The sequence below is a fragment of the Ochlerotatus camptorhynchus genome, unplaced genomic scaffold (genome assembly GCF_037179485.1).
Source record: "Ochlerotatus camptorhynchus isolate MF236.1 unplaced genomic scaffold, CSIRO-AGI_Acam_v1.1 ptg000093l, whole genome shotgun sequence".
Classification (NCBI taxonomy): Eukaryota; Metazoa; Arthropoda; class Insecta; order Diptera; family Culicidae; genus Ochlerotatus; species Ochlerotatus camptorhynchus.
The window spans coordinates 1-1069121 of record NW_027040583.1 but is presented as its reverse complement, the minus strand read 5'-3'; the positions used below and the strand labels follow the sequence as shown (position 1 = coordinate 1069121).

The 1069121-nt window shown below is 38.2% G+C and overlaps 28 protein-coding genes across 43 annotated transcripts; 15 read left to right on the top strand and 13 right to left on the bottom strand.

Annotated features, from left to right (window-relative positions):
• Nucleotides 1–53318: 53318 nt before the first annotated feature.
• Nucleotides 53319–104714, bottom strand: LOC135698674 (uncharacterized). The gene is made up of 3 exons (XM_065218752.1): nucleotides 104318–104714; nucleotides 62577–63548; nucleotides 53319–53398 (listed from the first exon to the last, which is right to left on the bottom strand). Exons 2-3 carry the CDS (start codon nucleotides 63529–63531, stop codon nucleotides 53319–53321), a joined length of 1035 nt encoding a protein of 344 aa, XP_065074824.1. The 5' UTR covers nucleotides 63532–63548; nucleotides 104318–104714.
• A 4958-nt stretch (nucleotides 104715–109672) lies between these two features.
• LOC135698651 (GPALPP motifs-containing protein 1) lies at nucleotides 109673–113111 on the top strand. Of its 2 annotated transcripts, none has more exons than XM_065218712.1 (3): nucleotides 109673–109777; nucleotides 111275–112509; nucleotides 112582–113111. In XM_065218712.1, exons 2-3 carry the CDS (start codon nucleotides 111283–111285, stop codon nucleotides 112735–112737), a joined length of 1383 nt encoding a protein of 460 aa, XP_065074784.1. In that variant the 5' UTR covers nucleotides 109673–109777; nucleotides 111275–111282; the 3' UTR covers nucleotides 112738–113111. The 2 variants fall into 2 exon arrangements, with proteins under 2 accessions (XP_065074784.1, XP_065074785.1); XM_065218713.1 differs by lacking the exon at nucleotides 109673–109777 and adding an exon at nucleotides 111059–111180.
• On the top strand, nucleotides 110053–111063 carry LOC135698673 (phosphatidate cytidylyltransferase, mitochondrial). The gene has a single exon (XM_065218751.1). It carries the CDS (start codon nucleotides 110053–110055, stop codon nucleotides 111061–111063), a length of 1011 nt encoding a protein of 336 aa, XP_065074823.1.
• Nucleotides 113112–120277: 7166 nt separating the features above from the next.
• Nucleotides 120278–133496, bottom strand: polo (Serine/threonine-protein kinase polo). Of its 2 annotated transcripts, none has more exons than XM_065218720.1 (6): nucleotides 132787–133496; nucleotides 122175–122399; nucleotides 121519–122113; nucleotides 121102–121429; nucleotides 120786–121032; nucleotides 120278–120720 (listed from the first exon to the last, which is right to left on the bottom strand). In XM_065218720.1, exons 1-6 carry the CDS (start codon nucleotides 132886–132888, stop codon nucleotides 120529–120531), a joined length of 1689 nt encoding a protein of 562 aa, XP_065074792.1. In that variant the 5' UTR covers nucleotides 132889–133496; the 3' UTR covers nucleotides 120278–120528. The 2 variants fall into 2 exon arrangements, with proteins under 2 accessions (XP_065074792.1, XP_065074791.1); XM_065218719.1 differs by having other exon boundaries at nucleotides 121492–122113; nucleotides 132787–133494.
• Nucleotides 133497–141516: 8020 nt separating this feature from the next.
• Nucleotides 141517–142476, top strand: CycC (cyclin C). Its single transcript, XM_065218743.1, has 2 exons — nucleotides 141517–142205; nucleotides 142267–142476. The coding sequence occupies exons 1-2, from the start codon at nucleotides 141618–141620 to the stop codon at nucleotides 142474–142476; spliced, it is 798 nt and encodes a 265-aa protein (XP_065074815.1). The 5' UTR covers nucleotides 141517–141617.
• Nucleotides 142477–157540: 15064 nt separating this feature from the next.
• LOC135698662 (protein RFT1 homolog) lies at nucleotides 157541–162644 on the top strand. The gene is made up of 4 exons (XM_065218734.1): nucleotides 157541–157820; nucleotides 157888–158096; nucleotides 158164–158659; nucleotides 161515–162644. The coding sequence occupies exons 1-4, from the start codon at nucleotides 157761–157763 to the stop codon at nucleotides 162451–162453; spliced, it is 1704 nt and encodes a 567-aa protein (XP_065074806.1). The 5' UTR covers nucleotides 157541–157760; the 3' UTR covers nucleotides 162454–162644.
• Nucleotides 162645–162692: 48 nt separating this feature from the next.
• LOC135698665 (DCN1-like protein 1) lies at nucleotides 162693–175292 on the bottom strand. The gene is made up of 3 exons (XM_065218742.1): nucleotides 175206–175292; nucleotides 174457–175041; nucleotides 162693–163580 (listed from the first exon to the last, which is right to left on the bottom strand). Exons 1-3 carry the CDS (start codon nucleotides 175206–175208, stop codon nucleotides 163260–163262), a joined length of 909 nt encoding a protein of 302 aa, XP_065074814.1. The 5' UTR covers nucleotides 175209–175292; the 3' UTR covers nucleotides 162693–163259.
• A 3282-nt stretch (nucleotides 175293–178574) lies between these two features.
• On the bottom strand, nucleotides 178575–189017 carry LOC135698650 (uncharacterized). The gene is made up of 7 exons (XM_065218711.1): nucleotides 188938–189017; nucleotides 182881–183023; nucleotides 182618–182826; nucleotides 180605–180698; nucleotides 180228–180545; nucleotides 179832–179943; nucleotides 178575–179058 (listed from the first exon to the last, which is right to left on the bottom strand). The coding sequence occupies exons 1-7, from the start codon at nucleotides 188987–188989 to the stop codon at nucleotides 178625–178627; spliced, it is 1362 nt and encodes a 453-aa protein (XP_065074783.1). The 5' UTR covers nucleotides 188990–189017; the 3' UTR covers nucleotides 178575–178624.
• A 7196-nt stretch (nucleotides 189018–196213) lies between these two features.
• LOC135698656 (uncharacterized) lies at nucleotides 196214–259573 on the top strand. 2 transcript variants are annotated; one of them, XM_065218721.1, is made up of 12 exons: nucleotides 196214–196866; nucleotides 247266–247643; nucleotides 247702–247954; nucleotides 248279–248350; nucleotides 253823–254058; nucleotides 254126–254211; nucleotides 254278–254717; nucleotides 254785–255031; nucleotides 255096–256187; nucleotides 256252–256602; nucleotides 256778–257091; nucleotides 257155–259573. In XM_065218721.1, the coding sequence occupies exons 2-12, from the start codon at nucleotides 247439–247441 to the stop codon at nucleotides 257981–257983; spliced, it is 4125 nt and encodes a 1374-aa protein (XP_065074793.1). In that variant the 5' UTR covers nucleotides 196214–196866; nucleotides 247266–247438; the 3' UTR covers nucleotides 257984–259573. The 2 variants fall into 2 exon arrangements, with proteins under 2 accessions (XP_065074793.1, XP_065074794.1); XM_065218722.1 differs by lacking the exon at nucleotides 248279–248350.
• A 6654-nt stretch (nucleotides 259574–266227) lies between these two features.
• Nucleotides 266228–322480, top strand: LOC135698658 (rabankyrin-5). The gene is made up of 7 exons (XM_065218723.1): nucleotides 266228–266390; nucleotides 266875–267192; nucleotides 267259–267674; nucleotides 312630–312764; nucleotides 312835–313073; nucleotides 313139–315304; nucleotides 322003–322480. Exons 1-7 carry the CDS (start codon nucleotides 266387–266389, stop codon nucleotides 322133–322135), a joined length of 3411 nt encoding a protein of 1136 aa, XP_065074795.1. The 5' UTR covers nucleotides 266228–266386; the 3' UTR covers nucleotides 322136–322480.
• LOC135698669 (uncharacterized) lies at nucleotides 281720–301803 on the bottom strand. Its single transcript, XM_065218747.1, has 3 exons — nucleotides 300827–301803; nucleotides 282894–283126; nucleotides 281720–282091 (listed from the first exon to the last, which is right to left on the bottom strand). Exons 1-3 carry the CDS (start codon nucleotides 300876–300878, stop codon nucleotides 281879–281881), a joined length of 498 nt encoding a protein of 165 aa, XP_065074819.1. The 5' UTR covers nucleotides 300879–301803; the 3' UTR covers nucleotides 281720–281878.
• On the top strand, nucleotides 303112–747764 carry LOC135698664 (GATA-binding factor A-like). 4 transcript variants are annotated; one of them, XM_065218740.1, is made up of 5 exons: nucleotides 303112–303122; nucleotides 738185–738289; nucleotides 738644–738822; nucleotides 738983–739238; nucleotides 746853–747764. In XM_065218740.1, exons 2-5 carry the CDS (start codon nucleotides 738232–738234, stop codon nucleotides 747533–747535), a joined length of 1176 nt encoding a protein of 391 aa, XP_065074812.1. In that variant the 5' UTR covers nucleotides 303112–303122; nucleotides 738185–738231; the 3' UTR covers nucleotides 747536–747764. The 4 variants fall into 4 exon arrangements, with proteins under 4 accessions (XP_065074812.1, XP_065074810.1, XP_065074809.1 ...); XM_065218738.1 differs by lacking the exon at nucleotides 303112–303122 and adding an exon at nucleotides 721381–721721 and having other exon boundaries at nucleotides 738644–738816; XM_065218737.1 differs by lacking the exon at nucleotides 303112–303122 and adding an exon at nucleotides 721381–721721.
• Nucleotides 322601–323406, bottom strand: LOC135698671 (cytochrome b-c1 complex subunit 6, mitochondrial). The gene is made up of 3 exons (XM_065218749.1): nucleotides 323310–323406; nucleotides 323083–323190; nucleotides 322601–322957 (listed from the first exon to the last, which is right to left on the bottom strand). The coding sequence occupies exons 2-3, from the start codon at nucleotides 323167–323169 to the stop codon at nucleotides 322784–322786; spliced, it is 261 nt and encodes an 86-aa protein (XP_065074821.1). The 5' UTR covers nucleotides 323170–323190; nucleotides 323310–323406; the 3' UTR covers nucleotides 322601–322783.
• Nucleotides 348433–355675, top strand: Set1 (SET domain containing 1). Of its 2 annotated transcripts, none has more exons than XM_065218717.1 (4): nucleotides 348433–349322; nucleotides 349548–349845; nucleotides 350016–355233; nucleotides 355311–355675. In XM_065218717.1, exons 2-4 carry the CDS (start codon nucleotides 349550–349552, stop codon nucleotides 355482–355484), a joined length of 5688 nt encoding a protein of 1895 aa, XP_065074789.1. In that variant the 5' UTR covers nucleotides 348433–349322; nucleotides 349548–349549; the 3' UTR covers nucleotides 355485–355675. The 2 variants fall into 2 exon arrangements, with proteins under 2 accessions (XP_065074789.1, XP_065074790.1); XM_065218718.1 differs by having other exon boundaries at nucleotides 349529–349845.
• MED21 (mediator complex subunit 21) lies at nucleotides 387325–388524 on the bottom strand. Its single transcript, XM_065218710.1, has 2 exons — nucleotides 388046–388524; nucleotides 387325–387968 (listed from the first exon to the last, which is right to left on the bottom strand). Exons 1-2 carry the CDS (start codon nucleotides 388085–388087, stop codon nucleotides 387585–387587), a joined length of 426 nt encoding a protein of 141 aa, XP_065074782.1. The 5' UTR covers nucleotides 388088–388524; the 3' UTR covers nucleotides 387325–387584.
• ncd (non-claret disjunctional) lies at nucleotides 392968–395531 on the top strand. The gene is made up of 3 exons (XM_065218709.1): nucleotides 392968–393083; nucleotides 393146–394704; nucleotides 394780–395531. The coding sequence occupies exons 2-3, from the start codon at nucleotides 393169–393171 to the stop codon at nucleotides 395422–395424; spliced, it is 2181 nt and encodes a 726-aa protein (XP_065074781.1). The 5' UTR covers nucleotides 392968–393083; nucleotides 393146–393168; the 3' UTR covers nucleotides 395425–395531.
• Nucleotides 395600–396123, bottom strand: LOC135698647 (uncharacterized). The gene is made up of 2 exons (XM_065218708.1): nucleotides 395869–396123; nucleotides 395600–395800 (listed from the first exon to the last, which is right to left on the bottom strand). The coding sequence occupies exons 1-2, from the start codon at nucleotides 396121–396123 to the stop codon at nucleotides 395600–395602; spliced, it is 456 nt and encodes a 151-aa protein (XP_065074780.1).
• Nucleotides 408221–412052, bottom strand: SIDL (SIDL trafficking protein particle complex subunit 10). The gene is made up of 4 exons (XM_065218716.1): nucleotides 411901–412052; nucleotides 410079–411844; nucleotides 408592–409984; nucleotides 408221–408529 (listed from the first exon to the last, which is right to left on the bottom strand). Exons 1-4 carry the CDS (start codon nucleotides 411926–411928, stop codon nucleotides 408297–408299), a joined length of 3420 nt encoding a protein of 1139 aa, XP_065074788.1. The 5' UTR covers nucleotides 411929–412052; the 3' UTR covers nucleotides 408221–408296.
• LOC135698663 (zinc finger protein 484-like) lies at nucleotides 413934–415785 on the top strand. The gene is made up of 5 exons (XM_065218736.1): nucleotides 413934–414805; nucleotides 414877–415078; nucleotides 415144–415301; nucleotides 415382–415440; nucleotides 415491–415785. Exons 1-5 carry the CDS (start codon nucleotides 413996–413998, stop codon nucleotides 415732–415734), a joined length of 1473 nt encoding a protein of 490 aa, XP_065074808.1. The 5' UTR covers nucleotides 413934–413995; the 3' UTR covers nucleotides 415735–415785.
• LOC135698670 (uncharacterized) lies at nucleotides 415781–416524 on the bottom strand. The gene is made up of 3 exons (XM_065218748.1): nucleotides 416380–416524; nucleotides 416120–416311; nucleotides 415781–416045 (listed from the first exon to the last, which is right to left on the bottom strand). Exons 1-3 carry the CDS (start codon nucleotides 416449–416451, stop codon nucleotides 415836–415838), a joined length of 474 nt encoding a protein of 157 aa, XP_065074820.1. The 5' UTR covers nucleotides 416452–416524; the 3' UTR covers nucleotides 415781–415835.
• On the bottom strand, nucleotides 431311–434729 carry LOC135698668 (thialysine N-epsilon-acetyltransferase). Its single transcript, XM_065218746.1, has 3 exons — nucleotides 434640–434729; nucleotides 434370–434572; nucleotides 431311–431641 (listed from the first exon to the last, which is right to left on the bottom strand). The coding sequence occupies exons 1-3, from the start codon at nucleotides 434712–434714 to the stop codon at nucleotides 431326–431328; spliced, it is 594 nt and encodes a 197-aa protein (XP_065074818.1). The 5' UTR covers nucleotides 434715–434729; the 3' UTR covers nucleotides 431311–431325.
• On the top strand, nucleotides 443269–508972 carry LOC135698659 (box A-binding factor-like). Of its 3 annotated transcripts, none has more exons than XM_065218727.1 (8): nucleotides 443269–443290; nucleotides 456411–457878; nucleotides 482869–483088; nucleotides 483180–483321; nucleotides 501176–501270; nucleotides 501428–501592; nucleotides 501684–501897; nucleotides 507474–508972. In XM_065218727.1, exons 1-8 carry the CDS (start codon nucleotides 443284–443286, stop codon nucleotides 508208–508210), a joined length of 3048 nt encoding a protein of 1015 aa, XP_065074799.1. In that variant the 5' UTR covers nucleotides 443269–443283; the 3' UTR covers nucleotides 508211–508972. The 3 variants fall into 3 exon arrangements, with proteins under 3 accessions (XP_065074799.1, XP_065074797.1, XP_065074796.1); XM_065218725.1 differs by lacking the exon at nucleotides 501176–501270 and adding an exon at nucleotides 500681–500853; XM_065218724.1 differs by lacking the exon at nucleotides 501176–501270 and adding an exon at nucleotides 500681–500865.
• On the top strand, nucleotides 537940–576276 carry LOC135698660 (GATA-binding factor 3-like). 4 transcript variants are annotated; one of them, XM_065218729.1, is made up of 6 exons: nucleotides 537940–538111; nucleotides 569599–570924; nucleotides 570986–571270; nucleotides 571334–571571; nucleotides 575704–575962; nucleotides 576025–576276. In XM_065218729.1, exons 2-6 carry the CDS (start codon nucleotides 569599–569601, stop codon nucleotides 576116–576118), a joined length of 2202 nt encoding a protein of 733 aa, XP_065074801.1. In that variant the 5' UTR covers nucleotides 537940–538111; the 3' UTR covers nucleotides 576119–576276. The 4 variants fall into 4 exon arrangements, with proteins under 4 accessions (XP_065074801.1, XP_065074803.1, XP_065074800.1 ...); XM_065218731.1 differs by lacking the exon at nucleotides 537940–538111 and adding an exon at nucleotides 548996–549070; XM_065218728.1 differs by lacking the exon at nucleotides 537940–538111 and adding an exon at nucleotides 549128–549757.
• Nucleotides 594300–596508, top strand: LOC135698652 (uncharacterized). The gene is made up of 3 exons (XM_065218715.1): nucleotides 594300–595335; nucleotides 595396–595456; nucleotides 596201–596508. The coding sequence occupies exons 1-3, from the start codon at nucleotides 594523–594525 to the stop codon at nucleotides 596506–596508; spliced, it is 1182 nt and encodes a 393-aa protein (XP_065074787.1). The 5' UTR covers nucleotides 594300–594522.
• Nucleotides 747765–748258: 494 nt separating the features above from the next.
• On the bottom strand, nucleotides 748259–763753 carry Pisd (phosphatidylserine decarboxylase). Of its 3 annotated transcripts, none has more exons than XM_065218706.1 (7): nucleotides 763594–763753; nucleotides 756103–756520; nucleotides 755755–755912; nucleotides 753817–753958; nucleotides 753409–753736; nucleotides 748988–749198; nucleotides 748259–748923 (listed from the first exon to the last, which is right to left on the bottom strand). In XM_065218706.1, the coding sequence occupies exons 1-7, from the start codon at nucleotides 763623–763625 to the stop codon at nucleotides 748806–748808; spliced, it is 1407 nt and encodes a 468-aa protein (XP_065074778.1). In that variant the 5' UTR covers nucleotides 763626–763753; the 3' UTR covers nucleotides 748259–748805. The 3 variants fall into 3 exon arrangements, with proteins under 3 accessions (XP_065074778.1, XP_065074779.1, XP_065074776.1); XM_065218707.1 differs by lacking the exon at nucleotides 763594–763753 and adding an exon at nucleotides 756636–756708; XM_065218704.1 differs by lacking the exon at nucleotides 763594–763753 and having other exon boundaries at nucleotides 756103–756576.
• Nucleotides 763754–779358: 15605 nt separating this feature from the next.
• LOC135698661 (facilitated trehalose transporter Tret1-like) lies at nucleotides 779359–816454 on the top strand. Of its 2 annotated transcripts, none has more exons than XM_065218733.1 (6): nucleotides 779359–779857; nucleotides 806679–806797; nucleotides 806868–807151; nucleotides 807215–807443; nucleotides 815106–815936; nucleotides 816005–816454. In XM_065218733.1, the coding sequence occupies exons 2-6, from the start codon at nucleotides 806793–806795 to the stop codon at nucleotides 816357–816359; spliced, it is 1704 nt and encodes a 567-aa protein (XP_065074805.1). In that variant the 5' UTR covers nucleotides 779359–779857; nucleotides 806679–806792; the 3' UTR covers nucleotides 816360–816454. The 2 variants fall into 2 exon arrangements, with proteins under 2 accessions (XP_065074805.1, XP_065074804.1); XM_065218732.1 differs by having other exon boundaries at nucleotides 779359–779913; nucleotides 806665–806797.
• Nucleotides 816455–816465: 11 nt separating this feature from the next.
• On the bottom strand, nucleotides 816466–821389 carry ix (intersex). The gene is made up of 3 exons (XM_065218744.1): nucleotides 821011–821389; nucleotides 820861–820951; nucleotides 816466–816734 (listed from the first exon to the last, which is right to left on the bottom strand). The coding sequence occupies exons 1-3, from the start codon at nucleotides 821355–821357 to the stop codon at nucleotides 816528–816530; spliced, it is 645 nt and encodes a 214-aa protein (XP_065074816.1). The 5' UTR covers nucleotides 821358–821389; the 3' UTR covers nucleotides 816466–816527.
• A 40339-nt stretch (nucleotides 821390–861728) lies between these two features.
• On the top strand, nucleotides 861729–1068504 carry LOC135698672 (ras-specific guanine nucleotide-releasing factor 2-like; the record flags this gene model as incomplete). The annotated part of the gene is made up of 21 exons (XM_065218750.1): nucleotides 861729–862453; nucleotides 922336–923470; nucleotides 938426–938494; nucleotides 941362–941532; nucleotides 955815–955921; nucleotides 956146–956293; nucleotides 957605–957919; nucleotides 963129–963306; nucleotides 963454–963876; nucleotides 963944–964067; nucleotides 964129–964472; nucleotides 964615–964968; nucleotides 972612–972938; nucleotides 973007–973779; nucleotides 984058–984188; nucleotides 989842–990027; nucleotides 1042023–1042043; nucleotides 1067482–1067836; nucleotides 1067952–1068049; nucleotides 1068123–1068242; nucleotides 1068342–1068504. Coding segments are annotated over exons 2-21 (4497 nt in total), but the record flags the coding sequence as incomplete, so codon positions are not given.
• Between the last annotated feature and the right edge of the window lie 617 nt (nucleotides 1068505–1069121).

The following is a 1069121-nucleotide window of genomic DNA, read 5'->3' as shown; positions in this document are numbered from 1 at the left end:
CACTCCTTCGATCATAAAAAAGTCTCATTCTTCTCGATTTGATTCAGATTTTTTTTTAATATAAAGTTCAGTTAATGAGTAGCAACTTTGCTGTAAATTGCATCATGAATTCAGGTAGTTTTTATTGAGATATTTGCTTTTGTATATGAAATTTTCAACCAAATCTCCTATAGGAAAAAGCGTCAGCCCGTGTAACGTCAAAAAGAGCTGAAACATTCAGAGAGTGGTTATTGCACCAAAAGACATGAGCCCTGGATGTTGGCCTGTGGAAAATATGAACTTTTATTTCTAGTGACAATCTAGTTGATACGGTTGCATAAGCTGCCTGTATTTTGTTACAATATACGAGTAAAATGCACATATAAGCAAAATAATTAATATCTCCTTAATACTAACTTGAATCGTGATGCTGTCTTCAGCAAAGTTGTTTCCTTATAGTTTAAGCTACGTGTGCTGAAATTCTGAGATTAATCGAGTTTGCTGAACCATTCTATGCACGAAGAGTGAAGAAATATAATTTCTCCATGCATTTCAAACCAATATCCCCATATGAATTTTAAATCAAAAGCGCCAGGTCGTATTACATACGAATGAGTTGAAATTTTCTGAGAGTGGTTTTCTCACCTAATGGCACAAATCTAGGGGTTAACCCGTTAAAAAATGATTAATTTCCCCCATATAAATCTGGGCCAGTCTATTACATCATGTTATGTTTTATGTTTGATGTATTTTTTTTTTAAATCACTTGGACGTAGAACACATGAGCTACTTTGTACTTCAATATGGAAAAAAATAACCATAGTGTCTTTGAATATTTTTGCACAGGCCTTCAAAACCTTGCAATTAACAATAATTGTCTACCAGTATAAACAAACCTACCAATATTTTTACAAAAGAAAATCATAAAATTTCTTTATGCCATGCTAGTCAGGCTCCAAAATTTGTATTTGACCTGAGGATAACACATGAAATGACTCTCACAGATAGGGGAAAAGGATGTAATGTCGGCCTAAATGCCCCTAATTTGGGCCCATACATATACATATACCCATACATATTAGCAATCAAATAATTTTCAATAGTGGCCAAAAATATTCATTAGTACCGTCCCAATGACGCGTTCATCTAGATAAAATTTGATAAATAGCACATTTTTAGCGATGGGCCCAATCTTAGATCCTTAGGCCAAAATTAGAGCCATTTCCCCTATATTGCGCATTTTGCACCAAAATAGACTCCTGCGCTGAAAATAATTCCTCAAAATTTGTTTCGCTCAGCAAAAAAAAATTCTCAAAGTTCTATCACCACTTGAATTGATAATGGTAAATTTTTATGTTTACTGGCATGAGCGAAACAATCTGAGGAATTATTTTTCAGCGCAAGAGCCTATTTTGGTGCAAAAGTTACAATACCAATACCTCACAAATTTAACTAACAAACACAAACAAATTCTGTAAACTAAGTTCATTTTAGCCTCAACCTTAGCATTTGGTGTTCGATTCAGCGTGCCATGGTCCAATTCGAGAGAAGAAGAAAAAAAAATCCATCCACCAACATGCTTTTTAAGGTCAAAGTCAATGGTGCGTGTAAATAAACTGAAGTGACATTGCGGTAGCAGTGGACCGCCCTGCTTCTGGAGGATTGCGGTGGTTGGATCGAAGTGGCTAATCAAGCGTGATTGCATGAAAACAGTAATTTGGAACAAAACTTTCAACGCTGAACTGAATGGCAGCTATGCATTCTTAGTAGACACGTCAACAAACACATGTTGCCTTGGCTTGACCCTCGACTATGGCCCCAATTTTGTGCCTGCCGAAAAGCACTTATAAACTTCTTACTGAATAAGGGCGCGCTGCAAAAGCAGGGGAATAAGATAATGATGATTATGCTGTTATTTAATCGATTCTGCCGCTAGTCACCGGCTGGGTCCTCGGAAGAGAGCATAGCGAAAACACAACCCACCAAAGAGCTGAGTTAATTGGTAGACAAAAACAAAACGATCTGCGTCAGTTTCGTCTGTGTGTCGTCCGAAAAAAGGAATCTGGTCGTCATGACTATTTTTGTATATACAGCAAGAACAGTCTTTTCGCTTTTGTTTGCTGCTACTGCGAATTCATGCCATCCATACGGTTAAAGTACCATCATTGAAGTCATTTAATTTTTCTCCAGCCATGCAGTTCGTACACGGTTGAGGTTCGTCCGGTCCGGTGTTGCAGCACTACCATTTATAGAAGACGAGACATCGACGAGTTGCGGTTGTACGACTACAACGACGACGACGACTATGGCGACGCCAGTGTGTAACCTCTATGGCTCCGCAAGACAAGGCGTGCAAAATCGGGTTTCGCGTGGTACAGCTCTAACTCGTCAATGCGCAGACGCTCCTCCAGCCACTCTCTGTAGACCAAAGTTGGTTGGCACTTGGTGCAATCGTGTTGGGAAGAAATGGATGAAAGTATGGAAAGAAGGCGGAGGATGACAGGAAACACTTCATTTACCATGCCGGGGTAAGCCTTAGAGACGGAGAGCGAAAATCCATTCCAGCCAGCCACAGGTCGGGCGTAAAATCGCTATGAAATTAAATCTTAAATAACTACCTTTTGGACAGAGAGTTTACAGCCAAGCAGTGCTATAGGGAGGAGGCATCATGTTTTGAATACTGGGAGAATTCAATAGGTTGCTACCGGGTGGTGGAGCGGTGGTTTTCAACAGCCGGTGGGTTTGACTTCGCTTTATGTTGCTGATAGAATGATGGAGAAAATTAAAGTTGCATGCACACAAGATAATGATCATGCTTCCCTCTTGTGTTTGCATACATATTTGCGTAGAGAGAGGCTTCAACTGTTGTGGTTGTTTGTTTTCTTTATGTGATGCTCCATCACAGCATGAACTAGAAGCGCCATAGATGTTAGGTTAGGTAAACCATTGTAAAACATTCCTGTGAATATATCTACAACTAGATACAATTCACTCATTTAAAATGGCTTGGTACACAGCAAAAAAATAATTTTGATATCACGTCAAAGTGGATGCACTACAATCATGTCGAAAATATGGTGTAATATTACTTGCTAAAAAGGACAAAATTATCATTAATACAATGCATGAACTGACATTACGCTGCTTTTACTGCATTTGTTTATTTATGTGGTCATAAAAATTACATGAAATTTTCGACATGATTGTAGTGCATCCACTTTGATGTGATATCAAAATTATTTTTTTTGCTGTGTAAGTTACTTCTTCCTAACAGAGATAAAGCTAGATTTTGCATCATATCGCTCGAAGTGGTTAACTGCATGCATACAAAGGTAAGAACAATTGGACCCCTATCCATGCCTGAACGCGGAGAGTTGTTAGCTGGAGTTTATTTATTTATTTATGTAGAATATAATCTTCATCTGACTAGCAGCCTAAATGTTTGAGATTGGGAAAAGCCTGAATTACCCGACTTTAAACATTTGCCGACCACACGCAGGCGCAAAAAGCCCATATCTTTTCACACAACATGTGTATGATAAGAAAGCGAAGCATACATAGAACAGAACTAGATTCACAACATAGAGTAAGGTGGAGTAATACGCGCCATGGAGTAATATGACCAACATCGCTTATTTACAAATTTAATAGGTTTTCAGAATCACCAGAAGAGCTGCTGAAAAATAATCTGCGAAACTGTTTTATATCTGCGTTGTTATTTTAATAAAAATATTGGGAAATAATTATTAATTTTGTGTTTTCTTAGATTGTTGAGAAAAATTACATGTAAAAATACATTTTCTTGAAAAAAATGGACTCTCAGCAAAACCGAAAGTTTGATGTTTTGTGGTTTTTCGAGTCCAACTTTGTACCATGATGACTTACAAAAAATATTTTTGAACGTGATTTTTTTTTATGAAAATAGGAAAAAAAGTGATCTTTTTCCATTTTTTTTTATAAACATCCAAACGTAATTATTTTTTTCGGAGCGGTGATATGTAGCAGTAGAAGTATTGAAGTCCAACAGCAAATACATCTGCGTGAACCTAGCTGACATGAAGCGGATGGGATCATCCTGACCATACATACTCGAGCATCAGAAATCACATTGGCGAAGGATTCGTTCTGGTGCGTAAACATTCAGCTACGCGAGGATCTCCGATGAATCCGTATCTGTCAACCGGATATTACCCACAAAAACAGCTTGGAAAGTGCTTCTCTTTTCTCCAGAGTTTCAATACCCAGCAGTCTACAACGGCCTTCGTAATGTGATAGATGAAAGGGATCTCACCACGGAAGATCACGAAGGGCATATATCACAAATTTTTGCATTCACGTTGACTGATACAAACACCAAACCGTATAGCGATTGAAGGCGAGGAAGTCGTGAAGATTATTCTCTTTGACTGAAGTCGTGTAGACTATTCTCTATAAGACAGCTAATTGATGAATATCGCAAACAACAGAGGACCTAAGTTGCTTCCCTGAGGCCTGATAACTTGGTGAACGGTACAGACAATTGATTTACAATCTTATGAGCTTCAGATCCGTGAGCAATCGATGAGCTTAAAATCCGTTAGATATGACCTGAACCAGCAGGTCAATGATGATAAAACACCGAGTCTGTCAAACCGTTCAAGCAAGATCCCATGATCAACACGATCAAAGGCAGATCTCAGTTCAGAATGCACAGTGTCAACTTGTTTGCTATGATCCAATGAGCGCAAGCAGATAGAAGTAAACTGGACGAGGTTTGTAGATGTAGATCTCTTGGTGTGGAAACTGTGTCTATGGGGAGAAATGTAATTCTTACAGGAAGTAAACATGATATCATTGATGAAGATCTCAAAAATCTTCAAGCAAGTGAACAGTGACGTAATTCCATAATAATTCTCGATGTTGAGTTTATCTCGTTTTTTTGTGCACTGGGACCATAACGGAAGTCTATCCAGCTGGAAGGAAATCGACGCTCTCGCAAATAAATCAAGCCAAACAATGCATTATGTCCTAAGTAACATTGACAGATTCTCTTCGTTGATTCTCTTTTTGCATGTCCACGGCCAACCAAAAAACACACTATTGAAACATGATTTTATCAACAATTTCTTTAGATGTTTGTAATTATTTTTAATTTAATGCATCACTAGAAGGAGGAAAAGTTGATCTTTTTTCCTTGATTTGTTTTCCGTCGATCTTGTTTTTCGTACTGAGTACCAATCCCTTCCAAAGAAAGGCATGATCCGAGTTTTTATGCATCAGAAAATCCTGGCGGCGCTGACTGGGATTGAACCTAGGCTCTCTGGGCGCTTACCACTGAACCACCGGCGCCGGTAAAGAGTTGATCTTGAAACAAAATTAAAACCTTTCGTTCGCTTGCAAAAATACCGTTCATTTTCGGTGATTTGACGCGACTGCTCTTGGGTTAATCAAAGGGAGGCTTTCAGCCTGAGGCTGGTTCGCCTTCGGAAATTAATCAAAGTAATGATTTCATCTGGAAGTCGAGACAAAACTCTATCTATTAGTAATGTTGATTTATATGATTGAATTGTTATTTGAGAGAGATGGACGATGACGGTCAAAAGTGACAGTTACGTTATATCGAGGTATACCTGTAGCAATCGTTTGAAACTAACGATTTTAAATTGGCTCACTAACCGCGCCGGTGGTGTAGTGGTAAGCGTGATTACCTCTCACCCCAGCAGGTAAAGCCGTTGGTCCCCGGTTCATGAGTTGATGGGTCGATAGGTTTGGTCCAGGTGTAGGAGCTGCCTTCCTGGCACGTCGGTAGCATTGGTGCTCAGCACGGAAAACAAGATCGACGGAAAAACAAACCAAAGGAAAAAAAAAATTGGCTCACTACTTGACTACCAAATACATCTATAAGCGTACCTCATTCTAGTCGAAATTCTAGTACCACACTATGTTTGTTTTGATGCGCTTTGAGAATTTGACAGATTAAATGAGGGGTTCGTAGATTTTCTTATGTTTCGAGGGGTGCATGGATTAGCTTGGGACCAAAGATAGTACCAGAGCTGAGCCAAAAAGCTGAGCACGTTTCTTCGGGCCCTTCTGGTCTTAGAGCTACCTCTTTCCCTGTAGTGGGATATAGTGAGAATGAAAGCCACCGTTTTTTTAAATATATAAAAATAACAATTAACCTTTTTACCCTTCTTACAAAGAAGGGTATAGATACACGGAGAACAAATTCGTTAAGTTAAGATAACAATCCTAATAGTTACTTTCACATGGAAAAATATTGTTGTTTGAAAGAAACCTATAGTTATTCCAACATTAATTTGTCCGTCAACTCAATCATATCTACCTAGTAGATTCAACTGTTCATCTTATACTCAATTCAATTATAGCTTTGATCAATTATAACAACCGTCAAATGTAATTTATTTATATAATTTGGTTTCAAGTGATCATCATAAATCCACATACTTTTAACTTGTGATGCGTAGAGCAGGCGATAAGATAGCTGGCTCTCACGCAGATGAACACGGTTCAAATCTAAGTTGAATGTTCTTGTTCACTTTTTTATGATTTTGCAGTTGTGTTTTTGAGATAGATAAAGAAGCAAAACAAACTTCCTTAATATGTCGATAATGAAGAGCAGTTCATTGAAAAATTTTGCTTTTCTAACAATAGTTTTCTTGAATCAACTAAAGCATAGTTGTATTTTGAAGTTTGACGTTTGTTCATCTACTGAAAAATAAAGTTGAGCCAACCGAGGAGCCAACTATGGACTAAAGTTGTTGCCCTATATATATAGTCAAATCAACTATAGTTTCGGGTTATCTCTAAAACAATTGAACAATATAGTTATTTTGACCGGAAAAATAATTGCGTATGCTATAATTTGTTCTCCGTGTATCACTTGAAAAACCGACTATCGATCCGAGGCCCGGAGGGCCGAGTGTCATATACCATTCGACTCAGCTCGACGAGATCGGAACATGTCTGTGTGTGTGTGTGTGTGTGTGTGTGTGTGTGTGTGTGTGTGTGTGTGTGTGTGTGTGTGTGTGTGTGTGTGTGTGTGTGTGTGTATGTGTGTATGTGTGTATGTGTGTATGTGTGTATGTGTGTATGTGTGTGTGTGTATGTAACGAAATAAATGCGCTCACGTTTCTCAGCAACCGCTCAACCGATTTGGACAAACAGGTCTTGGGGTCCCATTGAACGCTATTGAACGGTTTTGGAATCGGTGAACCGGTTCCGGAGATATGGCCGGAATAAGATCCGGTGAATATGGGCCTTCACGCTGGATTTAACGGAAAACGTATCAAAACCATCATGCGACACATCAAATTACTACAGAATTGAAAAATAAGATCAATGCAAGTCGTGTTAAGTGTTCCAGACCACATTGGACACACTTGGACATGTTCCGGGTACCCCGGGGAAGTTGCTTGAATATGAATTGAATTAAAACCCATTAGATCACATTAAAATACGATGATAAGGTGATTGGTAGCCTCACCAAATAGACTACACCCGGATATATTCCGGGTACCCCCAGGCAGTGGCGTAGCGTCACTGGATGACACGGGGGTGGGGGGCTTGGTGACTGATAATGACAATAAAATAAATAAACTTGAATAAGTAAGAAGGGTCTGATCACACCATAGGTGGATAAATTCGGGTTTTTCCATAAAAAAATTGGTTTATTTAGCCGGACTCTAATTATTCATGGATTATATATATAAGAAGCCACACTGTCTCATAGCGGTTTAATAAAAAAGAGGAGAGTTGCCAATCTTCCTGATATGATGTCTTCGAAAAAATAGTTTTGTCACGGTAAGTGTTCGAGTATTTCTTTTGTATATGGAAGTTGAAGTAAATCATGACACTGGTGCTGAGTACTTGGCACTGATGAAGTCTGCAAGTAGTAGACTAAATACGCGTATCTGTCAAAAGATAAGGAATTATAACGGAATTAAAAGGAAATAAATCAACACACTCAAAATGCTCTTCACTAGATTAATGTTACATACGGCACCTGTAAATAATTTGGCAGAAGCGTAAACACTGTACACACGACCTATTTTGTACCAAATTTTATAAATCTTCAATGTTTACAACTGTCCATCTTTGTGCTCAACATTTCCAGCAAATTGCTAATTTACGCAGACCCTTTTTTATAATTTTTTTTTTCGCAGGCTTTAACTCTTTTTTTTTTTAAATATTCCCGCAATTGGATTCTTCTTCAGCGAGCCCAAGTTAAGTATAAATGTTATCTTCTGCATATTGCATTGCATAAAACCAAGCTTGATCCACTTCACCCCAAAATTGAAGATTTTCATTCTTAATCTCATTTTATGTTTTTAAAATCAACAAAACAAACACTGGACAAATATTTAGAATTATAGAAAAAAAAAGTTAATGACCTCCCCCGCTGTTTACGGTACCTCTACAAAAAGTGTTACAGCACCAGAAATTATTACTTATAACCAGTATTCAACCGATTCAATATCAACTTCTGGTGCCAGTAATTATCACAAAAATAGCAATCATTCTCTAACCGTCTGACTTATCTGAGAACTTGTCGTAAACTATTGACTGCCGGGATGCAATCGTTCGTTGCATGCACAACACTGCAGTCCCCCTCCCCCTTGTTGTGCTAAATAACACGTCCAATGAAATGAAACTTCGTCACGCAATCTTGGATGATCTGCATAGAGACAGGAGACCATCATCCACGCCATGTAGCCAACCGCAGTAGATAGATAATCATTCCACTAACGGTGTCTAGAGCTCTGTAACACTAATCGATGCTCCAAGCTGGAACGAAATGTTAATATACCCATCGCCACTAGCGCAACGTTGCAAAAGATACCTTCAGACCTACCGTAGGTATTGGTTCGAAATTCAGGACAGCGGATCGATTGTTGCATCATGGTTATAGATTTCAGACTTCTCGATGCCTTCCGTGCAGTTGTAGCTGTGAACAAAAGATGCCGATCTTGCCGTCCATCGGGCGCTGATGAACTGTCCGCCTAGATCGGTCATCCAAATTATGAAAATTCAAATTGATTGATTGATCGCTCCAAGGGAATCTGATGGCAGCAGAGTGTTGCAGAGAAAGGTGCGTTCATCACGTCCTTTATCGCCGCACGGAATAATAATTTTTAACACCTTGTACAGCGTATGCGGCTGGTTTTCGGTTGGCGCCATATACTTTCCGTTTTAATTGTTGCTTGCAAGATGTTCCATATGCATGACCAATGCGTATGTTTTTCGATGACCGAGCACTCTGTCATTCAGTCCAGCCGTCCAGTCCAGTCGTATCAAATTTATCATTTAGTCAAATTACTGTAGGTCGCCTTTCTCATTTTGTTTTTGCACCCATAGCCATCAGCTAAGGTAGAGTACCAACACATGTATGATTGACATATAGTGGACCTGAACCTTGAAGAATGAACGAATTTTGCTTAGCTTTTGCATTCCACTATGTCGCAAACGAACAGCCACCGCGCTGTCATTCGAAAAGTACACACATATGTGAGCGATTGCAGCCACATGCCACTTTAAAAAAATGACAAGTATGTATCGATGAGCAAACAGCAGTAAGAAATTATGCTAATAGCAGCCGTTTTGTTCCTGGAATTCCTCAAAATTGATCTGCATATGTCTGGAGAATGACACCGGCCGTCGTTATATGACATGCGTTGTGTGTATGAGTGAGACCCGTTGCAAACTGCAGTACAAGAGAAATTCGAACAACCTGTGATGAGGGCATATGATTATCCGTTGTGAAAGCACCGTCGTGAGTGAATTGTTTTACACCACTGCAGAATGCAATTCAAATGAAAGTTTTATATGAGTAGTTGAGAAATTACATTTCAATTTAAATGTCATTTGGATTTGATACACCACTGTTGTTCCATTTTGGATTGTGAAAACCATGGCAAATTGCCGAATTGAAGCAACCCAAAAGCAGTTCCCGGAAATGTATCTTGACATACCCTTCAGTTCTCCAGTGTCTACAACCATATGCCAGAGCAAATTGGCCAGCAGCGGTAGTCAGTGGAAAGGGAGAAAATTGCCGAAGTCAACTTCCATTCCGACGTACCTTTACGTATATGCCACTTTTAGAGATACGTGAGGTCAACGGACAAATGCACCGCGCCGGGCCACAGAAAAAAATGTGTTATGTACGCGTCTCTGTTGGAAAGTGCCTGCTTTGCTGAGGTGATGCTGCGAGGAACAAACTGAAATGGTTAAACTCGATACCACTTCAGTGGAGAAATTTCCTTCTACCGTGTATCAAACCAAGCCAGTATTGTACGAACCCAGCCTCGGAGGAACGTTCTTCCTTTGTCAGGCTCTGTTTGCTCCGTCACCAACTGGATCGATCAAGTGGAGAAGGTGCTTTCTGTATGTTTGAAAAACACTCAACGCTCGTCAAATATTTGCTACCAAAGTCTATTACCATTGGTACGCGGTGGCTCAACCGGGTGCTGAAGAAGATTTTGCGACTCATCAAACAACAGACAGAACAGACAGAACAGACGGGTAGTCAGGCTGGCGCTTTAACGCTTCAATTGATCTACGCCATAAGTACGGCAAGCACTCCATTTGATGATCTGAATAAACTCCTAGAAGAGAAGAAGAACGCCATGTGCTTTGGTTGGTAAGCACATACGGCTTTCAGAGAAGAGTTCATAAGCAAGTTCAAATCGAAGAACCAAATCAATCACTTTCGCTGATCCGTTGGCGTTGTTGGCCGCGCTTGGAGCCAGTTACAGAAGACCCCACGAAAAGCCAGACGGACGTCAGCAGTTTGGTTTTCAAGAGCGAATCGAGTGTGTAGAGAAGAGACCATAAGTCAGGCTGCTGCTGGCTGGTGTTAAGAACAGAAGAAGAAGACTATCTAAATATTGACTGAGTCATTAAACGATAGTGGATTCAGACAGAAGTGGGCACACCAAAGAAGTAGCAGAGAGTTCATTCTGACTTGTTTCGGGTGCTGGGCAGACAAGATTGTTCTAAACTTTTCTCACTCAGACGCGTCTGCCGTAATTTGGATCATATGTGGCGGCGATCTAACATACATTCTAGCGAATGCGAGCAGATGAAGTTATTATTTGGTATGTATTCACAGACAATGAAAAGGCTTCATCCACTGTTTCTTTCAATAGGAAGCGATAGCACGATGAGATTCTTCTGATCTGCGTTTTATGCACATATCTTTATCCTTTGTTGTATTCTTCCGGCTTATGTAGGGCAGATTTTCGTTGAACTAGCATTAAAAATATCGGTCTTGTTTGAATCCAAGCGGATGAGTATTGTTCGTGTTAATATGTATACAGTAGGGTTGCTCATATTTCTTAAATGCTCTTAAATTTTAGCAAACACCACTTCTCTACACTACTGGATGGAACATGTGTTGGCCAAATTGGTTGCGTTTAAGGATATCGCAATGATGATGAAAATTCGTAGAAATTACTACAGTGTCTTTCCGTTTTCAACAACTACACCTCATCAGCTACAGGGTGATGCAGAGTAACTGTCACCGATTTCACATGTATGAAATTCTCAATCGGTAAAATGTAGTAGGGTTTTGTTCTAAAATATGCACAAATGTCAGCTTGTATTGATTGCAGTATTAGAAAATTAATTCGATTTTGATTTCAAGCAGCCATCGACGTGAAAATTGAGGATTTTCTAAATCTGTATAAATTTGCGTGGTATATTATAGAAGCTGAAATCTTTTTGAATTAATGAAACATTTATTTTTCACAACATTATAGATGTTCAAAAAAACAACGGCCTTGAAAATCCGCTCAATATCAGAGCTTAAACGCATCGCCAGGACTCCAAAAGTGCTGGAACTAAAACGTATCTGTGATTGATTTTCATGGTGGTAATTAAGGTAAAGCGAGAGAGATTTGAATTTAAGTATGCCAAGTTGAAAGTTATATGAGTAGTATGTACCGTAATCCGGGGCTAATTGATCACCGGGTGAAATTGATCAATATGGGTTGCGGTTTTAGTTGCCACGCAGAAATTTTTTGGTGATAGATATCAAGAGAAATATTGGAAGTATTTCATCAGGAGACTCCAATGATTGTATTGATAAGTTTCTCATAACAAAAGAGTAGATTTTACTACATAAATTATAATTATAACTAAAATTTTATTCAATTAATGTTCAATAGCATTCAATATCAACATTCAAACATTCGGTCATAGGGTTGTAACGATTATTGTCATTTGCTTGAAGGTGGTAGTTTTCATTGAAAGTAAGTTTAAAATTATTAAAAAAAAATACTTCAAAATATTTTCGATATTAAGAAATCAATAGTTTTCTGTGACATATACCGTGCTTTTTAAAGAAATTTCCTACATTTAGACACAACGATGCATTTCAAGGATATTGTTTTTTTTTAATTTCTCCAGAAAATACACTTCATACATTTTAACATCTATGTGAAGTAATCAGGGAACCCAAATTTAATAAGAACAGTCACAAGAACTTTACTCAAATGTCATGGGGGGTTGATCAATTTCACCCCATATCGATGTTTTCAAATTAGAGATTTCAAAATTGTCCTTAACATCAATGAAACTCTCAATATGACAAGTAATCATGCAGAACGATAGAGACTTCATTGCTACTGATTTAAATGCCAAAGGTTCGTCAATTCCGGGTAATGTAGTTTATTCCTTCCCCGGATTATGGTATTTACAAGTGACAGTTACTACGCCTCACCCTGTATTTATTTCCTCAAATTTGTGCTAGTGCTTTCTTACACCCAACCGGTGGATGTAAGATTCGCTTACAATTATGTGGGATTCATCATCAGAGGATGTAAGTGGAGACCGCATGAACCGAGGATGTGATATACCTAGCTGCGATCCAATGCAAGAGAATTGGAGACCGAAAAATGTAGAGTGTATTAGTGAGGTAAATTAATTATGTCGAAAAAAAATAGGAAAAAGGTTGCCGACTGGACTCGAACAATGAACGTTGCGATTATCAGACCTGTGCTTTCTCCACTGCTCTCTCCATGCTTCTGAATAAGGATAGCCTAAAAGCAAACAAGAAGCGCTCATTTCCTCTCACACTCGACTTCGTATGCTTTTTCTGCTGGAGAGATTCGAGGCAAGGGTGTGCGTTGTTCTACCATGTTATACATAATAATCAAGGCAAATGCTTGCTTGTGTAGGAGAAGCACAGACAGAACACGAAATAAAAAAGGCAAATAACCATTACATCGCCTGCAAGGTCAACTTCTACCATTCGCTGCGATGTTCATGAACAGAGGATGATAGGAAATGGAACTAACATTCATTGTAATAGATTTTTGGTTTGCGTGTAGGTATAGTTTTTCATTTATCACCAATTATCCCTAAAAATCCCTAGCAAATGGAATAAAGCGTCTGATAATTTTCAAGATAGCAAATCATGTGTTGCCAAGAACAGGAAGGCACTGTATGGGGAAAGGAAGTGTATCTTCAAAAGTTTCAATAACATTCATGGGCTTACCTTGCAGCTCAATTTTTAAAGCAGAGCAGAGCAGTTAAAGGCCACATAGCAAAAAAAAATGAATGGTTAACTCGACCTTCTAAGATTTGCATGAAATTTTGCATAGTTGTTGTTATGGGCAATCTAAAATTCGGTCATTTTGGATTTGTTTTTTTTTTTAATTATGGCGTTTTTGACATCTTTCAATAAATTGCAGCATGAACACCTCTCTTCTGATCGAAATGTCGTCTAAAACAAAGTTGTAAAGAAAAGGGCACCAGCAGAAATGTAGTTCTTCCTTGTTTGACACACCTTGGTGGACAGGTTATATTGGACACAAAACATCTCAAATATGAAATTTTTTATATCAAATCCAAGCAAAAAACGTTCATGGTACTGCATGGTGCATGATCAAAGATTGAGTCATTGCGGCACCCCTAAGTCAAAACCGGTATCTTTTTTTACTTATTCGATCACACGGGGTCATACCCATGTAACGATTCTGGTTTTATGAGACTTGTAGAATGCTTTTAAAACACAATAAAACTTGCAGTGGTACTTGGGATTCATTTAACAATCAGGCTAAAGGTTGGTTATGCACAATGAAAAAGACATAGCAATACAGTAAGCATTAGCAACACAAATATCGTATTGAATCATCCTGGAGTTCTAATAATGATGATCTACAGTCTCACCGAGGTATTTTTCAAAATCTTGACTAAATTTTTGATCACGCAGGGCTTCATGGAGTGAGTTTTAACGCCGAATTGAATCATCGAAGTCAGGCTAAAGAGTATTTTACAGTAGGTCCAATAATCGGTCTAAATTTTTAGACCCGGAGCTGGAGCTCCATAACATAATGTGGGATATTTATTTACAATGACAAAGTACTTACGGTTCTGCAAATTATCCTGAAATGTAGATCTTGATGTTCTACAGACTCAACGAGGTATTGTACTATGTCTCAACCAGTGCGTAAAACATTCAGGTGCAATGATTCATTTTCATGTGAATATGAACAGCCATCCCGAGCAAAGTCCAGCATCAAAATGACAGCTAATTGAAATCAAGTTTTGATATCAACATCAAACTGAAATCATAATTTGATTTCAGTTTACGCAATTGACAAATTTGATACCAGATTTTGTTTTCATTTTGCTGTACATTTGCTCTTCAAAAATATGTTGTTGCGGATTTATTTTCATTGCCTTAGCATAACATCAAATTGAATACTTGTTGTGTTATCAACAAGAAAAATGTATATCAAATTGAGTTTTCAGTTTGCTCTCACTGATAGCAGAAATAGTTTTCAATGTGATGTCACAGGAAGATTTTGTTGCTATCAATTTTGATATTTTAACCGCCAAAACGACCAAAACGACAGCAACCTGAGTAATCATTATCAGCGAAATCACAACATCAAATTTAGATTTCAATTTGATCTCAAACTTTGCTCGGGTATACAATACATCTTAAAATTATATTCAAAAGGTACAACACAATAAACACTTTATCTTCCACTATCCAATAAGCCTCTTCCATCAGAACGGGAGCCGCTTCCAGTGGTTTCATTGTATGGCAGTTTCGCCGACGGGGACAAGCGCTTCCATTGCAGCAATGGACGCAAAACGTGGTCAGCACTCACAAACTTATCACGAAACGGTTGCTTTCCAAACTCGACGACGCATAGACCGAAAGAACTACTGATGAAGAACAATGAGGAAGACCACACAATAGTTGCTGCTGAGTTAACAGACGATTGCGTGACACTTATCGAGCGTGGCCTGCTTCAATCGATGTTATCCGTCAAAGAACTGCTAATTTTTAAAATGTCTTGCATTTTCGGATTGCTAAAACGGCTGCTCATGTCTTTGAGAGAAATTTGAATGATTGCCCATAGCGAACAATAATGTAAAGTTTCTTTTTTTATTGCTATTTCGCCTGGAATTGCTCAATTGAATCAAATGAGCGTCTTAGTTCTAGATTTGTGAACGTATTAATGAAACTCGAGGGTGATGACCTTCGGAATAATGAACTATTCGGAGCAATTATGCGATTACCAAAGACCAAAGAATTATTTCCATAAGTCGTTTGTCTACTAAATGTTGTACCGTTTTTTCAACTTTCTTTATAACAAACCTCCGAAAACCTCATAAGAAACTGTTAATAACTGCGTGAAGAGTCTGGTGCAGTCTGGCTCAATGACGCTGTTAATTGCCACGCCAATATGGAAAGTACAGAATCTTTTCAAGAACTATATAAATTCAACTAAGACTGATTTTGTATACGACAAGTTTTATAGTGGTATTAAAACAGTAAGATGCACATTTTAATAAAATTTAAAGATAAAAGCAAACGAAAACTATTTTGGAAAATGTTTAAATCTAGGAAGTATGAAGACAACATCCATAAACCTCACCTAAAACGTGGGATATTTTCTGCATCACTTATAATACATTTATGCAACAAGCCGATCTAATTATTTTCCAAAAACATGTTTTATGTGTTACTTGGGAAATGATGTTTACTTTAACAGATTTCTGAAATATGATCAGTTTTTAAAGATAGATCGTCAACTCCATGTTTTGATTATTGAAACAATGCCACAACAACCATATGCCGAACAGTTATTGCAAATTCGATCTAATATCATTCAGCCTAATGGTGTCGAGTAGTGAAATTCACCCTAGTTGTATTTGATCATTTGATAACCAACCCCCGAAAAAAAATATTCGCTCTCCACTAAAAACATGTGGATCGTGGACGTGGAGAACACTCTGATAAACCCAGACCAAGCTGTGTTTCCCGAACCATGTTTAGAGTTGCATATCGTATGTTTGAATGGGGCCTCATAGCCTAGTCAGTAAAGGCACGGTATTACCAAGCCGGAGGCGGTGGGTTCGATTCCCGGTCCGGTCGAGGGAATCTTTCGGGTTGGAAATTTTCTCGACTTCCCTTGGGTATAGAGTATCATTGTACTTGCCACACAATATACAAATTCATGCATTGGTAATTGGCATCGAAAGCTCTCAATTAAGAACTGTGGAAGTGCATTTAAGAACACTAAGTTGAGAGCACGTCTAAAGCTAATATGCGCTAAGCAATAAGCTTGAAATGCGAAGAAGAAGATCGTATGTTTGAACAACAAAAATTTGAAAAGTAGACGTTATTCATAACGCTCATGATGCCTAATGGATGGACATTATGAAAAGGAAAATTTTGCGTTAGATAAATTAAAAAAGTTATTAAATTTCGGATCATTTTAACTCAGAGTTATTTCCTTAATTTTAACTCAACCTTAAATTTACGGATTTCTTATCAACTTTTGCTGAAATCCACGATTTGTCGAATTTAGTTGTCTCAAATTATAATTTTATTTCGAAGTCCGAGTGATGAATAATATTTTAAACTGGTCGAACGAAGTGATCTACTTTGTCAAGCAACATTTGTATGATTATGGCCATATACAGTCAACTCTCCATATCTGTATATCTATATCATTTATATCTATATCTCGATATGTGACCACTTTTTTCTGTATGTCGATGGTTATCCCGGTTCGTTCAATTGGTTTAGTAGGCTATTCATGTTCTATATCTTGATCTTTCCATGTCTCGATCGTCCCTTGAATGTCGAGATATGGAAAGTTGACTATATAAGCAAACAAACAACCAATATAACGGTTTTGCGTCAATGACCAAAATGTTAACAAGTTGAATCCTTGTTCTAGATCATACTAGTTGCACATTTACACAGTGTATCAACAAACTACCCGTACGCCGTACAGAAATAGAGATGAATTTTAAGCAATTCTAACAAAACCCTCGTGTTGTGACTTTTTTCGTACTGAGCAGATTTTACCTAGTTAATGTTTCCCCAACAAGTGGTAGTTTACGTGGGAGAGCTAGGAGTTTCGACAAATTGACGTATGAATCTTTTTTACAAAAGCAGATACGTCCTTTTGAAAAATTATCCTTGGAATATTACCGGAAACTTTGAATGTTTCGAAAGATAGATAGGTTTCTTTTAATCATGCGAAGCATTCGTTATAGAAAGTCAATCTTAAGCCACACAGACTATGGGGATACTGGGTGGGTTACAGTAAAATCCATCAAAAACCGGTATTTCGGTATTGCAGTGTTGCGGTTAAACCGGTTAAACAACCATATATTTAATATCATATCTTAACTTATAACGCGATCTGAGACCCATATTGGAAAATATCTATCGTCCACGTAAATTTTTAGAAAACTGTGTGGAAGACTGTCTAAAACCTACCATGGAACGAGTTTGAACGCACTCCATGTCACAGACAAACAGATCAGACTTAACTCCATAAATACTTGTAATTGTAAACAACACCATACGACACAGAAAACTAAATTATGTATCTGACATTTTTATGACTCCATTGTTAGTTGATAGCAAGTTGAAAACCATAGTTCAAAATGTATAACCAAAATGCATTTACCTAGTACGCTTAGACTCAATCCACTTCCCGGTCGAGCACTACGTCCACTCGAGCTCAGTCCGTTAGATGCAGCCCCATTTAGAGAGCTTCTCCCTGCCCCATCAGGTGCCGGTAATGCAGGCCTTGAGCTACCAGCAGCAACCAATGAGAACTCTTTTCCGTTTGATGCACTTGCACTGGCGGGTGATGATGTCTTCGTAGTCTTCGTAGTGATAGGCATTTCCAATAAATTTTCAGCCCATTAGCATTGAACGGACACACAATCAGTTATTAACTACACCGACACAACAACGCACTGCTGATAGTTAAATCGTCGACAACTACACAATTGGTTCGGTTCAGTGATTGTGACACTGAAGGATCGATTTGATAATGATTTATTAGTGGTCAAAGAAATTGTTGATCAATCTGTTTAAACAACACTGGGCTTCCACCGACTTTGAGCTACGATTAATTGCAATCATATGTTGTGCTATTTAAAAAGGCACTGATAAATAGCACTATTTTCTTCGCTTGCACACTTTTCACTCGCTGTTATGGGAATTGACCATTAGCCTAATCTCGTTACTCGAAATTATCATTATCATTTATTTCTGTTATTGCTCCTCCGATGGAAATAAATGTTTCACTGTTAGCTTATCTTCGTTCCGGTCTTCTCATGAGTATCGGTATCGAGGTCTTTTGTTTTGCCGTGTTCTTTCACTTTTTCGGAAAATTTATAGTTTCACTCACACCAGCGGTGGTGCTTTTGGCTGCAAGTATCATAAAATAGTGTTGTTTGAAATATGCACTTCTTCAGTATAATGTAAGATCACCCTTGCAGGAAACACCGGAGAAAAGGAGAATCACCAGAACATGAATAAGTACAAAGAGAAACTCTTTTTGTGAGTGCTTTCAGCCGTTTTCAAGATGTTTTTCCATTCCACAAGAATTGCAACGTAATTCTACAAGCTGTATGGGCACAGGTACATAAATTATGTTTTATAATTAAAGATGAACGGATCACACGGTGCTGCTACGTTCTCCGGATGACGATGGTCATGGTAAAGATGAACGATGATGATGATGGTCAACACGGCAAAAAGACCGCGATCACAACTTTCTCAGGCAACATCTCACATTTTAATTACACTAGGAGAGGCAGCATCCTTTGTTCGTTCGAGGTCCACATTCTCGAGATGAAGATGGGATCTTAGCTATACCGCACTGTTTGTATATCCACCTTATTGCTTTCACATCTTCTAACAAAACTGCTCAAAATTAATTGAATTCATAAACGTACTCACTTCCTACGTCTTACACTCATTTCTATGCATCTTTCATTCACGTATTAAAGCAGAACTCTGCAGTAGGGGATCCATTATTCAACTAATGTTGATGTTACCGACAGAGAGTATACATCCATCAACGCCATTGGCCCACGAGGGGCGGTACTTCTTTAAATTACTGTTAAATACGCATCACTCTGAAGGAACTAACAGCCGATGTATTCCTTCGACAAGATCTAGGATCACGATGGGAAATACATAGGTGCCACAGTCGGAAGAAGTGTTAGTTTGTTTACATAAATGAACCATGCCCATTTTGTTATGGCATGTTTGCTATAAGAAATGCGCCTCGTGTTTATTAGCGAATTTCACATCAAAGATTGATTAATTGAGTAGGAAATCAGTTTGGCACGGCATTTGTGACCAGCATACACCTTCCGGTAGTATGAAACAGGTCAAAAACTGTTCAAATCCGCAGATAAAAATTTTTGTTTTGAATTTCTGTATAGCAAAATAGTGAACTTTTCGTGAACATTAACGGCAAAGAACTCACCAACACTGGGAGACTGTGAGTTCCTGCCCACCTGTCATTTACCATCTTGATCTAGGATCACTCTATCGATTTCAGTTTCAACTTCAACGGTTCGTGCGCCACATTCCTCGTTATCAGATTTCGACACGTTTATCGATAACCAGCGATGAACAATTACTTCATACGCTCACATTGCATCGTTGTTGTTCTACCAACTAATACACCACACAACGGGTTTCGTGAGATCACCAAATTATGATTCACACAAAAACGTTTTCCACCAGCACACGCGACTTGATGGCACTCTTATCGTTCGGCAGCTTCACGGTACATCAATATAACAAGTTAGAACTCACAGGTTTTCGACAACGTTTTTTTGCACTTACAAAGCAAAATAAACAACGAAGACAACATAAGAGAGAAGCAAAAAACTGGGTATTCGTACAGAAATAGACTTCCAGAAAGCGTCCAAAACCGGTATATGGAGAGGCAGCAAAAAAAACAACAAAACTTGTAGTACACGTTCACTGTTCAGCACGTTGGAAAGCCTTTAACCACATCCGACTCGATCAATGGCTACAACCGAACTGAATCTCTCTTATGCTCAAGGTGGTTGGTGACTGCTGACTGGACATCGAATCGAATGGAGAAGTGTTCACTGCATGAAGGGGGATCGTAATAAAAAGCTGAGTAAAGAAGTTGAATAAAAATGAACGAGTAACATGTGCTGGGGTGGTTCACGATGGGAAATACATAGGTGCCACAGTCGGAAGAAGTGTTAGTTTGTTTACATAAATGAACCATGCCCATTTTGTTATGGCATGTTTGCTATAAGAAATGCGCCTCGTGTTTATTAGCGAATTTCACATCAAAGATTGATTAATTGAGTAGGAAATCAGTTTGGCACGGCATTTGTGACCAGCATACACCTTCCGGTAGTATGAAACAGGTCAAAAACTGTTCAAATCCGCAGATAAAAATTTTTGTTTTGAATTTCTGTATAGCAAAATAGTGAACTTTTCGTGAACATTAACGGCAAAGAACTCACCAACACTGGGAGACTGTGAGTTCCTGCCCACCTGTCATTTACCATCTTGGTTGGTGACTGCTGTCTGCTGACTGGACATCGAATCGAATGGAGAAGTGTTCACTGCATGAAGGGGGATCGTAATAAAAAGCTGAGTAAAGAAGTTGAATAAAAATGAACGAGTAACATGTGCTGGGGTGGTTGATGTTCATGTTCCATGGAAAATGAATAGTGCTCGATTGAGTATACTCGAACCGAAACAGAAGCGTTGAACGAGAGAGTTATTTGGATGAATGTGGAGAGAATGAATTTTCACTTAAGCTACGCAAAAAATCAACAGGTTGCTGTATGAATAAACTTGTTTACATTTTGTACTGAACGTGATAGCGAAACATATGAAAGGCTGGTAAGAATATTGAATTGAGACGCAATGTTAGACATGATAACAATAACCGTTCAACTCCTTCTTAGCATTAAATATGCCATTAACTTCCATCCCTGGTTGTACACTGTGTTATACAGGGTGTTTGGTTCCGGGTTTTACATATTTTTAGGGTAGATAGGGCTCCTAAAGTTATGAAAAAATCTCCATGAAACATAGGGTCGGAAATGACTGCTAAGTGAGTTATTCAACATTTTATGTTTTTTAGTATTGCCAACTTTGGTTAGCTATACTTTTTTAATCTTAATGTGATTTTCTGATTTCAACATACCAAATGAAAGATTAAAGTCTTAGCTATCAATGCTTTTTGAAAAAGAACTCGATTTAAGTTAATTATCATACATTAAAATTGAAAAGTATGTTGAAAGTACCAAAAAAACTGGTGAAATTTCATACATTTTAGTGTTTTTAAGTTGAAAATTTGCATTTCTGTTTAATAAGTTGTTCTACAAAACATTTTCCATGCAGTTCCCTAGATTTGTGCCTTTGGTAGTAACCTTGTAGGCTTTATGGTTTCTTCGTAATTATTGATTTAAAACAGCCATAAAAACTTGTGACGTTTTCATAAAATGCGCTATAGTCACCCTATTCGTTCGTACGTTCGGCTGTTGCAGTGGACTACGCACATGAAAATTTGGTAGAATGTTATTGTAAATGTTTAGCTACATTCTTAACTTTTGATTACCGCACATCTCCTGCGCCGAAAGAAAAGATAACTGCGGAGATGTTTCGCGGTATCGAACATTGCTCAGTCTCAGCAGAAAACACAACGAGAGACACCGAATCGGCGAATTCTGAGAGCGGAAGGGAGAGAAATAGGTAATGGTAATAAGTCGATGTCCTTTTTATTTCATAGCACTCGCAGCTCAGCTGCGGTGCTGATTCGAAGGAGGAGTATGCAACTCCGCTGCTTCTGTATACACACTTAGATTTTTTACAGGAGTTAGTATTTTTACTGGATTTTTGAATAACTGACTCGGTTAAAATTCAAATGACTGTTATTCGTAAAGATTGGATAAAATCGAAAATTTTTATTTTTCATCATTACACGGAGTTTACAGAAGTTAGTCTGTAAATTTTCGTAACACATTTTCTCAACTTTGAATTTTTCACAGATTTTTTAAATTTTACCGAAGAGGTCCGCAATTCAAAAACTCGGTAAAAATTACTGACTCGATAAGTGTGTACTGATGTATGGTTGGTGAAGAGACTAGCATCTGGAGGGTATTCTCGGGCTAGTGAATGCCACCCATCCCACTTATAATTCAGTAATACACTATTTATTCATTTATGTTTGATATGTTTACAAAGTTTGCAAACAGAAATGAGCATTGCAGTGTAGTTACCAATTTTCCAAGTCATAGACTTCAGATAACTGTTCAAAGTCCCAATTTTTTTATAACGGAATCATGAACAAAAAACCAAAGACCACTATGACAAACGCGATCGGTCTGAAGGGATCTTTACATAGAAATTGTTATACGATCAAGAACCTTGGGATCTTGTTCCACTTCGCTTTTTCCAGCAGGCCATTATCTGCTACCGGAAAACATAGAATAACAAAACTGTGATGACAATTTAGTGCCTCAAACCACAATAGTGCCCGAGATTTACTCCCTAGAAAACTCGAAGTGGCAGTGAAAGTGCCTATGATTTGTGGACGCTGAACCATACCTCCTTAAGAACTCAGTCACAGTAATTAATTGAAAGCTTTCTATGCCAACCAATGTATGAATCTGTATTATTAGAAGCACAGTGATACTCTATGCCCAGGAAATTTGAGAAAATTTTCAACCTTAAGGTGATACGATTCAGCGTCCACAGGCACTTTCACTGCCACTTCGAGTTTTCTAGGGAGTTAATTTCGGGCTCTATTGTGATTTGAGGCACTAAATAAATTGTCATCACAGTTTTGTTATTCTATGTTTTCCGGTAGTAGATAATGGCCTGCTGGAAAAGCGAAGTGGAACAAGAGCCCAAGGTTCTTGATCGTATAACAATTTCTATGTAAAGATCCCTTCAGACCGATCGCGTTTGTCATAGTGGTCTTTGGTTTTTTGTTCATGATTCCGTTATAAAAAAACTGGGACTTTGAACAGTTATCTGAAGTCTACACACCAAATTTCTTATATTCCATTCGGTACTTTTTTTGCTGAATTCGTTCGGTAAAATATAATTTTTACCGAAAGCTTTGTAAAATATATTGTTATACCAACTTTCAGCAATAAATAATACTGAATTTTCGTACTTTCCGAAAATTACTGAAAACTGTAAATAAAAATTACTAATCTAAACTGTAAATTACTGCAATTCTACAATACTGTGGCGAACGTACTGTAAAAATAGTCTTTTACAAAAACAAAATGTAGTAAAGTACCAGATTCTTGTAAAAAATTACGGAACAGATTTGTAAATGTCAAACTGTCAAAAACATCCTTTGCATCCTATTTCGAGGTTGAGTGTTCTTTGGTTCTCCTGTGTGAAAAGTAAGTACTTTAAATTTTTTCTTTAGTCCGCTGAATCGACGGAGTGGATAATTATTTTACTTTCAATTCAATTCTAGACCATCGCTGCCAGTCATCTTGGACTTGAGGCGACCTAATGTTACCCTCAGCTGCAAAAAGCCAATGTCATGTGTGTGCACGTTGCCCTTGCTGGACCTGGACCTGGAGAACACTTTTCTAGGCGTCACAAATATTTAAATTAATTGATTTTTTGGTGTTAAATAAAACGTTTGCTGTGTTGTAATCATTTAATTTAATGAAAACACAATAAGACATATCGATGGAACAAAACGTTCGGTAATTATTGCTGGTTAAATTGTAACTTATATAACCACAAAGGAAAATAATTTGCAGATATTTCGGTAAAAACATTACTGAACGTTATTGTAAGCTTAACCAATCATTCAGTATTATTTACAGTCCAGGTCAGTAATTTTTGACAGCTCAAGAGTGAAGAGAAATTAACCGAACGAATTGTAAATTAAAAAAAATACCGAATCGATTACCGAATGTTCAGCTGTTCCATATTCGGTAAAAAATTACAGTATACTGTAAAAAAATCTTAGTGTGTATGACTTGGAAAATTGGTAACTACACTGCAATGCTCATTTCTGTTTGCAAACTTTGTAAACATATCAAACATAAATGAATAAATAGTGTATTACTGAATTATAAGTGGGATGGGTGGCATTCACTAGCCCGAGAATACCCTCCAGATGCTAGTCTCTTCACCAACCATACATCAGTACACACTTATCGAGTCAGTAATTTTTACCGAGTTTTTGAATTGCGGACCTCTTCGGTAAAATTTAAAAAATCTGTGAAAAATTCAAAGTTGAGAAAATGTGTTACGAAAATTTACAGACTAACTTCTGTAAACTCCGTGTAATGATGAAAAATAAAAAATTTCGATTTTATCCAATCTTTACGAATAACAGTCATTTGAATTTTAACCGAGTCAGTTATTCAAAAATCCAGTAAAAATACTAACTCCTGTAAAAAATCTAAGTGTGTATACAGAAGCAGCGGAGTTGCATACTCCTCCTTCGAATCAGCACCGCAGCTGAGCTGCGAGTGCTATGAAATAAAAAGGACATCGACTTATTACCATTACCTATTTCTCTCCCTTCCGCTCTCAGAATTCGCCGATTCGGTGTCTCTCGTTGTGTTTTCTGCTGAGACTGAGCAATGTTCGATACCGCGAAACATCTCCGCAGTTATCTTTTCTTTCGGCGCAGGAGATGTGCGGTAATCAAAAGTTAAGAATGTAGCTAAACATTTACAATAACATTCTACCAAATTTTCATGTGCGTAGTCCACTGCAACAGCCGAACGTACGAACGAATAGGGTGACTATAGCGCATTTTATGAAAACGTCACAAGTTTTTATGGCTGTTTTAAATCAATAATTACGAAGAAACCATAAAGCCTACAAGGTTACTACCAAAGGCACAAATCTAGGGAACTGCATGGAAAATGTTTTGTAGAACAACTTATTAAACAGAAATGCAAATTTTCAACTTAAAAACACTAAAATGTATGAAATTTCACCAGTTTTTTTGGTACTTTCAACATACTTTTCAATTTTAATGTATGATAATTAACTTAAATCGAGTTCTTTTTCAAAAAGCATTGATAGCTAAGACTTTAATCTTTCATTTGGTATGTTGAAATCAGAAAATCACATTAAGATTAAAAAAGTATAGCTAACCAAAGTTGGCAATACTAAAAAACATAAAATGTTGAATAACTCACTTAGCAGTCATTTCCGACCCTATGTTTCATGGAGATTTTTTCATAACTTTAGGAGCCCTATCTACCCTAAAAATATGTAAAACCCGGAACCAAACACCCTGTATACTTGTTAAAGACAAAGTTCAAAGCAGTGAGTTTCAGAATAGAAAGTCAGTGGGATTAATTTTAATGCTGGTAAATGGTAATAAGTAACTAAACTGTCAGTAATTTCATATCAATCCCATTCACTGTTTGAGGCACTTATCGTCTGTGCGAATATGTTTTGCAGTTTGAATGCACATGGACTGATGCAGAATTTGAAATTAATTTAAGTTTAGCATCCCAAAATTTGATTTCATTTGGTATGAAACTGACTTGACACAAACCATTTGAAGTTTATATGGAAATCACTATGGGAAACCAATTTCATTGTTCTCTGATTTCTAGCCTTTTCCCATCTTGTTCTTTTAAAATATTCTATATCTAGGTACATATTCTTATGGACCAGTTCCAGACCAAATAGGATAAAAAATAAAAATTTTGACTCGACCTTCTCCGATGAAACTTTGCATAATTGTGTGTTATGGGCAATCATTCAAATTTTTACAAAAATTCAGCCATTTTGGATCTTGTAAAAACCGAGGGAGATGACTGTATCTATGATACAGGAAAAATTGTGTTTTGCTATGATTAGCTGCAAGCTGAGTAGATAGAAAAAAGATTGTTGATGATTCTAAAGATTTCCTGCAAAAGTAGATGCGAGAAATGAAACAAGGTTTTTCGAATATTGATTTGCTAGTGTGATTTAGATGTGATGTGATGATGTGATTCTTAGCGGCGCCGGTGGTGTAGTCGTAAGCGTGATTACCTCTCACCCCAGCAGGCCTCGGTTTAATCCCTGTCGGTGCCAATTTTCGTTTCCATGGATTTTGATATTCCAAAATTTTGAATTTTTATGAACTTTTATTTAAAAACAAATAACAAAAATCGAAAACATACTGAGATATTTGAATTTTTAATACTTATTTTCGAATTTATGCTAAAAAAAAATACCATGTATATTTCTCCTAAAAAGGCTTTATTGTTAACTACAACTTTGTCTCGGATGTTATTTCAAACATAAGTTATGTTTTCGTGCTACAATTCATTGAAAAATTACAACGATGTCATTTTAGAAAAAATACAGGATCCAAAATGGTTTTTGAGAAAAAAAAGTCAATGATTATCCCTACCACACAATTAAGCAAAGTTTTATGCAAATCGGATAAGGTCAAGTTCGAGTTGGATCGTTGCCGATTTTAATAGGTTCTTCTTCTTCTTCGCATTTCAAGCTTATTGTTCTAGATGCACTTCCGCAGTTATTAATTGAGAGCTTTCGATACCTGTACCATTTTTGCATTGGTATAATTGTGTGGCAAGTCTAATTATACTTCTATGCCCAGGAAAGTCGAGAAATTTTCCAACCCGAAAAATGCCTAGACTGGACCGGGAATCGAACCCAGCCACCTCCAGCATGGTCTTGCTTTGTAGCTGCGCCTTTACTGACTGTGCTAAAGGAGGCACCAGTTAAGATTTATCAGCTCTCTAAATTCCTGTGATCAACCACCTAAATGATTTCCCGAGGAACAATATTTGAAAATTATCATAGAAAAATCAGCATAGAAAAATTATTCATAAATGGGTCAGTAAAGTTAATCTTCTTAAGAATTAGATGCAAAAGAGTAACATATGATATGATTTCATTTACCTTAAACTCATTGTTTTACAGATCATCGGAAATGCAGCCATCCCGTCGTACGCTTTGATAAGCACTTTTTTAAGATTGATTGAATCAAAGTTTTCGTTGTTCGCATCTCTTATGATACATTTTATTATTATTATTATTATTATAGTCACTTGCGTCATTCGTGACTTGTCCGGGGGTGTGATTTGAACTTATGATTTTGGCGTGAAGGGTATGGATGCTAACCATCCCGCCAGGGTCGCCCCTTCTTATGATACAAATTAATAAAAGAATGAAGAAAATTGATGCTCAATTTTACGTATTCATCTTTTCATAGTATTGAAGTAATGAAATTGGGTTGTTAGCGGAATGCTTTAATAAAACATGATAAGTTCTTTAGTGGGAATGACACTGATGAAGACTGCACATTGTAGTCGAAATACGTATCTGTCATGGATACCAAAATTAATTAAGTGGAATTAAATGGAAGATAACCCTTTTTTTGCTGTTTTATTAAAGCATTCCGCTAACAACCCAATTTCATTACTTCATTATGATGGCTACCAAGCCTTTGGGATTTTCCTTATTAGAGAGTTGAATAGATTTTTCTCCTTTAGCTTACTTAAATCTTTGGTTTTAATTAGTTAGGTAGGTTCCGATTCAACACATTGTAGTTTCATTTATATACCTGTGATCTTGACTTTTATACCTAGGGGATGAGTACTTAAGGGGGTTAGATTTTGATAAGTTCTTTAGTGGGAATGACACTGATGAAGACTGCACATTGTAGTCGAAATACGTATCTGTCATGGATACCAAAATTAATTAAGTGGAATTAAATGGAAGATAACCCTTTTTTTGCTGTTTTATTTTCATAGTATGTTTAACAGTAAAATAAGTGATGCAAACCCAAATGATAACTTGAGATTTATCAGAAGTTTAATTGTACCGGTAAAGTTAATGTCACATTATTGTGAACCAAGGTAAACCAGTCTGGTCCAGAACAGAGATTGTCTGGATGTCAAGATGATTTATAAAAATCTGTAAGATTCCAAGTAAGTTTGGAAGGTTGGCAACGTTGGTGTGACATAGTAGCCTTGATTGTTACCTGCTGTGCAGTTTATTTAGCAAGATCATCAGATACCAACGTCGAAGATGATTTATATCTTTTATATCATACTTTGAATCTCATAGTAATTTCCATATAAAGTTCAAATGGTTTGTGCTATGCCAGTTTCTTACCAAATGAAATCAAATTTTGGAAGGCTTATCAGGATCCGGTTGTCTGTCTGTCTGTCTGTCTGTCTGTCTGTCTGTCTGTCTGTCTGTCTGTCTGTCTGTCTGTCTGTCTGTCTGTCTGTCTGTCTGTCTGTCTGTCTGTCTGTCTGTCTGTCTGTCTGTCTGTCTGTCTGTCTGTCTGTCTGTCTGTCTGTCTGTCTGTCTGTCTGTCTGTCTGTCTGTCTGTCTGTCTGTCTGTCTGTCTGTCTGTCTGTCTGTCTGTCTGTCTGTCTGTCTGTCTGTCTGTCTGTCTGTCTGTCTGTCTGTCTGTCTGTCTGTCTGTCTGTCTGTCTGTCTGTCTGTCTGTCTGTCTGTCTGTCTGTCTGTCTGTCTGTCTGTCTGTCTGTCTGTCTGTCTGTCTGTCTGTCTGTCTGTCTGTCTGTCTGTCTGTCTGTCTGTCTGTCTGTCTGTCTGTCTGTCTGTCTGTCTGTCTGTCTGTCTGTCTGTCTGTCTGTCTGTCTGTCTGTCTGTCTGTCTGTCTGTCTGTCTGTCTGTCTGTCTGTCTGTCTGTCTGTCTGTCTGTCTGTCTGTCTGTCTGTCTGTCTGTCTGTCTGTCTGTCTGTCTGTCTGTCTGTCTGTCTGTCTGTCTGTCTGTCTGTCTGTCTGTCTGTCTGTCTGTCTGTCTGTCTGTCTGTCTGTCTGTCTGTCTGTCTGTCTGTCTGTCTGTCTGTCTGTCTGTCTGTCTGTCTGTCTGTCTGTCTGTCTGTCTGTCTGTCTGTCTGTCTGTCTGTCTGTCTGTCTGTCTGTCTGTCTGTCTGTCTGTCTGTCTGTCTGTCTGTCTGTCTGTCTGTCTGTCTGTCTGTCTGTCTGTCTGTCTGTCTGTCTGTCTGTCTGTCTGTCTGTCTGTCTGTCTGTCTGTCTGTCTGTCTGTCTGTCTGTCTGTCTGTCTGTCTGTCTGTCTGTCTGTCTGTCTGTCTGTCTGTCTGTCTGTCTGTCTGTCTGTCTGTCTGTCTGTCTGTCTGTCTGTCTGTCTGTCTGTCTGTCTGTCTGTCTGTCTGTCTGTCTGTCTGTCTGTCTGTCTGTCTGTCTGTCTGTCTGTCTGTCTGTCTGTCTGTCTGTCTGTCTGTCTGTCTGTCTGTCTGTCTGTCTGTCTGTCTGTCTGTCTGTCTGTCTGTCTGTCTGTCTGTCTGTCTGTCTGTCTGTCTGTCTGTCTGTCTGTCTGTCTGTCTGTCTGTCTGTCTGTCTGTCTGTCTGTCTGTCTGTCTGTCTGTCTGTCTGTCTGTCTGTCTGTCTGTCTGTCTGTCTGTCTGTCTGTCTGTCTGTCTGTCTGTCTGTCTGTCTGTCTGTCTGTCTGTCTGTCTGTCTGTCTGTCTGTCTGTCTGTCTGTCTGTCTGTCTGTCTGTCTGTCTGTCTGTCTGTCTGTCTGTCTGTCTGTCTGTCTGTCTGTCTGTCTGTCTGTCTGTCTGTCTGTCTGTCTGTCTGTCTGTCTGTCTGTCTGTCTGTCTGTCTGTCTGTCTGTCTGTCTGTCTGTCTGTCTGTCTGTCTGTCTGTCTGTCTGTCTGTCTGTCTGTCTGTCTGTCTGTCTGTCTGTCTGTCTGTCTGTCTGTCTGTCTGTCTGTCTGTCTGTCTGTCTGTCTGTCTGTCTGTCTGTCTGTCTGTCTGTCTGTCTGTCTGTCTGTCTGTCTGTCTGTCTGTCTGTCTGTCTGTCTGTCTGTCTGTCTGTCTGTCTGTCTGTCTGTCTGTCTGTCTGTCTGTCTGTCTGTCTGTCTGTCTGTCTGTCTGTCTGTCTGTCTGTCTGTCTGTCTGTCTGTCTGTCTGTCTGTCTGTCTGTCTGTCTGTCTGTCTGTCTGTCTGTCTGTCTGTCTGTCTGTCTGTCTGTCTGTCTGTCTGTCTGTCTGTCTGTCTGTCTGTCTGTCTGTCTGTCTGTCTGTCTGTCTGTCTGTCTGTCTGTCTGTCTGTCTGTCTGTCTGTCTGTCTGTCTGTCTGTCTGTCTGTCTGTCTGTCTGTCTGTCTGTCTGTCTGTCTGTCTGTCTGTCTGTCTGTCTGTCTGTCTGTCTGTCTGTCTGTCTGTCTGTCTGTCTGTCTGTCTGTCTGTCTGTCTGTCTGTCTGTCTGTCTGTCTGTCTGTCTGTCTGTCTGTCTGTCTGTCTGTCTGTCTGTCTGTCTGTCTGTCTGTCTGTCTGTCTGTCTGTCTGTCTGTCTGTCTGTCTGTCTGTCTGTCTGTCTGTCTGTCTGTCTGTCTGTCTGTCTGTCTGTCTGTCTGTCTGTCTTATAGACTCGGAAACTACTGAACCGATTGGCGTGAAAATTTGTATACAGGGGTTTTTGGGGCCGTGGAAGGTTCTTATGATGGTTCGAGACCCCTCCCCCTTCTGTAAGGGGGGGCTCCCATACAAATGAAACAGAAATTTCTGCATAACTCGAGAACTAATCAAGCAAATGGAACCAAATTAGGCATGTGGGGGCGAGTGTGGGGGTATAAGGAGATAATCATAGGGGGTAGCCCCTTAGATAATAGGGGGGGGGGCTACGTACAATATAGCATGCTTTTTTTTTTAAATCGGCGCATAAACTGAAGCTAATATTGAATCCCGAGCAAGACCGGGCACACTCAGCTAGTTTGTTATAAAAAAAAACTGTAAATCTCCGGGGAATTTAAGACTATCTTACAGTTTTTTATTTAAAAAATAACTGAATCTGTAAGGATTCACGACGTAAGCAGATTCAGTAATGTGATCGTTGGAAAATATATCGAATATTTGTATAAAAAAGGGTGTCTACTCATTTGGCTCAATAAAATTCAATGAATTTTCTAGGTTTTTTTTCCAAGACTTCAACGGAAAGTTTCCAAGTTTATAAAGATTTTGTTAATATCTATGTTAAAAATATGCTATTTTGGATAAAACAATTAATAAAGTGCCACAAACATATGTTTACTAAACTTAAGTCCCATAAAAACATTTTAAAGAACAGCTTTCTATTCAAAACTATTAAAAATTGAACATTTGTTTAAAAAATTTTTAAAAAAAAACATGCACTATACACACTAAGATTATTTCAGTGATGCCCAGGGAAGCCGAAAATTCCTATACCAGACCGGGAATCGAACCCAGCCACCTCTTGTATAGTTTTGCTTATAGCTTAAGGCATCTGAGGATAGATAGGGTTCAGGTGTTGGAGCTGCCTTCCAGGCGTCGGTAGCATTGGTGCTCAGTACGGAAAACAAGATCGACATAAAACAAACCAAGGGAAAAAAAAGTATCAATTTCTGAATTTTAAATGCATTAATTTTTAACAGAAATGCTGCTAGCTAGCATCATTTTACAACAAAAAATCTACTCGGGTACATACATATTAGGAGTATTCACTACGCCCATCGTTAACATATACATTGGAGTGTAATGGAATTTTACGCATTTACGAGGGTGTATACGTTTATGATCCCCTATGTGATTACCCCTATTTTGTTTTTCCATATATAACTCATGGCAATATTTCATTTTAATAACAAACGTGAATAAACAAGAACATAGACTCGTAGGGGAATGCAAAATCTTGAATGAAATGGTAATATTTCAAACAAAAAGAAATCTAGTTTTAGCAGCCAATATTTTTTACTACGGTCGATTTACAGCTTTGTTAAAGTTTTTAAAAAATTCTAGCTTAAAATTATTAAAAAAAAGAGATTCAAAGTGCCTGAAATGTACAAAAATAAAGTTCCATTTGCTCCATAATGATCAAGAAATTATTTATAGAAAACTCTTTAATCACTCGGAAAATCTCTTAAAACTATTAATTGAGTTCGCTGAATTACCTAGGAATTCCCAAAAGAATTGTCTTGGAATAAATTTTACTCAGTATTCACTAGCTATGCTCCTTAATTTTCCAAAGAGTTATCTTCAGAATTTCCTCTAAATTCCACGCAGAGTCCTCTTGGAGTAGTCCCGTTAATTCTATGGAATGATCTTCAGAATTATCAATTAGTTTCTTGGAGATTAATAAAATTACATGAAGGGAATTTTCAAATATCACTTCAAGTTTTCGTAAAAATTCTTCCCTTGGAATTCTCCTCCGCATTCCCTTATCCCTTGGAGTACCTTGGAAATTCTCATCAAAATGATTCATTAATGTCCATAAGGTGTGATGCTTTTGCAAGTCCCTCATTTAAATTAAACAGTTTTTCGAAAATATTCAGTGTAATACGTCTTGAGTATATATTTTCATTCCAAATTCTTGAAAATTTCTCCAAGGGTTGTGTAATTTTTTTTCTAATCCATGTCTCATCCAAGACCTGATTTTATGACATACAGGGGTTACTCAAAATAACTAGGATAGGCAAATTTTTGGTCAACTTTGGAGTGTTGTAACTTTGTCAAATATGATCCGACATGTTTTGGTGTAAAAACGTAATTGACCCCTGCTACAGGATCCCTCGGGGGTATCCCGTGATTCCAAGAGCGGCCAATGTGGTCAATGATTCATTTAAAGTTTATGGAAAGCCTATTAATGAAAAACCATGAAGAATGGGCTGTCGCACGGCATGTTTTGGTGTAAAAATGCAATTGTCCCCTGCTCCAGGTTCTCCCGGGGGCATTCTGAAAGTTCCGAGAGTGGCCAATGTGGTCAATGATGCATTTAAAGTTTATCGAAAGTCTATTGACGAGAAACCATGACGAAAGAGCTGTCGCACGGCATGTTTTGTGTGATTAAATGATCTGCCCGCATTCAGAACCCTCCACCTGAACCGATTCCAGGGAAATGGCCATATCTCTGTTGATTATAGGCCGATTTTAGTTATTGGCTTATGATTCGCTTTAAAAATGGTTCTTCTTTCGTTGTATTAACTAAAAATATATATATTTAACCAGCATCATATATAAAATTTCACCAAAAATTTAGGAAGTTAGACAAGCCCTCCGGAAACCCGGAATATCTCCGGTATCCTGTGACCAGGATTATTTTCGTGGCTACACCGTAGAACAATATTAGTTTTCCAGTTATATGCTCTTGGAAGATTTAAAATCAGACCATATTTGACGAAGTTACAGCACTCCAAAGTTGACCAAAAATTGCCTATCCTAGTTATTTTGAGTAACCCCTGTATAACCGTATATTCGTCAGATTAAACAATAGGGACGTTCGTTTGATATCCCTAAATCTACATTTTAACTAAAAATAGTCCATACCGACCATGAAATCATTCCCGGGAAATTAACTCTATGTAGAACAATAAATAAATCAAGAGTTATTTAAACTGGAAGCTGATGAAAACATTTTAGAGAGGTTGCAAAGAACTTCCACGTAAGTCAAAAGAAACTTCCGGGAAAAGTTGGAAGAAACTTTCAGGGAAGCTGACAAAAGACAAAGTTGCAGGATATTTCCGGGAAAGTCTGAAACAGCTCTCAGGACAAGTCGACAGAAACATTTTGAAAAAGCTTATAAAATCTTCCAGCAAGAGTCGGAAGACACTTTCGGGGCAAGTCAGCAAGACTCCTGGGAAAGTAGCAAGACTCCTGGGAAAGTCAAAATGAACTTCCAAGTAAGAATCTTCTGGTGGCAGACAGAAGAAACCCAGATGGTGTCGTAAGAAGCTTCCGGATAACGCCAGAGGCACTTCTGGGGGATGTCGAAAGAAACCACCTGGAGAAGTTTGATGAACCTTTCGGTGGATGTCGTACAAAACACCCCATTAAAACTGGAACTAGCCAACGTGGAACAAACTTCCAGGAAAAGTCGGTCGAAACATCAATCAGTCTTAAATAAGTTTCGGGAGCTTTTAATGAAGAAACTTTCAAACAAATTCTGAAGTATTTTGAAGAAACTTCTGAAGGAAGACGGAAGACACCGGGGAATGGCAATATTTAATGCAGAAATATCGCAAATGTTTGAGTATATTATTTACAAGGGATTTGTTTTAAAATCTTTTGATATTCTGGGAAACTTATCGTACTGGCTAATTGTTCAGAAATCTACTTTCTAAAAGCTGCGCTAATTGTTACGCTTCCCACTACACAATTTCCGTGGTGCTTTAGGCTCGATATACAATAAAAAAAATAAAAAAAAAAACAAACTTTATTCCCCTATGGTACTATCTTACCTTTCTTAAAAAATATATAATATGATGTATCGCACCATCAGATGTGACTCAAATCGAAATGCATATCCAATTAGCACTCAATGTATGATTTTTTAATTGAATTCTCATGTGATTTGATATGTCACATAATGAGTTTTGGCATAATTTGGCTATTTCCACTTTCTTCGAGCAACCCCAAACATGTCCAAATGTAGCCATTATGGTCCTGGAAACACCATGGGCTCCTGTCCTGTCCATTTATTAAACATCTTTTTGAAGAAAAAAAATCATATCCAGAACAACATGTGAAAAGGGCATACAAGCTTTTTGTAAACAAACCTTTGTAGGCCCTTTTTTCACCAACCGAGGGTCACCCACGCAAACCAGCAATATCATCGGGAAGGGGAAAGTGTCCCCTACCCGGTGATGTTAAAGGTTTGCGTTGGTGTCATATGGGTGGCGAGAAAAGGGCATAAGAAGGTTTGTTTACAAAAAGCTTGTATGCCCTTTTCACATGTTGTTCTGGATATATGAAAAAATAATAAGCTAATATCCCTATGAAGATTAACATTCAAGAAAAATTAAACCCATTCGCAAATGACTTTGCATGTATCTTGTGTGTTCTGACACTCTACCAAACAGATGGAATTCCTGAGTGGAAGGCATGTCATGAACGTCGACAATCAATAATAAATCTCTGTCAGTCAAATTAATATAAAGCAACATTTTTGTCGCAATGTCACATTCACATAATTTTCCAACAATGTTAATAGCTCCTCGATCACCCTGTAGTGAGACAAATTATTTCTTATAGATAGGTATCTACTTCCAACACCGTTCATACAAAAGTGACATACTTGGCCATATTGCTTATAAAATTTTCCTTCTCTCGTTAGCTTTTACACTTAATGATCGGAAAAGTCAACCTGTTCAATCATGCCCTGCTCTGCATATAAACAATAATTAGTTTAAGACTGATCACCAGGCAGAAAACGTTTCTGCAATAAATCTTGTCCCGCTGCTAGTCACGATTAGCATCGGACCCCGCTGATCTAGTTCTGTAGGACATGCTGCCCAAGCCAGCGCACACAGCAGCCCAGCCAACTAACATCGTCGATGAGCGAAAGGTGTACAATTCCGCCCTATCGCGTTATAAATTAATAGTCCGTCGTCAACAAGTCTGAAGTGGTATTTACATCCAAACTCCAGGTAAATGGTGGTGTGAACTTTGCTAATATGTACGAGGCTTTAATCATAAGCTGCAGGCCGAATCTGACGTTACGACATTATATAATGCAACTGCGGGTCTGAATTCAGTGCCACGAGTGCCAACTGCTTCTCAACCTTATTGTATACGTATGTACCTACTATTCAAGTACTATAAGCACTCGGACTCATTCATCGACCAGGTTCAATCAGGCTGCGGAGAGTTTACTTCCACCGTTCATTAATATAAGTAAGGGGTTTTGATACGTTCTTTAGTTCTAGAGCATGAACGCACACACTTATTACTCAACACTCTTCTCGTCGATCGATGCAGCAAACGACGTTTTCCCGAGCTTATACGGGAAAGACAAGGTAGATACCTACGTATATAACAGCCGACTAATAAAATATTATTAAGGCAGAATTGGAATCTAGTTTGCCTACGCGCCTCCAGGTTATGAATCTTACGATTCTAGCTCTTTACGTAAAGTTGAAAAAATGCATCACCCGGTCTACGGACATTGCTTGCAGTAGAGCAGGCTCGTGAGATGCAAGAATCGCACTCAACCAAACGAAGAAGAAAGGATTTAATCGCATTTATAGCAGCAACAACATATCGTTGGTTACAACTTATTGAGCACATTCATGTCCGTGATTCAGAGAGCGTGGGATTAGTTCAGCAGAGAATATGGTTTCCGTTGTCGGAATAGCAAACGGAAGTTTCAATCAAAATTAATACGAACAAATTACCTCCATGCCTAAATTTGTATCGAATAACCAACTTCAGAAATTGTTTGAAATAAATATTAGATGAGCACATTGAAAAAATAATATTAGACAACTTATAATTCTTTTATTCTACAGAACAAAAATAAATAAATAAATACAACTCTGTTAGAAAAAAAAAACACAGCACCACGTACATTTATTCGTTGCAACATAAAAAAAATCGAATTTCTTTGTTAAAGTTGAACCAGATGATGCACAATATAGGGTAAATTATGGCTTCGGCACCCATTGACTGTTTTCGGCAACCGAAATTGAAACGTTAATTTCACTGTATTTTCCCATCAAAACTCTTCGCTGAATGTATTCAGCCGATTTCTTACCTTTTCAGCTTCAATCTGATTACATTTTTACGACTGTGCAATCCTGTTATGCCATATTTTTCTTTAAATTAAATATACACACTACAAAATACGGCTGATTTCGAGTTGCCGATAATAGAACAGCTGGTTAACACGCAGTTCAAATGGAAAGGGTGCCGAAGAAAAAGAGACTGCCGACAATAGTCACATTCACCTGAGAAGTTTGGAGCGTTGTAAAAACATGTTCAACCCGTTTTGATCAATTCTGTCGATTGGAATTGGTAGAACAGCAAGCAGCAGATAAATGTCAACAAACAAACCTGTCATGTATGTATGTGATGCTGAGAAATCGCTAATAAAAGTTCGGACGCTGCTTAGACTGACGAGAATACGTAAATTCCCCTAATTAATCTTTTGATATGGTTTTTTTCCTTGATTTGTTTCCGTCGATCTTGTTTTCCGTACTGAGTGTTAATGCTACCGACACCTGAACCCTACCTATCGACTCATTAACTCATGGTTAAGGGACCAACGGTTTTACACCCTCATCGCTTTTCTTTTGATATTGATGAGGAATCATTTTACAAAACTCAAGCGTAGACAACATTTTGCTGCGACCAGTAATTTGATCTATTGTAGTATATCCCGTGTCCTTAGTTTAGTGCATGTCTTATTACTCCATCACTATTGCGAAATGATGAAGTATTCGATTTTTTTTACAGTTGTCATTCTTGCATTTATCGCAAGGATCCGACTCTAATTGAAAGGTACCGCTATTTATACCCTTCGGAGTGTTGAAACACCCTCCAAAAGCGCGCCCCTTTGCCAGTCAAAATTGGATTGCTTAGCAATAAAATTAAGGAATGACACCGATAATGACCATGAATCAGAACCCTAGTCTTAACCACTTCAAACTAGAGAACAACGAATAGAAGATTAAACGGCGCCGGTGGTGTAGTGGTAAGCGTGATTACCTCTCACCCCAACCAACAGGCCTGGGTTCAATCCCAGTCGGCGCCGCCGGGATGTTCTGAGGCATAACATCTCTGATCACGCCTTCCTTCGGATGGGAAGTAAAGCCGTTGGTCCCCGGTTCATGAGTTGATGGGTCGATAGGTAGGGTCCAGGTGTGGGAGCTGCCTTCCTGGCACGTCGGTAGCATTGGTGCTCAGCACGGAAAACAAGATCGACGGAAAAAACAAACCAAACGAAAAAAAAAAAAAAAAAAGAATAGAAGATTAGGAATCACATAGATGAAGACTAACTAACTCATTTTTTCCTTGTTTCAAGATCATCCTCGGTGGACAAAGCCGAGTCTTGTCACTATGAACAAGGCATAAAAATTAACAAGGACTAAGATGTGTTCCTTTGATTACTGAAAAATCCTGTTCCCCTAGTTTGAAGTAGTCGGGACTAGGCATCGATGGTAGATCTTACATCCCGTAACGTACCACGAAAAGGTGATCTACCCACGTTACGGGGCTGTGCTAAATATTACCTGTAAATATTCTACCTTGTATGACTCTTATTCCTCTTCGATCCCTGTTGTGACCCTATCAGAGGTAATCCTGCTTGGACATCGACTTGGAAAATGCCTCTTCGATCCTTCGGATTCTCATAGTAATCTGCTTGGAATTTGATTTGTTTTAACTTTGTTTTGCCGCCATGGAACCTAAACGCAAAGAAAAGGGCAATCTATTGATCCCCCTTCTGATAAAATTTATTTGAGCAATCAATTTGATATGATCACGGGTGATGATAATCCAGGAAAAATTCTAATAAATTTCCCGGCTTAATACCTAGGTCCTGTGGTAACCACTTCAGATTTCCATGAACTTCACAAGGAACTTTTGAACTCCGTTGTCCAATGGGGTGAATGTCGTGTATTTGGTTTAAACCTTGGACGGATTCAAAAGTCTTCTCAAGTATCTTACTGCGAAGCAACACCAATTTTTCACTTACGACACCAAAATTGAACATCTAAGCAAGGTTGTCTTGAAAGGTCTTCGAGTTGAGTCAGTCCAAGTAATCAAGATGAAAATTAAATCCCGTCCTGGCGATTCACGCAACTGGATTTCTTCTTCACTTCAAGTCTAGTGAACTAAACAACCTTAAGGTTTTAGAAAAATCTAGCCTTATGCTCCATGTCCGAGTGAAGTGGGAACACTTCAGGAAGACTCGAGGAAATTTTCAAAACCTCACCCAGTGCCGTAAGTGCCATACAAATTTACATTATAGATCGTGTAAATTTATGAGACAATTAATTAAATATTCCAAATATTGTATGCAACCACAACATTTCTTGCACGTCGCTAGTTTACGTGAATTGGAGGTTAACATGCTTGTATTTTTGCATGCATTGATGTTTACGTCACCATTAAAATTCAGATTTTTTTCTGTGAAGCCAATAATAAATCAACCATCGATACGTACGCGCGCATTATTAGTTAGCATGATAAAGATATGCTTTTGAAAACTAAATAACGTAATCTCAACAATTTTTGACTTTTTTTAAAATCGAACGTATGCACAACTTTTAAAATCGGAACTAAGTTCTAGTTGAAACAGTTTAAGAAGCCAAATTGTAATTAGGAAATTTCAGCCAATGAAAGGGGAAATGGCTCTAATGTTGGTCTATTGATCTAAGATATCTGCTATTTATTAATTTTATCTAGATGAACGCGTCATTGGGATGGTAATAATGGATATTTTGATCGCTATTAAAAATTTAGTCGATTGCTTAATTTATGTATGGGGCCAAATTAGGGGCATTTAGACCGACATTACGTCCATTTCCCCTATATGAGGATTGTATAATAAAGCAACTTTTTCTAGAATTCATATTCACATACCTACCATCACAAGTTGATTTTCAATAAGGTTTAATGCATTTATCTTGAAAATCATCTTGTGAATGTACAAGCTATTATTTATTCTTTCAAATTCTGCACTACTCTATGTGTATTTTATGACGTCCTAAACATAATTCATAAGCCATAAGATTTAAGGATCGTTTTGTAGAAAGTACATAATTAAACATTACGTTCAACAGTTAGTACCTCATTTCACAATTAATCGCTAGCAGCCATTACCTTGGTCATTACAGTTCTTCAGCCTATTATCGGGATGGACCCAAGTATGCAGCAATTTTGCTTACCTGTAATGCAGAAATAAAACAAAATATAATAGGTAAATAAAACCACAAAAGCATATTATTGAAAACAGAACTTGATCATAAAAAATAACAACAATTCAATGCCAGCTTAGCCCTGCGGTTGGAACGAGGTGGGAAATTTGAAAGAAAGGAATAATCATTAATCATTTCGCCCCTCGCTGAAATCAGGATCATTAACATACATATTGCAAAGTGCATACCCTCTAAAAAAAAATAACCAAAACAAAACACCAGCATCCTTCGCCACGATTTATCTCAGTTTTCCTTTTCCCTTTCGGTAGCCGCTCCATACATTTAAATCTGATGTCCCCTCATAAACTGTACAACCAGCTCGAGGCCTCACATTCATTCTCGCGTTTCACACAGTACCTACAGGGACTGGAGATCAGTGAAAGACCTCAACCAACAGCAACTGCACGTCAATTAAAAACTGCGCTCCGATTTTCGATCAGACAGCGATAATGATAATTTTTTATCTTTGTTCGCGTTCTTCAATTAAAATCTCGTTATCTTACCTCCTCAAACAATGATCCTTATCCCCTCCTCTTCATAATAGCGAGGACTACACACATAAAAAAATCGCTTATTTTTATACGTCACAACAGCAACAACGGACATTTCGTAGCTGGCTTGCGAGCCGTATTGACCGTCAAAGAGTTGGTATCACAATGGAGCAGTTAACAATTTCACGGCCACAGCTCCTCGGGAGATCGTCACTTGGGCCAATCCACAGCACGTTCTTCAAAAGATACAAGGTAACAACTACTGATCAACGGAGAGATATGAGGTAACTGTGTTGGAAGTGCTGATACCCTTCTTTCCGATTTCGAAACTTCAATATTTGCATGGGAAACTAGGTTGTTAATGAGCTACAGCAATTAAGCAATGCACTATGCAGAAACCTGGTTCAAAAAAGCGTTGTCACTCAATGGGACTAGCATAATACTTTCCAATACTTTTTTTTATTTGTACTGCACAGATACCTACTACTAAGGAAGAAATAATTTAATTCAAAAAAGTTATTATTTATATAACATGTAGGGCAATTTTATGCATTTCACACTCGCTCTATATTGAGCCAAAATAAAAATATTTAAAAATTCGGTTGTTTCTGACCAGTTCCAGGCCAAATGGGATTTAAACATATAAAAATTAGGACTCGACTTTCTCCGATTTGCATGGAACTTTGCATAATTATGTATAATGGGCAATCAATCACTTTTTTGCAGAAAAATCTGCTGTTTTGGATCTTGCTTTTTTCCAAATGGCATAATCATTGACATTTTTCAATTCAATGTATCACTAAAACGTCACTCCTGATCGGATGGCGTCTGAGATTAGAAGTGCTAATGAAAGAATTGTAGGATAGATAGGATTATTTCATAGCCACTTGAAAATTAACAAAAATCGTAAAGCATCAACTGTTGATTATATTTTTAAACTTCTTGTTAACTTGCTTTTTTATGTAATTTTTGCACAGATAACAATTAAGAATGTCACAAATACTGTTTCCTGTGTAGAAATTACATAAAAAGCGTACTAGCAAAAAGTTCAAATAGTTGACCAAAAGTTTTTGTTCAACGATTTTTGTCAATTTTTAAGTGTCCATGGTTTAATATATTCCAAAAGTTTGCATTTTGTATAAGCTTTTTTTTTTCAAACAAAAATCAAAAAATGAAGATCTGCCAATTTTATGAGATTATTGATTTCTTAAAACTTTTTCAAAATAACTTTAGAAAAGTATCGTGTACATTCTTCCCAGAAAGATTTTATTTTGCTCTACAACTTTGTTTCAGACATCATTTACATTACAAAGATGCCATTTTGAAAAAAATATACATCATCTAAAATGCCCGAATTTTTGTAAAAATTTAATTGATTGCCCATAAAACACAATCATGCAAAGTTTTATCCAAATCAGAGAAGGTCGAGTTTTTTTCCGATTCGTCATTTGGCGTGCTCTTCAGATAAGATATGTATGGCAAGTTATAGTTGATTGAAATACTGTTCAATATTCTGCTCTCGACAATCATTGCTTGTGATAATGTTATAAATTAATTTCTCCATTATGTTAATTACACTCAATGTTATGTTTTTTTTTTCGCCTCTATTTTTTATCGTGTTATCTTAAACTGCCACTAAATTTAATATAACTAATTTTAAAAATATACTAAAATATTATAATATGATGGTATTAAAACTGCATCCTGCATCAATTGAGTGTATATTTTAAATTATTATCATCAGTTCATTTCTGCCGTTTTTCCTGAAATACGATGCATTCTAAAGTTCTAAATGTATGCTTTATCAGTCATGCAGTCAGCGTCACATTGAGGGCAGAGGGGTTGAAAACTGGGTGATAGCTAAAGGGACAAATTCAAAGTGTTTCCACTTAGCAACTTCTCCTCAGAATTCATTAAATTGACAATTAATCCATGGCGTAGTCAGAGGGAGCAGCAACGGATAAAAAAATACATTACATTCTGACGGGAATTTCAAAAGAACTTTAAAAAAATGTAAAAGAAATTCTGATGATGATTCCAAATAAATTTCATTTGCAATTCCTGAATTTCCCTGAGGCACCCTCGGAACATCCCTGAAGTTCCCTATGATCAAACATACAGCTTCATCGGAACTTGAAGAGCTTACCTTGATACTTTCTTAAAGTTTTCTCGGAATTTTTCTTCAAGCATTTCTCAAGTTCTCTCAGAACTTTCCTGATGTTCCATTGTTTTTTTTTCTGAAGCTCTCTTGAAACTTCTCTGAAGCTGTCTAAGAAGCTCTTATCGGAACATACCCTAATGTTTTCTCGTAACTTCCGAGCCACGGAACTTCTCAAAAGTACCTTTAAAGCTTTTTGGAAGTTCCCGCCGTAGCTTAAAATCTAAAGTTCTTCAGGATGATCTATAAAGTTCTTTCAGAACTTCCTTGAAGCTATCGGAAAATTCCATAAGTTTCCTCAGAACTTCTCTGAATTTCTCAGAAGTCCATTAAGAATTTCCCTTAAGTACCCTCAAAAACTATTCATAACTTCCCTCGAATATATCCAAAGTTCAAAGAAATATTCCAAAAGTTCCCTCGAAACAGCCCAAAACTTCTCTCCAAGCATTCCAATGGATATTTCCAGCAAAGCTTCTCTGGAAGTTACCTTGAGACTTGCCTGAAGTCCTATAGAGTTTTCTTCAACTGGTACTTCCTACTGGTACAGTTCCCTCAGGGTTTACTTAGAGTTCTCGCAACATTACAGGTAACCTTAATTTAATACCTTCCTTATCTTGAATCTACGATATTGCTATTAGTCATACGATATTTATACTATCCAATTTCATAAGAATACCACCTAAATTTAAGGGCGCTTAGCGGCGTCACCCGACGCTTAGGCGTATTGCGTGTGCTACGAAGAGAGAATTCGATTCCCGCTCCAGCCGGTGAAACCTACTGAAGTACTGGACTGTGTGTTGTCTGTTGTCTACTGTTAAGTGTTCAGTCTGTTCAACCTCGGGTTAAAGATGGCGTCAATTGTCTTTTTTAAATTAAAGAGATTCATTATAACCTTACGTTTGCAGAACTTATTTTACAAACTTCGTTAAAATACATGAATCATCGGAGAACATAGAAAAAATTCACGGATCCTAGGAGAAGTTCATATTGGTATATATGACCAATTCCACGCCAAATCGGTCAGTCACCAAACTTGACTATCTTCGATCTGGATGATACTTGGCACATATTTTCAGTATGATAGACCAAGTATTTTCCGCAGGAGAGGAGACCCTTTTGACTCAAGGGTAATTTTTGAAAAGGGCCTTTGGTTGTAGAAAAAAATTCACTAAAAACGAGTTGTAGGAAACTAATAAGGCTTTATAAAAAAAAATATACACCAAATTTTTTTTTTCGTTTTTTTACAAAAAAATAAAAATAAACCTCAAAAAATTTTTATTCAAAACTTGAATAGAAAGCAGAAGTTTTGAAAATAACTCCAGGATGGACAAACTTTTAATAAAAAAGTTTTTCTAAGAGCAACTTTTAAGGCATTTTTGAAACTTTCATTATTAACGGCAAAATGTTCAGTTTGATGTCAGTATATGATTATAAAAATCATTTCAAACGATAGTGCTCATATCGATAAACTTCCTAAATGTAACCGTTTTCGAGATATTTCAAATTTACTTTCATCATATTCATTTTTTTGTAGAAAATATGCTCTTTTCGTAAGTTATACGTGATTGTCATATATGTCATGTGAAAAGTTAATGGTACTTCGGAAAAATGCCTGGCAATTACTAAACGTACAAGGTACTTTTTTACCGTGGAATTTCTCACAGATTTCCTTGGTACTTCCGAGTTAAAGGAATTTAGAAGAAGCTAATGGAACTTAGGAAAAGATCACGGATCTTCAAAGAAATTCAGTCAATTACGGTTAAGTTCATGAAATATTGAAAAAAAAAATAACACTAGAAGTTCGTGAAGCTTCCCAAAAGTTACCTTGGAACTTCCAACAAGTTTCCTTAAAACATCCCACAAGTTCCCTTGGATCTTCTTACAAGTTCCATTGGAACTTCTCAAAAGTTCCGTTGGTACTGTCGACAAGTTCCCTTGGAACATTCTACAAGAATCAAATTCGCTTGGTGCTGCTCATTCTAACAAAACACATTTTGGTGAAAGAGGGTTAAGATGGCCATGGTAAGACGAACATAGTGTCTAAAACACAACTATTGACAGTTAATTTGGTAAAAATGTGTGTAATCCACTTCGCTAGCAAGTTCTCATGCTGCGCTCGGAGATAAGGATAAAGACCCGTTTAAAGCCTCCTGTGGCGGTGCTCTTAGCACGTGACTAGTTTCGTTGTATTTTGAAAAGTCGGTACGGTAGCATATGCTGCACTATGCTATACTTTAAGAGTAATAATAGGTTTATTTTGATGTTTCATTAATGTTCTATTGTGAGTCAATATTTTCCCTTGAAAAAGGCCACAATCCATAGCCGAAACGCCAATTCTACGAGATGAACTAGCCTACGGCTAAAAATCTCAAAAATAAAGTTAAAAACCCGAATTTATCCACCTATGGTGTGATCAGACCCTTCTTACTTATTCAAGTTTATTTATTTTATTGTCATTATCAGTGACCAAGCCCCCACCCCCGTGTCATCCAGTGACGCTACGCCACTGCCTGGGGGTACCCAGAATATATCCGGGTGTAGTCTATTTGGTGAGGCTACCAATCACCTTATCATCGTATTTTAATGTGATTTAATAGGTTTTAATTCAATTCATATTCAAGCAACTTCCCCGGGGTACCCGGAACATGTCCAAGTGTGTCCAATGTGGTCTGGAACACTTAACACGACTTGCATTGATCTTATTTTTCAATTCTGTAGTAATTTGATATGTCGCATGATGGTTTTGATACGTTTTCCGTTAAATCCAGCGTGAAGGCCCATATTCACCGGATCTTATTCCGACCATATCTCCGGAACCGGTTCTCCGATTCCAAAACCGTTCAATAGCGTTTAATGGGACCCCAAGACCTATCATTTGGCGCCGAGTTTGTCCAAATCGGTTGAGCGGTTGCTGAGAAACGTGAGCGCATTCATTTCGTTACATATACACACACATACACACATACACACGTACACACACACACACACACACACACACACACACACAGACATGTTCCGATCTCGTCGAGCTGAGTCGAATGGTATATGACACTCGGCCCTCCGGGCCTCGGATCGATAGTCGGTTTTTCAAGTGATATCTATACCCTTCTTTGTAAGAAGGGTAAAAACATAGCCGAAACGTTAAACTAAGCAATTTTGCTCAAATCGCAGTCGTTATCACCATTTTCTAGTAATATTATTGCTTTTCGGTACACCTAGCCGTTCGAGAAAGTCAAAAAGTGACGAAAAACACGCAATCTTATTAACACTGATTCAATATTTCACTTAGTTTTAGACGAATTATCACAAATAATGGATGACCATTAGAAAGCGTGTCAACCGTGCTAGGGGAAAAGGAAATATCATTAATTTTTGTCGTTTTAAACCGAAATTATGTCTATGAAAATGTGTATACTGTGTTCCGGCAGGCAATTAGAATGCAATGAACATATTCTCATGAAAGTAATTTTGGTTTTGAATTTTTGGAAATTAATGACGTCCCCTTTCACATTAAACAATAACACTAGACATGGCTTTCAGCTCTCGTTTTCTGCAAGATATGATACATCTTTTGGTCAAATTGATATCAAAATGAAACGATATTTCTGATCATGACAGTCCCCCAACAACATACTTGCAATTATCCTGAACTTCAACTAGACATCAGGGACATACAGTCAGTAAGAAAAAAAAGTATAATTAGGCTTCCCATAAATTATGTTTGCGATCTCATTCCAGTCTTATCGATTATTCCACATAAAAAAACGTGGTTATGGGTTCATAAAAAGCCTAGAGAATGCTATGTAGCAAGAGACTCATGGGCAGGGCGCTGCTGCTATTATACACGGGTGCCTGGCCATCGAAAGCACACTGCGCTGCACCAACGACACGGGTAACTTACTCTCTCTCTCTCCCTCGTGCGACCAAGGTCTGCTCGTGACCTTTAATCGCATTAATCAGAGTTTGGGGCAAAAATTAGCTATATTAATAACGTAATGCAAAAGGTCAGTGCTGGAGAGGTGCAAGAAAGGTTTATTGCCGTTGTATTTATCCGGCCAATTGGCACACGGGAGGTTCAGAGGACGCCAATGGCAAAATGAAATTTTTGAATACCTTCTGCTTTACGAATAATGAAAAGCTTTCTGTAAGATGTAGTCAATAAAATCCACCCACTACAGGAAATTTAATTAACCGTCATAACTACACAAGACATGGAGGAAAACGTTATTTATGGGAAGGTGTTGCAGACGATAGTGAATCATCGCAGTAAAAGTACTCGAACCGGCTAGACCAGTTTTGCATGGTTGCCACAGCCACAGGGCTCGGGAACAGAGTTGATCACAGCGAGAAGAAAATTCTAACGGAAATGAATTGTAATCTAAAGCCTCTAAAATAAACATTATTTATAGATAAGCTGAAGAATAACTTTAATTCTATAAACTGTAATTTGTCCTTCATAGTGTGCATGGAATGTGACAACCCTTCATAATTCTTCATTCCTTTATTTAACGTCGATCTCTGTTCCGCGATCTAGTGCCAATCACCAACGGACATCGATTGCCATCTATTGACGGTAATCGAATGTGCAGGAAGGCAATCTCCACACCTGCGTAAGATATCGCATTCATTCAACCATTGGGGTGAGAAAGCAGCACTAAACCACCGGCGCCGACCCCTTCATAATTCGACTATCAGTGTTATGTGTGTACCAAGCGACTCAACTCAACGAACAAAATTTGAGTAACTCTATATACCTGTCTGATAGCATATAACACGTACCGGTTGTATCAAATATTTTAAACTATTACAGCCTTGAAGGTAATACTTTAAAAATTGTATCAATCGGTATTGGACATGGACTATTTTTGTGCTTAATATTGTGGAAATGCTGATGCATAGTTGCCACTATGGGAAAAAGGCAATCGAGTGGTACGATGCGAACAACGTCGTTGTGGTACCCAAAGACCTCAACCCTCCCAATAGCAAAGAACTCCGCCCTATCGAATGGTATTGGGCCTTGGTCAAACGGAATCTCAAAAAAACTAATAAATCCATGGAAAACGAGCACTCTGCAAAATTTAATGGAAGGGGTTATGCAGAAGGTACGGCAGTTCGGATTTGGCAAACCAAAAGAATAAACGAACATTTTTTCCTTTAAATATCTGAAATTTAACTACCAAAAGAAAAATAAGAAGATTTTTGTGATATGAATTTTGACTGAAAGAAACGATTTTTCCATTTCCAGTTCCAGTTTTTACACAAAGCACGAGCTTCAATTTCCATGAAGATGTTATCCGTTTGCAAATAGTACAGAGGCGTTAAAATTCAGACGAAAAATTCAGTCCACATTTACAAAGATGAATATTGATTCCCCAAGGTGCAAATCTTATACCCATTGCATTCCAAGGTGGCACCTTATCGCGTCTCGAAACATAAATACAAATAATAAACACTGTCGCGAACGAGTTTCAAACCCAACCGTAGGGCCTAATAAACTACAATCTGTTCTCTTATCAACTGAGCAACAGGGTAATTGAAAACCTTTCCGGTTCATTACACGCTCTGTAAATCCGTCACACGAAATTGCATGTTTTGAGAACTTTTTTAGATGTTTTCCTTAACACGATTAATATAGATATGTACCAAATCGATTCACGTTACTACTGTTGCAATCTTTTGTTCCCATCCGAATTCGGCTGCTTCTTCCATGCATTTTGCGAAACTGTACACTCACAAATTTTGTTCACTATTAAGTTTACACACCAGTAGGTTAATGACTGCAGATTTACTATCGAACATCCATAAACAATCCCTTCGTATGCATTTCATTCATCTTTCACTAAAAAATTGACTCCAGTTTTCAACATTATCAATTGTCAAGCATCTACGAAACACGAGAGCGAGGGAAGCTATTCTAACGTTTTCAAACCCGAGTGTACTACTGAGACGTTCCACGATGTTGGCAAATCGACCGAGGCAACTTGATTTTCATAATTTTGCGATAACGATTCGTGAGCCAGAATCGAATCGACGACGGTTCAATTTATTTCGGTGTGTTTGCGCTTTTTGTTTTATTTGAATCATCGTCACGCGCAAATTGGGTGAGTAGAATCATTCGTAAAATTCCTGACTGTGTCTTCATTCATCCAATGGAATGCATTATTATTTTCATCGGTATTGAAATTATTAAGCAAAAAAGCAGGCCAATTTAAATGTTGTTTTACTTACTTTCTTGGTCTACTGATAAACTGAATTATGAATGATTGATCAGAGTTTGTAAAAACCATTCACATTTAAGCGATCAGCACACACACCTACTAACTTATTGGCGAATAAATACCATGCGTCAGGCGCGCGCGAGGTTGTGACAGTTTCGATGGATTAAGATTAGCAATTTAAATCGTGACATCATTACTGTTAACGCATTCTGACTCCCACATTTCGTTGTTTACACAACGCGCATGCTTGCATGGTGTGGTGTGGTGTGATAGTTTAAGATTAACCAGAAAGGACATTAACAGTAAAAAATAACTTTATCACCTGTTACGCTGCTCGCTACGAATAATCTGATGCAAGGATGAGGTGTTCGGTTATTTGTTCACTATTGAACAGTTTAGTCGAATCAAGAAATAATGCATACAATGCATTGCGGATTGAAAGTTAACAATCGACTCAAATAACCAGAATGAATCGGACACGGAAACAAATAATTAATGTTTTTGGTCAAAAATTCTCGCCTTGCACAGTTTTTCTTATATTAAATAAGCTAGCTATGCAAAACAACTTTGTTGAAGACCGCAAATCGTTCCAAATTCTGTGCAAACAGTTATAACCAATCTATTAAATTTGTCGAACCTCTTAACGATTCCCATTATGAAGAGCTTTTGAGTGTGTTGGTTTATATCCTTTTAATTCCGTTATAATTGCTTATTTTTTGACAGATACCTCAACACCACTGTGGAGTTTATTACTTGGCACTGATGAAGTCTATAAGTAATCGACAAAATACTCGTATCTGTCAAAAGGTAAGCAATTATAACGGAGTAAGTTATTTCTCTCTTGGAGTTGAATCCTTCTTTACATCATGAGCTATTCTTTGGCATATAAAAGCTGATGAAAAATCCATTTGAAACACTCACAAATCATTTATCACCTTTAGTTGACTCCTTCTTTGTATCATGAGCCGTTCTTTGACAGGTAAAAGTTTTAAAAGAATACTCAATAAGTATTCCTCTTGTAGTTAAATTCTTCTATGACAGGAGAAATCATTAAAAAAATCGAACTGAAATAATCAAACTATTTCGCTCTTGGAGTTAAATAATTCTTTATGTCATGACCTATTCTTTGACAGAGGTAACAGTTTACAAAAATCAATCCTAAATGCTCTCTCGGCATCTTCTTTATATGAGCTTCTTTTTTTTTCAAAAACTCCAACTGAAATGCACAAAAATCATTTATTACTTTGAGTTGACTTCTTTACTATTCATTGACAAGTAAAAGTTTCAAAAAACTCAAACCGTAAATGCTAAAAAACTGTTTCTCTTTTGGAGTATATTCTTCCTTTTTATAATAAGCTGTTCTTTAAAAGATATTTTTTTCTAAAACTTTTGGCAGGTTAAATTAAAAAAAAAAACAACCGTTTATGATCAGAAATTTATTTGTCACTGGAGTTGACTGTTGACTCCTTGTTTGTGTTATGAGCTGTTCTTTGACACAAAAATTTTTTTTTGATAAATCCAACTAAAATAATCACACCATTTCTATCTTGGAGTTGAAAAGTTCTACCATCCAACTGGGAATTTAGATACCGATGTAATGAACCTTTTGAAGTTATAACACAAACAGATAGACATAACACTAGAATATTTTTCATCGAACATGCATCAATTTATTTTTTCTAAGTTGGAAGTACCGCCGTTGTGGCACGCATAGTCAGTTCCCTTGCATTGATGTTTACACACTACACAGCAAAAACATAATTTTGATATCACATCAAAGTGGATGCACTTCAATCGTGTCAAAAATATTATGTAATATTACTACACGCAGAGAATGCTTTTTAAATTCAAATGGATATATTTTTGGCTCAGGGCCTAATATATTTTTGGTATTGATTCAAATATATTATTCGGTTAACTCAAAGAAAAATATTTTTGAATCAACAAACCGGTTGTAGAGTCAATACTCTGTTTGTTGATTCTAAAAACCAGTTTGTTGATTCAAAAATATGTTTTGTTGAAAAAGTGATACAATATGTTTGATTCAATAACAAAATACATTAGGCCCTGAAACAAAAATCCATTTTTCTGCGTGATAGTCAAAAAGGACAAAATTATCATTAATGCAGTGCATGAACTGACTTTGCGCTGCTTTTACTGCATTTGTTTATTTTTGTGGCCATAAAAATTACATGAGATTTTCAACATGATTGAAGTGCATGCTCTTGGATGTAATATTAAAATTTATTTTTTGCTGTGTACCCCATGTGTTGAACGTACTGCCCATGACAGTGTACTCAACAGATGGCTGTAGTGTTTTAGTAACGATGCTTTACAGTGATACGTAATCAATGCGTTATGTCTGTTTGTCTGTGGTTATAACATCTAAAGCCTGATACGCAGCTTAATCCTGGTACGCAGCTGAAAAGAAAACGGAAAAGTAATTTTTGTAAAGTAAATTTGACAGCTATAGGGAGGTGTCTTTTGCTAAATTTTGAGATCATAGGGAGGTGTCGTCTGATTTTAAAATCAACATTTATCAGTTTTTATGTTGTTAAAATGCATCAAAAACATAATTTTTACAACAAACGTTAAAATTACCTAACGGAATAATTGATCAGACCGTTATTCCGCAAGGAAAGTTAAATTGCATTCAGAATGCGCCACCTTCATGTCGATCACGATACTAATGTAATCGATCTTTCCTTTACCGATTTCTTTTGAACTGCACACTGGGTTAAGAAATGCTAAGGAAAAGTAATTTCTTTAGCATTCCGTGTCCTATCCCGTAGCACGTATAAACGTCATTATTTTTCAGCTGCGTACTAGGCTTAAAAACGTCATTACTTTTCAGCTGCATACCAGGCTTATGGCGGTAAGCTTCAACACAGATTAACTTTTAATACCGTCCCTGTTAGGATGATCTACTAAATGTTTGCTTAGAATCGTATCGATTATCTCTGATGTCGATGTCAAAGTAGCTGGACTTTCTTGGTTTTGATTTAATCCGAGGATAATACCGGTAGGAATTTACCACTACTAGAGTAATAGGTCAACCGGAGAAATGACATAGAAATGAATAAAAGTAATAGTGATTATCCATTAGTACACAAATTTGATTGATTACACGTATTGCTGGAAAATGGATTTATATGGGGTATCAGCAAATAATGGATTGCTAGTTCGTAATATTTGTTATTGATTTTTTTGGTTCTTTATTCCATTTATTGAAATGTTCTTCATTGCTCTAGGATCTAGAGTCTAGATGATGTATCCACTTCTTTCCTCATTTTTTCTTAAAACACACAAAATAAGGGTAAACCATGAAGTCCCACAGAGGAGTACCTAGAACAAAAAGCTGGCCAAATAAGAAAACACTTTTTTATATATCTATGTTATTTTATTTTTGTTATATAGCTACTTACATATATGCTGCTCAAGGAGACAATGGTTGAAATACGTTAAATGATGTTTGAACATTGACATACTTTAGAGCTACTTTTTTTTCAAAAACTTATTATTTAGTAACAGCTCTTACCAGCGTAAATAAAATGATCGATGGTCAATATTTTTCAGAAAATGAGTTCCTTCTATTCAATGCCAACTAGGATAATGGTCTCCAAAACCAATGCGCTAAGCCAGTTAAAGGCGATGAAGAATCCGTCTCCTGCATGGCTTTTTGCGACAGGATGAGTCACCTAAAGTGCGGCGGCACAAAGCTGAATAAGGCTTTTCTGAACATTGTCCACACTAGCCCGAACCTGTTTTGGATGTGTAACGAGTGCGCGAAGCTGATGAAATGTGCTCGGTTCAAAACTGCCGTTTCGTCGTTTGGCAGTGTGATTAATTCTATCACCGAGAGACAGGAAATCGCACACGCTGAGCTTAGGAAGGAAATGGCTAAGCAAGAACAGCAGATCGCTCAGCTATCGAAACGAATCGCATTGACAACTCCGACAAACTCTGATTTCATGCGTCAACCGCCATTAAAACGGTGCCGCGATGAAGGCTCGCTCACTAGCAAACCACTTGTTGGTGGTTCTAAAGCAGTAACAGACGACAATGCCTTTACCGAGGTCGTCACTGACCCTGAACCCACCGAGTTGTTTTGGCTGTACCTTTCTCGTATTCATCCTAGCGTGAAATCGGAATCAACCGAGAAGCTGGTGAAAGGTTGTGTACAGTGCGAAGATCCGATTAAGGTTGTGCCGCTAGTCAAAAAAGGATCCGACATCAGCCGTATGAGCTTCATCTCGTACAAAGTCGGAATGGATCCCAAACTACGCGAAGCTGCTCTTAGATCGGATACATGGCCGAAAGGAATTTTGTTCCGTGAATTTGAAGACGGTTCAAAAAACATGTTGTTGCCTCGTTTGAACACGCCTGCCATCACGATCTCTCCTATTACGGGACCTTCCGAGTTCTCAACTCCCATTTCCGGACTAGACCCAGTCTGCTGATTCAGAATTGGATTTTGCGTTGTGAATCGGAGCGCTGTAGACCAGAACGCAATGCCTGTCGCATTATGGGAGGTCTCGAACCACTCGATCCAGTCGCGCTGGCCCTACGGTCGAGTTCGGTGGTGGGGTCTCCCAAGCATCGTCTTCAGGCAAATATGCATACATTAGTTACAGTCATTTGCCTGATCAGTTTCCGTGTTCCAGTGCAACGCTTCAAGCACCTGCCGGCTGTTTCCAGTTGAGAAGCACTTCTGATACTGCTCATTCACAACATCCGCTTTACTGTTCGAACAATCCTAATTCATCTCCGGGACGCAAAATAGACCGCTATTTGGAAGCTCCTGGTTACTCCAGCCCAGTCGTGCCGATTCCCACCAGCGTTCAACATAGTCGTCCTGGACCTGTGGCTGGATATGAATCAGGAGTCTTCCACCTTGCCTCTACAAGCAAGTACAATCAATATATTGACTATTCACTGCCTGATGCCGATCAAATTTTCAGCAATTCTGACTATGTTAGTCATTGTGATGATGCCTCTGTAACTCCCAATCCTGGAAACCCGGAACGCACCGTAGAAAGCCTCATGGAGGCCCCCAATCCCTCCGTCTCAGTCCTGCACGCAAACCAAAAATCTATTACAATGAATGTTAGTTCCATTTCCTATCATCCTCTGTTCATGAACATCGCAGCGAATGTTAGAAGTTGACCTTGCAGGCGATGTAATGGTTTTTTGCCTTTTTTATTTCGTGTTCTGTCTGTGCTTTCACCTACACAAGCAAGCATTTGCATTGATTTTTATGTATGACATGGTAGAACGACGCACACCCTTGCCTCGAATCTCTCCAGCAGAAAAAGCATACGAAGTCGAGTGTGAGAGGAAATGAGCGCTTCTTGTTTGCTTTTAGGCTATCCTTCTTCAGAAGCATGGAGAGAGCAGTGGAGAAAGCATAGGTCTGATAATCGCAACGTTCGTTGTTCGAGTCCAGTCGGCAACCTTTTTCCTATTTTTTTTTTTTTTACATAATTAATTTACCTCACTAATACACTCCACATTTTTCGGTCTCCAATTCTCTTGCATTGGACCGCAGCTAGGTATATCGCTTCCTCGGTTCATGCATCCATGCACTTACACTTACATCCTCTGATGATGAATCCCACATAATTGTAAGCGAATCTTACATCCACCGGTTGGGTGTGCCATCAGCAGCCTTCGTTCATCATAGTCGTTCCGGACCTGCTGTCGGATGTGGAGAGGGGGTCTTCCAACCCACTCACTATGGCGAGTATCCAATTAGACTTGATGATGGTCAGTTATTGCCTGATGTATCTGTGATTTCTAGGGAGAGCAGTCGTTCGATTCCTTGCCGCAAGCAGGACGTCGTGATCTTCTACCAAAACGCCGGTGGAATGAATTCTGATGTTGAAGAGTACCGCCTAGCTGTATCGGATCGTTGCTACGATATTATTGTCCTGTGTGGAACGTGGTTCGATTATCTAACGCTTTCCAGTCAAGTCTTCGGTCCTGAATACGAGGTCTTTCGTTGCGATCGGAATCCTAACAACAGCCGTAAATCTACTGGTGGAGGTGTCCTTGTAGCTGTCCGTAGCGGGTTGGAGGCAAAGGCCATCGAGAACGATTCATGGAACTATGTGGAGCAGGTTTGGACAGCCATCAATCTGGGTGATCGCACACTATTTCTATGCGCTCTGTACATTCCACCTGATCAGAGCCCGCGACAATAAACTCATCGATACTCACTGTCTGTCAGTTTTCACAGTTGTCGAAAGTGCCACTCCAGTTGATGAGATATTCATTTTTGGTGACTTCAATCTGCCAGGCGTTTCGTGGAGTCCATCTCATAGCGGATTCCTGTACCCAGATCCTGATAGCTCTACATTTCACGCAGGAGCTATTAGCCTTCTCGACAACTACAGCGCAGCGACGCTTTCTCAAATTAACCATGTAGTTAACGAAAATGGTCGTAGTTTGGACCTCTGCTTCGTGAGCACACAGGACAGGGCTCCATCAATTTCCTGGGCTTCTTGTGCACTAACTAAGCTAGTTCCACATCACCCTCCTCTAATTGTCACTGTTGAGGACAAACTCGTGCGTGATTTCGACAACTATACTGCTACGGTTTCTTATGACTCCCGTAAAGCTGACCACCGTAGCATCATAGATGTATTGTCTAGCATGGTATGGGAGAACATCCTTGATCCAGATGACGTTGAGGCTGCAGCGCAAACCTTTTCACATGTCATTGACAGACACGTCCCGAAAAGAACTCACCACAAAGTGTCTCACCCTCCCTGGCAGACGAGAGAGCTACGTAGGTTGAAGTCAATCATGAGAGCAGCATTGAGAAGATTTACGAAGTATCGCACGCTTCCTCTAAAACTACTTTATGTGAGGCTGAATCACATGTACCAGCGAGTCAGTCGTGAATGCTTTTCAAGTTTCCAACGAGGCATCCAGCGCAAACTTAAGCTACACTCGAAATCCTTTTGGAACTACGTGAACGAGCAACGCAGGGAATCCGGCCTCCCATCGTCTATGGAATTCAACGGAGAAGTTGCTGCCACTGTTCAGGATATATGCCACCTTTTTTTCCGAAAAGTTTGCCAGTGTATTCACTAATGAGATACTAATTGACGACCATATTAACCAGGCTGCCAGGAACGTTCCAGTAAACGATAAAACGCTGGGTGCAATTGATGTTAATGCAGAAATGATTTCTAAGGCAACGACTCTGCTCAAGTCATCCTTTAATCCTGGACCTGATGGAGTTCCATCTGTATTTTTGAAGAGACATATTGCTATCTTGTTAATTCCGCTTCTTCGCCTGTTCCGAATGTCTCTCTCAGGTGGCATATTTCCATCTTGCTGGAAATTTGCGCACATGTTTCCCGTCCACAAAAAAGGAAGGAAACGAGCTGTGGATAACTATCGAGGAATTACATCGTTAAGTGCCGTTTCGAAGCTTTTCGAGCTAGTGATTATGGAACCGTTGCTGTCCCATAGCAAGCAGTATTTGAGTGCTGATCAACATGGGTTAACTGTTGGCCGCTCTACAACTACCAATCTGCTGTGTCTCACATCGTATATAACCGAAAACATGTCGGATCGGGTTCAAACGGACGTTATTTATTCAGACCTATCCGCAGCATTCGACAAGTTGAACCATGCTATTGCGATTGCTAAACTCGGCAGGCTCGGTGTATGCGGTAATCTTCTGAGTTGGTTTCGATCATATCTTACTGGTCGGCAACTGAAAGTTGCCTTAGAAGATTGCAGATCAGCTAGCTTCTTCGCCACATCAGGTATACCTCAGGGAAGCCACATGGGACCGTTAATTTGTATACTGTACTTCAACGACGTGCATCTGGTCATCGAAGCTCCTCGGTTATCATATACAGATGACGACAAAATCTTCCTACGAATCTGCTCCATTGCTGACTGTCACTTTCTTCAACGTCAACTGAATGTATTCGCTAGTTGGTGCAGGTTAAACAGAATGGTAGTGTACCCAGCCAAATGCTCCGCTATTACGTTCTCACTAAAACAACAATCAATAATATTTAGCTATGACCTGCTTGGCTCGACAATCGAACGCGTTAATCAAGTGAAAGACTTGGGTGTGATCTTGGATTCGCAGCTTTCATTCAAGCAACACATTGCATATGTTGATGATAAGGCGTCAAGAACTTTAGGGTTCATTTTTAGGATAGCTAAAAACTTCACTGATATCTACTGTCTAAAATCTCTCTATTGTTCGCTTGTTCGATCGACGCTTGAGTATTGTTCAGCGGTTTGGAACCCAAACTACAACAACGGTGCCGAGAGAATTGAATCTGTTCAACATCGCTTTCTTCGTTTTGCGTTGCGTAGATTGCCTTGAAATGATCCGTTTCGATTACCCAGTTACGAAAGCCGTAAGGAAGGACAGATTGTGAGGCTATCCTGAGGGAAATTGACCTGAATGTTCAACCCCGACCGCTTCGTAATAACCTTATGCTAAGACTGCCTCTACGTCGCACAAATTATAGGGAGCGTACGGTGAGATTTGCGGACTGCAGAGAACATTCAACAGAGTTGCATCTGTTTTCGACTTTCATATCTCCCGTGATGCGCTTCGTCGAAAGTTTTCTTCTGTTTTTCGCCGGCAGGAGTAACTGACTATAAGATATATGTTTTTAATGTTTTTTATGTTATGACCATGCTTGAATGTATTTTTTTTACCATAGTTGATAAGGTTAAAATCATTGGGGCTTCATCCAGCCTGTTGATGTAAAACAATAATAAACAATAAACAATAAACAATAAACAATAAACAATAAACAATAAACAATAAACAATATTTTATTTAGTTGAGCATAGAGTTGATAGTTCCGTTAGAGTACTGCAGTGTGAAGATTGTATATAGATATTAGAAGAGCGAGCTAGTGGTGGCGGGGGGGGGACACCCCTCACCATCCCTCTCCAAAGGGGGAGTTTGGTAAAGAGAGATGAAAAAACCGATTTGTACCTTCCTTAAAAGTTGTTCTAGCTCGCTCTTCTAATATCTATATTCAATCTTCACACTGCAGTACTCTAACGGAACTATCAACTCTATGCTTTCATCTACTCCATCTGTCGAATAAAAATTACCACTACAGTCTGTTATTTGAAATTAGCATCTTCAACTATGTAAATCGTTGACTTCACGTAGAAGTAATACTAAAAACATATAGTCAAAGAATATTTTATTGTTTTAACTTTAAAAAAGTTTGACAACATATGATGTTTAAGTATTTTTGTATTTTTTCATTGTAAACAAAGTATTCAAATTCTGCGTGATTCGATTATATAATCTATGAACAAATGAATCTTCAAGTTAGCATAAACTCATTAGTGGTGAGAACTCATCTGGACTCGCCCGGGTTGGCGTTTGCGAGCCTTTCGGAAACCGTATGTTCTACATCAGTTTAGAGGAAGTTTGTCAATTTTCTATAAATAAATTTGGTTTTTGTATTTTTACAATTTGACTCTAAATCAATAAAAGCTACTCTTTAACATTGTTTCCATGCCTAATATCCCTAAAAACAGCAGTTCATAATTTTGGCCAGGTTTTTGTCCTAATTACTCCTCTGTGTGCCGTGAGACAAACAGACAATCCGTATTCCAAATAAATTAGTTTATACGAATTTACAGGCTTATGGCAAACATCCATTATGACTTTCTTATAATATGGCTAACATTCATGTTCCCATGAGGACGTGGGCATTAAAACTCTCCAAAATGTTTGATATACATCATGAATAGCCCCTAAAATGAAAAGAAATAAGACATATTGCGAGAATTTAAAATCCATGAATATGACCTTTTTACAGGTAGACAATCTGGAAACCAGTGGTGCCTGTGGTGTAGTGGTAAGCATGCTTACCTCTCACCCTCGCAGGCCTGGGTTCAATCCCAGTCGGTGCCGCCGGGTTGTTCTGAGGCATAACATCTCTGATCACGCCTTTCTTCGGAAGGGAAGTAAAGCCGTTGGTCCCCGGTTCATGAGTTGATGGGTCGATAGGTAGGGTCCAGGTGTGGGAGCTGCCTCCCTGGCGTCGGTAGCACTGGTGCTCAGCACAGAAAACAATATAGACGGAAAATAAATCAAGGGAAAAAAATCTGCACAGCAAAAAAATAATTTTGATATCACGTCAAAGTGGATGCACTACAATCATGTCGAAAATATGGTGTAATATTACTTGCTAAAAAGGACAAAATTATCATTAATCCAATGCATGAACTGACATTACGCTGCTTTACTGCATTTGTTTATTTATGTGGTCATAAAAATTACATGAAATTTTCGACATGATTGTAGTGCATCCACTTTGATGTGATATCAAAATTATTTTTTTGCTGTGTGGGACCTAGTTCCAATGACCAAAATGTCACCAAAATGTGTGCTTATGCAAAATGAAAAGTGGCATAATGAAAATTTGTATCGCCATTATTCAGATAGGGTGGAGCACTACTTCAGCATATGGGACCTATTTCCGTCATACGCCTCAAAACACAATAAAGACAAACAGTTACGTCCAACATTTATGCATAAAATTCTTTGCTCACGAGTTAAATTACGAATGTTATAAAAACAAAATGACGGTGCTGTCGGAAGCCGGATTTAACAGGGATGTACAGAAGTGCAGTGAGGTATGCCGAAATGCTGCCGTACCCTATGTGAAAGAAATGTGAATCAATTCTACACACTTCGAAAACTTCATGTAATTTTAAGTCTCCTAATACCAACACATGTAAGAGACTCAAATTATATACAATTTGGTCCGTTAGTATTTTTACTTGACGTAAAATGAAGCAAAATTGTAATTTTACTCGTTCAAGTTTGTTGACATTTAAAATTGTAATGAGACGTCATTTTCAGCTGTCTACTGAATGTTCCGTCTAATCGCTAAAGGAAAAGGAATTTACATTACAGATTTAACCAAATCCACAATTTAGTGTACGCGAAGTCTGGCACAACATGTGAAAAAAATCAATGAACCAAACGTTAACAATGACCTTAAACGTCGATGACACGTGGATTAAAACTCATTCAGGCAAATCGACAGTAGAATCTGTTAAAGTAAATTTCGTTTACCAGATGCTGATGTTGGTTTACCTGAATGAGCTTTAATCCGTGAAAAATCGACGTTCATGACTGTTTTCACATGTTGCGTTTGAGTTCATTAGACTTAAACTAAAAGTTAATACAAACAGTAGCTTTAGAACATCTGAATTTGTATTCTAATGCATACACAGAATAAACACAGCATCAAAGGAGTAAAACATTTATCTAAATAACATAAACAAAACATTATAGATATTAGTTTAAGAATTCACAGATAAAAATTCTGAATTTTAATTGTGATGTAAACATTCATTCACGTAAACTTGTATTTCATTTCACGCAACCGAGCAACTTGTAAACAATGTTGTTTACAACAATGGGCTTTTGTGTACAATATTTGCTATATTGCAATAAATGTCTCAGAACTTTACATGATATATAATGTAAACTTATATGATATGTGACGCTCCATTTATGTGCATCATACTAAACAGAAATTTACACTACTTTTTTGAACTGTGTACATGGCGGCAAGTTGAAACGGTGGGGAATGTAATTCAAGCTGATGTATGAAATAATGATGTAATAGCAAAAAGCAGATACAATATTACATCCATGGATGTAATTTTGTTCGCAATATCGACAACGTTATATCACACAACCGATGGATTGACCTGGTTGCAACAGTTTGGATGTAATATTCAACAATTTTTTTCGGTGCATCTCTTAACAGAAGTGAATGATCACTGAGATTATTTCTAATATAATAGTTTGCGGTAGTACAAAGCCTCTCAAAAATATTTACAGTGAATATTAATTTCCGCTAAGCGATACACGTACCGTTTCAACTTACGTCGATGTACCTTAACTATAATGCTTACTATCAAAAAATTGAACAGGTGGAGAACCTGTATACGAGCTTTTGCTCTGACTTTGAAATTCAATAATTGAATCCCCCTAATTTTCAATTAATGTTGTACTAAGCACCTACTTATTGGAAACCCAACATTTGATTTGAGAAAAGTCACAGTATTCTATTTTGCATCAATCTACGAACGCTGTATTAACTACATGCATGATAATTTTATATTAGGGTTGTCCTCCAAATAGGAAAACAAGGATGTGCTTAAACCCCGCATATAACGAATACCCCTTCCTCCCCTACTTCGCTGACATATGAACCAACATTTTGTTCAATATTGAAAGTACCGTCTTCTGATAAGGAAAACAGCTGCCTGTGGCGTTATCATAAAATTCAACCTTCACTCTCTTCTCTGCTTCAGAGACCCAACTTAAAACTAATGATAAAGCTACTGAAAAAAATTAAGTTTTTTTTTTTTGGAATTGTTTTATCCCACAACATGCATGGCGTTTTTGTGTACTTTACTGAGGTGCAAATCAATGTTTGACAAACTAGTGTCGGTTCTTATTGTAGTCGATGTCGATGTCGCATTTAGTGCACATTGATCACAGCAAAATAGCTCAACATTAATCAACCCAATGTAGTTATGTAGGGAAAATTCAGTCATTATCTTATGCGTAAAATGAACGGTGGTCTGATTATGCTAACATGAATTGTCGCGAGATTTGAACCATAACCAAAACATTGAAATACATTTTATAGTCAATTTTGCGTAGTTCTACGTCATACTGCGGTCGTGTCTAGCACACTCCTTTCTTTTATTTATTTTTTTTACTTGGAACACCCTAATGAACAGACGCGCTGGTGTACGGAGCACGAAATTGAACTTGTATTAAAACACGAATTTACTTTCAACTTTTTATTAAATGGTTTTTTACTACCAAAAAGAGGAAGAGCAGATTTTGGAATACATCTAAAACCCGTATATAATGAAATTTACATTTCTTTATCGTATATTATCAAAACGTGTATTTTTCCGTAGTTTTTTTTAACTAGCGTGGCTTTTGGAAGGTCAATAACTGGAGTTAAGTATCTATGCACATGCAAACATTAATTTCCCACGTTCTTCGTTTCAACCCCTCTCAAACCAAACATTCCTTTTGAAGCATGGTTCTTCTACTGACCGCGATGGTAATGAATACGCTTTGTCTGCCAAAAAGCAAACCATCGATATTTTTAGACACTTGATTTCTCAAAATGCGCTGCATTGGCACCCATCTCGCTTGACATAGTTTATTGAACTCGTAAAACCGTCTGCTCGTTTACTCGATGCATTTGATCTACTCAAAGAAGAGGTTTTATACGAATTCATTTTTATTCCCTCTTAAAAAACCTCTGTAAGTGCATGTTGATCGTGACTTTGGACGACGCGCCTCTTGTAGCGCTGCATTTGCAATAGCTTCCCAATGGAACGATTGCTCAATTCAGACATAAATCAAGTGCCATCGCGCGCTATGGCATTTATTCCATTTACCCGCCCTTTCCGGGGTGCTTCTTCCCCATTTGCATAGGTCACAGGTTTCTAATTAGCAAACATGTTTTCCAATCTCATTTTGACACAAGAAGTTGGTTTCTTGTTAAAGTCATGCAAATCCGATTAAGCAACTAATGGCGCCAGCCTGGCATGTTTGAGAGAACCGATAATTGTATCGTGATGGACTCGTTTGGTCTTTTTTGGCTGCTGGTCGTAATCATAAAATTTCCATTATTCAAGAACTTAAGTCGGTTTATAGGAATTTGATTTCGCTAAAAGTTGGCAAATGTGTTTGCAAAATACTGCTCCAAAAAACTCACCTTTGTCAGCGATTTCCTTCAACTCGGCTTCTGTTTCTTCGGTAAACTCGTCCCACCACTTGACACGCGTTTTTTCATTAGTAGAATATTTCACCACTTCGATCGATGAATTCATTGAGTTGGGTTCGTAAATTGAACTGGCCATTGAGGAAAACCCATCCACAATGGAGTTGTTCATCGAATTATTATTACTAATCGAGAAAGGACGTGTATCCAATAAATTTTCATTGCTTTTTACTATCAAACTGGGATCATTCCACGTGCTACTCGTGTTCATTAAGGTCATCATATTCAATTCACCATAGCAAGAAGTTGTCATAATTTTAGGAAGTTTCTCCATCGGTCCGCCGGATGTAATCATCACTTGACAGTCTACCAAGTGATGTTGGTTCCCTGTTTTGTCACGGGGTTTCTTCTTCACTGTAGCGTAAATTCCAATATCCTCGTACTTCCTGTCATCTAGGGCCGCGCGATGATGTATATCAGCTGCGACTATCAATTTATGGTTCGGTTGTGCATAGCTCTGACTGATATCTTCGCAAGACACAATGTCCAGAATGGCAGACTCATCCAAAGTTGTGATGAAATCGTCGGCGTCCTCAGCCTCCCAGCAAACTTTCTGGGAGGATAACTCCGATTCGAAATCAATATCAATCATTTTCACCGGTTTTACACGCATTGCATCTACCGGAAGAGAGGAAAATGTATTGGTTTCAACCCATGGTTCGTACATGGATACGGGTCTAGTGGTTCTGGATACAGCCGGTCGACTGCATGCTCCGATGAGGAAATCAGGTACTACCCTATCCTTATTAATTGTAGCGTACTCTGGGTTGTCCGGATTGCTGGGTGTGTAGTTTAGATTATCCACCCCAGACGTTCCCAGCTCGTCGGTATTGGTCGACATGGTGGAAATCATTGAATCATTCAGGAGTTTTTCCATTGAGTCGTCCATGCTGATGTTTTTATTATCTGGAATTTGATAGAAATAAAGAATGGTTACAAATTTCAAGCTTCTTTAGTTTTGTTGCGGATGTGATTAAATGGAACATCTACAGATATGGATTTTAATACTCAAATTTAAAAAAATAGGGTGGGGTGGCTGTACTTGTCATGGCTGGTAAAAGATATTGGTAAAAGAAAGTACCGTAAAACGCGGTATCTTTGATAATGCGGTTAACTTTTATAGCTAATTTAAATTAACTCGCTGTGCTTTTTATAAATTAGAAACAACTGTTTGTAGTTTAGGCTGTTTCCGTTGATATCGTATATATCGTGTTACATATTTTACAAACATATTAAAAAACCATTTTCGTATTTTTCGTCTGTTTGAAAAAGCACTGAAACCATCACTTATGAAATGTATTTCTGATATAGTCATCACAAATTCAATGTTGTATTCGTATTGCCTATGATGTTTTCTGATTATTTAATCACTCAAAGTTTCATATTGAAAGAACTTAAATGTTTGAGTTTCACTCATTTTTTTTCTACATTCATCGAGCATTATCAAAGTAACCCCAAATCAAAATACTGGTGTTCGGTCACAAAACTAAAAAAAATAGTGCAAATGCTTTAATTCTCGCTAAACAAATTACTAACGAATTAACTCTTGGATCCTCCATACTTGTTTTAAAAATATAACATTTGAAAAATATTCATAGCTGCAAGACATATTTAGAATATACTTTAAAAAATCATCAATGTTACCCCGTTTTACGGTGGTACTTTCTTGAAAATCACGAAAAATAGAAAATTCTCTCCTGTACCAAGGAGTGCTTCGATCGGCACATAAATTTGGATTCATAAAAGTTAGACCAAAATAAACATCTCCTCAAATATGGTCCAAATCTGAAGAGGTAAATTTCACATGCCTCGGACACTTGGCGCGGAATGACTCTTAATTTTTTTTATTAAGCTTCGTGGTCGTCCTTTTAATTTGTCGAATCTCTTAACGGAATCCCTTTATGAAGAGCTTTGAGTGGGTTGGTTTATTTCCTTTAAATTCCGTTATTGCTTATCTTTTGACAGATACGCGTATTTCGTCTACTACTTGCAGACTTCATCAATGCCAAGTACTCAACACCACTGAAGAATCCATCTTTTATCTACAAGTTATATTGTTTCAATAGGTACTAAAAATCAGCAGGTATCCACTGCCATGTCAAAATTTACCTAACCAGGTACCTAAATTCAGTCTTCAGGCATGCTACGATGTGTTGTTTTAGGTAGCATGCTAAAAAGTCTCGAGTATCCGTTTCCTTGATCAATGTTGATGGATTATGTTTAAATATTTCTAAACTTTCAGCTACGTCTAGTTTCCAAGGCGAAGATACAGTCCGCAGGATATTAATGTTTTTCTTAGTCAAATTGTGCCCCTTTGTAACGATATGTTCTGCAACCTTGGATTTAAATTCATAATGAAGTCCTTTATCCATCTCTTTGTTAGCCTTTTTTACCTCTGCTATGTGTTCCTTAAACCTTGTTTCCAAAGTCCTTTTCGTCTGACCAATGTAGATTTTATTGCAATCTGGACAAGAGATTTTGTAGACTCCGGCTTTCCCTAAGACATTTATTGAATCTTTAGTTGATCCTAACAGTGACTTCAGCTGATTTGTCCTACTGCTGAATACTAAATCTAGGCCAAAACTTCTAAACTTTGAAATCAATGGTTTGGTAATGTTTTTATCGAAATTCACCTCAGTTACTGGTGTAAGAGTTGTCGAAATACGCCTAAAATGATCCCTTGTTCTTTTATCGATTACTGCTTGAATAGTTTTTTCTTGATACCCATTAAGTCTAGCGATTTCAAAAATGTGAGCTATTTCCTTTGATTCTTGTATCGCTAAGAGGAAGAGTTTGCATCCTGTGAACCATGTGGTGAAAAGCGGCCATTTTGTGTTGATGGGAATGGTTGGAAGTGCTTGGTATTACTCTCTTTGTGTTTGTTGGTTTCCTATAGATTTCGAAATTTAACGAAGACGTTTCCCTGATGATGAGAAGATCTAAGAAGGGGAGTTTGCCGTCTTTCTCTTCTTCGTGAGTAAATTTGATGTCCTTGTGAACGTTGCTTATGGCCTCCGTTTTGACAATGCTAAAGATGTCATCCACGTACCTATACCAACATTTGGGCAACAAATTCCTATCCTCCAGAGTATTTTCTAGGTTAGCCATGAACAATTCACATCAAAATGGAGAAAGCGGATTGCCCATAGGAGCGCCTTTAGTTTGTTTATAGAAATTTCCTCTGAAAATGAAATAATTTTCCTCCATACATAGACGAGTAAGCTTGAGACTGACTGACAAAGGGGCGCGCCTTTGGAGGGTGTTCCAACTCCGAAGGGTATAAATAGCGGAACCTTTCAGTTAGAATCGATTCCTTGCGATGAAGGCAAGAATGACAACTGTATCAAAACCGAATACTTCATCATTTCTCAATAGTGATGGAGTAATACGACATGCACTAAACTAAGGACACGGGATATACTACAATAGATCAAATTACTGGTCGCAGTGGTGTTATGTCCCGAACAGAGGAAAAAAAAAAAAGCTTGAGATATGACCGAACTTTGTTTTTCCAAGTAGAATTCTCACGTTGCTTCAGAAGCCAGTCCTCTAAAAGGCTGATGGCTTCCTTTACTGGTACACTCGGAAAAAGTGCTGTGACATCAAATGAAACCATGACTTCATCTTCCCGAATCTCTCCTGATGCCTGAAGCTGACTTGCGAATTCCTGTGTGCTGTTAACTGAGCGAGTGTAAAAGGGTTTAGGCATATTTTTAAATTCCTTTACTAGCCATTTGGCAAGCTTATGAGTGGGGGATCCTTCAGCCGAGATAATCTCCCTCATTTCTTTTCCTGGTTTGTGAATTTTTGGTAAACCTTTGATCCTAGTTAGAATAGGGTTGAAACTTTCAATTGATTCGTAGTTGATAGCTTCGTCACCCGTCGTTCAGTAATCAGCGATTCCCTCTCCAGCCGGTGAAGCTTTGAATCTTTGGTGAAAGTATCCATAAATCAGTATAACTTAACCTGTCTGCCTATTTGCCCATGTATTTTGATGACACACGATTTTTTATTTCCCTCTCACAAGCTTCAGAATAACGTACCTGGCACTGAAAAAGTTGTTGGAACCCTTATTTATGCACTTAGATTAATATCCGAAGTCCCTCCTTTTAACCTCCTATTATTTTTTCGGCACAAAAGATACTTTCTAAGCCCCACCCTATTAATAAAAACAGTTCACTTACTTTATTGACAGCCTCCTAGTATATTTACGATAGATTTGAATCTCACCGGAGGTGGATTATCAATTTAAGGATGTAAATTGCATGCTAAAAACTCTAGCCCAGTAATGATATACTTTTGTGCAGTAAACTAAGTTGATATTTTAAAATAATTAATTTACAGTCGTACATCGCGTAAGTACAAAGTCGAACACATGCATGAAGTTAAAATTAGTTTCATTCCTAAGTAACATTGCAATTGATGGTAGCAAACGCATCCCATAAGAGCTCATAAGTACATATACGTACGTTTGTACATATACAGAGCTCGAGGTTTTATTTTATTGCTCCAATGAAATAGTCAGAACCAACTGGCGTCGGATATTATAAGAAACGGAAAATGGCATGACGACGACAACGATGACGTAGGGAAATGCATCCGACGGACGGGGAAGAACCCCCAGCAAAGATGTTTCTCCACGAAACAGTTGTGGGAGAAATGAAAAAAAAAGATAAAAAGAGTGTGGCGCGAGTGACAAGATCTAGGTATAGTGAGTGGAAGCAGTTGTTTAAGGTGTGACACGACGTGCGCACGGCTGGAAGCGCAGTCCACTCAGGATGCTCAAACGGGAGCATGTCATTGCACTGTTCCTCCGAAATGGATAACGTAAGCAAGGGATGCTGTAGATATATGCAAACTAAGAAGCAGGAAAAAGGAATTAGATGAAACAGAATCATATGTACCTATCTACTTCCAACATCGACGCCGGCAGTCGGTTAAGAGTCTAATGAGATATGCATGGGGTGATTTTTTTTTCTCAGCGCGTCTTTTCGTTATTTCGCTATAGCGGATCTGATCACATAATATTTAATTATTTTCGTTGTCCACTGTAGCCTATTTTAAGCGTCACCTTATGAATAGCTAAGAATAAATATGACGACAGGGTTAGCTAACTGTGCATCTCGCATACACAATTTTGCATAACCAAATATTAATAAACTTATGCAGATTTCCAGCTCATTTTGTTTAGAATGTAGATGAGTTCGACAAAAGTTAGGTTTAGTTTTCTTTATTATCGAGACTTCCAGCCGTGGGCTGGTTCGTCTCTTAGTTCGACAAAAGTATCCAAAATAATTGCTATGGAATCCGTGCTACAGAATTTTCTTTAAGTTCTTTCCAGAGACCTTGGGATTTTTCTTAGAATTCTCGTAACGATTCCTTTGTCAAAATTCTACTCTGAACCATGATTATTCGTTTCAGAACTTCAATGAAGTTATCCTTTAAATTCAGCTGAAATTCTCCCCACAATACGTACCCTTGAAATTATCCTATCCCTAAATATTCAACCAATATTACTATCCCATGCAACTACACATCGAATTTATTTGAAATCCCCTCATAGTTCCCTAGGAACGCTCCCAGAAACTTCCTGAGATTCTACTCAATATTCACTTTTTGAATACTCCTCTGAATTATCAAAGAATTCTTCTCGAAATACCTTTGAAACTACCCACAGAATTTGCTTAGAATTTTCTTCAGAACTAGATTGGAATTATCCTCAGAAATTCCTTTGAATTAGCTTAAGAACCTCCTGCGAACTAACTAGGAACTATACTTAAGCTGACATCAATATATTTGACCACGGTGTAATGGCCAAATATATTTGACCAAACATTGCCATGGCAAATATTTGGTTTGTATTTGTCATTCCATTTATTTGGCATATTATCAAGTAATTTCACACGAATTTTATATGAAAAATCAACCTGTATTATTTAGGGTCCCTCCCGGATGCCCTGAAATCTGTTTGGGAACATATAAAATAGAAAAAAAAGGATTTATTACTAATTCAGAGAAAAATTAGCATTCGGCGTCAGATTATCAGCTTTAATAGCATAGGCTGTCAGTTGCGTCGAATAATTTTCTCTGAAACGATAATATTTAATGCAAATAAAATGAGCTCGGAGGAGTTCATAGCTTTTAATTTGTTTAATGTTTATATAAAATTAGAAATTATTTTAATGTAGGTGCTCCAGCTACTACGGCAACTTAACAGCCTTAATTGCTATGATGTATATCTAATTGTTTTTGCATTGTTCAGTGTTTGTTTACAGTGTTTTGAACAGGTTTTCTATACTTGCATGTCAGTATAACAAATGATGCATGTATGATGTATGATAATTGTCTTCCACTCATTGTAGCACGGAAATTAAGTCCGACAGCAGTGGGCGCTCCTCACTGTTTGATTTGATCAAGCTTAATAACCTCTGATTGTCCTCAACATGTCACTGTATGAAGGGCCAAAAACGGGTTTGGTGGTTCGATAGTGAATTTACCTATACGCCTCCACGGGATGGTAGAGAATCTCCTTCCAGCCACATGATCATATAATTGGTCAAAAAACGAGCCGTCCGACAGAAGGATAAGAGCCCGCCCTTTTTCCACGAAATGTTAGCAACAGGGAGTTAACAATTTCACTCTTCCCATCCAAATCGCTTCAATCGGGTGCTCTGATGGTCCCTCCCAATCCCAGTATTGTATGAGCAATAATAAAAATTAAAAATTTACAAGGATCTCACCAACTTCCACTGTTTCTTCACCCTTCTGCCCAATTTTCGTGCCTATTTGTGAACTCATTGTTCTTCTCTGCATCATTGCTAGTCGCTACAAGTCTCCCGAAAGTCTCCCATATTATTTCTGATGTGTTTTACAACATTTCGACGTCCATTATCTTTGTATAATGATCTTGAGTTCCTAGTTGCGTCTTATAAAACTGTAACACCAATGCGGAAAATGATGGCCGTTCAGAATGGTTCAACAGATGTGAAATGAGGGAACATTTAATTTTAACACGATTTAAAGTATTTCAATGCAACATTACATTTGTCACTAACAATTAACTCATTTTTCAATATGTTATCCTAACCTATTTTTGAATGAATTTACTTGTGCTGCATACAATTAGTATAAATGTTCCATGATACCGTATCTTCAAGTGATCTTCACAAGCGCCACATTTGTTCAGGCTCTTTGGAACTACATGTGATGAAATATGAAACGCACCAGTGAATTGCACGTAACAATGTTCATCACTTACTTACACATGAAATCTGCTTCGATCAACCTGGCAGAACGCGCCCTAACCCTCACTGAACCAAAAGGCAGGGCATGTCAGTATATCAATTGTCATCTTAAAATTAGAACTAAAAACTAAAACTAAAAACTAAAACTAAAAACTAAAACTAAAAACTAAAACTAAAAACTAAATCAAAAAACTAAAACTAAAAACTAAAACTAAAAACTAAAACTAAAAACTAAAACTAAAAACTAAAACTAAAAACTAAAACTAAAAACTAAAACTAAAAACTAAAACTAAAAACTAAAACTAAAAACTAAAACTAAAAACTAAAACTAAAAACTAAAACTAAAAACTAAAACTAAAAACTAAAACTAAAAACTAAAACTAAAAACTAAATTAAAAACTAAAACTAAAAACTAAAACTAAAAACTAAAACTAAAAACTAAAACTAAAAACTAAAACTAAAAACTAAAACTAAAAACTAAAACTAAAAACTAAAACTAAAAACTAAAACTAAAAACTAAAACTAAAAACTAAAACTAAAAACTAAAACTAAAAACTAAAACTAAAAACTAAAACTAAAAACTAAAACTAAAAACTAAAACTAAAAACTAAAACTAAAAACTAAAACTAAAAACTAAAACTAAAAACTAAAACTAAAAACTAAAACTAAAAACTAAAACTAAAAACTAAAACTAAAAACTAAAACTAAAAACTAAAACTAAAAACTAAAACTAAAAACTAAAACTAAAAACTAAAACTAAAAACTAAAACTAAAAACTAAAACTAAAAACTAAAACTAAAAACTAAAACTAAAAACTAAAACTAAAAACTAAAACTAAAAACTAAAACTAAAAACTAAAACTAAAAACTAAAACTAAAAACTAAAACTAAAAACTAAAACTAAAAACTAAAACTAAAAACTAAAACTAAAAACTAAAACTAAAAACTAAAACTAAAAACTAAAACTAAAAACTAAAACTAAAAACTAAAACTAAAAACTAAAACTAAAAACTAAAACTAAAAACTAAAACTAAAAACTAAAACTAAAAACTAAAACTAAAAACTAAAACTAAAAACTAAAACTAAAAACTAAAACTAAAAACTAAAACTAAAAACTAAAACTAAAAACTAAAACTAAAAACTAAAACTAAAAACTAAAACTAAAAACTAAAACTAAAAACTAAAACTAAAAACTAAAACTAAAAACTAAAACTAAAAACTAAAACTAAAAACTAAAACTAAAAACTAAAACTAAAAACTAAAACTAAAAACTAAAACTAAAAACTAAAACTAAAAACTAAAACTAAAAACTAAAACTAAAAACTAAAACTAAAAACTAAAACTAAAAACTAAAACTAAAAACTAAAACTAAAAACTAAAACTAAAAACTAAAACTAAAAACTAAAACTAAAAACTAAAACTAAAAACTAAAACTAAAAACTAAAACTAAAAACTAAAACTAAAACTAAAAACTAAAACTAAAAACTAAAACTAAAAACTAAAACTAAAAACTAAAACTAAAAACTACAACTAAAAACTAAAACTAAAAACTAAAACTAAAAACTAAAAACTGAAACTCAAAACTAAAACTAAAAACTAAAACTAAAAACTAAAACTAAAAACTAAAACTAAAAACTAAAACTAAAAACTAAAACTAAAAACTAAAACTAAAAACTAAAACTAAAAACTAAAACTAAAAACTAAAACTAAAAACTAAAACTAAAAACTAAAACTAAAAACTAAAACTAAAAACTAGAACTAAAAACTAAAACTAAAAACTAAAACTAAAAACTAAAACTAAAAACTAAAACTAAAAACTAAAACTAAAAACTAAAACTAAAAACTAAAACTAAAAACTAAAACTAAAATCTAAAACTAAAAACTAAAACTAAAAACTAAAACTAAAAACTAAAACTAAAAACTAAAACTAAAAACTAAAACTAAAAACTAAAACTAAAAACTAAAACTAAAACTAAAAACTAAAACTAAAAACTAAAACTAAAAACTAAAACTAAAAACTAAAACTAAAAACTAAAACTAAAAACTAAAACTAAAAACTAAAACTAAAAACTAAAACTAAAAACTAAAACTAAAAACTAAAACTAAAAACTAAAACTAAAAACTAAAACTAAAAACTAAAACTAAAAACTAAAACTAAAAACTAAAACTAAAAACTAAAACTAAAAACTAAAACTAAAAACTAAAACTAAAAACTAAAACTAAAAACTAAAACTAAAAACTAAAACTAAAAACTAAAACTAAAAACTAAAACTAAAAACTAAAACTAAAAACTAAAACTAAAAACTAAAACTAAAAACTAAAACTAAAAACTAAAACTAAAAACTAAAACTAAAAACTAAAACTAAAAACTAAAACTAAAAACTAAAACTAAAAACTAAAACTAAAAACTAAAACTAAAAACTAAAACTAAAAACTAAAACTAAAAACTAAAACTAAAAACTAAAACTAAAAACTAAAACTAAAAACTAAAACTAAAAACTAAAAACTAAAACTAAAAACTAAAACTAAAAACTAAAACTAAAAACTAAAACTAAAAACTAAAACTAAAAACTAAAACTAAAAACTAAAACTAAAAACTAAAACTAAAAACTAAAACTAAAAACTAAAACTAAAAACTAAAACTAAAAACTAAAACTAAAAACTAAAACTAAAAACTAAAACTAAAAACTAAAAACTAAAACTAAAAACTAAAACTAAAAACTAAAACTAAAAACTAAAACTAAAAACTAAAACTAAAAACTAAAACTAAAAACTAAAACTAAAAACTAAAACTAAAAACTAAAACTAAAAACTAAAACTAAAAACTAAAACTAAAAACTAAAACTAAAAACTAAAACTAAAAACTAAAACTAAAAACTAAAACTAAAAACTAAAACTAAAAACTAAAACTAAAAACTAAAACTAAAAACTAAAACTAAAAACTAAAACTAAAAACTAAAACTAAAAACTAAAACTAAAAACTAAAACTAAAAACTAAAACTAAAAACTAAAACTAAAAACTAAAACTAAAAACTAAAACTAAAAACTAAAACTAAAAACTAAAACTAAAAACTAAAACTAAAAACTAAAAACTAAAACTAAAAACTAAAACTAAAAACTAAAACTAAAAACTAAAAACTGAAACTCAAAACTAAAACTAAAAACTAAAACTAAAAACTAAAACTAAAAACTAAAACTAAAAACTAAAACTAAAAACTAAAACTAAAAACTAAAACTAAAAACTAAAACTAAAAACTAAAACTAAAAACTAAAACTAAAAACTAAAACTAAAAACTAAAACTAAAAACTAAAACTAAAAACTAAAACTAAAAACTAAAACTAAAAACTAAAACTAAAAACTAAAACTAAAAACTAAAAACTAAAACTAAAAACTAAAACTAAAAACTAAAACTAAAAACTAAAACTAAAAACTAAAACTAAAAACTAAAACTAAAAACTAAAACTAAAAACTAAAACTAAAAACTAAAACTAAAAACTAAAACTAAAAACTAAAACTAAAAACTAAAACTAAAAACTAAAACTAAAAACTAAAACTAAAAACTAAAACTAAAAACTAAAACTAAAAACTAAAACTAAAAACTAAAACTAAAAACTAAAACTAAAAACTAAAACTAAAAACTAAAACTAAAAACTAAAACTAAAAACTAAAACTAAAAACTAAAACTAAAAACTAAAACTAAAAACTAAAACTAAAAACTAAAACTAAAAACTAAAACTAAAAACTAAAACTAAAAACTAAAACTAAAAACTAAAACTAAAAACTAAAACTAAAAACTAAAACTAAAAACTAAAACTAAAAACTAAAACTAAAAACTAAAACTAAAAACTAAAACTAAAAACTAAAACTAAAAACTAAAACTAAAAACTAAAACTAAAAACTAAAACTAAAACTAAAAACTAAAACTAAAAACTAAAACTAAAAACTAAAACTAAAAACTAAAACTAAAAACTAAAACTAAAAACTAAAACTAAAAACTAAAACTAAAAACTAAAACTAAAAACTAAAACTAAAAACTAAAACTAAGCTTAGCTTAGCTTAGGCTTAGCTTAGTCTGACTGCACGTATCGATAGTTGCACTCCGTGATTGATCTGAACCAGTGAAATTGTACAAAGAATCAACTGAATGGGGCTTGGTAGTAACCTGCCATTCTCAGTGTACATGTTCCAGTGACTCCTACCTTTAAAGATCAATAACGTCACCGGCCACGTCCTTGCAATCAGGTGGGAGAGGGAAGGAATGTTAGTGTGTGACTTTTGTTGTTTTGGGACCGTGTTTACCTCTGCATCCCACAAAAGTCACAGGAAGGAGGTTTTGTTAGTGGGTTAGGTTCGTTGGATCAGGATTCACCTTGATAAGTGATGCGATCTTTTGTTTTGTGTAGTTATTTATAAGTGTTTTCGATTTATGCTCTAAACAGCCGGCTGTCTAGAGATGTAGATCATTATTAGATGTGTGTATACCGATTTAAACCAACAATAAGGATACTGTTGGGGCCCCTCACAAAGTGTGATGATGGTTTATTTTATTTTATCAATGACCAAAATAATTAATTATAAGCGGTTTGAACCGATTTAAACCAACAGCAAGGATGCTGTTGGGGCCACTCACAAAGTGTGATGGTAGTTTACTTGATTGAATATAAAATAATTATTAGAACCGATTTGACCCGATTTAGACCAACGGCAAGGATACTGTTGGGGCCACTCACAAAGTGTGATGGTGGTTTATTTAGTTCGGAAGAAAATGAATATGTATACTTCTTTTTTTTTTTTTTTATATATAATAGAACGAATTTGTACTGATTCAAACCAAAAGCAAGGGTTCTATTGGGGCAACTCACAAAGTGCGATGGTGGTTTATACTATAAGGGCATAAAACAAAATCAAGAGCCATTTCGGTTTCCATAGCTTCCTAAACACTCGGCCGCAAAATAATCTTATCCGACGGAAACGTCTCGATCATCGCTGCACAATGGTTTATTATAGCATTTATAAAGTAAATTTGAATACCTTATTGTTTATTTATTATCCATTTTGACTTGACTTGGTACCGTTCAGTTTTATGATGACAAAGTTGCCTGGAGAAAAGTGACAGTTCAAAATGTTTCGGAAGGGAGTCAGCTAGTGTCGTCCAAGTTCAAGTGCGGAAAAAATGCCATTTAAAGTGGTACAAACAATTGAAAGATGCGAAACATGCCTAACCGTAATTCTTTCTGGTTGGAAAGAAGCTGGAATCCTACACTGGCCGGAAAAAAAAACGCGGTAGCGAAACTCTCTCAAGACGAGTTCTCCATGCCAAACCCAATGTGGGAACGTATCAATTGAGTGAAAAAAAGAGAGTTCAAGACTCGCTTGGAGGCTGAAGCAGAATTGGAACAGATGTAGCCAGTTTCGGATACGGAGGCGAACGAAGGGAATAATCCACCACCGTCAAAGAAAGTTTGCCCCGAAGTCTACAAGTCCCCCAGTCGGAAGGGAAACACAATAAGAGACTTTAACGAAGTTTTCCTTATTCCAGGGCAGGAGGTTGACACCTGTGAAGCTGACTGTAAAATCCAGAATCAGATGAGATTATAATATATGCGACACAAATTCACTTTTTTATAGGGGAACATGTGATGTGAATAGAACCCACCATCAGTGCAAGGATTACATATGACTGCAGATACTTCACTGGTTGTAAAGTTCTGCCTGATGGTTTGTTGCAGCTGGGTGAATCAACTTCATTGAAGACCTTTGGAAGACAAACGACAAGATGTACGTCTATCAACACGTGACAAGGGACTGGCAAATCCACGAACACTTGTCCAGTCTACAAATCCATTGAAACCCTTAGGCTGCCCCCCCCCCCCCCAAACCCAACATATAATAATGTTTGATTGATGAAACGTATTCAAAAAAGGGATATTTAGAGAGAACAATCTTCAACTGGAACGTACTCACCAAATCAATACATCCGGGAGCGCATTCTCGATGCTTAATTTTCTCTAGTCATTTTTAAACAATTCCTCCTCCAGCGAATCCAAACACACAATAAATAAATATCACTTTTCTTCTTCATGTCACTCTGTGCACAAAAGCAATGCACACCGCAAAAACCTAATAATAGATCAGCGCGGTCGAGTCACACTGTCAACAAAGGGAGCGAGAGCACACCAGGCACCAAAGCAACAGGGGAAAAACATCAGCACAAATCATTCTAAATAGAATTATCGCGTCCGGGACATAAAACTATTCAAATGCGAGCACCGAAAAACTACACGGCAGCACAAAGATAGCCCGAGTTCTAAAAAAAAAGCACGCAGCGGAGCAAAAACACACAACCGTTCTCGGACGCTTCTCAAAGCGGACTCTCTCCTAAAACTAAAAACTAAAACTAAAAACTAAAACTAAAAACTAAAACTAAAAACTAAAACTAAAAACTAAAACTAAAAACTAAAACTAAAAACTAAAACTAAAAACTAAAACTAAAAACTAAAACTAAAAACTAAAACTAAAAACTAAAACTAAAAACTAAAACTAAAAACTAAAACTAAAAACTAAAACTAAAAACTAAAACTAAAAACTAAAACTAAAAACTAAAACTTAAAACTAAAACTAAAAACTAAAACTAAAAACTAAAACTAAAAACTAAAACTAAAAACTAAAACTAAAAACTAAAACTAAAAACTAAAACTAAAAACTAAAACTAAAAACTAAAACTAAAAACTAAAACTAAAAACTAAAACTAAAAACTAAAACTAAAAACTAAAACTAAAAACTAAAACTAAAAACTAAAACTAAAAACTAAAACTAAAAACTAAAAACTAAAACTAAAAACTAAAACTAAAAACTAAAACTTAAAACTAAAACTAAAAACTAAAACTAAAAACTAAAACTAAAAACTAAAACTAAAAACTAAAACTAAAAACTAAAACTAAAAACTAAAACTAAAAACTAAAAACTAAAACTAAAAACTAAAACTAAAAACTAAAACTAAAAACTAAAACTAAAAACTAAAACTAAAAACTAAAACTAAAAACTAAAACTAAAAACTAAAACTAAAAACTAAAACTAAAGACTAAAACTAAAAACTAAAACTAAAAACTAAAACTAAAAACTAAAACTAAAAACTAAAACTAAAAACTAAAACTAAAAACTAAAACTAAAAACTAAAACTAAAAACTAAAACTAAAAACTAAAACTAAAAACTAAAACTAAAAACTAAAACTAAAAACTAAAACTAAAAACTAAAACTAAAAACTAAAACTAAAAACTAAAACTAAAAACTAAAACTAAAAACTAAAACTAAAAACTAAAACTAAAAACTAAAACTAAAAACTAAAAACTAAAACTAAAAACTAAAACTAAAAACTAAAACTAAAAACTAAAAACTGAAACTCAAAACTAAAACTAAAAACTAAAACTAAAAACTAAAACTAAAAACTAAAACTAAAAACTAAAACTAAAAACTAAAACTAAAAACTAAAACTAAAAACTAAAACTAAAAACTAAAACTAAAAACTAAAACTAAAAACTAAAACTAAAAACTAAAACTAAAAACTAAAACTAAAAACTAAAACTAAAAACTAAAACTAAAAACTAAAACTAAAAACTAAAACTAAAAACTAAAACTAAAAACTAAAACTAAAAACTAAAACTAAAAACTAAAACTAAAAACTAAAACTAAAAACTAAAACTAAAAACTAAAACTAAAAACTAAAACTAAAAACTAAAACTAAAAACTAAAACTAAAAACTAAAACTAAAAACTAAAACTAAAAACTAAAACTAAAAACTAAAACTAAAAACTAAAACTAAAAACTAAAACTAAAAACTAAAACTAAAAACTAAAACTAAAAACTAAAACTAAAAACTAAAACTAAAAACTAAAACTAAAAACTAAAACTAAAAACTAAAACTAAAAACTAAAACTAAAAACTAAAACTAAAAACTAAAACTAAAAACTAAAACTAAAAACTAAAACTAAAAACTAAAACTAAAAACTAAAAACTGAAACTCAAAACTAAAACTAAAAACTAAAACTAAAACTAAATCTTATCTAAATATAAAGGGAATTTATCGTTGAAGTTGAGTATCGCAGCGATTTTTGCCTGAATTTATTAATTATTTTGTTGAACATTAGTTCTAAAGTCTCATCATTCGAAATTGTGTGTACCTCGGTAGTACTGTTTTGCGAAAAGTGGGCTTGCCATTTTTTTTCGGTTCTGCTGAGAAGACGTCTTAAAAGCAATCTAACTAAGCCAATAGTACACCGATCTTTGGTGTGTTTGTGTCGCTCAATGAGGAAACCTTTTGATCTTCAAGAAATATTTCATTTTTCATGAAAAAATATGTAAATTTTTCATCTTTCATTTTTCTAAATTATAACCTGGTGTGTGGGACATAGTTAAGAAAACTGGGTCCGGGGTATCCAATACCTTCCAAACATTCAATGTAAACAAACATACTTAGATATATCATAAAAATTATGGTTCGTAAGTTACTTTCGTAGCTGGATCACCTAAACATGGATGTGAAATGATTTAGATTTGGAACAAATCCTAAAGAGATAAAACATAAATTATAGTTTTACGAATGTTTCAGATCTTCTGGAGGACCGGTTTTATGCATGCCTATGTTTGGTCATTGGTGGGCAACTAGCTGCTCAATTTCAAGGAAACCACGATTCGAAATCAATGTAATTAGCTCTATTCCCCAAGTTTATTTATTCAGGAGGTCCTCATTAATAGCTTGAAAACATATTCAGAATTGCCGTGAAAGGAATGATTAGATTTTACTTGAAGCTATTATCAAAATTCTCTTGAATTTTCTTGGAGTTCTCTTCAAAATATCCTCGTTTTTTTTCAAATTGTCCTAGATCCTTAAAAATTTTTTATGGTCCATAATCTTGATCTTGTAAATTTTTCAAGACCAGTATCTTGAATATTTATCCTTGCTCTAGAATCTGCGAAATATTTCCATGAATTGATTTTTTATTATTTTTGTTTCAAAATCTGAAAAAAACTGATATTTTTTAATCCCAGATTTTTTATGATTTTTACTGTCCGAAATATCAAAACTGTGTTCCTGGATATCATTTTTTTTCTTGCGACCTCAACATGTCTAAAACAATTTCTATGTTTAATTTTTCATTTTCCAAAAGTCGGCTGACCAACGATAAATGGTCATGATATATATTTTTTTTAAACCTTCAAGAGTTCATTTGCTGTGATCTTAAAGATTCTAGGATATTTGTTGAGTTCTGTTTTATTAAAAGTTACATTAAACATGTTGGGATCTAAGTTGTTCGATAAACTATGTCTTGGAAAAGTAACCCATAAAAATAAATCCACGTCCAATACTAGAGCCGATATTTTCATCAGTTAATTATTTTCGTCAACATAAAATCCCTACGTTACTTTCAACCGTTAATGCAACCAAAATCAGCGTACAAGCAATGGCTGAAGGTAGAAAGTTCGTTTGTCATAAATGGCTGTTTCCATAAATCCATTTCAATCAACATTACCGGACATGTTTAGTAATTACACAACACCACTCGAGTCTGATGCCGAATAGCAAAAGAAAGGAAACCTCACTTAGTGTCGCCCTGGTGACAGACATGCATTTCACATAGAAAGAAATGGATTTCCATTCTAAAAATATCTCCCCTTCGGCAAAAATGTGGACTTTGGCTTGTATGCACATTTTTATTTACTTTCTCCATGACATAGCTTCGGAATGCTTATTGCAGTTCATTTACCATACGGTTAGATATGTTTGCAAATATTTTATCGTAAGAAGGACTTATATTTTGAGCGCTTTGAAAATACACAGTAGTTCATTTGATCTAAGCTGTACAGTACAAAAAATCATCAAAAAAAACTGGAGCGGTTGATCCACCGGAAGAACCAATCATTCTTCCTAAACCTACTCACATTTCATACAAACATCCAAACAGACAAAGTTCTTATATGAGTGTAGTAGCATTTCTTTGTTTCACGTCAATGAAAAAAAAACATCTAAATGAAAAGTAAAGGATGTTAAGACATAAATCACATCCAATTTACCAAATATTTATGCGTCTAGATGTGGATTCATTAAATCGGAAAACGGCACCCACGACCTGTCTAACGTTGCGAACATGAAACAAATTAGAACTCTGCAACGATGATCAGACAAGGGGTAGATCCATTTCATCTGGGTTCTCTTCCTAGTAAGTTTTGCTCGAGAATTCGGCTCGGTTCCTTCTTTCGTATTAATAGCTAGCCCCTCAAATCAGCCGAGTGCAGTCATTGACCCAGATGATTCATATGTAACCGTGGCCTTAGCGACTTCCTATAGTGATCACCCATAGTCTACCTAGCCAATGATGGCAGAAGGAAGTAATTGTACCCTTGATTTATACCCGTGCGATCGCAGCCGCCACCACCGGCTTTCCATCGTTGTTGTTATCAAGTAGAAGATTTTTTTCGCAAAGTATGATCTGAAAATAAATCGTCTTTACAAAATATAGCACAATGTTTAAAAATATTTCCACCGCGTCTGAAAGTGAAAATAAAGCAAGCAGCGCGAATTTCTGTCGGTCGAACGTCGCGGCGATCGTTGTTTGTATATAGGATAGGACTGTGTGTCTTCTCTTGCAGTCTTGCACCCATTCAAACCTCCCCACTGCATTCCGTCTTCTTCTGCACTCCTTCCTGTTCTGCATATGTAGGTAGGATTGCATGCTGATGCCAACCGATCGACAAAGTAGTGCGCCATACTGAACCCCGGCGTTCACTCATCAGCGACCACGCGACCGGCGGAGAGCGTATGGCTGATGACATTGATCTTAAACGTCAAGAGACTGTCTGGGCGTTTGCTGGTGCAATACGATGTGCGCATCACATAGCCAATCTGCCGCCAACGATCATGCAGCACACCATACTGAACGAAGCGAAGCTAAAAAATCGAATGTTTGAGACTTTGAAGTTTTAAGGAATCGGTCGGTACTTATCTGTTCCAGAATTTACTTCCTTTCTGAAGAAAGTTGAGACCAAAGATTTTTGTCTCAGAATATCTCAACGACATCGCCTGGGTTTGAAATGGACCCACTGGGATGAGAAAGCAGTCACGCTTAACACTAAACCACCGGCGAGATCAAACACTGGCAATTGATTTGTTCAGTTCAATTTGGAAAGTGCCGTCATTCAAAAAATGATTGCCAAGGGGTGAAGTAAACCCTCACTACGCCTTTGACAAAATGATCTTAAGAGCACCAAAATTGGTTCATTTTAATGTTTTCTGAAATATTAGAAAAATATACCAGAAATCCAAGAAAACCAAGATTCCTGCAAAAATTTAAATGTAAACATATTTTTTCTATCTCATCATGAAAAAAAGGTTTAACTCTGAACAAAATCAAAAATCAAAGGTCAATTTTTGCGGTGTATTCATACCAACTTTGTGCCATGATGACATAGAAAAAGTAAGAGGTTGTACCATAGATTTGACGTAGGATTACATGCTCGGTATCAATATTCGGCAACTGTGTTAGGGAAACCACTTTTTCCCATCACGAAAATGCCTTGTTTTCAGATGACAAAATTGCGCACGAGTTAGAGTCAATTTATGGCAAGCATAGGCCAAAACAGAAAAAGTTCAATAACTCACTAATCTTTTAGATTTCATCATATGTGTAGTACAGATTTTTTATCAAATATGATCTTCCATCACTTCTTTAAATATTTACACTAAGGAACCGAACACCCTATGTATATTAGGGTGGTTCATAATATGAATATTGCAGCACTCCAATCAATCAAGTCAATGAGATCCTGATCATACTCTCAAAATTTGAGCTCATTTGGTTGCGATATATGGGAAAAGTTAACTTTTCGTTCTCGTCACCCTAACCTTTTACCACAATAATTTATACATAAACTTGGAATCAGTACTTAAATGAAATTTTCTCAGGTACAATTTTGCTGACAACTACTTTTTAGTTGAACGTCACAGAGCAAAAAATAAATTTTAATATTACATCTAAGAGGATGCACTTCAATCATGTCGAAAATCTCATGTAATTTTTGTGGCCACAAAAATAAACAAATGCAGTACTTTTGTCCATATTTTTGACTTTATTGAAGTGCATCCACTTTGATGTGTATCTTTTTTTTTTCTCTGCAGGATAATTAGTTAATGATTAATTAAAAAGATGATATTCTTCTGACATGCTCTATCAACTACTCAGCAGGCAACATTTGTGTACTTGGCGCGAAGAATACACTCTAAAAATTATGCACGTCCATGCTGTGTGAAAAATCACGTAGCCCCTGAAACATTCAGCTTCTATCATTGCCACATAACTATCAATAGAAATTCAGATAAAAGTTTCGTGATTTTCATGTCCGACGATATTAGGTGAAAGGATCGCCGCCGGTTGTGTAGTGGTAAGCGTGATTATCTCTCACCCCAGCAGGCCTGGGTTCAATCCCAGTCAGCGCCGCTGGGATGTTCTAAGGCATAGCATCTCTGATCAGGGAAGTAAAGCCGTTGGTCCCCGGTTCATGAGTTGATGGGTCGATAGGTAGGGTCCAGGTGTGGCAGCTGCCTCCCTGGCGTCGGTAGCATGCACGGAAAACAAATCAAGGAAAAAAATTGTATGAATTATCATGAAAAATCACTCAGTTCAATGTTTATGCACATTCTCAGTTGAGCGTTCAGCCATAGAGAACAAATATCCAAGCTTAAAGAAATTTTTCGAAAACTTATGTGTAAGAATTCAAATAAACGTACGTTAGAAACACTAGCGCCGCCGTACGGAATGTTGCGACTCGAGTTATCACTTTTTGCGTTTTGCAAGACAAAACAACGGAAATCAATCAAGTTTCTGCAGAACCATTATTTTTGAATAAAAAACTAAGCGGTGAAATGAGGGTGTGAATCGCACTGGCGTCATGCGAGCAGAATTAGTCTGTGAAATCTATCGAATCAACAGCGGGGCAAGTAATCGTCGTAAGCGGCGCATTTTCCGTGTGTGTGTGTCCTGTGCGAGCGCAGTTGGTATTCTGAAATGAAAAGTGACCTGAAAACATATCAAGTTAAATTGTGGCTGTTTCCATACCAGCCGTTGCCTTCCGCAATATCATCTGCAGGATCAGTAAATGCTCTCGATTGTTCGGGTTGCTTATCATTTGCTGCATGCTGCTTTAGAGTTGCTTCCAGCCATTCCCAGAAATCCGTGTCATTTTCGATGAATTCCATTTAATCCGAAAGAGCACTATCCGAATTGGTTCTTTAATTTTGAAAAATATATCGGTTTTTATATATCATCTGAAAGAGCTTCGTTTTCTGAGCACAGCTATATTTTTTTCGAATCCACACACTTTCATCTCGATTTTTAAATCAAGATTTAAAGAAAAATAATAACTTCACTGTTTGACACTAAACTGACAAACTGACAGCAAAGTGACACCAAGGGGCGGTGATAAGGTGATTTTTGCAAATATAATCGTACTTATTTTAAATAGTTCCAGTGTACCAAAATTGATGAAATTTTGGGTTTGGGTTCCATTTTTAATACAGATTACGAATATGCATTTACCTCAATACCCTTAAAGAACCCAATTGTGCTTGGCATCAGGATATACTTATTTCTAAAGAGTTGTTGTTTTGCTTGCCGTTGTTGTCATAGGGAACACAACTTGGTAGAAGCCTATTGGAATACAGATTGAACTCCGCAATTAACTCTCATTTAAATTCAGAAAAATGTGGTATGCATCAGTTCATCAGTTCTTCAGTTGCATCATGTATGCATCAGTTGCATCAGTTCTTCCAGGAATTCGAAAATCCTCCAGGGGGAAGTGATTGGAACATAACTTTTTCGTTGCAAGCGCTGCCGGTCGTCGACGTCGATGGGCAGCGACACTAGCGCCACCACGATATTGCTAGTTTAAATTATATATTCAAAATAGCAGTTAAATTTCTTACACACTTTAGGAGTTTGACTTGGATATCTGTTATCTGTGGTTCAGCCAAAGCAGTTCAATTTGTTTCACTCCCTTCACAGTAATCCGTTTAAAGAGTGCTCAATTTCAAAATGATGAAGTGTTGGTGCTTCATGCAGCCAGCGACGCTCTTGAAGGGAAGCAGCCGTTCACAACTGCATCGCATCTCTTTGTTTCCATCATTACTTACATCGTCACCACCATCCACACATCAAGATAGTCGTCACCTGTATGCTACTGTGTTACCTGACTTATAACGAATACATAGTACATTGTATACGAGTATCGTATGACTCGTCTAATTTTGCATAGCATTTGCAACGTAAAATTAGACGAACTATACGTTGTATTCGGGGAACTCGTATACAACGTATATTCGTTTTAAGTCAGGTAACACTTACCTCTCACCCCAGCAGGCCTGGGTTCAATCCCAGTCGGCGCCGCCGGGATGTTCTGAGGCATAACATCTCTGATCACGCCTTCCTTCGGATGGGAAGTAAAGCTGTTGGTCCCCGGTTCATGAGTTGATGGGTCGATAGGTAGGGTCCAGGTGTGGGAGCTGCCTTCCTGGCACGTCGGTAGCATTGGTGCTCAGCACGGAAAACAAGATCGACGGAAAAAACAAACCAAAGGAAAAAAAAAAAGGTCAGGTAACACAGTAGCGTGCCCAGATAAGTTGAAGATAGAAATGTCGGTTTTTGTGTTTGTTTATCTTTTTTCTCGACCCCTTCTTCCTGTGTGACTGGTTTCTCTGTGTTGAGCTAAGTCTGTTGCGGTGGTACATGAGTGCCCGCAATGGATATTTTGATAGTGGGGGATCTCACTCTCCGACGATGATTTTCCAATGTATCTTCCTTCTTCTGAGGCGATGGATGCATCTGATGGAGATGGTTCAGCCACCCATAAGTATACACCGGAGCGTATCCAAAGGTTAAACGATATCCACAGCCTCCTTCTCCACCAGTTCCTCCATTGCCCTCTGCTTCACCCATTCCCGCGAGATCATCATCTGCCCCACCACGCTCTAAGGCTTACCCAAAAGACTCAAAAGGTCCGTGGGTTGTCTTTTTCCAACGCAAACAAAAGGCTTTGAATGTTCATCAGATTTCAAATGATCAGATTAAACATTTTTCAGCCGAAGGTAAGACCAAATAAACTGCGCCTTTTCGTTAGCGATTGTGTGCAGGCAAACTAGATTGTTGTCATTGAGCTTTTTATCAAGTTTTTTTTTAATTATAGTCACTTTAACGCTCTTCGTGACTTGTTCGCGGGTAAGATTTGAACTCGTGACTTTGGTGTGAGAGGTATGGATGTTAACCACTACGCCGGGGTCGCCCCGCGGAATATCGAGTGTATATTCCAAGTAACAACGTTGAAATCGAGAGAGTGGTTACCGAAGCGAGTATGACTAGCGATGATTTCCTGAAAGGCGGGGTTGGTGTCTTGAAGAACCCACACCTTCCGAAAATTAAAATACTACACACCAAAAAATTCTGAATTTTACTGGCGATGTAAACATCCATGCATGCAAACATTCATACATGTAAACTTCCTTTTCACGTAAACTAGCAGCTTGCAAGAAATGTTGCAAACGAAAGTGGACAGTTCAATACAATATATGGAATATTGCATGACATGTCTCATAAATTTACACGATCTATAATTTAAACTTGTATCATATATGACGCTCCATTTATGTGCATCATAGTAACGGAAATGTACACTACTTTTTTTAGCTGTGTAGACTGCATTCAAATGCATTCGGTGTCCCTCGTTGGAACGAAGAACACCTACTTACTTTCGGACTCGTTTCGTATGACCTTAGCCGGGTCCAAAGGTCCTTCACAAAATTTAAGCAACTAGGGCACACTGCGGCCTTCTGTGGTAACAAGCCACGCTGTGATCAACGTGGGGAGAAACATACGGAGGGTTCTTGTCGTGTCTCCCCAAAATGTCTTTCAAAGTAGAAACAGCAGGGAGAAAAACTCCAGCGGTCTTTGAAGGCTCACGCGCAGCGTTCCTTCGCGGAAATCAGTTACTCCATCTTCCCGAGTTCCCCCGTGTAGTAACCCCTTCGACCTTCTCACAGTTGATGACCAGAGCTCTGACCCTAATGTTGGTGAGGGAAATCATTTCGTTTTCAAAGCGCCACCTAGGAAGCGATCCATAATAATCACGAAACAGCCTCAGGAGGCCTTTTGTATTGAACCTCGAGTCATCTTGAAGAAACCAGGAAGTAGTGGTAATATTCTGAAGGTCCCTCCACCGGGTTTCAAATCGTTTGATTTTGATAGGAACTTTCCGGGACTTCCAGGTTCTTACAAGGCTCCAGATATTCCAGTTCCACAGCCAGGACGACATGAAACCATGTTCACGTTTTCTGGAATTGTGGATGGTATTTTCGAAATATTGAATGTTATTGTTTTGATGATTCCAAACTTCTAAACAGCCATTGCCTTCGTTGATCATCAACTTTGACGTTTAAAATTATTAACGTTTGAGAGTGTGTTAATGTTTTGTCTGTTCGTGAATCGTGTGTTTCTGTTCTCTCATCGCTGTCTCTTCCCAAGCCCCTCCTTTTATGCATCAGTCATCTGGAGAGAGATTAAGAGCACTTTTCCGTCACCGCACTGCATCTCCCATGGTCAATCGTCGAAAACCAGGCATTCAACGGTGGTGGAGATAAATATATCCCTGTGTACCTTTTCCTTGATCCCTTCCCTATCTGTTAACAGATTGTAGCCCGTAACCTGGAGTATACCATAAATATTTTTTATTGTTTTTCAGGCAGACATGTTTTTAGTTCAGACAATCGTTGCCATATACAAATCAAATAAATATAGTAGTTTGAATAAAAAAATTTAATTATTCTCTTTGATTCTACATTAAAACCATTAAATTGTGGATCAAAAATACATAGAACTTGTTTGGTTGCGGAATAATCTCAAATCAAAATTAGATTTTCTAAAAACCCCAAAAAATCCAGCCAGGTTATTGCCCAGAGGGAACCAACCACTTAAGAGCAAAATAATTTTCTTGGCATATTTCTGGTTATCTCTTGGTTGGAACACATTAATTTAACACCCCCTAAAACAATGTATCTAGCCCTAAAACGACCGAACATAAACGTAAAGTTTTAAAGTTTTTAGTTAATCAAATTGATGTCACTGTAATCTACTACTATGATTTCCATATGAACAGGGGAGGGAGGTGTCTCACCTTGCGTTTGTCATACCCCTTCGGGAAATGTTGTATCATATGAAAAGAAGCTCACACTAGTCCATCAATCGACAGCTCAACTTCCGGCTCAATTATCAACGTTCATCAAAAACACACTGTACATTAGTAAGAAAAATATTTTTCTTCAAATAACTGCAATACCGTAAAACGGGGTGAAGTTGATCATTGAGGTGAAATTGATCACTTAATCGTTCAAGTTTTGCTTCTCACCAATCCTTTTTCATGACATTTATCATGAAATAGTTTGTTCAGTATTTCATTAAGTAGTTTTAAATAGTACTTTTGAAACGGTTTTCATTGACAAACGATACATTCTACCACTCTAAATATACAATTTTGTGGAAGTAAATAAATGTGCAACTTTTTACTGTTCCTCAAAATCCAATTATAATCAGCATTTATTCTTGTGCTGTATTCGGCGAAATTACTTATTTTATTTATTTTTTGGTCGCTGAATCTGAAAAAGAAACTAGATTTCGTTTAAATGAACGACTTTATTAAAATGATGATTTTATGTGATAAACTGATGTTAATTGCTTACATTTAGACGTATTTTTAACTATTTTACGATAAAATATGCAAGTTTTAACGCAAACCACAACATTTGTTGGCATTTTAGCACCAGATTTTTCTTCAGCGAACACAAATCAAGTATAAATGCTAACTTCTGAATATTGCTTAGCATGAAAACCTGCATGATCAACTTCACTACAGAATTGATAATTTGTGTTTTTAATCTAATTTTAATTCTAAAAAATAAACTATACATGCAATTTGAAAACTAAATTCGTACATTAGCAAATCATTCGTAGTACGGGTTTGTGTGAAACATATGGTTGGAAAAATATTCAGGTTTTTTCGGTAAAAAGTGATCAACTTCCCCCGTTTTACGGTGCCATAATAAAATCATTCTCGCATTTACGACGACAGATTTACCCTCCCCTATTTTGGAACGAATCGATTCTTAGTGAAGAGTTAGCTGCTAACGGTAAGACCTGCTCTTTTCTTGATTTCATCGATTTTTGATTCCTATAATGATTAGGAGCTGCTTGTTGAAACGGTGTTACGATCACAAACACAAATTTAGTAAATTTTCCGATAACTCTTTCCCATAACCTAGTTAAATAAATGCACATAATGATGATCCGGTAAGCATGGGGAGCTAAATTCGAACACCGGAAGCTTCGAGTCATCCTTCTGAAGCATGCTCGATTGCAATAATCTAAAACGTGGTTTATTGTTACCTATAAAAACCGATACTGAAAACACGTTCCATGTGGAGTTCTCGAAAATCGGATCCCCTCAAGAGGGAGTGCCCGAAACTTTGGCGCCCTTTCTCGGCAGTGACGCGAACAAGCTGGAACATTTTAAACCTTCAAAACAATTTTGACTTACCCATAAAGTAACGCCCGCCAATTCACACTCCGAGGTGCCGCAGTGCCGAAGCGACAACCAACCCCAGACTGAAACTTCTGTATTGATAGTAGTATTTTTTTCACCACGTGGACGTGAGTGAGTGGCTTACATTTCAATACATCAAGGAAGCGCTTCATCCAAATCTTTTAGATGGTTGTTGACCTCCTTCGCTCACTCACCGAAAGAATCAAAGTCAGTGACTCCTGAGTAATAACAACACGCAGCCACAAACCAAACGAACCGCTAGATACCGAGAAAACTCCTACAACTTCCTATACTCGCACTGTGGTACCTAATCCTGATGATGCGAGTAGCGAGGGTTCAAAGATCTCTGCGTTTTCCTTGTTTAGAATAAGGTAAAGATTGTCTCCCTAAAGACACGTGTTGTCTCTGCTCATCTCTCCGGAGTTACTTTTCTGCTTCGTTTCTGTTCTGACCCGCGTGCGCTCCTAAATCAACTATCGGTTAGGGGTGTGATGCGCAGTGAGAAAAGGTGCTACAAAAGTTTTCAACATGTGTGTATGTATACATTAGAAATGAAAACAAAATCGCTCAATGTTGCCCGTTTCAGTGAACATCATGCCTATTAGTGTAGGTATATTCAATTCAGATTTCACGCGATTTTTTTCGCCTCTATTGTTGATATTTAATTTCAATCAAATTAAATGCAACTTATTCTAAAAAATCCCAAAAAACATAAACAATCTGGTAGTTAAATTGCGCATTTGACAACACTTTATTTTCTTGCGCAAGAAATAATTACATAGTAATATTTTTGCTCAAGCCAGAAAATTTAAAAATCGACTTATTTGAAAGCAGTAGCAGCTTTAGAGCAGTACAGAATTCGAGCTTTAGCAAACTTGAAGAAGCTCAATATTTAATTGTTATGACCAGTACTAATCTACTATGTACTTATTTTTAGCGCAGGAGTCTAATCAGGTGTTAAATCTGAAAATAAATGTGTTATACCCAACCTGGGAAAATAGAGAAAAAAAAGTAAAAATGTGGGGAATCGACGATGGAAGTCTAAAGTGACAGTTACGTTATATCGATGTATACCTGCACGAAGTGCGAATCATACATTCAATCACGGTATTTTTTCTAGATTATTCCCAGCACAAAAAAAAACTCATAAGTTTTAAAGAATGATCGCTTTGAGAACCCTGTTTATCTTGATGCTACATATACCATGATGATAAAAACCTGAACCTATGGTGAGATCTGACCCTTCTTAGTAAGTCGAATTTCAAGCAACTTTCCAGGTGTTATCCGGAACATGTCGAGGTGTTGACCAATGTGGTTCTGGATTCTTAATATGACTAGGAATGAGCTTGTTTTAGAGTTCTCATGTAATTTTATGTGTTGTATGATGGGTTTTACCTTTAGTTTTAAACTGGCCACTGTCTCGGGGGTATATACAGAATGTGTGAACATTCAGGAAGGTTCCTATTACTTGAACTTATACTCAGTTTCCTTTGGAATCTCGAAGAGGTTTACGGCAAGGGGACTGGCTTTCGTGTCTTGTGTTTAATATCGCTTTGGAAGGTGTGATCCGAAGAGTGGGGATAGCCACAAGTGGTACGATTTTCAGGAACTCTATCCAGCTTCTTGGCTACGCCGATGACATTGACATCATGACACGAATCTATGAAACCATGATGGAAACGTACATCAGACTAAAAGCTGAAGCCAACCGGATTGAACTCGTCAATAATGTATCGAATACAAAACACATGAGAGGAAGAGGGTCAATAAGAGATAATGATAGCCTTCCACCACGAGTACAGATTGACGGTGTTGAAATGTGATAGACGAGTTCGTGTATCTGGGCTCACTGGTGACTGCCGATAATGACACCAGCAGATAAATCCAAAGACACATTATGGCAGGGAATCGTGCTTACTATAAACTCCGAACGAGGCTCTGGTCGAATAAAGTTCACCGCACCACGAAGTTCTACACTATCTACAAATCGCTGATTAGGCCGGTAGTCCTCTACGACATATATAATGCTCGTGGAGGACCAACGTGCCCTTGATGTTTTGAACGAAAGGTGTCGATAATTGCACCACCTTCTGGGAGAACTACCCATCGTTCACACTGCAAAAATCGGGCGACTACGGTGAAGCCCGGTGAACATGATTCGTGATAACAAACCGACTGAAACGAGATGAAAATGCGCGCGCGGGTAAGTTGGAACGACTAGGTGGAAGGCGACCTGCGGAGCCTTCGCAGACTGCGAAGCTGGCGACGTGCAGCCATTGATTGAGTGGGATGGAGACGACTTTTGTGTACAGCAGCAAAGGGCACCCAGGCTTTAGCTTGACGGGTAAGGTAAGTAACTTCAATTCTAATATTCCTCTACAACCCAAAGATAACATACAGTGTATATCAAAGTTGAGCGTACAGATGACCTTAAATTTTAGAAAAACATCTGTTCGACCACAATTTTAAAAGATAGCTGTCTGAATTTTTACTGCTGGATCATCGAACATTTATCGGTTATCGATATTGGTCTATTAGGCTTATTTGGTAGAGTGTGTGCGAAGTTAGAGCTTTAAAAAAACGCCTTTTTACAAAAAAAAAAACACATTTTCTTGAAATAACAAGAACCAAACTTTTAGAAATTTTTTCTCATTTGAAGTCATATGCCACTAATGTTACTGAAATCTTTTCACTACGAAAAAAGTTTAAACCGACCGTTTTACTAAAATGAGTCAATCACCATATCGGCGCTCTGCCAATAAAGTCCAAAACTATACCAATAAATCAATAAACAGTTGTTCAACCACCAACCAATATTTCAACAATCTATATATTTAGAGTGTTAAAAAAAAAATTCCTTTCAAGTGTATGCTCAATTTGGCGACCCACTGAAGATCTGCTTCTTTGACTTTATTACGTTCCTACTGCGACCCCAACAAACAATAGAGAGCACTTATAAAACACATGAGTTGATCAAACGTTGAATAATATCTTCCAGACTAGAACAAGAATGTAGTTGTATTGCCATTTGGTTAAAAGTTTTATAAATGGCATGGAGCGCTATTGAATGATTGTTTGCGTTCGGTTTAACTATATGCTTAATAATACCCACGATAACTTGTATAGCACCTCAGTTAAATCGGTTAACAAGAGCTTAATAGAAAGTGGAATAAAAGCATTATACTAAAAAAAAACTTTTTTAATGCAACAATATGTATTGAGTTTAAAACGATCATGAAAAACAGTTTCAATAACTATTATTGCCCACTAGACTGATGCAAAATTTGAAGAAACTGACATGGCACAAACCATTTGAAGTTTATATGGCAATTACTATGGGAAAACAAATGTACGAATAATAACCATCTAACAATTCGCCATATAGCTTTGCTTTATAAAATGATAATTGTTCTAGCAGGAATTTTTCTCAGCTACAACTTTGTTGAAACCACTTCTCAATAGAATGTAAGCATCAAAAATGATTAATGATTCAATCCACTGATGTCTTATGATTATGCTGAACAGTTGAGCAGGCAACATTTGTGTTTCTGGTGCGTAGAATAGAGCACAAAAATCATGGCTACTATGTCACTCTACGAAATACAGTGTTGCCCACAAATAAGCTGCTCAATCACTTAAACAAAAAAATAACTACACACTTAGGCTCTGAACCATTTGGTGAACTATTTTAATTTTTTGTTAAAATTTGACAGATGGAAAGTTATCGATTAACCCTGCTATCCGAGCGTGGTTATTTCTGACAGACAAGAAGTTAAATGTTGGCAACCGTGGCTGAGTTCTTCTCGAAAACCTGTCGATCGACAGCACAGGGATTTTTGAACATCAAGAATAACTTTCGAAATGTCACTTTTAACCACGAGTTAAATTTAACTCGACAAATGGTTCACAGCCTAAGTGCCCCGAGACTGAAAAGTTCGTTACTGGACGAAAAATATGTTTGATTGAGCTGAATTTCGCGACTATTATATTATATATATGACTCAATTTTATGTCAAAATTGACGCTCGTATATCTCAGTTGCAGAGCACCTAAATGTACATGAATTTTTCTAAGTGTGTATTTTAATTAATTATTGGCCTAAAAACTATATTTTACAAAGTTCTAGCTGAGAAAATTTTCCATAATAATAGCTTTAGAACTTTTTAACAGTGCAATATGGAAAAATATTAGAAGACAATGAACAAAAAGTTTGGATTTTCCATATAAACTTTAAATGGTTTGTGCCAAGTCAATTTCTTACCAAATGAGTTCAAATTTTGAAAGCTAATCAGGACCCGATTTGGAACCGTTTAAGCATTGTGGAGCGTAAATGCCAAATTTTGCATCAGTCTACTGCACACATTATTCAATTGCACTAAAAGTTGCTTTTTTAATCTTTATTTGAGAGATTTTTAGCCGAAGGCTAGTTCATCTCTTACTAAAAGTTGCTGACAAGCAGGTTGTACTGAAACTTATACAAGTTATCTCAGCAACTCTTATTAGAACAGTGCTTCCAGATATGTTTTGTTAAGCATTTATTCAATCATTGTAAAGCCGTTTTACAACACCTAATAAATTCTGATGAGCTGATGACTTATAAAACTGAATCACTTATAAAACTTTGTTTCAGTACTTGCACGACTTGTTGCTAAAAATAGCACAAGTGCTAGGTACGTTTATATGGCCGTAAAGATTATTTGACTTCAAGAGAAGTCACTCAAGATGAGCTTCATTTACTTATCTCATATGATCAAAATATGTAATCAAGAATAGAGCAGATGTAAACAGAAGGGGCCAGCAATCCAGGATCATGAGTTGGTGCTTAATTTTAATTTTATTCACAAATACGAAAAAAGCTCAGTAGCTTGCTAACCAATTTGAGAGTGCCCTTAATTTCAGTTTGGATCTAACTAGTCCTATTGAGAATCATTTTACTCGGGATTATTTGAATGTTTTCTTGGGAACTGATTTGGATGAAGTAAGAACTATAACTAGGAGCAATTCAATTATGACGTCCACTCTTGAGGGTGGGGAGGGGATCCTAGAATTTGTGACAGTGTGTGTAAAAGATATGAGAAAACGTGACACATGGGTTAGGGGAAAACAAAACGAAAAACTTGTGGCTGTCGTATTTGAATCGCCCCTTACACGCAAACCAAAAATATATTACAATGAATGTTAGTTGCATTTCCTATCATCCTCCGCAACCAATGATATAAGTTGACTTTGCAGACGATGCAATGATTTTTTATCTTTTTTTTTGTCGTTGTCGTACACTGAACCAAATCACCCACCATTTATAGAATGAAACATCATTCAGTTGCATCCAATTTCAATGTTTCTGAAAACCGTATGATAAAATCAGTCGGATGATTTGCTATTCAGAAACATGTGATGCTCTTTTGATTGGTGAATGAGTATTAGAGTGATGCAAAATTTGAAATTTTCGCTCCACAGTACTTAAACGATTCCAAATCGGATCCTGACTAACCTCTCAAAATTTGAACCCATTTGGTGAGAAACTGAGAGCACAAACCATTTGAAATTTGTATGGGAATTACTATGGTAAAACCAAGATTTTTGTTCATGTCTATCTAATAATTCACCATATCGGTCTGCTTCAAAAACTTTCAACTGTGCTTGTAGGAAATTCTTCCAGCTACAACATTGCTGAAGACCACTTTTTGATTAAATGCAAGGATCGAAAGTTATCAATGGTTCAATGCGCTGATGTCTTATGATCATGCTCAATCAACTGCTCAGCAGGCAACATTGGTGTTTCTGGGGCGTTGAATAGGACATAAAAATCAAGGCTACTATGTCACACTGCAAAATACAGTGTTGCCTACAGAGCAGCTGCTTGATCATGTCATAAGTTTACCAATCTCTTAAATAATTAATAACTTTTTCCTGTCTCGTTTTACATAGAAACGATCTTCAGCAAAGTTGTAGCTGAGAAAATTTTCTATAAGGATGGCTATCGAACTGTTTCGCAGCTCAATATGGAAAAAGACTAGAAGGCAATGAACAAAAAGTTGAGGTTTCCCATAGTAATTTACATGTAAACTTCAAATGGCTTGTGCGAAGTCTGTTTCTAACCAAATGAGTTGTAACTTTGGGAGGCTAATCAGGACCCGATTTGAAACTATTTAAGCACTGTGGAGCGAAAAAGTCAAATTTTGCATCAGTCTAATGAGTATTTACATGTGTTTGTATGTATTCCGTTAGCAATCAATATGTTAGATATAATGAAAAACATTCAGTATGGAAACGAATGGAATATCATTTGCGATAGTCCCATAACTAAAATCATTTGATTTCAACTATAAAATCTTTTATAACCGATGAAAAATGGCAACACACGTTATGTGAAAGCTTGAGTGCAAATTTCAGATGTAAGTATTCTTATCATTATGCTAATCCACATACATTTAATGTCCAAAAATGTCAGCATTCAGAACTGTCAGCGCTACTAGATCATCCAGATAGTCGTGGTCGTCCAATTTACTAACGAGGCCAGAAGATAAGTTTCCTTCCAGATACGCCTGCACGATGAGATTATGAAGTTTTCCCAATATTTCCCAGGCCACATAGAAACCTACGGATACGTTTCCCAAGAGCCAGATCAATCGCTCCTGTAATGACATCGTTGACAACTCCTGAGAGGTCTATGAAGTCAACATATCAGCTGTATAAGGGGCTGTTCATTAACTACGTAGATGGTTTTTTTGGGATTCTTGAACCCCCCCCCTCCCCTGCGTAGACAATTGTCCATACAAAAAAAAAATTTGAAAGGTCTGTGGATAATAGCAACCCTCGCCATAAACTGTCTACGTAGTTTATGAACAGCCCCTAACAACATCTTTGCCCTTCAGTTGCCCCTACCTCTCCATCATCATTCGTCTCACAAGGACCCAGCTTAGTTTAGATCACAACTTGTAAATAATATATTCATAACTAAATTGTAAAATATGAATTGATGTTGTGCACCTGATTTTCATCCGAAATTCGGTCATATAATTTCTTGTTATAATTAGTTGAAAATAATACGATTATCCTATGATTTTATGTTTGATTTATGTCTACTTTGGTTTTCGCAAATCGATCTAAAATCATTCATTATAAGGATCATTGTCATTTGATTTGTTCATATTCCAACAGATGATAAATCGAATGACGATCATCTCAAAACCATCTGATAATAGTTATAGCATAGAGGTAACTCTAATAGTACGTTCAGACTACAGAGTTATAACATGTTATAGCGCTATCTTGATGGTGGTTTCTGTGTTGCAATTATTTGACAACCGTTATAACATGTTATAACTCTCCAGTCTGGACAGCGTATAAGACTAGTAGGTCCCGAAATAACGTGCTCAACTTTTTGGCTCAGCTCTGGTACTCTCTTCGAACCCAAGCTAATCGATTCACCCCTCGAAACATCCACTAACCCCTCATTTTATCTGTCAAACTTTCATAGCGAATCAAAACAAACATTGTGTAGTAGTAGAATTTCGACAAGAATGGGGTACGTTAATCGTTTGCTTGGGACCAATAGGCTAGTCAAGTAGTGAGCCAATTAAAAATCGTTAGTTTCGTATTGATTGTTGGTTGTAGGGCTTGAGTGAGGCAATAATCATTCAATGTCAGGATGATGTTTTGGTTGAGTGTAGAATCAACGTCAACATTTTCGGTCAGCATTTTATTGCATTTGACCGCAGCTGGGTATATTTATCACATTCTCCGTTCATGCGGTCTCCACTAACATCCTGCGATGGTGAATCCCTCTTTATTGTAAGCAAGTCTGCGTTTTTATCAAAACTGAGTTTATCTATGGAAATGGTAGCTAATAACCCACATTATTGTGTTCGCGAGTCCTCCGTTTAGGCTGGATTTACTGATTTAAATCTTTAAGTTTATTTTCAGTTCTTCGATTATGGAACATTTTTCGAATAATATTATAATGGTTCACTTTTTTCAGCCTTCGTTCAGGAAAATACAAAAACATTGTAATGCATGATAACAAGTGCATGAAAACTGCTAACTGTCCAAATAACCTCGATTTTTCTGACTATTGATTCATTCTTAAAGTTTACCAATATTTTTTAAAATTATAGTTATAATGATATAATGGGATTTTAAATATGTAAAATAAAAATAATTTAGTAATCATGCAATATATAGAAAATAATGAATAAGAAATAAACAAGTATTACAAAATACGAATAAACTCGATTTTAGTTAACATCAGTACATTTAACTGATTTCAACTTTTAATATTTTATTGAAATTGACACAAACACTATATTATGCACCATGGAATTATTTAACGCTCATTCCATATTCGTATTTTGTAATACTTGTTTATTTCTTATTCATTATTTTCTATATATTGCATGATTACTAAATTATTTTTATTTCACATATTTAAAATCGCCTTATATCATTATAACTATAATTTTTATTTACAGAAAATAGTTGTCCTGCAGATCCTGAAGGACCAGCAAATAGCAAATCATTGTTATTAACATTTTATTTTATTATAATATAATATGATCTATGGTTTTCAGAATTTGGATTACCCAGAGAATCAATTGAATATCATCATACATTAGGCCAATGTTTTTAAATTTTTTTACCTTTGCAGAATTATTAATGGATACTTGTTTTTATAACTCTTGTATGCTCAAATAACCTCGATTATTTAGCAAATTGATTCTTTACTTAAATTGTGAATTTATTAAATGGGCAAAGTTGAGTTCAATCATACCATGCAATTAAAATATTCATATATAGCTTGAGTTGAGAGAAATTGAGTGACTAAAATCGAGGTTGTTTGTATTTTGTTATATTTTATTAATTATATATCGACGAGATGGATCCAGAATTTTGACGTCTGTGTTTTAAGAAGATACCTGCGATGGGTCGAAAAAAGTCCACGAAGAGACCGGTTGCTGTTGGTGCAGCTCCACTTGGTTATTGGAGTGAGATCATTCCTTTTTATTTATTTATACAGTAACCCCTCCCTTTTGTTAGGACGTCAATTCAGCTTATCGTTTACCAAAACGAACCCTGCTGCAAACCCTACCCTCTTATCCAAAATCCCAGTGATTCCTCATGGAAGTGTAGAAGATTTCTCGGCTTCCATCAAAGCGAGTGTCACGTCAACATATCCTACCCATTCCTTTCTTGACCTGCGTTCGAGCGCGTCCGGCGCTGATATTGTCTAGTCTGAGAGCACAAGTTTTTACACATTGAGGATGATTGCTAGTCCCAAGCATCGTCTATTGGTTCTCTGTGTAAGTACAGCTGATCTGGCAATAACAGAGTAGCAACCGTGGGCGGTTAATCATGCTCATGCTCAAGGAAATGGTAGCTAATAACCCACATTTTCATAATACTGGATGAACTCAACAACAGAAACTGAAAAAGTTTAGAAAAACAGTAGAACGGATTGTCCCATTACATAAGAAGCAATGGTACGAAGCTAACTTAAACGCGTTTTTCTCTCACAGTCCGCATCGTGCTCTCTTGCCGTGCGGATCTATTTGCTTTTTGCTTAAGGAAGTGTTACTACTACCTAAAGCTACAACAAATTTAAACAGCACTTTTCAGTGCTCAACCTGTAAAAATTTTCTACCTTGTTCAACTCCTCTTATTCCTCTTCGATCCTTGTTTGGACCCTACCCGAGGTAATCCTTCTTGGATATCGATTTGGAAAATTCCTCTTCGATCCTTCAGATTCTTATAGTAATCTGCTTGGAAGTCGATTTGGATAAAACATTTACTGCCGCCATGGCGCCTAAACGCAAAAGAAAGGGGCAAACTCTTGACCCCCCTTCTGAAGAAATTAATTTGAGTAATCAATTTGATTTGCTCACGGATGATGAGAATGATCCATCATCCAAGAAAAATTCTAGTAAACTTTCCCGGCTTAATGCCAAGAAGGAAAAGATTCCCCCTATTGTGATAACCACTACCGATTTCCATGCTCTTCGCATGGAACTTTTGAATTTCGTGAAAGTTAAGTTTTCACTACAAATTGGACGTCGGGGTGAATGCCGTGTATTGGCTGAAACCTTGGACGGATTTAAATGTCTTCTCAAGTATCTTACTGAGAAGAAGCACAAATTTTTTACTTACGACACCAAAACTGAACGTGTGTTCAAGGTTGTCATGAAAGGACTGCCCAGTGGTGAATCCCTGGATCAGATCAAAGATGAACTGGCAAAATTACTTGGAGTTGTGCCACTCCAAGTAATCAAAATGAAAATGAAATCCCGTCCTGGCGATTCGCGCAACGGGATTTCTAATGATTTTTATTTAGTTCACTTCAAGTCTAGTGAACTAAACAACCTTAAGGCCTTAGAAAAAGCTAGCCTTATGCTCCATGTCCGAGTGAAGTGGGAACACTTCAGGAAGACTGGAGGAAATTTCCAAAACCTCACCCAGTGCCGTAAGTGCCAGGGATGGGGTCACGGAACTAAAAATTGCTACATGCCAGCTAAATGCATGAATTGTGGTGATTCCTCTCACGCAAAGGACGACTGTCCTGTGAAGGAAGATCCTAAGAAATTTAAATGTTCAAATTGTGGTGAAAACCACAAATCCAATTTTTGGGAATGTAAGACTCGCAAAGCGATCCTACAATCTCGTTCTAACCGACAGGTAGGAAACGCTCCACGTTTCCGAACAGGTACAAATTCCTCTGCTGTTAACAACGGTCAGCGAGGAACAAATTCTACATTCGTACCCGTAGGTACAAATATCACCCCTGCTTCAAATGTTTCATCTGTACCTACTCCCCTCGCTGCTAACAATGTTCAGCGAGTTAATGGAGCTACCTATGCTGCTATTGCAGCGGGTAGAAATCAAAATACTAACCAACGTTCTAATGGAAATTTTGACAATTTTGACTTAGGAAGCATTACTGCCCCCAAAATGGAATTTTTACAGAATTCATTAATTGACATGATTTCTGATATGCTTAAATCTAACTCCATGTTTGATGCTATTCAAACTGGAGTAAAATTTGCAAATAATATTGTCATGACTTTAAAATTCAGTAATGGATTTTAAAGCATTAAATATTGTAAATTGGAATGCTCGATCTCTTAAAGATAATGAAGACGAGCTATTTAACTTTTTAAGAGTTCATAACGTGCATATTGCCGTTATAACTGAAACGTTCCTTAAACCTGACCATAAGGTTAAAAAGGACGCAAATTACTTGATTTATAGAAATGATCGTCTTGATGGACCCTGTGGTGGCGTTGCCATCATTATTCATAGACGAATCAAACATAAAATACTTTCTTCATTTGAAACCAAAGTTTTTGAAACTTTGGGAGTTTCTGTTGAAACAAAATTTGGACAACTTACGTTTATAGCTGCCTATTTGCCATTCCAATGCGTAGGCCAGCAAAAGAATTTTCTCAAGGGTGACCTCCAGAAACTTACCCGTCATAGGTCTAAATTCTTCATTATTGGTGATTTTAATGCAAAACACCGCTCATGGAATAATGCTCAAAGCAATTCCAATGGTAATATTCTGTTTGATGATTGTTCTGCAGGTTATTACACTATTCAATATCCAAACAGCCCAACATGCTTTTCTTCTGCAAGAAATCCCTCCACTATTGATTTGGTCTTAACTGATTCATGTCAACTTTGTAGCCAATTGGTTACCCATGCTGACTTCGGTTCTGATCACCTTCCAGTAACTTTTGAAATATCCCAAGAAATAATTTGTAATCCCAACAGCTCTACTTTCAATTACCATAGATCTGATTGGGAGCAGTATCGAACATTTATGGAATATAACTTCGATCCAAACATTCCTTTGCAAACCAAAGATGAAATTAATTATGCTCTTGAATCTCTGACTACTTCTATAGTTGAAGCAAGAGCTGCCTCAGTACCAAAATGCGAGGTTAAATTCGATTCAATTATAATAGACGATGATCTTCAGCTCTTGATCCGTCTTAAAAATGTCCGTAGGAGACAATATCAAAGAACACGCGATCCTGCCATGAAAGTTATCTGGCGGGATTTGCAAAAACAAATTAAAAAGCGATTCTCTGCCCTGAGGAACAAAACTTTTGAAAATAATATTTCTAAATTAGACCCGAGTTCCAAACCCTTTTGGAAACTCACAAAAATTTTGAAAAAACCTCAAAAGCCTATTCCAGCGCTTAAAGAAGGTGGTAAAATTTTGATCACAAATTTGGAAAAAGCTCAGAAACTTGCTAAGCAATTCGAGAGTTCCCATAATTTCAGTTTGGGTCTTACTAGTCCTATTGAGAATCAGGTTGCTCGGGATTTTCTGAATATTTTCTCTCGGGAAAATATTTTGGATGATTCCTGGGGGACTGATTTGGACGAAGTAAGGTCTATAACTAAAAATTTTCAAAATATGAAAGCTCCAGGTGATGATGGAATTTTCTATATCCTCATCAAAAAACTCCCAGAGAGTACCTTGTCTTTCTTGGTAAAATTATTTAACAGATGTTTCCATTTGGCATACTTTCCTGATAAATGGAAAAATGCAAAAGTTGTTCCAATTTTGAAGCCGGATAAAAATCCAGCTGAAGCTTCTAGCTACCGTCCAATAAGTTTGCTTTCTTCAATAAGTAAACTTTTTGAAAAGATAATTTTGAATAGAATGATGCTTCACATCAATACGAACTCAATTTTTGCAGATGAGCAGTTTGGATTTCGCCATGGGCATTCAACTACTCATCAACTCTTAAGAGTTAACAATTTAATTCGTTCAAACAAATCTGAAGGCCACTCAACTGGAGTTGCTCTTCTAGACATAGAAAAAGCATTCGACAGTGTTTGGCATGAAGGTTTGATTGCTAAATTGAAAAAGTTTAATTTTCCACTTTATATTATGAAATTAGTTCAAAATTATTTAACTGACAGAACTCTTCAAGTAAATTATCAAAATTCCAAATCTAATCGACTACCTGTTAGGGCAGGAGTTCCTCAGGGTAGCATTCTTGGGCCTATATTGTATAACATTTTCACTTCGGACCTCCCTGATTTGCCTCAGGGTTGCCACAAATCTTTGTTCGCTGATGACACAGGCATTTCCGCTAAAGGAAGAAGTCTTCGTGTTATTTGCAGCAGACTGCAGAAAAGTTTAGATATTTTCTCTTCTTATTTACAAAAATGGAAGATTTCTCCCAACGCTTCCAAAACTCAACTTATAATATTTCCACATAAGCCTAGAGCTTCGTTTTTGAAACCTAGTAGTAGTCACATAGTCACTATGAACGGAGTTCCAATTTCCTGGTCAAACCAAGTGAAATATCTTGGATTAATACTTGACCAAAAATTAACTTTTAAAGATCACATTGAGGGCATTCAAGCCAAATGTAACAAATATATTAAATGTTTGTATCCTCTTATAAACAGGAAATCCAAACTTTGCCTGACGAATAAACTTCTAATATTTAAACAAGTTTTTAGACCGGCCATGCTTTACGCTGTGCCAATATGGTCTAGTTGTTGCACTACCAGGAAAAAAGCACTTCAAAGGATTCAGAACAAAATTCTGAAAATGATTTTGAAGTTGCCTCCCTGGTACAGTACAACCGAAGTACATAGAATTTCGAATGTTGAGACTTTAGCACAAATGTCCAACAAAATAATTAATAATTTCAGGCAAAAATCGTTGCAATCCTCAATTGCAACGATTAATTCCCTTTATACTTAGATAAGATTTAGTTTTAGTGTTTAGTTTTAAGATATCAATTGTTATACTGACATGCAGGTTAAAAAACCTGTTTAAAATACTGAATTGCCAAGACATGAACAATGTAAAAACACTTAGATATATATCATAACAATTAAGGCTGGTAAGTTACTGCAGTAACTGGAGCACCTAGGTTAAAATGAAATGTAATTTATTTTGAATTTGGAACAAATAAAGAGTTAAAAAAAAAAAAAAAAAAAAAAAAAAAAAAAAAAAAAAAAAAAACGCGTTTTTCTCTTATCGAGAATAGGAAAGTTGATTGTAGTACAACCTAGTGCTACACATTTTTGAACTAAACTATCAGCAAACTGAAAGGACTCAACTGAGAGCAACTCAAATTTGAATCGAATTGGATTCAAAATTGTAACATGTGTGATTACTGTGTAGATTAGTAAAATTTTCTCGATTTTCCTCAAAAATCGGCTCGAATGTATGAAAAAGAATGCATGTCCATGATTATATTTCATTCGTTTTCCTGATTTATGAGTCCACTGAGTAACCCCACTTCTTACCCCGTAACGTGGGTAGATCACCTGTTTGTGGTACGTTACGGGATGTAAGATCTACCACCGATTCCTAGTCCCGACTACTTCAAACTAGGGGAACAGGATTTTTCAGTAATCAAAGGAACACATCTTAGTCCTTGTTACTTTTTATGCCTTGTTGATAGTGACAAGACAAAACCGAGGATGATCTTTAAACAAGGAAAAAATGAGTTAGTTAGTCTTCATCTATGTGATTCCTAATCTTCTATTCGTTGTTCGCTAGTTTGAAGTGGTTAAGACTAGGGTTCTGATGCATGGTCATTATCGATGTCATTGTTTAATTTTGTTGCTATGAAATCCAATTTTGACTGACAAAGGGGCGTACCTTTGGAGGGTATTGCAACACTCCGAAGGGTATAAATAGCGGGACCTTTCAATTAGAGTTGGATCCTTGCGATAAATGCAAGAATGACAACTGTAAAAAAAATCGAATACTTCATCATTTCTCAATAGTGATGTAGTAATACGACATGCATTAAACTAAGGACACGGGATATACTATAATAGAACAATTTACTGGTGTTAGCTCCCGAACAGGGGGAAAAACCCCCACTTCTTGGAATTATGAGTTGATTTAGATTCAATTTAATGTTCAGTTACTCTCATCGGCCGTTTAAGAGATATTATGTAAAACAGAGTTTATTAACTCATGAGATTTATCATGTGAGAAACCAAAATGACATCCATCAAAATTTATCATAAAAGTTAACCTCTTTGCCAAAAATAGATTCATTCTATATTTTTAGAATCATAAAAGTATTAGCACCCCCTAGCGACTAAATTCCCAAGCACAATGTCCATCATAGCTGAAGCACAAGTCCACTGAACAACTTTACCGATGACATGAACAATTTATCTTGTATCAATATCAAAATATGAACCGTAGAAGTACTATCCTATTTATAGGACGCTGGGGGTTTGGCGCATGTATCCTATTTTTAGAACGCTAAGCGGATATGAGTTAATGATCCGTTCGGAATTCGTTGCATTACAAATAAATTTTAAACATTTTGAATTTTACTCAAGAATTTATGAAAAATAACACATAGAAGATAAAACTGTACAATGCTTGACACTATAATTATTCAAACTCGTTCAACAAAATGATGCAATCATGCAACATAATTCATGAGATAACGACACACATAGACAGAACAAGTTGTAATACCTGCCATATTTTTGCACTTTCAAAAAGAAAATATTTGTGACAGTAAAAACGAACTGGAATGCTGGTATTACGTAATAAATGAGCACAAGCGCTAAGCTCTTCTGAAACCAACTCCACGTGTTTTCATTGTTAGTAATGTAACTTATGCAGAGACTAATGATAAAAATTGTAAATCTGCTTTGCCAGCATGCTTCCTTAAATCATCATTCTCGGCAGTATTTCACGCACGAATAGCGCAAAGTAACATGAAACATTACTAATGTGATTAATTAACCAAAGTGAAGTTTAACACAGCTCAACCTTTTTTTTTTTTACATCAACTGACCTTTACGTACTCCTTGTTAAATTTTCAACAGCACCTTCGATATTATAGGATGTTTTTGCACGTATTCCAACTTATTCTCGTTGCATTTCGCCTCGTTCCAGCACTTCAATCGGTTGCATTTTATTCCAACGGTTCGTTAATATTTCCTACACTTATAAATTGCTGATTTACGTTAAACTTAATATATTTACAATATTCTAAACAAAACAATCACGCAATAAATAGTCGAATAAATATTTATCGAATGCAACATCACTGAATACCAGAGGAATATTTTCGCGACATCAAATTCCTCTATATCCCGTTGGACGACAGAGCACTACATTTTGATATAAATAAAACCGGCACAACCCGAGACGCCAGGGACCGATGTTGCGTCTACGAATCGAAAGTGAAAACTAATCCTCGAGGAAAAGCTAGGAGACACGCTCACGCAGAAACGCACCTCATCTTCATAGCTTTTCCAACTCGAAGCGCGAGGAGAGCACAGACAGAAGAAAAGGAAAACGGATGATGGCTCGTGTGTGAAAAATGCATTTCCACCGATCTATGTACAACCGTTATATACAGATTCTTACTAACCCATCGTGCACGGCTTTGGATGAGATGGAATGGAAAAAGGAAGCTGTAGAGTTATTGTTGAAATAAACGATCGTGCATTGCATCGTAAGCTGGGGTGCACTATTGTAGACTGGAGTGAAAAAATGTCTACACTGAAATGGGAAGAAAAAACGATCGTATAAATACTAGGACAAAATGCCATTAGCTGCATTTGTACTGCTTATATGAGACATTTAAAAAAAAATTCGCTATGTCGCAAACAAGCATCGAGCTTCAAATGTGAAAAAACTCAAACATCTGATTTAAAATAAATTGATTTACATATTTGTTAAAGATTAATGTAAATCCTCAAACTCCGTCATCGTTAAAGACTTGACACATTATCTGTGACATCAGGAAAGATTGTAGAAATTATATAATAATAGGGGAAATGGCTCTAATGTTGGCCTATCACGCAGAAAAATTTATCGTTGAACCAAAAATATTTGAGGTAAATTTAAACGTAAACTCAGTTTGTTCTGGCCACAAAAATAAACAAGGTTTATTTCAAACGTATTCCATGTTTGAAGTCATGTGATATTAATGTTTAAAACAACAATAATGTTACGTTTATTTTAAAAATATTCGTGTTGAAAATAAACGTGAATATTTTTGTTTGGTTTGACAAGTATGTGAACAAAAATAAATATGTTTATTTTAAACATGCTTCTTATATGTTTGAAAGAAACATACTTAATTTTAAATTATATTAGCAGGATAAAGCAAAAAAATGGATTGCAAAGAGATGAAAAAACGATCTGCATCTAAGCTTCTGCTCTTTTTCGGGTGCGATTATGGGTAAGCTGTGGATGTTGGGTCCTGGTCCGAGATGCGGGGACCCGTCGGGGTGAGTGTCCGGAAGTTTCAGTTCAGTAAAACCAGTGAAACTTTGTGATATCAGCGTCGTTTTATCGTTTCTAACGCTGGTCCTCAGGCCGGTCTCTTTCTACGTTCGGTGTTCAAGGAGGGGGGATTGGAGGATCCGGAATAGATTCAAAATCTATTTAGGATTTTCGTTTTTCTTTCAACGTCAGTTGTGGAGGAGGATGATAAAGGATCGGCATCAGAAACGAGAGAGCGACGTCGATACCGCTGGGGTTCCTCCGGTTTTATCGAGCCGGAACTTTATTAAGACACTTACCTAGGTGGGTTTCCGAATCCATGATTTCGGTTTTGTTGCGGGCCGTTTTCAGTTGATTGGGGCATTTTTTCCGAATGAAAACAAGAAGGAAAAAAAAGGCAGGGCACGCTAAAAATCGTTTACCCAAATTCTATATTGTTGAAATAAACATGCTTTTGACTTTAATTCAAACATATATATTTTTGTTGCAAACATGTTTTTAATTTATTTTGAATTAATCATATGTTTATAGAATGAACATTTATATTTTTGATTTGAATGAACAAAATTCGGTTCCGTGATGGATCTAAGATTGGGCCCATCGCTAAAAATCTGCTGTTTATCCATTTTATCTAGATGAACGCGTCATTGGGACGGTACTAATGGATATTTTTAGTTGCTATTGAAAATATAGTCGATTGCTGAATTTATGTATGGGCCCAAATTAGAGGCATTTAGGCCGAAATCACATCCATTTCCCCTAAATGATCACAAATATTTTTTTTATCAGTATCAAGGCCCTTTTCAACTTTTTTGGGTCACACTGCAAACTAAGGTGGGCTGCCACGTCGTAAGAATGCCGGATGACGACCCAGTGAAAATGGTTCTCGAAAGCGAGTGGATCGACCAAGTATGGACCCTTCGTAGAGTACGAGGTGGTGACGTGTGGGCATAGATCGAGTAAAGTGGAGAAGACTTCTTCGGACAGTAAGTAAGGTAAGGTATGATTATTATAGTGGCCTTCATATTCCAAACCACTTTGAACATATCGTTTTCAACCGTTAATATGAAGGACACTCCGTGCATATACGCACATATATCAACCGGTGGAAACTAAGGATTTTAAATTGACTCACTTGCATAGAGGTAACTCTAAGACTAGTCGGTCCCGAAGAAACGTGTTCAACTTTTTGGTTCAGCTCTGGTACTAGAGTTACCTCTATGGTACCAGAGCTGAGCCAAAAAGTTGAGCACGTTTCTTCGGGACTTTCTGGTCTTAGAGTTACCTTCGGATTTTTCTCTATGATATGACCACCCCTTGAATGGATTTATGTTCGATTGTCAAATCCAATTTGACATGAGATTTTAACATCCAGTTGCTTTTTATTTGGGTCATGGCCCAAGTGGCCCAACCACCGACAAACCGACATGAAACTTAAACTTAACTCTTGATCGAGAATTCATAACGGCAGATTCAAATGTGCAGCGATCCCATCTGTCAAAACCATAGAAATTTGTTATCTATACCTAAGAGAAGAGGTGACAATACGGGGGCGAAAATGAACCACTTTTCTGTCAAACGTGAACCAACTCCTGATTGGCCGATTTCATGTGCGTAAGATAGAGATCGAGATAGATAAAGATAGAGATAGAAATAAAAGAGGAATATGCCAATTGTCACCTCTTCCTCTTAAATCTAGACAAAAAGCAGCCCAAGTATTAAAAGCATAGAGGTAACTCTAAGACCACTGGGTCCCGAAGAAAATCATTATTATTTTTGGCTCACTCAGTACCAGAACAACGGTCCCAAGCAGTCCCAAGCTATTTCACTCACCCCTGCATGTTCTGCATGAATCCACACACCCCTGATGTTATCTGTCAAACTTTCATAGCTAATCAAAACAAACATACACGCAGAAAAATTTATCGTTGAACCAAAAATATTTGAGGTAAATTTAAACGTAAACTCAGTTTGTTCTGGCCACAAAAATAAACAAGGTTTATTTCAAACGTATTCCATGTTTGAAGTCATGTGATATTAATGTTTAAAACAACAATAATGTTACGTTTATTTTAAAAATATTCGTGTTGAAAATAAACGTGAATATTTTTGTTTGGTTTGACAAGTATGTGAACAAAAATAAATATGTTTATTTTAAACATGCTTCTTATATGTTTGAAAGAAACATACTTAATTTTAAATTATATTAGCAGGATAAAGCAAAAAAATGGATTGCAAAGAGATGAAAAAACGATCTGCATCTAAGCTTCTGCTCTTTTTCGGGTGCGATTATGGGTAAGCTGTGGATGTTGGGTCCTGGTCCGAGATGCGGGGACCCGTCGGGGTGAGTGTCCGGAAGTTTCAGTTCAGTAAAACCAGTGAAACTTTGTGATATCAGCGTCGTTTTATCGTTTCTAACGCTGGTCCTCAGGCCGGTCTCTTTCTACGTTCGGTGTTCAAGGAGGGGGGATTGGAGGATCCGGAATAGATTCAAAATCTATTTAGGATTTTCGTTTTTCTTTCAACGTCAGTTGTGGAGGAGGATGATAAAGGATCGGCATCAGAAACGAGAGAGCGACGTCGATACCGCTGGGGTTCCTCCGGTTTTATCGAGCCGGAACTTTATTAAGACACTTACCTAGGTGGGTTTCCGAATCCATGATTTCGGTTTTGTTGCGGGCCGTTTTCAGTTGATTGGGGCATTTTTTCCGAATGAAAACAAGAAGGAAAAAAAAGGCAGGGCACGCTAAAAATCGTTTACCCAAATTCTATATTGTTGAAATAAACATGCTTTTGACTTTAATTCAAACATATATATTTTTGTTGCAAACATGTTTTTAATTTATTTTGAATTAATCATATGTTTATAGAATGAACATTTATATTTTTGATTTGAATGAACAAAATTCGGTTCCGTGTAGTGTAGTAATAGAATTTCAACTAGAATAGGGTACGTTAATCGTTTGCTTGGGACCAATAGGCTACTAAAGTGGTGAGCCAATTTAAAATTGTTAGTTTCGTATTGATTGTTGTTAAAAGTCCAACCAGCGAATTGGGTTGTTTGCCTTCGAAAAATATACCGATTTCTATACATCATCTGCACGAAACGAAAATCAATTATTTTATTCATGTGTTTCACTTATACATTTTTGCCAAAACATCAGCCTTATACATTCCATAAGACAAACCACATGGGTCTTCAAAGGATGCATAAAAGGTATGTGTGACCGCTTATACATTTCATTTGACACATGATCTTCATTAACGTTTTGCAAGGCGCCTGCTTATTAGTTGACTTATACATTTTATGAATAATCAGCAATAGAAATTTTCCAAAAGGTATAAGGAGATTTCTATCCGTGTGGTAAAGCATCGTTTCTTGAGCACAACGATAGTTTTATCGGGTATTGAGGTAAATACATATTCGTTATCTGCATTAAAAATGGAACCGAAATCCAAAATTTCATCAACTACTACTGGTACACTGGAACTATTTTAAATAGGTACGATTACATTAGCAAAAAACACCATTTTAGCGCCCCTTGGTGGGACTTCGTATGGGAGCGAGCTGTCAACGATCAAAAATTTAAATCTTGATTTAGAAATCGAGATGAATGTCTGTGGGATTGATAGAAATATCATTGTGCTCAGAAAGCGAAACTCTATCACATGATGTATAAAAATTGGTGTATTTTTCGAAGTTAAACAACCCAATTTAGTTAGTTCAACAATTTATTTTCAAATTTTAGTGTATTGTTTAAATGCAATTCTCACCGTCTTCATTTATCTTGAGCTAGCAATGGTGCACCCCTCGTGTTGTTTAATTTTATTCTTTTCGTCGATTCCGATATAATCGCTTTGACAGCTAACTCGATGTAACCTCAAAACGTCCTAAACAAAACATTTTGCGCTTTGGGTTCGTTACCATTTTTGTATTTGCTATTGGAAAAGCTTCCTAAAGGTGAAAAATATTTTTTAAATTGGGCCTACAACATAAAATAAGGCAGTCGTGAACTCGGTAAGTAGATAAAACAGTTACTGGAAACTGCGACAGTCTTTTATTTGGTTATATCATCTGCATTATTTTGTCACAGCGGATTGTAACTTTTGACAGTTCGATTTTCTGACGGCGCCGCTCGCTATGGAACGCGTGTATATTATACGGTGATCAATATTCCGATAGAAAATTGATAAACTCAGTAAAGTTTTGTGTTGATTGCGTCGCCGAAGTATTCAGGAAGAGTTTTCTAACTGTAGTGATGAATAAAAGTGAAAAATAAGCTTACTAGTGAGATGCTTTCCAAGGGCAACACAGCTCCGATGTTCTATCGGATTTTATCTCGGTTTCCCCCAAATGTTACATTCTGCTTCGCTTATGGATCCGGTGTAAAGCAGCAGCTAGGGTATGATGCGTCCCAGAAAAAGAAGAACATGATTGACTTGATCTACACTGTCGATAATGCTCACAGATGGCACGCTAGTAATCTGGAACGGAATCCCGAGCATTATTCCGGATTGAAACATTTGGGTAGCAATTTTATTGCCAAATATCAGGAATCGTTTGGGGCCAAGGTGTTTTTCAATACGTTGATACCAATTCCGGAGGAGGACGTCATCATAAAGTACGGAGTTGTTTGTACAAAGGATCTTTTAGATGATTTAAACACCTGGTCGAATTTATATTTAGCAGGAAGGCTCCATAAGCCTGTGGAAATAATTCGAACTGCTAGCGGTTCCAAAATACAGAATGCCATCAACAGTAACCTACGAGCAGCGGTTCACGCAGCGTTACTTATGCTACCTGAAAAGTTCACCGAGTTTGAACTTTTCCGGGAAATATCTAATCTGAGCTACGCTGGAGACTTTCGGATGATTTTTGGTGAAAATAAGGACAAAGTCAACAACATCGTACGACCGCAGTTGGAAGGCTTCCGTAATCTTTACGCACCGACTCTGTCTCAGCTCCAACATGTTCTTAGTCTACCGTTGGAGAACAGCGATAATTCCGTTTGCATTCAGGATCAATCAGAGAAAACCGTTCTATATCATCTAAATCATCTACCGAAGTGGCCAGTTCGTCGGATTGTGTACAAACAGACTAAAGGGCGCTATAGACAGGACACGGAAGATATACTGACAGCCGTTTCTAAATCTTCAAACTACCGAGAATTAGTATCCCAGAGTCTTCGTGCTATTGTGTGGCAGAGTAGCGTGAAACAGTCGATAAAGAATATACCGTCGGCAGGTGTGACCAAATCTATTAAATACAGCTGGACAAAGGCTTTGAAAACTTTCAACATGTGAAATAACCAGGACGTCTCACTTGGCATTTAATTTGAACCAAACACTAGTCATCTTTTGTGCTGGTATTGTTGCAGTTAGAATAAACCGATAGTAGAGAGCAAAACATTTGTTTGAATGGTATATATCACATCCAGACTTACTTTAAGCAAGCTTAAATTTTTGCTAAATCCATTCGAAAACTTACGTTAATTGATGTTATTATTTTTTTCAGGATTAGAAATGTCCGATTCAGATACGTCGGATTCTGATTCAGGGATACGCTTCAAAACGACATCGACCCGTTACAAACCGGAAAGGATCGAGAAACATTCATCGTCGTCCAAATCCAGTCGCTCGACTAGTTCCACTAACAGACGGAGTCGTGACCGAGACCGTGATCGGGGCCGAGACAAGCGGAGAAGTAGCGTGGACCGAAAATACAGCCATCGCAGCAGGAGCAGAAGTCGCAGTCGAAGCAGAGACCGCCGAAAACGCAGAGAAAGAGACCGACGAAGGCATCGCAGCAGAAGTAGATCTCGATCGAGGTCGAAGCAATCTCCGCGCGGAAAACAAGAGCGGGAAAAATCAAGTGTGGAAAATAGAAACAATAGCCGGGAATCTTCCAAACCATATTCAAAGCCATGTAGCTCGTCTGGAGTGGAACCATCCAAAATAGAATCTGGGAAAATTTTGGACATTTCTGTGTCTTCTCTATCTTCCCAGGAAGAAGCTGTTGAAAAAGATGAAGCCCCAGTGAATTATTTTGGCCCAGTCCCTCCCCCTGTGCTGCATCAGCAAGCAAAAGATGATACAAATCTAGCTACTGAAGAGATGACTGACACAATTGGACCCGCTCTTCCACCTCATCTGATCATGAGTAATCAGGAAGAAGATAATAATGCACGCGTAATCGGTCCTACACTGCCAGCTAATTTGAAGCTAACGACAAAGGTAAACGAAAGCTCCGAATCGGAGCTTTCACCGTTTTCGGAAGAAGAACCATCAGGTGCAGAGGAAGATGACGATTTCATCGGTCCCATGCCGGGTGCCTCCAGTTCACGATCTCAACTAGAGCTAGAACAACGGGCTCTTGAACTGAAACTGCGGCAGTTCGACGCTGATCGGTACGATTCAAAAGCTGCCGGTGTAAAATCTCGAGAGGATTGGATGATAGAATTGCCCGACATACGAAAGGTAAGTGATATGGGCCTAGGAGCTAGACAATTTCGAACGCGTGAAAAGCAAGAAATTGGCGATCGTTCCGTGTGGACTGATACACCGTCCGATCGAGAACGTAAAAAGACTACCGGTCATTCGTCGAAAGATATGACTCGTGATCGCGAACTAGAAGAAGAACGCAGAACAGCAGCCGAACGAGACAAACAGCAGGAGGAAATGATCAAACGACACAAGAAAAAGCATAAACGTGACAAATCCCTACTCGAATTGCATCAGAAAAAGGAAAAGGTACCCGTTCGCATGCGCTTCAGGTGATTCATCACTGATCAATTGTGTTTTACTTTGAATTCTATATTCCAGGAGAAGGCCGAATCCGACGAACCCACTCGCCGACCGTTCGATCGCAACGTTGATCTGCAAGCCAATCGATTCGATGAGGCCCAGAAGAAAGCCATCGTCAAAAAGGCACAGCTTTTGGATACGCGGTTTTCAAGCGGGGCATCCAAGTATTTATAGGCCAGTGAGCAGAGGACGGTTGCTACCACTATACCACACGATCGACTGATTACTAATTAACCAATCGTAATCGGCAAACTTTATGTTCATTTTAGCTGTATAAAATTAAGTGTTTTCTTATTGCAAACATTTCCGCTAGTATAAGATAGTTAAGAATCAGTTATCGAGTTGTCCAAGTTGAATGGAGGTGCATCATTTTTTAATCGTTGTGTTTATAACAATACCATATGTTCACCTTGGAACCGCTATGATTAAATATCTGATGCCCCTTTTTACATATTTGATGATTGGCAACTTATCCATACTATTATTAGTAGTAGGTACCTACGACATTGAGAAACAGAGTAAAATTTCATACAAGCTTCAATGAGTAGCACTTCTATTTTGAGAAAACCTACTATGAGTAACGTTGAGTTGATCATACTTACCGTTCATCTGGTCAAATTGATCAACAGAGTCTTCTTTCTTCTTTTGGCTTCATTACGTCCCCACTGGGATCGCCGTCTTTCAAATTAGTGTTCTTTGAGCTTTTCCACATGCGCGGAGGGCTAAGTTTCATGCGCCATTGGACTCGGCTCCACGAGATCAGAAAATGCCTGTGAGTGTGTGTGTTTGTGTGTTATAAAATTTGAGAGGCGTGTTTCTTGCCAACCACTAAACCAAACTGGAAACAACTTGGCCTATTCTGCGCGGCGTGTGAGGTGAGGTGACACGCTGTCACTTGTGAAGTGACAATTGTCACCTCGGGTGAGGCGACTCTCCGTGCAAATCAAATGGAGAGTCACCTCACCCGAGGTGAAAATTGTCACTTCACTGTCACCTCACCTCACACGCCGCGCAGAATAGGCCTAAACAACTGCCATACGAAAGGAAATATGGTTCCATAGAACGCAATTGAATATTTTTGGAATCGGTCTACTGGTTCCGGAGATATGGCTGGAACAAGTTCCGCTGAATACGGGCCCTAAGACTAGGGAACATGAAAATTCGAGAACAAGAACAACGGTGGCCATATTGAGTACTCAAGACCCCGTTGGCCTTACCCGGACATGTTAAGGGGACCCACGGGGAAAGAACTTGCACCAAGACTTATAATGCGATACCTCAAATCACAAGGGAATGCAAAATTTAGTTCAACTGTAGTAATAGCAAGTGCCCAAGACCAGAGTTGCTTCCACTCACTTGCTATAAAACAATGATTTTATAAATTATGAGATCATCAGATGATATAATGATATGCTGTACTTGTAAGTAACAAGAAAAGGGTGTAAAGGATGTGTTTGACTCATAAAACCTGTCAATTTCGCTTTCAGAACGTCACAATCGGAGATCTTATGATTCGCGAGTATTCACTCTGAGTGAGCGCTCACGAATCGTTAAATAGCTGATTGTGACGCACTGAAAGCAAGTTTGACAGGTTTAATAATGTATCAAACACATACTTCACGACCTCTTCTTGTAACATACAAGTACTAATTATCATTATCACATCTAATGTGTTCATAATTCGGAAACACAATTTTTTATAGCAAGTGAGTGGACACCGTTGCCAGATTGTTTTCAAGCTTATCGGTATCAAATGTTTAAAAAATCGGTATTTATCGGTATTCGCTATTTTAATTATTTTATATTTTTGCCTATTTGTAGGCAAAAATTCGAACTTTTGGACTAATAACGAAGAAGTAAAGTTGGAAGAAATTTCCGGGAATATTTGAATTAGTCTCTTAATGATACCGAAAAAACTTCCAGCGAAAGAATAAAGAAGATCTTGTTGAGGAAGTGTGCAAGACATTCTAAAAATATGTCGGAAAAATATCCGATGAGGATTTTTCAAGACAAATATTGAGAAACTTTTGGTGAAAACTTTAGAAAATTTTGGCGAGGAAATGGAAGCATTATTCGAAAGTGTATCAAGCATAGCACTTTTTTTTTCTTAGTGCTGGCTCAAAAAATTGAGTGTTTAAAAAGATAAAACCTCTCATAATAGTTTCAGCGTGGGCGAGCAGTGATCATTTTGATTATTAAAAAAAAATCGGTATAAATCGGTACTGAAGCTCAAAAATCGGTATTCTGAGAAACCTTATCTGTACATCGGTATCAAGTTTGAAAATCGGTATAAATACCGATAAATCGGTATATCTGGCAACGCTGAGTGGAAGTAAACCTGTCCAAGACCACATTGGTCACACCCGGACATATTCCATATACCCAGGGGGAAGAGGTAAGTTTCTAATTTGAACCAAAACCCATCATTTGACAGCTCAAATCACATGAAAACTCAAAACCAAGTTCTATAGGGTAGATAACTACTTCGGCCTAATCGCCCATTTTGGGCCTATCGATCAGAAAACTTCAAATAAATTCATGATTTCAGAGTTAACAAGTCAATTATACGTTTGCTACGATACTTTAGTTAATAAGCTACGGAACGAAGTCAATGAGAACGCGTGATATGAAGGTTTGCACCCATTATTCCCAAAAACAAATGAAGCGCTCCGGCCGAATCAATTTTTATCTCCATCCGATAGGCCGAAGTGAATTCATTGGCTTTTCATAGAGTCGGTGTATAATGAGTCACGCCAAGAGAAAAACAGTTGAACTCGCATCACGGTTTTCGAAAGATTCCCTTTCTTTTAACTTGGCAACAGAGGACTTCTACATCAACTTCAAATGACTTCTAGCGAGGAAAAAATTAACGGCTGTAGTAAATCATTATATCAGTGATTTTGTCGAATTATCTTAAAGAAAAATAGTAGAAATTGTCATTACTGATCATAACAAAACGTATCGCATGACAAATGTAATGCTCACTGCGTGTATATGATCATTTCTTCGATTATATTTTATATTTAATTGCAATACCTTTCGTGGACCTTTCATAGCATCGTAATGCTTGTTTACTTTGCACGATAGGTAGCCGGTTTGACAGTTCAATAGGTAGACTTGGCTTCACTCTTGGCGTGACTCATTATAACACCGACTCTAGCTAGCTTTTCAATGGTGTTTCAATGAATTAGGCCGAGTTTAGAATCCGTAGGCCGAGTTTGGCGTCAAGAAGCAGTGTTAGAATTTTGACAATATCTCAACGATTGGTTTCTCTTTATCAAAAATCTTACGGTACACACGGAAAGGTAAATAAATTTGGAAGCCATCAGTTATAATAACATTCCGTTTGGTGCTAAACTGCGCTAGATTAAGAAAGACTAAGTGTGGGTTGTGCTTAATAGGCCGGAAATGGGGTAGTTAACCCTATTAGTCATATCGAGTACTCAATACTATGTTGGCCAAATCAGGACATGCTCCGGGTACCACAACCAAGAGGTCAGTTTCTTACTTCGACCAAAATCTATCATGTGACACCTTAAATCACAAGAGAATTCAAAACCAAGTTCAACGGTAACTATTTCAATGCCCAGGACCACATTATCTGGATATGTTCATTCACCTGAATTCCACTCCCCCAAATGTCCCATAAACCCGACAGATATTCACCCGAATGTCATTATATATGAACTGCATTTTCCCTAAAGATCATCGTCGGTATTATACCAGCACAGACAAACAGACGAAACTCTTTCTCCTGAATCGTCGTACACTCATTTAACGCTCATTTTAAATATTATTAGTTTCGCGAATCTCTCACCACAGCGCACAAACTATACCAAATAATCATTCCTCTACCTGATAGTGTTAGGGCCTGTTCATAAACTACTTCGAAAGTTTAGAGAGAGGTGACAATCAGTTCTGTTAATTTTCATGTCATTCTATTGAAGATGAACCAATCCAACCATTCAATCAGTTCTGTGAAAACGAATTCTCACATAACCAAAATTTGAAGAGTCCGTTTCTCATTCGAGCTCATCGTCACTGTCAATTGAATCACTGACTATCATTTGATATACGACAGTGGAGTATGGATGAAACCCAGTAAAATTGTCCCGAACAGACAAGTCGACCCGATGTCGGATCAATCTAAGGCAAATTTATGGACTATGTCGACACAATGTCGTGTTGTTGTCGGGTCAATTTTGGGTTTATATCGGGTCAATTTGGACTCAACATCTTGTTGGGGTCATGTTGGTGTCGGGTAAAACTTTTCCCTTTTGCATTTAACGTTTTGGACGCTAGGTACGAACCTTCTTTATCAAAAAGATGTGCGTGAAATCTGTTTGCATAGCAGCGAGCATAGCAGTGGATATCAAAAGAGAAAGTCGATAAAGGGTATCGATTAAAGCATATAGGACCTTTTGAAATGTTCATCGAGAAATTAGCAGTAATATCACAAACGAAGTGACAGACGACTAACTGGCGAAAAAATCCATTAAAATAATGTGGTTCACTGTTATATAATTTTCTTGGAAGCTTGTGCCATCATCCACCAGATGGGTTAGTTTTTTTTTTGGTTTGATTTGAAAAAAAGTTGATTTTGTGTACAATGATTCTTTGACAGCACAAACGAAGTGACAGACGTTTGCTGTCACTCGATGGTGACCCAAATAACATTACTTTCGTCTCGTCTGACCAGATCACCTTATTCCAGTCATCACTGGTCCATGAAATGTGGTCCTGAGCCCACTTCAATCTTTTTTTAAATTTTTTTTACGGACAACCATGGCTTCTTAAGAGCTACTCTGCCCTTAAGACTTTTCTTATGAAGATGATTTCGTACGGATTGTGATGTCAGTTCAATGGAAAACTCGCTTTCAATCTGTTTCGTAATTTTCGAAGCTGATAGTCCCCGGTCCAGCTCCGCCTTCTTCACGATAGCTTTGTCAATTCGGCCAGTTGTCTTTGAATGACACCCGATCGCTTAGCTGGTGAGATAGAACCACACTTTTTGTACATCTGCACAATTCTAGCGACCATATCTTTGTGAAGCTGGACAATATCGGCAATATCACGGTAGCTTTTGCCAGTTTTGTGATGTTCAATAGTAGCGGTACGTTAGAAGCGTTAGGTTCCTATAGTTGTGTATTAAGTCTCCATGCACAGCTATAGGAACCTAACGCTTCTAACGTACCGCAACTATAGGAGCGTTTCCCCTAATCAAATTTCGGATACTGATCGAAATTTGAACTTTTTTGGGCATTTTGAAACAAATAACTTCCAATTTTGAACACAAAACTGTAATTTTGAGCACGAAAACTTCAAGAACACTAAATGACAGATAGACACAATGTTTACATTCGATAAAGTTGCAGAATACACACTAAAACTTTGTAAAACACACTTAAATCATAGTATCCGTTTGGGGGTGGATACTTTTTTTGCGTAATTTTTTACCATTTTTCATAAGAACTGAAATAAACGCCGTATTTTCAAAGGCAATGTGATAAATAAACATAAACTGATAAATCATGGAGGAACACTCATAAAATTAAACTGATTTTCACCAGAAAAACAAAATAAAATGTTAATTGGTAGGGGAGTGGATAAACTTGTTTTGCATACTGTATATCTTTTCCGGTACCATGGAATCAACAAAGTAAAAGTGAATGAAGAGCTGCAAAATGGAGCACATGCGATACGACAATGGAGTGATGCTCGTTAAGAAAATATCCGGAGACACTGTCCATTTTCCGCATTGGTGTTACGGTTTGATAAGACGCAACTAGGAACTCAAGATCACCATACAAAGATAATGGACGCCGAAATGTCGTAGAACACCTCAAAAATAACACTGGAGACTACTAAGCGACTAGCAGTGATGCAGAAAAGGACAACGAGTTCACAAATAGGCACGAAAATTAGACAGAAAGGTGAAGAAACAGTGAAAGTTAGTGAGATCGTTTTAAATTTATAATTTTCAATATTGCTCATATATACAAAACAATGCTGGGATTGGAAGGGACCATTAGGGCACCCGATAGAAGCAATTTGGATGGGGAAAGTGAAGTTGTTAACATCTCGTGGAAAAAGTGCGGGCTAGTCTCCACACTCATTGGAGTCTCCTTCTTTCGGACGGCTCATTTTTTGACCAATTGTATGATCATGTGGCTGGAAGGAGATTATTAAGCTTGATCAAATCAATCAGCGCCCACTGCTATCGGACTTGAATAAGTGGTAGACAATGCTTGATCCTTTTTATAGAACGTAATTTCATTTGAATAGCTTTTTTAACAGGGCTTAAACAATCGTCACGCCGGTCAAGCTCACCATTGCTACGTTACGTCTCGCATCCAAAAGCTCTACACTCAAAAAATTTGTCACAAAAATTTCACTGGAAAAAAACACGTTACCTTCAGATATTTAAACTTGTCTGTAAAGTACATGACGTTACTAAAATTTATTACAAATCGAATAAAAAGCAATGTAATACGCTTTGAAACTCAGATGAATATATATAAGTTTCATATGAATTTCATGTAAGATAATTTCACTTAGATTCAACATGAATTTATAGTGTGAAAATTTCTGAGTGGTGATGGCACAAACAAAACCTAACATGGCGTCCAAACGGTGCATTGCTGACAAGTTGTTGCTGTATTCACAAATACCATTGGATTTGTTGAATTTTCTGATAAGAATGATTAGCAACACGGCATTATATAACCTCAAGAAAATCAACAAACAAGCTTTGTTAAACGCTAGCAGAAGTCCCGGGGAACGTTTGTCGTTTAGCAAAGAAAGAACACAAACTAAAAGAGAGAAAAATATGTAGGTACAACAAGCAGATATCCTAAAAACTCTTATTTATTCCAGTTTATATCTACAACATTGAACTTATCTGCCTAAAATATCCTATTCGTAGCTATTTCATCTGTACTTAGTTAAGCATAGATGGAGACCTTCTTCACTTGTTGTTGTTTTACATAACAATGTAGGTACGCTCGCTGCTTCAAAGAGGCTCAATGTAACGCATCTGGCTCATGGTTTCTTTCCCCAACTTGGAAAGCGTCTTATTTTGATTTGTTACCTAAGAGTAAAGGTGCTCATCCATCTTTCTCTCTCTCTCTCTATCTCTTTTTTTCTCTCTAGCCAATGCCGTCTTCAAATTAAGGCACAGTGCACTCCTTGTTGATTTCCACTTTGAATATAAAATATCTAGCTTTTCAACCTTTTCCAACAGAATAAAATATAAAGTTTTTCAGTTCACAGTACAAACAGATCAACTATTAAGGTTCTCTTTTCTTATTTTCCCCTCTCTTCTCGATATTTCTCATCTTACCGTCTATACCATGAACAGGTTTTGTCCGTAACACCGCTTGTGAATATTCAGGTTATTACTACTTTTTATTCTGTTAAGTGAACATTTTCGAATGCAAAGTTTGGAGATGGAAAATTAATTCATGCTATTATACTGATTCTGAATATTCAGGTTATTACAGAATACTGAAAACTTCTGATGCAGCCTTGTCTTTCTGTCTCAGTCAAACAAAATTACTTGTTCAATTCCTTCTAGTTTAATAAATGGCGCTTGTTCACGTGCTTCTTATGCTGAAACTGTTTTTTTTTTATTTCTAAGGAAACGACATCAATGAGCTTAAACAAAGAACAAGATAATAAAGATAATGTCATCCGTCAATAATGAGAAAACTAATACGTTGCTCGCATTTCTTCCTGCAGTATGTTTTTAATACGATTACCGTCAAGGATTGTTGGTGCAGAAGTCATTTTGCTGTGAAGGACAATTTTACTCTAGTTTCAATGTAAAAATACTTATCCAAAAGATAAACGGTGCGCACAAAACTGCGCCAAAAACTAACGCGATATTCAATACGAAAGGAGCGACGGGCAATGAGTAAGTTTCGCTATTTAACTACCGAAATCAAGGGAATGTGTTCGCATATTCTACGCCAGCTTCTCCAGCAGTTTCTTAAGCTTTTCGTGCGCATATCGAATCTTCTGGTATAAATCGGTCGAACATCCTTGTTCCTGAATCGTGGAGAACCGATACGTTCGGAAATTTTTGTTGTTGTCCATAAGCGTAACAGCTCGCATCAGCGGACAAAGAATAATTTTCTGATGGTCAGAGAAGTTGAGCTATTGAGAAAAAAAAATAGATTAGAGCAAGTGAGTTTGAGCAAAAAATAATGTGACCAACTTACTTGCACGGTACCGTTGGTCAGATGCATAACAACAGCGCACATTGTGCGGAACCAGGTGTGCAGATGGGGAATACGCGAAATCTGATCGCTTTCGACGTTAACTGCCCCCGCACCAGCCTTAACCAAGTGTTCCGTCATGTAACGCTTGAAGTAGGATAACAGTTTCATCTTTTTCTCCATCTGTGGTGGATAGTTATGAGTATCCATGTACGTTTCGACGCCTTCCTTGTCAATGAAGTGCACATTGCTGTGAAATAAAAAGCGACGCTTGTTAGCCAAACTCCAAAAGTTGTAACTCTGACAAGAGGAAACTCACAGTCCATTGGCAAGCATGATCAATTTGGTGGTATCGTTGAACATCACTCCCATGCCCTCATCACAGAGCTGATACCCAAACCCGTATTTATCGCTGTAATCTACCCATTTCGAGACCCAGAAGAGCGGTTGAACCGCTGGATCGGTGTTTTCATCGTCCAAATTAGTCGCCAGTTTCGGTGGCTTTGAGGCAATTAGAGAGCTCAGCTGTTTGTACAGGTTTTCAATATCAGTCCGGTAGCCTTCATTGTGCCGTGACATGGTACCCGAAGCCGTGATGGCATCGTGAAGATTATTCTTAAGGAAGGACGATTCCAAGCGTGTATCATCTGGAAGGAGAAATAAGATTCGTTATTAGTGAGGCCAATTGGAACTTCCACCGTATGCCTACCGTTAACTTCTGAAAGTGGTTTCCTACCCATACGTTCGGCGTTCTCCAACTGGTCAGCACGGGGAGCCATCGTGAGACAAGAGATCGGGAGCGAAGCTGGAATGTGAGCGTTGCACATAAAGTCGAAATCGAACAGTGCCGTTACATTGGGACGCTTGATGGGATCCGACTGCAGCATGGCGCAGATCATTTCGGCAGCATTAGTCCTAATCGTAGACGGGAGTCGGTAATCACATTTTCTAATCTTGGAATAAGTATCTTTCAAACTTTTCGTTTCGAATGGAGGTTGTCCTACGAGCAACGTAAACATCACGCATCCAATGGACCAGACGTCAACCTCATAGCTATGGCCTTTTTTGTTCAGGATCTCCGGAGCGATATAGTTCGGTGTACCGCAAAGTGTTTTCTTTCGTTCGCCTTCATACTCTATCCTGGTAGCTAAACCGAAATCACCGATTTTAACGTGCAACTCATCGTTCAAGAACAGGTTTCCCAGCTTCAAATCACGATGGATAATGTGCCTGTCATGCAGATATTTCACTCCAGTAAGCACCTGATAGATATAATAACGGCACTCGTAATCGGTGATAACCTTTCGTCGTTTGTGCAGTTCCATCATAGACTAAAGGGGATAGCATAATGAATTAAAATCCAAACAAACATATCGCCCGCTTCCAACTTACCCGTTTCTTACAAAGTTCCAGCACAATGTAGATGTTCAGTGGATCATCGAAAAAGCTGTGAAATCCAACAATGTTCTGATGTTTCAGCGATTTGTGGATCGTGATTTCCTGAGTCATCTTCTCCTTCTGGTTATGCTTCATCATTAGCTTTTTGGAGACAATCTTGCCAGCGTACACTTCGCTCGTAACGATGTCCATGATTTCGTAACATTTTGCGAATCCACCCTATGTAGGTAATACAAAATGTTGTGATGATCAATACTGGGTTGTACAAATTGTTGTTGAGATAATCTCGCTTATCTGATGCACCTAAACCATTTCAAATCTGGGCTCCTTTAAATAGGGGGCTTTAGGGTTACCGATTAGTAATACCTCGATACAACATAACTGTCACTTTTCACTTCCATAGTCGATTTCTTGTAAATAACAACTCAATCACAGAAATCGATATTACCAATAGCAGGGTGTCTACTCATTTTGCTAAATAAAATTCCCTGAGTTTTCCAGTTTGTTTTCCAGGACTTCAACGCAAAATGGCCAGGTTTTTGAAGAAACATTTTTTGTTTAAACGTGAATCAATTAAAATCATCCTAAGAATTCCCTACGATCTCTTCTTCTTTAAGTTTTCTATCAGGAAAAACCTTGAAATTCTCCATAGTATTCGTTTGAAATTTACCTTAAAACCTCGTTGAAAATTTATTTAAAACCTTCCTCAAATCTTCTAATATGTAGTATACACACTCAGAAAAACGCATTTAAATTAAGGTGTTGTGAGACCGGAAATTCCGCTCAATCAAACGTACTTTTCGTCAGGTAACGAACTTTTCAGTCTCGGAGAACTTAATGTTAAAAGCGGCACCGGTGGTATAGTGGTTAGCGTGACTGCCTCTCACCCCAATGGGCCTGGGTTCAATCCCAGTGCGCGCCGTCGGGATTTTCTGAGGCATAAAATCTCTGATCACGCCTCTGACCGCCAAGGGAAGTAAAGCCGTTAGTCCCCGCTCCATGAGTTCATGAGGCGATAGGTAGGGTCCAGGTGTCGCAGCTGCCTCCCTGGCGTCGATAGTAGCATGGTACTCAGTACGGAAAACAAGATCGACGGAAAACAAATCAAGGAAAAAAAAACCTTAATGTTACATGACATAGGTATTTGTTTATGTCTCATCAATTATGTCGAAGATGGATTCCATCACAAGTAAAGTTAGTTATTTCTAAGTGTGTGCTGTTCGAATCATCATCAGAATTTCCATTGGATTCTCCTTCTTTTCTTTGAATTCTAATTAAAAGTACCTTGAAGTTCTCCTTAAAATTCACTTATTGTGCTGAATCTGCAGTAGAGCTATCGCTTTCTAATTCCCGGACTAAACTTGCTTTAAATTATAACATCAAGGATTGTTGTAAGCAAATTTCTTCTATAATACCACTGCCGGCCAGTGGGGGTTAGATTGAATACACATACACACACATATACAAATTATTTAAAAATAAATCTGGTTATTGCTACGTTAGTAGAAAATCCAAGATTCGATAAAAATCTAGGGTAGATGGGGGCAAGACGGTCATACAGTTACGTATTATTACACTTTCAATATTTTAGAAACTTGTTGAAAATGCTTCTGATATACATATCCATTAAAATCGAATCAAAATTCAATTATATGTCTAAGATAATGATGAAAACGCAAAATTGGCTCGTTATTTCTAAAATATTACAAGATTTGCAATCCTCAAAATAAGCTTGGCATTGACTATAGAGCATTACTATTACTGAACATTTGCTCTGAATGATTGCACTGGTTTTTGCGTTTTTTCTTGGTAATGAAATAGTTTTGTTCGAGAATTATCCCTACTGTGTTACCCACGAAACAAAAATCAATTATTTTATTCATGTGTTTCAATTATACATTTTTGCCAAACATCAGCCTTATACATTCCATAAGACAAACCACATAGGTCCTATAAGAATGCATAAAAGGTATGTGTGACCGCTTATACATTTCATTTGACACATGATCTTCATTAACTTTTTGCAAGGCGTCTGCTTATTAGTTGACTTATACATTTTATAAATAATCAAAAATAGAAATTTGCCAAAAGGTATAAGGAGATTTCTATCCGTGTGACTTATAACGAATATACGTTGCATACGAGTACCCCGAATACAAGGTATAGTTCGTCTAATTTTACATTACAAATGCTATGCAAAATTAGACGAGTCATACGTTGTATTCGGGATACTCGTATACAATGTATATTCGTTATAAGACAGGTAACACAGTAGGGGCGGAATGGGCAAACCCTGGGAGGGAAAAGCAGACTCGAAAAATATGAACGTTAAAAGGAGTCAGAATCAAGCTGTCACGAACTGTCATTGGGACCCAAGCAGTTTGATGATGCTTTTCTTACAGTTCAACAAGAATACACAAGGCGGTATTGAAATTTTGCGTAAAGTAATTTATGACAAACTGTCGTTTCCAGACTATCTTATTTAATGGGACACCACTTTTTAAATTCATTCATTGAATCAGTGATGCAAAATATCATGACACTCACTCGACACTCGTCAACGCATCAACCGACTATCGCTGACAGAACGTTTTGTCGCGCAATAAGAGGTAGAGCCATGGCAAACAATAATCACCAGTAATGGTCGCTGCTCATAGACAAAGCGTAAAACTCGCTGCTGATGATGTAAAGCACAACGAAAACAGTGAATACTTCTGCAGTACGACGATGGGAAAAAGTGAAACGACAGAAGAAAATTAAAACAATGCCTACGTATTCCAAGTTTGTCTCGGTACGCGCGACTGTGGGTTACAAACAAAGCTGGCCAAATTAAACGGAAGCTGTTGGGCTCACTCACCAACACACTCACATAAGCAAGCAAAACAGCAACTACTTCATAACGAGCACATATGAGTGTCGTGATTGTCGGGAATGACCAGATCGGTGATAGATCACCACCGAAGACGACATTCAATCACCAGTTGCTTTTTACTTCTTTCGTCAACTTGATGGATGGTCATGGAGATAGCTTCGACGAGCACATTGATAGGAATGTAGCAAGCGTTACTACCATCAGTTGTTTGACGATCGTTATTGTGATAGACCACAACTCTGCATTGAATATATGTACATACTCAAATCATGATGAAAGATACCATTTTTACCAGGTTTTTGTAAAATAGAGGCATAATAAAATACAAAACAGAAAAGTACATTTTCTCAATGCAAACTGAGCAATCTCAAACAATCACTACACGCTCAAAGCAAAACCAGCTATTCTACTACGCCTATTTTGATTTGATTTCAGTGGCACAAATTTTCATGAGAAGAACAACAAGTATAAAATGAATTCCGTGTGTGCAATCTGCTTCTCCCTCCCAGGGCATATCCTATCTGGGGCAATACGAGCAGTTTTTTCTTAACATAAACTATAAATGCTGCTGGCTAAACTATTGGCGGAAATTATGGTGCGGAATTAAACGCGTAAATCGAACCGGAAACAGTGGCCACAAAGCAGCATGATTGCGGCCTTCGAAGTTGTGGAGAGTGGTACTTTAGTGCGATGGGCAGCCTTAGTACATCGAATCCCCCATTGAAACGTTATTTACGCCACGCGGATCCATCATTTTTTTTTCCGGTAGAACAAGAAAGCGAACTTATGAATCCTCACTATGGAGCATTGTTTCTATGGGTTACTATCACAGAAATCCGGAAGTTTGCGTTCGATCTGGCGATCAGGAATGGTATCCCTAATCCGTTCAAAAAATAAACTGGTGAATTCGAATAAAATGCAATTGCTAAAATACCTTATGTTTCCATTTCGCATGATTTCTAACGTTTTTTTTCCAACGACAATCTGTCAACACGTTTACTTTTACTATTATTTTGACCAATTTTACCTGGTGTCCCACTTTCCGACAGGTGCTTCCAAAAATTTAATATTTTGTGATCGTAAAATTGAACATATTTGTAATTCTTTGACGAACGTTTCAGCTCAATTGATCATAAGTTACATCATGTCAAAGTTGACCATCGAACACAACTGTATCATACTCCAAATTGTCCTGGAGATATTTTACCAGGTTAACCGAAATCTTGTTCGATGTCCACTCAGAATTTTTGAGCATTTTGTACTTCATGGAGACTCATAACATCATTAAAAATATTAATTTTGTTTAAAAATCACATTGTTGAATTATACAAATCACCCCGGATTTGGATAATTCAACACAGTGAAAGACATAATATGAAAGTTGAAATAACATTGCAAAAATTGTTACTTGTGGGATTTAGGATGAGTATAAATGATCTGGTGCGATTTGGTTTTTCCCGGCAAATTCCAGTTTGTCCCCTGATTTCCCGGTTGGATACACTCTGCAAGTCAGTTGAATGGCTCAGTTTACACGTTCAATTCGAGTTCAAGTGAGCTGAATTCAACTGAATTGATCAATTGACTTACCCTGTCTAAACCCAGCTTAATGCTCAAGCGAAGCACTAGTGAGCGACGCGCTAGTGACCTTACCACCGACGACGACCATTCGTCGGTGAACTTACTCCGAACGAGCTTCATAAAGCCAAGACGCAACTGTTGCAAGCTGTTCAACAAGAGGTGTACAGCCAAGAGTGCGGAAGGGTAAGTCTATCCAACCTAAGCATATCCTTTCTGATTCCATCCTTTTTTGGATACGCAGGAAATCTTGCGTGTGGGCGGTCTTCTGCATAATTCAGCCCGGCCATACGACGTAGAACATCCAATCATCCTTCCACAAAATCTTCGAGCGAAGGAACTACTAGTGCATTTGGGATCGTCCCTCCTGACTGCAGTCGTCCATCAGCACTATTGGATAGTTGACTGCCAGACGGTAGTTCAAAAGGTAGTGCAGGAATGAAAACTATATGTGCGATGCAAGGGCAAGACTGCTGGCCAACTGCTCTCAACTCGTGCAATTCAAATAGTAAGTATGCCAAGAAGCGTCTTGTGGCAGAGTTGCGCTTACGTTTCAGGATTTGTCTACAATGTTGTGCCGGATTGAGCCATGCCTCAAGTCGTACCCTTTGTGTTCCTTGTCCAGCGATCCTAGCAGCGCCGAACCAGTGACACCTGGTATTTTTTTGATAAAAACCTGGTTCCTGAACCCAACTTGAAACATCTACTCAACAAGGCATACTCCTGAGCTGAACATCAACGTAGGTGAAAATTTGTTCAGTGTGAAAAAAATAGTTGACTTGTCTCGTAGTTTGTAAGAAGTTTTCCTCAATAAAATCAAAATAGTTAATCTCGTTGAAATTATTGTCCAAAAAAGTGGTCACTTCGTGTCGTCTTTTGCTGAGGGAACCTCTGGCGAATAAACTGAAATTCCTTCCCCAACAAATAGCCTGGACACGAACTTCTCTCGACAGGTGAGCAAACACCCAGCCGTCAACGACCAGGACGATTATTACAGTTGGTAAAAAAATTATAACGCACAAAAAGCGCAAGAGTGAAGAAGATTCATCCAGAAGCATTGGGATCGACTAGGGTGATAACCTTACGCCGTGGTTCAACTGTGTACCGGCGACCTATATATAAGCTGTGTGTGCTGCCGTCTGATTGAAGCCACGTGGCCTCAAGGCGGAGAGGATGTTTCAGCATTGACGAACCCCCCGACAAGTTGAGCACAGTAGGTTACCTTCTAGTTTCATTAATTTTACAGTGAGCATGCATAAGGGCGTATACGCGATGATCGATTCTCTTCATTGATTTTCCCTTTGCATTGATACAACTAAACGAAACACGTTCAATTTTCCAGAATTTGTTCCATGTAGAGATGTAACAGGTTGTATTGGCTATCAAAAGCAAGAGCAAACGCACCGAGAAACGTTTATTCAAGATGAACATTGCATTAGGTCCTAAGTAACATTGATAGATTCTCTTCGTCGACTTTCTCCTCTGAGTATTTCTAGTTGCCACTGCCACCGATTTAGCATTGCGATTTCAAACCAAAACATTCAAGATGTCAGAAATACCAGGTTGCTGGGTTGGGTATTTTACAAACAATCGCAGCTTGCTCTATGGCCGGCACACCTGCAGCAGCACACTGATAAAACCTGACCTATGATTGGTGTGCGGAGTGACCTACCCCTTGACCAAACACAAGCTTCAAAATCGACATCACCAGCTGGTTCCACTCTAGCACTGTTTTAGAATTAGATATAAGAATTAGGTATCCGGTGCATGAACTCCAACAAGGCTGCCCGGGGTCGATTACATACTAGCTGAGATGCTCAAAACTGACCCCATGCCAGGGGCAAGGACACTCATTTAAATGCATTTTATTTAAAAAAAAAACAGCGCTGCTATGGCATGCGAGCGCGATAGAAAGAATAGATCAAAATAGACAGAAGGATAAACAGTAGTTGAAGGGTCCATTACCGGCGGCGTTGTCAGGTTTGGTGGAGGTGAAATCCGGTGAAATAGGCCTGTCTCTCGTAGGAAGCTCAGTAGAGCAGCTGGGGTGCGCCACGCCTTCCAGAAGACTCGGATGATCCAGCTTATTAGGTCCATGCGACGGTAGTGGCGGGTGGGGCGGATAGAATTTTTGTTGGCAATTATCCACGGCCCATACAAATTTAAAAAATTGTGTATGGACAATTGTCTACGCAGGGGGATCCAATTCTAAACTCAATTTTTTCACTCTTCACTTTTTTGTCCATCTCGTTTTTAAATATACAATTTACTAAATTGATATTAGATGCAGATGAGTTGGTAATTAGAACGAACGGATTTAGAAGAATCGAACAAGTCAAACTTCTATAACACTTCAACATAGTTAAATTTCATAACTACTCTGGAACCTAGACAACTTTTCTAGATCGCAACCTAAGAAAACATCTCATTATTCATGAACGAGGATAATTTTCCAAGATGTAAAGAGCACGGAAATAAAAAAATGCATTCGTCTAGGACTAAAAATATCGAAGGATAAATTTTAGAGTCTTTTAGAGAAAAACTAGTGCTTTAAAATTTTCCTGGAACATTTTTAAACGCTTAAGCTTGGAAAACTTTCTTTATTTTTACTTCGTGATATTAGGTCCATAATTTTTTTTCGGAAACTCTGAAAATTTGTGATAGATCTAATTTGGAGATCACAGGAAATGAAAGAAATGTGAAATTTTATAATCTGGACAAATTTTGAAGGCTTCTATATGATAACGGAATTGAAAAGTTATCATCAATTTTCGATTACTTTTTCGAAGGGAAGTATCAGCTTTTGTAAACAATGCATTTGATCGTCGATTTGGCATAACTGGTAGCTCGCCCACGCATGCCACTACCATCAGATAGGGGAAATTTTCCCCTACCTGATAGTGGTATTAGTATGCGTGGGCGAACTATCAGTTACGCCAAACCGACGATCAAAAATGTATTGTTTACAAAAGCTGATACGTCCCTTCTAAAAAAGTAGTCGAGAATTAGACAGTTTGTTAACGTTTCCTTTCGTTCGCAACTCTTCTTGTAAAAATTTACACACTGAATTTTCATTAATCTTTCTAACAAACATTTTTTAACGAATCAAATTATGATTTGATGTATGTTTTTAAAGGAAAATGCTTTACAACATTGGTCGTAAAAAAGTGACTTTAGTGATTAAATTTTAAGAAATTGTGACTTTCTTTATTATAACATTTTTCGGGATATGGCACTCGGGGAAATGGGGTATCCGGGGTAATGACGTACTGGACATATTCATAAGTTTTCTAGGTTACTGCAATTATTCAAGAAGTTATTTGGACTTCCAAATAAAACGAACTTAATGGTCTGCTACTTTTACCTGGATAATCTTTGCAGTTTATGTAACTTCAGAAGGTTCGTTCGAATTTGCACCTAGGATTTATATGTCTTCTGATGAGTTATAAGTCCTGAACATCTATCATTCATCTATTGTACTATGTACTCTATTTCCTTCGCCTTGCACTGCAAATCTTCTGAAATGCTGAAATATGTGTCCCCGAAATAATCTTCAGAAAAAAAGAACATAGGGGAAATGGCATATAGATCCAAGATTGGGCCCATCGCTAAAAATCTGCTATTTATCAATTTTATCTAGATGAACGCGTCATTGGGACGGTACTAATGGATATTTTTGGCATCTATTGAAAATTTAGTTGATTGCTGAATTTATGTGAAAGTACTCAAAGAACACTAAGTTGAGGACAGCCGTAAATCTCCAACCGAAGTACATATTTGTGTTCGTCTACGCCGACGACATCCTCATCGTCACCACCGGACGCACGCCAGTACGCACAAGGATGAGAACCCAAGCGACAGTCTCCGACGTCGCCAGGTGGGCCCACTCAGTAGGCTTTGAATTATCAGCCTCTAAAAACATCAGGTGCCATGTCTGCCCTTCTCGACACAGAATTAGCGGACCACCGATCAAAATCGACGACCAGTCCATACCGCTGAAGAAGACCGTCCGAGTTCTGGGAGTTCTCGTTGACCGATTCCTCAACTTTGAACAGCATTTCAGTGCAGTCAAGAAAAAAAAAGTGCCGCAGCCGAGTGAATCTCATCCGAACCATTTCCCGACAGAATAGATCGAATAACCGCAGCATCCGTTTTCACGTGGCGAGTGCAATTATCGACAGTCGCCTTCTATACGGGTTGGAGATGACCTGCATCGCCACGGATAAGCTTTTAGCTACGTTAGCACCAGTCTACAACACCTACGCCCGGATTGTCTCTGGCCTGGTGCCATCCACGCCCGCTGATGCTGCATGCATCGACGCAGACATCCTGCATTTCCGATTCCGTATAACCGCAGCTATCGCAACCAAAGCCGCTGCTTTCATCTCGAAGACATCCGGAAATCAAGGGATCTTCCTCCTCGACGAGGGGAACAGACTCCTCCGCACGGCTGCCAACGAAGATCTCCCCCCAGTGGCCAGGATCCACTGGCATGGAGACAAATGCTGGAAAACACCATTACCGAAAATCGAAAACCGGAATAAGGACAGGTTCAAAGCCGGAGACAATCCCGTGACCATGAAAAGGACTGTAGCTGAAATGTTAGGAGAAAAATACCCCACGCACACTCACCGATACACGGACGGATCTCGCTCTCGGGCCGGGGTCGGCATCGGTCTAGCCGGAAACATCACACTAACCAGCTGCAGCTTACCGCCGCAATGTTCTGTCTTCTCTGCTGAAGCTGCTGCCATCTTCATCGCTGCTACAACGCTCTCCAATCGACCGATCCTGGTCCCCACGGATTCGCACAGCGTCATACAAGCCCTGACATCCGAGGCCCCGACTCATCCCTGGGTACAGGCGACGATGAAGTCCGCGCCACCAAACACGGTATTCTGCTGGGTTCCGGGGCACTGCGGAATACCAGGCAACTCTGAAGCTGACTTTCTGGCTGGGGCAGGACCATCTGCCCCCCACTATACTAACAAAGTACCATTACACGATGTCAAGTGCTGGATCGTGAGCAAAGTACGGGAAGCTTGGGACGCAGAGTGGGCTTAAAACCGCTCCGTCTTCATCAGACGGATCAAAGGGACGACGAGGAAATGGACAGAACAGTTGAACCAGCGGGATCGGTCACACCAAGATCTCGCATAATTTCGGTGGAACGCCGTTCCACAGGACTTGCGTCGGTTGTAGAACTCCAGCCTGAATCGAGCACATTCTATGCGTATGCCCTCAGTATCAAAACCTACGGGAATTCCAAGGGCTTCCAAATAGCATACGCGACATGCTGGGTGATGATCCCTCAACACTGGCAGCAGTAATGCGTTTTTTAAAGGATGCTGCATTGTATTTTAAAGTTTAGTATTTTAAAATTCCTTTCGGCTGTTGGGACATCTCTGCCTGGTGGGGGCCCTCCCGGTTCTCCCGGTGTGGAGCTCTGTCTTATTCAGATTTTAATGTTGTGTCTTTAATATGTTGTGTAAATGTAAGATCGAGCCAGGAACCAATTTTCGGTTGAAGTAAACACTGTAAAAACTACCCTGTTGGGGGTCCTCCTTCTACGGGCCAACCTTTCATGGACGAGATGAACTAGCCACGGCTAAAAATCTCAAAAATAAAGTTAAAAAAAAACGTAAATCTCCAGTTGGGACGTAATAAACAAGAAGAAAAAGAAGTTTGTTCAAGGTTTAGGTCGTCCTGAAAACTGATTTGGCTACAAAACATTACGTTTTCAGGGTCGAAAATATGTTTCAAGTTTTGTTTGAATCTTCCTGGTGTTGAAGGGTACACTTTCCAATCCAAGTAACTAGAAAACTAGCCATCAGTCTAATTTTGGTTTGGATATCATTCCTATTGAAACCGCAAAAGCGGATAATACCACTTCCCGCATAGTATAAACAGCATCCTTCCAGATCAACAGAGAACGGATGATGGAGATGCATTGAAATTGAGGTTAGAAGTAATAAACAAGGTTTTCGTTGTATTCCTTAAAATAACCGATTAGCTATAGTTATATCAGTTAACTAATCATATATTTTCGTTAGTTTATTTCATATTATAATGCTCATTATGGATACTAGCGGTACTACGTAGATCCGCAAAATTAAAACAAGCCACCAACTCCACCATCGCAAAACATGCAACTCTTACCTTGCCGAAAAACCGCAGCCTTTTGTAGGTCCTTCTTGTCGTTGCATCGTACAACCGCTCCGGAATGTCGGAGGTTTTATCATCAGGCTTGGCAGAACTCATCTTTTCCTGTATTTTCACAACGCAGTTCCGGTCCAAGTCGCAAAGAGAACAATAAAATGAATAGAACAACCACCGAGCTGAAGAGGAAACCAACCGACTCCAGTTGGCTCTCTTGTTCTTCACTGCCTCCTGTCCTTATTCCTGTTTGTCGCGACACTAAACACTAGTCTCTTTTTCTTCCTCGATTCTTGCTCTTGGTGGCAATTTTAAAATTGACAGAAGCCTCCGATAAACGGTCGAAAATGTATTGTAAACGTAAACTAACTCAATTTTCTCCGGCTAATCTAGCAATCTCAGAAGAAAGCTATTTTCATTGAACGGCCGAAGGCAAAAATTGTACCGGTGACCGTTGAACTTTGAAATAATGCTTGAACAATAGAATATCCGAGCTCTCCGGGAGACGATGTGGAAAGCCGTAACTCGCGAAACACCTTCCAAAATCCGAACAATTTAGACCGTTTATCTTTTGCTCATGGTCCACCAAAGAACTTCCCGGTTAATAAAGTAGAAAGTTTTGTAAATAGCGGAAGAGATTACAAGCAACAACCGACACCACACCAGAGATTTTCCAGATCTTCGAGCAATGATGGAGGAAAAGCACAACGAGCACAACTTTTGCGGGCTTTACAACTGAAACTGACGAGACGACGGAATGGTAAATGTGTATTAGTGCGGGCGAAAGCGAAAACGAACGGACGAAAATCTTTTCAAATGATCGAGTCGTTTTTTAAAAGGGCTACTGAAAACAAAAAATAGAAAGACGTTTAAATAAAATCACTGATAAATAATGAATAAAGATCTCCAAACACAATTTCACGAACACAAAGTCAAATGTCGATGTATGAAAAAGAAGATGAGTAATATAAATACAACAAAAATAATCCGCTTTTAATGTTAACACCCCAAATAAACGGGTACCATACATTCACGACCATACCATATAAAGTTGGGATGATAACCCGAATTAGAGGTTAGGCACTTCTTATGGTTATTGTTTATGTGGGATTGCCATGCTTTTCATTTGATAGTAGTACAATTAATGTCAAAAGTTTCAACTTTTAAAAGTAGCCATTGGCAACATTTGATTTTAAAATTGGCTGACTTTCGTTTTGAAAGCTAGCCGCTTTCAACCAAAAAGAACCAATGCAAGCTTTTAATTCTACCATTTTTTAGCAACGATTTTTCTTTGTGTGCTAGAAGAGCTTAACGACGTATTCGAGGTATCATTGAAATTTGTTTTGAGATAGCTCTACCATCCGGGTTACCATTCGTTTATGGTATTTGTTTATTAGGGAAGTGCATTCAATACTTTTTAACGTCAAATCGATCGCGCACTAATCAGCGCATTGGCATACTTAACGAATTTTTGTGCGCATTGTCATTTTTTGAGTGTATGTTTTAAACACTGTCGTGTATTTTTCAACGCATTAATTCTTTTGCATTTTTCAATACATAATTCACAAAACGCATTTTGCATTCAGTTATTATCGAGGTTATTATTTACTGATTTGTCTCAGGAATGGAACCGAAATTCAAAGTTTCATAAATGTTGGTGCACTGGAACTATTTTAAATAACTGTGATTATATAGCAAAAATCACCCTCTTAGCGCGTCTCGGTGTGACTTTGGTGTATAAAAGTGAAATTATTATTTTGCTTTATATCTTGATTTAAAATCGAGATAAAAAACTTATATATTCCATATAAATATATGGGATGAAAAAATGTGCTTTGAAAACGGAGCTCTTTAACGGATTTTTATATATATGAACGTTTATGGGATAAAGTTTTAACCTTATGTATTATTTTTTTGTAGCTGGACCATAGAAATGAAGGCTTGTTCAGAACTAGAGAGAGTCTAGCGTGCTTTCTCTATTCAGAACGATTAGTATTCAAAATTTTGCTTATCGGATTTATGGTTTGAGAACTTGAACGGTAATTGCCATGGTAATCAAAGTTAAAAATATGTTAAAATTTTGTAATATTAGTGAACTCGAAGGTCAAATTTAGGTGGAATATATCGAGGAATATACCACGAATGGGTAAAATTGGTAAAACAAATAGAAAGGGCTTCCCTAATAAAAAAATAACCATTATCGTACGATAGCCCAAATCATTGAACTATTCCAAAAATGGTTTGGATGATACCCAGAACACGTCGTTAAGCAAATTAACCATACCATTTTTATTAGGGTTACAAAGCTTTGTTTACAAAAACCGATAGGCCCTTTTCAATTATTGGTCAAGAATTATTCTCGTATAGCATTTGGAAAGCCGATTTCCTCTTTTTTTCTTTCTTTCTACCGTATACGTGAAACACAACGTGACCCACGCAAGGAATAATATTAAGGCTCTGAACCATTTGGTGGATTATTTTAACTTTTGGTTAAAATTTGACAGATGAAAAGTTATCGATTAACCCTGTTATCCGAGCATGGTTATTTCTGACAGACAAGAAGTTAACTTTTGACAACCGTGGCTCGAAAACCGGTCGATCAACAGCACGGGGATTTTCGAACATAGAAAATAACTTTCGAAATGTCACTTTTAACCACGAGTTAAATTTAACTCGGCAAATGGTTCACAGCCTAAGTAGTAATTTGATTATTTTGAATTGGTCGCGTGTCGCATCTACACAGCAAAAATAAATGTAATATCGATCAACGTAATTCAAGCTGATGTATGAAATATCGATGTAATAGCAAAAAGCAGATACAATATTACATCAATGGGTGTAATTTTGTTCGCAAAATCGATGTACATCGTACAATGTGATATTACTCAACCGATGGATTGACCTGGTTGCAGCAGTTTCGATGTAATATTCAACAACTTTTTTTGCTGTGTACTCTGGGCACTCTATCGCGACCAGCATAACAAGATTTGTCTGTGCAAGAATCTTTGACATGTCTGTCAAAAACATGCCGGGTTTCGCCTGCCGAAAATTCGCTCGAAACCAAAAGTCGGACAGCTCTGCAGGGGTGCCAAAGTTTTTTATCTGAACCCACATACAGCGGGCTAGTCGCCCACGGCTCGCCCCCGGACCGCTCGGCGGACGGGGCGGACTTGGGCGACTCGAACCTCGCGGCGCCACTTGGTGCAAATTAGGTCGCCGGCGCGCCGGGGGCGACCATATTTGCAACATTTGGGCGCCTGAGGCGAAAACGATACCTGTCAAAAAACTGATCGTTTTAGCCGCTTTGGTCGCCTTTTGTCCGCCCCGGCGCGCTACCCGGCGGCTGTAGTTTGTGCACCACCATTTTCTTTCTTTTTGCGATTTTAATAATAAAAAGTAAATAATGTTGAACCCTTCAAATGACTTTATTTAAAACTCCTTTAAACATACATACAAAAATAATTCTTATAACTTGTTACCGATTCACAGAATCCGGAACAATAAACCGTCATCTGTCCGAATTTATAGTTACATTTTGTTTATTAAGTATTCTTGAATTTTGATTTTAATTAAAACTTTTCCTTTTGGGCTGGTTCTTGTAAATAATAGAAAACTGCGAGTAAAACATAAATATAAAAACATTAAATATGATACCTAGTATTGTTAAAATAAATTCAAAATAAATTCTACTATGGAGCCACCGCCAGAGATGAAGTGGTATAAAACCGTTGTTGGAGTAATGCGGATCAAAAAGGGAATTGGAGTCATCACATCAGCACTGGATCCGGGAGTGAAAAGAAGAGGATAGGATGGAAGAGAAAAGGAATAAGATATGGACCGCTATACTTGCCTGCTCGAATCAAAGCTCGCATAGGCACTTCGTCTTATGAAATAGAAGATCTGGACGGCAAGAACCTGGGAATTTGGCCGGCTGCTTGCCTTAAGCCAGGATAAACTCTTGAGGGTCGTATTAAGCCGCTAGTTCGTTCTAAGTTCGAATTCGATGATACTTCGTCGAGAATATTGTGTGGTAATCGATTGTTTGGCTGGCTATCCTCTCTCGCAAAGGTTATGAATTTTCCCGTTGGTGTGTAAAGTTGTCCGTATGAAGAACTTTCCACTACTCCCACGCTTGTTATCTAGCTAGTATTTATAATTTCTCTAAAACGAAAAAAGATATATTTTGAGAAATTTATTTTGTAGAATAATAAATTAAACCACAACGAAGTTGTGCGTTTGTCGTCTCGTCGGGGTAAATGACAGTTGCTTGCATAGTCTTTTCCAGCACCTCCTGCTCTGACATTATTCGATTTCGGCTTACATCCCATACCGCTTTCTCTTGGGAGCGTTTAGTAAAACAATTTTAACCGGTAGAGATCGTAGAGATGTATGAGTTCCTCTACAAGGTAGGCAATTAATAACTCATTTCAGGATCGGTTTGTAATTGAAATGATTTGTTCACTGGAGAGTAGTAAATGATCAATCTTATGTCGCTGGAGACCGGAGTCAATGAGACGCTGATGGTCAGTAGCAGGCCAATCAAACATGATGTGTCCTGAAAACTGCGCGGAGTTGAATCAATCAACGTTGATGCCCTATGACCCCGAATAGATTCAGATCACAAGCACTCTCCAGAAAAAGTTCCTGGCAAGGCAGTATAGCCTTCAATAATAACATATACATTAGATCCAAGCTGACAGTAGAAAAGTTTTGTCACTGGCTTAGCATTACGTTAATTTAAGTGAGAGGAATGATTGTGGTATATATGATGAGAAGTGATTGAAATGGAGGACGCGTCCAATGAACGGGAAGAATGAATGTATCCGTGTGAAAGGTAAATGAGAAATAGGTGTCCCAATCTTGAGACAAGAGCTGGGAGTATGATAACTCGATAGGGTGAGGAAAGTTTGAGTATTCTCCCCGATACGGCCAAGGTGAAGTGTGGGTAGAAAGAATGATATTCTATACGAGAGATAACGGTCTGTTTACAACGGGGAATCGTGGTTAAATGAAGAGATCCAGTCATCCAATATATGTTAATTTCTTACAGGTTATATATTTGGTAGATCATGATTGAGAGAATTGACGAAAAATTGATTGTACAATTTTCCGATTCGCCCGAGGGGAAAATTGTTACCGATTCACAGAATCCGGAACAATAAACCGTCATCTGTCCGAATTTATAGTTACATTTTGTTTATTAAGTATTCTTGAATTTTGATTTTAATTAAAACTTTTCCTTTTGGGCTGGTTCTTGTAAATAATAGAAAACTGCGAGTAAAACATAAATATAAAAACATTAAATATGATACCTAGTATTGTTAAAATAAATTCAAAATAAATTCTACTATGGAGCCACCGCCAGAGATGAAGTGGTATAAAACCGTTGTTGGAGTAATGCGGATCAAAAAGGGAATTGGAGTCATCACATCAGCACTGGATCCGGGAGTGAAAAGAAGAGGATAGGATGGAAGAGAAAAGGAATAGGAGATGGATGGCTTGGAGAGGAGTGGATTGGCAAGGCCTCGATCACTCTTGTCGGGACCAGGAAACAATTAAGTCTATATATACAAATTCCTTACAAAAAAGTGAAAAGTTCGGTCGATTTGGTGCAAGTGACGCTCCGAGGAGCTAAATCGTGAGTTATTGGATCGTCATGTCCGCAATTGTGAGGTCTACTATACACCACGCTATACGGTGTCATAGCAGAAGATCCACCGATACTCACGCGCCCGTTCTGCTGCACGCCACGCCGTTTCCTAGCGTGTAGGCATATTAACCGTAACCCGACCACCTCCGCTGGGGACCTGCCGTTAACGGTCTCAGAGCGGATTCGACCGACTCCACTGTACGTGGAACCCACGTGGCAAAAATACGGACGGCACACATCTCCGCCGTAGCATCCCTGCGGCCGCCGCTGCTGAAAGTACCGCCGCCGTCGCCGCAGGTATCACCCGTCGAAGCTCGCCAGCACTATTCGGCTAACCCTGCGAAAGGTACGTTTTATCATCCATCCATCCTTCCGACTCCCACCACCAACGAGACCCAGCGCTGCAACGGTTATACAGAACGGCTCAAATAAACATTTGAAATCAAATTCTCCCTCTATTGATTAGTATTCCCTTTTTCGAAAGAGCCAGCCTGTTCGGCAGATGAGGGTTTTGTAGTCCGTTCGGTGGTTAGTTGTTGATGTGTAAGGTAAGTGATCGGTTGATTCTGAGTCCTCCCGAGGTCGGTGGCCGACCCTGAGAATTAAAAGGTGAGCTAACCCATAAAAGAGGCGGATGAAGCCCACCCCAGACGACCTCCGTGGCTTGACCAGGGGTTAGGGGTTTTTGAACGTAGCCCGTCTGGCTCGTTACTTTCAAACTAAAATATTTGATTTTTTTGCATATACATATCTTAAACTAACAATAATAACAAACAAACTTACAATCTACCCAAAATCAGACGATATTCCCAGGGATGCCTCATCATTCAGGTTCAGTTACGCTGTATACTGAAAATTAAAACTATTCAGAGTTTAAACTTATTCACCCTTTTTCATGGGGCCTCATGAGAAAGTCAAAACCGAGGTCAAAACGAAGCGTTTTTCGTATGGAAACAGGCATGAAAAAATCGTTTTGTTTTAGTTACGTAATGTGGCCCTTGCATTTGCACGGATCTCTAATAAAATATGCATGGTTACTTTGCTTAACGACTTGTTCAGGGTATCATCCAAACTTTTTGTGGAATAGTTCTAACATTTAGGTTATCGTCCATTTATGATGTTTGTTTATTAGGGATGCCATACCATTTTTTTTTTTGAAAACCCTAATAATATTTGTTTGATTATTTTGCTTGACGACGTGTTAGGATACCATCCAAACCATTTGTGGAATATTTCAACCGTTTGGGCTATCGTTCATGTGTGGTTTTTGTTTATTAGGGAAATGCCACTTACAGACTTCTCTGACGTTTTTATTTATGCTGAAGTGGTCCCAAGCAAATCGATCAACGTACCCCATTTTAGCCGAAATTCTAATACTACACTATGTTTGTTTTTATTCGCTATGAAAGTTTGACAGATAAAAAGTGGGGTTCTTGGATTTTCCTATGTTTCGAGGGGTGCATCGATTAGCTTGGGACCGAAGAGAGTAACAGAGCTGAGCCAAAAATTTGAGTACGAAAAAAACCTCCTTTATCAAACTATGTGGTAAAAATAGCACGAAATCGGTTTGCATATCAGTTGTTATAAAAAGAGAAAGTCGATGAAGAGAATCGATCAAAGCAAATAGGACCATTTGAAATGTTCATCGAGATTTAACACTCCGAACACGATGTCTTGTGTAAAATGTGTATCGGCAAATTGGAATTGATACATTGCTCAGCAATTTATTGAAAGATTTTAAACCTGTTGATACCAAATAAATATTTTTAAAGTATGAAGTCTCGAATGACATCAAAAGATTAAAAATTCGTCAATAAATGGCTGAGGTATGATTTTTCCAATATTGAAAGTTTGCCGTTACACATTTTACTGGCCGCATGGTGAAGCGGTTCTTATTGAGTTGTATAGTAACATATTTCACAGTGCATATAGGAGCTACATTGTAAATTTAACCCTTAATACAGTGCTTAGTGGTTTCCTGGGTACCCTAATACACAGCAAAAAAAAATGTAATATCGATCAATATAATTCAAGCAGATGTGTGAAATAATGACGTAATAGCAAAAAGCAGATACAATATTACATCAATGGATGTAATTTTGTTCGCAATATCGATGTACATCGTACAACGTTGTATTACACGACCGATGGATTGACCTGGTTGTAGCAGTTTGGATGTAATATTCAACAACTTTTTTTCTGTGTAAAAAGTACCATAAGCAAATGATAACCCAAATCATATAACTATTTTACAAATGGTTTGTATGATACCTGGAACACGACGTTAAGCAAAATTGGTAAAATATTCATAACAATTGTATTGTGGTACATTTAGGTGTTCTAATGTGCAAATTCATGATTCAGCCATGTTGGATTTTTGTATGGGACAGCGACCGAGTTTGTGTACAATTTGCTCTAAAACAGAACTCCCCCCCCCCCCCATCACGACCTCCTCGCCTATATAGTGACAAAGCTGTATCACTATTTATATACCCACCATGGTGGTACCTATCACTCAAAGATAAATTAAATCAAAAAAGCTTAAAAAAGTATGCAGTTTCCCGCTTCACCTTATTGAGTCCGAGCCATGATTACTTCGGCACTAGTCATGCATGATTAAATTCGAAATAATCTTTCCGGTATTAAATTTAATTCTTTTTCAATACTGATATATAAGCAAAAAAGATTAAAATTCAATAAAAAATTATTAAAATAGAATCAAAAATGATTAAAATTTATTCAAGAAAAGATAATCTACAATCTAATCAACCATGATTAAACTGGGATTAATATCAGATGCTTATTTTTTAGAAAGAGAGGATTAATGTTTAATCATTCGATATGATTAAACTGAGTTTAATGTCAAATTGATTAAATTTCAAGCAAAATGGGAATACTTCAATTTATCAGTGTATAGTTTCCCCCAAAAATGGTTGTTTTGTAGTCATTATTGGGTATTTTGCGGTTACCGTGTTTGAAAAAAAAATAGAAAGTGAGTAAACCAGAGTAAACGGAGTAAACCGAGTAAACTTGACATTTTTACGTCCGTGCAGCAACAAAACAAAACAAAAGCAGTGTTTCCGACAGTTTTGTGCGGACATTAAATTTGTCTGCAAATAATATTATCATTACTGTGTTACCAAGAATTATAGATAAAATCTAGAAAAAAATTGCCTAAATTAGTATGGCCGGAAACTTTTGGCACAGTTCTCATCATCAACAATGGATATTGGATAAGCAGGATCTCATACGCGAGAGGCAACACGATCTAAAAAACCTCACCGAGGAAGAGTATCAGAAAATCTTTATGTTCTTCGCAAATGTGATTCAATCTCTCGGCGAACAGCTCAAGCTACGCCAGCAAGTAATTGCCACTGCCACCGTGTATTTCAAACGTTTTTATGCCCGCAATTCTCTCAAATGCATCGATCCCCTATTGCTGGCACCGACGTGTATCTTGCTGGCGTCCAAAGTCGAAGAATTCGGAGTCATTTCCAACTCCCGGCTTATCACCACTTGCCAAACGGTGATCAAGAACAAATTCAGCTATGCATATCAGCAAGAATTCCCTTATCGAACAAATCACATCCTGGAATGTGAATTTTATTTACTGGAAAATCTCGACTGCTGCTTGATCGTGTATCAACCGTATCGTCCTCTGCTGCAGCTGATACAAGATATCGGTCAGGAAGATCAGCTTCTCACGCTTACGTGGCGTCTAATCAACGATTCCCTAAGAACGGATGTTAGCTTACTGTATCCACCGTACCAGGTACGGTTGCTCCTATGGCGTCTGAAAGAATCTATGTAACTAACTGTGTCCTCCTTTGTAGATAGCAATTGGTTGCCTGCAGATCGCCTGTGTCATCTTGCAAAAAGAACTCAAGGCATGGTTCGCTGAATTGAATGTGGACATGGAGAAGGTACAAGAAATTGCCAGGGCTATCTTGAACCTTTTCGAATTGTGGAAAAGTTATGATGAAAAGGAAATACAAGGCCTGCTGGAAAAGATGCCAAAGCCAAAACCGGCATCACAGCGGTGATTCAGTAAGTTCTCTGTCGATGTAGTTTTAGATACCTATCTTACTATTCTAGTGACGGCGTTTGGTTAAAGGGTAAACTAAATACAATTCATTTGATTTTATTGCTAATCTAAAACATAACTTTTGACATAGATGAACAAGAATTTTTACAAATAGAATAATGAAGATTTGACTTTTATGATTTGGTCGTACCTTATCTAAAAACATTACATAGATTGATCGATTTATTGTCCCTTGTATTCGATCTTTACTCAACACGTCGCTAATTTAGGTTTCGTCCACGGCTTTCGTTGCTCGAATGTATTGCTAAATGTTGAAGTATAAGCGGAATAACGTCGCAGTTGGATGAATAATAAACATTTTACACTCATTCAAAACTGGTATAATCACGATCAACTCTCTCTTATCTTGGTATTGAAGGAACCATCGATTTAGGAAGGATAACGAATTATGGAGGAAAAGGAAATTTGTGTGACAAAATTGATCTAGGTATGTAGTCTGGATCTCGTCGAGTTAAGAGAATATCAAGTAGGGAGAGTTGCCTGTACTTAGACGATTAATTCGTATTCTTCGAAACCTCCATTATAATTTAAATCGTGAACTGTCTATGTTAAACGCTGCTTAGGCCAAATTATATACATACAAGGTATCTCAAAATTGAGCGTACACCTGAATGGGCATTTTTTTTTTTTGAAAGACAGTAAATAGATTTTTGAAATCTTGGCTAGTGGTTGAACCACTATTTATTGATTTATCAGTATAGCTTTGGACTTTATTGGCAGAGTATGTAGAAAGTTTGAGTAATTTCAGTAATCGGTCGATTTTCAACTTTTTTAATAGTAGGCGGATTTTAGTAAAATTAGCAGCATTTTAAAGATCTTTAAGGCCCAAGCGCAATGACAGTGGAAGCGGAACGGCAGCGGCAGCGGAAAAGCCCGATCTGAGTAAGCCTACTTGTCGGATTGAAAACTAGTTAAATCAAATCGACTTCGGTTAGGCATCTTGATGCCATTTGTGACAACTGTCAAACTTTCCGTTTCCGTTCCGCTTCCGCCCACATTGCGCTTGGGCCTTTATTGTGAATACAGGTTAGCAATATGGTTGGCTCATTGTATTTCAAGAAAAGGTGTTTTTTTTTAGGAAATCTAGTTTTTTTTTTCTAAAATAGCTCTAACCTCTTACACACTCATCTAAATAAGCCCAATACTATACCGATAACCAATAAATGCATGATGAGTCAGCAGCCTAAAATTTAGAAATCTATATTTTTAATTTGTGCTCGTACAGCTGTTTTTCTGAAATGGGCGGACAGCTGTACACTCAATTTTGAGATACACGGTATATTTCAAAACTAACTCAAGAAAATGGAATCTTATATCAAATCTGATTTGAAAACGTACTTATATTGAATTTTAACCATTTTGCGCGGTTTTATTTTTCCTATTTTTTTTTTCTTTGTTTACCTTAGAATATTGTTGACGGTTCTTTTTCTTTGGCTTTGCTATGTCCATACTGGGATTTTCACCGGTCCTCAACATATTGTTCATTGAGCACTTCCACAGTTGTAAATTGAAAGCTTTCTAAGCCTGTACCATTTTTGCATTAGTATTGTCCCTATACCACGTGGACACTTTGGGGGTTGGCAAATGTCCACGGTCCATGCATATTTTCAAAAAATATTTGGATGATTATCCACGGAGGGGAATCTAAAACCGCTCTAAAACTGTCCATGGTATATGGACAGCTAGCAGAGTAGAAGCTTGCAACTTATAACTTCTTCTTCTCCTTCTTATTTATTCATTTATTTAACGTCGGTCTCTGTTCCGCAATCTAGTGCCAATCATCCATTGACGGCAATCGACTGTGCAGGGAGGCAGCTTCCACACCTGCGTCGGATATCGCACCCATCCAAACACACATGGGCCGGGACCAACGGCTTTACTTCCCTTCCAAAGGAAGACGTGACCAGAGATATTTATACCTCAGAAAAATCCCACCGACCTTGGTTGGGATTGAACCCAGACCCATTGGGGTGAGAAAGCACCACGCTTAACACTACACCACTAGAAGTTCTGACAAGAGCGGCGCCGGTGGTGTAGTGGTAAGCGTGATTACCTCTCACCCCAGCAGGCCTAGGTTCAATCCCAGTCGGCGTCGCCGGGATGTTCTGAGGCATAACATCTCTGATCACGTCTTCCTTCGGAAGGGAAGTAAAGCCGTTGGTCCCCGGTTCATGAGTAGTTGATGGGTCGATAGGTAGGGTCAAGGTGTGGGAGCTGCCTCCCTGGCGGCGGTAGCATTGGTGCTCAGCACGGAAAACAAGATCGACTGAAAACAAACCAAAGGAAAAAAAAATAGAAGTTCTAACCAACATTATCTTCGAATATATGAAATTCTCTTCAGGCTTTTTTTTTGAACACTCATCCAAGTTCTCTTGAAATTCTTCTCGGAATTGTCTCTTGAAACTCTCATAAGAATAGTCTTAGAATTTCTTTTGAACTATGCTTAGAAGCCCCTTAGAATACTCCTTTGAATTATCTCCTGAAATTCCTTGAAACTCCTAAAAATTTCTTTCCATTTCAGAATTTCTTCAGAGTTCAATTCTGTTAGATTTCTGCATAGTTTTCATTTAGATAATACTCAGGATTGGATAATTATTCGCTCAAGAATTCCTTATACATTATATTCAGAATACCATTGATTTCTCCTTAAAATTCACCTGGAATTCTAATCACAATCAAATTTTTTCAGCATATTGAAATGTCCAAGATTCAGTATCTATCCAAACCTCAGCACATATCTTAAAAATTTTCGAAAATCCTAAAATCTTAAAAATTTAAGTATTGCTCATATTCCAATTTCAATTTTTTTTTTGCACTTTCCACATTTGGTAACAATTTGTAAAATCTGTAAGTGTTGGAAGTGTCCATAATCATGCACGGATAGAAATTCCCTATACGTTTTGAATAACTAAAATAACTTTAGAAATCAAAGTGCACCTGACATCACAAATCTTTATGTTGCAGACCTATGACAAACAATTGGCATTCAACAAAAAACTTTTTTAAGCTAACTTAAATTCAGTTTTTCTTTACTTTACCTTCGCTCAATTAAAAATCTTTAAAATAGCAAACGTTGTAATTGAATAAATGAAATGTCAATTTGATTGTTCCATGGAAGCATATTATACACCCAATAGAATGGATTTAACGCCATATATACAACATGCAGTTCATAACTTTCATTATTCTTTGTTCTCTTTTTTTCATATATTTTATATCATAATATATCGTAAGATTTTCACCCAAATTCTTGTTTTTGTTCGAACAAAAAAAATGTGTTTGGTTCGAATGGTTCGAACGAAAACAAGAATATGGGTAATCGACAAAAAAAAGGGGGCTTTCTGGAGTGCTTTTTGAATAGGTCGTATGTAGCAAACGTAAAAAATTGACATTTAATGCTACCTAACACTACTCTGGTTATTCTTCCTAAAGGCAAAATTTGGGCCCGCTACCTCATTTCTGTTTCATTTTCTCATCAAAAAACTATTTGTCTATGTGCCAACTAATCAAAACATAGCTCAATGTTACATACGACACCTAACTTCTATGGGGGTGTCAATCGTCGTATGTAACAAATTTGTCAGTAGCGTAAAAACTGTACATAAGACCTGTTGTGTTTTTCCTAAAAAATGTGCAAATTTTGCAAATCTTCAATGTAAAACGATTGTGGGTGGTCTATTAAATGATAACTACGCTTTCCGTGAGATATTACTCATTATAATAAACGTTTCTTTTTCAACATGAATGCTATCAATACCTTGCTCAGTCGATAGCATCACTCCTGAGATGTTGGTTAATGGAATTTTTGAAAGTATTATCTATCTCATTGAAAATAGAAATAACAAAAACACTTCGTTTCTCTAATTGACTCTAATTGACAACCAATTCAAAAAGTACTCCAGCTTTGTGTAATCACCATTTCCCAAGTAACGGCAAATAAAATGAAAGTCCAAGACAGACGTATCTGAACAACTTTTCCAAAGACAGCAACTTTCTAAGTAGCAGCCCGAGCAAAGTCCAGCATCAAAATGACAGCAAATTGAAATCAAGTTTTGATATCAACATCAAACTGCTATCATAATTTGATTTCAGTTTACGCAATTGACAAATTTTATACCTAATTTTGTTTTCATTTTGCTGTACATTTGCTCTTCAGAAATATGTTGTTGCGGGTTTGTTTTCATGGCCTTAGCATAACATCAAATTGAATAGTTGTTTTGTTATCAACAGGAAAAATCAAATGTGATATTTTAACCGTTAAAGCGACCAAAAAGACAGCAACCTGGGTAATCATTATCAGCGAAATCACAACATCAAATTTAGATTTCAATTTGATCTCAGACTTTGCTCGGGAGAGCAGCCAAGTTAAAGCAAGCAATCAAAAGTCAAAAGGTACATAAGTGCCGACATATGTGATAATTTTGATCTGAGTTATTCAGTATACAACCCAACAACCAATTCAGAGTCACAAATAAGCATATATATATTGAATGAATGCGGTATTACAATGTACAATGCTGAATAAAACGAGTTGTCGAATTATGTGCTGAAAAAAGCTCATTAAGATCGACAGAGCCACATTTATTCCACTGTTTGCTCTGAGCTGATTAATTTTATTATTAAAAGCTGTATAAACGTTGACTGTCTTCCCAATTCATCGCCAGAAGTTTGATCTAATAACAAACTGAATAAGTGTAATTTGCACATACATTGACGCTTTAATTCGACTGTTTTCAATTGATTTAATAGCATCTAATAATTGTTTTCTAGCTCCATTATTAGATTTCATTGCATTGCTTTACAATATTGCTGAATAAAGATGGATACAGTCAGCATAATAGCTCTTATACCACTATGCACCCATATTTTAATCGCATGCCTTGTAAATGCTTTATAAACGACGTATTAGATTCATTACTCCACAACACTGGTTCAGTCTAACAACAAGACGAAATCAGTAGAGTGGTGGTTACCGTTTCCGCTTTCCAAGTAGAAGGTCGTGAGTTCAATCCCAAGTTCAACCTTTTTTTATTTGTGCTCTATGCCTAATTAATTTAAATAGTAATCATCGATCACATGACTCACGACAATGCATGCATTGATCTAGTTTATCTAACCGAACCAAATAATCCTTTCCTTGGAATTGGAGAGGTGAAGAGGTAACATTGGTTTCATGTAAAACAACGATGAATGAATTAATCATTTCTACCGGGCCTTTAAGGAGCTAGAGCTATAGAGTTGCGATCGGGAGTGCTGATAGGTATTCACTTTCAAGCAAGCTTTTATTGATTATTGAGCTGCCCTTATAATGAATTCTAGGATAGCTCAGATGACAAGGCAAGCGGCTGGTGATCAAGAAGGTCCATGGTTCGAATCCTATGCAACGACATGTATATGTATGGAGTTCATATTCTAATATCTGTGTGTTGTACGTGCACGTAAGAAATAATGAAAACAATCACTTTTATAAATAAAGAATAACTAACCATCCCTGTCCGGGGATCTCTCTTATTTTTGTTTTGTTGCTGTTTTAATTAATGGGGAGGAAGTGTTGTGGTTGAATAAATTCTCCAGATTTGTGTGAACAAAGCCTGAACAGAAGTTATTATTAAAAATAATGCAAGTATTATTAAGCATGCAGTTGAATAAAATCGTCAAGAAGTCGTTTCTTCTATAGACGATTGTTTGTTGGGAATAGGTCTTATCCATCTGAATAACTTTACTAAACACAGCAACCTCCTATCTACAGTCGACACACTGAAAACGAAACTAACTCAGAAAGTGAGTCACTTATACTAATTCGTATGGAAAAATTTCTAAAAGCGTAGATATTTGCATGCAAAAATTCAGTAAAAAATAAAATTTTCAAATAGGTTGATAACATAAGACATTTGACAATTTGTTAAATTCCTATGGCCTATGGATCTAGGATTGGGCCCATCGCTAAAAATGTGCTATTTATCAATTGTATCTAGATGAACGCGTCATTGGGACGGTACTTATGGATATTTTTGGTTGCTATTGAAAATTTAGTCGATTGCTGAATTTATGTATTGGCCCAAATTAGGGACACTTAGGCCGACATTAAAAAAATTAGAAAAAATGTTTCAACTTCTTTCACTTTTACTCATTCGTAAGGAAACATTTCCCATATTGCAGTTGGTATCATAAGTAATGTATGTATGTATTGCTTCATTTCCGAAAAGGGTGAATGCTTCAGTTATGGCTATGTGTCCTGTTGTGAGTTCGGTTGTGGCATTTGGGAATACCATTTACCATGACAGGGTGCGTTGGGAGGGGCGAGTCAGGTGGCCGTGAAGACAAGAATAATTTTGCAGGACAATGAAAGCTATCATAATCATATGTTAGAGAGAAATTTTACTTTATTTACATTCACATACCTGTATGTATTAAAGCTTTTCTTAGGTTGAACTAATGTTATATTTTTTTAATATTAATTATTTCATAAATAGAGCTTTGTAATATTTTATTCCTTTTTCATCGAAACAGTTAAATATAGTTAAACTTTAATATTTCTCTAATATGTATCCTATACACTTAACATAGCTTGGTAAAATCTCCAACATAGATTACTTCGGCATTTACTTTTGCTGATATCTCTGCAAAATATCTGTTTGTTAGCTGATATCTCAGCAAAATCATATTTGCTTGCTGAGTCTCGGCAATTGTTTTTTTCTGAATCCCAGAAAAATAAATTGCAGAACAACTCGGCTGTTGGAATCTCGGTGAAAAAATTTAAGTGTGTAGTATTTGAAGCATATACGATCGTAGTCAAAATTGTTGAATGTTGGCGGCAAACAGGAATTTTCATTCAAATAATTTTTAGCAACCCTTATTTTATTGTTGCTTAGCATTTGCAATTGATTGTAAAGGAAGCCATCAGCCTTTTAGAGGACTGGCTTCTGAAGCAACGTGAGGATTCTACTTGGAAAAACAAAGTTCGGTCATATCTCAAGCTTACTCGTCTTTGTATGGAGGAAAATTGTTTCATTTTCAGAGGAAATTTCTATAAACAAACTAAAGGCGCTCCTATGGGCAATCCGCTTTCTCCATTTTTATGTGAATTGTTCATGGCTAACCTAGAAAATACTCTGGAGGATAGGAATTTGTTGCCCAAATTTTGGTATAGGTACGTGGATGACATCTTTAGCATTGTCAAAAGGGAAGATTTATCAAAAACTTTGGAGGCCATAAGCAACGTTCACAAGGACATCAAATTTACTCACGAAGAAGAGAGAGACGGCAAACTCCCCTTCTTAGATCTTCTCATCATCAGGGAAACGTCTTCGTTCAATTTCGAAATCTATAGGAAACCAACAAACACAAAGAGAGTAATACCAAGCACTTCAAACCATTCCCATCAACATAAAATGGCCGATTTTCACCACATGGTTCACAGGATGCAAACCCTTCCTCTTAGCGATACAGGCAAATCAAAGGAAATAGCTCACATTTTTGAAATCGCTAGACTTAATGGGTATCAAGAAAAAACAATTCAAGCAGTAATCGATAAAAGAACAAGGGATCATTTTAGGCGTATTTCGACAACTCTTACACCAGTAACTGAAGGTTTAAAACGGGTAGCGGTGAATTTCGACAAAAACATTACCAAACCATTGATTTCAAAGTTTAGAAGTTTTGGCCTAGATTTAGTATTCAGCAGTAGGATAAATCAGCTGAAGTCACTGTTAGGATCAACTAAAGATTCAATAAATGTCTTAGGGAAAGCTGGAGTCTACAAAATCTCTTGTCCAGATTGCAATAAAATCTACATTGGTCAGACGAAAAGGACTTTGGAAACAAGGTTTAAATAACACACCGCAGAGGTAAAAAAGGCTAACAAAGAGATGGATAAAGGATTTCATTATGAATTTAAATCCAAGGTTGCAGAACATATCGTAAAAAAGGGGCACAATTTGACTAAGGAAAACATTAATATCCTGCGGACTGTATCTTCACCTTGGAAACTAGACGTAGCCGAAAGTCTAGAAATATTTAAACATAATCCATCAACATTGCTTAATAGAGATCAAGGAAACGGATACTCGAGACTCTTTAGCATGCTACCTAAAACAACACATCGTAGCATGCCTCTACCTGTTGGAGACTGAATTTAGGTACCTGTTTAGGTAAATTTTGACATGGCAGTAGATACCTGCTGATTTTTAGTACCTATTGATTAGTATATAACTCGTAGATTAAAGATGGATTCTTCAGTGGTGTTGAGTACTTGGCACTGATGAAGTCTGCAAGTAGTAGACGAAATACGCGTATCTGTCAAAAGATAAGCAATTATAACGGAATTTAAAGGAAATAAACCAACCCACTCAAAGCGCTTCATTTGCAATTGGTTTATGTTTTTTCCTACTAATACTCCTTTCTTTTTCTCTTTTCTTTTATGTATTTTTTGCATGACTGTATGCTTCTTAACCTTTACGTATACCTATTGTGTATGAGATTCAACAATACCAACAACATACTAAACTAAGGACACGGGATATACTACAATAGATCAAATTACTGGTTGCAGTGGTGTTAAGTTACCAACAACATGAGCTGCAATAATATCAACGAGAGGATAAATGATGAAAACTCTTCGAACAATACAGGAATCGCAGCAACTCTAACAGATAAGTATATCAAATTAAGGTAAGTATCATATTAATATCGACCGAATAATACTGATTTAACATTAAAATGTTGAGGCAAAACTGTTTAGTTAATTAGCGACATGGAAAACAGGATTAAATAAACTAAATTTTAAATAACTTACAGTAACCCTTGTTTTTTTGTTGCTTAGCATTTACAAGCTGGTTTACAAGTCTTCGTAGAATTTTTTTGTTCATTTTCATTTCAGTTTAAAATTTATGGTGCATCCATATTTTTTTTTTATCTGATCTTTATGAAATGCACGTAGTTCGTTGCTATTTTTCTTTTTGTTATTATAGTGTAGGGGTACTTCAAAGGGGGAGGTAGCTCATCGATTCTTCCGGTTCGCCTCCTAGCATCGTGCTATAACCAGGGTAGTTGATCGATAGCTCGATGACGATGACGTCATTTCGTTGGCGTCTGCAATGGGAAATTCTCATAGCAGGCGTTGACGATGGGACGTTGTCGAGTTGTTGAATAGCAACTATCGTGGTAACTCACCGATTACCTGTCGATCTGCCAAATTTGGAAAGACGTCTGCATTGAATTGTCTCATATAATAATATTCCGCCCACTATATCACAAGATTTTTGTATTGCGAGTAGCTGAGTGGAAAGGAGATAAGTTAAGCATTGGGTACAGGACCAAGTCTCCCCTGGGTGGTGCAAGAAGATGAGCGCAATAGAATCATCAAGTTGCCATAAGGCACGGAATGAGACTACTGCATGGCTGGGTAGTCAAAGTCTTCCATTCGTTAGTCATTTCAGGTGGATTAGAACAGGTTTAGGTTTAGGGTGGGCGTTGGCCAGATTTGGATTTTTCAGATATAATCCTAAATAGGACCTAGATTATTTAATACACTAGTAACCTCAACTTCTGTCACAATGTTTCATTGTGACTAATCAACACTCAATGGGTAAAATATCAAATTTGCGGTAAATTTGAAAAAAAAGCTAACTTGGAGTGTAGAGCGTACTGCCCACTGGACGATTCTGAAACCTGACCAAGTGAGTGGGTTACGGGTTTATTTGATTGTACGTCATTTCCAAGTTATATATAGATACATTCATACCATTGGCATTTTGTATTTAAGATAAGACAGAGACAGGATGCGGAGGGCCCGCTTAGGGGGAGCGTAACCCATGTTATGGCTTCCATTTATTAAATAGTTCAGATAGGCTGGAAATGATAGGTTCATGGTGAGCAAATGTACCATATGGTGCCCGTTCACTGATCAAAATTAGATTCAAATCGTCAGGCCCTGCCCTGTAATAAGGGGATTGACGATGATTTGTCAAGTTTCATTTTGCATTTGCATATAATTGTAAGTTAAGGTTTGCTTTTGTAATTGTAAGATAGATAGTTTGGCTCAATTGAAACATTGAGTTGTATAAACTTGACGAATCATACCTCTAAAATAGTAGTAGTTACAGTGCCGCATTATCTAACAACCACTGCCTGCAACTAATGTTGGAGGGGTCAGCAGGGCTGATTATGGATCAAAACTAACATAACTCTAACACTGAAATGATCCCGAAACTAACGCTCATTCATTGCACTTTGAGTCATAAAGTAGTTTTATTTATTTTCCTACTAATCTATCTACACACTTAGTTTTTTCTACCGAGCTCGGCTGTGCGAGTCTCGGCGGGGAGGGGGTTTCGCTGAGATCTCGGCGGGAGTGACATTTGATTGCTGAGTCTCGGATAATGCCTTTTCTAATAATCTGCCTACGTTTCTTTTCTTTGTTATCTACTTCATCCCTTTTTTATTTTTCTGCTCTTCTTTCCTCTTCTCTTCGTTTGTTTTGTTTGTTTACATATAACTAATACTAATACCTCCTTGTTTTCTCTCTAATTTGTCTACTATGTCCCACCATCACGATGAGAGATGAGCTACCGTACATGGTACACGCTCATATACACTCCCAAAATAGTATGCCGCAAGTAAGTATATCACAGAGGCAACTAAAGATCCAGAAACGAAAACCGATAACGCTGAAGATAATGAGCTGTGGTGATTTATATGACTAAATAGTATTATTTATTTATACTAACCTAAACACAACGTGGGGTGACCCAAATCCAAACGATCACTAACCAAAATAATAGACTGATCTTTTTTCAGCAGCACTACACCAGCCAGCAAAGTTCAACAATCCATCGTTGCTTATGCCTTTGTTGTCGTTTGGAACCAGTTTTGCGAGGTAGGCGACGATTGTGCGTATTTCTCGTGTAACTTTTGAAAAGAGCCTATTTATAGCCTGAACAAAACGTAAAGAGCAAATTGAAACATTGAACGTCGCGTGAAAGTGGAACTTAATGAAGGCCTAAGTACTTTTTCGTAGTTTTTAGTTTTCGGATTTGAAAGATCGTCGGTTACAGTGGCCTGCTTACTGAGCAGAAAAACGCGGTCCTTACATATCAAAGAGATTTATGGTAAAATCGCTTGTGTATCGTATATTTTGCGAAACTCGTTGTTGTCGTTGGTTCCGGGTTTGAATGGATAAAATTTGAGCAACGGTATTATGTGATATGAGGGGCTCGGTGGCCTTAGAGCAACCGTTTTTGCTTACTGAGCAGAACATCATGAGTCTAATCTCAGGCCCATCCACATTCAAGATTCGTCAATCGTTTTATTTGTTAATATGACTACATGGTAATAACAGCAACTCGGTGATTAAAAAGGTGCTCGTCTGCCTAGTGGCAAGCGTTTTTGCTTACTGAGCAGAAGACCGTGGGTTTAGTCCCAAGCTCCTTCGCGTTATATGCTCGTTAGGACATCAATTCAGCTTATCGTTTACCAAAACGAACCCTGCTGCAAACCCAACCCTCTTATCCAACATCCCAGTGATTCCTCGTGGAAGTGCAGAGGTGTTCTCGGCTTCCATCAAAGCGAGTGTCATGTCAACACAATCCTTCCCATTCCTTTCTTGACCTGTGGTCGGGTGCGGCCGGGGCTGGTATTGCCTAGTTTTATATCACCAGTTTTTACACATTGAGGATGATTGCTAGTCCCAAGCATCGTCTATTGGTTCTCTGTGTAATTACAGCTGATCTGGTAATAACAGAGTAGCAACCGTGGGCGGTCAATCAAGCTCAAGCTTATAGTGTAGGGGTACTTCAAATTATCACTCATCTTTTTTTTTCTCTATTGTATTCGGATTCTGTTCTTATTTTTTTTTTTTTTGTAATTTTCTAAGTTTGTGTGGGTGTTTTAATTCACTCATAATCTTATCCGCTATATTTTTTTTCACGCGTATTTCGGAGTTTTTTGTGGTTTTATTAAATATGAATGTTTTTTTTGCGCAGTGCGCGTCGTTGAGTAGGAATCCAATTCGGATTACTTTCAATATTATTGATATTTTTCTTGATATGTGATGTCTCGTATCTACATGTTCGTGATTACGTAATCGCAATACAAGCTGGAAAGCTACAGTAACCTAGTGAGCACTATAGCGCGAGTCGTCTTTTATTATTTTGTATTATATGGAGAGCCATGGTAGGAAGAAGCACATAGCACGCACGGAATTCATTGTATACTAGTTTTTCTTGCCATGAAAATTTGTGCCATTGAAATCAAACAGGCGTAGCAAAATATGTATCGTGTTTTGCTTTGACCGTGTAGTGATTGTTTGAGATCGTTCAGTGTGCAGTGAAAAACTGTACTTTTCTGTTTGGTATTTTATTAGATGTTTTGACAAAACCTTGGTTAATGATATCTTTCAATATTGATTTGTGTGTATTTTGAATGAATTGAAAAGAAACGGTGTCCCATTGAATAAAATAGCTGGAAACGACAGTTTGTCATAAATTACTTTACGCAAGATTTCAATACTGCCTTGTGTATTCTTGCTCAACTGATAAGAAAAGCATTATAAAAGTAATTGGCTCCCAATGATAGTTCGTGACAGCAGCCGGCTGGCTGCATTTGACGTTCCATTTTTTCTCTCTTCGCGACTCTCCCTCAGGCAGAGCCCAACCGAGCTACCGTGGACTCCCAACCTAATTTTCGAAGGGCAAACAACAACAAACTGTTTTTGAACAGACTCAATGCGGCTTATATATGTATGTATCCTGATACTGAGCCCACACTACGCTACAGTATTCAAGAAGAGTTCTCACATAGGCCACATAAAATGTTTTGATAGTGTAAGGATCATTGAAGTGCTAATAATATAACCCTAGCATGTTACTTGCTTTATATATATTATGTTATTGTAGTGATCAACAAATGATAACATAGAGTCGAGAATAATGCTTAAGTCCCTTACTTGATTACACCTTTCACCTGTTTTCTCACCAAGGGAAATTGTGTCATTTACTACGGCATGCTTTCTTGTAAACGATATAGAATTACATTTACGAACGTTAAGCTCTAACAAATTCTTCTTACACCAAGTGTAAAAAATGTCTACTTATTGCTGAAATAGCTGTAGATCAGATGCTTTAGATATTATATTCCCATGAAAAGTTTCATATCGTCTGCATAATGTACTCTATTCATTGACAAATAAGATGAATAGCAGTGGACCAAGATGCGAACCACATGTCACATGAACGACATACGACAATTTTCGTTCTCCTTGACAAGTATGACTCGATCCATTGCAGTGGCCTGGTATTAAAACCTAACTTGGATAAGTTGAAAATCAACAGTGGTATATCCACTCTATCGAACGCTTCACTAAAATCAGTTTCTACATAACTTCCCTTATCCATTACATTTAAAGCATATGTTTCAAAATATATAAAATTAGAAGCTGTAGATCGACCTTTATCAAATCCATGTTGTTTACTAGTAATGATAGATTTACCTTGGGAAAATAGGTTGGCATTAATGATGGATTCGAAAAGTTTAGGAATGGTAGATAATATAGCATTCCCAGAATAAACCATTTCCCAGAAAACTATTCCCTAGAATACACCATTCCCCAGAAAAGCATTCCCCAGAATAAACCATTTCCCAGAAAAGATGATGATATTAGTAATGGACCACTTTGTCAAGCAGTTTTACCGTGATTTTCTACCAACGATTTCACAAAATTGGGCCAACAAATGACTATTTTACTATGAAACGCACTACTTTTGGCTACTTTTCTCGTGGTTCTAGAAGAAAAAAACCGTAAAAATATTGTGTTATTTCGAAGTTCGAGTGGTAGGAAACGTAATTTTTAACTGCTCGAATTAAATGGTTAATTTATCATTTTTTTTGTCATTTGATATTATATTTCAGTTTTATATTACAGAACAGCTTAATATCCATATTTTATTTATTACAAAGCGCCAATGCAAGGCCCTGAATATGACTGAACCGATCGATAAATTTTACACATTTGATTTAATATATTTTTCAGGATAAAACTCTCTGATTAGTTTCACTTTACCTTTGATGATACACTACGTTTACTTTTATGAAACTATGTATTTATCAATTCCAAGCCATTTTATAGCTCTTTAGAAAATGACAACCTCCAAGTTTTCGAGCACTTCGTTCATCATTTAAAAAGTCAAAGGGTCTATTATGCAAAAGAATTGTTCGAACTGAGTTGAAGAATTTCTCGTGATGGATTAAAAAATCGGTGCATGGAACGTTGAACTACCGATTACAAATTTATAACATTATTCCACACGTTATTATCTCAAATGGTCATTACCTCGAATCCCTCGCGAAAAGTTATTGATTATATTTTTCCTTATATATTAAAAGAAGATAATATGTATTCCTTTCTTTACATCCAAAGAATTAATTATTTCCTTTTGTTATATTTTCAAAGAAGGGAAAACCCCTTAACCCATTGAAAAGTTTTTCTATTCTTTTTATATACGCGAAAGAAGATTCCAGGAGTAACTATAATAAACAAAAATAGTCAATCTAATATATGGCATACTTTTCTGGGAAATGAAATTCATTTATTTTAGAACATTGATTTTATTTGTTTTATTTTTATGTACCGATACATACCTATGTTTTATTTGTGAAATCTAATTGCAAAAAAAATATGGTTTCACAAATAAATGGTATACAGAAATTCTCCTCGGGGAATGGTTTTCTGGAAAATGGTTCATTCTGGGGAATGGTGCATTCTGGGGAATGAGATTCTGAAGAATGGTTTTCTGGGGAATGTTATAGAATCATCAGACCGTTTCTATTGTTGGTCGTGATATAAGTTTTACTAAATTTAAGGATTCCGTTCCAAAACTAATCTATTTTGGCATCACTTTATTCACCGATACGTTTAAATCGCTGACGTTGTCATATTTGACACTATTTGCCTCCTTCTTCTGCTCTGTACACAAGTACAGTGTTCAGCTGTATTGCACAAAAAAACAAATCGATGAACACGTCAAACATGAAGTAAAAATAAATAGTATAGAAAGAGTACAATTTTCGCTTTACACAAGATTTACCTTGTGATTGCAAATGAAAACGAATCTCTAGTTTAGGAGAGAGCACTACACAATGTAATACTTAGGACTGTACCGAAAACTAATTGCAAACACAACTTCAAGTAACTCTAGGCTTTGAGGTGTCTTAAAGTAATAGCAAAAGATGGGACGAAATATTCTCGCGAGTAGTTTGCAAAATGCATCCTTCAGTATCATATTTCAGGTAAGGATAGAGAACAAGGTCATCGCTATTTACGGAGCTCAATAATCTTACGCTTCACTACTTCCAGATTTTTTGCAGATGCATTACCTTTGCAATCAATGCCTTCATTGTGAGGAGTGTTGGGCGAGAGGTACTGGGGATAACCAATGTTCGATTGCTTTTACTGGAAAGTACATTGTTGTTCCTATCCAAAGAGGCTATTATCCGTGCCGCATTAAGTTCACGGCACAACAAACAATGCACTTGGGCACAATTGATTAATCAACTCTGGATCACGTAATGTTAATTTTGGACAGATTTACGAATGCAAGATAATCTACAAATTGAAAATCTCATTTTGCAGGGTTCCGATATGCTTCGTCCTAGCGATGCCATGCTTGTATATTTGGTTGAATTGGCTATCGACTGTGGATGAACACTATTACGTGCAGTATCGTTTCGGTTGTTTTGCAATAGCATTTGCTTGCGTTATCGAACTTACGGCCGAATCACCGATCTTCGTTTCTCAAGTCTTCTGCTTCGTGAAGCTTAAGGTTGTGATGGACACCGGACATATCTTCATCCGTTCGCTTGTTTTTATAGTGCTGGTTTTGTGGAACAAAAGCATTACGATTTACGCATTCGGGATAGCACAAATTATAAGCGCAATAACAATTATAGTTGGGAACTATGCGTTCTTCCACTTGTACATACCACGTCTGATGCAATATCGGAAGGAGATGAAACGGGTCGATGATAAGTATGAGTTGCGGAAAACGTTCGGAAACTACTACGAAAATATGGAAGACTTCCCATTTACATCTATAAGAGAAATGATGCCTGGAGTTTTGCCGAATTCGGTAAGTGATGATCGCAGTTGAGTAGAAATTGTGCAGGTTTTTACGGTTATAAAATAGAATTCGGGTAGTCGAGTAATCATTAATCTACAAGCCACACTCCGTGTTTTCACTAAAGATTCACTAAGGTGCGCACTCGGGTACAAAAACAAAAACAGCGTGTGGCTGTATATTGCGAAAATTGTAAAGTTTGATCACTAGCATAATAGCATTAATCTATCCATTTTAAGATAGATTACTTGAAAATTCAATTGGACTTTCCATTAGATTTCTATATTAAATAGTTATGAACAATTTGAAATAGAGGATTGTGGAGCAAGATGGCATTTCGTGTGTCTGAGGTGTTTTTGATTGTATTTCATTGTGTGTTTCTAAGGTGTTCTGCGGGATTGTTAGTGTTTTGCATTGTTATTAATCATCCCTTATACTAGGAATATTTTTGTAAGGCGGGTTCATGACCATAGACCAGGGTGGCCGTCTTGCCTCACTTTCCCCTACGTCTTGATTGTACGGTTTGAAAAATGTACTCGCTAACAAAGACGTTGCTAGGGAATATGCGTTGTTACCCGCGACCAGAATAATCTCAAGCCCTACAGTATAAGTATGGACGTCTGTCAAAAGTTGTTCCAATCGAACCGTCAAAATGCACCGCTTTGCTCGATTGGAACAGCTTTTTTCAGTTTTGTGGTGACAGTCGTCCATACTTTTACTGTAGGGCTTTAGAATAACCCCGAGACGAATAACCGATTGTTACTTGGATAACACCCCCTGTCAATCCGCTATTCCGATGCGTTATACAAGTTTTTTAATGACAAAATGATGCTTCACATTAATGTGCTTCGAACATTTAACTCGCCATTTTTGGCCATTCCAATGCAGCCTTGGTTGTCCTCATAAATTGTAACCGGGACACAAGTTTTCAGCTTCAAATCATAGATGATATCAGACAGCCAAACTGCTTGCTTGACCAGCTGACCAGGTTTGCCGCACTCAGGGTGGCCACTAAACCGGGAGAACCGGGAATCGAAAACAACCGGGAAAAACTGATAAATAACCTGGAATTTGGTTGAAACCTTACAATACATATTATGTTGTACCGTACAACGGGGTGAAGTTAATCATTGAGGTGAAATTGATCAATTTCGTTTCTAAATAATTCAATTAATTTAATGATATTATCAAAAGATAATTTGTTCAGTATTTCAGTGAGTAGTATTAAATAGTACTTTTAATACGTTTTCTCTAGCAAACGATGCATTCTATAGTCCTAAATGTACAATTTTGAGGAAGTGATGAAATATGGAGCTTTGGGTTGCTGAATTCGAATCTGAAATCAGATGTCGTTGAAATGACCAATTTAACATCATACAAATGACATTAATCGCCAGCAAACGCACCGAGAAACGTTAAATATAGCGAGTTATTAACAAAAGAGAAAATCGATGAAGAGAATTGATCATCGCGTATACGCCCTTATGCATGCTCACTGTCGAATTGATTCCCTAAGCTCACACGGGTTTTGCTTCTGGCGAAATAATGAAAATTGCGCATGGTCGTCTGTCGAGCAGGAAGCAAATTACCCGGCTGTTGGCCCTAGGCAAAAGTGTAGCCTTTATATTAGACACTTTACGATGAACAACCCCAATAAACGGGTACCATACACTAACGATATCATAGATGGTACGACCATACCACATCAAGTTGGGATTATATCCCGAATTGGTGATTAGGTGCTGCTTATGGTTATTGTTTATGCGAAAACAAGCACTATATCGTGACCAGCGGCAGGTTTGATGCAATATACCGGGTTATTCGATCTTTGTGTAGTTGGGGAATTCTGCGATCTGTAAGCACTTTCGCCACGGATACGTGTGCTAGTTTGATGTTCTTCGGCATGACGATGACGCGCTTGATGAAGATGACCCACAGTGGTGTTTCTCACGATTAGCAACTGTACCCGAACAGTGGCGGTGTGGCTTCTTCACTACTTCTCGCTAGAGTGCTCTTGCAGGCAGCCTTGGTAGCAAGCTGTTTGCGGGGAGCCTGTCCACCGGTCCACATGGCGTGTGTTAGGCGATCGATATGAACACGTCCGAAGTTCCAAAGGAAGTGCGGCTTCGGCTTGTTTCGTTTGGGACCTACTATGTGATGGCTGTGTTAGGAGAACACCTTGTGGTCTAAGCATATGTATGGAAAATTTTGATGCTACAAATTTTAGTTAATTTTTTTAGCTGTTTAACTATTTTCATTATTTGTACTAGGGGAACCCTAATTTGGGCCCATACATAAATTCAGCAATCGACTAAATTTTCAATAGCGACCAAAAATATCCATTAGTACCGTCCCAATGACGCGTTCCTCTAGATAAAATTGATAAATAGCAGATTTTTAGCGATGGGCTCAATCTTAGATCCATAGGCCAATATTAGAGCCATTTCCCCTATATGCCACAAAATTGCTGAATGAAGCCCCCGTCAAATGGCATATTGCATGACATATTTCACATTAATTCTTTGGAGAAATATGCGTTCAAAACCTGACCCTTTTCGTTACATGTTCATTTTTCGTACTTTCAAAGTGTATCCCATATAGAAGACAAAGACGTAGTCCTACGTCAAAATTCTCACATGCATTTTTTTGACAGTACAAAGTTACTTTCAAAATTTTAATCATTGACTGAAGGGAGTTCAGCGATAGCCTTAGGTCTTAGAAACTTGAGGCCAATCGATGTTTTCTTCAAACCGCCATATGTATCATAAAACCTGCCTTTTTGTGACTGTGCACATTTTACCCATTTTACCGAAACATACTATCGCTTCCAAATTTCACATTTATTGATGTTATCTCCTTCTTTGCAGAATTCCGCCTTCAATACAGATCTACAAAAGCTAGTTCTAAGCTTTGCCAAGCAAGGCGTCCTGAAGCAGGTTCTGACCGAAGGTGAAAAATATGTGATGTCGGTTAGTCCCGTATTGACCTTTAGTGAGCAGGCAACCTACGATGTTGTAAACAATATGGGCAGCCTGGCTGCTCGATTTATCTTCCGGCCGATAGAGGATAGCAGTTACTTCTATTTCACTCAAACAATAGCCCGGGATGTGAAGCTGCTGGACCAGAACCGCGCGAAAGTAAACGAAGCCTGCCAAGTGCTATCGTATGTATGCAAAACGGTAACCTCGATCGGATTAGTTGGGTTTGTTTTCGGCCAAAGCTATTCTGGCACCCTGCTGTTGCTTTACGGTGGATCTGAATTTGTGGAAGGAGGCCTACCGGAGCTGTTGTTGCAATGGCACTGTTTGGCAATTGTGCTACTGGCTGTGAACGGCGTTACCGAGGGATACATGTTTGCAACAAATACTTCCAAGCAGATTGACACCTACAACTACTACATGGCATTCTTCTCAGTAGCGTTTCTTCTACTTTCCTATCAGCTAACGAACTGGTTTGGTCCTGTCGGATTCGTGTTGGCTAACATTTGCAACATGAGCTTCCGGATAAGTTACAGCTTGTATTATATTCAAAACCATTATAGGGTCATAGGACGTGATCCATTGTTTAGCTTTCTACCGGGACCACTTTTCCTCACTGTATTAGCAATAGGCGGTTTTATTTGTAAGCTTTCTGAGTCTTATTTTTTCGGCCGATCGATCTTCTACCATATCCTGATCGGAATGTTGTGCACCAGTGTAACTTTGCTAACGTGGAGTTTTGAAAATCGAGAGCTTCTACGAACCGGCCTGGCTAAATACAAGGAAAGAAAACTGAGTTTGACGAACGATTCGAATTTAATTAACTGACGCAGTTAATTTGACCACCTTAGTTGAAATACCTAGAAAAGCGTTTGTGTGATATACCAAAGAAGACAACTGCACCATTCTTATTTTGGTTTGATCCAATTTGCGTGCAATGCAGCATTTTTTTAAGTTATTGTTTAAAAAGTCTCTCCAATCCAGTGCTGGAAATAAAGCAAGCTAGTTCGTGTACCTAACTGATTTTCTTTCCATCCTATTCCGAATGATCCCACTAGGTACCACGCTTTTATTACATCATTATTTAATGGTACTAATTGTAATAATAGCATAGTATATACGTTTTCAACATTTAATGAATTCAAATAGTTTTCGTTATTTGCATCACTACCAAAGATTTGTTTCTTTCTTTATTTTTTAATAATCGAAATGTATTTTACACTACTATTCTAATGTTCAAACTGAGTTTGCTGCATGATGTCTACTGTAAATTAGAATAAAATTCCATGTTTCTCTATGTATCCACTTAGATCTCTTCAATGTCTATGGCTTGACTTCTTACACGGCGGACAAATCCACCGCAAAAGTTCTAGTTCTAGTTTGAGTGCCACGAACAAAAGTCATTGACATAGAACGCTTTGCCATATTTCCCAGTAATGGGTAAGAGGCAAGAGTGCGTGTTGGAAATTTTTCTGAAACCACTCACATTTAAGATCTTAAGCGATAATAGTGATTGCAGCAAAACTTGTCCGGTGCATGAGAGCGATAAAAGGAAAACAAGTTATCCATTAAAATTAGCAGGAGATAGTTTTTTTTATCAAGCAGCGAAAATTAGGTAACGAGAACGAACCGATTCAGTAGTACATATTAGTCGTCGTACTACTGTATGGGTTACCTTTGCTAGCGCTGTACGGATTGGCGACCGTAGATGATGGCGAAGAAGCGGTGGATGAAGACGCGGACGGCAAATGAACTCCAACTGCTGCACTACTGGTGGAAGTGATTACCGAAGGATGGCTAACCTTGTTCTGTTGCTGGCACCATTCCACAAAGTCATCAATCAGCACCGGCCAAGCTCCTTCTGCATCGTAGTTGGACATACTGTCATCGATGTAGGTTGCAAAGTCTAGCAGCAGGTTCCATGTGTCTTTCGGAATCGATCGTTTGTGGTTTTCCTACACATGGATGAGAGGATAAGAGCAATGGGTTTCGTTTGTAAAAAGCTATTGAAGAATTAAGGGCAATATTAAGTAATGGTGTAAACAGAGTAATCTCTAGAATTCAAGGTACAGACCTACAGACATAAAGCACTGTCCAGACTGAGCAGTATTAACATGTTATAACGGTTTTTAAATAATATTGCAACACAGAAACCACCATAACTCTGTAGTCTGATCAAGGCATAAGACTGAATGTTTCACATTAATTGTAGAACAACATCCACAAAACACTATCGCCTTGATATGGGCATAAGACTGGAGTGCCTTTTGAATAGGTCGGCACCTAATTTCTACGGGGTGCTGATCGTCGTATGTAACAAATTCAACAGATACGTAAAACTGGACTAATAATAGTGAAAATTTCGATGCAAATCTGGTTTTAACATAAAAGCTATCAATACTCTTCTCAGTCAATAGCAGCACTCCTGAGATGTTAATTCACGGGAAATTTTAAAGAGTTATCTATCTCATTGAAAATATAAATTTATTTTTGATCACCAAAACAAAACATCTCGTTCTCAATTTTCCAAATATTCACATACGACTGTATCAAAAAGTACTCCATACAGTGTTCTTTTACTGAACGGTTCTGAGTCGTTCAGTTCCCTGAAAGGAACTACCTAGCTCAGTTCAACAGTTCTTCCGTCCTTTCAGAAAATAAATATGCACTTTAAGGTGGCTGCATTGTCTCGGAGAAATGGGCAGGTTGCAGATTTTGGTGGAAATTAAAGCTGGGACTTCAACTATCGGGATACTTTTTTTTTCAATAAAATTACTTTCGGGCTAAAGGAATATAGTTGAATTCATATTCAGTAATCAGTATACCGTGAACCCCCGTTAATCTGAACGAAACTTCGTGCATTATGGGGTTCATTTTTAATTTGAACTTCTAGTAACCCTACGACCATAAAAAAGCGAGTTTCTGGTGGGAGTATTACGAAAGGCCGAATCACAGAAGGCCGAATCATAAAAGGCTGAATACACAAAATGCCGAATCACAAAAGGCCGAAAAAGCTCGGGAAAGCGACAAAGTGGACCGGTCTACTTTGTTGCTTTCCCGATTCGGGTTTTTGTTAATTTGTTTTTAATAAATTAAATTACATTATTAAAGCAAAGTTACAATAGTTATTATTCTGCATCTTTCAAATAAAATATAATGGAAGCTACTTAATAGCGATTCGATTTCCGCAATGAAAAAAAAAAAAACATGGGTAGCTTTATTTTTATGTTTGTTTGAGTGTTAAACGACGATTTAATGACAAGATGGCTTCGTTTTTTGTGAATGCGGACCATTCAACGAGGTGACTCAGTTGTAAGAGCAGAAAGGCTTCAGATGCTGAATGAGAGAGAAAGTGATAGTTAGCTTTATTGTTTCCAGATGTTTGAGTATTCAATAACGATGATGGCTTCGTTCAAGATGAGATTCAATATGGGAAGTATTCTCAAATCGTAAATCGTCATTAGCAGCGATATTGCTCTTGGTCCGTTTTGCTGAACGTTCTAGTTACACACATTCAACTGCTTGCGCAACTCGCTACCCAATCAGAATGTTGTGTATGCGTAAATAAACCGTTCACCTCTATCGCATCTCTCATTTCCTTACCCTTCTCTTACCCGCAGCTTCCCACTTACTATAATTTTTCCCAAAAAATCAGCAAGTGAGAACACCTCTATATCTAATTTCGTCTTGGCTTAATTTTTTGTGAATGCAAACACGGCGCATGATAACAACCCAAATTTGAGTTTAGTTCACTCATAATCGCCAAAAGTGCAGGAACTCAGCGATGAGTAAAATTTGTCTCATGGTTTCTTGTGGAAAACCTAAAAAATCTGCCGGAAAATGAGGAAATTGACGAAAATTTTATTCAGTCTCGGAGTAGTACAAATAGACTGAGTGAATCCAATCTTTACTTTTCTCAAATTCGGGATTTTTTCCCTGGAAAATCCTGGAAAAACCTGGGAAAACATGAGGCAAATTTACTCATCGCTGAGTTCCTGCACTTTTGGCGATAATGAGTGAACTAAACTCAAATTTGGGTTGTTCTCATTCGCCGTGAACCATTTAACGAGCCGAGTCAGTTGTGCGAGCAGAAAGGCTAAAGGCCGGCGCTCAATGGATAAGTTTTCAGGTTTTTTGACAGTTAGCCCATGCATTATCTGTCAAAAAACCCGGAAACTTATGTCGTTTTCGTTTTTGCGGTGTAGCACTGGTGTAGTGTAAGCAGGAATAAGCGCGAGTCTTTGACAGCTCAACATCATTTGTTTGTAAACAAAGGTGCATTCTATATCTACACCCTAAAATATTTCGGTGTACGGCAGTGTAGCACCGGTGTAGCTACACCGCAAAAACGAAAACGACATTACACATTGTGCGCCAGCCTTAACAGATTATTGATGCGGTTTTCAACAAATTCAGTTTTTTGGTTTTCGGCCTTTTGTGATACCTTAGAATATTTTCGGTCTTTTGTGTTTCATCCTTTTGTGATTCGGCCTTCTGTACGATTCCCTTTCTGGTAGCTTTATTTGCTGTTTTGTTTTGATTCTACGTTCCGTTTCGGATAATTCCATGGCTCCATTCCTTAAGATGCAGATTAGTGGGGTTCAAACTAAAAAGTATTCACATTAAGAACGGTCAGATTACCGGTGGTCCACGGTATAAAAAATCTTGCTTTTCAGTGCCCAATATAATATAAATTGAGAAAACGTTGAGATGGTGGTTTAGTAAAGCTCCGGATATTAAAATTTTTAATTTGTTCTCCCTTTTACAGTTTTCATTTCTATTGTTCCAAATATTTGTCTAATAGTTGATTTTTAGGACCTGATATGGAATGGCGATCTGATAATTGCCTAAATTTAATAATCAAAATATCCAAATATATCGAGGTCTAAATCTGTAAAATTTTACCGAAATCTCAACAGCGAAAGATCTGTAATTATCTAAAAATATATTGTCACAAAACTATCGAACCGTTCGGTAAGTTTTTACAAATCGATCTGTAAATTATTTGATGAATTTATTTCGTTTACCGAACATTCGGTGTTATTTCCGGATAATCGCAGCTACAAAGCAAGACCATGGTGGCTGGGTTCGATTCCCGGTCCAGTCTAGGATTTTTTAGGTTTGGAAAATTTCTCGACTTCCCTGGGCATAGATTATGATTGGACTTGACACACAATTATACTAAGAAGAAGAAGAAGAACTGTGAATTTATTTATGGGCATTACCGAATTTGTTCGGTAATTTCGGATTTTTTTCGGATTAATTATAAAATTAGATTTTTCAATTTTGGTTTTATATTCTTTTTGTAGACTTGTATAAACTAAAAAAGTATTTTAATTATAGTTGCAAGCAATGCAAACCTACTTGGATCCCTCCATGCTTGTTCCAGTCCCTGTGCGATGAACCAGATAATTAATGGTTAACAGAATCATTTATGAGTAAATCCTGTAACAAGTGTTTTGTAATACTCACGGAAGAATATGACTATCATTTTTTATCGATCATGTAAATTATGCATGAAATTCCTAATTTTGTCCAGGCATTTCATCCTCACGCACGGAAACTGTTTGTTTGATTTTCAGTTTTGACAAGTTGCCTTCTAAAGCTGTTTACAGAAGTTCGGTGACCGACACCAGGGAGACAGCTCCCACACTTGGACCCTATCTACCCGTAAAAAAATCCAATAAAAATACAATGATTTTCATTGTCATTGTAACCATGATATTTACTGTCAAAACATTGGACATTTTTGTTGATTACCATAAAATTACAACGAAATTCATGATTCACAACAATGAAAATCATGGCATATGAGAAATTTACAGTAAAAAAAATGGGGTTGTTAAGCATCTTAACAATAAAAAAAAACTGATTTTTCTCGAACAAAATTGATCTCATCACACTAATTTTCATTGTTAGAACATTGTCGTTAAAAATCGATATTTATTTTTTAACCCGTACAATAATTTAACAATAAATTTTATTGTACTCGAAATTCGACAGTAAAAATCATTACAATTTTGTTGTTTTATTATAATTTTTTTTCGGGTGTCGACCCATCAACTCATGGACCGGCTTTAAAGGGTGATACGGTCAAAATTTGGTCAATATCAACTTGACGTATTTCTTTCAATTTTGCATTTAAAAAACCTGAACACCCCTCATTTTGAAGGTGTGTGTGTGTAGAATGTTGCTCCTATTTTGATTTTGGAATTCACTCTTCAGTTGTCAAAATGCCGTCCAAGCAAGAAGAGCAGCGTATCAAAATTTTGCTCGCGCATCGCGAAAATCCGAGCAAAATCGCTAAAAGTTGCCAAATCAACCGTTACAAATGTAATTAAAGTGTTTGGGGAACGTTTGTCGACAGCCAGGAAGTCTGGATCGGGGGGAAATCGAAAACCGGAAGCCGCTGAGACGACAAAGAGAGTTGCCGGTAGTTTCAAGCGAAACCCTAACCTCTCTCTCCGAGATGCCGCAAATAAGCTGGGTGTATCGTCTACAACCGTGCATCGAGCCAAAAAACGAGCCGGACTATCGACTTACAAGAAGGTAGTGACTCCAAATCGCGATGATAAACAAAATACGACGGCCAAAGCGCGATCCCGGACGACGATGCTGACGAAGTTTGACTGCGTGGTAATGGACGACGAAACCTACGTCAAAGCCGACTACAAGCAGCTTCCGGGACAGGAGTTTTATACGGCAAAAGGAAGGGGAAAGGTAGCAGATGTTTTCAAGCACATGAAACTGTCAAAGTTCGCAAAGAAATATCTGGTTTGGCAAGCCATCTGTACCTGTGGCTTGAAAAGCAGCATTTTCATAGCTTCCGGGACTGTCAACCAAGAAATTTACGTGAAAGAGTGTTTGAATAAACGTCTGCTGCCTTTCCTGAAGAAACACGGTTGTTCCGTACTGTTTTGGCCGGATTTGGCATCTTGCCATTACGGTAAAAAGGCCATGGAGTGGTACGCCGCCAACAACGTGCAGGTGGTTCCCAAGGACAAGAACCCTCCCAACACGCCAGAGCTCCGCCCAATTGAGAAATACTGGGCTATTGTCAAGCGGAACCTAAAAAAGACCAAAAAAACTGCTAAGGGCGAGCAGTAGTTCAAGGCAAACTGGCTTTCTGCGGCGAAGAAGGTGGACAAGGTGGCTGTACAAAATCTGATGGCAGGGGTCAAGCGTAAGGCCCGGCAATTCGGATTTGGAAAAGCGGAAGCCTAACTGAATATTTTTCCTGAATTTTATACTAATTGAACTTGAAAAAGAAATTTAATTTGATTTTTTAAATAAACGATTGACCAAATTTTGACCGTATCACCCTTTACTTCCCGTTGATCAGAGATTTTATGCCTCAGAAAATCCCAACGGCACCGACTGGACGACACTTTTGGAGTGAGAGGCAGTCACGCTTACCACTACACCACCGGCGCCGCCAACCCTGATTTACCAAAAATTCGGAATCGCAATTGTGCTGCTGCAGGGCAATTGAATATCAAATGATAAGACGTCCCGTCCCATAGTCGGATTCCCAACCATCGCACAAAGAAGATTCAACGTTCGCCATGTGATAGTGTCACAATGTCTATCAGAACTGCTTGAAAATACATTAGGTTCATCAGATGATGTCAAATCCACTCATCCTGGGCGGCGTGTTTCAAATAAATGTTTCAGCACTTCTTCATCAGTAGTATTTCCATAGAGGTAATACTCGTTACTTGGAAACCTTTTTATTTAGTAAGAATTTTGTTTAATCGACTAGCCTTACTCAATCCCCGTAACGTGGGTAGATCACGTTTTCGTGGTCGGGATGTAAGATCTACTACTGTATCTTAGTCTTGACTGCTTCAAACTAGGGGACCAGTATTTTTCAGTAATCAAAGGAACACATCTTAGTGCTTGTTACTTTTTATGCCTTGTTGATAGTGGCAATACTCGGCTTTATCCACCGGGGATGAACTGAACAAGGAAAAAAAGTAGAAGGGTCTGTGCCTAGGGGCACGAACGGAAGCTTGACGTAGGACCGCTAGTGGACGGAGCAAATATGTTGAGCCTTTAGTTCTTTTAATTGATCGATAATCTACTATCTTAACTCTTTCCGTTTTTGAATTGGTGGCCCTGTTGTTTTTTCCTGGTGTCCATCGAAAGGGTAGTTGGAATTGGAGGGTACGGAACGAATAGGTACTAATCGCTGTTTCCTTTTGGCGCTATTTGTTTATTGCTGTTGTATTTGCTTCAGTGGATGGAGAACTAACACGAAATGCATGAACGTGCTTGCCGCAGATCCCGCCTCTCAAACTGGCTGTCTACAAACAAATCATAGCACCTGCGATCTCACAGGAACAAAATCCAGGTCGCTCAGAATAGAGTGCTGAGGATGGTACTTGATCGTCCTTTCGATACAAGAATTTCCTATCTCCATCTAGAGGCCAGCGTTCCTAAATTAGACATCAAAATTGCTGACATTAAGACTAGGTTGTACAAAAATGCAATATAGTACATAAGAACATGCTTTAATAAGCAATTTGTATATAGTAGATTACGTGTATATAGTAGTTGTAGGTTAGTTGTAGTTGTAAATAGTAGTCTCCTTTTTCAAATTTATAACAAACCAATCCCACCAAGGTGGTCATTTTCTAAACCGTGTTCCAAGCAGAAATTCAAGCAATTCTTGAATGCTCTGTAATATGCTTGCGCAGAAATTATAAGCATTCGAATATCTGCATTAGAGAACTGCCGTTCTACGCATATCTGTCCCATGTTACTTTTGGGCGTTTTTCACTTTTGTTCATAAAACAGTACCTTTTTAGGTAGACTTTGGATTGAAAATAGAAAAACATATTGTTTGTTCTGGGTTTGTATAAAAACAACATCAAGCCTAATTGTCCCATGTTGAAATTCTACGCATAACTGTCTCACAAAGATTTTCTCGACTGAATTTATCATTAACGAATCGATTGGTGTACACAAATTATTGAAACAGGATTTATACAATTAAAGGAAACAGTATGAACCATTTTCGGAAGTGACAGTTTTATTTAATGTTGATAAAGGGTGTCCACGATGAAATTGCCACACACAAAATTGATTCGCAAAATTCGAGTTTTCATCCGATTGCCATCAAATTTTCAGGGATTGAGAAATAACTATTAAACTTCATTTTACCATTTTACTCGTATTTTATTTACAGTCCATACGCAAATGCCCGCACCTTGGCCTTAACCCCGGCCATAAGATTCTGCACAACCTGTGAATCAACCGTTTTTTGCATGTAAACCCATACTTTCTTCAGTTCCTCGACTGTCTTCACTACCTTAGGTCGTTTAAGAAGGTGCTGCTTCATAATCGCCCAGTACTTCTCGATGGGGCGGAGCTCCGGAGTGTTGGGAGGGTTGAACATTTTCGGCACGAAATTGACCTTATTGTCCGCATACCACTTCAGCACGTCCTTGGAGTAGTGGCATGAGGCCAAATCCGGCCAGAAGATTGTTGGGACGTTGTGGGCCTTCAGGAGAGGAAGCAGCCGCTTCTGGAGGCACTCTTTTATGTACACCTATCCGTTCATTGTGTCCTGGGTCACGAAAGGTGCACTCCGCTTCCCGCACGTGCAGATGGCTTGCCAAACCAGGAATTTCTTCGCAAATTTGGACATCTTCTGAGTGCGGACATGCTCCGGAACGCTGAACTTATCCTTGGCCGTGAAAAACAGGTTGCCGGGGATCTGTTTCAAGTCGGCCTTCACATATGTTTCGTCGTCCATGATGCAGCATTCAACTTTCGTCAGCATGTTGAGGTACAACTTCCTGGCACGGGTTTTAGCGGACTTGTTCTGCTTCTCGTCGCGATTAGGGGCCTTTTGTACCTTGAACGTTCGAAGCCCAGCCTTAGTTTTGGCCTTCTGGACAAAACTTTGGCTTAGGTGCAGCTTCTTAGCCACATCCCTAACGGAGGCGTTCGGATTTCGGTTGAAGGCCCCAACTACGCAGTTGTGATTTTTGGTGTTGTACAAAATACTTTTTCCTTCACTTCTGGGCTTCCGATCGGTGGTCAACCGTTCCTCGAACCGCTTAATCACTCGCGACACCGTGGAATTCGCGATTCCCAACGTTTTAGCGATGGAACGATGCGAGAGATCCTTGTTCTCGTGATGAATGCGCAAGATTTTATCACGCACGAGCTGTTCTTTCGACTCCATTTCCGCGAGTTTTGATCACAGGACTTTAAAACTTGCAGGATGTAAATAATGCACTATGAACTAAATCCACCCAAATTTTCATTAAATTCTACCCAACGGTTAAAAAGTTAGAGCAATTTCATAGTGTGGCAATTTCATCGTGGACACCCTTTACATATTAAGAAAAACTGGATTTCATATTAAAACGCAAGTTTCTAATTTCAAACAATGCAATATTAGACACTAACGTAGGAACTCGCCACCCCCCACACTCCCCCTATAGTGTCTACTAGAGAGGGTCTAGTATAAAAGAGGAGCGGATTCAAAACAAACTGCCTTGGCAACCTATGCGTGGGTAGTTTCTAGCAACACTGCCAATGCAATCCAGATAGGCGCTGCTTGATTGACTCTGGCTTTGACAGTTCGTTTGGTTCAAACCCAGCTAGTCCGCTCCTCTCTTATACTAGACCCTCTCTAATGTCTACGTGTTTCATGAAATAATACGTAGCATAAAGGTCAACCATAGAGGTAACTCTAAGACCACTGGGTCCCGAAGAAAATCATTATTATTTTTGGCTCACTCAGTACCAGAACAACGGTCCCAAGCAGTCCCAAGCTATTTCACTCACCCCTGCATGTTCTGCATGAATCAACACCCCTGATGTTATCTGTCAAACTTTCATAGCGAATCAAAACAAACATAGTGTAGTAATATAATTTCAACTAGAATAGGGTACGTTAATCGTTTGCTTGGGACCAATAGGCTACTAAAGTGGTGAGCCAATTTAAAATCGTTAGTTTCGTATTGATTGTTGGGTCAACTCCGTACGGAAGAAATTTGCAAAGTATTTCTTGAAATCATCGAAGCCCACGTTCAACGATCGTGTGACATATTGATCTTTTATCTACAGCATGTCAGCCTTAAATCTATGGTCGGACTCAAAATGATTAAGCACAATCTCCTTTAGACCTACGTTCATCTTGCTAAGGAGTAGAAAAAGATGCTAAGAAGTTTATGTTCTAAATCATTAGTTTCTTGAGATGCCCATACTTTTAATGGTTTTATAGAAGTGTCAAAAAATTTATTGTTGGTATAATTTAATGATGGAAAGCTATACAAACTATCCAGGATCTTCCAAAACTGCGAAGAACGCAAGCACGCTCATGTAATCACAAGAGCAAATGCGACAAACGCAACGTGACCATCAAAGGAACACTGTCAGTAACAGTTCCTAGTGGGACTAACATGCGTAGAATTTCCTACTTCAGTGCAAATTTCTAGGCATAACAGTCCCATTACATATTGTTCGTATAAAAATAGGCTTAACTGATTTCATTGAAGGTAATTTCTGTAGTTTTCACTAAAACATATTGATTCTGTTGAAATGTGAACAATGCGCTAACTTATTTTAACGCATATTTCTTCCAATGAGCAGAAATGATTCGAAACATTATTCGCGATTTTCTCAGAAGCAACTTTTGAAACATGGGACTGATATGCGTAGAACGGCAGAGAAGGTCCATTAATTATGTCACGCAAATTCGGCCCATTTTCTACCCCTCCCCCCCCCCCCTTTGTCACATTTTTTGTATGGACCTTATTTTTTTTTGTATGGCTCGTCACAGATTCTAACGATTCGTGCAGAGCGTAAACTATAAAACTTCTGTTCTAGATGGTACGGCAGATCTAGATTGGAGCTGAATCAAAAACAAATACGGTATGAGTTGACAGCAGTATGGTAAAATCAAACTGTTAATGCACTTTGAGTATTTCAGATGTTTATTACAAACTGTTTATTTCTGGTTTAAATATATGAGCAGATCCTATGAATTTTGGCTTTAGTGAGCATTACGACAAACAAATGAAACATACAATGTTCGAATTGAATAAGTTATACGCTATACTGCCCTGTGCGGCATAACATTCCCATTAGCATTTTTGGCGAAATGAGGTATACATTGGAATCAATTGTTAAGTACCATCACTTTACAATGTACACGAAAATTTTCATATTTTGTTCAGAAAATGTCGCGAAAAAAACCAAAACTATGTTGTCCCATCCATAAGAGCCCATGGAAAGAAAAATCTTCAAAAGCGTTTTTCGCAGCTTGCTGTTTTAACGAATGGGACAGCTATGCTTAAAAGAGCAGTATAATGCTTGAAAGCTTTCAAAATGCCAATCTAGAAATGGATACCAACATAATAATATCGTGCTATTTTGATGTAATTTATCTTGTCAATTATTATTTCAAATTTTAACTTGTTATAAAGACTCTAGTCTGAACAACACTTCATCTTCTAGGCTTTTACGCTTCTGTAGCATGCTTTTTGCCGGCTCTCAACTTAGTGTTCTAGATGCACTTTCACGGTTACTAATGGAGAGCTTTCAAATAATGCATGAAATTGTTTGATAGTCTATGTCCAGGAAAGTAGAGAAAGTTTCCAACCCAAAAGATTTCCTCGACCGGACCGGGAATCGAACCATGCCTATTACCATGTTTTTACTGACTAGGCTATCTGAGGACCCAGTTTGAACAAGAATGAGCATCAAGTCTAAAAGAAGGTGTTCATGATCTGAAAATCTTTCTGTTCCACAATAGCATTTTTTAAGATCAAAGCACGGAATATTTTATGCAGCTTACAATGCGGTACTTACCACCAGAAACTTGCACCAGAGATCCAAAAATTTAAACCTGTCCTTAAGTACTATATTCCAGTAAGCAATTGCCATCTCCAAATCCAACCCTTTCTGGCCCGGATCCTTTGCGTAGTTGAAAGTGAACTGGTAAAAGTCTTTAAATTTCATTGGATCCTTCAGTTCTATCTCTAGCACAGGCAGCTTGGCTTTCAGTTTATCTACGCTATCTACGCCCAGGTCACCGAAGCCATTTACAAACTCCTCCTTGCTGAACTCGCACTGTGCTTCTGCTTTGAACCTCCAGGCGATAATGAGCACTAGCTTGGATTCCGGGCTAAGGTATAAGTCGTCCAGGAATTTGACTACGCCGTCCGAATTTATCTTATTGGGATCAGCAGGGTCGCGATAGCGAATGAAAAGCTGCTCGATTTTCTTTCGATCCAGCTCCCGATAGTAAATGTCAGGATTCTGGAAATAATTGTCACACGACAGATCCAACTTCCAATCATTGTTTTGCAAACAGTATATTGCTGTCTGCTCTCCTGTCTGTGTGAGGGATATGAACTTCTTCACCTTGTCCTTCTGGTTTAATTTTAACTTGTTCTGCAAATATCAAGAAATAAAGTTTTTATTTTTGTTGTTTTACAATTTTTCTTTAGCAAAATATTTTCGAAGGAGATCCCAAAATAGGGTACGTTTATTTCCATGTCCCTTATCTTAACATGCATATGATTCACGTCTACGGATGCGAAATGATATCGACTCACCATTATTTTGATCAAAATTGTTCGTTTTTACTAGTATATTCGTAAAATTTCTCTGGAACAATATTTCACGAACTTTCAATCGACATATTAAAATTTGTGACAGACGATGAGTGAAAAATGCAAAACATCCCTTAGAAAAAAATATGGCGAATGCATGAAAGTGACATTTGTTGTTCAAGGTTCATCATAAAACGGAGGTACCCTGCATGGCCAATGAGAATAATATAGCAACCGGTGGATACTAGAAATACTCAGAGGGAGAGATAGACGGAGAAAACAAAATACAATTCGGCAGCAGGGATTTGTTCCTAAATTATCTTGCAACCCTTGCTAGAAGCTACCCTAATAAAAAATTACCATAAACGAACGATAACCCAAATCATTGAACTATTCCACAAATGGTTTGGATGATACCTTGAACACGTCGTTAAGCAAATTAACCAAAACATTTTTATTAGGGTAGCATTTCAAATGACTTTTATTTTTGATTCGATTTACGTGCAAAATAATAATTGATTGCATCGCAATATTTTGCACATTTCTTGGTGCCATTCATTAACCAACGAAGATCAATTTATCAATAGAGTTAGAATATTATTTTTGGTTACAAAAACTAGTTGAATTCGAGAAGCACACAAAACATAAAGGTGATTGAATTTCTGTTCGATTGCAATAATCTCAAATTTATCTTAGTAAGAATAAGAAATCCTCGGAAAAATTCTAATTGGAATGTTCGATTGGCTCAGATTTTGACAGTTCATTTGGTTCAAAACATTCTCTCCGCCCATCTCTCCCTCTGAGTATTTCTAGTGGATACTATTGACAAATCCAAGTTTCAATCGGCCACCGTGGCGCTGCAATCGCAGCGGTGATAAGTCCGAAATAATGTGTCAAACTGAATACATTTTTGAAATTTCAACCAAAAAACTATTATTTTGTATTTATTCTAGCGAGTTTCTGTGGGAGTCAAAACATGATCCGAGCAAAAAAGTAGTACTCGTAATAATGGTATATAATTCTGAATTTTATCGTGCTTTGTTTCGAAAATATCTTCCAAATAAACAAACATCATCCAGATCACCCGATTCGTCCACCGACTAAATCTATTGCCACTTAAAAATTAATTTCAGTCGGTGTATTAATCAGCAGATTAAATCGTTTTTCGTCTGGTGCTACACCGAGCAATCGGCCTATTTAATAGTTTTTCGTCGATGGATTTAGTCGGCCAACTTTGTCTGCTGTTTAATCGGCAGATGACTTCAAACCTTAACATGTTTTCTGTAATTTAACTGTCTTGAAGTAGCTTTTTATTTAGGAACAATGCATTACAAAATAATTTTATGCATTTTGTACAAGGTTCATCCATGCTGACAAGAAATTTGCATGAAATTACATTGAAATTAAACAATTTTGCAAACAATCAATGAAATTGTCAAGGGCTGTCACAGACTTATCACCGTCGGTTAGTGCTTATTCCTGCCACCAGGCGCGCAGGAGTTTAAGTTGGATTTCTCAATTGGCAAATCAAAGTTGGCGCTCGTGGAGAATAGAAGAACTATAAAAGTGATGATGGTTTCAAAATTTACCACGGGGAAGTATACGAGTGCAATCTTAAAATGCTTTTATTTTGCAAATGGAACATTTTATTTAAATCTGGTTGCTGCTACAGTGGTAGAAAAGCTCAAATCTATGTGTACAGCTAAAAATCTGAAAAGAAATGAATTTTTCTATATTATTTGTCTATTGAGTAGTCCTTAAGTTTTCTACTAACATAGCACCAACCAGATTTAAATAAAATGTTCCATTTGCAAAATAAAAGCATTTTAAGATTCCACTCGTATACTTCCCCGTGGAAAATTTTGAAACCATCATCACTTTTATAGTTCTTCTATTCTCCACGAGTACCAACTTTGATTTGCCAATAGTTATAACGATTTTAAATTGGCTCACTATAGTGAGCCATTTAAGCAAGGTTGAACATATTTTGAATAAAGAGCCTGAATTTATAAAGAGACGACGTGTCAAAATTGGAACAATGGATCATCTGTCAAAGTCATAGGAAAAGTTATTCCAATCGAGCAGACGACCTGTCAAATGGATAAGATGTCGCCTCTTCAGTCTCTTTAGTTTTGAAATTATTTTCAAGTTCAATAGCCTTTAAAATGAAGGTCAAAGTTTTACCGAACGTTCAGCTGTTCTGATTTCGGTAAAATTTACCGAACACGAAAACAAAGTCTTAGGGTACGGCCAGGGTAGACACGATTCGCGACGCGACGCGACCAATTCAAAAGAATCTAATTATTTATTATTATTCCTTGCGTGAGTCGCATCGCATCGCGTCGCGTGTCGCGTCTACCCTGGCCGTTCCCTTAGTGTGTACTTGACTAGCCTATAGGTCCCAAGTACATCTATAAGCGTACCCTAATAAAGAAATACCATAAACGAACTATATCCCGGATGGATAAACTATCCCACAAATGGTTCGGATGATACCCCGAACACGTCGTTAAACTCTCTTTTATGGTTATTTTTATTAGGGTATCCCATTCTAGTCGAAAGTACTACACTACACTCAAATATAAATTAAATCAAAAATGCTTAAAAACTAAGCATTTTCCCGCTTTGCCTTATTGAGTCAGAGCCAAGATTAGTTTGCCAGTAATCATGCATGAATAAAATCGAAATAATCATGCAATGCTTACTTTTTAATGTTGCAGTGATTAAATCGCAAATAATAGCTAATGACTAATATTTAATCATTTCTTGATTAAATTTCAAGATTTCATTTAGAAATTCAGTTTTAATCATTTTACATTGAATTTGTTGCTGTGCAATACTGCTCGTTCGAATCATGTCGGAAGCTGATTCAAGTGATGTTCATAACCAGAACTGTGTTTTCTCTTTATATATCTATTTTTAATACCTTTTTACGTTGTTACTAAAAAACTCATCAATCAATTTATTTATATGTTTAAGTTTTAAGTTCTTGTATGTATTTGATATTGGTGATGCGATTATCTGTTAACAATCTCAAGTTTTATTTTTGTGCGTTTTCTCTCTCTTTTTGATTTTAGTAAAGAAAATATAATTGTCTCTCTTGAGAGCTGTTCGTATACGCTGTATACCATTCTGAAGTTCTTAAACAGAACTGTGTTTTCTCTTTGTATATCTATTTTTAAAACCTTTTAATGTTGTTTTCTCCTCTGAATTATAGTACTAGGTAGTTTCAATTCAAAGGAGAAAACAACGTAAAAAGTTGTACAATTATTCTACTAAAATGCTCATCAATTAATTTAAATCTATTTTTAAGTTTTAAGTTCTTGTATGTGTTTGATTTTGGTGATGCGATTATCTGTTTACAATCTAAATTTTTATTTTTGTGCGTTGTTTTCTCTCTTTTTGATTTCAGTAATGAAGATTTAATTGTCTCTCTTGAGAGCTGTTCGTATACGCTCTACCATTCTGTTAACGGTAGCAATTCGGCTGAATTTATACGCCTGATAAACAAGTATATCAAAAAACTCAAAAACTTTTTTCGCTTTATGTGGCGTCGGGAAATTGTACGTTTTATACGTCTTATACAATATATCATACGCTTTAAAAAAGTTGTCCCCGCAATCAATGCTTTTTCCTTCCACGATGACAAAATAATTCCCAATTGCGAAAGCTAGTGCATTGCAATAAATGAACGGACTTGGCATCATGAAATCAATATCATGCTCTTCATCCCGTTTCCATCGGATGAAAACACAAGCATAGTCTTCTAGAGGCGGTAACCCCGATGGATCAGCTTGGACTGTGCGCCCTTGTTGAGATAATTGTTTCATCAGCTTTAATAGAGCACGTACTCCACCTAGAATTATAAAAGATATATATTAAACGGGGTCAGCAGGTATATATATACAAAATAAGCTTGTAACGCTGTTCCAAAATAAAGTCATTTTTCGAAACGTACGTTCTGAAAACGGCATTGTATTAAATAGTGGTTCAGCTTTCATGGCGATTGACACAAGAATCTTCTATGTGATCGCAAACGACTGACGATCTTTATACATAAAGTGCTTTGTATGATTTTTGTTTCAAAAAGATACGTTAACGATTTACTATCATTGAAAAAGGCGAATGAGCGGAAATGGTAGCTTTGTTGTTGCCGCTCATTTTTTTTTTGATCATGAATGGAAAATAGTAGGGGGTTATCCGGGGCAAACTGGGTCAGTTCCGTTTTCAAGATAATGATGTATGAATTACAGTTACTTTTTTTTGGCTTCAATAATGACAATGCGCTAGTATCCTACAGTTTTAAGATATTTCATTTCTGCATGTAATTTTGCATGAAAACTTTGAGACGAAAATTTTCCATTTCTTATTCGATACACGAAGTATGCAAAAAGCGTTACTGACATAATAAGAGTTGAATTCAGCAGAACAATGCTTTGTTGCAAAACTATAGCAACACCTTCTTAAGTGACCCGCTTTGCTGCAAGTAACCCCTATCAAGAACTAGCCACATCGTAAAAAATAGCTCTGTTCTCGTTCCTACAGAATTTACAGTAGAGTACAGGTTTTGCTCTGTCGATTCTGCCGGTATGGGAACAGAGATGCGGATAGTATTAAAAAAAGACTCACAACAAGCGACATCATCATATTCCGTGTTTAGCATGGAACATAATGGCACAATGTTTTCAAAAGTGATGACCGTTTCTCCCGCTGGATTCAAGTGGTTGTATTCATCCAGAATCTGAAATAAAGAAAACTGCATTTAGCAAAAACTTTCAATCATATAATTTCGTTCAACGCATTACTGGCCCATGTTACTTTAAAACATATTCACGTTTGTTAAAAAAAAAATCAGTATTTTTCAACGTTGACTTTTGAAAATAAACTGAATAATTTTTGTTCTGATGACAGTGTTTTAAACTTCGTTAACAAATACAATACTATGAATAAAGATAAAGATGTTAAAAAATATAATAAGACAGTATTGCGTGAAACGGCAGCTTTGTATATATTTTTTTAAATCACCAAATCTCCTTGGAACCCTGCCAGCAACGGAAATTCAGTCATTATTAATGTTGATGAGTCTTCCATTTTGCGCAGGGCGTTGCGATATGGGTAGGTTATTTGATATAGTTGAAAAACACGTTGCCGGTATGCTTCGTCATCAGTGAAAGCTTCGAGTTCTGTTAGGGCGTCTACAATCTCCTGAGTGATTTCCTGGACTGCAGGGCGTTTGCGGGATAATTTTGCTGGAGATTTGTTCTGCTCATTTCTTACCCAGTTGTAGATCATCCCAGTATGAGAACCAGACTGGTCTCCATTATGTTCCCAGTACCAGTCAGCCTAAAACCAATCAAATTTATGCAATTTATTGTTTATATTTTATTTACAAGAAATGTTACCTCCGCGGGTTTGCCATTTACATCGCTCTTAAGGCAATCATAGGCGTTCACTAAACAGATAGCTAATTTTTGTTTTGTTGCACTTTTGATTGTTCTGGGGAAGATAAAAATAGTAATGCACTATGAGTCAAAAAATAAATAAATGAATGGTAAAACGGTAAAATACTATGAGTCAACTCATGATTTCAAATTTAATAATTTCATTAAAAGTAAAAAAATAATCATTTCAAGTGTTATCGCACCGGTCCAATTTTCATTACGGTTACCCAGGGCGACATGGGTCACTTCCACGACGTATGAATTTCAGTTGCATATATTTTTTATTCAACTAGGACAATAGAATACACATATATTACACAGTTTATGCATTTCGTAATACTTGCTTGCATTTTACATAAATGTACTTGCTACGATTCTGAGCAAATATTGGTTTGGGCCTGTTCATAAACTACGTAGACAGTTTTTTTTGGGATTCTTGAGCCCCCCTCCCCCTGCGTAGACAAATTGTCCATACACAATTTTTGAAATTTGTATGGACCGTGGACAATTGCCAACCCCCCCCCCCCTATACTGTCTACGTAGTTTATGAACAGCCCCTTTGATATTATGCGGAGCCAGGCATGGCAAATCATTTACATTCATTTCGTGCATTCATTTGCGTCTAACTTTTTTCATCAACAGAAATCCGTAAAACGATGTATGAAGCTTTTGTAGGTTTTGATAATAGCTTCAACTTTTGTCAATATTTCAAATCTGTATCTCTTATGCATAATGAACTAGAGAGGGCAGAACTTGTTATTGTTTTTCAGTGAATGTAATTTACATTCACTGAAAAACAATGGTGGGTTCTGTTCGCTCTGGTTCATCATGCATAAAAGATACGGATTTGAGTATTTTACAAAAATTGTAGCTAATCTCAATACCTACAAAAACTTCATACATAATTTTACAGAATTTTGTTGATGAAAAAAGTTAGAGGCAAATGAATGTAAATGAATGCACAAAATGAATGTAAATGATTTGCTTCTAAACTACAACAAAACCTTCTTGTTCTTACGTGACCCAATTTTCCCCAGGTAACCCAAATATCTAGCTTGAGCTTTTGAAAGGACGTAAAAGCATTGATGGATGCCTGGATCTACCAACGTTTTGAAGTAGAACATAACAAAGCTCGGTTTATCGCGTAATATTAAAAGTAAGCTAGTACGTTCAGAATACAGAGTTCTCGATTAATTTTAGAATAGGTCGTCCTATCTTCATTTGTCGATCAAATAATCGATTAACTTTATTCGCTTTCTACCGTGAGCTGAGCGATGGATTTGCAATACTGATACATGCAATCAACAGTTCAAGGTTTGAGCTTTTGATTGCATGTGTCAATACTGCAAATCCATCGCTCAGGTTGCGGTATAAACCGAATAAATTTAATCGATTCTTTGACCGAAAAATGGAGATAGGACGTATTCTAAAATCAATCTAGAGTTACAACATGTTATAGTGCTATCTTGATGGTGGTTTCTGTGCTGCAATTATTTGACAACCGTTATAACATTTTATAACACAGCAGTCTGGCCAGCGTTCTACAATGTTATCAAAATGATTCGAGAGATGTGTCGTAATTTATATATAGAGTCTAATATGAACGTCGGTTTCGTACAAACCAATCCCACCAAGGTGGGAATTCTTTAAACAGGCCTGATAGGTCTAGAAACTTTAAACAATTATATAAAATTTAATTTTAACTAGAGTTGAAAAGACGCATCTGTGTCACTTGAAAAATTCATACATGTAAACCACACAAGTACAATAAATAAAGATCATTTAAAGTAAAAAGTTAAAAAGTACGTCGGTTTCGTCGATATCATGAATCGATCAATGCTTATAAGTCTTTTTGAAAACTCAAGCTAGATAGATACTGCATGTGTAACAAAAATAAATAATGTGTCTAATTAGTGTGATCATGCAAAATCTTTCACACTGATGACCACATGAATGATTACTTTTAATTCTTACAATCCTTTGTTTATCGCCGTAGCAAACAATTCTGCACATAGTATTCTGCAAATCAAATTTTTCTCATTACGGTCCAAACATGTTCCCTGTGCCAATTTTCCATACAGCAATCGTTGACAGGTCGGAGCACGTTGTAGGATTTCAATAATTTTCTGTTCGTTGATGAAAATTTCGTTATCGTTGTGACAGTTTTCTGACGTAGGTTCAACCTTAAATAATGAACTCGTTGAAGTATGATAAATGTAATTGAAAATTAAGATTACCTTATTTGGCAAGATTTCCTGCTCTTGGAGTTGTTTTTGTGCCCGTTCAATCCGTAACCATGCACCGAGTTTCAGTTTTAACTGTATCATCACAATTTCTTGAGTCAGCACGAGGAAAATGGGGACTGTATTTATGTCATGCTCTGTAAAAAACAAGAATAGATCATTAATTCAATATTAATCATATCGACCCTAGTATCGACCCCAAATAACAAAACAAAATCCCAGGTAACATGCGATATAATGTGCAAATCATAAGATTATTAGGAGATTAGATAAAAAGTGAAGTATCGCAGTTTAAATTAATTGTGAATATATAATTGAAATAGATAAAACTAACTTTTATAATAAAACAAATAAGGATTATATTAAAAAAGTATCCCTCCCTCGCCAAAGAATTTCTTTGACCTGACGGAAACACACATCAAAATTTTTTAGATTGTTTATGTTGTTGGATACGTTTTTGTATATAGGGTCAGGTGCTTATTGACTAATTTTTATTCTTGATGAATCATGCCAATTACTGAATTAAAAATTACACTTACACATTACTGCATGGTTCTGAAAAATAGAACATTTTTAGGCCTCTTGAAACAACATGGGAGAAAGTGTGTCAGTGCATGAAAAAAATATATTTTGTTTGAGTATTGATTATTTTAGTTTATAGAAAGCTAGTTGAGTGTTTGCTGCATATAAAAAGTGAGGTTTTCAATAGTCAAGGTGCCATTTTATTTTATGTCAGATTTACGGTATGAACTTGTTACCCGCATAAATCACAACCATACGGTTACCACATTGAAAATGGTTTATCTTCCTGTGAAAACCATTATGAGAATGGTTCAGTCAACTTTAATCGAACCATACCTAGGTGAAGTTTTGACCATATTGATTAAGGTTTTCAAAGACCTAACCATAGCAATAATGGGTGGTTAAGAACGTTCACCATACGAAATCTCACTTTTTCCTATACATTTTTTGCAAAGAAACTATAGCCTAACCACATCAGAAAAGGTTCAAGCTAGAAATGTAAAACCTATTTCCATTAACGTTCGAATAAGGTTGTACGTTTTAGAACCAACCATTGTTGTTAACTTCAATATATACTATGAACGGGTAGAAATGACCATACTTATTGACGTTATAATACTGTCGTAGTTTATGTGGAATTCAGCAGATATAGTTTGTTCTTTAATTTTAATGTGATTTACAAGATTGCTTTTTGTGAATACCTCTCCCTTCACTTGGGAATTGTTTTTATTGTTCTTAATATAAACACAGCACTAAAAAAATACACCCTGCAAAACGAACCTTCATTCTATTTGAACGTGCTTCGATTTCCTGTTTGGGTTAATGTGAGCCAGAAGAATCAAAATTTCTAACCCATGTAGACCGCTGTTTTTTATTCATGATGGCTGGGATTGTCAAAGGCCCTAGATATTTTTGTAGGAAATACATGGTTTTTTAGAAATAATTTATACTTTAAGCTGGTATTACTTACGTTTTTCATTTTTCTCAACGATAAAACAGGTTTTCCATTTGGTGTAAAGTTTTAAAAATAAAACAATAAAGCAAAAAAAAAACACCGTGAACTCATGGCAGCCGTTCCAAAGAAAAGCATTTTCCTCTGTTGGTGCCAGTTGTAAAAACATAAAGCAACCATAAGCGAAACACGTAAGCATTGTACTAGTTGTATACAACTTTTATTCGTAATGTTTTGCAAAAGTTCAATATAGTTTCGTATAGTTGATCAACCGTAACAAAATGTAGCTGGAACATACCAGAAACTATAACAGTAGAAAGTAATGTTTCTTTTCGGTTTATTACATTCCATAAACCATAACAAAACTATTTTGTATAAAGTTAACACAGCTAGTAAGGTTTCAGTGAAGTTTGAACTGTTCTAGAAATGGTTCTTTTCTATGCGGGTAGTATTGTTGAAACAACGCCCAACTTTTTTTACTTTTGAAAATTGAAACTTGTATCCGCTGGTTTACAAATTTATTCACTCTTTAGTTTTCCGTAAGAATTATTTTGTTTCCCAGGGATATCCCAAAATTGTTATTTGAGTTGCATGACAACAACCAGAGGAGTCTGAAAACGGAGTTAACTAATGAACTCAAATTTATTGTTTCCCCGCACCCCGCTTACGTCCAATGACTGCCACCAATACGCAGCGCAAAATACTAGATAGGAATACAATTTGCATTATTTTAATTTTTGATTTACTCACCTAAACTTTTATTTAAAATCATCGTAATATTGAAGCGCAATGAAGGAATCATTTATAGACGACACATCCCACAAATTATACGTTTTTCTTTTATAAACAAGATCTTCTACCAGTAGAAGATGTTCTGCTGAGGGCTGTACTCGAAAACTGTTAAATTTTTCTTCAAAGCAGATCGATATGAGGCGTTCAACAACAAAATAAAACGTATCATTTACATAGTATATATTTTGTATCCGTGCAAACTGTTGTTTATCGGTGGTTTTATCGTCGTATTTAATAACCACTTCGTTGCGAAAGTGTATTCCATCTATTTTTACATGCTTGACAAGGCAAAGATTAGCTGGGAAGGCTTCTAATAATTCATTGTCTGGCATATTCTCTTTAGCTACGACAGCATCTGATATTATATCAACTCGTTGGAAAAAATCTCGATTTGCTATTGCCGTTACCTGTTTTAAATTCAAACGCGTTGCTAAACTATAGGGAACGTTTTTAAAGTTTTGGGCGGTTTTCATTTGATTTTTTGGCAATTTGTTAAGGGCTTCGAATCGCATGCAGCTAAATTCATTGGTCACTGATGTAGCTTTAACATTGTGTGCATAATGTGCCAAATGATGCATCTTGTTTATCGGTGATGAGTGGGGAAACCATTTCTTAAACTGAACATGGAGATTTTGCACATTTAGATCCATTTCTTCCACCATTTTCTTTGTGAGCATACTAGAAAACGACCAATAGCATATTCTTTGCAGAATATTAACAATATCCAGAAGTGGGTGATTATTAGGGATTAAACCGTCTAATAAAAATGGAAACGAGCGTAGCAAAAGCCATGTTTGTGCTGCTGTTTGTTTGATTTTATTTCCTGTTACGGACAGTTTTTTCAATGTGAAATTGGATGATGGTTTATCCTTCACTTCTACAGTTCCGTACGCAAAATTGTTGATGCGATCATTCAACACATCAGTAGTGAAATATTTGTTTTCTTTTATGTACACTTTTAAGATAAGTTTCAAGATTTGTTGTACAACTCCTTCCAGCAGATCATGCATGGGATCGAATCCCAGGTTTGTAGCAACTTTGAAATAATTCAGCTGTTCCAACGCACATGGCCCAGCCACACCTCGTTCACTGATGACCTGTATTCGCAAAAAAAAAGTCAGTATTAAATGCAAATCATGCCAAAAATCACATCGAAAAAGCTAAACAATCATGTTGAACAACAAAATCAAGGACAACTTTTATTATATTATTGTACGTCCAAGTCCAAGTCCAGGTCCAGGTCCAAGTTCAGGTCAATGTCTATGTCCAAGTTCAAGTTCAAGCAACCATTAATCGAATTAGCTATCTTTCTGGAACTTTCATTTCAATTAGGCTAGATAATCTTAATTCTTTTTTTGTTAAAATGGAAGGTCAATAGCATTCTAATTATATTTTTCGTGTTTATCCATGCATAAAAATTCAACCCATTGCTAAAACAATGGTTGTGATCTATCGGTTAATCATTGATGATATCCGCGATCAGATTTCGACTATTAGACGATTGGTACATAATCCTTATCCCTTCCACGGCCACAACAGGGTGAGTGATGAGGATTATGTACCATCCGTCTGTTTCATGCTACGTAATACATTTTCACTTAAATAAATTATACCTGACCGTGTCGTCTTCTACGAATTGCTCTTGAATTCAGTTGTCCTTGGTTATTCTCTGCTTCTAACTTTTTTATTCGATTGACGTTTTCCACATCTCGTTGGTGTGACTGCACGGATCTTTGTTCGAAAAGGGCACCGATGAATCCATTCTTCATATCATTTCTGGTTATATAACACTGTCGACAAAAGTAGGAGGCACTCGGACCAAGAAGCCCAAAAAGTTCATGTGCAGCCAACGTGTCGCCAGCAAAACTGCACAATACTGCTCTCAATGTAAATGTGGTTATACCAAATTTCATTACTACACCTTCATCGGATTCCAACCGCTTCAAATCTTCCAATAAAGGTCGTAAAACTTTGTCAAATCCATGTTTTTTTAGGATTACAGCATTTATGGACATTACTAAGTAGCTGGTATTGTATGAAGAATTTCTACAGTGCTCAAAATTTTGGATTTTTATATAGAATTGGGTTATCTTATGCTTCCCTGATCTTGGGCTCAAATTGTTGACGATTTCTATATCATCAGCGTTCAATGTAAGACGCAATGCTGTCGGATATTTTCGAAAGTATGGATTATGTTTATAAGACGAACCATCTTTGTACGAGTTAAATGACCCATCCGGAGAACTAGTCTCTTTTTCAACAATATCCATAGCCTCTGGGTTTCTCATAACTAACGACAAAATTTCAAGCACGGAAATATACTGGAACGTCTCCCTGATGTTTCTAACTGAGTTCTTAAAAACAAATCCTTCGTTTGTGTAAACCTTCCTTACAGTTTTGTTCGACTTAGATTCCAAAACAACCTCAATTGGTTCAGGAATTTTTGTGTTCGATTGTATGTACAAATGTGCGATCTGTGTTCGCATATCTTTTACATCCTTGAACACGTTGCCGGCTGTAAAATCATTTATGAGACGTACAATTTCCTCCGTAGAACAAGTGTTTTTTTGTTTTTCGACTATATCTTTAACTTTGCTCCAAAGATAACTCTCAACCTTAGAAATCAGTTGTTGTGTGCAAGTCATTACGTTTTGAATGTATGATTCAGGGATAGCAACATTGCAGCGCAACGTAGATATATATTCGCTCGCATGTCCAGAAATGTTGTCAATTGTTGGTGGTGATTTGAAAATAACCATATTTTCAATCCCAAGGAGACTTTCGAAGAAATCGGGTTGTTTTTCAATATTTTGGAAGATATTTTCAGCAGTATGATTATAACTATCTTCCACTTGGCACAGAGGATTGGGATGTTTGGTGAGTAAATGTTTTTGAAAGTTTTGATACTTCGTATATTGAGCATTACAACGATGTCCATCCGTTCCAAGCTCTTTGCACGTAAAAGGCGTTGCATTACCCACCGATGATTTCAAATTATGTGCCACAAGAAAATGATTTTTCAGCATCTTCACATCACCAGAGATTACATTATTATCAGCATCGCACATAAAACAGGTATAGCCTAGGGATAAGAAGCGCGAGATTCTGGTAAAATAGATATTAAATAAGAAATCCAGTGTACGAATGGTCCAAAGGGAAAGATGACGAAATTTAGTTGTTAACATTCAACATAGGGTAGGGTGAGGCAGTATGGGTCACGGAGCATGTGCATAGGCCAGTGATGTGCTCTGTGTAATGTTTGAAAATTGAAGGTAAAATCTAGTGTTCACATAATTTAGTAAAAAAAAAATATTGAGTCCTAGACCCGACCGTAATATGCCGTAGAACGAAGTGATTGGTCGATTGTGGCCCTTAAATAAGATCACTCTTGAAGAAATACAAATTTTACACTGAGCATAGCGTAGTGTTAGAATGTCAATTGAATCTTAAATTAACGGTTCTGGTGCATAGAGGTTGACGACAGTCACGCCATCTCCTCTTCGCTTCCACCCACCCTTGTCACTGGGCACTCCGAGGCAGGTTCATTCACCACTGCTGTTTGCCGGACGTCTGTTTCTCACCCTCCTCCCCAACCACTCACTCCACGCTTCTGGAATCGATTTCCCGCAAGCTTTAGATATCATTCATCGTATCAATCATCCATTAAAATATGGAAATCCGGACAACTTCCGGATTTTTTTTTCCTCAACGAAGGATTGAATGATGCCGACAGAATTGTCGAGCACTCTTATGGAGAAATGGCTTCTTTTTTAATTCTATCTTACCTTTAAGCACTTCCGCGGTATCTTCTCCGATGGCACCGAAAATATCCTCCATCGCAGCAATTAATGCAATTAATGTCCGGAATCACCGCGAAAAACACCTTGTATAATACTCGCACATCAGAATAAACACCGCCAAAACAAACGCAAACGAGGTTACGAACAAGTTTGACGTTTGGTTTTACACTGTTAATCATATCTAACACTTTTATGGAAATAACCATGAACATGATTAAATTTTACCCAGAAAAGACTAAAATTCAATCAAGTTTGATTAGTTTTTAGAAAGTCAGCATGATTAAACTGGGTATAATATTGAAATGATTACTTTTCAATCAAAATGTGATTTTTCCAATTTTTCAGTGTATGTTTGATACTCTATGAAAGTTTGACAGATAAAATGAGGGGTTCGTGGATTTTCCTATGTTCCGAATGGTGAATCGATTAGCTTGGGACCGAAGATAGCAGGCGTAACATTTGATAACGGCACAAAAGCATTTGTAAACACTCTTTCTAAGGCCCTTTACACGCGATCCAAAGTATGCATACGCAAACCAATACCACTTTCGGAAAGGCGAGAGTTTCCCATATCCGATGATAATGCGTACTTCGGTTCTCGTGTAAAGGGCCTTAAAAAGTTTGATTACAAAAGTTTTTGTGCCTTTATCAAATGTCACGCCTGATAGTACCAGAGTTGAGCCAAAAAGTTGAGCACGTTTCTTCGGGACCTTCTTGTCTTATAGTACGTTCAGACTACAGAGTTATAACATGTTATAGCGCTATCTTGATGGTGGTTTCTGTGTTGCACTTATTTGACAACCGTTATAACATGTTATAACTCTCCAGTCTGTACTGCGTTTTATAGTACGTTCAGACTACAGAGTTATAACATGTTATAGCGCTATCTTGATGGTGGTTTCTGTGTTGCAATTATTTGACAACCGTTATAACATGTTAATACCACAGACAAACAGACATAACACATTGTATATTTCCCACTGTAAAACATCGTCGCTAAAACATTACCGCCATCTGTTGAGTACACTGTGGTGGGTAGTACGCTGAACAGATGGCGGTAGTGTGTAAACGTCAAACGCAAGGGAATTGACTATGCGCGCCACAGGTGGCGGTACTACTAACAACGATACTTTTAAATTGATCGTTAAATGCTTGTTCGATGAACAACTTGCGAGAGTTATGTCTGTTTGTCTGTGTTAATACCATAGAGGTAACTCTAAAACGCTGTCCAGACTGGAGAGTTATAACATGTTATAACGGTTGTCAACTAATTGCAACACATAAACCACCATCAAGATAGCGCTATAACATGTTATAACTCTGTAATCTGAACAAGGCATAATGCCTTGTTCAGACTGGAGAGTTATAACATGTTATAACGGTTGTCAAATAATTGCAACACAGAAACCACCATCAAGATAGCGCTATAACATGTTATAACCATAGAGGTAACTCTAAGACCACTGGGTCCCGAAGAAAATCATTATTATTTTTGGCTCACTCAGTACCAGAACAATGGTCCCAAGCAGTCCCAAGCTATTTCACTCACCCCTGCATGTTCTGCATGAATCCACACACCCCTGATGTTATCTGTCAAACTTTCATAGCGAATCAAAACAAACATAGTGTAGTAATAGAATTTCGACTAGAATAGGGTACGTTAATCGTTTGCTTGGGACCAATAGGCTACTAAAGTGGTGAGCCAATTTAAAATCGTTAGTTTCGTATTGATTGTTGTTAATACTGCTCAGTCTGACCAGCGCTTTAAGCGCTGTACAGACTGGAGGACACCTACACACAAGAACAAAAATTGTTGCTATAAAAATAATGCATGATCAAATTAAAAGTTTCCCAAATTTCGTAGTTTCAACTATGAAAATTTTCAAAATTATAAAACATATTTTTTTGGTTTAAACGTGTTTCTTTCACTTTCGGCTTGTAATTTTAAAAGTGTATTTTCTAGAATAAAAGTCGTCAAAAACCTCTTCATTGCAAAGTTGTTGACAGTACTGGACCACCGTTTCCCGCCAAATTGTACATGCGAAAAAAAAAAAACGAAAGCAGCTGTGAGCGAGGCTGTGAGTGACTGTGAGAACTAGCAGGAGCAGCAGCAGTTTCTTCAAGTTTCGCACATTTTCATCCGCCGGCGCGCTTGTTTCTCTTCTGACGCTATCGAGTTGAAAATCGGAAGGATATTCTAGTTACGGATTTGGAGGTAGGTTGATGAATTTTTCAAAAAATTTCGATCTTGCTTCCGATTTTACTAATTATTACAGCCTCGTCAGTCTTGCCGGAAAGGAAAGCTACTCCCACTATCACCATCACCAACTGTATCATTTGCGTAAAATGCTTCCCATGGAAGATTCCACAATGCAGTGCCCTTTCAGTCATCATCAAAAATATAAATAAACGAAAATATATTAATTTAACTATTTCTATTGTTATTTTTTTTTTCAAAGCATATAGCAATCGAATTAAAAATAATTCTTATTTGAGATGAAACCATACATCGTTGCCATAAAAATGCCCATCTTTTAAATTAAATCCTTTCGTGAGTCTATTTAAAAAACATGGGGTTTTATATTGACAGTTCTACAATTCGTTTCAACTTTTAAACGTAAAAAAACGAGTTACTTTTGAATTGACAGTTGGCTGACTTTTGTTATGAATGCTAAAGACTTTCTAGCAAAAAGAACCAACGCAAACTTTTTATTCTAGCAATGGTTTTTTTTTTCAATTTAATTAACCATAATTTTTGTGTGTATTATTACAAAATATTAAATTTTTGTGAAGCACCTGCCGGAAAGTGAGACATCAGGTAAAGTTGTTCAAAATAATAGCAGTACTAATAATTTTCATATCAGCTTAATTTTCAGATTTTAAATTTTACATTTCTCAAAATTCTAACAATCTCCACCCAATTAACAAATGTACATAATAGTTAAAAATGTTTAAAATATTTGCAGCACGTAAATTTTCAAATAAAAAACTGCTATTATTTAGAAAATTTTTAACTGCTGTCTCACTTTCCGGCAGGTGCTTCCATAAATTTAATATTTTGTAATCATAGAATTGAACATATTTGTAGTTCTTTGGCGAACGTTTCAGCTCAATTGATCATAAGTTAACAAAGTTACATCATGTCAAAATTGACCATTTTGTATGAACATCGGCATGCGCTGCTATTTTATCGAACACAGCTGTAAAATACATTCAATAAACACTTAAACAGAGACCCTGAGTTCGGTAAAAAAAAAATACCGTCTTAGATCGGTAATGCTAAAAATTACAGATGTTTCGGTATTTTCTCGCTTTATTGCTGAAAACTGTAAATGAAATGACCGAATTTCGGTAATTTTATATTAATTTACCGAAAACGGTAAACATTTTTACTGGCAGGTCTGTAAATCAGCTTCATCACTGACTTCGGTGAAATATTTTACTGAAGTTTCGGTAAACAAAGCGTTCCATTACTGAGTTCGGTAACGGTCTAGGTAAACGTCAAATCCACCATATATTGTTATTATCGTTCGACAATAAAAGCGTTCGTGCTGGTGAAAAATAAAAAAGGTGAAATTATGGAGGCTATTATGCAACGCCAAGATGAGCGAATCGTACATATTTCCCGTAAAAAATTAATTTTCGTTATCTAAATAAATTTTTGCATGGGTTGCAGTGACCGCCACCTTGAAACAATATTAAAGCCAATTACAGTTGAGTCAGTGACCTTTTTAAAAAATTACAGATCCTCAAAATTACAGTTCTCCGGTAAAGTCGACTACAAATCAAGCAATGCACATCGGTAAACGTTACCGATCGTTCGGTAAATTTGACAGCTAATTTTGCTGATCCAGTTTACAGATATTTCGGTAATGTTCTCGATTACCGAAAACATTACCGACCGTTCAGCCACAGACAAACAGACATAACATATTGAAAATTTATCGCTGTAAAACATCGTCACTAAAACATTACCGCCATCTGTTGAATACACTGTGGTGGGTAGTACGCTGAACAGATGGCGGTAGTGTGCAAACGTCAAACGCAAGGGAATTGACTATGCGCGCCACATGTGGTGGTACTACCAACTACGATACTTTTAAAATGACCGTTAAATGCTTGTTCGATGAACAACTTGCGAGTGTTATGTCTGTTTGTCTGTGGTTCAGCTGTTGAGAATTCGGTAAATGAATTACCGAAGTCGGTGATTTTTTCTAAGTGTGTATACCACACAAAATAGTATCATTTTAGGATTCCGTCAATTTGATACACCGCGCGGCATTTCAATTTTTCTCAAACGCGCATTTTCACAAAATTCCCCGTGGCCTTTATTTTGTGAAAGGAACGGCCGCGTCGAGTGAAACGCTGCAATGTTATCTCCCATAAGGATTGAGTAAACCTGCCGCCTGAAGCAAACGCCGCGTGCCATTTTGTGCAAACAACTTAATAATTGCATTAATTATCGCAAAATATTTGTTAATTATTGTCTATACTGTTTTAAATATTTTGTTTACTATTTCAATACCGCTTGAAATATTTTAATTATTAATTAATATTTGAACGATATTTTCATTATCACGCAGTCAACTCGATGAGTGCACGTCCCTCAACCATAGAGATAACTCTAATACCCCGTTCACACTACAACCAACAATCAATACGAAACTAACGATTTGAAATTGGCTCACTACTTGACTAGCCTATTGGTCCCAAGCAAATTGATTAACGTACCCCATTCTAGTCTAAATTCTAGTACTCTGCAATGTTTGTTTTGATTCGCTATGAAAGTTTGACAGATAAAATGAGGGGTTAGTGGATTTTCCTATGTTTCGAGGGGTGAATCGATTAGCTTGGGACCGAAGAGAGTACCAGAGCTGAGCCAAAAAGTTGAGCACGTTATTTCAGGACCTTCTAGTCTTATACCCCGTTCACATTACAGCCTATATCACGTAATATAGGCTGTCTTGCAATAAGCACTCATACATAGGATTTCCAGTGAAAACTAGATGTATGAGTGCTCATTGCAAGACAGCGTATATCACGTGATATACGCTGTAATGTGAACGGGGTATTAGAGTTACCTCTATGCTACAACCAACAATCAATACGAAACTAACGATTTTAAATTGGCTCACCACTTTAGTAGCCTATTGGTCCCAAGCAAACGATTAACGTACCCTATTCTAGTCGAAATTCTAGTACTACGCAATGTTTGTTTTGATTCGCTATGAAAGTTTGACAGATAAAATGAGGGGTTATTGGTTTTTCCTATGTTTCGAGGGGTGAATCGATTAGCTTGGGACCGAAGAGAGTACCAGAGCTGAGCCAAAAAGTTGAGCACGTTATTTCGGGACTTTCTAGTCTTAGAGTTACCTCTATGCTACAACCTATATCATGTAATATAGGCTGTCTTGCAATGAGCACTCATACATCTAGTATTCACTGGAAATCCTATCTATGGGTGCTCGTTGCAAGACAGCCTATATTACATGATATAGGTTGTAGTGTAAACGGGGTATAAAACTAGCAGGTCCCGAAGAAAAGTGCTCAACTTTTTGGCTCAGCTCTGGTACTATCATAGAGGTAACTCTAAGACCAGAAGGTCCCGAAGAAACGTGCTCAACTTTTTGGCTTAGCTCTGGTACTCTCTTTGGTCCCAAGCAAATCGTTTCACCCCTCGAAACATAGGAACATCAAATAACCCCTCATTTTATCTGTCAAACTTTCATAGCGAATCAAAACAAACATAGTGTGGTACTAGAATTTCGACTGGAATGGGGTACGTTAATCGTTTGCTTGGGACCAATAGGCTAGTCAAGAAGTGAGCCACTTTATAATCGATAGTTTCATATTGATTGTTGCCTCAACCTCCTATAACCAACAATCAATACGAAACTAACGATTTTAAATTGGCTCACCACTTTAGTAGCCTATTGGTCCCAAGCAAACGATTAACGTACCCTATTCTAGTTGAAATTCTATTACTACACTATGTTTGTTTTGATTCGCTATGAAAGTTTGACAGATAACATCAGGGGTGTGTGGAATTATGCAGAACATGCAGGGGTGAGTGAAATAGCTTGGGACTGCTTGGGACCGTTGTTCTGGTACTGAGTGAGCCAAAAATAATAATGATTTTCTTCGGGACCCAGTAGTCTTAGAGTTACCTCTATGCTATAACTCAATAAAGGCAGCTTGCTGGTGTTAGAAGCAAAATATTGTAAATATTGCTGAGCATTCAAGTGACGACGTCACTCTACCATAACATTCGATACTGCGAACAGTAAGATTTACGTCACTGCCAACAGCTGTTTCATGTAAAAGGATAAACATTGCAATGAAATACGAAACATTCAGGCATAACATTTGATAACGGCACAAAAGAATTTGTAAACAAACTTTCTAAGGCCCTTTACACGCGAACCAAAGTACGCCCACGCAAACCAACAACATAATCGGATAGCGGCAACTATCACCTTTCCGAAAGTGGTATTGGTTTGCGTGGGCCTACTTTGGTTCACGTGTAAAGGGCCTTAGAAAGTTTGTTTACAAATGCTTTTGTGCCGTTATCAAATGTTACGCCTGACATCTAAACATTTGCACATACTAACACCAATAAGTCTGTTTGCTTGGACCTTATATAAAGAACATTGCCTATAACTAACACAATTCCAATTCTGATAAGCATGCCCTCTATCTTGAAATTCTCTTGGTTCTATAATGTTTAGTGTACACGGTGTACAACGACATTTATATAAGGTCTGGGCCAACAAGCAGCTTGCTGGTGTTAGAAGCAAAAATGTTGTAAACATTGCTGAACATCTGCGAACAGATAGAAATACGTCACTGCCAACATACTGAGAACAGATAGAAATACGTCACTGCCAACAGCTGTTTCGTGTAAAAAGATAAACATTTCAATTAAATACGAACACCACTAAACATTTGCACATTTACTAACACCAATAAGCCCTTTGGCCCAGACCTTATATAAACGTCATTGCACGGTGTACACAGACTTCTCACCGCAAAATTTCACCAACACTAACGTGAATGGCTAGACGAAAACAAAATCCATGCGATTTGCCGTGTCAGCTGTTTATTTTCAACCACGCTTTTTATGATCGTGTTAGTGGCATGATGCGTACGTACACGCCAACACCACCCCACCACGAAATGTCAACACTACCGTTCGCTCGCTGTCGCTCATCTCACTCAACTCATTCAGACCAGTCGACAGTCAGTCCATTTCTCTCCGTCGTCGAATCGTGTTGCGTGTGAAATGAATGGATGATTGCGTTCGTATCAAGCTGTGCTCCTACTCCAACTTCATCCATTAAAACTGCTAGAAAAATCCTCTTCATAAGTGCAGAAAAGTGTTGTCCTCCTGGAAGTTTGTGTTGTATTGTCTAATTACAAGTTCGTTTCACATGTTGCGATAGTTTTCCGGGATGCAAAGCAGTGTTGAGATGTGTATTTCATGATTTTTTAATTTTCCATGAACGAGAAAAATCCAAAGTATGCTGCTGCTGGCGATGTGAAATGTTGAAGCGTGAAAAAGAGAAAGCACTAACGAAGCAAGGCACTGCCTATTGTTTGCCAGAAGAGGAAGAAAATTCGAGCATCTATACATAGAAGGTGAAAGAGTTAGTGAAACAAGTGTGTTAGTGACAGCTGGCTTCCATTGGTTATGTATGGGTGTATAGAATTTGTGATAGCTGCTGCTTGTGTTCCATTGTGCATTGCGTTTTCTCAAAAGAAAATTCGATTTTTATGAAAATTTGCTTATGCTTGATTGAGGAAAGCGACGATAGTTATTTAAATCAACTTTCTGTGCAAAAAGTGACGGATTTGCAGTTCAATTCGACAAGATTGGATTACAGCGACTGGCGGATAATGGAAATCAATTAATAGGTCAGTGGAACATAGGCAACATAAAAGTCAGAATAAATACAACTCCCTGATTTCGTTTAATAGAAATTGATTTAGCTGAATAATGAAACACAAACATTTATTTATCACTTCAGGAAGTCAGAACAGTTAGGTGTATAAGTATTACACCAGATGTTGAAGACCAAAAGCCTGGATATATATATACTCCATAAGATGTTATCTGACAAGAGGTCCCTCTTGCCGTAAAATTTAATGTTAATAAGCGGTCACTCTTAAATCACTTGATGCTGGACTACAGCATTGATTAGGTTGTAAATTTGTCGAATTATAAATTTTCTCGTTTTCTCTGGGCTTATCGTATAACAGCGCATATTATATGTATGAAGAAAACACTTCCTTGAATGTTGCCCTTAAGTGCTTGATTTCGTCTAGGGTGAGGGTGCAGTTTTTGTTGTTGTTCTTGACATAAAAGTGTAGAATCTGATATACTTATTTCGTGTAATTTGGTTATTGCACGCAGAGACTTGGCTTTTAATTTCAAAAATAAATCACATTGAATTCAAAAAAAAAAAATTGTAGCCTCGGGCAATGCAGATTTTTTTTAATCAAAAATATTGTTTTTTTAGATTTAAAAAAATTGCAATAAGAATCAAATCTCCATGTCACTTTGGGTAAATTCAACAATATTTTTCGTTGATTCTGTCATGACGTCTCTTGAATCATAACAAATATATTTTTTTCCAATCACGCGCTTCTTTTTGAAATAAAATATATACTTTTTGTTTCAAAGAAAAAATTTTGTTGATTCTCCCTTCCCTTGGCTAGTTTTTGCATCTTGCTGTTGGTGGGCGGGCTTAATTTCATGCTTTATAGTGGAGTGTTGGAGACGCGATAGAATGGCGTCATGGGCAGGCAATGGGGATTACTAAGCTTCCCCTCTCTGATAAACCACTGCATGAGAGAACCAAAGATCTAGTCTAGCAGTGATAGTATCACACTTGTTACTCCTTTAATTGAGAGCCGCGTCGTAGTACGCTTACGTATAGGCACTGACGTTGGGTGTGATACTGGCGGGTTTTGCCGCAAATCACTCTTATTTTATTTATTTTTACGCAGATAGATTTATTTGGGTTTGCTAGGGAATTATACTATTGAAATATTTCAGAAAGTGCCCAACGGTGCTCCTTCTATTTGCGTGACAAGCTTTCATTGTTGTTTTCATTGAAGTATTACTCAGGAAACAATGTTAAACATCATTTTTGTACATGGTATTGTAACTAATCTTATATGTGCTTCATTTTGATTTGGGATAAGTGTTTGAACTATGGCTCGAGATTTCCACTGTGGTTTGCTTCTATTGTGACATACCCATATGTATTTTTGTGGTGCGACATAGTGGAAACGTGAGAGCGTAATTGGAGCATATACCCTATATAATTTAAAAATCAGCTAGGAAACTAACTTCAAAATGAAGCATTTTAGCCACATGAAGGTGTTACCTGGGTCGAACTAATAAATAGGTATAGGTCAAAATCAAAAGTACTTGAAACACGTTTAATTTTAGATTACAAGCACAAGTGCAGGTACTTAATAAAGCATGGGTTATGATTGATTAGGTGAATTAGAGCTTTTAATTAGACTAATGAGATATCATAATCATCAAATGAACTTAAATAAGAAACTTCAGAAAGTCTAATGACATTAAGTAGATTAACAAAAGAATTAGGATGCGGGGGGTCCGCTTAGGAAGGCAACTAACCTTTAAAGTTGTAGAATAAATCTTCTTATTTAGTCTTGAACTTTAAAAAGAAAACGCAGACAGACCAATAGCATTTAGCAGATTAACAAGTAGAGGAATAGTTTAGGAAATAAGCAAAAGTAGAGGTATGTGACAATTAATAGCTTTTAAACTTTTGGAGGTATTGTATTCCCTGAGTTTGTTGTACTCGATTACTATATAATTCTCTCAATACGCGAAATCTCATTTGAGTTAACTTATTACTTAGTGTTCAAGTACTTACATTTGTAAACAGCAGTCAATGTTAAGCTATGAACTAAACCATACGTAAAATCGATCTTTCCTTATGTGGTATTGATACATGTTTAACTTTTCGCGGCTGTCGGAATCAACGCGCCTACGTCTACGGAGCTTACGCAGAAGTGATTCGTAATGCGGTAGAGCTCACCAAAAGTTTTTTTGAGCTTCTGTAGTATAGAATTTGTTCGGCACGGTCGCGAAATCTTGAAATAATTGATACGTGCGGTAGAATAACTAAATTGAAACAAAGCTCAACAGTAAAATAAGTAGAATATTTAGGGAGGAAACCAAAATTAATCAACTTGCCAACATAGGCTATCACATTTATTCTGGTGGCACTCTTTAAATGATAATAAGCCTTTTTTCTCGCTTCGGTTGTCTCGCACGGCTTTCGGAATTCGCGCGGTTTTCGTAACTTACATAATTTAGATATTTCGTTCGAAACGGATTTACTTATTCAATCGGTTTACTACGCGGATGTATCTACGCGCACACGTCACAGCATTTTTTCTATAACTATCTTGAAACAATACATACGGAATCCAGTGTTCAAGCGGCCAACATAGGCTAGTCCTTCTGCTGTATTTTCAAAGATAGAAGCAAAATTTATTCAAATGGGTCAAGTCTTGAAAATTAAGCTGTCACGCAGCTCCAGCTTGATAACCAATAAAAAAAAAAAATATTTTGTTGATTCTAAAAAAAATATATTTGATGTGAATAAACTGATTTTGCTTTATTTTTCATATTAATTGTTTTTTTTTTAATTGAAGATGAAATCAAATAATTAAAATCATTCTTGGATGTCAAACAATATTTATTATACATAAAAAAATTCAGTATCTAAATAACAATTTTTCATTTGCTTTGTATAATGATGATTTTCAAGATTTCAACTGTGTATCGATTCACTAAAATAATTACAATTATTTAAAGGGCAAAATGTATTAAAATAGAATTTTCCTACCTATGAAAGCACCGACTACTTCTTGGTTAAAACCAAATGATTTCAATAATTTTAATAATTACAAATCTTCTGTATCGAGCGTTTCTATCTCCAGCTCTTCAATTACTTCTTACTCTGACGAATCCATTTTTTTCTGTTTGCGTGATGTAATAAAATGGCGGTCCACACATAGACAAAATATCAGATCATTCCCAAAAGATCTTTTTTTCTAATCAAAAAGCAAGGTCTTTGTTTCTAATAACAACTTTGTAGAATGAACGCTGCTGGCATTAGACCAAAGATTTTTTTTTATGCAACAAAAAACATGAGTTTAAATTAAAAATTCAATGTAGGGGAAATGACGGCTTCGGCATGACAGACTATTTTCGGCAACCCAAATTGAAACACTATTTTCACTGGATTTGCTTACGAAAACACTTCGCTGAATGCATGCAAACGATTCTTTATGCTTTCAGCTTCAATTTGACTATATTTTTACCACTGATAAAAAGCAATCTAGCAAGGTTTTCTTGAAATGAAACACACGCACTACAAATTGTAGCTGATTTCGAGTTGCCGATAATAGAACAGCAGATTTACATGCAGTTCAAATGGAACGGTTGCCGAAGAAAAACTGGTTGCCGACAATACTCGCTCTCACTAGAGAAGATTGGAGCTTTGTAAAAGCGTTTCAAAACAGTTTTTGACAATTCTTTCGACTGAAATTGTTAGAGCAGTTGGCAGCAAAAGATTGTAAACAAACCAATACTGCATATGTGTGCGTTCCATAGAGAAAAAGGCTATAGAAAGAAGGTCGCTGCTTAGGTTGCCGAGAATACGTAAATTCCCCTATTTGATTCTAATACGCCTTGTTCCTCTGCGTGTGTTTAATGTAACTACGCCGTTTTTTTATATTCAGGACTTAAGCAAAGTTTGTTAAAATCGGTGAGGTGACATTGATCTCCGGTGCATGCTGTTAATGTAATTAATATCCAAATCTATTTTGGCAATCGATGGGACATGAAAAGCCCTCAATTAATAAATGTGGATGTGGTAAATGAACACTTCTTCTTTCCTTTATTTAACGTCGGTCTCTGTTCCGCAATCTAGTGCCAATCACCGACGGACCATTGATGGCAATCGTATGTGCAGGAAGGCAGCTTCCACACCTGCGTAGGATATCGCACCCATTTAACACACATGGGCCGGGACCAACGGCTTTACTTCCCTTCCGAAGGAAGACGTGACCAGAGATTTTTATGTATCAGAAAAATCCCACCGACCTCGGCTGGGATTGAACCCAGACCCATTGGGGTGAGAAAGCAGTCACGCTTACCACTACACCACCGGCGCCGGCTAGAAAATGATCACATAAATCCCTTGATTTTGATTATTATTGGGAGTTGAATTTCTTTCTCACTGGACTTGGGGGTGGACGTTACTAATTTATTATGGTATTATAATTGATATTTCCTTGTAATTTGTAATTTTATTCGTTACGATAGCCTTAGTGAAACATATCTGCTATATAACGTTTTAGTAAGCCTCAAATGATTAATTCAAGACCAATAAATGAAAAACCTCATCAGTTTTTGTAAATAAAACTTTTTACGGCCTTCTATTGTGAATCGGAGCACTTTTGGACTTTTTCCTTTTATCGGTTAAAAGCAAACTAAACCCAAATAGTACCGCTATAATACACCTTATTTTTGAACGTCGAGTGAGTGGTGTGTATCTTACTGTGGATTGACAGAATATTGCTATAAAAACCAAAAACAAATTTCGGCGATGACTCATTGATACGCGCTCACGTCATAGCAATTTTTCCAAACAATTTTCCACAATACACACAAACCAGTGTTCAAACTGCCAACATAGGCTAGTCCGTATGTGGTATTGTCGAAGGATAGAAGCAAAATTTACTCAAATGGGCCAAGCTTTGACAAAAAAGCTGTAACGCTTGATACAAAAAAAAAGAAATAAAATATTTCGATGATATTTACCATTGAGATCAATACGACAGAGAGCATGCATGAGGGCGTAAACGCGATGATCGATTCTCTTCGTCGATTTTCTCTTTTGTTAATAACTCGCTAGATTTAACGTTTCTCGGTGCGTTTGCTGTTGCTTTTGATAGCCAATACAATCTGTTAGAACTCTGCAACAAATTCTGAAAAATTGTTTCGCTTAGCTGTAGCAATGCAAAAAGAAAATCGATGAAGAAAATCGATCATCGCGTATACGCCCTTATCCATACTCACTGTCGAATATTCCATTGACAACAGTCGTCCGCAAGAAAGAGAGCAATGATTGTAAATTAACTGTCTGAGATTTGAATTAATAATCAATTTGTTACGAATTTAATCTACCCTGCCTCTCAATGAGAGAATCACTTCTACTCAGAGGTATGGTGAAATTTGTGTCAAAGTTTCTTTTTATAATCAGGTCAAAACTAACCATTTTGTTCAAGCTAAATCTTTCACACAACTAAACATTGATGAACAAAATTTACCATGAGAATTTAGTAAATATATTTTGTATTTATTTTTAATTTAATTTTTTTCTCGAATCATGATTTGTGTTTACTTGATAGCAGACTTAAGCAGTGCCGACGCGCCGACTTTGTAGTACCTGATCAACATGTTCAATAAAAAAGTCCTCATTCATATCACACTTCGCAATTTTACCTTGAGATAAAAAGATATCTCAGCTTTTCTTCGTCATACACCCCTAAAATCGCTCATTTTACGGGTTATCACAAATGTTTCAGTGTCAATCGTAATTAATCTTGTAAGCAAAGATATTTTTGCAAAAACATGAGTGAAAACGCTTTGCTATTATAGATTTCGCACATAGAACGGAAATAGGCGCCATGATACGACGAAGTAGCGCGGCTCCCTACTAGCTTCTTTACAGCAAACAATCAGATAAAGATTTCACGGGGCATTCACAAGAACCTTAATACCTATTTTGGTTTGTGACATTCCGCATTGCGCGCAGAATGATGGTACAAGGATTCACTTTTTTTTTATTAAAAATTGTTTTTTTTTTAAATAGGGGAATTTACGTATTCTCGGCAACCTAAGCAGCGACCTTCTTTCTATAGCTTTTTTCTCTAAGGAACGCACACATATGCAGTATTGGTTTGTTTACAATCTTTTGCTGCCAGCTGCTCTAACAATTTCAGTCGAAAAATTGTCAAAAACTGTTTTGAAACGCTTTTACAAAGCTCCAATCTTCTCTAGTGAGAGCGAGTTTTGTCGGCAACCAGTTTTTTTTCGGCAACCGTTCCATTTGAACTGCATGTAAATCTGCTGTTCTATTATCGGCAACTCGAAATCAGCTACAATTTGTAGTGCGTGTGTTTCATTTCAAGAAAACCTTGCTAGATTACTTTTTCTCAGTGGTAAAAATATAGTCAAATTGAAGCTGAAAGCATAAAGAATCGTTTGCATGCATTCAGCGAAGTGTTTTCGTAAAAAATCCAGTGAAAATAGTGTTTCAATTTGGGTTGCCGAAAATAGTCTGGCATGCCGAAGCCGTCATTTCCCCTACATGGTTTTTAAAACCAGGAAATTTTTAAATCATTGACCAGGAAAACCAGGAAAAAACCAGGAATTTCAAAATGGAAATTCACTTGCCACCCTGCTGCATACTAGTCGCCGTTAAATCCGGAGAGTCTGCTGAACTCGACGAACTGGATCTAGGTGTTAATTAAGGCGTCGGTACATCCGACAGAGACGGTGAGCCAACTGGAGCAGTGGCCCTAGTACATCAAGCGACAGCTTCCTTTGGTGAACTGGATCACTACCTGCAGATACCCCACTATCACGCAATTGATTCACGTGCGATCTTGTCACCCGTCGGTCGTTTACCCAGTACATCCCTCGGCCAATCTTTTCGCTGCTTGCTGTGCTGGAGGTGGACGTACTGGAGGGCGAAGAAGATCAAGGCTAGTACTGATGCGATGCCCAAACATGGCTTCTGCTTGAGACAGGCCATACTGGCGGTTTGGCGTAGATCGATACGTCAGCAGAAAAATGTCCAACGCTGCTTCCATTGTCTTCTTCCCCGCTTGGATTTTCCGCAACGCCCGCTTAAATGTATCCACAAACCGTTCTACCTGCCCATTAGATTGTGGGTGGAACAGTGCGGTAGTTATTTGCTGGATGCCACTGCACACTGGGCCAGCAATGCAATCTAGCGGAGCAAAATTAATAACTCCGAAACGAAGGATTTCCGCGCCTTGGTGTCTTGGGTAAAGTTTCTCATCATAATAAGGACCATCTATTGACATAAACAAATAGTTCAAAACTCTTCCGCAACGATGGCGCCACAATCTAACTTATTTCTCTGACGTTTTGGAGACTTGATGTTTAGGGCAAAGTTGTTTGCCTTGACAAAATAAACAACTCTTTTCAAGACGTAAAATTTCCACAGCCTACTGTTTCCGAGTTATATGGAGTTAAAGAAAAAAATGTCGAAAATATGGTATTTTCTTTCTGATTCGGTTTTTTGCTGACAATCATATAATGTTATATTTTTCTCTTATGCAAATGCCTTAAATAAATAACTTTTGTGAATAAACATACTGGTTTCAAATTTTAAAGATATTGTTGAAAAACCGATAAGAACAACAATTTTTGAACTTTAGTTATCGCTCAGCTTCTGAGACGCGCGGACGTGTTTTTCTTGACGTTTTAGCGCTATTTCAATAGTCAATAGTTGAAGATATTTTTTAGCTTTGCTATCCGTATCGTGCCGCGTCGCGTGTGCAGTGTCCGCGATGAGGCGTGAAAACACTTTCAAGATTGACTATTCGAGTTTCCCCGTGAAGCCGTCGTTCGAGAAAGTGCACGGCTTCTGCCGTTCAGTGCTCGGCCTGAATAAAGAAGACGTGCAGAGACTACAGTGCCACCGCGGTGGAGCATGTGCTTTCGTCAAGGTCAATGACCTGGCGTTAGCACAAAAAATCGTTGACAATCATGACGAGAAGCACGAAGTTGAACTGGCCGGAAAGAAGCACAAGCTTCGTATTACCATGGAGGATGGTAGTGTGGAAGTGAAGGTGCATGACCTGCCCGAAGACGTGTCCGAAGAGAAAGTGGTAGAGTTCCTGAGCGCGTTCGGTGAGGTGCTATCGATTCGCGAGCTAATGTGGGGTGAAGGCTACGATTTCGGTGGTATTTCGCTCGGCACATGGTCTGCTCGAATGCTCGTGAAGAAAAATATTGACTCGTGGGTCACCATCGACGGCGAACGAGCGCTTGTCGTTTACAAGGGACAGCTTCAATCCTGTCGCCACTGTCACGAGCAAGCGCACACTGGCATATCATGTGTCCAGAACAAAAAGCTTCTGGTCCAGAAGAGCTACGCTAACGTGACGAAGCAAACGGGTCCACGACCGCAACCAAAACCAGCTGGTCCGAAACCAGTCAAGCCGAAACCTACCGCACCACCAACGGCAACGTTGGGTGCATTTCCCGAATTGCCAAAGCAGACGGACACGAATGCGCAGAGTAGTAGCCAGGCCGCAACAGCTGTAGCGTCCCTGTGTCCCTGAGTAGCAGGCGGGACAGGGCCGACCGCCGAGCAAAGAAACCGCGCCGGACCAGCGAGGACGAAGAGCGGGGTGGAGAGAAGCTCCCATAAATGGCTCTCACATCCTACAACGTTGCTTCCATCAACATCGGCACCATCACGAACCCTACAAAACTAAATGCGCTCCGAACCTTCATCAGTAGCCAAAACCTCGATATTGTGTGTCTGCAAGAGGTTGAAAATGAGCAGCTCTCCTTGCCTGGCTTCATCGTTTTCGCCAATGTAGACCACATGAGAAGAGGTACAGCTATTGCTCTGAAGGACCACATCCATGCCACTCACGTCGAACGAAGTATGGACGGCCGACTGCTTGCGCTGAGAGTGCAAGATACAACTATCTGCAACGTTTACGCTCCCTCCGGCTCTTCGCAGCGCGCAGCTCGGGAGGATTTCTTTAATGGGACGCTTGCCTACTACCTCCGTCATCGGACACAGCATGTGATTCTGGCTGGTGACTTTAATTGTGTGCTGCGAGCATGCGATTCAAGTAGCCCCAACACAAGCCCCTCACTCAAAACAGCTGTGCAGCAGCTCCAGCTGCACGATGTGTGGGAAAAGCTTTGTCCACGCGATACAGGCTTCACCTACGTCAGCAGAAATGCTCAATCGCGCCTCGACCGCATTTATGTCAGCAGCGTTTTGCGCGATAATCTGCGAGCAGCACACACGCATGTCTGCTCGTTCACCGACCACAAAGCGCTGACACTCCGAATATGCCTCCCCCAACTTGGACACGAACACGGCCGTGGATTCTGGTCACTTCGGCCCCACCTTCTAACTGACGAAAACGTTGGGGAGTTCCAATATAAGTGGCAATATTGGACCCGCCAACGCAGGAACTACGGGTCATGGATGGAATGGTGGCTCTCGTACGCTAAGCCTAAAATAAAATCGTTCTTCAAGTGGAAATCTCGAGAAGTTTTCGACGAATTCTACAGCGCACACCAGCGCCTCTATGCGGAGCTACGGTTAGCGTACGACGGGTATTACCAGCACCCAGAACTGATAACCACGATCAATCGATTGAAAGGGGAAATGTTGGCACTGCAGCGTAATTTCTCCCATACGTTCATGCGGATCAACGAAACGCACGTGGCGGGGGAACCACTGTCGATATTCCAGTTGGGGGAGAGGCGGAGAAAGAGAACCGTCATCACACAACTGGCCACGGAGCAAAATGCAAACATCGAGGAACCGCAAGCGATCGAGGCGCACTTGCTGGGCTATTTCTCCGAGCTCTACTCGGAAGAAGCAAACGGTGGAGACGACAACAGCTTCGTTTGTGAGAGAGCCGTTCCGCCGAACGACCCACTGAATGAAGCCTGCACGAGTGAAATCACCACGGCAGAAATTCTGTCGGCAATAACAACAAGTGCTCCCAGAAAGTCTCCCGGCTGCGACGGCATCCCGCGAGAGTTTTATTACCGCATGTTCGACGTTATCCACCGAGAGCTGAACCTGCTGCTCAACGAAGCGCTCAACGGCAATCTTCCCGCCGCATTTGTGGAAGGCATTATCGTGCTGGTTAAAAAGAGAGGAGGAGACAACACGGCACGATCCTACCGTCCGATCTCGCTGCTCAACAGCGATTACAAACTGTTCTCCCGCATTATCAAGACCAGGCTAGAGCGGGTGATGAGAGCCCACCACGTGCTGAGCGATGGACAGAAATGCTCTAACTCCGAGCGAAACATCTTCCAAGCCACCCTTGCTCTGAAAGATCGGATCGCCAGTCTCCGTCACCATCGCCGTGCCGGGAAGCTCATAAGCTACGATCTCGATCATGCGTTCGATCGGGTCCGGCACTCATTTCTCTTCTCGACCATGCGCTCCCTCGGATTCAACGAGAATCTCATCGCTCTGCTGGCACAGATTGCCAATCGCTCAACCTCACGGCTGCTCATCAATGGGCATCTCTCTCGCTCTTTCGAAATCCAACGCTCCGTACGGCAAGGGGACCCGTTGTCCATGCACCTCTTCGTGCTGTACCTCCACCCAGACTCGAGCAAGCGTGCGGAAATGATTTGCTAGTGGCCTACGCGGATGATATCAGCGTCATCGTCACATCGGTCGGGCAAATCGAGGCGATGAATGGTCTGTTCACTCGCTTCGAGCTAGCCGCCGGCGCCAAACTGAACTTGCGGAAAACTATTGCCATTGACGTTGGGTTTTGCGAAGGCAACGCGATCATCACCCCATGGCTGCAAACAGCGAATGTAGTCAAAATTCTGGGTGTTGTCTTCGCAAACTCAATCCGCTTGATGACGACGTTGAACTGGGATGCACAGGTAGGGAAGTTCGCGCAGCAAATGTGGTTGCACTCTCTACGTACACTAACGTTGCACCAAAGACTCATCATGCTGAACACGTTCGGCACCTCCAGAATATGGTACCTGTCGTCGATACTGCCGCCCCTTGCCAAGCACACTGCGAAAATTACATCAACGATGGGTACCTTCCTATGGAGAGGAATGGTGGCCCACGTCCCAATGATGCAGCTAGCACGGAGCAGAGAAGACGGAGGACTGAAGTTGCATCTACCAGCACTAAAATGTAAGTCGTTGGCCATTAACCGGCACCTTCGTGAAATCGATTCCCTTCCTTATTATAGATCCCTTCTGCTCCACGTAAATCCCCGCCCAGCAATCTCTATAGATCTTCCTGACCTCAAAATAATCCTATCTAGTTTATCCCAAATTCCCCACCAAATCCAACAAAACCCCTCCGCCGATCAAATCCACCAACATTTCGTTCTCCAAACCGACCTGCCAAGGGTGGAACGTAATAGCCCGACAACCAACTGGCCGCGCACGTGGCGCAACATTGCGGCGAAGCAGCTCACTTCAGCGCAGCGGACGAGACTGTACCTCCTGGTCAATGAGAAGATCGAGCATCGCAAGCTATTTTTTGTGATGCAGCGTGTGGCGGACGAGAACTGCACACATTGTGACAACCAAACGGCGGAAACTCTCCTCCATAAATTCTGCACCTGCACTCGTGTTGGCCCGGCTTGGACGGTCCTGCAGCAGAGGATAACAGGCATTTTGGATGGATGGAGACGACTCACATTTGAAGACCTGGTGAGACCTGCCTTAATAGGAATAGGAAATACGAAACGTGTGGAAATTCTTAAACTTTTTATTAATTACATCTGCTTTGTTAATGGAAGTAACGGTAGAATTGATGTAGCTGAGTTGAATTTTCATCTAGATATAGAAAACTAATTGTAAAAACACTGACAATAAAAACTAAACTTTTATAAAAAAAACTTTAATATCTCCCAGAGCGCAAAAAATCGCAGCCTGACATTTTCAGCAAAAGTTAAGCAATACTCGACAAACAAAATATCAAAATTTGAGAGAGATATATTTTGGTGTTTTTGAGATGTAGACTGCAGGGCCGGATGAAAAGTTACTGTTGAGCACAGTCTGTACCGTCGACAAGGTCATGATGGGGGGAAGACCTGGCGTAGTGGTTAGCATCGATGCCTCTCATGCTAAAGGTCACGAGTTGAAATCTCATCCCTGGATAAGTCACGAATGACCTTTAAACTATGTTAAAGTGATTATGATACAAAAAAAAACTCATAATATTGTGGATCTTAAGAAAAATTTCCGTCCGGCAGCTACCGTAGAGTTCTACCGCAGCTGTCAAAGTTCTACTGCTAGTATGAAAATAAGCCGAATACTTCTTGGAACTTGTTCTTAGAATTAATCCGTAAAACGGAAATAAATCTCTAGAAGAGCAATATCCGGGAATTTAAAAAGTAACCGAGAAAATCGGGAAATTTGATGAAAGATACGGGAAGAATCAATAAACCATAACATAAGGTCACTTAAATTATAGTTTGTGTTCTTATTTTTTATTGATGTACAAGTAATGGATAATGCTGTTTTTTTCCATACATTTTTATTATAAGATTTACAAAAACCATGCTTAAGAATTCGTCATGATTTCTGATATGCGTTTATGTGCCGTTAACGCGTTTTAAGGTCTTTTTGGTATTTTTAAAGGTAGTTTACTGTTTATCGCATTTTGGTGTTTTAAGATAATTTTGACATTTTTAGGACCAATTCGGCTGACCATGGTGTTATAACGGCTGTTTCTGTTTGATTTTTACAATTTCATGAGCGATATCGCAACAGTTTCTGAGACTTGTGCTCTAGAAAACTTGAACCTCGCTTATATTGCAACTCGCTTACATTTCAATGACAAACGAATCTCCAACCGATAATACTTTTATGTGTTATAAAAGTACAAAAAAGGCCCCGCAGATATTTTTCGACCGTTTGTACGTTGTACCCGTACCCAATGTACATATATGGCAGCTATACCTTCCTACTTGGAAATCGAATGAAATGACCCTTTCACTTTCGATTTCACTACCGCTGGAAGTGGGTATTTTGTTTTGTTGTTGCTACCTTGCATCGATCAGTCGAAGTTTCAGATGAACTAAATATGATGATGCCCTGATGATACACGTGTTAACATACTACATGGATGAAAGAGAGTGTGATCATATATATTTCAAATCAGGTCCTGGTAATTCTCCCAAAATTTGAGCTTATTTGGATGCGAACTCATACTGCACTGGCCATTTGAAGTTTATATGGAAATTACTATGGGAAAAGTGAACTTTTTGTTCTCGTCGTTCTAGCCCTTCACTGTAATGATCTGCGGAAAAGCTTACTATCTGTACTAGCAATCTGTAGCAACAACTTTGCTGAAGACCGCATTTGGATTGAATGTCAGGATAATTAATTATTAATAAATTAGGAAGATGGTATTCTTCTGACATCCTCCATAAATGCGCAGCAGGCATCATGGGTATACTTGACGCGAAGAATGCAAACAATCCAGGCTACTATGTCATAAGTGCAAAATGCAGTGTTGCCCTGAAATCAGTCGATTAATCATATCAGAAAGTTATCGGTTTCGAAATAAATTGATCACTTTAGATGGTCAAGTTTTGAACCCACCACAGCATGCTTTTGGCGCTACTGTATATGGACGATCAAATGTAAAAAACTGTGGTAGCCACAGCATAGTTCTGTCAAAACCTCAACATTTTCATTGATACATTAATAACTAATTGCCTTGAAGTCTAATCAATCTAATAGTCTTCAGCAAAGTTGCAGCTGATAAAATTTCTTACATGAGCAGACAGCAAGCTTTTCCATAAATTATTATGGCGAATGGTTAAAGTGCACTTTTCCCATAGTCATTCCTATAGAGGGTCTAGTATATGAGAAGAGCGGACTGGCTGGTTTTGTGCCAAACGAACTGTCAAAGCCAGAGCCAATCGAGCAGCCCCTATCTTGATTGCATTGGCAGTGTTGCTAGAATCCACCCAGGCATAGATTGCCAAGTCAGTTTGTTTTGAATCCGCTCTTCTCTTATACTAGACCCTCTCTAGTAATTCCCATATAAACTTCAAAGGTCCAGTGTAGGCCGTATGGGTTCGCATCCAAATGAGCTCAAATTATGGGGGAAATACCAGGAATCGATTAAGCTTAGAATGGTAATGACGCGCAATTTTTGGAATACCTGACAATTGCTACCACCTCACAGGTGGAAATGTAAGATTTGACAAGGGTGATGTCTTCGGAAATATAAAAAAGTTTTTCTTTTAATGCCAATTTTGTGTTATGATGATAATGTATCCATGTATTACGGTGATGCAAAATTTAGTTTTATTTGATTGTGCATAAAACAAGTTAGAGTCTTCACGAAATATGTAGAACACTCTAAAACAAGCAACTTTGACCTACACGTTGAGGAGATATCAAGCATTGTTTGTGGAAAGGCATTTAAATCAGTTTTTCTCGTTACATCGGCCATATGTCAGCTCTATATTACAAAAAGGCGAATAGCGGGCTTGTTGGTATCTTCCAAATTTTGTAAAATCTGGAGGTGGTCATAACAAGGTGGATAGTTTTAAAAGAGGAAGGATATGCTGATTATTTTTTTCTTCCAATAGTTTATTTGTTAGGCTCAAATAACCAAAAGGATTCCACGGAGTCGAGAATCATTGAATAATTTAATTATTACAATAAAGTATTAAAAGGGACATAGTTTATGAGTTCTACTTACTCTTCCTTGGAGGCGACTTTTGCTTTAGTTTAGCGTCCGCTTTCATTCGTGCCACCCTTGTTTCTTTCAATTGTTTTTCCTTCAGCAGCGCCAGCCACTTGGTCATCTTTTCGTCCTTTATCCGCTCCTTCTCGGCATAGTCCTCTATCCCGAATTTGTAGTAATAATACGCATCGTTTCTCAGCAGCACTTGCTTCATCTCCACTATTCTTCTCGTTGCCCGGGGACGTCACTCTCACATCCATCACCACCACCTCTTCTTCCAGGACCTCTATCGCTTCCTTGTTTGGCGATGCACCTCCAGTAACTAGACCAGCGTACGTACTGGTCTCTTCCTCATTCCGTTGTTGGTTCTTCCATTCGTTGTTGTACTGGCTGCTTTCGAACCTTCCGCTTGGGGCAGGAATTCATCCGATGCCCCTTCGTCTTGCAAAGGAAACACACATGTTTGTTCCCTTGGTAGAATATGTTTCCCTTTCGATTGAGGAAATGCAGCGAGCTGATTATCTGTGGGGCCTCATAGCCGGTGGCGGGTTTGATTCCCGGTCCGGTCGAGGGAATATTTTCGGGTTGAAAATTTTCTCGACTTGCCTGGGCATTGTGCTTGCCACACAATATACAAATTCATGCATTGGTATTGGCATCGAAAGCTCTCAATTAATAACTGTGGAAGTGTATACGCAATAAGCTAATATGCACTGAGCAATAAGCTTGAAATGCGAATAAGAATAAGAAGATGGTAATCTCGCTATGTAGCGATCATCTCCCAAGTAGCATTTCTTGTTTTATTGCACTCTATTAGTGGTTATTGAGATCAATTTCATAAAACCGCAAATAAAATTAATAGCTCCAGCACAACCTTTTGATAACCGCTATAAGATCGTCATACAGCTTAGTGGACCACTCTTGATAAGGTTTATAAAGCATGTTTGAGAATCACAATAAAGCTGTCTTAAAACCTTTTGTCAGGAAGCCTCATACTCTACAAAAGGTTCTCATAGCCTCTATAAGAGTAATATTGTATCCAAGCAGTTTTATTACGCTTTGGTGAAAATCAGTTATAAAGCCAATTAAATTTGTATTGGCTTCAAAGCAACCGCCATAAATTAGCTTGTTATTGTTCTGTTCTTCTGAAACTTTTTTTTCCAAATGGAAATTTTTAGCGGTAAAAATAGGTTTGAGTGTTGGTGTCAAGATCACCATGCAATCAATTTTGTTTCATGGCGACATTAGTGAAAATCTTAAAGAAAATATATTACTTTTTAGAAGATCCAAAACATATGCGCTTGAAATTTTATCGTGTATATTGAGATAATATGAGCGTTAAATAAATGCGCCTCCAAAATAATTCAAGTTAACAAAAAAGATTGTTTTAGAAATCAAATGAATTTGATGGAATCACCTTAATTTTACAGAAAATAGATCTCAATACATAAATTCATACCAATGCACACTGGAAATCATTTCGGATCTCTTATTTAGCCATTATTTTATTGAAATTTCTTGTATTTTATTCCAAGGCAAATGGCATTTTCATAATGACAATATGGCGACAGAGGACAGCAGGCAAGAAAAACACCCAGCGCAATTTCTTAAAATGTCTAATGCTTACATTGCACACTGGGTCAGGAATGCAACCTAGTGGAGCAAAATTAATAACTCCGAAACGAAGCATTTCCGCGACTTGGTGTCTTCGGCAAAATTTCTCGTCATAATAAGGACCATCTATTGACATAAACAAATAGTTCAAAACTCTTCTGCAAAGACGGTGCCACAATCTAACTTCTTTCTCTGACGTTTTGGAGACTTGATGTCTTGGGCAAAGTTGTTTATCTTGACAAAATGAACAGCTCTTTCAAAGACGTTAAATTTCCACTGTCTACTGGTTCCAAGTTATATGGAGTTAAAGAAAAAAATGTCGAAAATATGTTTTTTTTTTCTGTTTCGGTTTTTTTGCTTACAGCTTTATAATGTTATATTTTTCTCTTATGCCAATACATTAAATAAAAAGCTTTTGTGAAGAAACATACTGGATTAAGCTTCAAATTTCAAAGACATTGTTGAAAAAACGAGAAAAAAACACAATTTTGACATTTTCAGCAAAAATTAAGGAATACTCGATAAACAAAATATCAAAATTTGAGAGAGGTATATTTTGGTTTTTTTTTTTAGATTTCTTCATTTTAGTGGAACATGATTTTTTTCTATAACTTTTTTTAATGCATTGAATTTGTGTTTCGAAGACTTCACGACTTTGTCAAAGTTGGTTATCTTGATAAAATAAACAACTTTTCTTATTACGTTAAAACTTCACAGCCTACTGTTTTCGAGTTATGTGAAATAACAGAAAAAATGTGAAAATAAGTGTTTTAATTTTAAATATATTGTTTAAATGAATATATCAAGATAAACAATTTTGCCAAAGTCGTCAAGTTTTCAAAATGCCATTTCAATGCATTAAAAAAGTTATAGAAAAAATAACGTTCCATTTAAATGAAGAAATCTACAAAACACCAAAATATACCTCTCTCAAATTTTGATATTTTGTTTATCGAGTATTGCTTAATTTTTGCTGAAAATGTCAAAATTGTGTTTTTTTCTCCTTTTTTCAACAATGTCTTTGAAATTTGAAGCTTAATCCAGTATGTTTCTTCACAAAAGCTTTTTATTTAATGTATTTGCATAAGAGAAAAATATAACATTATAAAGCTGTAAGCAAAAAAACCGAAACAGAAAAAAAAACATATTTTCGACATTTTTTTCTTTAACTCCATATAACTTGGAACCAGTAGACAGTGGAAATTTAACGTCTTTGAAAGAGCTGTTCATTTTGTCAAGATAAACAACATTGCCCAAGACATCAAGTCTCCAAAACGTCAGAGAAAGAAGTTAGATTGTGGCACCATCTTTGCGGAAGAGTTTTGAACTATTTGTTTATGTCAATAGATGGTCCTTATTATGACGTGAAATTTTGCCGAAGACAACAAGTCGCGGAAATGCTTCGTTTCGGAGTTATTAATTTTGCTCCGCTAGGTTGCATTCCTGGTCCAGTGTGCATGGGATGAAAGCAGAACAGAAAAGCATGATGCATGATTTTATTACGAGAACTATTTTCTTTTTACAAGAGCAATTCAAGCTGAACTTTGCATTAGGTCCTAAGTAACATTGATCGATTCTCTTCGTCGACTTTCTCTTTCGTTAATAACTTATTCACAGAACCGTTTCTTGATGTGTTTGTCGTATTGTATGCTAGATAAAAGCTTCTTTTATCAATGTATGTGCTGAAAATACCTGGGAATGTCTTTACATGACCGTGGGGATGCAAAGAGAAAGTTGACGAAGCGAATCTGTCAATATTACTTAGGACCTAATGCAATGTTCAGCTTGAATTCATTTTTTTATTGAGGGCAAATGTATATTCCTATTCTACGGGTGCAACCGATGAATTTTACAAACATTTAGAAAAGTTTTGAATGGTACATTAACCTTTATGAAAAGTTATGCGTGATTTCAACCTTTTTGCCCTAGGACTGTCACCATTCCATGTATTTCGACCAAGATTCGACCGTGTCACCCCATGTATATGTGAGCGAGAACGGAAGAATCATGGAGATTGCTGACGTTTTTCTTACGCAAACTACGTCGCGTATACGTATACGCGACGTGTTTTCATGCTCATGCTAACAATTTTGTTGATTTTCTTTGCGCTCCGCTTGGAAGTACCGGAAAGTTTTGATTCTTTTCTATGTTGTAAAAATAAACCACCTATTTACATTTCTGACAAGTTGCAACTGAATGCATATAATTGTTTTAAAATAACTGTTTCATGGCCAACTAGTTTTATTGCGCTTACTTATAAAGCAACGAAAGGATTTATTTTTTGGTTTTATAAGGGCAATTTATATTACTTTTTTGTATACTTCAAAGCAATCATAAAACCTTTCATAAGAGAAAATAGCATAAGCATCAGTTGGTTTTTTAATTAGCTTTATAAGGGTTTTGTAGATAGCTATAAGAATGTTTCATGACTTGCATTGTATATGACCGTGATAAAGCTGTAGGTAATGGTTGCAGCTGCAATAAAACCATTATAAATTTTGAATATAGCCAAGCAGCTCTAGATTTGTTACTTGGGAGCTGAGTGGGATCCGCGAACCAGCGATTTCACAAAATTCGCAATTTCTACCATTGATGGTTTCGGCGAGCCATGTGGGCAGCTGAATCTTATCGTCAATTTTATTTCAGAGGCGTCCGCATGTCCAACCTGTTCTTGGAAAAGGTAATCAATTTTATCTAATATTATGTATGTACATTTTTGTACCGTTTGTGAAGGGGGAGGTAGCTCATCGATTCTTCCGGTTCGCCTCCTAGCATCGTGCTATAAGGTACCAGGCGATAACCAGGGTAGTTGATCGATAGCTCGATGACGTCATTTCGTTGGCGTCTGCAATGTGAAATTCTCATAGCAGGCGTTGACGATGGGACGTTGTCGAGTTGTTGAATAGCAACTATCGTGGTAACTCACCGATTACCTGTCGATCCGCCAAATTTGGAAAGACGTCTGCATTGAATTATCTCATATAATAATATTCCGCCCACTATATCACAAGAAATTGCGAGTAGCTGAGTGGAATGGAGATAAGTTAAGCATTGGGTACAGGACCAAGTCTCCCCTGGGTGGTGCCAAAAGATGAGCGCAATAGAATCATCAAGTTGCCATAAGGCACGGAATGAGACTATTGCATGGCTGGGTAGTCAAAGTCTTCCATTCGTTAGTCATTTCAGGTGGATTAGAACAGGTTTAGGTTTAGGGTGGGCGTTGGCCAGATTTGGATAGGATAGGATAATCCTAAATAGGACCTAGATTATTTAATACACTAGTAACCTCAACTTTTGTCACAATGTTTCATTGTGACTAATCAACACGCAATGGGTAAAATATCAAAATTGCGGTAAATTTGAAAAAAGGGAACTTGGAGTGTAGAGCGCACTGCCCACTGGACGATTCTGAAGCCTGACCAAGTGAGTGGGTTACGGGTTTATTTGATTGTACGTCATTTCCAAGTTATATATAGATACATTCATACCATTGGCATTTTGTATTTGAGATAAGACAGAGACAGATCGTTATTACATTTTTTTGCTGTGCACTACACCACCGGAGCCAGCAAAGTTCAACAATCCATCGTTGCTTATGCCTTTGTTGTCGTTTGGAACCAGTTTTGCGAGGTAGGCGACGATTGTGCGTATTTCTCGCGTAACTTTTGAAAAGGGCCTATTTATAGTCTGAACAATACGTAAAGAGCAAATTGAAACATTGAACGTCGCGTGAAAGTGGAACTTAATGAAGGCCTAAGTACTTTTTCGTAGTTTTTAGTTTTCGGATTTGAAAGATCGTTGGTTACAGTGGCCTGCTTACTGAGCAGAAAAACGCGGTCCCAGGTCAGATTTATGGTAAAATCGCTTGTGTATCGTGTATTTTGCGAAACTCGTTGTTGTCGTTGGTTCCGGATTTGAATGGATACACAAATTTGAGCAACGGTATTATGTGATATGAGGGGCTCGGTGGCCTTAGAACAACCGTTTTTGCTTACTGAGCAGAACATCATGAGTCTAATCTCAGGGTCATCCACATTCAAGATTCGTCAATCGTTTTATTTGTTAATATGACTAAATGGTAATAACAGCAACTCGGTTGTTCGGATCACGTAAAACAATCTTCGTATCAAACTCTTGTTGAGCAGATCAAAGCTACAAATAGTTTTTATTAGTTAATTCTGATTAGAAAATAACATAATTTTTCACTTACAGATAGTTTTCCTCCTGTAGACAAATTTCCCTCGTACTACTTGTTTTTATGTGTGATTTTAACCTCTGTAGCCGTCGAATTTTATCTGTTTGCTGTTCGTACAATAGTATTTATTTTAGTTTTAATTAATTCATGTTCAAAGACCGTACTTACATTTTCACTAGAATAACAAATTTAGAACTAGGAATTTCAAATAACTGTGATAATTTTAATATTAAACCTTCGACCTGAACCGCGTGACTTGCAATTTGATGATGAACTTGATCTCGATGACTGACAGTCCAAATTTTTATTTTCCTTATCTGTATGAGTCAAATCGGTCCGTCACTCTCTCGATCGCACTTTTCTCCAGGGGCAATAGGTAAGCCCAGCGGTGTTGCTCCCAACAGATCCCCGACCCGTAATCCTGGTCCGATCCCTTCATCCGGTCCAGCGTTACCACCATTAATTTCCAAAACCGCTAGCTTAACTGTTGCCCTCCTGAAGACGCCGCTGTTGGTTCGGACCCAAGCTTGCCGAATCCTGCCATCCTTGGATGTTATCAGCTCCTCAACGATTCCGCGAACCCACAGCTTCCGGTTCTTGCCATCCACAACGTAAACCACGTCGCCTACCTTCAATGGTTGAGCCTCGCTAAACCACTTGCTACGTCGATTGATCATTGGCACATACTCTTGAATCCATCGTCTCCATAACTCTTCGGCCAGCTGCTGTGACCGATGGTAGGCATTGCGAAGAGCCTCAGCAGAATGTGGCGGCGGGGGAACCATGAGTGGTTCGTTCGGTGACACACCTTTCAAGAAATGGTTAGGGCTTAGCGCGTCGATCGAACCCTCGGCAACATATGTAAGGGGACGAGAGTTGACTAGATCCTCCGCTTCCGCAATAGACGTTTGTAGGATCTCATCAGTCAATCTTTTTCCATCGTCAAACGCTCTTAGAGCGTCTTTCACGGTCCTGACGAGGCGCTCCCAAGAGCCTCCCATGTGGGGAGTGGCAGGAGGGATGAATTTCCACCTAGTGCGGGCATCGGTAACTGCTTCGGCGCATTCTTCCTCGATGAAACGAATCTTCTCGATGATTTCTTTGCTGGCTGCTTTCAGATTGGTGCCATTGTCGGAAATGAATTCCAGTGGAGGTCCACGGCGGCACACGAGTCTTCGGATGGCCATAAGGCATGAGGCTGCCGACAGATCGTACGCAATCTCGAGATGTACTGCACGAACTACCAAGCAGGTGAACAAAACAACCCACCTTTTCTGCCGACTGCGTCCAACAATCACCTCAATGGGTCCAAAATAATCGACTCCGACATAGCTGAACGGGCGAAGATGGGGAGAAAGCCTTTCGATCGGTAACGGTGCCATCCTAGGAATTCTAGGTTGATTCCGGTGCACCTTGCGCCAAATGCAACTGGCTGACACCTTCTTCACGACTGCATTAACGTTCTCAATGTAGTAGCGTTGACGTAGGTGATTTTTTACAGTTTCGCGAAAGGTATGTCCACACCTTTCGTGGTAATGCTGAACCAACTTTCTTGTCACTTCATGACCCTTTGGAAGAATGATGGGGAAGCGTAGATCAAACGGCAATGCCTCGGCGTCCTTTGCTCTTCCTTCCATGCGAATGATTCCATCACTATCGATCATCGGCGTAATCTTGTAAAGTGGGCTGGATTTCTCCAACGCGTACCATCGATCCGAAGGCTGTCCTTGATTTTTCAGCAACACTTTAAGCTCGTCCGCGTATGCCTCCGCCTGAGCAGTTTTTATCAGGAAACACTCTGCTTTACGGAATTCGTCCTGTTTCAACGGTGTCCGAATCGCTGTTCCGCAATTGAGCAATACCTTTTCTTGTTGTTTTGTCGGTTTGAGAGTCTCAATCGGCAACCCTTCTTTCTTTATTTTACAATTTGAAATGAAGCGAAACACGCATGCCATCACGCGCACCAACACGGTCCACTTATCGATTCGCTGAACATCTACTAGGGGTTGCGGTATAGCAATGTCATGGAATAGGTAGACGGCTCTCAGATCTTCCTCGACGATTGTTGGTATCGCAGGTTGCTGTGGCCATTCCGCTTCATCCTGGTACAAGAACTTTGGACCGTTAAACCAGGTGCTGCCCACCTCGAAATCCCATTCACGGCTCTTCTTCGTTAGCTTATCTGCAACGTTGTGATTTGTCGGCACCCATCGCCAATCCGACAACCTTGTGAGTTCCAAAATTTCGCCAATTCGAAATCCCACAAAAGGCTTATACCTACGCTGATCGGAACGTATCCAGGAAAGTACTGTCTGTGAATCGCACCAGAAAATTTGCTTCGTGATTACGATTCTGTGATTGCTGCATACCATCTTCGCTAGTCTCGCTCCCAACACCGCGGCTTGGAGCTCCAATCGTGGAACTGTTAATTGCTTAAGCGGCGCCACTTTCGTGCGGCTCATCACCAAAACACATCGAACCTCTCCACGCACCACGACCCGAAAGTATGCAGCGCAACCGTAAGCGGCTTCGCTAGCGTCGGTAAACACATGTAATTGTATTTCGCGCAGCTGATCTGTTGTTGCATCTCCGAAATATGCTCTTGGAATTCTCACCGCTTCGATCATCGACATCTGCTGGACCCAGTTCTGCCACTTAACGAGCGAAATTTTGTCAATAGGTGCATCCCATTCACACCCAGTTCTCCACAAATCCTGTATGAGCATTTTACCGAGCACTGTGAACGGTGACAAGAGGCCCATTGGATCAAACACCGACATGACACAGCTCAGGATGCCACGTTTGGTCGGATGCTCGTCATCGTTCTTCCGGGATGGAGCGACGAACGAAAAGGTATCGTCTTTCGTGTTCCAGATGATTCCGAGAACTCGATCAGTACCAGCAGCTTTATCTTTCAAATGGACGGTATGGACAATGTCTTCTTCACCCATTTCTTGAACGAATGCTTCCGAATTGCTCACCCAATTCCGAATATGGAATCCTCCTCTCGAGTGCACATATTTAACTTCCTTGGCCAGCTTCACTGCTTCTGACGGAGTGTCCGCGCTATCGTAGTAATCATCTACGTAACGACGGTTTGTTATAGCGTCGAAAGCATCCGGAAATTGTCCGGAAAACTCCTCCGCGTTTAAGTTCTTTATAAACTGAGCGGAGCACGGCGAGCAAGTTGATCCAAATGTCGCAACATCCATAACATAAACCTGCGGCTCAGAGTCTCCCGGTTCGGTAAAGAAAAGAAAGCGTTGAGCCTGTTTGTCTTCCTTCCGTATCCTTAATTGGTGGTACATTTCTTTCACGTCACCACCAAATCCAACACGGCGCTCTCGGAAAGGACTGAGTACGGACGGAAGCGGAGACAGCATGTCAGGACCCTTGAGCAACTCCGAGTTCAGCGAAACACCTTGGACTCTCGCTGCAGCGTCCCACACGAGGCGTACCTTTTCAGGCTTGTGGGGATGTTTAACCACATTTAGTGGTAGATACCATACTGTGGCTGGATCGGATTTGGCCAGCTCCTCTTGCGTAGCTATGTGCGCATACTTCTTCATTTGATATTCCTTAATTTGGCGCCTTACAACCTCCTGCAGCTGAGGATCCTTTGCCAACTTTCGCTCTAAACCTATCAATCGTCGTTTCGCCATTCCGTAGCTGTCAGGAAAGCTTCTTGCATCACGTCGCCAGAGCAAACCTGTCTCAAACTGGTCACCGACACGAGTTGTAGTCGTTCGTAGGATTTCTCGCGCCCGACGATCTTCGTTGGATTCTGGAACAGCGGAGGCCGGGACACCCATTTCTTCGAGACTGTACTGCACACGAATTATATCATGCAGCTCTTGGTTGGTCACGGAACAGGTAGTGTGAAAGTTTACACGAGCATCCTCCATCCTAATCAGCTTTTCAGGACCGTAAATTGTCCACCCCAACTTTGTCCTGACTCCGATCGGTTCTCCAGGTTGACCTATCCTCGACTCCAGTGGTGCAAAGATGTGCAGATTATCCAAACCAATCATGATTTTCGGCTCGTCGGGTCCCGATTCCATTATGGGCAAATCACGCAGGTGGGGATAGCGCTCGGTGATATCCTGGAATCGCACATCTTGTTTTGGCAGAACTAATTCGGACACTGTACGTGCCCCTTGTATCAGCAACTTCTGACTAGAACCTCTCGCCGCTAGCATCAAATTAACCCGCCTGGAGCCGTCTTCATACCGTTTCATATTCCCGGTCCACGATACTATCAACGGTTCCGGAACGCCTTTCACCTGGAGATGGTTTACGACGATGTCCTCCACTAATGTCACGGATGAGCCTTCATCGAGGAACGCCAGTGTATCTAGTGACAAATCCCCCACCGAGAGCGTTACTGGTACCATTCTAAAGATGACCGACCGATTTAAACGGTTATGTGCATTGCATTCTACCACTTGAACCGATTCCCGAGCACGATGCAAAAGGGGGTGGTGGTACTCCTGACAATCACCCACATTGCAGCGCAACTTGAAGCTGCATCGGCTTTTCCCATGGGCGTTTAAACACAATACGCACAGCTTCAGGTTCTCTACCAGCCTCAATCGTTCCGTAACATTCAGTTTTTTAAAATCGTCGCAAAACCTTACCTTATGATCCAACCTCTTACACATCCAGCAAGGCTTGGCCACCTTATTACCCTGTGGTGTCTCACCCTTGGAGGAAGTGTTGTGCATGTGAACAAACTCCTTCCTTTTATCGTTGCGGTTTCTTGCAAGTACTGCTTCACGAAGATTCGCCCCCGTGTAGTCTGCCACTTCCGACACATCCGAAACAACATCGCTGATGAAATCAGTGAACATTCGCAGTGGGGTACCACGACTGTACCTCTTGTAGCGTACCCAATCCAACTTGTAACTTGGCGGAAGCTTATCCACCAGTTCCTGGACCAGCATGGGGTTATTCAAATGGTCTGCTAGCCCAGCTGCCTCCAAATGGTCGCATAACTGTTTCACGGTTATTCCGAAATGGATGAAGGTTCCAAGTTGCTCGATTTTCGGCGACGGAGCTTTTCGAACCTTAGTTAATAGCGCTTTAAGAAGCTTTTCTGGCTTCCCGAAAAGGTTTCGGAGATCGTTGAGTACGTCCGGAACGGATTCTGGCATAACCAGACGACTTCTGACAGCTTCTAGTGCCTCACCTTGCAAACAGTCTTGTAGTCTTTTCAGATTGTCCAGGTTCGAAAAACCACACGCATTGGTGGTGTTCTCAAAGCTGCTTATAAATAACGGCCAGACTTCAGGCTCTCCTTTGAAGATTGGGAGCTGCTTGGACATATACTGCCGTGCAGCGAGTTGTTCTTGACTCAACCGCTGCCCCGACCCGTTGCCTCTGTGCCGTTTATCCTTTCTCTGCGTAACCGATGTCTTGTGTGATTCCTCGTCATCGGAGCTACACATCGTTTTGCTATCCTCCTCTTCTTGAGAATCCTCTTGTTCCAGCAGCGCCTTGAGTTGCTCCAGTTTCGACAGCTTCTTCTTCGAATGCACCGTATTTTCTTGCACCACCGTTCCTTTGGGATACGCTCCTAGAGGATATTTCGTGTGAGCCGTACCATTGTTCTGCAGCCAATTTTGCACCATGTGTTCAACCTCAGACTTGGTTAAACCTACCGACGGCTCCAGGTCAGTATTCTGTTGAGCGGTACGGTGTCCACCAACGGCACCATCCGTTTCTTTCCATCCACCCGAAACCTTCTCCTTCGCATTTTGGAACCGCTCGCGCAACGTATGTTGTTTCTTAAGGAAATCTTCCTCGGCAGCCAGCCTCCTTTCAAGCATTTCTCGCTCCTGTAGAAGTTCTTTCTCCTGCAGCTCGCGTTCCTGCTTCAATTCCTTCTCTCGCATTTCCCTTTCGAACTTCATACGCTTTTCCTTTAGGACTTTTTCCATCTCCATCCGCTTCTCACGCACGACTCTTTCTTCCTCTAAAGCCTTCTCTTTAGCAAACTGTTCCTTCTCCAGCTCCTCTATCACCGAAACCAGGCTTTTCACGGATCCAGCATCGCTCTTAGATCCAGATCCAGACTTCTTGGTAGATTTCTTCTGCTTCGTTTGCTCCGGAACACGTAGCCGATTCATGCACTGTGGACAGCTCCATGGTTTATCCCGTATGCTCTCATCAACTTCGGCACAACGAAAATGCACCCACAGCTTGCAGTCGTCGCACTGCACCATGTTTTCGTCAGCCCCATCCGGTGCATCACACAGCAAACAATCTCTGTTCGACAAAGCATCCATCTTTTGAGGTTATCCGAATCGTATCTCTTTGATAATGTTCGGATCACGTAAAACAATCTTCGTATCAAACTCTTGTTGAGCAGATCAAAGCTACAAATAGTTTTTATTAGTTAATTCTGATTAGAAAATAACATAATTTTTCACTTACAGATAGTTTTCCTCCTGTAGACAAATTTCCCTCGTACTACTTGTTTTTATGTGTGATTTTAACCTCTGTAGCCGTCGAATTTTATCTGTTTGCTGTTCGTACAATAGTATTTATTTTAGTTTTAATTAATTCATGTTCAAAGACCGTACTTACATTTTCACTAGAATAACAAATTTAGAACTAGGAATTTCAAATAACTGTGATAATTTTAATATTAAACCTTCGACCTGAACCGCGTGACTTGCAATTTGATGATGAACTTGATCTCGATGACTGACAGTCCAAATTTTTATTTTCCTTATCTGTATGAGTCAAATCGGTCCGTCACTCTCTCGATCGCACTTTTCTCCAGGGGCAATAGGTAAGCCCAGCGGTGTTGCTCCCAACACGGTGATTAAAAAGGTGCTCGTCTGCCTAGTGGCAAACGTTTTTGCTTACTGAGCAGAAGACCGTGGGTTTAGTCCCAAGCTCCTTCGCGTTATATGATCGGTAGGACATCAATTCAGCTTATCGTTTACCAAAACGAACCCTGCTGCAAACCCAACCCTCTTATCCAACATCCCAGTGATTCCTCGTGGAAGTGCAGAGGTGTTCTTGGCTTCCATCAAAGCGAGTGTCATGTCAACACAATCCTTCCCATTCCTTTCTTGACCTGTGTTCGGGCGCGGCCGGCGCTGGTATTGCCTAATTTAAGATCACCAGTTTTTACACATTGAGGATGATTGCTAGTCCCAAGCATCGTCTATTGGTTCTCTGTGTAATTACAGCTGATCTGGCAGTAACAGAGTAGCAACCGTGGGCGGTCAATCAAGCTCAAGCTCAAGCTCAAGCTTAAATTGTGGATTCATTAAATAGGCAAAGTTGAGTTCAATCATACCATCCAATTAAAATATTCATATATACCTTGAGTGTAAAGAATTTGAGTGACTAAAATCGAGGTTTTCTGTATTTTCCAGTGGCGTTTCCTTAACCTCGATCTACCTGTGCACCAACTCTCAAAACATAAATAATAATCAATATATTGCTTGCAATAGATAGATATCGAGTAAACTAGAAGATTGAGTGTATTTTCAACCGATTCGAATATGAATATGGCATTAAATCTGGTTTTGAAAGTTGGTGCACAGGTAAATAGTGAGGTTACGGGACGCCACTGGTATTTTGTTATATTTCTGTGTTTTAAGGAAATACCTGCATACATACATACATTTTGCATTTCACTACATATATTATATAAATTATACATTGCATGATATACTATTACCTTTAGCTTAATATTTCAGTTTACCCAAGCAAGTCATCGAAATTAATATGAAGCTGATGAAGCAGAAACATTAAATAATATTATATGTTTATAATTATTAAGCAGGTTATTTCTCGTCATGTTAGTTATTCATCACAATTTTTAGCATTATTGTTAGTATCATTCGAGCAAAATATATTTAATTGCTTCCTATGTATATCCTATACATTTCAGTGTTGCATCCACCTGTTGTGAGCTGAGGAGGTGTAGAGCTGCATCTTATTATATGTAAAATACTTCTTCATTGCAGTAGCAAGTATATTATCCATATCAATGTGTTTCATTATGTCATATTTTAATTTTCTTATATATTTCATTTCTCCATTGCATATATTTTCATTATATAAATAAATACTGGGTTGGGAGGGAGCATCAGGGTATCATTCAAACTGAAACTGGAGATGGTATGATTGACAGCCGGAGTCTAGGAGGGAATAAACACTATCATTTTCTTTATCCCAACGATTCGATTGTGATGGTGTGAATTCTACTCCAACAGTTTCAGGGCGATTGACGCGCCCTTCTTAACAAACCATCCAGTAGGAAGCTTAATAAGTATTGCGAATTGTGTTATTCGATTTGTTGGAGCGTATCGTTGGAAGGAGATTCTTAAATTCCCGTGGATTTCGCGTAAGTGTCTCTGCTTACGGGTCCACCCCTCCGTTTTTGGCCCTTCATACAGCGATATAGTGAATTCAGATCGGTAGCTCAAATTGATCTTGCTATTAAGTGGAGCTGCATACAAGACAAGTCTTGAAGGGATGGTGGCTACCTTACATACATACATATACATTTTTGTACCGTTTGTGAAAGATAAGAAAACATCATCTTCAGCAAACAGCCACAGCGTTTTCACTTTCGCGAATGGAACTGGTAGAACAGGTAGAACTTTCAGTTACGAGACGCCTCTGAGTACCGTAACGTGGGTAGATCACCTTTTCGTGGTACGTTACGGGATGTAAGATCTACCACCGATTCCTAGTCTTGACTACTTCAAACTAGGGGAACAGAATTTTCAGTAATCCAAGGAACGCATCTTAGTCCTTGTTACTTTTCATGCCTTGTTGATAGTGACAAGACTCGGCTTTGTCTACCGAGGATGATCTTGAAACAAGGGAAAAAAATGAGTTAGTTTTCTTCATCTATGTGATTCCTAATCTTCTATTCGTTGTTCCCTAGTTTGAAGTGGTTAAGACTAGGGTTCTGATGCATGATCATTATCGGTGTCATACCTTAATTTTGTTGCTAAGGAATCCAATTTTGACTGACAAAGGGGCGTGCCTTTGGAGGGTATTGCAATACTCCGAAGGGTATAAATAGCGGGGCCTTTCAATTAGAGTCGGATCCTTGCGATAAAGGCAAGAGTGGCAACTGTAAAAAAATCGAATACTTCATCATTTCTCATGCACTAAACTAAGGACACGGGATATACTACAATAGATCAATTTACTGGTCGCAGTAGTGTTAAGTCCCGAACAGAGGAAAAAAAAAACATACATTTGATACGCTGTATCGTGACAATCATTGTGTAGTTTTGAACCGCGTAAGCACTGTCTTATTTGTTTACTTATCAAAACCTTAAGTACAATTTATCCCATTTCATTTTGTAAATTGCCCTCACATATTGAGTTTGACTATCAATAAAAAATCTGCACAGTTGGTAACTCCAAAAGAGTAAAATCTTAAACTAAATTGCAAACATATATCATAAATAGTTAAAGTATTACACTTAACTGGTTGGGTTGAGTATAAGTAGTTCAGGCACGACTGTTGAGATAGAAAAAATCGGCCAAAATCTTTTTATCCAGCAATTTTTTTTTTTGTTTTTTTTTTTTTAATGGTCACTTTAACGCTCTTGGGTCATTCGTGACTTGTCCGGGGGTGAGATTTGAACTCGTTACTTTGGCGTGAGAGGTATGGATGCTGCTAACCACTACGCCAGGGTCACCCCCATCCAGCAAATTGAACATATAACTGATGCTCTTACATTTTTTCGCAAATAGGCGTTAAATGAACAAATTAATGAAGAATAGTTTGCTAACACTAGCGTTAGCGTTAGCGTTGTTTTGATGTAGATTGGATACTAGCGACACTCACGACTCTTTTGAAATTCTCAGTCAGACTAATTTAAGGAATAATGCTGGTAAGGATTGATTACAATCTAACTAGGGATAGGGAAGGAAATGTTGATGTAGTACTTACTTAACGAGAGGCCATCGACTTAGCGACACCATTATAAGTACTACGGAGTTGTAGGGTTCTGTTAGGATTCGCCTCAAGTTGGCGATGCAACCAATGTGTGTGTGTGTGTGTGTGTCATCCTCTATCCCTCACCCAGCCGGGGGCGTTGGACAAGTAGAACTGCGAATAATTTGATCAAATCTCATGCTCCGTAATGGTGCCCTTTATGTTGTGAAGACTAGTACTTCAAAAAGGGTAACTTTTGAGGCAAGACAGGGTGTCCTCAACAAGTTAAGGGAACAGGATGCACTAGATGTCCACAACAGGTACAGCAAAACATCACATAGACGCCCTTATTCACACTAACTACTCAGAGGATAGAAGGTCAAGAAGAGCCACCGCCGCCAACTAAAGCTTGAACCGGGTACCTGGGACTCCCACGATATACCCGCGGCAATGGTCAGCAGACGATGCCCTGTGCGTATTTAGTATGTAATATGTTTTATTTGGATACACAAAATGTTTGAAGCCATGCGTCATCTAAACCATAATTTGCATCACCACAAATACACTTGTCAACAATCTTCAACTGGAACGTGCTCATCAAATCACTTCACCCGGGAGCGCATTCCCGATGCTTCCACGCATTTTTTTTTTTTTTTTTTTTTTTTTTTTTAACTCTTTATTTGTTCCAAATTTAAAATAAATTACATTTCATTTTAACCTAGGTGCTCCAGTTACTGCAGTAACGTACCAGCCTTAATTGTTATGATATATATCTAAGTGTTTTTACATTGTTCATGTCGTGGCAATTCAGTATTTTAAACAGGTTTTTTAACCTGCATGTCAGTATAACAATTGATATCTTAAAACTAAAAACTAAAACTAAATCTTATCTAAGTATAAAGGGAATTAATCGTTGCAATTGAGGATTGCAACGATTTTTGCCTGAAATTATTCATTATTTTGTTGGACATTTGTGCTAAAGTCTCAACATTCGAAATTCTATGTACTTCGGTAGTACTGTACCAGGGAGGCAACTTCAAAATCATTTTCAGAATTTTGTTCTGAATCCTTTGAAGTGCTTTTTTCCTGGTAGTGCAGCAACTAGACCATATTGGCACAGCGTAAAGCATGGCCGGTCTAAAAACTTGTTTAAATATTAGAAGTTTATTCGTCAGGCAAAGTTTGGATTTCCTGTTAATAAGAGGATACAAACATTTTACATATTTGTTACATTTGGCTTGAATGCCCTCAATGTGATCTTTAAAAGTTAATTTTTGGTCAAGTATTAATCCAAGATATTTCACTTGGTTTGACCAGGAAATTGGAACTCCGTTCATAGTGACTATGTGACTACTACTAGGTTTCAAAAACGAAGCTCTAGGCTTATGTGGAAATATTATAAGTTGAGTTTTGGAAGCGTTGGGAGAAATCTTCCATTTTTGTAAATAAGAAGAGAAAATATCTAAACTTTTCTGCAGTCTGCTGCAAATAACACGAAGACTTCTTCCTTTAGCGGAAATGCCTGTGTCATCAGCGAACAAAGATTTGTGGCAACCCTGAGGCAAATCAGGGAGGTCCGAAGTGAAAATGTTATACAATATAGGCCCAAGAATGCTACCCTGAGGAACTCCTGCCCTAACAGGTAGACGATTAGATTTGGAATTTTGATAATTTACTTGAAGAGTTCTGTCAGTTAAATAATTTTGAACTAATTTCATAATATAAAGTGGAAAATTAAACTTTTTCAATTTAGCAATCAAACCTTCATGCCAAACACTGTCGAATGCTTTTTCTATGTCTAGAAGAGCAACTCCAGTTGAGTGGCCTTCCAATTTGTTTGAACGAATTAAATTGGTAACTCTTAAAAGTTGATGAGTAGTTGAATGCCCATGGCGAAATCCAAACTGCTCATCTGCAAAAATTGAGTTCGTATTGATGTGAAGCATCATTCTATTCAAAATTATCTTTTCAAAAAGTTTACTTATTGAAGAAAGCAAACTTATTGGACGGTAGCTAGAAGCTTCAGCTGGATTTTTATCCGGCTTCAAAATTGGAACAACTTTTGCATTTTTCCATTTATCAGGAAAGTATGCCAAATGGAAACATCTGTTAAATAATTTTACCAAGAAAGACAAGGTACTCTCTGGGAGTTTTTTGATGAGGATATAGAAAATTCCATCATCACCTGGAGCTTTCATATTTTGAAATTTTTTAGTTATAGACCTTACTTCGTCCAAATCAGTCCCCCAGGAATCATCAAAAATATTTTCCCGAGAGAAAATATTCAGAAAATCCCGAGCAACCTGATTCTCAATAGGACTAGTAAGACCCAAACTGAAATTATGGGAACTCTCGAATTGCTTAGCAAGTTTCTGAGCTTTTTCCAAATTTGTGATCAAAATTTTACCACCTTCTTTAAGCGCTGGAATAGGCTTTTGAGGTTTTTTCAAAATTTTTGTGAGTTTCCAAAAGGGTTTGGAACTCGGGTCTAATTTAGAAATATTATTTTCAAAAGTTTTGTTCCTCAGGGCAGAGAATCGCTTTTTAATTTGTTTTTGCAAATCCCGCCAGATAACTTTCATGGCAGGATCGCGTGTTCTTTGATATTGTCTCCTACGGACATTTTTAAGACGGATCAAGAGCTGAAGATCATCGTCTATTATAATTGAATCGAATTTAACCTCGCATTTTGGTACTGAGGCAGCTCTTGCTTCAACTATAGAAGTAGTCAGAGATTCAAGAGCATAATTAATTTCATCTTTGGTTTGCAAAGGAATGTTTGGATCGAAGTTATATTCCATAAATGTTCGATACTGCTCCCAATCAGCTCTATGGTAATTGAAAGTAGAGCTGTTGGGATTACAAATTATTTCTTGGGATATTTCAAAAGTTACTGGAAGGTGATCAGAACCGAAGTCAGCATGGGTAACCAATTGGCTACAAAGTTGACATGAATCAGTTAAGACCAAATCAATAGTGGAGGGATTTCTTGCAGAAGAAAAGCATGTTGGGCTGTTTGGATATTGAATAGTGTAATAACCTGCAGAACAATCATCAAACAGAATATTACCATTGGAATTGCTTTGAGCATTATTCCATGAGCGGTGTTTTGCATTAAAATCACCAATAATGAAGAATTTAGACCTATGACGGGTAAGTTTCTGTAGGTCACCCTTGAGAAAATTCTTTTGCTGGCCTACGCATTGGAATGGCAAATAGGCAGCTATAAACGTAAGTTGTCCAAATTTTGTTTCAACAGAAACCCCCAAAGTTTCAAAAACTTTGGTTTCAAATGAAGAAAGAATTTTATGTTTGATTCGTCTATGAATAATGATGGCAACGCCACCACAGGGTCCATCAAGACGATCATTTCTATAAATCAAGTAATTTGCGTCCTTCTTAACCTTATGTGCAGGTTTAAGGAACGTTTCAGTTATAACGGCAATATGCACGTTATGAACTCTCAAAAAGTTAAATAGCTCGTCTTCATTATCTTTAAGAGATCGAGCATTCCAATTTACAATATTTAATGCTTTAAAATCCATTACTGAATTTTAAAGTCATGACAATATTATTTGCAAATTTTACTCCAGTTTGAATAGCATCAAACATGGAGTTAGATTTAAGCATATCAGAAATCATGTCAATTAATGAATTCTGTAAAAATTCCATTTTGGGGGCAGTAATGCTTCCTAAGTCAAAATTGTCAAAATTTCCGTTAGAACGTTGGTTAGTATTTTGATTTCTACCCGCTGCAATAGCAGCATAGGTAGCTCCATTAACTCGCTGAACATTGTTAGCAGCGAGGGGAGTAGGTACAGATGAAACATTTGAAGCAGGGGAGATATTTGTACCTACGGGTACGAATGTAGAATTTGTTCCTCGCTGACCGTTGTTAACAGCAGAGGAATTTGTACCTGGTCGGAAACGTGGAGCGTTTCCTACCTGACGGTTAGAACGAGATTGTAGGATCGCTTTGCGAGTCTTACATTCCCAAAAATTGGATTTGTGGTTTTCACCACAATTTGAACATTTAAATTTCTTAGGATCTTCCTTCACAGGACAGTCGTCCTTTGCGTGAGAGGGATCACCACAATTCATGCATTTAGCTGGCATGTAGCAATTTTTAGTTCCGTGACCCCATCCCTGGCACTTACGGCACTGGGTGAGGTTTTGGAAATTTCCTCCAGTCTTCCTGAAGTGTTCCCACTTCACTCGGACATGGAGCATAAGGCTAGCTTTTTCTAAGGCCTTAAGGTTGTTTAGTTCACTAGACTTGAAGTGAACTAAATAAAAATCATTAGAAATCCCGTTGCGCGAATCGCCAGGACGGGATTTCATTTTCATTTTGATTACTTGGAGTGGCACAACTCCAAGTAATTTTGCCAGTTCATCTTTGATCTGATCCAGGGATTCACCACTGGGCAGTCCTTTCATGACAACCTTGAACACACGTTCTGTTTTGGTGTCGTAAGTAAAAAATTTGTGCTTCTTCTCAGTAAGATACTTGAGAAGACATTTAAATCCGTCCAAGGTTTCAGCCAATACACGGCATTCACCCCGACGTCCAATTTGTAGTGAAAACTTAACTTTCACGAAATTCAAAAGTTCCATGCGAAGAGCATGGAAATCGGTAGTGGTTATCACAATAGGGGGAATCTTTTCCTTCTTGGCATTAAGCCGGGAAAGTTTACTAGAATTTTTCTTGGATGATGGATCATTCTCATCATCCGTGAGCAAATCAAATTGATTACTCAAATTAATTTCATCAGAAGGGGGGTCAAGAGTTTGCCCCTTTCTTTTGCGTTTAGGCGCCATGGCGGCAGTAAATTTTTATCCAAATCGACTTCCAAGCAGATTACTATAAGAATCTGAAGGATCGAAGAGGAATTTTCCAAATCGATATCCAAGAAGGATTACCTCGGGTAGGGTCCAAACAAGGATCGAAGAGGAATAAGAGTTGAACAAGGTAGAAAATGTTTTCAGGTTGAGCACTGAAAAGTGCTGTTTAAATTTGTTGTAGCTTTAGGTAGTAGTAACACTTCCTTCAGCAAAAAGCAAATAGATCCGCACGGCAAGAGAGCACGATGCGGACTGATGCTTCCACGCATATTTTTCTCTCCACTCCAACCACACAACAACCAAATATCACTTTTCTTCACTTTTCTTTTTCAAGACACTCCGTGCACAAAAGCAATGCACATCGCAAAAACCTAACAATAGATCAGCGCCGTGCTCATCACCGCGTAAATAAAAAGAAATTAAAATTTTCACTCGCGATGCCACAAATTTTTGGTCCGGGAAAAACAATAAAACCACGCAGCGCCAAATCTTCTGATGCTTGCAATTTTGCAAACATGATGAATCATGTTTTCTTTCTTGATTCTAAAACTTCTCGGAAAGCGAGAAAACCACCACTCACACACGTATAACCGTCCGGGAGGCAGAGTGCCAGCGCTAATCCGGCAAATGCAGCAGAAAACTATGAAAGAGAATGCACGCACAAAACAGAGAGCAAATTTAGATACAACCGTATCCAAAGGCGTTCAAAACTCCTTGGCGATGCAACCAATGTGTTGCTCATTTAATCTCTCGATATCCGACTATCGAAAGAAAATATTCATTTGTTTAGTGATCATGCATTTTAATAGCCATGATGGAGAACTTGTGATTAAACCCATGATTTTCTGCTCAGTAAGCAAAAACGATCCCTCCATGGTCATCGAACATCTCAGAACCATAACGTTTCGCGACTAAACGCTACTACGTTTTCGCTTGGTATGTAAGGAACGACTGAAATACACGGAAATGCAAATAGTATCCGAGGTTAATGGTTCATCTTAAATATACAAATTACTGCTGTGGAAGAGCTTTCGGTTAAATCTATCAAAGTTCTCTTTTGGTATGTAACGAATGATTAAAATACGCGATAATTCATGTATTTTCTACGGTCGATGGTTAATTTAAAATATATGAATAGTACTGCCAACGACGACGATAATACCGAGTTTCGAGATTACCTTTTACCTAGGATAAAAACAGCTTGGCACCTCCTCTGGATCCTCATGTGCATCTAGTTCCAATTCTTGTTCTTTGCTTTCTTACTCTGTTGGTTTCTGTCCTCCGTGGTGGACGCGTTGGTTGGCGAAGTATTTCCTCTAACGCCGTGCTTCGGTTATCGTGCTAGTGTTCGCGCCGCACCTTCTCATTTTGCTATTGTCGGATTGACAACATTGCCCAGGCTACGCCACGCTGTAGTCGTTTGTAATCATATGACACGTGGAGGCGTGAGGTAGGGACTTGTGAGGACCGGAGTTAGGTACCACGCTCCTTCCAGGATTTCAAATCACCATTTTGTAGCCCTGAAGAATAGTTTGCTACCACTTTATCAAAAGTACGAGCTCACACTTTTGTTCTGGTATTTCTTTCATCGGTATATTAAACCTGATTTATATCCCAGAGGATTTAAGCAAGCAACGTTATGTTTGATGATCAAAATACTGCCGACATCAATCCCAAAAACTGTCCCTAACTGTGACGTATTGAATGTTACTAGTCAATTATCAAGTAAACTGTCGAAAACATGCCTTACTTTATGTGCAATTAGTCATTGATTTCCAGGTTACACAAAGGCCATTTTAAAGCACTGTGCATAGTTGGGAAGTTGTTAAATCTTTAGAGCGATTATTCTGCGGCATAAAACAAAATTTAATTTTTCTTTATCGACATTATTAGGGGAAATAGCTCTAATGTTGGCCTATTGATCTAAACATTAGGCCCATCGATAAAAATCTCCTGTTCTTCAATTGTTCTCAGAGCATTTCGTCATCTGAACAATACAAATGGATATTTTTGACTTATAGTAAAAAAAATGCTTTTCTTCGAAATTTATGTATGGGCCCAATATTAAGGGCACTAAGGCCGACAACTTGGCCCTCCATTAGCGTAGCCAGTAAAGGCGCACCTACAAAGCAAGACCATGCTGGAGGCGGTTGGGTTTGCTTCCCGGTCCGGTCTAGGAATTTTTTGGGTTGGAAAATTTCTCGACTTCCCTGGGCATAGAGTATGATTGTACTTGCCACGTTAGAAATACTAATGCATAAATAGTACGACATCGGCATCGAAAGCTCTCAATTAATAACTGTGGAAGTGCATCTAGAACATTAAGTTTAGAGCACGCTATAAGCTTATATGCGATAAGCAAAAAGCTTGAAATGCAAAGAAGAAGAAGAAGAAGCAGAAGTTTTATTATTTCAATGGTTGAAGTAAATTTTTGATTATTAGAAAATCAGTATTTACGCTTTGATTTAGATGTTTGTGTTGAGAAAGTTTGCTTGAAAGATAATTTTGCGGGAGTTAAATCTGGTAGTGCTTCACGGTAATTGTATTGTAGGATAAAATCAAAAATTGTGTGTCCAAGTTTTTGGTTTTTTAATCTAATGGATTTATTTTTTTCCTTTGATTTGTTTTTCGTACTGAGTACCAATGCTACCAACCCACAACTCATGGACCAGGGACCAACGGCTTTACTAACCTTCCAAAGGAGGACGTAATCAGAGATTTTATGCCTCAGAAAATCCCGGCGGCGCCGACTGGGATTGAACCCATGCCTTTTGGGGTGAGAGCAATCACGCTTACCACTACACCACCGGCGCCGCTTAATCCAATGGATTAAAATGTGTCAGATTTATGTAAATTACACATTATATGTAGGTTTGATGTGACTTATATATCCCTCCCTATTTGTTCCAGTTACATGTTTTAACCTACATTGTGCAAAACAAAAAAAAAGGATGAACAAACAGTTCCCCACATGTAGTATTGTTGGTCATTTGTCGAAAGCTTTCCGGTGCTAGGTAGAAACAAGCAGGAAAGCATTGCCGGTGTCAGAAACGCTATCATTTTGTCACCTCTACCAACCAGTGACATCAATGTGTTCTCGTTAGCTGAGGTGGCGTTGGCCTACCGACAGCGAAACAAAAAATCTCAAGGAAAATAAGAGGGATGACGCTTTGCTACCGTAAATGGGGGTCACTTTGTAACTTTTCAATCCAGTAGTGTCTTCAGAGTTCGTTTAGGTTATGATCAAAAGCGAAATTCAATGCATTGAAATGATGAGATCTTCTAAAATTGGATTGTTACATATTTGTATCATACATATTACTAGTTCTCGTTTTCAACCGTTTTGAATTTTCAACCCTCTATCAGTACATCCTACCATTAGAACATACTTATATATTAATACATTGATAATATCAGTGGCGTTTCCTTAACCTCAATCTACCAGTGCACCAACTCTCAACACATAAACAATTATCAAAATATTGCTTACAATGGATAGATATCGAGTAAACTAGAAGATTAGTGCATTTTCAACCGATTTGAGTATGAATATGGCATTAAACCTGGTTTTGAAAGTTGGTGCACAGGTAAAAAGTGAGGTTACGGAACGCCACTGGATAATATATTAGTGCATCTCAGTATTTCTATCGTGAACTGTTATTAGATTTATGCCACTTCATACGCCAATTTAACATTGTTACACAAAAACATTTTTACATATATCAAAATTACCCTCATGCATACACGAAACCCTAACTTACGGTATCCTATATGTAGGTAGGCATATGCGTTCAGAATAAATGATATGTCGGTTGATTCGCTATGCATGCAAAATGCCGGCATACATCTGTGGGTCATGCATGTCGGGCTCTTCTGAGCGAGTGTTTATGATTTCGTATGTAAATAACTACCTCCGGACACGGAAAGGACAATATTGATTTTAGAATCTGACGCATAAGTTCGGTTTCATTCATTAACTTTCTATTTATCATTATGTGAACAGAGGTGGTACCATAAAGACCATTCCGAAAAAAGAAGAACTGAGACTTTCAACATAATGTCCTTGTCCACCACAAATTAATGTGATACAAATTACTTTGTTTGGAAAACGCAAGAATTTCCTACTATGTTACCTGACTTATAACGAATATACATTGTATCCGTGACCCGAACGTACACCTGGTCTAATTTAAGATAGCATAACATAGCCAGGTTGCACAATGTCGTAGGTGGTACGAGCTCCAAACTGTTAAGAAGGAGACCCACCTTCATCCGTTGCTGTTAGATAGTAATTTATGATTAATTACTACCTCTTAGATAAAGGATGTGTCTCCCTCCAACAGACCAGAGCTGTCCTGGCCACGTCCTTGCATCTGGTGGGGAAAGGGGAGGAATGTTAAGCCGACACTTACTTAAGAGAGATGCAGAGAACTCTACGACCCCTCATAAGTGTCACAGGAAGGGTGGATTTTTGTTAGTAGGGAGGGTTAGCCATAGGATACGCCCCGCCGGCGTTGCTGGCAATCGTTATATCGAGCATTTAATAAATAGAAGCTGTAAGTAGTTTATCTGTCCGTTGTTGCTGCCCATTACCTAAACATATTATTCAAAACAGTCTTCATATTTTGGAATTAAGAAACGTTATCAGCTCGATCCTGTTGCTCCTATGCGCTTGAAAATGTTTGTTGATCTTAAACATATGCACAATTCATTCTGATCGAGGTTTTCATGTGTAAGAGGTTATTAATATTATGTGTACAGTCCGCATCGTGCTCTCTTGCCGTGCGGATCTATTTGCTTTTTGCTGAAGGAAGTGTTACTACTACCTAAAGCTACAACAAATTTAAACAGCACTTTTCAGTGCTCAACCTGTAAAAAATTTTCTACCTTGTTCAACTCTTATTCCTCTTCGATCCTTGTTTGGACCCTACCCGAGGTAATCCTTCTTGGATATCGATTTGGAAAATTCCTCTTCGATCCTTCAGATTCTTATAGTAATCTGCTTGGAAGTCGATTTGGATAAAAATTTACTGCCGCCATGGCGCCTAAACGCAAAAGAAAGGGGCAAACTCTTGACCCCCCTTCTGGTGAAATTAATTTGAGTAATCAATTTGATTTGCTCACGGATGATGAGAATGATCCATCATCCAAGAAAAATTCTAGTAAACTTTCTCGGCTTAATGCCAAGAAGGAAAAGATTCCCCCTATTGTGATAACCACTACCGATTTCCATGCTCTTCGCATGGAACTTTTGAATTTCGTGAAAGTTAAGTTTTCACTACAAATTGGACGTCGGGGTGAATGCCGTGTATTGGCTGAAACCTTGGACGGATTTAAATGTCTTCTCAAGTATCTTACTGAGAAGAAGCACAAATTTTTTACCTACGACACCAAAACTGAACGTGTGTTCAAGGTTGTCATGAAAGGACTGCCCAGTGGTGAATCCCTGGATCAGATCAAAGATGAACTGGCAAAATTACTTGGAGTTGTGCCACTCCAAGTAATCAAAATGAAAATGAAATCCCGTCCTGGCGATTCGCGCAACGGGATTTCTAATGATTTTTATTTAGTTCACTTCAAGTCTAGTGAACTAAACAACCTTAAGGCCTTAGAAAAAGCTAGCCTTATGCTCCATGTCCGAGTGAAGTGGGAACACTTCAGGAAGACTGGAGGAAATTTCCAAAACCTCACCCAGTGCCGTAAGTGCCAGGGATGGGGTCACGGAACTAAAAATTGCTACATGCCAGCTAAATGCATGAATTGTGGTGATTCCTCTCACGCAAAGGACGACTGTCCTGTGAAGGAAGATCCTAAGAAATTTAAATGTTCAAATTGTGGTGAAAACCACAAATCCAATTTTTGGGAATGTAAGACTCGCAAAGCGATCCTACAATCTCGTTCTAACCGTCAGGTAGGAAACGCTCCACGTTTCCGACCAGGTACAAATTCCTCTGCTGTTAACAACGGTCAGGGAGGAACAAATTCTACATTCGTACCCGTAGGTACAAATATCTCCCCTGCTTCAAATGTTTCATCTGTACCTACTCCCCTCGCTGCTAACAATGTTCAGCGAGTTAATGGAGCTACCTATGCTGCTATTGCAGCGGGTAGAAATCAAAATACTAACCAACGTTCTAATGGAAATTTTGACAATTTTGACTTAGGAAGCATTACTGCCCCCAAAATGGAATTTTTACAGAATTCATTAATTGACATGATTTCTGATATGCTTAAATCTAACTCCATGTTTGATGCTATTCAAACTGGAGTAAAATTTGCAAATAATATTGTCATGACTTTAAAATTCAGTAATGGATTTTAAAGCATTAAATATTGTAAATTGGAATGCTCGATCTCTTAAAGATAATGAAGACGAGCTATTTAACTTTTTAAGAGTTCATAACGTGCATATTGCCGTTATAACTGAAACGTTCCTTAAACCTGCCCATAAGGTTAAGAAGGACGCAAATTACTTGATTTATAGAAATGATCGTCTTGATGGACCCTGTGGTGGCGTTGCCATCATTATTCATAGACGAATCAAACATAAAATTCTTTCTTCATTTGAAACCAAAGTTTTTGAAACTTTGGGGGTTTCTGTTGAAACAAAATTTGGACAACTTACGTTTATAGCTGCCTATTTGCCATTCCAATGCGTAGGCCAGCAAAAGAATTTTCTCAAGGGTGACCTCCAGAAACTTACCCGTCATAGGTCTAAATTCTTCATTATTGGTGATTTTAATGCAAAACACCGCTCATGGAATAATGCTCAAAGCAATTCCAATGGTAATATTCTGTTTGATGATTGTTCTGCAGGTTATTACACTATTCAATATCCAAATAGCCCAACATGCTTTTCTTCTGCAAGAAATCCCTCCACTATTGATTTGGTCTTAACTGATTCATGTCAACTTTGTAGCCAATTGGTTACCCATGCTGACTTCGGTTCTGATCACCTTCCAGTAACTTTTGAAATATCCCAAGAAATAATTTGTAATCCCAACAGCTCTACTTTCAATTACCATAGAGCTGATTGGGAGCAGTATCGAACATTTATGGAATATAACTTCGATCCAAACATTCCTTTGCAAACCAAAGATGAAATTAATTATGCTCTTGAATCTCTGACTACTTCTATAGTTGAAGCAAGAGCTGCCTCAGTACCAAAATGCGAGGTTAAATTCGATTCAATTATAATAGACGATGATCTTCAGCTCTTGATCCGTCTTAAAAATGTCCGTAGGAGACAATTTCAAAGAACACGCGATCCTGCCATGAAAGTTATCTGGCGGGATTTGCAAAAACAAATTAAAAAGCGATTCTCTGCCCTGAGGAACAAAACTTTTGAAAATAATATTTCTAAATTAGACCCGAGTTCCAAACCCTTTTGGAAACTCACAAAAATTTTGAAAAAACCTCAAAAGCCTATTCCAGCGCTTAAAGAAGGTGGTAAAATTTTGATCACAAATTTGGAAAAAGCTCAGAAACTTGCTAAGCAATTCGAAAGTTCCCATAATTTCAGTTTGGGTCTTACTAGTCCTATTGAGAATCAGGTTGCTCGGGATTTTCTGAATATTTTCTCTCGGGAAAATATTTTTGATGATTCCTGGGGGACTGATTTGGACGAAGTAAGGTCTATAACTAAAAATTTTCAAAATATGAAAGCTCCAGGTGATGATGGAATTTTCTATATCCTCATCAAAAAACTCCCAGAGAGTACCTTGTCTTTCTTGGTAAAATTATTTAACAGATGTTTCCATTTGGCATACTTTCCTGATAAATGGAAAAATGCAAAAGTTGTTCCAATTTTGAAGCCGGATAAAAATCCAGCTGAAGCTTCTAGCTACCGTCCAATAAGTTTGCTTTCTTCAATAAGTAAACTTTTTGAAAAGATAATTTTGAATAGAATGATGCTTCACATCAATACGAACTCAATTTTTGCAGATGAGCAGTTTGGATTTCGCCATGGGCATTCAACTACTCATCAACTCTTAAGAGTTAACAATTTAATTCGTTCAAACAAATCTGAAGGCCACTCAACTGGAGTTGCTCTTCTAGACATAGAAAAAGCATTCGACAGTGTTTGGCATGAAGGTTTGATTGCTAAATTGAAAAAGTTTAATTTTCCACTTTATATTATGAAATTAGTTCAAAATTATTTAACTGACAGAACTCTTCAAGTAAATTATCAAAATTCCAAATCTAATCGACTACCTGTTAGGGCAGGAGTTCCTCAGGGTAGCATTCTTGGGCCTATATTGTATAACATTTTCACTTCGGACCTCCCTGATTTGCCTCAGGGTTGCCACAAATCTTTGTTCGCTGATGACACAGGCATTTCCGCTAAAGGAAGAAGTCTTCGTGTTATTTGCAGCAGACTTCAGAAAAGTTTAGATATTTTCTCTTCTTATTTACAAAATTGGAAGATTTCTCCCAACGCTTCCAAAACTCAACTTATAATATTTCCACATAAGCCTAGATCTTCGTTTTTGAAACCTAGTAGTAGTCACATAGTCACTATGAACGGAGTTCCAATTTCCTGGTCAAACCAAGTGAAAAATCTTGGATTAATACTTGACCAAAAATTAACTTTTAAAGATCACATTGAGGGCATTCAAGCCAAATGTAACAAATATATTAAATGTTTGTATCCTCTTATAAACAGGAAATCCAAACTTTGCCTGACGAATAAACTTCTAATATTTAAACAAGTTTTTAGACCGGCCATGCTTTACGCTGTACCAATATGGTCTAGTTGCTGCACTACCAGGAAAAAAGCACTTCAAAGGATTCAGAACAAAATTCTTAAAATGATTTTGAAGTTGCCTCCCTGGTACAGTACAACCGAAGTACATAGAATTTCGAATGTTGAGACTTTAGCACAAATGTCCAACAAAATAATTAATAATTTCAGGCAAAAATCGTTGCAATCCTCAATTGCAACGATTAATTCCCTTTATACTTAGATAAGATTTAGTTTTAGTTTTTATTTTTAAGATATCAATTGTTATACTGACATGCAGGTTAAAAAACCTGTTTAAAATACTGAATTGCCAAGACATGAACAATGTAAAAACACTTAGATATATATCATAACAATTAAGGCTGGTACGTTACTGCAGTAACTGGAGCACCTAGGTTAAAATGAAATGTAATTTATTTTGAATTTGGAACAAATAAAGAGTTAAAAAAAAAAAAAAAAAAAAAAAAAAAAAAAAAAAAAAATATTATGTGTAATCGTAGATTAGAATGAAGATTCGCCATTGGCCTAACTCCCACTGTCTGGCAGTGGTATTATGGATAAAATCTGCCTGCCATCATTTCTTATGAATGCAAGAAGCTTGAACCCGGGAGTTAGAATGTGACAGCTCTACACCGCAGCTACAATAGCTCATTTCAAGAACGCAAGCATTCCGAAGCTATTTTCACACATGATAAGCCACGCTCCAATACATTATCGATGCAAATATACACCATTGATAATGTACTGACACTTTCAATCAAGCAGTAGTGCAATACTTGATTGACGCGTATTTAGTAAGTTTTGAAATGATCGTTTTAGATGGATATTTCCTATCGAGGACAGAGGAACGAAAAGGTAAATAAACTTAGCTGAGCGTAACTACAGTAACAGTGACAGTCGGCACCACTTGCAATGGATAAGAATTTAAAAATTTTCACTTATTGCACTTTTCAACAACACACTTTAAAAAAATAAAATTGTAAATTTATAATTTTTTCACTAGAACGAAAACGACGCAGCAAAACAATAACACGTCATTTTCGCAGTGCGGCCTACTTCGATCATCACCTGATCTAATTTAAGATAGCATAGCAAAATAAGACGAGTTCATATTCTCCCCGGATACAACGTATATCCGTTAAATTCAGGTAGCGTTTTTTGCTTTCATAAATCTTGTAAGCTCCAGTCCTTGTAAGCTCCAGTCCAGGCTTGCTTTTCAGAATATAAACGGGGCACTTTAGGCATACATGGATCAACAATTGTGCAAAATTTGAGTGAATTTGGTGATAATCTCGATTTGCGGGAGAATTTTAAAATTTTGTATGGGAAAATGGAAAATGTATGGGAAATGGAACTATCCATTAATTTGCTTACCAAAAATCCAAATATTGATCAAACATCACCAAATCTCAGACTTAGATTGAGAATACTATTCAAAACAACTTTGTCGCTTGATTTGATCTTTCTACACAAAGTTATTAATCTTTCACTTTAGACCAAGTGTTCCGAACGTACCTACAAACTCATATGCCTGTAGGTATGCGCAACAAATGAGCAATAGGTCTAAACTAACATAATAATATATTTTTCCCGGAAGTCTAATCGATTTGCAATCTTCGACAAAGATTTGGTGAAATTTGAGCAATATTTGAATTTTTGGAAAGCAAATGAATAGGTTCGTTTCGTTTGCCATACATTTTCCAACACAAAATTTTAAATTCTCCCGCTAATCCAAATTCGTTTAAATTTGGCACCGTCAATATACGTCGGAAGATCAGTCAGGAACAGGGGGTTGTGATGCACCATACAAGCTCTACTCACCCTAATTCACATATAATAAAGAGTATTCAATTGACTGATGCCCTTATGTAATCGGGTCGGGAATTTAATTATTTTAGCATAGAGCGAAATTTTTTGACTTATTTATGCCCTTTGTTTTCTTGTTATGCTTTAAATGAAGTTTTGCAATTTAAAAAATATATATTTCTTGAGATGCTTGTTACTCATACAACAAATGGCATGAACATCAACTGTAAGTCTGGATTTCTTACTTACTCTGCTGATTTGCTTATAACAAATCTAATGTAATTATTTAAAAATCTTCCGACGACCACTTTACAGAATCTGTTCATGCGGTGAACATCGCAAAGTATGCATACTTTTTAGGCAAATCTATAATAGAATCTTACATTTTTGCTGTTTATTACCACAGACAAACATACGTTAGCCTTCATTCTTGGTCATCACATACTAATACTAACATAATAAAATTCAATACGATTATTGTCAATAAAAGCAATCGTGCATGGTTCATAGAAATTGGTAAGGATTCTCACTGCTGGGGTTACGATCTTGGACAATTTTTTCTTGTATCCCGTACTATGGAAAAGTTATGAATTCCGAGCTTAAGGAAAATTCAAGATTCTTAGATAAATATTTGACAAACTGGGCGTAGAATTTTAAATACTGTTATTAGCAACTATTTCAAGGTTCCACTAAAATTTCCGGTTATTTCTTGGCTTTACCCGGTTGTTTTCAATTCCTCGGTTTTCCAGTTCAGTAGCCATTCTGCATTTGTTATGAAAATTGAAAAATGAATGCAACCAGTTCGTTCGATTTCGGTCCAGTCGAAAAGTTTTTTGTTTGTTTATAAACTCCTTGGACCGTTAATTTCCTCCCCATGGGCAGGCGTTGTGGATTAGTGAGCCTTCCGTCTCTGATGAACCATGAATTGTTTAAAAATGACTAGAGAAAAATATGCGTGGAAGCATCGGGAATGCGCTCCCGGATGTAATGATTTGGTGAGTACGTTCCAGTTGAAGATTGTTGAAAAGTGTATTTGTGGTGATGCAAATTATGGGTTTACATGATGCATGGCTTCAATCATTTTGTGTATCCAAATAAAACATATTACATACTAAATACGCACAGGGCATCGTCTGCTGACCATTGCCGCGGGTATATAGTGGGAGTCCCAGGTACCCGGTTCAAGCTTTAGTTGGCGGCGGTGGCTCTTCTTGACCTTCGTCCCCCTGAGTAGTTAATGTAAATAAGGGCGTCTATGTGATGTTTTGCTGTATCTGTTGTGGGCACCTAGTGCATCCTGTTCCCTTAACTTGTTGAGGACACCCTGTCTTGCCTCAAAAGTTATCCTTTTTGAAGTACTAGTCTTCACAACATAAAGGGCACCATTACGGAGCAATGGATTTGATGAAATTATTCGCAGTTCTACTTGTCCAACGCCCCCAGCTGGATGAGGGATAGAGGATGACATACACACACACACACACACACACACGCACTTCCGTATCTGATGAACCATGGCTTGAGAGAACCAACGTTCTAGTCGCTAGTGACAGTATCACACCTGTATATATTATATTCTATAGCCATGTAGCAGCACGCTTATCTAAAGGCACTGACTTTGGGTTTGGGTGTGGTACTAGCGGGATAGGCCGCAAGTCACTCTTATGTTATTTTGACACATATAGTTTGAATTAGTTTTGGAAGGAAAATTTACTCTTCAAACTAATCAAGAGAAGTCTTTTTTTCTTAATTGAATAATTTGGGGAGCAAAGTTAATCTTGCTGAGATTCTATATTCACATAAAGGGTGTCCACGATGAAATTGCCACACTATGAAATTGCTCTAACTTTTTAACCGTTGGGTAGAATTTAATGAAAATTTGGGTGGATTTAGTTCATAGTGCATTATTTACATCCTGCAAGTTTCAAAGTCCTGTGATCAAAACTCGCGGAAATGGAGTCGAAAGAACAGCTCGTGCGTGATAAAATCTTGCGCATTCATCACGAGAACAAGGATCTCTCGCATCGTTCCATCGCTAAAACGTTGGGAATCGCGAATTCCACGGTGTCGCGAGTGATTAAGCGGTTTGAGGAACGGTTGACCACCGATCGGAAGCCCAGAAGTGAAGGAAAAAGTATTCCGTACAACACCAAAAATCACAACCGCGTAGTTGGGGCCTTCAACCGAAATCCGAACGCCTCCGTTAGGGATGTGGCTAAGAAGCTGCACCTAAGCCGAAATTTTGTCCAGAAGGCCAAAACTAAGGCTGGGCTTCGAACGTTCAAGGTACAAAAGGCCCCTAATCGCGACGAGAAGCAGAACAAGTCCGCCAAAACCCGTGCCAGGAAGTTGTACCTCAACATGCTGACGAAAGTTGAATGCTGCATCATGGACGACGAAACATATGTGAAGGCCGACTTCAAACAGATCCCCGGCAACCTGTTTTTCACGGCCAAGGATAAGTTCAGCGTTCCGGAGCATGTCCGCACTCAGAAGATGTCCAAATTTGCGAAGAAATTCCTGGTTTGGCAAGCCATCTGCACGTGCGGGAAGCGGAGTGCACCTTTCGTGACCCAGGACACGATGAACGGACAGGTGTACATAAAAGAGTACCTCCAGAAGCGGCTGCTTCCTCTCCTGAAGGCCCACAATGTCCCAACAATCTTCTGGCCGGATTTGGCCTCATGCCACTACTCCAAGGACGTGCTGAAGTGGTATGCGGACAATAAGGTCAATTTCGTGCCGAAAATGTTCAACCCTCCCAACACTCCGGAGCTCCGCCCCATCGAGAAGTACTGGGCGATTATGAAGCAGCACCTTCTTAAACGACCTAAGGTAGTGAAGACAGTCGAGGAACTGAAGAAAGTATGGGTTTACATGCAAAACACGGTTGATTCACAGGTTGTGCAGAATCTTATGACCGGGGTTAAGGCCATGGTGCGGGCATTTGCGTATGGACTGTAAATAAAATACGAGTAAAATGGTAAAATGAAGTTTAATAGTTATTTCTCAATCCCTGAAAATTTGATGGCAATCGGATGAAAACTCGAATTTTGCGAATCAATTTTGTGTGTGGCAATTTCATCGTGGACACCCTTTATCGATTCAATTTAAATTTGTATGTGACTCCTTTAGTAGGTAACTAAGTTTTTTTTTATATCAAGTGCATTTTGAACTTTTCGCGGTTTTCGGGGCTCAACGCGACCTATGAAGCTTTCGTAATGCGCAATTCGATAGAGCTTGTCAAACGCGTTTTGGGCTTATGTATTTTGTTTTAATTTAGTCGGTACGAACGTGAAATTTAAGAATTAGTATAATTAGTCGAATATTTAAGGAGGAATCCAAAATCTATCAACTTGCCAACATAGGCTATCACATTTATTTTGGTGGCACTATTTAAGTAATTAGCTGTTTTTTCTGCTGATTCGCGCGGCGTTCGGAACTCACCTGGTTTTCGAAACTCACTTAGTTTAGATATTTTATACTTAAACAGATTTACTTATTCAATCGGAGTACTACGCGGAAGTATCGTTAATATGTTTATTCTATTTTATCAAGTTGATTTAATACTGATTCAATAGGATTACTACTCGGATGTATCTTTTGCCTCGTTAATACGCACTAACGTCACAATATTTTTTCCATAACTATCTTGAAACAATACACAAGAACTAGTGTTCAAGCTCCAACATAGGCTAGTCCATCTGTAGTATTCCCGAAAGACAGAAGCATATTTTACTCACATGGGTTGAAATCTAAGCTATCGCGCAGCTCCAGCTTGATACCATAAAAAATAAAATTATAAAATAAACTCCTTTGACCTTTGATTGCTTGCCATATAATATAATGCAACAAACCTCTACTTTAGACAGAAAAAAAACGGCAAAACACTATAATGAGGGCACGTGCAATATTCTAATTGGGATGGAATATTTGAGAAAAGAATAAGATGGAGGATAGGTGCATACGTGTATTTAAAGTTTTTTATTTTCAATCTTGATAATTATCGCAAACGGTCACGTATCCGTTTGTCGCCAAAAAATGAAATTCAGCCCTCTTGCCTTGGTCGCCGTGAGCAAAATAAAAGTGTATAATCCCGTTAATTAATGCAAACTATCTGCTAACTAACACTGATACGAACTGAGAAAAGAATGCGATAAACGTTCCTGCGAGCAACAACGTTGTTGGACTTTGGATGAAAGCGCTTAATATCGGAGGTGTTCTCAAAACACTCCACGGGGGGGAGCTAGTCGGTTTCTTCCATCTCTAACTCTTGCACGTTGCTATGTCTGTTATATGGATGGTTTATTATTATTTTTATTTTCCCATTCCGTGCTTCTAAACAGCGACAGGCGATTTACAATTCATCGTGCATTCTGAATGTGAATGTGGATGCTTAGTGGTATTCTACTTTCCAAGAGGGATTAACGAATTTTAAAGATTTTGGAATGCATAGAGGATTGTGGGGAATCTCGGACTGATAGGTTGCTCAAAGTCGTCTCATGGGTGAATATTCAACATGTTACTATTTGATTTTTTTGAGCAAGTTGTATTGTTTATTCGTAATTGAAAACTACGCCTCGAAAGATTGATAGTATTTTAAATCAAACTATTTTCTTTTTTTTTATCTTGCAGCATTCCATATGGCACGAGAAGGGCAAACGTCTGCTGGCAGACATATAGGTACACATTAGTCAACATAAGTCATTAGGACTACTAATGTGATCTAGCATCACAGGATAGTACGCATCGAATATTGGTTTCTCAGTGGCTATGTAATACAAACACCTGCCAATTAGACCGTAACGATGGAGACTGGTGACACGGCAACCCTTCCTATGGGTACTTCAATACCTGCCCTTGTTCGTCCAAACACGTTGCTGCCGCCCGAGAAAGAACCGGTACACTTCCAAATCAACCTTATTGGAGCACCACCCGAAGTAGAACAGCTGATCGAGCATATCAAGGCCGTTGCGGAACAATTTCTTTACCATTGGAAAACTTTCCCTATCAGTAAGCAGTCAAAATACCTCTGATCTTAATTGATTAATTAAATTTACTGCTCTTCCAGATTTGCCTACTCCTCTTTCAATCAGTCCAGGAGGAGGTGTAGGTAATGGCGGTGGAGGTGGAATGGAGAGCAGAGGTGCAATCGTTGCTAGTAACAATAACACGGCCAGCACCAATCGGAAGTCACGCCCGATCAATTTGCGTGATCTTTTCATTGCACCACCGTTCGACGAACTGGATGCAGTTGCGGCAGATGGCACGGGTGAACCTCGGCTGCTCAACAATGCTCAACTGCGTTCGCTGCGTGAGAGAGGGTACGTTTCACAAAATAACTATATTATACGATGCGTTTTATTCAAGATCTCAGTTACGTTCATTGTTCGGTCCATAGACCCGTTGAATCGATTGGCAAGATTTTAGCACTCATTTAATTTTGTGTAAATATCACATCGATAACGAAGTGAGATTAATTTTCTTTCTCGAACTAGATTTTCTTCCGTTGGACCTTAACCTTCTTTTTTTTCTATTGTTTAGACTTCAACTCATTTGTTTGTTTTTTTTTTTCAACACAAAGCTACATTCCACTGCGTCAAGTATAACACTTATTATATCAATTCTGTGTAAATATTTCTGTAAAGCTTGCAAAAGGACAAATTTGGCAAACCGAAGAAATTAAATTTGGAACAATTGGATTCGATACAGTTGACAGGGTAAATGATTAAGATTAGCACTGACTTTGTTTGCGCTCTTATCGTTTGAAGTTTGATATTCAGTTTGCTGTTTGAATTCGTATTTGGATAAGGAAAAGTGTTTCAGAAAACAATCTTCTCTACTGGATATTCTTCTTTTGCTTAAGACTTTAGTTGTTTTTTTCCCCTTAATTTTAGCATGAAAACGGTGTATACTTAAACTTTCTATTTTTGTATTTTACAAATGTTTTTTCTCGTTGTACCTATACGTTAAGTCGCGAAAAATTATTTGTTCATGATTAACTTTAGCGTTTTCTGGTTACTCAACTTTTTCCTGCCACAGGTGATCCACGGCTTTTTGACATTTTATGCAAAACTTTCTAGGACTCCAACGGATTTTCATAATACTTTTGCTGTTCAAAATTTGAGATGGCCTATATCTTAATACATTCCGCAGATATCAGGTTTAATGTTTGTTATGCCAAAACCCATTGGAAAGTAGAATGGTAGAAATGTAATTGCTGTCCTAAATAATTCATTTACGACGAGTGTTAACTCTCATATATATTTTGTCATATTGTGCGGAGGGTGCCGAATATCAAGCATTGCAGACACAAACTTTCGCTCAAACACCTTGTCGACCACTTGTCTGGTAGGAAAATCCCGTTATCAGTTAAAATTTTGGTGTAAACGCCCAATACCTGGCCGAATTATAATGAGCACCTTAAGTATTGTACATATTTTTTGGTGATTGCACAAAATTTAAAATTTGGGGCTTCTATACTTCAATATAATACTTTTCGTTTATAATCTGATAATGAAAAGTGTAGAATTAGCTGATTTGGTCCTTTAAAAATACAGTTTTCAGACAACGGTATCATATTTTAGATATACGGGGAGGTACGGGGCAAGTTGAGCATGGGGGTGTTATAATCATATCTACAAAAAACGGTTAGTGAGCACTAGGGGTGGTTTTTATAAAACAGGTAATTCGGTAATGATGGGCGTTGGCCAAATATGTTTTTCTTCTTTATTAAAGAGATTTTTAGCCGAAGGCTAGTTCATCTCTTAGTTGGCCAAATATGGATTTTTCAGATACAATCCTAAAAGTCATTAATCAACACTCAATGGGCAAAGCATTGAAATTAGAGTGATCATAGAATATAGATCGTCCCACACGAATTGCCGGCGAAAAAGTGACGTCATTTGACATTGGGCGCTTGAAAACTGATTGTTCACCCTTCGTACGGGATGCGGACCGCTCCATTATAGTAATTTCATCCGCCGGGCTACCAAATGGCGGATGGAACTTAGCAATTTTTTTTTGTGATTTTTTTCGCGGCGGCTAATTGCGAGGTCAGCCATGTTTTAAGCATCCTTACTGATGCAACGCATCAATTTTTACTCAGCCAGATTCCTCCAGCGGATCAATTTTGAAAAATAATTACAAATTCTATAAGAATTATGATCCTCTAGGTTCGCAGACAGTTCCCGATGTTAATGTTTAATGTAAAGTTAAGTTAAAGTTAAGTTGAGGGAGGTTGTTCATTAAAACTTCCGGTCCGCTTCGTAGCATAGTGCTTGCTAAGAGGTGCCAGGTGGTAACCCACTGATTGCCTGACGATCGGCCAAATTTGGAAGACGTCTGCATTGAATTGTCTCACATTGTAATATTCCGCCCACTAATATCACAATCAATTGCGAGTAGCTGAGCGGAATGGAGACAAGGAAAGCATTTGGTACAGGACCAAGTCTCTCCCGGCTGGCGCCAAAATAATGAACCTGGAAGCAACTGGATCAAGTTGTCATGGGGCACGAAATGATCCTGTTGCATGGCTTGGAGCTGTTGCAATCGAGGAAGGGGGGGGGGGGGGGGGTTTGGTACTAATGTTTAATTTGTTTTTGTATAATTTCAGGTGTTAAGGTGGTTCGCTGCCTCTGGATAGTGGGTTTGCCGGTGGTTCAGCAAGAATAATATTGAGACATAAGGGAATGCAACAAACGTGTCAAATTAACTGCATTGGTAACGAAAACACAGAGGAGCGTACACCTGATGTCACACACTAAGGTGATGGTAATAAGGTCGGTGATAATATGACATTTACACAAAAGCGGAGATCAAATCAGATTGGTCAACGTACCAAAATTCGAAACTTCGATTAAAACGTGGAATCTGTGCAGCACCAGTGGAGAACACTCAAAAGCTGCAGGTCTCATCAACCGCTGCCTGCGGTATATTACTTGTGGCTGGTGGCCTCACAAATGGATCTCAGATGTAAATGTCATCAGAAGCCGATTGCAATAGAAACGAAGTCTGTAGGCAAGCGTTTGATAGGAATTTGACCTGGGCCCAGGTCAAGCAGCTGCCCAGAATAGAAGTCTTTCACGTTGGCCCTGTGCACCTCTTGAGGTTCCCAGGTATTTGAGTACGACGACGATGGACGTTGCCCCTTGGAACGGAATGAAAGCGAACAAACCTGATGTTGCACAACAAGCCGGCGTGTTTTTTTTTTTTTTTTTTTCTTTTTTTTTTCAGCAAAACAACAAAATTCTCTATCTCTTTTCTTTATTCTTTTAATCTCTTACTATCCCCTAATCGGACGCTAGTGGGACCAAAAAGCCTGCATTTTGTCATTTTTTTTAATGCATTTCAGTTTTGAGTAGAGTGAAAGAGATAGAACCAAAACATTCTAATACATTTGGTGAAAATAACGGCGCCGGTGGTGTAGTGGTAAGCGTGATTACCTCTCACCCCAGCAGGCCTGGGTTTAATCCCAGTCGGCGCCGCCGGGATGTTCTGAGGCATAACATATCTTTTTTTTTTTGTTTATTAATTTATTTGATAAGGCTCAACCGAATTAACTTTACAGAGCCGAGGATTCTTGGTCACTATACAATACATCTTAAAACTATAGTCAAAAGGTACAACACGATAAACACTTTATCTTCCGCTATCCAAAAAGCCTCCTCCATCAGAACTGGAGCCGCTTCCAGTGGTTTCATTGTATGGCAAATTGTTGTACGCCAACGAGGGTCAGAGCGCGTCCATTGCAGCAATGGACGCAAAACGTGGTCTGCACTCACACACTCATCACGAAACGGTTGCTTTCCAAAGTCGACGACGCATCGACCGAAAGAACTGCTGATGAAGAACAATGAGGAGGACCACACAATGGTTGCTGCCGAGAAAACAGACGATCGCGTAGCACACATCGAGAGTGGCCTGCTTTTGTCGACAGCCGAGTGAACACTGGCATAACATATCTGATCACGCCTTCCTTCGGATGGGAAGTAAAGCCGTTGGTCCCCGGTTCATGAGTTGATGGGTCGATAGGTAGGGTTCAGGTGTGGGAGCTGCCTTTCTGGCACGTCGGTAGCATTGGTGCTCAGCACGGAAAACAAGATCGACGGAAAAAAACAAACCAAATTTGGTGAAAATGCTAGTACAATCCAGAAGTAGTGTTGCCATGTGGTACAATCCAGTAGTAAAAAAAAAAAAATTGAAATAGCAAGTTAGTCACCAAAGTTTTCGAGCCGCTCCGTCTGTCACTTCGTTTGTGCCTATACTACTACCACCGAGCGTTTACACAGCAACAATTAAGGTGATTCCTTGTAGAGTCCACAAATGGCCGTCACGAAAGCTGTACATGCACGAACACAAATCACAGAAATTAGTGCCTCAATTCATCTGAAATTGCTACTTTATGTATGTTGCAGTGCAGCGAATGTGGAGTAACAGTTTCATTATGGTACGTGTCCTGGAAGCTGATATTTGTGCACTTGAATTTTCGAAGTGATTACTGGAATAAGAATCTCACAGTGAAACACCTTAACGGAGCGCGAAACAAGTCGACTGTACTTCTTGCTAGGACGCAGTGGTGTGTGTCTTGTTGATAGTGACAAGACTCGGGTTTGTCCACCGAGGATGATCTTGAAATAAGGAAAAAATGAGTTAGTTCGACAGTGAAGTGAGCATGCATAAGGGCCTATACGCGATGATCGATTATCTTCGTCGATTTTCTCTTTTGTTAATAACTCGCTAGATTTAACGTTTCTCGGTGCGTTTGCTGTTGCTTTTGATACAAAATACAACCTGTTACTACTCTGCATTGAACAAATTCTAGAAAATTGTTTCGCTTAGCTGTAGCAATGCAAAGAGAAAATCGATGAAGAGAATCGATCATCGCGTATTCGCCTTTATGTATGCTCACTGTCGAGTTAGTCTTCATCTATGTGATTCCTAATCTTCGTTGTTCCCTAGTTTGAAGTGCTTAAGACTAGGGTTCTGATGCATGGTCATTATCGATGTCATTGTTGGATTTTGTTGCTAAGGAATCCTAAGGTGTTTCAACACTCCGAAGGGTATAAATAGCGTGACCTTTCAATTGGAGTCGGATCCTTGCGGTAAATGCAAGAATGACAACTGTAAAAAATCGAATATTTCATCATTTCTCAATAATGATGGAGTAATACGACATGTACTAAACTAAGGACACGGGATATACTACAATAGATCAAATTGCTGGTCGCAGTGGTGTTAGGTCCCGAACAGAGGTGGTCCCGCAGTGGTGTTAGGTCCCGAACAGAGGAAAAAAAGTGAAATGTTCGAACTTTTTTTCACGTAATATTTATAGGAAACGATTTTCAGAAAAAAATCTGTATAAGAAACAATAAAAATTGTTTGTGAAAAAAATAGTTAAACATTTTTACTAGCAGTTGACATTTTACAATTTTTTTTTTGGTGTGTATCTTTTTCTGAAATGGAAATTCAGTTTCCTACAACTTTGTCTCAGATTTATTGAAAAAGATTTTATACGCCATTTTGAAAAATTAAGCGTGCGGCCGAATTCCAGCACAAACTTGATTTTTTGTCCCCTGCGAACAATTTATTGTGCATAGTTTCATAGAATTCGGAGAGTATAAAGTAAAATCGATTCGTCAGGTGGCGTGAATTTGCTCAACTTCTACAAATTTCCCTAAACTTCTGAAAGGTTCCCTGAACGTTTGTAATGACTCAGTTTGATGTATATTTAAATTGAAAAGTAGCGGTGACATGTGAAGACACTTTTTCAATCTCGTTGAAGTATTTTTTTTAATTCGTCTGGGATTCCTGCTTTCCATTGTATCCCGGTACATCCACGACTTGTGTTGCAAATTCATGTTACACATATAATTTGCTAGGTGTCGTTGATAGGTTTAGTGACAATGCTGGGTTGAACTGATTTTTTTGTGTAAACATATAATCACAAACCACATAAATCTGTGCTGTAAATAAATATAAAACAAACACTCGAACACTACAGATGAACTATCATTTCATCATGATACATCGTGAATGTCTTGGATAGTTTGTTCCAGTAGCTATTAATAGTCAACTTTAGTATATATTTTATGTAGCGAAATGGTCTCGGTGTAGCGTTGATTCTTTGTAGAATGCTATTTTTGTGAGGTTGGTTGTCAATAAAGAAAGAGTTAATCATTTTTCCTTTCCAGTGAGTTCGAGGTACCCAGCTTGAACTTCCCTGGTCAGATGCACCGCTGGAGATTGTCACAGATTCTGCAGAAAGGATCGGAACGGACTCGTGATTCGTTGCTCGGTGATCTTGCCATGTCGGCTCGATTCCTAGTCATTAGCGCCATGGGAAGGCTGTTTGGTCATTTCTTCTCAGTTGCTCATGCCGCTCATGCCCTGTTGCAAGGGTTAATCAAACTGGTCGATATGGTGATCGGTATGTTGATGAGCAGGTTATTAGAGGTAATGGAAGATCTTTAATGATTCGTGTTTTTTTTTTGCAGGCGTTCCGTCTCTATTGGCGCAAAATCTAGATAATAAGATTAAGGAGGAAAGATGTCGTTTTTTGGTAGCTGAACTAGTTTGTAGAGTAAGAATTGCGAACAACTTGTATTATAGGTGACATTTCAATGATTGTGGATATTTTTGTTTATAGAACGAGTACGAAGACTGTTTGGATGCGCTTTGCAGTTACGTACGGCATCAACTTCGGCGAGCCAACATGGAGAAATTTGACGTCAATTGTCAACAAGCACAGCCCGTACCATACTTGTACGTAACACCCAAAGGGCAGGATATTGATTTACGGCTATTTTCCAAAGATATTATGCGCAAAGCACTGCCCATATTGGTTGGAATACTGGAGAAGGAAACACGTGGATGGTTTCTTCATTTTCGCGAGCGTTTGATTTCTGAGCTGCGGGAACGAAAAATGACCGATGCTGAAATCGAAGAGGAAGTCAACGATGCGGTGATGAAGGAATACTTGCAACGGGTCTATACGTCTATACTATCGAATAGTGATTTAGCAGGGTTAGGGGAAAATGTACCTCAGCTGCTGGTGCAACAAGCTCAATCGGTCGTTATTATGCACAAGTAAGTTGAGTTTTAAGCATTTGAACTTGTATCTGATACTTAAAATAAATTTCGCACAATTTTCAAGGGCTGTCGATAAAATACAGAAAGAGCTAAAAAAATCCAGTGATGAACATCGTAAACTTCTGCAGGAACAACATCCTGTTCTATCACGCATTTCTCCCTGGTTACGTGCGAAACTTGAAGCCGGAGAGCAAACGAAGCTATCGAAAATTACCTGGGGAGCCCACGAGGAAGCACTAAAGATTGCACAAAAGCACAATCTGCACCAGTCGGTGTATTTTCTTACACGGGATATGGCATTCATGAAGGAGGTAATTGGTTGACTTCTTAATAGGTTACATGTGTTGTTATATACAATGGTCTTTTTCTCTGCAGCGGGAGCCGGTTCTCCTAAAAGAATTGAAAAACGCCAAAACCCCTACACGCAACTTCCAGTGGGCTTGTCGGATATGGTCTCCGAAGTCGTGGATCATCCGACGTAGCTTCCAGGGACATTCGGAAGTAATACCAACGGTCATAACTCAACAGGCCACATCGATAGTTACCCCCCGCTCGGATCCTAGTCAACCAGTGTTCCTTGTCGAAAAAGAACTCGTACGCTCTACGAGCACCCGATGGCCAATGTGGCGTCTGTTGAACCTTTTCCAGCGTACCTGGACTTGGACATGGAATATGATGTTTTTACTCGGTGTGATCGTACCCTGGGATAGTCCATTGGGGCTGCGTGCTCTCTTTTGTGTTAAGCCTTTTATGGCCGATTTGGAACTATCTCAGGTGAACGGCACACTGTTCCCTCGGAAAACTAGCATCACTCAAACGATGTGCTCACGATTGGTAGAATTGTGGAGGCATATTTCAAAGGCCCGTACGCACTTCGAAACGGAACCAGATACCGGATTCATTGGTAAAGGCATGACGCGGCATTTAAACCGATTGTTTAACTACTTTATTAAAGGCTTTCTTGGCTCACTGGTCATACTGACCCTGTTTCCGCTGCTATGTGTTAGTGTTAGTGTCAGTAGCATTGCATTTGCGATCGCAGCACCGCTATGGATGCCTTTCATTACCGTTACCTTGCATGTGTATATGATGATGGTCTACGATCTGGACTGTCCGGACGAGAGTCGTCGGAATCGGCACTGCATCTTCTTGGAGGCTGTCGGATGGAACATAATAATGCAGGGACTTGTCCAGCCTGTTGTCGCACTGATGGTAGCATCAGTAATCTGTCCTGCTGTGTCGATCATTGTTCTGTTTGTGGGAGTGGCACGATACTGGCTACGACTTTTCTGGGATGCCCTAACATTTCATTTATTCATTAAGAAATGTGGGCGCGTTCCGGCTAGTGATAGCTTTGCTGTTAAGCGTATTACAGGACCTGGTTTGGCTTTGGATTACTACTTCTCCATAAAACCTGAACAAGCCCTGGCTGCATTCGAGGCCAAGATGGAGCTCGATGAGTTACAGGTAATAGATTCAAAACCTTTTTTAGCAGACCATCAGGGCCTAACATTATTAGTTTTTTTTCTAGGCCTACCAACACTCAATGGAAACCGTCATCTGTCAGCCGCAGAAAGACTTCAGTCAATTTGTGGAAGCCTGTTTCGGTCCATTTTCGGCGCAACTTTCTAAAACGGTCGGTCCCTACCGGCAGTTGGAACGTGAAGGCCAAGATCTTATGACGTCCTTGCACGAAAAGCTAGAGAAACGGCGCCGAGATCTTCAAACCGGACTTACGACCGCCGTCAAGTCGAGAATCAAACTGAACACGATGGAACTAAAAATCGTTATTCAGCAGTCGGCTTACATGTTGGAGAAGTTTTGTCCGGCCCATGTCATAGCACGGCTGTCGATAAGCGAGGATGAGTTCTGGGATGCTAAGGTTTGTTTATTTTTCATAAAAAAGCTTTTTTATTATAGTGATGGATGTTGTTGTCCTTCGGATTAGTATTTCTTCTCCGAATTAGTTGAATAGATTTCGTTCCCTTATACGATTCATTATAAAGCGACATTTCTGTTTGGTGGGCTCCACACAAATAAACGTTGTTATTTTACAGGGTCTCTCAGTGGGTGATTGGGCAGGTCTAGCCGGGATGCTGTATGCCGACATATTTAGTTTGGACTTTCTGACGCCACTTTCGGAAAGTGATACACAATTCAAGCTGGAACCACACACACAGTTGGACTTGTCTCGTTACACTGAAATGGTACAAAACACTAGTGATATAATGGGCATCAACGGGCCAGACCTCCTGGGCAATGTGTACGCTCCACGTGGCAATATCCAAGTTCATTCGCCATACCTGGAAGTTTCTGCTTTCAATCCCCGTTCACGGGTCATGATCAACTCCAGAAGAGCTGAGAAGAGAAAGTAAGTGGACCTAAAAACGATTGTTTCAGTTCATAAAAGCTAAATATACTTATTTTATTGCAGTGACACTTCTTCTGGTCTAACAACACCTCGTGTAAGAGCTCGTCGTTCGCCGATTCCGACGCAGAAGTCACGAAAAAGTTGGAAACCGTGGAAGCGAAAACAAGTGGAAACTCACGCTTCAGATAAACTGCTGATTCCACTTCCGATACCACATCCCGTACATATAGCCATATCAATCTACAACCGTGATTCGGATCATCCTATCCCGATCGAGTCGGACATTTGCTGGGATATTCTACGGTCGATAGAGGAATGTCAGGGTGATTTGGAAGCACTAATCCGTTTTAAAGAATCCGGAGGCGATGGGAATCGTTCGGTTGGGATTAGCGTAGATGGATTGGCCGCGATTGATTCCAGTATCGATTCACTGGATTCAAACTCTTCCAATTCTGGGACCAAGGATAGTATGGATATGATAGCCGGTGCCAGTGAAACGTTACCTTGTACGAATCGTGAAGTTACGATTATAATGCCATCTACTACGCTAGGTGATGCGGGCAATACCGATAAGGCTGCGGAACATGAAAGTGAGGAAGCGACTGGTAATCAAACTCCGTCTGCTCCCACCCATTTCCATTGGACACTTAGATACTGGGGAGGCGCTAATGGAAATCAAACGGCAGCAGCTAATCGCCGCAGAAATACCAGTTACACATATAGCAGCAGCACTAGTGGTGGACCGGGTAATATAAACAGCGCTAGCACCAATTCTCAGAATGATGCCCAGCTGGAGCAAATTCGAGTCGATTTGGCCAGCCCGGAAGATATCTCACTTGATACCGATAGCTCTCGTGCCGTTTTCAGTGCGGCGTATGGAACAACTGTTTGAAAGTATGGCAGTTTAAGCAACACACTTGGGAGCTGAAATTTGTATTTGTGATATAAGTTACAGATCTACTTTTTAAATGTTCTGTTCAAATCGTAAAGCAAATTGCGTGAAAAATGCACACATCCATTTTAAATAATTTTATTTTCTTTTATATATTTAATGTTGTATATAGGATGTTTATTTTAATATGGAAAGGACAAAGTCATTTTTATCTTATTTTAATGTCTGCAAATTAGTTCATCTAGTCTAACTTATAATCACAAACGAAAACATTTCCTTAAATCTGTTGCTCTTGTTTCTTATTGTTTATTTTAACAAATTTCTCGTACCTACCATGATTCCGTACGTATCGCTAGTGTACGTGTTCTTATTTTTCAATATATTTAAACTATTTATGCTGCTATATTCGTCGTAAATCGATAGACACAATATATTTACAGATTACTTTGAGAAGTTTCTCAAAAGCTCGATGTTCTGGGAAATGGATTCGAACAAGAATGGCATTTACTAATTGATGTAAACCAAATCACGTACCGATAAATCAAGTAAAGTAACGCTAGGCTAAATTGAAGCTCGTCTAATTACTAATGTATGAGAAGAAACATAGATTTTTTTATATACTTAGCGAATAAAACACAGTTGATCTGCCCGTAACATTAAGTAGACTTTAATGGAAAAGTATCATTGAGATTTTCTCACTACGTCACCTTTTGTCGAATCTCTTGTTTAATTGTATTTCACAGGGAATGAACCTGGCACATGTTGTTTTCTCCCTAATTTTAAATTATTTGAAACGTCTTCAGAATTCCAGGCCATATCATTCCTCTTTATTAGTCAGAATTCAATAAATAACTATTGGTTTTCTCTATAAACATTCTCAGTAAAACTAGCAAAGAAGATAAAAATGAAACAATAACCTCAATAGTTAAGATCTACTTAATACCGGAATCTACAATTTGAATTAGCGTAACTTGGAAGTGAACTCGTTATACTTCATCTACAAATCTAGATCTATAAGACACGGTAACTGACAAAGTAATTATTAAAGCAAAATCGCAACAATTGACAATTTGTAATCGCTGATCCGCTTCAATGGTAAAGAACCGTCGTCGTAAAATTGCTGAAAAAATGAATGCGAACGTGTGCTCTCTCTATTCATTCTCTAAATCGTGTATGTTTTAATTGTTAAGCGTTTTGGTTTGTAGCTGCATGACTCCCTTGAATCTACAGAATAAAAATCTTGTTTTAATTTTTCTTTTTGAAAATCTGGCCAACGCCAAAGATACTAGGAATAGAAAGCCAGATATCGAGCAAGTTTCCTTTCAAGAAAATAAAAATATTTATTTACATAGCCTTTCACAGAAATCTCCGTTTTATCCGGCTTGAATGTAGCTTTTACCGCGCAGCAATACACGTCTAGCAGCTATTATTATAGGCATATCGTTACTTCTGCATGCCTGTTAGTGTACATACAAAGGAATTATACCTACTAACCACCCACAGAAGAGTACTTTCTTTATGGATCTGATTTCATCGAGAAATAAATAAAGTCATCATATCGATGAACAGTTTGCGACTAAACAAATGTAATCCAAGAGTAGTAGTTAATCATGTGAAAGAAATCCCTAAATCCAATTTGTGAATCACGTTGTACCTACCTGCTTGCAAGGACGTTCCGTAAAGATTGCTCGGAGAAGGTCTGAACAGTTTCATAGCTATTAAAATCCATGGTGTGCGAAGTTTGCCCAGGATTCGACGGCCTTGTCCGGGTTTTCTTCGATTGTCGCTCTTCTGGCATGTAGTCTTCCGTGTTTCATTATCACCTCTATGTCACCTCCACAGAGGCAGCAGAGGGAAGGGTTTTAGGATTCAAGAAGCCTTGAGGCAAATATAAAATAGTCCTTGTGATTGCTATGGACTAATTTTCGTTCAACCGTCTCAAATTGCAGGGAAAGTATTGTCGTCCAAATTGTGAAGATTTTATAATGCCAATTTTTTGCCTGACTGTTTGTATTTAGTTGATTGTAAGATGATTTATGTCGAAAGGAAAGAAGGTTGAGTAGGTATCCGATTTTACTTTGACTAGGGGAAAAGTTGGCTTTGGCAATACCTTAACCTATTATCGTCAGGGGGTAAACAACGTCCTTGAGAGCTCAATTTTGGCATGTGGATACATTGTGTTTCAGAGCAACTATTGGCCAAAATTGAGTGCCCTAGGACTGTGTTATACCCCCTGACGATAATAGGTTAAGGTATTGCCGAAGCCAACATTTCCCCTATATGTTTAGTATTACTTCTGCGTGAAGTCAACGATTTACATAGGGTAGAGCGCTACTTCGTCGTAATCGCCCATTTCCGTTCTATCGATCAGAAAAGATCAATAATATCAATGATTTCACCGTGCTCAAATCAAAAATAGATTTGTTCCGATGCGTTAGTACATTAGCTACAACATAAATCACGTTAGAGCGCATTGTATGAATATTTACGCTCATTGTTCTCAAAACAAAAGAAGCGCTCCTAGCGAATCCCCCTTTTTACGTTTATCCGTAGGATGAAGAAAATCTAATGGTGTTTCAATGCGTTTGGACGAAATTGAAACTCGTAGAACGAATTTATAATCAAGAAGCAGTGTTAGATTTTAAACAATATCTCAACAATTTATGACTCTTTATCGAATCTAGATGCTCAAAAAATCTCACACTAGCGTATCAATCTTCGAAAAATCATTTTCATTTCTCGCATCTACTTGCATCGTGCTTCATCTTTTTGCAGGAAATCTTCAAAATCGACATAAATCTTCCTTCTATCTACTCAGTGTGCGTGTGCAGTTAGCCACAGCAAAACACAATCTTTTCTGCATCGTAGATAGAGTCGTCCCGCTCGGCTTCGAGGCAACTCTCTTCTCAGGATCCCACTAAGGAGAACTAACTATGCGGCGAACTCCGGGCTAATCGCCCTGCAACGGACGTTCAACCAAGTCTCCTCAGTTTTTGATTTTTACATGTCACGCGAATTGTCTTCTAAAGTTAGCTTTGAGATAACTGTTTTTATCAGTTGGACACCAAACTAGTCTGTTGATAACATTATTGTAATAAATAAATAAATTAGGGCTGCTGTTCATAAACTACGTAGACCGTTGAGTGGTTTTGGACCCCCTCGTAGACAATCATCCATACAATTTTCAGTAGATGTATATGACCCTCATAGACACTAATGCACCCCCTGAACGAAACTATTAAAAATTAAAAAAAAGCTCAATTTTAACCAAACTTTAGACTTAGATTGGGATCTAGCGATGTCACCGGTAAGTGCGGTGCCGGTGGATCGCGTGGTCATCGTCGTCGTCGTCGTCGATGTTGCTAAGTGCCGGTCGCTGGGCGCGGATAATGTTGATGGAATGCTGATACTGCTGCTCTCCTTTGCCATCGTTGGTGATGCTAAGTGTTTGTTGGTTGGTGATGATTCGATCCGTTCGGTAGCTCCTCCTCCTGAAGAACGGACCGTCTCGGTTCGTTTTGGTTATGTGGTTTTGGAATGACTTCTGGACATGTAGAGTATTAAAATGATGGCAACGGTAATTATTGTTAATGATGTTCCGACGGTTGAATGTTTCTACTGTCTGTGTAAATTTTGTAGTTTTTGTCTGGTTTCAAAATTGACATCTTTCAATTTCTGTGCTGTAAATAATACTCTGTTCTGTTTTGAAAACAGTGTTTTCATGCATTCCCCCGTGATTTGGTATGTTGATTGATCATTGTTAAGTGCCTCGATGAAATGAAGATTATCGATCGGTTTCAGTAGCTGATGCTCGAAGATATCTTGATGAACATTTCAAATGGTCCTATCTGCTTTGATCGATTCTCTTCATCGACTTTCTCTTTCGTTAATAACTCAGCTGCAAAACCTTTCCCTGTTGTATTTGACGTTTTGGACGCTAGATAAGAACCTCCTTTATCAAACTATGTGGTAGAATTAGCGCGAAATCTGTTTGCATAGCAGTGGTTATGAAAAGAGAAAGTCGATGAAGAGAATCGATCAAAGCAGATAGGACCATTTGAAATGTTCATCGAGATATCCTCCGTCAACGTTGATATCAAACGATGAATACAATTTGGATTGTTTATTTAAATATTACAATTAGGTCGAGATATTCTAGAGTTTGATCAAAACTGTTGATAGTTACATTCTCGTTTAGTAGTATTGAGCTCTTGAGGATTTGTCTTTAGAAATAATTTTAACATGAGACATTTGTATGGCTTAAAAAAATGTCGTTTATAAGATTGGCCAAAAGATCAATATTTAGGTTTATATTGATTTTTTTTTACAATTTTAATTTTGTTTAAGCCATTCCTTCCATTTATAATGTTTCGCCTGAATCTAATGAAGTTGTTTTTAATAACATTTTGTTGGTCATTAAACGTGTATATAATTGGGTTGTTTAACTTCGAAAAATGTACCGATTTTCATACATTATCTGATAAAGCTTTGTTTTATGAGCACAACGATATTTTTATCGATCCCGTAGACATTGATCTCGATTTTTAAATCGAGATTTAAATTTTTGATCGTTGACACTAAATCTATTCGTTGACAGCTCGCTCACATACAAAGTCCCACCAAGGGGCGCTAAGATGGTGATTTTTGCTAATGTAATCGTACTTATTTGAAATAGTTCCAGTGTACCAAAATTGATGAAATTTTGGATTTAGGTTCCAATTTTAATGCAGATAACGAATATGTATTTACCTCAATACCCCTAAACAACCCAATTCTATTCAATCTGTCTTGAACCGCTTGAACCTTATGGTTTATTCTAAACTGTTCGTTGTTTTCAGTAACCAGAGCTTTATTTTGTTTTAGTAAATTGTTTAATTGGTCGTTAATTTAGTTCTAGTAATTGGTAAAAGATTTTTCAATCATGTCTAATTTATTGTTTATGAGGACAACGGAATCTTCTACATTGAACTAGAGTCGGTGTATAATGAGTCACGCCAAGAGTAATGCCAAGTCTACCTATCGAACTGTCAAACCAGCTACCTATCATGCAAAGTAAACAAACATTACGATGCTATGAAAGTTCCACGAAAGGTATTGCAATAAAATATAAAATATAATCGAAGAAATCTAGATAAACATTTCAAAAGGTCCTATCTGCATTGATCGATTCTCTTCATCGACTTTCTCTTTCGTCAATAACTCAGCTGCAAAACCTTTCCCTGTTGTATTTGACGTTTTGGACGTTATATGAGAACCTCATTTATCAAACTATGTGGTAGAATTAGCGCGAAATCTGTTTGCATAGCAGTGGTTATGAAAAGAGAAAGTCGATGAAGAGAATCGATCAGAGCAGTTCATCGAGAAATGATAATAAACACGCAGAGAGCATTCAATCACAGACAAACAGACATAACACATTGACTATTTCTCATTGTAAAACATCGTCGCTAAAACATTACCGCCACCTGTTGAGTACACTGTGGTGGGTAGTACGCTGCATAGATGGCGGTAGTGTGTAAACGTCAAACGCAAGGAAATTTTCTATGCACGCCACAGGTGGCAGTACTACCAACTGAGATACTTTCAAATTGACCGTTAAATGCTTGTTCGATGAACAACTTATGAGAGTTATGTCTGTTTGTCTGTGATTCAATTGTCATGGGATACGTTTGGTAATGATCGGTAATGAGAATTTCTACTATTTTTTGTTAAGATAATTTGACAAAATCACTGATATAATGATTTACTACAGCCGTTATTATTTTTTCTCGCTAGAAGTCATTTGAAGTTGATGTAGAAGTCCTCTGTTGCCAAGTTAAAAGAAAGGGAATCTTTCGAAAACCGTGATGCGAGTTCAACTGTTTTTCTCTTGGCGTGACTCATTATACACCGACTCTACATTGAACATCTTCAATGGATCAATGAAAATGCAAGAGAGAGCAGTGGAGAAAGCACAGGTCTGATAATCGCAACGTACGTGGTTCGAGTTCAGTCCGGTCACGACATTGGCGCAGGTGCTTCCAAAAGTAAGTGAAATTTTCTGAAAAAAAGGATATTGATTCCGGTTAGCAATAATGCAATGTTCCATGTGACTCCAATAAATGTGCTCAATTTATGTTTTAATGTTTTAATGGAATGTTCCGTTATGATTGACTGTAAAACATTTTTCGATTTAACTAAAATTAAAAACAAAAAACACGGTTTTGGCATTGCAATTGCAACCCTTAACATTTTTTCTCAACGTAAAAAAGTTATTTAGCATTTTTTCTCTTGTGCAGTAACTTCAAAAAAAGCGAATGAAATTTTATGAAAACGGATCTTGATTCACGTTAATAAGAAATAACATGTTTGCAATGCAAGGTTACGTGCCATTATGATTAACTGTGAAAATTAGCTAAACCATTAGCTACTCCATTCTAGTCGAAATTCTATTACTACACTATGTTTGTTTTGATTCGCTATGAAAGTTTGACAGATAAAATGAGCACCCCTCATTTTATCTGTCAAACTTTCATAGCGAATCAAAACAAACATTGCGTAGTACTAGAATTTCGACTAGAATGGGATACGTTAATCGTTTGCTTGGGACCAATAGGCTAGTCCTCCCGCATAAACGCGAACCATAAATTGACCTTACCTAAAATGGTTAAAAATTGTTTATAATCCCTGCTAAACTTTAACTGAAATGGTTATGGAACTTTACATGAACGTTTAATGATAAAGTTTCAACCTTATGTATTATGGTTTTTTGGAACTGGACCTTACAAATAATGGGTTGTTAAGAACCATTACCATTCCAAATTCTTGTTTTCTCCATACATTTTCTGAAAGAGAACTATATTAGAACCTTTTAACTTATGGTTTGAGAACTTTAATGGTAATGGTTATGGTAGTCAGTAAGGTCCACGAATGGTTTTGTAACATCGATCAACTTTATGTGGAATATATCGCGAATTGGTTGCCTGTAATTTACTGATTACCAATTCACGATATATTCCACGTAAAGTTGAGCGATAATACAAAACCATTAATGAACCTTACTGACTACCATAACCATTACCATTAAAGTTCTCAAACCATAAGTTAAAAGGTTCTAATATAGTTCTCTTTCCGAAAATGTATGGAGAAAACAAGAATTTGGAATGGTAATGGTTCTTAACAACCCATTATTTGTAAGGTCCAGTTCCAAAAAACCATAATACATAAGGTTGAAACTTTATCATTAAACGTTCATGTAAAGTTCCATAACCATTTCAGTTAAAGTTTAGCAGGGATTATAAACAATTTTTAACCATTTTAGGTAAGGTCAATTTATGGTTCGCGTTTATGCGGGCTGGCTAGTCAAGTAGTGAGCCAATTTAAAATCGTTAGTTTCGTATTGATTGTTGGCATTACTCTTGGCGTGACTCATTATACACCGACTCTAGCTTAACTCATTGATGATTAAACAATTTTACCCATTAATGAGTATCTGTTACCCATTAATGATTAACAATTACTCATTAATGGGTAAAAAAATTACTCACTTAATGAGTTAAGCCACTTTTCTTCAAAATGGGTCTTTTTCAACCATTAATGGGTACTTTCAAGTTAGCGTGAGGGATTCTTGGATTTTCCTGTGTTTCGAGGGGTGCATCGATTAGCTTGGGACCGAAGATAGTACAGTTTGTTTATAGTTGTTAGATAGCGCTCATGAATGAATGAAAATGCTGCGGTTTTGACAGAACTTTTTTTTCTTCGGGACCTCTATGGAACTATGTTGTGGCTTCCACAGTATTTTAAATTGATCATTTTAGATGGTCCAGTTTTGAACCCACCACAGCATGCTCACATTTCGGCAAAAGTGGGTTTACTCGACTCAATTTTTGAGTTGATCTGAACGACCGTGAACCTGTTGCGGACTCGTCGCAATTTGATGTCGACATATTTGGTTTGAGGAGACGCTATGATCTGTCATTTTTTGTGACAGTTTCAAATTTCTCATCATCATTTCAGTGCCAACATTTCAAAGGGGCGTAATTGCTTTTGTAAACAATGGCTTTAGTCGTCGATTTCTCGCGAATGAAAGCACACTCATGAAAATGAATGACACCAGCACGCAGAGGAATGTTTCCTGTATTAGCTAGCATTTGTAATTTGAAGGGGTGGGTTTTCATTTGCGAGAAATCTACGTCTAAAGCCATTGTTTACAAAAGCAATTACGCCCCTTTGAAATGTTGGCACTGATTTTTCGCCTTCCTCCTCGCTCGCAGTGTTTGAACAACAGAGGACAATATTAAGTGCAAAAAGTGTATTCCGCTACAGGAAAGTTATGTTTTTCTTTTGATAATAGCTTTTTCCAGTGGTAAAAGTGCGCGATTACGATTAAGTGACTGTTCTTGGGTTGGAATCAGCTCAATAATCATGGGTACGTATGATGATTTGGACATTAAATCAAATTACTCGTGAAACAGCAGCGTTACCCTTGTCCTAGTGACTAAGTTTTGTTATGTTTTCATGCTTTATTCTGCGCTCGTTTTACTCTTTCGCCGCTTGAGAGGTGGAATATTAGTCGTGGATTTATGTGAAGTTTGGTGACAATGCGAATTATTCTATTGAAAGAACTAAATTCTAGTTCCCACCCATCACCATACGCACGGTACGCACATTCCTTTCCAATGGAAACCGAATGACGGCGAGAGGCGTTTATGCTGATGTGTTAATGAATGAGCAACCTATCCTCTCTTTTGCTCTCTTCGTGTTATCTTATCATTCGCATTCGAAATATGTAAACATTCGCCGGTTCAGAACCACGCCAAAATTGTACAACGTCGGGATTAGGAACTACAGTCGTACAGATTAAGTTGCTTGAAATGTTTAACAAGAAAATTAAGCTAGTATTTTATTTCCAGGTTCAACTAACGATTCTGTTAAGCTTGAGAAGCATCTAAAACTTCTCAAAGAAGAATACACCAAGCTGCAGAAAAACTATGCAGAGCTGGAGCGGAAATATAGTAAAGCTGTCGCTTCCAGCGATGATCACGACCTAGGCGAATTCAGCAGCTTTGTTTCGCGTCTCGTCATGACCGTTGCCACATTGTACGGACGTAAGACATATTCGGATATAACAGTCAAGCTGAAAGACAAAATCATGCCGGGTCACAAGTTTGTATTGAACGCCCGTAGCGAAGAATGGCGCGAAGAGGTCATAGGGGACAAATCGGAACTTGGTATGGATTAATATTTATCACGACTTAAAACCACAATCCATCATTGAATAATATTTCTCATTTTAGATTGGTCTGACCTAGATGCCGACGTCGGTTATGCCTTACTTCGCTGGATTTATACCGACGTCGTAGATCTGCAGCATGACTCGCTTGCTCTAGATCTACTCAAAACATCCCACCGTTTCAAATTGCCCGGTCTAATGGGACTTTGTGAGCGGGCACTGGTGTCGTCTGTTTCCGTACGGTCCTGTGTTCGGTTTTACTGTGTAGCCGAAGATGTCGGTGCAGCTAACCTGTTGGAATACTGTTCGGGATTGATTTCGACCCACTGGGACGATCTGACGCCTCAGGACTTTGAACACATGTCCGGTCCGCTGTTGTACAAGATGTTGAAAAGTAAAACGAAGCATCCGTTGCATGCTGCAGTTCGTCTGCTTCGAGAGGACGTTGTTTTTCTATGCCTGGTGGAAAACGACGGTTCGGTAAGTTCAATCATAGTACCTACCCTATATATCTAAATAACGGTTCTCTGCAGTGCTCATAATAGCATATCTGTCTACGGTAGTTTTGACCCACAATTCATTCCGTCGTACGATTGTCGACTATTCAGCAATTTTTGAGTTCATTATATTCTGAAAAACATTTAAAAATTAAAATCAACAGCAACCCTTTTTAATGAATTCGGTAAATGCTGTAGTTCAAAAACATTCATTTATTCAAAGTTTGCTGAAAAAGTTCGAAAATAAGTTTTAAACATACTTCTTCTTTTTCTTCTTTGAATTTAGCTTATCGCGTACTCTCAGTGTTCTAGATGCTCTTCCACAGTTATTAATTGAGAGTTAAACATACATTTTAACGGCTAATTCACTCATTTTAGATGAGTTGCAACGTTCTACAAATTGCACTTATTATTGTCGAACACAATAACTTTTGTTTACATCCACATGAGCAGTGAATGTAGACGCAACCTCAATCGAGGGTTTTATTTACCGCCCACTCTAAAAATCACAAAATTCAGTCGAATCGACTTATAATTGCAAAAATCATTTATGAGTAAGTGAAGAAAAATGTTTTTTTTTTACTTTATTTAGGAGATTCTTAGCCATGGACTAGGTAGCTTATCTCCGAAGGAAAAAAAAAAGACAGATTGATTGATTTGAGTTATACAGCGGTAAAAGAGATCAAAAATTGAGTGTACTATGTGGTACTATACTCACTTTTGTTTACATTCCGTTTACTCACTTACTGAGTCAAAAATACTCACTGTCATAAAAAAGTGTCAAAAATTTGTATGGAAGGTTGGCCACGCGGGAGAAGGGGGTTTAAAAATTCCAAAACCGGTATACGTAGTTCTCAACAATTTACAAACCATTTTTTTTTTAACTAGTTCGTTTATTTGGAAGGCTCAATCGCGTTAGCTTTACGGAGTCGATAGTTCATTTTACTTTGTTTGTAACAAAATTCACTTAATTCTATGTCTAGTAGGAGTTGGGCCGAATACTCGCGGCTTACCCGAGGTTAGAGAGGTACATTGTCGCAGGATAGGATCAGGGGAGGAGCTTGGGGGTAAGGTTTCGTTGTCTCATCAGAGCGTTGTCGCCAGTATGAACGGTAGTGCGGTTCTAGTTTCGTCTGGAGTTCGACCGACTATGGTGACCAGTGGGCGACGATGAGACTCGTCGAGACGGAGGGACAAGACAAATAAAAACTATTAAAGAGAGACAAAAGACAAAGGAATTAAATTCTTATACTAGACATTTGAAGAAACACATAAACCGACTGCATATAGCAGTTATCGCGAGTTCCCAACACGTCTCTGGTAGGAACATAGGGTTGTCTTCCTTGGGCCTCGAGGGTATTCCAAAGTCGCTCTCTGGCAGCGTCATTATCCTTACATTGCCAAACTGCGTGATCGATGTCATCGTAACCGTTTCCACACCGACAAATGTTGCTGTCCACGATGTTTATTCTATTGAGATGAGCATCTAGCGAGTAGTGGTTGGACATAAATCTACTCATCGCGCGAATGAAGTCACGACTCCAAGCCTTTAAACCACGCTTTAGAAGAAACATTAGGAATAATTGAATGTAACCACCGTCCAAGATTTCCATTGTCCCAATCGGTTTGTCAACTCGAAAGGGCTCTGACGCACTAAGTGGTAAAATCCATCGTGTGAAATTTGTCTGTCATAAAATTCGCCTTCCTGGGCGCCCACCTTTGCGAGAGAGTCCACCTTCTCATTGCCTGGGATTGAGCAATATGAAAGGGACCCATACAAAGGAAATCATACATGATCTTTCGACCAGCACACTCATCATCAGTGCCATCACCAAGCCTCGATTGAACTGATACTATCCGAGAAGATGAAGTAATGGTCTGCGGGCATGTTGAAAATCATCCTCAATGCGAAGTTGATTACTGCCAGCGCAGCAACAAAAACGGAACAAGGTTCCTGGAGCTTGCGGAAGGCGCTTGAATTTTCATTGAAGACACCGAAGCCAGTGAATCCACTGAGACGAGACCCGTCTGTAAAATATCTGTTCACAATTTCAGAAAGTCCACATCTGTGCAGATTATCTCAGGTTTTTGAATGGTTATTATTTCGACCTATCTACATTCAGTCGGTACAATGTTATTTTTGTAAGAAATTGAATAAGTCTAGCAAGCGTCGTTTTGCGATATCTGGGAGATTGAACTTAATCAAAACATTTCCCGTTGAGGAGTTGTTCGATGAAAGAATAGCCATATAGAATTCCAGCAACGTGAATGGTCTATCTAAAGAGCCGCCGCTTGGAGACGTTTCCCGAAAAATATGTTGTACTGGAACTGAGTCCGGACATACCTTTTTAGCGAAATCGAATATCCATCGGTTGGAGTATTCTTCACTCTCATTAGAAGATGAGCGTTTACGCATGTTGCGAGCCACCCTCCACCCTTTAAATATTCTTCGAAGTAAGGGAGGTTTTGTGTCCACGAAAAGCTTTGAAAGCATCCGATTTTCCTATATACAATTTAGTGCATTCTTCGTTCCTATCCTGATGTGGCTGGTCTCCTTTTGAAGGGTGCACTTGGAACTTTTCTTTTTTGTGCTTCCAGTGAGCTTTTGTAAATCAAATCGGCGAGGAATTGATATTCTTCCAACGGTAAAAGTGTATCTATTGATTCGACACCGATTGTCACCGCCGTTGCATATTTCTGCCAATCGATGTTCCTTGTAAGAATAAATAGAACTCGAGATGGTTCTGCAGAGTGAAAGCCACACTTAATTGAAATGATGATTGGCAAATTATCACTACCATGGGTATCATTGATAACCTTCCTCATACAGTCCAATGATAGCAATCCTTAACACAAAGATAGCTCGAGTCGGCTTTCTCGATCTGGAGGTTTTGCTATTCGTGTCGTTTCACCAGTGTCCATAGTCAAGTTGAAATCGTCACATAAATCGTAAAAAATAGCCGCTCTATTGTCATCATATACATAGGTAGCCCCACCCAATACCATGGGAGTTCATATCACCCAGGATTAATACTGGGGATGGCAGAATCTAAACTAGTTTCCAGAGTTGACTACGGCTAATGGTAGAACGTATACTAAAGTTATGCAAAGATCTTTGTTCTTCACATTTATTTGGCAAGCGACGATTTCGACGCCTGATAGAGCCGCAAGAGAAGTTGAGTTCTCTATCGGAAAGAAGTCATATTTCACAGAGAGCAAATATATCACAATCAGAATTGTGAGGTAAAAATTTGAACGAGTCTAGACTACGGCAGTTCTGTTGTAACACAGTGATCATACCTTCGATCTCGTTCGATAAATTTAGTTGTTTATTAATTTATTTGATAAGGCTCAATCGAATTAACTTTACAGAGCCGAGGATTCTTGGTCACTATACAATACATCTTAAAACTATAGTCAAACGGTACAACACAATAAACACTTTATCTTCCGCTGTCCGAAAAGCCTCCTCCATCAGAACGGTAGCCGCTTCCAGTGGTTTCATTGTATGGCAGTATTGTTAACGGGGGTCAAAGCACTTCCATTGCAGCAATGGACACAAAACGTAGTCAGCACTCACGCACTCATCACTAAACGGTTGCTTTCCAAAGTCGACGACGCATCGATCGAAAGAACTGCTGATGAAGAACAATGAGGAGGACCACACAATGGTTGCTACCGAGATAACAGACGACCGCGTGGCACACATTGAGAGTGGCCTGCTTTTGTCGACAGCCGAGTGCACATGAATTATCCATCGAAATATATGATAATATATGATTGATGCAAGGAGGGGCCACGAAACAGTCAATTGATTAAGATATGATTCTAATGTTGGAAGCAAGGCAGAAACTAAGCTTGTAAGCGGGTCTTGTGTTTCGTCTTTAAGCTAATAGTACGTTCAGACTATAGCTCATACCACGTAGTATAGGTTTTCTTGATATCATATTATATTACGTGATATCAACTTTAGTCTGAACCTGGTATAATGTCATGACGTCAGGGTAGGCGTGTAAGAATGCATGAGAAAGCGAATACTATCTACCACACCTTTTATTTTGTTAAACTTATGACCGGTGTATTACTGTTGCGTTCAGAAACATATGGGAATTCGGGAAGTGGGCTATATTGTTAAATTACAATATTTGATAACACTCTAAGAATTCTCTACAAATAACTCTTTCAGTATGAAATTATCTCTGAATTTCTAATAATTTCGCAAAATTTCGTTGGAATTCTCCGTTAGAATCTCCTGAAAAATTATTTTTGTATTTTCCTAAGCATTATAGAAGCGTTCTCTCTAAACTTTAATATAATTGTTCCAAGAATTTCTAATGATTTCTGCTCAGGAATTCTTTAAAAAAATCCAAAGAATTCGTTTGGAATTATCATTGGAGTTCCATTGAAATTCTCTTGAAAGTTTTCTTAGTATCCCATTATTTTTCAATTACCCACCTAATTTCCATCGAGTTCTTTTAGTATTCTATTTAGAACTACATTGAAATTCTCCTTAGAATATACTTGGAGTTCTTCCAATTAATTGTAATTAGATTTCTCCTCCATTATCGTGGAATTCTAGTCAGACCATCTTTGGAGTTCTTTTCAGAATACCTTTAAAATTATCCTCATAAGTTTATTCAATCTTCCTTAGCATTTCGTTAGTACATCATACTTCAAAGTTTCGTGGATTTTCTCCTTAGAATTTCCATGGCATATCCCTAGCATTCTCTTCAGGATTAGTTTTGGGATTCTCCTGGAAACTTGCAATTCCCCTTATAAAGTACTCCTCCTAATTTGATGATTAAAATATATATTATAGAATAGAACAGAGTACAGTCAACTACCTCGGTATCGTGTTATAGAACCATAGTAAAAATGTATTTAATGTTCTATAACTCAATGTTCCCTTAAATATCGAGTTATAGAGAGTTTCCATTTTAGTTCAATTCCGATCGAAAAAGGGAGGTTGTCCCAAGTAACATTTTACGTTTTATGAAGTACTATAAGGCTACTATAAAACAACATTCATAAAACCCTGTTCAAGATAGATTTGCCTTTATTACATCCACCAACACCTCATTAAGACTAGAATATTTCTAGTTGACCCACCCTGAACAAGGTTCTGAGGAGTGTATTTTCGAGACACTTCAAGATAGACTTGCTGCAAAAAGGTTATATGACGAATGCATTGAGAACCATTTGAAAATCACATTTTAATTACAGTCAAAGCAATTTGGCATACATAAAAACCAAAATTGGGCCATTTGCCTTTGGCGCTTGCTTAGTTCACTAAAAGACATCAATCATGATGAAAAGGAATACATAAGAATCAACCGATAAACAAAAACATTATAAATTCATTGCAACAACAAAAAAACTGATCGAAAATGAAACTGCAAAAAATCCTCATAACCTCATCAAATATTTACCAAAATTATTAAATTAATTCTCATATTGTGGCCAGGTGCCAGATTGAATCTAATGTGATATTTTGTTGGTTTTTGTAATCTCTATTACTGCTCATTGATGAACTTATAAGAATAAAGTTATTTTCAAGAAAGGATTGTATGCAAATGGGATAATAACAATATCCTTCAGCATTTCCTTATGATTCTGCGTTTGAAAGCCTCACTAGAGTTATGTTTTCTATGTCTCCAGGCGGATCCATCTTTTTTGTTTAAATTGTAAAAAATGGGGGGATTTGTGATACACTTTATTGAAGCCAAAAAAAAAAACAATATATACTTATTGATCCCGGTTGAAACGAAACGGTTTTATAATTGCTTTTATAATGATAAAACACCTTTATGGAGTAATTTGTCGTGACATCAATAAATCATTACCGAGCAGGTTTATGAATGATTTACTGAACTGTTTTATTAAGGGATAGTGTTCTAAATGTTGTATTTAAACTAAAACGATTGCTTATTGCCATTTTAAAACCACAATATAGGGGAAATGGATGTAATGTCGGCCTAAGTGTTCCTAATTTGGGCCCATACATAAATTCAACAATCGACTAAATTTTCAATAGCGACCAAAAGTATCCATTAATACCGTCCCAATGACGCGTTCATCTAGATAAAATTGATAAATAGCAGCTTTTTAGCGATGGGCTCTGAGATCCATAGGCAAACATTAGAGCCATTTACCCTATCAGAGTGAAAGCTAAAAGGCTGTTAAATTGTTACTTGGGGTGCTAAGTATGACAGAAATTAGATCTAAGTCCTACGTATCCAAAAGATAAGATCGTACTTTAGGGGGATTAGCATTTTTTTTATCATTTTTTGTCGTCAAAAATGAACTCAGCGCCCAAAAATAAATATATGAGATTTTTAACCAGATTCAGAAACATTTTAGATTTTGTACGCCTTTAGTTCGGACTGTCGCCACTGTGAGTCGCAGTTGCAGTGAGAGACATTCGTGTATCATTTTAGTTTGGTATTGTATTTTGAAGGCTTGAGTCGGACGATCGCTTACCCTTAGAATCCCAAATAACATTTTACACTCCTATAAGACATTCATTCATAAAACATTGACAGGTTTGCCTTTATTACATTCACAAAAAACCTCATTAACACTTGGAGAAGGTTTTGAAGGATATATTTTGGAGGCATGACTAAAGCATTGAGAACCAGATGAAAACCATGTTTAGACTACAATAAAAGCAACTTGGCATCAATAAAAACCAACATTGTACTATTTGTCTTAGCCGCTTGTTAAGCCTACCAAAAACAGCATAAATATCATCCGATCTTGATAAATCCAATTGAAGCACAAAATCTGATCGAAAATGAGAATGTAAAAATCATCTTAAAGTTCCCCGTTATTAAAGTGAAATATTTAACAAAATTATCAAATCACTTCTAATATTGTGGCCTAGTTTTAGATGCCAAATTCAACCTAATGTAAAATGCGCTTTGGAAAATAAAAAAAAAAAATACAGAAAACGTTGATTAAAATAATTATTTTTAATTTATTAAAAAGAATATAATTATTTTTTGAATAAATTATTGAGCTCAGCCGAAGTAATTCGATAATTTTCGTAATCTCAATAACTGCTCAGTGATTAATTGATGAGAACAAAATTATAATCAAGGCGAAATATCATGAAAAACGAAGATTGTTAAAACCAAATAGAATAAGAGCAATATGGCGGTGGCATTAAAATAATTTAAATGTGTAAAAGCTGTTTTACTTTCATGAAATCACTAACAAATGAATAACGTTTTTTACGGCTGTTATGAAGATAATTTGAAGATTAATTTTTTCAAATCTGTAGCCATTTTGCTTAATACGGTTTAGTTTTATGACAGCAATAATGGAGGCAAAAAGTTTTAATCGTCAAAATTTGTTTACCTTTCGATAATTTCGTTGTAATAATTTCAACGTTGCCAGATATAAAGATAAGGCCCCTCAGGATAAGGATTTTTTAATAATCACAATTATTAATGTCTGCCTGCGCTCAAATGTCAGAGAAAACTATTGTGATAGACTTTTATCGTTCTGAATATGCTCAAATAATAATTCATCTAAAAAAAATTCTTAGACATCATCCATCAAGTCCGCCACGGTTGTAACAGGTAGGGTCCTCCCTGCCCAGCACTAATGAGACCCCCCTCTACACTGCCTCAGGGTCGGCATACACGTGTGACTATCGCGGCCAAGGAAACACTCAAATACTCTTACTTTTACAGGTCTCTTTTATTTCCCTAACTTTCCCACTTTCTTATCGGTTATCTCCTACCTTAGCCTTCACTAGTTCTTCCTTCGTCTTCCGTTGTCGATGAGGGCCCCCTTCTCCTCCGTTCTGCTACACCTTCACCTTCACTTTCTCATTTCTTTTGCTTCTGTCCTTCGTCCCTCGGTTTCGACTGTGGGCTGCCCAGTAGAGTGATGCAAAATTTGAACCCATTTGGTGAGAAAATTCTCAAAATTTAAACCCATTTGGTGAGAAACTGTGATGGCACAAACCATTTGAAGTTTGTATGGGAATTACTATGGTAAACCCAAGATTTTGGTTCATGTCTATCTAATAATTCACCATATCGGTCTGCTTCAAAAGCTTTCAACTGTGCCTGTAGGAAATTTTCCCAGCTACAACTTTGCTGAAGACCACTTTTTGATTAAGTGCAAGGATCGAAAGTTATCAATGGTTCAATGCGCTGATGTCTTTTGGTCATGCTCAATCAACTGCTCAACAGGCAACATTGGTGTTTCTGGGGCGTTGAATAGGACACAAAAATCATGGCTACTATGTCACACTGCAAAATACAGTGTTGCCTACAGAGTAGCTGCTTGATCATGTCATAAGTTTACCAATCTCTTAAATAATTAATAACTTTTTCCTGTCTCTTTTTTTTTTTTTTTTTTTTCCTTTGGTTTGTTTTTTCCGTCGATCTTGTTTTCCGTGCTGAGCACCAATGCTACCGACGTGCCAAGGAAGGCAGCTCCCACACCTGGACCCTACCTATCGACCCATCAACTCATGAACCGGGGACCAACGGCTTTACTTCCCATCCGAAGGAAGGCGTGATCAGAGATGTTATGCCTCAGAACATCCCGGCGGCGCCGACTGGGATTGAACCCAGGCCTGCTGGGGTGAGAGGTAATCACGCTTACCACTACACCACCGGCGCCGTTTACTTTTTTTTTTTTTTTTTTTTTTTTTTTTTCCTGTCTCGTTTTACATAGAAACGATTCTCAGCAAAGTTGTAGCTGAGAAAATTTTCTATAAGAATGGCTATCGAACTGTTTCGCAGCTCAATATGGAAAAAGACTAGAAGGCAATGAACAAAAAATTGAGATTTCCCATAGTAATTTACATGTAAACTTCAAATGGCTTGTGCGAAGCCTGTTTCTAACCAATTGAATTGTAACTTTGGGAGGCTAATCAGGACCCGATTTGAAACCATTTAAGCACAGTGGAGCGCCAGGCAATTGGCTAGCAACGATGGTGGGTGATTTCCTTGCGCTCTCGATCGTTGATCCATTTTCCTTCAGCCCAATTTCGCCCCATCATGGCCCCCTTACATCGCCTCCCAATCCTGCTGTCAGCGGCATCTGGCTGTGAATAGCGGAACTTCGTGGAGTGGTTGCGTGCTGTCCAGTGGGTGGTGGACGGTGTTGGCACTAATATTTGAATCATTTCCTGGTATTCATAACATTTAAATCGAAACACTAAACTCGCGACAATCTCAACAATCTTAGGCAGATAGACACACCACTGGTTACACGGTCTAAGGGGAGAGCGTGTTACAAATGTGTGACAAGCAACCCAACTAACTGTGTAAGCTGAATAAGGACTTATTCAGGCAAACATGTGCTGCTTCAGCAAAAAAAAACAGCTTATTCAGCCTAACACGGCGAGGAAATAGAAACACTAGTCGAAAGAGTATCAAGCATAAGCGAGCATGTATTAAATACGTCACGTTATTTTAGGGAAACTCAACTCCTCCCACGTTTTTCCTATTCCCGATTTTAACCGGAAATTTCTTTCGACATCTCCCAAAAATCTCTTTCGTCCGCAATTTTTATCACAACGTCTCTTAGAAGTTTATTTAGACTATTCCGAAAACCTTCTAGCTTTCGCCGGAAGTAGCATTCGAATTTCTTCAGAAGTTTCTTTAAAACTACCTCAAGAAGTTTTTTCCAGCGTTTCCAAAAAGTTTCTTCCATCTTTTCCAGGAAATCCCTTTAAACTTCTACCGGACGTATCATCGAATTCTCCCAGAAGTTTATTTCGTCTTCCGTTTCTCCATAAGCTTCTTCGGGAGGTTTTTTCCGACTTCTATTGGAAGGTTTTTCCAAGCTTCTTCTAGCTTTCCCTGGAAATGGCCACTCCTGGAATTTTCTTCCGATTTCCGAAACCTTTCTGGCTTCCTCTGGATGTGTCATTCACTTTTTTCCGAATGTTTTTTTGAATTTTCCCTAGAAGTTTCTCATGATTTTACTAGGAAGTTCCCCGGATATTTTTCCGACTTTTTTTAGAACTTTCCTTAAAATTCCTCCAGTAGAGCTTCTTTCTCTAGAAGTTTTTTCGGTTTCCTCCAGAAGCTAATTCAAACATTCCCCGGAAATTTATTCCGACTTTCCTGGAAAAGGGGTGTTCAAAATGGATATTTCGTTTTTTATTGGTTAGGACTGGATTTTTCAACCTCGAAAATCTTAGAGTCATATCCCTAACTTCTTAGTAAAATGTTTAAATTTTCGCCTTGGAAAAGGCAAAAATAAAGAATTAATTAAAATAGTAAATACCGATAAATACCGAGTTTTAAACCTATGATACCGATAAGCTTGAAAACAATCTGACAACGCTGTGTGCGGTCATTGTAAAGCTGTTCTACTCCACCGTTGGGTCAACGAGTTGCATGGCATCCTCGATATGGGTGAATTTCTCACATTGGAAGCAGTTACTAAGAGTGTTCATAGGCTTGGAACAGGTGGGAGCTTAATCGTTCCCGAAAAGTTTACATTCTCCCGGATGATGCGATGAAGTTTATGGGAGCTTGCTTGGAATTTTTGGAAGAGCTAACCCCTTCGCCGAATAAAATCGCTGCTATGGTTCAGAAGGCAGCCAATTTTCAGCTGACTGACAGCATCTGTAGTTTTCTGTCGGCAGTTTTCCGCAATCCCAGTTTGGCACTGATACAGGTTTATTTAGATAATCATCGAAACGCAGTTTCCGGAGTAGGCTTGTCTATTTCTAATCGCAACATGACGCAAACGCCATTGACAATATTGTATGTATTACCATCAATTTAAAGAGTCTGGATCGTGGATCACAGTCCCTTCTCTCTTCTGTCAGATGTCATAGTGTGAGCGAAGAGACGAGCGAAGCGTTGAAACGAACTTAAGGAATAATATCATCAATGGAAATTCCCATTATTGACATTATTCCTTACAAGCGTTGAACGCTCGCACTATGGTATCGGCCTCAGTCGGCTGATCTGTTGTTGTGTATGTATATCGTTTCAGGCGTACCTTCTAGCATTTTTTTTCTGGAGTTTCTCTTCCGTCGTCAGATTCGCATATATTACATTTCATTTTAACCTAGGTGCTCCAGCTACTACAGTAACTTACCAGTCTTAATTGTTATGATATATATCTAAGTGTTTTTACATTGTTCCTGCCTTGGAAATTAAGTATTTTAAACAGATTTTTTTTTGTTTGTTCTAAAGTCTCAACATTTGAAATTCTATGTACTTCGATAGTACTGTATCAGGGAGACAACTTCAAAATCATCTTCAGAACTTTGTTCTTTGTTTTTGTTTCCTTTGCAGTGCTTTTTTTCCTGGTAGTGTAACAACTAGACCATATTGGCATGGCCGGTTTATTCGTCAGGCAAAGTTTGGATTTCCTGTTTATAAGACGATACAAACATTTTAAATATTCCTAGATAGAGCAGGAATTAGGGCGTAACAGCTTTAGTAAATAATGACTTCTATCGATGATTTCTAGGAATTCAAGGCACGTCCACGCAGACCAACCTAACCATCGGATAGGGGAAGTCTTTGCAACCCGATGAAGATGTTGGTTTGCGAGGGCCAGCCTTAAATTTCTAGAAATCATCAAGAGAAGTCATTGTTTACAAAAGCTGTTAGGCCCTAATTCCAGCTCTATCAAGATTTATTACATTTGGCTTGAATGCCCTCAATGTGTTCTTTAAAAGTTAATTTTTGGTCTAGTACTAATCCAAGATATTCAACTTGGTTTGACCAGGAAATCGGAACTCCGTTCATAGTGACTTCGTGACTACTACTAGGTTTCAAAAAGGAAGCTCTTGGCTTATGTGGGAATATTATAAGTTGAGTTTTGGAAGCGTTGGGATAAATCTTCCATTTTTGTAAATAAGAAGTGAAAATATCTCAACTTTTCTGCAGTCTACTGCAAATAACACGAAAACTACTTCCTTTAGCGGAAATGCTTGTGTCATCAGTGAACAAAGATTTGTGGCAAATCAGGGAGGTCCGAAGTGAAAATGTTATACAATATAGGCCCAAGAATGCGACCCTAAGGAACTCCAGCTCTAACAGGTAGTCATTCAGATTTTGAATTTTGAAAATCTACCTGCAGAGTTCTGTCAGTTAAATAATTTTGAACTAATTTCACAATATAGAGTGGAAAATCAAACTTTTTCAATTTAGCAATCAAAGCTTCATGCCACACTGTCGAATGCTTTTTCTATGTTTAGAAGAGCAACTCCAGTTGAGTAGCCCTCAGATTTGTTGGAACGAATTGAATTGGTAGCTCTTAAGAGTTGATGAGTAGTCGAAAGCCCATGGCGACACCCAAACTGTTCATCTGCAAAAATTGAGTTCGTATTGATATAAAGCATCATTCTATTTAAAATTATCTTTTCAAAAAGTTTACACGCAAACCAAAAATCTATTACAATGAATGTTAGTTCCGTTTCCTATCATCCTCTGTTCATGAACATCGCAGCGAATGTTAGAAGTTGACCTTACAGGCGATGTAATGGTTTTTTTGTCTTTTTCATTTCGTGTTCTTTCTACGCTTTCGACTATACCAGTAAGCTTGTAGAACGACGCACATTGTAGAACATTGTAGAACGACGCACACACTTATCTCGAATCTCTCCAGCAGAAAAAGCATACGAAGTCGAGCATGCGAGAAAATGAGCGCTTCATGTTTGCTTTTAGGCTATCCATATTCAGAAGCATGGAAAGAGAAGTGGAGAAAGCACAGGTCTAATAGTCGCAACGTCCGTGGTTCGTGTCCAGTCGGCAACCTTTTTTCTATTTTTTCCACATAATTAATTTCACTCACTAATACACTCCACATTTTTCGGTCTCCAATTTTCTTACATCGGACCGCAGCTAAGTATATCGCATCCTCGGTTCATGCGGTCTCCACTTACATCCTCTGATGATGAATCCCACATAATTGTAAGCGAATCTTACATCCACCGGTTGGGTGTACTTATTGAAGAAAACAAACATATTGGACGGTAATTCCTTGTGATTTTACGTTTGAAAGCACTATCCGTTTTTTCTCTGTTTGTTTTTATGCGGATTCATCTTTTTAATTTTATGTGTGAACAGCGGGGAATTTTGTGATACATTTTTTAACACAAAAAGCAATAATATATGGGTCATAACCTATTTTTGCTGTTTTATTTAAGCATTCCGCTAACAACCCCAATGTCATTACTTCATCGATAATGATTTTTTTTAATTTCCTTTAATTAGAAGAATTTTTTTAATTTTGATTTTTATTTCCTTGGCCGGCTTAGCCAGTTTTGCGCTTTTTTTGCCTGTATACGAATTATAAATTTACTGAAAAACGACACCTTCTATGTAGAGTGCGTACCCGAGCAAAGTTGGAGATCAAATTGAAATCAAAATTTGCTGTTATGATGTAACTTATATTGAATATTCCAGTTGATCTCATTTTGGTTGACTTAACGGTTAACATAGCAAAAATGAGAGCAACCTTTTACACTGTTGAATCAAACGGAAAACTAATCTTGCTTTCAATGAAATCAATTTGATTTCTGATTTTGCATTCATAATGTTTTACATTTGCCTGTGGCAAATGGTTAGCACCCATATGCTTCTCACGCTGAAAGACTTGAGCTCAAATCTCAACCGGGCAAGTTACAAATGACCAAAAACATGTTAAGCAAATCAAATAGACAATAATCGTTAGTTCAACAACAGATGTACTTAAATTAAATTTTAAACAAGACGTTAACAGCAGAAATTCAAATTAAGTTACTTTCATTTAAAAAGTCTTGACTGCATAATATGATATCAGACTAACGTCGTAACAATTGAAATCAAAATAAGTTTTCATTATGATAGGAACTGCAAACTATAATATCGATTTGCTTTCATTTTGTTAAACGACTTTGCTTGGGTAGTGGGATGGCAAGGGCTGGCAAATTCGGTGTAGGTGTCGATGACACTATATGACAATTTTGTCCCCAGATCCCCTCCAGTTCTTCGTCAATGAGTTTTCCCCAAAGTTTATTGCTTTCGGATTTAAAAGACAGCACCACTCACAAAAAATACCTACTTATTTATTATATCACATGAATTTCGAACATAAAACAAAAGTTCAACAAAACATTTTCGTCATTGACTCGATTTTCAGTCAGAAAAGCAGTTAAGTTAATCTATCAATTATTAGCACAAAACGTGAAATAGAAACATAACCATCGTGTCAGTAGTCTATATTCCTGATGTACTTCATCACGTTGAACACAAATATGACTGCCATTGCGTCAGTATGATAACTGTTTTTTTCGACCTTGGTTGCCGTATTGCACATCGACCCCCGACAGTAGCAGTACGTGGAATCATCTATCGTTTGGCAGCCTTCCTCGTACGGCTCCTCTATGTGGTGCTCTTTGGTCCAGTTGCCGTTTTTATAGACCTGGAATAAAACAAAAACTCTAAGCTTTAGTGCAAAATTTATTACCCCTCCCATAATGTTTGAAGGTATATGGGTATTAGGGTGGTTCAAAATATCGATTTTGCTCCACCCCACCCAATCGAATCTAAATCTGGTCCCGATCATTCTCCCAAACTCATTTTGTTCATATGGGAATTACTATGTGTAAAGTGAACTTTTTGTTCACCTCATCCTGGATTTGCGCCTCAATGATTTATGGATAAACTTGCTATTTTTACTTATAGGAAATTTTCTCAGCTACAACTACGGATCCAAATGCTTACTCTATCTATCAATCCCACTCACTTTAACTCACATTTAGGTGTTTAAGTGTTTTTAGATTTGATTTTTAAATAAATATACGAAAAGTAGCGAAATTGCCGGATGAAACCCCTAGTGTTGCCCTGAAAACAGTCAGTAAGTTGAGATAGTACAGAAAGTTATCGATTTCGAATACAATTAATAATTAATAAAAATCAATCATACAAACAGATAGAAAATCAATATGAAAAAAGACTAGGACAATGAGAATAAAAAGTACTTTTCCCATATAAACTTCAAAGGGCCAGTGCAGTATGAGGTCGCAACCAAATGAGACCAAATTTTGGAAGAATGATCAGGGCCTGATTTAGAATTTATTGAGCGGGGTGGGGCAAAATTGATATTTTGAACCACCCTAATGGGTATAGTGCGGTGTATGTCCTCTTCTCCACAAGTCAGGAACCATTAACTAATTAATTGGCGCCCTTTATTCTGTGCGTGGCGTGTCACGCCATATATCTACCTGTTCGGTTTTCTTCTGTTGGGCACAGTCGCGGCTTATGGTCTCCTGTTCGCGGTTCATCAATTGTATCTTGAAGATACGCTTCGAGCACATCGTTGACCACGGGCAGTCGACGGTGTAATAATCGGAGTGATCAAATTTTGAACACAGTTGGGTTTTGGTATTGTTGGCGTACCGGTTCGGTGGTGCCACCGTACACCGAAAGCACTTTATTCCGAAGGCGGTGTTGATTTCTGGAAATGAAGGATACGGGGAATGCTATGTAATTCGTTATAATGTAAGTCATTCTGTATCATATAATAGCACCCACGAGTGACAAATAAATCGATAATCTCACTGTCTGCACGTGCAATGCGTGTTAAAGCTTAAAATTTGCATATAGCCAAAAATGTGCTGATGAATCACTTCTTCTGAAGGGCCCTTCCTCTACGCCGTCCGTTTAATAGTATAAACGATTCTTCCTTCCTCTTCGTTTATGCCTTTCTTTTATGTGGTTGTCAGAAACCCCGTACAGCATCATATCCCTAGCAGCACGATTGTCGCAAATTGACTGCAGAAACTTCTATACTACTTATTTCAGTCACAAACATGTTGCTGCAACTTTTCGAGTTGTTGGGATGTATGTTAATAAGTTCACATGGAGTAGTACACAGACAGGGAGTAAATCTTTTCCTCTTTCTTTCCGGCAACCAATTTGCCATGCGGTTTCTGCTGTTCCTAGTATGTGCCAAGTGTCATTGTCGTCTGCCGCCATCATCGACTGTGTTGAGTTGATAAGAGTCCATCGAAAACAGAAAAAATGGAAGCGGAACAATTCCAGCCACATCATAGCCAGACGAGCATAACATACATACCCACATGACTAAGAAATACGGAAAACACTATTAACCAACAACGCTGTTAGTCGGAAACGTGACTCATAGCGAAGGCGAAAAGAGTTTCAATTGTGATTTGATTTGTCGCTTTTCAATGGAATGGTTTAACAAGCCCGATGATGTAACAAACTATGCATAAGTTCTATATTTTAAATAAGCAATGCTTTGCATCTTCCTAAAAACAGTCAGGGGGGGGGGGGGGGGTCGTACATCATGATATTTCTTCGGGTGTTAGTTAACCGAACACTATCGGACTTAATGGACTTAATGCGCAGAGAAAAGTGAGAGATTAAACTTAGATGTCGTATCTTCTAATTTGTGATTTGTCATGAACGGAGTTTGTGTCCGAGATACGACGATATTATTTTTGTTGTTCCATTCAATCAAAATAAAAAAAAAGGTGTGACATAAATATAATTCTCAAATCCCCCAATTCATATTCTAAATTATCGAAATAAAACGACATTCATCCTTCCTAACATGAAGATTCAACTTTTAAAATTCACAATTCAGTTAAAATCATATAGGGGAAATGTATGTAATGTCGGCCTAAGTGTCCCTAATTTGGGCCCATACATAAATTCAGCAATCGACTAAATTTTCAATAGCACCACAAATATCCATTAGTACCGTCCCAATGACGCGATCATCTAGATACAATTGATAAATAGCAGATGTTTAGCGGTGGGCTCAATCTTAGATCCATAGGTCAACATTAGAGCCATTTCCCCTACCTCACTCAGGGATGGATCGCACTTGTGGGACTTTTATTATTTTTCTTATATAGGATGCTATATTTAAATCCAATTAAATGTTCAGGTACCTCATCTTAAAATAGATAGTTTAGTGCTATTAATCTCCCTATCAAAAATAAAAATTTCCGCACCGTAGAGCCACACTCTGTGTTTTCACTGAAGGTACTCTTGAGAGCGCTCTCGAGAATTTCTGAGCAATGCAGATTTCAACTTTATGAACTTATGTGTTACTTTTCCAATTAGTGTATTATTAAATTAATCAATTTATTTTTTTTAGAATTAATCTGATTTGGTAATGACAATCAGTTTTATATGATACCAGAATAATTGTGATACATTATTCTTGTATTTCTCTAGTCTAAACATCACATAAATGTAATCCAATTTTGATCATAAATTTAAGGTTTATGTTTTATATGTTCTGTTCTTCAACATTGCGAGGAGAAACCAAACCATGCCAAAAAGGAATCAATATATCATATTCAAAATTATCATGAAATTCCCCTTAAACTTACCAGTAAATTCCCTAATTAAACTTACCAGTAAATTCCCTAATTATTCTCAATTCCCTAGAAATTCTACTTAGAATTACCTTAAAATCCACATTAAAATTCCTTTGCAACTACATATTTAAATAATAAAATTCCTTTGTAATTCTTCACATTTTTTAATTCAAAACGCTCCTCACAAATCTCTAGGAATTTGCTTCCGAATTTTCCTGAAACTTTCCTTAGAATTTCATTTTTTCATTTTTTTAATTATTTTTTTTTTTTTGCGTCTGCATACTTTGGAAACTTTCCTTTGAAAGTAGAAACGGTTGATTCTTCTTCTTTTCTGAAATACCCCTTGTCAAACGCAAACATAACGTGTCAGTTCGAGCTGCTCAAGTACAAGTAACTGATGTTCTTCCAGCATCAATCCCAGTGGAGGTCGTTGGAGTTTTCTGAGTCGAAAGGTCTCTGATTACGTCTTCCTTCAGAGAGGAAATAAAGCCATTGGTCATGGTTATGTGTTTGATATTGGTTCGATATGTAGGGTCTAGGGTTATTGTGCCTTCGGTGATTGAAATTTATGTGGTGGAAGCTAATATCAGTGGTGGTGAATTTTCACTTAAAATCGACACTTCGGAAATAAATTACAATAATGTTCAAAAACGCCGTTGTTGATCGAGCGATTTTCGACTACCGTGTAGATACCATATATGTAGAAGGTCCAAACTTGACGCACTTTTGTACTATGCCTGCGCACAGCTCCTAATGTTCAAACACTAGTGTTTTATTAACACTCAACCATTACATTTTACATGAAAAACTATGTGTGGATAGACTTTTCAGGCCAATATATGAGCGAAAAAAATAATTGCATCTGTCAAATGCGTCAAAATTCGTCTGTCTTAACGTAGAAGCCAAGAAGTTGGATAATCTCATTGTATCGGTTTTCGTGTTAAAAATCAATTTTTAATAGTAAAATCGTCTTTAACTGGAGGAACATAAGCTTCAACGATGTTCCAGTACTATTATTGCAATTTTGTCATTTTTTTGCAAGGTTCAATTAGATATGATATTTGCATCAAATGGGAACCTATTCCTAAAAGTTGTTTTATTTATTCGGACAGCTATCTCATTCACTGAAAGGTCGAAAGGAACCTAAATCGACAATGACCCTATGTCCCCACCTCGAAATCTCGAAATGTGTACTGATTCAGCATTCATAACAACACATTACTAAAGAATCAATAGAATAACTGAATTGATGAAATAGTTCTTTCATAGACAATGCAAACTTTCTGACAAATTCGCGAAAAACCAGAATGTAAGTGTAACATGACTATTCTTAGTTGATAAATCTATGTTGGTAAATCTATGTTCCGGAGAGGGGAAAGTCATTAATTAAATATTATGATGTTATGTACTCGCTACGTATTTAACGAAATCTTCAAAAATCCATCAAGTGCGTCAAATTAGGAATATAGCGAAGACTACATATTGATTGGATGTCTTCGAATATAGCCAAATTAGTGCGTCATTATTAGGCACACGATGTACGATATCAAAGTCATCTTTTTCCAACAATATTTAAAATAGTGGCACGCAACACTTCAAAGAAATTCATCGCATGTTGATTTTTTGAACAAATATAGAGCCTTCACAGTAGTTTTTTTTTTAATTAAAGATCAGCCTAGAAAAAAGTGCACACACATAAACATCTGTAACTTTCTCAACCATGATACCAAATTACTAATAGAAATTCTTTAATCTATATTGCACACGTGTAATTTTTATAGAGGTCTGAGGTGAGCTTCATCTCGAAAGAACAACATGTTCTCAACCCAAACAACACACGACCATCATAATAAGCTGCTACAACTTGATTGTGACTGAAATAAGGTACATACAAGTGTGCTGCTAGGGTAAACAAAAATGAGAAAGCAAAAATGACTTGGAAATCACTCAATTAACAACTGGGGTTGGAACGTAATAGCCATGGCAATGAAGAAGAACAATGAACATGGAAAATGAGGATGCCGAAAGATTTTGGTGATAGACTCAGATGTCTTCAATAGCAAGTTTTGGTTAATCTCTTCTACAAGTCAACATGTGTACTTCGGGAAAACACCTCGGTAAAAAGTACAGTGAAGCTCGAGGACAGGTTTTATGAACATCAGGGGCTTCTTCATCTTCTGCTATTACGGCTCAACTGGAACTTATGCCTACACGCTTACAATTAGGGTTCTTTTTGCTCTTCCACATGTGTTAATTGCAACCTAGGTATACCAGTTTTGATGTTTGTAAAAATCTGGATCAAAGCAGCAATCGAACCTGCTACCTGCTTCTATGATGCCCCATATAGCGTACTTGTACCAAAAGTCCAGAAGACTGCTAGGTCAATGAACTTATGGTGCTGATAGCGAGCTACCTGTCCGACAAGTTTCTTTAACAAGAGACAACTCAAAATTCTACTTTGTTCAAGTCAAGCTGTTTATAAACCACGTAGACATTTAATGAGGCGATTGTCCACGGTTCATAAAAAAATTCAAAAATGTGTATGGACGATTGTCTACGTGGGGGTCTAAAACCTCTCAAAAACGGTCTACGTAGTTTATGAACAGCCCCCTAGAAACGACTTTTATCTAAAGAAAACTGGTCAATCATCTATATAGGGGAAATGCAGGTAATGTCGGCCTAAGTGTCCCTAATTTGGGCCCATACACAGATAAAAATTCTGAATTTTAATAGTGATGTAAACATTCGAGCAACTTGTAGACAATCTTGTTTACAACAATGGGCTTTTGTATACAATAAATATTTGCTACATTGCATGAAATGTCTCAGAACTTTACATGATATATAATGTAAACTTATATGATATGTGACGCTCCATTTATGTGCATCATACTGAACAGAAATTTACACTACTTTTTCGAACTGTGTACATAAATTCAGCAATCGACTAAATTTTCAATAGCAGCCAAAAATATCCATAAGTAACGTCCCAATAACGCGTTCATCTAGATAAAATTGATAAATAGCAGATTTTTAGCGATGGGCCCAATCTTAGATCCATAGGCCAATATTAGAGACATTTCCCCTACATCATGGGTTAATTGTCCACCGCTAAACAAAGTCTTACTTCACACAAAGTAGTGTTTGACAAATGGTGTTTGATGCTGGTGCATATTGCATACTCAAGCCAGTGTTGTCAAAGCACTAGCCAAAAAGGAATAGTTCATGTCTCACCTTTACTACATCAAGGCCTGTGTACCGGTGTGCATTTGAGTGCCAATGGTATTTAAGCCATAATACTCAGTACTGCATATTACCACTTCTTCCTGCTTCTCCGTTATCACCTGTATTCATCAAGAGAGCAGATCGTACACCACTACCTATGTCTGTCGCATTTACCAGTTGTAAATCAATAATCGCATATACCCCGCAAGCAATCGTAAAACCTGGTGACCCATCAATCTTCTAATGAGTCGTGGATGCTTACGGTTGTTTTTTATTTCAATGCCAACTTCACCATAACCACATGTTTTATCTCCCACATGCTCACCAACGATCGTCTTCTAACCAAAATGGCAACAGCGAAAGCAAATCGGCCTAACATTTCTATGTGTTGCCCAACAGTGGACTTATGTATGTTTTGTAACACAGTTTTTTCGTCGGTTTGTTATAACATGATATAAACGGTGACGCCGGGATTTCGCTCACAAACATAGTGAACGACAAAAGATAAAACAGCGCTCTTTGCATCAAGTCATCTCCGTCGTTACGCGGTTGCCGTTGGCTGATTTCGTGTCTGACTCAGGCAATAAGAAATGCAAAAAACCGGTCTTTCGACGGAGACTGGGTTCACTCGAATTTTGATGTGGTTTTTGAGATAGTACCTACGTCGATGGAAACAAAAAAGACAGAAGCGACACAGGAAAAGTGAAAGCACTCTGCAGATAGGGTGTTGACCTTTGGAGATTGTCTGGCAGTTGCCAAATTCTGGTTAATGTTTCCTTTCATTTTGTGTAGTCTGATACATGCCATTTATGGTAAACAGGACAATAACAAGCCGAATCGAGAGAAAGCGACTACAGAAATCTACCGAATAGAGCGGTGGGTGCAGTCCACCCACCGGATTTTCTCAACTGGACTCCTGATTTTTTGTAAGTGCCTAGTATATCAGGAGCCTTAAAAGCTTACTGATTTTTAAAAAGCAATGATCGTTTGTTCATGCTTTTGTAATGAAATCACATAGCGTCCGGATTTCATAAATTTAGGCATCTCAAACGTAAGAAAATTCTCAGAGATAGCTAATTCCATAAATTTTGTGACTAGCTTTTTTTTTAGATTTTGATTATTGCATAATCAGGAACCAAAATTAAATTCTAGGAGTTTGAATTTTATAATTTTATAAAATGCTGGCTTGAAACATAGTAAAGTGCACAAAGAATAAATTACATTACATTTAGAACTTAGGAAAATGTTCAAGATATATGTCCATGCACAATTTTGTTTTGAGATCCCAAACCCATATGTTTTCAATATTTTGTAACTTTTAAAAATAGGTATCTCTGATACAGATTGTAAGTTTAAATTATTCGAATGTTAATAAAATTCAACGAAATTAAATCAATTGTCATAATCTTAAGACTAAGATAATATTGCAAGATCCTTCCTTGTCAATCATTTCACAAAAATTCTAGTACATGAATATTAAAATCAAATGAAAAAAATATTTGAATAATTATAATACGTTTGACCTAATCAAAAGTTTCATAGAAACTCCACAAAATAAATATGCATGAAAAAAAAAATTCGACGAAATTTTGTTCAAAATAAATTTTAAGGTTAAAAAAAAGTTTCAATATCATAGGCTTAGACAAGTTTTGAATCTCTTGGACTTCTAAAATTCCTAATTCAAGATCTGGGGAAACTTACCCATATTCTGAGACTGATAGCATTTTGCTAGATAATTCTTCGAGATAAGAAAGTAAGAAAAAATTAAGATTTAGAAAATTCTATAAATATTAACATCGGACAAAAACTATGGTTATAATTTAATTTCATCCGATTTTTATAATACCGGATCTCGAATGTCATGATTCTGATATTTAAATAGAAAAGAAAGTAATAAAGAATTTATCCAGAACATTTTTTTTATTCGATGCATCGGACTAACTAACATTCAGAGTTATGAATAAAATCAAGATTTAACTTTAATTCCAATCAAAAGGAATGAACTTGAAACTTGAATATTGTGTAACTAGATAATAATTGAATAATTATTTATATCATTCGTTACCAAACTTAAAAGAGTTTTTTCAGTGTTTTTTTTTTATTAATTTAATAAAAAAACACATACAAAAATCACGGTTTTTTATGTGCTAAGCCATTCAAACTATCCTGCAGCTGAATTCTGGGCATAAATCTGGAAAAGAGAAAAAATAATATTCATGCAAATTTCTTGACCATCTGTAAAAATCCTTGAAATTTAATGAAGTTCCCAGAAGTTCATGGAGCTTTTTTAGATCTCTGACAAACTGCAACGAAATACCCTAAACTAAAGCGAGGATCCCTGAAGTTCTTAGAAGTTGATTGAACTATTTTTAGATGTTCTAAAAACCTCCCTGAACCTTTTAAAAATTCCTTAAACTTATATGAAGTTCTACGCAGCTCCTCAAAATGCTACGAAATTGTCAAAACTTCTACAAAGTTTGCTGCACTGCTACGTTTCTCGTTGATTTTCCGTGAAGTTCCACGAACGAAATTTCTTGAATTTGTACGAAATTTCCACAACTATTCCAAGTTCATGAAGTTTAAAAAAAAGTGCCCTGAAATTATATAGAGGTTCCTATAATAAACTTCCCGGAAATAACATAATGTTCCCTTACTTCAAACTTAAATAAATGTTCTACTTCTACGTAGTTTTCAGAATTTTTCCATGTTCCTTGTGTCTAGCATTTTTTCTGAGCTCTATAAAGTTCCAAGAATTTCAACTAAATTTCTTCAATTTCTACGATGTTTTCTGAGCTTCTTAACAGTACTTGAAGGTTACGAAGTGCCCAGAAGTTAAAGAAGAATCTCTGGATTGCCAATTTGTAGAGCCTGGAGACGTCTTATTTAGCCACCGATTAAATATCGGTATAATATAATTTCTCAAAATCGTTGTTTGTTGTCAAATTTGATAAATCGCTGTTAAATAGTAACATCGAAAATGACAAGCTTGACAAAATACCGGTGGGTAAAAAAACACCAAAAATTCTGGGGGTGGGCTTGATAATTCTGGAGGGGGCTGGTTCCTTTGGCACCCCCATTAACTACGCCGATGATTGTCGTGATGATCTAAAAACGCGTAAAAAAATACGTACATTCCCAAATCCGCGTAAAAAACGCGTCAATTCCGAAATCCGTGTAAAAAAAAACCGCATGAAAAGCGACTCCACTGTACTCCCTTCCGAAACATGGCTATAAACAATTTAAAAACATACGGTTATCGAGGCAAAAGGTGATCTTGGTGCACAATATAGCTTACACGGAAAATGTTGCAGATATCTCTTCCGGATGGGCAAACAGGTTTCCGTATAATATTGCATCGTGGAGTTCGCACTCGATGCACAGATTCCACTTCGAGTGTGATTGTGATTCGAACTCCTTTCACTTTTAGCTGTTTCCACCACAGATGCCGATGGTGGTGTTTTTAAGCAGGGCAGTGGTGCTCAATATTCAACTTATCTCGTTGTAGAATTCTCGTAAAAAAGACATGAAAACTCATGTCAGATCGTAAAAAATAACAGATGCTGATATTGGAGGCATTTACCCTATCAACCTACTGAACTTTTTTACATCGCAGGCAACAGCCTCTGAGCAGAGAACAGTACAGGAGTGTATTTGGAACAGGAATAAAACGACCAGCTTGCTGCTGCTGATCTGTCCTATTCCAATCGATGAACCCGGTTGATGCTGCCCTTATGCGGAACATTGAACTTGAATTGTGTCGGGAGCGGGACCGCCTGCCCTTGACTGGAGAATCGTCATTATACCAGTGCTGCGTGCTGTCAACAATGTCAATTGACGTGTAAGATATTGGTCTAGCACTGAATTTCACTGCCGGTACTGATATTCGTAGATAGGACCTGGGTTGAAATACTATTGCGTTGAGATGAGTTTGAGTCTATAAATAAAATCTCAAAACCACGCGCTCCAAATCATGAAACAAGCGCAGATTCACAAAGCGCGCTGCAAAATATGCAGTGTGCATTTGATTCTTTAATTAGATTTATGACCTACTTCACGTCCGTATGGGTACGTATCTACGGAGATTGTAATGCATGGTCATATCGAAGAAAATTGTGCTCTCCTATTTCTCAGAAATAACCTTGTGTTGTAAATAAATCCCAATATTCAGAGGAATATAAAAAATTCCCACGTCAATGTTACGTGAAAAATCACTTTTGTCATTACGACTCTGATAAAATCTATGTGCTGTCACATACGCCTTTTTAAAAAATAGTCTTGAATCAAAATGGTCTCTCTTTTTGTAGATAAAAAATTTAAGTTGGAGTCTTAAAATTAAGGAAAAAGTTCCTTCATTCGGATGATGATGGTTTTGGTTATGCCGATTTTTTAGTTCTAGGTAATATTATTCTCGTAAACACATCGTGATGGCTTCTTAAATTCTACTCAATTTTGGAGGGTAGCAAGTACATGAAAAAATCTGGAAAATCAGGGAATTTATTTCAAATTCTGGGAAATATTTCTTAATCACAAAAACTTATTAATAAGTATGACTGATTCGGCTAGTTTCGAAGAACTTAATTACTCGTTGGATTTTGAGGATGGTTGTTCATTTAAAATTTTAGGACAGCAGTCTCTTAAGAAAAGTTGCGAACCTATGGTTGCTCAATGCTTGATTTTGCATTTTTGCAAGTTGGGGAATTTTGATGATTCTGGGCCTAATATAAATTAAGCTCCCACTGGATGTTGGCACATTCCTGAGTTGAACTGAGATCCTGAGGTTTTTTTTTATCTAGTTCGTTTATTTGGAAGGCTCAATAGCGGATCCCATAATTAATTGTGCATTGTTTGTAACAAAAGTCACTTCATTCTATGCCTAGTAGGAGTTGAACCGAATATTCGCGGCTTATCCGAGATTAGAGGGGGTACATTGTCGAAAGATAGAAGCAGGAGAGCAGCTTGGGGTGGAGTTTCGTTGTCTCATCAGAGCGTTGTCCCAAGTATAAACGGTAGAGCTGTTCTATATTCGTCTGGAGTTCGACCGGCTATGGTGACCAGTGGGCGACGATGAGACGCTAGACGTTGTTAGTTCTTGTTAATAGGTATGTGCGTCTGTTAGTAGATGTCAATGGCGTTGCATAACCTCACTTTTTACTTGTCAACAACTTTGAAAACCTTATTTAGGGTCATGTTTCGTTCAAATCAATTTTCAAAGGCCAGGGTCTACTAGTTTCACAGATTTGTAGTCATTGGAACCAATATTGTTTTATTTGTTTACGTTTTGAGAGTTGTTGAACAGGTAGATTGGGGTTAAGGCGACGCCACTGGTAGATGTTACACCTAAATGCGTCTGACAAAATTTTACTGTCGAGTAGATTGGTACGACTGCTCGATTCAGCTGTGCCCAACAAATATCAATCCTTTGAGTAAATGCAACAATGGTAAAGATTTAAGAGAAGAGGAGGATTTTTTTTTCTGAATACTTGTAGTCAGTGTTGTAAAAGTTCACAAAATCGTGAATTCGAATCCCGATATGCGTTTGGCTCATCTCACCAGCGAAAATGAATCATCAATACCGGCGACAGAAAAGTTCGCGAGTCAGAAATACATGCACAAATTTCTCTTTTGCAATTAATGTTTGTGTATGTTTATAAGTACCTACCGATAACAGACCAACGCTTTAAATATATTCATAATGTTAAACTGCATAAGACTGATTATAGTATGTATTTCACTGAAATGAACTTTTCGCGATACGATGCGAGTGAAACGAAATCACACTTATTTTTCACTTGTACATTTCGCAAGCGAGTTTTCTCTCCCGTGAGAGCTAATTGAAACATTCATAAGAATGATTTTTTCAACACTGCTTGCTGTTCTTGTTCCTTATTGTGTTCTTAACAGTCTGATAAGCTCAGAGAATCAACCAAATGAGAATTTAGGAGAATGGTCTTACTTGGGTGGAATTTTTATTTATTGCTTAGAGTAACACTTTTATGATTGAATGATGATTCAAATAAACGTAGACAAGCATTGCCCTAATAGAGTGGCTTTATTGAGTGTTCTAGGTCTTCATTGTAAACCTGGTTAGCTCGGAAAATTAGCTTCTCAGTGAAGTTTTAGTATTGTGATGTTGTTGCTATCAGATGGAATTAACTTACAGAACTTTGGAGGTGAATGCGCTGTTTTTACGATTTCCCTCCGGAGGAATCCGGCCGCGAATTAGCGTTTGGTTAAGCATATTATCCGGAATAATTTTCTTGCGGAACTGGGTCTCAAAATGTTCGCAAGGCAAACAAAATATAATCGGATTAAAAAGTGTTTCATATACAAGATGGGTGAATTTCTGCCCCTAGGGTTTGGAATAGTCAGGAAAGAACTTCTAAGCGTGAGAAGATTAGGAGGACAAGAACCTCTTCTCGTATCATGAGGGCAAATCGGATCATGAACTTGCTGAAAACTTTAAGCGATTAAACAAGCCTTTTTTGTAGATTTGTATCGAGATGGTTGCAGTTTCCTTCACACATCGTTACCAATCATAGTAACATCGCGCTCACTGCTTGAACTGATTACCTGCTGCTTACCACGTTTAAAAGTTGTGAATTTAAAAAAAAATGCAGTGCCTTCCCGTTTTTTTTTTAACACGCGATTTCTATCTTTTTTCATTCTATAAAATGTAGCGAACGCTTTATTCAATTTGAAATTGTACTGGACGACTCTTCATTTGTTAGAGGTCCATGTGGTATTTAATGAAAAAAAAATCCTGAAAGTACTGGTACATATCTGAGGAAAATAATAGCTGATGAGGTCGCGTTGCCAAAAACTGGTTGGCACTGTACCTGGATTTTTTTATATTACTGGAATATCAGGGAATTTGGTTTTGTTCATTGAGTTGACGCCCTGAATTTTGAGCTTCTTCAAAGATCATCCGTAGATTTTTAAAGACCCCTCACCTAAGAACTTTCACTATCCTATCGAGTTCTTGTGGCTCCCATTCGTTGCTTCCTCAATTGGTAAAACTTCAATGTATAACAAGATATCCAAGAAAATGACATACTCTCTTTACAATTCCAACCCAGGCTTCACTGATAATTTTGAGATGGATTTTGCGTTTCAGTGTCTAAATTGTTCGTTCATATACAAAATTTGTGGTTTCTTGCCAATTTATGTTGCTGGAACCACTGGAACGGAATAGAACAGTTTTTTGTGTGTGTTTTTAAGTCAATATTTCAGATGCCGACTAACATTTGCAAAAATGCAAAATTTTGATTTCTCCTTATAATTCTACTACTATTTACTATTCACTTTCACTATTAATTTTCACCTTTAAAAAACTTATAACAGATACGTATTTCGTTTACTATTTGCAAGCTTCTTCAGTGTCTAGTCATAAACTATAACCTATAACATATACGTATTTAATACTATGACTAGACACTGAAAAAGTTGTTTTTAAAGTGATAGTGAAAGTGATAGAATAGTAGTATAATTAATAGGGAAAAACAACGTAATAAGGTATACAATTATTCTACTAAGACGCTCAAAATTATTCTATCTAGAATTTTCTACGTTTTCTGGCCATATGAAGGCTATTTTTCACTATTTAAAATCATTTCTGAAGCTAAAGCTATTTAAAGGTATTTTTGTAGTCAATGCTTTTGGCATTTTCTTAATTTAGAAACCCTTTTTAAATGTTTTTTTAATCCCGGATGTAAGAGATCCGTCATAGATTATACTATATTTTACAAAAGACATTATATGTTAGAGACTTCTCTTGAAAAAAACAAACTGATCGTTTCATATTCATTGGTCTACTGAATGGAGGTTATTTTGGACAAGTCACGTTACTTAAGTAACCATTTAAAACATACCAGTCACGTCGATTCGCAGAATAAACCCTATTGGCTAAAACAAAGTTTCATCATTTTATAGATAAAACACCCGAACATAACAGCGTAACTTGTAAACAGTCATCTCTTTTTTCATCTAACCGAGATTGTCCTTTAACAACTAAACGTTTTTACTTTATCACCAAGTCTTAACAGCTGGCTCCGTTGAAAGTGAAGCATTCGCTTCTCAAAGCAAAGGCATGGAGAGCACGAGATAATGTTATTCCGTGATCGGTATTATTGTTATTATTCTGCACTTTTTTTTCTTTCACGCTAGAATAATCGCAGCGCTTCTCGCGTAAAGAGCAAAAGCCATCAGCGTAATATATGTATGCCGCAGTCAGCCAACCAGCTAGCCAGCCGTCCAGTGACCCGCGAACAATCCGCTTTCTTGTGGTAACTGACTGCATCGGAAAAGAAAGAAACTCATTTTTACTGAGGCTACCCATACCTATACTCTCTGTTGCTACCGCTGGAAAGGAGCAAATCTGTTACGATTTCGCCGCGACAGTTGAGCAAGTTCAACATCGATAGAAAATCACGTTGGCCTATTGGAGAGTCATTTGAATACTCTGAACTTTGGTCAAAAAAAGAGTTGTCCATCAGTCAAGCTGTTATGAAATTATGGATAGTAATCTTGAGTAATACATTTGTAATAGGTTATGGATGCGTAAACGTGGCTCCAAATAAAAATAGAAAACAACTCCGGTTAATCTGCCTATCGCCAAATGTCACTAATGTGGTCAGAAATCGGTTAAAAACCATCATCAAGCAGATTAAAAAAAACAAAACCGTTATTGTTGTTGCATAATTGACTATGTCACACATATAAACAATTATTTTATAGCAAATTTCTCAAGAACTAAACTTTTTCCTAAAGATTCCCTCTACTCGATAAAATTGTTGAAAGATCAATGCTGATTTGACCCTATGGGCCTCAGATCAAAAAAATGTTATATCGAACGATGTTGTATCATTTCGGAACACCTCTAGATGTAAAGATTTGCCAAATATTTATGTGGAACAGGTTTTTTTTTTATAACCAACGAAGTATTATGCAAATGTTTGGATGGCACGTTTATGTCATTGAGTACGGTTGAACTCTTCCACAAGCACGTCTGCTTCTAATCTTACATTTCAACCGCATAAGCCCTCCAACAATTCAAAATATATCCGCGTGGTTGCGATTAATGTAGGTACAAGGTACAGTACTAAGTGTTGAGCAAATGTTGATCTCACGATATGACGCATATGCAGTGAGTTCGATAGCTACGCTTTCTTTTATACGCTGCTGCTGTCGTATTTATTGTCATTCCGTCGCCTATTTGGGAGCACGGTCCGACCTTAATTTTCTCATGTGTCTATACAACAAGTCTAAACGGAATGGTATCGCGTAATGGAAAGCGAAAGTGCAATTAATGATAAATTAGGATTAGTATATCAATGCGTATTGTCCTTAAGCTTTCCTCATTGTTGTCATACTCGATCTTTATTATCGAATAATAACCGTACTGCAAACAAAAATGTTCCCTGTTCTGCATTCATAATATGCGTGCAGTAGCTTATGGAAAATAAAATTGACGTCATCATTTCACAATTTGGGCGCCATCTGGCGAATAAAAGTGTCTGATTTGCTCCTAATTTGCTTAACCACTGACAATAAGATCGCTTCCGAGTAGATCGCATTGTCCGGAGATCGTAACGGATGACATCTCACACGGGACGAGACAATAAATAATTCAATTTAATCACATATAACGTATGCCAACTCCAAGCTGACATTCATTCGTGATGCTCGTGGCGGCTTGGCTTGTTTGAATCGGGCGGCCAAATTGATATGATAACGGTATGGATATGTATTCAATTGTGACCCACTTCACCGCGCGAGTCGAGACAGATAGGAAAAATTGGATCATTCATGAAACTTAATCGATGATTCTCCCGATTCAAAGACTGTGCGTCAATGACTTTTAACAATAGATTGACACCGGGAGACAGACGCGGCCGGTGATCGCACAAGTTCTCAGTACTTTACATCATCATCTTCCTTAGAGTTGCATCTAATTGGGTATTATCAATACTTCCGGGATGGGTGCGCTTGCGGCTGAAAATGCTATTTTTAATCATGTCGTTCGCCGCACTTTGTGCGTTAGTAGGTTGCTTTCATATCGATGCGGTAATCTTAGTTCAGCAGGAAAGCTGTATGCAGATGACGTGCTTAGCGTATTACAGTGAGAATATGACAGCAATAGTTGGAAAACTGTGATCATGTACAATGCGATTCCTAAATTGTGGATGAAGAAATTAAATGAACATTTAAATTTACTTTCAATGAGTTCTGCTCATGCTATTCACAGTTGTATAAATCTTCCCAAGTAAAAATTTAGGTTTTATGAGGGTTTTGTAGACCATGATTTAGACTTGGAGAATAGTAAAACCTCGATAACACTTACAATGTTACTTGAGTTGCAAATACCATTCTTCTACAAGTACGTATGTGATTCTATCTTTTCTAACCACAGTGCGATTAATATTGTTTGCTTTCCTTGTAATATTCATAAAGTCAATCCATAACTATGACTTAAAAGCTAATACAGCTAAAATACGATATTTCGTCGTTTATTAATTTAAGAAAATGTAAGATTTTGACACTTTTTTACCGTCATCTGCCTGGCGGGGTATTTGGGTACCCAGCTCCCATTTGAATAACATGGTGTAGAAAAAAAAATCTCACGCGCATACCTGGGAACCCTAGGAGAATTTTATTTTTCTTGGAAAAAAAACTGGAACTCTCAGCAGATATTACCATTACTGAGGGAATTTTCAAATTCTCTTTCCAAGCAAATTTTTAAGAAAGCAATGTATTGAAATACGTCAAACAATCATTTGGCAAAATTTTCAAGGCTCATGAATGAATTTGATGAGAATTGCTAAGGATCTAGGCATAACTTCGGTGGAAAAAATTTTCAAGGCTCATGAATGAATTTGATGAGAATTGCTAAGGATCTAGGCATAACTTCGGTGGAGAATCCCAAACAGTTCTGGAGAGAAAAGTAAAATCCGAAGTATCCATGGGAATTTTCGGAGAATACTTAGGGTATGCTAATGAGGAGGAGCAGTATCCAAGGAGAACTTCAAAAGAATTCGAAGAAAAATTTAACGATAGAACTCTGTAAAATTTTAAACTAGTTTTAAGGAAATTTCGAAAGGAAGGGCACTGACTAGGCTATCTGAGGTCGGCTTAATGATGCTCGGACTGATTCCCTAATACCGTTTGTCTTCCGAATGCAGTGCTTCGCCGATGGTTGGTTAACCGATTGAAGAATCCCGAAAACCTGTGCTCTAGGAAATTCACATATTTATTGGAAAATCATATCAATCAAGATCTTGTCAAAATCAAGATGTACTATTTTGTAAAATCACTTAAAAAAAAAATCATTTGAAAACATTGTGTCTTCTGAGAAGTTTGAAGACATAAAAAATCACTTTTGAAACCATTAGGGTGATGATGTATCCACGTATTAGGGTAATGCAAAACGTCCTTGTAACATCAAACATTTCCACGCAAATAAAAAACACACGATTTTAAAAGGTTCGTTCCACTGTGCAATCGCGAGAAAACTTCGAGTCCACAAAATAACTTGATTGCATCGGGAGTCGAACCCGCGCTGCCTTCGCCATGCTGCATCATTACAGACTAGGCTACCCGGAAGGCCATGGTAAAAATAAATATCATCAAATCATCATCCATCTATCGCAAGGTGGACCTGTGCCTGATTATTATACTGATAGCGTGATAGCACTGATAGCTAACCTATTTTTATGCTATCTGCAGTCGCAGTGATACGGGAAACGGGCGGCGTTGGAATTCCGGCGTAAATATTTACAAACTGCGAAGAAACAAACATGTTACACCTAGTCTTCTACAGTTTGGATATGTATACAAATAAATACAGTCTCGATAACTGTTCTGTGGGTTTGTTCTACGCAGGGTACAGGGAAAATGCGCTTTTTCGCTATAACCACTTGATGAAGTTATGGAGCTATGTTGTAATTTATTGATCGATTATACATTACTACAAACCGCCTACATTTTAAACTGAACATCTCGATACAAACAGGTTCATCGAAGACTGTACTTCTCTACATCTTGAGCTGCTTGGAGCTAATAAGTTCAAATCTCTTGAGTAGTTTGCTGTCCATAATCACATATCATATATCAGTCCCATCTTTGCTTGATTCCCTATCCACATGGGACAGCAATGCGATTTTAGGTAGTATAATTGCTGTAACACGATTCGTTCTGAGCGGGAACAATGAATCGCGTGCTAGTATTCATAACTGTCTTATATACCAACCCAATCACACGAAATCATAAACTCCCACAATGTTTACCCCACTCCGGATATAATTGATCGATGATACGGATTTTGCACTCCGAGCAATGAACAAAACAAAGTAAATCATGTCGATTAATAATACTGTTTACTGCAATCAGGACTAGATTGTTCAATCCCGCAATTAACAGTTAGTTGAAATAAACAAAGAGTATCGCCATTTGCGCAGGAAAAATATGTTATCGGTCGAATTCACTGAAACGATAAAATCAGGGACAAACACGCAATTCATGATTTATTTCCAATATCCTCCACCAAATGATTCGAGAGGCAGGGAAATTGGAATAATTACCTAAAACCAACAGCAGAAATACTGTGGTAAGTACTACTGTTTGCTTATCCATCGTGGATATCTAATATCTGAAGCTCTTCGGATGTGGTTGGTGTTGGTTTTCTTACTCGTTGCACCAAGTCAACGGGAATGAGATGTCCGCTGCAGTCGAAGCGTAATTTCCCGGTTTTATTCCCGTTAGTCACCGCCAACAACTGGTGCGGTGTTACGTCTCTCCTAAATTATTAATCGGACGGTCTGGTTCCAACAATCAGTTGCTTTATAAAGTTGTGCACTTCTTCTCTTTCTTGCAGAGCGAATATTTGGAATTTTTAATTAAGAGCACCCAGTTTTGTGTATTCACTTTTCTTTAAACACCACGACGACCGCACCAATCATAATTCACAACCGCTGCCAAAAGACCGGCACCGCAACTTGCTCGGAAACAATAAAAACAAAAACAAGCCGATGACGAAAGTCGCGACGACGTCGAAAATGTTTCGCCTATCCACGCCGACTAATCGCCCATTCGATCCGACGGCCGAAACGATTATCAAGGTCAGGCACTTTGTACGCTTTGCTACTCCTTCTCGGTTTATTTTCCTACAATTTTATTTTCATTCGCCCAAAACCGTTGCTTTCTCTCTGTGCCCATCACCCGTTTGGTATTCCGTTCGGTTGCGAGAGAAAGCTTATCCCTCTATGCACTCGATTTCTTCTCACTCTTTGTTGACTTCTTCGGGTTGCACCTTAATGTATGCTGCATTCAGAGTTCCACACTCATGCCTCTTCAATGAGATCTATTTTGCTCGCAGGAAGTACCATATATACAAACATCACTCCATTAATTACATCCCAGTAGCGCTTAGACTTGGTATTAGGTGCCTGTAGCGTATTTATCTTCGATGAACTAATCGTGTCGCTCGGGATTAATCATAACGGATTTTAGCAAACATAGCTGGCGCTAAACTGTTCTCCGTAACTCATCATCGGTAACGGTATACAACAAAGGCAAGCGTGTGTATGGCTGAGAGATGAGAAAAAATCACCAGAATTCTCCGAGCATGAGTTGCCGTCCGTCTGTGATTGAATGCACGTGGGTGTTCCTATGACACAGAAAGTTTTCGCGGAAGGACTGTTGCTCTACTATGATCGAAACGCGTACGCAACTTTTGTTATGTTCGCTGCTGTTATCGTTTCGGATGCTAGGTTCGTACTGAAACGCGTGTTTCTATGCCGGCTCAAGTCTCGCTCGTCCCGTTCGTCTCAGCATTGCTATACCTACTACATTGTGAATGTGGAAAAATATATGTACAGGGCAAAGGCGGTGGACGGCGAATCAAATATAAAAAGCACTATGCGAGAAACCAGTTGAGAGAAAACGGAAGAGTGAAAAACAAGATTACACACTGACTGTTTCCATTATGGCGTGTGGTGATAATAAAGTACTCTACCCTGGATGAAACACCCGAGCAAAAAAATGGCACTGATTCACAAAAGATTACTGCATCAAAGGGGAAAACCTAAAAAAATAATTTTAATTAGGTATGATCAAAAGTAAAATTACAACTAAAAAGATTGATCCACCTATTGGTGACGTTGATGTAAACACCAGAGTACTTAAAATGAGGTTTCGTTTTCGATTGTTTCTTAAAATTTGATATGTGCCAGGCAATTTAAATCTTAGGTATTTTTACCAATAAAAATCTAATTTTTGCACCTATGGTGAGACTGAACCATTCTTAAAAATACAAGAATTGATAGTCCTAATAAAAATACCATACCGGAACGAACCCAAATGATAGAACTATATATTTCATAAATGGTTACTACAAAGTCTCCTTTTTTAAAGTCAAATAACTGAAATCACTTTTACCCGTAATCAGTCAATATTTTCATTTTTTTTCAATGTGATTTTATTTCAAGATTAATCATTCTCACGATCTGATAGTCCAATCGATGCCTACATTTTGTACTAATTTTCGAACAAATTGATGTTTTCCAGAACTTTGACGGATAATTTGCAAGCTTATTATACAGGGCTGGTAGCAGGTCACTTTTTAGTGACTTGGTCACTATTTCCACGTCAGGCACTAAAAAGTCATTATTTTAATCAAAAAGTTACTAAAGTCACTATTCCTTAAAATTTAGTCACTAAAGTCATTTTTTACAACGAATGTTGGGAGTAAAGAATTGGACTTTAAAAATTCACATCAAATCACAGCTTGATTTGGTATCAAATTTGTTTTAGAAAGATTCATTAAAAATCCGTGTGTATATTCTGACTGTCAGGAAGAGTTGCCAACAGACGGAAACAGTAACTGTCCAATTTATGTGATATTTTAATTTTTTTGTTCTCAAAATTGTCATAGGCCTACGACAAATTGTCAGAGGTTCCGAAAAAAAAAATCTAGACCAAATATTTTCGCTATTTTACTTCGAGACTTTGAATGTTTTCGAAGCCTTAAATGTCAAAAAAAGGTCTAGGAAATTTTTTAAGCTCTCGACATTTTTCAAAGGCATGTAATTTGTAAAATCGTTGATACCGGGTAGCTTTAGTATTTGTACAAATATCGAAAAAAAATCATGTCACAAAATCTTGAGTTCCTTTTTATGTAAATTAAATTGTATTTTTTCCGGACTAATAAACCGGTAATGCGGAGAAAAAAATTCCAGGTCCACGTTTTAGAAAAAAGTGATGTCCATGATCATAAAATGTTTTCTATTTTTCAAGAGCATTAACTTTGTTCAAGGACTGTGAACTTACATTCTAAATGTTCAAAATATAGAAAATTATTTCAGACCGAACAATTTTCTCAATTTGTTTGTCTTAGATGTCTCGAATTTTGAAGTCCCAGCAATAAAAAAATGTGTTCCAAAACTCTAAAATGTATCCCTAAATCTCTAATTTTTCACGAACGAGATTTTAAGTTCTAGACGCATTTAAATTTAGAATCTGGGATAATTTTCCTCGTTCCATAATAATGAGATTTTTTCTTAGACTACGATCTAGAAAAGTTGTCTAGGTTCTAGAGTTATGATTTTTTTCTATGGTTTCAGAGTGAGTTAGAAGAGGAAGTTAGAATTGGACCATGCTCTTGATTATTCAATTCATACTTATTTTTCAAGAACAATTTCACGGGATCCTCACACCATTTGTTTATTTTTTAGTTAATAAAATTTCTCGAAGTGACAATCGCAATCAACGGAAGATTGGAACCATATCTTCTCGATCAATAAATGTTAAAGGGTGTCCACGATGAAATTGCCACACTATGAAATTGCTCTAACTTTTTAACCGTTGGGTAGAATTTAATGAAAATTTAGGTGGATTTAGTTCATAATGCATTATTTACATCCTGCAAGTTTTAAAGTCCTGTGATCAAAACTCGCGGAAATGGAGTCGAAAGAACAGCTCGTGCGTGATAAAATCTTGCGCATTCATCACGAGAACAAGGATCTCTCGCATCGTTCCATCGCTAAAACGTTGGGAATCGTGAATTCCACGGTGTCGCGAGTGATTAAGCGGTTCGAGGAACGGTTGACCACCGATCGGAAGCCCAGAAGTGAAGGAAAAAGTATTCCGTACAACACCAAAAATCACAACCGCGTAGTTGGGGCCTTCAACCGAAATCCGAACGCCTCCGTTAGGGATGTGGCTAAGAAGCTGCACCTAAGCCGAAGTTTTGTCCAGAAGGCCAAAACTAAGGCTGGGCTTCGAACGTTCAAGGTACAAAAGGCCCCTAATCGCGACGAGAAGCAAAACAAGTCCGCCAAAACCCGTGCCAGGAAGTTGTACCTCAACATGCTGACGAAAGTTGAATGCGGCATCATGGACGACGAAACATATGTGAAGGCCGACTTCAAACAGATCCCCGGTAACCTGTTTTTCACGGCCAAGGATAAGTTCAGCGTTCCGGAGCATGTCCGCACTCAGAAGATGTCCAAATTTGCGAAGAAATTCCTGGTTTGGCAAGCCATCTGCACGTGCGGGAAGCGGAGTGCACCTTTCGTGACCCATGACACGATGAACGGACAGGTGTACATAAAAGAGTGCCTCCAGAAGCGGCTGCTTCCTCTCCTGAAGGCCCACAACGTCCCAACAATCTTCTGGCCGGATTTGGCCTCATGCCACTACTCCAAGGACGTGCTGAAGTGGTATGCGGACAATAAGGTCAATTTTGTGCCGAAAATGTTCAACCCTCCCAACACTCCGGAGCTCCGCCCCATCGAGAAGTACTGGGCGATTATGAAGCAGCACCTTCTTAAACGACCTAAGGTAGTGAAGACAGTCGAGGAACTGAAGAAAGTATGGGTTTACATGCAAAAAACGGTTGATTCACAGGTTGTGCAGAATCTTATGGCCGGGGTTAAGGCCAAGGTGCGGGCATTTGCGTATGGACTGTAAATAAAATACGAGTAAAATGGTAAAATGAAGTTTAATAGTTATTTCTCAATCCCTGAAAATTTGATGGCAATCGGATGAAAACTCGAATTTTGCGAATCAATTTTGTGTGTGGCAATTTCATCGTGGACACCCTTTACTATTGGTCACATTTTAATTGTGTAAAAATCACTATTTAGTCACTATTTTCGTAATTTTAGTCACTAAAGTCACTACAAAGATCTCAAAAAATTAAATGTCTTGAAGTTTCATATTCCATATACAAGTTCAAGATATTTAAAATTTTCGAAGTGCCAGAATTAAGGAAATAAATTAAATGAAAGGGAACTTTACAGAAGTGAATGGAAGGAAATTTTGAGAATTTCAGTGAAGCTTCATAAACAAACTGCGGGAATATAATTGAAGTTCCTAGAATTTCAGAGAACTTCATCGGTGTCAAGAGCAGGGATTGAAACGGTTGACGTTTTTTACTTCAGTCGCTCCGTTGTCGTGCGCGACAGTCTGTTTGTATTCGTACAATCATGCTCTACCGTCGTCTCTCTCACACAACACAAACGGTAGAATAACATTCGAGCAAAAAGAAAATTATTAAATAACTATCATATGACATGTGTGATTTCTTTCTAATTCCTCAATTTGGTGTAAATTAAACCATTTCTGATCAGAAATGTTATTACTACGACATCATTGCTTGCTATTTTCAGAATTCACACAAGCACAACATCAGCAGCTCTTATTATTTATGAGGAAAACTAACATACTTCGTCTTCGAGGACAGAGTCGTATGACAGAGCCTGTAATATGACATTTTAGTTTGGTACTCTACTATGATAGCTTGTTTTGCAAGTGTCGGATGCAAAGGCAGTCGACTATCACGTTTCCTAATTCTAAGTTCCTCAGACAAACTAGATCTACATTGCCCCATAAAATCATATCAGTCCCATCTATAAAAACAGCAAGCAGAGAAAAACGCGTTTGAAAATTTATTTCTCTGTTCGCTCTTATGAATGCCACAACGTAGTTTTGGTATTTTTCGCGAAATTTTCTGAACAAAACATATAACTTTTAGTGCACAGTGTAAAATACAGGTAGTTAACAATCGATTCACTATTGCTATTATAAATCTGCCAGCAACGTTTACCGAACGTTTCATATGCTTTACCTTCCCCACTAACAAACCTCCAAACTCCTGGAACACTTATCTGCATCTCTCTTAAGTAAGTGTCCAACTAACAATCCTTCCCATCCTCAGCAGTTGCAAGGACTTGGGAGGACAATTCTCGATTGTTGGATTGTTCTATCTAACAGGCCGAGCTCAATCCCAAAATCTTGGTCAATACGGTAACGGACGGAAATGGCAATACTCTCAAACAATCGTCTAGGACTTGTACCACCTACGCATTTGTGCAACTTGCTGGATACCAATGCGAAAATCAATCGATCACATACACCATTACAATCACTTTTTTACACATCTGTTTACAACGATCAAATTATGTCTGTGGTAAACTATCAAAAATCCTCACAGCGACAAAAACTCGATTCTTATTTTTCTCAGTTCGCGCACAGGGTGAATGACCGTTGTTCCTGCCTAGCAAAGTTAAGTTTTAGAATTTTCTATGGCTGTCATTGGAGAAGTGAGTTCTTTTGCTACAGCTTTCCGAGTGAAGTAGTTCCAGTATCAAGCTGTTACGAAGCTAATTGAAGATAGAAAAGCAGATTCATGCCAATCAAAAATGTCTGATCTCAAACTCCATGCATGCCCGATCATGCTTGGCATGCAAGTGTCCGAGTCCGAACAAAATCAACGAACTAAACAAATAACATAAGATGAATGGTCCCGAGATTAATTAAAATTCTGCACTTTGTGCTAACTGTATTAACAAGATTAATCAGGACATCGTAGAATACCTTGTTGAGTCTGCAGAAGTTTAAGAATATTTCAAATGGTCCTATGAGGATCCGCGATGTTCAAAAGGCTCAAAAAATCAGGGTGGACGTCGAACAAGATTTCGATCAACCTGAAAAAAATCGCAATTTGGAGAATGTTTGAATGTGTCCCACAAAATGTTATTTAGCTTGTAGAAATGCAAGATCATAACTCCAGAATGATTTGAAGAACTTTTAATACTGCTTTTCTCCTACTCAATTCTCTTGTATTGATATATGCTTTTTCCAACATACATAGACAGGCTCATTATTTGCAGGAAACTCTTTGATTTTATACTTCCATGAAATTGAGGAGATCTACACGGCGAATGAGCACAAGAATCTACGTCCTGAACTGCTTGGATAACAATAATGTGACACAGAATGCACGAAATTACACTTTTTGTTAGCAGGTGAATTTTTGTTAGCAGGTGAATCTTTGAACATGTTAAATTGACAAAAAGAGTGGTTTAATTGCTATTCCTAGACTTTATACACGCTGAAAAATGGATTTTAAATTCAACAACAATATTTAACGATTATTTAAACAATATTTAGGACTGAAATAATATTCACAGAATACTTTTGAATCAATAATAAAATATTGTTAGTTATAATTCAACTATATTTTTAAAGAATTTAGTGTTGGTCCTTGAAAAATTTGGATATCCTAGAGAATTTTGCTTGGCTAATGCAAGGTTTGAAGCGCTCCAGCTACCGGCCTCAGTAGCTCTACAATCTTGTAGTCAATATGTTCTAGATTTTTACTCGTCTACTCCCGGACCATCACTTCAAGTATCCCGCTTTTGAAGTCCTTCGGGTTCGGACATTTCTCGAATTTCACCGGGCCTAATAACAGTGCACGTTGTGCATTTAAAACTTCTCGGACTCGTTCCCAAAATCATGTACACTACTGTAATTTTTTTTTTTTTATTATAAAAGTTTAGTTTTTATTGTCAGTGTTTTTACAATTAGTTTTCTATATCTAGATGAAAATTCAACTCAGCTACATCAATTCTACCGTTACTTCCATTAACAAAGCAGATGTAATTAATAAAAAGTTTAAGAATTTCCACACGTTTCGTATTTCCTATTCCTATTAAGGCAGGTCTCACCAGGTCTTCAAATGTGAGTCGTCTCCATCCATCCAAAATGCCTGTTATCCTCTGCTGCAGGACCGTCCAAGCCGGGCCAACACGAGTGCAGGTGCAGAATTTATGGAGGAGAGTTTCCGCCGTTTGGTTGTCACAATGTGTGCAGTTCTCGTCCGCCACACGCTGCATCACAAAAAATAGCTTGCGATGCTCGATCTTCTCATTGACCAGGAGGTACAGTCTCGTCCGCTGCGCTGAAGTGAGCTGCTTCGCCGCAATGTTGCGCCACGTGCGCGGCCAGTTGGTTGTCGGGCTATTACGTTCCACCCTTGGCAGGTCGGTTTGGAGAACGAAATGTTGGTGGATTTGATCGGCGGAGGGGTTTTGTTGGATTTGGTGGGGAATTTGGGATAAACTAGATAGGATTATTTTGAGGTCAGGAAGATCTATAGAGATTGCTGGGCGGGGATTTACGTGGAGCAGAAGGGATCTATAATAAGGAAGGGAATCGATCTCACGAAGGTGCCGGTTAATGGCCAACGACTTACATTTTAGTGCTGGTAGATGCAACTTCAGTCCTCCGTCTTCTCTGCTCCGTGCAAGCTGCATCATTGGGACGTGGGCCACCATTCCTCTCCACAGGAAGGTACCCATCGTTGATGTAATTTTCGCAGTGTGCTTGGCAAGGGGCGGCAGTATCGACGACAGGTACCATATTCTGGAGGTGCCGAACGTGTTCAGCATGATGACTCTTTGGTGCAACGTTAGTGTCCGTAGAGAGTGCAACCACATTTGCTGCGCGAACTTCCCTACCTGTGCATCCCAGTTCAACGTCGTCATCAAGCGGATTGAGTTTGCGAAGACAACACCCAGAATTTTGACTACATTCGCTGTTTGCAGCCATGGGGTGATGATCGCGTTGCCTTCGCAAAACCCAACGTCAATGGCAATAGTCTTCCGCAAGTTCAGTTTGGCGCCGGCGGCTAGCTCGAAGCGAGTGAACAGACCATTCATCGCCTCGATTTGCCCGACCGATGTGACGATGACGCTGATATCATCCGCGTAGGCCACTAGCAAATCATTTCCGCACGCTTGCTCGAGTCTGACCACCAGTGGGTGGAGGTACAGCACGAAGAGGTGCATGGACAACGGGTCCCCTTGCCGTACGGAGCGTTGGATTTCGAAAGAGCGAGAGAGATGCCCATTGATGAGCAGCCGTGAGGTTGAGCGATTGGCAATCTGTGCCAGCAGAGCGATGAGATTCTCGTTGAATCCGAGGGAGCGCATGGTCGAGAAGAGAAATGAGTGCCGGACCCGATCGAACGCATGATCGAGATCGTAGCTTATGAGCTTCCCGGCACGGCGATGGTGACGGAGACTGGCGATCCGATCTTTCAGAGCAAGGGTGGCTTGGAAGATGTTTCGCTCGGAGTTAGAGCATTTCTGTCCATCGCTCAGCACGTGGTGGGCTCTCATCACCCGCTCTAGCCTGGTCTTGATAATGCGGGAGAACAGTTTGTAATCGCTGTTGAGCAGCGAGATCGGACGGTAGGATCGTGCCGTGTTGTCTCCTCCTCTCTTTTTAACCAGCACGATAATGCCTTCCACAAATGCGGCGGGAAGATTGCCGTTGAGCGCTTCGTTGAGCAGCAGGTTCAGCTCTCGGTGGATAACGTCGAACATGCGGTAATAAAACTCTCGCGGGATGCCGTCGCAGCCGGGAGACTTTCTGGGAGCACTTGTTGTTATTGCCGACAGAATTTCTGCCGTGGTGATTTCACTCGTGCAGGCTTCATTCAGTGGGTCGTTCGGCGGAACGGCTCTCTCACAAACGAAGCTGTTGTCGTCTCCACCGTTTGCTTCTTCCGAGTAGAGCTCGGAGAAATAGCCCAGCAAGTGCGTCTCGATCGCTTGCGGTTCCTCGATGTTTGCATTTTGCTCCGTGGCCAGTTGTGTGATGACGGTTCTCTTTCTCCGCCTCTCCCCCAACTGGAATATCGACAGTGGTTCCCCCGCCACGTGCGTTTCGTTGATCCGCATGAACGTATGGGAGAAATTACGCTGCAGTGCCAACATTTCCCCTTTCAATCGATTGATCGTGGTTATCAGTTCTGGGTGCTGGTAATACCCGTCGTACGCTAACCCTAGCTCCGCATAGAGGCGCTGGTGTGCGCTGTAGAATTCGTCGAAAACTTCTCGAGATTTCCACTTGAAGAACGATTTTATTTTAGGCTTAGCGTACGAGAGCCACCATTCCATCCATGACCCGTAGTTCCTGCGTTGGCGGGTCCAATATTGCCACTTATATTGGAATTCCCCAACGTTTTCGTCAGTTAGAAGGTGGGGCCGAAGTGACCAGAATCCACGGCCGTGTTCGTGTCCAAGTTGGGGGAGGCATATTCGGAGTGTCAGCGCTTTGTGGTCGGTGAACGAGCAGACATGCGTGTGTGCTGCTCGCAGATTATCGCGCAAAACGCTGCTGACATAAATGCGGTCGAGGCGCGATTGAGCATTTCTGCTGACGTAGGTGAAGCCTGTATCGCGTGGACAAAGCTTTTCCCACACATCGTGCAGCTGGAGCTGCTGCACAGCTGTTTTGAGTGAGGGGCTTGTGTTGGGGCTACTTGAATCGCATGCTCGCAGCACACAATTAAAGTCACCAGCCAGAATCACATGCTGTGTCCGATGACGGAGGTAGTAGGCAAGCGTCCCATTAAAGAAATCCTCCCGAGCTGCGCGCTGCGAAGAGCCGGAGGGAGCGTAAACGTTGCAGATAGTTGTATCTTGCACTCTCAGCGCAAGCAGTCGGCCGTCCAGACTTCGTTCGACGTGAGTGGCATGGATGTGGTCCTTCAGAGCAATAGCTGTACCTCTTCTCATGTGGTCTACATTGGCGAAAACGACGAAGCCAGGCAAGGAGAGCTGCTCATTTTCAACCTTTTGCAGACACACAATATCGAGGTTTTGGCTACTGATGAAGGTTCGGAGCGCATTTAGTTTTGTAGGGTTCGTGATGGTGCCGATGTTGATGGAAGCAACGTTGTAGGATGTGAGAGCCATTTATGGGAGCTTCTCTCCACCCCGCTCTTCGTCCTCGCTGGTCCGGCGCGGTTTCTTTGCTCGGCGGTCGGCCCTGTCCCGCCTGCTACTCGTGGATGTTGAAGATTCGTCGGTTTCGTTGCCATTCCCGCTCTTGCTCTGCGATCGCAGCGCGTGTGGGGGCTTCTTGAACAGGTCAACCGTAGCCGTGCTGGTGTTGGCTGGTTGGGCAGTTACCGATGGCACTCGTTGCGACGACGACATTTGCGCTAGTAGTGGTTGCGGACACAGGGACGCTACAGCTGTTGCGGCCTGGCTACTACTCTGCGCATTCGTGTCCGTCTGCTTCGGCAATTCGGGAAATGCACCCAACGTTGCCGTTGGTGGTGCGGTAGGTTTCGGCTTGACTGGTTTCGGACCAGCTGGTTTTGGTTGCGGTCGTGGACCCGTTTGCTTCGTCACGTTAGCGTAGCTCTTCTGGACCAGAAGCTTTTTGTTCTGGACACATGATATGCCAGTGTGCGCTTGCTCGTGACAGTGGCGACAGGATTGAAGCTGTCCCTTGTAAACGACAAGCGCTCGTTCGCCGTCGATGGTGACCCACGAGTCAATATTTTTCTTCACGAGCATTCGAGCAGACCATATGCCGAGCGAAATACCACCGAAATCGTAGCCTTCACCCCACATTAGCTCGCGAATCGATAGCACCTCACCGAACGCGCTCAGGAACTCTACCACTTTCTCTTCGGACACGTCTTCGGGCAGGTCATGCACCTTCACTTCCACACTACCATCCTCCATGGTAATACGAAGCTTGTGCTTCTTTCCGTCCAGTTCAACTTCGTGCTTCTCGTCATGATTGTCAACGATTTTTTGTGCTAACGCCAGGTCATTGACCTTGACGAAAGCACATGCTCCACCGCGGTGGCACTGTAGTCTCTGCACGTCTTCTTTCTTCAGGCCGAGCACTGAACGGCAGAAGCCGTGCACTTTCTCAAACGACGGCTTCACGGGGAAACTCGAATAGTCAATCTTGAAAGTGTTTTCACGCCTCATCGCGGACACTGCACACGCGACGCGGCACGATACGGATAGCAAAGCTAAAAAATATCTTCAACTATTGACTATTGAAATAGCGCTAAAACGTCAAGAAAAACACGTCCGCGCGTCTCAGAAGCTGAGCGATAACTGTTCCCAAAATCATGTACACTACTGTAATAGTATGATTGATCACGAGTATCACGACCCTACGTATCGATCCCCCATGGAGTACGATCATTGCAGAATCTCCTAGAAAAATAGATAACTAAGATATTCAAATTTTTCATTCATCGTCTTTTATTTCTGTACTTTTCAGTTATCCGAAATAGTGAACAGTTTATCACCGCAAGGGCAGCTGCCGTTAGGTTTAGCTCTGATGGGTCGAAGCACGGCAATCGCTCAGACCTTGTTGGAGACCGGCGGAGCAGATATCAACGCTTTTACTTCAGAGGTAAACAAACTTCACTCTATACTTTTACGCGTTCTATGTTAATAACACAAAAAATATCTAAATTCGCTAGGGCTGTACACTGCTGATCGACTCCATCAAACGAGGCGATGGATTCACTGCGCAGTTCCTCCTGGACAAGGGTTGCAATATCGACCTGGTAACTCGTGACACCTCGGACACGGCTCTGCATTTGGTGTGCACCTACGCCGAGAAGAGCACTGATTCCGAAACGTTCCGCGATATGCTGAGCGTCGGAAGACAATTGCTGAAACACCGCGCCGATCCGAACGTTCAGAACATTAGAGGATAGTATGTTTTTAATTTTTTTAAGAATGAGAATTGAATTATGACATGGAGCCCGTTATCTTTTTCAGTTCACCACTTCACATTGCAATCACCTCTCAGCATGTGGATATGATCGATGAACTGCTCAGCGACAATGTGCTCACCCTGGACACCAACATCCGAACACTGGAGGAAAAATGTGCCTTGCAGTTTGCTCTTATGCCGCCCCACATAGATGGACCACCATTCGATCTAGCTGCACGTTTACTGGAAAAGGGAGCGCGACCTAATCCCATCAATTCGGGAACAGGTGACAGTCTTATCCACACACTTGCCAAAAGCAGACTAGAAGAAGCCGCGGTGTTTCTGGCAGAGTTTGCCAATTTGAACCATGTGAACAAAGCTGGTCTAACACCGTTGCATGTGGCTGCCTCGCAGGGACTGTCGAATTTGGCTCGTGCTTTACTAGAAAAGGGTGCCTCGCCAAATTTGCAATCCGTTGTAGCCGAGCTCAAAACTGCCCTTCACTATGCAGTGGAATCGAATAGTGCCGAAGTGATTACGGCTTTTATTGAGTGCATAGAATCTTTGGCTGACCATGCGGAAGCGATGGACTTCAATTTGAAAAATGCCCTTGGGGATTCGCCTTTAAGCTTGGCTTTGTCCATGGGATACAACAAGTTGGTTCCTTTGTTGATAAAGGGAGGTGCGGACATGAATGCCCGTAATGGACAAGATATGACTCTATTGCATCAAGCTATTCTCAAAGAGGACTCCAAGACGGCAGTCTTTCTGCTGAATCATGGAGCCGACATGAATGCTTTAACTGCAGATCAGGAATCCCCTCTGCAGCTTGCAATTCATTGTCGTTTGCCGGATGTGGTAGATGCACTATGTACTCGTGGCGTTTCCTTCAGTGCACCAGATAACAAAGGAGATTGTCCTCTGTGGTCTGCCTTGGAATCTGAACAATTTGAAATTGCTTCAGTTCTAGTTAAACATGGCGTCGATACTGATTGCTGGGGTCCTGGTCCTGATGGTTGCCTCCAAACTCTGCTGCATCGTGCCATCGATGAAAATAAGGAAGTAGCCGCTCAATTTCTAATCAAAAGTGGATGCGACCTGGACTCTCCACGACAGCCCGGACCACAAGGACAAGGAGGAGATGAAACTAAAGATAAGGCCTCTCCACTACATTTGTGTTGTCAGTGGGGCCTGAGGAACGTTCTCCACACTCTAATCGATCATGGAGCAAATGTAAACGCCGTTGATTGCGATCTGAAGACGCCGCTGCATGTTGCAATCGAAAATCAACATGAGGAAATAATTGGTATTCTTCTGTGCCACCCAGGAATAGATCTAAACATTCGGGACAAATCTGGCAATACACCGTTTGCAGCGGCCTTACAAGTTAGAAATAATAAGGCCGCACAAAACATCCTTGAAAGACTGCCGAACGCTGCAGAGCAAATGGACCAAAGAGGCCGCAATTTCCTGCACTTGGCCATTATGCGAGATGATCTGGAATCAGTTCTGTTCCTTCTGTCAATCCACGTAGACGTCAATTCTCGCGTACATGACGTCAACCAAACACCTCCGCTCCATCTAGCGGCAGGGTCCGAAAATGAAATGCTGATACGAAATCTCATTCTGGCTGGAGCCCGGCTAAACGATCGAGATGCTACTCAGAAAACTGCCTTACACGTTGCTGCTGAACGTGGTACCATTGGATCCGCATCGGCTCTGCTTCAGAACGGTGCCGACTTTGATGCAGTCGATGGTGATGGCAACAATGCCCTCCACCTAGCCGTCCGGGAAGGTCATATCACAGTGGTCCGCGAACTGCTTACCGAGTCCGAACTGAACGCCGAAGTCGTAAATCTGAAAGGTAGAAACCCCCTGCATGAACTCTGTCGCTGTGGAAAAGACAACACAGCCGCCGGAATACTGGAGCTGTTCCTGGAGTGCATGCCGAGGTATCCGATTAATACGCCCGACCTGCAGGGCAATACACCGCTGCTTCTGGCCTACATGAGAGGCCAAGCGCAGCTGTGCCGGATTTTGGTGAAAAACGGTGCCTGCCTGGGGGCGGAGAACAAGGAAGGCTTGACGATTTTCAATTTCAAACTAGCTACCAATCAGCTGCTGCATAGACTGTTGGATGAACTACCACAGGAATCACCGTGGGCTTCGTCCGAACTGTGTCAGGAATGCGGAACCAAATTTACTGCCATCACGTTGCGAAAGCATCATTGGTGAGTATTAATCGTAAAAAATAGTTGAATATTTGGCGCATTCAACCCTTTCCCGCCATGCAGAAGGTTCTTCTTTGTTTTGAGATGCAAAAAAATGCGTCTTTGAAAAAAAGTGCTATAACAAAAGATGTTCCATGCAACCTCTTCTTATTCTTCTTCCTTGACGTTTGAGCACGAGCTTTCGTCTGCTCTCAACGTAGTATTCCACACTTCAACAGTTATTAATTCAAGCTGAACTATGCATTAGGTCATGTAACATTGATCGATTCTCTTCATAGACTGTCTCTTTCGTTAATAACTTGGGTACAGAACCTTGTCTTGTCGTCTTTGTTGTATTAGCAGCTAGATAATAGCTTCATTCGTCGATTTGTGTGCTGAAGATAGCTGGAAATGTCTTAACATGGCCAGGATGCAAAGATAAAGTCGGCGAAGAGTATCTGTAAATGTTACTTAGGACCTAATGCATTGTTCAGCTTGAATTGAGAGCTTTCTATGCCAACCATCGGGATTTTTTTTTTAGCTTCGTTATATCAAAAGTTTTTCTATGTAAAATATTGGTATTTTGTAAACTTGTCAAGTTACAAAATCTAGAAAAATTGTCTGCATCTCTGCGTAATTGAATTCACGTAATAGTAGACGGGAGACGAGAAATTTTTCGACCCAAAAAATTCCTAGATCAGACCGAATATTCGTCAGAAAACTATTGGTATGCCCTTTCGAATTTAGAAAGTATCTTCCCAACATTTTCATGTATTTCTCCTCAAAATGCTCTTGAGAGCATCTAGCATCTCATATACTCCGCTACTTAGTTTTTTTTTGACGTAAGATTACGTCTTTCGGCAACATATTGGGAGTGCAATTTAAAAAAAAACAAAAAATTACCGCATTACTAAATGTTTTGACATTTATAACTCTGTCAATAGCGGATGGATTTTAATTCTAAACAAGCCAATCGATTGAAATTTTTCAACGAATCTGCTAAAATGAACAATTTATTAATTTTCTATACGTCACTATTGAAATTTACACAAATGTCTAACTGTTGCAATGGTGATCAGAATTATCACCGATTGCCTGCAAAATGCGCTTTCTCTAACACAGATTTCAAAGTCGAATTCCATCCGGTCTCACTGAATGGTGCTTATTCAATCACCGTGTGTGGTGGTGTCCAGTCGGTCGTCAGCAGCAGCAGCAGTAGTGCTTTCGGCGGGTGGTGCTAAACATTGTTCTCCAGTACACAACGAAAGGCTGCCCGCAAGCATCGAGCTGCAGCCCACATGAGCGTCCATTCACCGAAGAAGCCGCACCGCTACTGATCGGAATCAGTAGCTCTTCGTGAGTCGCTGTGGGCCATCTATGCCAAGCGCGTCACCCTCATTCCAGCAACAAACAGCTCACCAGCCTCATCTGTGTTGAACACCCTAATAGCTCAGCATTACTCAACCATCACGACAAAACGGTCCTCCACCATAAATTTGTTAAAAGTACAAAGAGAGAGAGAAAAGGATTACTAATTTCCATTTAATTCCACTACCTTATTTGCTTATCCTTGACAGATACGCGTATTTCGTCTACAATGTATAGACTGTCGAGTATTAGTACAAGACACTGAAGAAATCTGCACATTGTAGACGAAATACGCGTATCTGTCAAGGATAAGCAAATAAGGTGCTGAATTAAATGGAAATTACTAATCCTTATCTCTCTCTCTCTTTATACAGGTATTCCACTAAGACGCCCACATTCATCAGGATTTTGTTAAAGAGTATTTTCTGGACATTTGTCTAGGTCGTCAATCGGATGTCAGTTCCCATATGTTTAAATCTAACATACCATGTCTTTTTAAAGCATTTTCAGAAACCAAAGTCGGTCGCGGCATGAAAGTGGTCTGATTTTGATCCAGAGATGATGGATTTTAATTCTTAATACGCAAATCTATTAGAAATTTTACTACAAATCTGTTAAAATTGAGGATTTATCATTTTTCAAAATGTCACTATTGAAAATGTACTAATGTGTAAGCGTTGCTATGATAATTAAAATTATCATCGATTGCCTGCGAAAAGCGCCTTTCCTAACAAAGATTTCAAAATAGAGTTCCACCCGGTCTCACCGAACGGTGTTTATTCAATCACCGCGTGTGGTGAGTGGTGGTGTTCTCTAGTACACAACGAAAGGCTCCCCGCTAGCAGTTAGCCATCACGGCTGCCCTCAACCGCTGATCGGATTCAGTTGCTCGTCGTGAGCCGCTGTGGACCATCTATGCCAAGCGCTTCACCCTTGTTCCAAACAACAGCCTCATCCGTGTTGAACACCCTAATAGCTCAGCATTACTCAACCCAAACGGACCACCATAAATTATTGTTGTTTGAGAGTTAATCTTCATTGAACGTTCGCTCGCCTTGCTGCCAGCTACCAGCTCTTTGATAATGTACCCAGCAACAAAACGTTTGTGGCCAAATGCTTCAAGTATTGAAGTGGTACATAAAAATTCTCGCATTGACCGAATACCACATGACCATGTCAATTAACCAGAAAAATTTCGTAAGGTTTTCTCCAGGATGCTAGAAAAAAGCAAAAGAAAAAAATTTCGGATTTATAGCCCAAAAAAAATCTTGCCGTATTCTCTTAATAGAAGGGGCTTGCATCAAAAAGCATAAACGTAGGTACCGTCCGGTATGCAAAGATTCAGCGATTGATGTGTTTTCCCTAATACACCGCTATCATCTCCAAGAACATCGAGGAAAAATGTCCACAGCATTGTTCTAAACTGGCTTCCATGCTTCCAACCCATCGGTCCTTTTCAGGACCACAAATGACTGATAAACGAGTTAACTAAAGAGTAAGAGCTTGAACCCAAGACATATCGTCCAGGATTGGCTTGTACTACATGGACATCGACAGAGCACCTCAAAAACAGAACTCTCAAATTGCTTCCGAATTTCAACCTATCGAACTTTTTCACTGATAATGAGTTATATTTACTATACTTTTGATGTGACATCAAAACAACCTTTCGTAATCCTGCGTCAATTCAATTCACTAGCTAATCATATTCCCTTAGAATTATTATTGATCGACTTGGAGCTCTCTTCAGAATTCTCTTTTACTGATTGATGTTAATTTTTTTTTTGAGCGAAAACATTATATCAAGAAGACTGGCAATATTGCCAGAATCCACGACACAGATACAGTAGCATCAGTAGCACTGCCCAAGAAAGAAGGTGGAAGCAACGCATTGAAAACTGATCAAATACGCAAACCTTTATTTTGAGGTTGGAATCTTTGCTATCAAATTCATTCGGAGCATTTACCTTTGAGCGTCGTGCCTATCTTATGTTCGTTTGTGAAAACGAGAGCGTTTCCAGCCTTCTTGATATGTTGCCCGAGATGTTATCTTCGTTAAGATTTACGAGATTTTCAGCATTATGCTATCATTGGAGGATAGTGTCTAGTATCAGGATTGTAGCCGTAGGTTAATTTATTTTAAATTTTACTCCGAACTCACTTAAAATTCCTTCAGATTTGCTTTATTATTCGCTGGAATTCTACTAATACCCCCATAATAGTTAGTTATCCTTTATTTATTTTTTATTCTTCTTAAAATGTACCTAAATTTCTTTGCAGTTCCCATTACAATATCCCTATCATTGAATTCCTCTATATATCTCAAACGTTCTCTATAGAAAATTATAAGATACAGAATTGATTTTATTTTATAAGAAAATCTTTTGTAAACAACTAAAAACAAATGTGATACTGGAATCCACCAGTGAATGCCATCGACAAATTCATGTAACTTCTACGTGATTAAATGAGTACCCCTATATGACAATCACGAAGCTCTTACGTGAAAAGTATGATGGAAAAAAATCTACGTATGTTTTCACGTATCATTGACGTGAACATTATTTTGAGTGTAGCGAATCTAAACAAACATACACAGAAACAAAATCCATTGGCAAAAATACTATATTGATAGTTTAAATTAAATACTCCCACCAATAGATTTTTGCAGAAACGAAATTCATTTAATTTTACTATTTTTTCTATCAAAACTACTATGCCGTTTGAGTAAGCATAGTAGTTTTGACAGAATGGTAGTAAATTTGATTATATTTATAGTCAACTATATTGAAATCATGGTAGATTTAACGGTTTTAAACGTAGTTATACTGAAAATAAGTGTTTTCTGCAAAATAGTATTCCTAACTATTATCTTTGTTTCAGTGTAGTGCAGTACTACACGGAGAAAAAAATACCCAAAATTTGAGTTCTTTTTACTTAATATTGAGTTCAGCCTCTCACTTGCACTCTTTATTGTTGTCAAAAATGGAACGAGAGATATAATTCAGTCCAATAAGTTACTTTTGATTAAATTGCATATTCTGAAATTTACGTGAATTAAGATTCCTGATGGAAATCATAAATTTAGCTTATGAAAACTTAAAAAAAAGTAATATAAAATGTAGTAGACCGAAATCGAATCCTGATCGTTTAGATTATTGATTCCGTGATTTGTTGAATCGTCTATCAACGCAACGAAATAGAATAGGTTAAAGGTGTATAAGAACCACTCGGAGTACCTCATGTATTATGATAACCATTCATAAGTCGTGCTTATGAAATGCATAACTCCTGCCTATAAAATTCATAAGTATCTTAAGAAATAAAAATTGTCCAAGTTCATAAGTCATGTCTTATGGCAGTCGCGCACGGAACCCCTTTGGATAAGGTTGTGTTTGTTCTCTGTTTTGTGCGTGCGTTCGCCTTCATAGTTTTCGGCTGCATTTGCCGGATTAGCGCTGGCACTCTGCCTCCCGGACGGTTATACGTGTGTGAGTGGTAGTTTTCTCGCTTTCCGAGAAGTTTTAGAATCGAGAAAGAAAACATGATTCATGATGTTTGCAAAATAACAAGCATCAGAAGGTGTGGCGCTGCGTGGTTTGATTGTTTCTCCCGGACCAGAAATTTGTGGCATCGCGAGTGAAAATTTTAATTCCAGTTTATGTACGCGCTGCAAGGTGCGTGTAAAGCTTGGCACGATTGGTGTTGATGTTGGTACACTTGCAACTATTTTAGCAAAAAATAAAAAAATAAATCAAAAGAAATTGATATCGAAAGTGTACCAAAAGTGCTTCTGAACGTGTTTCGCAGTTGGATGTGGTGAAATTCGTGGTTGTTTTCAGTGAAAATTCCGTATCACTAATTTGCTCAATGAGTTCCCTTTTTTTTCCGTTCGACGACATCGGGAATGCGCTCCCGGATATATTGATTTGGTGAGTACGTTCCAGTTGAGGATTGTTCTTGTACATTTCTCGATTGCATTTTCGTGCGTTTGATGGTCGGTTTGGTAGTATCCTTTTAAATATAATGTCTCATGTCCAAATAACCTCGATTTTCGGTCTATTGATTCAATACTTTAGTATTATATTTTCAAAACATACAATGATGCATTATGTCATTTCATGGCACATAAAACAAAAAGTGTGTGTATATGACCCAATAATCTAGGTCATTTGTATTTTGTTATACATCTTTATTTTTTTATTATATTTTTCATTTTACTACATATTTTATATACATTATATATTACATGATTATATATAAATTCATAATGTAAATTACAATAAATACTGGGACGGGAGGGAGCATCAGGGCATCATTGAAGTTGTAACTGGACAATGGAGTGGAGTGCCAACCGGAGTCTAGGAGGGAATGTGTACTGTCATTTTAGATAGTTACATTCCACTCCAACAGTTGCAATGAATTTGACGCGCTCTTTTTAAACAAACCATCCCGTGGAAAGCTTAACATGTATTGCGAATTTCGTTATTCATTTTGTTGGATCATATTGTTGGAAGGAGATTCTCTTATTCCCGCGGGTTTCGCGTAAGTGCCTCTGCTTACGGGCCCGTCCAACCCTTTTTGGCCCTTCATACAGCAGTATGTTGAATTCAGAATGATGACGGAATTTGATCTTGCTGTTGAGTGGAGCCGCATGCAGGGCAAGACCCAAGCTAGGATGGTGGCTACTTACATACATACATACATACATATCTCAAACGTTCTCTATAGATCTGTCGACGGTTCTTCAAATTTTGCCCAAAATTTCGCCATATTTGAGATGTGAAAATTATCGAAGTATGAAATCTCTGGCCTAGCCTCAATTTATTAGTCCGGAATCTCAAGTGAGATTTCGTTAATTTCATTGTTTGCTAAAATAGTTTTTAATTTCAATCAATCACTTTATACAATTCGATCCACTGACTCACTCGGCCCAATAGCGTTTGGCTTAGTATATTTTTAAAAATTTACATGAAAATGTACATCTTGGAAAAATTAAAAATTCTGAGACATAAACAAAATTTCAAATTCTGGACTTCGAAATATCATCTAAATTATTTAACATAGGTATTTAATTTGAAACAACGTTAGTCCCAAATAAATTTAAAAAATTCTGAAAACTTGTTTCGTTTCTCAATTTAGGGAGCTTGTTTTTCCGGTGTTCTGCATTTAAAATAAAATGCTGTACCTTTTTTCCACTCACATTTATTGTTATTGGATGTTATAGATTCAACATATATAAAAGCGGGAAAATATGTTGAATATCCGGAGTTTAATTCCTCAAATCCAGTGGCCACCTACTTTTGAACAGTGAAGTTGTTAACCACCATCATCTACTTCTCGCCCAACAGCCGCCACTGTGGCCGAATTCTGTGCAGCCGCTGTTCCAACAACGATGTCCCGATCATCAAGTTCGGAATTAACAAACCGGTTCGAGTATGCTGCGTTTGCTTCGAAGTGCTACAAGTCGGTAGCGGAGCGTAATTTTCCCGTTTCTATTTTTAATCTTCTTTTATCAATCCTACTTTATTCGATGTTAAGTTAAAGTGGATTCAAACACATTTTGCCAAACATGTTTAGTTCTTCTGTGTGTACTGATTAAAGACAAATTTGTTTGATGCGAACGAAATCAATAGACGAACAGCAAGCAAAAGATATTTCTATTCATCATTTTCATAGCAACTACGTGGTAAAAGAAAACGTAGTCGCATAGTTATTAGTGTAAGCTAACTGTACGTGCATATTATGATCACCTATACTCGAGTATTTATAAATAATTGTAAAACAATTTCCAAACATTCGCATATTATACTGAAATTCTGAATGCAATTAATCAGAACTTGTTTTCGCTGGTGTAGTGGATTATCACAGCCGTTACTTCATAAATAACTGAATCTAAATTACTAATCCGACCTGCTAAGTGTACAGTGAAAAAAAAAACACCGCAAATCCTGTCCGATAGGAGGCTTTATTAACCGAGATGTTTGAACATGTTCTCAATTGGGGTATTCCTATGACCTCACCAATTTGTTGGACATTGCTATGCTGCTCCGATTAACTTCCGATAAGGTAATGATAAAACTATATGAACAATCCTCAGCATCTCGCTTCTTTAGGTGAAGTCTGCTGGATTTACTTCAGCTTGGAGAACACGGTCTTAGTAACGCAGTGGTCCAATTCGTGCAAATAATCGAACAGTTCTTCAACGCAGGTCTCGGTGGTGTTCGATCGGCTGTTGACGCGATCGTTGCATGCCTGGTACTTTTCCCACAATCGTGGGGCCTGACCGTGTTCGGCACATTTCTCCTGTAATCGGAGAAATAATCACAACAAGGAAACGATTAGGTATAGGTTATGTTTGAATGGAATCAAAAATTTGTGCAAACTATGAATCAATATTGCAATAAGTAACTGAAGTATGTTGTACCCACCCGAAGAACACCCTGTGGGTCGACAATGTCCTCTTCCTGAGCCTTCACGGTCGGGAAAAGTGATGACAGAAATCGTCTAGCAGCCATCGTTCTGTTGACCTGCCGAGTCTGAGAGATAAAATCCATTATTACGTGACAATTTGCAAGACATTTTTAGTTGTTCATGTACTTGGATGTAAAGAGTATAAACTGAAAGTGGTTATTAATAAAAAGAGCTGGTAATTTACCTAAAATTCACCTAAAATAGTTGATACCAAGTGATGATATAACTCTGGACAAATTTTAACTCAGTTCTCGGTCGTGCCTGACACTGTGATGACAGAATGAGTGACAGAAATTTTTCACTGACCAAAATCAATGATCGTCATCAATCTCATCAACGGACAAGGAACATAGTAAAAATCAAGGTTATACGAAACCCGGTGATTATAAAATGCAGATTATGTGACGTGTCTGAAGTCCTTTTTGAATAGTCCATTCTATGCGCACGAGTATTGATGGTGCGAAAGTGAGGATAACAATATCAAACCAACTTTTTTGGCTGGAGCGAAAGTGAGGATAACAAACTTTCTCGCAAACTTTGCACTTGAAAATGGGGCTACGCAAGTGTGCTTGTTATAAACGTCAGAAACGTCAATAATTTACCCAAAATTCTGCACTAGCACTTGAGCATTCAAAAACGCCAGAGAAGACGTCTATGTCCATTTGCCGATCAAAAAATCGATTAACTTGATTCGCTTTCTACCAACATTGATGCATACAGTCAAAAGTTCAAAGATTAAATTACAAATTGTACTTGGGCAAATACCGCACTGTTAGCGGTAGAAAGCGAATCAAGTTAATCGATTTTTGATCGGCAAATGGACATAGACGTCTTCTCTGGCGTTTTTGAATGCTCAAGTGCTAGTGCAGAATTTTGGGTAAATTATAAGTATAAGTGCAAGAAAATCGTGTAAATATATACTCTGAATTTCCACGTATTAGCTTAAAACTGGTAACTCGACTGGTAATATATTTTTAATATTGAACTTCCTACACTAGTAAAAATCCACACATAACTAATAGAAAATTTCTATAAAATATTAAGCATAATATTCATTTGGCCACACATAATTAGATATCATGGAACAAAACACATACAGATTATGTGTCATATAAACAGCATGTGTGATCACATATAGAGACGATATGTGCAAGTGAGATTTATGTGTCTGGCATATAGAAACTATATCATAAATCTAATTGCAAAAATCTATGTGTGGAACACATAGAAACAATCATTGACTTTTTCTCAGTGTAAAGATTTGTAGAGCATGAATTCATTAGTGTAGCATATCAATACTGTTCTAAGGCTGCTACTGCTTTCAAATAAATCGATTTTTCAATTTTAAGGACTGAGTGATAAAATTACTGTGCACAGGAGTCTGTAAAATACGCAATACCCACCGCATAGTGTGCCAAAACAGAGTTGCGTACACTCATCGGCACTGTTTGGCACTTATTTACAGCCACTGCAGCTTATAAGCTTCTACTGATGTTTCAATATCTTGAACGAGCTCACACTATCGATTCGAACCATCCGTCGGTGCATGTTGGAAAGCAAGATTTTTGGCATGAAATTGACGGAAGCGTGAAGCTGGTCTTCGATCAGGCATGGGAGAAGCTCTTCCGTGGATCTAAATCGGCTGTGGAGAAGATTGTTACTTGAAAACGGACCGGGATAACGTGGAGGCACGGTTCGAGGTGGTAAAATCCTGTACCAATGCAACGAAAGTGTTCCTGTTGCTAAGGCTGGCTACTACAGCGGTGTCAGCAGATAAATGCATTCAAAAAGTAGTGCCAAAAGCGATTTCCGATGCGATTGTGTTCGCCAAGGTTATAAGAATCCAACAATGGGATTGTGTGAGACCTTGTAAAGACTTACAAAGTACACTGTTGTACCATAGAGGTAACTCTAAGACCAGAAGGTCCCAAGAAACAATTTTGATTTTATGACGGTTCTGTGATTTAAACTTGTAGCATGCTTTAAAACCTCGATAAAACTTTCAATGTTACTTGGGGTCCCGAAGAAACGTGCTCAACTTTTTGGCTCGGCTCTATTACCAACCGGTGGAAACCAACGATTTTAAAATGGCTCACTACTTGACTACCCAACAAACAATTACCTATTGAAGAAACGACTTCTTGACGATTTTATTCAACTGCATGCTTAATAATACTTGTACTATTTTGAATAATAACTTCTGTTCAGGCTTTGTTCACACAAATCTGGAGAATTTATTCAACCACAACATCGAAATATTTGGTGTTGAATAAAGTATGACGAGAAGCTTTTATTCGACTTACAAGAGTTGTAAACAGAGCTTATTCGATCAAATTTTCGATTATTCAGCGTTTATTAGACATCATTACTTTTCCTTAGCGATGGTATAAACATAGACAAACAGACATAACACTCACAATTAAATTCATCGCAAATAATGTTTTAGTTGGGAATGTGCTTGCATTTGTCATGGTGGCGCCACTGATGCATTGAGCAAGCCACCACATTTCGAACTTATCAGTGATGCTAGTTCTTTTTCACGTCTAGTTAGTAGATGTCAGCTCTTGAAAATGATAAGTGGTCAAGGCATCCCACTGGAGACACTTACCACATCTGACGAATACAAAAAAAAAAGTTGTTGCATATTACATCAAAACTGCTGCACATTAGTCATTCCGTTCCTAATATTACATTGTTCGATGTACACAGAATTCGAGAACAAATCATGTTGATAACTGTAATATTCTATCAACATTTTCCAGATATTGATGTTCAATACTTCACCATGAATATCATTGATTGAAACATATCAGTGCTAACATTTGAAAACGGCACAAAAGCCATTTGTAAACAAATGGTTTGTGGGCCCTTTACTCACTACTTGAAGTACACCCACGCGACACAACAGCAACATCGGGTAGGGGAAATTTTCCCCTTCCTGACGATGCTGTTGGTTTGCGTGGGCGTTCTTCGGGTAGCGAGTAAAGGGCCCACAAACCATTTGTTTACAAATCGCTTTTGCGCCGTTTTCAAATGTTAGCACTGAATATTACATTGATACAGCTACATTTAGAAAGGGCACTAATAAGTGATGCACTACCTTGTTTAAAAACTTGTTTCCAGCAAAAGAAAAAGCACAATAAACAAACAAAACAAATCCCTAAAAAAAGTCTTAGCTTCTGTGAATTTTTCCAACGGATCCGTATTTCTGCAGAACTCAATCAATTCTATAGATCTACGGAAAATTTCGTAGAACCGACATCACTGACTTCCATCTGTTTTGTTTTTATTCAACACAGCTGACGTGTTGACAGAACGAGGGAAAAGCAACTAGTGAAAAAATTGCATGAACGAGGGATGCTCCGGTTGCAAAACAATGCTTGGGAATGTGGATGATAGATGGTGCTAGTGCGCATGCAAAATACGCTTGACGATATTTTTTGAAGAATTTTCTTCTAAGAGTTATGTCTGTTTGTCTGTGGTATAAAGGTGTATATAGACGCTTGATTCTCATGTGAAATCTCGTGTGCAATAATGTTTAATTAAACACTATTATACTTTATTAAACGATTATTCAACTATGGGATAATTAATCCGAAAATAAGAACGGGATAGAGCAGGATTTGTTCTTGTTAGTGATTGGTTGGTCATTATTCTGTCGAAGCACGCACTCACCACCACACAGATATTAGAAAACTTATTACATACATACATACACACATGTCGTTGGATGAGATTCGAACTATGACCTTCCGATCACCAGCCGCTTGCCTTGCCATCTGAGCTATCCTATAATACATCATATTGGCAGCTAAATAAGTAATAAAAGCTTGAATCTGAAAACCTATCAGCACTCCCAGCCGTAACTCTAGCTAATTCAAGGAGATGTGAGAATGATTAATTCTTTCATAGTTGTTTTATATGCGGCCAATGTTACCTCTCCATCTCTCTAATTTCAATGGAAAGGATGCTGGGCTATTCTTTTCGATAAATCGATGAATTGGGTGTCGTAAGTGATATTATGATTACGATTTAAATTAATTAAGCGTAGAAAAAAAAATAAAAAATGGGTTGAGGTTGGGATTGAACTCGCGACCTTCTACTTGGTATGCGGAAACGGTAACCACTATGCTACCAATTTCGTTTTGTTGTTAGCCTGAAGCAGTGTTGTGGAATAATGAATGAATACGCCGTTTGTAAAGCATGAAATTAAAACATGGACGCATAGTGGTATAAGAGCTATTCTGCTGACTGTATTCACCATTATTCAGCAATATTGTTCAGCAATGCAATGGAATCTAATAATGGAGCTAGAAAACAATTATTAGGCGTATAATAAAGCATGTTATTAAATCAATTTAAAACAGTCGAATTAAAGCGTCAATGTATGTGAAAATTACACTTATTCAGTGTGTTATTTGATCAAACTTCTGGTGTTGGATCAGGAAGACAGTCATCGTTTGTATAGATTTTAATAAGTATATTAATCAAATCAGAGCAATCAGCGGAATAAAGGCGCATCATCGATCTCAATGAGGTTTTCTGAGCACATAATTTGACAACCCGTTTTATTCAGCATTTTACACTATTATAAAGCATTTATTCAATCTATATGCTTATTTGTGACTCTGAATTGTTTGTTGGGCAGTGTTGTGGAATAATGAATCTAATACGTCGTTTATAAAGCATTTACAAAGCATTCAATTAAAACATGGACGCATAATGGTATAAGAGCTATTTTGCTGACTGTATTCATCTTTATTCAGCAATGTTGTAAAGCAATGCAATGAAATCTAATAATGGAGCTAGGAAACATTTATAAGACGTCTAATAAAGCATTTTATTAAAGCAATTGAAAACAGTCGAATTAAAGCGACAATGTATGTGCAAATTACACTGAAGTCTTTTTTTACACGGTTTTTTTTTACGCGGTTTTTTTTACACGGTTATTTTTACACGGTTTTTCGCGATTTACACGGTACGTTTTTAACGATTTCTCGACAACGATACAACATATCAACTTGATTCCAATCACATTATCCGTTTCAAGCTATAGGTAATCGAATGACATACTTAGAAAAAAATCACAATTTTTGGTGTAAATACAGAAATGTTTAAAATATGTCTATATGGACCATAGCATGCTATAATTACAAATGGCATCAAAATCTGATTTTTTAAAAACATTTAAGCATGTGAAAAATCAAAATCTCGTAGGTTTTTTTTACACGTTTTTTTTTTTACACGGTACGTATCCCCCGTGTAAAAAAAGACCTGAGTGTACACTTATTCTGTTTGATATTAGTTCAAACTTCTGGTTCTGAATCAGGAAGACAGTCAACGTTTATAAAGCTTTTAATGAGTAAATTATTTATATCAGAGCAAATGGCGGAATAAAGGCGCATCTATCGATCTCAATGAGCTTTTTTCAGCACATAATTCGACATCCTGTTTTATTCAGCATTGTACACTGTTATACAGCATTTATTCAATGTGTATGATTATTTGTGACTGTGAATTGTTTGTTGGGATGTGCGGTAATCGAAAGTTAAGAATGTAGCTCAACATTTACAATAGCATTCTACCAAATTTTTATGTGCGTAGCCCACTGCAACAGCCGAACGTACGAACGAATAGGGTAACCATAGTGCATTTTAAGAAAACACCACAAGTTTTTATGGCTGTTTTAAATTAATAATTACGAAGAAACCATAAAGCCTACAAGGTTACTATCAAAAGCACAAATCTAGGGAACTGTATGGAGAATATTTTGTAGAAGAATTAAATTAACAGTAATGAAAATTTTAAACTTAAAAACACTTAAATGTATGTAATTTTACCAGTTTTTTTTTTGGTACTTTCAACATACTTTTCAATTTTAGTGTTTGATAGTTAACTTTAATCGAGTTCTTCACTAAAGAGCGTTGATAGCTAAGACTGTAACGTTCTTGTCTCGTCTAAAGAAAACGGCTTATGCGCCACCTCCAGATAGAAGGACCGTTATCTCTGACCAATAGCCCGGCATGAGACTGCCTTCTCAAGGCAGGTCAATACAGTTTTTAAGCGAACCGAACAACTACAAATTGACCCAACCGATGAAGCAAACTTAACCGTATTACTCGAGTGATTACTGTACCAAAAGAACCAATTTAGCTATTGCAATAATATCGAGCAGTAGTGGTGTGTGTCTTAGCGAAATAGACCAACCAATTCACCAATAATCATACAATTCGCCGCGAACAGGTGAAGTGTGTACTAAAATAGAAGTATTCAGTCTTGTTTCATAATTTCAACGCAAAAATGGAAGAAAAGAAAAAGATAAGATTATCAGGTTTGTTTCAAGCTTTACAACTAAGCAAAAGAATTTAAAATTTATTATTATTTACTTTATCAGGTTTAATATCCAAAGGAAAACCCTATCTTCTAGTGGGTGACGTCACGTCTAGCTCTGAATAATACTTTTCATTCGTAGGAAAATTCAAACAACTTTCTTCGGTCAATTTATTCTTCGGAAACAGTACACTTCTTCTGCGCGGTGACGGTCCCACGTGGTCCGGCGACGAAGACCGACGACGTCTGGAAAGTTCCAACTACGATAGCTACGGGCCCGTTTTTAGAAGCGGATTATTTATCTTGACCGTTATCGAATGGACTCGGCTAAACCCGTGGGTATCGACTGGTTCAGGGTGAATGCGTCCCTGTATTCAGCGGAGTGACGAGCACGTTGACGAGGCTCGATGTCGTACCACTTGGCAAAACGGGCAAAAATTGGGAACTCGAGCAGTGCTACACGCTCGAGTAAGCCTGAACGCAAACCGTAGTTTCGTTCACCGACCGAGGTCCAATTAAAATCTCGAGTATCAATTTATATTGCGCGCGCAAACGGTCGTTGGACGGGTATAAACCTTCCGTCACACAGGGTCTACTAAACAGTGACTTACCGCTTCTGTTCCGACTTGGGTTGCAGACAAACCTTGATTCGCCTGGGAAGGTGACCCGAGGTACTTCGGTCAAACCTTCACTCGACTGGGAGGTGACCAGATACGGCGGTCAAACCTTCGAATATCCGGTCTCGATGCACTCCGGACGAACTTTCGAGTTTCCGGATTCGCTGACTCCAGACAAACCGCCCTCGTTGGATGGGCAGGGCCTATTCAACGCAGGTAATTAATTTTCTTCCCTTAAGGTCGAACTAGTTATAGTTTTTTTTGGCTTACCTGAACCAATTTCAATAATTTTGCACAATTGGTTTTGAACTGTCGATTTAACAAAATAACTTAAAAAAAACCTGTAATTAAATAAATCGCACTGAATCACTGAATCAAATTTAAATTTACTGTCCCGGAAATTACTTCGATTTTAGACTTCGACTAAAAGAACTTTAAAATATTTTCCAATAAGAATCACTTTTGATCTTTTCGATTCGAGCACTCCACTAAGATTAAATGTTCGATCGCGTCACGAATTGGTTTAGACTTCAAAAGTAAGACGCAATTTACTACGCTCGATGTGCAGGAGCTTTACTACGCGGTTCCTGATTGGAATTTCCGAAAACGATGGAATTTTCCGTTGATCCTGAAGTTTGATTGGTGGTGAGAAATTGCGCAGTAATTAATTAATTTAGATCAGGTCAATCCGCCAACAGGTATGCTACTTTAAGAACTTGAACCTTAATCGTCTTTTTATCAAAGCTTTTCATGCCGAAATATTTCTCAGGTTACTAATTTCAAAGATAGGTGGCGCAGCGCGTAAAAATAGAGCTTTACGTAATAGTTTGGATACAGCGGCACACCCATAGAAGTAAGCAATTTTTGGTAAGTGGTATCCGTGCTTTAATTGAATTTAATTACTTTATTTAGAAATACAACTTTTAAAGATTAATTGATGTCAAAATGTCGTTACATTCTCGACCATGCTAAAAATATAAAAATTTTGAAATTTATTTAAAATTTCAAAATTTTTATTTTGAAAAATTACTAATACGCATCACAAAACAAATATAAATTTAGTAAGAATTTAACTAACCGATTTCATTTGATTCTGTTTATGTGATTTGGTGAACTAACTGGAATTGAATTCAAATTGGGTTATCTTTAATAAACAATATGCAAAGTAAACTATGTTGGACTGTTCCTACACTATGCCAAACTCACAACCGACTTAATTCTTTCTTCTGACTGACTATTTCCTATTCTAAATACCGATTACTTCAGAAATATCTGAAAATTTTTTTGCCTTAACCTAAACCGATTTACTCCTGACATATCAGGAAAATTCTTAAACCGAACCGAATTACTCCAATTAACGAATTGGAAAACATCATTTCTTACCGAACTAACTTAATTACCGAAAAGCATACCAAAATCATGCACGCCCAATTCTGATCCTAACAGTCAACATAGTCACCCTATTCAGACGTTACAAAACGTTTCGCGGAATGTCAAAAAATCTACTGTGAAAACTCTACTGTGGGAGGTCAATACTCAAAAGAAATCAAAAATGAAAAGCTAAAATATGCGGAGGTAAGTATAATGGAATATTTTACTAATTTTGCAAGTATTTTCAGCAGAATACGCTATATACGGTGAAAATTTTGGCTGGAACTATTGTGCTACGAATGTATCATATGAAAAATTAACGAGAACTAAGGCTAATGAGTGGAAAAGTGCTAAAACTAAGATTGTGAAGAACAAACAAAATACTGTGGGATGATCTCTACTGTTCTGTTGAGAACAAAAGGATACCGTTATATTGCGAGAAGAAGGGCTTCGATTTCACGGTCAAGGTCGTTTGGTCTGATCGAACAGACTAGACTGACACAGTCGAAGCAGAATTTGTCAACAACGTGAGGCAACCAAATGGACTTCTCGAACGTTGGACGATTTGCCGTAGCACCTCCAAGAGTATTTTTGGGCAGTTCAGCTGATTTGTATTTGTGCATCAGGCGGATGCACCGTCATAGCTGGACATTAAGGTCTCTTTCTGATTGAGCAAAGACTAACGACAAAGTGTTGCCTTTGCTTGTGAGGCCGATTTGTCCACAACGTGAGGGAACACAAGGACTTCTCGAACGTTGGACTTGTTGCCGTAGCACCTTCAAGAGTGTTTTATTTTAGGCAGTGGTGTCTTCTTTGTTTATGTGCATCAGGCAGATGCACCGTCATAGCTGTGGTTTCTTTTTTTTTTTTCATTTTAGGCCTTTTTTAGAAAAGACCCATGAAACGTACCAGGGATTCTTTGTCCTTCCTCATTTTCGAGGACATAGGTGTTGGTTCCGAGAGCAGACAGTATTCGTGCGCGAGTATATTTGGTTCCAAATTTGCCAACAAAGTGCTTTGCTTTATCGGACAAATGCACGTCACGTTTATAGACGAGGTCACCGGGTTTAAAGGTGTGTTTTTCGTTCGATCTTAAATTATACGGTCGTGAGTAACGATTATACGCATCCTGGATATTTTTACGAACTAGTTCGTATAACTTTCGAGCCTCTTCACTTCGGTGGGACGAAGCATTGTCGCTTTCCGAGTCAAACTCTCGCAAATGATCATATTCGCTGCCTGTGCTTATCATATTTCGGCCAAAATTGATAAAGTACGGTGTAAAACCAGTACTTTCGTGCACACTGGTACGGATTGCGGCGGCGATTTTGGGCACAGATTCATCCCAGTTACGGTGATCTGCTTGCTGATTCAACGCGCAACGTATGGCCGTTACAATAACACGGTTTACTCTTTCGGCCGGATTCGGGCTTGGGTGATACACCGCAAGATTCCATTGCGTCACACCGTAGGTTTTCAAAAGTTTCCTGAACATTTCACACTGGAAGACCTTTGCATTATCGGTTATACAGATCGATGGCGCTCCAAATAGAGTAAACACAAGGTTCTCCATGACGGCACAGACTCCTGGAGCCGTAGCTGTTCTCATGCATTGAGCCAGCACAAATTTTGAGAAAAAATCACAGATCACAAGGATCCATACATTTCCTTTCCGTGACTTCGGGTAAGGACCTAGGAAATCGATGGATATTAGTTCCCATGGACGACTACAAAGTTTTGGCTTGCCACAAGGCGGACGTACGTTCATATTTGGAACCTTGGACTCCTTACAGACTTGGCAACTACTGCAAAATCGTCTGACTTCACTTGCCATCCTGGGCCAATAGTAGCGTTCACGAACTTTTTCGAGAGTTTTGAGGAATCCCATGTGAGCCAAGTCATGAATTTCTTTAATAGTTGGTTTTCTCTCATAAAAAGGCAGGACTTCTTTCCATCGGAACGCTGGGTCTTCCGGTAGTGTCGAATTGGATACAAACTTGAAAATTCGACTATTGAGGATTTTGAAATCCGGATATTTATCGGGGTGCTGTTCAACTTGTTGCTTCAAACCTTCGATGTATGGATCAGGGAGTTGACAGTCTACGACGAAAATGCTGCGGCTGAGAGCATCGGCCGGTATGTTTTCCGAGCCTTTTTTGTATTGAAGTTCCACGTCGTATTTCGACAGTTTCAATGCCCATCGAGCGATGCGTGGGCTTTTTGATTCAATGCTCATCGTTTGCAGGAAGGTTAGGGACATCGCATCTGTTTGAACCACGAAGCGATTCCCTTCGACAAAATGTCGAAAGTTTTCTACGCTCAGTAGTACCGCCAGACATTCCCTTTCGGTGGCACTATATTTCCGTTGGGTACTCGATAACTTTTTCGAGTAGTACGCGATGCACTTACGTTCTCCGTTTTGAATCTGGACCAAGACAGAACCGATGGCCAAGTCCGAGCTGTCGGTCTCAATTATGAAGGGTAATGAAAAATCGGGGTTAGCTAAAATCGGTGAGGATACTAGAGCTTCTTTTAATCGCTGAAGGGCATTATCGGCTTCCATCGTCCACTCGAACTTTCGACGCCCTTTCTTAAGCAAATCGCTGATGGGTACGGTGATTTCGGAATAGTTTCTTATGAACTTTTGATAAAAGCCAGCAAGACCGAGCAATCGCCGAACGTCTTTTACTGTTCGAGGTACAGGGTAGTCCAAAACGGGCTGGATTTTTGAGACATCCATCGACAACCCATCTTCGGACAATACATACCCGAGATATTTGATACTTTTCTGGCAGAACTTTGACTTTAGGATGTTTATAGTCAAGCCTGCTTGTGCTAAGCGTTCGCCAACGCATTGGATCAGTCGAAGATGTTCCTCGAACGATTCTGAAACGATTATTATATCGTCCAAGTAGACGTAAACGAATGGCTCTAGATCGTGACCAAGTACCTTCACCATTAAACGAGCCATAGTGGCCGGCGCGTTCGTTAAACCAAAGGGCATAACCTTGAAGCGGTATAGGCCCTTGTTAGTCCTAAAGGCCGTTTTGTTCTTGGCGTCGTCGTCGAGCTCGACCTGATAGTAAGACTCGGTCAAGTCTATAACCGAAAAGTAGCGTGAGCGTTTGATCCGCTGCAGGATTACGGTCATATTCGGGATTGGGAACTCGTCCCGTTTAGTTAGAGAATTCAACCGCCGAGAATCTAGGCAAATGCGCCATTTGCCGGTTGGTTTTTTTATCGGCAATAGTGGATTGACGAAGTCTGCTGATCCTTCACACTCCTCTATCACATCAAGGCTAAGTAGTCTGTTCATTTCGTCATCAATGACCGCTTCTACTGCTGGAGACCATCGATACGCTGGAATTCGTCTCGCTGTGGCCCCGGGTACAAGTTCTATGGAGTGTTTCAATAACGGTGTCCTACCCAATTTTCCTTCTTGAGTCATCGGAAGATGTTGGATAGCCTGAAACAGTTCCGTACTCTGCGTGGGAGATAATTGGTGTTCCGTTTCAATTTCACAAGCGTTTTCGATTCGTGTTGTGGGGATTTCCACTGTCGGCATCTCGAGACTTTCATCCTCTTCTCGAGGCTCGCTGACCGGCGTAGGATTAGCTGCTGGAAACATGGAAACAGATGCGACCCTCGTCGTCACCAAAATAGTCCTCGATGTAATTCAGGCTTTGATCTTCGGAGAGGGTTGGACCTGATGGATCATTTGGACAAGCAACCAGTTGGAAATGGAAAGCTGATAAGAAGTCAATTCCTAGGATCAAGACCTTAGAGATCTCTGGTACTACTAGAGTAGGGATTACTCTCGTGTCACCTTGATATCTGTACGGGACATTCACATATCCTAAACAGGTATACGGTGTCCGATCTGCGGTAAATATTTTTAAATTACAGTTCTGGATTTTTAATCCAAGACGGCTGATAAGGCTAGGTGAGCTGATGATTGACACACTTGCTCCAGTGTCTGCTAGTCCTTCTACCTGAGTATCGAGAATTGAAACAGTCAGATGAGGACAACGTCGGAAGCTGGTCTGTATGACGAAGGTCTGGTTAACTCGAGAAAACGGGGAATTGGGAACCTTTGCGATAACGTTGGTAGGAGCTCGGTTCCCACGAATCTCCTCCTCTAATCGTTTTTTGATTTCGGATTGAAAGCTGGCCTGATGTCATGTTGTTGCGGACATCGAAAAGCGGTTGTCTCCGGGTGTCCACACATATGACAAAATATGGCCTTCTTTTGATCACATTCCCTCCAGAGATGTCCCGATTTACGGCAATTCCAGCAGAGTGGTTTCGCTCGCTCATCCTTACTGGTAGCTTGTGCAGATTGGTCGTTTGTGTTGCTGTTGGCTCCCTTACGTACCTGCAGAGCTGCTACTTCTAAGTTGTCGGTTATTTCCTCAGCATAGACTGGTTCTGCTTCCTCGGTATAGATCTCGTTGACCAATGGCATCTTCGTTGGACCTCTGGGATGATACAAGTTCCCTTCCAAAGCATCGAACCGGTAACACAGTTGTGCTAGGTGTTCCAACGAGGTGACTTCCTCCAAAGCTAACCGTCGTTTATATGACATTTTCATGTTCTCGACTACAATGTCAAACTTTTCCTCGTCGGAGATCCTTTTATTCATCCGCTGGGACAAATTTTCAATGTCTGTGAGGAACGCACTAAACAGTTCGTTAGGACGCTGTTTCCTGTTGCGAAGATCTTCCTTTATGAAACGATCCCGATTAGGATTGTCGTACCTCATGCAAAGATAGTACAACAGAGTGTCCCACGAATTGAATTTCGGTTCGTAAGCAGAATACCACACGTACGCATCTTCTTTGAAGAGGAGATGTGCATGGGTTCTCAACTCTTCTTTGGAGATTTGATACGACCGACTTAACAGATTGATCTGTCGCAGAAAGTCAACCACAGGAGTTGGATTAGCATCCCCCGCGAACTTAGGCCATTTCTCCATAATGTTACACGTTTGATGTGGCAATCTCCCGCGGCTCAGTTGGTTTGGTGCTCCATTATTCATCGCTTGAGGATTCGGGTTAAATATTGAAGGGTAGTTCATCTGTACGAAGGGTTCATTACGTTGATCTCTAACGGTTGGTCCGCCGGGTCTTCTAGGAGCTCCAGAGTTATGAAAACTCGGCCAAGAGTTTCGTAGAACGTTCCTAAACGCTTGAGGGGTCTCGTTATTGATTTGCTCTGATCTATTCTCAGGTTGATTGGATCTTCCCGCGCACGGCAATTGCAGCGGTGCTGGCACTCTCGGTGGAACCGGAGCAGATTCTTCTCCCACGGATCCACGAGAAATACGAGACACTTCCGGATCATGTATGCCTACATCAGCTATTTGCTGAGCAAGATTGTTAACAACAGTATCCCGATCGATTTGCCGGTTAGGTGTATTGCTCAAAAGCTGACGAACGTAAGTTTGCACATAATTTTGTATTTCAGATACGTGTATATAGTTAAGTGACGTTTCACTCGCATTTACAGGTCCGACTGCTGGTGAAATTCCTCCTGGCTGGTGAACGGACCCATTTTGCAAAGTCTCGTTGGATTCACCGGAGGGTGTACGAACACCATCATTCCTATGCCCCAAAACATTTGACTGCATCGTCCGGAACGAACCTGGGTTTGAAACAGATGGCTGAAACACTCGATGCAGGTTAGCAGTAGAATGTGCCACTGGCGCTGAATCAACCGTCACATCTGGTCTAGATCCTCCCGTAGAAAAAGTCGGCTGGACAGTGGAATTCAACAACGGAGCCAGGTCATCACATGTCAAACGGAAAGCTCCATTTGGAGGCTGATTCTGCGATGCATGAACACTAGCGTTGTTCTCCATTTGGTCTGGTCCGTCGAGGTCATCATCCCAAAACGGATTCGAACTGTTTTGTCGATTAGCCGTTGCCACAGGCTCAGAGAAACCCGTAGAATACAAGGTCTGCACCCGGGATGTCGCAAACGGATTCTGCACTCCTCTCTCCACCCGCGTGCTGGATGGAACACCCCGAAAAGGCAATTGAAATCCTTCGGCCGAAAGTTGGAATCTCGCAGCCTGGTGAAATTCAGCCTGCAAGTTATTTGGTGCCGGGAAGCGGCTATCCAGTGAGAACCTAGTTTCCCGTCTTGGACTCCCGGTTGAGGCCATCATTTGATCCGCCCAGACAAGACGCTGCGTACGCTCCGTATTGATACCTCCTACAGCCCCCTCCATGGAATCGGCAGATTCCGAACCAGGCGGCGTTACCAGAGTCCGCTGAGAATTCGCAGTACGGTTTTGATTTAGATGATCATCCACACTGTACTGTACATTAGCCATTTTCAAAACTCCACAATCAAGATAGTTCAAATTATAGAACGAGAAAAAAAAAACTTAACTTTTAAGGGTATTGACTATTATTAAAACCGAATTCAATTTTTTTCCGAACTTAACTAAATTTTACCAAACTAACCAAATCCAAATTGACCTAGCTTATCAAAACTGCAGAAAGTTTGTAATCTTAAATTCAATTCCAATTAGTCTTCTAATCCTACTGTACGAAATCCAATTCACTTCTCAAAATCACAACTAATTCAAGCAAAAATTTCCGACTAAGTCACCAAATCGTTAAAGCCCTGTTTTTAGGGCCCCACGTTGGGCGCCAAATGTAACGTTCTTGTCTCGTCTAAAGAAAACGGCTTATGCGCCACCTCCAGATAGAAGGACCGTTATCTCTGACCAATAGCCCGGCATGAGACTGCCTTCTCAAGGCAGGTCAATACAGTTTTTAAGCGAACCGAACAACTACAAATTGACCCAACCGATGAAGCAAACTTAACCGTATTACTCGAGTGATTACTGTACCAAAAGAACCAATTTAGCTATTGCAATAATATCGAGCAGTAGTGGTGTGTGTCTTAGCGAAATAGACCAACCAATTCACCAATAATCATACAATTCGCCGCGAACAGGTGAAGTGTGTACTAAAATAGAAGTATTCAGTCTGGTTTCATAATTTCAACGCAAAAATGGAAGAAAAGAAAAAGATAAGATTATCAGGTTTGTTTCAAGCTTTACAACTAAGCAAAAGAATTTAAAATTTATTATTATTTACTTTATCAGGTTTAATATCCAAAGGAAAACCCTATCTTCTAGTGGGTGACGTCACGTCTAGCTCTGAATAATACTTTTCATTCGTAGGAAAATTCAAACAACTTTCTTCGGTCAATTTATTCTTCGGAAACAGTACACTTCTTCTGCGCGGTGACGGTCCCACGTGGTCCGGCGACGAAGACCGACGACGTCTGGAAAGTTCCAACTACGATAGCTACGGGCCCGTTTTTAGAAGCGGATTATTTATCTTGACCGTTATCGAATGGACTCGGCTAAACCCGTGGGTATCGACTGGTTCAGGGTGAATGCGTCCCTGTATTCAGCGGAGTGACGAGCACGTTGACGAGGCTCGATGTCGTACCACTTGGCAAAACGGGCAAAAATTGGGAACTCGAGCAGTGCTACACGCTCGAGTAAGCCTGAACGCAAACCGTAGTTTCGTTCACCGACCGAGGTCCAATTAAAATCTCGAGTATCAATTTATATTGCGCGCGCAAACGGTCGTTGGACGGGTATAAACCTTCCGTCACACAGGGTCTACTAAACAGTGACTTACCGCTTCTGTTCCGACTTGGGTTGCAGACAAACCTTGATTCGCCTGGGAAGGTGACCCGAGGTACTTCGGTCAAACCTTCACTCGACTGGGAGGTGACCAGATACGGCGGTCAAACCTTCGAATATCCGGTCTCGATGCACTCCGGACGAACTTTCGAGTTTCCGGATTCGCTGACTCCAGACAAACCGCCCTCGTTGGATGGGCAGGGCCTATTCAACGCAGGTAATTAATTTTCTTCCCTTAAGGTCGAACTAGTTATAGTTTTTTTTGGCTTACCTGAACCAATTTCAATAATTTTGCACAATTGGTTTTGAACTGTCGATTTAACAAAATAACTTAAAAAAAACCTGTAATTAAATAAATCGCACTGAATCACTGAATCAAATTTAAATTTACTGTCCCGGAAATTACTTCGATTTTAGACTTCGACTAAAAGAACTTTAAAATATTTTCCAATAAGAATCACTTTTGATCTTTTCGATTCGAGCACTCCACTAAGATTAAATGTTCGATCGCGTCACGAATTGGTTTAGACTTCAAAAGTAAGACGCAATTTACTACGCTCGATGTGCAGGAGCTTTACTACGCGGTTCCTGATTGGAATTTCCGAAAACGATGGAATTTTCCGTTGATCCTGAAGTTTGATTGGTGGTGAGAAATTGCGCAGTAATTAATTAATTTAGATCAGGTCAATCCGCCAACAGGTATGCTACTTTAAGAACTTGAACCTTAATCGTCTTTTTATCAAAGCTTTTCATGCCGAAATATTTCTCAGGTTACTAATTTCAAAGATAGGTGGCGCAGCGCGTAAAAATAGAGCTTTACGTAATAGTTTGGATACAGCGGCACACCCATAGAAGTAAGCAATTTTTGGTAAGTGGTATCCGTGCTTTAATTGAATTTAATTACTTTATTTAGAAATACAACTTTTAAAGATTAATTGATGTCAAAATGTCGTTACAAGACTTTATTTTTTCATTTGGTATGTTGAAATCAGAAAACCACATAAAGACTGAACAAATATAGCTAACCAAAGTTGGCAATTAAAAACAACATAGAATGTTGAATAACTCTCTTAGCAGTCATTTCCGACCCTACACTGATAAATTGAGCTATTCCCATTTTGCTTGAAATTTAATCAATTTGACATTAAACTCAGTTTAATCATATCGAATGATTAAAAATTAATCCTCTCTTTCTAAAAAATAAGCATCTGATATTAATCCCAGTTTAATCATGGTTGATTAGATTGTACATTATCTTTTTTTGAATATTTTTCAATCATTTTTGATTCTATTTAAAAAAAATTTGATTGAATTTTAATCTTTTTTGATTATATAGGGGAATTTACGTATTCTCGGCAACCTAAGCAGCGACCTTGTTTCTATAGCCTTTTTCTCTAAGGAACGCACACATATGCAGTATTGGTTTGTTTACAATCTTTTGCTGCCAGCTGCTCTAACAATTTCAGTCGAAAGAATTGTCAAAAACTGTTTTGAAACGCTTTTACAAAGCTCCAATCTTCTCTAGTGAGAGCGAGTATTGTCGGCAACCAGTTTTTCTTCGGCAACCGTTCCATTTGAACTGCATGTAAATCTGCTGTTCTATTATCGGCAACTCGAAATCAGCTACAATTTGTAGTGCGTGTGTTTCATTTCAAGAAAACCTTGCTAGATTGTTTTTTCTCAGTGGTAAAAATATAGTCAAATTGAAGCTGAAAGCATAAAGAATCGTTTGCATGCATAAGCGAAGTGTTTTCGTAAGAAAATCTGTTGAAAATAGTGTTTCAATTTGGGTTGCCGAAAATAGTCTGGCATGCCGAAGCCGTCATTTCCCCTATCAGTACTGAAAAAGAATAAAATTTAATACTGGAAAGATTATTTCGATTTTAATCATGCATGACTACTGCCGAAGTAATCATGGCCGGACTCAATTGACAAATCCATGTTTCAATCGACCACCGTGACGCTGCAATCGCAGCGGTGATAAGTCCGAAATAATGTGTCAAACTGAATACATTTTTGAAATTTCAACCAAAAAACTATTATTTTCTATTTATTCTAGCGAGTTTCTGTGGAAGTTAAAACATGATCTGAGCAAAAAAGTAGTACTCGTAATAATGGTATATAATGCTGAATTTTATCGTGCTTTGTTTCGAAAATATCTTCCAAATAAACAAACATCATCCAAATCACCCGATTCGTCCACCGACTAAATCTATTGCCACTTAAAAACTAATTTCAGCCGGTGTATTAATCAGCAGATTAAATCGTTTTTCGTCTGGTGCTACACAGAGCAATCGGCCTATTTAATAGTTTTTTGTCGATTGATTTAGTCGGCCAACTTTGTCTGCTGTTTAATCGGCAGATGATTTCAAACCTTAACATGTTTTGTGTAATTTAACTGTCTTGAAGTAGCTTTTTATATAAGAACAATGCATTACAAAATAGTTTTATGCATTTTGTACAAGATTCATCCATGCTGACAACAAATGTTCATGAAATTACATTGAAATTAAATAATTTGGCAAACAATCAATGAAATTTTCAAGGGCTGTCACAGACTTATCACCGTCGGTTAGTGCTTATTCCTGCCACCAGGCGCGCAGGAGTTTAAGTTGGATTTCTCAATAAGGTGAAGCGGGAAACTGCATACTTTTTAAGCTTTTTTGATTTAATTTATCTTTGAGTGTATGTTTCATGGGGATTTTTTCATAACTACCTACCCTGACGACACTTCAGGATTATCCCATTTTTACCCAAATCACTCCTAAAATTTTCAACGTGCACAAAATTTAAATCCATCTTATCTATTCTTTCTATTCCCAACTTATCCCTTCTGCATGCACACAAATCATCAAGCAAGCCTCGCAGTTTTCAGGTTGATCGCGGAGCACTGTCAGTTTTCAACGATCTCCATAATAAACATGGTGTTAAAAAATTTGATATGCGTTGAGTCGTTCAAGGTGGCGATTGTCCTGGCGAAGCTGGTGGAAATGAATTAGGGAATGAGTAGTACGAAGGTAACCACCACCAAGGATGGCTAAGGATGAAGTGATTTCTCGATTGGATTCCCGGGGGAGCTTAAATTAAAATAGATGACGGACCACTCGTCTATAATTGGTCGCGTCATAAAGGAGACAAAAAAAATGACAAATGAGAACATCTGAAATAAGAAGTAGTAAAAAACGTTAAACTATTTATTTTTTAATCTCAATTTGAAAGAATTAATGAAACACACTCGATTCAGTCCAATGAAAATGAAAAGAATCATAAAATTGAAACTGAACCCCAAATTTTCAAACGTTGAATGTTAAAATTCACAGATTTTTAGTGGTGCCAGTATTGCACGATACCGACGATATGTCTCGCTCTCTCATTTGTGGAGAGTCGATCCAATTTTATAGGGCAGGTGTGGGATGAGCAGGATGACAAGTGAACCGGGAAATTGGGAAAAGCCGGGAATTTAAATGACAAATCGGGGAAAAAATTACTTCATCTATTCTTCAGAAAAAAAGATTTTAGCGCTTTGAAAAGTTTTAAAATTCTTGGACTAGACTAAACTTTTTTGGAATTTTAAGTAGATTTTAGAATGAATGTCAGGGATAACAAGTCATACATTCCGAAAAATTCTGTGTACAGCAGAAATTGTTATTCTAGTGTCTAACGATCGAGATTGAGGGAAATCTTCAATGAATACCTGGAGAGAAAATTGGGTTCATTCAGCAAGAGAAGGAGAAATTATCTAGAAGGGAGAAAAGATAGGACCGGGTATGTAGAGTTTTAGCTTAAGCATCATACGCATTTACAGTAGAGAGAGTATGGGAGAGTGTTGTGTATTGGTTTGATATGTAGAAGCAGGGCATATAGTAAGTGTGCGTGTGAATGTGGATGGTTAGTGTGGGATAGGGAATGAAAAATAGAGTTCTACAAACCAGATCTCACGAACACCAACGTATACTGTACAATTCTGAATTCCAATTGGCAAGTCAGGGTTGGCACTCGTGGAGGGTGGAGGAGCTGTGGAGGTGATGATGGTTTCGAGAATTAACCGATTTAACACGGTGAGGTGTGCGGGTGCAGTCTTGGAATGTATGGCATTGTAAGCAAATTATTTTAATAAAATATGGTTGATGATACGTTAGTAGAAAAAAATCAGGGCTACTCAAAAGACATATGATATAGAAAAAATATTTCTTATCAGATTTTAGTTGTTTACATAGATGTAAGCTTTTCTGCAACCAGATTTAAATAGAATGCTCCATCTGAAAAATAAAAGCGATTTAGGAAAGCACTCGAGTACCTCCCCGTGGGAGGTTTTGAGGCCGTCATCACTTTCATGGTTCTTCTTTTCTCCACGGGTGCCGGCTTTGATTTGCCAATTATCAGTGCAATTCTCGTTTTAGCCATGAGTGAGTGTTTGGTTCGTACCGTGCATACGTAGGGTTTTATTTAGTTTGTGTTTAATTTTGTCTCAATAGACGGTTCTAGAAGCAAACAGAAAATTATCGCGTAACTTTTCAGAAGGACCAATGTAACATATCCGCCATTTTCCACCATGAATCCATACATTTTGCAACACTATTTTACCGTAGACAGTGAGTAATAACGTTGGAAATTCGGTAGAAACGGTAAAATCACAATTTTATTTTGAAATTAATGCTAAAATATATATGAAAAAAAATCACATAGGACGTTTTGACTAATCAAGTTGTACATCGGACATGTTACATTGGTCGATTTCTCTAAATGACGTTTTGTTATAAATGATACTAGATTTCCTACCACATATTTCGGAGTGGAGTGCCTGACTCTAGGCCTGACTTTAGATTGGTTTTCCATGCCCCGCCTCTTGAAAGTGAGCAACCTGTCATAATAGGCAGCCTAAATTCCGAATTATCAATCAAGCGCCCATCAATTCAAACTGTAAATTTTGATCTATGATTATGTTGATTAAATAAGAGTAAATTTGGATGGGTGTTTTTTTTATATCACATAGCAATTTAGTTACAAGTAATTGAAAACTAGTGATTGAACAGATGAGAAAAGAACAGCAGTATTTTTTCATGCGTTTATATTAATTTATTTTAATGATGGCACGATGCTTGACGGTGCCAAGTAGCTATGCCTTTGGCGGTTGATCTAAGGGAGGCACAAATTGAAATTATTTATTTTCATTTTATTGTTCACTTCAACAGCATACTTCTTCATGGACCAAAAAAATGTTGAAATTCAAAGATAATCTATCCATTCAAAAGAAATCCAAAACATATCTGAAATACTGGATTCATCGATATAAATTATTCAGGTTTATTTCAGCTCTTCGAGGATAAATCACAAAAAGACAAACATTAAAATAATCAACCTGCTGCAGACTACTAGATCTACATAACCAACATTAGCTGGAACAATTATATATTTATACCGTGTTGCATTACTCATCGAAATTATTATTAAGCGGATGACGTAGTGGAAGCAACAACAATACATAACATTATATGCATATATTTTTTATACAGGTTATAATATATAATATATTTTTCGTTGTGCATGGCATCATTTAGAGGAGATTGTTAGTCCTGTCAGTCATCAGTCACACTTTACACCTTACATTTACATCCTTACATTATTGTAAAGAGATAATATCAAGTATAATTACAGATAAAAATATATGATTGCTTAATATAACCTTGAAATTTCAGTGTTACATCCACTTGATATTGGGAGCTGAGGAAACATAGAGCTGCATCTTATTATATGTAAAATATTTATTATTTTCAGTGCAGAATATCAACTATTTTATCTTTATAAAATTATATTTATTATTTCATAATTAATGTTCTGATATATTCCATTGCACATTACATATATTTTCATTATACAAATAAATACTGGGTTGGGAGGGAGCATCAGGGTATCAATTGACCTGAAATTGGACGATGGAGTGGTATGACAACCGGAGTCTAGAAGGGAATAAACACTATCATTTTCTTTATCCTACCGATTCGATTGTGGTGGTGTGAATTCTATTTCAACAGTTTCAGTGAGATTGACGCACCCTTCTTAACAAACCATCCTGTAGGAAGCTTAATAAGTATTGCGAATTGCGTTATTCGATTTGTTGGATCGTATCGTTGGAAGGAGATTCTTAAATTCCCGTGGATTTCGCGTAAGTGTCTCTGCTTACGGGTCCACCCCTCCGTTTTTGGCCCTTCATACAGCGATATTGTGAATTCAGATCGATAGCTCAAATTGATCTTGCTATTAAGTGGAGCTGCATACAAGACAAGATCTTTGAAGGGATGGTGGCTACCTTACATACATACATACATACATACAATGTCAGGGATAACAAGTCATTTCAGATGATATTAAAGGTAGATTTAGAAAGTGCTCTAAGAGATTTTAGACTTTCACTCCAAGTCACTTTTGTGAGTTCAAATTCAGGGTAGAATTTTTAAGTTAATCTGTGGAGATTTGCAAATCGGTTGTGAAGATCACAGTATCTTGACCGGACCGAGGTTTCCAGCCTCGGTAAAGGCTACACGAATCCGCGATGCTGCTATTCCTGCAGCTGCTACCGCTTCTGCTGGCTTTCACAAATGTCGTTTGCGTGTTTAGAATTAAAGGTTTTTGCAGTTTCTTCGTGGAATCGATACATTCTATCAGTAGGGGGCTTTTGTAGTCCAGCTGTCACCATCCAAACATTATTTTTCACTGAACATTGACTAAAATGGCTACTTCGATGTTTTTCTTTCGTACTGTTTCATTTCAGTTGCACGCATCCCCATGACAATTGAAAGCACTCTCGCATCCAATGCAATCCCATTAGGAATCCTATATTTATTTTATCCTTACTCAATTTTCGTCAAGACGACAAACTCAAAAAACTCTCTTCAATTACATTATTTTTACAGGCAAGCATGGTAAAATAGAATTCATCTGAATGAGTGTCGTTCCCCCTGTGTAAAACCCGGAATCAAACACCCTGTATGCAAACGACATATACACTAGCTCCAGTGTCGATCCAGCTCTTGATCTTATCGGCCACTAAAAAAATTTCTGATTCAGCGAAAGAACTACCGTCTACTGCGCCTTTGGTACCGTTCCCGCTTGACCATGTACCACCGGGCAATGAATCCATTCTTATTCGTCAGGTACAGAAACCGATCATCGTCAGTAGTTAAACACAGAAACGTTGGTGACAGATGCTGTCAAATAGGATTGATTAATATTTTTTTTCTATATTGTAGAAATAAACATGCTTTTGAAATTAATTCAAATATAAATAGGTATTTTAGTTATAAACATGTTTTCAATTTTCAATTACTTTGAATAATTCATTTGTTTAGAATATAAACATTTATATTTTTGATTGAACAAAATTCGTATCCGTGTAGCAGAGCAGCTGTATAAATATGAGGAGTCTTTCAAAAACTAAAAAGGATGATCAAATTCTTCGATGCAAACAGTGTAAATATATACGTTATTTGACAAATCCCTGGTAATAATGACTTAATTATTTAAATAATAATGAATTAATAAAAGAGAGTCATTATTAGCTGTTTTTTTTTTGTCAAATCAGGCATAACATTTGATAACGGCACAAAAGCATTTGTAAACCAACTTTCTAAGGCCCTTTACACTCGAACCAGAAAGGTGATAGAGGCAACTATCACCTTTCCGAAAGTGGTATTAGTTTGCGTAGGCGCACTTTGGTTCGCGTGTAAAGGGCCTTAGAAAGTTTGTTTACAAATGCTTTTGTGCCGTTATCAAATGTTATCTGAAATAACGTAGTTATTATTGACCTGTGCATGAAGAATTTTGGACAATTTATTTCAAATGGGTACCAGCGGTAGCCAGCGTAAACACATTAATGTGTAAAATTTCACACATTTCGTGAAAAAAAGGGGCTTACTCATAAAATGTGTAAACCCAGCAAACGTCAAAAGAAGTGTATTTTTTTACATATTTTTCAAGAACGGTTTTTACAGCAAAATGTGTACAAAGTAATCATTTCTAGAACTTAAATATAATGGGTGCGCATGGTTTTTTATTAACTTCGGAATTTTGTTATTTGTGTCAATGGTAAAATAAAGATTGCTCAAGATAATATTTTATTAAAACAAGAAATGCCATCAACAAAAAGAAGTAGCGGCACTGGAGGTGTAGTGGTAAGCGTGATTACCTCTCACCCCAGCAGGCCTGGGTTCAATCCCAGTTGACGCTGCCGGGATGTTCTGAGGCATAACATCTCTGATCGCGCCGAGGATCAGGGAAGGGAAGTGAAGCCACTGGTCCCGGTTCATGAGTTGATGGGTCGATAGGTAGGGTACAGGTATGGGAGCTTACGCCCTGGCGTCGGTAGCATTGGTGCTCAGGACGGAAAACAAATCAAGGGAAGAAAAACAAAAATCAGTATATGAAGTATATAAACTAAACTAAAACTAAAAGCTATGAAAAAAGTATAAATCACCTACCTTCTAGCATGTCCATCCCCTAATAAAAAATAACCATAAACGAACGGTAACCCAAATGATTGAACAATTCCACAAATGGTTTGGATGATACCCCGAACACGTCGTTAAGCAAATAACCATAACATTTTTATTAAGGTCGTTGCGCACTGTCCAGTTTTGACCATAGTTCCTTCATTTTCCTGCTGTTCTTCACTGAAAATTTAGCAAATGGCGTGCGTTAACAAAGCAGGATGCAGTAAAGTTTGAATTTTTATTTAACCCATTAATGAGTATGAAAATACACAGTTTTTGACTGGTACTACATTCTTAAAGTGTGTATTTTTTTACACATGTTAGGATCTCCAAATTTACACATTTTTTGACAGCTGCATATAAATATAAAAAATGTGTATTTTTTACTCATTTATGTGTTTACGCTGGTTACCGTGTTGTGCATATTGTTTGATTCCCAGTGAAAAAAGAGCTGATAAATCTTCTCGCTCATCATCGTCATCGTCATCATCCATCGCTTTCTTTCACTTCTGTGCCAACATTTCAAAGGGGCGTAATTGCTTTTGTAAACAATGACTTTAGCCGTCAATTTCTCGCGAATGAAATCTTACCTCTCCAAAATTACAATGCTAGCTGGTAAAGGAAACATTCCTCTACCTGGTGGTGTAATTATTTTTCATGAGTGAGCTTTTATTCGCGACAAATCGACGGAAAAAGCTATTGTTTACAAATGCAATTACGCCCCTTTGAAATGTTGGCACTGACTTGTATTTTCAATTTTTTTTTCGATCGACTCTTCCAAGTTGAATATCAGCAGTTCAGGAAATGTGATGTTAGCTGCCTTTTTCTTTCCTGTCCCTGTGTTCTTTAAAGAACACCAGGGTTTGAGGTCACATTCGCTACTAGACGAAGCATAGTGTTCAAATGAAAGAGATGACAAAATCATACTGCCATACCGTGTACGCGACATTAGGTAAACTCAGCTGCTCGAGTCCACACACGACCCGAAACGCGCACTGCCTAGGAACATCTTAAAATCCTCCAACAGAAAGCAAATCAATCCCCAAAGTTAGCTAAAATAATAGAAACATGGAAGGTAAAATCTTGAAAGCAGATAAACTGTAATAGAAAAGGCAAGCGAAGTGGCGTCGGAAGGTTACGTATTAAGGAAATTTCGTGATTTTTTTATGCATGACGCAGATAATATTGAATGTTGGATAAAGGTAATGAAGGTGGATGATAAATAGAGTGGGAGGTGTTTGCAACCCTATGAAAAAAGTCAAACCATCATGGCTGTCATCATCGATCATCAACCGTCATCAAATGGAGTCTGTGGAAGGAAGAAGAAACAGCAGCGAGAGGAAAGTAGCGCGTTGCTACACATAAGATGGCACCAATACCAACGACCATACGATATTGTTCAGAAAATTTCGAGACGAGGTTTTTCCTTCCAGTTTACAAGATTTTTCATCCTAAAATTATCCATTCAAAGTGACACCAAACCAGCCAAAACTATCAAAAAATCGTTCCTGAGCACGGCCAGAAGCGATTAACCGTGAAGGATACCGCTTTCGGGCGAAGCCAAAGCGAAAAACTTGAATTCTTTCTTGGGCTGTCCTAGAACAGGGCCGAGTACGATGTTTGCCGTCTGAAACGGGATTGCAAATTCTGAAGAAATTTGGCTATGCAAGTCTGTTTTTCAACCGGTTTACACCAGAACGGAAGGAGCTGAACATTTTGAGGTAATATTTTCTTGGTTTTTGCGAATTATTTTCCATTGGTAAGGGTTGATGTTTTTTCTTCGCATTCTGTTTGTGATGGGGAAGTCCTATAGTTTGACACCTTTTGTCAAAAAGATAAAAAGTAGCTTTTGGAGGTTAGGTTGTTCTCGAGAATCGAATGTTTGTGTTTGGGTTGTCGAGATTGGAGTTTTAAGGGTTTTCCAAAGTTATTTGTCTCAATCACAGCTATGAACGGAACATTCGATGGAAAATCTACAAGTTCGTCATCGTCGTCTTCTTCCGGTGGGGGAGGAGGTGGTAACGGAAGCGGAACTGTAAGCAGCATCCACCACCAGCATAAGGCGCCCCGGAATTACAAACTGATAGCGGACCCGTTTCTGCACAAGGGCGTCCCGAAGATATACCGCTACGATGGTATCGTTCCGGGGGATCCAACCTATCCACCGGTTATTCCGCGAGATCCTCGCAATCCGCTGGCAAGAATCAGATCCCGCATTGAACCATTCGACATAACTGTTCCCAGGTAAATAAATATTTCTTCCGGATTACATATCTGCAAATCAACAACAAAAACTGTTGCATCAAGCTTAAGATCTATGAAATATTTTAACGTTGCAATTGATTTTTGGAAATGAATTGCAGATAAAGTCACGTTTGATGGGATGTTAAATCGTAAGCTTTCTCTCAAAACAGGTTTAAAATCGACCAAAACTACATCGGAGAGCCACCGGCGATTGAAATTACTATCACAAACCTAAACGATAACATCGACAAACCGTTTCTTTCTGATCTGCTAGCCAAGTGTGGTACGTACACGGAGCTCTACATTTACTACCACCCGATAACGAACAAACATCTCGGAATCTCACGGATCGTGTTCGAGAATGTCCGCTCGGCACGTCTGTGTGTCGAGAGACTGAATGGAACTTCAGTGATGGGGAAAGTGTTGACCGTTTTCAAGGATCCCTTCGGAGAGGAATGTAAACGTTTGCTGGAAGACAAAACAACTGAGAAGAAGAAACCAGCTCCTCCACCGCCGCCGGCACCTTTGCACAATGCAACACCTCCGGTTCCGTCGAAGCCTCCACCGCCTCCGGTGCCATCGTCTTCGGCGTCGTCGTCATCCCATTATGGTAATCGCAGCAGCGTTGTAAGCACTGAGGTGCTGAATGACGATGACAATTGGGACTGTGATAGTTCTTCTACCACAAAGAAACCGCCTTCGTCGTCCAAGGCTGTTGTCAATACACTGGCCAACGAGAATGACATGTGGGATGTTGGTGATTTCTCCGGAAGTGCCGGTAATAGTCGGGATTCGTTGTCCTACGGGAAGGATAAATATTCCTCGACAAGTAAAACTATATCTCTGTACGATGATGCGCGAGACGACGACAGAGATAAGTCCAGGGATAAGTACTACGATCGTAAGGATAGAGATAAGAAGTACACTAAGGATGACAGACGGGATAGAGATCGTGATCGAGACTGGGATCGGGGAAGAGATCGGTTGGATCGAGATCGAGACCGTGAGCGGGAGAGAGAACGAGAGAGGGACCGGGACCGCGATCGGGATAGAGATCGTGAATGGGATCGAGATAAAGGCCGAGATTGGGACAGAGATCGGGATCGTTACGGAAGGGATCGTGGCGACAATCGACGAAGGAGTCGAAGTGGAGGATATTGGTATGGTGAGTCAGGAAGTTACTCAAGTGATATTGGTTATGGAAACAGCCGTTACTCGCAGTACGATTATAGTTATGGCTATGGAGCTTCTGATTATGGAACTTATGGATATCCTCCTCCACCACCACCACTACCACCACCACCACCATCATCATCATCAGCATCAGCATCAGCTACGACATCTGCAGCCAGTTATGCGACCCCTGCAAGCTCGTGGGTTCCTCCTCCACCTCCGGAAGAAAAACCAAAAGCTCCTCCACCGCCTCCGTCGGGGAAATCAGTCCTGGGTGGAAAAACGGTCCTGGACGATTCCGATATGTGGGATGTTGATGAAGTGCCTTCGGTGCATCCAAAAGCTCCTTCTACTCCTCCTCCTCCTATTCCACCTGAACCAAAGAGTGAAACCATCGCAGACGACGAAAATAGTGGATCTGCTCTGGATTTGGACACAAGAATAGCGCTTATGTTCAAAGATAAAACCTTCGGTGGTGCACCGTTTCTCCAGCTTAGCGACGCGGAAGAAGAAGAGAAAAAGGAAGAAGGCGAAACAGGCGACGAAAGTCAGGAAGTTCCAATCAAGCAGGAAATCAAAGAGGAACGACCGCCCAGTCCCCCCTCCGAGGAAGTGCAAGTCAAAAAGGAAATCAAGTTGGAACCACCGAAAGAGGAAGGGGCCAGTGACATTTCATCCAGTGACGATGAGATTCTTGCGAAGGAAAGTCCAACGCCGCCACCCCTACTGCCGAGTAAACCATACATGGAAGATATCATCAAACGAGATAACGATCAAATGTCGTTATCAAGCCTGTCCTCGACGGACGGTAAAAATGAAGATTCCAAAGCACCACCACTTCCATCGGATCCCGCTCCAGATGTACCTCCGCCTCCGGAACCTAGCGACTCATTCGCCTACGTTTATCCTCCTGGCATTGCACCCGGTATGGGATACCCGCCAGCCCCACCTGGTACCGACCCGTCGTATTATTACTCTCAAACGTACTCTCAAAGCTCGTACCAGCAATATCAACAATCAGGCTATTACCAACACAGTTACATGAATCCATATATGCCGGGCTTCACCGGAGCAACATATCCATACCAGGTACCATCATCCCAATCATACTCTTACTCGCCGAACAAGAAGGAATCCTATGATGACGATCGTCATCGCTCGTACGCCAGCTCGGGACGAGAACGGGAGCGAGAACGCAAGAAGCGAGATCGTTACGAGGACGCTATTACAGCTGTAATAGAACGCGTTACGGCTGAACTGAAGCAAATCCTCAAGAAAGATTTCAATAAAAAGATGATCGAAAATACCGCGTATAAAAAGTATGAAGCTTGGTGGGACGAAGAAGAACTAAAGAGCAAAGGCAAGGACAAGGACGTGCTGAACGACATAACTCCGCTAACCGTTGCGAAGGTAGACAAAGCTCCGGACATCAATCAGCTTCTCAATCAAACCTATGATAATCTGGACACTAATAATAGCTACATAGGATTAGGCTTAAGAGCTACCATCCCGAAGATGCCTAGTTTCAGGAGGATACGAAAGCAACCGAGCCCTGTTCCTCAGGACGAAGACTCAAGGCGAAGTGATCAGGAAGATATGGTGCACGGTTCAGATTCGGAAAAAGAAACCGACTTTCCGAGTGGGTCACAAACAAAGGCAAAAACTCCACCTCCATCGGGGTCTTCTACGGCGGCTGTCCCCGTTTCGCGAACGTCTTCCACTTCCGCAGTGTCTCGCAGTGCGGAGAAACGAAAGCCCAGTCCAGTTTCGTCATTCTTTACGTCATCGAGCGAAGAGGAAAGCAGTGCTAGTGAGTCGGAAGAAAGTAGCGATTCTGCTTCGCTCTCCGATGTGGAAATGTCGTACACGAGCCGGAAACAGCAACCGTCATCTTCCCGCGACAAACGCGAAAAGCGAATATATTCCGATTCCGACAGTGATGATGATTTGGATCATCCGAGTGGGAAATTTTCGCTTCCATCCAGCAGCGCCGGATCACGTAACAAAGCCAAAATATATTCCGACTCAGATACGGATGAACCAAGCAAACCACCCCGAAAGGAAATTCTTCCGCCTGTATCGACCGAGAAGGCGCGAAGCAGAAGTCCAGATGGTCCAATGCTTAGCAATGTACAGGATCGGAAAGCGACGTTACCACAAACTCCGCCGGAACCCGTCTCGATGCTGCCACTGGACCAGCTGCACGAGGACCTATCACCGGACGTGGACGAAAGTCCTCCGTCCCAGCAGCCACCGCGGACACCTGGACGAGAATCTCCCAAAAAATCTCTCTACGAACTCGATCGAATTTACAGCGATTCCGATGAGGAACGCGAATATCAGCAAAAGCAAAGGCGGAAGGCAGAATACCTGGAACAAATCGAACGTGAGTTCCAGGAAGAGCAAGCTCGATTGGCGCAGGAACAAGCAGAGGCAGAAAAAGCCGCAGCAGAAGCTCCTCCGCCCCCTCCTGCCACTAAATCCCCGACCAAGGGAGCCCGAAATAATAAGAAAAACGCCTCGACCATTGCATTACTGGAAAAGGCTCCAAGTCCTGGCGATCCGATTACCCCGCTTACCAGCCAACCGCCCCCAACGCCCGGTGCTGGATTACTCGATCTATGTAAAGATCCTTTCAGTTCCACTCCAATAGCTCCAGCCACGACGGCAACTGGAAAGAAAGCAAAGAAGCCTCCAAAATCCAGAGCGAAAGGCGGTAAGAAAGCAAAGGATACGAATGGAGTACCACCAAGTGTTGTTCCCACACGGGAAATTCCACCGGCACCAGTGGAATTACCTCCAAGTCTACCTCTCAACGTTGCCCAACCTACCACAATGGTGTTGCCTCCTCGTGTTGCTGCTCTCGGTGGCTCAGCGCCTCTCAGTTCATCGGAAGACTTCTTCTCCGCTGAGGAGGAAGCAGCACGAAGAGCTGCCAAAGCATCGCCCGCTTCATCCGATGGTGGCTCCAGCCAAGCTAGTCAAGTGGCTCTCGATCACTGTTATTCGCTTCCACCGTCTGCATCCCCTTCATCTTCCTCGCCCCATCCTCAGTCAGATTCATATGCGCCGGTCGCAAAATCTGCCAACAAATATGCTCCATCGTCCGATGTGCTAGCACATGACCACGGTTACACCAACAATGACGATGTAATAGGCGGTGCAATCCCAGGAACCCCCGGCGCATCCATTCCGATGCAAGAGCAAACTGATATGCCGTCCGTGTCGATGATACCCAGTGCCAGTGCTACTGCCCCTGTTTCTATTCCATCCCCGTCGACGCCAGTGACCCGACCCGTTGGACGACCGAAAAAAGATCCCAATGCTCCCAAGGCGAAGCACAAAAAGCAAACCGAAAAACAGGAGAAAGCCGCAGCTGCACAACTGGCCACGGCTGCAGCCGCAGCTGCAGCTGCTTCTCAAATTTTGGTTCCCCATGGACAACGGCAATCCTTCGTACCAGTTGCCAAATACCACGAGCGGGACATTCGTTCCGAAATGGCAATTTTGTACGATTTCCTTACGCGTGGAATCGACGCCGAGGATATCCAGTATATAAAACAAAGCTACGAGCTCCTGCTCAGTGATGACGCCAATAACTATTGGCTAAATGCGACGCATTGGGTTGACCACTGCACGACGGAACGAAGCTATGTCCCGCCACCGGCAAAGAAACGCAAAAAAGACAAAGAATCCGTATCGGACATCAAGCAGCACTCGACGGGATCGGCACGGACGCAAGGTTTCTACAAAATCGATCCTCGTGAGAAGGCGAAATACAAATATCATCACCTGAAGGGAACACCCGCTGCCAACCACCTGAATAACATTGAAACCGCCAAAGCTGCCACCAAAATGCAAGGTCTCTCTCGGGAGGCTCGTTCCAATCAACGGCGGTTACTGACGGCATTTGGCGCCAGTACCGAATCTGAACTGCTCAAGTTCAATCAACTGAAGTTCCGCAAAAAGCAGCTAAAGTTTGCCAAGTCGGCCATCCACGATTGGGGTCTATTTGCGATGGAACCGATTGCAGCAGACGAGATGGTGATCGAGTACGTCGGACAGATGGTGCGGCCCTCGGTGGCGGATCTTCGGGAGACCAAGTACGAAGCCATCGGTATCGGTAGTTCATATCTGTTCCGTATCGATATGGAAACGATCATCGATGCGACTAAGTGCGGTAATCTGGCACGGTTCATCAATCACAGTTGTAATGTAAGTATTACAGCCCAAAATCACCGCATACAAATATTCTATCAATTTGTAATCTCATCCTTCAATTTTACTTACAGCCCAACTGCTACGCTAAAGTCATTACGATCGAGTCGGAAAAGAAGATCGTCATCTACTCGAAGCAACCGATCGGGGTAAACGAGGAGATCACGTACGACTACAAGTTTCCCCTGGAGGACGAGAAGATTCCTTGTCTTTGCGGTGCAACGGGTTGTCGTGGAACGCTCAACTAGATGAGCGGCTACAACGACGAGAGGTGGTGCCCAGGTACGATTATGTATTTTATTTTCTTCGTAGAACGAGAATGCTCATTGATAGAAATTTAATGCTGGACGAGAAGGAGCAGTGAACAGTTTAGGATTGTTAAGTTAAATAAGAACCTGTAAAACAGAAACTAGGAACAATTTATACTTAGTTAAACAAACATCAACTGGTGGAATTTGGCTGTAGAATTCTTCGAAACTCCTTTTAGAATCTGTTGAAGTCGATCTCAGTGCCTGACTATAGTGGGAGCTGTCATATCTCCCGCGTCCGATAAATTCATTCCTTCTGCTGTCTTGGTTTGATGTCCGTTATATTTCGGACATCGGTCTTGGTCCTCGGTCTCTGTGCCTTCAAGCCGAACAGTGGATTAGCTACTAAGTAACATTGAGTGTTTCTCTTCATCGGCTTTCTCTTTCATTAACAACTTGACTACAAAACCGTTTCTTGCCGTGTTAGCCATAATATTAGATCCTAGATAATAGCTTCTTTTATCGAACTGTGTGTTAAAAATATCTGGAAATGTCTATACATGCATGGCCGTAGGGATGCGAGGAGAAAATCTACGAAGAGAATCTGTCAATGTTACTTAGGACCTAACCCATTGTTCGGCTTGAATTGTTCATCTAAACGGACTCATTAGCACTCGCCGCGCTGTTGATGGCTGCTTCATGCGGTATTGTGGGAACATTATGGTACATTGGTATTATTTTTTGGTATTTTACCTCTTATGTCAGGCTCATCCATACGAATTTAGTGTATCGAGATATTCATTCCTGCTCAGGAATAGAACTTCCTTGATGAAATCGGCTGCTTCATGCAGACTGAGCAATTCTGATTATAGTATCAGATTTGTTCTGTATACAGAGGAACTGGGAGGGCTTATTAGAAACTTCTCACCAATAAAGTAATGATCTTCTAGTAAATTTTGCATATCATTTTATTAAAATTTTATTTTATTTTAGCATATTATTTTTGTTACAGTCAATTGGCATTAGCATACGATACAAAATATTTAATATTATTTGCTCGTTTTTGCGTAAAATAATCAATAATACCTTTGAAAGTTTTTTTCAAATTTTTTTTTTTGTGGTCTGATAGATTTCCCAGTTTGGTTAGAAGTTTCGAAGCTAACACATGTCCACAGGCCTAATAGAAAGACAGGTAGAAAATGTGTATCATAAAGAATGGTTGCATGCAGGGTTGCTGTCACTCACTTGCTATAGATGAGTGATTTTCGGAGTTTTGGATTCGTTAGTAATGGGGATTTGTATTTGTCGGATACGGGAGGAGATTGGAGGGCGGGTGTTTGACGCATAGAGCCTGTTAATTTCGCTTTCAGAGTGTTGCAGTCAGCGGTTTTATGATTCGTGAGCGCTCGCGATTCGTAGAATCGTTGATTGTGGCTGCAAGTGGATCTGACAGGTTTTGTGTGTCAGACCCTTGCCTTTTGGCCTCTTCTTGTCTCTAGCATGTGCAAAGTATCATTATAGCGTCTAATGGTTTTCAGATTCCTGGTTGCTTGAAATACATTTGTGAGAATATCTGTTTGAGATTTTAGTAGTCACGTTTTGTTTGTAGTTTATATTTTATTTCTTTCATGAAATTATCGTAAATAATAGTTATTCAATAATAGATAATTCATCCATATATTCAATAATAAATTTACGGATGACTTTGGATACCTAACAATTGGACAGAATCACTATCAAGAATAGGTTGCGGAGTGTTCGCCTTCGAAAATATCGATACGTTTTTCAGGGTTGTAGTTTTGGTTTTCATCAGTGGTCCAGCTCTGGTTGTGACCGTTTTAGGTAGTATTTGTAGGTAAATATTTAGATTACAGCACAACTTTGCTTCTACGAATCCACAAAAGACATTAAATTGGAGGCGGATTCTTGTACGGAATTACAGGCTGCTATTCTGAGCAACTTAGCGCCATAAAATTAAAAAATTATGTTTAGGTATTAGTTAACAAATGTGGATAGTAAGTTGGATATGTTATGGTATGAACTTCTGCAACGTTCTCTTTTTAGTTCATTATTCTTGAACGCAGTTAAAACTAGGAGATGAGGAAGAAATATAATCATTTGGTGCAAACACACAAAAAACACACACACATACACATACACAGATACACAAATACATCATGACATTAGACAAGAAAACATCCAGACATTAAAACTGACGAACGAATGAGAAGAAGACATAGACAAAGACAGATCAGCGATTACCGAACCATAAAGATTTTCAAGAAGATTGTGATTAATAAAGATCGTGAATCCGGTGTTTAATTGGTCACCATAGACTAATCCGTCAGGCATCGTAGTCACTTGAAAAATTTTCTCATCAACCCCGATCATTGCAATCCTATGGAAATATTTCTATGGGTATGCACGTTTGGAAAGTATCATCACAAAGATTCTGCACTCGGTCTACAGCTTGTGGGCGTGAAGCGTTGTTTTTGTTTTTTTTATCTATTTATAGAGTCACTTCTTAGGAATACGAAGCGAAAGACAAATCAAGAATTAAGCACAAGATCTTCAAGAAAACTAACAACACGAAGTCTGGAAATGGCAATGTTAAAAATGGCAAAACGTTAAGTATTTCAAGAATATTGGGTGAGACCAATCTAATTGTATTTAATCTTATTTTTGTGTAGTAGGATATTCAATTGAACCGGTCCGGGTTATTATGATACTGTATGATCTTTTAAGCATTTTTCCTAAATTTTGGGATACTAGGGTTTAAAAATTATGAAATTATAAAACAAGATTTACAGGTATTGCAAAACATGGTCCTCTGTACGTTTTCTTTCCAACTTTTACTAATACTACTGTAACTCCGACTATCCCAACTTGAAACACTATTCCTCCCTATCCGGCATCTTAAGCAGGATTCAATTGATCCCTATGATTATTATTCTGTGGTGCCAAATCTTTACCTCTACCCTTGTGCTGTATGGACAGTGATGTTTTACTGGAGACCTGGTTTTTTTTTTTTTTTTTTAATCTTTATTTTAGAGATTTTTAGCCTGAGGCTAGTTCATCTCTTACTGGAGACCTGGCTCTATGACTATAGTCGCTATATTCATAGTGTTGGATTTTTTGGGTTCGGACCTCCTCAAAGAAACGCACTGGATTCCGTTGTGCCGTGATTCTTGAAGCTAGATAATATATTTCATTAATTAGAGAAAGTAAAATAGAATTCATCCCACTTACAATTTGGTCTACCTTATATTGGCACAAATCCAACAAATTCTGCTCTGTATGTGCGCGGTTTAGTGTCGATCTAGTAGTTATTTAAATCAAATTTAATTATAGCTATTCGATAAACAATTTACGAACTTACAATCAGATTACAGCAGTGTAACCTATCCGAAAGTGCACTCAACCTCAGTGAAATCCAGGAAGAGTCAAAGACTCAAGATTATTCTAACCCTAAATTACAAATAGGTTAGGTAAATTAAGCAAATCTTTAACAATTTTAAACTTACGTATACGAATGACCAGATTTATCTAGGTCTAGATCGGTCCCTCCGTGGGTGAAATAATCAGTTCGAAATAAACTTAAAAATCTATACTAGAAGTATAACGAAATAACCACATTTCAATCTTCCTTCTTCGGTATGGCTGAATTGTTTCCTTTTTCCTCTACCTTTTGTTCATATTGCTGTTGCTTGACGTTTATGATCACGCTGACGTTTACTGATCGTGGACACAGGCGGACTCCGATTGGGGGCATCGCAAGAGGCCTTACTTTCAGTGCTGCTAGAATTGGCAACATCCCCCGACTCGTAACGCACTTCCGTTTTCGCTACCAAATCAACGTTACCATCAGATTGCACCTTCAGCACTGCCAGCTTTGAGACTGGACGCCGGAACACTCCACCCGTAGTTTGTACCAACGCTTGGTGTATACGTCCATCGCTTCCCTTTATAACCGATAGGACACGTCCCCTGGTCCATCCGTTGCGCTGGCTCTCGTTTACTATTACCACCAGATCGTTCACCTTTACCGCTTCCGCTTCACTGAACCACTTGGTTCGTTTGGCAATCGATGGAAGGTATTCTATGACCCATCGCCTCCAGAACTGGTCCACGAGTTGTCTAGTCATGGTCCAGTTCGTACGGGTTATCTTCGTAGGTTCATCCAGTGCTCTTGGAGGTTGCAATACACCGTTCGAACTCAGCAAGATGAAGTGGTTCGGTGTTAGTGCTTCCTGGTTGGAGTTCTCCAGCGGGATGAATGTGAGTGGTCTGGAGTTCACAATTGCTTCTGCTTCCGTGACCACGGTTAGCAGCGTTTCATCGTCCGGATTCCTATCACTACATAAAGATCCCATTGCAATCTTGACCGATCTTACAAGACGTTCCCAAGCACCACCAAAATAGGGAGCGGATGGTGGATTGAAGATCCACTTGGTAGCCGAGTTCGTGAACGTCTCTTGTAGTTGTTTCCCTATGGCTTCGATCTCCTCTCGTAGTTCACGGCTGGCTCCCAGAAAGTTGGTTCCATTATCGGAGTGAATTTCGACAGGTGATCCCCGGCGTGCTACGAACCGACGTACGGCCATCTTACATGACTCCGTAGATAACGAGTGGACGACTTCCAGGTGGACTGCTCTCACCGTTGTAACGGATTGATACGCATTGCATCATGACCGGGTAAATAGTAGAGTGGGATTAGTGTTCAGTACCGGGTATGAATTAGGAAACGTGATAGCACGATGTATGAGTGAACCTATGAGCGAGTGGGATAGCGAGATAGCGATACTGGTTGGTGTTGAGTGAGTAGCAACAGGCGAGTCAGTCAGTGTTCGACAGTGCCATCAAACAGACGTGGATACGAGTGCGGGTCAGTGTACAGTACGAATCGGCGTGTTACAATGGCGGCGAGGATTAAAATTGGTAAGTTTCAGTTTTGGAACAAGAAAACAAAAAAAAAATATGAACAAATGTTTCATGCGTACATTTCGAGGTACATTTACGTACCAACAGTACTGGCAATTTAGTGAAAAAACAATAATTCGGGAGATAGAGTGAATCTGATTTTTTTTTCTCAAGACTAACGTGAACGCTGGAAAAAAAAATATATGGCGGCTTATTGGAAAAATTTGCAGCTGCTTAGGCCAGAATGCACAGAAGATGAGAAAACATGGCGGCGGTGTTGAACTTACTTTTATATGAAATACTCGATGTTTGTGGTTATGATACTGTTTCATGATGTTGGGGTTGTACAAAAATGTGCTATGCAAGTAAAAGAAGGCTCCGTTGAAAACAGAGAAAATACAAAATGCCTCCGCGCTGTGGAAAAAATGCTCCCAGGAAAAGTGGTCCGTGTTGCTAAATTTGAGGTTAAATTTGCTTCGTGATGCGAAATTATGCTTCGTGCTAAAAAAACAATTCGCGATAGAGATTGCTTTGTGCATGGGTATTATGCTTGGTGCTGAGGAATTTTCTACGTGAACGGGGATTATGCTACGTGCTGAGGAGTTTTGCTTCGTGAAAAAGATTGCTTTGTACATGGGTGTTGATGAGTTTTGCTTTTCGTTGAGAACTTATACTTCGTGCTGAAGATAGGGCTCTGGGAGAATTAGTGAACCGATTGTTTTTGTGCATGGTAATAATGCACAAGAGAAATTGAGAAATGTTACTTCGTGTTATGGATTTATGCTTCGTGCTGCAATTAAACCGATTGCTTGTGTGTAGGAATTATGCTTTGTGGATGTAAAATGAAGCGGTTGCTTTGAGTAGAGAAAAAAATAACATTGGACAACAAAGTTGTGCCAACAATTCCAGGAGGTTAAGTTGGTATAAAATAATGAACACGATGCAAGCTCAGATGCAAGCAGAGAATGTTTCAAGGAATGAAACAGTTTAGCGTCATTGGATGTTATCGACATACGTATTAAGGTATACAATGTGTCTCTGTTTTTTATAGATGCAGCTGCAATGCCACCTTTCAAGGTGGGCACAGATCCAAGGAACGATTGGATCAAGTGGAAGTGAGCTTTGGATCGGTTTTTGCAGGCAAACAAAATAGAAGAGGATGAAGAAAAATGCAATTTATTGCTAGTTTTGGGTGGTATAGATCTTCAATCATACTACGACAAAGTCGCTAAATGGGAAGTTCATAAAACTGTGGACGATAACGAGGAAATAGTTGTCCTCAAGTACGAATCGGCTATTCTATCTCTTGATGAATATTTCGCCCCGCAATTAAGGAAACGATTCGAACGTCATTCTCTACGGTCGATGAGGCAGAATAACCAAGAGCCTTTTGAGGAGTATGTATTTCGGTTACGTGAGCAAGCAAATCGATGCTGTTTTATCGATGTCGACGATATGATCGTCGATCAAATTATCGAAGGATGCCGGTCGGCTGACTTAAGGAAGAAGCTATTGACAGAGGAGTTGACACTTTCTGAAGTAGTTAATCTGGGAAAAACGCTAGAAGAAGTCCAGAAACAAACGAGGGAATACGAGAAACCCTCAACGTCGTTTGACGATGGCTCATTGGTTCAAAAAGTTGTTGCGAGGACCTCATCTAGTACCAGATCTTGGGAAGGTTCAAGGAAATGCTATAATTGCAACAGACCGGGACATTTGGCCAAAGAAATAGACAAATGCCCGGCGAAGAATGTGGAATGCTATGGATGTCGAACGAAAGGTCATTTTAAAGTTTGCTGCCGGAAAAGGAAACACAATGAACCGGGAAACAGAAACTCAGCTGGAGCCACACGAATTCATGCAATCATCAGTGACGAGACGGAGACAGATAAGGGTATTTTTTTCGTCAAGGCCTCGGAGGAACTGAATGAGATACTTGAGTTGAATATTGGTGGAGTGATTACGAAGATGGTCATCGACTCCGGATCGCCAGCTAACATTATCGATAGCAAGACATTCAAGAGGTTGAAAAATCAAGGAGCACAGATCCTGAATAAAAGGAAGCCTGAAAGCGACGAAATCAAATTCAAGGCGTTTGCATCTGATCAGGACATATTCTTCAGTACAGCATTCGAAACGGAGGTGAAAATTCCTGGTGAAGAGACTGGAATCTGGTCCCATATCTTGGTCGCTCCGGAAGGTCAAGTTAGCTTGTTGAGCAAGGGAACTGCATTTGCGTTGGGAATATTGAAAATCGGATATCATGTGAACCAGATTTCGGCGGAAGAGCGTACAAAGGACGCAAACGAAGGACGGGAAGCGTTTCCTAAGATACCGGATGTTCGTTTGTCAATCCAAGTTGATGAAACAATAACACCAGTCGTCCAAGCAGCTCGGAGGTTTCCCATGTCCATGGAAGCGGACGTGGAACAAACGATTCAAGAGCTGTTGGAGAAACAAATCATCGAACGGGCGGAAGCTTCCATAACATGGGTGTCACCACTCGTCCCAGTGAGGAAATCCGATGGAAGAATCAGATTGTGCGTAGATATGCGAGCTGCTAACAAGGCAGTTAAGCGGGAGAACTATCCAATGCCGAATATCGATGATGCAATGTCAAGAATAAAGAAGGTACGTAAATAAACTTTGATATTTGTTTGAGAACTATGTTAGAGTTTTTTTTATTATATGTGTTGATAGGTTGCGAAATTATCCAAAATTGACCTTGAAGCCGCTTATTACCACTTCGAGCTCAATAAGGATAGCAGGAACATCACTACATTCGTTGCAAGAAGCGGGGTTTACCGTTTCTGTCGGTTGATGTTCGGGATAAAGTCCGCTCCGCTTTTCCAACGAGAAATGGAAAATTTATTTCGAGGGATTAAAGGTCTGATAGTTTACATGGATGACCTTCTTATCCATGGGGAAACTGTGGAAGAACATGATCAGTCCTTGCGAGAAGTTCTTGATCGGATTAAGAAAATGAACATGAAGATTAACATGCAAAAGTCAGTTTTCGGGGTAGTATCTGTGACGTTCTTAGGACACATTGTGGCCATCGAAGGCATTCGGCCTACGGATGACAAAATCAAAGCTATTCTTGGGCTGCAGGCACCCTCATCTGTTACTGAACTAAGATCACTTTTAGGGCTTATCAATTTTGTTGGAAAGTTCGTCCCAAATCTGTCGACAATGACTGTTAATATGAGAACTTTGCTGAATAAGGAATGCAAATTCGTTTGGACAGAAACACATTCCCGGGAACTAGAAGCTCTAAAAGGAATACTGGGTAGAGTAGAATATCTAGGATTTTTCGATCCAAAAGATGAGACTTTACTAGTTACTGACGCCAGCCCTTATGGCTTGGGCGCTATTTTGATCCAAATTAAAAACAATGTCCCGCGAACCATATCCTGCATATCGAAAAGCTTAGCTGACTTCGAGAAGAAATACTGTCAAACGGAAAAAGAATGTTACGCAATTATCTGGGCCATGGAAAAACTGTACGTGTATCTCTATGGGATGCATTTCACGCTTATAACAGATTGCAAGCCACTGGAATATCTTTTCAACAGGGTCAAGTCAAAACCATCAGCTCGGATAGAAAGATGGATTCTGCGCTTGCAAAGTTTTGATTTTACGGTTAGATATGAACCGGGAGATGGAAATCTCGCTGATTCACTCTCTCGTCTTTCTCAAGGGATAAAAGACTGTAGTACAGGTTCAGACGTTATCAGTTGGCTAGCAGATGAAATAAAACCTACTGTGTTGTCTATTGACGAGCTTGAAAAGGAAACATTGCGTGATGATGATTTACAAAAAGTCAAGGAAGCGATATATACAGGGATCTGGGACGAAGTACCGAGTGAATTTAAGACAGCTACGATTAAAGATGACTTAACGCTCTATGGAGAATTGATACTGCGAGGTGACAGAATCGTTATTCCTAAATTGTTGAGAGAAAAAGTTATTCATTTGGCTCATTTGGGACATCAAGGTGGAACATCCATGAAAGCGATGCTTAGGGCCAAAGTATGGTTCCCTTTCATGGATAGACAGGTGGATACAATTCTCCGGAATTGCAAACCGTGTAAGATGACGGCGCTGCCCGATAAGCACAATCCAATGATCCGTCGACTTCCGACAATGCCCTGGCAAGATTTAGCGATCGATTTTAAGGAAGGTCTTCCCGGGGACGTGTCATTACTAGTTGTCGTATGCTACACAACAAGGTTTGTACAGATAGAACCAATGAAGCCGGCAACAACACAAAAAGTAATCGGTGCACTATTGCGAATGTTTAGTTCGTTCGGCATACCACGATCGATTACTTCAGATAATGGACCGCAATTCAAGGCGATTGAATTTCATTCCTCGTTCTGCTTGCGAATGAGCAACATCAAGGCCTGTTGTCTCGTCACATGGCATAGCTTTAAAAGTGTTTTCACCGCGAAAAGTTTTTTTTTCTGAAAGCAGTTTTTGTGCCTCAGGTGACTCGCGCATTACATAAGGAAGCAGCCGATCCTGGCGAAGCCTACGATCGGACTGTCCATCTTTAACCCGCTCGAAGATATCAAACTGATTTTATCGGAGCCATAGTCAGCAGCAAGAGCCGTGTAATACACATCGGCAAACGACAACCACACGGACGGTGTGTACGACTGGAAACAATAACCAGCAGAAAGCAGTGAGCCGCCGCACGGACGGTGTGTACGACCGGCATCTATTGTGGCAGAGTAGCAACAGTATAGCAGTAGAAACGGTAAGGGCAAATAGTAGCACGTATCTGTTTTTGTATTCCCATTCCTCTGACTGTTTGCTTGTGGATCGTCTGTCTCTCCCCCAGTAGAATCGTTCCACATAGGGTGGTTCGTTAATAAAAAAAAAGTAAAATAATAATTACTTTTTGACGACAATTTTTAATTTCTAATGGATGGTTCAAAGGGGGGCAGTAAGCCTCCCAATGATAAACTTAGAAAGCGCCATTATCAGGCGTCCTCTGCATCGCCTTGGGTTGTCTATTTTCGGCAGAAAGAGAAAGCCCTTAACTTCTTAGGGATTAAAAGAATATTGACGCGTCGTTTCCCGGGGACCGAATTTCATCAGGTCAATCGGAACAAACTGCGTATAACTGCGCCTACATATAATATCGCAAATGATATTGCTGACGACGAGGCTTATAACAAAGAGTATTACGTCTACATCCCATCTCGAGATGTGGAGATAGACGGCGTGGTCTCTGCAGTGAGCCTGACGTGTGATGACGTCATGGAAGGTATGGGGCGCCTTCAAAATGCTGCTACATCTACCGTAGACGTTCTGGGTTGCAGGATATTGTATTCAGCGACCACGGTAGATGGGCAAAAGACTTACTCCCCTTCAGGCTCACTACAGGTGTCTTTCGCTGGATCGGTTCTCCCAAAGTTCTTAGAAATTGAAAATGTTTTTTTCCCGGTGCGACTTTTTGTACCAAGGGTATATAATTGTACCAACTGCAAAAAGTTGGGACACACAGCTGCTTTTTGTGACAACAAGCCCCGTTGTGGCAAATGTAGCCAAGACCACATGGAGGGTGCTTGCCAACAGGAAGCAACTAAATGTGCTTACTGTGGCAAAGAACCTCTTCATGCTTTGCAGGACTGCCCCGCGTACAAGAAGCGTACCAACAATGTGAAGCGTTCAATAAAAGAACGCTCCAAGCTGACGTTTGCAGAAATGGTTAAGTTGCAAAATGGATCCTCTGCTTCGTTGGCATCAGCCGCTCAAAATGAAAACACTTTTGAGATTTTGTCTTCCGATGAACTGGACTCTGACATAGCAGATGAGAGTGAGTCTCCGGAGGTACACGCCCCCGGTAAAAGGAAGCCGACTAGCTCCCCGGGAGTGCGCCGGAAAAAAAATAAAACCACTCTCAAAAGCATGCAAAAATCTGAAGGTAGCGGGGATTCATTGAAAAACCCGAACAAATCGGTAATTGCTGCTCCATCTGATCCTTGCTGCAGCTTTTCCACCCCGCCGCTACCTAATAAAGGTAATCGTAAGAGGTTACCAAAAATAAACACCACGTCTACTCGCAATTCAAAGAAAACTCTCCCGTCCAAGCGAGGAAAGATTAAATTTAAGGACATTGTGGATAATATTTTGAATGCCCTCGGCTTTCCCGACGAATCGCCACTTCGAGGGCTTATTGACCTGCTTGTTCCTATAGTCGGAAACTACTTCAAGCAATTGACTGCATCATGGCCCCTCATTGGTGAATTCATATCTTTCGATGGATAATTCGTCGAGTGAGGATCAAGATATGATCACTTTATTACAATGGAACTGTCGTAGTTTAATACCTAAATTAGACTCGTTCAAGTATTTGATTCACAATTCTGATTGTGATATATTTGCACTCTGTGAAACTTGGCTTTCTTCTGAAGATGAACTAAACTTCCACGATTTTAACATTATCCGCCTGGACCGAGATGATTCATATGGTGGCGTACTTTTGGGGATCAAAAAGTGCTACCCCTTCTATAAAATCTCAATCCCAATAATCTCAGGCATTGAAATTGTCGCTTGCCAAATAAATGTGAAGAACAAAGATCTTTGCATAGCTTCTGTATATGTCCCTCCAAGGACTTCCATAAACCGCCGTCAGCTTTGGAGTTCAGTTAATATCCTTCCATCTCCAGTACTAATACTGGGCGATATGAACTCACACGGTACTGGTTGGGGCGAATCATACGATGACAATAGAGCGGGTATTTTCTATGATTTGTGCGACGATTTCAACTTGACTATCTTGAACACTGGTGAAGCAACACGTATAGCAAACCCTCCTGCTCGAGAGAGCCGTCTTGACATTTCTTTGTGCTCTAACTCACTATCATTAGATTGTCTGTGGAAGGTTATCAATGATCCCCATGGTAGTGATCACTTGCCAATTATTATTTCAATCAAAAGTGGTCGTCTAAAAACAGATCAGTCAATTCAAGTACCTTTTGACCTCACGAGGAACATTGATTGGCAAAAATTTGTATCGGCGGTAACTCTTGGTATTGATTCTACCGATCCTCTACCACCACTGGAAGAGTATCGTTTCTTTACCGAGCTAATCTTCAAAAGCGCATTAGAAGCTCAGAAACGACGTGTTCCAAGTGCATCGCTCAAAAGAAGACCCGCCACCCCTGGATGGGATGACGAATGCACAAAGTTGTATCTTGAGAAATCCGATGCCTTTAAAGATTATCGTAGACATGAAAGATCTGAGCTTTTTGAAAAGTATCTAAAGCTTGAAAAAAAGCTTAAAAACTTACTAAAAGCAAAGAAACGAAATTACTGGCGTACTTTTATCGAGGGACTTTCTAGAGAAACCTCGATGACAACGCTTTGGAAAAAGGCTCGCTATATGCGAAACCGCTCATCTTCCAATGAGAGTGAAGAATACTCCTCCCAATGGATATTCGACTTCGCTAAAAAGGTTTGTCCAGATTCTGTTCCAGCACAACCAACTTTACGGGATACAGCCCGAAGTAACGGTTCTCTGGATGAACCATTCACAATGCTGGAATTTTCAATGGCACTTCTTTCATCAAATAACTCTGCTCCGGGAAGCGATATGATCAAATTTGACCTTCTAAAAAACCTCCCCGATATCGCTAAAAGACGATTACTTAACCTATATAATTCATTTATGGAATTCAATATAGTTCCACCAGCATGGAGACAGGTTAAAGTAATAGCTATTCAAAAGCCTGGGAAACCAGCGTCTGATCACAACTCTTACCGTCCGATCTCTATGTTATCATGCCTGAGGAAATTATTAGAAAAAATGATCCTATTAAGACTTGACCATTGGGTTGAATCAAACAATCTACTTTCAAATACGCAATTTGGTTTCCGGAAGAGTAAAGGAACAAACGATTGTCTAGCGATGCTTTCATCTGATATTCAACTGGCCTTTGCGCACAAGGAGCAATTGGCTTCAGTCTTTTTGGACATTAAGGGCGCATTTGATTCGGTTTCCATAGACATACTGTCAGACAATTTGCACAGTAGTGGATTACCCGGTATTTTGAATAATTTTTTGTATAATTTGCTGTCAGAAAAACAAATGACCTTCAATCTAGGTCAACTGACAACTTCTAGAATTAGCTACATGGGCTTACCCCAAGGTTCATGTTTAAGTCCCTTACTTTATAATTTCTATGTCAAAGATATTGATAACTGCTTAGATAATCAATGCACGCTTAGACAGCTTGCAGATGATGCCGTGGTTTCCATGAGAGGTCCACGTGCAGAAATCTTGCAAAGACCATTGCAAAATTCCCTAAATAATCTGTCTCTCTGGGCAAGAAATTTAGGGATCGAGTTTTCACCGCAAAAAACTGAATTGGTAGTGTTTACAAGGAAGCGGTTTCCAGCCCAACTGCGTCTAAATATTTTGGGCAGAGACATTACCCAATCTTTAACCTTCAAATACCTTGGAGTCTGGTTTGATTCAAAATGCACTTGGGGTACCCACATTACGTATTTGAAACAAAAGTGTCAACAAAGGATCAACTTTCTACGATCAATTTCCGGGACATGGTGGGGTGCTCACCCGGAAGACCTCATTAAACTATATAAAACGACTATTCTTTCAGTTCTTGAGTACGGCTCTTTTTGCTTCCACTCGGCAAGAAAAAGCCACCTAATCAAATTGGAACGTATTCAATATCGTTGTTTACGTATTGCCCTTGGCTGTATGCATTCAACACACAATATGAGCCTAGAGGTCCTAGCGGGCGTAAAACCCCTGCAGAACCGATTCTGGGAGCTCTCATTAAGAATATTGATTAAATGTAGTGTCAGTAACAACCTTGTGATTGAAAACTTCGAAGAAATGCTCGAATTGAGCATCCAGTCTAGATTCGTGCGAATCTATCTTAATTATATGTCATCGGATATTAGCCTTCCTTGCTATACCCCCTCTCGTGTATGCTTTACTAACTACAGTTCCCCCATTGACAACGATCTCTCCATGAAACAGGCTATTCAAGGAGTTCCAGATCAACTTCGACCTATCTCAATTCCCCACATTTTTGCTGAAAAGTACCAACAAGTCAATTGCAATAGAAGATTTTTCACTGATGGATCACGCATTGATGGATCCACTGGCTTCGGCGTCTTCAATGAATACTCAACCGCCTTTCGGAAACTTCAGGAACCTTGTTCCGTTTATGTTGCTGAGCTAGCAGCAATTAACTTCGCATTGGGGATGATTTCCGATATGCCCATAGACCATTACTTCATCTTCTCGGATAGTCTCAGTTCGATTGAGGCTATTCGGTCGATGAAACAAGGTAGGCACTCATCTTATTTCCTTTCAAAGGTAAGGGAGCAGATGAGTTTGCTGGTCGAAAGATCATATATGATTACCTTTGTATGGGTCCCCTCACATTGCTCAATCCCAGGCAATGAGAAGGCAGACTCTCTCGCAAAGGTGGGCGCACAACAAGGCGAGATTTATGATAGAAGAATTGCACATGATGAATTTTTCCCATTAGTGCGTCAGAGTTCTCTTTTAAGTTGGCAAAACGATTGGACAAATAATTCTCTTGGGCGGTGGTTACATTCCATTATTCCAAATGTTTCTTCGAGAGCGTGGTTCAAAGGTCTGGATGTAAGTCGGGGATTCATTCGAGTGATGTCAAGACTTATGTCCAACCACTACTCGCTAGACGCACATCTCTATAGAATAAACCTCGTTGACAGCAATATATGTAGGTGCAGAACCGGTTATGATGACATCGATCACGCAGTTTGGTATTGCCCGGGTAATGACGCCTCCAGAGCACGACTATTGGATACTCTAGTGGCCCGAGGTAGACAACCCTTCCGTGAAGTAAGAGATGTATTGGGAACACGTGATCTTCCCTACATGCAAGCGATCTACGAATTCCTTTGTTTGTCTGATGTTAGAGTTTGATGTGACTATCCCCTCCTTTCCAAACAATTTCCCGCCATTGTGTCCCAGTCTTATTATCCTCCTGTTCCTGTGCTACTTGCCCCTGCCCAGTCAGGATTTGGTCAACCGTCCGAGAGTAGTATCTGAAGGAGGCTTCAGAAACTAGTTTCCTACCTAGATCCTTCCAATTGAAATTGTTACCCATTAACCTCGAGCCCGCCACGAGTAATTGGTACCCAATACTAACCTAGAAATACTGCTATTTAAAATGTAAATCAAACATTACTGATTTTGGCTCCGCAAAGTGTCACACACGACTGAGCCTAGTAAATAAACGAACTAGTTAAAAAAAAAAAAGGCGATTGAATTTCGGAATTTCTGTATAAGTTACGGGATCCATCTGAACCTCTCTACACCGTATTGGCCGGAACAAAATGGAGCTGTGGAGAGGCAGATGCGTAATATTGGAAAACGAATCAAAATTAGTTGTATTCAGGAAACAGATTGGAAGGCTGATCTCTTGACGTTATACCATTCGACTCCACAAGAAACGACTGGTGTTTCCCCGGGACAGATGATGTTTGGCCGGGAGATACGGAATCGTATACCATCTATTCATCAACCACCGAGTTTGAAATGGGAATCATGCAGAGATCACGACATGGAAAAGAAGGAACAACACAAAACAAGGGCTGACGGAGCGCGGCAGGCGAAAAATCACAAATTGGAGAAGGGAGACGTGGTGTTGATGCGGAACATCAGAAACGGATCATATCAGCCAAATTTCGGATCTGAAGAATTTGAGGTTACAGACATCATGGGAGGGGAGATCACTGTAAGGTCAATGGGAACTGGCAAGACGTATAAGCGGAACAGTTCACATCTGAAGAAGTTAAGAGACGCTGTAACACCTTTGACGGAGATCGACACTACAGATTCGGAAACTGAAGTTGCCGAAGATGCGAGCGGAGATGTGATCCAAGGCGGTACCACGACCTCTACAGAAGATCCTCTGAAACCAGGTACGAAGCGGGTTTGCAGACGACCGACTAAATTTGATGATTTTGTAGTGTAAAATTCAAATAATAAACTCAAGATGGTAGATTAAATACGAAACATAACGTACAATAAAAGTTAGAAACAATAGCTAAATAAACATCACTAAAAAAAGAATACGCTTAGTAAACAACTAAAAATTAGGAAGGATGTAACGGATTGATACGCATTGCATCATGACCGGGTAAATAGTAGAGTGGGATTAGTGTTCAGTACCGGGTATGAATTAGGAAACGTGATAGCACGATGTATGAGTGAACCTATGAGCGAGTGGGATAGCGAGATAGCGATACTGGTTGGTGTTGAGTGAGTAGCAACAGGCGAGTGAGTCAGTGTTCGACAGTGCCATCAAACAGACGTGGATACGAGTGTACAGTACGAATCGGCGTGTTACAACCGTCATACACGTAAATAAAGCAACCCACCGTTTGACGCAGCTGCGGCCGACTCTGACTTGTATGGGACCGAAATAATCCAACCCAACATAGGAGAATGGACGAACTGTGGCCGCAAGCCGAGCAGCTGGTAGAGGAGCCATCCTTGGTGTAGTTGGCGCCGCCTTGGTGATTTTGCACGCTTGACATTCTTTCGCTACTCGACGAACTACTGCACGCAGGCTGGAAACATGAAAACGCTGGCGAACTTCGTTGTGAACGGTCTCCTGGTTGGCGTGTAGATACTTGCGGTGCAATCGACAAGCAGCGTGGTCAACCGATGGTTGCGTGGAAGGATAATAGGGAACTTGAAGTCATGCGTGACATAAGGGACCGCTCCGATGCGACTATCAACCCGCATTACGCCCAGATGGTCCAAGAAAAGAGACAGTTTGTAAATCGGGCTTGTTTTCTCGATATGCTTCTTTGGATTCCCCTGTCTCAGCTTCAACACCGCTATTTCGTCCGGATACGATGTCGCCTGTGCTACAATCCAGAGACTGTTCTCCGCTTTCTGTAGTTCTTCCTTCGACAAACAACCGGTGATTGGCAGCTGCTTCTTGGATTTTCGGCGGCAGTTTGATACGAAACGGTGAGCATACGCGATCGCTCTTAGCAAGCGTTCCCATTTGGAGAAGTTCGTCCAGCTGATGACGTCCTCGACGACTCACTCATGATGTACCAGGCAGGGCCGCAACTCTATGTCGGTCTCAAGTTGTTTCGTAGACATCTTCTTCGGCCATTCTGACTCCGGTAGATACAAGAAATCTGGGCCTTTGAACCAACGGGACTGGACGTCGGTGCTAGGACCTCTTCCCCACTTAGTAGCTTCGTCAGCCACGTTTTGTTGCGTAGCAATCCATCTCCACTCTGCTGCTTCCGTCTTGTCCAGGATCTCTCCCACTCTGAAGGCCACGAATTGTCGGTACCGGTGATGTGGTGACTGGATCCAAGCCAACGTTGCCTCTGAATCTGTCCAGAAGATACGACGTCGGATAGGAAACGTGTGATACTCTCCAACTGCCTTTGCCAACCTTGCTCCCAATAGCGCACCCATAAGCTCCAGACGAGGTACCGATACCGCCTTCAGTGGTGCCACTTTCGCTTTAGCCATCACTAATGTGCAGTACACCTTGTCATGTATGACAGCTCTGAAGAAAGCGGTGGTTGCGTATGCCTCCTCACTCGCATCCGTGAAAACGTGTAGCTCCACCGAACCTGCATCATCGGCAGGGAATCCTGGAAAGTAGGCTCTGGGAAGTCGGATTTGGCCTACCCTTTTGAAAAGCGTGATCCACCTACGCCAGCGTGTTTGAATTGTTTCAGTCACCTCTTCGTCCCATTTGGTTTGGCTGCGCCACGTGTCTTGGATAATCATTCGTCCCTGGATCGTAACGTGCGACAAAATACCTTGAGAATCAAAAAGACTCACGACACATCGCAATATGTTCCGCTTCGTTGGAGTAATGTTATCAAGCTGCACATCAGTGGCGAAAGCAAGAAGATCCTGTTCAGGTAACCAAAGAAGGCCAAGAATTCGCTCAGCGTGGTTTTCCGTGTCGATGGTTATCGCTTCCGATTGCTGCTGTTTTAGTTCCCCGACCCGTTCCAAAAGTGTAGATGAGTTCGAGTGCCAATTCCGAATCTCGAATCCACCACGGGCGTGCACCTCCTTCACCTCAAGTGCAACCTTGATCGCTTCCTCTTCCGTGTCGAAGCTATCTAAATAGTCGTCCACGTAGTGCTTCTTCAAGATTGCTTTCACTGCCTGGGGATAATCTAATTCGTGCTCTTTCGCGTTCAGGTTCTTGATAAACTGTGCTTGACACGGAGAGCACGTTGCACCAAAACTTCCGACGTCCATCACGAACGTCTTAACAGGCTGAGTCGGATCCTTGCGGAAGAAGAATCTCTGACTGTGTACATCTTGTGGCCGAATCTTGAACTGATGAAACATTTGCCTTAAATCTCCGTTAACTGCCACCGGGCGTTCCCGGAATCCACAGAGCACCGCCGGTAGGGGAACCAACATGTCTGGTCCTTTGAGTAGCATGGCATTTAATGATACACCTCCTACCTTGGCCGCAGCATCCCGAACAAGCCTGATTTTACCCGGCTTCTTAGGATTTCTCACTGCACCCAGTGGAAGGTACCAAACCTTGTCAGGATCGGCCGACTTAATTTCTTCCGGTGTTAGCTCGTGAATGTCATCTATTTCCAAATACTCTTCGATCTGTCGATGTACACTATCTCGTAGTACAGAATCCGTACTCATTCTTCGTTCGAAGCATTCCAAGCGGCGCATGGCCATCGGGAAACTGTTAGGAAATTCCACCCGGTCGTGTCGCCACAGAAGTCCTATCTGGAACCCCTTCGAAGTTCGTTTTGTGGTTTCCTCCAATATACGACGGGCGCGTCCAACGCTTTCGACCGTGAAGTGTCGTTCCACGAGTTCATGTAGCTCTCGGTCAGTTGTCTCCTCTCGGCACTCGCAGACGTGGAAGGTGAAATTCGCTGTCTTCTTTTGGTCCGCTGCATAACCGTAAATTGACCAGCCCAGTCGCGTCTTAGTGGCCAGAGGATCGCCTAGTTGACCCTCCCGCAGCTTCAGCGTCGCAATCAGGCTAGCGTTGTTCGAGTCGATCAATATGCCGGGTGAAACTGCATCGTAGCTGTTGATAGGTAATCCTCGAAGGTGTGTGTACTGCCGCGCCAAATCGGCATACCTCAGCGTCTGCTTCGGAAGATTCAGACTTGCGACCGTTCTCGTATCGTTTAAGGAAAACTGTTCGTTTTTACCAGAACCAGAAACCGCTAGACAAACACGCTGAGAATTCGGTTCCTGCCTAGTTACATTGCTGGTCCAGGTTAGACACAGAGGAAGTGGTTTTCCAACCGCTCTACGATGGACTGCTCGACCAATGTCATCGACGATCCGTCGTCAAGGAATGCAAATGTGTCTACCGATTTCCAATTCCAGGAAAGTTGCACTGGCAGGATTCGAAACAACGTCGACTTCTCGGTAGTATGGTGTGCATTCACCCCTTCTCCAGTTCCTTTGTTGTGATTCGTTGGTTTCTGCTCGTTTTCAGCCAGGGTTTACTGTTTCTGTAATTCTGAGTGAAGCAGTTGATGATGTCGCAGTTGACAACTTTCGAGTCCGCAGCGAGCTTGAACTTTGCACGGGCGCCGTCCATGTTTCCCAAGACACGTTCGACAGAGGTGGTGATCCTGGACAATCTTCCAACGGCTCTCAGGATTCCACTTCTTGAAGGCACCACAGTCTTTGACCTTGTGGTTGGCACCGTTGCATGCCAAGCATAACACTGCTGGTGGGGTCTCCTCCTTGCTTTCTTCCTTCGGTGCTTCACTTGTTGAATGAGCGTTTAGAAAGTTCTTGTCCCTGACACGCTCGCTTCTGCCCGATTGCGATTGCTTACATTCCGAAATTACCGTGACATCAGATGCCGCAGCCACCAGTGTTGACATGTAGGCCGCAAATGTACGCAGATCAACTGCCACAAACTGACGTTTGTACAAAGCCCAGTCCAGGCGTAGCTGCGCCGGGATTTTTTCAACCAGCTCCTGCAGTAAAACTGGGTTGCACATATGTGCCACTTGTCCAGCCGCTTCGAGATGATCGCAAAAGTTTTGAACCGCCATCCCGAACGAAATCAGCGTATCCAATTTGTCCAACTTCGGTGCTGGAACGTCTCGAATCTTGTTTAGCAGCGTATGGATGATCAACTCCGGGCGACCATAAAGCATGTACAGCGTGGAGAGGACCTGAGGTACACATGCTGGAAGGAGCAATCGGCTTTTGACCGCATCGAATGCCTTACCCTGGAGCGCTCGCTGAAGTCTGGCCAAATTTTCCACGTCTGTATAACCACACGCTGCTGTCGAGTTCATGTACGCACTGTAAAATAGAGGCCAATCTTCTGGCTCCCCTCTGAATGGTGGAAGATCTCGTGGCATAATCTGTCTTGCCAACATCTGCTGCTGCGTGGGTGTCACTTGATACTGTCCTACCGAATCATACATCCTTGGAAGCACCGGAATGGGATTCATTACGGGTGGGAATCCACATCCTGCCGTTGAATTCACTCCATACTGGGGAAAGGGTAGTGGTTACTGTCCTCCACCTGTTGCCACGTGTGCAACTTACCTTGTGAAGAGCTGGTCCGAAAGTGAGTGGAGAGTTGCCCGTGTGTGTTTATGAAGCGTTGCCATAGATACCTCTGTTTACCAGCATTGAACTGCTGCGCTTACAACGGAGGGCTGCACACATGGCTTGCTGACTAGTTAAGCGTCAAGTTAAGACCTGCGTACACTAGCGCTAATATATGCCACACATGTCCCTCTCTCCTCATAAAAAAAGAATTTTACCCGGTTTTCCTTTTCAGCCGTGAATGCACTATTGCTCTGACATCATTATCATCATCATGAAGATCAATGGGAGCGCTGGTAGGGAGCTTAGGAATCTCTCGTTCGAAAATCGAAATGGATGATTTTTCAATTAATCTCATAGTTGCTCGGAGAAAAACTGACCCGATTGGATTTTGGGACTTCTGGGGCGCAATGTGGGATGTTTGCCGTATAACAAAATGTTGGTAGACTGTGTACTGGTGAACTGAAGCCGTTGTGTCACGAAAATGACAAGTGGACGCAGGCCCAGTTTTCTCTGCTGAGATCCCTCTAGTTGGAGCAGCTAGAGTGTGTTTCGTGGTTGATGGGGGTTTACGCTGCTGTGAGGAACGAAAGGCGAGAGTGCTGTTTTTAACCCCTGTTGAAGATATAGTGGCAGCATATCTGTGGAGCTCTTAGAAATCTTCGTGATTAACGTGATATCATGGATTTCTTGGTAACATACCGGGTGATATCATTCCTTTATTTTTTCTTAACTTTCATTCCATTATTATATGAAACATTAAATGTTGTGGACAGGACAGACCACCAGGGCACCAGATTGAAGTTAAATGGATGGGGAGAGTCGAAATGCCAACTCACTGTCGTTTACATGTCGTGAGAAGAAGGTGGGCTCTTCTCCCCCACTCATTGGGACATCCTCCTGTTGGATGGCCTGTTTTTTTGACCGGTTGTATGATCCTGTTGTTGGAAGGAGATTCTCATTTATTTCGTGGATGCAAGTGGGCGATGTTGCTCACGGATTCACCCAAACCGTTTTTGGCCCTTCATACAATGGCAGATTGAATACAATTAGAAGCTTCGGCATTCTTCAGCTGCTAGATGGACGAAGGCAGTGCAACGCGGCTGCTTTTCAACTTCGTCAGCTGACCAGCTTCACGGCGTATCTTCTGCGAGGACACCGGTGTGGAGAACACTAAGTTGGCCAGATGGTCGTTCACCAGCATTTTGTCGTTGGATAGCGAACGGACCTTCAGGGTACCCTTGATGGGGGAGATTGCCTTCCTTTTTTTTTTTAGTGCTACTGTCCATGACGTCGATTTCCTATGTCAAACGGTCCTGTTGGTGCATCCGTACTGATATGCTTTAGATAATGCTGGTAAAATGTAAAGTATGCGTTATTTTTTGTTTTGTAATAGGGATCGTGGCGTCATTTTCAAGCAATTGAGGCCAATTGATTTTTTTTGCAAAAGTGTCGCTTTGAAACGATTAAGGCTTTTTTTATTTTATGGCGTCGTTTTGAAACGATTGAGGCAGATTTAGCAGTTTATTTATTTTAGTTTTTTTTTTTCGCGGTGGCATCGTTTTGAAACGATCTGAGCAGATTTTGTGTTTTCTGTAATGGCGTCGTTTTGAAACGATTGAGGCATATTTAGCATTTTTTTTTAGGCATTTGCATCGTTTTGAAACGATTTAGGCAGATTTTGCGTTTTCTGTAATGGCTTCGTTTTGAAACGATTAAGGCAGGCTTGGTAGTTTTTGTTTTCTCGCAATGGCGTCGTCTGGAGACGAATAAGGCAGATTTGGCGTCGTTTATAAACGAATCAACCGGATCTAGCAGTTTCTATTATTTTTTTTTGCGGTGCGTGAAGGCTACGGTTATTCTAAACCGATTGATATTAGCGTGGCCTCTTTATGATAGAAAACCAAATGAGCTTATGGAAGATTCCATATGGCTTAGTTAAATCTGGCAGGATCGCCAATGTGCAACTTACCTTGTGAAGAGCTGGTCCGAAAGTGAGTGGAGAGTTGCCCGTGTGTGTTTATGAAGCGTTGCCATAGATACCTCTGTTTACCAGCATTGAACTGCTGCGCTTACAACGGAGGGCTGCACACATGGCTTGCTGACTAGTTAAGCGTCAAGTTAAGACCTGCGTACACTAGCGCTAATATATGCCACACACCACGCTACCGGGATTCATTACGGGTGGGAATCCAGCTCCTGTCGTGGTATTTATAGCATATCCAGAAGGTACCCCTGGTTGACCCATGTTTGTTGCCATCCCGAGATAAGGTTGTATTTGTGGGATCATAGTCGTTGGCTGGCTAACTACCCCCATGTTGATTGGTAACCCCGGGTAAGGGGAAGAAAAACTCACCGTTGGAAGTGTAGGACAGGCCGTCACAACATTTGTTTGAGTGGAGCTACCTTGTCCCGATATTACTGGCACTCGGCTTACCAGACCTTTTGGTATTGCCCCAGCTAGACGAAGGCGATCGATTTCAGCTTGTAAATCCGTGAGCGTTTGAGAAGTAGTATGTTGAACTGATGAAATAGTCACTGGATGCATGTTAACCGACCCACCTACCGCACTTTGCAGGGTTGATGACAGAGTCGGGTCGAACGTATTCGGTATGGCACCTGCAGTCGTCGAAGTGGAACTGATGTCATATACGGGCATGACCGACGATGTCACCTCTGCTACCACGCTCCTTTGAGCGATCGAAAGGTTCCTCATCTCCCCGACCATCCCTTGCATCCAATTTCGCACATTACCGGCTCCTGTCGCGACTGATTGTTCGTTCAAGCTGTTCATCGTATCCTCTGCATTCTTCATGCTTTCGGTTAAGATCCGTAACATGGCCTGGGTTGACAGCTTCTTCAACACTAATCTCTTGCGTTCCACCTCTGCTCGGTGATTCTCCTCCATCTCACGTTCCAGTAATTCTCGTTGATCCTTAAACCACTGTAGATCCGCCTTGGCTTGTTCCGTCAATATAGACTGGCTGGAACCGCTCGCAGCGGCTGTCGTCACCACCGGTGGTAAACTGGAAGCCACCGTGGACACAGGAGTACTTGTCGGTTCAAGTGGAGTTGTAAGAGCTGAGCACGTAGCACACATCCAGCTTTCATCCGCTACGGTTTCGTCAACTCCAGCACATTGATAGTGGAACCATTCCTCACACCTGGGACAGAACACCATGTTGTCCAGGTTGTTCGATCGACGACAGACCTTACAGTCGTTCAACTCCGTTTCCGGCATCTTTCCGTCAGAGTTTTATGCAAATTCTTCAAGCTTTTGTTGGATTTTTTGGGTTCGGACCTCCTCAAAGAAACGCACTGGATTCCGTTGTGCCGTGATTCTTGAAGCTAGATAATATATTTCATTAATTAGAGAAAGTAAAATAGAATTCATCCCACTTACAATTTGGTCTACCTTATATTGGCACAAATCCAACAAATTCTGCTCTGTATGTGCGCGGTTTAGTGTCGATCTAGTAGTTATTTAAATCAAATTTAATTATAGCTATTCGATAAACAATTTACGAACTTACAATCAGATTACAGCAGTGTAACCTATCCGAAAGTGCACTCAACCTCAGTGAAATTCAGGAAGAGTCAAAGACTCAAGAATATTCTAACCCTAAATTACAAATAGGTTAGGTAAATTAAGCAAATCTTTAACAATTTTAAACTTACGTATACGAATGACCAGATTTATCTAGGTCTAGATCGGTCCCTCCGTGGGTGAAATAATCAGTTCGAAATAAACTTAAAAATCTATACTAGAAGTATAACGAAATAACCACATTTCAATCTTCCTTCTTCGGTATGGCTGAATTGTTTCCTTTTTCCTCTACCTTTTGTTCATATTGCTGTTGCTTGACGTTTATGATCACGCTGACGTTTACTGATCGTGGACACAGGCGGACTCCGATTGGGGGCATCGCAAGAGGCCTTACTTTCAGTGCTGCTAGAATTGGCAACACATAGTCTGGCGGATAGAATTTCGATTTATCATAAAGCGGAACCAATTCAATGTATTTTAGACCAATAATTGAAAAGGTACTATGAACTTTTATAAGCAAAACGTTGATTATTCTTTCCTCGCCAATCGAACGCAAATTACCGGCATCATCGGATAGGGGAAACTTTCATCAACCCAAAGATGGTGTTAGTTTGCGTAGGCGAGCCTTGAGTCACGAGAAAGGGGTTGCCGAAGTTTTGTTCACAATAGCTGATGTGCGCTTTTCGTTGTTGGTCGTGATTTGCTCGATTGGTTCCGCTATTTGACAGCTCAATTGGTTCCCGAGATTCTATCCCCCAGACTATGAATATAGCGACTATACCTATGACCCCCTTCTGTGCTTGAATATGAAAATGATAAGTGTTTGAACAATGGCTCGGGATTTCCACTGTGGCGTGCTTCTATTGTGACTTGTGCCATACCCATACGTATTTTTGTGGTGCGACATACTGGAAGCGTGTGAGCATAGTTGAAGCATATACCCTATATAATTTAAAAATCCGCTAGGAAACTAACTTCAAAGTGAAGCATTTTAGTGACTTGAAGGTGTCACCTGGGTCGAACTAAGATATAATAAATATAGGTCAAAGTCAAAAGTAATTGAAACACATTTAATTTTAGATTACAAGAACAAGTGCAGGTACTTAATAAAGCATGGGTTTAGATTGATTAGGTGAATTAGATATTTCAATTATTTATTTAATTAGACTAATGAGATATCATAATCATCAAATGAACTTCAATAAAAAACTGCAGAAGTTCTAATAACATTAAGTAGATTAACACAAGAATTAGGATGCGGGGGGTCGGCTTAGGGAGGCAACTAACCTTTAAAGTTGTAGAATAAATCTTCCAATTTAGTCTTGAACATCAATAAGAAAACGCAAGCAGACCAATAGCATTAAGCAGATAAACAAGGAGAGGAATAGTTTAGGAAATAAGGAAAATTACATGTATGTGTTAGTTAAAAACTTTTAATCTGATGTAGGTAATGGCAATTTTGCCTAAATCTAAGCGACAGACAGTAGTGCTGCGCTCGAGCAAAGGTGGAAGCAACGCATAGAAAAATGAGCAAATATGCAAACCTCCCTTCTGAGGATGTAATCTTTGCTATCAAATTTGATTTGTTGTCTTCGATTAAAATCACAAATAATGAAGAATTTAGTCCTATGACGGATAAGTTTCTGAAGGTTACCCTTGAGAATTTTTTTTTGCTGGCCTACACATTGGAATGGCAAATAGGCAGCTATAAACGTAAGTTGTCCAAATTTTGTTTCAACAGAAATTTCCAAAGTTTCAAACACTTTGCTGCCGATACCCGCATAATTGTCCCATCTTTGCTTGATTTCCTATTCACATGGGACAGTTATGCTTTTATGGGAAAGTTTGGTTTCAAATGAAGAAAGAATTTTATGTTTGATTCGTCTATGAACAATGATGGCAACGCCACCACAGGATCCATCAAGACGATCTTTTCTATAAATGAAATAATTTGCGTCCCTCTTAACCTTATGGTCAGGTTTAAGGAACGTTTCAGTTATAACGGCAATATGCACGTTATGAACTCTCAAAAAGTTAAATAGCTCGTCTTCATTATCTTTAAGAGATTGAGCATTCCAATTCAAAATATTTAATAATTTTAAATCCATAACTGAATGTCAAAGTCATGACAATGTTATTAGCAAATTTAACTCCAGTTTTAAGAGTTAGTTTTCAACATAAAGATTTCTGTAAAAAATCCATCCTTCCTAAGTCAAAACTATCAAATTTTCCGTTAGAATTATGTTGGCTAGAATTTTGATTTCTACCAGTTGCAGCATAGGTATATCCATTTACTCGCTGAACATTGTTAGCAGCGAGGGAAGCAGGTAGGGGAGAATGGTATACAACGCACCCCCTGGGCAGAACGCACCAGCTGACTTTCATTTGTGTTTTTCATGGCTTTTAAGTAACTTTTTTGTTGTCTTATCAAGCAGCACTTCTAGCATAACATCTGTACTCAAAATCCTGCATGATAAATCCTAGAATTGGATTTAAAATTCCAAGAAAAACTCAAAATAAAATGAAAAAGTGCGTCTTACCCCGGGGGTGCGTTATGTACTGTTCTCCCCTATAGATGAAGAATTTGAACCAGGGGTTATGTTTGTACCTACGGGTCCGAATGTACAATTTGTTCCTCGTGGACCGTTGTTAACAGCAGAGGAATTCGTACCTAGTCGGGAATGTGGAGCGTTTCCTATCTGTCACTTAGAACACGCTTACATTCCCAAAAAATATATTTGTGGTTTTCACCACAATTTGAACATTAAATTTTTTTAGGATCTTCCTTCACAGGACAGTCGCCCTTTGTGTGAGAGGAATCACCACAATTTATGCATTTAGCTGGCATGTAGCAACTTTTTCTTCCATGACCCCATTCCTGGCATTTTCGGCACTGGGTGAGGTTTTGGAAATTTCCTCCAGTCTTCCTGAAGTGTTCCCACTTCACTCGGACATAGAGCATAAGGGTAGCTTTTTCTAAGGCTTAAGGTTGTTTAGTTCACTAGACTTGAAGTGAACTAAATATCAAATCATTAGAAATCCCATTGCGTGAATCGCGGGACGGGATATCATTTTCATTTTGATTACTTGGACAAGCTCAAGTAATTTTCTCAATTCATCTTTGATCTGATCCAGGGGTTTAAAGGGGCAGTCTTTTCATGACAACCTTGAACACCTTCAGTTCAGTGGTGTCGTAAGTATAAAAAATTATGCTGCTTCTCAGTAAATGTCGTGATTTTCGGCGGGCATGTCGGGTGCCTTCACAAAATGGTGGTGCTCCATGGTGTCAGGTGTGGGATGTCTCAAGTCCGAGGGAGCCTTACTGGGTGTCCCGCTGTCCAGTACTGTCCGGATGACCACTGGGTTGTGATTGCAAATTGCTTTGGGGCCAGGAGGTAAACTCAAGGAAACCCTCAGCTGGCCGAAGCGTATTGCTCACTGTTCGTCGGCCACGGAATATGGGCACGGCTGCTGTTTTCCTCAGGGGCCTAATAGCCTAGTCAGCAAAGGCACGGTATTACCAAGCCGGAGGCGGCGGTTTCGATTCCCGGTCCGGTCGAGGGAATCTTTCGGGTTGGAAATTTTCTCGACTTCCCTGGGCATAGAGAATCATTGTGCTTGCCACACAATATACAAATTCATGCATTGGTATTGGCATCGAAAGCTCTCAATTAATAACTGTGGAAGTGCATTTAGAACACTAAGTTGAGAGCACGCAATAAGCTAATATGCGCTTAGCAATAAGCTTAAAAATGCGAAAAAGAAGAAGCTGCTTTCCTCACCGTCCGTCGAGCAGATCCGCCACGGAATATGACACCGTCCGGGTATACTGGGAGTTCGCTGGATGGGGATTGCAGATCGCTTAAAGCCGCAGTGAGGTAAACTCAGAGAAACCCTCAGCTGGCTATAGCGGTTGCTGCCTACCGATTGAATGAACCCGGGTGGGGCACTGCTGCTGCTTTTAGGGAGATGTGCTCTCCTCGCCGTCCGCCAATCGAATGCCGGGAAAAATGATAATGCTTGCCCTTATAGCACAGGTCGGACTCGATTATCCGGAGACTCGATTATCCGGAATTTTAGACTCGATTATACGGAGTATTTTTTGCGTTTTTTTTTAGTATTTTGCCTGGATGATGGATCATTCTCATTATACGTGAACATATCAAATGAATTGCTCAAATTAATTTCATCAGAAGGATGATCAAGAGATTGTCCTTTTCTTTTGCGTTTATGCGCCATGGCGGCAGTAAAACGTTACTCCGAATCGATTTCCAAGCAGATTACTATAAGAATCCGAAGGATCGAAGAGGAATTTTCCAAGTCGATGGCCAAGAAGGATTACCATATGGTCGAAGACAACAAATCAAGAAGACTGGCAACTCTTCCACTGTCTCATACGAAACGGAGGAGGATGACGCAAGCAAGTTGTCTTACTGGTGAGATCAGCAATTTTGGAATTTCGTTTGATGACTACGTAAAGCATAATGAATCCTGAAAACTCGGTACTCTATTTTACTGAGTTTTAGTCATTCACCGTAAATCTGTAATTTTACGGAAAAATTCAGTACTTGCAATTACCGTATTCAGTAGTTTGTCGCAAAGCTGTTCGGTATTTTTTTTTTTGTGATTTACAGTTCTAAAACTGTCAAAAAAAAATTACCGAACAGGGCAGCCGTGATTAAGTGTGTAACTATTGTAACTGTTATAGTCCCTCCCCTTGGCTAGTTTTTGCACCTTGCTGTTGGTGGGCGGGCTTAATTTCATGCTTTATAGTGGAGTGTTGGAGACGATAGGTTTAAGGTGTATTCAGATCTGAGCGATGTTTCACGTGCGGAGAGAGGTTTTGCGAGAGTACGAGAGGGAGAAAAGTACTAGTTGTTTCTCTCATTCCAACGCAAATTTTGCTCCGCTCCGCTAATGTACGCTCAGATCTAAATACACCTTTATGGTCGGCGTTGCTGGCTCATGCCGCGATAGAATGGCGTCATAGGCAGGCAATGGGGATTACTAAGCTTCCCCTCTCTGATAAACCACTGCATGAGAGAACCAAAGATCTAGTCTAGCAGTGATAGTATCACACTTGTTACTCCTTTAATTGAGAGCCGCGTCGTAGTACGCTTACGTATAGGCACTGACGTTGGGTGTGATACTGGCGGGTTTTGCCGCAAATCATTCTTATTTTATTTATTTTTATGCAGATAGATTTATTTGATTTATTAGAAATTATATTGAAATATTTCAGAAAGTGCCCAACGGTGCTCCTTCTATTTGCGTGACAAGCTTTCATTGTTGTTTTTATTGAAGTATTACTCAGGAAACAATGTTAAACATCATTTTTGTACATGGTATTGTAACTAATCTTATATGTGCTTCAATTTGATTTGGGATAAGTGTTTGAACTATGGCTCGGGATTTCCACTGTGGCGTGCTTCTATTGTGACATACCCATACGTATTTTTGTGGTGCGACATAGTGGAAGCGTGTGAGCATAGTTGGAGCATATACCCTATATAATTTAAAAATCAGCTAGGAAACTAACTTCAAAATGAAGCATTTTAGTCACATGAAGGTGTTACCTGGGTCGAACTAAGATATAATAAATAGGTATAGGTCCAAATCAAAAGTACTTGAAACACGTTCAATTTTAGATTACAAGCACAAGTGCAGATAATAATTAATAAAGCATGGTTTATGATTGATTAGGTGAATTAGAGATTTAAGTAATTGATTAAATTAGACTAATGAGATATCATAATCATCAAATGAACTTAAATAAGAAACTTCAGAAAGTCTAATGACATTGTAGATTAACAAAAGAATTAGGATGCGGGGGGTCTGCATAGGGAGGCAACTGGGGGGTCTGCATAGGGAGGCAACTAACCTTTAAAGTTGTAGAATAAATCTTCTTATTTAGTCTTGAACTTTAAAATTAACAAGGAGACGACTAAACAGATTAACAAGGAGAGGAATAGTTTAGGAAATAAGTAAAAGTAGAGGTATGTGACAATTAATAGCTTTTAAACTTTTGGAGGTATTGTATTCCCCTGAGTTTGTTGTACTCGATTACTATATTATTCTCTCAATACGCGAAATCTCTTATATATGCGATTAAAGCATTTGAGTTAACTTATTTCTTAGTGTTCAAGTACTTACATTTGTAAACAGCAGTCAATGTTAATCTATGAACTAAACCCTACGTGACTGTAAAATCGATCTTTCCTTATGTGGTATTGACGCATCGATGCACGTTTAATTTTTCGCGGCTGTCGGATTCAACGCGCCTACGTTTACGGATCTTACGCAGAAGTGATACGCAATTCGGTAGAGCTTGTCAAACGCTTTTGAGCTTATGTAGTATAGAATTTGTTCGGTGCGGTCGCGAAATCTTGAAATGATTGATACGTTCTTTAAATTAACTAATTTGATACAAAGCTCAGTGGTAAATAAGTAGAAATTCTAGGGAGGAAACCAAAATTAATCAACTTGCCAACATAAGCTATCACATTTATTTTGGTGGCACTCTTTAAATGATAATAAGCCTTTTTTCTCACTTCGGTTGTCTCGCACGGCTTTCTGAATTCGCGCGGTTTTCGTAACTTACATAATTTAGATATTTCGTTCGAAACGGATTTACTTATTCAATCGGTTTACTACGCGGATGTATCTACGCGCACACGTCACAGCATTTTTTCTATAACTATCTTGAAACAATACATACGGAATCCAGTGTTCAAGCGGCCAACATAGGCTAGTCCTTCTGCTGTATTGTCAAAGATAGAAGCAAAATTTATTCAAATGGGTCAAGTCTTGAAAAAAAAAACTATTGTAACCGTTATAGTAATATTCAAGTAGTAGATTTCATGTTGTTTTTTTCCCTGGATTTGTTTTCCGTCGATTTTGTTTTCCGAGCTGAGCATGAGCACCAATGCTACCGACGCAAGAAAGGCAGCTTCCACATCTGGACCCTACCTATCGACCCATCAACTCATGAACCGGGATCAGAGATGTTATGCCTCAGAACATCCCATGCAATGTTGTTCAATTATAGATAGGTAAATAATTTCGTCCACAAATTTATTGTAGATTTTCATTTTCAGGTCTTTGTTGTTGTGAAACGAGTTTATGATTTGTATTTTCTGTATAAAATAATGGAAACTGGAAATTAACTATAGGTGTATTTGCCTCGGTATTTGCATCATCAAATATTGATACACACACATTTATTTTTCTAACCTCCATTTGATTGAATATAATGTGCAGCAAGTAATTCTTACTGTATTACTATATTTGAGAAGTTACCTGGGAAAATTTACGTTTCTCGTTGGTTCAGTGCATTTTTGAGGCTTGAGTAAAGGATTCTAGTAAAAGGATGGACGACTGTGACCACACAACTGAAAAAAGTTGTTCCAATCGAGCAAAGCAGTGCATTTTGACGGTTTGATTAGAACAACTATTGACAGACGACCATACTTTTACTTAGAGGACTATTCTGCGCCGCGAGTGAGGTGAGGTGACTCGTCACTAGTGATAGGGTACATCTTGAGATTAATGTCTGACAGTCTGAACTTTGTCACTAGTGACATAGAGTCGAGGTGACTCCTTACTCGTGGCGCGAAACATGCCTTTTTATTGTGCATACTAGCCAAGATCTCTGTCATCGGCAGCACATGAGGTCTCTGATAAATTCTGAAATACATGTCCGGGAACTTCCGACCTTCAACTTATCTGAGTAATTTGATAAAATACAACCATATTCAACTTCAAAACATGTAGCATTTTGATCGATATATGTTTTATTATTAACTTATCGTTAAGCTGTAGTTATTTTAATTGTAAATATTATCACTAGTGTTCAATTGATACATACGAAACATAATGATACAAAACAAAAAAAAAAAACTGAACATAACTAACACATTTTGTCGTTTTCCTGCGCGGCGCAACCTCCCTCATTGAGTGTACCGGTACCAGCAGCTGCAGCTGAACGAACGATTGGGTCCGTCCTCGCGCTGTTGGGAATTGTTTTGGCTGTCAGTCATTGCTTTTTAGGCGACGACGAATACTGCATATCAAGCTGGGACTGTGCGATATCGCTCAGGGCAGCCTGTATCTTCTCCAGCAATAGTTCACCTTTCCGCACAACTTCCTCGAGTTTTTCAGCGGATTCTTGGTTTTCGATCTCGAGCCTTTTCAGCGCTTGCACTTGCAGTTCGATTGAGCTTTCCTCGCTGGGCAGAGATTCGATAAGCGTGTCGATGTCCTTGGCACATCTTGAGATCAAGGTGGAAAATAGTTGCGCGTAGTCTTCCTGCTGGTTTTGCTGAGGTGTATGTGATCCAGTTCGTTCGAAGCCGGGGAACTTGCTCGGAACCGAGCACTGTTGCAGTATGCCGATGCTGTTACAGAAGTGTTCCGCTTGCTAGCAAATCAAGAAAACAATTTAGTGCTTCCCTACAGAAGACTAGTTCCTATATTCATTAGCAACGCACTACCTACCTGATTTACCGTGTCCTGAAGCTGGGTTAGTCTGTCAGCCATCGCTTCGAAGACAATGGAATAGTCCAGCGTTTCCTCGTCAATTTTGGCAGAAATTAAAATAGCAACTCAAAAAAGAAAATAAAAATAGAAAAAAACTAAAAGTAAAACGATGCCACCGTGCCAACGGTGCTGTCGAGTGTGGTTCCAATTTCAACTGATTCTGAAGTTATTCCAAAACGAATCCGAAAATGTTTACGGAAGAAAGAACAGGCAATCTTGCAACTAGTGCCAGCTGGAACGATTACGGGATCACGCACGGGTCTGAGTATTGTTATCGCGACAAAAGCGTGGCTTAGTAAGCTTCCTTCTGGTCACTAATCATTCCCTCAGGAAGTTCGGAACCTTATCTTCCGGAAGACAATAAGGATTGCTTCCTGCTATTTCTGCTACTGGTGATAATCGTGGAATTTATTGTGACGAAAATTCTTTCTTTCACACGCGAACGAGGAAAGACGACTGAAAGAGTTTCATTTCTGGCCAGAAACGTCAAAATGCATGTCGGACTCGCTGATTTGTTGCGTCACTTTTCAAATAGACCAATGTAACATATCCACCATTTGAGAAAACCGAAGTTGAATTTCGACAGATTATCATTTGATATGAAATTAGAAACATTGGATAGCAATGTCTATATGAGATTATTAAATCCTATTTAAAATTTAATGCTATTTTTTTAAATCTGTTTGTGCTATTAGTTGGATAAAGGGATTGCGTTTAAGAGTATTGTGAAAAATGTTGAGTTTTGCAAACACGGACAAGACTTTTGATAAAACAAAATCATACACCTTTTACTTGTGTACTACTCACATACACCCTGATTGATTTGTCGGTATCACACCATGATTGTTACATACACCCTGCATGATTCGTCAATTTGACAGAAGGGTTTTCACATACGTCAAATCAGATACACCGGTTTTTGCTTTGCAGTGAAGATACGTCGGCAGCTCGAAAAACATTGAGGAATTGTCGGATGGTTGGTTTATTTACATAACTAGCCAGAGTTGTGAATTAATTGATGTTAAAAGCGGAGATGAGAGGGTCATCGCATTATCTGCTGTCAAATTTGTGTTTTTCGTATAAGGAAAGCCCTGGTCAGAATGGTATGTGAAGTTCAATAATAAAGTCAAGATTAAAGTGCAATTCAGGGGGAACGACACTCATTTGGATGTATTTTTTCAGTCTAGTAATTACTTGGGATTTTCGGGGAAAAACATAATTGATGGGATTTTTTTGAGTGTGTCGTGTTGACGAAAATAGAGCAGGGATAGAAAAAATAGATGGGAATAGATCAGGCAATTGATGTGATGTGAGGGATGTTAAAAAATTTCAGAGGGATACGAGTCTGAACGCGAAGAGGATAGGTGTAAAAAGAAGAAAAATTTGCTGCAATGAAGCGTCCATGAATTACGTAACGCTTATAGGGGGAGAGAGGGTCACCTATATCGTTACGAAATATACATAGGAGAGGAGTAGTCTCGGGAGTAGTAAAGCTTTGCGTTGCGTAAAACAGAGAACACTTTGTTTTTTTTTTCGTTTCTTGATGTAAAGTTTGAAAATACAGGTCTTTTTTGACGTTTTTGGCAACGACAACGAAGGCTATCATCACTAAATCTTGCTTTACAAAATGGATCTGTTTTAATTTTATAAATTGATATTTTTGCTATCTTGAACTTTTGAAAAGGAGGTACTCGATGGTACGCTGATCTTTTGTTTTTGTTTTGAATATTAATAATATAATTAATTCTCGATGAACATTTCAAATGGTCCTATCTGCTTTGATTGATTCTCTTCATCGACTTTCTCTTTTCATAACCACTGCTATGCAAACAGATTTCGCGCTAATTCTACCATCTAGTTTGATAAAGGAGGTTCTTTTCTAGCGTCTAAAACGTCAAATACAAGAGGGAAAGGTTTTGCAGCTGAGTTATTGACGAAAGAGAAAGTCGATGAAGAGAATCGATCAAAGCAGATAGGACCATTTGAAATGTTCATCGAGAATTACCTAAAAATAAAAAAATACAAAACGAAATCAAACATTAATTAAATGAAAAGGCGGGGGAGGGGGGTTTATAGAGCGTTGCGTAATAAATAGAGGGGGGTCATTTTCAGTGTACCGTTTTGTTCCAAAGGGGGGGGGGTCAAACATATTGATTTTTAGCGAAGCGGAATTAATGGACACCGCTCGGGACACCGCCCAACTATAATAATCAAAGCTCACAGCTTAAGTGCAGAAAACGGTTCCGCACCGAAAAGGTCGAAACTGCACAGTAGGATGAACGGGTGATGGCGATGGATTACAAGGTTCCAGTTAATATTCCCAGCTGTATTTGGACGGGAATTTGATCCGCAATATTCTCGCACAGAAATACATTACCCGGTGGGTGTCTTACTTCACCATTAGCTCTTTCTTATCCGAACCCTTGACCAGCAGCAGAGACGAGTAAAACTTGGGCCGAGTGGAAAAAACGACCTGAATTCCTTTTCCACCTGCTTGTCGTAGGGGGTTTCATTGGTAAGGCTTTTCCCGGGGCTAGAATCAGCAGTTCGAACGAAATCAACAGTTGCTTCGCGCCTGTTCGGTAACTTCCATGCTACAACACACAGAGGACCCGGGCTCTTATCCGTCGAATTCGATCGGTTTGAGTCCGGGAAATGGATGTGCGTTGCCGTCTCCTCCGTGATGCACTTGATGTTTTTTGCCCCCAAGACCGATTATAGACGAATGGTCCGTCATCTTTTTTTAGTTTTCGCACCGATTTTTTACCGGCATGGTCAGCTGACATACGTGGTGTTTGTTGTGGAGAGTGTTGTAAACTGACAGTGAGTATGGCAGAGTGCTTCGCGGTCGACCTGAAAACTTCGAGAAACTGCACGGCTTGCTTGACAATTTGTGTGCATGCAGAAGGGATAAGTTGGGAATAGAAAGAATAGATAGGATGGATTGAAATTTTGTACACGTTGAAAATTATATGAGAGGTTTGGGTAAAAATGGGATAATCTTGAAGTGTCGTTCCCCCTGGTTCCTGCACAGTTTTGTCGGTGCTATTGAGATGTTCACGTCCGGTTGTATTGGTGCGATATGTGAGAGCGTGTTAGTGAATATCCGAGGAAAATACATAACAAACTGATGTCAAACTCATTTTGACAGGTCCACTTTCATACATTTTTTAGATTAGCCAGAGGAAAATAATAAACAACTTTACACGGCGTTGCTTCCGCTAGTGTGCGTGCGTTAAACGTCACTAGTCTCTACACGGTTACCAGCATAAACACATTAATGTGTAAAATTTCACACATTTCGTGAAAAAAGGGGCCTACTCATAAAATGTGTAAACTGCGTTTACACATTTATGTGTAAACCCAGCAAACGTCAATAGATGTGTATTTTTTACACATTTTTCAAGAACGGTTTTTACAGCAAAATGTGTAAAAAGTAATCATTTCTAGAACTTAAATGTCAGTCGACGCTGCCGGGATGTTCTGGTGCATAACATCTTTGATCGCGCCGAGGATCACGCCTTCCTTCGGAAGGGAAGTGAAGCCATTGGTCCCCGGTTCATGAGCTGATGGGTCGATTGGTAGGGTCCAGGTATGGGAGCTGCCTCCCTAGCGTCGGTAGCATTGGTGCTCAGCACAAAAAACAAATCAAGGGAAGAAAAACAAAAATCAGTATATGAAGCAAGCAAGCATCGTCCATCGTTGCGCACTACCCGCATAAACGCGAACCATAAATTGACCTTACCGATAATGGTTATAAATTGTTTATAATCCCTCCTTAACTTTAACTGAAATGGTTTTGGGACCTTACATGAACGTTTGTGTGATAAAGTTTTAACCTTATGTATTATTGTTTTTAGGAAGCGGACCTTACAAATAATGGGTTGTTAAGAACCATTACCATATCAAATTCTTGTTTTCTCCATACACTTTCGGAACGAGAGCTATATTAGAACGTTTTTACTTATGGTTTGAGAACATTAATGGTTATGGTTATGGTAGTCAGTAAGGCCCATGAATGGTTTTGTAACATCGATCAACTTTATGTGGAATATATCGCGAATTGGTTGCCTGTAAATTAATAATTATCAGTTCGCGATTTATTCCACGTAAAGTTGAGCGATAATACAAAACGATTAATGGACCTTACTGACTACCATAACCATAATCATTAATGTTCTCAAACCATAAGTAAAAACGTTCTAATATAGTTCTCTTTCCGAAAATGTATGGAGAAAACAAGAATTTGGAATGGTAATGGTTCTTAACGACCCATTATTTGTAAGGTCCGCTTCCTAAAAACCATAATACATAAGGTTAAAACTTTATCACACAAACGTTCATGTAAGGTTCCAAAACCATTTCAGTTAAAGTTTAGGAGGGATTATAAACAATTTATAACCATTATCGGTAAGGTCAAGTGATGGTTTGCGTGTATGCGGGTATCCAGTTTGGACCGTAGTTCCTCCATTTTCCTAAGCTTTTCTTCACTGAAAATTTATCAAATGGCGTGCATCAACAAAGCAGGATGCAGCAAAGTTTGAAGTTTTTTTTACCCATTAATGAGTATAAAAATACACATTTTCTGACTGGTACTAAATTCTTAAAATGTGTATGTTTACACATTGTTTGACAGCTGCATATAAATATAAAAAATGTGTATTTTTTACTCATTTATGTGTTTACGCTGGTTACCGTGTATAGTGAGTGAAAAGAACTTACTTTTGGGTATCGTTTTCTTACCGTGATAACAAAAAAGCCAAAAAAGTGAGTGCCTCTAGTGTTTTCTGTGTTCGCCACGGGAAGCACTGGTCGTCATGTTTTTGACGGTTGCTCTTCGATGAGTGACCACAGAGCGAAATTTGATTTTCGCGACGCTTGTAGTGCAAAAGAAAACGGTCAGCCGCACGCAGAAGATATAAAACATTTTAAAACAATAAAGTGTGCTAATTAAAAGTGTAATCATCTAAAAACATTCAGGATAGTGCAGGCTGCAGTAAGTAGAAGTGGAATATCTTTTTGGGATTGGTGTACATTGTATGAAAATATCTTTTACAGCCTTCCTACCAGTACACACAGTGATGGAGTCCAAAATACCTAAACTCAACTTTATTAAAAAACCAACGGGAATGGCGAGCCTACCGGGAAACGCCCGCCATCCCCTAGTCGATTTGTTAAATGTTCCCTCGGAACTTGATTTCCACGGCAAACGAGTAGCTTCCCCGGAGCTTGTGAACCTTGCAGTGCTGAATCGAGGCAAGTTACGCCGTAGTCGCTCGGCAACCGATCTCAGCAGGCCAAACTTTCATCGTCCGAAGTTTGTACCTAATCTCGAATCCATTTCTTCGGCGAAAAGTCATCTAAATTCGGCAGGTTTAGCTCAAATGCTTCAAAATAACCTAGTGAAACCGGTTCAAAAATCTACGAATCTACGAAGAAGTGTATCCGTCAGTGACATCACCATGAAGGTTCCCGCTAGTTTTTCGTCTGTTTCGTCGAGTTCACATCAACTGAAACGACAGCTGTCCTCTGTCAACAACGGATTGCCTTTGAAGGCCAACAAGGTGACTGCGAGTACTAGTGCTACGGGAAAAATGTTTGGTACGAAATCCGTTACGTCGACTGCGGCTACTGCTACTGCAAAAAAAACTCTTACCGCGTCCAAACCGAAAGTAGTGCCTAGCAAGCAAGCTTCCGTGAATTCCAGTGTGTCCAGTGAAAAATCCAACACATCCAGCGGAGCGGCGAAAAAAATCATTAGCAAACGTATCCCGCCGTACGACTACAAGGCCCGGTTCAATGACCTACTGGAGAAGCATCAGGTTGTCAAGGAGAAATTGGACAACCTTCGTCAAGTTAACTCCGATTTAGAATCGTTGCCGCAAAAATATGACGATTGTCTCAAAGAATTGGGCAGATTGAAGCAAGCACACGCAAAACTTCAGGAAGATCACATTTCAGCAGTTGCTGAGAATGATAATCTTAGATTGAAGAATGTTTCCCTTTCGACAAGCCTAAATGAAACGGAATCAGAGTTGCGTTTGCTCAAGGAACGGTACAACGAGGCAGATAACGAACGAATGCAGCTTAGAGAACTGGTTAAAACCCTACAAGAACGATTCGCCACTGTGGAAGAGAGAAATGCCATCTTACAGGAAGATAATGACAAAAAGGCCGAAATTCTGTTCCGGGCTAATATCGAGCGGAAAGATTTGCACAACACTATCATGGATTTGCGGGGCAATATTCGGGTTTTCTGTCGTGTACGGCCTCCATTGGCTTCCGAAGCGGATCTTCTGGAGTGTGGTTGGAAGTATTTGGACGAGCAGTCGTTGGAAATTTGCGCCATGGATGGAAGCAACAAGAGACAGGAGTTTACTTTTGACCACGTGTTCCATTCGCGAACGATGCAGGAAGATATCTTTGAGAATGTGGCTCCTCTAATTCAGTCGGCTTTAGATGGATACAATGTATGCATTTTTGCTTACGGGCAAACAGGAAGCGGTAAAACCTACACGATGGATGGCGTGACCAATCATCTCGGAGTTATACCACGGACGGTGGACTTGATTTTCAACGCTGTCGACGACTACAAGCGGCTTGGATGGGAGTACGAGGTAGGTGGATTTGATTGGAGGACTAAAGTTTGATTTTTTTCAAATTGATCTTATGCTTCGTTCTATTTTTCACAGATTCGTGTAAACTTTTTGGAAATCTACAACGAAGTCCTGTACGATTTGCTGGACTCTTCCGGCACCACTAAAGAGTTGGAGATCCGCATGGCTAATGCCAAGAACAAAACCGATGTCTACGTTTCAAATATCATCGAAGAAACGGTACAATCCAAGAACCATTTGCGCCAGTTGATGGATATTGCCAAGTCAAATCGTGCTACGGCCTGTACGGTAGGAAACGAGCGTTCTTCGCGGTCACATGCAGTCACCAAGATTCAACTAATTGGAACACATAAGGAAAAGACAGAACTCAGTGTCGGTTCCATCAATTTAGTCGATTTGGCCGGATCGGAGAGCCCGAAAACAAGCATGCGGATGGACGAAACGAAGAACATCAACCGATCGCTCAGTGAACTGAGCAACGTTATCCTGGCATTGGTTCAGAAGAACGAGCACATCCCGTATCGAAACTCAAAGCTCACGCATCTACTTATGCCTAGTCTTGGTGGAAACTCCAAAACTCTGATGTTCGTCAATGTTTCACCGTTCCAAGACTGTTTTAACGAAACGGTTAAATCATTGAGGTTCGCATCACAAGTTAATGCTTGCAAGATGCAAAAAGCACGAAAAATAAAAATTCTAAACAGCTCGAGCGTATTTTGAGCGCAGATTTGTGCCAGTCGGTTCTAATCATCAGACAACAATTTTATTCAAGTTTTAAGTTAAATTTATGTATCTTTAAACGGCTCTTTTAACACACACCAAAATCTGAAGAAATTCTTTTAAAATATTTAATAAATATCTACCTATTCATTACTTGTAACACAATTTCTGGTTTTCACTTTTTAGGAATTCTATCACTGACCGACAGCGGCAAGGGTTGGTTCAGAAGTACTTGGCATTTTTCCATTGTTTGATCGAAAATTTGGAGCGTTAGATTAAGCACCAGTATGAGGACGTTTAGCACCAGACTTGTGTAGTAGATAATGTTCCTTGTTTTACCTCTTTCAACAATATAACGAATAGGCAGGAGCACAATCTGAGCGATGGAAAAATGAATTAATCAAATCAGATTCATAAAAAAAATACAATGGTGATTAAACATACCACCAGAATAGCAGAGATCGAAGTCAAGCTAATAAGCAAGTAGAACATGGCACCTAGGTCCGAACCAACGGTAATCAGCAGATACAGCTGTTGCAGGTTGACGGCCAATATGGTGATCAATCCGGTGTAGCTGTGAACATCGAACTTCTGGATGAAGTTTTCCACGTTGCCATCGCCTTCGCTAGGTTCGCTCCGGTTTGTGGAACGATTCTGTAACGGGATATCGACTTCTTCACGATTACCACTACGGTTCATTGCTCTTGGGATTCCACGAGCGCATGTAACAGAAACAAATTAATATCTGCTACAGCAACTGCAACTGCATATGAAACAAAGCGCGAGGTGATTGCACTTTTATTTTTTATCGATAAGATAATGGGCGAATTTTCGATTATTGCGCCATGGATGATGACGGCACCGATGTCATGGAGCTTTAATAGGAATATACGGCACGTAGGGTTAATGTCCACCTAACGGTCCCTAATATTGGGCACATACATACATTTTGAAAGAAATCAATTGCTGACAATTTTTCAGCAGAGATCTCACTGCGTCCTAGCAAGAAGAACGGTCGACTTGTTTCGCGCTCCGTTAATTTGGAAGTTTTCTCGCTATTATCTGACGTAAATAATCAGTTTTTTCTCGCTTAGTGATTCTTGGCATAATTCCCGATAAATTTATCAAAAAGTGAGTTTTTTTCTGAGAAGAAAGTGTGTTTTCGGCATCATCGGAAGGAAAATTGTTTTTGCGATTGCCAATTCGCCAACCATTTTGCGCACCATCGGTGCGTGGTCACGCATACCTGTGCACACGGATCATCGTCATCGAGTGTCAGCATCTGCCTCCACATTCAAACCGCTCATCCATCTCGTGTGTTCAGCTGAGTGCCGAGCTTCATACAAGCACACACCAACGAAGACCGCCCGCACACGCGGATCGAAGATCATCAAAGCTGCGCGTCGCTCCACTGCTGCTGTGTAAACGCTCGGTGGTAGTAGTATAGGATTATCAGATAAGTTTTTGTTCTTGTTTCTTTCTTTCCCCCATCAGTTAAATTTTAAGTTTGTGTTTCTGTGTTTGTATTTTTTTTCTCGTGTATTGTGTCCGAGTAATTTTGATTATCGTTGCAGTGGTAGAGCGGTTTTCGCTCCCACTAGTACGGCAAAATGGACATTTTGTCGGAAGACGAAATGGACGTTTTGTCGGAAGATGACACCACTTTGCCACGCGATAGCAAGAAGGGTCGAAAACGTCTGTCATTCCAGAAATCAGATGATGCCATCCCTGCTTCGTCATCTCAGTCTGGTAATGGACAGGGACAGATAAGCCCCCGATCGCGAGCCTACCCAGAAGACTCGACTGGCCCATGGGTTGTTTACTTTCAGCCCAAAAAGAAACCTTTGAATGTAATGCAAATTACTAATGATCTGACGAAGCGGTTCTCGGCCGTGACCGAAATCTCGAAGGTGAGGTACAATAAACTTCGCGTTGTCGTCTCTAACCTGAAACAAGCTAACGAGATTGCTGCCTCCCAGCTCTTTACACTCGAGTATAGAGTGTACATCCCAGCTCGTAATGTGGAGATCGAAGGTGTGGTCACCGAAGCGAGTCTGACCCCCGAGATCTTGGCGAAGCAAGCGGTTGGCCGTTTCAAGAACCCCTTGCTTCCCACGGTTGAGATACTGGAAGTCCAGAAGCTGAACTCAGTATCTTTCAGCGAGGGTAAAAAGAGCTTTACCCCCACAGACTCGTTTCGGGTGACCTTTTCTGGTTCAGCCCTTCCTCACTACATCGAGTTGGGAAAACTTCGGCTACCTGTGCGTTTGTTTGTTCCTCGGGTCATGAACTGCCAAAATTGCAAACAGTTGGGACATACGGCCTCTCACTGTGGCAGCAAGGCACGCTGTTCCAAATGCGGGGAGAAGCACGAGGATGGCGCCTGCACAGTCACTGCACCAAAATGCGTGTACTGTAAGGGAACTCCTCATGGTCTCTCATCGTGCCCGGCGTACAAACAACGCGGGGAGAAACTAGAACGCTCTCTTAAGGAGCGTTCCAGGCAGTCTTTTGCAGCAATGCTAAAAACAGCCACACCATCAACCAACGACAAAAATCCCTTTGCTGTTTTGTCTGATGACGAGTCTGACTCTGACTTGGCTGAGGAGGGAGTTTCTTTCAGTTTTCCGGAAGGTTCTGCACGGAAACGAAAACGCATCCGTTCGCGGAAAGTTGCAGATAAGGAACCCCAAATCAGCTTGCCCAAATCAAGGAGTGATGGAAAAAAGGAAGTTTCAACTCCTCCTGGTTTCCGCGGAACTGACTATAACCAGAACTTTCCATCTCTCCCGGGGACATCAAAAACCCCTGATGGCCCATTTTTAAGAACAGAAGCCCCTTCTTCATCCGGGTTGTTCTCATTTGATAAAATTGTGGACGATATTCTCAAGTACCTCAATATTTCTGATCCTCTCAAAAGCATTGTTCTGGCAATGCTTCCTTCTGTGAAGACCCTCTTGAAGCAATTGACATTGAAGTGGCCCCTCATTGCAGCAATCATTTCCTTCGATGGATAATTTTCCAAACGAGGTCGGGGATTTGATCACTGTTCTACAGTGGAATTGTCGAAGTCTCATTCCTAAATTAGATTCTTTTAAGTTTTTAATTCACAATAATGATTGTGATGCATTTGCTGTTTGTGAAACTTGGCTCTCTTCAGATATCGATCTTCCTTTTTATGATTTTAACATTATTCGACTGGATCGTGAGGATTCGCGTGGAGGAGGGGTACTTTTGGGGATCAAAAAGTGCCATTCCTTCTATAGAGTGAATCTTCCACAATTTCCAGGTATTGAAGTTGTTGCATGTCAGGCTATTATTAAAGGTAAGAGCCTTTGTATTGCTTCTGTTTATATTCCTCCTAGAGCCGTTGTTAATCGCAAACAACTTTCAGATATCTGTTCGGTACTTCCTGCTCCACGGTTGATTATGGGAGATTTGAATTCCCACGGTACAGGCTGGGGGGAACTGTATGATGACAACCGTTCTACTTTGATATATGACCTCTGCGACAGCTTTAATATGACAATTCTTAACAATGGAGAAGTAACACGTTTGGCTGGCCCATCCTCGAATGGAAGTAGATTAGACCTCACACTTTGCTCTAACTCATTATCGTTGGATTGCACGTGGAATGTGATCCAAGATCCCCACGGTAGTGATCACTTGCCGATCAAAGTTTCAGTTGCCAGTGGGTTCAATCCGTCGGAACCCGTTAACGTCGCGTACGATCTTACCCGTAATATCGATTGGACAAAGTTCAAGAATGTGATAGAAGATGCCCTAACGTCGGTAGAAGGGCTTCCACCGTTGGAGGAATATAACTTCCTCTCCAATCTGATCTTGGACAGCGCGCTTCAAGCTCAAACTCGGCCGGTTCCTGGAACGTCTTTGCGTAGGAAACCTCCTTCCCCTTGGTGGGACCAGCAATGCACTGAGGTTTATCGTAAAAAGTCCGACGCGTTTAAGCTTTTCCGGAAACGTGGAACACCCGTACATTTCGAAGCGTACTCGGCTCTTGAACGCGAACTCAAGAGCCTCATCAAAGCCAAGAAACGCGGATACTGGCGGCAATTCGTGGACGGATTATCGCGCGAAACGTCGATGAATACGCTTTGGAATGCGGCGCGAAGGATGCGTAACCGGTCTTCAAACAACGAGAGCGAGGAGTACTCCGATAGTTGGATCCTCAAGTTCGCGCGAAAAGTATGTCCTGATTCTGTGCCGGCACAGATGATTCCTCGCGAAACGACGAATTCGGTAGACGAGATCAGCCAGCCTTTTTCAATGCTGGAGCTCTCACTCGCGCTCCTTTCGTGTGGCAATTCGGCTCCGGGGGCTGATAGAATCAAGTTCAACTTGTTGAAGAACCTCCCAGACGTCGCTAAGAGGCGCATGTTGAACTTGTTTGGTCAGTTCCTGGAGCTTAATATTGTTCCGGATGATTGGAGGCGGGTGAGAGTTATAGCCATTAAAAAGCCTGGAAAACCCGCGTCAGATCACAACTCGTATCGTCCCATTGCGATGCTATCGTGTATTCGAAAATTGTTGGAGAAAATGATCCTTTTTCGCCTGGACAAATGGGTTGAGTTGAACCACCTACTCTCAGATACTCAATTTGGTTTCCGTAGGGGCAAGGGAACGAACGACTGTCTCGCGTTGCTTTCCACTGAAATTCAGTTGGCTTTTGCTAATAAAGAGCAAATGGCTTCTGTCTTCTTGGATATTAAGGGGGCTTTTGATTCAGTATCGGTTGAAGTCCTTTCAGACAAACTCCACGCTTGTGGCCTTTCTCCATTAATTAATAACTTTTTGTACAATTTGCTGTCAGAGAAACATATGAGCTTTTCTCATGGAAACTCTACAGCTTCACGATTTAGCTACATGGGCCTCCCCCAGGGCTCATGTTTAAGCCCCCTTCTGTATAATTTCTACGTCAGAGAAATTGACAATTGTCTAAGGGACAACTGCACGTTGAGACAACTTGCAGATGACGGAGTAGTGTCTATGACAGGACCCAGAGAAGCCGACCTGCAAGGACCCTTACAGGATACCTTAGACAATTTGTCTACTTGGGCTATCCAGCTAGGTATCGAATTCTCCACGGAGAAAACTGAGTTGGTCGTTTTTTCTAGGAAGCATAGCCCAGCACAACCAAAGCTTCAACTTTTGGGTAAACCGATCACTCATTCTATGTCCTTCAAATATCTTGGGGTCTGGTTTGATTCAAAATGCACCTGGAGATCCCACATTGAGTATCTGAAGCGGAAATGCCAACAAAGGATCAATTTTCTCCGAACAATTACCGGAACGTGGTGGGGAGCCCATCCGCAAGATCTTCTAACGTTGTACCGGACAACGATTTTATCGGTTTTAGAATACGGTAGTTTTTGTTTCCAGTCGGCGGCTAAAACTCACATCATCAAACTGGAACGGATCCAGTATCGCTGTCTTCGTATCGCGTTAGGATGCATGCACTCGACTCATACGATGAGTCTCGAAGTGTTAGCGGGCATGTTGCCACTCTCTGATCGGTTTTCGGAATTATCCCTCAGGCTCCTCACCCGTTGTGAAATTATGAACCCACTGGTGATTGCAAACTTTGAGAAGCTTCTTGAGCTAAACCCTCAAACTCGTTTTATGTCATTGTACTACGTGTACATAACACAGGATGTCAGCCCTTCGCAGCATAATCCCTATCGTGTTTGCTTCTCCGACTTCGACAGTTCTGTTCATTTTGATTTATCAATGACGCAAGAGATTCGCGGAATCCCAGAGCATCATCGTTCCATGATTGCTCCGTCAATTTTCGCTGCAAAGTTTGGCCAAGTTGATTCCGCAAGATCGTTCTTCACAGATGGATCACTAATAGAGGCGTCCGCTGGTTTTGGTATTTATAACGAATTTCATAGCGCCTCTCGAATGCTTCAAGCTCCTTGTTCCGTATATGTTGCTGAGCTGGCGGCAATACATTGTACGCTAGAAACGATCGCCTCACTTGCACCAGATCATTATTTTATTTTTACGGATAGTCTCAGTTCTGTCGAGGCTATTCGCTCCATGAGGCCGGTAAAGCACTCCTCGTATTTTCTCATGAAAATACGAGAGCTTCTAAGTGCTTTATCTTTAAGATCTTTTGTCATCACCTTTGCATGGGTCCCATCTCATTGCTCGATTCCGGGCAATGAGAAGGCGGACTCGCTTGCAAAGGTGGGCGCTATGGAAGGCGATATTTACGATCGACAAATCGCCTACGACGAATTTTTCTTCATTTATCGTCAACAGTCCCTCGCCAGCTGGCAAAATAAATGGAGTGAAGGGAGTTTGGGACGATGGTTATATTCAATCATCCCTAAGGTGTCGAAGTGTCCTTGGTTCAAGGGGTTGGATGTGGGTCGAGACTTCATTCGTATGATGTCTCGCCTCATGTCCAATCACTACTCGTTAAACGCTCACTTGTTCCGTGTTGAGCTGGGGGACAGTAATCTCTGTGAATGTGGACAAGGTTACCAGGACGCAGATCACATTATTTGGTCATGTGCTGAACACCGTGGAGTCAGATCCGAGTTGTATGATTCCCTTCGGGCTCGAGGTAGACAACCTAATGTTCCAGTTAGGGATATTTTGGCTAGACGCGATCTGGAGTTTATGCAACTCATATATGTTTTCTTGAAGAATATTAACCATAGATTGTAAGTTTGATTAACCTTGTGTTTAGTTTGTGTTTTGTATGTGTGTGTGTATTTTTTTTTGTAGATTTGTTTCTGTAATAATTGTATAATTACAGAGTTGATATAACGTCGATAGGATTAAGTATTTGTTTTAGAAATAGTGAAATTTTTGAATCATAAATCATATTCCAAATCTCCTTTTCCCTCTCCCGATCCAAACAATTGTCATCCACTAACCTCGAGAAGACCGCGAGTAATCGGTTCCAATCCTTTAATTTTAGATTTAAGACATTTATAATGTATAAAGAAAATGATAACTTGGCTCTGTAAAGTTTATTCGAATGAGCCTGTACAAATAAAGTAATTAACAAAAAAAAAAAAAAAAATTTTCAGCAGCAACCAAAAATGCATTCATTTGTACTGTTCATTGTTCCAAGAAAAATTTAAGAACAGGAGATTTTTTTCGATGGGCCCAATCTTTAGATCCATCACCTACATCACCTACATATATGGTAGATTTATGCCTCGCCTTCCTACAAGCCTTTCTTATCATTTACCTGACGGGAAGGGTAGGAAAAGGATACGAATCGGAATGGGAATGGGATTGAAAACAGTTCCCTAATAAAACTAACCATAAAAGGGAGCTTAACGACGTGTTCGGGGTATCATCCAAACCATTTGTGGGATAGTTTAGCCATCCGGGATACAGTTCGTTTATGGTATTTGTTTATTAGGATGGTGGGTGAGAAAAATTCTCCACTCCTAGTCCTAACCGGAGAATCGCATAAGCGTACACGAGCCTAAAGCTGTTTACCACATTGGGTTAGAAACAATAATATGTGCTTAGGGTTAAGTTTTTTTTTAAATCAAGCTTACTTAATAAGTTTTATCAAATAGGTATGTGGAATCGCAGTTATGCTGCTGCAGGGCAGTTAAATATCAAATTATACGACGTTCCATAGTCGGATTCACAACTGTAGAACAATAAGATTAAACTTGTTGAATGTTCGCCATGTGATAGTTAAGCCGGTAATGTCAAGTAAAATTTGAGCTTAAGCTTTGACTAGAATGCTGCAGTTTTGTTCTCGGTTTTGTTTTGAAAGATGTATTAGATACAATTTTGTGCCGAGGTCGGTGGGATTTTTCTGAGGCATAAAAATCTCTGGTCACGTCTTCCTTCGGAAGGGAAGTAAAGCCGTTGGTCCCGGCCCATGTGTGTTTGAATGGGTGCGATATCCTAAAAATATCGGAACAGAGACCGACGTTAAATAAAGGAAAGAAGACAATTTTGTTTAACGACATTCCAAGCTACTCCAATACTGTATGTGTTGTCTTTAAGCCCAAGAACTGATCTTTTGCTTCACCCAACACGGAGATATCGGAATAACTGGCGCAGGTCCTGTGAAATTAAGAGATGCACCTGTGCGTGCTAGTTTATCTGCCCATTAATTCCCTGCGATGGAAGAGTGGCCAGCAGTGGTGGCACGAGTATTGACCACTTTGTCAAGCAGTTTTGGCGTGAATTTCTACCAGCGATTTCACAAAACGGGACCAAAAAATTTCTATTTTTTTATGAAACGCACAAATGTTGGCTACTTTTCTCAAGGTTCTAGAAGAAAAAATCTCTCAAAATAATGTTTTAATTCAAAGTTCGAGTGGTAGTAAACGTCATTTTAACTGCTCGAATGAAGTGGTTAATTGGCTAATCAAAGTTGGCACTCGTGGAGAATAGAAGAAATATGAAAGTGATGATGGTTTCAAAATTTTACACGGTGAGGTATACGAATGCAATCTTAAAATGTATTTGCTTTGCGAACAAATTAGTTTTAATGAAATCTGGTTGATGCTACGTTAGTAGAAGACTTAAGGACTACGCAATAGACATATAATATAGAAAAAAATCATTTCTATTCAGATTTTTAGTTGTATACGTAGATTTCAGCTTTTCTACCACTATTGCAGCAACCAGATTTAAATAAAATGCTTCATTTGCAAAATAAAAGCATTTAAAGACATGGTTTGGATGATACACATGGTTTGGATGATACCCCAAACACGTCGTTAAGCAAAATAACCATACAAATTTTATTAGGGCGAGCATTACTATTGTTATATGCATTTGAATTACGGATGATTGTCTTATGTTGATTTTTTTTTGAAAATTGGGAATTTTTTAAACCAGAGATTGGAAAATATAGCACTCAAATCATTTGAGTGCTATATTTTCCAATTTCTGGTTTAAAAAATTCCCAATTCTCAAATAAAAATCATAATCAATCATAGTCAAATGATACAAATTTAAGAATCCAAGAGCTATAAATTACCCTAGTAAACAAATACCATAAACGAACTGTATTCCGGATGGGTAAACTATTCCTCAAATGGTTTGGATGATACCCCGAACACGTCGTTAAGCTCTCTTTTATGGTTATTTTATTAGGGTAGATTTATAAATCGATTATTTCCATTTCCATGCTGAATAGCCATGAACAGTCATTCAATTATGGACAAGATTATGGATACAAAATTTCTTCGTTGACTTTGACAAACTTTGGTTTCAACGCTTTACCCATGTTCGTACCAGCGTTCGTTTGTCAGCTCAGATCAGCGAATGACGATCGATATAATTATTTACATCATCGTTTTGAATAGAAATACTCAGAAAGGGAGAAATTAGAGTAGGAGAAATGAGTGCATCGGAATATTTTGCACATTTCACAGAAAAAAAAAAGTTGTTGAATATTACATCCAAACTGCTGCAACCAGGTCAATCCATCGGTTGTGTAATATAACGTTGTACGATGTACCTCAATTTTGCGAACAAAATTACATCCATTGATGTAATATTGTATCTGCTTTTTGCTATTACATCATTATTTCATACATCAGCTTGAATTACATTGATCGATATTACATTTTTTTTTGCTGTGTTCTTGGTGCCATTAATTAACCGTACTTACCTTACCAATCAGGCTAAGGCCTTGTTGTCCTCTGCTGTCCGAAGAAGTCGTCTCCACTCTACTCGATCCATGGCCACAGTTCGCCAGCCTCGTAGTCTGCGAAGGGTCCGCAGGTCACCTTCTACTTGGTCGATCCACGTTGCCCGCTGCGCGCCTCTTCTTCTTGTTCCTGTTGGGTCGCTTTCTAGAACCATTTTCACTGGGTCGTCGTGCGGCATTCTTACGACGTGCCCAGCCCACCGTAATCGCCCAATTTTTGCAATGTGGACGATGGATGGTTCTCCCAGCAGCTGGTGCAATTCGTGGTTCATTCGCCTCCTCCACGTTCCGTCATCCATCTGCACTCCACCGTAGATGGTACGCAACACCTTCCGTTCGAAAACACCAAGGGCGCGTTGGTCCTCCACGAGCATAGTCCAGGTCTCGTGGCCGTAAAGGACCACCGGTCTAATCAGCGTCTTGTAGACAGTCAACTTCGTGCGGCGGCGAATTTCATTCGACCGGAGCGTCCTCCGGAGTCCAAAGTAGGCACGATTCCCTGCCATAATGCGTCTTTGAATTTCTCTGCTGGTATCATTTTCGGCGGTCACCAGTGAGCCCAAATACACGAACTCATCGACCACCTCGATTTCGTCACCGTCAATCTGAACTCGGGGTGGGAGGCTAACATCACAGACAAACAGACATAACACATTGAATATTTATCACTGTAAAACATCGTTGCTAAAACATTACCGCCATCTGTTGAATACACTGTGGTGGGTAGTACGCTGAACAGATGGCGGTAGTGTGTAAACGTCAAACGCAAGGGAATTGACTATGCACGCCACAGGTGGCGGTACTACCAACTACGATACTTTTAAATTTACCGTTAAATGCTTGTTCGATGAACAACTTGCGAGTGTTATGTCTGTTTGTCTGTGCTAACATTGTCTTCCCTAGAACCTCTTGCTTTCATGTATTTTGTCTTTGATGCGTTGATGGCAAGTCCAATCCGTCTAGCTTCAGCCTTCAGTCTGATGTACGTTTCCGCCATCATCTCAAAGTTCCGTGCCATAATGTCAATGTCATCGGCGAAACCAAGGAGCTGGATGGACTTCCTGAATATCGTGCCACTCGTGTCTATCCCAGCTCTTCTGATCACACCTTCTAACGCGATGTTGAACAGCAGACACGAAAGTCCATCACCCTGCCGTAACCCCCTTCGAGATTCAAAGGGACTCGAGAGTGTCCCCGATACTCGAACAACGCACATCACTCGATCCATCGTTGCCTTGACCAATCGCGTCAGTTTATCCGGAAATCCGTACTCGTGCATAATCTGCCATAGCTGATCTCGATCGATTGTGTCGTATGCGGATTTGAAATCGATGAACAAATGATGTGTGGGCACGTTGTATTCGCGGCATTTCTGCAGAACCTGCCGAATCGCGAAAATTTGGTCCGTGGTAGCGCGGGCACCCATGAATCCCGCCTGGTATTGCCCCACGAACTCTCTTGCATATGGTGACAGACGGCGGCATAGAATTTGGGAGAGTACCTTGTAGCCGGCGCTCAGCAGTGTGATCGCGCGGTAGTTGCAGCAATCCAACTTGTCGCCCTTTTTGTAGATTGGGCATACGACACCTTGCATCCACTCCTCCGGTAATATCTCCTCCTCCCAAATCTTGGCAATTACCCAGTGCAGCGCTCTAGCCAGTGCTTCACCACCGTATTTCAATAGCTCACTTGGTTGTTGATCTACACCCGTTGCTTTGTTGTTCTTCAGCCGACCGATCTCCTCCTCAACTTCTTGAAGATCAGGGGCCGGTAGCCTGTCGTCTTCTGCGCGTGCTCCTAGGTCTGTTGCCGTGCCACCTTCGTTTTCTGCTGCTTCACCGTTGAGGTGCTCGTCATAGTACTGCTTCCACCTCTCAATCACCTCACACTCGTTCGTGAGAAGGTTACCGTCCAAGTCCATGCACATATCGGCTTGCGGCACGTAGCCTTTGCGCGAACTATTTAGCTTCTCGTAGAACTTCCGTGTGTCGTTTACGCGGTACAGATTTTCCATCGCCTCGCGATCTCGGTCTTCCTGCTGACGCTTCTTCCTTCGGAAAACCGAATTTTGTTAATTAACCAACTAAGATCAATTAATCAATAGAGTTAAAATATTGTTTTGATTCCAAAAACTAGTTGAATTTGAAATGTGAACAAATCAAGTTAAGCGATACAAACTATTGCACTTCCATCATTGTATGTGATACAAAAACAATTAACATTCATTTATTTAATATAATCATACACACTTAATTTTTTCTACCGAGATCGGCTGTGCACATCTCGGCAAAAAAAGTTTTACTGAGATCTCAGCAAACATTTCATTTGTTTGTTGAGATTCAGCTAAGCATTATCCGAGTCTTAGAAATCAAATGTCACTTTTGCTGAGAACTCAGTGAAACTAATTTTGCCGAGATTTGCACAGCCGAGCTCGGTAGAAAAAACTGATTTTACCGTTTACTGAATTTTCAGCGTTATTATTCACTTAGTACATTAAAAATAGTATTGCAAAATGTATTGTTTCTAAACAGTTAAAATAATAATCTGTCGAACTTCAACTTCGATTTTCTAAAAATGGCAGATAGGGGTAAGAGGTGCATAGTGAACAGGTGGGGCATATTGAGCATCCCATGCACCAGCTTGGACTTCCGGCCATTCGGAACAAATTTTTTGGTGGTAGGATCAATATCACAATGATATTGAACCTACTACCAGTTGATTTGTTTCATGCAACTAGAGATCCAGGGCCAAACTGCGGGATGCTCCCCCTATGTTACATTGGTCTATTTGAAAAGCTTAGTGTTGTGTGCTGTTGGAGTATCGCTCATGTTCGGTGAACGCGTCACGGTGGTAATTCACGAGAAGCATCGACAGCGGTGTTTGCGGAAATTACACCAGGGACATCTAGAAATATGCATGAAGTACATAGCAAGGAGTTCTGTGTGTTGGTCTTCGATTCATGAAGATATGCAAGCACCGTAAGTGGTTCTGTAATAAAGACAGCACTGCATTCCGTACCGGTTCCTCGGCGTACTGCCCAACCTTAACAATCACATCTTAGCTTGATTTTCAATTCAAATGGGACTGTTATGCGTTTATGGGTAGCGTAGTTTATACATAAAGAACTTTCAAGTCCAATAGTAATACTTTATTATCGAGTATAATTCATAGCAATAAATAACGTAACATAAGAATATACGAATCAAGCTTCTACGATGCTACTAGCTAGCACATGGATTTGCATGCTTTTGGTCGAGTTATAAATCTGTCCCGGCGGAAAGGGCTGCAGTCGAGGGTGGGCATCCGTTTTGGACGACTTAGTTGCTGCAATGTATTTGGACAGGCGTATGTTTGGCAGCGGCAGGAAGCCAGCAGTAAGCGGTAGAACGTCCAGCGTGATGCTGTGACTATCGACATCCTCCATCGAGATGACACCTGTTGGCAAAACATACCGGCATGTACTACTTTTGGGAGAATATGTGTTTAATTTTTCTTACCTGCCGTTCGCCCCACGACCACCCACATGTTCTGATCGGCAAGCACCTCGTACATAAGATCTGAGAATGGGTTTGCATGCACCTTGGATATTCGCAAATTTAAATGACATACCGAATTGACCCGGCATAGCTCGGATGGCTCTATCTTTGCGCAAATGGTAAATAATGTCGTGTAGTCCATCACATCGAACGTGACGGAATATGGAATGTAGTATCGAATTTCCTCCGGTAGGCTGGCGTCTGCAAAGCTCATCCGGTAGTCTACATGAATCACAGAAAGTTCACTCTCTGCTTTGAGAGCTTCGACTTGAATTTCGTATAGATACGAAATGGACACTGTTTTGCTCATGGTGATTTCATTTTGCGATTTGGGATTTATATCGATGATGGTTACGCCTTCGGCAGCGCATGACATTGAAGAATCCTTGAGAATGAGCTTATGATCGCTAACGCCTTTCAGGATCACTTGCAGGAATTTCTTCGCACCGGAAGAATGCAACCGACAGGAGGCGATCATCGCCGGAAGGAAATGCAGAGGAATTTGTATTTCGTTGCGACTCCAAGGGACCTGGAGGGTTACTTTTTGTTCAATTGGTTTTTCCTCGCGTCTACCGGGAAGGTCGCATAGGGCTTCCAAATTGATTGTTCTTTCTTCAAAGGATTCAAAGTTCTGCAGATTGACCAGCAGTTCTCGTTCGAATGCTGCCTTCGGTGAGCCATCATCCGCACTAGCAATTCTCATTTTGAGATTCTTGGAACATCTGAGAACAATGCTGGCGTCCTTTGGGAAGCGGAAACTTCCACCGGAAACGATCAATTTGACTGGTTGTTCTACACCGGCCACCAGGTTCATGAAATTCAAAACAGCAGACGATGCCTTTGTTATGATATCGAAGCTGGACAATACCTGTGGCAGGCTTTCCGAGAGAAATTCAACACTGTCTAGCTGTACGGCTAGCTGTTTGAACGACCAGGAGCCAACTCGTTTGGCCTTGGATTTCAGTTCGATTACATTGGATCCTGGTTGGAGTAAAACTTTTTCGATGCTCACACAGTTGGTGAAATCTGAACGTTGGGTAGGCGATATCTTTCGGCGTGTGCTGCTGGTTCGTCTGACCGGCTGCTTGGCTTTGTTGTCACATGCAACCGAGGCGCAGCTCAAGGTGTGATCCTGCTTGTAGTCCAAATGCACGGAGATCGGCAGCAAAGCCGACGGTTCGGTCGCCGTTGCGATTGATGGTGCAGCGTCGGAAGGTTGCTTAGGATTCATGCCGAACGAAAGCAACACTTGCTCGCAGAATATTTCACGAGGGAAGTAGCTGTCGACTTTAAGTACGACCGACACGACGTCATCCTGAATTATGGAAGTTTGTGCGATGTTGATGTCGATTATCTAAATCAAAGGTTGTTTTATTCATAAGGGCGCACACAAAAGTTGGCTAACTTAGTCAGATTATAAAATTTCTGCGCTACTAACATAAACTTACCTTGAAATGGTCATCAAGCACAGTTATAACATTGAGTGCATCAATGTCGACATTTCTTAGCTCCTTTAGCTTCTTTAACGATTTAACAAATTCATCAAAATAGAACGTTCGCACCATCATCTCCAGGTCCAGGCAGCAAGAAATGGCACTGCACGTTTTGGTATAGTTGACGCAATCATCCATCTTTTTGTAGCACGAAGCCAGCTCCAGCAACGTTTGACTGGATAGGTGATGCCAGTTCTCGCTTTTAAGCTCTCGCAACAAATCCGTGAAGAATACTACCGCTTTCTGAGGTTCATCGAGCGTAATGTAGAAATTGCCTAGATCCAGTCCCACCAGCCGGGCAGATCGCAACCGTGATACGTGTTTGTACGTACTGATAGCCAATTCGCTCAATTCTAGATACAACTTAGTAAATGCCTGGTTAGATCCTAACGCTTCCTTCAAACTATCGGTAGCAGACTTTTTCGGTTTGCGTGCCGGGGAATGTGCTTTCCTATCCTTTACATCCACTTCCAGCAAAGCACCGGTGCTCTCCGGGATGCTGTCACCCATACCAGCTGACAAATGCACGACGGTATGGAGCTGTTCCGAGGTTGGCTGAAATCCCGGTAGCAGACCGCATTGCTTGCCAAGACTGTACAGTTTATCCTTGGCAAGATTCCAAATTGGAGCCGAATATTGGGAACACTTATGAATGTCCTTCGATTCTTGCACCTTGTCGCAAAGATTCAGCACTTCGAGAGCACACACAAATTCCCAACACGCCAATGCTCCTTCGGGCGTTTCCAGCTTCAGAGCATCGATTTCTCGAAGTGTTGAAAACAAGAACGGTAACAAACGTTCAGCAATTTCCCATGGTTTTCCGTTGGCATCCAGCAGTAAGCATTGCCGTTCGAACAGATAGCTTCTAAACTCCAACAAGTTCACCGACTGACTGATAATTTTCTTACGTGTCTCATCCATCTTAATCGGATTCAGTGAAATACCATGAAATGCATACAACGGTTGATCGAATATCTGCAACCACTTTTGCTTATCGCCATATACCGAATTCAAGATGAATTGCGAAAAAAGAGCATCCAGTTCATCGTACTGAACCAACGCTTCCGAATATTGCCCGAGCATTTCCAGCACGAACGCAAGTTCCTCTTGCAACAGAAAATAATCTACAAAATTCCAGTTCTCTTGTATCCTATTCTCTCGATTCGAACGAATCAGCTCTTCATATTTCACGATATTCTTATTGTAACCCGTCAGCATTAGATGACGAATCCTCTGGAGCAAACAACGAAACGACTCTGTCGCTTTCAGCTCAAACTTGGTCGGGTTCAAGACCGACAAACATCGATCGCCATTCTTGGATGCGAAATCCAATCGGATCTTGTCTAAAACCGTTGTCCGGGGAAGAATGTTTTTGGACTTTTTGATATCCAATGTTTCCACTAGCAGTATCATCCAATCCGTAACATTGTAGCCGTTCAACGTTTTCAGCCACTGATCGATCTCTTCCTTAACTGACGCCCGATACGCTTCAACGTCGTTACACTCCGTCACGTAAATGTGCATCACCGGGTGGTCAACGATGCTCCAGCTTCCATCGCGGTACTTCTCTAGCAGGTTCGGATCGAACGGCTTGAAGGTGGCTTCGACACGAACATTTTTCACCGGACGACCGTATGAACGCTTCCATTCTGCCGTGTCCGATGGGAGCGCCGCAACGATGTGTGGTTCTAGCGACTTGAAAATTCGGGTATCGCCGGAATCTGTGGAAATCCAAGGATGTTATTTTTATTCGGTTCCTCGCGTCATAAGCACTCACAGGTTAAAATCGGTTTACATTGCATCATTTTCAATGCAAGTCGGTTCTATACGGTGTCACGTGAAATGAAAGAACACTGTTTTTCACGTAAACTTCGCAGTATTTACCTATTTTTCGAATTTTTACAATGTTTTGAAAAGTTTTGATGCGTTGACAACATTTGACAAAACTCTTATTTCGACAGTGAGCATGCATAAGGGCGTATACGTGATGATCGATTCTCTTCATCGGTTTTCTCCTAAGAGGAAGAGGTGACAATTCGACAGTGAGCATGCATAAGGGCGAATACGCGATGATCGATTCTCTTCATCGATTTTCTCTTTGCATTGCTACAGCTAAGCGAAACAATTCGACAGTGAGCATGCATAAGGGCCTATACGCGATGATCGATTCTCTTCGTCGATGTTCTCTTTCGTTCATAACTCGCTAGATTTAACGTTTATCGGTGCGTTTGCTGTTGCTTTTGATAGCCAATACAACCTGTTACTACTTTGCATTGAACAAATTCTAGAAAATTGTTTCGCTTAGCTGTAGCAATGCAAAGAGAAAATCGATGAAGAGAATCGATCAGCGCGTATTCGCCCTTATGCATGCTCACTGTCGATTTGTTCAATGCATAGTAGTAACAGGTTGTATTGGCTATCAACAGCAACAGCAAACGCACCGATAAACATTCAATCTAGCGAGTTATTAACGAAAGAGAAAATCGACGAAGAGAATCGATCATCGCGTATAGGCCCTTATGCATGCTCACTGTCGAATTGGCTTCTTCTCTTTCTCTTTTATTTCTATCTCTATCTTTATCTATCTCTATCTTTATCTTACGCACATGAAATCGGCCAATCAGGAGCTGGTTCACGTTTCACAGAAAAGTGGTTCATTTTTGCCCCCGTATTGTCACCTCTTCTCTTAGGTTTTCTCTAATAAAAATACTCTCTTTTCCCTTATAAAAATACTCAAAAATACATCAAAAATACTTTGTACACGAAAACTACATTTCATAATGAATTTAATACCAAAATACACCTTATTTCAAGTCGGGTAGATGAATCGAAAATACTCGAGTTCACAGCCCCATCGCTTCTGGGTGGATTCTGTTTATGTGTGGTCACATGAAAATTATGTGGAATTTGTTTATGTGTGGAATTTTATTAGTGTATAGGTACTCCACTCTGAAATCTGTGAAAGGGAATCTAGAATCATGTAGAACAAAACGTCCAATGCAACACTCATTGATTATGTCATTGAGAAAAATAGTCCAATGTAACGGTTCTATGACACTACCCCGAACGTCATAACCCCGAACGCCGTTACCCTGAACGGTACATTACCCCGAATTACCATTACCCCGAATGGCCATTACCCCGAATTCATTTCCAAAAGCTGTAAATAATTAATTCTTTGGATATACGATAAAGAAGAGAATATTCCATTCTTTGAAAACAACAAAATGAAATAATTAATTCTTTGGATAAACGATAAAGAAGGGACTATTCCCTTCACAGCAAAAAAAAATGTAATATCGATCAACGTAATTCTAGCTGATGTATGAAATAATGATGTAATAGCAAAAAGCAGATACAATATTACATCAATGGATGTAATTTTGTTCGCAAAATTGATGTACATCGTACATTGTGATATTACACAACCGATGGATTGACCTGGTTGCAGCAGTTTCGATGTAATATTCAACAACTTTTTTTGCTGTGTTCTTTTAATATATAAAAGAGAAAATAATTAATTAACTTTCTCTTCTTCTTAAAATGGTGGATATCCATAATAAACAAATACCATAAACGAACAATGTCCCGGATGGGTAAACTATCCCACAAATGGTTTGGATGATACCCGAACACGTCGTTAAGCTCTCTTTTATGGTTATTTTTATTAGGGACGTTACATTGGTCTATTTGAAAAGTGACGCGAGAATTATGTGGTTATCGATTATTATCTCGCTCTAACCGATTATTTTACGACATCCCTATCCAAACGTCAAACTTGTAAACAAAAACAAGCTCAACAGCGCGAAGCGATGAGACCAACAGGAATAAAAGCTTGGTCGTTCGTTTAAAATATAAAGTTTGTAGTAATCATGGAGAATGCAGCTGAAAAGTGTTTCATTTGTGCGGAGGAAACGTCGCAACCTTTTCGGAACCTGATGCAGCTGTCGACCAAGTATTCCGGCACTTTAATCTACAAGGTGATCGAGCGCTTCTTAGAGGGGGATTTATCCGAAAATGTCGCAAGCCTGATCGCTTCGGTAATCTGCCAGGAGTGTATGGTCAAACTGAACGATTACGACGCGGCCCATACGAAGGCGATCATCATCCAACAGGAGTTTACCGACTTGCTGCGGAAAAATTTTACTATCATCGGGAATAAAATACAGCCGGAGGAGCAGATGTATTTCAAGGTGGAGACCGATGGATCATATATGGACGAGTTGGTAGAGCTGGATCAGATAGTACGGGAGGTCGCCCAAGAGGAGCCACCACCGGAAGATACGAAACCACCTATAGAAGGCTCGGACAGTACGGTGTCTATGAAGTGCAACACCTGCGGGGTTAATTTAGGTTCTCTGTACGAGATGCAGCAACACACACATAAACCTGTGAAGGAAGAATTTTGTATGGAGTTTTTGGATGATGTCGAAGATGATAATTGCGGCGAAGCTGAATATATTGATGAGGAGCGATTGGACGATGATGACAAGGAAGATAGGATAGGCGGGGATAGTGATATTCAAGAACGGGTACAATCTGATGAAGAAATCCATTTTGAGCAGCTGGATTTCCTCTCAGACATAGAGGAAATGGAAGACGAAAAGAGCGTAAAATTGCTTAAAGTTGGAGTGCCCTGTTCTCATTGTGAACTAGAGTTTAGTTCCAAGGGAAAGCTTAAGGTACCTATATCGTATGGAATATTCCGCCAGAATTGTTCGAAATGACCGTTGTGAAATTTCCGGAATTTTAGAATCATTTGAAGGTGCATCATCCAGAAGCTGAAAGCAAGAATTCCTGGGTGTGTAATGTTTGTGGATTGAAGGTTAAAACGAAACCGGCACTTGCATCCCACGTCGCTAAGCATAGTAGAGCATCGAACTATGATTGTACGTTTTGTGGGAAGAAGTTCCAGCAGAAGGGAGCATTAGCACGACACGTCCCAATTCATACTGGTATTCGAATGCTTTATTTTGTTCAGCGTTATTAAATATAATGCTAATATTTTTGTCTGTTTTAGGCGAGAGACCTTATCAATGTGATAAATGTGGAAAACAGTTTATTCACTACTCTTCGTTCCATATGCACCAGCTCGCTCATGGCAATATACGGGAGAAAAAGTGCGAAATTTGTGGATTCATGCTACGTTCTAGCTCTCATCTAAAGCGTCACATGAGGGTAAAATTTCTGAATGACATTTCCTCAATATTGCACAAGTTCATTTTATAGATATTTTAATGACATTTGTATTTCTGTAGGTTCATTCAGGAGAAAAACCTTTCGAGTGCCCCACGTGCGGACAGAAGTTTGCTCAAAGGTAAGTTTTACAGATTATTTCGAAAGATTAACGACGATTGGTCTTTGCAGGTATAACATGATGACACATCTGAAGGCTCACCAAGGAATCTACCGGGAGTATTCGAAGTTTTATAAGTGTCCCTTCTGTGTTCAAACGTTCCAACGGAAGCTAAAATTGCAGGAGCATCTCACTCGAGAGCACAATACGGTAGTGGACTCGGGTTTGCTAAAGCCGGTTGACCGTCCCAAAAAAAGCACAAATCAAGCTGTGGAATTTATAACCGATTCTCCTAGCGAAGTTGGATCTAAGTGAATGTTGATCACGCTTTGTTGTTTGTATGCATCTTACATAAAAAATGTACATAGCTACTCATGAGTCGCTTTAACTTATATTTCGAAACTCCGTAAAGCACATTATGTGACAGTTCTGTTTCTCATGTTGTTCACAATAATCTGGCATTTGTCCTCCGTCTCCTTCAAGTTTAGCACGCTGAACACTAGATTTACCAAGTACACGAGCACGACCATAAACAGTGAAGTGTTATACAAACAATTGAAACATCCATCAGAGAGCGGCGTACTGCACCGAAGTCGTCCAAATAGACCCATGAAGCCATGGATAGACTGCAAAATTGATTGATAAAGTATTGATGATGAGGATTGAAAACAAAAACGCATATCAGACTATAGATACTCACCAGCAGAGTCAATGAGATACCCAGTAATCCCAACATTATGTAATATAAAATTCCTAGATCGGGTCCAACTTTCAATATGTAACATATTTGGCAAATGTTGATAGTAATGAGCGTTAGATCGAAGATACTTTGTGTGAACATATTGTTTGTGTCATATTTGCCCTTGGTTGGCGTTGGAGCAGGTTCCTTCGTCTTAAGAAAAGATAACAGTTTGTTTCATTAACCAGTACTAAAATTTAGCTATTATTTAAAATACCAACCTCCTCAGGATTACCCACTTCCATTTGTGGTATTGCACGGTAAGTCTCGTTATTAGTCCAATCAGCATCCATTTTTTTCAGAAAATAAAATCGAAGAGCTGTAACAAAACACCTCTATGCAACTTGAAATCTAGTTGGAGTGCGAAATGTTTTCCCTTGTGTGATTTCTTATCAGTGGGAGATATCTTTATCTAGGGGCAAATTGTTTTAAAGAATAACGAATGTAGCGTTACAAATAGTAACGTCCGTCATAGATAACGAAAAGCTTTCGTCTTTTTGGTAGGCAAGTCATGGAAGTTGAATCGCAGGGATTGAATAGTAGTTTTTTTTTACGTAGAACTACGTCTTTGTGGACTGTGGTGGACATTGGCAAAATTTAGGTTTTTCATATGTAATCTTAAAAGGACCTAGATTATTTAATAGTCTATTAACCTCAAGTCCGCGCTCGATCACAATCTGTATTGTGATCAATCAACACTTAATGTACAGACAAACAGACACATCTCATTGAATATTTCTTATCGTAAAACATCGTCGCTAAAACATTACCGCCATCTGTTGAGTACGCTGAACAGATGGCGGTAGTGTGTAAACGTCAAACGCAAGGGAATTGACTATGCGCGCCACAGGTGGCGGTACTACCAACTACGATACTTTTAAATTGTCCGTTAAATGCTTGTTCGATGAACAACTTGGTAAGTGTTATGTCTGTTTGTCTGTGGCTGAACATTTTATCACAGACAAATTTTATGGTGAGTATAATTTGTAACATGTTTCTTTATTTTATAGTACGTTCAGACTAGAGTCGGTGTATAATGAGTCACGCCAAGAGTGAAGCCAAGTCTACCTATTGAACTGTCAAACCGGCTACCTATCGTGCAAAGTACGCAAACATTACGATGCTATGAAAGGTCCACGAAAGATATTGCAATAAAATATAAAATATAGCTTAGCTTAGCTTAGTCTGACTGCACGTATCGATAGTTGCACTCCGTGATTGATCTGAACCAGTGAAATTGTACAAAGAATCAACTGAATGGGGCTTGGGAGTAACCTGCCATTCTCAGTGTACATGTTCCAGTGACTCCTACCTTTAAAGATCAATAACGTCACCGGCCACGTCCTTGCAATCAGGTGGGAGAGGGAAGGAATGTTAGTGTGTGACTTTTGTTGTTTTGGGACCGTGTTTACCTCTGCATCCCACAAAAGTCACAGGAAGGAGGTTTTGTTAGTGGGTTAGGTTCGTTGGATCAGGATTCACCTTGATAAGTGATGGGATCTTTTGTTTTGTGTAGTTATTTATAAGTGTTTTCGATTTATGCTCTAAACAGCCGGCTGTCTAGAGATGTAGATCATTATTAGATGTGTGTATACCGATTTAAACCAACAATAAGGATACTGTTGGGGCCCCTCACAAAGTGTGATGATGGTTTATTTTATTTTATCAATGACCAAAATAATTAATTATAAGCGGTTTGAACCGATTTAAACCAACAGCAAGGATGCTGTTGGGGCCACTCACAAAGTGTGATGGTGGTTTACTTGATTGAATATAAAATAATTATTAGAACCGATTTGACCCGATTTAGACCAACGGCAAGGATACTGTTGGGGCCACTCACAAAGTGTGATGGTGGTTTATTTAGTTCGGAAGAAAATGAATATGTACACTTCTTTTTTTTTTTTATATAATAGAACGAATTTGTACTGATTCAAACCAAAAGCAAGGGTTCTATTGGGACAACTCACGAAGTGCGATGGTGGTTTATACTATAAGGGCATAAAACAAAATCAAGAGCCATTTCGGTTTCCATAGCTTCCTAGACACTCGGCCGCAAAATAATCTTATCCGACGGAAACGTCTCGATCATCGCGCGATTTACCGTATTGATTCAAATTCCGAACAGTGCGTTAAAATCATCCTTTGAAAACACCTTTTCTACCTAAAATATTGCTGATCCGCTCAGAATGTATTTAAACTCACGACTTATCGTAATATGGACATCCTAAAAGAAAATTTTTCAAAATCCGTCCCATACAAAAACACAAGTGCTCAGAATTTGAGCGTGTTCGTAATATGAATCAGAACGGTACAAACTGTAAAAATACCATTATACAATACATACTGGTATCACGTTTGCCCCATTCACATTCACTCATGCATTTTGGGTTCATTCACACTCTTAGTCATAGAATAAAATTCACGTAAAGTTTCGAAGTGGTTCCGAGAATAAAGATGTCACAGCTCTTCACTTTAACCCGTAACGGTTCTCCCTTGAGGGGAAAAGCATTCCTACACTGTGCGCCGGCCGGCACTCACGCCGGTATGAAAGAAGCAACTAGAGCAAGTTTACTCTCTCACACCATCGCAAAACACGCCCGACCAGGACAGCGCACAGTGCAGTTAGATGAGCTCTTCTACCACTACCACGAAACACAATTTCGGCGCTCACACTTTCCCACTCCAGCAAAGATCGACCGTTTGATAAGAATTTCCAGTTGGGAGAAAGGATAGTAAAAATCAAGCACACCAACAAAACAAAACATCACACACTCATAACGAATTTTGTATCTGCCTAATTCACAATATCACAGTATTAGCTACTCGAGAATTTTTGCCAATATTTTAGTTTGAAACATGATACTTAGCTGATTCCTTTGCGATTATGTATTTAGTCCAACTACTCCGGGCAGACAACATTCCTCACAGCCAGAGCATAAGCTTCGTCTCACGGTAGAAGTGGCATCAGGAGATATTTTGCTGTCAATACACACACTCACACCCGTTATTATACTGCTATCCACGTATCCGAAGTATAGACAAAAAAAAAAAAAATATGGCTGACTCAAACTTTCCCTTTCCAGAGCAACATAAATTAGGACTCCTGTCCATATTTAGACACCGTTTTCACTAAAACTCGTTGACCTGTACTGTATTTCACTTAATGCTAACACTTCCATCAAATTAAAATATTTAACACCGGCTTAAACTCACGAAATAGTTTCTTAATATCAGTCCTACAAAAAACAACGACCGAACGCAGGGCCAGTGAGGCCAGATCTCCTATTGCAATAAAATATAAAATATAATCGAAGAACTGCCTACGATGAATTTTTCTTCATTTACCGTCAACAGTCACTCGTCAGCTGGCAGAATAAGTGGAGTGAAGGGAGTTTGGGACGATGGCTATATTCGATCATCCCGAAGAGTCTTTGGTTCAAGGGGTTGGATGTGGGTCGAGACTTCATTCGTATGATGTCTCGCCTCATGTCCAATCACTTTTCGTTAAACGCTCACTTGTTCCGTGTTGGGCTGGAGGACAGCAATCTCTGTGAATGTGGACAAGGTTACCAGGACGCCGATCATATTATTTGGTCATGTGTTGAGCATCGTGGAGTCAGATCTGAGCTGTACGATTCCCTTCGGGCTCGAGGTAGTCAACCTAATGTTTCAGTTCGGGATATTTTGGCTAGACGTGATCTGGAGTTTATGAAACTCATATATGTTTACTTTAAGAATATTAACCTTAGATTGTAAGTTTGATTAACCTTGTGTTTAGTTTATATTTTGTACGTGTGGGTTTGTTTTCAAGATGAATAGAACTAAGTTCATGTTTTAGGATTAATTAAACATTTGTATCGTAAACCACATTTCAAACCTCCTTCTCCCTTTTCCCATCCAAAAAAATTGTAAATCTCCACTTACCTCGAGACAACCGCGAGTATCCGGTCCAGCTCCTTTAACTTTAAATATAAGATATCAATAATGTATAACGAAAATGATAACTCGACTCTGTAAAGTTTATTCGATTAAGCCTGTACAAATAAAGTAATTAATAAAAAAAAAATCGAAGAAATGATCATAAAAACGCAGTGAGCAATAAATTGTCATGGGATACGTTTGGTAATGATCAGTTATGAAAATTTCTACTATTTTTGGTTAAGATAATTTGAATAAATCACTGATATAATGATTTACTACAGCCGCTATTTTTTTCTCGCTAGAAGTCATTTGAAGTTGATGTAGAAGTCCTCTGTAGCCAAGTGAAAAGAAAGGGAATCTTTCGAAAACCGTGATGCGAGTTCAACTGTTTTCTCTTGGCGTGACTCATTATACACCGACTCTAGTTCAGACTACAGAGTTATAACAACCGGTGGAAACTAACGATTTTAAATTGGCTCACTGCTTGACTAGCCTATTGGTCCCAAGCAAATCGATTAATGTACCCCATTCTAGTCAAAATTCTAGTACTGCACAATGTTTGTTTAGATTCGCTATGAAAGTTTGGCAGATAAAATAAGGGGTTCATGGATTTTCCTATGTTTCGAGGGGTGCATCGATTAGCTCGGGACCGACGATAGTACCAGAGGTGAGCCAAAAACTTGAGCACGTTTCTTCGGGACCTACTAGTCTTAAACGCTGTCCAGACTGGAGAGTTATAACATGTTATAACGGTTGTCAAATAATTGCAACACAGAAACCACCATCAAGATAGCGCTATAACATGTTATAACTCTGTAGTCTGAACGTACTATTATAGTACGTTCAGACTACAGATTTATAACATGTTATAACGCTATCTTGATGGTGCTTTCTGTGTTGCAATTATTTGACAACCGTTATAACATGTTATAACTCTCCAGTCTGTACAGCGTTTTAGCAACAATCAATACGAAACTAACGATTTTAAATTGGCTCACTACTTGACTGGCCTATTGGTCCCAAGCAAACGATTATCGTACCATAGAGGTAACTCTAAGACCACTGGGTCCCGAAGAAAATCATTATTATTTTTGGCTCACTCAGTACCAGAACAACGGTCCCAAGCAGTCCCAAGCTATTTCACTCACCCCTGCATGTTCTGCATGAATCCACACACCCCTGATGTTATCTGTCAAACTTTCATAGCGAATCAAAACAAACATAGTGTAGTAATAGAATTTCAACTAGAATAGGGTACGTTAATCGTTTGCTTGGGACCAATAGGCTACTAAAGTGGTGAGCCAATTTAAAATCGTTAGTTTCGTATTGATTGTTGATCGTACCCCATTATAGTCAAAATTCTAGTACTACACAATGTTTGTTTTGATTAGCTATGAAAGTTTGACAGATAAAATGAGGGGTTAGTGGATTTTCATATGTTTCGAGGGGTGAATCGATTAGCTTGGGACCGAAGAGAGTTCCAGAGCTGAGCCAAAAAGTTGAGCACGTTTCTTCGGGACCATCTAGTCTTAGAGTTACCTCTATGGTTTTAGTCTGACGACAAGGAGTACCATGGATTGAAATGCGAGAAAAGTAGCGATAATAAAACCGCTAGCCAAATAGCTTTCTTCGTCATAATACGATCAGCACTCGGTGTGGTCGAACACAAGTATTCTTTTCTCCCGTGTTTTCGAAAGTTTTTTTCTCGCGCGTTGTCGAACGTTTTTTCGTTCTACCCAAGCATGGATAAACCGGGCCCAAGCGGTAGCCAGAATCAAGGCGGTAAGCGGTCGGTGGATAACAATGTCGATGCCAGACATACGAAGCTAGTGCTAGCCCTCAACCAGTTCTCGCTGCTCCAGGAGGATGATGGCGAAAGGCGTGAAAGCGTTGAGAAAAAGGAGAAGTTGCCTCCTTTCTATGTCAACGCGCCACGCGAGCTGTTTGACAATCTGAATGTGCTAGTCCGTAGTCCGTAGAGCTACGGGCCGAATTCCGTCTCTGCGCTGATGGCGTGAAAATCACCGTCCCCTCGGCGGAACATTATAAATCAGTGGCGAAGACACTGTAACTCTGGAAGATTGAATTATTCACCCACGACGTGCCGTCGACGAAGCCCTTCAAGGTCATTCTACGCGGGCTGCACGAGCTGGATGTTTGGGTTGATGAAAAAGAGCTGAAACGCAACAACCTTCAACTCGTGAAGGTTTTCGTGATCAAAAGCCATAACGAGGCGATCAAGTATCGCGAACAACTGTACCTGGTGCATTTGGTTAGCGGATCCACAAACAGGAGGCAGCTTCAAAGCACCCGAACGCTCCTCAGTGTCGTCGTCGAGTAGGAACGGTACAACCCGGTCCACCGTGAAGTGACGCAGTGTACCAGCTGCTTGAATTTCGGACATGGCGTGCATAACTGCTATATGAAATCGCGTTGCTCCAAATGCGACAACATGTCACTGCCCAATGCATCGTGGACAGGAAGGACAAGCAGTCAACCTGTGTCAACTGCGGGAATGCCCACACATCGACAAGTCGATCGTGTCCTAAGCGGGCCGAATTCATCGCACTGCGTAATTGCGTAATTGCGCATTGCACCACCGACAAACCGACATGAATGACCATACAAGGAACCATCAATTTCTGATCAAAGCACAAAATTGACATCTGCCGTCGTGTTCGCGAAAAGTGTGTATCCTAGCCACGAACACGCATACAAAATGTATGTGTTGGTTCGTGTCTAATCTATTCCGGGCAAATTATTTTTATCTAGATAACAAATTTCTATGGTTTTGACTGATAGGATCGCTGCACATTTGAATCCGCCGTTATGGATTCTCGATCAAGAGTTAAGTTTAAGTTTCATGTCGGTTTGTCGGTGATTGCACGCCGAACTGGTGTGGTGCAGAAATTCCCAATCGAAACTTTCGAAACTGAATTAGCGCCGATTGCCGGTGGTGCAGATGTCGACGAGGGGTTGATCGTCGGTGGGCAATGTACGTGGGTTCACGTGATGGATATTGTTGGATTTGGCCAACGGTTTGTCGGAGAACAGTTTAACGGTTTCTCCCTTCCGGATTCTCCACCGAACTGGGAACCTTGACGCTGAAGCGTGGAGTCTAGAGAGTGCGATTTACATCCTTTGGTACGCTGTGCCGAGCAATGCCACCCATCGCTAAAACCGATGCAGTGCAAATCTCAACCTGTACAAAAACGACCATGCACAAAAACGATCCTGCACAAAAAGCCGTCGAACGGCTGTTCGACACATTTCAGTAAAATCTCCACACAACAGACATTACCCAAGTAACCAAAACTTCTGATAAAAGGCTATTTATGGCTTAAGCAGCTTGGTTGAAGGTGGTATATAGAATTCTAAGCAGCCTTATTTTTAAGTCGTTATAAGAACTTGAAAGTACCGGTACCATAATTGAAGAGCATTCTAAGCAGCCTCTGGCGGAACTTGAACGGAACTTTTAGAAAATAATTTAAAAAAGGTTTTTGTCCTGTACACCAATTCTATATTAAGTTCGCACTTTTATTAAAGTTATTTCTAAAGGTAGGTATTAATGTGTATTGATTTATCAGCATTAGTAGTAGTAATGGAGCTGTTTCAAGAATTAAACCTAGTTCTTCTGCGTGACAGCCTCGGCACGAACCGCTACGTCATTTGGAATATATTAAAGTGAGCTTCTTCCCGTCTATTGTTGGAGTTTTCTGAGCCAGCTGACTGACTTGAATACGAAACACAACACCTTGATGAATTTTAAATTGGTGTTTGCCCGCATGGTATTCCATCACACTTGTGGCGCAGTGGTTAGCAATCGTAGGTCGCATGCCGAATACACGGGTTCGAACCCAGAAAATTACTATTTATTTTTTATTTTTATGTTTGGATATAATGTTGCATAAATATAAGAATTATGATTTATTCAGGCCACTGATCATTTCATATTTATGTACATTAAATTTTGTTACAAATAAAGACTTGTGCGGATTGCTTCATGTGGCATGAAAGTTCTGTTGGAACTTTATTCGAACTTTATGGAACTTGAATGTTATGTCGGAACTTTATTTGAACTTTATCGAACTTGAAAGTTCTGTCGGAACTTTATTTGAACTTTATGGATCTTGAAAGTTTGGTCGGGACTTTATTCGAACTTGATGGAACTTGAAAGTTCTGTCGGAACTTTATTTGAACTTTATGGAACTTCCCTAATAAAAATAATCATAAAAGAGAGCTTAACGACGTGTTCGGGGTATCATCCAAACCATTTGTGGGATAGTTTACCCATCCGGGATACAGTTCGTTTATGGTATTTGTTTATTAGGGTTGAAGGTTCAGTCGGAACTTTATTTGAACTTTATGGAACTTGGAAGTGATTTTAATCGTTGAATGCGGAACTTTTAGGAACTTGGGATATTCACCTAACCGTTCTACAAATTTTGCATACACAAGAAAATTTACCGCACGTAACTTCGAACCTACACTAATAAAATTCCACACATTTTTATTGATGAATTTCCATGTGAAATTCTACATGATTTTCATGTGACCACACATAAACAGAATCCACCCAGAAGCTCACATGAAATTTATGAGTCAAATGAATAGTATGTGTGGTTACACATGGCTTTTATGTGTATACATATTAAGTATGTGTCCGAAGCATAGATATAATTTGTGGATCACATTGCAAAAATTCATGTGTGGGACACATAAAAACAATCTTTGAAATTTTATTAGTGTAATGTTTGAACTCTACAGGCTAAAGGCCTGTATAGAGATCGAAGTGAAGCGAAAATCTCATACAAAATACTACATTTTTCACCTGCGTGAAAAACGCAATTGGCAAATATTTCGCTTCGCTTTGAACTGTAAACAGATACGATCCAGCGAAATCTTATTTTGTGGATCGTATCTTTTTCGCTTACGTTCATTTTTTTTCGCGCATGCAGCGCTAGCGAAAAGAGCAGCAGGTAAGCGAAAAGTTGACGTTTCGAGAAAGAGCGTATCTGTCAGATTTTCACTTCACCTGAGGTGTAAACTGACCGATTTCGTTTCACATGAACTGTAAATTGCGAAAAAAGGAAACTGGAAAATGTTCCACAAACATTTTTTCACAACCTTTTTCGCTAGCGAAATTTCATGATTTTTCGCGTGGTTCAATTTTCGTTTCGCTTCGGTCTGTATACTAGGCTTAACGGAAAGGAACGAGAAATGTAACATTAAATTCAGTCACTAATAGCGAATTCGTTTATTATGCGAAACCGAACTTTTTGTCAGTGCGAACCTCAACCTGAGGTAGGTTTTAAAAATAAACGATCAAACTGACGTTTGTCAGAACAAAAGCAGACCCGAGGGGGAAGACGGCTTTCATTTGAGTACCTCTTTCACTCAGAATTGCTCAGAGCTACTCTGGTTTGCTCTGGGAACTGATCTAATTTGTGACGAAAACAAAATTAGTAGGGCATATAGTTTTGGAATCTGACCATGCAAATGTCAGTTCGATAACTAAATGAAAGCTTTCTGCAGGGCACTTTTCTCTTTGGAATTGAAATGAAATTGTCCAGGATCTTGCTACCGTAGTTCTGGGAATCCTGATGCTTAGAGCAAGTGAATGGATATTCCCTTCCGGCTACCAGCTCCGGTAGGGACATGTAATTGAGGATGTATCACAGACGCCCCTCTAGCCCCATTTATTTTGTGTAAAAACAGCAACGTTATTGCGTGATGTTTGTTTTGCTACCAGATTCTCCGATGAATGTATTTTACGGCATAGATCACCGGCTGAAAAAAACTAACGTTCCTTTACACCGAAAACATTAATTGCTTGGGCTGCACTGTCAAAACAATTGAGATAATAAAATCGTTCATCAGAGAGCAAAGGAGTTCCTCAGAATTACTCTGGATTGCTTTTAATTTCTCACTGTCTTCTCCCTCGAGCAGACCCAATCTTGATACCCGATCCAGGTTGGAACTGAATAATAAACGAATTTCTACACACTTAGAAATTATCGCCGACTTCGGTAATTTTTACCGAAATCTGAACAGCTGAACTGTTCGGTAAAATTTATGCAATTCAATTCAATTGCTTTTCAGCTACACTGGAGTCGCTTTTTACGCGGTTTTTTTTACGCGGTTTTTTTTTACACGGTTTTTTTTTACGCGGTTAGTGCCGCTGAGTCGCAATTTACGCGGTACGTTTTTAATGATTTCTCGACAACGATACGACCTATCGACTTGATTCCAATCACATTATTCGTTTTAAACTATAGGTAATCGAATGGCATACTTTTAAAAAAATCACAATTTTTGGTGTAAATACAGAAATTTTTAAAATATGTCAATATGGATCATCCCAAGTAACAATTTTGGTTTTATGAGGGTTCTGTAGATCATGATTTGGACTTGAAAAATGCTATAAAACCTCGATAAAACCTGCAATGTTACTTGGGATAGCATGCTATAATAATGAATGGCATCAAAATCCGATTTATAAAAAATATTTAAACATGTGAAAAATCAAAATCTCGGTAGTTTTTTTTTACGCGGTTTTTTTAAGCGGTACATATCCCCCGCGTAAAAAGCGACTCCAGTGTACTTTGAAACTAAATCTCAACTAAAATGACATTCAATTGACAATTGACATCTACATTGATCATTTAAACAAGGTTGAACATGGTTTGAAATTATTTTAAAATTGAATAGCCTTTAAAATGAAGGCAAGTTTTACCGAATGTTCAGCTGTTCTGATTTCGGTAAAATTTACCGAACACCGAAACAAAATCTTAGTGTGTATAAGTACACTTAAGTACTAATTACTCGCACTCTCGCCTCTTCCACGGTTCAAGTCAAAGTAAACGAGTAGAAGTCAGGGGAAACATGTCAGAAGGGTCTAACTCGAAACGTAAACAATGACTTGGATCGTCGGTTTCTTACGAATGACAACAAACCCACTAAAACTAACTAAATCATCTGACAGAGAAATGTTTGTTCTATGAGTTGGTGTAGTCAGATTCCGTGGCTGTGTGGTCATTCAAGAGAAATCGACGTTCAAAGCGTTGTGACATGTTTCCCCTGAAGTTCCAGAAACCTTCAAATAGGTGTGACTTCAACGGTCATCGTGGCCGGAAGTACGTCAAATTACCGAAGTAATTCAACGACCTCCCAACAAACATTGAATGTTTAATAAGAGCTTATTCAGGCAAAAATAAGCTTCTTTAGCTAATCAACTCAAATTGTTTGTTGGGCTTCAAACGACAATTCTCATCATCTTTCTCTGAAAACGATTCAATGCTACATATTTTTCCTTATCATGCAATTTCAGTATACTGTCTTGCTCAAATCTATTTTCGGTTACTCTTTTATAAGAAAGAACGGTTCGGATTCGTACCCCTGACTTTAACGAATAGATAGCGTATTCGGGTCAAATTTTAATGAATTGGTTGCACGTATTGGGAACTCATTGATTTTTGTATGTCAAGTGTAACTCTTAATGAGTGGCGGTGAACACATTTATGAATTTAATTGTAAAAAACTATACTTCATGAATTTTGAATAAATGAAGAAAATTGTATAAATATGAATTATGTTTAAATAAATATCTAACTAAATAAATAATTAAATAAATGGAAGACTTGTTACAGAGATGCCCGATAACCCTGGAGGGATCGTTTTTGCTTACTGAGCAGAAAATCATGGATTTAACCCCAAGATCTCCATCATGGCTCTTAAAATGCATGATCACTAAACAAATGAATATTTTCCTTCGATAGTCGGCCTACCCAACCGTCCAACTCCGTAGCACGTATGACGGTGTCGCTAAGTCGGTGGCCTCTCGTTAAGTAAGTACTACATCAATATCTCCTTCCCTATCCCTAGTTATGGTAAAGATGGGCGGGGCCGGGAATAGCGACAGTCATGCTTCTGGAATTCTTGTTTGGATTGGAGTCAATGTTTACTCCCCTGCATTATTCCTGAAAATAGTCTGTCTGCAAGGGGTAATGTTTTATGGAGAATTAGGTTAGACGTCGATTAGCTGAACACCATTATACCGTATGGATTACTAGGTCGAACTTTGTTTAACCGAAACTGAATTTTCAGCCATAGGTACTTCCGCATATGTCATATGTATTTTATGAATTTGTATAAAAATACAATATATTTATAAATAATTTATTCAGAGTGCTAAAACCTTTCAAAACTCTAGGGATTGTCTTCAAGTTTCAAGTTTTTTTTCTATTCGTAATAAAATTAAGTTGGTTTTAATTTTGATAATACTCTGATTTTCCAATCCTGGATGGTTTTAATTTCCCTGAAAAAAACCTCACACATTTTTTTAATTGTCCTAAGATTTTTTTTAGAAACAAGTAATTCAAATTATTGATAAAGGAGACGAGAATCATGCTCAATAACATTAGGAGAAAACCAGAATTAATAATTAACCAGGGTGGAAAAGCGATAAATTGGTTTTACGAATTGTTTAAGGAATCTAAAGCTTGCAAGAAATTAAGAACCAAAGAACAGATTTTTTAACGTTACGAACTCATGTTTTGCTCGATATCTGAATTTTATTTTCACCTGACAGTGGCAGATTTTTAAAATTCGGAGCCGGATATAATTTTAAATTTTTTCTACTTCGATAAATGTTGAGCATTTCGAACATAATTTTTATAACCAAGACTTATAAAAGCATCATAACCCTGCAATAATAGTCATTTTAATGTTGTACATAAAATCAACTCTAAACGATTAGCATTTAGCAAAATCATGGGTTAGGATTAGATAAAAGAAATTAGACACTTATGATTATTTTTAGACCATCTTGGAATGAATTTTAACATAAAAGTCGCAAAAATCGACATTTTTATTTTGTTTTCCACCCAATTGTGATGTATTAAAAAATAAATATTCACAAGTAAAATTTCTGACACACTAGAAACAATTTAGATTCTAATTGGAATTCCCTTCACCATCTATTGAGTTTTTTTTAATTCACTCTACAGTATTTTTGGTATTCTCACGAAACCTCGCACTTCAGTTTATTCTATGTATAAAATACTCTTGTTATATTAATTATAATTCTTTTGGTAATTTCTTCAGATTTATCTATAAAGATTTTTCAGAAACCTTTTGAAATTTGAAAACTGCTAAACGTTTCCACAGAACTTTGTTAAAATTCTTCTTAGAATCTTGGAAGGGTTCTCCTTAAAATTCCCTAATATTTATTAAGAACCCATTGAAATTATCTCTCGAGCTAAACATTTCTTTAGAATTCTAGCCAACATTGTCAATCTTTGAAGTGCTCGAGGAAGTGCCAGACTGTTGAAAAACAAGCTAATTATAAGATCTTTGATAATATATCAATATGTTATAGATTCTTGGGAAAGTTTTAGAGTCATTGGAGTTTCATTGAAGAGAAAAAAAATTCAAAGTTACAAATTGGATTTAAAGAACAAAATATTAAAAAATTAAAAAATCTGAATATTAATTCTCAGTCTTTCAAGAATCCTGAGGTTTTCGTAGTCTGTAATTATCAAGAAAAAAAATATTGTTGCTTTTTTCGAGTTTTCTGAAATAATGAATCCAACTTCAATCTGATTCGGAAACTCAAACAAATGTGGAATATAGACATAAAAAAGCTGACAAAAGCTAGTTGAACTAAAAATTTAAACATTTTTCTAGATACATTAAATCTAAAAAAAAAGATTTTTCGACTGAGTTGCCCCCTGCACCCTCCCCTCCTTAGCTACGCCTATGGATCAAATTGAAATCAAAATTTGCTGTTATGATGATTTTTTTTATTACTCACTATGATCTCATTTTGGTTGAGTTGACGAAATAAGCAAAAATAAGAGTAAAATTATACATTGGGGACTCAAACGGAAAACTAATCCTGCACTAAATTAAATCAATTTGATTACTGAGTATAATTTAGATATAATTTAAATGAATACGTGTCTTGCGTAAATAATTAGCATCCGATGTTTCTCACGCTGAAAGCTCTCAGTTCAAATCTAACTCTTGACAAGCCACAAATGAGCTAAAATATGGTAATCAAAACACCCAACAGGGAAATATTAGATTCTATTTCAGATTTGCCAGCAAATTATGCAGAATTTGCAATGTTTCGCTACATAAATAGATTCTGTAATGTGGTCGCCGGAAGGTTTTTTGAATAATTTTGAAATTTTTATGTTAGCTTATTTTTCGAACAAAGTTTGTTTCTCCAAATGCATTGCGTCTAGAAAATCATCTCGTGAAGGTTTTATACAAAAACATGCATTCTGGAACAACTACACTGCAGTCCATTGCAAGAACTTACATTACATTTGCTGTATGAAACGTATGCAGAGGATGTAATAAATTCAACCTTACATTAGATGTAACTGAAATTTGTTTTGCATGCAATAATCGTTATTGCAACACCAGCTGAAATAAAATAAAATGTTCAACAGAAAAACTCGAAGCTAAATTGCATTAATTAAAAAAAGTCTTGACTGCATAATGAAAGCATAATATGATATCACGATAAGTTATAACGACATGAAAAATGTTATCAAGATAGACTTATAACCAAGGTTGCAAAGATTCATTTCAGCGAAAACAATGTTTTTCTAAATTATGAAATAATTAGATGCCATGATCAAATTTTGAATTGGTAGGATACAAGAAGAGGTTGCAAAGAATGTGTTTGACATATTAAACCTGATTATTTCACTTCATGAGAGTCACAATCAGCGATTTTTCACAAACTCACTCACTCACTCACTCACTCACTCACTCACTCACTCAGCGATCAGCAAATCGCTGATTATGACTCATAGAAAGCAAAATTTACAGGTTTTATGTTTCCAACGCATACTTTGTAACCTCTTCTTGTAAGTTACAAGTAAAACATGCCATCATACCATCTTTTGGTTTTATTATTCCGAAAAACATTATTTTAGCTGAAATGAGTCTTTGCAACCTTGCTTATAACATGTTATAACTTATAACTGCAGTCTGTAGCGAATGGTTCTGAAATGTTAGTGGGCTAAGTAAAAAATTTTAGAAATTTCACGGGTGAGTCTATTTTTTTAATTGATTTGTTTCATTATGGCACATGTATTCTGGCACATTATAGAGATTAGAACTAAATTATTCACTAATCATGCATCACTCTTTATTGTAATACTTGTTTTGTGAGCATTCAGATTGTTGATAGTATTTTTGCCGTGCCGTTGAATTGCCTCCCAAAACTACTTTACTGAGTTCTCGCACAGTTTGTCCATTTTATCTCGAGTCAACCGGAAGAATTCCCATTCTTCGGTTTCGGTCAGGTTCTCTGCTCCCATCCCGTGGTAGAACTTTTTCGCCGGGTTCCATGCGAGCACGTGGAAGTCGAATCGAGAGCAGCCATTTTCCCGCGCATGGTGCACCAGAGTGGTGAACAGTAGCTTGCCGTAGCCATGGCTTCGATAGTCCGGCTTAACGTAGATGTCCTCCAGGAAGAACGCCTTGCCTTGCCACGTAGAGTACGAGTAGAAGCAGATCGCGTAACCAATCAATTTGGTGCTGGGAAAAGATAGAGAGAGGGAGAAAGGAAGGAAAAATAATATATAAGCTTGACTGGAGAGGAACTGCGGGCCTAATTAAACATAGAATATTATGGGAATGATTTTGTTTTGATTGCCTGTCCGGTCAGAGGTTGTTCTTCTGAAGAGGCAGACTGGTGAAGAAGAATAAGAATTTTATAATGCTCGTTTAAATATGTTTAGTGATAAGATAAGCATTCTTCAAGAAAGCAACTAAGCTAGGCTGAATGTATGAGCGAGCACATTAGTTGCCCTGGAGTCGTTCAATGTTTGTTATCACCAGCTGTGTGGTTTTCCGTGCCTTGTATGCGTCAGGGTTTAGTCTGGGTTCATTATATGACGACGCTGGCTGTTGGTTATGTACAAACAGAAAAGTGGACAAATTCGACAAATTGAACGAATAGAAGTTTTATTTTGTTTGAATTCTGCTCATCTTATGGTTTAGAAAACCATTTAGGAATGCGACATGTGTCATTGAGTATTTCAATTGAAAATCATCAATTCTAATAATCTGTTTTTTTCCAAACGGGAAAAATTGAATGATCCTTGAGCTATTAAAAAAATTCAAATATTGTCGAAATTTAATTTTAATTTTTTCAATCACCTGCTTTGATTTCATATTACCCGAATGAATTTTATCTCGATCGGACAGCGGCGCCGGTGGTGTAGTGGTAAGCTTAATTACCTCTCACCCCAGCAGGCCTGAGTTCAATCCCAGTTCTGAGGCATAACATCTCTGATCACGCCTTCCTTCCATCTAGTTTTCACTGGAAATCCTATGTATGAGTGCTTATTGCAAAACAGCCTATATTACATGATATAAGCCATAGTCTGTACAGGGTATTACCACCGGTTGGAAACTAACGAGTTAAAATTGGCTCACTACTTGACTAGCCTATTGGTCCCAAGCAAATCGATTATCGTACCCCAAATATACGAAACTAACGATTTTAAATTGGCTCACCACTTTAGTAGCCTATTGGTCCCAAGCAAACGATTAACGTACCCTATTCTAGTTGAAATTCTATTACTACACTATGTTTGTTTTGATTCGCTATGAAAGTTTGACAGATAACATCAGGGGTGTGTGGATTCATGCAGAACATGCAGGGGTGAGTGAAATAGCTTGGGACTGCTTGGGACCGTTGTTCTGGTACTGAGTGAGCCAAAAATAATAATGATTTTCTTCGGGACCCAGTGGTCTTAGAGTTACCTCTATGATATTAGCGTGTTCTCAACTTAGTGTTCTAGATGCACTTCCACAGTTATTAATTGAGAGCTTTCGATGCCTGTACCATTTTTGCATTGATATGATTGTGTGGCAAGTCCAATCATACTTCTATGCCCAGGGAAGTCGAGAAATTTTCCAACCCGAAAAATTCCTAGACCGAACCGGGAATCGAACCCAGCCACCTCCAGCATGGTCTTGCTTTGTAGCTGCACCTTTACCGACTGTGCTAAAGGAGGCACCAGTTAAGATTTATCAGCTCTCTAAATTCCTGTGATCAACCACCTAAATGAGGCCCCTTACTTCATTAAATTTGAGAGTATTGTAATCGAACAGAAATTTAATCACCTTTATGTTTCGTGTGCTTCTCAAATTCAACTAGTTTTTGAAATCAAAAACAATATTCTAACTCTATTGATTAATTGATCTCAGTTGGTTAATTAATGGCACCAAGAAATGTGCGATGCACTCAATTATTATTTTACACGTAAATCGAATCAACAATAAAAGTCATGTTAAATGCTAGCTTCTAGTAAGGGTTGCAAGATAATTTAGGTACAAATCCCTGCTGCTGAATTGAATTTTGTTTTCTTCGCCCATATCTCTTTCTGAGTATTTCTAATCTAGAACACTGTTGAGAGACTGCAAAAATGCTTGAAAAATTAGCGTAAAAAGCCTAGAGGAATGATCTTGTCGATAACGATGGGGAACAGTAGCGGCGATAGAATTTTATCCTAAACTGTCTACGCGGTTGGCAGTACTTCTAACTATCAATGAAACTTTGTAGGTGTAAAGGCTCTTTACTAAAAGCCTTTACAAAAGACTTTGTCTACTTAAGCAACTTTGCAGCTATCCCAGCAAACATTGATAACTGAATAAGGGCTTATTCAAGCAAAAATATAATTGTTCACCTAAAAAATGGCTTTTTCAGCTCCTAACCAGCTAGAATTCTTATATCAAGATAGGCTATATCACGTAATATAGGTTGTAGTGGGAACGGGGTATAATAGTACGCTGAGACTACAGAGTTATAACATGTTATAGCGCTTTCTTGATGGTGGTTTTGTGTATTGCAGTTATTTAAGTCTTGAAAAAAATCTATGATCAGGAGCAAAGCAGTCCATTTATTAAGATCTATTTTAATTTGAGATAAGTCAATCTTCTCGAATAATTTATATGAATACTAAACTGAACATGAACGGAAATACAGTCTTCATCAAAAACAAAAGTTTAAAAATTGTTCAACTTATAAAAATCTACCCTTATTAATGAGAAAAGAAATCGAAATGAAAGTTAAGAAAGCGAACACCATTCACCGGTTGACTGTTGAATAACAAGAAATTAATGCCGCTTCGAAGCCGCTGTTATCAGCATTTTTTGTGCTCTCCATCATCAGGCACAAATGGATCATTACTGTTCACTGCCTGAACGCTTGAAGAAGACATGGAAGATTTCCACATGTTTGTAAATACTGTCTTACCGGGTCGAAAGGTCACTGCCAGACGTAGATGACGTTCGAATTTCTTCATTTTCCCCAGTCTGGACCGGGTCCGTGAGTTCGAGCACAAAGCTATGAAATACTGGCGTCTTTGTTGATTGATCTTCGTCGAATCCTCCATCCCGGATCAAGTCTTCTACCGTCAGCTGCGGTCCATCGGACATTTTTTCAAAGTCTGCCAGTTCCTTGAGTAAAGTGGATAGAAAAAAGTTTCAAAATGACGATAATTTGGAGAAGAATACTTCAGAGTACCTGTATCATTTCTAAAACAGCACCTAGATCTTCTTTTCTAGTCTTCCTAGCAATTACGCAATGTGGGGTTGCCATGGTTTAATTGAACAATTTTAAATTTACAGTTGCTCCTTACTTGTTCACGAACAGTCAACGACTGATACGTAGGACTTGTAGCTTCGTTTCAATGCTGATACTGTAAAACAAAATTATTGCTATTATCAGAACGATTTGCACAATGTGTTTTTATCTAATCAGTGAAGATGAGTGTGCTTAATGGGGGTTGATCTTATTTTAGAGGTAGTAACTAAAAATTGGGTGCAGGGTTAAACTTGAAATAGAAGGGTCTATGTAGGTTCAATATATCATGATGTGCATTGACCAATTTCGCATAAATTGAGGCATATATGGAAACCTACAAAATAAGAACGTTTTGGTTTATGCTGTGATTACAACCATCTCATGGAAGACGAACGTAGATTGTTGCTTAAGTCATGCTGATGACATTTAGGTGGTTTCCGTACGTAGGGCCCCGTGCATATACTGTAGGTCAGATTACTTGACTGATATATCATTAAATAGAGTATATAATCATACAACTGCATTGCATCCAGGATGGCCCACACTATATTACGCTTCCAGAACCAGAGTTTAAAACCGTCATAAGAGCATTTGAATTTTATTATTTGCTTTCTTCTATGTCCTTCAAACCTTTTTAAAACTGTTTTAAAATTTAAAATATTAAAAGTTAGCAGAAACGCTTTTTGGTTGAATTAAATAAAATGAAAGAGAAGATTTATTCTAAATGATTTGAAAACTTGATTACTGAGAGTATGGTATAAATAGTAAACTTTAATGGCATTACAAAACTTACTGTTTTTAAGTGGTTTATATGCCTAAAGTTAACTGTGAATACCAGATTTCCAGAATATTTGTAGATATGACAGGCAACATGGCTGCATATATGTTTTGCGGTTAAGAATCGTCACATAAAGCTGTTTACGTTTCTTCGATCCTTCAACGGTCCTATATGCTCCTACCGCGGCAATAAATAATTCAATTCTAGGCTAAACGACTTTATAGATGGGCTTTTGGGTTTACAACAGCTTGTTTAAAAGCAAAATGGTTTTATCAGTTTGACAGATCCGTGCGGTTCCAGAACAACAATTCTGAACAGTTTTGGTGTGCTTTGAGTGTTTCTCAGTAGCAATTTAGAGTTTTCTTAAGATTAGGTGACACGTTTTTACTATTTAAAGGCTGAGGCTGTGAGTACAAACTATTGAAAAACGATTGAAACTTGCCTTAAATTTGCGCCTCGGCGATGGGAGATTTTTTTAATGTGACCAAAACAAGTCGCGTGGCAAAATTGTCTCAGGAAGAGAAACCGGCTCCGAGCAAACTGCGGAAAGCGCATTGATTGCGCAAAGAAATTCCACTGTGCGGGACGAAGCTTATCAAGAAAATAGTTTGAAAAAATGAAGGCATTTTCAGAAACAGAAGGAGACGAGCAGTTTTTCCTCCTCATCTTCCTACTCATGTGAATAAATTTGTCAAAATCATCAATTTTGACATGACATAGATAAGTTTTTAATGATTTTGCCATTGATTTATTAGAAGCCATTAGGTCACTAAATGAAATTATTTAGTTTTAATTCAAAGCTTTTTGTTTTAAGATAAATTTGGATGGAGATGAAATAGTTTCATCAGGCGCTCTCTCAAAATCAAATTAAAAAAATGATTTATTGTTTTATAATGATATTATCAAACAGCCATACAAAATTGAACATGAGTTTTTAGCGCAGGAGTCTACTTTGGAGCGAAATGCACAATGTGAACTCAGTTCAAAAACGGCCCTAATAAAGTCATAGAAATATGTGACTAGTATCAAAACAACTAAATATAATTAAAACAAATTAGCCTCAATTCAATCCATTTTAACTTCATTATAAAAAAAGAACTAATAGGTTTTAACAAACACAAAATTATACTATCCGATAAATTTTGCACAATTTTTTAAAAACATTACCAATTTATCTGAATTTCTGCGACTCACCTAAGAGCAGCCCGTGACCCATAGTTTGTAAAACGCTGTAAGCTATTAGCAATTCCCATTGAAGGCTTCATGACATTAGTAGTGCTGTATAAGAGCTTATGAGCACTTGTAATGCTGAAATACACGTGATTTAAGCCTTTGCACTATTGCTTAAGTTTATTTGAGCAAACTGAGATAGCAACCTAATGTTACGTATTCTACGATAAAATCCGCTTTTAAGCTCTATTAAGCTCATATAAAGTTCCAACATAACTTTCTGGCTGCACACGAAGGCTTCAAAAAGTACCGATGCGTACTCTTAGCAACTTAAAGTAAAAAAAAATGTGAAGATTTGTATGAAAAAGGGCAAGCCTTGTATTTAGAGGAGGGGGATTGCCGTCAAAACATTTTTTTAGTAAAACTTTAATCACGTTAACAAATTTCTGTATTGAGATGCAGTTAAATTTCAATTGAACTTTTTACCATTTATAGGTAGAAATGCACTGGAAAAAGAAGTATTTGTAAAAAATAATAGTTAAAGAGGGAAAACATAATTTTGAAATAATTGTGATAAAAGTATTTTTTATGTAAAATTCCTGGCTCTAGGCCAAACACAAAGTTGTAGAAAATCATGAAAAGTTATCTTTAGTATAAAAAAAACAGAAACAAACAGTGCTTTTAGAGCAAAGTTAAGCTTAAAATATTCATATAAATATATTTTCAATTGTTACGAGTGTTTTTCTTTCAGTGTACATTGTTAATTTTTTTCTATTTACACTTTTCTTAACACTTCGTTTTTTTACGGCAACTTAATCAGAAAATCACTTTTCAGTGTACAAATTATCGAAAAAATAAACTTTTTCAGAAAGAGACCCTCCTTCCGAAAACATGACCCAACCCCTCCCAAGTAACAATTCTGAAGTCATTTGGCATCCACTCTGATTTATGGTGGTTTTATAATGGCAATGAATAATCCATTTAGTTTAAATACAAAATTTCACAGTGTAAAACGTTCATGCTTAGTAGTTCACCTTTTCACTGTTTTAAAAACCTGAGAAGTCAAAAACTGTCTTGTTTTAAAATTAAATTTAAAGTAGTTCTCAATCCCACCATGAAACTGTTCTAAAAATCAATCATAAACTTCATTAGCAATTTTTTATTAAAGTCTTGATAAAATACTCTATAAACCTGTTCTATCATTATAAAAAGCAATCATAAAACCATTCGGTTTTAAATGAGAGTAAAATGCATATATTATTGCCTTTTAGGCTTTTAAAAGTGTATGATAAAATCTCCTCTGTTTACAAATTGAACCTTAAGGATGGATCCTCATAGTGAATAAAAACCAAATTTATGACAAGGATAACTCGAAGGATAAAGGAGGTTGGAGAAAAATTTCAAGCGATGCTAACGACCGAAGGGAAGTCGATTTCAGTAACGTCCGGCAAAACGGGTACCATCAACGACTGAGCATCTGGTGGAGAAGAGTGAAATGAGCGTGGTCCTCAAATGCATAAAGCATTGTCAAAACAGTCTGAAAACAGACCAGCCTTCTCCAGACCTTGCGAATAGATGAAGATCGGAATAACTTGCGTCAGTACCGACAGCAAACCACTGAAACTGTCAGTTAGCGGACACTAGTTGATTTCCGATCCATAGCCGCGATTTTATTCGGTGAAAGGGTCATTACTTGGAAAAAAATTCATTCAAACGTTCATTCCTGCATCGTTTGATGGTGCACTTCCAGAACCATCCGGAAGAAGGGGATCTTTTCGGGAATGATCGAGGTTACAGCTGTGCGAAATGCGAAATGTTGTGAACACTTTCTGAGTAACTGCTTCCAAGCCATCGGGAGAGAATCGCCTGGAAGAACGCTGAATCGCACAGCGTAACTATCGAAAGATAAACAAACTTTGACGTTTAACATTTTGTAGGCAACATTGCCGCCATAAATGCTGCCATAAATCTGAACGGGTTAGAATCAAGGAAAATGGCTTTAGATAAATACAATTCAGTCCACAAGTTTTCTTCATAAAAGCCATTTCAAAACCTTATGAATTTGTTAAGGATTTCTTGAAAGCAAAATAACTTTTTCACAAATGGCCCATGAAAATCAGCTTTTAATGCCTCCGCCATATTACAATTATTTTGTTTTTGTTTTTTTACAATCTTCGATTTTAAATCTATATTTCCTTGGATATAACTTTATTTTAGTTAATTTAGCAATGAGGAAATATTTAGAATGCAAAAATCATGAGAAACAAAAATCTCGGCTAAGCTTAATGATCGATCTGAAGAATATATTTTTTTCTTAATGTTAAATAAATAGTAAAATTGATTTTTTCCGTGGGCGGACTCAAGTTTTTCGATGTTTTCACGTACATTTCACATCAAATTTTATATGGCACCTAAAACGCTGGCCAGACTGAGCAGTTATAACATGTTATAACGGTTGTCAACTAATTGCAACACAGAAACCACCATCAAGATAGCGCTATAACATGTTATAACTCTGTAGTCTGAACGTACTATAAAACTAGGCCACTTAATGAGAACTATTTTATAATTTTTGAAATTCGGCAGGATTTTTATATGATCAGTTTTTATTTTAATTATTTTGGTAAGATCGGATGGTATTTATGAATCCTTTTTTATCTTGATTGTTGTTTTTCTAGTGAACTTAGCAAGCAGCTAGGGTAAATTGTTCGGATAATGGTTTTAATTGTTGTCAAATAGCTTTTATTGTAGCTTAAATACGGGTTTGAAATGGATCTCAATGCGTTTATCGTACAACCATTTTGCAGTAAATCAATCTTGAAGGGCTTCGAAAATATACCCTTCAGAACCTTTTCCAGAGTGGGCCAACTAGACAGATTCTAGCATCAATGAGGTTTTGGTGGATGCATCAATGGCAAAGCAGTCTTGACCAGGGTTTTATGAATGTTGTTTTATAGTAGCTTTGTAGTATTTCATAAAACTTAAAATGTTACTTGGGCTGTTTGACCTTAAATCATTATATTATATATAGATATAATATAATAAAACAGCGTTTTTGACAAGTTGGAGTGGTTTAATATTTTTGAACGGAAAAATACCCCACTATCCTAACTTAATGATATGGACTACCATTGTTTGTTTCAACTAGTCTGGATACTGGCCGTTGGCTATCACTTCAGTGAACACATCGGTAATTAATTTCATGAAAAACTGGTGAAGTTTTTTTTTTCATGAAGGATGCTTACGATTAATTATGTGCAATACATAACTGCTCCATCTTATGCCTTGTTCAGACTTGAGAGTTATAACATATTATAACGGTTGTCAAATAATTGCAACACAGAAAACACCATCAAGCTAGCGCTATAACATGTTATAACTCTGTAATTTGCTCTATAACTGTTTGTTTCTCTTGTTGTCTATGTCTGATTTATCAAAAAAAAAAAAATGTTTGCCTAAAAAATCATGAATGTTCATGAATAATCAACATAGCATCATACTACACAGTCCTCTAATACGCACGCAACGCTCAAACCTTTGTAGACTACTCCATTTTTTTTTAAATTCTTACTATTATATCAAATATTGAAAATCCATCATCACCATCGTGGCGAACAAAATAGTTTTTGCAGTGTTACAATAATTATTAAAAAAGTGAATATGACAGCTATTCATACAAAATGATCCGTTACAAACTTCGTCAAGATACATAATTTGTTCAAAAGACAAATGAAATACACTGTCTTTTAAATTCTGTAAGTATTGCATTAAATATTTATTCCTTTAAAATATAATGAATTTTGTCCAGCACAGGTCCAGAAATTTGGTGTTCTTATTTCATTCGTGTTTCTAGTATTATATCTATGAAAATCGCTTCCTATTTCAAATCACACAAATATCGAGGCAACAAACAGTTAAGTACTTTAAAAATGAACACCACAGTTAAATATACAATTCTTTCCTTCATCGACAACCACTGTGAAGAAGAGTTGAACTTAAGTTTGTCATCAATAATCACACCAAGATATTTAATTACAACAGAGATGTTTACTCGATTTCGCGAAATTATCATGAATTTAGTTTTACTTGTATTCAATTTCAACTGCTTATACTTCAATCATCTGCTGTTCTCTTCATTCAAGTGTAAAGCGGCATGATTTGAATCCTTAGCTGCAATGCATAACACAGTATCATCTGCAAAAAGATTAATGTCGCAAAATCGGAAAACACGTCGTATGTCATTAATATACATAATAAATAAAAGAAGACCTAATACACTTCTCTGGGGCACTTCAAGGTTATTCCCCACGGGACTGGAAACAGATCCATTAAAAACAGGCCGTTGAGTCATGTCAGACAAATACTCAGACAGTATTCGTAATTCAAGAGCGCTTGATCGATCTTAACAATAAGGGCCTAGAAATTGCTTCAAAAGTGCGTTTTAGACCCAAAAAAACAGCCACAATCGTATTTACCCGTATACGAGCGTATCGAAGTTATTTTTCTACTTTGCTAATATCAAGTTCAACAAGGTTTCACAAGAATGACCTTCAAGATATCCCGATTGTTCTGGTATCAACAAACTATTACTATTTAAATACTACAATAGCTGCCTTTTAACAAGAAGTTCTAAAATTTTCGCTAATGTGTGCAACATGTTGATTATTAATTAGTGGTACATGTTCAGTCTGCAATGATCAATTAATAAGGTCCAGCAAGATGTAGCCAATGGCATGAAAGCAAATAACTCGTTCGGCAAATGTAATTGGGTGATATCCAACAAATTTACTACTAAGCGGATGTTTCTTTCCGTCCGATTCATCGACCAATTCAGTGGATTGATTAATCAATGAAATAATCATTGAACTTAGATGCAATTACTTGTTCTGACTGTTCTAAAGTGCCATTAAAAGTTATAGACGGCGGTTTGCAATTACTAGGTTTTAATGAAGATTTCAATATTTTGATAAACATATTCACAACGAGCTTTTTAATCGATAGTGAATATTTACTACCTATTCCAATGATTGTCACTATTTGATCTACAAAACTTTTTGTATCATTTGTCCCTTTTCCGTTTAAGATACAAAAGATCCAATTTGTATCAGAAAGAAAACAACTTTTTCTCAACTAATTGATTGGTACACGTTTTCAAAGCGTTATGAAAATCGTCTAAATAACTAACAACAAAACAAAACAAACGGACCATCTGAGATCCGGATAAATTTCTTCGAGTTTCTGATTTTTAGTACGTATGTAATTGAAAATTCTACTATCTAAGTGTGTAGCACACTTTTGCAAGGATTAAGTATCTTAATTTGCCCTAATGGCTTTTGGATTGATGGGGTTTGGTCTAATGGTTTGCATTTGAGGATAATGCTTAAGACATTTTTGAATCCATTGAGTAAATTGATACAACACGTTCAAAGGGATTGGTGATCTCTATTCAATAGTAATGGCGTTGGGTCCTTAATTGCAGTGTCTATGTCGATGTGTAGGCTCTAACCAATATGCATGAATTAATTGCTGATAATCTCATAGTAATGAAGTAAGTAGCTTTGGTACGGAAAGTACTTAACTGAGTGTCGTGCTTCCAAAAATCCAAAATCGGTTATGAAACGCAGAATGTTCAGACTGTTTAAGATTTGTTTGTTCGACCGTTGTCGGTAGGACAAAAGTAAATATGTGGCAACTGATTATGTACACACATACGTCTCGCTTTTCTTGATGGCTTATTTGAACCGGCGCCATTTTGTTTTTGAAATACTTACGTCTTACTCCTGCCCATACTGAGCGTAGAGGTTAAAAATACACTTCCATCAGCAGAGTCTGTTGATGTTGATTTGAACTCAGTGGCTCAGCTCAGCACCCAGCAACGTGGTTGATACGTGGACGCATATATGCGTCGCCTCACCCCTGCTTCCCGTCTGGCGGCTTCACCATGTGCTATAATAATAGAATATGTAGAACAATTCGAATCACAACATGCTGCTCTAGAAGGGGCACTGGTTGTTTGATTTTCGCCGTTGCATCGCGTTAGATGGCGCTCAACAAATTGTGGCAAATCACTCACTCGCGCTATACACTGTGTAGTTGCACGGACATTAAAGTGTTCACCAAGCTAAGCCACCAACGACGCGACTTATTTTGCTGGGCCCTATACGGCCGTACGAGTTTGCTACTTTCCATGTCAGTTGTATAGTGAGTACGATCGACGCGACGTGAGTCCCTGAGCGCAAACCGGTGATTACGGTGTTGATCAGTCCGGAATTGAACAATCACTGAACGCCTAGGAGCTTTCGAATGTCCGCTCTGCCTATTATACGTTTATGTGGCGGTGGCTGAGACTGATTACAAATTTCTGCTTTTTATCAAAATCGTTTGTGGTGAAGAAAACGTGTTTATTTATCTTTTATATATTGATAACAAATATCGCCGAGCGTTGAGCATAGTGCCAGTTGTACCCGGTGCAAAGTTCCAGGATTGCCTTCTATGTAAAATTTGCTGATAAGTTTTATCGCCGTTTGTCGTCAACCTAAGCCATTTTACGTGAACACGGGTGTTTGTTGTGGTCGAATATTGCGAATCTTGATAACGTGCCTGTGACGTGTCAACGTGGACTGCAGCGTTTTCAGAATGTCTGGTAAGAACTATTTTGTTAAGTCGACTTCAATTTGTATAATTGCATATTGCACCGACGGAGTAATTCATTCGAAATAAAGTGTGCGTGCATATTAATAGACTTCGTTATCATTGAGAGTTATTCAAGTGATTGTGTTATCTGGCCAACGTTATGATAATACTGAACTGGTAGAATACAACGCCCCACAACTAGTAGGGGTAGGACCAATTACTTGGAGCGATAGTGGTTTCAGGGGGCCAATGCGAGCCAGTTCGAACTGGGGCGATAACGGGATATCAGCAATCGGTTCTGAATTGAAAATATCAACCCCCGACGTCGTTGGTGACGTGGTTTCAAAAAGCCAAACAATCACGAGACGGTGGACTCTCCTGACTATCGTCTCTTATCTGCATGTGTAAGAAAGTATGGGGAAGCCCTCCTTATCGTGAAACGTGAGATTAGCATTAGCACACTCTGCCGCCGGTCTGTGGTCCTTGAAAAGAATCCATCTAGTCTGGCGCGTTTCAACGAGGTGCTAGCTTATCTGTAGGTAGAACTAGTCGACTTGAACTTATGGTATCTACAAAACCGACAGGTGCATTTTATGAGCAAGCCCGCTAGCGCATTGATAAGACAGCCTCAGACAGTAGTGTTAGTGTATATAATCGACCCATAAATGGATACATAAAACAAAACAGTAAACCACATTTGACTGCAACAAATTCGAGATAAAATTGTTTACTCAAACGCGCAGAGCGATGCTCTATATGCAAAGTCATACACACCTCAAACTCAGGTGAAGTCGCGTTTCTTCCAATCGTAGCCACTTTTAGGTAGGGAGTGCAGTCGAGGCACGTTAGTTGGTTTGTAAACTTCGTGGATACGGTGGATACGATATTGTGTTGCAAATTAGAGTGAAGGCAGTTCTAGTGCGGATTATTCAGCATCTCACAATGGTAGGTTCCAAAGAAAATTGTTACAGTTGGATAAAGTTATTTGCCGAAGTTATTCCACGTGAATATTACTTTTTTATGAACTGAATACTTAAAAAATGGTACAGAGAATTATAATTAAGAATTAATTAAGAATACTATTCATGTAACTCAAAGCGATAAACCTCACATGTCAATGGCTTTTTAATAAATTTAGTAAAGTCTGAAATTTCCTAATAGTAAACATTATGTTTCCTGCTATATAGAAATTTGGTACTTAGTATAGATTCTTGTTGACGTGGTTGAATGCGTAAAATAAACTGCGTTGAAATAAAACATAAAATAAAAACATTCTATTCTCGAAATATTTGTATTAAATTTCATTTTTTTTTACAGAGATCTCATTTTGACATTTCCTGTGAGCTTATTTATTTAGTTTAGTTATTTAAAATTTAAGGCTATTTGAAGATTTCAACCGAAGGTTTTTAAATTCGACGTAAAATTCGACTTTTTATCTGTCGACCGATGACTGTTTCATTGATAGATGATTTTTTTAGAAATATGAATCCTCAGTAGACATGTTTTTTTTTATCAAAGGCAAGTGTCACTCGAGCCATCCAAAATGTTCGTTATTTTATAAATTGCTGTTATGGCTCGAGTGACACTTGCCTTTGATAAAAAAAAAACACGTCTTCTGAGGATACATATTTCAAAAAAAAAAAAACTTCTATCAATGAAACAGTCATCGGTCGTCAAAAGCAATGCAACTATGTTCTGTCAATCTAATTGAAACTTTTATTGTGAATTTTAGCTATAATTGTCTCTTTTCTGATTTTTATCTCCCTATCTATGGAATATACACGAAAACTATGTTTGAACGAAATTTTTAGAACAGTATAAGGAACATTATGCCGTAACTTAATTTTTTTTTATATCATATGGGTGGAAAGTTCGTAGAACAAATACTTTAAAATTCTTCACTTTTTAAGATATCTTCGAGCATGAAACTAAGTCAAACTTCAATAAAATCACTTTCAATAGTCAACCTTTGGTTACAAAGTTGGTAGATAACACATTAAGCTTTGCTATGAAAATTGTTACAGCAGTTTTCGTTGTTTCAGTCTCGAGATACAAATATTATAAGGCGTAAATTACCTTAAAAACATAAAATTAACTTGAAGCACCCTGAAAATTTGCACAGAAGTTCAATATGACTTTCCAGTATTGTAAAAGAATAGGGTCCAAAAACACGTTCGATCATGATGTATGTGAGCTTGGCCATTATTGTTAATTTTGTTAATTGTTAATTTGTTTTTTCTTCTTTATTTTAGAGATTTTTAGCCTTAGGCAATTGTTAATTTGTTAATTTGTTTGATTATCATACATAATTTGTTTGATTATGATACATACAAATAATTCCTGAAAGCATAGAAATAGTTAGAATAATTGTATTTTTTTAATTTTTTATTTTTGTTATTTCTAGATTTTCCGGAAAATATTGATTTTCCCAGAAAATATAAATCATGTTTCCTCAAAATTGCTTAGTCTATTTTAAGTAAAAATGTACGTTGATCATGCCTTGTTTAAAAAAAAACAGCTGTTTCCCGTGAAATGTGATTACTGGAAATTTTTATAGGAATGGTAATCCGGGATGTCCCAGTCAGTCACCAACTCGCTATGACAGCTTTACTATTTTTGATAGTGGTTTCATATGAAGGAGGGAATATTTATTTGTATTTCACGCGTAACCATTCAAAAGATTCAATGCACATTCACCATAGATTCTTATCGTCGTTTTACCCTTTGGATGGCAAAATCACCAATCTTAGTCATATCGGGAAATTTTCTGTACAAAATTCGATAAAGGAAGCCATAAACATAGCATCTAATACAATAAACAAACCTGCACCTCAACATTTGGGGTTTTCTCGTTGGTGTATTTTTAATTGGGTGTTTTCTGACTGGCTGACGTCCTAACTAAAAATCAGCAGTCTTTCTGAAACAGCTAGATGTCAACCAGCCTTATAAATTTCGATGTTGGCACTACGAATTAGTAGTTACGAGCAGTTTTGCATGGACATCTACGGTTTACCAGCATCAAAGTCGACACTTACCAACCCCCCTTAAAGTGTATACGTTTTTTTATTAACAGCCCAAAAGCTGCCGCCCACCAAGCCCGTTAATAGCCTGGTACATGTTTTGAAATATAAGTTTTAAAATTTCTTTATTTGCCTTATATCAGCATTATATTGCACTTTTTGTATTAGTGAGCTTGATGGTTACTTAGAATTATTAGCATGCCAAAAAACCATGTCAACGCCAGCTTCACGCACATGACAACGAACTTTTTTTTCAAAATGTTGCCAGATCACTTCATTGACATTTTATCAGATTATGAGATTGATTTCATCAGATGTTTCAAGCACTCTTATGTCTAACTAGAATCCTAAATCAAATCCACTGTAACACGATCCTAATTTTTCTACCAAAGCCAGTAGACCTGCTTCCATAGTTCCCATGCTCGTAATTACCCAGTCGATTAACTCCAATTTATCATCTCTTGGTTACGTAACAAACGTACCCGACCCGACTAATCCTTCGGGGATTCATCCAAAACAAGTGCAATTTATCAAATCGATGGCAATCCCTGGAACCTAATTATTCCACAAATTATTTGACAACGTTGTAGTAGCTTTCTCACACTTTCTCCCGTGTCAGGCCGTGTTTTTTGCTTCCTCTTTGAAAGTGGTGCCTAGTGCGCTATTCGAAAGAGTCCGATTTCATCCCATTTTTTAGATACGTTGTTTATGACCCTGTAAACATACCAAACATACGACCGATCTACGAAAGCATCGTAGTTTTCAGTTTTGTTATAAAAAAGGAAAACCACAAAAAAACGGACAAGAACCAGTGAAATTTAGCGCATAACAAGTGTTTTCCGTATCAGATGAGCTGCTCTTCATGGTTTGTAGCAAAGTCGCAAGATTTATGACCCTGAAGAACAGATTTCATAATTTTCTGCTTGAATTACATGAATGTATCAGCTTGTACCGGGGGTTTTGAGCGGTACCCTTGCGTTAGCACGTTCAGCAAAGTTCACTGTCATTGACGGAAGATTGCGCTCTTTAAACTGTCATAAAAAGGGAACATTGGTCACCGACCAAAGACTTTGGCATACATATCGATGTGGTGCAGTGCACCAGCGGTGATAAAATGACTTTAGATGGTCTTTATTACTGATACTCGCTCATAAAATCGATAATGGTGCTTTAAATGACACATGTGAACTGATACGCGTATCATTTTCCTAATTTATGACGTAAGGGCACGGAAGATGCAGGACCAATTTTTGGTGATTGTGAGATGGAAAGTAACTGGAAAGTGTCATAAAGTTAGTGTCATAACATTTCCACTACGGTACTTAAGGAAGGCATGTAGATAGGTTAGAAGTGCTATCGTTGTAAATCATTGGAAGATGGTATCATATTTAAGATGTTCTGAAAATTCCATATTGTATCCTTTGAAACGTTTCAACAGGTATAGTTGAACCCAAATCCTATTCAAACAAAAACGACCGATTTTCAGCTTTTATTTGATTTAATAGAACTCACTCGAAAAACCTATAAAATTGACCCCTAATTGGGCCTTGCTTGTTATGCAATAAATCACCTCTCTTTAAAAAAAAAACACTTTTGCTTTAGGAAGTGGTCACATATTTCACATAATTGAAATACTCCATCCATGCGGTGCTTCCGGTGTGCCCATGTAAATAATCAGTGACTAAACAAAGCCGTATTGACCCGAGCGATGCAGGCAAAAAAAAAAAACAACAAGGTTTGAGAAACGAAAAAAAGAATAGAAACATAAAAGGCAAACAATTATGGACATGTATAGAAGACACGCGTCCCGGTCTGGGAAGAGAAATGTCTCAAAACACCACAGAAACAACATATTTTGACAATGCATGTATCCATTTCTGTGCGAAAAAACAAGCCGGCCACTTGGAACTTGAGAAACAAACACTTGAAGATGGAACATATGAAAGTATTAAATTTCAATAGATCTTGTCCGACGCTAAGGGGGAAGATTGAAGAATCAATGCAGCGGCTTTTCCTTAAGATTATTTCTACATGTACATATTATTAAACTGCAATATGGAAAGTAAGGGGGTTGACGTTCCATATAGTGCAATTGATTCCATTTTAAGTAATGATTATTCTTCTAAAACTTGATATCTTTTGAACGCAGTCTGAAACTGTTCTGGTCCTTTGAATATTGTTTTGCAACTACTATAGGAAAATTGAGTTTTTTGTTCACCTCTTAGTCTTAGTCTTGCAACCATTGGTAAACTTAGGTACTATTTGTGCTTATAGAAAAATTTTGCAGCTACAACTTTTCCACAAATATTGAGCATTTCATGAATTATGTTTTGAGCTCCTTCTTGTGAAGGTGCTAAGGTCCTCCAACCATGAATCATGGCTCGTTATTTTACGAATAATGATGCTGCAGAACTTGCTCTCCTTGAGCCAAATAGCATATCAATGGACGGAGCTGCCACGTCATTGTTTTTCAGTTTTATTTCTCTCTGCTGATAAGACAACTCTTTGCGATAAAACTTCACACATTCATATTTGCAAAAGCACCCTCGCAAAAATAGGGGCGTACATGTTTACTGTTTCGCAGTGGCGCACATGCGCCTATTCAACATAATGCAAGAGCTGCTACTCTCTGCGGATATCTGAGCACAGCAACAAATAACAAGGGAGGACGTCCCACTCGAAAACAGGATTTGAAAATAACCAGAAAAATGGGGAGATTTATGACACTGCTGGCACCCTTTCACGCGTTAACATCTGGCTTCCATTGTAATGTGGTTTTCTACACATGGACGTCAGTCTTTGGCCGTTTTCCAAACGAATGGAGAAATGCGGAATCGTCGTCCAACTAATCCAGCTATGGATTCAAATTTTCAACGGAGTTGCATGCATCATAGTGATAACATGCGTAAACTCTGCAGTACATATAAACATATTTAGTGGGCGTTAAACATGCGATTATACGCCTTTCATCCAATGTCAAAATAAAAAATAATGTTCTTTTGCTGATCAGAGCGTGAATGTTTCCAAGGAAATGCTATGCAAGAATAGCATGTCGTCTTCAATATGTAGGTACAGTAACAATGTATGGAAATTAACGTTCCTTCAAAACTTCAGCACTTTGTTGTGAGAGGTAGTTTTGATCCTTTGATTTGAGAACTCTTTCTAATATTGAAGCAGAAGAAGTACTCAAAAGTTTGGGAACCTATTCTATACTATACTATTCAAAGCTTTTTCATTTACGGAGTTCTTTAAAAATATAAGTTTTTGTTATAATGACTCTAAGAAAAAAAAAATGCTTCTACCCTAAATTTAATTATATATCTTGCAATATTGAAATCGAACACGTCATAAACGTTGTTGAAAACACGAATACAAGCATACAGGTCCGGTGAAAGGGAAAGGAATAAAAACGTTGACTTCAAAGTCGGCGTTGAGGAGCGTTGATGAAGAGACTCTTGTGCTACACACTTAGATTTTTTTTACAGGAGTCAGTATTTACTGGATTTTTGGATTACTGAAAAACTCGGTTAAAATTCAAATGACTGTTATTCGTAAAGATGGGATAAAATTGACAAATTTTATTTTTCATCCTTTTACACGGAAGTAAGTCTATAAATTTTCGTAAAACATTTTCTCAACTTTGAATTTTTCATAGATTTTTTAAATTTTACCGAAGAGGTCCTCAATTCCAAAACTCGGTAAACATTACTGACTGGATAGGATAAGTGTGTATCCATCGGCAGCACATTCGATTGTATTGATTTTAATCATGGGCATCACTATTGGATACTTCCTACTTTCCAAGCACGAGGAAGAATGAAAGTAAATATCGAAGGAAATATATGGAAATGTGTTGTTTTCTTGATGAAAACGCAATGTATACTAAAAAGCAATGAACAGGAAATGTGAAGTAGTAAAAAATAATTATTTCTATTTAAAAATGTCTTGTCGGAATGCTTTGTTAGCTCCAAAAATTAGATTTCCCTACCACTGAAAAAGTGCCATCTATGCAATATAACACTTTAGATCATGTCCTATGCTGAAATAAAAACATTACAAATTCCTAAAACAAAAGGCTTGCAAATATATCCGATTACAAATGTCATTTCACATTTGGTTTGCACTCATCTATATATATAAAAATGAATTTCTGTCTGTCTGTCTGTCTGTCTGACCCTTATAGACTCGGAAACTACTGAACCGATTGGCGTGAAAATTTGTATACAGAGGTTTTTGGGGCCGTGGAAGGTTCTTATGATGGTTCGAGACCCCTCCCCTTCTGTAAGGGGGGGCTCCCATACAAATGAAACAGAAATTTCTGCATAACTCGAGAACTAATCAAGCAAATGGAACCAAATTAGGCATGTGGGGGCGAGTGTGGGGGTATAAGGAGATAATCATAGGGGGTAGCCCCTTAGATAATAGGGGGGGGGGGGGCTACGTACAATATAGCATGCTTTTTTTTAAATCGGCGCATGAACTCAAGCTAATATTGAATCCCGAGCAAGACCGGGCACACTCAGCTAGTCAGATATAAAATTGGTTGTACATTGTTTGATTTTATTTTGGCCGCCTCATGAATTATCATGCGTTCCTGTACGTCATTAGTAACTGGACTCGCATAGAAAAGTATTGTAGTATTTGAATATTGCAGTGATTAAAAAATTTTCTGTGGAAAATCCGTTTTCTCCGAACCGTTTTCGATTTTATTGAAGTGATTTTTTAAATTTTCTTATGTGGATCAGTGACTCAGAACATTTTTAAAGTGATTCAGTACTTCATGAAGTAATTACAAACATTTCAGAAAGGATTCAGTAGTGATTCCGAACATTTATAAAGCGATTCAATACATGCCGAAGTGATTGGATACATTTCTGAAGTGATTCAGTACTGTCCGAACTTAGTACAAACTTTTTTGAAATGATTTAGTACTTTCTGAAGTGATGTCGAACTCAATATTATTCAATAGTTTCTGAAACGATTCAGTACTTTCCGATGTGATTCAGAACTTGTATGAACCGATTCAGTCCTTTTCAAAGTGATTCAGAATATTTCCGAAGTGATTCCATTATTTCTGAAGTGATTCCATTATTTATAAAGTGATTCAGTACTTTCCGAAGTGGTTCCAAATTATAATAAAACGATTCAGTACTTTTTGAAGTGATTCCGAATTATTCTCAAGTGATTCAGAACTTTCCGAGGTGATCAAGAGCATTTTTATGTAATTTCAAACTTTTCTAAAGTAAGTAAGGTACATTGGGGCAAGGTGAAAAGGGTTTTTCAAAGTTGAACTTTGAGGCTCTCTGGAAAAATCATAAAGTAACATAAACCTGATGTTTTTCCACAAAAGTTTAGTAAAAGCGTATTCTATCATTTAAAAAAATTGTTTATATAAAAAAACTTACTTTAGGATACAAATATGGTGTGTGTTGTTTTATTTTGCCCCAGATTAACGATGAAAATTTTCATCTATTTTATGAATTTACGATAACTTTGCGGAAACTTCTGCGAAGATCAGACGATTTCAAGACAGTACCACTAATATCAGAAAAAAAAAACAAGAGAACTTTCCAGAATTTCTGAAATCTTCAGGGAAATTTAAAGAACTTCAAATATGTTCCGAGATTTAAGGCAGTTTATCAAGTCTCAAGGAATTATGGGGAAAAAAATCAGGAATACTTCCAATAATTTCAGGAAACCGTTGTTGCGTTAATATCAAGAAAATTTCCGACCCATTAAGAAAGATTTGAGAGCTTCTTGACAATTTAAGGATCTTCAGGGATGCACTAAAACACACTAACAATGTCTTATAACCCAACAGACAATTTTATTTGCAGAGCAGCCTTATGCAGCTTAAAACTGGCTTATTCAGCATTTAACCTGCTATATTGTTTGCTTGGAAATTTAGTAAAGATTAAAGATTTATCAAGGAAGTTTCTAAAACTTCAAGAACCTTTCGGTAAGCTCAGAAGATCAAAGAACTTAAAGGTGGTTCAGTTAACTTCAGGATATAGGCGGATACATTTAAAAAAATCTCAGAAATTCAGGGATTGTTCTCAGAGCATCAGGAAAGTTTAGAGACTTTCTGAGCAGTCCAAATAACATCAGGAAAGCTTCGAAAACGGAATTTCTAGACATTCGGAGAAGTTCAAAACTCCTGTAGAATTAATTCTCATAAATTAAATGCATTGTTATAAACATTAAAAAAAATCGAGATCTCCACAGGAAATCTTAAAATTGTATTTAATATTTCGTTTTAACTTCAGGAAAATAACGGAAACCTTACAGAAGTCAGGGAATTTAAGGGAAGTTCATCGCACCCCAGTGAAATTTGAATATTATTTAAAACTGCCAAAACTTCACAGAACTTCAGTGAACTCCAGTTGAGTGTAGGAAATTTCCGAGAACTTCGGGGGAAATTGCATAAATCTCCAGAGAATATCCACTGATAATTAGGATGATGCAGAAACATTTTAAGTTACGTTTCGTAATCTTTAAGGCAGTTTAAAATATTGCAGGAACTTGTAAGATCATCTCAGTTCCATTAATTTCAGGAAATAGTTTTTAGGAAGTCCAGAGATCTTCAGAGAAGCTTAGAAAACTTTAGAAAAATGTCAGGAATTTTACAGAAGTACAAAGAACTACAAGGGGCAGTTCCAAAAACTTCAGAGAATCTCAAGGACTACAGAGAAGCTCCGAGAATATCAGGGAAGATCTAAGAACCTCAGAAAACTTCTATTAATTTCCGGGAAATTTCGAATGTTTTTTATGGAAGTTCGGACTACTTCAGGCGGGAACTTCAGGAAAGATCCATTCCAAATTGAGGAAACTTCGGGGATGTTTAGTGATGCTTAAAGAAGTTTAATGATTTGATAGCAAGTTTCGAGAGCATCACACTTTATAAAACTTCAAGAACATTGCAGAAACTTCCGGTACGATCAAAAAAACATCAAGACAATTTCAATAACTTGTGGGAGCTTTAAATAATTACTGAAAACTTTCAGTTATTTTCCAAAGTCTAGACATCTTTATGATCTGGGTAACTATAGATCTCCTCTGCAAAGTTTGAGTAGTTTGGATGACTTCAACTCAACGTGGTTTTCCTTGAGCTTTTTGCAACTATCCTGAAATTCTTGGTTATTGGATTTTTTTTTTAAATTTATGGATTTCTGTAAAGTTCCCAAAATTTCCTATGCTCCACAAGAGTTCTATGGACTTCCTTGAAATTCCCGGAAATTCTGATATATCTCGAGATTTTCCTGAAGTTCAGGAAGCTGCCCTTAAATTCTGGACTGTCCTGAATTTATTGGCACTGCTCATAAAATCTGCAGTGGATATCCAGACCTTGCTTCTATGAGGTTCTTGGAACTTCTTTAAAGTTTCTCCGACTTTCCTATAGTTCTCTGGATTTTACTGAAGTTTGCTTAAAATTCCTGAAGTTCTCTGGATATCCTTGAAGTTCTTAGTACATTTTAAAAGTTCCTGAAGTTTTCATTTTCCAGTCTTGCAGTTCTCAAAGCTTCCCTGAAGTACCCGAAATTTTACAAAACTATCGTGAAGTTCTAATTTTCATCTAAATTCACGAAATTCTTCCAAAGTTCATGAAACTAACCTGAAGATCTTGGAGCTTAGCCTAAAAGATTGTTCATTTTTTTTCCCAAAGTTCAAAGTTCTTAAAGTTCCTGGTATTAATGGGTTTGTCCTGAAGTTCTCTGATATGTACACAGAATAAAATCTTGCTAAATATTGCATCCAAACACCTGCATATAAGTTATTCTTCTGACAGTGTAATTTTACGTTGTAAGATATACATTGCGAAAAAATCACATGGATGTATGTAATATTGTATCTGATTTTTGATAATTACATCAATATTGCGTACAGCAGCTTGAATTACGTTGAACGATATTACATTTATCTTGCTGTGTACTACGAAAAAAAAGAGTACACAGCAAAAAAATAATTATAAATAACTACAATCATGTCGAAAATTTCATGTAATTTTTATGACCACTTAAATAAACAAATGCAGTAAAAGCAGCGTAATGTCAGTTCATGCATTGTATTAATGACAATTTTGTCCTTTTTAGCAAGTAATATTACACCATATTTTCGACATGATTGTAGTGCATCCACTTTGACGTGATATCAAAATTATTTTTTTGCTGTGTATAAACTCTGTCCAACTGAATCGTTATAGGGCAGAGCACTACTTTGATATAAGCGCCCATTTCTGTCATATCGAGCAAAAACATCAAATATATCAATGATTTCGGCGTTAACGAATCAATCATACGTTTGGTACGATAGTTTAATTCAAAAGCTACAAAACAATGCCGTTTGCGTTTAGGCGGAATTAAACGAATCTCGAAATTCGAAAAATAACTGTAATCAATGAAATTGACTACACAGTCGTTAAACCGTGCATCACTGTAACTTTTTTGATTCTCAACGAATTAGAACCCATTCAACATGAAAAGAATGCTGATTTGGATTCTGATATATTTATACGTGTGAAAATTATTATTTTTTACATATTTTTTAAGATTAAAGTGTAAATTTCGTTTTGTTCCACGGAATTCTGCGGGATCGAAATGCATGCCCTAAATCAACAACAACGCCAACGGTGGCTTAAAGAATTAATTGCCGTGCCAGGAGATTGGTAAACTCTCCCTTTGTATAGTTTTGAGCTCTAGCAACGATTTTGTTTGTTTGTTTGTTTTTGTATTAAAGTTAGTTCAACACATGATACGTCATTTGTGACTTGTCGTTGGATAAGATTTTAAATGTTTCAAAAGTTTGTATAAGTATAACGTTGCTGATTTATGTAAAACAAAACTGTTTACGTTAAAAAGAGATAAATTTGGCTTCAGATTATGGTACCATGATAAAAACGTCCTACATGGTGGGACAGAGTTATGAATCATTTGATTGAGGCTCCTCGGTACATGCCATATCCGAAGTTTGAGTCATGTTTATTTTTTTTACTAAATCCTGCTTCTCTAATGTATGGTAGAGGAAGAGGACATTGAAAAGATCATCGACTCACTGATACTAAAATTGCCTTTGATTATGTTTCGAATTCATGCTGGAACAGAGACCTGCACAAATAAAAAATAAATCACTGAGTTTCTTTGTCTAGAATTTTTACAATTGAAATAATCGATAATTTTAGAAAAAGAAGTGTGGAAATATACAATTTCTTGAAATTTTGTATCTGTAGCCTTCAGCTCCATCCAATCAAACTCTTTAACGCATAATTAACCTAACATTCCATCCAATCAAAGCGTCACAATTAAGAATCAACCATTTCTAGAAATTATCCCCTCCGTTTTTATGCTGGCCTGTGTAAACCAATTAAACGACCGCTGCGAGAATTTCAACATGAACAGAAAAAAAACTCGTTACCATGCAGTGGTAAAAGACAGTGCTATAAAAACCGAATAATCATCATTCGATCGTAACTCTTTATATTGTCGTTATTTTGATTCTTTTGCTTTCATTGCTACCAAAGTAGGAGGGGCTTATAAGAGCAAAGAGAGAGCGAGAGATATATATTTATAGAGAGAGAGAGAGAGAGAGAGAGAGAGAGCATGCGCAGTGCATGTGTTCTCTCATGAATTGTATTGACTTTGGTGCACTGCACTGGGTACTCACCGTTAGCAAGCACGACAGGCAGAGAATGAATCATCGTGTAGTAGGGTGATGGTTTGAGTCACTCTCTAATACTATGCAGAGACAAAGCAATTTTATGCCCTAGTGAGAGGATGATCGAACCCTTTGTTGGTGAGCTGTTGGGTGCTATTCCGTTCGGTTGGGTGGGTAGAGTTTTTCGATTTTCCTTTTGCGGTGTTATTGTGCAGTGGGTGAGCACTCCGTTCGTCATCAAGACAGGATGGTTCATGAAAGACTGACCTTAGAACTTTATGTTGTTGTTTTGCCTTGCGTTATGCTTGGTAGAGAATTGTGCGTGCATAAACACACAGTAAAAGTTCCTCGGTTGAGTTGTGTCCTGCTCTGGCTTATGTCTAGAAGATTTCGTTTTATTTATTTTTTGCTGAGTTGTTACTCTTTCGTATTTTTCTTATGTTCGTTTGTGTTATGTTTCAGACGGGAACGATACGACGTATGATGTGGCTGCGGCTGCCTTCAAGCTACCAGTTGTTGTGTCACCGCAAGCCAGTGCGCAGCATAGCGATAACAGCAGCAGTAGCAACTCGGCCAGACAGCGGCAGCATATTGAACATTCTACGATCGATAGTGGATCGAGTGCATCACAGGAAGAGTCCAAGGAAGTTAGTGAAAGTGAAAACGTAACTAGTAAACAGTCCGATAACGAATCAACCAGTGCTACGGTGAGAGATAAGACCGAAACGTTATCAGCAGAGCTCGCGAACGGTGTTGTAGGTGGTAGAGACCACACAAGTGATTCTATGATTTATTCAACGATAAGAACAAACGAGGAGCATGTAAACACTCCTTCGGTGATAACGTCTAGTTCCAAGCAATTACAAGAAAGTGCACAGAAATACGAATCATATGTTAACGCGAATCAACAGTTGGCTTCCCCGCCGCGATATTCAACGCTACATCCATTGGTAAGCCCGGGTCTGCATCAACAGGTGGGTTACTTCAATTACGCGGGACAAGAACAGGTGTTCAACAGTTGGCCGTACGATCTATCGTACAAGACAAGTGATCTTGGACGACATCAACCACATCACCACACGCAGCAATCGGAGAGCGACGAACGCGACTTAAGCCATCATCACCAACACCAGCAAAGAGAAGTTTACTGCAGCAGTGCTAATAATCATCATTCGCACGATTCGCATGCTCACCAGCATCCGGAGCATTCGAATTTAAATTTGAATATCAATCCAATTAGTAGTGAATCGTCAGCCATGAGGAGTAGTCTGTTGGCATTCTGTCCGACTTATGCCTCGTCGTTAGCGCAACACGGTGGCGATGATTTGCACCACCACCAGACGGGACATCCCCATCAGCATGGTTCTGCAATCGATGAAGTGATTGCAGACACCCTGAAGGATGAAAGTTGTGCTATCGTGGATCACTACCTAACTCTCGGTGGCGCCGGTACCGATATGGGTCATCCAGGTGCCTCGGGAACTGATCTGGCCGATGATTCGCCACATCATCATCATAATCATCATGAGCTACACGATCTTAAGGACTATAGTGCCGCTGTTTATCATAACAACAACGATAAGAGTGTGATCAATTTCAATCATCATCACAATAATCATCATCAGCACCACCACCAGCAGCTGCAGAACGCACACAACGGCAACAGCAGTGGCGGTGAATCGCGCAGTCCTTCGGGCTACTCGCATGAAGAACTGGACAGCAGTCTTTCAAACCTGACTCAGTTGATCAACGTACCTCGCGCGAGTGATACCAGCACTTCAGCGGCAGTGGCAGCGGCGACGGCGGCTGCAGCAGCTTCTGCCAACATGTACCAATCGTCACCGGTTCACGATCATGCAGCGGCAGCCGCACTGATGCAGCACGGGACTAGCATCTACGATACGCTGCACGGAGCGGGTATCCCAAGCAGGTGAGTGCACAATCCTTAACGGGGTTTTTCAAATGGTGTGTTTACGGTAATTATAAGCAAACGTGGTTGTGATGAACTGACTAAAGACATAGGTCAGGGGGGGTTCGTATGAGAAGATTCAATAGAAAGTTATTCATGCGATAAAGCTGTACAATTTTGACAAATTTAACTTATTGCTTCTTGTTGCTTATTGATGTCCTTATCTTATATACATACAGTAATTACCTGATTTTGTCAGTCCCTCCGCGCATCAGACTTTAACCCAAGAAGCGACTACTCAAATCACCGAAAATGAGCTGTATTTTTGCAAGCGAATAAACAAGGTTTTGATTGTATTTCAAGATTAAATTTTTCATTTGACATTTGATTTGATTTCACAAAATCGAGTCATTACTGTAATTAAAAACTTAAACAGTGATTTGAAAATAATAAGTAGGGTAGAGAACTACTTCGGCCTAATCGCCTATTTTGGGCCTATTGAGCAGAAATCTTCAAATAAATGCATGATTTCAGAGTAAACAAGTCAATTTGTGCGTTGGTACGATACTTTAGTTAATAAGCTACGGAGCGAAGTCAATGAGAACGCGTGATATGAAGGTTTGCACCCATTATTCCCAAAAACAAAAGAAGCGCTCCGACCGAATCATGTTTTATCTTCATCCGATAGGCCGAAGTGAATTCATTGGCCTTTGAATGGCGTTTCAATGCGTTAGGCCGAGTTTAGAATCCGTAGGCCGAGTTTGGCTTCAATAAGCAGTGTTAGACTTTTGACAATATCTCAACGATTGGTTTCTCTTTATCAAATCTTACGGTACGTACGGAAAGGTAAATAAATTTGGAAGCCATCAGTAATAATAACATTCCGTTTGGTGCTATGCTGTGCTAGATTAAGAAAGACTAAGTGCGGGTTGTGCTTAATAGGCGTAGTTAACCCTATCAATAACTTATAATTAGTTTTCTAATTTATTTTGGTCAGTATTACAAGCTGAAGTTTAAGTTATACTGGGATAATATGGGATCGTCTATTTCTTTAACAGTCTTGTCCTAATCCATTTTTTTGGCATTATAACGTCTCCACTGTCCACTTTCCTCTCCCAATTTTTCTAAGTAATTGGAATTAACTCCATACTTCTTGCTCGATTGTTCAAGCATCCCTAGGATCCTTATTTTTTCCGGCATAAATTTATTGTTAGTAGAGTTATACTTCGTTCAGACTAGAGAGGGACTGGCAGGTTTTGAGCCAAACGAACTGTCAAAACCAGAGCCAATCGAGCAGCGCATATCTTGATTGCATTGACAGTGTTGCTAGAAATCACCTAGGCATAGGTTGCCAATGTAGTTTATTTTGAATCCGCTCCTCATTTATACTAGACCCTCTATAGTTCATTCTATAGTTTATATCACGTAATATAGGTTGTCTAAACTGAAATTTTACGTGTGCGGACTCAGATGATTTTTATTTTCAAGCCAAATTGCCAAATCAATATTTTCATTTCAAATTTCATTTTCTCTTAAGACCAACACCGTTCAAATGAAGAAGCATTTTTTTTCATTAAGCTCATTCAAAAAGGAGAGCTTCTCGAGAAATGTAAACAAACCGAAGCAAAACAATTTGATTATACAGCTCCAATTCTTAAAAGGATTGGTATTAGACGAAAAAACAATAACACTTCTTGAATACATCCCTTTGATTGCTACACCGTATATCAAAATTTCCCCTACATTTTCATGTTTTGGAAAATTCAAGCCCACTGCGATGCATTTTAAGTTGGCTGCACTTTGACATCTTCACTTGGATGCACTTTGACAAGCATTTTGAGTAAGTCCGCACTTCCAGGTCTGACCATAGTATTACATTGAGCGAAGTAATTGACAGGAATTTATATGACTATCCTATGGGTTTCTGACACATACGTTTGAAATGTACGATTGTTGCTTGAACATTATTTATAAGAGAATCGCAATCGCATGAGCATTTTCCTCATTGATGAGAAAATAATCGCAGCCAGGATTCGGAAAATGGACTTCAAATCAAGAGGCGTACTGGGCCAACCGCACTAGTACCACGACACTTTTATTTTTTAACTTTTTAAAGAGATTTTTAACCGTTGGTTAGTTCATCTCTTCACGATACTTGTTGGAACAATGCGACTAATACTTATGACAGACATGATTGTAGGAACGTTGTACTCATTTCATCTAGTATGTTGATTGTGGTACTGGATTAAAGGAGTACAACGGTACTATCATAGAGGTAACTCTAAGACCAGAAGGTCCCGAAGATACGTGCTCAACTTTTTGGCTCAGCTCTGGTACTATCTTCGGTCCCAAGCTAATCGATGCACCCCACGAAACGTGGGAAAATTCACGAACCCCTCATTTTATCTGTTAAACTTTCATAGAGAATCAAAACAAACATAGTGTAGTACTAGAATTCCGACTAGAATGGGGAACGTTAATCGATCCCGAATTCGCGATAAATCAATGATTGAAGTAGTTTTTTTTTACAAAAACAGTTACGTTGCACATTCAATGTGTCTAGACATCGAATTGAAAACATTTAATCCTTTAAAATACTATGAATTCTGTGAAGCACAATTGATGAAACATGATGTTATTATTTCTTCCACGTTTCTTAAAATGGACGCCTTATTTTTCCTTGATTTGTTTTCCGTCGATCTTGTTTTCCGTGCTGAGCACCAATGCTACCGACGACAGGGAGGCAGCTCCCACACCTGGACCCTATTTATCGACCCATCAACTCATGAACCGGGGACCAATGGCTTTACTTCCATTCCGAAGGAAGGCGTGATCAGAAATGTTATGCCTCAGAACATCCCGGCGGCGCCGACTGGAATTGAACCCAGGCCTGCTGGGGTGAGAGGCAATCACGCTTACCACTACACCACCGGCGCCGCTATCTTCTAAATCCTTAGGTGAAATGAAAAACATACTAGGGGAAATGGCTCTAAAAATCTGCTATTTATCAGTTTTACCTACATAAGACTCGTCATTCGGACGGTACTTATGGATATTTTTGGTCGCTATTGTCGATTGTTGAATTTATGTATGGGCCCAAATTAGGGGCATTTAGGCCGACATTACATCCATTTACCCTATTATATGCAAAAAGATCAATATCGCAAAGTCATAAAACACGGTTGCAAGTCATTAATATACACAATAAATAAAAGGGGCCCTAATACACTTCCCTGGGGCTCTCCAAGGTTTTTCTACGGGACTGGAAACAAAATCGTTAAAAACAATCCGTTGAGTTCTGTTACATAAATAATAAGCAGTATTCGTATTTTCAAAGCGCTTGATTGTACTTAACAATATTTATTTATTTCGTCAAGCAAAGTAGACTACATACAATGTTTACAGCCCAACAAACATTAGAAACGGAATAAGAGCTTATTCAGCCAAAAATATGCTTCTTCAGCTGAAAAATTGCTTATTTAGCCTTTAATCAGCTCAAATTGTTTGTTGGGAATGCTTTCCTTACATGCTATGCATTATTTCTATTTCCTCTTAGTCGAGTTTTTATTTGGTTTTTGGCCCAGCATGCTATTTGATTTGCTTATGATAGTGTTATAATGTTCTACAAATGTAAGTTTGGTGTCCAGTATTACGTCCAAGTCCCTTACAATTGTGCATTTGTCTTCTATTTCGTTTCCTAAATTTTTTTTTTTTTTTCGTAGTGATCCAGTGGCAGCACTTGCTTAAACTCTACACTGGACCCCTTTTATTGATAAATTTTGCTTCTATGAGCCTCTATTTTAAATCAACACACAGACGTTCCTAGGCTATGGTGCCCGTTTGGTCACTGTTGTTTTTGTGCTGATCCAAATAGTTTTGATAATATAATTGCGCATTCTTTTTTTTTAAAGGTTGATTTTTGTCCCAGTCTTGTCTTCTGTCGTCACTTATTTTGTCATTTTGTCTTGTGTATTAACCCCGACTTGTCTTGTTTATTGTGTCAACTTGTGTCTATTGTCCTTCCCCATCTGTTACTCTGTCATGACTAATTTCATTGATATATAAAAATAGTAATATCAATTACAGGATAATATGGTTATTTCTCGATTACTTTTTCAAAGGGAAGCACCAGCTCCTGCAAACAATGCATCCAATCGTCGATCCGGCGCAACCGGCAGCTCGCACACGCTTATCAACACCACCAGCAGGTAGAGGAAAATTTTCCCTATCTGATGATAGTGCCAGCCCGCGTGGGCGAGCCACCAGTTAAGCCAAAGCAACGACCAAACGCACCGCCTACAAAAGCCAATACGCTCCCTTGAAAAAGTTATCGAGATTTCTACTAACTAATGAATTATTGACAATTACCTCTCATGATCCTTAGCTCTGATTTTAACTTACCACTTTTTGATTATTTATGAAATACCTCTCCGAGTATATAACGCCCCGATGCCTTGTTGGTTTCTGGTCTCATTTGGATTGGTCCTGAATTTGTTTGATATCCTGTTCGAAGTAACTCTTTGAGTTCCAGCTTGTACGTGTTTCACGTCATATGATTCGCCATTCATAAAGATAATGGGTTAAAAGGGAGTAAAACATACATAAAGGTAGATTAGTATTAGCTGTACTTGATCCAAACAATAGAAAGAAGCATAGATGACTTAGTAGAAAAATAAAACTAATATATAACTAAAAGTGAAATGGATAAGTGTTAGTTCCGGGATCATTTTAGTGTTAGTAGTTATGTTAGTTTTGATCCGTATTCAGCCCTGCCGGCCCCTCCAGCACTATTTGCAGCAATTGTGATAAGATTATGCGACACTGCTACTACTACTATGTTAGATGTATGACTTGTCAATTTTCGCAACGCAATGTCTTTCAATAAATCACTCAATCAATTTGATGTTTGAAAATTTGCTCAAAAAGGCTTTGTTGACACATCATACCTTACCGAAAACTAAAGCACAACAATCCTAATTCTTATTTCAAACCTATCAACATATTTAACACATCTTTCCTAAAACTTCACTTGTTCGTAAGCGCCTGGTTGAAGATATGACTTTCGCTATTGACATTGTCTGTAATTAACAAATACACTAAATAGGAAGATTTATTATACAACTTCATAGGCTAGTCGCCTCCCTACGCGGACCCCCCGCGTCCTATCTCTTATGTTAATTAACTTTCTGAATTCTATAATTGAAGTTCATTTAATAAATAACTGAAATCTCTAATCTACCTACACAATCATAACCCATGTTTTTAAACTACAATTTAACGTGTTTCAAGTACTTCTGGCTTTTACATATATTAATTATATCTTTGTTCGTCCCAGATGACACCTTCAAGTGACTCAAATGCTTCACTTTGAAGTTAGTTTCCAAGCTAATTTTAAATTGTATATTGTATAGGGTAAATGTTCCAACTACGCTCTCACGCTTCCACTATGTCGCACCACAAAAATACATATGGGTATGTCACAATAGAAGCACACCACAGTGGAAATCCCGAGCCATAGTTCAAACACTTATCCCAAATCAAAATGAAGCACATATAAGATTAGTTACAATACCATGTACAAAAATGATGTTCAACATTGTTTCCTGAGTAATAATTCAATGAAAACAACAATGAAAGCTTGTCACGTAAATAGAAGGAGCACTGTTGGGCACTTTCTGAAATATTTCAATAGTATAATTCCCTTGCAAACCCAAATAAATCTATCGTAAAAAATAAATAAAATAAGAGTGATTTGCGGCAAAACCCGCCAGTATCACACCCAACGTCAGTGCCTATACGTAAGCGTACTACGACGCGGCTCTCAATAAAAGGAGTAACAAGTGTGATACTATCACTGCTAGACTAGATCTTTGGTTCTCTCATGCAGTGGTTTATCAGAGAGGGGAAGCTCAGTAATCTCCATTGCCTGCCCATGACGCCATTCTATCGCGGCATGAGCCAGCAACGCCGACCATAAACCCACCGTCTCCAACATTCCACTAGCATGAAATTAAGCCCGCCCACCAACAGCAAGGTGCAAAAACTAGCCAAGGGGAGGGTCTTCTATTTCGTTTCCTAAATGTATGTTTATGCAAGGGGTTCTAATTTTTCTACTAAATGTTATAGCGTTAATTTTTTTACGTTGAGTTGAAGTAGACTGTTGCTACAGTAGACTCTGCGTCGGAGGCATTTCTTATTTCTATAAAGAGCTTCATGTTATCTGCATACAAAAGTACTGGTTCTGAAAGTTTATTTTGAAAGCGTACAATTTGCTTATGTTTTGTTAAGTAGGACTGGAGCCAGTTCAAAAGTTCGGCGTGCATTCCTACTTTCTGCAGCTTGAAGAGTAATAATGGTATGTCGATTCTGTCAAATGCTTTATTGAAGTCAGCGCAAAGAACTTCTACGTGGTTAACATTATCCATGGCATTCAGGGTAAATGAGACAAGCTCCAGAAGATCAGAAGCAGTGGAGCGGCGCTTGAAGAAGCCATGCTGTTGACTTGTTATTTGGTTTTTTACTTGTTGATAAATTTTGTCGTATATGATAGATTCAAAAAGTTTTGGAATGCAAGAAACAATGGCAATTTCACGGTAATTTCGGATGTCAAATTTTGAGCCAGATTTCAAAATAGGCACAAAAATAAAAGGCTTTGCAAATTTCAGGAAATATTAAATTTTTCAAAGCCATGTAAAAAAGGCGCTCTAAAGGAAGGCAGAGTTCTTCTGAAAGATTCTGTAGGAATACAGGTGCTAAAGGGTGTCCACGATGAAATTGCCACACTATGAAATTGCTCTAACTTTTTAACCGTTGGGTAGAATTTAATGAAAATTTGGGTGGATTTAGTTCATAGTGCATTATTTACATCCTGCAAGTTTTAAAGTCCTGTGATCAAAACTCGCGGAAATGGAGTCGAAAGAACAGCTCGTGCGTGATAAAATCTTGCGCATTCATCACGAGAACAAGGATCTCTCGCATCGTTCCATCGCTAAAACGTTGGGAATCGCGAATTCCACGGTGTCGCGAGTGATTAAGCGGTTCGAGGAACGGTTGACCACCGATCGGAAGCCCAGAAGTGAAGGAAAAAGTATTCCGTACAACACCAAAAATCACAACCGCGTAGTTGGGGCCTTCAACCGAAATCCGAACGCCTCCGTTAGGGATGTGGCTAAAAAGCTGCACCTAAGCCGAAGTTTTGTCCAGAAGGCCAAGGACGTGCTGAAGTGGTATGCGGACAATAAGGTCAATTTCGTGCCGAAAATGTTCAACCCTCCCAACACTCCGGAGCTCCGCCCCATCGAGAAGTACTGGGCGATTATGAAGCAGCACCTTCTTAAACGACCTAAGGTAGTGAAGACAGTCGAGGAACTGAAGAAAGTATGGGTTTACATGCAAAAAACGGTTGATTCACAGGTTGTGCAGAATCTTATGGCCGGGGTTAAGGCCAAGGTGCGGGCATTTGCGTATGGACTGTAAATAAAATACGAGTAAAATGGTAAAATGAAGTTTAATAGTTATTTCTCAATCCCTGAAAATTGGATGGCAATCGGATGAAAACTCGAATTTTGCGAATCAATTTTGTGTGTGGCAATTTCATCATGGACACCCTTTATCAACTTCCAGCAACTTTTTGAATAGGAACCACTAAGGATTCCTTTCAAATTTATGGCACATGTCCAGTCTTCAATGATTCATTAATAAGATTCAGCAAGATGTGGCCAATGACAGGAAAGCAATCATGAATAACTCTTGCATTAAAATTATCTACTCCAGCCGATTTTCCTAATGAAAAACAAATAACTCAAAGTTCATCTAATGTAATTGGGTGAAAACCTTCAAATCTACAACTACTATTAACTGGCTGTTTTATTTCGTCAGGTTCATCGACCAATTCAATGTATTATGTAATCAATGAAACACTGTCGACAAAGTAAGCATTACATTTAGATGCAATTACTTGTTCTGACTGTTTTAATATGTAATTTTAAAGTTATAAACAGTGGTTTCAAAAGATAAAGATTTCAAAATTTTCCATTCCTTTGCTGTTTGCTGTTGTTTTGATGCTGATCAATCTTCCTCTGGATATATGGTGCCTGCTGAGCAGTGCATTTCTAATAAAAATAACCATAAGGAAAAGCTTAACGAACACGTCGTGTATCATCGAAACCATCTGTGGGATAGTTCTACCATCCGGGTTACCGTTCGTTTATGGTATTTGTTTATCAGGGATGTCAGAATATCATTCCATAATTAATTAATAACTAATTATCCTGAAGTTCAACTCAAATGTGCTAATCAGCAAAGCTGCAGCTAAGAAAATTTCACATTGTACAAATAGCAAACTTTTCCCTGGATCGTTCCAGTGAAGGGCTAGAACGATGAGAACAAAAAGTTCACTTTTCCCATGGTAATCCCATGTAAACTTCAAAAGGCCAGTGCAGTGTGAGTTCGCATCCAAATGAGCTGAAATTTTGGGTGAATTACCAGAACCTGATTTGAAATTTATTGAGCTTGGTGGAGCAAAAGAGGTATCGATCCACATAATATGGCCTGAAATTCCCATATGTCATAATCGGATCACACCATAACCATAACTGATGTGTCCACGCTATTACCTAAAATTAGCATCGAAAAAAATGGGTCAGAGGATACAATATCTATACCCTGAATTCTTATGATATATGATTTGATTTTGAACGCTGAATGATTCGTTTGCCCAAGATTGCCTGCTTTTAAAATATAAAGGGTGTATTCGATACCATTATATCAAATACCTTTAAATTTTCAGATAAGATTATTTAAAGAGTACTGAACAAGTACAAAATTACATTTGGTTAATTTTTACATTTTTTTTACCATTCCTTGTTCCATTTATTAGCGAATTATTGTGTATGCCATTTGTTTCGAATACACCCTTTAGTACAGCCATTATAGAAATGATATTTTTCCAAATCTTGGAGATTAAATCATAATTAAGTCTTTTTTCTCTTCAGGGAGGTAACATTTCCCGATTGTAACTACCTCGTTCTAAAATTTTGAATTTACTTGAGCAATCATTTAAACCGGTTTTTTGGGGAACCAATCATAAAAAAAAATTGTTTCTCTCGTAATGTAACTACCTCGTTATAAAATAAAATTTGATACGTTTATGGGGAATCCATAAAATCAATACTGAGGTAAAATTTATGTCTCATAAATCACCAAGCAGTCATAAAATCTATCATAACCACACTTACGAATCAACATTGTTAGAAACGAATAACGGCCAAAAAATTCAATCAGAATCATGATTCATTAAATAGAACGTAATTTGATATTTCAGCTTGTTTTAATCTTTCGATAGGTTTCTACACATTGTTGCCTTATTGCGTATAATTAATCATACGTTTTCTTTAGAAAATATAGTTTATGTCAGAGCAACTGCCGACGACTGAAGGATAAGTAAATTATTACAAAGCTTACCAAAATGTGAAATGGAAAATACGTAAAATATAAATAATCGCAAAGTTGCTCATAGCTGAATCACCTACTTCTTATATTCCAACACAGGCTGTACTTGCCTTAAATGAGTAACAGCGACCTTTGTCACTGTTGTTCCGACATTCTAGTTCACTTGTTTAATAATAACAGTTCGATGCAATCCTAGAATGACTTGCATACCCATATCCACTTCGTCAACCCCGCTATTTCGTCACAGTTGAAACTGAGCCAATTTTTATGAACCGTTCTGGCTGCAATAAAATCCAACACCTTAGGTCAGCATGTTGGCGTGGTCCTGGATGTTGAACGGGAGAGGGCTTGCCGTTTGTATATTTATTTTGATTTGACTTGGTCGGATTGCTGTGTTTAAATTATGAACGCATTGTCCGAGAGAGAGAGAGAGATAGAGAGAGGAGACGATGTTGGCTGACGACTGACTGCGTTTGGCTTGGGTGGAATATTTACGTAGGAGAATGCGACACGCGGTTTCTTCCTGGAAACTAGAACAAGCAGAGCGTTTAATAGTGGTGGGTTTGTTTTACTCGCTGAGCCGTTTTGTGGTTTGGTTTGGAATAGTTATTATATTCCATAACGTTGACGTTGATGTGTGCGACGATTGTTTATTCTCCGAGCATCGCGTCGTATTCAGGTATGTGAAAATGTAGATCTTTAATGTTAGGAACTTTCCTGTTTTAGCTTTTGTAATTTGCAGATTACGGCTTTAATTCTTCGTCTTACCTATGATGGTTCAGTGACATAACGATTGTTAAGGTCATTAATCTAAACATAGACAACGCTGCCTGATCCATTCCAATTAATCAAGCTATGAAGGAACTGTAGGAAATCGACTTAAAGATTTGCATATAATAAAGCCTGAAGAACGCATAAACTAATAAGTGAATTTATGCTAAATATAGCGATAACTACGTGTTTGCTATATACCGCAAAACTTACATTAGTTTTCCAAACGGTGTAGTAAAAATGAATGTCTTTCGAATTTCCTATTTTCTTAAAATAGGTGCTGTGAAATGATGTAGCCCTTAGGGGCAGCTTAGTGGGAAGGGCGGATGGGTTTTGTAAATGTCCATGGTTCATGGTTCATTTTGGAAAATTTTATGGGTGATTGTTTACACAAGCAACCAAAAATTCCGCATTGAACGATAAAACTCACTTTCAAGTTCCACATAGTTCAAATAATCTTCCGATAGAACTTAAGTTTCATAAAGTTCAAATAATGTTTCAACAATACTTTCTGCCCAAGCAATCAAAAGTTCCGCATTCCACGATAAAACCCACCTTCAAGTTACATACAGTGCATGTAAAGTTTCAACATAACTTACTGGCTACTTTAGATGCTATAGAAAGCACACAAGGAACTTCAGGCTCCAAAAAGTTCCGATGTGTACTCTTAGCAACTTGTAGTTTAAAAAAAAAAATGCAAAATGCATCCATAAGCACTTCTTAGGAACTTAGGAACATGATCGCAACAAAGTTCTAAACAAGTTCCCAGCGGAACTTCTTAGCAACGTTGAAGTTTCTTAAAAGTGCCCTGCGGAATTTCTTAGCAACTTGAAAGTTTCTAAAAAGGTCCGTCAAAGCCCACATGAAACAATCCGCATATGTTTTTGTTAGTAACAACATTTCATGTAGCATAAAACGGGGTATTTTTGATGATGCGGGTAACTTTGATAGTATAATATAAAGATTAAATTTACTCGCTGGGCTTTTTCCAAATTAGAAACATTGGTTCCATATTGTAGCTTAGGGTATTTCCGTTGATATGGTAAATAGTTTTTATATAGTATGTGTAACATATTTTACAAACATATTAAAATACAATTTTCGTATTTTTCGCCTGTTTGATAAAACACTCAAACCATCACTTATGAAATGTGTTTCCGATATAGCCATCACACATTCAAAGTTGTATACTTATTGCCTATGATGTTTTCTGATTATATACTAATTCAAAGTTTCATATTTAAAGAAATAAAATGTTTGAGTTTCACGCATTTTTTTTTCTACATTCATCGAGCATTATCAAAATAACCCCAAATCAAAATACTGAAGTTCGGTCACAAAACTAAAAATATATTGTAAATGCTTTAATTTTCGTTCAACATATTACGAATGAGTTAACTCTTGGATCCTCAGTACTTGTTTTAAAAATATAAAATTCGAAAAACATTCATTGCTGTAAAAAATATTTAGAATATACTTTAAAAAACTATCAATGTTACTCCGTTTAACGGTACGTAGATATGAAATCAGTGGTTCAAATAAATCATAATTCTTTTATTTATGTAGCACATAAATATTCTTTCTAAACGTTAAAGAATTGATCTTCGAACGCAAACTACTGCGCCACAAGTGTGTTGCAATATCTTCCGGGCAAACACCAATTTAAAATTCATCAAGGTTGTGTTTCGTATTCAAGTTACTCAGCTGGCACTGAAAACTCCAACAGTAGGTGGGACAACAGCTCACTTTAATATATCTCAGATGGCGTAGCGGTTCGTGCAGGGGCTCTCACGCAGAAGGACCAGGTTTAATTCTGCAAATAGCTCTAATACTACTACTAATGCTGATAAATCAATAACTTCCATAAAGACCTGAATTTAGAATTAAAAGTGCAAACTTAAATATAAAATTGGGGTAGTTCCGCCAGAAGATGCTTAGAATGCTTTTCAATTATGGCACTGATGCGTTCAAGTTCTTATAACGACTTAAACATAGGCTGCTTTGAATTCTATAGAACACCTTCAATTAAGCTGCTTAAGCCTCAAATAGCCTTGTATCAGAACTTTTGGTTACTTGGGCACGTGGTCTAAAACCACTCAAGATATGTCCACGTGATATATGGACAGCCCCTTGATTTTTATTTCAGAATAGTGTTTATGTAGGAAAAGAACACAATATGCCTCCAATATTAAATTTTTCTGTATATTGAGATGTAATATAAGAATCCCTTGTCGTCGCGCGTTGCTCATCTTGACAAGATAACACACAGCTCACCACTGTTCCATCAATCTCAGGATCCAACATCATTACATCGAGAAAGTGAAAGTTTGTTTGATAAGAACAGTTCTTCTGTCTGTCTGTGTATGTAGAGATGAGAAACTTGTTGTTCTGATGTTGATAATCTACGGCTCATTCCCGGAGCTGACCCTGGTGATGGATTGCTCCTGCGCATGCTGTTCATTGTTCCGTGACCTTCGGTGTTACTGTTGGCCGTTGATGCTACATCAGAAGAATGATGGTTCACTAGTGATTCGATTTTGTTTTGATTTGCTGGCAAGCAATCAGAATCTTTGGATTTTTTTCTTCGTTCTCGTAATTGCTGCTATAAACTTTTGTTTCTTCTTGTGTAGACTTCAGTTCTCGGCACGTTTACTCGTTCCGGTTGGGTTGTTTTTGAGCGATCAACAAGAAATTTTTTTCACTGTTGTTTTATAAGTGTACGTACCAATCAGAGTGTGGTATATAGCTGGTGATTTATTTTTATAGTCATAATAACTATCAGCGATAATGATGGGAAGAGATGGTTCATGACTTTGATGTTAGTAATTTTTCATGTCCTTATGGAAACAATCTTTTATGTACATGAGCGATCCAGTTGCTACAACAGTATTCAACAAATCTCGAGAGAACCCAGAGTTGATAGATACACCGAGGTATAAATTTTTTGCAGTTTGTTTTCAAAATAAGTAAATGGACTACCGACATATTGAAAAAAAAAAAAAAAAATAGTCCGATTGAATCACAAAAATCAGTGTTAATAAAATTAAATTGCAGATACATTTTCATTTTGATTTACAATCAATGTTAGTGTGGTTTGTAAATGTAATGGACTGACAAGCTTTTCAAAAAAAAAATATTTTCCTACAAAACCTTCACGAGATGATTTTCTTGCCGTAGTATATTGCTCGAAAATGTACCAAACATAACCATTTTAAAATTATTTAATAATTCTTTCAACTTGTCTAATGTAAGTCATTAGTTACAATGTTATTGTGTTATATAGCTACAAGTATTAATTACATATATACAGTTACAAGCGTTATATATGTTATTGCATTGTCTTGTGTTTTTTGAGAACAAGGTTTTTGAAGCTTACATGGCCGTTGTTTGACGTGTATAATGATTATTTACTAGTGTATAACAAATGTTTGTAAACATGGGAGCCACCCTCCACTTGGAGTCATAACTCTAATATATAAGCCAGTTAAAATAATGGTAAAGATTGGTGACGATTTAGGGGCTTCACAAAAGGTTCGATGCAGATTTTTGTGAGTTACATCCAATGGAAAATTTACAAGTTTCACTAATATTGCACTAACTTTAGTTCAAGTTGTCCAATTGGTGTTAAAATTTTAAATGTGATTGCTTTGATTATTATCAACAATAATTGTTGTTCTGGAATTGGTGAAGGTAACAAACACAACTTTAGATCATAATTTGTGCTATTTTACCGATTTTTGCATTTATAATAACATTTTTTTCCTATTATTTTATATGTTAGGCTCAAAAGTCCAAAAGAACTCCATGGAGCCGAAAACCATTAAATAATTGAATAATTACACTAACATATTAATGAGGGACATTGTTTATGAGTTCTACTTACTCGTCCTTGGAGGCGATTTGAGTTTTGCTTCCGCTTTCATCCGAAGCCTTACAAAGGAAACACACATTTTTGACCCCTCACACCATATATAGACCTCGCACACCTATATGCATATCGAGACCCAAGGTGGCTCGAAATTTCTCCTGAACCACACGCTTCACATCACTGTGTATCCCTAGCACCAATCCGGGACGATCATCTGAGTGGGATCCGCGTCCAGCGATTTCACATAATTTGCAATTTCTTCCATAGATGGTTTCGCACTGTTATGTGTGAAGTTGAATCTGATCATCAGCTTTAATTCCCCTGATATCTCCACAAGTTGTTTGCTTGCAACAGAGCCACGGCAAAAGCGAACAAACTTCAAACAATGAGCATGCAAAAATGAGTTTCTATCAAAAAAGCAGACTTTCGCATGACTTGCACCGAAAAAACACACAGCTGCTTGTGTGGGCAGCTAAGAGCGAACTGCTATAACAATTATGGAGAGAATTATTACCAAACAACTTGTAGCAAACACTGGTTCGTGGTAACTTCTTTGTTTGTCTACTTAGCTGATTGCTTTCTTCGGCAAGGATGAAGCTCTATTTCTAAGCAACATAGCAAAATTTATGAACAATACATTTGAAGTAGCACGTAATTTTCGCACTATTTTTTATGTTTGCTCTAAAATGCCAATAATAATATTTTTCGCGTTGCCGATACAGTTGGAATACTTGGATGAATTATAAATTAAATTAAATGATGATACACACTTACTAAAAAATATATTAAAGTGGTAAACTAAAGTATACACTCGATTTTTATACGTTTTTATGTTATTTTTCGACCCACACAGACAAAAAAAGTTGTTGAATATTACATCCAAACTGCTGCAACCAGGTCAATCCATCGGTAATGTTGAACGATGTACATCGATTGTGCGAACAAAATTACATCCATTGATGTAATATTGTATCTGCTTTTTGCTATTACATCATTATTTCATGCATCAGCTTGAATTACATTGATCGATATTACATTTTTTTTTTTGCTGTGCATGTTCACAACTTCAGGAAACCAACTATTAAGTTTTAATAATTTTAATTCTTCCATACTTTGTAACTTTAAGCCACAGGAAAACAGACGTTACACTTTAAATAAATGTTCCTTAAAAATATCGTCACGGAACTCACTAACGACATCTCGCGAGCTTTCCTTGCTTTCCATTTGTTTGAGAATGTTGCATACACGTTCGATAGAATGTATAGAAACGTCAAAGTGATTTTATTCAATTAGTAATGAATATGTACATTTGTAGCACGTAAGACAAAGTTCAATATGACTGGTCTTTTTTTGACACACAACTTAATACATTTTATTCTAATATGCATTGAGATTTTTGCTAATTACTATGTGAGATGTAAAAACTTTGTTTGGTAACAATTACAGAAAGATATAATTGCGAAAAATACTGTAAAATAAGTTCGTGAGTTAAATATTTGTTTGAAAACTTCACCATTTTCATTATAGGAGATGTTTTTTTTTATTGACGAATTCATTTTATGGAATGTTGTCCACAGGCTGTTAATAATTCTGCATTCACTCGACGAAACAAAGATCTTCTTGCAGCAACTGATAGAACAAAATATGAGGTTTGAATAGGTACGTAAAAACAGTAGATTTGTATTTAGACGAAAAGCTGTTTTCAAATTTGCGTCACAAAAACGGTTTTTCCTGATTTTCGTTGCGGTTTCCCTCCACCGTGAAAATTTTCATGGAAAACATTTTTCAGATTATATTTTTTATGGATTACTGAGATAATTCCCTTATCATTTTACTACACAATGTTCTGTCGTCAAAGGTTTGTTCATAAGTTTTGAATGTTCAAAGTACGTGATGTGCAGGAAATTCCTAAAACTTTAACTAAAATTTTCTAGGAAAATTAACCACCCGTTTTTTTTATTTTTTTTCATTCATTTAACCATAGACTCTACATGCACAAAATTTACTAAAATTCTGAGACCTTCCGTACAGCAAAAATAGGCTAATATTTAAACAGGTTTGGTGAATCACCAGGCTGCCATGTTTGCAAATATTTGTTTTACCCTAGTAACGATTATACACGTCAAACAACGGTTATGTAAACTTCAATACGCTTTTTTAAAAAAAAAATCAAGATGAAATATTTAGAGCACAACTTTTTTAAAGCTTTCGTTTTATTTTCCAAATTCAGGTTCATGAAATTTTCAGAGGGTTTGAAACATTTTCAATGCCTTCAAATATATAAAAAAAAAAAAAATTTATATGTTAAAAAAATATCTTTTATAAAATCAGAAATTTTGAATTTAACAAATCTTTATTATTTTTTCAAGTCTCAGATCTTTAAAAAAGTCTCAGAAGTTTAATTTATTTCAAGTTTAAGGTCCTGTATTTTTTCCCTTAGCTCAATTTTTTTTTCATATTTCTTACAAAGAAGGGTAAGTATATATACCGCTTGGAAAACCGACAATGTTTCTCGACAATCACTTTTGCTTCAGTGATAGGACGAAACAGACCCCAAATGAAAGATACCATGGTCCCATAAATCGATATTGAATATTTTTGGGATCAGCCTACTGGTTCCGGAGATATGTGTGGAACATGTTCTGGTAAATACGGGTCTCCAGACTAGAAGTGGCCTGAAAAGTGTCAAATACATCATGTGAGATATACAATCACGTGAGAATTCAAAAACAAGTTCAATGGAAGTCATTCCGTGTACCCAAGACCACATTGGCCACACCGGACATGTTCCTGGAGATCTCGGGAATGTGGTCAGCTTCTGACTTAACTAAACCCGTTGATGCGGTATTTTTTACTCACATGCGATTTCAAACAACGGTGACCAGTTTATGTATTTGAGTTTCTGACTTGACCAAATCCCATAAAAAGGCATCAATCACATAAGAATTCAAAAATAAGTTCATAATTGGTCATATTGGGAGCCCATGATCACATTGGTGGACAAAATGTGCCAAAAATTCTCAAAAATGCTATTCAATTTCACCCACAGGTAGAGGTTATCATCATCTGATCTAAGCAAAAATAAAAAAAAATTGGGTAGCCAATATTCTCAGAAAACTGTAGTTGAAGTTTTTGGATTTTCAAAGACATCACGAACTTTAAAAATTCATAACTCATGAACCAAGCATTGTAGAACAAGGATAGAATGATAAGGAAATTACATCAGAAGTACATATAACATATAATATGAAAAATGATCCATACGATTTTTTTTTACGATGGATGAAAATCACAAAGAAAAGTAGCAAAAACAATTTTTTGAAAAAATCTATTACTGGTGAAAACTAAAAAAAAAAAAAAACTTACATCCCACAAAATTTTATTTTAACTTTTCTGATGTTCCCGGAGCCGGCTAGGTTCGATTTCCGGTCTGGTCTAGGATTTTTTCGGGTTGGAAAATTTCTCGACCTAGAGTATGATTGTACTTGCCACACAATTATACTAATGCAGAAATGGTACAGGCATCGAAAGCTCTCAATTAATAACTGTGGAAGTGCATCTAGAACACACAGTTGAGAGCACGCAATAAGCTAATATGCGATATGCAATAAGCTTGAAATGCGAAGAAGAAGAAGAAGATGCTCCCGGACTTTATATACTTTGAAAATCCATACCTCGTGAACCAAGTATTGCAGAAACACTCTTTTTAGTGAGGATCTTAATCATAAGGTAATTATCTTAGAAATTAATCCCACGAACATTTTCACGACGGAGGAAAATCACAAAGAAAACCAGGTAGTTGCCAGGTTTTGTCTTGGCCAAAAACCCATTACACGACATGACATGAGAGTTAGAAAAAAGTTCAAAGTGTTCTGAGCACTCGATATGACTACAGTTCATGTTTGTAAGCAACATTTCTTGCAAGTTGCTGATATATGTGAAAATGAAGTTTACGTGCATAAATGTTTGCATGCATGGATGTTTACAATTTTTGTCTGTGTGGTACCTTCGAAGAAGCAAAACCTGATAGGACAAAAACCTTTCATACGATCAAATCACATGAGAAATTAAAATAAACGTTTCAGCTGATTCAATTTAGTTCCAGGGGTCACATTGGCCATACCCTGCCAAGACTAGGGAACCCCTCAGGAATTGACCAGAATTTGTCGTGAGCCAGAACTTATCGTATCGCAAGTTCAATAACAAGAATATTGAGTACCCAGTATCACATTGGCCACACTTGCTCCGGGTACCACTGGAAGATTAGCCAGAATTTGATGTTATGAATCACATCAATATTGAAGCGTACTTTGAGCGCTAAAATCCACTTTGGCTACACCAAGGGTCGAAGCCATCGTAGGGAAAAATCAAATACATGCTCTATGTATGGCTATGCAAGGCAACACTTTTATGCTCCCGTGAGAGTAATCGAAACACATTTATCCTACTTCTCTTTCCAGAATGCGAATTTTGTCGGAATTTAAGTTAGTAAGGAAGATCAGATCGCACCATAGCTCGTGATCTACAAGTATAAATCTATTCCAAGGATTCTGAAAAAGTTTCAAAATCTGTGACCTAAATTTAATTTTGAAAGATCCATTATATTGATAATGGTTTCAAGTCATGGATTTTTTCAAGCCGAGAATGATTTAAAAAAAAAATTCAAAAAGGGATCTTCAACATTTTTTTTTCCAATATATTGAAAATTAACAAAAGTTTGCCTGTAACTTTTCCTTGGTTTGGGAATTTTGTGTTTTTTTTAACAAGATCGTGTTAAAGTACAATCTTGTTCTTGTTTAATGCTATGTTCAGACTAGAGAATTATAACATGTTATAATAATTGATACCATAAAAAAACACATGAAGATAGAGTTATAACATTTCATAGCTCTCCAGTCTGACTGAACTTAGCAAAACCCTAGAATCTTTAAAATCTTTAAAAATAAGCAGATTTTAGAAAGATGATCCATGTTCGGTCCATGATTTTTTGTAGCATTTTCTATTGCGGATCTTAAGAAAAATTTCCAGTGGCTACCGTTGTGTTCTACCGTTTTGGAATGTGACATTCAATCAATACATCAATCAAGAAAGGTAGAAATCTTTGCAATGTATTAACTCTTAATATATAAATGCAGTCCTTGAAGAAGAACAGGAACGGTGGAACTGTAACCCTATTACCGAAAACCATGCCACTTTTTGGAAAGTGGGTGTACCACCAGCAGTCCATCGGCAATACTCCCCTTTCTGGCACCTCAAAACACGAGAAAAAAACAACTCCTTTGTTTGTCATGCGCAACACACTCGTGGTGCGAATGTTTCGACTTTTTTTTGTGTGTTCGGAGAGCCTCTACCATAACCAGACCACACTTTACGCTAATTATAATGCCATATTTATGTGTGGATGAGCTGCACGTGCTCCATGGTTCAATTTATAATCGTGACAAATACGAGTGCAAATGTTACATAACGTAGAAAAATGCAAACCAAGAAAGGTGGTTTGCGCAGAAAAAAATATCACCAAAACAATCCAGTAAGTTGACATTATTTGTCGCTTGGTTCTGGTGCTGGAGACGAAGTGGAGCAATCTTTTTGTTCATTTTCTATCCAGGCGTCGAGTTCTTCACATTATACAGAGTAACACACACATTATACCTACATGATGTGTGTTTAGAGAAGTTTATGATGCCGAGGCACGAACAACAAGCCGAAAGTCACGTGCAATTTGAATTGAATGCCTGGGGCGGCCTAGTGTTTGCGCAGTGTATGGGGATAACATTTGCTTTTTGCTATGAGAGCTGAGCAAATCGCTGCATCAAAATAGTTTCCAACAGTTCGTGTTTGTTTGAGGTGGTTAACTTTATCGGGACGAGTTAGCTGGGTTGCTCCTGGTTTAGCTTTAGTTGAATGGAGTTGGGGGGCGTTTGTGGTTTACCGAGCAGTGATAAATTGACTATCGTAGGTGATGGAGGCTCATAGTGGGGATGCGGTGGTTGTCATGTATTATTGAGCTGGTATTTTTTCATCACGTAATTAAGACTGGTAGAATGAGTGAACATATCAGTGAAATAATGAAGTTATGAATTGCATGATAGATTTGACCTAGGACAATAGTGCTTGTGTGGAGCGAATAGCGAATTGAATGAATTTTAAACTGTAAGTAGTGTGAATAGTCTGTGATGATGAATAAATTATCGAAATGCTTGTGTATGTGATAGGAATGTAAAAGCATTAGGTCCTAAGCCGTCGGCTTTCTCTTTGAATCCTATTATAATCAGCATACAGATAGATAAAATAAGCTTTTATCTAGCATCTAATACGACAAACACAACAAGAAACGGTTATGTGCTCAAGTTATTAACGAAAGAGAAACTCGACGAAGATAATTGATCAATGTTACTTAGGACATAATGCAATGTTGAGTTTGAAATGTTACAATTGTGTTTGGGCAAGATTCTTGAATGAAAATCTTCATGGATTTCTCGTCCTTTCAGCATTGAAATTAATATTTGATACACCGAATGTGAAACATTGTAATTTTTGTAAATGCCTCGTTCATTCTCCGATTGATCGCAATGTTCAGCATAGAAATAGTTAATCTTACACATGACAGAATTCAGCTTTGACTTATTTCAATTAAGCAGAAGCAAATTGTTAAATGCCCCATGATTGTGTGAAGGAAGTGAAGAGTAAAGGTGGGCCAAGAGTTCGAATGGAGCAATAGTCTTCACCTGTGCATATCCACGGGGGAATGTCATCACTTTCGCAACATGCGATTTTTTAAAGCGTCATGTGACCATATTCAGTTAAAGGTGCCTAGGATCAAATTGACAAACTTCTGGGCAGTAAGCAAATGCTGTTGCTAATAGGCCACCGAGCCATGGTGACCAACCATCTTTACAAAGGAGTCTGACATTAAAAAGTTCCAACTTAAAAATAGCTCCAATATTTCTTGAACATCTACAAAGTTCCCTTATCTTTATTTCTTGAAAATTTTCTCAACTTCTGCGAAGTTCCATGAACTTCTTCCAGGTTCCATAATAATTTGTTTTCTAACTTCTCTCAATCAACATCTCAGAATATACATGACCTTTTTCAAACTTCAGAAAAGACCTTGATCCTTTTCTACGATTTATTTTTAAGCATCTGGGCAAAACAAAGTTCCCAAAACTTCCAGTAAGTTGCCAAATCAATCCTCTACGAAATTCCCTGTTCGCTGAGCCTTTACAATTTTGGCTGGACTTCCACAAAGTTCCTTAATAAATTCACAAGTTTTGCGAAGTTCATTAAATTGCTACATAGCATGACTTCTACAAAATCAAAGTCTACGATGTCCCTGAAGTTTAAAAAAGTCTAATGAAGTTAAAGAAAAATCACTCAGCTTCAACAAAATTACCCGAATATCAGAAAAATTGGCTAAATTCCTCCAAAGCTCGCCAATTTTCAAAAATATTTGATGGAGTTCAGCAAAGTTCTCTGAAATTTTACAAAACTTGCTGAAGTTCTACAAAGTTCTCTGAAGTTCTGTTAAGTTCACTGAGCTTTGAAAAGGTTTGTTGATCTTTTACGAACCTAGCTGAACTTCTATAAAATTTGCTGCGCTTCTAGAAAGTTTCCAGAAGTGTTACACAGTACAATGAATGTTAATGAAGTTTTCGAAAGTTCTACGATGTTTAATGAAGATCTATGAAATGGGTACAAGGCACAATGGCTTCACCAGAACATATTCCTTGTACCTCCGGGAAAGTGGTACCACATTAGCAAGGGAAGTGGTCAGATTCTGACTTCAGCCTTTGAACCACTAAGACTTCAACAATAAGATCATTAACAGCATGCTCAGGATCTGGACACCTGGACATTTTCCGACATTCATGTGCATGTCATCAATTGACATTTGACCAGATTTTAAGAATTTGATGATGGAATGAAATGGCGTTGTGAGCGTGAGCGTGCAAAAATGCATGAGAATCTCAAGCGTTAGATTTGGTTGCAAATTCACACGTGATTTTATTCGATCTTCTCCATGTATGTGCTTTGAGAATGATACTGCCAAATACTGCCCGTGATAGATTTTTTTTCCTATTTTAAAACCAGGGCTGTTGTTTCGGTGAAAATTATTCCAATTTGGCTCCGACATTGGCATAAAGTTTCAGTATCGTTAAAAAAAAATCGTCTAAAGTCAGTCCCTTACCTCAAAACAAGTTTATCTCAGTCGACAGGAGCACGTGATTAACTGACACTCACATATGTTATAAAACAAAGGCGTCTATCGCCTGTATGGAACATTATATCTATAATAAAATACATGCAGATGATGACAGTTAGGTAATAGTTTAGCTGTCAGTTTACTGCAACGAATTACTAACGGATGTGGATATTTTCTGGGATGAGCAAAGAAGAGCTTAGCATAGCTGAAACTTAAGCTGAAAAACAAACGGTTTTAGTAACTCACACCGAATGCCATTGGTGTGATTAATTACATACATTTGGAGTTCTTCAGCATAAGACATTTTTCAAATATCCTAGACCGAACATCGATCATTTCTAAACAATATCAAGATTTGATCCTAACACTGTTTCATTTTTTGTGATTCTGATACCTGGAATTCATTTGAATAATAAATAATACGACAACTCGGTCAGAAACAAATTAAAAATCCATAGCCTTAAAAATATCAAGTTTGGAAAATTTTCAAAGGTTTTTAGACTTTTAGGTCTTAGGTTTAGTAATCAGGAAAACATCAAGCCAAATTAATAGTTTTCAACAAGTGCGGCCTTTGAAAACATCAAAATCTCAGACATAGATAACATTGTAAAGTACTAGCTGGAGTCAATTTTCAAAACTTGGGCGTGTTGAAGATCTCGTAGGTAGGTAGGTAGGTATGTTTTTTAAGGTGGGGTTTGGAAAAATTGGCTGAATCTATGGCATTAAACAGTTTACAAAACGTTGGTGATTACACACGTTTCCAAGATCCAAGATCCTAGACATCGAAAAACAGTGTTGGCAAAATCATCAATCATCTGATATTTTTCCGCTCTCACACGTGATGTTGGAACAATATAGGGGAAATGGCTCTAATGTTGGCCTATGGATCTAAGATTGGGCCCATCGCTAAAAGTCTGCTATTTACCAATTTTATCTAGATGAACGCGTCATTAGGACGGTACTAATGGATATTTTTGGTCGCTATTGAAAATTTAGTCGATTGCTGAATTTATGTATGGGCCCAAATTAGGGACATGTAGGCCGACATTACCTACATTTCCCCTATTATGCTTGATTATTATTTTACAAGCTCCTTCGATATTGCGCTGAATGCTGAAGCACAAAAATAGTTCCGTTGCTCATCGTTTTCTTAGAAAGAGAGTTTGCTGTCTTTCTTTACTCTTCACCGATGGCAGACACGAAGTTACTGCTGCCAGCAGTGACGGTAGTTTCCGGTCACGTTCGACTGTAAAGCAAAACTTATGAAACTCCTCAAACTCACCACTATTTGGTTAGAATTGTATCTGGTGAGTTTTGTTACAGCACCTTTTTTTTCTTTATTTATGGTATTTTCAGCCGTAGGCTGGTTCATCTCCGAAAGCCCCTAGAATGTTATATCATCCATAGTTGCTTGCTTGTTGATTTTTGTCTATGAAAATCAAGCGTGATCTTGGGCATTGATGAGATTTGATTTCCAACACTCAACACTGAGAACTTTGGACATACTAAGTTAAGGAGCTGCGAAGACTTTGAAATTAGAAAAAAAATGCCAAGATTCAAAATTTCAAAAACAAAAAACGCAAGCCCTGGTTCTTTTTAAGAACTGAGGCGTGGAAAAAAAATTAGATCGAGTTACTTAGATTTTTTTAAAATTTTGGGATCAATAAATATTTCAGTGACATTATAACGTCCGACTAATTTATCAACTATTTTAAATGAATTCCTAATCTTCAAACAAAGTTGTTGTTAGTACATATTATTATTAATTCGTCATTGAAACATTGAAGATGCTCGTATATTCGATATATTTATGAAAATCTATTTCAAGCGTAACTGCATCGTTATATGGGTTTCAACGGAATAAATAATCAAGTTTAAGGCCAGTTGCTCTAACAAAGACGTTGTACTGTCTTGAATAGAATTTAATGGTTTTGGTATATAAATTGAAGGTTTTCATTATTTTCGATATGAATCCAAGCTTTTGATCTAGGACTCGGAGTCGGTTAAAACCCCTGAACCAAAAAACAACCCTACATTCTGAAAAAAAAAATAATAATTAAATTGGACATGGATTTATAAGACATTTCATAGTAATTATTTTTAACTGTACCTAAATAGTGAAATTGCTGACTACCAATTGATCCCTTGCAAGAACTGCAATTATCGCATTGCATAAGCATGTTTTTAACTGTCTGCCACACTCATCAGATGGTCAACTTCCTGGTTCAAATGCAATGAACTCCGCTGCATACCCTGTTGGATCAGTAGCTCCGCAGCTGCTGCAAAATCCCAGAGACAGTTTATAGTTAGGGTGACACCACTTGTGTCAAACAGAGGATGTTTTTGTTTACGAATAATTCCACCTACTCCAAACTATAAACAAAACCGTCACGACGGATCACTTCCACTAAGCATTTCGCGCACAGCGAGAATCATGGGGACCCAGCTGCATAATGCGCGCGCGATTTGACAAAGCATGAGGAAAGGAAGAAGTTCACTTCTTAACGATTCAGTAGCATCCAGCAGGGGGAAGGCGTCAATTGAATGACGACGACGACGGCGGTGCCAGAACAGAAACAATCCGTTCATTTGATACCCATTCAGCAGTATTTGCTTGTTGTTTGGGCAAATATGATGAATACTAAACATCGATTTTCCCTGACGCTTCGAGAGTAAAATCTCTAATGGTGGTCTCCAATCTTTCCGGTTTTCGTTTCAGTCCATCGTACAGCCGGTGCAGTTTTCCGTCGGTGACATCAATGCAATATTTTAGCAGTAGTCCAACTCACGAATCGGTACACATGTGGCCTACGGGAGTAGGTCTGAGTGAGAATGAGTACCTGAAGGGAAGCCTGCCGGCATTCCAGAGGATCGCTTCGAGTACAAATGCTGCTCGTGCCAATCACTACAGTTCGATCTCGTCCAGTTATGGTCAACAGGTGGGTTGGAATTGCGCCTGGCAATAAAATCATCAATTACATACTGTAAATCAAATCAAACTACTTTCTATTTGAAATCTAATTAAAATAGGCTGACACATGGCCATCGCACTACGAAACAGGTGCAATCGCATACAGCACTGCTTCATCCAGTACGTCCGGAAATGGTCGACGGACATCCTCCACCGTGCCATCAACGACAGCCTTCTCGGCTGCCGCCTCGCTGACTGCAAGTAAGTGGTTCTGAAAATTCTATACTTCAATTCAAAACAAACGATTTTAAACCGTACCGAAGCACCGAAGAAATCCTGTTTCCACCCGACTAGTATGGTAGGCAATTATTTTTTTTCACATAGGCATGTTAGGTATTATGCAAATTATTTTGAGGCAAAAGAAAACAAAACACAAGTTAACCTCAGCACCTGGACGCCTCGACGGCCCCCGTCGATAGGCGTGACCCAGAACTGCGCGAGTGATGGGCGATGCACACGAACGACAGAAGGGCGACGCTGATAAGCCCAGTGGAAAAAGGTGCCTCCTCAACTTTGATGTTGCTTGGGCAGTTGCAACGCCTGAAAACTGGTTGCGAAATTGTCTGCTATCAGTCGATTGTTTTGCGTGTGAATTGCTTTCTGTTCTAAAAATGGCAATCGTGGCACTTATAATAACATTAATGAGGTTCTCAGTTTGACACGTTTAATTTTGATAGCGGGGTTTTATTATTCCTCGTATGAATATAATTTTGCGTTCCTATATGTGGTGAGCGATTGAAAATGATAGAATGTGACTAGTTTCCTAGTTTCTGCTATATTTGCTTGCTATAACTTATACCTACTACGAATATCGAATTGAAGGAATTGGAAAGCAATATTTTTGATAGCCTGAACTTTCTGTGAAACTTTCTCCAGGACATAATCAAAATCCTGCTTTGTTATTCTCACAAAATTACGGTAGTATTCTGGATCTTCATCGCTCAACTCCTTCAGAAGATTAGTCTAGATTCCGAAGCCTTCACGCCGAGCAATCCACGATTTTGTCCAGATTGTACGACTTCTCCACGTAATTCGCCTCTTCAAGATGAGGTATGCTAAAACTGCGTCAATTCTTTTCTATTTTTGTCTAAAGTTATCGGAAGTATCCATTTTTGCTTACCTGCAATTATTTTTTGTGACGTGCACAGGTTCATTAAGCGAACAAAAACGCACAAAAAAAGTCAATCGTGTGTACACTCGAAAATTCTATTTTATAGCACTATGTCATAGTTTTCTACTACATAGCTACTATTACGTCATAGTTCATAGTTTTTGAAAATTGTTTTTCAAAACTCATAGAACTGTGATATAGAAAATTAAATCGGCTACCGTGCGGGACCGAAATCCGTACACCTAAGCACGAGAGAATCATTAACGGTCAATACTAAATAATGCTATCACATTATGCTCTGTATCACATCTTTTTCCTTCACATTTATCTTTATTTTTCCATTATTTGCAAACACCAGGTCTTAAAATTACCTTTAAATATAAGAAAAAAGTATTTAAATTGCACATATCTTGAATCAAAATCCGTACAGCGTTCTACGATTGAATCAAAATCCGTACAATTGAGGATGAATCAAAATCCGTACATGAAAGTGAATCGATCCAAATCAATGAAAAAAAAAACATGTTGCTATCTTGAATAAAGTATTTTTTTTAGAAGTTGCTTGGCTAGGAGTCCAAAACAGCTATACTTGTTTAAATACACTAGTTTACAGAATATTTGAACTTTGTACGCTGATGGTCATTTCCCATGTAAAATCGTGCGCTGAATCCAAAAATGTAGTCCAAAAAAATCTCAGTAGGATAGTTTTGGAGATATAAGGGTAAGAGAGGCATAGTGAGCATCGCGTGCTCCAGCTTGGACTTCCGGCCGTTAAGAACAAATTTTTTGGCTGTAGGATCAATATCATAATGATAGGTAACTGGTAACTGATTTTTTTTTATTTAAGAAGGTGACTGTTCTGGATTTTTGTGCTAACTAATATCAAGTTTAAGGATTCATTTCCTACAAATTTTATTCTATACCAGTGATTTGGGTTAAATATTCTTACTAGAGTTTTCCTCTGATCACAAATTCGAGGTCTTTGAAATTTGACATGTGATAACGTGCATACTTTGGAACTTGGGGGTACTCCAGCTCAACGCTACAAAACATTATTAACCGGGACTAAACTGGGCGGTGTAGCTTGGACAATGTAGTCGAATCAATAATAGCAAACTGAAGAGAAGACTGCCGAAAAATCTTTAATACACCGATAATGGAAACGCTTCACCAACCCACTGGCATCAAGCGATAAATTAACCGGTTCCTAAAATGGTAGCCCTTTAATGGCGGATAAGTAAAAAAAAAAAAAACAACCATCTTAGAAACCAACAAAAAAGACAATGAACTGACATCAAGGATTAGTTTTTCGTTTTGTGCATGAAAATTAAAATTGGTAAGTTTACGACTATAACTTAATTTAATTTAAAACGTCAAGAGAGTAATAATCATAAAAATGCAGAACTATCATTGCTTCTTTTCCGCAGCTTTATTCTGCTTCTTCTCCATTGTTACCATTGCCTTTTCAAATTATAATGCTTTCTTGCTTCCAACTTTCTTTCCTCTTCTTCCTTTTCTTCCTCCTCTTCCTCTCTCACTCAACCTTTTTCTTTTGTCGTTCCTCAATCCTTTGTTTCTTTGCGTTCTCTTTATCAATTTTCGTCCGCTCTACTTTCATGTGTATTTCCGGTCATTCCTCGCTGGTAGCTACTGCTGGGAATGCTCTCTTGCCCATTTCTGTCTGCTCTCTGTAAGGGAGCATGCAACAATGACGTAGCATATTTTTGATCAATTTTAGACTCCTCCTCCCCCCCTCGTAACGTATTTGGCTATATCCAATACATGGCCGGTCACAAATTCTGAAACCCCCACCTCCCCCCTCAAATGCTACGTCATTTATGCATGTTCCCTAATTTGTATATGCGTGTTGGTGATATCTTGTAGGGGAGCTGCGTTGTTTTACTTTTTGGCTGGTTCTTGACGCTCTTCATTAAAAGATATTAATAATATAACATTTACAATACGAATAAAATAAGAGAGTTTTAGCGATTCAATAGACATCTCTTATGGTGGTGAATGGAACGGCTAAATCCCTGAATGCTTCTCGGTAAGATTTCCCCGCACGCATCATTGCCACAGTCTTCTCCAAATCCTCCGGCGTGTATTTAGCTTCCATGATCTGCTGAAAAACATTGGATAAGTAGAATCGTTATTGTTAATGCACAAGTGTACGGATTTAGAATCAACTGTTATGTATGGATCAAAATCCGCACAGTAATAATTTTGATAAATAAATACCATATGAATGATCCATTGCTTAGAATTGAGATAAAAAACGATAAACACTTACCCTTCCGATCGACCTTCAGGAAACTACTTGCAAAAATCACTTAAATACGCTTAACAACTGGAAGTAAATCCGAGAGATTTTCTTAGAAAATCGTTAAGGGGGTATTCCCGATCTTTTTTTTCAAAAAATCAAATTTTTTTTTTTCACGTTTTTTTGTACTTTAGACTATATACTTTCATCCCCCCAAGCCGTTTTCCGATCAGCGAATTCGGTGTCCAGGCATAGCTGACTAATGGTAAGAACCCCCAAATGGTTTTAACTAAAGTCAAAACTTTAAACGCGTTTTTCTCGAAACCACATTTTTTTTATCGGGCGAAGATTTTTCTCAGAAACTATAAGAGATATTGACTTGAATCTTTGCGCATTTTGTTCCTTATTAAATTCTTTGGAGCTTCTCCCACTTTCAGCCAAAAATATTAACATTTAACATTGTTTGAAGCACCTTAAAGCTGCAAAAAAGCGGGCTAAAAATCGCCTGTTTTTTCATATGGCCGCCATTTTGTTAATTTGCAAGATTTTTTGCTGCCAACGGGAGAAGCTCCAGAGAATCTTATGCAGATTATAATTTCATCACGAAATCTGTTTCAGATGAAGCCGTTCCAGAGAAAAGTCTTCGCCCGTCCAGGCGTTTGCGGCGAACAGGGGTCTGTTTGCCACCATTTTGTGACGTCAATAATGTCTTTTTTTATGTCAAAAAAAATTTATTTGTAAACTTTAATGTTCAATAAACAAGAATCCCAAAGAGTTAGGCGCATTACTATTCATTTTCCTTGAAAAAAAATTAATTGAAAAACAGGCCGAAAAAAGGCAAAAGATTGGGAATACCCCCTTAAGAACGCAACCGATTGACAGAAATGCCCGACACGTGATGAGGTTTTTATTTTTCTTATTTTAATTGCATTACATTCTGCTTAATTGTTGACGTAAACATCAAGCTAATGCATGAATGAACATGAATATGTATTCATGTATAATATTTACATTGTTATGATGCATATAAATAAACAAATTCAACCGGGTGTACGGATTTCGGTGCTGTACGAATTTCGGTCCCGCACGGTATATCATAGAGAACTATAACATAAATATCATGCGCCGTGTGGCGGCACCACGCCATAAACAAAGGCATGCCATGATAAGCTTAGGAAGCGCTTAAATAACTAATGTGAAGGAGCTCCATGCACACTCATTTCAGTACATACAGAATAATTCCTTCCCCATCCCTACCAGTTGCAAGGATGTGACCAGGGCAGCTCTAGGCTGTCAAAAGAGGACGCATCTTTTATCTAAGGGGTGGTGGTTAATCCCAAATTACTATCCAACAGTAACGAATTGAGGTGAATCTTCTTCTTGACAACAGTTTGGAGCTCGTTCCAACTACGATTTTGTGCAGGTTAGTCTATGCAATGCTATTCTATACAGAATAAAGAATACTTTGTTTGTCAGTATTACATCATTGCATAGAATGTATACGACATTTATATTGAGTAAAACCAGAGACGAATCAGCTACCTGCTGACATTCTCTTAAATGCTTGTAATGAAATTTGCTAACTGAAACGTTTAAAGAGTTTCAAATGACAAATCCATCTAATGATGTTTAACAATTTTTCTTATAGCGAATTCGTTTATTATTCAGTTCCAACCTGGATCGGGGATCAAGATTGGGTCTTCTTGTTTTCTGACAAACGTCAGTTCGCTCGGTTTGCACTGACAAAAAGTTCGGTTTCGCACCCGATAATAAACGAATTCGCTTTTAGAGAAGTGTGGTATCTGTAATGGAGCAAATGATTGTTTTTGTTTGCTAATGAGCTATTGAAAAAAAACTATACTTATGGCTTTTGCGTAGGTCCTTTCTTAGATACATTTATACTGAAATTGGTTTTGTCAAATAAATAAAACTTTAATAAACTAGTTAACTAACTGATATTCAGAGAGCATTAATTCAGTAGAGAAAAAGCAGCTTTCGGAAATCAAGGTGAAGCAGGCGATGCCAAAATGGCCACAATGAAATGTTTATGAATGTGTTTTTGTATAGTTTATTGTCCATATTTTCATGTTCTATGCATAAAATTTCGACAGAAAAAATAGTATCTAATAAAATATGCCTCCAAAGTTTTCCATTTCAGGAAGACAAATTAGATGCCGTTAGGAAAAAGTGAACTAATGTAACAATTTAAAAATATTGTATTTATAAGATTATGCCTTTTTTTTATACGCCACGAGACGAGATGTTTGACATTACCGGGCCTGATATTCAATGACATGGTGCTCTACCTTAACATTCTGACTTTGTCTGCACAATGGACTGATGCGACGTTCATTGTATAGAACATGTTACGTATGTTATTTAATTGAAAGTGGCTAAATTTAAGTCAGTTTCATAAACAAATAATCGATCCTTTACTGGTCGTTTACATATGTGGGTCGATGCTAATGCTGAATAAAAAGTCGAACCGTCAAGATCGAAATTCTCTAAAGATAGCCCAACTCCAATTATTTATGACTCAAATTGATAACAAATGGCTATCTGGTCTGTGGCACGTAGTGGCGCTCAATTTTGTCTCACATGTATCTTATCTTTATTAGGTAACCTTTTAAATTTAAAGCTAATGAATAGTTATCCTTTTAATTTTAATATTAATCTTCTGCATTTCGGAGCAGTTTTTCTAGTAGTAATTGAGATTATATCAATATTGTGAAATGTTATCGTATTCCAATGAGAAATATATTAAACCTACACTATTCGAATTCACACAATAGTGGAACTGATGTTTTCATGACAGCTTCCGTTAATTTCTGTTGGTTTTCATTTTGGAATTAAATATTTAGAAAAACTCATAAAATTAATTTGCTAGATGGAAAAGCTCTGAATGCGTCATGCTGCAAAAGAGCAGTTCTACGTCAAATGAAGAATCGTTAAAACTCGACCTTGTCTGATTTGCATGCAACTTTGCATAGTTGTTTCCATCAAATTATATTATTCCGTTCTTATACGCTCTTAATATCACGTGTGATATTGGTGGAACAAATTATCATAATTGATATTGATTTTACAAGCTCCTTTGATATTGCGAGACTATTCACAACGTGCAAAAATAAAGCTGAGAGTTGACTCAACACAAAACTGATTCCGTTGCACATCGGTTTCTTAGAAAGAGAATGTATAATTTGCTATCTCTTTTTACTTTTCATCGATGGCAGACACGAAGTGACTGCTTCCGGTCGTTATGGAAGTTTCGGTTGCGTTCGGGTTTAAAGCAAAAATCATGAAACTCAGTCTCACCACAGCTTGTTGAGATTTGCAGCTGGTGAGTTTTGTAAGCTTGATATTCCAAGCTGCGATATCACAACTTGCAAAATCAATCACAGTTGTTTGATTGTTGATTTTTGTCTACGAAAATCAAACGTGATCTTTGGCATTGATGAAATTTGATATTTTGAAACATCTCAACACTCGTTGTTTGTTATGGACAATGATTAACTTTTTTGCTAAAATTAGTTTCTTTTTTGGATTTTGTAAAATCATCAAATAAGCGTATTTGAAAATTTTTTGGTGATGTTGAGTAAAAATTCCAAAAACTATCCAGAATATTTAGAAATGTCCTTGCTTTTTTTTTAATAAAAAAAAGCTTATAAAAATTCAAACTCAATCCCAGTCGGCGCCGCTGGGATGTTCTGAGGCATAACATCTCTGATCACGCAGGGAAGTAAAGCCGTTGGTCCCCGGTTCATGAGTTGATGGGTCGATAGGTAGGGTCCAGGTGTGGAAGCTGCCTCCCTGGCGTCGGTAGCATTGGTGCTAACCACGGAAAACAAGATCGACGGAAAAAAAAATCAAGGAAAAAAAATTAAAAAAAAATCGAAAATTAAGTACATGTTTATTAATTGTATGTTTTGTTAAACTTTTAAAAATGAAAAATATGAGAAACACTCAAAAAACCATACTCACGAAAAGATCAACTTTTGAGTCAAAGGTTAAATTAATTGGAAGATAACATTTTTTATGTTTTATTTAAGCATTCCGCTAACCCAATTTCTTGTTCTACGATTTTTGTCAGTTTTCAAGAGTCTATGATTTTAAAGATTCCAAAAGTTTGAATTTTGCAAAGGCTTTTTTTTATGTTTTTTTATTCAAAAATTGGCATGGGCATTTTGAGACATTTATGTTTTTTTAATGTTTACTTAAGGGGAAGTTTACCGCTAAAAAAAAAATTGCGTTTCGGTTTTATTGGAATATTGGAATAGAATATCAGAAATCTAAAAAAAAATCACATTTTTTTAATTTTCTAAAGAAAATTCACGTGCAAAAAATGTTTTTGTCATCATGGCATGAAGATGGACTCAAAAAATCACAAAAATCGACTTTTCGGTTTTTCTGAGAGTCCATTTTTTTTCGTGACAAGATAGAAAAAATATATTTACATGTTATTTGTGTCAAGAAAGAAATTAATTTTCTTGGATTTTTGAATAATTTAAAAAAAATAAAAACGTGCCAAAACTAAATTTTTATTTTCGGACCCGGCAAACTTCACCTTAAAATTAATAAAAAAAAAATTGTTAGTTGATCGGAGAAAAACTTTTTCCTGTACAACTTTGTCTCAGACCGTTTCCGTGCCTCAATTTTTGAAACTTTTCAATGACGCCATTTTGTAAATTATACATGGTCCAAAATGACCAAATTTTATCAAAAATGTAAATCATTGGCCATAATAAATAATTACGGATAGTTTCTTACAAATCGGAGCAGGTCGATTCAAAAATTAACTATTTTCGCTTTGTGTCTGAAACTCTTCAAAAGGGAATGTGCTATTGGTTCAAAGCTAAGAGTGTTGATGAGTTGGAGATCAAGAGTCTAGGAGTGAAAGGATTGGTGTATTTGTGTGGAACACGGAGCGACTACAAATACCGGAAATTTTACCAGCTAATTTGATTGATTAAACATCAAGTTCCTTTTTCTAATTTGTCACATTTTAAGCTTATTGTTTATTGAATATTAGCTAATTGCGTGCTCTCAACTTAGTATTCTAGATGGACTTCTACAGTTACCAATTGAGTGCTTTCGATGCCTGTATCGTTTTTGCATGAGTATAATTGTGTGGCAAGTACAACCATACTCAATGCCCAGGGAAGTCGCCAAACTCTCCAATCCGAAAAATTCCTAGATTTGAGCGAGAATCACCCCAGCCACCTCCAGCATGGTCTTGCTTTGTAGCTGCGCTTTTAACGACATAGCTAAGGGAGGCCACAAACCTCAAGTTAATTAGCTATTAATTAATTTCGAAGCCGACAATTTTCTTTGCTTTCAGGGTAATAATGTACTTTTCACTTGTGACATAGTAGCCTGGATTTGTTGTCCTATACTTCGCGCCAAGCACTCCAATGTTGTCTGCTGAGCAGTTGATGTAGTAGGGTAGAGCACTACTTCGGTCTAATCGCCCATTTTGGGCCTATCGAGCAGAACACATTTAATAACCCAAGGAACAATATAGCAGCACTGATTTATTGTGGTTTTAAGCAATCTTTTATTTTAAATACAGCATTTAATAGTGCAAAACATTCTTAGTTAGTTGTTCAGCATTTTGCTGTTTTAATAATAAAGTCAAAAAGGGCCGGTTTAAAAAAATGATTTTATTGCAGCATTGTTTCCTTGTATAAAACTGTTGAGTTCGTCAATCATAAACCTTTATTTTTTTAATGATGTCACGACAAAATACTCCATACAGGTGTTTTATCATTATAAAAGCAATTATGAAACCGTTCGGTTTCAAACGGGAACAAAAAGCATATATTGCTGCTTTTTTGTGCCAATAAAGTGCATCACAAAACTCCCTACTGTTTACAAATTAAACTAAAAATATGGATCCGCCTAGAGATAGAGAAAAAAATAAATCGATTGAAGCTTTTAAAAGCAGAATCGCAAGGAAATACCGAAGTATAGTCGAGTAATAATACTAGCGATAGTAGGAAGAACAATTTTATCCATGTTGTCGACGGAAGTGAAAAGAAATCCAATTCCATAATTACCTGGGAGGCCCAGCAGCTCCGTTAAGACCGGACAAAAACAACAGAGCAGTCGACTTAGAAGAGTGAAGTGAATGCGGTTCACGAAGCACAGGAAGCCGTCTAATTAGATGCTTAAAATTAATGGGAATACACAAATATTGTCAATGGCGTTTTCGTGACGTTCTGAATAAGAACAGACCAGATTAACTTCTCCAGCAGACTTCTCCAGAAATTGAGTTTCGATGATGATCCGAACAACATGCATCAGTGCCAAACTGGGACTGCGGAAAACTGCCGACAGGAAACTTCAGAAGCTGTCAGTCAGCTGAAAATTAGCTGCCTTCCGAACCATAGCAGTGGTTTCATTCGGCGAAAGGGTCAACTGTTCCAAAAAATCCAAGCAAGCGCACATTAACTTTCTCGCATCATCCGGGAGAAGGGAAACTTTTTGGGAACAATTGAGCTTCCACCTGTTCCAAGTTATACGCTTCCTGATTAACTGCTTCCAATGGATGATAATCGCCCTTATTGAGGATGCTACGCAACATGTAGATCCAACGCTGGAGTAGAAGCTCGGTGCAATGATCGCACAACAAAACTATCGAAAGATAAACAAATTTTAACGTTTAACTTAGGACGGAATAGGATCAGATAAAATCAATTCAGTCTGCAAATTATCTTCATTAAAGCCGAACGTTTTGCATTTGTTAGCGATTTTATGAAAGGAAATTGAGCTTTTTCACAATTGGCCTATGAAAATTCAATGTTTATGCCAACGCCATATTATTACATTTGTTTTTTTACTGTCTTACTTTTTCAAGATATTTTTGCTTGAAAATAATTTTAATCTCATCAATTCATCAATGAGCAGTAATAAATATAACGAAAATCATCAAATTATCTTGGCTGGATGCAATGATTAATATAAAAAATAACTATACTTTGTTTCCTAAATTAAAAATAACAATCAACAATTTCGGAAAGCGGACTGATTTTTTTCGATCTTCCGAAGCACATTTCACATTAGATTCATTCTGTCTCGTAAAAAAAGACCACAAAATGAGAACTGTTTTGATAATTCTGGAAATTCTTTCATTTTAATGATGAGGAAATTTAGGAAGATTTTTGACAGATTCAATTTTGAACAATGCATTTGGCAAGATTGGATCCCTTTTTATCTTGATTGATGCTTTATTTTCAGTGCGTTTAGCAAGCGTCTATGGCAAATGGCGCAAGTATTGATGTCAAATGGCTTTTATTGTAGTTGTAATAAGGATTTCAAATGGTTCTCAACGTTTTCGTCGTATAACACAGCAAATCGAAATCATATTTTGATATCAACATCAAACTTAAATCATAATTTGATTTCAGTTTACGCAATTGACAAATTTGATAACAATTTTTTTTTATTTTACTGTGCATTTGCTCTTCAAAAAAATGTTGTTGCGAGTCTGTTTTCAATGCCTTAGCATAATATCAAATTACTCGTTTTATTATGAAAAGGAAAAATGTACATCTAATTTAGTTTTCAGTTTGCTCTCACTGATAGCAGGGTTAGTTTTCAATGTGATCTCACAGGAAGAGTTTGTTGCACTCCATTTTGATATTTTAACCGTTAAAACGACCAAAACGACAGCAACCTGAGTAATCATTATCAGCTACATCACAACATCAAATTTAGTTTTCAATTTGATCTCACACTTTGCTCGGGCAACTAGACAGATTCTAGTCTTAATGAGGTTTTGGTGGATGTAATAAAGGCAAAGCTATCTTCACCAGGGTTTTATGAATGTTGCATTATAATAGCCTTGTAGTACTGCATAAAAAGTAAAATGTTACTTGGGAAATCTATTGTTTCAGAGTTTACAAGTCAATTATGCGTTTGGTTGGTAATTCAAAAGCTACCGAACGAAGTCAATGAGATCGCGTGATATGAATGTTTACACCCATTTTTTCTCAAAAACAAAAGAAGCGCTTAGCCGGCGCCGGTGGTGTAGTGGTAAGTGTGACTGCTTTCTAACACCCCGATGGGTCTGGGTTCAATCCCAGCCAGGGTCGGTGGGATTTTTCTGAGGCATAAAAATCTCTGGTCACGTCCGAAGGAGGAAAGGAAGTAAAGCCGTTGGTCCCGGCCCATGTGTGTTTGAATGGGTGCGATATCCTACGCAGGTGTGGAAGCTGCCTTCCTGCACATTCGATTGCCGTCAATGGATGGCAATCGATGTCCGTCGGTGATTGGCACTAGATTGCGGAACAGAGACCGACGTTAAATAAAGGAAAGAAGAAGAAAAGAAGCGCTCCGACCGAATCAATTTTTATCTTCATCCAATAGGCCGAAGTGAATTCAATGGCGTTTCAATGCATTGGGCTTAATTTAGAATCCGTGAGCCAAGTTTGGGGTCAAGAAGCAGTGTTAGATTTTTAACAATATCTCAACCATTTGTTTGTCTTTATCAAATCTAATGGTACGTAGGGAAAGGTAAATAAATTTATAAGTCATCTGCAGTGAAAACATTCCATTTTGTGAAAAAATCCACTCTTCAAATAGAGGCAAAGAGCGGGTTGTGTTTAGTAGGCCCAAAATTAGATCTTTGCCCTATGTCAGAAGAACATCATCTTCGTAATCAATTGATCACTAACTATCCTGACGTTCAATTAAAATGCGGTATTGAACAAAGTTGTAGCTGGGAAAATTTAACAATAGTACAGATAATAAACTTTTCCGTATGTTATTACGGTAAAGGGCTGGAACGATGCGAACAAAACGTTCACTTTTCCCATTGTAATTTCCATATAAACTTCAAAGGGCCAGTGCAGCATGAGTTCACATCCAAATGAGCTCAAATTTTAGGAGAATTATCAGAACCTGATTTGAAATCGATTGGGCTTGGTGGAGTAAAATAGATATTATGAACACCTCTATTGACCCACCCTATTGATCGTATTTCGTTGTTAAGGAACTGGTCTAGTAGAACATTTGATATAAACTCCTGGACGAATGTGAACACTTAGAATATCTTATTTACAAAAGAAATGGACCGTAACTCATGGACTCATTGAATCTGTTTGACTATGTTATGTTGCTAGGGACATTGTACAGGGCGGACTCGATTATCCGGAGTCTTGAAAAAAATTTCACTCCGGATAATCGAGCCCTCCGGATAATCGAGCCATCAAAAAAAAAATTTTTTTGTCTTATGTGGTCTCATTTAATGTTTTTAGTGGTCCCATTGAACGCTATTGAAGGATTATGGAATCGGACCACTAGTTTTGTAGATATGGCCGGAACAAGTTCCGGCGTTTATGGGCCATGAGGCTAAATTTGACTTGAGAGGAACAAAACCCATTAAGCGACACATCAAATTAAATCAAAACTTGATATCAAGATAAATGGTGGCAAAAATTAAGTACCTTGGACCATATTGGCCACTTCCGGGCAAGTTCCGGGTGCCTCCGGCAAAGTGGCCAGAACCAGACTTGAATAATAACCTATCATGCGACACATCAGATTATATCAAAATTCGATAACCAGATCAATGGTGGACAAAATTAAGTACCTTGGACCATATTGTCACTTCCGGACAAGTTCCAGGTGCCCCAGAAAAGTGACCAGAATCGGACTTGGATAATAACCTATCATGAGACACATTAAAATACATCAAAATTCGATAAGAAGATCAATGGAATTGAACCCATGGACCATCCGCTTGAGAAGCGAACGTGTAGCCAACCACGCCATGGGACCCCTCCACTTGAGAAAAATCGTAGTCTCGCGACTCTCACGAGTGTGTAGAGACAAAGTTAAGCTTGACTAAAAATCACGGCTACCGTGAAGGCACCATATATGACGAGGTTCCTAACTTGACGCACTCGATCAATTTCAACCATTTTCCATTAATATTTTTGAAATATTAACATTGCAAATATGAGTTCCGGTGATCTAGGGATGATAGTGTAACAATTCAACTGACGAAGCCGCTGCAGGCGAAAATGAAGACGAGAATGCGGAATTCAATGTCATGTCTGATGCTGACATAGTCAATGCTGTTCTTAACCATGATTCACATTTTCATGAAGAAGAAAGCGTGACGAACACCACTCTGGATGAAACTTCAAACATTTCTACAGCAGATGACAACCAAGATGAGGAGTACGAACCAGTTCCAGATCAATCAGCGCTGAACAGTATTGACACTATCATCACATGGGCTGATGAAAACCAATTGCCGTTGGAATGGCAGTTTTTACTTCGTGAAATCAGGTGAAATATTCTTGATAAAATAGTCAATTAGGATTGATTTATGATCAAATTTGCAATTCTCTTTGTTTTTACTGAATCACTTTACTGATGAACTACTGTTTTTACTGAAATGATGAATAAATTAATTGAACTACAAAATAAGATGAGAAAATTGATATAAATTTTCAGATATGAAGCCACCAAAAGACCAATTATCACGAAACCCCCCTTTAACCCTCCGTTACTCGCGCCAACTTTTATAACACGAGTACTCGCGCGTTGTACTTTGTACAACAGTGTTAGTTTTCCATTGCCATTTTGCAGCCGAGCTACCAATCGATATGAAACCAACGGGTATTCATTACAAAACTTGTTTTTAACTAAACAAGCTAAAATTTTATCACAGTTAACCCATAAAAATGCGAAGATCTCGAGATATATCACATGCGAGAATTTCACATGTATACTAGCGCTACGTAGTGAGAAAATTCTAAACTACTGTCCGCCAGTGACAAGGCTATGATCTCCTGAACAACTTTGTCAGAGATAGTAACTTTCTATCTTGTCAGAATCTCGATATATTCCATGTTGTAATCTATTAAGTCAAATCCCACGTAGTATGGTCACAGTTTACGCGGTTTCCATTTCCCTATTATCCGCATTTTGTAGGTGTTTACTGTAATCAAAGTTTAGCTTGTTTAGATCAAAACAAGTTTTTTGAGGAATACTCGTTGGTTTCAGATCGATTGGTAACTCAGCAACAAAATGGCAATGGAAAACTCATGTGTGTTGTACAAAGTACAACATCGCGAGTAACGGAGGGTTAAAGGCCCTTTGGTACATTTTTTCTACGGATCTTCAAAAATTTTGTTCGGTTGCCATTCACCGCCCCCCCCCCCCTCCCTGAAACGTGACATTATTAGTGAACGGACCATCATGGGATTCAATTTTTGTATGTTAATGTGGCACATGATATGTTTGATTCCTTTCAGGTCAAAGTTAATCCAAAACCCCTTAACGCCGGATTTTGTAACAAAGGCAAACAAACACTAAAATATAGTCATTTCCCGATCTTGTCAGACTGAGTCGAACGATGTATGTTACTCGTCCTCGGATCGAAAGTCGGTTTTCCAAGCGGCTTATGCAAAATAATTTGCAAGATAGGTAAAAAAATATGACTCCGGATAATCGAGCCATTTTCTCCGGTTAATCGAGCCTCCGGATAATCGAGTCCGGCCTGTACCAGTACCGGTTGATGTGGGCTCCAGTACGATTTGGGGATCCATGACACCTGGAAATGTTCCTCCAGTATGGTTGATGGTTTATGAACCTAAACATATGAAAGTTGTTTTTTTTATGGTGTATTTAGAATAGTTTTAGAGTATAGAGTAGTTTTAGCGATATAGTTAATTAGAGTAGGTTTAGCGATAAAGTTAATTATTATCACTTTTTGATGTAATTGAATCAAGAAATAGAAAGAGGTTGCGTTTTACATTTGAGGTTCGTTGGGATGACCTCGGCGTATTAGTTAGCATTCATACCTCTCACGCCAAAGTCACGAGTTCAAATCTCACCCCGGGCAATTCACGAATGACCCAAGAGCGTTAAAGTCAATGACTTTTATATAAGGTCTGGGCCAAAGGGCTTATTGGTGTTAGTGAAATGTGCAAATATTTAGTGGTGTTCGTATTTTATTGAAATGTTTATCTTTTTACACGAAACAGCTGTTGGCAGTGACGTATTTCTATCTGTTCGGAGATGTTCAGCAATGTTTACAAAATTTTTGCTTCTAACACCAGACCTTATATATGTATATGTTGGCCCAGACCTTATATAAATGTCATTGCGTTAAAGTGACTATAACGGATTTTTTTTTTTAATTTCGTTGCTTATTTTTGCATGCACGCAAACCAAAAATTTATCACATTGAATGTTAGTTGCATTTCCTATCATCCTCCGCAGCGAATACTGCAGGGGACGATACAAATGGACCATGCAGACGATGCAATGATTTTTTCTTCTTTTTGATGTCGAGCAAGCTTTTTCTTTATAGCTTTGCAGAACGACGAACACGCTTGCTTCGATTCTCTCCAATTCCAGTTCAGCAGAATAAGCATACAAAATCAAATTATCATACTATGAGTGCTTCTTATACGTTTTTAGCCTATCCATATTCCTAAGCATGGAGAGAGCAGTGGAGAAAGCACAAGTCTGCTAATTTTAACGTTTCGGGGCTCGACTGGCAACCTTTTTTCTATCTCCAATTTTCTTACAATGGAACGCAGCTCGGTTTATCTCATCCTCCGTTTATGCGGTCTCCACTAAAATCCTGCGATGATGAATTCCTCATTATTGTAAGCAAATCCTACATCCCCCGGTTGGGTGTGTAAGTTGAGTCTTAATAAAAACCGACACTCAATTTCAAGCTATTGTTTTTATAGATAGAATTTTTGCTAATAATATATTAAAAATAATAAATCGTTCAATTAAATAATTTATCATCAATACCTTACCGTTCGATTACTCTTTGTAACGATTCACGTTGAGCAAAATATTTGTCGTACTGTTTTTGTGTGTGTTTCAAAATGTGGGTTACTCAGTAGGATCAACAATCAATACGAAACTAACGATTTTAAATTGGCTCACCACTTTAGTAGCCTATTGGTCCCAAGCAAACGATTAACGTACCCTATTCTAGTTGAAATTCTATTACTACACTATGTTTGTTTTGATTCGCTATGAAAATTTGACAGATAACATCAGGGGTGTGTGGATTCATGCAGAACATGCAGGGGTGAGTGAAATAGCTTGGGACTGCTTGGGACCGTTGTTCTGGTACTGAGTGAGCCAAAAATAATAATGATTTTCTTCGGGACCCAGTGGTCTTAGAGTTACCTCTATGGTAGGATCGTGTTCATGCAGTATGTTGCTCAACTTTCTTCAATTAGTCATAGCATCCGCTAGACAAGATGCTATTCGGTTGTTATAACAGAAACAAACCATAAACCGGAAATACCTACAGTAATGTTCACTCCGGGGATCGGAAGGACTTCCCGGGGGAAAGCATGCTATTTTTTTTAGTTTTCTTGCGGGCGGTAGCTTGAGCCATAACAGAAATCGAGAAAAAACATAAAATGTAATTATTTGCCCCGCTTCACTCAGCTGTAGACACTGGTGATGGTGGTGCCATGTTTTCACGGACAATGGGCACATAAGTGGTTTATGGTATACACACACATAACCAGCATGGAACGTTTTTTTAAAACGAAGGGAAGGTTTGATTTGGTTCGTTCTTATCAGTATAGAGGAGGGAAAGCATAAAGTATATGCATGGTAAACACACGATCCATTTGCTTCCTGAGGCTGAAAAATGTCACCATAAGCATAGGTGTAGTAAGAGGGTGGTTGCCGGAATTATATAATTTCTTTTGAAATACATCTCCATTAAGATTACTATTCCATGCTTATCACCCAGTAAGCATTAGGTCTCAGAAAAATTATTTAAGAACTGTCCAAAACACACTCTAACAGAGACTGCAGATATCCTAGCTTCGTCACCGGTGACAATGGTGACGATGGGGGACTTTTCTTCGGTGCTTTATGGTCGGTCGGTTGGAAAGTAGAAATTGGCAAAAAAAACAGCGGTGCAGAGCATGCAGGATACAATAAATGCAAATAGGCCACTGTAGGTTTTTGAACTCGTGAGGCGCTTATGCGTGAAATAGAATAAAACGCAAAGAACAGTCGGACCGGGTGGTTTCATAGGTTGTAGAGTATAATTAAACGGAAAGTAAATGTAACTTTTAGCTACTGTCTTGTATACGTGTAAATAATTTTCTCTCTCATATTGTACAAAGAAGTCAAATTTACCAAATCATTATTATCATCATTGTTTGTGTCTTTCCTTTCAAAAGTGGGCATAGAGGCGGACTTGTTTACCGAGGGACGAGAATGTGTCAATTGTGGAGCGATTCAGACTCCGCTCTGGCGCCGGGACGGAACTGGACACTATTTGTGCAATGCATGCGGCCTCTATCACAAGATGAACGGAATGAATCGGCCGTTGGTTAAGCAGCCCAGACGTCTGGTAAAAGAACCTGTAAACATCTGCTTCATTTTTATCTTCTACCCTTACCAAAAACTCATCCTCATTTCGTTTTGCTATTGGTTTTTGCTTGATTTGAGAGGAAAAGAATAAGCTTCGTATGATGATTTTTTCTATGAACCCCGCCCGGCCGAATTTTCCACAATCGTTTTGCGTCTCCCGAATGATAAAAAATAGATCTATTGCAGTATATTTCGCTGGAACTGTTGCGTAGATAATTTTAGACATTTTGAGCTCAAAAAATTCAGTGCTAGTTGGCGCGAAAATAAACTAATCCTGTTTGTTATGAAAATTGTTATTCCAGTGGCCGCTGAACAGGGCGGGGAACTCTATAAGAACTATGGCTATGTCAATTCCTTGACCACTCGCACCACCGAGGAGAAGCAAAGCCGACGACTGGTAGGTTGACCGAAACGGCAAAGGCTGATTCTTTTTCTCTACCCCAGCATCTAATATCTCATAGTTCACTATCATCACTGCACGTTCCAATATTTTCACACTGAAAAGCACAAATTTTAACCCATGTTCTCCCAATCCCAACCAATTCTACTGACAGAGCTCAGCGCGACGCGTCGGACTGCAATGCTCCAACTGTAACACGACGAATACGTCGCTCTGGAGACGCAACCAGGTTGGAGAGCCGGTTTGCAATGCCTGTGGTCTGTACTATAAACTGCATAACGTGAACCGACCGTTGGCAATGAAGAAGGACAACATTCAGGTAGGACGAATCCATTCCGTCTTCCGTCTTAGATTGGACTGGGAGAGGCTTGAAACCTAAGCATTCGTTATTGTTTTAATTTTGATTTTAGTCACGCAAACGCAAACCTAAGGGCAGCAAAAATGCCGATGGAGCGTCCAACTCGAAGAGCAGCAGCAGCAATAATAACAATAGTAACAGTAGCAGTAACACCAATAACAATGGCAGCAGCAGTAGTAATAATCACGCTGGTAGCATTAGCAGCAGCAATAATAACAACTCAAGCAACGCGATCAATTCGTCCGTACTGGGCAACTCTGTCAATGGTGAGTGGAAACGACTAAACGAAAATGTTTGATGACACCGTAGACTTAACCTTTGGTAACACGGTTGATGAGATTTGTGTATGGCAAAATTCTGCTATTGATTTTTAATATTTTGATATTGCAAGTGCTTGAAAACATTACAATATCAGCGTAAGGCTTCAAATGAATTGTCACACGTCTCTCAATAGGTTATAACTGGGGAATGTAAGATTATCTTTCAGTGAGATAAATTAACCGAATGAATCTGTAATGTGGTCATCGTCAAATAATTGTGTTAAATTGATCTTAGCTATGTTTTATGTAGTAAATACATAGGCGGTTTTATTAAACGTAGAACATTATCATATGAAGGTTTTGATTTGAAAAACAAAAAATTCTGGAACTGGTTTTTGTAAGCCCTACTATTACAATTCTCGTAAGAAATGAAAACAGAGGAAGCTTAAATTTTTTGCAAGCGTCATTTGTTTTTCATGAATCGTTTCATGGTGTTAGTTTGAAAGTTGCATTATTGCTAAGCTACAGACTCGTAATATGATATTTGCAATGTCATTAAATCTAATATTTATTTTGCTACATACATAGAGTAAATTGACCTATTATGGACCCCCTAGTAGGTGTTTTAACCATTTAAAGTAAATCCAAAACCTTTCAATTGGCCTGGGTTCGCCGACGTCGCCGGGATTTTCTGAGGCATAAAAACTCTGATCACCTTTCCTTCGGAAGGAAAGTAATGCCGTTGGTGCCCAGCACGGTAAACAAGATCGACGGAAAACAAATCAAGGAAAAAATAATTGATTGCATCGCAATATTTTGCACATTTCTTTGTGCCATTAATTAACCAACTAAGATCAATAGGGGAATCCAATAGAAAGTAAGCGATTGGTTCAGCCTCTGGCGGTGAATAGGGCAACCCTCAAATGAGTGATGAGGATGGAAATTTGCACCGTGAAGCATAGACGAACTATAAGCTGTATTCGGGGTACTCGTATACAACGTATATTCGTTATAAGTCAGGTAACACGGGTAACACAGTAGTACTTAGTACGGTAGACAAGATCGACGGAAAAAAAAAAAAATAACCGTTTAATTATTGTTTCAGCAATGTTTTTCAAGTGTGCAGCTTAACCTTTACTTAGTATGACTGATAAGTAAAATAAATAAATAATTTAATTTTATACATGAATATCTACATTAAAAGTTGCAGTCATCATGAAACTTTTATGGACCACTGGGGGTCGATTACAGGATTGTTAATATTCTAAATATGATGGACCATCAAGAATAGATCCACATTAAACATTTAAATATAAGATGGGGTTGAATTGCATGCCTCATATTTTGTTAAAATGTCATTAAAAACAAATGGTCCACTAAAGGGTACACACATTTGGAAGTTTTGTTTATTTGACAGCTCTTGGCGTGCTCTGTTTATGGCTGATGTACTGAAGTGCACTTTTCCGGCAAATCGTTTTGGTATCTTCCGAGCACTTATTGCTTGTATCATAAAAAATAATTCCACCGAAGCAAGACGATTAGATGGAAACTCGCACTTAAATCACAATTTTTAATGAGTGAAAACGTACTTCTTAGTACAGTTTGTTGTGAAATGCGCAATATTTCCTTGTTTTAATGTGCATTGGATCAATATTTTCCATGAATCCTATGCAGATATTAGCTGGAAAAGGTGTTTTTCCGATGGAATTTTCCAGTTTATGAGTTCAACTTTGATGTAAATTTAAATTAATCCGTTAGTGGTATACTAAGGGGAAAGGGTCCATAAATGAAAACCATTGCTGAAACAATAATTAATACGATATGAATACAGTATAAACGGCTAAAACAGCTACAAAATGGTCCATAATAGGTCAATTTACCCGAAGTTTGTGAATCTTTATTGAAAATTATGCAGAAATTAAAAACGCTTTTACAATATCTGTACAGTCTACATTTTTAAATATTCATCATTTTGATTTCTAACGCTTTAATATCCCTACCCTAAACATAGTATTGCATGTCAAGGGATGACAAACTCACTCTAGATAACTTTTAGACTATTTTAACTTGTGTGGATGTTTCCCAAAGGCCCAAAATCAGCTCTCAAATGATCAAAATAGTTGACAGTGCCAGTTTGAGAGTTGTTTGCCACCCCTTCTGCGCACGCCAGAATTTGATGATTATATGGAGCTACCACTTATTGTAGCAAGGCACCTATCAGTAGCTCTGGACTGGCCTTCCTTTTAAATTCGATTATGCTTAATAATATCTAATAATTAGATCAACATGTGAACAAGGACTATGTGCCAAATGAAAATATTGAATTTAAACGTCGCTTTCTTGCAGATTAAGACTCATTCAGGCACACCAGTTCCAGCATCTGGTAGAAGAATTTTACTCTATCAGCAGGTAGTTCCAGGGAAAAAAAATGAATTTTTAAATCGGCCTTCTCCGATTTACATGAAGCTTTGCGTAATTGTTTGTTATGCCAATGATTAAATTTTTTGATAAAATTCGGCCATTTTGGATCATGTAAAATTATAGCACATAAACGACATTTCTGACCGATATGACGTCTGCGACAAAGATGTTAAGAAAAATTAATACAAGATGTGAAAAATTTAACAAATTTTTTTTTTTTTTCATTAATTTTTTTTTTTTTTAATTCTTTATTAAAGAGATTTTTAGCCTTAGGCTAGTTCATCTCTAGGTTTTTCATTAAAATAAAAAAGTTAAAACTCAAATATTTGAAAACGTCCACCCGAATTTTTTTTCAGAGGAAAAAAGGTTATGAAAAATATACAATTTTGGAATTCTCTAAAATATGTAAACTTGAAAACTAAGAAAAATTGACAACAAGAACTTTTGGTCAAATGTTTGAACTTTTTGTAAGTACGCTTTTTTGAGTATTTTTTCACATAAAACGAAATTAAGTGTCTGAAAAATTGTTTACTGATTATATATTACATGGAAAAATGTTTTAACGAAAAGTTTAAAAATTTTACCATAAGTTATTGTTTTACGATTTCTGTCAATTTTGAAGTGTACAACAATTTTTAATATTTTCAAAGTTTTCATTATTGATGAGCCTGTTTCTAACAAAAATTTTTTTTCCATAATTCGGACAAGTAACATTGTGAGATATTTAGCTATCACACATTTTTTAATTTTTGTTTGAAATTGTTGAAAACATTTTTTTTGTGTATTTTTCAAAGAAAATCAATATATTTTCTTCAACTTTATCTCAGATGTCATTTTGATCAGAAGTGCCATTTCCGTCCTAAAATTTTTCAATTTCAATTTATAAATTTAAATTACAAGGACACCATTTTTCAAAATTTTACAAGTTCCAAAATGACCGAATTTTAGCAAAAATGTGAATCAAACCCATAACAAACTATTATGCAAAGTTTCATACAAATCGGAGAAGGGTCGAGTTTTTTTCCGATTCGTCATTTGGCGTTGCCACTGCGAGGGAGTGTTCCGATTCGGGAGCAATCGATGTCTAAAGTCATTGTTTATATTAAGCACATAGGCCTTTTGCACATGCTTTCCGATAATTGTACTCAACCTGCTATTTAGAGTTGTTCAAAATGGTTGGACGTTACTGAGAGGATTTATTTTCACTTAAGACATTGCATGCATCTGCAAGATAAAAAAAAATGTATTGTGGTACCCATGGCTTAGATTTTTCATTATAATGAAATTTGAGTTCAGATTTAGATTCAGCGAAATTAAGTATAATAAGTAATTTCGCCGAACACAGCACCATATTATGATCGAATTATGAGACACAGTTAAGAGTTGTTACGGTAGCCTAAAAAATAATTTTGTGTTTCAAGGTTACTGCTTTCCAAAGCTATAGAAAATTGTTCTATGTTAGACGAATTAAAGATTATTCTGAAATGGTTCATTTGGGTTCATTCGTGCAAATGGAATTCGGGTGAATGTTATCACTGTTGCTGTCCCAGAGTTTTTTTTTAGGAGATGACTGTGAATGATAATTGATTCATATGTGCAACATTTAGAGTTGAGTAAAATTGAGTAGTAGGGGAAATGGATGCAATGTCGGCCTAAATGCCCCTAATTTGGGCCCATACATAAATTCAGCAATCAACTAAATTTTCAATAGCGACCAAAAATATCCATTATTACCGTCCCAATGACTCGTTCATCTAGATAAAATTGATAAATAGCAGATTTTTAGCGATGGGCCCAATCTTAGATCCATAGAGCCATTTCCCCTATTTGCTTATTTTTAGCTCTTCGAAATTATTCACAACCAATAATGATACTCCGGCTCTTCCTAGGTTTAAGTTAGCCTTATTTAGTATAATCTTCACTTCTTATAAGACAAAATACTGCTGCTACTGTCAGAACAGGATCCTTCACCCTATGGAGAAAATCAATCCAATTCAAGCAAAGCAAGGCATTACCTTTTGAGTTCGAACAGTAAGCATTCATCTGGTTAACCAATTATGACATTTTCGCTGATTGAAGGGTGATTATAGTCAGTGGTAAAGCTTGGTTCAGTGGCACCCGGGGCATGCGATTTGGGTGTCACCACACGGCGAATTTGAGAGAAAGCTAGAAGGATAAACTCGATGGCTTTTTTAGCACAAATTTCAACATTTCATTATTTCTACTTCACCAACGCGCATTTCAGCAACAAGAATTGCGAACAAATATGGATCGCTTTGAGAAGGTTATTAATGTTTCGATTTGATGCATTTTTGTGTTGTTGGTTTTTAACATTATTTCAAACAATACAGTTCAGATCTTTAGCATAATGCAGTTTTGTTAAACGATTCTATTTTTTTTTCTAAAAGATTTAATTTAGGAAATTTAATAATTGTAGTAAAATTGATGAAAAACCATTTTCGAACATGCGTTTAATTTTTTTCTGTTAATGGGTTAAATTGGACCTGTCTTTTGTAAATGAGCTGCTTAAAAGTTTAAGCTTAAAAGCACACTTTAATGCCATCAAATTGCACGCACGAGTCTTGCATGCAAGTTGGTTGCCTATCTTATGGAGTATTTCCTTTGGTTCTACCCACAGCATTTACATTGTATGCTGTGTGTCGTATAGCAGCACTTGATCGAATATGGAGAGATTATTCGTTTTAATTTATACCATCATGAATTGCTTTTTAACTCTAAGCGCACCTTATTAATCACTTTTTTATATATGGAGGAGAAATAGGGGAAATGGTTCTAATGTTGGCCTATGGATCTAAGATTGGGCCCATCGCTAAAAATCTGCTATTTATCAATTGTATCTAGATGAACGCGTCATTGGGGCGGTACTAATGGATATTTTTGGTTGCTATTGCAAATTTAGACGATTGCTGAATTTATGTATGGGCCCAAATTAGGGACACTTAGGCCGACATTACATACATTTCCCCTAATATCTTTAAGTGAGAGGTATGATGAAATGCATAACTTTTCCAGCTTACAAGCTTTTAAAATACTTCGAAGAATTCCGATGATCAATAATATGAAAGCGATGTTTTCATTGAAAGTGTTATATTTATATTCTGGAAAACTCCTCCTAAATTTTAACTTTCATTTTCTTCCAGAACTGAAATCACTGAAGGCATCGGTCGGTCATTCCAGCATCATTCAATCCACTTCGACTCCGTCAAGCGTTGGAAGTAACATGTCTCCAACGCATCAACCGCCTTCACCATCACATCACAACCAGCTGTCGCCAATCTCGTACACCCAGCAAGTACCATCACCGATCACCAGCACTCCCACTAGCGCCATTGTCAATAACAACAACAACAATAACAATAATAACAATAACATCGGCAGTGGCAAGTACAGCCATCAAAAGGGTGTTTTTATGATGCCTCCATTTGGTGCATCACTAGCCAATGCGAACGTTCTTGCCACCCACCAAGCATCGCTCAGTCCAATGGGGTACCATCTGAACAATAATAACCACTCCAACGGATCGATGATGAGCCCAAAGTATCATCAGAGTCCCTCGGAATCTCCGAGCAGCATGTACTACGATTTGATGTCATCGGATGTAAATGGCATCGATCAGCATGGCTTGGGATCCATTGTCAAGATGGAACCGATGTCTAGTTCATATTCGGCCTACCATCAGGCTCTCCATCAGCAGGTTGTGCAACAACATCATCAACATCAACTGCAGCAACAGCAACAGCAGCATCTTCAACAATTGCACAACCACAGCAGAAGCCCTTCCATTTCGGATGAGAACGATCAGAACCACCAATCGCCGGAAGGCCTCGAATGCAAGCACAACATCACCCGCCCTACGGTGGTTTCCATGTCAAGCTAAGATGCTGAAAGTGGAGACAAGAAAAACACGAAAAAGATATTTTAGAATCTCATGCTCAGAAGCCAAATATGCAGGAAGAACCAAAAAGACTTTAACGAATAGCCGAAAATCATTTACATGTGATGATTCACCATGACAATAATCCGCCTAGACGGTTGGACAATGCGCTCTGTTTGAGCTTTATCTTCTTCCCGAAAAAGGGTCTAGATTTAAGGTGCATTTTAACAAGAGATAAGGACTGCAATTAGAACAGAATCTAAATCGTACGCTAGTAGTCGAGGGAGTTTATTCACTTTTTTTTAGAAACGATCACTTAATGTTAGGAGATGTTGTAAACCACGTTATAAACAATAGAACGAGAACGAGTGTGTCATCTAATCAGCTGCTTTAGTGTAATATGAACAGAGAGGTGTTTGTAGAGTTCATTTCGTTTGCTAGGTAAGTGTTGTAAATAAGCTTTATGGAACTTTATATTTTGAACAAATGGAATGGGATCTAAATTTGATGATTGAGTGAATGATTTATAAACCTAATAATGCAATATGAATAGGAAAAATGCAAGCTCTCTAACTCACGACAATACTTCGTATACTTTCCGTTGCCTAGGAGATGATTTCTAATCTCGTTCTCTGTAAATCTGTTGAAGATTGGAAATCACTTTTAAAACTAAGAAATCTGAAAATTACCAAATTTTGTTTAAATGTGTATCATTTGTTAAAATATATATAAGTTTAGCCTAAATAAAGCACTCTTTTTAGCGTAGTAATGTGTGTTTCATTTTATTCCGAGCAGCGGTTCTCAAACGTTCGTCGATTGCAACCCACTTTTAAAAATTCCATAATCTCGAAACCCACCAATTTTGAAGACAGGTGTTGTAAGACCAAAATTATCTTAACGCACATATGACACATGAAAGTCTGCCAAAAATAATCTAAAATGCATAAAAACCTAAAAACCTCATCAATTCACTTAAATTGTCAACATAGCTTAAAAGCGGCAAAATAACTAAGCACAACACAAGACGATTTTTAATCTGACCAAAAAGGGTAAATTATAATATCAGAAAAAAAAAAACCATTTTTGTTGCCAAATGTATATTATAATGCATTAATACCCTCCCGATCATAAGTTTGGGGTCACCCATTAAAAAACATGTAAAGGTTTTTTCCACATAACTCTACCATTTTACGACCGATTTTCGATATTTATAGGTCATTTGAAAGGTATTAACTGAAATTTAGTTCGTAAGCAACTGGTTTAATATATTTTGTGTATGAAAACTTCTTAATATACCTGACTGATTTTATCAGAATTGGGTTGGCATAATTTTAGTAGTAGAAACCTAATTCTATACCCTTCGGGATAGTTTGTGAAAGTTTTGTCGAAGATTTTAGAATATGCTTTAAATCAATGCAATATTATCCAAGTCATACAAAGAGATTTATGGTAAAATCACTTGTGTATCGTGTATTTTGCGAAACTCGTTGTTGTCGTTGGTTCCGGGTTTGAATGGATACACAAATTTGAGCAACGGTATTATGTGATATGAGGGGCTCGGTGGCCTTAGAGCAACCGTATTTGCTTACTGAGCAGAACATCATGAGTCTAATATCAGGCCCATCCACATTCAAGATTCGTCAATCGTTTTATTTGTTAATAATTAATACATGGTAATAACAGCAACTCGGTGATTAAAAAGGTGCTCGTCTGCGTAGTGGCAAACGTTTTTGCTTACTGAGCAGAAGACCGTGGGTTTAGTCCCAAGCCCCTTCGCGTTATATGATCGTTAGGACATCAATTCAGCTTATCGTTTACCAAAACGAACCCTGCTGCAAACCCAACCCTCTTATCCAACATCCCAGTGATTCCTCGTGGAAGTGCAGAGGTGTTCTCGGCTTCCATCAAAGCGAGTGTCATGTCAACACAATCCTTCCCATTCCTTTCTTGACCTGTGTTCGGGCGCGGCCGGCGCTGGTATTGCCTAATTTAAGATCACCAGTTTTTACACATTGAGGATGATTGCTAGTCCCAAGCATCGTCTATTGGTTCTCTGTGTAATTACAGCTGATCTGGCAGTAACAGAGTAGCAACCGTGGGCGGTCAATCAAGCTCTCAAACATCAAATTAAATAGTTATTAATTGTTTAAGAGATTGATAATCTTATGGCATGATCAAGCAACTGTTTTGTGGGCAACACTGAATTCTGCAGTGTGACATAGTAGCCATGATGAATAGTTGATTGAGCATAATCATAAGACATCAGTGACTTGAATCATTAATTTTTTTTATTGCTTATTGCTTTTTATTGCTTTTTATGCTTTTGATCGATAAGTGGTCTCCAACAAAGTTGTAGCTGTGAAAATTTACTACAAGTACAGTTATTAATTTTTAGAGCAGAGTAATAGAGGGAATTTAGGGGTTTGTGCCAAGTCAGTTTCTTACTAAATGAGTTCAAATTTTGGAAGCCTAATCAGGAACCAAATAGGAACCGTTTGAACACTGTGGAGCGAAAATTTAAAATTTTGCGTCAGTCTAGTGCTTATTCATAAACGAGTGAATAGGGTCACGTTGAATGCTCGTGTGTTTTGCCCAACCAAACTGCTAATGTTTTAAAAATGGAAATTGCCTCTTGGATTGTAATTGTTTTTTCGTCAACAAATAAACCATGTTGCTTATATTACCCTTATTTTGTGAGTAAAATTTGTTCTATAGGAAGCATTATATACCATGTGATTTTAAATCTCAAACCTTAACACTTATATTAAACATTACAAATGGTAGTGCGGAGAAAACAGGCAAGTGCTAGGGGTAAGATGGTTACAGTTGCAGATTTAAATTCCCTCTAAACTTCTCAGTTGTATCATAGCGATATAAAGCATTAGCATTAGCATTCTATTTTAAGACGGATTAACCAAAAATTCGATTGGACTTAAAGTTATAAATGTTTAAAAAAAGTTCCTGACACTTTTAAAAGTTGATTATCACTAGATAATATAGATTTTATCATAGTCGTTTAGTATAGTTTTAGAATCACAACTCATATATATTAAGTTGCAAAGTAGACGTAATATTTAATAATAAATTAATTTATCTAGACTACTGGACTGTCCATTGTTCGGTTCATTGCGGTTCATATATCAGGACAAAATATAAATTGACATTGTTGTTGATAAAAATATCTCCATTAAAAATCAGTTTTTTCACCGATTCATGTTTCTAAATAACTGGAAATCAATAGGAAAGGGTGGGGTTACTTAATCTGGGTCCACCCAGGTTATTTTAACGATGATGCGTATTATTCTGCAATAGAAATCATCAGAGGGAAAGATGAGTGGAGATAATTTATGCAATAGAAATCATCAGAGGGAAAGATGAGCGGAGATAATTTTTTAAGCCAAATGGATTGTGAAAATGTATACCAAACGAACATTCCTATTGTAAATACTCAGAAGATCATTGGCGTAGCTTATGAGGGTACCAAGGGGGCCAGGTTCCCTCCAGAATTATCTAGTCCCCCCAATTTTGTTGATTTTTTTTCTGACCCAGCGATTTATAAAATTGTACCATACAGAAAAAAAAAATCTGAATTTTAACCATCGCGTAAAATCTCCCTTCGTTTAATTTTGAGCTATACTTAGCATAAACAGTGAAATCGTCTTTACAATATTGCTAATTTATGCGATATTGCGCTTAAATTTACACGAAATATCGCGTAAATTTATGCTAAATCTAGCGTTAATTTTATGTGTGCTATATCTCGCAGAAATTTACATGAATTTTTCTAACGGTGCACAAAGATTTTATTAAAGTACAATGTTGACTATTATTCTTATGTTATGGACTAAAAGAAACAATTTTGATAAATTATATTATATCGATATTTAATCGATGGTACAATAAGGTATGGATGGTATTCAGGCTCTACAAATTGGCCATGAGCCCTAGAGATTTTTCTAACATTGTTGAAATTTAGGAAACTTAGTAGAAATTCTGGAAAATTCATAGATCTTTAGAAAAAAAGATCGTAGAAACAAGGAATTTGGAAAAGTTCGGAAAACTGCGTAGAAGTGGCAAATTTATTTAAGTTTGAGGAGCTTTGTAGAAGATAAGGAAACATTATTTGATTTCGTAAACCTCTACGTTTTTGAAGCCTCATGGACTTGGAATAGGGGAAACAGCCCTATTGTTGCGGTACGTTAGCAGCGTTAGAAGCCTATTGTTGTGTATTGTGGAGACCTCCATACACAACAATAGGCTTCTAACGCTGCCAACGTACCGCAACAATAGGGCTGTTTCCCCTAGTTGTGGAATTTACGATTTCAAGAAATTTCGTTGGTGGAGTTTCGCGGAAAATCAACGAGAAAAGTAGAAGTGCAGCAAACTATGTAAAAGTTTTGCAAATTTCGTTGCATTTTGAAGAGCTGCGCAAAACTTCATATAATTGAAAGGAATTTTGAAAAAGCTCAGGGAAGTTCTAAAAATAGTTCAATAAACTTCTAAGAACTTCAGGTATCGTCGTTTCAGTTTAGGGAACTTTGTTGTAGTTCAGATCTTACTTCATAAAAGCTCCATTAGCTCCATGGAGGTTTTTTGAACTTTGATTAAACGAAGATCTTAGTAGAATTAAGAGAGATGGAAAAAATATAGAATTTGGAATAAATTCATGAATTTCGTAGAAGTTGATGAAATTTTTTAAAACTTAAGGGAGTTTTGTAGACGTTCAGGAAACGTTGCATAAGTTACTGGATATTCTTTTAGACATCATGAAATATTCAAAAGATCTCCATATAGGTAGACGAAGACATTAGTAAAGTTCTCAGAATATTTTTACAATATCGCAGGTTGATCAAGTTTTGAGGATCTCCAATAGTTTAAAATTTCAAAATATTCTTTCAACTTGTTCAGGAAGTATTCAAAAGTTTTCAACGAAGAGATAGAAATCTCTACATATACCCAATATGTATGCATTTATTTCTTTTAGATACTATTTATGCCTGGAATTCAGCTGCAGGATAGTTTGAATGGCATAGCACATAAAAAATCCGTGCTTTTTGTGTGTGTTTATATATAACTCCGAATGTTAGAGTTGGTTGAAAATGCTATCTAACATGAAGATTTAGTGTGATAATTTATTAGCTAGAGAATGGTTTTAGAAGAGTGTAGGTACATATTTCCGTTAGAGTACGGCAGTATGCAAATTGAATAGAAGTTGAAAATGAGCGAAAGGCCATTAATGCGACAGGCAAGTCAAACGCAGACTCTTTGCCTAACCCGTACGATATACGTGGTGATTTGAAGTATTTCATACATTTAGTATTTATTTTGTGGATTTTTAAATGAATTTTTTGATTATATCAAACATATTATAATTATAAAAATTCATAGTTCACTAGAATAAAAAAAGAGACTACCTAGAAAGGATCTTACAAATTTTATCTTAACCTTAGAATTATAACAATTGATCTAATTTCGTTGATTTATACTTACTAATTGTTTTTTTTTTTTAGTTATAAAATATTGAAAACATATGGGCTTGGGATCTCAAAACTATTTTTATTTTAACATTCAGAATGTTAAGAATTGTGCATGGACATATATCTTGAACATTTTCGTAAGTCCTAAATGTATGAAATTTGTTTTGTGTGGACTTTACCGGGCTTCAAAACCAAAATTTTAGAAAATTATAAAATTCAAACTCGTGGAGTTTAATAAAAAGCTAGTTACACAATTCATGAAATTACCCAACTCTGATTTTTTTTTTGTTTTCATTCTTTTGGGTTGTTAAAATAATTACTTCATGGAAATCTCAACATACCAGCACACACTATGGTTTTTACAGTGAATTTACGTGAATTCTAGATTTTTAGGGGGGTACCCAATTTAAAAAAAATCACCCAAACGAGGGGTAAGACAGCAAGATATCGTTTTTAAATGTAGTAAAAAAATGTTTCTCAAGTCATTTTCTACAAAAAAAACTCTTAGACGGCAATGTCGTAACATGATTTAGTAAGGCAGTATACAACCGACATCGGGACAACAACCAAAATTTATAAAGAGGGCAGTACCAAAAAATTAGGACGTTTTAGGGTATAAGTTTGTTCGGGACTTTTACTCGGGGGTCCACGAGAAAGTCAAATAAAGTGAATTTTCTCAGTTCTAAAAAGTCTTGTTGAAAGTTATTGTTGCACAATAATTATTGATCACAGAAAAAATGTTCCCAAAATAAGTTGCATTGACGCAATTTTTTTGAATAACATCTTTGTGAGTTTTTATTTCACTGTAGTTTAACAAAATACTGTCGAAATTTTTGGCTATTCGTTGTTTTACCCGGTCGACTTTTTTTTAGGCACGTTGAACAATGTGTTTTTCAATTTGTTATTGCCAGAAATAGTTTCTGTTCTGTTTTGAATTTTAACCATCACGTAAAATATCCCCTCGATTAATTTTGAGCCAAATCTAGCATAAAAAAGGTAATCGATTGCAAGCTTGTAAACAACATTGCCGATTTGTCTAATATTGACATGACATACAGTGTAAATTTATGCCAAATCTAACCAAATGTGCGGTATATATCGCAGAAACTTACATAATTTTTTTCTAATGGTGTACTAACAGGTAATCATTGCAATTCGTATGAATAAATTGATTATTTATGTTCAAAGAATAAAAAAAATCACTCAGCAGACTTGATCCACTCGACGTGGGGACACTTAAACCATAGTCTTATCTACGGGACCTTTCGGAACAACTTTAGGGTAGGTCATTGTGATCGTTGGCAGTAATTATAACTAGCAATTGACTTAATTTTTTCATCTTTGTGTGATTTGATGTCAAATAATGGGATTTTGGCTGGTCAAGTGTCACTTTCTTTATTTTTTTCTGGCAAAACATACTCGTAAGGAGCACTAGCTGTGATACAAAATCTAATTTATTAGAATACTAGGTATCACACCATTTTTTTTAAAATAAGACATCAAGTTTCCATATGATGGGGATACTTAGGCCGCTTATCTAAAATGCCCAATAATGATTTAATCTTTACGTAACATATTTTTTATCTACTGCTATGTTCATTGAAGCGGGCCTTACATGTGATAGGCAAGAAGATAGAATCGACGTATTGCTGATCGAGATATTGAAAAAAATCAAAGGGAGAGATTCAGAATCCCCTTCTTTCTCTACAGGGTTGGCCCAAATAATAGAAGCTGTATTTGATTTCAGTGTTTTAAAGTTCTCAATATTGGTTAGTTTCCATCCAACTCGATCAAAACTGACCCAGAAATAAGTATACCATGTTATGAGTTACAATTGGACTTATGAATAACACCGTGCTGATTTAGAACAAATATTTGCTGGACTTTTTATGTTTATCTAGATCGTTCATTGAGCCTTCTAACTCAATCGCGGAGCCGATAATTAATTGTTCATTGTTTTGTAACAAAAATCACTTAATTCAATGTCTAGTAGGAGTTAGGCCAAATACTACTGGCTTATCTGAGGTTAGAGGGGTACATTTTCGAAGGATAGGATCAGGGGAGGAATTTGGGGGTGGTGTTTCATTGTCTCATCAGTTGCTGGACTTTGAGGTGCGCTGCGTTTGCAATGCCTGTCCGACAAGGCTCAAGGCAATCATAAAAGCTAAAGGTGATTGCTTATACTTTTTATTCGTTTCTTCGATTTGGTAGCACCAATGCTACCGACGCCAGGGAGGCAGCTCTCACACCTGGACCCTATAGACCCATCAACTCATGAACCGGGGCCCAACGGCTTAACTTCCCTTTCGAAGGAAGGCGTGATCAGAGATGTTATGCCTCAGAACATCCCTGCGGCGCCGACTGGGATTGAACCCAGGCCTGCTGGGGTGAGAGATAATCACGCTTACCACTACACCATCAGCGCCGCTTATCCTGTACTTTATTATGGTAGTAAACTAATCCAAAAAGAACCAATCAAAAATATCTTTCCGATTCAAAGTTTTGCATTTTTATTTTTGCTTCACTTATTTGGGCCAACCCTGTAGGCTGTGAGATTGTGACATCTTCAGTAGAATTGCTTATTTAAAAAAGATAAACCACTATGTCGAAGACGTCAAGTATAAAGTTTTGTTTTAGCGCCAAATGTGCGGCTGAGGTTTAAACTATTCGTTTGTTTCAATAGATAGTCCTTATTATAATGAGTAACTTTGCTCACCCACTGAATCCTTGAGCAATAATTCTATATGTTTGCAATCTGTGAGAATTTACATCTGTAAATCATGTTACTTTACATGGTTATAAATGAAAGCACTTTTTTCACCAAGTTTTTATGTTTTGCCAATAAGTCAAAACAGTAGGCTGTGGAATTTTTGATGTTTTTTTTTTAAATAGTTGTTTATTTTCTAAAGATGAACACCTTTGCTAAAGATGACACATCTCGATAATGTTAGAGTCAGTTTGTTGAAGGTTTAAATTTTTGAGAGCAGTTCTTATGTTTTCATTCCATAAGACTTTTCTTTAGCCAGCATGAATCTGATCGTAATTTTCTGGGTATTCAACTAAATCATGCATAATTTTCACAGCGCATAGTTTTGAATAAGTAGTATAGTCCTTAAAATGGTGCTGTTAAATTTAATATTTTATTCAGTTTGATTTGAAGTTGATAACTCAGTTTCGGGAGAGTTGATCCCCAAGGTTTAGACACACTGAATCCTGAGAAAGGCGTGTTAAAAAAAAATGCTCTGTTTGAGAGATTTACTCCAAGAATTATATCCCACTTGAGGATCAAGACTCCTCCAATTTATAAAAATGCATTTAATTTTTTCCGTACTGAGTACCAATGCTACCGACGCCGGAAAGGCAGCTCCCACACCTGGACCAGCAATCAATACGAAACTATCGATTTTAAATTGGCTCGACAAATCGATTAACGTACCCCATTCTAGTCGAAATTCTAGTACTACACTATGTTTGTTTTGTTTTGCCATGAAAGTTTTACAGATAAAATGAGGGGTTCGTGGATTTTCCTATGTTTCGAGGGGTGCATCGATTAGGTTGGGATCGAAGAGAGTACCAGAGCTGAGCCAAAAAATTAAGCACGTTTCTTCGGGACCTACTAGTCTTAGAGTTCCCTCTATGCCTGGACCCTACCAATCGACCCATTAACTCATGAACCGGGGACCAATGGCTTTATTGCCCTTTCGAAGGAAGGCGTGATCAAAGATTTTATGCTTCAGAAAATCCCGACGGCGCCGACTGGGATTGAACCCAGGCCCTTTGGAGTGAGATGCAATCCCGCTTACAGCTACATCAAGAAAGGTTCCTGAGTCAAATCTCCCTTTTAAAAATGCATGACATTAAAAGAGGATTAAGACTCTCCAAATTTTTCTAAATGCGTTTTAGACACCTGTAAAATAAATCATACTTTTGTGGATGACATCCCATTAGCCATAAATTCGTTAGCCATACGGACGCTTGCCATACGGACGTCTTCCATCCGCTATTGCAGGTCATCCTTTTGAGAATTTTTACACCACTTCCAAGGCTTTATAGTTACAAAAGACATGTGTCTGTAAGTTCATACAAAAACCGCATCAAGTTTTGATTTTCTGAGATTTATCCAAAATTAAAAACGGGGATCAAGTGTGTTCACTCTCCACTAATCACGAAGAGTTCAACCCATCTACCGAATGCTACTCGACAGTTTGTTCCGTTTTGATCTAGGCGCCAACAGCTCTTCTTGTAAATTATTACTTTATGATTTACAAATCTTTATTTCATTTGCGTGGTTACCCAACTAAAACATCTCTATGAGCCATCACAAATCTCCCTACTAGTGATTTTTTTCAAGCACAGACTCGCTTCATAAGTGTAAAATGTTGTGTTGAAAACACTCCCTGACATATTCTGTACAAGACTGGTAATATTCGCAGTTACTGATATACCCGCTGGCATCGATTGTGAAACATTTCAGTTGCTGATTTTTCATCGTGCCTGATGAATGGTACTTTTCCGTTCTAAAACTGTCAACTCACCTCATTGAAATTACGAAAGCGTCGTCACAATCCAGGTTCAGTGAGCAGATGCGGTGTACCCTGAATAGGGCTGCCAAATGCCTTCCACCATGGCCGGGTGCGATGGGATGGTATGAGTAAGGCGATGTTTGAGTAACAAGGTAAACTCCTTTTTTATCAGCTCACTGCCACGTAGCGCTATCACAACAGTTGAAGATTGGGCGTGATATAGATAACACACGTACTTGAATTTTTACTTTTTGTGGATCCGTATTTTATCAAACTTGATGTTTGGTGGATTGTGAAGAAAACTTATCATTTTCCATTTAATTTCACACACACCTATAGCTGGAAGCCGTCTAATCCTGGTTATAATTGATGAGTTTAGCCGTGGATTACATTTTCCTTCATTAATTCACTAAAGCACTTAATCCTTATTTTGGTGTAGTTTAGTAAGTGACCTTACAGAAGGTGGTGTACGTCGAAGTTATTTTTTTAAATTGGCGCAAACGGTAAGTCGCAATTCACCTAATCCTACTTCAATCCATTGTGATTCACTTGAACAAGAATAAACACCTTCGCAAAGGACACATCTCGAGGTTGTCCAACTGGCAGCGCGTTGAGCAACTTCTAATCACGTTCCGTTCCGTTCTACGACTGGCCATATCTGCTGAAATTGAAAATGAATTTCACTGGTGAGGGCAAAATAGGAAGACTGGAAATATTGTAATGAATATCTACGATAATATTATAAGATAATAAGTTTGATAATGTTATTTACAGTAACTAAATCGTGGCGGACACCATCTTTATCTGTTTGTTAAGGTGAAAACCGGGGAGATAAAATGCCTCATTTATCTATATATAATCACACTGATTGTCTATATCTCGGAATGTAGTCAAGGAAGCAGAGTTGAAATAGGCAGGAGGAAGAAGATTAAGAAGAAAAGGGGCTGTTCCTACAACTGATAACTTAGACCGCGAACACAGAAAGGGGCCCTTACCGACTCAGTAGGTTGCATATGCCTCTGCAACTTGTAGCGGAACAAAGTTCTTTACGGTTGTGAATGGTTTCATTCTTTGGAGAAAGGCCAATAAATTGTGTTAGTGGCATAGATTATGTTTTTAAATTTAGGATTTGCTATCGGCTGCTATACGGTTCGCAAAGGATTCCCCTCCGATTCGTATTTTAAAATGAATATAACAGTGTTATTACTGTAATCCGGGGGCTTATAGATCACCAGGGCGAAAATTATCATAATGCTTTCCGTTTTTAGTTGATAGACATCAAGGGAAATCTTGATAGGTGATCGGTGATAGATTTCAAGTTTTTTTTTTAAATTGCTTTATCACTAAAGATATCAAGGAAAATTCAATTTTCTAATTATTTTCTTGATGATTTTCTCTTAACAAAAATTATATTTTACTGCATACATTCATCTAAAATTAGACTTTCAATTGCATGTAATTACAGTAATCAAACGCTGCAACGATAGTTATAATTTGCTTGAAAGTGGCAGTTATGACTAAATTAAGTGTGAATGAATTCAAATTACATGTGGCATGTTTCCAATATCAATTATTCATGCGTTTTTTTTGTAAAATTTGCCAGTATTTTTTAAAGAAATTTACTACGGTAAGGTAGGCTCCACGTTAAGTATCGGTATAAGCTCGTTTAAGAGCATCAAAACCAGGAAGAAGAAGGCACAACTGTACATTTATAAAAATCTTGTTAGACATTTCAGCTGAAAATACACTTCTTACAAGGATTTTACAATATTATTCGGATTGAGGGGTCCCACATTTAATTATTATTTATGTGCGTGACAAGATACGGAAGGTAACTCAGCTTAACGTGCCCCCCGTTTTTTTCATTAGTTATGAAATTTATAACACACATTTTTTCCACAGCACTACAATATTCTCAAAAAAGTATGGTTTTCTGTATTTTATCCAGTTGTGTGTACTAGCAAGCATATAGTGGCTAGTTAGTATGATGTTATAGAACATCGAGTCACAAATGTGGTTTTTTTCCTATTTCAAATGTGTGCATTGCAAATTTCCCCACAATTTTGTCACCACATGGGTTAAATTGAAGTACTTATTCTTAATACAAAAAAAAAAGTTCATTTGGTTGGAGAACAGCTTAGAAATAATCACAAAATTATAAATATTAGAATCTACTGTTTTTAAAATCGAAAAGGGAGGCTCAGTTATCCTAACTACAAAAAATCAATTTCTCCACGAGCAAAATAACCCAAGAAACATTTAGCTGGTTAAAAGCTGAATACGCCTTTTATTAACATCATAACTCGGTATTTGTCTGCATACCTAAGCCACAGACAAACAGACGTTAATCTTTCTCCTCATTCGTCGTACACGCATTTAACGTTCAATTTAAATATTATTAGTTGCGCGAATCCTCCACCACAGCGCTGGATCGGATCACTTTGATATTTTTATGCATTCTATTGAACTTGCATGGGACATTGTTTGAGATTTGGTGAGCAAGCGTTTCTTCGCTAATGGGTCGCGAGATGTCGTTGGTGAGTTCCGTGACGAAATATTTAAGAAAACATGTTTTGATGGTTACGTCTGTTTGTCTGTGCCCAAGCTGTTCTGTTGTTCATTTTGAATGTTGAGAAGCGCTATCCGATAATTTTTAGTATTTTTCTATTATAGAATATTATGATAACATATAAATGTATTGTAAGCTCACAGACAGTCTGTGGTAAGTCTTATGTAGTAACACAATGATCATTTTTAGTTTTTTGTTTAATTACGTTTGATTTTCCATTGATTATGATTTTACATTGTTCGTACACTACAATGTTTTTAGTCTAAAGGGCTCTTCATCTTTGTTTAATTTGTTTTGATTGAATAAATACAAAAAAGAATTTGATTGTCTATCTAACTACGAACAACTTAACCTTATTAGCAAGATCGCGCATGATCTGTTTATTTGATTTCAGACAGGCGTCTCTGAACCTGTCGAGGATGAGCGTACTTCAATCCTCTAGTATCTTAAGACCAGCCAGGCGGTATTTCTAAGAAATTAGAGTCCGCGGGAGACTGTCATCATAAGGATCTTGTTTTGGATTCTTTGGAGTTTGAGGTGATGGCACTTAGCACAGTTCTCTTAGATTGGCGTTCCGTATTCAATGGTTGGAAGGATGATTTGCTTGTGGACGGCAAGCTTAGTTTACACTTCGTGGATATTTTGTCCACATGGGAACGGAACAGCAACTTGCTATCAAGGTTGAGACCAAGGTAGTTGACTTTACTCGACCATTGAATGGGAGTATTTTCAAGGTGGAGTTAAGTTTCAGGTGGGATAAGCCGAGGTGAATTGGAGTGCGGAAATTGTATGGTCTGTGTTTTAGCTGCATTGATACAAATCTTTCAGCTTTTGAATTAGTCGGACAGAACATCCAGGCCTGAATTTTCGCGTCAGAGCACGGATCACTCGAGCCTTATAGATGATGGCAGTGTCATCCACAAACATTGACAAAATACCGCCTCCCGGAAGAGGAGGTACATCTGATGTGAACAGGATAGGACCAAGAAGGCTACCCTGGGGAACTCCAGCATCAAACTTGAACGTATCAGAAGGTGAATTGTTCAAGAAGACCTGGAATGATCTGTCCGAGAAGTAGTGTTTGATGATTTTAACAAGGAAGATCGGGAAGTTGTATCGATGCAGCTTGTATACTAGGCCATCATTCTTCTCAGCGTCCAACAATGCCAAGGCAGATGTATTGGAAACCGACTTGTTCCACTTGATGATGTTAATAACCCGAGCGAGTTAGTCGATGGAAGAGTGGCCTTTCCTAAACCCGAATTGCTCAATTGAGGAAGATGTTATTTTCGTTGGAGAGCAACAGAAAACGGCTGAGTATCAGCTTTTCGAAAAGCTTCGAGATGCTTGATTGTGGATTGGAATGAATTTGGCTAACTTCCGTCATGCAGGGAAGTAGTAAAGCACCAAACACTTATTGAAGATCGCTGTAAGGTGCATGTTTTTCAACTCGATGGCTGCTATCACCTCATCAGCCAATATTCTATTTTCGTCAGGGAAAACTACAGGGGTGGCAGCGACTCTAGACATTGCCTCCGATACTGCAGACTCGTGGGGACTCACCATGGCTTGGCCATGGTAATGTGTATTCACGAAGTGTTGACCAAGAGCATTGGCCTTTTCACCAGGGGTTATGAGTAAGGGAGAATCCATATTCTGATTAAGAGGGGATAGGGATGGGCCTCGGCCTTTGACATTTTCCAGAACGGCTAGCACACTCTGGGAGAGAGCGAATCTTGATTACAAAATCGTTATTTCTGAGATCGTCAATCCGGCTTGGATGATTTTGATTAAACGGTTGCAATCGGTCTTCAGGTTAGGTAGCCCAGTACGCTGGTACTGGCTACGAATGGTGTTGTGGAGTCTAATGAGGTCTTTACTGGGCTTTTCAAGGTTGAGAGTATTGCTCGCCTGGTTGGTTATTTACACATGCTCCTGGCCCGGGAAATCGCTTCATCGATGCAGGTGCCGATGTCGTCGGTTGTTTCCGGCTGGACGTCATTGTCGATACTGGTATCAACGGAGTGTTGGAACTGCGCCCAGTCAACGTGATGATAGTTGCGGCGGGAAGCTTTGAATTGGTTCACGGAGGTTGATGTAGATGTTGATGCTGGCGTGGGCACCAGACCTACCCAATCGGGTGTTGCCCCAACCTTGATGTTTGGCGTTTGATGAAGTTTTCCCACCGTCGTATTAGCTTGAAAATATCTCTTCGCAGGTCTACTGCCGACCGGTACCTAATGTTGACTTGTAGGGGGCAGTAAGCCGCAAGTTGAAACTTAGTTGAAACTTACACCCCTACGGCTATGGTGGTCTTCAGCTGGAAGCTTGGCAGCAGCCGACATCAGATGTTTCTCCTTAGAGCGATGACCACTCCTACTTCCCCCATGCTGGTTTGATCTAGTCTAACGAGCTAGAAATCAGGAAGGTAGACGTTAATTTCGAACTTCAGATGGATTTCAGTTATCGTTGTTTTGTTGTTCGTCGATGTTTCGTTCATTGAGAAACTCAACAAACTCGATGTTCTTGTTCTTGAGCAAGCAAGAGACACCAGAAATGCTTCGGAGGGGAAAAGGTGCTTCGGAATGCAGTAGTTGCCGCATATGACTGACAACTTGATTTTGCTGGAGTTTTAGGCACCCCAGATGTTAGCGGGAACGATGCAGCAGCAGCAAAACAGTTGTTGAGTGGAAGTGGCGATAGCACCGGAATTTGGCGCCGTTGAGAAATGGCAGGAAAGTTCTACCCGTTGAATTACGGCACCCTTATGCAGTCAGGTTGATTATGTGTCTTGCTGGTTGCCCCATGTTCTGCACCACAATTGAAACATTTGGGATCTGCGACCTGCGATCGCAAGGCCCTTCAAGCATGTTGAATTCCTTTCCTGATGGACCAGATTCAGCTTGTCGCGGCACTTACGTGAAGCGTCATGATGATTAATCTTGAAGATATGGACCGGCTTGAGTCCGTGTTGCTTCAATTCATCTGACAATGTGTCTGTTTTCATGTCGACTTCCTCGCTTCGCGGCTTCCTCGCCTCAATATCGTGGGACTCCACGTTTTGCTGCTTGAGCAACGACTCGAAGGCCTTGTAGTGGTTCATCGCTAGCACCATCAGCTTTAGTTTTCAGTGCACAGGCGCATGGTACACTTGAGTTCATCTCTGACAAAAAAAAATAGTTTCAATTTGCTCCGGTCGTGTTCACTCGGCTGTCGACAAAAGCAGGGCACTCTCAATGTGTGCTACGCGATCGTCTGTTTTCTCGGCAGCAACCATTGTGTGGTCCTCCTCATTGTTCTTCATCAGCAGTTCTTTCGGTCGATGCGTCGTCGACTTCGGAAAGCAACCGTTTCGTGATGAGTGTGTGAGTGCTGACCACGTTTTGCGTCCATTGCTGCAATGGACGCGCTCTGACCGTCGTTGGCGTATAACAATTTGCCACACAATGAAACTACTGGAAGCGGCTCCAGTTCTGATGGAGGAGGCTTTTTGGATAGCGGAAGATAAAGTGTTTATTGTGTTGTACCTTTTGACTATAGTTTTAAGATGTATTGTATAGTGACCAAGAATCCTCGGCTCTGTAAAGTTAATTCGGTTGAGCCTTATCAAATAAATTAATAAACAAAAAAAAAAATTTGCTCCGGTGTACCTTAATTTTATTTTTGATATTCGATGTATTTTTTTTCCGAAATATGATTTTTTTGAAAAATACACATGTGAATCAGATACGCCCTTTTAGTGGTGCCGGGGATGTAGTGGTAAGCGTGATTACCTCTCATCCTAGCAGGCCTGGGTTCAATCCCAGTCAGCGCCGCCGGGATGTTCCCGAACAGCGGAGGTCGGACATAACGATTTATATCAGAACGTTGGCGGTTGGCGATTTAAATGTGCAGTGATCCGAACTGTCAAAACCATAGAATTTTTTAATCTAGATAAAACAATTTGTCCAGAATAGATCAGACACGAACCAATTCATAACTTTTCCATGCGGATTCATGGCTTACCTAAATATTTCCCGCGAACACGGAGCCAGATGTCAGTAGTGTGCTTTGGTCAGAATTTTCATTGTTTTTGCAATGTCATTCATGTCGGTTTGTCGGTGGTGCATCATCACCCTGTTTTAGTTATCGTGATCGAAAATAATATTGTCCATGATTTTACCAGCCCTCCAAACGCTGTGTCATATGACTTCCGTAGAGCTGACCATCGCAGTATTGTCCATCTGCTGTCTAACCTAGGTTGGGAGCATATTCTAGATCCTGTAACGTCAACATTGCTGAACAAACCTTTTCTCATTGACAGACACGTTTCCAAAAAGATCATCCATATCGACTCTCGCGTCCCGTGGATGCCGAAAGATCTTCGCCAGAAGGCTGCTCTCAGAAGATTTACTAAACTTCGCACACTGCCGCTGAAATGCTACTGTGTCCGACTCAACCACGAGCATAAGCGGTTTAGTCGTCTCTGTTTTCAACGCTATCAAAGGAGGATTCAACGACGGCTAAAATCACACCCGAAATCCTTCTGGAACTTCGTAAATGAGCAACGCAGGGAAGTCGGCTTACCCTCTTTCATGATTTTTAATGCTGAAACTGCTGGAAATCAACAAGACATTTGCAACTTGTTCTCAGCCAAATTTGCTAGTGTGTTTGAAGACGAGCAACTCTCCGCTAATCTCATTACTTCCGCGGCCAGTAATGGTCCTTTGGTCAACCAAACGCCCAGCATGGTCGATGCCACTACAGATACGTTTTATAGAGCAGCATCTAAACTTAAGACTTCAGCTAAGGCTGAACCCGATGGTGTTCCGTCGATTATTCTTAAAAAGAACATCACTTGTCTTTTAGATCCACTGCGCCGCATATTCTAGCTTTCTCTCTTTCCAGCGGCATCTTTCCGTCTTGCTGGAAGACTGCGGATATGTTTCCTGTTCATAAAAAGGGAAGCAAACGCGACGTAAACAACTACCGGGGAATCACGTCGCTGAGTGCTGTATCAAAACTTTTTGAATTGGTTGTCATAGAGTCCCTAAATGCGCATTGCAAGCAATATCTAAGCACAGACAAACAGACATAACTCTAGCAAGTTGTTCATCGAACAAGCATTTAACGGTCAATTTAAAAGTATCGTAGTTGGTAGTACCGCCACCTGTGGCGCGCATAGTCAGTTCCCTTGCGTTTGACGTTTATACACTATCGCTATCTGTTCAGCGTACTACCCACCACAGTGTACTCAACAGATGGCGGTAATGTTTTAGCGACGATGTTTTACAGTGAGAAATATTCAATGTGTTATGTCTGTTTGTCTGTGATCTAAGTATAGATCAACACGGATTCATAACTGGGCGTTCCACAACTACGAACCTGCTGTGCCTAACGTCTTACATCACATACAGTTTGATTGCTCGGACCCAAACGGACGTTATCTACACAGATCTTACGGCAGCCTTCGATAAGCTGAACCACGAAATTGCGATCGCTAAGCCTGATAGGCTAGGGATCGGTGGATATCTTTTTATAAAGTTTCGTTCATAACTCACGGAGCGCCAACTAACAGTAACTTTGGGTACTTGTCGCTCAGCAAGCTTCTGCGCAAAGTCCGGTATACCCGAGGGGGCCGACTCTATCTAAGATGCATGAAATATTGTGTTTTGCTGTGGCTAGCTGCGCGTAAGCTGAGTAGATAGAAAGAAGATTTATCACGATTTTGAAGATTTCCTGCAAAAAGTTCGAGGGTGGTGTACAAGACACGACCGCATTGGTGACGTAGGACTACGAATTTTTTGTTCGATTTTCTAGTCTGTACTCTCTGTACTCTGTATTATTTAACGGTTCGGACGTTTTCGAAGATGTCGTGCAGCTGGAGAATGCATACGATGAGGGTTTCTCAGTTTATGAAAGGTAAACGGAATAAATTTGACCCACCGATAAGACTACAAATATAACATAATTTATTTCCCTAACAAATTATTTGATTTTTGTATCATCAATATACATAAATTTAGTGAAAAATTGAATGGGTGAATCATGAGTTACTCTATATAAATTCTATTCTAACTCTTTTCTGAATTGAACTTGGTGACCATAAAAAGGGCCGTTTTGATACGTTGGTAATAAGTTTTAACCTCCGAAACAGTACAGAGTGCGTGCGTCTCTGTCGCTTCAGAGCGTAGACGACATCCATGGCCGTCACGGTTTTGCGCTAGGTGTGTTCAGTGTAGGTGACGGCATCACGGATCATATTTTCTAGGAACACCTTCTGCACACCTCGGGTTTCCTTGTAGATCAGACCGGAGACACGCTTGACACCACCACGTCGACCCAGACGACGGATGGCAGGCCCTGGATTTTATCACGCAGAACTTCCGATGACGCTTGGCGCCTCCTTTTCCAAGACTTTTGCCTCCCTTGCCACGACCAGTCATTGATGCATGATATTTGTCGTTGAACGGGTGAATAGAAACTAAGTCTAAAGCGACTTTTGACTTTAAATGATCTATATTTCTTGAATTTGTGTGATTTACATGTATAACTTATCAAGTGACACAGATGCGTCTTTTCAACTTTAGTTCCTGTGAAATTTCAATTATTATAAATTACAGTTCCTGGTCCTATCAGGCCTGTTTTAGAGAATGACCACCTTGGTGGGATTGGTTTGTTTTAAAATTTGAAAAAGGAGACTACTTATAACTACTATTTACAACTACAACTAACCTACAACTACTATATACACCTAATCTACTATATACAAATCGCTTATCAAAGCATGTTCTGATAAATTACATTTTTGTGCAAATTTAGTCTAATCTTATCTTATCTTAGAATCTATTTTGGCAATGCCTGCCTCTTCGTGTAAATTTGTTATTCTAGTGTCAAAAGGACGATCAAGTACCATCCTCAGCACTCTATTCTGAGCGACCTGGATTTTGTTCCTGTGAGTCTGTGCACATGATTCCCACACCGGAGCTGCGTAGAGGATCGCAGGTGCTATGATTTGTTTGTAGACGGCCAGTTTGTTCACCCTTGAGAGGCGGGATCTACGGCAAATCAGCGGATACAGACACCTAACCAAGACAGAACACTTGACTACTGTTTTCTCTACATGCGAACGGAAGAGGAGTTTTTCATCGAACAACATCCCGAGATAGGTTACTTCGGCAGACCACTCAACTCTTGTGCCATCTCGGTGCCATCCATGATTACAGTACAAGATGGAGCCGGTTTCAGTTTCGGCGATTGCCGATGAAGGAACATGATCGCTTGTGTTTTGGTGGCATTGATTTTGATTTTCCACGTGGTGGCATAATCAGCAAAGGCGTTAAGGCATCGTTGAAGTTTGTTCGTTATTTCGCGAGGCATCCTTCCTTTGACGGCTATTACGGTATCATCTGCGAACAAGAAAAACACGCAACCGTCTCCGAGGGGAGGAATGTCGGAAGCGTAAATGCTGTAAAGTAAGGGGCCCAGCAGACTGCCTTGCGGGACTCCTGCTGGGATGGAAAACGTGTCGGAAAGACAACCATTCAACGATACCTTAAACGACCTTTCCTGGAGGTAGTTACGGGTGATTTTAACCAGATGTAATGGAAAGTTTAAGTTACAAAGCTTGTATACAAGCCCATTGTGCCAGACATTATCAAACGCTTTCTCAACGTCTAACAAGGCCATGGCTGTGGACATGGATACAGCTTTGTTACTTCGGATGTTATTCATCACCCGTACTAGCTGGTGATTGGTGGAGTGCCCCTTTCTGAACCCAAACTGTTCCGGAAGGAGAATGTTATTTTCCTCGACAAACTTGAGCAAACGATTGAGAATGAGTTTCTCGAACAATTTGCTCAGCGCTGAAAGGAGGCTGATTGGTCTGTAGCTTGAAGACAATGTTGGCTCCTTACCGGGTTTGCGGGTTGGTATGATTTTTGCTATTTTCCAGATGCTTGGAAAGTAGTGCAGTTCCAAACATCTGTTGAAGATAGCGGTTAGAAGAGACTGCACTTTCATGCTAATTTTCTTCAAGATCAAGTTAAATATACCGTCAAACCCGGGAGCCTTCATGTTCTTGGTGCATTTCAGCGCTAAGCAAATTTGTTGTTCTGTAATCATATCCGCCGGAGGCACGACACAAGGGGAGGCATCTAGATTTTGAACGCATTGCGCAACCTGATCATCGAGCGGACTTTGGATAGTCGAGCCAAGCAAATGCGATGACGCGACATGCTTGCCGATCGCATTTGCTTTCTCCTGTGGGGTAATTAAAAGCCGATCGTCATCATTTTCAACTTTGAGAGGTGGAACGGGTTTGGAATGATTTTTCAGGACCTTGGCTACCTTCCAGAATGGTCTGGAGTGGTCGTCCAGATTCTGGACAACACGCCCGAAACTTTCATTTCGGAGTGAGTCCATTCTGGAAGCAATCTGCCTGTTCAGAACGGCCACTTCACGTTTTTTGCCCAGATCTCCAGTCCTCTGAAACTGGCGTCTACGAACATTTCTCAACCGAATAAGTAAATGGGTGTGGGAATCAATAGCAACAAACTTACCCCTCACAGGAACTTGTCGAACACACGCCTCGTCAGCCACGGATATGGCCTGTTGGAGTCCTTCCAACGCCCGGTCGATGTCATCTACAGTGTCGAGCAGTGGATTTTCATCGATGTTGCTGTCCACCATTCGTCCGTACTGCACCCAGTTGACATGGTGGTAGTCTTTACGCAGGCAGCTTCTAGCAGGAACCACGTTGACACCGACTTCAGTCACCACCTGTTGGTGGTCGGAGCTGAGATCGTTGTGCGCCTCCGGCTTGGATAGTCCGATGTTTGACAGGAAAAAGTCCAGCGTGGAAGGATTTCCCGCCGGAGAGATGAAGGTTGGTTCGTCCGGAAATTGCACAGTGTACAGTCCATGTTGTGCGTGGTCGAACAATAGACATTCGTTCCGGTTCCTCTGGTAGTTCCGTCAAGCTTCATGGCGGGCATTCAGGTCACCCCCAACGATGAATCGGGAGCTAGTATGGGTGATGGCGGTCAGGTCCTTCTTGAATTGGATTCCTAATCCGTTACTTGTGGTACACTGGCGTGGGCAGTAAACAGCGATGAACCGGACGTTTCCAGTTGGTGATTCCACCTCCACACTAACGGCCTCGATGATAGAAGTGCGGATGTGGGGCAGAGTGCAAAACTTGATTCCCTTTCTGACGATGACCGCTACACCACCCCCCCTGGAGCTGGTGCGATCAAGCCGATCAGAGCAAGCGTTCCAGGTAGCGATGGTTAGCGGTTTAGACACCATACTGGATGATGAACTTACCGAGCACTTGATCTGTTCGGGCTTATTGCGGCACTTACGAAGAGCACAGGTCATGTTGACGAAAATTTCCATCAGTTCATCCGCTGAAAACAGATCGGGGTTGTTGTTTTGCGCTGGTGGTTGTCTCCAGAATCCAGGGGGGGATGGAGAGCTTTGGCCAGCAGAATCACCAGAAGTTGCTTGAGCTGAATGCACCCGTGAATTCGCTTGCCTTTGCTGAGGAGCACGAAGAGGCGGGAAATCCTCCGTCCGAAATGCCGGGACTTTGTCCTTCTTGCGTCCTGGTTGGTTGTTAGTTGCCGCCTGTTTTCGGATGCGTTTGAAGTCCTCGCGTTTGGAGCACTGTCTGTCGAAACCTTGGTGAGCACCACCACAGTTGGCGCATTTTAACGCCACGGCTCCATCCGCAGGGCAGTCGGAAGTGGCGTGGTCTTGAGCGCAATTGCCACAGCGTGGCTTAATGTTGCAGTTGCGGGTGCCGTGTCCGAAGTTCAGACACCGTTGGCACTGAGTCACATCACGATGGCCGCCACGGTATGGCTCCCAGCGGACGATGATGGAATTGATGGAGCGGATGGCTTTCAACGCGTTGAGTGTCACCGTTCCCTTCTGGAAGTGCACCAGGAAAAGGCTATCCGGATACGCCTTCACATTTTCGTCCTTCCTTGTCATCCGATAGACGGCACTTGGGGCCAGCTTGTACCGGTCTCTGATTTCAGCTTCGATAAACTTCGGGTCGAAGTTTGGTAGGCCCCTAATGACGACCTTGAATGGCTTCTCACCGGGAATGTCGTGGGTGAAAAATTCCACCTTGGAAGTCCTCAGGTGGGCGACAACCAAGTCATACTCCGCTTTGGTACGGAGCACCACCTTGGTGCCGACTCTACCCAACTTGTATTCGGCTTTAACGCCCAGCGTCGCTAGATCTGCGATGAGCTCATTAAGATGGGCATTTTTCACCACCAATGGAGGTAGCTTCACTTTTGCCGCACTCAGGCCGGCAGGATTTTCGTTGCCGATGGCGTCGCCGAAATCACCGATGTCGCTGGCGTTCGTCGCAGTGACATCGGACTGGCCTCGATTCTTCTTCCTCTTCTTGCTGCGTTTTTCCAACACAGCTGGCTGGATATTCCCATCCATGGGGAGAACAGCAAACCTGTTCGAGATAGGCACACCGGAGCTTCCTTCACCGGGGTTCTGGACCTTCGCCGGGCTTCGCGACCGATGCTTCCCCATTTCGGGGCACACACACACGTACGACAAACCGCGAAAAAGAGAGCGCGAACACTGTCGCCACGAACTTTTCAAACAACTCGAGAGACCGAGCTAACACCGAACTGAACTGCTTGACGATCAAGCAGAGAATTAAGTCTAAAGCGTGGTTAGCAACCTCTTATATAGACAACCAGCTCTGCCGGTACCATATTTCCTCGCTTCCCATTGGCTATAACCAGTGATGGTGATGCAGTTTTGTCGATATTGGGAAATTGCCTTAAAAGCTCTACGCAGATGTCGCCACTGCATGATGATGATAATGTTGACAGGCTACATAGCAAATTCATGAAAATGAGCATTCATTAAAAAATGAATATTTTGTATTAAAATCCAACTGGAATACTCAAAGATGCAAAGAAGTATTGGAATGAAGTTTTCCTAACACCATTCGAAAGATGTATTGAAAGGATGTTTTGTAGGTTTGATGAAAATTATGAATTAATGCTCATATTCATGAATTTGCTATGTAGCCTGTCAACATTATCATTATCATGCAGTGGCAACATCTGCGTAGAGCTTTTACGGCAATTTCTCAATATCGACAAAGCTTGCTGGAAAGCGTGCTGAAGGTGTTCCTAGAAAATATGATCCGTGATGCCGTCACCTACACTGAACACGCCAAGCACAAAACCGTCACGGCCATGGATGTCGTCTACGCTCTGAAGCGACAGGGACGCATTCTGTACGGATTCGGAGGTTAAAACTTATCACCAACGCAACAAAACGGCTCTTTTCAGGCCCACCAAGTTGATTTCAGGAAAGAGGAAGTTCTGAGGCATAACATCTCTGATCACGCCTTCCTTTGGAACTTGGTTACCGTTGGTTCCCGGTTCATGAGTTGATGGGTCGATAGGTAGGGTCCAGGTGTGGGTAGCATTGGTGCACAGCACGGAAAACAAATCCAAGGAAAAAAAAACGGAGAGCATTTTGTGTGGTCGTTGTGGTTCTGAATTGGCAACAAAATGTTCCGCAATTGCATCCTCCCTATTCGTACACGCCCGAAGATTGGAGGCGAATGTCACTTCAACTTGTTTCATCTAGGAACCATTATCTGATGACTGTGTTGGGGAAGCAGCACATGCATGTACGTAATTGGTGCATTTCTTAGTTATTTCGAAGCTTCTGGACAATGCTTGACATTTACCACTTTTTCAATAGTTTCAATTAAAAAATCAACATTTAAAAGCTTTGTTATCGATGCGTAAAAAAGTTTCTGATCGATTGGTGATAAAATTACTGAAATTGGTCCAGGGGCAGCTAAGTTATTAACGTTCAAAATCTTACATAATTTCATTTTTCGGTTTTCATAAAGTGTACCCCCATCTTCCCGAAAGACGTAGTCCTATGTCAAAAGATGACGCACGATGCAAGTAGATGCGAGAAATGAAAGAAGATTTTTCGAAGATTTATTCGCTAGTGTGAGATTTTTTGAGCATCTAGAATTGAGATTTAGATGTGTCGCCCCCCTCGGGTATACCTCAAGGTAGCCATCTGGGACCATTGGTATTTCTCCTTTACTTCGACGACGTTCACCATGTTCTCACGCAAGAAACTACCGATTATTTTCAGCTACAAACTACTAGGCACGACTATCGAACGGGTGGATTGCGTGAAAGACTTAGGCGTTTTTCTAGACTCAAAGCTGACGTACTCACACCATATTATATCGTATGTCGTCGACAAAGCGTCCAGAACTCTTGGCTTTGTCTTCAAGATTACTAAGAACTTCACATACATTTACTGCTTGAAATCGCTCTAAGGCTCTCTCGTACGATCTACGTTGAAATACTGCTCTGCAGTCTGGAGCCCGAACTACAATAATGGGGCCGAGCGAATTGAATCTGTGCAACGACGGTTTTCTTCGCTTTGCGCTCCGTAAACTCCCTTCGAGATACCCACTTCGTCTTCCAAGCTACGAGAATCGCTACCAATTGATCAATGTCGAGCCCTTACGTATCCGAAGAGATGTTTTTTGAGCCTTAACCGTAGCCGAACCAGATTTTTGTGAATCGCTGCACAAAGTTGACTACCTACAAGACGCTGATTAGGCCGGTAGTTCTCCACGACCACGAGACATGGCACCAAAGATGAATACTAAGATGAAACTGTCGGAAGAAAAACTTTCTATTTTAGTGTCCTCTTTCACAGTCCCTTTCATCCAATGAATACCCCCCGTATTCAAGGTAATTTTGTGTTTTTGCTGCCCCATCGGTAGAGATGAAATTTTGCGCTCATTTTTATCAAAACAATCATACAAAAATCAGAGATGTCCCATATTTTAGTAACTCGATTAACAACTAATCGATTATTTTTTGTTCGCTGTGCTGCCATATTTCCACCAATGAGAGTGCAGCACATGTTTGAAACGATCGGTGATGATCCTCTGGAGAAGTTATTCCTTATATCGGCATGATATAACCGATTACAAATATTTTACTTTTCGGTTCGTTAATCGATTAATCGATAATTCGAATGAAAATCTGCCATCACTAGATGAATGTGAAACGTCATTTCAAATATATGGACCGTGTACATAAATAATGATACAATTTGAAAGGGACCGGGGCTCATCACAAATTACGTCCACACGGTAACTGAAATAAACACGAGTGTTCACCGGTTGATGGCACTCATGGTGTTTTTGAATGAAAGGTGTTGCGTACCATGCACGGGTCCGAGCAGAGTCTGAGATCAAATTGAAAACTAAAATCGATGTTGTGATGTCGTTTATAATGATTACTCAGGTTGCTGTCGTTTGGGTCGTTTTAACGGTTTAGATATCACAATAAAAAAATTAAAGGGTTGTGTCCTAGACATGACCGCAGTATGACGTAGAACCACACAAAATTGATGTTTGTCATGCATTTTTGACTATTATACTTATTATTATGAATGGGACGGGGCAGAATGTTTCTTTTGTGCAGAATATGGAAAAAAGGATGGACTTTGGATGTTAATCTAATTGCATATATAGAGGTACCAGATATGTTTTACAGTCAGTTGTTGGTAATTTACCAACATAATATCATCGGATGTATGTCTCCTCTTAAGCAATTGTTTTGAAAACTTTGGCTTTTGTTTTTACTTATAATTGTAGTTTGATTAAAATTTATTTCCCGGAAAAAAAAGAAGTGATCGTCAAATCCATGCCTTTTTTTAGTTGACGTTATAGACCCGTTTTATATGGGGGGGGGAGGGGGGAGGGATATTTTACATCCATTGCATTTGTTTTTACTTATATTATAAATTGTGGTTTGCTTAAAATTTATTTCCCGGAAAAAAGTGATCGTCAAAGTCCATGTCTTTTTCGAGTTGTTGTTAAGGGGAGAGGGGGTTTTACATACACAATTTCCCAAGTCTCATTCCTCATTGTGGTGGTCATGGTCACGCCGTGATCCACCTTTATCCGCTGACTTGGTCCTACTTGCTGCAGGACCAAGTGCCACGCCGTCCGAAGCGGTAATGAGCAGAGGCACGACAGCAGTGCTGTTTTATATCTTTTCGGGTTCAAGCAGAACGATGTGCAACCGCACCTGACAAGATTTCTCGCCGTTTTTTTGTGAATGGCGGGGCAGAATGTTTCTTTTGTGCAGAATATGTAAAAAAGGATGGATTTCGGATTTTAATCTAATTGCATATATAGAGGTACCAGATATGTTTTACAGTCAGTTGTTGGTTCTGCGTGTAAAAATTTGTTTTTACTTATATTATAAATTGTGGTTTGCTTAAAATTTATTTCCCGGAAAAAATTGATCGTCAAAGTCCATGTCGTTTTCGAGTTGTTGTTTAGGGGGGGAGAGCTTGTTGTTTAGTTTTACATACATAATTTTCCAAGTCTCATTCTTCATTATGGTGGTCATGGTCACGCCGTGATCCACCTTTAGCCGCTGACTTGGTCCTGCTTGCTGCAGGACCTAGTGCCACGCTGTTCTATATCTTTTCAGGTTCAAGTAGAATGATGTGCAACCAAGCGGTATTCGCTTATGATGACTGGGTTTGGGGAAAACGTTTAGTTCATGAAAACAGTGATAAAATTATCATTTGCGCTTTTTTCAAAAGTATTTTGATTAAAAATTGGAAAATTATTTATTTCAGCAGATTTGTTAAGAAATATCCTATCGATTGGCGTATTTGGATTTTAATTTCATTTATAAATGACAAAGTTACAAGCGTTCAAAACCTAAAACTATTTCACCACATATATTTTTTGATTTGCACCCCAGTATAGTCGACAAAGACGTAGTTCTACGTCAAAATCCTCCTGTGACATCACATTGAAAACTAATTCTACTATCAGTGAGAGAAAACTGAAAACTCAATTTATCATGTTGATAACAAAAACAGCATTCAATTTTATGTTCTACTAAGGGAATGAACACAAAACCGCAGCAACGTATTTTTGAAAAGCAAATGTAAAGAAAAATGAAAACAAAATTTGTTATCACATTTTTCAATTGTGTCAACTAAAATAAAATTATGATTTAGGTTTGATGTTAAAATCAAAATTTGATTTCGATTTGCTGTAATTTTAATGCTGGACTTTGCTCGGGTAGAATGCAGATGGAAATGCAGCGTGGACGAAGAGAATGAACCGTGAATGTCACCAGCTGCTCATCCACATCGCAACAATTGGGCGGCAAAGATGGGCTCTTACGAATGTTAGACGATAATCCGGTGAAATTGGTTTTCGATAACTACCCGACATGATACAAGACGAAGAGGCGCGTAGCGGGCGTGGAAGGCAACCTGTGGAGCCTTTGCAAACAGCGGTACTGACCACATGCAGACACCAAGTCTGAGTGGTAAGGTTGGTAAGGTGCTCGTCACAGTACTGATTTCATCTCTCGATCACCTCACACATCCGGCCTGCGTTTTCTTTTTCAAACCAGTCATTTCTTCGGCTCGAAGCTGCTGCGGCGGTGCTCCATATTGTGTATCGGATGTCCCTCCAGTCATCTTCAAGAGTAGCTGCATCTAGCTGCTCGTTCGTTGGTTATGCTGCTTCTAGCGGCTTCATGTATACCTACACAACTTTGGCGCCCCGTAATTGGTCAATCGGAGTCACGGCGGCCGACTTGAACACATATCTTCTTTCTTCTTTCTTCCTCTTCTTTGCATTTCAAGCTTATTGCTTATCGTATATTAGATTACTGTGAGCTCTCAACTTAGTATTCTAGGTGCACTTCCACAGTTATTGATTGAGAGCTTTCGATACCTGTACCATTATTGCATTAGTATAATTGTGTTGCAAGTACAATCATACTCCATGCCCAGAGAAGTCGAGGAATATTCTAACCCGAAAAATTTCTAGACCGGACCGATAATCGAGCCCAGCCCCTACTTGGACGTATATGGATATGTATAATTCCAATAATGTGGTTCACTAGATTCCAACTGCAACTTTATGTCTGTCCTCAACAGTACTCTTTAAGCGTTTCCACACTTGGTTTAAAGAGAACTCACTAACCCTGCACAATGATAAGAATTCTTAGGGAAGTTGATTAAATTGACATCCAAAAATTTTCCTCTGTCTATTCAAGAATCGAACTCACAGCCTTCAGCACGACTTTGCTTTATAGACGTACCCATTTTGACTTAGACTTAGGACCCTTTTGAAGACTCCAATTATAGCTTATTTACACGATTTTTTTTTCTGACAAGGCATGCAGTTTTAATGATCATTGTAAGTCACACGTTATCCACAATTGATTTCTCTGATTAACTGTCCAATCAATTAATAAGCCAATCGTAGCAAAACAGAAGAACGTATTTTTATCACTGCAGTTCTTTTTTATGACGATGGTAAATAAATTCAGGCTTGGCTTTAATAATGTAAATAATAAAAAAAAAACAAACAAACTGAAATCACTTTCCTGAAGCAGTACGGTAGGCATAAAGAAAATATTATGAGGATTAGCGTAATATCCACCAAACTATTTAGGATAGTTTTGGATTTACAAATTTACTGATTTCAGCAGCCTTCCAGTAGTAGGTACAGATGATCTGCCGCAATTACTTAGCCCATCTAAGTATAAACTGCTGGCAAAAGCCACTTGCCATTTGGCTTGACAGTCAGTGGATGCACGCGCAGGCACCGAAAGGCTCTATCACTCACTTTTGTCGCAAGGAGATATAAATTGATAAAATTGTTGTTTGAGATACGGAGTTATCATCCCTTGCTATATATGTTCGAAATAATCAGCCTAGAATGATACGGAGATAACTGTTGAGCAATAGTGCTGACTTCCAATGACTTTCTCATTGTAGTGTGCACACTTTTGAAGCGTAACGGTGACTTGAGCAAAGTTAGGACTTGTATTCTTCACAAAAATGATTAATTGTGGAAATGATTTGAATTTTTATTCGAATCGATGTTTGAATCGATTCGATTTTCATGCTTTTATGATCCGAACTACTTACGGTAATAGGACATTTTCAAAGCTTGCCACAAATGAACGAGTATAGGAAATCAGGGACAACGAATTGATATGTTAACTTATCATCACACTTCACTATCTATACCGAGATATAACTTTTGAAAAGTTAAATTTAATAATATATTATATTATCACCATATTTCAGACATCTCATTCCGGCAGTAAGGTTGGAGCAGTGCTTTGCTGTATATTGCACATGTGGTCACGTAGCTCTAGGGTGCGGGTGGATTTATAATTTCGTTTGTTGTCAAATACGGGAAGTGAACGGAAGATGCTGCGACCATTGTTATCGCAATGGAAAGCACCGAAAATGAAGTGTGAGTGTGTCGCAATTGGCTGCGCTAGAGTAATTGACCGCCGGGGAAAAGCTGGCTTATTGGTTGGCTACGTGATCTGTCGTCAATCAATTTCAATTTTTATTGACTGGCATTAAATTGGGTGCCTCGTTTCGTGAGTGATGAAACCGTCTGAGAGCGGAAAATAAAAGATATTTATCTCTATACGAGTGCAAATGCCTTCCCGTGTTGTTTGTGTTTCTGCTTCTTGGTGATTTTTTTCTTTTTTTTTATTTTTTCCAACGAAGAATATGTAATTCATAAGCTTGTCAAGATGGTCAATTTTGATATTTTTCATCAAGTGCGGTAAAAATTTATTGCGGTGTAATATAAATTTACTCAGATCGATCGATATTATTTGTGGCGGGCATTCGTCGGTTGTCAGGCTGTCAGGGGCGATGTTCGAATTCAATGGGACGCCAAAAAGCTCTACATTGACGTGGACGCGTCTGCCGTCTGGATTGTAGCTGGAGGTGGTTCGAGACCTACATAGCAGCGAAATGAAAAGAGCACCACGTTCAAATAGGTCTACTGATAAGTGCAAGTGGTATCATGTGGTACCGTTATCAAAAGTGCTGTTTTTTTATTATCAGGTATTTACCTGGTACTAATGAGTCCTGCGTTCGTTTGTGTTGCAATGGGTACCGTGATAACGGAGTGTTGGGTAAATGAAAATGTTGTGTTGAAAATTTTAATACCAGACCTTAGCAGGTTGACTGCAGGTTGATTGATAGTGGTTTACTCGAGTAGGAAATGATGTTTTGCTTTTGTTTGCCGACTGGGGTACGTTGTATCATTTGACAACAGGGTAGTAGAATATTTGCTCTGGAGTTCTACCAACCTTACGTTAGCACAACTTGCGAAATACGCGTTCAAGTTGTAATTGAGCTGGGAACCTCTGTTTTCAATCTACCGCTTTTGATTTCCAATAATTCTGCCCACAGGATAATGTGAGATCGAAGCGTACGAGCCTAACGCTGTCTGGTTATCTTATCAAGTTTACGACAGAATGGGAAGCCCCTGCGCTTTGATCGGATCTGTTCGCTTGTATTTATATACGAATATCATAAAAACCACCACCATCGATGGGCTTGTTTATGCTTGATCGAACCAAATCGAAGGACATCGCCATATCTGAGTTGCATTTGTTTTATTGTAGCCTACACATAAAGTGCTCCAGGGGAAACGCATATTAAAAGAGCGACACGATCATAAAGCACACCCTGTTCAGGGTGCCGGGTTCTTTTCCCGATCTGTTTTGTAGATTATATAGAGTTTAAAAATCTTGTGAATTCTTTTCATTTGGTAGCCTAATAGAAGCATAGCTCATTCCTACTACTTTTTCGGCTTCATTGTTTTTTTGGTCTCACTTGTTTGCCTATGTGTTCTTCATAATTTGCGAATAATTATTATTATGCTTATTATTATTTTTATTATTATTATTATTATTATTATTATTATTATTATTATTATTATTATTATTATTATTATTATTATTTTTTATTTATTATAGTCACTTTAACACTCTTAGGTCTTAGTCTTAGGTCTTGTCCGGGGGTGAGGTTTGAACTCGTGACTTTAGCGTGAGAGGTATGGATGTTAACCACTACGCTGGTGTCACCCCCCAAATATGCGAATTATGGAAAAAAAGGAAGAATATTATTAGAATAAAAAAAAAATCAAGATTTTGGAGCATATTGCCTATATTGCTCTACACACTGCTCTAAATTATAAATTAGGTCCTGACGATCCTACCCGAATTTGATTACTTTGTTTGATGTCTGAAACTGCACTGGTCCTTTGAAGTTTTTACCATAGGCGTATCTATGATGTTGAGCTAGAAGGGCTGAACAGACATAAACCATAAACCATCAGTATTATAGGGAGATCGACAAAATGCCTTCACTTCTACATTTAAGAATCGCCATCCGTGAAAGGGTCATCTTTACAACCCGCTGTTCCCCACTGCTCTTTCAATGCAGAATTTTATATTTTGTATGGGAAAATGTATAGGAAACAGAACGATCCTGTTCATTTGGTTACCAAAAACCCAAATATTGCTCAAACTTCACAAAATCTTAGATTGAAAATACTAACCAAAACAACTTTGTCAAAGATTGCAAATCGATTTGATCTTTGTATGAAAAGTTATTAATCTTTAACTTTAAACTAAGTATTCTACAAGCTCATATGTAGGTATGTGCGGACCAATAGGTCTAAATTAATATAAAAATATCTTTTTTTTCTCAGAAGTCTAATCGATTTGATGAAATTTGAGCAATATTTGAATTTCTGGTAAGCAACAAATTTTAAAACTCTCCCGTTCTCCAGATCATAACCAAATTCGTTCAAATATGACACCGCTTTTGGGAACCTCAGTACAACTCGAAAAGCAGTGGGGAACAGACGGTTGTGATCCACCATACAAACTTGAGTCACCCTAATGTATACTCTATAAGATTTTTAAAACTCAGGTTGGCTAGATTTTTTAAAATTTCGTGGAACTCTGGAAGTTTTGTAGATGAGAAAATTGTATAAATTCAACATGATTTTCCAAGATCTTGGTCAAATTTTTGGGATCAGTGATATCAGTGATCAGTGAATAAAACATAGGAAGAATTTACAAATTCAGCAATATTCGTAAATATTTAGTCGTAGTTAGTGTAAGTTATAAATAAATTGAATGAATTCAGAAAATTTCATAGAAGTTGACGAAACTTTCCAGCAATTCACAGAACTTTTCACAAATAGAGGCTCAGGGATAAGTTAAATGGATTGGGAATAAATTCAGGGAGCTTTATTTGTGTTCATGGAATTGAATTAAAGAGACTTTGAAGAAGTCCAGCAACCCTCGTATAAGTTTTAGAGAAGTTAGTTAATATCCATTGGTTTTAAATATGATTTCAATAATTTTATCTTGATGTTTTTCATTGCATTGAAAAATGAAAAAGTTTATTCAAAACTATTCTAAAAAAAATATCGAAATTCCTCCATACAATTATGTTTTATGGCATACTTTTTATGACCGATATAAAACTTGAAGCAGACTAAGACCTTCATTGAAGCCTCATTACAACTATCACCTTTTTCATCAGAGACCTAAGATTCAAAGATAAGGAATATAAATAAAATCTATTCAGATACATGAAATGAAAACCCCTTCAGTGCTTGTGAACACGATGAAGATGAGACGATCGCCAATATGAAAATCCTGGAGGATCTACAGTTATGGCCTCCTTCATATAACATAAGGCAAAGTGCGGTGAAGGAGCTCTTTAAATATTGAACAAGTGGTTTTCCGATACACTTCCGAAAGATCCACGAACCCTTCTTAAACAACGCAGACAGTTTCACTAAATCCGGTTGGAGATGGCCAGTATTGGCATCACGGCTTTAAACCTTGTATTGAAAAAGCTTTTAATGGATCCAATAAGCATTTCTTACAACTTGATTACAAGAGAAAATAGAAGGATCGCTTGGAATGTTGACTTTTTGACAGGTTGCCATGGTTTTTGTTTTGTTTTGATTCGCTGTACAATATAAAACCAGCAAGCTAGCTATAGAGTTTAAATACAACTTAACGCTCTCAATTTGGACTACGAAATGCTAAGATACAACCTTTAGGTTTATGTTATGCTATAGAATTCCAATCTAGGAGAATATGTTATATTGAGATATTTTTAAGGAGTAGCAAGTTATAACAAAAAAAAAATGTCGCCGTATGAACAAATTTCACACAGTATGAATAATTACGCTTTAATTGATAGGCGATAAAACACTTTCATACATCTATGTATATTTAAATAATATGTGACTGGTTATTACTCAGCAGTAGTAACAGTTTTGTACTAAATAGATAATCTTTTAATGACTCTTTAATGCATGGTGCTAATGCAGACACATTGAAAATATCCCTTTATTTTAGTATTCGTATGGCGCACTGAAGTTATGCTCCTATTTGGTATAATAATCACCATAAATATTGCATGGCATGCTGCGAAACATATATTGATTGGTTTTAAATTGTAATAAAGTCGTCTTATTTTCAATATACAATAATATCAGCTATTATTACCAACTGACAAGGATCATGATTTCACATCAAACATCGAAAAAATAAAACCACAATAAAATATTTTTCAATACTAACTATCATCCAAAAACCCCAACTTAAAATCTTCAAGGTTGTCAAAATGTTTGGCGTATCATGTTTTATCAACTTCTTCATGAGCGATTTATGCGGTTGTAATATAGTGTTATGGTAGTCATCAAAAGGTTGTCAAAACTTTTTGACCTGGAGGAAGTTTTATGTTTTCATTTTTAACAACCGCGTGTAGAGTGTGATAAAACTGACATAAAACTTATGCTCCTAAGGTAGTTCGCATATCAAGTTTTGATGATTGCATTAAAACTGGGCCAATTGGCCATGACATGGCTGTATAGCGGTTCTCAGGAGGTTGTTAAAGCAATGTGGTCGTCAGTGAAGGTTTTATAATTCGGTTGTATCAACTGCTATAAAACTTCAATAAAACAAAAATTGTTGCTTGGGTTGTATTTCATGACATTGCCTCAAGAATTCGCTAAGTGTTTTGCAAACATTCGTCGGCGCCGGTAGTTGAGTCATAAACGTGATTGCTTTCTCACCACAGTGGATAGGGCTTCAATTCCAGCCAAGGTCCGTTGATATATTCTGCGGTAAAAATCTTCCTTCGGCAGGGAAGTAAAGCCTTTGGCCCCGGCTCATCAATACATGGGTGCAATATGTAGGGTCCAGGTGGAGTTGCCTCCCTAACGTCGATGTTTGGCAAGTGTTTGTGTAGTATCCGTTTTGCCGGCTTTCAACTTAGTGTTCTGGATGCACAGTTATTAAATTGAGATATTGTATATTGTGACCGAAAATAAATAATAGATAATGATGTATTGTAGCTGCAATTCCACTGTTATTGATTGAGAGCTTTCGATACCTGTACCATTTTTGCATTAGTATTATTATGTGGCAAGTACAATCCTACTACATGTCCAGTAGACTGATGCAAAATTTGACTTTTTTCGCTCCACAGTGCTTAAATGGTTTCAAATCGGTTCCTGATTAGCCTCCCAAAGTTACAACTCATTTGGTTAGAAACAGACTTCGCACAAGCCATTTGAAGCTTACTTGTAAATTACTATGGGAAATCTCAACTTTTTGTTCATTGCCTTCTAGTCTTTTTCCATATTGAGCTGCGAAACAGTTTGATAGCCATTCTTATAGAAAATTTGCTCAGCTATAACTTTACTGAATATCGTTTCTATGTAAAACGAGACAGGAAAAAGTTATTAATTATTTAAGAGATTGGTAAACTTATGACATGATCAATCAGCTGCTCTGTAGGCAACACTGTATTTTGCAATGTGACATATTAGCCATGATTTTTGTGTCCTATTCAACGCCCCAGAAACACCAATGTTGCCTGCTGAGCAGTTGATTGAGCATGATCATAAGACATCAGCGCATTGAACCATTGATAACTTTCGATCCTTGCATTTAATAAAAATGTGGTATTGAGCAAAAATGTAGCTCGGAAAATTTCCTACAAGTACAGTTGAAAGTTTTTGAAGCAGACCGATATGGTGAATTATTAGATGGACATGAACAAACATCTTGGTTTTACCATAGTAATTCCCATACAAACTTCAAATGGTTTGTGCCATCTCAGTTTCTCACCAAATGGGTTCAAATTTTGAGAGGTTAGTCAGGATCCGATTTGGAATCGTTTAAGTATTGTGGAGCGAAAATTTCAAAATTTGCATCACTCTAATGTCCAGGTATGTCGAGAAATTTTCCAACCCTTAAAAATTCCTAGAACGGACAGGGAATCAAACCTAGCCACCTCCACCAGCATGGTCTTGCTTTGTAGCTGCACCTTTAGCGAATGAGCTATAAGGGAGGTCCCATTGCGTTTCTTTAGAAGATGATAATGACTAGCCAGATGGGCTCCTAACCTCTGGTCTAGCCACGGAGATCGTCTGGGGTGGGCTACACTAGCCTTTTTTTTGTTGGCTAGCTCGAGCTTAAAACCCTAGCGCTTCAAGGTCGGCTCCTGGTTTGTCGACACTGATCCGAAGTACAAAACACCTATTCGTTATTTTAAACTCTTTTATTTCTTACGGTTTCGGTGTTTATAGTGTGTGTGTGTGTGTGTGTGTGTGTGTGTGTGTGTGTGTGTGTGTGTGTGTGTGTGTGTGTGTGTGTGTGTGTGTGTGTGTGTGTGTGTGTGTGTGTGTGTGTGTGTGTGTGTGTGTGTGTGTGTGTGTGTGTGTGTGTGTGTGTGTGTGTGTGTGTGTGTGTGTGTGTGTGTGTGTGTGTGTGTGTGTGTGTGTGTGTGTGTGTGTGTGTGTGTGTGTGTGTGTGTGTGTGTGTGTGTGTGTGTGTGTGTGTGTGTGTGTGTGTGTAGTACTGGCCAGTGATGATGGGATTCTGCAGCGGGTGGGGTTTCTCAGCGGTGGATGAACAGTACGGTGCTCGATGGCTGTCGCAGTATGGCACAACGGATGTCGTGCCGGAGCTCGATGGACTGATCGACGGTGGACTTGCTGTTCACCTGTTGCTAGTTTAAAGCGGTCGTAGATAGCTTGCCGATCAACGCTTGATAAACGGGTGGTGCTGGCGGTATAGGGTTCACCCTCACACTTTTCGACAAACGTTTTTCTGTGGCCGGATCGCAATGCCTTTTTAGCCCGTATTTAATGGGTCCTGAGGGGAATATGAGAGGTGGTCTTAGGGCTGGGAATTCCGCTACCGGGTTATTAATTGGGTCCTACTCCGTATTCGGTGGTATTAGCTATTATTTGTTGGTAACTCTTCACTATGAAACTCACTGATAATTTATAGGAACTATCGTGCGCAATGGCTGAAGTAGAAGAGAACCTTCTCTTTAGTTTTATCCAGTAGCTTATCCCTTAACCTAAGCCCATTTCCACCTTCCTCCCACTTTTCCACCACCCCTTGTCCATATCCTTCTCCCATTTCCAACGCCCATCTTCATCCTTTCTCCTTCCCGTTACGTGTTCTGTGTTATGTGTTGTTGATGTGACTGGGTTACAATTATTTAATTTGGCCGTTGATGTGGGAGTGGGTTTTCCTTATATATTTACATTCAAAAACAATACAATATTGTACACAAAAACTAACATACAAATCTTAGCTCCCATGAGCATTGATCGAATTTATTATGAATACACATAGGGTAAACGCTCCTATAGTTGCGGTACGTTAGAAGCGTTAGGTTCCTATAGTTGTGTATTGAGTCTCCATACACAACTATAGGAACCTAACGCTTCTAACGTACCGCAACTATAGGAGCGTTTCCCCTATACCCTATTCCTCGCTCTCGCTATCACCTGATTTTTCTCACTTGAAGTGAATCAATAGGGTGCAGGAATCAAAACGATAATAAATATGGTTTTAGGATTATCAGGAAGCTGAAATTGCGTATAATGGGGCAAAAGTTTGAGTCAGTGGGGAGGCTTCTAAGGAGATTCCTGAGAAAATTACGCATAGAAAATGCTTCAAGATCTGAGGCTACTAAAATTCTCTGAATGTCTATTGATCTTATTTGAAACTCAAGAAATTGCTCCAGAAAAATAAAATACAGGATTCAGAAGAGAAACGCACATGGTTGTGACGCCATGATTTAAAATTTTGAAATATACTATCGTTAAGGATAAATTACCTGTATTTATTTACAAATCTTGTCTGACCAATCAACCGGGATATATAAAAATCGAGAAATCCGGGAAACCGTGGCCACTGGGATGATTCCGTGAAAAGCAAATGAATTTAGATGCTGAAACAGAAAAATAAACTTCTTCTCTCGAGAACAAAAATAATATTCTGATACTTGAAAAAACTTTAAGGCTTTTAGACTGAAATAGATTTCTAAGATACAGTCACTTTGAAGAAGTAGTAATAAAATATTGATGTTCCGAATTTTGAAGACATTTCAGAATAAATTCTAGCGATAACACCAAAATATTTCAGTGAAAAATTCCAACGGAGTTTTGGAAAGAACTCTAAGTGAGTTTTTTTTAACTTCAAGTCAAATGTAATATGAGTTCCAAGATAGAATAAAGAAGAGTTCAAAGTTGAATTCTTTGGATGTTCTGAGCAAAATTCCATGGTGTTTGTTAAATGGATTCATGGTTTCGAGAATTCAAGCGAGGTTTAAGCAAATTCGAAGTAAATCTTTTTTTGTTTATTAATTTATTTGATAAGGCTCAACCGAATTAACTTAACAGAGCCGAGGATTCTTGGTCACTATACAAAACATCTTAAAAATATAGTCAAAAGGTACAACACAATAAACACTTTATCTTCCGCTATCCAAAAAGCCTCCTCCATCAGAACTGGAGCCGCTTCCAGTAGTTTCATTGTATGGCAAATTGTTGTATGCCAACGAGGGTCAGAGCGCGTCCATTGCAGCAATGGACACAAAACGTGGTCAGCACTCACACACTCATCACGAAACCAACAATCAATACGAAACTAACGATTTTAAATTGGCTCACCACTTTAGTAGCCTATTGGTCCCAAGCAAACGATTAACGTACCCTATTCTAGTTGAAATTCTATTACTACACTATGTTTGTTTTGATTCGCTATGAAAGTTTGACAGATAACATCAGGGGTGTGTGGATTCATGCAGAACATACAGGGGTGAGTGAAATAGCTTGGGACTGCTTGGGACCGTTGTTCTGGTACTGAGTGAGCCAAAAATAATAATGATTTTCTTCGGGACCCAGTGGTCTTAGAGTTACCTCTATGACGAAACGGTTGCTTTCCAAAGTCGACGACGCATCGACCGAAAGAACTGCTGATGAAGAACAATGAGGAGGACCACACAATGGTTGCTGTCGAGAAAACAGACGATCGCGTAGCACACATCGAGAGTGGCCTGCTTTTGTCGACAGCCGAGTGAACACTGAAGTAAATCTTAATGATAATGAATTGCATGAATCGCATGATTTTTGAGTGAGTGAGTGATCTGTATTGAATTTCAGGAATATTATAATACCCCAAGAGATTTTCAAATTTATTTTAGATTAATTCTGAATAGAGCTAAGGGAAATCTTGGATTCGGCAATACCTTAACATATTATCGTCAGGGGGCAACTCAAATTTGGCCAATAGATACTCTGAAACACAATGTATCCGTATATCAAATTAAGCTCTCAAGGACGTTTTTTACCCCCTGACGATAATAGAATAAGGTATTGCCGAAGCCGTCATTTATCTTATGTGAAAGTATATTATGTTAAAGAAAATTCATGAGAACATTTCTAAAGAAGCCTGTTAAGAGATCTATGAGAATTTTAAAGGTAGTTTAAACATAGGCGAAATATTGCTGTGTTTATACCTTATTTAGCTTAATCGCATTCGGTTATATGCTGAATTTAAGTATGAATCGCACAACCGGAAAAAAAAAAAAAAAAAAACAGGAAAAACCGGAGAAGAACCGAATATTGCTAATTGGAGTTGATCATTACGTGAAATCAAGAAATTAAAGTTTAACGGAAATTTCAATTTTGGTTAAATTACTAATTTGACCTAGTGATCTCTTCGGAGTTTTCAAATTCGTCCTAATAGCATTCAACATAATAGCACTCGGCTAAATGGCGTCTGGCCTAATACTTCATCTAAACAAATTGGCCCCTCCCTATTTCGAAACTTGACTATGCCCTTGGCGAACGTTTTGCTTACTCTCAATTAAGTGTTGCAGATGAACTTCCACAGTTATTTATTGAGCGTTTTTTATGCCAACCAATGCATGAATTTGTATGTTGTATGGAAAGCACAACGATACTCTATGCCCAGGGAAGTTGAAAACATTTCCAATCCGAATGATTTCCTAGACTGGACCGAACTGTCAATACGTAACACCAAACAGGTCTTGAGCGTTCAGCTGAAATTAAATTTAATACCCACATGTTTTAGAATCACCATATTCCTAAGTATTCAACCGATGTTCAACCGTTGCCGATTCCTGGTACAATTACATATATATTTTAATATTTCATTTATATTATCCAAATAAAACAAATGGCATCTTCAAGGAAACCATTCGGAAATTTCATTGATGAATAGTACGAACAGCAGTAATCAAAGCCACTAGTGTGCGCAGAAGGGGTGGCATACAACTCTTAAACTGTTGCCATCAGTCATTTTGTTCATTTTCAGAACTGATTTTGGGATTATGGGACACCTCAAATGGATACAAACACGAATTTTATTAGTCATGGCAATCCGAAGGGAGTTCATTCGTGAAAGAAGAGCAGGATGTTGCTGTAAGGCGGTCTTAGACATTTTTGTTTTGATTTGATACTGTGTATGTCATGTGTTCGAAAAAACATAGGCTGGCAACAAAGTTTATCCTGAACAAATATTCAAAATAGATTTTTTTTCCTGAAACCGCAAATTTGAATCCGTGTGGTGTGTCTGAATGAAGGTACCCATATATGTGACGAACCGTCACCTAATATAAAGTCTGCTTTCCGATCGTATGTTTACTCTGGCCTGTAGACTCTTGCTTCGGAGCCGTGAAGAAACGAGCAGAGAGAATTTAGTGCAAACAAATATCAAACACCTTAAAAAGTGAGGAAACGCATAATTCAACAGCCGGACGGACGAAACGAGTGCGGATAATTTGTTGTTTGCCGAGCACTGTGGAGTGGTTTCTTTTTCTGTAACAACCGTTTAGCGATGCGTTCGTAGAACTTTGGACCACACTGTACAGTGCAAACAGAAAAGTTCGTACACGCTATTTCCTCCCTATGTTGAATGATTTTTATTTTGTAGGATGTTGGCAGAGTCGGCCTGGTCTGGTCGTGCCATAAGAGTTTTGGCGGTTCCTGGCCGTACAACCGCTCAGCTAGCCATAGGGTTCGGATGAATCGTGATTCTCAGTAAGTTTCGGTTCTCAGAAATGTTGGTCGTGCATGGAATTGAGTGTAATAAATGTGACAGAGTCTAGTTGATCCGTGATATCAAAACACACCTCTGTAGATCTCCTCGGAAATTTGGAATTGTTGATAAGGGAAACTTGCTTGTATTGGCTTCTATTTTGTTTGATAGTGTGAGTTTTGATATAAGTTACCTGCAGTTGATGAGTGATTTTACTGTAACAGACCAACAGATAAGATAAGCAGGAATGGCACCTACTCTGGAAGGGTTGGCTCAGTGCTTGATACATAGTATTTTTTATAATTTTCCCCATCAATTTCGTTCGATACGTGTCTTGTTTGTGTGACTCGGTAGCCCACCCGTTCGCTTCTTAGTCGCAATGAGATGTTCCTCGTGACTCGAACAAAGTGCTACGGAAAGCCGTTGAAGCAGATATTCTACCGTGCAAGCGCTTAGTTCAAGGATCTCAACATAAAACAGTGAGTTGTGATTTGTGTTCGAAAGCAGGAGAGTGATCCGTTCGATTATCCTCAAAGATGAAAATGGCCGTAAATGCAGTGTCAGCTAATGATCCGTCCGATTCGAATAATAATAATTTAGCAGTTAGTAGTGTCAATGCGACGACAGTTAGCCTTAGTGTCAGTGTGTCTACGATCGCGAATGGAAACTCTGGAGTAGGATTGCTGAAGGTAATTTCCGATCGGAATCTCCGATAAACTGGGGTTTCCCTCCAAAAATTCAAAATGCGTGTGATATGCAGCTGTAGCAGGGTTTGCAACTGATTGGAATACCGGCAATCTTGTTGAGGAGATAGCGTACGATACGGGAGGCAGGCACGCCGGAGATAAAGTTTTATCGGGGAATGCAGTTTGTCGTTCAGATTACGTTTGTTATGGTGAAGATTTGGATGACGATGTTTTCGTGACTCACGATTTACATATGTCTTCAAATGATGTTTTAAAATTTGCTTTGTAGACATTATATTTGAACATGCTAAATAAAATCGAAACAATTGACTTATTTTTTCACAGGCCTTTGGTCAATTCAGTATCTTTTTAGTATCTTTTTCCTAAATTTGTCTAATTCTATTGGTCACCAAGTTGATTTTTTTTTGCTGACAAATATGAATTATAATTTGAAGCATAGTGAAATAAGAGTAGATGGGCCGAAACTTGATTCAATCCGGACTTTAAATAATGATTCGTTTCGAACATGACTGTAAAGTTGTTTGTTATCCAATAAACAAAGTATAATAATAGTAATACACTGAGAGTGAGCGCATCTAGCATGGATTGGCTAGAAAGTCAATAGAAAATCGTAAAACTTTGTAAATTTACATGCGGCATATTGATGTATTTTCTGACATAAGTTGAAACAGATAGCAATATCACATTATCCAAATAAATACTTATTACATTAATAGACATTGAATTTTACATGGAAACCATAAGTTCAATTGAAATTTTTAATTTTCAACGAACAACGATACACATTGACATGAACTTGTAAATTTCAGCTTTAATCAGTTGAGCATGCAATTTTATATTTAAAAACTTACTACAGTTGGTAGCTGAAAATTACAAAATATTTATATTTGTGGAGTTCAAAAGGATCTACCTGCTTCAGAAAGGGAATACTTTCCTCAAAGTAGGATGGTTTTAGTTCGTCAAATTGAAGATTGAATTTTTAGTTTACAAGAGCATAATTTAGAAAGATAGGTTTCTGAATTTTTGCCTGTTGGTTCATCATTTATCGGTTATCGGTATAGTATTGAACTTATTTGGTTGAGTGAGTAATAAAGTAGATCTTTTTAAGAGAAACTAGATTTTATTGAAATATAATGCACCAAACTTCTTGAAATTTTGCTAATTTGTAAAATCTATCATATGCCACTAATTTAACTATAATCCGTCCACTACGCAAAAAGCTTAAATTCGAGCGTTCTACTAAAATAGATCTAACTTCATACAGGCTCTGCCAACATTCACTGAAAAACAATGGTGGGTCTTGTTCACTCTGGTTCACCATGCATTAGAGATAGAGGTTTGAAACATTGATAAAAGTTGTAGCTTATCAAAACCTACAAAAGCTTCATACATTATTTTACGGAATTCTGATAATGAAAAAAGTTAGATGCAAATGAATGTAAATTAATGCATGAAATGAATGTAAATGATTTTCCATGCCTGTCCTCTAATATAGTCCAAACCTATACCGATAAATCAATAAATAGTTGTTCAATCACCAACCAACATTTCAATAATATTTCTATAAGTTTTTCAGATTTTTCAGATTCATTCAGATTCCATTCAGATTTTCGCTTAATTTTGCGATACACTGCATATCAATGCAGATAGGACCTTTTTAGATGTTTATCTAGAATTATTAACGATAAATGAGTCTCAGTGTCTCAAATTCACTCTGTAAATGTCTTTAAAATATTAAGATGGGTGAAGGCATAAGCAGTGGTTGAATCCATGAGCGAGGCAACTGACATTTTGGCGATCCCAGAAACCGCTCACCTCGATCAAATCAAGTTCTTGTAAGCATAAGCAATTAGCACGAAATAGCTATTTATACAACAAGTTGCAAAAAGAAGACTTTTTCAACTCGAGTCGTAGTTTATCGATAATTACGACAAGTGTTTAACAAATTGAATTTTGCAAAGAGTTGCATTCAAAATGTTTTGATATTTTTTGATTATTTATTCTTTATTATATTGACATATATCTATTTCGGGCAGGAAGTTAAAACACCTGGATTGACGACCTTTTATTATTATTCTTGTTCATCATCTGACATTGTGAATTTAATAAAATATTTCTAATATTACCCTTTATGTTTATTTTAATATTATTACAGTCCCTTGATTTCTTATCTTAAGTTATACGAAAACTTCTTCTTCTTCTTCTTCTTCTTCTTCTTCTTCTTCGCATTTCAAGCTTATTGCCATTGCTTTTCGCAATTATGTGCTTCCACAACTTAGTGTTCTAGATGCACTTCCACAGTTATTAATTGAGAACTATCTATGATTGTACCATTTTTGCATTAGTAAAATTGTGTGGCAAGTACAATCATACTTTGTGCCCAGGGAAGTCGAGGAATGTTCCGACCCGAAAAATTCCTAGACCGGACCGGGAATGGAACCCAGCCACTTCCAGCATGGTCACGCAAACTACACGACCGTTGAATCTACTGAAATGCGAGTTCCGTTAACTCAAATTCGCAAAAATTGCGGTTATTCATAGACTGAGTAAATTTTTACTCAAATATGAGTAAACGTCACTCTGTGCTCAGTCTTTTTTTTTGCTTTTATCGTACACAGAAAAAAATTCTGAATTTTAACTATCGCGTAAAATCTCCCTTCGTTTAATATTGAGCTATACTTGGCATAAACAGCGAAATCGTTTACAAGCTTGCATACAATATTGCTAATTTATGCGATATTGCGCGAAATATCGCGTAAATTTATGTCAAATCTAGCGTTAATTTTATGTGCGCTATATCTCGCAGAAATTTACATGAATTTTTCGAACGGTGTATACTAATTAGATTAATCGACTCAGCTTGACGAGATCGTAAAATATCGGTCTGTACATGTGTGATGTATGTATGTGGACTGGATTCTGTGTGTTACTCACTTTTCTCAGAAATGGCTTAACTGATTTGAGTGCATCCGGTTCCATGTTGTTTGTATTGGACTCCCATGAGCTTTATCCAGATCGGATACCTGGTTCTGGAGATATGAAGCTTCTCACTCCATTTTCTCGTCAATGGCTTAACCGATTTGAGCACAACTGGTTCCATATTGTTTATATATGTGTTTGAGAGTATTGCCACTTCCGTCCATTGCTGTATTGACCGAGATTATGGATTGATCTCGGCCTCTTACTCTTAGATGGAAGTAGCACTATCTCCAACAATCGAGAACTGTCCTGGTCACATCCTTGCTACTGCTTGGGATGGAAAGGATTTTTAGTTGAACACTTACTTGAATACTTACTTATGCTACTGCTTGGGATGGGAAGGATTTTTAGTTGAACACTTACTTAAGAATGATGCAGAGAACTCTACGACAGAGATGCAGATATGGTCAAAATACTGAAATTATGCAATCAAACAGTAATTGGTCTCCCATAGAACCCTATTGAATTTTGTGTCAATCGGACATTTGGTTACGGATATATAGTCAGTACCGGAGTGAGGATCCGGGAGCCTGGGGCTGTTATCCTAAGGGGGTATTTTTCCTTCTACCATCTTATTATGAAAAAATAAAATATCTGAAGAAAAAAATAATACATATACATAACTTTATTATATAAAGTCTCCATTTCGCTACAAAACAATCAAAAAATTGTGATTAAGGGGAAAATTGGTCACCGGGGAAAATTGATCACCGGGGTAAAATTGGATGGTTGGTGGAAGATATCAAGAGAAATCTTGATAGCATTCACACTACCAAAAAGTCATGTAAATTTCGGTGCCATGAGACCGACACATGCAAGCGACCCAAATGACACAAGAATCAGTTGAAAGAAACGAGAAAATAAATTCAATCAATCGTACTTTTCATCGAGTTGCGTATGTTTCGGTTTGGGAACACTTAATTTTACATGACATGTTTGTTTACGTTCCATAATTTACGTCAAAGATGGATTACGTCTCGTGTAAAAATAGTTATTTTTAAGTGTGTTTCATTATGAGATTCCAATGCTATGCTAAGGGTGTGTTAATTTTATGTGCGCTAGATTTAGCGTAAATTTACATGTTTCTTACGAACTGTGTACCGACACATGTAAGCGGCCCTTTTGACATAAGAATCGGTTGAAAGAAACTAGAAAATCAATTCAATCAAACGTTCTCGTCATCGAGTTGCTCATGTTTCGGTTTAAGAACACATAATTGTTCATATAATGTTTGTTTACGTTTAATGATCTACATGCAATATGGATTACGCCTCGTGTACACAATTCGAAAAAAAAAATCATGTAAATTTACACAAAATCTAGCGCCCATAAAATTAACGCACCCTTAGCATAATTTTACACGTGCTCAGAAAATTACATACTATTTTTTATGAGTCACGTAAAATTACAATCATCGCGGAATTTTTGACGATCGTGTAATTTTACTCCTATTAGTTTTGATTTTGAGTTTTGGTTGCATTTTTTCTTATTTGATTATTCATGACGGTCTGCTTTAGTTAGGAATAATTTTATTACCAGATCTGGCTGACTTTGGAATCAATCCCAATATCACTCTAAATTAGGAGATCTTATTTTTAGAACTACTAATAAAGTTTAATCATATAAGAAGCATTCCACAATTAATTTTCAGATAATCTTTTGATAACTATTATGTCAAGTCAAGCGTCATTTCTGGTCACTGCAGCATGACCGTTTTTGTTACCGTGGAAAACAAGAAAAGAAGAAACAAATAATTATCACGTATTGCCTACCAAACATTACTATTACTATCCATTAACAAAATTTTAGATTTGAAATAACGAAGATTGATTGATCATAAAACTAAAAATCAATCAAAACGCGCGAGAAAATGGCAGATTTATTTTTCTGCTTTCTGACAGGTACTCTGAACACGTCCAGTAAATTTATAGAAGATGCCGCAGAGAATTACTTGCGCAGCATAAAATTCAGATATAAGTAGTAGCATTTTATGCGATGGTGTGTGATTTGCAATGATTAGTGAGATACACTTCATGTGCGCAATTTATTGCATAAAACTACACTAGAACTTAAATTACGCGAGCCTATTTTCTGCTAGTTTTTAAATTACGCTTACGTTAAAATTCATTAGTTTTTGCTGTGCACCGTGTGTTACTGATTGACGTCTATATGCAGCGCGCACAGCACACCTGATTACTCATAGAGTGACGGTCTGATAAGGGTGACAGGAACAACAATGCTGCTGACGGTTCAATTGATTGCATGATGAAAATTGAAATCGATTGGGATTTTTCTCGATATCACTGTAGATCAGTTCATTGAAATAATAGGATATTTTCGAATGATTTAAAGCGTAGCAGCCGCCAGCTCTTCTGGAGGATGCATGTTTGTTAGCAAGCCGAGAATTTCTGTTTCGATTTTCTTTTCTTGGTCACACACGGCGAATGAGAACGACCCAAATTTGAGTTTAGTTAACTCATAATTGCCAAAAGTACCTGAGCTCAGCGATGAAGTTTCCTGTGGAAAACCTCTAAAATTTGCAGGAAAATGAAGAAAATTGCCGAGTATTTTACTCAGTCTAGAAGTGGACTGAGTGAATCCAATTTTTACTTTTCTCATATCCGGGAAGTTTTTCCTGGACAAACCTGGAAAGATATGAGGCAGCGGCACCGGTGCAGAGTGGGACCATTCTGAAAAAAGACGGTCAATACCTTTTTCTCCCCTTTATCGTTGTTTTAAAGACTTGGTGTTTTGGAAGAAGTTTCTCGTAATAATAGTCCGAGTCTTTTGAAATAATTACCTAAATATTTATTAAGCTGGTATTACACTTGCAGAAACAATTTTTTTACTGGTTCGAGAAAATAGTTTTATGTCTTCAGCAATGTTGTAGAAAAACAATTTTTATGAAACTTTGCTCAAGACACCAGCTTCTATATCTTTATCTTTACAATATTTAAGTGAATTCTTGACAGGAGCACCTTAAAATCGCCTTTTTGTCATTTTTTGTTTTATAATCTCAAATAAACGGGGTAATATGTTCAACAAAGTTTTCAATATTCTCAAAATACACCATTTTGCTCAAGACAACGGTAGTCTATATAGCTTTGTTTGGATCATAAACCGGTTTAAAGGCAAAAAATTACAATTTTTTCAATCTTAATTTCTTTTGAGTTTGCAGGTTTTAGCAGCCTAATTTAACATGGTTTGATCAGTCATGATCTGAAGTATAGACGAGCCTAAAATCTCAATCGGGTCTGGTCGGGCAATTAGGTATTGTCAGTAATTTGTTTCTATGCTTTTGTTAGTAAATCATATTTGTATTTTTTTGTTTGTTGCTTCATACGTGAAGTTTACGATTTTCAGAGTTGGTTGGAAATGCTATACTAATATAAACGTGAAGCTTTAGTGTGATAATTTATTCTCTAGAGTATGTTCTGAAGAGGATAGGTTGATAGCTCCGTTAGAGTACGGCAGTCTGAAAATTGAATAGAAGTTGAAATGAACGAAGGGCCATTAATGCGACAAGTAAGTCAAATGCACACTTCTTTGCCTAACCCACCACATGTGTGGGGAGACTCGAAGTATCTCTTCGAATCTACAGGCCTGTGATGAGAATTTAACATAAGCGCGACAATATGCGGAAAGAAACATATCGATCAACATTTTGAATAAACATTAATTTAAAAACATCTTGAAAAGATTATTGACAAAACCTTAGTGCCCGACAACACCCGATTGAGATTTTTGGCTCGTTTATACTTCACATCATGACTGATCAAACCATGTTAAATGTGGCTGCTAAAACCTGCAAACTCAAGAGAAAATTTTATTGAAATGTTGATAATATGTTGCCTTTAAACCACTATAAAACTCAAACAAAGCGTTGTCTTCAGCAAAGTTGTGTAATTTGATGATATTTAAATCTATGTAGAACATGCCAAACCGTTTAGTTGAGAATATAAGACCAAAAAAGCCAAAACAGTGATTTTAAGGTCAAGAGTTCACTTAAATATTGTAAAGATAATGATATAGAAGTTGGTGTCCTCAGCAAAGTTTCATAAAATTTGTTTTTCTACAACATTGCTGAAGACGTAAAGCTATTATCTTGAACCAGTAAAAAATTGTTTTTGCAAGTGTAATACCAGCTTAATAAATATTTAGGTAATTATTTCAAAAGACTCGGACTATTATTACGAGAAACTTCTTCCAAGACACCAAGTCTCTTAAACGACGATAAACGGCAGAAAAAGGTATTGACCGTCTTTTTTCAGAATGGTCCCATTGTGTGGTGGTGTAGTGGTAAGCGTGATTACCTCTCACCCCAGCAGTGTGCTGTGCGCGCTGAATACAGGCGTCAACAGTAACACGTGGTGGGGTTGAATTTGTATTTTATCAAATATAAATATTATATTAACAATATGATCCACGAATATTCAGCGATAAGAAATCCTCTGTTGCCAAAAAGGCTACCAATTTATTTGTTAATCTTCACGAGGGGTAAACCAAATAATAATTTGGGTCTTATTTTAAATGTGTATATTCAATCTTATTATTTTATTTGTTGACAACAGTGACACGTCAGATAAATTATCGTGTTATAAACAAAATTAATGAAAGTAATTGGACATATATTTGAGTAATAAGCGCTATATTTTCTCCCCTTTATTGTAATTGGATGAACGTTGCTAACATTTTTCAACGCTAGATGGTGCGAGAAGCAATATTTTTTAGGACGCCATTGCAATGTATGGAAAAGGCAAGAATGGACCATATTGTTGATATAATATATTTGGTTTTATGCAACCGACCGACCCCACATTATGTGTTTAGAACAAAATTGCAACAAAACAATGAGATAGAAAGTCATTGTCAAACAGAGAGTTGCAGAGCGTTTTAAGAGGCATATTTTTATTTGAAAAATCAAAGCACTTTATTACGTATCTTTCAAAATAGTAAGGGAAAACACGTATCAAAACACCAATTTTAGACATGCTTATCTCTTAACTGTAACTAAATGCAGCTTTCTTGAAGTAGAAAGTTCACTTTTAAGTAGGAAATTTTCTAAGCTGTCCAATGGAGCCCACAATGTTGAGCTAAGTAGCATATTTTTCAATGGAGCTAAGAAGCAATGAAGACGGTAATGTTGTGCTAAGCAGTATATTTTTCGAGTTAGAGCCAATTTATGGCAAACAGAAAAAAGTTCAATTACTCAGTAATATTTGAGATTTGACCATGAACTAAAAAAGCCTCTACTCAGCGATCTTGTTGTAGAAGGGCATGTAGATTTTTTACATCAGTTCAAAGTGTGGCATAGCTAAGTTGGTAGTGTCAAGGTTTACCGGCTGTCTCGAGTTCGATTCCAGGTTCCGGTGCAGGGTAAATAATTTGGTGGTGTGCTTATCAAAATTGTGAATCAATAGCTATTAGTAGAAAAGAAACAAACCAGAAAATACAATTGTATTAGTAAACCAGGCAGTAGAAAAGTGTGAACGAGTTAGGGATTTAGGAGTTATAGTTGATTCAAAACTAGCATTCACTGATCATTATAATACAATTATCAACAAAGCAAATAACATGCTTGGCTTTATCAAACGAGTCAGTTACAACTTTCATGACCCCTATACAATAAAATCACTGTACATTTCATATGTAAGATCAATACTTGAATATTGCAGCATAGTTTTGTCACCTTTTTCCTTCACGCATGAGGAACGATTAGAATCAGTGCAAAATCAATTCTTATTATTTTCTCTTCGTAAATTAGGTTGGACAAGATTTCCTTTTCCATCTTATGAAACACGCTGCATGCTCATTAGACTGATGCAAAATTTGAAATGTTCGCTACTTGTTAACAGTACAATATGGAAAAAAGCTAGAAGACAATGAACAAAAAGTTTGGTTTTCCCATAGTTATTTCCATATAAACTTCAAATGGTTTGTGCCAAGTCAGGTAAATGAGTTCAAATTTTGGGAGGCTAATCAGGACCCAATTTGGAACCGTTTGAGCACTGCGGAGCGAAAATTTCAAATTTTGCATCACTCTAATGCTCATCAACAAAAAAAAAAAAAACTTGTTCTCAAATCAGTTCTAAATAGAATGAGTAACAAGTCTTTGAGTGAGCTTTTTTCTATTGCCTTATTAACGAGATTTTTAGTATAATGGTTAGTTCATCTCGTTTTTAAGAGAGCCTCAATTTTTTGGATTTGGACATACAAAACATCAAAATCTGCTGACTCAGCAACGTTCAAAGTGCTGTTGAAAATCGAAATCATTTGCAACAATCACTAAATTTTGTGTGAGTAAGCTAGGAATAATATAAAATGACAAAACGTTAAATATAACTCTAATGGGCTTTTTCCACCTCCGGCTACTGTGCCAATTTTACATATTACCGAACTGTTTTGGTGAAATAATTCACCGAACGCGTAATAATAAAAAAAAACAACTAATTGTATTGGCAAATCAAAGTTGACTCCCGTGAATAATAGAAGAACTATGAATGTGATGATGATTTACATATTTTCCAAGGGAGGCGTACGAGTGCAATTTAAAAATGCTTTTATTTTGCAAATGGAGCTTTTTTTAAATCTGGTTGCCGCTACAAGGGTAGAAAAGCTAAGATCTGTGTTTATAACTAAATATGAAAAAAAATATTGTTTCCATATGATACTTCTATTGAGTAGCCCTTAAGTTTTCTACTAGCGTGGCATCAACCAGATTTTATTAAAACAATTTGATCGCAAAATAAATGCATTTTAAGATTTCACTCGTATACCGGGCAAAATTTTGAAACCATCATCACTTTTATAGTTCTTCTATTCTCCACGGTGGCCAAAATTGATTTGCCAATACACATTAATGTTATCATTGATTTGCTCATAGGTGTTTGCATCATTCCTAGTTCTTCTATATGCAGAGAGATTGTGTATCATACTATCCATTCATTGTTCATATTGCCATGTATGAGGTGTTCTTTATTTAAACATAATAAATTGTGTATCTTTGACTACATCTATAAAGTGCAAACGTCATCAGAATAAGGGATTGTATGATATATGGCACTTGATCCTCTTCACCTTAGATCTACAATTTGTGTTGTTTTTGATGTTATAGACTTTCACTACACTGGTGTACACAAATGTACAGTGTGTACAGGCAACAATGGACAGATTTGGATGACATTAGCGCCCTAATATGATCTGCATATGTACAACATCAATTTTATTTTCCATGAAATTCCAACAGCCCTCTCAATTAAGCGTCAGCAAAACTGTAAACTGTGCGTCACATTCCTGAGACGACTTGAGTACCACCTGAACTGGACCATCGATCAATGTAGCGCCACCACTAAAAGCTCCATCTTCGAACATGGAATAGCTTTATCAAGAAGCAATAAATATAAAAATGTCTTAGTTTTGGTCGTTTGATTCTTTCTCCGATATAACTACAGGTTGAATCGCGTTGACCCCAAAACGGCATGCTAGAGCTCAACGAAATAGATCGGTATAATGTTCGAAGAACGTAAACTCGTGTTATCTGACCAATTTTACATAGGTTTCGAGCGTAACGTAACCCAGCTCTAATTAGATCGATTATCGCGAGAGGAAACCATGATTGTGTCCCGCGTCTAATCGGACAGCTGAAAAGTGCTAGAAACAGGTGAATCTAGGACTCGAGCTTATTTTTTATATTCAATAGATGCGATCGTGCTACTCGTTAATTGAATTATTTACGCTGTTTCACTGAAAAGGACACCGAATAACTCAATACAGACCAGAACGGAAAAGGTTACATGACAGGCCGCTGACGCCTTCGAAGGAAGAGCAGAAAATGTAAACTACAATGAAATCAATAAAGACAAAAAAGACACAAAAAGAGTCCTTTTTTTGGACAAACGTAGGCGCCTCAATTCGGCTAAGGCCATATACTCTGCGTCTGGAGCTTTTTATTGCCGACTGACCAGTATGCACTGGCTTTACCTTGATGTGTTGGCTCCAAAAGGCTTCGGTCGGTGCCACCTAGGCAGAGGTGGTTTGCCGGAAATCGCACGCCCGTAAGGTTTCAATGTCAAATGCTACGGCCAGCGGCAATGAGGCAGAAGGAGTAAGAAAGAAAGAGCGAGCGAAAATTGCGATTCTTTTCTGCTCTGTCTTATGGTCGACTGCTAATTGTGGGTGATTTATAGAATTACTTAAGGCGAGGGAGTTGAAGATAACTACCTAGGACCAACGACAAAGTGAAACCAAAGGAATTTTTATGATTTCTTGCGTTTTTATGTTTTTGTGACGGTTTTAAATTATTTTCTTGTGAGCGACAAGCGTTGAGAGAGCGTGATGCAAATTGGATGATTTATATTTGCAAACTTTCGCTATGGCTGGCATAATCTATTACGATCAAAATACAATGCTATCTCTTTTATTTGTACTATATGGCAAGAAAAAAAATAGAACCACCGTCGGCGGACAATGAAAATGTCTTGCAGCTGTACTCACACCCGTCGAAAGTAACTAAGAGCCTGAGTCAAGTTGACTCCCTCTTTTTCTTCTCATAATTATTTTACGAAACTGAGTAAATTTTGTACATAAATAAAGAGAATGAGTCAACCGGTTATCATCATTGGCATTGTAGATATGCTGAATTTCCCAATGAAATCTTGTTCATCATGAATCTCTCTGAAAATTATCGATACCGTCATTCGTATTGATAACGACTGTAAGCAAGGATCTCCTTCTATCAGAAGATATCTTATCCAATCCCGACCTACACGCTTTCCATATGTGTCTAAAGAAGTAAACACAAACAAAATGAATGCATTTGAACATTTCTTGCTAGCCAACAGCTGACCCCGCACATGGAGTTTGACACATAGTCATAAAGCACTAGGTCACTCAGATAACATCTGTTGACAGTGAAGAACGGGTGCCTAAAGGTCACATCCAGTTACTCGGCTAATTAATCGCACAATTGTTTAGGAATTTAAAACAAAAACGTTCGAACCTAAGCACATTGTTCCTTTTCTTCTTGCTACTGGTTCAGGACTTATTACTGGAGTACACGTTCGCTGGCGGGTTCTTGGGCTTTAACCATAAATGTCAGTAGCGTACCATAAAATGGGCCTTATCTTCCATATGCAATAAAAACGAAAATAAAGACGCTGATAATCGGGGCAGAATACCGCAGCAAAGAAGAAGGACCGAACAATAATTAAACACGCCTGTTTTTAAAGGCATATTTTTTTTCCCAACGTCGGACAAATTGTCGCCAAATGAAGGATTTATGAAGAGCGTGCCAGTTTGAAATAGCGCACAAAGATCAAAACAAAAAATAAATTATACTGATAGAAGAGCTTTGCGTTTTTTGTAGTTAGGAATTCTAGGGTTTATGTATGGGGTTTGTCCACACCGTAGCGCAATGGGTAGGACAACAATTTGGCTTAAAGTTCAAATCAACATTGTTTTTTTCGATTTCTTCTCTGTAATTTTAATTTTTTTTGTAGCATAGAGCTTAAAATATAATAATGTCAAAACTTTATTACCATCTTTTGAGTAATGTTTGGAACATGGACTTATGAACAAAGATTGGTTCATACTTCTCCTGTCCCCTTTTTAATGTTTATGCAGTTTAAGGGGATAATTTGATCCTTATTGTTCCCCATATGTAAGCGAATAAATACAAGACGCCTCTTATTTTTTATTTGTTTATTTTACAACAAAATCAATGTATGTTCATTTTTACACTCTACCTCACCTCAAATCATCATTTATAATGCTATAACTGTATGTAGTTTTCATATATCAGGAAAACCAAACCATCAAAATTAGATTTTTATCTTCTCATTTTGAGCCTTTTTACAATTTTCTACAGCGTATTTATCAAAAGTAGTATAATTTCATCCACGCCATGGCCGAGAGGTTGAGGATGGTCTATAGAGATTAAATTATAACTAAAAAAAATTAAATTCATTGATGTGATGGCGTTTATCAGTGGACACGCTGTCAACATATTTGATCTTGATTTTTTTTTACATTTGCAAAGATCTTGTTTCAATCAGCCACTTTTCGAAGAGGTCATTTATGGAAAACCTATCCGAGTGATATGATTCACGAGTGGCACCGGTGGTGTATTTATTTATTTATTTTATCTGTACAGTCAAAAGGTTAAAACAACCCTAATGACGAACTTAAATTAAGTAACATCGAACAGATAATGATATCACAACATTATTTTTTAACATACGTACAGACAAGTTAAAATCAAACAATTGTCAACATCACGATACATACTCTTGATGGGTTCGTGCATTCCAAATTAGTCCTAGATCTAGCTCTATAGAGAAAAGTATGGGAACGAAGGGCACGTCTGCGGCTGTTCACGTTTAGTTGACTAAGATGTTTTGGGTAATCGATATTGGATTTTCGTAAGTTGCTGACGAAACAAGTTTTGGCTATATCTCTCCTAACGTTGAGTGAACCAAGATTAATCAACCTGCATCGATCAGCATAGATGGGAGCGGTCATTCCATGGCAGATAACGAAATGCGTAACGTACGAACTTCCATTGGACGGTTTCGATTCTACTTTTTCTACTCTTTATTTGTTCCAAATTCAAAATAAATTACATTTCATTTTAACCTAGGTGCTCCAGTTACTACAGTAAGTTACCAGCCTTAATTGTTATGATATATAGCTAAGTGTTTTTACATTGTTCCTGTCTTGGCAATTCAGTATTTTAAACAGGATTTTTAAACCTGCATGTCAGTATAACAATTGATATCTTAAAACTAAAAACTTAAACTAAATCTTATCTAAGTATAAAGGGATATTTTTGCCTGAAATTATTAATTATTTTGTTGGACATTTGTTCTAAAGTCTCAACATTCGAAATTCTGATCTTTAAAAATTAATTTTTGGTCAAGTATTAATCCAAGATATTTCACTTGGTTTGACCAGGAAATTGGAACTCCGTTCATAGTGACTATATGACTACTACTAGGTTTCAAAAACGAAGCTCTAGTTGAGTTTTGGAAGCGTTAGGAGAAATCTTCCATTTTTTGTAAATAAGAAGAGAAAATATCTAAACTTTTCTGCAGTCTACTGCAAATAACACGAAGACTTCTTCCTTTAGCGGAAATGCCTGTGTCATCAGCGAACAAAGATTTGTGGCAACCCTGAGGCAAATCAGGGAGGTCCGAAGTGAAAACGTTATATACAATATAGGCCCAAGAATGCTACCCTGAGGAACTCCTGCTCTAACAGTTAGTCGATGAGATTTGGAATTTTGATAATTTACCTGCAGAGTTCTGTCAGTTAAATAATTTTGAACTAATTTCATAATATAAGGTGGAAAATTAAACTTTTTCAATTTAGCAATCAAACCTTCATGCCAAACACTGTCGAATGCTTTTTCTATGTCTAGAAGAGCAACTCCAGTTGAGTGGCCTTCAGATTTGTTTGAACAAATTAAATTGGTAACTCTTAAGAGTTGATGAGTAGTTGAATGCCCATGGCGAAATCCAAACTGCTCATCTGCAAAAATTGAGTTCGTATTGAGGTGAAGCATCATTCTATTCAAAATGATCTTTTCAAAAAGTTTACTTATTGAAGAAAGCAAACTTATTGGGCGGTAGCTAGAAGCTTCAGCTGGATTTTTATCCGGCTTCAAAATTGGAACAACTTTTGCATTTTTCCATTTATCAGGAAAGTATGCCAAATGGAAACATCTGTCAAATAATTTTACCAAGAAAGACAAGGTATTCTCTGGGAGTTTTTTGATGAGGATATAGAAAATTCCATCATCACCTGGAGCTTTCATATTATGAATTTTTTTTAGTTATAGACCTTACTTCGTCCAAATCAGTCCCCCAGGAATCATCAAACATATTTTCCCGAGAGAAAATATTCAGATAATCCCGAGCAACCTGATTCTCAATAGGACTAGTAAGACCCAAACTGAAATTATGGGAACTCTCGAATTGCTTAGCAAGTTTCTGAGTTTTTCCAAATTTGTGATCAAAATTTTACCATCTTCTTTAAGCGCTGGAATAGGCTTATGAGGTTTTTTCAAAATTTTTGTGAGTTTCCAAAAGGGTTTGGAACTCGGGTCTAATTTAGAAACATTATTTTCAAAAGTTTTGTTCCTCAGGGCAGAGAATCGCTTTTTAATTTGTTTTTGTAAATCCCGCCAGATAACTTTTATGGCAGGATCGCGTGATCTCCTACGGACATTTTTAAGACGGATCAAGAGCTGAAGATCGTCGTCCATTATAATTGAATCTAATTTAACCTCGCATTTTGGTACTGAGGCAGCTCTTGCTTCAACTATAGAAGTAGTCAGAGATTCAAGAGCATAATTTATTTCATCTTTGGTTTGCAAAGGAATGTTTGGATCGAGGTTATATTCCATAAATGTTCGATATTGCCCCCAATCAGCTCTATGGCAATTGAAAGTAGAGCTGTTGGGATTACAAATTATTTCTTGGGATATTTCAAAAGTTACTGGAAGGTGATCAGAACCGAAGTCAGCATGGGTAACCAATTGGCTACAAAGTTGACATGAATCAGTTAAGACCAAATCAATAGTGAAGGGATTTCTTGCAGAAGAAAAGCATGTTGGGCTGTTTGGATATTGAATAGTGTAATAACCTGCAGAACAATCATCAAACAGAATATTGCCATTGGAATTGCTTTGAGCATTATTCCATGAGCGGTGTTTTGCATTAAAATCACCAATAATAAAGAATTTAGACCTATGGCGGGTAAGTCTCTTAAGGTCACCCTTGAGAAAATTCTTTTGCTGGCCTACGCATTGGAATGGCAAATAGGCAGCTATAAACGTAAGTTGTCCAATTTTTGTTTCAAAAGAAACACCCAAAGTTTCAAAAACTTTGGTTTCAAATGAAGAAAGAATTTTATGTTTGATTCGTCTATGAACAATGATGGCAACGCCACCACAGGGTCCATCAAGACGATCATTTCTATAAATCAATAAATTTGCGTCCTTCCTAACCTTATGGTCAGGTTTAAGGAACGTTTCAGTTATAACGGCAATACGCACGTTATGAACTCTCAAAAAGTTAAATAGCTCGTCTTCATTATCTTTAAGAGATCGAGCATTCCCATTTAAAATAGTTAATGCTTTAAAATCCATTACTGAATTTTAAAGTCATGACAATATTATTTGCAAATTTTACCCCAATTTGAATAGCATCAAACATGGAGTTAGATTTAAGCATATCAGAAATCATGTCAATTAATGATTTCTGTAAAAATTCCACTTCAGTGAAGAGTCAAGAAGTAGAATGTAGAATGATCAGGATTTTTCAAAAGATCTCCAGCTGACCAAATATTTCAGTTAATTCTTCTGGATATTTTTTCCAAGACTTTAGATTGGTCAACTATTAGTTAATATTCCATATTTTTGAAGCGTCATAAAATCAATTTACTATAAAATATTTTATAAAACTTTTTTTGGCCAACATATGTGATTCTTAACAGTTTATTTTCCTTCTGGAAAGGTCATCTATTTTCCCACAATTTAGTGTTAGACGTCATTTGGATTAGAAGAGACATTTTTGTACAATAATATATTACATCATGCCGAGCTAGAAACGAAAATTAATTTTGGTATCCATGACAGATACGAAACGACTGCACATTGTAGTCGAAAGGCGTATCTGTCATGGATACCAAAATTAATTAAGGGGAATTAAATGGAAGATATCCCCTTTTTGCTGTTTTATTTAAGCATTCCACTAACAACCCAATTTCATTACTTCATTATGATGGCTTCCAAGCCTTTGAGAATTTTCCTTATTAGAGAATTGTATAGATTTTTCTCCTTTAATTTACTTCAATCTTTGGTTTTTATTAGTTAGGTAGGTTCCGATTCTACACATTTAAGTTACATTTTTGTACCTTTGATCTTGACATGGAATGAGTACTTAAGGGGTTTAGATTTTCGATAAGTCCTTAGTGAGAATGACACTAACTGATCATTATGGTCGAAATACGTATAAGTCATGGATACCAAAATTAATTAAGTGGAATTAAATGGAAGATAACCCTTTTTACTGTTTTATTTAAGCATTCCACTATCAACCCAATTTCATTGCTTCAAAAAGTAGTTTTTCAGTTTTTAAACAATAACACCTAAAAGAGTTGTTGGATTATTATTATAACAACTAAATTAGAGTAATCTTCGATAATGTTCAACAGATTTCTTATGATTTTATCTTGTTGGGAAGGATGATAGTTGTTCCCCTTTATTATGGTTTATTTGGTCATGACACATGGTGGTTGGTACTATCGTTTTTTTTCTTTTTTATTAAATATTGAATATTCAATTATTGTTGCGTCGGTAGAGAAGCCGTTTTAGCTTGTACATACTGATTTAATTCTCCTAGCACATATTGCGCAGAAAGCTAATAAAATTATTTAGTAGAATGCTTCATTAGACTGATGCAAAATTTGAAATTTTCACTCCACAGTGCTCAAACGGCTCCAAATTGGGCCCTGATTAGCCTCCCAAAATTTGAACACATTTAGTTAGAAACTGACATGGCACAAACCATTTGAAGTTTATATGGGAATTACTATGGAGAAACCATAATATCGGTTCATATCTATCTCAAAATTCACCAGTTAATTCTACTTTAGAAAATGATAGCTGAGCTCAGTGTTGGCAAAATCAGAAATCAATTGATATTTTTCCGCTCTCATGTGCCCGCAATATCACGCGTGATATTGGAACATAATATCATGCTTGATATTGATTTTACAAGCTCCTTTGATATTGCGAGACTATTCAAAACGTGCAAAAATGAAGCTGAGAGTTGACTCGACACAAAAATGATTCCATTGCACATCGTTTTCTAAGAAAGAGGAAGCATATGTAGTGTGCTTTTTTTTTAATCCTCACCGATGGCAGACGCGAAGGGACTGCTGCAAGCCGTTATGGAAGTTTCGGTTGCATTCGGGAGTAAAGCAAAAATCATTAAACTCAATCTCACCACAGTTTGGTGAGATTTGCAGTTGGTGAGTTTTGTTAGCTTGATATTCCGAGCTGCGATATCATAGCTTGCAAAATCAACCACAGTTGTTTGTTTGTTGATTTTTGTCTACGAAAATCAAACGTGAACTTGGGCGTTGTTGAGATTTGATTTTTTGATATTTTCTCAACACTGGCTGAGCTTGTGTTAATGATTCAATAAATAATTAATAACTATTTAATTTGACGTTTGGCTGAAAAATGATTTTGTGTAAAGTTGTAGCTGATAAAAATTCCCATAAGAATAGCAATAGAATTTTTTAACAGTACAATATTTAAAAAGAGTAGAAGACAATGAATAAAAAGTTTTGTTTTCCCATTGTTATTCCATATAAACTTCAAATGGTTAGTGCCAAGTCAGTTTCTATCAAATGAGTTTAAACTTTCGGAGGCTAATCAGGACCCGATTTGAGACCGTTTGAACACTATAGAGCGAACATTTCATACTTTCCGTCAGCATAGTCGAATGTTTAATTGCATTACTGGAAAACCACTAGAATAAAAAGTTGAAGAAATAATCTTTCCAACGGTATAAAAACATTACACAACAGATAAATAGAATCCGAGATACAACATTTTGAAAATAGTGTTAAGATCATTTGCAGTTTGGTGCTCAAAGAGTTAAAGGAGGGATTGAATTGACCTCTTTGTCAAGCAGTTTTGGCATGACTTTCTACCAGCAATTTGACAAAAATGAACCAACTAATTTCTATTTTTTTTATGAAACGCACAAATTTTGGCTACTTTTCTCGAGGTTCTAGAAGAAAAAAAAATCTCAAAATAATGGTTTATTTAAAAGTTCGAGTGGTAGTAAACGTCATTTTAACTGCTCGCATGAAGTGGTTAATTAATTGTTAATTTGAGTCATATATGCACATATGGTACTCCAGTTAATGAACAGTTTTCCAAAACATTAAAAAACATGAAGGAACTTGTAATCGATTAAATAGGTAATGGTTTTGTGGCAGAATATTGTCTTTAGTTGGAGACTTTCTGAAAAGCTGTACAATGAATCTACAATTGATTTACACATTCACATATCTACATGTGATGTCAAACTATCTACATCATAATGATATTGAGGTAGGTTAAATGGAAACTACGGCGAGATGAATTCCATGAGCAAGGCAAGCTAGTATTCTCCTGAACAAACTTCACGAATTGCACCAAAGTGCATCTTCATTAAAAATACGGAGTTTGGTTGGAAGCATATTAGCTTTAATTATCTATTTTTAAATAAATTGATTGACAAAAGATTGGACTTTACATAAGTTTTCAGTGTTGAAAAAAATGAACGATGCTCCAAAAAGCGATGCCATCCCTGCACTCAGGGAAAAAAAAATCAGAGAAGCTTTTCCATTAATTGTAAAAATCCAAGTAAAAGGTGTAGAAAGTTCAGCCCAAATTCTTCTCTAGCTTTCCCTCCATCGGAAGCGGCATATTTGTGCGGAAACAGACACCTGCGGACGTCGTAATGTCGATTGCGTCGCTTAGCGTATATTTTGCTTATTCATTTCGGTACAACCTGCCTGCTCTAAAATGTTGAGTCACTTTGCAACATTACTATTACTTCCGTACGTCATTCACTGTAGAGAAGGATGGTTCAAGTGCAAACCAAATTAAATCATTAAATCTACATAGCACTGGCAACATCACGACTGCAAACTTGAAGCCATAACCGTTCGTTATGACGCGTGCCAATTGTTTACAAACCATCAAGCCGTAAAAATGAATCACCGAAAAGATCGGGACTCACACCTTTCATGTTTGTCATAGACCTTTTTTCATTTAATTTCAGATGGAAACCAGAGACTCGAACGACAGCACGTCCAAAATCGAAACGGGATCACCTGAGCATCTATCGCACCCACCACAAGCTCACACTCCTCAGGCACATCATCAACAGCAGCAGCATCAGCAGCAACAGCAGCAGCAATCACAACATCACCACCAATCACAGCAACAACAACCCCAATTGCAAGAAGCCGAAGTCCAGGAGATAATAGTACCTGCTGAGATGACAATCAACGATGGACAATCTCCAGCATTACCTACGGCAGTGATCATCAATCAGCACAAACACCGGATGATAACCACTAGTGGAGAAATCGCAGAAACGCATGATGGACATCCCGATTCTGGCGACTACGAATCAGTTGAATATCATCAAGCAGTTACGACTGTTACCGCAGCTCCAGGGCATGCCTTCACCTACGAGCAGTCCCCAACTAGCCAGAGTAACAGTGTGGCGGCGTCGTCTCCTGTTCCTCAATACGTGAAGCGAGAATCTAGCATGGAAAAGGAAAGACTAGTCAGCGCGGAAGCAAATGCACAAATGCCCGTTCAACAAACGATCTACGTTGAATACAAAAATGAAGTAGAAGAACCCATTCGTTACGGATCAACTCCACTTGTACGATATGAAGAACTAAAATATCATCCTCGCTATGTCCACTACCAGCAACCCCATCCGAGTCTATCTCTACCTCCACACCCACATCACCCTCACCACCATCCACATCATTCACACGTGCAGTCAGCTCCACAACAGCAGCACCAGCACCAGCAACAGCATCCCTCGCAACAAGAAGTGGATACCACCATCAAGTCAGAACATCTGGACCATCATCATCACCAACAACAGCAACAACATGCCCAGGCACAGATCCATCAACATCACCAGGCGGCGGTTCAGTCGCAACAACATCAACCTCACCCGCATACCATTCAGATCTATGAAGCTCAGGAGGCAGCTCAACAGGGTGAAGTTCAAGCATCCTCTGAAGCTTCCGGTAGCGACGTCAAGACACACTACACCAATCTGGAACCGGTTCATTCGTTGTCTTCCTCACAGAACTACTACATCGCTCCCGAGGGCTATCAAACACCTGCCAATTATCCATACATTCCATCTAAGGATACGGTTTACTACCATTCCGCTAGCCCTAATACGGTACTCTACAAAAGCAGTGACCCAACGCTCACGTCTTCCTCGATCATATCTGCTAAGCAGATTCACTACAGCTCACAAAATTTGTATGAAAGTGCACCTACGCATAACAGTGGATCCCCTGGAGCACAGCAGATTTATCCGTACTGGAATGGAAACATCGACTACAGTACGGTGAGTACTCAATTAGATAAAATTACAATTTTAAACATTTCAAATGTCCTATCACTCTTAGACTTTTGGCAGCGCTGTCGTTATGGATCAAACGCCATCGGGTGCCACGGAGTATGCAAGCAATGGGCAACCTTGGCAGATTAGTGGATTGAGTGATGCATACGAAACGTCCATTTTGCCACCATCCGAACACCGAGAATGCGTCAATTGTGGCAGTTCAGACACACCGCTCTGGCGAAGGGATAATGTTGGGCATACACTGTGTAACGCATGCGCCCTGTACAACCGGCAGAATCCGGGAACCAACAGGCCTCCGAATCGAAGTCAGAAAGCGAAACAGCCGCCCGTAAGATTACGTTACTTTTTGGATGATTCAGGTTTTTGTTAACGTATTTCTGCTTTTAATTAGAAAACACCGGTACCTGGTAACCGTCGGACAGGAGTAACGTGCGCCAACTGTCAGACAACGACCACCACGCTTTGGCGCCGCAACAACCGAGGTGAACCGGTTTGCAATGCATGCGGGCTGTACCACAAGCTGCACAACGTGGATCGACCACTGACCATGAAGAAAGATGGCATTCAAACGCGAAAACGGAAACCTAAATCTAGTCAATCGATGCAGTCGCTGAATGGACTTGGAACTGGTGAGTTAACTGATGATTGTTCTAGATAATTCAAAGAATAGATGATATGCGATAGAGGTCCACAGTTTTAAAGGTGATGGAAAAGGCCAAAGGGCGGATAGTGCTAGTCCAAATATCTTCTAATGTTAAATTACTACTAAGGAGCAAATTTAGAGACATTTTTAAAGTTTGAGTCTGTAGCACCAGGAAATGGATCAAGGGATATTGTTGGAAGTTCTTTTTCTAACCCATTAGAAAGAGAACTTTCACCAGATACCTTTGATTAATAGTTTTATCAGTTGCGCCGAGCTTCGGTATTAAGATTTATTTATATAATTTGACTTCGAAAAAGAAGGAAGCCGAGTAAGGATGACACGCAAAACTGTGAAGATTTCCACATTTTTATGGTGAGCTTTTCGGTGGTGCAGTTAGTGCCCTCTTTTGTCGTTCAGGCATATTGAGTGTGCCACGGAGTCAGGGTTTGATTCCCTCTCCAGCCGGTGGATCTTTTTGTAAAATGAAATTTCCCTACTGGGCTACTGGGTGATATGTATTGTCGTTGTCTAGTGTTACAAGCAGGGATTTCGCGTCGGAGTCAAAGTCGTGGAGTCGGAGTTAGATTCGGTCGCATTTTTAAGCATAAGGAGTCGGAGTCGGAGTCAAAATCAAAGAAAAAGTAGTCCGACTCCGAATGAATCATAACTTTAAACTAGAGCTTCTCGAAATTTGGTCCACGTCCAACTTTTTTGGCTCATAATAATTCGATTGGATTTGAGTGTCTATCATATAAATTTACCAGTAACTACTTCGACATAAGCGCCTATTTATGTCATATCGAGCATAAACATTAAAAAATATCAATGATTTCGATGTGAACGAATTATGATTGATTTAATACGATAGTTTAGTTCTAAAGCTATACAACCAAATTATATAAAGATGCATAATATGAATATTTCCATAAAGTTTCTCGAAAACAAAAAAAAGTGCTCCTAGCGAATGCATTTTTTCTGCATTCATACGTATGTGGAAGTGAATTGAATGAAGTTTCAATCAAGGTTGCAAATACTCATTTCAGCTAAAACAATGTTTTTTTTTTTTAATTATGAAATAATTAGATGCTATGATCATATTTTGAATTGGTAAGATACAAGAAGAGGTTGCAAAAAATGTGTTTGACATATTAAACCTGTTTATTTCACTTCATGAGAGTCACAATCAGCGATTTTTCACACACTCACTCACTCACTCAGCAATCAGCAAATCGCTGATTGTGACTCATAGAAAGCAAAATTTACAGGTTTTATGTTTCAAACGCATACTGTGTAACTTCTTCTTGTAAGTTAAAAGTAAAACATGTCATCATACCATCTTTTGGTTTTATAATTCCGAAAAACACTATTTTAGCTGGAATGAGTATTTACAACCTTGGTTTCAATGCGTTTTGATGGAAATGAAACTTGTATGACGGAATTGCAATCCAGAAGCAGTGTTAGATTTTTTTTAACAATATTCCAATATTTGTGACTCTTTATTAAATTTAAAAATAATTTTGGAAAGTAAATTAATTTAAAAGAAATTTTTGACAGAAATATTCCACTTTTTGGTCGACTTTTGCTCTAAAATGCCGTTAACAACATTTTTCGTACTCATGGAACACCTGGGTATTTTTTTAATTTGCATCAAGCCAAATAATTTTAATTTTTTGAATTCTCAATGATGATACACATCAACAAAAAAAAAAATGTTGTAGAACAAAGAACGATTTTTCAAAATTTTTATTGGTATTTTTCGTCCCATGTTTACTACTTCAGAAAACTAACGATTAAGTTTTAATAATTTTGATTCTTCCTTATCTTGTAACGTTTAGCTATTCTCTACTGTGTTACCTGACTTATAACGAATATACGTTGTAAATGAGTACCCCGAATACAACATATAGTTCGTCTAATTTTACATTGCAAATGCAATGCAAAATTAGACGAGTCATACGTTGTATTCGGGGTACTCGTATACAACGTATATTCGTTAGAAGTCAGGTAACACAGTAGCAGTTTTCATTCAATTTGAATTGAATGAATGAATTGGTAACACGTAAGACAAAGTTCGATATGAGTTGGTCGACACACAACTTAAAACATTTTGCCTAAATGCTTCTACATGTATGTTGTGTATGTTGAAGGTTGCATGAAAAATAAAAATATAATCACTTGTTTGCGTAAGAAACAATAAAGGCATAAATTTAGAATATAATTTTTCTTTGTGTTTTGTTTATACGTTTTTGTAACGACTTACTTTTAATGTTCATTTAATCAACAACAATCATTAATTTAAGTATTACATAATTTTCGTGGGAACATAATCTTTGGATAAACGTAAAATGAAAAAGCTATGGGTTTTTTTCTTTATCTGTGTTATTAAATGAACAGTCCTTATAAACTTGCAATAGTGTCCAATGGACGTTGATGGCCTTTAATAATTTAAGTAGCGGTTGACTTTTATTTTTGGATGAGAGGTAAATGAATGGCAGTGATATTTTTAAATCTCATGTTAACAAATCTGGGAGAATCTGGAACATATTTAAAAAATCTGGAGATAATTTTGATCTGTGTGTGTATCTGTCAAAATGACTTAAAATGTGGAAAATCCAGATAAATCTGAGATATAGGCAACGCTGGTGATTAATTCCAACAGATATTATTGTCGGATTAAACCTAGGACAATAATGCCCAGCCCAGGATTTCATCTATATGATTCTGAGCAAATATCCTTTTTCCTTCATGCTTTTTGCTTTCTGTTTCTGTTCGGGGTACTCGTATACAACGTATTTTCGTTTTAAGTCAGGTAACACAGAAGAGTTAATGTTCCATCAGCGATGTCATGCATCCTGATTTTTGTACACGAAAAAAGATGGGATCCTTTTTTATGTTGATACCGTAAGATTCTGTAACAAGTTGGTTTGTGTGTTTGTTAGATCTAAAATTTAACTATTTTATGATCTAACAAACTGGCATCATTACCTTACGGTTTCAAAATATATAAGGGGGTCACAACTTTTTTCGTGTACATAAATCATGATACATGGCTTCGTTGTGCCGACCGTGCCGACCGTCAAAGAAGCGAGTAAAGACAGGCTTGGAAGCCTGAACACAAGGGGGAAATACCTGTGTTCCATCCCAGGAGATCAGGATACAATGGAGTGTACGTTCATTTCTTACCTATATCACTCCCAACGATTCAACTAATTAATTTTCTAATCGATGATTGAGAGCGGTTGGTGCGGTTTGTTCCGCTCTATGATTTCCAGTCGATGAAATGCAAACTTATGACTATATTTAATAAAATGAGCCACGTTTGTCGTGACCAGCATTGACATCTACATAAGAAGTTAATAAACGCTACACAGTAGGCCTAACCACTTCAGTGTTTGTGTCACATCCCTGATGTGCTGCAAGCATTAATATTCATCTAATGGCGGCTTCGGCACCTATTGACTGTTTTCAGCAGCCAAAGTTTAAACGTTAATTTCACTGTATTTTATCACCAAAATACATAGTTGAATGTATTCGAACGATTCTTCGATCTTTCAGCTTCAATCTGATCTGATTGTTAGAACTGAGAAAACATTTTGTCTGGGTTTTTCTCGAAATGAAGCATGCAGATTACAAAATGTGGCTGATTTCGAGTTGCCTATAATAGAACAGCTGGTTAACACGCAGTTTAAATAGAAAGGTTGCCGACAATAGTCACACTCATTTAAGAAGTTTGGAGCTTTGTAAAAACGTTTTCAGTCAGTTTTCATCCATTCTATCGATTGGAATGGATAGAGCAGCATGCAGCAAATAAATGTAAACAAACAAACAAACACATCAACCAAATGTTAATAAAAGGACGGACGAAGATTGCCGGGAATACGTAAATTCCCTTAGATGAATTTCTAGCATTTTCCAGGATTCTTTCAAGTACTGGCTGTGTACGTGTAGACTAGATTATTCATCATTTAGGGTTGTTGTTGATTGTGAGCCTTTGTTATTTTTTCATTAGTTTATTTTGTGGCAAGAACATTCAATTATTTTGATAAAATTTATTTATACTGGATTATTTCTATTATCTGAACAACCAAGCGCTAATACTAACATTTACTGTGTTTCAGAAAAACTTCTTCCCTCAATGATCCAGTCATCAATGCATCCCGGCGGTGGTGGCCCTGGAGCTCAGAAACTATTGATGGTACCGCACAGCCACATGGCGGTGGTTTCCTCCCAGGCAATGGAAATACACACGAACCATGCCATCACCTCATCCTCGGGACCCACACAAGACCAAAGATACGTTGATAGCACATCGACGGCAAGCAGTATGCCAACTCACCTTTCCAATAGTACCAATTTGACTCGGCATGTCCCTACCAGGTAAGCTTTCCAGTGCTGATGTTTATAGAACATTGAATTCTAACAACCTTCCAAATTTTCAGTATTCCATCATCGCTCGATACGAGTCGAGCACCCAATGGAGAAATCACCAGTGTCATTACAAGTACGGCGGTAGCTGAACGAGCCAGTAATTGAAGTAATTGTTATGCTTAGTTTTAGAAGTACTTAGACAAGCCAAAAATCTAGATTGCGTAAGGTTAGGATTGGGATCAACGTCAAGTTTAGTGAAATGTAGAGTACTAATTTTCAGAACTGTAAATAATATGTAAGAATGTTTGTGAAAAAGTAATATATTTGTGTGTCTTTTCGAAATGCATAGAAAGCTTCTAAAATTCTAAATTCTTTTTGGATGACTCAACGGACTCTTATGGGTAGTGTGGAAGTGTGAACGGTATGCTGCTGTCATTTACCTCCAACATGTAATCTTTAAGTCCATTAAGTTTATCTACTTAATGAGTGACCGCGAAGCGTCACTTGCATCAGGATGGTATTCACTATAATACTTGTATGAAAATCTACCTTACGTCAGTTCATATATTTACTGCTCACATTGAATATAATCATTTCAAGCTACGGACATCCACTTCCTCACAATCCATGTTTAATTACTTTCTCAATCGAGCTCTGGAACCGCCTGGTGATTCATTCCGCTCATGAAGCTCCCACGCCCCTCCCCCACACCACGAGTCGGTAGCTTTCTTTGATGCAGCATCTGTGAACAACGCTATGTTCGCGGGAAAGGCATTTCTCAACCCTCACTCCCGATTGCCACGGAATAAAGTGTGACAAAAAGAGGACGAGCTGCACCGCAAATGCATGCTGCAAGACACAACTATAAGTAAGTCCGAGGCACCACTTGGATGCACGATCCTTTTTCATTCTCTTCGATGCAGCATGCAGTAGGTATGCCTATTTGGGCAGCATGGTGCGCGATAAATTCATTTGCTGTTTTCCGTTGTCTGTATGAAGATTTGCATGGCCGCTCCAAGGGGATTATTTGATTTACGTTTTTATAAGAGAGAAAAATTAATCAGATTGAGCGAACGAGAAGGAGCATCATCGATGAAAACGGCGATCCGGGCGGTGTAGAATGAAAGGATGGCGCTTGACAACGCGGGCGGTGCGTCGCGACAGGCTTTCAGACTGCAACATAGAATAGCTTTTATGCTGTCTTTTTTCTGGTGCTGAATGCAAAGAGGTAGTAGCACGTTATTGTGTGCGATGACCTGCTGGATTCTGGGTTGGTTTGACTTCTTCGATATTTTCGACGATCAGTAATTATTATTGAATGCTCTAAATTTTTTATTCAATTTATACGATTGTCTGACTTTGCAAAATATTTCTGCATTGCTAGTTATATATTTGCGAGAAAATGGCTATTATAAATCACACCATTTGAGAAAATTACCAATAGTTATGGTTTTAACATAAATAACGCTTAAATTGAGATTGAGCTTTTTTGAGGTTTTGCTTGTTTGTAATCGAGATTTAAGGGATATTTGGATGTTCCAGATCTTAAAATTTATTTTTCTTCGTAAATAAGGCCTAAATCAATATTTGAGGCCATGAATAAGGCCTTACTATAAGCTTTAGAGATATATCGGTGTTTCAAATCGTTAAAGTGAATTCACCTCAGTAAATAAAACCGCTTAGAAATTTAAGCGGTGTTTGGGTATTTGCAATCATTTAATTCATTTTTCTCTGTACCTAAGGCATACATCGAGCCCGTAGAGATGTTTGGGTGTACCGAATCATAAACTGCTTTCATCTCAGAAAAAGGCTTTAACCGAGATTTAAGGGGTGTTTGAGTGTTACAAATCTTCAAATGCATTTGTCTCTGTAAATCAGGCCATAATAGAGATTTAGGGGTTTTGTAGGTGTTCGACACCTTAAATGCGTTTATATCCTTAAAAACCCATACATAACCTTTGTTACCCAGGACAATATCGTTTTTGATATTATGTAGAATAAAAATTAGACCCTAAGCTTTGTTTATATTTGTCTTGATTTCAGTTCCTTACGGAGTTTCTAAAACATGACCAGTGGAGTTTTGAATTTTGAATCATATCTATAAAGATCAATAATTAGTCGTAAAACGGCAGAGTCATGAGCAAAAAACATTTAAATGTTTTTTAAATGGTGACCGCAAGTTATGATCGGGAGTTTAGATTCTAGAAGAATGCATAAACGATATGTGTGACCATTTATGCATTTCATTTGACACATGATCTTCGTTAACTTCAAAGCTTAAGGCTGCTTATTAGCTGACTTATTTGTTTTATGAATCAGCAACAATAAGATTTTGCTGGGGATTGAGGATATTTATCCGTGTAGGATATATAGTTGAAATGACAAAATAAATCGTGTCCTCTAAATAATCCTGATGTTAAGATCTTGAAGTTTTACAGGCTCAAGCAATGTTTGAACGATATTTTGACTTATTATTTGAATCAATGGAGCTATTTGGGACCTAATCACATTACAAAGACATAGATGTGTTTAAACATTTATTAGATTTTTCAATTCATCTTGGAGCATCTCATGATCTGGAGATTCTATGGACTCAACTAGATATTGTACGATGCTACGACCAATATTTTGAACCCGCAGAACTTCATGGACCCCCTTATATGTTGTGAGATATTATGTTGAAATGACACAATAATTCGAGTTCTTCAAATAAATATTACAAACCATAGTTTGAACTGTAGAACCTCATGTTGAGGCTTCTGTGTCATGAGCTCATGGGTCTACCTCCACTGCGATTTACTGCAGGGTTCCAATCCAGTGCTTGCTTGCAAATTTCGTTTCAACCTTTTCATAGGCCAATCTAACTCTACTTACGTTCTCTAATTTCTGTTGATTGGCTTCTGAGTACGTCAAAGATTGAGGTCAAGCATTCGAGATCTTGTTGTGAGGCCATCCAGGCCTGAAGCCATCGGTTGATGAAGAGCTACAACTTTTGAATATTCTACATTGATACGCACCACAACTCGCTAGTGTACAACAGTCAGGAAATCAAAATCAACGATTCAGATAAAGATAATGTCATTCTCATTTTGGTTACACTCATGATCAGCACCAATCCAAAAATCACAATTAATAGTGCTTGAAACGATAAAGCGATTATAATTTGTTTTACAGTTGTCACATGGAATAGCGATAATCTCTGATCATAATTAACAAGATTGATTTCGATTTGCATACAAGTGCAAACTAACTTAAGGCAAAACCCCAAGAGCTTTTGGAGCTATGTAAATTCGAAGTTGTTGACATGGTTACTTTTGAAATAACGCCCGTAATGGTCGCTAATGCCGCCAAGAAAATTAAATGTACTTTTTCGACTGGACCTGACGGATTTGCAGAATATTCAAAAAATCTTTTGTGGAGTTGTAATTTCTTGCAATCCGGAAGGAGTCATTTATGGTTCCGGTTCACAAGAAAGAAGACAAACGTGTCGTTAAAAGCTACAGAACTATCACTAATCTGTCTGCTGCCTTAAATTTTTTTTGAGCTAATTGTGAGTAGTGTCATTCTTGAGCGCACCAAATGCTACATATCTAGTAACCAACATGGCTTCATGCCTGGACATTCAGTTACCACGAATTTTCTAGATTTTACCACGACCTGTTTTGAGCAATTGGAAAATGGGGCACAAGTAGACGTTATCTATACTGATCTGAAAGCAGCGTTTGATACGATCAACGATGAAATTCTGTTGGCGAAGCTATCTAACATCGACGTCGTGATTGTGCTCGTACTTGACTGACAGGTCTCTGCGAGTGAAACTTGATTACAGTACTTCCTCGTATTTTCCGAGCTCGTCCGGTGTGCCACAGTGTAGTAATCTTGGTCTGTTGCTGTTTGTATTGTATTTTAACGACGTACTGCTTCTTCTTGGAAATGGCTGTAGACTTGCGTATGCCCATGACCGAAAACTTTATTTCGTGGTGCGGACTGCTGAGGATTGCATTCGTCTTCAATTGTTATTGGATTTGTTCGTTGATTGGTGTCGTCGGAATAAGCTTACCGTCAGTATTCCTAAATGTATGCTAATGCCGTATTACCGTATCAAGCAGCCAATCGTTTTCGACTACGAAATCAACGGCTCTGCTATTCAAAGAACCGACCAGTTCAGCGATCTAGGTGCTCTACTGGACCATAAGTTAATTTTCAAAGTGTTTTATGTTATACGTGAAGTTTGCGATTTTCAGAGTTGGTTGGAAATGTAGCATGAAGATTTAGTGTGATAATTTATTAGCTAGAGAATGATCTTTTGAAGAGGGTAGGTGGATAGTTCCGTTAGAGTACGGCAGTATGAAATTTGAATAGAAGTTGAAAATGAGCGAAGGCCTATTAATGCGACAGTACAAAGACAAACGCACACCTTTTGCCTAACCCGTACGATGTACGTGGAGATTTGAACCCAAGCAACACGGCTTGTCATAAAGAAGTTGAAAATACTTTGTAATGACTAACGCAAAGAATCACTAATACTTTAATATACATCATTTAATACATTTATACAACCTAAAAAGCGCAAGACGCGGAGCTTATACAACTAAATACTGGTCTTATAACATGTTTTGGAAACATCATAAAAACCAGCGACAAAAAAAAAACAATAAAAAAAAACTTGAGCATGGGACTCGATCACTGGTCCTTGGCGTGGTAGACTTGATACTACCTAACTAGACCCACACCGCTTGATGAAAGGTTTGTTATAAGTATCTATCATGTTCTTGCCAATGGCATGACAATTATTTTCTCGTTCAACACGCCTTCGATCCGTCATGAAGACGTTTTGTTAGTAGCAAAGCGTACATCTAATTGCCAGAATGTTATTTAAACGTATTTTCAACTCCTTATAAGACAACCTGCACATTTTCAGTTGTATTAATTTATGAGTTGTCATAAAAAAGTAGTTTCAACTTTCTTGATAACAAACCTCCGAATACCTCATAAGAAACTGTCAATCACTGCGTGAAGAGAAAGTCCGGCTCAATGGCACCGTCAATGTTTACGTCAATTTGGATTGATTTTGTATACGACAAGTATTATAGTGGTATTAAAACAGAAACATGCACGTTCAAATAACATTTAAAGATAAAAGCAAAAGAAAACTATTTTGGAAAATGTTGAATCAAAGAAGTATGAAGAAAACATCTTTAAACCTCATATATAACGTGGGATGTTTTCGGCATCCCTTATAATACATTTATACAACAAGCCGTTCTAATTCTTTTTCAAAAAGATGTTTTATGTGTTACTTGGGAAGTATGTCTTCAAATCTACAGGCAAAAAGTGTGCGCTTGCCTTTGCTCATTACTGTCTGCGGCTGTAGAATATTTCTAGTGACGTTTCATCACTACCTAAAGCCCCAAGTTGCGAGAGCATTTCCAGTCGATGGTGTGTTATAATGCAATTTTTCTTTACCCAACTATTGTGTTGCTCCTCTCGTCATCACCAACGTGCTCATCTCAGAGATAAAGCAGTAGGGTGGTTGTTGCGTGCTGTATCATCATCAGCATTGTCGAAGGCTACTCTCTCCTTGAGTTGTTACATTAAAAGTGTTTCTATGTTACTTCATACGCGAAGTTGGTTGGAAATGCTAACATGAAGCTTTAGTGTGATAATTTATTAGCTAGAGAATGATCTTTAGAAAAGGGCAGGTGGACAGGTAGATATCGTTAGAGTACGGCAGTGTGAAATTTGAATAGAAGTTGAAAATGAGCGAAGAGCCATTAATGGGACAGTACAAAGTCAAACGGAAATGCTCTCGCAACGTGGGGCTTTAGGTAGTGATAAAACGTCGCAAGAACTATTCTACAGCCGCAGACAGTAATGAGCAAAGGCGGGCGCACACTTTTTGCCTGTAGATTTGAAGACATACTTCAAATCTCCACGTACATCGTACGGGTTAGGCAAAAGGTGTCCAACCAACTCCATAAGTTAATGTTTAACCTCTACCGCTCTGCTCTGATAACAAAAGGCTAATCGTCATTTGGGTTTTGTGTCAAATTCAGGACCTTGAGGATCGAAAGTGTTCATCGCAAGTTTATCAGGATGGCATTACGTAATCTACCATGGCGTGATCCGCAAAATCTGGATACTCTGGAACGCCAACGGAAAAAGGAACAGGCAATTTTTGTTGCCAAGCTATTGAATGGCGAGGTCGACTGCTCCAAGCTTCTTTCACTGTTGGATATCCGAGTGCCACCGAGAACATTACGAAATGATACCCTTCTCCAACCAAGGTATCATCGGACAGCGTTCGGTTACAACGAACCACTATCTTCTATGATGCGTACTTTTACGGCTGTCGAGCAACTATTCCAATTTGGGGAATTATCTTCACACTTTTTGGACGGATTAGAAACACTTTAATTGTTTAGTTATAAGCTTTTTTTTTAATGTAGACAATAGACAGATGAATAAAATTGAATAATAATAATAATAATAATAGTAATAATAATATCAGCTGTCTTCACCCGGTTAGGGTCGGACAAACTTTAGAATGTACTGTTTTAAACCAGTACTGATACCAGCACTGGTCTTAATTGTTTTTGAGGCGTATGACAAAAATTGATCCTATATGATGAAGTAGTGCTCTACCCTACTTCCTTCATTATCCCTGCACATTTTAAGTCAAGACAACGTTTTTGGCAGGACCCATTGACCTTATTAAAGATTTATGTGTTTAATCACATACATCATGTGTTACTGTGCTTGAAATCAAATTGCTTAAATCTCATATGCTAAGTGGACTCCATTAGTGTGGTGCTATCAATCAGGCTCACTAATGAGGGGAATACTGTAACATCAACGGTTACAACTGTAAAAGGAGACCAAACAATGGAGCACTAACATCAAAACCTATACAAATTATTACAATAGGCATACTTTAACTCTAAACATAGCGCACGCAATTTGCACGCAGCAGTTCATCATTGCTATCATTTTGTTTTGAAGCCACGCAACTATTTGGAGCTGAAGAATCCTTTTGTTTCCACATTCTACCGCATGATGGATGGTTGTAATTAATCGCCACAGACTATCACCGCAAGGAAGTCTTCCCGCGGGTACCATTATATGGTGTTTTAAATGTTTCGATTAATATTTATGGTCGGAATGGAGGCCATAAAAACTAGTCAAATAAAAGTAACATAAATATTAATGGCAGTTTCGGACGCGAGTTCTTTCCTCTTGAGACTCTGTCCGCGTAATGCTGGCCGGTTGGCGGTGCTTTTCCCCCACGTTGTGTCATTGGCGGTGGGCCTCCGTGAGTGAATTTCACTGCACTTAATAGAGATGTATTATTTATACGATTTCATTAATCTGCGATAAGATAGAGATATCAATTATTTACTTGCACTCGGTGGTTGTAATTTTATTTGAATTTGATTATATTATTATGTGTTGATGGGGAGAATTGTAGCAAAATCAATTGGACAGTTTTATACTGAGTCTAAAACAACAAAACAATCATATTTATATTAAAGAGCACAAAATATAATAGTTAAAACTAGTAGAGGTAGACATTCTACACTCTAAAAAAAACTGAAAATTACACGAGCTTGAATTGACGTATGATCTAATTTTCTTGTCATGTAATTCTATAAACGACTTAATTTTATGTGCACATAGACGCACTTCAAAAAAATAAAGGTCGACATTTAATAATAAACACACCTAGATGTGAAATAGCTTCTTATGACTGAATATCACATCAACTTCTGAAAAATATGTCATGCTTTTAAAATTAGGTGTCAAAAAACCTAAAATTACATGACCGAAAACTGAAAAGTAAATTCGTGACAGATTTTTATGTCCGAATAGATGTAAAATTACATGATGCCTAACCTCGGTGACAAAGCACCTGAAAGCAGTAAGTGAAGCTTCGATCGTCATCGGCAACGCACGCCGCAGTTTTATCGTGTTACGGTACGGTAGTGAAAAAAAATGAGTGTCCGTTGCGATATATGTGGTTTGGACTGCGCGAATTCCACATTTTATAAAAAACATATCCGGCTGCATAGGAATTCGCAAGTCTTTAAGTGCGCGTTCGGATGTGAAGTGATATTTAAGTCATTTGTGGCATATCGGCAGCACTTGAGGCAGCGCCATATTGAACGGCAAAGTGAAATTTTCTACGAATGTCCGATAATATCCTGTAGTGTCAAAACAAACGATTTTAAATCAATTACTAAGCATGCAATGCACCACATATCCACAGGAGAGCCTACTTTTTGCCCGTTGAATTGCCGGAGAACCAAACCATTCGCAACACCAAACAGCTTGAGAATCCACAACAAGTACTATCATCGAATGGGTTCCGAAAAGAAAAATTCGAAGATTTGTGCAGAAAATTGTCCCAACTCCCCACCACGTTTAGATGCATACCCTAGTACTCAAATAGTGGAAGACAGTTGTGATGAAAAAGAAACAAACAGTGGTATCCGGAAGTCAATCGAAATTATGTTTGGCAATCTATTTTTGAAATTAGTCTCACAAAATCACGTAAATGAGACCGTTGTGCAAGACATTGTGATTGCGTTGGAAGAAGTTGCTGCTGCTCAAAACAGTTTTTGGAAAATGAAGTGTGAAGCAATTGCGGATGAACTAAGTTTGCCTGTAAATGCAAAAAATACGATGCTAAGATCAATGTGTTCGAATAATGTTCTTGATCGAATTTTCGGCTCTAGTGGAGTGTTTCGATCCACTCATTTGAGAAAGAAATTTTTCCGTGATAACTTTGCATATATACCTCCGGAACAAATATCCATTCAGCGAGATAACGATCACAATGAATGCGCGTATTATTATGTTCCAATATTGGACACACTTACTACCTTGTTGAATGATAAAAGGATCTATGATGCCGTGTTTCGCGAAAAAACCGAAGTTCCAGGATATTTAACTAATTATACCGATGGTATAAAGTTCAAGGAGAGCTGTTTTTTTACTAAGAAAACTGTTAACATATTCCTTTATCAAGACGCACTTGAGGTAGTTGCAAACGCTCTGGGTAATGCAGTAGGTCGTCACAAACTTCTCTGTGTCTATATGGTCATAGCTAACCTTGATCCCCATTTGCGTTGTCTCACTGACAACGTACAGCTAGTTCTGGTGTGCAAAAACAAGGACTTTGCTACTTTTGGAACACGCATCGTTTTTCGGAGGTTACTTGAGGATCTGAAGGTGCTGGAAGAAACCGGGATTATAGTACGAGGAGGAGGTACAGAAGAAAAGATTTTTGGCTCTGTGTTTACTACAATGGGCGACAATTTGGGAGCTCATCAGCTAGCCGGATTAACGGAAAACTTTTCACGGAGCTCATTTTTCTGTCGAACTTGCTATGTAGAGCATCACTCATTTCAAAACGACTTTTCGGTAACTGCGGAATTGAGAACACCGGCTTCGAACAATCAGGATGTTGAAATCATTAACAGTCAACCGTCAAAAATTCCGTACCGTGGCGTTAAAGCAAATTGTATTTTGAACGAACTTAAACATTTCCAGATATTCGACTTTGGTGCTGCACCATGCGTTGCACATGATTTGTTTGAAGGTTGGGTGAACAATGATTTATTCCTAATTTTCAACAGACTTATCAAAGATAAATTCGTATCAGCAAACTATTTACAGGCGAAGATCAACAGCATCTGCACTCAGCTTAAATTAAAAACGAAAATTTTTTTAGACTTTTCTAGAAAATCAAAGAACATTAAAGGCAAGGCCTGTGATATTTGGCATCTCGTCCAAATTCTGCCATTTTTATTTATGAATGGCCCCATGGACGATTGCCACCCTATGCTGATAATGATGCTATCAATTAAAAACATCACTGATCTTGTAACATCCCCAGTAGTGTCGATCGATCAAGTGAACTTATTGGCATCACTAATTGATGAATATCTGGAAATCCGAACAGAACAGTTCGACGTTCCACTACGGCCTAAACATCATTATACAAGACACTACCCCCTATTCATCAAAACGCTTGGACCGTTAATGAACTACTGCACATTGTTTTGCGAACGAAAACACAGCTTCTTTAAAAGAGCACTTCGTAGTACTTTGAATTTCAAAAACGTGACAAAATTCTGCTCGGAACATCATCAATACTACCAAGCTTTATTAGCCACCAAAAATATCCGATTCGAAAAAGAGCTGCTGGTTGAATCATATATTGACTGTTATGTAGATCTCCCGATCCCATTAAAAGACCATCTAACGAATCTACAAGTATTGAAAGATGGAAATATTTTCGCTGAAGAAGCAACATTTTGTGGTCATACTTACAAAAAGGATTTCTTTCTATTTTTGAATCATGATGAATTCGGGGCATATTTTTACGTGTTAAAAATTCAGCTTCTGGTCTACAACAAACTACAAAATACGATTTTATTTGTGGGTGACAGGCAAAAGGTGTATAATATACATGAAAGAGGTTGGATGCTCATTGATGAACAGAAATTAGCAACTGAAGCCCACGATATAAACGATTTGATCGACAAGACACCTTTAAGTTCATACTTCGATCGAGATAAGCAGTACTTGTTCATCAAGCATTCCATCGCACTCATCAAGTAAAAACTACAATAATTAGCATAGCCAATCGCAAAGAGAAGCGAACAGCAGAATGGATTCGATAATAGTATTTAAAATATGTGACTCAACTCGACTGTATCGTATTGTAACACCAGCGTTTGGAAATATACAAAGTTTATTGGAACAAGGTAATGTTGCTATTTTTGTAATTATCTTTAAAATGTCATGAATACATACTTTATTCATAACAGGTTCAATTGCCCTAGACAAAAAGATAACCCGTATAGTGACTGAAGATGATGGATGTCTAATAACAACGGACCTTGCTTTGACGGTGTTTAAGGATAGTGTACTTATGATGTTAGACCCACAAGAGTCATGGGCTCCCGTTGAAACTTTGCATCCGCCCTATGAAACACTCAACCAACAAAAAGCTAAAGGTATGTATTATTTAAACTATTACACCACTAGTACTTAAGCTAACCAACTTGCCAATCCATTTCAAATTAATGAAAAGCAATCACTTTTGTTTAACAGTCACTTTTATTTAGGACCTTATGCATTGTTCAGCTTGTTTTGATGGTATACGTCCTTCATCAAGTCGATTGAAATAATGATTTCAGGCACCACTACCAGGTAAAGGAAATTTCCACCTACCTGGTGGTAATGATAGTTCTCCAAAACTTGCTCACTTTATGTTCTGCTGGTCTTTCAACCCTAAACCACAAACGTAAACTACTATTCTTAGTTCGAATTTTCATCGAATTTCCACTGAATCTACGGAATCTGCTGATGCTGAATAATAATATTATTATTCAGCGCTACAATAATATTATTATTCAGCACGACAGTAAAATTTAAAAACTTATTATTCGGTTACTTTCTCCTCTTTCAACGTCAATATTCCTCTTGCGATGCTACAAAAACAACTTTAGGCGATCTCCGGGGCGACTTCTAATAATCGATATTTCGAGAAGAACATTTCAAAAGGTCCTATCTGCTTTGATTGATTCTCTACATCGACTTTCTCTTTTAATATCTAGATTAACATTTAAAAGGTCCTATCTGCATTGATTGATTCTCTTCACGGACTTTCTCTTTTGTTAATAACTTAGCTGTAAAACCTTTCCCTGTTGTATTTGACGTTTTGGACGCTAGATGAGAATTTAATTTATCAACTATGCGCTACAAAGAGCGTGGAATCTGTTTGCATACCCGCATAAGCGCGAACCATAAATTGACCTTACCGATAATGGTTATAAATTGTTTATAATCCCTGCTAAACTTCAACTGAAATGGTTATGGAACTTTACATGAACGTTTAATGATAAAGTTTTAACCTTAAGTATTATAGTTTTTTGGAAGTGGACCTTACAAATAATGGGTTGTTAAGAACCATTACCATTCCAAATTCTTGTTTTCTCCATACATTTTCGGAAAGAAAACTATACTAAAACCTTTTAACTTATGGTTTGAGAACATTAATGGTAATGGTTATGGTAACCAGTAAGGTCCATGAATGGTTTTGTAGCATCGATCAACTTTATGTGGAATATATCGCGAATTGGTTGCCTGTAAATTACTGATTACCAATTCACGATATATTTCACGTAAAGTTGAGTGATAATACAAAACCATTAATGGACCTTACTGACTACCATAACCATAACCATTAATGTTCTCAAACCATAAGTTAAAACGTTCTAATATAGTTCTCTTTCCGAAAATGTATGGAGAAAACAAGAGTTTGGAATGGTAATGGTTCTTAACAACCCATTATTTGTAAGGTCCGCTTCCAAAAAACCATAACACATAAGGTTAAAACTTTATCACACAAACGTTCATGTAAGGTTCCATAACCATTTCAGTTGAAGTTTAGCAGGGATTATAAACAATTTATAACCATTATCGGTAAGGTCATGTGATGGTTCGCGTTTATGCGGGTAGCAGTGGTTATCAAAAGAGAAAGTCGATGAAGAGAATCGATCAAAGCAGATATGACCTTTTTCGAGAGATGAAAATTTCGAGGTGGCTGTCAACTACGAACAATCGTCGGCTACCTCTCATAAATGGTTCCAAACGTAAACAAGCCATAAGAAACCTACAGGATTTGTTTACGTTTGGAACCAATTTCATGCACGAATGATCAGTACACAGCAAAAAAAATGTACTATCGATCAACGTAATTCAAGCTGATGTTTGAAATAATGATGTAATAGCAAAAAGCAGATACAATATTACATCAATGGATGTAATTTTGTTCGCAAAATCGATGTACGTATAGTACAACGTTATATTACACAACCGATGGATTGACCTGGTTGCAGCAGTTTGGATGTAATATTCATCAACAAAAGTTGTTGAATATTACATCCAAACTGCACAGAGATCATTCCGCCGGTTATTTAATATTACGTTGTACGATGTACATCGATTTTGCGAACAAAATTACGTCCATTGATGTAATATTGTACCTGCTTTTGGCTATTACATCATTATTTCATAATTCAGCTTGAATTACGTGGGCGATATTGCATTTTTTTTGCTGTGTACACAGAAAAAAAGTTGTTGAATATAACATACAAACTGCTGCAACCCAGGTTGTGTAATATAACGTTCGGCATTGTTTGTGTAATATAACGTTGTACGATGTACATCGATTTTGCGAACAAAATTGCATCTATTGTTGTAATATTGTATCAACTTTTTTCTATAACATCATTATTTCATACATCAGCTTGAATTACATTGATCGATTTTACATTTTTTTTTTGCTGTGTAGGCTGTTAGGTTGGTAACACTGATTTGTGTGGATTTGACTGTCAGATTATCGAGTCAACCCCGCTAATCCAGTTACAAATTTGTCAGATTAGCGATGCTGTAGAAATCCAAAAGAACGGTAAAGTGCGGCGCACAATGTATATATCGATGATCGTACACAGAAAAAAAAAGTTGTTAAATATTACATCCAAACAGCTGCACAGAGATCATTCCGCCGGTTGTGTAATATTACGTTGTACGATGTACATCGATTTTGCGAACAAAATTACATCCATTGATGTAATATTGTATCTGCTTTTTGCTATTACATAATTATTTCATAGAGATTGCTAAAGTGTGATAGTGTCAGTGATTTGTTTTCATCGGGAAAATTTTCCGCTATGAAGTTTTTTTTCCCGATGAAAACATTTTATGTATTCGTATACGTCACGTAGTGTGCGTACGATAAACGTCAGCAATCTCTATACATCAGCTTGAATTACGTTGATCGATATTACAATTTTTTTTTTGCTGTGTAGTTAGGCCCTTATGACTCTTAACGCTAGATTTTTTCTGTCACAGGTTGATCGTCTTTTTACCCTTTTTACTTCCATGTTTATTTTGACATGTGCAAAAAAGGCAAAAAAAATCACGTTCCAGACATTAAATGGTAGATGTGGTAGAATTAGCGCGAAATCTGTTTGCATAGCAGTGGTTATGAAAAGAGAAAGTCGATGAAGAGAATCGATCAAAGCAGATAGGACCATTTGAAATGTTCATCGAGATTTGTAGGAGTTTGCTGGTGTTGCTGATGGACCAGGTTTTTGTTGATTCCGGTGAAGATTCCAAATGCTGCTACCGAAGTTTCCAGACGATCTGGACAGCAATTTCGACGGAGACAACACTCATCCGGGTACTAGTTTTTCTCGTAGATTGTACTCGAGGTACTGGTTATCGTTGCACAATTCCGGTAATTTTTTCCAAGTACTACGTTCTTCATTGTGAATATATCGGCATAATTAGTGTCGCTTTCCTTGGAAGCTTTATTGGCGTTCCAGCCTCAATCGCCCAGCTCGAAAAGATAAAACAGCTGATCCGTGTCCATCATTTCATTGACAAATTTTTTGTCGCTGACCACCATATTTCCCGTTTTAAGTTTTGAGTTTTTTCAGTCCCATGATCTCCTATATAAACTTTCGCGTGAATAGATAGATCGATTCGGTGAGCTCAATCCATGGCCTAGAGATCGGATTCCAATCGTGCTTCACAAAGATGACCGAGTCCGCTCCGTTTAGATTCAACCCTGGACCGACGGGCTGAGTCGTCAGCAGCAGCACATAAATGCAGGGATCACCTTTGAACTTTGTCGGGATTTTATGACGTGAACTAGTTGTGGCACCTCTATCCAACCGCATACAGGACACTGCCTTCAGGTGCATCTTCAGCAGATCATGCTCAATGATATCTAGCATGGCCATTAGCAAAAATGCAGATCGCCTGTAAGACATATCATCCCACAGGGAAGGTTGGTGATCCTGGGTAATTGTAATTTATTAATGTGAAGATTTGATGGGTGTGAAGAGATGCTCGAGGAAATCCTTGTGCTTGAGTTTGCGATCCTTGAGAGCTGAATTAGCGTGGCAACAACAGGTCGATACGATTCACTGATACTGAGTCGATCGACGTAACTTGGTCTACTTTGATTCTCCGTCATCTGCTGCCACAGGACTCGGCAGAGGATCGTTGAATTACAAGCAGATTTTGATATTGGCATGCGTGGCACGAAACCGCTGGGTATGGGCATGCTTGCGACTAGTTTCTTTATTTTCGTTGTGGATATCTTTGGCCGTTGGAGCATCCGAGATAACTGATGCTGACCCTGCCGGGGCCTCGAAAAGCATTAGGCGTGATCAGAGATGAACATCCCGGCGGCAACGACTAAGATTGTACCCAGGCCTGCTGGAGTGAGAGGTAATCACGCTTACCACTACACCACCGGCGGATTTCGACGTTAGCGAGTCAATTGTATAGGCCTATTCTGCGCCTCGAAAGAGGTGAGGTGACTCACTGTCACTAGTAAGGTGATAATGTGACACCATGATCTCAGATCTCAGCACTCCTACGTAGTTCGCTAGATTTTTACAAATTTAGCTGAACTTCTGCATAGTTTGCTGAACTTCTTCGAAATTTTCCGCAATTCAAGAAACGCACTAAATTTTAATGTTTATTTTTATATAAAGTCCTAAGCAACATTGGCATAATCTCTTCATCGACATACAAGTAAGATAAAAGAATAGATTATAGATTCTAGCATTATCTGTCAAAAAACCCGAAAACGTATGCATTGTGCGCCGGCCTTAAGGATTTTTGTTTTTGTTGTATAATTTTGGAAAATGGATCTGTCAAACATCCAAGACCTTGACAAGCAATGAACTGGATTACCGAGGTTAAGCAATCGGTTAAGTTGTGTGAGTAAAACCCCTGTGCGAGACAATAAATTCAGTGCCAACATTTCAAATGTCGTAATTGCGTTTGTAAACAATGGTTTTAGTCGTCGATTTCTTGCGAATGAAAGCTCACTCATAAAAATGAATGACACCAGCAGGTAGATAAATGTTTCGTGTACCAGCTAGCATTGGTAATTTGGAAGGGTGGGCTTTTATTTGCGAGAAATCGACGGCTAAAGCCATTGTTTACAAAAGCAATTACGCCCCTTTGAAATGTTGGCACTGAATTAGTGACGTTACTACTTGCGTTTACGTTGATTTTTACAAACGTTTACCTTTACTAATACAACAATATTTCACGATCTGCTTCACCTCTCTCTGTACGACATTACTCGACAAGGACTGGCATTCTCACGTGTCCATAGATAGTGAGCTCTGAAATAACGAAATAAACAGTGACCTGCGAACTTTAAATGTGATAGCAGGCTTTAGTGTAAGGTGCACTAATTAAACTAGAATAGAAGTCATCATAATTTACTATGAGACTTGCTGGAGAAAAGGAAATCGTATTAATGCTCATTTGTTTCTCAAAATGGCTGGCTACTTCGTTTTGTGGGAGGAAGGTTTGTTATGCACGCTAAGACAGGAATACCTAAAAGTCGGTAAAAAATAACGATAATCGAACAAAAGTGCACATACCTAAATAATCGGTAAACATCGATTACCTTAAATTAGGTATTGATGGTTGAGAATCGTTAACGTTAATAATTACCTATTTTGTAACGTTACTTTTTACCGAAAATTACGTTTTTTTTTCTGTATTATTGTTTTCTGCAATGCAATCGCGAGCGCTGCAGATGCTATTTTTAAGATATTTTTCGGATTTGATGTTGCATTTTGTACCCACTCAGAATTATAAAAACACGCAAGTATATTCAAAATCGTTGCAAAATACATTTTAATTGTGATTTTTGATTAACGGTCGTTTGGTCATGAATATCACTGATCGACCACTCTGCTTTCCTGGCTGGTTTCCGCAAGCCGTCGACAACTCGAGTACCTTTCCGGAAGGATTGCAGCAGCAGAAACAGGAACAAGCACTTGAGATGCCAGCAAGAAGACACGACGGGTGCCTGCGGGATGCTGAGGTGGGATTGACCTCTGATAGCTAGAATTGGATAATATAAGCAAAAAAAAAATATATTTTACCATGATTTGATAGTCTTGCGTACAAACTCTGGTTCGAACACATAAGTGAGGTTAGTTTTTGTTTGCAGCACTAGTCATTTTTTGTTATTTGCTTAGGATTATTAATAGGTAATTATACTCACAATTCGTATAAGTCGTCGTTGAAATTTAATTGAATTATTTGAATTTCGGTTTCATTCAAAAATTCTTCACACTCGTCTTCACATAACTTTGGAAACTTTCACTACAATTCACACAAACACTTGCCATCAGCGTTGCTGCTCGTTGCATAGTGACTAAATTTTCACCTAATTTTAGGTAAAAAATAAAGTAAATATTTGAAAACGCTCTTTACTCATAATATAAATAAAAAGTAACGTTATTTATCGGTAAATTTTACATATATTCTGGGTATTAGTATCAAAACCTAATTTTAGGTAAAATTAAAACCTAATTTTAGGTAATCTTATCTTAGCGTGTGTAGTAATGCTGTTATTTTATTCATTTCAAGACCAACAATTGAAATGGCCTTAACTCCATTTTGTAAACAAACCTTGTAAGGTCATTTTCTCGCGAACCAAAACATTCATTCGCAAACCTAATTTTTTTAAAGCGAGTTCTGTATGACGTGATCTTCACGAGTACTGTTGCTATCAGGAGTGGTTTTGTGGTCAATTGTCGAGATTCCATTTTAAAATTATATAATGCAAATGGTGGTTACTAATTTAAATATTTTATTAATTAATTCTATTTTTTTTACAGATACCGACAATACAAACATTGTCGAGAACGAAGCTCTGTCAGGTATTCAAGAAAGTGATGTTTTTTCTGACAGTAATATCATAGAGGTAACTCTAAGACCACTGGGTCCCGAAGAAAATCATTATTATTTTTGGCTCACTCAGTACCAGAACAACGGTCCCAAGCAGTCCCAAGCTATTTCACTCACCCCTGCATGTTCTGCATGAATCCACACACCCCTGATGTTATCTGTCAAACTTTCATAGCGAATCAAAACAAACATAGTGTAGTAATAGAATTTCAACTAAAATAGGGTACGTTAATCGTTTTGCTTGGGACCAATAGGCTACTAAAGTGGTGAGCCAATTTAAAATCGTTAGTTTCGTATTGATTGTTGGTAATATTCCTCTTGTGATGCAGTCTATGCAACCTCCACCGCAAATCATCGCCATGGTGCCTGGTGCTTCCCAACCATCTGGTTCAACGTGTTTATGGAATGTCCACCACCCGGTAGTAGTACAATCGTTGGAAAAATTACCTGATACCGTTGCTGTTGTACCTGGTATGACACATTCATCTGATGTATCACTGCAGGATCAGGACACGACTACAAGCTCTTCGCTTACTAAGGTCGACTCAGAAAGCGATCATCTCGACACGGTTTCTTCAGTCTTGCTGAATTCTGACCCGAAGGACGTGTTTTTTCAAGAACCAGTGAGTGATACTAACGATAATGTGCTTACACAAAACGAGAATCAATCTCCAAACAAATCTCAAAAAAGACAACCATCAACCGCTACGGCAGACCTCAAAATCACGAAGAGCTCGAAGAGACATGCGACCACTGATATGAAGTTTCGTGCGTTTGACATCAATTGGCAGAAAGTAAGTGATAGTATGCTACTGCGGCTGAAGAAATTACAAGATTTTCGTGACAAAAATCCCACCGGAACTGTTCCCCGTGAAAAGCAATTCCCAAAAAGTGAGTTGACAGCGTTGGCAAACGCGATTGTGGACCAATTAAGGGTCATAAACGTACACATTACTGCCAGTACGATGGAGGAAGTAGCGAAACAAGTGTTGTCTAAATACCCGTGTTTGAACTTCGTCGACGATGACGGTTTCGGGACCGGTCAAAGTTTTGTGGTATTAAAACACAAAATGATTAATAGAAAAACATATTTGAACCGGTACAAAGATTCAGACTCACGATCATCTGCAGCTGAAACTAAAAGAAACAGAAATGTGAAAGCTGGGACAATTAAAGAATATTGGGAAGTTTCGGCGGAACAGTGTTCCAAAGATATTCTTTCCAAACTGACGCGGGATGAGACTGGTGTTTTGACTGTGGAGTTTTTAACTGCATCGCAGGCCTATATTCGCTTCTATCTGGATCAACCGGAATCACTTAAGGAATTACTTGCCAGACTCCCCGTTCTTCGTCGTCGCCAACTGATTAGTTTTCATTTTGAGAAAGCAACTGGAGTTCAGCTTAACTCTCTCGAAAAGATGTTCCTTGCTAAACGAGCTAAAATCATCGATTTCTCAGGATCTAGCCGGCCAGCACTCGTGATGGATAAACATGCGACAGATTACGACATTCTAAAATTTTTGTGCTCCTCGTTAGGAGAAAACATAGTCCATCTGATCATTCAAAAAGAGGTAAACTTTACATGCGATTAGGACTTGCAGCTCAGAAAAGTAAATTGTTATTTTTTTCAGATTGGTACTAAAGTGGCTGATCTAACTACAGATTGTGCAGGACCAGTACTTGTTGCTGTAGGTAAGGAAGGAATTTAAGTTATATTCTTCAGTTACACCCTTAATTCTAGCCTTGATACTTTTTTTTTGTTAAATTTCCATTGTTCGAAAATGAAATCAACAGTCATTTTTTCAAAATGATGTATCTAATTTTGTAAACAACCACTTCAAGCGACGGTCTTAAATGCAAACATATTCAAGCAAACTAACACCATCATCAGATAATTTACCAGCTATTTTTTTTTTAAACTAATCTAGCACTTGGTACAATCATCGATTGCAGCGATTGTTAACAAAATCAGATACAACCATCTGAAAAGTGACGTTTGAAAAAAGCGATGCTGTAATAGAGCAAGTCCATCCGACTTAGCGATTAGAAAACTTCTTGTCGACGGTCATACCAAAACAAGTAGGGTTCCGAGACTATTTGTAACCTTCACTTCGGCAAATCAGTTTTTAAACAGTTGCGCAAATATGTTACTAACATTTTTTAGTAAGCTACGAAATTTACAGTAACATTGCAGGTGATAAGTTTTACATATTATCATTGATTTAAGGTCGTAAGACAGGAATTGAAATCGAACACAACTAACGCTAAACCCTATATTGAGCCATTTTGGCTCGACACGCTAAGACATTTTTGGTTCGACCGTTTTTTGTCAAATTAATAGACAAATTTCATGGATTTGCAGCCTTTTATAATATTACAATGCTATGTTCTATACGAATACTCATCTTGTTTTATTTTTCTTAACTATTCTTTCAGACCTGGGAAACGATAAACATGTATACTACGTGATGGTGGAACAGGTTCGGCTGACGGAAGGAACCCAAAATGTTGTGACTGCCATTGCTGATCTCCTAAGTGTACACTATGTGTATAATTTCATGTATATGAAACAGATATCCAAGTTTTTGGAGTTCGTTCAAGAATATTTTTGCAAAATCTTGCCGGTGTCTGGATCCAAATCGAGGGCTACAAGAAAAAGCCAGCAGCAACGCATGGTTAAGCGACTGATTGAAGGTATCTCTAGCCATACAGCAACAGCAAGTCTAGCCCGTCAGATAAACTGAGTAGTGATTTCCTACGTTAAATGACATTGTACTAATGAGTTTCTCACAATGTCCGAAGATTATAATTTTTCATAATCATTTTTAACCTATCTCCTCTGTTATTCCTAATATTGTTTGCTCAACAATCTCAAAACATTTGTATTGGTTGACTTTGTTCCGAATAAAATAGATGCCAAAATACAACGTTGAATGCAAAATCACTGCGTAATCTATCTTATAAGAAAATCAAACCCCTAGTGGAGTAGATCATTGCCTTCATCCATAAGTTACGGTTATGTAATTTTATCATTCCAACGCAACCCATAATTTTACAACCAATAAACAGGTAAGTAAGAGGTAATGTAATAATTATATAGCATGCCTTAATGGGGAGGGAGTATAGCAATATAGTAATATATTTGACGGCGTCACTTCTGGGAATGTATTTTATTTCAAAAAATACTTGGAAGCGCTGTGATGGAATGCAAATGGGGAGAAAGGAACAGTTCGAAATAAGCATAATCAGGGATAATCAGGATATCTTGCAAAGCCATTGATAGGGATGCAAAGGAATTGAAAATTAATGAATGGGATGGGAATTTTTTATGATTTTTTTTACTGACGGCGATACCCTAATAAAAACATACCATAACCGAATGGTAACCCAAATGATTAGACTATTCTACAAACGGTTTGGATGATACCCGGAACACGTCTTTAAGCAAAATTACCATAACAATTTTATTAGGATATGTATGCAGAATTTGTGGATATACTTCGGATGTAGATTGAAGATGCTTCCGGATAATACACAAATCTAGCAATAGTAGGTTTCATTGGTTTGGTATTCGATTGCTATATATTGATTTGGTGAAATCATTTAATCAATATAACTATACAACAGACAACTTTTGCTGTCTTTCTGACTATAGGTATGCGATGACTGCCTTTCAAAGGAAAATTATGTCTAAAAGATGTAAAATTGCAGGATTTTGAAAAACTATCAAAATCAGTAAAAATGAGCACCAGTGACAGAAATTTACGTCACGACATGTAAAAATATGTCTTCAGTTTATGGTTCGAGTAAATTTAAGAAAAGACGTAAATTTAGGTCGATTAAGCTGCTTCTTTTGAGTACATCTAAAAAGATTTAAATTTACATGAAATTTTTCAAGTGTGTATATTTAACGAAACGTTAATCACATTCAACCATTTCGTAATTACGAAACAACCCCAAGTTTCATGTATCTATTGTTTTTACGTTAGACCACGTTGAAAGTCTTACCAGTAAAATAGAGCTTCAAAGCTGGTAGGCTTTTCTGTGAACCTATCTCACTCCCATACCGTTCTCCTCCCAGAAGTCACTCATATTTTATTAGCATTTTATTACGCACGCATATCAAGCAATTAAATTTTGGTTCATTCTGATAAGTGCGTTGCGAGTCGTAATTTCCATTTTGGTTTTTATTTTCGCCCATTTTTCGTACACAGTTGAGCTGCGTAGCCAATAGCTTAATTTTACGATTCTACCGTATCGCATCGCATTGTTGTAACACTCAATCCGCACAAAAGGCTCCCATTTTCCGATAACTTCCCCGCCATAATACATCGTACTAATCGAAATTTATTCATCAAATTCGGAAGATGAGGTGATGAACATTTGAATATCTTGAACTGCTGCTAAATAGAGGATTGAGCTTCGGAGTTCATCCAATGCGCTATCGAACCGTTTGTTGTTCGGAGATAGCTTTGTTTGTTATTGTTGTTCAGAGGGTTCATAAAGATTGTATGGCGTTTAAGGGGTTGATTTACGCGAGCATCGCCACTGGGTACTGTTTGGATGGTTGAAATAGGTAATTTGGGTCAACTTTCGATTGAAGTTATTCGGTTTTCTTCCATCGATTGTTTCGGTTTCTTTCAATCTGCATTGTTCACTCTGGAGGTTCCCTTACTTAACATTAACTCATATTTAATTTTACAACTGATTAAAGAAGAAAATGGAAGCCATTATTACCCTTTAGAAAAAATGTTCAAACAATTTTCGGTTTAACTACGTTAAAAATAGCATAAAGGTGCACCAGTGAAATGGTCATAAAATAAAGGTACTAAAAACTACTGTAGTGAATTCCTTCCTTTTAAAATGAATGCACCAAATGCACGAAATTTTTTGAAAGCAGCCATCACCACGAACACAACCACCCCGTAGGTTGGCAGAGGAAATGAAATGACTTTCTTCCAATTTCAGTATGGCTTTTGGCCATTACGACTATATGCGGGCGCGCGGTACCATGCCATGTCAGTCGATGGGTTAATGCTAGCAATAAAATAGCTTTTTATCGCGCGGCACCCTTCTGAAAAGAAAGTTATGATGAGAATAGGAAAACCACCTCTTTTCTGAATTTCTCGATTTTGTTGTTGTTCTTTATTACATAGACAGCGAAGTAGATCAGCGAACCGCTGACTGGTGTTATAGTAGCCTTGACTGGTTTTTGTGACGTCTTAATTACCACTCACATTAATTTGCAATGATTTTCATGCTCAAAGCTTTTTGCAAAGAGTAGAGAAAGCTTGCGATTTTTTTTAAAGAATGGTTATAAACAGGGCAGATCGTTAGTAATTAATCATTTAAATAATGATTAAGATTAGGGATTAATCATAATCACTGATCATGATTTTTTAGAGATTAATCATTGATCATTAATCTTAATCATATTCATATTATATTTCAATCAAAATCGTTGGAATCGAACTAATCAATGAATTATCATTCATCGGTAAAGAAAATCCTCAGCATATGGGTGCATATGCACCCCAGGTCACTTTGAAACAATGCTATAAGAAATTAAAGTAACACACCGGTTTCACTGTCACAATACCTTCAAATATGATAAAAATAAGTTGTTTAAGCTGAATTGAGATTCAATTCTTGGCATACTTTGAGTTATTTTAAGTCTTAAAGTCGTATTTTACGGAATTGGAAACCTGGAGTGCGCATGTACCCTATTACATGCAAAAATGTTGTACTGCATGATCACTAGCACCGCCTAGCGGTAGAATTCCACGTTGCTCTGTCCACCTCCCAGTAGTTTTTCGCCTCCTGATCAACTTTGCCCAAGACGTCATTCGGTCATTGTATAATCAGGATTTTGAGATACAGCAGTTCAGAATTTGTGCATGTGGGATGCTCAGTATCGCTGCCTAGCAACAGAATTCTGGATTTATCTGTCCACCAACCAACAGACCTTGACCTTCTGATCAACTTTGCTGATACCCTTGGAGATCTTCTCGTAATTTCTTTTGAATTGCACATCAGAACCCTCTTGAAATTCTTCTCAGAACTTATTCGGAATATTCATTCAAATTGGAGCTTAAATCTGATAGAGTTAGGGAAACACGTCTGCTTGGTAGTAGTGAACGTTTAAGAATGTTTTATTGCTTATAAACTAATTGACATGGCTTGCAACTTCAAATTGCTTCTTCCATCACTCCTCTTAAACGCTTCTTGTACAGTAATTGGAATATGTTGCTGCACATCAAAGTCCTTTAGCCGTTTAAGTAGCCATAGTAGTTCCTGGCAACACTCAGCCAATGAGATGTACTTGACCTCTGTACTGGACAGTGCTACACAGGATTGCTTCTTTGCCGCCCAGGAAATTGTTGCACCACCAAGCTGCAACAAAAAATAAACCGAATTCGATTTACACAGTATTTTGTGCCCAGTCTGCATCTACAAAACCAATCAGCGCTTCGTTGCATCCTTCCAAATACAGCTTCCCGAGTAGGAGAAAATAACTAATGAATTCCTTTTTCTGATCTGATATTAAAATTTGGTATTGACCAGCATGACATGAGAGGTAAAATACCAAAGAATAATACAAAAAAATTACATGCAAAATACTTTGTAAATACCAAAAATTGATATTTGGATACTAAAAGAATACCTGGGTGGTATTGTTTTGGTATTGTATTATCATAATTTGATATTGGAATGGTATTGTGGGAACATTTTTTTGGTATTTTACCTCTGACATAAAACATAAGGCTCATCCATACCAATTTAAGGTATCGAGATATTGTTCCTGCTCGGGTACAGCTCACTGGTACTGCTATTATAGCGTAAGGTCCTTTTTGCTTCTGTCCAGACAGCTGTAGTGGGATGACTAACTTTTCTGGCAATCGTCCTTGGATGACAGATCTTCACACTCATCCGACATCTACTGTAGAAAATAAGGCTCCATCGACACTTTTGATAGTCGGACATCCTCCATTTGGAAACGAATTGCATGTTAATTGATGTTCGTCCGTTGATTCAATGTGCAGCCGTATCTGGTTTTCTACACTTGCATATTAAGAAAATGCTTCACATTCCCCAGAACTTTTAACGTGAAGTTCTTCTCCAGATGCGAACTAATATTCTAATATTCATCCTGTCTTGACGCAGCAACGAGTATGTCATCATAAATCTAGATAGAGCTGGAATTAGGGCGTATCAGCCTTTGTAAACAATGACTTCTCTCATTGATTTGCACGCCTACACAAACCAACATGTCCATCGAGTAGGGCAAGTCTTTCCCTACTCGATGGTGATGTCGATTTGTCAGGGAGAGCCATGACTTTCGAGAAATCCTCGAGAGGAGTCATTGTTTACAAAATCTGTTACGCGCTAATTCCAGCTCTATCTAGAAATCATAAATGAGGACAAAACAGTGACGCACGTCAGCAGGGGTCAGCTTCTGAAAGCTTAAATCCGATCTCTTTGAAATATGTATCGATCTGCTTGTTCTACATCCTAGCCGATTGCTTGAGTCCGTAAAGACTTTTTCTTCAAGCAACACACTTTTCCATCGTTTGTATCAAAACCAGAAGGCTCCTTCATAAGAATTGTCTCGATCGTCGATGTGTTTCACGAGCAGATTTCGCATCCCAGCAACCGCCAAGAAGGTGTTTAGTGTCACCTTTTTGGCAAGTGGAGCGAATACCTTGTCATAATAAGTTCCATACTTCTGCTTAAAACCTGCCTAAAAAGTGACTTGAACACGACCTTCTACTACTGGCTTCGGTGTCTACGGTTTTTCGGTTTACTTTATAATCTACAAAAAAAAAAGTCGAAAGGCAAAAGGTCGAAAGAACAGAAGATAACAAAAAAAAAAAAAAAAAAAACTGATGGACAAAAGGGACTTAAGGAATGGACAAAAAGTCGAAATCCAAATACAATCCAAATGCAAAATTAATGTTTTACAATCAATTACATATAAAAATCGGCAATTATACTTTTGAATATAAAAACCAATAAATGTTCCATAAAATATTGGAAAACGTTCCATAAAAAAAGATCTAAATGATCCATAAAACATCGGAGAAAATCCCTAAAAAAGTGTGGATGATCCATAAATAATATCAATATTGGGGTGACCCCGGCGTAGGGATTAACATCCTTACCTCTCACGCCAAAGTCACGAGTTCAAATCTCACCCCCGGACAAGTCACGAATGACCCAAGAGTGTTAAAGTGACTATAATAAAAAAAATATCAATATTAGCAATATTTTATGTGAAATATAGCAACACAATTGTAAAAATGTACCGCTAAATATCTAAAGAATGAGCATTGAATATGTACGAATTACCCATAAACATATTGCAATTGATCCATAACACATTCAGCAGTGAACCTTAAACTAAAGAAAGTGATCCATAGAAAATCAAGACAAACGAGACGTTTTTCATTTCTGACACCGACCGTTACCGTAGCTCTCCGAATCTCCCGCATGGTTGTCGCTGGGTTTGGCGGTACAGGGTTATCCCGATATTCCGAACAGTCATGATCCATAAATTAGACGTATATTATTCACGTTTTGGACACTATATTATTAATTTTGATTCATAAACCCCTAACTAAAATACAAGGGCAGTCCAAAAATTTAAGTAGATATGCAATGGAGTAATTTTTCAAGGTATGGATCAAAATTAAAAAAAAAATAGTGTCCTAAACATGAATATATTTTTAAGTGCGCAAAATTGATTTTTTATGGATCATTTTCTTTAGTTTAAGGTTCATTGCTGAATGTTTTATCGATCAATTGCAATATGTTTATGGGTTATTCGTACAATTTCAATGCTCATTCTTTAGAAATTTGCGGTACATTTTTACAATTGTGTTGCTAAATTTCACATAAAATATTGATAATATTGATATTTTTTATGGATCATCCACAGTTTTTTAGGAATTTTCTCAGATGTCTTATGGATCATTTGGATGTTTTTAATGGAACGTTTTTCTATATTTTATGGATCGTTTTATCAATTCTAAAGGTGCATACTTAGGGCTGCCATAAAAATCATAGAATTCAAAGAAATTAAAACAGTATATCAAATTTCGACCTTATGTTCATTAGAACTTTTGTCTCTTTCGACCTTTTATTCCTTAAGACCTTTAGTCTTTCGTTTTTTGCCTGTTAACCTTTTGTCTTTTGGACCTTTTGTGCTTTCGACTTATTTTTTCGTCCATTAATCCCTAAATTCAAAAATTGGAGAATATCTTTCAATCATTAATCACTGAAATTTTTTGGTTATCCATTAATCATAATCGTTAATCATAGAAATAACTGTTTATTCATTAATTATAATAATTAATCAGTGTGAGTATTGATTTAGTAATTAATCAATTGATATTCGTAGCTGCTTGCTTGCTGATTTTTGTCTAAGAATTTTAGCAGCACAGAATTGTTGATGTTGATGATGTTTGGGGCTGTTTATAAACTACGTAGACAGTTTAGGGGTTGGGGCTTGGCAATTATCCACGGCCCATACACATTTTAAAAATTTTGCATGGACAATTGTCTACGCAGGGGAGGAGGGGGCGGTGCTAAAAAATCCTAAAAACCTGTCTACGTACTTAATGAACAGCCCCTTTAAAGTATTTTCGGTTTTTCAAATGACTTTTGAGGCGTTTAAAATAAATTTGAGTGAGTCTTTAAAAAAAATCAAGGGTGTTACTACCATGAGAATCATGAGGTTTATAAAATTATGATGTTGGAAGTGTTATTATTAATGTTTACAAAGAATTTTTGAGATTGCTTGAATTTTGTTCTGGTTCTCTAGACATATTTAGAGTACTGACATGTCCTGCTTTGTTTCCTAGATCATATTAGCAATTTTCTAAACATTTTCAAAATTTAATTTTTTTTCTTCTAAACTTCTTTGAAGAACCGCAAACTAAGCTATGATTGATTTGAACTTCTTTAAAACTTCTCTAGACTGACTTTCCTAAGGATCTTGGATCATTTGAACGTAAGTAATTAGTAATTCCGAAGTTCTTAAACGTGTCTGAAGTTTACCCAAACTGACTTGAAATAAAATCCGCTGCATTTTATTTTTGAAGTCGATTGATCCTATTTAAAATTTAGGATTTAGGAAAATTTGCCAGATATCATTAAAGTTTACTAAACTCGTTTAAAATTCATCATCCAAACATTTTTTAGGTGTTTTCTGAGCTTTTCCGAGATTTTATAGACTGCAATAAAATTCCTCGTGCTTCTACAAAATTCACTGCCTTTCTCTGTAGACCCCAGATCTTCTTTCTAATTCAGGAAATATATTGACAATCCAATGAAGTGTACCAAAATTCCATGAAGCTCTTAGAACTTGTCTAGAGTTTGCTGAACTTCTCATATAAAGACTAAGATAGTCAGGAAGATAATGAAAAGAAGGAGCAGCTAAGCTTGAAGAAATCCTGAGAGGTTTGAGTTGAAAGATCTTAAAACTGCTTAAGAGTGGATTTAATAATTTGCAGATCTATTTAGAAGACTCCAGAGATGTTCAAATACGTACTGGAAACTCCTGAGCATGCATTCAATGATTTCGTAAAGAAAAACTCATTTAGTCGTTCCCAAGAAGTCATAGAAGTTCCTTCCGAGCTCCCTTGACAATATTATAATTGAAGTAATTTTTTGCAGAAGAAAAATAATTAAAACTGAAACTTATGGGTGCAGCTATAAAGCAAGTATATGCTGGAGGCAGCTGGGTTCAATTCCCGGTCTTGTCGAGGAATTTTTAAGTTTGAACATTTCTTAGACTTTCCTGGGCATAGAGTTTGATTGCACTTTTTTTTTTTTTTTTTTTTTCCTTTATTAACGAGACTTTCAGCCTTAGGCTGGTTCATCTCTACCTTGATTGCACTTGAAAAATTGGTATAGGCTTACACCGCATGTAATATATTCTCATACAAATTCAAACTGTATTTTTTCACATCAGGGAACAGCGTAAGAACGATTTCAAAATTTTAGGATCATCAGGCATTTTCCGTACAGAACGCTGGAATTTTTGTCAAATCCTTTTTCTGACTATTTTAATAACTCGTTCTGTCCTCACAGAACGTGCTCGACCAGATGTTTTTCGGTCATCCAACCAGGAGTGTCATGGTATCTTCTGATGGTTCAATATACAAAATCACTTTTACATTTTTTGGAAATGGCCGCCGCTCGCTCGCCTTTCAAGAACTTTTATTTATTTTCGCTTCACGATAATGCTTAATTGTCGATTAAAGATGGGCATATCATGCAAACAAGTTGGAATAACTGTAAATCATTGTATATAAAGCAAAATAACACCAATGCATAGTTAATGTATGTGCCACATCGAAATGAAAATGTGTATGAGAATATATGGGACACGACGTAGAAAGCTCTCAACTAACAATTGCGGAAGTGCACAAAGAACACTCAGATGAGGACCGGTGCAATTTCCCAGTAGGGACATAATAAAGCCAGTGACGAAGAATTCAATAAATATGGCATAATTTAATCGACGATGGTTTATGAAAAATATATTTAGATTTTGGAGTTGCCAAGCAGGTGTGTTAAAATATGCTTTAGATAAAGTTTTGTTTAATCAAGGCACTGTGAATCAATTTAGTGTGCCTTTTAAACCATGGCATATCCACGATACTTTTTTAAATAACCATACCATGGCCATTAATTAAAAATAATCTTGACGCTGACATTAAACTATAATCCATCGATAAAAATCTCCTGATTATAATTTTTTTTTCGAACAATGCGTCATCGGGAACAAAACAAATGGATAATTTAAGATACTAGTAAATAATTGGAAAAATATGCTTTCCTTCGAAATTTATGTATGTACCCAATATAAGGGACACTTAGGCTGACATTAGGGTCATTCAAATCGTTCTAAAAAGTAGTTCCACGCCAAATAGCAACACAAATTTGAATTTGTGACCAAACAATCTCCGATTTGTATGAAACTCTGTATAATTATGTGCTATGGGCAAACACTCTCAGTTCTGATAAAATTCGGCCATTTTAATCTTGGAATTTAATTTTCAAAATGGTGTATTGGAAATTTATCAACAAATCATAGCACGAAAATGTCAAATTGAAATGACGTCTGAGGCAAAGTTGAAGGTAAACTTAAAGATAAAGTTTTTCTAGCATAAATACACACAATACATTTCGTAATTTTGACAACAAAAAAATAAACTAAAATTAAATAAAACATGCCCTTGTTCAATATGTTTGATTCCAAAAGTTTGCATTATTCAAAAGTTTTTTCATATCATAAATATTGAACTACACATTCAAAAATAACTAATTTTTCACGAGACGGAATCTATGTTTGTAACAAAGGATGAGACATAAACAAACATGCCATATAAAATTAAGCGCAGTATGTACCTTTAGAGTTGATAAAACGATCCATAAACAATTAAAATAATTCCTGTAAAAACTCCAAAATGATCCATAATACGCCGGTAATGATCTCTAAAATATGAAAATCCATAAAAATATCAATATGATCCATATTTTATGTAAAATTTAGCATGACAATTGTAAAAATGTTCCGCTAAATATCTAAAGAATGACCATTGAAATTGTACGAACTACCCATAAACATATTGCAAATGATCCATTAAAAATTCAACAATGAACCATAAACTAACGAAATCGATCCATAAAAAAATTAAGATTGCGCTAAAAAAAAAAACATAGGTGTGATCCATAAATTAGACAAATATTTTCTAATTTTTTAAATTTTGACCTATAAACCTTGGAAAATTGCTCCTCTACTAAATAGAAGCTCATATTTGATGTCTCAGATGTCTCACCCCTTTTCTTTTTAGTCAGAGGAGAGGAGCGACGGGCAAGCGTATAGAATAAGCTTCTAAAAGAGAATTTGGAGGAAGCTTCTTAAGAATATTACAGATAGAAGTATCTTTTGGAACTGGGGGATGTAAGATACGCTTACAATTATGTGGAGCACACTTCCACACTGCCTCATTTAAATCGAACGAGTGCGAGCAAGAGGGAACACATTAGTTAGAAAACAAACCATTCATTCATCCATGAGTGCTAGATAGAGAAAGACGATGAAAACGTCAAAAAGGTCTATTACTGAATTGTATGTCAAAATTGACGCTCGTATAAGTCATTCTCATAGCACCTAAATTTACCATATTTTTTTTTTCTAAGCGTGTAGAGTATGATCGATTCGTCTTTTGGTGTGGAACTGCTCTTAAACAAAATCTTTTATCAATCCGTACATAAATTGTCGGAAGCCCAAATTCACGCCAGCTTTGAGATGTTTATAACTGCAAGGCTAGACACGCAAGTTTTTTTTTAACGCCAGCCTACGGCATCAGAATCAACCTAAAATAAAAACATAAATACCTTTACCATGAGCTGTCCACTGCTACGATAGAACTAGAGCCTTTTTTTGTTACGCAACATATGAATGCACAAATGCACAGGTATAACAGGTAGGTCAACAAAAGACAAAGAATAGAATGGACCCAATAATTGGTTCGTCTTTCACTACTTTATGTTTTATGTGTCTCCTGTCTGTGGTGTTCCGGACGACAGAGTGACAAAATCTGTCTCCATTCATTCTTGGAGACACAAACTTTTGTTCGATTCCGCAGCATGTCATCCTTAGATATAGTATCCATGTAAGTTTGTTGTGCATTCCAGCAGTTGTCATTGCGTAATCTCTGGACGCTTCCTCTACGGACGGTAAGCTCAGCGCTCGTTCCCCGCTAGATGGTAAGAAAGTGATAAATTAATTCAATCGCCTCGGCGGCATTCATCGGCTCCGACAAAGCGATGGTCACTTATGGTGACACAACAGTCAGCTCGAAGCGTAGGGTTCCGGTGTGTGTGGCTGGCGCACCCTGAAATTCTGGAAATTTTCAGTTGATTTCGTGGAATTCCAACCTGGCGTCAGGAGATGCTGCTGCTCTAGCCAGGAAAGAAAGAAAGAAAAAAGTCACGAATGCGGTGTGTGGTACTCGAATTCTTGGGGGAGCGTGCTTGATATTTTCTTTCAAAAAGATTTCCGTTACAAGTGTTTCGAGCGATAAAATACCGATTGAAAATTATCAAAGTGTTCTAGTAAGTGTGATGAATGCTTTGGAATAAAAGTGAGAGTAGCATGAGAAAAACATTGGTGAATCATGGTTGAAAGCTGGGTAAAGTAATTCCGTATTTTTCGGAAATGATTCACGGAGAAAATCGCAAAGTTTGACAAGGTTATGAGTAATCTAGTACTTATCAAAACGTCGATAAACAGCCGTCAGCACAAGTGTTGCAGCCAATCAGTATTCCATGCCCAAGCGTAATGCGTTCACATTAGTACGCACACTTCTAACCCATAGAGATTATTCAAGAGAACTCGACATGCCAGCAGTAGTTTAGCGATTTTGCCCTGCCTTGCTTGAAACGTAGAATCCGCGAAGCTGGTCAAGCTTCTAATCGTAATCGTGTGTTAATTTTTCATAAGAACTCAAATTTTGTCCGTTATGGTTTTGTGCCCACTGAATGTTGTATCGTGTTAATAACCCTCCACGCTAACTAATTGATACGCATATTGAAAGCAGTAAGGCCTATCTAAATTTACTGAGTACTACTAGCCTTGGGCAGGAGGCATGAGTAACAGGAGTATGGAAATTCCAGTCTTTTCGGTATGGGTGATTTCATTAGATCACTAAAAAAATTGTGAATGTTTCAAGTTTTACGCATGGCTGCATAATGTCTGTATGAATTCAAGTAAATCGCACGAGCCATATCGTGATGCTGTTATTGTCGTCAATATGTGACATATTAACATCTTACAAAGGTAAACGTAAGAGGTGCACCTAAAATTCGACCGGCATAAAAATTTGTGTTTGGTGGAATATTCGGCTCACCGAATAAAGTCCAATTCCAATGTTCTTTATTCGGTGAGCCGAATATTCATACATATAGAGCAAATGTTTCAGTTTTAACCCTTGTTGCCCTCTTATCTAGAATTTCACAATTTTTTTCATTTTATTCTACATTTATTTCGATACAAGGTTAGAAGATATATTTTGCCATATATCTACGCAAACAAATCCACGAATATTTCAATTTTGATTTAGGCCCTAGGACCAAAAACTGGAGCACTATGATGATGATTATGATAATTGTCTTCCACTCATTATAGCATGGACACAAAGTCCGATGGCAATGAGCTCTCCTTACTATTTGATTAGATCAAGCTTAATAGCCTCTGATTGTCCTCAACATGTCACTGTTTGAAGGCCCAATAACGGGTTGGGTGGATTAATAGGCAAAGTCACATATACACCTCCACGGAAATGTAGAGAATCTCTTTCCAGCAGCATTATCATACAATTGGTTAAAAATGGAGGCATCAAGGAAGAAGAATGCCCCAATTAGTGTGGAGAACAACCTGCCCTTTATACACGATATGTTAACAACAGGGAGTTGACAATTTCACTCTCCCTATCCAAATCGCTTCAATTGGGTGCCCTGATTCTCCCTCGCAATCTTCAACATAGGTATATATAATATATAATGAATTATGAAATAATCTGAGTAAAATAATATGGGCAGGTCTCACAAAATTCTGCTTCGATGGATTCTGATATTAATGTCGCCAACGACCATCTCCTATTGCTCAAAGATGCTTCTTTTAGAGCAGCTACTGTTCACAATCTTCCATACATACATCACTAACTGACCTTGGGTTATCATTAAAAGGTCCATTCAAACACAGGCACTAATTTTTTTTTTGAATAGTTGTAGTCATATACAAAAAATAGCTAAAATTTGGCTAAAAATTACAGAAGCAAAAACAAACAAAATCAATCAAGCCACGAGCACAGCACACTCTGATCTGGGCCAAAAACATGAGTACTAATGCCAAAACTTGCTCACTTACCCTATGTCGAATATCAATCGAATATTCTGCACAGGCTTGCAATTGCTCATTACAGCTAAAATGCTATTTTTTGTTATTATGAAACAATGGGATACTATAATGATAATTTTTATTTGTAAGATGCAATAAGAGGTGGTAAAGATTGTATATCACATATAAAATTTGTCAATTTTGCTTTCAGAAGGTCACAACTAGCGATTAGCTGTAACGATGAGCAACGCGATGAGCGAGCAATCAGCGATCATAAAACACCCGTAGTACACCCGTATTTCTTTATTTCGCCATTAGGGTGACCTCATTCGTATTAGAGTGGTCCTAAAAATCAGCATTATTCGTAATTTTTATTTTTTAATCACCATTTTGAATTGAACCGATTTTTTGGATCAAATGGTAAAATGAAAGATTATTAAAACTAGTTTTCAGCAAAAATATGCATATGGACATTTATCGTAGTTTACATTGGTTTACATTGATTATAACCGATTTTCATGTTTTTTATGGACTCGGGACCAAATGTACTATTTTTTCCTTGATTTGTTTTCCGTTGATCTTGATTTCCGTACTGAGTACCAATGCTAGCGATGCCAGGAAGGCAGCTCCCACATCTGGACAAGCCCTATCGACCCATCAATTCATAGACCGGGGACCAACGGCTTTACTTCCCGGCGTGATTAGAGGCCGGCGGTGCCGACTGGGATTGAACCCAGGCCTTTTGGGGTGAGGGGCAATCACGCTTACCACTATAGCACCGGCGCCGCTCAAAGGCACTATTGAAGTTTATTTTTTTTAAATATGCTTGAAAAATTCAGCGACGTATGTTTGTTTTCATTTCTGAGCCAACATTTTTCAAAAATATTAAGTTTTGAATTATGGAGGCCTATAGCAGTTTATGAACGAAGTGGTCGTGAAATGTAAAGAACAGTATCATTTGAACTCACAAAACCCATTATAATAATAACATTTACTTTTTAAGTAATAAATTAACAGAAGTTTAAATTTGAGAGTTTCTTTAACTTTTTAGACGAAAACATATGATTTGTCAAACTTTGTTGTCTTAAATTATGATTTTATTTCAGTGTTCTAGTTTGAATGATTTTCAAACTGATCGAATTTGTCAAGTATTATGTATGTGATCTTATACCAGCCTTACAAAAAAAAATAAACCCCTAAAATTATGATTTGGTGTCCATAGCTTGCATCGTTGTTCTAGATAAAAAAAATCTCAAAATGTTATTGTTTTTTGCGACCACACCAAATTTCTTGGAATTTGCAGCTTCCGCGAAATCACGACATTCCAAATTGTAACTATTGGCAACTAATGTGATTATATTCCACCTTAATTTGGCGCAACAAGGAACTGAGACAAGAGTTAAGACTCTCTATGAAATCTAATGAAAATATTCGGATTTGTAAAATAATGACGCCATATGCAAAAAAATTGGACATTTTCATCCAAGATTTGAAAAAATAGTGGATTTATTCAACAGGTTTGAAAAAATAAACACATTCGAATTCAATAATTGCTTTCTAATTAAGGGGTTAAGCTACTGCAGCGGTTTCAAAAAACGTATTTTTTTTTTTGGTTTTAAATGATAGTTTAGAGTCTAAAGAATACGGGGCAATTGGTTTTATACCGGGAACACTTTATTTTGAACTATTTTGGGGTGGAGACTAGAGGAGTACCTGTGCGCTACCGGCATGAAATTTATCTTTAATCTTGTTTGTCTTGAAACCATGATTTTCTTAAAACCATGTTTTTCTTGAAACCATCTTTTTCAAGTCGAGTCATATTTCTAATTGATTAATCGACTTGGTTTTGTGTAGTTTGTTCTACATTATTTTTTTCTAGTGAAGTACCTGAGCTTCTATCTTTATCTTTAAAAGATTTTTTTTTGTAATTAACTATTATATTTGATATTTTTTGCCTGAAAAACAGACCACTTTTTTCAAACGCGTGCCATTTTGTCAAAAATCAATATATTTTTAATCGGCCAGGTAGAAGGGTAGGGAAATGGATGTAATGGCGGCCTAAATGATCCTAATTTGGGCCCATACATACATTCAGCAATCGACTAAATTTTCATTAGCGATCAGTGCGACTGCAGTGCCACCTCGCTGCATATTTCAAAAACCAAAATTTGGCAAAATGTTATTTAAAATATTTTCAATAAAATGCTGAAAACCACATTCTTTTAAAGACATTCTCTTTATGAATGTGGGCGTCTTAGTTGAATATCTGTATACCTGTTCACTACGTTATTCGCTTATCATTGACAGATACGCGTATAAAAATTAAATTTAAATATTTTAGTAAAAATATCGTGAAACAGAATATCTAATTTTTAGCCGTACAGCTAAGAATGCGATAAGCAATATTTGGAAATTAATGTAATGCTACTGAATTACGGAATTAAAGCTTGCCGAAGAAAGCATTAAGCTATGTATTACATAAAAAAGTCGGGACTGAAAGTGTGTGTCTGTTTTATAACTTGAACAGTCCTTATTGTGTGCGATACCCGGGGAATCGAGAAAATTCGAAAATTCTTAACCATACCGGTAATTGATCCCGTTGGGCCACCAACATAGTTTGCTCTATAACCGATCTCTGTTTACTGTGTTTACAAATACCTGACCCCCATCAATGTACTGCATATTCTTTACATAAATACAGACAATTAAGTTATGCTGATTCATGTTACTCACGCGTAGCATATGAAATCACAAAACGGTATGACGTAGGCATATAAAACAAACCGTTTGCATCTGTAAAACATGAGCCCACTCGTCATATTCTTACTACAATTATAATCACACGCTCAAAGAACTAAAAGATAAGGCACAACGTACAATACGCATGTGGAGCAGCATAACTGACGAGAATAAATGAAAAAAACATACCCATATGTACATACATACTAGACTAGCAAAACGATTAACAGCTGGATGGTGAGCTGAGCACGTTCTTTGGTACGCGAGCACTCTGTTTGCGGCCTACCATCCATATATCCAGTGGTGGCGGCTGGCGTGGTCGGTCGGTCGGCCGGTGGAAGCGTGTTAAGAAGGAGGAAAATATCGCTGGTGAAATTGATATCAGCGAGAGATTTGAGAGGGCGTGTGCTCCGGTGCCCATGAAAATAGCTCCGCCTTCGTCCGTGAATCTATAATTATCGTGGCAGCCGGTACGATACGCAAGCATAGCCCTCTCGAAACTGGGGGAGAAGGTATACTGTAAATGTTTTAATCATATTAAATTGAATATTAATAGTGATGGCGTTTTTCAAGTAATCAAGTAATCAATCAAATCTTTCAGTTAAATTTTTATTGGCTAGTGAATAATACACCTTAAACAACAAGCACGTAACACACTATGTTTAAAACTGAATTGAATTGAATTAGAGTAACGATGAACACTTGGCGAATTACGTTTTTAAAAGCAAATGATTTATTTAATACTAAGCACTAGACACTAGACTGGCCCACAAACATAAAATTCTAGTTTTCACGGGCCAACCCTTAGATTCGTTTTTTTTAGGCGAGAATATCATTCTTTGAAAGTTTCATCTCTTTTGGTTGACGCTTTTAGTTTGAATTTTGTTGAGATGTAAAAAAGGTTCCTTATTATCGATACAGATTTTTTAAGCTTGTAGTTCAAATAATGAGCAAAAACTTTGCCAAAGACTGCATCATAAATCCATGCAGGTAGTTTTATTGAGATATTCGCCATTGAATGTATCTGATCATTTTGTAAAAGAACATTGACACAAAATTCCCTGTATAAACCAAAAGCGCCGGCCCGTGTTATGTCAAAAACATCTGAAACATTCAGAGAGTGGTCATCGCACCTAAATACTGGATGATGGCCTGCAGCAAATATTAATTTTTATTTTTTAGTGGTAATCTAGTTTAAACGTTGCATAAGCTGCCTGCACGGGAAAAATCCGATTCCTTTTTCAGAATAAAAAATCATGAAATCAAAAACTTGCCATCCCATGAAATCATCACAATGATTCATGATTTCGTTATGGAAATTCATGATTTCATAATGCAGCGGAATCATGACTGCTTCAAGCGTTACCTGGAAAGCCGTGTTCATCGCACTACATAGGTATCTCTTATATGTCTTTTGCCTTCCGTCTTATACAAGTACTGATAGTTAGTGTTCAAAGTAGGGGTTTAATGATCGTAAGGTTCTTCGTTCGAATGCAGTCTGTTGTTTTATTTATTTTTTTATTTTTTTTTGTTAACTTGGTTAACTAAAAGTTAAACTCATGAATTTAGTTCATGATTTTAACTCGGATGATTCATAATTTCGGGAATCTTGGGTGCGTTACGCAAACATAGTTCATGATATCATGAATATTATTGATGGTGTATTTTCATAACATGACAATACGATATTATGTTCATGAAATCATGAGTCATTTTTCTCATTTCGGATTTTTTATTTGTTCCCGTGTGTATTTTGTTGCAATATACTATAAGACACTTTTTGGTCCTGAAACCACTAGGACCTGGAAAAGGACCTGCCAAAGCTCCAAATGCCGGTCTAGGTCTACGACTGCTCCCGGGGTGGGCACTCACGGCCTCTGGTAGTTCAGAGTCGCAAGGCGTACGGGTGTGGGAGAGCTTTTGGACAAACGATCCTATCAAACGCTCCGGTTAACGGTTAAACGATTTATTGATTGATGGCCAACAAACCTGGCTGGGCTTTAGTGGTGACGGGTGGAGGTCAGGTGATGGTCGGGTGGCAGCAGGATGGCGTTCGGTAGGTGGCCAGGTGGTGGCCGGGTGATGTCCGGGCAGCGGCCGGATGGTCGCCGGTTGCAACCGGATGGCGGCCGGACGACGGTCGGGTTTGCTGCCGGATGAAGGCGAGTTCTGTCGAAGGGGGCGGATGAGTGCGGCCGGATGAAGACCGAGTTACGGCCGGTTTTGCTACCGGATCAAGGCGAGTTTTTTCGGAGGGGATGGCTGAGTGTGGCCGGATGAAGACCGAGTTACGGCTGGGTGGCCGGTTACTTAGAGCAGCCAGAAGGCATCCGGGGGCGGCTGGGTGGTGGCTGTTTTACAGCCCGTCGGTGAACGGATGATGACCGGGGTTCGATCGAACAGTAGGTGCGATGATCCCGCAATGGTAAAGCTTATCACTGTGCCGGTGGTCACTGATAGTCGGGTGATCGTTACTATCGAACAATTTGCGATATCCAACAAGCACTTGCAGTGACTGACCGCGGGACAACACATGAGCACACGTCTTGCTACTTCAGTGGTTGGCTACTGACTTCTCCAGCCTCTGTCATCTGCTCACTCTCCTCCATCGTGGGCTCAGTCACTCTCTCTCTCTAGGGAGAGTTTCCGTCCACACTCTCTTCGAGTTCAGTGGGTATCCCCACCACCCACCTGCACTCACAGTTTAGCTGTTCGATCGTCTGACCACTTATACCGCCCGCCCATGAATTAATCATTTTGTTCGACCATTTTCCACAGAGATGGCGCTGTTCCGCTGGTAGGAAGTGATAAAAATCCCCATATAGAAATTGAGAGAAGTGGAAATAATTCGCTTTCCGTGCATATTCAGGTCAAAAAAAAAGTGAACGACAACCTAAAGAAATTAATCAGGGACTTTGTAGTTCAGTTTTTTCCCGGAAATTATTGTTAAATAAGCTACAATTAAATAAAAATGATTTTTTTCCCATACAGTTTTACCTGATTTACTACACGCAAACCAAAAATCTATTACAATGAATGTTAGTTCCGTTTCCTATCATCCTCTGTTCATGAACATCGCAACGAATGTTAGAAATTGACCATGCAGGCGATGTAATGGTTTTTTGTCTTTTTTTATTTCGTGTTCTATCTACGCTTTCGACTATACCAGTAAGCTTGTAGAACGACGCACATTGTAGAACATTGTAGAACGACGCACACACTTGCCTCGAATCTCTCCAGCAGAAAAAGCATATATACGAAGTCGAGTATGCGAGAAAATGAGCGCTTCATGTTTGCTTTTAGGCTATCCATAATCAGGAGCATGGAGAGCACAGGTCTGATAATCGCAACGTACGTGGTTCGAGTCCAGTCGGCAATCTGTTTTCTATTTTTTTTCGACATAACTAATTTACCTCACTAATACACTCTACATTTTTCAGTCTCCAATTTTCTTGCATTGAACCGCAGCTACACCCAACCGGTGGATGTAAGATTCGATTACAATTATGTGGGATTCATCATCAGAGGATGTAAGTGGAGACCGCATGAACCGAGGATACGATATACCTAGCTACGGTCCAATGCAAGAAAATTGGAGACCGAAAAATGTAGAGTGTATTAGTGATGTAAATTAATTATGTCGAAACAAAATTGGAAAAAGGTTGCCGACTGGACTCGAACAACGAACGTTGCGATTATCAGACCTGTGCTTTCTCCACTACTCTCTCCATGCTTCTGATTATGGATCGCCTAAAAGCTAACATGAAGCGCTCATTTTCTCGCATACTCGACTTCGTATATATGCTTTTTCTGCTGGAGAGATTCGAGGCAAGTGTGTGCGTCGTTCTACAATGTTCTACAATGTGCGTCGTTCTACAAGCTTACTGGTATAGTCGAAAGCGTAGATAGAACACGAAATAAAAAAAGACAAAAAACCATTACATCGCCTGCATGGTCAATTTCTAACATTCGTTGCGATGTTCATGAACAGAGGAGGATAGGAAACGTAACTAACATTCATTGTAATAGATTTTTGGTTTGCGTGTATCAAATTACATCAGTATTCAAAAGCAAGATCAATGACAGCAAATACGAGCGGTCAGGATCATATGGGTCACTTCCAGCCATGTTCCGGGTAGTCCAGAAGAAGCAGCCGGTTTGTGACTAGGTCCAAATCCCACTATGTGACACATCAAATTATATCAGAACTCAAAAACAAGAACAATGGCAGCCACATCGAGAACCAAGGACAACATTGGCCACATCTGGCCTTGATCCGGGTACCCCGAGGAAGTGCCCAGTTCCTCACTAAGATCATCATTTGATACACCAAATTATATCCGAATTCATAAGCAAAATCAATGAGTAAACCGAGTGCCTAGGACGATATTGGCCATATCCGGCCATGTTCAGGATACCCTCTAGAAGTGGCCAGTTTCTTATAATTTAAAAAAACAAGACCGATGACAGCTATACGCAGTGCCCAGGACAACAGTGGCTACATCCGGCCATGTTCCGGGTAACCCCGAGGAAGTGGTGAATTTCTGACAAAGACCAAAACTCATCATGCGACACATTAAATTACATAAATTTATAAACAAGATCATTGACATCCAAACCGAGTGTGCAGGACCACATTGGCCACATCTGGAAATTTTCCGGGTACTTTGAGGAAGTGGCCAATTACTCACTTGGAGCATAACCCAGCATGTGACACGTCGAATTACATCATAATTAATAAACAAAACCAATGACAGCTAAACCGAGTGCCCAGCATTTCAATAGCCACCTTCGGCCATGTCCAGGGTACCCCCGAGGAAGTGTTCAGTAGTTATCTGGTTAGGTCCGAAACCCATCATATAGCACATCAAATTACATCAGAATCCGAAAACAAGATCCTGGTCAAAATATTTCATATCGAGTGTTCAGATCACCCTCGAGGGAGTGGCCAGTTTCAATCTAAAGCCAAAGCCCATCATGCGACACACATAATTACAGGAGATCTCAAAATGAAGGTCACATTAAGAACCCAGGACAAACACACAGTGCACAGTGTAATTTTATATTTCAAAACGTTGGCATATTTGGAATGTAAAATTACAAAACATTGTTAGAACGAAACATGAAAACATACTTCTATTCCTATGACTGACGAACACACTACAGACCGAATGGGCGCTTCTCGTCGTGCGTTTGCTACCTTATCCACTGTCTGACACAACGCGATATAGCGAAGCTTCTTGGCCAACCAGTTTTTTTTACTGCTGTATGTTTCCCCAAGAGGTTTACTCCCTCTTTGTCTCTTTCTCGCATTTTGAGTCAACTGAGGGGCTAGGGCCAATAACTCGAGTTTTTTTTTCTTTAATTTCAGTAGTGTAGTGCTTCTTTCTTTCCGCTCACCATTTTTTCGCCCACTGCCTTCTTCTCGATCGTCATCGGAGAGCACCCCGTCGGGCGGTCGATCAACGTGGGGTTTCTTCCAATTTGACTTTCGTATTTGTTTGTTTGTGTTAGACTTCAGCTTCAGCTTCAGACTCTTGTGCTTGACTGTTGGCCATTCTACTGCTGCTGCTGCTTGTAGGCAATGTCGTCGGAGGATTGAAGTGTTGTAGAGCAGGTTTCAGCGCGTCAGAATGAGTCAACAACAGCCCGTCGCGGTTGCTTCTGGGTTTCTTTGTGTACTGTTGCTTTCCTCTGTTGCACACGCAAGAAGGGGGCATGGAACGAGAGACCGAAAAAAAGAGGCAGCGACTTGGAATCGGAATTGCGCCACTCCGGTCTTTTAGTTGATTGAAGTTATCGAAAGGGATAAGACGGCTTTTTATGATAATTTTCGTGTGGTTCTCAGTCGCGCTGGTTTTGCGTTGCGTTTGTGTAGCTGCCATACCTACTCCTACGGGATCGGTCTTAGGTCGGTTTGGTTCGCTGAAGGGTGGCTGCGGAGTCTTCACGAGGGGATGGTGTATCATCACGATAAGTTTGTAGTGTGCTGATTGTTTACCGATTACGGTTCGCTGATTACTGATTAGGCCTCGTTGACAGATAGCGGAAAATAGTACAGAAGAAAAGCGTGCACAACACAGTTCGGAAAACACAAGAGGAAGCTGTTGGTGAAGTGATTATTCCATGTTTAATGAATTATTTATCTATATTGTGAGATATTACTTTTCGTTATTAAAGGTAATCATTCGAGATTACCGACTCACGATAGCAGTTTGGTAGCCGGTTTTTGTGAATGTTGGTGTGCGTGTTTTGGTTAACCATCGCCATTTTTGCGCTGGGGATTCAAGAGCTCAGTGTGTGGGCGGCAGCTTTTTAAGATCTTTATTTATATGATCGTCATTATCGGAGAAAATCAAAATGTGTCCGCGTTGTAATTGAGTGTTCCAATTGGTGCCGAAAGCAGAGTGAACTAAGGCAAGATGAAAACAGTTTTTCAGTGGTTTTCATAAATGAGATTCATACCAACAAACGAAACGGGAGAAGCCGTAGACGGCTGCCTTGGTCATCACTAAGGAGAAAACTACGACCGCGTGTGTTCAAATTAATCTAGGTGAGTTAATTGATCTTTACGATTATGGTTATGAGCTGTTGGAAGAGTTGGTAGGCGCGTAACTTGTAAATCAATTCAAATGGGTCGACACGCAAGACGCGATTTACGGTTATTGAATATGAGCATTGGGGACGTTTAGAAGGCTCTCCGGTAATTGCTGGAGTTCATAACTTTGCTGGGGTAAATTGATATTTATATCATACAACGAGAGCATGTCTAATTGGTGTTGCTTTAATGGGGCGGCATACCAGTTACTAGTGCTGTTTAGAGGAATACTTAGTAAGAATGTATGTGCAGCGCAGCAATATTCCCATAAACAAAGTTGCCATGAATGGTCATGGCTTTATACAGCCCTTGTGGAACTTGATCATTTTTTTTCTCGATTTGTTTTCCGTTGATCTTGTTTTCCGTACTGAGTACCAATGCTACCGACGAGGCAGATTCCTCACCTGGACCCTACCAATCGACCCATCAACTCATCAACCGGGGACCAACGGATTTACTTTCCGTGATCATAGATTTTATGTCTCAGATAATCCCGACGGCGTCGACTGGGATTGAAACCAGGTCCTTTGGAAAGAGAGACACCACTGTACCACCGGCGCCACTGGAACTTGAACCTGCCTTCATTCTTGATTACTTCTACACGCCAAATAAATTTCTCTTACATCCAATGTGAGGTTGGATTTATTACATCCTCTACATATTTTTCTTAAAAAAAAATAATGGCAGTTCTTGCAATGGACTGGACAATTCCAGAATGCATATTTTCATATAAAATCTTTACTAGATGATTTTCCAGGCTCAATGCATTAGGGGAAACAAACATAAAAATTACAAAATCATAAAATCTTTCGGCGATAACTGTTCATGTCACGAAACATTGCAAATTCTGTAATTCTTTCATGAAAATCTGCAATAGTATCTTACATTTCTCGGTTGAGTGTAATGTTGCTTTTGAAAGTATTGTATAAATTCAGTCGTATAGCATTGGATATGAACAATAGTCAAACCCTTGATTCAGGGAAGGGAAGTCGAGAAAATGGCCATCATGAATAGATCCTACGTAGATTTATCTTCTCCGGTTTTTGTTTTCCTTTGTTCGGGACCTAACACCTCTGCGACCAGTAATTTGATCTATTGTAGTATATCCCGTGTCCTTAGTTTAGTGCATGTCGTATTACTCCATCACTATTGAGAAATGATGAAGTATTCGGTTTTGATACAGTTGTCAATCTTGCCTTCAAAGGAATCGATTCTAATTGAAAGGTCCCGCTATTTATACCCTTCGGAGTGTTGAAACACCCTCCAAAGGCGCGCCCCTTTGGCAGTCAAAATTGGATTTCTTAGCAACAAAATTAAGGAATGACACCGATAATGACCATGCATCAGAACCCTAGTCTTAACCACTTCAAACCTAGGGAACAATAAATAGAAGATTAGGAATCACATAGATGAAGACTAACTAACTCATTTCTTCCTTGTTTCAAGATCATCCTCGGTGGACAAAGCCGAGTCTTGTCACTATCAACAAGGCATAAAAGTAACAAGGACTAAGATGTGTTCCTTGGATTACTGAAAAATCTTGTCCCCCTAGTTTGAAGTAGTCAGGACTAGGAATCGGTGGTAGATCTTACATCCCGTAACGTATCACGAAAAGGTGATCTACCCACGTTACGGGGCATCTTCTCCGTTAATCCCGTATCGTTAAATTTATCGAACTGTTGCTATATTTTTTTTTCTCTTTATTGTTCTAAATTCAAATCAATTTTCACTAATTTTAACATAGGTGATCCTGCTCTACAGTAATTACAGTAACGTAAACATAATTGTTAGGATATATATCTAAGTTTTTTTTACATTGATTTTGACTTAGCAATTCAATATTTTTAACCGGTTTTCTGTACCTGCGTTTAAGACAATTTGCATATTAAAACAAAAAACTTTATCTAAATATTAACTAATTGTAAAGGGAATTGATCGTTGCAATTGAAGATTTCAACCTTTTTTTTGCCTGAAATTATTTATTATATTCTTGGACAATTGTTCAAAAGTCTCCATATTCAAAATTCTAACCCCACAATTACGGATCATCTATTTATAATTATGGGTCAGTCAGCCTAACATGTTAATCAAATGGAAGTGATCCATAATTGAGGGGTCAATTACCTTGGTGAATCCTGAGAAGTGCATTTATGTGCTGGTAGTGCAACATCCAGATCATATTGGCACAGCTTAAAGCATGGCTGGTATATGAAATAGTTTAAATTAAAATTAAAATTATAAGTTTATTCTTCAGGCAAAGTATGGATTTCCTGTTTATAACAAGATACAATCATTTTATAAACATATGTTACATTCGGATTGGCTGCCCTCAATGTGATCTTTGAAAGTTAATCATTTATGTAGTACTAATCCAAGATATTTCACTTTACTTGACTAAGAAATTTGAATTCCGTTCATAGAGACTATGTGGCTACTACTAGGTTGCAAAAAGGGAGCTCTAGGCTTTTGTGGGAATATTATAAGTTGAGTTTTGGAAGCGTTGGGAGAAATCTGCCATTTTTGTAAATGAGAAGTCTGTTGCAAATAACACGATATTTTTTTTCTTTAGCGGAAATGCCTGTGTCTTCGACGAACAAAGGATTGTGGCAACCCTGAGGCAAATCAAGGAGGTTCGAAGTGAAAATCTTATATAATTTCGGATCGATAATGCTACCCTGAGGAATTCCAGCTCTAACAGGTAGTCGATCAGATTTGGAATTCAGATAATTGACCTGCAGAGTTCTGTCAGTTAAATAGTTTTGAACTAATTTCATAATATAGAGTGGAAAATTAAACTTTTTCAATTTGGACATCAACGTTCATGCCAAACACTGTTGAATGCTTTTTCTATATCTAGAAGAGCAACTCCAGTTGAGCAGCTATCAGATTTGATTGAACGGATTAAATTAGTAAGAGTTGAAGTAGTTTAATGCCTTGTCGGCCTAAATGCCCCTAATTTGGGCCCATACTAAGTCCAATCGACTAAATTTTCAATAGCGACCAAAAATATCCATTATCTGCTATCATCTAGATAAAATTGATAAATAGCAGATTTTTAGCGATGGGCCAAATCTTAGATCCAAAGGCCAACATTAGAGCAATTTCCCCTATATATTGTGTTGTTGTGTTCAATATAATAGCAGCGCATGCCAATTTTCATACAAAATGGTCAAAATTTGACATGATGTAACTTTGTTAACTTATGATTAATTGAGCTGAAACGTTCGCCACAGAACTACAAATATGTTCTATTTTACGATTACAAAATACCAAATTTTTGGAAGCACCTGTTGGAAAGTGAGACACTAAGTAAAATTGTTCAAAATATATATACAGGGTATCTCTATGATCAACTGTACAGCAGTACTTAAATTAGAAAAACGGCTTTAAAAGTACAAGTTAAAAAAATCTATCTCTGCATTTTTGGCAGCTGACTCAGCATACATTTATCAATTATTTGCTCACGTGGAGGCGAACCAGATAAATCAATCAATCAATTATTTGCTCAGTATTGGGCATATTTGGTTGAGTTTACAAAAAGTTAGAGCCCTTTTAATTTTACTAAAACTCGTCCACTAGGTAAAAAGTAAAAAATCGAGCGTTTTACTAAAACAAATCTAACTTCATACAGGCTCTTCCAATAAAAGACCAAAACTATAGCAATAAATCAATAAACATCTTTTCAACCACTAGCCACGATTTAAAAATTATATCTTGGGGACATGGATGTAATGTTGGCCTAAATGCCCCTAAATTCAGCAATCGACTAAATTTTCAATATCGACCAAAAATATCCATTAGTACCGTCCCAATGACGCGTTCATCTAGATAAAATTGATAAATTTCAGATTTTTAGCGGTGGGCCCAATCTTAGATCCATAGGCCAGCATTAGAGCCATTTCCCCTATGAACCATATTTTTGATTCAGCGAGTTTAGGAAATGATACCAAATAAAATGTATGTTTTCGTCCATTTTTCCCCATTGTGCATTGTATGGCTTGAATTATCAAATAGTACAGCTGTGTTCGATAAAATAGCAGCGCATGCCGATTTTCATACACAATTGTCAACTTTGACATGATGTAACTTTGTTAACTTATGATCAATTGAGCTGAAACGTTCGCCAAAGAACTACAAATATGTTCCATTTTACGATTACAGAATATTAAATTTTTGGAAGCACCTACCGGAAAGTAAAATTGTTCAAAATAATAGGCAGTACTAATAATTTTCATTTCAGCTTAATTTTGAGATTTTAAATTTTACATATCTCAAAATTCTAACAATCCCCACCCAATTAACAAATGTACATAATAGTTAAAAATGTTTAAAATATTTGCAGCACGTAAATTTTCAAATAAAAAACTGCTATTATTTTGAACAATTTTACTTTCCGGCAGGTGCTTCAAAAAATTTAATATTCTGTAATCGTAAAATTGAACATATTTGTAGTCTTTTGGCAAACGTTTCAGCTCAATTGATCATAAGTTAACAAAGTTACATCATGTCAAAGTTGACCGTTTTGTATGAAAATCGGCATGCGCTGCTATTTTATCGAACACAGCTGTATATTAACATTTGAATTACTTTGGGCAATATTCCATGAGCGGCGATTTGCATTAAAATTACCAATAATTAAGAATTTAGACCTATTACGGGTAAGTTTCTCAAGGTCACCCTTGAAAAAATTCTTCTGCTGACCTACTCCCAAAGTTTCAAGAACTTTGGTTTCAAATGAAGAAAGAATGTGATGTTTGATATGCCTAAGAATAATGATGGCAAAGCTATTACCGGTTCAATAAAGGCGATGATTACGGTAAGTAATATAATTAGGATCTATATTTACCTTGTTTGAGAAAAGTTTCAATTATAACAGCAATATGCACGTTATGAACTCGTAAATAGTTGGAGAGATCGTCTTCATTATCATTCCAATTAAAAATATGCAATGACTTCCATTACAGAATTTCAATGTCATGACAATGTTATTCGCAAATTTAATTCCAGTTTGAAATCAATAAAATATGGAGTTAGTTGTCAGCATATCAGTAATCATTTTGCTTGATGATTTCTGTAAAAATTCCATTTTAGGGGCACTAAAACTGCCCATGTTTGAAGGATTATTATTATTATTTAACTTTATTAATGAGGCTTTCAGCCTTGGGCTGGTTCGCCTCCACTGTTTGAAGGAGAAATAAACTATTAAAAAACGAAAATGAAAATCAACGTAGTTGAAGTTGAAATGGTCTCATTTTTCAATGTCTTCATAATTGGAGCTGGTTTACCAAGTCGGTTTTCTTATAGGGTGGGTGAGCCAGTAGTGGAGGTACTAAGCCATTTTATTAATTAAACAATAAATATACGATGTACACACAATTGTTACACGTCAATTTATAGCTTTCAACCTCTATTTTGATAGAAAAATATTACATTGTAATAAAATTGCATACAATTTAAGAAAACTCATCCTCCATTAATAGGAACACTGTTCCAGTAGTTGTGGTAGTTGCTAACTTTGGTTCCTATAATAGTGGAATGCGTTCGTTTCTTGTGGGTTCCACTATTGTAGGAACACTACCGCAACTATAGGTGCAAAGGAGCAAACATCTTAAGGAAAATTAATAATTTTCCGTAATTTTTGGGCTATTGTTAAGTTTGAAACATGCAAATATGTTTCATTTTAGGGCAGCTATCGATGAAAAATAATCTTTTCCGGGTTCTCCTCACTATTCCGGCACAACCTCCATACCGCAACTATAGGTACACCACTATTACTGGAACACCTACCCTAATGAGGATTAAGTATGCGATTTCTTGAAATCAGTTCTTAAAGTATATTTTAATACAAAAATTTGGAAATGATTCAAAGTTCAAAACAGTTCGGACAGAGATCATAAAACATTCTAACCGTCCCAGAGTGTTTGAGAAATAACATTCATATGGGTCCACCGGGATAAGTGGGAACGGTGAATAGAGATCTCAGAATGCATAAGGGTGAATGCGATAATTCAGTGTAAAGAAATTTGGCTGAATGTCGTTTAGTGGAATGCCGTTTGGTCGAATGTCGTTTGGCCAAATACCGTTTGGTTGAATGCCATTGGGTCACATGAGTAATTTGGCTATATGATTTAGAAGAACTCAACAATTTTCGAACAATTTTTAATTTTATTTAATTTTTTAATGACTTAAAATACGAAATTGATAAATGGAGACATTTTGTAGTTCCAGACCACTAACTTTGTGAAATTTTACAATAGAAATATTCATAATCCTAGAATTTCCTCAACTCTCAAGTAACAATATTGGTTTTATGAGGGTTCTATATACCATGATTTAGGCTTGTAGAATGCTATAAAACCTCTATAAAGCTTGCAATGTTACTTGGGCTCTGAGGTATAACGGTATACTGAAGAGTTGGGAAGAAATGCTACACAGTTAAATTATTTTGTAATTTTACACGAATTTCCATGCACATACAAAGAGCATGCATATTAATATAAAATAAATTGGTTTTTAAATATACATGACTTGCAATTTACATGATGTAAAATTAAACGTCACTTGAATTTTACATGGATGGCTTAAGATGGGCTCATCCTGTAATTTTGCAGGACATCTAATATTACAACAGATCCGCACATGTCGCATTAATTCCCCTTCGCTAAACTGCGGTTCAATTTTCATACTGCCGTACTTTAGCGGAACTAATAAATTATCGCACTAAAGCTTCATATTGATATAAGTATAACATTTCCTCCTAACTCTGAAAATTGTAAACTTTACGTACACAGCAAAAAAATTATTTTGATATCACATCAAATTCGATGCACTTCAATCGTGTCAAAAATATGGTGCAATATTACTTGTTAAAAAATCTATAATTATCATTAATACAGTGCATGAACTGACATTACGCTGTTTTTACTGCATTTGTTAATTTTTGTGGCCATAAAAACTACATGAGATTTTCGACATGATTGAAGTGCATCCTCTTGGATGTAATATTAAAATTTATTTTTTGCTGTGTACGAAGTAACAACACACTGTGATTGAATGGGATTCTGAAGGTTGTAAAATGTTTTTGAATTACTTACTTACCTTACCAATTAGGCTAAGGGCTTGTTGTCCTCTGCTGTCCGAAGAAGTCGTCTCCACTCTACTCGATCCATGGCCACAGTTCACCAGCCTCGTAGTCTGCGAAGGGTCCGCAGGTCACCTTCTACTTGGTCGATCCACCTTGCCCGCTGCGTGCCTCTTCTTCTTGTTCTTGTTGGATCGCTTTCTAGAACCATTTTCACTGCGTCGTCGTGTGGCATTCTTACGACGTGCCCAGCCCACCATAGTCGCCCAATTTTTGCAATGTGGACGATGGATGGTTCTCCCAGCAGCTGGTGCAATTCGTGGTTCATTCGCCTCCTCCACGTTCCGTCATCCATCTGCACTCCACCGTAGATGGTACGCAACACCTTCCGTTCGAAAACACCAAGGGCGCGTTGGTCCTCCACGAGCATAGTCCAGGTCTTGTGGCCGTAGAGGACCACCGGTCTAATCAGCGTCTTGTAGACAGTCAACTTCGAGTGGCGGCGAATTTTAGTCGACCGGAGCGTCCTCCGGTTCGCCATCATCTCAAAGTTCCGTGCCATAATGTCAATGTCATCGGCGAAGCCAAGAAGCTGGATGGACTTCCTGAATATCGTACTACTCGTGTCTATCCCAGCTCTTCTGATCACACCTTCTAACGCGATGTTGAACACCAGACACGAAAGTCCATCACCTTGCCGTAACCCCCTTCGAGATTCACAGGGACTCGAGAGTGTCCCCGATACTCGAACAACGCACATCACTCGATCCATTGTCGCCTTGACCAATCGCGTTAGTTTGTCCGGAAATCCGTACTCGTGTATAATCTGCCATAGCTGATCTCGATCGATTGTGTCGTATGCGGATTTGAAATCGATGAACAAATGATGTGTGGGCACGTTGTATTCGCGGCATTTATGCAGAACCTGCCGAATCGCGAAAATTTCGTCCGTGGTAGCGCGGGCACCCATGAATCCCGCCTGGTATTGCCCCACAAACTCTCTTGCAAATGATGACAGGCGGCAGCATAGAATTTGGGAGAGTACCTTGTAGGCGGCACTCAGCAGTGTGATCGCGCGGTAGTTGCAGCAATCCAACTTGTCGCCCTTTTTGTAGATTGGGCATACGGCACCTTCCATCCACTCCTCCGGTAATATCTCCTCCTCCCAAATCTTGCAGTGCAGCGCCCAGTGCCCAGTGCCCAGTGCCCAGTGCAGCGCTCTAGCCAGTGCTTCACCACCGTATTTTAATAGCTCACCTGGTAGTTCATCTACACCAGTTGCTTTGTTGTTCTTCAGCCGACCGATCTCCTCCTCAACTTCTTGAAGATCAGGGGTCGGTAGCCTGTCGTCTTCTGCGCGTGCTCCAAGGTCGGTTGCCGTGCCACCTTCGTTTTCTGCTGCTTCACCGTTGAGGTGCTCGTCATAGTACTGCTTCCACCTCTCAATCACCTCACACTCGTTCGTGAGAAGGTTACCGTCCAAGTCCTTGCACATATCGGCTTGCGGCACGTAGCCTTTGCGCGAACTATTTAGCTTCTCATAGATCTTCCGTGTGTCGTTTACGCGGTACAGATTTTCCATCGTCTCGCGATCTCGGTCTTCCTGCTGACGCTTCTTCCTTCGGAAAACTGAGTTTTGTCTGTTCCGCGTTTGTCTGTAGGGTTTTTGATCTAATTTCCGTCCTACTAAGCACAACCCGCGCTTTACCTCTATTTTCTGAACGAGTTTAAACAAAAAATGGAATATTTCTGTCAAAGATGACTTCTAAATTCATTTACCTTTCCATACGTACCGTTGGATTTGATAAAGAGTCACAAATTGTTGAGATATTGTTTAAAATCTAACACTGCTTCTTGATTCTAAATTCGTTCTACGAGTTTCAATTCCGTCCTAACGCATTGAAACGCCATTAGATTTTCTTCGTCCTACGGGTAAACGTAGAAAAAGAGGATTAGCTAGGAGCGCTTCTTTTGTTTTGAGAACAATGAGCGTAAATATTCATATAATGCGCTCTAACTGGATTTATGTTGTAGCTAATGAACTTACGCATCAGAACAAACGTATTATTGATTTATGTATGGTGAAATCATTGATATTATTGATCTTTTCTGATCGATAGAACGGAAATGGGCGATTACGACGAAGTAGTGCTCTACCCTATCGCTCCACATTCAATCTCGTGCGGTGTTACAGCATTCTCGCCCGTGCTGCATTCTTCTCCTCTACTAACAGTTTGCATTCGCCGTCAAACCAGTCATTTCTTCGGTCCGGGATTGCAGTACTTAGTGCCGCTGCAGCAGTACTACCTATGGCTGAACGGATGTCCCTTCAGTCATCTTCAAGATAAGCTGCGCCAAGCTGCTCTTCCGTGGGTAGTGCAACTTTCAGCTGCTGCGCTTAGTCCTGGGCAACTCCGGCGTCCCGTAGTTGCTCAATGTTGGGTCGCGGCGTTCGACTTCGACGTGTGTTATGCACCGTTGAGAGTTTTGAGCGCATGCATACTGCAACTAGGTAGTGGTCCGAATCTATGTTCGCACTGCAGTACGTGCGGACGTTGATAATGTCGGAGAAGAATTTCCCGTCGATTAGAACGTGATCGATTTGGTTTTCTGTGTGTTGGTCAGGTGATCTCCAGGTGGCTTTGTGGATATCCTTGCGGGGGAAAAAGGTACTTCGAACTACCATACCCCGAGAGGCTGCAAAGTTCACGCAACGTTGGCCGTTGTCGTTCGATACGGCATGCAGGCTGTTTGGCCCGATTGCCGGTCTATACATTGCCTCCCGTCCTACCCGAGTGTTCATGTCGCCGATGACGATTTTGACGCCCCGTTGTGAACAGCCGTCGTAAACCTGCTCCAGCTGCGCATAGAACGCTTCTTTCTCGTCGTCGGGTCTCCCTTCGTGTGGGCAGTGCACGTTGATGATGCTGTAGTTGAAGAAACGGCCCTTAATCCTCAACTTGAACATCCTCGCGTTGATCAGCTGCCAACCAATCACGCGTTGGCGCATCTTACCCAGCACTACAAAGCCGGTTCCCAGCTCTTTGGTGGTGCCACAGCTCTGGTAGAAAGTAGCCGCTCGATGCCCGCTTTTTCATACCTTTTGTCCCGTCCAGCAAAGTTCCTGCAGTGCTACGACTTCGAAGTTGCGTGGTTGAAGTTCGTCAAAGATTAACCTATCGCAACCCGGGAAGCCGAGTGATTTGCAGTTCCATGTTCCGCGTTTCCAATCGTAGTCCTTATTTCGTCGCGTAGGTCTGTGCCGATTGTTCCGATCCGTATTTCTTTCTTCAGTATTTGCAACTTTGTTTTTTTTTTTTCAGGGCTGCTTGTTGTCATATGACGATCGTACATAACTAATAAGTAGAAATTTCACAATATATATGAGTAAAAATAATTTCTATTAAAATCAGGCTGATTAATTTCGGATTTTTTTATTTTTGTAGCTGAGGCTTTTTTCAAATGTTATGCGTATTGTATTGTATTTTTTTCACTCTCCATACAAGTTCAATGAGTAACTATTAAGAATGTAAAATAAAATTTCGAAAATCTTGGTTGCTAATTGATTAACTATATACAATATAAACCAGACAAACCAGTCTGAAAGTCACTCTAATAAAGAAAAAACAAACTAGTTTAAATATAACGATATGGTTATAGGCTTGATGGTTTTGCGTGTTTTAATTTTTAACAATTTCAGCAAAAAATGTTCTTTCTTGAGTGCTATTTTTAAATTTATATTTCTTGAAGACAAATTAAGCAAATTAGCTAAAATTTGGCAGTTTATTCTAGGGAGCATCTGTACCCGTTTTATCCTGCATAATCCCACACGTTACGTTAACTTTATTTTTGTGATCTCATTAGTTTGGTCTCCATAGTAGGCATACTTTTGTTGTAATAGCTGTGATTAATAACAACGTTTTTGAACCTATGAGAAAGATTAAAAATTCAAAAGACGGTTAATTTTATGGAATCAAATTGAACTTAGGTAATAATCTATTTGTTTTTAATTTTTGTTCCAAAATTTTATTTTAAAATTATTAAAAAGTTGTCCAAAATTTATTTGTAACAAATCTGAAACCATTCAATTTTTTTGATAACAAATCAAACACTTGAACTGAATTTTTAAGGAAATTTATTATTGTTTTTTTCCTTAAATGCTTTGGCAATAAAGATGGGACACCTGTTTTTTTTTTAATTATCGGACAGGTATAATGTATGCTCATATGAACAAAACAAAAATTCAAAAAAATTTCGAGTGGACATTTCTCCAGGAAAACTGTAGTTGAAATTTCGGATTATCTCATACATTAACGTACTTTGAAAATTCATAACTTAATTTAAATTTTCCGATTTTCCTTGACTTAAAATACGTTACAGTTTTTACAATTTAGGTTTGGACGCTTTTTAAATCATTTTGCGTTTCCAAGGTCACTTAGTCGCTGTTGTAGCCATTTTGGCGATTAAGGCACCTTTTGACGTTTAAAGGAACATTTTGTCGAATGTAGCTCTAAGGCCCATTTTGACATTGCTGGGTCCTTTTTATGGTTTTAAAACCATTTTGCAATTTGTTAGTTAGTGTTTGACATTTATGAGACCATTTTGATGTGTTTATGGTAGTTTTGTCGTATGCTATTTTGGCGAGTCTAAGACCATTTTTTGCGGATCTAGGTCATATTTGGCTTATTTAGGTTAATTTGAGCAGTTCGAGGCAAATTTGGCGTTTTTTACTGCTATGTTTGACGCTTTAAGAGTCATTTTGTCGTTTCACAACCATTTTGGTGTTTTTATTCGTAGACCCATTTTGTCGATACTGAATCACTTTGATGTATTTGAAGCCGTTTCGTTCTTAAAGTTATTGTGGCTGTTTTTGGTCATTCTTGACGCTTTTGTGTCCACATTGACGTTGCTAAGGCCATTGTACATTTTCTAAACCCATTTGGTCGTGATGTTATGAAGTCATTTTGGCCTGGTGGTCTGAAATTTCTCGAAGTAGGTCTAAGTTTGAGTATCGCTACTTTAGAAGAACACCATTTAGTTTCGCATTTATTACCACGATGCCGCTAAACAGAACTTTTATGGACAGTTCGTCCAAAAGATGACCAATAGACATGTATTCAGGGCTAAGCTGATCGATGATACTGATTTGTACGTTACCTTAGAAAAATCATCCAATCACGGTTCGCAACGCACTGATTAAAAACCTCCTGGAATCGACCACCCAACTTGATAAATCACCCCCATCTGGAGCTCTCGGGCTAATTCGAAAACCTTGTCCCGTAGGCTTAATCGAAATTAGCCTTATTCGTGGCAGCATGGAACGCGGCAAGAGCAGCTTTTCGATACACCTTATATCTCCTGCTTCTGAATTCACCGACGGCGATGTCGGCCCGAAAAAAAAGCTCCATCGCGTGTCTTTGGAGTTTGCCGCTCAGTTGTGACAACTGATGTGACGGATAGTTTGCGGCGACGACGCGGCTTGTTTTGGACTTTCGGCAAAAGACACCGCGGTACCACTGCCAATAGAAAAGGGGTTAGAAAAATTAACGCATTGACGCGGGCTTCTGACGATCGGCCATACCTACACTTCAGGTGCGGATCCGCATCCACCGTCGCGAGGTGGTTCTTTGATCCAATCGTACCGTCACGATCAATAAAGCGACGAAAAAGAACTCTTCTGTTGGAACAACCTTTTAGCATTTTATGAGCCGGCGTTGTCTTGACATCATCAGATCATAATCGTAAATGTGATCTTCTTCGTTTTTGTTTTCGGAGTTGATCGATCGGTCGATCGGAATCTTTCTCTTTCTCGTCTCTGTCCCGAAGACGCGACGACCTGATGGACTGGGGTCGTAAATTTTTGCATTCCTCGTTTAGAACCAAAGACAATTGCTCACTGTGGTCCATTAGGGTGAGGATCGATTTGAATGCGTAGGATTCGATGACGAATCAATTGACTTTCCTCTTTGGTGAGTAATTGTCGCCTAATGGATCCACTTGACGGAGGAAGTATCCGAACCGGTTATTGATCAACCAATTGGTAGTCGTAAAGTTTTACGATGTTTACATTTTTATCGTAAGTGATCGTACGCTGAGCTGTGGGATCTATCAGCGCTTAACATTTTTAGTGGTTTGTAGTAGAATTCATACAAGGTGCATCGTTCCGGATTGGTTTCCACAAAGAAAGGAAAAGTTTGGTTAGAGTTTTTTTTATGATGAACTGGTGATCGAGAACCTACACTTAGTTACTAACTTAGGAATCCTAAAAGCACCCATATGCACAACACAGGTTCAACATAAATGACTTCCACTGATGGCGATCCCAAGCCTTTACCTTGATCTGGGACTAGGGCAGAGGCACCGCATCCCTTATTGGTCTAACTTTTTTTTAAAATAATTTCAAATATGTTTCACCTCAATTTCACGGCATCAAATTTGTATGATATTCAGTTGTATTTGTAGACAGCTGTTTATTACAGTTCTAAAATCACGAATGTTACTGTTTCGGGACAATGGACACTTAACAACCGTGCTGCTATAAAGAGAGTTGCAAATGGAAACAAGTATCAAACCCTGTGACCAGCCATCAAGGAGATCAAATTGAAGTGCTTCCATTTCTGAAACTTTTGGAAAGTCATTTTTAACAAAGGAGCTTGGGACTAATTATGATCCAATAATAGTTATTATTTTTTATGATGATGGTTGTATGTATAGTATTTCCCTTTCTACCTCTTTGCTGTTTCCATCTTCAGTAAAGGAAGATATGAATGAATGCGCTTCGGAGTAGCAAGAGAGTGAGAAGGGAAGCTTTATATCGCTCACTCTTGTGCTCTTTCGGGATTTGTTAATGCTTGGAAGTGGAGCCGTGTTTATTGGTTTTCTTGATGGAACCTGGCCTATGTGGATTATACGTTCTTTTGCTGCAGAGAAAATATACATTCGTGAGCAGTGTAATATTTTTACTGTCCCATACCTGCTCGTTTCGGTGATGATTTATGTGTTCATTGAAGATACTTTGGCCGTAGATTTATTGCATTCCGCCTACCTGTGTGTTTTATTCGGTCGTTAAGTGACCACTAGTGCAGGGTGGAAGTCTCAGTAGCTAGAAAGATGGACTATTTTGCGACTAAAGGTTGGACACGAAAAAATCCGGACACATTAACAACGCTGCCTTTAAAGCATTTTTTGCAAATTCTGTAAAAGAAAGAGTGTATATCACAGTAGGTCGTCAGGATGAGTTCATTTGTTTACATCATGGCTTCACTAGAGCAAGTACGTCGCGATTCGATCCTGTACGCTCGAAACGAAAGTCCCGGTCTCTACGCTCCTGGCAGTTTTCGATCAAATTCCTGGGCAGGAATGTTATACCGCGGTTGACCGGAAGAGTGCCCCGGAAGAATGTCAAATCATAAAGAAGTCGAAGTTACCCAAAAACTTTCTTGTCTGGAACGCAATCTGCAATTGTGAGCTGAAAAGCGAAACTTTCGTTACTTCTGAGATTAGGAAGCAGCAAATTTACCAGGAGGAGTGCCTATAGAAGAGACTAGCCTTTTCTGGAGCAGCATGAGGTGGATTGCCTATTCTGGCCGGACTTGGCAAGCTGCCACTACTCAAATTCTATCCAACAGTGGTACAGCAAAAATGGCGTCACAGTGGATCCCAAGGAGATGATTGATTGCTGGTTCTATCTTTATTTAGGAGGCTTTCAGCTTGAGGCTGGTTCGCCTCCAACTCAAGGAGATAAATCCGGCCAATACTCCGGAACTAAGTCCAATTGAGGAATACTGGTCAATTGCGAAGCACATACTGAAAAGGGTGGAACTGCAATTGACCTGAAAGATTTCAAGCGGTAATGGAATTTGGCAGCCAAACAAGTGGGAATAGTGCTCGTGCAAAAGATGATGGGCCGTGTACGAAATAAGTTTGAGCAATGGCCTGTGTTTAGAAGGAAGACTGCAACAATGGTCTTACAATAAGCATAATACCTTTTAATGTATAGCTGTTACATTGAACTATGAAAAATAAAACGCATTTTTAAACCCCAATAATATTTTAGTGTCCGGATTTTTTCGTGTTCAATCTTTATAATCTTCCGTGAGGGAGTTTTTGGTATTTTTTAACATCGGTTGAATCCACATTCAACATCGTTACCTTATATACAGCAATTTGGGATTAATCAATGCCTCTTAGATGGTAGTTATATAACCTCAAACGACTGAGAACTGGTCTGACCATGACCTTGCAGTAAGTGGGGATGGGAAGTATTGTTAGCTGGATACTTACATGGGATATATGCAGAGAACTATACGATCTCTCACTCAGAAATAAATTCGGAACAATAACTGTTGCGATAAATCTCCCCTTGTTTAATTTTAAACTATTTTTGAGGTAAGCGAATATTTTTTCAAGCAAGTATACAACATTGATGATTTATGCGATATTGTAATTAAATTTAAATGAAATATGTTGTAGCTGAAAATTTTTCTACAAGCACAGTTATCAGTTTTTAAAGCAAATATATATGGTTAAATTTTGGATAGATATGAACACAAAATTTGGATTTCCCATAGTAATTTCCATTTAAACTTCAAATGGTTTGTACCGAGTCAGTTTCTTACTTAATTAATTTAAAATTTTGGAAGGCTGATTCTGTCTAAATTTGCAACCGTTTGAGCACTGTGGAGCGAAGATTTAAAATTTGCATCAGTCTAGTCATCCCCTTTTTCCATGGCTGCTTCTTTATTCGATGTTAATATTTTACGTTGTTTTTCATTTGTATTTCCCTATCATTTCGGCCATCATTCGTAGTCCAAAAGAAATTCTCAGTTGTCTGAGCTCCAACAGATGTGAAATTTTCATCATGTTGTATGGAATAATGGAAGTTTTCATTTATTTTCAGAGCTTACATGCACAGCTAAAAAAAGTAGCGTTTATTTCCGTTACTATGATGCACATAAATGGAGCGTCATAAATCATACAAATTTATATTATAAATCGTGTAAATTTATGAGACATGTCATGCAATATTCCATATATTGTATGCAACTTTCCACCTTTGTTTGCAACATTTCTTGCAAGCTGCTAGTTTACGTGAAAAGGAAGTTTACATGCATGAATGTTTGCATGCATGGATGTTTACATCACCAGTAAAATTCAGATTTTTTTAGTGTGTGGATGATGCTGGCTATGACCATCAAGGGGGTGGGGGCATGTCACTTTTTACCCCCTCAATAATTTTAAAGGAAGGACAAAGTATAATTTCCCCTTCAATAATTTTTATACAATTTCCATGTTTTATCTTGAATAATTGATAAATGTTGATGGGCCATTCACAAAACGTAATAATGTTTTTGGCTTATTGTCCTCAGATCGCCGAAATTTGTTAGAATTTAATGTAAAAAAAATGCAATTCTATATTGTTCACTATTGCTATTTTTCATGACACAATTATTTTAGGCCAGAAACCAGTTCAAATATGTTATCAAGTTAGAGACTTACGTGTTGTTCTCGGTTCTAAGTTGTCATTTGCTTCTCACTACAATAGCATTATCAATAAAGCAAATAACATGCTCGGGTTTATCAAACGATGTAGTATGCACTTTAATGATCCTTACACAATTAAAGTACGTAGCGTATGTGAGGCCTCTTCTTGAGTACTGTAGTTTTTTTTTTTTTTTAATCTTTATTTTAGAGATTTTTAGCCTGAGGCTAGTTCATCTCTTGAGTACTGTAGTGTAGTTTGGGCTCCATATCATGATACACATGTTAACCGTATTGAGTATGTTCAAAAAAGAAAGTAATGTTGGACGAGTTTTCCGCTCCCATCTTATGAGTCACGATGTATGTTAATAAATTTAGATGAGGTCAAAAAGCGAAGAGAGTTCGCAATGAAAGCATTCTTAAACGATGTTATTATGTAAAAAGAAACAGTCCAGAGGTTTTGGAAAATATTAATTTTTATGTTCTCACTCATTCACTAAGGAATGGAAACTTATTCTTTGTTAACAAACAACTAAATAAACTATCCCAAAAATTGACCATTAATTAGAATGATGTGTATTGCGAATGAGTTGATTCAACAATGAGTAAAAGAAATGCAATTACATTATTTTTTTTATAGCATATTATAATATATATTTTTTAAACTTAGTAAATTGTAAAACAGCACTTTAGACAACTATTGTAAAACGGTCTACACTGCCAAATAAATAACATTAACGTCTTAAAAGTTAATAGGAATTTACCAAACGGTATTGTGACCGCCCCACTATTTTTTTTTTTGGATATTTCATCCTGTGTAGTCGGATGAAAATAATTGAAATTTTTTGACAGCTGTCTGCAACATCATACACGTACGTCGAAAGTTACTCAGAGACTGAGTTAAGTTGACTCAGTACCTAAGTTACTTTCGACGGGCGTGTATGAGTTAGAGTTTTATGGAGGTTTTAAAGCATGCTACAAGTCTAAATCATGGTCTACAGAACCCTTATAAAACCTTAATTGTTACTTGGGAGTCAATTCATATATTTTTTTAGTGTGGTGTTGTGTTGTTTTTGACATCGGGGTTTCCAATATTTGTCCATCCTCAGGTTTTTTCAATTCGTCAATTTTAAGAGAAAACTAGTGCGATAGCAATTTTTTTTCCTTTGAGACATTGCAACGTGTTCAGAAAGCTTCAAGGAGTATTTTTCCTGCGTTAAATTAGCGAAAAAATAAATTATATGTTAAATGTTAAAAATAATGATTCCTCAAGTTAAATGTTTTTTGAATCATTTAAATCGATGTATTCCATCTGCATTGAGTTCCTAGAAACGTTTGAAAGTAATCATGCAAAGTTTCAAATCGGCTGAGAATCATGTTAAACTAGAATCGTTCCTATATTGCAAAATAGAGGTATTTGTATCGATACAGATTTTGAATCAAAATATCGATAGCATAGATATATTGAATCAATAAGTTGATAAGTATTTGAAAGCTCGCGACTGTCTGGGAGATTTTTGGCTCTTTCAGTCTTCTAAAGCAGCAAAAACGTAGCTTCTAAATCCTTGAAGATGTTGAAATATACACAGTTCGAAAAAGTAATGTAAATTTCTGTTCAATATGATGCACATAAAAGGAGCGTCACATATAATCTTAGAGACATTTCCTGAAATGTTGCAAATATTGCATACAAAAGCCCATATTTGTAAACAGCATTGCTTACAAGTTGCTCGTTTGCGTGAAATGAGATATAAGTTTACGTGAATGAATGTTTACATCACAATTATAATCCAGAATTTTTTGCTGTGTATCACCAAAACATTGGAGAGTTGAGGAAATACAACATTTTTGCAGCTTTAGAAGACTGAAAGAGCCAAAAATTTCCAAGACAGTCCTACAAGGCACACCAGGGTAAGTGGGACCACGGAGTATGTGGAAACGGTCATTTTCAAAGCTGATTGCTGAATAGTGTGTGTGATATAACATCAGCAGGAGTACGACGTCATTACCACTATGGAGTTTCCTGATTTATCGCACCCACAACTCAGAATTCAGATTTGAAATCATCCCATTTACTCCGCGGTCCCACTTGCCTCGGTGTACCTTGTATTCAAATGTCATATGATATTTCTCGATTACATTTTCAAAGGGACGTATCTGCTTTTGTAAACAACGTTTGTAGAACGACATTTTTTCTAAACTCCTAGCACTCCCACAGAAACTATCTATCAATTTTCTATCCAGTCTTGTATTGAGAAAAGGCAACTTGTTGGATACTTGAATAGTGCATTATGTTTTAATAATTAAAATATGCATTCGATATTTAAAATAATGCAAAAAATGATCTATGAAACGTAAGTTTGATGCACTACATTCCTGTGGTACACGCTCACCTTCACTATACACGGAGATCATAAGTTTGACGAAAACGGGTCACCTTTTCATGACGAAGCTTTTAACGTTCCATTTAAAATGAAACCGACAGCGAGCGGGAATTCATTCAGAATTAAAAATGACCCACACGACACACGAGGATCCTAAAATTCCAACCATAGCATCAAGTGCGCATACACGTTCAAAGTGAGACATCACCTGAAGCGGGTTTCACAATTTCATTCAGAAGTTTTACTTTGTCACCCGGAACGACCCTTACAGCTTTATAGGTTCCGGCGACGTAAACCAAACAACCGCGAGCACCACGGGGAATGTCATTTTAAAAAGTATCACATTTCAGCAGCATCTTTGGTTGATGGACCGACGAAGAATAGGTACGAGAGAGAATGTGAAACGTGGAATAAGACTAAAGAGCTCAACTGTTCCGCTGCTACCAAACAGATGCGATCTCAACCGACATCAGATGGTTTGACTGACGATTATGGAAATTAGTCCGTTCTAAGTGAAAGTACTTCACTTGAGAGGATAAATTATGATGTTTTTTTTTGTTATCCTTCTGGGCAAGGTGGATCTTGCGGGAACACATGTAGTGTAATGCAGTCCTATAATGGGGATAAGTGTATTTCGATTGCAACTGCAAGCATCTATGATGGTGGTCCGGTTAGGTGATCCTGACTAGTCTTGCTGCATGTTCGCCAGTCGGTGGTAGCTTGACAAGAACAAACTAATCATAATAGCGTGTACAGGAACCCGTTAGAACGGCTGTAAACCGGAGCCATAGTGACTAATGCATGGCCACAAGATTGCTGACGTTGAGTATTTATCAGCTGCCGCATATCTTAGTTCTCATGGGGGACTCTACATGACCTGTGTACCATGGTAGTACGTGATGTATCTCCACAGCTGACTGACGTCGGTGGGGAGTCGTGATTAATTTAGAACATTAGTGGAGTGCTTAACATGTGATGTTACGTGAACCCTAAATGGATTGGTATGTTGTCATTAGTCATATTTCTAAGAATATCTATTAATTACGCTCATATCATACTGCTAAAAATACAACAACTCTCCCTATACAAAAATCCTTAATAAAGACAACTTAATCATCCCGCTGTCGAATTAATCCATACATTTTGCCGGAATGGCAGCCATTTGTAGAACGAACGAATTACTCCAAATTGAGCCAACCGTCCATGATTGGCTGGTCTTTCCCTTCCTCTTGTGGTACAAACGCAACCATTAATCCAAAAGTTACCACACGCTATTATTATTGCATTGCATTCACGTTGCCTCTATTCTGTTTGTATTGTGGCTACTGCTGCTGCTGCTGCTGATGATGATGTTGTTGTTGTTGTTACCAGCACTTCTCAGTGAGTGTAGGGTCGAATGCCAACAAATTGTTTTACGATTCAAACACATGGCATCGGCCCATTACGAGGCGGGAAATTATTTCCAATCCAGCTCCCTGAAGCGAATGGGAAAATAGATGTAGCCTGGTGTTAGGTTTGAAAAGTTATGTGACTTTAGTTGCTCTTTGTTTGTGTCGCTTTGGTATAGAAATTTCCAATCGTGATATTGGAATCCATCTGAATAAGCGATAATTTATGTGCTGTGATGAAAGTTGGTGGTAATTGGTTCATCATCAATTTAATTGTGATAATTATTTCTGACTTGTTGAAATTCTTGTAACATTGTGCGAAACTAGCTCGAATAATAAAAATACCATAAATAGACCATAAAACCATCACACTGCTGTTCAAAAGGAGACTCACAATTCATCATTTATCCTATAATGTGGTGTTTACATCTGTGCTGGTTTGGTAGCGCTAGTGTACTAGGACTGCACTAAAAAGTAGTCAGCAGAATGTAAACAGGGCGTCATCATCTATCAGCATGAGATTTCAGGAGCAACTGAAATTTGTGCTCGTTGGTTGAGCTGGGTGAGCGCCATAAGAAATAACAATCGATTGCGTTTAAAATGGATCTACAATACATGGCCGACGAAAGTATCTCAGAGACCGAGTAAAACAGAATTGCTATCTCTTTTTTTATGAAGCAAATTTTACGCCGTTTTATAAAAAGTCGAGTTACTCAAAGCAATATAATTTCACTCAATCTCAAAAATTTACCATACAACCACAATAAATTAAATTACATTAGAAAAAAAAATATCGCTAAAAATATTTTTTGTCCCATAAAGATACTTAATGATGCTAGGATTAATTATAAAACTGTTCCCAAGTAGCACATGTTGTCACTTACATGTTTCAGCCACTATTTTGTGACCAAATTATGTGTCGTAAAATCATTACAGCAATCATGAAGGCAACAGCAATGCAACAAAAAAGCGCAATATGTGAGTTGATATGTAACCAATTCAATGTTACAAAACTAGTTGCACAGCAGTAACAAGATAACAATATTGGATTACATACAATCATAAATAAGTAAACTTGTAGCGTTGATTAACTATAGTTTAATTTTGACGATGAATATTGTTTTACAGAGTGCCTTTATTACATATTTTGATCCGTTGATAAAATTAAAATAATCATAAGAGATATTTGTAACGAAAATCATAATCATATCATATTTATGGTCATATATGATTCGAAGAGAAAAATATTCTGTGTACTGGAGGCGACCCCGGCGTAGTAGTTAACATCCATACCTCTCACGCCAAAGTCACGAGTTCAAATCTCACCCTGGACAAGTCATGAATAACCCAAGAGTGTAAAGTGACTTTAATAGTAATAATTAAAAAATCTGTGTACACTCAGTTTGAGAGTTACACTTCTAACAAAAAGTTTCATGATACTTGAGATTAGAATAAAAACTCGTTTCTATTAATTTGTCCTTAAGGTTCAGCATTAACAATAGCATCACCATTTATTAAATATTTTACCATTTGGATAATAAAATGGAACAAACAATTAGATTGTGATTGGTGAAACATTGTTGAGCTGCAGTGTAGCTTTCATTTTTCCAAATCATAGAGATTGCATTTGTGTTACCATCTGGAGACATGCGACTATTAGGATCACGCTGAAACGAAAATATAATTGTAATGCGGCATTCAGCAGTGGCCAAGTTACATATTCGTCATAAAAATAAAGTTTCAGTGTAACAACTTTTCCGCACGAATTTAACAGGTCAATATATTCGTAACTTTTCGGTCACTATTATGTGGCTACTCAGTTACAGTTTAACCAATTGATCGACACAAAAAGGTTACACTGTGTCATCATTGAGACCAGATAAGTCGCATTTTATCTTAACATTGTGACAATCTGACTATGAAATTACCAATGTCCATTGTGTGACATTAATGTATTATGTTACTTAGAAGGTCATGACGTAACTTCATGTTGACTTGATATGTAACTGGATATATTAAATGGTTGCTTTTATATAATCATTGTGTAACATATTTCTCTTTCTCTCTTATAAAAATATGTTACAGGTGCAACTTGCGTTATTTACCATATATTTTATGGTTGAGAATAATACAATTTATTGAATTTTATTTGTGTTAACCATTGGTTTTGCCAAATAAACACTTTGTTTTATGGTATTGATAGAGTTAGTTTTAATGTATTTCTAGGATATATTTTATTATGAAATATAACAGCTTGGCTTGAATCATATATAACTACAAAGGAAAGACATCAAATCCCGTTGATGTCACTTCGGGAGTTTAGGATCTCTATTATTTATTCTATTCGTCTATGACATCTTTTCAAAATTAAGAAATTGAAAGTTTTAATCTATGCTGACGACATTTTCTGGAAATAAAAGATGTTGAAGACATTAACACATTTAACAAGGAAATACAGATATTGCATACTTGGTGTCACAAAAGCCTGCTACAATAAAATATAAAAAAAAATATTACCTTCAGTATTACCTCAGGGATCTAGGCGTTACTAAAACCTTACTTTCATCGATCATTATAACACAATTATTAGAAGAGCTAACAACATGTTTGATTTCATAAAATGTTTCTACTACAATTTTCACGATCCGCATACAATAAAAACATTGTATTTAATTTTCTTTCATTCCTTGGAACTTCTTTCATCAATTTTTGTGAACCCTTTTGAAGATATCTAATCTTTTCTGAACTTTTCACTGCTCTTCTGATGATGTTCCTGGGATTGTTTTTTGGACTTTAAACTTTCCTAATGTTCTCAGAAATGTTTGAAACTTCTGGGTTCTCAATGGTTTCCTGAATTCAATGGAACTGCTATAAGGTTCACGAAATTTTTCTGGAATTATCGGTACTTCCCCAAAATCCTTGCAATTTTCCTGACATTCATGGTCTAAGTTGTCACAACTGCTCGAAGATTAAGATTTTTTAACTCTACTTAAGTTTTGGAAAACTTCTGTTCAGTTTGTGCTTTTTTCCTGAAGATAATGGGGCTGCACTTTGACCTTCACTGAATTTCTTTAAATTTTCCTGAAATCTATCGAACTGCTCTGAAGCTATCAGAACTTATCTAGAAGAAAATTTGCCCATAGTTCTGGATGTTCTAGAAGTTTTCGAAAGTACCTTCAAGTTTTCGAAAATTCCTTTATTTTCTTAGAAACTCAATTAAGTTCTCAATCTTGATGTTTTCCGTATTTTTTTCTGATGTTATTGTATTTAATATAAAGTTTTCAAAATTTTCCTTAAGACTTCACTAAAATAACTGAATTTTTTTCTGACGTTCATCAGACTCTCAATTTTTTAGAAGTTTTCTGACCTTTGTTCTTGAAAAGCTGTAAAGTAGGAACTAGCATTTTTTCTGATGTTAATTCAACGGTCCTTAAGTTCTCAATTTTTTCCTGAAGTTTTCTTAACATCCCTGAAGTTTCTTGAAGGTAATAGAACTATCGCAAAGTTCTATATTTTTCAGTAGTTCTCGTTTTTCAAATTTCTCTGAATATTTCGGATATTCTCTTAAGTTAGTGGAGCATCCCTTAAGTTTTCAAAATTGCTCTAATTAGCTCTTACTTCTCTATTTTTTTTCTGGACGTCCCCAAATTTCTCAGAACCAAAATTCCTGCAATTTTACTGATATTAATGAAACTGTCATGAATTATAACGTTTAAAAAACATGCTGATGCTGATCATATTTTTAAATGTTTGGATTATGTTTTCTTATATAATTTGAGCATTAGAGTTAGTAAAATAATTCAAGCATTTTTTATCACTAGAGGCATAGCAATATTTCTATGTTTCCAGAGCACCTAGTGTAAATTAGTAATCCAAAATTCCATAATGCGCTTGGAAATGTAGGTACCGTAAAACGGGGTAACATTGATAGTTTTTTAAAGTATATTCTAAATATTTTTTACAGCAATGAATGTTTTTCAAATTTTATATTTTTAAAACAAGTACTGAGGGTACAATAGTTGATTCGTTAGTAATATGTTGAACGAAAATTAAAGCATTTACACTATTTTTTTAGTTTTGTGACCGAACTTCAGTATTTTGATTTGGGGTTACTTTGATAATGCTTGATGAATGTAGAAAAAAAATGAATGAAACTCAAACAATTCAGTTCATTAAATATGAAACTTTGAATGAGTATATAATCAGAAAACTTCATAAGCAATAAGAATACAAAATTGAATTTGTGATGGCTGCATCGGAAATGCATTTCATAAGTGATGGTTTGAGTGCTTTTTCAAAAAGGCGAAAAACACGAAAATGGTTTTTTAATATTTTTGTAAAATATGTAACACATACTATATAAAAAACCAAATACAATATCAACGGAAACACCCTAAGCTACAATATGGAACCAATGTTTCTTATTTGGAAAAAGCACAGCGAGTAAATGTATTCTTTATATTATACTATCAAAGTTACCCGCATTATCAAAGATACCCCGTTTTACGGTACCTGAGAACTCATGAGCATTCATAAGGCGGTCCAAATAAAATATAAATGTTTTTTAGCACATTTGTAGGCGGATTATTTATCCAACTTTTTTTTTTATAGATTTTTAAAATTTTTATTTCACATCATGGCGCTGATTGAAACTACGTTGTTCTGTGACGTTAAATGTTTGCAGCTCAATTTTTTGATATAAGCACAGAGTAATATATGGGCGTCCTAAAATTCGTTCATACATTCTGATGCACAGCTTATATAAATGAAGCCCATGTTGATCAAAATATCTGCGCGCAGTTAGTTTTGCTTAAAAAAAATTGAAATCGGCTTTCCGTGCTGGTTACTCACAGAGCAACCATGAGAAACTACCAGGACAGGCCTGATTCCATTGTAATGTTGTATAATAATATGTTTTATATTGTATAACATGCACTATTTCATGTTATAATTTACTATGCGATAGAAAATTGATTCATTTTATGAGCATTTCCAAGCTGAAAAGTAAAGAAACATTAATTTTTAGAATTGAGTTTCTCCGACTTACACTCCCGATCTGCCATTTGCCGTCCGATTTTGCATCTCTTTGGGTCTTTTGAAATGTATTGAACAAAATTTACTTCGTAGGTATTTGGCTCAGGATATTTTTTAAATTGTTTACACTAAAACTGAAACAAAAGTAACAAAATTTACAAAATTCACACTGAATATTCATGACTAATTTTCTCAGTGCCGAGTTCGCCAAATTTTGCAATGAAAGTGGTAGTAGGGCCCTTATTCAAAATTCGTGTTACATTACATCTAAACCGTATATTTCAAACGTTTTTGCTTTAGCCTTATACTTCTTTGAAGCCGTAATTTTTGACACTAATGCATAAAAGGAGCCAAAAATGTTGAATTTATTATGTGTAACACTTGGGTTATCAACAAGACATTTTGCGCGTAAGTGTTTGTATCCTTTCAAGGAGGAACATTGGTTAAAATGTAGATAAATAAGATCAAAACAACCGATTTTTGGGTTTTGTTTTTAAATTCCGGGTAAACCATTAAGTGGAAAACTACTAACGTAATAGTTCTTATAAAAAAACGTTCTGTTTTCTATAGTTCCTCTTTATTCTAATATAACATGGCAGAACAGAAAACCCAAATTGATGTGAAAATACCTACTATGTGAATTTAAACCCAGTTTTCTCAACAATTGTGCGTGCTTAAAAAAATCTTGGATTCAGGAAGGTATATTCAACAAAATTCAAGTCTAATATTCAAAGGAAGGAGCCAAAATCCATCTTGGCTAAAAATTAAAATCAATTTGTTTGGATTCATCAAAGTCCATTATGTAAAATACAAGCATATTTTTCAAAGATAAGAGCCAAAATTCAGTTCGACAGAACAGAAAATCAAATTTCTATGAAAATATGTACTTTTGTTACCATTAACCTGGTTCGTCCTTCACGTATGGATTCAACAAGGTCCATTGAATAAAACACAAGCTTATTTTTCAAAGATATGAGCCAAAACGCAACTTGGCATTTTCCTAAGTTAACCAAAATAATAAAAAAACAATTTTCTATGAATATTCTTATAGATTCAGAAATTCTTTAAAATTCACGCCTATTTTCAAAAGAAAGAGCCGAAATTCAACTTGACTGAACAGGAGAATTTAAAACTAGATTTCTAAAAAAATGTGCATGCTTCAAAAAATTAACCATCACGTATGGATTCAGCAGGGCCATTCTATTAAATCTAAGCCTAGGGGAGCAGAATCTACGTTAAAAATTAGTTTAATCACTTCAGGAAAGTTAAGTCTAACATTAAATATAATTCAATCACTCAACAGAAAAGTTTGGACTCCCTAAGGAAGGTATTGGCCCACTTCAGAAAAGGTTGGACTTCGTTTGGAAAATTTAAGCTCAAAAAAGTGTCGGTTCACTTCGGAAAACTTTCTACACTTTTTGGAAAGCTAGATGACCTAAACAAGATTGTGTTCTTGCCAAATGCCAAAGCAGTTAACAAAAATCTGGTGCTCACTTAGCAAAATGTCAAACCCGTTCTGACAAGTTTGGATTCAGTTCGAAAAAGTTGAATTGATGCTGAAAACCTTGGATAAGTTTAGGAAACGGATGAAATCAGCTAATGTGGTCTCACTCAACACACAATAACATAACAGAAAAGATTAGGCTTAGCTAGAAAAATGTTGATGACTTATTCGAAAGTTTGAACTCTTTTTAAAAAAGTTTCCTTTGGTTTGTTTTTCGTCGATCTTGTTTTCCGTGCTGAGCTCCAATGCTACCGACGCCAGGGAGGCAGCTCCCACACCTGGACCCTACCTATCGACCCATTAACTCATGAACCGGGGACCAACGGGTTTACTTCCCTTCCGAAGGAAGGCGTGATCAGAGATGTTATGCCTCAGAACATCCCAGCGGCGCCGACTGGGATTGAACCCAGGCCTGCTGGGGTGAGAGATAAACACGCTTACAACTACACCACCGGCGCCGCTTGAATTTGCGTTGAAAAGTGTCACATCAATTAGGAATTTCTTGAATCCTCATTTTCAAAATCATTGAGTCATTAAGTAGCATTGCAGTAGGTTTGTAAGTTAAGAAATTTAGATCGAATGTGAAAATCGGGTGACTCTACGGTGGACTGGGCACATCGTAACAATGTCGGATAACGACCCAATGAAAATTGGTCTTGGTAGCGACCCGACTGGAACAAGACGAAGATGTGCGCTGCGAACAAGGGGGATCGATCAGATTGATAAAAATAAAAGTTTGTAAACAACACCGTAACAACAATTAATCACTATTGAATCTAGACTTCGACCCAGTGCTTAAATTATGGCAATAAAGAAACGAGCGAGGGAGTGCATGAAAAATAAATGTACACTGATTTTTTTTATTCCCTTCTTTGTAATATTCCAAACTTTTGAAGAGGGGGGGGGGGAGGATAGGTGGCAAAAGAAAAACTTGCGATTTGTTCCGACCTAAGTAGCGTTCGTTAAAGTTTGATGGTCAAATTTATAATACATTTAATATCATTATAATAGCTATTCCAGCCATCGATCAAAAGTCACCTCGAAGTATAGTGTTTCACTGTTGTAAATTTAACTGAAATTTTAGAATAAAAATGAAAAAAAATATTTCGAGTCCCGTACACGAAATCTGTAATTGGAAAGCAAATGGAAGAGATATTAACAAAAACATTTACAGGTTTAGTTTTCAGCAGGGGTTATTAATAAAACACCATTATTTTGAAACTTTCATGTTTCATGTTTTATTATAGTAAAATTCAGTCGATACACCGCCTTTCGGTTTTTCCCAAAACTGTCTTTGCACAAAGTTTCACGAGGCCTTTGCTTTTCAAAATGAATGACCAAGCCTAACGAAAGGCTGATTTTTTTTATTACAGTCACTTTAACACTCTTTGTCTTGGGTCATTTGTGACTTATCTGGGGATGAGATTTGAACTCGTGACTTTGGCGTGACAGATATGGACGTTATCCAATACGCCGAGGCCGTCCTCGAAAGGCCACAATGTTATTTCCCATAAGGATCTAAACAGGGAGTGAAAAGAGCGGCGTGTCATTTGGCTAAAGCAAAGTCCGCGTTAAATTTTGGGGAAATACCCCAATATTACATTATAATATTTTAGTTGGATTGCTCAAATTTCGTCTGTGTTCATAAAAGATCTGCAATGGTTTTAGTTAACTGTGTGTGGATTTTATCATTCGGAGTAATGGAATTCAGAGTGATTTCCAAAAGACGTTGTTCAATTTGGTGCATGTTCGTCCTAAAAAATCCAGGCAAATGTATAATGAGCAATTTTTGCTGAAACCGGCCACAATTTGTTTGAGAAAGAAAATAATCATTACAAGTTGAAATGACCATTAACCTTTTATGGAGCAGCCAAGGTCCATAAAAGGATTGTTTACATCGTATGATGGACCGTCTAGAAGAAATTCATGTTAAACTTAAGAATTAAACTTATATACAAGGTAAACCAATAGAAAGAGTTGTATTTCATTGAAAAAATCCAAGAACATAAAAACATGTCAAATCTAATTTAAATCAAACGATCCACTAAAAGACACATTCAGATTACGTGCCCTTATTTGTATCATTTGTTTATTTGACAGCTGCTGCCGTGCTTCACAGGACAATGTGCTTGGTTTAAATACTATTTGACCTACATATTTTCCATGAATTCGATGCAATTTAGTAGGAGAAGAAGTTTTTCTATGCAATTTTACCTTAAATTGCTTTTTTTTTTAATAAAACTGTATTCATCCATAAGTGGTCCACTAAAGGAAGGGGTCCATAAAAGGCAAACTTACCCTACATTAATCTAAAATTTCACATATTTTGTAAAAATTCCATCTAAAAAAAAACGTTCCACTAATGAAAACATTCAAATGTCGTGTCCTAATGTGGACCCTTTATTTATTTGACAGCTCTTGGCGTGCTTGGAATTTAAATGTAAGTTTTCCATGTGCTTTTACTAGTACGGCAAATTGACCTAATATGGACCCCCTAGTAGCTTTTTCTGCCATTTTCGCTATATTCATAACCTTTTAGTTTAGTTTCAGCAAAGTTTTCCATTAAAAAGCAAGTTTATCCATTACTTTTTTTTTCCTTGTCGGGTATTTTCATCACTGCGACCATTTTTCTGATCTATTGTGATCCATTACTTAGTGTGACTGATACTTAAAATAAATATATTGCTTTATTTTGCCCACTAAAATCTATGTAGCATATTGATGTCACGATTAAACTTTGATGGACCATTATAGGATTATTTACATCCTTTGATGGACCGCCTAGAATAAAATCACATGTGACATAATAATTCAGCTTATAAACTAGGTAAAAACCATACACTAGGTTGAATTACATTAAATTCAACCCGAAAATAGACAAACATGCTTCGTGTTTTGTAAAATTGTCTTCTTAAATAAAAATGTATTTTCTCAATTTTTTTACCCATTAACGCCCAGTGATCTATTTATAGATCAGCATTTGTGTTTCTTAACATAAATTGGAAACGTATATTAAGTATTCAATATCACTAGAATGATCCTTGAAACATTCTTAACATCTTGTTTTCAAAAAAATGTGAGAAAAGTACTTGGACTACTCCTAGCTAGAGCTGGTATATATCACGGCCGTCATGTGAGAATGAGAAAACCGGTCCTCTCACTATCACGAGACGATACTACCTATCATTAGTTTTCAAGCACTCATGAGAATAATTCTATTGCGGTTTTTGCATCTACATTTCTAACTGATTTAGATTAATTCAAGCAAGTAACCGTATTTAATCGGTAGAGTCAATATATTATTACGATTTTCTCGGTAAAAGTAACTTTAAAAGCAATAAATGAGCTAGTAACTACGATGATCACAACACTGTCACATTTTGTCATGACGAAAAATTCGATGAGATTTTGAAGAAAATCTCTATCATCGTTTTCTCATCCGATGATAGTGACAGAAGTATCTCTGTAAATATCGCGAGAGATCTTTCATTGAGCCCTGCTCCTAGCAAAAACGCGCATTGTCTGGAGGTCAACAATGGCTTGGGTGTTAACGGGTTAAACAGCATTTGACAAATGTTTTCCATGAATCCGATCCAGATTAGTTGTGAAAGATATCTTTCCATGGAATTTACCGGTAAATTTGATACAATTTGATTGTAAAATAGAATTAATATTTTTTTCCTTGATTTGATTTCCATCGATCTTGTTTTCCGTGCTGAGCACCAAAGCTATCGACGCCAGGGAGGCAGCTCCCACAACACCTGGACCCTACCTATCGACCCATCAACTCATGAACCGGGAACAATCGGCATTACCTCCTGGAAGGCGTGATCAGAGATGTTATGCCGGTGGTGCCGACTGGGATTGAACCCAGGCCTGCTTGGGTGAGAGGCAATCACGCTTACCTCTACACCACCGGCACTGCTTTCAATATTTTAGTTGGAGAAGGTGTTTTCCGATGATGATACTAGAGACGCCGAGATAATATCCAACCCGTAAAATGTTACGACCGCATTGAGAACGGAATCGAGAACAGTGTATCTTGCACTTACGACTAACTAACGGACTTTTAGTAAGTTTTAATCTAAGATTTGTCGACTTTGAACTCAGGTTTATGTTTCCAGCAAATCCAATTAAACTGGAGAAAACTACCAAAACTATCACAACTCCTAATTGCATTTCTTCCGGTTTGACAACCTCTGACACAGTAAATTAGAGCTTTGTTTAACGACTTCCTCGCACCTTAAAAGGTTATGTTTCAATAAAAACCAAACAGAATAATTGACCAGCAGCGTCCGATGGAAGTTCGTTCCGATGGCCTTATTTTTCACAAGCAGAACATTTCATTCAGGTTTTCTGAAAAAGCGTTTAAATGATTCAGAAAGGTAAAGAAATAAAATGCGTCCACGAGTCCAAAACCAACTGATGAAAGCAGTAGAAGGGGCATGCAGATTAATGAATCCGGAGACTACTTCATTGTTTTTCTTTTCTGGGTGCTCTTAGAGTAAATGTAGAATGATTACCTCGTTGGTGTTCAACCTCATTTTTATTTGCAGTGAAATAATAAAATAGTTATTAACCCCGTAGCATTCCATGTTTATGATGGCTTATGTTCTTTAGAAAGCATGCTAAACATTCTAACCATCTAATTCGAATGGAATCTGGAAACCACAGTCGAACACAAACGCGAACACCGAAAAAAGGGCGTGTGTGCGTTTTGGCGTGAGTGGTCTTAATTGAAATTTTCAATCAATGATCAATTAAAACAAATTGCTGTCGCATAAAATTTGCATACATCTCGCGGCGTGCCCAACGGCCGTCTTCGTCGTCCAGAGCCTTTGATTCAGAGCGCGCTTCAGTTTCGGTTGTCGTCCATGCAACCTCAAACGCTACCGAACCGAAGCCGGTGATGTGTTGATCACATTAGACAGAGTGGGATGGAAGATTCAGGAAGGTGTTCTCGGCTTCTAATGGTCCGAGCCGCGTCGCAGAGTGTTGTCCAAGTCCGATGAATTTCAATGTAGTCTGAATAATTTTCCTCGGTATTCAGATCAAGAACAGCCAAACCGGGTTGCTACCAGGCGATGTCCGGCGCATCAAAGGGAACCGAAAGTAATGTTTTAAGTGAAATTTTATTTCATAATAAAAGAATAATTATGGTCTTCCGTGGGGCTGACTGACCGACTTCGCGGACAGGATCAGAGGGGTAGGAATGGCACTGTCACCACAACCTGAAGCCTGCTGAAAAACAAACAAACCCAAAACCAAATGGGTGAATGAGTGAGTGTATAATGATGTCTAAATGGGGTTTGATGATATGGAGATGAGGCGAAGAATAAGGTGAAGAATCAATCATTCGGAACTTTTTGAAGGTGCCGGCTCGGGTGAAGAACGGAAACCGGTCATGCAACCTGCAGCAGCTCGGAATGACGATGATGACCGAAGACCGAAGACAAATCTCGTGATGGTGAATGATGGCAATCAAACCATAAAATGCGACGTTTCATCTGATAATCTATGGGAATTTTATGGATTTAATTGCTCGTAACAGTGATTTATGAGGAAAGTGTTCGAGTGCTCACTTTTTGCCACAACTGCACTGAAAGTGTACGGTATTGATTGTAGCTGTTTCATAAATCATGCGCAGAAGATTTTTTTTTTCAGCGCAGATAACGTTTACTGGGCTTTTTTGCAGCGGCAATCAGAAGAAATTTAAAATGGTTACAGAAGCAAGTTAGATTATAACTGTGATCGTTTGTGTTGGCTTATCATATCTCATATCTCAGTGGTCATATGACGATAAAGGCAAGTTCGCTACAATTTTAGCCACAGGTTCGTTTCATGTTTCAGAAAAACTCAGGAATACTCAAGTAGTATTTTTCGTTCATGTTTTGCTGGTTTCATTTATACAGCCTTATGTCTTGTTTATACTAGGATACTAGGGAAGTATGGAATTGTGATGTGTTATAAACCCAGCAAATATTTTGGTTTAGTCGTGACTGGGAAACGATGTGGAGAATAATGCATAGGCGTAGCGTGAATTGGGAATTAGCGTGATATTTATTCATATTCGAGGAAAATTTTGCTCAGTCTGGGAGTGACTGTAATTTTGCCAATTTGAGTTAACGGGATTCAAATTTGATTGAGATCCATTCATATTGGTCATTTCGGGACCACCCGTGGACCCCAGGGAACCTATAGTAGGGGAAAATTGAAGTTTTGACGTAGGACTACGTCTTTCGGGAAGATGGGGGTATACTTTATGAAAACCGAAAAATGAAATTTGAAAGATTTTGACCGTTAATAACTTAGCTGCCCCTGGACCAATTTCAATAATTTTATCACCAATCGATCAGAAACATTTCTACGCATCGATAAAAAAAATTCAAATTAAAACTATTGAAAAGTGGTAAATGCCAAGCATTGTCCAAAAGCTTCGATATAACTAACAAATCCACCAATTACGTACATGCATGTGCTGCTTCCCCAACACAGTCATCAGAGAATGGTTCCTAGATGAAACAAGTCGAAGTGACATTCGCCTCCGATCTAGGATTGGGCGATCTTCAGAGAAAGATCGATCTTGATGGATCGATCTTATATTTAGCTCTAGAATCGATCCACTGATTAACTCGGTACCAAAGAATCGATCTTTGGTGGATCGATCTTTTGATCTTGTTTACGTTGGTACCCCAAGAAATTCTTTCCTTTATAATATTCATACAAATGTTATCGTTTTAAATGATATAATAAAAATAAATCAAACAAATAATCAACAACTGGTACTTGCCAAAACTCGAAACTGATTAATATTTAATGATTCAAAACCACACAAAAATGGTTAAAATTTATTCTTCATTATGAGTTGTTCCGTTTTTCTCGAATATGATTCAACTTGACTTACTGATGAATCATTCTATTTCTCTGTGTAGACAAAATGTGCCCTGAAAAGTGCCGTTTTGTTGCGTTGGTGATAAGTGTTATCCTCCGAAACCGTAATGAGTGCGTCCCTGTCGCATCAGAGCGTAGAAGACAGCCATGGCCGTGACGGTTTTGCGCTTGGCGTGTTCAGTATAGGTGACGACATCACGGATCATATTTTCTAGGAACACCTTCAGCACACCTCGGGTTCCCTCGTAGATCAGACCGAAGACACGCTTGACACCACCACGTCGAGCCAGACGAAGGATGGCAGGTCCTGGATGTTATCACGCAGAACTTCCGATGACGCTTGGCGCCTCGTTTATCAAGACCTTTGCTTGGCCAGTAATTGATGCTTGTTTTTGTCGTTGAACGGGTGTGTGTGTGTCATCTTCTATCCCTCACCAAGCCGGGGGCGCTGGACAAGTAGAACTGCGAATAATTTGATCAAATCTCATGCTCCTTAATGGTGCCCTTTATGTTGTGAAAACTAGTACTTCAAAAAGGGTAACTTTTGAGGCAAGACAGGGTGTCCTCAACAAGTTAAGGGAACAGGATGCACTAGATGTCCACAACAGGTACAGCAAAACATCACATAGACGCCCTAATTCACACTAACTACTCAGGGGGTAGAAGGTCAAGAAGAGCCACCGCTGCCAACTAAAGCTTGAACCGCGTACCTGGGACTCCCACGATATACCCGCGGCAATGGTCAGCAGACGATGCCCTGTGCGTATTTAGTATGTAATATGTTTTATTTGGATACACAAAATATTTGAAACCATGCGTCATCTAAACCATAATTTGCATCACCACAAATACACTTGTCAACAATCTTCAACTGGAACGTACTCACCACATCACTTCACCCGGGAGCGCATTCCCGATGCTTCCACGCATATTTTTCTCTAGTCATCCCTAAACAATTCCTCCTCCAGTGACTCCAACCACACAACAACTTATCACTTTTCTTCGCTTTTCTTTTTCGAGTCACTCCGTGCACAAAAGCAATGCACATTGCAAAACCCTAACAATAGATCAGCGCCGTTCTCATCACCGCGTAAATAAACTGAAATTAAAATTTTTCACTCGCGATGCCACAAATTTCTCATTTGTTTGTCGTTGAACGGGTGAATGGAAACTAAGCCAAAAGCGTAGTTAGCAACCTGTTATATAGACAACCAGCTCTGCCGGTACCATATTTTCTCGCTTCCCATTGGCTATATACAGTCATAGTGATGCAGCTTTGTCGTTATTGGGAAATTGCCGTAAAAACTCTACGCAGATGTCGCCACTGCATGAAATGTTGACAGGCTACATAGCAAATTCATGAAAATGAGCATTCATTAAAAAATAAATATCTTGTATTAAAATCCAACTGGATAACTCAAAGATGCACAGAAGTCTGATTGGAATGAAGCGCCAAGCGCAAAACCGTCACGGCCATGGATGTCGTATACGCTCTGAAGCGACAGGGACGCACTCTGTACGGTTTCGGAGGTTAAAACTAATCACTAACATAACAAAACGGCCCCCAAGATCAATTCAGAAAAGAGTTAGAATATAATTTATATAGCGTAACCCATGATTAACCCATTCAATTTAGCACCAAATACATCAAAATGGTACAAAAATCAAATAATTTGTTAGGGAAATAAATTATGTTCTATTTGTAGTCTTATCGGTGGGTTGAACTTATTCCGTTTCACTTTCATAAACTAAGAAACCCTCATCGTATGCTTCTCCTGCTGCGCGACATCTTCGAAAAAGTCCGAACCATTAAATTATACGGAGTACAGACTAAAAAATCGAACAAAAATTTCGTAGTCCTACGTCAACAATGCGGTCGTGTCTTGTACACCACCCTCCAACTTTTTCTCCAAAACATGCTTTTCGACGGCTCTATCTTACCTATGGTACTTATGTTACCTATGGAACCAATTTTAATTTTTCACCAAAACACGCCTTCTGACAGCTCTTTCTTCATGGTATTGCATGAATAGGCTAATGACCAGTTCCACGCCAAATGACGAATCGATCTGACGCGACCTTATCCCATTGATTGCATGACATTTTGCATATTTGTATGTTATGGTCAATCATTGACCTCATCAGCATCTAAAACTCAAAAGTTGTTGAAAATTAACAAAAAATTAAATTTATTGACAAAAAGTTCCGAAATTTGACTAAAAGTTGTAGTTTTATGATTTTTGTTAATTTTTATATTGCATTTCTTGTAAGCTTTCTTTTGAAAAATATTCAAAAAAATATTTAAGAGGGTAATGTCTTTATTTATGTTTTAAACACAATTTTGTATTATTTACTCAAAATTACTTGAAATTTTTCAAAGTGTATTCCAATTTTAGTATATGTCCAGCCGAAGCTAGGACATTTTCAAAGTGTATATTTGTTCTGAAAAGAAATAGATTGTTCGTGCAAGTTTGTCGATATGATAGAAAAAAAAATTGATAAAAATATATCGTTTTTTTATATCTGCAACGCCAATTTGGATTTTTTTTGTGTTATTCAAAATGACCGAATTTGTGGAATGGTTGACCATAAAAAAATGAAGTACTAAAATTGGGTTGCTAGCAGAATGATTAAATAAAACAGCAATAAAAATGCTATTTTTTATTTAATTCCACTCAATTAATTTTGGTATCCTTAACAGATACGTATTTTCAGTACAATGTGCAGTCTTCATCAGTGTCATTCCCAAAAATATTTTGGTTTTGTCGACCATATCGACTTATCATAATTATAACCTAGGTAAAAATCATGTTGAACATTGCATTAGGTCCTAAGTAACATTGATCGATTCTCTTTGTCGACTTTCTCTTTCGTTAGTAACTTAAGCATATAACCGTTTCTTTTTGTGTTTGTCGTATTAGATGCTGGATAAAACCTTCTTTTACCGATCTGTGTGCTGAAAATTCCTGATAATGTCTTTACATGGCCATGGCGATACAAAGAGAAAGTCGACGAAGAGAATCTGTCAATGTTACTTAGGAACTAATGCAATGTTCAGCTTGAAATGTCATGATCGCAGGTATAAAAATGGAACTACACACCAAAAAATTCTGAATTTTACTGGCGATGTAAACATCCATGCATGCAAACATTCATACATGTAAACTTCCTCTTCACGTAATTTAGCAACTTGCAAGAAATGTTTCAAACAAAAGTGGACAGTTGCATACAATATATGCGATATTGCATGACATGTCTCATAAATTAACACGATCTATAATCTAAATTTGTATGATATATGACGCTCCATTTATGTGCATCATAGTAACGGAAATTTACACTACTTTTTTTTAGCTGTGTACAGCGTGTAGAATCGGAACCTACACACTTAGAAATACCTAATTTTACACGTGACGGAATCCATCTTTGACATAATGGATGAGACGTAAACAAAAATGTGCTCCGAGACTGAAAAGTTCATTACTCGACGAAAAGGACATTTGATTAAGCTGAATTTCGCGTCTATTATGTCTCAATTTTATGTCATAATTGACGCTCGTATATGTCAGTCTCAAAGCACCTAAATTTACATGAATTTTTCTAAGTGTGTACACAGCAAAAAAATAATTTTGATATCACGTCAAAGTGGATGCACTACAATCATGTCGAAAATATGGTGTAATATTACTTGCTAAAAAGGACAAAATTATCATTAATACAATGCATGAACTGACATTACGCTGCTTTTACTGCATTTGTTTATTTATGTGGTCATAAAAATTACATGAAATTTTCGACATGATTGTAGTGCATCTACTTTGATGTAATATCAAAATTATTTTTTTGCTGTGTACCTAACTAGTAATAATAAAAGATTTAAGTAAAGTAAAGGAGACAAAGTAACATTTCAGTTTTGGAATATGTTCGGGTGTGGCAAATGTAGATTTTTCGATACCTTAAAACGTTATCAATAGATGTTTTTTTTTAAGGTTGTTCGGTTGATTTAGTGTTTTGGTGGAGTTGATTCGGTCGTTTGTTTGTTTAGTGGAAAATTGAGCTGCGGTTTTTTTGGGAGAGGCAGCGTGTTATTGCCGTTCCGTCGATGATGGTTGGAGGAGGTGGAGGGGGTGAAGGATGACCAAACCCATTTGAGAAAGGTTTATGAATTCCGGTATAGAAATTGCAGAATAACAGTGGGAGCGAAAGAAAACCTATACTGCTGGGACGAGGGGATTTTGACGATGGATGGCTTCTGAAGTCAGGAGTTCAAAAGCAAAGATCATGATGGTAGTGGATGTTTGGTACATGGATTCGGTATTGTGAATGGAAGAAGTACATATATAGATTTCAGAAAGAGGAGTGATGAAAGTGGGCGGTTAGCATAGCATTATATTATGTTTGGAGAAGGACAGGTTCCAACTCGCAGCGGCGCCGGTGGTGTAGTGATAAGCGTGATTACCTCTTACCCCAAAAGGGCTGAGTTCATTCCCAGTCGGCGCCGCCGGGATTTTCTTAAAATATTTGATCGCGCCTTCCTTCGGAAGGGACGTAAAGCCATTGGTCCCCGGTTCATAAGTTGATGGGTCGATAGGTAGGGTCCAGGTGTGGGAGCTACCTCCCTGGCGTTGGTAGCATTGGTGCTCAGTACGAAAAATAAGATCGACGGAAAACAAATCAAGGAAAAAATATTCTCGTATATAACATAAAATGCATTTATAAATGCAACAATGTTTAAAAACTAAATACGGCAGGGCAACATTTGCTGAATGTTGCCGTGGTTTTTGTGGGTACCCGGTTCTAGCTTTATATGGCTGCGGTTGCCTTCTACCCCTGAATAGATAGTGCAAATAAGTGCGTCTATGTGATGTTTTGCTGTACCTGTTGTGGACATTAGTACAACCTTTTCCTTAATCTTGACGCTTTTTTTTCCTTGATTTGTTTTCCGTCGATCTTGTTTTCCGTACTGAGTACCAATGCTTTCAACGCCAGGGAGGTAGCTCCAATACCTGGACCCTACCTATCGACCCATCAACTCATGAAACGGGGACCAACGGCTTTACTTCCCTTCCGAAGGAAGGCGTGATCAGCGATTTTATGCCTCAGAAAATCCCGGGATTGAACCCAGGCCCTTTGGGGTGAGAGGCTATCACGCTTACCACTACACCATCGGCGCCACTTAACTTGACGCCGTGTCTTGCCTCAAAAGTTATCTTTTTACAGTATCGATCTTCACTACATAAATGGCACCATTACGGAGCATTAGATTTCATCAAATTATTCGCAGTTCTATTTGTCCAATGCTCCCAGCTGGGTGATGGGTAGAGGATGACACACACACACATACACACATGCTCGGGTGTTGCAAATGTGATCATGGGCACTCAATGTGATTGTCAATAATCTGGTGTTTAAAGTGCGGGTCGCAGAAAATAAATGTTAATTTCAATAGTGGATTTTGTGGAAAAATTTAAGCTTTCCTGTTGATCTAAATATGTAATAATGCGTATGATTTACCAAATACTTTAACCTGAATATAGCATACCTGTCAGATTTATCGAATGGTGAAGCCCCTACGTTGTTTATGTGACTAATCAAATTAACTCCAATTCTTTGGCGGTGGTACAGATGACTATGTATCTAATTGCAGATCCAATAAATACAACTGATATTCCTTGCTTTCGAGAGACAGCGTACCTACTCGGAGGATTGTAAACTACATTTAATAATACAGTGCATTCCCGTTTTTGGGAACACAACCTCGTCAGTTATAATCTTTCCTCAAGTTTGTGCTACACCGTTTGAAGAATTCATGTAAATATTTGTGATATATAGCTTAGTTAACGCTATAGTTAGCGGCAATTGACATGTTTTTTTTTGTAATTTAAGAGCAATACTACACAAACCAGCTATGTTAAAATATAAAATAATTCCTTCCTTTTAATTAGCTATGGGTGTGACAAAGATGGTGAGTTCACCATGTGCGCGCACGAGTGGGATCCCTACGCTGTGTTGATACGGAAAGAAATAGAAATAAAAGCACATCGATTGTTCGGCCGTCCTGCCATGGCGGAGGCATGCGAGATACTATTTTTTGTTTTTGTAGCCTGTCGATACTGATACAGTGGGTAAGGTAAATGTACTTATATTTAACTTTGTACAAACACCATGTTATATCTTCATTTTATTTCAGCAACCTTATCTTCCAGCAGACGCTCTGGACAGCAATTTCAACATTTATAAAAAAAAACTACATTTGCCAGCAACACTGACTGGGTGCATCGTATGGCTTACCTTCCTTACTAACATAATTCCTAAGTTTCCAAGACATTTATGAGGGGTCATAGTGTCATAGAGTTCTTTGCATCTTTCTTTAGTAAATGTTAGACTAACATACCTTTCCTATCTCTACCAGTTGTAAGGACGTGGCCAGGACAATCCTTAACTGTTGGAGCGGGATATGTATTTATCTGGGAGATAGTAATTATTTCCTACTTACTATCTGTCCAGTAATAGATATCCGCCTGGCTCTTAATAGTTTTGAATTCGTACCACCTACGATATTGAGCAACTTGTTCGATACTAATACTTATGCTAATACTACACAAACCAGCCATGTTGTATACAAGCTTAAAAACAAATTCGATATTAATGCTATCTATAGCTCAAAATTAATCGACAGCATATTTTACGCGATGGTTAAATTAATAATTTTCTTCTGTGCAGCACTTTCTGGAAAAATTTTCCATAATACATAAACATTTAAAAATAATGCTCTAGTAAAATAAGAAATGGAATAAACAGTTCGATGAATTTAAAAAAAATGCATTGAATACACAAATTTTGTTTTGTCGAAAACGGGAAGGCACTGTATTTCATATGTCAACGCTTTTTTTTACAGTTTCATACATATTACTCTATTCATGAATATCCATAAAGACAGTGCTGTCAAATGTTTTGGTGGAAAACTGCAATTAATTATTCCCTGCTACAGTATTCCGGTGGAATCCTGGGGGAGCCTGAACGATCAATTTTACCAATGGTTTAATTCAAATTTTGTAAAAAATGACCTCAATCGTGAAATCATTCCTCTACCTGACTGCATTGTCAGTTTCCAAGGTTGAGCCTTTATCCGCAAGAAATCTTGCGGCAATTTATATATCTGCTTATCATAGCAATTACGAAAAATAATAAAGGAATAGCCGTCGAATGACTGTTTTTGTGAAAACTACAGGCTAGCTCAGTGGCAATCCGGTGGTCCCGGAGTGGTAAATAATGGTCTATTTTATGACTATAAATAGCCTATTCATGAAACTATGTACTATTGTACTATTGAAAAAATGCAATGGTCATGCATAATAGCTAATTTATTGAGATAAAATTAAGATTAACAATTTTCATCATTAGTATTGCTATGTCCAGACATCAAAATTGTCGCTCAGCTGCATGATAAGCATTTCCTCACTCAAGCTACTTTTCGATGAATCGTAAACCGGTCACATTTTCATCTCTCCTTTGGTCACCAATAATTGACTATCCGCTCTCATGTATAATGTGAAAACATCTCTCTCCGAAAAGCAATGAAAATATTTTTTCATCTACGATTTGCAAATTTACAATTGGCGTTCACAGCGTTACTGTAGCTCTTTACGTCAATAGAAAATTCTTTAAACATCTGTCGTTTTTTGCGTGAATACATTACAGTTTTTTCTCTGTGTATAAGAATTATTGGAGGTACATAATGATAAAATGCCCGTCCTCAAAATTAATGGGGTCCCGCTTCTGAAGTACCATATTCCCCTAAGTTGGCACCTATGACCGAGCTCACCTTCCCTATTCCATGTAATCCTTTTCTGCCTAGTTGATTGATGCTGGTTGCTTGGTTGTAGCAGCGAATAATGTTCGTGCCTCGTTAATGAAGTTCAGCATGATCGACTCCAACGCAATTCATATATTTAGTGATAATGTAGCGATCAGTAATCGAAAGGCGATGGTTGCAGCGCAGATTGATACAAGAGGCATTGTTCTATACGTCCAATTTCCTCACCATTGCAAAGGTCCAAAATGGCGCTAAACAGTTTACTATATATTTGTTAGAATAAAAATAATCCAAAATTGCCATTCCCTAAATCTTTACCATTCGAAAGAAGAGACTTTTACGTCAATAAAAAAAACAGATCCCACATACTATGAAAAAGCTGCTCAGAATGGTTTCACAGTTTAGGAGAATGTTTAATAATGATTTGGCACCCTGGCGTAGCTGAAATATGTCAAGGCATGGAATTTTCAGAGTGATAGGACTTCTGTAACAACCCATGACCGAGTTTCACCAAATTCTGCGAAATAATCATGCACATTTTGAAATAAATGAAAATAAACTAAAATATAATATAATTTACGAGAGAACTGCAAACTAAAAACTCAAGGCCATATTCAATGAATTCACAAAGTTAAACATCCTACCTGATGACTCAAGGCAATTAGGTTTAACTCATTAAAACACATTTACTAAAAAGAGGACAAAAAACGTAGTACAAGCGAGACTCGTTTTTCGTAACAAATTGTGTCACCATTCGCCGCAACTGTTCGCCTTATTGCAATCCAATAATTTTGTGTGGGAATTTTGCATCGTACTGTTTCCGTTCGCCGACGGTTCCATGGCATGCAGTTATGTCATCCCGGCCGTCTGTAACCATAACGCAGACGGGCTCTGCTGCTTGGTTCGAACCATCCTTTCTATTTTAACACCTACGCTTCTCCAGGCCATGGTCGTTCTGACCTTAGTAAAAACAACTGACCACGCTACTGTTCGGTAGCACAGCTGGCTGCAGACAGTCAGTGGTCATACAAATGGACAGGAAAATAATGGAATTATTACGAGCGTGCCTTAATAAATGTATTCATTTAAAACGTAATTAATTTTAATTGCATCCGACAGCGACTGAAAAACTTCTGAGTGAGGGCTGTGTTTTGATGCACTATCACATGCCGAAAAACAAAATAATAAAATGCATAGTGAGTGCAGTTTTCCAGCAGCGAAACGAGAAGAAAACATACTCACAAGTACAAATTATTCAGAAGAAGCTTTTTAAAACTTCGCAAATCGTCTTTTGTCTTGAATTCAGGTGTTAACAATTAGCGTATTTTTATTTAGCGCAGCTCACGAAAAGCAGCTCTTACCTACTTTGTAATGCGGTTGAATGATCGAATTATTTCGCACTCCGGGACTCGCTTAAAGATCGTTGTTATGAAGACAGCGAATACCTTCTGTTGCGTTTTACAAGTTTTTTTTTCGGCAAGACAATTTTGAATCGATATGAGTGAATAAAATTATGCGCAAATAATGTTTAGAAGTACTTTTTTTTTGAAAATTTCCATTATTAGCATAATAATCCAAATGTTTTGAACAGTTGGCTAAGCCGGAAATTAATACTTTTATTGTCTTAAAGCCTGACATTATTAGCAAACAATAACACCCTTCGTTTCCACACTTGAAATTAATGATGCTAGTCCACGGCGGTGACATTTACACCTTATATTCATTACCACGTAGCGATAAGTTCCGCCCATCAACAGTCAGACTGTTGAGTTCATTAATCACCCATCGATAACTGTTGAAATGTGGTAGCTGTGTAAGTATTGCTTTCCACTCTATCTCCGTAAGCCTATTACAAAAAATCCATCAGTGAACGAAACGAACGACGCAGCAGAAAAGCTTCTGATGGACCCACAACGACACTTCCAAGAGTGAACGAGTCTGAGGCGCGTGATGCATCGCAACATCAATCCTGGCCCTGTCAAGCCTGTCTAAGACTGATGGATTTCAGCTACCTGTTCCTGTTTGAGACGATGGATGCCAAATTCCTTCCTAAGCTGATTCATTCATTGATCCCGAAGTCATCTCAAAACAGCAGAAACTCATTATCAAAAGTGCCACTAATAATATTTGGGGTGCACCCGCATCGACCCATTTTCGTCACTTCTCTAACTGACTGAGTTTATAATCCCTATAATCCGATCGAAAACAACCACCTCTATTTGACTACCCATTCTGACTGGTAGGAGGGACGGGAGAGACCTTCAAGGAAGGTATCGAAGGTGTAGGAATGTTGAAGCAGACAAAAATAAACTAGAGATCGATGTCCAGACTTAATCTTTCCAGACCATTTTCAGATCTACATCAATGGTTGACTATATACGAGTCACTACCTGTGTTACGGACAATTCTGGAGGTGGAGGGTTTGTGTCGTATTTTTTTTGTTTTAATTTTTTCCCGTACATTGTGGACTTTACTTTGCGAAAGATCATAATAAGGAGAAGGAAAATGAGGAAGTTGTCGAGACAGAACCGTAATAAACTGTCCAGTGTCAACAAAAACATGGAAGCGTGCAATAAATTTTTGAAATTTCTTAGATCATATCTCCTGATAGGCGTGTTATTAGGTAATGATATCTTCTATGTTTTCGTAGCTTCTAGTTGAGCTTACAATAAATAATTCTTCTTGACTTTTACGTCCTCACTGAACCCAACTTAAGGCAGATTTGTTCATCACCGCCTAAATCCAAAAATAAGTTTACCCATACGGGAAGACGGGGTAAGATTCTTTCAAATTTTTAATACAGAAGAGATTAATAATAGGGGTATACACAATGCGCATCGTCGTAAAAATACCAGTGTAGTATAATGGAAGTTTACGCACTAACAAGACTGTATACGTTTACGATGCGCTTTGTGAATACCCCTAATATGTTTTTATCCTTGTACCTCCCGAACTTACAAATCGTCAAAACAATGAATCACAACAATATTCTCGTTCGGTGGGGCGTATCACGATTTTATTTTTAAAACAAAAAAACCTAAGGATTTGGTGCAAAGTGCAAAAACGGTGTCTTCTGAAATTTATTGGTATCGTTCCCCTGCATTAGGTTGTCCTTCTTCTGTGACTTTGACAGTGTTGGAAAAATATCAAAAAATCAAATCTCACCAATGCTCAAGATCACGCTTGGTTTTCGTAGACAAAAATCAACAAGCAAGCAACTGCGGATGATATTACAAGCTGTGATATCGTAGCTACGAATATCAAGCTAACAAAACTCACCAGCTACAATTCTAACCAAACCGTGGTGAGTTTGAGTTTCATGATTTTTGCTTTACATTAGAACGCGATCCGAAACTACCGTCACTGATGGCAGCACTAGCTTCGTGTCTGCCATCGGTGGAGAGTAAAGAGAGATAGCAAACTAAACTTTCTCTTCCTAAGAAAACGATGTGCAACTGAATAATTTTTGTGTCGAATCAACTCTCTGCTTCATTTTTACACGTTGTGAATAGTTCCGCAATATCAAAGGAGCTTGTAAAATCAATATCAAGTTTGCTATTGCGTGATATTGAGAGCGTATGAGAGCGTAAAAATATCATTTGATTGATGATTTTGCCAACACTGGACGTCGATGAACGTATGTCAAAATTTATTACACGTGTGAAAATATACAATACAGTGAAAATGTAAACAAGGCGTAAGATGGACTAAATTTGACGGGATAAAAGCGCCGTCCTTCTTATTGGACAGTGCTTTTGATTGAAACTTTACACTAAGAAATGACTACTTTTACACGAGACGTAATCCATATTGGACGTAAATCATGAAACGTAAACAAACATTTCATGTAAAATTAAGTGTTCTACCCCGTAACGCGGGTAGATCACCTTTTCGTGGTACGTTACGGGATGTAAGATCTACCACCGATTCCTAGTCCTGACTACTTCAAACTAGGGGAACAGGATTTTTCAGTAATCCAAGGAACACATATTAGTCCTTGTTACTTTTTATACCTTGTTGATAGTGACAAGACTCGGCTTTGTCCACCGAGGATGATCTTGAAACAAGGAAAAAATGAGTTAGTTGTCTTCATCTATGTGATTCCTAATCTTCTATTCGTTGTTCCCTAGTTTGAAGTGGTTAAGACTAGGGTTCTGATGCATGGTCATTATCGGTGTCATTCCTTAATTTTGTTGCTAAGGAATCCAATTTTGACTGACAAAGGGGCGCGCCTTTGGAGGGTGTTTCAACACTCCGAAGGGTATAAATAGCGGGACCTTTCAATTAGAGTCGGATCCTTGCGATAAATGCGAGAATGACAACTGTAAAAAAATCTAATACTTCATCATTTCTCAATAGTGATGGAGTAATACGACATGCACTAAACTAAGGACACGGGATATACTACAATAGATCAAATTACTGGTCGCAGTGGTGTTAGGTCCCGAACTGAGGGAAAAAAAATAGTGTTCTCAAACCGAAACATAAGCAACTCGACGACGGCGCCGGTGGTGTAGTGGTAAGCGTGATTACCTCTCACCCCAGCAGGCCTGGGTTCAATCCCAGTCGGCGCCGCCGGGATGTTCTGAGGCATAACATCTCTGATCACGCCTTCCTTCGGATGGGAAGTAAGGCCGTTGGTCCCCGGTTCATGAGTTGATGGGTCGATAGGTAGGGTCCAGGTGTGGGAGCTGCCTTCCTGGCACGTCGGTAGCATTGGTGCTCAGCACGGAAAACAAGATCGACGGAAAAAACAAACCAAAGGGAAAAAAAAATAAGCAACTCGACGAAGAGTACGTTTGATTGAATTGATTTTCTAGTTTCTTTCAACTGATTCTTATGTCAAAAGGGCCGCTTACATGTGTCGGTCTCAGGGAACCGAAATTTACACAACTTTTTCGTAGTGTGTAATATGATGTTTCTTCAGACCACATTTTAAGTGATATTCATTTCTCTCTTTTATAATCAAGAATAAAAACCTGAATGTATCCACCTATGGTAAATAGTTACCATTCTATCTAATTTATAAATTGACAAAATAAATGGATTATTATTATTTTTTTGCTTCGGGGGGTATCCGGAACATTTCCATTGCGGCCAATATAGTCAAGTGTACATAATATAACCACCAATGTCAATGATTTTGAATTCTCATGTGATTTGACGTGTGATGGAATTTGATTCAATATGATTTTGACAGCTTTCCCGATGGTACTCGGAATAAGTCCAAGAGTGGCCAATGTTGTCCTGTACAATCACTATTACTCACATTGATTATATTTTCAAATTCTCATACGATTTGATGTGTTGCATTATAGAGTTGTGATGTTTATGATGGTTGTAATTGAGCTTACTGGACCTCTACTCACTGGACCATGTTCCAGGAATAAGTTGACCGACCCCAAAGGCATTCAATTGCGATCAATGTAAACATAACACCTATGATTTGGTACTTGTTGTGTCCAATTTGATGCAGTAGTTGCCGAAATATCCGTCATGGTCCGCCTTACTCCGCCTAGAAAAAAACGATTCTTTTTTATCGAAAAATAAAACATAAAAAATGTGATAAATCATAATATTTTAAACTGTTTGTCCATTGGCAGATGATCGCTAATTCATATGTTGCATATCAAAATGTGAAATGTATTGCTCATTTTTAGCTACGGTAAGTGGCCTAGTTTTTCTCTAACGCTGGTAGGTCACCTTTTCGTGCTGCGTTACTGGTATAAAATCTACCTCCGAGCACTAGTCCTGACAATTTTAAACTAGGAGAACCGAATTTTTCAATAATCAAAAGCTGTTAGAAGTAGTCACAATGCCTGTTGAATTAAATTGTATATAAAATTTAAATTTCTTGAAAGATGGGATACTTTTGGATAAGCTTCACTGGGCAAATAGCTCAGTATTTATCTACTATAGTGCAAGGTAAAAGTGGTTGTTGCTGATTTTTTTTCCTTGATTTGTTTTCCGTCAATTTTGTTTTACGCGCTGTGCACCAATGCTACCGACGCAAGGAATGCAGCTCCCACACCTGGATCCTAGCTATCGACCCATCTACTCATGAACCGGGGACCAACGACTTTACTTCCCTTCCGAAGGAAGGCGTGATCAGAGATGTTATGCCTCAGAACATCCCGGCGGCGCCGACTGGGATTGAACCCAGACCAGCTGGGGTGAGAGGTAATTTGTTGTTGCTGATATATCTTAATGAACTCGGTGGCAAGTTGCGTATCAAATGGACTTGTGCCTAATCGTAATTTAAAAAATGCAAAGTACGCGTCCGGGTTTAAAAAAAATAAGTTGTTTCATAAATTTGATCTTGCAGATAATTTCGCTATTTATAATTTGTTGTGATTCAAAGAGTTCGACGAAGGTTGGTTTTATGGTGGTTGTTTTTGTTTTAGAATGAGTGCCATGTTCACTGTTTATGTGTTTTGAAGTGATGGTGTTTATTTTTTTCTTTTCGATTTTTTTTTTTTTTGGTGAGCTTGTTCCAGTTAAAAACAGTGCGTTTGTTTCCTGCCGGGATAACCTCGATTTCGCGTGATCGTTTTTGTGGTTTTAGATAGAACTTAAGAAAAGCGAAACTGTCGGAGATGTGTGCACCCGAATGCAAGAACATAGCTGAACCTTGTGAAGGAAAAGACATTACGATTTATCCCAGGCTACTATTGTAGAAAACTGTAGCTGGCAGATCTTGAGCGGACAACTTTGGAATGTTAAAAAAAAAATGGTGCGCGCTTGATCCAGTTTAAACCATTGTCACGTCGGTGACAGTCTGAACAATGCGTAAAGAGCAAATCAAAACATTCGACGTTGCGTGAAAGTGCAACTTAATGAATGCCTTAGCACTTTTTCGTAGCCTTTAGTTTTCGAATTTGGTAGATCGTCGGTTGCAGTGGCTTGCTTACTGAACAGAAAAACGCGGTCCCAGGTCCTTTCATATTAAAGAGATTTATGGTCAAATAGCATGTTTATCGTGTATTTTGGGAAACTTGTCATCATCATCGGTGGTGGGTTTGAATGGTTACAGCCAGTGCTGATAAAAATCCTTTCTTCTACACTCAATTTAGCTGAAAATGAGAAAACCTTAACAGATAGATCAACTACCTGCATGAATTTGAATTTTGATATAAACAAATTCCCTTGATCTAGGCAACCTCTGAGTATCAAAAATAACATTTGTTTTTCTTCATTCGTGGCTGGATTCTCATTATCGCCTCTGTTGTTGTAAATATTGATATTCGTCTTCATCTTGGTCGGTATGATATTGAGGATCAAATGCAAAATGATTATTTTCATTTTAAACAAATATAGCGCTGAAGAACGTGGTTTTTTGACATAAGTCGACGGCAAATTATTGCCTCAAGCTGAACTGATGATAATATCGATGATTTAGGCAGTGTGGTCGACAATATTCAAAATAATCATTTTGCCCAAAATGTCGTTGATTATTTTGCTTTTGAGGATCACTTCTGATTTTGACAAATTTGGGTTTGATAATCGAGCACTGGTGAATATCAACAAACGCGTATTCGTTGATATATAATAAACTCATTTGTTCATTTCGCTCGTTTCGTAACTACGAAGATGTTCAAAACAAACGCAATTCATCGACACTGGGTTTAAGCGATACTCCTTGCATGTGATGGTAAATGATAAAAACAGACACTGGTAACAGCAACTCGAGTAACGGTATGAAGTGATAAGAGGGACTCGGTGACCTTAGGGGTCGTCCATTAATTATGTCACACTTTTAGGGGGGAGGGGGGGTTTTGGAAACTGTGACGAGTCATACAAAAAAAATTAAGTTCCATACAAAATATGTGACAAAGGGGGGAGGGGGGGTTGAAAATGGACTAAATTTGCGTGACATAATTAATGGACCTTCCCTTAGAGTGATTTAGAGTGAGACATTCAAGATTCGCCAATCGTTTTATTTGTTAATATGACTACAACTCGATGATTAAAAAGCAGTTTTTGCTTACTGGGCAGAAGACCGTGGGTTCAATCCTAAGCTCCTTTGCGTTATATGATCGTATTACATCAATTCAGATTATCGTTTACCAAAACGAATTTTGCTGCAAACCCAACCCTCTTACCCAACATCCCAGTGATTCCTCGTGGAAGTGCAGAGGACTCCTCGGCTTCCATCAAAGCGAGTGTCACGTCAATACATTCCTACCCATTCCATTCTTGACTTGCACAGATAAAAATTCTGAATTTTGATAGTGATGTAAACATTCATTCACGTAAACTTGTATTTCATCTCACGCAACCGAGTAACTTGTAAACAATGTTATTTACAACAATGGGCTTTTGTATAAAATATTTGCTACATTCCATGAAATGTGTCAGAACTTTATATGATATATAATGTAAACGTATATGATATGTGACGCTCTATTTATGTGTATCATATTGAACAGAAATTTACACTACTTTTTCGAACTGTGTGTGTTCGGGCGCGGCCTGCGCTGGTATTGCCTAGTTTGAGATTACCAGTTTTTACTTTGAGGATGAATCCTAGTACCAAGCATCGTCTATTTGTTTTCTGAGTAATTACAGCTGATCTGGAATAACAGAGCAGCAACTGTGGGCTATCAAGCATGCTCATGCTCATGCTCGTGGTCCTCTAATTGGTCCTATCTGAAATTTACAGTTTTTTTTTTTATTCTTTACCAAATTTATTTCGACGCATGGTGATCATAGGTTTTGTCATTTATCTACGCAAATAAAACCATGAAAATTTATTTCAATTTACCCTAGGCCAAAAACTTATGCACTCTTTGGTTTTGGTGTCGTACAATATCTGGTCACTTCCTCGGAGGAATATGGATTCTGGAACAGCACCTATATAAGCCAATGTGGTCGAAAACCCTCATAATGTCCTCCATTGATCTGGATTTGCAAAATCATGAAGTTTGTCTCTGGAACGCCACCTATAGTGACCAATATGGTCGAAAACCCTCAGCATGATCTTCAATGATCTTGTTCTGCAAAACCATGAAGATTGATTGATATTGCCGCAAGCCAGGTTTTGGAACCGTTCAAAATCTCACTTCTTTCGATTGAATACCCCAGTATGTACTTCCTTCTTAATATCCGGAATTATGGACATTTACGAGATGATGAGGGTAATTTTGGTATCTTTTTCTATAAACTGCATCGAATTTCGATGCAGCGAGGCTAAGATCCATGAATTTGAAATTTATGATTTTTGCTGTCGGTTTAAATATATAGGAGCTGTGCTGCAAAATCTCGACAGTACACGGTGATATTGACAATTCTGCTTTGGTCACTCATTTGAGCTAACAGTCATAGTCAAGGCAAACCATGTCAATTGTCAATGACAATGGTGTCAGTGACGAACATGTGCAGATTTGCTTATTAGCTAAATTTGTAACGAAATTAAATAACTTGAGCAAAACAATTACATGGATCAATTTTAATGAACAAGTATCTACGTCCTGAGCTACTTGGATAACAATAATGTGACACAGAATGTACTAAATTACACTTTTTGTTACAAGGTGAATCTTTGTCATTGACGAAAAAATGAATGAGATTTTGACGAAGGTTTTTTTGAGGATCAAGTTTGTCAGTGACTATGTGACGAACAATTTTGTCAATATCGCGCGAAAGTCTGTCAATGACAATGACAAATCTCAGCACTGTATAGGAGAAATGGATGTAATGTCGGCCTAAATTTCCCTAATTTGGGCCCATATATAAATTCAGCAATCGACTAAATTTTCAATAGCGACCAAAAATATCCATTAGTACCGTCCCAATGACGCGTTCATCTAGATAAAAATGATAAAAAAGCAGATTTTTATCGATGGGCCCAATCTTAGATCCATAGGCCAACATTAGAGCCATTTCCTATATATGCTCAAATTCATTAAATTCTTTATTTCCCTGTCCAAGGATGAGGGGCTTGATGATGATTTGTCAAGTGTCGCTATGATTTTTTTTTTTGCAATTTGATAAAATTGTAGTTTTTCTCCAGTTCATTGATTTGAAAGGTTCATGCGAGTTAATTTCACGGAGCCGTAAATTGTAGTTTTATCATAATTTTAATATTAGCATAAAATAAAATAGTAATTTTAAATTCGCTTTTGTAATGCTAAGGTAAATAGTTTGCTTTGAGTGTAAAGTTAATTTATAAGAAAGTTCTAACAGTTTTTTTTTGCACTTCGAAACTTGACGGGTCATACCTCTAACATAGAAGCAGTGACAGTGTCGCATGTCCTAACAACAACTGCCTGCGACTAGTGTTCGAGGGGCCGACAGGGCTGAATACGGGTCAATACTAACAAAACTCTAACACTAACATGACCCCGAAACTAACGTTCATCCATTGCACTAATAGTTATAATGTAGTTGTACTTTCCTAATAACCCATCTATCACAGACAAACAGACATAACACTCGGTTGGACAGGTTGTTCATGGAATACGCATTTGACGATCAATTCGGGTGTTTTTGGTTGGTGGTGCCGCCACCTGTGGCGCGCACGGTCGGTTCCCTTGCGTTTGACGTCTGCACACTAGCGCCATCTGTTCAGCGTACTATCCATCACATGATACTCAACAGATGGCGGTAGTGTTTTAGTGACTATGTTTTGTGGAGAAAAATATTAATTGTGTTATTTCTGTTTGTCTGTGCATCTATGTTTCTTTTTCGTTGTGTGTGTGTGTGTGTGTGTGGTTAATGTAACCAAGACTAATACCTTTCTTTCTGTTCTTTTATTCGTTTTCTATATCCCTTCACCATCACCCCATATCCCATCATTTTGACGAGAGATGACTTACTTGCATGGTGCATGCCCAAGTCGTACTACAGGATAATATGCTGAGCGTGGTTCTATCACAAATCGATAGAACTGAGGAATAATGAGGTAAATTCTGCACAGTATTTTAAAGGAGCCAACTCTAAGCAGGTAATAATAGCAATTAATAATCAAACAACCATAAAAAGGTAAGAATGAATTTATTTATTTTAAATACAGTAATGACCCGATTTTGTCAGCCCCTCCGCGCTTCAGATTTTTTTTCTTTCAATAATTTCACATAATCATAAATCTAAATTTTTCTCATTCGTCATTCGTTAAGAGGGATATTTAAAGTATACTTTGGTGCAATAGGTTCAAGAAGATTACTGAAAAAGGGCATGGGTTTTGTAGAACATTGGAAAACATTTTCAAAAAAGGGGGTTTACAAAATCGGGACATTACTGTATTCCATTTACATTTACATGATTTATCACATATTTCCAGAGAGCTTCGAGGTTGGAGCGTAGTTGCTTTTGTAGATGGGCACGTCATTTGTCGGTTTCTCGCGGATTGGGGCTCAGTCTGGAAAAGCTAATAACATAAACAGGTAGAAGAATAGTGACTCTATGATTTGTTATAGTTTGTTTGCAGGATTGTTCTTTTGTTCGCGGGAGGCCGACGATTGACGTGTTTGTTTGCAGGGGCGATTGCGCCCAGATCTCGGGGTTCTCCGGATTTATGGTCGTAATCTAATACACACAGTTGATCACAATACGAGCCTAAAAGCTGCAGTGACCTAGTGAGCACCATAGCTCAAGTCGTCTGAAAGTATTGAGTATCGCATGGAGAGCCCAACCGAGATTCTAGCCTATTAAGACTGCAGTTGGTCAACACTCGAAAAAAAAAAAAATCATTAAATTCTTTATTTACTGCAAAAAATGAGTTTTATTATACTCAATGCTTTACATTACATTAATTATCATAAAATAGTTTTCAATTGCTTTCAATACTGAGCAAACCCGAGTTAAGTAAAATAACTACCTGAAATCATATAGATAAAAAATCTTGTTATTCCAGATTCCATTTTGATTTCAGTTGTTATTTATTACTAATTTAGTTATCAACCATGAACAAATTTGTAATCGGTTGTTATAATGAACAAAAAGTACTATTTGATTATGAACGATGCAACATGTTGGTTCAAAGCTCTAAATATTACCCACATGGTAAAAAAAAGATTCTTTACACTGCTAATGATATTTCTTTTTGACACTGTTTATTATATCAAAAAAGTTTAGTCTATTTGAAAAATTATGAATTAGTGTCTATAATTTAACGCAGCTCCATGAACTTCAGGAAAATCTAGAGAATTATAATGAAAATCTTTTATGATCTTGTGAAGTTCAAGCATTCAGCTCTCAGGCTACACTCACAGGTCAAATTTCAGAAATTTCAGGGAAATAAAAACATTAAAAAAAGAAAACTTCAAATGCTTCACATAAGTCCAGAGATCTACAGAAAAGACTTCGAGAACTTTGTAGAAATTCAGAGATTTTTAGGGAAGATCTGAGCACTCCACGAATGATTCATGATCATCAGGAAAATGAGGGAATATTTCAAAGAAGTTTCAATAAATCAAAAAATTCTAAAACTCCAGGAAAATTCCACGAATTTCAAAAAAATTGCGGGAAATTTTGAAAAGTTATCAAATCTACAGGGAAATTAACAAATTTACATAAAATTTCAGCGATTTTCAGACATTGTTTGACTTCTTCACATAACTTAAGTGAACTTCACGGAAGCCTAGACATTTTAAGAACAGATTAATTATATGCATGGTAGTACATCAAGCTTTACGAGAACTGCTTAAACGTTACAGGGTTTTCTAGAATTTCAGGAAAGAACAGAGAACCTCATACATAAAAAAGCTTCAAGAACTCCAGCGAATTGTTAAAACATCAGAAACTTCACTTCAAGTTTAAAATTTAAGGAAAATATGCATATTCCAGGACCACGATTCCCAGTCCGGTTTAGAAAATCTTTCAGGTTGGAATTTTTCTCGGCGTCCCTGTCCGTAGAAAATGATTTTGTTGGCCTCACTATATACAAATTCATGCATTGCATGGCGAGCATATACAGGCCAACAAATTTGAATTTCAGATTTGACCTGAAACTTTGCATAAGTGTTTGTAACGGTAAAAAAAAAACAAAAAAAAAATTTCAAAAACTTGTAGCACGGAATATTTGTGAATCTTGCAATAAATTCAAAATAGAGTTATCTAACCATAACTCGGAAATTTTACTTCCAATAAAAATTAAAAAGTAATTTCTTTTTAGGAAAAATATACACGATATGAAAATTAAAGTAATTTTAGGTGAAAACTAAAACAAAGTGCTTAAAATTAGAAAACAACAAAAATTACCCACTCTTATACATTTGCGGGGGGCGCAAAATAGCCAGGACTGGAGTTGAAATGCAAGCAAAGAGTTATTTGTAATTAATGAATTTTAAAGTAGTAATGAATGTAATGAAATTTATTTAACCGTACCAAATCTAATTAATGTACTCGACATGCAATTAATGGGACTTCAAATTTAGTTAACGTGCTTTAAATACGAAATTGTACTATAAATTTGAAATGACTGTAACTAATGTACTTAAAACTGGTCAGCAGGGTTTAATTATAGTAGTTATAGCTGTAAGTAATGGTATTAAGTCATTGGCGTAACTACGGGGGGCTTCAGCTCCTCCCTAGGATTAATGTAGCCTCGTACCTAGTACCTAGTGAATTATGAATATATTTTCCATTCATTAACCATACCCCTACTATTAAGTTTAATATGATACGAGGCAGACTCAGACTCTTACAAAGCGCAAAATCCTCTGGCAGCAGACGAAATATGATGGGAGTTTAGAATTATGACTATATTTACATAATTTCCTTACACCTCCAAATTGTAGGCTAATTTCCTTATTGAGATATTTGAAACACTACGATTTTTCCTTAGGTATGCCATTTTTTTTAATACAGCTCTTGCCAGCGTTAAAGGTTATAACGTGCCCCTCGCATTTTTGTTTAAAGAGTTTAAAAAAATGCTAGCTTCTGTGAGTTTTCAAGTTGTACACTAAAAATTAACAATAATCATAGAATAACAACTTTTGGTTAAATTTTTAAACTTTATACAATTTTTTGAGAAATTTTGCTCAGACAACTTTTTATCAGACTAGCGACCATATATATACGACCTGTACATTCATTGAAAAGCTGTAACAACTATGTCTTCATAGAAGATTTTTAATCCAATCATGCTTTCTTTCTGTCTTTATAGGTAACTTGCATGCTGATCTCAAATCATCCCTATAAACCTGTAAAGAGTGGTAAGACCCATTCCATAAATCACAGCTCAGAAAACAACATCCACGAAAGTTTCGAAGTGAACTTGTTTTCCCCAAAAAACCGTCATAACTCATTGGAAGTCAGTCTCGAAAGCATTGGTGGTTTATAGTCCCATTTCAGAAGCACTACCAGTAACATCAACAACAACAACAACAACAACAGCACATCAGTAGAGGCAACAGTAGTGAATTTCTCAGATGGTACAAGCGATGCTCTTTAGATACTAACTGATATCTCTCACCCGAAGGAACGATGGAAATCGGCTCGAAGAGGCTCGTATTGTTGTGGGAAAGGTGAGCATCTCGCGAAAAAAAAAACTACGTGACTTGTGATTTATAAATGCGTTCCTTGGAGCTGCGTCCGGTCCGTGTTTGCTTCTGGCCCATGGGAACGGATGAGTGTAAACAAGATTTTTATGGTGCAATTTTTTACCCATAACTTGGTACGCCGCGTAGCTACCTTGTGTCGATTTTCGAGAATGCGTCGTCGTATGATTTCAGGTTTCTGTTCGGGAAGAAATATGTAGTGTGGTGTACAGACGCATGGGTGAAAGCATTATTTTGTGTTTCATGCACCATTACCACTGAAGTGATGTTGCAACACAATGCGTCGTTCGGGCACCGTTGCACGTGCACAGCACCAAAGTTGGGACCGAGACAAGAAAAAGTATCCTGGAAATGCTCACGCAGCGTACGTTGAGGTACCGTCTCAGTTTGAAACTCTGACTCTGGCGCCAGTGCACTTTAGCAAACGGGTCTGGTGTCTGTCGAACTTTGACATGCCTTTTCGGGTTCCTTGGAATTTCAGCTTGATACTGATTGTTTTTAAATGCATTATGGAAGTGCAAACTCCCTATTAGTGAATCTTTCGACATAAAACAGCCCTTATCGTGCTTAGCGGTCATCGACAGCTTACGTGGACTGAAGTAATACTTCAAATTCTCACTTTTGTTTTCCATCATACATTTGACCTTGAAACTACTGACCGAATGCGTGCCTTGGAGCAATAAATACCGATTGAGTTACCTAGTGAATTATGAATATATTTTCCATTCATTAACCATCCACCCACTATCAAGTTTAATATAATACGAGGCAGTCTCAGACTCTTGCAAAGCGCAAAATCCTCTGTCAGCAGACAAAATATGATGAGAAACGACATGAATAGTGGAGATTTAATAAGGCATACAAACGTTAAAAAATGAGAACAGCTTCAAACGTGGTTGGTTCGCTACACAGACATGCCAATTCAGCACCAGACCAACGACCGGTCAGAAAAATGGTGGACTACCGAATGGACTTCTGGTTTCTGGTCGGGCTGACTGGTAGCTCCATCATTTCCTTACCGCATTTACCGTGGTTTTGTTAGACGAGCAATATTTCTTAAATATTTTATTTATAACCACACTCTCCCCATCATCATCATCATCGTCATCGGCATCATCGCGGCATGGTAGCACGGACAACATCAGAAGTACAACATCCAGAGTACAAATTCATAAATTAACATATTTTCCCTTCACGCGCCAAGATTTACGGTGATGTTGGTTGGTTGGTTGATTTGTTGCAGTCGCCCTCCACATGGCCGCGCTGAGGTTCACGGAATCCAGACTTAAAGTGGACAAGGCGAGTAACGTTATTTTACCCGCTACGATGAATAGCCACCAACCGTCATTTGCACAGACATGTTTGTTTTCATGGAAAATTAACTTTGAATTTGTCTAGCTTGGCAGCTTGTTTCCTCTATTATTCTTTTTCGCTGTTGGTATTCGGTTTATTTCGGAGCCAATGAAACTCCACTAAATCAATTATTTTAGAAACTTTTATTTTCAATCAAATCAATCAAAAACGTGCTGCATCTCTAGTGGCATATTTGTCTGAAATACATCTAAGGGGCTGTTCATAAACCTCGTAGACCATTTTTGATTGGTTTTCGCTCGTTCCAGCTTAGACTCCACCTCTCATCTCCTACAACCCCTAATAATCCAACATTCACGGTGTAATTGTTGGAATAACATAAATCCAAAGCTCTCGGCTTTTCTGAAACCTTCACTATTCGAAAGAGGGGACTTTTCCGTCATTACGGCACTATTACTCGGGACTGTGGAGTCAGATCCAAATGAACCGACGCCGACTCCTCTAATTTGAAAATCATCTACTCTGACTCCGAGCTTAAAAAATATAGATTTTAAGACAAAATCAGGGAAATAAGTAAATATCCAAATAAATGCTAACAACATTTTAGCAGTAAATTTTCATGAGAATTGAACTGAAAATGTATTGATTGATTTAGAAGATATTTTAAAAGATACGCACTGAAGTTTTAACTTATATTAAAAATATAGCCAAGTAATTTTAAAAACATTAGTATAAAATCACATGCCTCTTACTTGCCTATATTTTTTAATATAATCAGATCCGAATAGATCCATGATTGCTAATGGAATGAGAGGATATTTGCTGAATGAAAATACTGAGAAAAGTGCTTGAATTCATTTACTTCAGTTTTCCGAGTGTAGTTCTGGTATAAGGGCTAAGCGATACCTATCCTGTTACGAAGCTACTTAAAGATAGAGAAGCAGATTCATGCCATCTCAAACCCTGCAAATGCAAATGCAAATGTTCGACACCGGACACAATCAATGAACTAAAAAATCATGAGATGATTAATCTAGAGATAAATTAAAAAAATAATTTGTACACGTTGTGCTAACCAGGAGCCAAGATTAGGACATCTTTCAATACCAAGGTTAGTCTGTGAAACATAAAGATCTGAACCCTGATTTCAAGTCTCACCCTGATAAGATACGAATGATATAAGATTGTTAAAGTGACTATAATTTAAAAAAAAATAAACATCTGATGTCTACAAATTTTGGAAAACCTAAGAAAACAAACCAATAATATTATGAGGCTTCACGAAGGTTTAATCATTCTATCATTAAGTCAAATCATGGTATTACCTTATTCAGTCTGCAGAACTTCACGATCATATATCCGGGATGGTATGGATAATCCAACAATGTTATTTTTAAACACAATTAATGATTTAAAGTCTCCGTGAAGTACAAAATCCTCAAAAATTCTGAGTGGACATCGAACAACGTTTCAATTTACATTTAAAATATCTCCAGGACCATTTGTAGAATGATAAATATTTTGGTAACATATCTATGTATTCCACAAAATGTGGTTTGGCTTATAGACTTCAAGATCTAGATTCTTTGGTATTGATATATGCTTTTTCCAACATACCAAAACAACAGTTAGGCAATTCTTTTGCAGTGAGACTCTTTGATTTTATACGAAATCATGATTCCATGAGATTTTGAAGATCTAGATCATCAATATGTTAATGTGAGTCTTGATTCCACTGTCCCTTCATGGAAATTATTAGAATCCACTCTACAGTTTTCTTAGTATCTTAATCATTCTCGCGAGTTTTTCCTTAAATTTATCTAAAAATAAGTTACCGTTTGAAAATTCATCCTTTGAATATTGTTTAGAAATTCCTTTGAGCTCACCTCAGAATGGATATAATTGAGCAGTTTAAAATAACGTTTTCTACCACTCAAACTTGGCCGTGGGATAAAATTTGGAAAAAATTTATTCTAGAATCAAATTATATTTTTGCAAATAACTTAAAGTACAGATTCTTTGAGGATTATTTAAAAAAATCCTCATTTGAATTTCCTTGCATTTCTCTTCTCAATTCCTTTTCTTCATTGAGAATAACATGTTTTGATCTTACATACTTTATTCTTTAGGGTCAAAAGTTAAGCGAAATAATAATCTATGCTTCAAGTAAGGATTTGGATTTTATCATACGATAAAACTTGTGATGGTTCTTGGGGTATTTTACCATATTTAGCTGTTTCAATTAAACCGGGAAAACTACGTTAGTCAACCGCGAATAACCGAAAAAACAGGTATTTAAATTCTTAAATAGAAAGGCCAGAGTGCATTTGCTTCAATTCCGTTATCTGCAATAAATTTAGATTTTACAATTTTTTCCACTGTCTATAATCTGGACATATCACAAATTTTCAGAAGTGATAAAAAAATTAAATCTGGTTAAGTTTACTTCGTAATCTTAAAAGTTTACCAAGTCTAAGATGTTAAAAATGGTCTAAGAAACTCTCCAAGGACTAGAGATTTTTTAAAAGACCTGAAGACCTGGCCAGTAGCTTTAGTATCTGTCCAAACATCGAAAAATCATGTGGTAGAACCTTCTTTTTCAGAAGTTCTTTTCCAAGTCCGGAATCAACAAACTTCCAAGCCCAGATTTTAGAGAAATTCTATGTCCAAATCATGAAATCTTTTCTATACCTATTTAAAAAAAAAATATTATTTTTCTAGGACTGTGAACGTACATTCTTACATATCGTAAATTATTAAAGGTTTTCTTAATTTGTTTGTAATAGAGATCGCGAATTACTAAGTCCCAGCATTAAACAAAAAAAAAATACAATATATCAAAAATGTATACCAGAATCTTACAAATTCTTTCCACATCGAGATTTTAAATTATAAACGCATGTAAAATTGTCTTTCTAAGTGGAAAAAATTTCCTTGTTCCAGAATAACGATAATTTTCATTAGCCTACGATCTAGAACATTTGTCTTGGTTCCAAAGCTATGAACATATGTCTAGTTTACAACATTTGAAGTTTTACAGAAGTTTCTACATTGTAAATCTTTAAAATTGACAAATTTATCCTAGACTATGGCAATTTTTCTCAAGATTTCCTAATAAATTTATATATTCAATCTTCCACATCATGAAATTCATTCTAATAACCAATTCGCAATCTAAATCCAAATTCAACTTATTAAATGGTTGATTTCCAAAAAATCGAGTTAGAAAAACGAGTAATGTGTGAGGAAATGGAGGTTAGAAATGAAACTATTGAAAAAATTTCATGGTGATTTGTGAGTTTATGATATTTCTCAAAGAGGGTTGGATTCAACGACAGAACGGAACCACATCTTTCATATCTTTCCGATCAATAATTGTCACTATTGATCATTTTTATTGTTTTAAACTCACTATTTATTCATTTTTTTCGTTATTTTAGTCACTAAAGTCACTACTATTGTATAAAATACTCGCTACCAGCCCTGTAAAGCAGGCGTATTGTAGATCATTTCTGCTGACAAAATTATATCATTACTCTAAAGAGTTATTTTTGAACGCCTTTTTTTGTTTAAGGCAGAGTTTTTTTTTAATAACCGGGCAAAAACCGGGAATTGAAAAATGGCATTTGAAATGGCTGCTCAAAATGACCGCTTCCGCGAATCTCTATATGGGTCATTCCGCGCCAAGTATCCGAGGCACTTGAACAACTTTTATGAATCCAAATTTGTATGCCAATCGAAGCACCCCTCGGTCCATGGGAGCATTTGTTAAGTAGAACTACGTCTTTGTCATTTATAGATGAAAATAAAATCCAAATACGCCAATCGATAGGGTATTACATTACAAATCTGCTGAAATAATTATTTTTTTCAATTTTCCACAAAAAACTTTTGAAAAATGTACAAATGAAAATTTTATCTCTGTTTTCATGAAATAAACGTTTTTCCCTAACCCAGTCGTCAAAATCGTGTACCATTTGGTGGTTTTACATCGTTCTACTTGAACCTGAAAAGATATAAAACAGCGCTGCTGTCATGCCTGTGCTCATTACCGCTTCGGACGGCGGGGCACTTGGTCCTGCAGAAAGCAGGGGCAAGTCAGTGGATTGAGGTGGATCACGGCGTGATCATCTATCGCATAATGAGGAATGGCACGGCATTTTCTCGAGTTTTCGGTGGAGGAGCTTCCGCAAGATTTCAACGGAAATTTCCGAACCTGCCAACGGAGGTTCCACAGAATTTCGACGATGTTTTCTCGCATACTCGGAGGAGAGTTTTGCGCGATTTCGGTGAAGGAATTAGATGTTGGCAGAGGAAGTTCCCGAAGGAGCTTCTGCATGATTCCGGTGGAGATTTCCGATGCTGCTAACGGATGTTCCAGTAGGTTTAGACATAGTTTTTTCCGCGTCGATGAGCTTCTGGAATAATTTTCTTTAATCAGGAGTGTGTATTTGATCGAACCGAGGCTGTTGACAGACAAAACCTTTCATGCATGCATGATATAGATACTATAGATTCGATTGATAAGTGGAGGCACAAAAAGTGTTGTTGGTAACGATGACATAGGGGAAATTTATCAATTGTATCTAGATGAACGCGTCATTAGGACGGTACTAATGGATATTTTTGGTTGCTATTGAAAATTTAGCCCATTGATGAATTTATGTATGGGCCCAAATTAGGGACACTTAGGCCGACATTACATACATTTCCCCTATAAAGACTCTTACTGATATCCGTGAAAAATATTTGTCATAAGAAGCGCTTCGCTATGCAGTTTTGTTTTGCTTTGTTTCGTGCGTTAAAGTTCAAAATGAAGTGCAAAGTAAATCTGGAAGTCTTCCATCAGACTTCAATCCAACCGGGCCGTACTGGCATCCTTTCGATTTTTAATTTACTCAGATAATTTACTAAAAACAAATAATTATTTGACATAGTTTCATACGTAGTTTTAAGATTATTTTAGGACTTACTTAATTTGCAGTTATGAAATTTACGTAATTCATTACCATAAATATAAATGATTAGGAGCAGTCACTAAGAGCTACACGCAACAAAAATGCACTGAGGAAAAGCATTTAATATTTTTTTTATGGCTGAAAATGTATTTAATTTTGTTTGTTATAATAAATGCACCACAACTGATCTGCTTCTGTACCAAAAGTGTAATCGCTAACAAGCGTGAGTCATGGGCAGCTCAACATGATTGGTTTGTAAACAAAGGATCAAGTGATATCTACACCCTGAATTACTTCGGTGTACGGTGGTATAGCTACACCGCAAAAACGAAAACGAAATTAAATAGGGGAAATGGCTCTAATGTTGGTTTATGGATCTAATATTGGGCCCATCGCTAAAAATCTGCTATTTTTCAATTTTATCTAGATGAACGCGACATTGGGACGGTACTAATGCACACTTAAAAGAAATCATGTAAATTTAGGTGCTCTGAGACTGACATATACGAGCGTCATTTTTGACATAAAATTGAGTCGTAATAGACGTAAAACTCAGCTCAATCAAACGTACTTTTCGTCGAGTACCGAACTTTTCAGTCTCGGAGCACTTAATTTTACATGACATGTTTGTTTACGTCTCATCCTTTATGTCAAAGATGGATTCCGTCCCGTGTGAAATTAGATATTTCTAAGTGTGTGGATATTTTTGGTGGCTATTGAAATTTTAGTCGATTGATGAATTTTTGTATGGGCCCAAATTAGGAGCATTTAGGGCGACATTACATTCATTTTCAAATTATTGAAATATATAAGTCTGATGCAGAGGGGCTGCAGAAAAAAATCTGGTGATTACTGTATTGCTGTGAATTTTACTGTATTATTGTTAATTTAAGTGTTCAATCTTCCTTCTAAGTCCACTGAAGAACTTGAATCATGCACAGTTAAAATTATTTTGTAATTTTACACGAATCTCCATGCACATAAAAAGAGCATGCATATTCATGTAAAATTAAATTGGTCTTTAAACTTACACGACTTGAAATGTACATGCTTGTAAAATTAAACGTCTCTTGAATTTTACATGGATAGGTTTAGATGGGCTCACTTTGTAATTCTACAGGACATTTAGAATTACACGCATTTGGCTTTTTGAACGAATTTGCATAAAATCGAACTGATTGTCAAGTACGCGGAATTATCACCCACGTGGAATAACCCGCCTTTACGGCACAGTACATACCCTACACTTCCATCGCTGCATCAAAACGATCAGTCAGGAGAAAAAAGGAACAACGAGCGCATTTTTGAATGTTATTCTATTTTTCCATGTCCAAATGTTTGATTTTCTGCACGAATTAAAAGTGCTCTCTGTATAAAACCGCTGTAATCACTATTTTGTCTGTCATCCTTTTTCTGTTTGTGGACGCGCGTATGCACGATAAATCGTTCCACATAACCAAAACTGAGCGCACAAAAACAAAACAAACCGAGCGGAGAAAAATCTGATGGAATAATCGGTCCATCCGCCATATTAGCTTTCTCAATGTGTGTTGATTTAAATTTACACGAGCATGTAAATTTATAGGTTTTGTCGTTGAAAATCCGATGTTCTTCGATAAGTTTTTACATCACGTGGTTATATTACACTGCAAGAAAAAAATAATCGAATAAACGTGTAATTTTATTAGTTTTATTAGTCATGATGTTATTATGTGCATGATTTTTAATGTAAAATTAATTAAAACCTAGTTTAAAGCGATGTAATTTTAAAATGGTTTTGGTTTACACGTCATGTAATATTCATTATTTTTTGCTGTGTGGAATATTCCTAAAAAACATGCATTTTGCAGTCCAACAGATTCACGTCTGACAGTTATACACAGATAAAAATTCTGAATTTTAACTGTGATGTAAACTTCACGTAGACTTGTACTTCATTTCACGCAACCGTGCCTGTTGCAAACAATGTTGTTTACAAAGATGGGCTTTTGTATACAATATTTGCTACATTGCATAGAATGTGTCAGAACTTTACTGCCGCTCTTCGCATATCGGTCCCATAGCAGTTTTTGTCAAAACTGAGTTTTACAATGCAAATGGTAGCTGATCACCCATATTTTCTTAATACTGGATGAACTCAATAACTTTGTTCTGAAAAAGTTTGGAAAGACAGCCAAATTGGTTGTCTCATCACATAAGAAGCAATGGTACGAATCAAGCTTAAAATGCGATTTTCTCGGCTTGCTGATTTTTGCCATGGGACCGACATGCGAAGAACGGCAGTTTACATGATATATAATGTAAACGTATATGATATGTGACGCTCCATTTATGTGCATCATATTGAATAGAAATTTACACTACTTTTTCGAACTGTGTAGGTTTTATAATCATAACTTGATGTCGTATCCTTATGAACGGAATGAAATGAATTAATTTTAAATCTGCTGCACCCGTAAAAGCTATCAAGTAACTTTTATTCTTCTTCCCTACATACTCCTACACAACTCAATCTCGGTAAATCAATGTGCCACCTCTGTCGATTGGTCACGTTTGCTACCGATACCGATAAGATTGGCCAACTATTTCGTGATCCCGAATTGGAAGCAAACGTCTCGAACGGTGGTGCACATCAACTAGGGCAGTAGAAACTTAGACATCGATGTCGACCCAAGTCCAAACTTTTTGTCGGCTCGAGATCAAACGGAAAACCTCCAAACCGTGCATCTTTTCCGGCGACCATCCATTCCAAACACTGGAAACTGAACCGAAATGAGGCGTAAATCGAGGGTAAAAGAAAACCACTATCCGCACCGCGCGTCGCAATGATAATGGAGTTGTGCTAATGACGATCGTAAAACTGTCGATTTACTGTCCCGATAAGGATTCAATTTAGGAAGAAGTAAAAGAGCGCGAGCTTTGCGAGAGTTCGGCACTTTCGATACATGAAAGCAAAGAAAAATGAATGAGCAGGGGACTTTCCTAGTTGTGGAGTTTTTGTTTTACTTTGCTAACTTGAAGGCGGAACCAAAACATTGGTAGGAATTTGCCCGTAAAAGAGCCATTTCAACACCCCCATTGTTTATGTTTCTAATCACGCTAGAACCGGTGGATGTTTTCCCTCATTTTTCATTCCGTTCGCTTTTGTGGTGTCAGAAGGGGGGAGGAGGAAAACAGATTTAGAACGTGAGGCTCGGTCCACCCCGCCAAGTCGTATAAGGTCACTGTGTAACGTTATAATACCAAGAAATAAAAGATCTATAAAACCATTGTACGGCAAAGTAGTAAAATTTATTAATGCAAAAAGAAAGAAGCCAGCCGCTAGGAAGTTGGAACCGAATTCCGAGGAATTACACATAAAGTTATCTGTGTATCAGATAAGCTAATTGTATTTTTTCAGCTCGTAAAAATTAAGAAATCATCCGAAATCTAGCCCGTTCGTGATGTGATATGATAAATAGTAGGTAGGTACCTACGGCAGGGTAAAAAAAATAACTGCCTAGCCAGCGCATAGGAAATTTGTAAAAAAAAAATAGACAGATCCACGGCATTCAAGGAAGAGTCTCACTGGCAGTGGGGGCCATCTTCAAAAGGTCGTTAAAATGTATCAAAATTTCATGATTCATAACTTTATTACTGTCCATCATTTTGTTTGATAGGTGGTTTTATGGCCTGCGAAGGCCAATGGTAGTATTAGTGCGCTTGAAATCATGGGTGCTTGAAAGGTGATTTTTGGTTCCTGTTGGAAATACCCTACCCTTTTGGGATCATAAGTTCATAAACTTAGCGATTTTTTTTATTTCACGTATATTGTTTTAACAAACAGCTTTTGGAACATGGAGATTTTTTTCTTCTTTCGGTTCGCTTTACTCTATCAAGTTGAGTAAAATTATTTTCATAAACGTGAGCTTAATTCCAAACTTGTCCTTAAGCGTCGACTGAAATGTTCTAGAATGGCGCCAATGAAATGCTGCGATGGGTGGTTGTGGCGCCAACAATCACCAATGTCTGTCTTCCACGTCGAACAACTGATCGGATGCATTCATCTCGAGTATCTTCCAGCCCTATCACAAGGGCAACAAAGCCCAAATCAAATGAAAAACAGAATTGAGATTAACAAGATCTCGAAAGATTTGTCTCCTTCCGTCTCCTTACCATGTATTTTCCAGCATCCAACCAACGTCGGCACAACATAAAAGAGATGTAGCATCGTCACACTCTTTCTCTCTGTTTATATTACTGCGGCGTTGCTCTCTGTACCCGCATAGTTTTTCGATGGCGGTGACATTTTCCATCCATAGTGTGACGGGAAAACAGATCGTGATCTGCTGCTCTGAGGAAGAGCTATTAAAATGTTTCTTCGGCAATTAAACTACAAGCGAACGAAGGGAACCAACTCTCTATTAGTCGGTTTGACAAATTTATCCCATGGATGGGATGTTGTTGTTTTTTAAAGGGAACCAAAAGAGTTGAGCTGCTTAAAAGCCTTTTCCGCTTGTCCCACATAAAAGTTTTACGATTTTAATTATTCGAAGACCAGAATCTGCCTTTGAACGAAGCGGCTACACAGAAGTCACTTCTTTTGAGTGATGGTCCATTTCACGGTAATGATCTTAATGGCCCTTCCCACAGCGCAGAATGATTCATATCCGATCAAGTGGCTTCCTCTGCGGTGTAATTTCTAATTCGGTTTTTTGAATGGAGGATGCACATTTACGAAATTAATTGAAGCGAATTAATCCAATTCCCGATCATTTAGTGGTTAGTGACCGAAGAGTTGGACCAATGAAGGCGCACCTCGTCCCCGAGGAGGCATTCGAGGGACACCAAAGTTCGATTCCATGTAGGCACTAATGGACCAAATGATCGTGATCGCTCTCTCGCAGGCCGCCATTGGATGAAATATTTGTGTACATTTTTCAAATTTGTCGGCGTGTTTTTTCTTTACTCTCGCGCCAACTTCAAACTCACCACCATTCACCAGACATTATCTCCAGTTCGCTGAAAACCGGATTTTGATTCGGAGTGTGATCTTCCGTTTGCCACAGGTATTGGCGATGCGCTGGGAAGGAAATGAAAATGTACAACCATGATCATCCCGTGATCCTGAATGCGGAGAGATTGCAGCCCCAGGCGCAGCAAGACGCCACCGACCGTGTGTTATTCCTTTTTCTGGGACATTTCCTCTCTGTGCGCCTGAAAATTTACGACAAGCTCCAACGTAATATCGTAAATAATTTCTCAAACGCCATCTTGCTGGATGAGGGGTCATAAATTTTCCTCTTCTCTTTTAATTACTTTTATGTGACGATCATGGGAAAAAAAATAAGACTTGCGAGTTGCGTTAAATTGAGATGTGGCAACATGGGAAGCTATTCTGCACGGGAAGTTTGAATTAATATTAAAATAAGCTTTGTACTATGATCTTTGTGACGACATCCAAACGAATCACATTCTTATATAACACTTTTCTAATTTCTAGAGCTCTACCATGAACCATGGAACCAATTAAATCAAATTCCATAAAATATGCAGGATACGAGTAGGCTCACGAGTAGGAAAAGGAATGTTATGATTACTTCTTACTAGAAATCCACTAAGGTAGGGGTGGGTGATGGTGTAAGAAAATTAGGACAAGCATTTTGCAGGAGTTGATAATTTTTCATTAATATCAATAGGAAACAATGCGCCATGTTTCTACATAGTGTGTGCTGGTGGGTGCTGATATCTCCCTTCTATGAAGACACATGGTATTGGTACATACGAGAACCATAGACAAACAGACGTAATTCTTTAATTCCAGTCATCATACATCCATTTAAAATATTATTAGTTTCGCGAATCCCCTACCACAGTGCTGGCATCGGATCACTTTGGGATTTCTATACATTATTAGGAACTTGTATTCAATATTATTTGCGTCGTAGTAAACAAGCTTATTTTCCACGAATAGCTCTCGAGTTGTCATTAGTGAGTTTCGTAATATATTATAAAGAAAACATGTTCAAAGGATTAAGTCTGTTTGTCTGTGCTAGACCAGTGGTGCTGATAACCTTTTTTCAATGACTGTATTTTTGTTCGAAGATCATATTTTAAGTTGATTTTTTTGTATATCATTCGCAACACAAAAATAAATTAAAGATGAGGTTCTTGCATAATTACAAAGGTCCAAGCACTACGTGCGGTGGCCTCACAAAAGCTAAAGGCTGCTGCGATCAAAATTATGTCAAACAAGAATGCGTGTAAATTGATTAATTTTTTTATTAAAAAAATTATTTTTTTTTTAGATGAATTAGTATAAAATACAAAAAAAAAATATTCACCTAAGCTTCCGGTTGATCGAATCCAAATTGCCAGGCTTTTCGTTTAACTCCTGCCATCAGATTCTGTACAATCACCTCGTCCACTTTGTTTGCCGCAGAACGCCAGTTTGCCTTAAACTGCTTCTCGTTTCCAACAGGTTTTTGGGTCTTTCTCAGGTTCGACTGCCCAATATGTTTTCGATTGGGTGGAGCTCTGACGTGTTGGGATGGTTCTTGTCCTTGGGCGTGTTGCTTCAGGAAAGGCAGCAGACGTTTTTCTAGACTCTCGTTCACGTAAATTTCCTGTTTGACGGTTCCGGTTGCAATGAAAATGTCGCTTTTCAACCCACAGGTACAGATAGCCTGCCAAACCAGATATTTCTTACCGAACTTCGACAGTTTCATATGCTTGAAAATGTCTGCCACCTTTCCCCTTCCGGTTGCCCAGGAAGCTGTTTGAAGTCTAACTTGACGTAGTTGGCGTGCGAGTAGTTCGGATTTTTGCCATTGGAAGCCATTTTGATAACTGAAGAGTAAATGTCAAAATCAAAATGGAGGCATCATTCTGCACGCACACACCTACAAAATGAAGAGTATTCAGGTTTTAAAATGCTTTATTTAAAGAAGTGCGTCCAAATTGGCGTCTGGCATCGATTTCAGGCCTCTACACGTCGTTGCCTTTCTGGAAATACCCATACTGTAGGGTATTTGACAGCTTCTCTTGAACCAATGACCGCCAGCTTGGATTTTTGCCTCTCTACACGTCATCCCTTTTCCGGGTCCTGTTCTCACATTGCAACATATTATATGGACAAGCTTTCGAGACATAACAGATTAAGGAAGTTCATATGCACATCAACGCCACGTAGTGAGAGAGTTTTGAAATAATATGATCACCGTCCAAAAGGACTTGATCACCTGAACAATTTTGCTGAATACAACAATTTTATATACAGCCAGGTTCTCGAGATACAGTTTAAACAGGAAGTTCACTTGCACACTAGCGCTGCGTAATGAGAGAGTTCTGAACTAATATGATCACCTTCCAAAAGGACATGATCACCTGAATAACTTTGCTGAAGACAGTAACCTTCTATAGGGTCAGGATTTTGAGATACAGCTCATACATGAAGCTCATGTGCACACTAGCGCTGCGTAATGAGAGAGTTTTGAACTAATATGGCCACCATCCGAAAGGACTTGGTGACTTGAACAACTTTGCTCAAGACAGCAACTTTCTGTATGGCCAGGATCACGAAATATTATATGTTGGACCTAAGATCCATATATTATAGCGCCCATCATAAGTAACATAAAAGTGAAGTGCCTCTAGCGGCGTAGTTCCCAAATAAACCTGAATCCAATGACACAGGCTTGTTGGTCTATCCCAGTACAACAACTTTGCCGAAGACAGTATAGCTTTATATGTTGAAACAAATGTGATAATCCACCACAACCCCTATTAGCTATGGGTATCCTTATTCGCGGATAGCCCGGCAATAAGGATCCGACAATATGGGATACCGGCAATAAGGAATCCGGCAATAAGGATTCTTAACTGTACTTACCAAACAGGGAAGTGTACAACGACTCTGCTACAGAAAGTTGCATACAATATCGAAAAAGTATTCGATCAAAAGCAATCCTGCTCGGGTGTTTACTTAGATATAGATGGTGCTTTTGATATAGAGTGTCGAAAGTAGAACTTTTCAGCAATGGGTGCTGAAAAGTAGTACTTTTAGTCACTGTTATTTTAGATAGGAAAGTAGGACTACTTTTCCTAACTAAAATATCAGTGCCGAATGGAAACATGATGTATGCAACTAGTTGCAAAATTATATTTTCAGCTCGTTGTAACTATCCTACGATAACATATGAATCGTGCTGGAAAAATCTTTCTTTTGCAACTCGTTGCTTAAATAACTATTATCGATTTTCTTGTAACGGAAACGCTTGCAGTGTACAATGGTCCCAAAGCCGTATTTCGAAAGACAAAAATGTTTGCGCCTAAGCCGCTTCGGGATCATCAGTTATTATATATTTTTGGTCATATTTTTATGCATGGGAATCCACCCATAATATCAGCTTTTCGGTTTTTGGAGACAGACCAGCGGAATGAGTCAACCATACTTTAGTTAAAAAAGTACAATACAAAGTCTATGAGAATACATGGTATGAATTTTTACACCATTTTTTGTCAAAAACAATAGAAGCGACCGGAACCATTTTTCCATCAACTGGACCCTACCTATCTACCCATCAACTCATGGACCGGAGACCAACTGCTTTATGCCTCAGAAAATCCCGGCGGCGCCGACTGAGATTGAACCCAGGCTCTTTGAAATGAGAGGCAATCACGCCCACCGCCACACTGATAACAAGTTTGAAACGCGAATAAAAAGCAGCATAAGTATATTTATTGATTTATTCTTTATGTTTTAATACAACATATAAAACATAATTTTTTTTTATAGCTCAATTTTCATAATCCCACAAGGTTTAAAGTGTATGTAATGTTTTAAAACGTGTGTCAAACATGTGTTTTTTTTTTCAAACGGTTAGTTTATTTCTTGAGCACCAATGCTACCGATGCCAGGGGTGCAGCTCCCACACGTGGACCCTAACCCATCAACTCTCATGAACCGGGAACCAACGGCTTTACTTAAGGAAGGCGTGATCAGAGGATGTTATGCCTCAGAATTTCCCGGCGGCGCTGACTGGGATTGAACCCAGGCCTGCTGGGGTGAGAGGTAATCATGCTTACCACTACACCACCGGCACCGCTGAATTCAAACGATCATAATTCTATATAGTTGGCACACCTACCTAAGGCGGTATTTATCACTTATGTCACTCACAAATTATCAACTCCTAAACTTAGTCTACAAGCCGATTCAGATCACAATGTAACCATCTCCATTCAAATCTACCATCACCCACCGGTAATCCGATATCCGATCGATTGATTTCGCTTCGAACCGTTTATGCTAATATGTTTCCAATTTGGTGGCGGTCTGCTTTCAACTATTTCACGACCAAAGTGCTACCGATCGGTGTAATTTATCAACCGCCGACACTAGAGTTCTCTCTTCGTCATTAGTGTTCGAAATCGGCACCCGTCGGATATTTCTACCAGAAATCGTCAGCCGCAAACAACAACGGGGTGAGATTCGTGATAATTATGTCTAAAAGTTTCAACTCGTCGAGACACCCAAGCGACAGTTCATTCATCAAACAAATCATCTGGAACTATTGTTGACACTTTCTGCGCTTCTCCCGAAAACACCATGATCATCTGGTGCGTCGATGTCGACGACGACTACGACGGCATCTCAAGATCCAAAGAAGGCGCACCTTCTTCATCTTAGCGCCTGTCGGCTACATGATTTTCGGCTTTCCAGCGCGGTGTCCACACTTCCCCAGCCGCAGTCACGCGGGTAGTCCAAGCTGGCGGCTTTTAGCTTTAATCCAGATTCTTTGGAATGCTTTTTCGGAGAGCCTTCGATTGTCGAATAATGTTACGCTGTGTTTTGATTAATTAATTCACCTTTCCTTGCTTTCCGCTTGCCGATTGCCGGTATCTTCTTGGAGTCCCCGGCTGGTCAGAATCGATTGCCGCTGGCTGACTGCGACAACAACTCGGGAGAAAGAGTATTGGAATTTGCTCTCGCAGCATTCGGACTTTGGGTTGGTAAAAAGAGTGGTTCAAGTTATGCAAATTTCCGCCGGTCGCAAATGAGACATTTTTACGACCACCATAACCGTATATTATGGGGCACTTAAGGTTCACTGTTGCACGTTTTTACAGCCGGAACGCGCATGGCGAGCACTTTCCTCACCAGCAACGGTTACCAGATGGCAAGTCACGAAAATTGAGGACAACATTACCTGTGACCTGAGTAAAAAGCAAGCAATCATATTGAACAATAGTAGTAAGCATCTGGCACAGTCTTGACTTTATTATTACTAGAAACAGTTGGTAACCCTAATCGCATATGCAGAAACACTCTTCCTGGAGTAATCAGTCACACTATTGTACTAGCGTTGTCGATATTGGTTGGAATCATGCCGTGTGAGCTTGCAGATCTTGAACGCGACGAAAGCAATTGAGGAGGGGAAAGCGAAGCCGGTGTAGGTACTTCGAATGAGCCGGACGGGGAAACGTCTCCAATTAATCGATCCGAACGGTGGAACGGTGAAAAATGTCACAGCGGTATGATCAATCCTTCTCATCGTGATCAACGAGAATCGAGACAACCAACCGACGCAACGGGGCTCATCATCAGTACGAAGTGGACAATGCTCAAGGATGGAAAGTACGAAGTTGGCCACGATGATCAGAAGAATCGTTGACCAAGAAGGATGGCAGAGAGTGCAGAGAAAGAAACGACAAAATGCATATTATATGATAATTTAATACTTGATCATTTATTGATTTTAATGGAAATTGTATGTTTTATATGGTCATCGAAGGGTACGGCGCTCGCGAGAGTGTAGTGTCATTGAAGCGGAATGTGATGCCTAGATGGTATGGGCAAGTAAAAAGTAGTGAATGATGCGAAGTGACGACAGCTGGTGGTTGTGTTGGGTGATTTTTTTTAAGGGATCAGTATCCGTCGGGATAACTGCATTTTGCAACAATGTTTTCATGATATCTGATGAATGCCCTGTAGTTGAAAATGTTTGTCAATCAATTGGATGAAACTAAGGTGGTTGAAACGATGCACACTTTTCAGTTGAAATCAAAAAATGTTGCCTTTAAATGTCAATTGTATTTTAAACTATGGACTGATTAATGTTTAATATTGTTAATTCGAACTTCAATTGCTCCTTTCCAAACACATGGAGCGTGCACTGAAAATGTATTTTCATTATTTCTCTGAAAACCATTTCGTAAAACTGAATATCGTACATACAACACATCTTTCATTAAAGGTACGAAACATTCGTTTTTCCTGTCATCTGGCGCAATGTAAATATTACGCCTTATTCGTATAATACACTGAAGTCTTTTTTACACGGTTTTTTTTACGCGGTTTTTTTTACACGGTTATTTTTACACGGTTTTTCGCGATTTACACGGTAAGTTTTTAACGATTTCTCGACAACGACACAACCTATCGACTTGATTCCAATCACATTATCCGTTTCAAGCTATAGGTAATCGAATGACATAATTAGAAAAAAATCACAAGTTTTGGTGTAAATACAGAATTTTTTAAAGTATGTCTATATGGACCATAGCATGCTATATTTACAAATGGCATCAAAATCCGATTTTTTTAAAAACAATTAAACATGTGAAAAATCAAAATCTCGTAGGTTTTTTTTACACGGTACGTATCCCCCGTGTAAAAAAAAGACCTGAGTGTATACAAATTCAACTTCGTACAATCAAACCAACAACTGCGCTTATTGTCACCTAAAGTGCTGATTGTGTGTTCGAGATGGGATACTTTTTTTGAAATATTGTCGGTTTGACCAATACATGCAAGCTACCATAATAAATCAAATTACTGGTCGCGGTGGTCAGAGAAAAAAAAATACATGCAGGCAGCAGAAAAAGCTAACGAAATCGAATTACCGTTCCATGAGTGCTTGTTGTTTGTCTTTAGCTTTACCGTTTCTCATAACACAGATAGAGCGATGAATTAAGCACAGATCTGACGATTGCAAGGTTCATAATTCAAGTCCGGTCTGAAGCCTAGTTTTACTTTTTTATTTTGTCATATTTATTTCTTCCAATGATGAAGTTATTTTTACCCATCTTCACTAACACACTCCACATTTTTCGGTTTCCACAACCAACACTTGTGGCCCGCTGGTTGGGTGTAGCGATAGCGAGTGTGGCAGTTCTAACGAAACTAGCTTCATACAATGGTACAAATCCATTTCGTTGCAGAAAACAACGAATAAATTCGTAGATCAAACGAGCGATTTCGTTGTATAAACGAAATTTTATTTTCAGTGTGTTTCCCTATTTTGATATGTCCTTGATACAAAAGATGCTCTAAATCTATAAACAAAAGCTAACCATTTACTTACCACATGACGACAAAAGCTACATTGTTGTTTCGACGTAGAACTACGCCTTTGTGAACTAAACTGGGGTGAAAATCAAAAAAATTGTGTGACGAAACAATGTCAGGTTTTGAACGCTTATAACATGGTCAATTATGAATTATCTTAAATTTTAATTGATAATATTTAATTGATTAAAGATTTCAGCTGTAATCAACCAATCACGTGCTCACTCTCTATGACTGACAAGAGAACAGAGAGAAAAGCCGGTACAACTCAGGCATTTTTTTCTTTGCTTTTTCTATTCAGTGGAAAACCTCAGCAAAATTTCGAAAATTGTCACTTGTTGGTGAGTCACTTTTACTCATTCATATGGAAAAACTTCTAAAAACTTAAGTCACTCTCAGTGCATTAGCAACCTACGTTTTTAGAAATTTACGAATACGAATGAGTAAAAGTGACTCACTCTCTCGGCTAGAAAAAAGTGATTCAAAATGCATACATTTTTGTTGTATGGTTCGAACGAAAATAAGAATACATATGGGGGAATATCTCACGACCTTTCTCAAAAGAAAGGAGGACAAAGAATAATGAAAGTTATGCAACCTATAACTATACCTATAATAAAATGTTGTATACATGGGGTTTTATCCACACAGATAAAAATTCTGAATTTTAATTGTGATGTAAACATTGTTTCACGTAAACTTGTATTTCATTTCACGCAACCGAGCAACTTGTAAACAATGTTGTTTACAAAGATGGGCTTTTGTATACAATATTTGCTACATTGTATGAAATGTGTCAGAACTTTACATGATATATAATGTAAACGTATATGATATGTGACGCTCCATTTATGTGCATCATATTTAACAGAAATTTACACTACTGTTTCGAACTGTGTGGGTGAACATGTTTGGAACCAAATTATGAAAATAATCACTTGCTGCAATTATGGCTCCCACACGCTTCCGGAATGCACGGCAGGTTCTAATAATGTAGTTTGGATCTATTTTTCTCCAGTTACGGGTCAATGTTAGAACAGGCCTTGGCCTTCATGACGCGCCATATTGAGTAATTCAGCGGATTAAGATCAGGGCTGGATGGCGGCCACATATCTTTCGCCCAGAACGGAAGATGTTCCTGCAACCACTTCTGAATGCGGTTCGAGGTGTGGCACGGAGCCTCATCTTGTTAAAATACAACATTTGGCTTCGCACCGTACTGTTCTTTGATCTACGGAAGAACATACTAACTTGAAATCCCGATGTAGACCTCCGTGTTGACCTTGTCGCCTTCTGGAATGAACACCGGGTCCATTTTTTTTTGCCATCGGAAGCCACCAATCCAAACACCATTACGCTAGCATGATGCTTAGTCAGATACACGTTCTTGTGCTCGTCGGCTACGTATTTTACCCGAAGAGGACCAATATACCGGTCGGTTCTGGAATTTGATACGGGATCGACGGTATACATGCTCTTGCCGGTGAACAGGATTACCGGATTTTTTCGCTTAAGAAAGTTCAAGATTTTCTTGCATCGTTCGACTCGTAGCTCCCGAATGCGGTTGGTAATCATGTGAATTTTTTCCGTGCCCTCGACTTCGCCAATCTTCCTTTACGATCTTCCATGCCGTAAAGTCACTGATCCCGTGTTCCTTTGCCATTTTCCTTATTGAACGCACTGGATTCACCTGAAGCTTCCTTTTGATAGCAGCGATAACCCTCGAAACCCGAGCTGACCTCGGAGGACCTGTGGCCACCTTCGCGGATAGTTGTCCTTTCTTTTCTCGGTCTAAAACCCTTTTGACGGTCCACCGGGACACTCCCATGGCGATTGAAATGTCTTTTTGCAACATTTGCGCGTGGGACAAATCACGAATACGCTGCCACATCGTCATGGTGGAACTGTCAAACTTAGTAAATCATTTTCTTTTATACACAGTCTACTACGGTATGAGCTATAGGTTACGTGCATGCAAAGAAAACCAAGGCATTGTATGCACAGGTGAAACGGGAACCTTATTTGTACAATGGTGCAAACATTCTCACGCATACGTTTAATCATCTAAGCTCGCAGCTCTCAGCTGCGCTGCCTTGCATTCGGATCGGTCTTTTGCATACATGTGTAAGATGTACGATCGGGATCTAAATGAGAGATCACGATTGAATATTTGTCTGACTGTTATCTATAGAATCCATAGGTAGGTAATTGTATATAAGCTGTTACATCACTTTCTTGATCCATATGGTATATTTTAATTAATGTACCTGGTATTGGTTAACTTAAGAACTTAAATTTAAGTGTAATGAAATTCTTGAAATCTAATTCAATCATAACTATATCAATCTAAAAACCAATCAATAATAAAGGAACAGATTTTCAAATTTCAAATAATGAATCTTAGTTTTAGGATTTATTCAATGACTAATCTAATCTTATCTAACACCAACACAGCCAGTTCTTGAAAGCATCCTGGAAAATGATATACATACCTACATAATTTTTTTTTCTTATATTTGATATATGTTTCACATCGAAGATGCGTCACACATATCAAAACGGCCAGGCCTACTGTGCAGCATTTAAGGGGCAAGATGATTCAGAAAACATCGGATTTAAACACGATGCTTCAGAATCCTATTAATGGATGAAACGTGGACATATCGTACCGTACGTTCCGATTTTGGTAATCATATGATTGGTTGGTCGTTGGAAGCAAGTTTAGCCAATTGAACCTGAAAGCTGCCTGACATGTGTTGATGTAGAAGTCCAAATAGTAGACGAAGCTTGACGAAGATCAACATGAACTAGTCCGGTTTATACTAGTTGCGTGGAATGTCTTCCTTCGATTTGAGATAAACAAATGTTCGGATGTATGTAGTCGATTTTTGATGTGCATTGGCAAGCCTTTTCGTGACCAGTAGTCAGGTTCAACGCTGCGAATCAACGAATGATGGGACGCCTCGTGGAGGTTCTACTTGGCTTTGGAACAGCTTCTCAGCGGCAAATAATAGGGACCTAGAATGAGGAACTAGAAATTATTTTCTGGGTCTGGTTATGGCCAGATCAGCAACCGATTATAAATTTTAAAAAAACTTTAAAAACAAATGTCAGGTTCGAACACTGCTCATAACTGTCCAATTTTTACAAAGAATTGTTCATTTTAGAGTTACATTTCTAAACCATTTATTTTATCATTGGAATATTATTGTATTGAGCAGCAAAATAATATCGTAGTCCTACGTAAATAATGCGGTTGTGCTTTGGACACAACCCTTAACCTTTTTTTCCCCTGCTTGAAAACGAGGTTAATTCCATGCAATGAATAAAACATAAATCGAGACCTCTATCACTTGAAAAACATTTGGTTTAAGAGTTTGCACAGAAGATTTCTCCTTCTATCAAGCTGAATTTTTGTTTTTTGTTATATTGTTCCAGGCAAAAAAAATCCGACTCAACCTTCACTGGTTTGCATGAAGCTTTGCATAATGGTTCGTAATGGGCAAAAGTTTATTAAAATGTCTACTTGTGTGAAACTTCCAAACTAGTCACATTCAAATTAACAAATATTATTTTTCACAATGTTATTAGTTATACAAAATGTTTCAAAATTCTAAATTCTAAAATTAAGGTAATTTTATATTGTTTTCTGTGCCATAATTACAAAACTTTGTATAAAATAAAATTCAACATCGACCCTTTTAACGCTTTTGTAAACATTGAGGCATCCATTTTAAATCAAGTTCAAAAATTGGTATTTTTAATTAATAATACACTGGAGTCTCAATTTATGCGGTTTTTTTTAAACGGTTTTTTTACACGGTTTTTTGACACGTTTTTTTTTTACGTGGATTTTGAAATTTACGTGGATTTCGGATTTTTTACGCGGATTTCAGAATTTACGCGGTTTATCGTTATACACTGGAGTCGCTTTTTACGCACGCGGTTTTTTTACACGGTTTTTACGTGGTTTTTTACGCGGATTCCGGAATTTACGCGGTTTTTTTTTTACGCGGGACGTATCACCGGCATAAAAAGCGACTCCAGTGTATTATTTTATTTTAAAGCGATAAATTTGTTCTTATTATATTTAATACAAGCATGGGTTATTCTTTCACATACAATAATGGAGCACAAAGTTATTTTATTTAAAAACATTTTAATTGCGCCTTTTATCTTTATTTTGCATTATAGCGTGCTTGCTTGTAATCGATATGGGATTGTATTTGCTAACATTAAGTTGAAATAAACAGTAATGGGCCAAGCTGTGTACCAGTTGTGACATTAACTATACCATCCTTCCTATCTTACTCATTGCGTTCTTCTTGTCAAGTATGACTCGAACTATTTCAGCAGCCCAGGATTGATGCCTTACTTGAATAACTTTAAAATCAACAGTGGTATATCAACTCAGTCAAATGCTTTACTAAAATCCCTATATAACGCTTGCACGTTATTAATTACGTTTAAAGACAATGTTACTAAATTTATCAAATTAGTAGCAATTTTGGTGAGTCTTAACCTGTGAGATTATTTCGTGTTTAATTATGGATTCGAATAGTATTTGACTTCCTCCTGCTTACTGCAAGACCAAGTTCCACGCCGTCCGAAGCGGTAATGAGCAAAGGCACGACAGCAGCGCTGTTTTATATCTTTTAAAGTTCAAGCAGAACGATGTGCAAACAGATGGTACTCTATTATGGCGACTGGGTTTGGGAAAAACGTTTATTTAATGAAAACAGCGATAACATTATCATTTGCACATTTTTGAAAAGTTTTCTATAAAAATTTGGAAATATGTGTATTTTAGGAGATTGGCGTAATTTGATTTTAATTTAATCTATAAATGACAAAGTTACAAGCCTTCAAAATCATACACTTTTTCATCACACATATTTTTTGATTTGCATCCCATTATTGTCGACAAAGACGTAGTTCTACGTCAAAAATGATGAAGATGTGACTAACCCTTCATCACAATGAACTATTCATCGAACGTTGTCCAGTTCCCCAACCCACTCATATGACTCAAAAGCAAACCTCAATTTTGTTCAAAATTTATGATTGAACGAACTTAGTTCACCACCTATGATCGACAAAACCGATCTTCGCAACTTACATTGTGCAGTAAAATACGACATCTGAAACAGCAGTCGCGGTAGACTTTTTGTACCCAGTCGCACGTATGGTATCGATGGATTTTGGCACGAGCTAAGAAAATCAATTTTCGTCTCATCGATTACAGTCTACATTTTAGCATACAAAGAAAAAAAAAACCGCACCGCACTCAAAATTTGAATATGGATTAGTCACCCTGACGGCGGTTGATCGTTGAAAGCTTTTTTTTTATTCACGACAGCGAGCGTGAGGGAATGGGATTCCTGAGGAATATCCTGCCAAACTTGATGGCAGAGGGAATTGTTACAATTTTTTCCTTTTTCCTATGCTCCTCGATTAAGGATGAATGGAAAAAAATATTGAAAGCAGCACCGAAAAGCAACAAACAAAGGAGAGACAAAAGCCATAAAACGAGAGAATAAAACCTAAAACAAATATAGAGAATTATTCAAATTAGCTGTGTGTTTTATATGACCATATACATTATAGTAATGCTTGGTGTTAGAATTTTAATTTGTTGCAATTAATTATACTAATGGAGAGTGCTCAGAGAGGAGAAAAATGAATTGCTGAAAACTAGAAAGGATTGTGTCGGGTGTGTGAGCGCAGTCCTTTGGTGATGCCGATTTATAGATAGATCTAGCTGGTTCTCTAACTAGCTGGACAAATTGTAGAGCCTGTTTTTCATTCAAAAGGAGAGTGTATTAAATTATTTTATTACACTCAATGTTCGCTAACCGGTGCTGAAAATTGTCACCATCTATAGCAGGTTTTTGCATTCTACAAACTATTTCCAATGGCTGAATATATCAAATACTTTTTGAAACAAAAGCATCCGTAGAACAGACATTGTTCATCACAGAAAGCTCTTTCTTAAAATTACATAGGGTAAATGTCGGCTTCGGCACCCATTGACTGTTTTCGGCAACCAAAATTTAAACGTTAATTTCACTATGTTTTCCCATCAACACACTTCCCTGAATGCATCCAAACGATTCTTTAGTCTTTCAGCTTCAATCTGATTGTATGTGTACGTCTGAGCAGTCCTGTTATGGCAGATTTTTCTTCAAATGAAGCATACGTACTCTAAAATGGGGTTGATTTCAAGTTGCCGATAATAGAACAGCTGGTTAACACGCAGTTCTAATGGGAAGGTTGCCGAAGAAAACGAGGCTGCCGACAATAGTCACACTCACATGAGAAGTTTGGAGCGTTGTAAAAACGCTTTCAAACAGTTTTGAAGAAATCTGTCGATTAAAATGGATAGAGAAGCAAGCAGCAGATGAATGTAAACCAACAGACACGTCATATATGTGCGTGACGCTGAGAAAATGCTAATAGAAGTGTGGACACTGCTTAGATTGACGAGAATACGTAAATTCCCCTACATTAATTTTTGATAATATTTCAATATTTTCGACACATTTGAGTTGTCTTGCCCCTTGGCTATTGCCAAGGATATTACTAAATGTTTGTTTCGGGATGATAAATTATAACATTTGTACCAACTTTGGGTGCGCACAACAAGAAAAAAATTATAAACACATTCTACCAGGATGCATCCACGTGTTTGTCTGATTTTGTAGTGCATTCGAAGAAAATACCGATTGAAGAAGATATTTTTTTAAAGAACCGGTCCAGAAAGGGGATAATTTTATTTTAGGGCATGATAGAGTTTATCTTGAATATGGTTTAAGAAGTATCAGACTTTTGATATGTCATCAGGAAGTTGAAATTGTCTTTAGTGGAACAAAAGATCGAGTCAGCTGGGCAAAAGTTCGAGTCGTGTTCCAAACCCATGTAATCTTCACAAATGTCTAAAACGCATTTCTAAACAATCATAAATAAAGCAGAATGTGATGAATACCTCGAAAAAATACTAACCTATTGCGTTTATTGAGGAAAACCATTGTTTTCGAGGGGACTTCGTTGTTCGTCAATTTTGACTAAAATCTCCTTAAGGGGTTACGCCTACCTGCAAGACCGAAAAAAAGCGAAAGTTTGGATTTTTTTTCTCGAAAACGACGCAACATATTGAAAATCGGTTTTCTGCCGTTTATTGAACACACATTAAATGTTACATTTATCAGTCGATGCTGTAAAAACGAGGTCCTGGTGCCCCGCACGGCTGCTCCCCGTGGACGATGTTCTAAAAAACGCTTTTTGCGGTGCCAACTGCGGTTTGTGATGTAATCATCTGAAATATCAGAGACGTGTTGGCAACCCGTGATCTCTGCTATATGCAGTCCGTTTATGTTTTTCTTCAAATGTCTAGTATAAGAATTTAATTCCTTTTGTCTTTTGTCTCTCTTTATTAGTTTTTGTTTGTCTTGTCCCCCCGTCTCGATGAGTCTCATCGTCGCCCACTGGTCACCCACCATAGCCGGTCGAACTCCGGACGAAGCTAGAACAGCACTACCGTTCATACTGGCGACAACGATCTGATGAGACAACGAAACCCTACCCCAAGCTCCTCCCCAGATCCTATCCTTCGAAAATGTACCCTTCTTACCTCGAGTAAGCCGCGAGTAATCGGCCCAACTCCTACTAGACATAGAATTAAGTGAATTTTGTTACATACAGTGAACAATGAATTATCGGCTCCGTAAAGCTAACGTGATTGAGCCTTCCAAATAAACGAACTAGATAAAAAAAAATCATCTGAAATAAAAAAAAAACATGCCAAATCGTTAAGCATGTGTTCAACTAGTCCTTGATCGTTCGGTTTTTTTTTAATAAAGAAAAACGTTGTTGACCAAGTTCTGACAATAGGGTAGGTTTTCCAGTCATGGAAATGCCATAGGCCATAATTAGAATACACATAACACACATAATAGGAACGTATAACCTGATGAATGTGGGCGTCTTAGTGGAATACCTGTTTAAAGAGAGAAAGAGAATGATTAGTCATTTCCATAAAATTCCACTACCTTATTTGCTTATGCTTGACAGATACGCATATTTCGTCTACAATGTGCAGACTTCTTCAGTGTCTTGTACTAATACTCGACCGAAGAAAAACATTGCATTTTACACAGGTACATTTTCTCTTAGAAGCTAGGTAAAATTAAATTTCATTTCCTGTAGGAGCAGGTACGCCGCTGCTTACTCGTTGATGTGTCCTAGGTAGTAACTTGAAAAGCCATGTCTGTCCGTTTCCTTGATCCCTGTTGAGTAAAGTTGAATTCCGTTGTTTGTTGATCTCGAGGCTCTCTGCAACATCCAGTTTCCATGGTGTAGATACGGTTCATAAAATCGTGATGTCCTCCGTCGATAGTTGGTGGTCCTCTGTGAAGATGTGTTCTGCAACCTTTGATCTGAAATCATATGTTAGGCCTTTTTCCTTTTTTGTCTTATTAACCTCTGATATATGTTCTTTAAATCTAGTTGCTAAAGTTCTCTTGGTTTGTCCTACGTATACTTTGTTACAATGATGACCGCTTATTTTATATACACCTGCTTTACCTAAAACATTAACTGGGTCTTTAGTGCTTCCTAACTGGTTATGTCTGCTGGTGAAAACTATATCTAATCCGTGGTCTTAGTTTTCAAGTAATATCTTGATCAAATGGAATGGACACTCGTTTCAAGGGTTCAGATGCTGCGGTGAGGGTTGTAAATAATCTCATTGGTAGAATTCTTGCTTATTTATCGATGATTGACTGGATTGTGGTCTCCTTGTATCCGTTGAGACTCGCTGTTTCGATGATGTACTGTAATTCCTTAACCGTTCAGCGATACAGAGTGGAAGAGTCTGCATCCGATGAATTATGTGGTGGAAGGCGGTCATTTTCTGTTGGAACGAATGGTTGGAAGTATTCAAGCGAAGAAGATGATGGTGATTCCCTGATGACTAGAAGATCGAGAAAAGCGAGTTTCCCGTCTTTTTCTACCTCATGAGTGAATTTGATATCCTTGTGAATTCTGTTGCTCTCATCTAAAATTTGTGAAAGGGCTTCCCTTTTAACTACGCTGAAGATATCGTCAACAAACTTCCACCAACGGTTTGGTAATAGTCCTTTCTCATTCAGGATTGTCTCCAAATTGGCCATGAAAAGTTCACACAAGAAGGGGGATAGGGGGTTTCCCATCTCTTCCATACAAAGGCGGGTCAGCTTAAGATACGTCCGAACCTTGTTTCTCCATGCAGCATCCTCTCGTTGTGTTAATAGCCAGTCCTCCAAATGCTTGACTGGTACGCTGGGAAAAAGAGCGCTGACGTCGAAAGATACCATAATCTCGTCCTCGTTGATGTCTCCTGAAGATTGTAGTTGCTTGGTGAACTCCTGGGTGTTACTAACTGCTTTACTCTGGAACTGATTCGGCATGCTCTGAAACTCTGTGACTAGCCCCTTCGCTAGTTTGTGGGTGGGGAACCAACAGCAGACACGATATCTCGCATTTCATTTCCCGGTTTGTGGACTTTGGGGAGACCTTTGATCCTGAGTAGAATGGGATTGGATTCCCGTAAACGACCTGCTCCATCGCCTAATATTGAGTTGCACTCCTTCAGTGCTTTCTCCACACGTTTCACTATGTTCTGTAAGGGGTCTACTCGAAGCTGCCCATCCTTGATTATGTTCGTTGTGATAGTCCTGACCATATTGTGTGATGATGTTGGAAGTGTCTTGGTAATCGCTGTCTCTTCGTCAATGACGATCTGCTCCACGTCTGGCTTGGTTGTAAGAGCGTAGTCTAGCCCCTTGTTGAGGGGTGTCAATTGTTCTTTCGTGAATGCGGTCGTCGATCGGTTGACAACCAACCCATCAATGGAGTGAACCCTTGGCGTCGTGGTGATGGTGGATGGAATCTGCTCACCCGTTCGGTGTATCGTCCGTCTCCGTTGAGACTCGTGTCGTAGTATGTTTAGCTTCCTATCGTGCAGCTTCCGTTTCCGTATTTTCGTTTAAACGTATATCCATTATTGGTACATCTACCCTATTGTGGCACAAACATTTGGATTCTTTATGGGCATTCAAACATTTATATTGGACCAACTTATCAAAATCTATCATTACGTTTGTGAGCTGTTGCACCATTGCACTTTTGCCCTATGTTGGTTACGAAAACTTTAATTACGACCAGCTTTTGCATGAAGTCGCCCCACTGTGCCATGGGCTGTAATCAAACGTTTGCTGGGAACCTTACCTGACGCTAGATGGTGTTACATTAGTGCATCGTGCATACATCATCGATACCGTCTAGAACAGTGGTGCTCATGCCCATTTTCTCAATAGCTGTATCTTTGATCGATAGTCATATTTTAAGTTAAATTTTGTGTATTTCCCAATCGTTTCGGCCATACATTCGTAATGCAAACAAAAAATAAATTCAAGCTAAGGTTGTTGCATCATAAAGACGCCTCTCTATTGGTTAACTTGCCAAATTTTAACGAATTTGGTTATGATCTGGATTTGCGGGAGAATTTTAAATTTGGTATGGGTAATTGTATGGGAAACGGAATAAAACTATTAATGTGCATGTCAAAAATTACAAAATGGCTCAAATTTGACCAGACATTGAACTTAGATTGGTAATAATTTGCAGAAGAACTTTGTATGAGATTGCAATTTGATTTGACTCCTGGGCAAAAAGTTATTATTATTTTACATTACACTGTACACGAAAAAAAAAAGCACCAGACAAAAGTGTTCGCCAAAAATTTATTTTAGGTCGGATTTTCTTGAAACTATCATGGAATGAACTATTACATATGGATTATGTTTCGGCATAACTACTTTATTCAATTTCCTTTCCATCACTGAAAGCCCGCACCTTTCCCTTAAGACCCCTCATTACCCTTAAGACCCCCTTTGGAGCCGACATTTTTGGTCACTTTCATCCATTCTTTCTTCAACTCCAGCTTGTTCTTAAACACCTTGGACGATTTTCGTACTTTGACTTTTATTATGGCCCAAAATCTTTCCACCGGACGAATCTCTGGTGAATTTGGGGAGTTGGCGGTTTTTGGTACAAAAACAACGTTATTATCTCTGTACCAATCCAACGTCGATCGCGCGTCTCGCCTCCGTGGGACCGCAGGAAGGGCAACAGGCACTTCTGGAGGCACTCGATGCGGTAAATTTCGCTGTTGATGGTACCCATTGTGATGTACGGTTTACTCAGTTTACCGCATTGGCATATGGCCTGCCAGAGCAAGTATTTTTTGGCAAATTTGTCCTTTTTCTTCTTCCTTATGTCTTCCTTAACATCAAACCGTGATTTGGTAACGTAGAACTCCAGCCCCGGTATCTGCTTTGCGTCTGCCTTGATGTAGGTTTCGTCATCCATAACCACACACATCGGTTTCGTTAACCACTCTCGATACAGCTTCCTTGCGCGGGATTTGGCCGCCGTGTTTTGTTGATCACGCCGGTTCGGTGCCTTCCGGACCTTGAATACACAAAGCCCAGCTCGTTTCATGGTTTGCTGAACGAACCAGGCGGAACACTTTGCCTTCAAAGCTGCGTCGCGAATCGAAAGGTTCGGATTACGCTTGAAATAATCCAACACCTTCCGGGCCTTCACAGGGTCAGCTGTTTTCGATTTTCTTCCACTTCCACTAGTCGTCTGGGACTCCTTAAACGATTTTACCACCCGAGACACAGTTGTATGGGTGATTCCCAATTGTCTTCCGATCCATCTCATGGTCGCAGTCGGATTTTCCATGACGGCGCGCAAAATTCTCCGGCGATTTTCTTCTTGTTTCGATGACATCTCAATAACCACTGAACCGATTGTTATGAAATTTTGCACATGTAAACAATTCACTCCAAACTAGTTATACCCAGATTTTCATCAATTTTCACGCACGGATAAAAAAGTTACACACGGATAAAAATGGTGCATTTTTTTCGAGTACAAGCTCACACCTATATGCGTATATATGAGCGGTGTACTTGGTCTAAAGTAAAATAATAATAACTTTTTGTCTAAAAGTCGAATCTATTTACAGTTTTTGACAAAGCTGTTCCGCTTAGTATATTCAATCTATATCCGTGGTTTGGTCAAAATTGAGCTGAATTTGTGATAGGTATCTGAACAGTTTTGGTATATTTCCCATTCATTTAAAAAAAATCGAGCTCTCCCACAAATCCAGATCATAACCAAATTCGATCAAATTTTCGCACAGCTGTGGGGAACAGGTTAAGTTGGCTAGTGCTCAAGTGAGATGAAAATTGATCGCCAAAAAGCAGATCGAAAGTTGTTTTCCAGTAACTGCTATACGTGCCCATCATCAGGGGAATGAATAAAATAATATAAAACGTTCATTTTGGGCAGTTAAACCTGTTGCAATTAATTTTCATCATCTATTAAACTATCCTTGGCACCAAAAAAATGGCTGGATTATCCGGGTGATTAGATTTTTAAGCCGCCGGATAATCGAGTCCGAATTATATTCAAAGTTTATCGATATAGAGGTCTCAGCTAGCCTAGTCAGAAGAGGCACGGTGTTGCCGAGCTGGACACGACGGGTTCGATTCCCGGTCCGGTCTAGACCATTTTTCAGGTTGGAAATGTTCTCTACTTCTCTGGGCATAGAGTATCATTGTGCTTGCCAATCGAAGTGGAAGTGCATCTAGGACACTAAATAAGTTCAACGCCAGCAATTCGCTCGCTAAAGATATTGTTTCTGGATTGATGGATTGAGTCTGCATGAAGTATGTGCAATTTTAGTAAACCGCATCTTATTTGACTGTCTGTTTTTTCTTGAATTAGAATTATCCAGATTAGCTGAAATTTGTATCATTTTATTCAATCTTTAAACTGCTCAAAATTTACTTAAATTCGCCCACGATGAAAATTTACAACAATCTGGCTATGTTCACAGGTATAACACAGACAAACAGACAAAACTCATTGAATATGTCTCACAAACAGACAAAACTCATGAAATATAGTCCAATCAAACGTACTTTTCGTCGAGCAACGAACTTTTCAGTCTCGGAGCACTTAATTTTACATTGTTTATGTCTCATCTTTTATGTCAAAGACGCCGTGTAAAATTAGTTATTTCTAAGTGTGTACAGTACTTTTAAATTTACCGTTAAATGCTTGTTCGATGAACAACTTGCGAGTGTTATATCTGTTTGTCTGTGGGTATAGTTTATGGTCAATGAATAACACCAAAGTGGAATCGAAAACGATGACTTATGATTTTTTAAATAGCTTTTTGTACACTAAAATCTGGGTATTTTTGGACGGGGGACTGGAAATGAAAACCAAAGTGGATAAATTACGTATCAATAACGTCAGTAAAGCCGTCTATTCGAACTGGCTCAACTGTGTAGGATAGCATTCGATTAAATCTGAAATCTCCTGGACTTTTTCATAGTCCAAGAATGTTCAATTAGTTAGGGAGGATGGAATGTTCCCAAAAAAAAACCATCGCAAATTGTGGGAGTAAAGGTTCCCTTAAATAATCGCAACCATCCAAGTCTTTCAGAGCTGACACATTCCATACACGATCATAAGTTATGTGCCTCCTGTAAACCAAAATGCATTTCGTGGCTCTTAGCAGTCGTGGCGGTTGTTACTGCTGAGAATTCCGAGCTCCATAACCACCAACCTAAAGTTCCTTCCCGGTCATCGACGAAGTCACCACCGATACTCCGCAACCCTACAATCTTGAACGTACGAAAAAGGTCTACATTTTTCATTCAGCCCGAGCGGAGTGTATTAAACGTTCGAAATATATAAAACAGATTCTTTCCATTAGCTCCTTATCGTCTGAGAGGCGCCATAAGCGCATCTCGTCGCGTTCCTGTTTCCAGCCGACGGTGGTGGTGCGGGAGAAAGGAAATATCTGAAATATACCATGCCGTACTGTTCGACAATGGGTCTGCGTTTTTCCTCTGGACTGTATCCTGTGCCTGTGTACGCGCACCGCATGCAGAACAGTAGGGGATAAAGAAATGAACGAGTTAAATCTCAAAGGTTACCGCGAGTAGCCCTTCCTGTAGACAACGGTAGATTTCTTTCACCCTTTTCACAAACTCTCTCAGGAAAATAAATGTGTTGGGAAGATTTGAAAAAATGATGCACAATTGCTCATAAATGTAAATTAATCAAAGAAAATAATACCTGAAAAAAAAATTCAAAACGAAAGTAAATGAACAATATCAAAAATACATTTACAGTCATTATAGAGTATAGTAAATATGTGACAAAGAGTTTATATCAGAAACAGAGAAGATCAAAATAAGACCTATTACCATTATCAGATTCTTCATGCAGTAGGTTACTGGAAACCAGACAACCATCCTAAAAATTCCAACCTATCTCACAAACGTTACTAATGCCATCTCTTTCCACAATGCAATCGTAAATCCACTCAGAAAGTTCCTCAGCGGACCAACGAACCAATCAGATGTTGATTTCATTTCCTCTCTTCGCTTAGAATTCGCGCTCACTTGAGATTACCACCACTGCCGCTGTGGCAGATAATTGGTGCGAAAGGGATGAATAGTGCTGACTCCGGGTGGAAAAAAGAGAGACTGAGATGAACATAGTCGCTTGGCGCTGCTCACGATGGTGTGGTGATGGTGGTGGTGGGAAGGATTATTCCAAATAAGATCGACGCATAATGAATGGATAAAATGCGATCAGATGCAGCAATACATCTAACAGGGTACCGGATCGGGAAGTACAAGAGAAAGAAGGGATGCTGAAACGCGTGCAGAGGAAGCGCTGCACGTATAATAAAAGCGATGAAAGATGGAGATTTCTGAACTTATCGGCGCCGGAGGGGGTCAATATGCTTATTATGCCTGTGGCGCTGGAAGTAACCGAAGGTGAATGGAACCGTACTGCAGTAGTGGTTGTATTAGTGGTTTCTTGATACTTTCGGGGATGGATGAAGATGATATTGGGAATATAATTTATGACTTTCAACGGCTGCAATTCGTTATGTCTGAATTTTAGTTAGGTGGAATTAATAAATCAGACCCTTTTTTGAAAGACTGCCTTTCTATAGCTAAAAAGTATAAGTTGAATAGTGTTATGCAGGGGTTAACAACAAATTATTTTAAGGCTCCAGCAGATAGGATTACGGGGTTCATGCTATCGTTGTTTCTATTTCGGGAATAACGTTTCAGTGCAAAATTAAAGCAACAATATTTTTTTCAATCTAATTGGTGATACAAAGTTATCCTCCGTGAATAATAGAAGATCTTTCCATTATTTTATGAATAGGTCCTAGGTATATTCATAGAATTATGTAGAGTAAACTGCTATATAACAAAAACCAGTCATACAAAGATTATATAAGCTGTTGTAGAACACGTGTGTTGCTTGCTTATTTTCTCTTTGTCGTTTAAAAAAATCGATTAAATTGATTTGGTTTCTACCACGAACTGTGCGATATTTTCACAATAATTATACGTGCAATATTCAATTTAATCTTTGAACTGTAGATTGTATGCAGCAATATTGCTAATCCACCGCTCAGTTTAAATTTAAATAATTAAAAATCTAGATCCAAGTCTATAGGATCGATAAAAATATGATTTTAAACAGAAAACGAAGCGCTTTCAAATGATGTATAGTATCCGATAAATTTTATAAAATTAAAGAACCATCCTTATTGCAGATTGCGAATATGTAATTACCTCAATATCCTTAAAGAACCCAACTTATGTACAGACGGTGCAGTAAACACATACTGGTGAATAGAAATTCCGTGAAACTAGCAGCACTGAAATTTTTAGATTTATTACAAACAACACACATTATAAGTGTTTACACTTATAATGACTGCCTTTTATTTTTCAATTAATTTTCTTGTGGAATGATAAATGTTTTTTTTATAACGGAATTAAAAGGAAATAAATCAATATATTCAAAAAGCTCTTCATAAAAAAGGTTGTCTTCTCGGATCATATATGACCCCAACACGAAATCATTGACAGCTGGTGGATGAGGTGTTACTATGATTTCTTCAGCAATACGTCTAATATGCAGAAAAAAAATATGACAAGGAATGATCATGAAAACGATGAAGACCAAGGTCTCTCAAGACGTTATGGAATACTGAACTTGCAGTAATGTTTGAGTGGCCTTTTTTTTGCCCAGTTGATAAAGTCGCTGGAGGTAGGGTTCAATTCCCTGATCCGGTCTAGGATTTTTTCGGGTTGGAAAATTTCTCGACTTTCCTGGGCATAGAGTATGATTGTAGTTACCTTGCCACACAATTAAACTAATGCAAAAATGGTAGGGGAATCGAGAGCTATCAATTAATTACTGTCGAAGTGCATCTAGAACAATAAGTTTAGAGCACGCAGAAGCTAATATGCGATAAGCAATAAGCTTGAAATACTAACAAGAAGAAGAAGAAGAAGAATAAGTAATGTTTCTTACCAACAAACTAGCAGACCTGGCTAACTATCCCACCCAAAATTGGATTTTTGTTTTAAACAATTTCGACCACTCACTAAATTAATTTTTTTAGATCGAAAATTCACGGCCTTTTGTAAGCCATTCTGTTTTATAAATAGAAGAAGAGAAGATAGTTTTCCGGCTTTTCCAATTAACCTTTAAAATTTTCCAATTTTCTTGTTGTAAAAATGTTTCTCGGGCAGAAATGAACACAACAAAAAAGACAGCTTAAATCGAATTATCTGTTTTTGAGTTATAAGTGGTCTTATGTATGCCACTCTATATTAGAATTAATTAAATAAAACCAACATCGCGCTCATATTGATTATTTTAGTAGTTAGCACGTAGCTATGGGTGGAGGGAGTGGTGTGTCTATGAGCCTGATAGCCCCCCCCCCCCCCCCGCATTATGTGAAAAAAAAAGATACCTCAGACAATATGTCTATTTGGGCTATGAAGCTAGGTATCGAATTCTTCATCATCCTGCACAGTTACAGCTTCAACTAAAGGGTAAAACAATCACTCAAAGTAAATCTTTCAAGTATTTATGTGTTTGGTTCGATTCCAAAAGCACGTGGGGAAAACATATTGCGTATGTGAAACAAAAATGCCAACCAAGAATCAATTTTCTTTGTGGGGAGCACACCCGGAAGATCTGATCAGGTTGTACCGAATAACCATCTTTCGGTTCTAGAATACGGTAGCTTCTGCTTTCAATCCGCAGCAAAAACACACATCCTGAAGCTGCAACGGGTTCAATTCCGTTGCCTCCGAATCGTGCTTGGCTGTATGCACTCGACGCATACGATGAGCCTCGAAGTACTCGCGGGCGTTCTCCCACTGACAGATCGTTTCGCGGAACTGTCATTCCGATTTCTTATCCGTTGTGAAGTAATGAACCATTGGTAATAGAAATCTTTGATAAGCTGCTCGACAGAAATTCTCAAAAAAAGATTCATGGGTATTACGAGTACATGACCACCAGATCACCATCGGTCGATGGTTGGTCCCTTAATTTTTGCAAACAACACACTTAGAAATTATCGCCGACTTCGGTAATTTTTACCGAAATCTGAACAGCTGAACTGTTCGGTAAAATGTATGCAATTTAATTCAATTTCTTTTCAGTTACTTTGAAACTAAATCTACACTAAAATGACCAGATTTGATCGTTTAAACAAGGTTGAATATGTTTTGAAATTATTTGTTTAATTCAATGTCAGTCAGTCAGTCAGTCAGTCAGTCAGTCAAATGAAGGTCAAAGTTTTACGTTCAGCTGTTCTGATTTCGGTAAAATTTACCGAACACGAAAACAAAATCTTAGTGTGAAGTTCCACCATGTCAGTAACAATAGGAGTTGTTTCACAGATGGCTCAACTATAAATGCTTCCACTGGATTTGGAGTATTCAACGAATTTCATAGCGCCTCCTATAAACTACAGAAACCATGCTCCGTATACGTTGCAGAACTAGCAGCTACCCTCTGACCATTATTTCATTTTTACGCATAATCTTAGCTCATTGGAGGCTATTCGTTCAATGAGGTCGATGAAGCACTCCTCGTATTTCCTGCCTGAAATACGATCTAAACTGAGTGCTTTATCTAACTGCTTCTATACCATCACCTTAGTTTGGGTCCCATCTCATTGCTCAATTCCGGGTAATGAGAAAGCGGACTCGCTAGCTAAGGTGGGCGCTATGGAAGGCGAAATTTTTGATCGTTAAATCGCCTTTGCGGATTTTTTTTCAATTACCCGTCAGCAAGTCCTCACCAACTGGCAACAAAAATGGAAGATGGTTATATTCTATTCTCCCACAGGTATCGAACAAGCCGTGGTTCAATGGATTGGACATGAGCCGTGACTTTATACGTGTCATGTCAAGGCTCATGTCCAATCATTATTCGTTAGACTCGAGATTTCTTCCGAATCGGGCTCGCAGGCAGCAATTTGTGCGCTTGTGGTAGTGGTTATCACGATATCGACCACGTTCTTTGGTCATGCACTCTCCATTGTGTTGCTAGATCCGAGTTATTTGCATCCCTCAGGGTCCGAGGAAAACAACCTTTACGGCCCGTTAGAGACAGGCGAGCCGAGATCTCGACTATTTAAATTTAATTTATGTGTTTTTTAAACGAATCGATCTGAGGATTTATTCATTAGTGTCATCTTGTGTTCTCCCAAGTTGTTAGCTCCCCCATCGTTGTACCCCCATGTTTGTCTTTTTCATCAGTATGTAGCTTAGTTCGAGATCAAGAGCACATTCCTCTCCAAATCATGTGTTCTCAATCCCTTCCCTGACATCAAATTGTTACAATTTGTTACCCCTTACCTCGAGATAGCCTGGAGTAACCGACGCCGCTTTACTAACGGTAGTTTTAAGTAAGTTTGTAATCTAAACACTGAATATCGGCTCCGCAAAGCTACATCAAATGAGCCTGGAAAAATAAAAAAAGGGAATAGCTATCCATTACCTGGGTAAGGTTTCACATATTATATTAAAATAATTTCTGCCTTCTGGCCTCAGCCTTATAGCCCCCCCCCCCCCCCCTGGCTAAGCGGGCTGTACCTATAAGTGGTGCATGAACAATTTATGTTTGCAGTAATTCTGTTAGAGATCATGGGACCATCGAGTTTTTATGAAAGATCAGCCTCCTTTCGTTTCCGTAGAACTAGAGTGTAAACCCAATTTGTAGCCTACTAGGGTAATTGATTCTGGTTGGACCTATCGAAAAACTGATGATGGTTGGACCTATTTTTTCAATCACTAGTTTAGTCAATCTTCGCTAATTTTTTTTTTCAAAGACCACTTTACTATCATAAAAAAAAAACTCTTTTTCTTCAATTTGCATGGGTGTTTTATAGAAAAAAAAAACACTTCAAAACAATTGAGTTTCAATGTGTTTTCAAAACAGTTCACTTTCCACGCATTTGCTCGTCATCATGCCTTACTTTCAAACATACAAAAAAGGAATATTTTTTACATTTATTTTTATTTTCATGCAGTAAAATACTGCTTTAAGGTGTAAACAACACGTTAGTACGCCATTTATCCATTGGTTTCACTAAAATGATTGAATAATTGACGAAATTCGAATAGATAAATATGATTATGGTTGGACCTACGCATGATGATGGTTGGACCTATGTGTTTCCTAAGACGGCCGCTAGGTGCGCTTCGGTTTGTCTACATCCTTCATGCGCAGCTGATTTGAAATTCGATTTCGTTTTGGCCGAGTGATCAGTTTCTTCGATTGAAAAAATGGCTTAAGAAAAGAGTTTAACGGTCGAAAATGTTCAAGAGGCTGTTCTTTTAGCAAGAAATAAATCACTTACCGCGTATCAGGCACAGAAAAGGTACAATATTCCGAAAACGACACTTCACGCAAAAATTAAGGGAAGCCACGGCAAGAAATATGGAAGGGAAATAGTGTTGAGTGTTGATTTGGAGAACCAGCTAGCTAATATTACAATACTTCTCCCTCAAACAACACCATGATGACGTCATGCTCGTTTGACTACACTAACTGACAGTTCGTTTGGATACATTATACTTTGCCTCCGCTTATCTATGGAATCTATAGTATCTATAAGATCTATATGTTCAACAATAATGTTGGTGGGTCATCAGTACAGTGCTGCTTAGCCTCGTTAAATTTGTTTAATCTGATGGACTATTCCAAGACAAATGACAATATTCAGCCTATTTCTACTGCCGAAAAGCAGGGGAAATGAGAGAAAATAAAGTCAATGATGTACATTAATATGGTTGTTAGTATCGTAAATTGGGGTAGCATTGATAGTTTTTATTAAGTATATTCTGAATATTTTTTCCAGCAATGAATGTTTATCAATTTTTTTTTCAAACTAGTACTGAGGATCCTAAAGTTAATTCTTTAGCAATATGTTTAAAGGAAATTAAAGCATTAGCACTATTGTTTAGTCTTGTAATCGAACATCAGTATTTTGATATGGGGTTACTTTGATAATGCTCGATGAATATAGAAATATATGCGTGATTCTCAAACAATTTAGTTCTTGAAATATGAAACTTTGCATGAGTATATAATCAGAAAACATCATAATCAATAAGAGACAACATTGAGTTTGTGATGGCTATATCGGAAATACATTTTATAGGCAAGTGATTGTTTAAATGCTTTATCAAACAGGTGAAAAACAAGAAAATTGTTGTTTAACATGTTTGGAAAAACGATATCATCGGAAATACCCTGAGCTACTATATGGAATCAATGTTTCCAATCTGGAAAAAGCGCAGAGAGTAAATTTAATCATTATATTCTACTATCAAAGTTACCCGCGATATCAAATATACCCTGTTTTACGGAACTTTTGAGTATTGATAATATTTCTGCCCGTGTGGTGCTTGCTATAGACGTAAGAAATACTTTTTTCTTCAGTACACACTAAAAAAAGTCTTGTAAATTTCCGTGCCCTGAGACCGACACATACAAGCGGCCCAAATGACATATGAATCAGTTGAAAGAAACGAGAAAATAAATTCAATCAATCGTACTTTTCGTCGAGTTGCGTATGTTTCGGTTTAAGAACACTTAATTTTACATGACATTTTTGTTAACGTTCCATAATTTACGTCAAAGATGGATTACGTCTCGTATAAATTAGTTATTTTTAAGTGTGTATGTATTTAAGTGTATTTAAGACGTTCGACAAAATTAAAAGATTGATCATGTTGGAAATGTTGGAAAGTGTGTACAGACAGCTCATGCCCTCTAACAGAAATTTATGCCTATCCTATTAGATAAATTAAAATTAAAGGTTTTGAAAAATAAACATACACTCTAAAAAAATTACACGAGCTTGAATTGACGTATGATCTAATTTTGTTGTCATGTAATTCGATAAACAACTTAATTTTATGTGCACATAGACGCACTTCAAAAAATAAAGGTCGACATTTAATAATAAACACATCTAGATGTAAAAAAGCGTCTTATGATTGAATATCACATCAACTTCTGAAAAATATGTCATGCTTTTAAAATTAGGTGTTAAAAAACCTAAAATTACATGACCGAAACAGAAAAATAAATTCGTGACAGATTTTTATGTCCGAATAGATGTAAAATTAAATGATGCCTAACCTCGGTGACAACGCACCTGAAAGCAGTAAGTAAAGCTTCGATCGTCATCGGCAACGCACTGCAGTTTTATCGCGTTACGGTACGGTATTGAAAAAAATGAGTGTCCGGTGCAATATCACATCACATCACATCAATATCAATATCACGCGAATTCCACATTTTATAACACAACATATCCGGCTGCATAGGAATTCACAAGTCTTTAAGTGCGCTTTCAGATGTGAAGTGATATTCAAGTCATTTGTGGCATATCGACAGCACTTGAGGTAGCGCCATATTGAATGGCAAAGTGAAATTTTATACGAATGTCCGATAATATCCTGTAGTGTCAAAACAAACGATTTTAAATCAATCACTAAGCATGCAATACACCACATATCCACAGGAGAGCCTTTTTTTGCCCGTTGAATTGCCGGAGAACCAAACCATTCGCAACACCAAACAGCTTGAGAATCCACACTAAATTATGTCTAAAAGATGTAAAATTGCAGGATTTTGAAAAATTATCAAAATCAGTCAAAATGAGCACCAGTGACAGAAATTTACGTCACGAAATGTAAAAATATGTCTTCAGTTTGTGGTTTGAGTAAATTTAAGAAAAGACGTAAATTTAGGTCGATTAAGCCGCTTCTTTTGAGTACATCTAAAAAGATTTAAATTTACATGAAATTTTTCAAGTGTGTAATCTATAAAAAAAATAATGTAGGAACTGAAATTTACGTCATGACATGTAAAAATATGTTTTCAGTTTATGGTTCACGTAAATTGAGGTCACTTAAGCCGCTTTTTTTAGGCACGTCTAAAAAGATTTAAATTTACATGAAATGTTCCAAGATATATACGATGGAACATAAACATTATGCGATGAAATTCATTCTTATATGCGATTTACACTAAATCTGTGGTATTTTACGATTCTATCTTTGCATTGATATATGACTTCTGGTTGTTTGAGTTGTGAGTTCAGACCTGGTTTCAAAACAAAACTGCCACACTACAAAATCACTATTTTTACTCGTGACGTCATTCATAATTGACGTAAATCATGGAACGTTAACAAGCATAACATGTTAAAGTAATTGTTCCGCAACCGAAACATACTCGACGAAAAGTGCGGTGGATTGAATTGAATTTCTTGTTTCTTTCAACTGATTCTGTTTCAGAGCACCTAAATTTACATCAATTTTTCTAAGTGTGCAGTTTGAAAAAAATCATGTAAATTAAGGTGCTCTTAGAGTGTCATATATGAGCGTCAATTTTGACATACATTTGAGTGAAACGCAACGCGAAATATAGCTTAAAAAACGTACTTTTCGTCGAGCAACGAACTTTTCAGTCTCGGAGAACTTGACATGTTTGTTTACGTCTCATCTTTTATGTCAAAGATGGATTCCGTCAGGTGTAAAATTTGCTATTTCTAAGTGTGTACGAATGCAAAAATGTTGTCCGCTTAGAAAGCTCTTGGTAAACAACTGTTTAAGTATAAAAAAGGAGAAGATATGATACAGGTATTCCACTAAGACGCCCTCATTCATCAGGAACTGTCAACGTTTAAAATTCCAGCCGGGACGTAATAAGCAAGAAGCGGAAGAAGCCTATTTCCGACTGGGTAAATTTGCGATTGATGGCAAACTTACTTTACACTGGAAGTAAAGGCTACGAAGCTGGGGAATTTTCAGTACACTTATAATGCGTACAATCATTATTATCATAATTATTAAATATTTTTTAAACCACGAAAAATCAAAACAAAAATTATTTATTGTAAAACACTAATTTTTAATAACACTAGTTTACAGCATTTTTGAACTCGGTAAGGTGATGATCATTTCCAATGCAAAATCCTACGCTGAATTCAATGCCGTGGTCAGAAAAAATTAAAGTAGAGCCATTTTTGAGATATACAAAATTTTTGATTTTTTGAATTTTGGACAAAAGTACGATTACTAAAATGTCAATATCTTTGAAACTAGTGCACCAATTTTAAATCTTTTTTTATAAAAATGAAGCTAAATAAATTTGCTATCGTTCACTAGAATATTATGTCTTAATTAAAAATTTAATTTTAAAGTCATTTAAAAATTTACAGCATTTTTTTTTATTTTTCCTGCGAATTTTCCATAAAAATCTTGTTTTAATCAACATTTTTAATGGGATTCAAAGATTCAAAAAATCATTCCATAATAGATTCTTAAAGTCCATGCAAAACCGGAGAAAATGAGCCTTTAATGGATGAAATTGGTTGGAAATTGTCCAAGTTATGAGCATTTTTGTAAAACACTTAAAAATGTTGCTGTTTTGGCCAATCTTTTCGGACGTAGTGTTCCTTACGAGCTCGACTGTCCTATTTACACAAAAAAACACATATATTTTGTGTATCCCTGTTGCAATCCAGTCAACATGGCAACCACTTTAAGATCGGAACAAATTTTTCAATTGTGTTGATTGTAATTTATCAAATTGAGCAATAGAGCCATTGATTCATACGTTTCCTTCATATTAACGGCATGAGCTAATGGAATAGAAGGTTTCTCATTCCCTTGATGCAGTAAAACGGCTTTCAAGCTCAACTTGCTGCTATCGATGAATAAACGCCATTCAGCTGGATCATATGGCTCTCCAAACTCTTCAAACAAGCCGTTTACGTCATGGCAAAAAAAGGCCTTGTCCTTTGTAGAATAATATTTGTCAAATTTCTTGTGACGATTCCTGTGACAAGAAATTTTGACCTCCTTGCTCAGCATGTTGTGTTCTTTCAAGCGTGATGCCAGCAATTCGGATTTCTCCTTCGATAAGTCGAGATCTCGCACCAAATCATTAAATTCGGATTGTGTAAACAGTTTTGGGTTTCTTTCCAATTCCACCTCGAAGTCTTCCTCGCATTCCTCCTTGAATTCCTCGTCACTTTTTGTAACGGTCGATTCAACAGAGGGCGCTCGTTTCCGCTTTGGATAAACAGGATACGGGACCGAACTTGAATGTGGAACAGGTTTTGTCATAGAAGCGGTCGACGCCATATGGTGGGCATGTCAAAGGACAAATAGCGACTGACAGATAACAAATAAGTGAGTTAGTAAATAAGACATTAACACTTATCAAAAATAGATGAAGTAAGATAATGTCGATCAGGAAAGAACAAAGCACTACCATGCTGTACATAAATTGTTTATATGAAAGTTATTCAAAAAATCAATTAACCTTGCGCCTGACATCCACCTAGCCAAGCACGTTTTGCACGAACTATATAATACTTTTGGAATCCACGGTTCGTCAAAGTCTCCAGGATCAATTTTAAAATAAAGCCTGTATGCAGTTTGCAACGAAGCAGTGAAATTGACCGATTTTGTAAATATATAGTTGCCACACGCGTAACAAAACTTTTGAGGATCATTTTTACACTTGAATTCACGTTTTGTCGTATACATCGTTAAGCAATTTTAAAGAAAGAAAGCTGTCAAATTGAGTTGGTTGCGTTAGGTTCTCGCCGAGCGGTCTCACAAACACTAGCGTAAATTATATTGTTGAAAATATCCCATTTAATTTTGCGTGACAGCTGGTAGTGTAAGTGAAATGCACCGTATGCGTACACGTCCGCAGAGAGGCTTACTGGAAGTGGTGCATGAACCTAGGAGCGGGACAACGGCCAATCTTGGAACATTCAATTTCCATGATTTTACAAAAAAATTCATAACTTCGACAATTTCCAACCGATTTCATCCATTAAAGGCTCATTTTCTCCAGTTTTTAATGGACTTTAAGAATAAATTATGGAATGATTTTTTGGATCTTTTTATCCCATTAAAAATGTTGATTAAAACAAGATTTTTATGGAAAATTCGCAGGAAAAATAAAAAAAATGCTGTAAATTTTTAAATGACTTCAAAATTAAATTTTTAATTAAGACATAATATTCTAGTGAACGATAGCAAATTTATTTAGCTTCACTTTCATAAAAAAAGATTTAAAATTGGTGCACTAGTTCCAAAGATATTGACATTTTAGTAATCGTACTTTTGTCCTAAATTCAAAAAATCAAAATTTTTGTATATCTCAAAAATGGTTCTACTTTAATTTTTTCTGACCACGGCATTGAATTCAGCGTAGGATTTTGCATAAGAAACGTTGGTCAACCACTAAAGTTCACACTTTTTATGTTGTTTTGTAAACTAGTGTAATTCATTACCCATATCGACTTAACCACCTTGATAGTAAACATAACCTACTTTTATGGTATAAATAGAAAGTATTTTCCACTTTTTCTACTATGGAATGTTCTCATCAGTCCCTATATCTATGTAATCTCTTCAATTCTTCACGTTTATCTTCCGTCTCCAATTCCCACTTGTTACTCGCCGTGGGGACGTGATGCGTCGAAGTTAAAGGCGTGAAACACGTGTCAGCTGTCATCCATTGGAAGAACTAGCACCACCAACAACAGCAACAAAAACAATCACACAGCTACGGTAGGGGAAACGGACAAACTACACGACAAAGATTTATCGATATGATAATCAGGGATGTAAACCGTTGACGTTTTTCACTACACTCGCTTCGTTGTCGTGCGCGACAGTCTGCTTGTAATCGTACTCTCATGCTGTACCGTCGTCTCTCTTACACAACACAAACGGTAGAACAACATTCGAGCAAAAAGAAAATTTTCAAATAACTATCATATGCCATGTGGGGTTTCGTTCTAATTCCTCAATTTGGTGTAAATTAAACCATTTCTGATCAGAAATATTATTACTAGGACATTGTTGCTTGCTATTTTCAGAATTCACACAAGCACAGCATCAGCAGCTCTTTGTTATGAGAAAAACTAAAATACATACATTCGTGACTGTCTTTGACAACAGTGTCGTATGATAGAGCCTATCATATGACATTTTAGTTTGGTAGTGTAATTTGATAGCTTGTTTTGCAACTGTCGCAAGCAAAGGCAGTCGAATATCACAGAAAATGTGTCTACTACGGTGACCACTTACAAGACTGATGATAATTATCTCCACGGGATCGCACAGGTTTCTTTAAACGCACCCGTAAATGATGGAACGGCAATATCTCCTCCGCAGGGAATAAATCAACGCCATGTCACACAATCACACATACGCACACATGCCTACATTGGATTATTGAAGTCGATTTATATTTGTCACTCCTAGGATCGTTTACTATGCTTAACATTTTAAAAGATGCATTACAATGGTTAATTTTTGTTAAAATTCTATATTTTTACAGTCATGTTGTGAAATGTTGAAAATCAGCTAATCAACGTATTTACAATATGTTAATCATGGCATTTGTTAATAGTTCGCTTTGACGTAGACCTTCTTTAACATAAACAATAAACTGTCCAAAGCCCTTAGGAACTTCTACCCGCACGGTTCTTTATATTGTTTCGGCGATTAATAACTTCCGCCTTGTAGTGTGTCTCCACATTTCCCGTACGGTACCTCTGTTATCAACGAAGAATGCGGTTCCATTGTTTTCGAATTTCGTTGTCACGGAACGATGAACCCGAACACCCCGTGATGACTACCTCCACTACTGGGGCCTATTCACAGTACGGCTACTTTTTTTCCAGCTGTGCTTGGCCCAGACATCACAATCATCATCACTCATGTTGATATGCTGGTATCGGTATGCTACCATAAACAGTTTAGCCAAGACTATATGTGTTCATTTTTTATGCTACAGACCTATGTCGACTAATTTCTTGCAAACTTGCCGGAAGATAAGAAACAATACCCATCATCATCACCATCATAACGGGCTGTACTTCGCCGATATCAAAGACAAAAACACATGTGCTGCTGCGATAAGGCCGTAAGCACGAATTGCGTGTTGGTAAAAATTGATAGTAGACGTTTCATTTGAGTGGTTTTGTACCATACTGTGCAAAGCGAGTAAAACACAAACAGCATGCGCTAATATTTTCAAAAACGCTCATGTTTTGAAAGCTGAACATTGATCTTACCTTTTGTCAAAAGAAAAGTTGATACGATTTTAAACCGCTACAAGACGACATCAATCTCATCACACTTTTGTCTATTTCCCATTTTCAGGACCGTCAAGCGCAAAGCTCCTCGTCACATTCCACCGGATTCATTAGTCATTATCGTAGTTCACTGCTCTCTCCCCCCGGACATAGCGAAGGTGCACCAGCTTCGTCTGGTACCAGCAGATCATGTTTCACTCGACTGCAGCGGCCGCGTACTCCGACATGACAGCAGCTGCGGTGGCAACGGGTAATTCGGGTTCCTATCATCAGACGGCCTCGGCAGCCGCAGCAGCAGCAGCCGCCGCCAACGCACCGGTATACGTTCCATCGAACCGCGCACTGAGCCACTCACAGTACGGTCATGCGGCGAATTTTCCGACGCAAAACGGTTGGCCAACGGATGGATTTGGTGAGTGTTTTTATAGGTCTCTAAAACCGGCCATCTTGAAAAAAGCTTGATGAAAATTTTGCGCGAAAACGCGTTATATCTTTCGAATGAAGTACTTTTAATTAATTTGAGTGTTACTGTAGGGGATTAAAATGTCGAAACCTATATATTTGAACCACTTTCATCAAATAGGAGAAATGGCTCTAATGTTGGCCTATGGATCTAAGATTGGGCCCATCGCTAGAAATCTACAATTTATCAATTTTATCCAGATGAACGCATCATTGGGACGGTACTAATGGATATTTTTGGTCGCTATTGTAAATTTAGTCGATTGCTGAATTTATGTATGGGCCCAAATTAGGGGCATTTATATCTCCCGCACAATCATCGACAACATTAATAAAAGCTTTTAAAAATAGCAGAGAAGCATTTTAAAATTTCAATCCCATACTCTGCCATTATAGTACCCATTTATGAGTACAATTTCACCCATTTTGAAGTAAAGTAGCTTAACCTATTAAATGGGTAAAAAAATACCCATTAATACGTAACATTTACGCACTAACGGGTACCAATTACTCATTTATGCGTATTAGTTAACCATTAATGTTAACCTACTTTACTTCAAAATGGATGAAATTGTACCCATTAATGGGTACTTTCCAGTTACAGTGTACACCTTACCGTTCAAAATTTTGATATCCGTACCATTATGCCTTTTTTTTCAAGATGGCCAAAAGGCTTAGTTTTGATGGCCTATCTGCCCATAACCGCTCCATAACATAACAGAAAACTGGAAATGAGAAAACGGCATTTAAAGATTTTACAAGTATTCTCATTTTATACTTATTTTGGAGGGATTATTTTGAAAATAAACGTACAATGTGATAGAATTCATCATGTTCAGTAAAAAATATCGTGAATTTTTATTTTACGACCAAAATCTGAGTGGGACTGACTTGAGATTACATTTAGCGTCAATGAAAAAAATAACCGCAAGTCAGTCACAATACCATGACGATGCTACATTAGTTTAGCATAGTATTCAACAGTAGATAGATACCATGGTCCCATAGAACATCATTGAATGTTTTTGGAATTGTTCCGCTGGTTCCGGAGCAATGGCCGGAACATATTCCGGCGAATATGGGTATTGAGACCATACATTTTCAAAAACGTGCCGAATTCCACCATTCGATAAATCAATTCACATTAGAATTCAAAAAAAAGATCAATAAGAGTCATGATGAGTAACCAGAACCATGTTGGCCACACCCGAACATGTTTTGGGTATCTCCGGGGTAGTCATAAAATCATTTTAAAACCAAATCTATCATGTGACACATCAAATCACATGAGAATTCATAGCCATAACCATTGGCGGTCATATTGAGGATCGTAAGAACTATATTTTCCACATCCGGACATGTTCCGGATAATCTAGAGGAAGAATCTGTCTTGAATAAAATCTCATGATGCGATATGTTGTTTAACATTCTTAATGCAATAGAAGCCAGTTTAAAAAGATAGCTGTGACGTTTTATAGTTTATTTAATGAAATCATTTTGTTTTTTTTTTCCAAATGGACTTTACTTGCGGTTACTTTTCGTTGTGTGACAATTTGACTTGGTATTGTTTTTCATTTTTCTTGGACAAAATACACACTTAGAAATAACTAATTTGACACTCATGGAATCCATCTTTGACATAAATGATGAGACGTAAACAAACATGTCAAGTTCTCCGAGACTGAAAAGTTCGTTGCTTGACGAAAAGTACGTTTGATCAAGCTTTAAGTGTCTCCTTCTTTCCTTTATTTAACGTCGGTCTCTGTTCCGCAATCTAGTGCCAATCACCGACGGACATCGATTGCCATCCATTGACGGCAACCGAATGTGCAGGAAGGCAGCTTCCACACCTGCGTAGGATATCGCACCCATTCACAAACACACATGGGCCGGGACCAACGGCTTTACTTCCCTTCCGAAGGAAGACGTAACCAGAGATTTTTATGCCTCAGAAAAATCCCACCGACCTCGGCTGGGATTGAACCCAGACCCATTGGGGTGTTAGAAAGCAGTCACGCTTACCACTACACCACCGACGCCGGCTCGCTTTAAGTGTCTGTTAGGGCTCAAATTCATGTCAAAATTGACGCTCGTATATTTCACTCTCAGAGCCCCTAAATTTTCATGAATTTTTAAAAGTTTGTACATTTTTTCAATAGCATACCTCAAAATACATAGAAGATACTGAATAAAGATGCTAACTCAAAATTGAAAACCGGCAATATAGTTGGTAGAACATCGTTCAAACAAGGAGATTAGTATAATATTTAGTATAATTTCAAGAAGATAGCATACAATACAATATTCAAGGACAAATTTTCAAATAGACGTAATTGACAAGTGTTCAGTGTCCGGAGGATCAGCTGATTGTGACTTTCGGCAACCGGAATTTATATATTTATTTATTTATTTGTTGTCAATCAGTGTGGATCGTTTTAAAATAGTTGCCTTAAATGCTATTTTCTAATTTTATCAAGTTTAAAAATATATATATACATTAGAGCAACGTTTCTCAATCTATGGGTCGCCAGCCACCAGTGGGTCGTGGGTTGCCCTCATGTGGGTCACAGAAATTCAGACAACTCGATCATAGGTTTTTAAAATTGCTTGCAGAATTTATCTGTTTTTAAAATTATGCTGGGATAATCAATTTCAAGGCCATTTTGGCATTATACAGCCAATTTTTCAAATGCTTGGCCATTTTGACGATTTTGTGTTATTTAAGGGCAATTTTAACGTTTCATGATTATTATAAGAGTTGTCATTTTGTTGATAAGATTTGTACCGTGCCAGCACCATATTTGATGCGTCCCTAATGATGACGCACTCGTCTAATTTTTATCGCATCTCGATTTTGACAAGATATTTTTTTTAAACTTTGTTACACCATCATCCCTAGAACACAGCAACTAATATTTGCAGAAGTAACATTGCAAAAATAATGATTGGAAATAGTCGAACGTTATTGAGTGCGTCGATTTAGGAACCGCTACGAACATGGTGCCTCCACGGTAGGACAATTTATGCAATTCCAGGCCGTTTTAATCTTGTTTAGCGATTGTGACACCTTTTTGGTGTTTTGACGTTTCTAATGTTATATCAGTATTTTCGAGATTATTTTGAGTGTGTTCAGGGCGTTATTAAAAGCCATTTTAGCGCTTAAATGCCTTTTTCGGCCTGAAAGTATGTCTCAGTCGGTTTTGTAACAATGTTGTAAGGTGGGTTTCTAATTAGATGTTTTTGGTACTATTTATGCGTTTAAAGAGCCCTCTCAGTGTCTTCAGATGGTTTTTGAACATTTGAGGCCGTTTTTGGATTTAGTTTTGTCGATTTACCATAATTTTGTACACAGATAAAAATTCTGAATTTTAATTGTGATGTAAACATTCATTCATGTAGACTTGTATTTCATTTCACGCAACCGAGCAACTTGCAAACAATGTTGTTTACAAAGATGGGCTTTTGTATACAATATTTGCTACATTGCATGGAATGTGTCAGAACTTTACATCATATATAATGTAAACGTAGGGAAAAAGACGGCTTCGGCATGACAGACTATTTTCGGCAACCCAAATTGAAACACTATTTTCACTGGATTTTCTTACGAAAACACTTCGCTGAATGCATGCAAACGATTCTTTATGCTTTCAGCTTCAAATTGACTATATTTTTACCACTGAGAAAAAGCAATCTAGCAAGGTTTTCTTGAAATGCAACACACGCACTACAAATTGTAGCTGATTTCGAGTTGCCGATAATAGAACAGCTGATTTACATGCAGTTCAAATGGAACGGTTGCCGAAGAAAAACTGGTTGCCGACAATACTCGCTCTCACTAGAGAAGATTGGAGCTTTGTAAAAGCGTTTCAAAACAGTTTTTGACAATTCTTTCGACTGAAATTGTTAGAGCAGCTGGCAGCAAATGTTTGTAAACAAACCAATACTGCACATGTGTGCGTTCCATAGAGAAAAAGGCTATAGAAAGAAGGTCGCTGCTTAGGTTGCCGAGAATACGTAAATTCCCCTATATGATATGTGACGCTCCATTTATGTGCATCATATTGAACAGAAATTTACACTACTTTTTCGAACTGTGTAGATTCTAGCTATTTTATCTTTCTATGCATTTTTGGGGTGTTTTCACGTTTCAAGCCGTTAAAATGCCATGTTTTTTTTTTGCGTTTTACAGCCATTTTGTAATTTTTAATATCATTTTGGCCTTAGAACATCTGTATTTAATATTGGTGGGTCGCAAGCTTGTACAATACCTAAAAGTCTGTCGCAATCGAAAAATGTTTGAGAACCGCTGCATTAGAGTGTTTCAGCGTTATATGGAAAAAAAATTAAGTTTGAAATTTCAAACGCTACCCTCTGGAATGGTAGCTTGGTGGTTAGAATATATAACTTTCAGGACCCACACACAATTAAAACACTTTGTATTGGAATATTGCAGCATTGTATGGTCTCCTTTTTCAATCACGCACTAAGAAAGATTAGAATCCGTGCAAAAACAATTTCTACTATACGCTCTTCGTAAATAAGGTTAGACATCATTTCCTCTTCCATCATATGAAGCACGCTGCATGTTTATAAATATACAAACATTAAAAGAGCGTCGTGAATACACACCAAAAATTTCTAAATTTTACTGGCGATGTAAACATCCATGCATGCAAACATTCATACATGTAAACTTCCTTTTCACGTAAACTAGCAACTTGCAAGAAATGTTGCAAACAAAATTGAACAGTTGCATACAATATATGGGATATTGCATGACATGTCTCATAAATTTACACGATCTATAATCTAAACTTTTATGATATATGACGCTCCATTTATGTGCATCATAGTAACGGAAATTTACACTACTTTTTTTTTAGCTGTGTATGCAATGTTTTCATTTGTAAACGATATCATTTCGCAGCGCATTGACTCCACAGAACTTTTATCAAAATTAAATTTCCATGCACCTACTCGGCAACTCCGAAATCGAAATTTATTTGTCATAAAACATCATCGCACAAATTATGCAAAATATGGGCCATTAAACCGCATGATGTCCTCTTACAATCAATACTGCGAAACCATTGACTTTACAATGTCTCGGTATAAACTAAAACAATATTTTACTCCACAAGGCATTACAACTCATAAAAAATAGGAAAGCTGACACTGCTTTATTTTTATTAAAGACAAAATTATACTTTTAACCTTTTGTTGACGAAATAAATAAATAAATTTAAGAAAACAAAACTGTATTCGAATAGGTACTAGTCTGCGATGGTTGACGAAAAATAAATAAATAAATAAATAAAAATCACCCCGCCAAATTTTCGCGGGAACCCCTTACTCAAACGGCTTGAAGATTGTATGAGGGAATGAGCCACTTTCACATTCGTTGCTCTAGGTGGCGCTGTAGCTGGTCTATTTTCTTTGTATACAAAATGCAGAACCTTTGAAGTATTGGTACCAGTGTTGGCAAACTCATCAATCAAATAATATATATTGGAACGAAATATCATGCTTGATATTGATTTTACAAGCTCCTTTGATATTGCGAGACTCTTCACAACGTGCAAAAATCAAGCTGAGAGTTGACTATTTAGACACAAAAATGATTCCGTTGCACATCGGTAATCCTGACCCGGATCAACCATAATCTTGATTATTACGTATTTTTGATCAAAGTAAATATACCTTGATTATTCTCTACAACTATATGAAATGAAGTAAATTGGTGATTTTTGACATATAAGCTGATCATTAGCTCCAAGTGATCACCAAATGGTCCGCCAGAGGATTCGGAACATCTGTAAAATTAATTGTGTAAATTTGATCAAAGTAGGCCTTGATTTGTTCTGATACGATATGGAATATAGTAAAATGGTATTTGATATATTAGCCAGTCATTGCTTCTAAGTAGCCTCCAGATGACCCACCGTAAGATTTGGAACATTCATAACATTTATTGCTGTGTAAATTTAATCATAGTAGGCCTTGATTTATCTCTGCATTTATATACGATGTGAGAAAATGGTGTTTTCTGATATATTAACTGGTCATCGGCTCCAAGTTGTAACCAGATGGCCCACCGAAAAATCCGGAACATCCGTGAAATTGACTACTGCGTACATTTGTTTACAGTAGGCCTTGATTTTTCTCTGTAACTCTATGGAACGTACACAGATAAAAATTCTGAATTTTAATAGTTATGTAAACATTAATTAACGTAAACTTGTATTTCATTTCACGCAATCGAACAACTTGTAAACAATGTTGTTTACAACAATGAGCTTTTGTATACAATATTTACTACATTGTATGAAATGTCTCAGAACTTTACATGATATATAATGTAAACTTATATGATATGTGACGCTCCATTTTCGTGCATCATACTGAACAGAAATTTACACTACTTTTTCGAACTGTGTAGTAAAATGGTGTTTTTTTTATATATTAGCTTGTCATTGGTTCCGACTGGTCACCAGATGGTGCACCAGAAGATTCGGAACATCTGTAAAATTGATTACTGTGTAAATTTTATCGAAGTAGGACTTGATTTATTCTGATACTATATGGAATGTAGTTAAATGGTGATTTGTGATATATTAGCCAGTCATTGCTAGTAAGTGGCAACCAGATGACCCACCGAAAGATCTGGAACATTCGTAACATTTATTGCTTAGTAAATTTGATCATAGTAGGCCTTGATTTTTCATTGCAACTAAATGGAATGTAGTAAAATGGTGGTTTTTATATATAATCTGATCATTGGCTCTGAATGGTCACCGAAAAGTCCTGAACTGAACATCTGTAGAATTGATTGCAGTGTAAAGAAAATGGTGGATTAATTAATGTTTGGAGATCTTCCTTTTGAATCATTTCTTAAGAGCCATTGTTGAAAAGTGTACATCAGTATAGGGCTATTTCAGTTTATATTTCTACAAATAGTTTTTAAATGAATGTTTTTTTTATTATATGAACTTAAAACTTTTTAGGTCATTCACTAGGCATACTAGTCGCAGAATGCGATGTGAACTCGTGACATTCAGCATAAAATGATTAATGAGCTTTACATTAGCGATTCTCTCTTTCTCAACTACATACTAATAAGTCAGCGCTATGAGTCGTTAGAAAACTAATCCAATGAAACCATCACTGTGATACGACTCCAAACGAGACGGTTCTGCTAATCTTTTCAACTCATGAATGAGCTTCAAAATCCGACTGGCAAACTAAATCCTGCCGTTTCGTAAAATGCTCTATAAGGAACTGGAAAATGTGGCAAAAGTGGCAAATGATTAAGATCTTACTACTTTGATCATCTTCTTCAGCTGCAGAGAAAAATCACTTTAGGTTAAAACGTATGGTTTGATTGTAAAATTGCCCTTTGGTGCATCCTATGATGTTGTAGAAGAAATGCAATAATATATATGTATGAACCTAACAATTTTGCATAACATATATGTTCCGTTGGAACCGGGTTTCACATCAGGAAAAATATATATTGTTGTATTTGGTAATATTCTAGTGAATGTTTTATTGCATTTCAAGACCAAATTCATGGTATTATCAATTTAACAGATGTTCCGTGTCCTCCAGTGAATCACCCAGTGAACACTCAGAGTCTATGACCACACAGATAAAAATCCTGAATTTTAATTGTGATGTAAACATTCCATCACGTAGACTTGTATTTCATTTCACGCAACCGAGCAACTGTAAACGTATATGGTATGTGACGCTCCATTTATGTGCATCATATTGAACAGAAATTTACACTACTTTTTCGAACTGTGCACCCTTTGTTGTATTTCATATCGTGCTAGAGAAAATTCGTTAGAGTCCCTCAAACACACATATGATGCAAACGTTTTACGGACGTTTAAGGTCTACCGGGGGATCCCTCAGATTCTATGACCAATATTCAATATTGTTGCACAGTAAAATCACTTCATTCTTCAACCAAATATACAAAGCAATTAATGTCATGGATGTTCATGATTTTGTAGAAAGCTATAAGGTCAACTCAAAGTTTATGATAATGATCGACGGAAATAAATCATGGAAAAAAAAATTATCACATATCCCAATTTTGTTACATTCCTTATGGCTGCAATGAGATAATAATTAGTCAAAAAATAGAATGTTGCATTGAAATACTTCAAATCGCATTATATTTAAATGTTCCCTCATTTCATATCCGTTCAACCATTCTGAACGACCATCCCGTTGTGGTTATATCACAGCATTGCTAATAATGTATGCATCTATATCTTTTCCGGTACCATGTGGAGTCAACAAAGCAAAAGTGAAAGGAGAGCAGCAAAATGTAGCACATACGATACGACAATGGAGTGATGCTCGTTAAGAAAATACCCGGAGATGGACACTGTCTATTTGACGCACTGGTGTTAGAGTTTTATAAGACGCAACTAGGAACTCAAGATCATCATAAATAATGGACTTACGTCGAAATGGCGTGGAACGCATCATACTATTCATTTGACTCATACATTTCATGTGTACTTCTGAGTGGATTCTGTTTATGTGTGGACACATGGAAATTCGCCAATAAAAATGTGTCGATTTTTATTAGTGTAAGATATTCGAGTATTTAATACTTAAACAAAATACTCAAAATAACTTTAAAAAAGTTACCGTGTGTATTTTTTCCAAAACACACTTTTAGACGTAGAAGTGCCGTTTTCGTGCTTTAATTTATTTAAAAATGTGCAAGATTGTCCATAAGCCATAACCATAACAAAAAATTATACAAATTTTCATTTAAATCAGAAAATGTCCAGTTTAATCGATTCTTCATTTGGCGCGGAACTACTCATTTTTTTGCTTTGTGAAAGCTGACATTTGTGATTTTAAGGGGAATCTAAAAAAAATCACATTTTTTCTAATTTTTCAAAGAAAATTCACGTGCAAAAACATTTTAACAACGGCGCCGGTGGTGTAGTGGTAAGCGTGATTACCTCTCACCCCAGCAGGCCTGGGTTCAATCCCAGTCGGCGCCGCCGGGATGTTCTGAGGCATAACATCTCTGATCACGCCTTCCTTCGGATGGGAAGTAAAGCCGTTGGTCCCCGGTTCATGAGTTGATGGGTCGATAGGTAGGGTCCAGGTGTGGGAGCTGCCTTCCTGGCACGTCGGTAGCATTGGTGCTCAGCACGGAAAACAAGATCAACGGAAAAAACAAACGAAAGGAAAAAAAAAAAAAAAAAACATTTTAACATTTTAAGTCATTATGGCATAAAATTGGACTCAAAAAACCACAAAACATCGACTTTTATGTTTTGCTGAGAGTCCAATGTTCATTTTTCATGACGAGATAGAAAAAAAATTGACATGTAATTTTTGACAAAAATCTATGGAAGAAACTGATTTTCTTGATCTGATTTGAATTTTTCCCAATATTTTTAGAAAAATAAAAACGTACCGATTTTTTTTTTCATTTTGGGGCTGGTAGCCTTCATCTTAAAGTTTCATACTATGGCTTCCGAGGGTGGTACGGAGTCAAACGCTTTCCTGTAGTCAATGTAAACCATTCTGAGGATACGCTGGTTGAATACTGCCTGTCCAAAGACGACTGCCTCACTGTTGGTCTAGTCTTAGTCTTTCTAGTCTAGCTAGTGAGTCCCGTGTGTTCTTCTTGCATCCTTTTTGTTCCTCGGTTAGGGATTCAACCAGTGGATTGATCCCCGTAAGGCGGGTATATGATCGGAACTGCTACACCAAACTTGACAGAGCTGCTTGCAAAGGATTCACTTGGACTGATTTGGTGAGATTGCGAATCCTGACCCATCTCCTACCCAACTGTCCAACTTAATTTCACATTTCATTTCATTTCATCAACACAATTGATGATCTATGCGATATTGCGCTTAAATTGAAATGAAATATCGTTTAAATTTACGCCAAATCTAGCGCTAATTTTTCATATGGCGATGCTCGATAAATAGGTGATTGGCTTGTACATGGATGTGTCTGCCATATTACTTGCCTTGAAAAGCAGGAAAGGTAGCACTTGGGTGGCGAATTCCGGTAGTGTGTGAGGCTCATGTAGTACCTTATTGAAAAACTCAACCATCTTGGAATGTGCTACGGTCAGCACCTTGAACCAGAAATTGTGAACCCCTCTCGAGACCTGGAGCTGCCCAATTTCTCTGAAATCATGTAGCTTCATTTTTTCGACAAGGACGACGGCTCGCATTTACTCGATTTCGCCTCGTTGAAATCAAAAACAGTGGGACATTGCTCAGTCCGCATCGTGCTCTCTTGCCGTGCGGATCTATTTGCTTTTTGCTGAAGGAAGTGTTACTACTACCTAAAGCTACAACAAATTTAAACAGCACTTTTCAGTGCTCAACCTGTAAAAATTTTCTACCTTGTTCAACTCTTATTCCTCTTCGATCCTTGTTTGGACCCTACCCGAGGTAATCCTTCTTGGATATCGATTTGGAAAATTCCTCTTCGATCCTTCAGATTCTTATAATAATCTGCTTGGAAGTCGATTTGGATAAAAATTTACTGCCGCCATGGCGCCTAAACGCAAAAGAAAGGGGCAAACTCTTGACCCCCCTTCTGATGAAATTAATTTGAGTAATCAATTTGATTTGCTCACGGATGATGAGAATGATCCATCATCCAAGAAAAATTCTAGTAAACTTTCCCGGCTTAATGCCAAGAAGGAAAAGATTCCCCCTATTGTGATAACCACTACCGATTTCCATGCTCTTCGCATGGAACTTTTGAATTTCGTGAAAGTTAAGTTTTCACTACAAATTGGACGTCGGGGTGAATGCCGTGTATTGGCTGAAACCTTGGACGGATTTAAATGTCTTCTCAAGTATCTTACTGAGAAGAAGCACAAATTTTTTACTTACGACACCAAAACTGAACGTGTGTTCAAGGTTGTCATGAAAGGACTGCCCAGTGGTGAATCCCTGGATCAGATCAAAGATGAACTGGCAAAATTACTTGAAGTTGTGCCACTCCAAGTAATCAAAATGAAAATGAAATCCCGTCCTGGCGATTCGCGCAACGGGATTTCTAATGATTTTTATTTAGTTCACTTCAAGTCTAGTGAACTAAACAACCTTAAGGCCTTAGAAAAAGCTAGCCTTATGCTCTATGTCCGAGTGAAGTGGGAACACTTCAGGAAGACTGGAGGAAATTTCCAAAACCTCACCCAGTGCCGTAAGTGCCAGGGATGGGGTCACGGAACTAAAAATTGCTACATGCCAGCTAAATGCATGAATTGTGGTGATTCCTCTCACGCAAAGGACGACTGTCCTGTGAAGGAAGATCCTAAGAAATTTAAATGTTCAAATTGTGGTGAAAACCACAAATCCAATTTTTGGGAATGTAAGACTCGCAAAGCGATCCTACAATCTCGTTCTAACCGTCAGGTAGGAAGCGCTCCACGTTTCCGACCAGGTACACATTCCTCTGCTGTTAACAACGGTCAGCGAGGAACAAATTCTACATTCGTACCCGTAGGTACAAATATCACCCCTGCTTCAAATGTTTCATCTGTACCTACTCCCCTCGCTGCTAACAATGTTCAGCGAGTTAATGGAGCTACCTATGCTGCTATTGCAGCGGGTAGAAATCAAAATACTAACCAACGTTCTAACGGAAATTTTGACAATTTTGACTTAGGAAGCATTACTGCCCCCAAAATGGAATTTTTACAGAATTCATTAATTGACATGATTTCTGATATGCTTAAATCTAACTCCATGTTTGATGCTATTCAAACTGGAGTAAAATTTGCAAATAATATTGTCATGACTTTAAAATTCAGTAATGGATTTTAAAGCATTAAATATTGTAAATTGGAATGCTCGATCTCTTAAAGATAATGAAGACGAGCTATTTAACTTTTTGAGAGTTCATAACGTGCATATTGCCGTTATAACTGAAACGTTCCTTAAACCTGCCCATAAGGTTAAGAAGGACGCAAATTACTTGATTTATAGAAATGATCGTCTTGATGGACCCTGTGGTGGCGTTGCCATCATTATTCATAGACGAATCAAACATAAAATTCTTTCTTCATTTGAAACCAAAGTTTTTGAAACTTTGGGGGTTTCTGTTGAAACAAAATTTGGACAACTTACGTTTATAGCTGCCTATTTGCCATTCCAATGCGTAGGCCAGCAAAAGAATTTTCTCAAGGGTGACCTCCAGAAACTTACCCGTCATAGGTCTAAATTCTTCATTATTGGTGATTTTAATGCAAAACACCGCTCATGGAATAATGCTCAAAGCAATTTCAATGGTAATATTCTGTTTGATGATTGTTCTGCAGGTTATTACACTATTCAATATCCAAACAGCCCAACATGCTTTTCTTCTGCAAGAAATCCCTCCACTATTGATTTGGTCTTAACTGATTCATGTCAACTTTGTAGCCAATTGGTTACCCATGCTGACTTCGGTTCTGATCACCTTCCAGTAACTTTTGAAATATCCCAAGAAATAATTTGTAATCCCAACAGCTCTACTTTCAATTACCATAGAGCTGATTGGGAGCAGTATCGAACATTTATGGAATATAACTTCGATCCAAACATTCCTTTGCAAACCAAAGATGAAATTAATTATGCTCTTGAATCTCTTAAAAGTTATCTGGCGGGATTTGCAAAAACAAATTAAAAAGCGATTCTCTGCCCTGAGGAACAAAACTTTTGAAAATAATATTTCTAAATTAGACCCGAGTTCCAAACCCTTTTGGAAACTCACAAAAATTTTGAAAAAACCTCAAGAGCCTATTCCAGCGCTTAAAGAAGGTGGTAAAATTTTGATCACAAATTTGGAAAAAGCTCAGAAACTTGCTAAGCAATTCGAGAGTTCCCATAATTTCAGTTTGGGTCTTACTAGTCCTATTGAGAATCAGGTTGCTCGGGATTTTCTGAATATTTTCTCTCGGGAAAATATTTTTGATGATTCCTGGGGGACTGATTTGGACGAAGTAAGGTCTATAACTAAAAATTTTCAAAATATGAAAGCTCCAGGTGATGATGGAATTTTCTATATCCTCATCAAAAAACTCCCAGAGAGTACCTTGTCTTTCTTGGTAAAATTATTTAACAGATGTTTCCATTTGGCATACTTTCCTGATAAATGGAAAAATGCAAAAGTTGTTCCAATTTTGAAGCCGGATAAAAATCCAGCTGAAGCTTCTAGCTACCGCCCAATAAGTTTGCTTTCTTCAATAAGTAAACTTTTTGAAAAGATAATTTTGAATAGAATGATGTTTCACATCAATACGAACTCAATTTTTGCAGATGAGCAGTTTGGATTTCGCCATGGGCATTCAACTACTCATCAACTCTTAAGAGTTAACAATTTAATTCGTTCAAACAAATCTGAAGGCCACTCAACTGGAGTTGCTCTTCTAGACATAGAAAAAGCATTCGACAGTGTTTGGCATGAAGGTTTGATTGCTAAATTGAAAAAGTTTAATTTTCCACTTTATATTATGAAATTAGTTCAAAATTATTTAACTGACAGAACTCTTCAAGTAAATTATCAAAATTCCAAATCTAATCGACTACCTGTTAGGGCAGGAGTTCCTCAGGGTAGCATTCTTGGGCCTATATTGTATAACATTTTCACTTCGGACCTCCCTGATTTGCCTCAGGGTTGCCACAAATCTTTGTTCGCTGATGACACAGGCATTTCCGCTAAAGGAAGAAGTCTTCGTGTTATTTGCAGCAGACTGCAGAAAAGTTTAGATATTTTCTCTTCTTATTTACAAAAATGGAAGATTTCTCCCAACGCTTCCAAAACTCAACTTATAATATTTCCACATAAGCCTAGAGCTTCGTTTTTGAAACCTAGTAGTAGTCACATAGTCACTATGAACGGAGTTCCAATTTCCTGGTCAAACCAAGTGAAATATCTTGGATTAATACTTGACCAAAAATTAACTTTTAAAGATCACATTGAGGGCATTCAAGCCAAATGTAACAAATATATAAAATGTTTGTATCCTCTTATAAACAGGAAATCCAAACTTTGCCTGACGAATAAACTTCTAATATTTAAACAAGTTTTTAGACCGGCCATGCTTTACGCTGTGCCAATATGGTCTAGTTGCTGCACTACCAGGAAAAAAGCACTTCAAAGGATTCAGAACAAAATTCTGAAAATGATTTTGAAGTTGCCTCCCTGGTACAGTACAACCGAAGTACATAGAATTTCGAATGTTGAGACTTTAGCACAAATGTCCAACAAAATAATTAATAATTTCAGGCAAAAATCGTTGCAATCCTCAATTGCAACGATTAATTCCCTTTATACTTAGATAAGATTTAGTTTTAGTTTTTAGTTTTAAGATATCAATTGTTATACTGACATGCAGGTTAAAAAACCTGTTTAAAATACTGAATTGCCAAGACATGAACAATGTAAAAACACTTAGATATATATCATAACAATTAAGGCTGGTACGTTACTGCAGTAACTGGAGCACCTAGGTTAAAATGAAATGTAATTTATTTTGAATTTGGAACAAATAAAGAGTTAAAAAAAAAAAAAAAAAAAAAAAAAAAAAAAGAAAAAAAAAAAAAAAAGTGGGACATTGCTATTTGCGACGAAACTATTGAGTGTAGTATTTTGATGTTTTCTAGAATGTTTCTTCATATTTTGAGTACTTTATTTGAGTAGACTGAAAAAAGCACATTCGTCTTATAGAAATTTTTAAAATGCACTATAACATTTATTTAAAGTGTATTTCACTTTGATTCAATGTGTTATACACGTTGATTTTTAGTATTTCAAACTTTGAAATGTTGAAAATCTTTCACTATCAGTTCAAATGTTTTGCGCATTGAATCAAACTACTGTTCAAAACAGATGGATTTAAAGTGTTTTGCATTTCAATGTGATGTTAATTACTTGTTCTGCAAGCAATTGAAAAAAATGTCATGAAAATAGCAAAACTGTTTTGAGGTACTTTATTTGAAAATCTATTAGACATTCTCTTGGATCCCCCTATGAATTGTATATGTAACAGTTGGGTATAAGTTGATGAGTGATTTTAGATTAGCTGCTAACAGTGCTGCAAAATCTCGCCAATACACGGCGATATTCAAAATTCTGCTTTGGTCACTCATTTGAGCTAACAGTCATCGCCAAGGCAAACCGTGTCAATTGTCAGTGACGAACATGTGCAAATTTTTGTATTAGTTAAATGTTTAACGAAGTTAAATAACATGAGCAAAACAATTACATGGAGCTGTTAAAGTGAACAAACATCTATGTCCTGAACTACTTGGATAACAATTATGTGACACATAATGGAAGAAATCACACTTTGGTTACCAGGTGAATACTTGTCATTGACGAATAAATGAATGAATGAATGTTTATATAGATTTGTTCTTTGGGTGAAATAGCTCGAAAACACTAGAGCAGGTGTTTGTGATTCTTAATCAAACTCTGAAAACCACACAGTTCGAAAAAGTAGTGTAATTTGTAAAAATTTGTTTGAAAATTTCTAAGTTTACATTATAAATCGTGTAAAGTTCTGAGACATTTCATGAAATTTTGCAAATATTGTATACAAAAGCCCACATTTGCAAACAAGATTGCTTTCAACTTGCTCCTTTCCGTGAAATGAAATACAAGTTTAAAATGAATGTTTACATCACAATTATAATTCAGATTTTTTTGCTGTGCATTTTTCCGGCGCAGAGTAAGTTGCTGTCACTGACTGACTTCTAAGTTTACATGAAACTGTCGCAGTGACAATGTATGAAAAGGATAAAACAATGTATACATGAAAATGTCTGAAATCATCAACCGTAATTTAGCCACACAGTTGGAAAAAGTAGTGTAATTTTCTGTTCAATATGATGCACATAAATGGAGCGTCACATGTCATATAAGTTCACATTATAAGTCGTGTAAAGGTGTGAGACATTTCATGAAATTTTACCCATATTTATACAAAAGCCCATCTTTGTAAACAATATTGCTTACAAGTTGCTCGTTTGCATGAAATGAAATACAATTTTACGTGAAAGAAATGTCAAAATTGTTTTGCTGTGCCTATTATATAATTTAATGCATCAGCATCTAAGAAAATATAAGCTTAGTATATTTAGACCTTGACATGCAAATACATAACAAAACCTGCAAAAGCAACCATTCGTTGTATTAGTTTTGAAAAACTCGTTCCATTTGGCTCAAATTATTTATGCTACAGTTTTCTTCCCCTTAACTAGCTAATCCCGAAATCGTGCCACACGTTTAACATTCTCCATTTTGTTCTACCCCTCTCTCCTCCTTCTGATTCAATCCGAAACCGACAACAAACACGAAAATCCCCTTTGCGAATCGGAACATGACAAAATGTTCATCGGGAAAATAAAACATCAGCCACGACCCATACCCAGCTGCCGCCTCAGTTCTACGCGCAAAACGTGATGATGGGCTCCTGGCGCGCCTACGACCCAACCGGATTCCAGCGAACGTCACCATATGGTAATTTGAAAAAGGTAATAACTAGCGAATAAATTAACTAAAGCATTTTCTCTTTCCCCTTCTCGTTTTTTCATTCGTATAACTCTCCCACTGCGGCGGCGGTTCTAAATTCCACCCACTACCACACCAATCATGAAACACACTCTCTGCCTTCCTGCTGGGGGCTGTACTGAAATGTAAAATAATGTTGTTATTGCACGCGTCCTTCGTCCGACTAAATTGCTCCAATAAACTCGATTAATTAATGGCCTTAACTTCGACCTGGCGTGAAATAAATTAATTGCAATCGACCAATGGCGCTGGGCGTGGGTGGATCGGGCGCGAAATTCATCTACACAAAACACGCATACACAGACAGTGCAATGGACTTCCAGTTCGGCGAGGGACGGGAGTGTGTCAATTGTGGGGCCATCTCAACACCACTCTGGCGTCGCGACGGCACCGGTCACTATCTCTGCAATGCATGCGGGCTCTATCATAAGATGAACGGTATGAATCGTCCCTTGATAAAGCCAAGCAAGAGATTGGTGAGTGTGAGTATTCCAGTTTTGTATAACAAAATAGCTTCCTTTCTCCCAATCCTCTCTTGTTGAGTAGAGATCCGAACCCCACTGGCTCTCCCCTTTTAAAAGGCAAATGCCAGGCAAAAACTGTAATAATTTAGTACGATTTTCTCTCTCATTTGTCTTGCAGACTGCGACGCGTCGGTTGGGTCTATGCTGTACTAATTGTGGCACGCGTACGACGACGCTCTGGAGAAGAAACAACGACGGCGAACCGGTGTGCAATGCCTGTGGGTTGTATTTCAAACTGCACGGTGTCAACCGACCGCTGGCAATGCGCAAGGATGGCATACAGACGCGGAAGCGGAAACCGAAGAAAGCGGGGTCCGGCGGAGCGACTGATGTAATGGCCCTGGTAGGCGGCAAAAAGGACGACATGAACGATGGTGAGTTTGATGTTTCATGGCAAGCTTTTTTTTTAAATGTTCAACCATCAAATCAAATCAAAAAGTGATCAAAACAATCGTTAATAATTTATGGCTAACTTCACCAACTTATCCTGTTTCGCAAATATTCCGATAATCATTAAAATAATTTAACAGTATTTAATTCAGTTAATATTTAGGCTCGAATATGTACAGTTCATTCTTTAGTACACTCAAGTCTTTTTACGACAATTTTCGAAATAACGCACTTTTTCACACAGTTTTTTTTTTTTTAAATAACGCGGTTGAAGAGCCAACAAATTCTAAGTGTTTTCTGAGGAATGGAAACAAATTTGGATGTGTACTACATCTTACTTCACCAACTTGGAAGTGTACTAGGTTCACCGGACAATATGGGTACATATTTTCGGAATAGGAACGACATGTAGAGGTCGGAAATCGATGATTCACGCCATTTTGGAATCCAAGATGGCGACTTCCGGTTTGTGAGAAACTGTCGAATACCCCTACAATATGGATATTTTCGAAACGGGGATGACAAGTAGAAACCGAAAATCGATGATTCACGCCATTTTGGAATCCAAGAACCGACAGGTCGACAGGTTTATTTTGCACAGATTTTCAACGCAACGTTATTTTTTTGTTAATCAACTTAGATTTCTACACACTTAATCTAGCTCGGTAAAATCTCCAACAGCAGATTACCTCGGCATTTACTTTTGCTGATATCTCTGCAAAATATCTTTTTGTTAGCTGATATTTCAGCGAATTGTTATTTGTTAGCTGAGCCTCGGCAATTGTTTTACTGAATCTCAGCCAAATAAATTGCAGAACTGCTCGGCTGTTGGAAACTCGGCGAAAAAATTGAAGTGTGTACGTCGATTCTATAATTAATTTTCGTATTGATACATTTTGCAACAATGAAATTTGAAATACCTTTGAATCAAGAGCCATTATCAATGGTTTAATTATGCTGGGTGGTTATGGTATAGTTTTTCTACATATGATAGTTATTCTACATATGATAGTTATGCTAAAAGGTAAACATGGTGGAAACATCCATTAAAATATCATGACATAAGTTCCGTTTGCTGAAGATCGAATATGCTGAATAGATTATGGAAACCTCAAACATTACTGTGATGGCGTCAGTATTCAGTATTTTCCATTAGCCAAACTGCGGGATGCTCACTATGCCCCTCGTACCACTACTAGTCTACGTTGGTTGACGAAATAAATAAATAAATTTCATTAATCTGCCTTATGAATAATTATGTCGGCATAAAAATAATAAACCGGAGCAGACTGGAATCGAACCATGGACGATGAGATTACGGTTCCTGATACTGGACCACTCGTCTGTCAACGCTTGGAAAAAGGAATGGCTAAGGCCGTATAAAAGCCACCGACAAACCGACATGACACTTAATTCTGACTTATACCCGAAAATCGTTAACGGCCGATTTAAATGTGCAGTGATCCGAACTTTTAAAACCATACGATTTTTTATCTAGATAAAAATAATTTGTCCAAAATAGATCAGACACGAACTAATTCATAACTTTTGCATGCGGGTGCATGGATTAGCTAAATATTTCCCGCGAACGCGGAGCCAGATATCGGTAGTGTGCTTTGGTCAGAAATTTTATTGTTTTTGTCGGTGTCGGTTTGTCGGTGTAAGAGCTACCTCATGTTAGACTCATAAGTCGCGCTTATAAAATTCACATGTGTCTTTCATGAGTCGAGTCTTATGAAATTCTTAAGTCTATTTGACTCATATGTACCTTAAGCATCCATCTTCCATCCAAATCTTGAAAAAGATTTTCAATTACGGTTGTGTGACATTATTGAACGATAAAATTCTTAATCTTATGGGGCTGAAAAAATCCAGTCATTACGGTAACAACTACTCCAGAAAGTTTAATTTTTTTAACCTTTCCCCGATTTTTTCTAACTTCCTTCAGTAAATTGCTTCTAACTACCTCCGGAAGTTTCATCCGATTTCCTTTGAAAGATTTTTCTGACATCCCCTGGAAGTTTCTTCCGACTTCTCCTGGAAGTGTTTTCTGATTTGCCCTGAATATGTCTTCCGACTACTCCTGAATTCCTTCTGACTTTACCCGGAATTTTCATACATCTTTCCGCGCAAGCTTGTTCCAATATTATTAGGACTTCGAGGTTCTTCTGACATCCACTGGGAGATTCCTGCAACTTCTTATAGAAGTATATTCCGGCTTTCACCAGAAGTACTTCTGGCTTCCTCCTGAAGATTTGTCCAAAATCATCTGACAGTTTTTTTTTTCCAGACTTGCTCTGAAAAATTCTTCTAATTGACACTGGATATGATTGATCTGGGAAGCTCCTTCCAACCTACCTGAGAAGATCCTGTAGAAGTTTCTTTAAACTTTCTCTGAAAGTTTCTTCCAACGGGGACGAAAGGTCTTTTTTCTTTGTAAATTCCTTCTGACTTTTCCAGGAAGTTTATTTCCCAACATATTCTATCAGCTCCCTCTAGTAGTTTCTTCTATATTTCCAGAAAAAAATTCCACTTCACTGGCTATTTCAAATCACTTGAAAAAGCTTCCAGAAGCTTCCATTGGAAATTTCACTGTATTTATTGAAAGTTCCACACAGTGCATTTTTTTTCCGATAAATCGTTTTCTTATTATAGAGACTTTCAACCCTGAGCTGATTCGTCTCTTTTCTTCTTTTTTTTTATTAAATTTAAAACTACACAGTTCGAAAAAGTAGTGTAAATTTCTGTTCAATATGATGCACATAAATGGAGCGTCACATATCATATACGTTTACATTATATATCATGTAAAGTTCTGACACATTTCATGCAATGTAGCAAAGATTGTATACAGCCCATCTTTGTAAACAACATTGTTTGCAAGTTGCTCGGTTGCGTGGAATGAAATACAAGTCTACGTGAATGAATGAATACATCACAATTAAAATTCAGAATTTTTATCTGTGAATGTCACTCACCTCAATGTCAGGGCGCAAATGACATTGATATCGTTTGGGAACATACTGGAATTCAAAGTTCAGCAAAGTTCAACATAGGAAAATCCACGAACCTCTCATTTTACCTGTCAAACTTTCCTAGCGAATCAAAACAAACATAGTGTAGTACTAGAAATTCGACTAGAATGGGGTATGTTAATCGATTTGCTTGGGACCAATAGGCAGTCAAGTAGTTAGCCAATTTAAAATCGTTAGTTTCCACCGGCTGGCGCTACTTCTTCCATGTAATAGTAAATGATAAAACAGGCACTGCTTTCTACAACTCCAATCAAGCTATAGAGATTTTCACGTCCGTTTGTATTGGTGCGATATGTGAGAGCGTGTTAGTGAAAATCCGAGGAAAATACATAACAAATCGCTGTAAAACTCATTTTGACAGATCTAATTTCATTCATTTTTTAGGTTAGCCAGAGGAAAATATAAAACAACTTTACACGGCGATGCACCCGCAAGTGTGCGTGCGTTAAACGTCAGTAATCTCTATAACACGTATTGTCATAAATTCTAGGACCGCCCTCTCCAGGGGTGGTTTCATATTTGAATAACCCCATGCCAATTGACATTTTTGACAGCGAGAAGCACTTGGTGTAGGCAAAAAGGCTCATTGATTAATCCAATATCTAGTAGGTAATATTCACACAAAATATCACTGCATATTTTAAAATCACATAACGTGTAAATTTTTCGGCTTGAAACTTATCCTTTCGTCAATTGATGAGTGACAATTGATTTTTGCTCCATAAATTAATATCGTGTGATCATTGAACATTATGAGGGAACATGTTCCAAACTGAGATTTTTTAAAAGTACGTGAACACAACATTTAAACATGTTTATGTACCGGGAAAATTATTTTATATAAACCTGGAACAACCCGGGAATTTAAAAAAGGTGAACGGTTAGCCACCCTGATCTGAAATATTCTTAAATATTTTGCGATTCAAAATCACTTTGAATTTTCAATATCATTCATGATTATTATGAGAGTGGTGCTTTGGATTTCTGAATTATTCTAACAATTGGTACGACATTTCAAAGATTTGTGGCTATTTGGCGTTTTTTTTTAAAGTGATTTTGGCGTTTTGACGTTTTCAAGGTTATTTCAGCGTTTTTAAAACTATTTTTAAGAATTTCTAGACAATTTTAAATACTATTTCAGCCTTTTCAGGCCTTGACAATTCTAGTCAGTTCTAAAATCTGTATTCAATATTGGTAGGTCGCGCGAGCTTATGAAAGTTCTCAAAGTAGGTCGAAAAAAAAATTGAAAACTACTGCATCATCATCATTGAATACCGGTCAGTCCCTATCAAATGACCACGAAACTTTTATAATCATTCAATGGATTAATGTAAGCTGTACTACTTGACTAGCCTATTGGTCCCAAGCAAATCGATTAGCGTACCCCATTCTAGTTGAAATTCTAGTACAACACTATGTTTGTTTTGATTAGCTATGAAAGTTTGACAGATAAAATTAGGGGTTCGTGGATTTTCCTATGTTTCGAGGGGTGCATCGATTAGCTTGGGACCGAAGATAGTACCAGAGCTGAGCCAAAAAGTTGAGCGCGTTTCTTCGGGACCTTTTGGTCTTAGAGTTACCTCTATGCTACTACCATAGAGGTAACTCTAATTGTTTAAAGTGAATTGTTTAAAATTAAAAGAAATCAATGAAAACTTTCAAATGCATTTTTCTCGGTTTGATGTTTTTACGAATGGGACAGTTATGCCGAAAAGGGCAGTTTAGAGGTCCCCAACAACGGTGTCAAATTAGAACAAATTTCGTTATGATCTGGATTTGCTGGAAAATTTGAAATTTTATATGGGAAATGAAACGAACCGATTCATTTGCTTGCCGAAAATTCAAATATTACTCAAATTTCACCAAATTGGGAAAACTATTCAGAAAAACGTAATTATTGTATTAATTTTGACCTATGGCTCCGCGCATACTTACTGGCGTATGAGCATGTACAGTTGTGTTCGATAAAATACCAGCGCATGCCGATTTTCATACAAAATGGTCAACTTTGACATGATGTAACTTTGTTAACTTATGATCACTTGAGCTGAAACGTTCGGCACAGAACTACAAATATGTTCAATTTTACGATTACAAAATACCAAATTTTTGGAAGCACCTGCCGGAAAGTGAGACACCAGGTAAAATTGTTCAAAATAATAGCAGTTTTTTATTTGTAAATTCAAGTGCTGCAAATATTTTAAACATTTTTAACTATTATGTACATATCTGTTAATTGGGTGGGGATTGTTAGAATTTTTTAAAAATGTAAAATTTAATCTAAGCACTTTGGTTAGCAAATGAATTATAGAATAGTTTCGTTTCCTATACAAAATTTAAAATTCTCCCGCAAATCGAGATCATAACCTAATTTGATCAAATTTTGCGCAGTTGTTGGGGAACTCAAAACGCATTGAAAGAGCAGTGGGGAACAGGGGGTTGACATTTCTTCTTCCTGCCGCTGGAAGTGTCGTTCTACTTTCCCTTGATTTTTTTTAGCATCTCACGGTGTCTTCTGACTTCCCTCGGGAGTTTCTTCTATCATCGCCATTAGTTTTTCTCCAGCTTTCTCCAAACTTATACGAACTTTTTTTTTTACTTGATTTGTTTTCCGTCGATCTTGTTATCCGTGTTGAGCACCAATGCTACCGACGCCAGTGAGGCAGCTCCCACACCTGGACCCATCAACTCATGAACCGGGGACCAACGGCTTTGCTTCCCTTCCGAAGGATGATCAGAGATATTATGCCTCAGAACATCCCAGCGGCGCCGACTGAGATTGGGCCTGCTGGGGTGACACCTTTACTTTTTTTTTGTCTCCTTCTAAAAATTTATTCTTGAATTCTTTCTTTGGAATTATCCCAGATGGTTTTTCTGCCAGCTTCCTTTGGAAGTTTCCTAAAACTTGCAATGGAAGTATTTTTTCGACTTTGCATTCGCATTCGTACACGGAAAGGAATGGTGCAGTAGAATCTACCATATTGGTGGTTTAAATTAAACGTAACGTACCTATGTTTTTTTGCAGACTACATCATGTGTTCACAACGAGCACAAGTGTAGTCAAAAATACTGTTCAGTAAACATTCTCAGTTTATTGTATTTCCAACTGAGAATGCTCTCATTTTTAGTACGGGTTTGTACATTGGCTTAGGTACATTCTGCTATAAAATAATTGTTGAATTTACTATGCTCTATGATGTTTTACTATGGCATGGTAATTATTGTTTTGTTTTTCAATTTCACTTTTGATGGATGTTTTTAAATTTTACTTTCCAAATTGAAAATCTAGATTTTATTCATTAAAATTACCTATCCATACAATATACTATAACACAAGCAACAATATTAGTTATAAAATTAAATTATAAACAATAATTCCTGCAACATTCATTAGGGTTGATCTTCCGGCTTTTCACTAAGAAAATTTCACTTTGCCGTGGTACAGTTCACTGGTCCTAATTCCAGAGCAATTGGATTCATTGGCTTCAGCTTAAAAAAGTTCCAGCAGTTATATCTTAACAAAAAATAGTAGAAATTCTCATAACTAATCCTTACCGAGCGAATCCCATAACAATTTAACGCTCACTGCGTGTTTATGCTCATTTCTTCGATTATATTTTATATTTTATTGCAATACCTTTCGTGGACCTTTCATAGCATCGTAATGTTTATTTACTTTGCACGATAGGTAGCCGGTTTGACAGTTCAATAGGTAGACTTGGTTTCACTCTTGGCGTGACTCATTATACACCGACTCTAGGTGGTACAAGTCCTAGACCATTGTTTGAGAGAGTATTGCTACCTCCGTCCGTTACCGTATTGACCGAGGTTAGGGTTTTATCTCGGCCTCCTTAGATGGGAGTAGCACTATCTCCATCAATCGAGAACTGTTCTGGCCACGCCCTTGGAACTGCTGAGGATGGGAAGGATTGCTTGTTGGAAACTTACTTAAGACAAGTGGAGCGAACTCTATGACCTCTCATAAGTGCCACAGAAGTTTTGGAGGTTTGTTAGTGAGGACGGTAAAGCCATAGGATACTTTTGGTAAACGTTGCTGACAGATTTATAATAGCAATGGGGATATAATAAGGCATAGTGAAAAATTGCAAAGAAGGGGACGGGCCTGCGATTGAGCTCCCAAACCTTCTGCTCAGTACGCAGAAACGGTAACCACTAAGCTACCGAGCCTGTCACTTCACCTAGTTTTCCAACTTCTTCAAAGAGTTTTATATAAGTTTCCTTTGGAAGTTTCGCTTCTTCTGTCGATAGTTGTACATGGAGTAAATTTCTCTGTGATGATTTCTCGCTTGATTCGGTCTATTTTTATTCAAAATTCATATTTTATTTAGCCTATCATCTGTAAAAAATGTGTTTCCCGGGATCGGGTCACATAATATTTGGTAAATTTCCAGGAATATTCCCAATTAATAGCCTGAAATCCGTAATGGTTTAGTTCTTGATTACTCTTTCAGTTATTTTTAGTCATTCAGAACCTTGGACGATAAAGTTAGCTGTAATTCGCAAACGCATTGTCTGATAGTTTTTAATTTTTTTCATTCACAGGATCTCACCTGCAAACCGATCGCAATGGAAACTCCAAAAACCTATCAGTTAGTCCGAAAACTCCGAATCTGACATCGCCTCCGCTGAGATCTCTCCACATTTCGCCACACCATCATCACCATCACCAGTCGTATAACCTTCCTTCATCGCTAGCATCATCTCACCATGTCACGTCGTTGAACCTCGGTGGTAAATATGATCTCTCCTCGCTGTCCACAGCAGGAACGTTGGGTGGCGGTGGTGGTAATGGCAACGGAACGGCTTCGTCATCTCAACACCAATCACACAACACTTCTCACCTCTATGCAACTCCAACGTCCAATACAAGTCACCATTCAGCAGCAAACAGCTACATGCATAACACCGGCACCAGCATAGGTTCTTCACCGTTTGGTCAGATCAAATCGGAATCCAACCCGCTGGCTTCTTCGACTCCTACCTCGATGGGTTCCAATGGCTACGGTGACTACATGAACAACTGCCTCCAGAGTGGATACTTTGGAGGCACATTTGGATCATTACACTCTCATCACAGTCCCCATTCCGGCATGGGCGGAACGGTCAATGGAGCCCTACCTCATACACACCATCACCACCATCATCACAGTACGGCTGCCGATCTCGCTGGGTACCACCACCAGCATAATGTTATACAAGCGGCCAAACTAATGGCCTCATCCTAGGCATCACAGGCAGAGACGCTTCTGATTCTATACGATCCGTAGTAGTACTTAATCCAGTTAAGTTCCTCGCTTTTACTGCTTGCTTAATTTTAGGTGATAGCTTTGTGTAGATAATCGATCCCACTATTAGGCGAAAAGACTTACGGCAGATAAAATTTATCTGAGCAAAATTGTATCGATAAATGACAGATTGTATAACGATTGATTAGAAACATGTAAGGTATCATCCCTATAAGATTTTTTTAAAGCAGTGATCACATGAAGTTTCCAAGAAGATTTTGGTTAAATATATTCGAAAATATCGTGATAGATGTCTTTTAGCAGCGTACAAGTTTGCTGATTGAAATGGAATGAAATGAACTGCATTTCAAGTTCGTACTATTAGTGAGATAAGATCAGTAGGGAAAAATATAAGCGTACATCTCCTATTGACAGTATTGACTAAAGAAAGAATTATTTACCTATGATGTACATACGCTGTAAAGCGTTGAAAATCAACTATTGAAAAGGTAGATATTTATTGTAAGTTCCATAACTTTACTACGTTTAAAATATTTTATGCAAAAAATATCCTATTTAATTTTAACCCATCCGAGACTAAATAAAGCTGTAAAATACCAATTGTTTCAAGAATAAATAAATGAATGAGCTTCAACTATTTGGAATTCGAAGAAAAACAAGAAGGAAAGAAAGACACCTTTGTAATATAAGAATAGCTCCTACGCTTAAAAATTATGTTTTATTTACAAAACATCTCAAACATTCATAATTTTCAAGTTAACTAGAATACGTATTCAACCAGTACTGATGGTTTCTTTTATAACTTAAACTAATTTGGTGAACAAACAAAATCTGAAACTTTTGCACACAACTCGAGGGAAAGATGGCACTCAATCGTCCTAGAAAAGTCCTATCATTTCTGTTGTAATCCTATTTATTTCAACGAATACATGTACAATATGTACTACGCATGCAATGATTTCGGCTGCTTTCTGGATGTGAGTGTGTGATGTTCACGTTTTGGTAAACTATTGCACGATCGCGATTGCTTAATATCACATAAACCCTCGTGACCGTCAAACTGAGCAATTATATCGCTATAAGGCTGGGAATAGTCACTGTAGTGTATAATTTCATCACGCAGTCGTAGTATCGTTCAAATACATTTGTAAGGTACGGATTCGTGGCATAAACCATTCCAAGCGAAAAATCAAGATTTCCATACATACTATTTTCCAGCGAAAAGGCTGGCCAGCAGATATGGTTCCAATCAAATGGATTCAATCAGTTTCTTAGTTTTGTTCAGATCTTCGACCTGTTCGTCGCTGCCACCAACGCATCCCACGCGCTGGCCCATACGTACCACTTGACCCGGTTGGAGGTTAAATCTGAAAATAAATTTACATCGTTAGATCCCCAAGCTTTCAAACATTGATCGGCAAACAAACATACTTGAAATCCCGTGGAGCTTCAAAGATTAGCACAACCGTACTGCCCATGTTGAACTGACCCAGCAGTTCTCCCTTGTTCAGGAACGCTTCATTCGGTAGGACAAGCTCGTCGTATTGCTTGCACCGGTGCGTTCCAACTTCCAGGCCAACCCATTGATTTGTCTTCAATTTTTCGTCCATGTAGATTTGAACCGATCCAACATTGGTGGCACCTGTAAAAGAAAACAAAAGCAGAATTGTAAGGTTTGAAGCACCATTTGCAGGCTAGCGTAACTTCAACGTTCATAGTGGTTCAGAGAATCTGTTCTGTTCAATAAGCTAGATGCATGATAGTCATTTCATCAGTCTTATGTGATTAAAAATTCATTCCTTAAGAAATCTCATGAAATCACTGTTGATGTAATCTATAAAATGCTAAGAAACCAAGCTTTGGCTTGAAATTTGTTGAGCTCGAGTCTTAAGTCGTACCAACAATCAATACGAAACTATCGATTTTAAATTGGCTTACTACTTGACTAGCCTATTGGTCCCAAGCAAATCGACTAACGCACCCCATTCTAGTATAAATTCCAGTACTACACTATGTTTGTTTTGATTCGCTATGAAAGTTTGACAGATAAAATGAGGGGTAAGTGGATTTTCCTATGTTTCGAGGGGTGAATCGATTAGCTTGGGACCGAAGATAGTACCAGAGCTGAGCCATAAAGTTGAGCACGTTTCTTCGGGACCTTCTGGTCCTAGAGTAGTAGAATTTCGACTGGAATGGGGTACGTTACTCGATTTGCTTGGGACCAATAGGCTAGTCAAGTAGTGAGCCAATTTAAAATCGTTAGTTTCCACCGGTTGGTAGTACACTGTCCATACCCGCACCTCAGTCGGCAAAATCGGCATGTTGAGAAAAAGACGACTTTCCACATTTATATAATTTGTTCTTTTCTCGTTGATTCTAGTTATCAATAACACCACTGCTGAAATTAGTTGCATTACAACATAACAATATCGTTTGTAACTAAAATATAATTAAAAATTTTGTTTATCACGAGAAAAACGAGCCGAAATCATATTGGACTGGTATGCGAGTACTTTCCTTGACGGGCGCAAAAATACTCGCATACCAGTCCCATTGCGCACTATCGCCTTGAGTTGTTTACCTCGGACGTAAGAAGTGAATTTCGAAATTAACATTGGATTAGTACTTTTCGCGTTGCATATAACGTAACTGTGATAAAAATGTCAGTTCTAGAAGCAACTAACGTATACGGTGTTGACGGTGAGAGTTCAGAAGACGACGGATTTGACTCGAACAACAAATCGGAGCAGTTCCCGGAATTTTCCCACACGGTTACTTTGTTTTTAACTCGTCCAAATATGGAAGATGGGCAAGCTGCTGGTCAGATTGATGACGATAGAGCTATTGGTGATAACAACAACTCTACAAAGGATTATTTTCTTTCCTTTATTTAACGTCGATCTCTGTTCCGCAATCTAGTGCCAACCACCGACGGACATCGATTGCCATCCATTGATGGTAATTGAATGTGCAGGAAGGCAGCTTCCACACCTGCGTAGAATATCGCACCCATTTAACACACATGGGCCGGAACCAACGGCTTTACTTCCCTTCCGAAAGAAGACGTGACCAGAGATTTTTATGCTTCAGAAACCAAATGCATCCACGGCAGAGAACATTCTGACGATTAAACTTATGAAAGGAAGATACGACAACGGATATTCTGACTCAGTCAACAGGATCCTTATTTCAACTACAAAATATGACAGCAGCTATCAACTTGATGATGTCACCCTGCATTTTAAACTTTAAAACACATACGAATTCAAAAACAATACATCTTTCATTGGTGAAAACAGTGCCTTGGACCATAATGGCAATTATAAGACACGTGCCGTGAACCAGCTACCAAACTTCCCCTACATTTTTTACACTGTACTCGATCCATGGCCACACTTCGCCAGCCTCGTAGTCTGCGAAGGGTCCGCAGGTCGCCTTCTGCTTGGCCGATCCACCTTGCCCGCTGCGCGCCTCTTTTTCTTGTTCTTGTTGGGTCGCTTTCTAGAACCATTTTCACTGGGTCGTCGTGCGGCATTCTTACGACGTGCCCAGCCCACCGTAGTCGCCCAATTTTTGCAATGTGGACGATGGATGGTTCTCCCAGCAGCTGGTGCAATTCGTGGTTCATTCGCCTCCTCCACGTTCCGTCATCCATCTGCACTCCACCGTAGATGGTATGCAACACCTTCCGTTCGAAAACACCAAGAGCGCGTTGGTCCTCCACGAGCATAGTCCAGGTCTCGTGGTCGTAGAGGACCACCGGTCTAATCAGCGTCTTGTAGGCAGTCAACTTCGAGTGGCGGCGAATTTTATTCGACCGGAGCGTCCTCCGGAGTCCAAAGTAGGCACGATTCCCTGCCATAATGCGTCTTTGAATTTCTCTGCTGGTATCATTTTCAGCGGTCACCAGTGAGCCCAAATACACGAACTCATCGACCACCTCGATTTCGTTACCTTCAATCTGAACTCGGGGTGGTAGGCTAACATTGACTTCCCTAGAACCTCTTCCTTTCATGTATTTTGTCTTTGATGCGTTGATGGCAAGTCCAATCCGTCTAGCTTCAGCCTTCAGTCTGATGTACGTTTCCGCCATCGTCTCAAAGTTCCGTGTCATGATGTCAATGTCATCGGCGAAGCCAAGAAGCTTGATGGACTTCCTTCAATCCCAGCTATCACACCTTCTAACGCGATGTTGAACAGCAGACACGAAAGTCCATCACCCTGCCGTAACCCCCTTCGAGATTCAAAGGGACTCGAGAGTGTCCCCGATACTCGAACAACGCACATCACTCGATCCATCGTCGCCTTGACCAATCGCGTCAGTTTATCCGGAAGTCCGTACTCGTGCATAATCTGCCATAGCTGATCTCGATCGATTGTGTCGTATGTGGATTTGAAATCGATGAACAAATGATGTGTGGGCACGTTGTATTCGCGCCATTTCTGCAGAACCTGCTGAATCGCGAAAATTTGGTCCGTGGTAGCGCGGCACCCATATATTCCCGCCTGGTCTTGCCCCACGAACTCTCTTGCAAATTGTGACAGGCGGCGGCATAGAATATGGGAGAGTACCTTGTAGGCGGCGCTCAGTAGTGTGTGTTGACCTTTTTGTAGATTGGGCATACGACACCTTCCATCCACTCCTCCGGTAATATCTCCTCCTCCCAAATCTTGGCGATTACCCAGTGCTTCACCACAGTATTTTAATAGCTCACTTGGTAGTTGAGTTGCTTTGTTGTTCTTCAGCCGACCGATCTCCTCCTCAACTTCTTGAAGATCAGGGACCGGTAGCCTGTCGTCTTCTTCTGTCGTTTCAAGGTCTGTTGTCGTGCCACCTTCGTTTTCTGCTGCATCATCGTTGAGGTGCTCGTCATAGTACTGCTTCCATTTCAGTCACCTCACACTCGTTCGTGAGAATGCTACCGTCCGAGTCCTTGCATATATCGGCTTGCGGCACGTAGCCTTTGCGCGAACTATTTTGCTTCTCGTAGAACTTCCGTGTGTCGTTTACATGGTACAGATTTACCATCGCCTCGCGATCTCGGTCTTCCTGCTGACGCTTTTTCCTTCGGAAAACCGAGTTTTGTCTGTTCCGCGCTTGTCTGTATCGCTCTACATTCAATCAAGATTCTTATATTTTTAGAAACAATTATCCTTAGTTGCAACGTCCCAAACATCATTTGGCAATATTCGATAACTAGGATCAAGAAAACGATGAAACTTCGCCTACCTAAAAAAAACCTCTCTTTGTTATAAGAATTTGCAATCAGCCGTTTTAAGTTTCGTATGATACAATTTTCAATTCATTCCTCAACATGATGCTGATTAAGTGTCGACTTAATTTCGATCATTTGATTCAATATGCTCGAACCGAACAAAATTGATCGTTTCGAATTCCGCAATGTGACCCCGGATTGGATGTCTTCCACTGACTATCGATTCAAGCTGAAAACAGTCACCCAGATGTGTTGCATTACTCCACTGATAACCGACAGTTCTGTTTCGTTCAATCTGGACAGTGTGCAATCGATTAGAAGGCGTTGTAGTAGCTAATCAAAGTTTCCCATGGGGTATAGTAAGTCAATCGCATGATTCAACGTCGAATATTTCCTGAGGTCAAATTTATGCTGTCGTAGATCCGCGTTGGCGCTTATCACTGTAGCGCGCGCTCGGGGCTTTAACCGTTCCCACCATACATCACCTCATCAAAGCTCAAGCAACAAATTGAGCTGTAGAGCACACTGAACGAGATAACCGCGTAATTGTAAAAATCATACCATATTCGAACATCTCAGATCCGGGAGGGAAACGATTGAAGCGTAACAAATATGCGTTTGTAAATAAGTACTTACCTACTGCGGTAAAGCTAAAGAATCCGTGCATCCATTTGCCAATGTAGAGGGCACGTTCATTCAGGCAAAACAGTCCTGGCATCCATTTGGCGACTTTTGGACTTACTGATAGCAGCTCGCCCGAGAAGTGTCGCCTGATTTCCGGTTTCCACGCAGCCGGCGAATGGAAGCGATGATAGTCACCCGGTGCCAAATAGATTATGCACTGATACAGTACGTTGTCGGGCGATTTTTTCTTGATCTTCTCGGTGATAGTAGGGCAATCGGTCTTATCACTCCAGGTGGGTGGTCCGAGAAAGTCTTCCAGGCTGTACGAGACACCCTTAACCTGATGAATGGGGATGTTTATAATTTATAGATTATAAATTTACGGTTTTATTTTGGGATGGCGTTCATCGGAATGCTTACCTGCTCGATTTGGCAATTGCTGGCGGTACCAAAATGCAGTACCCGCCCGTCGCATGGAGAAACAATGCAACTTTTCGGATCGACATAGCGCACATCATCCTTCAGAGATCGTGTGAAAAATGCTGCAAGACTACGGTAATTTCTGAAAAGGTAACAGGTGGAGGAGATTAGCAAATGCATGTGCGAGTAGTTAGACATGAAATATTAGGTAACACTCCGAACACCACATATGTAAAAGAAAGCCAATTGCGGGAGGGGAATATGCGCAAACATTGATAGTAAAAGCGGAATATGGGCAGGGTGGCACGGAAAAGTTTTACCTAGGGTCGATTTATAAACCAGGTTTAACTATATGGGTAAACCTGGTTCAAGATTTAAGCTGAGGTAAAAAAATTGGTCCTGTTGTCATTCAAACTGATAAGTTGGTATCCAGTAGACGAGCAGATTTTGAAATTTGAATTCAATTTTGAAAATTAGACAAGGGTTTTATCATCATCGACCTGTGACTAAAACTTTTCCGTTTATGTTAGATTCATAAATAAATATAATACATGTAAACGCTCTGTATTCGTTCGCTTTTACCGTTCCAGGTGTCCATCATTTATATTTTATTTCGATCTGATTTTTTGTCACTTAACTGTCGATTAAATCAAATTGATTATCATTATTTTCTGAAGCCAACGGGATTCCAGACTTCGCCATAAGAAAAGTGTAAAAATATACCGTGCGGGACCGAAATCCACACACCTCATAAAAATGTAGGCGCTTTATATTGCTCTTTCAGATATTTATGTCCGTCTTACGGATTAATTCCAGGTAAAAAGACTTTCCACCGCAGCTGCCAAATGAACAAGGCTTTAAAGAATCGCCAGCAAATATACTTCAATTTGTCAATGCACACCATGTTTTTTTCAGTATTCAGCTCATTTTCAGACTGGCAGTAGAACTTTGACAGCTGCGGTCAGGGTTGCTTCCACTCACTTGCTATAAAACAATGTTTTTCGGAATTATGAAATCATTAGATGATATAATTATATGTTGTACTTGTAAGAAACAAGAAGAGGGTATAAAGTATTTGTTTGACGCATAAAACATGTCAATTTCACATTCAGAGCGACACAATAAGCGATCTAATGATTCGCGAGCGTTCGCTCAGAGTGAGCGCTCACGAATCGTTAAATCGCTGATTGTGACGCACTGAAAGCAATATTGACAGGTTTTATGTATCAAACACATACTTCACGACCTCTTATTGTAACTGCCAAGTAATAATTATCATTATAACATCTAATGTTTTCAAAATTCGAAAAAGCAATTTTTTAAAGCAAGTGAGCGGAAGTAACCCTGGCTGCGATAGGACGGTAGGACTCTACGGTAGCCGCCAGACGGAAATTTTTCTTAAAATCCGCAATATGAGGTGTACGGATGACTCATTTCTTAGGGTACAGATTTCGGTCCCGCACGCTGCACAGTTTTCTAGAACCTGAAACGTGCGCCTGTATAATGGGGTTTACAGAACGCAACGCTTTCTCGTTGAATGAGGAGCATTTTTAATTTTATGCCAAAGCATAGTCTCCATGATTTAAATCAAGTGCCTTGTCTTTTGTAAAAACTTGGATGGATATATTTACCTTTAACCATCAAAATACAGAGCGTTTTAGAAGATCAACCACCACTACTAAGCAACTGAAGGAATGCAATTTACGTTTACCTTTTCATTCACTGAAAATCAGAATCTGTCAAATTTAAGCCAATCAAACTTTTTTCACGAACGGTTATCTATTGTCTATACACTTGCCAGAAGGACTTGTAGCTACTAGTGAGCTAGCGCAAAAAAGAATGTGGAACAATCAATTTTGATTTGCGGTCTCTGGGACGTGGAAAAACTGTAGCAAATCTAAAAAGGAATATGTCAATTGATTAAATCACTACACTTACTTGAAATCGGACGACGCAGCTTCCTCGATGTTCACACCGAATGCCGTTGAGTACAGACCATAGACGAGGGGCCTGGCGGGCGTCGGCACGCGACAGTCTGCCAACCAACCCCAGCATCTGCTCATCAACCTCAATGGCAGGGAACAATACACGTTCATCTGTGGAATATATCGTGAATTGTATGAATATTGGTTGATGCTAGTGTGTTCAGTTAATTCAATAATGCCCAAGCTTGCTTTACGTTTTGCGCAATGAGTAGCGAGCTTTTAAATTTTTTAAACGCAAAGAAGAAACGTGATAAGCAAGATCAGAGATCACTGAGAAAATTTTAAGAGCAAAGATTTTTACCTGCCATGAAGCTGCCGTTCGTGGGAGGCCCTTCCTATCGAGTTCACGATTATGAAGGTGCCATTGTGCTGCGGCGATCATGCAGATGCCGATCGGGGTCCAACGAAGAAAGACGCCCCGCCATGTTAACCAGCCGCCGGCAGCTAGTAACCACCAATCCAAAACGGATAATATAGTCCAACCCGCTCCTGCCTTCCAACTCCATTTTCTCTGAATTTTGTAAAATTTACCTGTAGATTGGCGACCTTGCTGCTGCTGTTGCTGTTGTTGTTGCTGCTGCTGCTGCTGCTGGTGGCTAGAATGTTGCTGAGTCGAACTCTGCTCCTGATGCTTGCCGCTTGAGATCGACCGCCTAACTACCGTCCATTTTGTCGACCATTTGTTGGGGAGTGGTTTGAAATTGACCGCTTTCGATAATCTGCGATAAAAGAAAACAAACCAATTCCAGATTAGGTTCATTTTGCTTTCACTGCTAGATAGATAGCTAGATTTAAATGTAACTGAAATCACATCGCGTCTAAAGGTTCAACAACCTCTTCCAAACAAACGGAGCCATCCGATCGGCAGACAGGGGATTTCTCGACTCGGCAAGATTCGTTCCTACCGGCTGATAGTAATCAACTGACGAGCTCGCGAATGATAAGCAGTTTGCGAGCGCAACATCGTCATCGTCGGTCGGTTGGCCGAAATTTCAAACTACCCACATGTCTACTATCACAACCCTAGCACATGTACATGTAGGTACGAACAATACAATACCCACCAACAATCTCACCCGGCTAAATGAAAACGACCTTGACAACAAATTATAGTGAGAGTTTGGCCGGTTGTCGTCGTCGTCATCATACGGTATGAATTGACACTGTTCAAGGTATCAGGCGGCTCCACGAGACTCCGCCTTCCTGAGGAGAGATCGCGTGTTTCTCTAATTTTCCACGCGCTACGGCTCACAAGAGGGCTAGATTCTTTCTTTGATGAATGCGTTAGTGAATGTAGGTAGGTAGGTATCTACAAGCGAATAAGAAAGCACGTTTCAGGCATGTGCAAACATTTTTTGCTATATATCACTGACGACACCAGCGAAAGTAAGGGGGGGGGGGGGACTTATGATTAGTTAATAATCCATGTGAATATGGATTCTGCTCATATTCCGACCTCACTCATCTCTATTTACTGTTCGATAACAGGAGATCGGTAGTGAGGGATCGTTTAGTTATGTCGTCCACTGTTGAAGGGAGAAGGGGAAGGGGTATTGCAACTGGTGCAAACTCGCTTCTCGGGAACGGGACAGGCGTGCTGCGTCACAGTATCGACGCGCAATTTGCACCCTTAGTATTCTGACTGTTAAACATGTGAGGGGATTGGGAGAGGCGGAAATAACTTGAATGGATAATTTTATCCGGAATAGAAACTTTATTTACATAGGGTAAATTATGGCTTCGGCACCCATTGACTGTTTTCGGCAACTAAAATTTAAACGTTAATTTCACTGTATTTTCGCATCAAAATACTTCGCTGAACGAATTTAACCGTAGTTGAAGATGCTAATTTCAAATAACAGACTAAAGTGGTAATTTTTATACGATAGATGAGGAGATGAAAGTAGCCGGCGCCGGTGGTGTAGTGGTAAGCGTGACTGCTTTCTAACACCCCAGTGGGTCTGGGTTCAATCCCAGCCGAGGTCGGTGGGATTTTTCTGAGGCATAAAAATCTCTGGTCACGCCTTCCTTCGGAAGGGAAGTAAAGCCGTTGGTCCCGGCCCATGTGTGTTGTGAATGGGTGCGATATCCTACGCAGGTGTGGAAGCTGCCTTCCTGCACATTCGGTTGCCGTCAATGGATGGCAATCGATGTCCGTCGGTGATTGGCACTAGATTGCGGAACAGAGACCGACGTTAAATAAAGGAAAAAAAAAAAGGAGATGAAAGTATAGAATTGATAGTTCCGTTTAGAGTACGGCAGTGTGAAAATTGCATATAGAAGTAGAAAGCGAGCTAGACAACTTTTAGGAAGATACAAATCAGTTTTATCAAACTCCTTCTTTGGAGAGGGATGATGAGGGGTGTCCCCCCGCAACCACTGGCAAAAAGAGATGATCACCGACCCGCTCATGTACCAACGATGTGTTTGAAACAAGGTTGCAAAGACTCATTTCAGCTAAAATAATGTTTTTCGGAATAATAAAACCAAAAGATGGTATGATGGCATGTTTTACTTGTAACTTACAAGAAGAGGTTACAAAGTATGCGTTGGAAACATAAAACCTGTAAATTTTGCTTTCTATGAGTCACAATCAGCGATTTGCTGATCGCTGAGTGAGTGAGTGAGTGAGTGAGTGAGTTTGTGAAAAATCGCTGATTGTGACTCTCATGAAGTGAAATAAACAGGTTTAATATGTCAAACACATTCTTTGCAACCTCTTCTTGTATCCTACCAATTCAAAATTTGATCATGGCATCTAATTATTTCATAATTTAGAAAAACATTGTTTTAGCTGAAATGAGTCTTTGCAACCTTGGTTTGAAACAGTAGCTATTGTTACCTCTACCATAGTATCCCAAGTAGCATTGCAGGTTTTATCGCGGTTTTATAGCATTCTACAAGTCTAAATCATGGTCTACAGAACCCTCATAAAACCAAAATTGTTACTTGGGATGTGCTCCTGTCATCGTCGACTTGACGATCTCGAGGGGACACGGGTAGGGTAGGTGCTGCTAATGTACCTTTCGACCAATGACAGTAATCTATCGTATAAAAATTACCACTTTAGTCTGTTATTTGAAATTAGCATCTTCAACTATGTAAATTGTTGACTTCACGCAGAAGTAATACTATACATATAGTCAAAGAATTTACCCGATTCTTTAGCCTTTCAGCTTCAATCTGATTACATTTTTACGACTGATCAAACCTGTTATGCCAGGTATTTCTTTAAATGCAATACACGCACTACAAGGTACGGCTGATTTCGAGTTGGCGATAATAGAACAGCTGGTTAGCACGCAGTTCAAATGGAATATATGCCGAAAAACAGACGTTGCCGACAATAGTCACACTCAACTGAAAAGTTTAGAGCGTTGTAAAATCTGTTTTGGACAATTCTCTCGATTGGAATGGATAGAACAATAAGCAGCAGATAAATGTAAACAAACAAAGACGTCATATGTGCGCGTGACGCTAAGAAATTGCTAATAGAAGTGCGAACGCTGTAAAAATACGTAAATTTCCCTATTTAAATGAAGTTTGGAAGTAAAATTTAAGAAACTTTATAGTTGATTTCGTAATTTTTCTAGATCAAAATTTGAAAAACATTTTGAATGATCAATCTTCTAAAATTAATCAGACGAAAAGTTTTTCCAAGCTTGGATTCATGGATTTATTATTTCAAGCTTGAAGTTAACGATACATAGTTGCAGATGCTCAACGTCAAATATCAGATAGATGAGGAGATGAAAGTATAGAGTTGATCGTTCCGTTAGAGTAAATTGTATATAGAGAGTAGAAAGCGGGAGGAAACACCCCTTACCATCCCTCATCAACGGATGAGTTTGGTAAAGGGGATGTACCCGATTCCCGACTCACTTCACTGAATGGAGCAGAATGTGACAAAAGTCCAGAAAAATTGTGACCCTTTGGCATTTATTGCGGAAAACCACTATCTTCGTTATTTACCAAGCTATGCCTAAATCTGAGCACAAACAAATGTTTTTTTATGTCCTACACACCATCATGGGGCATTTATAGATTTACAGTGGCAAAACTTCTCAAAAACTGCCATTAAGTTTGCGAACTTTTGCCCCATTGCTGAAAAGAAATTTTGCCTCACTCTTACTTGGAGTTTGCCCCACCTTACTCTATGAGCCATAACAAAAATGCGAATTTCTTCATACGATTTGTATGAAAATGTTAGCAATTTTTTATGGCGCGTACTGTATGAGTACTGAGTATTTTAAAATTTGAAAACTCAAAATTGAGTTGAAATTCAAATTATTTAAACTGTTATTACTACGAACAATTTTATCAAGCATCTCACTTGACGGCAGGTGCTAAAAAAATGTGTTATTTTATTTTCTCAAAATTGTACATATTTGTATTTCAGTGCCAACGGTGAAACCTCAATTCATCATAAGATAACAAAGTTACAACGAGTTGTCCCACAGCTGTCTACAGCAGCAGTCGATTTTTTATTTCGGTGTGAACCACGCAATAGCCTGTTTTCGAGACTCGCTATTATATAGTTGCTCTTTGTTCGTTGCTAGCAGTTCGGTGCCTTTTGTTGCTACGGTGTAAGATGTGTGAAGTAAAAAACACCATCAAGTTTAGCTTCAGCCATTGTGATGCCAAACCAAACATCGGAGAGATAGTAAATTTCGCCAAAGCATTCGACGCGGATCCGGCTGAAATGGAAGCTGTTTATCACATTGGTGAGGAAAGAGGAGTCTTCATGAAGTTCAAATCAGAGGAAGCGATGCTCCATGCTCTGACATTCAATTCGGAAGATTTAATCTTCCATTATGCGAATGGAACGACGGCAAAGCTACGCATGTCGCATGCTGGTGAATTCATTCAATATGTGCGTGTGTATGACTTACCACCAGAGGTACCCGACAACGAGCTGGATAAAGTGCTGGGGAAATATGGGAAAATTAAACCCATCATCCGGGAGAAATTTCAGACTGATCTGTGTTTTGAGGTATATACAGGAATACGCGGTATATATATGGATGTGAAGAAGGAAATCCCCACGTCATTACATTTCTTCAATCGCAAAGGAAATATTTTTTATGATGGCAACAAAGATAAATGTTTTCTGTGCAAGGCGGACGGACACCGGAAGCTTTCCTGCCCCAAGCGGAAGGCTCGGAAGGAACCGGAGAAGCAACTGAAGGAAAAAGGAAAGCAGCTAAATGAAAGAAAACAAAACAGCAGCAGTACGTATGGTGGTGTAGTGGGGAAAGTGAGTCGTTAGTCATTAGCGACCAGGAAACGGACACGGGGTTGGAGATGTTGATTGCAAATAACGAAATGGACGTAACGACCCCGACGACCGACGAGAGTAGTGGAGAGCATGCAACGGGAAACGACGTTCAGAAGCAGCAGCAGCGATCACGATTCGGGTTCAATGAAAATGAGGAACAAATTCGGGAAAGAAAGAAGTTGCGTGCACGGGAGAAGCTCGCTTTGTCGCCGCTTCGATAGCCACCCAGAAAAATCCTATGATAAAATGCATTGTCATATCTTTTTTTTTTGTATTTTGAGTACCAAAATTGGTATTCCATGTTACTCGGCTCCGCTAAGTTATTTTTATAACATTTGAGCCTGCCAAATAAACGAAATGAAAAAAAAACAAAGTTACAACACGTCAAAGTTGACAATTTTATATAAAAATCGGTATGCATTGCTATTATATCGAACAGCTCTGTAAAACGTCTTCAGGCAAGTTCGTGAATTGTTCCAATAGTTTATGAAACTTTGATAAATTCATCTGAAATCATCAAAGCATCCTCATCGAAAAAGAACCAAACAATGGTGTCTTTACAAAATGTGTGGTCGCAATATGTTTGAGCATGATCTTGATTTTCAAAGTTGGAATATTATCGCACTACTGACAAGGTTGTCGAATATGTCGACATGCTTCGTTCAAAGTTAAACTATTAGAATATCCAAGCTCACCGGCACGGCACGGGATAAACTATCGTGGGAACCAAACACACCGACCGATATTCATTTCGGGCTCAAAATCGCTATCGTAAATCAGCAAGAACTATCAGCCCTACCTAGTCAACTATAAGAAAGTTACATTTTTACCACGTTTCGCATTATATTTGAATATACAATGTGGTAGGGTTAACTACCCTATTTCCGGCCTATTAAGCACAACCCACATTTAGTCTTTCTTAATCTAGCGCAGTTTAGCACCAAACGGAATGTTATTATTACTGATGGATTCCAAATTTATTTACCTTTCAGTATGTATCGTAAGATTTGATAAAGAGAAACCAATCGTTGAGATATTGTCAAAAGTCTAACACTACTTCTTTACGCCAAACTCGGCCTACGGATTCTAAACTCGGCCTAACGCATTAAAACACCAATGAATTCACTTCGGCCTATCGGATGAAGATAAAAATTGATTCGGTCAGAGCGCTTCTTTTGTTTTTGGGAATAATGGGTGCAAACCTTCATATCACGCGTTCTCATTGACTTCGTTGGTAGCTTATTAACTAAAGTATCGTACCAAATGCATAATTGACATGTTAACTCTGAAATCAATGGGCGATTAGGCCGAAGTAGTTCTCTACCCTAACTAAAGTGAACCTATAAGTTAAGATCCTATATATATTTACATGTTCAGTAAAAGGCACCTACGATTCTAGCACTGCTACTGGTTACACTATTCACACGAATAATATGTTTAGAGGTTCATCTACTGATAACAGCATGTGTATACTGAGTAGTCACATTATGGAACACCTCCTGACGGGTACCGACAACTATTTGATAATGACCGATTTCGTTCTCCCCATAAAGATAAGGTGCGTACTGCGGAGCATGATTAGGGATGCTCTGCGCATCGCTACAATAGGTTCCCTAGGGGAATGGTTTGTAGTAACCCTTTCAAATGAATAATAAATGCGTGTCAGTGAGCTACGGAAAAATCTGTGCCTGCCGGTAAACAAGCTAAAACATTGTTGCGACGAAACTCGATATGGCGCATTGTAACATATTATAACATGATGATACGCAATCAAGGGAAAGACTAAGTCGTAGATATGTTATTCAATTAACTTAACTTGTCTGAAGAATATCAATAACTATTATTTTTAACGATACGATATCGATCTTGCAAAACCTGTAAAACACTACATGCACTAATTTCCAAGCTTATCGCGCATATAAGCAAACATCTATGCACGCCATTCATACGCTGGTAAACCTTATCTCCGACAATCTACCGGACCTAATCTATGTTATCAGTTTGTTGGCACATTTCTCCAACCAAATGTAACAAAGTAAAACACAAAAAAACGGAAACTGGTTCAACATTGACCAGTCTTCTCGTCGGCACCGCGCTGGCTGAATTGATTGTGTAACCAACATCAAAACGATGGCGCATATTTAATGCTGCTAACACCTACCTGTCGGAAGAATGGTCAAGTCCTTTCTTTTAGTTTAAAACAGAAACAAAAATGATTCTAAAAATACACACACTTGGGCAGTCGCATGTGAAGGTAGGAATCAAACTCAACAGGCACAGAAACATGTGACTGGATACCTATAACATTCAGGAACAATAATTGCTCATATGTTCGAGCTTCGTGGTCGCCAAGGCGAAAGAATGTGATGTTAATCCTATAACGTGCAGCAGTGCATTTTTCTATCATATTCCGATCAGATTCTAATGGTTAACGAAGTCGGAAGTGTAATACGAAACACATCGATATGTCCTAGTTCCCGATAGTGTTGTTCACAATCAATAATTATTACTTACAATCGAGTCTTCGGCATCAAATACACTGCCATTTCTTTCTACTTGATGAGTACTGTCACGATCAATTGAACTTGTTTCGACAAACTTCTAATTCAATCTCACAGGTTTAACAACAGTTCAATTACTTAGAAACGTATATTGATCCCGACCGCACGACCGAACGCAACAAAACAATCTGAAAGAAAGAATCTTCAGTTCGAATGCTGGACAGCGAAGAAAGGGAGTCGGACAGCAATGTTTATGAATGAACGTCTGGCACCAATACAAGCGCACGTTACGACATATAACGGGTTTTGACGTTTGTGATCATATGACTTGACAGTGCAGTAGTGCGCAATCGTTAGTCCGGTAGGGGCAATGATGTGGCTGCGTACAGGCATACGTTCAATTTAAAACAACTCTAATTTGAGTATAATATAATACATATAATATTATTATCGATACAGTTGAAAAGCGAAATTAGCCACTAGGGTTGATGCATATATTATGTCACGCTCTAATGGGGAGGGAGAGGGAGTCTAAGATTTTGTGACAAGCAATGCATTAGGTATAGGAAAAACGTCACGATAGGGGGGAGGGGTAATTTTTTGCTCGATTTAGCGTGACATAATTAATGCATGGGCCCCTAGTTGTGATTCGGTTTTATACCCCGTTCACGTTACACCGTATATCACGTGATATACGCTGTCTTGCAATGAGCACTCATACATCTAGTTTTCACTGGAAATCATATGTATGAGTGCTCATTGCAAGACAGCCTATATTACGTGATATAGACTGTAATGTGAACGGGGTATTACTTTACTACTTCGGTTCGCGTGTTAAGGTCCTTAAAACTTTTGTTTACAAAAGCTTTTGTGCCATTTTCAAATAATACATACGCCTGCAATAATAAACCTAATCTGGCAATTACTTTACTACTTCGGTTCGCGTGTTAAGGTCCTTAAAACTTTTGTTTACAAAAGCTTTTGTGCCATTTTCAAATAATACCTACGCCTGCAATAATAAACCTAATCTGGCAATCGACGTCATCCAAACCATATTTTTTTCTTTCTTGATTTGTTTTCCGTCGATCTTGTTTTCCGTGCTGAGCACCAATGCTACCAACGCCAGGAAGGCAGTTCCCACACCTGTATCCTAAAGCCCTACAGTAAAAGTATGGACGACTGTCACCACAAAACTGAAAAAGCTGTTCCAATCGAGCAAAGCGGTGCATTTTGACGGTTCGATTGGAACAACTTTTGACAGACGTCCATACTTTTACTGTAGGGCTTTACTGTATCCTACCTATCAGGCCAGTGACAGGGCCTATACCAACAGTAGCGTTTGAGAGTAAGCAGCATGTCCCGGGCTCAAATCATTTATTTTGCTGTGTTGGGCCCGCTGTCACGGTATAACATGTTACCCACGCGCCTGCCACTGGGCTGCTACATATCGACCCATCAACTCATGAACCGGGGACCAACGGCTTTTCTTCCCTTGGAAGGCGTGATCAGAGATGTTATGCCTCAGAACATCCCGGCGGCGCCAACTGGGGTTGAACCCTGGCCTACTGAGGTGAGAGGTAATCACCACACCACCAACGTCGCTATCCAAAACATTTGTAGAATAGTTCTATTATTTGGGTTATCGTTCGTTTATGGTATTTTTATTAGGGTAAAAGAATCAGTAATAATAATAATAAGAAGAAGAAGCGACAGGGATGTAAGTTGCACTCATGATATGCATTTGCGTAAGATGCAGAACTTATTAATTTAGCTGGTTTATTTTGCTGAGGGCATTTTTTTTTAAATTCTGCGTGGTGGATTTATTTTTGGACACGTTGGGGCAAAGTAACAGCTAAATTTATGGTCTAACTATCAAATTTATGTCAATGCAATGCAAACGTAAATTTTTAACAAACCTGGTAATCTGATCAAGCCCATTTATTCTGAAAATCTTAAAGAAAAACAAAAAAAAAATAAACAGAGGTTATGATTTTAAACTGTAGACCATAAGCAAATTTAAGGCATTGAGGTCATGTTAAGTTAATGAATTTCAACTTTTTAACCACTGTACGACATGGCCGCCTGTTAAAGCACATGAAAATGAATCCCCTATTGTGAAAAGGCTCATGATTTAATACAAGTACCTGGTTAAGATGCATTTTTTCAGTCTAGTAATTAATTGAAATTTTCAGGGAAAAACATAATTGATAGGATTTTTTTGAATGTGTCACGTTTTGTTACAAACGGCGGGGAGGGGGTCGAAAATATTGACTTTTAGCGTTAGTGCCTTCTCCGTCGGTTTCGACATTTCTTAGCACCATGTTTGTTGTGGAGATCATTGAAACCTGACAGTGAATATGGCAGAGTGCTTCGCGGTCGCCTGAAAACTTAGAGAAACTGTACGTCTTGCTTGACAATTTGTGTACATGCAGAAAGGATAAGTTGGGAATAGAAACAATTTTGTGCACGTTGAAAATTGTATGAGAGATTTGGATAAAAATGGGAAAACCCTGAAGCGTCGTTAATACCAATGAAATGACGTCAATATATAATGTATTGTTAATATGTAGGATTATTGTCAAGAACAGCAATCGTGTAGGGTCCAGTTTTGACTACAGCAGCGTTTGGGGCTGATCATGGGCATCTTTTGTCAGGAAATTTGTCATTTGTCCATCGGATTGTATTGAAAATACTTCTGCCATGTAGGGTGCACTTTAGACATCGATGTCCGTCGGTGATTAGGACCAGTGGCAGGATGTGCTGTCAAATCGGCCTACTGAACCAGCTATCAGTGAGATATAAATATGTAAGGCTCAGTGAATTTGTCATCTCTTTCGTTCTTCCGGTGTTTAAAAGGTTGAAGGAGTGTGACGTCAAACTCCGTTATCCATTTGATCAGCCGGAGAACGAAATAGACGACAAATTTACTGGGCCTCACCTGTTTACGCTCATTGATTTTCCATACACGGTAATCTCAAAATACCCAATAATGACTACAAAGTAAGCATTTTCGAGGGAGACTGGGACTACACATTAAATGAGTAAAAATATTACCAATTTATGAGTATTTGTAGTAATGCTATCGACTGGTGGACTATTTGTAAACAAATTTTATCGGCTTTCAGTCTTTTAGCGAGTAAAACTATGTTTTTCCTCTACTCCCAACGTTTCAATGGAATATTCCATCTTTTTCAAGGGATCTACAAAGAATTGTTACATAGCTTAAGATGTTTCAAAATTTACAAGTGAATTACAAGTTGGTGACTTACAGAAAATAACGGTTTTTTGTCAGGTGGTCTGTGATTAACAGTGATTATCGTCACTTGATCGAAATCTTGCATCAATTTAGCTATATGTATTTTTTAATCAAAAATGAATACTTACTACTTGTTTTTGTAGTTGTAATTACTCATAAATGGGTAAAATTATACTCATTTAATGGGTTGTCCAAGTTTCCCTCGAAAATGCTTATTTTGTACTCATTATTGGATATTTTGCGGTTACCGTGTATGTGAATTAGGTTCCAAACATCAACAAATCATTGTTGATTATGGCTTTTTTGTCGACCAGTTATGCGAGGTACGCGACGATTGTTTGTATTTGACAGTCAAATTCCTATTCTGAAGTTTCCTAAAATTTTCAGATCATTCTTACAGGTTCTTTAACCACCCTAAAAGTCTGAACTTTCCTGAAGATCTCGAACCTTCCCTGAAGTTATCTGAACTTCTGTGAAGATGACTGAACTTCTGTGAAGTTGTCTGGACTTCCGTGAAGTTGCCTGGACTTGAAATTCTCTAGATATACCTTGAATTCTCGGAGCTTCATGAAAGTTTCTTCAACTTCTCTGAAGTTAATGGAACCAGCTTGAAATTTTAGAAACTTCTGGAAAGATCCTGAAGTTTTCTGAACTTCCCCAAAGTTCCAGTAGTCTATCGGTAATCCTCGTAACTTCTATTAGGTTCCTACAATTTTCGTGAAGTTAAGTTATCTGAAGTTTTGGGAACCTCAATAAGTATTCACAATTCTTCTTTAATTTTTTTCAACAGCAACAGACTCAATGTAGCTCCAAAGGTTGGATAATTTAAAATTAAAAGTAAAGGTCACACATTAAAAAAAAACTACAAGGGACAGCCCAATGGGGTTGAACGCAATGATGACGTAGGACTACGTGGTATGATATAATAAATATTTTTGTTAACTGCATCAGGAGCTTGTGTTTTGTATAGGAATAGGAATTTTAGCGGGGTTTATACTCTTTAGTATGACTATGATTGCCCTGAAAAGAACCTTTTGATATGAATTTTAGTTGGGACATGTTCAGAAAATTAACTCTTTTGAAAAATGTTGGTGGCCCTAAAAAGGGCCGATGGTAGTACAGGCTTTGGAAGATGATGATGACGTGTACGCAGCTGCGTATTCAGTGACGGCATCACGGATCACTTTTTCTCGGCACACCTCGGGTTTCCTCGTACTTCAGACCGGAGATGAGCTTGACACCACCACGTCGAGCCAGACGACGAATGGCAGGCCCTGGATGTTATCACACGATGACACTTGGCGACTCCTTTACCAAATCCTTTGCCACCCTTGCCACGACCAGTCATGTCTCCTGGTTGTTTACCGTTGAACGGGTGAATCGCAACTAATGCGAAGGCGCAGTTAGCTACCTGTTATATAGACAACCTGCTCTGCCGGTACCATATTTTCTCGCTTCCTATTGGCTATACACAGTAACCAACTCGACTATCCAAAGTCCGCTCGATGATCAGGTTGCGCAATGCGTTCAAAACTTAGATGTCTCCCCTTGTGTCGTGCCTCCGGCGGATATGATTACAGTACAACAGATTTGCTCAGCGCTGAAATGTACCAAGAACATGAAGGCTCCCGGGTTTGACGGTATATTCAACTTGATCTTGAAGAGACTCAGCATGAAAGTGCAGTCTCTTCTAACCGCTATCTTCAACAGATGTTTGGAACTGCACTACTTTCCAAGTATCTGGAAAGTAGCAAAAATCATACCAATCCGCAAACCCGGTAAGGATCCAACATTGCCTTCAAGCTACAGACCAATCAGCCTCCTTTCAGCGCTGAGTAAATTGTTCGAGAAACTCATTCTCAATCGTTTGCTCAAGTTTGTCGAGGAAAACAACATTCTCCTTCCGGAACAGTTTGAATTCAGAAAGGGGCACTCCACCAATCACCAGCTAGTGCGGGTGATGAATAACATCCGAAGTAACAAAGCTGTATCCAAGTCCACAGCCATGGCCTTGCTAGATGTCGAAAAGGCGTTTGACAATGTTTGGCATGACGGACTTGTGTACAAGCTTTGTAACTTCAACTTCCCATTACATCTGGTTAAAATCACTCGTAACTACCTACAGCAAAGGTCGTTTAAGGTATCGTTGATGGTTGTCTTTCAGACACGTTTTCCATCCCAGCAGGAGTCCCGCAAGGCAGCCTGCTGGGCCCCTTGCTTTACAGCATTTACACTTCCGACATTCCTCCCCTCGGCGACGGTTGCGTATTTTTCCTGTTCGCTGATGAAACCGCAATAGCCGTCAAAGGAAGGATGCCTCGCAAAATAACGAACAAACTTCAACAATGCCTTAACGCCTTTGCTGATTATGCCACCACGTGAAAAATTAAAATCAATCCATCCAAAACACAAACAATCGTGTTCCTCCATCGGCAATCGCTGAAACTAAAACCGGCTCTCTCTTGTACTGTAATCATGGATGGCACAAGGGTTGAGTGGTCTGCCGAAGTAACCTATCTCGGGATGTTGTTCGATAAAAAGCTCCTCTTCCGTTCGCATGTAGAAAAAACTGTAGTCAAGTGTTCTGCCTTGGTTAGGTCTGTATCCGCTGATTTGCCGCCGATCCCGCCTCTCAAGGGTGAACAAACTGGCTGTCTACAAACAAATAATAGCACCTGCGATCCTCTATGCAGCTCCGGTGTGGGAATCATGTGCACAGACTCACAGGAATAAAATCCAGGTTGCTCAGAATAGAGTGCTGAGGATGGTACTTGATCGTCCTTTCGGCACTAGAATAACAAATTTACACAAAGAGGCAGGCATTGTCAAAATAAATTCCAGAATTAACGAAATTAAGACTAAATTTGCACAAAAATGTAATATATCAGAACATGTTTTGATAAGCAATTTGTATATAGTAGATTAGGTTTATATAGTAGTTGAAGGTTAGTTGTAGTTGTAAATAGTAGTTATAAGTAGTCTCCTTTTTCAAATTTTAAACAAACCAATTCCACCAAGGTGGTCATTCTTAAAACAGGCCTGATAGGACTAAGAACTGTAATTAATAATAATTGAAATTTCAAAGGAACTAAAGTTGAAAAGACGCATCTGTGTCACTTGATAAGTAGTACATGTTAACCACACAAGATGATAATAAAGATAATTTAAAGTCGCGTTCGCATTAGTTGCGATGCACCCGTTCAACGGCAAACACCAAGAGGCATGACTGGTCGTGGCAAGAGTGGCAAGGATTTGGTAAAGGAGCCCGTGTGCTGAAGGTGTGCCGAGAAAATGTGATCCGTGATGCCGTCACTGAACACGCCAAGAGCAGACGCATCATTATCACCAACAACCAAGTAACAAAACGGCCCTTTTCAGGGCCACCAAGTTCATTTAAGTGAAGAGTTAGAATTTTTAAAGAACTACAAAAATAGTTTTCACCATTAAGTCAAGGCCTATTTTTTTCATTGATGGCGCTGTTCCATTGATAGTAAGTTCGAAATTTGGAAAAGTGGATAAAACGTTTTGGATGCATATTATGGTCAAAATAAGTCAAAAGAAATCATTCATTATCGTTAAGTTTTTCCTAGAAATGTTTGATATTTTTTTTTTCTTGCAGAATATGTTAAAAGGGAGGGAATTTTTATGTAATTTTTATGCAGAATATGCAAAATGGGAGGGACTTCAAATGCTAGTCCTCCCTCCCCCACCAAATGTTACAGAGTGTCATCAAAATACATGGAATATTGAGATATTGAGATCGTGAGAGGGAATTTTCTCTTTCAAATTTGAATGTTTTGGCTTTCTGGGGATTGGTAGTAAAGCGGTTAAAAATGTATGGGAAAAAACTTTTTATCTTATTTAACAAAAATTTCCAGGAAAAAACTGAACTGAAAAACTGAAATTCCATAAACGATTTCTTTAGGTTGTCGTCATCTTTTTTTGAAAAGCTATGTGAAATTCACATGGATTTCATGCATTACATATGTGATATATTTTTTGAGTGTATCCCTGTTTCCAAGTTTGGTTACTAGATTACAACTCTGGAGAACATTTTGGGTGATCGTTGGGAGCGTGTGGTTCTGAATATGGCGATGAGTGTGCAAAATATTACGCAATTACATCCTCCCTATTCACACGCGCCCGAGGATCGGAGGCGAATGCCATTTCGACTTGTTTCGTCTACTTACTACTCTCTGACGACTGTGCTGGGAAAGTAGCATATGCATGTAGGTAATTGGTGGATTTGTTAGTTAATTCGACGCTTTTGGACAATGCTGGACATTTACCAGTTTTTCAATAGTTTCTTGTTGAAAATCAACATTCGGAAGCATTCCCGAAAAAAAAACAACAAAAAAAGATTAAAAAACGATGTAACAATAAGACGAAAATTATTGTCTTAACAATGATTTATATTGTTGCGTCTACAATAAATTTACCTTGATTTATGTTGTACAAAACAGTAAATTTCATGGTAAATGGAAAATTTACAATAAAAAAGGGGGATTGTTAAGTATCTTAACAATGAAATTTTCGTGATTTCCCCATATATTTTTTTTAAAATAACATTATATATTATTGTTATTTTACTGTTGGTTGGTGAATTTATTGATAAAAAAATAACAGTGTACTTTAGAGTATATGTGTTGGCTTGACAGATCTACTTTATCGACTTTAAAAATAAATCGAAAAAATAAAACATCTCCCCGGGAAGGGAAGGGGTGGTGGTATGTCTGTTACGGGTGAGTCCTTTTTTTACAGGTATTGGATTGAGATTCGATCCGGAACTTGTGAGAAATGGAGGCCAACTCCCCTCCACTCGATCTCCCTAGGTCACGTCTCCTTGGTGATTGAGCGTCGTTGATAAGATAATGCATTCGGCTGGAGAGAATCGCCCATGAAATATGCTTCCACCTGAGAGTTCCTTCCTGACATCTTCAAGTGGTACAATTTTTTATTATTATTGTTTGATTATTTACTGCACGGAAAAGGTCTGCATTAAGGATTTAGATGAGGCAGGTAAGTTGAATTCAACTCAAACCGATCTGGTCGTAGGCGTTCAACTGACTTGGCAACGAATAGAGCAAGTCCGATATCGGTCAGATTTCTGGACGTTCATTTCGCAGTTCAAGTGAGTTGAACGCTGAATTGAACCATCTTAACCCAGCTTTAGAGAGAGTCTAGGATAAGAGATGAGCGGACGCAAACTGGCTGGAACTGTCAAAGCCAGAGCCATACGAGCATCGCCTATCTTGATTACATTGGCAGTGTTGCTGACCCTCTCATAGTCTGCATGCTTCGATCAGATTTATTTTTATTGTTCGTGAAGTAACCCACCGTGAAAACACACCAATATTTAATTTAACAACAATTTTTTATTGTATTAGAGTTGTTAATTATTGTTCATGATCGAATCATGTTAACAATAAAATAAATGAAAAATACGATAAAAACCATTGCAACAACATTTTATTATGTACATTCATTGTACAGCTAGGTAGCAGTTTTGCCGTTTTAGGAAGGGTACAACATTATAACAATCATTTTTATTGTCAACAATAAATGTTAATGTTAGAGCATTGTTTCCACTGAAAATTTCACTGTATTTTTTTTCGGGTTGTTATCGATACGTAGCCATATTTCTGATCGAATGGTGATAAAATTATTGAAATTGTAAAGGGTGATACGGTCAAAATTTGGTCAAGGGAAAACGCGTGTAAATCGGTGAAATCGTTTATTTAAAAAATCAAATTAAATTTCTTTTTCAAGTTCAATTAGTATAAAATTCAGGAAAAATATTCAGTTAGGCTTCCGCTTTTCCAAATCCGAATTGCCGGGCCTTACGCTTGACCCCTGCCATCAGATTTTGTACAGCCACCTTGTCCACCTTCTTCGCCGCAGAAAGCCAGTTTGCCTTGAACTGCTGCTCGCCCTTAGCAGTTTTCTTGGTCTTCTTTAGGTTCCGCTTGACAATAGCCCAGTATTTCTCAATTGGGCGGAGCTCTGGCGTGTTGGGAGGGTTCTTGTCCTTGGGAACCACCTGCACGTTGTTGGCGGCGTACCACTCCATGGCCTTTTTACCGTAATGGCAAGATGCCAAATCCGGCCAAAACAGTACGGAACAACCGTGTTTCTTCAGGAAAGGCAGCAGACGTTTATTCAAACACTCTTTCACGTAAATTTCTTGGTTGACAGTCCCGGAAGCTATGAAAATGCTGCTTTTCAAGCCACAGGTACAGATGGCTTGCCAAACCAGATATTTCTTTGCGAACTTTGACAGTTTCATGTGCTTGAAAACATCTGCTACCTTTCCCCTTCCTTTTGCCGTATAAAACTCCTGTCCCGGAAGCTGCTTGTAGTCGGCTTTGACGTAGGTTTCGTTGTCCATTACCACGCAGTCAAACTTCGTCAGCATCGTCGTGTACAGCCTCCGGGATCGCGCTTTGGCCGTCGTATTTTGTTTATCATCGCGATTTGGAGTCACTACCTTCTTGTAAGTCGATAGTCCGGCTCGTTTTTTGGCTCGATGCACGGTTGTAGACGATACACCCAGCTTATTTGCGGCATCTCGGAGAGAGAGGTTAGGGTTTCGCTTGAAACTACCGGCAACTCTCTTTGTCGTCTCAGCGGCTTCCGGTTTTCAATTTCCCCCCGATCCAGACTTCCTGGCTGTCGACAAACGTTTCCCAAACACTTTAATTACATTTGTAACGGTTGATTTGGCAACTTTTAGCGATTTTGCCAACTTTGCGTGCGAGTAGCTTGGATTTTCGCGATGCGCGAGCAAAATTTTGATACGCTGCTCTTCTTGCTTGGACGGCATTTTGACAACTGAAGAGTGAATTCCAAAATCAAAATAGGAGCAACATTCTACACACACACACCTTCAAAATGAGGGGTGTTCAGGTTTTTTAAATGCAAAATTGAAAGAAATACGTCAAGTTGATATTGACCAAATTTTGACCGTATCACCCTTTACCAGGGGCAGTTGAGTTATTAACGTTCAAAATCTTTCATAATTTGTTACATGTTCCATTTTCGGTTTTCACAAAGTGTGAACTCCAGACCACAGAACAGTACTCCAGAATGGATCGCACCAGGGAACAATACAGTGACTTGAGGCAATACATGTCCGAGAAGTTCCTGAAGATAAAGCCCAATGTCCTTGACGAACAATCGTCGCCTACCTCGCATAACTAGTTCCAAACGTAAACAAGCCATAAGAAACCTACAGGGTTTGTTTACGTTTGGAACCAATTTCATACAAGAATGATCAGTAGACTGATTTGACAGCACGTCTCACCCCAGGAAAAAAAATGCTAGTATCTTCACGGACGAGAGACTGAGTGACGACCATGTCCGACTGGCTGTCAGTTACGTACCAAGCCAAACCATGAGCAGAATTGATATCAATCCCGAGATGTTTTCCAGGGCTTCCTCGAAACTCAAGTCGTCGTACAATCCGGGTCCTGACGGAATTCCATCGGCGTTCCTCAAAACGCACTTTGACAGTTTGTTGTGTTCACTGCTGCACGTTTTTCAACGGTCCGTGGACCTCGGCGTTTTCCCATCCTGTAGGAAGCTAGCGCACATGTTTCCAGTACACAAGAAAGGCATCAAAGCAAGGGGAGAGGTGGCTGTCAAATACGAACAATCGTCGCCTACCTCGCATAACTGGTTCCAAACGTAAACAAGTCATAAGAAACCTACAGCGTTTTACATAGTTGAAGATGCTAATTTCAAATAACAGACTGTAGTGGTAATTTTTATACGATAGATGGAGTAGATGAAAGCATAGAGTTGATAGTTCCGTTAGAGTACGGCAGTGTGAACATTGCATATAGATATTAGAATAGCGAGCTTTTTTCATCTCTCTTTACCAAACTCCCCCTTTGGAGAGGGATGGTGAGGGGTGTCCCCCCCGCCAGTGGTTACGGTGATTACGGATCAAAAACGTTTTTTCTAACATCAGAATCCTAGAAGACGATTGTGGAACCAAAGAGCTTTAAATGTGAACAGTCCCCTACAATTAAAGAACATTTAATTACTGTACAGTCAGTCTAGCGTGTTCATCATACGGAAGTGTTCTATATTTGTGGAAGAATGTATGTTGTTGTTGTCTGTATGTATTATGACATAAAAGCTGAACACAATGAAACTGTTTAATCTCAAGACTACTAAACATTTAACAGACTAATCATAGTTTTCCGAACCACCGAATCTATAAATAACAATAATTTGAAAATAACAATATGGTTTTTTAAACAATAAAATGAAACTTAGAAAATGGAGCATTTTTTTAAGGTTATCGTTCAGTTCATTAACCCATATAATGAGCATGCCCCCAATATCGCCACATATTTTTATAATCTGTGACGTAAAATCATTGTAGCTATCCACTAGAAGCTAGTTCAAGCCCCTACGGGAGCATCCATAAAGTACGTCACGTTTTGGGGGGTGGGGGGAGGTGTTACAAATGTGTGACAAGCAATGCATTAGGTAGTGGAACAAAGTGGAGAATCGGAAGGGGGAGTACAGTTTCTCTAATTTTTGCAATGGTTCCAACACTATTAGTTTTTTAGGGTGAAATAATAGATTTTCTTTAAACGAAACCTGTAGGACCATAATGTCCACATGGGAATGTTCAAAGTAAGCGTCTGTAAGAAAAATATCAGGTGGATTGAATGTTATGATAGTCAATTTTAATAATGGAACGGTTTGTTCTGAACCGATTTTTCGATTTGAACTTATCTAACTTGGCGAACTTTATGAGCTTCAAGTAGAAGGGCATCATTTGAAGAAAAATCCATAGGAATGTTGTTCATTTCTGCGGCCCATAATGCAACGGAAGCTATGAGACCCGGTTCTTCGGATGCCACAAGTTCCGATACCAGCTCCCATCAGCTTGAATGTCCGTAGTCATTATCACAAGATCAAGATCCTAGTGGGTGAAAACCTCCGGTAAAACTATACTTATAACAAGATAGTCATTTCCAGATCTGTATTTTGAACGAAACATTCAAAAGAGAAATAGTCGAAAAGTTCCAAAGGCCATCAGCATAGCTTCCTCCTAGGACTGGATCAACGAGTCACGTACGATACGGTCAGTGGCGTGTAGTTAATTCTATTAATATTGAAACTCACAACTGTTTGACAGCGGGACTTCTGCGCCGTCTCTGAAGGGGACGTGTCTGCATCCCTGACTGCTGATCTAAGCCAGTCGGCAGTTGTTGGGGTGAGCACCAAAGGCCTGTTTTCATCCCGGGTCTCCAGGCGCTGGCGAGGTAGGGAGAGTTTTCGGAATTATGAGAAGCTTTACAAAAAGGGTTAATTTAGGCTTTAATTGAATGATTTTAATGATTCAATGGCGGGCGGGAGGTGAAACACTTACGCTGCTGCAATAGAGAAACCGGCCGCTGTCTATGTCAAGCTGCCGATCCTTGTGGCTATCGGCAGCTGTAGTGTGAACTGATCCCAGATCCTGGGAGACCACGGACGTTAGCTGTCCCAGAGGTTGCAATCTCGATCTCCGAAATGCACAGTATCACCGCCTTATAGGCTCTTCACACACTACCTTCCAAAAGTGTACTCCTACAACGTGCCTCACGTCTCTGAACCCCATCCAAATTTCACCAGATCCACTCTGTTCCACAGCTCCAGACTCACTGACCTTCTCTCCTCTTCATCATAGCTCATCCACCACCCTTTCGTTAGGCTTTTTGCTCTATCCGCTGTTCTATCGTGGTCCTCTTCATTCAGTCCAATTGCCACCCGTCACAAAACGTATAGATGGCTATCGACTACAAATTGACCGTTAAATTTCTGAGCATACTGAACACTGTTTCTTTTCCTATCGCCTCACAATTATACGCAACAAAAAACTGTTACCGTTCGGTAACAACATAATATATGTTAAATGTACACAAAATCAGATAAGATTTGAATCCAAACGTCAGATAAACAAACGAATGAAATATATAGCAACCGAGCAAACAAACCATCGCTAGATATTTCTTAAGTATTTCTTAAGTACTTATAAATATTCCCAGGTATCTATAGGTATATCAATAGAAATATAAAGTTTAAAGTGGGATGCCCCTAGATAGCATCCAATAATTCCATAATTTCGGAAAACTTTTTTTTATAGCGAGGTGAGTGGAAGTAACCCTGCTTATTGATGTTTAGTTTTAGTACTTTTCATCCGGGTTACTTCTACTCACTTGCTATAAAAAAATGTTTTTCAGAATTATGAAATCATGAGATGGTCTAGTGATAATTAGAACTTGTAAGTTACAAGATGAGGACGTGAAGTATGTGTTTGACACATAAAATCTGTCAATACTGCTTTCAGTGCGTCACAATCAGCGATTTTACGACTCATGAGTGCTCACTCTGAGTGAACGCTCACGAATCATAAGATCGCTTATTGTGACGCTCTGAAAGCAAAATTGACAGGTTTTATGAGTCAAACACATTCTTTGAACCCTCTTCTCGTTACTTACAAGTACATCATATCATTTTATCATTTAATGATTGCATAATTCCGAAAAATATGTTTTTATAGCAAGTGAGTGGAAGCAACCCTGCTTTTCATGTTTAGTTTAGGTTACATCAAATGAATAAATAAATGACAGGCCTGAGTTCTAATGGAATCGCATAAAAACTATTGCAATGATAATTGATACATATTTTACAAGCACCTGTCACTCCTTATAAATTGATCATGTGTTTTATCAAAAAATTGGCCACAACTGTTAATGAAATTTTTTTTAAAGGATATCAAACTCAGATGTCAAATTTTTAATTATATTGGTCTTAATTTCTATGAAACAAAAATAATAATAGTTGGAGATGCTTAATGTCAAATATCAGACTTAAAGTAAACGTTTTATACGATAGATGATAAGAAAGTATAGAGTTGATAGTTCCGATAGTTTTTTGAGTAGAAAGTGATCAAAGGACAATTTTGAGGAAGGTACGAATCGGGTTGATCATCCCCTTTACCAAACTCACCCGCTGTTAAAGTAATAATAATAAATTTTACAAAATAAACTAGCCCAAACTTCGAATGAAACTGATCACAATGTTCTATACTTCTGTCGGACTAAAACACAACTTTTAATATTTTTATCCCATTTACAAATGAAAATGGGCAGACATTTAAACAAATTTTGGTGTTACTTCTAATAAAAAAGGTCACAATTTTTTACCGAAAATTAACACAATTTTGAATAAGCTTGTCACAATTTATATATAAAATCATTGCTTAAATTAAATTTGCCATAATGTTAAACCAAATGGTATCAACTGTTAACAATTTGTTTACTTTTTCAAAACCTAATCAAACTAAAGTTTTTCAAACTGTTCACAAAATTGAAATAAACTTTCTGCAATTTTTATATGTAAAAAGGGATATCTTTTTCAATAATTTCAATGGTCAAATTTTTAATTGTTTTGATGTTATTCATGCTCAAGAAAAAACATTTTTCAGTCTCAATTAAAATAGCAATCAAAATATTGAGACATATTAGGGAATTTTACTAAAAATAAGAAATGTTAGATCTAAATCAACCATAAATCTGGATCTAGACGTTTCATGTTAGTTTTTATGATAAGCATTTAAATTCAATAAAATGGATCATGAGCCAAAAGAGGCGCTCAGACGAAATTTTGGGACAATCTAGTTTAAAAACTATTTTTTTTATTAAAGTCGGTACTTTTTATCGACTCTGGACTCCATAGCCCTAGATTCTTTATTCTACTTCGTATGATTCAACAAGTTCGAAAGTGTTCAAAGTAGCCCATGTAGTCCAAAGAAGCCCATCATGGTTTTGGTGACTACAGAAAGTTTTCCATTTATGTTTGGGCTGTGATTCACAGTGTCAATCGTCAAATATGAATTATTTAACATCAATTTCCTTCAAACAATCATTGGCTAATAGTACGTTCAGACTACAGAGGAGTTATAACATGTTATAGCGCTATCTTGATGGTGGTTTCTGTGTTGCAATTATTTGACAACCGTTATAACATGTTATAACTCTCCAGTCTGTACAGCGTTTAAGTCTAATAACATTCCAACCAACTCTGAAAATCGTAAACTTTACGTATGAAGTGATATAAAAACACTTTCAATACAACATTCCAATTACTATTTTCTACTGGGAACTCGAAAAAACGATGACTAAATATGACAAAACTAAAATAAATATTCTAGGGCTTCCACATCGGCAATCCAACAATTATGGTAACCATTGGACACACTGAGTTTCTCTAACGCTAAATTATATGATATGTTTGTCCTAAATATTCGACAACCTGAAAGCTTTTGTTTATAACCAATAATAAACACACACATCTCTCTCTCTCTCTCTCCGTCGCGTCATCGCATACCGAGAGCACGATGCATTTACCGGTAAACCGAATAGCTGCTGTTGATGCGAGAGATCAGCTCTGCCGACAACGATGAGCTTATTTCTGCAGAGCTTTGAAGTCTCTAAAACTCTCTGCTCCTGCCGGCGTCCCATTCAGTCGCAACTGGTACGCGATCGTGTGAGAACAGCGGCGCGGTTAGAAATTCGAACAAGTGCTTATGCGCAAGGTGGACGGCTGCGCATTGTAACACATTTTGAGACCTTAAAACGACCACCGTCGGTGTAGATCTGAACCAGTACTTATCTGTTGCTTGGAAGCATCTGTTTGTCTGCTTGATGAAAACATAGAATGACATCAAGGAAACTATAGTGATAATGGTGGAGGTACCGACACAGTTCTGATAGTGGCATCAATCGATTCTGGAGCTACTGAACAAGGTTGCGATAGTGAAGTGATCTATGAAATGCATCTTGTGCTGAACTTCAGTGGCAAGTGATTATTCTAGTGAACCGCGATCAACATAATTTGTCCGATTGCCTGAGTAGTGCGCTGTACTCTGTGAAGCAGGTAATATTTGGTTATGTCATGTGTCTTGTATGGTTCGTTGCTTAAACGTGAATAGAGGTGGAAGCGCGAAACTGGAAAGGTGATTTTTTTTGTGTGTGGAGTGGCGAGATCGAGAAACATTCAGCGATAGTGAAGGTACCTATATATGCGCAGTGTTTTGATCATACAGGAATATCTAAAACTAGAAAAACGACTGACGAGACCAACAACTAGAGCTGTTAGGAAGTAATGATTCCAATAAGACCAAATGAATTGTAACATTGTAACCCATTGTAGATGTGGTCACATGAAACATGTGATGGGTCGTTAAAGTTGAAGAAAGATGGTTCAAACAGGTTGAGGGGGATTCCCTCGTAGATTCAGTGTAATAGAAATAAATAGCGTCACGAATGATCAAATCACAATGAATTAGCAATAAACATATCTAAATAGTCAAAAGGTACGACAGTTCTTGGCTTCGGTCGTAATTCAACGCAACAATCTCTGACGGAGCTGTCTCAAACTTATAGTAAAGACTATGCAGTTTTTGCAACTAATCTTAGGCGTGGGCTGACACATCGCACTCTTTCGTCAATTTGCATAGGAGAAGAGAAATTAAACTGGTTTTGGGTTTCTTCTTCAATTGAAAGCGTGTTGCGGTTTAAAGGGTCGCCGTCAACTGTGGTCGAATGTACATCGTGTCTTGGTGAATTAATCTTTTTAAACGTTTTATTTGCTTTGAAAGATGGTTGAGGAAGTTGTTTACCTGATCTAAAATGACATAAATATGCAATATTTTGAAAGTGGAAGTTAACTCAATGCATAGATACATGAGTGTGACCTTATTTGCGTTCGAAAATAAATCAATCGCAGAAGAATGTTCCCCTGAGGAACTCCTGCTCTAGGTAGTCGTTCAGATTTGGAATATTGATATTTTACCTGCAGAGTTCTGTCAGTTAAATAATTTTGATCTAATTTCATAAGATGTGTGGAAAACAACTTTATTAATTTAGCAATCAATCCTTTACGCCAAACACTCTCGAATGCTTTTTCTATGTCTAGAAGAGCAACTCCAGATGAGCAGCCTTCAGATTTTTTTTCCTCTGTTCGGGACCAAACACTACTGCGACCAGAAAATTGATCTATTGTAGTATATCCCGTGTCCTTAGTTTAGTGCATGTCGTATTACTCCATCACTATTGAGAAATGATGAAGTATTCGATTTTTTTTTACAGTTGCCACTCTTGCATTTATCGCAAGGATCCGACTCTAATTGAAAGGTCCCGCTATTTATACCCTTCGGAGCGTTGAAACACCCTCCAAAGGCGCGCCCCTTTGTCAGTCAAAATTGGATTCCTTAGCAACAAAATTAAGGTATGACACCGATAATGACCATGCATCGAACTCTAGTTTTAACCACTTCAAACTAGGGAACAACGAATAGAAGATTAGGAATCACATAGATAAGACAACTAACTCATTTTTTTCCTTGTTTCAAGATCATCCTCGGTAGACAAAGCCGAGTCTTGTCACTATCAACAAGGCATAAAAAGTAACAAGGACTAAGATGTGTTCCTTGGATTACTGAAAAATCCAGTTCCTCTAGTTTGAAGTAGCCAGGACTAGGAATCTGTGGTAGATCTTACATCCCGTAACGTACCACAAAAAGGTGATCTACCCACGTTACGCCTTCAGATTTATTTGAACGAATGTTGAATGCCCATGGTATTTCACATCCAAACTGCTCATCTGCAAAAATTGAAGCATCATTCTATTCAAAATTATATTTTAAAAAAGGTTACTTGTTGAAGAAAGCAAACTTATTGGACGGTAGCTAGAAGCTTCAGCTGGATTTTTATCCTGCTTCAAAATTGGAACAACTTTTGCATTTTTCGATTTATCTGGAAAGTATGCCAAATGGAAACATCTGTTAAATAATTTTACCAAGAAAGACAAGGGAGTTTTTTTGGGAGGATATAAAAATTTCCATCATCACCTGGAGTTTTCGTATTTTGAAACTGTTTAGTTAAAGATCTTGCAATTCAATCCCCCAGGAATTATCAAACATATTTTCCCAAGATAAAATATTCAAATAATCCCGAGTAACCTGATTTTCAATAGGTCTTGTAAGACCCAAACTGAACATATGGGAACTCTCGAATTGCTAAGCAAGTTTTTGAGCGTTTTATCTATTTATTTATTTATTTTCATTGGGCAGAGAAACGCCTTTTAGTATATTTTTTTTTGCAAAACACACCAGATGAATTTCATGTCAGTACCGCGTATTCTTTGATATTCCCTCCTACGGACATTTTTTAGACAGATCAAGACCTGAAGATCGTCGTCTGTTATAATTGAATCGAGTTTAACCTCGTATTTTGGTACTGAGGCAGCACTTGCTTCAACTATAGAAGTAGTCAGAGATTCAAGAGCATTATCAATTTCATCTTTGGTTTGCAAAGAAGTTATATTCCATAAATGTTCTATGTTGCTCCCAATCAGCTCTATGGTAATTGCAAGTAAGGCTGTTGGGATTAGACATTATTTCTTGGGATATTTAAAAAGTTACTGGAAGGTGATCAGAATCGAACTCAGCAGTTGGCTCAAAGTTGACATGAATCAGTTAAGACCAAATCAATAGTTGAGGGATTTCTTGCTGAAGAAAAGCATGTTGGGATGTTTGGATATTGAATAGTGTAATAACCTGCAGAACAATCATCAAATAATATATTGCTGTTGGAATTGCTTTGAGCATTATTCCATGAGCGGTGTTTTGCATTAAAATCACCAATAATGAAGTATTTAGACCTATGACGGGTAAGTTTCTGAAGGTAATCCTTGAGAAAATTCTTTTGCTGTCCTAAGCATTGGAATGGCAAATAGGCAGCTATTAACGTAAGTTGTCCAAATTTTGTTCCGACAGAAGCTCCCACAGTTTCAAAAAGTTGGGATTCAAATGAAAAAAGAATTTGGTGTTTGATACGTCAATGATCAATGATGGCAACGCCACCATCAAGACGATCATTTCGGTAAATGAAATAATTTGCATCCCTTTTAACCTTATGATCAGGTTTAAGGAACGTTTCAGTTATAACGGCGATATGAGATGAATAAGGGATCGAGCATTCCAATTCAAAATATTTAATGATTTTAAATCGAATACTGAATTCCATAGTCATGATTATGTTATTAGAAAATTTAACACCAGTTTGAATAGCATCAAACATGGAGTTAACTTTCAACATATCAGTAATCATGTCGATTGATGAATTCTGTAAAAATTCCATTTTGGGGGCAGTAATGCCAACCGGTGGAAACTAACGATTTTAAATTGGCTCACTATTTGAATAGCCTATTGGTCCCAAGCAAATCGATTGACGTACCCCATTCTAGTCGAAATTTTAGTACCACACTATGTTTGTTTTGATCCGCTATGAAAGTTTGACAGATAAAATGAGGGGTTTGTGGATCTTCCTATGTTTCGAGGGGTGCATCGATTAGCTTGCGACCGAAGATAGTACCAGAGCTGAGCCAAAAGGTTGAGCACGTTTCTTTAGGACCTTCTTACATGGTATTGCTACCTATGACAAAATCATAAAAAAAAATCCGTTAGAATTTTCAGGCTAGAATTTTGATTTCGATTTCCATCAGCTGCAGTAGCTCCATTTACTTGCTGAACATTGTTAGCAGCAGATACAAATGAAGAATTTGAAGCTTATGAGCGGTTTGTAACTATTTATGTGCCAAGTACAATCAAACTCTATGCCCAGGGAAATCGAGAAATTTGTCAACCCTAAAACATTCCTAGATCGGATTGGCATCCGAACCCAGGCGCCTCCAGCATGGTCTTGCTTCATAGCGTCTTTACCGAGGGAGGTCAATAATGATATGTATTACATTTAATGTGTTTTGAATTGCGTCTTATTAGTCTAATGATGCGGGGTAAAACATAATAAAATAAAATTGCACCAGCTTTACCTTCATTTCATATAGAAATGACTCAAATAGAAAAAAAAAATGGAACTATTATTCATAGAACCCTGCTTTCCGGAATCCCGGACAACCTATCGTACTTTACCTAACCGCAACAACTGAACAATAGATCACGCGCAGTCGAGGTTATCCCGCCGGTTAACTAACAGGAATCAAAATTAATGTTAATACATTTACAAGAGTGTTTTTCAACTGAAACAAACTCACTAAATCTATATATGGTTAATGTCCAATGGTGCGGATTCATACATTATTAATTTAAATTGCACCACCTTTGTATGCACTTGATTCAGAAATGGCATAAAACGACCCGGAACTCGTTCACACTATACAAAATTAAATGCAGGCAGATAATTCTCCACGTGCATGGATCCCGGTCCCACACGATTACTACCGACAAACCGACAAAAACGATCACCATTTCACGCATATTCCACTCCAGCCGATTCTAGCCGCACAATAATTAGATATGATTAAATTTTCTTCCATACACCCAACCGGGAAATGTAAGATTCTATTACAGATTTGCATACAAAGTACGCAGAATTTGCAATGTTTTGCCGCATGCACAGATTCTGTTTTGTGGTTATCGGAAGCATTTTTAAATAATTTTGTAATTTAATTGTTAGATAGACTATCGATCAAACTTTGTTCTCCCAAATTCAATGTGGCTTGAAAATCATCTCATGAAGCTTTCATCTGGAAAAACTAGCGTTAGACCTGCCATTACATTTGTTGTACGAAAAAATACAGAGGTTGTAAGAAATCAACCTTTACATTTGATCCTTATGTCATTTGTTTTGCTCGTATCATTTTCCAGTCATTCACTGCGATCAGCCAAAGACCAAGCTCATACACGTCATGATTTCTTTTACGAATACACCATACTCGCGTAAACAAAAGCGTGGCTCATCGCACCAACCGAACAATAGATAAACCCGGTCGAGGTCATATCCGGTAACAAAGAGATATGCGAGAGCACACCAGTCATCATTGCATCAGCAAAAAGAGAACAAAACATTAGCAAAAGCTTATACAATCAAATTATCGTTCACGTGATATATGAAATGCGATCACCGGTCCACAATTACACAGCCGCAAATTTCCATTGAGACCAAAACTTATGCGAAAAACAAATTTAATCAAACTATAACGTACGAGGCCCAAGATTAATAAAAAATGCGACCAATCCGGTCGGGTCCTCACACAGCATTCCATGTTTGGGACTAGCATTGATCCTGGTGATCTCATTCTTTACAAAAGCCAATGCTGGCCACGTCCAAATGCAGGTCAATTTGGAAATGCGTAGGCTTATGTTGACGTCTAGGCACCCTCTGCACTTTCACGACAAATCACTGGGATGTTGAATAATTTTTTTTTTTTTTTTTTTTATTATAGTCTCTTTAACGCTCTTGGGTCATTCGTGACTTGTCCGGGGGTGAGATTTGAACTCGTGACTTTAGCATGAGAGGTATGGATGCTAACCACTACGCCGGGGTCGCCCCCAGGATGTTGAATAAAAGGGTTGGGTTTGCAACAGGGTTCGTTTTGGTAAACGGTTCACTGAAATGATACGATGCTCTCATGTTATGAAAGAAAGCGGATAGATTTTTTTCACTAGTTGCTTTTCCCTCGTGCTGTCAACATACTGTGTACATCTCACAGCGTAATATTACACAACAAGCTGAATGACAAACGTACAGCTGTTTGGATGGATTCAACAACTTTTATCTGTATTTGTCAGATTAGTATGTGGGATGCCTTGAACCACTTATAATCTTCATCAGCTGTCATCTACTAATCCTGAAAAAGAACTGGCATCACAGATAAGTTCGAAATTGATTGCTTGCTTAACGCTTCAGTGACGCTACCATGACAAATTCAGGCACATTCCCAACTTAATCCTTATTTTAATTGACTGGTAGAGCGTGCGAAGATGTAAGTGTAAATGTTATGTCTGTTTGTCTGTGGCGCAGCTATTAAGACCATACTGGAGGTGGCTTGGCTTGAATCCCGGTCCGGTCTAGACATTTTTCGAGTTGAACAATTTCTCGACTTCGCTGGGCATAGAGTAGGGTAATGCAAACATTGTACTGGATTAGAAAGCTCTCAATTAACAACTGTGGAAGTGCTCAAGAACACTCAGTCCCAGTAAGGACGTAATAAAGCCAAATGAAGAAGATAATTTACAGCCGCTACTCTGCGATTGACCACATCAAAAAAAATCCGTATGGGCTTAGCAATTCATCCACAGTGTGCAAATGCTGGGCCCGACGAATTATAACTTTCAAGATCAGTAACGGCTCCGGCCACGTCCACTGGAAGGGAAGGATTGTTTATTCGACACCAGTTGTTACAAGACCGGTATCTCTCTGCATCTCTACGGTTGTCGTTAAACATTAAACTATCTATTTTACGATGGGTTAACTGAACATTCAACTGGATTCAACGTTAGCATTCTACGATGGGGCCTCCCTTAGCTCAGTCGGTAAAGGCGCAGTTACAAAGCAAGACCATGCTGGAGCTGGCTGGGTTCAATTCCTGGTCCGGTCTAGGAATTTTTCGGGTTGGAAAATTTTTCGACCTCCCTGGGCATAGAAATATGATTGGACTTGCCACACAATTATACCAATGCAAAAATGGTAAAGGCATCGAAAGCTCTCAATTAATAACTGTGGAAGTGCATCTAGAACACTAAGTTGAGAGCACGCAATAAGCTAATATGCGATATGCAATAAGCTTGAAATGCGAAGAAGAAGAAGAATTCTACGATAAAAAGTAATGAAAAAGCCCCAAAAGAGCGAAGCACTGGTGGAAAGGATGAACTAGATCTGGATTTGCTGGAATGTGATGCGATCTTTTAAAGCATGGTAAGCAAATGATGTGAGGATGTGTTCCTTGCACCTCCGTAATTTTAAGAGGTCTGCGATGTATAGGAAATAGGCATAAGAATTTCATAATGCTCGACTTATAAACAACACATATGAATTTCATAAGCGCGACTTATGAAAGATTTTCGTCTAACATGAGGTAGCTCATATACGTCTTTAGCCATTCCATTTTCCCAAGCGTTGACAGACCCAAGCATTGACAGTCTCAAGCGTTGACAGACCCAAGCGTTGATCTAGATACAGGATCCGTGGTTCCAGTATGTTCCTTTTTATTATTTTTTGTCGATATTAGTTTTCATTAGGGCAAATCAATGAAATTCATACCGATTTCTTGTGGCTACAATTCGTAAGTGGTTCTTATGGAATTCTTAAGTTCTTTTGCCTCAGTGTAGAACGCACGAACGATCTTCTGCTCAGTAAGCAAAATCAGTTGTCATTCAACAACTGAGTCCCTTACATCACAACAATCCACTGACGATCAAACCCGGCGACATTAAGCTACGAAAAATCACTTAGGAACTTTTCCATACATAGCTAAATCAAATTATCCACAAATCAAGCAAGCATCAACCTGCAGTTAGACTTGTAATTTACTCTAGCTTTTGAGAAAAATATAAATAGTATTTCAGATTTTCAACGGCAGAAAAAAACTATGAATGACAAAATAATTGCACCTTTCAACATCCGGAACATCTCCGGTGTCCAGAGGCCAATGCCAGTTTTGGGTCAATATACTAAACCTTAAATAATTTGCCAGGTTTAAGTACTTGAGTTAATTATTCATAGAACTGTGGCACTTTATAGTTATTTTTTTCCTAGTCACAGCCAACCCTTCTATAATACGGAGATTCGAAATCATTGAAAGCTAAACAAAATCTTACAAAGATACACTTTGATATACTTCTCGAATGATGAATGATGCCTGTTGTGGAAAATTTTCTCATTATTTCCTAGTGAAAATGATTTCTTCGATATTATTAATAGCAATATATTTGCGCAAAACTTAAAGCATTAACACAGACAAACAGACATAACACATTGAATATTTCTCACTGTAAAACATCGTCACTAAAACATTACCGCCATCTGTTGAGTACACTGTGGTGGGTAGTACGCTGAACAGATGGCGGTAGTGTGTAAACGTCAAACGCAAGGGAATTGACTATGCGCGCCACAAGTGGCGGTACTACCAACTACGATACTTTCAAATTGACCGTTAAATGCTTGTTCGATGAACAACTTGCGAGTGTTATGTCTGTTTGTCTGTGGCATTAACATTATATAACAGACTATGCTTTAGAGTGACAAGTACTTCTTCACGGACCACTAAGTAGCTAAACTGGAAAATATTCATCCTTTAATCATTGCTTATCAACCATCACTGTAAGCATGAAGATATTAAACAAAACAGGTTCAAGGAGATTTAATGCTTCGGATTGTTTTGATTAAAAGTACAGTGTCATATATTAACACAACACGCAGCTTATTACAAATGAGACTTTAAGTGTGTAAACACGGTACATTCAAAAGTAATCGGCTCCGAGAAAGACGACAAAAAATACTACTTTTATGAACAGGAAATTTGATAAGATAGTTTTTTTTTTGGTATACATTAATAAACTTCGTTTTTCAAAGAAAACAACTATCATCCGACAACCAGAATATAACAATCCAGATAACAATCGTCATTAGCATCCTCCCATTAATACCGACTACCGTTTTTATGATTAGCTGTAGTACTCACCAAATCAGCAAATAAATCACGTACAAACTGCATCATCACGTCCATTAAGTACTGAAAGTGATAGTGTACAAAAATATGCTAGTTGAATCAGTGTGAAGGCCAGCACAGCTGCAATGTCATGCATGCAGCAAATGAATCTCATCGATCGGCATTCAAATCCACAACAGTTCACTCATACACGAGTGAGTGGTGCTTTTTCTAACCAACAAAGGAATTAATCGTGATCTCGAAGATTTGTGAAACCATACCGTTTTGTTGACTGTCGTTACGATGAATCTTTGCACATGGACAAGACACTCGGAGCTTCCATTCAAGTCGGCAAGTTCACGCAATTATTGAAAGTAATTATTTTTTTCTAAACGTTTTACTTTGCATTTCTAATGGAGCCGGTTACTTATGAGCGCGGCTTGTCTACGAACGAAGCTGAACGCGATTTCCGCATGCTTAAGCTTTCAGATGCTGTGCATAATTGGAAAATTGCGCTTTGTGACATTATGCCAACGAGAAGAAGACACGGCAGCCAGCGTCCATGGTAGTAAACTATTGCATCCTAATTAAGTGGGTCAGAAATTTTGCAGACAATTAAACATGTTATGATAGTTTGCGACTTCCCATCGCACTTTGTTGCTGCATAATTAAGTTTAAATTAATAGCAATGAGCTTATACAAGCGTAGATTATTTCATACATATCAAGGTACGTAATAAATGTGCCCAAATCTTAGAGACTTCCTGTTACCATATGTTATTTTTGAAAACTAAATGTAGGTTTACCAACTTCTTCTTCCTGGCAAAAGCTCCTGCCTGCTCTCAGCTTAGTGATCTTTGAAGCACTTCCACAGTAATTAATTAAGAGATTTATATGCCATAATCCATAAATTCTTATATTGTGTGAACAATGATGCTTTATGTCCAGGAAAGTCAAGAAAATTTCTAACCAGTAAGATGTTATAGATCGGCTTGGGAATCGAATCCGTTGCTTTCGGTTTGGTAATATCGTGCTAATTAGGCTATCTGAGTCCAAAGTAACAAATTACCTAGTAACGATTAAAAACGATCATCGAAAAGTGCAGTTTCAGTAAGCATTGGCTCCAACTTGTTTTTCTAGAATACCTACAAACAAATAGGATATCTTCAACTCTGCAATGATCGATCACCGCGCCATCGTGTGAATTCGAATTCCCCGTAAACCGGTCATACCACATGTGGAACTTAGCAGTACATATATACCTACATTTACCTTATTTGTCCAGCTGCTGTATATATTCCTCCGGTATTGTACCTTAATGAGATGGCTATCGTTTTATGAGTGGCAAAACAAACACAACTCGTAATCTGCTAGATGTCACAGAAGGGTGCATCATTAAAAAAAAATGTGAATTTCTGATAGGCCACCCTCCAGTTCGATTCAAAACCCCCAAAATATGCTCTTCTTCTTCTTCGCATTTCAAGCTTATTGCATATCGCATATTAGCTTATTGCGTGCTCTCAACTTATTGTTCTAGATGCACTTCTACAGTTATTAATTGAGAGCTTTCGATGCCTGTACCATTTTTGCATTAGTATTATTGTATGATAAGTACAATCATACTCTATGCCCAGGAAAGTCGAGACATTTTCCAACCCAAACAATTCTTAGACCTGACCGGGAATCGAACCCTGCCATCTTGCTTTGTAGCTGTGTCTTTACCGACTGAGTTGAGGGAATAGGACTGAAAATTATTGATTTTCGCTTACACTTCTCTAACTTTGGACGTTGAAAAAATAGTATGTGGTAGTGGTTGTCATGACAATGGTCAACAAACCTGTTGTGGTTGTGACAAAATTGGCGTTTTTGTCTTGCACATGTTCATCTGTCAAATTACCCTATTTTTGTCTGTGCAGCAGTGCAATATTTTCATGCGCGTTAAGTTATTTTTATTACTGCAAGGTATATGTTAGGAAGCTTTGAATCTGGTGTTGAAAGTTATTAGAATATCTGTGGAGCATATGTTGCAGTATCACAATTAAAATTTCAAATAAAAAATAAACCGAAAAATATTCTCAATCGGACTGGGAATCGAAATTCGGAATGGTATCCCCGACAAACTGACATAAATGACCATAGAAGTTAACATGAAATTTCAGCTCAAAGCACAGTACTGACATCTGTGTCCTTGTACGCGGGAAACGGTTGGCAAAGCCACTAACATGCGTGCTACATTTATGAGTTAGTTCGATGGTTCCATACTGGACAAATTATTTTATCAAGTAAAAAAAAAACAATGCCATGGTTTTGAACTGGGGCAGGACGTGCTGTCAAATCAGCCTACTGAAAATCCATCAATAAGATGTAAATATGTAAGGCTCAGTGAATTTGTCATTTCTTTCGTTCTCCCGCTGCTTAAACGGTTGAAGGAGTGTGACGTCAAACTCCTTCTCCCATTTAATCAGCCGGAGAATGAAAGAGACGACAAATTTACTGGGCCTCACGTGTTTACGCTCATTGATTTTCTATATGTTAATTTGGTTCCACACTTCAACAACCCACCGTCGCTTATAGCTTTTTTGTCGTTTGGAACCAGTTATGCGAGGTAGGCGACGATTGTTCATATTTGACAAGCACGTCCCCTCTCCCAGGTTAAGACAGATCGGGTTGCTGCATATTTGAATGGGCTGTTATAAATTTTAGAGCAAACGTTAAGTTTAAGTTTCATGTCGGTTTGTCGGTGATGTTGTTGTTTTGTTGAGTATAGTTTCGGGATATCCTGATTATTGAGATGCACTAGAATTAAAAAATTCCTCAGCAAAAAATGTAAAGTTTTTGCAAAGTTTCCAATCCCGTGGTACACCTTATAAATTCCACGGTGTACAATTCCAACTTCTTCTATTCTCCGCGGGGGCTAAATTTGATTCAAAAATAGTGATTACGAAAAAATACTTTCTAGCATACATTTTGCAGAAGACTACCTAAGGCCACATTTGGCAAAAGCTCGTTCGAAGGTCACACCTCTTCAACGTCACATCGGCAATTAAGCGAGCTGTCAAGCTTCAGAAATAGTGCCTGACATCAACCATCTTCGTCTCATCCAATCAATCACCTTATTAACTGCAGAATAAATTAAAACCGTCAAGTCATAGATGACGACCCATCGTTATTCGTTACCTGATTGGATAAGCAATCGTTTCGCGTTTGGAAATTAAATTGATTGAAGAAATTATTTCCTCTGCCGCGGGCGAGTACTTCGACCGGGGACTTTAAACGTTGCAGTGCTATTTTCATCGAGAAACCGGTATCCGAAGTATCGTTTCTGTCATTGGATTGGAAGTTGCGCTACGGTACATTACAAAGTTGTTTTGTCTGGTATTTTTTGCAATAATGAGCAGTGGTGCATACACACACACACACACACACACACACACACACACACACACGCCCCTGCGGGAAAACTAAGCGCATGTACAAGACATTTTTCACCTAAAACGAACGTGTCACATTTTTGCATTTAAAATATTGCTTTACATTTGTTTGAAACAATATATGAGTTAATATGAGATATTATGCCGAAGTTTGAATAATAAAACCATTTTCACAAATGTAGCTTGAATAAAGCGATATATATAAAGACATACATTACCAACTCCCAGAAGCTTGAAAAAATTCATAATCCGGTATCTCAAATACTTCTCTTAGACCCTTAAAACAATCTAGTCTGGGTTATTATTCTTAAAAAAATATACACTAGAGTTAAAAAAAATCAAAGATCAAGAAAATTTTCCAGCTCCTGAACACTCCAAAACGCTCATAAAATTCACTCGCCAATTATCTTTGAATTCTCAACCAATTAACGCTCAAAGTGTTATAGAATTCAAAAAAGTATATACAGTGAATCCAAACATATAAAGCAACCAACGATACAGACAAAACGACACAGCTCGATCAGAGTAGTAGAAGGATAATGATATATTGCTTGCCTGCTTTGTTGCAATATACTTGGTTGAGGACCATAGCTTGATCACAATCGAGAAAAGACATAACAAAAAATTCCCATTAACATACGTGTATCATCTTCGGCTCATTATTGCTTTCCATTTCTGACATAGCTTTATCGTTCGGCTCGTTGATCGCTTGTCATTTTGTCATTTGGAGATATTTTTGATTCCTTGAGTATATATGAAGACACTGAAGAAGTCTGCACATTGCAGACGAAATACGTGTATGTGTCATGGATAAGCAATTAAGGTATTGGAATTAAATGGAAATTACTAATCCTTCTCTCTCCTTTTTTTATTAATGTTGCTATCCCAAGTAAAATTTTTGGTTTTATGAAAATTCTAAAGACCATGATGTAGAACTGAAATTAATTAAATTGCCTTGGAGTTTCCTCAATTTCCCTAAAGGTTTATAAACTTAAATCATAAATTTCCTGAACGTATCTGGATATCCTCGAAGTTTTCTATGCCTACCTGAAGTTCTTTAACTTTGTTTAATGTTCCGGAAAATTGTATATTCATTATTTCCTGACGCTCCTGAAGTTTTTAGACCAATCATAGAATTCTAGGAATATCCCATAATTTCACTGAACTCCTTGTAAGTCGCTGAAAATACCCTTAAGCTAATGGGATTGTTCTGAAGTTATATGATACTCCTCAAAGTAATCGGAACTTCGATAAATATCATGAAACTGTCAAAAATATCTAAATTTCATAGAACTTCTCTGAAATTTTTTGAAGGTATCTTGCTTGCGAAAAGTTCACGTATTATTTTTTAACTATTGGTGCTTCGTTAATGTTCCCTAATCAACTTAGCTAAATTTTCGAAGATCTTGATATAAAACCCTTAAAATACTCCCACATTTTCCGGAAAATCATATAATTTTCATTGAGATCGGAGCTTTGCTGAAGTTTTCGGCATTACCTGTGTTTCTCGAAAGTTCTTCAAGGTTTCTACAATTAACTTGAAATTATTTGAGCTGCCCTTTGATTCTCTGACCTGTCTTGATGTTATCGGAGCTTCACTGAAGCTCTCAATTCAAATGAAGCTCTCGGTTCGGCTATGAAATAAAATGAATTTTCGTAAACACCTGCCGTGAAATTCTTTAGACTTCTGTGAAGCTCCTGAATTATTTCTGAAGTGTTCGTAAGTTCTCTGAAGGTCTATGTACTTCCCTGAAATTTAACATCCTGATATTTTTTTTTTAAATTCACGTTTATAGATCTTAACTGCTCCAAAAATCTGAACTATACTTACGGCAACTACCCTTACGAACTTCTTAAACATTTGCACAGTTTCCTCATGTTCTTTATATTACTGATGTTCTCTTGAAACCGTCGAAGTTCTCTGAAATACTGGGAACTTCTTAAAAGTTCCTGTAGATTTTTAGAAACTAATAGAACCGCGTTTTTGATTAATACTGTACTGCTGCACAATATCAATATCAATACCTACAAAATATTGAACTTTACTAGCCACCTGATATCAGTGTCACTTCACACAGTTAACATATCAATGTCAGTGCGCAAATTGCTTTGACATCGTAAAGGGACCACTGATCAGGGCTGGCAAATGTAATTTTCCATGAAAGATCTTCTGCGATGTTTACAAAATACTTCTGTCACTATCATCGGATGAGAAAACAATGATAGAGATTTTCTTATAAATCTCATCGATTTTTTTGTCATGACAGTGAAAGTGCTAAGATCATTGTAATTACTAGCTCATTTATTGATATTATTGTTATATGCACCGTGAAAATCTTAAGATTATATTCACTCAACCGATTGCTACTGTTGCTTGCCTAAATTCATCCAAATTTGCTAGAAATGTTGATGCCAAAACCGAATGGAAATTATTCTCATCAGTGTCTGAACATTGGAAAATTACAAGAAAGCTCATGATAAGTAGTTTTGTCTCGTGATAGTGAGAGAACCTGTTTTCTCATTGTTATTGTTATTGCTCAGCCTATCAGCTCTATTGCCGACTATCGCCCGCCCATCTGCACTTAAGCTAGGTATGAACCTACGGAAATTTTGGTCGTGGCCTATGCTAGACCGTATTTGAAGATTGCCGTAAAAGCTCAACGCAGATGTCGCCACTGCATGATGATGATAATGTTGACAGACTGCATATAAAATTCGTGAAAATTAGCGTTAAATCATAATTTTCATCAAACCTGTGTAAAATCCTTCCAATATAACATTCGAATTGAAGAAGAAAACGTTTTTACGATCAGACTGATGTGCATCTTTGACTTTTCCAGTTGAACTTTCATAAGATATGTTCATTTCATTTCGCGGCTCCATCAATGCTGCTTCGTAAATATGATGTAAACAGAAGTAAATTGCTCAATTACTCAAAATAAAGATGATTTGTCATCTTGTTATCACTTTGAAGACCATCTAGCACCATTTTATAGTATGGTGCGTGTTGAGTAAAGCAAGTTCCGTTGCGTTTTCCGTCGAAAATTGTGAGTATCAATATGTTTGCTTAGAAAAGGCCAAAATGAACATTTATTGAATATTGGCGTCCAATACAACCAATTCTCCATTACCACCAGCATGATACAACCTTTCCTAAGTAAATTCACTTAATTTCCACTTCCATCTTAATGGAAATCGCACATACTCACCATTTTCCGAAAAATGCAGCTGCGCAGGAGGTAACCTCTCGCTGTGGGTGCAAACTTGTTATGCATTATTTTCCATGAAAACATCTCCGATCCATACCGAAATAATAGCAATTAGTTTTCAAACACGTTTTCTTACACGATTCAAGCAAAAGTTTCCACGGGAAATTATTAGTTTTTCTTAATGGACCGATTTGCCCCAAAAATCGTCTGTCTTACTTGGAAAATTTGGAAACTATCCTCCTTCTAGTAGTTCTCACTTCGAAATGTAGGAGGCGAAAGCTTGGAAAAGTTTCACTGCAAGACGCCAATTGGCAAATCAAAGTTGGCACTCGTGGAGAATAGAAGAACTATGAGAGTGATGATGGTTTCAAAATTTTACACGGTGAGGTATACGAGTGCAATCTTAAAATGCTTTTATTTTGCAAATGGGGCATTTTATTTAAATCTGGTTGATGCTATGTTAGTAGAAAACTTAAGGACTACTCAATAGACAAATAATACAGAACAATTAATTTATTTTTTGGATTTTTAGGTGTACACATAGATTTGAGCTTTTCTACCACTGTAGCAGCAACCAGATTTAAATAAAATGTTCCATTTGCAAAATAAAAGCATTTTAAGATTGCATTCGTATACTTCCCGGTGGAAAATTTTGAAACCATCATCACTGTTATAGTTCTTCTATTCTTCACGAGTGCCAACTTTGATTTGCCAATTGGCAAATCAAAGTTGGCACGCGTGGAGAATAGAAGAACTATGAAAGTGATGATGGTTTCAAAATTTTCCACGGGGAAGTATACGAGTGCAATCTTAAAATGCTTTTATTTTGTGAATGGAGCATTTTATTTAAATCTGGTTAGTGCTACGTTAGTAGAAAACTTCAGGACTACTCAATAGACATATAATACAGAAAACTTAATTTCTTTTCAGATTTTTAGGTGTAAACATAGACTTCCGCTTTTCTACCACTGTAGCAGTAACCAGATTTAAATAAAATGCTCCATTTTCAAAATAAAAGCATTTTAAGATTGCACTCGTATACTTCCCCGTGGAAAATTTTGAAACCATCATCACTTTCATAGTTCTTCTATTCTCCACGAGTGCCAACTTTGATTTGCCAATAGCATAACGACTTTCTTCAACCAGCAGAACTGTTGCTCCCGTAGGCAGTCCCACTAGCTTCAGATTTGTAGGGGATAGTAAGAGAATAAAAAAATAGAGAAGAGCGATAGAGTAGGGTAGAGAATAAACTTCGGCCTAATCGCCCATTTTGGCGTTTCAATGCGTTAGACCGAGTATATAATCCGTAGGCCGAGTTTGGCGTCAAGAAGCAGTGCTAGACTTTTGACAATATTTCAACGATTGGTTTCTCTTTATCAAATCTTACGGTACGTACGGAAAGGTAAATAAATTTGGAAGCCGTCGGTAATAATAACATTCCGTTTGGTGTTAAACTGCGCTAGATTAAGAAAGGCTAAGTGCGGATTGTGCTTAATAGGCCGAAAATGGGGTGGTTAACCCTATTTGTTGTTTTTCTGAAAAGAGAAGAACAAACCGACTTGTTGTGCTGCATGAGCTATGTCCACTTTCATTCTCGGTCCTGCGGGTTACCCGGGTTACGTCCCTCTTCACGTGCTCACTAGGGCCAACATGAGAAACCTCCATTCTGAGCGGTTGCTTCACCTGGCCCCCGTTCAAATTCCTATTAGCTTGCTTGATTCCCTTGTTGGGGTTTTGCTGAAATAAGCCCCTGTGCCTTTGCTGTGACGTACTGATAAATTTGATTCACATGCTTCACACGCTTGCCTGCAGTGATATTGTCGGTTGTATATTATTTTTATTTTTATATTGTTTTTCGGCTGCCAGTACGCTGCCAGCAACAATTTCCATTGGGGATCATTTGATACGTTTGTGGTTTCCTGCACATACGACTTTTTCGTAGATACAACCTTCGTCCAATATACACTGGCTGTCTCCAACCGGCATGATCCTTTCGGTCTGCTTTCTCTTGCCGGTGCAAGTTTAATTCTTCTTTTCGTGTTCAAACTTTCTCGCTACTTTCCTCCTATTGAACTTCTGGTCGTGTTCCCATTTGTCCTCAGGCAGTTAATATTAGTACATGATAGGAAGAAAGAAATAGAACACGTTAAGTGTGAGCCGCATGCATTGGTTACTTATTTGGGTCATGGTGTTGTGTTCCCTATTTATTTGCCTCTATTTCGCTCTCAGATCGCAACGTTTAACTCACCCCCTTCCCTCAAACTATTATGGTCGGAAAAGAGAACCCATATTCAGTAATCTCTCGCGAACTGCGATGCAGAAGATATTAATAGCAAACTAATCTGGAACTGGACTAAGACATATAACCCAGTGAGTATTGACACATCACAATGTTGTGATGGAGCACGGGCGTGAGATTTACTAGAGTATTAAATGCAAAATGCAAATGTAAAATAAAACTTGACAAAAAATCGTCGATCCCCTTATTCTTGGGCAGGGCCTGACGATGTGAATCTGATTTTGATCAGAGAATGGGCCCCATATTGTACATTTTCTCACTATGAACCTGTCATTTCTAGCCTATCTGAACTATTTAATAAATGGAAACCATAACATGGGTTACGCTCCCCCTAAGCGGGCCCTTCGCATCCTACCTCTGTCTTATCTTTAATGCCAATAGTTTGAATGTATCAATATATACATTGGAAATGACGTTCAATCAAATAAACCCATACCCCACTTACGTGGTCAGGCTTCAGAATCGTCCAGTGGGCAATGCGCTCTACACTCCAAGTTCCCTTTCTTTCAAATTCACCCCAAATTTTATGTTTTACCCCTTTGAGTGTTGATTAATCACAATGACACATTGTAAAAGAGCACGGACTTGAGGTTACTAGAGTATTAAATAATCTAGGTCCTATTTAGGATTATATCTGAAAAATCCAAATTTGGCCAACGCCTACCGTGATAGTGAGAGAACCTGTTTTCTCATTGTCACAATTTGGCCATGATATTTACCAGCTCTGCCAGTGATATTCAAAGTTCTGTCGCAAATTTGTCTTATTATATGCCAGCTAATCGTCATATGAAAACAATGCAACGTTTGTACAAAAAAAGTTGATTTATTGAGTTAAATGTAAGATTTTCAACTTTTCCTTAGTGATATTCATATGGATAGTAATGTCAAAGCCATACCGCCTGATATCATGCTTACTACGAATTTTAGTGTCGAAAGTGAAATTGACATTGTTAATAGCACGCAGCACTGATTTGAACATGGATTTTTCCTCCGATATGTAGCGATCATGTGAGTGGGATTCGCGTCCAACGATTTCAATTTCGCAATTTCTTCCATAGATGGCTTCGCACTGGTATGTGTGAAGCAGAATCTATCCTCCAGCTTTATTTCCACCGACATCTCCACTAGTTGTTTGTTTCCAACGGGGCAACGGCAAAAGCGAACCAACGAAGCTAAAAGCGAACTGAATAAAACCATTTTGAGGTTCTTAAAGCTTAAAGGTTCCACTTCCCTTATGTTCCCGTAGTGCTGCTACAGTGAAATTCTAAGCATTTCTCTCATTTCTCAGAACTTCTGTAAAGTTCCTACAATTGTTGTGATGTTAACGGAACTTCAGTAAAGATCTCTTATCTAGGGGCAAGACGGCTGTACTCAGAGTTAATATTTTCACAGCGAGTGAATTTGAGTAACTCATATTTACTTAACAGTGATCAAAGCAGTCTCAAATTCATCCATAAATTAAAAATTACATCAGTATAAACAAACATTATCTGTCAGAGTGTCGGAGTGATCCTATCCGTATTTTATTTTATATTGTTGCATCAAATACTCAGTAATCCGTGTGTATTTCTTTTCAGTGTGAATTTTTACTCTTATATATGCATGGTGGGACAATAAAGTTGAAAATCAGAAAATGAGAAACGAACCCGTTATTTAGCGTGATTTATGATGGGTTGCCAAGGATGTATTATTTCAATTGTTAATTTCAGCATCTTATATACATAAGTTAAAATGAGTTGCAAATACTAGTTTTAATTGTTCTGATAGAGCAGTAAATTTTTATATGTGACTAGACAATGATCTTTCTATTAATCCCGGTTTAAACTTAGTGGAAAGGTTTTAATATTAACAGATGCCCTTCATGGAAAACTGCTACTCTTCAATGATTATTGCTCTCCGAGTGAAACGCGATGCGAAGAAAGACAATCTTGGAATGCACACAAAACAAAGAGGTTGCTATTTCAAAGTGCATTGAATATTGAGTAACTCGAGTTACTCACAGTTACTCAAAATTTACTCCAGTATGACTCATTATCAAAAGCTGTCTTATCTGTCATTAAGTTAATTACAAACTTGAAATAAATCAGTATTTTTTTTCCAAAATTGTTGTACATGGAATATGAAAATTCAAGACATTACAAGACTTACTAAATTAAAGTAAGTGTTAAACTTAAATGTTCAATGGATTTGATTGTAAAAATGTCATTCAAACCGAGAAAAACAAAGCACACTTTGATCTCCCTTTGAAATTAATCATCCATAGTAATTCCCATACTAATTTCAAACCATTTGCGTAACCACTAACTTCATCAATCTTTGCACACTCATATTTTAGGATTATGAATGGAACTGGAGGGTGACATAATGAAGCACCCTAATATAGAGTCTATATTATGGGCAGGGTTAGTATAAAATATCTCTAGAACAGTCATCTGGACAGGCCCTTACTAAAAATGTAGTCAAATCTAGCATTTTGCTTTTGCGTGTATAAATGAATAGCCGGAAGGAATTACATCGAAATGGCTTTGTTCGAAATTTGCGCCAAAATTTGGTCAAATTGAATAAGCTTATTACCTCATAAATAACGCTGAATTCACAGATCTGATGTAGATCTCTCTATGCGTTACTAGGTGATTTGGGTAGTGCAAAATGTTGCTCATCATTCATTGCAAAATTTCAGCCATTCAACGGGCATACATGACGGTTCATATAAGGTACAAGTGACGAGAACATCATCATAATAGACCTGGGTACAATTTAAACGAGTGGAAGGCTTATGGATATGTTAATGGGTTATCGGTCGGAGTAAATGAAAAAAAAAAGTCTAACGACATTTCTATTAAGGCATAAAGCGGTCACCGACCAACGAACCGGCACATTGTCACTGACATTGCACATTGTGGTGGCAGCGGTAAACGAATTTGATAAGCGATGATTCTGTTCGGTAGCAAACCAACAACGTGTTGTCGTATTTGGAAATCACGCTTGCAGTAACCTTCGAAATACCGTCTGGTGCCCGCTTACTTTAGAGCAAAATCAAGTTTACATCGATGGTAAAATTATTTTCTTAAATATATTTATTGAGCATATTGTTGCTTTAGTTTCAAGGTTATTTAAAGAAATGTGGAAAAATATAAACAATTCAAAACAATGCTGTTCCAGGTGATTTCGAGACCTATTAGTACATGTAAACAGGGGTACCATTCACCGCACATGTCGTAGTGGAATTATTTTTTTTTTAAATTGTCTATCTTTTCTGGCCATTTGTAATGTCTATTTAAAGTATATCATTAGAGTGAGCGGTGAAAGGAACCCTTCATCGTATTAGGGTCTCCATTCACCGCTCATATGGATGTTAACAAAAGTAATGTTTTCGACAATAATTAGTGAAATTATATAACGGATGGTTGAATATGATCAGTAGGCATCTTAAACGAGTAAATTAAACGCATGTTTAAAACTTATTTTGTGACTTTTCCAACAAATTTTGCAAAAATAAGCGGGTAATAGAGATCGAGCGGTGAACGGGCACCCCACGGTAATGAGGTTTGAACAAAAGGCTTTCAATATTTTCCGATAGACATTTACCGTGCTATTGTCGGTTCTGTAGCATTTGCTAGGGGAGACAATTTGACATAATTAACCCCGCAGCTAGTGTTTGGTGTTTTCTGTACAATCATATCCATCGCATTGAACCATTGCGGTAATTATCCATGAACGGTGGCAAATCATTCCAATTTACCGCTAGCCTGAAGAATAGAAGGGTACGACCTGAGATACAGCGTTAGAAGAGTTAAGACATAACATGGCAGCTTTTTTTTTTGCTAACACGTGCTCGGATCATGCAAATCACGGTTCAGATAAATAAGCGCAGAACAACAACACGTTCTGGCAAGCAGCGCGGAATGTTCGATGGATCGTACGAAAGAAATGCCATAAAACGAGCTTTACGACGAGTTCTGCCAGACCGTGCAAAAATGATGCGCGAAGACCTTGGCCATGAAGATGGAAATCTCTGAAACCTGTTTCGGTTAGTAGGTAATTCCAACACGTCAAGTATTAGCAGATACGTGCTTGCCAGAAGTAAATTAGGAGTAAAGGTATACAACGAATGACAAAATTTGAATATTACGTAATGATTATAAATGTGCGAGCCACAATGCAGCATAATCTTAACAATCAAGAGGCCATGCATTAATTATGTCACGCAAAATTGTGCAAACATTTACGTCACGTTTTTTTCCTATACCTAATGCATTGTTTGTCACAAAATCTTACACCCCCTACCCCCATGGAGCGTGACGTATTATATGCATCAACTGGATCTAATGAAGACATTTGAGCTTTTCATTTTTGGCTCAAAAGTGGATTGAGCCTAAACGTTTATGTATAATTTCTGACATTAAATATGTTGTATTTACGGCTTTTGTTGAAATGGGAAGATGCTTAGGGATACACTATTCGTTCTACTACAACGCAAACAAAAATACCCAACACATGATTTTAGATCGTGGTAAAGAACAAAAAAATAACAAAAGTACGATTCACGCATCAATGTTTTTCATATTTTTATTGTCGTTATTCTACGGACACTATTCGCGGTCAATAAAACAACCGGAACAGATTGATTAGGCTTCTAGGTCAGCAAAGGAGGGATTGTGTTTAAATCAAGGGGTTTCAATCAAAGTTGATCGACCAAGGCTATGCCACTATTGGGACGTTTAAAGGCTTAAATATGGAGTTTTAAAACGAGAGCATATATTTATTCAACAAATGTTATGCTTTAGCAATTCGTTCATCATTTCTCAATAGTGACGGAGTAATGCGACATGCACTAAACATACGACGTGGGGTAGACCACATAGATCAATTTACAGCTGGATTATTGGTCGCAGATGATTTACGTTAGATAACCTCAGATAGCCTAGTCAGTAATGGCCCGGTATTACGAAGCCTGTTGAAGACATATTTCGACTTGGAATTTTTTTCGACTTCCCTGGACCCTGGACCCGACATAAACTGAACTAAGGACACGGGATATACCACAATACATCAAATAACTGGTAATAACGTTATAGGTGAATTTTGTATTTATGAAAGTATATTTTTTTAGCCTAGCAATTGATGTGAGTGAAATAAGTTTGGCTCTTCTTATTCTATCTGGCTTTTGACGTTTTCAAACGAGCTTTCACTTGCTATCAACCTAGTGTTCAGGGAAGCACTTTCAAAATTGCGAGCTTTTTTATGTAAACCAATGCATGAATTTATCTATTGTGTGACAAGCACAAAGATACTCTATGCCAAAGGAAGTCGAACAAATTTCCAACCCGAAAGATTTCCTCAGCCGGACCGGCTAGCGAATCCATGGTTTCCGGCTTGGTTATACCAACAATCAATACGAAACTAACGATTTTAAATTGGCTCACCACTTTAGTAGCCTATTGGTCCCAAGCAAACGATTAACGTACCCTATTCTAGTCGAAATTCTAGTACTACGCAATGTTTGTTTTGATTCGCCATGAAAGTTTGACAGATAAAATGAGGGGTTATTGGTTTTTCCTATGTTTCGAGGGGTGATTCGACAAGCTTGGGACCGAAGATAGTACCAGAGGTGAGCCAAAAAGTTGAGCACGTTTCTTCGGGACCTACTTGTCTTAGAGTTACCTCTATGGTTATACCACAGACAAACAGACGTAACTCTTTGAAAAACTTGTTCTTGAAAACATAGTATCTCAAAACATATAACTTCAGTAGCGACATCTATCTGGCTTCTCGCGGAAAACAAGCTTGCTCGCTAGCTCGTAAACAATATTGCATAAAAGTTCTATAGAATATATAGAAACGTCAAAGTGATCCGATGCCAGCGCTGCGGCGAGTAGTTCGCGGAACTGATAATATTCAAATCAACCGTTAAATGCATGAACGAAGATACACAATGAAGAGTTACGTCTGTTTGTCTGTGGTTATACCGTGACCGCTATGAAAATGTAATGTTAAAACATTGAAATACTCTTTAAACCTTGCAAAAACACTTTTTTTTACTGCATATCAACTCAACTCTAGATTGAGCTTTCAAAATAAGCTTGTTTTAACGTTGCAAAAACCCTTTTCTCGTAATGGGAAGATGCTTAGGGATACACTATTCGTTCTACTACAACGCAAACAAAAATACCCAACACATGATTTGCGAGATGAACTAGCCATTGTGTCTAAAATCTCGCTAATAAAGCAATTAAAAAAGTTGCAAATTTCCCGAATCCTAGAATTTAATTTTTTTTCTATGACGTAGACCTCGAAAGTTTCTCAGAGTCTCTGAAATATTAAACTGTGCTCATAGAATCATACCATTTTTCCGAAGTATTGGCCTCAGTGTTCTCTTTGCTGTCGACACAGGCAGCTGAGTGTTTTTCGGTCACGCCATAGCCTGTTCTTCGATAGCAACTATTGTTGCGGCGCTTGCTCATTGTGTGAAGTTCATTCGTTTCTGTATTAAACTTCATTTTACCATTTTACTCGTATTTAATTTACAGTCCATACGCAAATGCCCGCACCTTGGCCTTAACCCCGGCCATAAGATTCTGCACAACCTGTGAATCAACCGTTTTTTGCATGTAAACCCATACTTTCTTCAGTTCCTCGACTGTCTTCACTACCTTAGGTCGTTTAAAAAGGTGCTGCTTCATAATCGCCCAGTACTTCTCGATGGGGCGGAGCTCCGGTGTGTTGGGAGGGTTGAACATTTTCGGCACGAAATTGACCTTATTGTCCGCATACCACTTCAGCACGTCCTTGGAGTAGTGGCATGAGGCCAAATCCGGCCAGAAGATTGTTGGGACGTTGTGGGCCTTCAGGAGAGGAAGCAGCCGCTTCTGGAGGCACTCTTTTATGTACACCTGTCCGTTCATCGTGTCCTGGGTCACGAAAGGTGCACTCCGCTTCCCGCACGTGCAGATGGCTTGCCAAACCAGGAATTTCTTCGCAAATTTGGACATCTTCTGAGTGCGGACATGCTCCGGAACGCTGAACTTATCCTTGGCCGTGAAAAACAGGTTGCCGGGGATCTGTTTGAAGTCGGCCTTCACATATGTTTCGTCGTCCATGATTCAGCATTCAACTTTAGTCAGCATGTTGAGGTACAACTTCCTGGCACGGGTTTTGGCGGACTTGTTCTGCTTCTCGTCGCGATTAGGGGCCTTTTGTACCTTGAACGTTCGAAGCCCAGCCTTAGTTTTGGCCTTCTGGACAAAACTTCGGCTTAGGTGCAGCTTCTTAGCCACATCCCTAACGGAGGCGTTCGGATTTCGGTTGAAGGCCCCAACTACGCGGTTGTGATTTTTGGTGTTGTACGGAATACTTTTTCCTTCACTTCTGGGCTTCCGATCGGTGGTCAACCGTTCCTCGAACCGCTTAATCACTCGCGACACCGTGGAATTCGCGATTCCCAACGTTTTAGCGATGGAACGATGCGAGAGATCCTTGTTCTCGTGATGAATGCGCAAGATTTTATCACGCACGAGCTGTTCTTTCGACTCCATTTCCGCGAGTTTTGATCACAGGACTTGCAGGATGTAAATAATGCACTATGAACTAAATCCACCCAAATTTTCATTAAATTCTACCCAACGGTTAAAAAGTTAGAGCAATTTCATAGTGTGGCAATTTCATCGTGGACACCCTTTATGCCGATGGATAATTAGATGAGGTACGCATGTCGCCAGCGGGGGGCACCATTCAGTACGGATGTGGCATGTGTCAAGCAGGGCACTCCAAATGACTACCATTGAACTGGTCGAAGGCATTACCATTTGAAAAATTATGGTTTTAAGTCTCATACGCTCTCTTCTGGACTAAAAAATATGTGTTCTGCATAAAAAACAATACAAATTATTTGTGTATTTTAAAGTGTCCATTGTGTTTATTCAAAAACGAATTTTTGATAATTGAAAGCTTAAACATATGTTTTAAAAACATAAAAATGTACTTTTTTTTTATTGAAGTTTTAAACATTTTTTTTTAAATTTATGGCGAAAATATATGATTCTTTTTCAGTGTGTAATTTCTATCCAATAAGCCTCCTCCATCAAAACGGGATTCGCTTGAAGTGTGTGTGTATTTTCTGAAAGGGCAATTCAATTTCCTACTCCTTTGTACCAGACGTCATTCCGATTAGATGAACCGTTTTCGTACTACAATTTATTGAAATAATGGAATACGCCATTTTAAAAAGTTAGGCGTGAGTCAAAATGTCCAAATTCCAGCACAAACTTAGTGCATTACCCATAGTGAACAATTATGCGACGTTTTATGGAACTCGGAGATGGTCAAATGCAAGCGATTCATCAGTTGGCGTGGAACTGCTCATATAGCATAGATCGCAAGCTCCCAACACGTCTCTGATATGAACATAGAGTTGTTTTCCTTGGGCTTCAAGGGGCGTTTTGTGATGGAACTCGGGACCTCGACCGAGTCACGCGAGCGCTCGATAAGAAATGCTTGAGCATGATTGACTGTCCGTAGTTGTTAATCTACAATTGACAGGTCAGCTGTACTTGCACCGACAACCAACATATGGTTACTGTGTAACCTGAATTTTACCGAACATACGGGAAAACATGAACTCGTCTAATTTTACATTCATTGTGCTATGTTAAATAATATAGAATGTATATTCTTTATGAGTCAGGTAACACAGTCCCCCTTATTCTGCGAGTCACGTGACTCTCTGTCACCGGTGAGGTGACAATTGTCACCTCGTGTGAGGTGACTCTCCGTGCAAATCAAATGGAGAGTCATCTCACACGAGGTGACTATTGTCACCTCACCGGTGAGAGAGAGTCACGTGACTCGCAGAATAGGGGGGAGTATCTTTTCCGTAACTCATTAGAGCTTCATTTAGAAAATATTAACTACAGCGTTATCTCGGAAATACGATATGGCACTAGTAGCTAAGCAATAATCAAAGATCAATGACCCGAACATTTTATTCATTAGTTTTTCTTACCATACGAGCGACGTTACATATGCCAGACATTACCGGAGATAGGAATGATCCCATGAGGAGGCCAACAATATAAAAATTTAAATGTAGTTCCTGTTCATAATGACCCTGTTCCAATTTCAAGAAAAGACTTTCTTATATTAGACATACTAATCGTGATGAGTGTCAAACATCAGAGCGCAATAAAAAATATCTGTTATACAAACAATCCCGACCCAGACATTATAACGAGCAGCACATTCAGACCGTAGAAAACTGCGGATTGAACTGGACTCAGGATCAAGCTTTTAAGTCGAGTGTACACGAGAACAATTTTCCCTGATCCTTATCTCTTCTACTGGTAGTACTAGCGATCTTAACGAGTACACTTTGAAAGTTTTTATTTCACAGCCAATCACGCAGCAGCGGACAAGATGCGATTTGCCTGAACTGAACTAAGCCACATCCTTTTGCATACGAATTCATTGATCAATTGCTGATCATTGTTAACGGTACTGCAACGTCATGGGGTTCGTGTATATTTAGTGTTTTGTTGTATAATTGAAATCATAACTGTACCTTTATTATTGTATTCCTCAGCAAATCAGTTTACACAATCAACGCGGACAGCCCCAGCGTGAATGGGACTGCGACAATGGAGTTAAGGAATGGAACCGTTAAACGTGACGAGGAGAAACCGGAAGCGGGAAGGTTTCGAACCATCTTACCGCAGATTTTGGCCAGTACGGCGAAGAATTTCCTCCTACTGGATCTGGGAATGGCAGTTGCTCTTCCCACGATAGTCATCCCGGCGCTGCGCGGCTTAAAAAATCGAGCTCCGGATGAATTTCTGCATTTTACACCGGCACAGGCATCGTGGTTTGGTAAAAGAACATGTGATATTTGAGCGCATTGGACCATAAAGTCATTCTTTTTTTTTCTTTCAGGAAGCATTGCATACATATGTCAACCGGTTGGTAGTGTACTGTCCGGTATCGTCTTGGAGCCGTTGGGGCGGAAACGGTCGATGATTTTAGTCAATATTCCTCATATTATTGGTTGGTTGATGCTATATCAAGCTGGATCGTTGACAGAGATGTACACAGCGGCTGTTCTGCTTGGCCTCGGGGTTGGATTCATGGAAGCGCCCATCGTTACATATGTAGGTGAAATATGGTAAGTATGAAGTACTGCTGATAAGTATGAATATTTTATCAAATTCATTTGAAGTATATTTACGTGAGGTCGATTTTCTGTAGATTACTTTATTTTCATTTATGAGGCTTCACCGTTATGAGTCCCAGAGTCCTCTTCGGCGATGTTTACCGGTTTCCTATCGACTTGTTTTCAGTTTTCGTTTTTACTCTTTCTTAATAGTGGTGTGGCAGAACCGGACTTCGGATTTTATAAATGGCGTTAGTCACCTATGGAGTCTTAACTGGGAATGAATTTATTTGAACTAAAGACATGAAAGGAAAGTTTACAGAGTTGCTATGAAATGCGACGTGAGTGATGTTTGGAAAATAGGTTTTGTTTTTATCGCACATGCTGTAACAATTATGAGAGTTTCAACATAAGGAAAGTGGAAAAGGTTTTACTGCTAACTGTGAGGTCATACTTAAGGTATGCGTAATCTGTGTCATAAAAACTAGCACATAGAGCGCAACTAGAAAATGGATAATTTGTGTGATTAGAACGGAATTTCACATAGTCATGTGAACATTATTAGAAAATTTGGGATTTGATTGGGGGTGTTTGGTGACCCACCTCCATTGACGTTCTCGATTTTCTATTGATATCGGCTTCTGATGATAACGACAAAGGACCTCAGCATTTGAGATTTAGTAAGGTGGCCATCAAGCTTCTGAGGGTTTTATTTACTACGCTGATACGCACTATGTTTCGCTGGCCCTGGATCAAGTGATAGTCGGAATCCATAGTACAAAATTGCCAAGACTAGCGCAAAATTACACAAATGGCAGGCTAGCAAATTTAGCAGTTGTCAATTGTATGAGCACCTAATAACAATGTGAGGATCGGCAGAAGGTAAGGCAATGCCCTCCTGATTGTGCTACAATTAGCCTTTTTGAAATTCCCCATAGTGCAACAAATGGTGGTAGAACCCTGGGCCATCTACCGTCATCCAACGATGAAGCATATCGGATCAATCCAATGCAAGTATGGTTCTCCTAGAAACAGTTGTTCTTCAAGTGGTCGACTATCACGGCAATGTTTTCCAAGTTCGAGCAGACCCGTCATAGTGTTTACTCACGGTTACTGCATGGGTAACCAGCTCCGATAGCCGATTTGTTTTGTTTTTAAATCAAAACTAACTGGGCGCATAAATATACATCAACATGTGCTTCATTTATAAAAACTGTGCTGCAAAATGCATAAGCGAAATTATGGATGCCATTTTATAACTGTGTGCTCATTTGAGCGAAGTTGAGCAGCAAATATGCACCCTGCGAAATTGAAATAGGGCTTAGATCTTATTTTGGGCCTACTAAACACAGCCCACCCTTTGCTTCTATTTTTCGAACTGATTTTTTCACAAAATGGAATGTTCTCACTGTAAATGCCTTCCAAATTTAATTAACTTTCCGTACGTATCGCAAGATTTGATAAAAAGTAACACATTGTTGAGATATTGTTAAAAATCTAATACTGCTTGTTGACCCCAAACTCAGCCTACGGATTCTAAACTCAGCCTAATGCATTGAAACACCAAATTGAATTTACTTCGGGCTATCGGATGAAGATAAAAATTAATTCCGTCAGAGCGCCTCTTTTGTTTTTGACAATAATTGATGCAAACATTCATATCACACGTTAGGTAGATTTTGAACAGAAGTATCGTACCAAACGCATAATTGACTTGTTAACTCCGAAATCATGGTTTTATTTTATGTTTTCTTCTCGATAGGCCCAAAATAGGCGATTAGGCTGAAGTAGCTCGCTACCCTATGAAAAATTTATAAAAAAAAATCAAAGAATGCGCTTGTCAGATACCAACATTTTGATTTTATTTGGGCCGTCTTATGAATGCTTATGTGCTCTTGTGAAGACAGGTACGTAGATTTTCAACGACATTAAGGATTTTTCGAATGCCAATTTACACTAGACATCCTCAAAGTATAAACATATTGCTCCGCCTCTAAGTATTAAAATAGAAGCAAGATAATATAGTGCAATCATTTAAAATATGTTTGGCATGTGAATGTATTATCAATAGTTGGTTGGATTTTAAACGTTTTTTTTTTACGTGGAACTTCAGGACAGTCAGGAATTGTATTGAAGTTCTGAGAAATTTAGGGAAGTCCCCAACAAATCAAGGAAGTAGGAGCTTATAAGAGCAATTAGAGAAGGTCAAATGGGCAATTTTTAAAACATCAGCACCTTTGCTAGATCTTGAATTTGGTTCTACGACATGTTCGAAATCTTCACTCAAAACTTTACAGTCTTTTATTTGATTGAGAGTTCAAATGAAAGTTCTTCTAAAATCAATTTGAAACTCTCTCTGGAAGTCCATTGAAAATGTCTTAATAACAGTTCATAAATTCTCTGTAGAACACTCCAAAAACTTCTTAAAATTCGTCCTTACATGCTCTTCGAATTTTAAACTATTTCTAAGAATTCACTGGAACTTCCATTTTTTAAATTTGCTTGAAATTCTTCATAGAGTTCCCAAGCATTTCACCTCAGATTCTCGATCAATAAGTGAAAAAATACTATTAGCTTTTATGAGCAAAACTTATAATTCCCCTTCCCTGCCAGCACCGCAGGGAAAATTCTACCGCCGAGAATTGAATTCAAAATTTTGCTCAGAATTATCTTTAAGTTTTCCTCTAAGTTCTTTTGGAAATTGCATGGAATTCTCTTTAAAATTATCTAGAAATTCCAATCAAAATGCGCTTGGAATTATCCTCGAAATTTCCTTATAGATCTTCGCAGAATTATTTTGGAATTGTACCTTCAAAATTAGCTTCTCTTGGTATTTTTCACGAATACTGGAATCCTCTTCAATATTGGGAGTTCTAGTAAAAACTCTCTTAGAGATTTTCCTTAAACTCCCTAGAAAACATTCTCTAAAATACCTTGGTGTTATCCTCAGAATTCATTCTGAAATCTGCTCAAATTTGTTTTGGAAAAAATCTAAAATTCCCTTAATAGTTCTTCAAAGTGACTGTATCCTGAAAATCTGGTCCAGTCCAAGGGTCATGAAATCTTATTGCGAGGTATATTTTTCCATATTTATCATCTTCCGTTTTCTTACTTGTTGTTTCAAATTCTTAGCATTCTTCCAGTGTTCCCGGTTCACTGGTCACTCTGCATTTTACTCATGAAACACTTGTTTTTAATCCCATTATATTTGTTTAGCCTTGAGCACATGTTAAGATCCATCTTGGCAATAAAATTATTCCAGATAGTACGCTTATCCAAAAGCTAATTCGTGGGCGGATTCCTCCAGTGAGAATTCGTGAAAACAGCGCATTCACCTCCAAAATTCAGTAATCTAATCCCATCTAAATTGCAATAACAGTAACATTACAATACTAAAACTTTGTTGAGAAGCTAATTTTACAAACTAGCCAGGTTTTCAATGAAGACTTAGGATACTCAATAAATCCACTCTATGCTGTCAAGGCAATGCTTGTCTACGTATATTTGCATCATTATTCAATCATAAAAATGCTACTCCAAGCAATAAACAAAAAAATCCTCCCAAGCAAGACCATTATCCTAAAATATCATTTAGTTATTTCTCTGAGCTAATCAAGTAAACACAATAAGGAGCAATAACTAGAGGTATTCAGGAATAAAAAAAAACATTATTAAAGCTGGGTTTAGACAAGCCATGCCATTTAACAGACTAGACAACTCGAATTCAAAAAAATTTAACCAGGCTCAACACTTCAAGCCAATTGAATTCAACTGAGTTGATCAATGACTTGTCCTTTCTAAACCCAACGTAACTCTTTATCATTCTTACATTTACTCAAAGGCGCTCCAATGCGCTCAAGGGATTGATTTTTGATGGACACAGCTGGATCGAGCAGACGTACCAATCTACTCGAATATTAAATTGTGTCAGACCATCCTCAAACTAAACCGAGTAATTAAGTTGTTTGAAACTAGCGAAGTCAGTCATAATTATTAATAAGTTTCTGTTATAAAGAACAATTTCGCTAAATTTGAATTAAATTCCCTGAGATCCCCTGATTTTCCAGATCCAAAAAATTATTCCCTGATTTTCATTACTTTTTTTTAGGAAGTCGACACCCTGATACTAATCAAACAATAATTGCGGTATACAATGGGACAATCTTGCTGCATGATTTTTTTTTCCAATTAACAAAGTATCAATGCCACTTAATTTTAAGGAGGATAAACGTGCCTTGGCTTGACATGTGTTAATGTATGACATGTGTAATAAAGGAAAATGGGTTTTGCCATTTTTTAATATTAATAACATAGTTTCTAAGGAGCATTTAAAAAAAATCTGAGAATTAATCCAATGTTTTTTGAGGAATTTACCATGAAAATCTAACGAATATTTCGCAAGAATTAAAAATAAAATATGGATCACCGAATTCAAAATAAAAATTGTAGAGTGCATGCCAATTTTTTATATATACATTTTTAGGGTTTTACCGTGGATTTCCTATGTTTCGAGATAGTACTAGAGCTGAGCCAAAAAGTTGAGCACTTTTCTTTGGGACCTACTAGTCTAAGGGTTACCTCTATGGTTCTACTAAGACATGCTAAAAAGTTGCAAAGGAAATTTCAACGGTACAGTAGAAAAAATCCCTCTGAAAAGATGGATGAGGAAATTCTAGGATGATATTTGCGAACATATCCGGATAAGAACTCGAAGGGAATTAACAAGAAAATTATGAAGAAAATTGGGTTGAATAATTCAAGGAGACTTAAAAGAAAGTTATGGAAATAAATTTTAGTAAATTCTTGCAATAATTTTGAAAAAAAAATCGAAGAGAATTGTAAAATTAATGCCTGGGGATATTTATTAGGAAATTATTGAGAAAATAGATTGTAGACATCGGCTTAAGAAGCTTGCCACAAGTTTTAAATGTGAGCAGACTTAATAAAATAATTCAAATTCACAACTGCAGAAAATTGCCTGTAGTCAAATATTTAACGACTCGACGGAAAATATACTCTACATGGTAACCGCAATAATGACTAAAAAGTAAGCGTAAGCATTCGAGGGAAATTGAGACTATCCATGGAATTACTAAACTTTTACCCATTTATGGGTAATTACAACTACTAAAATGAGTAGTAAGTATTCAAATATGTAGGGGCTTATTTGTCAAAATCGTTCTTGGACATGTTTTCCCATGTGGCAAATGATTATTGGGACTAATTAAGTAACATCAAAAATTGAACTTTTTTCGTTGACATTTAGAGGTGGCGCAAGAGGTCTAAGTCCAAAATGTCGAACGATGAACCTTTTCAAATAAAACATATGCTTCTATATGGTGTCCCAGAATGTCTAAGCACGATTTTAAAAAAAAAACGATAACGTAGTTCTGTTTACAGCAGTTTACAGTTTAACGTAGAAAATTCGAGATCCAATCAGTATTAAGCCTAGGACCGAATTTTTGATCTCACGCTAATAATTTTGGATACCTTTTCCCAGTCTTTCGCAAACTTTGTAACGGAATCCACTGCCTTTACATGTTTCCACAAATATGCTTTGGTTAGGGCCCAAAAATTTTCGAATGGCCTGGCCTGGGGACAGTTTGGCGGATTCATCTCCTTGGGTACGAATTGGGCCTTGTTGGTTTTATACCAGGCTACCGTGTGCTTGGAGTAATAAACCGACGCCAAATCCGGCCAAAACAGTACTGAGGCGTTGTGTTTGCGGATCATGGGTAACAGACGCTTGTTTATACACTCACGCACGTAAACATCGGTTGTCATGGTATCCGTTGTCACAAACGGTTTGGAAAGCATACCACACACACAAATGGCTTGCCAAACCATCCCGCATAAACGCGAACCATAACTTGACCTTATCGAAAATGGTTAAAAATTCTTTATAATCCCTACTAAACATAAATTGAAATGGTTATGGAACTTTACACGAACGTTTGTGTGATAAAGTTTTAACCTTATGTATTATGATTTTTTTCGAAGAGAACCTTACAAATCAGTGCCAACATTTCAAAGGGGCGTAATTGCTTTTGTAAACAATGGCTTTAGCCGTCGATTTCTCGCAAATAAAAGCCCACCCCTTCAAATTACCAATGCTAGCTGGGACAGGAAACATTCATCTACCTGCTGGTGTCATTCATTTTCATGAGTGAGCTTTCATTCGCGAGAAATCGAAGACGAAAGTCATTGTTTACAAATGCAATTACGCCCCTTTGAAATGTTGGCACTGAAATAATGGGTTGTTAAGAACCATTACCATTCAAAATAGTTATTTTCTCCATATATTTTCGGAAAGAGAACTATATTAGAACCTTTTTACTTATGGTTTGAGAAATGTTATGGTAATGATTATGATAGTCAGTAAGGTCCATGGATGGTTTTGTATTATCGGTCAACTTTACGTGGAATATATCGCGAATTGGTTGTCTTAATGATTACCAATATATTCCACGTAAAGTTGACCGATAATACAAAATCATCCATGGACCTTAATGACTACCATAACCATTACCATTAAGGTTATAAAATCATAAATAAAAAGGCTCTAATATAATTCCCTTTCCGAAAATTTATGAAGAAAACATCTATTTTGAATGGTTCTTAACAACCCCTTATTTGTAAAGTCCACTTTCAAAAAAATCATAATACATCACGTGATATACGCTGTCTTGCAATGAGCACTCATACATCTAGTTTTCACTGGAAATCCTTTGTATGAGTGCTCATTGCAAGACAGCCTATATTACGTGATATAGGCTGTAATGTGAACGGGGTATTAGCCCGCTGGACGTTGCTCTTCGAGGATCCCACTTTTTTAGTCACGTCTCGAACCGAAACACTTTTCTTGCGAGTGAAAGCTGGCATGATTTTCCGGTCCAGATTTCGGTCAACAGGGTTCGGTTTACGTCCAGATTTTTGCTTGTCATGGAAAGAAGCTTCATCGACATACTTACGGAGAACTTCGAGATTAGGGCGTAATTGCTTTTGTAAACAAACACTTCATTTGACGATTTCTGGCGAATTAAAGCTCATTCTAAAAAAATAACAACACAAACAGATAGATGAATGGTTCCTCTATCATTTCGTATATTTTGTTCACGAGTTTATTCTTTTATTCTTATATGTTTATAAAAGCAATTACGCCCAAATCTCAAAGTTCTCCGGACTTCCGAATCACGGCTCCGATGCTTACATCTTCCAATTTCGCTAATTGACCCAGAGAAATGTTGGGGATAGTACACCATTTGTGCACGATCATGCCATAGGTAATGAAGTGGCATACTAAAAACAAATCATTTTTCTGTGTGTAAATACAGACATTTTAAAAACATGTCTATGTAAACCATAGCATGCTATAATTACGATTGGCATTAAAATCCGTTTTTTTTTTTTAAATATTTTAACATGTGAAAAAAAACAAAACATTGGCTGTTTTTTTTACACGGTACATATCCCCCCTGCAAGAAAAGACCTGAGTGTAATTTAAATACCCTATGCAGATTATGAGGAAGCGATCAAAAGTGTTACAATTTTTAAAAGAGCACGAAATTTCCTCCATGCAGCATAAAAAACATAAATTATGGTCATGTCTGCTTTTCTTTGATTAGATAAATAATGTCTTTGCATAACAAACTAAATCCGATTTACTCATTCCAGTCAACCATCGATTCGAGGTATCCTGACCTCGTGTGCCGGTGTAGCAGTGATGTTAGGATTTTTCTTCGTATTTCTCCTGGGAACGGTCACTACGTGGCGAATCACCGCTGCAATATGCGTGTGCGTGCCTCTAACCACAATGATTGCCATTTGCTTCGTACCGGAAACACCCATGTGGTTACTATCGAAAAACCGAGAGGAAGACGCTCGCAAGTCACTTCAGTGGCTACGTGGTTGGGTTTCATCGAAAGCTGTGGAGAAGGAATTCAAAGAAATGCAGCGCTACAACAAAAGTGCAGCTCAGTGCACCCCATGTCAAAAATCGCAAAACTCTAAATGTGAGCACCCACCACCGAGCGAATGGATGAAGCTGCAAGAGCTGATGCGGAAGCGTAACTTACGACCATTTGCACTGGTATTGTTGCTCTTTGCTTTTGGACAGCTAAGTGGATTGACTGGTATGCGACCATACTTGGTGCAGATCTTCCAAGCATATGGAGTGCCACTTGACGCGAACTGGGCCACGGTGTCCACCGCCTTGTTGGGATTGGCTGCAAACATTGTCTGCATGGTCTCTATCAAATTTGTTGGCAAACGGAGATTGGCCCTGTTCTCGTTTACCCTCACATCGCTATCGTGTCTTTCGTTGGCGATATATGCCTTCAACGTGTTCCCGCCGGGATGGTCATCATCCGATATGCACGAGACTGTGAACACAGCTAACGGGTTGAATTATTTAGCCATGTTCCTGTTCTTAACCTTGGCATTTGCTACCAGCGTCGGTGTGCTTCCGGTGCCGTGGATTTTGCTCAGTGAGGTGTTCCCATTCAAGTACAGTATCATGAAATTACAATTGATGATTTTGATTGTAACAATTTCCTTTACTCTTTTTATTCCAGAAATCGCAGCTTGGCATGCGGTATAACTGCAGCCCTCAACTATGTCATGACATTCGTAACGACTAAAACTTATTTCAATCTTGAGAGTTCCTTATCACTGCCGGGAGTAATTTTATTCTATGGTATATGCGGTATGATTGGCGTTCTTTTTGTCTATTTCTTCTTACCGGAGACGGAGAAACGAACCCTCGAAGATATTGAGCTGTACTTTTCCGACAATAACAGAAAGCTGACGGATATTCACATCGAACGGTACCATCGGGATAAGGAGAAGGCGGCTGCCATCGCGGACGACCTTGCCGCGAAGCAAAAACAAGGCATTGATAATACGGCTTATAATGAGAGCGAAAAATGAATCTCTTAGTATCCTATGTATTAATTTATTATTCTATAGATTTTATTATAGTTCTAGTTGCCATATATGGAATAAAGTGACAGATTTCTTTTGAACGCACACTTACTGGACGACCTAACCAAACCTTTCATTTTAATCCGACATGTCGCAACCGATCGTTGGTTTCTATCATTCGCTAGGGCAGATGTTTTGAGCCGCACAGATGAGGGTATCGTGTATGTCTTTGGCATAGCCGATCTGAATCTTTACCACATCCAAATACTGATTGTAGGATAGCGCATTGGTTTCTGCCGGGTTGGGTTGAGTTGGTGCTACCGGGATGGGAAAGTACTGCTGTGAAGATGTTCCTTGTTGCATGCACAGTTTAGCGGTTTTCTAAAACGAAAATTTTATGTTCAGTTTCCCGGAGAATGTTGTGTCTTCAACTGTATAGTTTCTTCTTCCTTCTTGGGGTGTTTTTTTTCCAGATATTTTACACCAATATTTGTGTTACCGCTGAAAACAATTCTTTTCGTGTTCTAACGAAGGAAGATTAAAAAACGTTTTAAAAATAAATAATTAAAATCGAGATTCGGTCAACATATTTGAGAGCGCAATCATTAGGAGCTGCGCACAGTAGAGTGCCAGCTCTCGGTATACGAGCTCCCTACAGAATTGTGCGTTGCAACATTTTCTCCCTTCTGGTATACATTTCTCTAAGATTTCAGTCCGATAAAAGTCAATGTTCTTTTTAATATTATTCCAGACCTTTGTTAAAAAAAACTGAACTGGGCTTATAAAACATGATAAACAAACAATTTAAGTAGGGTAGAGAACTACTTCGGCCTAATCGCCCATTTTGGACCCATCGAGCAGAAAACTTCAAATAAATCCATGATTTCAGAGTTAACAAGTCAATTATGCGCTTGGTACGATACTTTAGTTAATAAGCTACGGAACGAAGTCAATGAGAACGCGTGATATAAATGTTTGCACCCATTATTCCCAAAAACAAAAGAAGCGCTCCGACCGAATCAATTTTCATCTTCATCCGATAGGCCTAAGTGAATTTATTGGCGTTTCAATGCGTTAGGCCGAGTTTAGAATCCGTAGGCCGAGTTTGGCGTCAAGAAGCAGTGTTAGACTTTTGACAATATCTCAACGATTGGTTTCTCTTTATCAAATCTTACGGTACATACGGAAAGGTAAATAAATTTGGAATCCATCAGTAATAATAATATTCCGTTTGGTGCTAAACTGCGCAAGATTAAGAAAGACTAAGTGCGGGTTGTGTTTAATAGGCCGGAAATGGGGTAGTTAACCCTACTTTTGTAAACTGTTGAAATTTGGGATATTGGTCACAGGCAGGGTTGCTTCCACTCACTTTTACGAGTCAATCAGGATGCTTGCTGTTTTCTTTATAAAAATCACAAAGACAATTATGATTTTTACAGTTATATTTAAAACATTTATTGATATTAATCTACCTGTGAATTTAATTTACTAAAGGATATAAGATAGATATCGATAGAACTGATTAAAATATAGGTTTGTTTTTATTCTGAATAAATGAAAACTTACTGATAACATTTTTTGATTTTGAATCTTGATATCAACGGCGCTTGCGGTTTAAGCGTGTAAGCGGTAAGCGTGATTATCTCTCACCCCAGCAGGCTTGGGTTCAATCCCAGTCGGCACCGCCGGGATGTTCTCAGGCATAGCATCTCTGATCACGCCTTCAGGGAAGTAACACCGTCTATGACTTGATGGGTCGATAGGTAGGGTCCAAATTGAAACACTATTTTCACTGGATTTTCTTACGAAAACACTTCGCTGAATGCATGTAAACGATTCTTTATGCTTTCAGCTTCAATTTGACTATATTTTTACCATTGAGAAAAAGCAATCTAGCAGGGTTTTCTTGAAATGAAACACACGCACTACAAATTGTAGCTGATTTCAAGTTGCCGATAATAGAACAGCAGATTTACATGCAGTTCAAATGGAACGGTTGCCGAAGAAAAACTGGTTGCCGACAATACTCGCTCTCACTAGAGAAGATTGGAGCTTTGTAAAAGCGTTTCAAAACAGTTTTTGACAATTCTTTCGACTGAAATTGTTAGAGCAGCTGGCAGCAAAAGATTGTAAACAAACCAATAATGCATATGTGTGCGTTCCATAGAGAAAAAGGCTATAGAAAGAAGGTCGCTGAGAATACGTAAATTCCCCTATCATGATACCAAAATAATAACTAATTTAGTTTTATTTTTACTTTTTGTTTTCCTACCATAGTTATAATAACATATAGATGACATATTTTGTTTATTTTTAACGAAATTACTGATATTAAAACGCATACATAGATTTGTTATCAAGAAAACATGATTTGTTATCTTTTTTATATCCTTCACATACCATTTAGATCTCATTTTTGTTATGATTACTGTTAACTCGACCACACGGTAGGCAAAATATGTTATCCCGAACGCTTGTATCAAAATATCAAATTTAGTTTTCATTATGTTTTCATTCTCTGCTAGGGTTGCCTTTCAACCGCTTCTTGTATCTAACAAGTACAAAATATCATTATAACATCTAATGATTCCAAAATTGCGAAAATCATTTTTTATAGCAAATGAGTGGAAGCAAGCCTGGTCACAGGACACAAATCCAATTTTTCAATTCCCGGTTATTTGAAGAAAAAACCCAAACATCCCGCCTTAAACAAAAACGGCATTAAAAAGAACCGTTTATTAACCATATACTTTTCAGCTGAATTGCTCTACCATACGTCTACTTTGTAGAACAAATATGATAGGATGAGGTTAACTTTAACATGTTGATGATCTAGAAGTCCAAAATTTCATAAAATCATAAACTCGTGTAAAATCAAAGAGTCTCTGCAAAAAATTAGCGTAAATGTTACTTTGGTATGTCTGAAAAAGCATAAATCAATACAAAGGACCTGTCAGGAGAATCACCGTATTAAAAATTCTTCAAATCATCCTGGAGTTTAGATCTTGAAGTTCTATAACCAAACAACATTTTGTGGGTTTCTAAAAAATATTACTAAAATGTTTATCATTCTCCAAATTGTCCTGGAGCTATTTTTGAGCATTTGTGCTTCAAGGGACTCATAAAATCGTTTAAAATTAATAATTTTGTTTAAAAATAACGTTGTTGGATTATCCAAATCATCCCGGATATCTATTCTTGAAATTCTGCAGACTCAATGTCGCGCATTTGCATACCAAGCATGAACGGGCATGCAAGGAGTTTGAGATCGGACATTTTTTTATTGGCTTCCTCTATAATTCAAGTAGCTTCGCCTCGCTAAGGTTTTATACTAGACATACTTACTCGGAAAACTGTAGCAAAAGAATTCAAACACATTTATTCTAATGACACAAAAATAATTTTTAAAAAATACTCTAGCTTAAATCGTGGTAGGATGGAGATTTTTGTAATTTTAAGAATTTATAGATGCTTTACCAAGACATAATATGAAAGTTTTAAACGGATGTGTAAACAAGAGAATATAATTTTTGATAAAAAATTGATTAATTCCAAGTAACATAACAAGTTTTCTAAATGTTTAAAGGATTCTTCGAGACCAAATTATGGCCTACAAGACTATGATAAAACCAAAATAACTCGGGATGAATATATGATTTTTCCAAGTGCGATTTTTTCCCAGCAAATACGAATTCCCGGTTTTTTCCCGGTTGGATGGACTGACTGTGGATTAAAAAAGCTTCGAATTTAAAATTTATGATTGCATGTCTCACAATAATTGCCATATCAAGCACCTCTAAATATCTAGGTCCAGGTAGAGTGCAAAGTGCCATAATTCTGCGTAGGACCTAATTCGGCAAATTTACATACGCGTAAAGTCTGGCATTTCAAACGCATATTGCTAGAATGCTTGTTGGGGGGGTCAGAAACACTCGCCAAAAATATGGTCATTTGGTTCACGGGAAAGGTTTCCTGAAAGGGCTTGAAGTTTGTATGGAAACAATACCCGAGCAGGAGAAAGGAGAGCAGGTGTGTGTGTGTGTGTGTGTGTGTGTGTGTGTGTGTGTGTGTGTGTGTGTGTGTGTGTGTGTGTGTGTGTGTGTGTGTGTGTGTGTACAACCGAAATGAAAGACCTCGTACCTTAAGAAGAACAACTTTACTGAAGAGTGTAAATCAATCCGAGTGAATTCAGACAAATTATTAGCGTTTGAACTCATATGCATAGGAATAGCAATGTTTGTATGGGTAGGTTAAATTTTTAGTATCGCCATTAATTGTTCACAGATAGCAGAAAAATGTGCGCAGTTGTGAACTATTGTAACTGGAAAATTATTAGCCAAGTGATTCCGGTTTTATTTTTGGTTCTGCAAGGACATATGGTGGGGCAGAGGAAAACAGCAACTCACAACACGATTCTAAATTCTAAGAAGCCACCTGATGGAATTTAAGGTAAAGAGATCCAAGAATACAAAACATGACATGCCCGAAAATAAAACAATGTACTTACCAGGTTCAACTCAATCTGGTCACAGATTGAGTAGAATTCTTCCAGATGTTTATCAAAACGGGGAGTTGAAGTATTCAAATCACCACCTTTCCTGCAAAACAAGAACACAACAATTGATATTGCCTCAAATCATTAAATGCCCTTACTTACGTGCCCGCATCATTCAAGTTGTTTTGCTGCAGCAGCTGAGCTGCCGTTTTAATAGTCGTAGAAAGGGAATCTCTCAGCGGACCAACCAAACCCTTCACCTTCGATATGTTCTCCAATTTTTCGGTTTGCTGGGCCTGTTGTTGATGAGCTTGCTGCTGTTGTTGTTGCTGCTGCTGCTGCTGCTGTTGTTGCGCTGCTACTTGCTGCTGTTGCATCTGGGGAGACTGCATCATTACCGGAGAAACACCAACTCCTCCGACCGGTCCACCGGGAATTCCAACCGGTCCGCCGGGTCCTCCAGGCACCACTCCTCCCTGTTGCATGTGCATTCCCATTTGATTCATCATTTTGCGGCACGATTACTAATGTAGACCACTATTTGATTACAACACTTAAACCTGGAGGCGAAAATTATTTACTGTTTCTAAAACGTAAACAATTTTATGCTTGTTTGCTGTCATCGATGACTGCGTACGTGGGTGGGGGTCGTTCAACACCAAAGAATAGTTTACCGAGGTATAGCAATCTGTAAAGTGTGTGAGTGTTAAACAATGTTCAATTTATTAAAATAGAGATTGCTGACGTTTATCGTACGCACACTACGTCACGTATACGTATACGCAAAATGTTTTCATCGGGAAATAAAAACTTCATAGCGGAAAATTTTCCCGATGAAAACAAATCACTGACACAATCATACTTTTGCAATCTCTATGTTAAATCAATGTACTATCATAATCAACAAAAAAAAAAATATACTACTACTACTAAGTGTGTGAGTGAAACCATTGTGCGAACAAGGAATTAGTGACGTAATAAATTGCATTTACATTTTTTTTTATTATTAGTACAGCCTTGGCTGTGAAAAATCTGCCGAGTAAAATTTAACGCGTGATTAAAAGTGACATTTCGAAAGTTATTTTTTATGTTCGAAAATCCATGTGTTACCGATCGATCGGTTTTCGAGCAGAACTCAACCACGGTTGTCAAAATTTAACTTCTTTTTTGTCATAAATAACCACACTCGGATAGCAGAGTTAATACTCGAGTTAATCGATAACTTTCCATCTGTAAAATTTGAACCAAAGGTTTAAAAAATCCGCTAAATGGTTCAGAGCCTAATCAAAACAATATTTTACGATCTGCTTTCCCTCGCTCTGTACTCATTGGGCCAACTTGTCGACCGGTGGAACCAATGACTTTTATTAAGGTTCAGGTAAAAAGGGGCTTGCTGGTGTTAGAAGCAAAAATTTTGTAAATATTACTGAGCACTCAAGTGACCACGTCACTCTACCATAACAATGCATATACTGCGAACAGTGAGATTTACGTCACTGCCAACAGCTGCTTCGTGTAAAAACAAACATTAGCGTTGACGGCACCGTCCACAAATTTGCTCTTCCTGCAAATATAGACAGTTTCTTATGGGAATTTTCGGTGGAGTGAAAGGATAGTACAAAGTCCGCCATGTTTCACGCACAGTCTGACGTTTGCTTATGGATTTTCTCATAGAGATTGCTAAAGTATGATTGTGTCAGTGATTTGTTTTCATCGGGAAAATTTTCCGCTATGAAGTTTTTTTTCCCGATGAAAACATTTTGCGTATACGTATACGTGACGTAGTGTGCGTACGATAAACGTCAGCAATCTCTATAGGAGTAAAGAGCTACAGAGTCGCCGTCAACGCCAATTGCAATGAAATCTAGACTAACATTTGAAAAGGGCGTAATTCCAAAAAGACCATATCGAGAAAATCGCTTCTGAATTTTATTGACCTAAAAATTAATCCTATTTCACGACTTTCCATTTTCTGGTTGATTTTATAAGCTTGACATATAGTTAATAGTGTAATCTATCATCATGCATCACTAAAAAATCAAAAAAAGTTTTCTTTGCCGTAAAATTGAGAAGAAAACATCATACGCCCTGATAATTTCATACATGTTGTTACCCCCCAGATCTTCCACCCTTTGAACTGCCAACACTGGTGATACGCCGTGGAAGTACACCCTCGGGATTTTTTGTTTGTTGTTCCGCCTTGGTTCTTCGTTCGCAAATTTTGTGAGAGTGGAATAACGCCCGGAGATTTTTTGGTCTTCTTTTTGTTCGTTGTTTACACGTGAACTACCAATCGGATGCATTTCAAATAAATCGGGCGTGACTAGATACTACAGAATCAAAACATTTGGCATATTAAAACGATATAATTCGAAGTTCTGGTGCAAGGCGTAACAACCAGATTCATCATAGAGTTGAAAGTTGGAAATACGCCATGTAAGAAGAAATGTTTTTGATGATTTGAAGTGATTTTTTCTTCTACTTTTTCGTGTTTATCGAGTAGTTTGTGAACTATTCTCTCTATATGTGGCAAAATATGGTTTGTTTACATTTTGGCTCTTCCGCCCCTTTCAAATGTTAGTTTTGAAATACTAACACCACAAAACATTTCGACAGTGAGCATACATAAGGGCGTATATGCGATGATCGATTCTCTTCATCGATTTTCTCCTTTGTTAATAACTCGCTAGATTTAACGTTTCTCGGTGCGTTTGCTGATGCTTTTAATAGCCAATACAAGCTGTTACAACTCTGCTTTCAACAAATTCTACAAACTTGTTTCGCTTTAGCTGTAGCAATAGCAATGCATTTGCACATTTCACTAGCCCCAATATCGACTCTTCCCGTCGACCGATTGAACGGCTGCGTTCTGAAGTTAACATCTTCAGGACACGCTAAAAGTAAAACACTCCATTTAGAGCTACTGTGTGCTCATCTTTACTGTCCTGCAGCGTTGTCAGATATACAGATTTTTCGGTATTTGTACTGATTTGAACTGGAAACCGATTTACAAATAAGGTTCCTCGGAATACCGGTTTCGATTGCCTCTCACCCCAAAAGGCCTGGGTTCAAACCCAGTCGGTGCCACCGGGATTTTCTGAGGCATAACATCTTTGATCACACCTTCCTTCGGAAGGGAAGTAAACCCGTTGGTCCCCGGTTCATGAGCTGATGGGTCGATAGGTAGGGTCCAGATGTGGGAGCTGCCTCCCTGGCGTCGGTAGCATTTATACTCAGTACGGAAAACAAGATCGACGAAAAACAAATCAAAGGAAAAAAAAACGACTACCGATTAATACCGATTTTTTTAAATTAATCAAAATGATTATTGCCTGCCTGCGCTCAAATAACAGAAAAAAACTATTGTGAGAGACTTTTATCTTTTTGAATTGGTCAAATGTTTTGCTCAAGTGCTCTTAAATATATTCAATTTTAAAAATGTCATGCTTACACACTTAGAAATTATTACCGTATTCGATAATTTTTTACCGAACTTTCAACAGCTGAACGTTCGGTAATCAGTTCGGTAATCTAAACGATTACCGAACGATCGGTAAACAGATTTTTTGATGAGCTGTCAAAATTACCGAACAATTCGGTAATTATTTACCGAACTATTCAGTAATTTTTTACTGAACTGTCTCGTACATGAAAATTTGTTGATATTGTGTATTTTTTGTTTTTTTTTTCCGGTGAATTAAAATCTAAAGCTATTTTTGCATTATAATTAACGAGATTTTATTCAATAGTAAACATCTAGGCAACAATATATTTTAAAATAACATATATTGCTCGCTGGAGTATTCTTTTCTCAGGTGGCTACCATGGGGATGCCAGTCCAGAAACATTGACTGGAACCTGATCCCGAAAGCAATCATGAAAATGAAAGAAATACATGTAATTATCAATCTCATTAGAAATATTTAATAGATGCATTATTCATCTGTATTTGCGAACATACTTACATTGTTTTCACTGGATTTTTCGATCACTTTCCACTGTTACTGTTTACTTTAAAACTTGAAATAAATATGACCGTCTTTCGATTGACAGTCTGGAATTATTTACAGAAGTTCGGTAAACGTTTCTGTAATTTGCAGTTTGTTCGGTATTTTTTAACCGAATTCGGCGTTTGCTTTGTTTTACAGTTCTTACTGTACTCTTTTTAACGAAGTTCGTCAATATAAAAGACAGATTACCGTCACTTCGGTAAAACATTACCGAACGTTGGTAAAATTATTTTTGTTTACCGAAAAATCTGTAACATTCTTCATTTACCGATTTTTTTCGGTAAAAAATTACCGAACAAGGAAAACGTTGCTGAGTATGTAATACTCATTCAACTAGTATTTCTATTTCTTTGCCGTTTTTGGCTACCCAGGAATCGAGAAACAGCTCATGGCTCATTTCGGTATTTCTTGGGAAAAAAAAGGTCGAAGATAGGGTTAACTACCCCATTTCCGGCCTATTAAGCACAACCCGCACTTAGTCTTTCTTAATCTAGCGCAGTTTAGCACCAAACGGAATGTTATTATTACTGATGGCTTCCAAATTTATTTACCTTTCCGTATGTACCGTAATATTTGATAAAGAGATACCAATAGTTGAGATATTGTCAAAAGTCTAACACTGCTTCTTGACGCCAAACTCGGCCTACGGATTCTAAACTCGGCCTAACGCATTGAAACGCAATTGAAACGTCAATGAATTCACTTCGGCCTATCAGATGAAGATAAAAATTGATTCGGTCGGAGCGCTTCTTTTGTTTTTGGGAATAATGGGTGCAAACCTTCATATCACGCGTTCTCATTGACTTCGTTCCGTAGCTTATTAACTAATGTATCGTACCAAACGGATAATTGACTTGTTAGCTTTGAAATCATGGATTTATTTGAAGTTTTCTGCTCGATAGGCCCAAAATGGGCGATTAGGCCGAAGTAGTTCTCTACCCTATCGAAGAGTTCCATTGAAATTTACACTAACAAAAATGTTCATGATCTGGGTCACAGGAAAAATACAAATTCCAGAATTTAGCCAGCCATCAACTGCATCAAATTTTGGTAGTGAGCATTTATCTGAACGATTCGGTAGGAGTTAACAGTAATTTTTCACTTCACTATGCTACGTTCGCTACATTTAGTTGAATTTTTCAGCTAGATTTGGCTTGTAAGAAATAGTATCACTCACATATACTTTGCACGAACGATGGGTCACTTCTGACAAGACGGTCTTTCCCAATTCACTAGGACTGGGAAAATTCCTAATTTTTTGGTACCGCCCTCTTTATGAATTTTGGTATGTTGTCCTGATGTCGGTTGTATACTGCCTAACTAAAGCATTTTACGACATGGTTGTCCAATAGTTTTTTTTAGAAAATTACTTGAGGACAATTTTTCTAGAACATTTGAATACGATATCTCGTTGTCTTACCCCTAGTTAGGGTGATTTTTCAAATTGGGTACCCCCCTAAAAATCTAGAATTCATGGAAATTCACTATAAAAAACCATAGTATGTGCTGGTATGTTGATATTTCGTTAAAGCAATTATTTTAACAACCCAAAAGAATGAAAACACTCTAAATCTGATGATCTTTGTCATACTTTACTGTTATTTTATTAATTTTAATAATGCTACCGGTCTTGCCTAATTATAAGAATAACACGACTTTCTAGGACTGAGAAAATTCACCATATTTGAATTTCTTGTTGTCCTCTGATTAAAAGTCTAGAACGTACTTATACCCTAACACGACCTAATTTTTTAGTACCACCCTCTATAGGAATTTTAGGATGTTGTCCCGGTGATGGTCGTATGTTGCCTAACTAAAGCATGCTACGATATTGCTGTCTGAGAGTTTTTTTTTTTGTTAGAAACGATTAGGGGGACATTTTTCTAGAATATTTAAAAACGATATATCGCCGTCTTACCCCTCGTTTGGGTGATTTTTAAAATTGGGCACTCCCTCTCAAAAATATGAAATACATATAAATTCACAGTACAACCACAGACAAACAGACGTAACACTTCATTGTGTATCTTCGTTCACGCATTTAACGGTTTGAATATTATCAGTTCCACGAACTACTCGCCGCAGCGCTGGCATCGGATCACTTTGACGTTTCTATACATTATATAGAACTTTTATGCAATATTGTTTGCGAGTTAGCGTGCAATCTTGTTTTCCGCGAGAAGCCAGAGAGATGTCGTTACTGAGGTCCTATGTTTTGAGATACTATGTTTTCAAGAAAAACTTTTTCAAAGTGTTACGTCTGTTTGTCTGTGCTACGAACATTACACATACTATTATTCCTCATTTTGGTGATTTTTCTTATAAAGTACATACTCACTCAAAGATCTAAAGCTATGGGAAATGCTCAATAAAACCAAAATTGCAACTATTAATTACTCGGCTTCAAATAAGTTCCAGCATAATTCTGTCAAGAGAGATACCAATTTTTTTTTCCTGCATACCAAGCTTCAAATGGTTCAGCAATCTGATGAAATCTTTCGCCGTGTTCATCGATTTCGGTTCTCAATTGTTTTTCGAGTTAATCGAGATAGCAATGCAGGAAATGGATTTTTAGGGACATGTGCACATTTATATCGTTGAACGCGATTATCATGCTCTCAATAATTGATCGGAATCTTGAAGAACGATTTGTTCCAAGACAATTATGAATCACATCTTTAACTTATCTCCAGGCAACTTGTTCCTTTGGCAACAGATGGTTTTCGAAGACTGTACTCTTCTTTAGCTTCCTGATATCCATTAAGTATTCCTGCCGAACGAATAAAATTAAGATTATTCTCCATCCGTTCCTTATTTTCTTCATTTTCCTTCCATCTGGCCTAACATCACCCATCTATATCATCTCCTTATCCATTCCGATGTTCCTACCACAATTGATCCACGATACCCCTCTCAATCTGATGTCACCTAATTGATCACTTTAGATGCTCAAGGTTTAAACCCACCACGGCATGCTTTTGGCGCTACTGTATATGGACAATCATATGTAAAATACTGCGGAAGCCACAGTATAGTTCTGTCAAAACATCAGCATTTTCATTGATCCATTATAATGGATCAATGAAAATGCTAAGGTTTTGACAGAACTGTCCATCGTCCATATACAGTAGCGCCAAAAGCATGTGCTGATAAAATTAGAAACATTTTTATTGGCGAATTTCCATGTAAAATTCATCATGATTTTCATGTGTCCACACATAAACAGAATCCACTCAGAAGTACCCATGAAATTTATGAGTCAAATGAATAGTATGTGTGGTTTCACATGAATTGTATGTGTACACATAAGAACTATGTGTCCGACACATATATATCATTTGGTTATAACATTGCAAAAATTCATGTTTGGGACACATAAAAATAATCATTGAATTTTGCATTAGTGTGCTGTGGTGGGTTCAAAACTCATTTGATCAATTATAGTACGTTCAGACCACAGAGTTATAACATGTTATAGCGCTATCTTGATGGTGGTTTCTGTGTTGCAATTATTTGACAACCGTTATAACATGTTATAACTCTCCAGTCTGGACAGCGTTTTACAAATGCGTATCAATCTTTAACTAATGCCTTGTTCAGACCACAGAGTTATAACATGTTATAGCGCTATCTTGATGATGGTTTCTGTGTTAAAATTATTTGAAAACCATTATAACATGTTATAACAACTGTAAGTTCAAAATACGGTATTATAACATGTTGCAAGGCTATTATGGTAAAATTTTTATAAAACGCTGTCCAGACTGAAGAGTTATAACATATAATAACGGTTGTAAAATAATTGCAACACAGAAACCACCATCAAGATAGCGCTATAACATGTTATAACTCTGTAGTCTGAACGTACTATAATAGTACTTCTCAGTCTGGACAGCGTTTAACCACAGACAAACAGACGTAACACTTTGAAAAAAAAAATTTACTTGAAAACTTAGTATCTCAAAACATAGGACCTCAGTAACGACATCTCTCTGGCTTCTCGCGGAAAACAAGATTGCTCGCTAACTCGCAAACAATATTGCATAAAAGTTCTATAGAATGCATAGAAACGTCAAAGTGATCCGATGCCAGCGCTGCGGCGAGTAGTTCGCGGAACTGACAATATTCAAATCAACCGTTAAATGCGTGAACGAAGATACACAATGAAGTGATACGTCTGTTTGTCTGTGGTTTAACATTCTTCTAACATGTTTTAACTCTGTAATCTGAATAAGGCTTTATGGATGTTCTACTTCCGTTCGTATTTGTTTTTGCTTCGTAAAAATATCATCAACAGCAGCAAATCATGCTCATTCAACTCCAATTTGTTCAACGTTTCCAAGGCGGGTCAAATGGTTCGAATGAATATTCTGCCCCACCATCACAAGTGTGGTAAATTATTTCCCAGATACAGTAAGCAGTGGCGAGAAAAACTTACGATTATTTATTTACGCTTGGTTACATGAACCGACCTACTCAACTCAGCTTTTGCCTCTTTTCTGTCTTGGTAGCGCTTGCACACTTTCGTAGCTGCTGAAGAAAATGTGAAAGGCGGCGTTAAATGTGACATCGATGCGAGTGTGGGAAAACTGCGGCTAACAGCTAAAAGGGTATACCATATTTTAAGCCACAAAAAGATTCCTATAAATAATTTATAAGTCCATTCCCCCGTGCCTTCGCAGACCTACAACTTACGTCAGTGAAGAACGGCGCAGACATCACAACCCGCAGGAGACGCTCTAGAAGCAACATGGAAAAGGAGTTTGATGGAAACGCCTGGTGAAAGGATGTACCTACATTACACAAGGCTACCCTCAGAAGAAAAGATGATGATGGCAGAGTTGATTCAGCAGACGGAAATTAGGCAATGCTCCATTGAGGAGAAATACATCTTTCGGTCGAAAAGTTTTGACAACCAGATGGGTTGGGGGCATTAAGGATGATAATCGTAAATATATCAAGTGGAACGAGCATTCTAACTTGCAATTGATTTCTTTTGCTTGGTTTACACTATAGGGCTTTAAAACTTGGCCTCTCGCGGCCATCTTGAAAAAAGGTTTAATTATGCAGATTTCAAAATTCTGCACGGCGAGGTGAACTTTTTAAATGAGGCCTATGGCTGTGGGTTGTCTGGGATTTCATTTTCTAGATTCTGGAGCTAGACGTGTATAATGTTTCAGTGAAAAAGCTAATCAACTGTACACGCTATTTTAACACTCTGACTAAGGCCTGATTATCCATTGCTGTACATAGAGAAGTCGTCTCCATTCCACTCGATCCATGGCTTCATATTGCCAGCCACGTTGTCTGTCGCAGGTCACCTTCCAAATGTGGCAGACTTAAGTCGAACACTGAGCGTTCAGATTATTGATTCCGCGTTTTGCTCTCAAGTCATCAGCGCTTTGGAAATCGAACAGATTAATGCCGTATATGAACCACCCGTGAGCCGTCAGAAATTTATTTTCAAAGGTGGAGGCGAACCAGCCCCAGGCTGAAAGCCTCCCTAATAAAGATAAATTAATTAATTAATTATTTTCAAATCACTTGATGTGGTGATAAATTTCTTAATTGGAATCTGGGACTAGGCTATGTACCCTGGATGCCATGGAATGATTATTTGGAAGATCCAAAACATTTATGAAAGAAGTCAATCGATGCAACTTATTCTAGAGCTCTAGAGAGATTACATGTTGTGGTGATATATGAATGAATTTGGATCTGTAACCGGAACGATGTCCACAAGGTGGTCCTTCAAAAGATATAGGCCAGCAAATGCATACATTTTCAAAATTTTGGAAAAAGAAAACATACATCTCAAGAGCTGAAATATCACCAATATCATGAGATAATGATTTTTTTTTTATCAAAATATTAAACCAAGCATTTTTTTTAATTTTGATAAAGCTCTGGGATCCTAAAGTAAAAAAACTTGTCAAGAATTGCAAAATATTTAAATGATCAAGAGTTTGAATGGTATAAAAAAATCAATACGAAGCTGGAAATTTTACACGAATTTTACGGATGTTCCGGATCTTCTTAAATTCAATTCAATTGATATAAAACATCACGGAGTTCTTGGATCTGTTTTATAAAACGACCACAGTGAAACCGTTTGAGCACTGTGGAGCGAAATTTTCAAATTTTGCATCAGTCTGTTGGGCAGTCTAATTCCATATCATAATTCAATCAAAAATCATCATTTCTATTGATTTAAATCATTTTCATGAATTAATAATTTTTACGGATGATCCTGATCTTACAAAGGGCAGCCCTGTAGTCCCCATAGTCCTCATTTAGACCGTAGATCCAAATTCATTCACTACATATGATTTGAAATCAAACAGTGTAGTACTTTAATCAGTTTTAATAATTGACCACTTTAACGAATGTCCCGGATCATCTGGAGGACCGTACTGTTGCGGCTAGAGTTCATATTCGAGTCTAGATCCAAATTAATATATTTATCATCATTTCAAGTGATTTCATGACAAATTCCATATGAAACACAAAAATGACATTGTACAGATAGCAACGCTTAGGTCGGTTGCTTTTGAGGAGAACTTAGAAGAAATTCTAGACATAACACCAATATATTTCAGAGAAGAATTCGATGGTGCACACTACAAAAATCTCATGTAAATTTCGGACACTATAGTTATTACATGTTCATTTACGTTTCATCCTTTATCGATTTAGGTTAGCGACTGAAAGTCAATTTTTATTTGTTATATGCGACAGTTAGAAGATACTGAGAGGTTAGCACATATCATCGGCAAGAGACGTGCGTGTGAGAAAATTTGCGAAAAAATCTAAGGGCACCGGTGGGATTCGAACCCACAATTCCCATTCAGTACACGGGTGCATTGCCAATTATACAACGGTGGACCTATGATCTACGGATGTATTTGGCTAATGACATATGAGTTTCGAATCCGTTTCCCTCCCTTAGTCTTTTTGCGCAAGCGTTCTCAATACACAACAATCGTCTATTACCGACGATATGTGCTTGTACCGCAACCACTCAGTATCGGTCGATGTGAACAAACACAACTCGTCTCTGTTCTACATCACACATGTTGGATACGGGATGTCCAATGCAGTATGAATAGAGCAATGAGCTGCTGGCCTCACCTCCGACCACCTTTATGTCATATATAAATTCCATCAGGTATAAAACTAGATATTTCAAAATACCGTTCAAGCACAATCCAGTTGAACATTGTCTTATTATGCACAGTTCGGTGTTTATACGATTTACTCGTTGTTACTACCAAACGGCTAAGGAGGACAAAGAGATAACCACTCAAATGCAGATAATCATTTATCAATTTGATAATATTGAATTAACCTCAAACTATCCATTATATTAGTCGTGTATCAGCTTTGTATTGCAGAATGACGGATTAGCGGGCTTGTTGGTAGCTTGGGTAGAGTTTCTAAACAATTTAAGAACAAATATCAAGGCAATTATGTGAAGAGCTGCAAGTGCATTTCAAGAAGAGTTCTGAGATGACATCTTTGACGATTGAAAGAGGATTTCAGGTCTAGTAGAGTTCCCCGGATACACAAGATTGTGCTTGAGACCGCAGGAATCCTTTTTTAGAAGTGATATCACGGGGTGCCTTCTTCATTTTTCTTCTTTGTCCTCCAACTTTTTTTTTTACCGACGTTTGACTTTAGTATTTGTGAGATTGTCCGTGGAGATGTCTATTTTATTCACAATATGTTCTGCGAAGAATTTTAGAAAGTTTCTGATGAGAGTTCCAAGGAAATTTCGTGTTTTAATTCTCCTTTGAGGTGGATTATAAAAGAATTGGGGGATGATTTTAGTTCCAAGAGAATTTTTAAGAGAGTTTGTAGGGAATATCGAGATGAATTCCAATAGAATCGAATTTTGAGGGATCAACTTCAAAGGGTTTCTGAAAAGAGTTTCATGGACATTCCAAGGGCATTTCTTCACAATGTTGCGAGAAATATGAAGAAATTAAATGGGAATTTTGAGGAGCATTCCAATTGATTTTTTTTCCTTGATTTGTATTCCGTGCTGAGAACCAATGCTACCGACGCCAGGCAGGCAGCTCCCACACCTGGATCCTACATATCGACCCATCAACTCATGAACCGGGGTCCAACAGCTTTAATTCCCTTCCGAAGGAAGGTTCCAATTGATTTTTCAACAACATTTAAAAGTGAACTGGAAGATTATTTTATGAAATTTCTAAAATTAATTGCCTATGAATTCTAAGCAGAATTCAAGTGAATGTTAATTATGTTAATGTTAAATGTTAAAAATGAATTATAAGTGGAAGCTTAATGAGTTTTGTAGAATGTTTTGTAGTGAATTTCAAGACTGTTCTATATAAATCTCAAGGGAATTTCAGAGAGAATGCCTAACTAATGAGATGAGAAATGATGCTTAGCAAATTCTTGATGACATTCCAAAGAAGTTTTTGGCGAATAAGCTAGGTAGTAAACCCTTTTTCCCATGGTCGGTGATCCACAACTTTTCCGAAGTTTGTCCACAACTTTTATTAAGTTTGTCAAATGAAGAAACAAATGAATCGAGTCGAGTCAATGAAATAATAAAACATGATTACACACTACTAAAAAGCCATGTAAATTTCGGTTATTGAGACCGACACATGTAAGCGGGCCTTTTGACATAAGAATCAGTTGAAAGAAACGTGAAAATCAATTCAATCAAACGTTCTCTTCGTCGACTAGCTGATGTTTCGGTTTGAGAACACTTAATTTTACATGAAATGTTTGTTTACGTTCTATGATTAATATTAGACGGATTACGTCTCGTGTAAAAGTAGTTATATCTAAGTGTGTAGTTAAAGTACGTAGCTCTAGATGGCAGCTTACCATCAATCAAACTGTCATTGGTCGAGAGGTACAGTAGCAGCACCATATATACATGGTGATACAGCTTTGTCACTATATGGTCGAGGAGATCGCAGTGGGGGGGGGAGGTGGTTTAAGCAAATTGTAAACAAACTCGGTCGCTGCCCCATACAAAAATCCAACATGGCTGAATCATTAGATTGACACATTAGAACACCTATATGTATCAGAACCTACCCTAACTAAAGTCCTACAGTAAAAGCGTAGAGGTAACTCTAAGACTAGAAGGTCCCGAAATAACGTGCTCAACAGTCAATTTTAGTGAATTGTTCAGCTTCAAAATCAGTGAAACATCTGGAAGTCGATTCCGTGTCAGTTTCTACAGTTCCATTTATTTTCACAAAGATTTTGTATTATCACACAGATTTTCAAACAAGTTCGAGGTAAGTACGCGATGTGAAACGGAGTAGGATGACGCAAGCAAGTTGACTTACAGGTAAGATCGGCAATTATAGAATTTCGTTCGATGACTGTGTAGTACAATGGATACTGTAAACTCGGTACTCTATTTTACTGAGTTTTAGTCATTCACCGTAAAGCTGCCATTTTACGAAAAATACAGTACTTGCTATTACAGTATTCAGTAGTTTGTCGCAAAAGCTACTGAACATCAGTAGTTTTTTAGAAAGTAGCTGAATTTTCGGTATATTTTATGATTTACAGTTCGAAAACTGTAAAAAAAATAAATACCGAACAGGGAAGCCGTGATTAAGTGTGTTGGAACAGTTTTTTTTTCAGTTTTGTGGTGACAGTCACAGTCACAGTCCACATTTTAACTAGAGGGCTTTACCCCTAACCAAAGTGACTACATATAGGTGTTCTAATGTGTCAAATTCATGATTCAGCCATGTTTGACTTTTGTATGGGACAGCGACGGAGTTTGTTTACAATTTGCTCTAAAACCGCACTTTTCCCCCGCAACCTCCTCGCCTATATAGTGACAAAGCTGTATCACCATGTATATACCCACCATGCCCCTAACCGTGTCTACTTGAGACAGTGGTAGAGGCAACAATAGAGTTTTCTGACGTTTTTTTTTTTTATTAATTAATTTATTTGTACAGGCTCAATCGAATAAACTTTACAGAGCCAAGTTATCATTTGCGTTATACATAATTGATGTCTTAAATCTAGATTTAAAGGAACTGAACCGATTACTCGCGGTCATCTCGAGGCTAGTAGAGATTTACAGTTTTATGGATGGGGAGAGGGAGGACGAAGATTGAGTTATGATTTACGATACAAATATTTCATTATTCTTAAAACATGAACTTATTCTTATTCAATTTGGTATCCACAGTGTAATTATACAATTATTACTGAAACAAACATTAAAAAAAAACCCCACACGAACAAAACAAAAACCAAACACAAGGTTAGTCAAACTTACAATCTAAGGTTAATATTCTTAAAGAAAACATATATAAGTTTCATAAACTCCGGATCGTGTCTACCCAAAATATCTCGAACTGGAACATTAGGTTGTCTACCTCTAGCCCGAAGGGAATCGTACAGTTCAGATCTGACTCCGCGATTCTCAGCACAAAACCAAATAATGTGATCTGCGTCCTGGTAACCTTGTCCACATTCACAGAGATTGCTGTCCCTCAGCCCAACACGGAACAAGTGAGCGTTTAACGAGTAGTGATTGGACATGAGGCGAGACATCATACGAATGAAGTCTCGACCCACATCCAACCCCTTGAACCAAAGACTCTTCGACACCTTATGGATTTCTGACGTTTATAACATGCACACTTGCGTAATCCCATTTTCAAGTGCGAAGTTTGTTATGCTCACTTTCGCCCTAGCCATAAATGTTGGTTTATTATTTTAATCCTCACTTTCGGACCATCAATACTAGTGCGCATAGAATGGTCTATTGCAGCTCCGTCGGGTTAACCTAACTTTTTTTTGTCATCTGGCAGTGGTTTGTTTACATGGACTTAGAAAAAAAATTATAACAAATTAGTGAATGTTTTGTGGAGAGGAATATTTTTCAAACGACCATAGTCGTATATCATATCTTTTAATTCTTTTTCTTTAAAACATCAATTCCACTTGAATCGACTAGCAAGCAAAAGTAAGCAAACCACCACTGGATGTCAAACTAATGAATGCGGGTTCATCGCGTTCATTCGTGACGTCAGCGTGCAGCATCCTATAGCTGGAATTTCAAAAGCTATCGACTGGATACGTCAGATGGCGACTTGTGTGTGAAAGAATCGATAGAAATGTTTGCGCACATCGGAGGTACATGAGCGTATCAGAGGCCATCCCTTTTGCCAGTGGCGGGGAGAAGCATCTCTCACTATCCCTTATCAACGGATCAGTTGGTAAAGGGGATGCTCGACCCGATTTGTACCTTCCTCAAAAGTGTCTTTAGCTCGCTTTCTAATCTGTATTTACAATTTTCACACTGCTTTACTTCAACGGAACTTCAGGGCGAAAGAGAGTTAAGGACATAGACAAATTGTGAAGATTTCGTTCGGAGAAACAAACTCAAGAACAAACTAAGAAAAACCTACAGTCGTAACAATGATCCATTTAGCATAGTGGCTCCTTCGATTCAATCGTTGTAGATCGTAACTTGTTCTTTGACTTTTTTACGTCCCCACTGGGACTTTACGGTGGCTCCCAACTAAGTGTTCTTTGAGCACTTCCACAGTTGTTAATTGAGAGCTTTTTAAGCCGGTACCATTTTTGCATTTTAGTATATATTGTGTGCCAAGCAGGCATGGAAAATCATTTACATTCATTTCATGCATTCATTTACATTTATTTGCCTCTAACTTTTTTCATCAACAACATTCCGCAAAATGATGGAAAGAGCTTTTGTAGGTTTTGTTATAAGCTGCAACTTTTGCTCATAATATAAATCTTTATCTCTTATGCATCACGAACTAGAGTGGGCAGAACTTGTTACTGTTTTTCAGTAAATGAAAAATACATTCACTGAAAAACAGTAGTGGCTTCTGTTCACTCTGGTTCGTCATGCATAAGATATACGGATTTGACTTGTAAACAAAAGTTGTAGCTAATAACAAAACCTTTAGAAGCTTTATACATCACTTTGCGTAATTCTGTGTATGAAAAAAGTTAGAGGCAAATGAATGTAAATGAATGCACGAAATGAATGCAAATGATTTTTCATGCCTGGTGCCAAGTACACACTTCGATTTTTTGCCGAGATTTGCACCACCGAGCAGCTCGGTATTTTATAAATTTTCCGAGATTCAGCTAACAAATATAAATTTTGCTGAGATCTCGGCGGTGCCAATCTCGGCAAAAAAATCTAAGTGTGTACAATCAAGCTCTATGTCCAGGGGATTCGAGAAATTATCCAACCCTTGGTATCGAACCCAGCCGCCTCCAGCATGATCTTGCTTTGTAGCTGTACGACTGTACCTTCAGCGGCTGCGATAAGGGAGGCTCCATTTGATGTAATACTTAATTTTAATGTAGAGTAAGGTGGGGCAAATGTTCGACATTAGTTAAAAAAATAAATATTTCTCAAAACTTCTACCATTAGGAATAAATCTAATTCAGTGGAAAAAACGGGCAATCGCACTTAATTAGATAGCCTACAGATATTTTGTGCCTATTGAAATATACAAGGAATCGCTCCAATCATTCCCCTAATATATTTTTACAATATGTACATGGGTGCTATTTGAGTTTGTTTCCACATTATAATTTATCATTCCGAAATAAACTTTTGCCTATAATTCTTCGAAAAAACCACCTTCCAAACAAGTGGCAAAACAATGCATTTTATTTTACACAGGCGTCGAAAACCGCAAAACGAACTTTTGCTCCACCTTACTTTATATCGCGCATCAAAGAAAACTGACAAAACTCTTAAAAAAAGGAAAAAAAACCCCGGGAAAATGATAAAATACATCATGTCACGGTAATTAAAAAGAAAGTACTAAACCCACTCCATAACCTGTTTATGGTGGATTCTGTTAAGAGGTTTGATAACATTTGAGACTTTATAAGATATCAAGTTAAGTTTCTTTGACAAAAAGATTTTTTTATTTCAATATCATACTGTATTGGATTTTCTAAGTCACCCTTGGTAACTTAATTACTATTTCGAAATCACTATTTGGTCACTATTTCCGTTATTTTAGTCACTAAAATCACTACTATTATATCGCATCGCCACTACCAGCCCTGCAAACATGTACGGGTGTGACCAATGCGTTCGATTTTCTTTCCATGTTTTTTTTTTAACTTCATGTGATACGATGTTTGGCATCGGTGTGTTTGGCATAGTTTATTCAACTTCTGATCTTATAGACACGTGTTCACTGGAATATCTCCAGATCCAGTAGCCCGATACAAAAAAAATAGCCAATAACGAACTCTGGTACACTTCATTTGGTTGCCGAGAAACACATCTTACAATTGTTGTTACACTCACAAACACAGTCACGTTCCGATCGCATCGAGCTGAGTCGATTGGTATATGTTACGGACTAAAAGTCGGGTTTCAATCGGTATATAAGCCATTGTTTATAAGAAGGGTAAAAACGGAGTTCAATAGTGTTTAAACAATGTGTTTTTGAGAGAGTGAACAATTCTAGTGACTTTCTGCCATCTCATGGTTGAGTACTCTTTTTTGCACTTCTTTTCATGCGTAAACGATTAAAATATAATATATTATTCATAATATTAATCATTTTCAAAGCTAGTAGAACTCCACGTACGAAGTTTTAATAATTCGCTATTAATAAACATGGAAACCACGACAGCCCATTTACTCGTACTTCAGTCTAGCCCGTACGTAAACACCTATAGTGGGAACTAAGTATTTGCCACAGGTACACGGCGAACGGATCGTTTGTATGCAAATAGCACACGAAACATAAACGGGTACTCAAAATGATAGCAATCTCTGCTTATTGCTTTCGAGGACTTTCGGCGAGCAGTTGCCACTTCACCTACGTACAACGTCCGCTCACAGTCGCCAACCGAAAAGTGCCAATAATGTGCTCATCCTGCCCGTCATGTTGCTTCCATGTATGTGATGGCTCAGCGAAAATTTTGCTGACGCCCAAAGGGCGAAACGGAGATGGTTCATAAACAGGGAAATTGATTACCAAGGATATTTACTGCCAAACAACATGAGTAACTTATGTAAGTAATATATGTTAGGGTTTATATGACGTATCTAGGCAAAAAAGTGCATCATAATTCACTTAACTATGTTCGTGATTATAGGATTTTGTTGTACTTTTCATGGAAAACGGAAAATGTCTTATTATCGCATCTATGTATCGGCTGAGTCCCGGTTGTGTAGTACCGCGAGCGTAATGTAACAAACATAAGGTACTTTTCCCACATCCAACCACTTTCCCCCCTCTAATCGACTCTCTTCGCTCGTTGAACCCATTTCAGCCGCATGGCGGTATGAGGAAAATAGGTCAATGTAACATCGCGCTTTCCATCATGCTCTCGGAGATTCGGAGTATTGTCCTGTGTCCCTGCTGTAGCAACAAGTTCTCTCTCCCAATCGCGGTTCTCTCCCATTTACATCCTGACATTAAACTTGGAATTTTCATGGGGAGGGGAACAAAGCTACCACTGTGTAGTATAGTCTACCTAATCCAACGATCCGACATTCTCCGAAAACCTTACAGTCAGTACAAACTGTTTCCTGGTTTTGCACGTACCCTTCCTTACCTCATCCCATACATCGTCCCAAGCATTCTAACCTTGATTACTTAATTTTGGCCTCACCTGGAGTCCGTGACGATGCCGCTGCCATACAGGCTTCACTCAACAGATCATTTCCGTCCAACGTCATAGCAGCTTCTCTACCCTATGTGATTCGATAACGTCACTTTAGTGACTACTGATGCCGCCGTCGTATTTAGGTATGAAGGAGAAAGCTTTTATGCTTTGTGCTGCCATTCGACTTGACAGTGGTTTTGCCTTTTGGCGGAGCTCGACCGGCTGAAAGTTTCTCGCAAAGGAAATTAATCATTAAAATCGATCTCAGCTTGAGTGCCGGTTTGGGATGGGAAACGACTTTGGCATCACAATGGAAGGATAAACTGCTCGGAACGGATGTGGTAGTGGGGAACGAATTACCTCCATTTTACAGGGCGTGGAATGGTTCGTAATCAATATAATCAGATTAATCATGGATTTTTGTGTAAATTGTATAAAATTCAGTATCAAAAACGCTTAATGGTCTCAGTTGAATGTATAGATTAATTTTAAGACTTATTTTAATATTATTGCCAGTAATTTATAAACACTAAAAATGGTTTGACATCTTGTGGGAAAGCTTAGTTATGTTCTAAGGTATACCTTGGAAACTTACAAGCTATTGCATCGTGGGGGCGAGCTTGGATTTGAACTTCATACACATCCAATACCAAAAGCATATTTATTAAATTGTTATGCTTCGACCGTACACTAATTGCCGAGTTAAATTTAACGAGTAAGAAACTGTAATGATATGTTATAACTTAGGGATTTTACACCCCTACCAGGCTCTGTTCTAAACTCAGTAAATCTGTTGAATTTAACTTGGAAAACGGTCGGAAGATTGCCGAAAGTTTCGTCCCATTTTATAAGGAAATTTATTTCTTCTTTCCTTGGGAGTAAAGCTAATTTTCACCCAAATTACACCGAAAAACTCTCCTAGGTTTTAACTTTTGCCTTACCTTGTAGCCTTCAAACAGCAGTCAGAAATGGAAACAGAGGGCTTTGGACACGTGGTAAATTTTTATTTGTTTTGCTAATTAAATTGTCAAAATCAAATATCATTATTAGCTCCTTCCAAAAACAAACATCCTGTACAAAATTAGTAGTCAGATCAGTCACTGGATTGACCGAATTTTAAAGGAATCAGGAATATTTAGTATGGTGGAAGTTTAAAATGGAGAAACATCAACTCCTTTTCTATAGAGCTGATTTGGAGCAAAATCGAACATTTATGAAATATAACTTTGATCCAAATATTCATTTGCAAACCAAAAATGATATTAATAACGCTTTTGAATCACTGACTACTTCTATAGTTGAAGCAGGATTTGCGAGGTTAAATTCGAATCATATACGACGATCTTCTGTCGTTGATCCGTCTGAACAATGTCGGTAGGAGGCAATATCAAAGAACACGCAATCCTGCCATGACGTTTATCTGGCGGGATTTGCAAAAACAAATTTAAAGGCAATTCTGTGCTCTGTTACTAAGCAATTCGAGATTTCCCAAAATTTCAATTTGTGTCTTACTAGTCCTATTGAGAATCACGTTCCTGGCGGACTGATTTGGACGAACTAATACGTATAACTAAAATGTTTCAAAATTTGAATGCTCCAGGTAATGTTGGAATTTTCTATATCCTCAAACTCTCAAAGAGTACCATGTCTTTCTTGGTAAAATTATTTAACAGATGCTTCCATTTGGCATAATTTCCTGATAAATGTAAAAATGCAAAAGTTGTTCCAATTTGAAGCCGGATAAACACATACACACTACCAAAAAGTCATGTAAATTTCGGTGCCCTGAGACCGGCTTATGCAAGCGGCCCAAATGACACAAGAATCAGTTGAAAGAAACGAGAAATTAAATTCAATTAATCGTACTTTTCGTTGAGTTGCGTATGTTTCGGTTTGGGAACACTTAATTTTACATGCCATGTTTTTTTACGTTCCATAATTAACGTCTCGTGTAAAAATAGTTACTTTTAAGTGTGTTCTAACAGTCTGTAAGTCTGCTTTTTTCAATAAGTAAACTTTTTATTTATTTAATTTGTTTTTCTTCATCGCACTTAACGTGTCTAAATGAAGCCTGAATCACAATAATACAATACAATTACAACGAACATTAATCAAGTCTATAGCATAAAAAAAGTTATCCTCCTAAGGAATAGAGTTTTTTTTTTTCCTTAATTTGTTTTCCGTCGATCTTGTTTTCCGTGCTGAGCACCAATGCTACCGACGCCAGGAAGGCAGCTCCTACACCTGTACCCTATCTATCGACCCATCAACTCATGAACCGGGAACCAACGGCTTTACTTACCTTCCGAAGGAAGGCGTGATCAGAGATGTTATGCCTCAGAACATCCCGGCGGCGCCGACTGGGATTGAACCCAGGCCTGCTGGGGTGAGAGGCAACCACGCTTACCACTACACCACCGGCGCCGCTATGGAATAGAGTTGTCCGTGATTCAGGTAGAAGTCCTCGTCATGAATCGGAAACAAAAAATAAACAAGTAGCACAATCCTTCACGTGTACATTAAATGGACAGCTACTCACCTTCTCAGGAGTCTGCGTTGAATACGGTGATGAAAGGTTTCCGATGCACAGTTAAAGTCGAAAAACTCGTAAAACTCGTTGAAACGCATGACGCAGACATGAACCGTATTGGGTCATGCAAGCTGTAGTTCGCAGCACGAGGTCCAAGATGCAGGAAACTCCTCGACCGAAGGACTCGTTCGGGTGCGTAGATTTCGAATTCAGCCAAGATTCCTGGAGAGTCGATAAGGACTTTTGCTGCGAACACGGCCTGACTAATCGTCCGCCTATGTTCTAGTGTTTCAAGACCCAAGGAAAGTGACGAAAGGCATACCGAACAAATTTCCTTTGAACAGATTCAATCCTCGCTATCCAAACTGCTTGATACGGGCACCATACTACCGAGCTGAATTCCAAGATCGATCGCACTAGAGAGCAGTATAGAGCTTTTATACAGGCAGGATCGCGAAACTCGTATATGATCTTGAAAATAAACCCGAGTTGCCTGTTAGCTTTCGCAACGATGCCCGAGTAATGAAGCTTGAATGTTAAGGCGCAGTCCAGCGTGATTCCTAGGCCACGAACATTGTCCACACGTTGCCGAAGTTGGTGATTTATCGTATAGTTGAATGCCACTGGTTTCAGCTTGCGATGAAATGAGATAATATTACATTTTTCTACATTCAACGTGAGATAGTTTCTTGAGCACCACTCTTCGCAAGTATCGATTAGGTGCTGAAGCCACAAGCAATCGGCGAAGCTACGAACAATCACATAGATCTTCACATCATCCGCGTAGAACGATCGGCAACCAGTTGGGAGGATCAGTCCGGCCTGATTGTTGAGGATCACCGGAGCTGTTTGTAAAATAGTCCGATTGCTTTGATCCGATTCTAACACAAAGTTCCCGATTGGTCAGATAGGACTTGAATCAACGAGTTAAACCCGAGGATACACCGAGTTTTTCAAGTTTAGCTATCAGTATGAAGTAGTCAACCCGGTCGAATGTAGCCTTAAGATCTGTATGTACAACGTTCACCTCCGCTCCAGCTTCCATACTCCGAACACATAAAGAAATGAACGGAGCTAGATTTGTTGAAACTGATCTCTTGGGATAAAAACCGTGTTGGTCAGGAGAAATGTAATTTCTGCAGCTAGAGAATAATGCGTCGTTGATGATGATTTCGAAAACTTTAGAGCAGGAACTGAGTGATGTGATCCCTCGGTAATTTTCGACGTTTCTCTTGTCTCCTTTCTTGTAGATCGGGAACATGAATGACGATTTCCAATGCGTAGGGAACTCCCCTGCTGTAATGAAATATTGAACAGCTTCGAAAGCGGTGTTGTAAGCTCTGAACAGCATCGCTTCAGGTTGCTTGAGGGGATCCCGTCAGGGCCAGCAGCATTAGAAAATTTCAGCTTCTTGATGGCGGATTCGACGAGGTCTACTGTAACCGAGGTAATCGACAAATTGAAAGCATCACTGGGAGTGTCCCTCACCGCTTCAGCAACTTGAGACAACGAAGCCGTAGTGTCATTGAAAATGCTTTTGTAATGTTCTGCCAGAAGATTACATTTCTCAAGGGAATTGCTGGCGATTCTATCACCCAGGTGAATTTCGACTGGTAGCCCCTCCTCGTTTCGTTTGGTATTCACGAATGACCAGAAGTGCTTTGAATTAAGCCGTAAATTAGCCTGCACACGCTTTGTGTAGCTCTTGTAAAGAATGGGGTTATATGTACGATATTCGTTGCTCGCTGTTGAAAATAATCGTTTGGTGAATGGGTTACGAGTACGACAGTATTCACGGAGGGCCTTCGATCTCAGACGCTTCAAATTCCGTAGTCGAGCATTGGACCATGCGGGTTTGGGAGAGGGTCTCCTCAATGGGACAGAATCAGTTATTGACCGGCAAACGACCTCAGCGAAGCAGTTAACGGCTTCATCAATAGATGAACACGTGTCAAGGAACTGCCAATCTGCCTGGGCAAGCGAGTGACTCAGCGCGACGAAATCTGCTCTACGAAAGTCGAGCTCATGTACATCAACAGGGGGGTTATCGTAGTGAACAGGAACAGATAGGTTGATGGAAACTTCTATCGCAGGATGATTGGTGTCGATGCCAATCAAAGGCTCTGGGGCTTCTAGGATATAACATTCAAGTCCTGCAGCTTCGTTCGCCAGAACGAGATCAAGCAGCCGAGAGTTGCTATTCAGTATCGAGTTGATTTGCGTTAAGCCATGCAGGTTCAAACCATCAAGGAGAGCACAGCAGGATGCGGGCATGTTCGAGCGAAGAACATCAATGCTAGGAAGATCGTTTGCAGGAACGTTCCATGAGAGCCCAGACTGATTGTAGTCACCAAATACCAGAGCTAGGTCGTTTTGTTCTAGTCGAGAGAACACGGTACCAATCGAACTGATGTGGTTTGCAATGCTGCTCGAATAAGATTTCCGGTCTGGAGGTAGATACATAGCGCCAATACTAACTGATCTACGAGGCGTCGTTATTTTGACCCACAGCTGCTCTAGAGAAGTGCAAACTGGAGCAGGATCGATGCAGGAGCTTAGGCGTTTGGATACCGCAATCAAGACGCCTCCCCCACGCGATTTGGTACTATTGTGGTGGTTGCGGTCGTTTCGAAATACCGTGAATAGACTGCCAAATAATTGAGATGAATTAATGCGGTCATCGAGCCAGATTTCCGTAAGAACTATTACATCGTAGTCAGAGTCAACGGCAGTCAGGAAAAAGTCATCAATCTTTGTTCGCAGGCCACGAACGTTCTGGTAATACACCAACAGGCGGTCGAACGAAGTCGGTTTGAGGTCTGCAGAATGATCGATCAGCCGAAACGAGCATGGTGGTACTCTGGAACATAGAGACGGATCAGGAGAAGAACTGTTTTCAACAAACGCATACTTGCTTGATGTAGAAGGTTGGAAGACCCCTTCACCATTCTCAACCACAGGGCCAGAACGACTACGATGACAGGAATCAGCAAGCGCGGCTGGGTTGAGTGAGTGGCTCAGGGGCTTCCTTGAGGCAGCAGGCAGCGCGTTCTGGTCTGGGATGTTCCAAAACGTGGCGAGCAAGATCCGGTGCAGTGCTGTATGTCCCATCGGTGATGTGGGATTTGAAGCCATCGGAATATGACGTTTCAGTTGAACCAGCCGGTTGTTGCTCTTGAGGCGGTGAGGCGCTGGAAGCAACGGACGAATCAGGAGCGGAACTGGTGATGACACGAACATACTTGCCTTGAGTTGCGGGTTGGAAGACCCCTTCTCCAAGCCCACACACAGGTCCAGGACGACTGCAGGACGATGACTGGATTAACTCGACTGTGGCGGGAGAAGAAGGGGCTTCCGCAGTGCTAACTTCAATGCGTCCCAGAGTGTTCAGGTGACAGGCGGGCGATGCATAGTTGATGGTTGGTAAAGCGCTAGAACCAATGGACGAATCAGGAGCGGGACACGATCATACTTGCCTTGAAAGATAATTTTGAGTAGAATGATGTTTCACATCAATTCGAACTCAATTTTTGCAGATGAGCAGTTTGGATTTCGTGATTGGCATGGTGATTTACTACTTATCAACTCTTAAGGCCCACGCACATTAGATCCGGATCGGACGCGTTGCGGCAAAGTGACAGCTAAATCATTGTCTAACTGTCAAATTTACGTCAACGCAACGCAAACGGATCTAATGTGGGTGGCCCTTTAAGAGTTACCAATTTAATTCAGTCAAACCAACTCTGAGAGCTGCTTAACTGGAATTGCTTTTCTAGACATAGAAAAGGCATTCGACAGTGATTGTCATGAAGAACATAACGGCAGTTTTCCATACGGACGGAAACACTCCCTTAGTCAGTGACGAGTCAAACACATGCCGAATAGGAGTGAGCAGATGTCATCCGGACCCGGATTCATCGATGACTTCAACTGAGAGGCGGCTCTGGAGATCATAGCATCATCGACGACGAGCGTGGCCATGAGAACACGTGATATGAAGGTTTGAACCCATTATTCCCAAAAACAAAAGAAGCGCTCCGATCGAATCAATGTTTATCTTAATCCGATAGGCCGAAGTGAATTCATTGGCGTTTCGATGGCGCTTCAATGCGTTAGGCCGAGTTCAGAATCCGTAGGCCGAGTTTGGCTTCAAGAAGCAGTGTTAAACTTTTAACAATATCTCAACGGTTGGTTTCTCTTTTTCAAATCGTAGGGTAGAGCGCTACTTCGTCGTAATCGCCCATTTCCGTTCTATCGATCAGAAAAGATCAATAATATCAATGATTTCACCGTGCACAAATCAATAATAGGTTTGTTCCGATGCGTTAGTTCATTAGCTACAACATAAATCCTGTTAGAGCGCAATGTATGAATATTTACGCTCATTGTTCTCAAAACAAAAGAAGCGTTCCTAGCGAATCCCCTTTTTCTACGTTTATCCGTAGGACGAAGAAAATCTAATGGCGTTTCAATGCGTTAGGACGGAATTGAAACTCGTAGAACGAATTTAGAATCAAGAAGCAGTATTAGATTTTGAACAATATCTCAACAATTTGTGACTATTTATCAAATCCAACGGTACGTATGGAAAGGTGGATAAATTTAGAAGTCATCTTTGACAGAAATATTCCATTTTTGGTTTAAATTCGTTCAGAAAAGAAAGGTAAAGCACGGGTTCTTAGTAAGACGGAAATTAGATCAAAAACCCTACCATAAGATTACGGAAACGTAAATAAATTTGGAAGCCATCAGTAATAATAATATTCCGTTTGTTGCTAAACTATGCAAGATAAAGAAAGGCTAAGTGCGGGTTGTGCTTAATAGGCCGGAAATGGGGTAGTTAACCCTATTGTCCAATGCTATGGAACTAACATCCAAAATGTTGTTTATGTTTACATTGATTTTGGAACGGTTTATAATCGAAAGAGTTTATCATGTGCTTGTTTTGAGCTCTCTTGTGCTTTATTTGTGCGCTCCTACACACATTGCCCGTCTCTCAAATGTTTGCGTGCTCTCTCTGCTCTCTTGATTAAGAAAAATCGAGTGAAATAGCGCACAGCACAATCTGTTTTATGAGCTGTGCGCGTGCTTCCAGATAATCCCTGGTAAAAACCCTAGAATACGAAGAAGCAGTAGGGTTTTTGATCTAATTTCCGTTCTACTAAGCACAACCCGCACTTTACCTCTCTTTTCTGAACGAGTTTAAACAAAAAATAGAATATTTCTGTCAAAGATAATTTGCAAATTTATTCACCTTTCCATACATACCGTTGGATTTGATAAAGAGTCACACATTGTTGAGATATTGTCTAAAATCTAACACTGCTTCTAGATTCTAAATTCGTTCTACGAGTTTCAATTCCGTCCTAACGCATTCAAACGCCATTAGATTTTCTTTGTCCTACGGATAAACGTAGAAAAAGGGGATTCGCTAGGAGCGTTTCTTTTGTTTTGAGAACAATGAGCGTAAATATTCATACATTGCGCTCTAACAGGATTTATGTTGTAGCTAATGAACTAACGCATCGGAACCAACCTATTATTGATTTGTGCACGGTGAAATCATTGATATTATTGATCTTTTCTGATCGATAGAACGGAAATGGGCGATTACGACGAAGTAGCGCACTACCCTATCTCCTAACGCATTGGGGCTAGAAAATCATCTTGTGATGATTTTATACGAAAATATTTATTCTTGAAAAACTTGATTTTGCGCGTTGATAGAACTGACATTAAATTTCTCGTAATATGATGGGATGATGAGATAAATCCAGGATTTCATTTGATGTGCATGCTATTTGTTTTACGTATAGTGATAATTCTTAAAACAACCTGTAGTGAGCAAGCAACGTTTTTCATAGTTATCTATTGAATGCAAACCATTGTAATATAATTTTCTAGAATTAATAAACTGACGAGAATCTATTTACTTTTTAAAATTGGTCTTCCTCAATTTTATTAAGTCATCCTTCGACCACTTTACATAGTAGGGGCAATTTCTTACTGAAATGTTTTAAAAATTAAAAAAAAAACTATAAAACAATCATACATTGTCCGGTTTGGTGATCATGATTTAAAAAAATCGATATTAATCATCACAACAAATTATTTAATGTGCACACAATTAATTTCAACACATTTGAAATTAACAATCACTTAAAGCAAAAATAATCAATCTTCACGAAATTTGAAGACAATCAGTACTGTGATGATTGTCTTCAAATTTGTGGATGATTGATCATTCTCGCTTTAGAAATCCACCACCGATCCTTTACTGCGTTCCATAAATGAGCGTTCAGCTAGCCTACTAAAAATCTGCGCGGATTCGTAAACAAATTTTCTTTAGCTTCAACTCCACAATACTGACTTTGAATCAACGTGAAAAAATATATTCAAAGTGAAAGTTGAGCGTTTTTCTTTCCTGTTAAAAATGTATTATGACTTTAATTTTTCCTTAAATGTGCTTGATATAAGAATACGATACTTTCTCCCACATAGCTTATCTCCGAATGAAATTGTTGCTTTATGGATCCTCTCAGTTGGGTTGGTTGAAAGGGAAAAAAACACGTGCCTGTTTTGCGACGAGCTGTGAGAAGTTCTATTTTCGTCATCTGCCAGTTTTCCGATTCTGTGGGGAAGTTTAGAGAGCGTTTTTCATTTACCACCCGCTGCTAGCGCCGTGACGACGGACTGTTGCAGCGCGTTTGTGGGTGTGGGGTGCTTTGAGCAACATCGTCTTCCTTCGTTGGCTGCGGAGCAACAGGCGAAGCAACAGTTTGCTTAACTGATGACGATTGGATGTCCGTGAAGGAATAACCTTGTCTTGGCTTCGGGTTGCGCTCGTTCTGTGGTTCTCTGGAGAGTAGGAAGATGCGAGAGAGAGCTGTGTTTTGCTCTAAATAGAGGATCGAAGGACGAGAGCTCTTTTAATGCGGCCTGCAAAACTAGTGGACAACACACTAGGCATGGCTTGTGGGTGATTCGTGGAACCAGATTTGACACAGTAGAACAATCGTATTTGATATCTTTCATTTCCGCTGGCTGGCACCATCATCAAATGGTGAGAAAATAAGCAAAGAATTGGTAGCGGTTCACCAACATTTGTTATTTATTTGGCGTCAATCGACTGCGAAGACCGTTTTGGTTATCATGTCTTAAGGGGGTATTCCCAATCTTTTGCCTTTTTTCGGCCTGTTTTTCAATTAATTTTTTTTTCAAGGAAAATGAATAGTAATGCGCCTAACTCTTTGGGATTCTTGTTTATTGAACATTAAAGTTTACAAATAAATTTTTTTCGACATAAAAAAAGACATTATTGACGTCACAAAATGGCGGCAAACAGACCCCTGTTCGCCGCAAACGCCTGGACGGGCGAAGACTTTTCTCTGGATTTCGTGATGAAATTAATAATCTGCATAAGATTCTCTGGAGCTTCTCCCGTTGGCAGCAAAAAATCTTGCAAATTAACAAAATGGCGGCCATATGAAAAAACAGGCGATTTTTAGCCCCCTTTTTTGCAGCTTTAAGGTGCTTCAAACAATGTTAAATGTTAATATTTTTGGCTGAAAGTGGGAGAAGCTCCAAAGAATTTAATAAGGAACAAAATGCGCAAAGATTCAAGTCAATATCTCTTATAGTTTCTGAGAAAAATCTTCGCCCGATAAAAAAATGTGGTTTCGAGAAAAACGCGTTTAAAGTTTTGACTTTAGTTAAAACCATTTGGGGGTTCTTACCATTAGTCAGCTATGCCTAGACACCGAATTCGCTGATCGAAAAACGGCTTGGGGGGATGAAAGTATATAGTCTAAAGTACAAAAAAACGTGAAAAAAAAAATTTGATTTTTTGAAAAAAAAGATCGGGAATACCCCCTTAAGCAGGATCACTGGAAGTTTCACCAAATATTGGGAAATTTGTATATATTTTTCTAATGGCCGTAGCTTTTGAGAGTTAAAAATGAGTTTATTTATGTAGATGAGCTTGATATTGTGAATTTTTATAATACTGAAACGAAGCATTGATTCCTAATTTGAAGAATCTACTTTCAATCCATCAATTTTTCAAATCATTTTTTTCATTGATCATTAAAGTGTGATTCTGACTGAATTCGGAAGATCACATTATTTTCCCCCATTTTATCGCAAAACGCACAACAAAATGCAATCTCAATTCTTTCCGAATTGAATGAGATTTGGTATATGTTGGTTACATCCCAAGGTTTTGTTTATCATTTCAATATTATAACTTTTTTTTAAAGAGTTGCTTTTTAAAAAACGGCGTAGCTATAAACGAATTTAATATATGTAAAAAAATTAAAACTTGAAAGTTACTTATCTGATCAAAACTACAGTAGAGAAGAAGTTGTAGCTAATTAAATGTTCTTTGAGAAAAAAGTACAGTGAAGGATAATAATTCGTTAAAATGTATGTCAAAACATAATAAAACGTTAATTTTCTCAGAGGACCTGCCCTCTTCTATTTTTAATACTTTTTGTGGAGAAAGCTAAAAGTTGGTTGGAATTAAAAAAAATATTAAATTGCACATTTTTTAGAACAAAAGATACCAAACAATAGATTTTATGCATCAATTCTATCAAAATAGCATGTACAATTGTTTTTGCCTACGTCCAACCATTCTCAAGTTATTCCGAATTTTATAAATAGGAAACTATGTATTTTAATCCTTTTGAACCTTTTTTTAATGTTAGTCGTGATGTCCAGCAACGAAATGTAACTTTCTTCATCGATTATTAAATAACAAACAATTCATTCTCAGATACGGTGGGTAGCGGCGCCGGTGATGTAGTGGTAAGCGTGATTGCCTTTCACCCCAAAGGGGCTGAGTTCCATCCCAGTGAGGCATAAAATCTCTGATCACGCCTTCCTTCGTTATAGTTATATTGACTCTGGCATTCTATATTTACATGAGAAAACATAATCTAAATATTTAACAATATTTTAACATGGGAAGCAATAAAGATTCGTTGGTTGGTTTTTAAACGTTTTGTTTTCGTGGTATGTATCAGAGAATTTCATGACAGCTCCATTAATTTAAGAAAAATCGCTGGAAAATTTATAGAAGTTTTGAGAAATTCAAAAAATCCCAGAAAAAAAACGGAAGATGTAGTGGGTTGAGTGGGTTGGTTTATTTCCTTTAAATTCCGTTATAATTGCTTATCTTTTGACAGATACGCGTATTTCGTCTACTCCTTGCAGACTTCATCAGTGCCAATGATGCTGATATAAAGCTAATATGAAAATTGAAAGTTGTAAATCAGACTTAAATTAAAAAAGGGCCTTTAGCGGTCTATTAACGGGCTTGGCGCTTACTTGGGCAATTTCGCATTCTTCAGTGATGTCCCACAAACTTTAGAGAATATCCGATGCATCATAGAACTTGCACAATCTGCAGGAAAGTTCCGAATGCTACAGGAAAGTTCAAAACTTTGGGGAAGATTAAAGAAGGAAGGGTTTCGAGAACTTCAGTTCAGTTCTAAGAACTTTAGCAAATTATCAGAGAACTTCACGATAGTTCCATTAACTTCAAAAAAATTCCAGAAACTTTTCAAGAACTTCGAAAAACTTCAGGAAACTTCCAGTAGGTTCAAAAAACTTCAGGAAAGTTCAGAGAGCCTCGGGAATGTTCTAAAAACTCCAGGGAAGTTCCACGAACATTCGGAAAATTGTGGTAACTTGAGCCAAGTTCATAAAACTTGAGGAACATTTTGAGAACTTCAGGTCCGTTCCATGGGGGCCTCCCTTAGTTCAGTTGGTAAAGACGCAGCTACAAAGCAAGACCATACTGGAGGTGGCTGGGTTCGATTCTCGATTCGGGCTTGAAATTTGGTTGGAAAATAGCTCGTCTTCCCTGCGCATATAGTATGATTGTACATGTCACACAATTATACTAATTGAAAAATTGTACAGGCATCAAAAGCTCTCAATTAATAACTGTGAAAGTACATAAAGAACACGAAGTTGAGAGCACGCAATATGCTAATATGTAATTGGCTTAAAATGCAAAGAAGGAAAATAATAAGAAGGTTCATTAAATTTGCAGATACTTTACAGATTTTCCAATCACAAAGTCTAGAAAGCTTCAATGACGTTAAGAGTCCCTTGAACGCCAGAAAAATTGCAGGATCTTAAATGAACTTCCAAGAACTTGAGGAAAATTTTGATGACCTTCAGGAAGATCTGAGAATTTGATTGAAATTCAAAGAATTTAAAGGAAGTTTCGCAAAGAGTTTTCAGAACATCAAAACGAAAGACGGTACAACTTTATATTCCCTGAAGAAGCCCAAGTTCAAAGACTGAAACATCCTAGCGTTTCGATCCCCCATTAAACTGAAAAGCCAAGAAGAACTAAATTGTGTGTACGTTCCGAAATTAAAATTATGGGCGTTCCTTAAAGGGGGCGCACCTATGAAAAAATAGCAGGTAACCAGCTCCAGATGATTTCGACTCAGAATTCGCATCTTCTTCAGAGGAGAATTCAAGCTAATCGCTTTCCGTTTGGCCCTTATCATACAACTGTTAGTGTTGTATTTTGCTGTTCGCGTACGTCGGATCAATTGAATAGTAGCAATTTATTTTGCTTTAAATTTTACTTTGGCACTGGAACTGCACATATTAGACAGTCAATGTTTCACTCATACCTATATAAATGTAAAACAGTAAAATTATAAAAGAAACACATAACTAAACAAAATCAAACTAAACAAAACTGAAAATTTGTATAGGATAATTCGCTTTATGCGAAACAACAAATGTAATTTGTTTCAATTACTTTATTTGATCAGGCTTAACCGAATGATCATTGCAGAGCCGAGTTTTCTTGTTCATTAAACAATAACACTTAAAACTATAATCAAGTTTTATACGAAAAGCACGTTATCCCCCGTTATCAAACATCCATCAGAACGGGATTCACTTCCAGTGGTTTCACAAACATGACAATCTCGCCAAAAGGGGGCATAGCGCTTTCATTGGAGAAATGGATGCAAATCATGGTCTTCATTTATACACACAACAAGAAATGTTCGTTTCCAAGGTCAACAACTATAGGATCGCCCGAGCAAACTGCAGATGATGAACAAAGCACACAAAATAATAGCTATTATCGAGTGTACTGACAAATGCGTGAAACAAATCGAGAGGCACTAAGGCCTGTACTCGAAAAAGAAAAAAAAATGCACCAGACAAAAGTGTTCGTCAAAAATTTATTTTAAGTCGGATTTTCTTGAAACTTTCAGGGAATGAACTAATACATATGGATTATGTATGCCGGCGCCGGTGGTGTAGTGGTAAGTGTGACTGCTTTCTAACACCCCAATGGGTCTCAATGACGTTTATATAAGGTCTGGGCCAAAGGGGTTATTGGTGTTAGTGAAATGTGCAAATGGTTAGTGGTGTTCGTATTATATTGCAATGTTTTTTTTTTACACGAAACAGCTGTTGGCAGTGACGTATATCTATCTGTTCTCAGTATGTTGGCAGTGACGTATATCTATCTGATCGCAGATGTTCAGCAATGTTTACAACATTTTTGCTTCTAACACCAGCAAGCTGCCTGTTGGCCCAGACCTTATATAAATGTCATTGAATGGGTCTGGGTTCAATCCCCAGCTGAGGTCGGTGCGATTTTTCTGAGGCATAAAAATCTCTGGTCACGTCTTCCTTCGGAAGGGAAGTAAAGCCGTTGGTCCCGGCCCATGTGTGTTGAATGGGTGCGATATCCTACGCAGGTGTGGAAGCTGCCTTCCTGCACATTCGGTTGCCGTCAATGGATGGCAATCGATGTCCGTCGGTGATTGGCACTAGATTGCGGAACAGAGACCGACGTTAAATAAAAGGAAAAAAAAAAAGATATGGATTATGTTTCGGCATAATTAGGGTAATTGATTCTGGTTGGACCTATCCAAAAACTGATGATGTTTGGACCTATTTTTTTCAATCGCTAGTTTAGTCAATCTTCGCTAATATTTTATTTTCAAAGATTACTTTACTATCATAAAAACTCTTTTGCTTCAATTTGCATGGGTGTTTTATTGAAAAAAAAAATCAAAACAATTGAGTTTCAATGTGTTTTCAAACAATTCACTTTCCACGCATTAGCTCGTCATCATGCCTTACTTTCAAACATACAAAAAAGGAATATTTTTTACATTTATTTTTATTTTCATGCAGTAAAATACTCCATTGGTTTCACTAAAATGTTTGAATAATTGACGAAATTCGAATAGATAAATATGATCATGGTTGGACCTACGCATGATGATGGTTGGACCTATGTGTTTCCTACGACGGCCGCTAGGTGCGCTTCGGTTTGTCTACATCCTTCATGCGCAGCTGATTTAAAATTCGATTTCGTTTTGGCCGAGTGATTAGTTTCTTCGATTGAAAAAATGGCTAAAGAAAAGAGTTATACGGTCGAAAATCTTCAAGAGGCTGTTCTTTTAGTAAGAAATAAATCACTTACCGCGTATCAGGCACAGAAAAGGTACAATATTCCGTAAACGACACTTCACGCAAAAATTAAGGGAAGCCACGCCAAGAAATATGGAAGGGAAATAGTGTTGAGTGTTGATTTGGAGAACCAACTAGGGGATTGGGTTGGTATGTGCGCTGCTTCTGGCAGTCCCAAGACGATCAAAAAGATCTTGGAAGCTGCTGAAGATCTTGCGTCACTAGTTGGGCGTAAATTTAAAGGAGGAATTCTATCGTCAGGTTGGCTGAAAGGGTAGCCACCTATTTCCGAACTACCCCGAAACCGACGAAAGAATCTCATACACCTTCTGTGTGTGAATTAACTTGAAATAAAATGTTAACAAACTAAAAATTGCTAACTGAAACTTATTTCCGAAAAAAAAAAACTCCTAGGAGAAAAAAATACTATAAAACCGGAATTAAGTTCTGATATTCTTTCATTTTAAGCCCCTAAACTCCCCGGGGCCACCCAGAACATGACCGGAAGTGGCCAATGTGGTCCATTGTTATTGATCTTGTTATCGAATTTGGAAGTAATGTGAAGTGTCGCATGATAGGTTTTATTCCTTCCATGTCAAAATTAGGTCCATGTTCCATATACCCTGGAATTTGTTCCAGCCATATCTCCGGAACCAGTTGACCGATTCCAAAAATATTCGATACCACAATACCGGGGCCCACAATACCTATAGTTTGACGTTCAAAATTTTCCAAATCGGGTCAATGATTTCCGAGAAAATGAGCCATGCTGAATAGCTAATGCGTGGAAAGTGAACTTTTTTAAAAACGAAGTTAAACTTAAATTTCTTGCCTTTTTTTAAATAGAAAATTCATAAAAACTGTATAAAAAGTGTTTTTTTTTATGATACCAATAAGCTCTAAACAAAGTTTTTGAACAAATATGGGCTAAACTAGCATTTACAAAAATAGGTCCAACCATCATCATTTTGTAGGTCTAACCACGATCAGTATAGGTCCAACCAACATCATAATTCTTTGCTGAATAAAAACGTTTTATAAAATCATTTTTTCATAATATTTAACTTTTTATGTTATCCCCTAATCACGCATTTTTCATAATTATTTCATAATTCTTAAAAAAAATACGACATGAATGTTGACGTCGTGTGAAATTGGCCCAAATAGGTCCAACCATCATCAGTTACCCTACTTTATTCAATTTCCTTTCCATCGCTGAAAGCCCGCACCTTTCCCCATTACATTTTGTGCAATGGTGGAGCCGACTTTTTTGGTCACTTTCATCCATTCTTTCTTCAACTCCAGCTCGTTCTTAAACACCTTGGACGATTTTCGAACTTTGGCCTTCATTATGGCCCAAAATCTTTCCACCGGACGAATCTCTGGTGAATTGGGGGGGTTGGCGGTTTTTGGTACAAAAACAACGTTATTATCTCTGTACCAATTCAACGTCGATCGCGCTTAATGGCATGATTCCAGGTCCGTCCAAAATAATGTCTCGCCTCCGTGGGACCGCAGGAAGGGCAACAGACGCTTCTGGATTCACCCATTGTGATGTACGGTTTACTCAGTTTACCGCATTGGCATATGGCCTGCCAGAGCAAATATTTTTTGGTGAATTTGTCCACTTTCTTCTTCCTTATATCTTCCGGAACATCAAACCGTGATTTGGCAACGTAGAACTCCAGCCCCGGTATCTGCTTTGCGTCTTCCTTGATGTAGGTTTCGTCATCCATAACCACACACATCGGTTTCGTTAACCACTCTCGATACAGCTTCCTTGCGCGGGATTTGGTCACCGTGTTTTGTTGATCACGCCGGTTTGGTGCCTTCCGGACCTTGAATACACGAAGCCTAGCTCGTTTCATGGTTTGCTGAACGAACCAGGCGGAACACTTTGCCTTCAGAGCCGCGTCGCGAATCGAAAGGTTCGGATTACGCTTGAAATAATTCACAGGGTCAGCTGTCTTCGATTTTCTTCCACTTCCAGCCCGCCGCTCGGTCGTCTGGGACTCCTTAAACGATTTTACCACCCGAGACACAGTTGTATGGGTGATTCCCAGTTGTCTTCCGATCCATCTCATGGTCGCAGTCGGATTTTCCATGACGGCGCGCTCCGGCGATTTTCTTCTTGTTTCGATGACATCTCAATAACTACCGAACCGATTGTTATGAAATTTTGCATATGTAAACAATTCACTCCAAACTAGCGATACTCAGATTTTCTTCAATTTTTACCCACGGATAAAAAAGTTACACACGGATAAAAATTGTGCATTTTTTTTCGAGTTCAAGCCTTACTAGTTGCTACCAACCTACGTGGTGGAGAGTTACTCGAAAAGGGTTGTCAAGAAAAATCCAACTGGCGCTGTAAAAAAAATCCAACGATCAGGACTAACACCAAAGCTTACGTCCCTTAAACAGATTCATTCGAAAGATAAAGTATTAGGATCAAGACTATGTTATCCTTAAATTGAATTGTATAGTAATAATACAAGTGTATCTGTAAACGATGGCCACATTTATTCGTACCAATAAAAAAAGAACAACGGCGCCGGTGGTGTAGTGGTAAGCGTGATTACCGTGGTTCAATCCCAGTCGGCGCCGCCGGGATGTTCTGAGGCATAACATCTCTGATCACGCCTTCCTTCGGATGGGAAGTAAAGCCGTTGGTCCCCGGCAAGAGATGAACTAGCCTATGGCTAAAAATCTCTATAATGAAGAAAAAAAAAAAAAAAAAAAAAAAACGTTGGTCCCCGGTTTATGAGTTGATGGGTCGATAGCTTAGATAATTAAAACATAGATTTGCCACTTCGGAAAATAAACTGACAACAAAAATGTGGCGCCTAACTGAGAAAGGCGGTCAACGGGTGAACTATTTTTTCTCCCTGCGCATTCATAACTTTGCACGCTAAGATTAATTTACTTAGATTGCACAAAAACAAACCTAAATGGTGTTCATATATGATTTATTTTTATACAAAGTTGTCATAAATTTTCCTATGTTTTGGTTCGTCCAGTTTACGCCCAATTTGAGTAAACATACGCTATATACGGCTTATTTAATCATAGCGTGTATAGTTTTGTGATAAGTGTGTATATCTGCATTTGCGTGAACAAACACTTTGCGTACCAATTCCTGTCTGAAACAACAGTGAATACCAGAAACCAAAATAGGGTTTCAACGGTGGGAGTTTCAAAATTGTACGAGAGCTGCTTCCAGTCCAAGTTCAAACACGTTTCACAAGCTTCTAGTGAAAAAAGATGTTTCCCTTGTTGTTGTTTTTTTTATGAACATTTGAATGATATTTTCTTGGGTTTCAGCTCAAGAGACTTAGAGAAATGGATTAACGTCTGGGGTGTCATGAAATTCTCGAAAGAGTCGGTTATTTGCAGCTATCAGGATGACGACATCATTATTCCGCTTGGCAAAACTCAGGAATTAGTGTTAATTGCTGTCTATTAATTCTCAAAAATATATTATAAACTTTTCTTATCTGCAGACTGCTACCAACAGCTGTTCCGTCTTCAAATCGGAACGTTGCGAGCCAAATTTCACGTTTAGATCTCGGTTTAGATGGCATTATTTCCATTGATGTTGATTCGAAATGCGCACCCATTTCGGCTGCTAAACTTTTAGCTCACCCGTTGGCCGACAGATAGCGCGCTATCAATGTTACTTTTCGAGTAAAAGCAGGGATGCCCGACTGAGCAATCTATGTTTTAATTATCTAAAGTCGATAGGTAGGGTCCAAGTGTGGGAGCTGCCTTCATGGCACGTCGGTAGCATTGGTGCTCAGGACGGAAAACAAGATCGACGGAAAACCAAAGGAAAAAAAATATATATATATATAAAAAAGAACGGTTAATATATAAAAAATAACGATTGCAATAAGCACTTCCTAATCACTGTAAATATTCTCAATAAAGAAAACTTAGACATCAGAATAAACGGGTCTGGGGAAAGCAGCAAAAGCATGTTCGACCGTTTGACATGATATTGATCAGTTTTTTTTACTTGATAACCATTTCAAAACTTATATTAACTTTACAAAATATTGCCTCATTCAAGATATTGTAATCAAATAATGAAAAAGTCACAAACGAGTTCTCATTTTTGCTCTGGAAAAAAGTTCCGATTTCTGAGCTATGTTCAAAGGATGTAGAAAAAGGGAAGAAAATCAATATTTTTCAAGCAAAATAACTTGAAAATTAAATGTGATCGACTCCGCACCACTCAGTTGCCAACTGCTGCCGGCATCAGTTGAGAGCAGGGATGCCAGATAGTATGGTAAAATGTCTGTACGAAAGTTAATGAAATGCATGTATTTGTTTGAATCAGAAATTTTGAATATTTAGAGCGATGGGGAGGGAGTTGCATAGTGGATTGTCTTATCATCATATTATTTGTAATTTCGTCATAATTACAGGACATTCACATTCAATGACGATAAACTTAAACTAGCGCACAGTGGTTCCTCCATAATCAAAAAATTAACATCAAGAAATTCACGTTTCCTGCTCGCCTGATATGTATTCAATGTATAATATCAATTTTGAAGAGATTATCTCAAAATCAGGTAGTATATGTGAGTGTGTTAGCTAATTCTGAACTTGCCCTTGAATTTGGTAAATAAACACTTTTTCGTCAGTTAAAATATTTTGACGTTTCTCAATTGTACTGTATTGAACATATTTTCCTAAATAAAGATTATTTTAGTGTTCAACGTTAATTCAAATGTTTATGTGTAACATTTGAACAGTTAAAGTCCCGTCATAAAGCTTTTCATTTAATTTATAAAATATATATTCTGAAATTTTCGAAATACTCTAAATTGGTTTTCCTTCTCGATTCCCCTCACCAAACCAGTGTGCTGGGTAGGCTAATTCCAGGATTTTTTGCAATAACAAAAAAATCCGCACCGAATCCTCACAGGTTAAGGTAAACTTTGAAATTAAGAAATTTCAACGAGAAGTTTGGAATTGGAATTAGAATGGAAAACATGAGTTGGATGTATAGTGAACATCTGAGCCTATCTTCAACTTACCCAGATTTTTCTGATATAAGATAGATAGTCTTTCCTAGCATTCCATGCGATTCCCAAAATTTACATGAGGTTTCCTGAACTTCTTTTATGATTTCAATGTATTTTTGAGGTTTCTTGAATTTTGTTCGAGTCATCGGGACATCTCTTAAGAATGGAAGTTCCTTACATAATCGGTAATTCTCGTTGCTCTTAGTAATGGTATTCAATGCATTATCAAGATGTTCTAAAGTTATTTAAAGTTCTCAAAACTTCTTTGAAGATCCTTCATCTCAGCTATGGTTAATTTGAACTTACCTAGCCCCAAGATTCTCTGAGAGCTCCTAAACATCTCTGAAATTATCTCAATTTTTTTTATAATTCTGGAAATTTCTTTAAAATATGCCAGACGTCTCTGAAGTTCACTGAACTCCTCTAAAATTAACTCAAATATTATTGGGATATTCCCTGAGTCTTTATTTGATTTTCTAAACTACATTGATGTCGTGTGCTTCTACAAATTACGAAGTATTTACGAAGTCCACTTATTCTTGAAATTCAGGTTATAGTTTTCAACTTTACCTGGAGCTCCCTTAACATATATGAAGATCTCTAAACTTATTAAAGAAACTCTGCGATGATCAGGGAGCGAATGGATACATGGAATGGATTGGTTCAAACAACTTCGAAGATATTAAGTGAGAGCTTATGAGAGGGATTTGGGAACTTCAGAAGGCTTCAGATAGATTCAGAGAGCTTTGAAGACGAGATCCGAATGAGTAAATGTACCTTAATTGGTGTTCAGGAAACTGATAACGACGTGAAAGTTCTGGGAGCTACAGAAACGATCGAAAAACTTTGGGGACCTTCAAAAAATTTCATCAAACAATTCATTTCTGAATTCTTTTTCCGAGTTGATAGCAATGTCGATATAAACCTGTAATGTATCCTCAATGTTTGTATATTGTCTATACTCAGTATGAGTATTTATGGCGATCCTCTCCTCATGACAATCCCGAACAGTGTCAAAATCCATGTGAAAATCTGTGTTAAAAAGATCCTTAACTGGAATGTAGTAACCTTTATTTTTTTCCGCTACTCGGGACATAAAACCAGTGTGACCAGCATTTTTTTCTATTGTAGTATATCCCATATCCTCCCATAGCTTAGTCCATGTCGTGTTAGTCCATCACTATTGATAAATGATAAAGTATACGGTATTGATACAGTTGTCATTCTTGCTTTCATCGCAGGGAACCGATTCTGATTGAAAGGTCCCGTAATGTATACCCTTCGAAGAATTAGAGCACCCTCCAATGGTGCGCTTTTTCGTTCAGTCGGAATCGGAATCCTTAGTGACAGAATCAAGAAATGACACTGATGTTGAACATGCATCAGAACCCTAATCTCCACCACTTCAAACTGAAGAAAAAATAAATAGAAGATTAAAAATCACATATATGAAGACTAACTTATTGCAAGATCATCCTCGGTCCAGGCTATCCGAGGACTTATCACTAACTATTACCAAGGCATAACAAGTAACAAGGACTAAGATGTGTTTCTTTGATTACTGAAAAATCCTGTTCCCCTAGTTTGAAGTAGTCATTACTAGAAAACGGTGATACAACTTACATCCCGTAACGTACCACGATAAGGTGATCTACCAACGTTATCGGTAGCAACCTCTAGTCGAAAATCAGTTTATTGACACTTTAGCCAATTATCTCCGCTGTGTACTCAATAACAATCATATGCCATTAACCAGTACACCGCAGCATTAAACAAATGGACTTATAGTGCGTATGCGAAAATCAACAGATACCGAAAATCATCTGCTGTTTGGCGTACGCCAGAGTCAATCGAATTCGCATTGCGAAGGATCAGCCGGCACTCAAAATACTGATCTATGCTATGATTTTCTCGGTTTCGCCATCAAGGTCCGCTTGGCTCAGGGTTACCGTGGACAACTACTCTCATGGCGGTCAAAGTGAACGAAGCCTCTCCGATTCTCGAATCAAATTTGGGTTCTCTTTCTCTTGCTGTTTCCCTGCCACCCATCGTGCGACTTCTCCCGGGCTCGCACCTGAAAAAGCGGTGGAAATTTCGTCCGAACAGGACAACGAGGGAAAGTGAAAATTTTCCGATTCAGTCGAAGACTACCCTTGACGCGCTCGACACGCAACATCTGTCCGGAAAACCGTGGTCGTGGATATACTGGTTGGAAATCTTAATTTTTTTTGGTGATGTGCTACAACTGCCTTCCCCAGCCTTTTTCCTTTTCGGTACCTGGAATAGGGCGGTGAAGCTGTATCACTTTTTCCTTCTTTTCATCACTGACAAAAACACACAGGATTTCACCTAGGCAGTAGGAGGAAAGTGTGTGTGTATCTATAAATAGTGTTGTTGAAAGGTAGTGAAACGGTGAAAGGTTCTACTGTCGAGGAAGGATACAATCGAAGTGAATGAAAAATACATTAGTGAAAAATAAACCCATCGCAAAAAATCCACAGGAAACCGGAAAAAAAATTTACCACGAGCTAGCGAAGGCAGATTCCGCCTAACGCCTATTTGAAGCCTCGAAACGTTCATCCCATCATAATGGCCATCATCAGTGGCAGTAGCAGTGGTGATGTGCTGAGGCTGTGAACGTACAAACGTGCATCCCCGGGTGGGAGAATATTCCCACGCGACGCCCGCCGTCGGTCGTCTTCTGCAGCAGATTAAAGTTGTTTGTCTTACACCCTCTGCCATGGCTCGTTGGCTATTCAACTAGTGGGTACTATCTAGGAGCTGGTGTGTACTGCACGCGGTATCCGTAAACCACCTGTCGATTGTAATTAAAAGTGATTTTTATCGACGGTTCACATTTCCTTCGGATATCCAGTTTCCACAAAAATCTGAATGCTGCGGAGAAAAGAAATGTAAGTGTTCTTTGTATTTTGTATGTTTTAAGTATATTGCAGAGGCTTTTTATTTTTAACTGGAAAAGCTTTCAAGCGGTGTCACATTACCAAATTGACGCATTTTGAATCGAGAGTTTGAATTGTTGAGACGTTCTGGTTTAATAATTTAACTATATCAAACAAGAGCGAAAAACGATAAACAATTTCTAAGGTGCATAATCACGAGCTTCCAATTTGAATGGTAGCTAAAAATAACAAGGGCGCCATTGGAAAATCCAGAGGAGTTATCGAGATTGTGGGAGCTGTATGTTCCTGGAACCAGCTACGCAACACGTCGCTGAGGGGGTTACAGAAAATGTCAATCTTAATCAAATCGGTCTCCCAGCAGGGACTAGTGTTTGGAACTTTATTTTGCGCTTTCTGGCTATGTGCATGGCATTTTGTTGAAAGTGATTGCAAATCAAGCCAATTTCCTCTGTCAGTTGTCGTTTGAAGGGGTTGACCTATTTCAGTTGCTTACTTTCTCTTGGCTGGGAACAGTTTTGAAGGTTGAATCTTCTGCCGGGAAAACGGAACACTCGTTGATGTCCTTGACCATATGCGAAAATAGGCACAAGCGCAATCTCGTTTGATGCAGCTCTGTGGACATTGCAGATGATGCACAGGATGAGAGGGATACTCGTTGTCCCATCCGAGTGCTATTTGAAGCTACTACAGCCCTTGTAAGTGGGTGGTTGCGTGAAAATGGATCATTGACGTATTTACATTGCATGCGATACGAACTTTAATAAGCTTATATGTATGGGAAAATGTAGTGGAATATTATGCTACATGTGCTACATGCTCTCTTTGAATTTAGTTTATCTATTTTTATCTACTGTGAAGTGAAGTGTATTGTAGTATAAATCCGATTTTAGTAACACACAATTATTGACTTTAAAAATTTTATAATAGCGATCCTGGTTATCTGATCACGTCCTTAGCTTCGCAATTATCTGGAAAGTTTAAGAAAATAAGGGATGAGGATCGATGAAAATCAATACGATCACCCCACTGATCAACTGTTCTACTGTATCATGAGTGTTTATAACAACATCTTCTTCTGTTTTTCCTTCCTCATTCATCTAGGAGTACCGAAAGGAATTTGTAATAGACCGTCAGAATGTATGACAAGGTTCTAGAACTGTTTATATGAAGAAAAATTTACTGAAAAATCAAATTTTCTATCTCAAATGGTTCATGTTTTATATCAAGTTTTATGATAACATAATCTCTAAAACTTTGTTTTAAGTTTACTTTTTCTGCATTGATTTATCGTAAATGATATATTCTAGACCCTTTCAGAACTTTTGATTTTGCATCTTTTCGCTGAAGCAACAAATTTGCAATATTTTTCAAATCTAATCTTATCTACAAACGAAGCCAGTACGAGAAGCATCATGGAAAATGATTAACTTAGATAACTTAGATTGTCAATATTGATGTTTGCAGCATATCAAACATCAAAATGGCCAGACAAACTGCATTTTCTGCGCCGCAAAGATAATTCTGAGAAATGATTCGAGTTTAATTCAAAATATTTAAACTACGAAGCAATTCTTGGGTCCACAGGGGTGGGAAGATGCGCGGACATACCGTACCAATAACCACGAGCTATATGAATATGATTACAATAATATTTAATATGTCATATGGTTTATATAATGTTAATCATACAAATGAAACGGTCGCACCATATGTCCCTATGTTATTCATAATCCCATCCTGTCAATTGCAAGCTGCAGGTGTTAAAACTCAACAAAATAGATAACAGAACGGTCACGATACCGGTCCTACTCCATACTATACACTGAACATCATCTGAATCGATTGTACCCCATTAGGCATAAATATGGTAGGCATACATGCTGTTAAGTAGGTTTTTCATATACGTTCTGCAACTACAAACTTGTATCTGGAAATTCAGCTTGCATTGTCATTATCAGAGCCTTCTTAAAGATCTAGCTTATGATATATGGTCCATCCATAAGTGTCTATAAGAATATCTGAGGGGTCAGTTCCTCCATTAATAGATTAAAAAGAAATAATTAAGAAATTTGAAATCCTGTATTAGCAGAGTGGGGTTGTCCGCATACTATGTAGACAGCCGATGGAACGGTTTTTTTTTCAATTGTAGGATCTTTAAACAAATGCCAACACCTTCCACCATCCTTTAACTATCTACGTAGGGTTGCCTCAATCTACAGATATTCATAAGTCTTCATGTTTTGATAACTTTTTAAGTCCAAGCTTTTGAAACTCTTTCAGGAAAAGTATTTTTAAATCATAGCCGGCGCCGGTGGTGTGGTAAGCGTGACTACTTTCTCATCCCAATGGGTCTGGGTTCAATCCCAGTCGAGGTCGGTGGGATTTTTCTGAGGCATAAAAATCTCTGGTCACGTCTTCCTTCGGAAGGGAAGTAAAGCCGTTGGTCCCGGCCAATGTGTGTTGTGAATGGGTGCGATATCCTACGCAGGTGTTGATGCTGCCTTCCTGCACATTCGATTGCCGTCAGAACGTTTACAGACAGGGTTGCTTCCACTCACTTGATATAAAACATATTTTTCGGAATTATTAAATCCTTAGATGATATAATGATATGTTGTACTTGTAAGTCACAAAAAGAGGGTGTAAAGTGTGTGTTTGACTCATAAAACCTGTCATTTTCGATTTCAGAGCGTCACAATAAGCGATCATATGATTCGTGATCGTTCACTCAGAGTGAGCGCTCACGAATCGTAAAATTGCTGATTATGATGCACTGAAAGCAATATTGAAAGGTTTTATGTGTCAAACTCATACTTCACGACCTCTTCTTGTTACTTACAAGTAATAACTAAGAATTATAACATCTAATGATTTCATAATTCCGAAAAACATTTTTTTTATAGCAAGTGAGATATGTACCCCTGTCGTTTGATCGCACATTGATGAATGCTTACGTTTTCAGACTAACCTGGGAGGCACACGGGGCATCGTTAAGCGAACTCCACAATAATATTGATGATGCGATTATAGCAATATTATCAATATCAATGTATTGACCTCAATATAGAATGTATTGACAATCATAGAAATCGTGTAGGGTCCATTTTAGAGAAGCTTTTGCAAGGTCTGTGTGTCTGTGAATATGAGTTCCACACCAAAATGTAGAAATGTCACCAACCGGTGAACACTCGTGTTTATTTCAGTTACCATGGAGACGTAATTTGTGATTAGCCCGGTCCCTTTCAAATTGTATCATTATTTATGAACGGCCTTATATTTGAAATGACGTTTCACATTCATCTAGTGATGTCCGATTTTCATTCGAATAATCGTTTAATCGATTAACGAACCGAAAAGTAAACTATTTATAATCGGTTAGATCATGCCGATATAAGCATTAACATCTCCACAGGATCATCACCGATCGTTTCAAACATGTGCTGCACTCTCATTCGTGGAAAAATGGCAGCACAGCGAACAAAAAATAATCGATTAGTTGTTAATCGAGTAATTAAAAAATGGGGCACCTCTGATTTTGGTGTGATTGTTTTGATAAAAATGAGCGCAAAATTTCATCTCTTCCGAGGGGGCAGCAAAACCAAAAAATTACCTTGAATACGGGGGGTTCTCATTCGATGAAAGGGACCGTGAAAGAAGACACTAAAATAGAAAGTTTTTCTTCCGACAGTTTCATCTTAGTATTCATCTTTGATGTCACTGCTTCCTAGCTGATATCCCAAGTAACCATTTTGGTTTTATGAGGGTTCTGTAGACCATGATTTAGACTTGTAGAAGGCCATAAATGATGATGATGATGATGATGATGATGATGATGATGATGATGATGATGATGATGATGATGATGATGACCCCTACAAAGGTTTGAGCTGGACGATTTATCTTTAAGATAATTGAATATGACATTTTAACCAGGTTGGCAAACAAAATCGAACTGGTTTCAGTTACAGATATAAGTTCCCTCTAGAGTTTACAGTTGCTTCACAGCGATATAAATGTGGAAAAGCTCAGGCGTCCACCTCTTAGTTCGCCTTTTTGTCCACCTAAAATATTCATAAGTATTACAAGCAATCAAGAGTTAATGAACAATCAACAAAGCATCCTCATACACTAGCAACCCCACAATCTGATGCTATCATAATTTTCAGCAATGTCAGGAATGCTCACGAATCCCTAACATTTGCCAGAAAACATACTACTAACTCAAGGTATCTATCAAATAAGCTTCAAAATTGCATTTTTTTTTCATCAAATGTTAAATTCAGTCAACCTCTATATCCGTAACAGTGATGGAAAAGTTCGCGAAAACTCACTATGACTCGCGAACTTTTCCCTTGGTGAACTTCGTGAAATATCGCGAGCTTTTCCAACACTGATCCGTAATACGCGCGCGAGGCTCAAACCTTTGTAGACTACTTTTTTTTTAATTAATCTACTATTAAATCAAATATTAAAAATCCATCATCACCCTCGTGGTGCACAGAAATAGTTTTTGCAGTGCTACAATAATTATTAAAAAGTCGTTACGACAGCTATCCATATAAAATAATTCGTTAGAGATAACTTCGTCAAGATACATAATTTGTCAATTCATAAAAAAATCACTGGATAACTGTTCAAAAGACAGTTTTAACGTGTGAAATGCAGTGTCTTTTAAATTCTGTAAGTGTTGCTAAACGTTTGATATGACTAGGCATCGAATTGAAAACATTTATTCCTTTATAATATAATGAATTTTGTGAAGCACAAGTCAAGAAATGTGGTGTTCTTATTTCAACCGCGTTTCTAGTATTATATCTATGAAAGTCACTTCCTCTTTCAATTCGATCACACAAATATCGAGGCAACAAACCGCTAACTACTTTAAAAATGAACACCATAGTCAAATATACAAGTCTTTGCTTCACCGACAACCATTGTAATGCGTCTAACATCAAAGTTGAGGAAGTGAATCTATTACATCTCAATATCAAGCGCATTATTTTATTCTGCAAGCGCTGTAATCTCGATATTTGTGTTGCATTGGCCAGAAATAAAATGGAAGGGCAAAAGTCAAGAAGAAGAGAGATGATTGATTTGTATAGCTGTATTTTACTGGCAATAGTTAAATCGTTTTTCAATCGACATAGAATTCCATACTTCTTGGCAATTTTCTTGATGACATTGTCAATGTGAGAGTTGAACTTAAGTGTGTCATCAATAATCATGCCAAGATATTTAATCTCCCGAACGTGATCAATAGTCTTATCATCAATTACAACAGAGACGTTCTCATTTACTCGATTCCGCGAAATTACCATAAATTTAGTTTTATTTGTATTCAATTTTATCTGCTTATACTCCAACCATTTACTTAGAGAACGCAAATCTTCATTCAAGTGTAAAACGGCATCATCTAAATCCTTAGCTGCAATGAATAACACAGTATCATCTGCAAAAAGATTAATGTCGCAAAATCGTAAAACACGTCGCAAGTCATTAATATACATAATAAATAACAGGGGCCCTAATACACTTCCCTGGGGCACTCCAAGGGTATTCCCCACGGGACAGAATCATTAAAAACAGTCCGTTGAGTTCTGTCAGACAAATAGCTTTCAAACCATTTATATGCAGTACTCGTAATTCCAAAGCGCTTGATTGATCTTAACAATAAGGGCCTAGAAATTGTTTCAAAAGTGCGTTTAAGATCCAAAAAAACAGCAACAATCGTATCTTTACACTCCAATTTTTCCACTTCGCTAATATCAAATTCAACGCGGTTTCACAAGAATGGCCTTCCTGATATCCCGATTGTTCTGGTATCAACAAACTATTACTATTTAAATACTCCAACAGCTGGCCTTTAACAACAAGTTCTAAAATTTTCTCTAATGTGTGCAACATGTTGATGGGACGAAACTCTTCGGCTTTAATCGTTCCAGCAACTTTTTGAATAGGGACCACTAAGGATTCCTTCCAAATTTGTGGCACATGTCCAGTTTGTAATGATTCATTAATAAGGTGATTGTCATTATTAGATCTACAAAACTTTTTGTACCATTTGTCCCTTTTCCGTTTAAGACGCAAAAGATCCAAATTGTACCAGCTGTTCGAGTTTTTCAAAGAAACAAACTTTTTCTCAACTAGTTGATTGGTACACGTTTTCAAAGCGTTATTAAGAACAGCTGTAGATTCATCTAAGTTACCGGCCGCGAATGGAAAATCCAGGCTTCTCTCAACAAGATTCGAAACAGCTTGCATCGAATATTTCCTCCAGCACTTCAATTTTACAAAATTATCGTTATCGTTAACATGGTCTAAGACATTAATCACTAAAGTCTCATGATCGGTTATTTTCAAATCAGTATCCGTAACTAAACAAATGGAATCAAAATTGGAATAAACGTGGTCAATTAAAGTACTGTGCCTGGAAATACGCGTATACTCATTTACCGTTTGCTTTAAATTAAAAAAAAAACTCAGCTAAACGCTTCAAATGATTCGAATTATGGTTATCACGCCAATTAATATTAAAATCACCAGCCAATATATTTAATTTACTAGAATCAAGGAATGTCTCAAACCAGTTCTCTAAAACTTCAACAAAACGCTGGTCACTAGAACTGGGAGAATGATACAAAACACCATAATTACCCATCTTCATGCCACGTACAACTGTAATGCCCAAGAACCAGTTGCCATCAATAACTTCGTTGGTACGAAGGTTGAATTGAACTGATTCTTTGACATAAATAGCAACACCGCCAGTGTGTCTAGAATGTGATAAACAAGCAGCAACAATATATCCCGGAATACCATACTGATCAAAAGCTTCAGTTTCTACAATATGAGTTTCAGATAATAAAACTAAAAGAGGACGTTTTTCCTCAACAATCTGACGTAATGCTACGTGGTTTGTTGACAACCCCGCAATATTCAAATATGAAAAATCGAACTGATTCACATTCCTGGAACTTGGCTGCTATTTATTGAAACGCAAGCTGCTTTTTTTCTGATCAAAAAGTCTTTTATAGGGCAAACATTCCGAGATAAATGCGGCATGGTTGACGTCCAAGTTCATTTTTCGTTCTTTATTCGTTTTCCAACAATTAATACATTTCAATACAGTTGACGTACACTCTGACGTTTTGTGTTGTTGGCTGCACCTAGAGCATCTATCACAATTTTTGCAATCCATGCTCTTGTGCCCAAATTTTCCACATTTGAAGCATTTCAACACATTCATCGCGGGAACTATCGAGCACCGATCAAACCCTACATTTACTTTTTTCGCACATAACAAACATTTATACGTATCGACATCGACTTCAATTACAACACTAAACTTGTTATAAGTGAAGCGTGGATTTTCAAACATGTTCACTACTTTAACATCATTTATAGCGATGTCTTCATTTTGACTTTTTAAGTAGTCAATGAAGACATCGGAGGAAAACTGATCGCTCATGCCCACTATTTTCAATCTTGGCACCGAAGTGGGAACAACAGCACTATATTTTTCACCCTGATTGCTTTCAATACCAGTTTTTACATCATTTAGATTAGCTCATGTTGCACACTCAACCTCTATAAAGCCTTGGGATCGGTCCTGATCCTGAGAAGCTACAGTTTATCGCTTCCAGTCTCCGGAGATGAACTAGCCATAGGCTAAAAATCTCCTTAATAAAGAATAAAAAAAAGCTTCTAGTCTACCACCGATCAGCTGAGATCGTTAATGGGCCGTTAACTTCTATCGCAGATTCATGCGGAACATCTATGAGCTTAGACGTCATCTCCACAAGCTATTGGAGAAGAAATTCCGATTGCCATCTTTCGAACTGTCCAATTTGTTGCTGACTCACTAGAGTGCTTCATTTTGCTTGTTATCTTATAGGCAACCCTCCAGTGCAAATATGGTAAAGGTTGTTGAAGGTTTAGAGGTAGCGCAAATAGTAAAAAAAAAAAATCGTAATAAATTGTGTACTTTATTTTTATATATTTTCCATATTTTTTTTTCAATAATTCAAAAAAATCAGGATCATCCTGTATAGATCTGGAAGGGACTTAGCCCCGTCGGCACTCACTTTTGCTATAACAATGGATATGAGCATGTGATTTAAGTGCAATGAATATAAACGACAACAGAATGTTCGTAATAAATTTTATCAACTTATAATTATTTTTTACATTTCAGGTTTTCGATTTCACTCTCAGAACTCTTAGAATATCGTTTGATTTTGAGAACATATTCTTCTTGTTGCAAAAAAACAATGACATTTGTGTGATCCTTTGATGGTATGCACTTTTTCCATCCTAAGTTGAAGTTTAACCGAAGCTGCTTCGATTTTTTTCCTTGATTTGCATTCCGTCGATCTTGTTTTCCGCTAAGAGGAAGTGGAGATCACTGACTTCTTTTTGTCTGTGACGTGTTCTTCTTCTCTCGCGGAAACGACCGTGGAAAAAACTATTTCATTGTGGGCGGCGCAGTCGACTGTCAACATACAAGAAAATAGATTCTTGCGTTTCTATACGTTCACCTGACCAATCAGGCGCTGGTTCGCGTTTGACAGAAAATTGGTTCCTAAAAGTCATATTGTCTCCTCTTCCTCTTAGGTTTGCCCCACTGAGTACCAATGCTACTGACGGCAGCTCCCACACCTGGACCCTACCTATCGACCCATCAAACTCCCGTCCTAACGAAGGCGTGATCAGAGATTTTATGTCTCAAAAAATCCCGGCGGCACCGACTGGGAGAGAACACAGGCCCTTTGGGGTGAGAGGCAAACACGCTAAAGCTGCTTCGTAATCCTCTTGTTTAACGTAAGCAAATGCCACTTTGTTACCTTGATGCTCAACAGCTCATTCGTAGAACGACGATGCATCTATTGTTAACTTGTCTCAGCTGGGCAACATGCTTTACTTATACGCAGCACGCTTTATAGTTCCGGCCACTCCATCGCATGGACATTTCCTGTTGAAGCTGGCGTGAAAGCTGCTGGTATCATTTTCGGTGGTCACCAGTGAGCCCAAATACACGAACTCATCGACCACCTCGATTTCGTCACCGTCAATCTGAACTCGGGGTGGGAGGTCTTCCCTAGAACCTCTTGCTTTCATGTATTTTGTCTTTGATGCGTTGATGGCAAGTCCAATCCGTCACCTACCGGCACAATAATTTTAAATTTTGAGGTGTTAGATCAATTTCAAAAGTAATTTTCTGTTGTAAAGTCTGTTCCAGTTAGTATTTCATCGCTCCTTTTTAATTACTATAGCGCCTCTAGGTGTCGCAGCAAAAAACTGTTGACAGTGTTTTGATCTGAAAGAGTTGTTTGTTCAGTGGTGAAAATGTCATCAGGATTCATACGCTTATTTATAAGTTATCAAAGATAGAACGCGAGAGGCGTGAACAAACGTGAGTGTACCAAAAAAATCCAACGTGGTCAGGAGGAATTATCGCCAAGGTTCTGAAATTCCCAAAATCGACCACGAAAAATACCATGTTCAAACGTTACCGGAAAACATTAACGTTGGATCGTTCAAAACAAAACAAACGTAGAAATGGAACATATGACCGGAACTAACGAGCGAAGATTATTAGGCCATTTCAAAAGAATCCTGGGATCTCCGGAATTGATTTGGCGAAAAGGTTTGGTTACAGTACAGTTTGGCATACAGTGCAGTTCAGCATACAGTACAGTTCAGCATACAGTAAGGTTTTCGGCCAGTAAAAATCCCAACAGGATGCTGAAACAGCACCTGGTTGCCAAAAACCGTGCAAGGAAGCTGTACGAGCAAGTTCTGACCAGGTTTGAATTCAGGAATGCAACGCCTGTCATCTGCGAACAACTCGAGTGAAGCCAAATTTCTCTGGTGCTCTGGTGCTAATTTGACAGCTCCTCCATTTCCTTTATGATTAAGCTACATTTGCCGCATTTAATGTTACATTGTTGGAGCTTAAATATGTTATGGATTACCAGCGCTGCTGATGTTTTCGGCAGTTTCAACAACTGGATCGCATTGCAGGGGGTTGGGTTTAAAGGAAGTATTTTGATGGACGTTGACAATTACGTAAACATTTTACTTAGCCAAACGTAGGGGAGATGCTCAGGGTAAGTTCAAATTTGTCCTTGCAGATAAATTCGTAAGTTGATGATTTGGCAAGGCAACGACTATGAATGGGCAACTTTACAAGAAGGAATGTCCAGAAGAGAATTTTGCCATACATTTAGTCACACGAAGGTCCAATAAAGTTCAGGCCCGACTTAGCATGCTATCATTACAGCAGGAAATTCACTGAATGGTATAAGCGGATATTGTCGATTTTATTGAAAAACACATCATTTCACCAAATTGTCCAGATTTTCGACTCATCGAAAAATTTTGAGCAATTATCAAGTGTAAAATGAAGAAATGTGGCAAAACAATCACCATCTAATTTGGAGAAGTAATGGAAAAAGATGGCAGATAAGTTTGACAGTACAACCAACGGGTGGAAACTAACAATTTTAAATGGGCTCACTACATGACTGCCTATTGGTCCCAAGTAGATTTATAAGTGTATTCCATTCTAGTCGAAATTCTAGTACTACTGCAACGATTAGCTTGGTACCGAAGATAGTACCAGAGCTGAGCCAAAAAGTTGAGCACGTTTTTTCGGGACCTTGGGGTCTTAGAGTTACCTCTATGATACAACTGTGCAAGACATAGAAGGTATTCAGGGAAAAGTTCTAAAATTAATTAGAAAAGCTAACGATTAATTTTTCTTGTATTTTTCCCTAAAAGCTAAATAAAAAACCTAAAAAATGATACACTTAGACCGTTCGCAATGCTATTGTATTTTATATGGACTGTTTCAATTATAAACTAGAACAGAAACGCACATCTCGCAATGCTGAGTTGCAGTGTCATTATTCGATTGTACCAATTTACAACTGCTCGACTATTCAATTTTATTTTCGAGCAGGTTTGAAATACGAATGAAACTCTGTTTCAAATTTCTTTGGATGTATTTATAGATGTTTCTCGTTAATATTGAGAGAACTTCATAGCAGTTTAGATTGGGAGGATTTAATATAAATTGGAGAATTTTACAGAAGTTTTGCGAACTTGTGAGAAGTTTGGGGATTTCATAGAACTTCATAAAGATACGAAAAGCTCCACAAAGAAACCAGAGAACTTCATAGAGAAAAGTAAACTTTATGGATATTGTATTTTAAAACAGTTTCAGAGAGAATCATTGAAGATCAGGTAGTTTCATAGAAGTGTGAGGTGTTTTATGCACATACATTATTTTAACGATCTTCAGGTGTTCTAAGATTTCATGATATTTTTTCAAGGTTTCAGGTTGATCAGGTATTGGTCTAAAGATCTTCAACTATGCATCAATTTAAATCACATTTATTAGATATTCTCTTGTGATACCAGTTTGCTCAGAAATTATTCCGTAGACCATCGGGTGATCAGAGATTGTCGTAAAAACCTTAGGTTACTTTTTCAAGACTTCAGAATAATCAGGCATTATTCTGAAAATATTCAACTATCCAAAAATCCAAAGCATATCTCTCAGATATTATCTCATATCATACTAGGCAGCTCAGAAATTATTCCAAAGACCTTCATGTGTTCAAAGATTTCCATTAAGTCCTCTGGATACTTTTTCAAGACTTCATCTCCCAGATATTATCCCATGATACCAGTTGACTCAGCATATCTTCCAAAGGCCTTCAGTTGGTCAGGTATTTTTTCATGTCTTTAGGTTGATCAAGTATTATTTTGAAGATCTTCAAATGTCCACCAAAATCCCGTCTCTCATATATTCACTCACGATACCAGGTTTCTCAGAAGATGTTTAAAAGACCATTAGGTAATCAGCGATCTCGATAAATAAACAATAATCATAATTACAAAGTGAAAAAAAAAACGTTTTTTCTGATAAAATAAATTAAAGCGGTTAAATCCAAGATGCCCACTAAAATAATTCCATTCCAAATGAAAGCCTTATCCTTCCTCTTCTTATGAAATTTCAAAGATTTAACATGATAAATATGGATTAACAAAAGAAAAGGGCCGTTTCTAAAGCCCTTTCCTCACCAAGCGAAGGCCGCCCACGCAAACCAACACCATAATCGTGTGGGGGAAATTTTCTCCTATCCGATGATAGTGTAGGTATGTAAGGGCGGCCTTCGCTTAGTGAGAAAAGAGCTTAAGAACAGTTTGTTTACAAATGCTGATGGGCCCTTTTCTGTTGTTGTTCCAGAAATATCTAACATGAAGTTGACGCACACTTCTTCGATCATTTTCAACTTCTATTCAATTTTCATACTACCGTACTCTAACGAAACTATCTACCTACCCTCTGCTAAGACCATTCTCTATAGCCAATAAATTATCACACTAAAGCTTCATGTTCGATAGCATTTCCAACCAACTCTGAAAATCGCAAACTTCGCGTATGAAGTAACATAAAAACACTTTGAATGATAAATATGTCAAGAATTGCTAGAAATTAAAACGAAAACTATAAGGCCCCTTGGCGAGTGAGGGGTCCATTAATTTGATCAAAGAAAAGTGTGTGTATTTAAATATTTAAAGACCATGTGTCAATAGTGGTCTGATTTCAACGAGAATCACTCACTTCTACTGGCACATATTAAGTATGCAATCGATATTGTATATCTGAACTCATCAGTGCTTGAATAAATACAGAAGGAAATATGATGACTAACTTGTTTTGAGCTGCAATAAATGCAGCAACGTATGTACACAAATTGTGCCGAATTGTCTAATTTTAACTCTTGATAATTATTGCTTATTCCATCTAATTTTAGCAAAAACAGAAAATCAGTTGATCCACTATTTCTTCTTTAGCACGGAAATTCACAAGGAAGTGCCGTGTTCATGTGCTGCTTAGGTGATGTGTAGGGGGAAATTGAATTATTTGTTTCCTCCTAAAAATAAAGCCGTATCTGGCTTACCCGGGCTGTTGCCATAGAGTATTTCCATCGCAAAACGCAAAAACAAAAGTCAGTTGTGTTTCGACCCTTTCGATTTGAATGAAACTTTGGTTATATATTGGCTACTACTCATGGTTGTATTTTTCATTCAAATGTGATTTTTTTTTCTTACGAAGAGTAACTTTTTAAAATGGCCTAATGGATTACATTTACTAAAAATATTATAGCTTTAAAACGACTTATATTTCATTTGAAAACTCACCTTGTTTCTCTTCCGTTGAGTCTAAAAAGAAACAGGTAAATGTCAGTCACTATGCCTGAGAATAAATTGGTTATTTTTTAATAATCAATCATGAAAAAAAAGACATCTAGTTGCTGAACATCGCGACCAAAATTCAAAAAAAGTTAAACGTGTTACATAGTTTTCTATTGCTTATTTAAAATGATGCGTAGGATCTATTTTCATCATATTTCATTAAAAATGGGCAAATTTAATTATCTTCTAAAATTTAATAAAATAAGCAAAGGAAACGCCACAAAATATTGACAAATTACCAGATAATATTTTCCTCATAGCTTCAGCTTTCTGCACACAATAAATATGAATATGGGAGGGTGCTCCGAGAAAACTAACGTTTTACTATTTTTACATGAATTTACTGATTTTGTTTTCTTCATTGTACTTTGTTTTCTCAAAGACCATATAATTACCAAGAGGCGAACCAGCCAAAGGTTGAATGCTTTTTTAATAAAGAAAACTATCTAACTATCTACCTTAATTACCTACAACTGCTTCTCAGATGTAATTTAGTTCAGATAAGTCATTTTCATGTTATGATTAAAAAAAAACTATTTTTAAATATGGCTTTTTAACAAGTCCCTCTTGTAAAAAAAAACATAAACTGCAACCAACATATGAACAAAGTCTCATTCAAATTGGATACAATCATGTCCAACCGGTATGCGTTTTGGTCTGGAAATGCTCTATACAGGTCAATTAAATTATCGTTTGCTCGAGAGAGAGAGAGAGAGAGAGAGAGAGAGAAAGAGAAAGAGTGTGAGAGAGACGTGGAGACCTTAGCGGTGTGGGTAAATGTAGGATGAATGGGACGCGCCTCTTGACTGGTGGGTAGCCATTTCCACCTTCACAGCTTCCATCATTTGGACTTCAAGTCGTGTTCAGTCTTTTTGGAACAATGATGACGACGACGACGATGACAACGATGACGACGTGCCGCAAATTTACTATTCCACTTGCTGGCTGGTACTTTGGTTTTTTTTTTATGTTCTCGATCCTTGCGTACGTAGCTGTAAGTAGACACTTGACTGATGGAAAGCAGAGAGAACGTTTCGTTATTTTGTTTTTTTTATCTGATTTTTTTTGGCTGATGATTAATGATACTTGGATCGGAAGGTTGTTGAAAGGTTTTTAGATTTATGCACTGATCTAAGACGCATGAGGATGTGGTTCTTGCGTTGCTGTTGTAGAGAAGAATTATCCTCTTCTAGCTTGTAAGTGAAAGATTTTAGGGATTTTATTTTTGTTCAGACTTCCGAGGGGAGATGGGATGTGGTAAGAAAGTAAGTAAGTAAGTAAGTAAGTAAGTAAGTAAGTAAGTTAGTAAGTTAGTAAGTAAGTAAGTAAGTAAGTAAGTAAGTAAGTAAGTAAGTAAGTAAGTAAGTAAGTAAGTAAGTAAGTAAGTAAGTAAGTAAGTAAGTAAGTAAGTAAGTAAGTAAGTAAGTAAGTAAGTAAGTAAGTAAGTAAGTAAGTAAGTAAGTAAGTAAGTAAGTAAGTAAGTAAGTAAGTAAGTAAGTAAGTAAGTAAGTAAGTAAGTAAGTAAGTAAGTAAGTAAGTAAGTAAGTAAGTAAGTAAGTTAGTAGGTGAATAAGCTCGTGAATAAATTATTAAGTAAGAAAGTAAGTAAGTGATTAAGTATGTAAGTCGGTAAGTAAGTATGTAAGTAAGAAAGTAAGTAAGTAAGCTAGTAAGTAAGTAAGTAAGTAAGAAGGTAAGTAAGTAAGTAAGTAAGTAAGTAAGTAAGTAAGTAAGAAAGTAAAAATGTAAAAAAGTAGGTAAGTAGGTAAGATAGTAAGTTTTTCTTCCTTTGATTTTGTTTTCCGTCGATCTTGTTTACCGTGCAGAGCACCAATACTACCGACGCCAGGGAGGCAGCTCCCACACCTGGACCCTACTTATCGACCCATCAAACCGGGGACCAACGGATTTACTGATCAGTGATCAGCGTGATCAGAGATGTTATGCCTCAGCACATTCCGGCGGCGCCGCCTGGGATTGAACCCAGGCCTGTTGGGGTGAGAAGTAACAGGTGCCGCTAAGTTGGTAAGTAAGTAAGTAAGTTTCCCCAAAAAGGATCAGAAAGTGTGATCATACCTAATTTTTTTCTTCAAGCAAAAAAAAATCTTTCTATGACCCTAACAGGATTTACCTACTACATTTTCTCTGATTTAAAACTTAATGGTTTAACTACAAAGCAAATTATGCAGTTCGTCATCCATTAAAAGCCACCATTTTTTTTATAGTTGTGGAAGTTGAGAAAACCGTTGATTTTATTAAAATTCAAAAAAAATGTTCCAGTTAAAGAACTAAAAAAAAAAAAAAAAAAAATTAAATAAAATAAAACTTTGGACACTTGTCTTTGAGGAGATTTAATTTCCGCACAGAAAAAAATCGGGCGATATGGTTTTTTAATCTATGTACGATAGCAATCACTGTATAATAAAATTTTATTCGTTTATTTTCCCTACACAGTTCTAAAAAGTTGCGTAAATTTCTGTTCAACATGATGCACATAAATCGAGCGTCACAGGTAGCTCAGGAGCAACTTGTAGGGAATGTTGTGTACAAATATGGGCTTTGTATACAATAATTGCAACTTTTGATTAAATATCTCAGAACTTTTCACGATTTATAATGTAAACTTATATGATATGTGACGCTCCATTCATGTGCATCTTATTGCATAGAAATTTACACTACTGCCCATTAGACTGATGCAAATTTTGACATTTTCGCTCCACAGTGCTCAAACGGTTCCAAATCGGGTCCTGATTAGTCTCCCAAAATTTGAACTCATTCGATAAGAAACTGACTTGGCACAAACCATTTGAAGTTTATATGGAAATTACTATAGGAAAACCAAATGTTTTGTTCATATCCATCTAAAAATTTACCATATCGCTTTGCTTTGAAAAATGATAACTGAGCTCGTAGAAAATTTTTTCAGCTACAACTTTGTCCTTAACCACTTTTTAATATAATGTAAGCATCAAAAGTTATCAATAATTCAAGCCACTAATGTCTTACGATTATGCTCAATCAACTGTTAAGCAGGCAACATTGGTGTTTCTGGCGCTTGGAATAGAGCACAAAAATCATGGCTACTATGTCACACTGCAAGACACAGTGTTGCTCACAAAACAGCTGCTTGATCATGCCATAAGATTATCAATCTCTTAAACAATTAATAACTATTTTATTTGACGTTTGGCTCAACAACTATATTCTGCTAAGTTGAAGCTGAGAAAATTTTCCATAAGTATAACTTTTGAATTTTTGAACAGTGCAATATGGAAAAAGGTAAGAAGACAATGAACAAAAAGTTTTGATTTCCCATAGTAATTTCCATATAAACTTCAAATGGTTTGTGCCAAGTCAGTTTCTTTGCAAATGAGTTCAAATTTTGGGAGACTAATCAGGACCCGATTTGAAACCGTATGAGCACTGTGGAGCGAAAATGTCAAAATTTGCATCAGTCTACTGCCCATACATACTGAAGACAAAGCTGGCCTTCTACCGCTAGGTGCACTAGTCTCCACAAAAATGATATGGAACCACTTTTGGATCCGAAGTTCCGCTTCTGTTCTGTGAATCTACCCTATCACACACGAGTTAACGAAAAATAATAGTCTGTGAAACACGACAGCCTCCACAAGAGCATAGATGTTATCCGTCGTGTTGGCGCAGCCGGTCTTAAAATTGCTACGTGCTTGTCGTTCCTTCCAATTCTAAAATCAATAACGCGCCCGCATCGCATCGGTCAAATGGTAGATGGGCTTGGGAGTGGAGTCCCGTTCGTTTGGGTGGTAAAAAAAACCATCTATTTTGAAGCGGACCCCATCTTGCGTTCCAGATGGGAAGCGAGTAGAATGTTAGGTTTCGCAATTAGCGTTGTTTTGGTTGATTAGATTCGTTTCGGCGAAACTCCTGAGAGAGAGAGAGAAAAGGAAAGAGAAAGAAAGCTTGGGAAGGCAGTATTTTTGGTAGATTTGTGTACGGATTGGTTTTCAGAATTTATTTTCGTTTTCGGTTTAATGACGTGTATACCTTTAAGGATGATTATGGGGTTCTCAAAAGGCAAATAAGAAAATCGTAAAAACATACTTTGACTACTATTTGCATTTATTTTATTATTTTGATCCATAAAAACCTGGGGAAATTCACTAAACATTGTGAATGATCCATAAAAAATATCAATATGATCCATATCTTATGTAAAATTAAGCAACCCAATTGAAAAACTGTACCGCTTAATTTCTATAAAATGAGCACTGAAATATTAAGAATCGCCCATAAACATATTGCAAACGATCCATAAAACGTTCAACAATGAACCTTAAACTAACGAAATTGATCCTAGTTTGTGCTTAAAATTTCGAGATGTGATCGATTTATCCATTTAGACATATATTTGTCATGTTTTGGACACAACTTTTTTGTCCTGCTCATGTTTTTTATTTAACCAGAGGACCAGAGTGACGGGCAAGTGTCTAGATTCTAGTCTGTGTAGACTCTAGAATAAGTTTCCAAAATAAGCTTCTATAATAATCTTGTAGAAGCTTCCTCTGGAGAGTATTTAAAAACCTTTGCCCTTTGTCCCTTTCTCTTTTTTCTTTTCTTTTTTTCTTGTCCCGAAGCGAATAATAGCGCTATAACCATGGGCCATAAAAGGCTAGGACCAAAAATAGTGCTCATGTCCCAATCGTCAGAGGAAAATGGAGCATCACTTAACTTTTCTAGCTTAGTTTGCTTCAAACGACCATTCATCCGTTTATTGGATTCTGAAGCAACGGCTATAAATGTTCGATTTAAAAAGGCCCGATGTTTTCTGAATCCACTTGCCCCTTAAATGTTGCACAGTAGGCCTGGCCGTTTCGGTATGTGTGACGCATCTTCGATGTGAAACATATATCAAATAGACAAGAAAAATGATGGAGATATATTCATTTAATCATTTTCCAGGATACTTTCAAGAACTGGCTGTGTTGGTGTTAGATTTGATTAGAATGAGATTAGATAATGAGCAAATGTTACAGGAATCCCTCGATTTTTTTTATCACGATGGGTGGAGCAATATTTATTTACATTCAAGAGCGCATATGCGCATAAAGCGGCTTGAATAAAATCTATATATGAGCATACAAGCGCAGAGTGGGGTTCAAAAATTTTATTGAAAGCATTATGTTTATTCTTCAAAAAAAAAACGTCAATGAATATTGAAGAAGGGGCCATACGACGCAACTTAGGCGCGATGCTCTCACAAGACACGGCACTGACGTCCATCTTCCGGATACAATTCCGGATCCTCATGGTCAACTGCTTCGTATCCTTGGCCCGCCAATTATTTTTGTACACTAGGGCACTGAGGAAGCCGAAAAAAATCCTCAATGGGACGGCACTGGGGCAAATTGGTCGGGTTCCGTTCTTTCGGCACGTACACAGAAAAAAAAGTTGTTGAATATTACATCCAAACTGCTGCAACCAGGTCAATCCATCGGTTGTGTAATATAACGTTGTACGGTGTATATCGTTTTGTGAACAAAATTACATCCATTGATATTGTATCTGCTTTTTGCTATTACATCATAATTTCATACATCAGCATGAATTACATTGATCGATTTTACATTTTTTTTGCTGTGTACGGTATCTTTTTCTGCTCAAGATACTCCAGCGTCTTCTTGGCGTAATGGGAAGACGCCTTGTCCAGCCAGAAGACGTACTTCCCATCCGCATAATGCTCCTTTAAGAACGGCAGAAGAATTTTCTCAAGACACTCCTCCTGGTACACTTGTTGATTGATGGCCAGACCGCTCGGCTTGAACCACGGCTTTGAAATCCCTCTGTCCGATATGGCGATGTACAGCATAACTTTTTTCTTCAAATTTATGCTTTTTTTTTTTCCTTTGGTTTGTTTTTTCCGTCGATCTTGTTTTCCGTGCTGAGCACCAATGCTACCGACGTGCCAGGAAGGCAGCTCCCACACACCTGGACCCTACCTACCGACCCATCAACTCATGAACCGGGGACCAACGGCTTTACTTCCCATCCGAAGGAAGGCGTGATCAGAGATGTTATGCCTCAGAACATCCCGGCGGCACCGACTGGGATTGAACCCAGGCCTGCTGGGGTGAGAGGCAATCACGCTTACCACTACACCACCGACGCCGTTAAATTACGCTTGAACTTATATTTTACTTCGGGGGGTGTGGCCGACTGGCGTCGCTGGAATAGTAACTGTCATTTCGTGGAATGTGGGCCTTCGAGAGCGGAAAGTAAATTTCGTCGTCCAGCACGATCGACGTCCCGCGGTAGTTCTTCGTCATCCACAGGCACTGCGATTTCACGGTCGCTATCGCCTTGTCCGTGTACTCGGGGGACCGAGTCTTCTTCCGACAGATGATGCTCTCCATCTTGAGGGTTAGGTGAATCAAGGTATGGGAGTAGTGATATTTTCGGCCGGCGTCACGCAAACTCGTTTCGTCCTTGTTGTCGAACAGCTTTTTCAACGCTTCCTTCTTCTTCTTCGTCATTATCTTCGCCGGACGGCCGCTACTGGGATGCCAGGATCCGGATGTTTTATTGAACACCCGTTATGCACTCAGATTCTTTTTCCGCGCATGCCAGTAAACCATTCGCAGTGTAATACAGTGCTATATTTTACTCATTATCTATTGTTTAGAAATTACTTGAGGAAAATATGCGCGGACTGCGCTCCTAGATAAATTGATTTTATGAGTTTTACTAGAGGGATTGCCTCAATCGCGTGAGGCCTGTTCCTCGGTCTGCACGGTTAGGGACCTACGTTTGGTGCGTTACGATTGATTTTTGATATGATTCGTTAAGAAAATAAATGTCGCGATCGAACATGTAGGCTTGGCACATCACCGATTGTTTTTTGATGTGTTGTCATGTGTGTGCGTGTCCTAGCTAACACGATCATGACGCGGGGTGGGGGGGGGGGGTAGGGGGGGAGGGGTAGGTTTGAAGTCTGATGATAGTTAAGACGGGTCGTGTTTGTTTGTGTCCCGGTGGTTCGGAAAAATATGAAGGAAAAAGCAAACGTTTTAAGCGCAATAGAGTTCGAATGAGATCACTTAAAAGATGTGCAATATTTGTTACGTAATACGCTGGATCACCGATGAAACCTGGAGGAAGATCGAGGAGCGGAGAGAAGCAAAAGCCGCGATAGAGCGAGCAAGGACCTGAGGAGCCAAGAACGAGGCCCGTCAGCGGTATTCGGCTCTAGAGAGGGAAGTTAAGCGCTCCTGTATACGGGGCAAGCGAGCGTGGGTGGACTCCCTGGCTGATGAAGGGGAGAAAGCCACAGCAACTGGCCCTATGCGCCTCCTCTATGATGATTCATGACGCCTGAGTGGGGCAAAGATGAACCCAAGGATGCCTGTGAAAGACGCGACTGGACAGTTGCTCACTGACCCCACTGACCAGTTGAAATGTTGGTTTAGGCACTTTTAACAACTTCTCAAAGTTTCAACATCTCGGCATGATCCGCCAATGGTGAGGCGCGTTACTCGCGTCAACACTGAAACTCCATCATTGCAGGAGATAGAAGCAGCCATCCAAAGTATGAAGTCCAACAAAGTTCCGGAGGTCGATCACATATCAGCAGAGATGCTGAAAGCTGACCCCATGCTATCCTCACAAATGTTGCCTCAACTATTCGTCAATATCTGGGACACCGCGACTTTTCCGGCCGACTGGATGCAGGGCGTCTTGGCAAAAGTCCCCAAGAAGGGGGATTTTTTTTTTAAATATTATGAACAGAATTCACGAGAATGCTGAAGCAAATCTGAAGGATTTTTAGGTAGTATTCTAAAGAAATTTGGGAAGAGAAATCAAAGTGAATTAACTCTACTTTAATCTATAATTATGAAGAAGCCAAACGTAGACTATGTACAATAAATTGGCAAAATATAATAAGTATTGAAGGAAATGTCGACACTGAAGTTGGTAGATTTCATTCAATTATTCGTAACATAATTTCAGAAACTGTTCCAATAAAAAGAAGAAGGCGAACACAAAACAATAAACTGCCAGTGTGGTTCAATCCACAACTAAAACATATGAAGAACAAAAAGCAGAAAGCACACAAATTATACAAAAAGGAATGCACGAGCACAAATTTACAACACTATCATAACATATGCAACCAACTAAACACAGCCATTAACACTGCACATGAAGAATATAATCGTTAATTCGAAAATGAAGTCAAATTATATCCTAAGAACTTTTTCAATTATGTAAAAACGAAATTGAAAAGTAATAATTTTCCGTCACGAATGCATTTTGATGGAAATGTAAGTGAAAATCCTTCTGAAATCTGCAATCTCTTTGCAAATTTCTTTCAGGAAGTATACACTACATTTTCTGAAAAAGACCGCGACCGCGATTTCTTTGCATTCATTCCCGAAGTCTCTAACAACATATCTGTCAATCAAATATGTCAACATGAAGTCCTCATTGCACTAAAAAATTTGGACGTATCTAAAGGACCAGGACCTGACGGAATTGCACCTGTATTCTTGAAGAATCTTTCAGAACAACTTACCCTTCCTTTAGAACGCCTTTTCAATATGTCTCTGAAAAATGGAAAATTCCCTGAAATTTGGAAATCGTCTCATTTGGTGCCTATTTTCAAATCAGGCAAGAAATCTGACATCCGTAATTATCGTGGAATTGCCATTATCTCTTGCATCCCAAAACTTTTTGAATCAATAGTAAACGTCACAATTTTTCAGCAAGTAAAAAATCAAATTACAAACAAACAGCACGGCTTTTTTAAAGGTCGTTCAGCTACCTCTAATCTTCTTGAATTTGTAACCTTCATTCTTAACGCAATGGACAATGGCAAGCACGTGGAAGCTCTTTATACTGACTTCAGTAAAGCATTTGACCGAATCGACATACCATTATTACTCTTTAAATTGCAAAAAATAGGAATGTAGGGTAATTGATTCTGGTTGGACCTATCCAAAAACTGATGATGGTTGGACCTATTTTTTCAATCGCTAGTTTAGTCAATCTTCGCTGATATTTCATTTTCAAAGATCACTTTACTATCATAAAAAAAACTCTTTTGCTTCAATTTGCATGGGTGTTTTATTGAAAAAAAAAAAAAATCAAAACAATTGAGTTTTAATGTGTTTTCAAAACAGTTCACTTTCCACGCATTAGCTCGTCATTATGCCTTACTTTCAAACATACAAAAAAGGAATATTTTTTACATTTATTTTTATTTTCATGCATTAAAATGCTGCTTTAAGGTGTAAACAACACGTTAGTATGCCATGGATAACTGGTTTCAGGTAACTGATAACTTGGTTTCACTAAAATGTTTGAATAATTGACGAAATTCGAATAGATAAATATGATCATGGTTGGACCTACGCATGACGATGGTTGGACCTATGTGTTTTCTAAGACGGCCGCTAGGTGTGCTTCGGTTTGTCTACATCCTTCATGCGCAGCTGATTTGAAATTCGATTTCGTTTTGGTCAGTTTCTTCGATTGAAAAAATGGCTAAAGAAAAGAGTTATACGGTCGAAAATCTTCAAGAGGCTGTTCTTTTAGTAAGAAATAAATCACTTACCGCGTATCAGGCACAGAAAAGGTACAATATTCCGTAAACGACACTTCACGCAAAAATTAAGGGAAGCCACGCCAAGAAATATGGAAGGGAAATAGTGTTGAGTGTTGATTTGGAGAACCAGCTAGGGGATTGGGTTGGTATGTGCGCTGCTTCTGGCAGTCCCAAGACGACCAAAAAGATCTTGGAAGCTGCTAAAGACCTTGCGTCACTAGTTGGGCGTAAATTTAAAGGAGGAATTCCATCGTCAGGTTGGCTGAAAGGGTAACCACCGATTTTCGAACTACCACGAAAGCGCTGAAAGAATCTGTTAATATGAATTTACATTAAGCACTTCTCATACACCTTCTGTGTGTGAATTAACTTGAAATAAAATGTTAACAAACTAAAAATGGCTAACTGAAACTTATTTCCGAAAAAAAAAACTCCTAGGAGAAAAAGAACTATAAAACCGGAATTAAGTTCTGATATTCTGTCATTTTAAGCCCCTAAATTCCCCGGGGGCACCCAGAACATGCCCGGAAGTGGCCAATGTGATCCAAGGCACTCAATTTTGTTATTGATATTGTTATCGAATTTGAAAGTAATGTAACGTGTCGCATGATAGGTTTTATTCCTTCCATGTCAAAATTAGGTCTATGTTTCATAAACCCTGGAACTTGTTCCGGCCATATCTCCGGAATCAGTTGACCGATTCCAAAAATATTCGATAGCTTTCAATGGGACCACAATACATATAGTTTGACGTTAAAAAATTTCCAAATCGGGTCAATGATTTCCTAGAAAATGAGCCATGATGAATAGCTAATGCGTGGAAAGTGAACTTTTTTTAAAACGAAGTTAAACTCGAATTTCTTGATTTTTTTAAATAGCAAATTCATAAAAACTGTATAAAAAGGGTTTTTCCATGATACCAATAAGCTTTAAGCAAAGTTTTTGAACAAATATTGGCTAAACTAGCATTTGCAAAAATAGGTCCAACCATCATCATTTTTTAGGTCCAACCAAGATCAGTATAGGTCCAACCAACATCATAATTCTTTGCTGAATAAAAACGTTTGATAAAATCATTTGTTCATAATATTTAACTTTTTATGTTATTATTAGAAACAAGAAAGGTAGATCTTTCCCCTAATCACGCATTTTTCATAATTATATGTTGAATTCATAAAAAAAATACGACATGAATGTTGACGTCGTGTGAAACCGGTCTAAATAGGTCCAAACATCATCAGTTACCCTAATCTAGAGTTCTGAATTGGCTCCAATCATACTTAACGCAACGCAAACAAATATTTCGTTTTCAGAATAAACTTTCAGAAACTATTTCAGTCACCTCTGGGGTGCCCCAGGGTTCTCATTTAGGCCCAATTCTTTTTATTTTGTACGTAAACGACATTTCCGACATACTTGAAAAAATTAAAGTTCTTATATATGCAGACGACATGAAGCTCTTTATGGAAATAAGTCATTCTATCGACACAGCAGAATTCCAGAATTAAATCAACGTATTCAACACTTGGTGTAGTAAAAGTCTACTCCAACTCAATGTAAAAAATGCAACGCAATTGTATTTAGCAGAAAAATAGAAACACCTCTTTTTGAAATATTTTTAGGCAACCAAAAAGTAGAAAAATGTAAAATTGTAAGGGACCTAGGTGTGATCCTAGACTCCAAACTCACTTTTGTAGAACATTATAATACAATCATAACGAAAGCAAATAGTATGTTGGGCTTCATTAAGAGGTTCAGCTATAATTTTCAAGACCCATACACTATCAAATTATTATATATTACATACGTAAGACCTATTCTGGAATACTGTAACCTAGTATGGAATCCGTACATTGCCATACACGAGGAACGCATAGAATCCGTCCAAAAACAATTCCTTTTATATGCCCTTCCCAAATTGAATTGGACCGCATTTCCTCTTCCATCATATGAAGCACGCTGTATGCTCATCAACTTACAAACATTCAAAAAACGCCGCGAATTTGCAATGCTTTTCTTCATCAATGACATTATTTCACATCGCATAGAATCATCAAAAATACTTTCACAATTAAACTTCTCACACCCTGTCGGCATCTAAGAACACGAACATTATTCTCACAAAAATCACACAGAACAAATTACGCAAAAAATGGCCCCTTCAATCGAATGATGCGACAGTTTAATCTACACTGTGAAGTCATTAGCATCACTATGTCAAAAGAAGAAATTAAAACCCAACTAAAACATTATAGAAATAATGCATAGTATGTAAGTAAAACATTGTAACCATTTTATGTAGTCTACTTTGCTTGACAAAATAAATAAATAAATAAATAAATAAATAAATTGTGATATGGATACAATTCTGGCACTACTTCAAACGATCACATAGGGCCTAGATAATCTCTTAAATGTTAATCAATCATTTAATCAACAATTATGAATTCTAAGGAGAATTCGCAAGGGATATCGATAATCATTTCAAGAGAATCTAATGCTGAATTTAACTAAAAAAAAACGTTGCCGCATTTCAAACCGAAGATAGTTTAAAAGAAATTTATACGAGCATTCATGAGGATTTTGAAAGAATTTAAAGAGATTTCCGAAAGGGTTGCAAAGAGGAGATTTCACAGTGAATTTAGATTATTAATTCCTAAAAATTCTGAGCAGCATTCCAGAAGATTCTGACATTGAACAGCATTTGGAGATTGCAAAAGATGACAAAGAATAACGTATTAATTTGAAAACATTATCATCACCTTGGGTTGGAAAACTTGGTCATTGTTATTTTTTAGATTTAACTCTTAAGTTTTGGTATCCCGATCTAAGAAAAAGTGAAGAATTTTGAGCTTGATAAATTATTCATGATTCTAAGTGAAATATTCGAGATAACAAACTTAGGACTATGAATTAAAAATTAAAGTTAATTTTAAAACATATTTTTTACGAGTACATGTATTTTTTTAAAATTCCAAATAAATAAGTATATGTAAAAAAATTATTGTAGTTTCAAATAGAAATCACGATTACTTCCCAATTTTTTTATCGATTGTGTACGATTCCCTGTTAATTCCAGTTTTTCCCGGTCCAGTGGCCACACTGTATTACTTACAATAAAAAAAACTAGTTGCAGCTAAAGCTGTTCCCAACAACCTACGAGTTCTAACAGGACGTTACAAGAAATTGGTTCAACAGAAGATCTGAATTGAATTCCTAGGTGATTCAAAAGAGATTTTATGGAAATCGTGAGAAGAATGAATAGCAGGTGAATTGGAGGATTTAAAGAGAATTCTAATGAGAATTCAAAAATAATTAAATTTAACGTTAAATTCACTTCACTTGATTAAATTTTTACGACTGAGCAATCTTGTTATGCCAGAATTTCCTTATCATGAAATTAACATTCTACAAAATGCGGATGATTTCAAGTTGTGAAAACGTTTTCAAACAGTTTTTGATAATGAGGTCGATTTGAACGGATAGAGAAGCAAGCAGCAGGTAAATGTAATCAAACAAAGACGTCATATGTATTCGTAACACTGAGAAAATGCTAATGCGTAGATTCTTCTATAAGCAGAATCTGAAGGGTGTTTTCTGCGGATAATTTCAAAGGAATACTGAGAAAGATTAAAAAAACATATTCAAAGGGAGTTCCGATAAAAATATCAAAACGACCGTATTCTGGTTATAATAAGAGAGTGGCAACATGCCCGCTAACACTTCGAGACACATCGTATGAGTCGAGTGCATGCATCCTAAAGCGATATGAAGACAGCGATACTGGATACGTTCCAGCTTGATGATGTGAGTTTTAGCCACTGACTAAAAACAAAAACTACTGTACTCTAAAATTGATAAAATCGTTGTCCGGTACAACTTTAGAAGATCTTGCGGATTAGCTCCCCACCACGTTCCGGTAATTGTTTGGAGAAAATTGTTCCTTTGTTGGCATTTCCGCTTCAGATACTCAATGTAGGATCTCCAGGTGCATTTGGAATTGAACCAAACCCCAAGATATTTGAAAAACATATAATGAATGATCGATTTACCCAAAAGTTGAAGCTTCGGTTGTGCTGGGCTATGCTTTCTAGAAAAAACGGTCAACTTAGTTTTCTCCGTGTTGAATTCAATACCTAGCTGAATAGCCCAAGTAGACAAATTGTCTAAGGTATCCTGTAAGGTTGACCCCTTTGGACCCTGTTACAGACACTACGCCGTCATCTGCAAGTTGTCTCAACGTGCAGTTGTCACTTAGACAATTATCAATTTCTCTGGCGTAGAAATTATACAAAAAGAGGCTTAAACATGAGCCCTGGGGAGACCCATGTAACTAAATCGTGAAGCTGTAGAGTTTCCATGAGAAAAGTTCATGTGTTTCTCTGTCTGCAAATTGAAAAAGTTATTAATTAATGGAGAAAGGCCACATGCATGGAGTTTGTCTGAAAGGGCTTCAACTGAAACTGAATCAAAAGCCCCCTTGATATCCAAGAACACAGAAGCCATTTGCTCTTGTTTAGCAAAAGCCAACTGAATTTCTTTGGAAAGCAGTCGTTCGTTCCCTTACCCCTAAGGAAACCGAATTGTGTATCTGAGCTATTATTGAGCTCCAGAAACTGACCAAACAAGTTCAACATGCGCCTCTTAGCGACGTCTGGGAGGTTCTTCAACAAGTTGAACTTGATTCTATCAGCCCCCGGAGGCGAATTGCCACACGAAAGGAGTGCGAGTTAGAGCTCCAGCATTGAAAAAGGCTGGCTGATCTCGTCTACAGAATTCGTCGTTTCGCGAGGAATCATCTGTGCCGGCATGGAATCAGGACATACTTTTCGCGACAACTTGATTATCCAACGATCCGAGTACTCCTCGCTCTCGTTGTTTGAAAATCAGTTACGCATCCTTCGCACCACGTTCCAAAGCGTATTCATCGATGGTTCGCGCGATAATCCGTCCATGAATTGCCGCCAGTATTCGCATTTCTTGGCTTTAATGAGGCTCTTGAGTTCGCGTTCAAGAACCGAGTACGCTTCGAAATGTACGGGTGTTCTATGTTTCCGGAAAAGCTTAAACTAGTCGGACTTTTCACGATAAACCTCTGTGCATTGCTGGTCCCACCAAGGGGATGGAGGTTTCCTACGGAAAGACGTTCCTGGAACCGGTCGAGTTAGAACTTGAAGCGCGCTGTTGGTTCTGGCCACACGGAATGCGATTTCCTCCCCCCTGCGATCAGCTAGTGGTAGCAGACGCCAATTTAGACCAGTTTCTCTAGTCGTTCTGGCAACCGCGGTTGCACAGCTGATTGTATGTGAGCCAAAAGGAATATTGTAACCGAACCAACGATCAGATATATTTGAACACCCGTGCAGTGAAGTGCAATAAAGTGTAATTGTAAAGTTTGTGAAAGTTGTTCTCCAATAAAGTTCTTTTCTTACTTACCGCTTACTGTGAGTTTGCTTGTCCGTATTGTTAAAGAAATAAAGTGAGTGAACTTACCTGTGCATCTTCTGTGCTGCTTCCTGCCGGTGTCATCTGCTGTAAGTGGCGGCTATCCACTGGCCCACCACCTAGTGAAAGTAAAACCACAACGTGGGATTACACATTTCGCGGTAAGCGCCTACACGCGCTATCCATGATCAGATTAGAGAGGAAGTTATATTCCTCCAACGGTGGAAGCCCTTATACCGACGTTAGTGCTTCATCTATCACAGTATTAAACTTTGTCCAATCGATATTACAGGTAAGATCGTATGCGACGTTAACGGGTTCCAACAGATTGAACCCACTGGCAACTGAAACTTTGATCGGCAAGTGATCACTACCGTGGGGATCTTAGATCACATTCCACGTTAGAGCAAAGTGTGAGGTCTAATCTACTTCCATTCGAGGATGGGCCAGCCAAACGTGTTACTTCTCCATTGTTAAGAATTGTCATATTGAAGTTATCACAGAGGTCATAGCATAGTGTGCTAGATGCACATACTATTTTTGCATTAGTATAATTGTGTGGCCAGTACAATCATACTTTATGCCCAGAGAAGTCGAGAAATATTCCAATCCGAATAATTCCTACACAGGACCGGGAATCAAACCTAGCCTCCTCAAGCATTGTCTTGCTTTGTAGCTGCGCCTTTAATGACTCAGCTAATGAAGACCCCGATATGTAACTTACATCCATTGTTATAAGTGTATGTTTTCGTTCGTCATATATGTCTTAATGATAATTAAATTAAATCACTGACACCTTGCTTTCATTGACCCAATGAAGATACGGGTGGTTTTGGTTCAGAGTAGGTACTCAATAAAATCTTTTTCAGCTGAAAACCTTATTTCAGTGCAATTCTAAAATTGATCATATAAACAACTGTTGTTAATGATAACGAAATTCTGTTTACGAGATTCATAGATCGAATTTATTATAAAGGTAGCAGGACAGAACAAATTTCTAGAAACGGACATAAAGATTCACTTAAAGTTATTGTACAACCATCCCGCAAAACATACATATTTGATCAACTTGGCGCCAATCCATTTCATCGAACTGAACCAGTCACAAACTGAACGGTTCCTCACTGGAGAGTAGGACGTATTCAGAAGTTGTTTAGTGGAAATACTCTAGCAACAAACATACCATCCCTGTTTTCCAATTTATCCTTATCAGTGACACAACTCGTCTACGTAGGGTGGAGGCACTGGAGTTGAAACAGAATTCTGCTTTTTGCATAACTGAACAAATTTTTGATCGGAATTGACTTTTATGAAAATTAGTTATGTTAGATAGAAACTTGTTGATTATCAAATCAGATGCTTGGGTCACTCACCCTACAACATCAGTCGAAAACATGAGCTTTGAAGCCAATTTTTCAAAAGCTTCAAACGAAAATGAAAGATCAATCGTTCACGATGGTGATAGCCTCAATAATTGAAATTGAGTCTGCAGAGTGCGTTCACCTGTCCTGATGGTTTATCGATTAGTGTATCGAAGGGGAATAAAACTAACCTTTCACTCAATCAAACTATCTCATATAAGGCGTAGGTACACGTCTAACCACGCTGGTACCATTGTTGGGAGCAGAGTTTGTAGAATCGTTTTCAGACGAAAAGCATGGTACAAGCTATGAACGGATAACGGGTAACATGTTGCGACAAATGAGTATACCTGTTCTGGTCAGTTGGTACATGGGGAGATGCATTGACCGTTCGAGAGTGCGGAAGAGAAAAAAATCCATTGCTGAGAGTAAATTTCCAAGCCTGATAGGAAGCGTTTCGGGGATAGTGTATAATTGACAACAACAGTTTAGCATACAAAAAAGGTGTATCCAACTTGACTTCAACACAGTGTTGCCACATGTACAGATTCTCGTGGAATGGTGGAATGGTACAGGTGTTTAGGCAATTTTAAATACATAAATCTGTATTGCAAATTACAAATTTGAGATAAAAATAAACAGATTTCTAGAGATTATTGCCAAATTAATTTGCTGATTATTCATAAAATGTATAAGCCAACTAATAAGCAGACGCCTTGCAAAAAGTTAATGAAGATCATGTGTCAAATTAAATGTATAAATGGTCACACATCCTATGTGTTTTGTCTTATGGAATGTGTAAGGCTGATGTTTTGGCGAAAATGTATAAATGATGTATTAACTAATACATTTTCGTTTGTGTACAGATTGATTTATACTTTTGAAGCTAAAAATCGAAAATATTTGTGGAGTTTAAAATACAGATGAAAAATGTGGCATCACTGCTTCAACGGGTATGACCCAACGATGGGGGTTGTTTTTAAGGAAAGTGCAGTAGTTTTAAAGAAAAATGTAGTACATATGGGTGCAGGGTGCAGTTGACCATCAATGATACTTTTATGTGATTTTTTGACCAGTGCATCCAAGTATTTTTATGAAATTCCATTCGATTCGCATTCTTCGTTTTTTGCAAAGCCTTTATACACTACTGATGATGAAAACCGGTCGTGGTAGGAATTTGATAAATACACCAAGCTTGGGTTGACTACGGAAAACCGCTGGAAGCGCAAACAATAATAATAATATTTCAACGCCGTTACATGTGTTCGCTGGTGCTGGTGCTCGTGGGATATGTTAATTTCCAACTTTTCGTGAAACTCGCACCGGGCGCCATGTGAGTTGTAGGGTAGGATGGTGCAAAACGCACCCTTTAAGCAAAATCGTCAATGGCTGGCGAATGGAAGCTAAAATCAAGAAGAAAGTAATGGCGTTTGGTTCATTACCATGTTTTCTACAAAGATCGAGTGATTTTGGATGATTTTCCATGACTTTCAAGGTATTTTTTAAATTGCTTCCAAAATGATAGCGGGGCAAAACGCCTGATTCATGATGCAATATGCACCACAACATTGGGACAAGACGCACGACAACAATGGCCAAAACGCACCACAACATTGGGGTAAAATGCACCCTATGGTAAACAAACCATAACCCCTGCAAGTAGATAATGCAAAGGGATGCGGTATTTCAAATGATAATTTCTTTATGTTACATCAGAAATAAGGTCTCAAAATCTCAATAGAATGTTAAACTGTGATTCATCAAGTAAAATATCTAAAAAATATACGAAACGTAAATTTTTTAATTTTTTTTTTGTGATACATGATGATAAAAGCTTAATTTACAGTCGATGATTTTAACAACTGTGTCCTGTTTTGCACAAAATGCAATTTTTTTAAGGAATCAGTAGGTCAATACATGATTTTATGATCAAGAATTATTTGTTAAACCTCCAGTTGAAAACAATCACAAACCGTTACCCGGAAAATGCATCTGAGGAAAAGTTATCGCTGTTTTTCTATAAGTGGGCATTTTACCCCAGGGGTGCATTATGGGCTGTTCTCCCTTACTAATGTTTATTTCGGTTGATAGGAGGTGGTAAAAGTTTTATGATCTGTGGCACCAGTTGTTGTGCTGATGTGTCAAATTAGCACGGTCTATCTACCAAACAGGATAGCAGGAGGAAGGCTGGTTAGGTGAACATATATTTGGTGATGGGAAATGTTGATTACTGAGGCCTTTGGGATTAAAAATGTTCACGCTAATTGAAATTGGCACAGTGTCATAAAAAGTGAGTTAGATAAGATATCGTATGGTACGTCTTTACCAGTTCCTATGCTTATTCCAGGTATGTTTATTGTCTATATCTAAGCTGCTTAAATTTCAAAAGAAATATTCCCTGAAAGTAATGAATTTATTATAATTTAGCTACCTATGATCCCCGTAAATCTGTTCGTCAACAACTTTGGCAACGCCTCTATTTGAAGTGAAGAAGTCAAGGTGCACATTGCATTAGGTCCTAAGTAACATTGACAGATTCTTTTCATCGACTTTCTCTTTGCATCCTCACGGCCATGTTAAGACATTCTTAGGTATTTTCAGTACACAGATCGGTAAAAGAAGCTTTTATCTAGCATTTAATACGACAAATACAACAAAAATCGGTTATGTGCGACAAGGAAATCTCGAAGAGTAGACGAAGTGGGACGAAAAATTCATGCGATGTTAACGACCGAAGGGAAGTCAATTTTAGCAACGACTGAGCATCTGGCATCACGTTCTGACCGGTGTTGACCGTCTCCTTTATGAAACAGTCTAAAAACAGACCAGCCTTCTCCAGATCGGACGAACGAAATAATTTGCATTTGTACCTACAGCAAACCACTGAAACTTTCAGTAAGTTGAAATTGGCTGGTTTCCGATTCATAGCAGTAATTTTATTCAGCGCAAGGTTCGAAATTTCATTCAAGCGTACTTACGTTAAACTGCATCGTTTGATGGTGACCATGCACTTCGGGAACCATCCGGAAGAAGGAGATCTTTTACGGGAACGATTGAGCTTGCAGCTGATCCACTATATATGCAAAATGTTGCAAAACTGATCCGCACATTTCCTCAGCTACTGCTTCCAATCTAGCGGGAGAAAATCCCTTGGAAGAACGCTGGAGTAAAACGTCGTTGCAATGATCGAACAACGCAACTATCGAAAGATAAACAAACTTTGACGTTCAATTTTTTTCAGGCAACTTTGCCTCCATAAATCTGAACGGGCTAGGATCAAGCGAAATGGCTTTATATAAATACAATTCAGTCAGGAAGATTTCTTCATAAAAGTCATTTTAAAACCTTATGAAGGGATTTCATTAAAGCAAAACAACTTTTTTACAAATGGCCCATCAAAACCAACTTTAAAGACACCGCCATATTACAATTATTATGTTTGATTTTCACAATCTTCGTTTTCAATGTGTATTTTCTTAGATATAACTTTATTTTGGACAATTAAGCAATGAGCATATTTGAAATACGATAATCATAAACAATATCTCGGCTGAGCTTTATGATTAATCTGAAGAATAACTATTTTTCTCAATTAAAATAATAAACAAAATCGACGTTTTCCGAGGGCGGACTTATTTTTTTTCGATGTTTTCAAGTACATTTCACATAAGATTTAATATGGCACCTACAACTAGGCCACTTCATGAGAACAATTCAATAATTAGGATTATTGAATAGGATTTTTATGTGATCAGATTATATTACAATTGTTTTGTTAAGATCGGATGGTATTTATGAATCCTTTTCTATTTTGATTGATGATTTTTCAAGTGGATTCAGCAAGCGAAAATACCTATAAAAGGGTTTTTATTGTTGCCAAATAGCATTTATTGTAGCTTAAATACGGGTTTAAAATGGTTCTCAATACGTTCGTCATACAAACGTTTTCCAGTTAATCAATCTTGAAGAGCTTCGAAAATATACCCTTCAGAACCTTTTCCAGGATGGGTCAGACTAGACAGATTCTAGTCTTAATGAGGTTTTGGTGGATGCATCAATGGCAAAGTAGCCTTGACCACGGTTTTATATTAGTTTTGTATTACTTAATAAAACTTTAAATGTCACTTGGGTATCTATTAGACTGATGCAAAATATGAAATCTTCGCTCCACAGTACTCAAACGGTTCCAAATCGGGTCCTGATTAGCCTCCCAAAATTTAAACTCATTTGGTAAGAAACTGACTTGGCACAAACCATTTGAAGTTTATATGAAAATTAGTATGGGAAACCCAAACTTTTTGTTCACTGTCTTCTAGTCTTTTTCCATACTGTACTGTTAACATGTTCTATCGCTATTGTTATGGGAAATTTTCTCAGCTACAACTTTGCAGAACATCGTTTTCAGCTCAGCGTCAAACTAAGTATTCATTAATTGATTAAGAGATTGATAATCTAATGGCATGATTAAGCAGCTGTATTGTGGGAAACACTGTATTCTGCAGTCTGACATAGTAGCCATGCTTTTTGTGGCCTATTCACGCCCCAAAAACACCAATGTTGCCTGCTGAACAGTTGATTGAGCATAATCATAACCATAAGACATCAGTGACTTGAATCATTAATAAATGTTGTTCCTTACATTTGATCGAAAAATGATCGTGAACAAAGTTGTAGCTGAGAAAATTTTCATCAAGCGCAGCTATCATTTTCTTAAGCAGAGCAAACTGGTGAATTTTGAGATAGATGTGAAACGAAATTTTAGTTTTTCCATAGTAATTTTTATATAAACTTCAAATGGTTTGTGCCAAGTCAGTTTCTTACCAAATAAGTTCAAATTTTGGGAGGCTAATGAGGATCCAATTTGGAACCGTTTGAGCACAGTGGAGCAAAAATTTCAAATTTTGCATCAGTCTAGTATCCATGTATGTGATACAAAAACGCCCATCCAAATTTACTTTCATTAATTTAAGATAATCGTAGGTCAAAATTGTCCAATATACAGTTTGAAATGTTGGGTACGTGACAGCTTAGGATGATTGGTGCTCATTTTTCAAAGGCGGGGCATGGCTACACACTTCGAAAAAGTTGTGTAAATTTCTGTTACTATGATGCACATAAATGGAGCGTCATACATCATTCAAGTTTACATTTTAGATCGTGTGAAGTTATGATACATTTCATGAAATAATCCAAATATTGTATGCAACCATCCGGATTTGTAAGCAACATTTATAACAAGTTGTTAGTTTACGTGAAAAGGAAGTTTACATGCATGAATGTTTGCATGCATGGATGTTTGCATCACCAGTAAAATTCCAATTTTTTTCTGTGTAGGTTAGGTACTCTATTCTTAAATCTGTGAAAGGAAATCTACACAGCAAAAAATTAATTTAAATATCATATCAAAGTGGATGCACTTCAATTGTGTCGAAAATATGGTGTGATATTACTTGCCAAAAAGGACAAAATTATCATTAATACAGTGCATGAACTGACATTACGCTTCTTTTACTGCAGTTATTTATTGTTGTGGCTGTAAAAATTACATTTGATTTTTGACATGAGAATTTTCAAATAAAAAAGTTATTGGCAAAATATGGATTTCATGAAATTTATCATGAAAGTCATCTTCTAGAGACTTTTAAAACTCTTTAAGACGAATGTTTTATAGCTGGATTTTTTGCCTGTATCTCTTCTATTAAAAAAGATATACTCAAATATAGTAAAAAATATGAATAAATTCAAATTGATTTTATACGAGTTTAAAAAATAACATACCTCCAATTTTGTCATATTATTGAGAATAACATACGCTCTTTCAAATGCCGCAAAAAAACTGTTTTTTTTGTTTGCCCCAACCAGAGATATTAACATTTGAAAAGTGCATATTTTTAGTATAAAAACGTCAATAACTCTTGATCGGCGAAAGAAATTGACAAGCTTTCTGCAGCAAAAATTTGCGCCTTCTTAAGATCTAAAAGTTATCTGAAGACTCCTTTGCTGAGAAATTCGAAATAAGAAAAATAGAGCAAAAAACCTGTTTTTTTAAGAGCCACCCTAACTCAATTCAAGAAAATAGCTCTAAATCGGCCAATTTAAGAGATACAAAAAAGTTTTTTTGAACAAAGTTGCTTGAAATTAGCTCAGCTGTAACTTTGCCGAAGAATGTATACCTTAATTTATTCAAATAAAAAAGTTAGATTTTTGATTTTAATGATAATAGGAACCACCCTAGAATTCATTGTCATAAAAATGAGGGCCTAACTATAAGGAACAACTTTGTAGAAAAGACTTTTAGTCTGAAGTTTCAATTTCAGGCTCAAAACATATCATTCCACCTAAATCTGCATTCTGTACCACTGTGCATTGGACTATTTGAAAAATGACGCGAGATTTCAAGCTGAACTTTTAGGGCCTAAATAACATTGGTCGATTCTCTTCATTGACTTTCTCTTTCGTTAATAACTTGGGTACATAACCGTTTCTCCAAGTTTTCACTTAGTTTCTATTAGAAACGCACATGATATTTTTAGTAACAAAAACAATGATTTTTATCTGAATACTAGCTGAGTGTGCCCGGTCTTGCTCGGGATTCAATACTAGCTTGAGTTTATGCGCCGATTTAAAAAAAAGCATGCTATATTGTACGTAGCCCCCCCTCCTATTATCTAAGGGGCTACCCCCTATGATTATCTCCTTATACCCCACACTCGCCCCCACATGCCTAATTTGGTTCCATTTGCTTGATTAGTTCTCGAGTTATGCAGAAATTTCTGTTTCATTTGTATGGAGCCCCCCCTTACAGAAGGGGGAGGGGTCTCGAACCATCATAAGAACCTTCCACGGCCCCAAAAACCCCTGTATACAAATTTTCACGCCAATCGGTTCAGTAGTTTCCGAGTCTATAAGGGTCAGACAGACAGACAGACAGACAGACAGACAGACAGACAGACAGACAGACAGACAGACAGACAGACAGACAGACAGACAGACAGACAGACAGACAGACAGACAGACAGACAGACAGACAGACAGACAGACAGACAGACAGACAGACAGACAGACAGACAGACAGACAGACAGACAGACAGACAGACAGACAGACAGACAGACAGACAGACAGACAGACAGACAGACAGACAGACAGACAGACAGACAGACAGACAGACAGACAGACAGACAGACAGACAGACAGACAGACAGACAGACAGACAGACAGACAGACAGACAGACAGACAGACAGACAGACAGACAGACAGACAGACAGACAGACAGACAGACAGACAGACAGACAGACAGACAGACAGACAGACAGACAGACAGACAGACAGACAGACAGACAGACAGACAGACAGACAGACAGACAGACAGACAGACAGACAGACAGACAGACAGACAGACAGACAGACAGACAGACAGACAGACAGACAGACAGACAGACAGACAGACAGACAGACAGACAGACAGACAGACAGACAGACAGACAGACAGACAGACAGACAGACAGACAGACAGACAGACAGACAGACAGACAGACAGACAGACAGACAGACAGACAGACAGACAGACAGACAGACAGACAGACAGACAGACAGGCAGACAGGCAGACAGACAGACAGACAGACAGACAGACAGGCAGACAGGCAGACAGGCAGACAGGCAGACAGGCAGACAGGCAGACAGGCAGACAGACAGGCAGACAGGCAGACAGGCAGACAGGCAGACAGACAGACAGACAGACAGACAGGCAGACAGACAGACAGACAGACAGACAGACAGACAGACAGGCAGACAGACAGACAGACAGACAGACAGACAGACAGACAGACAGACAGACAGACAGACAGACAGACAGACAGACAGACAGACAGACAGACAGACAGACAGACAGACAGACAGACAGACAGACAGACAGACAGACAGACAGACAGACAGACAGACAGACAGACAGACAGACAGACAGACAGACAGACAGACAGACAGACAGACAGACAGACAGACAGACAGACAGACAGACAGACAGACAGACAGACAGACAGACAGACAGACAGACAGACAGACAGACAGACAGACAGACAGACAGACAGACAGACAGACAGACAGACAGACAGACAGACAGACAGACAGACAGACAGACAGACAGACAGACAGACAGACAGACAGACAGACAGACAGACAGACAGACAGACAGACAGACAGACAGACAGACAGACAGACAGACAGACAGACAGACAGACAGACAGACAGACAGACAGACAGACAGACAGACAGACAGACAGACAGACAGACAGACAGACAGACAGACAGACAGACAGACAGACAGACAGACAGACAGACAGACAGACAGACAGACAGACAGACAGACAGACAGACAGACAGACAGACAGACAGACAGACAGACAGACAGACAGACAGACAGACAGACAGACAGACAGACAGACAGACAGACAGACAGACAGACAGACAGACAGACAGACAGACAGACAGACAGACAGACAGACAGACAGACAGACAGACAGACAGACAGACAGACAGACAGACAGACAGACAGACAGACAGACAGACAGACAGACAGACAGACAGACAGACAGACAGACAGACAGACAGACAGACAGACAGACAGACAGACAGACAGACAGACAGACAGACAGACAGACAGACAGACAGACAGACAGACAGACAGACAGACAGACAGACAGACAGACAGACAGACAGACAGACAGACAGACAGACAGACAGACAGACAGACAGACAGACAGACAGACAGACAGACAGACAGACAGACAGACAGACAGACAGACAGACAGACAGACAGACAGACAGACAGACAGACAGACAGACAGACAGACAGACAGACAGACAGACAGACAGACAGACAGACAGACAGACAGACAGACAGACAGACAGACAGACAGACAGACAGACAGACAGACAGACAGACAGACAGACAGACAGACAGACAGACAGACAGACAGACAGACAGACAGACAGACAGACAGACAGACAGACAGACAGACAGACAGACAGACAGACAGACAGACAGACAGACAGACAGACAGACAGACAGACAGACAGACAGACAGACAGACAGACAGACAGACAGACAGACAGACAGACAGACAGACAGACAGACAGACAGACAGACAGACAGACAGACAGACAGACAGACAGACAGACAGACAGACAGACAGACAGACAGACAGACAGACAGACAGACAGACAGACAGACAGACAGACAGACAGACAGACAGACAGACAGACAGGACAGACAGACAGACAGACAGACAGACAGACAGACAGACAGACAGACAGGACAGACAGACAGACAGACAGACAGACAGACAGACAGACAGACAGACAGACATAAATTCATTCCACTTACCCCGATGGTACACTTCCCCCGGTGTACCTTACAATCTTCACACTGCCGTACTCTAACGGAACTATCAACTCTATGCTTTCATCTACTCCATCTATCGTATAAAAATTACCACTACAGTCTGTTATTTGAAATTAGCATCTTCAACTATGTAAATCGTTGACTTCACGTAGAAGTAATACTAAAAACATATAGTCAAAGTAAAAAAAAAAATTATTTTTATGTGAATATCACATAGCATACAAAATGAGCAATCATATAAAATTCATTGGACACATAACATTCATGTGATTTAGTGGTGCAATTTACAATTATGGGATCACATGAAAGAGATATTTTCCAATGGTTATGTGATTTATTTTATGAGTGTAGTAATAGAAACTAGATGTGTAATAGCATCGATCTGTGTGCTGAAAATAGCTTGTAAAGTCTAAACATGGTCGTGAGGATTCAAAGAGAATCTGTCAATGTTACTTAGGACCTAATGCATTGTTCAGCTTGTGTGCACGTTCTTTGCTGTCGATAGTATAACTACACGGCGAATGAGAACGACCCAAATTTGAGTTTAGTTCACTCATAATCGCCAAAAGTGCAGGAACTCAGCGATGAGTAAATTTGCCTCATGTTTTCCCAGGTTTTTTCAGGATTTTCTAGGGAACAACTCCCGAATTTGAGAATAGTAAAGATTGGATTCACTCAGTCTATTGGTACTTCTCCGAGACTGAATAAAATTTTCGTCAAATTTTTCATTTTCCGGCAGATTTTTTAGGTTTTCCACAGGAAACCATGAGACAAATTTTACTCATCGCTGAGTTCCTGCACTTTTGGTGATTATGAGTGAACTAAACTCAAATTTGGGTCGTTATCATTCGCCGTGTAAAGTATTAATTCACGGTGGTCTCGAAAGTCGTGTTAAATGTCTTCTGTCGGTGTCAGATGAACGGTGCCGATATGTGAATAAAGTTGCAGTTTGGTTTCATTTGGTCTCAAAAGTTAAATTGACTCAAGCTTATTGGCGTGGCTTGACATTTTTACCTAGGGGATGAGTATAAGTTCTGATAAGTTCTTCACTGGCAATGACACTGATGAAGACTGCACATTGTAGACGAAATACGTATCTGTCATAGATACCAAAATAATTAAGTGAAATTAAATGGAAGGTAACATTTTTTGCTGTTTTATAGAAAAGTATTCAGTCTTATATTATATACGAGCATCAATTTTGACATAAATTTTAGTCATAACAGACGCGAAATATAGCCTAATCAAACATACTTTTCGTCGAGCAACGAACTTTTCAGTCTCGGGCATTTAATAACACATGACATGTTTGTTTACGTCTACTCTTTTATGTCAAAGCTGGATTCCGTCACGTGTAAAATTAGTTATTTCTAAGTGTGTGGATTCAGGATTGTCGACAGAAACCATTAAGTTTGGACTTCCGGCGGAGAACCACTAACTACGTCACTCCTTTTGACATCGAACAAACCGAGGATGATATTTTGGAATACCTCAAAGAAACCTTTAACGTTGGAAAGTCTACGACCACTTTTACGGATGTTTCGGATCTATTAGTGGACCATCCCGTGGTCCACAGCGTCCATTTTCTGGTCACAACTCCAAATTTATTGTGATAAGACGTCTATGAGTGATTTCGAAAATACTACGGAGCTCTAGTGTCAGTTTCATGTATTGACCACTTGTACGGATGTTCCGGATCTTCCACAGGACCAGAGTTGTATCCTACCGGAAACTGATTGATCCCAAAAGGTGGCCAACTATCTGCTTAACAACTTAACAACATCACGAAGTTATCTCTTCAAATTGCTGTATAATCAGTGTTTGGTCCCAATTAGCTTTAGTTCAGTTCAAGAGTTCAGTTATCAAAATGGCGTCCAAGCAAGAGGAGCAACGCATCAGAAGGGGAAAGGTGGCAGACAATTTCAAGCATATGAAACTATGTTCGCTAAAAAATATCTGGTTTGGCAGGCTATGGCTTGAAAGGCGACATTTTCATTGCAACCGGGACCGTCAACCAGGAAATGTACGTGAACGAGAGTCTTGAAAAAAAAATCTGCTGTCTTCCCTGAAGCAACACGATTGATCCGTGCTGTTGTGGCCGGATTTGGCATCCTGCAATTACGGAAAAAATGCCATGGAGTGGTATGCCGCCAACAACGTGCAGGTGGTGCACAAGGACAAGAACCTGAAGAAGACCCAACAACTGTTGAAAGCGAGAAGTTCAAGGCAAACTGACGTTCTGTGGCGAACAAAGTGGACGAGGTGGCTGTACAGGCCCGGCAATTCGAATTTGGTCAACCAGTTGCTAAGCTGAATATTTTTTTGTGTGAAAACCAATTTTATTTTTAAAATAAAATAAAAAATTAGTCATTTTACACGCATCCTTGTTAGACCAAATTTTGATCGTAACATCCTTTATCAGTTCATGCATTGTACAAATTTTAGTTATGTTGGGATTATTCCTGACGACATGCGATACGAAAGTTTCGGAGAGTTTATGAGAATTAACGAAAAACATTTTCAGTGAGTGGTTGAAGTGCATCCCCTTTATTATGATTGTAATTTTTATGTTTTGCTGTGTATAGCTAATGGCCATCCGTTATCCGCAACTAATAACCCTTCCGGTAGCTCCGCACTATACTTAAAACCATTCTGTTACATGTACTATGATTTATTTGAAGTCACTTATTTCACAACTACCCTAATTGATTTGCAGTTCCTAATTGGTTTCCTTGTATTTAAATAATCGTTACGATAGGATACTTCAATCTTGGTACATGTAAATATGTATAGCAAAATATAACAAAAAGCTTCTCACGAACGCCCACGGTAACATCGAGTTCATCCGCCTTCGTCTTGATACTCGAGTCCTCGCTAATAAACGTAATTGTATACCTTCACTGTTTTCTCCGCTGGGAACAAATTGGAAATTACGTACATGTTTATTCTTCGGTGTCTAGATCCAGCGGTGATATGACTTTCCGCATAACCATTAAAGTTGGATGGAAAATCCCATTGTTCTGCTGCCACGGAAACAATGTAAACCAAAAGTTGGATTGGATGATGAACCTAATAAAAAGGTACTTTATCGAAGCTCATAAACCTTTGAAAATTTTCTAAAACTATCTAGGCAATTGAGGGTGGTTACGTGTTCAAAAGAACAAACGATAGCTGGTATGGTCAACGAGGAAAACTTTTCGATTAGAATTTACGGATACAGCTTTCCCCCGAAGAACGCGTTAGCCACTGAGTTCTACCCATCGCTTTGTCTCGGTGGGTTTTCAACCAAGCACTCTGATTTTCTGCGAGTGGCTAGTTCTCCATTGACCCTACTCACATTCAAAAACTCAGACCGACTGGTTGAAACCCCGCCGAGAAAAACCGGTGGGTGCAACTCAGTGGGTAACGCGCTCTTCTGGGGATAGCTTTACTGTGGAAAAACATACGAGAAGCCGGTGTGAGTAGCAACATCCACTTTATGATGGAGAGCCGGAGAAGAACCACAAACTTCTTTTGAAGCGGATTCTGTACACGTTCGATAAAGTTTTCCTTCTCGGGTGTTTTTAATTATGTGAGGTGTGCTACGTGCGTTAGAACTTTCCTTTTTTGAGATCGAAGCTATGCTCTGTGAAACTCAGATCTTGAGCGGAGCTCTGGCTTTGACGCTCGGTTCATTTAGTTAATATTAGCAAAGCTAAATAATATGGGCTTCTGTAATTCAACTTTAACTTCACTTATTTAGTCACATGTTAGACTGCGAGCTAAATTCTCGTTTTATCCCTTAATTTGTTTTCCGTCGATCTTGTTTTCCGTGCTGAGCACCAATGCTACTGACTCCCACACCTGAACCCTACCCTATCGACCCATACTCACTTAAAACTCATGAGCCGGGAACCAACGGCTTTACTTCCCTGATAGAGATGTTATGCCTAAGAACATCCCGGCAGCACCGACTGGGATTGAACCCAGGCCTGCTGGGGTGAGAGGTAATCACGCTTACCACTACACCACCAGCGCTGCTAAATTCTCGTTTTGCTTACATTTCGTTTCCTTTGGTTAACTTAGTTGAAATTTAATCGAACTTTTCATAACCTTTTCATTTCCATCTACACACTTAGAAATTTTTACAGAAATCTGTAAAATTTTACCGAAATCTCAACAGCTTAACGTTCGGTAAACAGTTTCGCAGATTTCCTGTAATTTTTCACAAATATCTGTGAATTTTTCACAGATATCTGTAAAATTTTACAGAAATCTGTAAAATAAGCTTAGTATATACACTGAGCACTTCAAGTTATAAATTGTTTTATATGATTTATTTTTTAGTTATATTTCGATTCAGCAGCTACTACTTATACAAAACTTTTTTTAAATCTTTAGAAAGCGTTCTAAAAAAGTTGACGTTTCATTAAATTGCATAACACACTCGGCCAAATAGGCTCACAACTTCTGATTAAACGTTATTATTTAACTTTTTATATTTATTATTTAATGTTTTGGTGCACATCTGAAATTGTAAATAATTAAATTAGTTTTATTTAATTTGGAATTTAAGCCTCTGTAATCCGTTTTTATCAACATGCATTTCTAAACATCAAGCAGCTGCAGGATTTGTATTAATATTAAGCTGATTTAATTTCACAACACTCATTGACGATATTATATGTGTTTATTTTTTATTGATTTCATTTATTTTAGGAATATGGTGTTAAATACATAAGCGATCCTTTACTTTACTGAACTAAACGAAACTAAACGAAATCCGATAATGACGCTTACGTAACGTTATACAACTCAAAGCATAATTGGACACGGGAACTGGGCGTAATAACAAATAATTGGATTGTTTGGCAAAGCATGGTAGCAAATCGAGTAACCTACGCTACATCACTCGAGGGATTTCGAATAATTGATCATTGAAACTGGAAAATCACAGCGCAAAACTCGTTCAATTCGATACTGAAACAGTGAAAAACGAGGCTGTAGAACGTGAAATAACATACCCACTGCTGGAAATCCTAAACCAGCTCGTAAATAATTCATACAGTCGATAGATACAACCGATGGGGATCTCCCTCAAACGTTTAAGATGTTTGAGATTCAGAATATTGTATGATATCAGAGCATTATGTGTATAGCTGTTTAAAGTAAATTTTTATTCCTTCGATTTTTTCATGCAGCCCATGCACCAATAAAATGTAGCTTTAACCGTTTCAACGTGAATAGCTTTATTGTTTTCATGTAATCGGAAAATGATGCCAGTCATCCGCATAACCATTCCTGCAAAGGGAGAAAACCAACCGAGTGAATTGTGGTTACGTTCTCGCTCATCCCAGCACAGTCAGTGTCGCTTATCGTACTCTGAGGCCATGGGCGTAATGGGGGGAGTCGTAATGGGGCAGAATCCCTCCGGAACACACAGAAGGGAATTAGGAGAACATATTATCATTTTCGGGTTTAATTATTTTTAAGATTAAAATATACACCCGGTTTTCATTCAAATATGTGATCTCCAATCTACCATGCATTGCAATGCAGTGTTATAAAATGTGTCATCATGCGCACATTGAGTGATCAGATGACATCCCTGGTGTCATGTCTTGCGCTTATGTGGTGTTTACATCTGTGCTGATTTGCAAGCACTAGTGAACTAGAATTGTACTTACAAGTAGTATGTAAAGAGGGTGTCAGCATCTACCAGCGTGAGATTTCAGGAACAACTGATATTCGTGCTAGTTGGTTGAGCTGGTTGGGCTGGTTAACTAGCATAAGTGTAAACGGCCAATTCGTGTCTTTTTTCTGGCTAATTCCCCACTTTACACCAGCAGTCAGTTGTTAATGGGATGATTACACTTGTGCTGGTGTGCTAGCACTAGTGTACTAGAAATGTACTAAAAAGTAGTCAGCATAACGTAAACAGGGCGTCAGCATCTACCAGCATGAGCCTTCAGGAGCAACTGAATTTCATGCTAGTTGGTTAAGCTTGTGGAGCTACTGAACCAGCGTGTATGTTAACACTCTACAATTGAGAGTTTTTTAAAGTTTTAACCCTGTTTGCATTAGTATTATTGTGCATTGTACATTGCACAGGGAAGTCGAGACATTATTCATCTAGAAAAATACCTTTATCGGACCCGGAATCAAACCTAGGCGTCTTCCGCATGGTTGTTTTATAGCCGCATCTTTGGTAACTAAGCTAAAGAAAACCATCCTGGGCATGTATAATTTCGGACGTAGAAAGGATGATCCTTGTTTTAAATTGTTTCCAAAACACGCATTTTGATTTTTTTTAGTAGTCTCCCTTATCTCTGTAATGCAAGCAAGACCATCCTGCTGGAGGCATCTGTGTTTGATTTTCGGTCCGGTCTAGGAATTTTTCGGGTTGACAAATTTCTTCATTCCCCACACAATATAGTAATGCAAAAATAGTACAGTCTTAGAAAGCTCTCAGCTGTGGAAGTTTGTAACCCGGCAGCCTTACAAGTTTACCTTTTTTATTTTTAGTAAAAATGGCTTAAGCGTCACTCCTGAGGGAGACCATCTACCGAGACTAGGGAAAGGGTAACGGCTGAATGAACAGTGGCCTCGCTAGCGGTTCTGCTATGCTAGGGTATTTAACTCTCCATGCGCATGGGAATTTAGTGAACATGCATGTTACTTAAAGTTTGAGTCGCTACTAGCGTGGAGGAATTGGCGGTTGCTAGATGATGGCGACTGGTTTCACGTGTCCTCACGCGGTTACTCCTACGGGCTCCGAAACGATTCTCTTGCGGACTGCACATAGCCGATGTCGTTTTCCAACGGCGCCTCACACGCTGATGTGTGGTCTTCCTAGACAGGGTACGGCCCAGACAACCAGAAAGCACGTATATTCAAAGTTGTTTTCGTGATATATACGTGATATATACAACATATATACAAACAAACAATTCGTATAGAATGCAAATAAATGGCTTATACGTACAAAAGTGGAGGCCATCTACGTGTATATTTTAATTTAATTTTAATCGAGTTGATTCAACATCATATACGATTTAATCTGTAATAACAAATTCATTTTGAAAAGTCTTACGATGTAATCCGATTTAATTTGTGATACAGTACGACGGAAAAATGAGTCATCGCATATAGGTCGGAAATTTGCATTCTATACGATTTAACTTAAACATAATGCGAGGTATACCATTCTTTTATGCGATTTTGACTTATACTGTAGCAATTTACGATACTGTGTGTACATTGTTATACGACTTCTGGTTGTCTGGGGCCTTCGCATCGATGGTCGTCACCGTCGACGGGAAAATTCGGAAAGTGGTTGCCGCTGAAGATAGAGGTTATCGGTTTGAAACCAGTGATGTTGCTCACTTTGCCTAGGGCGCTGGGAAAACCTTTTTGCTACCCTCTTTCGGCCTCGGTACTACCGGGCGTTCTTGGAAGCTGGAAAATGGGGTCGAAAACGGTCGCTGACTGATGTGGGTGATGTGACGGGTTTCGCAACTTGCTACAAATCTGTCAACGAGAAAATGCCGTCGCGTGGCATTCAACTTCTGCACACTGAATACACTTAGGGGCTGTTCATAAACTACGTAGACCAATTTTAGAGGTTTTAGAAATACAAGCCCCCCCACCCCCGGAAGGGTGTAGACTATAGTCCATACATTTTTTTAGGAAATTTGTATGGACCGTAGACATTTGTCACGAGTCGAGTCTACGTAGTTTATGAACAGCCCTTATGCACAATAGATTACCTTGCTTCTAAACACCTTCGCACATTCCTAACCGCCAAACTAACGCATTTAGCACTAACTAGCTTTCGAAAACAACGAACTAAACAAGGTAAGAAAATTCTAGATTAACAAACTGAAGGAATTTTCATGTTTACTAATATCACCTGTTATTTAGACACCACGCCGCGATAACTAACTCGGACCGCTCTCGCCTCTTCAGCAGATCAGAACGAAGTGAAGAGTCAAGTCTGAAAATCCTCAGATTAGGCGCAAGAATTACAATCTTTGTCGCCGGAAATCACGAATACTATTTTTTTTTTCTAAAAACAAAGGATAGCATTCCCTTCCCTCAAGTTAACGCATATTCCAATAAGCATACCACCCGAAGTGCATCAAAGGATGGGACGGGTCAACAAATCCTGAAAGCAGAAGCGTGCAGGTCGATGTCTGTGCTTTTCCGCGTGATTTGCCTAGACTCTTCGTATGGCTATCGAATTACGCTTTGGCGCCTGAAATGGTACAGAGAACTCATTTACCATGTAATGAACATTTCGATGAGTGAATTGTTTGAGAACGCTTCATGCGTAAAATCTAAACAATGGGTAATTCGATGGGGTTTGAAACATTTCAATTCATGTACAACTTTTGCAATCAAATTATTATATATATATATATTTATATGGCTATATATATGTATATATATATATATGTATCAGTATATATATATATATATGTATCAGATTTTTAGCGATGGGCCCAATCTTAGATCCATAGGCCATCATTAGAGCCATTTACCCTAATTTGTGTCATTCGAAAACAAGCGCTTGCTGTTTCTGAGTATAATTTGTTTCATGTTAACTACCTATTTTTCAAGTACCTCAACCTCACCCGCTAGTTATTTGCCGTTGTTACTGAACTTGCTGCTTTCGGGCTTTCTATTTGGGGTAGGAATGAATCCGATGTCACTCCAATGCTTACATGAAAAACACACATTTTTGGTACCCTCATAAAATACGTTTCCCTTCCGGTTGAGGATGTGTAGCAATAAGGGAATCTCCCTTTTCACATTCATATAAACATCGTGTGCATGTCGAGGTCCAGCTCTGCAGGGAATTTCTCTCAGATGACACACTTACCTTTCCGTATTCCCCTAACACCAACGCTATTCGTGAACCGCCGGTCCGGCTTTATCCAGGATTTCCGGTGGCAAATGTATTTTCACTGCCTTTCCATCCGCATAATAGAAAAGTAATTCAACACTGGCACATACTCCTCCGACTTCAACGAGGCTTGGTAGATTACTGGCTACCGTTTCTGATTACTGAGCATAATGTCGGGAGTGCAATCCCTAGCCCGTACCTTTATATTTCATACGATTGAAATAAACAAATCTGCATTACTGACCACATCACTTACCACAGTGAATACAGATCAATAATAATCTGACTTACACAACTTTCCTTCCAATGGAAATCTTAGAGACGAAGACGGTGTCTATAATAATGGTTGCCCTTCCCAAAAGACCATTTGGGTGTGGCCGACGCCGATTTCAATCTATTAATTCAATCAATAGTATGAATTAGTGAACTTGCACATTGAAGATGGATAAACTAAGCTGTCATCTATGTGGTTCTCTGTGCAATTCTACTTGTTCTAATCAGAAACGGAGTTACAACTACGATATCCACGATATTAAAAAAAGGCGCCGGCTCCTCCGACTTAAAATCCAGGCAGTTGCATCCATCTTAGGCAGTATTCACAGCCAACGGCATGACAAATTTTTTAAGTTCGCCCAAGATCAATCTCACGCTTCCACGTTCCCATAAGTCAAAACAAACGATTCTCCTTACAGTCAAATGCAACATTAATTACAAGTCCCAATATCACCATAAAACGAACTAAGTCACTTGGATACTCTGCATCATACATCGTACTCAGCAGGTGGGGAAGTTGGCACTTGCCAACTAAAATTTGATGGAAATTAAAAAAAAAAAGTGCTTATTACAATTCAAAATACATATAGATAGCACTAGTCGGCAGTGTTTTACGAACTTTGACCATTTGCAGTGATTTTTGTAGATTATACCACGCTGAATTCACATATGAACTCAGATTTTACGTAAAACGACAGTTTTTTTTGTAGGAGAACGGGTTTAAATTCACGGAAATACGTATTTTCATGAAAGATGCAAGTTCTTCGAGTGCTCTGCTAAGTTGAGATCCAACCCAGATCAAATGTGATTGAATATCTTAGACTAGACCTTGCTGAATTGATGCGTACAAGGCGTTTTTTTGGAGCACACACAATTGTTGAGAAAAACGGTTAAAACTCGCGGAAATATGTATTTCCATGGAGTTTTATATTCTACTGCTCTGGATAGTTGCCCCGCTTTGAAAAATATGATTGAATCTCCTAGAATGGATAAACCTGAATATATGTGAGTAGTTCAAATTCAAAAAAATACGTATTTTTGTATGTAATTTTTTTTTCTAATATCATATCTTTTAAGGTAATTTGAAAGATATTGACTAAAATTTAGCTTCTAGGTATCTGGTTATATTTTATTATTTTTGTTTACTAAAACTTTCCTCATAGGAACTAAATTTCAGTCAATACTTTTGAAATGACCTATACCTAACGAAAATCGGTTGTAACTGGCAGATATGAGATATGGAGACATAGGCAAAATACATTTACATGTTTTTTGAAGGGTGACCCCAAACTTATGATCGGGAGTTTATATAGAATTTCAGACTGGCAATAATATTTAATGGTGATAATTATTATATTTAAAGAGCCATGGTCTTTGTGGGAATGGAAAGATGATTTTAAAAAATTAACAGATGTCTCCCCCACCTCTTGAAAAATGTTTTAGCTACACCAATGTGCGAGGCTTCTCTGTTTGTCACGACCCAGCGGACGCTACTAGGCATTCGTACACAAGAGTCATTCGGTTAGTGATACAAGCCATATCAAGAAGGAGTATAGCTACTTTCAGTTGCACATAAAACGAGAAAAGCTAGGTTATTTTCAGTCGCAGGAAAACAAAAGGGGAAAATCTACAAAAGCTGTCAATCTGGGAAGCATATTGTCTTCAGGGTGCGGCAAAGGGCTTTGGCTCAACAACCCATGAGATTACTGTTGTGGCTCTTGTTATGGGAAAATGGTAATATTATCTGCTAGACTATGGACTACTTGTTGTTTTCTAACCTATTGAATCAAATATAGTCGTTATCCACTTTTGTCGGTTGCGATGTTACGGCTAAATGCGCTTATGTTTATGAGCATAAATACGTAGCCAGATTACAAATTTATCGATTGCCATACGCCCCTAGTGCACGATATTAATCCTTATGCCATAATCAACTTCAATTAACGTTTGCTGTGCAACTTAGTGCAGCGTAATGAAATAATTGATTTTTCAAAACCTTCCAGAGTGACAGCAGCTTGCCAACATCAATTCGGATTATTGATGATTCATTAACCTGTGAGTTTTAATCCTTGGCTATTATTGCTGCTAGGGTCAGGTGTTGTTACACGGGAAATAGATGTTTTCCTACTTTATTGCTGAGCTGAAATCGAGCGAGCACTATTAAGCACATCGTTAACACGGACGTTGGATTACGAGACGACGCCTGGAGACGCAAGCTGCAGACTGTGCCGATGAGAGTAACTCAGTAGCTGAGTCGAATTTAACTAAAAATTGCAAACAGTGGGGTAACTCAGTGAGTGAGTAAAATGTTCCTCAATTTTCCGGGTAAAAAATATCACTCGATTTTCCTCATATTCAATAAATTTTCGAGGAAAATTTTACCTCACTTTTTGGAATTTTAAGTCAAATTCGACGCAATTTTGAGTTACGCTCATTGACCGTGCTACGACTGTCGGATGGCTCCCGTTCAATCTCAATTCTATCTGACGAGGTTGGGCGACGAAGCAACAGGCACTGGTACTGCCTTTGGTTGATCCTTGTACCTTGTATCCCGTTTGATGAGATGGAAGCAACGGCCAAATGGTTGCAAAAATCTCGTCATGACGGTGGAAAATGGGAGTCAAGTCAAGATCGTTAATGGTTCTATTATGTTGGAAGATTATAGCTCTTCTATCGAGCAAGCTCACCGCAGCTGGGGATGATAAAGCAACGAACGAAGAAAGTTGAAATTGTATAATCTACTGCTAGAAACCACTCCATAGGATTTTGAGTCATTTTTTGATTATGAGATGCGATATGTAAACCTACACACTAAGATTATTTTTTTAACGAATTTCTGTGAAAAATCACAGAAAATCTGTGAAAAATCATCGAACTGTTAACCGAACGTTCAGCTGTTGAAATTTCGGTGAAATTTCACAGATTTCGGTAAAGTAATCTTAGTGTGTACACTCTTAGCTACACACTTAGAAATAACTAATTTTACACGAGACGGAATCCATCTTTGATATAAAAGATGAGACATACACAAACATGTCATGTAATATTAAGTGCTCCGAGACTGAAAAGTTCGTTGCTCGACGAAAAATACGTTTGATTGAGCTATATTTCACGTCTGTTATGACTAAAATTTATGTCAAAATTGATGCTCGTATATGAGCACCTAAATTTACATGAATTTTTCTAAGTGTGAACGATAATCGGTAAAAAAAAACTTTTTACATTAATAGGCTATTAGGACATTTTAACCGTTAATTATTGGTAATCCATGATTACCGATAATGTACACACTTAATCTAGCTCGGTAAAATCGCAAACATCCGATTACCTTGGCATTTCCATTTGCTGATATCTCTGCAAAATATATGTTAGTTAGCTGATATTTCAGCAAATAGTTATTTGTTAGCTGAGTCTCGGCAATTGTTTTACTAAATCTCAGCAAAATAAATTGCAGAACTACTCGGTTTTTGGAATCTCCACGAAAAAATTTAAGTGTGTAGGTGTTTCTTCGATCATCAGTAATTTTTACCGATATCTACACACTTAGAAATAACTAATTTTACACGTAACGGAATCGATCTTTGACATACAGGATGAGACGTAAACAAACATGTCATGTAAAATTAAGTGCTCCGAGACCGAAAAGTTCGATGCTCGACGAAGAGTACGTTTGATTGAGCTGAATTTTGCGTCTATTATGACTCAATTTTATGTCAAAATTGACGCTCGTATATGTCAGTCTCAGAGCACCTAAATTTACATGATTTTTTCTAAGTGTGTAGGTATTCTTTACCGACTTTAAGGCATGTACATCTTAGCGTGTACAGCTTGTTTTAACATCCATACATTTACTCTTGATTTCCATATGAAAGTACATGAATACTCATAGCCAGCTGACTATAAAAACCAGAAAAAAGAGATTGCATTATTATAGGGGAATTTACGTATTCTCGGCAACCTAAGCAGCGACCTTCTTTCTATAGCCTTTTTCTCTATGGAACGCACACATATGCAGTATTGGTTTGTTTACAAACATTTGCTGCCAGCTGCTCTAACAATTTCAGTCGAAAGAATTGTCAAAAACTGTTTTGAAACGCTTTTACAAAGCTCCAATCTTCTCTAGTGAGAGCGAGTATTGTCGGCAACCAGTTTTTCTTCGGCAACCGTTCCATTTGAACTGCATGTAAATCTGCTGTTCTATTATCGGCAACTCGAAATCAGCTACAATTTGTAGTGCGTGTGTTTCATTTCAAGAAAACCCTGCTAGATTGCTTTTTCTCAGTGGTAAAAATATAGTCAAATTGAAGCTGAAAGCATAAAGAATCGTTTGCATGCATTCAGCGAAGTGTTTTCGTAAGAAAATCCAGTGAAAATAGTGTTTCAATTTGGGTTGCCGAAAATAGTCTGTCATGCCGAACCCGTCATTTCCCCTACTTTCTCTTTCCAAGAAACCGAGGTTCAACGGAATCATTTTTGTGTCGATTCATCTCTCAGCTTCAACTTCACACGTTGTGAATAGTCTCGCAATGTGAAAGGAGCTTGTAGCATCAAGCATGATATTTTACTCCAATATTACACGTGATATTGATAGCGTATGAGAGCGGAAAAATATCAATTTTCTATCATGCCACCACTGATAAAAACAATATTTATGAAAATCGATACCGTTGGTTACTAGTGATGTTCCACAGAACAGAAGGGGAAGTGCAAACAAATCGGTGAATCAAAAATGGTTCGTTTTTCTGCTCAACAAGCTATGTGTTGTGGTAGCGTTCCACACGGGCTTTCTATGTGCACTCACACTATCATAGCATGCTGCCTATCTTAACTGCAGGCAGAAGATGCCTTCTACCGCTAGGTTCGCTAGTGTTCGCAAATGACAAGTGGAGCCACTTTCTGATCCGAAGTTCCACTCCTGTGATGCAATGCAATAATAATAGCGTGTGGTAACTTTTGGATTAATGGTTGCGTTTGTACCACAAGAGGAAGGGAAAGACCAGCCAATCATGGACGGTTGGCTCAATTTGGAGTAATTCGTTCGTTCTACAAATGGCTGCCATTCCGGCAAAATGTATGGATTAATTCGACAGCGGGATGATTAAGTTGTCTTTATTAAGGATTTTTGTATAGGGAGAGTTGTTGTATTTTTAGCAGTATGATATGAGCGTAATTAATAGATATTCTTAGAAATATGACTAATGACAACATACCAATCCATTTAGGGTTCACGTAACATCACATGTTAAGCACTCCACTAATGTTCTAAATTAATCACGACTCCCCACCGACGTCAGTCAGCTGTGGAGATACATCACGTACTACCATGGTACACAGGTCATGTAGAGTCCCCCATGAGAACTAAGATATGCGGCAGCTGATAAATACTCAACGTCAGCAATCTTGTGGCCATGCATTAGTCACTATGGCTCCGGTTTACAGCCGTTCTAACGGGTTCCTGTACACGCTATTATGATTAGTTTGTTCTTGTCAAGCTACCACCGACTGGCGAACATGCAGCAAGACTAGTCAGGATCACCTAACCGGACCACCATCATAGATGCTTGCAGTTGCAATCGAAATACACTTATCCCCATTATAGGACTGCATTACACTACATGTGTTCCCGCAAGATCCACCTTGCCCAGAAGGATAACAAAAAAAAAACATCATAATTTATCCTCTCAAGTGAAGTACTTTCACTTAGAACGGACTAATTTCCATAATCGTCAGTCAAACCATCTGATGTCGGTTGAGATCGCATCTGTTTGGTAGCAGCGGAACAGTTGAGCTCTTTAGTCTTATTCCACGTTTCACATTCTCTCTCGTGCCTATTCTTCGTCGGTCCATCAACCAAAGATGCTGCTGAAATGTGATACTTTTTAAAATGACATTCCCCGTGGTGCTCGCGGTTGTTTGGTTTACGTCGCCGGAACCTATAAAGCTGTAAGGGTCGTTCCGGGTGACAAAGTAAAACTTCTGAATGAAATTGTGAAACCCGCTTCAGGTGATGTCTCACTTTGAACGTGTATGCGCACTTGATGCTATGGTTGGAATTTTAGGATCCTCGTGTGTCGTGTGGGTCATTTTTAATTCTGAATGAATTCCCGCTCGCTGTCGGTTTCATTTTAAATGGAACGTTAAAAGCTTCGTCATGAAAAGGTGACCCGTTTTCGTCAAACTTATGATCTCCGTGTACAGTGAAGGTGAGCGTGTACTAAAGGAATATAGTGCATCAAACTTACGTTTCATAGATGATTTTTTGCATTATTTTAAATATCGAATGCATATTTTAATTATTAAAACATAATGCACTATTCAAGTATCCAACAAGTTGCCCTTTCTCAATACAAGACTGGATAGAAAATTGATAGATAGTTTCTGTGGGAGTGCTAGGAGTTTAGAAAAAATGTCGTTCTACAAACGTTGTTTACAAAAGCAGATACGTCCCTTTGAAAATGTAATCGGGAAATATCATATGACATTTGAATACAAGGTACACCGGGGCAAGTGGGACCGCGGAGTAAATGGGATGATTTCAAATCTGAATTCTGAGTTGTGGGTGCGATAAATCAGGAAACTCCATAGTGGTAATGACGTCGTACTCCCGCTGATGTTATATCACACACACTATTCAGCAATCAGATTTGAAAATGACCGTCTCCACATACTCCGTGGTCCCACTTACCCTGGTGTGCCTTGTAGGACTGTCTTGGGGATTTTTGGCTCTTTCAGTCTTCTAAAGCTGGAAAAATGTTGTATTTCCTCAACTCTCCAATGTTTTGGTGATACACAGCAAAAAATTCTGGATTATAATTGTGATGTAAACATTCATTCACGTAAACTTATATCTCATTTCACGCAAACGAGCAACTTGTAAGCAATGCTGTTTACAAATATGGGCTTTTGTATGCAATATTTGCAACATTTCATGAAATGTCTCTAATCTTTACACGATTTATAATCTAAACTAAGATTATATGTGACGCTCCTTTTATGTGCATCATATTGAACAGAAATTTACACTACTTTTTCGAACTGTGTATATTTCAACATCTTCAAGGATTTAGAAGCTACGTTTTTGCTGCTTTAGAAGACTGAAAGAGCCAAAAATCTCCCAGACAGTCGCGAGCTTTCAAATACTTATCAACTATGCTATCGATATTTTGATTCAAAATCTGTATCGATACAAATACCTCTATTTTGCAATATAGGAACGATTCTAGTTTAACATGATTCTCAGCCAATTTGAAACTTTGCATGATTACTTTCAAACGTTTCTAGGAACTCAATGCAGATGGAATACATCGATTTAAATGATTCAAAAAACATTTAACTTGAGGAATCATTATTTTTAACATTTAACATATAATTTATTTCCCTAATTTAACGCAGGAAAAATACTCCTTGAAGCTTTCTGAACACGTTGCAATGTCTCAAAGGAAAAAAAATTGCTATCGCACTAGTTTTCTCTTAAAATTGACGAATTGAAAAAACCTGAGGATGGACAAATATTGGAAACCCCGATGTCAAAAACAACACAACACCACACTAAAAAAATATATGAATTGACTCCCAAGTAACAATTAAGGTTTTATAAGGGTTCTGTAGACCATGATTTAGACTTGTAGCATGCTTTAAAACCTCCATAAAACTCTAACTCATACACGCCCGTCGAAAGTAACTTAGGTACTGAGTCAACTTAACTCAGTCTCTGAGTAACTTTCTGAGTAACACGTCCGTCGTATGATGTTGCAGACAGCTGTCAAAAAATTTCAATCATTTTCATCCGACTACACAGGATGAAATATCCAAAAAATAGTGGGGCGGTCACAATACCGTTTGGTAAATTCCTATTAACTTTTAAGACGTTAATGTTATTTATTTGTCAGTGTAGACCGTTTTACAATAGTTGTCTAAAGTGCTGTTTTACAATTTACTAAGTTTAAAAAATATATATTATAATATGCTATAAAAAAAATAATGTAATTGCATGGCTGACCTCGAAAAGAAAATCTTTTTCAGTTTTCTTTTACTCATTGTTGAATCAACTCATTCGCAATACACATCATTCTAATTAATGGTCAATTTTTTGGATAGTTTATTTAGTTGTTTGTTAACAAAGAATAAGTTTCCATTCCTTAGTGAGTGAGTGAGAACATAAAAATTAATATTTTCCAAAACCTCTGGACTGTTTCTTTTTACAAAATAACATCGTTTAAGAATGCTTTCATTGCGAACTCTCTTCGCTTTTTGACCTCATCTAAATTTATTAACATACATCGTGACTCATAAGATGGGAGCGGAAAACTCGTCCAACATTACTTTCTTTTTTGAACATACTCAATACGGTTAACATGTGTATCATGATATGGAGCCCAAACTACACTACAGTACTCAAGAAGAGGCCTCACATACGCTACGTACTTTAATTGTGTAAGGATCATTAAAGTGCATACTACATCGTTTGATAAACCCGAGCATGTTATTTGCTTTATTGATAATGCTATTGTAGTGAGAAGCAAATGACAACTTAGAACCGAGAACAACACGTAAGTCTCTAACTTGATAACATATTTGAACTGGTTTCTGGCCTAAAATAATTGTGTCATGAAAAATAGCAATAGTGAACAATATAGAATTGCATTTTTTTTACATTAAATTCTAACAAATTTCGGCGATCTGAGGACAATAAGCCAAAAACATTACTACGTTTTGTGAATGGCCCATCAACATTTATCAATTATTCAAGATAAAACATGGAAATTGTATAAAAATGATTGAAGGGGAAATTATACTTTGCCCTTCCCTAAAATTATTGAGGGGGTAAAAAGTGACATGCCCCCACCCCCTTGATGGCCATAGCCAGCATCATCCATGTAAGCTCTGAAAATAAATGAAAACCTCCATTATTCCATACAACATGATGAAAATTTCAAATCTGTTGGAGCTCAGACAACTGAGAATTTATTTTGGACTACGAATGATGGCCGACATGATAGGGAAATTCAAATAAAAAACAACGTAAAATATTAACATCGAATAAAGAAGCAGCCATGGAAAAAGGGGATGACTAAACTTATGCAAATTTTAAATCTTCGCTCCACAGTGCTCAAACGGTTGCAAATTTAGACAGGATCAGCATTCCAAAATTTTAAATTAATTAAGTAAGAAACTGACTCGGTACAAACCATTTGAAGTTTAAATGGAAATTACTATGGGAAATCCAAATTTTGTGTTCATATCTATCCAAAATTTAACCATATCAATTTGCTTTAAAAACTGATAACTGTGCTTGTAGAAAAATTTTCAGCTACAACACGATATTTCATTTAAATTTAATTACAATATCGAATAAATCATAAATGTTGTAGACTAGCTTGTAAAAATATTCGTTGCTTACCTCAAAAATAGTTTAAAATTAAACAAGGGGAGATTTATCGCAACAATTATTGTTCCGAATTTATTTCTGAGTGAGAGATCGTATGGTTCTCTGCATATATCCCATGTAAGTATCCAACTAACTATACTTCCCATCCCCACTTGCTGCAAGGTCGTGGTCACGACAGTTCTCAATCGTTTGAGGTTATATAACTTCCATCTAAGAGGCATTGATTAATTCCAAATTGCTGCATATAAGGTAACAATTTTTAATGTGGATTCAACCGATGTAAAAAAAAATACTAAAAACACCCTCGCGGAAGATTATAAAGATTGAACACGAAAAAATCCGGACACTAAAATATTGTTGGGGTTTAAAAATGCGTTTTATTTTTCATAGTTCAATGTAACAGCTATACATTAATAGGTATTATGCTTATTGTAAGACCATTGTTTCAGTCTTCCTTCTTAACATAGGCCATTGCTCAAACTTATTTCGTACACGGCCCATCATCTTTTGCACGAGCACTGTTCCCACTTGTTTGGCTGCCAAATTCCATTACCGCTTTAAATCCTTCAGGTCAATTGCAGTTCCACCCTTCTCAGTATGTGCTTCGCAATTGACCAGTATTCCTCAATTGGACTTAGTTCCGGAGTATTGGCCGGATTTATCTCCTTGAGTTGGAGGCGAACCAGCCTCAAGCTGAAAGCCTCCTAAATAAAGATAAATCAAGCAATCAATCATCTCCTTGGGAACCACTGTGACGCCATTTTTGCTGTACCACTGTTGGATAGAATTAGAGTAGTGGCAGCTTGCCAAGTCCGGCCAGAATAGGCAATCCACCTCATGCTGCTCCAGAAAAGGCTAGTCTCTTCTATAGGCACTCCTCCTGGTAAATTTGCTGGTTCATAATCTCAGAATTAACGAAAGTTTCGCTTTTCAGCTAACAATTGCAGATTGCGTTCCAGGCAAGAAAGTTTTTGGGTAACTTCGACTTCTTTATGATTTGACATTCTTCCGGGGCACTCTTCCGGTCAACCGCGGTATAACATTCCTGCCCAGGAATTTGATCGAAAACTGCCAGGAGCGTAGAGACCGGGACTTTCGTTTCGAGCGTACAGGATCGAATCGCGACGTACTTGCTGAAGCCATGATGTAAACAAATGAACTCATCCTGACGACCTACTGTGATATACACTCTTTCTTTTACAGAATTTGCAAAAAATGCTTTAAAGGCAGCGTTGTTAATGTGTCCGGATTTTTTCGTGTCCAACCTTTAGTCGCAAAATAGTCCATCTTTCTAGTTCCCTAGAGTTCCAGTTGACTTTTACAATCTGAGCATTCAGAACTGTCCCCTTAATTGATTCTCTCTTGTCTTCCTTGCTCAAAACACGAAAATAAACACATTTTACGATTGAATTTCTACCTGTTTGCGTGCTACATCTTTGAGAATATGTTAGAAATCTGAACGAATGGGAGAAGTGGTTGCCTTCCATGGAACCACACTTCTTGTTACATGTTGGTGATGGAACATAAAAAGGAACATAACTCAAATGATGTGTGATTAACTGCCAAAGGTAATTTTAGTGGGAAAGGAAACGTAGGATGGGGGATTTCATGAACATGAAAGGGCAGCACTGTACTCAGCGCGAGGCGAGGTTGGCTCTTGCTATCCACAATTTGCAAAGAGGACGGTAATATTACATCTACGTATTTCTCAAATGAAAATGTCATTAATCATTTGCTTGGTACATTTAAGCTCTTAACCACAAAGCCTTGTTTAGATGATTGAATTCGACGTTCAACTCTATAGAGCTGCGAATGGAGCGTCTTGAAAATTGGTCAACGTCGAGTTTTTCAAATCGCTTTCGAGTTACTTGAATGTCAACCACCAGATCGAGGGAGAGATGAATCAACTCACCTGAACTGTTGCTTTTTTTGATCCGTCAAATGGGCTTTAAAAAGGATAAATTGGACATAATGGCTAATGGACAAATGAAAATGGTCTATAATTGGTGGTGACCCATAATACTGGGGTGACTGTATCGTTCGCTTGGTTTGTACGATTCATAAGAGAGCATCACGAGAGAAATCGTCATTTATGAATCGATCTTTGAAAATTTAATCTGAAAATTGTTTCAGTTAAAAATTGCAAATGTGATGCTTCTGGATGGAATATTTTGAATATCGTGATATAACTACTTCTCTAATTATAAGTTCGAAATATACTTTTCCCCATTAATGTTTCTTCAACGTTCTATTTCTCTTTACAGAGTCTGCATGAATATGTAGAATAATCATTACATTGTAGCCACATACATGGCCGACAAACCGAGGTGATTCCTTGGTCTTAGAGGTTCGACAGCAAAGGAGCTTATCCTTCACTAGTTTTTAAGCTCGCATAAATCAGTCGAGGGGGCTGAAACAATTCTGATAGAAATACAGATCAATGACAATTCATCACAACGATATCGAGTGAACATCATTTAAAACATTATTCAGGTGCATATTTCGACGGTGTGACATTTAGGAACCGTTATTCTACTACATTGCCATCGTTGAAGAAGCACGCACCAAACGGAATGAAAATTAAAGTGTAAGTGTAATTTCCCTCTGGTGTAATTGTGAAATTTATACTCGTCTGTTTGGGTGTCACCGAGAAGCATGAAAAGCTTTCATTGTTGAGTTTAGTGCCGAAGAATCCGCTGTTGCGTTGGTAACGCCATATCGAAACGATCGGGCTATAAAGGAGACAAACGAGAAGAAATCATAATTAAGAAGAAGGTGGATGATTTGAAGCACAGCCGACGTTTGTTGCTCGTGTCAATGAGAGCGTTTATGCGATGGATGTAGCAGCTGGCAAGATCTTCATTCCACCCACCACTGACGGGTGACAACGGTGTGCACATTAACAAAACGGAGTAAAACGAGGTGAACACGTGCTGGGTTTCGCAATTAATTTTCGTCAAACGGGATTCGACTCGTTGCTAATGCAGTGTAAGATCGGGCACGTTGTTGCTTGTGTGTGCGTGCCGTTGAAAACGCTGGAAGAAAAGTACGAGTGAATTTAATCAACCATAAAAACTCATCGGTGCTCATTTTCTGGTTAAACGACCCGCGAATGTGCAAAAGTTTGGTTGAATGATTAAACAGCTTGTGGAAAAGTTCTCTCGATTGTAAAATTCATCGAAGTTGTGATTACGTTTAAGTGGAAACCGTTAATTCTGGTTGGTGGGGCATCCGCTCCTCGAAAACGGATATTGTCTGTTCGATTTCTGAGTGGAAAAAGTACAAGGAGGTGCCTCCCGCCGGTTATAAATGCTCAGCCCTAAAATGCAGCGATCCGTTCGTGTCAACGAGCATCAGCTGATTATGCTGTCCGATCGGGCGCAGTATGATCACTCGATGGTAAGTGTAGCAGTGTTTTGTATTCTAATAAATCCACATAAGCAAAACAGGGTTCGAATGGATTGGATTTGGCTCAACAATTGTTCCTAGTTCCATTTAGATCTACAATGCCAGTTCCATCGGTTCTAATACACCCCCTATACAACCTCTCAATATTTGAAATTATTAAGTTGCTATCTGACACATCACTGACCATTTAAGGTTTACATGAGAATTATGCAAAATGTAAACTGTCTGTTCTGACAAGCTTTCAACAATGCTAACAAGAAGAGGTTGTAAAGTATGTGTTTGACTCATAAAACCTGTCAGTATCTGAGCCAGTTTTACGTTACGTTAATGCTAGACTGAAACGTTTCCTTAGAGGCAGGCCCTAAGCCTGACCTTCTACTATCAAATGTGATGAACTAGCCTACGGCTAAAAATCACAAAAATAAAAAAAAAAAAAAACTTGTCAATTTCGCTTTTAGAGCGCCACACTCAGCGGTGTTATGATTCGTGAGCACTCATGAATTGTAAAATCGCTTATTGTGGCGCTCTGAAAGCAATATTGACAGGTTTTATATCCTGATGAATGTGGGCGTCTTGGTTTATATGTCAAACACATACTTTACAACCTTTTTTTAATTTATTAGTACTAATGCTCATTATAACATCTAATGATTTCATAATTCCGAAAAACATTTTTTTACAGAAAGTATATTGAATCAATCCTGCTTAGATGTTTTATAGAAATTTATTGTAATGCAAGGTAGGAAAGCCTATCGAGTCCACCAATTATTTTGTGGCGCAAAAACCCCATATTTTTTCACAAAAGAGGCACTTCGTTACACTTAATACGCTGAATACAAAGAACACAAAATATTAAACTTAAGTCTTTAATAGGGTGTATCATTTTGAAAAAAAGAGATGAATTTTTGATAGGCCACCCTCTAGTTCGTTCCATTACCCCAAAATATGAATCGGTGCAAAAAATGGCAAAGATTGATCAAGGTTTAGACGTCGCACAAATGATTTGAAGTTTGTATGGGAATTACTATGGAAGAATTTCTAAAATCACTTTGCTTCTACATTTCCAAATTCTGAAAAAAATTAAATGACGAATTTCACGCTAACTCGATAAAGGAATCGGCAGCCCCCTCTCAAATTTCAATGAAACTTTGTGGGTGTGTAGATTTCGTCTACTTAAGCAACTTTGCACACATATTTTCTTTAAAAAATGCTAGACCAACTTTTAAAAAGTGCAGAACTATTTTGATTACAATTTCCTCGAAAAATTATAATTCAATAATGTCAAGTCCCATTTATAAATTAAGATTTCTCAATAAGGCATTTTTTTTAATCGGATTTTGTTTTTCTACAGATCATTTATCTATAACTCGCTCATATATCTCAAGATGGGTACTTTTAAACGTTATTTAACAAAACTGTGTCGTGTTCGCACTGAATAAAATCAATGATTTTTTTTAGTGTAAACATGAGAAATATTGAAATGTTGAGACTCATGTGAAACCTACCACTAAACTGGATTGCACTCAACAAGCTTCAAATGAAAGGTACACCAAAACAGATAAGGAAGACGTTTTCAATCCTCATGGGAATGATATTATTTTTGATATAATTTAATTTTAATATAATGTTTAATTGACAGAGTATCAAAAAATGGTGATCCTATTTCATATTTTTTTTATCTTATTTAAAGAAAAACTTTTACATATTATTTCTCGGCATTGTCAAACAAAGTATTTTTTTAAAGTTCCGTTGAATTAGAAGATTTTTTAGCTACAATTTGATTTTTGGCAACAGGCTTAAAACCAGATATCGTCTTAGCGTGGTGAAACAAATCTTCTAGTTCTTCTGACAATTTTTTCGTATTGCTCAGTAGATAGATAACAGAAATTCAATTTTGTGATGCTTTTCTCTGTTTGTTTAACTGGCCAGCTGTAGAGCTCTCGTGAGGTTGTAATAGTATTTCCTAGGGGGCAAGAGAAACTCTTTTGCCATTCGTTTTAAAGTTCCACCAGTAGCATCACAGGGACCTTTGCCATGAGATATTGCAAAGAAATGCCATTTTGATTCCAATTTGTGCATTGATTTGAACTTACATAGACTGACAAATTTTTTTTCTGTTTTTATAATGAGCAGCTGCTCCATCTGACATAAATGTAATTTTGGAGAATATTATTGATAGTTTCAAGAATTCCATCAGTTTTGAAATGAACAATTGAACTGCTATTTACATGACATGTTTGTTTACGTGTCATCCTTTATGTCAAAGATGGATTCCGTCACTTGTAAGATTAGGTATTTCTAGATGTGTACAGATAAGCTTGTGGTCGTACCTACATCGTACCTACATCGTACCTGTTTTGTGCCTAGATCCTAAACGCGAAACAATATATATTTTAGAGGTACATTTCGTAACATTGAAACTGGGTTTCTCACTCGTTGAAAATATCTTGTTTGCGATTTATGTGATTTGATATATCGACACCCATATTTACCATAACATGTTCCGTCCATATCTCCGAAGCTATTTGACCCTTCATTAATATTCAAAAATTTATAAAAGATCATTTTATTTTTCATTTGGATTTGAACACAATCCTGTTTAGTGGTAGACGTGAAACACGTCTTTCAAAATTTTGAAATTTCTCTTTCCCTCCCTGAAAAAAAATCATAGTGCGAACACGAAAAAGTTTTTGTTGAATAATTTGTTTTTCTTTAAAAGTGTTCAAGTTGTAGATAAATGATATTTCTATCTGTAGAAAAAGTTTCAGATTTTTAGAATATGGCGATTTTGAGAAATCTCAATCAGTGTTAAAAATACTTAATTTTTATGTTTTCTTATGGAAGTGCATTTATTTATCTACAAATCATCGGTTAGCAACATTATTGTAGGACTTATAATTATTGAGATATAATTATTTTGAAGAAAATGATGAAAAGAAAGTTCTGCCCTTTTCATATGTTGGTCTAGATATTTTTTTAAGAAAATAAGTATGCAAAGTTGCTTAAGTAGACGAAATCTATACACGCACAAAGTTTCATTGAAATCTGAGAGGGTGCTGTGGATTAATCATCAAACCGTCTACATAAAAAGCAGTGGTTGAACAAACTTTACCCCTAAAATCAATGTTTGAGAAGCTATTATAAAAGCGCACAAAAACGGCAGAAAGCAACACTTTGTAATGTAAGTGGAAATCAAAAAATCATCATACTAGTACACACCGTAGTCTCTATACAAACTTCCTTAACCTTCATCATTCTTTATCATTTTTTGTTCATATTTTGGGGTTTTGAATCGATTTTTTTTTTCAAAATGATGCACCCTAGTCTATAACCTGCAATAATTCAACGTTACAATCTTACAGTCAGAAAATGTGTCATCAGTTTGGTAGTCTGCTAGGAATCAGTCCAAAATGGTTACCACTGTGTGTGAGGCAATGTTGAATAATTCCAGCAGAAGCATTGAATTCAAACTGGCCAATGGCATATTTAAACCGGGAAAACTGGTCCTGGTTTGGTCGCGATGACCATAACAACTATAACTGGTAGCTACGTTGCTACGTTGTCTCAAAGGGTGTTCTGACCCGATTATGTTGGTTCGACTAGAATACGTGGGGCGTCGATTCAAATCATTCCCATTCTCATTTACTGCGGTCGAATCAGATTGATGATTGATTATAGTTGATTAAACACCATTCAATAAGCTAGCTACAAGTAGCATTTCTAATACTACTTGTGGTTCTGTGCCATGCTGCAATCTTTTTATTTTCCTGGCTGTATAGGCCCCTTTCTATATTTCGAGGACATTTTACCAGCGTTGACTACACAAGCCGTTCAACACAGTAACACATTCAGTGTCCCATAAGCACACTCTTTATGTTGGTACGAGTTGAATCGCCAACGGCAGTGTTGAAAGCTGGCAAATTGAGATGTGCTTACACCGTAAATACCTCCCAGTCACGTCCGAAGGGATGTGACAAACGAGAAGGCAAATGTGTTCTATGTTGCGGTTGTGTATCGGCTTGCAGCAGTATGTTACGGTCGGTTGAAAAACGGACCATTATGATTTTTATGCGCTGTTTTGTGGGTACGTGTGAAACCGTCTCGAGGGTTGCTGCTCTATTCTATCCGGCATATTTTCGATTCAGATGGTTGAATTCATATGATTATGGATGGCAGACTTTAATCTAGGGCTGAAAAACTTGCTTCAAAACATTTGGGGTTTGGGTTTGTGGGTCGTTGGGATCCTTTTCTGCGCAACGGTTCTCTTATTTTTCAACGTTCAAGCATTCACAGAACTCACTGTATGGTTTTGTTGGATTTTAATCTTCTACAATTCTTGGGGTCCCAAACTGAAAATTAAGTTGACACTTTTTTTTTAATAATGTGTCTTGGATTTATTTATCCGTTTTCAAATGTGTTATACCAATAGAAAGGATACTTCCTCAACGTTTCATCTTATACTTTTAAATAGAATCTTCCGGAGGTCAGTACGGTAATGTACTGAATGCCGTACGGTTTGTTAAGGGAAAAATAAAAATTATTTGTCAGCTTTTCGGATGAATTTTTGAACTTTTCGCTGAATATCACCCATCACCCTTCCACCACTTCTCCAAATCAGATGTTGTTTTGATTGTTTTGCCACATTCCTTCAATTTACGCTTGATAACAGCGCAAAATTTTTCCATTGGACGAAAATCTGGACAATTTGGTGGATGCGTTTATCAACAAAAGACATTATTTGCTCATACCAATCAGTGGAATCTCTGCTGAAATGGCAGCTGACTTTGTCGGGCCAGAACTTTACGGGACATTCCTGTGACTGAATGAATGGCAAAATTCTCTTCTGGACATTCCTCCTTTTAAAGTTGTCCTTTCGTAGGCGCTTCTTTGTTTTCTTTACATAACTGCATATGCCTTGCCAAATCATCAACTTGCGAGAGAATTTATCTGCAAGGACAAATTTGAACTTACCCTGAGCATTCCCATTACGTTTTGCAAGGTAAAGTTTTTGACCCGCAAGTTGTCCAAAATTCCATTTTTATGTAAGTTTCACCGTCCATCAAAATACATCCGTTATACTTGATCAGATCTTGCTCGTACAGCTTCCTTGCACAGTTTTTGGCAACCAGGTGTTGTTTCAGCGTACTGTTGGAATTTTTGTTGGCATGGTACGACCGAAAACTTACTCGCATACAGATTCACCGAACTGTACTGTAAATGATTTTTTTTTTCGCCAAATCACGTCCGGATATCCCAGGATTCTTTTGATCTGCCAGAATGATCTTCGCCTTTTTTACCTAACGCCTGATCTAGAAAAAACGAACTAAACCTCCAGCGAAGCAGCTGGCGAGTCAGGTCAAAGTCAAATAGTGCGGAGACCCTATTGAAGAGTCTCTGTAAACCACAGATTGCGCCGAATATGCTATAATTAGTTCGCTGTATGGGCAGGCACAGCATTGAATTATTCCGCAGGGTTCTGGGTTGAACATTGATGTCAAGCGAGTAGTTCAGTAGAAATTTCCAGCTGCCTTGAGCCTCGACATGCACACAGGTGTCCGGGGTCTATATATGGATGTGAAAAAGCTGCTTCTTATTTCCCTGCATTTCTTCATTCGAAAGAGGAACATATTTGTGTTTCCTTTGAAAACGGAGGGGCATCGAATGAATTCCTGCCCCAAGCGGAGGGATCGGAAGTAGCTAGTACGACAACGAACGGAAGAAGAAAACCAACAACGGAATGACGAAGAGATCAGTACGTAGCTGCATCGCCAAGCGAGGAAGCAGTTGAGGACCTGGAACAAAAGGTGGTGGTGATGAATGTGTGATCCGCGGATGCCGAGAAGAACAGTGGAGAGTGTATTACTACTATAAATTCTGGATAGTGAACTATACCGATATGGAGCGGCTAAAGAACGAAGAGGAGTCGAAACGACAGGCACTGCTGAAGGAATAAAAATTGGAGAAGCAAAGGAGTTGATGGCACGAATGAAAGCGGAAGCTAAACTCAAGTCGCCTCCAAGGAAAAGTAAGAAGCATATTTGGTAAAAACACCGCTCGGTGCGGTTCGGTGGCAACCTACTCATGTATGCACAGCACTGGGTTTCTTTGATAAAGCACCCGGTGTAGGTGCAGCATTTTGGCACACCACCGAACCAAAAGAGAAACCTGAACACGGTGCGATGGGCATAGACTCGGCACCGTGGGGCAACGAACCACTCATGATTTTGTTTTAAACAGTTCGTCGTTGGGTATGCGCTATAGGTGTGAACTGTTGAATTCGACGTTCAACTTGCTTGAATTATGAATTGAGTAATAAGTAAGTAATAAGTAAGTTGTAAAGCCCCGTAACGTGGGTAGATCACCTTTTCGTGGTACGTTACGGCGAGTAAGATCTACCACCGATTCCTAGTCCTGACTACTTCAAACTAGGGGAACAGGATTTTTCAGTAATCCAAGGAACACATCTTAGTCCTTGTTACTTTTTATGCCTTGTTGATAGTGACAATACTCGGCTTTGTCTACCGAGGATGATCTTGAAAGAAGGAAAAAAATGAGTTAGTTGTCTTCATCTATGTGATTCCTAATCTTCTATTCGTTGTTCCCTAGTTTGAAGTGGTTAAGACTAGGGTTCTGAAGCATGGTCATTATCGGTGTCATACCTTAATTTTGTTGCTAAGGAATCCAATTTTGACTGACAAAGGGGCGCGCCTTTGGAGGGTGTTTCAACACTCCGAAGGGTATACATAGCGGAACCTTTCAATTAGAGTCGGATCCTTGCGATAAATGCAAGAGTGGCAACTGTAAAAAAATCGCATACTTCATCATTTCTCAATACAGATGGAGTAATACGACATGCACTAAACTAAGGACACGGGATATACTACAATAGGCCAATTTACTGGTCGCAGTAGTGTTAGGTCCCGAACAGAGGAAAATAAGTTGATTGAAGAAGTCTCTTGAACGTCAACGGTCAGATAGGGATTAAATTTTTAGCACAGCGTAGCTTGGTCGTATAATTTGTTTAAAATAATGATACTAGTTTAGAGATGTTTGAATTATTGAGCTTTTAATGCTGCATGAATATTAATCCTTAGCGTTCAAGCCTGCGGTTTGACGAGGTAAATTTGAAGCGCTGTGGTAAATTAATTTGGGGTAAATAGTTTATAAGCGAATTCTGCAAAATTATGTTTAAACAATATGTTTTCTGACTTGCTCGTAAGTTTTAGCTGACAAAGTTTGGATAGAATCAATTCAATCATTTGTGATAAAATTAATGAAAAACATATATTTTTGTACAGAAACTGCTCTGCCACTCATCGCAGTCGGTCCCAGGTCCAGAAAAGTTTAGAAAAACAGCAAAACGGGTTGTTCCATTACATAAGAAGCAATGGTATGAAACAAACTTAAAACGCGTTTTTATCGACTTGCTGATTTATGCTATGGGACGGACCATATAATGAGTGGCAGTAATCTAGAAAACCTTATTTGATCTAGATAAAAAAAATCCATATTTTTTTATATCGGGTGTTTCTTTCGAAAAAAGCATGCACAATCAGTACAAATTTTGGTCGGTAGAGGGTTATTATTGCATTAAATTATTCGCATAACAGTCCCCCGGTGCATAAAGATTACAGAGAACATGGGGCAGTTATGCGATTAACGATAATGACAAATAAATAAAAAAAAAAAACATTTTTCATAATTGGATGCCTTACTGAATTATTCATAAAGTCGGTCAGTCTTGGTAGAAGACACTTATTGTATGAAAATTATACAATAAATTTATAACTTTTTGGGCCTATAATAAATTAATCCTATTTACTCGAAGTTCTAGCAGAAAAAAAAAATGTTCCATGTACAGTTTAAGTTTTAGGAAACGTACATTTTAAACATGATGATATGATCCATAAACCACAGACAAGCATACGTAACGCTTCATTGTGGATCATCGTTCTCGCGTTTAACGAATGATTTGAACATTATCATTTCCACGAATTACTCATCACAGCGCTATCATCGAATCACTATGACGTTTATATATATTCTGTTTACCTTGCATGCAACGTTGTTTCCGACTTAGAGAGCTAACTTGTTTTCCGCGAGAAGCTCAAGAGGTTTCGTTACTGAGGTCCTAAGAACGATGTTTTCAAGATAAACTTATTCAAAGAGTTACGTCTGTTTGTCTGTACATCAACCATTTATTTTGAGCAGTTGAAGATTACATTTGCTTCAACTTGAAGTTTTCACAAAAACCATCATTTACACCATTCACAAAGCATCTTGGTGTAATTCTCAAACAACACTGGTTCAAAGTCATATAAAACCGCCTTAGTTTCATTTCGTCAAAACGGATAAAATTAAATATGCTCAGATCACGCCGTTTAACCTGTATATTAATTCGTTAACGCCCAAGCCGTTTTAAGCTTCCAGACAATGCACGATTTTTCCAGAAGTAACCCAAGGATTATTCTCACACTATTTGAAAACATGATATCCCAAGAATCATTCTAGTGATGTTGAAAACATAATTTACGTTCCCAATTTCTGTGAAGATATGATAAAAGATAAAAATGCTGATCTATAAATATATCACCGGGCTTTGGTGGGTTAACGTCAACTTGACAGGAAGTGGCTACAGGCAAACAACACAAGAGAAGCATGCATTAAGTAACGTAAACGGGCATTACGTCACGCAATATTCTGGAAAATCGAGCATCATATTTTGCTTAATTGATCCTTTAAAAATTTCAAAACATTTTTTCGATTGATTTATCCGCGTTAGCTTTACGGAGCCGATTAATATTTTTTTTTCATTAAGATAAATTAAAAAGAGGATCATACATGCGTTCATTTCTTCCTAGCCGGCAGCTGCTTGCTGCTTACTTTCTCCCGCGACCGTAACTTTTTTCTTTCTTCTGTTTTCTTCACTTCCATAATATGCTGTTGTTGATCAAACAATTCTTTTGCCATCAAGTAAGTCGGGTTTTAACGGTAATCGAATCTCTTCGGAACCTGGTATCCACTGGCTTGTTCTTTTTTGTCGATTTCGTCTCGCCATCACTTCTTCGTTGAGCACCTCAATCGCGTCTGTTGTGGAACTTCCGGCTACCACTTTTGCGTACGAACTAGATTCCAAACTACTGTCACTTTGATGTTCGTCCCAGTTGCGCTTTTCTTCGTCATGCTTCCGTTCTTTGTCCAGTTGTTGCTTCTCTGGCTGCTTGCGGGCCTTCTGCTTGAGGCGAGGAATTCCACCAGATGGTGCCCTTCCATCTTGCTAACAAAACACACGTTCTTGTTCCCTTCATAGAATACAGTCCCCTTCCGAATAAGGAAATGCAGCGATCCGCATTTCTTTTTTCACATCCATTTATGCTCCACGTACCTCACTGTAAGCATCGAAGCTCATCAAGAGCATTAGCTAGGAATGTTTGCTCTATAAAAGACTTTTTGATCAGAAGGAAAGCAGCTTGCGTTTCAATAAATAGCAGCCAAGTTCCAGGAATGTGAATCAATTCGATTTTTTTGTATTTGAATATTGCGGGGTTGTCATCAAACTACGTAGCATTACGTCAGATTGTTGAGGAAAAACGTCCTCTTTTAGTTTTCTTATCTGAAACTCATATTGTAGAAACTGAAGCTTTTGATCAGTATAGTATTCCGGGATATATTGTTGCTGCTTGTTTACAACATTCTAGACACACTGGCGGTGTTGCTATTTATGTCAAAGAATCAGTTCAATTCAATCTTCGAACCAACGAAGTTATTGATGGCAACTGGTTTTTGGGCATTACAGTTGCACGTGGCATGAAGATGGGTTATTATGGTGTTTTGTATCATTCTCCCAGTTCTAGTGAACAGCGTTTTGTTGAAGTTTTAGAGAACTGGCTCGAGACATTCCTTGATTCTAGTAAATTAAATATATTAGCTGGTGATTTTAATATTAATTGGCGTGACAACCATAATTCGAATCATTTGAAGCTTAGTTTTTTTTTTTATTTAAAGCAAACGGTAAATGAATACACGCGTATTTCCAGGCACAGTAGAACTTTAATTGACCACGTTTATTCTAATTTTGATTCCATTTGTTCAGTTACGGATACTGATTTGAAAATAACCGATCATGAGACTTTAGTGATTAATGTCTTAGACCATGTTAACGATAACGATAATTTTGTAAGATTGAAGTGCTGGAGGAAATATTCGAAGCAAGCTGTTTCGAATATTGTTGACAGGAGCGTGGATTTTCCATTCGCGGCCGATAACTTAGATGAATCTACAGCTGTTCTTAATAACGCTTTGAAAACCTGTACTAATCAACTAGTTGAGCAAAAGTTTGTTTCTTTGAAGAACTCGAACAGCTGGTACAATTTGGATCTTTAGCGTCTTAAACGGAAAAGGGACAAATGGTACACAAAGTTTTGTAGATCAAATAATGACAATCATTGGAATAGGTACACAATCGCGCGTAATAAGTATTCACAATCGATAAAGAAAACTCGTTATGAGTATGTTCACAAAGGAAGATTGATCAGCATCAAAACGACAGCATAGAGTTATGGAAAATTTTGAAATCTTTATAAAAGCCTAGTAATTGCAAACCGCGGTCCGTAACTTTTAATGGCACATAACAACAGTCAGAACAAGTAATTGCAGCTAAGTTTAATGATTATTTCGTAGATAGCGTTTCATTGATTAATCAATCTATTGAACTGGTCGATGAACCTGACGAAATAAAACAGCCAGTCAATAGTAGTTGTAGATTTGAAGTTTTCACCCAATTACATATGATGAACTTAGAGTTATTTGTTTTTCATTAGGAAAATCGGCCGGAGTAGATAATGTTAATGCTAGAGTTATTCAATATTGCTTTCATGTCATTGGCCACATCATGCTGGACCTTATTAATGAATCATTACAAACTGGACATGTGCCACAAATTTGGAAGGAATCCTTAGTGGTCCCTATTCAAAAAGTTGCTGGAACGATTAAAGCCGAAGAGTTTCGTCCCATCAACATGTTGCGCACATTAGAGAAAATTTTAGAACTTGTTGTTAAAGGCCAGCTGTTGGAGTATTTAAATAGTAATAGTTTGTTGATACCAGCACAATCAGGATATCGGGAAGGTCATTCTTGTGAAACCGCGTTGAATTTGGTATTAGCGAAGTGGAAAAGTAACTTGGAGTGTAAAGAGACCATTGTGGCTGGTTTTTTTTGGATCTTAAACGCGCTTTTGAAACAATTTCTAGGCCCTTATTGTTAAGATCAATCAAGCGCTTTGGAATTACGAGTACAGCATATAAATGGTTTGAAAGCTATTTGTCTGACAGAGCTCAACGGACTGTTTTTAATGATTCTGTTTTCAGTCCCGAGGGGAATAACCTTGGAGTGCCCCAGGGAAGTGTATTAGGGCCCCTGTTATTTATTATGTATATTAATGACTTGCGACGTGTTTTACGATTTTGCGACATTGTGTTATTCATTGCAGCTAAGGATTTAGATGATGCCGTTTTACACTTGAATGAAGATTTGCGTTCTCTAAGTAGATGGTTGAAGTATAATCAGTTAAAATTGAATACAAGTAAAACTAAATTTATGGTAATTTCGCGGAATCGAGTAAATGAGAACGTCTCTGTTGTAATTGATGATGAGACTATTGATCGCGTCCGGGAGATTAAATATCTTGGCGTGATTATTGATGACACACTTAAGTTCAACTCTCACATTGACAATGTCATCAAGAAAATTGCCAAGAAGTATGGAATTCTATGTCGCCTGAAAAACGATTTAACTATTGCCAGTAAAATACAGCTCAATCAATCAATCATCTCTCCTCATCTTGACTTTTGCCCTTCCATTTTATTTCTGGCCAATGACCACAAATACCGAGATTACAGCGCTTGCAGAATAAAATAATGCGTTTGATTTTGAGATGTAATAGATACACTTCCTCAACTTTGATGTTAGACGCCTTACAATGGTTGTCGGTGAAGCAAAGAATTGTATATTTGACTATGGTGTTCATTTTTAAAGTAGTTAACGGTTTGCTGCCTCGATATTTGTGTGGTCGAATTGAAAGAGGAAGTGACTTTCATAGATATAATACTAGAAACGCGGCTGAAATAAAAACACCACATTTTTGGACTTGTGCTTCACAAAATTCATTATATTATAAAGGAATAAATGTTTTCAATTCGATGCCTAGACATATCAAATGTTCATCAACACTTACTGAATTTAAATGACACTGCATTTCACACGTTAAAACTGTCTTTTGAACAGTTATCCAGTTATCCAGTGATTTTTTTTATGAATTGACAAATTATGTATCTTGATGACGTTATCTCTAACGAATTATTTTACACGACTTTTTTTTAATAATTATTGTAGCACTGAAAAAACTATTTCTGTTTGCCTCGATGGTGATGATGGATATTTATAATTTGATTTAATAGTAGATTAATTAAAAAAAAAGTAGTCTACAAAGGTTTGAGCCTCGCGCGCATATTATGGATATAGAGGACTGAATTTAACATTTGATAAAAAAAAAATACAACTTTGAAGCTTATTTGAAAGATACCTTGAGTTAGAAGTATATTTTCTGGCAAATGTTAGGGGTTCGTGAGCATTCCTGAAATTGCTGAAAATTATGATAGCATCAGATTGTGGGGTTGCTAGTGTAATAGGATGCTTTGTTGATTGTTCATTAACTCTTGATTGCTTGTAATACTTATGAATATTTTAGGTGGACAAAAAGGCGAACTAAGAGGTGGACGCCTGAGCTTTTCCACATTTATATCGCTGTGAAGCAACTGTAAACTCTAGAGGGAATTTATATCAGCAACTGTAACCAGTTCGATTTTGTTTGCTAACCTGCTTAAAATGTCATATTTAATTATCTTAAAGATAAATCGTCCAGCTCAAACCTTTGTAGGGGTAAGATGTGGGACCATCATCATCATATAAAATATCATTGAACCCGATATCCCCCGATATCCCGATACCCGATATCAACCCGATATCAATATCACCAATATTCATACAATGCGCTCTTATGGGCTGTGTACTTTTGTGTGTAGCTTTTAAACTAATGTATCGGAACAAACGCATTAGTTCTACCCAACGCGATGATATAGCGCTTTACTCTATGAGCTGAATTCTTGCATTTAATATGAATTTCTTGTAGATTGTCCATCATAGGTTGTGAACAATCCAAGAACCCCAGGTTGTCCACTAAAGGTCAGTATTGATTGAAAGTTTTTCGTGGATGAAATCAAGTAATTTACTTATTTTATATATCAGTCACACTTAATGTCGTAACCAATGAGTAAACAAGCAAATATTTGAAAATCAGTTTCAACATATAAAAACAATGACTATTTTGTTGGATGCCCTAGCCGCACATATCCTTGCTGTATTTTATACTACGGTGGAGAATCACATTTCCCAAAAACTAGCACTGCAATTCTACGAGCTCCGGGACTACCGTCATAAAGCTTCTCTTGATCCCGAGAAATCGTGAGCCGCTGTTGGATGAACTGTTTCGTTCACGAAAAGGCTATCCTTCTCGGTCGGGATTTCTTTCTTACATCATGCAGAGGTTCTTATTTATTCAAGCAACCAAAAAAGGAATTCTACGCTATCTTCGTTTCAAAAGTAGTTGATTCACTAGCCTTCTAGGAGTCGGATCATTTCGGTTTCTGGTCTATGACCTCTGGGAAAAGGAAATTTATTTATTTTATTTTGTGCGTTGGTCGATGCAGTCCGGGTTCCACAAGTGGGTGACCGTTGTCTTTAAGTCTTCCAATAGATACAAGAATTCAAGCAACAGCAGAAATTACTATCCTTATTTCCACAGTGCATTCCGTTTCTTCTTGGGTTGGGGTTATTTCTCAGTAAGGGTATTCAAGGTTGATCCATTCTTGTGACATCAAAGTGTTCTTGCTACAATCCCAAAATTTCAGACTAGTCCTCATGAGTTTTATACCTATGTAAGAAGATTGCCAACATGCCAAACGATATTTAGATTGGATACGCCATGCTTTTCATATTTTGTCCTGCTTTTATGGTGCAATTTACTTTGATGCATTTTCGAAAATTTCAAACCCAGTCTTTTTCGGCACATCATTCCAGATTGCAAGCAGCTCCGCGTTATTTTGTGTGAAATTGCAAAACGAATGTTGTGAGTTAATGTCTGTTTCCCAAGCAGGATTGAATATCTCGATACGTGAAATTGGTATGGATTATAATGGAGAGTTAAAATATAAAAAAAAAAAAATGAACAAATGTTCCCACGGTATCATCCTAATTCTAAATTACAAATTAAGCAAATACAGTACCAAAACGATAGCACAATATCAAAGCTATTCATTTGGTATCGAAAATATATTTTAGATATTTAAAAGTATTTGGTATGCAATTTTTTGGTATTTCACCTCTTTTGTCAGGCTAATTCACAACAAATTTCAGTATCAATAAGTTGTTTTCTCCTACTGGGGTAGAGTCCTAACTTTTTTCATCGGAACATTCCAATTTTAGGGAAGTTCATTAAACAATTTTCAACATCAAAATTGTGGCAGCCCGAGCAGGAGAAACTATCTTATTTTTTGTTATATATATTCTCTTGTGTGTTATTGTATAAAAACGTTTTGGTACTGTGGTATTTATTTGATATTTAACGAAATATTTCGATAACTGAATAATATCAAACATGGTTTTATACCACAAGCATACCAAAACAAGGTATCGGTTCTTCCTCGGGAGAGATCAAAAAGTAACAAAAAAGTAAACATTTAGTAATTCTCAAATAAACTTCAACTAACCAATGAAAATTCAGGTTATTTTTCATTGATTTCAACATCACTGTACATACCGACAAAAATAACATCCAATAAATTTTTACGATTTTAGTTTTAATTTTAATTTTATTTTTCCGTCTTTTTTCAGCATGGATACTTACACAAACGAACAGCAGACAATAACAAATGGCAGATGAGATGGTTCGTCCTGTACCAGGTGAGTTGTACCTCTCCAATTTACATGACAAACAAATTCACTGGAACCTTTGTTTACGAACTGGGTGTTCGTAAATCGAATCAGTGCGTAAAACAAAACTTCTTTTTTAGGATTTACTTCGTTAAAAAACCTCGTTATTTGGAATTCAATTCGTGAATAAAGTTTTTTGAAATACATAATATACCCACATGTCATATACCCCACAAAATTGTTTTTTTTTTTAATCAAAGTGACGTGTAGCAACCGGAAATCTATGTTTGCTGCCTTTTGGAAATCCAAGATGGCGGCTTCCAGTTACAGAGAAACTGGGAAATACTTTCGATACTCCACAATATGGGTATTTTTGCAATCAGAGTGACGTGTAGGGACCGGAAACTCATGCCTGACGCTATTTTGAAATCCAAGATGGCGGCTTCAGGTTAGAGAAAAACTGGGAAATGTTTTCAAATAACCCACAAAATGGATATTTTTGGAATCTGAGTGATGTGTTAGAACCGAAAGCCCATGTATGACGCCATTTTTAAATTCAAGATGGCGACTTCCGGTGACTGATGACTGGTTTGAAAATTGCATCATTTCTGAGGCCAGAGAGTATTTATCGCAAAAAGGTTGCCATTGATAGTTCTTTTCGTTTTTAAGTATCGCCTCCAGTCACCTCTGAATTGAACACCCGAATGTAGTGCTGTAAATTCTCAAAATCATTTGAACATTTTTGATGAAAATGAGAAAAGTAGCTATTCGCTATCAAACGGGACCTCCTCCGAATGGGTGATATCAGATGCTTAGTCATTTGACGAAGGCATGGATCATTCTCATTTGAGAAACGCTATACATCATTCAATTGAGTGTAACCTACACATAAACAGAGCTCTGGTCGACATTCCGGCGAAAAAACTAAGCCAACCCGACACCAACCTGACTTCTACCACACCGCACCCCGATGTTGACCCGACATTGACCCGACATTGAACCGACATAAACCCAAAATTGACCCGACAACAACACGACATTGGGTCGACATCGACCTTAAATTAGCCTTACATTGATCCGACATCGGGTCGACTTGTCTGTTCAGGACCATTTTGCTGGATTTCTTCCATACTCCACTGTCGTATATCAAATGATAGTGAGTGACTCAATTGACAGTGACAATGAGCTTCGAATGAGAAAGGGGCTCTTCAAATTATGGTCATATGAGAATTCGTTTACACAGAATTGATTGAATGGTTGTATTGGTTCATCTTCAATCGAATGATATGAAAATTTACAGCACTACAGACATCTTATTCAGCCCTTGGACCAGGAAATTATATCAGTTGTCAAAAAGTACTATGTCAAACAGACCTTCAGACTTATTGTGGATAAACTAGACTCTGACTAGACACTATCGGTACCGGCAGCGTGCAAGACTTTGACAATCCGACATTGTGTCCAGTTTTTATTCTGCAGTGAAGAAAAGCACATATTGGTTTTCAAAATGGCATCAGATATGGATTTCCAGTCCCTGCATGTCACTCTGATTCTAAAAATACCTATATAGGGGAGGTATTTGACATTATTTCCCAAATTTTATCTAACTGGAAGCCGCCATATTTGATTTCATAATGGGGTCAGACAAGGATTTCCACTCCCTTCACGTCTCCTCGATTACAAAAATATCCATATTGTGGGGTATTTGACAGTATTTTTCAGTTTTTAATGTATTCGCAAGCAACCAGCATGGATCTCAAAATGGCGTAAGACATGGATTTCCGGTTCCTACACGTCACCCTGATTCCAAAAATACACATATGGTGGCGTTATTAACGGTATTTCATAGTTTATTTTTCTCTAACTGGATTTCCTGTCCCTACACGTCACTTCGATTGCAAAAATACCCATATTGTGGAGTATTTGACAGACTTTCAAAGCTTTTCCCTAAGCGGAAGCCGCCATCTTAGATTTCAAAATGGCGTCAGACATCGATTTTCGGTTGTTACTCGTCATCCTGTTTCAAAAATTTTGCATATTGTGGGGTATTTCACAGTATTTCCCACACAGGAAAAAAAAAATAATTTTAATATCGCATCGAAGTGGATGCACTTCAATCGTGTCGAAAATATGGTGTAATATGACTTGCCAAAAAGGACAAAATGATCATTATTACAGTGCATGAACTGACATTACGCTGCATTTACTGCATTTGTTTATTTTTGTGGCCATAAATATTACATGAGATCAGGCATGGAAAATCATTTACATTCATTTCGTGCATTCATTTACATTCATTTGCCTCTAACTTTTTTCTTCAACAGCATTTCGCAAAATAATGTGTAGAGCTTTTGTAGGTTTTGTTATTAGCTACAACTTTTGTTAACAAGTCAAATCCGTATCTCTTATGCATGACGAAGCAGAGCGAACAGCCACTACTGTTTTTCAATGAATGTATTTTACATTCACTGAAAAACAGTAACAAGTTCTGCCCGATCTACATCATTTTGCGGAATGCTGTTGAAGAAAAAAGTTAAAGGCAAATGAATGTAAATGAATGTAAGAAATGAATGCAAATGATTTTCCATGCCTGCATGAGATTTTCGACATGATTGAAGTGCATCTTCTTGAATGTAATATTAAAATTAATATTTTTCTGTGCAGTTCCCCAGAATCGCAAAAAAAACCTCGTTATTTGGAATTTACTTTGTAAAAAGAGGGACGTAAACTGTATACTCCCATCCCCGGGTTTCCAGAACTACAAACATGTGTAGCTTTCCTTTGTATTTGTTTTCAACTGAATATGAAAAATATACAACCTTGTGCAATTAATTCCGTTTCAATTTCAAATATCAATTCCCCATCAATGTTTGATGCATGTATTTTTATGTTTGCAGAATCTGCTGTTCTACTATGAATCGGAACAATCAAGCCGTCCTTCCGGGTTGATCTTTTTGGAAGGATGCTACTGCGAACGGCTTGTTTCAGCCCCCTCGTCAATGTCCGGTCCGCCCACTGGCAGTGGTGGCGGACAGGGATCCAAAGCCATCAAGGAGGAAAAGTTGCAGGTGAGTTTAAAATGGATGTATGTAAACGCTCGTGTCGTTTAGATTGGTTTGGTTTGAGTGCATGATTGGAAAGGAGATTTCAGTAATTAAGTGCGCAAAAAAGAGCAATCCATTCGTTGTGCTTCCAACGCGTGATTGAAGCTTTACCGGATTGCAACAAGATGAAAGATCTACACATCAAAGTGGTATCACGTTCAATCCCATCAGAACGCAAAGAGAAGAGTTGCTGCTGACAGAGTGTACAGAACGGCAAACGTATGATTGGTGTAAAAGCGGTAAACGAACGACTGAAAACAGTTTGTTTGATGTATTTTTCTTTGATTGGCAAATTTCTGGTAAAGCTGATAATTTTTTTAATTTTATTTTATGTCACCTTCAATATGTTGTTATTTTTTGAAGCTGCAACAAAATTACAAAATATTTAAGGCGCGGAATTAAACAATTATATCAAGAGAATTCTGCCAATAATAATAAATAAATCATAAAAAAATCTCTCTATGCCTCTTTTGAAAAACCTTCTATTCAGCACCAGGTGCTTGAACAAGAACGACATACAAAATCGCATGCGAACTCAAAATAAAGCTCATTAGCAGACTAGTTCCAGGCCAAATAGGATACAAAATTCTGTAACTCTATAATTCTATAATCCTTCAATATTGAGTTGCAGAGAGAATTTTTCGAGGTGATTTCGAAACTTTTTGAAGTGATTATGTACTATCCGAAGTTATTCCGAGGCTTGATAAAATAAGTTCTTACGGAAAAGACTATAATATTTCAGGAAAGATTAAGAATTATTCAAAGTAAATCAAATTTGTATGATGTTTTTCAATATTATCCGAAAACTTTCCGGGATTTTTTGGAGTGATTAAATACTTTCTGAAGTGATTACAAAATTTTCTTATGTGTTTGTGTTCTTTCCGATATGATTCAGTACTTGTAGAAGTGATTAAAATCTTTCTGAAATTATTCAGTACTTTTCGGTATGATTTCAAATTCAGAACTTTTTAATTTGTTTTGTTACCCTTTATGAAATTACATTTCATTTTAACCTAGGTGCTAAAGCTACTACAGTAACTTATCAGCCGTAATTGTAATGATATATATTTATATGTCAAAGTGTGTTTACATTGTTTCTGTTTTGGTAAGGCGAAATTTTCACGTCAATTGACATCTTAAAACTAATAACTAAATTAATACTGAAGTAGAGTACCTGAATAGTACTGTACTTATTGATGAAAGCAAACTTTTTTTTTCTTGGATTTGTTTTCCGTCAATCTTGTTTTCCGTGCTGTGCACCAATACTACCAAGCCTGAGAGTTGAATAGATTTTTCTCCTTTAGTTTACTTAAATCTTTGGTTTTAATTAGTTAGGTAGGTTCCGATTCAACACATTGTAGTTTCATTTTTATACTGTGATCTTGACTTTTATACCTAGGGATGAGTACTTAAGGGGGTTGGCTTTTGATAAGTTCTTTAGTGGGAATGACACTGATGAAGACTGCACATTGTAGTCGAAATACGTATCTGTCATGGATACCAAAATTAATTAAGTGGAATTAAATGGAAGATAACCCTTTTTTTGCTGTTTGCATTCCGCTAACAACCTAATTTCATTACTTCACGAAAAAGGATCATTTTCTCCAACAATTTTCGAATGCACGATAATTTCGCGATGGGACGATACGAGTTATGATCTGACGCGGGTTTTCCAGGCTTTTTAATGGCTATAACTCTCACTTGCCTCCAATCATCCGGAACAATATTGAGCTCCAGGAACTGACAAAACAAGTTCAACAAACGCCTCTTAGCGACGTCTGGGAGGTTCTTCAACAAATTGAACTTGATTCTATCAGCCCCCGGAGCCGAATTGCCACACGAAAGGAGCGCGAGTGAGAGTTCCAGCATTGAAAAAGGCTAGCTGATCTCGTCTCCTGAATTCGTCGTTTCGCGAGGAATCATATGTGCCGGCACGGAATCAGGGCATACTTTTTGCGTGAACTTGAGAATCCAACGATCTGAGTACTCCTCGCTCTCGTTGTTCGAAGACCGGTTACGCATCCTTCGCGCCGCGTTCCAAAGCGTATTCATCGACGCTTCGCGCGATAATCCGTCCACGAATTGCCGCCAGTATACGCGTTTCTTAGCTTTGATGAGGCTCTTGAGTTCGTGTTCAAGAGCCGAGTACGCTTCGAAATGCAAGGGTGTTCCACGTTTCCGGAAACGCTTAAACGCGTCGAACTTTTTTCGATAAACCTCGGCTGGTCCCACTAAGGGGAAGGAGGTTTCCTACGGAAAGACGTTCCAGGAACCGGCCGAGTTTGAGCTCGAAGCGCGCTGTCCAAGATCAGATTGGAGAGGAAGTTATATTCCTCCAACGGTGGAAGCCCTTCTACCTACGACACGGCTTCCTCTATCGCGGTCTTGAACGTTGTCGAATCGATATTACGGGTGAGGTCGTACGCGACGTTAACGGATTCCGACGGATTGAACCCACTGGCAATCGAAATTTTGATCGACATGTGATCACTACCGTGGGGATCCTAGATCACATTCCACGTGCAATCTAACGATAATGAGTTAGAGCATAGTGTGAGGTCTAATTTACTTCCATTTGAGGATGGACCAGCCAAACGTGTTACTTCTCCATTGTTAAGAATTGCCATATTGAAGTTGTCACAGAGGTCATATATCATAGTAGAACGGTTGTCATCATACAGTTCCCCCCAGCCTGTACCATGGGAGTTAAAATCTCCCATAATCAACCGTGGAGCAGGAAGTACTGAACATATATCTGAAAGTTGTTTTCGATTAACAACGGTTCTAGGAGGAATATAAACAGAAGCAATACAAAGGCTCTTACCTTTAAAAATAGCCTGACATGCGATAACTTCAATACCTGGAAATTGTGGAAGATTCACTCTATAGAAGGAATGGCACTTTTTGATCCCCAAAAGTACCCCTCCTCCACGCGAACCCTCACGATCCAGTCGAATAATGTTGAAATCATAAAAAGGAAGATCAATATCTGAAGAGAGCCAAGTTTCACAAAGAGCAAATGCGTCACAATCATTATTGTGAACTAAAAACTTAAAAGAGTCTATTTTAGGAATAAGACTTCGACAATTCCACTGTAGAACAGTGATCAAATTTCCGACCTCGTTTGGAAAATTATCCGTCGAAGGAAATGATTGCTGCAAGGAGGGGGCACTTCAATGTCAATTGCTTCAAGAGGGTCTTCACAGTAGGAAGGATTGCCAGAACAATGCTTTTGAGAGGATCAGAAATATTCAGGTGCTTGAGGATATCGTCCACAATTTTATCAAATGAGAACAACCCAGATGAAAAAGAGGCTTCTGTTCTTAAAAATGGGGTTTTGGATGTCCCCGGGAGAGGTGGAAAATCCTGGGTATAGACAGTTCTTCTGAATCCAGGAGGAGTAGAAACTTCCTCTTTTCCACCACTCCTTGATTTGGGCTAGCTGATTTGGTGTTCTTCATTCTCAACTTTTCGCGAACGGATGCTGAAAAACGGAAAGAAGTTCCCTCCTCAGCCAAGTCAGAGTCAGTCTCGTCATCTGACAAAAGAGAAAAGGGATTTTTGTCGTTGGTCGATGGCGTGGCCGTCTTAAGCATTTCTGCAAAAGACTGCCGGGCACGTTCCTTAAGTGAGCGTTGTAATTTCTCCCCGCGTTGTTTGTACACCGGGCATGATGAGAGACCATGAGGAGTTCCCTTACAGTACACGCATTTTGGTGCGGTAGCTGCACAGGTGTCATCCCCATGCTTCTCCCCGCATTTGGAACAGCGTACCTTGCTGCCACAGTGGGAGGCCGTATGTCCCAACTGCTTACAGTTTTGGCAGTTCATGACAAGGGGAACGAACAAACGCACAGGTCGTCGAAGTTTTCCCCGCTCGATGTAGTGAGGAAGGTCTGAACCAGAAAAGGTCACACGGAACGAGTCTGTGGGGGTAAAACTCTTTTTACCCTCGCTGACAGATACTGAGCCCAGTTTTTGAACATCCAGTATCTTCACCGGGGGAAGCAAAGGGTTCTTGAAACGGCCAACCGCCTGCTTCTCCAAGATCTCGCTTTGGTGACCACACCTTCGATCTCCACATCACGAGCTGAGATGTAAACTCTGTACTCGAGCGTGAAGGGCTGGGAGGCAGCAATCTCGTTAGCCTGCTTCAGGTTAGAGACGGAGACACGAAGTTTATTGTGCCTAACCTTCGTGATTTCAGTCACGGCCGAGTATCGCTTCGTCAGATCATTAGTAATTTGCATTACATTCAAAGGTTTGTTTCTGGACTGAAAGTAGACAACCCATGGGCCAGTCGAGTTATCTAGATAGGCTCGTGATCGGGGGTTTATCTGAGCCTGTCCTTTGCCAGACTGAGACGATGAACCAGGGATGACATCATCTGTCTTCAGAGATGACATACGTTTTCGACCCTTCTTGCCATCGCGTGGCAAAGTGGTGTCATCTTCCGACAAAACGTCCATTTCGTCTTGCGACAAAATGTCCATTTTGCCGTACTAGTGGGAGCGAAAAACGCTCTACCACTGAAACGATAATCACTCGGACACTATACACAAAAAAAAACTACACAACACAACACAAACTTAAAATTTAACTGATGGGCGAAAGAGAGAAACAAGAACAAAAACTTATCTGATAATCCTACACGCAGGCAAAAGAACGTAAGAATTCCATTAAAAACACTTATGAATTTTAGTCATAAGAAATGAGTGTGAATTTTATTGATTTGCCTTATGAAAAATAATGTTGACAAAAAAATTATAAATCGGAGCAGACTGGAACCGGAAAATGAACGTTGAGGTTAAGGGACCCGTGTGTTGACCATGCGTCTTTCAACGCATGGGAAAATTAAATTGTTAAAGGCGTATAGGTAGCTCTCATGTTACCCGAAAATCATTCATAAGACATGCTTATGAAATTCATATACGTTGTTCATAAGTCGAGCCTTATGAAATTCTTAGGTCTATTTGCCTCAGTGTATACTACTACCACCGAGCGTTTAAACAGCAGCAGCGGAGCGACGCACAGCGTAGATGACCTTGGATCAGCGTGTGCGGGCGGTCTTCGTTGGTGTGTGCTTATGTGAGGATCGGCAGTCAGCTGAACACACGATGATAGATGAGCGGTGTAAATGCGGAGGCAGATGCTGACACTCGATGACGGTGATCCGTGTGCAGGTGTGGTGCACGATGGTGCGCAAAATGGTTGGCGAATTGGCAATCGCAAAAACAATTTTCCTTCCGATGATGCCGAAAACACACTTTCTTCTCAGAAAAAAAAACTCACTTTTAGTTAATTGTTTAACTGGGAACTACCTATGTCAGGAAACACTAAGTGAAAAAAAAACTGATAATTTAAATCAAGCGAATTGCGAGAAAACTTCCAAAATAGCGGAGCGCGAACTAAGTCGACCGTACTTCTTGCTAGGACGCAGTGGAGTGATTCCTGCTTATTTTCAATCAACAGTATTTTTCGAAGTGTTTACAAAATGTAATGAATCTATTAAATACTTTTTGAAGTGATTCTGAACTATTCTTAAGAGATTCAGTACTTCAGTCACTATTTTCATATGAGATTTGAAACTTTTCGAAAGTGATTAAGTACTTTCGGAAGTGATTTACAACACTTCTGGCGTGAGTCAGTGCTTTCAATTCCAAAGAATTTGGCACATACTATTTGAGTGATGCTAAACTTTTCATGCTGGTTATGCAATATTAAAATGAGTGTTGCAATACTTGTCTATGCATGTCCATACTAATGAAGGGTAGTGTACATTGAATACTGTCAACCTCCCCTCTTTAACCTACACACATGGGTATGGACAACTCCAAAGATGCCCGAGCAGCACACGTCCATCATCATAAGTTGCTGCAACTTGATTGTGACTGAACTAAGTTGCATACAAGTAACCAAAACTGTTCAGTGACAAGTTTGCTGCTTGGGTACTGAATATATTAGACTGAATGCTTTCTTAGATTGAATTGTGGAAAGCGAGACATTAGACATTGAACTTTGATTACAGAATTCTTAAATCTTAAAAAAAATTAGAGAAAAAAATTGATAGATACTATTATTGTCAGTCAATACGAATATTTTGCACAGATAATGATTAAGCATGTCTCAGATATTGTTTCCTGTATAAAAATTATATTAAAAAGCTAACTAGCAAAAAGTTAAAAAGAAAATATGAAAAGTTCTTGTCCAACGATTTTTATCAATTTTCAAGTGTTCATGAGAAGGAAGAAAATGCTTTACAAATATCAACATGAAGCTTTAGTGCGATTATTTATTAGCTAGAGAAAATTCTGAAGAGAATGGATTAATAGTTCCGTTAGAGTACGACAGTGTGAATATGAAATTGACCAAAGGGCCATTAATGCGACAATACTAATCAAATGCGTTCTCCTTTACCTAACTCATAGTTTAATGGATGAGGGGATTTGAGGCATGTACTAGCAACGTCAGAATCATTTGGTGGATCTGACGGCATATTAAGCAATGCAGAACAAAACACGGTGGAAACAATCAAGATCTCATTTCATTGTATTAAAAACATAAATATAAGTCCCTCAGATTCGCTTAGCTCTAAGAGACATTGAGCATACCAAATAAACACTTTAAAAAATGAGTTGAGAATTGGTCTTGTTTTTTATTTTTTATTTTCACAGGTTTTCAAAAAGTTTACAAGTTTTTGAAGCCAGATATTTTTAATATTTTTATAAGTTCCAAGAACACTTTATATTTTAAATTTTAAATATTGTTATGTTTCTTTTCAAGATATATTTTTGTAATTATAAGTCTTGGACAAAGTATTTAAAAATTCTGGATTTAAAATTAATCATCATTCTGTTTCCCAATAAGTTGAAAGCGGACGTCCATAATTTTTAACCATTCAAAAGCAATTTTTTGTTCAAAACCAAAATTAAGTTTAAAAAAGCTGCTTTTGAGATTCCGAGAATTAATAACGTCCGCTTAAGCCACATGAAAACCAACAGTTTATTAACAGTTTTTGCTATGAAAGCTCCACGAAAGGTAAAGGGTGTCCACGACGAAATTGCCACACACAAAATTGATTCGCAAAATTCGAGTTTTCATCCGATTGCCATCAAATTTTCAGGGATTGAGAAATAACTATTAAACTTCATTTTACCATTTTACTCGTATTTTATTTACAGTCCATACGCAAATGCCCGCACCTTGGCCTTAACCCCGGCCATAAGATTCTGCACAACCTGTGAATCAACCGTTTTTTGCATGTAAACCCATACTTTTTTCAGTTCCTCGACTGTCTTCACTACCTTAGGTCGTTTAAGAAGGTGCTGCTTCATAATCGCCCAGTACTTCTCGATGGGGCGGAGCTCCGGAGTGTTGGGAGGGTTGAACATTTTCGGCACGAAATTGACCTTATTGTCCGCATACCACTTCAGCACGTCCTTGGAGTAGTGGCATGAGGCCAAATCCGGCCAGAAGATTGTTGGGACGTTGTGGGCCTTCAGGAGAGGAAGCAGCCGCTTCTGGAGGCACTCTTTTATGTACACCTGTCCGTTCATCGTATCCTGGGTCACGAAAGGTGCACTCCGCTTCCCGCATGTGCAGATGGCTTGCCAAACCAGGAATTTCTTCGCAAATTTGGACATCTTCTGAGTGCGGACATGCTCCGGAACGCTGAACTTATCCTTGGCCGTGAAAAACAGGTTGCCGGGGATCTGTTTGAAGTCGGCCTTCACATATGTTTCGTCGTCCATGATGCAGCATTCAACTTTCGTCAGCATGTTGAGGGACAACTTCCTGGCACGGGTTTTGGCGGACTTGTTCTGCTTCTCGTCGCGATTAGGGGCCTTTTGTACCTTGAACGTTCGAGGTCCAGCCTTAGTTTTGGCCTTCTGGACAAAACTTCGGCTTAGGTGCAGCTTCTTAGCCACATCCCTAACGGAGGCGTTTGGATTTCGGTTGAAGGCCCCAACTACGCGGTTGTGATTTTTGGTGTTGTACGGAATACTTTTTCCTTCACTTCTGGGCTTCCGATCGGTGGTCAACCGTTCCTCGAACCGCTTAATCACTCGCGACACCGTGGAATTCGCGATTCCCAACGTTTTAGCGATGGAACGATGCGAGAGATCCTTGTTCTCGTGATGAATGCGCAAGATTATATCACGCACGAGCTGTTCTTTCGACTCCATTTCCGCGAGTTTTGATCACAGGACTTTAAAACTTGCAGGATGTAAATAATGCACTATGAACTAAATCCACCCAAATTTTCATTTAATTCTACCCAACGGTTAAAAAGTTAGAGCAATTTCATAGTGTGGCAATTTCATCGTGGACACCCTTTATTGCAATAAAATATAAAATATAATCGACAACATGATCATAAATACGCAGTGAGCTTTAAATTGTCTTGAGATACGTTTGGTAATGATCAGTAATGATAATTTGTAATATTTGTTGTAATGATAAATTGACAAAATGATTTACTACAGCCGCTAATTCTTCATCTCGCAAGAATTCATTTGATGTTGATGCAGAAGTCTTGTGTTGGCAAGTGAAAGAGAAAAGAATAATTCAAAAATCGAAATGCGATTTACACTGTTTTTCTCTTGACGTGACTCTTAAGGCCTTTATTCGAAAAAAAAAGCACCAGACAAAAGTGTTCGCCAAAACTTTATTTTAAGTCGGATTTTCTTGAAACATTCAGGGAATGAACTAATGCATATGGATTATGTTTCGGCATAATTACTTTATTCAATTTCCTTTCCATTGCTGAAATCCCGCACCTTTCCCTTAACCCTCATTACATTTTGTGCAATGGTGGAGCCAACCTTTTTGGTCACTTTCATCCATTCTTTCTTCAACTCCACCTCGTTCTTAAACACCTTGGACGATTTTGGAACTTTGCCCTTCATTATGGACCAAAATCTTTCCACCGGACGAATCTCTGGTGAATTTGGGGAGTTAGCGGTTTTTGGTACAAAAACAACGTTATTGTCTCTGTACCAATCCAACGTCGATCGTGCGTAATGACATGATGCCAGGTCCGTCCAAAGTAATGTCTCGCCTCCGTTGGACCGCAGGAAGGGCAACAGACGCTTCTGGAGGCACTAGGTGCGGAAAATTTCGCTGTTGATGGTACCCATTGTGGTGTACGGTTTTCTCAGTTTACCGCATTGGCATATGGCCTGCCAGAGCAAGTATTTTTTGGCGAATGTGTCCACTTTCTTCTTCCTTATGTCTTCCGGAACATCAAACCGTGATTTGGCAACGTAGAACTCCAGCCCCGGTATCTGCTTTGCGTCTGCGTTGATGTAGGTTTCGTCATCCATAACCACACACATCGGTTTCATTAACCACTCTCGATACAGCTTCCTTGCGGGGGATTTGGCCGCCGTGTTTTGTTGATCACGCCGGTTCGGTGCCTTCCTACACGAAGCCCAGCTCGTTTCATGGTTTGCTGAACGAACCAGGCGGAACACTTTGCCTTCAGAGCCGCGTCGCGAATCGAAAGGTTCGGATTACGCTTGAAATAATCCAACACCTTCCGGGCCTTCACAGGGTCAGCTTGTCTTCGATTTTCTTCCACTTCAAGCCCGCCGCTCCACAGTGGCACGAATATGAATAAAGACGGTCAAAAATATTTTCTACCCTTTTTCGCCGTTTTGGAGACTGGGTGTCTTGGGAGAAGTTGCTCAAAATTATAACTCGCATCTTTTGAAATACACACCTGAATAATCTTTAAGCTAGTATTACACATCCAAATTCTAACTTTTTCCAGTTACGAGATAATGGTTCCATGTCTTGGACAAAGTTGCAGAGCAGTTGATTTCATGAACATTTGCTAAAGACACCAAATTTCTACATCATAACTCTGTAGAGCTATAATATATTTTCTTTTAAGACTACCTTAAAATTGGTTTTTTAAGTTAATTAGTGCTTTTTTTCAAATTTGATCAACTTATCATGTTCTAAGAAATTGTTGGCATCATTAAAATATACAACTTTGCTGAATACACCAATGCTTTTCATTGACATCAATGTGATATACAGCCCATCAAGCGTTTTTATGACGTCATATTCAACGGCTCGAAAAGAGGGTGGGCGGGCCCTGGCGGGGTCTAAAACTGGTTGTATTTTGAAGATTACCTTATAAAATAGTACTTCTGAAAATTTCAGCGTTGGGTACTGAGGGGTACCTAGCCAAATCTCGATTCGAAAATGTAAATATTATATACAGCCCATCGGACGGTTTTGTGACGCCTTATTGAACGGCCCGAAAAGATGGTAGGTGGCCCCTGGCAGGGTTTAAAACCGATTGAATTTCGAAGATTACATTATAAAATAGTGCTCCTGAAAAATTCAGCGTTGGGTATTGAGCTATGAATCAATGATTTTAACCTACACATGTTTGAACTTGCAAATTATTTAAATTATTAAGCTTAATCTGGAGATGTATTTAATGGGTTTGTTCTTAATGTGTTTGTTCTTCAGTGTACCTACATTGATATGTACATTCATTGCAATATTGATACTCATATGTTGATAGTTGCAAATATTATGATGCAAGCTAATAATATTGGTATATTCTTTGCCCTTTATTATATACAATATGGACTAAAATATCGGTATAAGTTTCAAGAAAACTAGAATAAATGATAAAATTCTGACTACGGTTCTAAAGGGTTCCAACTTTGGACCTACCCACCCCATCCTCTTTTCAGAACATGGAACGTGACTTCACAACAGATGTTTGAAACTTCCGCGTGCACATCGCTGAACGCTGCTGCAGATGACTATTTTGCGCTTGACGTTTTGGCGATAGCAAAGAGCGATAGAGTTTATTTAATTATCTAGGTGTGATTTTTTTCACGAACAGTTGTGGTTCAAAATGAATTCATTCAATCTTTGTCGGATGGAATTGTTTAAAGTGTGGGCGGAGCAGATTCATGGAAATCGTCATGTCAAATATTATCGAAGATAGTCAGGTAAGGAGTAATTAAAACATATTTTTTCCAATATTGGCATACTCAAAATATCAAAGTTCAGAATATGCAGTTGATGAACAAACCCATTGATTACATTTCAAGATAATGCATTTTTTATATAGTTGTAAATTTTATCATGAGTAAGTAGCACACTCGTAGCACACATTGGTTTATAACTTGTACTAAATATATATAAACGAGATTTGACTAGGTACCTCTCGGTACCCAACGCTAAAATTTTTAGGAGTACTATTTTATAAGGTGATCTTCCAAATACAATCAGTTTTCGACTACATCAGGGCCCGCCTACCCTATTTTCGAGCCATTGAATATGACGTCACCAAAACGCATGATGGGGTACATATAACATTGACTATTTCGACTCGAGATTTGACTAGATACACCTGGAAACCCAGCACTGAACTTTTCAGGAGTACTATTTTATAATGTAATCTTCGAAATTCAATCGGTTTTAAACCCTGCCAGGGGCCGCCTACCATCTTTTCGGGCCGTTCAATAAGGCGTCACAAAACCGTCCGATGGGCTGTATATAATATTGACATTTTCGAATCGAGATTTGGCTAGGTACCCCTCAGTACCCAACGCTGAAATTTTCAGAAGTACTATTTTATAAGGTAATCTTCAAAATACAACCAGTTTTAGACCCCGCCAGGGCCCGCCCACCCTCTTTTCGAGCCGTTGAATATGACGTCACTAAAACGCTTGATGGGCTGTATATCACATTGATGTCAATGAAAAGCATTGGTGTATTCAGCAAAGTTGTATATTTTAATGATGCCAACAATTTCTTAGAACATGATAAGTTGATCAAATTTGAAAAAAAGCACTAATTAACTTAAAAAACCAATTTTAAGGTAGTCTTAAAAGAAAATATATTATAGCTCTACAGAGTTATGATGTAGACATTTGGTGTCTTTAGCAAATGTTCATGAAATCAACTGCTCTGCAACTTTGTCCAAGACATGGAACCATTATCTCGTAACTGGAAAAAGTTAGAATTTGGATGTGTAATACTAGCTTAAAGATTATTCAGGTGTGTATTTCAAAAGATGCGAGTTATAATTTTGAGCAACTTCTCCCAAGACACCCAGTCTCCAAAACGTCGAAAAAGGGTAGAAAATATTTTTGACCGTCTTTATTCATATTCGTGCCACTGTGCGCTCGGTCGTCTGGGACTCCTTAAACGATTTTACCACCCGAGACACAGTTGTATGGGTGATTCCCAGTTGTCTTCCGATCCATCTCATGGCCACAGTCGGATTTTCCATGACGGTACGCAAAATTCTCCGGCGATTTTCTTCTTGTTTCGATGACATCTCAATAACCACTGAACCGATGAATTTTTTTTCCTTGATTTGTTTCCGTCGATCTTGTTTTTCGTACTGGGTATGCAACCGCCACCAGGGAGGCAGCTCTCACACCTGGACCCTACCTGTCGACCCATCAATTCAAAGACCGGGGACCAACGGCTTTACTTCCCTTCCTTCATTCCTTTATTAAACGTCGGTCTCTGTTCCGCAATCTAGTGCCAATCACCGACGGGCATCGATTGCCATCCATTGACGGCAATCGAATGTGCAGGAAGGCAGCTTCCACACCTGCGTAGGATATCGCACCCATTCAACACACATGGGCCGAGACCAACGGCTTTACTTCCCTTCCGAAGGAAGACGTGACCAGAGATTTTTATGCCTCAGAAAAACCCCACCGACCACGGCTGGGATTGAACCCAGACCCATTGGGGTGCTAGAAAGCAGTCACGCTTACCACTACACCACCGGCACCGGCTGGAAGGCGGAGTCGAAAACCAGTATTTTTAATGAGGGGCAATGTATAATAGTTTCTATAACTCTTCCTGGGAGGACACCAATTTTCTTAAATCTTGTGCTGTACTTTTCGGTTCTACGGTTCTTCGGTTCTACGTTATGAAACGTAAGTACTTTACTTTTTTTGCTAGATTCCGTACAATTTATACCGAAAATATAATTAGTTTTCATTTCTGGGACAATTTCTTTAAGACGCCATGGACGTTGCTAGGCAACTCAATGTCCTCCTGAACAGCAAAAAAGTGAATTTTAGCATGGTTTGCTAATGAGTCCAGCTTCATTGTTGACCTTTTTTATATTTTTTAAGAACGCATTATGAAAATCCCTGTACAAAATGATATGGTTATTTAATGATTTTTTTTGGATTGTGTCTTTATCGTTGTCTACTGACGTCGCACCTCCATTCACTACACCAGCCTACGAACTGGCACTGGTTTCTTCATAGCTCCGTTGTTTGTCTTCCTCTTCTTGTTGTTGTTTTACTAGCTGCCTTCATTCCTTTCTCATGGGGCAGGAGTTCATCCAATGTCCCTCCATCTTACAAAAAAAGACATGTTTTTGTTCCCTTGGTAGAATACGTCCCCCTTCCGATTGAAGAAATGCAGCGAGTTGGGAAACTCCTTTTTTACCGTCATGTAAATTCCTCTTACACCTATCAGCATATCGAGGGTCAAGGCAGCTGGGAATTTCTCCCAAATGACACGCTTCACATAACCGTATTTCATCAGCATCAACATTACTTATTCGGGACCTTTGGTGGAAAGTCGTAAACTCTCACGTACTGAACGGTGCCTCCGCAGGCGGCATGCGTACTCAACTGGTTTTCCATCGGCATAACAGATAAATTATTATTCACGGTTGTGAAATAAGCAATGAAGCATGGATTCCTCTGATTTGAACTTGATAAACATACATTTTTCCTCCGCTATACTGTATGTAGTGATCATCTGAAAGGGATCCACTTCCAGCGTTTTCATAAAGGTCGCTATTTTGTCCATTGACGGTCTTTTACAGCTGGCTGCGAAGCTGAATCCAACAGTCAATTTTATTTGCACCGAAATTTCCAGTTGTTAGCTTCCAACAAGGCAACGATAAATGCGAACGAACTTCACACAATGAGCAAGCACCGCAACTATAGTTGCTATCGAATAACAGCCTATCGCGTGACCCGAACCGAAAAAAAAAACACTCTGCTGCCTGTGTCGACAGCAAAGAGAGCACTGATAGACCATAAAATAAATAAAAGAGATATCAGCAAAGGTGGATAAATTAGTTTTTTTTAATACGATTAAAACCAAAAGTGAGAACGCCCCCTAAAGAAACATGATCAAATAATTTACGCCCTTCAAAAATAATGCGCTCTTTGTTCTGCAGGATACTGATAAATTATCTGGAAAAATGTTTGATTATAATTGCAGCACTGCTTCACAATTTGCTACAGACGTGAAAATCAACGACAGTACGAGCTGCGTGCCTCCACAGAGTCGGAATGTTCAGCGTGGATAATTGCCATCAGAGAAGCAAGGTAATTACGTCTAGTAACCTCCTTGGTTGTTTTGGTATGATGTTAGATATTAACTGAGTGCAGATTGAAGGTATTCGAGTTGTGATTCAATTAGGATGGGTAGGCAAACAATTCCTGCTTTTCATGGAACCAAAATAAGACTCGCCACATATCTGTGTCCAATCAGTGCTTGCGTGGTCGTTGCCATTTTTCTCAATTTTCTTGTTTTTCCACCCCTCCATCAGCTTCAACAAACTGCTGCTGCAGAAGGAAGAGCTTGAACAAAAGCACGTCCACCTGCTTCAGGTCGTCGAAAGCGAGAAGACGGCCAAATGGCAGTACACTCAACAGTGCGAAGAGCTCGCATCCGAAATACGGAAGCTGAGATCGGAGGTAAGTGCTGTTTGTTTTTCCCTCGACTCAGACCGTAGAGCCTCGGTGGAACACTTGGGTGTCGAAGGGTGTACGGCGAAGGAACTTGGTACAACGAGTAAGCTCATATTCTGACCGTACATGTATAGGACTGGATGCTACGCGATAGCGGGAAAAAGGAAGTCAATTATTGTTTCAGAGCTTGGTGCTACTTTCCCTTTTTTTGTTTATCAGTCTCGTTTCGTTTAATCTAACTAGTGTTTTTACTGCTTTTGACATACGTATACAATCAAAATTCCGACTGCATGGTTGGTTCTGGTCGTTTGTAACCCTGCTCCAAACTCTGACGAACAGCCATCCCGAGCAAAGTGTGAGATCAAATTGAAATCTAAATTTGATGTTGTGATTTCGCTGATAATAATGAGCAAAAAACTCTTCCTGTGACATCACATTGAAAACTATTTCTGTTATCAGTGAGAACAAACTGAAAACTCAATTTAATATCAATTTTTCCTTTTGATAACAAAACATGTATTCAATTTGATGTTATGCTAAGGCAATGAAAACAAAGCCGCAACAACATATTTTTGAAAATGAAAACAAAATTTGGTATCAAATTTGTTAATTGCGTAAAATGAAATCAAATTATGATTTCAGTTTGATGCTGATATCAAAACTTGTTTTCAATTTGCTGTCATTTTGATGCTGGACTTTGCTCGGGATACCTCTCCACTATATGTAGCATAAGTTTCCCTCACCATGGAGATCGTGTTACTCGTGTCACTTTTTTTTCTCATCATGGGTTTTTGTCAACATCGCGATCGTTATGTATGAACAAATATATTGTCGTTACAGTTGAAAACTGGAAAAACCCTCTAGCGAAAAGCGATTTTACTCTCGTTCTATACGTTATACATAGTGTCGGGAGTAATGCGCATTATAGCGACTTCCGATGCTTATGTATCGTATACAACGAGTGGGTTTTTCCAGTTTTCTGCTGAACGACAATAAAACTGCATTCATCGTAGTTCATTGTACGCGTAATATGAATCCTGCTTGCGACTTTTTTTTGCAAAGTGCGCTGAAAGATGAAGGCTATTTCATGTACGGTTCGTTGCAGACGGATGTATTGTCGTTTTCCCGGAAACTACAATCATGTCTTATTTGTCTGAGCAAGAACAAATCAAACAACACCGCTCCACCGTTGCTTGCTTACGCTAGACAGGTGTATCTACCATAACTTCCCTCCCACGCGTTTCCTGACTGTTGTTTTTTTGTGTGAGTGTGTCGCTTGTTCCGGGATCTGTTCATTGTTTACCCTTCCGCTTCCAGATATGTGTGCTACGCAAAGAAACCCGCTCCAGCTACTCGGCCACTCCAGTGGGTCGGGGCAGTTTTAGCATTCCAGGTGAAAGCCACGACGAGCACTCTTCACTTCCGGGTCTGTGCGCTTCCGTGCACGATTCCATCGAGCTGAGGAAGATTAAGAAGGTGCAGAGCTTTTTTCGCGGTTGGCTGTGCCGGCGCCGTTGGAAGCAAATTGTCGAGGAGTATATAAGGTCACCGCATGCCGAGAGCATGCGAAAACGGAACCATCTGGTTTTCAGTATGGTCGAAGCGGAGGAGGAGTACCTGGAGCAGTTGGAGGTAAATTTTCTGGGGTGGGAAATTGCATTTTGATATTACGCAAAATTGAATTTTGTGAAGCAGTGGTTTTTTAGGATTTGATTGAGATGTTAAATATATTACTGACTACGTGCACAGAGAGCGTAATAGCAAATATCAAAATTGATAAAAAAAGGTGATTATATTTTAGGGCCGGGATTCTTTCGTTGATTGCGAATTTGTAAAATTGCGCAACATATTTGTGATACGCCATGTGTTCTCGTAGTTTTGAAAGAGGGCGTTCATAAGCCACGTAGACCGAAATTTGATATTGTTTTACGTCTTCTCCCTCCTTGTAGACTATCATAGACTTGTCAGAAGCCCTTCCTTATCCTCCTCAAATTTACTTAGACTTTTTATAGTTATAATATAATTATACAAAATGAGACATTCCTTAGGATAACATACGCATTATTATTAGTATGGGAATTCCGGAGAGGAACTAGCCCAGGGTTGAAAGTCTTCTTAATAAAAAATATAAAGAATATGTAAGGGAATTCAGGATGACCTTCGATGTCCTGATTTTATCATGTAGCTAATGTTTGTTGGCATTTTTCGAAAGTCCCTGAAAATTTCAGAGCGATTCTACTGTAGTTCCTAGAACATATTTCTATATTTAAAACCCTTCTTATTTCTAAAATCTCTAAAACCACTAAAAAATTCCACCTTATCAGTTCCCTGAACACCAATTAAATTGTATGTACTCGTTCGGAGCTCGTATCCAAAGCTCTCTGAACCTCCTCGAAGTCTTTTCAACAACTGTAGTTTGCAAATCGTATCTCAAGCACTTTCAAGATCTTTCAAGTTGGCAGTGACAAGTTGACAAATGAACAACATTGATTGGATTCAGGTTGATGATGTCCATATGTCAACTTTTCACTCCCTACTTAGTTTACTCATATTTCGGTAGGTTCAGTTTTGACGAATTTGGGTAGATCCTATTTAAATGTGGGTAGTGCTGAAATAGCGATTACAATACTGGTCATTTTAAATTACACACTGTGATTTTTGGGTCTATACGTGAAAGTTCGAAGAGCTGTAACTTTTCAACTGAACATTAAAATTTCTTAAATTTTGATCGCACGTTGATCAATCATTAAGGGTTATCGGTCACGTTTTTAGATTGGTTTAGTCTGTATGAAGATTGTAAAATTTTATTATAACGCTTCTTTTTTGACTACCTTTTCTCAAACTATATTTTTTTGAAGTACAATTATTCGAATAAACTGAAGTTTTTAACCTTTGAACATAACACATTATTCTCATAATTAAACCAAATACACAATATTTTCTAAAATCTGTTCATGACGAAAAAAAGTTACAATAAGTTGATTTATTTTTTCACCGTCAAAAAATGCATTTTGCCGTCTCTTTGTTCCCGTCAAAAAGTACCATGTGTTTTCAAAGCTGTTTTGATAATCAGATATCCGAATCTTGGAATCAAAAGTAAGTAACCATAACTTTTTGTGTATGGTGAAACAAATTAAACTGCTGTAACTTTTTTCGTCGTACATGAATTGAAATAAATTCTCAGCACATTATGACTATGAACGAATAACAAATAGCTGATGTGGTTCATTGTACTTAAATAAGTTTTAAAAAGGCAGACGAATAAGAAGCGATTTCTAAAATTGCTTAAGTCTGTATGAACTCAGCCAATGAAACCAAGATCAATACCAAAAATAAACCTTAAATACTTGATCAACCAGTAGCCAATATTACAGAAATTTTGTGAAAACGCACTAAAAAGTAGCAGCTTGCAGCACGGTGTATTATTCATTATGTCCATTACTGTACTGCCCATAATCGCGTATCAGTCCCATCTTTACTTGATTTCTTCAGTGTGCAAAAAGGTCAGGTTCAATGAGTGATTTTCGTATGAATTTTACACATTCACTTTACCGTGAGAGTTTGAATGATTGGGAAGTAAACAAGTCACTGACAGCAGAGCACTCATTCGCTTGTTCTTCAGTGTTGCTATCCACTATTTGTTTTGAATAATTGAGCATACAGTTTTCTATGCAAAAATGCTTCAATTGCATGCTGTGTGAGTCACCTGTTCGTGAGTGACTGAATAATTTTGTAGGCTCTTACATTGCCTCATCCTTTACCGTTGGGTACACACAGTCTGGATAGAGCAATGAATTGAATAGTGAAGTGCTTTCACATTCAGTCAATAATTTTACGTCCTGGATTTCCTATTAATATGGGACTGATATGTGATTCTGGGTAGAGTATCTGTGGTTTTGGCAAACCTCTTCTCAAGTTTAGCAGTTTTTCTTTTCACGAGCTCTCTTATTATTTCAGAGATTCATAGAAGTTGTATGCAAGTTATAGTTAGATTTCCTAAATTACAAAGATGATCAGTGGACTTCAGAGAATTTTAGAGAAATTTAGTTAATACACGATAAACGATTTTAGTAGATTAGGTTATACAGGCAAAAATTAGCTGTATATGCCAATTTTTTGGCTGTTTAAGATTATTTCAGATAAAATTGTTAATTAGGTAGTTCCGACAAGTTTAGATTAGATATTAGAGTGTAGCTAGCTTTCATGACAAAAATTGTTTCTTGAGTCAAAAGATATTATACGTCGTTTGGTGGCCCCCTTATCTTACTTAAGTCAAAGTGTATTTACCAGGATATTTGGGAGAATTATCAATCACGTCTCCTTACGTGCAGTCCATTCATACTTTTAGGATCACCGAAATCAGCTTAGCAACAAACAATTCGAAACGACGAACGCACACTTTTTACGGGTTTCTATGCGCTGTTACTTAAGACAAGCGGCATCTCCAAAGAAATTGGGTGACTTAAGTAGCATCGATAGCATTTTGATAGCTCGACTTTGTTTACCTTTGTTACTTTCGACGTAATGAAAATTTGCTCTTGAAATATTGTGTTATCTTAAATAATAATGATTCTATGGTTAAAGGTCGAAGAAGCAAAATGTCGAATGGCCAGAAGTTCGAATGATGAGAAGGGGGACAAAAGATCGAATGATGGTCGAATGGTTGCTATTGAAAATTTAGTCGATTGCTGAATTGATGTCAGGGCCCAAATTAGGGACACTTGGGCTGACATTACATACATTTCCCCTACATCGGTAATTTCAGAGGGATTTTCCGCGTGGAGACGTTTTCCGTTTGAGTCATCCCGTTTCTGTCGAAAGGTGCATCAGAGGGTCTAGCCTGCTCCTCCCTGCGGAAAAATTCGCAAAAAAATGTTATTTCAAACAAATCATTTATATGCACCTACTCACGTTTGCCTTGCACCAATCAGTTAGAAGTTAGCACCACTCAGCGCTCAAACATCAAAATTATGTGATGCATAATGATGCAAAACATATTTTTTATGGTATCACACATATAAATAAAATATGTCACTCATATAAGTGTTATGGGCTATCTTATAACAGATAAGGGGTTTGTTATGATGTTTATGTTTACTCATATAAAAATAATGTTTTGAATATCTTATAAGAAGTATGTGTACGAACCAAATAAACTATAAGTTTAGAATTTTATTAGTGTACAAGAATTCGTTAACAAAACACGATTGCGTGATTCTGGACGACAAAACATACTGCAGTTTTCGTTCAAATTCCCGAGCAGGAATTTTACACCTCGGTGGACCGGACGAATGCCCCAGAAGAATGTAAAATCAAGGATAAGTCGAAATTCTCCTTAAATTTCCTTGTCTGGCGAGCAACCTGCAGTTGTGGACTGAAAAGTGGAGGTTTCGTTACTTCTAAGACCATGAACCAGCAAATTTACCAGGAAGAGTGCCTACGGAATAGACTACTGCCTTTTCTGGAGCAGCATGAGGTGAATTGCCTATTCTGGCAGGACTTGGAAAGCTACCCCTACTCAAATTCCACCAAACAGTGGTACAGCGAAAATGGCGTCACAGTGGTTTCCAAGGAGATGAATCTGGGAAAAAGTATGAAAATAAGTATAATTGAGGAATAATGGTCAATTATGAAGCACATACTAAAGAAAAAGGGTGGAACTGCAACTAAACCTGAAGGATTTCAAGTGGAAATGAAATTTGGCAGCCAAACAAGTGGGAATAGGGCTCGTACAAAATATGATGTACCGTGTACGAAGAAAAGTTCGAGCAATGGCCTATGGTAAGAAGGAAGACTGAAACAATGGACTTACAATAATCATAATACCTACTAAGGTTTAGCTGTTACATTGAACTATAAAAAACGCATTTTTATTATCACAACAAGATTTTTGTGTCCGGATTTTTTCGTGTTCAACCTTCATAACATTATTTTTGTTCGCTGGAGCCACCTAGTGATCCAACTTGAAACTATTATTTCTATCATCAGTGATGCCTTACCGTTTTTGACGTGTATCCTGTGATGTAGTGAGGGGTTGGCGAAAACGGCCCCCGCCAAAGGACAAGGCAATGAAGCGAACATGACATTCATTTCATTGATATTATATCAATCAGCATAATTTCAAGGGCATTCTGCATATAACTTCTAAGAGACGCTGAAATTATTAAGGACTTCTGTTGATAATTTAAAGATAATTCTGAAATGAATTCAATGCCATCTGCGATCTTCGAATGAGTTCTTTGGAGACTGCCAAGGGTATTGTGAAAACAAGTACATGGTTATACGGATAATACAAATGGGATTTTAAAGTGAAGCCAAGGAGTATTCCGAAGGAAATTTCGAACTAAATAAAGAAAAAAAAACATACTGAGAATTTATTATTCAATCCAGACCTACTGGAATGAGAACTCTTTCCACTCAACCACCTGCGCCTTCAATACATGGCACTTGATTTTTACAATTAATTAAGGGGCGTCATTTCCAAAGGTTATAAAGATGCAATTAACCCTCATTGCGTGTATCGATAACTGTTAACAAGCAAATAGGGTGGAATATTTTGAAGCTATGAAAAACGTTAATTATAATTGAGGATACTTTTTAGGCCCAAACATTAGGGATGACACTGCATGGAATATTTACAAAATGTCTATTAGAAGGTCGCTAGGAAATAAACACTGAGAACCGCCGAGCTGACATTTCAAATAAAGTCTATTTGAAGACTACCTATATATCAAGAATAGCCCTCCGAATATCCAATTCAGATATTATTTTCTGCTAAAATAAATATACTGTACCACTGAATAAATTATGAAAATTATTGAATCAACCAATCAATCAACAGGTACTCGTTGCGTGCTTCCTCCGCCCGTTCAAAATGGCTGCCAGCTCGAAGCGTCCTCCCTGTTCCCACGAAGACGTAAACTCCATCTTCCTGAACGGGGAAACGGTTTTGTTTCTGCATCAGATCTTCCTGAAGGGCCTCACATCGCGACTCGAATCCTGGCCAACGTTGGTGCTTGGTAAGACAGATATCAACCGGGACAACGTCACACTATCTCACTCTGTTTTCCTCGGTCTGTCATATTGGATTGATGGACACTTTCTTCACCTCATTGCATCTATCATTGTTGTATAAAATTAGCTTTAATTTCTAACTACATTTCTAGGGGATTTGTTCGACATGCTCCTGCCCATGCTGAGCATCTACCAGGAGTATGTACGCAACCATCATTACAGTCTTCAGGTGCTAACCGAGTGCAAGAGCAATCCTAACTTTGCAACCGTACTGAAAAGGCTGGAAGCAAAACCCACCTGTCAGGGCCGCAGCCTGGAAACATTTCTCACATATCCGATGCACCAGATTCCTCGGTACATAATCACTCTGCATGAACTGCTGGCCCACACTCCGCATGACCACGTGGAACGGAAGAGCTTGCAAAATGCGCGGCAACAATTGGAAGACCTTTCGCGCCAAATGCACGATGAAGTTTCGGAGACGGAAAATCTTCGAAAGAATCTAGCCGTGGAGCGCATGATCGTCGAGGGGTGTGACATTTTGCTAGACGTGAATCAGGTGTTTGTAAGACAGGGTAAGCTTTTGCTCCACGTGGTTGGATATAACAAACTTCAATGGATAACATTGCTGTGCTTTTGCAGGAAGTCTTGTGCAAGTTCCACCAGGTAGAGGCAGGATTCGCAGTCGATTGGCTTCGTTCAAAAGCGAACGTGATGCGGTTCGGCAGTGCTTTCTTTTTTCGAATCATATGATTATAGCAACTCGGTGAGTGCTTTAGTGAAAGCTTTCAGTTGTGCTTGAGTGAATGGTTTTTATTACTCTATAGAACATCCGGTGGGCGATTGCACCTACTACCGGACGTGGGTAAAATTCCGCTGGCGGATGCAACCCTCGTCGAAGATCCAAGTGAAGTGCACCCTGAGGACGAAGATGCTTCCGTGTGCTCCGCCTCTACCAGGGGCAGTACGCTGAGTGTGACTGAGTCTGTCAATGCTGGGAATCGAGATTTCAAGATATTCGTTGAAACAAAATCTGGAGCTAGGCATAGCATACATTTGATTGCACCGACCATCCAGGACAAAGAAGCCTGGATCAGTGATATATCACAGTGTTTGGATAATATTCACATGCACTCGCTTCTTTCACCGGGGATCGGTGGTTCATCTGGAGGTAAACTTTATCTCCAAACAAAGCAGATGTTCTTCGTGTTGTATTTTCTTCAAGCTGGTTTCTCTCTTTCTGTTTCTTTCTTATTTTTGGTGTTGTCACTGTGGTACTTTCGGTAAAATCTATGAAGGATCCATCTTTGCAGGACATCAAGCGCTACGTGCCGACCCGAGATTATTCAAGGATGACGTTGATATTCGTTTCTCGCGAACGCTCAATTCGTGCAAACTACCTCAGGTTCGTTACGCAACTCCAGAACGATTACTGCAACGGTTGACTGATCTACGGTTCCTATCGATTGACTTTTTGAACACGTTCCTGCTCACTTATCGTGTGTTCACCGATGGAGAAACCGTCCTGAATGCGTTGAAGAGCGTATTCTATGATCCACCGGCGGAACCAACCTGCGATTGTGACCACCAGACAGACTTTTTGGAACTGCCATACCAAGATGGACGCATGTCGCCGAGGAGAACGTCCGGTGCTAGTTCCGTTTCCGGTAAGTATAAGATTCAGATGTGGTGGGAAAGATTCTAAGTACTAGACGATTTGCATTTGTTTGTTCATTTCTCATGCGGACCAGCATTTGTTTATTCACATCTCATGATATGGTTTTTATATTGAACAGCGCCATTGACGGGGGGTTGCTGGGCAATAATTTTTTAAAAGATACTTTCCTTTCCAAATTGAAAAAAGTCAGGTGTATATTGTGAGGTAGGCGCAATCGCACTCTACGCCCAGAGAAATCAAGAAAATTTTCAACCCGAATGATTTTCTAGAGCAGACCGGGAATCGAGCCTGCCTCTTTAACTGACTATGCCCCACTTCTTATATTCGAAGATAAAAAAAATCATTGTTCCAGCGTACGAATCGCACAAGATCTTATGGATTTTGAGGAATCATGACATGAAATACATTTTTTGTTTTAAAGTCCACATTTTCCAATTTTTTTCGAGGATGATTGCGAATGATTTTGTTTGTCTCAGATTTCATCAGATGTCTCTTGTTCTGATTATTTATTATTATTATTTTTTCTATGTACAGCGTCTATAAATAAATTATAGCTCACAAATCTCACAAAATAAATTTTGTTCCACCAATATTATTTGGAATCCTGCACAAAATATCTTTGAAATGTTCACATTGAATTTTCTTTTGAAAACTTCTGGATTTTTTTATTCGTTAGTGTTTTCTCAAAATTACATACCATTTTTCCAAAAAGAGATGGAAGTGCCTCCAGAAGTTCTTTTATATTTTCCTTACAATTCCCTTGGGACCCTCTTCGTAATTCTCTCGAAACTATCCTTGAAGTTTATGCAAAGATGCCCTTGGAGTTTTTATTAGAGTTGCCTTGGAAATCTGGTTGGGACTGGAATACTAGCGTAGGGATTATTTTTCAAAATCATTCGGGGACATGTTTTCCCATGTGGAAAATGGTTATTGGGACCAGTCTTGTAAGCGGTCACGGTAGTCGACACATTTTCTGTGATAATCGACTGCCTTTGCTTCCGACACTTGCAAAACAAGCTATCAAATTACAGTACCAAACTAAAATGTCATATGACAGGCTCTGTCATACGACACTGTTACCAAAGACCGTCTCGGATGTATGTATTTTAGTTATTCTCATAAAAAGAGCTGCTGATGTTCTGCTAATGTGAATTATGACAATTGCAAGCAAGGATTTTTAGTAATAACATTTCTGATCAGTAATGGATTAATTTACATCAGATTGAGGAATTAGAACGAAATCACACATGTCATATGATATGATTTTTGCTCGAATGTTATTCTACCGTTTGTGTTGTTTAACAGAGACGACGGTAGAGCACGAGAATACGAATACAAACAGACGGTCACGCACGACAACGAAGCGAGTGTAGTAAAAACATCAACCTTTTCAACCCCTGATTGGGACTTATAAAGTAACATGTAAATAATTTAGATTTTTTTCGTTGACATTAAGAGGTGGCGCAAGGGGTCTGAGTCCTGGAACGATGAAATTTTTGTCCATTTTGCAATATCTTCACTCGTTCTCGAGATATATGGCATAGCAATTTTCCCGCATACGGACTTACGATTACATATTTATCTACATGCTAACCTTCAAGTACCCATTAATGAGTAAAAAAGTACCCATTTCGAAGAAAAGTAGCTAAACTCATGTTTATTTAGTGGATGATAAAAATGTAGCCAGCAAACAAAATTTAGTCTGCATTGTCAGCTTTAAAGGATTTCAGAAACATAACACTCAATCGGTTAACCGATTGTCTTGTGCTATGATTCATACTTTTAAAGCTAACAATATCAACAAAATCTTTGATTTTTTGTAGTTGTGGTGAAACTGGCGCATTAAATACTGAAGAGCATTAAAAGAAAGCACTTATGCTGAGTTGTCTCCACAGTTTATGAGTTCCCCCAGAATGTTAATGAAATACTCATCACCTTTAGCGATGATATGTGGTGCTACAGATGCACCTTGCTCAACCTTATGCGCAACGTATCTTGCAAATTGCTCGGCCAGGGAAGATTCTGTATCCTAGAGGTGCAATGAAAAGTTTAAAAAATATATTTGACGATTTATACTTCAACGCTGCGCTTGCTTCTGCGTTTTTAAAAATGGCCTCACTTCGCACTGAATCAGTAATTAATATTTTTTACACATTTTTATTCCAGAACGTGTTTTCAAAAAAGGGTAAAACGTACCCATTTTTTCAATATCACGAAAATAATCATTTTTTGACATATTAGAACCAGTTTAAAAAATGAGTACAAGATACTCACTTAATGGGTAGTCTGGAGTTAGCGTGTACCGCAATCAGCATCCTTGGGGTGATAGATGAAGCGTGAGTAAATGTAAGAATGAGATAGAATGAGGGAGAAAGAGGGAAATATAGGTATACCTTATTACAGTTAACTCTTTCGTAATAGGTATTTGCAAACAAATAGTTACGAAATAATTTCAAAATTAAAATAAATTTACCAGCGTAATTTTGCAACTTTGCTGGAGACATGTGATTGAAGTAGCCTTGATAACTAAGTTAATATTGTGTAAAAGTGAATGAAACTCGACCATGTTTGAAATGTGATCTGATTTCAATGTAAAATATTTTTTGAATAAAAATATTAACTTCTCATGAAAAGAGGCCAGGAATTAGCAGGAAGAAATAAAAACGCTTCAATTGAGTTTACGTCTTGAGTGAAGTTGTTTGGATTAATTAGAACTACAATTTTGGGGATAATTTTAGTTCAAGTTTTGGATGAATAGATGGCGCAGCGATAAATTTACGAAGTTAAGTTATATATGCCTGAAATTCACGTTTATAGTATTATACTTCGAAAAATCGTTCAAATGAGTACTTTTATTATTTTCCCTCGATCGGTACTGATCAATCGGTTTTTTCCCGTTGAATGCTATTATTTCCAAACGGCGCCGGTGGTGTAGTGGTAAGCGCGATTACCTCTCACCCCAGCAGGCCTGGATTCAATCCTAGTCGGCGCCGCCGGGATGTTCTGAGGCATAACATCTCTGATAGCACTTTTTTTTCGGAAGGGAAGTAAAGCCATTGGTCCCCGGTTCATGAGTTGATGGGTCGATAGGTAGGGTCCAGATGTTGGAGCTGCATTGGTGCTCAGCACGGAAAACAAATCAAGAAAAAAAATATGCAATTTTTTTTTTAGTTCTGAAAAAATATATAGGTATTACATGAAATTTCATAAAATAAATGATTTTCCGAATGAATTAAAAAAAAATGCCTAAGTGAACGCAAAATGTCATCAATTTCTGAAATACACATGAATTCCCCAAAATATCTCATAGGTAAATTATAGATATATTTGAGATATTTGGATTTGAGTCAGGCAATTTATTTTATTTGGCCAAATGCAGCTTATATTATTCTATTACGTAAGTTAAGGTGGGTCAAGTTTGAATTGTTCCTACGATCTGTATATATGTCACCAACAACTGTGCCAAATTTGAATGAATTTGGCTATGGAAGACGAATCTAAACTATTCATATGCCTGCACAAATTAAGAAAAATAATTACGAGTTGGATCAAACTCAAGTCTTAGATTGGAAGAATTGTGCAGAACATGTTTGTAGAAGATCGCATGTCGTTATTAACTTTTAACTTCAGGCCAAGGGCGCTGCACATACCATTAAACTCATACACAGGCCCGTAGGTATGTCTGGTGTTGTAGGCCAAAAGTAAATGGCTTATTACTTTTTACACAGATGTCCAATTAATTTGCCGTCTTGAACAACGTTTTTTTTTCCCTTGATTTTTTGTCCGTCAATCTTGTTTTCCGTGCTGAGCACCAATGCTACCGACGCCAGCTCCCACATCTGGAACCTACCTATCGACCCATCAACTCATGAACCGGGATCAACGGCTCTACTTCCCTTCCGAAGGAAGGCGTGATCAGAGATGTTATGGCAGAGTTGAGTATTTGGGGCCACAGAAGGGGGTCCCCGATCAGAAGGCGGGCCTCGGAATGAGGTGCTTAAATACAGAGTAGTTCTAATAACGGTACAAATACAATAGGTGAGCACTGTCACCGCTGCTGGCTAAGTTTAGGTAGTAGTAATTTTTTCCAGGGTAATAGTAATAATCAGTGTTAATAGTGGGTTGTTGGTGATTGTATCAGTCTTTGGGGTTAAATAATTTTGAAAAGTTTGGTGTTAATATAGCAAATTACCGCTGCTTCGGTTGAAGGGTCATTCGATAGGGTGTTTCTTATGCTACTGCCGATACCGTATAGACTTCTTAGTTTGCTGAACACTGGGCTGGAGCTAACCATTAACGCCAGGCCTGTAATCAGTTCAATATTATGAATGCCAAATCAGTAATCAAGTTGATTTCATTGAAAGCAGGATTAGTTTTCCGTTTGATTCAAACGTGTAAAATTATGCTCTCATTTTTTATGTGTCAACCCTTAATCCACACAACATGAGATCAATTGAAGCAATCGAAAGAAAAATGTCATCATTACAGCTAATTTTGCTTTCAATTAAATGTGGAAAGCCACTACTGCCGGTAGTCACATGCAGGAGGCCACCCATCTTGGGCTTGATAGTTTCGAATCTGAGAATGTATGGACATTTTATTCCTATAAAACGTGGATATTTTTTCGCTTCCGCTGGTTTTACCCGTTTTGCAGATAAGTGCTAAATTATTGAGAATGCTATGAATAAACGATTGTTGAAAAAACAACTTCAATACCGTCTGTGAGAAAAAAGCTTAAACTAGCAGCTTTGGAAATGATTAATTTTATATCCTGCTTTGCTCGATTAATGGCATGGTTGCGACCCATTTCAAAGACTTTTACACCGCGATTAATTTAAAATGAGGTTTTCTTTAGACAAAGCATGCAAAACGTGTTAAAAATTATCTGAGTAGGAGAATCCCATGATTGATGGGTGGTGCTGTCCACTCGATGCAGTTTCTCGACTGTACTCCATCCAATTGAGATGATTTTTTGTATGTGATTAGGGTCAACTATGAACTTGTCACTTACAGAAAATCAACTCAATTGGTAAATAGCTGAGAAATTGCGATGGATAGTCGGCACCACTCACCGCGCTATTCCCTGGATTTCTATACAAATACATTTTATAAGACGGAAAGTTCCTATGAAAACAGAGTGTGAGTCAAAAAACTGCTGTTCTTTGGTTGCGTTGACGCGTCACGCAATGTTTAACGTTTAGTTGGTTTTATCAGTGATTATATTCATAACTATTGATTGGTAAACAATGCCCTAATAAAGAAATACCATAAACAAACTGTATCCCGGATGGGTAAACTATCCCACAAATGGTTTGGATAATACCCAGATCACGCCGTTGAACTCTCTTTTATGGTTATTTTTATTAGGGTGGATATCTTATCTGCTATTTATTGGTGCCCCTAACATGGCATCATCATGAAGTATACTATATGTATGAAATGAATAGAGCGATCAAAGAATGATATAATGGGTATAATAAGAAGCCGGTTTCCTAGTCCGGTCGAGGAAATCATTCATCGACATCCCTGTAAATAGAGATTCAATATGCTTGTCACACAATTTCATGCATTGGTTGGCATAGAAAGCTGTCTATTAATAAATGTGGAAGTGTATCAAGAATACTAAGTTGAAAGCAGGCGAAAACTCGTGTAAGAGTGTCAAAGCCAGGAAGAAGAATGTTGATTTGACAAAAAATATGTAGGTAGCTGCGCCGGTGGTGTAGTGATAAGCCTGAGGGCCTGGGTTCAATCCCAGACGGCGCCGATGGTATTTTCTGAGGTATAAAATCTCTGATCACGGAAGTATAGCCGTTGGTCCCCGGTCCATGAGTTGATGGGTTACATCGGTAGGGTTCAGGTATGTGAGCTGCCTCCCTGGCATCAGTAGCATTGGTACTCAGTACGAAAAACAAGATCGACGGAAAACAAATCAAGCAAAAAATAGGTGAAATGGATGTAATGACAGCCTAAATGTCCCTAATTTGGGCCCATACATACATTCAGCAATCGACTAAATTTTCAATAGCGACCAATAATATCCATTTGTACCGTCCCAATGACAGGTTCATCTAGATAAAATTGATGGGCCCATCTTAGATCCATAAGCTAACATTAGAGCCATTTTCCCTAGGCAGCTCAAATTTCAGACGTAGCATTTCGACGCCCTGAATTTTCCGATACGAGTCAGATATGAAGGTAGGCTTCAAAGCTTCGAACAAGTGTTTTATCGAAATACAACAGAATATTCGCACAGTTCATTGTGTGAGTCAAGAATCATTATAGTTTGATTAATCGCACTGGATGACCCTCAAATCAGTATGCATCACCCCATAGGTTGGCACCAATGTAACGTCATACCTACTCCTTCTTAAAACAGTTTATCTAACTATTATTTGTCTTCCGCTTAGGAACAAGGTTGATAGAATCCACATATGGCCGTTGTCATGGCTAATTTGCTTTATATACTAAAATCAGCCATGATTGCTGCCATTTGTGGATACTATCAATCTTTTTCTTAAATGCGGCTCAGGTTAAAGTGGCCTACTGTATGTAAGTAATTGGCCACCATCTTGGGTCTTACCCTGCATGCGGCTCCACTCAACAGCAAGATAGTGGCCTACCGAGTAAATAAAAATGTCAAAAATGGTTTTCTCTGAGACATCACTTCAGATTGCAAAACTCGCATCGATGTTTTCCTTTTATTATATCGCACAGGATTTCCCAATCTGAAGTGATGTCTAAATTTGTTGGTGTAAATTTATTGATATCACCAATAGAAACAGCTAATTATGTCAAAGCCATCCAATACTACATAATCAATCAAATATCAGAACTTTGTCATTGACATTATGTTAAATTTTGTAACACTGTAGGACGTTAGCATGTCCAAAAGCCCTGGAAATTTTGATAACACTGATTGGTAAACAAAAGCGATTCAATGGTTTTAGTGACGGTACGTTTTGGGTGGTTCTATTGTTCTGACACCCACTGTATGAATATTTACACCATCTTTTATCTAAAAAATATGAGGCACCCTTAGTAACGTTTGACATGAAAAGTTACATAAACTAAATCTATGTTGAGTTGAAAAAATATATTTTTGGTCCAAATCCGTTCAGAAATGACAGGTAAAGCTCGGGTTGCTTTTACAAAAATCGGCGATTGGATCTAAAGCCTTTGTTAATTGAATTAAGAGTTTTTTTCACAACCTTTTAAATTTAATAATGCCGAAAGTTTCCCAGGATCCTATTTCCTAATAATTCAGAATTACGCATAAGTGTCTATTGACAGCCAAGTTCTTCTTCTTTTTGGCTTTATGGAGCCCCTACTGAGACTTTACACCGGCTCTGAACTTAGTTTTCAAGATGCATTTCTACAGTTATCAGCCTGTACTATTTTTGGTTTAGTAAAATTGCGCGGCAAGTATTATTATACTCTATACCCAAGGAAGTCGAGAAATTGTTCAACCCGGAAAAATTTCTAGACCGGACCGGGAATGAAACCCAGCTGCCTCCAGCATGGTCTTGTTATATTTATAACTGAATCTTTACCGGTGCTGCAAGCAAAGTCTCAGCCGTTTTTTTTTGTTCAATTCAAATCAATATAACAATTGATAAACTTATTTCATTTTAGGCTACTGCTCTGAGGGTGCCGATCGGGATCGTTCAATGAGCGGTGACTCGTTTGGACTACGTTTCCGAGGATCGCGCCGTGGCTATGCCAGTCATCAAGGTTCGGAACAGGAAACCCTATCTTACATACCGGAGCAGGGTGGTCCGGTTATCGTTCACGGAGCCTACCATCACGATAGTCAAGAGGAAAAGAAAATCTCTCCAAAATCGGAAACTGCCCACATGCAGAGCAAATCACAGCACCAAATCCATCCTCAGCCACAAGATGATTCGTATCTGGCGATACCGAAAACGATGGCCGGCTCGAGTAGCTCCGACACTTTAACCGGTAAGCTAAATGCATTCTGGTAGGTATTTAAGGCTCGAATTTGCAACAGCTTGATTATGTACTTATAGAAGCTGCAATGAGTGGGCCGTCGTCACCGTCGAACCTGAGCAGTGTCACCTTGGTGGGATCCACCGGATCTGGAGGTCAGGATAAATCGGAAGCGCAAACACCCACGGAGGATACGTTCAAATATGGTAAAGTACCAGCCGGACCACTGCCAGAACGTGTTAATCCAAAACATCGGAAAGAAAGCACACCAACAATTTGTACGACGGACACTTCTAACATGACACAGCAACAGCAACAGCAACAGCAACAGCAACAGCAACAGCAACAGCAACAGCAACAGCAACAGCAACAGCAACAGCAACAACAACAACAACAACAACAACAACAACAACAACAACAACAACAACAACAACAACAACAACAACAACAACAACAACATCAACAACATCAACAACAACAACATCCAGCACAACAACAGCAGCAGATCAAAATACCTCAAACTCCGCCAACAGTAACAACTACGCCATGTTACAGTCCTTCCACTGTCCAGCAGCCACAGCTAATCGCCAAGGAGCATGCAACGACAGTGTGCCAAAACGGACACGAAGGACCGAAAATAATAACTCAACCTTATCTAGGCACAACAACCACAACAACGGTCACGATAACGACGACAACTACCACAACGCCTGTCAAAAGTATCTCACCACCTCATCTTCTTCCAATGGACCGGAGGCCGAGCGTTGGACACAACATTGCCATTCCACATGCTGCCCTCTGTCAGCATCGCCATAGCTTACAGCTGAACGGCGATGGTAGTTTCTTCGGGAAGGTACGCTCATTTTACCAAGTTCCGTTACCCAGTATAATAGTAGGTAGTTTGCACAAACATATCCTCATTTCCATTAAACTTCTATCACCCTATGTCGACTGCTTGTACTGATAGGTTTATGCTTCCACACGATTACACTTGGTATGTACAACAGTGCATTCAAATTTCAGACGATAAGCCAGCAGGGGGAAAATACTTGGGGGCGTAGTGGCAAACTGGGAGAACTAATTTGCATTATTCCAGATGAACTAGTGAAACAAAGCCGCATACGTGCAATTTACTGAATTAAGGGTTCGTTAAGCAGTCTTTGTGTTTCTATCAAAGGCAACAGTCTGCTGCTTTGAAGCAGTGTTACCACATTCTACCTTGGAATAAGCTTTACTGTTGGGTTTTGGTAAATACGTTCGTTAGAAAAGGTAGTTTAATTGGGTTGATGCTTAAACAATCAGAACTTCTCTGGGTGTGCTGTAACGAGCCTTTGATTGCTTCGAGTTATTTGAAAAATAATAAGCAGGATGTTTTGAAACAGTGTTTCTCGATGTGTGGACCGCGACTCACCAGTCAGTGGGTCACAGGCTGTCCGACGATGGGTCGCAGGAAGTAAAATTAAAAGTCGGTTGACAGGCTCTCGATCTCCATCACAACACTAATTGTTTGTACTGGTGAGCTTCCCCCTTGTTTCGCTACTTTGCACCGGTACGAAGTGCAGTGTTAGGTGGCTGATAGAGTGAAAGCAGGTGACCGAGCTGACCAGCAAAAGGAATAACAATTATCAATAAAATCTGTTGTCCGCTCGGTCGCTAGCTTTCACTCTGTCGGTGATTAGCGCTGATTCTCATCGGTTTGTATCTTAAGGATTACATGGGTTATCGTTTATCATCACATAATCCAATCGTCATCATCATCATCATCATCATCATCATCATCATCATCATCATCATCATCATCATCATCATCATCATCATCAACTGCCGCTTCTATAGCAGCAGCAGAAGAAAAAGTAGCAACACCTGTAGTTATGGTTAAATAAAACGTGCGATAAATATAAACAATAAGTTGTTTATTCTCTTTTCTTTCTACTGTCGTAAATTTTTGTCTCTCTCCTCAGATAAGGGAATGAGGACTTCAGTTAGTGAAATTGTTACAATTAGTACTAACACTAAATGAATGCACACGACGTTGTTTAACGTTGATCAAGCTTGCAATTGCTCATTGAAGCTAAAATGCTATTATTCTGAATTATGAAGCTATGAGATATAATAATGATACTTTTTATTTGAAAGATGCAGGAAGAAGAGGTAAAGCTTTTGTATGACACCTAAAATCTTTCAATTTCGTTTTCAGAGGGTTACCATTAGCGATTTTATGATCGCTGGTGGCTCACTCATCGCGATTACTCATTACAGATAAAATTGCTAATTTTAATCCTCTGAAAGCAAAATGTACAGGTTTTATGTCTCATGCACAAACTTCACTTAGTCTTCTTGCATCTTACACATAAAATTTTTTATTATTATATACCGTGCCGATTCAAATTTCGGACACTTAAACTCGAATTTCGGACACTTTTAAAAGTTGATTATCTCGGTCGAATATGATCCACATGTCTTGTAAATTTTAAATTTTTTTGACTAGTGCCCTCCACGATCATCTAACATTATTACTTTGTTTCTAACTGGATGTAAAATTTAATTAAAAATGACAGTGTCCGAAATTTGAATCGTCCGAAATTTGAGTCGGAACGGTATAATAGTTTCATAATTCCAAAAAAATAGCATTTTAGCTGTAATGAACATTTGTAAGCTTGGCGTTGAGCATACATTCCCCCTTGAGATGTGATATATGGCGTGGTTATCGATGGGATGGGATTCAAGATTTTTAATAGTATTATTTTTTTCAAAGCCAACTACACATGAGAATATATATTAATATAATTTTTATTCACCATTCGATATGTATGTGTTCCAGCGTATGGATTAGGGGGCCAATGAATGAATAAAAAAGGCTCTATACAAAATATGTATTAAAGGGTGTACCGTTTAAAATCCGCACACACAAAATTCATTCTCAAAATTGGAGTTTTTATCCGATTATTAGCAAATTTTAAGGGAGTAAAACGAAATAATTTAAGTTAGTTTTGGCATCATTTATTTAATTTATTTCACTTTTATATCCGAATGTGCGAATGTGTGCCTTAACACCAGCCATAGGCTTCTGCACGACCTCAGAATCGACAGTTTTTTTTGCATATTAACCCATGCTTTCTTCATTTCTTCTACATTCTTCACCACTTTAGGTCGTTTTAGAAGGTGCTCCTTCATAATGGCCCAGTATTTTCTATTGGGCGCAGTTCCGGAGTGTTTGAGGGGTTCAGATCTTTCAGCACGAAATCGACATCATTCGCCTTATACCACTCTAGCACGTCCTTCGTTTAGTGGCATGATGCCGAATCCGGCCAGAAGATCGTCGGATCATCGTGAGCCTTCAGAAGAGGGAGAAGCCGCTTTTGGAGACACTCTTCCAAATACACCTGTCCATTCATGGTGCTTGCAGTAACGGAAGGTGTACTCCGCTTTCCGCAATTACAAATTGCTTGAAAAATTAAGAACTTCTTGGCGAACTTCAACATCTTCTGTGTCCGGAGGTTCTTGGTGTATTAGATAGAGTTAGTATTGAATAAATAATAAGTAGAATCGAGTGAGCGTGAATCGTGATAGTCCGTATTTAAACAGAATCTCATTGGTTAGATAATTTTTGATTGGTTAGCAGGTATAAATATGAAGTACCTTAGCTCGTTGATGTCATTCTGGTAGCGAATTTTGAAGGTGATTGACTAAAAACAGCAGAAGAAACAGCAGCAACAGAAACAGCAGCAGCAGAAACAGCAGCAGCAGCATCAGCAATAGAAGCAATAGCTGCATCGCTAATTTGTGTAGCCGTGGCCTAAAGGAACATTCAAAATTTTAAAAATGACTCTTTTTGTGAATAGAATTGGAACTATCAAGACCTATTTCAAAATATTTTTCACAATTTGCTCAAGTTTGTGCTTTGCCACATTGAGCTAACACCCACATAAGCACACTTTAAACACCCACAAACACCCTTCCGCCGTATAATACGCAAGTTTTTAAATCAATTCTGGCACCTCTGAAAATAATGCTTACATTTGATCGTTATTTTGTTGTTTAAAAAAAGAGAAAAAAAATCCCCACACTAATTTCCATACAAATTTCAAACGCAATGCGGAAAATTGAGTTACAAAAAATCGTCCCCAAAATTGATTGGGACCCCAAATGGAACCAAAAAAGGGTTGTTCTCGTTAAATGAGGTCAAGTTTGCGTTTTTCCATATAACGGTGACCCACCGTAATGACATGAGCATGAGCATTAGTTATTGCCAGATCAGCTGTAATTACCCAGAGAACCAATAGACGTTGCTTGGGACTAGCAATCATCCTTAATGTGCAAATACTGGTGACCTAAAACTAGACAATACCAGTGCCAGCAACGTCCGAATGCTGGCCAAGAAAGGAATGGGTAGGAATATGTTGACGAAATACTCGTTTGAATGAAAGCCGAGAACACTTCTGCACTTCCACGAGAAATCACTCGGATGTTGAATAAATGGGTTGGGATAGCAGAAGGATTCGTTTTGGTAAACGATATGCTGAATTTATGCCCTAACGATTCAATAAGTAGCAAGCATAATCGGTCGCCACTGGGCCACCGAGCTCCTTATATCACAAAACAATTACGATCAAGGTTCCGTTCAACTTGTTGTTATCGCAGTGGTGACCTCACCAACGACGACGAACTGCTCTTGAGAAAAAGAAGGATTTCATATGGATTTCCAATCAACACGTCTTTCCTTAAACTCAAATATTACTTAATTATCGTACCCGGCCTTCCAACCGAATATCTTTACGCCTTACATCGTATTATGAAAAAAAAAATCCGATTTGAAGTATTACTCTATAATGTGAAGGAGCTTGGGAGTTAAACCAATGATTTTCTGCTCAGCAAGCAAAATCAGTCGCCACAAGGCCACCGAGTACCTTATTTCACAAAACAATTACGACCAAGTAACCGTTCAATTAGCTGTAACTACGATAAAAACTTCTCTGGAGAAGTATTTATTATAGATTCTGATCAACACGTCTTTCCTAAAACTCGAATAAAAAAACTTGTGTACTCTACAATAGGTCGTATGAATAAAAGCGTTTACTTTACTTTTCCCGTAAGAAAAGCACGGGAAAGTAAAGTAAACTCTTTTTATTCATACGGCCCAATGTGAAGGAGCTTGAGATTGAACCCATAATATTCTGCTCAATAAGCAAAATCGATCGCCACTAGGCAATCATCAAAAAAATACGATCAAGTTCCGGTTCAATTAGCTGTTTCTTGTTTTCGGTCCCGGCGACGATCTCATAGACGACGACAACAACTGCTCTTGAGAAGGATTTTGTCGTTACCGGGCCGAGGTTTCCAGCCTCGGCCATGGCTACTGCTGCTGCTGCTTCTGTTTCTGTTGCTACTGTTTCTGCTGCTGCTGGTGGTCCGTCACCTCCAAAATTCGTTGCAAGAATGACATCAACGAGACTTTTTTTTTTTACTTTAAATGATCAATATTTCTTAAATTTGTGTGGTTTACATGTATAACTTATCAAGTGACACAGATGCGTCTTTTCAACTTTAGTTCCTTTGAAATTTAAATTATTATTAATTACAGTTCCTAGTCCTATCAGGCCTGTTTTAAGAATGACCACCTTGGTGGGATTGGTTTGTTTTAAATTTGAAAAAGGAGACTACTTATAACTACTATTTACAACCTACAACTACTATATACACCTAATCTACTATATACAAATTGCTTATCAAAGCATGTTCTGATAAATTACATTTTTGTGCAAATTTATTCTTATTTCGTTAATTCTTGAATCTATTTTGGCAATGTCTGCCTCTTCGTGTAAATTTGTTATTCTACTGTCGAAAGGACGATCAAGTACCATCCTCAGCACTCTATTCTGAGCAACCTGAATTTTGTTCCTGTGAGTCTGTGCACATGATTCCCACACCGGAGCTGCATAGAGGATCGCAGGTGCTATTATTTGTTTGTAGACAGCCAGTTTGTTCACCCTTGAGAGGCGGGATCGGCGGCAAATCAGCGGATACAGACACCTAACCAAGGTAGAACACTTGACTACAGTTTTCTCTACATGCGAACGGAAGAGGAGCTTTTCATCGAACAACATCCCGAGATAGGTTACTTCTGCAGACCACTCAACCCTTGAGCCATTCATGATTACAGTACAAGATGGAGCCGGTTTCAGTTTGGGCGATTGCCGATGGAGGAACATGATCGCTTGTGTTTTGGAGGCATTGATTTTGATTTTCCACGTGGTGGCATAATCAGCAAAGGCGTTAAGGCATCGTTGAAATTTGTTCGTTATTTCGCGAGGCATCCTTCCTTTGACGGCTATTGCGGTATCATCTGCGAACAGGAAAAACACGCAACCGTCACCGAGGGGAGGAATGTCGGAAGTATAAATGCTGTAAAGCAAGGGCCCAGCAGACTGCCTTGCGGGACGTGTCTGAAAGACAACTATTCAACGATACCTTAAACGACCTTTGCTGGAGGTAGTTACGGGTGATTTTAACCAGATGTAAAGGAAAGTTGAAGTTACAAAGCTTGTACACAAGTCCATCATGCCAAACATTGTCAAACGCCTTTTCAACGTCTAACAAGGCCATGGCTGTGGACTTGGATACAGCTTTGTTACTTCGGATGTTATTCATCACCCGTACTAGCTGATGATTGGTGGAGTGCCCCTTTCTAAATCCAAACTGTTCCGAAAGGAGAATGTTGTTTTCCTCGACAAACTTGTTCAAACGATTGAGAATGAGTTTCTCAAACAATTTGCTCAGCAAATCACAGACGTAGTCCTACGTCAAAAAAATCAGTACCGCTCATGACATCAACGAGCTTAGGTACTTCATATTTATATCTGCTAACCTATCTAAATTCTCTAACCAATGAGATTCCGTTTACATACGGACTATCACGCTTCACGCTCACTCGATTCTACTTATTATTTATTCAATACTAACTCTATCTACTACACTTGGTGTTCTGCACGAAAGTCTTGCTTACGTGCAACTTTTAAGCCACATCTCGAACTCAACAAGCGTCACTATCCATAAGAGTAATATTTGTACGTTTTGTACGTTTATACGTCCAGCACTAGAATACTATGAGTCATGCTATGATCATATTTTGAATAGGTAAAATACAAGAAGAGATTGCAAAGAATGTGTTTGACATATTAATGTTGCTTATTTCACTTCATGAGAGTCACTACCCGCGATTTTTCACACACTCACTCACTCACTCAGCGATCAGCAAATCGCTGATTATGACTCATAGAAAGCAGAATTTACGGGTTTTATGTTTCAAACGCATACTTTGTAACCTCTTCTTGTAAGTTACAAGTAAAACATGTCATCATACCATCTTTTGGTTTTATTATTCCGAAAAACATTATTTTAGCTGAAATGAGTATTTGGTCATATGTAGCCTATATTCGACTCGGATCCGACGACCATTGATTTCGAATTCCGTTGGCCGAAGATTTTGGATCTTATTATCCACATGCTCTTTGAGGGTAACTTCAGTCGTCTCACTAACCAACTGAATTCGCACGGGTCAGCAGTATCTTGTTGAGGATGGTAAAGAGTTTGTTAAGGATGGTAAAAAGTTCACCACCGCTTTAATTTCACTCTTTTCTAACCAACATTTATATTGACAACTGGAGTAAACTAAGCACACAAAGTGCTTGTCTTAGAAAATGTTTTGTTCAAATTAATCATTTTTTTGTTAATGCATACATACAGAAAATTTCCTTGTTGTTCACGGATGAGTTTGATAATATCTGTTTCTATAATCCGTAATTTACCGTTCATAAATGAGGAGACAGGGTTATTTTTATATAGAAAAAGGCCAAACACGTGAACATTCAACGTGCCCTTATTCACTCACTTATGAATTGGCGCTAACCAAACCTTCACTACTTTGTAGTACAGAGTCTAAGCTTTAAAAAGAGTACTTGGTGCTGTGTCCCGGTTTGCCACCTTCTCCCCTATATGCAGCTGAAATTAAGGAAAAATAAATGTAAAAAGTACTATAACTTTGAAAGGGATGATTTTAGCCACATACTGTCTCCAGCAAAAACATGTATTTGTATGTTGTTTACATTTGTTCAGAACATTGTTTACTTAAAGAACTGTAATAAAAAAAGTTATACTTAAAAAAATTAATTTAAGGGGGTTTCCATCAAAAACGCTTCATATATTCACAAGTATTCGTCATACAAATTTGATGTTTTCAGCAAAGTTTCATATTTTTATGAGTACTACAACTTTGCTAAAGAAACTACTCTTCTATCTCTTTTGCAAAAAAAGTTATTTTTTAAAAAATTTTCAAAGTATGCCATGACAAATATTGGTAATTGTCATAATATGCGCAATGTTTTTGTGAAAAATTCTTTTGAAGACAGTTTTTGGATTAGGTCAACGGTTTGATCACAATACAATTAAATTCACCAAATTGGCATCTCCGACCACTGTGCACCGGCGCCGTTTCAAAGGGGGGATGTTTCTCAGAGTCTTAAACTATGTTAATCATCGATCGAGTTTCCACTTGCTGCAATTACGGCCTCCACATGCTTCTAGAATGCATGGCAGGTTCTAATAATGTAGTCTGGGTCCATTTCTCTCCAGGTACGGGTCAATGTTTGTCTGAGGCTTGCTGTACTCGGGTGGCGTTTAGAACAGGTCTTGGCCTTCATGACGCGTCATATTGAGTAATCCAGCGGATTAAGATCGGGGCTGGATGGCGGCCACATATCTTTCGCCCAGAACGGAAGATGTTCCTGCAACCACTTTTGAGTGCGGTTCGAGGTGTGGCACGGAGCCCCATCTTGTTGAAATACAACGTTTGGCTCTCGTCGGTGAACAGGATTACCGGATTTTTTCGCTTAAGGAAGTTCAAGATTTTCTTGCATCGTTCGAATTGTAGCTCCCGGATGCGGTTGGTAATCATGTGATTTTTTTTTTCCGTGCTCTCGATTTCGCTCCGCAATCTTCCGTGTCGTAAAGTCACTGATCCCGTGTTCCTTTGTCATTTTCCTCATTGAACGCACTGGATTCACCCGAATCTTCCTTTTGATAGCAGCGATAACCCTCGGACCCCGATCTGACCTCGGACGACCTGTGGCCAACTTCGCGGATAGTTGTCCTTTCTTTTCTCGGTTTAAAACCCTTTTAACGGTCCACCGGGACACTCCCACGGCGATTGAAATGTCTTTTTGCGACATTTGCGCGTGGGACAAATCACGAATACGCTGCCACTTCATCATGGTGCAACTGTTAAACTAAGTAAATCATTTTCTTTTATACACAGCCTACTACGGAATGAGCTATAGGTTACGTGCATGCAAAGAAAACAAAGGCATTGTATGTACAGGTGAAACGGGAACCTTATTTGTACGATGGTGCAAACATTATCACGCGTACGATAGGTCTGGCGTAGAACTCAATGGGTAACGCATTCTTCAGGGGAAAGCTGTTCAGTAAGGCCAACCTAACAATCCCCTGCTCCCTACAGCTCTTTCAACCTGTATTTAGATCCCCTACAACTGTATCATGTTTGAACTAATTTGGCTACGATCTGGAGAATTATAGTGTTTGTATAGGAAATTGTATTGGAAACGGAGCAAGACTGTTAAGTAGCATGTCATAAATTCAAAAACTGCTCAATTTTTACCAAAACTTTAATTAAATTAAGGAAAACTATGCAGAACAGTTGTTGGGGACCTCAATACAGATCTTAAGAGCAGTGGAGAGCAGTTGTGATCAGGGTTGCTTGCACTAACTTTCTTTAAACAATTGTTTTTTTTTTGTTATTATGACACCATTGAGTGATTTATGATATAAAGGACATGTAATAAACAAGAAGAGGCTGTGGAGTATGTGTTTGATACATAAAACCTGTCAATATTGCTTTCAGAGCGTCACAAACAGCGATTTTACGACTCGTGAGCGCTAAATCTGAGTGAGCGCTCACGAATCTTAAAATCGCTTATTGTGACGCTCTGATAGCTAAATGGACAGGTTTTATATTTCAAACACATACTTGACAACCTCTTCTTGTAACTTACAAGTACAAAATATCATTATAACATCTAATGATTCCATAATTCCGAAAAAAAAAAAATTTGGTTTATAGCAAGTGAGTGGAAGCAACCCTGTAGTCATGCTTGGCATACACGGTTTTGGTCACGAACTGCTCATTTGCTAATAACTTTGTACACAGTTGACAAAACATAGTTCTGTTTGAAGCAGTAGATAGAATAAAATTTAAGCTTGTTATAAGTATGTACGAAAAAGTAGATTTTAATTCTAGCAATAAACTGCATTTGTTTATCCGTTGTAAAAATCAAGTGAGAAATGCTCGTTGCACATCTCGGACTTTATGTGTAAACAAAGTAAACATTCATTGGTGTTGATTCAAATGTTAATATTTACCTACTCTTTGCATATCCATAGTAAGCTATGATCCTTATATATCAATTACTTTAAAGAAAATCGATTTTCAATAACTGAGTGAAAAGTTATTAACAAATGTGCAGTTGGTGTGTACAACTGTGCATGCCAAGCATGCCTGTAGTGATCCTTCATACAGACTTGACCTACCCTTAAGTATAGTGATCAAGAAGATCAAACATTCAATATTTTCATTTACAAATATAATTTGATTCAATAGGGAGGTGAATTTACTTAACGCTTTAAAGTTAATTCAATTTGATGTTATCAATTTATAAATTGACATATCAAATGTCTACCACAATTTCCCAGTGAAGCAAACCTGCATGCATGCATCCAACGCATTCATCCGCCCTGTTGATTCATCCTCCGGCTGGCCGATGACAATATGAATTATTGCACGACCCTGGATGGCAGCCGCCACCACCACACCCAATCCTCCTTTAGCTCATTCAACATTCACGCAATGCTTCCACTTCACTCCCATCGTCGCCGGTTCATACCTACTCATAAAACTCATCACTCGTGTTGAGAGCCCCGAATTTATCATCCAGATTTGATTTGTGATTTCATCTATCCATTTCACTTATCTGTTTTGCAACGGACGACCGCCAACAAAAAACGCTTCCCGGACGCAACTTGTGTGGAATCAACTATGGGTCTCGGTTGGCGAAACCAGGGCAGCGAAAAGCTTCAGCCACAAATCAGCAGTCCCCGTCTGACCGCACGGAAGCTCTCCGCTCCGAAAACGCCGGAGCGCCAGCGAAAGAGCCTCTTCGGAACGCCACAAAGGGAACGCGACTCATCGAGGTATGTCCACTTTTTTTTGCATTGTTTTGATTCAAATTCGGCTAAATATTTTATTAGATTTGATCCCTTTATCGGTTCATATTGTCTCTTTCGCATGACGCTTGTTTTTATCATGTGCTGTGAGTGTTCAAAAGATTGAATGTGACTGGCTGTATGTGTAAAGTGTGTATGTTAATAAAAACGCTTAATTTAAACATCCCTACTACATTCACGATGAAAATAGTCTGAGTGAAACCTAGGTTAGCTCTGATCATCAAGATGGCAGAATCGTAACGTACAAATCTGCATAAATCGGGCACAGCTGGACTCTGATCGTAAAGCTAGAAATCTGAATGGATTTGAGACATGGCTTCCTCCGGCTGGACTCGTAAAATTATTGTTTTAAGTAATAAATCAAACACACCACCCCAACATTCGAAGACCGCTGCCGTAGTGATGCAGCTATAGATGATCTCTGTATGAGCATAACGACACTCTAAGCCTAATGGGCGACAACATTTGATTTCTGGTCTTGTCATCACTCCCGTCTGACGCTGGTCATGCCCGTTACCTTGTGGGTGGATTGTGATTTATGGATATTATCCGGTTCCTTTTCGATTGTGTTCTATTTGATTTCCCTCGGTGGTAATAACGGTGATGCCATCACTCGGAGATATCACAATGTAAAGTTAGTTGAAGCTGTTCGTTGAAATATTGGATTGAATGCACAGATGAAAAAAATTCCGAGTCTATTCAGCTTAATATGGGAAGCAAATATTTTGAAAAGTTTCTCTACAAAAATTAAAACAACGGCATTTTTTTCGAAATGGTTTTGTAATTAACAGTGAGGCCATTATCTACCTGTCTTGTAAAGTTGTTGCAAGTTGGTATCAACACGTTGGCTCAAGGGCAAGTTTGCGATAGGACATTTTTTCCTCGGTTACATCCTATTAAATCGTTTACCTGACGGGAAAAGAAGAGCAATGGAAATGGGAACGGAGATGGACAGTAGAGCGATGTAAAATTTGAAACTTTCGTTCCACAGTGCTAAAACGGTTCCAAGTCGGGTCCGGATCATTCTTCCAAAATTTTAACTGATATAGTTAAAAAATGACTGTGCACAAACCATTTGAAGTTGACAAACAAAGTTTTTGACAATTCAACGTATTTATCTACAGCGCAGATGGGTTTGTAGCCGACATAATGGATGGCTCATGGCGATCGGTTTGTCGTCTTATATCACCGGTAGGATTAATCAGTGGTGTTGATTGTGTTGGTAGTTCACCAAGCATAGATTCGCTCTGTGGTGCTCTTCTTCTTCTTCTTCTTCTTCTTCTTCGCATTTCAAGCTTAATGCTTTTGGCATTTCAGCTTATTACGTGCTTTCAACTTGGTGTTCTAGATGCACACTTCCACAGTTAATAATTGAGAGCTTTCGATGCCTTACCATTTTTGCATTACTATAATTGTGTGGCAAGGCAAGTACAATCATACTCTATGCCCAGGGAAGTCGAGAAATTTTCCAACCCGAAAAATTCCTAGAACGGACCGGGAATCGAACCCAACCACCTCTAGTATGGTCTTGCTTTGTAGCTGCGCCTTTACCGACTGAGCTAAGGGAGGCCCCAGGCTCAGTGATGTTGATGTTGATGTTGCATACATTGTGTTTCAGAGCAACTATTGGCCAAATTTGAGTGCTCTAGAACTTTGTTTACCCCCTGAAGATAATAGGTTAAGGTATTGCCGAAGCCAACTTTTCCCCTACCTGTGATCTTGACTTTTTTTACCTAGGGGATGAGTACTTAAGGGGATTAGATTTTGATAAGTTCTTTAGTGGGAATGACACTGATGAAGACTGCACATTGTAGTCGAAATACGTATGTATAATATACCAAAATTACTTAAGTGGAATTAAATGGAAAATAACCTTTTTTGCTGTTTTATTTAAGCATTCCGCTAACAACCCAATTTCATTACTTCATGTGAAAACTTGTTTCAGTGTAGAACTACGAAATTTTTATTCGATTTTCTAGTTTGTTGTTCCGGATATTGTTTTGGAATAATGTGAATTTTTTAACACAACTCTCTACATGTGTGTTCGTTGCGTTATACACTGAAAACGAATCTTACTCAGAGAATGAGTCACTGTTAATCATTCTAATGAAGAAATTTTTTAAAGCGTAGATTACTCATGCGCTGAGTAACCTACGCTTTAAGAAACATTGCCATACGAATGGGTAAAATTTAATCACTGAGTTAGTTTCGTTTGCAGTGTACAACGCAACGAACACCCCTGTTTATCACTCGGCAGTCAAACAATGATTGCAGACAAACTTTCTCCGTTTCCCTTATGCATTTAGACTAGCGTTCAATGCCAGTGATGCAAAATATCATGACACTCACTCGACAGTAGTCAACGCATCAACCGACTATTGCTGACAGAATGCTTTGTCACGCAGTGAGAGGTGCAGCCATAGCATACAAAAATCACCAGTAATGGTCGCTGCTCATAGGCAAAACGTAACACTCGCTGCTGATGATGTAAAGCACAGCGAAAACAGTGAAAACTTCTGCAGGACGATGATGAAATAAGCGAAACGACAGAAGAAAATGAAAACGATGCGCACGCGCGACTGTGTGAGTTACAAACAAAGCTGGCAAAATTAAACGAAAGCGGTTGGGCTCACTCAATAACACACTCACATGAGCAAGCAAAGCAGCAATTGCTTCAAAACGAGCACAGATGTGTGTCGTGATAGTCGGGAATTACCAAATCGGTGATGGAACACCACTGAAGACGACATTCACCATCTTCCAAATAAGGGATGATGCATGAATGACATAGCATTTTGAAGTGACCAGCGTAGACGTTTGTTTACGATTGAAAAGCACCAATGTTGGACCCCTTCCTCCTTGTAGCGTATTTATCTACATGGCTGCTCACCTTTAAATGCTGCTTAATGCATGCATCTTCCTTAATTTTTTTTTTTGCGATATTGGGAAACTGGGAATTGGTGGGAAATACTGAGTAGGGGAAATGGATGTAATGTTGGCCTCCATGCCACTAATTTGGACCCATACATAAATTCAGCAATTGACTAAATTTTCAATAGCGATCAAAAATATCCATTAGTACCGTCTCAATGACGCGTTCTTCTAGATAAAATTGATAAATAGCAGATTTATAGCGATCGAAGCCAATCTTAGATCCACAGGCCCCTAATATTGGAATCAGAGTGACGTGTAGGAACCGGACTTCCATGTCTGATGCCATTTTGATATCCAAGAGTGTGGCTTCAGGTTACAGAAAAACTGAAAAATACTGTCATATACAGTATTTCCCATTGTTTCTGTAACCAGAACCCGACATCTTGGAATTAAAAATGGCGTCAGGCATGGAGGCCCTACACGTCACGCTGATTCCAAAAATTTCGATATTGTGGAGTATATGATAATATTTAAAAAAAAAGAGCTTTTACGAGGTACTTCCAAATAACGAGGTTTTTTTTACGAGGTAAATTATAATAACGAAGTATTTTATACGAGATAAATCTCAAATAACGAGGATGGAGAAACTTCCGCCGTTCTTCATTTCTTCATTTTCCTGGACGGCTTGTGATGGACTATAGACTATTAAATTAGTAAAGATCTACACATTTCCAACCGCTTGTGCACGGAGGGCTACAAGCTGATGATACCGGCGATGAACCACTACACAAGGTGGTTCAAGCCATGCTGGACAAACTGAAGGTGGAATGTTTCTCCCACGATCTCTAAGCCAACAATCCGCTAAAGGTAGTCCTGCGTGGTCTTCCGGACGTGGATTCTGACACACTGTCGGATGAATTGAAAGCGAACGACCTCAAACTGGTGCTGATCTACAAGATGGCTCATCATGACGCCATTCATAAGTATCGTGATCAGAACTCAACGTACACGAAGGATCTTCACAATGTTCGAGCCCTATTCCACATCGTGGGGAAATGAGAATGGCATAAGCCGGTCGACCGAATTGTTTACTTCTCGGGAATGGAACAACAAATTAGCACATGACTAGTCGCTGCCACAAATGTGACAAAAAACACAACTCCGGCGCAAGCGAGATGATGCAGGAAGATGATCCCATATGTGTTAACTGTGGGGCAGCAAACCAGGACGCAAACAAGAGCTGCCCGAAACGAGCGGAGTTCCTTGCAATCCGCAAAAAGGCTTCCACAAGCAGCCAACCAGGCCACGTAAGGGTACCGGAAACAACGGGTGGACCTTCCCTGCCGTTGGCCAACGGCGTCCGATTCCGGTGCTTGCGCCGCTCCCACTCAACAACCGACTGGCTGCTGCTACTGCTTCGGTCTCGTTAACTTCAGGGACACCCAACCCTCCGGCAAATTAAAGTCATCAAACGTACCCGGCAACCACTGCATCCCGCAGTACTTCCCCCTCCGGGACTATACAGGCGTCACGATGATGATCCACCACCGAACAAAAACACAGATGTTCTGTTCACAGCGGAGCAACTGATCCTCATTCATCCAGCTTGTCACAGGTTTGCGCAGCTGCAAAACCCATTACGACCAGATTTTCACTCTTGGCCTTTTCACATTCGAATATGGCCTCTGACGTGTTGAAGCTAGTCAACTGGCATTCTTGCTTGCTCAAGAGCAAGAACATCGAGTTCGTTGAGTTTCTCGTTGAACGAAACATCGACATTGACACCATAACTGAAACCCACCTGAAGCCCAAAATTAACGTCTACCTTTCCGATATCCGGCTCGTGAGGCTTGATTGAACCAGCTCTGGAAGAGGAGGAGTGGCCATTGCACAAGTAGAAACATGTGCTGTCGGCTGCTACCAAGTTTTCATCTGAAGATCATCGAAGCCGTAGGGGTGGAAGTTGCTACTTCTTTCGGTACCATCACCAACTCCATTTCTCGTCAAAATTATATCAAATAATATCTAAATAAGCCAATCAAAATTATGATTCCGACTTCATTAGCAACATTAGAGACACCCGGAAAACAGTGAGTCAGTGAGAAATGTCGTTTTGATTTTCTGTCGTCTGAATGTTGAATTGAAGTTTGGGTTATCTACATTTTACCTGGACCAGATGGAGAAAACTAATCTGGTAACGCTGTAAGGCGACATGCACATTCACATGCATACATTTTCACATTAGTCAAGACTGTTTTCAGATTTCATTGTTTGTAAGTAAATGTTTTGATCGATGTTCTACAGTGTTCCTCTATGTATTCCAATTCATATCAATTTTCTCTATGTTATCTTTATGACTGTTATGCTGGAATGAACAAAACTATTAGGCTACTATGCCATAGTTTAATTTGATTCATATCAGCTGCCAGGCTTCGAAATATTTATCTTTGATGTTCCTAACGCTAACATTAGTCTATGTATTCAGTTTTAAGCTTGCATTCCATCTTATATTCCTAAATTTTAATCAAATCATTAGATTTGACTTTTCCTTACCGACTGTTACACCTTTTACATATAATGAATTATTGTATCCTATTCAGCTGTTTTATGGGTGTGAATTTCCTTCCTCCTTCTCATCATGCTACAAGAGCTACTAACCCATTCGTACTGCTTCTTCCTTTCTCGGCATCCAACTTCCGCTTTGTGAACGAAATAAACAAAACATAAAAAAACATAATCCACCCAGTTCGCGTCGTTTCTCCGAGAGCGATGACGACATGGCCACTTCGATCTTCACGACGCCCCGCGGCTCGGTGGGTGGCGTCTCGCTCAACACCCTCTCGTCCCGGGCGTCCATGCAGCACGACCACGTTCCGCACTGTTCCAGCAAAGTAGGAGTCGTAATCACTTCCTATCGACAATCGCAGCGCAGGTAATGTACTGTGTCCTCTAACCGACCGGATCATGGACCCGGCAGATTTTCCTCTGCGCTTCCTTACCCGTTATGTTCAACTTGGTTTCTGTTTTTGTTCATCTGACGCTCGTTCCTTCCATTATTCTTGCAGTTTGGCTCGCTCTAATTTTTTTTTCATTATTCTCAACTCGTTTCCAACCGAGAGCTTGGCCGAGAAAACATTTTTTTAAACTTTTTCTGGTTTGTTTTATTTGCGGCGTTAAATGTTCTTCGACTTAGCATTCCGTTTTTCACTGCTGGTTTGTTTTCATGTGGAAACTTTTTTTCTTCAAATTATTATTACTATGTTAAGCAGCGCGCCGGGAAAGCTTTTCGCATTCAATAAATTCGTTCCGGGCTTGCTCGCAGTTTGGCTTTTATCTTTTATTTTGCTCAGAGTGACCCATTTCACGGAAACGGGGAAAATTGTGTTCGAGCTATGTTACTTGTTTTCATTTCTTAAAAGTTGCGTCAAGTGTTTCCTTGTTGTTTTCTTCGACTTTCTTTGCCCTCTGGGATCGTTTGTTTGGTATGGTTAGTTGTGATTTCTGTTGTCTCTGATTCGTTCCGATTCATTTGTCTTTACATTGAAAATTCGACTCCAAGGCGGCAGATTGATTCCCTGATTGGGAAGTAGAACAACATTGTTACTGGAAACTGAGAACGATAAAAAGATAAAGCAGGAAATGATGGTGGATTGTTGTCGCTCGCTTAAGCTTTCATAACGTAGAAAAACAATACTGAGGCAGGAATAAGTTACACATAATTGATCATAGTTTTGTGGCAAGAAATGGTTCAATAGATTATCAGACTATTTCATTTGATGGGGTATTTTTTTTTTTAAATAAACATCCATCAAATATTTTAATCATGTCTCATCAAATAATTGACCTGGAGACGAAACTCCACTGTCAACACACGCGTTAATATAAGCACAAATTCAGTACCAATTGAGCACGATAAACAATCATTAAACTTTCCATTATCACATGAAAACTTTTCAGGAGCATGGATGTAGTATTGGCATATTGTCCTCATCTTAGGCCCAACAATGGTTGTTACTTTAGCTACTCGAAAATAGTATGTACTTGAAATGAGTTTGCTGGTTGTTTTTTGTTTTCAACTCACTCAGGGTCACTGTTATTCCAAACACAATTCTCTCCATTTTTGTAGTATTTTACTCAGTTGCGTAGCGTGACTGGGTGACACCTGGGGCGGGCTATTTGAGTGTCATCCCTTATCAATCAAATCATTTTTACATTTTAAACATACATTTGTAGAAGACTACTGAATAAATAAAATCTAGCGAGTGGGTTGAGGGAGGGGTGGATGAGCTAGTTTTTACTCGTGTGTTAATTACTTAAATCTGCATGAAAAAAATAATTTAAGCAGCTAATATAATTGTATGGTTCTGATGCATCCAGTTTATTGAATGCTCCGTTCCTATATAGTGGTTTCTAAATCAGTTCTTCTTAACTATTGGGCAGCAAAAATAGGAAGAAGTTCAACAGAAAACGTGTAAACTTATTAAAAAAAATTGAGATGAAGAGTCAAGCATCTCCGGAGAGAAGTTGAAAACAGTATAAAAAATTTCAGGAAAATTAAAGGATCAGAAGAAACCCAACTAATAATTTTAGCTGCAGATAAGCTTATACAAGCAAAATCTGCATTCTACAGCAAATTCTTGCCTGTATAAGCTAGTATGCAGCTAAAAATGATTGTTGGGTAGGTAAAAACTAAGATTATTTCACCGAAATCTGTGAAATTTTACCGAAATCTCAACAGCCGACCGTTCGGTAAACAGTTCGGTAATTTTTCAAAGATTTCCTGTAATTTTTCACCGAATATCTGTGAAAAATTACAGGAAAACTGTGAAAAATCACCGAACTGTTTACCAAACGTTTGGCTATTGAGATTTCGGTAAAATTTCACAGATTACTGAAAAATAATCTTAGTGTCTGTACTCATATTGAATTATAACAAATAACGATTTTTTTTATTCAGTTTGCATATTTTCCAAGCTATTTAAGGGGAAAGGGGACGTAAGGCATCCCTTAGATCAGTTGGTAAAGCCACAGCTTTAAAGCAAGACCATGCTGGAGGTGACTGCGTTCGATTCCCGGCCCGGTCTAGACATTTTTCGGGTTGGAATATTTCTCGACATTTGTGGGCTTAGAGTATGATTGTACTTGCCACACAATTATACTAATGAGAAAATGATAGAGCACGCAATAAGCTAATATGCGATACGAAATAAGTTTGAAATGCGAGGCAGAAGAAGATGGGACGCTATTAAATTTCGGAAATTCAAAAGCAGTTTTTTCGTTCAGAATCGAAATTCTGGGAATGAAAATGCGTTCACAATGCAATGAACACGTTTTCATGTAATATTGGTCTTTGAAAAAAAAAATGTTTTTGTAGTTTTTAAACTATTCTGCATCTGCTTTGAATAACATTTCTTATCCAATCTGAAGTGATTTTGGCCAACAGACACCCTTCGACTCTATGTTTATAGTTATCCGGTCGTATTCATGAATCACATTTAGTTTTCCAATATTTTAAGCTACTAGCTAATATATTGAATCAAATACAGTTTTAACGTCATGGGCAAAATCAATCCAGTTTTTAAAATGGTAAGCTTCTTCTTCTGCATTTTCGCATATCAAGCTTATTGCTTATTGCATATTAGCTTAACTTAGTGTTCTATAAATGCACTTCCACAGTTATTAATTGAGAGCTTTCGATGCCAATACCAATGCATGAATATGTATATTGCGTGGCAAGCACAATGATACTCTATGGCCAGCGAAAAAAATGGTAAGCTATGACTTCTATAATAACGCAGTAGATACATTTTTGATGTATTTCCATCGTAGTTATGCACAATATTTCCAATGAACAGCGCCTTTATTTTGGATCCCAGGCAAACTAATCGGATTCAACCCAAGAAAATAGTCCTACAGCAGATCTTATTTCAGCGAGATGCTTTTTATTTGGTCTTCTGAGCTAAATACCAAAATTTTGATAAAACAAAAGCGTTTATCAAACAGCTTCTTTCTATCAAATTTAGGTTCCTCATACTATGATGCATTTGCAAAACATGTTTGGTATTACCAATTGAACCGTTGCGGGTGAAAATGGTACATATACACTAGAGTAAATTTTGCAAGAGACGCTCTTATTCAAAGTACTCAAAAATGAAATCTATTCATAAAATTTTCTCAACTAAATTGCATAAATCTGTTGCAGAAGAGTTGAAAAAATGCGGCTGAAAAACTGGAAAAATTTTGTGACTGATGAACATTTACCACTTTTAATCAAGGTTGCAAATAATTATTTCAGTTAAAATAATGTTTTTCGGAATAATAAAACCAAAAGATGGTATGATGACATGTTTTACTTGTAACTTACAAGAATAGGTTACAAAGTATGCGTTTGAAACATAAAACCTGTAAATTTTGCTTAAATGATGATGATGGTCCCACCTCTTACCCCTACAAAGGTTTGAGCTGGACGATTTATCTTTAAGATAATTAAATATAACATTTTAACCAGGTTGGCAAACAAAATCTAACTGGTTTCAGTTACAGATATAAATTCCCTCTAGAGTTTACAGTTGCTTCACAGCGATATAAATGTGGAAAAGCTCAGGCGTCCACCTCTTAGTTCGCCTTTTTGTCCACCTAAAATATTCATAAGTATTACAAGCAATCAAGAGTTAATGAACAATCAACAAAGCATCCTATTACACTAGCAACCCCACAATGTGATGCTATCATAATTTTCAGCAATGTCAGGAATGCTCACGAACCCCCAACATTTGCCAGAAAACTTACTACTAACTCAAAGTATCTTCCAAATAAGCTTCAAAATTGCATTTTTTTTTTAACAAATGTTAAATTCAGTCCTCTATATCCGTAATACGCGCATGAGGCTGAAACCTTTGTAGACTACTTTTTTTTTTAAATTTATCTACTATTAAATCAAATATTAAAAATCCATCATCACCCTCGTGGCGAACAGAAATAGTTTTTGCAGTGCTACAATAATTATTAAAAAGTCGTTACGACAGCTATCCATATAAAATAATCCGTTAGAGATAACCTCGTCAAGATACATAATTTGTTAATTCATAAAAAAATCACTGGATAACTGTTCAAAAGACAGTTTTAACGTGTGAAATGCAGTGTCTTTTAAATTCTGTAAGTGTTGCTAAACGTTTGATATGTCTAGGCATCGAATTGAAAACATTTATTCCTTTATAATATAATGAATTTTGTGAAGCACAAGTCAAGAAATGTGGTGTTCTTATTTCAACTGCGTTTCTAGTATTATATCTATGAAAGTTACTTCCTAATTCAATTCGATCACACAAATATCGAGGCAGCAAACCGTTAACTACTTTAAAAATGAACACCATAGTCAAATATACAATTCTTTGCTTCACCGACAACCATTGTAAGGCGTCTAACATCAAAGTTGAGGAAGTGTATCTATTACATCTCAAAATCAAACGCATTATTTTATTCTGCAAGCGCTGTAATCTCGGTATTTGTGTTGCATTGGACAGAAATAAAATGGAAGGGCAAAAGTCAAGATGAGGAGAGATGATTGATTGATTGAGCTGTATTTTACTGGCAATAGTTAAATCGTTTTTCAGGCGACATAGAATTCCATACTTCTTGGCAATTTTCTTGATGACATTGTCAATGTGAGAGTTGAACTTAAGTGTGTCATCAATAATCACGCCAAGATATTTAATCTCCCGGACGCGATCAATAGTCTCATCATCAATTACAACAGAGACGTTCTCATTTACTCGATTCCGCGAAATTACCATAAATTTAGTTTTACTTGTATTCAATTTTAACTGATTATACTTCAACCATCTACTTAGAGAACGCAAATCTTCATTCAAGTGTAAAACGGCATCATCTAAATCCTTAGCTGCAATGAATAACACAATGTCGCAAAATCGTAAAACACGTCGCAAGTCATTAATATACATAATAAATAACAGGGGCCCTAATACACTTCCCTGGGGCACTCCAAGGTTATTCCCCACGGGACTGGAAACAGAATCATTAAAAACAGTCCGTTGAGTTCTGTCAGACAAATAGCTTTCAAACCATTTGTATGCAGTTCTCGTAATTCCAAAGCGCTTGATTGATCTTAACAATAAGGGCCTAGAAATTGTTTGAAAAGCGCGTTTAGGATCCAAAAAAAAAAAACAGCAACAATCGTATTTTTACACTCCAAGTTACTTTTCCACTTTGCTAATACCAAATTCAACGCAGTTTCACAAGAATGACCTTTCCGATATCCCGATTGTTCTGGTACCAACAAACTATTACTATTTAAATACTCCAACAGCTGGCCTTTAACAACAAGTTCTAAAATGTTCTCTAATGTGTGCAACATGTTGATGGAACGAAACTCTTCGGCTTTAATCGTTCCAGCAACTTTTTGAATAGGGACCACTAAGGATTCCTTCCAAATTTGTGGCACATGTCCAGTTTGTAATGATTCATTAATAAGGTCCAGCAAGATGTGGCCAATGACATGAAAGCAATCTTGAATAACTCTAGCATTAACATTATCTAGTCCAGCCGATTTTCCTAATGAAAAACAAATATCTCTAAGTTCATCTAATGTAATTGGGTGAAGAACTTCAAATCTACAACTACTATTGACTGGCTGTTTTATTTCGTCAGGTTCATCGACCAATTCAATGGATTGATTAATCAATGAAACACTGTCTACAAAATAATTATTAAACTTAGCTGAAATTACTTGTTCTGACTGTTCTAATGTGCCATTAAAAGTTGTGAACCGCGGTTTGCAATAACTAGGTTTTAATAAAGATTTCAAAATTTTCCATAACTCTTTGCTGTTGTTTTGATGCTGATCAATCTGCCTTTGAACATATTCACAACGAGTTCTTATTTTATTAATTCTTATTACGCGCGATTGTGTACCTATTCCAATGATTGTCATTATTTGATCTACAAAACATATTGTACCATTTGTCCCTTTTCCGTTTAAGACGCAGAAAATCCAAATTGTACCAGCTGTTCGAGTTCTTCAAAGAAACAAACTTTTGCTCAACTAGTTGATTAGTATACGTTTTCAAAGCGTTATTAAGAACAGCTGTAGATTCATCTAAACTACCGGCCGCGAATGGAAAATCCACGCTCCTCTCAACAAGATTCGAAACAGCTTACTTCGAATATTTCCTCCAGCACTTCAATTTTACAAAATTATCGTTATCGTTAAAATGATCTAAGACATTAATCACTTAGGTCTCATGATCGGTTATTTTCAAATCAGTATCCGTAACTGAACAAATGGAATCAAAATTGGAATAATCGTGGTCAATTAAAGTTCTACTGTGCCTGGAAATACGCGTATACTCATTTACCGTTTGCTTTAAATTAAAAAAAACTCAGCTAAACGCTTTAAATGATTCGAATTATGGTTATCACGCCAATTAAAATTAAAATCACCAGCCAATATATTCCATTTACTAGTGTCAAGGAATGTCTCGAGCCAGTTCTCTAAAACTTCAACAAAACGCTGGTCACTAGAACTGGGAGAATGATACAAAACACTATAATTAAGTTTCAGATAAGAAAACTAAAAGAGGACGTTTTTCCTCAACAATCTGACATATTGCTACGTGGTTTGTTGACAACCCCGCAATATTCAAATATGAAAAATCGAACTGATTCACATTCCTGGAACTTGGCTGCTATTTATTGAAACGCAAGCTACTTTTCTTCTGATCAGAAAGTCTTTTATAGAGCAAACATTCCGAGCTAAATGCGGCATGGTTGACGTCCAAGTTCATTTTACGTTCTTTATTTATTTTCAAACAATTAATTCATTTCAAAACAGTTGACGTACACTCCGACGTGTTGTTTTGTTGCCTGCACCTAGAGCATCTATCACAATTTTTGTAATCCATGCTCTTGTGCCCAAATTCTCCACATTTGAAGCATCTCAACACATTAATCGCGGGAACTATCGAGCACCGATCAAACCCTACATTTACTTTTTTCGCACATAACAAACATTTATACGTATCGACATCGACTTCAATAACAACACTAAACTTGTTATAAGTGAAGCGTGGATTTTCAAACATGTTCACGACTTTAACATCATTCGTAGCGATGTCTTCATTTTGACTTTTTAAGTAGTCAATGAAGACATCGGAGGAAAACTGATCGCTCATGCCCACTATTTTCAATCTTGGCATCGAAGTGGGAACAACAGCACTATATTTTTCACCCAGATTGCTTTCAATACCAGTTTTTACATCATTTAGATTAGCTCCTTTTGAACACTCAACAATAATAGAGTCATCTTTACCATTCCTAAAATTACTGATTTTGTGAGTCACAATCAGCGATTTGCTGATCGCTGAGTGAGTGAGTGAGTGTGTGAAAAATCCCTGATTGTGACTCTCATGAAGTGAAATAAACAGGTTTAATATGTCAAACACATTCTTTGCAACCTCTTCTTGTATCTTACCAATTCAAAATATGATCATAGCATCTAATTATTTCAGAATTAAAAAAAAAAACATTGTATTAGCTGAAATGAGTATTTGCAAGCTTGCTTTTAATGCGAACAAAAATAATATTAGACCAGAAAACGTTGCGAGCGAAAGAGGTACACTGAAATTTTTTTACGAAGTATTTTTTACGCAGTATTCAGATTGCATCCCTTTGTTTGCTAAGTAAATAACAAATAACGTTGTTTTCTTTACGAAGCAAATTCCAAATCATTATTCTTTTGCTATTCTTGGATACTGTGAAATACTGTGAAATAACCCACAATATTGCTATTTTTGGAATCAAGGTGGCGTGTAGAGACCGGAAATCTAACGGCTTCCGTTTACAGAAAAAAAAACTGGAAAACACTACAAAATACCCCACATTATGACTATTTTTGGAACCGAAGTGACGTATAGGAACAGATATTGGATGTCTGACGCTATTTTGAAATCCAAGATAGTGGCTTGCGGTTAAAGAAAAACATGGAAATACTCTCAAATACCCCACAATATGGATATTTTTGGAATCGAGGAGACGTGTAGGAACCAAAAATCGATGTCTAACGACATTTTGAAATCCAAGATGGCTGCTTGAGGCAAAAAAAAAAACTTGTACCCACTATGTGGATATTTTTTTAATACGGGGTGACGTGAAGCAACCGGAAATCGATGTCTGACGATATTTTAAATTCCAAGATGGTGGCTTCCAGTTACAAAAAAACTGAAAAATACTGTCAAAACCCAACAATATGGGTATTTTTGGAAGCTTGGTGACCAGAGAACCGTCGGGGACCAACGGCTTTACTATCCTTCCGAAGGAAGGCGTGATCAGAGATGTTATGCCTCAGATCATCCAGGCGGCGCCGACTGGGATTGAACCCACACAAATCGAAAAAGTAGTGCAAATTTCTGTCACTAAGATGCACATAAATGGAGCGTCACATATCATACAAATTCACATTACAGATCGTGTAAATTTATGACTCATTTAATGAAATATTCTAAATTTTGTATGCAACCATCCATCTTTGTAAGCAATATTTCTTGCAAGTTGCTAGTTTACGTGAAAAGGAAGTTTACATACTTCAATTTTAGCATGCATGGTTATTTGCATCACCATTAAAATTCATAATTTTTTGGTGTGCAGGCCTGCCGGGATGAGAGATAATCACGCTTACCCCTACACCACCGGCACCCCTTGTTCGAAAAAGTTGTATATATTTATGTTACTATGATGCACATAAATGGAGCGTCATATATCATACAAGTTCACATTTTAGATCGTGTAAATTTATGATACATTTAATGAAATATTTCATATATTGTATGCAACCGTCCATCTTTGTAGGGACTGTTCATTAACTACGTAGACAGTTTTTTATTTGATTCTTGACCCCCCCTCTCCCCCTGCGTAGACAATTTTCCATACAAAAAAAAAATTAAAATTTGTATGGGTCGTGGATAATTGGACATGGAAGTTGACATCTTCAGGTCAATTCAGATTTTTTGTTTTAGTGTATGATATATCTGCTTTGATCGATTCGCTTAATCGACTTTCCCTTTTGATAACCACGGTTTTACAAATAAACAGCGTTCGTACAAATTTTTACCACATAGTTTGATGAAGCTGGTTCTCATCTAGCGTTAAAGCGTCAAACACAACAGCTATGCAGCTGAGTTATTTTTTTAAAGAGACAGTTGATGAAGAAAATAGATCAAATCAGATAGGAACTTTTGAAATATTCGTCTTGATTTCTTCCCTCATCCAACGCCTTCTTCATAATTCTTAAAACAGCCATCTAAGATCCATAAACAGCGATGTATTAAAGTTGCATTCTGAATCTTTATAGGAAGTAAAGCAATTAAAAAACTCCAGTTGCCAACAATTGGAAGGCGCTTTATTACATGTTATCAAATTTAAATTTACATTCCAACGTCAATCTCTATCATCAAAACAAGTCTATATGACCATTTAGTATACCAAGAATGGCATCTATGGGTTTGCTGTATGGAATATTGTATCAGAAATGAAATACATGCCGATGATTTCAATGTGTTTAAGTCCACCTGCTTTGAATCCGTTAGTGATATGTTGTGGGAAACCTGAAAGTTATAGGTTTTCCTGTCAGTATCAGGGGAGAAATATCGACCTCTTGAACATAGACCATTTTATAAACATTACGATCAGAACATGGAATTTATGTACAATCTGGTATTTTTTTAAATTTATGTAGATCTCAGGGCTAAGCAATATCAAGATTTGTGTTTGAAGTTGATTTTGATGTTATAAAACCGAACTTAAAAGCATTTTTATGATACTAGATTCTGTATAACTTTTAGTACTTAGCTATTCAAAAATAAATGCGATACTGAGACCTTTAAACCAAATTTAATTTCAAAATTTATTTATTTTTTAACCTGAAAACCTCAAAGAGATTCTTTTACTTTCAAATCAAAACACTGCTTTTAAACGAATTTTCAAGATCATGGACTTAGCATAACATCAAATTCCCAAAAACTACAAAATAAGGAGCTTGTAGCAATTATAGAAATCAGACAAATAATGAAGATCCTGTATTTTTGACTTTTTAAATCCTTGGCTTGGGAAAATTTAAAAACCTATGACATGAAGCAATTTTAATGACTTTGGAATCTTCAGAAATATCCAAGATTCCAAAATGAAAAAAAAAAAGAATTCTGGAAAATTTAAGGAGATCTCAGTCTTGGACAAACTTTCAAGATTATGAGCTTAGGAGAATTTTTAACGAAACAAATCTGGATCTGAAGAGCTTTGAGTGTGTTGGTTTATTTCCTTTAAATTCCGTTATAATTGCTTATCATTTGACATATACGTTTCAACGAATTGAAAGGAAATAAACCAACACACTCAAAGCTTTTCATAAAGGGATTTCGTTAAGAGGTTCGACAAAAATTTTTAAGATTAAATCTGGATCATTTTTGGAGAAAAAATAAGACTTGTTCAAGCCCTTAAAGATATTATGGTAAATAGTACAATGGAATTCAGAGTCTTGGAAAATCTGTGATGATTTCTGATGTCCGACTGATGTACTTAATTCTGAACACAGACAGTTTTCATGATTATGTGCTGTAAAAATGTTTGTTTTACAGAATATAGGTATTTTTTCAAAATATCGAACCTATTGAAAATTTAAAGTACCCGATCTTGTAAGAAAATATTAGTTCAAGAATCGTTATTTCAATTTATCATAAATCACTGACAAAATTCACTTTATACTTTATTTACAAAATAATCTAAACTTACTTAATTGACCATATGATTTAATTGGCGTGGACATTTGCATATGTTTAAATTTTGTTTTGTTTATTATTTTATTTGATAAGGCTCAATCGAATTAACTTTACAGACACGAGGATTCTTGTTCACTATACAAAACATCTAAAAACTTTAGTCAAAAGGTACAACACTATAAACATTTTATCTTCCGCTATCCAATAAACCACCCTCATTAGAACGGGAGCCACTTCCAGTGGTTTCATTGTATGGCAGTATTGCCAGCGGGGAGCAGAGGGCTTCCATTGTAGCAATGGACGCAAAACGTGATCATCATTCACACACTCATCACAAAACGGTTGCTTTCCAAAGTCGACGACGTATCGACTGAAAGAACTGCTGATGAAAAAACAATGAGAAGCACCACACAATGGTTGCTGCCAAGTATAGTAGTGTATTTTAAACGAAAATGCCAGTATGTATTTCTTAAAATACACAGTGGCGTTCAGAGATAGAAATTCTCACTCAGCTGCACGAGAAGCATTTCCTCACTCAAGCTACTTTTCGGTGAGTTGTGAACCGTTCACATTTTCATCTCTCCTTTTTCACCGATAATTTATTATCCTCTCTCATACATAATCCGAAAATATCTCTCTTCGAAAACCAACGAAAATACTTTTTCATCACCCATTTGGCTCTGAAAACTACCAAGAGCGAAAAACATACCAACCTAATTGTTCAGTTCCAACCCAATGTGATGTAAACAGTTGAGGCTTAGGAATTCGCCGTCTCTTTTGTTCTTCCGCTGATTAAATGGTTGACGGAGTGTCATACTGTGTTATCCACTTAAACAGCGGCAGAATGAAAGGGACAACGATTTCACATAGCCTCACCTGTTTGCATTCCATTGGTTTCAACCAGTCTAGCAGATTTTTTTTATTTCCCTTTTATACCTTCTGTCAAATCATAAGGGTCATCCATAAATGACGATGCAATTTTCTTACCAATTTAAGACCTTCCCCTCCCCCTTCGTGGCGATTTTTCCTATACCTTATGCATGGTCCGTTACAAATGTTGAAATCCCCTCTCTATTACTACTCAGATTCTACGTAACTTATGGATGTGCCCTAACTGATGTTTTGGTTCTTAATTTCGGATCATCCTTTGCGTGCGGGAAACGAAAATTTTCAGGTGTATGAAAGAAGTGAAACATCATTATCGGCATCAAGAATTCACTGAAAAAGAAACGATTTATATGCCGCTCATGCTCTCCGAAAAAAATAAATCGTTGTTGCTTTTCTCGCGAAAACTGCTGTGAGCGTACAATATTCTCTCGCTTCTCACATTCTCATCTATTTCTCCTAGCAGGTGAAAAAAGACCTTTCTCTCCTAAAGAAGGCGAAAATTTCGATCTCTGGTGGCGTTATTTCCCAAGTAACATTGCAAGTTTTATTATGGTTTGTAAGTATGCTACAAGTTCAAATCATGGCCTACAGAACCTTCATAAAATCAAAATTGTTACTTGGGTTGATAAATATCATCAGAACTTTGATGGAAATTCTATAATTTCTTGACATTGGAAACCTTATTTTCGTAATATTTTGAATACTTCGAAACCACTGAAACTTTGTTGATGAAGATACAATACACTACTGAATGGCAGTAAAATAAAATTTTAATTTATAGTAAAAAATATTCTTTTTTGTCGAGAAAAACTCATCAAAACTATTATTAGAGTTTCTTATTTAAATACTATCAAAATTTCTCTTTGTCGAAAATTTTCAACGGGACAGTTGAAAACGCAATGCATTTTGATCAATTTCATCCCGGTGATCAATTTGCTCCTGGATTACAGTATAGGCTTAGAAACTCTCAATTAACAACTGAGAAAGTGCTGTAAGAACATTAAGTTGATAGCGGGTGTAAAGTTCCAGTCAGGTAATAAAATTCAAAGAAGAAGAATTCTTCATAATTTGTTCATACTTATGTTTGGTTCTGAAATATTTGTTCGTAGTCAATTAGCAATAAGAGAAGCAATTTCTATGTATCATTGTAAATAGATGGTAGACAGCTCAAACTAGCTTCGTTAGTGCTCGAACGATGTATCACTATTACTCATAACAGCAAGTACAACTTGACGGCGCGGGCCAGACGACGTTTAGTCTTACAACCTAGCAGAACATCTTGACTCTTACTCTGTGGCAATAGTCATTCGGTGTGAGCCTGATTCTTTCGTAAGACGAAACAAATATGTTGCACTTAATTTTCTCGTTCCTCAAAAAATACTCACTCTTGGATTTTCTTTCCGAAGCCAGGAGTGAGAAACAATTCTCTGACAGCGCTCAAGGAAAGCATACTCTTTGGTTTGTCTTTTGCTGTTACCGTCCCACCAGTCTTTCTGTCTTGTGTACCGCAAGATTTATTACTGGCAAAACGATGAAAACGTATTTCGAAACATAAATCTTGGTTCAAGGGCGACGAAAAACTAAAGAATACACATCCTCTTTTGCAGTGCAGAGTAGACTCCTGTACACTTTGTCCGCATTTAGAAAATCGAATACAATGCATATGTCTACTACGACAACAGACTGGTTTAGGTAGTTACCTTGTAGGTATTGCGAAATGGTCCCCAAAACCGAACCAATTTCGAGCTGTCAAATCGAACCTACTTTTTACTCTCTCGGTGTGATGAAATGATTATAAGTATTGCAGTTCATCAATATTAACATTGTTCAAGCTTATCTCAAGTCTTTCTATTAATAGCTGGATGTAGTGATAATGTATGCAATATTTTTTTCAAATAGGGGATTTTACGTATTCTCGTCAATTTAAGCAGCGTCCGCACTTCAATTAGAATTCTTCAGTGTCACGTACATATATGACGTGATAGTTTGTTTACATTTATCTGCTGCTTGCTTTTTCATCCATTCCAATCGACAGAATTGTTCAAAACTGTTTGAAAGCGTTTTTATAACGCTCTAAACTTCTGAGGTGAATGTGACTATTGTCGGCAGCCTCTTTTTATTCGGCAACCTTTCCATTTGAACTGCGTTTTAACCATCTGTTCTATTATTGGTAACTCTAAATCAGTCATATTTTAAAGTGCGTATATTTCATTTGAAGAAAAACCTGACATGACATACTTTATCTTTTTATGTTTGTATTACTTCTGCGTGAAGTTAACGATTTTATATAGTTGAAGATGCTAACAGACTTTTTTCTTTCCTTGAGTTGTTTTCCGTGCTGAGAACCAATGCTACTGACGCCAGGGAGGCAGCTCCCACACAGCTGAGCCCTACCTATAGACCCATCAACACTCATGAACCCAGTACCAACGGCTTTACTTCCCGTGATCAGAGATGTTATGCCTCAGAACATCCCGGCGGCGCCGACTGGGATTGAGCCCAGGCCTGTTGTGGTGAGAGGTTATCATGTTTACCACTACACCACCGGTGCTGATGAATAACAGACTTAAAGTAGTCGTTTTATACGATGGATGAGGAAATCAAAGTATAGAGTTGATAGTTCCGTTAGGGTACGGCAGTGCGAAAATTGTATATCGAGAGTATAAAGCGAGCAAGGACAACTTTGAGAAAGGTACGAATTGGATTGATCATCTCTTTTTACCAAACTTCCCAATTGGAGGGGGATGGTGAAGGGTATCCCCCCGCAACCACTGGCAAAAAGAGATGATTACCGATTTGATCATGTACCGACGATGTGTTAGAAACAGTTATATCGCTGACATGACATGTTTGCTCAGTCGTAAAAGTGTAATCAGATTAAAGCTGATAGATTAAGGAATCGTTTGAAGACATTCAGCGAATACATTGTTTAAATTTTGGTTGCCAAAAACAGTCAATGGGTGCCGAAGCCATTATTTACCATATATAAAAATAACTTTCTTTAACTTTGCTTCCCTCTAATCATTCACGAATTTACGAATATAAGCAAATAATCGAAGAGTCATTCTTTGAGCAATTGAAAGTACAAGAAAATGCAATAAAATAGTGAAGAAACCAGACCGCCTCCACGTGACCCTTAACCGAAATGCTTGCATTGAATCTTGTCACTTTTCAGAATTTGAAATGGCGATTTTGTGAAACCACGGGACTGTTATCGAGTAGGTGTGAAAAGAGGCATACAAATGGATAACCAAGCAACCTGGGTTATTTCCAGTGACTTACAAAATAACTCGTGATCAAATCCAGACCCCCCCCCAAAGGTAAACTAGTCAATCTATATCCATGGTACTATCTCTCCGTGTCTGTTCATAAAGTGCTTATACACGGGGCGAAAGTAATTTCTTCGACTAGTTTAACACATACATAACATAACACTGTTTGGCAGCGCTTGCTGCCAGCCGATGGCGAAGAATAGCACTGTCAACATTGAAAAGAAGCTACACCGCATCACTCAACTTACCATTAAACTTGGTTAGTACGCATCCTGGTTAGTACGCATCCTGGATTGCATAAAAGGCATTCCATTACATGGAAGTTATAACTTCTCCATATGAACCACACTCAGTGTATTTCTCTTCGTACATAAAATGGTCATGACATGCAAAATTTCGAACGTTCCATATCAACGCCTAGAATTAATTTAACTTTTCAGACGTTCTAAGACTATCCGTAAGTCCAGTATATATCAGGTTAGTGTTAAGATGTTTAAGAAAGATTATAAAGCTCTGTGGACTTCAGGACACATGAGAAAAATTAAAGGAACTTTAGGGAAGTTTTGAAAAATTGAGAACTTTAAGGTCGATTAATTAACTTCTGAAAAATTGCAGAAACATTAATGATGTTCCAAGAACAAAGAAGAAGGTTGTCCGAAAACATCAAAAAAGTTTAGAGATCTTTGGGGAAGTAACGTGATTGTCGGAGCAGTTTTAGGAACTACAGAACAATTCTATGAACATCAGGGAAATTGCAGGAACTTTTCTAAAGTTCCGGAAACTCTAGGAAAACTTCGAGAACTTTAAGGTTCTACTTCAGGAATCTAATTATTGATCCTTCAAGAAGTTCTGAAAACTTTATGGAAGTTGTTAAAACTTCAAAGAAGTTCTGAAAATATCAAGGTAGTCAAAGAGTTCAAAAAAAAAATTCAGGGAAGTTCCAGTAACTTCAGGAAATTTGCAGCAACTTTTCAGAAGATGCCTAGATCTAAGAGGAAGTAACGTAAAATATGGAAAAAATTCTGAGAACTTCGGAGTGGAAAGTTCCATAAATATCAGGAAAGTTCCAAAGAAGGCAGAGCCGCTAATTTTAGGAAAAAAAAGTAAAATCCTTTAAGGAATTCAGTCGAAGGAAGTTTAGAGAACTCCAAAATTTGCATGGATTTTCACCTAGAAATTCCACGGAAGCCCAGAAAACTTCATGAAGTTTGGATACCTTTAATATAATTCCATTATTTTCACGACAGCAGCAAGAACAACATTTGGCGAATGGGAGAGAAATTAAGCAAAGGAAGTTTGGAGTACTTCAGAGCAGTCCCATTGCCTTTTGAAAATTGTAGAAACTTTATACAAGCTACGAAAGCTGAACGTAAATTCCGAGAATTTCAGAGAAGTTTCACCAACAACTACTGGATCATTTGGGTAGTATCAAGAAATTCCGGAACAATTCGATCCGAAATCCGATAAATTTCAAGAAGATCCGTGAATTTCAGGGATATCTAGTTAATTTATAGGGCAGTCCAGAAAACTGCACAGAAGTGCTAATTACTTGATGAATATTTTGGGAACATTATAAAAAAGTTCCAAGAGTTTTGGGAAGCTTAGGAATCTTTAGAGCAGCTCCGATAACTTCAGGGAATTTACGATATCTTTAAGAAAGTCCCTGTGGGTGCGACACATCCGAATCTCAATTTTCAGAAGGTCAGAAAATTTGGTCTTATGACAAATGGCCGAATGCATAACATCTCTGATCACGTCTTCCTTCAGAAGGGAAGTAAAGCCGTTGGTTCCCGGTTCAAGAGTTGATGGGTCGAGGTGTAGGGTCCAGGTGTGGGAGCTACCTCTCTGGCGTCGGTAGCATTGGTGTTCAGCACGGAAAACAAGATCAACGGAAAACAAGATCGACGGAAAAAAAAGACCAGAGAGAGATTTTTAAGACAGTGCCATTACATTCAGGACAGTACCAAGATAATGAGCTAACGACAGATACATTAAATATCTCGGATATTTAAACTCGGATTGTCTTCCAGTCCAGGACAAAGTTGTTGAGCATATAATTTATTATTTAGGGATAGGGTTTGGTGATGTTTGAAACGTTTGCAATGTCCCCTAGTGACAAAACTTTGAACATGGTGTTTTTAAACTTCAACTCGGAAAAATAACTTCAAATAGGCTGAACTTCAACCGATTTTGCGCAGATATGAAAATTGAGCGAGTAGCCACCCTAATAAAATGTGTATGGCTATTTTGCTTGCTTTAATTTCGGGGTATCATTTGTGGAATAGTTTTATCATTTGGGTTATCATTTGATTATGCTATTTTTGTATTAGGGCAGCTGTCAATTTACCATGGCAGCACTAGTCCACGGTCCACGGTCCACACAAATTAAAAAAAAAATGATCAACTCCTCTGCCTTGTTGCTTCAAAAAACATTTTTTGTTGAACCGACAATGATGATATTTGACTATACAAATTATATTTTTGATTGTGAGTATGTTTTTCGAAGCATGTACAAACGCAAATATTGGCGCCATTTTGTCACAAAATGAGTGAGAATCCAGAAATTGCGGAAGCGAATGCCCATTCACTCGTCGAGGAAGTCCGCGGGGAAGTACAGTTTGAACAACTGGATCCCGAAGAGTTGGATGTGGTTAAGTTTTTTAAGCAATTCGGCGTGTGTTTAGAGGTTATTGCTTCATTCATCAGTAAGTATCACCTGTTAAAAAAAAAAAACAAATTCATAGATTGGGCATAGCATTTCCCATAAGCAAAACTAAGTGCCTTACCCAACATTACTTAACAAAATGTTCGATAATACAACTAACCTATCATTGTCAGTTCAACTAAAAATTATAATTGATTTAACAAAAATAAGTGTGGATCCAACCTAAACAGATTGTTGTATCCAAATCATATCCAGTAGATTAAAAATAAAAACGGGAGTTGATCCACTTAACAAAGCGGTAAACATTTACAAAAAAAAGAGCCTAGTTGAAGATGCTTAGCTTCAAATAACAGACTTAAAGTGGTCAAGAGTTTAGTTTTGAAATCATCAACAAACACTGTTTGATGGGGTTCGTTGTTAACAATGCATTGTTTTTGACGGATATGACGAAATAGTTCTGCCCCCTACTCACTTTTTGACACTGCTTCTGTTTCACTCTAAGAAGTGGAATTTGAACTACCGTCACAACCTTCCAAGAACGTCCTTGTAATCTTCTGAGCAGCAGATGAGATCCTTCCCAGAAGAGTCAACCGGATTGAGCAGTGTGAAAAAAAGTGTCAATTCAAATCTTTATCTTCAAAGACTTTGAACCACTCTAAAGCACAAACACACATAAAACAGCACCACCGAGCAAGCACAGAAGGAGATTGATGAAGATTTAGAGCTAATGTAATTCCAAGGGTGATGTATGGACTTCCTTTTTGGCCCACCATCTCAATGTTAACTATGAGGCGGAATGCTTGTACTCTCTTCAAGCTCCTGTTTGAGCAAGGTTTCCGATTATGGGCTACCTCCTGTCCACATGCGAGAACCATAAGCTAACTTGACCAGTTAGTGTGTCACTTGGGAAGAAAATGAGAAACTCTGGTCAGTGCACATACATGCTTTAGTAACTCGTGGACTGTGGATGTTGATTTTAATTTTTCATGCTTTGTTACGTTTTGGCATGTGGTGCTACGCAAGAAGAATCTCGGCACATAAGACCTTTTGGCCTTCGTCACTGTCTGGGCAGATCTTAGATTATCTGTAGGGAATAAGGGCATTCAAATATTAGCTGCTTAGAAGATTAAAATCCATGTATTTACCTAAAATTTTCAGCAATTTTTACTTTCTGGAAAGGTAAGGAGTTCTGCTGACGAGAATGCAAAGAGAATATTTATTGTGCCATTAATAGCAAGAATGTGTGTTCATTTATTATCGAAATATGCTGGCAAAGTCACAAGCCGGCATAATCTGGATGAGTTATTTATCCGCCACGGGAACGTTAGCTGTGCTATTTTTAGCGAGCTTCAACGTCAACAGTTTGGACAGCGTCCAGCCAGCTCCTCCTTGCCTTCCTGCTTACCTGCAGTGGCGATGAAATTTTGTGCTTGGTCAGGCAATGTATGTACCCGACAGCCTCACTGTTCCGTTTGTTTGCATCAACTTTTCGATCTGATCCGACGACGACGTCGACGACGTATACTGCGGATGCCGTGTGCTGTTTGTGTTAGCCATATTTAATATCAAAAATGTATCCAACCAAACAGAGTGAGGTGAACTGCCAAACACTCGTTGTGTGTCCACCGGAGAGGATCTGCTCAGTTGTCCCATACCAGAATATGGAATGGCATGTATGAATTCGTGTGTCATCCAAACATTAGCTAGGACTACGCGCTGTCGGCTCAATGTGGATAAATTTAATAAATGTGACACGGAAGGAACACATACCGGCACAATCTCCAGCTCCGTGTCCAGTCTATGGGTGGTGGATGACAGGAACTGGCAGAGAGCGAGAGAGAAGGAGAAAATCCGGAAAAATTGGAACTACTACACACTGGCGTTATTAGGCGTTCCAGCGATGACTTCATTGATGGGCTACCAATCTTCTACGAAAGTTTAAGGAGCCAAAGAACATAGTTAGTTTTGCGAAACTTTGATAAGTTGAGTGTTTAGTGGCATGTACCTTAAGATTTGGTAGACCCATGTACGGGAGATTGATCATTATCGAATCGGGATTATTAAGCATATCAAAACTTAAGTGGCACCAAAATAACCAATCAGTAATATGAACATGATTTTTGGAAAGTTATAAGGAGATTCAACGGGTATAAATCATAAAACATACGAATATATTCAACATGTATGCATAAAAGATATGTCTCGAGGGACGCCCTAATGTATGTATCTCATAAGTGATCATCGATGATCAATTTTTATTTAGAACTTCTACCAAATTCGTTCTCCGTAACACATTGAAAAAATCAACTTTAATGATTCTTTAAACTAACTCTTTGATTATTTTGGTGCCATGCTAAAGCATCCTTCGATAATGATCTATTTCCCATACAGTTTTGTGTGACGTTCAAATATTTATTTCCGAAGAATAATACACATATGTTCCTCCTACGTTGGCTAGAACAGCCCATAATGCACCCCTGGGGTAAAATGCTCACTTTGGTTCCATTTGGGGTCCCAAACAACTGTGCAAAAGTTGGACATGATTTGCTGTAACCCAGCGTTCCACATTGCGTTTGAAATTTGTATGGGAAAACCTACTTTATTGCATATTCATTCCTAGAGACCACAATTTTGCTTGAACGATGCAACTAAGCATGTAAAAGTTTAGTCTAAAAAGTGCCTTACAACTTTGCCTAATAGCGGCGCCGGTCGTGTAGAGGTAAGCGTGATTACCTCTCACCTCAGCAGGGTTCAATCCAAGTCGGTGCCACCGGGATGATCTGAGGCATAACATCTCTGATCACGCCTTCCTTCGAAAGGGAAGTAAAGCCGTTGGTCCCTGGTTCATGTTGATGGGTCGATAGGTAGGGGACAAGTGTGGAAGCTGCCTCCCTGGCGTCGGTAGCATTGGTGCTCAGCACGAAAAACAAGATCGACGGAAAACAAATCAGGGAAAAAAAAACTGCCTAAGAAACTGCTAGAATGCATCTAAAAAATATAAATATTCAAAGATCGATGTTTCGAATTAAATGCGACAAAAAATTTTTTCCTGCCAACACTGCCGGTGAACCAAACAAAGTCAGATTCCAAACTTATCTTATCGATTTGTTTTGTTTAGATAATTTGTTCAAAAATAATTGCTCAATATTATAAACTTTTTGTATGAATGTCAAGTAAAAGACTTTGAAGTTTCCCATCTTCTCGAGTTGGTGACTTGCTTTTAGCGAACAATATTCATTCGAAGTTTCATGGAATTCTGAGAAATGAAATCTATTTTTTTTCTTCTTTTTCCGCTATTTGGCCTGGAACGGCTCCTGAACTAAAAGCAACGCGGAAAAAAGTCAACTTAGTAAGCTCTCATTTCCGTCAATCTATCCACTGTTGAATAATGAAAAAGGTTGATTTTAACTAGCAAAAGTCTGCTTTCAGCTATGAATGAGCTTTCATCTGAAAATACCAAATCGATTCGATAAGAAATTCTTAAATTACTGCAGATTAGAATCTCACTTTCTTTAGTACACCGGCAGTGTTGGCAGAAACAATTATTTTTGGCTTTCAATTCAAACTATACATATTTAAACAGCTATAGTTTTTATAGAGACATTTCATAGCCTTCGTCAAAGTTGTTAAGCATTTCCTGGACTATATTTGTACTTGGTTTGTTGCATGGTTTAATAAAAATTGTGGTCTCTGGGGATGGAAATACAAAAAAGTAGGTTTCCCATACTCATTTCCACACACATTTCAAACGCAATTCGGAAAACCGAGTCATAAATAATCATCCTCAAATGCTACATAGCTGTTTGGGACCCCGGGCGTTTTTACGTATAACGGTGACCCACCCTAATATTCACATACTGATTCTATAGTATTTTGTACATCAACTACAAATTAAGCTTTTAATGGAATATATAACAAAAGAATGGAACGAATTAATTTTTCGTAACTTTTTTTAGATGTTTTACTTTAGGCTCAACACTTTCACTCCAATGTTGTGGTGCGTTTTGTCCATTGTTGTCACGGTCTTGCCTCATTGTTGTGGTGCATCATCAGGCGTTTTACCCCTCTCGAAATCAATTTTGAAAATTACTCAAAAATCATCGTTTTGGAGTTCGAAATCACTCGATCTTCGTAGAAAACATTGTAAGGAACCATTATTTTAGCTCCTTGATTTTAGTTTCCATACGCTAGCAATTAACGATTTTGCGAAAAGAGTGCGTTTTGCACCATCCTACCCTACTTTATGCAATTGATTTTCTTAGGATCATATTGTACCTTAAGTTTGCGGCTTCTAAAAACAAATGATTATGAATTTCACTGATTCTGAGGTTCCTTGAGTCCAGAATATACTACTGCCCTAAACATCGTTTCTTAATCGATGGGGAATGTAGACAAATTGATCATAGGTTTTTAAATTGTATGCAGAATTTATCTAATTTTAAAATTATGCTGCGATAATCTATTTCAAGGCCAGTTTGGAAAGTCTAAGCCATTTTGTCGTATTTGGATCATCCGTAGGGCCATGTTAAAATTTCATGATTTATATAAGAGTTGTCATTTCCAGGGTGTTGATAAGATTTTTAGGCAATTTGGCGTTTTTAAAGCTTTTCTAGGCCGTTTTTGTCTTGTCTAGCGATTGTTTTGGTGCGTTTAAGGTTATTTAAGTATTTTTGAGAATATTTTGAGGATGTTCATCATGATTTTAAAACAATTATGACGTTTTGAGACCCTTTTCGTGATTTAAAACCTTTTATTATTATTATTATTATGGTTATTCTGGCGTTGAAAGTAGGGCTCAAGCAGGGTTGTGGCCATTTGTTAGTTATGTTAGTTATGATGCAAACTAAATTCCGCGAATTTCGGGGAAGTTTCATAAAGAGACTACTGGAACTTGAGAAAGCTCAGAAATCTTCTACAATACTTCAGGAACTTCAACAAAAAACCAAGAATCTAAAGGGAAGTTTAAAGATTTTCAAGCCAGTTTCATTAATTTGTGAGCAGGAGGATTGCAAGCACTTCAGAAAAAGATTCAAGAGCATCATAGATCATAAAAACATCAGGGAAGTTCCATTAACTACAAGTAAATTGCAGGAACTTTGAAGTAAATCCGGAAACCTAAACAAATTTTCGCAAACTTCAGCAAAGCTGCGAGGGGAAATTAGCGGAACAAGAGAATGCGGGAACAGTTCAAGAAAAGTTCCGTAATCTTCATACCAATTTCTAAAACTTAAGAAAAAAGGCGAAGATCACAGAACTTCAAGGCAGTTCCATTAGTGTCAGAAAACTGCATATTTTTAAAGCAGATCCCTTCAACTCCTGAGAAGTTCCAAACGGTCCAGAGAAGTCCAGAACAGTTCGGGGAAGTTTAGAGATTTTTAAAAAAGAGAGAAGGAAGTTAACATAATTAGGGTAGTTGAAATAACTTCAAGGAGGTTCCAATTGTTTATGGAATGTCTATTCTTTCAGGGTAGTTTAGAGATTTCAATAAAATTTCTTGAACTTCTTGGAACCGTGTGAGTTTTTTTTCCGTGTTGGGTATATTCATTACTGTGACCATAACTTTGATCTATTGTGATATTCCCAGTTTTTATATTGCTTTATCAGTTATGTCGTATCGCTATTTCGTGAAGCGACCGGCATAGACTGACCAAAAGCATTTTCCCAGCCAGGTATTACATTTAGAATGAAATGTACTACTTGACTGGGACCTGCATTCGAAATATCAAAGGTTTCTGCCAGCCTTTTATCCAGAAACATACGCCTTATATTGAAGAGTTGACCGTGTAAGTTATTAGGGTTAAAAAATTTAGGAAAATTAACCTTAGAGAATTTTTCAAAGAATTCCAAAGAAGTTAATAGAACTTCAGAAAAGAATAGGAATCTTCACAGAAGTCCGGAAAACTTCAAAGATTTTCGAGAATTCCAGTCAAATTACGGGGACTACAGATAAGTTCCGAGAATTCCAGAAAATATACGGAAGATGATTTATGAATATTGAGAAAATCGCGGCAACTTGAGAGAAGTTCCGAGAAAATCGAGTAAATTTTAGAAACTACAAGAAAATCGAAAGAAGTTCAAAAAACTTTAGGAGATTTTAATGGAAACTCCGTTCAGGGAGCATAAAAAGAACTTCAAGACAAGTTCGATTAACCTCATGAAAATTGTGGGAATTGAAAAGATTGTATGAATGACTCTCTTCCCTGTAAGTATTTTTATGTTTTATGGCGAGTTTCTAACAAATAAACTATACCCACGCCATAGTAATGCTCGATTCAAAGTAAATCTGGACGCACGGCTTAATACACCACCGCGCCCCTGGTGGTTGGAACAAAAATCGTTTGACAGGCATTTTTTGATGTTTCATTGACGAAGAAATTGGTGAAAAGTTTTTCTCGATTGATCGACGCATCCCGAAATTACGGATCTTGGAACTTGAGAAAAGAAAATTAATTATGCACAAACATCTAGAGAACCCTTCGTGGTCTGCCTTAAAAATAGCAAAAGTGTTAAAATTCCCAAAGTCAACGGTGAGTCTTGTAATCAAACGTTACAAGGATACTCTGAGTGCAACCTGGTCTATACAAGGTGTGGAGATCTAGCCCTCACGTATGTGTTGGTAGAGGGGAAAAAGGTAAACATTGCGGGAGAGGATGACCACGTCATAGCATTCGAAAGCAAATTTGTGAAATATGAAGTACAGCAAATTCTAGATATGTTTGCATGATGATTACGCTTGCATGTATGCTTTTGTAAAGTATCCGTGAAATATCAGCAGGCGTTTTGTTTTTTTTTTATAGTAACTTCTTACTTGGAATCGGGCAAAAACTCACCAGAAGGATACTTTTTCATGGTATACAGTGTGCTAATAAAATAATCAATACATTATCTCAACATTCAGTGGAAAAACATTCATTAATTTAGGCTTCATACAGAAATTCTATAATTCATATTCAATTTCCAATGCAAACGCTGATTGAAACAAACGTTATGACGTAACTACGAGCCTGTTTGAGCGAACGAAAGAAGCAAATCGTGCGAAGCCGACTGAAAGCCGAGTGAAAAACGAACTGCACCAATACGTACAGGCCATCAATTCCACACCTTGTATAGACCAGGTTGCTCTGAGTGTGGATAGAGCACAGCGCATCTACCATAAAAGTGGCACTAGGAACAAAGAGCAAGGTGTTGAGGTATGTGAAAAGCAACCCAGGTGTCTCCATACGTGATTTGGCAAAGAAATTCGATTCCAACTTTTCCACCGTGCGTAACATCCTTTCAAGAGAAGGATATAAGTCTTTTTGTGCCAGTAAACATCCGAATCGCTCCCTGAAACAAAATTTAGTGGCCAAAAAGCGAGCACGATTACTATACGTACGAGTTTTGACGAAATTTGATGGCTGTATTTTAATGGATGACGAAACATATGTCAAATGGATTATAAACAAATCCCCGGACGAAAATTTTCCTTGACAACTGGTCGTGGGGGTGTCCCTTCCAGGTATAAATTTATTTCTTCTGATAAGTTTGCTCGGAAACTAATGATTTGGCAAGGAATCTGCAGTTGTGGCCTTAAAACCATCACATCTCACACAGTAACGTCGAAGGTTTACATTAAAGAGTGTCTGAAAAAGCGGATTTTACCCTTCATTCGGCAACACAAGACCAACGATATGTTTTGGCCAGATCTAGCCAGCTGCCACTACTCTAAGGAGGTACTAGAATGGTATGCTGCAAACAATGTTAATTTCGTCGCCAAAGAGATTAATCCTCCGAATTGCCCTGAGTTCAGACCGATCGAAAAATATTGGGAAATTGTCGAGCGAAAACTTCGAGGTGCGGTAAAGAAGTGACAAATGCGCAACAAATGCGTTTAAAGTGGAATAAGTTCGCCGGTACAGTGTCACCAGCGACTGTGCAGATCATGATGGCATCGATCACAAGTAAAGTGCGGCAGTTCGTTCGAAACGGTGAAATGTAATAACTTGTTATATATCGTTTGAAAGCCTTTTGTTTGACGTTTTGATCAACCGTGTATGTTGTTTAATTCTTGAGTTATGATCACTTGAATGCGTCCAAATTTACTTTGAATAGGGCTTTATCTATTTGGGATTTCAGCAGCAGCAATTTCCGGCTCGCACATTCCGTATTAATCCTTATACGAAAACCCAAATTCCAAGGCTGGCTACGCCGTTGCTCGCTGTCTCCATCGGTAAACTAGGACACAGCTTCCCACGGACGACGGCCATCGCTAATACCGGATATTCGGAATGGATAGATTGCACTTTAAATATTGAATTGATATGCATGAGTTCTAGAGCCGCGCACACATCCGCATGCACACCATGGAAGTGATGGCACATGTCGAACGCGTCGGAATTTATCTGCCCCGCTCGATGCTTGCGACGAACGGAACTCTGCTTCGATGCCGCCGTGCCGTAGAATTTGACGGATTGACAAATGTAGAACGGAGGTTGTCTGTGTCTATCGAACGCATTCAATGTACAAACTTTGATTGATTATGCAAGGCTATTTCCTCGTAATTTATATTTGAAATTATTGGCAAGGCTAGTCTTTGAGGGATTGCTAGAATCCCTTTCCTAAAGGCAATCGATGGGATTTACAATTGAAACCATATGTGCCATTGTTTTCTTTCTGTAATCTTTTTCGTTCGTCCCAAAATGATGAATGACTTATCACTACCATTAAGGAAGCCTGGCATTTGATTCATGTATGGTCATACACATATATCTGGAGAATTATTGATTTATGCTCCATTTGTCACTAGGTTGTTGTCAGTTGTTCTTCTCAATTGCATATTGATTAAATCATATTTCCTGCTACACAAATCTAATCCGAAGAGCCCAACCAGGCGTAGGGAAATCATCTGAGATAGCAGCCTTTGTTAGGATAACAATAAGCCATCACCTCCGGGTGCTTTGTTTCATTGCAAACACATACAAAAAACAAATACGAACAAGATATCAGCAAACGTTTCTGGTCCAACTAACCAGGCCATTGAAGGTGCCAGTGAAAATTATTGTTAAATCCTGAAATATGTTAGCTCGGTCCAGAACTTAGCTGCCCCATATGCGGCTGTTGATGACGATAACTGAGACTCTGGGGCATGTTTTCCTATTTAGCCATGTGAGCAGCTTTAGCTCAAAACAGGTTCTTTGTGCCTTGCCTAAGGATCGAGCTCGGTGGGAGTGCCTTTAGCAGGAAATGTTTATGCTTTCACTGTTGCCGACAGGGAAATTTATGATTTATGCAAACAAGTCCTCCCCAAGTGCAGCACGCAATAGGTTTCGTTTCGAGTGCTTCTGTGCTCTTCAGGCTGAAGTGTATTTTATGTATACCGATAGAGATAGTTTTGTGCACTTATTGAAGTGTTGAGTAGAACACGCAATCCGGTCTTCACCTGGAGACTCTTCAGTGGAGAGGTAAAGTATGCAGCTACATTGTCAGAACATAGGTGTTGAAATAAATACATTGATGCGATGCTTTGAGCTTGTTAAGAAATAATTGCGGATGGACGATGACGGTTTGGAATTCACGGGAGATATTTCTGAATTATAGATTTCCGAGAAATTCCCATGAATTTACATTAAAATTGGAAATAAAGTGGTTCTACTGCGCGCAATTATTTAGCCAGATGAAGTCGTGTAAATATACATACATCAATGAAGGATCGGCACCGTTGGTTAAGTAATATCTGATGTGTGGACAGTACTTCAATAGACAGTCTGATTACAAATTAAGCTCAAATATTAACGCATTCGACGGGCTCAAAACCATACAAGACATAAGGTAGCAAGAATGGATACTAGGCTGATGCAAAATTTGAAATTTTCGCTCCACAGTGCTTAAACGGTTCCGAATTGGGTCCTGATTAGCCTCCCAAAATTTTAACTACTTTAGTAAGAAACTGACTTGGCACAAACCATTTCAAGTTTATATAGGAATTACTATGGGAAAACTTATGTTTTTGTTCATATGTATGTAACAATTCACCACATCAGTATGCTTTTAAAAACGATAGCAGTATAGCAGTAATTGTAGAAAATTTTCTCAGCTACAACTTTGTTGAAAACCACTTTTAAATCAAATGTAAGAAACAAAAGTTATTAATGATACAAGTCACTGATGTCTTATGATTATGCTCATTCAACTGTTCAGCAGGCAACATTGGTGTTTCTGGTGCGAAGAATAGATCACAAATATCATGGCTACTATGTCACACTGAAGAATACACTGTTGCCCACAGAACAGCTGCTTGATCATGCCATAAGATTATCAATCTCTTAAACAATTAATAACAATTTTGTTTGACATTTGGCTGAAAAACGATGTTGCGCAAAGTTGTAGCTTTGGAAATTTCCCGCATGAATAGTTATAGAAATTTTAGAAAAAACAATATTTAAAATGTGTATAAGACAATGAACAAAAAGTTTGGTTTTCCCATAGTAATTTCCATATAAACTTCGAATAGTTTGTGCTAAGTCAGTTTCTTACCAAATGAGTTTAAATTTTGGGAGGCTAATCAGGACCTGATTTGAAACCGTTCGAGCACTGTGGAGCGAAAATGTCAAATTTTGCATCAGTCTAATGAATACATTTAAAGAGTTTATAATCATTTAATCATCCAAAAAATATGTGTTGATAAAAATCATGTTAGAGTCAAACGTATTAGTTATGGGTTCAAAATGATGATGATAGTCTCGTTCCTTTTATTATTCTCAAAGTTCTGTGCAAAGTTTTCATGAATTTGATACAGGAGAAGATCAACGCGACTATCTCACGGCAGGAAGCAGGATTTTGCGTTGGAAGATCTTGTGTGGACTGTTTTGTCCGTATCAACTTGGAGCAGCTCAACGAATTTCAAGAGTTCCTGCGTATTTGATATTCATTGATTACGAACAAGCCGGTTGAGTGGTTCAAAAGCGAAAAACTGTGGGATGCTTGGAGGCGCAAGGTAGTTTCGGATAAAATCGTCAACCTAATTGAAGTGCAACACAAAGCCATCTCATGCAGAGTTTTCCATAACGGAGCCCTATCAGGGTGGTCACTGTTTGAGGTGAAAATGATGTATTCTATCATCGCTCATATATCATATTGAGTGGGGTTCATCATCAACGTCATCAATACCAAATCGATGGATGTCAACACGGACAACGCTCCCAACTTTACGGTTACTGGGTAAGCGGAGGAGAAAGTCGAAAGCTTCCGGCATTCAAATAGCGTCTGAAGGTGGGACCAAATGAACTTAATTGCACGAATCATGAAGGTTATTGGTAGTTATCTCCGCCGAGGATAATACGCGATTTAATCAAAATTTTCAAAAATCTACATTCAATTTTAATATCCCATTCGGTAAGCTCCAAGAGAGGATGAAACTTAGAAAGCATGAAGCCATTATCTATCGCATAGTAAAGAATGTCCAGGTGTGAGTGTATTCTGTTATGCAGGCGGAAGACGTTGGAAACTGTCTTCGAAAACCTACTGCTATCTTGTTCAACGTAGGCAGTGCAATTTGAAGAAGAACAAACCCAATGCACTCCTGGACGATTATGCCATCAAAGAAACATACAACTCTGATGGTCCGGTAGGTGTGATTAACTTTGATCATGTCGATGTGTTTTAGGTTGCTGGGTGAAGTATGCGACAAGAAATTTCTGAGGCTGCTGGATATTGTAATGTCGTGCAAGAAGATTATTTCGAAGATGCTGTACTGCGGATTGATCAAGGATCACGCATCGGCAGCATAATCCTTCGAATCTCGAATGTGCTTTGGGAGATGTTAGTGTTTTCCGTGGACTTGAGGGTGAGTATTTTGGACTGGTCGACAAATCACTGGGTCTCGTTGAAGTAGCACTGTTCCATTAATAAGAGGGGGATTCTGTATAAATGCTCTAGACGCAGTATTTATGCCAGGTTCTTCAAGGCCTCCCGAACCAACAGAGTACGGATATTTTCCATCATCTATAGAGCATCTCCATCTTATTAATCAAACAGGCTTGCATTGTCAGGTGGTGCCTCTCTTGCGAGACCCAGCGATTTGCCAACCAGTCCAAAAAAACACTCACCCTTAAGTCATCAACAAGTTCTCACCCTTAAGTCACCCTTAACAATCCGACGAGAAGTTCAGAGATCTTCCAACGAGAAATTTTTGACGAGAAACTCAGAGAACTTCCGACGAGAGGTTCAGAGAGCTTTCTTGAATTTCCAACGAAAATGTTAGATAACTTCCAACGAGAGGTTCAGATAACTTCCGATATTAATTTCACAGAACTTTTGAAGTAAATTTCACAGAATTTCTCTGAAGTTCAAAAAACTTTAGACGAAAATTCCACATAACTTCATTAACGTTGCCTGAAGCTCCGTCGAGAAGTTTAATTATCTCCAGATGACAAGTTATGCAAATTTCTGACGAGATGTTCATTGAACTTCCGACGAAAAGTTCACCGAACTTCAGACGCGAAGTTTTGAGAACTTCCTTCAAATGTTCACAGAACTTCCGACGAAAAATTTCCAGAGCTTCCAGCGCAACATTCACCCCTTCCGATTTGAATGAAGCATTGCTCACATGTTCGCTGCTACCAATCAATGGTTGCATTGGTAGCCAGAGTGCAGAGCTTTTTCTTTTCCTCTGTTTATCGGCACGCCGATTGTTCAGAAATCGTCACGCCGCTGGTCTACGATTTCCCACGCCAACGGTCAATTTTTTACAGTGCATACGGCTCTTAAGATGGCATATTCTTTTTTTAATACCTTACATACAAACCTTGATATATCACTTTTGACGAATCGTTTCTTCGGCTCACTGTCCCATGTCAAGAAGAAAAGGTCTGAAGATGTGAATTTTTCGTCTCTTTCATTCTCCTGCTGTTTTTTGCAACAGCGAGTGTGACGTCAAACACGCAGTTCCATTTCCATTAGACGGCGGGTGAAGTCCTTGACATGGACCACTGCCTATTGATTTTTTTACTTTATAGACGATTTGAACTCTTTACTTCTATGGCAAAACCCCATAAGCATCTGTCAACATGTGCTTGGTTGTTGTTCTCGGAAAAAGAAACTAATGCCGTGACGATTGACACGCGAACGACGTTGAGCTGAAGATTAAAAGGAAGAAGCTATATGGACTTTTCACATTTCAAACGGACTTCTCCGCGTCGAAAATCTCAGATATTCTACGAACCACACAGACGTTCTATGGAGTTCTCGGAATTTCAACATACTTCTCAAAATTTCTATGGGTCTCATAAACTTTCTGTGGAATTCTCAGGCGATCTATCGTCCTCTCAGATATTCTACAGACTTTTTGAAAGTTTTTTTTTAAATGTATTAATATGATGATTCCACATCTTACCCCCACAAAGTTTTGAGCTGGACGATTTATCTTTAAGATACTTAAGAATAAAATCTCACCCAGATTAGTAAACAAAATCGACATAAATTCTCTCGCGATGTAAATGTGAAAAAGCTTAAGACGACAACCCCAAATAATCAAAAGTATTACCCGCGATCAAGAGTATTACCAGCGATCAAGAGTCACAGCAGCGATGTCAACATTCCAGTTTTTTTACACCTAAAAAAGTTGGGACACCCTTGTTTATTTCAATACCGTTAGGATCTGTAACATTTTTGTTAGCTCAAAAAATACTTTCGAAAATTAACTATTTTTTGAGTGAACATACTTGTTACAAAACCTAAAGGTATTTAAATAAACAAGGGTGTCCCAACTTTTTTAGGTGTAAAAAACTGGAATGTTGACATCGCTGCTGTGACTCTTGATCGCTGGTAATACTCTTGATCGCTGGTAATACTTTTGATTATTTGGGGTTGTCGTCTTAAGCTTTTTCACATTTACATCGCGAGGGAATTTATGTAGGGGAAATGACGGCTTCGGCATGACAGACTATTTTCGGCAACCCAAATTGAAACACTATTTTCACTGGATTTTCTTACGAAAACACTTCGCTGAATGCATGCAAACGATTCTTTATGCTTTCAGCTTCAATTTGACTATATTTTTACCACTGAGAAAAAGCAATCTAGCAAGGTTTTCTTGAAATGCAACACACGCACTTCAAATTGTAGCTGATTTCGAGTTGCCGATGATAGAACAGCAGATTAACATGCAGTTCAAATGGAACGGTTGCCGAAGAAAAACTGGTTGCCGACAATACTCGCTCTCACTAGAGAAGATTGGAGCTTTTTAAAAGCGTTTAAATTTTTTTTTGACAATTCTTTCGACTGCAATTGTTAGAGCAGCTGGCAGCAAAAGATTGTAAACAAACCACTACTGCATATGTGTGCGTTCCTTAGAGAAAAAGGCTATAGAAAGAAGGTCGCTGCTTAGGTTGCCGAGAATACGTAAATTCCCCTAGTAGTAACCAGATCGATTTTGTTTACTAATCTGGGTGAGATTTTATTCTTAAGTATCTTAAAGATAAATCGTCCAGCTCAAAACAAGCTTCAAAGATTAATTTTTTCAATCAAATTTTAAAATCAGTCCTCTATAAATGTAATATGCGTGTGAGGTTCAAACAGTTGTGGACTACTCAGTCTTCATTAAAATACTACTCAAGTTAAAGAAACAAACTCCAAAGGCATCACAATAGTGGCGAACATGAAAGTTCTATAGAGTGCTACAAGCTTCTCAAAAGTTCTGCGGAAGCTTTATACGCTGAATATAGAATTTCGTTAATACAGCGAAATCGCTCGTTTGTTCTACGAATTCATTCGTACATGTTATGTAGCTTGTTTCTTTAGAGAATGATAGTGTGTTAGTGTTATAACTTTATCGTTGGAAGGAATAAATCATGTCAAACAAATTTAAAAAGACAGACTCGACTCGAACCATGTTTGATCTGTGCTTTATCGTCGGCTCTATCTATGCTACAGAAAATGATGAGGCTAAAGACAAATAAGAAGCGCTCATAGAACGATAACTCGATTTCGTTTACTTTTTCTGCGGCTTGCTTGGATTGGTAAAACCGAAATTATTTCAAGTAAAAAAAATTACATCTCCAACATCACAACATCAACACAGGGAAGGCAAAAAGGTGTTGGCTGGATAGTACGAAGTTGAACTCGTATATTATTCGACCTCATCGCCCATTCTGGGCCTATCGAGCAATAAACATCAAATATATCTATGATTACTCCATAAACGCAACAACTATACGTATGGTATGATATTTTAGTTCAAAAACTACCCAATGCAGTCAGAAAAAACACGTGATATGAATGTTTATACTCATTTTTCTTGAAAAGTAAACAAGCACTCCGATAGAATGAACTTTTTTTTCAATTCGAAACATTCAATTTTGAAAAAAAAAAGAATCCGTTTGCGGCATTGTGGTAGATGACAGGCATAACAAATGTTTTCAATTGGTTGAAGTAACTTCTCTCTTTTTTTAATCCAAATTGTCGAAGTCTCGGGAAAATTACAACTTAGCCATTTTTAACCAAATGAGCTATCTGTGCATTTTTGTAGTGAACAAATGTTTCAAATTGCATTGATGTTAAAATGTTGTGATTTTAATCGAATTAGATTTATTTCAATTTGTTCTTTGTTCTAAGATCTCTCAAACTAAAAATATGATGATGAGACGTCACGTTTGATGCATGATTATCGATGTCTGCGGTGGACTCATGGATACGTTATATAATTGAAGAAATGTAAACTGTGCGATGTTTATCTTTATATGCATATTCATTGTTCAATTTGTAAAAAAAAATACTAATGGGCGCACAAAAATGTGCTCTCGGCGTGACGCTGATGACGCCGCCGCCGCCGAGCATAATTACCCTACACGCCGCCGCCGACCCTTTTTTGAATCGGCGCACAGCTCTAGGCTGGTTGGTAAGGATGAAGTCACAACTCATGTTTTCGATGTTTGCCTTGCAGAACATACAATTCATATCGCATTAAAATTCAATACAATTCAAAATCATCTGTTTTGAGCAGTAGTGTACAATATGTACACATGTACAATACACCTATGTACAATACACCTATGAATACACCTATGAAAATTTCAAAATTTCAAACACTGGAAACCATAACATTACAACAAAAATGTGATTGTACAAATAAAAACAAGTGTTTAAACACTTCGATTAGAGGTGTGGACTTTTTTGAGTGTATATATTTATTTTTCTAAAGAGTACCGTCATTTTTTTTTTTAAATGATTTTTTTTTCATAAAATTATAACGTGGAAATGATTGATCTGATTAAATTTACATTTAAAAAAAAAAGTTGCAGGAAATTAAATGTTCTCTGAGTACAAAATACACCGACAGTCAGTAAATGAATGGTTTTAAAAAAAATGATTTTCTCCAAACACACCCCCTTCGATGTTTGTTTTTTTCTAAGAAAGCTGAAGTAATGCCCTACTTTTTGGTGAAATGTGTTAACTGTTAACGTGCTTCCAAAAATATTCTTTAGTTTTTTAAATTTTTGTTGGATTTCATATCAAAAAAAAATTGTACATTTCTTTGTAAAATAATAATTTATTTTGATATAACGCATAATTTTTGATTAATTTTGACATGCATTTTTTTCAAAGTCCTTTGTTTGTTATTTAATATACAATCATGGAAAAAAACATTTTGTTGCTTTACTTTACGACTATCATTTAAAATGATCTGAATTGTTGGAAATAATTATTAACTATATTTTTTTTAATTTGCATTAACTTGAGAACGACTGGACATAGGAAAAAGTTTATACCTGCAAATTTATCAAAAAATATGCGTAAAATCGAAATAAATTATTATTTTACTAAGAAATGTGTAATTCTGTTACATTTTGAAAATCAATAAAAAGGGGGCGACCCCAGCGTAGTGGTTAACATCCTTATCTCTCACGCCAAAGTCACGAGTTCAAGAGTGTTAAAGTAACTAAAGGGTGATACGGTCAAAATTTGGTCAAGGGAAAACGCGTGTAAATCGGTGAAATCGTTTATTTAAAAAATCAAATTAAATTTCTTTTTCAAGTTCAATTAGTATAAAATTCAGGAAAAATATTCAGTTAGGCTTCCGCTTTTCCAAATCCGAATTGCCGGGCCTTACGCTTGACCCCTGCCATCAGATTTTGTACAGCCACCTTGTCCACCTTCTTCGCCGCAGAAAGCCAGTTTGCCTTGAACTGCTGCTCGCCCTTAGCAGTTTTTTGGTCTTCTTTAGGTTCCGCTTGACAATAGCCCAGTATTTCTCAATTGGGCGGAGCTCTGGCGTGTTGGGAGCAGGGCGTCACAATATCAGCTTCAATCGACCAAATCGATGCGACGAAGAGACTGCTGGCTTTCTTTTTCTGTTAAAGTCGAACAGCTTCGCAGCATTCTAGAACCTCAGTCGGCGTGCACAAACAAATGTTCAATCGCTTGTCTCTCTTTCTCCCGTCGCTCCATTGGTCTTCCTTTCAAGCTTCGTCGAAATGGATGAGCGAAAGAGCGCTCGACTTTGATAGTTTTCTCTTTCATGAAACACATCAACAGAGGTTTCATGACGTATATGACGGAAAATGAAATAACACATTTAAAGCATTTCTCACGTCAAAACACTTGAAGATTACACGTCATATTTCTAATTTATCTTCCATCCATATATTTATCTAAAAAAAATGATCGAAAACGGGACATAACGCATTTTAAACAAATTGAAAGAGCGGCGATAGAGTGTTCGTGAAAGGGGATTGAAAGCCATAATGAAGTTCGTTTAACTAGAAAATCGACGTTATTTACATTGAAAGCGATGAGCAAAGCAACGACGAGAAGTTCCACAGCCAGCCTTTCCTTCCAAGCGTCCTTCTTTTTTATTTTCGTTTCTTGCTGATAGTCTAGCTAGGCGTTATAGAAATGAAGCGTCGAACACGTATGTATGAGAGAAACAAAACACGAGTTCATTTTAGAGCTTCGAAATTGTAGAGCCCTGGTTGGGAGGGTTCTTGTCCTTGGGAACCACCTGCACGTTGTTGGCGGCGTACCACTCCATGGCCTTTTTACCGTAATGGCAAGATGCCAAATCCGACCAAAACAGTACGGAACAACCGTGTTTCTTCAGGAAAGGCAGCAGACGTTTATTCAAACACTCTTTCACGTAAATTTCTTGGTTGACAGTCCCGGAAGCTATGAAAATGCTGCTTTTCAAGCCACAGGTACAGATGGCTTGCCAAACCAGATATTTCTTTGCGAACTTTGACAGTTTCATGTGCTTGAAAACATCTGCTACCTTTCCCCTTCCTTTTGCCGTATAAAACTCCTGTCCCGGAAGCTGCTTGTAGTCGGCTTTGACGTAGGTTTCGTCGTCCATTACCACGCAGTCAAACTTTGTCAGCATCGTCGTGTACAGCCTCCGGGATCGCGCTTTGGCCGTCGTATTTTGTTTATCATCGCGATTTGGAGTCGCTACCTTCTTGTAAGTCGATAGTCCGGCTCGTTTTTTGGCTCGATGCACGGTTGTAGACGATACACCCAGCTTATTTGCGGCATCTCGGAGAGAGAGGTTAGGGTTTCGCTTGAAACTACCGGCAACTCTCTTTGTCGTCTCAGCGGCTTCCGGTTTTCGATTTCCCCCCGATCCAGACTTCCTGGCTGTCGACAAACGTTCCCCAAACACTTTAATTACATTTGTAACGGTTGATTTGGCAACTTTTAGCGATTTTGCCAACTTTGCGTGCGAGTAGCTCGGATTTTCGCGATGCGCGAGCAAAATTTTGATACGCTGCTCTTCTTGCTTGGACGGCATTTTGACAACTGAAGAGTGAATTCCAAAATCAAAATAGGAGCAACATTCTACACACACACACCTTCAAAATGAGGGGTGTTCAGGTTTTTTAAATGCAAAATTGAAAGAAATACGTCAAGTTGATATTGACCAAATTTTGACCGTATCACCCTTTATAATAAAAAAAAACCCGAATTTATCCACCTATGGTGTGATCAGACCCTTCTTACTTATTCAAGTTTATTTATTTTATTGTCATTATCAGTGACCAAGCCCCCCACCCCCGTGTCATCCAGTGACGCTACGCCACTGCCTGGGGGTACCCGGAATATATCCGGGTGTAGTCTATTTGGTGAGGCTACCAATCACCTTATCATCGTATTTTAATGTGATTTAATGGATTTTAATTCAATTCATATTCAAGCAACTTCCCCGGGGTACCCGGAACATGTCCAAGTGTGTCCAATTTGGTCTGGAACATTTAAAACGACTTGCATTGATCTTATTTTTGAACAACAAGTAATTTGATACGTTTTCCGTTAAATCCAGCGTGAAGGCCCATATTCACCGGATCTTATTCCAGCCATATCTCCGGAACCGGTTCACCGATCCCAAAACCGTTCAATAGCGTTCAATGGGATCCCAAGACCTATCATTTGGCGCCGAGTTTGTCCAAATCGGTTGAACGGTTGCTGAGAAACGTGAGCGCATTCATTTCGTTACATACACACACATACACACATACACACGTACACACACACACACACAGACATGTTCCGATTCCGTCGAGCTGAGTCGAATGGTATGACACTCGGCCCTCCGGGCCTCGGATCGATAGTCGGTTTTTCAAGTGATATCTATACCCTTCTTTGTAAAAAGGGTAAAACAAAAAAATCAATAAAAATTATAAAACAAAATTTATGTAAGTTACCAGCTTACACTCTTTGTCAAATTTTACGGCAATACTACAGCTTTATTCACAAAAAAAAAAATAATGGAGAAAATAAGTTTTTTAGTATGAATTTACTGAGGTTTTTCTTTCAGTCTAGTTTTTGCTCGACAACATTGAATTACCTACAACTTTTTCTCAGATCATTTATTTTCATGTTATGATTTGAAAAAAAAAACATAATCAATTTTTTGACTACGAATATATTTTAAAAAATTACTAGGGAGAATAATCATATTTAATTGAAAAATGCAACCATTGGTAGCAGCGAAGATACGAGTAATGTTTCATTCAAATTGGAAACACTTATGTTCAACCGGTTTGCGTTTTGGGCTGGAAATGCGCTATAATATTTTATTAATGGAACGGAACCTAATCTCGGCCTATGCTCCTATTTTGGGCCTAACGCTTAATCTGAAGATTGAAGCAACATGTCACTATTTTTCATTTCCTAATGATATTATGCAATTCATTATACTCCATTCCAGTCATCAGGCCGAAGTAGGTTTAAAATTGAGTTGTAGCGTTGGGCCCAAAATAGGACCATAGGTCTAGAATAGGATCATTAACCCTATTCCGATAAAAAATAAAAATAATTGACTAAAAGCTTGAAAAGCATATTTTTTTAACTTGAATATAATGAGCTTTGATGAATCAAATTCGAAAGTAAAGCTAAGTTTAGACAGTTAAAGTTTTTTTTACATGATAATGGAGCGCTTATTCAATCAACTTGAGCAATAGCCAAAAAAGTTGGGCGTGGAAAACTTTTGTGACGTTCTAATTACAAATTATTATTAGTTACTGTCAGAGTCGGTACTTTTTTTCGACTTCAACTCTGACTCCTTACGCTCAAAAAGTGTCCAATTCCAACTCCATGACTCTAACTCCGACTCCAAAGCCCTGCTTGCCACAGAACCGCCTCCGCCCCTCACCTAAAGAGTCTACATGGTTTATGAACAGCCCTCAATATAATGGTCTGTAGTCCTATGTTAACCATATGTATCCTTTTTTTTTTTAATTATTTTATGATTTAGAATTTTAGCACTAGCCGTATATTGCATAACAAAACTAATAAGCAGGCTTATTGGTTATCTGAGTATTCAAACGATACTCACATATGCAATACTTTCTACACCCAAAACCAGACAAACTAATCCACCTCCAGCCTACGAAGGATAACATTCAACATATAATTGTTTTTGACATGATGGATACAGTAAATGGAGTGCTTGCTTCTACGGTTAGAGGGGTTTCTTTCAGTTATACACAATAAAAAAATACATTTTAATATTACATCCAATCATGTCGAAAATCTCATGTAATTTTCATGGCCACAACAATAAAAAAATGCAGTAACATCAGCGTTATGTCAGTTCATGCACTGTATTACTGATAATTCTATCCTTTTTGGCAAGTAATATAACACCATATTTTCGACACGATTGAAGTGCATCTACTTTGATGTGATATTAAAATTAATTTTCTGCTAATTAATTATCTATGCCGCAAACAAGGGAGCAGTTCCTACCCCCCTATATCCCTATCAACCACATGCCGCTCTTCGCATGTCGGTCCCATAGCAGTTTTTGTCAAAACTTAGTTTTACAATGCAAATGGTAGCTGATCACTCATATTTTCTTAATACTGGATAAACTCAATAACTTTGTTCTGAAAAAGTTTGGAAAGACAGCCAAATTGGTTGTCTCATCGCATAAGAAGCAATGGTACGAATCAAGCTAAAAATGCGATTTTCTCGGCTTGCTGATTTTTGCCATGGGACCGACATGCGAAGAGCGGCAGTAGCTGCACCGTAGTTCACATGCGTTAGACATTTTTGGACAATCTGACACTTTTGGGCAACGGTAAAACTGACGGAGGTATGACAGAATAAAACTTCTTACTCTTTCACGCTTGGATCGTAGTGCAGAGTGCTAGTAAGAGTAGCCTCCCCGGGGGGGGGGGGGGGGGGGGGGGGTTCGGTGTGAGACAGTGAGAAATTAAGAGCAAGCCAGAGTAACTCTGAGGAACTCTTTTGCTCTCTGATAAACGATTTTACTGTCTCGATTGTTTTGTGTAAAGTGTAAAGCTTAGTACCTATACAGATCAAAGCAAAACGAAACGCGAAGAATCATGAAATTTCGTTTGATAAAAAATTTATGTGGAACATTTTCCAGTTTCCTTTTTTCGCAGTTTACAGTTCATGTGAAACTAAATCGATTAGTTTTCACCTCCGGTGAAGTGAAATTCTGACAGCTACGCTCTTTTTCGAAACGTATACGTATAAATACGCTTATAGGCTTTTTGCTTAGCTGCTGCTCTTTTCACGAGCGCTGCTTGCGTGAAAAAAGTAAACGTAAGCGAAAAGAGGCGATCCACAAGATTCGATTTCGCTGGTACATATCTGTTTACAGTTGAAAGCGAAGTGAAATATTTGCCAATAATCGCTTCGCTTCGATCTCTATACAGGCCTTAAAGGAACGTTAGTTTTTTCAGCCGGTGATCTGTGCCGTAAAATACACTCAATTCATCGGAGAACCTGCTGGCAAAACATACATCACGCAATAACGTTGCTGTTTTGATACAAAATAAATGGGGCTAGGGGGGCGTTTGTGGGGGTTTGGTGGACTAGTTTGTACGTTTGTACTTTCCTGTTCTTGAAACCGATACCCTCACAGGATTCATCCTCAAGTACATGTCCCCACCGGAGCTGGTAGCCGCAAGGGAATATCCATTCGCTTGCTCTAACCATCTGGATGCCCAGTACTATGGTAGTAGATCCTGGTCAATTTCATTAGCCATCATCAGAGTGATTTAAGAAAATAGCCAAACTTCAATGAATTGGTAGAAACCGAGATCATTTCCTTTATTTAGATAAAGCATTCATTTTATTTTTTTTATAATAGTCACGTTAACTTGGGTTATTCGTGACTTGTCTGGGAGTGATTTTTGAACTCGTGACTTTGGCGTGAGAGAGGTATGGATTCGAACCACTATGCCGGGATCGCCCCATTTTCTTCATTTATTGTTTTCGTTTCGTTATCGAACTGACATTGGTATGGTCAGATTCCAAAACTATACCGTGCGGGACCGAAATCCGTACACCTAAGCACGAGAGAATCATTAACGGTCAATACTAAATAATGCTATCATATTATGCTCTGTATCACATCTTTTCCCCATACATTTATCTTTATTTTACCATTATTTGCAAACACCAGGTCTTAAAATTACCTTTAATTATAAGAAAAAAGTATTTAAATTGCACATCTCTTGAATCAAAATCCGTACAGCGTTCTACGATTGAATCAAAATCCGTACAATTTTGAATCGAAATCCGTACACTGTGTTGAGGATGAATCAAAATCCGTACAGTCATGAATCAAAATCCGTACATGCATGTAAATCGATCTAAATCTATGAAAAAAAAAACATGTTGCTGTCTTGAATAATGTATTTTTTCAGAAGTTGCTTGGCTAGGAGTCCAAAACAGATATACTCGTTTAAATACAATAGTTTACAGCATATTTGAACGTTGTACGCTGATGGTCATTTCCCATGTAAAATCGTGCGCTGAATCCAAAAATGTAGTCTAAAAAATCTCAGTAGGATAGTTTTTGAGATAGGGGAAACGCTCCTATAGTTGCGGTACGTTAGAAGCGTTAGGTTCCTATAGTTGTGTATGGAGACTCAATACACAACTATAGGAACCTAACGCTTCTAACGTACCGCAACTATAGGAGCGTTTACCCTATAGCTAAAAAAATTGGGGGCGACCCCGGCGTAGTGGTTAACATTTATACCTCTCACGCCAAAGTCACGAGTTCAAATCTCATCCCCGGACAAGTCACGAATGACCCTAGAGTGTTAAAGTGACTATAATAAAAAAAAAAAATAAATAGCTAAAAAATTAAATATCACTTTAAAAAAAACGTGTTTACTAAAACTACAAATACCTCCGGCTGTAATGAAGTAATATTAATTATTTTAACGCTGAATTAAACGTGATAAAATTTGATTTCGATCATTACAACATTTTTTTTCCGTGAGGGTAATGGTAGAACCACAATAAACATTTTTATTTACATTGCTTAAAAAATTAGCAGAAATTCAATTTTTCTAAGGAAAACTTAAAAAAAAAAAAACAACTATAAAATAATAACAATACCACTAATCTCACTGACAATTGATGTTCAATTGATCGAACGAAAAATCTCTTACCTCTAATTTAGCGTTAAAATAATTGATATTTATATTGTTGGATTCAGCGTACGATTTTACATAAGAATCATTCGTCAAAGGTTCAAGTTCATTTTTTTACTTTTATTTTTTAACTAGTAATATCAGCGTTAGATTAATTGATGCTCCAATCGATTCAAAGGAAAGGTAACTGATTTTTTTTTATTTAAGAAGGTGACTGCTCTGGATTTTTATGCTAACTAATATCATGCTTAAGGATTCATTTCCCCAAATTTTATTCTATACCAGTGCTTTGGGTTAAATATTATTACTAGAGTTTACCTCCGATCACAACTTCGAGGTCTTTGAAATTTGACATGTGATAACGTGCAAGATGCGCTATACTTTGGAACTTGGGGGCACTCCAGCTCAACGCTACAAAACATTATTAACTGGGACTAAACTGGGCGGTGTAGCTTGAACAATGTTGTCGAATCAATAATAGCAAACTGAATAGAAGACTGCCGAAACATCGTTAATACACCGATAATGGAAACGCTCCACCAACCCACTAGCATCAAGCGATAGAATGAGCGGTTCCTAAAATGGTAACCCTATAATGGCGGATAAGTGAAAAAAAAAAAATTACAACCATCTTAGAAACCAACATAAAAAGACAATGAACTGACATCAAAGATTAGTTTTTCGTTTTGTGCATGAAAAATAAAATAAACGTAAGTTAACGACTAAAACTTAATTTAATTTAAAACGTCAAGAGAGTAATAATTATAAAAATGCAGATCTTTCATTGCTTCTTTTCCGCAGTTTTATTCTGCTTCTTCTCCATTGTTACCATTGCCTTTTCAAATTATAATGCTTTCTTGCTTCCAGCTTTCTTTCCTCTTCTTCATATTCTTCCTCCTCTTCCTCTCTTGCTCAACCTTTTTCTTTTGTCGTTCCTCAATCCTTTGCTTCTTTGCGTTCTCTTTATCAATTTTCTCCCGTTCACTTTCATGTATATTTCCGGCCATTCCTCGCTGGTGGCTACTGTTGGGAATGCTCTCTTGCCCATTTCTGTCTGCTCTCTGTAATTTGTATATGCGTGTTGGTGTAGAGGAGCTGCGCTGTTTTCCTTTTCGGCTGGTTCTTGATTGACGTTCTTCATTAAAAGATATTAATAATTTAACATTTACAATACGAATAAAATAAGAGAGTAGCGATTCAATACGGCATCTCTTATGGTGGTAAATGGAACGGCAAAATCCCTGGATGCTTCTCGGTAAGATTTCCCCGCACGCATCATTGCCACAGTCTTCTCCAAATCCTCCGGCGTGTATTTAGCTTCCATGATCTGCTGAAAAACATTGGATAAAGTGGAGTCGTCATTGTGAATGCACAAGTGTACGGATTTAGAATCAGCTGATATATATGGATCGAAATCCGTACAGTACTAATTTTGATAAATAAATACCATATGAATGATCCATTGCTTAGAATTGAGATATAAAACGATAAACACTTACCTTTCCGATCGACCTTCAGGAAACTACTTGCAAAAATCACTTAAATACGCTTAACAACTGGAAGTAAATCCGAGAGATTTTCTTAGAAAATTGTTAAGAACACAACCGATTGATAGAAATGCCCGACATGTGATAAGGTTTTTATTTTTCTTATTTTAATTGTATGACATACTGCTTAATTGTTGACGTAAACATCAAGCTAATGCATGAATGAACATGAATATGTATTCATGTATAATATTTACATTGTTGTGATGCATATAAATAAACAAATTCAACAGGGTGTACGGATTTCGGTGCTGTACGGATTTCGGTCCCGCACGGTATGCCCTACTAATTCTGTTTTCATCACAAATTAGATCAGATCCCAAAGCAAACCAGAGTAGCTCTGAGCAACTCTGAGTAAAAGAGGTACTCAAATGAAATCCGTATTCCCCATCGGCCTCCCTTATATTCATCGCATTGATGTGAGGTACGACGAAATTTTTGATTGTTGCCTTCGTAGTAAAATAGTACACGACTTGTTTGGGTGTGATTTTTTATTTTGTTTGATTGTGATACATTCCATCTGGCTATATATAAAAAAATAATTTCTGTCTGTCTGACCCTTATAGACTCGGAAACTACTGAACCGACCGGCGTGAAAATTTGTATGCTGGGCTTTTTGGGGTAGGGAAAGGTTCTTATGATGGTTTGAGACCCCTTCCTCATCTGTAAGAAGGGGGCTCCAGTACAAATGAAACATAAATGTCTGCATAACTCGAGAACTAATCAAGCAAATGGAACCTAATTTGACATGTGGAGGCCATAGGGGGTAACCCCTTAAGGTCCACGCACATTAGATCCGGATCGGACGCGTTGCGGCAATGTGACAGCTAAATCTATTGTCTAACTGTCAAATTTACATCAACGCAACGCAAACGGATCTAATGTGGGTGGCCCTTTAGGGGGGGGGGGGGGTCTACGTACAATATTTACAATATATTGATTGCGAGCAAGGTCGGGCACATTCAGCAAATTTTTTCCTTGATTTGTTTTCCGTCGATATTGATTTCCGTGCTGAGTACCAATGCTACCGACGCCAGGGAGGCAGCTCCGACGCTATCCTATCGACCCATCAACTCATGAACCGGGGATCAACGGCTTTACCACAGACAAACAGACATCTTCTTCTTCTTCTTCTTCTTCTTCGCATTTCAAGCTTATTGCATATCGCATATTAGCTTATTGCATGCTCTCAACTTAGTGTTCTAGATGCACTTCCACAGTTATTAATTGAGAGCTTTCGATGCCTGTACCATTTTTGCATTGGTATAATTGTGTGACAAGTCCAATCATACTTCAATGCCCAGGGAAGTCGAGACATTTTTCAACCCGAAAAATTCCTAGACCGGACCGGGAATCGAACCCAGCCACCTCCAGCATGGTCTTGCTTTGTAGCTGCGCCTTTATCGACTGAGCTAAGGGACATAACACATTCAATATTTATCATTGTAAAACATCGTCGCTAAAACATTACCGATCTGTTGAGTACACTGTGGTGGGTAGTACGCTGAACAGATGGCGGTAGTGTGTAAATGTCAAACTCATGGGAAATGACTATGCGCACCACAGGTGGCGGTACTACCAACTCCGATACATTTAAATTGACCGTTAAATGCTTGTTCGATGACCAATTTGCGAGTGTTATGTCTGTTTGTTTGTGGCTTTACTTCCCTGCAGCAAAGTAGACACCTGTGCTAAAAATAATCCCTCAGAATTGTTTTCGTTCAGGCGATTGAAAATTTCATTTGACTATTGAGCAATTCTCTACAGATTGACGAATTTTTATTTTTTTTTTTTTAATTTGTCGGCTCCGATTTTGATGAAAATTTGCACAGTTGTTCTTTTTTTAGTAAAGATGCCAATTTGTGTTATCAGTTTTTCAAATTGAATCACGACTACTTTTCTAACAGGACCTGTGTAAAAGTAGTACTAATGAGTTAAAAAATATATATTGCTGAAACGGTTTATTGGATTGATTTGATGTCTTCAGCAAAGTTGTAGATATTATATCAGTTGTAAGGCTTTCATAGCTCGGTACGACAGGTACTATCTCTGTAGTTGGCATCTTTGAGCTTCCGGCAACATGCTGTTCCTCGTTTGAGATGAAAAGAGCTTGTTTATCAACACGAAGACGGCAGGACGTGCAAATGCGAAAACCAGTATTCAATCCTGATGCTTCAGAATATCCAATGGATTTTAATTTCTGGATGGTAATATTCGAAATATTCCTCAGCTTTTTCGAGCATTTGACTTCTTCGAACGGCCGAATGCACCTGATAAAACATGCTCGTTCACTCATGTTGCTTCCTTTATTAAATTTTTTTTTAAATAATAATCTTTAAAAATGATTTCACTGAAATACAACTGAAGGTTATGCTTACCTTTTAATCAAATGGTGGTACACTTAGGGTTTTTGATCTAATTTCCGTCCTACTAAGCACATGCCGCACTTTACGTCTCTTTTCTGAACGAGTTTAAACAAAAAATGAAATATTTCTGTGAAAGATGACTTCTAAATTTATTCACCTTTCCTGCGTACCGTTGGATTCGATAAAGAGTCACAAATTGTTGAGATATTGTTTAAAATCTAATACATACTGCTTCTTGATTCTAAATTCGTTCTTAAATTTAGAGGTGCAAATTTAACTGAAAAGTTCTGGTGGAAAGTTCACAACACTGTGGTGAATGTAGCAGCAAGGTTTATTCATTTTTCTGATGCATAATTTGCATCGTTCAGCTTGCATTAGCATGTGCATTCAGCTTGCATTAGCTTCATTGAAAATTTATGGTGGAAAATTTGCACCATGAGGCATGAACTTCACTGACAATTTTTGGTGCACCGTTCTGGTGAATGAAGGAGCATGCTTTATTGAAAATTTCTGGTGCAAAATTTGCATCGCTCTGATAAATGAAAATTTGCATCGCTCTGAACAGAAAATTTCTGGTGGAAAACTCGCACTGGTCTGGTAAATGAAGGGACAAGCTTTATTTAAAATTAAGCTATGTTGAAAATTTCTGGTGGACCGTTCTGGTAAACGAATGGGCAAGCTTTTCAGACAAATTTTGGTCTTAAATTTGGATCCTTCTGCTGAATAGAGAATCAAATTTTAATAACAATTTCTGGTGTAAAATTTGCACCATTTTGATTATTGGAGGGAAGCTGCCCAAGTAACCACCAAGCCCGCTAACTACCCGACAATCGCCCTTTTTGCGATATAAGGTAAATATAGGGTTTCCGAACTTTATATCAGTCGTATAGCAGCCTTATATACCAAAAAGGGTGATTAACGGGCTTGTTGGTTACTTGGGTGCTTTGCTAAAAATTTATGATGAAAAATCTGGAAATAGGGGCAAGCTTCATTTGGTGGAAAACCTGCAACATTCTGAGCATAGGAGAAGCAATATATATTGAAAATGTCTGGTAGTAAATGGAAAAAGGAAATCTGCACCAATCAGAACATTGGAGAAGCAATGTTTATTGAACATAAACGGTGGAAAATTTTGCGTCGTTCTGGACAATTGAAATTTTCTGGTGTAAAATTACCTGGGGGCAAGATTGTATTGAAAATTTTTGGTGTAAGATTTGCAACAATCTACTGCATGGAGGGGCAAGCTGAATTGAAAATTCCTGATGTTAAAATTGCACAGTTCTGGTGAATGGAGAGGGGAGCTTTATTGAAAATTTCTGGTAGATTACCTTCAACCTTTTGGTGCATGGACGAACAACTTAAACTTGACTTCCGAGAATAACCTCAAGGGTATTGAATTCTGAGGACAGTTAGAAAAAAACATTTCTGAGGATGATTTAATAAAAATTCTGCGAATAATTTCTAATGAATCCTGCAGATAGTTCCAAGATAATTCTGAAAAGAGTACCGAGAGAATCAAATCTTGAATGAAATTTCAAAGGGATGGTAAGGAAAATTTCAAGGAAACTGCGAGGATAATTTCAAGCTCATTCTGGGAAGAACTTTTGGAGAATACAGAGGAAATTCTTTTGAAACTTTAGGGGGATTTGCAGCCCAGTGGCAGGCGCGTAGGCAACATGTTATACGGTGACAGCGGGTCCAGCACAGCAAAATAAATTATTTGAGCCCTGGACATGCTGTCTACTGTCAAACGCTGCTATTGTTATAGGCCTTGTCACTGGCCTGGGAATTTCAGTTCCAAGGTGTTCTGAGAAAAAAAAAAGTTCAAAAATATTCCGAGAAGAACCATTAAATTTTTTAAGGGCAGTGCCAAAATATTTCTGGGGAGAGTTTGAATAAAATTCTGTGGATAATTTCTAGTGCATGCTGCAGATAGTTCCAAGACAATTTCAAAAAGAATACCGAGAAAATTAAAATTTGAGGAAAATTTCAAGGTAGTACCGATAATTTCTAGCTCATTCCGAGAATAACTTCTGGATAATACTGAGCAAATTCTTCTGAAACTCCAAGGGAATTTTAGTTCCAAGGTGTTCTGAGTAAAAGTCAAGAAGAGTTCTAAAAATAATTCCAGAGGAATTCTGAGAAGAATTTCAAAAGAGCTCATAGAGTTCTAAAAATTTCGAAAAGAACTGCAATGAATTCAAATGTAGGACTTTTTTGCAATTATACAAAGATCAAAGACAGCTTTTGGATTTTGGGTATAAGTTTGCCATTGAACCTTGGTCTATTGTTGTCTTACTAAGAATTCGTCTAAGAATCTTCTCTGAAAATTTCAAGTCATTTGTTACCGTGGTTTAAAAGATATAGCTGTTTATGTGCGTTGCAATAAGTTCGGGATTGTCCTTTATATTGTTGGTTGCAACTAAAACTGAACTGCTCCAAAAATTCAAAAAGTGTGATAAAAGTGCACGTTTAGGTCAAATCGTTTTGTTGTCCTCGGCGCACTTATTTCTTACTCCATAAGGAATAAGTGCACCGAAGGCAACCAAACGATTTTACGTAAACGTGCACTTTTATCACACTTTTTAATAAGTGAAAACACGCTTATTTGTCCAGTTTGGTTGGAAATGCGTAATATCATCTTTAAAACATTTAAAACATCTTTTAAAACATGTTCGGCATAATTTCCTGCCACCCCGACTGGCGGTACTTTGGGACAGGGTCATTCCGTAACAATCCTGTACTCGCTTGTCAAAATAGTTTCATGCGCTTATGTTCCAATCGTTACAAATTTTTTAAACCTTTTTAATGATCGCATTTAAGTCAAAATTAAAAAAAAAATAGAACTACAATTTTCGCTAAAAATGACAAAGTTCAACGTACTCGCAACGGTAATAGTAAAGTGTTACTACAACAGCATATAATACCCCGTACAGACTATGGCTTATATCAAAAAATATAGACTGTCTTGCAATGAGCAATCATACATAGGATTTCCAGTGAAAACTAGATGTATGAGTGCTCATTGCAAGACAGCCTATATTATTTGATATAAGCCACAGTCTGTTTGGTGTATAGAGTTACCTCTATGGTATAAGGGCTTTCAAAACCTTGAAATAGTGTGTGTAGTGTGTTGGTTTATTTCCTTTTAATTCCGTCATAATTGCTCATCTTTTGACAGATACGCGTATTTCGCCTACTACTTGCAGACTTCATCAGTGCCAAAAACTCAACACCACTGATCAAGATTGGATTGATCAAGAGCAGCGAATCCAAACACATAAAGCAACCAACGATACAGACAAAACGGTTGCCACGACTACCATGACAAACTCGCTCTGTAACATAGCTCGATCCGAGTGGTAGAAGGATAATGATATATTGCTTGCCAGCTTTGTTGCAATATACACGGATGAGGACAAAGCTTGATATGAATCGAGAAAAGACATAACAAAAAAATTCCCTTTAACACACGTGTATCATCTTCGGGTTTACTTCGTGAAGCAGCTTGCCAACAATTTGCTCGTTTCCTTCTACCGCCCCGAGTGAGTTGTGCCGCACGGGCTGCTTGTCATGAAAAAGAACGAAGAAGATTATATCATTATTGCTTTCCACTTCTGACATAGCGTTATTATTCGGTTCGTTGATCGCTTGTCATTTTGTCATTTAGAGATATTTTTGATTCCTTGATCAAGAGTAATATATTGTTTGTTCACTGCTATGCGCACTGTTTGAACCTTGTACTTGTCGACGTAGTGTGCATGCGAAAGGAGAATGCAATTCTTATTGGTCATTCATGTCAGGTTGTCACCACCATCTGACGTGACTTCAGCTGAATCCAACCACTAAGGCAACAACATAGCAGCAAATTTATCATTTCGGTTAAAGCCCTACTATTGCAACCATTTGACGAATCGATCATCATCCACATTGTTGATGGGATTAAATTGCCAATTCTATTGGCTGTTTGAAAGCAGTTTGCATTGCAGAAGATGAACCACCACCGGATCAAAAAATAAATAAAATCAGCTAAATTGAATAGTAGGGAAACAGTGGTGGGTAGACAACACCATCCACCACGCACTTTGGGGTACTCCCCATCCCAAAATTAAATGCACCATAGAAAAAAAAATTCCCCTCCTTAACAAGATTCCTGTGCACGCTAATGAAACAAATGCAGTAAAGGCAGCGTAACGTCACTTCATGCACTGTATAAATGATAATTTTGTCCTTTTTGGTGCATGGTGAAGTGCATCTACTTTGATGTGCACACTACGAAAAAGGGATGCAAATTTCAGTGCCCTGACACCGACACATGTAAGCGACCCTAATTGGCGTTGACGGCGACTCTATATAGCTCTTTACTCCTATGAGAAAATCCATAAGCAAAAGTCAGACTGTGCGTGAAACATGGTGGACTTTGTACTATCGTTTCACTCCACCGAAAATTCCCATAAGAAACTGTTAATATTTGCTGGAACAGCAAATTTTTCGACGGTGCCGTCAACGCCAATGACATAAGAATCAGTTGAAAGAGACGAGAAAATCAATTCAATCAAACGCACGTTTCGTCGAGTTGCGTATGCTTCGGTGTTGGAACATGATTTACATCATATATGAATTACGTCACGTGTAAAAATAGTTATTTCTAAATGTATGATATCAAAATATTTTTGTTTGCTGTGAAGCTTATATTCACAGAAGGTGTATCGAATCTCAGTTTCCAGTAACAACAGTTCAATTGCTTATATTATTCCTTGCTTTTCCCAACTGTTCTCATTCCCACAACTAATAAACCAAATCCATCTCTGTTCGTGTTTGATAAAAAAAATGTTTGTTCATTCCATATTTTTCTTGTTCTTGTTTCTTCTTTTCCGCTCTCTTTCAAACGTGAATTACTGTGGATGTTTACGTCTTCTTACATTTGTGCATTGAACGCCATGTATCGAAATCTACCATGTGTCTGTGAACAAAAAAAAATGGCGACCATAAAAAAATACTCCAACCTGACTGTGTTATGCTGCCGAAACATTTGTACTCTCGTGTTAACGTTCCTGTTACTGTTCTCAAACCTCTGATCGCGCTCGAATACTTTTTGAATCACTTGTGCATCTTTCTATTCACATTTTCCTCCCATGTTTGAACCACTAAATATACGCTTCATCATCATCATCATCACTGGGAATCCATGATGGGTTCTGTTTTTGTTGTTGTCGTTTTTCCGTTGTAATAAATCCTGGCGTGCGTGATAATGTGACTGCGAATGCAAAAAAAAAAAATTAAACTCGCCCCAACCTGGCATGGAACGATGACACTTATAAACCGGATCCTGCCTAATCGACGCTAAAAATCAAAACCATCCTTGCGATGAATTATTGTTGCGTATTTTCCCTGTGGGGTTCCTACTGATATTCGTGACCCACACTCGTTATTGGCTGGGGATTAACACTGAAAATAACATCCAATACGACAATTGCCTTCTGAAATGGTCACATGGATCATGGTTCACCCGTGCTGTCCTTGCATTGTGTCTCGTTGTCGCACTCTGCCCACAAACTCTGGCAATCGCACTATTTTTCATTGTCCCTTCTGACTGTGCTTTGGGTGTCGTGTGTGTGTATGTGGGAATTGTCACGTGTGCGTGTGAATGCTTGTCATGGGTGGTCCTCTCGTTGGTGGGTTATGGGTCGACTGTGAATGGACTTCCGGCTCCCCATGTGGTGTATTCTGATAAATTGAAAAATCGTCGTTCACCTCCCCCTCAACATCGATGTCGTCCCACGCTGTTGTGCTATTGTAATTAATACGGAATCTCTCACGCCCTTGTAAACTCCTGATAACGGGGGATATGAATAAAAATTGATGATAAAAAAACTCATCCCCCACAATGCAACCGAACGAAATAAATTTCGATTGTGCACGGGGCTTGCCTCAAACCGCCTCAAACATCATAAATAAATTTATCATTCGAACGCGCTCTCGCGCTATCTTCGCGTCATCCTGTCGGTTATCCTGCGATGGTGGCTGCTGCTGCTGCTTCTGCTATGCTTTCATGTGAACACACATCCGTTTCCTATTAATATCGCATTCCCGCTTACCAATGCTGGTTTTATTGCTGTCACGTCGAAAAATTGGCACTGCCGTATGCGTATGGGAAACTTTTCCATCCCGCCCTGTATTCATTTGCATCCCCTACATCGAAATGCAATAAAAACTTCTTATCGGTTGCAAAATGCTCATCTGACTGGTGGCTTGGGCGGCGTAAATATAAAAAAAAATCACATCGCGCAATCATCATTTACTGTTGACAATTTCTACATTTTCTCCACCCGTGTCTGACGACCTGATTTTTCCGACTCAACTGGGCATATGAAAATGATGACAACCATGGAATTGCACAACCTGCTGCCGCTCCGCAAAACAAACTTTTATTTTTCTCTCTTACCATTATTCATTTCCCGAACTGCATTCGACCCACTGAACAATATATTTTTTCTTCTAATGGTTGATTCGTAAATAGTATGGGGCCTGATCCCTTGTGGTAAGTTGCGATGGAAATGCATTTTGTTGGGTAGATTTTTGTATTTTTTTCTTTTAATAATTTCATTCCGTTTGTAGCTAGTGATTGTTTGATGAGGAGAGTGATTTTACTTAAATAAACAATTCAAAAAATTTGGCTAGCCGTTGATGACAATGCAGCAGTTATTACATAAGGGCTTTTAAATACACTGGAGTCGCTTTTTACGCGGTTTTTTTTTACACGGTTTTTTTACGCGGTTTTTTTTACGCGGATTTCGGAATTTACGCGGTTTTTTTTTACGTGGATTCCGGAATTTACGCGGTTTTTTTTACGCGGATTTTGGTTTTTTTTACGCGGATTTCAGAATTTACGCGGTATATCGCTTTTTACGCGGTTTTTTCTTACACGGTCTTTTTTTACGCGGTTTTTTTTTACGCGGATTTCGGAATTTACGCGGTTTTTTTTACGCGGATTCCGGAATTTACGCGGTTTTTTTTTACGCGGGACGTATCACCCGCGTAAAAAGCGACTCCAGTGTATATATCTTCACCCAAAAAATCGCCCCTTTGTATGTGAACATAAAAATCATAATAAGCTGAACTGGTAGCTATTAATGACTTAAGTCCGGTAAACGTCCTCATCACGTTTGAACCGTTAGCATCGATTAGTGATTTGTAAATGTGCGAAGTTACATCCCCAACGGAGAACCGTTCATAGTAGGAAAAAAATCAGTAATTGATTTTCTCGAAACGCAAACGGTTGTAGTGGATACAACAGCTATAGGGGGTTTGATCTAATTCCCGCCCTACTTACCACATCCCGAACTTACCTCTATTTTTAAACGGATAAGAACAAAAACTAAAATGATCCAAATATATTTGAAAAAATATAGTAAAAAATCTAACACTGAATCTTGATTCCAAATTCATCCTACGAATTGCAATTCCGTCTTAACGGTTAAAGACAGAAAACATGCGTAGATATTCATACAATGCGCTCTAATAGGCTTTGTGTTGTAGCTATTGAAATAACCTACCGGAACAAACGTATGCTTGATTTGTGCACGTTGAAATCATTGATATTATCGATGGAAATGGGCGATTACGACGAAGTAGCGCTTTACCCTACTCTAATTTTAAAATGTTTAGGGAATCGAATGCGCAAGGTCTCACGCAAGCAGTGTTCGGAAAAAAAAACTCAAAAACTCAATGTTCATGCGTGATTATATTCGCCTGTGAGTTTTGTCTTGAAAAATTCAACAAAGCAAAAATTTTTTTTTTTATATCTTTATTAAGGAGACTTTCAGGCAAAAATTACCGATGAGTTTTCAGGTTCAAAAATGCATTGCTTTATATGTTAGCGTTATTCATTGGTATCACTGTTGTTTTTGCATCAGTGCATGGAAAACTAACACAACATGTGAGCGGATGTTATAAGTTTTAAGCTGAAATTATTTTTAAGCGCTGTGAGTATGAGTAGGGACGTTATGATACTACTGATATGAGTAATGTTCCGATACTTTTCTTCCAATACCGAAATATTTTGTATCGATACTTTGCATTCGGTACTTTACTATTATCAATACTTGTATCGTGATATCGTATCGCATGCGAAAACAAGTGACATGATTTCAGTTAATGCATTTGTTGCGTTTGTGTCGATATTTAGACAAAATCCTAAATTACTCTGTTTTCAAATTGAACTTAAAAGATGTATCCTCATAGTGAATAAAAGCAAATGTTATGACAAGTAAATCTCGATGGAAGTAGTATGAAAAAATCAAGCGATGCTGACGACCGCAAGGAAGACGATTTCATCCAAATGTAGGGGATGACGGGGTAAGACGGCCACTCTAAGCTTGAAGTAAAATATAACCAAAACTGTTTAAAATTTCCGCGATAAATTTAGTGATTATTGATCTTTAGAGTACTTTCCCTAATTCCATTGATTATCAGAAAATGTCCTTTTCATTTGATGATGTTTTATCACTAATCTAAAACAGCCTAACTAATGAAGGAAAAAAATATGCGGGGTAAGGTTGGCCAGCCCTAGGGATAAGATGGCTACATGAAATATATCATGATCCTGGCCATACAAAAGGCTACTGTTTTCGGCAAAAGTGCACAGTAGGCCGCTCATAGAGAACAGTAGTACATAATTTTCTCACTATCCGTCGCTAATGTGCAAGTCATTTCCTGTATAAATATATCTTGAGATCTTTACTATTAAGAATGTTTCCGTCCTCGGTAAAGTTGTTCAGGTCATCAATGCCTTCAAATTTATGGGTTAGTTAGTTCAGAATTCTCTCACTACGTGGCACTAGTCTACATGTGGACTTCAATTAGATGTTCTGAGTTCGTAGATGGTGAGGATTTCAAGTTATAGTTTATAGATACAGAAAGTACACATGTACACTAGCGCTGCGTAGTGAGGGAGTTCCTAATTTACTTGTGCAGTATCACCATTTGGAATGCCTTGATCAACTTAATTATAATGTCGGTAACAGAAGCTTCTTAGAAGTCCTGAACCTAGTTTTTTGAATGGACTACTTTTATGGATGTTCCGGATTTTATGGTGGATCCCCCGGGGCCTCCATATCATGAATTCATACTGATACAGATCTACAAATGTTTTTGAAAGAAGCATGAGATATTTCAGAAACGAAATATTGTTATTTACGCTTCAGTTTCAACCAACCAAAGGTAGCCGTCTAACCCCGACACATGTCAAACTGCAATAGCTTCTGTAATACATCATGATTTAATGAAAACTTTATATTTTTCACTATAAGTACATTACAATACCGTTATTTTTACACCATAAATTTTACGGTAGCGCTAAAGAGTAGTTCCACACAGATTCGCAAATCGCTTCCGATCGATGTTTTTAGAATTGCTTGTTATTTTACACAGTTGTTTATTATTGACAAAAATGTCATTTTACATATTTGGTTCCCTAGTTTTGTACACGATTAAAAGGGCTAATGCAAAAATGATACGCATCATTACGCATCATCACATATATCTCACGAACGATTTGTTTGATCGAGATGGTGTCTTGGGCGAAGTTGCGGACAAGTATTGTGCCTTTCAAGAAGAAATATGCACTGTAAAAAATTATATTCTTATTCACAAAAAAAAAATCAAAATTAAAACAAAAAAATTACTCAAATTGCATATTTTTTTTATATATATATTGTAGTTTAGATTAAGTGATACCTATTGACAATGTTTATTTGCTGGGCAGTTCATTAACAAAATAGTTATGAATTATTGAAAAAAGTACTTTGTTCCAAAATACTACCTACAGTTAGGAAATATCTTTTAATTGGTGTTATTATTAAAACACATTAAATTTACAAACAAAAAAGCTGCTGGTGCTTAAATTGCCCAAAGTTGTTATTTTCGAGATACTCGTAGGTTAAAATTCACTTAGTAATTTTCATCCTTTTGAGATGTTATTTGTGAGTGTCCAATCTTGAAAATATTATTAACGAAAAGCCCAATCAATTTCCTTAAACTTTGCAGTTCACAGTTTTGCAATCATACTCATGAGTTAAGATATAATTAATTATGAGTAAGATACCGTATGGGAAAAGTGAATTTTCCTATTTGGCCCATATATGGCTAGCTAGTTTCCAAGACCACGGTGGAATAGAAAAGAACTATAAGGAGTATAAAGAAAAAGAGAAGGATTAGTAATTTCCATTTACTACTATTTTATTCGCTTATCCTTGACAGATACGCGTAATTCGTCTACAATGGTAAAATGGTATCGTTGACAGGCTGGGTACTTCAAGCAAAACCCTTCCAACAACAGTTTCCGAGTTTTCAGCGATGATTTGCTTTTCACCTCTTCTAGCTCGTCTTTCAACTTGACGTTATCAAGCTAGAATGTGAATTACAACACAAACTATACTATAGGGGTTATTCCGAGAGTCGAAGTGACTTTAGTCACTAGTGAAGTGAGAAAAGTCACGTCGTGGTGACGTGACTCTCTGTGCAAATCAAATGGAGAGTCACGTCACCACGACGTGATTTTTCTCACTTCACTAGTGACAAAAGTCACTTCGACTCTCGGAATAACCCCCTATAGCAAAGAACTCTGCATCATTACTTTTTCAAAAGTTGATTATTTCAATAATCTAAAGAGTGGCCTTCTTATGCTGTCGTTCGCTACTTCTTTATTACATTAATAAGCACGCCCGACTGAGCCGGTACCAACAACGGCTGAGCATCTGGCGGAGAAGAGCGTAGCCCTCGAATTCATAAAACATCATTGACGTTATGACCGGTGTTGACCATCATTTTTGTTCAACTTTGGAGTGTTTTAACTTCGTCAAACATGGTTCGATTTTAATTTTTCAAGAGCATTCGACTAGAAAACTAATTTAGTTTTATGGTTTAGCCACGAAAATAACCCTGGTCACCGGATACCGGAGATATCCCGGATTTCCGGAGGGCTTGTCGAACTTGCTAAAACTGTGATGTAATTTTCTATAGAAGCCCGGTTAAAATCGATATTTTTAGGGAATACAAAGGAATAAGAACCATTTCCAAAGCGGAAGATACGTCAAGAACTAAAATCGGCTTATAATCAACCGAGAAATGGCCATTTCCCTGGAATTGGTTATTCTTTTAATTGCTCAAAACCTACCGTGAGATAGCTCTTTCTTCATGGTTTTTATTCAATAGGCTTTAGATAATGTTTAAATGCATCATTGACCACATTCACCACTTCTCGTATGCATCCGGAAAACCTGTAGCAGGGGACAGTTGCATTTTTTCACCAAAACAGGATCTCTTGAGTTTCATGGACTCATAAAGATTTTTAAAAATGAACCCAGAAAGATTTCAGGACATTTTTCAATAATATATTGTCAGAGGCGTCGCGTGTCTCATTTGTTTACCTGTGCACCAAGCTTTGTTCGTTGTAGTTTACCACCACATATTAGTTTTTGTTTTATTTTTCAATGCTCCATGAATTCGAGGGACATATTCTCCATTACTATATTAATCACTACCTAACGTAACATTTGAAGGGCCTATCATCTTGCATAAACAAAACTTGTATGGCCCTTTTCGCGCTTAACGAAGTAGGAGGAATTGCAAAACTTAACTAATTCAAGCTGATTATTGCATTAGGTCCTAAGTAATATTGGTCTATTCTCTTCGTTGACTTTCTATTTCGTTAATAACTTGAGCAAATAACCATTTTTTTTATTATGTTTGTCGTATTATATGCTAGATGAAAGCTTCTTTTATCGATCTGTGTGCTGAAAATACCTGGGAATGTCTTTACATAGCCGTTGAGATACAAAGAGAAAGTCAACGGAGAGAATCTGTCAATGTTACTTAGGACCTAACGCAATGTTCAGCACAATGGATAAGTTTCCTAGGTTTTTTGACAACTATCCCATGCATTATCCATCAAAAAACCCGGAAACTGAACACTTCCGAAAACTTTTTTTGATACAAAACAGTGTCAAAATCTAGAGAAAATTTATAGTTCACTGGGTAGCAAACTTGATTTAATCAACTCTTTATTCATCAGAACAGCACTATCAGAATGAACCAGGGGAAGCTCATAAGTTTTTACAGGTGCACCGACGCAACTATCGTTAATTGAGAGATTCAGAACTGACAAGAGAGTGAGAGTGGGCTTTTGCGCTCTCTTTCTCCATAACTCTCTTTGTCTACAATCAGATATCCAAGTGCACAGCGAGAAATGCACGCTTTGGGCACCCATACATCACAAAGTTCTTCTTATTTACTCTCACACATTCAAACCGGTCTGCAAGTATGACAACGTCCAAAGCGTACCAGACTGCTGTTTCCGTGTAGCTCCCGTTTGACGCGTGACTGCTTCAATTACAACTAGTGATGCAAACCGCCATGTATTGTGAAAAATTTGTGGTATGTTTCAAGAGGTCTGCTTGGCTTACATCAGGCATTTGACCATTCACAAAGTTGTCACCCGCCACCCAAAAAAGCTCGCTTTTAGGTGCAATATTTAACGAGTTTTGTCATGGTAGTGTTATCAACATGCTTAGAAATCAATGCATTAGGGATTAGGCAGACCATCCGAACTGAATTTAATCTATTTTGAAACAAACCAAGGTCGAAGATTTAATTGAACCATACTATAAAATAGTGTATTCATGGTCACTGATGGTCTGTAGTAAAGAAGTACAGCTATAATGTGACCATAAAATCTAAACGCATTTGTTTTAATTATTTACACCTGCGTCGTGCACAGGTTGCACATGTGGACGCAACGCCACTGATATTGAGCATGTTGAACTTTTATATCTTAGCTCCAGAATGGTTTGGAGAGCATTAAATATATATTATTGTTATCATTCGATGATGCACATGTTATCACGAAGCTATAAAATGCTCGGATGTTGTATTGAATACGTTAAGAACGTGCGTACAAACCACACTGAGTCTATAGAACATCAAGATCTTATCCCCAGGACATTTTGGAAAACGTTGAAAACTTCAGGATCTTAATACCAATACAAAATTTGTCAAATAATGTAGAATACCCCGGTAAAGTTTGAGATCCAACTGGATAACTAAATTTGGTGTTTTGATGACACTGATAATAATTACCCAGGTTGCTGTCGTTTAGGTCATTTTAACGGTTGAAATATCAAGATTGAGAGCAAAAGTATCTTCCTGTGACATCACATTGAAAACTTATTCTGCTATCAGTGATGGCAAACTAAAAACTTGATTTGATGTACATTTTTCCTGTTGAGAATAAAACGAGTATCCAATTTAATGTTCTGCTATGACAATGAAAACAAAACTGCTACAAAAGATATTTGAAGAGCAAATGTACAGAAAAAAGAAATCAAAATTTGTTGTACAGTTTGTCAATTACGTAAACTGAAATCAAATAACGATTTCAGTTTGATGTTGATTTGCTGTCATTCCAGTCGATGGACTTTGCTCAAGATGTTTATCCATTCCGAAAATATCCATGTCAACGTATTTATGTTGAGAGCATATCGAACTGGCTTTATTGTAGTTTTTTATTTTCTTCACTATGTTAGGAAAGTAGTAGGAACATTTCAGCTGTTTTTCTACTTCTTGTATGCCGCGATGGCCCCTACCATGTTCTTTTTGTATGAGAGCGTCTTGTCTACTTTCCGAGCTAGGTACGAGGAAGGACAAAAGGTCTAAATGGACAGAAGATCGAAGGAACAAAATGATGTTTTGAACATAGAAGGAAAAAAGGTCGAATGGATATAATATAGAAATGGACAAAAGGTCCAAATGAACAAAAGGTCCAAATGGACAAAAGGTCCAAATGGACAAAAGGTCCAAATGGACAAAAGGTTCAAATGGACAAAAGGTCCAAATGGACAAATGGTCCAAATGGACAAAAGGTCCAAATGGACAAAAGGTTCAAATGGACTAAAGTTTGAATGGACAAAAGGTCGAAACGGATAAACTGGTAAAAATTTTGGAGGATAAAATGGGAGGATACACAGTTCTTTAGAAAATTAAGATAACAAAATGTGACTGTGCATGTCATGACAATTGAAACGACAAATAACAGTTTTTCTCTTAAATATATGCCTTCTTAAAATTATGAGCAGTTCTTTGGGATTGTTTGCATAGAATTTTATTTAAAAGTTATTTAAACTGTGGACGAAAATTGTGTTAACAATATTTTGTCAATTTTGATGTTGGTTTTTATGAACTTTTATTCACGTCAGATTTTTGTCCATTCGACCTTTTGTCCCTCTAAGTTCAGTTAAAGCTTTTCTACATTCGAAATTTTATCCCTCTATGGTTTTATGTATTTCACTTTTTGTCCATTTCACCTTTTATCCATCTTTTGTCAATTCGGCCTTTGTCCCTCTATGTCAAATTCAACCTTTTGTCTCTTCAATCTTTTGTCCATTCGACCTTTTGTGTTTCGACGATTTATTCTTCGACCTTTTTTCTTTCGATATTGGTATAGATTCGTATGGTATGGTGTATGTGTGGCCGTTAGTTATTGTTGGTTGCAACTTATACTGGACTGCTCCAAAAATGCAAAAAGTGCGATAAAAGTGCACGTTTATATAGTTGAAGATGCTAATTTCAAATAACAGACTGTAGTGGTAATTTTTATACGATAGATGGAGTAGATGAAAACATAGTGTTGATAGTTCCGTTAGAGTAGGGCAGTGTGAAGATTGCGTATAGATATTAGAATAGCGAGCTAGGACAACTTTTAAGGAAGGTACAAATCGTTTTTTTCATCTCTCTTTACCAAACTCCCCCTTTGGAGAGGGATGGTGAGGGGTGTTCCCCCCCGCCACCACTGGCAAAAAGAGATGAAAACCGACCCGCTCAAGTACCAACGGTGTGTTTGAAACAGTTCTATCGATTTTTTACCGCACTTCAGTTGTTATTTGAAGGAAGGAATCCAGTCGTAGGTTTGGAAATTGCAACTATTGTTTACCCCTACCACGATATGTGCTCCTGTCATCGTCGACTTGACGATCTCGAGGGGACACGGGTAGGGTAGGTGCTACTACTGTACCTTTCGACCATTGACAGTAATTGATGGTATGCTCCCATCCAGAGTTATGTACTTTGACTATATGTTTTAGTGTTACTTCTACGTGAAGTCAACGATTTACATAGCTGAGGATTTTTTTTCCTTTATTTGAGAGATTTTTAGCCATAGGCTAGTTCATCTCTTAATAGTTGAAGATGCTAATTTCAAATAACAGACTGTAGTGGTAATTTTTATACGATAGATGGAGTAGATGAAAGTTCATATGAAAGAACTATCAACTCTATGCTTTCATCTACTCCATCTATCGTATAAAAATTACCACTACAGTCTGTTATTTGAAATTAGCATCTTCAACTATGTAAATCGTTGACTTCACGTAGAAGTAATACTAAAACATATAGTCAACATGCACGTTTATGTCAAATCGTGTTGTTGTCTTCGGTGCACTTATTCCTTATGGAGCAAGAAATAAGTGCACCCAAGACAACAAAACGATTTGACATAAACGTGCACTTTTATCAAACTTTTTAATAAGTGAAAAGGCGCTTATTTGTCCAGTAGGGTGGAAAATGCGTAATATTCAGTCATAAGAAGAAAAAAAAAAACGGTAAGACACACCACCCACAGACATTTTTACAACAAAGATAAGAAATGATCAAGTTAGACAATATTTTTAGAAAAGATGGTTATTCGTGTTTTTTTTTTAATTTTCCTCATCCGTGGAAAAAAATTCGATGGGAATGTTTTATCAGATTATATTTTTTATGATTTACTGAGATAATTTAGTTATAGTTTCACTAAATAAATGTGTCTATGATACTTGGTTCATGAGTTATGCATTTTAAAGGTACGTGATGTCCACGAAAGCCCAAAAACTTCAACTAAAATTCTGAGACCCAAACCTGTCCGATTATTAAAAAATAATCCCCTAAGCGACCTTCCATAAATGAAAAGCATATTTTTGGTCAATTTAAGAGCCCACCCTAATGTGCATATTGAAGCGTACCCACCCTAATGTGTATATTCATGCGTACCAAAGCTTCCCAATAGGTTGAGCATGGATAAATCCGGACACGAAAATGATGTTGGGGTTTAAAAATGCGTTTTATTTTTCAAAGTTCAATGTAACAGCTATATACATAAGTAGGTATAATGCTTATTGTAAGACCATTGTTTCAGTGTTCCTTCTTACCATCGGCCATTGCTCGAACATTTATTCATACACTGCCCATCATCTTTTGCAGGAGGCTTGTCCCACTTGATTGGCTGCCAAATTCCATTTCCGCTTGAAACCTTTCAGGTCAATTGCAGTTCCACCCTTTTTCTTCAGTATTGACCAGTATTCCTCAATTGGCCTTAGCTCCGGAGTATTGACCGGATGGCAGCGTTTTATATGCGTCTGGATTTTTTCATGTTCAACCATTAATTCAACCGCTCAGCATTTCTAAGACGAATCTTAGATATCAAATTTGTATCGAAATCATTTAAAATAGTCATCATTGCTCAGTAAACATACCGAAAATCAATATCAACTTTCTCACTGGTAATGTCGATCTTTGCCGCCAAATTAAACAAGGTTTCAAACATGGCATCAGCACTGCCAAACTTTGTCCAAACTTCTACTTGCTTCCATATGCTTGAATATGTAGTTCCATGAAGAATATGTACACGTTTGTTTATGCCAACACAAACATACACTCATACACACATTGATGTATCTGGTAAAAGTACGCATCTCATCAAATGAAGGGAAAAGTTGGTCCTGACATTTTGCCTGTTTACCGGTTGAGACTTCCATGATGCTCAACCTAGCTCACGTCTAGTTATGATATCCTTCCTATTTTCACTATCCACCCACGACCAAACAGGAAACGGCAAATGAAGGCGAATGGGAAATTGTTTCAAACTTGGGCTACCCTTGTGCAATTTAAATCACAATTTACTGTTTCATGACTGTTATCCTCTTAGCGAATGGAAGCATCGTTTATGAGCGCTCACCGCTGAATTTCATCCGTTGGAAGAAAGCTGCGGAAATTATCCAACAACTTCAATTAAAACGCTGATGGATGGAGAGCAACTTCCTACGAGTGAAGCTTTTAATGTGTACTCATGGGAATTCAATTGCCGCTGGAAACTGAGGCTGTATCGCATCGAGTAAAGCCTCGGAGACTTGGGGCAGAATCGAGTACTGTGGAATTGAAGATAAATAATTAAAGCAGTTTGTTTGCCGTAATTACGGCTTCGGCACATCTTCAACTATTATCGTATTTAGATTAGAGTGTTCATTTTTTGCAACACGATGCTCTGAAATATGATGCACCTTCATGCAAACAATTAGCGCTCAAAACTTCATTTACTCCCCTGTCGATACTAGGTACAGATGTACCAAAACCATAATTGCCCCTATCTACACTTGCTTTGACTATCGCTCTAGTCAAATAAGACCAAATATTGTTATCCTTGTCCACATTCACAGATATTGGTTTTTTCTTCCGCTTCCCCCTATTTTATTGCGTTTTTCATTGATCTCTTAGCTCGCAGTGAAACATGATCGACAAAATGGGGCTAGTCCTATGTAAAATTCTCTGGAGAATCGAATTAAAGTGGTTTAGCTGACCGAGTGGCTCTGTGAACGAAGATATGGATGATAATACCCCACTTCCCCCTATTTATTGCATTTTATAGATATCTTAGCTCAGAGTGAAACATAGGAAGCAATTTGTTCGTTTTGGAGGTAGATTAGCTGTTAGTAGAGTAGCAGTCCTTGCAATGATCTGTCACTAAATGGTCGGGGCCTGGCAACCCTGACCAAATCTCGGGCCTTATTCCATTGTCTTTACGTGTTTTGGGCAGTATTTTACAACTGAATGTAAGCATCATAAACATGGCCGCCAGCCGGGTCCTTGCTTAAGACGCCATTATAGTTAATTTTAAAAAATTTATAGGGAGCTACACTGTCGGGTTAGCCTCAATTTTTTTTAATGCGGGTCCATCGCGAAGGGTCCGCAGGTTGCCTTCTACTTGGTCCATCCACCTTGCCCGCTGCGCCCCTCTTCTTCTTGTTCCTGTTGGGTCGCTTTCTAGAACCATTTTCACTGGGTCGTCGTGCGGCATTCTTATGACGTGCCCAGCCCACCGTAGTCGCCCAATTTTTGCAATGTGGACGATGAATGATTCTCCCAGCAGCTGGTGCAATTCGTGGTTCATTCGCCTCCTCCACGTTCCGTCATCCATCTGCACTCCACCGTAGATAGTCAACTTCGTGCGGCGGCGAATTTTATTCGACCGGAGCGACCTCTGGAGTCCACAGTAGGCACGATTCCCTGCCATAATGCGTCTTTGAATTTATCTGCTGGTATCATTTTCGGCGGTCACCAGTGAGCCCATCATCGACCACCTCGATTTTGTCACCGTCAATCTGAAATCGGGGTGGGAGGCTAACATTGTCTTCCTTAGAACCTCTTCCTTTCATGTATTTTGTCTTTGATGCGTTGATGGCAAGTCCAATCCGCCTAGCTTCAGCCTTCAGTCTGATGTACGTTTCCGCCATCGTCTCAAAGTTCCGTGCCATGATGTCAATGTCATCGGCGAAGCCAAGAAGCTGGATGGACTTCCTGAAGATCGTGCCACTCGTGTCTATCCCAGCTCTTCTGATCACACCTTCTAACGCGATGTTGAATAGCAGACACGAAAGTCCATCACCTTGCCGTAACCCCCATCGAGATTCAAAGGGACTCGAGAGTGTCCTCGATACTCGAACAACGCACATCACTCGATCCATTGTCACCTTGACCAATCGCGTCAGTTTATCCCGCAATCCGTACTCGTGCATAATCTGCCATAGCTGATTTCGATAAATTGTGTCGTATGCGGATTTGAAATCGATGAACTAATTATGTGTGGGTACATCGTATTCGCGGCATTTCTGCAGAAACTGCCGAATCGCGAAAATTTGGTAAGTGGTAGCGCGGGCACCCATGAATTCCGTCTGGTATTGCCCCACGAACTCTCTTGCAAATGGTGACCGGCGGCGGCATATGTTTTGAGAGAGTACCTTGTAGGCGGCGCTCAGCAGTGTGATCGCGCGGTAGTTGCAGCAATCCAACTTGTACCCCTTTTTGTAGATTGGGCATACGACACCTCCTTGAAGATGTCTGAAGTCGGTCTTTACATTGGTTTCATCATGCATAAGTATGCACTCACCGGACTTGGTCAGCAGGTTGTCATACAGCTTTCGAGCACGGGTTCTAGCTATGGTATTCTGCTTGAGTTGCCTACTGGTGATTTGATTGCCTACTGGCGTGATATGCCTGTAAGCCTTCGCAGTAGCGAATTCGCTACACTGTATTACGGGCGACATCATACACACTTAATTTTTTTTTGCCAAGATAGGCACCATAGAGCAGCTTGACATTTTATTTACCTGCCCAAGCAACACACATGTTATATAACAGTTTATACAACCTTTATACAACTGAATTTGGTTGTAAAGAAGTTTGCTCAACATAATTGCATGAAAATGTGTTACTTGGGTGGGTCTCAGTGAATAATTTACCCAGATTCAGCAAAATTTATGTTTGGTAGCTGGGATCTCGGCAAAATTCCCGTTTGTTTGCTGAATCTCGGCAAGTTTTTCACTAAGATCCAGCAAAATAAAATGCCGAGCTGCTCGGTGATTCCCATCTCGGCAAAAAATCTAAGTGTGTACTTTTTACTCAAATCGCGATCGAACATACCTGCCCAACTAACATTGCAAGTTTTATGGAGGTTTTAAAGCATGCTACAAGTCTAAATCATGGTCTACAGAACCTTTATAAAACCAAAATTGTTACTTGGGTGAGTTGCTTCTGATGGACCTCACGACCTTTCCATAGGACTAAAGGTTGGCAGTTCCACTCTGGCGTTTACTTTGAGGCTTCCGATTCGTCGTCAAGGACCTGTACGTTTTTAGCCCGTGCCATACGGTGTTTCTAGGAATATTCAACACTTTTGCCAGCTTGGACGTGGACTACGATGGATTTTCCAGGTGACTGTGCACGATTTTTTTTTCTACGCTCCTCTGTTTCCAAAACAAGAGCTTTTTTTTTTCCTTTGGTTTGTTTTCCGTCGATCTTGTTTTCCGTGCTGAGCACCAATGCTACCGACGCCAGGAAGGCAGCTCCCACACCTGGACCCTACCTATCGACCCATAAACTCATGAACCGGGGACCAACGGCTTTACTTCCCATCCGAAGGAAGGCGTGATCAGAGATGTTATGCCTCAGAACATCCCGGCGGCGCCGACTGGGATTGAACCCAGGCCTGCTGGGGTGAGAGGTAATCACGCTTACCACTACACCACCGGCGCCGTTCAAACAAGAGCATTCTGCGAACTGAAAAAATACATTGTTATTGTTATTGTTGTTATCAATAAATAGACGTCAAAAGCTTCCAAAAACGTCCCTAAGTGGGCCATGGATTATCATGTATGATGCTCAATGTATGTACATCACAGGAACATGAATTTTCAAGACTTTTTTTTTCGAACTTTCCAGGTCTAGTGGCCGTAGAGGACCTCCAGTTTTATTGGCGTCTTGTATATAGTCCACTTCATTGTGCAGCAAATTTTATTGGACCGGAGCATCCTCCGCAATCCGATGATGGTCACTTGTTTGTGTAAATTGTATCTTAAAAACTAAATAGAGCAAAATGAATCTCGGATAGGAAGAGTAAAGTTTGTACTGTCGTAGATGAAGACGGAGGCAGCGCATTGATGTCAATGGAGGACTTTCTGTACGATTCAGAATTTTCAGGAGTCCTAAGAAGTAACAGATCAAGCTGAATAATGCTGCGCCAAATTGTCGACGATGTTAAAAAATTTAAAGCTCAGGTGCATCATGTGACATTAAAAAAAATTGGAACCCTAAAATTTTCGTTCAGGAATATCGTTCTGAAAATAGTACTGGTAAAATACACTATGAGGGTGACCCCGGCGTAGTGGTTAACATCCTTACCTCTCACGCCAAAGTCACGAGTTCATATCTGACCCCCGGACAAGTCACGAATGACCCAAGAGTTAACACTTAAGTGACTATAATGAATAAAAAAAAAATGCACTAAAGGGTGATACGGTCAAAATTTGGTCAAGGGAAAACGCGTGTAAATCGGTGAAATCGTTTATTTAAAAAATCAAATTAAATTTTTTTTTCAAGTTCAATTAGTATAAAATTCAGGAAAAATATTCAGTTAGGCTTCCGCTTTTCCAAATCCGAATTGCCGGGCCTTACGCTTGACCCCTGCCATCAGATTTTGTACAGCCACCTTGTCCACCTTCTTCGCCGCAGAAAGCCAGTTTGCCTTGAACTGCTGCTCGCCCTTAGCAGTTTTTTTGGTCTTCTTTAGGTTCCACTTGACAATAGCCCAGTATTTCTCAATTGGACGATACACCCAGCTTATTTGCGGCATCTCAGAGAGAGAGGTTAGGGTTTCGCTTGAAACTACCGGCAACTCTCTTTGTCGTCTCAGCGGCTTCCGGTTTTCGATTTCCCCCCGATTCAGACTTCCTGGCTGTCGACAAACGTTCACCAAACACTTTAATTACATTTGTAACGGTTGATTTGGCAACTTTTAGCGATTTTGCCAACTTTGCGTGCGAGTAGCTCGGATTTTCGCGATGCGCGAGCAAAATTTTGATACGCTGCTCTTCTTGCTTGGACGGCATTTTGACAACTGAAGAGTGAATTCCAAAATCAAAATAGGAGCAACATTCTACACACACACACCTTCAAAATGAGGGGTGTTCAGGTTTTTTAAATGCAAAATTGAAAGAAATACGTCAAGTTGATATTGACCAAATTTTGACCGTATAACCCTTTATGTCACACAAAGGACATAAACTAGAAAAATTATTTGATGTCTGAAAAAAGTATAACACACAATGATCTAACAGTTCGCTACAAAAACAGCTCAAAACTAAATATTAAGCCTTACAATTTTCAGAAATAAGGAAGCAATTTGGTGCAACTTTGATTGTTTAGTTTTTTTTTGCATCTCCTCAAAACTAAAGTAGATGTATGCTGTGTGAAAACCCTACAACACCATATTCGCTCTGTATGGTTCTGTAAGACCCTATGAATTAAGAAAAATTACATAATTGACTGGCCAGCAAAACCATTTCTGCATGTTAAACTTACCTAATTCTGTTGTTTTCATAGTCAAAACCCAAAAGTCTCGTGAAATTCTGTACAATTTCTTCTTTTACCTCATACCCTTTACTTATATATATCCCTTCCCTTTTTATGTTTATTAAGATTTGTGCACACATACAGCACTTTTCGTTTATGATTGTAACTCGTGAATAATACGATGTAGCCGTTTACTAAAAGGTAAACATTCCGATGAAGTACTACCTCCGATGATGATAAGACTGACAATTTATGACTTTTCAGAGTTCGTTCTTGTATTGTTCTCTCATTTCAATTTGGCTTGTGGAACCTTGAAAAATGCCTACCCCTCTCCGAGGATCTTCTACCGTCCCAGACATTTTTTTTTTTAATTTTATATTATAGTCACTTTAACACTCTTGGGTCATTCGTGACTTGTCCGGGGGTGAGATTTGAACTCGTGACTTTGGCGTAAGAGGTATGGATGTTAACCACTACGCCGGGGTCGCCCCCCCGTCCCAGACATCTTTCATGGCTTCCCTAGTTCTTTCTCGCTTTATTTTTCCAGCCAAAGAATAACATTAAATCGGTATTCTCGAAACCTTCACCAAGAGTAAAATCACACAACGCGACTAGTTGTTATTTGTAGAAATGAATATCAAACGACATTAAATTGGAGTTGCAGTGGTATCCAAACTTACTCGTTTATAAAATCTGAAGGTTTTCACCAGCTTCGAAGTCTTTTGATAATGATATGGAACCACCACTCACTATAAGCAAGACAACTGTTGGTGGACTGTAGATTATCCTCGCTGTTCGACTTGATCAAGTTTACTAACTTCTATTTGTAGTCAACCTGCCATTGCATGAAGGACCAAAAATGGTTTGGGTGAATCCGTGGGCAACATCACCAACGTGCAACGACGGGATAAATGAGAATCTCCTTCCAACAACAACAACCGGTCAAAAAACATGCCATCCCAATGAGTGGAGAGAAGAGCCCGCCTAAATAAGCTTTTCTAAAATGAATATTTCATTACTGACATGTACGAGCTTATGTGGTGTAGAGCAACAGTTTGCGGAACAGATTTACTTTTTTCTCATACTTTGAACATTTGCTTTAAAATGGGATCATCACTCTCCGATAAAAGTATGCTTAATGGGATGAGTCATCATGATTATTTTTTCAGAATTTATTTTTATTCCATTTGGGGTCCCAAACAACTGTGCAAAATTTGGGGACGATTGATTGTAACCCGGCTTTCCGCATTGCTTTTGAAATTTGTATGGAAATTAGTATGGGAAAACCTACATTTTTGCATGTTTATTAATAGGGACCACAATTTTGCACAAACCACGCATCTAAATACGTTAAAGTATAGCCCAGGAAGTGCCTAAAAACACGGTGGAGGGGTGGATCCTCCCATCTGCTGGTGTCCCCTTTTATCTTCCGTATAAACAATATACTTCCGGCGAGCCAGTCCCGGGTCCAGGATTGGTCTACGGTCTTGGTGACCCACTTCTTCAGATCCTGCCCGGGGATCTTATCGATTTGGTATGTTCAGATGAATTATTCCAAATCAATTTTCCAATCTCATAGGCATACTAAGAGATAAGGGGGGCTAACTATACCCCACCCCCTCAATCATATAAATGGAAGTAAAGCTTCAAACTGCAATAACTTCGGTGTTTCTGATCTTGTCAAGTTGGTATGTTCAGATGTATTCAAAAACATGTGCTCCATTTAATATGCGTAGTTAGATATGGGGGGCTTACTGTATGCCTTCCGGCTCTCACTTATATCAATGAAAGTAAAGATAAAGACTAAAATAACTTCGGAGTTTTCAATCTCTCGAGTTGTTCGGATGGGTTATTCAAAAACATTTGCTTAATCTCATAAGAGCAGTTGTAAAGCGAGTACTACCATTCTCTTCCCTACTCTTTTGGTGCAATAAACAATGTCAGATATATTCACACAAATGTCATTGGATTGTATTGATTATATTTCATTTTAATTCTCAATGTACTCTTTTCGATGCTGTTCTATCCCTTGAAGCAAATATTGCTGTTGAACTAGGTCTCGGGTGGATTTTTTGATAAGTCAGAAATAAGCTTCACCCCTAATTCAGCCATATTGTTGACAACCATCAAGGAAGCAACTCGTTGTATCGCATTTAAATAATCTGTATCATTGCTCCACTCGTTTGCCGGTTTTTGCATGTAGCCGATCGAAATTTCAAAAAGGAATCAGCACTGCACAGTGGTACAGAATGCAGATTTAGGTGGAATGATATGCTTTGAGCCTGAAATTGAAACTTTAGACTAAAAGTCTCTTCTACAAAGTTGTTCCTTATAGTTAGGCCCTCATATTTATAACAATGAATTCTAGGGTGGTTCCTATTATCATTAAAATCAAAAATCTAACTTTTTTGTTTGAATAAATTAAGGTATACGTTCTTCCGCAAAGTTATAGCTGAGCTAATTTCAAGCAACTTTGTTGGAAATAACTTTTTTGTATCTCTTAAATTGGCCGATTTAGAGCTATTTTCTTGAATTGAGTTAGGGTGGCTCTTAAAAAAACAGTTTTTTTGCTCTATTTTTCTTATTTCGAATTTCTCAGCAAAGGAGTCTTCAGATAACTTTTAGATCTTAAGAAGGCGCAAATTTTTGCTGTGCAAAGCTTGTCAATGTCTTTCGCCAATCAAGAGTTATTGACGTTTGTATACTAAAAATATGCACTTTTCAAATGTTAATATCTCTGGTTGGGGCAAACAAAAAAAAAGTTTTTTTGCAGCATTTGAAAGGGCGTATATTATTCTCAATAATATGAAAAAATTGGAGGTATGTTATTTTTTAAACTCGTATAAAATCAATTTGAATTTATTCATATTTTTTAGTATATTTGGATATGTCTTTCAGTTCGGATCGTGGTTTTGCCGCGAGTGGAGGTGCATAAGTTTTCTCCCGGTATATCTACATTTTTATATATGTGTCGGCGAGTTTATTAGTTCGGCTGCATGGAGGAGTGATTAAATTGTCATTCAAGACATTATTACAATAATGACTGATAATGACTCTATTCAGAGGATGTGCAGTGAACGGAAGTTAAAAGAAAAAAATCCAATGCCATCATAGTGAAATGGGCTTGAAGAAATGGCGGATGCAAAATTTTTGTTTTGTGTTAGTGAATGTGGAAAGGATGAAAAAAAAACGAAGTCATTTGTGAATTCCGAAAAGCTAAAAGCATTCGATTTTGGGCAAGCTTATGTGTGTGCAAAAAGGCTCGTGTTGTGTTTGTTGAAGATGCAGCAGAATCGGTGGAACCGGCGTACGATGATTGTAAAATGTGTTTGCTAAGCAAATACATACACAACTATGAGTACGAGCGTGCCCGTGTGGCTAAGACGGAACACAGGCGCATATCAATATTGGTGAGATCTCTCCATTCTACCATCTACCTATTTCTTTCTTTCTCTTTCACTAAGGGGGCATCCATGAACTGTATCACGTAAAATTTTGGAAAAGATAGCTTCTCCTCCTGCCCTTAGTTATGTTTTTCGGATACCATTGCATTTTGAATGTGCTGAGTGTGCTGAGTTGCAAGAGATGGTCCATCCACGGGTGGCATTTGTCTTGCTTTTATGACTTGGAATCCATGACATGGACAGGAGATCGAGTAATGTGAAACTGATCGTCTCTTTCGTTGGCTCGTTTTTGGATCTGACGAACTACTCGCTTGCAGGGGAACAGCGTTGAAATCGAATTCGATTCTCATATGCATAGAGCTTTATAACGTTTTATCGTCTTTCCCTATCTAGCACACGGAAATGGAGGGTTTCATTGGTTTCCAATCAATGCGTTTCTCTCTGGCTCGCACTTCTTCGATGGATCTCGATTTAGTTGTATAGCATAAGCGTGCACGTGTGTATTAGAATATACTGACAACGGAGTTGCAGCGCATCGGAAATTGGAGCTTGCTACCAGTGCTACCAAAAATAAGGATTTGTATTACTTATGTACAGTAATTAGTATTTAGCATTGCTAGCTTTTACGCTGGTAAAGCGTCAAGCGTGAAGTAAGGGGCACGGTAGCTCAAAAATGTGAATGTTTTATGGATTCTGTACCCGTCTTAGGCCGCGGCCGGAGTGGACGCGACGCGACGCGACCCATTCAAGAGAATCTTATTATTTTTTATTAACATCGCGTATGAGTAGAATTTAATGAAGGCATAAGCGCTTTTTCGTAGCTTTTTTGTCTCCAGGTTTAAAAGATCATCGGCAGTAGAGGCTTATTCTTGTGTAAAGGGCACCACCGTGGAGTTTGAGTTTTAATAAATCCCAGGTCCTATTATATTATTATTATATATTCAATGACAAATATTTAAAACAGGATCAAAACACAACTGGAAGAAGCAACGTAACATTGATTGATTTTCTCTAATGTATGTTCAACGTTTATATGACAGAGCAATTAACCATTTTATTTATCCATTCCCGGAGAGAAAATTCCATTACTTGTTGATATATTTAATTGTATATTTGTAAATACTCATTTAATAATCAGATTCGGAATATGAGTGATGGGGGAGCTTATTGTGTTCGTGAGTCCTCCGTTTAGGCTGGATTTATTGATTTAAATCTTTAAGTAGATTCTCAGCTCTTCGATGATGGAATTTTTTTAGAATAATACCATTACACTTTTTCAGCCTTCGTTCACATCATTGTAATGCATGACTGTCCAAATAACCTCGATTTTCTGACTATTGATCCATTATTAAAGTTTACCAATATTTATAAAAGCATTCCATATTGCGTTTAAAGATTCCATGGTGCATTATAAAGATATTGTTTCAATTCCAATAAAATATCGAATAAATCAGTTAAATGTACGGAGGTTAACTAAAATCGAGCTTATTTGTATTTTGTAGTACCGTAAAACGAGGTATCTTTGATAATGTGGTTAACTTTGATAGTATAATATAAAGAATAAATTTACTCGCTGTGCATTTTCCAAATAAGAAACATTGATTCCATATTGTAGCTTAGGATATTTCCGTTGATATTGTATATAGTTTTACATAGTATGTGTTACATATTTTAAAAAAATATTAAAAAACCATTTTCGTGTTTTTCGCGCTTTTGAAAAAGCACGCAAACCATCACTTATGAAATGTTTTTCCGATGCAGCCATCACAAATTCAATGTTGAATTATTATTGCTTTTAAAGTTTTCTGATTATATACTCATTCAAAGTTTCATATTTAAAGAACTAAATTGTTTGAGTTTCACTAACCCCAAATCAAAATGCAGAAGTTAGGTCACAAAACTAAAAAAAATAGTGCAAATGCTTTAATTTTCGTTCAACATATTACTAACGAATTAACTCTTGGATCCTCAGAACTTGTTTTAAAAATATAAAATTTGAAAAACATTCATTGTTTTACGGTACTTGTTTGTTTTACATTCATTATATTTTATATATTGCATGACTAGTAAAATTTTTATTTCACATATTTAAAATCTCATTATATCATTGTAACTATAATTTTCATTTACAGAAGGTGTATCAATTATCAAATCATTGTTATTTACATTTATTTTATAATAATATAATATGATATCTATGGTTTTCAGAATTTTGATTACCCAGAGAATAAATTGAATATCACCATATGTTATTAAATTGTTTTACCTTTGCAGAGTTTTGCTATTTCAAGAATTAATCATTGATGCTTATTTTTATAACTCTTGTAGCTCAAACAACCTCGATTATTTAGCAAATTGATTCTTAACTTAAATTGTGGATTCATTAATTTGGCAAAGTTGAGTTCAATCATACCATGCAATTAAAATATTCATATATAGCTTGAGTGTAAAGAATTTGAGTGACTAAAATCGAGGTTTTCTGTATTTTCCAGTGGCGTTTCCTTAACCTCGATCTACCTGTGCACCAACTCTCAAAACATAAATAATAATCAATATATTGCTTGCAATAGATAGATATCGAGTAAACTAGAAGATTGAGTGTATTTTCAACCGATTCGAATATGAATATGGCATTAAATCTGGTTTTGAAAGTTGGTGCAAAGGTAAATAGTGAGGTTACGGGACGCCACTGGTATTTTGTTATATTTTCTGTGTTTTAAGGAAATACCTGCATACATACATACATTTTGGATTTCATTACATATATTATATAAATTATACATTGCATGATATACTATTACCTTTAGCTTACTATTTCAGTTTACCCAAGCAAGTCATCGAAATTAATATGAAGCTGATGAAGCAGAAACATTAAATAATATTATATGTTTATAATTATTAAGCAGGTTATTTCTCGTCATGTTAGTTATTCATCACAATTTTTAGCATTATAGTTAGTATCATTCGAGCAAAATATATTTATCCTATACATTTCAGTGTTGCATCCACCTGTTGTGAGCTGAGGAGGTGTAGAGCTGCATCTTATTATATGTAAAATACTTCTTCATTGCAGTAGCAACTATATTATCCATATAAATGAAATTCATTATGTCATATTTTAATGTTCTGATATATTTCATTTCTCCATTGCATATATTTTCATTATATAAATAAATACTGGGTTGGGAGGGAGCATCAGGGTATCATTCAAACTGAAGCTGGACGATGGTATGATTGACAGCCGAAGTCTAGGAGGGAATAAACACTATCATTTTCTTTATCCTACCGATTCGATTATGGTGGTGTGAATTCTACTCCATCAGTTTCAGGGCGATTGACGCGCCCTTCTTAACAAACCATCCAGTAGGAAGCTTAATAAGTATTGCGAATTGTGTTATTCGATTTGTTGGAGCGTATCGTTGGAAGGAGATTCTTAAATTCCCGTGGATTTCGCGTAAGTGTCTCTGCTTACGGGTCCACCCCTCCGTTTTTGGCCCTTCATACAGCGATATAGTGAATTCAGATCGGTAGCTCAAATTGATCTTGCTATTAAGTGGAGCTGCATCCAAGACAAGTCTTGAAAGGATGGTGGCTACCTTACATACATACATACATATTTGGATATGTCTTTTTTATTAGAAGACATACAGGCAACAAATTCAGGTATAAAACATTTGTCTTAAAGAGTTTTAAAAGTCTTTAGAAGATAACTTTCATGAGAATTTTCAAATAAAAAAGTTATTGCTAAAAAACTATTTTTTCCAGGAACACCCTAAGTCAACTCCGAAAAATTACTCTAAAATGAGAACGTTAAGAGATAGAAAAAAATTTTCTTAGACAAAGTTGCTTGCAAGTAACTTAACTACAAGTTTTTTGAACAACACATGTTTATATTTTGTAAAACAAAAAAGTTAGTTTTAAAAATTCCCTAATTTGAGGACCACCCTGACGTTTGCAAACACCAAAAGAAGGGAATTTTTAAGAACAAAAACTTCTTCGAAGACACTAAATGTCCAAATATTGAAACAAATGTACTAGCACATTTTATATAAATTTGTCATTAGAGTGGTCCTATGAAATCCATATTTTGCCAATAACTTTTTTATTTGAAATTTATCATGAAAGTCATCTTCTAGAGACTTTTAAAACTCTTTAAGACGAATGTTTTATAGCTGGATTTATTGCCTGTATCTCTTATAATTAAAAAGTTATACTTAAATATAGTAAAAAATATGAATAAATTCAAATTGATTTTATACGAGTTTAAAAAATAACATACCTCCAATTTTTTCATATTATTGAGAATAACATACGCCCTTTCAAATGCTGCAAAAAAACTTTTTTTTTGTTTGCCCCAACCAGATTCGAAATAAGAAAAATAGAGCAAAAAAACTGTTTTTTTAAGAGCCACCCTAACTCAATTTAAGAAAATAGCTCTAAATCGGCCAATTTAAGAGATACAAAAAAGTTGCAATGAACAAAGTTGCTTGAAATTAGCTCAGCTATAACTTTGCGGAAGAATGTATACCTTAATTTATTCAAACAAAAAAGTTAGAAATTTTGATTTTAATGATAATAGGAACCACCCTAGAATTCATATTTATAAAAATGAGGGCCTAACTATAAGGAACAACTTTGTAGAAGAGACTTTTAGTCTAAAGCTCCAATTTCAGGCTCAAAACATATCATTCCACCTAAATCTGCATTCTGGACCACTGTGCACTGTTAGAAGTGACGTTTGGCTTGGGAGCCCAGCTGAAACTTAGCCCACTTAAAGTTAGCCCAACAAGCGAAATCCGACTGTACCTGTGTCTGAGACGAAACTGGTGGAGACAGTTTTCGTTTTCTCTTGTTTTTGGTTCTAGACGTACGACTACTTCTGTGTTTTCTATATGCGGGTGGCCCGAATGGCAGTTAAATATTTCAAATAAAAGCTTTGTATAGAAATTTAAAATTTTCCAGCGGCTAATAATTCAAACAACATTTTCTTACTAACAAATGAACGGACAAGTGGATATTAAATATTTGCACTACAACAATTTTCGTTTTAAAAACTGCATATAGTAATCCCTCCCCCCTCCCCCGCTCTCTAACAACGCGTATGAGATTGAGCGTTTTTTTTTTAATACTTCATCCTGAACATACCAAATCGATAAGATAAGAAACTCCGAAGTTATTTCAAACTGAAACAATTGATATGAGTGAGGGGATGCGGTATATTATTAACCCCCTCTCTCCAATTACACATATGAAATATAGCAATTGTTTTTGAATAATTCATCTGAACATACCAAATCGGAAAGATAAGCAACTCCGATATTATTTCAGTTTGGAATCTGACTCCCATTGGTACACCGGCAGTGTTGGCAGAAAAAGGGATTTTTGGTGTTTAATTCAAACCATAAATATTTGAATAGTTATAACTTTTTGTAGATACATTCTATCACCGCGTACTTCCTTTGGAAAAGTTATTAGGCACTTCCTGGACTATATTTGTACATACTTAGTTGCACGGTTCATGCAAAATTGTGGTCTTTAGAGATAACAATGCAAAAAAATTGGTTTTCCCATACTAATTTCCATACAAATTTCAAACGCAATGCGGAAAACCGAGTTACAACCAATTGTCCCCAAATTTTTAACAGTTGTTTGGACTCCAAATGGAACCAAAAAAGGGTTGTTCTCGATTAGTGAGGTAAAGTTTGCGTTTTTCCATATAACGATGACCCACTCTAATGCATAAACTTTGCTTCTAAAAATCTTATGAAAACTGACTGCTAAAACCGAAATATTTACAATGATATAGTCTTGATACTTTTCTCAAGCTGTACAAATTTTTAGTGTTTGAATTTTATCAGTTTTAAGCGTCTTGAAAATTTTAAAATCCCAAATTCCGAAATTTTGTTCAATCTTCCGAGAAACAGGGCCCTTTAATCTTACCGATGTTTTTGTGGGATTGAAGCGTGTGAATTTGTGACAATGAATTTACCTAAGTTGTGGTTTGTAACTGTTATACCGCTACAATGCCTGAATGAAATGTGAATAAAGATGTATACTGCCGCAATGTGTTTGATTCCAGTATCGTTGTGTGTTTGTGGATGAATGTCTTTTTCACACCTTCAATCTTTAAGTTTCATTACACTTTTCCCGTCTACTACATTCTTTTGACCAAGATGATGATGAAGTGGTTTTGGTTCACCTATCGGGTTTCAATGGTCTGATGCGATGGATTGATTTATTTTCATTCTTCTCTTCGTCTGTCATTTCGGATTCCATTTCGAATGAATCAAACAAAACACTATCGACTATGCTAAATCGTAAATGCGATAATCAAAATTCAATAAAACGCTTGCACCGGCCCGTCAGGAGTAGCACTTCAACGGCAGCAGCGGCTTTCGCAATCGCTACCTCAGCTTCCAGCAATCCTAGGGACGAGCCCCCCGAAGTGGAAGCTAGGAACCGAAAAGAATCTGTTGTCAGTTCACCGGCTACGATGCGCGTGCTCAACGTCCTGCGGCACTGGGTGTCCAAGCACTTCCAGGACTTTGAGCAGGACGCAGCTTTGCGCTCACAGACGATAGCATTCCTGGACGACATTACGTGCAGTCCAAACTTATTGCCAACCGAGCATAGAGCTGCATCCCAACTGTTACGACTGCTGTGTCGTGATGACATCGACAGCGGGAAACACCACCTTGATAAGCTGTTGATGCCACCACAGGTAACTTATGTTCTGCGACTGAGTTGATCAATTGGAGTAATTGCTGTTGTGTTGTGGTCTAAAATATTTCACTGACAAATATGCTGCTCAAACAATGTTTTCTATCTTCCGACAGACACCAAGCAAGGAAAGTATAGAGACTCTTTCAGCGCTGGAAATTGCGGAACAAATGACGTACCTGGATCATCAAATATTTCTGGCTATTCGAAGCGAGTATGTCACACAATCGATATCCGAGGAACATTTTCCGACAGTAAATTTAATTAAACTCTTCTGCCTTAATTAGGGAATTTCTCGGTCAGGCGTGGATGAAATCTGACAAGAAGTCACGTGCAGAACATATCATTCTTATGACAAAACGATTCAACGATGGCTCTCGACTGGTGTGCTCGGAGATCGTATCGAGGTGGGTATGGTGGAAAGGGGGGAATGGATGATTACTTCCGACCGAACGGTTTTCCAGCTTTGATTCGATTTTCATTCAATGTTGTTGTCCCCCACTCAGGAGCAACATGGCGGCGCGGGTAGCTGCCATCGAGAAGTGGACCGCCGTTGCGGACATCTGTCGTTGTTTGCACAACTTTAATGGAGTGCTGCAAATCTGTGCTGCCTTCACCAATGCGGCAGTGTATCGACTGAAGAAAACCTGGGACAAAGTACCGAGAACAGTAAGTATGCAAAATGATGCCGTCTTCTGGAATGACAACCTTTTACTTGCTTCAGCCACAGTATCACGCCAAAGCCATCTTGATGTTATTAATTCAAACAGCCTACGGCTGCATGATACTTGTCTTTATTTTCATGTTCCTAATGTTTTAAAGAAAAAGTCACATCAAATTTTACGCAGCTGTGTGAACATTTGCAAATTGTGGTTAAAGTTTTCCCATCTTATAAATCATGGAATTAAAATTGAATCAGTCTACAGTTGATCAATGGCCTAAAATTTTATTTTTTTTAAATCGTCTAAGATAGGATACATATTACATCGTAATTCGTCAAAATTCCTAGATTGCTTGTGAACAGGATTCCTGAAAATTTGGTTATTAACGTGGCCTGCCTAAAATCTGGCAGTCCATACAAATATTCGTTCACTAGCAATCATCCTTAATGCGTAAAAATACTAATACTTTACATTAGGTGCAGGTCAATTAGGTGGGTTGGACATTCGCATTGTTAGAAATTGTAAAATATATTGCACTTTTACGAAATCACTGAAATGTTCGGTTAGGTTAAGTTTCACGCTGAAATGAAGTGAAAGATATGAAAACGATGCTTAGTTTGGCTG

Coding starts and splice junctions, on each gene's coding strand:
- LOC135698661 (XM_065218733.1), top strand. Junction 807,152..807,214: donor GGCACAGGCATCGTGGTTTG/GTAAAAGAACAT, acceptor TTTTTCTTTCAG/GAAGCATTGCATACATATGT. Junction 815,937..816,004: donor AGTGAGGTGTTCCCATTCAA/GTACAGTATCAT, acceptor TTTTTATTCCAG/AAATCGCAGCTTGGCATGCG.
- LOC135698650 (XM_065218711.1), bottom strand. CDS start 188,989: ATGGAGGATATTTTCGGTGCCATCGGAGAAGATACCGCGGAAGTGCTT. Junction 180,699..182,617: donor ACGGCGATAAACAAAGGATT/GTAAGAATTAAA, acceptor TATCTTCCCCAG/AACAATCAAAAGTGCAACAA. Junction 180,546..180,604: donor TAAATGGCAAACCCGCGGAG/GTAACATTTCTT, acceptor GATTGGTTTTAG/GCTGACTGGTACTGGGAACA.
- LOC135698659 (XM_065218724.1), top strand. Junction 483,322..500,680: donor TGCCGCCTCGCTGACTGCAA/GTAAGTGGTTCT, acceptor TCCTTTCAAAAG/TGGGCATAGAGGCGGACTTG. Junction 501,593..501,683: donor TGAAGAAGGACAACATTCAG/GTAGGACGAATC, acceptor TTTTGATTTTAG/TCACGCAAACGCAAACCTAA.
- LOC135698663 (XM_065218736.1), top strand. CDS start 413,996: ATGGAGAATGCAGCTGAAAAGTGTTTCATTTGTGCGGAGGAAACGTCG. Junction 415,079..415,143: donor ACACGTCCCAATTCATACTG/GTATTCGAATGC, acceptor TGTCTGTTTTAG/GCGAGAGACCTTATCAATGT. Junction 415,441..415,490: donor GGACAGAAGTTTGCTCAAAG/GTAAGTTTTACA, acceptor TGGTCTTTGCAG/GTATAACATGATGACACATC.
- LOC135698664 (XM_065218737.1), top strand. CDS start 721,499: ATGTTTCACTCGACTGCAGCGGCCGCGTACTCCGACATGACAGCAGCT. Junction 738,290..738,643: donor CCAGCGAACGTCACCATATG/GTAATTTGAAAA, acceptor ACGCATACACAG/ACAGTGCAATGGACTTCCAG. Junction 739,239..746,852: donor AAAGGACGACATGAACGATG/GTGAGTTTGATG, acceptor TTTCATTCACAG/GATCTCACCTGCAAACCGAT.
- SIDL (XM_065218716.1), bottom strand. CDS start 411,928: ATGATGCAATGTAAACCGATTTTAACCT. Junction 411,845..411,900: donor ATGTAAACCGATTTTAACCT/GTGAGTGCTTAT, acceptor GGATTTCCACAG/ATTCCGGCGATACCCGAATT. Junction 409,985..410,078: donor TGCTTGATGACCATTTCAAG/GTAAGTTTATGT, acceptor CCTTTGATTTAG/ATAATCGACATCAACATCGC.
- polo (XM_065218719.1), bottom strand. CDS start 132,888: ATGAGTTCTGCCAAGCCTGATGATAAAACCTCCGACATTCCGGAGCGG. Junction 122,400..132,786: donor GGCTGCGGTTTTTCGGCAAG/GTAAGAGTTGCA, acceptor TTACCTACATAG/GGTGGATTCGCAAAATGTTA. Junction 121,430..121,491: donor ACCACTTTCAGAAGTTAACG/GTAGGCATACGG, acceptor TTCTCCTTCCAG/ATGATACACGCTTGGAATCG.
- LOC135698665 (XM_065218742.1), bottom strand. Junction 163,581..174,456: donor TCTGGTGCAAGTTTCTGGTG/GTAAGTACCGCA, acceptor ATCCATGTGTAG/GAAAACCACAAACGATCGAT.
- LOC135698669 (XM_065218747.1), bottom strand. CDS start 300,878: ATGGATAAGCAAACAGTAGTACTTACCACAGTATTTCTGCTGTTGGTT. Junction 283,127..300,826: donor ATTTCTGCTGTTGGTTTTAG/GTAATTATTCCA, acceptor CTTCATTTCCAG/AAATCAACACCGCCTTCGGA. Junction 282,092..282,893: donor AACAGAAGAAAACCGAACAG/GTAGATATATGG, acceptor GTTTTATTCCAG/GTCTATAAAAACGGCAACTG.
- LOC135698673 (XM_065218751.1), top strand. CDS start 110,053: ATGCTTTCCAAGGGCAACACAGCTCCGATGTTCTATCGGATTTTATCT.
- Pisd (XM_065218704.1), bottom strand. CDS start 756,561: ATGAACCTAATCTGGAATTGGTTTGTTTTCTTTTATCGCAGATTATCG. Junction 749,199..753,408: donor CTTTAGCTTTACCGCAGTAG/GTAAGTACTTAT, acceptor TTTCTTTTACAG/GTGCCACCAATGTTGGATCG. Junction 748,924..748,987: donor GAAGCTCCACGGGATTTCAA/GTATGTTTGTTT, acceptor ATTTATTTTCAG/ATTTAACCTCCAACCGGGTC.
- ix (XM_065218744.1), bottom strand. CDS start 821,357: ATGATGAATCAAATGGGAATGCACATGCAACAGGGAGGAGTGGTGCCT. Junction 820,952..821,010: donor AACTTGAATGATGCGGGCAC/GTAAGTAAGGGC, acceptor CTTGTTTTGCAG/GAAAGGTGGTGATTTGAATA. Junction 816,735..820,860: donor ACCAGATTGAGTTGAACCTG/GTAAGTACATTG, acceptor TTTTCGTTTTAG/AAAACCGCTAAACTGTGCAT.
- Set1 (XM_065218717.1), top strand. CDS start 349,550: ATGAACGGAACATTCGATGGAAAATCTACAAGTTCGTCATCGTCGTCT. Junction 349,846..350,015: donor TTCGACATAACTGTTCCCAG/GTAAATAAATAT, acceptor CTCTCAAAACAG/GTTTAAAATCGACCAAAACT. Junction 355,234..355,310: donor TCATCAATCACAGTTGTAAT/GTAAGTATTACA, acceptor TTTTACTTACAG/CCCAACTGCTACGCTAAAGT.
- MED21 (XM_065218710.1), bottom strand. CDS start 388,087: ATGGCTGACAGACTAACCCAGCTTCAGGACACGGTAAATCAG. Junction 387,969..388,045: donor TTCAGGACACGGTAAATCAG/GTAGGTAGTGCG, acceptor TTGATTTGCTAG/CAAGCGGAACACTTCTGTAA.
- LOC135698658 (XM_065218723.1), top strand. Junction 267,193..267,258: donor AGGGGACAAATCGGAACTTG/GTATGGATTAAT, acceptor TTCTCATTTTAG/ATTGGTCTGACCTAGATGCC. Junction 312,765..312,834: donor TCAACGCTTTTACTTCAGAG/GTAAACAAACTT, acceptor TAAATTCGCTAG/GGCTGTACACTGCTGATCGA.
- LOC135698656 (XM_065218721.1), top strand. CDS start 247,439: ATGGAGACTGGTGACACGGCAACCCTTCCTATGGGTACTTCAATACCT. Junction 247,644..247,701: donor TTGGAAAACTTTCCCTATCA/GTAAGCAGTCAA, acceptor CTGCTCTTCCAG/ATTTGCCTACTCCTCTTTCA. Junction 257,092..257,154: donor AGAAGAGCTGAGAAGAGAAA/GTAAGTGGACCT, acceptor ATTTTATTGCAG/TGACACTTCTTCTGGTCTAA.
- LOC135698647 (XM_065218708.1), bottom strand. CDS start 396,123: ATGAACCGTAGTGGTAATCGTGAAGAAGTCGATATCCCGTTACAGAAT. Junction 395,801..395,868: donor CGATCTCTGCTATTCTGGTG/GTATGTTTAATC, acceptor TCCATCGCTCAG/ATTGTGCTCCTGCCTATTCG.
- LOC135698671 (XM_065218749.1), bottom strand. CDS start 323,169: ATGGCTGCTAGACGATTTCTGTCATCACTTTTCCCGACCGTGAAGGCT. Junction 322,958..323,082: donor ACCCACAGGGTGTTCTTCGG/GTGGGTACAACA, acceptor CTCCGATTACAG/GAGAAATGTGCCGAACACGG.
- LOC135698662 (XM_065218734.1), top strand. CDS start 157,761: ATGGGACGAAATATTCTCGCGAGTAGTTTGCAAAATGCATCCTTCAGT. Junction 157,821..157,887: donor CCTTCAGTATCATATTTCAG/GTAAGGATAGAG, acceptor CACTACTTCCAG/ATTTTTTGCAGATGCATTAC. Junction 158,097..158,163: donor ATTAATCAACTCTGGATCAC/GTAATGTTAATT, acceptor CTCATTTTGCAG/GGTTCCGATATGCTTCGTCC.
- LOC135698670 (XM_065218748.1), bottom strand. CDS start 416,451: ATGGATGCTGATTGGACTAATAACGAGACTTACCGTGCAATACCACAA. Junction 416,312..416,379: donor AAGTGGGTAATCCTGAGGAG/GTTGGTATTTTA, acceptor TCTTTTCTTAAG/ACGAAGGAACCTGCTCCAAC. Junction 416,046..416,119: donor GTATCTCATTGACTCTGCTG/GTGAGTATCTAT, acceptor TCAATTTTGCAG/TCTATCCATGGCTTCATGGG.
- LOC135698674 (XM_065218752.1), bottom strand. CDS start 63,531: ATGGACGACTCAATGGAAAAACTCCTGAATGATTCAATGATTTCCACC. Junction 53,399..62,576: donor GAAGGAAATCGCTGACAAAG/GTGAGTTTTTTG, acceptor ATTTGCCTGAAG/ACGATGCTTGGGAGACCCCA.
- LOC135698651 (XM_065218712.1), top strand. CDS start 111,283: ATGTCCGATTCAGATACGTCGGATTCTGATTCAGGGATACGCTTCAAA. Junction 112,510..112,581: donor TGCATCAGAAAAAGGAAAAG/GTACCCGTTCGC, acceptor TCTATATTCCAG/GAGAAGGCCGAATCCGACGA.
- CycC (XM_065218743.1), top strand. CDS start 141,618: ATGGCCGGAAACTTTTGGCACAGTTCTCATCATCAACAATGGATATTG. Junction 142,206..142,266: donor TACTGTATCCACCGTACCAG/GTACGGTTGCTC, acceptor CCTCCTTTGTAG/ATAGCAATTGGTTGCCTGCA.
- LOC135698660 (XM_065218728.1), top strand. CDS start 549,605: ATGAAAATGGCCGTAAATGCAGTGTCAGCTAATGATCCGTCCGATTCG. Junction 571,271..571,333: donor AGAAAGCGAAACAGCCGCCC/GTAAGATTACGT, acceptor GCTTTTAATTAG/AAAACACCGGTACCTGGTAA. Junction 571,572..575,703: donor GCTGAATGGACTTGGAACTG/GTGAGTTAACTG, acceptor ACTGTGTTTCAG/AAAAACTTCTTCCCTCAATG.
- ncd (XM_065218709.1), top strand. CDS start 393,169: ATGGAGTCCAAAATACCTAAACTCAACTTTATTAAAAAACCAACGGGA. Junction 394,705..394,779: donor GGCTTGGATGGGAGTACGAG/GTAGGTGGATTT, acceptor TATTTTTCACAG/ATTCGTGTAAACTTTTTGGA.
- LOC135698652 (XM_065218715.1), top strand. CDS start 594,523: ATGAAGTTTCGTGCGTTTGACATCAATTGGCAGAAAGTAAGTGATAGT. Junction 595,336..595,395: donor ATCTGATCATTCAAAAAGAG/GTAAACTTTACA, acceptor TATTTTTTTCAG/ATTGGTACTAAAGTGGCTGA. Junction 595,457..596,200: donor ACCAGTACTTGTTGCTGTAG/GTAAGGAAGGAA, acceptor CTATTCTTTCAG/ACCTGGGAAACGATAAACAT.
- LOC135698668 (XM_065218746.1), bottom strand. CDS start 434,714: ATGGCAACCCCACATTGCGTAATTGCTAGGAAGACTAGAAAAGAAGAT. Junction 434,573..434,639: donor CTGTTTTAGAAATGATACAG/GTACTCTGAAGT, acceptor ACTTTACTCAAG/GAACTGGCAGACTTTGAAAA. Junction 431,642..434,369: donor GGCAGTGACCTTTCGACCCG/GTAAGACAGTAT, acceptor ATCTTTTCCCAG/CACCAAATTGATTGGTTACG.